At 38.1% G+C, this 1153433-nt stretch overlaps 3 protein-coding genes across 5 annotated transcripts; 1 reads left to right on the top strand and 2 right to left on the bottom strand.

The window, feature by feature from the left end:
* Nucleotides 1–284093: 284093 nt before the first annotated feature.
* Nucleotides 284094–285324, bottom strand: LOC149205779 (protein MKS1-like). Its single transcript, XM_089393557.1, has 2 exons — nt 284928–285324; nt 284094–284340 (listed from the first exon to the last, which is right to left on the bottom strand). The coding sequence occupies exons 1-2, from the start codon at nt 285184–285186 to the stop codon at nt 284318–284320; spliced, it is 282 nt and encodes a 93-aa protein (XP_089249683.1). The 5' UTR covers nt 285187–285324; the 3' UTR covers nt 284094–284317.
* An 820479-nt stretch (nt 285325–1105803) lies between these two features.
* Nucleotides 1105804–1123369, bottom strand: LOC149205778 (uncharacterized). Of its 3 annotated transcripts, none has more exons than XM_089393555.1 (3): nt 1123233–1123369; nt 1123021–1123109; nt 1105804–1106573 (listed from the first exon to the last, which is right to left on the bottom strand). In XM_089393555.1, exon 3 carries the CDS (start codon nt 1106415–1106417, stop codon nt 1105929–1105931), a length of 489 nt encoding a protein of 162 aa, XP_089249681.1. In that variant the 5' UTR covers nt 1106418–1106573; nt 1123021–1123109; nt 1123233–1123369; the 3' UTR covers nt 1105804–1105928. The 3 variants fall into 3 exon arrangements, 2 of the variants coding, with proteins under 2 accessions (XP_089249681.1, XP_089249682.1); XR_016251895.1 differs by lacking the exon at nt 1123233–1123369 and having other exon boundaries at nt 1106185–1106376; nt 1106446–1106573; nt 1123021–1123226; XM_089393556.1 differs by lacking the exons at nt 1123021–1123109; nt 1123233–1123369 and adding an exon at nt 1121789–1122076.
* An 11876-nt stretch (nt 1123370–1135245) lies between these two features.
* LOC149205777 (uncharacterized) lies at nt 1135246–1135743 on the top strand. Its single transcript, XM_089397505.1, has one exon. The coding sequence runs from the start codon at nt 1135246–1135248 to the stop codon at nt 1135741–1135743; it is 498 nt and encodes a 165-aa protein (XP_089253631.1).
* The last annotated feature ends 17690 nt before the right edge of the window (nt 1135744–1153433 follow it).

The following is a 1153433-nucleotide window of genomic DNA, read 5'->3' as shown; positions in this document are numbered from 1 at the left end:
AGCCAAAATTTTGTAAAATTGTTTGTTTGGAAATTAAGCCAAAGCTAACTATAGAAAAAAATAGGATAAGCTCGGCTAAAAGGAATATTGAGTGAAACAAGAAGAAAAAGTCAGTTTAACCTGCAGAGAATGGTTGTTGAGGTTAGATAACCTAGAGAACATGTCCAAAAGATTGAGATAAACAAGGAAAAGGAAAAAATAAGAAAGAAAGAAACAATCAAAGAAAATAAAGAGAATCCAAAAATATCAAGCCAAATTATTTATAAGCAGGCTTGATCAAGCAGAATGCGTAGAATTTTTTTTTTGAGACAGAGCTTCTGGTGCAACAAGGTGTTGGTATGGTGAAATTTTTTTCTAAAGTGGTGATTCAGATTTAGTTTTTCTTTTAAGTAGAAGACATTCATTGATCTTACTATGAAAATGGATAAAATATGGAATAGTGGGTGTTTAAACGAAGTTGTATCTTGCTGATTAGGGGTTGGTTCTCTATCGGGCCTCCAATTTTTCATAATTTTGTTGATGAACCCATCCATTTTTGCATCATTCCATTCACCCATTGTCATCATTTTTAACCATATATCTTCATAAACGCACCAAATTCTCGCATACATGTTTACATGGTTTATTATTATTATTTCCATTATTTTTAATGAATTAAGAAGAATTTTGCATGGTTTTACTAATGACATTTCAGCAAGTTCAAGTTTTTGTAGCTGAATAAATTTTCATAGCTATCTCCATGGTTGAGGTAGTAGCACCACTCTAGAAGGAAAATTAGCACTTGGATTAGGTTTCTAGAAGCTCCAATATGAATTTATGTTGGTCAAAGTCCACCTAGCTCACACTTGTGAACCTTTAGCAAGAAATCAAAGGAAATACGTAGTAGTTTTGACCAGTCAACTTCAAACGTGTTTTCTGAGAAACTGAAAATAGATTTAAAAAAATGCAAATATGGGTTTTATTTAGAATGAGCCCAATTAGGTTCTTACCTGTGATTTCCTCAAATGTTTTACTGTTTTGGATATTTTTCAGGTTCTTTGGAGACCTATTTTGCAGATTACATGGATAAATGGTTTTCCAGTTCATCATTCAATGCACAATCACCAAAAATATTGGAACGAAATTTTCTTTAGAAAATTCGTGGAAAGAATTTCATTCTTATCATATCTAGCTAGATCTTTGATCCAGGGATCCATCAAATAAGATTGGATTGTATTTTCAAAATTGATCTCATGACCAAAACTCAAGCAAGAAAATTAGGAGTTTGTTAGTTTCCTCAAAAATCTATAATTTGTAGTATCTTTGATGAGAGGAGAGATGAGATGTCAATGATGAATATTAACTTGTAATTTTTGTTGCTATTTGAATAAGAATAACTTTGATTTTTTTTAGTGAATGTAATCTCTGATATTGCGCAACTCTGAATGATATTGGTGATTTAAATCAAGTGATCTGAGTTCATAATTCCTCACACTCACCAGGGGGGCCCCCTGTGGAGTTGTGAGGTAGTATAGTTTTCATTTTAATTTCATTTTCTTCAAAATTTTCTTTGATTTCTTTTTCAATCTATTAAGATGTTTGAATTCTCTGCTTTCAATATACTTTTCTTCCTTGCTTTATGTCTGTTACAGGTTGAGTGCTCAATATAAACTTTAAAATCCAAAAATACTTTCCTTGAAGTGTTTTCTTTCATTTTAATTCTTTTTATTGTCATCATTTCGATAGATATAGTTGGTTTAAAATAATCTAATTTCCTTTTGAAGTTTCCAATTCATTTCAGTTATGCATAAATATTGAAAGCTAATCTCATAGCACATATAGTATAGTGTACTTTGCAAGCTCACGTACCCTAATTGACATATAAATGCAAGTAATTTAAGGTTCAATTAAATTACCCAACATTTTGGTGTCGTTGTCATGGAAGTATACATAGGTGTTCGATTTCAATTGAATCCCATTCTTAGTTGCATCCATTTATTTGCATTAGACTGATTTAATTTTAGTACATCCTAGAAGTGGATTCATTAAAAAAAAAAACTAAAGAGGAAAAAAGACTTCAATCACATACCACCCCCACTATATCACATGGTGCAGTAAGATCCACATCATGAATTCATATTTTTGCAGGTCGAAGAAGAGCTCAAAAAAAAAGAAGTTGAAAAAATGGATGGAGATGATGACAATGAGGAAGATCCTTTTGGATTTCCCATTCAAGAAACTAATTTCAATGTTCATATGAAGAACATCCCTCCATTTGTACTTCCTAATTTCAAAGGTATGAGATCAGAAGACCCAGAAACCTTTCTTTTCAAATTTGAAATACTTTGTAGATATTATGGCTACTCATTACACATTCAAAAATTGAATTTGTTTTCGGCAACATTGAAGGATAGAGATCTTAGATGGTTCATGAATTTAGGAAAAAATTCTATAAGGACATGGGATGATATGAAAAGAGTATTTTTGGAAAAATATAAAGATTATTTCATACACCATGACCTTAGAAATGAAGTCTTTAAGATGAGCCAAAAAGAGGATGAAAGCCTAGAAGATTTAGTGGAGATATTTACTTATAATGTCTAAAGATATAAATTGCATGATTTAGAATTAGACACATTAAAATTCTCCTACTAAACGCTATAAGGGATGAAAGGATTGATCTTCTTAACCTGGTGGGCAAAGAGATGTCTCTCAATTTCCATTTCAAGATATTTGTGAACTGTGGAAGAACATATCAAGAGGAAAAGCAAAGTATGGAAGATCCCCCCAGGATCCATTTATGGAAAGAGTAAGTAAGTCAACATCAGGATTGGTTAGTCAAACTGAGCTTAATAATTTGCAAGACATTGTTGGTAATTTAAATGAACAAATTGATATGCTAAGAATGCAAAACAAGAAAAAATATATTTTTGCTTCATTTATATTTTTCTCTAAATATAGAAAGAAACATGATTTTCATGAATTTCCACTTGATAACATTAAAATTTGTGAAATATGTGTAGGATCACATACTACTAAAGATTTCCCATCATTACCAGGGTTAAAGGAAATTTACCAAGGAGCAAATAAAACACTAGAACAATCCTATTATGTAGCTCCAAGAAGACCATGGCAGCCTCATCAACCCGGTATGATGCAAGATCTTAATTCACAATTTCAAGGTTATGCACAAAAATCTCAAAGTAATTGGAAAACACCCTTGCCTTGGAAGCCTTGGTCATCTCAATCCCAACCTCAAAACCAATCTTGGCAAAAAGGTTGGAAAAAATCCTTATAGAGGAAATCCATCACATCCTCAATCTTTTCCTCACTATCCTCAATACCAATATCAATGTTATCCATACCATTCACCTCCACCACAACATCGGTTTCACCCTCAATTGACCTCAATTCAACCTTTCCCATTACCAACCATACAAGAACCCCAAAGATCCATTCCTACTCAACTACCTGCACAACCATTTCAAATCCCCAATAATAAAACACCTCAATCCACTTACAAAGCTGAGGTATTGAAAAAATATTCTCTAGCTTCCATTGAAGAAAAAAAAACTAAAAGAAGAAGATTCAGATAAGGTTCAAGAATCTTGGATGGCCATTGAAGAAGATTAGTTGTTGGAACCTGAGATTGAAAAGTTTCATGCATGCCTATCACCAGATTCTATGAATGGGGATCACATATCTGAAGACTTGCATGGCATGATAGCAAGAAGCCAAGGAAGACAATATTACATTGAATCTTGGTTCAAGACAGTCATCGGATCCCAGTGCTCAATTATTCAATATTTTTTGATATCATCTCAATCAAGGCAGCTGGTCTCTCATATACTGGTACATATCAAAGCATATCTTTCAAACCTACATATGAGTTTATCTATCATCTTGTTACACACATGGTTCCATTGGAAGTATTCATATACTTGAATGAGATTTGTTTTCCAAGTAGAGTAGGACATATAAAAATAAAAAATAAAAATAAGTAAAGAGAAAAATAAGTCTTATTGTGAAAACCAGCTTGTTGGCACAGTTGGACATGAGCTTTGTTCGAAAACCAGGCAACTGGCGAGCAATGTTCACAATAGTTTCTACAATTTTATGATGGTTTCAATATTTTATTATGGTTCTTCAAATCACTTTGGGTTCTATGCTTGAGTTGGTTGATGTGGGATTCCTTAAGGCCCACCTTCCAAAAAATATTTTCCCATCGTGCTCAACACCTTATCTCGGATCAAGATCGGATATTATATAGAGTGCCTTGGAACTTGCATACATCAATGACAAACCTTCTTGTTGACAACAATGGGACTACTTCAATGACTCTCGATTGTCAGATCTTCCACGTGACTCGACTTCAACACATTAATTCGTCCCCATCAAGATGCACTTAGGTACCTTGACACTCATTTACATTATCGGTGAGTTGTATCGTATTGTTTAATGATTTTCATCATTGATCAGTAATCCAATTATTTCTTTCCATGCTCAAGTTCAGCACATTCATTCACATGGTAATAATTGTACCATGAATTTTTGTTTTGTTGAAGACTATATGGTTTTATGGAATCAACAACAACTTGCAGCAGTATATTTTATTAGTTTCTTGTAGCAGCATGTTCATATTTTTGACATTCAACAACAACATGATGCCACCACTACAACTCTTCTTCATTCATTTCCTTTTCAAGAAAATCAATAAAATTGGTTCTATTTTTAGTCAACATGCATCATGCTTCATGATTTCTACTTCAGCATGCAGCACACAATCCAAATCAGTGGTTCAAACTTGGAGAAAACAAATTTTAGAAGAAGAGTAGAAATAGCCATGAAAATTGCCATTTTCTGCCATAGCTATGGAAAGTTGCAGTTTCTAAAATTATTGTTGTAGTAGCCTATTTTTTGGTTGTAGCGGCTTATTCCAAGGCAGTTTTGGCACAAATATTGAAAATGATTGGAGCATAAATAAAAAATTCTGAGATGCTGAGTTTTCTCACAATATGATAAATTGAGTAAGACAGGCATAATTAAAAAAAAGAGAAATTTTGAAGGGCATTTCAAGTGGGTTTTTAAGACAGATTTTCAATTTTTACCATTGCGCACAAATTAGGAAATACTTTGGTATGTTTTCACATCAACTCCTATTTGTCATCAAAAGTGGATTTTGAAGAATGTGGCAGTAAAAAAAGGTAAAAATACACTATTTCCCTTTTGAAGCACCTAATTTGGCCTTAAAATGAGTTCGTGGCATATGTTTTTGTTGTAGCATTGGGCAACGTGAAGGGTGAAACAGGGCATAAATTAATTTGACCATCCTTGCAAACCGTGCATCCGTTGGTCCTGAAACTTTTAGGGTAAATGCATCATGGTAGGGTAAATAACTACAAAAAAAAATCAAGAAATTCTAGTGTGTATTTTCCAAGAAGTTGGTCGTCGTCATCTACACCCATTTCTCATTTTTCTTGAGATATGTGCACCCATTTGCAGATATCTTTTGTGGGAATATGCATAATATTAATGGTAACAATCTCAAAATTTTTTAGAAGAACTTGATTTACCATTTGAGAGAATTTGGAAAAACAAGTCTACTACATGAAAAACATACATTCTGTGGAGCAAGGTCAAAGTAATGGTCAATGCATCATGGAGCAGAGTGCCTGAGCCAAATCAACACCAAATCAGCCATTAGATTGTGTTCTCTTATTCAATTCCAACAAGCAAACTTGAGGTAAAACTAGCCTTAAACTTTTTAATTAGTTAAAATTTTTGGAAATTGTAATAAGAAAGCTATTGTAAAACATGTGATCTATATATTTCACCCTATCATGTCCACATTCTTCAAACCATTTTCTCAATCCTTAATTCCTATTCTACTTTTCATGCATAATCAATCCCACATACCTATTTCCAACCCACATACCTTATTGGATACTCTACAAACCTTGTTATGGTTGAACTCTGATGAGCCCCAGAAATGGGTAATTATATGGGCTCATTCTGCCTCTTATTTTGACTTTATCCACCATCCTCATTAGTTTAATGCATTATTTTGAATATATTTATGCTAATAGAGTGAATTGGGTTAGTCACTTTGCCATGTAGTCTAATGAGTGTTTTATGCATATTTTTTGGACAATTTTGGACAAAGACAAGGAATTTATGAGCAAATGGCAGCCAAACTCGAGGAAAACAGGGAAGAGGACTTGTAGGGGGGGTGTCTCCTTCATTAATGACCCCTTTCCTCGAATCCTCCATCAGCAACTCGGAGCACAAAGGCCCACATTGATGATTCCAAGGGGCAGCTGAGCAAGTCAAGTAGGACCACTATTTATCTTCAGTTCTAGGAAGCCGAGTTCCTTGATTTTAGGAGGATTGTTGGAAGTCCCCATTTGTATAAATAAGAAGGCTTTGAGCCTCAATAGGTTAGCCAGTTCTTAGTAGATTTTCGCACTTTTGTGCAACACATTGGTCAGCTTATTTTCGAGTTCTTTTTGAGAACAGTTTATGTGATGTAACTGCTATTTTTTGATAAATGAAGATGAAACAGTTTTTGAGCCAGCACTGATCTCTTTCAGAGGGCTGAAGCTCTTGGGTTAGGGCCCAACCCAAGTTTCCTAGCACCTCCTTTGTGTATTTATATGTTTTCTTGCTTCCATTCATGAGTTAATTTATGTTGCATAGATTCATTTTGCTTTGTTAGAATAGGTTGCTTTTGATGGTTAGCATAGTTGTTTTTGTTTTAGTTGCTCAAGTAGGTTGCTGCAATGACAAAATAAGATTCAAAAAGGCCGCAACTGACCCTGATATCCTTTCTCCCTTCTTGGGACTCTGATTTGAGGTCAAGGCACTACTATTGCCACCAAAAACACAGTTTTTTCTCTTCCATGCAATTGCTAGTGTGATAACTTGATTTGGAAAAGTTGATATTGGTTTAGATTCAATTGCTTAGATCATTTCCTATTCATATACCATAGTTCTCTCGCATTCTTTTCTATTCACAAGGTACTGTTTACCATTTTCTGTTTATAGATCAAAAATTAGGTCAAGATAGAAAAAGCTATGTTTTCATGGTATAGTAGTTCTTCCTTTGATTAGTTTTTGTGCAGATTTATTGCAGGACCTTCCAGTTCACCATCCATCCATGCAACAGCCAACACCAGCTCACTCCTCATAGATTTCCCAGCTTATTCGCAACATTTTGCCAATCTGCCCTAATTTCTGCGTTTTTCCATAAAGTTGTTTCCTTGCCATTTGAACAAATCCAACCATCACGTTCATCCCTGATCTTCTTTGACAAGTTCTAGACACTTAAACACTTTCATCCAACCTTCAGTTCCCCTTTCCCATCATTTTTCCACTTTCAAAACTCCAAAAACAGCTTTTGGCCTCCTCCTGTAGATCCCCTGCAGCCTCCTGTAGAATTTCCTGTGAGTGATTTTTCAAAGTCTGATCGCAATGGAAGTCTTTAGAAGGGTACTAGGGGCTTCTTAGGACCTCTCCACACCTTCCTCCACCTCTGCAACAACCAACTCCATCTTCCTTTGCCACCAAACCTCTGCACAGTCATAACCAGATAAATCACAAGCATAATAATTTCACATAAAAACACTCAAAAGTACAAAAAGATGATTTCTTCTCATTTCTTTTCAGAAGTAGCCTGAATAAATGCAATTTACCTTTTCCATAGTCAATGGCACTCATTTCATTAGTTTCCATCTCTTTTCTTGCAAAAGTAGGGTTAGTAGGTAAACTAGGGTTTGCTAGGGTTCGCTAGGGTTTGCATTCCATTTCAGTTTTCATTCTCTTTCTGCAAGTAGAATAGCCTTTGTAGAGTTAGCTTTCTTCCATCACAGTTAAAATCTTCTTCTGAGAACTCATAGAAGTTGGCTTAAGCTCCTAGCAAACTTGCGCTAGCTGATCAAGTGACAGCCTGCAGTAAGAGCTAGTACTTGTGCATACAGCACTGTCACTTCCAAGTTTGTTACGAACTACTGGGTTGATAAAAGTAAAGTCGGGAGCCCCAGGAGTTGTAACATTATTTCTGCAATACTGGAGCTCACCAAACTCCATACCATGATTGCAAAATATTTTCCTTCATAAGGTATTATGTTTTCCCTAGTAATAATGTTGTCCCCCACCATTCTCTTATTGAACTTTCTCTTCTTGTTGCAATACAAATTGATTCATACTTCCTTCATGAACAATTTGACCATTTTGGCCTTCATATGAGACTAATTTAAAATATGGAGATGTTTTTTCTTAATGAACCATCATAGTACATGTTTGTAGCACATGATCAAAAAGTACATGGAGCACTTAAATTATGTGTCATATTGTTCATCTTCATATTTTTAATGGAAGCCAAGAAATGATGAGTACAAAGCCACAAGAAGAAGAAGGTTGCAACAAGGGTTTGTTCACACACTCTTTAAATCACTTGGAAGTATACTTTAGGCTTTGATAAATTGTACAACCCTCACTTACAACTCTTATTTTGTGTTATGTGCAACACATCTTGTCAAAGATTCACAATGGGAATTCTTCTTCATTCATTAGTTGGTGAGTTCTTGAAGAAACTATTTGACAACACTGTTGAAGTAGTATTGTTTGCTATGAAAAACCTTTCTATGCATGGATGATAAGGAGACAATCATTATGGATTGTAATCTATGATAATTTGCAGCCATGCTAATGGGATAAACTTCACAAGGATGGAAAACAAATTCTATAGATGGAGTAAAATTCTTGATGTGTTCTTCACAACATGGTATTCTATCAAGGACTGAACAATTTGGGCACAATTAAGTAGTGACAATAACCCTTGTTAGTTGTTTCCAAGTAATTGAAAGAGTTATGTGCAAAGGCTTAAAAATAGTGACAATTACTTGGATATGCTACTATGCGGGCATTATATCCTTTCACACAAGTGGCATATAATAAATAATGAAGGGTTGTTTTTTATTAAGAAAATAACAAATCAGTAGGCATCACTTCCACCTCTATAGCATCCATGAGCAACCTCATATGTGAAGACTTAAAGTTGTTTGACTTTCAAGGGAGGATGGGTAACTCTTCTTTCTTACTCTAATGACACAAAAATAAAATGTGGAAACAAAGAGTTATGCTACCAGATCTATAATTTTGAAAATCAAAGAGAAAAAAAGTGCATCTTATTGAGATAGATGGCTAATATTGATCTCTTGGAGCTTTGGTCAAGGATTTAGTTGAGATGACAGAATAAAGGAACATGAGGAACCAGTTGGATTATGAAACTTTGCAATGCTTTGTTTGCATGAGGACATGCAAAATATCTAGTGTGGGGGAATGTTGCACCTCCAATTTGTCATAATTTGTTGATGAAACCATCCCTTTTTGCATCATTCCATTCACCCATTGTCATCATTTTTAACCATATTTCTTCATAAACACACCAAATTACCGCATACATGTTTACATGGTTTATTATTATTATTTCAATTATTTCTAACGAATTAAGAAGAAATTTTCATGGTTTTACTAATGATAGTTTAGGAAGTTCAAGTTTCTGCAGCTAAATCAATTTTCGTAGCTATCTCCATGGTTTACATAGTAGCACCACTCTAGAAGGAAAATTGACACTTGGACTTGGTTTCTAGAAGCTCCAATATGAATTTATGTTGGTCAAAATCCACCCATCTCACACGTGTGAACCTCCTGCAAGAAATCAAAGGAAATATGTAGCAGTTTTGACTAGTCAACTTCAAACGTGCTTTCTGAGAAAATGAAAACTAATTTAAAAAAAAAAACATGTGTTTTCTTCATAACGATCCCAATTAGATTCCTTACGAGTGATTTCCTCAAATTCCTTACCGTTTGGGAGATTTTACAGGTTCTTTGGAACCCTATTTTTCATATTACATCAATAAACAGTTTTCCAATTTGCCATTCAATGAATAGTCACCACAAAAATTGCGACGAAATGTTCTTTAGAAAATTCGTGGCAGGGAGATCATTCTTATCATATTTGGGCAAATCTTTGATCCAAGGATCCATCAAATAATATTGGATTTTATTTTGAAAATTGATCTCATGGCCAAAGCTCAAGCAAGAAAATTATGAGTTTGTTAATTGCCTCAAAACTCTATAAATTGCAGTCTCTTTGATGAGAGGAGAAATCAGATGTCAATTGTGAATATTAACTTGTAATTTTTGTGTCTATTTCAATAAGAAGAACTTTTTTTTTTAGTGAATGTAAGCTCTGATATGGCGCAAATCTAAATGAAATTGGTGATTCAAATCAAGTGATCTGAGTTCATAATTCCTCGCACTAACCAGGAGGGCCCCTATGGAGTTGTGAGGTAGTATAGTTTTCATTTTAATTTCATTTTTTTTCAGTATTTGCTTTGATTTCCTTTTAAATCTATTTATATGTTTGAATTCTTTGCTTTCAACATAGTTTGCTTTCTTTATGTTTGTTATAGGTTGAGTGCTGAATATAAACTTTAAAATCCAAAAACACTTTCGTTGAAGTATTTTCTTTCATTTTCATTCTTATTCTAGTCATCATTTTGATACATATGGTTGGTTTAAAAGAATCTAATTTCCTTTTGAAGTTTCCAAGTCATTTTAGTTATGCATAAATATTTAAAGTTAATCTCCTAGCACATAGAGTGTAGTGTACTTCGCAAGTTCACGTACCCAGATTGACATATAATTGCAAGTAATTTAAGAGTCAATTAAATTATATCGCAAGATCCTTGCAATGGTGCTAGAGAATAGTTGGGATTGTAGCTCCATTCAGTTGTAGCTGATAAATCAGGGAGTTGTAGCATCCTACTGGTTGTAGCCTAAGAAATTGTAACATCGAGTTGTTTCCTTTCTTATGAATGAATTGAATAGCAGTTCTAAAAGTTACTTGTTCTTGTGAGTTCCATTGTGATTGTTGACATTAATCTCTGCTATGGTTATTTAAGTTATTTTTAAAGTATTTAATGATGTACACAAAGTAAAATAAAGTTTTAATTTGGTAAGATTCCTACACTATTGATTCACTCGCCCTCTCAGTAGTATCTAGGTTTCAAACAATTGGTACCAAAGCCATGTTGCTTCATATCAATTTAACAGGTGGAAGAAAGATCAAGGACCATTGAAAACCAGGAAGGAGGTTTTACCAATAAGGCACCTATGTTCAATGGAACAAGCTATGTGTTTTGGAAAGTGAGGATGAAGACCTACATTCAATCACATGGAGTTGATGTATGGAATGCTATGGAAGAAGAATATCAAAGACCTCCAACAGTCATTTCTAATGATCAGAAGTTGGAATTCATATGCATTCTAAGGAAAAGCATTCCCTTCTTGCTGGCCTACCTAAATCAGACCTTGTCAAAGTAATGAATTTCAAATCTTCCAAAGAAATTTGGGACAAGATGAGAAGTTTCTATGAAGGATATAGTATGGTAAAGAGAGCTAAACCCTAAGGTTTTAGGATCTAATTTGAATCATTGAGCATGCATGATGATGAAGATATTGCAAAGTAGTTTTTAAGAGTTGATGAAGTTGTGAACACCATAAGAGGGCTTGATGAGAAGTTAGATGAAGATGTGGTAATTCAAAAAGTGTTTATATCTCTTTATGGGAGGTTTAATCCCAAGGTGCTAGCCATTGAAGAAATGGAAAATCTGAGCACTCTCACTCTAGATCAACTCCTGGGAATACTCACTGCCTATGAGATGAGGATTTCGAAAGGAAAGTATACAGCCAAAGAATCAACCTTCAAAGTAGAAAAGAAGTGCAAGGATGAGCATGATGACTCATGTTGTGAATCAGATAAAGAAGAAGCCAACTTTGTCAGGAATATCAAGCTAGGTTCATGCAATTATAAAGGTAAGTTATCATTAAAATGTTTTAAATGTGGGAAAGTTTCTCATTATGCTTTAAAGTGTCCTAAAAAGAAGAAAAAGGACTATGATCCTAAAGAAAAATTCAAGAAGGTTCAAAAGGACAAAAAGAAGGCTAAGAAGAAAGGTTTCTATGTTCAAGAAGAGAGATCCTCTAAAAGTGATCCCAACCAATCCTCATATGAGTACATAGATGATGATAGCTCTAAAGAATTCATGCTTATGGCCATAGACAACTTAGATGTTGAGGCTATTTATAATGATGATGAAGGAGAAGTTAATATTGAAGGAGAACTGGTAAGTGCACTTGAGGAGATAGAGAAGCTGAGAAAGAAAAATAAAACCCAAAAGGAATATTTGATAAAAGAAAAAGTTGAGGTTGTTGAACCATTTCTCTTTCAAATAGAAGAAGGTAAGAATATATAAGAAACCTTGAACCAACAGTTGAATGAAAAAGCTCAAAAATGTGAGAAGTTGGAAGGATAAATTATATTGCTAAAGAAGGAGTTGGAGAAGGCTAAAACACAACTTAGTTTCAACCAAAATTTTGGAAAAGGGACTGAAGATCTCAATGAGATATTGGAAACACAATGAGCCTCCTCAAATCGAATTGGTCTAGGCTATGAAGTTGAGTCTAGTGAAATAGCTAAATTAAAAGGTAAAAAGGTAATTACCTTTGTTATAAAAAAAGAAGGGACTGCAAATAAACAAGATACAATTTCTCGACAAAAGAAAAATCATCAACAACAAAAGAATAGCACTAGCCAAGTAAATCGAACTGCCAAAAAATCATCTCATATCAAAAGAAAACCTTCCAAGAACAACGATATCTTCCAAGGGTATTCTTTACATGCACCAACTATGGCCACAAAACAACAAATTGTAGAGTAAATCTATCATATAGGAAACTCATATCTAGCAAAAGAATTCAGCAGAGAGGAAGAAGTCCCAGTTATAATAATTCTTTTCCTCCCTTGAATTATTAAGTGCAATGTTTTAAATGCCAAAATTCTGGGCATATAACAGTTAATTGTAGGCTTAAAGAAAAGAAGACAAGACCAGTTATTGAGCAGACTAAGTTGAAGCCAAAAGTATGGAAAGAGAAAAAGAAATCAGAGCAATGTGGAATTTCTTTGTATGCTAACAATGGTGGGAGCCATTGGGATGTGGCTAGTGGTTGTTCCAAGCACATGACAGGAGATAGAAGTAAGTTTCTCACTTGGAAAGTTGTTAAAAAGGTAATGCGACTTTTGGAAAAAATGCTCCAGGAAAAATAATTGCAAAAGGAGTGGTCTGTCTATCAAATGGAAAATGTAAGGCCAAGAACATTTTGTACGTTGATGGGCTAAAACATAATCTTTTGATTGTGTCTCAAATGTGTGATCAAGGATATAATGTGGTTTTTAAAGCCAAAAATTGTTAAAATAAGTCCAATGGTACAAGAGAAATAGTTGTTGAAGCTACAAGAACAGATAAAAATGTCTATGTGCTAAATGAAAAGACATAAAAGTGTTGTTTGAAAAATATTGATGAGAGTTGACTATGGCACAAAAGGATTGGACATCTGAACTTCGACAAATATTCAAGATGAGCAAGAAAAATGTTGTTAAGAATTTTCCTAGGCTTTCAAAACCATTTAATATTATATGTAAATCCTGTTAATTGGGAAGGCAAGATCGAGTTACTTTAAAGGAAAAGGAAAACTCTTTAGCAAAACCATTGCAACTGGTACACATGAATTTGTGTGGACCTTCCAAAACGCATTCAACCACAGGTAAGCTATATTTTATGATAATAATTGATTATTTCAGTAGCATGATGTGGGTTTCCTTCCTCATAAAGGAATCTGAAGCTGTTGATAAATTCAAAGTGTTCAAATCAATGGTTGAGAATGAAATTGATCATAAAATAAAAAGAATAAGGTCATACAATGGAGGTGAGTTCACCTCAAAGGAATTTGAGGAATTCTGTAAAAATAATGGCATCAAGAGATAATTTACAATAGCAGAGACTCCCTAGCAAAATTTTCTAGCAGAAAGAGAAAATGCGTTAATGCAGTAGTTAGCCAGAGAAATGATGATAGGAAATAATTTTTTGCAGAGGTTTTTGGAAGAGGAAATTCATATAGTAGTAGTTATTCTCAATAAATATCGTCTTAGACCAAACAGTGAGAAAAATCCATATGATCTATGGTGTGGTACAACTGCTACTATTAAACACTTCAATTTTTTTGGCAGCAGATCCTACATCAAGAGAAATGGTGAAAAACTTGGCAAATTCGATGCCAGAGCATATGAAGGTATTTTTATGGGTTACTCACATAACAACAAAGGTTATAGATGCTACAATAAAGTCACAAAGAGGATCATTTACTGCATCAATGTAAATATGGATGAATATCCAGAAGTGGAACAGACCTTATATAGACCATCATTGGCAGCCTTTTATATATGACATATTCAAGAACAAACATCATGCAGGTTATTTCTATAGTTGGAAGATTTCAAGAAGCCCCCAAACAAAGCCATCTATTAGAAGCCAAGAGGATTCTTAGATATCTCAGAGCAACAATGGACTATGGTTTGTGGTACCCCAGAGGTAAATATTTTTCATTCACTATTTATACTAATGTTGATTGGGCAAGTGATGTGGATGATCGAAAAATAACAAGTGGTGGTGCTTTCTTTCTTGGAGACTGTCTAGTCTCATGGTTGAGCAAGAAGCAAGCTTCCATTTCCTTATCTACATTTGAAGTCGAATATATTGCAACAACTTCTTGTTGTACTCAATTATTGTGGATGAAGCAAACTTTGCAAGATGTACAAGTGTTTTATGATCAATTGATCCCCATTATTTGTGACAACACAAGTGCAATAAGTATGTCAAAGAATCCAGTTTTTCACTCCAAAACAAAGCATATCCCCATCAAGTATCATTTCTTGAGAGAGAAAGTTGCAGCTCAAATTGTGAAGTTGGAGTATGTACCTACCAAAGAGAAAGTTGTTGATATCTAATGAGCCCAAGAAATGGGTAACTATATGGGTTCATTCTGCCTCTTATTTCGATTTAATCCACCATTCTCAGTAGTTATGTGCATTTTTTTGAATATATTTATGTCAATAGAGTGAATTGGGTTAGTCACTTTGCCATGTATTCTAATAAATGTTTATTGTAGATTTTTTGGACAATTTTGGACAAGGACCAGGAATTTATGAGAAAAATGGCAGTGAAACTCGAGGAAACAGGGAAGAGGACATGTAGGAGGGGTGTCTCTTTCATTAATGACCCCTTTCCTCGAATGCTCCATCAGCAGCTCAGTGAATAAAGGCCCACATTGATGATTCCAAGGGGCAGTCGAGCAAGTCAAGTAGGATTGTTGTTATCTTTAGTTCTAGGAAGCCGAGTTCCTTAATTTTAGGAGGACTACTAGGAGTCCCCATTTTTATAAATAATAAGGCTTCAAGCCTCAATAGGTTAGCCAGTTCTTAGTATATTTTCGCACTTTTGTGCAGCCTTGTACTCAGCTCATTTTCGAGCTCTTTTTTAAGACAGTTTATGTGATGTAAATGTTATTTTTTGATAAATGAAGATGAAACCGTTTTTGAGCTAGCACTGATCTTTTCCAGAGGGCTAAAGCTCTTGGGTTAGGGCCCAACCCAAGCTGCCCAGCACCTCCTTTGTGTACTTATATGTTTTTGCTTCCATTCATGAGTTAATTTCTGTTGTATAGATTCATTTTACTTCATTAGATTAGGTTTCTTTTGATGGTTAGAATAGTTGTTTTTGTTTCAAGTTGTTTAAGTAAGTTGTTGTAGAGACAGAAAAAGATCCAAAAAGGCCAACATCAAGTCTTGATCTCCTTTCTCCCTTCTTGGGACCATGGTTTGAGGTCAAGGCACTACTGTTGCCACCAAAAACACAATTTTTTCTCTTCCATGCAACTGCTAGTGTGATCCTTTGATTTGGAAAAGTTAATATTGGTTCAAATTTAATTGCTTAGATCATTCCATGTCCTTTACCATAGTTCTCTCACATGCTTTTTTGTTCATAAGGTATTGTTCAGTATTTTCGGGTATTAGGTCAGAAATTAGGTTAAGATAGACAAAACTCTATTTTTTTAGTTCTTGCTTTGGTCAATTTCGAGAAGTAAATGTGCAGATCTCTTACAAGACATCCCAGTTCATCATTCCTCCATAAAACAGCCAGCACCAGCTCACTTCTCCCCAATTTCCCAACTCATTTGCAACATTTCGCCAATCTACCCTAATTTCTTCGTTTCTCCATAAAGTTGCTTTCTTGCCCCTTGAACAAATCTAACCATCTCCTTCGTCCTTGATCTTCCTTGACAAGTTATAGACCCCCCAACACCTTCATCTAGCCTTCATTTCCCCTCTCCCATCATTTTTCCACCTTCAAACCTCCAAAAACCACTTTCAGCCTCCTCCTGTAGATCCCCTGCAGCCTCCTATAGAATTTCCTGTGAGTGATTTTTCGAAGTATGATCGTAATGAAAGTCTTTAGAAGCATGCTAGGAGCTTCTTAGGACCCCTCCACACCTTCCTCACCTTCTGCAAAAGCCAACTCCATCTTCCTTTGCCACCAAATCTCTGCACAGCCACAACCAGTCAAAACACAAGCATAATAATTCCACATAAAAATGCTCAAAAGAACAAAAAGATGATTTCTTCTCATTTCTCTTCAGAAGTACCTTGAATAAATGAAATTTAACTTTTCAGTAGTCAATGGCACCCATTTCAGTAGTTTCCATCTATTTTCTTGCAAAATTATGGTTAGTGGGTAAACTAGGGTTTGCTACGGTTTGCGTTTCATTTCAGTTTTCCTTCTCTTTCTGCAAGTAGAATAGCCCCTATAGATTTAGCTTTCTTCCATCATCATAAAAGCTTCTTCTAAGAACTCATAGAAGTTGGCTTGATCTCCTAGCAAACTTGCGCCAACTGATCAAGTGACAGCCTGCAGTAAGAGCTAGTACTTGTGCATACAGCACCGTCGCTTCCAAGTTTGTTACGAACTACTGGGTTGATAAAAGTAAAGAAGGAAGCCCCAGGAGTTGCAACATTATTGCTGCAATACTGGAGCTCACCACTCTTTTTGGCGTCGTTGCCGGGGAAGCGTCAGAGTATTTTGTGATTACTACTTTTCTTCTATTTTCTACTGCAACATTCTGCTAAGTAGTTTATTTCAGCAAAAGTAGAGTAGTTGTTTTATTTCAATTCTGCAATTTCAATTCTGCAAAAGTAGATTAGGCATTTCCTGCTTTCATTTCCATTCTACAATTTCATTTCAACAAGCGTAGATTAGGCATTTCCTTCTTTCATTTCAATTCTGCAATTTCCATTCCAGCAAAGTATATTAGTCATTTCATGCTTTCATTTCCATTCTGCAATTTCATTTCAGCAAGCATAGATTAGGCATTTCCTGCTTTCATTTCAATTTTGCAATTTCCATTCCAGCAAAGTAGATTAGTCATTTCCTACTTTCATTTCAATTTTGCAATTTCATTTTAGCAAGATTCATTTCAGTTAGTTGCAATTTTTTGTTCAAGCCATTTCAGTTTTGCAGGAACAAGCAAAAAAAAAAAAAAATCACCCAAAAAGAGATTTCCTTTCATGCCTCGTAGGAATAGAGACAATTCAGGAAAATTCCTACCCAATACCCCCACCACATCACTAAGTCACCCTTATCTCTTCTTTGGTGGCAGTGATCTAGAAGAACCTATAGGTGAACCTCCAGAGATATATGAAGATCCTATAACAGAAGAAGAGCAAGAAACCATTCCTCCTGAAACCATGGCTGAAAACAAAAACGTTAGAGGAAATAGGGAAAGAATAGAAGGTGCGTTTCCTATCCAAGAGACCAATGGGGACACAAAAATGAAAAACATAAGTCCTTCAGCCCTACCTCACTTCCATGGATTGACTACCGAAGATCCTGATACCTTCTTGTTTGAATTTGTTATTCTCTGTTGAACCTATGACTATGGAGAAGACGAGCAGAAGTTGAAATTGTTTCCTTCTACCCTCAAGGATGCAACATTGCGGTGGTTCATGGGGTTACCTGGAAACAGTATCACAACTTGGGCTTAGATGCAATAAGCCTTTAACGACAAATACCGGGACTACTGTAGGTCAAAGTATACCAAGGATGAAATTTTCCGAATGACCATGGAAAGTGATGAATCTTTAGAAGACTATGAAGAGAGGTTTTAGCTCAATTATAAAAGGGCCAGGTGCACACTTGACCCCAAATCTCTGAAGTTGGTCTTGCTCATAGGAGTCCCTGAAGACCTTCTAGATACCCTCCATTTGCTGGCTGGGGGAGACATCTACCAACTACCTTATGATGACATAAAGACTGTGTTTAGAAACCATTCTAAGGTAGCCAGAAAAAGAGGTAGGGGAAGTCAACCTTTAGCCAGTACACCCTTATCTAGTTCATCCCTTAGAAGTGAACTTGAGAATTGGCTAGAAGATTTCAAGAGAGAGATGAGGTAGACTCTTTCCATGCAAATGGATACCTTGTATATCAAAAGGAAACAAGAGGAAGCCGAGAGGGATTTGGCCATCTTTTGTCCCAGGTGCACTAGAAAGCATCCTAGGAATGAATGTCCATTGCACTCTATAGAAGTGTGTTTAGTCTATGAAGAAGACCATCCTACGAATAAGTGCCCTTCCTTGCCCGGAATTAAAGCTGCAATATCAGGGGGCCGAAGGCACCACTGAACCACTCTACTTCATGAACCAAAGGAGGCCACATGGACCCAGACCTTACCAGCAGAGGATGCAAGGGACATCCCAGACCTATTAAAACCCCAATCAAGCCACTTCCATGCCTTCTTAGGGTCCCCCTGCTCATCCTTGCTGGTCCACACCCCCTCCTTGGTCATATCCATCTCAATACCATGCTCAACCAGTTGCTCCTCCGTTTTACACTTATGCTTAGCCACAGCCTCAGTGGAATGCACCTCATAAGGGGTTGAGGCCCCATTAAAACTCTCCTCCTGCTCTTTTCCTCCACCACCTGCTCAACCACAACCATTACCTCCTGCTCCGCCAAGACAACCCCAAATACCTACTCAACCGAACTGGAACCCCAATAACAAACAAGCCCAGCAGGTATATACTAGAGAAACATCATGCCCAACCTATGTTGTGGAGATTCAAGAATGTTACAGGGAAAAGTGTCTACACAGAACTTCTTATCCCACTAAGGTGTGGTAGCTACCTTAGAAACAAACAAAGTAAAGCTACTTTCGTATTTCCTTTATGAAATATAGATGAGAGAAGAACAAACGAGACCAACCTCTGTCTTGCGCTTATCTCCTAGTTCGATTCCTCTCTCTCCTGATAGTCTTTCGCTACTTGCTTCCTTGCACGCCCAGTTTCACAGAGTACCTGTAGGATCAAAGTAGCATAAAACTATACAAGAACATGGATCTATAATCATAAACAGTCTAGGATCAGATGTAAATTGACCATACAAATGCATAAAACATAAATGACACAAGAGTATGGAGGAAAACTTGAATATCTTTTATTGATAATCAAGAAAGAGCCAAGGGAGTTACAACCAGTTGTTCTGACCCAGCATCATCCTCTCAGCAAGTAAGCCCTTCTTCACCTCATACAAAGCTTAGATCACCCAACACTACGATGTTGTCTCAAGAAACCAACAGTAATTCCTTACAAGATGCAAAATTCCAGCCTCTAGATCTCTAGGATGAGGGATCCATATATAGATATCTGTAAGGGAGATGAGTCAGCTTGTGATTTGATTAGTGTCTTCCCTCTGATAGTTCTTGCTTCCACTTGGAGATTGATGATCTCTTACTCATCCTTGGTCGAATTCAGAGAGGCAAGTGTCACAGGAGAAGTTTCTGGAAGATTCCATGCCTCTCCACCTCGCGGAATGACACTGCCATTTGTCATTTCTCGCCCATCGCACCCCATAGAAGGGCTTTTTGAAATGCAATGCACCCACACAGTGTACTTAGGTGAGATGCAACTCACTTTGCCTATGGAGCAGCTGAAATGATCCTGTTTTGACCAGTTCTGAGCAGTTTTTCATGGAGAACTTCTGGGCGAAGCTGTAATCAGTTGACCTTGTTCCTTTAGGGGTTAGAACAACACTTTTAGGGACTTAGGAGCCCTTGGTTTATGGACATTTTATGCTTGGGGTTGCAGTGCCCAAAAATGTCTATAACAGTTGCCCCGTAAAGCATGAGGTCGTTAATCTTTTTTGATGTCGGGTGAAATGCTTTATCATGAGGATCCGAAGTTCTTTCAAGATGGGAGGAGACCTGTAATAAGATACAATACAATACACTATCTTCATAATATTTTCATGATCTAGCTGAGGCGGGCATTCCCATGCTCAGCTTTATAAATTCATTTTCATGTACATAGGACAGACAATCGTCTGAGTGTAGACTGATGATTCTGGTAGAGCCATCATCCCTTTGATTGGATGATTATCTGTGCAACAATGATGTACATTTGATGTCTTTATTTCCCTAAATATATATATATATATATATATATCGCAGCCCGGATGGATGAAACTCGATCCGGGGTCTTCAATCTCATTCAATATTCACTCGAATTACAAGTCTATCCATGTGAGAGATGTTCTAGAGTTGAACATGGAAAGACATCGCCTGATTACCAGCCAATGATGTAAGCTGTTAACAGGCACGAGAGGAATCACCAATAATGATAATGATCCTCAAGGTACTGCAGTACAATTCACGTGGTGTGAATAAAGGACTTGGCATCGAACACCACGCAAAATCTTTTGGTCGAAGGCCATGGATGTAAACCTGTCGCCGGAAGTGAGAAACTTGCCATTGAGGCATGCAAGCTTCAAAGTACTGAACGGGGTGTTCCTAGATCGACTTCTTGGATAATGAGCTAATGTCGACAATAAGCGATCCGTCATAGGAGGGCCTTGATGAATCCCACATCAATGACACAGAATAGAGTAAATGATTTTAATGGAGGTGAAAACGATCTGGTGATATAAGGTTCAGGGTGGTGGTCATGAAAGAATGGAGTGTAAATGTATTACAGCGGGTGAGACACAGGTGAATTCTCTGAATGACTTCTCTCGAACATATCGGCGACACTAACATGATGGATTGGTAGCATTAAGCCCAAATGTGGATGGTGTGATGGAACCATGGCGATGTGACCGGTGAATGAAACAACCCAACCCGACTTAGATGCGAAGTGAAAGTGTCATGTTCAAGAGCGACTTGCTACCAACAAAGTTTCTTCAAGTTTTCTTCCCAATTTTTCCCAGTCATTGCTGACCAGTACCTCTTTATTTTTGTCAAGCTTGAGGAGGATAACATATGCTTGTTCTATAATTTTCCCTTCGGGCAAACCCATCGCTATGTCTTAACGAGCCTAGCGATAGTGAAACTCATTCTTGTCTGCTATGGACAAGTTTGTCGCTATTAGGTTTTAACGAGTTTAACGACAAAGATAACTCGATCCTTTTCAATTTTAGAGAGTCTGAAAAGGGATGTAAAGGAAACTCCAAAATTCCTTTTTCGTCATCTAATCCCTTAAGTCCGAAAAAAGTATAAAACAATACAGAAGGGATAAATTTTCGATCCTTTTAATGACCCGAACAAAACAAGCGCTCGATCTTTTTGTGTAATAATCCCTCAGGTCCAAAAATATTAAAATCTAAAGGAGGGATAGCACTTCCGGCTTTAACGAGCTAGAGAGGCCAATGGCTCGGCAATCTTTTCATATTTTACGATTCAATTGAAAAGAGCTTAAAGAAGACTCGTTTTTTGAAGAACGAGTGATAAAATTGTGTAGTAGCTGATTCCAGGTAAGGTTTGGAATTTTCCAATCACGGCAGTGTTACAAGGATGGCTAGTGAGATCACTCTTCGCAGTTGTTCCTCAAAAGGGGTAAACAATCAAATGGAGGTGAATGATCGGCCAATACAGAGTGGAGGTGATGATGAGAACACGACCAAGGCTTTAAAGGCTGAAGTACTACATTCACGATGGTTATTTACCGGGAAATAGTTCATTTTTTAATGAGCTTAAACGCGGGGAGAAACATTTGCTCATGACTTATGTTTATTTTTTAACGAGCTTGAACTATGTGCTAAAATTGCTCGATAAATCCAGTCGTATAATAAGAATGTCTCATATATGAAAACGGCAATTTTTAGAGTTTTGCCCCACATCCTTTCTTTATGCAAGTTAGGAAACGACCAATCCAAAAAATAGATAAATGATCGCTCTTCGCTTGCACGCCAAAAGGTTTGCATGCCCCCAGGCATAAAATAGAGTTTCAAGGTCACCTTTCTTTCTACCGACAAACATTTGTTTTATCAGGAAAGGTATACCTCTTTCAGGTTACCAAAGATTGTTCTATTCACAGCGCAAACAAAACATTTCTTCGGCGATGTCTACCGAAATAGACAAATGCGAGTGGCGAAGACGACTCCACTCACATAACTTTGACGAGGGAATATTATTCCAGTCTAACCCCCTTTTCCAACTACGGACGGGAGTATAGACTAGTCATATATCTCTCGCGGAAACCTATCCTATACCCGAAGTTTTCCTGCCGAAGCAGACCAGGGTGCATGCCCCCTGGGTTTCAATCATGTCCCCCAAATCACTCGCGCTCATCAGGTGGACGGACTGGAGATTGATGAGACATTCCTTGTGTGAAAAGACCATTCAGGGATGGTATATGACTATTTTCTATGTGTGATCCGGGAAATGAAAGCTGGTCTACGAGCTTGACCACTCTTCCTTCGTGCGGAAAACACATTACTCTAAAGAGTGATGAGACAATGGCTCCCATGCAAGAAATATAGTCCCGTCCAAGGAGTAGATTATAATCCAGGGGTCCTTGAACTACCATTACGTTCATGTGAACGGTTTTCCCTCTCAATGTTATGGGCACATTGGGAAGGATCGCTAACGGTCAACTGGTTCCTTTGTCAAAGCCTGTTAGATTTCTCATCTCAGGCAAAAGTGATGGCGAACCAAGCGCTTTCCAAGCAGTCAAGGAGAGGATACTCACAGAAGCCCCTTCATCTATGATGGTACCGGCCATAAGCATTCTATATATTTGAGCAGTGATTCAGAATGGTACACTAGCCAGTTACGGGGTCTGCCTGGTTGATTCCAGTCAAAGGAGACAACTAGGTTGCCTGGAGGTGGGACCGAATAGACAGCCGGGTATGACTCTGACGAACTTCCTTCCTGCGGTAAAGGAATGGGTAAATTGCCCCCATGTTCATCGGAGTTTGTGCTTACGAAAAGAATTTGGACGGTGTCATCTTTGTTCTCTTCGGTGACTGTATCATCTGAAGATGGAACCTCTGAAGGCAAGACCGGGTCAACTACCACCTCGACCTTTTGACTTTCGTCTGGTATGGGTTCAGATGGTTCATCTTCAATGATAAACGCTTCGGCCGACCACCTGGGCGGGTCAGCTGGATTTTCAACTAGTGACGGACTCGGTAAGAGTTTTTTATATCCAGGAGGAAGTCGTAACGGTGAAACCAGACGATCGTCCAAAACTCTTTTAGCCTCATCTAAGAAGGGAAAACAGTGGACGGCATGATCGCCTTCGCACAGTTTACAAGGAAATCTATATTTTCCTTTTTGTCCTAGGGCTTCACTTTCACTAGTCAACGGTGTGCTTTCAACATGATCATCAAAGGTTGATGACATCGGGTTGTGCAAACGAGGAGACCAGTCCCTTAAGATCCAAGGGATACAGGGACAATCTCGATGATAGTGGTCTCCTTTGCAAATGACACATGGTGATTTAGGCCTGGTCCGTGCAGTGTGTGGATTTTCGCTAGACGACGCTTGGTTGCCCCCTTTCGCTTTTGGCTCCTTTTTCTTCTTCTCTTTCTTCTTCTTTTCCTTCTTCTTCTCGGGTACTTGATTTTTGGCTTTACCAGCCCCATCAAGCGAAGAGGAAGGGGGAGAGGAAGAATTGGAGGAAGTAGAGGGTTGAGGGGTAACTCTGGATTCGTCTAATTGCTGACTCGATTGTTCAGGAATTGCGGTGTTCTGAACGACAGAGGTTGAGAAGAGCCATACAGGCAAGCCGATTGTCAGTCCTGGAAGCGACAATGTGGCCATATGGGGTGCACCAACATCTCCCCAAGAGGAGAAGGGACTAGGATTTCCTCCAATGGGAATTCCTTGGTTGGTGGATTCCATTTTCTCAACCTAAGATCAACGTAGGAAAGGGTGATGATTATTCCGTTTAAAATAAATTTTAGACGCTTTGACACAACTTGTTTTTTCAATTTTAAACAGTCGAGAAAAAACAAAAGATGACTCTAGTCGCCTTCGATTTTTAATGAGCCTGAAGTGACAAGTGCTCAGATGGACCTTTTCCGTTAAGGAGTCTGAAAAGGAACGAAAGGGACTGCTCTGGAAATCTAGGTAGAGGGATTACCAAACCAATCGCAAAACTGCAGAATATTTTTTACGGTACGGCATTCAACCTTCCCGAATGTTTTGTTCAGTGCATTGCGATCGATAGGGTGGCAAACACGGCTTCCTATGGATAAATGATTAAGCCTATTGCGGTCTCCCAAAATATGCATGACGGTACGTGGGAGCACAAGTCCGTACTGGCACTTATCGTCTCAAAGTGGAGGAATCACCCAACCATCAGTGAGAACAATAGTTACCAGGCTTTACGACGCCAGAATACGTCTCTAGCCTAGACTTCTAGATGTTGTGCGTTAGGTTCCAAAGCGTTGTTAGATTCATTAAATTTATTTTATAGTTGATCTTGCTTAAGAAATTTGCGTTTCAGGTTCACCGCGAGATGTAAATGTACAATTCCTAAAATGCAATCTAAGATGATAAACAGTCTTTTATCTTCTTTGTCCAATGAAAATCCTAGATACTAAGGAAAGAGAGACAATATTCTTTCACAAAGAGCAAAGAGCACACACTAAATGCACTGTCCTAAATCAAACCAATCAAACGGTCTAAATGCAAATGCACATGCATGTATTTGTTTTCGGCTTTCTTAGTATGTGAATGATAAAAAGAAAGCTAATGTACAAATCTGAATTACTTTTCAAGCGACAATTACTAACAAGTTTCTTTTCAAAATCAAAGAACGAAGACAATCACAACACTTTATGATTCGGAAATGAATATTTGCTTTCGACACTAGAAAAACTACAAATTCAGACCAAATACAATAGTAACAGGGTAATCGACTGTCAAGGGTAATCAGACTCTCTTCTACGACTGAAAACGACACTTACGACACTTTCAATTCGAGAATCGACAGTACAACTACGTTACCTTTTTGCAAAGGAGAACTGAAAATGACTCAACAAATACACAAAAACATTTACAGTTCTTTGCACATTGGAGGCGGAATAACAGCAAGGAAAACGGGTTTCAAGCAGAGATATATTGATTACAGGCAGCAAAATTCATGAATAGAACTGAAAAGAATGAATCACAGAAACCAAAACTGAACAATGCCTAGTTTGATCAGCGCACCTGTAACACAGTGAAATTGAAATGCAGTGCACTTACTACACTCGGGAAGTGCGCTGAATTTCAGATTCACAGAACAGAACCTGCGCTGGGCCAGAGACAAGACTTTGCTTGGGTTCCGGGTCACAGTTTGCAGTTCATTCCATGGGTTTTGGCTGAGCAAATGGTAATCAATATATCAACAATCAGGGGTAGATCTAAGGAGGTTACTATAGCTACCACAAGGGGCAATCAGAGAGTTTGTAAATCAGTTATTTAATTTATAAAAAAACCCAGAGATTGACTGAAGTGGCATTTATCTACTTTGCATTTGCATAGAAAATGCAGTTCAAAAGCTACCTGGCTCGACTTCAGGCTCCGTCTGTAAGTTTATAAAATAAACAACAAGGAAGATAAACAAACAACCTAATTCTTCCCCAGTGGAGTCGCCATTTTGTTACAGGAAAAAGTGTCTACACAGAACTACTTATCCCACTAAGGTGTGGTAGCTACCTTAGAAACAAACAAAGTAAAGCTACTTTCGTTTTTCCTTTATGAAATATAAATGAGAGAAGAACAAAGGAGACCAACCTCTGTCTTGCGCTTATCTCCTAGTTCGATTCCTCTCTCTCCTGATAGTCTTTCGCTACTTGCTTCCTTGCACGCCCAGCTTCACAGAGTACCTATAGGATCAAAGCAGCATAAAACTATACAAGAACATGGATCTATAATCAGAAACGATCTAGGATCTGATGTAAATTGACCATACAAATGCATAAAACATAAATGACACAAGAGTATGGAGGAAAACTTGAATAGCTTTTATTGATAATCAAGAAAGAGCCAAGGGAGTTACAACCAGTTGTTCTAACCCAGCATCATCCTCTCAGCAAGTAAGCCCTTCTTCACCTCATACAAAGCTTAGATCACCCAACACTATGATGTTGTCTCAAGAAACCAACAGCAATTCCTTACAAGATGCAAAATTCCAGCCTCTGGATCTCTGGGATGAGGGATCCATATATAGATATCTATAAGGGAGATGAGTCAGCTTGTGATTTGATTAGTGTTTTCCCACTGATAGTTCTTGCTTCCACTTGGAGATTGATGATCTCTTACTCATCCTTGGTCGAATTCAGAGAGGCAAGTGTCACAGGAGAAGTTTCTGGAAGATTCCATGCCTCTCCACCTCGCGGAATGACACTGCCATTTGTCATTTCTCGCCCATCACACCCCATAGAAGGGCTTTTTGAAATGCAACGCACCCACACAGTGTACTTAGGTGATATGCAACGCACTTTGCCTATGGAGCAGCTAAAATGATCCTGTTTTGACCAATTCTGAGCAGTTTTTCATGGAGAACTTCTGGGAGAAGCTGTAATCAGTTGACCTTGTTCCTTTAGGGGTTAGAACAACACTTTTAGGGACTTAGGAGCCCTTGGTTTATGGAAATTTTATGCTTGGGGTTGCAGTGCCCAAAAATGTCTATAACAAAGAGATTAACCTACGATCTGGGAAGGTTATCCCAGATAGCCAACCTCCTCCTAAGGAGGATGAGGGAGAAAAACAGGAAAATGAATCAAAAGCCATTCCACCCTTTCCTGAGAGACTAGTTGGAACCACACAACCGACCCCAGAAGAAACTGAACTTCTAGGAGAACTAAAACAGTTATATGTAATGATACCACTTCTCCAAGCCATAAAATATGTACCTATCTACAACAAGTTGATCAAGGAGAAGTGCTTTAGGCACCCAGGCAGGCGCAAGAGAGATGCTCCAACTATCAATGTCATAGGACAATTGTCTGACCTGATGTTGGGGCAGGTAATCTGTTCGAACTATCTAGACCCTGGGAGTCCTGTAGTCGATGTCCACATTACTGGCATCATAATCCCCCATACCCTAATTGATCTAGGGGCTGCCATTAATGTGATGACCAGGGACACTATGCTCAAGATCAACCTTCAGGGTTCCATGAGAAAGACCACAACGGTACTGCAGCTAGCACACCACTCCACCGTGACCCCTGATGGGATTGTGGAAGATGTAATCGTCTATATTGATTTCTGGGAGTACCCTGCTAATTTCTTGGTTCTCCAACCAAAGGCCAAACTCACTGGGTATCCTCTCATCCTGGGAAGACCTTGGTTGGCTACTACAGATGCCTACATCAGTTGTCGAGCTGGGAACATGACAATCAAGAACGGGCATATGTCCAAACAGCTAGTCCTATATCCTCCTGCCCAACCTCTGTTATAACATGATCTACCTCTCTAGTTGGAGGAGGAAGATGAGGATGAAGTCTATTCCACACCATTGTGTACAATGGAAGCTACCATGGGGGGTCCACAAACCGAGGATGATCTTATTGAGAACTTGATTCAGAATCCACCCCCCAGTGTGTTGCCATTAGAAAAGCTGGTGGAAGAAACCCAAGCCAATTATTTAGTTGATCTCTGTGTGGTTGATCCGACCTCTCTCTGAGTTAAGAATGTGGAATTCGGCCCAGAAATAACCTTGAAGATCAACTCATCCCTATCCACCTCTCAGGAGAAAGAACTGTGTAACTTATTGAAAAATCACTAGGATGCTTTTGCTTGGAGCTATAAGGAGATGAAGGGAGTCCACCCTTCAGTCTATTCTCACCAAATTTACATTAAAGAAGATTGTAAGCCAGTTAGGAAGCCTCAAAGGAGGATGAATCCAACCCTTAAGGACATTTTCAAAAAAGAACTACAAAAGTTTCTGGATGCAGGATTCATCTACCCCATCTCTGACAGCAAATGGGTTTCTCCTTTGGTGCTAGTGCCAAAGAAAAATGGGAAGTGGAGAATCTGTGTCGATTAACGAGAACTAAACAAGGCCACCAAGAAGGACCATTTTCCTTTGCCTTTTATAGATCAAGTGTTAGATGATCTGGCAGGGAATACGTTCTTCTCCTTCGTAGATGGGTTTAGCGGGTACAACCAGATCCAAATCAGCCTGGAAAACCAAGATAAGACCACTTTCACTTGTCCTTGGGGTACTTTTGCATACCAGGTCCTTCCTTTTGGGTTGTGCAATGCTCTGACCACTTTCCAGAGAGCAGTGTTGAGCATATTTTCTTAACTGGTTCATGACTCAGTGGAAATCTATATGGATGACTTTACCCCTTATGGTTCTAACTTCCAGGGTGCTTTGACTAGCCTGGGGAAAGTTTTAGCCAAGTGTATTGAAATGAACCTGTCCCTCAATCCTGAAAAATGTGAATTCCTGATGACTAAAGGGACCGTGCTAGGTCATACAATTTCTCAGCAAGGATTACAGGTGGATCCTAATAAAATTACAATCGTCCAAAGGGTCCCACCTCCTCAAAAGGTAAGAGATGTTCATAGTTTCCTAGGCTTAGCAGGGTATTATAGAAGATTCATCAAGGATTTTAGTAAGCTAGCCTCTCCATTGTTTGGTCTTTTGGGAAAAGATGCTGAGTTCATATGGACTGACAACTGTCAAGAGGCTCTGGATGCCTTGAAAGGTAAACTGGTAACTGCCCCAATTTTGAGAGGTCCAAACTGGGCCCTACCTTTCCACATTCACACAGATGCCTCGAACAAAGCGATAGGAGCAGCCTTAGGGCAAGTTGATGAGAAGCTGCCTTATGCCATAAATTGTGTCAATAAAAACTTGTCCAAGGTAGAATTAAACTACACTGTAACCGAAAAGGAGCTCCTAGCTGTAGTCCATTCCCTAAATAAGTTCAGACACTACATCACCAGCTATCAAACATTCATGCACACTGATCATGCTGCAATTAGGTATTTGATGAATAAATTGGATGTAAGTGCTCATATTATTAGATGGTTACTTTTATTACAGCAATTTGAGTTGACCATTGTTGATAAACTGGGTAAGGAAAATGTTCTTGCTGATTTTCTGTCTAGACTAGATCTGCCTGTAGGTGAAGAAGGAATGGTGGATGATAAAATGCCATATGAACACCTATTTGCTATTTCAGTACTCTCTCCATGGTTTGCTGATATAGCAAATTACTTGGTTTCTGCACAATTTCTGCCACACCTGTCTTCAGAAGAGAAGAACAAGATCATGAGGAAAAGTGCCCCATTCACCTGGATTGGGGGCAATATTTTTAAACTTGGCCTAGATCATATTTTGAGGCGATGTGTCCGGGAGGAGGAATTTTTTGACATCCTCCTAACCTGTCATGATGGGCCCTGTGGGGGCCATTTTGTAGCAAAGAGGACTGCCTTCAAAATTCTGCAAGCAGGTTATTATTGGCCCACTCTTCATCAAGATGTTAGGAGATATATCAGCCAATGTGACCAATGTCAAAGGATTGGGAAGCCTACTCCAAAGGATGAGATGCCCCTGCAACCTCAAGTGACTTTCGAGCCATTTGAGAAGTGGGGCATGGACTTTGTGGGTCCTATCAACCCTCCTTCAAAACAGAAATCTTACATCATTGTGTGTACTGATTATCTGAAAAAATGGGCAGAAACAAAGGTGATCAAGGCAGCAACAAAAGAAAAAGTAGCTGAGCTTTTGAGGGAAAATATCTTCTACTAGTTTGGTTATCCAAGAGAATTAGTCACAGATCAAGGGAGTCAATTTACCTCCAATCTGATTGAAGACCTGTTCACACATCACAAGATTAAGCACAGAACTTCCACCCCTTATCATCTGCAAAAAAATGGACAGATGGAAGTCACTAACAGAGCTTTGGAAGGGATTTTGACTAAGGTAGTGAGCAGCAACAGAAAATATTGGGTAGATTGATTGGTTGAGGCCACCTGGGCCTATAACACCACATGGAAAACCACCACAAGGTTCACACCCTATGAGCTGGTCTATGGAAAGAAGGCTCTACTGTTAATAGAGTTCAAATATAACACATTAAGTATGGCATCTCAGTTGGACCTAGATCTTAGCCATGGACAAAAGGAAATATTACTTCAGCTAAATGGATTGGATGAACAGAATTGCAGGCCCTTCTCCACTCAGGGGTAGTCCAACTTCAAAGAAAAATATGGCATGACAGACACCTCAAAGAAAAACAATTCTAACAAGGAGATTGGGCGTTGCTGTATGATTCAAGATATAAAGATTTCAAGGGCAAACTAAGGACAAGATGGCTGGGACCATACACAGTAGAAAAATGCAATGACAGTGGTTTAGTACTGATCCGGACCATTGATGAAGAAGCCATCCCCATGCTCGTCAATGGGCATAGGTTGAAGATTTACAAGAAGCCCCTTTCCAAGCAAGAATTCGTTGAGAATCTGAGTAAAATAGTGTTGGTAGTGGAGCAGGTTTCTGCCTCCACTCCACCCACACCTTGAAAAAAAAAAAGGAGGAAAAAAGAAAAAAGTAAAGAGAATAAAATATCCCTGGGTGAAAACCTCTTGGAGGCACCTAGGGCAGGCAGTGAGGGTGAAAACCTCCTAGGGGCACCCCAGCTATCTCTTGAAAAAAAAAAAAATAGAAAAAACCTAACTTTTTTTGAATGCATTGAAGATTGCAGGAGGGTCACACAAGAGAAAAAGGACATGGCCAAGCTGCATACACCCTTGATATTTCATTCCTCCTTCACCCTTGTCTTTTCCCAGGACTTGGTTTCGCTCGTTCTGAAAATTTTGCATCCTACAGGAAACTTTGTGCATTCTACAGGAGGCTTTTGTAGAAACTACGAGAGCTCAAAATCGAGTTTAGAAAAGAATCCGAGGGCTATAAATTTGTCCAGTAGGCCTGTGGACCTCCCTACCACCATTCATACTCCTAATTCTCCATTCCATCCTTGCACACCCACATTTCCACTCGCTTTTTCTTCCCTGCACAGAAAACACAAAATTTTGTTTCTGTTGTCTTTTTTAAAAAAATGATGAATAAAACAACAGCAATCTTCACTTGTTTCTTACCTGATGCATTCTAGTTGTTATTCCTTCCATTCAGAACCTTCTTCAGCTGTCTCTTTAGTCCCTACTCAAGCATCAGCCTGAAATTTTAGAGGGAGAAGTAGCTACAGGAAATCCTGCAGGATTTCTATAACAGTTGATCCCTTAAAAAAAAGGCTCTAGAGGCAGGGTCAGAGCAGCCAAGATGTATGCATGTGCAAGGAGCAGTGCCTGATCAAAAATCACTAGCATAAGCCACCAGTTTAGAGGCTATGAACACCAGCAGTAGCAGCAATAAAAAAAAAATGAAGTGCCAAATTCCGAGCATGCAGAGCATGGCAACGACTAACAGGTAAGTGGCTAAACCCGTTCCTCTGTTGAATGAATATTATTTAGGAACTGCATGAACTATTGAGATGGTCATGATTAAACAGAATCGGTGGCCAGCTAACTGGCCACCCTTGTTCAGTTCAAACCACCCTTGTTGAGTTCAAACGAGCCTCGTCCAATTCAAACAGTAGTTCAGAAGATGCAGTCAGCACGTGTGGTCCATCAACTCGGGAAGAAAAAACTCAGAACCAGTAGTGGTGGCGGCGTATAATGGGAATGATGGAAGTGATGGCAGGCAAGCGACATGAAAAACCATTATGACATTAGAGTAGGACCAATAGTCCTGCCACCTGACCTCGTCACCGCAGATCACGCCATCGGCTTAAGTACAGTGCAGTCGAAGCCTCCACCACCTTTTGTTTTCATTTGCATCGACGAGTTCTCGACTGCAGCAACTCACCTACCACCTTCAGAACAATGAGCCAGTCATTCTCTGCCAGTTTTCAAAACCCTCCTGCTTATCGGGTTCTACAGGAGCGGAAAACACAGTCTACAGGAGCGGAAAACACCATCTACAGGAGCCTTTCTACAGGAAGGCCAAAGAGCAGCTCTGTAGAGGAAAAATTTATAATTTCTGCTAAATTCAAGCTTAAAAAGAAGTAGGATCAGAAACCCTCTCTGCATGTGATATATCTACACAAGGTGGTGGGAGTAGAAGTAAAGTATTGGGTTGAAAAAGGAAAGGAAAGTGAGCACAGAAGTATGCCTGTGTTTTTCTGAATTCCATACAGTCTCTCCATTTTCTTCTCTGCACTAAAAGTCTATCTTTTTCTTCCCTGTATTCTCCTGTAAAGAAGAGGTGCAATCATAAAAAATCAAGCCTGTGAAAAGCGTGAATTTTCATTTGGAAGCCCGTTTATTTTGTGAAAAAAAACACTGTTTTATATACTCACTGTTTTGCCAAAATATTGATTTCCTCAACAAAAGAAAAAACCCAAGAAGTACATTCAGGTTGAGAACAGGGTTTGAAGGGAGGAAAAATTGCAAATTGATGTTGTGAAAAAGAAGAACACGAAAAATTCCTGATTCCAGAAAGACAAACCTCAGCTATTCCTCTGTTTCTGGTTTTGAAATTTTGTTGCCTTCCTCCTCACCTGAACATTTCCAGTAGTCACTACACACCATGACAGGAGGTTTTATGAGAAAGGAGCCTTTGAACTCCAACAAATTGCATGAACACCCAGAAGTGGTAGCCCTCTTCACCAGGGCAAACTAGATGCCTTTCTTTGAGAGAATTCATGGATATGATGAGGAGGTGACAGAGGAATTTTTAATGTCTTTAAGACCCCATTCAAAAACACATGCTACAGTCAGTTTCAGGGGTTTGACCATAGAGCTTACACCAGAATTCATCAGCAGAGTCACAGATCTTCCACTTGGGCTCCCCTGGAGCAAAGAAGAAAAACCATTAGGACAGGTTGCTAAAAAGACATTTTTTCAGCCTGATGAACATCCTGTAGAGGATAAGAATGGGGTTAGAAGGACAAGTATACCTCATCCATGGGGTGAGGTCAGCTACCAGATCATGAAATATATCTCCTGTGAAGGGAGATACAGTATAATCTATGGTTATCACTTCAGATTATTGCATGAATTAAGATATGGAATGGACCTACCTGCATCTAGAAAACTCAGTCTCCCATATTTCCTCCTCCAATATTTGATAGAGTGTGGCACCAAGTTGAATGCAGGGGTTCCAAACCAACTAGCCCACCATGGGCTCATCAAATTGCTGGTAGAGGATGCCCTCCACACATACACCATCCCTATAGCCTGGGAAATTTTCAGGAACATGTCTAGAGAAGATGACATCAAAACTCTTACTGATGACCTTAGCCCATCTGGCAGTGAAGGGGAGGAGCAAAAAGAGGAACTTGAGAAGGAAATCCATGAGGAAGCACAAAATATTCAAGTAGAAGAGGGAAAAGAAGAAAAATAGAGAGAAGAAGAGAAACATGACAAAACCACAGTTGAACATAAGGCAGAACAGAAAAAAACATCAAAAGCGGAGAAGAAGAAGAGAACAAAAGTTGAGAAGAAGAAGCCCAAGAAAGCTCAGAAAAAGACTGCCACAGGGAAAATAGAAACTCAGGAATAAATGGAGAAAACACCACTAGAGACAGCAGAAACAAAAACAGAAACAACAGACATAGGAAAAACTCCAGATGATGAAGAAGAAAAACAGCAAGAAGAAGTGTCCCCTGAGACACGAGCAAGGGAAGCAGCAGTTGTTCTTGCAGACAATGAGGTAGCAGAGAAACAACAGCAAGAAGAAGAACCACAGATAGATAGTAATACACTGATGAAACAGCAGCAAGAAAGAGAATATCAGGCAGCAACTGAAGTGCTAATTTTGAAAAGACAGCTGCAGGAAAAGGAAGCCCAGTTAGCCTACATGGCCAGTTGGGCAATGGAGGCCTTATAGTGCAGACAGCCAGCTAGATCATATGCACTATATCTCAAAGATCAGTGGCTCCAATTCCAGATTAATACACTAGCCCAGAGGGGCACAATACCATTTCAAAATTATGGCCAATTTATGCATTTATGTGATCACAGCTCAGCTGAGGATAAAGCAAAGCTAGCAGAATTTTACCTACACAACATGGCACTTACTGACATGAATTTATGGGATCCAAATGCTGTATTGGGAGACTTGTAGCTAATGGCTATGGTTTCTTAGATGAGACATGAAAAAAAGAGAGCAGTGGAAATTCAGAAACTAATGGCAAAAGAGCTAAGTGAGCCCCTGATGATTAGAGAAGAACCAGTAGAACCCTTGGATCTCATCTATGCCCACCAACACCTTGCAGCCAATCCTCAAGTTGCCCCTGACTATGTTGACAGGCAAGCACAGGCTATTGCTCATTTCGAAGATATGGAGAGATTGTTTGGCGATGACTGCCTTCATGCCTGCATGAGAAGGTGGAATACATTATCACATAGCCTAAGGATTAGGGAGTATCACTCCCCAACTAGAATGAGGGAAGCCATGAGGAGAGTTCCCCTATATAAGCAATCAATGCAAAACTTGAAAGCCAACTAGATTGGTCTTAAATTCAGTCCTCCACTGCTGTTAGGACTGTTGGAAGGAGTTAAGGAGGAGGAAGAATAGAAAAAATGGGAGGAAGTGGATATGAAAGTAGGTTTACATGACAACGAGGAAGACATCACATCAGAGGTGTGGGATGTCATGGAATCTGTGAGAGCCATTAAAAATGAAGAGTTAGATTAGTTGCTCAGAGGATGAGCAACCCATTCAGCAGGGGGGTGATGATGAGCCCCAGAAATGGGTAACTATATGGGTTCATTCTGCCTCTTATTTCGATTTAGTCCACCATTATCAATAGTTATGTGCATGTTTTTGAATATATTTATGTCAATAGAGTGAATTGGGTTAGTCACTTTGCCATGTAGTCTAATAAGTGTTTATTGCAGATTTTTTGGACAATTTTGGACAAGGACCAGGAATTTATGAGCAAAATGGTAGCCAAACTCAAGGAAACAGGGAAGAGGACTTGTAGGAGGGGTGTCTCCTTCATTAATAACCCCTTTCCTTGAATCCTCCATTAGCAACTCGGAGTACAAAGGCCCATATTGATGATTCCAAGGGGCAGCCGAGCAAGTCAAGTAGGACTGTTGTTATCTTTAGTTCTAGGAAGCTGAGTTCCTTAATTTTAGGAGGACTGCTGGGAGTCTCCATTTGTATAAATAAGAAGGCTTCGATCCTATATAGGTTAGCCAGTTCCTAGTATATTTTCACACTTTTGTGCAGCCTTGTACTCAACTCATTTTCGAGCTCTTTTTTAAGACAGTTTATGTGATGTAACTGCTATTTTTTGATAAATGAAGATGAAACAGTTTTTGAGCCAGCACTGATCTTTTCCAGAGGGCTGAAGATCTTGGGTTAGGGCCCAACCCAAGCTTCCCAGCACCTCCTTTGTGTACTTATATGTTTTTTCTTCCATTCATGAGTTAATTTCTGTTGCATAGATTCATTTTACTTCATTAGATTAGGTTGCTTTTGATGGTTAGAATAGTTGTTTTTGTTTCAAGTTGTTTAAGTAAGTTGCTGCAGTGACAGAAAAAGATCCAAAAAGGCCAACAGCAGGCCTTGATCTCCTTTCTCCCTTCTTGGGACCATGGTTTGAGGTCAAGGCACTATTACTGCCACCAAAACACAGTTTTTGCTCTTCCATGCAACTGCTAGTGTGATCCGTTGATTTGGAAAAGTTGATATTGGCCCAGATTTAATTTCTTAGATCATTCCATGTCATTTTACCATAGTTATCTCACATGATTTTCTGTTCATAAGGTACTGTTCAGCATTTTCTGGTCTTAGGTTAGAAAGTAGGTTAAGATAGACAAAACTCTATTTTTTTAGTTCTTGCTTTGGTCAGTTTCGAGAAATAAATGTGCATATCTCTTGTAGGACATACTAGTTCATCATTCCTCCATAAAACAACCAGCACCAGCTCACTTCTCCCCGATTTCCCAACTCATTTGCAACATTTCACGAATCTACCCTAATTTCTGTGTTTCTCCATAAAGCTGCTTTCTTGCCCCTTGAACAAATCCAACCATCTCCTTCGTCCCTGATCTTCCTTGACAAGTTATAGACCCCCCAAAACCTTCATCCAGCCTTCATTTCCCCTCTCCCATCATTTTTCCACCTTCAAACCTCCAAAAACCACTTTCGGCCTCCTCCTGTAGATCCTCCTATAGAACCTCCTGTAGATCCCCTGCAGCCTCCTGTAGAATTTCCTGTGAGTGATTTTTCGAAGTCTGATCGCAATGGAAGTCTTCAGAAGGGTACTAGGGGCTTCTTAGGACCCCTCCACACCTTCCTCACCTTCTGCAAAAGCCAACTTCATCTTCCTTTGCCACCAAACCTCTACACAGCCACAACCAGTCAAAACACAAGCATAATAATTCCACATAAAAATGTTCAAAAGCACAAAAAGATGATTTCTTCTCATTTCTCTTCAGAAGTAGCTTGAATAAATGCAATTTACCTTTTTAGTAGTCAATGGCACCCATTTCGGTAGTTTCCATCTCTTTTCTTGCAAAAGTAGGGTTAATGGATAAACTAGGGTTTGCTAGGGTTTGCGTTTCATTTCAGTTTTCCTTCTCTTTATGCAAGTAGAATAGCCCCTATAGAGTTAGCTTTCTTCGATCACCATAAAAGCTTCTCCTGAGAACTCATAGAATTTGGCTTGAGCTCATAGCGAACTTGCACCAACTGATCAAGTGACAACCTACAATAAGAGCTAGTACTTGTGCATACAGCACTGTCGCTTCCAAGTTTGTTACGAACTACCGAGTTGATAAAAGTAAAGAAGGAAGCCTCAGGAGTTGCAGCATTATTGCTGCAATACTGGATCTCACCAATATCTTCACCAAGCCACTTCCTAGAGAACAATTTGAGTACTTGAGGAAAATATTGGGAGTTGTGCCTCTTGCCTCCCTCCACTAGCTCTTCCTTTAAGAGGAAGAAAGGCAGTTGTTGCATTATCAACATATCAAGGTGAAGCTACCTAGTCCATAGGATCAACATGACAGAGAAATAATGTTGAAAGATGGAGTATTTTGATAGGGGGAGCATGATGATCTCTTTTCCATTGATGTCAAAGGGGGAGAGATCCAAAGAAATGAAATCAAACAAAAAATAAAAAAATAGGGGGAGATATCTATGGGAGGATAAGTCCATAGCAGAAAAAATGGGAGAACTGTAGTGATAGAAAAACCAAAAGTAGTACTACAACAACACAAATCTTAGGGGGAGAATCATTCAAAAGAGATAATATATGTTGACATGGTTTTACAATAGAAAAATGTGTTTTGTTTGATTTTTGTGTTGGCATCAATTGTAAGGGGGGAGAATGTTGGAAATAAGTTTTCATTGATGTCAACAGGTGCCATCCAGAGGCACAGGTTTAGAAGAAATACCTCAGGGAGCAGGTTCCAACCACACAGGAAGGGAAAAGGATCAAAATCAATGGAGTGAATTTGGAGCCAATTCTAGAGTAGCAGGTCATCTAAAGAGTAGATGGAAACCACTCATATGGATAGAGCTCTGAAATAGCTTTCTAGCAGTATGAGAAATTTTGAAAATGACCTCTTGGATCATGAGATAGATCCAGTCAAAGTTCTATGGCTCCAAGGACTTCATACCAAAGTTAAAGGTGTTTGGATAAGTCTTTGGCGTGTAGCCAAAGTTGGCTTAAGGACCAAACCTGGTGGAAAATCTGACGGAGCCTTTACACGAAGCTTCAAGGAGATGTGGCAGACATGTTAGTAGTGGAAAACATGTTCAATGGCCAGAGGAGGCATAGTATGATGCCATCCCAACGGTGATACCTCGACAAGTGTACCCCCGAGGTTTCATATGTGGCACAAGAGAAAAGCATCAACATGCATTAAACATGTGGAGCCCACCCAGCAATGGTAGCCTGACAGGTTCACCCCGGCGCAACCCTTTTGGTGAAAAAAGGGAAGGTCCGAGAGATGGAAATCGGAACACAATAGCAATAATCCGACCAATGGGAGGCATGCAGAGGTCCCCACTCTAACAACTCAGTCTAATGAGGGAAATCCCGAAAAGGAATTCCCGAAGGTTTGTTTGGAGAGAACATGACTAAGTCCCATGAGGAAAATGTCGGGATATGTGCCAGATTCCCAATGGCACTAGAGACAACGCTTTAGAAGAGATTTGTGGTCATGAGAGCTGGTTTCCTTCACAGTTGATCGAGTAGATCAACGACGAAGATCAACCCTAGTGCACCCCTTCTGAAACCACAATTTGTTCAGTAGTGGTGTTTTTGAAAGGGCTTGAACACAATGGCTTTTGGAAAAACAAAATTATAAAGGAAAATGATCACAAAATAAGGCCTCAGTGGACCTTTCTCTCTACTCTCTAACAGAGGACAAGTGGCATCATACGATTGGCCCAGACAAGAGAGAATGGTGATGTCAGCAAAATCCAATGGGAGTATGACACGTGGTAGATATATTTGGCATTTTTGGGCACCCTAATGGCCCATCATTAGGTGACACATGTCACCAATCATGGGTCGAAATGTGTCAAAGGTGATGTCACTAGACATAGCCCAATAGGTTCACTAAGTTGCATAGAGAAAGTTTTTCAAGAAACAAACGTCGTGACACATTGGTGGCGACAATGCACAACAACAACCGATTAGAGAAGCGTTGAGCATTTTCCACGGACATGGCAACCTGGAGGTATGACATCGGTGAGTGAATTATGGTGCACACAAACAAAGTGTTAGGATAGTAGGTGCTATGGGCTAAGCGCCCTAATAGGAGCCTATGCCAGAGGAAAGAACCAGGGGTGTAGTATATAAAAAAGTTGTGAAGGCTCTTCGAGTTGCTAAGCACTAGGTCCAGGTTGCTTCGTGTAGAAGCGAGACCAACGATGCAAAGCCCTTAACAAAGGATTTGGCCTACATATCAATCAAAAGGGATTAGTATTCGTGGTAATGGAGACTAGTTCTATGGTGGAAAAACAAGTAAGCGTGTCGAGAAAAAGAAGCTAAAACCCAAAATTCAGCGGAACTATCTGTTTGGTAGTAAATTGGGAAATTAAGCTAAAAGTGAACTGCATACAGGAATAGGAGAAGCATAGCTAAAAGGAATATTGAATGAAACAAACAAAAAAACCCAATTTAACTTGAAAAGAATGATTTCTCAAGTCAGATAACTTGGAGAATATGTCTAGAATACGAAGATGAATAGGACAAAGGCAAAAATAAGGAAGCATGCAAAAATAAAAGAAAATAAAGAGAAGCCAAAAATATCAAGCCAAATTCTTTATAAGAAGGCTTGATCAAGTAGAATGTGTATAATTTTTTTTTGAAACAAAAATTATGGTGTAGTGAGGTGTTGGCATGTTGAAATTATTTTCTGAAGTGGTGACTGAGATTTAATTGTTTTTGAAAGCAGAAGATATTCATTGATCCTATTATGAAAATGGATGAAAGATAGAACAATGAGTGTCTAAAGCAAGTTGTAACTTACTGATTAGGGGTTGGTGCTCCTTCCAATGGGTGCTAGAGAATAGTTGGGGTTGTAGCTCCATTTAGGTGTAGCTGATAAATCAGGGAGTTGTAGATTCCTTCTGGCAATAACCAGAGAAATTGTAACAACAAGTTATAGCTTTCCCTATGAATAAATTGAAGAGAAGTTATGAAATTTACTCATTATTGTGTGTTCCATTGTGATTGTTGACATTAATATCTGTTATGGTTATTTAATTTACTCCTAAATTATTTAATTATGTACAAAAAGTAAAATAAAGTTTTAATTTGGTAAAATTCCTACACTACTAATTCACCTGCCGCCCCTCTCAGTAGTGTACTAGTTTCGAACTGAAGGTTGAACAAAGATAATGCCAAATATTTCAAATCACTAAATATGATATACTTCTTCCAAGACTACAACATAGAACTAGTACATTACATAGCGTATTATCCTCAAGGAATGGATTGGCGGAATCCAGAAATAAAAATATGATAAGATTCATCAAGAGCATGTTGGAGAAGACTACGAAGAGTTGGGATTCCAATATCAAGTATGCACTCTAAGTAAATAGAATCAATACCAAAAGAGCTATCAGCACCTCCCCTTATCAACTAGTGTATGGTACAAATGTCATATTTCCTATGAATCTCACTCTACTAGTGATGAAGCTACTACAGGAAGAGGAGCTAGATACCATCTTGATACAAAAAAGAATATATCATATGATATAATTCTAGGAAGAAAGATAATAATCTCCAAGTAAGACCAAATCATATCAACAAAAGATGAAATCTATTTTTTATAAGAGAGAAAAGGAGAAAGATCTTCCGGTTGGAGACTTAGTGCTTAAATGGGACTCAATTTGAGTTGATAAAGTGTAGCATGGGAAAATTGACAACCTATGGATTGGTCCATTCTGAGTACAAGAAGTCCTGGACAACAATACCTATTAGCTGGAAACTCTTGATGGAAATTTCCTTGGGAATATTATTAATGGAAGATTCCTAAAGAAATTATTCACATAAGAACTACTCAATTATGTTGTAAGAAAAATAGAATAAAAAGAAAAATATTTGTTTTCAAGAAGTTATTTTCCAAACGTTTCTTTTGAGTATTATAATTTTTCAGTTTTTCAATAAAATTACAAGGGAAAGAAGTGAGCTCAAAAAGGACTCCACAACCCAATGGAAGAAGGAACTGGAACTATGAGTTCTCAACAGACCGTAAGGGCCTATTGTCCCCCATAGAGCTGATGTTGGTACCAGATCATGTCACCTTAAAATTTTCTTGAGGGGCCTTTCAAAGGCTGTAGAATGCACTTTCATAGTTGAGCTAAAGAAATCAAGGTTTAAAGGGTTCAAAGGAAAAAGAAAAGGGTGTTGAAGGGAACAAGACCTTATCAGGTAGGCAAATGGCAGATGAGCACCGACACAATGCCCTAGTGGGCCAATGGTGGATGAATTCTAGAATGGTGTCCTGGTGGGCAGGCACACAATGCTAGATGCATCAGTGCCACACAAGTTTCACACTACTCGATCTAGCGACAAACACACCTGACCATCCAACGTCCCAGGGTGCTCTGCATCATGAAGTTTCACATCCATTAACTAGGTGGAGGGGTTCAAAGGGGAACACCTGGCATCCCTCTCGCACTTCACACCATTGATTTCTTTTCAACAGTGAATCACGAATGGGTGCAAAGGCCACCACGTGACCCTCTATATCGCCTTCTTTTTCCCACATCCTCCCATAAAACCACACCCATATGCAACGTATGTGCCCACACGTCAACCTTCCACATGCCATGGCCCATGTCCTACTGACATAACCACGACATCACCTAAATTTTGGCCCAATCCAATTCTGCCACGTGTCAAGAGAATTTTTTATAAAAGGGAAAGTAGGCCCGCTTCTTTTTCATTTTCTATAGATCACCCCACAAGTCAACTTGTGTGCACCCATGGAACTCATTTTCTTAATTCTATGTGTTCTAAGCCCAAATTCGTAAATTTTGACCACCATTTCACCCATTCTTGTGAATTCAACCTCTTGAAAACTATTCTCACTGAATTCACACCACTTTGAGCCAAATCCAAAACCTAGCTACACCCTCACAAAGAAAACACATGCTTCGTAAAATAAATTCCTCATCCTGGAAAAAAAAAAAAATCCCCTCAATTGGTCAAATTGGCCTTATTAGTGCATTCGTGAGCTGAATTCTCATTGAAATTTGCCAAATTCAAATTCTTTTGGCTTAAGAAACCCAAAAATTCGTCCTTCGCGTGCATGCTAGATAGTTTCATTATGCATAAATTTTAAAATTGAAAAGATTCTCCCTCCAACCTTTGTCTAATCTCCTTCTGCTACGTGGAACATCATCATGGCCTTCATAACCCTTAAGAATCTTCCCTTTTTTCCTATTATCCTACTTCACTCAGGTATATTTTCCCAATAAGTTTCCCTATTCCAATGGCCTTCTCATCTACTAAGAGTTATATTGATGTCTAGAATAAAGGGAAAACCAAAGAGCCAGATTTTTATAACAGAGATGCAGATGTTCAAGATCTAATGATAACAACCTATGACATGAAGACAACTATTCCAATTGTGCAGAATACCAGTGAAATAATAGGAGACCATAATAATATGCCTGCATCAAATTTGGTCTTTGTCATTCTCCTGCAAGTGTTCCACTTTCCGAAGATGGTGACCTAGTGTGAAAGGAAGTACCTTCCAGACAAGAGAGTTATTTTCTCATCCCAAGAAGGCAAGGAACTATTCCAAACAACACCAAATTCCGTTGCATACATGTTTCCATTTCCTAATAGGATATAATTTCAAAGGCTAAATAAAGTATAAATTTAAGAGAAATGGATCAGACTTGTACTAAAAGTCCAACAACAATTGGTTTCCAGTTTTGTCAAAGAGGGAGTGGTCCCTCCTTCTGGTCACCCTCCTTACGACATCACAACTTTTGATTCCATGTTAAATTTGTCTTTCACCATTGTTTCCCAATTTTTGGGTCTTGATATTGATGTCTATATAATCGAGACAATTTTAGGTCTCTTTGTATCCTTGTGTTATCTGACCACCAAGGCCTACACCAAATTTTATTTCCCACAATTCTTGTAAGATGAAATATGCTCCCAAATAATAGAGTTTGGAGAAGGAAAGTCCTTCCACTACCAAGCCTATCTATTCCACTTATTCATCGATAAAAAATGTTCTTACCTAGAGCACCTGAAACCGAGAATGGTAGATGAGCACAATGCCTTGTTACTATTTTATAAGTGGAAACCAATGGTCTGAAATATAGAAAACAACAAGGTTTTCTTTAATTATATTTCATCTTTCATGTCAATTGTGTATATCTTATGCACAATCATCCAATTCCTATATTCCCTCTGTTAATTAGGAAAAGCTACAATTTACCCCATATACTAGAGTCGATGATTAGTACCTTTTCAAGGACTACACATTCATGAGAATTTATGGGTATGAAGGTTAACTGTACCAACTGCCAACATTCTTGACCCCTGCATTTTTTGAATTGGAGTACATCATTCAAATATTTTCCAGTGACAATGTGCACTTTACTTCAAGGAAAGAAATAATCACTTTCCACATTCCTAACAAAGTGGGACTATTCTATGTTATTTCAAGGAATGCCTTGGAACTCATGGAAATAATATTAGAGGGACTCAATTTCCAACAAGATGGAGCATGTAACTACGATCCACACAATTAGTTTATGAATTGAGAAAAGATAAGGATCGGGAAAACCAAAAACACGATCTGAATCCCATATTAGAAGATTGTGCTAACAAATCTACTTGGGAAGATGTCAAGGCAATCTTGCATCATGCTGAGTTATATTTTTCTCACCTCTCTGGCAAGAAATGAGGCACTTCATAACCTATGGATATTGATGAAGGAGAGGATCCCAACTCCAATAAATTGAAGAAAGGTAAAGCAACAGGGGATGATGATGATTAAGATGATTATGAGACAGTGACAGGCTCTGATACTATACAATAGTCAGTTGGAAACTCTATCAAAACATACATTTACCATGGAGACCTTGCCCTCTTCCGTGACATGATCAGAGGAAATAGAGTTAGGAGAGGTCTCCAAACCTGGACACGTGTCAATAGTATAAACATTCCAAGCTATATCTAAGAAAGCCTCTAAGGAGAGGAAGAAATACATTATAATGGTGGAGAATCAGCCACTTCCTCCCATGCAACTTAAGAGTGCATTGGAATATGTAAAAGGAATTTTCAAGTTGGCAGTGCTACAATTAAGATGGAGACATTGAGGTCCATGTCACACAACCAAGTGAATCAATTGTCCTTGGATGCAAATAATATTTTGTATATTGATATTATGGATTTGAACTTGTAAGTGGCCCACATGCTTCATAGATAGATTCATCAAAAAAATGTTATGGCCAAAAACCTGCAAGATATCTATAATAAGGCCAACAATCAATTGAAATATCAGAATATGGTTTGCAAGGCTAGGAAGATAAATATTAAAACCCCAGAGGAAAAGATCACACATATGGCCACATTCACTAGGGATTTTAAGCAATATAAGGAAATATTGGATGAGAAAGACTGAGAAATAGCCTCAATGAAGAAAAACTCCAGATTCCAGATGCACATCCTGTGCAAACAGCTGAGTTGGAAACAATGGAAAAGGAGAGCGAATATCTAAAGGTTAAGATGCATGAGGCACTCCTATAGAAAAAAGAATACAAGCACTAAATAGTGCTACTAGAGGCACAGGTCCAAGGAATGAAAGAGAAGACAGATGGGACTCTACAGTCTCAACAAATCCTAAATGTGTTGATCGGGTAGGTATAATTTGTGAAAATGTGAAAATATGAAAATAAGATATAACCTTTGCTCTCAAGTTAAATGCAGGAACTGAAAGCAAAGGAAGAATAGATTGAGAGCACCAAGATAGAAATGTACCAAGCATAGGAAAATGGGGTGAAAGCTGATGTTTAATTAGAGGTCTTAAGGATAAAGTATTCTATGAAATCCGATTTCAAGATAACTCAAAGAGTTATCTAGGATATGATTGTGAAGGTACTAGAATAATATTGGGGCACCTAGAGTTGGTCCAAGAGAAGATAGAAGATATCATAATGGCTCACAAAGAAATGAACACAATCATGAAAATTACTAGAGACTGTAAGAACCCTCGGTTAAAATTTCATGTAATAAAGTTAATAAAGGAAAAATAAGACCAAGGTCATGGAACACATATTCCAAGCTGAATGTTGGGTAAAACATCCTAGTGGGTGTTAATTTGGTTTATTATGGCTAAGGAAATTGGCAAAGGATTTGGAAAGGAAAAGTGGTAATTATTGGCATTTATTTATGAAATGTCACAGGTGGCATGTGAGGAGGAAATTGAAGGAAAATATATGAAAAATGAAGAAATTAGAGGCATCAAGGGATTAGTTCACAAATTTTATCATTCTAGCTTTTGTTGGCTATCCTTTTTCAGTTTAGTTTTGTAATTAGTTTCAAAGAGGAGAAGAGCACCAAGAGGAGGAATCAAGCAAGCAAGCAAAGGAAAGCAGGGAAAAGAAAAGGAAGGACAAGAAAGAAAATGAAAGAAAGGATCAAGTAAGAAAGAGGTGGATCAAGTGAATACAACAAGATTCCTTGTAGATATCGAGTTGGATATATGATTTCCTTTGTAGTTTTTGCATGCATGTGTGTATTTGGTTCATTTGCTTTCCTTGGCATGGGTTTTTCCTATTTTAACAATGGCTTAAACCTTGCCTTGCCATTTCCGGGTAGTCATGGTGTGATGGGAGTCATTCTTGGTTGATATTTGGATTGTCAGAAAGTTTTGGATATGGGTGAGGTGGTCTCAAGAAAATCCCAATGGCTGGGGATGGATATGGTTTTCTTTGGGAATCCCTCAATAGGTGGGTGGAGATAGGAAAATTCCTCAAGAGATGGTGAAGGAATTCTAGGGCATCCAAGTTTATTTTGGTTTTGTGATCTCAGTACCAATTTAGTTGAGGAGGGTGGAGTTCTTTTAACCTCTAGATTCCCTTGATTTTTTATTTATTGACTTATCACATGAGATCCCACATTATTTCTTAGAATATGGCACAGGGATGATTGACTGAAAGAAATATTTGGTTCATCCCAATCTATGGTTGGTTGATATGTGGAAGTCCCTGACTTGGTTGGATTTTGCATATGTTAATAAGAGTTATTTTCCTCTTGTATTTAATGATCAAATATACTTTTTATGATGTGGATTTGATGGTTATTCCATCATTTTTATTAATCTGGTTATATATTGGTTATTATCATGGTTTTATGGAAGATTCTAGTTATGGATCTTATCATTTTTTATTGGTAAATGAATGTTTATTGAATGCATGACCTAATAGAAGTTATTGTAGCTATTGTGAGAGTGAATTAGAAATTCTTAGTGAATCTTAGATAAGTTTCATATCTCTATGTTCAGATATGCATTCGTGACCTGTAGATTTCATGTTCATTATGTGTTTGATGAAATGACTGTCATGGTTAGCCCTAGTTAGGTCAATTTCTTAACTATTTTTTTGCATTTAATGGCTTTGTCCTTGTTTCATTCATCATTCTAGAAAATTCTATCAAGTTCTAGGCAGAAGTATGGATACTAAACCTGAAAAGGTGGCTCATATTCCAGGTTCGGATGCTCAAAACTGGGAAATCTAGACTATAGTTGTTGGGAGGCATGGTTATCCATGCGACTGGAAGGTCACAGTCACTAGATTTCCTTGTTATGAAAGCTACTAGGAATCCATATCACTAAAGAGGAAATTTAACTCAAGGTTTGGGCACCTCGAGTGGTTTTTTATTTGTCGGTGGTCCTGTAGCTCTTGAGGAAGGTCAGTAATGTTTCATTTTGTCAATTCCACTTCCTTATATTCACTTAGGAGGTTGAGTCATTTCATAGTAGCTCTCAGCTCATATTTACCCCGGTAGGCTCATGAAAGTGGATAAATGTGGGAGGTGGCATTAAAAATTAGTATTAGAGCATGGTTCAAACACGTGGACCAGATAGGCTAGATTCTTGTTGTTATGCATTCATTATCATGGTTTTGCTTATCATGCATGAGATCTTTTTATATAGTTAGAGTTGTCATGCATGATGTCAATATATGATATTATTATGATTATACATGTATTTTTCTAATTTGGACTGATTTTGGAGATGTGATAATCCTCCTCTGAACGCCATTGAGGTATGATTTTGATTATAGTATCTATTTGGTTTATCTGACATGGCATGTTTGCAAGAAGTAGAGGATAAGGGATTAGATAAAAATGGTGGACTACAGTTTATGTGAATCTCCCTACATACCAGTTTAGAAACAAAGAGATGAGTATTCTTCTAATATAGAAGATACATTGAGGAGTTTAAAGGCAGAGATCAGAAATTGCAAGGAAGAAAATGATAGGTTGGTTGAGGCTCAAGAAAGACTTGCAAGGGCTCAAGAAAAGTAGGCATAGGTCAATGCAGTGATCCTTCAAAGTCTGTCAGACTTGCAGAGACAGGGACACATTACTGAGGATTAGTCAAGAACAAGAAGAGAAGACTAATGGGGCATATGATAACAGGTCTCATAAAGGATACATGTTGTATATAGGGGACATAGTCAGAGGTGGAAGATCATTGGATACACCAAACAGGCAGACTAGTATGTATGGGTTTCATTCTGGTTCCTCATCCAAGAGACATCATCACCACCATCACCGCCATCATCCTTATAGGAGGAATCAGTACTTGCTTGAGGAGTTCAAGAACGTTAAGGATCCTACATTTGATGGAGAGATGAAGAAGTCATAAGATACAGAGGCATGGTTTCTTGGGATGAAGAAATTCTTTAGATTGCATAACTATTCAGAGAACATGAAATCCAAAATAGCTACCTTCACTCTTAAAGGGAAAGTAGATATCTGGTGGGAAGATGTGAAGAATGTCAGAGGCATTCGAGAAGAAGAGTTGATTTGGGATGAGTTCGAGAGACTCTTCCAGAATAAGTAACTATTTGAGAGATATTGTGATGACAAAGCTAAGGATTTTTATGAGATACAGATGGGATCCATAACATATGATGAGTATACTAGAAATTTCTTGGAGTTGTTGAGTTATGTGCCTTACCTAAAGGATGAGAAAACAAATATTTAATGGTTCATTAGTCGGTTTGCAGTAGCATATAGATACTAGATTGAGTTTGATGAGCCTCATTAATTGGAGGAATCCATTGGGAAACTAAAGCATTGTTATGAGCAATAAAAGTGTAAAGCTCAGCCTAATCATGATTTGAAGGGGAATGAGAAATTTAAAGGGAAGTGGCCATCGAAGCAGGTAAAACCTTAGGATGTAGGTGAGAAAGAAAATGTTGCTCCTTATAAGAATCATAGTGCAACTAAGAAGGGACATGGATGTCAACATGGAGAGTAGCCTAATAGAGATGATGGTAGGGTACCATTGCAGTGTTGGATTTTTGGAAAATATCATCATAAGAAGGATTTCCCATTGTACCATGGTGGAATGCCTCAGTTATATAGTCCTTGGGAGGCCCAGATAGTTGGGGATAATGGCCATAGCATTCCTCGGATTTATGCAACTGTGGACAACAAGATGGCATATCACAATACATCTATTATTGAGATGGAAGGTAAGCTATGTGATTGAGTTGTTTCTATTTTGATTGAACCTGGATTCCATTATAATTATCTTAATCCTAACCTGGTGGATAAGTGTGGATTGAGAAAAGAAGTGCATGCAGGGTCTTCATTGGTGTAGTTGGATACATGTACTAAGAAGAGAGTTCATCATTTGGTAAGATCTTATGCATTTGAGTTGAATGGTATGCCTACATCAGCACATCTAAATGTGATTTATTTGGGATCATATAGTATGATTTTGGGTATGGATTGGTTGTACATCCATAGGACCAAAGTAGATTGTTATGAGAAGGCTATTGAGTTCCTAGATGATAATGGGAAAAAGTTAATCTTGTAGGGAAAGAAGAAGACTACATTGGTGAGGATGGTTACAACTATGTAGGCTAAGTGTAGTTGTAGGAAGGGGTTTGTACTATTTGTAGTTCATCTTTCCAATGACAAGGGTAAGGATGATGAGGATGCAAATTCCTCAAGAGGTAAATTATCTTGAAATAGTTTCAGGATGTATTTCGAGTAGATATTTCTGATTTTCCTCCCCACAAGGAAGTGGACTTTTCTATTGAGTTGGTAACAGGAGTAGCACCAGCATCAAAGGCACCTTACAGGATGAGCACTCCAGAGTTAGTGGAATTGAAGTTGCAGTTGAACGAAATTATTGACAAGGGATACATTAGACCAAGTGTATCACCATAAGGTGCACCTGTATTGTTTGTGAAGAAGAAGGATGGTACTCTCAGATTGTGAATTGATTACAAGTATTTGGACAAGGTGACAATCAAGAACAAGTATCCATTTCCAAGGATCGATGACTTCTTTTACCAATTGAAGGAAGAAGTAGTGTTCTCAAATATTCATTTGAGATCAGGTTATCATCGGGTACACATCAAAGAAGAGGAAATCTACAAGACTGGTTTCTAGACCATGTATGGGCATTATGAGTTTGTTGAGGTTCCTTTTGGTTTTACTAACACTCCATATACTTTCATGTGCTTAATGAACAGTTTTTTGTGTCCTTATCTAGACAACTTTGTGATATTATTCATGATGATATATTGATATATTCTAAAAATGAGGAAGAGCATGCAGAACACCTGGCAGCATTGTTAAAATTATTGAGAGAGTATCAATTGTATGTGAAGCTTAGTAAGTGCATCTCTTTTCAGACAAAGGTACATTACTTGGGACATGTTTCCAAGGAAGGAATATCAATGGACCCGGAAAAGATAAGAGTTATCATGGAATGGCAAGCTGCTAGAAATGTAGACCAGGTGAAATCATTCATGGGGTTAGTAGGTTACTATAGGTGTTTCATCAAGAAATTCTCACGAATTGCATATCCTATTACATCATTACAGAGGAAAGGAAATAAATTTGAATGGACAAAGGAATGTGCAACAATTTTTTAGTAGTTGAAGTAGTTTCTTACAAACGCTCTAGTTTTAAAGATTTCAGATTTAGAAAAAGATTTTGTGGTGTGTACAGATGCTTGCAAGAGAGTACTTGGTGGAGTCCCGATGTAGGAGGGACAGGTGGCGTGCTATGAGTCAAGGAAACTAAATGAGCACAAACATAACTATGTGATTCATGATCTTGGGTTGACAACTATTATTCATGCCATTACGATGTGGAATCATTATCTTCTTGGCAGGAGGTTTATTTTGATGAGTGACCATAGCAGAATGAGGTATCTATTTGACCAACCTAATCTTAATTCCAGGCAAGATAAATGGTTAGATACCCTTAGTGAGTTTGACTTTGAGATTAGATACATTAAAGGAAAGGAGAACAGGGTTTCAAATTCTTTCAGTAGGAGAGTGCAGGTAAACCATGGTGCAATTAAGAGCTCTTATGGGACCGATTTATAGGATCAGATCTTACAAGCAGGACAACAAGATGATAGGTAGAAGGAGCTAAGGCACATATTATAGCAGCAAGGTATAGGTGAACATGATGTGGATTATCATCTCACAACAAATGACTTGGTGAGATTTAGGGACATGATCTATGTGTCGGATGATAGTGAGATCAAGAATATTATCTTGAGGGAGTTTCATGTCAAACCATATTTAGGTCACCCAAGATATCAGAAGACATTGACAGTTGTGAAGAATTTCTACTATTGGTTGAATTTAAAGAAGGCATTTACGACCTTTGTTGCTAGATGTTTGGACTGTCAGCAAGTGAAAGCTGAGTGTAAGAACCCAACTTGTTTGTTATAGCCTATTCTGATTTCAAAGTGGAAATGGGAGGTCATTTCCATGGATTTTACTAAAATTTTTCTGAGGACATCGAAGGAGCATGATTCCATCATGCTTCTGGTTGATAAGTTGAGAAAGGTATCTCACATCATTCTAGTGAAGACTACTAATTCAACCAGTGAGGTAGCTCAGATATTCATCAGGGAGATAGTGATATTGCATGGTATTCCTATGAAGATGATATCAGATAGAGATGCCAAGTTCACTTCTAGGTTTTGGAAGGAGTTGTTTGCAGGTTTGGGTACAAAGTTGGCCTTTAGTATAGCTTAACATATGTAGAAAGATGAAAAACAAGAGAGGGTCGACAAGATACTGGAGGACATGTTGAGAATGTATATCAAGCATCAGCAGAGGAGGTGGGAGGAGTATCTTAAACTGGTGGAGTTTTCTTACAACAATGGTTATCATGAGTCACTAAGGATGAGTTCATTTGAGGCGCTCTATGTGTGGAGTTGTAATACTCCCATCAACTGGAGTGATCCATACTGATTGGACCAGACATGTTGGCAGAGATGGAATAGGAAATGCAGGCTATCAAGAAGAATCTAAAGGAAACACAAGATAGAAAAAAGAGTTACGTAAATCAACACAGGGCATTGAAGGAGTTTCAAGTTGGGTAGCATGTGTACTTACATATCAAGCCCAAGAAGATATTGATGAGGATTGGATCATTTTCCAAGTTGGCAACTCAGTATTACGGGCCTTTCGAGATACTTGAGAGGATTGGACCAGTGGCCTACAGACTTTCATTGCCTCCAACAATGAAAATACATGATGTTTTCCATGTTTCATTGCTTAAAAGATATGTAAAGGATGTCAAACATGTGCTTGATTGGTCTATATTGTAGGTGGATCCAAAAGGAGAATTCCAACCTGAACCTTAGTGCATATTGCACCACAAACAACTCATGCTATGGAATAGAGCAATCGAGCAAGTTAAAAGTCAGTGGAAGCACTTTGGGACCAATGAAGCTACATGGGAGATGGTTGATCAGATGTGGGATATGTATCCTTTATTATTTTCCAGTAGAGGCAAATGAGATTTTGGTATATGTACATTTATGTATGATTGTTATTGTAACTACCACAACGAGATGTGTTATATTGCTCTAATAAGTGGTATGGTTGTCATGTTGTTATGTTTTTCATGTTGGTTTTGTTTTTCAATAGGTTCATTGTAAACATTGCATCGAGCTAAGTTATAAAGCTCCATGGGAAGTATGTTTTGGTTTCAGAGGTTTTGCTGGTTATAGGTGTCATAGAACGTTGAGGACAATGTTCCCCTAAGGGGGAGGGGTCTATAACAACAAAGGGTTAAAAGTTCATGTAATAAAGTTAATAAAGGAAAAATAAGACCAAAGTCATGGGACACGTATTCCAAGATTAATGTTGGGAAAAACATCCTAGTGGGTGTTCCTTTTATTTATTATGGCTAAGGAAATTGAGAAAGGGACTCACAAAGGATTTGGAAAGGCAAAGTTGCAATTATTGGCATTTATTTATGAAAATAAAGGAAAATAGGAGAAAAGGGAGATGAAAGGTCATAGGTAGCATGTGAGGAGGAAATTGAAGGAAAATAGAGGAAAAATGAAGAAATTAGAGGCGTTAATAATAAAAAGGCATCAGAGGATCAATTCACAACTTTTATTAGCCTAACTTTTGTTGGTTAGCCTTTTTCAGTTTAGTTTTGGAATTGGTTTCAGAGAGGAGAAGAGCACCAAGAGGAGGAAGCAAGCAAACAAGAAATGGAAAGCAAGGAACAAGTAAGGGAGAGTTGGATCAAGTGGCTATAGTGGGATTACTTGTAGGTATCGAGTTTCATGTATGATTTCCTTGCTAGTTTTGGCATGCATGGTACATGCATGTGTGTACTTGGTTCATTTGTTGTCATTGGCATGGGTTTTCTTGGTTTGACAGTTGGTTTCAACGTTACCTTTCCATTTCTAGGTATCCATGGTGTGATGGGAGTCATTCATAGTTGAGCTTTGGATTTCCAGAAGGTTTTGGATCTAGATGACGTGGTCCCTATAAAATCCCAAGGGTTGGGGGTGGAGATGGTTTTCTCTAGAAAAAACCTCAACGAGTGGGTGGACATAGGAAAATTCCTCAAGGGATGGTGAAGGAATTCTGAGGCATCCAAGCTTGGTTTGGTTTTGTGAATTGGGGACTAGTTTAGGTGAGATCACAGTAGTGTGAGGGTGGAGGTGGTTTAACCTATGGATTCCATTGGTTGTTTATGTATTGGTTTATCCCATGAGATCCCACATGCATGCTTGTAATATGGCATGTGAGTGATTGGCTAAAAGAAAGATTTGGTTCAGCCCAATATATGATCGGGTGGTACGTTGAAGTCCCTGACCTGCTTGAATTTTTCATATGTTAATAAGAGATATTGTCATCTTGTATTTTATGAGAAAATTTATTTATTACGATGTGGCTTTGATGGTTTTTCTATGATTGTTATTAATATGGTTATATGTTGGTTATAATCATGGTTTTATGGTAGATTCTAGTTATGGCTCTTATCATGTTTTGATTGGTAAATGAATGGTTATTGAATGCATGACCTAATATATGTTATTGAAACTATTGTGAGAGGGCCGCTAGACCTTCTTGGTGAATCTTAGATAAGTTCTAGATCTCTATGTTTAGATATGCATTCATGACCTGTAGATTTCATGTTCACTATGTGGTTGACGAAATAATTGTCATGGTTAGGCGTAGTTAGGTCAATTTATTTACTAAGTTTTGCATTAATTGATTTTTCCTTGTGTCATTCATCATTCTGGAAAGTTATATCAAGTTCTCGGCAAAGATCTAGATACTTGCCCTAAAAATTGGCTCACATTACAGGGTCACATGCTAAAAACTAGGAAATATACGCTACATTCACTAGGAGGCATGGTTATCCATGTGAATGGAGGGTCATAACTGCTAGCTTACCTTGTTATGCAAGAAAATGGGAATCCAAATCACTAAATAGGAAAGTTAGCTTAGGGTTTGGGAACCTAGAGTTTTTGTTTAGATCTTGGGGGTCCTGTAGCTCCCGAGGAAGGTTAGTAAGGTTTTGATTTGTCAATTCCACTTCCTTAGCTGCATTTAAGTGGTTGAGTCATGTCATAGTATCCCTCAACTCATTTTTACCCCGGTAGGCCTGTGAAAGTGGGTGAATGTGGGAAGTGGCATTACAAAGACTTCCCCATCAAGGACAGATTGATCATAAATTTCCTTAAGCATATGCCTAAGGAAAAGGTGGTCGAGGAAAATATTGACAAATCAAAGTGGGTTATGAGTGTAGGTTTTAACCCCGTACAGAAATTACCTGCATACAAATTCTAACAACATAAAATAAACAATGCTAGAGCATAACACATAAAACACATATACACAGAGATTTTCCCCTGGATCCCAAAACTGGGAATACCATATTGATTTTTCATTATGTTCATTTAAATGTTATAATACATATCTATACATGTTGAAGCATCCAATATCATGGACCAAAAACCATCGCGTCCAAAACCATGTGCGAAAACCATGCACAAAACCATGGGTAGGTCCACCCAACCTAATATAGGGTCCAAAAAAAATTTCCCCAGGGCACTGTCCGGGACCCCATAGAGGGGGACTAACCACCCCCACTCAAACCCCCTATGACCCCCCTATTGTGCAGTCAGTGCAACAAAGGGGGAGCTCCACCCCCCCTCTAACCCCTCGGTTAACTAGGTGGGCTAGTCGTGGAAAGAATATAGCACAACCCAACATTCTCCCACTTGTTTTTTTCTTTCCACGAGGGGCCACATGAGAGATTAGTCATTTATCCAGCCCTGAAATGCCCATTGTTTCTCTACACCAAGAGAACTTCTCAGAGCTCACAAATTTTGTCAATGCATCTGCAATATTCTTCAAAGTGTCTACCTTTACCAGCAACACCTTTTTGTCTTCTATCATATCCTTCGCAAAATGATACTGAACATTAATGTACTTGGTCTTTGAATGGTAATCAAGGGTCTTTTCCAAGAAAATTGCACTTTGGCTATCACAGTCTATCCCTATAGCTCCGTGTACTAACCCCATACTTGAACACAATCTCTGCAACCAAACTTCTTCCTTGCTTGCATGAGTGGCTGCCATGTATTCTGCCTCTGTAGTTGATAGTACCACTACAAATTGTTTCTTAGTCATCCAACTGACTACACCTCCAAATAGGTTAAAAACATACCCACTTGTAGATCTTCTATGATCGAGATCTCCAACCTAGTCTGCATCAACAAAGCCATGAATATCCAACACTCTGTCCAATCCTGATCTTCCTTGGTAGCATAAACCATAATCACTAGTGCCATGCAAATACCTAAAAACTCGCTTCACTACTATCAAGTGCTCCTTCCTTGTTTTTGACATAAACCTGCTCAATACTCCCACTACATGTGCAATGTCTGGTCTTGTACAGACCATTTCATACATTAGGCTACCGACTGCACTTGCATATGGAACACGGGACATGTCCTCTTCCTCTTCTTGTGCCTTGGGACACTATTCGGCAGATAAATTTATACCTACATGAATAGGAACTTTCACTAGTTTACTATCCTGCATATTAAACCTCTGCAGTATTGTCTCAGGATACTTCCTCTGGTTTAACTAGAGCTTCCTCTTTGCCTAATATCTTTTAATTTCCATGCCCAAAATTTAGTTTGTAGCACCAAGATCTTTCATGTCGAATTTGGAGGACAATTCGATATTCAAATCCTGGATAATTTCTTTTTCATTTCCAACCAGCAACATATCATCCACGTACAAGACTAGATAAATAACATGATCACCAATTAATTTAAAATACACACAGTGATCTTCTTTGCTTCTAGTGAAGCCAAGTTCTCGTATAAATGTATCAAATTTATGATACTACATACTTGGTGACTATTTTGACCCATAAAGAGATTTATTTAACTCGCATACTAGTTATTTCTTACCCTTCACCACAAAACCTTCAGGTTGCTTCATGTATATCTCCTGTTCTAGATCTCCGTGAAGAAATGTTGTCTTCACATCCATCTGTTCTACCTCAAAATCAAAAGAAGCAGCAACAAATAAAAGTAATCTAATAGAATCTACCTTGGAAACAAGAGAAAAAATATCACCAAAATCAATTCCAGGTACCTGGGAATAGCCTTTTGCTACCAACCAAGCTTTGTATTTCTCCACCTTTCCTTCTGCATTTGTCTTCTTCTTGAACACCCATTTGCTATCAATGGGTTTCCTTCCAACCGGTAACTCCACCAGATCCCAAGCCTCATTTTTGTGCAAAGATGCCATTTCATCAACCATGGCCTCTTTCTAGAGTTTGTCATCCTATGAATCTATTTCTTCCTTCACAGTTCTGGGATCATCATCAGTAATAGATAAAGCAAAATTTGAACAGAAACAGGTCGAATATACCTTTATGGATGCCTTATTTCTCGAACTAATCTTCTCACACCCTGGCTTTATGGCTCTTCATCTTCTGATTCCTCCTCTGCTGTAGAGTCTGATTCTTCCTCCTTAAGCTCAAACTCTATCTTCTTAGGTTCCTTTGGTTGGAGTTCATGTTTAATAACATCTTTCACCTCTCTGAACACCACATCTCAGTTGTACACAACCTTCCTTGTTACTGGGTTCCAATGCTTATAACCCTTTAAAACATCCTTATACCCAATAAAGATGCACTTTTCAGATTTACTATCCAACTTGGTCCTTTTCTCCTTTGGAACATGTACATATGCATCACCTCCAAATACCCTCAGATGCGAAAGAGTGTGTTTCTTACTAGTTCATACCTCTTGTGGAGTCTTATCCTCCAACGCTGATCAAGGTGATCTGTTGACCAGGTAACATGTTGTATCCACTGCCTCTGCCCAAAATTCCTGTCCTAACCCAACACCATTGAGCATGCTTCTTGCCCTTTCCATCAACGTCTTTTTCATTCTTTCTGCAACTCCATTTTTCTCAGGTGTGTATGGAGTAGTCTTCTGTCGTGTTATACCAAACTTCTTACAAAATTCTTCAAATTCCTTGCTGCAAAACTCTCCACCATTATCTGACCTCAACACCTTTATCTTCTTCTCTGTTTGGTTTTCCACCAGAGCCTTAAATTCTTTAAACTTGTCAAAGACTTCAGATTTCTTCTTAAGGAAATATATCCATGTATTCCTTGAGAAATAATCTATAAATGATACATAGTACACAGACTCACCCAGTGATGGAACCTTCACAGGTCCAAACACATCATTGTGCACAAGCTCTAACATCTGTTTCTCCCTCTTACCACTAGAGGGGAAACTCACCCAATTCTTCTTCCCATATACACAATTTTCACAAAAATAAAAATCCAGATAACTATTACTCATACCTTATACCATACCTTTACCATGAAGTATTCGAAGGCCCTTCTCTCCAATATGTCCAAGCCTTTGATGCCACAACATGGTCTTCTCTCCAGATACCACTATATTTTCTGCTCCACTTTCAAGAACCACAAAAATGTTGCACCCATCAACAACAGTGCTACGTTGTAGCTTGTACAAAGTTCCAATCCGAACTCCCCGCATCAATACCAGTGCTCATCAAACCATCTTGCAGATATCCTTCTCGAACACTGTTTTTACACCTGCATCATCCAGCTTGCTTACAAAAATCATATTTCTGGCCAATGCAGGAATATGCAGAACACCCGAAAGTGTTCTAACCCTTCCACCTTGCAACTTTAACTTTACTTTTCCGCGACCAATGATTCTAGCCTTCCTATCATCCCCTGAGAAGACATCACCACCATCGTATTTATCATACTCGCAGAACCACTCTCTATAGGGAGTGAAGTGAAAGGATGAACCCAAGTCAATCAGCCATGCCTCATGATCTACATGAGACTATTTCATCAAACTGAAAGGCAGTTGCATTACTACCTATTGCAATAACCAAACTATCCCTCGAATCTGGTAGAGAACACAACAAACTGATGCACTTATCTTCATCTGAAATTTTAATATCAATAGATAATAACTAACTTACCATAGTATTAAATGCGTTCAGATGTTCTCTCACCGAGTCTCCATCTTTCATCCTCAGGTTATATAGCTTTTTCTGTAGGAACATTTTATTCACCAGAGACTTAGATTGGTACAAAGTCCCTAACTTGTCCCACAAAGCCTTCGTCGTAGCTTCCCCTAATACATTCAGCAATACTGAATCTAAGACACACAATCGTATTGTGCTCTTAGCCTTCCGATCCAACTTCTTCCATTCTTCATCGGACACTCCTGTTGGTTTAGTGCCCGGATCTACCGCAATCCACTGATCTTTATCCACCAAAAAATCCTCCATCTTGAGTTTCCACAACTCAAAACTATGACCATTAAATTTCTCGATCTCTATCTTTCCACTGCTCACCATCTTCTTTCACCATCAGAATCGATCCCGCAAATATCCCACTAAATAGGGTCTACCACAGGCCCGAGCGAAACCCCTCAGCAACAAAGGCATCCCCTTGAAGCCAAAACAACTCTGATACCAAATGAAGGTTTTAACCCCATACAGAAATTACCTACATACGAATTCTAACAACAGAAAATAAATAATGCGAGAGCATAACACATAAAACACATATACACAGAGATTTTCCCCTAAATCCCAAAATCAGGACTACTAGATTGATTTTTCATTATGTTCCTTTCAATGTTACATACATATTTATACATGCCAAAGCATCCAATACCATGGACTGAAAACCATCACATCCAAAACCATGTGAAAAAACCATGCACAAAACCATAGGTAGGTTTGCCCAACCTAATAGAGGGTCCAAAAAAAATTTCCTCGGGGCGTTGTCCTGGACCCCGTAGAGGGGGGCTAACCACCCCCCTCAAACCCCCCTATGACCCCCCCGTTGCATAGTCAGCACAACGAAGGGGGGGATCCCCCCCCCCCCCTCTAACCCCCTGGTTAACTAGGTGGGATAGTCGTGGAAAGAATATAACACAACCCAACAATGAGAGCCAACCAGATGAAGAGAAAGAATATATTGGTAACACTGGTAGAAAGAAAGCAGATGCATTATCAAATGGAGTGCAAGGTTTTAAGAAAAAAATGTGAAAATATATCCAAGAAACAATTCACACTATTCTTTGATGGGAATGCATATGTATACTCAAAAGAATTACTCATGAAGATCCTTAATGATATTAAGGATGATTAGAAGGGCTAAATTGAGGAGGATCACCTGCTACAGTGAAAGGACATTGTCAATCCATACAAATATTATTTTGATATCCTATTCAAGTTGAATAGCATCTTCAAAGAGCTCGCCAAAGTGGACTATGAGACAATCACGACATTAAAGGTACAATTTTGGATGTAAAATTTTGCTACATCCCTTTGGGTAAATAATGGAAAGGCATGATGGATTTGTATAAATTGGCCATCCAGAGGAGATATACACGAATGTCACAGGTGTCATTGGTAGAAGCAGGCTCGAGTTCCAAGCCTATATAGCTACACCGGACATAACCTCCACCATCGGCACAACCAAGGCTGACATCATCAACAGCCTAAACAAGCTAGCACCTAGTCTAGCCAACACCCAAGAAAGAGAGAAAGACAATCCACTATAGCCAAATCAAGGGCACCCACCCTACAAATCACAATCTTTTTATGGAAACTTCTAGATGAATTTTGTTACAAGATGAATCTCATTTTCGTAAAGATTCCTATTGGTTTCTAAATATTATTAGTGGTTTAGGGCTACGGTCATGAATCTTGAGTGCCTATATATAGGCCTCATTTTGATGTAAATAAAGGGAGTTTTTTTTTTGTTTAGGGGAAACTCTATCAATTATATATATATATATATATATATATATATATATATATATATATATATATATATATATATATATATATATATATATATATCTATATATATATATATATATATATATATTTTCAGAATTTGTTAGTACTTTTAAAGTTGTCTAAGGAAGAATTTTGAAGTGAGTTTTGGGCTGTCAGTTCTTATTTCTCATATAATTCTAAGAACCCATCTTTGTACTTTGATTTTTGCACCATACTAATAATATTTCAAGTATTTTTCATGGAAAATTATGTTGTAATCTTATTTTGTGATGAATCAATATGATTGTTTGCTCTAATTTCTACAAAATTTATCAAGATTGTTGAAGAGTATCTTGGCTATTTTGATGAGTTTTACAGGGTTTCAAATGAAATTTAAGAATTCAAAATATTATGTTTTCTTGTGGTTGAATTCTTAATTGCTTAGCTACCCATCTAATTTTAATAAGATCAAATTAATTCTTAATTGCTCTTTTTTTTTGTTAAGTTTTGTTCTTTGTTTTCCCCCTCTTCAAACCCATTTTATTTCTTTAAGTGAAACCCAAAGCTTATGAATTCTCAAACTAAAAGGAAGTGGTAATCCTCCATAGAAAAAATATTTTGAATGGCTAGCATTTTCCTTTACCTAGATTCTCAAAAGAAATTTGAACATTAAAACAAAAATTGAAATTTGTTTTGAATGGAATTTTCTCATTGTAATTTGTACTTTCTTGAATAGAATTCATGGTGAATGTTAGAATGTGTGAGAAGCTCAAATTTTAGAAATATGCGACAAATATCAGTTATATTATGAGTGATTTCCATTGCATTACTATGGAAATAGAGATATATTAGCAGTTATCAAGAATTTGAATTAAATGGTTGAAAATGGTTCTTCATGTTTCTTTATTTTCTTGTGACAAATTTATGGGGAAATTAGAGTGCATGAGACATACATCTGGAATAATTACACAAAATATCAGCAGAATTTAAGGAAAAATCACACAATTATTTAATAGAATGATATTCACATAAAGCAAGAATTATACTCAAATTTAATTTATTGTAATTTCTTCATCATTTTTATTTTTCTTATTGAAGATTGAAACCAATAATGAACACACGTGAATATTAAAACCTAAATAATGCAACAATATCCTCAACAAGAATTAATTAAACATGGATGATTACATACATAGTATTTCAACGTAAAATCAAAGTCGATAACAACAAATTAGATCAAACTTAGATCTTCCCAAGCTCTGGACTTTAGCACAACATAATGTGACATTGGGACACCAAAAAACATATTTTTATAATGTTTCAAACTAGATCCACCACCATCATCTATGGTTATATGTCAAAGAATCTACTCTCATATAAATTGTCACAACCTGCAATCACTATCATAATATGCAAACTATGTCACTACAATCATTGTTACAATATCCAAACATTGTCACTAAAATCACTTTTCCAACCTAAAATTAATCACTCTCACAAGCTATCATGTTGTTTTCAGACTGTTGTCCACACTCTACTCCACCCTACTCATTAATCTGGTCACATAAGGTCCTTCTAGGAACTTGTTCTTGCCACACAGCAAAACCATTTGTAATCTACTCATGAACTCCCAAAACATATAACAATGATTATGATCATCAAAAATATACCAAAGATGCTTTTCATGCCTTCAGAAATGTCCACCTCTAAACCTTTATCAATATTCTTCTTCTGAAATCCAATTTTGATATTAAAAAAAAATGAGCGTAGAAAGCCCCAAAAACCATGCAAAACCATATATTAAATTAAGGGTTCTACAAAATGCCATTTTTTAGGAACACTCTATAGAATGCCAAAATTCCAACAATGAATTTGACATAATGATCTTCTCTAGCTTGTTAACAATGCAACAAGATTAAAACTATATATAAAATATAAAATATAAATATGACTTAACAACTCAGAGGTCGAACCTATGTCCTAGGGTGTATAATACATAACTCCCACCAATCGTGCTACACAATGTGGCTTGTCACATTTTCCTCACAATTTGTTTTCTTATTCTTGGGACATCTTGAAAATGGAGCAAGGATTTGATGATATGGCTAATACACATCCAATTACCTTAATACAACTAGACTAATCATTGTTCATACTATAAATTGCAACTGGATTCTAGGACCTCACTGGCGAGCAATTAACAATCACTAGTTGTTTATTTTGTTTCCATGCATATTTTGATGTTGAAAATCCACTACCAATCAACAACCAATGCTTATATGTCAACGTGAACATTCAATGACCAATCAACAACCAACGCCTTTTTGTCAATGTGAACAATCAACAACCATTGCCTATCTATTAACATGGACAATAATGGTCCATGAACAACCAACACCTATCTGTCAACATGAACAATCAACAAATAATCATCGCATTGTTTTCAACAATGACCAGCCATGAGTTTGTAATCTGTCAACTCAAATCTAATGTGTTATAGTGACGAGTTTGTATCACTTGTCAATATGGTCTTTGAATACATAACTATGTAACAATAGTTCCACCAAATGTTCAACCAATTGAAGCATCTCAAGAAATGTATTAGCGCAACACAAGACCAACAATCCATTATGTACACTTTGTGTCATAAGGAACCAACCAACCTTTATTCATTGCACTAAACTATGAGCATGAAACCAACCAAACTGGACTTTCTCCTCATCACATGAACCAAAGCCAACTTAGTGTCCAATCAAGACTCAAGAGGAGTGTTCTTTGACTTCTTGTTTCAATATAATTTCGTTGATCCAATACTGAACTCAACCACAGTTAAACGAAATTGTATCGGTTTCAAGAAAAACTCCTCAATATATAATCATAACTCTACAACGAATTGGTTTCATAATCCTTTGATCTCCGAACAAAAAAATAACCAAATCATTGTGTTTAAACACATTTCACACACCCATTTGTAGTCCATGGTTGAGAATATATATAGATCGATAGATATGTTGAAACGCCTCAAAATCACTTTGTGGGACTTGAACCCAAGCTTGGGGTTTTGTACCCAAAGGTGTTGGGGCCAAAACCATGAGGATAATTTAACATGTGAGTGATGGAGATGATAGAGGACCCTAATAGGAACTAAAGCCATAAAAAATCATTGAAATCTAAGGTCTAGAAAGTGAGATATGAATTTTTAAAGTTATGGTGTGGGCATTGTGGCACAAATTTAAGGTCGGCCTAGCTATTAGGAGGGCTTATGATAGTTGTACAAGGCCACATGATTAGTTCATTGGGGCCACATGAGTTAGTATAAAAAGAGCTCATGTGTGGAGACATTTGATCACATCAAAGAGCATCGAATTCTCAAGTAATATTTTTTTTTTTGGCGATAGGAATGGAAGGATTCTAAGTGAAGGTGAGGAGGAGTAGGTGGCATTTTTTCTAGACTATCTTAGAGATCCAACTTGTACAGGCATGAGGCCGAAGTCTGGTAGGGAAAATTTGAGAAGAAATAAGGAAGTTTTTCACTATGGATAGGCCAAGTTTTTCTTGTGTCAAGTGCAGGAAGGAGAAAGAACTATTTTTGGAGCTGAGTTGCATTGTAGGATTTCCACAATAGGGTTGAGTGTCCTTGTGACATTTCCACAGGTAGGAAGGGAAATTGTGAATGCATTCATGTGTTTTTGTAGATGGAAGATATGCCCTAGACAAGGTTGAGAAAGTACAGATAGAGGTTGAAGCTATTGGGTGAAGCCTATACATTTTTTATGGTGTGTCAAGTGTGGAACATACCTCAAAAGGGAAGGTCACATTTCTGGTTTTCTTGAGTAGAAGGACCGTAGTCTTATAAAAAACTAGGTTAGGGAACTGAGAGACTTAATTGGGGTACGATTTAGCTCTAGAAGGCCTCCAACCTCCAATCCCCAAACCTGAGGGCTTGGAGTACCTCCCAAGCTATAAATCTCAATCTCTACAATAAGGTCCTAGGAGGTCCATAGGGTGTGTGCTTCTTTATTATGAACGTGCAAGAATAGGCATGAGCGAAGAATGTCTTATTCTTTCTACTTCAGAGCAAAGAAAATAATATCCTTGAACCATTACGTTTTCCTCCAACACCTACCTTACTTAACACTGGCTGAGAATGACTACTTCAAGACCAACATCCCTTTCCTACTCCCTGCAGGGAAGGAACAATGAAGGATTGAAGGAATGAAGGAAATTGAAAGGTAGGATGCAAGCAAGCACAAAAGGGATGAATGGAAATAAGGGAAGGAGGGAGAAAAAAGGAGGCAAGGAAGTGTTAGGTGCTATAGCTCTCTAATATATGGGAAATGTCGAACAATAGTACTTAACTCAATCTCTCAAGGCACCATAAGAGGAATGAGAATACATGGAACTTAATGTGTCACATCTCTATGATTAAATTTTCCATTGTAATGAGAAATCAATACTACATTGATGCATATTCAATGGCTTCTAGTGAGTAGGACCTTCCTAAATAGACAACCCATTGAATCCATATGATGTGTTGTTCGAGGGGGGAAGATTTAAAAACTTTTGTTCATTTGGCATTTCTCCTTTTTAACAACCTCATTTGGATGGGCTCGATGAACATACCCACACCTCATCGGGGATATAGAATGGAGATTCTTGTCAGGGAGAAGAACTATAGCTCTTCAGGTTCCCACATTCCTAGGATGAAGTGAGTTATGTGAGTCCAGTAAGGGTGGTCACTCCCTAGATCCCCAAATCCAGTCCTTTTTGTTCATGGTGGGACCCCATATCTCATAAAAACCTTCTCATTTCACTTATTTTCTCTCCCTTGTGGTTGAGAGGCCTTATGAAACCTTTGTCAACACATTTTTTTGAGGTGTTTGATGAGAACCACCAACTCATCTAGGCGCAAAAATCACTTTTTCATTATTGGAGCATGTCTTTTCATTAAGTTTATCTCTAGGATATGCTCTTGTTGCACCCTTTCCAACTTCCCCTACTTGTCATAGGTCTTTCTTGTTTCCATACCATACAGGTGATACTCACACATATTTTTAAACATGGACTCGCATCTATACATTTACCTTATCACCTTACTTAATAGGAGAGGTACTTACCACCCATATATTCTTGCAATTTTGTTATAGTCGACAACTAGCTCAACGAGCCTTCACAACAACACTACCCATGCATGGACCTTTCAAAGGAGGTGGTGGTTGTTACATATTTTCTTTCTCAGGATGTGTTACAAGTTGTTTGGTAACCCACTTTGTTTGTTTGTTTGTTTGTCTACTGTGCATGAACATATTTCACATTAAGAACTCCCCCTTGTATCTCAGTTTCTTGACTTCGCCCTTGGCCACTTTTGGTGAATGGATTTGTATCTCACCTTTGTACCTCAAGTGAAGGGTTCGTACCTCACACCCTCACCCCCTTTGATCCCTCTCATTTGATGTATCTTTCTCCTTCGTCACAACCTCATTTTGATATATGGGTTCGATGAAAAAAACTACTCATCAGAGCACATAAATATATTTTCTTATTGCTAAAATAGGCCATAGCGTGAAAAATAGTTAAAGCCTAAGAGAACTAGCCCGTAGTCCACTACAATGAGAGATTGGGTAAGTTATAAATGTAATTAATCCCCATATTTATATTTCCATAAATCAAATATAATAGATATTGCCTTTGAAATAGAATAGATGTTCCCTTAGTTGTTGTAGTGTAATAACCAATGATTTTAAAAATAATAGAAAACATTTTACTTCTCCACTTACTTGTAAGAATCTAAAAGCTTTAATAATAAATTTTATGATAACTGGGATTATCACATCTCTAAGTTTTTCTTAAGGAGGGTTTTAGATTAGGAGGGAGATGTTGCAATAGGGGGACCTATTCATAGGATAGAAGACTTAAAGACATGGAATACTTGGTTGGTTCTTCATAGCAAGAAAGAATAGAGTTGGATTCTTCTAGTTCAATACAAAGAACTGATTGAGGAGGGCCAACATTAACAATGATCAAGAAGAAGGGGAAGTAAGTCCCCTATTATTTATACCAGAAAGGAAATTTTAAAATTAAAGAGTATTAGAGTTCAATTATTGCACCTCGCTCGGGAGTAAGGGGCATTTGGTCCCATTTAGACCAGCTATATCCTTGATTCTGTCTTGATTTTCAGGCAACAACATGACCTCCTATCCTGAATGGAATTTATATGGCTATTCATAGCAAGAAAGATGTTGAGCTTTTGTATAGGCCTTAGATGTAATTATCTATAGTCTTGACCTCACCTCCAAGCATTAGTGCTAGAGATAATGACCCAATGGGGCCTGGGGAAATTGCCTCATAGAAGGAGACCTAGGGATTCATCCCTGCTTATGGCTTAGCTTAGACCTTTGATGCTACAGGGCTAACTAGAAAAACGTAATCCATTAGAACTAGTTGATATCTAATGGAAAACTCCTTACTACCTCATGGATCTTCCTCTTGGTTTAAGTATCTAACTGAACCAACCCTTCCTTGGGAGGTACTCAAAGCCCTAGGGTTCGGAGATCAGATTTTGAAGCACCACAAAAGCACTTTGTGGGATTTGAACCTATTATCACCTATTGCAAAATTGTTCAAATGGTGCCAAATAATGTCAAAAGAATGCAAAAGAGTAGAGAATATTGCAGTCATCTTCCAAGCCATAGAAGGACTCAAAGCCCACATCGAACCCTCTCCATTGGAAAGTTATTTGAACAAGATTTCCAATGATATGTGGAAGTCCAAAAATGGACTCCTAGATCAAAAGATATGGTCTTCTGAAGTTTCAAGAATTCAAGCCTTAGGAGAGAAGGAATATCAGAGGTTTGATATCGGAGATGGCATATCAGAGGTCCATCGACATTGCAAATCGATGATCGCACATCATGATAGTAGGATGGAATATCGGCGCATCACATATCAAGGGTACGATATATCAGAGGCCCAACAATATCAGAGATCGACGATCACCCACCATAGCACCCAACATATCGACGACCATGGGTCGGCGATCGCACATCGCATATCGGAGCTGGGAGGAGATCGACGCATTAAAATATCGTAACATCTGGAATCACAAATCGGGACTTTTCTTGGCGGAAACCTTTTAAACGTTGCGACAGGGGAAATGTGTCGATATTGTAAAATCGCTGGGAGACTAAAATATAATTTTACAAAGGGTTTCATCGCAAAACCAAGGGCGGATAGGCCCTTCTCTCTCTCCTTCAGGAGGACCCGTGGTGACGCAAGATTGGCTCTAATAATGATGCGTGGCAACACGAGATTGGATCCAATAATGATGTGTGGTAGCTGACATGAGCATGACATGGTGGTATGGCAAGACACGTGACAGGAATTTTTGGAATTTTGAGGGACCTAAGGGGGAAAATATGGATGACACGTGTCACCACTCAGGACGTGCAACTTGGAGTGATGATGTCATGGTAGAGATCGGCGAGGAGAATGAGAATGTCGCAAATCCCATTTTATTCCACCAACTGGAAACCTTCGATGAAGAGGGCTCCGATATTGGGCTAGCACACAGTCACTAAGAGAACTTAAAGGAAAGGGACGCAAAGCACTTTACAAAGGAAAAATGTTCCCCAGGAAAGAAAAACAAGCCCTAGCACGTTAAGGCTAACCACCAGGTCACAACCCTCGGTCCTATGATGAAGAAATGTAGAAAGGGGCTAAACAAAAGGGGCCAAAGGATATGAAGACTCACTATTTTGTAATGTTTTTAAGAGCAAAAGACTCGATGAGTAAAAAGCTCTAATATTATAAATACAAAGAGTTAAAATTAGGATGAGTAGGAAGCTATGATACAACGCACCATAGAGGCCATCAAAATTAATCACTCCCAGCTCCATAAAATGGCGAATTCAAGTTGTTAAGGCGGAAAGCGACAGGGGAACCGACCAAGTAACGAAAGAGGCACATTGTGGCAGAGACGTGGCTTGATCAAAGGCCATCATAGGAAGTGGTGTGGAGATATTTTTCTATAATCATCATTCAGTTTTTCCCATGTTTTTTTATTATTTTGTTTTTTATTTTGTTATTCTTGTATTTTAAAGAAAGGAATCATTATGTTGTAATGATTTGGGTGACAGAGCCTTCGCACGCTGAGACAGCTAGTCGATTAGACTGCTAGGGCTCAAGCTGAGATATTTTTGTAACTGTTTTCAAAATCTCCCTTGCCTTATAAGAAGAGGGAAGAAACACTTAAAGAATGTTCATAATTTTTGGAAATACTTCTCTTAAGGGACCTTTTCCTAGTTTCATGAAGACATGTATGAATCTTGGTGTACGCTCTTTTCTCAGAATATCAATACAAGATTTATGGTGATTCCAACTTATTGGATTGTAGTATGTTCATCTCCCTCTCTATTTTCATATATATTAAATATTCCTCTCAAATTTCATGTCACATAGTTGCTAGATATATTTCTCATTAGATGCAGATTCATGTAGATCAAGCTATTGATGGATAATGCTTGTATTAATGTGGAAATTCAGTCTTTAAAAAGAGCTCCATATATCTCAGCATTCCCTAAGCACCTCCTTACTTCCACTTCTCTCCAAATATAGATATAGAGAATTCTTAATGTTTAAGCTCTGCATGATAAATTTCTCCTTTATTTTCTTCTACCATTACATCTGTTCTAACAACTAATTTGCTACAAATTCTTAATCTGATTTGGCCACCATTAGTTGAGGATTATTTCCTGTGTATTCCTGCGTGTAAGATGCTTCATACATTGTATCTTTATGAATGGCTTTGAATCAATCCTATTTTTATTACTCGTGACAACCTATGGTGATGTAAGTCTTAAGATAAATTTGAATAGCATTAATTAAGATTTCCCAGGCACTGGTCTCCCATCAACCCAGAGGTTGTCTTTAGGAGTGACAACATATTTTTTCACCGTTGTCAGGGAATGGATTAGAGAATTTTCCCTTGGGTACAAAATTCATACACTCTTTGATAAGGGGAGCAATGATGTGTGGGTTGTAGATTTATCACCCTGGGGACTCCACTGTAAAATCATAAGTTCATCACCCTGGATTTTAAGAGGCCCCATACCCACTTAGATACCTCTCAGCAAAGAATGTTGCCTGTATCTGACCCAGAAATAGTAATATACAGAAGTATTTGGAGGGAGAACACCCCCAATATTGATGCTACTATCTCTTCGTTTCCTGAAGCATCCTCATCCAACTCACAGAATTCGATAATTCATTTCTCTGATTTTCCTCCTAGATTTCTGGTGTATCCTTTAGAAAGTGGTCAACGATTCAGTGCTGCCTCCCTAGAGGTCAAGGAAGAATAATTTTCAGTCAGTGCCCCTTCTCCCTCATTTCCTCCCCTCCCTGAAATTATGGGGGTAAAAGATATCCTCCAGAGCATCCCTACCCACAGTGTGAGTCAGTTGTCTCGCAATTGGTTATACCTCAGAGACCCCTAATAAATCAAGCACCACCAGCTCTACTCCAGATGGTTGTCCCAGGGTTGCTGTTAAATAATTATGCTCCCTTAGACTTGCCTCAACCTTTAAATGTTATGCCACAGGACTATCTCAAGCTCCTACCTAGGTTTAATGAAGAAGTTGACATATCAGCGCAGAGACACAGAAGTTTTTTGTGCCTTTGCAGAAAATTTGAATTTCGAGCACCAAGATGTAGTGTTGGGGCTCTTTGTCCAATCTTTTTATGGGGAAGCTAGGAAATGGTTCAAGTCCTTGCTGAATGCTTCCATTACCAGTTGGGAAGAAATGGAGAATTATTTTATGAAGAAATGGGGAGAGAAGAGAGATCATGGATACATTCTTACTCAGTTCAATGCTATGAAGAAGAAACCTGATGAGGATATCTCAGATTTTATAAAAAGGTTTAATAAATTGTACAATAGTCTACCTGCTGAGATTAAACCTCCATGGGCCATAGTCCAAGTAGTTTTTGTTGGGGCCTTTGAATCAAAGTTCAACTTCACACTCAGAGAGAGGAAGTCTCATACCTTGGACCAGATTCAAACTGATGCTCTCGAGGTAGAAGCAAATTTTACATCAACAGGGAAGTCAAGAAGAAGAACTGACCCTGGAGAGAAGAAAAAGGGGAAAGAGGAGGCAACCACATCAAGTCATGGAAAGAATCCCTAGAACATAAGATAGAGTAGATGGATAAGTTAATAAAGAACTTATCAAATAAACTGACAAAAATGGAGCTAGAAAATAAAATCCTTGAATGAAAGAACTTCCCAACTACTAATGGAGGTTTCAATCTCCAAAACAAAAGACCCCCCCTACAAATATTGCAAAGGGAGAGGAAAGAACAACAAAACCACATTCATCCTCCATTATATATAGAAGATGATCTGGAGGAGAAGATAAAATATTCCAACGAAGTTCAAAGGAACTTTTATTCCTCTTTCTCTGATGAAGAAAAAGAAGTCAGAATATATGAAGAAGAGGAGGATGATCTTGATGCAATACTGAACGATGGTGAGATTGATGATTACTACAAGAAGTTTGTTGATTTAATGTAGGCTCAGCTGCATAAGAAATATGATCTTCGGTCATCTAAAAATACATTGAGGGGATAAGACCAAAATGAAGGTACTTCCTCCCATGAGCCTCCAAATCTAGTTGACAAGTGGAAGGACCCCTTAGGTCCAATTACTCAAAAAACGAAGGAGACCTGAGATCCAAACTTCCATAAGCTCGAAGTCCTAAAAGAAGAGAAATCACTTCCCCCTTCTAGGCCCATCGTGAAAAAGAAAAAGAGCCAATAGAGGTTAGCACTGCAGAAAATGGCCCTGCTATCTTTAATCTTCAAAAATAGTTGGAGAAAGTCAAAATCCTGGTCCCGTTATCTGAGCTCTTGAAATAACCCACCTATAAGGCCCAAGTTTCCTAGTTGATGTTTCCATTTGCTTCAGTCCAACCACATGATATTTTAAACCTCCGAGAAGAAAGGCCAGTGGTCGCCTTTGGACCCCATGTTGAAGAACAAGATCCCTCTACAACCCATTTTTACATTACTCTAGTAGTACATGATCTCTTTCTCCATAACTACATGTTGGACATGAGTGCTTCTCATAATTTTATGCCACTATCAGTAATGGAGAAACTAGGTCTAGATATAACCAAATCATACAAATATCTCTACTCTTTTGATTATATGAGGGTAAAGTGCTTGGGTATGATAAAGGACTTGTTGGTGAATTTGGCCCAGATCCCAGTAAAAAGTGTAGTGATGGAAATTGTAGTAGCTGATATCCCTACAAGGCTCAATATTCTTTTGTCAAAAACTTTGGGATCAAAGGTTGGAGGTTCCCTCAAGCTGGAACTTACCTATGCTACCATCCCTATCTTTGGTGGAGAAGAAATCCGACCGTATAGGTTGATTGCCAAAATAATGCTCCTGTGTATGGGAAAGAAAGGGATCTCTCTTTCTTAATGTTAGAAGAAGATGATTTTATTTTAGAAGAAACATAGCTACAATTGACAATGAAATTAGATCAGCAGCCTAGAGATTGTAGCAAATTCTGGAAGTTTTATTTTGAGGGTGAAAATTCTAAGGAAGGAAATGGAGCAGGAGTGGTGTTGATATGTCCAGAGGGTAGCTTGATTCACCTCTCATTCAAATTGGAATTTGAGGCAACCAATAATGTGGTAGAGTATGAGGCATTACCTCTAGGCCTACAAACAACAAGGAATTTGAACATTGAATGCCTGATTGTGATTGGAGACTCACAACTGGTGGTAAAGAAAATCAAGAACCAATGTCAAACTAAGAACCCCAGGCTAAGGGCTTACAGAAATGAGGTTTTGGATTTAATTAACAACTTATTCCTAGCTTTTAATGTCCAATTCTTACACAGGGAAGGAAATCGAATGGTCAATTCCTTGGCTATAGCTGTCAGTAATTTTAAGCCACCACAAATTCCACTTCTCAGATATGAAGTTGAAGTTAGGTATAGACCATCATTTCCTGATAATCTGAAACAATGAAAGGTGTTTGAAGATGATGAAAAAATCAAGTGTTTTATGGAAGTCATTGAGGAATTCTCGAATTTTATGATCGACCAAGAAGAAGAAGAAGTAATAGAGGAATAACCAACTTCTTGGGAGGAAACTATTGTAGGGCATAGAGTTCTACAACTAAAGGGAAATGCCATTCCTCATGCCCTAGTTCCTTTGGAGAGATTATGCAAATCCAACAACGTGGCTTCAAAACTTGATGAATAGGGAGTTGATGAACATGTGGAGGATTGCAAAGTCGGCTCGAAGAACGAGCCCCGGATGATCAATTTATCAAAAGGGATCCCTCATCAATATAAACAAAGGTACTTAAATCTCTTTAAAACCTATAAAGATGTATTTTCTTGGTCATATGATGATTTAAAGACTTTTGATACAAATGTTATTCAACGTAAGATTCCCTTAAAGAATAGAATGAAGCCTTGTAAGTAGAAACTCAGACATATAAACACCCTTTTACTCCCATCCATTGAGAAGGAAGTAAGGAAGTTACTTTAGGCCAAGATTATTGTACCATTGAGGTTCTGAAACTGGGTGGAAAACCTGGTTCTTGTTAAGAAAAAGAATGGACATATAAGATTGTGTGTGGATTTCAGAAACCTCAATAGAGATTCATTAAAAGACAATCACCCATTGCCAAAAATGGATTATATATTACAGAGGGTAGTTGACTTAACTTGGATGGCGATGATGGATGACTTCTCAGGGTATAATCATTTAGCAGTGCATCCCAATGATCAGAAGAAAACCACATTCACTACATCCTGGGGGACCTTCATGTATGCATGAATGTAATTTAGCCTTATAAATGAAAAAGCAACCTTCCATAGGGAACTGGATATAGCATTTGAGGGAGAATAGGAGAAAGTTGTAGTGGTCTACCTGGATGATATCACATTTTTTTCTAAAAATTATGAGGAGCATATTGAACATTTGAAACTCAATTTTGAGAAATTGAGGAAGTATGGGTTGTCTCTAAATCTAAATAAATATCAATTCGCTTTGAGAAAAGGTAAGATGTTGGGGCATATATTAACATAGGAGGGGATGAAGATCGATCCCAAGCATGTGGAAGCCATCAACCACATTTCCCTACATAGAAATAAAAAGGAGGTCCAAGTGTTCTTCAGAAGGATTAACTTCTTGAGGAGATTTATACCCAATTATGCAGAGATAGTAAAAGGTATCACAAAGATGTTGAAGAAGGAGAACAAAGTAAAGTGGAGTCCAAATACCCAGGAATCCTTCTCTAGGATCAAGAAAGCTTTTGCAGAGGCTCCTATGTTAGTCCCCTCATACTATATTCGTTGTGTTATTGCAAAAGAATAATGAAGGTCACGAGCAGCCTATAGCCTTCTTCAGCCAGGTGCTACGGGAGGTTGAATTGAAATATAATATCTTGGAAAAATAGGCTTATGCCCTAGTCAAAGCTTTGAAGGCCTTCATAGTTTATGTTTTACACTCTAACATTGTAGCTTATGTTCCAACAGCGGTTGTTAAAGACATCTTGGTGCAAGGGGATAGTGATGGAAAAAGAGGTAAGTGGATTGCAAAAATCCAAGAGTATGACATGGATATCAAGCTCAATAAACTCATCTGAAGGATAATGATATGCCAAAATGGTATCAGAGTCTAATTTCCAGGCCTTGGGGATTAACTTATTAACAAAAGAATACAAAGAATGGGCACAACAATAGATGATCAAGACAACAATCCAAAAAAATCATATCAAATATGAAACATATACCTGGTATAAGGATGTCATCCACTATCTGATATTCTTGAGGTGCCCAGTGAAGATGGATAAATCCAAGTATAAGGCATTAAGATTACAAGCTCGGAATTTTATTATATCCAATAGGAAACTATACTCGAAATACTTGGTTGGAATTCTACTTCTGTGTTTGGTAGAAACATAAACTCAAAGGGTAATTGATGATTTCCATAGCGGTGTTCGTGGGGGACACTATAACTGGAATACCACTACGCATAATATATTGAATTTAGGATTCTATTGGCCTAAGATATTCGGAGAAGTTCACTCTTATGTCCAGGCCTACCAGCAGTGTCAAGTGTTCTTTGAGAATTAGAAATTAGCCCCACTCCCATTAATCCTCGTTTTTATAGAAGAGTCTTTTAGGCAATGGGGACTAGACTTTATCAAAGAGATACACCCCCCTTCCAGCGGCCAACACAAGTGGATACTCATAGCCATAGACTATTTCAAAAAATGGGTGGAAGCAATCCCAACCCGAAATGCAACTGATAGTGTGGTCATAATTTTTTTGGAGGAAAATATCGTGGCTAGGTTTGGGTGTCCTGTGAAAATTGTGACTGATAACGCTCAAGATTTTAAATCTGCAAAATTTATGAACTTTTGTCAGAAATTCAACATTACAGTTGGCCACTCTACTACCTACTATCCACAGCGAAACAGACTAGTTGAGTCTTCCAACAAAACGGTAGTGAGGATCCTGAAGAAAACAATTGTAGAAAGAGAGAGATATTGGGACTCCCAACTAAAATTTTCCCTATGGGCTTACAGGGTCACTCCTAAAAGATTTACAGGGAAATATCCTTTCGAATTGGTCTATGGTAAAGTAGCTATATTCCCTATACAACTTACTATGCCAATTTCCAAGATATTACAAGATGTGGAAGAATAACCAAACTCCCCAACTCGAAGGATAAATCAACTAGTGGAGCTCCAGGAGAAGAGAGAGAAGGTAAACCATAAGTTAATCAACTACCAGCAGAACATGAAATCTTTGTTTGATAAGAAGGCTAAAGACAAACCTCTCTATCTAGGAGATCTTGTTTTGAGGTGGGACGTGAGAAGAGGAGACAAAGGGAAACATGGAAAATTTGATCCCTTATGGTTTGGACCCATCAAGATTGTTGAGACAAAGGGAAACAATATTTTCTTGCTGGAAAACTTGGAGGGTGAAATTCTTGAGCTACCTGTAAATGGGAAATTCCTTAAGCTTTACTTCCAGGACTAAGAGGTCCATTTCTCACCCATTGTACATATTGGTGAGCCATTGTAAAATATCAGTAATACTTTCAGTTATTTATGTTTTTGTTTTTTTTTATATACTTGAATAAAATGACTCCATGCCCAATGGATAGAAGGCTACAAGTCTGCATGTTCTCAACACCTTGCTAGCAAGGCACTGTCCCCAATTGGAGCCAATGTTATCATCTACTACAAAATTGTTGAAATGGTGCCAAATGATGCCAACATAATTAAAAAGAGTAGATAAGCTTGCAGCCATCTTCCAATCCATAAAAGGACTCAAAGCCCACATTGGACCCTCTTGATTGGAAAATGCTGTGAACAAGCTTTTTAAAAATATGTGGAAGTCCAAAAATGGAATCCTGGATCAAAAGATATGGTCTTCTGAAGTTTCAAGAATTCAAGCCTTAGGAAAGAAGGAATATCGGACACCCGAGATTGGAGATCACATATCAGAGGTCTAGCGACATCGGAGATAGGAGATCGCACATCAGAGTAGCATGGCATATCGGCGGATCACATATCTAAGAGGTTTAATATATCATAGTTTCAACAATATCAGATATTGGTGATCGCCCACCATAACACCTACCATAACGGTGATAGGTAAGTGATCGCACATCACATATCGGGGCTAGGAGGAGATCAGTGCATTAAAATATCACAACATCGGCAAATGCAAATCAGGACTTTTGCAGGTGGCAACCTTTTAAACGTTGTGACAGGGGAAATGTGTTGATAGTGTAAAATCACTAAGGGACTCAAATATAAGTTTACAAAGGATTTCACCGTAAAACCAAGGGCGGACAGACCCTTTTATCTCTCCTCCAGGAGGATGCGTGGCGTCAAAGGATTGGATCCGATAATGGCACGTGGCGGCACAACATTGGCTTCAATAATGACGTGTGGCAACTAACATTAGCATGATGTGGCGGTATGGAAGGACATGTGGCAGGAATTTTTGGCATTTTGAGGGGCCTAAGGGGGCAAATCTGGGTGACACGTGTCACCACTCTAGAAGTCCCACATGGAGTGATGACTTCATAATCGAAGATCAAAAATCTGAGAATGAGAATGTCACAACTTCCATGTTATTCCCTCGACTCAAAACCTCTAATGAAGAGGGGCTCTAATATTAAGCTAGCACACGGTTGCTAGAAGAACTGAAAGGAATGGGGCGCAAAGCACTTTGCAAAGGAAAAATGGCCCCCGGGTAGGAACAAGAGGCCCTAGCACCTTAAGGCTAAGCACCAGGTCATGACCCTCAGTCCTATGATGAAGAAATGTAGAAAGGGGCTAAACAAAATGGTCCAAAGGATATCGGGACTCACTGTTTTGTAATGTCTTTAAGAGTAAAAGAATCGATGAGTAAAAAACTTTGATAGTGTAAATATAGAGAGTTAAAAGAAGGATGAGTTGGAAGCTATGTTACAATGCACCACATAGGCCATCACAATTGATTGCTCCCAGCTCCAGAAAATGGGGAATTCAAGTTTTTAAGGTGGAAAGCAACAGGGGAACCAACTCAGTAACGGAAGAGCCACATTGTGTAAAAGACATGGCTTGATCAGAGGCCATCACAGGAAGTGGTGTGGGGATATTTTTCTATAATCATCATTGAGTTTTTCCCATGTTTTTTTATTCTATTGTTTTCTCATTCTGTTGTTGTTGTAGTTTAAAGAAAGGAATCATTTTGTTGCAATGATTTGGGCGACAGAGCCTTTGCATGTTGAGACATCTAGTCGATGAGACAACTGGAGCTCTGGCTGAGATATTTTTGTAACTGTTTTCAAGCTCTCCCTCTCCTTATAAAAAGAGGGAAGAAACACTTAAAGAAGGTTCAGAATTTTTGGAAAGACTTCTCTTAAGAGACCTTTTCCTGGTTTCATAAAGGCATGTATGAATCTTAATGTACACTCTCTTCTTAGAAGATTAATACAAGATTTCTAGTGATTCTAGCTTATTTCATTGCAGTATGTTCATCTACCTCTGTATTTTCATATATGTTAAATATTCCTCTCAAATTTCATGTCACGTAGCTCCTACATATATTTCTCATTAGATGCAGATTCATTTAGATCAAGCTATTGATGGATAATGTATGTATTAATGTGGAAATTCAGTCTTTAAAAATAAATCCATGTATCTCAGCATTCCCTAAGCATTTCCTTACTTCTGCTTCTCTCCAAATCTAGATATACAAAATTCTTAATGATTAAGCTCTGTATGATAGATTTATCCTCTATTGTCTTCTACCATTACATATGTTTTAACAATTATTTTGCTACAAATTCTTAATCTGATTTGGCCACCGCTAGTTGAGGATTATTTCCTGTGTATTCATGCATGTAAGCTTCTTCATACATGGTATCTTTATGAATGGTTCTGAATCAATCCTATTTTCATTACTTGTGACATACTATGGTGTTGTAAGTCTTTAAGATAAATCTCAACAACATTAACTAAGATGTCCTAGGCATTGGTCTCCCATCAACCCAGATTCTGTCTCTAGGAGTGAAAACAGAACCCAAACTTTGGGTTTTTACCTAAAGGTGCTGGGAAAAAAACATGAGGGTAATTTAATATGTGAGTGATGGAGATGATAGAGGACCCTCAGAGGAACCAGAGGCATTGAAAATCATCGAAATTTGAGGTCTACAAAGCGAGATATGAATTTTGGAAGTTATGGTGTGGGGATTGTGGCACAAATTTAAGGTCGACTTGGTTGTTAGGAGGCCTTATGACAATTGTACAGGCCCACGTGGTTAGTTCGGAGCCACATGAGTTTGTATAAAAATAGCTCATGTGTGGAGACATTTGATCACATCAAAGAGCATCGAATTCTCAAGTAATATTTTTGTTTTGGTCGCGGGATGGCAAGAACTCCAAGTGAATGTGAGAAGCAACGGGTGACATCTCCTGTAGATTGTCTTGGACATATGACTTGCACAGGAAGGAGGCTGAAGTCTGGTTGGGTAAATCTGAGCAGATATAATGAAGGTTTTCACTATGGATAGGCCAAGATTTTGAGAGTCAATTTTAGTTATAGGCTTCCCACAATAGGGTTTAGTGTCCTTGTGACATTTTCACCCATGGAAAGGGAAATTGTGAAGGTATTAATGTGTTTTTGCAAATGGAAGATATGCCCTAGATAGGGTTGAGAGAGTGAAGATAGAGGTTGAAGTTCTTAGGTGAGGCCTAGGAAGTTTTTACAGTGTGTCAAGCTTGGAACAAACCTAAAAAAGGGAAGGTCACATTTCTAGTTTTATTGAGCAGAAGGACCGCAATCTTGTACCTCCCTAGGTTAGGGAGTCGAGAGGCCTAATTCTGGAGTAGTTTAGCTCTAGAAGGTAGCAATGGAAGGTGGGATTATGATTGAGGTTGACCGTAGCTAAGTAGAAGTGTTTGGGAGAAGAAGGATAGGGTTTTCATGAATTATTGGAAGCCCTAACGAGGAGAACAAAACCTACAACAGTACCACACCAGCCCTAGAGGTATGTTTTGAAGTTCGTTTTATAGGTGGATGTAGTCTAGGTTGGATAATAGATTGGTCATTTTGGTATATGCATTTGAGGTCTATTGAAGGGCAATGTGAAAGTACATAAGTTGGAGCCCTATGAGTAGCACGTTCATGGACAAAAGTAGATGCTACAATGACAGTCTTTTAGCATCTTAAGGTTGTTTAGGAGGCAAGCATGTAGGTTTTCACGTGAGCCCTAAGTATAGGAAAAAGAAGGACTTTTGGACTACTAGAAGAGGTAGAAGAAGATTTGATAGGTATGATAAGCTATGATTAGTTTGAGAAACCCTAGACTTGCCTTTTGGAGAAGGACATCTACAGCAAACGCTGGGCAGTCCTCCTAGCTTATGTTCATTGTTGGATAAGAACTTCTACCAATGATGACGTCCCTCAATAGCTTAGGAGTAGCAGTAGATAGTTGAGAGTTGTTCACAAATAGATTTGTGAACAACGCGATAGGGGTGTTGATGCATTGAAGGACTAATGGTCAACAAGAAAGAAGATTGAAGTTGATATTCAGTGGCCAGATGGACTTGGTGCATTGATAGAGGCAAATACTGAAGATTGGGAGCCGAAGAACCAGGTAGATATGTACAAGGTATGACCAAGGTAGTTGTGAGGAGCTCTACATCAGCTAGACAATATATGTACCTTGTATGGGCAGATTGGTGGTTATCACAACAAACACCAAGCCCTAGTTGTTGTTGTCTTGTATTATTGGATATCTGAGGGCCATTATCCCTAGTACGGGAGCCCTAGACTGTTGTATTATAAATTTGATTAATAAAACGAAGTTGGGTTATTGTACAAATTTTGTAAAACATTGTGTATATTTTGTGCACTAGTAGATTTATTTCAATTTATATGTCGTTGTACAAAGTAGTCTTGTTGTGATACATTGTTTGGTAGCGTCAGTGATTTAATATTCTATCTTAGAAACCAATATCATGAAAAAACAACTATATATATATATATGGTGCTTATAGGGCTCAATAGGGTCGACATTGGTCAAACCCTTAAACAATACAACGAAACATAGAACAAGAGAGTACGCTCACAAAATCTAGTGCTATGACCAAACAAGGCCCACAAAGTTAACCATAAATCCCACATGATTGTTTCGTATGACCGTTTTTACAAAAATCAAACTGACTTTTATGCCTACTCATCCATGCAATTGCACCATATGACCAAAGGGTGAGCCCTTTTGCTGTGCCCTCAATGACAATTAGCTGATACAACCATGTCCATGTGACCTAGTCTTTAGGGTCACTGGTCATTCACATGATGACATCAACATTATGTCATCATACCACATGGAATCGCGTGAGGGGTGCCATGTGTCACCTATATTTGATATTTTCACCAATAAAACATTGTCAAATGTACCAGCGACCTAGTGGTCCTTTGTGGCACCACATCACCTTGTTGATGTCATCTCTTGATGTGTCATGCCATGTTGTTTCCACATCATACGTCATGTCCTATAATTTTCTTCCACGTGTACAAGTTATTGTGTCATGGCTGAGTTGGCAGTAAGGCCACATGTCATCTATGTCACCGTATCTGTCAAATCAAACTGTGCCAAATGTCATGAAAATCCATCAAGATCTACCACTCTTGCACTCGATGAATTCTTTCCACATGTCAATATTTTATTAGATCAATGGGATAGGTTAAATTCCATGCACCTCTACTCTTCCTCCTTCGTCCATTCTTTTGATCACAATTGGATCTCATGAAAGTTTCACACAATGCACAAGTTTTTGTTATTGACACTTGCATTAGTGTTGGATCCACCTGAAAGACTTACACCATTTAAGAAATTTGGTGTATTGGGATTTTCTTATAATTTAGGTCCTTCGCTTAATGTTGATCTTCAAATGGTCATAGTTTCTCATTCAAGAGGATTTTTTCAAAGTGGGATATACCATTGGAAAATTCTCCACAAGGCTTACGCAACCATGCTTTTTATAGGATCATTAGATAATCATAACTTCTTAAAACCTCAATAAAATTTAAGCTTCCTTGGACTTCACCTGATGAGGATATACAAGATGTCTAACTATCATACTACTTCCTTTGACCCATGAATGATACTTTTGTTTTTTTGGAAATCCCTTTCGATATCAATGAAACTTGTTATCAATGAAAATAATATGTGCAAGAATTTCCCCCTTTGTTATTAATGGCAATGCCATCATGATAAAGTCTCCTCGTGAGACTATGTTATCATCAACTGTAAGTGCCTTCCTATGTTCTCTAATTATTGTAGATATGGTAGTCTCCCCCTAAGACCATGATTCCTTCATCAGTAAGTGTTGGTCATGTCTGGATTATCTTGTGGCCCTCATGTTTCCTTCATATATTTGTATTCTCTAGTTGTGCTTGAACTTTCCTACGGACTTGTGGATCTGCTAAAGTCTCCCCTTGACAAAGTGTTGAGAACTCCCCTATCTCACTCGAAATATGCTTCCTTCTTTTTTTCTCTCCTCGAATCTATCTTCAATACCTCGTATTCCTTCTCAAATTTTGTCAATGTCTATATCATAGCCCCCCATTAGCCATGAGAGAAATCTCCCATTAGCCATGAAAGCTCAAATCTGGTCATATACTATGTCTAATGATCAACAACCTTGTCTCTTCCATTAATAACTTCCCTCGAAATTATTATAATGCATGTTTTTCTTCTTCACACTTTCTTCCATTTACATCATCCATGCTTATTAGGGCTAATTTATAAGAGCATTCCACTTTGTTCTTGATACAGGTGCAACTTTTGAAATTCTCCACCAAAATATGAATGTCATAACAATCTTCAAACGTGGGACTTCTTTATTGGGTAGAACAAACAATGGATCTTCCTTCAAGCACCTAACATGATCAACAACTCATATCACGACCTTGGACACTCAAGGAAAGATCTCTCAAACTATTTTATTCTCCAAACCGTATTGTGACTTTCTCCTTGCTTGATAGAACCCTTTCCTTCCCTAGACCTCATATTGCATTAGCTTGCAATGTCACAAAGATTGTGAGATCTAAAGCTAACTTATGGAAAACTAATAACCATCTCCATCATATAAAAATTAAAAATTGAAAAATATAAATTTTTAAAATAAAATAATTTGATAAATTTATAAAAAAACAACATCATCCGTAATATACAGGTAAAATAATATCTAATGAAATACATCATTATTTGATATTTAAAATTTACCATAAATTTGACACTTTTGAAATCAGTACAATTCTATACTAATTATTTTTAAATAAATTAAAATAAAAAAATCAACAATAAATAAGTTTATTAGTAATAATGTTCATAATAATAGTGAAGAAAGAATTTGTCTTGTACTCAAGAAACCTTCTAAGGGCTACAACCAATAGAGGGCATATGCTGTGAACAGAAATTGGACTCCAGAGAGTCCAATATTGACAATCTATTTATCCCTTTAAAAAGAGTTGAGTCTGAGTATCTGAAAAAGTTGTGGAATCACTCCACTTCCTTTACACATGTCTTATTGTAAATGGGCGCCTTAAAAATTTTAAAACCCACTGCACTGCTGAGCTGCAGCCCATCATTATTAATCAATTGTTAAGGTGAAGACTTCGCAGAACACCACGCACTTTTCTGTTATAATATTTGCATTCATATTGCCATCAACTACCATATGAGACGTTGAATGGTTAAAGAGATCACAATCCGTGGGAAGAGAGAGGGCGACGAGGAAACTGTGTTGATGGCGTGAGGTGTAAAAATGGGTTCTGATTGCATTCGCATCACATTTCTGTAAGGCGAATAGCAATAGTCTGGCTGCGGTGTACACAGTGGAATCTCGTGAAATATATTTTGGAGATAACAGAAACGGAAATGGCAAGAAGAAGTTGGGCGATAAGGGAGACATTGAGCCATAATGAATAGTCGGAGGTAACAAGGAGTGCACAGTGGAATACTGAGATCGATTTTCCCCAGAAAGCTCAGCAGGATTTGAAAGTCCGGCAATAGAAATGAAGTCCTCCGCCTAGAGCACTAGGGGAAGCATCAACCTGGACGAAATTAGGGTTTCCCGGTACAGAGGTGTGAGAATAGGGAAATGCATGACAATTTTGAGATTGAAAGGAAGAAAAGGAGGAGGGCATATTGAAATCGCCGTGGGCGTTAACGCGACCGGTCAGGCGTTGTACGAGCGTCATGAACTCCTGGGCTTCATTGTATATGACCTCAGAGAGCGCGTGTATATAATCACCGGTGGCATGTATGCCATGGCCGGCACCGGTACCGTCGGCTTCTGGATCTTGTGAGAGTCCTTCAGATCTTCAGCGGCGCAGGACGTGGACCCTACAATTCCCGCTTCGATGCTTTTGCTTGTTGCTGCTGCTGCACCGAACTCATCCCGCCCTTATTTTCTGCTGATTCAATTCCACGCCGCCCAATTTGTGCGCCCCCCCTGACTCCTAAACTGTATGGTTGATGACGACCTTTGCAGACTGAAGAGCAAACGGCCCAAATATGCAACCAATGGCAGAAAGGAGGCGTGCCCCTTTCGGCAGACCGACGAGTCGTCGTCTTCTTTCCTCTTATACTAAATAAATTAAAGATTGCGACTCGGGGGTACAGCCGTGTAGTAAGACTCAGCGTGGAGTCTTTGTCATTGGCATTACAATATATCAATGGATCAACCAAAAAAGTAAAATGACAACTATACTATTATACATTCAATGATATACATCTATAGCAAGTTCGTAATAGCTTATTTAAATGTTTCCAGGGCCGTTCTTTAAATGTTTCCGTGGTCATTCATCAATTCAAGGACACTCAACCCTAATACTGTACAATGAGCCAAAACTTAGATTATTCCATGAATTTCATTTGTAGACATATTCCTTTAGTCTCTATGATGAGGATATCTGTAAAACTCTACTTTCATGGAAGAGAAGATGCAAGTTCATATTCTTACTCAAGAAATCTTACAAAGTAGCTCTACATATCAATAATAATAGTTTCTAATTTTCTCATAATCTTATCAGTTAGTTAAATATTGAGTAGACTATAAAATCATTAATAATTGATTTATTTTTTTCCACTAAGTTATATTATTTTTATCTAAAACAAACAAAATAATAGTGGATGTAAAGCCACTTTCATTTTTCAATGAAGTCTTATAATATCTATGATATTTTCTAACCAACCTAAACTTAAGAGTAATTTATATAAAAATGCTCTATCCATTGTCTCAAAGTACACCTTTAGTATATCCTATATTACTTAATATCTAATGCCCAATATCTATACTATTTTCAATCTATGAAGTAAACCTAACAATAGTTACCAATAAGGCATGAGAAGACACTAAACCATGTACATCATCCTTCTTAGAATTAATAAGGCTATTGGAGATATCATTGGATGCATGGTAATGAGCATCAGTAGAACCAATAAGGAAGGCAGTAGAAGACACTAAACCATCTACATCATCCTTCTTAGAATCAATAAGGCTATTAGAGATATCATTGGATGCATGGTCATGAGCATCACTAGAAGAATTAGCCTAAAAAAGGTTTTTAAATATATTATCAATCTCCTCAACATTAAACTTCTTCACAACATTTTGTGGCCATCTAGCTTAAGACCTTTTTTGTAATCCTACATTCCTAAAGAGTATCATATTTCTCATCCACATGCAATGGTACAATAATATAGTATTTCTTTAAATAATGCTATTCATTAAACAATTAGATATTATCTATATGGATGAAGCAACTTCCTCATGAGATTCATTTTAACAAATACTAGAATGAGGAAAAACTTATTCTCAAAATTTGGTATTGGTTTTATCCAATCTATTAATACTCTCTTTCAATCCTACATTTTCTATCCACCACTTACTTGTATGGGTGATTTGCAAGGAACCAATATATGTATAAAGATGATTAGGGCGTTCCTCTAATTTATTTAAAAACAAATGAAAGGAACCCATACTTAAAACTTGATGACTTAAAACTTTATGACTATTTACACAATTTCTAATTCATCACATGAATTTGTCAAAAATACACACTCTAATAAATGGTTAATAGACTCAGTAAAACATTAAAATAATAGAAAAATATTAAAATTCCCAAGGCCCCTAGCATTTAATTTAAATAACTACAAACCATGCAACAATAACAACATCCTCTCTTGAAAGCTCCTATAACTAAACAATTGCAGTATTTGTTTACAAACTAATAATGCAACTAAAATGTTATAGAATAGTTTTCTACAACAATGATATTGCCGATTAGTAGAGCAATAATTCACAACCATAATAAGCATTGTTTTCATTGCTTATAATACCCCAAAAAGATCCAATGTTATGTAAAACATCTAAATTTTCTATCAACAATGAGATGACCCTTGGGTTATTTACTATTACAATATACTTTAATAATCAACTAGACATAAATTTTGTATGGATCATATCACTATGCCTATAAAAAAAACTAATACTCAAATGCTTTGCCAATAATCTTTGTGAATAAATAATTCACTTAATTGCCATTCTAGCATAGACTAATCATGATTCTATGATCCAAATTATGTTGGATCACACAGTGTTAAAACACTTATAACTCCAGTGATTCCTCATGTAACCAACAAATATCTTATAGCAATTCATTCTCCTCTTTTCACATAAGATTTAGTCAACAATGATCTTAGAGCTAATCAATGTATATGAACTCAGTAATTTTAGAAATTTGTCGATTTTCTATAATTAATGTGATTAAAGAAAACATAAACTAGTTAACACAATCAAATAGAGAGAAGTTAACACTTAACCATATATACAATCCTTAGAATGAACATCTCCTTTAGAATAAATATTTAATAAAAAAAATTGATCTCCAAATCTCTTTAGAACTTGGGTACAAAAGGTAAAACATTATAAATAAGATCATTAAGGCTTCAACATTAAATTCATAATATACTTAGTTATTTAAGGGATTTTGAGAAGAGTTGGTCATGCACAACTTTTTCACTATGTTATATATGCTCTTTTATGCTTATTTTGAATATCTTTAATATTAATTTTCTTAATTTTAAAAGAAAAAATGTTGATTATTTGCAAGTAAAAATATTGAGTCTTGTTACCCTCAATCAATTTAGGGAGATTATTTTTTGTTCACTTAATACCAAATCACAATATTCAAGAAATAGAAATTAAAGATGTTACCCCCCTTCCTCTAACCCTACCCAAAGTGAACTATGTTATGTAGAAGGAGGAAAATTTTCCATGTCCCTTATGAGAATGGAATCTAGGTGGGAAGGATAGCACTCTATCCCACAACAATTAGTTCTAGATCCAATTGGAACTAAATTGTAAAAATAATAAGATCAAGATATTTCCATAAGTAATTTAAAAGAAATTTTATAGTCTTGAAAAATAAGAAAAAATTGGTTTGCTGAAAAGAAAAAATTTACTATAAATGGTAAGATAAAAATTGTGTCTATATTATTGATATCTTAAAACAAAAACAAGTATTTCAAAAATAAACCTATTTTTAATAAGGGTATGAAAAAATTGTAATATTTACACTTCTAGATGGTATAATTTTTTTGTTTTTATACATAATATACAACTCAATATATATTGCTTTGAAAATATTTTTAATCCACTAATATTTATAAACTATTTACAAATGAAACAAATATTTATAAACTATTTACAAATGAAACTAAGTGAGCTAGACAATCTTATTTACAAACTAACATCATCATTATATTAATATGAAATATCTTATATTTTTAAAAGGTTTAGAGAACTTCTCTAATTTGAGAACCATCATGATGCGGCTTGTTTAATACATGTGATATGTGTTATTATTGGAAATAACATCCCTATGGTTGGAAAATCATGACAAATGAGTTAATGGCCAAATTAATTTTAGAAATTATCTTTCCACCATAAATAATTTAATTACTTTCAAAGTTATTATAGAGGAGTGATGAAATAATAAAATCTACCTTTTTTGTGTTTTCATTGAATTTAAAACTAAATTTTCTATGGTTCTTGGAAGAGTTCTTTGAAGAGAAAATAATATATGAAAGTTCCTTTAGATTTGTGAACTACAATGATGAGGTAGCCCAAGAAAATTATTCCAAAGTTAGAGAGTAATCACAATTGGTTAGACTAAATTAATTATAATACTAGCATTAAACAAGTTTTTCACTTGCATATATCCTTTTTTTAAACAAAAATTAACATGTTAGAGATATGTTTGAAAGAAAATGGTTACAATGGCACCATTTTAATTAGGATAATTATCACTATTCTATATGTAAGCAATATCATTTTTTTTTGTCTAGAAGCCGTTATGATCTTGTAAAATAATTGACATCTCTCAAACATTTTTATTTTAGTGTTGGTATGTTAATAAATATTAATAAGAACCATGTTATGATTATCAAATGAAAAAATACTAATTACTTTAGTTTCATCAATGACGACAAAAATTTAGAGGAGGTTAAAACATATAAGCATAGTCGTGTTTTAGAGTTATGTGCATCCCAAATTCAACTAGGATTAATGGAGGGGACAAAGCCTATTTCAATATTGAAAATTAGAAATGATTTTTTTCATATGGAAGAAAAATCTTCAAAAACTATAATAAAATGGATTTCTATAAATGGAAGAAAAGGTAAGAATTTGACAGTCTTATTATCCCAATTATCCTTGATGACTAAAAATTTTGGTTAAGAACATTTTTAAAGAAACCTAGAGGAGGACGAAACATATCTAAAATTTTAACATCTTAAAATTAAGAAGAATATCACTTGTCCCATCTTCTTCTTAAAATTAGAATTTGTGCCCATTTAGAATAAAGATATGATTAAGTAACTAATGTACAAAAATAAGACAATTAGAATAAAGTATAATAGGCTTATTAACATTATTTTCAATTCAAACAAAGGGAAAACTAGTGGAGAATTCAAGAGGAAGTGAGTCTTCATAACATAGATAATGTCAAAAAAATATTATAACTAAATTTAAAAAGAATTTATACTACTATAAAGTAATAAAGAATAAAAGATTTAATTCAAGGTTAACAAAATGTCATTAAAATTATTTTTAGCGGTTCAAAACTATATTTCTTTCTCCTTTTAGGGATTCTTTAAGAATGAAAAGCAACATTGTAAAGGCATACTTAATACACTTTGAGAAAATATAATATTTTACTTTGTGATAATGTGAAATCAGACAAAAACATTCTCTTTACAATACTCTTCTTATGTGTAATTAAATCTAAATGCTTCAATATTAATGATAATCATCATAAAAATATAAACAAAATAGGAAAATTTTATGTAAAATTGATTATAAAAACATGATGTTAAATTAGTTAAAAAATAAATATATAATTTTTTTATCCCATAAAAAAGCTTGATAATATAATTTTTATCATAACAAAAAAAGTTAATAAAATATATAATTTAATATAAATAAAATATGAAATATTATCCTTAATTAAAAATAAAAATGTAAAAAAACAAATATATGTATGTGAGAATACATAACTACATGTAAAATATATATTTATAACATGAAATTGACTACAGTAATTTTGAGTAGATGAAATATATATATATATATATATATATATATATATATAAAAACCATTTTAATTATATTTTTCTAGGAAAATAAAAATTTAACCTTTCCTTTTAACAATGATCCGTAAAAATTTATACAAGTTATTTTTTTAAAATTAAAATACAAATAATACAACAACAAAAAAACATATTTACTTAAGATTATTAGTAATGATGCTCATAAATATGAATGAAAAAATGTACCAATAGCAAAGTTGAAGTATTGCGTTGTGGGGAGTACTGATAGAGGCCAAATGACTTGGGATAGAGGCCAAGTGACTTGGAATAGAACAAATACAGATTTTTGGCGATGCCAAGGGTATTATAGAATGTGTCAAGAGATACAATGATTTCAATCTACCTATCTTAATCAATTGGATGAAACACATTAAAACACCATAGAATGCGTCAAGAGATACAAAGATTTCAATCTATCTATCTTAATCTATAGGATGAAACACATTAAAAAGCTAGTAAAGACCTTTAACCAAGTAAATTTTGATCATATTTAGAAAGACCAAAACAAGACAGCTGATCTACTATATAAAAAAAAAGGTATAGCAAGGGCACATGTAAGTTTTATTTCTATGTCTTCTATATCTATGCCTTCGAACAAGGTCTAATGACCAACCATGGGAAGATAAATTATTCATAGAAACATACAACCCTCACAGCATAAATTATTCATAGAAATAAACAACCCTAGAAGTATAAATTATTCATAGAAACAGATATACAAAAGATGTAACTTTATTTGATCAGAAAAACTACTTTGTAGTAGATAATATTAATACAGTTAGGCCAACATAGGAACTATTGAGGAAATATTGTGTAGCACAGGAAAATATTTTCAAAGAGAAATGTTTTGAGGTAAGGAAAAATTAATAGATTGAAAAGATTTATGTAATTCAAAAAAGGGAGGATAGAAAAATGATCCAGGTTATATGTACTACCCTTTTATAACATTGCCTCGTTCTGAATAAATTTTCCAACACCGACAACAAATAGAAGACATATGCTGTGAACAGAAATTGGATTCCAAAGAGTCCAATATTTACCATCTATTTATCCCCTCGGTTGAGCCCGAGTATCTGAAAGCATTGTGGAATCCATTCCACATCCTTTACAGATGTATTATTGTAATCGGGCGCCTTCAGGTTTTAAAACCAACTGTACTGCTGAGCTGTAGCACATCATTATTAATCAATTATTAAGGTGAAGACTATTGCAGCTACACTTTTCACTTATAATAATTGCATCCATATTTCCATCAACTACCAAGAGTTTGAATGGTTAAAGAGGTCGCAATCAGTGGGAAGAGGAGACGACGAGGAAACTGGGTTGATGGCATTAGATGTAAAAATGGGTTCTGATTGCATTCGCATCATATTAATGTAAGGTGAATAGCAATAGTCTGGCTGCGGTGTACACAGTGGAAACTCGTGAAATATATTGGGAGATAACAGAGGCAGTGATGGCAAGAAGAAGTCGGGGGGTAAGGGAGACATTGAACCATACTGAATAGTCGGAGATACTGAGATACTGGAATACTGAGATCGATTGTTCCCTGAAAGTTCAGAAGGACTTGAAAGTGTGGCAATAGAATTATCTTCTTTAACGGGGAAATCAGGCCCCCCACGTGGCGGACTAGGAGAAGCATCAATCTCGACGAAATTAGGGTTTCCAGGTACAGAGGTGTGAGAATAGGGGAGTGCGTGTGAATTTTGAGATTGAAAGGAAGAAGAGGAGGAGGGGGGCATACTGGAATCACCGTGGGCATTAACGCGACCGGTCATGTAACGCCCTAGCGTTCCGGGCAGGAGTGCACCTTCACCCGACGGGCGACCCGGGTGGGCGACCCGTGGGCAACCTGTGCACGACGGACGGGCGACCCGGGTGGGCGACCCGTGCACGACGGGTGGGCACCCGGGCACCACGACCCGTGCACGGCGAGCTACAGCTGGTTGAGCAAGTATGCTATTCGGCGCACGAAAGGCGAACTGCAGTAAGTCTTGGGCGCGGAGGCAACTTCCAAACCGGCGGAACAAACATTCGGTCAAGGCTCGGGTGAGCGGAGGCACGAGTCGACCCAAAGGCGACCCGCGCCCAATGGGTGGGGCAACCCAAGGGTGACACACACACACGGCGGGCAAACCAGCGAACAGTAGTACAGTGGACAGCGGCGAGTTGGCGGCAGAGGCACGAGTTGGTGGACATGAACTCGGCACGAGCTGGTTCAACCGCACATATCAACAGTTGGGCGTGTGAACGTGAACGAAGGAAAGGGCGACCGGGCGGACGCCCCTCCATACGACGGCGGGCAGACACGACAGTGAGCAAGGAGCGGACACGAACAGCAACGCGGCGGGTGGACAGCAATGCGGTGGACTGAAACAGCAATGCGACGGTGGACAGCAATGCGGTGGACTGAAACAGCAATGCGACATGAGTCGGTTGTGACATTCTTGGAAGCTCTGCGAATTACAAAGAATGCGAAGGAAGTACCGAAAGTTTATAAGGGGCGAGGGCGGCCTTGCCTTTAGGCAAGGGCCGACCTGCCCATAATTAATCAAAGGGGCTTCAACGCATGAAATTAGGGGGTCGGCCTAAGAGCTGACACCCCTCCACGAATGAGTTGAATTGGCTATATATGGAGGACGCGATTAGCTCATTTGGACAACGAACGCACTTCGCTCTCCTCTAGGACTTCGATCTTGAGTTAAGAGGACAAGAGGTGCGCATCTCTCGTGCGTAGCAAGTAAATAAGTGCGCAGTTCAAACCGGGAGTTGTTTGGGGGTCGAACAGCTCGCAGTAAAGGCAGTTCGGTGCAGAAGTTAATTCGGTGGAGCTTTAAAGTAGCTCGGGTAGCTCGCTCTATCCGGAGGTAATTTGGTATCGGGTTGTAACAAGGCGTTCTTGCCTTCATTGTAATTCTTCTAAGTGTTGGCCGTGGGATTGCCCGGCACACTTAAACGATTGTAATATTGGAAAAGAGTTTCATAATATATTTGGGCAGACTTCAACCAGGAGTTGCCCCTCCCGTTCAAATTATTATTGTAATTGTGTCTTGGTTTAAATTGCATATGATAATGTTATGAATGGATATAATGTATTATGAGTATTAATGTTATGGTTGTAAGTGAAGGCTTGTTAAAATCGGTTTGAAGTTGATTATGTTGGTTAAGGCGTAGTCCATAAACGGGAACTTGTTAAAAAGTGAACGTTCAGTGGTGCCGCACCCCGCCGGGAACGGGGAAAATATTAACCGTAGACTTGGGGGCGTGACAGGTGGTATCAGAGCTCGGTCTAGAGCTGGTGAGCAGGGTTGCTCACACACTTGAAGTTGACAGTTGGCGCAGTTCTTACAGGTGACTTAGGGGAACCGATGAATGGTCGAAACTAGGTCGCAAAAGAAGATGGCTGCTAACTCTCAAGCCGGGTCTAGCCATACAATGAAGGATCCCGTGAAAGATCCTCATCTTGAGTTCATGGGAAGGGTGATTGAGAGGATGGAGTCTTTGGAGTCTACTTGGAATCAAGATGTGGACTCTCTCACTAAGGAACGAGAGGCCGTCTTGAAACTCAGAGAAGAATTGTTGGAACTCCGTACTCAACATGAGGAGCTCAAGACACAATTTGAGTATACAGATCTTCTGTGTACGCAATTGGAAGGAAGAGTCAAAGAGGTCGAAGAATCAAGAGATCAAGGCCTTGCAGAAATCACAAACTTGAAAGGGACTCTTGACAAGGTAAATAAGAGTCTTGACCAAGCCAACGACGAGATTGCGGTTTTGAAGAGGGCCGTGAGGTATAACTCAGGTGGAGGAGTACCTCATGTGAAGGTCAAGGAGCCGGAATCTTATGACGGTACAAGGAGTGCAAAAACTCTTGGTAACTTCTTGTGGGACATGGAGCAGTACTTGGAACGGTTAAGTCTACCCAATGGGGAGGCACAAGTTAAGGTAGCCGCTCAATTCCTGACAAATGATGCCAAGATGTGGTGGCGAAGGAAGGTAGATCAGATTGCCAATGGTAATGCTGATGACATCACTTCGTGGGACGATATGAAGAAAGCTTTGCAGACCCATTTCAGTCCTCAGGATGAAACATGGGAAGCAAGGACAAAGATCAAATTCATCAAACAAACCGGAAGCTTGCAAGCATATCAGCGAGAGTTTTCAAGTGCAGCCTTGGAACTTCCCGACATGGCGGAAAAAGACAAAGTGTTCAACTTTATTATTGGGTTGAAACCTTGGGCCCGCAACGAGGTGAAGAGACAAAAGATTAGAACACTTGAAGAAGCTTTTGCTGCGGTTGACAAGCTGGTGGACCACTACGATGAGGCTTCTAATGAAAGAAAGAAGCCCGACAAACCGAAGGAAAAGAAGAAGGAGGATACTCCGAAACCAGATGATGGTGCAAAAGTGAAGAAGCCTTTGAAGTGTTGGTTATGTGAGGGACCACACACGGTGAAAAATTGCCCATCTAAACCAAAATTGAATGCAGTTACACAACCTGTCGAGGAGGATGACAATGCTTCTGTAGGAATGATGCAGATACTTGGTGCAGCTGCTACCACGGAAGTACCTTCTAGGAGGGACCCAGAAAGGAATCGGTTAGAGTATGTTCACATGAAGATCAGTGGAGCTGATGTACTCACTATGGTTGATAGTGGGGCTTCACATAACTTCATGAGTGAAGATACCGCAAGGAGACTTGGGCTGAAATTTGTACCTGTGAAGGCACAAATGAAGACAGTGAATTCTCCTCCGATGGCAATCCTTGGTATGGCCGATAAGGTGGACACTACACTTGGTGAATGGACTGGAAAAGTGGATTTCACCATAGTGCGGATTGATGACTATGAGGCAGTATTGGGGATGGAGTTCATGAAACAATTTGAAGCTATGGTTGTGCCACATTTGAGGAAGCTCTTCATTTATGATGGAAGGGAAGATGTACCCATTGGTGTTCCAACCATTGGTGTTACAAAATCCGATCATAAGTTAGGAGGAATGCAGATGGAGGACAAGGTAAAGGTAGACAAGCGGTTGTCTACGATGGAGACAAAGATTGCAGAACAATCTATGATCATCCGTACACTTTCGGATAGCATCTCGGACTTATCGAGAAGACTAGAGTTGGTGGAAGACGATGATGATGATGATGAGCTATATGTGAGGCCGAACACCCAGAAGGAAGATCGGCAGGCATATCTACAAAGGATAGAGGTTGAGGATCCTGATAGATGGATCGAACTGATTAGTAAAGGAGAGCCTCCAAGCTCTCCCCACACATCTTCTTAGAAGGCAAAGAAGATGGGCTCATTGTTAAGCTGCTCATGGCAGTGAGCCCTCAATTTGGTTGAGCAGGTATGATGGACATAACATGCTGCAGAAAGATGGGGTTTCCATGGACCTGGGCATGGAATCGTGAAGTTAAGTGTTGGCACATGGCTAGGATGTGTAACACTTGTTATACATGGGCAGTTAGCACATGGAGTTGACTTGGTGGAGATGGGACCTTGTATATGTGGCAGAGGTGTTGCATTATGGAGGAAGTCTACATCTGGTCGGTATCAGTCTTGGTGGAGAAATCACTAAGATGGAATGTTGTCGGGACGACAACGTCTTCAGGTGGAGGAGAATGTAACGCCCTAGCGTTCCGGGCAGGAGTGCACCTTCACCCGACGGGCGACCCGGGTGGGCGACCCGTGGGCAACCCGTGCACGACGGGCGGGCGACTCGGGTGGGCGACCCGCGGGCGACCCGTGCACGACGGGCGGGCGCCCGGGCACCACGACCCATGCACGGCGAGCTACAGCTGGTTGAGCAAGTATGCTATTCGGCGCACGAAAGGCGAACTGCAGTAAGTCTTGGGCGCGGAGGCAACTTCCAAACCGGCGGAACAAACATTCGGTCAAGGCTCGGGTGAGCCGAGGCACGAGTCGACCCAAAGGCGACCCGCGCCCAACGGGCGGGGCAACCCAAGGGCGACACACACACACGGCGGGCAAACCAGCGAACAGGAGTACAGTGGACAGCGGCGAGTTGGCGGCAGAGGCACGAGCTGGTGGACACGAACTCGGCACGAGCTGGTTCAACCGCACATATCAACAGTTGGGCGTGTGAACGTGAACAAAGGAAAGGGCGACCGGGCGGATGCCCCTCCATACGACGGCGGGCAGACACGACAGCGAGCAAGGAGTGGACACGAACAGCAACGCGGCGGGTGGACAGCAATGCGGTGGACTGAAACAGCAATGCGACGGTGGACAACAATGCGGTGGACTGAAACAGCAATGCGACATGAGTCGGTTGTGACATTCTTGGAAGCTCTGCGAATTATAAAGAATGCGAAGGAAGTACCGAAAGTTATAAGGGGCGAGGGCGGCCTTGCCTTTAGGCAAGGGCCAACCTACCCATAATTAATCAAAGGGGCTTCAACGCATGAAATTAGGGGGTCGGCCTAAGAGCTGACACCCCTCCACGAATGAGTTGAATTGGCTATATATGGAGGATGCGATTAGCTCATTTGGACAACGAACGCACTTCGCTCTCCTCTAGGACTTCGATCTTGAGTTAAGAGGACAAGAGGTGCGCATCTCTCGTGCGCAGCAAGTAAATAAGTGCGCAGTTCAAACCGGGAGTTGTTTGGGGGTCGAACAGTTCGCGGTAAAGGCAGTTCAGTGCAGAAGTTAATTCGGTGGAGTTTTAAAGTAGCTCGGGCAGCTCGCTCTAACCGGAGGTAATTTGGTATCGGGTTGTAACAAGGCGTTCTTGCCTTCATTGTAATTCTTCTAAGTGTTGGCCGTGGGATTGCCCGGCACACTTGAACGATTGTAATATTGGAAAAGAGTTTCATAATATATTTGGGCAGACTTCAACCGGGAGTTGCCCCTCCCGTTCAGATTATTATTGCAATTGTGTCTTGGTTTAAATTGCATATGATAATGTTATGAATGGATATAATGTATTATGAGTATTAATGTTATGGTTGTAAGTGAAGACTTGTTAAAATCGGTTTGAAGTTGATTATGTTGGTTAAGGTGTAGTCCATAAACGGGAACTTGTTAAAAAGTGAACGTTCGATGGTGCCGCACCCCGCCGGGAACGGGAAAAAAATTAACCGTAGACTTGGGGGCGTGACAGGTCAGGCGTTGGACGAGCGTCATGAACTCCTGGGCTTCACTGTGTATAACCTCCGGAGAGCGCGTCTATATAATCACCGGTGGCCTGTATGCCATCGCGGGCACCGGCATCGTCGGCTTCCGGATCTTGTGAGAGTCCTTCCAGATCTTCAGCGGTGCAGGACGTGGACCCTGCAATTCCCGCTTCGATGCTTTTGCTTGTTGCTGCTGCTGCACCGAACTCATGCCTCCCTTATTTTCTGCTGATTCAATTCCCCGCCGCCCAATTTGTGCGCCTCCCTGACTCCTCAACTGTATTGTTCACGACGATCTTTGCACACTGGAGCGAACAGCCCAAATATGAAACAAAACCTAACTATCCAACCAATGGCAGAAACAAGGAAGCGTGCTCCCTCACATCTACATATACAGGGGTTTCGGCAGACCTACAAGTCGTCCTTTCTATCCTCACTTGGAATGGAAATAGTCAGACCTAATTAAAGAAAGTAAAGATGGCGAATCGGAGGCGACAGACGGGTTGTGAGACTCAGTGTGGGGTCTTGGCGTCCTGTAATTCTCGCGTCTATCATTGATGGACGTAGTAGAAGGGTGACGTAATCGATTTACTGTAAAATAATTGAAAATGGACGGAGAATCAAAGAAATTTGTTCGCGACCACTATATTAAAATATAATGGAGCCCCCTGCTTCCATGTTTATTACACTTCACCACGCCTATCGTTGGCACGGCGTTGATTCCGACGTCTGCGAGTATGAAGATTTCCCGTCAAAAGATTCTTCGATTTGTGTGTCGGATATTTTGTTTGGAATCGTTCCAGTCTGGTCGACGGTCGACTAAAGTAATCTCCTGGTGGGAGGACTTTTTCCTCGTCATAAATTAATCATGATAATCTTCTGGTGGGAGGACTTTTTCCGCGTCATAAATTAAAGGGGAAGTTGGAAAAGTTTCAATCATGATTACAGTGGTTTACGTAAAAGTAAGTTTGAGTTTAGAAAGGAGCTAGTTTGTATTTTGGATACTAGAATTATTTACCCATTGTGTGATGGATGATATCACAAGGGTGGTATGAAACTTCCGTTGAAGTTAAATCTAGTTTGGAAGTTTTGGGATAGTTTAAATAAAAATAGTCAATAGATGGTGAGATTATTTTAAGTTTAAGAAATCATTAAATATACATTATTTATATTAAAAAACTTATATCAATATAATTATAATTCGAGGAAATATATAAATAAATTAAAATTAATTTTCATTTTAATTTTTTTTTATAAAATTTCAACTTAAAATCCGGTAAAGAATAAACTCCATTCATAAATGAACTAATCTACATCTTAATATAACTTACAATTATGTTTTTATCTTAATTTTATTTGCATTAAAATAATGTTATTATAGATATTGTTAATTTTAAATTATTTGCATCTCATGAACTAATCTACATCTTAACGCAGCCTACAGTTATGTTTTTATTTTTATTTTATTTGCATTAAAATAATGTTATTATGGATATTGTTAATTTTAAATTATTTGCATCCTAGAAAGTAAAGGGAAGGCAAAGATAGATAAACTCTTAGCATGGAGTCAGTTGAAGGGAGTTAATGGAACTACAGTCAACTTAACTTTGAGCATCATCGTATTTAAAAAATGAATCTCTATTATGAATTTACTCGCAAAGATAATCTAGGAAAAAAGCACCGCAATGCTATGGTATTTCTGTAATATAAAGAAAGGACCATTATGGTCGAATTGGAGAGTTGCAGTGATTATGACCCCAATTCAAAACCAAGTAGGCATATTCCCCTTCAAAATTTAGTCCACCTAAAGTTTGTTCAAGGTGTAGTTCATGTTAATGTACCAATGTTGGTTTCATAATAATGGAGAGGTGTTAATTTTAACTTTTGCCACATAAAAAATGGGGATGGAGAGCTATGCGTATTATCGCTTCACGCGGCTAGGGTTTCTCTAGCCCTTGTAGGTTTGGAGCAAGATCATGTCCGTTTGGAAGGTTTAGGCGTGTGGATCGTTGTCTAGTAGTATTTGTTTTCATTGTCATTCGTGTTTGTTCTGTGTTTTGTTCACAATGACATGGATGAAGAGGTAACTTTCAGAGCCCTATTGCAGGTTCAAAAACTTAAGGCGACTTCTTCTCGCCCAAAAATTTGTGAAGGAATTAGATGAGATCCTTCTAGTGGGTCTCTCTCCTTCAAATATTCGTGCAAGAGAGCCTTAACTCTCTAAGAATCGGCAAGTTGATGGGCTTGTGGCTGAATCCAAAATTTGTTTAACCCTGAATCTTGGAACAATAGGCCCCCAAGCTTCAAGGACAAGTAACTTTCCTATAGTTGGAAGAGGTTTCTATGTCTTTTGTTTATCAATAAAATGGCAAGAGCTTTGATTTTCACATCAGGTCTATATTGCATGGGGTTTAGAGGCCTCTTTATTACTCCATGGACTCTTCGTTTCAATGCAAATTCTAAGATCATTACTATGCTCTTATGGGTTCGGTTGTCGTACCTCCCTCTTCATCTTTGGGGGACTAATGTACTCAAAGAAATTGGAAACAAGCTAGGCCACTATTTGGCTAAAGCAAAACCGAAAGGAGGTCGATTTTCTGATGCTTGCATCTATGTTAAGGTAAACCTCAATGAAGGTTTACTCGAGGCTCTAAAGATAAATCTTGGCAAATGGACCTACATACAAGAATTGGACTATGAGCAGATTCCTTTTAAATGCATGTTTGTCATTCTCATAGGTACTTTACCAAAAGCTACCCCCAACTAAAAAACTATGAGCAAAACCAAGCCCCTTTCTAAAGAGACAAGTTTCCAACCAGCACAAAAGCAAAGAAGAAATCAACAAAACAAGACTACAAATTCAAAGAAGTTTTTTGGAGGAGATCCAATCCCAAAACCTTCTTTTAGTAAAATGTATTTTCACATTGTTCAAGATCCTGAACAAGAAGAAGATACCCCTACGGAGGAATCCTCAAATGAAAAAGTTGGGGGAAAAGGAAGAGTAAGCCCCTTCACATGTCAATTCTCTTAGTCAAGATCCATCTTTTGAGAAAAGGACATTGGAGTTGATTCCCTCCGCTCTTGTGCAAACAAAGTAATCCATCCTAAAATTCTATAAGGAAATTATGACAATTTGAGCAACTCATGCAAAATCATGCATGGAAAACAAAAAAAATCTTCTCTAAGAATGAAGTGGAACTCCCTCTCACAAGAGGCGGGAAATCCAATAAAGAAAAGCTAGAAAGTGAAACATATTCTAATTTGGCGTCAAGTTCCCAATTCCATGTAGAATCTTTGCTCCAAAAGTCCCTCAAATAATTCAATGTGTTGTTTTTACATTTTCTTATGCTTGCAATACATAATAATCTACTCTTGTAAACATGTAGAAGGACTCTGTTGTAGTACCTGTGAAAAATGTTGGGATCTGTCTCCCATAAATTTAGTGATTATGTAATATTCCAAATAGAAATTTTACATAGATAATCAAAGACGTGCACAGAAATAGAAACACAATAAATTTTAGCAAACACCCATGAATAGAAAAATGCTCTAGAACACCCAAAATGGCCAATTTTATTATAAATGAACTACTGGAGTACAATAAAATTTGAAGAAGTGCAATTGGGCTTGCTCAAGGCAAGCTACAAGCCCCAGGTGATCAATCTCTCAATACCCAATTGCTGCAATAGTTTGTCCCTCTAAAAATATGAGCTGGCCTAGTTTTTCTACATTGCTGGCTCACTTCACACCTTGATTTGGCCCCTCAAAGCTGCCTAAAAAATTCTGTAAATTTGGGGATATCATCCTTGTCAAAAACTGAAGAAAACCCACAAAGGGATTTCTCTGGTTTAGACGCTCCAAATTTGACACCAAATAGCTTTTCCCTCCTCAAATATGAGAACGCTCCACTTGTAGGAGAAAATGATGAATTGCTGCTCTAAAATGCTAAAAATCATCCCACAATCTCCCTCCAAATGAAATCCTAGCATCTCAGCCCCTAAATCCTCCATCCAACACTCCACAAAACATTCACCCAAGACAACTGCACATGCCTGTTAGAGATGACGTAGTAGCAAGCTTCAACAATTCATAGAGTAGTTAGGGACTCCCTTTTGCCTCCCAAAATCTCCCTCCTTTGGCTGGAATCTAACCAAGAACACCCATGTAGTAATAAAGACCCCAACTTCCGACATCAATCCTCCCAATGACTGTGTGGCCTCTCCCTATGCGTCCGAGTTAAACTGGAACAACATGTATGTGTGTGATGCTCCTCTCCAATCCTCCATAGCAAGAGAAAATCCTTCCTAGGGTGGCACTCGAAGTCCCCCGAAGAAAGGTTGAGCTTCACTCCTTGGGAAGCTCTTGTGCTAAGCAGCACTTGTAACTCAGCTAAATAGCTAGAGTGAAAATTAATTATCAAAATGTCAAAAGGCTCCAAATGATGCTTCTCTTCTCCTATTTATGCTTGTTGGCCTTGAGTCTCATGTGGGTCCCATCTCCAATTTCGACCTCACTTAGGAAAATCAAATTGCTTAACATGGGGTGTGTACTATTTGTGGGTAAGGTTCCCCCACATAACACTAAGATGTTCATCGACCCACTTTTCCTAAGTTTTCTTCACCAAAAATTGCCTTAGACCAAAAATGAAAAAATTGACAAAATTGTTCCTCTCACCTTAGGAAAATAATTAGGAAGGGACATTACAGTCCTCCCCTCCTAGATGTTACTTGTCCCCAAGAAACTGCAAAGTCGAATGCTGCAAAATTTGTTCACTCTCCCACGTAGCATCCTCCTCCGACAAATCCTTCCATTTGACCAAATTCTCCTTGATCACCCTATTCCTCAACCTCCTCTCCTAGGCCTCCAATATGAACTCTGGTGTCAAAACCAAATGCCCCTCATCAGCTAAGGGAGGCAACTCGATCGCTGATGTAACATGTTGCCCCAACACCTTTTTCACGCATGAGACATGGAACACGTTTTGGATCTGTCTCTCTAAAGGTAGCTCCAACTCATAAACCACCTCTCCAACCCTCACAACCGCCTTGTACGACCCATAAAACCGGGGTCGAAGTTTTTATGCCCCCTTCTGCTTAAGTGAAGATTCTCTATATGGTTGCAAGCATAGGTAGACCATGTCCCCTACCTCAAACTGTCTCTCCACCCTATGCTTATTAGCATACATATTTTGCTAATTTTGAGCCACCTGAAAGTTGTTCTTGAGAGCTTGGAGAATCTTCTGGCTTTCTTGAACCCAATCCTTTTCCCCTAGGGCCCTGGTATCTCCAAAGACCATGTTAGAAAAAGAGAGTGCATCATATCCATAGAGTGCTCGGAAAGGAGACATACTGATCGACATGTGATAAGTGGTGGTGTAGCATAATTCTCCTAGATGAAGCCACTTAACCCATGATCTTTGTTGGCCCATCACATAGTTTCGTAGGTACCCTTCCAACCACTTGTTCACAATATCGGTCTGCCCATCTGTCTGTGGGTGATAGCTGGTGTTGGGTGTAAGATCTATCCCCACCAACTAGAACAACTCCTGCCAAAAATCCCCCATAAACCTATTGTCCCTGTCATTAACACTAGTCTTGGTAAGACCATGTAATCGAAATACCTCCCGAAAGAATAAATTGATCACCTGGGAGGCTGAAGATCTTGATGAGATGGTGAAGAAATGGGAAAACTTGGTGAATATGTCGACCACCACATAAATGCAATCTCGCCCCTGCATAGTTGGGAGCTCCGTGATAAAGTCCATGGACAGACTCTCCCACTTCCTCCCCAAAATGGGAAGCAGTTGTAATAAACTGACGGGATGTGACAGCTCCACCTTGTTCCTCTGAAAATCGATGCACTCCCGCACATGCCTCAACACGTCTCCCTTAAGCCCCCACCATGAGAATCTCTCTCTAATAGAATAATATGTCTTGAAGAAGCCTAGGTGTCCTGCGAAGGGAGAATCATGGGTTGCGTACATAATCCTCTCCTTAATATGAGATCATGGCACCAAATATATCCTGTCTTTGTAGTAGATCATTTCATCCATCACTTGGAATCTGTCATCCTTGTGTGTGTCATCCAAAATATCGCAAGTCTGCCTGTCTTTGGAGTACTCAACCAATAGTTGAGCCTTTTAGTCATGAGTAACATCCATCAAAGATAATCATTCGGGCCTCTGGGAAAGTGCATCTGCTACCACGTTGTGCTTCCCCTTGACATACTCAATCTGGAAGTCATAGGCCTGGATCTGCTAACCCATTTATGTTGCACTCCTCCAATGACTACTACTCCATGAAGAATCTAATACTGTTGTGGTTATTCTTCACTTTCAAACGGTTTCCCACGAGATACTACCTGGACTTGGGCAGTGCATGCATCATGCCCAACATCTCTTTGTCATATAATGAGTACAATAGCTTGTGTGGTTGCAACTTCCTGCTCTCAAATGCAATAAGGTGCCCCCCCTGCGTCAACATGGCCCCAAATCCCTCCCCGGAAGTGTCTCACTCCAGCACAAAAGGATGTGTGAAGTTTGGGAAATCCAATACGAGACAACTTCTCATCACCTTCTTGAGGCGCTCAAAGGCCTTTTGTGCCACCCGTGTCAACTCAAAAGCCCCCCTCTTTGTCAAATCATTGAGAGGTAATGCAAGATGTGAAAATCCCCTCACAAATATCCTATAGTATGTGACAATTCCTAGGAACCTTCTCAACTCTGTCACGTTCCTAGGTGTGGGCCAATCCAAAATGGCCCTGATCTTCTCCTAGTGTAACTTCACTCTATCCTCCCCAATCATATGCCCCAGGTAAAACATCTTGTTAGTCCAAATTCACACTTGGACATCTTTGCATATAAATCCTGCTCCTCAAGTATGCGTAGCACTACCTCCAAATGTTGAAGGTGCTCCTCCCAAGTCTGGCTATAAATGAGTATGTCATCAAAGAAAACAAGGGTGAATCGCCTAAATTGCCCACGAAACATGTGGTTCATACATGACTAAAAAGTAGTTGGAGCGTTGGTTAGCCCAAAAGGAATCACCAAGGACTCAAAATGTTCATAGTGGTAATGAAAGGCAGTCTTAGGAATGTCCTACTCCCTCACCCGGATCTGATGATATCCCAAGCACAAATCTATCTTAGAGAAGTATTTCGCCCCTCTAAGCTCATCCATCAACTCGTCAATGCGCGGGATGGGATATCAGTATTTTAGTGTCTTCTTATTGAGGGCCCTGTAGTCAATTCACATGCGCAATGTCCCATCCTTCTTCTTCACCAGCACCATGGAAAAAGCGAAGGGATACGAACTAGACTTGATGTGACCCAACCTCAACAGCTCCTAGATGGTCCTCTCTATCTCGTCCCAGTAGGCCTTTGAGTGCCTATAAGGGGTGATGATGACTGCGTTCACCCCATCCTCCAACTCAATAGTTTTATCAAACCCACGATCTGGTGTTTTTTCTGGTGGAATCTCCCCAAAAACCCCCTCATGCCTCTCCAAAAAGGCTAATATGTCTCAATGCACAAGCTATTTCAGAGCCCCTATCTCTGAGATCGTCAACTCAATTGCCCACTCTATGTCCCCATGTCGTAGATTTGCCTCCATCCGGTGAGATAAAATTTTTTGGGGTGGATAAGAGTGCATTCCCCTCAATAGTATTAGCCTCCCATCTGGCCCCATAAACTCCATCTCTATCTTCTCTCCGTCAGTGGTGACCCTCCCCAATGAATACAACCATTGGACACCCAACACCACGTTAGTGTCTGGGACATCAACTACAAAGAAGTGATCAATGAGCGAGTAGTTCTCCATCTTCACAGTCAACCAAGGAACATACTTTGTTTATTGCATGGTCCTGTCTCCTGGCACCAGTACATAGAACCCCTTGAATGTCTATGTCTGAATGCCCATATGCTCCACCATCTGTGCATCAATAAAGTTGTGGGTGGCCCCACTGTCCACTAGGATTGACAGCCGTTGCCTGTGTACAGTCCTATGGATTGTAAGTGTCAAATACTGTAGCACTCCCCGAAGTGAAGCAAGGAATCCCCCTGATGGGGAAAATGGTCCTCCTCTAGGTGGTGGTGGTGGTGGCCCTCTGTATGACTATCCTCCCTCATCTCCCTACTCGGCTCCCATCTCGGACTCCTCATTTGGATCATTGTCCGAATACACCTCAATGAAGTGGGCCTTTCCCTTGGTGCACTTGTGCCCAGGTACCTAAGGCTCCTGGCACGTAAAGCACAACCTCCTCCTCCTTAGGTATCTCTGGATCTCATCATCCATCTGGCCGCATCCTCCATCCCTCTTAGGTGGCCTAGTGTCTCGATTCCCCTGTGGGGTCACGGGTCTAGTGGGAGAGAAATCCCGGGTCTTGGGCACTCCATCAATCATATCGTGGGTCCTGGAAATAACATCTGGAAGTAATGTGGGTTTGTAATCCCTCACCCAACCACTCAAAGGATCATCAAGCCCCTCCACAAATAGCGTGAAAATTTAGGCCTCTGAGATGTCTTTCACCATCACTATCAGTCTCTCGAATTCCGTAATGTAAGCCTTTGCACTGTCAGTCTGTCTTAGATGGGCTAACTCCTTGAAATGCAACTCTGATTCTTTCCTCTCAAATCTTTCCAGCAGCCTCTGGGTGAACTCTGTATAAGTGGTGATATGGATGTGTCCTAAGGTGATTAGCCCATGATACCACCACTTGTAGGCATGCCCTTCCAAATGAAGAGTATAAAACCATATAACATCAGCTTCCCCCTTGGGGTTCAGGTGGAAATATGTGTCTAGATTTTGGATCCATGCCCTGACTGAAACCTTTGTCAACCCATCAAATTTTGGGAGTGTGACCTTCCTTGCTATCTTCTACACATCGTGATTGGATGTCCCCCCTTTTTATGGACCCTAGCCCCTATAGTACACATCTCCTTGAGGTGAATGTACTCCCCAAAAGACATCACCTGCTTAATTCATGCATCCAAATGCTCATACTCATAAATACCAAACACAACTGAGTGGATCAAATATGCAACTAGGTCTAGCTTTGTCTCCGACTCGGCCTCATCCACAAAATGAGGAAAAGTAGGATGACCAACCTGCCCACACTGGGGAGTATGTGGGGGCTGATAAATATGGTTTCCCCCTCCTACTCTAGAACCCCCGTCATCTTGAGTCTCTCCCTCTGGCCTTCCACCCATCTATAGCCCCATCACCTGTTTCATCATGTCCATCATGAGTTTCCCTTGCCTCAACATCTACTGATTAGTCCTCAGCAACTCCTCCAAAACTTGGTTCTAGCCCATTTTCCTGGGTTGCTCATTGTCCTCCTGATTATCCATCCCAACTCTAAGGTTCTCCACCTCGGTGTATAAAAACGGATCTGCACCTTCTTCTCTACCTCGACTTCTACATCTACCTCTACCAAGAACTCTCTAGACGACTACTCCTTGATATCTAGGTGGCATCACCTACTCCTGTTCCCCACATTGGCCAGGAACATGCTATGATACCATTGTAATATTCCAAATAGAAGTTTTATAGAGAATCAAATACATACATAGAAATAACAACACAATAAATTTTAGCAAACACCCATGAACATAAAAATGCTCCATAACACAAAAAATAACCAATTTTATTATAAATGAACCGTTGGAGTACAATAAAATTGGAAGGAGTGCACCTTGGATTTCTCCAAGGAAAGATACAAGCCCCAGGTGATCAATCTCTCAATGCCCAACTGCTGCAATAGTTTTTCCTTCCAGAAATCTACGCTGACCTAGTTTTCCTACACCGATGGCTGACTTGGCAACCTCAATTGGCCCCTCAAAAGTACACATAAAATTCTGTAAATTTGGGGATGTCATACTTATCAAAACCCCAAAAAACCCATAAATGGTTTTCTCTCGTTTCGACCCTCCAAATTTGACCTCAAATAGCCTGGCCCTCCTCAAATACAAGAACACTCCACTTGTAGCAGAAAATGATGAATTGTTGCTCCAAAATGCTAGCAATCACCCCACAATCTCCCTTCAAATGAAATCCTAGTAGTTTACCCCCTAAATCCTCCAACCAACACTCCACATAGAAATCACCAAAGAGAATTGCGCAAACCTGTGAGAGATGTGGCAGTAAACAAACTTAAACATTTCATACAACACTGAGGGACTCCCTTTTGCCTCCCAAAATCTCCCTCCTTTGGCTAGAATCTGACTGAGAACACCCCTGTAGCAATAGAGACCCCAACTTTCGACACCAATCCTCCCAATGACTGCGTGGCATCTCCCTCTACGTCTCAGTTAAATTGGAATAGCGTGTACGTGTGTGATGCTCCTCTCAAATCCTCCAAAACAAGAGAAAATCCTTCCTAGGGTGGCACTCAAAGTCCCCTGAAGAAAGGTTGAGTTTCACTCCTTGGGAAGCTCTTGTGATAAGCATCACTTGTAACTCAGCTAAACAACTAGAGTGACAATCAGTTATCAAAATGTCAAAAGACCCCAAATGATGCTTCTCTTCTCCTATTTATGCTTGCTAGCCTTGAGTCTCATGTGGGTCCCATCTCCAATTTCGACCTCACTTAGGAAAGTCGAATTACTTACCATAAGGTGTGTATTATTTATGGGTAAATAGCCCCCACATAACTCTAAGATGTTCAACAATCCACTTTCCTAAATTTTCTTCACCAAAAATTACCTTAGACCAACTTTGACAAAATTATTCCTTTCATCTTAGGAAAATTAATTAAGAAAGAACATCATTATCTTAATGAAAGATCTAATAGAAAAATGATAATGTATTAAATTCCCGACATATTTGCTAAGACAAAAATCACATTTAATAAAATCACAAAATCATTTGGGTTTTAAAAAAAACTATTTTATTTTTTATTTATGTCTTCAAATAAATTCTATTGCGAGGTAAGTCCACCGTTGAAGATAAGTACTTCTATTGCAAGGTAAGTCCACCGTTGAAGATAAGTACTATTATTCCATGTGGTGACCCACTAGACTCGCTCTATATAGCTATAGGTATAGCTTTGAAGACAACCTTCTTCTTTATGTATTTTTAATATATTTGTGTTCAATCCACCTTACACAAAAGTCGTATATTGAAAAGAATCGGTCGAGGATGATACAGCGTACGGCTATATTTTAATGGACTGAGCAAGAGTTCATAAATTCGTGTTTTTCCCACTAAGCCACGACATTCTAGAGGTTGAATTCATGATGATTCAGTTTAGGATTGTTTAAGTTTTCCTTGATACTCCATCTCAAAATAACCCTTAATAGTTCCCATGTGCATGAGTTAAATAACCCTTAATAGTTCCCATGTGCATGAGTTAAAGTTTAAATTTAATAGTATTTAATGTTTGACTTTTAGACATTTATGGAGGAATGAAATTTGTATTTATTTATTTAAATGACATAAACAAATTTGTTTGTAAATTTGTTTAATTTTTTTAGTTTAGTTGACCTGTAATCTATATAACCATTCTTTAAACTTATATTTAAATATTTATTTAAAAAAAATATTATTTCTTTAACTCGTATTAATAAAAAATATAAATCCATCACACAAAAAATAATTACTTCTAACAAGCTTACCACTATCACTATCTCATCTAACCAAGTAGATCTTATTTATTTATTATCTTTTAATAAGCTTATCTAGTTAAACCTAACTCGACATCAGTCCAAATGAATTTATGGATATTTAAATGATTGAGATAGAACATTTTTTGATTAATTTATGGGTTTCCGTTACCTACCATAGTATGCTTGTACTTTAAATTTGATTATAAAATTTAATCTTATAATATTAAACTTTTAATATAAATAATTTTGTTCGAAAAGTAAAAAATAAGAAGTATGGCAGGTTAGTGGTTGTTTAAGTTTAAATTATGCTTTTAGAAAAATAGAAAACTGATATACAAAGTGGAAAATTTAATTTTCTACTAAGGAGTATGGACTTGCAAAAATTTTGAAGGGTCTACATTTACATCTTTATTCTTATTTATAATGGTGCACAATAACTTATGTTTACTTAGGTTGTGTTCCTCTCTACCTTTTATGCAACTATTTGCTTAGATTATGGTGAATAGTGATTGATGGCAAATATTATCTACTCGAGTATGAACTATTTTCAAAAATTTTTAATTTTGGGTGGGATTTTTTTTAAGCTTAACAATGAGAAATCACTACACAAATATCTAAAAGTATAGCATAAATATTGCCACCGCATCCAAAAATTATGACAAAAATATATGAGACAGTTATGTACATAACATTATATTGTGCAAAGGCTACAATAACATTATATTATGCAAAGGCTACAATAAGACCTTAATGTTTTGCTCCAATAAAAAAAAAATCAATAATATAGAAAAATAAATATTTGTTTTTCAAAGTTAAACATTATAACTCTAAATCTTAAATAGATATTTTATTAGTTAAATAAACAAAGCTTTAATATATATTTCTTATATTAGATAAAAATTTCAACCAAATCTTAATTTTGAAATTAAAAATACACGTAAATCCACAAAAACAATACAGTGTGTACATTTTAACCAAATGATAATTGTTTTGAAATAAATCTCTACAACAACAAAATTGAAAATTCCATTGAATCCTAAAAAATATTGTAAAAAATGTATTTGACCAAATGCTTTTCAAGATTTTCCAAAGCAAAAATCCAATTCAATATTTAGTGAAAACCCCAAACAAAATTTAAAATTCCATTGAAACCTAAAACATATTATAAAAAATGTATTTGACCAAATGTTTCTCGTGATTTTTCAAAGTAAAAATCCAATGCTATGAAAACCCCAAGCAAAATCAAAATATAAAAAGAGAAATTATCGCAACAAAATAAAAGATAAAAAATTGATTCTAGCATAGCCCGTTCACAAACTTAAAATCCACCTAAAAAATGATTATTTTACTTACAAAAAACACTCGAATCCCACACCATCTTTGTTGAAATGATTCAATATAGTACATCAGTTCATTTTCTTGTCATATGAGCAAGAAAGTCACACCTAATCAGTTTTAGAATGACAGAAGAGTGATTTAAGACAGACATAATGCGAGAAATAATTCTAACCAGTCACACCTAAAAAAATCATTACAAAAGCCTACAACTTTTGAGAGAATTAGAACACCTTTCATAGTCCTTGTGTTTAAGTCATTGTCGAGGAATGAAAATTGAGTATTTTCCTTTAGATTTATTTTTTAGGTGAATAGGAATGAGTTACAAGCTATTTAATTTTTTACCTATTGACTCCACTAGATTTTAAGGTTTTTCTCGATAGTAAATTTTATAGATAGAATGTAGTACCCTTTTCTAAAACAATAGGACACGCAATGTCTATTTCTCAATAAATTTTGATTCTATTACTTGGTTCACTGGTGGTTCTTCATATGCAATTGATGAAGAATTTCTTCTATCTTGCACAAACAACCAATAACATATTGAGAAAGTTATTTCCTCTGTCAGAAAAGAGAAATTTATCTTCTAGTCAGATCCTTCAGTTATAAAAATCCTCTTCATATTCTAAAAATAATGATGATCTTTCTTTGAATCATCTTGAATAAAAGAATATTATTAATGCTCTAGTAGTTAATAAGATGCAAGTTTGCATCCATGGGTTTTAAAAAGATACGGGCCTTCAAAATTTTCATTAATTCTTCATGATTTTCCCCAAACCATTTCAAGTATCCTCCCAAGTCTAATGGAGGAGATAACATTTCAAAAGAGAAACACATGCAAGCCTTTGAAAAATTCAAAGATTCATTAGAGATTCAACATGAAGATGCCTCTGTGACATTGTTCACTTAGTCTCTGGATAGAGTGGTAAGGAGATGGTTTAGAAATTTAAAAACTAATTTAATAGGTTTTTGGATTGATTTTCATAATCATTTCTTGTAAAATTTGGGTGAAGCAAAGATATATGATCAATATCTTAATGAATTCTAGGCTATCAAAGGAAAAAATGATGAATCTATTATCATATGTAACAAGATATTTGAAAGGACCTATAATGATTTACCTATAGATATAAGACCATATGAAGTAAATACTAGGTTGTAATATCTCGCTTATCTTCAAAATGATATTACTTTGTATCTCAAAAAAGGAAGTCTTCCTCTTTGGAACAATTTTTTTCTCATGCTATAGAGGTAGGAAATAATTTAAAAGCTCGTGGAAAGTTAATTGATCATAAAAAAGAAGATTTAAAACATTAGCTAAAAGTGTTGTTGACAAACATATAAAGAGAAAACCTATTCTGTTTTCTTGAAGATAAAAATGCAACTTTTTAGAATAAAAATATTTGATACATGCAACATGAATAGAATACAATCCTCCCGTGTTTTAAAAGACCTATTGGTAGATTATATGAAAATGTTAAACAATGTAATTGGCAACATTTTTTGGGTATGTTTCTAGGTTTTAGTATGAATTTCTTTTATTTTTTCTTATTTTTATTTTCAAGGTTAAAAGGAAGGATGGTTTGAATTCCAACCAACAAAAGATGCCCTGGTACCATTGGAAATTTTGATTTCATTTGACAAGGATAAATTGAGTTGTTTAGCGTGTGTATCATTGTACATAAATAAGCTTATGGTTAGAGCATTTAGATTTAATGTGTATATACAATTCAATTTTTAATAAATAGAAATCTAGAAAAAAGGTTGCAAGAAAAAGTTTCTCTTATTTTTCAATCTTCTGATTTCACAAGTTATCAAGAATGGTTAAAAACAATCTACAAATTTAATTCCATAACTCAAAAGATAATACACCTTTTTATCTCATAGGGGAACAAAATTCCTAAATAGAATAAATGTTATATCCTAAAAATACTTAGTCAAAAACTTTAATTTTCTCACCCAACTTGTTTGAAACATATAAATTTCCCATTTTCCCAATTAATTTAATACTCATTCAAAGTTGGGTTAAAATTTCTTAGCCTATTATCTTTATAAATAAAAAGTGCCCTCTTTATAAATAAAAAGTACATTTTTATAAATAAAAAATGTATTTTATGTTTCATAAGCCCCACATTATATTTCATTATCTTTATAAATAAAAATTTTCCCATATATAAATAAGATGTGTTTTTTATATTTCATAAGGGCCACATTATATTCCATTTTCTTTTATATATCATAAGGGCCACATTATATCCCTTATATTCCATTTTATATAAGTGTCTTGAGTTAAAATTTCCTACCCTATTATTTTTATAAATAAAAAGTGTCTTCATTATTTCATAAAGGCCACATTATATTTTATTTTGCTCTATAAAAAAAAAATAACCTATTTATAAATAAAAAATATAATATCCCATTTTATTATTTCATGAGCGGCACATTATATCTCTTATATTTCATTTTATATAAGTGTTACCCTATTTATAAAAGAAAAGTGTTACCCCATTTATAAATAAAAAATAGATTATATCCCTTTTATATATGTCTTATATATTTTATAAGGGATATAATATATTTTATATGAATGAATTATAAATAAAAAATATAATATCTGATTTTATTATTTGAAAAGAGTCACATTATATTTTTTATATTTCATTTTATATTTATAAGCATGGCTTGCAACACGATGCCTTGATAAAGTCTACATAGAAGTTGTAGAAATGAATGTTGAAGACAACTTGGATGATGAAAACATCAATGAAATTTTTAGTTATTGAAGTCCTAAAGAAATATTTTTTTATTATAAACTTATGTCACAGCAAATTGATGATAAATATCATAGAACAAAAGATGACTTGTGGTAGCAGTCCACATACAAATTGATTTTTGAAGAAGTCCACAACATTCTTAGACAACCTATAACAATGGAAGACTTGTACCAACAAATGAAGAAACTAACACTAGTACAAAATGGCTAGTTAGTTACTAAAAAAATGACTAAAATTTGCATATAAACAACCAATTTTCAGTTGGTGACTAGTAGTAACTAATTTACAGTATCTTATAATGCGACCAACTTTTAGTCATTTTTGGCTTAGTCATTAATTGGTTGTCTCAATTTCATCGTCTAGTAGTATATTTAGTCATATATTTGGTCATTAATTTCTACAATTAATGACCAAATATAAAACAAAATATATTACTATATGGTCACCAAAAAAAACAATTAATGACCAAATAAATATGACCAAAATGTTGGTCGTGTTATAATATACTGTAAATTAGCTTCTAATAGTCATATATATGCAAAATTTAGTTGTCATTTGTAATCACAAATTTATCATTTGCCCTAGTCATTTATCTTCTTCTTCTTCTTGCTTTTTTTTTTCATATTCATTATATAAATTACTAATTTAGTAGTTCATATTCATTTCATATATTTTCATTATTAATTATTGTAAATGACTAATTTAGTTGTATATTCATTTTGTTTGTGTTCATAATTAATCAATATAAACTACTAATTTAGTAGTTTTCGATTGATTTTATGTGCTCATTATTAATCAACACAAATTACTTAGTATGATTTTGTGACTAAATTAAAAATATGTTATACAATGTGCATTGGTTCATCTAATATGAAAATGCAAAGTTACATATGTTAATTACAATACTAAACAATATCAAGTGCAACTATAAATAATTTCAACCGCATAAATTATATTATATGAAATGTCAAGTATTACAAAATGAGTTTACAATTTAATATTGGCTAGACTACAATTTACACATGAAATGTTGTTTCATTAATACAAAACATTTTCATTATGTTGCCAAAGAATTGCAAGTGAATTCACCAATTCTGAAGACTTTACCATCAATCTCTATGTGTGTGTCTTATGCAGGATATTGGCTTTAAGGGTATCACTAGACTGGTTCTCTTCTCTCTCTTTTTTCATTTTTCACCCGAGTGTTATTGTTTTCCTCTTTCTTCAAATCTTGCTGCTGACCATCAATACTGAGTTCCTTTTCTGAAAACAAAAGAAGATACAGTGCAGAGTGTAATACATGGAATACGATGAACATTGGAATATAAACTAAAGTAGATTATAAAGGATTTATATGACATATACCTCAGCATCAACCATGTTAAAGTCATTTTCCCCATAAAAGCAAGAAACTCAAACAAGATTTCTTTCATTGAGCGATAGTGGCCACTATGTGGTTAGATGACCTACATAAACAGAGAAAATAAAATGTCACCATAGAAAATAGCACCTTACTAACTTAGTGTTCAACTGTCAAGGAAATATTAGGCACAATCATGCTAACTAAGTTACATTCTAAAAATATCAAGCTATAAATAACTTTTGAAAATAAATAATCTGAGGTGTGATGTCTAATCCTTGTTGTTTTATTTGCAACAACATCTCATTCTCTAATGCATGAACTTGGTCAAGTATATAAACAACATGTGATCAAATAACAACATGAAAGTAAACTTTTCTAATAGTCATGAAAATATTTCAACACAAAACAATTAACAAAATTTCAATCAATATCGTGTAATACTAGTTTCATCTTCAAGCTTTGGTTGTTGTTTAAATGGACATGATACCAAGTATTTTCAATTTCATAGTTAATATACAAAGAAAAATCAAAAGTGATGCTTAAAATATAATCAAACAATAAAGAGAGGATATCATGGAATGGACATTGCAATTATAAAAAAATTGTTTACCTATCAATCGATGTATTGTCAGACATTCCTAAAACATTTGCTTGCCCAAAATAACCATGAGGTGAAAGAATCACGACATTAAAAACATCGATGGACAACCTATGCTCAAATCATTTTTAATTTTGTCACTTAAAAAATAAAAATAATTGAAACAAGATACAAAACCGATCTCAAACAACTTAAAAAAAAAAATCCTTAGTGCCACCAATTCTCCGAGTATTTGTATCATAGCTTAGAAGAATTTTGTATACTCCTTTTAGGACTATCTGCAATATGTCACTTGTCTTTAGTAAAGTTCAACAACATATTACACTCTTTCAATGGAAAATTAGATATAGTTTCAATAAACAGACTGAGAAATTAAGACTAAAATGTATATGGGCACTAATACCATTGAACAGACAATATGTTACTAATAAGAAGATTGTTTTTAAGAACTTAATGGAGGACCAAATAACAACCCAAGAATGATTTAAGAGCCTTTTGAATATTTCCATACTTCTTTCTCACGGACCCTTTCAGCATGCATTCAAAATATCGGGTAACAAAGTAACCTGTAGTTCCAACCATTGAATTAAAATAAGAAAATGTTATTTTCAACATCTTGCTCTTGGGAGTGTTTCTTTTACATTTCCCCTATTTCTGAGTGTTTTGTCCCATCATCCAAGCTACATAGGGAAAAAAAATATATTCAGTTGTTGAATATATTGGAAATCAAATGTAAAATTAACTCAACTTGATATTTACATGGCATAGGCATAATGAAATGGTACAATAGAAGCATGCTAACTCAGAAACAGGAGATGATAAAAAAGAATAATGGAGCATTGTTTCCTGCCATAGAATTTTCTCTCGCCACAACAACTGTCGAAAGTATGTCATATATCAACATATTCTCCTCATTCGTACATACATTTCCTTATTCCATGCAATCCTGTACATCTGCTACCCTCTTACTAGACACGAACCTCGATCCCAGAGCTTAAGAGAAGTGAGAATAAAGCTTCTGCAAGCATGCATGCAACTTGATATTCATGGTAAAACCAATGAATGTGGCAATGACATTGAGATTTCACATTCTTGGCTAATATTGTTCACCTAGAACAATGTTCTTGGTAACTGGAATTTCTCGTTCTCATTCTTGGTAAATGTTTCCTGCATTTTCTCGTTCTCATTCTTGGTACATATGTGGCAATGACATTGAGATTTCGCATTCTTGGCTAACATTGTTTACCTAGAACAATGTTCTTGGTAACTGGAATTTCTCATTCTCATTCTTGGTACATGTTTCCTGCATTTTCTCATTCTGATTCTTGGTACATGTTTCCTGCATTGATCATCATAGACAACTTGACGTCATAAAGTCAAATAGAGATCAAAATTTAACCATAACTCCTATATTCAAATAGTAAGGTCCATCTTGCATAATGAATTTTAAGGAATTTCTCATCATATCCCGGTAAATTCCTAATTTAAGATCATAATGTCATGGACTATAGTCAATATGATTAGCCTCACATCTTTCATCACAAAAATAATTCTCCTTATATAATGACCCAATTTTAAATTAAAATCATAACCTTCAAAGTTTTCATTACAATCATCCATCATTAGCCTCAAATGATGGCATGTATATTATGGCTTTAAATGACAACTATAATCTAATTTAAAGATACAATTTATGAAGCATGCATACATATTTGAAGATGTAATCAATGTGAAGTATGCAATTTATACAACATATTTAAAATTTTAAAAAAATAAAATAAATAAATATGTGATTTATACCACTTGTTTTAAAATTTAAAGATAGAAAATAAGTAAAAATAAATAGTAATAAGTAAACCAACATATATCCATCTTTACTCTCGATCTATCAAGCGTCGAGAGGGATCAAATAATTTTTCACTCTATACGTTTAGTAGATCCAGAGTAAAGATGGATCTATGCTAGTTTAATTCCCACTTTAAATATGCTAGATTCGCGAATACCTTGGGTCAATACCATGTGCCATCTTTATTTTTATTAATGTTAATATTAGGGTTAATAATGTTTTTCTGCATGGTATTAATAATAATTTGGCCCATGGTATTTGGCCCATAGGGTTCACCTAAATAAAATTTTTTTTTTTTGAGTGTTTTTAAATATAAAGTGAATTATGGAGTAAATATAAAAAAAAAATTATTTATTTACCATACCTTTAGTTTATTTATATTTTTATTAATTTACCATACCTCTTTTATAAATATGGTATTTGGTCCATGGTATTAAAATAGTATTTGGCCCATAGGCTTCACTTGAGTCTTTGTAATATAAAAAGGGTTATGGACTAAATATAAAAAGAGGTTTCATTTATTTACTGTACCTTCACTTTATTTATATTTTTATTTATTTACCATACCTATTTTATGAGTGTTCATAAACCTCTTTATATTTTAAATTTATATTGTGTTTATATATAATAATAATTAGATTGATTTCTAAATATGACCGACATTAGATTAAAACTACTAAATGTTTATATTTACATTTACATTTACATTTTTATGTGAAATCTACCACATACTGGGTTGTAGAGTGCCTCTCGAAACAATAAACAATAATACGTAAAAAATAAATAATAATAATAATAAGTAATAAATAGTAATAAATAAATAATAATAAGTGGATAAATAGTAACAAGTATAAATAATACATATTTAAATTTAAAAGGTTTACATAAATACATTATTTTTTTACCCAAAACTTTATACATTACCCATAAATGTTCTTAATCTTTATTGAAATCGAGGTGTTATGGGTGTTTGGGAGTCTAAGTGGAATTTTAGTAAAATATAAAAATAAAATTAAAAACAAAAAAACAAGTTTATTAAAATGCATAATCTACGATAAAAATAAAATGACCAATCTATGTAAGTTCAAATGTGTAGGAGTTCGGGATAAAAATAAAATGATCACTCAAAGAATACCCAAATGTCTGAGAGTTCGGGATAAAAATAAAATTACCAACCTACATAAATCCAAATGTCTAGGAGTTCAGGATAAAAATAAAATGACCACTCAAAGAATACCCAGATTCTCAATAAGAACTCATAATGCGGAAGGGTTTTAAAAATAATAAAAACTAGTTTCTTTGAAAAGCACGGTCTGGGGAGATTGGGAAGTTCTAGAGATTCTGAATAAGAACTGATAATGGGGAAGGCTGTTAAAAATAATAAAAACTAGTTTCTTTGAAAAGCACGATCTGGGGAGATTTAGAAGTTCCAGAGGCTAGGATGGGCTATGGAACATGTTTAATCTTATGGATATTTGGATATCTAGTTCTAGATGGCTAAAACATTGCAAAAGCACTATATAAAATATTTATCAAATGAGAAATAATATTCAGAAATAAATTATACCGAAGAAATTCTTTGATCCGTATATATCCGAGATCTAAGGTATAAACAAGCTTGTAATTTGTAAAAATGCCCGAACTTCAGATCATGTAAGGAGAAAATATGAAATTTATTAAAGAAATGCATATAAAGTGGATTAAAAGCATGTAAGGAGAAAAAACTAAATTTATTAAAGAAATGCATATAAAGTGGATTGAAACAGAATGGTGTTTTAGAAAAATGCATGGAATCTAGACTTATTCACAAAATATTAAACCCTGGCTTATGCTTTGCAGGTCCAAGCTAAACTAAAACTACAGTTTCTCCACCTTCCTCATTCTCCATATTAATGTTTAGCGTACACGTTATTGCCTAGGGATTGGATGTTTACACACAAAGAGAGGAACAAACCTCATCCTCGCTGAAACGGCCCGCCTGGTAGATGCGCTCAAATAGCTCCCCACCTATTGCGTATTCCATGAGTATATCTAGATGGGTGGGAGTCAGAAATACCTCCTTGAAGCGAACTATGTTGGGATGCCGCAGAGATCTGTGATTAATAATCTCCGGCCTCACATTTTCATCAATCTTCCTCCGCTGCTAGGCATCGTCTTTCCCCCACTAGGCACCAAGCCCCTCCCAATAATATCGGGCAGTAACTTCACCCAACCAATAGAAAAGAGGTGCTATGTTGGGAGGAGTGGGCACTGTTATGGTGACACAACTTAATGAAAATAACACAGGACAATGCAGAGCAGATCCACCAAAAATATAGCTTCAGCAAGGAGATCTATATCAATTCTACCATCCCAGAAATAGTTCCAAGTTGTAAAACAATTCAAATTAACACGTAAGAATCTACTATCTATAACCCCTAGGGTTTACCACCAAAGCACCCTAAACCCCAAATTTACCGCCTCTACATTTTAATCATTTTTTTCCTTCATGATCGATTAAATTCCAGTCCAGAAATAGTTCCAAGTTGTAAAACAATGCCAATTATCACATAAGAATCTACTATCTATAACCCCAGGGTTTACCACCAAAGCAACCTAAACCCCAAATTTACTGCCTCTACATTTTAATCATTTTTTTTCCTTCATGATCAATTAAATTCCAGTCCAGAAATACGTCCAAGTTGTAAAACAAAGCCAATTATCACATAAGAATCTACTATCTATAACCCCTAGGGTTTACCACCAAAGCACCCTAAACCCCAGATTTACTGCCTCTACATTTTAATCATTTTTTTCCCTTCGTAATGGATTAAATTCCAGTCCACACAGTTATAACATGGTGACAAAACCTTCTCACCAAGAACAAAAAATTCGATGAGAAAATAAGAGTAGAGGAAGAACTAAAAAATAAAGCAAGAAAATTGAATTGCTAAAAAGAAAAAACAAAGAGTGAAAAATACTTTGGAATCTCAACAATTTAGATTAGATCTGGGCAAACGTGAGAATATGGTTGGAAGAATTATGTAAATTAGAGATGCTTATTGATCTAACATGCATGTGTTGCAATAAAGTCAATCTGAAGCCTTTGTTTGTTTCATATGAGCCCGTGTTCATTGCTTTCCATAAGAGAAATGCCAATTTTTACACATAGCATCTAAATTGTTATAACAATTTAGTGAAATATTTATCTATACTCCTTTCACTTGGAAAAGTATTTTATTTGAGCCGATTTGGGAAAACGAGCCTAAATAGTTTATAATAGGCTAGTGGATTATAATAAATCATTTTCATAGAATTTCACACGCTTAATTTTATTTCCTTACATTTTTCACATAATATTTTATTTTACTGAGTTTCCTAAAATCAGATATTAAAATTGATTTTCAAATAAAAAAAATGGCTATATTTTTTAATATTAAAAGTTAGTGTTAATTTGCTCCATGGTGTGGATTAGTTAATGATGGAATGGGTTGTTAAGGCATTTTTTATAATGTTATTGGTTTAAATTTAGATTAGCTTATTTTACCATGTGTGAGGTAATGTGGGTATACTTGGAGGTGATTGTGATCAAATTGATTTTCAAGTAAAATAAAATGGCTATATTTTTTAATATTAAAAGTTAGTTTTAATTTGCTCCATGGTGTGGATTAGTTGATGATGGAATGGGTTGTTAATGCATTTTTTATAATGTTATTGGTTTAAACTGATATTAGCTTAGTGTACCACGTGTGAGGTCATGTGGGTATACTTGGAGGTGATTGTGTTAAAATTGATTTTCAAATAAAATAAAATGGCTATATTTTTTAATATTAAAAGTTAGTTTTAATTTGCTCCATGGTGTGGATTAGTTGATGATGGACTGGGTTGTTAAGGCATTTTTTATAATGTTATTGGTTTAAATTTAGATTATCTTAGTGTACCACGTGTGAGGTAATGTGGGTATACTTGGAGGTGATTGTGTTAAAATTAATTTTCAAATAAAATAAAATGGCTATATTTTTTAATATTAAAAGTTAGTTTTAATTTGCTCCATGGTATGGATTAGTTGATGATGGAATGGGCTGTTAAGGCATTTTTTATAATGTTATTGGTTTAAACTTAGATTAGCTTAGTGTACCACGTGTGAGGTAATGTGGGTATACTTGGAGGTGATTGTGGTAGTGGATAGAATCAATCACTGTAACGTAAGTAAAAGCTCGCTATAGTTGTCTATTTTTCCATATTCAAAAAATAACAATAATAATAATAATATTATTTTTAAAATTTTATTGAATTAATTATTTATCAAAATTAGATGTTATTAAAATCTCATGATTTTATTGGAGGTAGTTTAGGTGATGGAAATAAGGTAAACTAATTTTCTTGTAAGCATTTTCTAAATTGTGTCATCACTCAAACACTCTCATAGAAAAAAAATAAAATTCTTAACCCCACCTAGAATGCCTAAAAGACAACTCTCAAGCAAGCCACCCAATGTCACATTGGTGGATTTCTCTCACTCTTTAGACTACACTGACAGATATCCTTGTCTAAGGGGGGAATCCATAAAGATCGAGCTAAGCTAGGTCATTGAGTAATGAAGGAAAGTTCCTTAACAAAGACTAGTGATTTGACACTACTCACTCTCAAAGTAAAAGGTTAGGGATAAGTGTGCGAATAGTCAAACAAACCATGAATTATGAACAAATTTTGAATGATTTTAATTAGAAAACTATGCTTATTCATGCAACAAAATTATACTTGAAAAAAAAAAAAAAAAAAACTGCTCAATTAACCATATAACATGAGATGCTAGTGAAGCATATATACAATGGCACAATAAAAATAGAAAATGAATCATAAATTGTGTCTATACAAGTAAGGCATTAGATCATTCATTCATCATATTCATTAGCATTGGAGATTGAGAGTTTTTTATCATCATCAAGAGACCATTCCATAATTAAGAGATCATACACCAATAGTATTAACTATGTTTGAGATGTCAAAGAGTTATGTGTTTGCAATGATAAATAAAGGAAATATTCAAACTTTTCGTTGTTACTAAGGACAATGAAGACAACAAAGTTGAATGTGGACCACTTACACATTTGTAACATTCAAATGTCATCCATTTATCACCATTTATAGTTGGGTAGTTTGTAAATGTAGAATTGTAACCTAAATGATGTATTTGTAACATTCCAAAGTGTGTAATTACAACTAATGAACCATGAGCAATACCATTAGCGTGTGAACACATTAACCACTATGCATTTAGAACAAATTTCCATTAATACTAGAGATGAATGTAAGTATTAAAGTACCCCTAAACAATAAGAAATTCCATATCATGTCAACATCAAATATTTAAGAATTGCATGCTTTGTCTAAATTGTGTGTAGAGTGCACCAATAGTGGCACTATTGCGCTTTGATCACTATCTTGTTAATGTGTGTTAAGATGTGAAATTTCAAATTAGAAACTGATCATACATTTATAAAAAGGAAAGCACGTAAACGTCAAGATAATATTAAAAATAGTGAACTATTATCCTTATGAACCAAGTCATTTCATGTTCTCATGGATTGATTTGTGTAAGGGTGTGGTTAAAATGTCAAATGTGTTAAAAAAATGTAAGAAATAAATGTATCAAGAACAAAATTTGACCATGATGCAAATTTGTAAACCCTTTTCACAATTATTAAAGAGCTTAAATCTCAAGATGTTTCATGCATTCATGTACTTATGGGAAGCTTAAGAGTGTTTACTATGTCATATATATGTTACCTAGATATGTCAAATCCAACATGAAAAAGTATAAATATGATAATTTGTCCTTACAAGCGTTAATCATTTTTAGTTTATGCTAATCATTTTTAATTTTGTCACTTATTCTCTAGTCATATATTTTAGGCATAGACTAAATTAGTCATTTAAGTTAGTCACTTTTAGTTGAGTCACTTAATTCTAGTCATATATTTGATCCCTAGACTAAATTAGTCGTCTAAGTTAGTCACTTTTAGATCGATCACTCAAAATTGCTCAAATCTAGTAGTAATTCACTTGAAATAATTGTGGTGACTAACTTTTTTAGTCACGTAGTCACTAATCTCTCATTTTGTACTAGTGTAATGTTTGAAGGATACAACAACAAGAAAAATTTGAAACAGTTTAGAGGCTATAAGATCTTGAAGAAGAGAAGAATAAAAGTAAATCTAGTTTAAGCCAATTTTTTAAATTGTTAGCCTAGATGAGACATAGACAAACAAACATCATAATTGATTTTTTTTATGTGGTTGTAATTAAGGAGGAGTGTTGGAGAATCTAATTCCAACCACCTGCTAGTGTTATAGACATTTTTGGGCACTGTAACCCCAATCGTACATGTCCATAAACCAAGGGCTCCTAAGTCCCTAAAAGTGTTGCTTCACACCCTAAAGGAAAAAGGTCAGCTGATCACATCATCTCCCAGAAGTTCTCCATAGAAAACTGCTCAGAACTGGTCAAAACTGGACCATACACACTGCCTAGTGTAGAGGGTGCGATGCATCTCACCTGCTCAGTGTAAAGGGTGTGATGCATACTGGAAAGCCCTTCTTTAGGGTGCGATGGGTGAGAGTAGACAAATGGCAGAGACAATTTGCAAGGTGGATCATCATGGAATCTTCCAGAAACTTCTCCTGTGACACTTGCCTCTTTGAATTCACCCAGGGATGAGTAAGAGATCATCAATCTCCAAGTGGAATCAAGAACTATCTGAGAGAGGAAACTAATCAAAATCCCAAAAGTTGACTCACCTCCATGCAATCATCTATATATGGATCCCTCTTCCCAAAGATCCAGAGGCTGGAATTTTGTATCTTGTAAGGAAGTGCTGTTGGTTTCCTGGTGGAATATCATAGTGTTGGGTGGTCTAAGATTTTCGTGAGGTGAAGAAGGGCTTTCATGCTGGGAGGATGACGCTGGGTTAGAACAATGGGTTGTAATCCTCTCTTCTAATCTTTATATCAATAAAGCTATTCCAGTTTTCCTCCACATTCTTGTATGTCTAATAGTATATGCATTTGTGTGGTCAATATATATCTGGTCCTATATTGTTTATGATTGTAGATCTCTGCACTTTGAAGGTATTATGCTACTTTGACTTTACAAGTACTCTTTGAAGTGGAGTGGTCAAGGGAGAAGTGGAAAATGCCTGTCGGTGAGGAGAAGGGACAAGCGAAGAACCGAGTGAAAGATCGAGGTCGGTATTCTTTGATCCTCTCCTATCTACTTATCATAAAGGAAAACAAAAGTAACTTTAATCTATTTGTTTCTAAGATAGCTACTCGTCTTAGTGGGACTAGCAGCTCTGCATAGACACTAGATTTCCCGATAACAAAATGGTGACTCCACTGGGGAGCGAATAGCTTGTTTGCTTGTCTATACTTGTTTGCTTTATAAACTTACAGATGGAGCCTGAAGTTAAGCCATCTAGCCTTTGAACTGCATTTGCTATGCAAGTGCAAAGTAGATCAATGCTGCTTCAGTCTATCTTCGGGTTTTGTTTATAAACTGAACAATCGATTTGCAAACATCCTAATTTCCCTGGTGGTGGCTCTAGTAACCTCATTAGATCAACCCCTGTGATTTCTATTTACTGACTATCATTAGCTCGACCTAAATCCTTGAACTAAGCTGCAAACTGTGACCAAGAACCAAGTTGAAGTCTCGTCCCTGGACCATCGCACTTTCTCCTCTTGGGAACCTAGATGCATCACACCTCCCGTGTGTTGTAGGTGCGCTGCATCGCACTTTCCCTGTGTTGCAGGTGCGCTGATCAGATAAGACCTCTTCTGCTCTCAGATATTGGTTTCTTTGTTCACTCTCTTCAGCTTTATTCAGGAGTTTTACTGTCTGTGATCAGTATAACACCATGGAAACTTCCTTCCTTTGCATGATTCCACCTCCATAGTACAAAGAATTGTGAATGTTTTTATGTATTGTGCGCCATTTACAGTTCTCTTTTACAAAAAGTAACGTAATCAAACTGTCGTATTTTGATTTGGAAGTGTCGCAAGTGTCATTTTCAGTCAAAGAAAAGAATTATATTGTTCTTGATGGTCGATTATAAAGTTACTATTGTATTTGATTTGAATTAGTAGTTTTTCAAGTGTCGAAAGCAGTTTTCAATTCAAAGTCGCAAAGTGTCATCATTATCTTCCTTTTGTTTTTGAAGAGAAATTTGTTAGTACTGTCGCTTTGAAAAGATAATTCAGATTTGTACTTAGCATTCTTCTTGTCATTCACACATTAAGAAGGCTAAAAACAAATACATGCATGTGCATTTTCATTTAGACTGCTTGTTGGTTTGATTTAGGACAGTGCATCTAGTGTGTGCTCTCTGCTCTATGTTGAAAGAATATCATCTCTCTTTCCTTAGTAGCTAGGATTTTCATTGCAAAAAGAAGATTAAATGATTGTTTATCATCTTAGATTGCATTTTAGGAATTGTATATCTACATCACTCAGTGAACCTAAAAGGAAAATTTCTTAAGAAAGATCAACTGTAAAATAAATTCAATGAACATAAAAATGCTTTGGAACCTAATGCACACCATCTAGAAGTCTAGGCTAGAGACGTATTCCGGCGTTGTAAAGCCTGGTAACTATCGCTTTCATTGTTGGTTGGGTGATTCCTCCTCTTTGAGACAACAAGTGCCACCACAGACTTGTGCTCCCACGTATCGTTGAGTATATATTGGGAGACCATAATAGGCTATATCCTTTATCCATAGGAAGCCATGTCTACCGCCCTATCGATCACAATGCACTGAACACAGCATTCGGGAAGATTGACTGCCGTACCGTAAAAAGTATTCTGCAGTTTTGCGGTTGGTTTGGTAATCCCTCTGTCTAGATTTCCAAAGTAGTCTCTTTCGTTCCTTTTCAGACTCCTCAAAGGAAAAGGTCCATTTTAGCACTTGTCAATTCAGGTTCATTAAAAATCGAAGGCGACTAGAGTCATCTTTTGTTTTTTCTTAACTCTTAAAAATTGAAAAAACAAGTTGTGTCAAAGCATCTAAAATTCATTTAATTCGGAATCATTTTCCCCTTTATTTTGAGTTGATCGAGTAATCCGCAATCATGGAAGAAAGTTAATCAAAACCCCGTCGTTCGTGGAGGTTTACGAGTCAACCATCTTTGACTCCTGAAACGAAACTATTCTGGACAAAGCAAACTCATTTAACCGGCTCGAAGTCCCCTAGTTTGGTCGGAACACATACTCCAACATCCTCAGAGACTCTGGTTACTTCAAACATTTCTCATATCCCTGCCTCTACAGAAGAAATTCTGCAGCCAGAAAAGGACATTACAACGGATCCTAGTGTGACTGTGAACATTTCTATTCCTAAACTGGCTCCATCTACAGCTAATTCGGAAGGTATTGTTCCCCGAATATCTGTCGCTACAGAACCTATATCTTCTTCGGCACCGGAAATATTTTACGGACCTGACGGTCTGCCTCTTCCACTTGGATTGATTGCCATAGAAGAGATTGTGGAGGATCCTCCATCTAGTGCTCCATCGCAATTCGGAGCTGGGATCACCCTATATCCTTCTTCATCAGAAGTTAGTCTCCCATAATCGAAATTTCCTAAAGAATCGCAAAGGAATCTTTTGGATAGACTAAATATGTCTGAACAACCGTCGACATCTAGGACTATGTCATGTAACACAACAACAATAGAACTTCCTGCTGCTACTCCAACAATATTTGTTGGCGTACCATCTGTCCCAACTAGCTCTCAATCGCTAGATGGAGTCCATCCAGGGCATGTTTTGACAGTATGGTCTGTTCCCGTTTGTTCGTCCGGAATAGTATCTAGAATCTCTTATGTTGAGTCTCAGCAAATTGATCCTTCGCAGTGTCAATTTGGGCAATCCTGTCCCCAAAGGCAAATCATTCCTTTGAGCACTGGATTACCGCCGTATGGAGGGAAGTATACCCTTTCATTGTCTCCTTCGGGAGAACAACCATACGAGAGTTCACAACAAAATTCAGGTTATGCTGGAATTACATCTAGCGGTTGGGTGCCAATCCTGCCTCAACAACCAAGAGTTGTATACTCGATGCAACAAAGTTTACCTGTGTCAAATATCCCCACTACGCCGGCTATTGTGACGGTGTCACAAGTACAAGCGTTGCCTGTTGTATGCCAACCTCAGGTTTCTCAGGTCGTAATACAACAACCTCTTGTCCCTGCGACGCAACCGCAATCACCAACTAGTGGAATGACCCAGGTTCAAATAGGGACCATTACCCCTCATCTTGGTCAAACAGTCAGTACTGGACAATAGCTCATGGCTTCACAACCATGGCTAGTACAATACCAACAACCGCAATTCCAACAAGCTTACTGAGGATCTGAGCAACAAGTCTTTGCAAGTAATGGGCAGCCGTATATTCAAAACAGTCAACATCAATCATATCATAATGGTCATGCCCATCAACCTTACCAAAGTTACCAGCATCAAATGCATTATGCTGGTATTCAAATACCAACTACTCAGGCGATCCCATCCTATCATGGGTATGCTTCACCGAACCTAAATCAATAGTTGCCTTTCGTGGCGACTATAGAGTTACCGGATCTAAATCATCTAACGAACGATCCAATTGCTTATGCCCCCTGGTGGCCAGCGATTCCGCATAAAATTCCGTCAGATATTCCTAAATTTAATGGAAATCCGGGTGAAGACCCGTCAAATCATGTGATGACATTTCATCTGTGGTGTTCATCCAACACTTTCAATGATGATTCGATCAGGCTTCACCTTTTTCAGCGAACATTAACTGGTCCAACAGTAAAATGGTATATCGAATTGCCTAGAGCTTCGTTTGATAACTTCAGTACCCTAGCCACAACCTTTTTAACCCATTTTCAGTTACCTATAAGGAATGAAACAGGAACAGAGCTTCTTACCAATTTCAAACAAACAACGGCCACTCACATATCCGATCATATTCATGAGTGGCGACGTCGTCATAGAATGGTAAAAACATATGTTCCTGATCCGTTGTTAGCTGAATGGTTTATTAAGTCATTGTTACCTTTTATTACGGAAGATGTGGAAAAGGGAGGATTCGTCACTGAAGAGCAAGTTATTGCTTGTGCACAATATCTAGAATTGATCTATACTCAGTCTGGCAGGCTCTACGATAAAATCCCTGATGCTCCCAGACAGGAATTTTCTGTTCCTACTCCTCCTAAATCAAAAAAAGACTCTCATGCCGGCAATGGCATGATAGGTACGACTAGCACGAAAACCGTAAAGGTTACATCAAAGAAGGCCCGTACGGTTTCAAGTCAAAATGCAAATGAAGAACTTCTCACCTCAGAGGTGAATGCTGTGTCGACTTAACAAGGAAAAGAACCAAAGCAACCAGGAGGCAAGAAGAAAAATAAAGGGAAGAAGAAGAAACAAGAGGAGTTGTCTCCTGAAAAATCTTTTGCAAACCCTCTTGGAGATAGGAAACCAAGTCATCCATGCTTTATATGTGATGAGGATCATTGGACGAAAGATTGTCCATACAAAGCTGAGCTTAGAAAATTCTTAAAGAGTTCAAAACCTCGGCAGGATTGACTAATCCGTTTCCGAATCCAGGAACAAATATGGTTGCTAGCGACAATGCTTCCCCATCCCAAGTGCTAATTTTGTATGTTTCAAAGCAGCAAAATGATGCTTTGATATCGACAAGGAATAAAGATTACGGGAATCCACAGATGTTGAACAACAAGGATAATGATCAACCTAGTAGTTTGACAACAACTTCGACCGAAGTTGTGCCACCCATCACTCCTGAGCTAACGATAAAACCGACAAAGGGAGTAGTACAAAAATCGACATTTAATCCTCGTGCTAGAGCAGCACAGCATTATAATATAGTGGAGGATCTGGCCCAGTCGCCATTCGCTATGTCAACACTTGAGGTACTGCAAAATTGCCCCTCCCAAAAGCAGGCTTTATTATCAGCGATAGGTGGGATTGACCCAACGGATTCCAATCTTGTGTCCTTTAATCACAAAGGATATGACCCTTAGTTACTAGCTCAACTAGCTTTCCTTATTCAAGTGAAATCCCTCAACAAAACTATTCATCAGACAATTATTGATGAGGGGGCATCTACATGTATTATGTCGATGAGTTGCTGGAAAAATTTAGGATCTCCACCCTTGTCACGATCGTCGATGACATTAAAAGCATTTGATGGATGAACATACACCCCATACGGGATTTTAAGTAACTTACAAGTCGAACTGGGGGGAAAAAAAGTAGAAATTGATGTTGAAGTTATCGATGGAAACCTCGATTACAACATCCTACTAGGGAGGCCCTAGATATATGCCATGGCTTCCGTTGTGTCAACCTACTTCAGGAAGATTGCATTTCCCTTCTAAGGAGGAATTACAATCGTCGACCAACAAACATTTCTCCCCAACAGTTCACAAGTTACGGGAAGCATTCCAACGATCCATGGAAGCAATCATCCGCTTCAAAATATCGGAGTAGGCCTCCTAAAAGACCCTGCCTTAATGGGTACTTTTGCCCTACCGCCTCTAAGTAATCTGGCGGAAGTGGCCACGGTGGAAACCTGTAATATGATACCTTCTATATCTAAAAGATTCAGAAGATTCCTGAACATTTTGACAGCATTGATCATCGCCATTTTACAAATATTGTAGCAATCAATTTTCTTGGCCTGGGGGGCAAACCCAAATCAACGCTTATCGAGTGTTTGGATAGATAGGTCTAAGGAATATGGCACCTCTTTAGATCCTTGGTCGTATGTAGATTCTACAGACGAAGGAATCAATCCGTCAACGATGATAGGAGAGGCACCATGGGAAGATTACCACCAACATTCCCATCTTTCGGATTACCACGAAGATTATTCTAGCAACCTTAATCATCCTTTAGTTTTTTATTTTCTATCAAATACTGTAAATACGGTGGATTATGAGGATAGTTCTTTTACTATATCAACCTCAATAAAAAATGAAACAACTCCCTTTCCAAATCAAGTCTTTGATTATGATCTCGTAAAATCCAAGTCGAGTCTTTCAAAGATCTCGGAGGTAAACCTTCATTCCAACCACCGTGTTGAATGTAAACTTATCATGAGTATTGTTAACCACAGGGTTCAAGCTCGTTAAAAAATAAACCCGCCACGAGCAGTTTTATGCAAAGTTCAAGCTTGTTAAAAATTAAACTTGGCAATGAGAAAATGTTCCACCAGAGTTTAAGCTCATTAAAAAATGAACCAACCTCCGGTAAATAACCATTGTGAATGCATTAACATCAGCTTTTGAGCCTTGGTCATGTTCTTATCATCACCTCCACTCTGTTTTAGCTGATCATTCACCTCCATTTCATTGTTTACCCCTTTTTAGGAACAACTGCAACGATTGATCGTGTTAGCCATCCTTGTGACACTGCCATGATTGGAAAATTCCAAACATTACCTGGAATTAGCTGCTACCTGAAACTATCACTCGTTCCTCAAAAAACGAGTCTCCTTTAAGCTCTTTTCATTTGACTCGTAAAATATGAAAAGATTGTCGATCAGTTGGCCTCTCTAGCTCGTTAAATCTAACGGGAGTGCTATCCCTCCTCTAGATTTTAATCTTTTTGGACCTGAGGGATTATTACACAAAAATATTGAGCGCTTGTTTTGTTCGGCTCATTAAAATTATCAAAAATTCATCCCTTTCATATTATTTTATACTTTTTCAGACTTAAGGGATTATATGACTAAAAAGGATTATTGGAGTTTCCTTTACGTCACTTTTAGACTCTCTAAAATTGAAAAGGACCGAGTTATCTTTGTCGTTAAACTTGTTAAAACCAATAGCGAAAAACTTGTCCATATAGACAAGAATGAGTTTCATTGTCGCTAGGCTCATTAAAACATAGCGACGGGTTTGCACAAAGGGAAAATTATAGAACAAGCATGTGTTATCCTCCTCAAGCTTGATAAAAATAAAGAGGTACTGGTCAGCAATGACTGGGGAAAAATTCGGAAGAAAACTTGAAGAAACTTTATTGGTTGCAAAGTCGCTCTTGAATATGACACTTTCACTCCACATCCAAGGCGGGTTGGGTTATTCCGTTCACCGGTCATGTCACCATTCCTTCCTTCCCCCTACAACCCCCTTCCTTCATTGGCAGTGGGAAGGAAGCTGATCCTTCCTTCCCCCTACAACCTCCTTCCTTCATTGGCAGTGGGAAGGAAGCTGATTCTCCGAGCCACCTCAGCAACCCCTTCTTAATGGTGCTTCTATTAGGTATTGTATGTAGCATTTACCTATGAGTGTATAGTAATAAAGAGAATCAACTTGTACTAAGCATTAATTTACTGGTTGTAGTCAGGGGTGAGTGTCTAGTCATCAAGATCATATCCCTTGGATGCAGCATTTACCAATGTAGGTTAGGTAAGGGTGGCTTCCATCGCACCATCCACATTTGGGGTTAAAGCTACCGATCCATGTCAGTGTCGCCGGTATGTTCAAGAGAAGTCGCTCAGAGAATTCACCTGTGTCTCATCCACTGCAATACATTCACGCTCCATTCTTTCATGATCGCCACCCAGAACCCTGTATCATCAGATCGTTTTCACCTCCAAAATCATTTACTCTGTTCCATGTCGTAGATGTGGGATTCATTAAGGCCCTCCTATGACGGGTCACTTCTTGTCGACATAAGCTATTTATCCAATAAGTCTACTTAGGAACAACCCTTTTAGTACTTTGAAGCTTGCATGCCGCAATGGCAAGTTTCTCACTTCCGGCGACAGGTTTACATCAATGGCCTTCGATCGAAAGATTTTGCATGGTGTTCGACGCCAAGTCCCTTTTTCACACCATGCGAATTGTACTGTAGTACCTTGAGGGTCATAATCATTATTGGTGATTCCTCTCGTGCCTGTTAACAGCTTACATCATTGGCTGGTAATCAGGCGATGTCTTTCCATGTTCGACTCTAGAACATATTTCACATTGATCGACTTGTACTCCAAGTGAAGATTAGACGAGTTTGAAGACCCCGGATCTAGTTTAATCCATCCGAGCTGCAATATATTCAGGAAAATAAAGACATCAAATGTACATCATTGCTGCAAAGATGATCATCCAAATCAAAGGATGATGGCTCTATCAGAATCATCAGTCTGCCACACAGACGATTGTCTGTCTTATGTACATGAAAATGAATTTATAAAGCTGACCATGGGAATGCCCGCCTCAGCTAAATCATGAAAAATATTATGAAGACAATGTATTGTATTGTATCTTATTATAGGTCGCCTTCCAGCTCGAAAAAACTTCGGATCCTCATGATAAAGCATTTCACCCAACATCAAAAGATTAACGACCTAATGCTTTAGGGGGCAACTGTTATAGACATTTTTGGGCACTGCAACCCCAATCGTACATGTCCATAAACCTAGGGCTCCTAAGTCCCTAAAAGTGTTGCTTCACACCCTAAAGGAATAAGGTCAGCTGATTACATCATCTCCCAGAAGTTCTCCACAGAAAACTGCTCAGAACTGGTCAAAACTGGACCATACAGACTGCCCAATGCAAAGGGTATGATGCATCTCACCTAGTCAGTGTAAAGGGTGTGATGCATACTAGAAAGCCCTTCTGTAGGGTGCGATGGGCGAGAGTAGACAAATGGCAGAGATAGTTTGCAAGGTGGATCGTCATGGAATCTTCTAGAAACTTCTCCTGTGACACTTGCCTCTCTAGATTCGCCCAGGGATGAGTAAGATATCATCAATCTCCAAGTGGAATCAAGAACTCTCTGAGAGAGGACACTAATCAAAATCCCAAAAGCTGACTCACCCCCTGCAATCATCTATATATGGATCCCTCATCCCAGAGATCCAGAGGCTCGAATTTTGTATCTTGTAAGGAAGTGTTGTTGGTTTCCGAGTGGAATATCATAGTGTTGGGTGGTCTAAGCTTTTCATGAGGTGAAGAAGGGATTTCATGCTGGGAGGATGACGTTGGGTTAGAACAATGGGTTGTAATCCTCTCTTCTAATCTTTATATCAATAAAGTTATTCCAGTTTTCCTCCACATTCTTGTATGTTTGATAGTATATGCATTTGTGTGGTCAATACATATCTGGTCCTATATTGTTTATGATTGTAGATCTCTGCACTTTGAAGGTATTATGCTGCTTTGACTTTACAGGTACTCTTTGAAGCAGAGTGGTCAAGGGAGAAGCGGCAAAGACCTATCGGTGAGGAGAAGGGACAAGCGAAGAACCGAGCGAAATATCGAGGTTGGTATTATTTGATCCTCTCCTATATACTTCTCATAAAGGAAAACTAAAGTAACTTTAATCTGTTTGTTTCTAAGATAGCTACCCGTCTTAGTGGGACTAGCAGCTTTGCATAGACACTATATTTCCCGATAACAGCTAGGTGTTAAAACCATCCATCTAAGTTTCCTAGTTCAGTTTAGTTAGTCCATTTTAGTTCAGTCTCACTGCAGTCATTTATTATTGATGTCTCTAATGTAATATTATTTAACTGATTCATAATACTAAGAAGATAAATCTCTGCTCCACGTTTTGTTTTCATGCTTTTTCACTTCCCACTAATTCTCATTTCAAAACCACCAAGGTGGGGTATGCATTCCGGATGGTTTCAAAAAGTAAATTTGAAATTTATTTAATTTATAGGTTAGAGAAAATATATTGTATTATTATAAAGTTAATATAAAATAAAAATAAAAATGATATTTTATTATATAACATTAATATTGTTTAAAAATAGGTTAATAAATTTTTAACCTAAAACTTCCCCATTATCGAATACTAGAAGTTATGTTTCCAGCATAAATATAAGGAATGAAGGAGCAATTTGAATGTGGGTTTGGTAGTTCTTGGAGAGATAAATCTATAATATTGTATTGAATGTTCTCAGCTATTTTTCGAGAAATCAATACAAATTCCATTTCTCAAGTTTATCTGCAATCAATATTTTTCATATGTGTGCATGGTGAGTATCCATAACATGTTTTCTATGTTGTGTTATAGAATTTTTGAAATGAATTATTATGTTCAATAATGTGTACAAGCCCGCCCTTGAAACAAAACTTATTTTACTAAGATAATATTAAAATATTTGTATGAAATTTAGTTTTTTTCAAATGCAACTTTTGATTTTGTGGAATTAATATGGTATAATTTCAAATGTTGCAGAACACATAGTTAACTTTCATTTAAATATTGAATTATAAATGAAATTTCTTTTGGAGTTCTAGTCTCTTGAATTAGGTATTTATTGAGGGAATTTTCCTTATCTTTCTTTCTTTTATTACTCTTTAAAGTCATTTAAATTTGTAGCTTTTTGGAATTTGGCCTATTTGAATGAAATAAAGGAGTTTTTAGGGTTTTGAAGACTTATTGCAACTCCACTAATTTATTTAATACCTATTCATTTTTTAAAGTTAATACAAAATGTTTTGATGCCTAGGCAATGGTTCCTCTAGGGTTACAACACAAAACATTTGAACTTTCAAATTGTCACGAATAACTAAGTCTATCCTACACATCCTAGTATTGATTAACATTTCAAAAAAAAATATTAACTTGATTTTCAAATAGAGCATTGTATTCTTCCATATATTTTATGCATTTGTTCAAAGGAAAATCCTATCACTTTAGTATCCAAATTGAGACTAATCCATTTGTAAGTTACCAAGTTGTTTATGAAATCATGAAAATGTTGGAGTGCAATGTCATTGTTTTTGAGCTCCTCTTCACATTAACCCAAGCTTATTAGATGTCAATGACGTTGTCTACAGAGGCACAAATTCACTCGGAAAGTTATGTTTTTGCAGAAATCCAATGATTATTTTTTCAAAACATCTGATCATAGGAGTGTTTGAATATTTTTTTATGGTGTAAATGGACTTAGTTTGTCAACTTTTGGCAAAAAAATCATGCCATAATTTACACTATTTTCCAGGTGAATTTGTGGCCTCGTTAGACTACTATGATGTCGATTGTACATGAAAACTAGTTTGATGACTAAGATTAATAGCCATAACAAATCATGAGAAGGAAAACTCACTCTGATGAAATAATAGAGAAGAAATTTTAATAACTATTGATTATGGTTTGATAACTTATTCAGAAATTTAAAGATTGGAGTAGATCCACTAGCTAAATATTCTCAAGACAATATCTTGCTCGAGAAATTTCACTCAAAAGGGGACAAGAATAGGTGACAACAACATGTTAAAAAAAAAACTAAATTCTCGTAGTGATAACAATTAGGAAAAAAGTTCATCATAATATATATTAAAAGGAATTAAATTATGATAGAATTAAAATAGTTTCTTATTGGTGAATTAAATAAATATATACAAAGAAAACAAAGGAAAACTCACTCCAATGAAATAGTATAGAAGACATTTTTAGTAATTATCGATTATAGTTTGATAAATTATCGATTATAGTTTGATAAATTATCCAAAAATTTAGAGATTGGAGTAGATCCATATTCTTGAAAAATTGCACTCAAAAGGGGACAAGAATAGGTGACAAAAACATGTTTAAAGAAAACCTAAGTGCTCATAGTGATAAGAATTAGGAAAATAATTCATCATAATATATATTAAAAGGAGTTGAGTTATGATAGAATGAAAAGAATTTCTTATTGATGAAGTAAATAGAGATATGGGGCTATGAAACACCTAGTTATTTGTTGTAAGAATTGCTCAAACTTGTTCGTTATATACCTCTACCTTATGTCATTGAAGGTATCCTCTGCAATGTCTTCTTCTTTAGGACAAAGAAAGTGAAAGATGAATCTATTTCCAATGTTACGCTAGAAGAATGATGTAAGGACAATGAAATCGGGATTTCCAACTGAAATGATTACTTAAAAATTAGGGGATTTTAAACATCTGGACAAGAAATCAAACTACTAGCATATGGGTACTATCTCCCTTCCTCCACCATAGGAATCAATAAATACTCATATAAGGTGGTTTAGGTGACTAGGAATTGGATAAAAGATATAAAATTCCAAGCTAACCCCTCCCCAAAATGCTCAATTATGTGCAAACTGAAATATTTTAGTGCAAATTGAAGTTATACCATAGGAATACATATGTATGCTTTATGTTATAAAAAAGGGTGGGTATGTAAATTATTATTTTTTTCTTATTGAAGAGGTGTTTAGGGGGAAAGTGTATGTAAAAGGGTAGGGGGATGATATCACACCATCTCATGCATATTATAGTGAGTGTCATAATTTTTTTTATAAAAAATCCCCCCTAATTTCTGAGATTAGAAAGGTATCTAATGTCAAAATAAAGAATAAAAATCCACCAGAATACTTTCAAATGGCCTTGGGAAGAGATCACCAACAACAGTCCAAAAAAACACCTGCAGAAAGAAACCAAATCAAGGTAACTCATTTCCTAAGGTGGGCATACCCATGCTTAGATGTACAAAATAACTACCACTAAATCAAGTACATTTTTTATCCATTAAGCAAAGAGTGAAAAACATGGTCACAAATAAAATACATAGTGGATCCATGTCAAAAGGTCGTATCCATGGAAAATAAACAATGGATTTATGTATGATTATATATAAAGTAGGATTATATCTAAGGCAATGAAATGAACAAAGTGATCATCCTTAAGGTATCAAAATCATGTGAGCGGGAGTGGTATCATCCAACAACTTGGCAATAGCATGAAATATGTTATTGAAATGGAGAGCAACATAAACAAGGGGATGCTACTAGAAAAAATCGATAACATTGGTAGTGGAAAAAATTGTTTTCCTAAATTAACTCGAAGCATTCAAAACAAACGCTGAAGGTACAAATATAAACAATGGGAATGGATGATTTGAAGTCGAACATCAAAGAAATCATTTCATTATTGGTCATTGTTTTATACCATTAACAAATGCGAGACAACCCACCATTGATGATAATGGCGTTTAAGGTACCTATTAAATTCTAACTAGTGTGATTAAATGAGATGAAGCTGACAAATTGCATGATCTATCAATAAGGGTACATTGATATATTCTCACCATTAATAGCAAGGGGATCTACCATTAATGAATGCAAACCCCAAGGTACTAAATAAGGCTTTAAATTTTATTGACATAGAAAATGATTTGAGGTTGAGGGGAAACGATCTAATGCAAGGATGACATTGAGGCATATCCCATCAACCAACACAAGTGAAAATAGAAGTCCAATGATTTTGAATGACTCAACTGAATAATTGTATTGACCACCACTATGTACATATCTTGCATGCATCAGAAGTAATAGTTCACACAGGAGACCCTTTGAGTAATGACCAATAATGAAAGACACTAACAGAGGCAATAAATTCCACCAGTGATGAAAATGGACACCAACACACTGCAGACATTGAGTGTGTGAATAGATGTGTTGACATGAAAAATAAGGGAAACGACTCAATCAACAACGAATAATGAAATTTACTACTTATAAAATACCACCTATCAATGATAAAAATATGGATAGGGTACTTCTTTGACACTCATAACAATATGTCATAGTCATTGAGTGTAAAACCCTCAACAAGAAGTCAATGTACACCTTACATATTAGCATGTGTATGTGACAAAGATACTCATTAATACTAAAAGTGACTTGACAAAGGGAAGGTTAACATAATGAATCAAGAGACAAATTTAGAATGACTGACACAAAGTTAACTTCCATTAAACATAAGCATGACACAATGTTGACTTGGGAAACACATACTCATGAATGAGTAATGATATAGGCCTACAAGAAAAGAGTCATAAATAGACTCTCCATTTGATTGGAAGACTAACTAATAATAAGAGTAAAAAATCAAAAACTAAGGTCTGGCTTCTTAAGGTCATACTATAACATAACGTGATGAGAGAAATAGTCATAACTTGGTGCTTTGTTTAACGGTGACACAATCCATAACAATTTCCATTGTTAAATTTAAAACCCACTTCTTTGCAACCCCTCCTTATTATCACATTTGATTTTTTTGTATCTTCATATCATAAAAGCCTAAAAATTAATAAAATAATGATAATACAATGGAGGAAATGAGTGTTGTAAGAAAGAAAACTATTTCTAGTGCTTGGAACATACCTATGTTTAATTTAAAAGAGGCATACAAGATATGGATACTTGGGGAATGTATCCTATAGGGATAAAGGTGTTGAGTCACAAAATTAAAAGATTAAAGGTTTGAAAATAAAGATAATGTACAAGAAAATGGATATAAGAGAGCAAGTTCAAGTTGGTATTAGGCTCAAAAGTGAAAGTAGTTTAATGCAATATAATAATACAACTCAATTGTGGGAGCCTATCGAGAAATTGAAAAAAAAAATATTTAAGAGGAAGTAATGAAGCTTCACTAAAAATTAAAATGTGAAACTAAAGAGCACATCGGAGCCTATGGAATAATAGAAGCATGGTTTCCAAATGGAAACAATGTACTATCTAAAACACCTATGAAAGGGGCAGACTCTATAACACAAATTACACAACTTCTAAACAACAAGAGGGTTTCACGTCACAACTTGGTGTAGTAGATCCTAAAGCCAAAATGAAATAGGAAACTAATAATGCAAAATGCAAAGTAGTGAACCTAACCTATATTCTAGTTTCATGATTCAATACTTTTCAAAGTAGATTAACCTTTTAAATATAAAAGAATATGTCTTTGAAGTCCTATGGACATGATTGAAACATTAGGACAAAATTTAATAAATCCAATATATAAACCTATGATAAAAGCTTGTGTTATGGAATGCAAAAATTGGAAATAGTGAACCTTATATGTACATTATGGTATAAAGAATCTTGTAGCTTTGTCACCTATGCACTAATCAAGCTCATTACGAGGCTCATGCAAAGGATTTATTTGGTAACCAAATTCTAAAGCTTCTATGTTGGGAAGAGAATATGGTAGATGATACTTATATTTCCATGGTTTATTAATCATAATCATGGATTTAAGGAAAACCTCCTATGGAGGAAATTCAAAATCCAATAAATCATGAGAACTCAAAAGTGAATGACTCAAATGGGTGAATTGAAAGTGAACATATTCCATATAATGATATAGATTATTATTAAGGATGGTTGATTCTATCAAAAAAGGCTCATAATTACCAAAAATTGAGGACCTTCGAAAAACAAGATTGGACTCAAACATAAAATCACAGTCCCTTAAACTAACAGGGGGAAGTAAGGGCTACCATGATCCCATTGGAGAATTCATTCAAACAACAACTAGGAATAAGTCATGAAAAGGAAAAAATAAGTGCAAATGTCCATTCTTAGAAGAAAGCAAACTCCAAGGATATGATGCAACATAATTCACCTATGGTAGCCTGTAGCCCTTATTTGAGTACTAATAACATAGAAAGGGGGGAGACTAAGATAAAACTAAATTAGGATGGTTATTTTTAGACATAACATGATCATTATGAGGAAAATCACATCTCAAAATAGTGTATACACCCTAGGAGTCATAACATAGATATCATCATGCCCAAGGAGCATATTCAAGTCAAAAGGCTCACCATCCACCGCCACCATATTAACCAAGACAATATTCCCACCTAACATGATAAGTCACTGAGGAAGAATCCTGAAAGATCCATTAGGTTTTCTATCAAAATACAATAATTGAATAATTGTCATAATATTTGGGGAACTAACAGCTTTCTAAGTCGAGGAGCATAAAATACTTGTGGATGCACCTTCATCTATTGTACATTAGTAAAAAAAATTGCAATAAACTCCAACCTTTATTTGGAGAGGTGCAAAAGAAGGAACATGAAGCTTATCATGATTATTCAAATCAAAGGAAACACCCGTATGACTTGGATGGAGTGTTATGGAAGTGAGTGGAATGCCCCTTTGTCCATAAGAATATAATCTAGAAATGTAGAAGACATAGTTAGTAGACATTTCACCCCCTAAAAATGTGGGATTGACCTAAGATTCAGTTATCTCAACATCTCCTCCAACCAATAGTTGAGTATTTTGTTGACAAACCATTAGTGACTCAAGAGTAAAAATGCCTTCAGGTAGGGACTACAATTTTTGAACCACAAATTTCTTAGGGAATAGATAAATAAGGTGATATCCCTTATAAAATATACAAAGGAAATTAGGCATAAGTCTTTTCCATTTAGGTCTCTCAGTAGTATTATTAAGCCTAGCATGACTCATAGTGGTTGGATCATCACCTCTAGTATCTATTGTAGCATCCAAATTCTTTCCCCCCATCACAATTCACAATGGTTGGTTATGCACCTTCAACATAACTTACAATGGCTAGTGGTAAGTCTCCACCATGATTCACAATGGTTGGTGACTCATCTCCAACATGACTCATAATGATTGGTGACCTTATTGTAGTGTGATCAACATTGACCAGACTTGTGCCCCTAGCATGACATATAGTGCCTAGTTCTTACCTCCAACATCACTTTCATTGGTTCACAACACATCCCCAACATGACTTGCAATGGCTGGTAACACATTGCCAACATGAATTGTAGTGGTTGGTGACCTTTTGCTAGTATGACAAGTAGTGACTGTACTTTTGTCCCTAGCATGACTTGCAAAGGATGGTGACATGTATTTATTATGACTGAGAGTGGAAAAAGGACAACATCACACATGGAAATGGGTTTCTAATGGCTTCTAATGGCTAAGGGCATGTTTTTCAAGGGAACAAAATGATTATTGAGTGGAAATTTTCTCCTAGCATGATTTGTAGCAAGTGGTTGATTTTCTCTAGGTCCTTTATTCTTGTTCTTATCTTTCCTCTTTCTATTTCTTTCATACTTCTAGTTACTAATAGGTGTATTTTCACAATATGAGGTAGAAGGAGGATGCGTAGATTATGTCTTAAAATCAATCCTTGAAATAAGGTGTCTATCTGAGAACCTTCAAGAGCATTTTTAATATTCAAAGTTGACCACAACTAAATTGGTAGCCTAACATTCAGTCCAACAGTATTCAATGTGCCTATCAAGGGGAAACCAACATTTTCAATGAAAGGAATAGAACAAGGATCCCCTTTATAAGGGGTCCCTTGGTTAATATCCTCAAGAAATTTGGTCATTACTATATTATTCATAGGTTACTTCCTTGTAAGTTTATTCAATGTATCTTAGATCTCTTTAACTGATTCTCAAAGATGAGAGTCAATATGATCAAACCTTCACCCTTGAGAAGGTGGCTCCACACTCTAAAGAGGAAGACCTCTAATCTTTCTAAACCAATGGAGTAGTCGATTAAGAAATTTGAATCATATATTCAAAAGTGACAAGTTGAAGACAACCTAAGGTTGAGTAAATAAATAGAGCACACCACTGACCAAGTCCTAATGATAAACGATAATAAAACCACTCTCACATAGCCTAATATAGGGTGGTTAGGACTTGAAACTATAAAAATGATTATCTAAATGAAAACGAAACCATGGAAGAAATATTGGAATGATTATGGCCCAATACCTAACAATGAAGGTGTAAGAAGAAATTACACTAACACCCTAAACGCATCTTGTACTGGTGCAAGTACCCTCGTTTTGCAGGGAAACTGAAAGGAGAATTGTAATGGTGATGAATTTTTTTCCTTAGTTACTACAGGTATTCCAACCTATAATCATCGCGGAGTGAACTAGGATAGACAACTAAGGTGCCAACTCCCAATTAGAGACCAAGGGGGACAAATGTTGATTAAAACCATGCATGTGGGTAGGGTATATTAGCTTGAAAATTCATCAAGAAAATATCAAATAAGGCATACACCCAACATAAATTCCCATAGATAAAGTAGTTCATAAAAACTTAGATAATCTATAGACAGGGGATCTTCCTTCACTTAACCAAGAATGACATCATGCTTGAATCACATGCAAGAGGAGCTTCCTTGTGAACAATTATGAGATATTGGACTTCAACCACTATTCAATGAAACTATGATTCAGTTTGGTGCCCTGTGATATTTAACTCTTCACACTCAATCTAAGGCCTTGAAACTTGTAGAATTGTGTGTATTCCTAGACAAATAAAATGCCTAATAGATTATAGTTCTAAGTGCTAATTTTAAGGGATTATTATTTACTTGAGTTATGGTGATGCAACTTATGATGTTTTGAGACTCTAAATAGAGAAACTTATAAGAACAATAGAAAATGAAACTTCAAACTTATCATTCAATGAATTCAATTTTAGACAAGCATAAAACATGAATAATTCCTACTTGGATTGCAACAAAAGTAATAGAAACAAACATAATGTTGTTTTTTGCTATTTTTTTATTTAAAATGAGCATGAATTCAAACAATAAACCTAAGAAGAAAATTTTCGTTACGATTAGTTTATTTTTCAAGCATTAATTTACTAACAACATGAAAAGAAATGAATTATTGAAGCAAACATTTTTTTTGCCTTTTCATTTTTGCAAAAAATCAAGAAAGTAAAAATAAATGTAAAACCTAATGAAAAGTAAGAAAACATATTATTTAAGCTTATGTAGAGGTAAGAGATACAAGGAAAAACTATTTAAAGCTCATAAATAATACTATGAGACTCAATAAATGTAGGAAGAAAAAATGAAGAATGAAAGGTACATGATATTTTTCTAAATAATGTACCATTTAAAGGCCTAAACCCAGTTTGCACTTTTAAAAATACAATCGAAATAACTTTATTATAATTTTAGAGATCATTTAAAAAACCCACCACAAGACAAGACACTCAAGAAATTGCCACAAGACCTTTAAATATGAATTTCAAAGTCTAGAGACTAGAAATTTTAGACATATACATGATTGTTATTGATGTAAAATGCATATGTACATGTATATTTTCAAGAAAAATGTGTATATATCTAGGTTCCTTAAATACAAATATAGTAATAAAGATATTTATGCAAAAATTTAATAGATGAACTAAAATGTAGATGAAAATGTACTATAAATGAGTCTAAGTATTCAAAACTACAAACTAAAACATAAAGCAAAGAAAGCTAAAACTTGTTGTGAGAGACATACTTAAATAAATTTGTTCCTAGTGGAGTCACCAACTCTATATATGGAAATTAATTTTGATATCTAAGGTTAAAATACATAAGAGAGAAAGGGAAGAAAGACTCACTTCAATGAGAGAAGAGAAGAAATATTTAATAACCACTGAGTAGGGTTTGATAATTTAGCTAGAAGCCTAAATATTGGAGTAGATCCACTAGCCAAATATTCTTACTATAAGATGTTCTTAGACAACCTTCACTAAAAAAAGAGACATGAACATGAAACAAAAACTTATTTGAAGAAAATGTAAGTGCTCATAATGATATAAATCAAGAAAGCAATTCATCCTCATAATATAAATTAAAAATACATTGAATTTGGAAATAATGAAATGAGTTTCTTATTAATGAAGTAAAACACAATAAAACACAATAAAAGACTCTAAAACACTCAATTCCTTGTTGTAATAACTTCTCAAAACTATCTTCTAGATAACTCTACCATGGATCACTAAAGATCTCCTTCATGATAAATTCCTCTTTAGGAGAGGGAAATTGAAAGATGATTCTCTTTCAAACATTAGAGGAATGATGTAGAGATGAGGAAACATGGGTTTCAAACTAGAAGAATTACGTAAAAACTTAGGGGATTGTATACATGTAGACAAGAAAGAAACTGGACAAAATAAGGGTATTCTCCTCCCTTCTTCACCCTAGGATTCATTAAATACTCATCCAAGGTTGTGGGTAATCGATGATGATAGACTGCAAGAGGTAAAATCTTAGTAAAATGCATAAGCCTTATCCAAAAGTGTGCAATTATGCATACTTTGCTGGGGGGGTTGCAAATTGAAGCAATGCATATATTTCTTTAAGAAGAATAGTATTTATATATGTTTTTCTTGAGTAATAGTCATATATGTATGCTTTATGCTAGAATAAAGGATGCATATTTGAAAAAAAATAAATTGAAAAGTTCCATAGAGGGAGAGTGTCTACAAAATGGAAGGGGATGATATCATTAGGCGAAATCATGGATATTAGAGTGAGTGTGACAAAAAATTCTATAACATCAGTGGTGATAATACTAGAATAAGATTAGCTTTGAATTCATCTAGCTAACTACCCACCTTTCCTAATTTGGCTCATATTGTTACCATCCCGCACCCATATAACTCAACTAAGACTATGTTACCATATTGACCTGATTTAGTTATAGTCGAGATCAACTTAATAATTTTGATAAGGATGTTGTACTCAAATTGTTTTCTCTTTGCTAGTATTTCAAACAATATATTTCCATATTTACATTACCAAATTAAAAAATAATAAGGATGGTTTAATTAGAACAAACATATGATAACTGTACTCATATTGAAAGAAACATTTTATTGACTAATAGGAAAGGAAGATTTGATTATGTAGATTGTAAGAAAGCATGCATCTAACTTAATAGTGTTTGTTTAATAAAACAAATAATTTTGGATCTTAACTTCTAATAGTAACTAAAAACAATGATATACAAATTTATTTTGGATAAAGTGAAAATTAACATAGTTATTACACAATGCATTGGCTTTAATTATAATTTTCCTCCGTGTAATTAGCATATTTTGATGCAACATAATTGGTGTTCAATATATTTGCTTAGCATTGATATAGTCGTATTTGTCACCCTAAAGTCTACTTGATGGGCCTATTGATCTACTAGGGTAAGACATAGATTTTATGCCCTTATGAAGATGTCATTAAGTAGCTCATTAATCATTTTCCATTGAAAATAATTAGTGTACTTCTTTGCACCTTAGTAGCATGAAAGGACTTATTTATAAATACTATTAGGGAGAAGTAGCCCTACTAGGCTTCTTAATTTGATATTTTTCAAAGAGACTAGATTGAGATAATTGGATTATCTCATCTACTAGAATTTGATACTTGTGTTGGACTCTAAATTCAACATGACCTAGGGTCTCATCTTCTCGCATCCTCGCCAAGTCTATTTAAAAAAAAAAATTCATATGGGAGAAGAGAGAAAGAGAGTACACATATTACTACACACTACCAAAATCTCAAAGAGAAAGACCTTCTTGAGTTCAAACATGCATTTAGAGGTTTCATTGCTTGTGGATGTAGTCTGAGGAGGAGTGTGAAGCCAAGGAACTATGATGGATTGCATTATAATTCAAGGTATAATCCATTTGTAATATATCATTTATTAATATATATATTTGAATATTTCCCCTCCAATATATGTTGTTTTTCACATGTTATGTTTGGATTTGGATTTCCCTAAATAACTTAAGATATAATTGTAAAATCTATAATATCACTAATGTTCGAGAAGGCAGATTTTGGGTGTGTTATGTCTATTGTGTGAAGGATATACGTTTTGAGACTAGAATCAATACCTTGACAAGTTGGATTAGGGTCTTAAATAATCATACCAACCAAGATTACACATATCTTGCAAGATAAAAGGTATGCACTCATTCCTCCATCATGTCCTTCCTTGCATTTCAAGTAATTTGAGATATTAGATCTAGTAGAACATAATGGATGATCTATCCACTAATTCATCATTGATCAAGGGTATATTCATGGATGAAATCACTTTTCCATAGGAGGGACTTTCCTCACAACAAAAATGGTGACTCCGTTAGGGAAGGTTATTTGAATGGATTTTGTATTTATCTAAATTCACTAGTTTCTCTACTCTCTAAATCTAAATAATTCAATTTAAGTTAAATTAATTTCTTCATTGGTTTAATCTAATTTTCTAACTATGTATGAGTTATTAAATCCACTAGATCTTATACATGTAATTTACGTGTAAGAAAAAACCTAGACCAACCCTTCATCTCTTTGTATAGTTTAACACAAAGCAATGAATCACTCCCTATATTATTAGTAGGAGACGTCATTGCTTATTTCCAATGTACCAAGAGTGATAATTCCTATAGGTTCCATTTTAAGATTTTTTTTTTCTCTATGATTGGGTTTTTCATTGCTCTAGGGGTGGTTAGGGTCTTAAATCTCTATCTCTATAATCTCAAAAAGATCCTCCTTTTCAAGGAAAATTTTAAGAACCCCTTAAATTTATAAATATAATAAATGGGTGAATTTCCATGGTATATAGGAAAAATGGAAGGCGATTTTATCAATAATATAATATGTATATATAATTTTTTGGCGAATCTCTCACTAGGCATGGCGAATATTTTACTCAATTATAAAATCTTGTAAGATCTTGGCGAGTCTTTCACTAAATAATAAAACTTTGTAAAGTCCTAGTGAATCTTAGCGTAGGCTACATGCTGGTTTAATTCCCCCATTTAAATAGGCTACATTCCAAGTGAATACCATGGGTCAATACCATGTGCCATTTTGGTGAATACCATGGGTCAATACCATGTGCCATTTTTATTTTTATTAATTCTAATATTAGGGTTAATAATGGTATTTTGCATGGTATTAATAACAATCTAGTGCACGGTATTTGTCCCACAGTATTTTGGCCATAGGTTTCACCTAAATATAACCCATTTTTTGAGTGTTCGTAAATATAAGGTGACTTATGGAGTAAATATAAAAAAATATTTTATTTGTTTACCATACCTCTCGTTTATTTATATTTTTATTAATTTACCATACCTCTTTTACAAATATGGTATTTGGCCCATAGGATTCACTTAAATAAAACAACTTTCTTGAGCCTTCATAAATAGAACGAGGGTTATGGACTAAATATAAAAAGAGGTTTTATTTATTTACGATACGTATAGTTTATTTATATTTTTATTTATTTACCATACCTTTTGAGTAAGTATAAAAAGACGTTTTATTTATTTACCATACCTCCACTTTACTTATATTTTTATTTGTTTACACCCTTACATGTATAAAAGGTGACTTATGGAGTAAATATAAAAAATGTTTTATTTATTTACCATACCTCTCATTTATTTATATTTTTATTAATTTACCATACCTATTTTATAAATATGGTATTTGGCCCATAGGATTCACTTAAATAAAACCTATTCTTGAAAATGGGCGAATGGATTCACTTAAATAAAATCTATTCTTGAAAATGAGCGAATGGAAGGTTGTAAGTCCTAATTTCAAGGGCTAAATTTACCTTTTTTACCCTCTCAAAATAAGGTGGGCTATTTGAGGTGATTTGTAAAAATGTACTATGATACAAAATATTCGCCCACTAAAAATTTAAAACCTCTTAATTTCGCCAAAGGGTGAACATTCGCCCCTAAAATTATTCTTGCTCCTTTTCACATATATAATTAGATCTTTTGAGATAAAGAGCCTTTGATATTCCTCTAAGTCAATTTTGAATGTTTTTATTTGATTGAGCATGATTCCTAGAGAGTAATGATATAGTGTTGATGCCTCGAAAATCGTTGCATCAACATCAGGGGATAACCACCCGGTCCGGACCTTAATACAGCTCCTTTTCCGTTTGGGATGGTGGCTCCGACTGGATATAATGGGACCAGTTTCCTAGTAATGAATAAATAGGGATGGATGAGTGATTGGTTTTCTAATAAATGATAATGAATGGATGACTTAATCTAAAAGCGAACATACAAATGACTATTTTATCCCGGGAAGCTTCTATTCTTAAGTGCAACATTTGATGATCTCTGTTCATCAATAGGCATATAGATGACTCTATTCAATAAACATAGACGTTCATTCATATAATAATTGCTTTGTTCAAATAGTTGAACAAAGTAATTAATAAAACATTGTTACACTTATCTTTTTATATTACTGATACATGCATGATTAGAGGAAAAGCATGCTGTAAACATCCAATAGTGGAAAGTATAAAGAATGTTGTTAAAACACATGCATATATTCAATAATAGCAAGAGTGATCAATTAACAATTCACATAAAAAGAATGAACTCAGACATATATAGTAGTACCATATGAGCTGCAAATCATTCCCAAAATCAATTGCAATTTGAATTCCTTCTTCCGACTCAGAAATACTTTTAAATAAAGGCAGTAGTGCATATCCACATAAAAGCTTCGTTATCAAAATTGGAATAATTGGCCCTGTCTTTATAAAAAATATACCTGAAGTACAGTTGTGCAACTTCAGCTTTAAGACATATACAAAAACTTACGACCCTTTCCAATGCATTGAAAGGGTCTATAAATACTTAATTAAACTAACTACCTACAAAATTAAAATGCTACTAAATTGGTACAACTTGATCTTGAATATCTCCCCCATAGCAATCTGGCAGTCGGCAACATGATTCATCACTCTGGTTGTTTGCCTTTCGACTTGAGTTGGCATATCGCTAGCATCGGTTCCACTTCTTGAGGGTGGCTGAGACAAGAATTGAGTTGAGCAGCATAGGTGGCATCTTGTATATCGGGAATGATACACCCGATTGCATCTGTTAGGCACTTGAGGGTGGCTCTCTGGCTGTATGGTTTTACTAGGAACAACCAATAGGTGTCCCAAGTTAAACTGTTAATACCTGTGATCAATCTCCCATTCTTTTCCAGCTCTTGATAACATGATTGCTCCAATGTTTTAGCTGATAGTAATTTACCTGGTGTACACTGAGAGATCATATTAGATAAATAGAGAGTATCATTAATTAATTCAACCAAATTACTTGTGGTTAATTTGCATCTAGAAACTGCTCTCTCTGCCTTCATTAACTGGGACTGCCATTCCATAAATAAGATTTCTTTATGGGATTCTAGGATTTTAGGCAAATTTGCTTCCTGTCCCTCATTAGTGTCCTGCCAATCAAGAAAATTTGTCAAGGTTTCATCGGCCTGCTCAAAGTCTTGTCTAGCATCGACTGATTTATCGATTATTGATGTTGTTATGTCACACAGGGGTTCCACTTGAGCAATTTTCTGACATAATAATCTTATTTGTGTTACCAGTGCCTTATTAATCTGTAGTACTTCTGATCTGAACTTGGCAGGCTGTGGAAGATTCTTGAACTTCTCTATTTGACCTGATAATTGAGCAATTTGCTCATCTTTTGTCTTTATCATCTGTTCATTCATTGCTTTCAATTTTGCTAATGCCTCCGACAGTTCTTTTTTCTTTTGAATCGCACTCGAATGATCCTATGTTTCTCTTCATGCAACGTCTTGTTCAATTGATTATTTATCTGTTGCTGCGTGGACAATTGCTATTCTAATTGTTCTGATTTCCATTGTGCCTCCGATAGTTGTGCTTGTAATGAAGCGATTGCCTGGTCTCTTTCTTTCAACAAATTACTCACTTCCGATGCCTTGCCCATGGTGGCCACCGAATAGGCTCCAGCATATTGGGACAATTTTGTTAGGTCATTAGAAGGATCAAACTCCTCCTTCCAAACTACATTGGTTGTTACTGTTTGTTTAGGGAACAGGGAAGGTTGATTAATCCTTCTCCTTTTTCGCTGTCGCTTTACTACGGTCGTATGCTTTGGGCTGTAAAAGACATCCAATGGAGGTATATCCTCCACTTGCAAAATTATTTGATTCGAAGGATCTTTGGGAATTATTTCTACGTCCGTAGTAGGGGGTAGACCGCTGGTTCCTTCACTTGGAACATCTTTTGATGTTGTATCCTGTGTATCAGGCGCTTTGGATGTATCGGCTTCTCTTGAGCTTTCTAGATTCCTTATGATTAAATTGAATTGCTCCCATTCTTGGAGCAACCTTGGGTCAATATGGGTATCGACATTCACATCCTTGCTGCTCTGCTCCTACTACCTTCTCTGTTCCTCTTCACATAACCTCTCTTGTTCTTTCCTCTACGCTTCCTCTTGTTCTTTCCTCTGCGCTTTCTCCTATTCTTTCCTCTGGAGTTCCTCCTGCTCTTTTGTTCAGACTCCTCCAAAAATTTATTATGTAGTAGGAGGTTCGTTGGTAAGTCGTTGTTCAGGCTCGCTTGACTGTGTCATCGGGGCAGTGGCTAACAAATCTAGAGGCAGAGTTTGCAACCTCTGCTCTCTAAGTTTGTTAAATTCGACTAACCCATCGTCGTGATATCTACTTCTAGCTAGCGTTTGAACGTGAAATAATGACTTGGCCGAGGAGAATAGGTCATCAAACTCATCTTCTTTATGTTCAAATTTAGTGAGTTTTGCCTGTTCTAGTGCATTATAGACGACTTTGCTTGGATCAAATCGTCTGTTAGGAAGAGTGGTGAGATTCAGTGTATTTATCTTTTCTGCTTCTTTCTCTGCATGTTTGTAGTCATGCTGAGCATAAATTCCACACCTTAGAGGAAAAGGAGGCCAGACCTGCTTCTTTTTATCCTTAGAGTCTTTGTAACTCCTTTAGATGTAAGCTGATATGCTATTTCTCGAGCCAATAGTTTGTCGGGTATATACAAGGGGAGGACGTGAGGCCTGGCCTGACTGCCAAAAACTCTTACATATGTAAATTTTTCTTTTCCGAACCAGTTTCCTAAGGTTTTCAAGTCAATCTATGCTTGTGAGGAAATCCTAGGAGTAGGTTTGTCAAAAATTGCATAGTAAATGGGTAACATAAATCCATTGCAAACTTGATATAGGTCTTGTTTATAGTGGGCTTTCCACAGCTTCTGGTGATAGATATGAATGGGCATCAGGTCCTGTGGAGTCCATCTCCACCCCAGCACAGGAAATTCGGAGTTAAAACAGAGAGTATCTAAGATGTAGGCACTAAATTAAAATGGAGGAATGAACCTTTCAGTAACGCGGGATTTGTTTCTGAACTCAAGAATAGTTGTTGCTAACTTATCAGATAATATATTCCCCCAATCCATTATTTCGCTATTGCATGCCGCTTCCATTAAAGGTACCATTTCTATGGTGAAGTTTGAGGAATCATGCAACCCCCAAATCCTACACATGATTACTCTGCATAAAAATAAGGAGAACACAAGGAATCGACAGAGTACTTACCCGAGGACTCATGCTTGTGTTTTGTTGGGTTTTTTCTCCAATCCCGTATAGGTGCTGATTCAATTTCATTTTCATCTCTGAACTTCTCCAGAAACACTTTTTTATACTTCTTCTCTGGTGTGGGGAAATGGTACATTTGTCTCAAATCATCGGGTTGAAACGAGCTGAACACTCTCCCATCGATAGTGCAAAATGTTCTGTTTGTAATTGGGATTTCCTCAATTGCCCATCTTACCACATCTGTGTATGGAAGAATTTGCTCTTGAGCCGCTATTCGGTGTAGGTAAGAATCGGCCAAATCCTTTAGGGTTGCATCAGACTTCTGGGTCGGGTCTGCTGTAGCTTGTACTGATGTTTCCTGAGGCTCTTCAGCCTCAACCAGATTATAGATGCTCTGCCAAGTAGTTTTACCGAGACCAAGACATGTGGTGTTCGAGATTAATCCCTTTTTACTTGGTCCCGGATCGGCAGTGTGTTGTCTTGTTACTGCGGAAGCTGAAGCTGTTCCAGATTTCTTAGACTTCTTCCTCATTTGGCCAAAATTCGCTGCTTCGAAGGAGCTCTGCACAGGAGATAAAATGAACGTAATGCGGAGAATAAGTGGCACAAACCAAATATGAAATATTTATATCAATCAATGAATAATGGAAGACTAACATAAGGTGGTCGCGGATACAATCTCTGAAGAGATTTTGGCATCACTACTTCATTAATTGGCCGTTTAAACCTGTCAATCATTTAAATGCTCATCATATCATTTATTGGCCGAATAATTCATTTAAGCGTGGCTTTGATATTTTGGCGGTTGGGCATAAGTGAATCACTATCGGGAAGAGAAAGGCCTTTAATAATAATTAAACATAATATATCCCAGCCTTATCAATCCTTTTTGAAAGTTATGCCTAGCTTTATCACAATTGACGATTGGAGGAATGCTTAAGTTGTTATATTGGTGTCCTTTCGGAATCCCCGATTGCCGATAGCGATATCACCAATTCGCATCGAGAGTTTTTGAAATAGGGCTTTCAGATGCAAGCATGTTACATTCCCCGATCGCCGATAGCGATATCGCATCGGAGCAGAGAGAGGGGCCTTTTGTTATGACTGCTTACCTTCCCGATATCCGATAGTTATTCGCGCTTGTCGCATAGGGGAAAACCAATAGGCCTTTTGTTATGCATCCTTTGTTATTGTAATATGCGATCTTGCGATCACTTTATCGCAATAATAAAAAATTATTCATTTTTTATTATAAGACCGATTATATATTGTCTCAAAAAGTTTTATAATGTTTTATTTCTTTTCAGATCTTTTGAGGAATGATAAGTTGATACCAATTTAATCTAAAAAGGTACCCATTTCATATTATAGTTTTGAAAGTAAATTTTTTTGAAATGGGGGTATGTTGTACAGCACAACAATTGGCGATTCGCTGGAAGAAACAATTATCTCTGAGAAATATTGAAATACTTAGACTTTCTTTGTATAGAAATCTTATCAAAGAGGAAAATTCTAATATAGCTAGGTACACATACATTCTGAATATAATAAGAGCTATTTTTGCTAATTTCTTCTCTTGTTAAAATTAGATACATTCTAGGTTTTAAATTGGCCTCTATTGGTTGATAATGATAAAACAAAAACCTTTCCAACTTAGCATTTTTAATTGACTCCTTTGTCATAGGTAGAGCATCTGCTGCCAGCAAACGTTCATAGTTTCGATAGGGATACCTTTTAACCATTTGACTGTCCATTATCCCATCCGTTTCAGAGTATGATTAAAAGAATGAATTCAAAATATGCTTTCGTATTTTGTATTTTTCTTTTCCTTTTCTATTATTTTGTAAGATAAAAAGCCATTGTCCTCGTTTGGTGGCTAGCTGTTTGACAATGCCATTCACTGGTAGTAATCTAACCGAACAAGCTGGCTCGTGATGAGACCCCTTGTCTTATGATTATAAGCCATTACCCTGTTTTGGTATGCAGTGTTGGTAATGTCGGTTAAACTATTTGCCAATGATCATGGTAAGCAGGCTTGTAATAAGACCCCTTATCTTTTATATCAAATATTTTAGAATTACACTCTGAGTAATCATAAACTTGGATGAATGGGATGGACAATTTTCTCCTTAAGAGAGAATGGATGAAAGGGTAAGAGTTGAAGATGCTAATATTGAATTAGTTTCTGTTTTGATATTGATAACCTTTTTGTGGCCAATTTGAAAACCATAAAATGATTTACAATACTTCTAAATCTTGAGAAGATTTCACAAAAATGAAATGGGGTTTCCGAATGTGAATATACCTAATTTCCTAGAAATTGTCCCTTTTGTTTAAGGCTTCTATTTTAAAAGTAAATATCAAAACTATTTCTTTTGAGCAACTTTTCAATATAGAAAAGGCCAATGGAAGATACCTTACAACTTTATTTCCTAATGGTCCTACAAACTACAAATTCTACTGAACTTAAAAAGGGAGAAGGGGTTACCTCCTCAATTGAAGAATTTCTTTAAGATGAGGCCATTAACAGGAAGAGAATCTCTCTTACCTGATAAATCTTGTAATATGAATGTCGAATGGCCTATCTTCTCGCAGATCTAAAATGGTCCAAGCCACATTTTCTGGAACTTGGTGTGTTTTCCTTTATCCTCATGGGCTTTGTCTCATTTCAGAACTAGATCACCAACCTGCAACTGTTTTGAACTGGATGAAGTTGAATCAAAAGATGACTTGATAATTTGCTGATGTTTTGCATGAGTAATTTTGGCCTTTTCTCTTTCTTCTTCTAATTTTAATATTTGATCATGTCTAAGTTGAATAGAAGAAGAGGGGCTTTCTTCAATAAACTGAACTAGGGCTAGAGAAGGAAGCACGAGATTGGTTGGTAGCACAACTTCTTTCCCATATACCAGGTTGAATGGAGAAGTACCTATGGAAGCCTTCTGTGTTATTCTATCAGCCCATAGTGTGAATATTAAAGATTTGTGCCAGTTTTTATGATTCTGTTCAATAGTTCGCTTAATAATTTTAACTAGATTTTTATTGGTAGACTCTGCTAAACCATTACCCTGGGGATAGTAATTTGCAGAATATTTCAATTTAAACCCTCTTTTAATAGCGAACTCAAACATGGTATTTCCAAAGAAATAAGATGCATTATTGAAAACAAGAGCATTTGGGACACCAAACCTAGTAATGATGAATTGATCTATGAATTCCATAATTGCCTCAGAATTTGTTGTCTTTAAAGGAATCGCTTCAACCCACTTAGTAAAGTAATCCGTGGCAGTAAGGATATACTTATGCTGTTTGGATGAATGTGGAGTGATTTCTCCAATGATGTCCAATCCCCATTGCTCAAATGGTTGTTCAATGTTGATTGGTTGCAAAGAGAAAGCTGGCTTTCTTTGTCTTCCACTAGAAGTTTGACAACTTCGGCATTTCCTTACATATTCATGAGAATCTGTGAACAAGGTGGGCCAATAGTATCCAACATGAATGATTTTGTGTGCTGTTGTGTCAGCTCCAAAATGTCCTCCTGCTGGTCCATCATGTAGTTCCTGCAAAATCTTTTGTGCTTCAGGGTTTTCTAGGCATCTTAATAAAATCGAATCATAATTTTGCCTAAAAAGTACATCATCAATGATTGTGAAGTTTTTTGCTTTTAATCTAATGGCCCATTTTTTTTTATAAGACAGGTTAGGAGGTGCATATCCATTTTTCAAATAAAAGATCAATTCTGCATATTGCAATTCAGAATCAGTAATACTTATATGATTGATTTCTTCAATATGTTTTGTATCACCTGGTTCTTGAATATTGGATGCTCCTACTAATAACCTGCAAAAACCTTGGCCTCTAACAATCTTTGCTGGCTTGATTTCCAAGTCATATTCTTGAAGTGTTGTAACCCAGTTTGCCCTTTTTTCACCTAATTCCCTTTGGATTAGTAATTGCCTTACTGCAGGAAAAGGAACTATAACTTTTGTATGGGCTTTTAAAAGGAAGGGTCTGTAATGTTTGACAACTTTATACACAGCAAAGGCTTGTTTTTCAACTTCGGAATAATTTAGTTCATCACCCTGCAGATTTGAACTATAAAATGAAATTGGTGCTTCCAAGTTGTGATCATTAATCTGAGTGAGTACTGCTGCATAAGATGAATCAGACACGATAGTATACAATGTGAAATGATTAGAAAAATTAGGAGTGTTTAAAGCGGGGGCATTGATTATTGATTGTTTGATTGAATCAAATGCTTCCTTTTCTGCAGATCCCCATCTAAAAACTAAATTTTTCTTAATCATAGTTTGTAATGGTAAAATGACGTGGGAAAAATCGGGAACAAATCTCTTGACAAAATTAATTTGACCTAAAAATGACTGCATGGATTTTTTATTATGAGGAAAAGGAATTTCAGAGATTTCTTTAATCCTATCTGGATCAATATAAATACCATATTTGGAAATGATAAAGACCAAGAGCTTTCCTTGATTAAGAGCAAAGAAGGGTTTTTTGGGATTGAGTGAGATACCATACCTTCTACAGCGTTCAAAAATTTGATTTAAATCATGCATATGATTGGATCTCTTCTTGGAAAATACAATAATATCATCTAAATAGACAACTACTGTTTTGTTGATCAATCCTTTGAAAGCTATATCCATCGCTCTTTGGAACGCGGCTCCTGCATTAATAAGTCCAAAAGGCATTTTCTGATAAGCGTAATTTCCCCATTTCGTTCTGAAGGTATTTTTGAGTCTGTCATCAGGATGGACCAAAATTTGGTTATATCTTGAAAAACCATCTAAAAAGGACATTAACTCAGAACCTGCTACTGAGTGGAGTATCTGCTCCATAATAGGTAATGGGAAATTATCTTTTTGGCTTGCCTTATTCAGATTTCTGAAATCTATACAAATCCTGATGTTGCCATTTTTCTTCCTAATAGGCACTATATTGGAAACCCAGTTTGAGTGCCGAACAAGAAAAATAATCTTAGCTTTCAAGAGTTTATTGAGTTCTGATTTTATTTGACTCTCTAAGTTCGGATGTATTTTCCTCAAATTTTGTTGAACTGGTTTTTGTTCAGAAAGCATTCGAATGGTATGCTGGATGATTGATGCATCCTATGTTTTTAAATCATCATATTTTCAAGCGAAGACATGTTTATTTTTCCTTAATAATCTAATGAATGCTATCATTTCTTCCATAGAAAGTCCTAATCCCAAATTAATGTTTTGAGGGTTATGCTCAATACCAAGGTTTACCAATTCAAATCTTAAGGTGGAACTTTGGAGCTTTGCATTGGTCACCTGTTTAAACCTATCTTTAATATCGTAGAGATCCTCAAGTTTAACCATAGGTTTTGGTATGGAGTTTTCATCATGCTTTTCTTTCATCTGAAGCTCATGATCGCTTTCCTCAATGATCTGATCATCGTAGGACTTGTTGGAAGTCAAAAAATGTAAGATGTCTTCATCGTGATTGAACACTCACCAATTGGTGACATTGTCAAGAATCGATGGTCTAAAAAGTAACTCTACTGAAAATCTATCTGGGCTATAATCTTCGGAAGGTTGGAGTTTGGAAGCAACATTGGCTAGCAAGTCAGCTGCTGAATTCTGAGACCTAGGGATGGGAGAAATATTGAATGCTAAAAATTGAGAGGTGAGTTCTTGTACCAGCGACTGATAATGTTTGAGATGGCTAGAAAGACAATGAATTGTATTTCTCACATGTTTAATAAAATTTTTTGAATCACCAAACACTTTCAAATATTGAACCTTGAGGCCAATCGCTTTGTATAGTCCTTGAACTAAGGCTTCATACTCAACTATATTATTCGTGCATTCAAATTCCAACCTACAGGACAATATTGTTTTTTCTCCCTGGGGGCTAACCAAAATGCAACCTGCTCCTGAGCCTTCACTAGACTTATACCCATCAAAATATAGTGACAAAAATAAAGAATTTTCAACAATTTTATCTACAGTTTCGTTAGTATCATTAAAACATCTTGATCTATCTGTTTGTGAATAATTTTCGATCTGAGATGTAAAATTGTTTACTGAGAAAGGATATGGTTGGGCGGTGAAGTTGCCAAAGAATGATTCAGATGAATAATTCCCCAAGATATTGTTATTAAATGCTATTGGTTGATTCTCCTGTTCAATTTCTGTAACAGTATGGGTCATATGTTTCTCCTGATTGATTTTTATTTGATTTGGCTTTCCCTTGTAGGGTAGCCACATATGGGACCAATCGGTCGAAATATACCCATGGAGCTTCTTAGACCAATCCCTACTCAAGATTAAACCATAAAACTCAGGTATATCAGCGATTAAGATATCAATTCTTTGAACTACTCGTGGATCAGCCGATAACCTGATAGTTACAGAGTTAATTTCCCCTAAAACTTGGACTTTGGTTCTATCTAACTGCACAATGTGAATTGCGGACTTTTGGGGCTCAATATTCAATTTGGAACAAACTGAAGCTGGCATTATATTAGAGGATCCCCTTGAGTCAATCAAACAATTGTGTAAATTTCGATTATAAATCTCATAGGTTAAGAGGAAAGGAGGAGTATGGGAATTTGATATATCTCCAATCAGAATCGTATCAGTAGCTTCAACCCTACCAGAAGGTGGTTGACCTGAATCATTTGCAGCTTTAGCACTAGGAAGAGGCGAAGAAGGAACGACATTCAATTCCTTTAGAAGCAATTTCTGCTGATGTTTTAGTTTGCTAAGTTCAAACATGGTAATGTTTGCCTTAGTCTTCTTCATATCATCAACAATATTGTAATCCATTGAATCCGATACTACCAACATTTTAGATGTTGAAGGTATATTTGAGGATGAAGGTTGGTTTTGAGGTACTGTTGTAGCTGGCTTCTTTGTGGATACCTTTTCCTTTGTAGTAGTAGCACCTGCACTTCTTTTCTTTGAACTTGCCTGGATAGGTTCAGGGGCACCTTTACTCCTAGTAGTCACTGGAAAAGCTTCTTGTTCATTTTCTGTATCGGAGTTAGGTAATATGAAGTCCCACATTCCATGGCATTCAACAACTTCCTCTTCTTCATCAGTTGGTGAAATTGTTTTCTCTTCTTCTTCTTCTTCAGGATCTGAATCTGCATTGGATATAACATTTGGTGGTTTTGATTCGGTTCTTGAAATTTCTAAAGGGCCTTTTTTTGAGGTTTCTGCTACTTGCTTTTTGATTTCAACCATTTCATTTGAAAAATTCTTGAGGACCTTTTGTAGACCCTCCATATCATATGGATCTTTAGGGGTTTTCTTATTTGAATCATCTTTAAAAGAAAATTTTTTGGATTTTCTATCTTCAAGAGCAGCTTTCTTTTCTAGAGCATTAATACGTTTCTCCACAACAAGTGCTTCTTTCATGTTTTCAGCTAAAGTTGGTTTTCTGGCCCTGTCTACGAAGATAGCTATATTGGCAGGTAAGGCAGTTATATACCATTTGCTTCTGATTTTCTCGCTTGGTTTGGAGGCCGTTGGGATCTTATTCAAGAGTTTATTGAATCGCGAATTGAATTCTTTAATCGGTTCCCTATGCTCTATCGTAAGATTGGAGAGATCATTAATTAATGTGGCTAAAGATCTATCATCACCATACTTAGTAAGAAACTGTTCTTGGCAAATGTTCCAACTGGTAATGGATCCAGAGGGCAGGGAAAAATACCAAGATCCCGCTGATCCTTGCAAAGTATAAGGGAAAAGCCTAACGACAACATCTTCCTCTGTTACTCCTTTCAAATTAACTGATAACATGAAGTTATTAATATGTTCTTCAGCTTGTATTCCATCATCTGGGTTAAACTTGGGTAGCCATTTTTCAGGAGCATCAGGCAATGCATGTAATGGTGCAGGCATATTGACTGCACCAGGTCTATTCCATGGATTTGCCATTGAAACACCAGTAGTGGATGAGATTGCGAATGAAATTCCAGATGTTTGGGAAGGAATTGATATTGAGGATTGAGCCGGTTGGGATGTTGAGTTTCCTAATCCCTGATGAACAACAATATGTAATGAGGGAGTGGATGGTTGACTTCGCACTGGGGAAGATGAGATGGAAGATGTGGATGAAAATGCTTCACTGTCAGATCCTTTAGTGTTCATCTTTGTCCTTTTCCTTTTAGGTAAGGGCAACTCAGTAGGTTCGATACCGAGCTTTCCGCTCTGAAGTCTAGTGAGAGGATGAGGTAGATTGAATTGCGAAGTCTCACTGCTTTGAGATACCTCAGATTTCTGTGGTGATATCGAGAAGCCTTGAAGTTTATGGATGAGTAACTGAACTTTAGGGGACTTAGGACTTAATTGTTCTGGAGTATTGTGGGTTTGAGCAGTGGTAGTTGGTTCCTCTTCTTCTTGCTTGGATACTGGAGAACCAGCATGCAATTGGGAAGTACGAGGTGATGTGGAGGGAGATTTACTCTCAGAGTGGTCTGTAGATTTGGGTTTGCTCGCCATTCACAGTTCATGCCCTCCTTCTAGCGCCAAAAATGTTTATGCCTCGAATATCGTTGCATCAACATCGGGGGATAACCACCCGGTCCGGACCTTAATACAACTCCTTTTTCGTTTGGGATGGTGGCTCCGACTAGATATAATGGGACTAGTTTCCTGGTAATGAATAAATAGGGATGGATGAGTGATTGGCTTTCTAATAAGTGGTAATGAATGGATGACTTAATCTAAAAGCGAAAATACAAATGACTATTTTATCCCGGGAAGCTTCTATTCTTAAGAGCAACGTTTGATGATCTCTGTTCATCAATAGGCATATAGATGACTCTATTCAATAAACATAGACGTTCATTCATATAATAATTGCTTTGTTCAAATAGTTGAACAAAGTAATTAATAAAACATTGTTACACTTATCTTTTTATATTACTGATACATGTATGATTAGAGGAAAAGCATGCTGTAAACATCCAATAGTGGAAAGTATAAAGAATGCTGTTAAAACACATGCATATATTCAATAATAGCAAGAGTGATCAAATAACAATTCACATAAAAGGAATGAATTCAGACATAGATAGTAGTACCATTTGAGCTGCAAATCATTCCCAACATCAATCACAATTCGAATTCCTTCTTCCGACTTAGAAATACTTTTAAATAAAGGTAGTAGTGCACATCCACATAAAAGCTTCGTTATCAAAATTGGAATATTTGGCCGAGTCTTTATAAAAAATATACTTGAAGTACAGTAGTGCAACTTCAGGTTTAAGTCATATACAAAAACTTACGACCCTTTCCAATGCATTGAAAGGGTCTATAAATACTTAATTAAACTAACTAACTACAAAATTAAAATGCTACTAAATTGGTACAAATTGATCTTGAATATCTCCCCCATAGCAATCTGGCAGTCGGCAGCGTGATTCATCACTCTGGCTGTTTGCCTTTCGACCTGAGTTGACATATCGCTAGCATTGGTTCCACTTCTTGAGGACGGCTGAGACGAGAATTGGGTTGAGCAGCATAGGCGGCATCTTGTATATCGGGAATGATACACTCGATTGCATCTGTTAGGCACTTGAGGGCGGCACTCTAGCTGTATGGTTTTACTAGGAACAACCAATAGGTGTCCCAAGTTAAACTGTTAATACCTGTGATCAATCTCCCATTCTTTTCCAGCTCTTGATAACATGATTGCACCAATGTTTTAGCCGATAGTAATTTACCTGGTGTACACTGAGAGATCATATTAGATAAATAGAGAGTATCATTAATTAATTCAACCAAATTACTTGTGGTTAATTTGCATCTAGAAACTGCTCTCTCTGCCTTCATTAACTGGGACTACCATTCCATAAATAAGATTTCTTTATGGGATTCTAGGATTTTAGGTAAATTTGCTTCCTGTCCCTCATTAGTGTCCTGCCAATCAAGAAAATTTGTCAAGGTTTCATCGACCTGCTCTAAGTCTTGTCTAGCATTAACTGATTTATCGATTATTGATGTTGTTATGTCACACAGGGGTACCACTTGAGAAATTTTCTGACATAATAATCTTATTTGTGTTACCAGTGCCTTATTAATCTGTAGTGCTTATGCTCTGAACTCGGTAGGCTGTGGAAGATTCCTGAACTTCTCTATTTGACCTGATAATTGAGAAATTTTCTCATCTTTTGTCTTTACCATCTGTTCATTCATTGCTTTCAATTTTGCTAATGCCTCCGACAGTTCGTTTTGCTTTTGAATCGCACTCGTATCGATCCTCTGTTTGTCTTCATGTAACTGCTTGTTCAATTGATTATTTATCTGTTGCTGCGTGGACAATTGCTGTTCTAATTGTTCTGCTTTCTATTGTGCCTCCGATAGTTGTGCTTGTAATGAAGCGATTGCCTAGTCTTTTTCTTTCAAAAAATTATTCACTTCCGATGCCTTGTCCATGGTGGCTGCCGAATAGGCTCCAGCATATTGGGACAATTTTGTTAGGTCATTAGAAGGATCAAACTCCTCCTTCCAAACTACGTTGGCTGTTACTGTTTGTGTAGGGAACAGGGAAGGTTGATCAATCCTTCTCCTTTTCCGCTGTCGCTTTACTACGGCCCTGTGCTTTGGGCTATAAAAGAAATCCAATGGAGGTATATCCTCCACTTGCAAAATGATTTGATCTGAATGATCTTTGGGAATTATTTCTATGTCTATAGTAGGGGGTAGACCGCTAGTTCCTTCACTTGGAACCTCTTTTGATGTTGTATCCTGTGTATCAGCCACTTTGGATGTATCGGCTTCTCTTGAGCTTTCTAGATTGCTTATGATTGAATCGAATTGCTGCCATTCCTGGAGCAACCTTGGGTCAATCTAGGTATCGACATTCACACCCTTGCTGCTCTGCTCCTGCTGCCTTCTTTGTTCCTCTTCACATATTCTCTCTTGCTCTTTCCTCTGCGCTTCCTCCTATTCTTTCCTCTGCGCTTCCTCCTATTCTTTCCTCTGGAGTTCCTCCAGCTCTTTTGTTCGTACTTCTCCAAATTTTTTTGATGTAGCAGGAGGTTCGTTGGTAAGTCGCTGTTCAGGCTCACTTGACTGTGTCATCGGGGCAGTGGCTAACAAATCTAGAGGCAGAGTTTGCAACCTCTGCTCTCTAAGTTTGTTAAATTCGACTAACCCGTCGTCGTGATATCTCATTCTAGCTAGCGTTTGAACTTGAAATAATGACTCAGCCGAGGAGAATAGGTCATCAAACTCATCTTCTTTATGTTCAAATTTAGTGAGTTTTGCCTGTTCTAGTGCATTATAGACGACTTTGTTTGGATCAAATCGTCTGTTAGGAAGAGTGGCGAGATTCAGTGTATTTATCTTTTCTGCTTCTTTCTCTGCATGTTTGTAGTCATGCAGAGCGTAAATGCCACACCTTAGAGGAAAAGTTGGCCAGACCTGCTTCCTTTTATTCCTTAGAGTCTTTGTAACTCCTTCGGATGTAAGCTGATATGCTATTTCTCGAGCCAATAGTTTGTCGGGTATATACAAGGGGAGGACGTGAGGCCTGGCCTGACTGCCAAAAACTCTTACATATGTAAATTTTTCTTCTCCGAACCAGTTTCCTAAGGCTTTCAAGTCAATCTATGCTTGTGAGGAAATCTTAGGAGAAAGTTTGTCAAAAATTGCATAGTAAATGGGTAACATAAATCCATTGCAAACTTGATATAGGTGGTGTTTATAGTGGGCTTTCCACAACTTCTGGTGATAGATATGAATGGGCATCGGGTCCTGTGGAGTCTATCTCCACCCCAGCACAAGAAATTTGGAGTTAAAAAAGAGAGTATCTAAGATGTAGGCACTAAAGTAAAATGGAGGAATGAACCTTTCAGTAACACGGGATTTGTTTATGAACTCAAGAATAGTTGTTGCTAACTTATCAGATAATATATTCCCCCAATCCATTATTTTGCTATTGCATGCTACTTCCATTGAAGGTACCATTTCTATGGTGAAGTTTGAGGAATCATGCAACCCCCAAATCCTACACATCATTACTCCGGCATAACAATAAGGAGAACACAAGGAATCGACAGAGTACTTACCCGAGGACTCATGCTTGTGTTTCGCTGGGTTTTGTCTCCAATCTCGTATAGGTGCTGATTCAATTTCATTTTCATCTCTGAACTTCTCCAGAAATTCTTTGTTATACTTCTTCTCTGGTGTGGGCAAATGGTACATTTGTCTCAAATCATCGGGTTGAAACGAGATGAACACTCTCTCGTCGATAGTGCAAAATGTTCTGTTTGTAATTGGGATTTCCTCATTTGCCCATCTTACCACATCTGTGTATGGAAGAATTTTCTCTCGAGCCGCTATCTAGTGTAGGTAAGAATCGACCAAATCCTTTAGGGTTGCATCGGACTTCCGGGTCGGGTCTGCTATAGCTTGTACTGATGTTTCCTGAGGCTCTTCGGCCTCAACCAGATTATAGATGCTCTGCCAAGTAGTTTTACCGAGACCAAGACATGTGGTGTCCGAGATTAATCCCTTTTTACTTGGTCCCGGATCGGCAGTGTGTTGTCCTGTTACTGCGGAAGCTGAAGCTGTTCCAGATTTCTTAGACTTCTTCCCCATTTGGCCTAAATTCACTGCTTCGGAGGAGCTCTGCACAAGAGATAAAATGAACGTAATGTGGAGAATAGGTGGCGCAAACCAAATATGAAAGAGTTATATCAATCAATGAATAATGGAAGACTAACATAAGGTGGTCGCAGATACAATCTCTGAAGAGATTTTGGCATCACTGCTTCATTAATTGGTCGTTTAAACCTGTCAATCATTTAAATGCTCATCATATCGTTTATTGGCCGAATAATTCATTTAAGCGTGGCTTTGATGTTTTGGCAGTTGGGCGTAAGTGAATCACTATCGGGAAGAGAAAGGCCTTTAATAATAATTAAACATAATATATCCCAGCCTTATCAATCCTTTTTGAAAGTTGTGCCTAGCTTTATCGCAATCGGTGATCGGAGGAATGCTTAAGTTGTTATATTGGTGTCCTTTCGGAATCCCCGATCGCCGATAGCAATATCGCCAATTCGCATCGGGAGGTTTTAAAAGAGGGCTTTTAGATGCATGCATGTTACATTCCCTGATCGTCGATAGCGATATCGCATCGGAGCAAAGAGAGAGGCCTTTTGTTATGACTGCTTACCTTCCTGATATTCGATAGTTATTCATGCTTGTCGCATCAGGGAAAACCAATAGGCCTTTTGTTATGCATCCTTTGTTATTGCAATATGCGATCTTGCGATCGCTTTATCGAAATAATAAAGAATTATTCATTTTTTATTATAAGACCGATTATATATTGTCTCAAAAAGTTTTATATTGTTCTATTTCTTTTCGGACCTTTGGAGGAATGATAAGTTGATACCAATTTAATCTAAAAAGGGACCCATTTCATATTATAGTTTTGAAAGTAAAATTTTTTGAAATGGGGTTTTTTTGCACAGCACAACATATAGGTAGGGTCTTATGTATTCATTGCTACTTTTTTTTTATGTAAGTAATGATTTTTTTTGTTATTAGATTGGAATTAGAAGATCATAGCTAGATTTAAATTTTTCACCAATGATCACACTGAGAGGGTGGGCATGAATTAGTCTGAGAGAAATTTTACCATTTCACAACTTTTGTCAATGAATAATTATGTGCCAATGAATCATAACCATTTGTAGTATCTCAATAAATAAAACAATGGATCATGAAACTAGCATCACATCAATAAGACATCAAGAGGTTGTCACATCAACATGAGAAGACACAAAATTTTACATGGAAATCCATATGAGAGAAAAATAAAAATTCTTTTTATTCTTCTTCTTCAATACATTACATAGATTTACAAGCACTGACCTGTTGGGGGAACCCACCCCTAATATATGAAATATGCCACTTGTGGTAGGTTACAACATAATTAAGGCACCAACCTTGAAAATGTGCAAGTGAAAACTCATTGTAGGCTAGAAGTTAATTGAGGAACGAACATTGATGATGAGAAAGCTTTGACATGTTTTTGTCTTCAATCTGGTTGAGGTAGCAAAATCAATGATGAGAAACCTATGAATAACTCTATGCTCCAACCTGATTGAGGCCCCAACCTCGACGATGAGAAAGCTTCAACTTGCTCTAGGCTCAAACTTGATTGAGGCACCAACCTCGATGAGAAAGCTCTGAATTTCTCTAGGACACGACCTGATTGAGGCACCAACGTTGATGATGAGAAAGTTCTAACTTTCTCTAGGATCCAACCTAATTGACGTACCAACCTCAATGGATGGAACCCACCTCCTTCTTCAACCTCTTGTGGATCTTGTTGGTACCATATCATGACACCTTAAAATTTCCTCTAGGGGCCTTTCTGAGGCTGAAGAAGACACTTCAGAACTTGAGTTGTAGAAATCAAGTCTTAAAAGGTTCAAAGGAAAAATAAGAGGGTGCTAAATGGCACAAGACCCTGACAGGCTAGCCAAGGATGGATGAGCATTGGCACGACATCCTCGCGGGCTGGAACACAACACCGCATGTGCCAGAGGCACTAGTGCCTGAGGAGATGCACACCATCAGATATGAGGACAGACATGCATGACCATCAGACGGCTCGAGGTGCTTCATATTATTAATCTACACGTATTTTAACCATGTGGAGGGGTGCATAGGGGGACATGTGGCATCCCCTTGTGGCCTTCACACCATTCACCATTTCTCAATAGAAAGTTGTGGAGGGGAACGAAGGCTGCCACATGACCCTGCACGCCACCTTCCACTTGCCCTGTCCTCCCACACAATCGCTCCTTCCACTTGCCATGTCCTCCCACACAACCGCACCTTCCATGCATGCACCCATAGGTCAGCTTGCCACATAACATAACCCACATCCTATTGAAGTCATCAAGATGTTACCCAAACTTTCGCCCACTCCAATTTTGCCATGTGTAAAAGGAATTTTTTTATATAGAAGGGTAAATGGGCCCGTTTCTTTGTCATTTTCTATAGGTCGCCCTCCAGCTTACCTTATGCACATCCATGGACATAATTTAACTAATTTTATGTCTTATAAGACCAAACTAATGGATATTGATTTCCATTTCACACCTTCTCATGAATTCAAGCTATTGAAAATTGTTCTCACTATATTCACACCACTTGGAGACAAATCCAATTCTTATCCATGCCCTCACAGAGAAAACACATGCCTCTTAAAGAAATTTCCTCATCTTGGAAAATAAAGCCCCTCAATTGGTCAAATGAGCCTTACACGTGCATTCATGAGCTAAATTATCCCTAAAATTTTATAAATTCAAACTCTTTTGGGTTAAGAAACCCCAAATTCGACCTTCTCATGCTTGTAGGCTAGTTTCACTATGCATAAATTTTAAAATTAAAAATGTTCTCTCTCTAACCTTTGTCCAATCTCCTTCTTCCACATGGCACATCCTCATTGGCCTTCATAATCCTTGAGAATATTCCCTTTCTTCCTATTATCCTACTTCATGTAGCTATATTTTTCCAACAAGTTTCACTATTCCAATGGCTTCCTCATTTGTTAAGAGTTCCATGGATGTCTAGATGAAAGGGAAAACCAAATAGCCAAATTTTTATGATAAAGATGCAAATGTTCGAGATCTGATGATAACCACCTATGACATGAAGAGAGCTATTCAAATTGTGTAGAGTACCAGTGAAGTAACATGAGACCATAATAATATGCATGCATTAAGTTTAGTCTTCGTTGTTCTCCTGCAAGTGTTCCACTTTCTAGAGATGGTGACCTGGTGTCCAAGAAAGTATCTTCAAGAAGAAAGGGTTGTTGTCTCATCTGAGGAAGGTAGGAAAATAAACTAAACAACACTAGATGCCATTTTAGACATTTTATCATTTCCTGACATGATGTAATTTCAAATGCTAAATAAGGAAGAGTTTGAAGAGAAATGGCTTAGCCTTGCACTAGAGTCTAGCAACAAATGGTTGCCATTTTTTTCAAAGGAGTGGTCCCTCCTTCTTGTCACTCTCCTTACCACATCAAAGCTTTTTATTCCATGTCAAATTTGCCTTTATCCATTATTTCCCAAGTTCATGGTCTTGATATTGATGTATTTATAATTGAAACAATTCTAGGTCCCTTGGTATCCTTGTTTCATCCAGCGACCAAGGCCTATGCCAAATTTGATTTCCCCTAATTCCTGTTAAATGAAATCCACTCACAGATGATATAGTTTGAAGAAGGAAATTCCTTCCAGTACAGAGACAATCTAGTCCACTTATTCATCCATCAACAATACTCTCACCTGGAGCACCTAAAACCCATAATGGTAGATGAGCACAATGTCTTGTTACCTGTTTATGAGTGGTTACTAGTGGTCTGAAAGCGAGAAAATAGCTAGGGTTTCTTTGATTATATTTAATATTTCATGTTAATTAGGTATACTCTTTTGCACGGTTATCCAATGCCTAGAATCCATCCTTTCCTTAGGGAAAAGGTGCGATTTACCCAAGATACTAGAGTTGGTTATTAGTACCTTTTCAAGGATTACATAGCGATCAAATGTTATGGGTTTGAAGCTCAATTTTACTAGCTTCCAACATTATCAAGTCCTCACATTTTTTCAGTGGATTACATTATGAAAATATTTTCCAACGACAATGTTCGCTTTACTTCATGGAAAGTAGCAGTCACTTTCCAACTTCCTCACAAGGTGGGACCATTCATTTTTAATTGAAGGAATGCCTTCGAATTCATGAAAAAAATATTGGAAGGATTCTATTTCCCACAAGTTGGAGCTTGGAAGTACGAACCGCATAAAATTGTTTATGAATTGAGAAAATTATAGAAGCATCAAGAAAACTGCAAACATGATCAAAATCCCATAGTAGAAGATTGTGCTAACAAATCTACTTGGGAAGAAGTCAGGGCTATCATGCATCTAGCTAACTCATATCTTTCTCACCTCTTTGGAAATAAATGAGGAAATTTAGAACCTATGGAGGGGTATGAAGGAGAGGAGCCCAGATTTAAGAAATCCAAGATAGGTAAAGTAATAGGGGACGAATATGATGATGAGAAAGAGTCACACACTCTGATATTATATAATAGTTAGTTGGAAAATCTATCAAAATAGGGATTTACCATGGATACCTTGCTCTCTTTCATGTCAATATCAGTGGAAACAAAGTTAGGAGAGGTGTTCATGCATGGATATGTGTCAATAGTAGAACAATTCTAGGAGATAGCCAAGAAACATCTCAAGAGAGGAAGAGACATGCTAGAATAGCGGAGAATCAATAACTTCCTCCCATGCATCTCAAGAGTGCATTGGGTTATGATAAAGGAATTTTCAATATGGAAGTGTTGCAATCAAAAGTGGAGACAATGATTTTTGTGTAAAACTACCAAGTACATCAATTGCCTTTGCATGAAGATAATATAATGTGTAGTGATCTTATGGATTTGAACATGCAAGTGTGTTACACTAAAAAATGTCACCATGACTGTTTACAGTTAGTATGGCTCAATCAACAGTCATGCTACCCTCTTAGGCAAGTCTTATGCCTCTGCTATCCATCTCAAACTCAAAAAAAGGGAGAAAGTCTTGTAAAAAATGTGTTTATCTCTGGGGACGCAGGTTCTCTCAAGCCTTACCTGCGGGGACGCTTACAATGTTCACAAAGGCTGCGTCCTTGGACGCTCTGTATATTAAGGGACAGGTGCGTCCTTCTGTAAAAGGCAAAATGCGCAAGTTTCATCTTAAAAAAGTTACTTGTGGTTACTTCTAGAACTTTCTAGAGGTCGGTTTGATGAAATGGATGCGCCTCCAGTTGGTTCATGTATCCCTATTAAGGAGGAACTTATCCCATCAATAAGGGAGCTATCCCACCCAAAGAGGGGGATTATCCCATTGATGGTGGACCTGAATAACCTCTTTACAGCACTATAAATAAAGGCATTGAGCCAGAGGGAGGGGAGGTTGAAGCTATACATTTTCTTTGGGTAAATGCTGCAGGAATTAGGACTCCCATTTAGAACCTTGTGAGGAGAGATTGTCTTTGCTTGATTCTACTTGGAAGTGGGTGAGCTTTGTCAAAGTAGAGGAAAACCCTTGATGGACCCTGGGAGGAACTTGCACAACACCAAGGCCAGGTTGTAAGAGTTTCTTTGTTTCGTTATTAATACAAACTGGTTCATTTTTCTCAATAGCTTGTGTTAATGAGTTATTTCATGTGTTCCTTGGTCTGCATGTTGAATATATGTTTTATTATATGAGATGCAAGTGCTTGGTAATTGTTTGATTGTTTGTGGTTGCAGGAATTGATGTGAAGGAGGAGCTCATCCGGATCGGCAAGGACGGACTACAACAACAGCGTTTTGGAATAAGGTAAGCCTAAACACTTGTAGTTTTCATGTTTTAAAAGGTGTATTTAGAGAAAGATCGCTCCATTTTGTCTTGTTTGTCGCTAGAGAGTTTAGACTTCTAGGGAGGTCAGTTGTGTCTGCACAAACGACTCTTTCCGCCTGACAAAGTGACCCACATGATGCATAAACAGATGCACCGAACAAATTCTACAACCATAAAGCTACAGGATATATATATATATATATATATATATATATATATATATATATATATAAAGGCCAATAATCAATTGAAATATTATAATATGGTTTACACGACTGGGAAGATAAATATTAAAACCCTCAAGGACAAAGTCACACATCTAGCCACATTCCCTAGGGATTTTAAGCAATATAAGCATATATTGGAGGAGAAAGAATGTGAGATAGCCTCAGTGAAGAAAAAACTCAGTGTTCTAAATGCACATCCTATGTAAATAGTTGGGTTGGAAACAATGGAAAAGGAGAGCCAAGATATGAAGGTTAAGATACATGAGACACTCACAAAGAACAAAAAATACAAGGATTGAATTGTGCTACTAGAGGCACAGATCCAAGAAATGAATGAGAATATGTTAGTGTCGATATCTTCGTCCCTCCGTCAGAGATCAAATCCTCTTGTTGCATTGCATATTAGGTGTCCCGCTCAGTCAGCTACATTCCATTAGGTGCATGGATCATCTGATGGTAGTGGCTTCTCCTACAGTTTCCCTCATGTCATTTACCTACTGGCTCATGTTTATTCATCAAAAATTGTACAGAGTCACATTTTTTTGTCTTAAAGATTGCAGAAGTCTTTACTAGGGTTTCATTGTCATTTTGGTCTAGGGTTTTATTAGGGTTTCATCAAAAAGTGTTTCAAAGTGTCCAATAACAACCAACAGGCACATGAGGATGTTTTAGTCTCAATAAATTTTATAATCAAGTATTCAGAGCTGTGTCTTTCCTCAAAACTCTGTTTTGAGGAAAAACAGAGTATTTTTGCTTTTATTGTACAAATTTATGTAATTTTATCCCTTCATCCGTAAAGTTCTTCACCTGCAACCCTGGTCACTTTTCCTAGCCTCAGTAGCTCCAACCCCCTGCAAAACAAGTAAAATACAGGTCATTCAGTTCATCACAAGATCTAACAAAGTGAAAAAGTTCAAAACAAAGTTTAAAAAATAAAGTCAAATTCCAAACATTATGAAAGTGGGTTTTTGGAAATAAAAATTGAAGGCTCCATGAATATAAGTCATTGTTTTAATTTGAAAGCTCATTTGCACTCTTGGAAGCAAAGCAAAGCCGTGTCTAGTGTGAGCAGAGAAAGTGGGAGAAAATCGCCAAAAAATAGAGGCGCGACGCATTGGGTAACTGGCGTGGCGCACATAGCAGGCACGATGCGCTGGGTCGCGATCTCCAGTTCAGATTTACATGGGTGCGGCGCACATAACTGGCGTGGTGCATTGGGTTTGATGCATGGCGCATACAGCTAGCGAGCCTAAAATCTTCACCAACTCACTCCAAATCGCCCAAAACATGTGGATCATCATTTGTGCAAGTAGGTTGAGCCTCTATCACTGATTTTCATCCAATTTTGGTGGTTGTTTTATGGTGGTTGTCTTATGGTGGTTGGCTAAGAAAATCAAACCCTACCTCTCTCTCCAAAGAAAATAGTGCTAGGGTTTGTATCAATTATTTAGCTGCCAAGTCATTCCATCACCTTTCTACTCCCTCACCCCATTTTCCTTCACTTCCCTATTCCCTAAACTCTTATATCCCTAAAATTCACTAATCCCATATCCCCAATTCCCATTTCCCAAATCCCAAATACAAATTCCCAAACCCTAGTCCTATACCAAAAACTCCCAAAACATTCCCTAATTCCCTATCACTTAACTAAAACCTGTCACAACAGTCCCTAAATCCTTCATTGTTTCCTCCTCCTACAGTCCCTCATATCACCTTTTCCCTTGGTGGCAAAAGTAAAAAAACATCACAATCACTTACTTCTCATCAAGACAGTTCATCCACTAGCAGAAATGGCATCTGATCCCTCATACGATTATGAAGAAGAGACACACAGTGACTCACCTATAGAGGTACATGCACCCAAGAGGCCTCATAGAGGTGGAAAACATATTCGAGAAGAACCAATCACTCTTACTGAGTTACAGGCCTGCCCTCTTTCCATCACTTGTTTTCAGCACCAGTCCTGCTATGAATTTGTGTGAAGGTTGCTAGCATTCAGTTTCACCATGAGTTGGCCCGTTTTTTGTGTTGCATTTACATGATGGTCAAGCCACTCTAGCTGGTGTCACTTTCACATTAACACCAGACTCTATTTCACTAGCAATCGGTATTCCTAACATTGGAGAGAAATGGAACAAGAGAAAGCAAATTGACCGGCAGCATTATGAACCATACATCAGACCTGGCTATTTGAGATAACTCAGTAGAGTATTTCCTTTCCGATACCTCAAATATGCTTATGCTCCTTTGATGAAATTGATCATGAAGTATTTCAGCTGTGAGGGCCGGTTTTCACGTTTATATGCTTATCATATCAGGCTGCTGATGCATTTTATCGGGGTGAGGATGATGAACCTCCCCTACTTCATGTGCCGAAATATCGAGAAGATGACCACCCTAGTGCAGCACAAGACTCCTCAGCAGTAGTTCAACAGTATTTACCATTTTGCTCTCATTAAAATTGTGGTCATCCATAAGCTTGGCTTACAGGGCATTACTTGGGAGGATTTCATCTCTCGTGAGTTTTTCACAGCTCCTCAGGGACCTTCAAAGGCTTTGCATGAGACAGGTGGACCTTCTTATCAGCATGAGGGTCATGATACACAGACCGCTAGCATGCCGGTGTTTATCACCTATCAGAAGGGAACTAGATGGTTGTTTGCAACAGCTAAGTGAGTGTTATCTCCACCCGGGTGTTATAGAAATTTTTGGGCACTGCAACCCCAAGCATAAAATGTCCATAAACTAAGGGCTCCTAAGTCCCTAAAAGTGTTGTTCCAACCCCTAAAAGAACAAGGTCAACTGATTACAGCTTCTCCCAGAAGTTCTCCATGAAAAACTACTCAGAACTGGTCAAAACTAGATCATTTCACTTGCTCCATAGGCAAAGTGCGTTGCATCTCACCTAAATACACACAGTGGGTGCGTCGCATTTCAAAAATCCCTTCTATGGGGTGCGATGGGCGAGAAGAGACAAATGGCAGTGTCAATCCGCAAGGTGGAGAAGCATGGAATCTTCCAGAAACTTCTCTTGTGCCACTTGCCTCTCTAAATTCGACCAGGGATGAGTAAGAGATCATCAATCTCCAAGTGGAAGCAAGAACTATCAGAGGGAAGACACTAATCAAATCACAAGCTGACTCATCTCCCTTACAGACAACTATATATGGATCCCTCATCCCAGAGATCCAGAGGCTGGAATTTTGCATCTTGTAAGGAATTGCTGTTAGTTTCTTGAGGCAACATCATAGTGTTGGGTGATCTAAGCTTTTCATGAGGTGAAGAAGGGCTTACTTGTTGAGAGGATGATGCTGGGTCAGAACAACTGGTTGTAACTTTCTTGGCTCTTTCTTGATTATCAATAATTCTATTCAAGTTTTCCTCCATACTCTTGTGTAATTTATGTTTCATGCATTTGTATGGTCAATTTACATCTGATCCTAGATTGTTTATGATAATAGATCCATGTTCTTGTATAGTGTTATGATGCTTTGATTCTACAGGTACTCTGCGAAGCTGGGTATATGAGAAAGCAAGTAGCAAATGACTATCAGAAGATAGAGGAATCAAGCAAGGAACCAAGCGCAAGACAGAGGTTGGTCTCCTTTATTCTTCTCTCATCTATCTTTCATAAAGGAAAACGAAAGTAGTTTTACTTTGTTTGTTTCTAAGGTAGCTACCAACCTTAGTGGGATTAGCAGTTCTGCATAGACACTTTTCCCTGTAACAAAATGGCGACTCCGCTAGGGAGCGACTAGGTTGTTTGTTTATCTATATTTGTTTACTTTATAAACTTACAGACGGAGCCTGAAGTTAAGCCAGGTAGCCTTCGAACTGCATTTGATATGCAAATGCAAAGTAGATAAATGCTGCTTCAGTCAATCTCTGGGTTTTGTTTATGAATTAAACAATTGATTTAAAAACTCTCTAATTGCCCTCGTGGTGGCTCTAGTAACCTCTTTAGATCTACCCATGTGATTGATTTATTGATTACCACTTGCTCGGCCAAAATCCCTGAACTGAACTGCAAACTGTGACCCGGAACCCAATCAAAGTCTCATCCCTGGTCCAATGCACTGTTTCTTCTGTGAATCTCAAATTCAGCGCACTTGCCGAGTGTAGTAGGTGCTCTGCATTTCAAATTCATTGTGTTACAGGTGCGCTGATCAGACAATGTCTTGTTCCTAAATTTGGTTTCTGTGTTCACCCTTTTCAGATCTATTCAAAAGTTTTGCTGCCTATAGTCAGTATACCTCTGTTTGAAACCCCTTTCCTTGCTGTTATTCTACCTCTATTGTGAAAAGAACTGTAAATGTTTTTATGTATTTGTTGAGTCATTTTCAGTTCTCCTTTACAAAGAAGTAACGTAATTGTACTGTCGTTTCTTGATTTGAAAGTGTCGCAAGTGTCGTTTTTAGTCATAGAAAAGGACCTGATTGTTCTTGATAGTCGATTACCCTGTTACTATTGTATTTGATCTTTATTAGTATTTTTTCTAGTGTCGAAAGCAAGTTTTCATTTCCAAATCTCAAAGTGTTGTTATTGTCTTCATTTTGATTTTGAAAAAAGACTTGTTAGTAATTGTCGCTTTGAAAAATAATTCAGATTTGCGCATTAGCTTTCTTTTTATCATTCACATATTAAGAAGGCTGAAAACAAATACATGCATGTGCATTTGCATTTAGACTATTTGATTGGTTTGATTTAGGACGATGCATATAGTGTGTGCTCTTTTCTCTTTGTTGAAAGAATACTGTCTCTCTTTCCTTAGTAGCTAGGATTTTCATTACACAAAGAAGATAAAACGACTGTTTATTATCTTAGATTGCATTTTAGGAATTGTATATCTACATCACGCGGTGAACCTGAAAGGAAAATTTCTTAAGCAAGATCAACTATAAAATAAATTTAATGAATCTAACAATGCTTTGGAACCTAACGCACAACATCTAGAAGTCTAGGCTAGAGACGTATTCCGGCGTCGTAAAGCCTGGTAACTGTTGTTCTCACTGTGGGTTGGGTGATTCCTCCACTTTGATACGATAAGTGCCAATACAGAATTGTGCTCCCATGTACCGTCGAGTATATTTTTGGAGACCACAGTAGGCTTAATCCTTTATCCATAGGAAGCTGTGTCTGCCGCCCTATCGATCGCAATGCACTGAACACAACATTCGGGAAGATTGACTGTCGTACCGTAAAAAGTATTCTGCAGTTTTGCTATTGGTTTGGTAATCCCTCTGCCTAGATTTCCAGAGCAGTCCCTTTCGTTCCTTTTCAGACTCCTTAACGGAAAAGGTCCATCTGAGCACTTGTCACTTTAGGCTCATTAAAAATCGAAGGCGACTAGAGTCATCTTTTGGTTTTTCTCGACTCTTTAAAATTGAAAAAAAAAGTTGTGTCAAAGCGTATAAAATTTATTTTAAACGGAATAATCATCACCTTTCCTACGTTGGTCTTAGGTTGAGAAAATGGAGTCCACCAACCAAGGAGTTCCCCTTGGAGGAAATCCTAGTCCCTTCTCCTCTTGGGGAGATGTGGGTGCACCCTATATGGCCACATTGTCGCTTCCAGGATTGACAATCGGCTTGCTCGTATGGCTTTTCTCAACCTCCGTCGTTCAGAACATCGCAATTCCTGAACAATCGAGTCAACAACTAGACAATTCCAGAGTTACCCCCAAACCCTCTACTTCGTCCAATTCTTCCTCTCCTCCTTCCTCTTCGCTTGATGAGGCTAGTAAAGCCAAAAATCAAGTACCTGAGAAGAAGAAGGAGAAGAAGAAGAAAGAGAAGAAGAAGAAGGAGCCAAAGGCGAAAAGGGGCAACCAAGCGTCGTCTAGCGAAAATCCACACACTGCACTGACCAGGCCTAAATCGCCATGTGTCATTTGTAAAGGAGACCGCTATCATAGAGATTTTCCTTGCATCCGTCGGATCTTAAGGGACTGGTCTCCTCGTTTGCACAACCCGGTGTCGTCAACCTCTGATGATCATGTTGAAAACACACCGTTGACTAGTGAAAGTGAAGCCCCTAGACAAAAAGGAAAGTGAAAATTTCCTTGTAAACTGTGTGAAGGCAATCATGCCGTCCACCGTTGTCCCTTCTTAGACGAGGCTAAAAGAGTTTTGGACGATCGTCCGGTTTCACCATTACGACTTCCTCCTGGACATAAGAAACTCTTGCCGAGTCCATCACTAGCTGAAAATCTGGTTGACCCGCCCAGGTGGTTGCCGAAGTGTCTATCATTGAAGATAAACCATCTGAACCCATACCAGACAAAAGTCAAAAGGTCGAGGCGGCAGTTGAGCCGGTCTTACCTTCAGAGGTTCCATCTTCGGATGATACAGTCACTGAAGAGAACAAGGATGACACCGTCCAAATTATTTTAGTAAACACAGACTCTGATGAACATGGGGGCAATTTACCCATTTCTTTACCGCAGGAAGGAAGTTCGTCAGAGTCGTACCCGGCCATCTATTCGGTCCCACCTCCAAGCAACCTAGTTGTTTCCTTCGACTGGAATCAACTAGGCAGACCCCGTTTACCGGCTAGTGTACCATTCTGAATCATTGCTCAAGTATATAGAATGGTTATGGCCGGTACCATCATAGATGAAGGGGCTTCTGTGAGTATCCTTTCCTCGACTACTTGGAAAGCACTTGGTTTCCCATCGCTTTTGCCTGAGATGAGAAATCTAACAGGCTTTGACAAAGGAACCAGGCGACCGTTAGGGATCCTTCCCAATGTGCCCATAACATTGAGAGGGAAAATAGTTCAAATGAACGTAATGGTAGTCCAAGGACCCCTGGATTATAATCTACTCCTTGGATGAGACTATATTTATTGCATGGGAGCCATTGTCTCATCACTCTTTAGAGTAATGTTTTTTCCGCACGAAGGAAGAATGGTCAAGCTCGTAGACCAGCTTTCATTTCCCGGTTCACACATGGAAAATAGTCATATACCATCCTTGAATGGTCTTTTCACGCAAGGAATGTCTCATCAATCCCCAGTCCATCCACCTCATGAGCGCGAGTGATACAGAGGACATGACTGAAACCCAGGGGGCATGCACCCTGGTCTGCTTCGGCAAGAAAACTTCAGATATAGGATAGGTTTCTGTGAGAGATATATGACTAGTCTGACACTCCCGTCCGTGATTGGAAGAGGGAGTTAGACTGGAATAAGATTCCCTTGTCAAAGTTATGTGGGTGGAGGCGTCTGCACCACTCACCTTTGCCTATTTTGGTAGGCATCGCCGAAGAAGTGTTTTGTTTGCGGTGCTGATAAAACAATCTTTGGTAACCTGAAAGAGGTAAGCCTTTCCCGATAAAACAAATGTTTTGTGGGTAGATTGAGGGGTGACCTTGAAACTCTATTTTATATCTGGGGGCATGCAAGCCTTTTGGTGTGCAAGTGAAGAGCGACCATTTATTTTTTTAAATTTGTAGGTCCTCTAACCCTTTAAACTCGTAGGATTGGTCGTTTCCTAACTTGCATAAAGAAAGGATGTGGGACAAAACTTTGAAAAATTGCTATTTCTATATATGAGACATGTTTATTATGCGACTGGATTAATCGAGCAGTTTTAACGCGGACTTCATGCTCGTTAAAAAATAAACATAAGCAATGAGAAAATGTTTCCCCTAGTGTTTAAGCTCATTAAAAAATGAACCAATTTCCAGTAAATAACCATCGTGAATGTAGTACTTCAGCCTTTTCTCATCGTCACCTCCACTTTGTATTGGTAGATCATTCACCTTCATTTGATTGTTTACCCCTTTTGAGGAACAGCTACGAAGAGTGATCCTGTTAGCCATCCTTGTAACACTGCCGTGATTGGAAAATTCCAAACCTTACCTGGAATCAGCTGCTACCCAAATTTATCACTCGTTCCTCAAAGACGAGTCTCCTTTAATATCTTTTCAACTGACTCGTAAAATATGAAAAGATTGCCGAGCCATTGGCCTCTCCAGCTCGTTAAAGGGACCAGAAGTGCTATCCCTCCTTTAGATTTTAATCTTTTTGGACCTGAGGGATTATTACACAAAAATATCGAGCGCTTGTTTTGTTCGGCTTGTTAAAAGTATCTAAAATTCATCCCTTCTGTATTGTTTTATAGTTTTTTGGACTTAAGTGATTATATGACGAAAAAGGATTTTTGGAGTTTCCTTTACGTCCCTTTTCAGACTCTCTAAAATTGAAAAGGACCGAGTTATCTTTGTCGTTAAACTCATTAAAACCTAATAGCGACAAACTTGTCCATAGCAGACAAGAAAGAGTTTCATTATTTCTAGGCTCGTTAAAACATAGCGATGGGTTTGCCCAAAGGGAAAATTGTAGAACAAGCATATGTTATCCTCCTCAAGCTTGACAAAAATAAAGAGGTATTGGTCAGCAATGACTGGGGAAAAATTTGGAAGAAAACTTGAAAAAACTTTGTTGGTAGCAAGTCACTCTTGAACATGACACTTTCACTCCGCATCCAAGTCGGGTTGGGTTGTTTCATTCACCGGTCACATCACCATGGTCACATTACACCATCACATTTGGGGTTAATGCTACCAATCCATCATGTCAGTGTCACCGATATGTTCGAGAGAAGTCACTCAGAGAATTCACCTGTGTCTCACCCGCTGCAATACATTTACGCTCCATTCTTTCATGACCGCCACCCTGAACCTTATATCACCAGACCGTTTTCACCTCCATTAAAATCATTTGCTCTGTTCCATGTCATTGATGTGGGATTCATTAAGGCCCTCCTATGACGAATCGCTTCTTGTTGACATCAGCTCATTATCCAAGAAGTCGATCTAGGAACACCCATTTCAGTACTTTGAAGCTTGCATGCCTCAATGGCAAGTTTCTCACTTCCGGTGACAGGTTTACATCAATGGCCTTCGACCGAAAGATTTTGCGTGGTGCTTGACGCCAAGTCCCTTATTCACACCACGTGAATTGTACTGCAGTACCTTGAGGATCATTATAATTATCGATGATTCCTCTCGCGCCTGTTAACAGCTTACATCATTGGCTGGTAATCAGGCGATGTCTTTCCATGTTCGACTCCAGAACATCTCTCACATGGATTGACTTGTACTTTGAGTGAAGATCGAACGAGATTGAAGACCCCGGATCTAGTTTCATCCATCCGAGCTGTGATATATATTCAGGAAATAAAGACATCAAATGTACATCGTTGCTGCACAGATAATCATCCAATCTAAGGGATGATGGCTCTACCAGAATCATCAATCTACACTCAGACGATTGTCTGTCCTATGTACATGAAAATGAATTTATAAAGCTGAGCATGGGAATGCCCGCCTCAGCTAGATCATGAAAATATTATGAAGATAATGTATTGTATTGTATCTTATTACAGGTCTCCTTCCAGCTTGAAAGAACTTCGGATCCTCATGACCTCATGCTTTAGGGGGCAACTGTTATAGACATTTTTGGGCACTGCAAACCCAAGCATAAAATGTCCATAAACCAAGGGCTCCTAAGTCCCTAAAAGTGTTGTTCCAACCCCTAAAAGAACAAGGTCAACTAATTACAGCTTCTCCCAGAAGTTCTCCATGAAAAACTACTCAGAACTGGTCAAAACTGGATCATTTCACCTGCTCCATAGGCAAAGTGCATTGCATCTCACCTAAATACACATAGTGGGTGCATTGCATTTCAAAAAGCCCTTCTATGGGGTGCGATGGGTGAGAAGAGACAAATGGTAGTGTCAATCCGTGAGGTGGAGAAGCATGGAATCTTCCAGAAACTTCTCCTGTGACACTTGCCTCTCTGAATTCAACCAGGGATGAGTAAGAGATCATCAATATCCAAGTGGAAGCAAGAACTATCAGAGGGAAGACACTAATCAAATCACAAGCTGACTCATCTCCCTTACAGACATCTATATATGGATCCCTCATCCCAGAGATCCAGAGGTTGGAATTTTGAATCTTGTAAGGAATTGTTGTTAGTTTCTTGAGGCAACATCATAGTGTTGGGTGATCTAATTTTTTCATGAGGTGAAGAAGGGCTTACTTGCTGAGAGGATGATGCTGGTTCAGAACAACGGGTTGTAACTCTCTTGGCTCTTTCTTGATTATCAATAAAGCTATTCAATTTTTCCTGCATACTCTTGTGTAATTTATGTTTCATGCATTTGTATGGTCAATTTACATCTGATCCTAGATTGTTTATGATAATAGATCCATGTTCTTGTATAGTGTTATGCTGCTTTGATTCTACAGGTACTCTGTGAAGCTGGGTATACGAGAAAGCAAGTAGCAAAGGACTATCAGAAGAGAGAGGAATCGAGCGAGGAACCAAGCGCAAGACAGAGGTTGGTCTCCTTTATTCTTCTCTCATCTATCTTTCATAAAGGAAAACGAAAGTAGTTTTACTTTGTTTGTTTCTAAGGTAGCTACCAGCCTTAGTGGGATTAACAGTTCTACATAGACACTTTCCCCTGTAACACCGGGGTTGAAGGGGCCTTGTTTCCGTCATCAGCACAATAGGTTCAGACAAAGGCAAGAGGCCACTATAGGATGAAAGACCATCAGGTGAACATGAGACTGATTTCATTCTCATTGAGGGTGATGATACTGATATGGGCCCACAAAGCACAAACCTCAAAGAAGTCATTCAAGAGCAGCAGGCGGACATCAATGCCTTGTCCATCAACTTGGAAAGGGCCCAATGGACAATACAGTATTTGGAGAAAAGGAATAAGTAGCTTGAGGACTAGCAAGTGATTATGGAGTTGCAAAACATTCGGGAGAATCGCCAAGCTTCCCAAAGGAGGAGGGTGGAGTTCACTTCACTTGAGCAGGAGGTTAATGCCGATCGGGAGTCATGGCTTGAAAGAGCCAATATCCACTTGGAGAGGAAGTTAGAAAAGGCTATCAATGAGAAGAATATGCTGAGAAACATGTCATATCATTATTTGGCGAGGAACATGGTGTGCCAAGCTAGAATCAGGAGCTTAAAGGCAAAGTTGAAGAGAGCATCAAGGAGGCAAAAAGAGCATGAAGAACTTCAGATATTGGCTGAGGCTTCCTTGGCCCAACACAATGCTTGATCAAGAAGAATCAGCCCAAATTTCAAAAAAATTGGGTCATTTTTTGCATTTTTGAAATTTTTGGCACAAAAAACAGGATTTTCTGCCCTATGTGTCGTGCCACATGGTGCTCGCTTTTGCTAGGAGCCTCCAAATGAAAAAAAACTTGGCATTTTTGGATTTGGCATGGAAAAATGTGTTTTCCTACCAATGGCCAAGAAACTTGGATAGGTTTTGAGCCCTCAAAAAATGACCTCACTGCCCCTATTTTGACACACAGGAAGCAGTGTTGGGAGAACTGACTTTTGGAGGGGAAAATGGAGGCCAAATCGAAACATTCCACTTGAGTTGGAAATTTGACAGGTAGAACGTTCCAACAAGCCCACTTGGAACGAATTTGGACACCAGGAAGGCCTCCAAAGGTGGGTCCAAACAGGCGTTACGCATAGAGAATCAGGCGCGATGCATAGAGGAAATTTTGCCAGTTTGACCAGGAAAGCTCTGTTTTTCACCCAGCTTTTGCCAGTTTGACTTTTTCACATGCTTAATGTCAAATTTGTTATGTAATTTAATGTACATTTATGGATCATGATGTAAATATGTCAAATTTTCACTTATGGAGGTAGATTCATCAGTTTAAAGGTTGTTTGAAACTGAATGGATCAGTTCCCTTGTTTCTAGAGGCATGTTGTTCTGTTGCTTGATTTCTAGTTCTCAGTTTATAATTAGTTGAAGCAGCTCCGAAACATGTGAGCTTGAACCCTAGATGCTAGGATGAAATATGGTTGGTCTATATTATGTTGTTTTTCAGTCATTAGCATGGTTGGACTTTTGAGAAAGCCTTGAGCTTCATTGTACACTCATATCAACATTTTGGCTAAGGAATTGAGACCAAGATTTGCAGCATTATTTGGGATAGATGTGGCAATTTGTCTTGGTACAGTGCTTTCTTTTGTAATTGTGAATTTTCTTATGTGTTATGTATGCCATTCTCTATCTTGTTTCTTCTTAACTAAACAAACAAGAGTGTAAGTAGAATCCATTGAAATTGCAGTGCTCTACTTGAGGTTTGCTTTAGTTTCTTGATGTTTTCAGCTGTTTGGAGAGGATCCATGACTTTCCTTGCCCTCTTCAGCTCCTCACATGTCTAATCCTTCCATCTCATTCAAATTGAAGTGCCAAAAACAATTGCCTACCTTGCCCCATTGAGATCTCTGCAAGACTAAGCCTCAATCCCCGCACCCAAAATCTACCTTTCCATCTGAGCCAACAAAAACATCATTTTATTCAATCAAACTCTTTCACACATATACCTAGCCTAAGATCAGTATTTCTATCAGTCATCTCAAGCCCTCATCGATCATAATTTGCTGAGAATGACTCAGAGAGAACCCTCTCCCGACCTGGTAGGGCTAGCTACCAAGTTAAGCATGGTTTGATGTTGGCCCTGGATCCTACCTTCCTCAACCTGAGGTAAATCTAGGCTCTAACATAATACACTTGAGACTCTATAATATCAATAGACTTGAGATGTGCAGATTGGGCAGATAGAATCTCTAACATTGTGAGAAGATGCAAAGAATCTACATGCTCTACTCTCAAATAAAGAGCATGAACTGAAAGCGAAGGAAGAAGAACTTGAGAGCACCAAGATAGAAATGTACTAGAAAAGAAAATGGGGAGAAATTTGATGTTGAATTAGAGGTCTTGAGGAGAAAGCAAACAAGAAAAGTTTTCTTCAAGACTACTATAAGAGTTATTTGGGATAAGATTGTGAAAGCAATGGACAAAGATTGGGTCACCTGGAGGGGATCCCAAGAGAAGATAGAAGTTGTCAGAATGGACCGCAAGGAAATGAATCCAATCAAGAACATTATTGGAGACTTGCTTGTCAAGGTAGGAGTGATCATAAATTTACTTAACCATATTCCTAAGGAAGAGGTAGTCAAGGAAAATATTGACATATCAAAGTGGGTTTCAAGAGCCAACCATGCTGGTACTATGGACCAGTTGATTGTTTTGCATTGATGTCAACCTAATAGAATTAGTGTGTTGATTGGTTTGTGTTGATGTCAGCTTGGTAGCATGAGTTTATAGTAGCATGTGTTGAAGAGGTTTGTTTATGCATATGTTTGATTGGTATAGGTACTTGGCTTGGTGATTGGTTGCAGGTGCTAGTGAGATGGTACTTGGCTAGTGTATGGATGCTTTGAAGGTTTTGAAGCTTCTACAACTAGTTGACAGTGGTTGGAAGTTTTCAAGTCATGTTTGTTGGGATTCTTATGAAAAATGAGTGTGTGGATGGTTTTTGGCCAGAGTGACCAGTTTTAAGGCTTCTATGAAGGTTGTGTAGGTGTTGTAGAAGTTATGGAGTAGCTTGATAGATTAGGTGTTAGTGTAGTTGTTGGTTGGAATTCAAGTCAAAATAATTTGACTTGTTATGATGTTGGTGATGTGGCATTGGTTTTCTAAAGTGTTGCGAAGGCTACAGTGGCTTCTAGAGTTCCTACTGATGATTATCAAGTAGTGGAAGAAGGTTGGGCAAGTTATGAACAAAAGTAGTTTGAGCTTTTAGAATTACATGGATGTAGGCCTGTGCATGCGACTGGAGGCCCTTGGCTATGAGAAGAAAGGATTGTGCATGTGTCTAGGAGCCTTCCATCCGACATTTTATAGTTTTGTGCACGTGATCGAGCCTCTTCATGAATTTATCTCCAGATTCCTCGCACATCTTGAGTGAATTGAGTGTTTTCTAGTGAGACTTGTTTGAGACTTTTGTGAAAAAGGTCAAGGAGGGTTGGATAACTTCTAGAAGTTTATTAAAAAGAGGAATATATCTTGTAAAGTGAATTTAGTGGCTATACTAAGTCAAGGAGCAATGATTTTCATCACTTCCAACATATGAATGGAGCTCCATTATAGAATTGTAATTATTGATTTAACCACTATAGAAGTTTACAAATAGGAGGAGATCATGAGGATATTGTTTAGTTATTGAGAGTAGGTAAAGTGATGGTTGAGTGCATAAGGAAAGTATGTGTGAAAGAAGAGTATTGTGTGCAGGTTGTGCAGGGAAATTTTTATAAAATATACAACCAATTCACAATAAAAGTAGATGGCCGCAGAAGCATGATTCAACTAGGATTTTATGCAACAATGAGGAGATGGAGTAAGGAACGATAGTATATCATTTCTTGTATGATTTATCTCAGGATTTTCATCGAATTATCATTTGTGTATGCAACATATTTTATTGATGGGGTTGTGTAGTGATTGGGTGTGATTTACAAATTTTTATTAGTTCAAATGTTTTGTTGATTTTGAACTAACAATGAAAGCATTTGTTCTGTTTTTCTAGTGGAGCAGTCTAGATTGGCTCTTGTATGAAATATTCTGAAACGGTGGCCAAACAGAAGAGTGGAGTGGGGGCTTTGGAAAATCAGTATAGAGAACAAATTTCTTCATACTCCAATGGGTGGTGGGTGAGGCTCTTTGGTCATGGTGGCTTCTAGCGGATGGGCATTGCTAGAGTCATGAGATGATGATCAGAGTTCCTTATTGATACTAACCATTTGTACATTTTATGTATTGTTATTTCTTTATGAATAATAAAATTATTTGAGCAAAGTAGCAACAAGGGTGTTTTTTGACCCAGAGGGTGTTTTCCACCAAAAATATCTTGTGTCCTCTTGTGCATGTTTATTTGGTTGTTTCTATTTTTTTCATGTGATTTGTTATATGATATGATCTGCTGATGGGTTAGTGTATGTTTTTATTCAGTAATCGAAAAAATAAATTTAAAAGTTAACAAAATTTGTCACTACTAATTCACACCCCTTTCCCCTCTCAATAGTGAGAACATTTCCAACAAACCAGATGAAGAAAAAGTAAAAACTGGTAACACTGGTAGAAAATAAAGCAAAGGAATTATCAAATGTAGTGTAAGGTTTTAAGAAGAAATGTGAAAAGTTATTCAAGAAATAATTCCCATCATTATTTGATGTGAATGGAGATGTATACTCGAAATAATTACTCATGAAGAGACTCAATTATATTAAGGATGATCATAAGGGATTCGATGAAGAGGACTATCTGCTACAGGGAAAGAACATTGTGAATTTGTATGAAGATTATTTTGAGGTTGTGTTCATGTTTAAGAACATCTCCAAAGAGCTAGGCAAAGTTGACTATGAAACAATCTTGATGTTGGAAGGTACAATTTTGGATGCACATTCATGCCACATCCCTTGGGAAAAGAATGGAATGGCATGATGGATTTGTACAAATTGGCCATCCAGAGAGGATATACACTAGTTTCATAGATTTCATTGATAGAAGTGGGCTCGAATTCAAGGCCTATACAACTACAACAGGAACGACCTCCACCATAGACACGACCAAGGCTGACATTGTTAATAGCCCAAACAAGGCAGTTCTCAGTCCAACTAACACCTAGGAAAGAGAGAGAAATACAATCCACTACAACCAAGTCAAGGTGACCAACCCTACAGCTAGCAAATTATTCCTGGAAACTTCTAGAGGAAATTTGTTGCAAGATAGTTGTCATTTTTGTAAAAACTTTTAGTGGTTTATGAATATCACTAGTGGATCAGGGCTAGTGTATTGAGTCTTCAATGCCTATATAGGCCTCATTTTGATGTAATTAGAGGGCTAAATTTTTTGGTTTAGGGGAAACTTTGTCAATATTTTTTCAGAATTTGTTTGGATTTCTGATGTTGTCTAAGGAGAAATTTTGATGTGAGTTTTGGGTTTTCAGTTCTTCTTTATCATGTAATTCTAAGAACCCATATTCATACTTTGAGTTTTGCATCATACTAATATGAATTCAAGGATTTTTGATGGAAAATTATCTTGTAAGTTTTTTTTGAAGCTGAAATGGGGTTGTTAATTAAAGTAAATTATGAATCAACATGATTGTTTGCTTTAATTTCTCTAAACTTTATCAATATTGTTGAAGAGTATCTTGGCCTTGTGACGAAATTCTTAATTTCTTAGGTACCCATCTTATTTTAACAAGTTCAAATGAATTCTTAATTGTTCATTTGAGTCTCTTAATATTTGTTCTTCGTTTTCCCTCTTCTTCAATCCATTTTTATTTATTTGAGTCAAACCTAAAAATCACAAATGTTCTAACTTAAAAAAAGTGGAAGTTTCGCCCAAAAAAATATTTTTAATGGCTAACATTTTCCTTTACCTAGATTCTCAAAAGAAATTTAAGCATTAAAACAATAATTGAAATTTATTTTGAAGGGAATTTGCTCATTTTAATTTGTACTTTCTCGAGGAAATCTCATGGTAAATGATAGAATGTGTGACATGATCATATTTTATAAATTTTCAACAAATATTAGTTAGATTATGATAAATTTCCACTACATTACTATAGAAATAGAGATATATTAGCATAGATCAAGAATTTGAATTAAATAGATGAAAATGATTCTTCATGTTTCTTTATTTTCTTTTGAAAATGTTATGGATAAAGTAGAGTACACAAGACCTAAATATGGAATAACACACAAAATATAAAACAAATTAAGGTATAATTCAGACAACCATTTAATAGATTGACATTCACAGCAAAAATAGATAAATTAACATCTTATTTAATTTGTTGCAGTTTTTTCATTATTTTTATTTTTCTTGTTGAACATTGAAGCCAAGCATGAACACACGTGAATATTAAAACCTAAATAATGTAGTGATGTCCTTAGAAAGACTTAACTAAACATGGAAGATTTCATACACAAAATATCAATCGAAAATAAAAGTCGATAACAACAAATTAGATCGAACTTAGATGTTCCTAGGCTCTTCACTATAGCATGACATAGTGTGACTCTGGGGCCCCAACATCTTGTGGCACCATTGTCAGGGAACAATTTGAATTTATTCCTCGTGAAAAAATGACATTTTATCATATTTTTTGGTGGACAATATCTAAACTTAGTCAATGTTCATTCCATATGATGACTTCAATGTTCATAATTTTCATTTTTCATAAACCCATTATTGTCACCCACTCACCACCATACTACAATGACGGTAGTTTGAGAACTTAGTTAGCTCATTCTACATATTCATTATCATCTATTTTAAACATTTCAACACATAATCCATAACTTTCAAATTCACATTCTATATTACCTAAGGAGGCATACCTAGAGTAACTCGAATCAAAATATCATGCTTCCATTATTTAATCCTAAGTGTTTTTTCTATACTTGCAAACAATGAAACAAAGATTTGAAACTAGGATCTTATACTAGAAATATAATATCACAAAACATCATGTCTAGGTAGGGAAAACCTTGAAACCATCAAAATCATCCTAATTAACCATTGGCCTAGGTAACAACTAGGTATGCACCCTTGGTCCTAACTAGATTGTTACACGACATGCCCGATAATTATTTCTAACTATTACCCATATTTAATGGAAATAAGAGAGTTATTGTTGAAGAACATATCCGTGCCTTCCAAGAATTCACCGATAACTTTATGGTAGAAGATGAGAACGTTTTTATGAGGTTATTCGTACAAACCTTAGAAGGGCATGTATAAAAATGGTTTCTTACTCTTCCTGCTATCTCATTGCACTCATGGGATGATTTAGAGAGAACATTATGTACCCAGTGGGGTTAGAAGAATGAATTTAAATACTACATCACGAAGTGCTCTACATTTAACAAGAAACCTTCAAAGAATGTATAGGAATTCAAGAAATGATTTAACAAGCATTATAACAAAATACCAAACAGTATTAGACCCGTTTTTTTGTTGTTATGGTGACTTATGTTGATTCTTTCAAACTTGATATTTCTATCACGCTGAGAAAAAGGAGACCTAGAACGCTAGCATACATGCAATATGATGTGGTTGAGATAGAGGGAAATCTAGATTTTCCATGAAGATTACGAAGAACTGAGGCTGGAGACGAGAACTATGGTGTTGAGAAAGAAAAGGGGGGTAATAGAGAAAAAGGCAAGAAGAAAATAAAGGATGAATTTGATCGTCCTACTTACAAAAAATATCCATCTGAAGAAAAGATTGAGGAGACGAATAGGTTTATTAGGAATTTATCCTACAAGATTGTCAAGCTTGAGTCTAAGGGACCATGCAAGAACCAAATCCAGCCGCCCTGAAATCCTACTCTCATTTGTAGGCCATTCAACCCTTAACACATGAATAGAGAGAGAAGTCGTGAAGAGAAACCGATAACCTCCCATGAGAATGGATTTGAAACTTGAAATTGATGATTTCTCTAATGAATTCACCCAAGATGAGGAGATAAATTGGGTAGGAGATCAGAATCCTACATTCTATATCATAGAAATTGACTATGCATTAATTCTCTATAATAGAAAGAGGCTTATGATCCATATGAGGATTATGAAATCTCGCCTTCCTAATATTAAATAATCACTGACATGATATGAACAAAGCTTAGGAGAAGATATGACCTTCACCCCAAACTAGGAAAGCCACCTAGGGTAGGTTGTGAGGCTAAAACATATGCATCATTACTTGAGTCAAAACTAGTCCTTGATATGATTTAACCACCTCTAGAAAATTCAAGGAAAGCACAAGGGCATTCACATAGGAAGGGGAAGAATATTTAGGATCCAATTCCAAACTCTACTCAGGAAGTTAACAAACCACAAGACCCCACGCCCTCACAATCACTAATTCAACTAGTTAAGGAGGTAAAAAGAAGCATGCACCCACTTTTTAACCTCGAATAGGAATTGAGAAAGATAATGGTCCCAATACCATTATTAGTATTGGCTCAGAACCCAATGTATCAACCTCACTTTCGAAAGCTCTCAAGCCTCGTTGGAATATTTTCTCAGAATGACACTTTGAACATTAATGAAGATCACCCTAATGTAGAGTTTGTACCACATGTAGAAGAACAAGATGATGATAACCCTCCTTTCAACATTAATCTCAATGTTCATGCAAAGTTGCTTCACAACTACATGTTAGACTTAGGATCATCACATAATATCATGCCTAAGTTTGTTATGATTAAGCTAGGACTGGACATCACAAAGCACTATTATGACCTTTACTCATTCAAATCTAGAAAAGTATAATGTCTAGATCTCATTAAAGATGTAGTGGGCTCTTTCACCTAGATACATAGTAATATTCTTGTTATAGACATAGTGGTAGCAAAAATTCTAGCTACTTATCGTATGTTTCTTTCCAGGTCCTGGGCCGAAAAATTGGGAGGAACCATACAAATGGATTTATCATATGCAACCATACCTATCTTTGGGGGTCAAGATCAAATATTATATAGGGAGGCTAAACTCCTATACGTTGTAATTTATGCTAAGAAATCCAAAAACCTACCTGTGTACACCAAAGAAGAGTCTATGGGCTATTATATCTTGTCCATCAACCTTGAAGCCATTACGGAAGCCAATGTATGACCATATAAGATTGAGAAACCACGTGAGTTTCATTTAGGTTGGGAATTGTTCTTTGATAGAGCATGCTCCAAAGAAGGAACTGGGACAAAAGTGATTCTTGTACCTCCCACAGACCAAAGCATCTCCAAATCATTTAAACTAGAATTTGATGTTAATTTTTCTTAGGGCTATATTGTTCTTTACTTTGATAATTTCTATATTTAAATTCACCCCATGGCATCATATCATTATTCATATTTACATTATTATTCAACAACATATGCAACTATGTAGAAAGAACAATATCATCATCAATGTAGTGGAACATAATGGAACAATAGAAGAAAATCATTCACACATAGAGACACCATAATTGGTTGAAAACCATGGAAAAACCCACTATGGGGAAAACCGTTTCAAATTCTTCTTCTTATTTTCATTGAATGGTTAATCCAAGAGAGAGTACAATGATCCATATCTTCAATTATAAACCTATCCAGCAAAAATCAACTAAACAATATCCATGACATGAACCCAACCATCCCAACAATGAAAACCTTGATTCCAGAGCCTATAATCAATTGTCACTTTCTACAGTCAACTATTGAAATCTATGGTCAACTGGAAAAAAACTTTGGTCAAAGTAAAAACCAAACTTTAGCTTCTAGTCACATGGAGGAAGAGATATGCATGCGACTAAGACATTCCAGTTTCTACCTTGGGCTTGCAAGCCTACGAGTATAGTAAAAAAATTCCTTTGGAAATCCTGCGACTGTGACCCAAAACCCTAGAAACACGCGTGATCTTTAGACCCTGTAATCCCAGGCTTGTGCCAACGAATTTCCGTGAACTTGCCTCACACATGTGCAAGCCAAACCAAGGAAGAGAATAGAAAAATGTTTGATAATTGTCCAAATCAGGTTGATGTCACTTGTATTTATAACCTTCCAAGGGTGTCTAATTTTCTTTAGGGATGACCTGATCAAATGTGAACATGTGGGATTTAATTCAAAAGGTACACTTTCCCTTGTCCAAATTGAGTGCTTCAATAGTCAAAATTGGTCCTCTCAAAAAGAGGAGTTTAGTCCCATGGTTGGAATTTGCAACAGAGCTGAAAAATTAACACTCCCTCTCATCTAGGGAGAAATTCCAACTTCATCATATAATCATGTAAATATCATGTCATCAAATCATATCCAATCTCAAGTATATCATCATCAAATGTTGTCCCTACTCATATCTGCTCACCTCTTGCTTATTCCTGCTTTTCTCTTGATTGTCCCTACTCATATGTTGAACATTATTGAATATAAACGGAGAAGAATTTGACATCATAGGGGAGCTCATTCTACAACCCTCTATTCATCGTGGAGCCATTTCTACCACCTAGAATCACTACCAATAGGGATCCCAATGTTACCACTTGGGAAACATCAGCGGGGAAAAATTTCTATGACTCGTATCAACATCAAAGATCCTAGCTCAATCTGGAACAACATTAGGTAGAACATCTCAACCTGAAATCATTTCAAGGAGCTTAGCATCAACCGAGAACTGAATAGGGGAGCATATCTCAACCCAAAAATCACATCATGGAGCACATCTAAACCTGGAATCTCATGGGGGAGCTAAACATCTACAATGCCATATCGAGAAATAGGTGATATAGGTGAGAAAATCTCAACCCATCCTATTTCCACTAATCTTCCCAACAATTACCCTCAAGTGTCATGTGGTAGAACACCTACATCCTAATAATCTTGGGTTATACACCCCCAAGTACACTGAAGCAATATTCCCAACAAGACTAGCGTGTGGCTATGATGCCAACAAGGATATCCTCTGCATAGACCAAGATAAGGGAGCTAACATCTTTGACCTTATGGGTGAAGATACGGGAGCAACATCTACAACCCTATTGTCTAGAGATCCCTCAACCCAAAGATCCCTCCATCTCAATACCCCACCCTGGGAGCTCAGAACATCAATGCTTCAATCAAGTGTAAGTTTCCAAGTTAGGTTCAATAACAACTCTTCATAACTTCTTGAAATTCAATCGGAGTGTCCAAGGATTTACATTTCCATTTTCCATGAAATCTTTAGTAGCTTCACGATATAGTTTTTTATTTTAAAAACTTCATAACATAGTTCATCATGCCATGACTCTTCATTTTTAACTTTATAGTCCATCTCCCTCTTACTTTGATCATCATAGGCTCATTACCTGTCAATAATGGACCATTAGTATATAAAACTAAAATCAAAGTCATACCTTGGACAACTTTTGAGGTAGAGGTTTGGATGGGCACACCTTCTTGGCTTCACCAGATGACTGTCAATACAAACATACCAGGCTTGGGAAGCTTACTTCATAAAATTCTTTCTACAAACATAACACTTGACTAAACCAATATGCTCAACCTTACTCAAATCAATATTGTGCAATAAAATCAAATAAGTCAACTTATCAAGCTTTACATGCCAAATCAAAGTTAATATCAAAGTCTTAAAATATTCTTCCAGTATCATTGTGACAAACTCTTTGGATCAGGTTACGACAACCTTTTATTTACCAAGTACTATCTAATCAACCTTTATCAATCCATCATTATGATCATAGCATGAGTCATTTCTATCACTAAATAAGAATACATATGTGAGGGACAAGTCATATAAGTTTCATCCATTTATAATACCGAATCACAATTTTATATACTTCAACCAATGAGCCAAGTCCAATGAATCCAATACAAAATCATTATTAAATACCAATATTAGTATCTGGAAGTCATTATGCCCACATAGCACTGTCATCAAGGCAAACCATTAGTTATCAAATAAAAATCCCAATTTTTTATCACAGTAAGTTCAATTAGTACGTAACCTAAAGCATACTAAGTCAAAGTTCTGAAAAATCTCTATGAATTATCAAGCATCATGTCAAACTCCAAACACTGCTTCTCTTTATCAATCAACCAAATCTACTGAAACCCTTGCAACTATTATAAAATATTGTGATACACTAGCCTCAATGGTTAAACCATAATGACATATTGATATACATATTCTGGTTACTTGCAAACAATTTTAGTCAACATATTCACATTATAGTAGGTCAAACATTCAAACTTCCCTACTCATATAACTTTATTTTTTCTCCTCCATATCCGTAGGATTGACATACTCCCGGTGCATTCCTGATTTTATGTATACAACTTCAAATTTTGTGACCTGCAGGCATAACAACACCCATAGGATTTCTTGAGTGCGGATGTGAGGCTTATAGCCACAATGATAAGATTTCTTTCACACATTTGGGGTTTAAACTAAGGGAAATTCTCTCTTCTCAGACTAGAAATTGATGCAAACTATCAACATCATATTTTTAGTCAAAAATATTACTTCAATAATAAAGAATCTTTTATACATATAATTCAAATGATAATAAGTGTTGGGATACTATGGAGAGATTCTCCCTCTAAATGATTAGCCCCTTTAGCCATTATTATTCAAGTCATCAACCATTCTATAATACTTTCATGTATAAAAAACTATTAGATCAAAAATCTAGCTATATCAGGTTCTAAAACATATATCCATCATGTTCATAGCATGTCAGCATCAACTACATCATCATCACATCAAAATTTCATTGAGGGTTAGAGTCATATCATTAGGAAAAATGACAATTTTATTATCATACTTAAAAGATTATTATCACTTCATCACTTATTTATCATTAACCATAAATTCAGGGCATCCAATTTTACCACATGTCATAATTACCGAGCTAACCAAGGTCAATAACAAGATCCAAAATATCAATTGTATTGTTACACTTCTATAATCAAGGTTGTCATGTTTATCACAATCATTATCAATAGTATCAAGCTACCATATATAAGAATCAATGATCTAGCCTTCTATATGAAATACATCATGTCTATAATGAAAGATGAATGAAAAATATCAAGTATACTAATATATCAAAAATCAATGTAGCTTTTCCATTACTAGAATGTAAGATACTTGCCCAATACCAAGTGCACCATCTTATCATAAATAACATGAATCAAACTTACTTTCATATGCATGCATGAGCCGTTTGTGACGGTGTTATACTCATCATACCTTAGGACTTATCTTTCCATCCCATATTGTAGATGAAAAATAACATTGAAATAATATACCATCCATACGTTGTAGTATTCAAATACTTGTACTGCACCTTCTTATTTTACACAGGCAATTGTAGCACTTTGTCACCTTTTCATGAAGTGCCTCTTTACATTTTCCAATGCTAGTTCTTCTCTTCCTGCACTAGCCATGATCCTCAAGAAGGATCCACTTATCACAATGCATCAAGAGGTTAGAAGAATCCAAATGCTCAAATATACATGTAGGAAGTATAAGTAATAATCAGAATAACAATCAGATCTAAACAAAAGTAAAGACATAAAGGAGAACCATAAATCAAAAATTACATATCTTCAATGAGAGATGATCATCTCCCTCTTGAACCAGCCTTCAAGAGCCATGACTATCCATTGACCATACAAAATTGTTTCCTTCAATATATTTACCAACTTCATCAACAACCAAGTGTAATAGAGACTATCCCATCTAGGCCTTCAAAAAATCTGTCACAAGTGCTTGAACATCATTACATTCATCATGCTAGGGTCTCTAGATTTTATATCTGTAATATTTTCCATAAACCAAGGTTTCTTCCAAACCCTAACCTTATAATATCCATCAAATCCTAATAACCAAATTTCCTAGGGTTTCCTTCAAACCCTAGAATTCTTTTAGTTCTCCTCCATCTTCTCTTGCATCTATAAAGGGTGTCTTCATAGGGGTAATCTTCAATGAATTTTCCTCAGCCCAGCTCTGATACCATGTTAATTTTTCTTAGGTCTATATTGTTCTTTGATTTAATAATTGCATTTCATAATTTCAATATTTAGATTCACCCCATGGCATCATATCATTATTCATATTTGGGGCTTTAGCGCTGACTTGATCAAATCCACACATGTGGGATTTAATTCAAAAATGCACTTTCCCTTGTCCAAATTGAGTTCTTAAATAGTCGAAATTGGTCCTCTCAAAAGGAGGAGTCTAGTCCCATGGTTGGAATTTTTCACTGAGCTACCAAATTAGCACACCAATAATTTCACTGACTATGAGGAATTAATTTTATTGCTAGAAACAACTAGGAAAATTGTAGTGAAAAACATCATGGCCTTTGGTGACTCTGAACTAGTAGTGCTTCAAATAAAAAAAAATTACACCACCAAACACCCTCAGATGAGATTGTATCAGAACATAGTCAAGGATATTTTTTAAAATTATTTCGATGCTTTTAACATCATAGTTGTGCTCAAGGAATAAAATCAACATGAAAATGCATTGGTGATAACAACTAGTACATTCAAATACCCTCCTAAACTAAAATTGAAATACGAAGTAGAAATGAGATACATTCCTTCTGTTCTAGATGACATTTAGCATTGGCAGGTTTTCAAAGATAATCAACAACTAAGAAGATTTATGGAGTTGGTGGATGAATTCTCATCCACTAATATAGAATTTGAGGGTCAAGCTCCTAATATGGATCAAGAGGAGTTAGAATCACAGGAAGACGATCTCAACTTTTTGAACCAAATCGGGGGCCATGAAGTGATCCAAATAAAGAATAACTTCATGAAAAAATGATCAGTCTCATTGGAGAAGATATTTGACCATAATGATGTGCTGACTTGACTGATTTTCCAAATGTGGAGGAACACAATTTTGGCATAGATGAAAGCCCATAAAAGGTAAAAGTCGCTAAGTTTTTGCAACCCATTTGCAAAAAGAGGTATGTTGAATTGTTTAAGAAATTGAAAGATGTTTTTGCATGGAATTATGAAGGCTTGAAAACTTATGATACTTCCATTATCCAACATAGGATACCATTGAAAGAGAATTCTAAGCCTTTTCTGCAGAAAATTGAAAGTTTTAATCCTATTTTGTTTCCTACAATAGAAAAGGAAGTCAAGAAGTTGTTGAATAGGAAGATCATTGTTCCACTTAGATATTTTTAATGGGTGGAAAATCTTGCACCTGTCAAAAAGAGGAACAACAATATTAGACTATGCAAATTTCATAAATCTGAACAACTGCTCTCTAAAGGACAGTTATCCATTGCCCAAAATGGATTATTTGTTACAAAAGGTAATAGGAGAATAAAGAATATCAATGTTGGATAGTTTCTCAGGCTACACTCAAATATCCATTCATCTAGAAAACAAGGAGAAAACAACATTCATTGTACCATGGGGTGCATTCATATACAATAAAATGCCATTTGGATTGATGAATGCAGAAGCGACATTTCAGCATGCCATGGAAATAACTTTTGTGGTAGAAAGAGACAAGTTCATAGTCATGTATTTGGATGACATGACAATATTCTCCAAATGAAGAACACATAGAACATCTAAGGTATACATTTATGAAGTGTAGAATGTTTGGTATTTCGTTGAATCCCAAGAAATCATTATTTTCCTCGTAGGAGGGAAACTTGTTCGGAAATATAGTCTACAAGGAAGGTGTCAAAATTAACCCATAAAGAATGGAGTTTATTTCAAAGATTGTATTGCCTCAAAATAAGAAGTCTAGTCATTCTTGCGGAACATCGAATTTCTACATAGATTCATTACAAACTCTAAAAAGATCCTCAAGTACATTACTGGTATCCTTAGTTTTAAATATCATTTTTGGGATTCAAATGCGTTAAGTAAGTCATTCACGTATGACCATTTCCATGAGAGGTAGTCGTAAGTGACTAATTTCTCATGATTTGAATAGTTCACTTAGCACTCATTGCATCGGGTGATGCTCATAGGGGTGAAGAAATGGGATTGAAACTGGTGAAATAAATCACATAGCGTCAATCGTCACTTCTGGGGCGTACACCCCGTAACCAGGACTTCCCAAGAGGTCACCCATCCCAGATTGCCTCTAGCTCAAGCATGCTTAACTGTGGAGTTTTCCCCACAATCAAGCCCACTTAGCTTGCAACCCCATTTGCAAAACCTTAGCAAGTATTGTGCCTCATGAACCATTCAAATAGAGATCCCTTCACTCTTTTTTAATTTAAGTATAGGGGGTTTACGTAGTGCATTATATTAGATATCATTTTTGGGATTCAACTGCGTTAAGTAAGTCATTCACGTATGACCATTTCCATGAGAGGTAGTTGTAAGTGACTAATTTCTCATGATTTGAATAGCTCACTTAGCACTCATTGCATCAGGTGATGCTCACAGGGGTGAAGAAGTGGGATTGAAACTGGTGAAATAAATCACATAGCATAAATCATCACTTTTGGGGCTTACACCCAGTAACCAGGACTTCCTGGGAGGTCACCCATCCCAGATCACCTCTGGCTCAAGCGCGCTTAACTGTGGAGTTTTCCCCACAATCATGCCCACTTAGGTTGCTACCCCATTTTCAAAACCTTGGCAAGTATTGTGTCTCATCAACCATTCAAGTAGAGATCCCTTCACTCTTTTTGAATTTAAGTATAGGGGGTTTACGCAGTGCATTATATTAGATATCATTTTTGAGATTCAACTACATTAAGTAAGTCATTCACGTATGACCATTTCCATGAGAGGTAGTCGTAAGTGACTAATTTCTCATGATTTGAATAGTTCACTTAGCACTCATTGCATCAGGTGATGCTCACAGGGGTGAAGAAGTGGGATTGAAACTGGTGAAATAAATCACATAGTGTCAATCATCACTTCCAGGGCTTGCACCCGATAACTAGGACTTCCCGAGAGGTCACCCATCCTAGATCGCCTCTGGCTCAAGCGCACTTAACTATGGAGTTTTCCCCACAACCAAGCCCACTTAGCTTGTTACCCCATTTGCAAAACCTTAGCAAGTATTGTGCCTCATGAACCATTCAAGTAGAGATCCCTTCACTCTTTTTGAATTTAAGCATGGGGGTTTACACAGTGCATTATATTAGATATCATTTTTGGGATTCAACTGCGTTAAGTAAGTCATTCACGTATGACCATTTCCATGAGAGGTAGTCGTAAGTGACTAATTTCTCATGATTTGAATAGTTCACTTAGCACTCATTGCTCATGATTTGAATAGTTCACTTAGCACTCATTGCATTGGGTGATGCTCATAGGGGTGAAGAAATGGGATTGAGACTGGTGAAATAAATCACATAGTGTCAATCATCACTTCCAGGGCTTGCACCCGGTAACCAGGACTTCCTGGGAGGTCACCCATCCCAGATCGCCTCTAGCTCAAGTGCACTTAACTATGGAGTTTTCCTACAATCAAGCCCACTTAGCTTGCTACCCCATTTGCAAAACCTTAGCAAGTATTATGCCTCATGAACCATTCAAGTAGAGATCCCTTCACTCTTTTTGAATTTAAGTATGGGGGTTTACACAGTGCATTATATTAGATATCATTTTTGGGATTCAACTATGTTAAGTAAGTCATTCACATATGACCATTTCCATGAGAGTTATCCTTAGTGTTGACAGTGTTGGACCTTGCAACATGTCAGGGGATTTCCCTGGTAAGAAGTCCCAACTAGACCTCAGACCGTTTGGTGTAGGAGTCTCAGTAGTGAGTCGTACGGTATCACCTTGACCGCAGTTGCACGCAGAAGCAAGTAAGATGTCCTTGTTGGTAGCAAGGGTGTGACATGCGCAGCAAGCCAAGGAAGGTCCATGAATGGTTCTAACACAAAGAAAGTGAGGGCCCCTTCGAAACCTATGGAAGCACGCTGCTTGGAAGGGAACACACGAGCGAAGATGCATCACAAACTGGAAAGCAAGTAAGCTAGAAATCCAAAGTAATGTTTAAACCAATAGCACATTTCAATATGATTCATACATACTTATACAGAAAAGTCCAGACACTCATGCATCATCAAACATATACATATATCATTAGAGTAAACAAGTAAGTTGAAATACAATAACAACATATGCATGAAACATGCTAGCTCTGTTATATTAAGAAGTGAAAGTTCCAATCATATAGTACAACCATGACCAACCACTAGTCCTGGTAGCGAAACGTTACAGTCATTGCCGCCTGCTCCTCCAAAGAGATATATTGGCTTTGCACAGTGGAAAAGCCAAGGCTTGTTACAATACTCTCCAAGATTTCTCTAAGATACTCTTATTGGAAGCATGGCTGACCAAAAGCCTCTATAATGAGTTTTGAGGTACTATAAATAGAAAAGGGTGGGGTGACCCTTGACATTCCCCTTTGTGACTCTTCACCTACCCTGATGACTCTTCAACTACTCTATGACTGTTACATTCAACTATCGACACTTGGACTTCCACTTTACAAGATGTTACATACAATATGCACATGTACCCATGCGAGACAAAATAGGCTTGAGCAAGCCATGAAAGCTATCACTAACACTCAGACATTTGTGGTAAGACCAACTCTTCGACATCCTTGTGATGACTGACAGTGGTGAACTAATGCCAAGCTTGGTCGTCTGTGATGGTGTCTATGCGCTCAACGGTGACATCCTGCTGAAAGCGAACTCTTGCCTCCATTGCATCTAGGTACACTAATATGGCTCCTTTTTCCAACTCGTCTGATACCATGCACATCATCGTCTCGAGTGCAGATGGACCAGAGACATACTGATGTGTAGTGTCTGTGCTTATCTCCAAGTGTGTCCTAGTAACCATGTGCATCAACTTGTCGAACTACATGTTTCGTTGCAATCGGAATTGCTTCTTCTCTTCGCCTCGGTGAGTGTACCAAATGGGTGGGATCGCATGCATGTGCGTAATGACATCCATGCTCCTAAATACCCTTCCATGTGATCGAAAACACTGCTCATCGTGTCTGCTCTATGCCAGCTGTTGGATGGGTCCATAACCTATATGGGTGTAGTTTCATAAGTCTGTGCATGTTGCGCCTCCTGTTGTGCCTGTTCTCGTTGCACTCCTTTTGTTGTTTGCGAAGCTCCTGTTCTTCCTTGAGTTTTCACTACAACACCTGTAAATCCTTCTCTATTTCTCTTTTTTCCTTCACGCTGTCAACTCATAGCCTCAATCTCCAAATATGTTTTCATCACAAGTGGATTTGCTTGACCTTGCAACTTTGGTCTGCCTCTGCATTGTCAACAATCTCCCTCTTGCAATTGTTGCATGTAGGTGTGCTACTTTTTGCTGCTACTAATGGTGCTTCTCGCCATGACACCACTACCATTTCATCTTGATATCCTTTTCCATGAACAACTTGATTTCTTCATAGATAGGCAAGTTCATAGACACTTGATCGACTGCATCCCTAGTTGTGCTCTTAACGGTGTCTTCAACTCTCCTCTCCTGGAAACCCTTATACCTGTGCTGTTGGGAAGCAGACAAACACCTATGATACCTGGAGACATAGCAATAGTCATGACAAGCAATATATCAGTCGAAAACCAAAACAAACTAGATGATTGACATGCAACATACATGTGTGACCGTCTGTGAAGATTGCGCAATTTTCACCGGGAGGCTGGGAGACTGGCTGCCAAAACTATGTAAGGCACAGTTCGAGATGTCAGGAGGTTGACTGACTACTAGAACTATGTAAGGACTAAATTTGTGCAATGTGCAATTTCAATCAGTAGTGACATGCAAACCAGCAAACTGCATTACGAAGTTTCTGGGACCAGCAAGGCACTGGCTCCCAGAATTGTATAATACATGCCTAGTGGTCAGTGTTGGGATAGAATTGCACAATTTATAGAGGGAAGGAAGAGCCTTCACTTCTAGGAATGCGCAATTCTAGCTGGGAAAAGGCAAGGTCCGGGCTAAGGTAGCCCAAACCCGCCGACAGGCAACTGAAAACATGACAAGTTTGAATGCATGGTGATACTAATTGTAAGCAAGATTGAATGATCATGCATGCAAATAGTAAGTGCAGGATCCAGAAAACGGTAAAGCATGCATGTGTGTGAAGTGAGTCGCCGCAATGATGACCGTCGATGTAAAAATAGTGTCATGCATGCGACAGCAGTGAGATGCGAACAAAAACTGAAACGGTGCTTCTACAAGCTAACATATATCAAAATCGTAGCAAGCACTCACTCAAATCAAGCAGACAGTGCACACGCAAAGCGAAACACAAAAGGCGATAGAAACGCAGTGCAAGACGTGAAAAGCAGACTTACCCTGAAACAACTAAGTTGAAAGTGCCAAAGACTGTTGGATGCAATGTGGGATGTCAAGGCTACAAGATCGATGTGAGGAATGAGCTCTGTAGTGTCTAGTTAATAATTTTTTACAAGGTCGAGGTTATGATGCGCATTCCACAAATCTAGGAAAAAGAAACACTTGGCAAGAGGTTTCTAAAATAAGCGTTGCATGTAACCTCTAACTGCTAAGAATAGATCCCTAGATCTAGGGATGCCTTTTACATGCTACCTTTTTCTATTTCAGGAAGAGCAGCCCATCCACGCAAATTAGTTTTTCTTGGCCCTAGAGGGAATTGGTCAACCTAAAGGCACATGCAACAACTTGCTTGACTGAGAGAGGGATTTGCACAATTTCTCAGAGGAACTGGGCTAGTTGTCCCAGAGGGATTACTCAATTTCTAAGAGGATCAGGTGACTGCTGCGCATAATTGCGTAGTTTCTGGGCTGAGCTGCTGCGTTGGCCAGATTGTATAGTTTTTCTAAGGAAGCATGTCTGACTACTCTGCGTAATTTTGGAGCTCAGCAGTCTGCCCAACTGATTTTCGCAATTTCTATGCTAAGTTGCAGTGTTGGGCCAAATTGTGCAATTTTTCCAAGGAAGATTGTCTGACTTCATTGCACAATTTCTGAGCCCAGCAGGCTGCCCAACAGATTTGTGCAATTTCTGGAGGGAAGGCTAGTTCCCCTCCAAAATTGCACAATTTTCTGAGGGAGCTTCTTAGCCAACATCTGTTCAAAGTCCGGAAAGGTAGCTTGTGAGGGGGGGGGGATAAACTATCATGCACAGTCTAGCAAGCTGCTAAAAACCAATGAATCCTATGTACTTGATTGTGCAAGACATGCTGCTAGGATGATTGGTAGGGAGGCTCCAAAACGAAGTTAAGGAAAAATTTTGGAGGGTGCTTGTAGCCACTACAACACTTGGCGACACACTGGTAGAACTCCAGCTCTCTGGATGGACCTTGTTCGTGAAAATCAAGTCTAACACCTCCAGAAGTATTGTTCAGTTCTTTGTTTGTCTTGGTTTCCACACTTGCTTGATTGTAAGATGTAGCATCTACCAAGCTCTTGGTCGATCGACACACATTCCAAGCCAAGCCAACACAGTTGTTTCATTTGAGGATGAGGGGTATTTTGGTGCACAAGTCATAAGATTTTCAGAGTTTTAGTTTCATCTCCAGTGTCGCTCTGCTGCCAGCAGGCCTAGACAGTACCCCAGCGGAGTCACGCAGGAACACAAGTATCGTTCTACTTCCAGCGAGCCTGGTCAGTACCCTGAAATAGTTACTTGCATCACCTCTCTACGTAGGAAGCCTTTCTCTTCTTTTGCCTTATTCATTTTTCATTTTTTTCGAAATTTTTCATATTTTTATATTTTCATTTTTCATTTTCATAATTGTGCATAGCACTTATTCATTTCAGAGGCAGAAGAGGGATCCCGACTTATTAAGTTAAAAAGAGGTTGTTCTTTCAGAGAAGCAGTTTAAATATATACCTCTAACGTGCTTGTTAAGTTTTTCCCCCTCACCTTACTCTACTTAACTGAGATGACAAGGATTAACCCAAAAACAACCAACTAGAGTAGGTGACACTAATTAGCGCACAAGCGTTGTCTTTTCAACAAGGTTCACTTTGAACAGTATGTATTTTCCATTGGCGTATCATGGAATGAAGATAACAAGTTCTTCATACAGAGGCAGGATGACAGATAACCAAGTATTGATAACTGCACAAGCCCTCTTGTACTTTACCCAGCTTGTTTCAAGGGTCGCACTCGATTCCATGCGAAACTAGCCTATGAACATAAACAAGAAAACAAACAACAAAACAAAGCAAAAGAAGAAGTAAATGCATAAGCAAATCGATTAAGCAGACAAGAAAAAAACAAACAAACATGAAAACTAAGAAGAAAACATGCATGCAAGCAAACAAATCAAAAACAAAAACTACTCCTACTCCTAAGTTAACATTGCATGGGTCTGTTCACATGAAGTGATACTTCCAATGCAACTAATGGCGCATTGGTCGACCCATGTTGGTGAAGGCATGGTTCGCGAATAGTACAGTTGTGCAAACCAAGTGAGTCCAAGTGCATGACATGCAATTCATGGACTTACCATGGTGTTGTGTGGCACTACGTGTAGGTGTTAAGTGTATGCATTCTCTTGACTGTGACATGCAAGCAAATGTGAGAAAGGTAGACCACTTACATTGCACAAGTGTGCTTGTTGTGTAAGATTCCTCCAATGCAAGAGCGATGAGGTCATGTAGTTAGAGTGGAGGAAGTGGAATTTGGGTGTTTCGTTTATCTTCGATCCAAAGAAGAGAGTGATGAAGAGCCTTGCATGTTTCAACAATTTCCTGATCACAAATGAAACCAACCTTAGGACAACGAGGACCTAACATAAGCATCAGCTTGGGTTGAAGTGCCTCAACGATTTGCGGGGTTTTGACTTCGTCAACAAATAGATCATTGTAGACCAGTATATTAGATAGATTAACAATGATTGAATCAATATCATGATCAGATGAAGAAGTATAGAGATCATGACAACCAGGATCATAAAATTCAGGATGTTTGTCGGCATCCTCATTATTTGATGAATCATGCAGAGGGGTAGATGAGAAGCAAGGATGTTCACCCTCTGTGTTTTCAGAAATGACAAATGACAGATTGGACAGATTTTCAGAGGAAGATGTGTCCTCTCCGCAATGTAATGACAGACTGACATCCGACGTGTTCTGTGAGCGATCAAAAGTAGAAACATATAGAAATGAGTTTTTACAAGGAAAATCAGTAGTTGCAGAATCACAAGGGATGTCAGGATAGAGCGCGTGAGGTGCAGATGGAAGGGAGTCATCCTTCACTGCAGGTTCTTCTTTAGATTCCCACACACACTCATCATGAATGATGGCGCAGGTTGGCTGCACAAGACCAACTTCATCAACATCTTCATCCTCGTTCGCAACAAGTGTGGAGTCTATAATGGAAGAGTACAATTCATTACAATCCAGAGGATCAATAAAATGTGGGGATAGAGGTTGAGGGAATGAATCCACATGACAACCAACAGGCTTGCAAGCCAAATCTGCAGGGATATCAAGAGCAAGTGGGGTGGGAAGATGTGACAGTTGAACAAATGTGTGTGCATAATCTCCCACATCACTCTTTAGTGGTGGATCTATTTGATGAGGTGAAGGCACACACTCACTTGTGACAGCAACTGTGCCTACCTGTGATTGTGCAGCTACATCACTGAAGTGTGCTGAGTAGGGTTCGGATGATTTCAAGAATATCAGATTTTCAGATTTGTGAAGAAGATACTCAAATCTTCCATCAATAAACCCATTCAATTTCATCTTTCAGAAATCCATATGTAAGATTACAGAAGTGTGTGTGAAACTTTTCAATGGATTCATCAGGTGCTTTTTGTAATTCCACAATTTCGTTTTTGAGAGCTTTACATTTAAAGTGATTTAAAGAACGGTCTATCTCTATGAACAGATGAGAAAGAGATTGAATAGATCTTTTAGGTAGCCTGGCACACCAGTGCATTGGGTTCCCTTGAAGCATGTAGATGAACAACACGTCAGTCATGTATTCTTCAAAGATTCCATGTCTTTCACATGATCCTACAACGTCGACTGTGTGCCTGACCAAGGCTATGTAGCCTCCACTATCATATGTTTTATGTGACTAGTTATCCCAGAGCTTTTCCGAGATTTTGAAGTCGTTTCCATAATACATACACTCCGGAAGAGAAACTCTATATTTAGTCATGATAGATATGGTGTTATGAAACCAGCTCACAAAAAGATAGAAAAGATAGATCAATGCCTTAGAATTCAACCTCTTCGAGGGGGCAACCTCCTTTACATTACACAAATGAATGATTCTTTGATGATTCAACTGAAAAAACCCCCTTTCTATATATAGGAGTCTAAGGAGTCACAATATAACCCAGCCGACCTAACAATAATAATATAAAGGTACAAAGATAACAATAAATGGATTATATGGGGCATAGTAATAACAATATGGGGAAAATAGGGGCACAACAATATTAATAAGGGATATAACTACAATAGGAATGGGGTAATCACTAGTATTATAGGGACCTAACATGCCCCTCTCCTTCAAAAAATTGTTGTCCTCAACACTTGAGTAGTTCTTGATGCTTTTGTATAAAATTATCATCCTCCCATGTGGAATCTTCATCGGATAACTTCTTCCACTTAATGAGATGCTCCAAAATTGATCGATTTCGTAGCTGTCGAGTTCTTGTTTCTGTGACTGCTTCTGGTTCCAATATAATTTTTCCTTCCTCATCAAGTTTTGGAAATATTGTTTGAACTGGGAGCTTGTCGCCTATAACCTTCTTTAAACATGAAACATGGGAAACTGGGTGCACTCGAGAAGTTGCAGGAAGCTCCAATTTGTATGCCATAGTACCAATCTTTTGCAACACCTTGTATGAACCATAATACTTTGGTGATAATTTATTATCCTTCTTAGGTTGCTTGAGGGACATTTTTTTATATGGTTGTAGTCGTAGAAATACCCAATCACCTACATCAAAACTTATTTCTCTGCGATGTTGATCTACCTGTTGTTTCCTTCTATTATGTGCCAACACGAGGTTGTCCTTTAAGAGTTGGAGGACTTGTTGTTGATGCTCGATGTGATGTTCCACTGCTTGAACCTTAGAATTTTCTCTTAAATATTATGTGATGGATGGTGGTTGATATCCATAAAGTGCCATAAATGGGGTCATTTTTGTTGTTGTATGGAAGGAAGTGTTATAACACCATTCAACTAGAGGCAACCATTTGACCCATTGTGTTTGTTTATCAGATAAAAAGAAACGAATATATCCTTCCAAACATTTGTTTACTATCTCAGTTTGACCATCAGATTGAGGATGATAAGATGAGCTATGAGCTAACTGAGTACCGAGACAAGAAAATATTTCTGTCCAAAAATTTCCAGTGAAAATGGGATCTCTGTCACTTACAATAATCTTTGGGTTTCCATGTAGCTTTTGAATTGTTTCCATAAATGTTGTAGAAACTGTACTGGCTTTAAATGGATGTGATAATGCACAAAAGTGTGCATACTTGGTAAGTCTGTCAACTACCACCATGATGACACTCTTTCCCTCAGGCTTGGGTAAACTTGTGATAAAATCCATTGAAACCTCCTCCCAACGTTGGCTTGGAATGGATAAAGGTTGTAATAGACCCAGGGTCTTAATTGTTTCAACTTTATTTTGTTGGCAAACCAAACATTCTGCCACAAACTTTTGAATATCCAATTTAAGGCCATCCCAAAAAAATTCCTTCTTAACCCTGTGGTAAGTTTTTAAAAATCTTGAGTGCCCTCCTAAGGGAGAAGTGTGCAATTCCATAAGAATCTTTTGTTTGAGTTGGGAATTCTTACAGAGGTATAAGTGATCTTTGTACCATAACGAATCATTTTTCCAGCTAAATGTATCAGATGTACTGGAATATTCTTGTAACTTTTGAATAGGTGCCCACACTTCTTCATCATTCTTCCATTCCTCCCTTGCTTCGTTTATCCAATCTAGTTGGAGAATAGAAATGGCGCACAACAATGCTTCCACATCCTCATCCTTTCTTGAGAGTGCATCTACCACCACATTTTGCTTCCCTTTTATGTAGATGATTTCAAAGTCATAACCCAACATCTTTGTGACCCACTTTTGTTTCTCTTCAGAGGATAATCTTTGTTTCTAAAAGTATTTAAGGCTATCATTATCCATTTTTACCTTGAAGTGTCTTCCCATTAGGGAGGGTCACAATTTCTTAAGTGCATGTAGTATTGCCAACATTTCCTTCTCATAAATAGCTTTGTGTAAAAACTTTCCCTTGATTGGACGACTTTCAAAAGCAATGGGTATTTCATCTTGCATTAAAACAGCACCAATTCCATTTCCTGAAGCATCACATTCCACAATAAAGGTTTTTGTGAAGTTCGGTGTACGTAAGACTGGTGCTTGGCACATTGCCTCTTTAAGATGTTCAAAGGCCTTTGTTGCTTCTGGAGTCCATGAAAATGCATCTTTCTTCAATAATGTTCTTAGAGGTGCTGTTATTCTCCCATAATTCTTAACAAACTTGCGATAATACCCTGTCAACCCGAGAAATCCTCGCAGATGCTTTATGGATGTGGGGATTTTCCATTCCTTAATGGCTTTAATTTTGCTAGGGTCTACCTTAACTCCTTCATGAGATACAATATGACCTAGATATTCAACCTCTTGTACTCCAAAGAAACATTTGGATCTTTTTTCATATAATTGTTTCTCCTCCAATAGTTGTAGCACCCTATCAACATGTTTAACATGATCCTTCCAAGACTTGCTATAGATTAGTATATCATCAAAAAATACTAACACAAATTTTCTAAGGAAGGGTTTGTAAATGGAATTCATCTAACCTTGAAATGTAGAAGGTGCATTGGTAAGGCCAAAAGGCATGACTAAAAATTCATAATGACCCTCATGAGTTCTAAATGTTGTTTTCGGAATGTCTTCAGTCTTCATTTTGATTTGATGATATCCTGAACAAAGATCCAACTTGGTGAAGTAAATTGATTCATGCAATTCATCTAGTAATTCATTAATGACAGGAATGGGAAACTTATCTTTAATAGTGAGCTTTTTGAGCTCCCTATAATCCGGACACATGCACCATGATCCATCCTTCTTGTGCACCAATACTACTGGAGCAGAGAAAGAAGTTTGACTAGGTTGAATTATACCAAGCTCTAGCATTTCTGCAACCATACGTTCAATTTCACTCTTTTGGGCATAGGGATATTTGTACGGCCTGATGTTTGGAGGAACACTTCCTAGAATCAGATGAATAACATGATCATGATCACAAATAGGTGGGAGACCTTAGGGAGTCTCAAATACCTTGGGATGATTGTCCAAGACTTTTTGGAGATCTAGGGAAATAGATGATTTCGATGTGGAAACATCTAGCGAACATAATTGTGCAATTACACCTTTTTGTTCCTTTTTTAGAAGCTTTGTCATACCGTTAGAGCTAATTATCTTTCCTGGTTTCCCTACAATACCCCTTAATTCAACTTCCTTTCCTTCCGCAGAAAATTTCATGAAAAGTTCTTGAAAATTAAAAGCTATTGTACCCAAGGATTGTAGCCATTGGACTACTAGTACAACATCAACACCTCCCATTGGAATGGAAAGCATTGGGCTAGTCAATACATATTCTACCATGGATAGCTTGATATTATGGCACTTTCTAGAGCAATTTATTGTTCCTCCATTTGCAACCATCACTTGACACTCTGGTGTTGCATATAAAAAGCAATTCAATTCTTTTGCTACCTTACAATGAGTAAAATTGTGGGTACTTCCTGAATCAATCAACACTATTACCTTTTTCTTATTGATTTGTCCTTCTATCTTGATGGTTTGAGGAGTGGTAATTCCCTCCAATGCATTACAAGATATGGTCGGATTCATTTCTTCTTTATCTAGGCTTTGTTCGTGGAGTATATCCTCTTCTTTTGACCTTTCTTGCACCTTTTCTTCTTCCTCTTCACAATCTATGTAGAATAATTTCTTCTCAGCACACTTATGACCCTTAGTGTATTTGCTATCACAACTGTAACAAAGCCCTTTTTCTCTTTTTTCTTCCAATTTTTGTGGTGTCAACCTTATAGGTTGTGAAAGACTAGGAACACTTCCATCTTTATAGTTGTGAGTGGTCTGCTTCTTGGTTGCCATAATTTTGCTATCCATCTTTCTTGCTAACCTGAATGCCTTCTTTAATGAATCAGGTTCCCAAAGGCGACCATCATGTTGGATATTATCCTTTAAAGTCCCTATGAACACATCAATCCTATGCTCCTCTGGAATATTTTTTGCCCTTATGTTCAATTTTTGGAACTCTTCAATGTGCTCCATTATTGAACCCTTTTGTTTGAGACTTATCAATTAGCTAAAAAAAGTGTTGCCTTTTGTATCCTCATAATGTGCTGTCAATTCTTCCGTAAAAATTTCCCAAGTGATAATTTGTTTACGAGAGCAAAGCCATTGATACCATACAAACTGATTTGGTTCCAAGTATAAATTTGCAATACGTACCTTTTGTGTGTTTTGCACATTATTGAGATCAAAAAAAGCTCCATCTATAATATCCATGTTGTGGGATCCTTGCCATCAAACTTCCTCATATCGATTTTTCGAATATGGTGGGTCTTCGATCCAACATTAAAGTATATGAAATCATTATTAACATTTCTTTTGTTCACATCATGAGTTTCCTTTACTACCCTTTCACCGTTTGTAAGTATTTCTTGTAGAAAATTTGTCAAATATGTCTTCAAATCTGCCATGTCTGTCTTCAAATCTATCTTCCAATTTTCCATGTCTCTCTTCAAATCTGTCTTCAAATCTATCTTCAAATAGTCCATATTAGCTTCCACGCCCTTTATCTTAGATTCCATGCCATTTATCTTAGCTTCTGTTAGCTTTTGTGAGAGTGACATTTGTTGCACTTGGTCTTGTAATTTTGATATATCATGTAGCATTTCTTCCTCTTCTTCATGAGTCATGCTAGAGCTTTCATGTTGCTTACTAGGTGTTTGCATTTTCTTTCCTCGGGGCATCAATTACTGATAACAATGCTCTACTATGCCCTTTGAATTCCTTCAAAATATTTTTTCAAACCAAGCTTAAGAAAAAATTTAAAAAAATCTACACACCTTTTTTCACTATGTAGGAGCTCGATATTGCCTCTGATGTATCTCTGTAATTTCAGATCATCCAGTTTTGAAATTGCGATTTGTAGTAGTCCTCTGTGTCCTCTTTCCAATGCCACTAGTCTAATCCAAATTGGATTCTCCAAGGAAGAGTTATGCCAAATCTCCCACAGTGACCTAATTATAGACTAGTTCAGTAGAGCGAACTTGTACGACATGCCACGTGTTCCTGTTTCGACCTTTGGCTCTAAAAAATATATAAAAGAAACTACAGTCTATCCTCTTTTTGTACCTTCTTATGAAACTTCAATCCGATGCTCAGAGAGAAAGTTATGACGATTTTCCCCAGGTCACCTGTTTGGAATGTAATTCAGGAGTCTGTAAAACGACCAACTTCCTCAGATCATATCTCCACAAATATAGCTGGAAAAGCTCTGAAATTCGTACCCAGGGTTCAGTGCGATTTCTTCTCAAATGGGTTTTTTTTCGCTTCTGAAACATCACAAAAAAAAGTTATAGAGAAATTCCATGATGACCTATTTGGAGTAGTGAAACCCTAGAATCGAAAGCTTTGATACCAAATGTTATGAAACCAGCTCACAAAAATATAGAAAATATAGATCAACGCCTTAGAATTCAACCTCTTTGAGGGGGAAACCTCCTTTAAATTACACAAATGAATGATTATTTGATGATTCAAATGAAAAACCTCCTTTCTATATATAGGAGTCTAAGGAGTCACTATATAACCCAGCCAACCTAACAATAATAATATAAAGGTACAAAAATAACAATAAAGGGATTCTATGGGGCATAGCAATAACAATATGGGGACAATAGGGGCACAACAATATTAATAAGGGATATAACTACGATAGTAATGGGGTAATCACTAGTATTATAGGGACCTAACATATGGAGAGATACAAAATAGATTTTGAGAAATAATCTTGTCATCTAGCCCTCCTTCTAGCGACAAAATGTTGATGTTGCTGGAGGTGCCAACATGTCAGGGGATCTCCCCAGTATGAAGTCCCAACTAGACCTTAGACTGCTTGGTGTAGGAGTCGTAGTAGTGGGTTGTACGTTATCGACTTGACCACAGTTACATGCAGAGGAAAGTAAGATTTCCTTGTTGGTAGCAAAGGTGTGACATGCACAGAAAGCCAAGGGAGGTGCATGAGCGGTTCTAACACAAGGAAAGTGAGGTGAGTGCACCCCATGGAAACCTATGGAAGCATGCAGCCTGGAAGGGAACACACGAGCGAAGATGCATCACAAACATGGAAGAAAGTAAGCTAGCAATCCAAAGTAATGGTTAAACCAACAACACATTTCAGTACGATTCATACATACTTAGATAGAAAATTCCATACATGCATGTGTAAGAAAACAGATACATATATCATTAGAGTAAGAAAGTTAGCTGAAATACAATAACAACATATGCATGAAACGTGTTGGCTTTGTTATATTAAGAAGTGAAAATTCCAATCATACAGTGCAACCATGACCAACCATTAGTCTCGGTAATGGAACATTACAGTCACTGCTGCCTACTCCTCCAAAAAGATATAATAGCTCTACACAGTGGAGAAGCCAAGGCTCGTTACAATACTCCCTAATCTTAATCTAAGATACTCCTATCTGAATCTTGGCTGACCAAAAGCCTCTACAATGAGTTATGAGGTATTATAAATAGAAAAGGGTGGGGTGACCCTTGACATTCACCTTTGTGACTATTCACCTACCCTCATGACTCTTCAACTACTCTATGACTATTACATTCAACTAATGACACTTGGACTTCCACTTTACAAGATGTTACATACAATCTGCACATGTACCCATGTGAGACAAAATATGCTTGAGCAAGCCATGCAAGCTATCACTAACACTCAAACAGTTGTGGTAAGACCAACTCTTCAACATCCTTTTGATGACCGATAGTGGCGAGCTAATGCCAAGCTTGATCACCCATGATGGTGTTCGTGTGCTCAATGGTGACATCCTGCCAAAAGAAAACTCTTGCCTCCATTGAATACGGGTACACTGGTATGGATCCTTTGTCCAACTCGTCTGATACCATGCACATCATCGTCTTGAGTGCAGTTGGACCAAAAACATACTTATGCATATTGTCTGTGCTGATCTCCAAGCGTGTGTTGGTAACCATGCGCATCAATTTGTCGAAATACATGTTCAGCACCAGTCAGACTTTCTTCTTGTCTTCACCTTGGTGAGTGTGCCAAATGGGTGGGATCGCATGCATGCACGTAATGACATCCATGCTCCTAAATAACCTTTGATGCGATTGACAACACTTCTCACCCTGTCTGCTCCATGCCAGTTGCTGGATGGGTCCATAACCTGTATGGGCATAGTTTCATCAGTCTTTGCGTGTTGCTCCTTCTACTGTGCATGTTCCGCTCCACTCCTTATGTTGTCTGTGCAACTCTTGTTCTTCCTTGAGTTGCCACTTTATAACATGTAACTCCTTCTATGTTTCTCTCTCTGCCTTTGTACTATCACCTCATAGCCTTAAACTCCAAAGTTGCTTTCATGACAAGTGGATCTGCTTGAGCTTGCAACTTTGTTCTGCCTCTGCATTTTCAACAATCTCCCTCTTGCAATTGTCGCATGCAGGTGTGTTGTCTTCTGTTGTTGCTGATGGTGCTCCTCATCGTGATGCCACTACCATTTCATCTTGATATCCTTTTCCATGAATAACTTGATGTCTTCATAGATAGGCAAGTTCATAGACACTTGATTGAATGCATCCCCAGTTGTGCTCTGAACGGTGTCTTCAACTCTGCTCTCCTGGAAACCCTTATACCTGTACTCTTGGGAGGCAGATGAACACTTGTAATACCTCGAGATATAACAACATTCATGACAAGAAATTTGTCAGTCGAAAACCAAAATAAACTAGAGGACTAACATGCAACATACATGTGTGACTCTCTATGAAGATTGTGCAATTTTCACTAGGAGGCTGGCAGATTGAGTGCCAAAACTACACAAGGCACAATGCGAGCTATCAGGAGGCTAACTGACTGTTGGAATTGTAGAACGCACAGTCCATTATGGCCTGCTGAGGAGTGAAACTGTGTAATGCATAATTTCAGTCAACAGTAACATGAAAACCAGCAAACTACATTGCGCATTTTCTGGGGCTAGCAAGGCACTGCCTCCCAAAATTGTGCAATGCAAGCCTGCTCAGTGTTGGGCCAGACTTGCACAATTTCTGGAGGGAAGGCAAATCCTTCACTTCCAGAAATGCGCAATGCTTGCCAGGTAAGGCAAGGTTTAGGCTAAGGTAGCTAGACCCACCGACGGGCGACTCAAAACATGAGAAGACTGAATGCATGGTGATACTGAGTGTAAACAAGGGTGAATGATCATGCATGCAAACAATAATTTTAGGATTCATAAAATGGGAAAGAATGCATGTGTGTGAATTGAGTCACCGCAATGGCAACTGTCGATGCAAAAACATTGTCATGCATGCGACAATAGTGAGATGTGAATGAAAACTAAAACGATGCTTCTACAAGCTAGAATACATCGAAAAGACAACAAGAACTCACTGAAGAAGCATACAACACACACACAAAGTGAAACAAAAAAAGAGACAGAAACACAATGCAAGACATGAAAAGCATAATTACCCTGAAATAGCTATGCTGAAAGTGCAGAAGACCCCTGGATGCAATGTGAGATGTCAGAGCTACAAGGTCGATGTAAGGAATGAGCTCTGCAGCGTCTGGTTCATAAGTTTTGACAAGATCGAGGTTATGACGCACATGCCACAAGTATAGGAAAAAGTGACACTTGGCAAGAGGTTTCTAAAATCAGCTTTTCATGTAACCTCCAGCTACTAAGAATAGATCCCTAGATCTAGGGATGCCTTTTTCATGCTACCTTTTGCTATTTAGGGAAGAGCAACCCATGTATGAAAATCAGTTTTTCTTTGTCCTGGAGGGAACCAGTCAACCTCAAGACACATGTAGAAACCTGCTTGACTGAGAGAGGGATTTGCGCAATTTCTGAGAGGAACTGGGTTGGCTGTCCCAGAGGGATTGTGCATTTTCTGGGAGGAGCAGGTGATTGTTGCCCATAATTGTTCAATTTCTAGGTTGAGCTATAGTGCCAGCCATATTGCGCAGTTTTTCCAAGGAAGCCTGTCTGACTGCTCTGCGAAATTTTGGAGCTCAACAGTCTGCCCAACTAATTTTCATAATTTCTAGGCTGAGTTGCAATGTTGGGCCATATTGCACAATTTTACCAAGGAATATTGTCTGACTGCATTGAGCAATTTCTGATCCTAGCACGTTGCCAAGCATATTTGTACAATTTTTGGAGGGAAGGTTGGTTCCCCTCCAGAATTGCGCAATTTTCTGAGGGAGTTGCTAAACCAGTAGCTGGTCCAAGTTTGGAAAGGCAGCCTGTGAGGGGGGGGGGGGGACAAATTGTCATGCATAGGCTAGCAAGCTGCTAAAAACCAATGAAGCCTATGTACTTGATTGTGCAACACATGCTACTAGGATGGTTGGTAGGGAGGCTCCAAAACAAAGCTAAGGGAAACATTTGGAGGGTGGTTGTAGTTGCTACAACACTTAGGAAGAAAAATGAGGTGAGATACACACTTGAGGCTTGTCTATATTCTGAGCATATCAATAAATCTATTATGAAGGCCCAAGTCCTAGCGAGTCCAATATTTTTTAGGAGTTCCAATTTTTTTCTTTTGCGTATGAACATATGATTGTGGTAGTACTATTAAAATAGAATGAAGAAGGATATGAGCATCCCATATCATTTTTCAGACATGCATCAAGAGATACAAAACTAAAATATATTATTCTTTAAAAACATGTGTATGCTATGGTGAAATAAGTTAAGGCATTTCAGGAATATGTTTTTCATTCGAAGGAAATAGAATATGTTTTATCACTAGTAGTAAAGGAAAACCCACACAAATAAATAGTGATGGAAGAGGAGGAAAATGGATAGCCAATCTCTAGGAGTATAATATGGATATCAAACCCATGAACCTTGTGAAATTCTAAGGGTAGATAGGTTACTTAATGAGTCAAGTCATACTTCACTTGAGATGTGCAGTAATGAATATCTTCACAACATCTGTGGAGAGGAGAATTCATAAGAACCTCCTTCTTCAGATGAAGAGAATACACAAGAACTTATTCATCCTAAAATATAGAATCCACAAGAACCTCTCGTTATAGTAGGAAGGAATCCAGAAGAATCATTCCCACCAGATGGAAGGAATCCATAGGAACCCTTCCAGAAATCTTTTCGAAGTTTTCGAATTCAATTTGGTATCAGGAAATCATATTTTTCTTACAAAATCTACAATGTCCTCTTGAAGCACCTCAAGCCAAATTAAAATCTTTAAAGTTGAGAGAAATTAAGTATTGCATTATAGGCAGAGGTTTATATTGAAAAGATCCTTCTAGAATCATTCTAACTTGTGCCATTGAAGATAAAATGTCGGAGATCATTTCATAATTCCACCGTTGAGTATGTGGAGGAAATCAAGCATGGAAGGTCACGAGATACAAGATTTTGAGAGAAGGATATTATTTGCCCTCCCTTTTTGAGGACACAAATGTTGTTATTAGAGCTTGTGTGAAATGTTAGATGTTTGCGGAAAGAAAAAGATTATGTCTCTACAATTGAATCTTATCAAAGTTCAAGCTCCATTCCAACTATGGGGATTAGAATTAATTACATAAATATATCTGAATTCAAGTGATCAACGCAAATATATCATTACAGGAACTTACTATTTCACTAAGTCGGTGGAATCCATTGTGACTCGAAAGGATAACAGAAAGGTTATCATCACTTTCCTAGAAGACTACATTCCTTCTAGATTTGGATGTATGAGAAGGTGTTGGAAATAATTTGCCATTGATGTCAACAGGTGTCAGCTAGAGGTACATGTGTCAAATAAATAGCTCAGGGAGTAGGTTTCGAGCACACAAGAAGGGTAAAGGATCATAATTATTGTAGTGTATTTGGAGCAAATTTTCTAGTAGAATATCATCATAAGAGATGATGGAAACCACTGAGATGGATAAATATCTGAAAGAGTTTTCCCGTGGTATGTGGAAGTTTGAAAATGGCCTCCAGGATCATGAGATAGATCTAGTCAAAGTTCTATGAATCCAACACCTTCATAGTAGAGTTAGAGGTGGTTGGATGACTCTTTGGCATGTAGCCAATGTTGGCTTAGGGGCCAAACCCAATAGAAAATTTGGCTGAGCCTCTACCCAAAGATCTGAGTAGACGTGGCAGACATGTTAGTAGTGGAAAAGCATGTTCATTAGCTAGAGTAGGAGAGGGATGATGCCATACTAGTGGTGGTACCCTGATAGGTACACCCTGGAAGTTTCAAATGTGGTGCAAGAGAAATGTGTTGGGATGCATTGAGCAGGTGGAGCCCACCTGGTAGTGGCAACCCAGTGGGTTCACCTTGGTGCAACTATTTTTGGGCACAAAGGGAAGGTCTGGGAGATGGGTGTTGGGACATGGTATCAGTAAGTCAACCAATGGGAAGCATGTAGAGGTCCCCACTCTGACAACTCAACCCATTGAGTGTGAGCCTAGGAAGGATTTCCCAAAGGTTTTTTTGGAGAGCACATAGTTAAGAGCAGGGAGGAAAGCGCCAGGCTATGTGGCGACTTCTCGATAGCACTGGAGACATCCCTTTATATGTGATTTGTGGTCACAGGAGGTGGCATCTTGTAAATTTCATCACATAGATCAACCTCAGAGATCCACCCCGGGGACACCCCTTCTGAAACCATAGTCCCCTCAGGAGTGGTGTCATGGAAAGGGATTGAACCCAATGGCTTTTGGAAAGATAAAATTATAAAGGAGAATGGTCGTAAAATAAGGCCTCGAAGGACATTTCTCTCTCCTCTCTGACAGAGGATAGGCGACAGCATATGGTTGGGCCAAATAACATAGAATGGTGACGACAACAAAAGCTAATGGGAGTGTAACATGTGGCAAGTATATTTTGAGTTTTTGGGCAATGTAATGGCCCATCTCTAGTTGACACATGTCACAATCATAGGTCTACATGTGGCGTAAGTGATTTCATTGTGATGTAATTCCACTGTGCATAGTCCAGAAGGTTCAATATGTTGTACAAAGCAAGTTTTTTGGGTAGCAAATGCTGGGACACATCGACGATGAAAGTGCACGATAGATACCAATCAGAAAAGCATTGGGGGATCCCCACGGACTCAACAACCCGTAGGTATGATCCTAGCGAGTGAATTATGGTGCACAAAAATAAAGTGTGAGGATAGCAGGGGATATGGGCTAAGCACCCGCATAGGGGCATATGCCATAGGAAATAACTGGGGATGTGGTATATAAAAGAGTCGTGAAGTCTCTTGGAGCAGCTAAGTGCCAGATCCTAGTCGCTTCGTGTAGAAGCGAGACTAATAATGTGGAGACATTAACAAATTATTTGGCCCCGTTGCGGCTCAAAAGGGATTAGCACCCAGAGTATTAAGCCCTAGTCGCAGAGACTGACTTTATGGTGATAAAATAGGTAAGGGTGCATAGTGGAAGGTGCTAAAAGCCAAAATTCGATGAAACTATTTGTTTGGCAGTAAATTTTCCAGTTAAGCCAAAGCTAACTGCAGACAAAAATAGGAGAAGCTCAGCTAAAAGGCAGATTAACTGAAACAAGCAAGAAAACTTAGTTTAACTTACCGATAATGGATGTTGAGGTCAGATAACTTATAGAACATGTCCAGAAGATTAATATGAACAGGACAAAGGAAAAATAAGGAAGCATGCAACAATCAAAGAAAAGAAATATAAGCCAAAATAATCAAGCCATATTCTTTATAAGCATTCTTGATCAAGCAGAATGTGTATAATTTGTTTTTGAGACAAAGCTTCTAGTGTAGCAAGGTGTTGGTATGGTGAAATTGTTTTCTGAAGTGGTGACTAAGATTTAGTTGTTTTTTAAAGTAGAAGGCAGTCATTGATCCTACTATGAAAATGGATGAAATATGGAACAATGAGTGTTTAAAGCAAGTTGTAGCTTGATGATTAGGGGTTGGTGCTCCTTCTAGTGGGTGTTGGAGAATAGTTAGGGTTCTAGCTCCATTCAATTGTAGTAGATAAATCAATGAGTTGTAGCTTCCTGCTAGTTTTAACCAGAGAAATTGTAACATTAAGTTGTTTCTTTCCCTATGAATGAATTGAAGAGAAGTTATGAAAGTTACTTGTTCTTGTGTGTTCCATTGTGATTGTTGAAATTAATATTTTTTATGGTTATTTAAATTATTTCAGAAGTATTTAATGATGTGCACAAATTAAAAGAAAAATTTAATTTGGTAAAATTCCTACACTACTAATTCACCCCCCCGCCTCTCAGTAGTGTCCTGGTTTCCAACAATTGGTATTAGAGCCATGTTGCTTCATATCAATTTAACAGCTAGAAGAAAGATCAAGGACCATGGAAAACCAGGAAGGAGGTTTTACCAATAAGGCACCTATGTTTAATGGAACAAACGAGGTGTTTTGGAAAGTGACAATGAATACATAAATTAAATGACTTAGAGTTGATGTGTGGGATTTTGAGGAAGAATAATATCAAATACCTCCAATAGTGGTTACTAATGATTAGAAGTTGGAGTTCACATGCAATGATAAAGAAATTCATGCTTTTCTTGCTAGCCTACCTGAATCGGAGCTTGTCAAATTAATGGATTTCACACCTTTCAAAACAATCTAGGTCAAGATGAGAAGTTTCTATGAAGGAGACAACAAGGTAAAGAGAGCTAAACTCCAAGGCTTTAGGATCCAATTGGAATCTTTTAGCATGCATGATGATGAAGATATTTCAAAGTAGTTTTTAAGAGTTGATGAAGTTATGAACACCATAAGAAGGCTTAATGGGAAGCTAGATGAAGATGTGGTAGTTCAAAAGGTACTGAGATCTCTTCCTGAGAGGTTTAATCCCAAGGTGTCAGCCATTGAAGAAATGGAAAGTTTGAGCACTCTCACTGTAGATCAACTCCTGGGAATACTCAGTACCTATGATATGAGGATTTCGAAAGGCAAGTCTACAGGAAAAGAATCAATCTTCAAAGTAGAAAATAAGTACAAGGATGAGTGTGATGACTCATGTTGTGAATCAGATGAAAAATAAGCCAACTTTGTGAGGAAGCTCAAGAGAGGATCATGCAAGTATAAAGGTAAGTTACCATTTAAATTTTTTAACTATGGGAAATTTGGTCATTATGCATCAAAGTGTCCTAAGAATAAGAAAATGGAATATGATCCTAAAGAGAAATTCAAGAAGCTTCAAAAGGACAAAAATAAGGCTAAGAAGAAAGGTTTCTATGTTGAAGAAGAGAGCTCCTCTGAAAGTGAGCCCAACCAATCCTCAAATGAGAACATAGATGATGAAATATCTAAAGAATTCATGTTCATGGCCATAGACAACCTACAAGTCAAGGCTACTTCTGATGATGATGAAGGAGAAGTTGATATTGAAGGAGAACTGGTAAGTGCACTTGAGGAGATAGAGAGGTTGAGAAAGAAAAACAAAACCCAAAAGGAATCTTTGATAAAAGTAAAAGTTGATGTTGCTGAAACATTGCTTTTACAAATAGAAGAAGGTAAGAAGATATAAGAGTCCTTGAACTAGCAGTTGAATGAAAAGGCTCAAATATGTGAGAAGTTGGAAGGATACATTTTATTATTGAATAAGGAGTTGGAGAAGGATAAAATGCAACTCAATTTCAAAAAAAAAATTGGAAAAGGGACTAAATATCGCAATGAGATATTGAAACACAATGATTCTCCTGAAATCGAATTGGTCTAGGCTATGAAGTTGAGTCCAATGTCGCAGCCGAATTAACAGGTAAAAAGGTAATTTCCTTTGTTCCATCAAAATAAGGGACTGCAAAGCAACAAGAAACAATTTCTCAAAAAAATAAAAATCAGCTCCAGCAAAAGAATAATATTGCCAAAGTAAATCAAACTGCCAAAAAATCAGCTCAGCGCAGAAGGCAGCCTTCTAGGAACAATGATATCTTCTGAGGGTATGGTTTTACATGCACCAACTATGGCCACAAAGAAAAAAATTGGAGTAAATCTATCGTACAAGTAGCTCAGATATAGCAGAAGAATTCATCAGAGAAGAAGCATACCTAGGTATAATAATTCCTTTTCTCCCCTGAATTATCAAGTGTAGTGTTTTAAATGCCAAATTTTTGGGCATATAGCAGTTAATTTTAGGCTTATAGAAAGAAGACAAGACCAGTTATTAAAAAAACTAAGAAGAATCCAAAAGTGTGGAAAGAGAAAAAGAAATCAGAGCAATGTGACATTTCTTTGTATCCTCACAATGGTGAGAGCCATTGGTATGAGGATAGTGGCTATTCCAGGCACGTGATAGGAGATAGAAGCAAGTTTTTCACTTGGAAGCCTATTGACAAAACTAATGTGACTTTTGGCAATAATTCTCCAGGAAAAATAATTGAAAAAGGTGTGATTAGTCTATCAAATGGAAAAGGTAAGGCCAAGAACGTTTTGTATGTTGATGGGCTGAAACATAATCTGCTAAGTGTGTATCAGATGTGTGATCAAGGATATGATGTGGTTTTTAAAGCCAAAAATTGTTAAATCAAGTCCACAGGTACATGAGAAATATTTGTTGAAGTTGTAAGAATAGATAAAAATTTCTATGTGCTGAAAGAAAAGACAGAAAATTGTTGTTTGACAAATATTGATGAGAGTGGGCTATGGCACAAAATACTTAAACATCTGAACTTCAATCAGATAATCAAGCTGATCAAGAAAAATGTTGTTAAGGATTTTCCCAGGCTTTCAAATCCAAAGAATGTAAAATGTAAATCCTGCCAACTAGGAAAGAAAGCTTGAGTTCCTTTGAAGGCAAAGGAAAACTCTTTAGCAAATCTATTGCAACTGGTACACATGGATTTATGTGGACCTTCCATAATGTAGTCAACCATAGGTAAGCTATATTTTATGCTAATAATTGATGATTTCAGCAGGATGATGTGGGTTTCCTTCCTCATAGATAAATCTGAAGCTTTTGAGAAATTCAAAGAGTTCAAAGCAATGGTTGAGAATGAAACTGATAGTAAAATCAAAAGCATAAGGTTAGACAATGGAGGTGAGTTCACCGCAAAGGAATATGATGAATTCTATAAAAAGAATGGTGTTAAGAGACTATTTACAATAACAGAGTCTCCCTAGAAAAATGGTGTAGAAAAAATGGCAAACAGGTCCGTGCAGTAGTTACCTAGAGCGATGATGACAAAAAAGAATGCTCAACAGAGTTCTTAGGAAGAGGAAATTCATACAACATTAGTTATTCTCAATAAATCTCGTCTCGAGGTAAACTATGGCAAAACTCCCTATGAGATGGGGTGTCATAGACTTGCAACAATTAAACACCAAAAAAAATTGGCAGTAGATGCTACATCAAGAGAAATGATGAAAAAATTGGGAAATTCAATGGGAGAGCAGATGAAGGTATTTTTTTGGGTTACTCATATAACAAAAAAGTTTGTAGATGTTATAATAAAGTTGCCAAGAGGATAATTGACTGCATTGATGTGAAGATGGATGAATCTCTAGAAGTGGTCCTAACCTTATATAGATCCATCATTGGAAACCTTTTATATATAACAGCTTCATGACTAGACATCATGCATGTTATTGCCATAGTTGGAAGATTTCAAGTAGACCCCAGACAATGTCGTCTATTAGTATCCAAGAAGATTCTTAGATATCTTAGAGAAACAATTGACTATGGTTTGTGGTACCCCAGAGGTAAATATTTTTCATTCACTATCTATACTAACGTTGATTGGCCAGGTGATGTGGATGATCGAAAAAGAAGAAGTGGTGGTGCTTTCTTTCTTGGAGACTATCTATTACCATGGATGAGAAAAAATAAAGCTTCCATTTCCTTATCTATAGTTGAAGCTAAATACATTGTAACAACTTCATGTTGTACTTAATTATTGTGGATGAAGAAAACTTTACAAGATGTACAAGTGTTTTATCATCAACCATCCCCATTATTTCTGACAACACAAGTGCAATAAGTATGTCAAAGAATATAGTTTTTCACTCCAAAACAAGGAATATTTCCATCAAGTATCATTTCTTGACTCTAAGAGAAATTTGGAGCTCAGAAGCTGAACTATGTACCTACCAAAGAGAAAGTTGTTGATACTTTCACCAAGCCACTTCCTAGAGAACAATTTGAGTACTTGAGGCAAAGATTGGGAGTTATTCCTCTTACCTCCCTCCATTAGCTCTTCCGTTAGGAGGAAGAAAGGAAATTTTTTCAATATCAACATATCAAGGTGAAGCTACTAGGTCCATAGGATCAACGTGACATAGAAATAATGTTGAAATATGGAGTATGTTGATAGGGGGAGAATGATGGTTTCTTTGCCATTGATGTCAAAGGGGGAGAGATCCAAAGAAATGAAATCAAACAAAAATTTAAAAAATAGGGGGAGAGATCTATGGGAGGAGAAATACATAGGAGAAAAAAGGGGAGATCCATATTGAAAGAAAAAACTAACAGCAGTACTACAACAACATAAATCTAAGGGGGAGAAACACTCAAAGGAGTCAATATATGTTGATATGTTCTTACAAAAACAAAGAGTGTTCTATTTGATTTTGGTGTTGACGTCAATTCCAAACAGGGAGAATGTTGGAAATAAGTTTTCATTGATGTCAATAGGTGTCATCCAGAGGCACAGGTGTCAAGGAAATACCTCAGGGAGTAGGTTCTAGGCACACAAGAAGGGAAAAGGATCATAATCAATGTAGTGGCTTTAGAGCCAATTATATAGTATCAGATCATCTTAAGAGCAGATGGAAACCACTCAGATGGATATAACTTTGAAATAAATTTCTGGTGGTATGCATAAGTTGAAAAATCACCTCTTGGATCATGAGATAGATCCATTCAAAGTTCTATGACTCCAAGGTCTTCGTAGCAGAGTTAAAGGTGGTTGGATAAGTCTTTGGCATGTAGACAAAGTTGGATTAAGGGCTAAACCCAGTGGAAAATCTGATGGAGACTCTACTTGAAGCTCTGAGAAGATGTGGTAGAATTGTTAGCAATGGAATGCATGTTCATTGGCCAGAGTAGGAGAGGAATGATGCCATCCCCTTAGAAGTACCATGATGGGTGCACCCCAGAGGTTTTAGATGTGGCATAAGAGAAATGTGTTGGGATTCATTGAGCAGGTGGAGCCTACCCGAAAATGGTATCCCAATGGGTTCACCATGGCGCAACCCTTTTCGTTCAGAAAGGTAAGGTCGAGGAGACAAGCACCGAGAAATGGTAGCAATAAGCTGACCAATGGGAAGCATGCGAAGGTCCCCACTCCAACAACTTAGCCCACTGAGGGAAATCCTGAAAAGGATTTACCAGAGTTTTGTTTAGAGAGAAAATGGCTAAATTCCAAGAGGAACACATGGGGCTATGTGGAGGCTTCCTAGTGGCACAGGAGACAACCATTTAGATGGGCTTTGTGTTCATGGGAAGTGGTTTCCTGCACAGTTGATCACATATATCAACAAAAATATCCACCCCAGGGCACCCCTCCTGAAACCACAATCCACTAAGGAGCGATTTCATGGAAAGGGATTGAACTCGGTGGTTTTTGGAAAAATAAAATTATAAAGGAAAATTTTCACAAAAGAAGGCCTCGAGGGACCTTTCTCTCTCCTCTTTGATATATGACAAGTGGAAGAATATAATTGGCCCAGATAATAGATAATGGTGACATAAAAAAAAGCAAATGGGAGTGTAACACATGGCAAGTAGATTTGGTGTTTTTGGGCACCCCAATATCCCATCTTTGGGTGACATGTGTCACTAATCACAGGTTAACACGAGGCGTAGGTGACGCCATTATTACGTCATCCCATCTGATATAACCTAGAAGGTTAACTATGTTGCACAGAGCAAGTTTTTCAAGAAACAAACACTAGGACACATCGGTAATGATAGTGAACAGTAGAAACAAATTAGAGAAGCGTCGGGTGGATCCCACGGACACAGCAACCCAGATGTAACAAACCTAGTGAAAATTTCACATAATAAAATTTCATAAAGGCAAAATAAGAGCACAGTTAAGGGACACTTATTCCAAGCTGAATGTTGGGCAAATATATCTTAATGGATATCATTGGATGTGTATTTTGGCTAGGGAAATTGGCAATGGCTAAGGCATTAAAAGGCATTTTTCAAACATTTATTTATGAAAATAATGGAAATTAGGATAAAAAGGAAGTGAAAGGTCACAGGTTGCATGTGATGATGAAAATGAGGGAAAATAATGGAAAATGAAGAAAAATATAGGCTTCATTCATAAAAAGGCTTTTGAGGATCAATTGGTAACCTTTTGTCAAGTTAAAGTTTGGAGCTCTTCCACTATCATTTCTCTCTCTCTCACTCTCTTGGTAACTTAGAGTTTTCTTGTAGTACTCTAGTTTGGAGCAAAGGAAAATGGAAGGAAAGGAAAGGAAAGGAAAAGTAAGCAAGCAACAAGGAAAGAAAAGCAGGATCAAGCAGCTTCATCAGCAATACTTGCAAGTAAACTTTTGCATGTGTGATTTCCTAGCTAGTTTGGACATGCATGGCTTTGCATGTTGGTGTATGGTTCTCTTGATGTTGGTGGCATGGTCTTGCCGCGTTATGACAATGGTTTTTAGCCTAGCCTAGCCTTTTTTTTGGATGCCATGGCATGTTGGGATGTTTATTTCATTTTTGGAACTTTGGAATTGATGAATGGATATCAGAATCTGGGGCGAAGGTGGTCTAAAGGTTCATTCCCAAAGGTATATGAATCCCTTGACCCATTTTGGCAGGATACATGGTAAATCTTGAGGGAGAAGTCTCAGTTTAGGGCCTAGTGATCCGGTTTGGATTGCATAAAGCCTGAGAGACATGGAGATGGAAAATTCTTCAAGGATAGTGATGGATTCCGAATGGCATTCCAAGTTTTGTTTGTTTGTGATCGGAGCATCGGTTTTGGTGTGATCACGGATGGATGAGGGTGGAGGTGGTTTAACCTCTAGATTCCCTTGATTTTTCTTGGATTGGTTGTTCTATGAGATCCCACATTCATGTTTATAATATGGCACGGGGGTGGCTACCTAAACGACAGATTTGGTTCAGCCATGTCTATGGTCGGGGGGTACATGGAAGTCCCGAACCTAGTCAGATTTGCCTATGATTAATAAAATCCAAGTTCTCTTACTTTTGCATTTATTTATATGTGGATTTAACGGTTTTCATATCTCTAATATTTATATAGTTTTATGATGGTTATAAGCATGGTTGAAAGACTGGTTCATGTCATGGTTATTTCATATATTTACTTGTAACTATTGAATGGATGGATGCAAGACCTAATTGATGATGTAGTAGTTCAAGGGAGAAGGAGGTGATCCTTTTGGTTATGTTTCATAAGTTATTTCTGTCATTTATGCTTTATCTTGTATCCTAGACTTGTAGGTTGCATTCAAGCCAAGTGTTTGACAGAATGTTAGTCCCGGTTGGGGATACTTAGGGCTAGTCCTAGGGTGATTTTGATTGATCAACATGGTTATCATGTTTTTAATTATTTCTAAAAGTTACAACAATTTCTGGGTAGAGGCCGAGATTCTAGGCTAGAAAAGTGGCTCAAATCTTAGAGTCATTGGCACAGAACTGGCAATTCTGGACCACAGTCGCTGGCAAGCAGGCCTCTGAGAGAGACTTTACATTGTTGGTCACTCTCTTGCTCATAGCATGAGAGAGACTAATGCATATGAGCTACAAAATAGTAGTACGAACCAGGGATAGGCTGTCTGAGTGGCTAACTTGTCTCCTGAGGGGTCTGTTGATGATGTTGGATGACTGTATGTGATGTTTCGTTGATTCCACTTCCTTAAGGTGACATATGAGGCTGAATCTGATTGCAGTAGCATCTCTCCTCATGTTCACCCCAGTTGGCATGGTTACCTTGGGTAGACCTCAGAGGGGGTGTTACATATTGGTATCAAAGCATGGTTACACTCTCTTTGGGTCATATCTGGTGCTACAGATATGGGTGAATGTGTTGGTCATGTATGTATGTCAGTTGTGTGAGTGGCTCTTACACTGATGTTCCATGTGCTTATTGCACTTCATCTTATTGATCATGGTAGAAGTAAGGTTATCATGAGTAACTTGATGTCAATTTTATGGAATGCATCATCATGAGTATATAACTGGTTATACAATTATATGCAGCTTGATTACATTCTTGTATGTTGGGTTGCATTCTTTTTTATTTGATTACAGGCATCAGTCTTGTAGGTTGATTACAAGAACTTATTTCTTATGCTCGACTACATGTGGTTATGTGTTTGTGTAGTTGATTAGCCATTTCTTATGTAGGTGGATAGTTGCATGAGGTAATGTGTATACTCGAGTATTGGTTGTTGTCATGCATGAGGTGATAACATGCATTGTCAATATGGCCTTGCATTGATGAATGGACCCTAGTTAGTATGATGGTTATGCGTTGATGCACTTATTGATATATGTCTATATGTTATTATGGTTATGTTGTACATGAATCATGCTGATTTGATGATCTTACAGACAAGGTATCCTACCCGAGTATGCTAAGGTACGTTGATTTATGGTGATTTGGTTTAGTTGACATAGTATGCCTTGCAGGAAAGAGATTAGATGGCCATAAAGGTGGTAAACTACATATAATCTCCCTATGAATTAGATGGGCAGCGTGGTGTGGGACACTCTTTTGACTTAGGAGACACCTTGAGAAGCCTGAAGGAAGAATTAATGAGTTTCAAAGTAGACAATGATGAAATCATGTAGGCACAAGAGAAACAAGAAGAGGTGAGTCTGATATTACTTCAGAATTTGTCAGATTTGTAGTGACAGGGACCTCCTTGGAGCAGCCATGGACATGAGGATAGAAGTAACGGGGCACATGGTAGCGGGTCTCATAGTAGACACGTGTCAGATAGATTTGACACTATCAGAGATGGCAGGTTGTTGGACACTCTGGATAGGAGAGGTACTAGACACAGGTATTACTCTAGTTTTGGTTCTGATTCACATCATGATCATCATCATTATCATTCGTACAGGAGGAATGATAGGGGATATTTTCCGGATGATTTCAAGAAGGCAAAGTCACCTACCTTTGATGGAGAGATGAAGAAATCACAAGATGTAGAGGCTTGGTTGCATGGCATGCAGAAATTATTTAGATTGCATGGTTACTCATAAAACATGAAAGAAAGGATAGCCCTTTCTAGTCTCAAAGGTAAAGTAGATATTTGGTGGGAATGAGTGAAGAATGTCAAGGACATACATGAGGATGAGTTGACTTGGCATGCTTTTGAAAGGATCTTCAAGAAGAAGTACTTGTCTCAGAGGTATTATGATGACAAAGCTAAGGAGTTTTATGAGCTATGGATGGGTTCTATGATAGATGAGGAGTTTACTAGCAAATTTTTGGAGCTGTTGAGATATGTGCCTTACCTTAGAGAGGAGAAGGCCAAGTTTCAAAGGTCCATCAGCAGATTTCTAGTTGCATACAGAGACCAGATTGAGTTTGATGAGCCTAGATCATTGGAGGAGGCCATCTGAAAGTTGAAGCATTGTTATGAGCAATCAAAGCACAAAGTTGAGCCAAAGCATGACTTGAAAAGAAATGAGAAAGCTAAGGGAAAATGGCAACTAAATAGAGGAAGACCTCAAGATATAAGTGAGAAAGATAATGCAATTCATTACAATAAATTCAATACAAATTAGAAGGGACATGGAGAATATCAGGCTAGAGGTGGTGGTAGGGAACCATTGCAGTGTGGGATATGTGGTAAGTATTATCGTAAGAAGGATTATCTGTAGTATCAGAGTGGTGGTAGACCCCAGATCTACAGTTCTCAGGAGGCACATACAGTTGATGATGTTGGTCATAGCATTCCTCGGATTTATGCAGCTATGGACAACATGTAGGTGGATCATCAAGCATCGATCATTGAGATGGATGGTAAGCTTTGCGTCAAGTTGTTTCTATTTTTGTTGATCCTGGATCTTACCTATAGTTATATTAATCTTGACTTGGTGGATAAGTGTGTTTTGAGAAAATAAGTGCATCCAGAATCTTGTTTCAGACAGTTGGCTACTGGTACAAAGAAGTGAGTTCACCATTAGGTAAGAGCTTGTGCATTTAAGTTAAATGGTATTCCTAGAGTATCTCATTTGAACGTATTGACATTGGGATCGCATAGTATGATTTTTGGTATGGATTGGTTATACCTTCACATAACCAAGTAAATTTATTCGACAAGGCCATTGAGTGTGTGGATGATAGTGGGGAAAGAGTACCTTGTAGGGAAAGAAGAAGCCTACATCAGTAAGGATGGTTACCGCTATGCAAGCTAAGCCTAGTTGCAGAAAAGGTTGTGTGATGTTTGCAGTACAAAGTTCCAGTCACAAGGGTAAGGAGGTTGAGGATGTTGATGTGCTGAGAAGGTACCCAATATTGCAGCAATTTTAGGATGTATTTCCTCAGGAAATTTCAGATTTTCCACCTCATAGGGAGGTCGACTTTTCTATTGAGTTAATGCCAAGGGCCACTCCATCATTGAAAGCACCTTATAGGATGAGCACACTTGAGTTGGTAGAGTTGAATTTGCAACTAAAGCAAATGCTGGACAAAGGATACATCAAATTGAGTGTATCAGCTTGGGGCGCACCAGTGTTATTTGTAAATAAGAAAGATGGTACTCTTAGATTGTGCATTGATTATAGGTAGCTAAACAAAGTAACGATCAGGAACAAATACCCTTTTCCCAAGATTGATGATTTGTTTGGTCATTTAAAGGGAACAGTAGTGTTCTCTAATATTGACTGAGATCATTATACCATTGCGTATGCATCAAGGAAGAGGATACCTTCAAGATTGCATTCAGGACTAGGTATGGGCATTATGAGTTTGTTGTATTCAGTTTGACAAATACTCCAACTACATTCATGTGTTGATGAATAGCGTGTTGCATCCTTATTTGGACAATTTTGTTATTGTATTCATTGGTGACATACTAGTATATTCTAAGAATGAGGAGGAACATACTGAACATTTAGTAGTAATGTTGAGATTGCTAAGAGAGCATCAGTTGTATGCTAAACTTAGCAAGTGCAACTTCTTTCAGAATGAGGTAAATTACTTGGGACATGTTGTATCCAAGGAAGGCATAACAGTAGATCTGGAAAAGATAAGGGCCATCATGGAATGGGCACCTCCTAAGAATGTAGATGAGGTGAGATCATTTATGGGATTGGAAGGTTACTACAAGAGGTTCATCAATAACTTCTCATGCACTACATATCCTATCACATCATTGCAGTGGAAAGATAAGAAGTTTGAATGGACGGCGGAATGTGAATATATTTTGAGTAGCTTAATTAGTTGTTGACACATGCACCAGTGATAAAGATTGCAGATATGGACCAAGAATTTGTTATGTGTACAAATGCTTCCAAAAGGGGACTTGGTGGAGTTCTCATGCAAGAAGGACACATAATGTGTTATGGGTCATCGAAATTGAATGAGAATGAGTAGAACTATCTGACGCATGATCTTGAGCTAGAAGCGATTATACATGCATTGAAGATGTGGAGACACTATCTTCTGGGCAGGAGGTTCACATTGATGAGTGATCACAATGTCTTTAGGTATTTGCTTGACCAACCAAATTTACATGCCAGGAAAGCTAGATGGTTGGCCACCCTTAGTGAGTTTGACTTTGAGATCAGATACATCAAAGGGAAGGAGAACTGGGTTGCAGATGCTCTTAGCAGGAAGGTACAGGTAAATCATATAACAACTATAAGCTCTTATGAGATAGAGTTATAGGATAGGATTCGCAGGCAGGTCAGTGGGATGAAAAATACATGGAGGTCATGCACAGGTTATAATAGAGTATAGGTATAGGTGTAGGTACAAATACAGGTGATCAAGATGCAGACTATCATCTCATGGAAAATGGCTTCGTGAGGTTTCGAGATAGGATCTATGTGCCGAATTGCAATGAGCTCAAGAAGCTTATCTTGAGGGAGTTTCATGTGAAACCATATTGGGCTCATTTAGGATATCAGAAGAGATTGACGACGAAAAAGAAGTTCTATTATTGGCCGAATATGAAGAAAGAACTGCCTGTGTTTGTGGCTAGATGTTTAGGCTGTCAGCAAGTAAAGGTGGAATGCAAGCATCGATGTGGTCCACTACAGCCTATTGTGATTCCAGAATGGAAATGGGAGGTCATTTCCATGGCTTTCATCACAGGTCTTCTAAGGACAGTGAAGCAACATGATTCTATTATGGTTGTGGTCAACAGGTTGATCAAGGTAGCTCACTTCATTCTGTTAAAGACTACATATTCAGCTAGTGAGGTAGCACATGTGTTCATCAGATAAATAGTGAGGCTACATGGTGTTCCAAAGAAGATTGTGTTAGACAAGGATGCAAAGTTCACTTCCAAGTTTTTGAAGGAGCTATTTGTAGGATTAGGTACAGAGTTGGCATTCAACACAACTTATCATTCGCAAACAGATGGTTAGAAAGAGAGGATCAACAAGATTTTGGAATATATGTTGAGAATGTATGTGATGCACCAGTAGAGGAAATGGGGGGAGTATCTTCCATTGCTGGAGTTTTTGTACCAAAATAGTTATTAAGAGTCATCGAGGATGAGTCCTTTCAAGGCATTGTATGGGTGGATTTGTAATACTCCCATCAGCTGGAGTGATCCAGTGAACATGGTACTTATTAGACCAGACATGTTGATGGACATGGAATAGGAAATGCAGGTTATCAAGAAGAATCTACAGGAAGCACAGGATAGACATAAGAGTTAAACAGACCAACATAGGGTGTTCAAAGAGTTTCAGGTTGGGGAGCATGTGTATTTGCGCATCAAGCCTAGGAAACACTCTTTGAGGATTGGTTCATGTGCCAAGTTAGCACCATGGTATTGCGGGCCTTTTGAGATCCTTGAGAGGATTGGACTAGTGGCATATCGACTTGCATTGGCTCCAACAGTGAATGTCCATGATGTTTTCCATATTTCATTACTTAAGAAGTATATAAAGGATGTTGATCATGTTATTGATTGGTTTGTATTACAGGTGGAGCAAGAAGGAGAATTCCAACCAGAGCCCCAATGCATATTGTAGCAGAAACATCTCATGCTCAAGAACAGAGCCATAGAGAAATTTAAAGTACAATGGAAGCACTTTGGGCCCAAAGAAGCTACATGAGAGATGGTGCATCAGATGCGGGGCCCTATATCCTTCATTGTTTGCCAGTTGAAGCAAAGCAATTTTGGTTTGATGTGGTTTATGTTTGGTATATCTTTTGTTGATCTTTTGAAATTTGTATATGTATATGTATATAGATGTAAATACCACCATGAGATAAGTTATAAAGCTCAAATAAGCAGTATGGTTATTATCTTGTCATGTTTTCATGATGTTTTACTTTTGAGCAGGTTCTTCATTGTAAATACTACAACGAGCTAAGTTATAAAGCTCCATCACCAATATTTTTTATTTTTAGTGGTTTTGCCAAGGTCTTGGTGTGGTTTAACACCAAGGACAATGTTCTCCAAGGGGGAGGGTTCTGTAACAACCCTGACAAAAATTTCATGTAATAAAATTTAATAAAGGAAAAATAAGACCACGGTTAAGGGACACTTATTCTAAGCTAAATGTTGGGAAAATATATCCTAGTGGACATCAGTATATGCGTGTTTTGGCTAAGGAAATTGGCAATTGATAAGGCATTAAAAGGCATTTTGTCACATTTATTTATGAAAATAATGGAAATTAGGAGAAAAAGGAGGTGAAAGTTTATGAGTTGCATGTGAGGAGGAAAATAATGGAAAATGAAGAAAAATAGAGGCCTCATTCATAAAAAGGATTCTGAGGATCAGTTGGTAACCTTTTGTCAAGTTCAAGTTTGGAGCTCTCCCATTATTCTTTCTCTCTCTTCTCACTCTCTTAGTCACTTAGAGTTTTCTTGTATCACTCTAACTTGGAGCAAAGGAAAATGGAAGGCAAGGAAAGGAAAGGAACAAGGAAAGTAAAGCACGATCAAGCATCTTCAACAAGAATACTTGCAGGTAACCTTTTGCATGTGTGATTTCCTAGTTGGTTTGGACATGCATGGCATTTCATTTTGGTGTATGGTTCTCTTGCTATAGGTGGCATGGTCTTGCCAAGTTATGACAGTGGATTTCAACCTAGCCTAGCCTTTTTCTAGATGCCATGGTATGTTGGGATGTTCATTTTGGTTTTGGAACTTTGGAATTGCCAGATGGATTTTGGAATCTGGGGTAGAGGTGGTCTCAAGGTTCATTCCCAAAGGCATAGGAATCCCTTGACCGGTTTTGGCAGGATACGCAGTAAAGCCTAAGGGAACAATCTTGGTTTAGGTCCTAGTGATCCGGTTTGGATTGTGGTAAAGCCTAAGAGACAAGGAGACAGAAAATTACTCAAGAATAGTGATGGATTCCGGATGGCATTCCAAGTTCTATTCGGTTGTGATCAAAGCACTGATTTTGGTGTGATCATGGTTACATGAAGGTGGAGGTGGTTTAAACTCTAGATTCCCTTGATTATTCTTGAATTCTTTGTTCTATGAGATAGATCCCATGCTTGGAATATGGCATCGAGGTGAAAAGCTAAAAGAGAGATGTGGTTTAACCATGTCTATGGTCGGGTGGTACGCGGAAGTCCCGAACCTGGTCAGATTTGCCTATGATTAATAAAATCTAAGTTCTCTTACTTTTGCACTAATTTATGTGGATTTAATGTTTGTCATATTTCTGATATTTATATGGTTTTATGTTGGTTATAATCATGGTTGAGTGAATGGATCATGTCATGGTTATTTTATATATTTACTTGTAACTATTGAATGGATGGATGAAAGACCTAATTGATGATGTAGTAGTTCAAGGGAGAAGGAGGTGATCCTTCTAGTTATGTTTCATAAGTTGCTTAGATCATTTATGCTCTGTCTTGTATCTTAGACCTGTAGGTTGCATTGATGCCAAGTGTTTGACAGAATGTCAGTCCCAGTTGGGGATGCTCAGGCCTAGTCCTGAGGGTGATTTTGGTTGATCAGCATGGTTATCATGTTTTTAATTATTTTTTAAAGTTACAACAAGTTTTGGGCAGAGGTCGGGATTATGGTCTCGAAAAGTGGGTCAAATCCCAGGGTTGTTAGCACAAAACTAGAAATTCTAGACCATGGTTGCTGGCAGGCAGGCCTGTGAGAGAAAATTTAGGTTGTTGGTCACTCTCTTGCCCATAGCATAAGAGAAACTGAGGCCTAAGAGTTGCATAATAGTAGTGGGACCTAGGGACAAGACGTCTGAGTAGCTGACTTGTCTCCTGAGGGGTTTGTTGATGATGTTGGATGAGTGTATGTGATGTTCCATCGAGTCCACTTCCTTAAGGTGACATAGGAGGTTGAATTTGATTGTAGTAGCATCACGTTCACCCCAGTTCTCATGGTTACCTTGGGTAGACTTGGGAGGGGGTGTTACACAAGAGGTATGATCCCAACGAGTGAATTACGATGCACACAAAATAAGTGTTGGGATAGTAAGGGCTATGGGCTATGCACCCTCACAGGGGCCTATGCCATAGGCAAGAACTGGGGGTGTTGTATATAAAAGAGTCGTGAAGGCTCTTGGAGTGGCTAAGCGCCAGCTCCTAGTTTCTTGACGTAGAATCGAGACCAACGGTACATAGCCGTTAACAAAGGATTTGTCCTACATATGGCTCAAAAGGGCTTAGCACGAAAAGTATTAAGCTGTGGTCATGGAGACCAGTTATATGGTGGAAAAATAGGTAAGGGTGCTGACCAAAAGGTTCTAAAAGCCAAAATTCAGCGGAACTGTCTATTTTTTAGTAAATTTGGTAGTTAAGCCAAAGTTAACTGTAGACATAAATAGGAGAAGCTCAATTAAAATGCAGATTGAATTAAACATGAAAAAAAACTCGATATAACATGTAGAGAATGGTTGTTGAGGTCAGATATCTTGGAGAACATGACCAGAAGGCTGATATGAATAGGACAAAGGGAAAAATAAGGAAGCATGCAAAAATCAAAGAAAATAAAGAGAAGCCAAAAATATCAAGAAAAATTCCTTATAAGTGGGCTTGATAAAATAGAATGTGTACAATTTTTTTTGAGATAGAGTTGTTGGCACAGTGAGGTGTTGGTATGGTGAATTTTTTTTTCTAAAATGATGACTGAGATTTAATTTTTTTTGAAAGCAAAAGGAAGTCATTGATCCTAGTATGAAAATTGATGAAAGATAGAACAAAGAGTGTCTAAAGAAAGTTGTAGCTTGTTGATTAGGGGTTGGTTCTCCTTCTAGTGGGTGCTAGAGAATAGTTATTGTTGTAGCTCCCTTCAATTGCAGTTGATAAATCAAGGAGTTGTATCTTCCTGTTGGTTGTAGCTAGAGAAATTGTAACAACAAGTTGTAGCTTTCCCTATGAATGAATTGAAGAGTAGTTTTGAAAGTTACTTGTTCTTGTGTGTTCCATTTTGATTGTTGACATTAATATCTATTATGGTTATTTAAGTTATTATTGAAGTATTTAATGATGTACATAGAGTAAAATAAAGTTTTAATTTGGTAAAATTCTAACACTGCTGATTCACCCCACCCCGCTAGTTGTGTATTGGTTTCCAATATAAGGTTGATCATAGATAATTCTAAAGCTTTCAAATAGCCCAAGATGATATAGTTATACCATGAATACTACATAGAACTAGTACATTCCATAGCATATTATCCTCAAGGAATGGATTGGTGGAACCCTAATATAAAAATATGATAAGAATCATCAAGAGGATGTTGGAGAAGAATATCAAAAGTTGGGATTCCAAACTCAACTATGCACTCTAGGTGGATAAAATCAATATGAAAAGAGATATCATCACCTCCCCTTATCAACTAGTATATGGTAGAAATATCATATTTCCTATGAATCTCACTCTACTAGCGATGAAGTTGCTACAGGAAGAGGAGCTAGATACCATCATGATGCATAAGTTCTGACTAAACAAAAGCCTATCAATGGAAGATGAAATATATTTTTGATAAGAGAGAAAAGGAACAAGATATACAGGTTGGAGACTTAGTGCTTAAATGGGACTCAATTTGAGCTGATAAATCATAGCATTGGAAATTTGACAAGCTATGGATTGGTTCGTCCTGAGTATAAGAAGTCCTAGACAACAATACCTATTATCTAGACAATCTCAATGGAAATTTCCTAGGGAATATTGTTAATGGTAGGGTCCTGAATAAATTCTTCACATAAGCACTACTCAATTATGTTGTATATATATATATATATATATATATATATTGGTTTTCAAAAAGTTATTTTCCAAAAGTTTCTTTTGAGTATTATAACTTTTTAGTTTTCAATAAAATTACAAAGAAGGGAAAGAAACGAGCTCAAAGAAGACTCCACAACCCAATGGAAGAAGGCACTGGAAATACGAGTTCTTAACATACAGCAAGGGCCTATTGTTCCCCATGGAGCCAATGCTGGTACGAGATCATGTCACCTTAAAATTTTCTCCTCGGGCCCTTCAAAGGTTGAAGAATGAACTTTGATACTTGAGCTATAGAAATCAAGGCTTAATGGGTTCAAAGGCAAAAGAAAAAGCGCTAAAGTGAACAAGACCTTGTTAGGCAGGCTAATGGTGGATGAGCCCCGGCACGATGCCCTAGAAGGAAAATGTTGGATGAATGCTAGAACATCCTGGTGATTAGGATGAATGCTAGAACGACATCCTGGTGATTAGGCACAAAATATTAGAGGCAGCAGTGCCAGACGAGTTGCATGCTACCAGATCTAATGACAGAAAGACCTGACCATCCAATGACCTAGGCCTCTCTACATTGCAAAGTTGTGCATCCATTAACTAGGTGGAGGGGTTCAGAGGGGGACACATGGAATCCCCTCGTGCCCTTCACACCATTTATTTCTTTTCATTAGTGACTCACGAAGGGGTGCAAATGCCGCCACATGACCCTCTACGTTGCCTTCTGTTTGCCACATCCTCCAACAAAACCACACCCACCACACCCATATACCATGCATGTGCCCATGATCCGAATTGGATAATTAAACATTTCCATGATTGTTTCAAATTATGTTAGGCTTCAAAATCTTATGAATAACAGGCTTATCAGAAATGACCTCTAGACAATGGAAATTTGTGGCTAGCATGGAACAACGAGGACCCTCGGTCAAAGCGCGTTGACCATTAGCCCATGGAGACCATGCATGGATGCAAATTAGCAATCGGAAGCCCAAGTCCAGAAACATAGGTAGTTTCTGATATGCGATTAGTGGTCGCAAGACAAAACTCTCAGTGAAGGAAAGCCCCAAGCGCTCGGTCATGAGGAAAACAGGAAACCGTGCGGAAATCGTCAGAAGACGGGTCCCGCACCCAAAACTGGCAGGATATCGCATGCACTTCTAGCAGTAAGCGGGTTTGGCTGAGTTCAGCGTGATGCCACACACTGGGCGACGCTTGTCCAGTGGATGAGAGAGAAAACTGCTTACATCATGTGAGTAATAGTCGAGCAACTTACCCGCGCAATATAGATGAGGATCGTAGGATCTTGAGGCTCCAGATCAGAGGCGGAGAATTAACTCGATGGATGACCAGATTTAACAGGGAAATAGACTGAGGCACATAAAAATTTGAGGTCTGGCATGACCGATGAGCTGGCAAAAGAATCAGTTTCACGGGAAAATCCTAGAGTAATGGAAATAACAACCGTTTAAAGAAAACTGACACTCAGTTCATAAGACGATAAGTGGCGACCTCTCTGTGCAACGTTACACAATGATGATGACGCAGAGCAGGGGAATTCTAGCGGAACAAGGTAGGTGATCCAGAGAGCTGAGAAGAGGAAACTAATAGTCAGAGAGCAGATTGGCTTTAAGCCATGAACAGACAAAGAGCAGGGGGGACATAAGTAGAGAAAAAGAAGTGAATTGTAGAGAACAGGGAAGCCGAGCTGACCTACAGAGAAAAGGTAGCATCGAGCAGACAGAGACAGAGAGAGTATGAGAGTCTGTGAACTCTAGAGAAGGCTTGAGAGGTTCAAGCAACTCCTCTGTGTATACATGTCCGGTATTGAGTACCAAATTGGGCTCATACCATCAAGACTAGTTGAGGTCGAGATTCAGTAAGGGGAGTCTGTGTACTCTAGAGACTTGGGGGATCCAAGCACAATCCTACTAGTCATTCTCTATTAAGTGAGACTCAAATTGAGCTCCTTATTGTAAAATCTCTGCTTTAAGACACAATAGAAAAGGCCACCACTGAAGGCTAGACTAGGAGATGTAGCCCAAGAGGATTGGGTGAAATCCTTATTAAATTTGTTGTGTTTTTTTGTATTTGCTTACTGTATTTCTCTTACTGTTCCAAGTTCCTGTGTTTTTAACAATCTTATCAATTCGTTGCTTAAAATAACATAGACACACCCCAGCACATGAGTCTGTAATACCTTCATTAATTAACTGAGATCATTCACGAGTGATTTTTAGATCAAGTGGTATCAGAGCTCTAGGTTGTTTAAGGTTAGACAAGCTTGTGTTGGATTTTGTTGTTGAATTCTAACTAGATCAAAGCTGAAATTAAGAGAAGGATAGTTGGTTGAGACTAACCCGGAAATTGGAAGAGTCTATCCTCAGAAGAAAATGTCAGAGGAAAGTCCCTTGGGGCCAGACCCTCAATTCATAAATAGTTTCTTGGCCATGAGGTCCATGGTAGAGGAAATGTATAGGGACTTTAGGAAACATAAAGATGAGGAATCATCAGGCTCCAAGCAAGATAAAGGAGAAGAAGAGTCTCTCCTCCATGACCACTCAAAAGGCAAAGGGAAAGAAGAAAGCTTTCTCACACCTCCTAATAGCCCTGAACATAAAAAGAAGACATCTTTGATCAAATTAGATGTTAAATTTGATTTACCAATATATGATGGAGAGTTGAATGCAGAGAAGCTGGATAATTGTATCAGCCAAATTGATGTTTATTGCAGAGTGCAGAGTATCGACTCAGACAAGAATAAGATTCAGCTGGCCAGCCTACGCCTTGGAGGCACTGCCTTAGTATGGTGGGAAGGCAGGACACAAGCTGACATGAAGAAACATGGTAAGATTCTTTTTGTCTGGAGTGAGTTTGTTTCTGCAATAAAAAAGTAGTTCTATCCACTAGCTTACATGCAGCAAGCCATGATGAGTTGGCAAACTCTTCGCCAATTGAAAGGGCAAAGTGTACAGGGTTACACCCAAGAATTTAGGAAGAGAGCTTTGATTATAGGAATTTCATTAGACTCACCTGACAGTTTGTTGAAGTACATAGGTGGTCTACACAGCTACATGAGGCACACCATCCTCATGTCTGAAATGCATCTATTATATATGTCATTATGCATGAATGACTTGCGTTGCTCAATATTGCAAACCTCTGCCAAGGGAAAATGGCCCCACTAGTATAGATGAGGTATATGTTCAAGCTACGCATCTAGAAGCTAGAGGAAAGAATGAGAACCTAGAAGTTGGGGGATCATCCAAGCCCATTGCAAGCAAGAATAAGGAGAAAAGAAAACAGAAATGGAAAGAGAGGAAGGCCAACACTGCACAGAAAAGAAAGTCTTCATGCACTCACTGTAAGAAGGATGGGCATGATGATGAGCACTGTTAGATTCTACATCTGGAGCTGAGACCTAAGAGGTTCAAGGGAAAGAAGAAGACTGCTGCAGCTATTCAGAAAGATTTGGGGTCAGACTCAGGAGATGAAACAACCATTGCAGCCACAGGTATAAAAGGTAAAAATTTTGAAGCATCTACTAGTAATTCTGCACAATCTATTAATGATGAGGAAAATGAGAGAAATATACATGAGCTTTTCCATATTCGAGTTACTTCCAAGCATCAAAAGATTGATACTTTGTTTTATAGTGGCTCACATGTAAATTTAATTTCTGAAGCAATTGTAAATAATTTTGGATTACTGACTACTCCTCACAAGAAACCATACCCATTCAGTTGGTTAAGTGATAAAGCACAACTGCAAGTGACTAGACAATGTAAACTTAAGTTTTCTTTTGGATCAGCATTTGTAGATGAGGTTGAGTTGGATATAGTTCCTTTGGATATATGTGGAATTGTTTTAGGAAGTCCTTACTTGTATGATAGAAAAGCTATTTTCTATAGAGCTGAGAACAAGTATCTACTCGTTAAAGATGGAATCGAATACTTTGTAAAAGCTCATAAGCTCAAGAATAATTATAGTCTCATAAAATCAGAGTAGATGAAATGAATTGTAAATTCATGCAAACAATTTTTACTGATGGTTGTAAAGGAAAAGAAACCTGATAAAACCAATGTATTTGAGGGTTGTGATGCTAAACAACAAGCTGATTTAGAAAAAGTTGTTTTAGAATATGATATCTTGTTTCAAGAACCTAAAGGTCTGCCACCTAAAAAGGAAATAGTGCATGATATTAATTTGCAGCAAGATGCTCCATTGCCTAACATCAGAATGTACGGGTTGTTTGCTTTAGAGAATGCAAAAATCAAGAAGCAGGTGCAGGAGTTGCTCGAGAAGGGATTCATCATACCTAGCACATCACCATGTGGGTCTCCAATCATTTTGGTGAGAAAGAAAGATGGATTGTGGAGAATGTGCATTGATTACCAAGCACTGAATAAGATAACGATAAAAAATCGTTATCCCCTTCCTCACATAGATGACCTATTAGATCAATTGAAATAAGCTGCTTATTTTTCCAAGTTAGACTTGCATAGTGGATATCATCAAGTGAGAGTTGCAGAACAAGATGCATGGAAGACTGCTTTCAAAACAAAGAAGGGATTGCATGAGTGGCTGGTTATGCCTTTTGGCTTCACTAATACTCCTGCTACTTTCATGAGAATAATGAATGATGTACTCAGGCCTTTGCTTGATGATTTTGTTATTGTATATTTGGATGAAATTCTTATATTTAGCAAAAAATGGGAAGAACATTTAAAGCATGTTAAGCAAACACTAGATGTTTTGAAAAGAGAAAAACTTTATCTTAAACTCTTAAAATGTGAATTTGGAAAAACATCTTTGAATTATCTAGGTCATATAGTAGGGGGTGGTGAATTGAAGATAAATCCCTCTAAGGTGGCAATCATTGTAAACTGGCCTAAACCCAAATCTGCTACAGAAGTTAGAAGCTTCTTAGGAGCAACACAATATTGGAGAAAGTTCATTTCTAACTTTTCCTTAATTACAGCTCCCTTACATGCTTTAACAGGATTGAACAAGGTATTTTAGTGGGGAGGAAAACAACAGAAAGCCTTCGACACCTTGAAAGAAAATATTAGTACAGCACCAGTACTAGCACTGCCTGATCTTCAAAGACCATTTGAGATCCAAACAGATGCCAGTGACTATGCCATGGGAGCAGTGTTGATACAGCACGGTAAACCCATATGTTATCATTCTGAGACATTTAATTCTGCAGTAGTTAACTATCCAACATATGATAAAGAATTGTATGCATTAGTACAGAGTGTGAAAAAGTGGAAACATTACTTAATGGGCAAAGAGACAGTCATACATACTGATCATCAACCACTTCAATATCTACACTCCCAAACTAAGTTGCAACAATCAAGACACTATAGGTGGATGGGTTTTCTACAATAGTTTCATTTAGTCATCAGATATAAAAAGGGCATACACAATAAAGTTGCAGATATGTTGTCTAGACCTATTATAAATGCATCCACTATACTTAAGCATAATTCAGTATTGCATGAGAGCTACATTGAACAATATGCTCAAGATATAGATTTCAAAGATGTATATGCAACTTTAAGTCAAGGAAAACGAGTAGAAGAATTGGATTATCACATTAAGGACCAACTCTTGTATCATTGTGGGAAGCTATGCATTCTATAAAATGAAAGAGTAAAGATAATTTGGGAAGCACACACTTCTCTAATATCTGGTCACTTTGGTGTAAGTAAAATGGTTGCACAACTACAAATATTTTGTTATTGGCCAAAGATGAATGAGACAATTTCTAGATATGTAAGAGGGTGTACCATGTGTGCTAAAAGCAAGCCCAACAATAGAAAACTAGGCTTGTGCACTCCACTGCTAGTTCCTTCTCATCCTTTGGAAAGTGTTTCCATGGACTTTGTTGGAGGACTGCCTAAATCTAGGAAAGGTCATGACTATTTATATGTTGTTTTGGATAGGTTCAGCAAAATGTGTATTTTGATACCTTGTAATAAACAGATTACAGCTGAACAAACTGCAAAGTTGTTCTTTCAGCATGTATGGGTTCATTTTGGATTACCCACTTCCATTGTATCTGATCGAGACACCAGATTTGTTGGGAAGTTTTGGTCGAGTTTGTGGGAACTGATGGACACCAAACTGAAGAAAAGCACAACCTTTCATCCCCAGACAGATGGCCAGACAGAAGTAGTCAACAAGACAGTGATCCAGTTGCTCAGAGGCTATTGCAACAAGCATCCCAAACATTGGGATGAACATTTGTGTTATGTGCAGCATGCTTACAACTGAGCCAAACATTCTTCTACACAGAGATCTCCTTTTGAGACCTGTTTCAGCTTCACACCAAGGTTTCCCTTGGATTTTGTCTTTGGTAAAGACATAGCAATTGGTGGACACAGTGATGTGGACAAGGCAAACAAGTTCATTGAACAAATCCAAGAGATTCACCAAGCAGTATAGGAACAGCTGGAAAAGAGCCAAGCCAAATACAAGGCAAGGCATGACAAGCATCGGATGGAGCATAGTTTCCAAGTTGGTGATCAAGTCTGTCTGTATATCAGCAAAGACAAAATGCAAGGTGAAGGTAAAAAGCTAAATCCAATAAGGTATGGAAATTTCAAGATACTTGAGAAAATTGGTGAGAATGATTTTCACCTTGATTTACCAGCTTACATGCACATCTACTCAGTCGTTAATGCAGACAGCTTGAGACTATTTGAACCTTCGTTAATTGAAGATCCCAAAGAGCAGAGTCAATTGCCTTCTATTGATGATCTGTTACCTGAATATCTCAATGAATTTCAGGAAGACACAGTTCTGGATAGGAAGGTGAGGACGACGCATAGGGGAGATGTTGAGTACCTCAGGATTGGACTCAAGGGTTCAAATCCAAGCAGTGCAAAATGGATAGAGATTGGACAGTTGAGACAGCTATACCCTCACTTAGTCGATGCTTGAAAACCAACTTTTGGTGTTCCAAAAGCTTTTTCAGTGGGAAGTTCGTGATCTGAATTGGATCCTTAAACATTTCCATGACTGTTTCAAATTATGTCAGGCTTCAAAATCTTATGAATAACAGGCTTATCAAAAATGACCTCTAGATAATGGCAATTTGTGGCCATCACGAAACAACGAGGACCCTCGGTCAAATCGCACTGACCATTGGCCCATGGAGACCGCACATGGACGCAAATTGGCAATCAGAGACCCAGATCCAGAAACAGAGGCAGTTTCTGATACGTGATTAGCACTCGCAGGACAAAACTCTCAGTGAAGGAAAGCCCCAAGCGCTCTGTCACAAGGAAAACAAGAAACCATAAGAAAATCGTCAGAAGGTGGGTCTCGCGCCTAAAACTGGCAGGATATCATGTGCACTTCAAACGGTAAGCAGGTTTGGTCGAGTTCAGCCTGATGCCACACACCGGGTGATGCGTGTCTAGCGGATGAGAGAGAAAACTGCTTATATCGCATGAGTAATGGTCGAGCAACTTACCCGCGTGATATAGACAGGGACCATAGGATTTGGAGGCTCCAGATCAACGGTAGAGAATTAACCCGATGGATGACCGGATTCGATGGGGAAATAGACTGAGGAACATAAAAATTTGAGGTCCGGCATGACCGATGAGCTGACAGAAGAATCAGTTTCATGGGCAAGTCCTAGAGTAATGAAAATAATGACCGTTTAAAGAAAATTAACACTCAGTTCGTAAGGCGACAAGTGGCCACCTCTCTGTGCAGCATTACATAGCGATGATGATGCAGAGCAGGGGATTTATAGCAGACCGAGGTAGGCGATCCAAAGAGCCGAGAAAAGGAAATGAATAATCAAAGAGCAGATTGGCTTTAAGCCATGAACAGACAAAGAGTAGGGGGGACAGAAGTAGAGAAAAAGAAGTGAATTGCAGAGAACAGGGAAGGTGAGCTGACCTGCAGAGCAAAGGCAACATCAAGCAGACAGAGACAAAGAGAGTCCAAGAGTCTGTGAACTCCAGAGAAGGCTTGAGAGGTTCAAGAAACTCCACTGTGTATACCTGTCTGGTATTGAGTACCAAATTGGGCTCATACCATTGAGACCAGTTGAGGTCGAGATTCAGTAAGGGGAGTCTGTGTACTCTAGAGACTTGGGGGATCCAAGCACAATCCGACTGATCATTCTCTGTTAAGTGAGACTCAAATTGAGCTCCTTATTGTAAAATCTCTGCTTTAAGCCACAATAGAAAAGGGCACCACTGAAGGCTGGACTAGGAGACATAGCCCAAGAGGATTGGGTGAACTCATTAAATTTGTTGTGTTTTTTTTTGTATTTTCTTACTATGTTTCTCGTACTGTTCCAAGCGCCTGTGTATTTCACAATCTTATCGATCCGTTGCTTAAAATAACATAGGCACACCCCAACACATGATTCTATAATACCTTCATTAATTAACTGATATCATTCACGTGTGATTTTTAGATCAGCCCACGTGTCAACCTGCCACATGGCATGGTCCATGTCCTGTTGACGTCATCATGACATAACTAAATTTTTGCCCAATCCAATTCTGCCATGTAACAAGATAATTTTTTATAAAAGGGAAAACGGGCCTATTTGTTTTTCATTTTCTACTTGAGTCACCCCACAACTCAAGTCGCATGCACCCATGGAACTCATTTTATTAATTCTATGTGTTCTAAGCCCAAATTCATAAATTTTTACCACCATTTCACCCATACTCATGAATTCAACCTCTTGAAAACTATTCTCATTTAATTAACACCACTTTGAGCCAAATCCAAACCCTAGCCACACCCTCACAAAGAAAACACATTCTTCGTTAAAAAATTTCTTCATCCTGGAAAGCAAAGCCCCTCAATTTGTCAAATTAGCCTTATCAGTGTATTCATGACATGAATTTTCATTGAAATTTACTAAATTTGAACTCATTTGGCTTAAGAAACCCAACTTTCATCCTTCTCGTGCATGTTGGCTAGTTTGATTATGCATAAATTTTAAAATTCAAAAGATTCTCCCGCCAACCATTTTCCAGTCTCCTTATGCTATGTGGTACATCCTCATTTTCCTTCATAACCCTTAAGAATCTTCCCTTTTTTCCCATTATCCTTCTTCACTCAGGTAATTTTTCCCAACAAGTTTCCATATTCTAATGGCTTCCTCATCTACTAAGAGTTATAGTGATGTCCAAATGAAAGGGAAAACCAAAGAGCCATATTTTTATAATAGAGATGCAGATGTTTATGATCTGATGATAACCACCTATGACATGAAGACAACTATTCAATTTTTGTTGAGTACCAGTGAAATAATAAGAGATCATAATAATATGCATGCATCGAATTTGGTTTTCTTTTTTCTCCTGCGAGTGTTCCACTTTCTAAAGATGCTGACCTGGTGTGAAGGAAAGTACCTTCCAGACAAGAGATTTATTGTATCATCCCAAGAAGACAGGGAAATAATCCGAAGAAAACCAAATTCCATTGCAGACATGTTGTCATTTCCTAATACGACAAAATTGCAAAGGCTACATAAGGTAGCAATTGAAGAGAAATGGATCAGACTTGCGCCAAAGGTCCACCAACAATTGGTTTCCAATTTTCTCAAATAAGGAGTGGTCCCTCTTTCTAGTCACCCTCCTTACCACATCATAACTTTTGATTCCATGTTAAATTTTTCTTTCACCATGGTTTCCCAATTTCTGTCTTGATATTGATGTCTATATAGCTAAGACAGTTTTAGGTCTCATGGTATCCTTGTGTCATCCGACTACCAAGGCCTACACCAAATTTTATTTCCCACAATTCCTGTTAGATGAAATCCACTCCCAAATGATAGAGTTTAGAGAAGGAAATTCCTTCCACTACTAAGCCTATCTAGTCCACTTAATCATCCATCAATAATACTCTCACCTAGAGCACCTGAAACCTAGAATGTTAGATGAGCACAATGCCTTGTTACTAGTTTATGAGTGGATACCAATGGTCTAAAATATAGAAAACAACAAGTTTTTCTTTGATTATATTTCCACTTTCAATTCAATTTTGTATATCTTATGAACAATCATCCAATGCGTAGAGTCCCTCCTTTAATGATGTAAAAGCTACAGTTTACCCCAAATACTAGAGTCTATGATTAGTACATTTTCAAGGACTACACATTCATGAGAATCTATGGGTATGAAGTTCAATTGTACTAGTTTCCAAAATTCTTGACTCTTGTATTTTTTGCACTGGAGTACATCACACAAATATTTTTGAGTGACAATGTGCATTTTACTTCAAGGAAAGCAACAATCACTTTCCGCCTTCCTCACAAGCTGGGACTATTCTATTCTATTTCAATGAATGCCTTGGAACTTGTGGAAACAATACTGGAGGGCCTCGATTTCCAACAAGATGGAGCCTATAACTACGATCCGCAAAATATCATTTATGAATTGAGAAAAGATAAGGATAAAGAAAACCAAAAGCATGATCTAAATCCCATAGTAGAAGATTGTGCTAAAAAATATACTTGGGAAGAAGTCAGGGCCATCTTGCATCCAACTGTGTTATATTTTTCTCACCTCTCTGGCAATAAATGTGGGACTTCAGAACCTATGGAGGTTGATGAAGGAGAGGAGACCAATTCCAAAGAAGCATAGAAAGCTAAAGCAATAAGTGATGAAGATGATGATGAGATAGTCACATGCTTTGATATTATACAATAGTCAGGTGGAAACTCTATCAAAATAAAAATTTACCATGGAGACCTTTCCCTCTGCCATGCCAATATTAGAGGCAACAGAGTCAGGAGAGGTGTCCAAGCCTAGACATGTGTTAATAGTAGACAAAATCAAAGCTATAGACATGAAATCCTCTAAGGAGAGCAAGAAAGACATTATAATGGTGGAGAATCAACCACTTCCTCACATGCAACTTAAGAGTGCATTGGAATATGTAAAAGGAATTTTCAAGTTGGCAGTGCTACAATCTAAAGTGGAGACAATGAGGTCCATGTCGCACTACCAAGCGAATCAATTTTCCTTAGATGAAGACAATATTATGTATACTAATCTTATGGATTTGAACTTGTAATTGAACCACATGGTGCATAGACATATGCATTGGAAAAATTCTACGACCAAAAAGCTACAATATCTCTATACTAAGGCCAATAATCAATTGAAATATGAGAAGATGGTTTGTAGGACTAGGAAGATAAAAATTAAAACCCTAGAGGGAAAAATCACACATATGGCCACGTTCACAAGGGATTTTAAGCAATATAAGGACATACTGGATGAGAAATCCTGAGAGATAGCCCCAATGAAGAAAATCTCAAGATTCTAGATGCACATCCTGTGCAAACAGTTGAGTTGGAAACAATGGAAAAGGAGAGCCAAGATATAAAGATTAAGCTGCAAGAGATATTCCCAAAGAAAAAAAATACAAGGAATGAATAGTGCTACTTGAGGCACATGTCCAAGGAATCAAAGAGAAGACATATGGGACTCTACTAACTCAATAAACCCTGGATCTGTTGATTAGGTAGTTAGAATTTTTGATAGTGTTCAAATATAAAAATAAGCTAAAAGCTTTTCTCTTAAGTCGAGAGTGGGAACTGAAACTGAAGGAAGAAGAGATTGAGAAAACCAAGATATAAATGTACCAAGCATAGGAATATGGGGTGAAAGTTGATCATGAATTAGAGGTCTTGACGAGAAAGCATCCTAGAAAATCCATTTTCAAGGAAACGAAAAGAGTTATCTAGGATATGATTGTGAAGATAGTGGAAATCTAGTGGGGTCACCTGGAGTTGGTCCAAGAGAAGAGTGAAGCTATCATAATGGCTCAGAAGGAAATGAATGCAATCATGAACACTATTAGAGACTGTAACAACCTTGGCTTAAAGGTTCATGTAATAAAATTAATAAAGGAAAAATAAGAACAAGGCCATGGGACACATATTCCAAGCTGAATGTTGGGCAAAACATCCTAGTGGATGTTCATTTGGTTTATTATGGCTAGGGAAATTGGCAAAGGCATTTCCAAAGGCTTTTGAAAGGAAAAGTAGCAATTATTGGCATTTATTTACGAAAATAAAGGAAAATAGGAGAAAATGGAAATGAAATGTCATAGGTTGCATGTGAGGAGGAAATTGAAGGAAAATAGACAAAAAAAAAATGAAGAAATTAGAGGCATAAATAATAAGAATGCATTAGAGGATTAGCACACAACTTTTGTCATTATCGCTTTTGTTGATTATCCTTTTCTAAATTTAGTTTTGGAATTGGTTTCAAAGATGAGAAGAGAACCAAGAGGAGGAACCAAGCATGCAATCAAAGGAAAGAAAGGACAATCAAAGGAAAAAAAGAAAGAAAAAGAAAGCAAAAGGAAATCAAGGAACAAGTAAGGAAGAGTTGGATCAAGTGGCTACAATGAGATTACTTGCGAGTATTGAGTTGCATGTATGGTTTCCTTGATAGTTTTGGCATACATGGGTCATGCATGTGTTCATTTGGTTCATTTGTTGTCATTGGCATGGGTGTTTCATTGTTTGACAGTGGTTTCAACCTTGCCTTGCCATTTCCGAGTAGCCACAGTGTGATGGGAGTCATTCTTGGTTGAGCTTTGGATTTTCATAAGGTTTGATTTCGGGTGGGATGGTCTCAAGAAAATCCTAAGGGTTGGGGGTGAAGATGGTTTTCTCTGGGAAGCCCTCAATAGGTGGGTGGAGTCAAGAAGATTCATTAAGGGATGGTGAAGGAATTCTAAGGAATCCAAGCTTGGTTTGGTTTTGTGATCTCTGGACCGATTTAGGTGAGATAAAGGTAGTTTGAGGGTGGAGGTGGTTTAACCTCTCGATTCCCTTGGTTTTTTATGTATTGGTTTATCCAAAGAGATCCCACATTCTTGCTTAGAATATGGCGCGGGGATGATTGGCTGAAAGAAAGATTTGGTTTATCCCAATCTATGGTCGTGTTTTATGTGGAAGTCCCAAACTTGGTTGGATTTTCCATATGTTAATAAGAGTTATTGTCCTATTTTATTTTATGATAAAGTATACTTGTTGTGATGTGGCTTTGATGGTTATTATATCATTGTTATTAATCTGGTTATATTTTGGTTATAAGCATGGTTTTATGGTAGATTCCAGTTATGGCTCTTATGATGTTTTGATTGGTAAATGAATGTTAATGAATGGATGGCATAATAGATGTTATTAGAACTATTGTGAGAGGGCATTAGACCTTCTTGGTGAATCTTAGATAAGTTTCATATCTCTATGTTTAGATATGAGTTAATGACCTGTAGATTTCATGTTCACTATGTGTTTGACGAAATGACTGTCATGGTTAGGCTTGGTTAGGTCAAGTTATTGACTAAGTTTTGCATTAATGGCCTTTTCCTTGTGTCATTCATAATTCTGGAAATTTCTATCAAGTTTTTGGCATAGATATGGATACTAGCCCTGAAAACATCTCTCATATTTTAGTGTTGCATGCTTACAACTGGGAAATCTAGACTACAGACACTGAGAGGCAGGGTTATCCATGTGAATGGAGGGTCACATTCACAAGATTCCCTTGTCATGCAAGAGACTGGAAATCTAGGTCACTAAAGAGGCAAGTTAGCTTAAGGCTTGGGCACCTGTAGTGGTTGTTTAGCTCTTGGGGGTCCTATACCTCCCAAGGAAGGCCACTAAAGTTTTGGTTTGTCAACTCCACTTCCTTAACTACACATAGGAGCTTCAGTCATGTCATAGTAGCCCTCAACTCATGTTTACCTTGACAGACCTGTGAAAGTGGGTAAATTTTAGAGGTGGAATTACAAATTGGTATCAGAGCATGGTTCAAACACTTGGACCAAATGGGCTAGATGCATGTTGTTATGCATGCATTCTCATGGTTTTGGTTATCATGCATGAGGTAATTGTATGCAGCTATAATTTTCATGCATGATGTCGATATATTGACATGATTATGATTATACATGTATTGTGCTCATTTGGATTGATTTTACAGATGATATAAGCCTCCTCCGAACATCATTGAGGTATGATTTTGATTATGGTATCCATTTAGTTTATCTTACATGGCATGTTTGTAGGAAGTAGAATGTTAGAGATGGTGAGAAAAATGGTGGACTACAATTCACGTGACTCTCCCTATATATCGGTTTAGAAGCAAGGAGATAAGTATTCTCTTGATAGAGTCGATACATTGAGTAGTTTAAACGAAAATACCATAAGTTTCAAGGTAGACAATGACCAGTTGGTTGAGGCTCAGGAAATACATGCAAGGGCTCAAGAAAAGTAGCCAAAGGTCAATGCACCTTCAAATTCTGCTAGACTTGCATAGATAGGGACAATTGAGGATTAGTCAAGAACAAGAAGAGAAGACTAATGGGGCATACGGTAGCAAGTCTCAGTCAGGATATAGGTTAGATAGAGGGGACACAGTCAGAGGTCGAAGATCATTGGATCCACCTGATAGGAGGGCAAGTATGTATGGGTTTCAGTCTAGTTCCTCATCCAAGAGACATCATTGCCATCATCACCACCATCATACTTATAGGACAAATGAGTACTTTCCTGAGGAGTTCAAGAAATTCAAGCCTCCTACATTTGATGGAGAGATGAAGAAGTCAGAAGATGCAGAGGCATGGTTCCTTGGGCTGAATAAATTCTTCATATTTCATAATTATTTAGAGAATATGAAAGCCAAAATAGATACCTTTAGTGTTAAAGGGGAACTAGATATTTGGTGGGATTATGTGAATAATGTAAGAGGCATTTGATAAGAAGATTTAATTTGGGATGTGTTTGAGAGACTCTTCAAGAAGAAGTACCTATTTGAGAGATATTATGATGACAAAGCTAAGGAGCTTTATGAGCTATAGATGGGATCCATGAAATATGATGAGTATACTAGCAAGTCCCTGGAGCTGTTGAGGTATGTGCTTTACCTCAAGGACAAGAAATAAAAGATTCAAAGGTTCATTGGTGGGTTTCCCACAACATATAGAGACCAAATTGAGTTTGATGAGCCTTGGTTGCTAGAGGAATCCATCAGGAAACTAAAGCTTTTTTATGAGCAATAAAAGTGTAAAGTTAAGCCTAAGCATGATTTGAAGGGGAATGGGAAAGTTAAAGGGAAGTGGCCACTGAAGTGGGTAAGACCTTACGATGCAGGTGAGAAATAAAATGTTGTTCCTTAAAAGAAGCATAATGCAACTAAGAAGGGACATGAATTTCATCCTAGAGAGCAACATAATAGAGGTGAGGATAGGGTACCATTGCAGTGTTGGATTTGTGGCAAAGATCATCACAAGAAGAATTTCCCATTGTACCAGGGTGGAAGGCCTCATATCTAAAATGTTGAGGAGGTGCAGACAGTTGGGGATGTTTTCCATAACATTCCTTGGATTTATGCAGTTTTGGACAACAAGTAGGCAGATCACAAGGCATCTATTATTGAGATGGAAGGTAAGCTCTATGATCACGTTGTTTCTATTTTGATTGACCCTAGATCTAATTATAGTTATGTTAATCCTAACATGGTGGATAAGTGTGGATTGAGAAAAGAAGTACATGCAGAGTCTTGGTTGGTGTAGTTGGCTAAATGTACTAAGAAGAGAGTTCATCATTGGGTAAGAGATTTTTCATTTGAGTTGAATGGTATGCCTACATCAAAACATCTAAATCTGCTTCCTTTGGGATCATATGGTATGCTTTTGGGTATGGATTGGTTGTACCTTCACATGACCAAAGTAGATTGTTAAGAGAAGGCTATTGAGTTCCTGGATGATAATGGGAAAAAGAGAATATTGAAGGGAAAGAAGAAGCCTACATTGGTGAGGATGGTTACATATATGTAGGCTAAGTGCAATTGCAAGAATGGGTGTGTATTATTTTTAGTTCATATTTCTAGTGACAAGGGTAAGGATGATGAGGATGCAAAAGTTTTGTCTTGAAATAGTTTCATGATGTATTTCCAACAGAGATTTCAGAGTTTCCTACCCACTAGGAAGTGGACTTTCCTATTGAGTTGGTAATAGGAGTAGCACCAACATCAAAGAAACCTTACAGGATGAGCACCCTAGAGTTAGTTGAGTTGAAGTTGCAGTTGAAGGAAATGCTTGATAAGGGATACACTAGACCAAGTGTATTGCCATGGGGTGCAGCAGTATTGTTCGTGAAGAAGAAGGATGGTACTCTCATATTGTGCATTGATTACAAGCATTTGAACAAGGTGACAATCGAGAAAAGGTATCCATTGCCAAGGATTAATGACTTTTTTGACCAGTTGAAGGGATTAGCAGTGTTGTCAAAGATTGATTTGAGATCAGGTTATCATCAGGTACACATCAAAGAAGAGGACATCTACAAGATTGCTTTTCATACCAAGTATGGGAATTATGAGTTTGTTGATGTTCCTTTTGGTTTGAATAATGCTCCAACTATTTTCATGTGCTTAATGAATAGTGTGTTGCATCATTATCTAGACAAGTTTGTGATAGTATTCATTCATGATATATTGATATATTCTAAGAACTAGGAAGAGGATGCAGAACATGTGGAAATAGTGTTAAAATTGTTGAGAGACCATCAGTTGCATGCTAATATTAGTAAGTGCAGCTTCATGCAGAAATAGGTACATTACTTTTGACATGTTGTTTATAAAGAAGGCATAACAGTGGACCCAAAAAAGATAAGAGCTATCTTGGAATGGGCATCTCCTAGAAATGAGGATGGGTTCAGATCATTCATGGGGTTAGAAGGTTACTACAGGTGTTTCATCAAGAAATTCTCATAGATCTCATATCCTATTACATCATTGCAAAGGAAAGAAAATAAATTTGAATGAATAGATGAATTTACATAAAGTTTTTAGGAGTTGAAGCAATTGCTTACAAACTCTCTAGTTCTAAAGATTGAAGATCCAGAAAAAGAGTTTGTGGTATGTATAGATGCTTGCAAAAGAAGACTTGGTGGAGTCCTGATGCAGGAGGGACAGGTGGTGTGTTATGAGTCAAGGAAACTAAATGAGCACAAATAGAACTACGTGACTCATGATATTGAATTGGAAACTATTATTCATGCCATGAAGATGTGGAGGCATTAACTTATTGGTAGGAGGTTTATTTTGATGAGTGAACATATGGAATGAGGTATATATTTGACCAAACTAATCTGAATGACAAGTAAGCTAGATGGTTGGATACCCTCGGTGAGTTTGACTTTGATATCAGGTACATTAAAGGAAAGGAGAAAAGGGTTGTAGATGCTCTCAGTAGGAGAGTGCAGGTAAACCAGGTTGCAGTTGTGAGCTCTTATGGGACCAATTTATAAGATCAGATCCTACAAGTAGGATAAAAAGATGACACGTACAAGAATCTTAGGCACATGTTACAGCAGTAGGGTATAGGTGAACAGGTTGTGGATTATCATCTCACAACAAATGGCTTGGTTCAAGAATCTTATCTTGAGGGAGTTTCATGTCAAGCCATATTCAGCTCACCCACGATATCAAAAAATGTTGACAATTCTGAAGAAGTTATACTATTGGTTGAATTTAAAGAAGGAAGTGGCAGAGTTTGTTGCTAGACATCTAGACTACTAACAATTGAACGTTGAGTGTAAGAACCTAGTGGATTAGTTACAACCTATTATGTTTCCAGAGTGAAAATGGGAGGTCATTTCCATGGATTTCATTACAGGTTTTCTGAGGAAATTGAAACAGCATGATTCCATCATGGTTTTGGTCGATAGGTTGAGCAAGATAGCTCACTTAATTCTACTGAAAAATACTTATTCAGCTAGCGAGGTAGCTTAGATCTTCATCAGGGAGATATTGATATTGCATGGTATTCCTTAGAAGATCATATTAGATAGAGATGTTGAGTTCACTTCCAGGTTTTGGAAGGAGTTGTTTGTAGGTTTGGGTATAGAGTTGGCCTTTAGTACAACTTATCATCTGTAGACAGATGGACAAATAGAGAGGGCCAGCAAGATATTGGGGTACATGTTGAGAATGTATGTCATACATAAATAGAGAAGGTGGGAGGATTATCTTCCACTAGTGGAGTTTTATTACAATAATGGTTATCATCAGTCACTGAGGATGTGTCCGTTTGACGCACTCTGTGGGTGGAGTTGTAATACTCCCATCATTTGGAATGATCCATTGAATAGGGTACTGGTTAGACCAAACATGTTGGTAGATATGGAACATGAAATGCAGGTTATCAAGAAGAATCTAAAGGCAACACAAGATAGACAGAAGAGTTATGTAGATCAACAAAGGGAATTTAAGGAGCTTCATGTTGGGGAGCATGTGTACTTACACATCAAGCCCAAGAAGAGCTCCTTGAGGATTGGATCATGTGCCAAGCTGGTAGCTCGGTATTGCGGGCCTTTTGAGATCCTTGATTGGATTAGACTAGTGGCCTACAAACTTGCACTACCTACGATAGTGAAAGTACATGATATTTTTCATGTTTCATTGCTTAAAAGATATCTAAAGAATGTTGATCATGTGATTGATTGGTCTGTATTGAAGGAGGAGCCAGAAGGAGAATTCCTTCTGAAATCTCAGTGCATATTGCAGTGGAAATAACTCATGCTCTGGAACAAAGCGACTGAGCAATTTAAAGTGCATTGGAAGCACTTTGGGCCCGATGAAGCTACATGGGAGATGGCTTATCAAATGTCAGCTATGTATCCTTCATTATCTTCTAGTAGAGGCAAATCAATTTTTTGTATATGTACATATTTATGTATAGTTTTTATTGGAAATACCGTAATGAGATGTGTTATAATGCTTCAATAAGTGGTATGGTTGTCATGTTGTTATGTTTGTCACTTTTCTTTTGCTTTTCAACAGGTTCATTGTCAATATTCTAGCGAGCCAAGTTATAAATATCCATGGGAAATATGTTTTGGTTTCAGTGATCTTGCTGGTTGTAGGTGTCATAGAACACTGAAGACGGTGTTCCCCTAGGGGGGGGGTCTATAACAACCCTGGGTTAAAAGTTAATGTAATAAAGTTAATAAAGGAAAAATAAGACCAAGGTCATGGGACACTTATTACAATATTAATGTTGGGAAAAACATCCTAGTTGGTGTTCATTTGGTTTATTATGGCTAAGGAAATTGGAAAAGGCATTGGCAAAGGATTTGGAAAGGCAAAGTTGCAATTAGTGGCATTTATTTATGAAAATAAAATAAAATAGGAGAAAAGGGAGATGAAGGTCATAGGTTGCATGTGAGGAGGAAATTGAAGGAAAATAGTGGGAAAATTAATGTATTAGAGGCATCAATAATAAAAAGGCATTAGAGGATCAATTCACAACTTTTGTCGGTCTAGATTTCGCTGGTTATCCTTTTGTCAGTTTAGTTTTGGAATTCGTTTCAAAAAGGAGAAGAGAACCAAGAGGAGGAATCAAGCAAGCAAGGAAAGGAAAGTGAGGATAGGCAAAGGAAGGATAAGAAAGCAAAAGAAATAAAAGGAAAGCAAGGAGCAAGCAATGAAGAGTTGGATAAAGTGGCTATAGCAAGATTACTTGTAGGTATTGAGTTGCATGTATGATTTCCTTGCTAGTTTTGGCATGCATGGTACATGGATGTGTGTATTTGGTTCATCTATTGTCATAAGCATGGGTTTTCCCTAGTTTGATAGTCGTTTCAACCTTGCCTTGTCATTTCTGGGTAGTCATGGTGTGATGGGAGTCATTCTTATATGAGCTTTAAATTGCTGGAAGGTTTTGGATCCAGGTGAGGTGGTGTTGTAGCGACTACAACCACCCTCTAAAATTTTGCATTAGCATTGTTTTGGAGCCTCCCTACCAACCATCCTTAGCAGCATGTCTTGCACTGACAAGTACTTATACTTCAGTTGAGTTTCTCTGTCTCTTCAACTTGTGTCTGCTAGCTTGTTTTCCTTTCACCCGCAAGCTGACATCCCGGGACTTGGTGATTATCTAGTTGTTGTGCTCACTTTTAGAATTGTGTAGAACTGGACATGAACCAACCTTCCTCTCCAAAATTGTATAGACCATCATGGTAGTCTACTGCTCTCCAGAAATGCGCAGAGCAAGAAGGCAACCTTCCCTCTAAAAATTGCGTAGAGTAGCCCATCACTGGGATTCCTCTCAAAATTTGTGCAGATATGGCTGACATCCTGGCCTTCAGTCCAGAATTGCACAGAGCCTGAGGGGCAGCCAGAGCCACTCAGCCCAGAAACTGCGCAAAAGTCATCTAGAGGCTTGCAGTCCATCACATGTGCTCCCAAGATGACCAGTCCCCTCCAGGACTAAGAAATATTTCTTTGCATGCATTGGATTCCTTTTTCCTGAGAAAGCTAAAAGAAAAAAAGAAAAAATCATCCCTAGATTTTAGGGATCCATTTTTAACAGCTCGGGGTTACATGCAAAGTCATTTTAGAAACCTCTCGTAAATTGTCGCTTTTTCCTAGATTTGTGGCATGTGCATCATAATCCTCGATCTTATCAAACTTATTTATTCGACGCTTCAGAGCTCATTCTTCACTTCGATATTGAGGCTCTGGAATTCCCCATCACATCTAGGAGCATTAGGCACACACAACTCAACTTTTTCCGGGTAAGTTCACTTTTCATGTCTTTTGTTGCTTTTTGTATTTTTCTTTGTGTGAGTGTTGTTTGCTTGGTTTCATTTAATTCTTGTTTTCATTTTAATGCATGTTAGCTTGTAGAAGCATTGTTTCAAGTTTTCCATTGCATCTCACTGTTGTCGCATGCATGACACTATTTCTGCATTGACGGTCGTTGTTGTGGCGACTCGATTCACAAACTTACTTGTTTTCCCATTTACTAAATCTTGTAGTCATTTTTTGCATGCATGATCATTCACTCTTGTTTGCACTCAGTTTCGCACATGCATTGAGCCTTTTTATGTTTTCAGTCACCCGTCGACAGGTCTAGGCTGCCTTGGCACAGACCTTGCCTTACCTGGCTTGCACTATGCATTTCTGAGAGTGAAGGCTTTGTATTCCTTCCAGGAATTGCACAAATCTTACCTAACACTGACCTCTAGCATTGCTCTATGCAATTATGAGACGCAGTGCCCTGTTGGCCCATGGAATTGTGCATATACAGTTTGATCAAGTTACAGTCAAGCTGACTAAAACTGTTCATTACAAAATTTTAGTCCTCATTAGGCTAAGATGGACTGTTCTCTGTGCAGTTTCAGTAGTCAGTCAGCCCACTAACAATCCATACTGTGTTTTGTGCAGTTTTGGCAATCAGTCTCCCAGCCTCCTGGTGAAAATTGCGCAAACCTTCCGGTGAATCACCGAGGTGTGTTGCATGTCAATCCTCAAGTTGCTTTTGATTTTCAACTGACATATTGCTTGCCATGAGTGTTTCTCTATCTCTAGGTATCACAGGTGTTCATCTATCTCTCAGCAGTACAAGTATAATGGCTTCCAAGAATGAAGGATCAAAGGACACCATTGAGAGTGCAACTGGAGATGCAGTTGAACAAGTGTCTATGAGCTTGCCCATCTATGAAGACACTAAGTTGTTCATAGACAAGGATATCAAGATGAAATGATAGGAAATCAATGACATATTTTCAATCACATTTGAGGAGAATCTGGAGGATCGCAGAGTGTATGTCAACATACACAAGTTTGTCTTGTACCGGATTGCATCCAGGTATCCCGCATTCCCATGCACGGACATGATCCACTTGATTGTCTCGCATACTAATCTGGAGACAATGGTGTTGAGCAGTCTCAGTGGAACAAAACTTTCTACCTTTAGGGAAAAGTACTTTTAGGAGATACATCAATTGCCGTAGCAAGTGATCATGATGGATACACCCTTCACCAGACCCAGCAATAGTGCAAACTCAAGGGACATCTTGAAGAGCTAGGTGAAAGAGTCGTCCAAGTTCACGACAACACCCAACTAGGTTTACAAGGCAAGAATACTGTGGAAGGAATATTAGCTCTTGGTCATATTCACATGCCGCTTATACAGTCAGGAGAGTACATAAATATTCCCGCAGAGTTGGGTGATTGTGTTGGATCAGTTGGCGAATGAAGGAAGGCCTTTCAACTGGTCCTACATGCTAGCTCTTAGGTTGAAGGAACAAGTAATGGAAGCCTGACATCCACCCAAGGGTCAATAAGTAAAGCTATTCATGTCTACTTACATACTTGATGCAATTTGTGCCCATCAGCAGTTCCAAGACTTGAGTTGGGCATGGACACCTTCAGAAACCTATGTTCACACTTATTGAAGGTTTTCTCCAAATGAAAATTCCGTGGAGTTATTATACAACCATCAGACCACTTCATCAACCCAATATACAAAATGATATTTGATCATGATTCGCCTTACAGGTCACAAGAAGCAATGGAGGCATTGATTGACATAGAAGATTGATATGCCTCACCCCTTGGCACCTTCATCTGAATGTATAGTGTGGAGAAGGCTTCGCATGTTTTACCGAAGTTTGCCATGGATAAGATGGTCATGCAAGAGGTTGCATACCACATCTTGATAGGGTTGCCAGTGAGATTGCACAGGAAGAAGAAGGCACCTTGGCCACTCTTCCTTTGTGGATCTGGTTGTATGAGATCCAGAATCTCAAGCATGTTGAGGCCAAGACAGAGGAATTCAAGAGGTCCACCTTCGGCACCAAAAGTTTCAATCCATATTACCTGTATGTCGTAGTAAAGGAAAATTGTGGGAGAGTGTATCATCCTTGGATCCATGGGTTGCGTTGTTGGCCTGAGGAATACCCATGGAGATATTGCTACAAATTCTCCAAGCTCAATGAACCGGTCAGAATGGTTGTAGAATGGTTAGTAGTGCAGAAAGCAACAACATCTCATAGAGAAAGATCATTAGCAACAACAGAGGGTAGCAAACACGCACTTGACAAAGGCAAGAGGAAGGTTGTCGATAGCACAGAGGCAGAGAATAGTTTCAAGTTCAAAGCAAATCCACTTGTGTTAAGAGCATCTTTGGAGATTGAGGCAAAGAGACGATAACACCATAGGAGGATCGTGCAAAGGCAAAGAGAGAAGCAGAACCTGGAGGAAGCAGAAAAGGAGTTGTAGGAGTTGAAGCAACAACTCAGGGAAGAACAACAGCTATGCAAAAGAGAGAAGGAAGTGCAACAGGGATAGGAATAGCAGGAGGCACAACATGCACACATTGATGAAATTGTGCCCATACAACTTATTGATTCATCTGAACATCTAGCACATAGCAGACAGTATGAACAGTTGCAGGAGCAAAATTTTCTCAAGAGTTGAATAGATGCTAGAGAAGATGGACATGGATATGGTTTAGCCCGAGTTAGATCAGGACATTGACCTCATGCCTTAGAACCAAGAGGTCACTCCACCAGCTTCTCCAAATCCGGAAGCAGAGCAAGAACCAAGCAATCAAGGAGACACTGAAATCATTGAGGATAATTCGGAAGAAGATTTGCACAACATATCTTTTGAAGAATCACAACACAGAGTTGTGTACTCACGCAGAGTGCACACTTTGGATGTCCATGTATCTCCTGCGCAATTTGAAGAATGAGTGATCGTGTCCAATGTGCGCAGATATCGAGCTGCATTGGCCGATGCTACCAAAGCATATGTCCAAACAACCAACTCGAGTGTTAGATTCTTGATAGCTGAGAACGAGTGCATGGCTAAGGAGCTACAAGTGGCCAAGAAGGGAGAAGAGTAGGTTATAACATCCACTAGAGCAGAGTTGAGAAGAGCGATTCTAGATGAAGTATCATCTCTCGAAATAGTCATGTGGAATTTGTACTTCAGGTTCGTCACCGTGCATAAGTCAGTTGTCTATCCCAACAGTTGGCAACAACGTTGTTCTAGGAGAGAACGGATCTTGTTAGACTTAAACACTATTTTTGACCACATGCAGATATGGAAAATAAGGTACAAGGGGGCTTCATTGTACTTGCCAAATATGATGAAGCCAAAGGTTGTGGAGTTGAAGGCACAAATATGGAGTCAGATATGGAACTACAAGGAACTCCCGTAGCTCATCACCAATTTACAGGCTTCACATGCACGAGTGTTCAGGAGAATGGATGTCATTGTGTGCACACATGCGATCCAATCCACTGGCACACTCACCAAGGCGAAGTCAAAGAACCAAGTCCGACTTGAGCTGGACATGTACTTTGATCAGTTGATGCGCATAGCCACCAACGTAGACTTGCAAATGAGCACAGACACTATGCACCAGTATTTTATTGGTTCAGTTGCACTCAAGACCATGATGCACATGTTATATAAAGATTTGGATAGAGGTTCCAAATCAGTGTACTCGGATGCAACAAAGGCAAGAGTTCTCTTTCAGAAGGATGTCACCATAGAGCACACAGACACCATAGCAGACTACCAAGCTTGGCATTAGCTCGCCACCATTGATCATCGAGAGGATGTCAAAGAGTTAGTCTTCCCACAACTATTTGAGTCTTATTGACGTCTTACATGGCTTACTCAAGCCTATTTTGTCTCACATGGGTACATGTGTAGATTGTAACGTAAACATGTTTTAAAAGTGAAAGACCAAGTGTCAATAGTAGAATGTAACAGTGATGTGTATGTTGAAGAGTCATGAGGGTAGTTGAAGAGTCACAAAGGGGAATTTCAAGGGTCACCCCAACATTTCCTATTTATAGAGCCTCATAACTTATTGTAAGGGCCTTTGGGAGTCAAACTTCCTATAGGGACAACCTAGAGAAAGCTTGGAGTGTATTGTAACTTGGAGAAAGCTTGGAGTACATCTCTTTGGAGGAGCAGGCGATAATGACTGTAATGTTCCACTATCAGGGCTAGTGGTTTTCATGGTTGTATGTATGATTGGATCTTTCACTCTTTTACTATAATAGAGACAACACATTTCATGCATATATTGTTATTGTAGTTCGACTATCCTAGTTAATTTAATGATGTATGTAGTTGTAATTTACGCATGTATTTATGGACTATTGCGTATGCATTTGTATGAATCTTATCAAAGTGTGTTGTTAGTATAACCCATTACTTTTTATTGTCGGCTATACTACTTTCCATCTCGTGATGTCTTTTTTCCCGTGTGTTCCCTTTCAATCTACGTGCTATCACAGGTTTCTAAGGGCGCACTCACTCCCCCTTCCATGTGTTAGACCCTTTCATGCACCTTCCTTGACTTGTTGCAAGGTCACACCCTTGCTACCAACAAAGACATCTTACTTACCACTGCGTACAACCACAGTCAAGGAAATACCATACTAACCACTGTTGGGACTCCTACTCCAAATGGTTTGAGGTCTAGTTCGGACTTCTTACCAGGGATATCCCCTGACATGTTGGCAGGTCCAACATCATCAATAGGCAATCACAGAAAAATCCCAAGGGTTGGGGGTGGAGATGGTTTTATCCACTCAATAGGTGGGTGGAGACAGGGAAATTACTCTAGGGATGGTGAAGGAATTTTAAGGCATACAATCTTGGTTTGGTTTTCTGATATGAGGATGGTCTAGGTGAGATCATAGTAGTGTGAGGGTGGAGTTGGTTTAACCTTTTGATTCCCTTGGTTGTTTATGTATTGGTTTATCCCATGAGATCCTAATTTCATGCTCGGAATATGGCACGAGGGTGATTGGCTGAAAGAAATATTTGGTTCAACCCAATCTATGATCGAGTGGTACATGGAAGTCCCTAACTTGGTTGAATTTTGCATATGTTAATAAGAGATATTTTCCTCTTGTATTTTATGATAAAATGTATTTCATATGGTGTGGCTTTGATGGTTGTTCTGTGATTTTTATTAATCTAGTTATACGTTGGTTATAAGCATGGTTTTATGGAAGATTCCATTTATAGCTCTTATCATGTTTTGATTGGTAAACGAATGGTTATTGAATGCATGACCTAATAGATGTTATTGTAGCTATTCTGTGAGAGCACTAGACCTTCTTGGTGAATCTGAAATAAGTTTTAGATATCTATGTTTAGATATGCATTCATGACCTATATATTTCATGTTCTCTAGGTGTTTGGTGAAATAACTGTCATGGTTTGGCCTAGTTAGGTCAAGTTCTTAAGTAAGTTTTGCATTAATGGATTTTGTCTTTTGTGACTCATCATTCTGGAAAGTTATATCAAGTTCTGGGCAAAGGTATGGATACTTTCCTTGAAAAATTGGCTCAGATTCCAGGGTTGCATGCTTAGAATTGGGAAATATAGAATATAGTCGCTAGGATGGTCACAACTAATGGCCTTACCTGATAGGAAGGCAACTAGGAATCAAAATCACTAAAGAGGAAAGTCCGCTCAAATTTTGGGCACCTGGAGTGGTTATTTAGATCTTAGGGGTCCTGTAGCTCCTGAGTAAGGTTAGTAAAGTTTTTTTTTCGATTCCACTTCCTTAGTTGCACTTAGGAGGCTAATTCATGTCATAGTATCCCTTAGCACATGTTTAACTTGACATGCCAATGAAAGTGGGTGAATGTGGGATATGGCGGTACAGACACTTCCTCGTCAAGGCCAGAGTGATCATAAATGTCCTTAACCATATGCCTAAGGAAAAGGTGGTCAAGGAAAATATTGACAGATCAAAGTGGGTTATGAGAGCCAATTGGATGAAGAGAAAGAATAAATTGGTAACACTGGTAGAAAATAAAGTATAGGCATTATCAAATGGAGTGTAAGGTTTGAAGGACAAATGTGAACATCTATCCAAGAAACAATTCCCACTGTTCTTTGATAAGAATGGAGATGTATACTTGAAATAATTACTCATGAAGAGCCTTGATTATATTAAGGATGATAAAAAGGGATAAGTGAGGATGATTGCCCGCTACAGGAAAATGATAGTGTGAATCTATACAAGTATTATTTTGAGATCATGTTCATATTGAAGAACATTTTCAAAGAGATGGGAAAAGTGGGCTATCAATCAATCACAACATTAGAAGGTACAATTTTGGATGTACAGTTGTGCTACATCCCTTTGTGTAAAGAATGGAAAGGCGTGATGGATTTGTATAAATTGGCCATCTAGAGGGGATATACACCGATGTCACAGGTGTCATCGGCAGAAGTGGGCTCTAGTTCCAGGTCTATATAGCTATAGTAGGAACAACCTCCACCATCGGCACAACCAAGGCCAACATCATCGACAACCTAACCAAGGTAGCACCTAGTCCATCCAGCACCTAGGAAAGAGAGAGAAATGCAATCCACTATAGCCAAATCAAGCGGACCCACCCTACAACTCACAAATTTTTTCTAGAAACTTCTAGATGATTTTTTTACAAGACGACCGTCATTTTCGTAAAGATTCCTAGTGGTTTATGAATACTATTAGTGGTTTAGGGCTAGGGTATTGAATCTTGAGTGCCTATATATATGCCTCATTTTGATGTGATTAGAGGGAGAATTTTTGTGGTGTAGGGGAAACTCTATGAATTGTTTTTCATAATTTGTTACTACTTTTGAAGTTGTCTAAGGAAGAATTTTGAAGTGATTTTTGGGCTGTCAATTCTTCTTTCTCATGTAATTATAAGAACCCATATTTGTACTTTGATTTTTGCACCATACTAATACAATTTCAAGGATTTTCATGGAAAATTACGTTGTAATCCAATTTTGTTATGAATTAGTATGACTGTTTGCTCTAATTTTTACAAAATTTATCAAGATTGTTGAAGAGTATCCTGGCTATTTTGATGAGTTTTAGAGGGTTTCAAATGAAATTGAAGAATTAAAAATACTATATTATCTTGTGGTTGAATTCTTAATTGCTTAGCTACCCATCTAATTTTAACAAGTTTAAATGAATTCTTAATTGCTCATTTGAGTTTGTTAAGTTTTGATCTTCATTTTCCCCCTCTTCAAACCCCTTTTATTTATTTAAGTGAAACCAAAAGCTTATGAATGCTTAAACTAAAAACAAGTGGAAATCATCCCTAGAAAAATTATTTTGAATGGTTGACATTTTCCTTTACGTAGATTCTCAAAAGAAATTTAAACATTAAAACAGAAATAGAAATTTGTTTTGAATGGAATTTTCTCATTGTAATTTGTATTTTCTTGAAGAAAACTCATGGTGAATGTTAGAATGTTTGATAAGGTCAATTTTTAAAAATGTGCAACAAATATAAGTTATATTATGAGTTATTTCCACGACATCACCATAGAAATAGAGATATATTATCAGTTATCAAGAATTTTGAATTAAATGGTTGAAAGTGGTTCTTAATGTTTCTTTATTTTCTTGTGACAAATTTATGGAGAAAGCAGAGTGCACGAGACATAAATCTAGAATAAATACACAAAATATCAATATAATTTAAGGAAAAAATCACACAATTATTTAATAGAATGATATTCACAAAAAACAAGAATTAACATCATATTTAATTTGTTGTAATTTCTTCATCATTTTTATTTTTCTTGTTGAAGCTTAAAACAAAGAATGAACACACATGAATATTCAAACCTAAATAATGCAGCAATATCCTCAACAAGACATAAATAAACATGTATGATAAATTCATACTGTGTATTTCAACATAAAATCAAAGTCGATAACAACAAATTAGATCGAACTTAGATGTTCCTAGGCTCTACACTTCAGCACGACATAGTGTGACTTTGGGGCACCAACAAACCTAGTTTCATAATATTTCAAGCTAGATCCACCACCATCATCTATGGTTATATGTCAATTAATCTATTCTCATAAAAATTGTCACAACCTGCAATCACTTCCATTGCAATCACTATCATAATCTGCAAACTATGTCACTATAATCATTGTCACAATCTCAAACCACTGTCACTACAATCACTTTCGCAACCTAAAATTAATCACTCTCACAAGAATTCATGCTGTTGTCATATTCTTGTCCATACTCTACTCCACCATATTCATTAATTTGGTCACATAATATCCTTCTCGGAACTTGTTCTTGCCACATACCAAAACCGATTGTAATCTACTCATGAGCTCCCAAAACATATAACAATGATTTTGATAATCAAAAATATACCAAAGATTCTTTTCATGCCTTCAGAAATGTCCACCTCTGAACCTTGATCACCGTGTTTCTTTTGGAATCCAATTTTGCTAAAAAAATAAGTCTAAAAAACCCCAAAAACAATACAAAATCATATATTAAATTAAGGATTCTACAAAATTCCCTCTTTTAGGAACACTCTATAGAATGCTAAAATTCTAGCAAAGACTTTGAAGCAATGATCTTCTCTAGCTTGTTAATAGTGAAACAAAATGACAAATATATATATAAAATAAAATATAAATATGACCTAACAACTCAGAGGTCGAACCTGTGACTTAGGGTATATAATCAACTCCTAACAATTGTGTTACACAATGTAGCTTGTCACATTTTCCTAACGATTTGTTTTGGTATTCCTGAGCCATCTTTAAAAAGGAGTGATAACTTGATGATATGGCCAATATACATTCAATTACCTAAATCTGACTAGACTAATAATTGTTAACACTCTAAATTACAACTGGATTCTATGACCTTAGTGGTGAGTAATTAACAATCAGTGGTTTTTTATTGTGTTTCCATGCATCTTTTGATATTGACAATCCATTACCAATCAATAACGAATGCTTATCTATCGACGTGAACATTTAATGACCAATCAACAACCAACCTCTTTCTGTCAATGTGAACAATCAACAACCATCTCTTATCTATTGATGTGGAAAATAATCAACAACCCACACCTATCTATCGACATGAGAAATCAACAACCAATGATTTCATCGTGTGTCAACAATGACTAGCCATGAGTTTGTAATCTGTCGATTTAAATCTAATCTGTTATAGTGACTAGTTCGTATCACTTGTCAATATGGCATTTGTATACATAACTATGTAACGACAGTTCCACCAAATGTTCAACAAATTGAAGCATCTCAATAATTATATTAGTGCAACAGAAGACCAACCATCCATTATTCACACTTTTTGTTAGAAGGAACCAACCAAAATTTATTCATTGCACTGAACTGTGACCATGAAACCAACCAAATTGGACTTGCTCCTCGTCACATGAACCAAAACCAACTTAGGTTCCAATCAAGATTGAAGTAGAGTGTTCTTCAACATCTCGTTTCAATATAATTTTGTTGATCCAACATTGAACTCAACCACAATTAAACGAAATTGTATCAGCTTCTAGAAAACCTCCTCAATATATCATCATAACTCCACAATGACTTGGTTTCATAATCCATCGATCTACAAACAAAACAATAACCAAATCATTGTGTTTAAACACATTTTGCACACCCATTTGTAGAACATGGTTGAGAATATCTGTGTGTGTGTGTTTTGAGGTTTGTACTCCAAGCCCTACGGTTTGGGGATTGGAGGTTGGAGTGCCACAAAATCACTTTGTGGGCTTTGAACCCAAGCTTGGTTTTTTGTAACTAAAGGTGTTGGGGCGAAAACCATGAGGATAATTTAACATGTGAGTGATGGAGATGATATAGGACCCCGAGAGGAACCAAAGGCATTGAAAGTCATTGACATATAAGGTCTACAAAGTGAGATATGAATTTTTGAAGTTATGGTGTGGCCATTGTGGTAGAAATTTAAGGTCATCCTAGCTGTTAAGAGGGCTTATGAAATTTGTGCAAGCCCACATGGTTAGTTTTTTGGAGCCACATAAGTTAGTATAAAAAGAGCTCACGTGTGGAGACATTTGATCACATCAAAGAGCATCGAATTCTCAAGTAAGATTTCTATTTTGGATGGAGAAAGTGAAGGACTCCAAGCAAAGGTGAGAAGGAGCAGGTGGAATCTCTTATAGAATGTCATGGAGATCTAACTTGCACAAGAATGAGGCTTAAGTCTGGTAGGGAAAATATGAGTAGAAATAAGGAAGTTTTTCACTGGGATAGGGGAAGTTTTTCTTGTGTCAAATTCAGGAAGGAGCAAGAAATATTTTGGGAGCTAAGTTGCATTGTAGGCTTTCCACAATAGGGTCGAGTGTCCTTTTGACATTTGTGCAAGTAGGAAGGGAAATTGTGAAAGTATTCATGTGTTTTTGCAATCAGAAGATATGTCCTAGACAAGGCTGAGAAAATGAAAATAGAGGCTGAAGCTATTAGTTGAATCCCAGGTAGTTTTTATGGTGTGTCAAGTGTGGAACAAACCTAAAAATGGAAGGTCACATTTATGGTTTGCTCTAGGAGAAGGACCATAATCTTATACCTCCCTAGATCAGGGAGACGAGAGGTCTAATTGGGGTGTAGTTTAGCTCTAGAAGGCTTCTAACCTCTAATCCCCAAACCCTAGGGCTTAGAGTACCTCCCAAGCTACAAATCTCAATCTCTGCAATAATTTTATTAGGAGGTCCATAGGGTTTGTGCTTCTTTATTATGAAAGCGGAGGAACATGCATGAGCGAAGTAAATCTTATTCTTTCTACTTTAGAGTAGAGAAAAGAATAGCCCTGAACCATTATGTTTTCCTCCAACACCTACCTTGCTCAACACTCGCTTAGAATGACTACTTAGAGACCAACATTTGTTTCCTACACCCCATAGGGTAGGAACAATGAAGGATTGAAGGAACGAAGGAAACTAAAAGGCAAGATGCAAGCATAGAAGGGATGGATGGAAATAAGAGAAGGAGGGAAGACAGAAGGAGGGAAGGAAGTGTCAAGTGCTATATCTCTCTGATATATGGGCAAGGTCCAACAATAGTACTCAATCCATCTCTCAAGGAACCATGAGAGCAATGAGAATACATGGAACTTAACATGTCTCATCTCTACAATTAACTTTTCCATTATAATGAGAAATCAATACTACATTAATGCATATTCAATTATTTCTATTCAGTAGCACCTTCCTAAATAGACAACCCGTTGAATCCATATGATGTGTTGTTCGAGTAGGGCATATTTAAAAACTTTTGTTCATTTGGAATTTCTCCTTTTTGAAAACCTCATTTGGATGGGTTTAATGAACATAACCACACCCCATCGGGAATCTAAAATGGATATTCTTTTTAGGGAGAAGAAATATAGCTCTTCAAGTTCCCACATTCCCAGGATGAGGTGAGGTGAGGTGAGTCTAGTAAGGGTGGTCATTCCCTAGATTCCCAAGCCCGGTCTTGTTTGTTCATGGTGGGACGCCCAGATCTCATAAAAACCTTCTCTTTTGGCTTATTTCCTCAACCTTATGGTTGAGCGGCCTTACGACACCTTTCTCAACACTTATTTTTTAGGGGTCTTATGAACACCACCAACTCATATGAGCACATAAATTCATTTCTTCATTACTGGAGCATACCATTTCGATAAGTTTATCTCTGGGGTATGCTCTTGTTGCACCATTTCCAACTTCCCTTACTGGTCATTGGGTATTTTTTATTTCCATACCATACAACTGATACTCACACATATTGTTAAACTTGGACTTGCATCTCTACGTTTACCTTAGCACCTTACTTAATAGGATAGGTACTTGTCACCCATCCAATCCTGTAGTTTTGTTATAGTCGACAACTATCTCAACGAGCCTTCACAACAACACTACCCATGCATGAACCTTTCAAAGGAGGTGGTGGTTGGTACAACTTTTCTTTCTCAGGAGGCGTTACAAGTTGTTGTGGCAACCCACTTTGTTTGTTTGTCTATTATGCAAGACCATATTTCACATTAAAAATCACCCCTTGTATCTCAGTTTTGTGACTTTGCCCTCGACCACTTTTGGCGAATGGGTTCATATCTCACCTTAGTACCTTAGTTGAAGGGTTCGTGCCTCACCCCCTCACCCCCTCCAGTACTCCTAATTTGGTGTATTTTTCTCCTTTGTCACAACCTCATTTTGATATATGGGTTGGATGAAAACAACTACTCATTGGAGCACATAAATATATTTTCTTATTACTAAAATAAGCCATAGCGTGAAAAATAGTTAAAGCTTAAGATAACTAGCATGTTGTCCAATACAATGAGATATAGGGTAAGTTATAAATGTAATTTCTCCCCATATATATATATATATATATATATATATATATATATATTTCCACACATAAAATAGAATAGATATTTCCTTTGAAATAGAAAGGATGTTTCCTTAGAAAATAATAGAAAAATATTTACTTCTCCAATTACTTCTTGCAAGAATCTAAAAATTTTAATAATAAATTTTATAATAAACTTGATCATCACATCTCTAAGTTTTCCTTAAGGAGGGTTCCAGACCAGGAGTGAGAGGTTGCAACAGGGGGACCCATTCAAAGGATATGATGGCTGTGTTCGTGCACGACTAGTTACAGTATGAGAACATTATAGGAATTGTTCGACCTAATTTTTAAATTAGCCCAGGAAGAAGGTGATTATTCTAAGCATGTTACCATCCACCACCTTTAGAGAGACCTTACATTCCTCCAATTCATATACATTATTTCTCATCGGGGCAAGAAACTAGATTATCTCTTTAATAAACCATGCCCTTTTATGAAGTGTCCCTATGATTACTAGGTGTTTATTCACCCCATTTCAAAGCTTAAGAAAAGAATTTCTGAGAGCTAGTCAAGAGGTAGAAAATCCCACCCGAGGTTCCCAACAAATGGAGGCTTAGAGACATGGACTACTTGGTTGGTTCTTTGGAACATATAAGAATAGAGTTGGATTCTTCCCATTCAATAGAAAGAACTAAGTGAAGAGGGACAACATTAGCAATGACCAAGAAGAAGGGGAAGTAAGTCCCCTATTATTTAGACCAGAAAGGAAATTTGAAATTAAAGAGTAGTAGAGTTCAATTATTGCACCGCGACCGGGAGTAAGGGGAAATTGGTCCCATTTGGACTAGATATAGCCTTTATTCTGTCTTGATTATCTGGAAACCACATGACCTCCCATCTCAAATGGAAATTATAGGGCTATTCATAGCGAGAAAGATGTTGAGCTCTTGTATAGGCCTTATATGTAAGTATTTATTTGTTTGACCTCACCTCCAAGCAATAGTGCTAGAGATAATGACCCAGTGGGACGTCGAGAGATTGCCTGATAGAAGAATACCTAGGGATTCATCCTTGTTTATGGCTTAGCTTAGACCTTTGATGCTATAGCGATAAATCGAAAATGTAATCCATTGGAACTAACCTCTCTCTAATGGAAAACTACTTACTACCTAATGGATCTTCCTCTTGGTTCGATAGCTAACTGAGCCTACCATTCCTGTGGAGTTACTCCAAGCCATAGGGTTCGGGTATTAGAGGTTGGAGCGCCACAAAATCACTTTGTGGGCTTTGGACCCAAGCTTGGGGTTTTTCACCTGAAGGTGTTGGGGCTAAAACCATGACAATAATTTAACATGTGAGTGATTGATATGATAGAGGACCCCAAGAGGAACCAGAGGCATTAAAAAGTTGCCTAAATCTAAGGTCTAAAAAGAGAGATATGAATTTCTTAAGTTATGGTGTGGGCATTGTGGCATGAAGTTAAGGTCAAACTAGTTGTTAGGAGGCCTTATGACATTTGTACAATCCCAAATGGTTAGTTCGTTGGAGCCACATGAGTTAGTATAAAAATAGCTCATATGTGGAGACATTTGATCACATCAAAGAGCATCAAATTCTCAAGCAAGATTTTTTTTTGGACATGGGATGGGAAGGACTCCAAGAAAATGTGAGGAGGATCAGGTGGAATTTCTTCTAGACTGCCTTGGAGATCTGACTTGCACAAGAAGGAGGTTGAAGTCTCATAGGGAAAATATGAGGATAAATAAGGAAGGTTTTCACTATGGATAGGCCGAGTTTTTATTGTGTCAAGTGCAGGAAGGAGAATGGATTGTTTTGGGAGTTTATTTGCATTGTAGGCTTGCCACAACAGGATCGAGTCTCCTTGTGACATTTGTGTAGGTAGGAAGGGAAATTGTGAAGGTATTAATTTGTTTTTGCATATGGCAGATATGCCCTAAACATCGTTGAGCAAGCGGAAATAGAGGTAGAAGCTATTAGGTGAGGCCTGGGCAGTTTTTATGATGTTTCAACTGTGGAACATACCTCAAAAGGGAAGACTGTATTTCTAGTTTGCTTGAGCAGAAGAACCACAGTCTTTTACCTCCTAAGATTAGGGAGTTGAGAGGCCTAATTCAAGTGCGGTTTAGCTCTAGAAGGCAGAAGGGAGGGCGGGATTATGATTGAGGTTGACTGTAGTTGAGTAGAAGTGTTTGGAAGCAGAATTATAGGGATATCAAGAAATATTGAAAGTCCTAACCAGGATCAACAACCTACAACAATACCACACTAGCCCTAGAGGTATGTTTTGAAATTCATTTTATAGGTGGATGTAGTCCAGGTTAGATAATGGATTGGTTATTTTGGTATTGGGCATTTGAGGTCTATTAAAAGGCAGCATGAAAGTGCCCAAGTTGGAGCCCTATGAGTAGCACTTTAATTGACAAAAGTAGTTGCTAGAGTGGCAATTTTTGAGCATCCTAAGTTTGTTTGGGAGGGTAGTATGGTAGGTGTTCAAGTGAGCCCTAAGTACATGACAAAGAAGGACTTTTGGACTACTAGAAGCGGTGGAAGAAGAGTTCATAGGCCTGGTCAACCAGGATCAGTTTGAGAAACCCTAGACTTGCCTTGTGGAGAAGGAAATCTACAACAGAAATTAGGTAGTACTCCTAGCTCATGTTCATTGTTGGAGAAGGAATTCTAGCAGCAATAGGTGGCACACCTCCATACACTATGTTACACTTCATTGGAGCAACACAGGAAGATTGTAGTGGGATGGAGTTCCTCAATAGTTGAGTAACAGTAGGTAGTTGAGAGTTTTTAACAAATAGAGTTCTGAATAACTCAACAAGGGTCTTAATGTGTTGCTACATTGAATGACTAATGATCACCGAGAGAGCAGATTGAAGATGAGATTCAATGCCTAGGTGGACTTGGTGCATTGATAGAGGCACATAGTACATATCGGGAGCCAAAGGACCAGGCAGATGTGTACAAGGTATGACCAAGGCACCTATGAGGAGCTCTACCTCAGCTAGACAATCAGTGTACCTTGTATGCATAGATTGATGGTCATCATGACAAACATCAAGCCCTAGTTGTTGTTGTCTTTTATCAGTGGATGTTTGAGGGCCATTATCCCTCGTACATGAGCCCTAGACTATTGTATTATCACTTTGATTAATATAATGAAGTTGGGTTATTGTACAAATTTTGTAAAACATTATGTATATTTTGTGCACTAATAGGTTTATTTTAGTTTATATGTTGTTGTGCAAAGAAGTCTTGTTGTGATACTTGGTTTGGTAGCATCAGTGATTTAAGATTCTATCCTAGACACCAATATCATGGAAAAACAACTATATATATATATATATATATATATATAGAGAGAGAGAGAGAGAGAGAGATATATATATATATATATATATAGAGAGAGAGAGAGAGAGAGAGAGATGTATGTATGTATTTGGTGTGTATGTGGTTCAATAGGGCCAACAGTGATCACACCCTTAAACAATAAAACAAGAGAGTACACTCACAAAACCTAGTGTTATGACCAAACGAGGCCGATAATGTTAGCCATAAATCCCACATGATTCTTTCGTAGGACCATTTTTTACATAAATAAAACCGACGTTTATGCCTGCTCATCCATATGATCGCACCTTATGACCAAAGGGTGAGCCCTTTTGTTGTGCCCTCAACAAAAATTAGCTCATACAACCATGTCCATTGACCCTATCCTTAGGGTCATTGATCATCCACATAATGACATCCCAATTAGTCATCATACAACATGGAATCCCGTGAGGGGTTCCATATGTCACCTATATTTGATATTTTCACCAATCAAAAATTTCCAAATGTACCAACCACGTGGCAGAGTCCCTGGTGGCACCACATCACCCTGCTAGTGTCATCTCTTGACATATCATGCCATGTTGTTTCGACATCATACATCATCTCCTATAATATGCTTCCATGTGTCCAAATTGTTGTGTCATGCCTGAGTGGGCAGTAAGGCCACATGTTATCTATGTCAGCATATTCGTCTAATCAAATTGTGCCAATATCATGAAAATCCATTAAGATCTACCACTTGTGCACTCAGTGAATGCTTTCCACATGTCAATAGTTTATTGGATCAATGGGATAAGTTAAATACCATGCACCTCTACACTTCCTCCTTCACCCATTCTTTTGATCACAATTGGATCTGATGAAAGTTGCACACTAGTTATGTTAAGCAATGCACAATTTTGCATTATTGACACTTGTGTTAGTGTTGGATCCACCTCAAAGCCTTGCAATCTTTAAAAAATTTGGTGTAATGGGTTTTTCCTATAATTTAGGTCCCTCGCTTAATGTTGATCTTCAAATGGCCATAATTTCTCATTCGGGAGGATTTTTATGAAAGTGGGATATACCATTGGAAAAGTATCGATGAGGCCTATGCAACCATGCCTTTTATAGGATCATTAGATAATCATAACTTCTCAAAACCTCAATAAAATGTAAGCTTCCTTGGACTTCACCTCATGATGATATGAAAGATGTCTAACTATCATACTACTTCCTTTGACCCATGAATGATATTTCTATTATTTTGGAAATCCCCTTTGACATCAATGACACTTGTTGTTATCAATGAAAACACTATGTGCAACAATCTCCCCCTTTGTCATTAATGGTAATGCCCCGAGACCATGCTTCCTTCATCAGTAAGTGTTGGTCATGTGTGCATTATCCTGTGGACCTTATGTTTCCTTCATAGATTTTTATTCTCTAGTTGTGCTTGAACTTTCCTATGGACCTATGGATCTAATGAAGTATCTCCACAGAGTGTTGAGAACTCCCCTATCTCAATGCAAAGATGCTTCCTTCTTTTTTTCTCTCCTCAAATCTATCTTCGATATCTTCTGGTCCTTCTCAACGTCTATTAATGTCTACATCATAGCCTTCCATTAGCAGTAAGAGCATCTCCACCAAATTATGCATGTCATAACAATCTTCTAACATAGGACATCTTTATTGATTAGAACAAACACTAGATCTACCTTGAAGAACCTAACATGATCAACAACTCATATCAAGACCTTGGACACTCAAGGAAAGATCTCTCAGACTGTTTTATTCTCCAAACCTTATTGTGACTTTCTCCTTGCTTGGTAGAACCCTTTCCTTCCCTAGAAGTCATGTTGCATTCCCATGCAATGTGACAAAAATTGTGAGATCTAAAGCAACCTTATATAATAATTGAAAAAAAAGAGAAATTGACATATACTTTCTGTTATTTAATCCATATGAATCCAATAAACTGGCAAACTTATGGAAAGACTAATAACCATCTCCATTGTACAAAAATTAAAAATGTAAGAATATAATTTTTTAAATTAAATAAATTTGATAAATTTATAAAAAATCAATAACATCCCTAATATACCAACAAAATAATATCTAATGAAATAAATCATTATTTGATATTTAAAATTTGACATTTCCTTTTAACACGTCAGAATTTTGAGTACAAATGTATATTAATTATTTTTAAATAAATTAAACAAAAAAATCAACAATAAATACATTTATTGAAGATTATTAGCAATAATGTTCATAATAACAGTGAAGAAGTAATTTGTCTGGTACTCGAGAAATCTTCTAACGGCGACAACCGATGGAGGGCATGTGCCCTAAATAGAAATTGGACTCCAGATAGTCTAATATTAACAATCTATTTATCCCTTTAAAAAGAGTCGAGTCTGAGTATCTGAAAAAGTTATGGAATCCACTCCACTTCCTTTACACATGCCTTATTGTAATCGGGCTCCTTAAAAAATTTAAAACCCACTGCACTGCTGAGCTGCAGCACATCATTATAATCAATTATTAAGGCGCAGAACACCACGCACTTTTCTGTTATAATAATTGCATTCATATTGCCATCAACTACCATATGAGACGTTGAATGGTTAAAGAGATCACAATCCGTGGGAAGAGAGAGGACAACGAGGAAACTGTGTTTATGGCATGAGGTGTAAAAATGGCAGCGGCGTACACAGTGGAATCTCGTGAAATATTTAACAGAAGCGGAGATGGCAAGAAGAAGTTGGGCGATAAGGGACACATTGAGCCATAATGAATAGTCGGAGATAACAAGGAGTGCACAGTGCAGTACTGAGATCGATTGTCCCCAGAAAGTTCAGCAGGATTTGAAAGTCCGGCAATAGAAGTATTTCTTTAACGCGGAAATGAGGTCCCCCGCCTAGAGGACTAGGGGAAGCATCAACCTGGACGAAATTAGGGTTTCCAGGTACAGAGGTGTGAGAATAGGGAAGTGCATGACAATTTTGAGATTGAAAGGAAGAAGAGGAGGAGAGCATACCGGAATCGCCGTGGGCGTTAAGGCGACGGGTCAGGCGTTGTACGAGCGTCATGAACTCCTGGTCTTCAGTGTATATGACCTCAGGAGAGCGCGTGTATATAATCACCGGTGGCATGTAAGCCATGGCCGGCATCTTGTGAGAGTCCTTCCAGATCTTGAGCGGTGCAGGACGTGGACCCTACAATTCCGGCTTCGATGCTTTTGATTGTTGCTGTCCGCTGCACCGAACTCATCCCACCCTTATTTATGGAGTCTTCGCCGAGGAATTGCCCGGACTGGTCGGAATCTTGGTAATAAAATTTCAAAAAGTGGTCAGAATGTAAGAAAAATTTTCAAAAAATTTTGTAGAGGCAGTATTTGATTCTTGTTTTTGAATGGTGGAAATGGATTCAGTACCATCAAAAACATTTAGGACACCTAAAATTTTGAAGTTTAACAACTGTAATATGAATTTACAAAAATCTTTACCAGATTTTTTAAATATAACTGAAATTTCCATAACTTTCTAACCAACAACCTTTGCAGACTAAAAAATCCAAAGCCCAAATATGCAACAAAACCTAACTAACCAACCAATGGCAGAAAAGCAGGCGTGCTCCTTTCGGCAGACCAACGAGTCGTTGTCTTCTTTCCTCATATAAAATGGAAATGGTCAGACCTAACTAAAGAAATTAAAGATTGCGACTCGGGGCGGACAGACGTGTAGTGAGACTCAGCGTGGGGTCTTTGTCATTGGCATTACAATATATCAATGGATCAACCAAAAAAATAAAAGGACAACTATACTATTATACATTCAATGATATACATCTATTAACAAGTTCGTAATAGCCTATTGAAATGTTTCCATGACTGTTCTTTAAATGTTTCCATGACTATTCATCAATTCAAGGATACTCAACCCTAATAGTGTACAGTGAGCCAAAACTTAGATTATTTCATGAGTTTCATTTTTAGACATATTCCTTTAATTTCTATGATGAGGATATCTATAAAACTCTATTTTCATTGAAGACAAGATGTAAGTTAAAATTATTATTTAAGAAATGCTATACAGTAGCTTTATATATCAATAATTATAGTTTTTAATTTTCTTCTAACTTTATTAATTAAATATTTAATAGACTTTATAAAATTATTAATAATTGATTCATTTTTTTCCACTAAGTTATATTACTTTTATTTACAATAAACAAAATAATAGTGGATGTAAAGCCATTTTCATTTTTCAATGAAGTCTTATAATATCTAAAATCTCTAACCAACCTAAGCTCAAGAGTAATTTATATGCTCTATCCATTGTCCCAAAATACACCTTTAGTATATCCTATATTACTTAATATCTAATGCCCAATATTTAAATGATTTTTTCAATGTATGAAGTAAACCTAACAATAGTTACCAATAAGGCATGAGAAGATACTAAACAATCTATATCATCCTTCTTAGAATCAATAAGGTTATTAAGGATATCATTGGATGCATGGTCATGAGCATCAGTAGAAGAATTAGCCTAAAAAGGGTTTTTAAATACATTATTAATCTCCTCAACATTAAACTTATTAATAACATTTTGTGGCCAACTAGCTTAAGACCTTTTTTGTAATCCTACAATTCTTAAATAGTATCATATTTCTCATCCACCTGCAATGGTAAAATAATATAGTATTTCTTTAAATAATGTTATTCATTAAACAATTAGATATTGTCTATATGGATGAAGCAACTTCCTCATGAGGTTTATTTTAACAAATACTAGAATGAAGAAAACCTTACTCTCAAAATTTGTTATTGGTTAATACTCCCTTTCAATCCTAGATTTTTTATCCACCACTTACTTGTATGGGTGATTTGCAAGGAAACAATATATGTATAAAGATGATTAGGGTGTTCCTCTAATTTATTTAAAAACAAATGAAAGGAACCCATACTTAAAACTTTATGACTTAAAACTTTATGACTATTTACACAATTTGTAATTCATCACATGAATTTGTCAAAAATACACACTCTAATAAATGGTTAATAAACTCAGTAAAACATTAAAATAATAGCAAAATAATAAAATAGCTTAGGCCCCTAGTATTTAATTTAAATAACTACAAGCCATGCAACAATAACAACATGCTCTCTTAAACGCTCCTATAACTAAACAATTGCAATATTTGTTTACAAACTAATAATGCAACTAAAATGTCACATTAAAATAATAGAAAAATAACAAAATACAGTAGGCCCCTAGTATTTCATAAATAACTACAAGCCATGCAACAATAACAACATGCTCTCTTGAAAGCTCCTATAACTAAACAATTGTAATATTTGTTTACAAACTAATAATGCAACTAAAATGTCACAGAATAGTTTTCTACAACAATGGTATTGCCAATTAGTAGAGAAATAATTCACAACCATAATAAGCATTGTTTTCCTTGCTTATAATACCCAAAAACATCCAATGTTATCAATAATGCCATCAAACTATCCAATATTATGTAAAACATCTAAATTTTCTATCAACAATGAGATGACCCTTGGGTTATCTACTATTATAATATACTTTAATAATCAACAAGACATAACTTTTGTATAGATCATATTACTATGCCTATAAAAAAAAAACTAATACTCAATTGCTTTGCCAATAATCATTTTCAATAAAATTCACTTAATTGAATCTTTTTCAATAAATAATTCTCTTAATTGTCGTTCTAGTATAGACTAATCATGATTCTATAATCCAAATTATGTTGGATCATGCATTGTTAAGAGACTTATAACTCCAATTATTCCTCCTATAACCAACAAATATATTATAGCAATTCATTCTCCTCTTTTTCACATAAGATTTAGTCAACAATGACCTTAGAGCTAATCAATGTATATGAATTCTATAATTTTAGAAGTTTGTCTATTTTCTATAACTAATATGATTAAATAAAACATAAAATAGTTAACACAATCAAATAGAGAGCACTTAACACTTAACCATATATACAATCCTTAGAGTGAACATCTCCTTTAAAATAAATATTTAATAAAAAAAAGTGATCTCCAAATTTCTCTGGAACTTAGGTACAAAAGGTAAAACATTATTAATAAGATCATTAGGACTTCAAAATAACATTAAATTCATAATATACTTAGTTATTTAAGGGATTTTGGCCAGAGTTGTTCATGCACCACTTTTCCACTCTGTTATATATGAGATGTTATGCTTATTTTGAATATTTGATATCAATTTTCTTAATTTTAAAACAAAAAAAAAATGTTCATTATTTGCAAGTAAAAATATTGTGTGTGGTTACTCTTAGTCAATTTAGTGAAATTATTTTTTGTTCACATAATACCAAATTACAATTTTCAAGAATAGTTAAAAATTAAAGATGGTACCTCCCCCTTACTCTAACCATGTTATTCAAGGTAAATTAAGTTATGTAGAAGGTGGAAGTTTTTCCATGTCCCTTATGAGAATGGAATCTAGGTGGGAAGGATAACACTCTATCCCACAAGGTCTAGATCTAATTGGAAATAAATTGTTAAAATAATAAGATGAAGATATTTCCATAACTAATTTAAAAGAAATTTTATGGTCTTGAAAAATAAGAAAAAGTTGGTTTGCAGAAAAGAAATAATTAACTATAAATGGTAAGATAAAATTTGTGTCTATATTATTAATATCTTAAAACAAAAACAAATATTTGGAAAATAAGACCTACTTTTAATAAAGGTATGAAAAATTAGTAATATATACACTTCTAAGATTGTATAAGATGTTATATTTTTCTTAATATACATAATATACAACTAGATATATATTGTTTTGAAATTATTTGTAATCCACTAATATTTATAAACTATTTACAAATGAAACTAAGTGAGCTAGAAAATCTTATTTACAAAGTAATATCATCATTATATTAATACGAAATATCTTATATTTTTAAAAGGTTTAGAGAAATTCTCTAATTTGACAACCATCATGATCCGGCATGTTTAATACATGTGATATGTGTTATTATTAGAAACAACATCCTTATCGTTGGAAAATCATGACAAATGAGTTAAATGGTAAGTTAATTTTAGAAATTATCATTCTACCATCAATAATTTAATTACTTTCAAGGTTATTGTAGAGGAGTGGTGAGATATTAAAATATATTTTCTTGTTTTTTAATTGAATTTAAAAAACTAAATTTGCTATGGTTCTTGGAAGAGTTCTTCCAAGAGATAAGTTTTTTTAGATTTGTGAATTACAATGATGAGATAGTGCAAGAAAATTATTCCAAAGTTAGAGAGTAATTAAGATTGGTTAGAAGAAATTAATTATAGTACTAGCATTAAGCAAGATTTTCACTTGTCATATATCTTTTTTTAAACAAAAATTAACATGTTAGAAATATGTTTGAAAGAAAATGGTTACAATGGAACCATTTTAGTTAGGATAATTATCTCTATTCTATATGTAGGCAATATCATTTTTTTTGTCTAGAAGCCCTTATGATCTTGTAAAATAATTGACATCTCTCAAACCTTTTTATTTTAGTATTGGTATTTTAATAAATATTAATAAGAAGGATGTTATGATTATCAAATGCAAAAATACTAATTACTTTAGTTTCACCCATGATGACAACAATTTTGAGGTTAAAGCATATAAGCATACAAGTGTTTTAGAGTTATGTGCATCCCAAATTCAACTATATGGAGGATGTTAGGATATTCCGACACATAGGATATAGTTAAGTTCAACTTGGTCTAGCATAGAGTTAGGTTAGAGTTAGGTAAAGTGTGTTTCTTTACCGTTGTACATTTTGTAACTTACAATCCGACGGTCACGATATGTAGTGATCCGACGGTTCACTCTCACCTCGGTATTACCGACACTTGATCCGTGGCTTGACACCCGATTGGTCCATGAGTTCTATTTAAAGCGCATGGAGGGTCATTGTTCGGGTAATCCGTGCATGAGAGAAGCTTATGTAAATTTTCATTCTTTGATTAATAAATTGTCTGTACCCACGTTGGGACAGGCCGTGGACTGTTTCCCTCCTTGCACTCTGAGGGTTTTAACCACGTCAAAAATACTGGTGTATTGATTTGAGATCTGGTTGTGAGCGGTGTCCTTTTGGTATTCTTTCTGAAGAACTTACCCTGTAAATTCCTACATGGTATCAGAGCTATTTGAGGGCCGCGTCCGTTGGTGATCCAAATCTGAAGCCGGTAGAACTGCATGCGGCTGTCGTTTCCTAGATCTGTTGTTTCTGACTGCTTTCGGGCCGAGAGGACTGCTCTGTTGCGTTCGGAGCATCTGTTTCAGTGAGGAACCCCTTTCGTTTCACGCGAAAAGGTTTCCGGTAGCCCTAGCTGCGTCATTTTTCAGATCGGGAGGTATACAGTTTTTTTTTTTTGCAGTTTACTGTCATTTTCTCTCTGCTTATTTCGGTTTCGGTTTATTTAGCCTTTTTTTTCCCGGATCTATACCTTTCATTTCTGCGTATGCTCTTTGCCCTGCGACTCTGTGCGATCTGGGCAAATCAGAAACAGAAAGAAAGGATTTTTCTCATGCGTATGCTCTTTTCCCTGCACCTTAGTGTGATCTTGGAAAATCAGAAACATTGAGAAAAATATTTAGTTTTTCGGTTAAAAGCTAACTTTGAGATTTTTTTTTTTAAATTCTAGTTTTTTGGCTAAAGCTAACTTTGAGCCGTAAGGTTCGTTTTTCTTTGCATATTCGTGTTGGGTTTTGTGTTTTGTGTTTTGTAGGGGAAAAGAGCCTTCCCAAGGCAAGCACGCAAATCGAGGCCCCCCCCCCTCTCTCTCTCTCTCTCTCTCTCTCTCTCTCTCTCTCAAATATTTTGTATAGATCAATTGGTTCAAAGACTTTTTAAGAGAGTAGAGGTCTTGGGTTCAAGTCTCCATTTTGTGGGGGCGGATTTTTTCATTCCCGCACATTCGCGCACTTTGCCGGCAACGTCAACAATTTTTTTTCAAAAAGCCATATCTTCTTCATCCGGAAGCCTTTTTCAGAGCCGTTTTTTTTAAAACCGCCTATTTTTTCGAGATCTATCCATTGGACCACTTACTTTCAGCATCTTCAGCTTCAGGATTTTTTTTCAAAAAATGGAAAGTCCATGCCAAGTCATTCTTGACAGCACTAACTACTTCCAATGGGTAGCCTACATGGGAGATTTACTTAGAAGTAAAGGTCTCTTCAGAATAGCCACAGACCAAGAGAAGAAACCCAAAGATGAAGACAAGGCCGAAAAATGGGAAAATAGACAAGATCAAGCACGTGGTTTGATAGGAATGTCTGTTTCTCCTGATCTTAGATTCCACATTGCAGAAATTGAAACTCCTCATGAAGCATTAGAAAAACTTGCTAAAGTTTTTGGGATTAAAAATGAAATTAGAGCCCATCAACTTGAGAATGAGTTGCTTACTTTGGATCCTAATAATTTTTCTTGCATTGAAGATTTCTTGTCCAAATTCAAGACCCTTAGATATCTCTTGGAAGGTGTTAAAGTTAAGAAAGAAGATGGTAACCTTATTTATTCCATCCTTACTAAGTTGGGACCAGCCTACTCTGTATTTGTTTCCACTTTCCATTCTACAAGGGAAGCTTTCATTTGTCAAGGCAAAGACTACAAACCCCCTTCCTTTGACTCCTTTTGTGATTCCTTAATAAGAGAACAAGAAAAACTCTTACACCTTGGTCTTCTTAATCTTGGAAACTCTTCCTCGAAAGCGTTAGCCGCCCAGCAGCAACCAAATTCAAAGAATCCTAAGAAGTCTTATCCTCAAAGGAATGGTCCTAAACCAACTCAGTCTCAAGATGAAAGATCATTTCAGCAAAATGACAAGACCAATAAAAACAAATGGAAGAGGACTGACAGACATTGTAACTTTTGTAATCGAGATGGCCACTTAGAATCTAAATGCTTTAAGAAGATGGAAGCCTTGGAAGCCGCAATGAAGAAACATAACATCCATCTGGAGCCTACTTCAACTTCAACTTCCGGAACGGCACTTTCTGCATGTCATCGTCAATCATCTCAGTCTGGTTATGCATTAAATGTATCTTCTTCTTCTTCTCATTCTCATGAGTGGCTCATTGATTCTGGAGCCTCTTGTCACATGGCCAAAAACCAAGCCATGTTTTCTTCTTTAAATGATTGTAACACCAAAAATATATATGTTGGTGATGATAGATCTCTTAATGTTGTAGGGACTGGAACTGTTCATCTAGACAATGGTCAGTTCAATGATGTATTATGTGTTCCAAACTTATCCTGCAACCTTCTATCTGTCTATCAGATAACTCATTCAGGTGAAGGTAAAATTGTTGAATTTTCACCTCATGATGTTGTAATCAAGGATCTAAAAGATCCTAAACAGATTCTAGCTACTGGTCTTGCTGATGATTCCAAAAGGTTGTATAAGTTTCACAACTTTGGGTCATCCCATCTTCCCTCAGTCTTTGTTGCTCATAATGATGAAGTGAGCAAACTTTGGCATGAGCGGTTTGGTCACTTAAACTATCGCTCCCTTCAGCATCTATGTAAAGAAAATATGGTGACAGGTCTTCCTATGGTATCTTGCAAAGATGGTGTTTGTTCCGGATGTGTACTCGGAAAACATCATCGGGACAGTTTTGACAAACGTGCCTCTTGGCACGCCTCAGCCCCTTTACAGCTTGTGCACAGTGATTTATGTGGTCCTCTTCCTGTTGCTTCATTCTCTGGCTGCAAGTACTTCTTAACTTTCATTGATGATTTCTCTAGACGCACTTGGGTATACTTCTTAAAACTCAAGAGCGAAGTATTTAGCACTTTTTTGGCCTTCAAAGCATTTGTTGAAAAACAATCTGGACATCAAATTCTTAAGCTAAGAACTGATAATGGTGGAGAATATGTTAAAAACGCATTCATCAACTTTTGCACCGAAAATGGAATTCAAATGCAACATACTGTTCCATACACTCCACAACAAAATGGTGTAGCTGAAAGGAAAAATCGCACCTTAAAGGAAATGGCTAATTGTATGCTGCAATCTAAAGGACTCAGTCTTAGTTTTTGGGCCGAAGCAATTAATTGTGCAAATTATATAATCAATCGCACTCCTACTAAGGTTCTAGAGAATATCACTCCAGAAGAAGCTTGGAGTTCCATTAAACCAGATGTAAGTCACTTTCGTGTGTTTGGAAGTGAAGCATGGGCCCATATTCCAGATGAAAAGCATAAAGCTTTAGAACCTAAGAGTGAGAAATGTACTTTTGTTGGATATTCTGAAGATGTAAAAGGTTATAGACTTATTCCATTTAAGTCCAAAAATGTTATCATTAGAAGAGATGTAAAATTTGATGAAAATAAATCGGCCTGCGAGCTAGTCCGGCGGATGTGCCACCTCTTCCTATCTCTTCTATCTTTGAAAACATTTCTTCTTCTGATGATGAAAGCGAGGATGATAATCCTCCCCCACCTTCTCAGGATCCTCAACTTCCAAGATGGGTCCGTGCTACTCGGGATGCAGCAGGTGATCTTGCCGGTGATCCTACAGATCAGCGACGTACACGTTCTCAGTTTGAAAGAGCCTCTTCTTTACTGGCTCAAGCTCCAGTAAATCATGATCCTGACACTTTTGCAGAAGCTTCAGGCCATCCACATTGGGAAGCAGCTATGAATGAAGAATATCATTCATTGATGACAAATGATACATGGGATCTTGTTCCTCTACCAAAGGGACGCAAACTTGTTAGATGCAAATGGGTTTACAGAACCAAGTATGGACCAGATGGGAAAGTTGATAAACATAAGGCTCGTCTAGTTGCTAAGGGCTTTTCACAGGTTGAAGGCATTGACTACACTGAAACCTTCTCTCCAGTTGCCAAAATGAACTCTATCCGCCTTGTTCTTTCCCTTGCTGCCTCTTTAAAATGGGAAGTCCATCAAATGGATGTTAAATCTGCCTTCTTGCATGGGGACTTGCAGGAAGAAATCTATATGGAACAACCCATTGGCTTCATACAAACAGACTCCAGCCTCGTTTGTCGACTTAAGAAATCCCTTTATGGCCTCAAACAAGCTCCTCGGGCTTGGTATGCCAAAATGGATAGCTTTCTTTTAGAATCTGGCTTTTCTAGGTGTCATTCTGACAATACTGTCTACACCAAGAAAGTGGGCAACTCTCTTATCATCCTTGTTCTTTATGTTGATGATCTTATTCTTACTGGTAGTGATCCCAACCTTATAAACCATGTGAAGTCCAGCCTTAAAAAGAAATTTGAAATGACAGACTTAGGACACTTACACTATTTTCTCGGTCTTCAAGTCTTGCAATCCCAAGAAGGTATTTTCCTTTCCCAGTCCAAGTATGCTTGTGATATTCTTCGTCATTTTCACATGGAAGACTGTAAGCCAGCCCCTTCTCCCTTTCAGTCTGGAGTCAAACTTTCAGTCTCTTGTACTTCTCCTGAAGTTGATGCTACCTTATACCGTCAACTTGTCGGAAAACTCTTGTATTTAACCCATACTCGTCCTGATCTTTCCTTTGCTGTTGGCCTTGTTGCTCGTTTTATGCAAAACCCCCGTGAAAGTCATTGGAAAGCAGCTAAAAGAATACTTCGTTATGTTCGAGGTACAGTACAGTTTGGGATTCATTACAGTGCCAAAGCAGCTCCTCTGTTAGTTGGTTTCACTGATTCTGATTGGGCTGGTGACCTTGATGATCGGAAGTCTACTGCCGGTTATGTCTTCACTCTTGGTTCAGGACCTATTACATGGGCTTGTAAGAAACAGGCTGCCATTTCTCTTTCGTCAGCAGAAGCAGAGTATCGTGGTGCCGTGGAAGCTAGTAAGGAAGCCTTGTGGCTTCGTCAGATCCTATCCGAATTTGGCTTTGAGCAGCAACATCCAACCACACTTTGGTGTGATAATCAAAGTGCCATTCAGCTATGCAAAGATCCAGTCCAGCATCAGCGCAGCAAACACATTGAACTACACATGCACTTCATCAGAAAGCTCATTCATGACCATGTTCTTGAAGTACAATATTGTCCAACGGATGATCAGGTTGCAGACATCTTCACAAAGGCTCTCACAGAGGCGAAGTTCACTAAACTTCGATATATGCTTGGAGTTCAGGAAGTTGTCACTAAGGGGGGATAGGCTCTAGTGCCTCCTTCCTTCTCCTATTGTGTCATATTTGTAAATCCTTCAATCCTATCCCAAGTTGTTCTTAAGGGGGGATGTTAGGATATTCCGACACATAGGATATAGTTAAGTTCAACTTGGTCTAGCATAGAGTTAGGTTAGAGTTAGGTAAAGTGTGTTTCTTTACCGTTGTACATTTTGTAACTTACAATCCGACGGTCACGATATGTAGTGATCCGACGGTTCACTCTCACCTCGGTATTACCGACACTTGATCCGTGGCTTGACACCCGATTGGTCCATGAGTTCTATTTAAAGCGCATGGAGGGTCATTGTTCGGGTAATCCGTGCATGAGAGAAGCTTATGTAAATTTTCATTCTTTGATTAATAAATTGTCTGTACCCACGTTGGGACAGGCCGTGGACTGTTTCCCTCCTTGCACTCTGAGGGTTTTAACCACGTCAAAAATACTGGTGTATTGATTTGAGATCTGGTTGTGAGCGGTGTCCTTTTGGTATTCTTTCTGAGGAACTTACCCTGTAAATTCCTACAGAGGATCCAAAGCCTATTTTAATATTTGAAAAACTAGAAATGAATTTTTTCATAGGGAAGAAAAACATGAAAAAGGCTATAATGAAATGGATTTCTATATGTGGAAGAAAAGGTAAGAAAAAATTGATAGTACCATTATCCCAATTATCCTTTATGACTAAAAATTTTGGTTAAGAACATTTTTAAAAAAACCTAGAGGAGGACCAAACATATCTAAAATTTTAACATCTTAAAATTAAGAAGAATATCACTTGTCTCATCTTCTTCTTAGAACTAGAACTTGTGCCCATTTAGAATAAAGATATGATTAGAATAAAGATAGGCTTATTAACATTATCTTCAATTCAAACAAATGGAAAACTAGCCAAGAATTCAAGGGGAAGTGAGTCTTCATAACATGATAATGTCAAAAAAAAAATATTATAACTAAATTTAAAGAGAATTTATAGTACTATAAAGGTAATAAAGAATAAAAGATTCAGTTCACAATTAAAAAAAAGTCACTAAAAATATTTTTAGGAGTTCAAAACTATCTTTGCTTTAGGGATTGTTTAAGAATGAAAAACAATATTGTAAAGGAATACTTCATACACTTTGAGAAAATAGAATTTTTTACTATTATGATAATGTGAAACTAGATAAAAATCACTCTGCTTAAAATACTATTATTAGGTATAATTAAATCTAAATTCGTCAATATTAATGATAATCATCATAAAACTATAAACAAATTAGGAAAATTTTATGTACAATTGATTATAAAAACATGATGTTAAATTAGATAAAAAACATATATATAATTTTTTTATCCCATAAAAAAACTTGATAATATAATGTTTATCCTAACAAAAAAAGTTAATAAAACATATAATTTGATATAAATAAAATATGAAATATTGTCCTTAATTAAAAATAAAAATATAAAAACACAAATATATATATGTAAAGATACATAATTACATGTAAAAGATATATTTAGAACATGAAATTGACTACACTAATTTTGAATAGATGAAATTATATCACAGCTTATATATAATATAATTATTTTAAATACATTTTGTAGAAATCTCTATTAATTATTTTTACATAAATTAAATATAAATAATATAACAAAAATACATTTATTTAAGATTATTAGTAATGATGTTTATAAATATTAATGAAGAAAAGGTACCAGTAGAAAAGCTGAAGTATTGCATTGTGGGGGAGTAGCGATAGAGGCCAAATGAATGACTTGGGATAGAGGCCAAGTGACTTGCAATAGAACAAATACAATTTTTTTGGAGATGTCAAGGGCATTATAGAATGTGTCAAAGAATACAATGATTTCAGTTCATTTATCTTAATCAATTGGATAAAACACATTAAAACGCCTTCGAGCAAGTAAATTTTGATTATATTTAGGGCGACCAAAACAAGACAGCTGATCTACTATCAAAAATAAATATAGCAAGGGAGGCAGGTAAATTTTATTTCTGTGCCTTCGAACAGGTATTATGACCAACCCTTGCAGCATAAATTATTTATAGATATAGACATACAAGGGATGTAACTTTATTTCATCGTAATAACTATATATCATAAGGCGTTTTTGTAGTACATAATATTATTACAGTGAATAACTATATATCATAAGGCGTTTTTGTAGTAGATAACATTATTACAGTTGATAGGCAGCATATAGAACATAGGAAATATTGTGTAGCAAAGGAAAATATGTTCAAAGAGACATGTTTTGACGTAAAGAAAAATGAATAGATTGAAAAGAGAATTCAAAAATATATGTAATTCAAAAATGGGAACATAGAAAAATGATCCAGGTTATATGTACGAACTTTTTATAATATAAAGAAGTAGCTTGCCTGGTTCTGGATAAATCTTCCAACACCGACAACCAATGGAGGACATATGCTGTGAACAGAAATTGGATTCCAAAGAGTCCCATTTACAACCTATCTAACCCCTTAAAATGGGTTAAGCCCGAGTATCTGAAAGAGTTGTGGAATCCATTCCACATCCTTTACACATGTATTATTGTAATCGGGCGCCTTCGGGTTTTAAAACCAACTGCACTGCTGAGCTGCAGCGCATCATTATTAATCAATTATTAAGGTGAAACTATTGCAGCTACAGTTTTCACTTATAATAATTGCATTCATATTGCCATCAACTACCCAGAGTTTGAATAGTTAAAGAGGTCGCAATCTGTGGGAAGAGGAGAGGGCAACAAGGATACTGGGTTGATGGCATGAGGTGTAAAAATGGGTTCTGATTGCATTCGCATCAGATTTCTGTAAGGTGAATAGCAATAGTCTGGCTGCGGTGTACACAGTGGAAACTCGTGAAATATATTCGGAGATAACATAGGCGGTGATGGCAAGAAGAAGTTGGGGGATAAGGGAGACATCGAACCATACTGAATAGTCGGAGATAACAAGGATTGGACAGTTGAATACTGAGATCGATTGTTCCCTGAATGTTCAGAAGGATTCGAAAGTGTGGCAATAGTATTATCTTCTTTAACGGGGAAATCAGGTACCCCACTTGGAGGACTAGGAGAAGCATCAATCTGGACGAAATTAGGGTTTCCAGGTGCAGAGGTGTGAGAATATGGAAGTGCATGAGAATTTTGAGACTGAAAGGAAGAAGAGGAGGAGGAGGGCATACTGGAATCGCCGTGGGCGTTAACGCGACCGGTCAGGCGTTGGACGAGCGTCATGAACTCCTGCGCTTCAGTGTGTATGACCTCAGGAGAGCGCATGTATATAATCACCGGTGGCCTACTGTATGCCATGGCCGGCACCGGCACCGTCGGCTTCCGGATCTTGTGAGAGTCCTTCCAGATCTTCAGCGGTGCAGGACGTGGACCCTGCAATTCCCGCTTCGATGCTTTCGCCTGTTGCTGCTGCTGCTGCACCGAACTCATGACTCCCTTATTTTCTGCTGATTCAATTCCCCTCCGCCTAATCTGTGCGCCTACCTGACTCCTCAACTGTATTGCTCACGACGACCTTCGCAGACTGAAGAGCGAACAGCCCAAATATGCAACAAAACCTAACTATCCCACCAATGGCAGAAACAAGGAGGCATACTCCGTCACATCTACATATAAGGGGTTTTGGCAGACCTAAAAGTCGTCGTTTCTATCCTCACTTGAAATGGAAATAGTCAGACCTAATTAAAGAAAGTAAAGATGGCGAATCGGGGGCGACAGACGTGTTATAGACTCGGTGTGGGTCTTGGCGTCCTGTGAGTAATTTATATATCATTATTTTTTATCATTGATGGACGTAGTAGTGGGGCAATGTAATCGAGGCACCGTAAAATAATTGAACATGGACGGAGAGTCAAAGAAATTTGTTCGCGACCAATTAAAATATAATGGAGCCTTCTGAAGGCCCTGCTTCCATGCTTATCACTTCACTCTTCAGGACGCCCCGTCGTCGGCATGACGTGAATTCTGACGTCTGGGAGATTGAAGATTTCCCGCCGAAAGAATCCTTGATTTGTATGCCGGATATTATGTTTGAATCGTTCCATTCTGCTCGATGCTCGACTAAACTGATCATCTGGTGGGTGGACTTTTCTGCGTAATAAATTAAAGAGGAAGGTGGAAAAGTTTCAATCATGATTACAGTTGTTTATATATTTATATATGCATGTTGGTAACTAGATTGAGTTTAGGTTTGTTTTAACCTGTGTATTTATATATATATATATGTTTAGTAGGTTGAGTTTCGGTCTAGGTTAATTGGAAGTTGGCAAATTAATCACGATATAGTGGGATACATATTGCTTTGCTAAGGTTGAGTCTCAGTAGGGGTTAATTTTTTATTAATGGGAAGAATTATTTATTTATTAAATCTAGTTTGGAAGTTTTTTGAGATAGTTTAATTCATTAAAAAATAATTTTTGTCATAAAAATTGAATCTTAAAAATTAAACACCACTCAAATCAATTAAGCTATATTTTATGAGTATCATTACTCATTAAAGTGATGTTATTATTTTAAATTTGTTTACTTTAAAATGATGTTATTATAGATTTTGTTAATTTTATATTATAAAGTAGAGATAACAAAAGAATGATTCAAAATCTAGAAGTATTGCTATGAGCGAAAGTATATCGTCAACCTAATAATTTTAAGTAACATGTTTTTTCTTAAATAACAGCGATGAGTCAAAGTAAAACTACTACTAAATTATACTAAATTATAATAAATATTTCAAAGAAGTAGGAAAAAGAAAAAATAATAATAACAACTCTAACGTTGGAACAGAGTTAATAAGTGTACGAGCATCGCATTTAAAAATTGAGTTTCCATTAAGTGAATTTATTCGGGAAAAAGCCACCGCAATGCTACGTTATTTTTTATTTGTCTTCAAATAAAGTATATTGCAAGCTACACCCGCAGCGTTGAATACAGGTACTCTTATTCCATGTGGTAACCTACAAGACTCGCTCTATATAGCTATAGGTATAGCTTTGAAGACAAACTTATCTTTAAGTTTATTAAATAGATTTGTTGTTCAATCCACCTTACACAAAAGTCATATATTGAAAATTTCAGTTGAGGATGATACACCGTACGGCTGTAGTTTAATGGAGCGAGGCAGAGTTCATAAATTCATGTTTTTCGCACAAAGCGATGAAATTCTAGAGGTTGAATTCACTGTATTCAGTTTAGGATAGTTTAAGTGTTTCGTTGATAGCTCCTTCACAAAATAACCCTCTGAATACCCTCTCCATGTGCATTAGTTTAAATTTGATTTTATATTTTTTAATGTTTCACTTTTAAACTTTAGTGATGAATGAAATTTGTATATTTTTATTTTAAATGATATAAATAACTGATATTGAGAATTTTTGGATTCCAGGTTCTTTCTAGAATGCATAGAAGAATCCAGAAATTCTCAACATTAATATATTACTGCTTACTGTTTGTGGAAACATATATACTACAATAATATAAATAAATTTATAGATGAAATTTGTATATTTTTTAATTTAAATAATATAAATAAATAAATTTATTTAGTTTTTTATATATTATAAATTTTGAAAATTGTTTAATTGGTAATATTTTTTTATAACTAGTAAATTATTTTTTAAAATTATATTTATTTAAATATTTATTTTGTAAAAAATTAAATTTCAAAAATAATTACTTCTTTGACTCATAGTAATATTTATTAATGAAAGAATAGCATACAAATCTATGCAAAACAAATTCATTGTCTTCTAAGTCATCTAACCAAGTACAACTTATCTATTTGCCATCTTCTAATAAGCTTATCTGATTACACCTAAGTGGACATCCCATCCCATCTGAATGCATTTTATTGATATTTAAATGATTGAGATATGACAATTTTTTATTATTTTATGGGTTTTCAATATATATCATATACTTCAAATTTTTTATGGTATAAATTTAACCATGTAATATTAAATTTTTAATATAAATAATTTTTGTTTAATGAAAAGTAAAAATAAACGAGTGTAATATTAAATTTTTAATATAAATAATATTTGATTAATGAAAAATAAAAATAAGCAAGTACTATAGGGAAGGTGGTAGGAAAGTTGGTGGTTATTATTTAAGTTGTAATTATATTTAAATGAAAATTGCAAATTAATATATGAAGTGGAGAAATTAATTGCCTATTAAAAAATAAGGATATGCATATTTTGACAAGAGTAGTAACTAGCATTAAATTTACAAATTTACAATTTTACTCTACTTATTAAAATGTTAAAAAAACACATAAATAATAATACATACCATAACACACTTTAAATTTTATATTTTATGGTATAAAATTTAACCTTATAATATTAAATTATCAATATAAATAGATTAATTGAACCTTGTAATTTTAAATTAATATTTGACCTATGTATTAAATAAATAAATTTCCCTATTTTTTTATTTTATTTTTTCTTGACTTCTTGCATCTCTACTATTTATTGGTTTTATGTCTCAACTATCCATCTAATCTAGTGAACCACCCTAAGTGGTTGGAAACACAATGGATTTTATAATCTAAATGTGATTTTGTCTAAAAGTATTTCATATAAATCATGAATCACAAAAGCTTAGGTTTTGATATAAATAATATTGTTCAATGAAAAAAAAATAAAAAAACAAGTGTAGCAAGACAAGTTAGTGGGTGCCCGTTAAGGGGCATTTATGATTTTAGAAAAATTGCAAATTAATATTTGAAGTGGAAAAATTATTTGCCTATTAGGGGATAAGGGCTTGCAGAAGTTTTGGTGGATAGTAACTACCATTAAGTATGCACATTTACAAATTTACTACTATTTATTAAAATGTTGATAAACACATAAGTAATGGTGGACAATAGGTGTGGATAGGTATATTTATTTACATTGTGTTCCTATGCACTTTTTATGCAACTACTTGCTTGAACTATGGTGGAAAATGATTGAGCAAATGTTATTTACCTATGTATGCCCTATTTTCAAGAATTTTAATTTTGGGTGCTTTTTCTATGAAACATAACAATGAGAAATCATTGATTCATAATATAAATATTGCAACATCCAAAAATTATGTTAAAAAATATGAGGTAGTTATACACATAGCATTGTATTGCTGCAATAAGACCTTAATGTTATGGTCCAAACAAAAAAAATATTTTTTTCAATAATATTGCAAATTAAATATTTGTTTTTCAAAGTTAAACATTATAACTCATACTTTGGCAGGGACTACCAATAAATCTTAAATAGATATATTTTTTTTGTAAGCTTGGCACAACCTTTTTCATTCATTTTCATCAAAAAGAGCTTACATCCACATTCAAATGGTAAGGTGGCCTCCATTGGGAAACCAAGTCTCTTGGCCACCTTATCACATTATAATCCATCCAAAAACAAAATAGTTTGAGACTATCTAGCATAGCTATATATGCCTCATTATCATGCAAAGCCTTCCTCTGTATAGAGAAAAAATTAAAACATAAAATCAAAGCCTTCATCTATACTAAGACATAAAATCAAAGTCTCCAAAGCCTTCATATATACAGAGCAAACATTAAAAACCAAATTTTGCACAACATACTACTAGTCATCAGAAGAGTCCACTGGTGTTAGATCTTTCACACTCAAACCGGGTAATTTCGTTTGAGGAAGACAAGAAATATGATTTCTTATGTGGTTGAGGTGGGCATTCTGTTGTTGGATCTAGAATTGTATGAGCTGAAATTCCTTATGAATTTCCTAGAGTTTGGGATCAGTCTTAGATGGGCCAGCTGTAGGATTTGTCAAGGCTCTTTCCACTATATTATTCATCAACGAATAGAGATAGAAAATTTATTTGCACTGAGAGGATAGGCCTTTGGAATGCCCAAGATCCAACACCAAATCTCTCCATTCCTCCACATCCATGTCTTCACAAATTGTCGATTGATTTAATTATGCTTCCCATCGAGAGATGAGCTGGCGAATCTGAGGCTGAGTGCTAATTTGATATTCCTAAGTCGATTCTTGAATGAGACAAGAGGTAGAATTGCGGCCCTGAATCCAAGCTAGACGTGGCTGGGGTTGGTTGCCTCCCTGCCCCAGACCATCACATCGATTCCACCCTTTGCCTCCTCCTATCAAGGTGCCTCTGCTAGAGGAAGGGTGCACCACAATGTAGTCTTGACGACCATGAGAGTGATATGGTACCTTGAAAAGGAAAACCAAGACCACGAGCTCGAGGTGTTTGACTACCTTAAGGACCTACTGCATACACTGAGAATTGAAACTTGTAGGTATATCACAAGAGAATTCCATAAAATTGTGAGCACCAAACCAAAAAAACAAACTTTTTTCCCACGAATATGAGATGGGTATGTCGAGATAGGCCAAACACATTGACCACGGGCTCCCCGAGCCTTCGTGAGACAAAACAAAAAATCCATTGGGGAGTGTTCTCTTGTAGGAGACCCCTTCTCTTAAAGACCAATAGTTACAACATGAAAATAGGATACAAGACTAAATCATCCATATAGGGACTATGAAATGAATTCCAATGCTTAAGCCCCAAATACATGCCCATCTGAGAAAGTAAAATTCCATAACAAACAAAGGCAATTCTACCATATTGAGATAGCCCATAAAAGAAAACAACTTTTTCCTTCCAAATTTCACGGGATATTGCCTTTCTAACTAGAAACATAGTCTAAGAGTCTCTTCGCCGACGAATTATCACATAGAATTTAAGCGTAGGGGTAAGGAGATAAGAGAAACACACTGAGAGAATATACTTGTTTTCATCGTGCATGGGGAAGAAGATGAGACCGACTGCACCAAGATAGCAGGTCGCGCGAAGAAATTTCAAGAGCGCCCCAAATCTTTCCATCAAACCTGTAACCATTCCAATAATAATACCTCCCACTCTTTCTAAGCTTACGACATAAAACCCCAACAAAGAAATGTCGCGTCGTTCTCTCTGTTCACCATTAATATCTTGCATGTGCATTACCACCTTGCAAATGATGGTAAGTGTGTGAGGGACGAAACATGACCCCGATGTCCTTTCATCAAAACATTATCCAATTATTTATTGTCACACCGATCGGGGAAATTAGATATTTTCTTAGCTAAATAGATAAAGTTTAAATATATATTGCTTATATTAAATAAATATTTCAACCAAATCTTAACTTCGAAAAAAAATCCAAAAAACAACACTTAGCACATTTGAATCAAATGACATTTATTCTCAAATAAATCTCCACACAACAAAATTTTAAAATTCCATTGAAGTGTAAAAAATCTTATAAAGATTATGTTTGAAAAAATCTTTCCGAAGATTTTCCAAATTGAAAATCTAATCTAATATTTAGTGAAAACTCCAAGCACACTCAAAAATAAAAAGAGAGAACATTGCAACAAAATCGAAGATAAAAATTTAATTCTAACATATTCCTTTCACCAACTCCATAGTCCAACTAAAAAAATGGTTCATTTTTATTACAAAACACACTCCAATGCCACACCATCTTTGTTAAAAGAATTTAACATAGCACATCTTTATTGTCATATAAGCAAGAAAGTCACACCGAATGCATATTAGAATAATAGAAGAGTGATTTAAATCACACCCAATGCTAGGAATAATTCTAAGCAATCACACCTAATGAAATCATTCTAAAGGTCTTCAACTTTTGAGAGAATGGGAACACCTTTCATAGTCCTCGTCTTTAAGTCAATGTTGAGGAATGAAAGTTGAATATTTTCATCAGGTTGTTTAGAGAATTTTTAGATCTAATTTTTGAGGTGAACATGAATCAGTTACAAGTTGTTTAATTTTTCACCTAGTGAATCCAATGGATTTCAAGACTTTTCTTGACAATAAATTCTATGGACAAAATGGAGTCCTCTTTTCATAAACAATGGGTACAATCAAGTTCCATTTCTTAAGAATTTTTTATTCTATTACGTGGTCCACTTCCACTTCTTCCTATGTAATTGATGAGTTTTTTTTTTTTTTTTTTTTATCTTGTACATAAAGAAAATAATATATTGAGAATTTTTTTCCTCTACAAAAAAAGGATAAATTTTTCTTCTACTAGTATCCTTCAGTTATAAAAATCCTCTTCATATTTTGAAAATAATGATGATCTTTCATTGAATCATCTCAAACGAAAGACTATTATTAATGCTTGAGTAATTATCAACGTACAAGTTTCCATCCTTAGGTTTTAAAAAGATACGGGCCTTCAAAAAATTCATCAAGTCTTCATGATTTTCCCCCGAATTGTCTCAAGTATCTTCCCAAGTTTAATGGAGAAGATAATATTTGAGCAAAGCAACACATGCAAGCCTTTCAAAACTTCACAAATTCATTAGAGATTCAACATGAAGATGCCTTCATGAGATTGTTAACTCAATCTATAGATGGAGAGGTAAGGAAATGGTTTAGAGATTTAACATCTAATTTAATAAGTTTTTGGGCTTATTTTCATGATCATTTCTTGTAAAATTGGGGTGAAGCAAAGATATATTATCATATCTTACTAAATTCTAGCCTATTAAAAGAAAGAAGAATGAATCTATTATCATGTTTAACAGGATATTTGAAAGGACCTATAATGATTTACCTATAAAGATCATAACTTCTCAAGCAACTACTAGGTTGTATTATTTGGCTTCTCTTCAAAATGATTTTTTTCATAGAAAAAAGCTTCATAGATTATATTAAGTCAATATAAAAACCATGATAGGATACAAATACAAAAAAGAGCAGCTTGTGAAGCCATGAGTCAAAACCATCACTTGACGGAAACATGAAGAACAGATGTGCATAAAAGAACCTAGAACAGAAAACACATAGTTATATCAGAAAAGGACTGAGAGAAGAACAGGATGAACCATATACAAAACATCCAGAACCGGGCTCAGATTCAAAGCAATAAGGCACAAGAAAGCATATGCTGATAGAAGCTTGTTGAAACATATCCATCATATATACCGAGGACAAAAAACGCCAAAGCCATAAGACGGGCCCCAGCTATTTGGGCAGCTTCTTTGGGATTGAGTCAAAGATTGCAAAAATGTTATGCAGGATGGACTTATAGGGGATCTTTGAGTCTCTGAAAACCTTGTGATTTCTCCATTTCCATGCGCACCATAACATAATGATGATGAGAACATGCCTAGGCTCCCTTTGCCTGCTCCACCATTCGAAAGCTGCATGGATAGAAACAAAAACAACATGAGGAAAACCAAAAGAGATGGCCAGGTCATACCAGATTTGCTGAGAGGATTTGCATTGGAAGAACATGTGAAGATTAGACTCCTCATCTGCTTCACACATCGAACACCTGCTTGGGCCATGCCAGCTTCTTTTCCTCAAGTTGTCCCATGTCAGGTTCTTATTGTTAAACACTAACCATGAGAAAAGAATCATCTTAAGAGGGCAACCCGATTTCTAGAGGACCATTGGAAATTTTGAGCTTGTAGGCGAAACCTTAGAAGAAATAATATCAGAATAAATATCTTTTACTTGTGCTGTCATATGATCATTGGACAAGGACCATGCTAGGTGGTCATTTGGCCGTCCACGACGAATCCCGTTTGCCATTAGAGCATCTTTGACATTGTTCCAAGATGAACTCAATTCGACTGGCAAGCTGATATCAGAGGCATCCTTCCATAAAGGTGTATGGCCGCTCCAGTTAGAAATAAGCTTGTCCCATGTAAAATAACCAATTCTATGAAAGGAAAAAATGAGATTGTCTGGAATGAAATGCTTCCTCGACAGCATGCAATAGGATCCAAACCAATTATGATATTGTTTTCGGAAAAAATCCTCCACTTTAGATTCTTCAAGAAATATTTCTCGACCTTCCTAAGACTAAGCCATATGGCAGATCCTTGTTTAATTCCAATTGCTCCTGTTCTGAACCAATATTCGAGACTTTTTCCTTTCATATACTTTTGTTTTACTGTAACACTCCATGGCCCATCCCCAAAAATGCCTCTCCAGAGCGATTTACATAATAGGGCCTTCCCAAAAGCCCTCAGATCCATTAAACCCCATCCCCCGAGATGCTTAGGCAATGAAATAATGTCCATTTTGGAGAGATGGAATTTACTCTGTTCAGATTTTCCTCCCCAAATAAAATTTGCCGTGATCTTGGTCATCTTTTGAATAATGCATGCTGGAAGGACAAATAAATGGGCCCAAAAGACCGCCAACTATAATAAAATAGATTGAGAAAAGATGACTCTACCTGCCAAGGATAGACATCTATGCTCCCATGCCGATATCTTTTTATAGAATCTTTATATCAGCCATTGCGAGTCATTCCTTGTGTAAGCTTTAGCTTTAAGATGAAAACCTAAATATTTGAGGCCTTCCTTGATCTTGACTCAATCCCAAAAAGCTGAGAAATCCAATTCACCACTTCCATATTGGTATCATTGTGATAGAGTAAAGATTTTGCTTTGTTAATAAAAAGCCCTGAGGCTTTTTGGAATCTTTCGAGAATATCTTTTAAACATGTCTATGATATTCTGCATAACATTGCAAATAAGAGGATATCATCAACAAAGAGGTTATGCGAAATGAAGTTGTGCCTGCAAATCTTAATAGGTCTGCAATTATTTTCGGCTACCGCTTTATTGATGTGGATGCGTAGGGAGTTCATAGCCAGAATGAATAAAAGAGGCGAAAGGGGCATCCCTGACGCAAGCCTCTCTCTGCTTGAAAAAAATGAGAGGGAATACCATTGATAATAACCGGATAGTTAACATTCACTACACAAGCCATGATCCATCGGATGGAGTTGGATCGCAGACCAATCTTTGCCAAAAGACTTTCAATAAACCCCCAATCTAAGCAGTCGTATGCTTTTTGTAAGTCAATTTTCATGATGGCCGCTTCTGTATTATGATAAGACATAGAGAACAGGCACTCCTGAGTATTAGCCACAACATCCAGAATATTGTGGCCCTTCAGAAAAGCGTGTTGGTTCCTAGATAAAAAGGAGGCCAGTGTTCCTTTAATTCTTTCAGCAATAACCTTTGTGATGATTTTGAAAGAGATATTGCATAAGGATATCGGTCTAAAATCATGAAAAGATTCCGGCACCCCTTTTTTGGGATTAGGGCAATCAATGTGGAAGTAGTGATATGGTGTATGTTACCAGACATCCTAGACGCTTCCACCATCCTTAGAAGATCTTGTTTAATGAGGTCGAAAAAGTGGATGAAGAATTCAATTGTCCAGCCATCCGGGCCAGGGCTCTTATCTTTATTGAAGGAATTCATAATTCCGAGTAGCTCATCTTTTGTGATTGGCTGGAACAAGGCCTCATTATTCTCATCATCAAACTTCTGCGGAACCAAATCAATACCCCATAAAATGTCCCGAAAGGCGATATCATTCCTTCTGCTGTATTGTTTCTCGAAATGACTGGCAGCCTCGTGATGTCATCTTGAGATACAACGAAACCTCCATTTCCATCCCTTATCTTCCATATGGAGTTTATGTCACGTCTGGCATTAGCAAAGTTATGAAAAAACTTAGTGTTTTTGTCGCCTTCCTGGAGCCATAAAGCCCTGATTTTAAGCCTCCGAAAGGATTCCTCTTGCTTCAGCAATTTAAATTTTTTCCTTTCAAGCTCTCTTATGCTGCATTTCATGTTGAAAGAGCACGAGTTTGCATCTAATAATTTCAAAAGGCTATCCAATTCCTGTTGGACTGTCTGAAGTTCCTGCCTATCTTTCTCCCTTTTTTGAATTTGCCATTTCTTCACTAGCTTTCTCATTGCTGCCATCTTATCTCTGAATGTTAAAATTGGGGGGAGCTTAGCCTTTGTTGTTAGCTCTTTCCATGCATTGGAAATGTATTCATTAAATGCTGGGTCTTGTAAAAGAGTTCTGTTAAACTTGAAGGGATATCCCCTTTTGGAACCCTTTTCCGGACATGATAAGAGAATAGGTCTATGATCCGATACAAGTACATTCCCTACTGCTGAAAAAGGCATACCCATCTTATCTATAATGCTGATATGAACTAGGAACCGATCAATCCTTTTAGCAATATAGGCCTTATCAGTTTTGCCATTAACCCATGTCGGCTTCATTTCTGGAGGAACGATATCCACCAAATTTTTATTTAGTAGCTCAAGCTTTATGATATTAGCAAGCGGGTCCTTCTTCTTCCCGAATCCCCAACATTATTCTGAGTTCAATGTTACATTTAAATCGCCATTACCGCAAGCGTCCACCACGAGCGGGAGCGCGAGAGACCGCATTCGCATGAACATCAATCCATCAGCATGCAACAAAGATTTACTGTGTCTAAAGTAAATTGCAGAGGACAATGTTCCGGACTAAGGTGTGGGAAAGCAAGCGTGAACCTCCCCAATCCAGACGTAGGGAGGATGAAAGGCCAAAAGGGCAGAAGGCCCTCTTCAAAATGATATTAGTTTCTATCTCAGAAAAAATAAGCCTTCATCTTTGGAACAAATTTTTTCTCATGTTGTAGAGGTAGGAAATAATTTTAAGGTTTGTGAAAAGTTAATTAATCAAATAGAAAAAGATGATAAAACATTAGCAACAAAAAGTCTAAAATTGTTATTGACAACCATACAAAGAAAAAACTTCTTATGCTTTTTTTGAAAATAAAAATGCTATTTTTGAGAATAACAATATTTTAGATTAACAACATAAACATAATACAATCCTCTCTCATGTTTTAAAATACTCGAAGTGATAGATTATATAAAAATGTAAAACACTGCAACTTAAAGGATTTATTATGAATTTCTTCTATTAAAAGAAAAAAATTCAAGTTTCAAAGGAAGGATGGTTTGAATTCCAACCAGCAAAAGATGTCGTGGTACCATTGAAAATTTTGATTTCACTTGACAACAATAACTTGACTTGTTTAGAGTAGAGACCATTGTGCATAAAGAAGCTTATTGTCATAGCAATTAGATGTAAGTGTGTATATATAGTTAAAATTTGAAAAACTAGGAATCCAGAAAAATGGTTTCAGATAAAAGTTTCTTTATTTTTTAATCTTCAAATTTTAATGGTTTTAGATAATCTACAGATTTGATTTCATAACCCAACACAGAATGTACTATTCTTCTCTCGTAGGGAGACACTATCCCCAAATAGAACCAATCTTATGTCCCAAAAATTACATAGTCAAGAACTTTGATGCCCTTACCAAGCTTGTCGAAACCATAAGTTTTCAATTTTCCCAATGTAGTTAGAACTCATTTAATGTTTTCATTGGGTTAAAATTTCCTTTTCTCTATAAATAAGAAGAGTTTTTTTAGATTTCATACACCTACATTACTTTATACCACGACATGCTATACCCTTTACACATTTTATTTATCACTTTGAAGGGCTCCCGTTATATTTCATTTTACCAAAATACCATTTATATGCTTACGCCTCACACCTACAATGGAGCCCTTGTATCATATGCCAAGCGAACCTCAGCCATAGTCCAGGTACTTCGCGCAATTCTCGAAGTGTTGAAGACAATAACAGACATCAGCTTATATAAAGGAAATTGTTTAAGCGAATGTGGGATAACTCTCCACGATTTAAAAAGTATAAAACACAGGTTTCAACTGTAGAAACTTTAGATTTCGTGTTGTCGTTTGCAAAAGGAGGGATATCAGATTTGTAATGACTCTGATGAAACCCCCTCCGCTTCCATAGGATGAAAAAATGTGGGTTCCCAACTCTGATTACGCATATGGTATTGATTCAATGCATCGGTCACAAAGGGAGTACAGTAGAGAATTAGAGCTTAGGTTAAAGAGTTGATAAATTAGCTTAAAAAATAATGGAAATTTTGGCAAGATTATGGTAAAATATGGCAAAAAAAAAAAAAAAAAAAAAAATAGTTATAGTAGACAAACTTCAAGATTTTTGGTGTCCCATAGGTATTTGATGGTGTTGAATCTATTTCCACTATAAAAAAAAATGATTCAAACTCTCTAGTATTCTGATTTTGAAAAAAAAAAATTACCAGACAAGAAATTTATGGTTCAAGCGAATTTATAACATCAATAGACAACACTGAGAATTAGCCCATGGAAGAGCCCCCACATTACAAACTCACTCAGGAAATTGAGTATGTGTCCAGATTGAATGCGAAGAAGTGTTATTCAAATTTTTTCATAGTAAGAGGTTAAAAGAGATGATTGGAGGTGCAACACCATTTGAAATAAGAAGCTTGATCAAAAGGGTTTGGTAGCATTGGAAAGACTTCACATAAGACTCAAAGTGGATCTATACCAACACTATCTTCGATGGAAGTCGTTGGAGGTACCATGCCTCCTGCAGATTATTTTTTCAAGAAGAAAACATGTGATGATACCATTATATTAGGCAAACATTTCAGATATACAAAGGAGTATATGAGACTAAAGCATGATACAACCTGATTCCATAGGATCCTACACGAAAAAAAGGTGGTGCAAAATTGTCTATCAATGTATCAAATCGACTTCATGCACATATTAGTGGACCATAGATTGATGTATATCAAAATGGAAAAACACAGCATATGTGACCCCGAAATAAAAAACACATGGATTCTAAAAAATCAAAATAACTTCCAAAACCATAGAGAGGTGCAAAAGATGGAAATGAGAAGGCAAAATCCCAACAATGAAAAAAACACGAATAATGCCATCTTCAGCACCAATTGATATAGCTGGATCTAATATTTGTCATGACAGATAATTTTATGTGCCCTAGACTCATAGATAGACCCTGTTTGGACAGAGCATCAATTGCAGAGTTGAATTCCCTATGCACATGCATGAATGAGATCACATGAAAGAGCTCCTTGATCTGAAGAATCCTCTGCACCAATGGCTCATGTGCAGAGGGGCCAAAGATGAACCATTATTGACCCAATCAATAGAAACTTTTGAGTCTCCAAAAATGTTGATTCTATCTAATTTTAAGAGTTTGGCACAATAGAGTAAGTCCCATAAAGTAAGGAGAGACAAAATATATGAGATAAAATCAAGAGGTTCTCCATAGGCTCTCCACATGAGTCACTTGGAGAATGCCCAAGCATTCAACACCCTAGAAATCAGGAACAAATTCCTAATCTAAGGTTCGGTTGAATCGTCACTCCATTATTACATTTCATCATTAATCTCAACGCTCCCCCTTAATGGAGAAATGGATTCACACATATGCCTAACACTTCCCTAAACAATTCAAACTTGATTCTACCAAAAGGTTTGGTAAAAATATTAACAACATTGTCACAACTATTATAATACTCAATATGGATTTCTTTTGACTAAACTTTCTCCATGACAAAATGAAATTGTGTATCGATATGCTTTGCGTTCTTATGAAATACTAGATTATTTGTAAGTTTGATGGAGCTCTAGTTGTCGCATTTGTGTTGAAATATGGCAACAAGAATATTCCAATTTAATTTGTCCTTGAATTAAATTGTGAATTAAAATCGAATGTAGTCTTAACAACTACTTGGAAATAATTAATTAATTTATTTTAAATTAATTAGTTGGAGAAATTCAAGTTAGAAGTCTTTCTGAAGTCATGCAAGAGTTATCCCTTAAATTAAGGAGATAAGATTGAGTTATATTCGAGTTGTAATTAGTTAACGCAGTTTACTGAGTTAAGTCTAGTTAAATTAGTTCCAAACTGTTTGAGGAACTAATAGTGAGTTAACAGTCAGTTGATGCATTAATGCACTCAACTAGTGCTACTCCAGTTAACTGAAGATTCCCTCATCAGAAACTCATGCATGTCTATTATAAGAAAGAACCAGTTGAGATAAATGTTCAAGGATAGTGTACTATCAGTTGCATGTGTTTTCTCATGGAGAAAACGCATGCATCCATTCAAGGATTCATCCTTGAGGATTGTGTAGTTTTTGAAGGCTAATCATCCACAAGGAACAACGCAAGGAAATAGGAGCTTGGAGGGCATAGAGGAAGGCTAGAGAGAAGCCAAGATTGCCTGTGAGCATCTGTGAGGATTGTACTAAGAGCTAGCTAGCTGTGAGAGCTAAGGCTTTCTATAATTCCTATGTATTTCCTCCATGTATGATAATACAATAGTGTGGGGTTTTTAGCTGAGGCTTTCCCCAAAGTATTTTCATGTGTATTGTGCCATTGATTCTTCTTCTTCTGGTTATATTGTTCGGCTTGATCTTTAAGCTTCCGAAAATTGATAGTAGAAGTAGGTTATAGTATTCTACTTTGATTTATATTGCATTATCGGGTTAACCTATCATAGATTTTCTACATGGTATCGGAGCTGTGAACAGTATACTCAAAAGAGAATTCGAAGTTTAAAGTTCAGGGTTGAAGGTGCAAATCAAATTCATATCATACTTCAAGGTTGGCCAATGGCATTCTATGGCTTGAGACTCGAGTATGCCTTGGAAGGTAGCTCGAATTACATAGCATGGAAAGATAGAATGGAGGCTGTATTAGAAGACAATTGATCCGGATTTAAATATGAACGCAACAAATTACGGAGATAACCATAAACACAGAGATGCAGCGGAAATAATACTTCATTTCATTAATGTAAAATATTGAAATATGCTTACAAACATAATTGGAAATAAACCAACTATGGCGATGGTAGCTTACCTCTGAGAAGAGATGTGGCAGCTACATGCCTCTGAACTGGGTTACAATGAGGTTCGGAGGCATATTTATTGTTGAGAAACAATGGAAAACTCTAAACATCCAAAAACCTAACCCTAGAAGATGAAACACCAAACTGTGGGCCCCGTTTTGGTAAATTGGTACATCAACTTCCCCGAGTCGTAACTTTGGCATACGATCTCCATTTAGCGTGCACAATATCTCGTTAGAAAGATCTATATGAGAAATAAAACTTTGGGAAGAGCAACATCAGTCCATGGACCCATGTTGCTCACATTTTTCACAAAAAACATCATTTAGGGCATCAAAATGGTTCTAGAAGTTCACGACATGAAAAACTATTAAAAATAGTAAACTATGCTACAATCAAGGAAACTGAAAAGCTGAAAGAAGCAATGGTGGGGGTCCAAGTGGAATTGGCAGGTGGCCACCAATATCCACCTGGATCATTCCTCCCCCCTTAGGAAGCAATGGTCCCCATTGCGTTGAGTTCATCCATGAGATGAGGAAGTTTCTGTTGAACTTGGTCCCTGGTGAGCCACTTGCTCTAGTGAAGGAGTTGGCCTGCTTTGACAACTCGATGCAGTTGGATATTCTTCTAGCGAGTGTGCTTGATATGTGCGTCCATGATCCGATCAGTTGCAGCTTGTTCCATGCAATTTGGATTTAACTCTGTAGGTGTGAGCTGTTCTACAATGATGGATGTGTCTAGTAATGGTCGAAAGTATGGCCGAAGGCAGTCCACATTGAACACTGGGTGCAAGCCAAGCAATGGGGGAATGCTTAGCTCAAATGCATTGTCTCCCAGAGCCTTGGTAATGGTGTAAAGACCATATTGGAGTGGTCTGAGTTTCTGATAGGCTCCAATGAAGCGTTCCTTTTGCAAATGCAACTAGACTTTGTCGCCCACCTGAAACTTGTGTGGCACCCGAAGTTGATCATGTCGTTGCTTGTACTTGGCATTTGATTTCTCCAGAATGTCATGGATTTGCTGGCAAATATGTTGGATGTGCTCAATGAAGTATTTTTCCTTATCTGTTTTAGACTGGACATGAGCCGAGTCTGTGTGAGTAGCTGTAAAGGGCATGGCCACATAAATGGGACATAGTGGCTGGAATCCCAAGCCCACTCGAAAAGGGTTGTGGCCAGTCGGGCTATGGAGAGCTCGGTTGTAGCTGTGCTAAACATGGGGGAGGCTCTTATCCCATGTGCGTGGATGCTTTGAGTTGTACATGCGCAGAATGTGTACGATCATCCTGTTGACAGCCTTTTTCTGGCCATCAGTTTGAGGATGGAAGGTTCTGGACTTGGTGAGTTTGGTGTCCAGCATCAACTAGAGACTAGACCAAAATGTACTGAGGAACCTGCTGTCCCGATCTGAGATGATAGACTGTGGGATCCCAAAGTGTACCCACACACATTCAAAGAAGAGTTTAGCAGTGGCTTCTACTGTGATATTCTTCTTACAGTTTCCACAATGGCCATCTTCGAGAACCTATCAACGGCCACAAAAACACAGTTGTTTCCATGCTTAGTGGAAGGGAGGCCTGACATGTAATCCATGGAGGTGGATTCCCAAGGTCGACTAGGGGTAGGAAGTGGGGTATAGAGGCCTTGCTTCTTGATGGTCAGTTTGGCAATGGTGCAAGTAGTGCATGATCTGATGTACTTCCCGACATCTTGTCGAATATTTGGCCAATAGAAATACTTATGCAGTATTGCCACTGTTTTCCCGACCCCGAAACGCCCAGCAACTCGACTATAGTGCGCTTCCCAAATCATCTTGCACGCTCGCTTGAAGGAACACAAAGGTGACCCAGGTGGCATAGTAGGGCATCCTGGAGGTGAAAATCTGGAACATGCTGACCCTCCAGGAGTGTCTGGTATGTGTGGCCGAATTTTGGGTCGCTTTTGTAGAGAAGTGGCCAATCAGAAGTCTCGTGCCCACAAAGGTTGAGCATGGTGGTTAACGCCATGATCGGTGATCGACTGAGACAATCTGCAACATTATTGGTGCTAACCTTCTTATACTTCGTATTCAAATGGAACTATTGTAGGTATGTGGACCACTTCTGATGGAGATCATTCTGCAATTTCCCTTGGGTCTGTATGAACTGCAGGGGTTGGTGGTCTGTGTGGATGATCGTTTCCTTCCCCAAAATCTAATGCTTCCATTGTCTGCAGGCTTGCACAATGGAATACATCTCTTTGTCATAAGTGTGTCCGGAAGTGTCTCACTGTGATATGCCACTGGATGCCCGTGTTGAGTGAGGACTGCCCCAATAGCATAGTCAGAGGCATCTGTCTCGACCTCAAATGGTTGTTGCAAGTCTGGTGATGCGAGCACTGGTGCCGAGCAAAGGAAATATTTCAACTCTGTGAATGCCTTCTGTTGAGATTCAGACCAAAAGAATTTTTCTTTCGCTCCTCCATTGGTGACTTGACTCAAGGGCCAAGTGATATGAGAAAATCCCAACACAAACCTGTGGTAGTAGTTGGCAAGACCTAGAAAGTTGCGGAGCTCTGTCAGAGTGGTTGGAGATGGCCAATCCCGAATGACTTGGATCTTGGCTGGATCCACATGCACCCCCTGTTCATCAATAATGTATCCCAGATACTGAACCTGGGTCATGCCAAAAGTGCATTTCTCCAAATTGGCACATAACTTGTGTTGTCACATCGTTTGGAGAACCTGTTGGATGTGGTGGAGGTGCTCTTCCCAACTTTGGCTGAAGATCAGGATTTCATCCTAGTATACCACTACAAATGAGTTGGTGAATGGCCGCAAGATGTCATCCATTAGCCTCATGAAGGTGGCAAGAGAATTCGCCAATCCGAAAGGCATAACCAACCATTCGAAAAGGCCCTCCTTGGCTTTGAAGGCAGTCTTCCACACATTGGAGGGTTTGATTGGAACCTGGTGATATCTTGACTTCAAATCGACCTTGCTGAAATATGTTTCCCCCTTTAGTTGGTCCAGGAGGTCATCAATCCATGGGATCGGTTACCTATTACGGACAGTGATTTTCTTCAGCACCTGATATTCAACAGAGTCTCCAAGTCCCATCCTTCTTGTTGTGAAGGTAAATCCGCTCTGAATTGTTGTGGAGGTAAATCCCCTCTGCGGACAGAGGTGATCCCTTCTAGCCCAAATGGGGTCTAGCAACAATCAAACAACGCTAACACGCAGGTTCCTAATTGCAAATTAAAGACCGATGATGAAGGCCTACCTGGATTCCAACGCTAGTACTCGTAGAAGAGTCGTTGCTTCCGTTCCTTTGCTCCGGCCAGTCACAATCCCCACGATCCTCGTGAACGGACACATACACATGCAAAGAACGACACAAATACAAGTATAAAATCCAATAGATGCAACTATATATCAGTCAGAAAGGATATAACTCAATCATCATTACAAACACAATAAGAGTGGAACCATAATGATAGTCGTCTATTATTGATAAACAACAAAGAAGAATACAACCATAGTTCTGACGTCAAATTCTCCTTTGGCTGGGTGATCAGCAGCACATGCCTTGCAAAGCTTGTTGGAAATAGGGAACAAGCCTCTCTCTCCTTGGTTACTTGGATAAGAATCTCCTCACTTAAGATTTAGCCTCATGGGAATGAATAAGGCTCCTTGTAGCATGAACTTGGCAATTCTCAGACTTTGAGACTTAGAATTTAGAACTTGGAGACTCTATCACTTATCACTAGCTTGTCAAAGGCAAAAGGACAAGCTTTTATAGATGGAGGGGAAGGAGATAAGATCAACCACAACATCCATGGGATTAGCTTTATCACTAAGAAGCTTCCATGAGAGGTGGAGAACCACTTCCCTTCTATGGAGATTCGAGGCCAAACTGACCCAACTCAATATAGAATTAGTTCATGAGTGGGTTAGGAAGAACCTTCACACGTTGGTTTGTTAAAAACTTTACCCAACTGGGTTGGCGCGAGTGTGACTCTGAGACATAGCTCCAACTGGCACGCCCTCTTTGGAGGATTTCCCCTATTGGCGTGAGTGATACACATTGGACCCGCGCCAATGGAAAAAGGGCTATTTTTATGGGTATTTTGCAGAAGGTGTCTTCAGGGCATATGAAGTACATACTCAAGGGGATACAATGCAAGTGTTTTCAGGTTATGTCACTTCTCACAGGTCCCGGAATAAGTCCTCCAATGTGCGAGAGAAGGGGTAACAGGGACGATGACAAATTACTGTGTAACATGGCCCAAGACAACCCGCCAAAGCTGCAAGCAAAGAATAGTGCTGTGAAGCCGAAAAAGGACACGCGAAAGTGGTGTGAGTTCCATAAGAGCTCCACTCACAACACAAGTGAGTGTCAGGCAAGCAATCACTGGTGGCCGAGCTAAAGGTTTCAGAATCAGATGCATGTTCCGACTCTAAGTCATAACCTGACAAGGGGAATGACAAAGGGAAGCAGATTACTGATGCGGAGCCCAACGCCACTGTTGCCACCATGAAGATCCAAAAGGAGGAACCCGAAGATCCAGAGGAGGAGGAGCGTCTCTTCCACTCCCAAATTTGGGTAAAGGACTCCCCGCTACAATTCATTGTCGATAGTGGGAGCCAAAAGAACCTCATTTCGGTAGAGATCATGAACCGACTGGGCTTACCGAACACAGCACATCCAAAACCATACACCATCGGGTGGCTTCACCAAGGATGGGATCTTCGTGTGAGCCATCAGTGTCATCTTCCATACAACATCAAGCCCTTCACGAATGAGGTATTGTGTGACATTACTCCCCTTGAAGTTTGTGATGTATTATTAAGACAACCATACTTGTGGAAGCGACATGCTATGTATGAATGAAGACCTCGTGCTATTATTGTTACTTTGGGAAATAAGTTGTACAGGATACCGGAGGTAGCACCGCTTACCGCCATCTCTTTGGTTACTACAAAACAACGCAGTAAGCTCATTTCCAAAATCAAAAAATTTGTTTTCCTGTTGATACACCCTCAAGGAAAGAAGAAGACGGTGGCCATGACCTCCAGACAAGGCCCCTCCACATGACAATTATAGATGGACAAGGTCGTGGAGCAGTACAAGGACATCTTCACCTCCCCCATAGGGGTTCCTTTGCACTGTCAGGTCAAGCACTCCATTGACCTGACCCCAGGTGCGTCGCTACCCAATGGACCAATCTATAGGCATTCCGTTTTGGAGAACGATGAAATCAAGACGTAGATTCAGGAGCTACTGCAGAAAGGTCACATCCATCCGAGTTCATCGCCCTGTGGGAGCCCGATCGTGTTGGTCCATAAGAAGTGTTGTGAAGGTAAATCCCCTCTACGGACAGAGGCGATCCCTACTAGCCCAAATGGGGTCTAGTAACAATCAAACAACGCTATCACGCAGGTTCCTAATTGCAAATTAAAGACCGATGATGAGGAACTACCTGGATTCCAATGCTAATATTTGTAGAAGAGTCGTCGCTCCCATTCCTTTGCTCTGGCCAGTCACAATCCCCACGATCCTCGTGAACGGACATTTGCACATGCAAATAACGACACAAATACAAGTATAAAATCCAATAGATGCAACTATATATCAGTCAGAAAGGATATAACTCAATCATCATTACAAAGAGAATAAGAATGGAACCATAATGATAGTCGTCTATTATTGATAAACAACAAAGAAGAATACAACCATAGTTCTGACGTCAAATCCTCCTTTGGCTAGGTGATCAGCAGGACATGCCTTGCAAAGCTTGTTGGGAATGGGGAACAAGCCTCTCTCTCCTTGGTTACTTGGATAAGAATCTCCTCACTTAAGATTTAGCCTCATGGGAATGAATAAGGCTCCTTGTAGCATGAACTTGGCAATTCTCAGACTTTGAGACTTAGAATTTAGAACTTGGAGACTCTATCACTTATCACTAGCTTGTCAAAGGCAAAAGGACAAGCTTTTATAGATGGAGGGGAAGGAGATAAGATCAACCACAACATCCATGGGATTGGCTTTATCACTAAGAAGCTTCCATGAGAGGTGGAGAACCACTTCCCTTCTATGGAGATTCGAAGCCAAACTGACCCAACTCAATATAGATTCAGTTCATGAGTGGGTTAGGAAGAACCTTCGCATGTTGGTTTGTTAAAAACTTTACCCAACTGGGTTGGTGCGAGTGCGACTCTGAGACAGAGTGCCAACTGGCGCGCCCTCTTTGGAGGATTTCCCCTATTGGCGCGAGTGATACACATTGGACCCGCGCTAATGGAAAAAGGGCTATTTTTATGGGTATTTTGCATAAGGTGTCTTCAGGGCATATGAAGTACATACTCAAGGGGATACAATGCAAGTGTTTTCAGGTTATGTCACTTCTCACAGGTCCCGGAATAAGTCCTCCAATGTGCGAGAGAAGGGGTAACAGGGATGGTGACAAATTACTGTGTAACAGATGCCCCCTAAAGCATGAGGCCCGAGAGAGAGAGAGGGGTGAAATGCTTTACAAGAACATGGCCAACTGAAAACATTGCCGCCGGAGAACCTGCATGAAGAAGTACAACTGATATCTCAAGTACATGATATATGTGGTATGGGCGCAACCATCCATAGCCGAGTACATAAAAATCTGGATCCAAGGTATGGGCGCAGCCATCCAGTGAGGATCGATAAACAGACTCAGGCATGGTCACAACCATCCAGTGAATGAGTCATGTAATGATCATAATAATCCACAAAAATCGCAACCTAGATCCCAACGGACAAAATCCAGGGTCTTGCGCTCCATCTCGACCCGAACAAAGTACAAGTTCAAGCATGCGAATATGGGAGTAGAAGTCGAACATGCAAGAACATCGTCTGATTACCAGTTAATGATGAAAACTATTAACAAACACGAGAGGTACCGCCAATAATGACAATGGTCCTCAAGGTACTATAGGTACAATCTACGGCATGTGAATCAGTGAGACGACGTCGAACACCCATAGAATCATTCGATCGGAGGCCAATGATGAAAACCTCGCGTCGAACACGAAGAACCTGCCATTGAGGCATGCAGGCTCCAAGGCACCAGAAGGGAGTCTCTAGATCAACTTCCTGGATAATGAGCTGAAGTCAACAGGAAGTGACTTTGATCGAAGGTGGGCCATAATGTTTCCCACATCATTGACACGAGACAGAGAAGGATAAGATTTTTTGTGTGAGGTATCAAAGGGAGGTTGAGTATTCTGCAGAGGTCAACTTCTCTTGAACATATTGGTGGCACGACAGTGGACTTGGCGGTATTTGACATCAGATGATCAAGGGTCATGGTGACGAGGTAATGAGCAGATGGGAGGTCAAATAGGATAACCCAAACCCACGGAGGCAAGTGTAAAAACAAGATGAGATGTCCCCACCCAGACACGAATGCAGACAAGTGCCATGTTCAAGAGCGACATACTGCCGACACGACAATAATTGTGGTTCCATTTTTCCCCACCATTTCTGGCAAGTACCCTAGTTATTTTTTATCAACAAGCTTGACGGGGATAGCATATGCTTGTAAAGCGTCATTTCGACGGAATCCAATGCCATCAAGTTTTAATGAGCCTGACAAAGGAAAAGCTCGACGTCTTTTCCTATTTAGAGAGTCTGAAAAGACAACAGAAAAGGAAACTCCACGGGGGTCCTTTTTCGTGAAGTTGTGTCTCTCGAGCCCGAAAAAGTATAAAACAATGCTCGAAAGAACCGCCCGACCATTATGATCGAGGAGTACTTTTCATGACTAGTGACTTCGACTTGAAAAAGTGAAAAAGCGATCGAAATCACGTCGTTTCATAACCGTTAACGAGCTTGAAATGACAAGGGCCGACAAAATTTTCGTCTTTACATGGTCGGAGAAGAGTTTAAAGACGACCGCCTCTTATTTACGTTTAATGAGTCAAGAGGAAAAACTCGGCAAGCTTTTCGTCTTTAAACGGTCGGAAAAGAGCTGAAAGCAGACCTCCATTTTTATTCTCTTTAACGAGTCAAAAAGGGAAAATACTCGACAATCTTTTCATATTTTATGAGTCAGAAAAGAGCTTAAAGGTGACTCATCCTAGAGGAATGAGTGGTATAAAGGGTAGCAACTGGTTCCGACAATGGTGGAACTGCTCAAAACATGTAATGGTCAAGAGGCTGGCTAATAAAACCACTCATCGCTGCGATTCGTCAGGAAAGGTAAAACAACTAAGTGAAAGCATATGATCGGCCAAAGAGATGGTGGCGATGGAATGAAAACAACCAAGGCTCATCTAGCAGAATTTAGCGAATAGGCAGCAATCACAAGATGTGAATTAGGTATGGGTTCATTTTTACACAAGCTTGAACCATGGAGAACTCTTCTTGGATTTGGTTTCATGTTTACACAAGCTTGAAACGAAAAACTATGCTTGTTATGAGTTCACATGCCCCCAGCATAATGACGCAAAACGAGGTACATGCCCCCAAGCTTCATTACATTCAACAAAGTAGATGGAATGAAGGTTCACTTTCGAGATCTTGGAAAGACTCGACTGGTATTTTACGAGATCTTAATCAAAAGACTCGATTGGGAAAGGGAGTTGTTTCATTTTTTGATGAGGTTGACATAGGAAAAGAACTATCCTCATAACCCTTATTTCATTTTTTAACGATCTTGACACAAGATCAGGAACTATGCTCGACCAGACCCAGTTTCATTTTTTAAGGAGATTGACATAGGAAAGGAACTATGCTCCGACCAGACCAAACCTAGTTTCATTTTTTAAGGAGCTTGACATAGGAAAGTGAACTATGCTCCGAACGAACTTCATCATAATGAACAGGAATTCGTTGCTTCCAAGGGTGTCACTCCCGATGGAAGGACAACATCTTGGAAGTCAGGACCCAATGCCCCCAGGACAATACAGATGATGGCGGCATCACTGGATACAAGCACGAGATAAGTGGCCACGTAGTTGATCTGTGGTGGGGCAAATACAACTGGTGGATAAAAACCAGGAGGGGATGGCAACTGCGCAGGAGGCACCGGGTGACTAAAGAACGATAATTGATCTATAGTCACGATTCTTCCGTCATGTGGAAAACAAACCACACAAAAAAGTGAAGAGACAAGGGCCCCCATGGCATAAACATAGTCACGTCCAAGGAGAAGACTGAAATCTGGAGCACCTTGGGTAACCCGTACGTCTATATAGACGGTTTTTCCTCCCAAAGTAATAGGGAATTTCGGAAGGATCCCTAATGGTTGACAGGCTCCTCCGTCGAAGGCCAACAGATTCTGCATGACCGGCCCAAGCTGCGGGGAACCTAAAGCTTGCCAAGTAGTGGATGGCATAAGACTGACAGACGCACCTTCATCCAAAACAGTGCCAGGTATTGCCTTAGCACAGGCATGTACTGTAATCTGGAAAGGCACATTGGATGGAAGGCGGAAGGCGGTTAGGTAATTCCAATCGAAGGAAGCGACCAGACTACTTGGTGGGGGAATCGTATAATTGCCCCCATGCTCTAAAGGAACCGAAGGAGGACTTTCCGGAGTAGCTGGGATAGGAGAGTCATTTCTGGACTCAGGAGAATCTGAGGAGACAAGAAGAACATGGGCATGATTCTCCCAAAACAGAGTGATCGACGGGTGGTGAGCTCTGGTCGACACTCTTTTCGACCAATGGTTGGTCTGGAACAGACTTGGCACAGCCTGGTTCGGGAAGAGGAGCCTGGACAAGAGAAGAATCTAAGCCAATCTCTTTGTCAACAGGGAGAGGGACTGAAGAGAGCCTCTGATAACCAACAGGAAGTTGGGGTGAAGAAGCTGTAAGACTTTCCAAAACAGTGGAAGCTTTATCCATGAGCGGACAAAGGTGAAGGGGATGATTGCCTTCACATAGCCTACAGGGGAATCAAATCTTCCCTTTCTTCTTACCACTACTCGTTGATAGGGTGGCATCATCATGAGCTTCAGAGGACGATGAGGGACGATCCAAATCACGAGACCATACTTCTAAGATCCTGGGAATGCCAGGACAATCACGAAGAAGGTGGTCATCCTTGCACAACTTACAAGGAAACTTAACCTTCCGCGGGGGGCGGAAGGTGTTTTGGCCTGGGATGGATTTGGAGCAGTAGCTGCACTTTTAGCCTCTCGCTTATGAGACTTCTTCTTCTTCGTCTTCTTCTTCTTCTTCTTAGGCACCTAGTTACTTGAATCCAGACTTTCACCAGGCGAAGTAGAAGATGAGGACGTAGAAACAGGCGAAGAAGGGGAGAGGTCCACCTTGGAATCAACATGATGTTGTTCGGGTGGAGGAACTGATTGACCAGCAATTGAGACGGTAGGGACCAGAGAGGTTGAGAACAACCAAACAGGCAACCCAACAATTAACCCAGGAAGGGACAACGTTGCCATGTAAGGAGCACCAACATTTCCAAAAGGAGGGAAATGACCAGGATTCCCATCAGAGGGGATGCCTGGGTTGGTAAACTCCGGAAAAGTTGCCATCACAAACGAGAAAGAACCCTATTCAAACTAATGCAAACAAGATCTAATCGGGTAAATGTGAATCGTGGCCGAATAAATTTTAAGACGCAAGGACATAACTTGACCTTTTCATTTTTTAAGAGTCGAGAAAAGGACAAAAAGATGACTCTAGTCACCTTCGAATGTTTAGTGAGACTGAAGTGACAAGTGCTCAGATGAGCCTTTTCTTTTAGGGAGTCCGAAAAGGATCAAAAGTGACTACTCTGGAGAACTAGGCAAAGGGTTTACCAGACAATCCGTAAAACTGCATATACACCTTGGCAATCATATAAAAACCAAGGACTTTCCATACGACAGTCAATCTTCCCGAATGCTATGTTTGGTGTGTTACGGCTTGTAAGGCGGCAGACACGGCTTCCTATGGATAAAGGATGATAACCTAGTGGGGTCTCCCCATATACTCAACGGTATGTGGGAGCTCAAGTCCGTGCTAGACCACTATTGCGTCACGGAAGGAGGAATCACCCAACCTTAAGTGAAACAAAAGTGACTAGGTTTAACGACGCCAGAGCACGTCTCTAGCCTAGACCTATAAACAGTGAGCGTTATGTTCCAATGCGTTTTTAGGTTCATTCAGTTCATTTTAAGGTTGATCTTGTATTAGGTTTTGGTTTTCAGGCCTTACCGTATGAAATCTCTCAAAATTCCTAAATGCAAACTATATGCCAAAATATGTCATTTCATTCGATGAATGCTAGTTACGAGAGGGTTTGAGGGCTTTCACGCAAACGAAATGATCACAAAACAACAAAGAACTTCCCTAATGCAGCTAATGGAAACTAACAAACTTTTCTTTAAGATCACTAATCACTAATCAAAATGAAAAGTTCTAATTCTCATTAACTAATACAAGGCAAAAGAGATTTTTTCTTTTGTTGATGGCAAAGTGCATTAAACAAACTTTCAGAAATGATGACAAACAAATTCTATTCAATACAAGCACATTCAGTTCCCTAAATCACAAATCAAAACTCCAAAGAACCAGAAAGATCCCAAAGACACCAATGCGCCGTGTAATCTAGGCTCAAAGTGAGACGAAGCGAAATTCAAGCGAAGACAAAGCAAGTCACCCAAATAACACAAGAAAACGATTTACAACCACCAAACAAGTGCAAGGGAGTAATCAAAGAATCGACTGGACCACTAGAATATCAAAACACCCGAGGAAGGCTCGACACACAAAGCCACTAGATGCCTTAGGGCTAGAAATGTGAAATCGATGGAAAAAGGCAAACACCCAAAGGGTAATGATCAAAGCCAGTCAAATCACACTCCAACACACTCAAGTAGTCTAAAAAAGGTACCTAGAACAAAAACCAAGCTCAGAGGGCTCACAGCCAAGAAAACTTCAAAATTTCCCAGGGCTGGCGCGACTGTCAGGCCGAAAAAGGTGCCTTTCTGGTATTGGCGCGGGTTGTCAATGTGCAACATGCGCCAACTGGCGCGACTTTAACGCTATAAAACAGCGCCAACCGAGTTTTCTACGGAAAAATAAAAACAAACGAGCCAAAGCTAAGTCAACAGTACCCAGGTACACCAAGGGGCAAGAAGCAATACAGGAATTCAACCCAGAAAGATAAACAAGTAGGAGAACCCAAGAAACAACCAAGAAACAAGGCAAGTTCCAAGCCGTTCAGCTTGTAAACCAAACCGGAGATTGACTAAAGTGGCATTGATCTACTTCGCTAATGCAGAGCAATAGCGTTTCGAAGGCTATCTGGTTGTACTTCAGACTCCGTCCAAAGTTTACAAATCAAACAACAAGACAAAACAAACAAAAAGGAAAAAAACCAACTCCCCAGCGGAGTCGTCAAATTGTTGTGAAGGTAAATCCCCTCTACGGACAGAGGCGATCCCTACTAGCCCAAATGGGGTCTAGCAACAATCAAACAATGCTATCACGCAGGTTCCTAATTGCAAATTAAAGACCGATTATGAGGGCCTACCTGGATTCCAACGCTAATATTTGTAGAAGAGTCGTCGCTCCCGTTCCTTTGCTCCGGCTGGTCACAATCCCCACGATCCTCGTGAACGGACACCTACACATGCAAAGAATGACACAAATACAAGTATAAAATCCAATAGATGCAACTATATATCAGTCAGAAAGGATATAACTCAATCATCATTACAAAGACAATAAGAGTGGAACCATAATGATAGTCGTCTATTATTGATAAACAACAAAGAATAATACAACCATAGTTCTGACGTCAAATCCTCCTTTGGCTGGGTGATCAGCAGCACATGCCTTGCAAAGCTTGTTGGGAATGGGGAACAAGCCTCTCTCTCCTTGGTTACTTGGATAAGAATATCCTCACTTAATATTTAGCCTCATGGGAATGAATAAGGCTCCTTGTAGCATGAACTTGGCAATTCTCAGACTTTGAGACGTAGAATTTAGAACTTGGAGACTCTATCACTTATCACTAGCTTGTCAAAGGCAAAAGGACAAGCTTTTATAGATACAGGGGAAGGAGATAAGATCAACCACAACATCCATGGGATTGGCTTTATCACTAAGAAGCTTCCATGAGAGGTGGAGAACCACTTCCCTTCTATGGAGATTTGAAGCCAAACTAACCCAACTCAATATAGATTCAGTTCATGAGTGGGTTAGGAAGAACCTTCGCACGTTGGTTTGTTAAAAACTTTACCCAACTGGGTTGGTGTGAGTGCGACTCTGAGACAGAGCGCCAACTGGGGCGCCCTCTTTGGAGGATTTCCCCTATTGGCGCGAGTGATACATAGTGGACCCACGCCAATGGAAAAAGGGCTATTTTTATGGGTATTTTTCAGAAGGTGTCTTCAGGGCATATGAAGTACATACTCAAGGGGATACAATGCAAGTGTTTTCAAGTTATGTCACTTCTCACAGGTCCCGGAATAAGTCCTCCAATGTGCGAGAGAAGGGGTAACAGGGACGGTGATAAATTACTGTGTAACAGGCCACCCCGCCTTGGCTTTGTCCTTTGTTCTGTGGTTTGGGGCACCTTCCCCTTGCTTCAAATTTGCATATCCAAAGTCTCGCTTCTTCTATTTAAACTTTTGCTCAACCTTGACGGCATATCGGTATGTCGTGCCGAGCGAGGAGATGTTCAGGAATTCTATTTCCTCCTAGATGTACTTGTGTAGGTAGCCGCAATATTTGAGTACCAAATGCTGCTCCAAATCCTTGATACCAAACTTCGTGTGAAGCGTATGGAAAATATTGGTAAAATCCAACATGTCTTGCTCCCTTCCCTATCACAACGTGGTCCACTTTATGTATTGATCCTCATAGCTTCCGACAGGGTAGTACTGCTCCTTGATGGCATCCCGGAATGAATTCCAAGTGGGTGCGGCTAAAAATAGTGAGAAAGTACTTTCATCCTTCTGCTCGCAATAGGTTTCCCACTAGTCCTTGATGTGGGGGGGTGATTTTAGAAGAGCGAAAATAATCTTTTCCCGACTCCAAAAATCATGAACAGAAAAATAACCCTCTAGCAGATTTAACCATTTATCGACGACATTTGCATCTATCTGACCCTCGAATATGGGGATTTCAAAATTAACTTGTACCTTAAATGGTGTGGCGTTTCCAAAGTAGCTATTGGAAGCTGATGCGTCACCCCTGGGTAGCTGCTGAAGGATCTGGGCAAAGCTGTCCATCATCGAGTTCCTCTGTCACTCGAGGGATTCTTTGAGCAAGATTTTGATAGGATCTCCTGCCCCCTCGTCATTCTTTTCATCCACCATGGGAGGCCGTCAGGATTTGCGAGGCTGGTCTTGCAAAGGTTCGACCAATTCAAGCCTTAATTCCTTATATCCCGACCTCGTTGGGGACATGCAAAGAAAAACAAAGAAAAAGCAGACCGCTCTGATACCACTAATCTGGATTTAAACAGGAAGGCAACAAATTACAAAGATAACCATAAACACGGAGATGCAACAAAAATAATACTTCATTTCATTAGTGTAAAATACTGAAATATGCTTACAAACAGAATTGGAAATAAACCAATTAAGGCGATGGTAGCTTATCTCTGAGAAGAGATGTGGTGGCTACATGCCTCTGAACTATGTTACAATGAGGCTCGAAGACCTATTTATTGTTGAGAAATGATGGAAAACCCTAAACATCCAAAAACCTAACCCTAGAAGATGAAACACCAAACTGTGGGCCCCGTTTGGGTAAATTGGTACATCAACTTCTCGGGGTTGTAACTTTGGCATACGATCTCTGTTTGACGCGCACAAAATCTCGTTAGAAAGATCTATCTGAGAGCTACAACTTTGAGGAGAAAAACATCGGTCCATGGTCCCATGTTCCTCCCATTTTTCCCAAAAAACGTCGTTTAGGGCCTCAAAACGGCTTCGGAAGTTTAGGACCCGAAAAACTGCTAAAAATAGTAAATTGTGCTACAACTAAGGAAACTGAAAAGCTGAAAGAAACAATGGTGGGGGTCCAAGTGGACTTGGCAGGTGGCCACCAATATCCACTTGGATCATTCCTCCCCCTTAGGAAGCAATGGTCCCCATTGCGTTGAGTTCCTCCATGAGATGAGGAAGTTTCTGTTGAACTTGTTCCCTAGTGAGCCACTTTCCCTGGTGAAGGAGTTGGCTTGCTTGGACAACTTGATATAGTTGGATATTCTACTGGTGAGTGTGCTTGATTTGTGTGTCCATGAACTGATCAGTTGCAGCTTGTTCCATGCAATTTGGATTTAACCTTGTGGGTGTGAGCTGTTCTGCAATGTCGGATGTGTCTAGTAATGGTGGAAAGTATAGCCGAAGGTGGTCCACAATTAACACTCAGTGCAGGCCAAGGAATGGGGGAATCCTGAGCTCAAATTCATTGTCTCCCACAGCCTTGGTATTGGTGTAAGGACCATATCAGAGTGGTCTAAGTTTCCGATAAGCTCCGGTAAGGCGTTCCTTTTGCAAATGCAACTAGACTTTATCGCCCACCTGAAACTTGTGTGGCACCCAATGTTGATCATGTCACTGCTTGTACTTGGCATTTAATTTCTCCAGAATGTCATGGACCTACTGGCGAATATGTTGGATGTGCTTAATTAAGTTGTTTTCCTTATCTGTTTCGGACTGGACATGAGCCGAGTCTACGTGAGTAGCTGCAAAGGGCATGGCCACATCAATGGGACATAGTGGCTGGAATCCTAAGCCCACCTAAAAATTGTTGTGGCCAGTTGAGCTGTGGAGAGCCCGCTTGTAGCTGTTCTGAACATAGGGGAGGCTTTTTTCCCATGTGCGTGGATGCTTTGAGTTGTACATGCGCAGAATGTGTACGATCATCCTGTTGACAACCTCTGTCTGGCCATCAGTTTGAGGATGGAAGGCTATGGACTTGGTGAGTTTGGTGTCCATCATCGACTAGAGACTGGACCAAAATGTACTGAGGAACCTGTTGTCCCAATATAAGATGATAGACTATGGGATCCCAAAGTGTACCCACACTTGTTCAAAGAAGAGTTTACCAGTGGCTTCTACTGTGATATTCTTCTTGCAAGCCGCCATAATGGCCATCTTCGAGAACCTGTCAACAACCACAAAAAAATAGTGGTTTCCATGCTTAGTGGAAGGAAGGCTTGACATGTAATCCATGGAGATGGATTCCCAAGGTAGACTAGGGGTAGGCAGTGGGGTATATAGGCCTTGCTTCTTGATGGTCGGTTGGCAATGGCACAGGCAGTGCATGATCTGTTGTACTTCCCAACATCCTGTCGAAGATTCAGCTAATAGAAATACTTCTACAATACTGCCACAATTTTCTCGACCCCGAAATTCTTAGCAGCCCGACTGTAGTGTGCCTCCCAAATCATCTTGGCACGCTCGCTTGAAGGAACACAAAGGTGACCCAGATGGCATAACAGGGCATCCTGGAGGTGAAAATATGGAACATGCTGACCCTCCAAGAGTGTCTAGTATGTGTGGCTGAATTCTAGGTCGCTTTTGTAGAGAAGTGGCCAATCAAAAGTTTCGTGCCCACAAAAGTTGAGCACGGTGGTTAACACCATGATCAGTGGTCGACTGAGACAATCTGCAACATTATTGGTGCCACCCTTCTTATACTTGGTATTCAAATGGAACTATTGTAGGTATGTGGACCACTTCTGATGGAGATCATTCTGCAATTTCCCTTGGGTCTGTATGAACTGCAGGGGTTGGTGGTCTGTGTGGATGATCGTTTCCTTCCCCAAAATCTAATGCTTCCATTGTCGGGAGGCTTGCACAATGGAATACATCTCTTTGTCATAAGTGGGATACTTCCGGACTGTGTCTAAAAGTGTCTCATTGTGATATGCCATTGGATGCTCGTGTTGAGTGAGGACTACCCCAATAGCATAGTCAGAGGCATCTGTCTCGACCTCAAATGGTTGTTGCAAGTCTGGTACTGCGAGCACCGGTGCCAAGCAGAGGCGATCTTTCAGCTCTGTGAATGCCTTTTGTTGAGATTCAGACCAAAAGAATTTTGCTTTCACTCCTCCCTTGGTGACTTGACTCAAGGGCCAAGAGATATGAGAAAATCCCAACACGAACCTGCGGTAGAAGTTGGAAAGACCTAGAAAGCTGCGAAGCTCTGTCAGAGTGGTTGGAGATAGCTAATCCTGAATGACTTGGATCTTGGTTGGATCCACATGCACCCCCTGTTCATAAATAATGTATCCCAGATACTGAACCTGGGTCATGCCAAAAGTGCATTTCTCCAAATTGGCACATAACTTGTGTTGCCATAGTGTTTGGAGAACCTGTTGGATGTGGTGGAGGTGCTCTTCCCAACTCTGACTGAAGATCAGGATGTCATCCAAGTATACCACTACAAATGAGTTGTTGAATGGCCACAAGATGTCATCCATTAGCTTGATGAAGGTTGCAAGAGCATTCGTCAATCTGAAAGGCATAACCAAACATTTGAAAAGGCCCTTCTTGACTTTGAAGGCAATCTTCCACAAATCGAAAGGTTTGATTGGTACCTGGTGATATCGTGATTTCAAATCGATCTTCCTGGAATATTTTTCCCCCTTCAGTTGGTCCAGGAGGTCATCAATCTGTGGGATCAGGTACCTATTACGGACAATGATCTTGTTCAGCGCCCGATAGTCAATACATAGTCTCCAAGTCCCATCCTTCTTTTGGACCAACACAATCGGGCTCCCACAGGGCGATGAAATCAAACGGATGTGACCTTTCTGCAGCAGCTCGTGAATCTACCTCTTGATTTCATCGTTCTCCAGAGCAGAGCACTTTCAGATTGGTCCATTGGGTAGTGGCGCACCTGGGGTCATATCGATGGAGTGCTTGACCTGACAATGCAGAGGAACTCCTGCGGGGGAGGTGAAGATGTCCTCGTACTCCTCCATGACGTTGTCCATCTGTAGTTGTCGTGCGGAGGGGCCCTATCTGGAGGTCGTGGCCACTATCTTCTTCTTTCCTTGAGGGCGTATCATCAGGAAAACAAATTTCCCAGTTTTGGAAATGAGCTTACTGCATTGTTTTGCAGTAACCAAAGAGATGGCGGTAGGTGGTGCTACCTCCGGTATCCTTTACAACTTATTTCCCAAAGTAACAATAACAGCATGGGGCCTTGATTCATACATAGCATGCCACTTCCACAAGTATGGTTGTCCTAATAATGCATCACAAACTTCAAGGGGAGCAATGCCACACAATACCTCATCCGTGAAGGGCTTGATGTTGTATGGAAGGCGACACTACTGGCTCATGCGAAGATCCCGTCCTTGGTGAAGCCACCTGATGGTGTATAGGTGTGGATGTGTTGTAGTCGGTAAGCCCAATCGCTTCATGACTCCTGTCAAAATGAGGTTCTTTTGGCCTCTGCTATCGACAATGAACTGTAGCGGGGAGCCCTTTACCCACATCTGGGAGTGGAAGAGACACTCCTCCTCCTCTGGATCTTCCTATTCCTCCTTCTGGATCTTCGTGGTGGCAATAGTGGTGTTGGGATCTGCATCAATAATCTGCTTCCCTTTGTCATTCCCCTTGTCGAGTTCTGACTCAGAGTTGGAACATGCATCTGATTCTGAAACCTTTAGCTCGGCCACCAGTGACTACTTGGCCTGACACTCACTTGTGTTGTGAGTGGAGTTCTTATGGAACTCACACCACTTTCCCATGTCCCTTTTCGGCTTCGCGGTGTTGTTCTTTGCTTGCAGCTTTGGCGGGTTGTCTTGGACCGCCCCGCCTTGGCTTTGTCCTTTGTTCTGTGGTTTGGGGGAACCTTTCCCTTGATTTGGATTTGCAGATCCAAAGTCTCACTTCTTTTGTTTAAACTTTTGCTCGACCTTGATGACATATCGGTATGCCAAGCCGAGCGAGGAGATGTTCAAGAATTATATTTCTTCCTGGATGTACTTGTGCAGACAACCACGGTATTTGAGTACCAAATGTTGCTCCGAATCCTTGATACCCAACTTTGTGTGAAGTGTATGGAAAATATTGGTAATCTCCGGCACGTCTTGGTCCCTTCCCTACCGCAACTTGGTCCACTTTATGTATTGATCCTCATAGCTTCCAACAGGGTAGTACTACTCCTTGATGGTATCCCAGAATGAATTCCAAGTGGGTGTGGTTGAAAATAGTGAGCCTGTACTTTCATCCTTCTGCTCGCAGTAGGTTTCCCCACCAGTCCTTGACGTGGGGGGCTGCTTTGAGAAGAGCGAAAATAATCTTTTCCCGACTGGAAAAGTCATGAACAGAAAAATAACCCTCTAGCATATTTAACCATTTATCGATGACATGTGTGTCTATCTGACCCTCAAATATGGGGATTTCAAAATTAACTTGTACCTTAAATGGTGTAGCATTTCTAGAGTAGCTATTGGAATCCGATGTGTCGCCCCTAGGTAGCCATTGAAGGATCTGGGCAAAGTTATCCATCATCACATTCCTTTGTCGTTCGAGGGCTTCTTCGGGCAAGATTTTGATAGGATCTCCTACCCCCTCGTCTTTCTTTTCATCCGCCATGGGAGGCCGTCAAGATTTGCGAGGCTGGTCTTGCAAAGGTTTGACCAGTTCAAGCCCTAACTCCTTATATCCTGACCTCGTTGGGGACATGCAAAGAAAAACATAGAAATAGCAGATCGCTCTGATACCACTGATCCAGATTTAAACAGGAACGCAACAAATTATAGAGATAACCATAAACACAGAGATGCAGTGGAAATAATACTTCATTTCATTAATGTAAAATACTGAAATATGCTTACAAACAGAATTGGAAATGAACCAGTTAGGGCAATCGTATATTATCTCTGAGAAGAGATGTGGTGATTACATGCCTCTGAATTGTGTTGCAATCAGGCTCGAAGGCCTATTTATTGTTTAGAAACAATGGAAAACCCTAAACATCCAAATAACTAACCCTAGAAGATGAAACGCAAAACAATGGGCCCCGTTTGGGTAAATTGGTACATCAAATTACTGGGTCATAACTTTGGCATACGATCTCTGTTTGATGCGCACAATATCTCGTTAGAAAGATCTATCCCAGTACTACAACTTTGGGAAGATAAACATTGGTCAATGGACCCATGTTGCTCCCATTTTTCCCAAAAAACGTCATTTAGTGCGTCAAAACAGCTCCAGAAGTTCAGGACCAGAAAAACTACTAAAAGTAGTAAACTCTGCTACAATTAAGGAAACTGAGAAGCTGAAAGAAACAATGGTGGGGGTCCAAGTGGACTTGGTAGGTGGTCACCAATATTCACCTAGATCAACAATGACTTGAAGGAATTCACTGATCAAGAAATCCCAAACCGAGCTTCAACTAATGCACAAGAGTCGGCTGAGTGGAAGAAGTGTGTGGCAAAGACGAGACGGATCATCCTTGAGGGAGTTCAAGACCATATTTTCTCGAGTCTCCATGGGAAGGATACTCCATTTTCAATGTGGAAGACATTGAAGGACCTCTACCAGGACAGTAGCGACCAGAGGAAATTGGCACTCAAGGATAAGCTTCGAAGAATCAAGATGGAGAAGGGCGATACTATTTCCACATATCTGAACAAGCTCACCACCTATAGAGATCAGCTTGGCAGTGTGGGAATAACTACTGTCGATTATGACATGGTGAGCCTTGCTCTCCTTGGCCTTCCAAAGAGTTGGAATAGCTACCAGGACTCTGTGAATGGAAGGGAGAAACTGTTGGGTTGGGAACGACTGTGGTTGGATCTTATGCAGGAGGAGATCGAGCACAAGATGGTTCTTTATCCAAGAATGATGATGAAGAAAATCTGGCCTTAGAAAGTAAGGCAAGGAAAGGAAAAGGGAAGGCTTCCCATTTCAAATCGAATTCTTCTCATGGAGGGAATAAGGGTGACATGTCTAAAGTAAGATGCTTTAATTGTCACAAGATGGGACATTATGTGACTAATTACCCATTGAAGAAGTCCAAGAAGGGATCCTTGGAAGGATCGGAAGGTGAGGCATTAGCCTCTCAGTTCGAAATGGACTTTACCCTCATCGCATGCATGGTGTTATCGATGATGGGTTGTGTTTGGTATCTTGACAGTGGAGCCTCATTCCACATGACCGGTGATAAAAATTTATTCAGTGCCTTGGAGGAGAAAGACCTCAAGATGCGCATAGATATGGGTGACGATGGAAGGTATAGTGTTTTAGGAGTGGGCACAGTTTCTTTTCAGAGGGAGCATGGATCTCTTATCACCTTGACAGATGTGATGTATTTACCTAGACTGAAGAAGAAATTGGTATCACTCGCGATGTTGGAGGACAAAGGCTACGATGTTGTCTTCAGTAAAACAAAGGCATTCCTAAGACACATAGACACGGGTCAGACCAAGAGGATAGGGATTCGGGTGAAGAATCTCTATAAACTAGAGGTAGATGATTGTGCAGCATTGAGTACGAAAGTAGAATTGGTGCAAAGCCAAGACATTGGCAAGTTGTGACAAGGTGGTTGGGCCATTTGCATCATGGGGCTTTGAAGATAATGTAGTAGATATCTACAGGACTTCCCAAAGTTAAACTTGAGCAAGTTGGCACATGCAAAGGTTTGGAAAAGTACACCAAGTCTCCCTTTCATGATCGAGACAGCCGAGCAGAGGCTATCTTAGAGCGAGTTCATACTGATTTGTGTGGAACATTCTCGACGACATCCACAGAGAAGCAAATGTATTATGTGACTTTCATTGATGACTATTCTCGTAAATGCTAAATTTATATCATGCAGAAGAAGGACCAAACTTTCACAAAGTTTTGTGAGTTCAAAGCTTTGGTTGAGAAAGAGTCAGGGAAGAAGATCAAGGCCTTGAGAAGCGAAAATAGTGGAGAATATGTCTCTCAAGAGTTTAAGGAATTTTGTGTAGCGAAAGGAATTAAATGAGAGTTGATGGCACCTCATAACCCACAGCAGAATGGGGTGGCCAAGAGAAGAATAGAACTATTGTAGGGGCAGCATGGGCAATGCTGCATTACCAAGGCCTACCACTTCACTTGTGGGTTGAGGCATGCAACACACTGGTCTATTTGCAGAATAGAAGCCCACATCACATACTTGGGATGAAGACACGAGAGGAAGCTTTCTCCGATAAGAGACCAAATGTGGGTCACTTTAGGATCTTTGTCTTATCGGTATATTGCCATGTGATAAATGATGCATGGAAGAAGCTTGAGCCGACGGCAGAGTTGGGGATATTTGTGGGGTACACTGATACACCTCACAACTATCAGGTGTACTTGCCTACCAGTCGGAGGACAGTGGTTCACAGAGATCTCAAGTTTGATGAGCAGAAGGCCATGCGAGTTTCCCTTGAGAGGGAGCTCCAACTACAGGCTGTGGAGGAGGTGTTGGTTCCTAAGGACGAGGAGCCTTAGACTGATGCGGAGTAGCCGCATGCAGAGGTTCCAGGAGGGGAGACATCCACTCAAGCAGAGTCTTCCAGATATGGACAGAAGCGCACAAGAGAAGATGACAAATTGTTGGAGGATGCGAGAGAGAATGTGGGAGAACCATCTTCTCAGCACAGATAGAGGAGGTCACCTGAGAGGTACACTGGATACATGGCCCTTGCTGGGGAATGTGTTGAGACCGAGCCATCTTCCTTTGAGGAAGCAGTGCAGTAGCCAATTTGGGTTGATGCTATGGTGGAGAAGTATGACTCCATAGTTCGTAACAGTGTTTGGGATGTGGTTCCGAGATCGAATAACAAGTTAGTTGTGAGTTCCCGTTGGCTTTACAAGGTAAAGCAAGCTGCTAATGGTAGTGTGGAGAAGCATAAGGCAAGATTTATTTCCCGTGGCTTTTCATAGGTCAAGAGGATCATGTTGCTACAGTATATTTCTATAGAGGAGAAAGATGCTGACATTTTGACAAAGGCATTGTCAAAGTGTAAATTCAAGTTCCATAGAGACAGGATCGGGGTGGCAGATAATCCCTTTCTTGTTGAGAGGGAGTGTTGAAATATGGCAACAAGAATACTCCAGTTTAATTTGTCCTTGAATTAAATTGTGAATTAAAATCGAATTTAGTCTTAACAACTACTTCGAAATAATTAATTAATTAATTTTAAATTAATTAGTTGGAGAAATTCAAGTTAGAAGTCTTTCTAAAGTCATGCAAGAGTTATCCCTTAAATTAAGGAGATAAGATTGAGTTATATTTGAGTTGTAATTAGTTAACTCAGTTTACTGAATTAAGTCCAGTTAAATTAATTCCAAACTATTTGAGGAACTAATAGTGAGTTAACAGTTAGTTGATGCATTAATGCACTCAACTAGTTCTACTCCAGTTAACTGAAGATTCCCTCATCAGAAACTCATGCATGTCTATTCTGATAAAGACCGAGTTGAGATAAATGTTCAAGGAAAGTGTACTATCATTTGCATGTGTTTTCTAATTGAGAAAACTCATGCATGCAGTCAAGGATTCATCCTTGAGGATTGCACAGTTTTTGAAGGCTAATCATCCACAAGGAACAACACAAGGAAATAGGAGCTTGGAGGGCAGAGACGAAGGTTGGAGAGAAGCCAAGATTTCCTGTGAGCATCTATGAGGATTGTATTGAGAGCTGGCTAGCTATGAGAGCTAAGGCTTTGTATAATTCCTATGTATTTCCACCATGTATGATAATACAATAGTGTGGGGTTTTTAGCTGAGGCTTTCCCCAAAGTATTTTCATGTGTATTGTGCCATTGATTCTTCTTCTTCTGGTTATATTGTTAAGCTCGATATTTAATCTTCCACAAATTGATAGTAGAAGTAGGTTATAGTATCCTGCTTTGATTTATATTGCATTATCAGGTTAACCTATCGCAGATTTTCTACAATTTGATCACTGTTACAACCTTTTGTTCTTCTCCAACATCAAGGAGAAGTCTCCTCAACCAAACTGCTTCACATGTTTCTGCACACATAGCTTTAGATTCAGCTTTCGTAGACGACAAGGATATTGTGCTCTACTTTTTGTTGCTCCATGTAATGACCTCGGGTCCAATGATAAATGCATAGCCTGTTATGGATCGTCTGTCCTTTACATTTCCAGCCCAATCGGAGTCTGAAAAACCCGTCAATTTAACATCACATGAATCAGTATAAACAATAACAAAATATAAGGTTCCCTGGAGATCCCTTAAAACACCTTTTTCTGCAACCTAATGGTTCTCAAGGGGCTTTGACATAAATTGGCTCAATGCACTAACTGCATAAGCCAAATCTGGCCTAGTTGTAGTCAAGTAGATTAGACTCCCAACCAGTTTTCTATACAAAGTCGCATCTGCCTCCTTAGATCCATCATCATTCTGAAGTTTTATATTCTACTGTAAAGGTAGTGCTGCAGCTTTGCACTGATCCATTCTGAACTTTTCCAGTAAGCTCCTGACATACTTACTCTGTGACATAAAAGTTTGCCCAAAATCCCTCCAGACTTGCAGACCCAAACAGTAATGTATCTCTCCAAGGTCTTTCATCTCAAATACTTGTGACATCTTCTCCTTGATTTCTTTAATGAGATTATCGACATTCCCTGTAATGATTAGATCATATACATATAAAGAAATCAAAACAATGCTTCCCTCTTTATCAAGCATGGTATAAATATTAGGGTCATTTTTATTTCTTTTATCACCATGCTGTAGGAAAAATGAATAAATTTTGTCATACCATGAACTAGGTGTCTGTTTTATTCCATACAACGCTTTTTTCAACCTGCGGACTAAATGTTCTTTACCCTGTTTGACAAACCCCTCACATTGCACTAAGTAGACTTCTTATTTTAAGTCCCCATTTAGAAAAAGAAGATTTAACATCTAGCTGGTGAATCATCCAATGGTGTTTTGTAGCTAAAGCAATTATCATTCTAATTGTGTTTAGTTTAGCTACAGGGGAAAATGTTTCATCATAATCTATGCCTTCTTGCTGCGAATACCCCTTTGCAACTAACCTATTTTTATATTTATCTATGCTCACATCTGCTTTAAATTTAGGCTTATACAGCCATTTGCATCCTATGGGTTGTTTGTCTTCAGGTGGTTTAACTAAATCCCAAGTTTTGTTTTTGAGGATTGACTCATATTCCTCTTCCATAGCATCCTACCTGATCTCCTAAGTGGTGGGGTAGCTTCAAACCTTGTCTGATCATCCTTTTGCGGACTTGGCTTGACAACTACATCATCTTCTTCCCCTTCAGTTGTTGTTGTTGTTGCTCATTGTTGTCACCTGATTCATCACTTCCTTCTTCCACCAGCAAGGGCACATGCCATTCTTCAATAGCACTCTCATGGCTTCCATTATTAACTTGCTCATGAAACACTACATCTCTGCTTGCAAAAAATTTATGAGTAGAGGTATTAAACAGTTTGTAAGCCTTAAATTTTGTACAATACCCAACAAAAGTACATTTGATGGCCTTTGAATCCAGTTTCTTTCTATCTTCCTTTGGGACATGATTAAAGGCTTTAGAACCAAAAACCATCAAATGCTTGACTATAGGCTTATAGCCAAATAAAGATTCAAAAGAAGTTTTGAAATCTAAACTTCTTGTTGGACTCCTATTCTTTAGATATACTGTAGTATTAATTGCTTCAGCCCAAAATCCACTAGGAAGATTCTTACCTTTTAACATACTGCGAGCACACTCCACAAGGGTTCTGTTCTTCCTCTCTGCAACCTCGTTCTGTTGAGGAGTGTGGGGTATTATAAATTGTTGCTATATCCCATGATATTTGTAGTATTTGAGGACACAAGCTTTCTTGTACTCTCCCCCTTGATTTGAGCGGAGAATTCTGATGCATTTACCTATCTTATTTTCAACCATACTTCTAAAATCCTTGAAGTATTCAAAAGTGTGGCTCTTCTTCCAGAGGAAATACACCCAAGCAAATCTAGTACAGTCATCAATAAACAGTAAAAAGTAGTATGCACCACCTAATGACCTTGTTTGCATAGGCATAAATCTGTGTGTACCAGCTCGAGTATATATCTCCTCCTTCTATCAACTTTCACATGAAATTCATCTCTGTGCATCTTTCCAAGTGCACATGCATCACAATCAATATGGATAGGCTTTAAAACAGGAAGAGCTTCAACCACACCTCTTTTCTGTAATAGCAGTAGATCATTGAAGTTAATATGGACGAACCTTTGATGCCATAAGTCCACTGTAGTCATGGCAGATGATGTCAATGCCTGATGTCGTGTGCTTTTCACATTTATCTTGTACAATCCTCCCACATGAATACCTGATGCAATAAGCTTCATATGATCCAATATGTCTTTAATAACACAATATGATTTATAAAATTATACCTTGAGATTCTGATCAGTTATCGTAAAGACAAAGATCATATTCTTTTTTTATCCCAGGTACATACATTACATTATGAATAAGTGTAATATTTCCATCAGGCGAAATGACCAAAATATTACCATAACCTTTGATTTGGTACCCTCTATCATCGCCAAGATAGATGTTTGCTCCTCTGCTTGTCTCTTTGAAGTCTTCAAATCACTGTCTGTTCCCTGTAACGTGGGTGGATGCACCTGAGTCCACAAACCAAGTATCTACTTCATCATCCTTAGCCGAAAACGTAGAGTCAAATACGAATAGTTTGAGGTTCTGACTCTGTTCCTCATCAACAAAATGACCTGCATGTTGTTTATGTCTTTGTCGGCCTTCATCAGAATTTTTCTTTATGCAATATCTCGCTATATGGCCAGTTCTACCACAATAAAAACATTTGGTCGCAGAGTCATTTCTATTGAAATAAATACCTAGAGGTGGGGACATCTTTCTTTGTGGGGTTGCACTCCTCTTCTATGCTGCATTTGGCTTTCCTCTAAAGGGCTTCTTCTTCACCATTAAGGCCAGATCTAAACTCTAAGGTTTATGATTCAGCCACCTTTCCTCCTCTTGCATGAGGATCCCTGTCAATTCTTCAAACACGGGGGCTTTTTCTCTTGCATTGAAGCCAATGATGAACATTTGATACTCGGCAGTCATACCATCATGATAATTGTGACCAAATCTGTCTCTAACACAACTTCACTGATGTCACCTAGCTTTTTCTTGAGCTCCTTGATTCGTGAAATAAATGCTACAATTGTCTCATTCTCCTCCATCTTGATGGAGATAATCTTTCTCTTCAAGAAGAACAATCGATCGCTGTTCTTGACCTCATAGAGATCCTTGAGCGTCTTCCAGATTTCTGGTGCAAACTTGCAATCACGGATATGGGGAATAATGCAATCTCTGACCGACAATTTCAGAAGCATTCTCACCTTAGTCTCCCGCTTATCCCAATCTTGGATTGTTGTTGTTGTTCCTCCTACAAGCACGTTCGGCTTCGCCTCATCATTAGTCACAATTTCCCATGCATTGTGTCCCTCAAGCAGGGTCTGCAACTTAAATTTCCAATTAAAATAATTAGATCCATCTATCTTGTTATTCTAATTGAGGTATGCTTCTGCTAACTCATTATTCATCTTGAATTAAAAAAACTTCAACCCCAGCAACTTAAAAAAAACAACCCCAGATCTTAAAAAATACTGCAAATGCCAGATCCTTTCTTTCAATGAAAACTTCAATTAAAACTGAGCCCAGATCCTTTCTTTTTAAAAGATCACTCCAAATTCCTTCTTTAAAAAAATCGCCTCCTTTATCAAATAATGAGCCCCCTTTTTCTTAATTAAAGAATTAAATTAAAAAAACTTTTAATTTAAAAAATTCACGCCTATGCTTCAACTCCATCTGCTTGGTCCTCATTCACAACGTTAGTGTTCACCTCCAATTCTTCAGGTGCATGTGCTTCAGTGCCATCTGTTAGGTCCTCATTTATAGCATTAGTGTTCACCTCCAATACTCTAGGTGACTGCGCTTTAGGGGAAGACACAAAGCCTATTTTGCTACACAAATTGCTAAACCATGCAAGGATGGACAGAGGGAAGGCAAGGGAGCAGATGGCGAGAGGGAAGGCTCGAGAATCTTCATGGCACTCAGATTCTGACTCCAATTTCGACTGCTAATTCGTTGCAGATGCAATGGTCCACGACTTGGTCAACTAATGGTGGAAGAGATATGGCTCTGTGTTCAATGATCTGTTCATCTCTTCAGGCACAGAGAAGAGCTTCCCAGCTACCGAGGTGCATCCACAATCACAGGCAACACATCCACATCCACTCTGCGGCCTTCTCCATAGAGCACAAAAACCTCCTGAAACCTTAAATCGCAGAGGTTTCCTAAAACCTCCAAGCGAGCTCTGAACATATGGCTAAAACGCAGCCGCTTGCGATAGGTTGGATGGATTGAATGATGATACTAAAGGACAACTAACAGACATAAAAAGCAAGTAATTTGGCCAAGAAAGTTATGGTTCCTACCAACAAAAATAGCATCCCCTGATTGAACCTGGAGCACTACCCTATGTCCTCTTCACACATAATAGACTCAACGCCCTTTGACTTCATTAAAGCCACGCCGGTGAGAAAAATAAAAAACGCGTAAGGTAGGACTGGATCGGCACGACTATGGTGCTGGATCCCGCACTGATCGGTGCCCAATTGCACTTAAAAACACGCCTCCGAGATTTGCCTCCCAAGCACATAGATCTTCCCCCAGCCTTCACTATAACTCCTCTACTCATACTTACAGGCAATCCTCAGCCCTGTAGCTCTATGGAGAACCTCTTGATTTCATCTCATATTTTGTCTCTCCATGTTTTTAAATTGGTATCGAAGCTACTCATTCATGCTAGAGGTCTTGATTCATTGTTGTGTGTTCGATAATATATGAGCGTGAAGATTGATTGCTTGGAGGTGGAGTCGTGTTTGGTTCCAGAGCATCAACCTGTGACTGATCAATCTGGTTCATTGCTTGCCATGTAATAGAGTCGATCTGTAAGCTCTAGGACAAATTATGGATCTGTGAGCAACACCAGTGTTAAGTCAATAATCCAATGGAGAGAGGAGTTATATCGGTGTTAGTCGAGACTGTGGCATTTAATGTGTTTGTGTGATCTGTATTTATTAGGCGAAGTGTGGACCAGTGTTTCCACAATTTTAACGAAGTGTCGTTGAGCCACCTGTTAATGAAGGAGCAATGGTGTAGCAATTTCCTTGAAGCCAGATTTTGTGATCTCTTGGCCGACTCGTTTGCCTAGTCCTCTACTTAGTGCATGGCACATAGTGATCAGGCACAATATTGTGAGACCTAGAGGAGGCTCGTTCTTCCTTTTGGCTGTTTTTGTGTGTTGAAGCATCATGGTAGGCAGTCTCCAGGTGTGGCAGTGTTCGATTTGCTGGTGATTAAAGAGCTGGAGCTTCTAATAATTGCAGTTGTCATTCATCATGAAACCTAATTGTAGTTAGGGCTGAACTTGGTGCCCATCATGGACTGAGATGAGTTGAACAACTAGCGTTCTAATTTTGGAGCGGTTGGAAGCGTGGACTGTGTGAATTGTGGAGTGAAAACAACAATTTACTGCGTTGTTCGACCTGCTGTCATTGTGGAGGTACATGAGTCATTTGAAAAAGAAGTTTTTTCTGTATTTTTTTAATTACACTCCATTGTATCTCACCGACGCTTCTAATTATTTGTTCAGTGTTGAAGATATTAGAGCTATAGCCTATGACTGGTACATGTGAGAGAGGGTGTTCTACAGAGGCAGTCTTCAGGTGGTGTTCCACACTTGTGAGCTGCCCAGGTTCAATTCAATACATGTGAGAGAGGGTGTTCTACAGAGGCAGTCTTCAGGTGGTGTTCCACACTTGTGAGCTGCCCAGGTTCAATTCAATTAATTTGATACTTCTGTTTTTAACACCTTGGACTCATAGATAGACCCTCTTTGGATAGAGCATCAACTGCAGAGTTGAATTCCCTATGCACATGCATGAATGAGATCACATGAAAGAGCTCCTTGATCTGAAGAATCCTTTGCACCAATAGCTCATGTGGAGAGGGGCCAAAGATGAACCATTATTGACCCAATAAATAGAAAATTCTGAGTCTCCAAAAATGTTGATTTCATATAATTTTAAGAGTTTGGCACAATAGAGTAAGTCCCATAAAGTAAGGAGCTTAGCTCTGTTGTTAGACCATGTCTGCCTCTCTAACAGAAATGAAAAAAATGTTTCAAAGATATATAAATACAAGCATCGCAACCACATATGTTATTTTGAGCAGCACCATCGAAATATCCATTCGGGAAGGTATATGTAGAACTACTATCCATTAAGGTCCTTTGAGGCTAGTTAACAACACATTTCCAATACTCCATAAAGTAGGGATAGATGTATGAACCAAAGAGTTTTATGTTGTATCAATGATCATTGAAAATTGTTGTGTTCCTGCACTTCCAAATACCCTAGACCAAGAAAAAAGGAAGTTAACCTAATTCCAACCCAAGGTCCGCCCAATGTTTAAAGCAATCTTCAAGTGAATCAAACCTCTAGTGATAAAAAATATTGACTTCCTGTAAGACGTAGAGCCAAGTACCCATTGACAAAGGAAATTCCATAAATAGATGTAAAGTATTCTCAAAATCATTGAGACATAGGCAACATCTACGAGGTCCATGAAATCCTTTCTCTGTAAGGTTATTCTAGGTAGGGATTTTATTCCTGCATACCTACCATAAAAAAAAAAAAAAACCAATTTCATGGGAAAATGCCATTTCCATACTTTGTTGAACCAGTCATTTTCTAGTGATTCATCTATGGAGGATTAAATGTAAGAGTATATACCTTTGACTATCAAACTTCTTGTCTACCTTCCAGAAAATTTTGTCGATGTCCTGATTGAGAGAGGTACCCACCTTGGATAAATGTTGAATATAATTTTTTCAAGTAGTCACATAATCAGTTTAAAATCCCAAATCCACAACATTTTTCCAAACATGATATAACCTTAAAGGGTCATTTCCCTTCTTGGATTGGGTAATAAAGAAGATCCCTTTCACATGTAGTGCACTAATGATCTGAATAGGTAACCTGTCCATGCCTTCCATTCCATATAAAGGGTCAATCCCTATCAGAACACTAGACCGTGAGCCAATATGCCATCAAAAGTTGTTTATGGTCCATCTGTCGGTCTTCATAGAATTTCCATATGTATGATATAGTTTGAGCACAAGGGCAACCCATCCTTATCCATTCTTGTAAGCTAAATGATTCTTGAGATATTTATATTAGATGATCCCAGAACATAAACCATTACGCGTAATAACTCTCCAAAAATATTTAGATAGTAGGGCCCAACAAAATATTGATGTCTTTCTGGTTCCCCAGCCACCAAATTTTCTCTCTAGCAATCAAATCTATACTAGTGAGAAGAATATTTCGCCCTTATTTTGAACCAACCCAAATCAAATGGGAAATCAAAGAATCTATGCACTTAATTATTGTTTTTGGTAATTTATACAAGTGCATCCAATAAAGAAAAATGTTTTTTAAACCTGATTGGGTAAGAATCAACCTGCCTCCTAGGGATATCCATCTGTGCATCCACCTACACAATCTACATTTAAATTTATCAATGGGCCATTGCAAATCTACGAACAGATATTTATTGGGTTTCATCCTGAACCCCGGGTACTTAAAATCCAAATCTAATAGTTTCATTTTAACCCCTGAGCAACCAACAATATCCTCCATGAAAACTAAATCTTCTGAATTATATAACAATTGTCACTTTCTTGTGTTCATGATAAGCACATAGGCCTCACCGAAAGACACAATAATATGTTGAAAGTGTCCCCACATATCAATAGACACCTTCCAAAAACACAATATGTCATCCACAAACATTAGATGTGTAATAGAAACCCGCCTCATTATCTGAAGCCCGAAGAGGAAGCCACTATATTTGTCCATCTTCATCTTCCAGCTGAGGCCCTCGATGACCAGTAAGAAAAATAGTTGGGATAATGTGCAGCCGTGTCTAAGCCTTCTATTAGCACGGAAAAATTTAGATGGAGCACCATTAATAATAAATGGAAAAGTCACTAAATAGATGCACACCATTATGCAGTCCACCACTTACACATAAAGTCCAGTCTTATGTAATATCAGCCTCAAATACGTCCAATACAAATATTCATAAGCATTGTGAAGGTCAAGCTTCAAAATGATGGCTTCCTTATTATGACATTTGAAAGAATGTAGAGCTTTATGGGAAATCGCAACACCATCTTAGATCTACCTATGTGTTAAGAAACCAAATTGTTCCAGGGAGATATGTGTCGAGAGGCAATCCCTCATCGTGTTAGCAATAATATTAGAAATCATATTGTAAATAATGTTGCACAATGATATAGGCCTAAAATTGTTGAAATTCTATGGGTCAAAGGCTTTGGGGAATCAAATAAATGAATGTAACGTTAACAACACCATTCACTCTCTTTCTTGTTCTAGATTTCTCTATAAGTTGTAAAATATCTGGACCCATGATATCTCTAAAATGACTAAATATCTCAACGGTCCATCCATCCGAACCTAGGAATTTTTCCCTCAAGAATGTATTTAGTACCGTGAAGATTTCCTCCATGGAAACAGGTCGACCAGCCATCCGCATGTCATGTTCATAAAACATTTGGGATAGAAATTTAAGAAATTCAATTACATCTCAATGTCAACATCTTCTCTGGCTTTGTAAAACTATTCAAAATATTCCACCGCCATCCAATGTAACTCTGTTGTCTGAGATATTTTAACCCCCATCCCATCATCAAGTTTCCAAATGGTACTTTATGTTAAAATAACTAATTACTTTAACATGGAGAGTTATTTAAAATTAGAGAGTCAAGTTGAGTCAACTCGAGTTAAGTCATATTTTAGGTAAAGTTGAATTTAGTGTGTGGTTGCATGTCAAGTTATTTTAGGCGAGTTGCTAATTGGAAAAGGTTTAAATACCCCTCTGACCAGGTTTATTATAATCAATCAAGTTTGTGTGATCAATAGAAGAGTCACAACTCATGTTATTGTGTGTGAATTATTTGTGTTATTTTGTGCCTATCCTCCTCTGCCTTTCCAACAAATTGGTATCAGATCTGAGGAAGGATCACAAGATCTATGGTACCTATAGAGCCAGTGAGTAGAGGGCTAAGGGAAGAAAGCAATATTTTTTTTTTTTTTAAATTATGTTACAAAATTGTCACACTATTAAGGAGTGACAAGTGCATAGGTTGTGTGAAATTTGCACTTCGTTAGTAGAAAAGCCACACAAGTTTTTCCAAATGTCAATTCAGTCGTACTTTTAGGAAAATTGTGCAGTTCGATAGTATCAGGGGTGCACAAGCCTGTGAACTGTTAACAAGGGAAACCATATTTTTGGGAAAATTGCGCAGCTCAATAGTATCGGGGGTGCGCAAACCTATGAGCGAAGCCCGTATGAATTAATTAAAGCGTCTATGGTCAAAGTTTTAAAGATTTATTGGATCACGTGGGTTGTTATGACCTACATTAAAGTGTGATAAAATTTTCTTTATTAAAACTAATTTATAAATTTTGGAAAGGGATTCACATGGGTGTTTTATTTAAAATCTTAACAACCATTTTTTAAAAGGGATTATCTTTATATGAAAGAGTTTTTATATTAAAGTTTTTTCATATAATTTTTTTTGACTATGGTCGACTATGTTGGACCAATGTTTAACATGATTGACCATGATTGACTATGGTTGACAATGGTTGAGCATGGTTAATTTTCATATTGAGACAATCTTTGTAACAATCTAACATTGGACCATGGTTAACCATGATTATAAACCCAAGGGACTTATATTAAACCCTAGGATAAAATTTTATAAAACCTATGAATAATAATATACCCTAGGAGTATGAACCCTTAGATTAATAAACCCAAGGGATTGATATTATAAATCTAAGGGAACAATAAACCCAAGGGATTAATACTAAAATCCCAAGGGAATAATATTAAACCCAAGGGACTAGTATTATATACCTAAGGTATATAAACCTGAAGATAAATATTATTGAGACAATCCTTGAGACAAACCCAAAGATAATATTATTGAGACAAACCCTAAGACAATATTATTAACCATGGATAATTTTCATATTGAGACAATCCTTGTCACAATGCAACGTTGGACCATGACTGACCATGGTTTATCATGATTGAGTTTCATATCAAGAAAATCAATGTGACGTTAGACCATGGTTGACGATGGTTGACCATGATTAATTTTCACATTGAGACAATCTTTGTCACAATGCGGCATTGGACCATGGTTGACCAAGATTGATTTTATAAAGCGATAATTGATATTCCATGGGTATTCACTTTGGTTTAGATTAATTAGATTTATATATATATATATATATATATATATATATATATATATATATATATATATATATATATATATATATATATATATTCCTTTGGGTTTATTAATCCCTTAGGTTTATAATATTAATCCCTTGCGTTTAAAATATTGATCCCTTGAGTTTCTAATATAAATAACCCATTGGGTTTTCCATATTATTGATAATATCAACAATACTATCATATTATTAAAACCCCCTCGGTTAATCTTGTCCATCCACTCTAAAAAAATTAAAATCAGCAAGGCCACATCCAAAACTTGAAATAGGTGCATATCAGTGTAATAATTGTGTGAGATTATCTCAATATGAAAATCAACAATGGTAAGCCATGGTCCAATGTCACATTGTAACAAATATTGTCTCGACATGAAAAACAATCATGGTCAACTATGGTCAACCACGATCCAACTTTGCATTGTGACAGGGATTGTCACAATATAAAATAAACCATGGTCAACCATGTTTATTTTAGGGTTTATAATATTTAGGTTAGGGTTTATAAACCTTGGATTTATAATATTAATTGCTTGGGTTTAATATTATTCCCTTGGGTTTAAGATCCCTTGGGGTTTTGGTATGTATCACATGGGTTTATTATCCCCTTGGGTTTATAATCCCTTGGGGTTTTACTATTAATCCCTTGGGATTATTATTCCCTAGGGTTTCTAATATTAATCATAGTGTTTATATTTCTAGGGTTTAATATTAAGCTTAGGGTTTATAACATTAAAATTAAGGTTTAATATTGATCCCTTCAGTTTATAATACATTAGGTTTATAACAATAATCTCTTAGGTTTATTAATGTTAAGGTTTATATTCTTATAGTTTAATATTAATGCTAGGGTTCAATGTTATTATGTTGGGTTTATAATCCCTTAGGTTTTTAGTATTAATCCTTTGGGTTTATTAATCCCTTGGGTTTATAATATTAATCCCTTGGGTTTGTGACAAATATTTTCTTAATATGAAAATCAATCATGGTCAAGCATGGTCAAGCATGGACAATCATGGTCAATATTGGTCAAACATGGTTGACCATGATCATTTATTATCAACCACTGTCCAATGCCACATTGTGACAAAGATTGTCTCAATATTAAAATCAACCATGGTCAACCATGGTCCAACGTCTCATTGTGACAAAGATTTTCTTGATTTGAAAATCAATCATGGTCAATCATGGTCCAACGTCGCATTGTGACAAAGATTGTCTCAATATGAAAATCGAACATGGTAAACCATCGTCAATAATTATTAATTTAATATTAATAATTAACTATTATTAATATTAGTATTAATAATAAATTAATTAATATTAATAATTAATAATTAATAAATTATTAATAATTAATTAATTACTAATTACTAATTAATTATTAATTATTAATTATTACTTCTTAATTAATTATAAATTAATTATTGTTTAATTATTAATTGATTTGTAATTAATTCCCCGATTGGGGTGCGTATGGGACCCTCAGTGCAACCACTGCAATTAAATGACGGGCACCTTGAAGGACCAACCCACCACCCTCCACATGCATGGCATGGTTGGTAGGGTCACTTCGTGCAGGTGGGGCGGTAATATGAATGCGGGTGGCGATAGGGAAATCCATTCTCAGCATAAGTTTTCGGGTGATTACATGCAGTGGTTTTGAGGTGATACATTGAACCTAGCTCAAAGGAAGGTGGTGGATAGAGGTACTAGCTGTGGAGAAAAGTTGGCATTAGTGCACCCTCTTCCACCCCTAGCGATGGTTATTTGGTATGTGGTTCAATCCCTCCCCCTTTTCTCATTGAAGAGAGTCTTCTAGATATGCGATTTGGGTTGCCCTAGTCTGATGCCATGGGGATATGAGGGTTCGGGTCTTGCCTTGTTAGTGCATGCGTCGAGTCGGGGGTTACGTTATAGGAGTTGGACTGGGTACATCCCTATTTCAGTTTAGTTTGGCATCTGGTTGTCCCGACGGGGGATAATTGTAGCTCATTACCTTTTCTTTTCCTGTATGAATAGAGGTTGTTGGATTCAAGAAGTGGGTCAGTTGGGTCTAAAGGGGTGGGGTTTAGAAGGCCTATGGCTTGCCTTGGTAATGTACGAGTGGGATCATGAGTTTATATATGATAATTGGTCTAGACAGAAGCGTGGGTTAGGTATGCCTAGCCTCCTTGAGATAACTGAACCCATGGCTCTGCATATATGTGGGGTTGACTCAGGTGGGATTTGGGGAAGTTTAGCTAAGTCTTGGACCTATGGACGTCGGAATCCTGAGTGGAGTGGGGACGTGTGGGTGCAGGGTAATTAGGTGTGGGGGGACTATGCTGTGGCCGTGACTCCTTGGCAGTCTTGGGAGAGCAAGCCCTTGGGTCGCATCCATGCGAAATGGTCTGTGTTGCGTCAGGCCCTTAATTCTTAATATTGGTCATGGGGTAAGGGGTTGGAACCTTTGCTTGTTTCAGGTAATCTTGTTAAACTTTGTTATGAAGCACGAGAGTCTAGCACAAACCATGTTTTGGTTTTACGAGTGTTTGTTTGTCTCTAGACAAGTGAATAGGTAGGCAGCAGAATTTGTCATCTGAGCAGCTCAAGGCTTATACCACCCGCGAACACTCAACGTTACATCTCATCAAGTTGTGAGACGGTTACCATGGTCCAAGCGGCCACTCGAACTTGAAGCCCTGCCCCACGTGGCCGCGAGAGGAAAAATAAAGGAAGACAGGAAGAAGGTCGATCTAGTAACCTTGGGTGCAAACCAAGGGGCCAAAAACCGACCATTAGCATCATTAATGAAGTTGCGGAAGCTTACCATGAAGGCACAATATAGGAAATCCAACAATTGATAGAGGAATGGGAGGTGGATCTGAACCACCAGGCAGGATCAATGGACATTGATGCAGAGGATTGGCAGGGCTTGGTACCTGATCCAGGGCATATCTGCGGCAGAGTGACCCAGTTTAAACATACATTGTTCGTCTACTAGTTAATGAACGGGATTTTGGGCAAGGCCCTAGAACAAATAGCCCTGAACATGACCACCACATCGTAGGTTTTACCAAATTATAAGCAGGACTTACAGAAGCTCTAGTTCCCGATGCAGAAGCACGATGGCCGCCTCCAGCGCATTGAAAATCACTTGCCTTGCATATTGTCATCGATTGAACTCTCAAGGTTGAATGCAAAAGACTAGACACTAGTGGAATCTGCTTTAATTGAGGAAGTAGAGTAGTTAAAATGATGTCTTTTCGATAGTTTTTTTATGCGGATAGATTTTACTTTTCCATGTAATTACAGTTATGCCAATAGGCAAGTAGCTAGCAGGATAAACATAGACATATAGTCATATATTGCTTATTTAGAAAGACTCAAGACTTATCGTTTTTGGATGGCATACCATGCCCTTAGGTGGCCAAAAGACTTGGTTTCCCACAGGGAAAATTGAGGCCACCTAACTATCTTCAAAACTGGTTGTAACCTGTTGTTAAATCAATAGAAAAAAGTGGCACTACTAAGCCTAACAAAAAAAATTAATTTGTAATTAATTAATAATTAATAATTAATATAAATATAATGTAATTTAATATAAATGTAATAATTAATTAACAATAATTAATCTAAAGTAATAATAATATTCTTATTATAATAGTTTTTTTGTAATATTTTTTTATTTTTATTTTTATATAGTTATCAATATAAATATAAATATTTCATTAATATTAGATCTATACCATTAAGTTCTATTAACATTTTTTAACCACAATTACTAACGTGGTTGTGTTAATTTGTATGTTGTAGACTTTTCATTTATATAACATCTTTGTCTTTCTTTTCTTCTATTGCTTTGGTGGTTGTTTTCCTCTTGACAATATGATAAGCTTTCGTATCACCTAATGATGATTTTATTGTTGTGCTCATATTTTCCTTTTCAAATTTTAATGTCTCCTGAAAATTTTAAGCTAAAGTACTTTTACTGACTCTTTTTACAAAAATTGTTGTAGATGATGGTAGAGCTATAGTATATAATTCCATTATATAATTATTAGAAGGTTTTAAATCATCAGGAATCTTATTTAAGAGAGTAAAAAATCTTTGATATTTACTCTAGTATTAATCCTCGACAATTCTAAAACTAAAGTTGTTTGGGATTTATCTTCCTAAAATGTAGACATGAACAAAGGTTCAAAGGTGTATCAACATGTAATTTAATAAACGAGTAGAAAAATATACCAACTTGAGGTTTTATCTTCAAAAGTACAAGGAAAGAGTTTGTAGAGTCCCTCATTTTAGCCCCATTATTATTTTATTTTTTTGTAATTACAAAGTTTACCGATAACCTTTAAGTACGCATGTTTCATCTGTATAAAAAGGGTTCTTACTATGTCTTTGACCATTGGAATTTATATCCAATAGTGACCCATTTATGATTAATTCTAAATCATTTAGTCATAACATCATTTGTGTTGAGATTGCTAATTCATGTGAATTGTTGTTTTTGTAAGCCTTATCTCCTTATTATACCTGCAGCTTCGGTTTTTCATTGACTTGCTATTTGTTTTTAATATAATAGGTAGTAGTAGTTTCAATGATCCTACCCTTGTTAATGAAATATGGATAAAAGACAAAAATTTAATAAATTCACATTATTATTCCAGCAGTGTATTTTAATGTTAAACAAGGCTGCATAGGGAGGTTTTTCATTGACTTGCTATTAGTTTTTAATATAATAGGTAGTAGTAGTTTCAATGATCCTATGTTGCATAGCTGTCGTTCCTTGCCACTTAATTTAATTATTGAAATTTGAATTTCTACATTTAAACAAGGGCTAAAGAGTAGCTAGAGTACCTACTCTTGCTTAATTTAAATATATATATAGGTACTAATATATGTAATGTTATACTATTAACACTTATCATACAAGTCATGACTACAACACCGACACATATATACATATCTTTGTACTATACATGTAGCATTGTTGTATTATAAGTTTGTCAACATATTTTCATGTTAATAATGTGGTACTATGTTAAGGGGTGTCAGAAAATTAACTTGATGTTATACATAGCTATTGGTATGGATTTTATCTAGAGCCTTCCACTAATTTACATATCAACTAATAAGGACTCCATGGATACTTTAACTCACCTACTTGATCAACAGTTACACTGCAGGTTTCGATGAGATCCATTGTAATTGTCACATTTAGGGTTTATTCCCATATCTTTTAGGTTTTTACAATACATTAATGTGAATTTATTATATATCCATCCTTTGGTTTATGTGTGTATTTTCCATCCACGGAGGTCTTTCTGACCAAATTAATCAACAATGATAGAAAGTTTCTTGCAAATCAATGGTAAAACTCACTTTTAGGGTTTTTGTAGTGGGATAATGGGTATTATGCCTCCAGAATTTTCGATGGTTCATTTTTCATAATGTAGCTGTGTCAATTGAACTTTGCGACTCTGCAAATAGTTTGGCTTGTTGGAGTTTCCTTTATTGTTACCTCTTTTATTCGGTGAGTGCATGCATTGACTGTTAATAATTAGTTTTCTATGGCGTTTTTCATCTTCTTCTGTGAAAAGATGCACATTTTCACATAATTCTTCTCCCACATTATTTAAATTCTTTTTCTTTATATTATAGTATTGGAATTATCTTGTACTACTGTAAATATGACTGAAACATTTAATTTTACCCACTTAGTCTCTTTCCGATAAGTACTGTGTTAAGAATACATCTACAAATTCATTCACTGAACTCGAAAGGGTTGGTGTTATGATAAGAGCTACAAGTAAATGCCTGTCTTTTGATTTAATTTATTCTTTAAATCCAACTCTTCGCACTCACATCACCGTAGTCCTCAATAATGACTCATACCAAGGATATTCTTAGTATATTCTCTCCACATTTAATCACCCCTATTAATTTAAAAAAAAGGGTCAATGTGGGTATCCACTGCGGTGTCGAAATAGAAACGCCTTCGGCCAATGATAGAAATACTAATGTGAAATTGTATACCTTAGAATCTAAATAATTTTTGCCAAAAGTTATTAGTGAAAATGGAGTCATAATAGTGACAAGCAAGTGTGGCATACCATGTATTTTGAAGATATTGTCTAAGAAATTATGAGTCACAATCGAAGCTTTAAATAAGTGTTGTAGAGCACATAAATTAGCATATCTGGAAATTCTATCAACCATCACTATGATAATGGTTTTATCGCCAAATTTTGGTAAGAAAATAAGGAATTCCATAGATATGCTTGTTCATACATAGGATGAATATGAAGAGGTTGGTGTTTTAGAGTTTTCGTTGTTTATCCCTTAGTTCTTTGGCATAAATCACATTCATCAATAAAATTTCATATCCTTCTTCATTCCACGCCAAAAAAAGACCATTTAATACTTTCATATGTTTTATGAAACCCAAAATGACTTATTATGAGCAAGGAAAGGCATTTAGAATGTATGGTAGATTTGAAACTAAACAATGGAATCAAACATAAATTATCTTTCTACTAGAGCTCCTCATTTTTCCAATGGTAGTCCAAATAGGCTTGAATCTCATTTAAATTGGTGGATCAATCTCGAAATCATGGAATTTTGGAACCATTACTAGTGAAATATGTTCAACCAATCAACTATAATGAAGGAGAGTAGCACGAAAGTGATCATTGCATTTCTATGTAGTGGGAGAGATAGGTGGGAAGTAATAAGGTGGGTGGGTCCACAAAAAAATGGCTTATGAAAGAGGGTCACACACTACAACCATCACAACTCAAGGAATATATTGAGATATTTCCCAAACAACTGTCATTGGGTCCACTTTATACTCTCCTTATTTTCTTCTTATTTTTTCTTTATTCTTATGGAGTTATACCTTTAGCTAATAAATATTGTGTTGAAAAAATGTTACATTTCTAATAGTAATAAATGTGTAGGAATTTCATAGTTGGGATGCAACAAACAAAGTTTCCAATAATTGAAGCAACGCGGCTTAGGGCTTGAAGGGTCTTACAAGAAGGGTTTGATGTGTGATATAGTTGATCTCTAATATACCAATAGGTTCTAATAGTACTATTAGTTGTACTACCTAACTACCATGGTAGATGACAGTATCTTCCCAAGTGTTATTCTTGGTGCCACTGTGGCAATTAAGCAGTTGAGCAACTGATCTAGGGCTAGTCTTAGGATACCTATAGGACTTTTGATATACCAAAGGGTATATGGTAGTTAAATTATATGTATAGGTGTTGTCTAAAATTGGTAGTATTAGAATGGGTACTATGAGGGGTAACAGGGGTTTCCAACTAGATGAAACCATGTATATTTCCTACATGCATTATTCTCCTACCATAACTTGACCCTTTTAACAATAAATCACTATGGTTCTTTATAGACACTTGAATGTCTATTGCCTCATATATATATATATATATATATATATATATATATATATATATATATATATATATATATATATATATATATATAGATAGATATACACGCCTAAGGAAATGGCTCTAATACCACTAGTTATATAACAAATAGAAATACTCATAAAAGCAATGCAAATACCATTAAGATATTTCACATAAAGTAATGAGAATAGTGAGCACAATGTTAATGGATGACAAAGAATAATACCTTTATTATTAAGAGTGAAAAATTCACATGCCTCTTTGAGAGGGAATCCTCCAACATAGTAGAGTTCAATTACAACAATTCTCTACGAAATACTTTACAATTATTTTATCTCCTTATATACGAAGTTCTTGGTCACTAATAACATTCTAGAGAAGGAACTTTCTAGTAGGTGAAACCTTCTAATTAGTCATTTTACAATAGTTCTATTCACATTAATACAAACCCATTTATTAACGGTGGTATTATTTAGATAATAATATGATTCATCTACCTACATAGGGGTTAGGGAGGTTATGACCCTAATATATGTAAGGATCTACAAGAAAAATAATTCCCCCTCAATCATAATTTTAAAGTATTGTACTAGCTAGGAAATTAGAAGCGTTTCTATAATTTGGTATAATCTCCAAGTCCTGAATTTGAAACCCATTGTTTGATCTTAAATGAAGATTTTACTATAAAACCAACAAATCTAGATGTTGAAAACTCATAAAATCTAGAAAATCCCATCATGAAAACATGTGATCCAAAAAACTTGTAAATATTCAATAAGGTGAACTCCAATATTTGATGAGAGAAAATTTTAAGTGTTGAATCCATTACAAGTATACCAGATCCCTAAAAATGGTTGATAACTAAATAATATGCCATGTAAAAATGCAAATGAATCTAGTAGTCCTTTGTTATATCATAAGACTCTAAGTAAACAAAATTTCCATTAGACTACTCTAGCAAATGACACAAAATATTACCAATAAATGTCTAAACCTTGAATCGAATGTATAATATAATTGTAAGATATTTAGTCAAATTTAGTAAAGTAGGTTTCCTATTTGAAATGCTCAAATATTAAATTAATCACATTAAGAAAAACTCAAACAAAACAAGCACATGGCACAAAATATCACAAGTCACATAAACATAACAAAACACAATTCATTCTTGTTTTATTTCTATTTATTTTCTTCCATGGGAAATATCTTTATATTAGGGATATACATGTTCCAACCCTTGATTTCATTTATCTATCGCTATTACTTTTGATTGTGAAGTAGAATAGATGCATGTGGAAACAAAATTCCTACAAGGGGATTGTAACAAACTCTGAGGTAAATGTGCATTAAAAAAAAAAAAAAAAAAACATAATAGGAACAGAAATACAATAAACATATTAGCCATCAAAATCCATATATACATCAGTACATTTGCACATGAAAATCAAGGGAATGAATTTTTTTTCATTAATAAATGCAATGAACCAACCGGAGATGGGACTACCACATTCCACCCAACCATAGATTGGCTGAGCCAAGTCTCTCTTTAGCTAATCACCCCCATTCCATATTCCAAGCATGAATGCAGGATCTCATAAAACACATCAATCAAAACTCATCCAGGGCTTCCAGAGGCCACCCACCTCAACCCATAAAACAATGATTCCACCTCACGGTCAGACATCACCAAAAACCATCATCAGATTGGTCTCCATCCAAGCCTTCTAGGGCTTCCAGAGCGTTTGTCCAACCAAGGCTTCCAGAACTAGTAACTCAACCCACAGCTTATACAGGGCTTCCAGAGCGTTTGTCCAACCAAGGCTTCCAGGACTAGTAACTCAACCCACCAAGGGCTTCCAAAGCGTTTTTCCAACCAGGGCTTCCAGGACTAGTAACTCAACCCAAGCTGTTACAGGGCTTCCAGAGCGTTTGTTCAACTAGGGCTTCCAAGACTAGTAACTCAACCCAAGCTATGGAAACATGAGAACCAACCAAAATAAAGCAATGAAAGTAAACCCACAATCACCATGTTATCCAGGAAATGGCAAGGCTAGGCAATCCACTGTCAATCCCGACCATCCTCCATGCTAATGACAAATCATAAACAAGAAACCACATGCATGTGCCATGCATGCCAAAACTAGTGAAGAAATCATACATGCAACTCAGTACTTGGATGCCGATGCCTTATTATGCTTTCGTGCTCTTCCTTTGCCTTCTTGCTCTAAGAATCCAAGTATGCCACACCCTCCAAGAGTGCTCCAAGAAAACTCTAAGTATCCAATAGTATGAGAGAGAGAGAGAGAGAATAATGAGAGAGCTCCAAAACTAAATTGACCAAGTCTTGCCCATTGATCTTCAGAAGCCTTTTTATTAATGAGGCCTCTATTTTCTTCATTTTCCATTATTTTCCTTCAATTTCCTCCTCACATGCACCCTGTGACCTTTCACCTTCCTTTTCTCGTAATTTCCATTATTTTCATAAATAAATGTGTCAAAATACCTTTTTGCCTCTTTAATGCCTTAGCCAATTTCCTTAGCCATAAACAACCAAATGAACACCCCCTAGGATGTCTTTCCCACCATTCAACTTGGAATACAGGTCCCATCATCCGTGGTATTTATATATTTTTACATGGATTTTCACGAGGGTTGTTACAGAGCCCTCCCCCTTGGGGGAACACTGTCCTCGGTGTTCAATGACACCTATAACCAACAAGACTTCTAAAAGAAAAACATACTGCCCATGGAGCTTTATAACATATCACATTGCAGTATTTACAATGAAAGATCTGCTCAAAATCAAAACATCATGGAAACATGACAACATAACGCATAGTGAAAATTTATAAAACAACTCATTACGGTATTTACAATGATCATCCTTCTCAAGAAAACTCAGATGACATCATAACATCATGATAATATAACCACATGATAGCATAATAACACAACACCCCTACTGCATAGTGGAGCTTTATAACACAACTCGTTATGGTATTTACATTCATACACGAGTGTACACATAAAAACATCATCAAAATATATACCAAAACATATGCCAAATCATATACCAAACATATATCAAACATATACTAATATCATATAGCATGTATGAACCAACATAAAGGATATATCAACCATCATAAATCATATATCAATCACCATAAAGCATATACTAAACCAACATAAAGAAAATACTAAACCACCATAAGAAACCACCATATCAAGCTGCTAATTATTGTAGTTGATTTCAGCTACCCAACTGGGAATGTTCATGATTTCTGTACCACACACATAGCTTCCATCGGTTTTAAAATAAATTAAAATAAATTCACATCATACCTCATTGGTAGCTCATCAATAAGGTGCATTTGCAATCTTGTTCGCTTCGTGTCACAAGTCAAACTAGCATATTTGACCAAATAAACATGTATAAAATATCACATCAGGTTAGCTCAAATCATTAACCATCAAAATCATAAATGACATGTAACCATCATAAATAAAACCATAGATCACATGTAATCATCATGGACCAGAATCATAAATCACATGCATACTAAAACTGAAACACAATACTGATACTTATCCTTCATCGATCCTTACTTCTACCTTTGTTCTTTCTATACACACATTGGATTGGTTGCCACACCCGACAAACATCTAGTGCCTTCTCCTCAACCATGTGCACAGATGCATAGTGTGCATCACACACATACAACCATGCCTGACACACAACACCATGCACTACATGCACCTACACTTGACGTACAACTCATACACCTACAACCAGTGTACAACATAGTGCACCATCTATACGCGATGTGCAATACCACCCAATACATGTAACTACATAGAGCACAACACAATGAGTACACACACCACAATAACATGACTACATGATGCACATACATAATACTACATGCCCATAACACAACATCGATGACATGCACACAATACCACATGTACACCAGTACCATACATGCAACATGCACAAAATACCACTTGTACATTGCACCACCTGCACAATGTGTGCACAACATCACATGTACACGAAATGACCTGAAAATGTGTACACAACGCCACATGTCCTTCGCACCATCTATACAACGTGTACACAATACCACATGTACATAGTACCACATGCAGGACATGTACGCGACACCATATGTACACAGTGTCACATGCATTACATGTACACAACACCACCTGCACACAGCGCCACTTGTACAACATGTACACAACACTACACGTAAACAAAACCACTTGTACAGTCATGCACACAACACCATATGTACACAGCACCACATGTACAACATGCACACAACACCACATGCACATAACACTGCATATCTAACATGTACATAGCATCATCTGTACATAGCACCACATATCCAACACGTGCATAGCACCATATGCATACAACATCGTATATCCATCATGCACACATTTCAATATGTATAAAGCACTGTATATCCAGCATGTACATGGCACCATATATACCCAACACTGAATATGAAACATTCATACAACATTATCTATACTAACACCCTATACATAATATTGTATAAACATCATGTACACATACTACATATGCACAACACCGCATGCGCACAAAATCACAGATGAAACATGTACAACATATGCATAACAACAGTACCACACATCCCAACCACACTATCATTACCAATAAACCTTGCTTCCAGTGTCTTATCCATGCTTATCTTGACATGTTGTAGACCACACTGCTTTCATTTCATTGATGTATCCCATAACCTGTCCATAACATATACATGATATAATCACATAATATCAACTCATAACCACATGATACTAACCTCATATATTTTTCATGACTACTCTTCCAATTAATTCCTCGTAAGACCAACAACCTCTTCATGTCATTTTCCTACGTAAGCAATCATTCCTCCACAAGAATGATTCCTTATGACCTTGTCAAATAGTGACATAGATACATAGACCCAGATATACATATATATAAACATTAGCATAGCACAATCATCATCCTATCAGACAGTGATATACATACACACCTACATGTATAAACATCAACATAATCATGATCATAACATAATTACCAGATAACATAATGTATAGGTTAAAAGAAATTCCTTTATTCATGAAACACATGCGCAACACTGAGAACAATAGTTCCCAACATAGCCAAGGCATATGACGCCTCAAATCCATTTACTTTACCTTTTCTTGTTACCTTTCTCATGACTATACTGCCACTGTCCATTTACCACAATGGACCCAACCAGTCCAACTGACTGTCATAGTCTTACCTTCCGCTACGCTTACTCACGCGCCGAGCTTTATCTGAATCTTACATTACCTTTCGGGTACCTCACAGATCTCCCCAAGCTCCATAAAATTTTGTCCTTCCCAACCAATTCCCAAGACTCAAAACATAAAAGACAAGACAAGAAACAAATAAGAAGAAGACCATAAAACCAATAAAAACATAACTCTGCAAACAAAGTGGTATGGCCATACACCAGACATAAACAAAGCTGCAAATCAAGCTCAACAATTCATAAAAGACCAAAAGCACAAGACTAAGAACAAACACCATGACTCAATCCCCATGGTTCCTAGGGAAAGCTCAACCCAAACCTTCTTCAAGATTTCATGGCAACCTCTCTTGCCATGCAACTCCCTGCATCATGCTTTCATTAACACATAATTGTTAGTGCATAAATAAACATAACGATATACCAGTGACCCCATCTTGTTATGCCAAGGACATTGCTTGCAACTGAACACATCCACGCCACCTCTCAAGGGACTCCAATCCTTTAACAGATCCACCTGTAGCTAAATGCTAGCTAATATCCCTGTCAAGTGCATGTTCATGAATATAGCACATATCAACATAATATCTGACAAAATCAAGGTTAAGAAGAATTGTTGTGCGAAAAGCGCTCATTCGTTAGAAATTACGGTTTCTAAACATATCCAAGGGAATTATTTCCCAATTCCTTTCTTTTACCTTTTTACCTTGTTGGAATCGAGGCTTATTATATTTTGTCACACCACCCAACTATTATTTATATAGACATATCAACTATTACCTTGTCATGCTAATACTAAGCATGTTACCCTGCAACTACTCACACATGTCAACCACACATTCCAAATATCAAGGCAATCATATCTATTAATTTAAAATCAATTACCAAGACTAACAATCATGTCATAATCCATAGTCAACTCATAGTCAGTAGTCATAATACTACAACTATCACCTACTATATGCAAGTACATATCAACTGTCTCAACACATATATTTTAGTACAATCATCTTAAAACAAGATCATTTGAACATGTTATGCTCTTAACCTGCAAGACGATACCGGAATACAGAATATGCGAAGAAATATACCCAGAACATAGAATAGTGAGAAACAACAACAAGTATTTTATTATTCAGAAAGCAATGTTCACTTGCCTCTTCGAGGGGGCAACCTCCAATAGAGCAGAGCTCGATTACAAAATAAGACATGATGCTCCTCACAGGGAGTCTCTATTCTTTATATATGAGTCATACATGCAATACCATGGATCAATACCATGGTTCTTATTAATACCATCTATCTAATACCATGGAACATTTGCAACTAACTATGGTCCCGTCATTAATTGTGGGTTAACCACTTACAATTATTAATATGGGCTTTATTGACTCCTTACTTAACTATAACTACGACTCGATCCTACTACATGAATAAGGGGGTTAGGGTGGGACCCTAACATGCCCTCCCCCTTAAGAATAGCCTTGTCCTCAAGGCTGAAGCTGCAGAAACTGTTGAAGAATAGTGGCTGGTTCCCAGGTTGCATCTTCTGGAGAGGTGTCTTTCCACTTGACGAGGACTTCCCTGATCATGCGGCCATGCAGGTGCCGTTCTTGTGTGTCTAGGACCTGTTCAAGTTGGAGCCAAATTGACCCTTCTTCATCCAATTCAGGTAGAGTGGTTTGAATTCTGCAATTGTTCCCAATCACTTTCTTGAGGCATGATACATGGAAAACTGGATGGATTTTTGCAGTGGGTGGTGAAGCTAGCTTGTAGGCCACTTCTTCAATGCGCTGAAGTACTTGATATGGTTCGTAGAATTTTGGAGATAGTTTATGACAACCCTTGTCTTTGAGTGAAGTTTGCTTATATGGTTGCAACCTCAAAAATACCTGATCCCCTTCTTGAAATTGGCGCTCTGAGCGATGTTGATCTACCTATTGCTTCATGCGATTTTGAGCTTGATGAAGATTCTCTCTAAGATGGGCGAGCATGGTTGTGCGGTTTTGTAGGAGTTGATCCACTGCTTGTACCTTGGAGCACCCCTTGATATAAGAAGTAGGGGAAGGAGGGAGTTGACCATAAACTGCTTCATAGGGAGTCACTTTGGTGGTGGCATGATAGTTGGTGTTATACCACCATTCAGCTAGAGGCAACCACTGTACCCATAGATGTTGCTTTTCTGAAGTGAAACACCTAAGGTAGGTTTCCAGACATTTGTTGACGGCCTCAGTTTTACCATTCGTTTGTGGATGATAGGAAGTATTGAGTTTTAGTTGGGTGCCTTGTAGCCTGAAGAGTTCCTGCCAAAATTTACTGGTGAATATTGGGTCACGATCAGACACAATAGAAGTGGGCATGCCATGCAATTTGAAGATCTGATCCATGAAAGATTGATCAACAATAGTCGGTGTAAACGGGTGGGGTAGTGCACAGAAATGAGCATACTTAGAAAGTCGGTCCACAACCACCATGATGACTGACTTGTTTCCCGACTTTGGAAGACCTGTAATGAAATCCATAGAAACCTCCGTCCATATAGATGTCGGGATGGCAACGGTTGTAATGTGCCTGGTGCTTTGACCATCTCCCCTTTGTGGCGTTGACAGACATCACATTCCTCTACAAAAGTAAGGATGTCCTTTTTCATGCCTATCCAAAAAAATTATCTTCTAGTGCGAGCATATGTCTTCTGAAAGCCTGAATGTACTGCAATGGGGGATGAGTGCAATTCTGCCAAAATGCGGCTTTTGAGGGTGGATGTTGGTGATATTACGACTTTGTCCTTGTAGCGAAGAATCTCGTCCTGCCACGAGTAGCCCTTGGTGGAATTTGGATCCGCCTGCAATTGAGTAATGAGTTGGGAGAGCCCGGGATTTGAAAACCATTCCCTGCGAGCCTCTTCAATCCATTCTGGAATGGGAAGGGAAATTGCGAGCAGGGTACTTTCCTCCTCAAATTGGCGAGATAATGCATTTGCTACACTATTTTCGTGCCCTTTCTTGTAAATGATCTCATAATCATATCCCAGCATTTTAGAGAGCCATTTATTTTGTTGTGGGGAGGATAGGCGTTGCTCCAAAAAATATTTAATACTGTGATGGTCTATGCGGATTTGGAAACGTCGCCCCAGTAATTAAGGTCGCCAGGTATCTACTGCATGTAAGATGGCCATCATTTCCTTCTCATAGGTAGATTGTCCCAGATTCCTCCCACTTAGTTGTTGGCTTGTGAAGGCCAAGGGTCAACCTTCCTACATTAAGACCGCCCCAGTACTTGTACCCGAAGCATCACATTCAATGACAAAAGATTTGGTGAAATAAGGTAGTGTTAAGACTGGAGTGGAACACATGGCATTTTTGAGAGCTGTAAATGCTTGTTGTGCATCATCATTCCCGAAGAATGAAGTTTTCTTGAGGATTTGAGTGACTGTCTTCACAATGTGACCATAATTGCGGACAAATTTTCGATAATAGCCTGTGAGACCCAAAAATCCTCTCAGGCTCTTCAAGGTCTTAGGTTGAGGCCAATCCTGCATTGCCTGGATCTTTTTGGGGTCCACCTTGACACCTTCACGCCCCACAATGTGGCCCAAATAATCAACTTCTTCCATGCCAAAAGAAAATTTTGACATCTTAACAAATAATTTATGCTTCCGGAGCAGTTGCAAGAGCAAATCTACATGTTGAAGATGTGCGGCCCAAGTGCAACTATAGATGAGGATGTCATCGAAGAAGACAAGGACAAATTTCCTGAGATATGGTTTGAGAAGGTGGTTCATAAGGCTCTAAAAAGTATATGGGGCATTACAAAGACGAATGGCATGACCAAGCTCATAATGGCCTTCATGAGTTCTGAAAGAAGTCTTTGGAATGTCAACTTCCTTCATGCGAATTTGGTGGTAGCCTGAGTGAAGATCCAACTTAGTGAAGAATTGAGCCCCATTGAGTTCATCCAGCAAATCATCAACAACCGGGATGGGAAATTTATCTTTAACTGTCAACTTATTAAGGGCCCTGAAGTTTGGACACATCCACCATTCCCCATCTTTCTTGAGCACCATGACCATCGGTGATGAATAAGGACTAATGCTGGGACGAATGACACTTGCTTCCAAAAGTTCCTTGATTATTTTTTCTATTTCATTCTTTTGGGTGAACGGATATCTATATGGGCGCACATTTGGTGGTTGGGCCCCTGGAACCAAGGTGATGCTATGATCATGTTCCCCTTGCGAGGGTGGATGCTCATGAGGCTTGTCAAAGACTGGTAGATGGTTATTTAAAATCTTTTGCATCTCAGGATGAATCGGTAGAGAATTGGGTTCGACGGCCTGGATGGCATTAAATTGATCTATAACTCCATGATGGCCCTTTTTTAGCAATTTTTCCATCCTACGTGAGCTAATGATAGAGGGAGCTCCCGCCTGGAGTCCACGGAGGGTATGTGTGGAGTTGTTCTGCTTAAAGCTCATATATAACTCCTGAAAATCCATTGTGATTGGCCCAAGAGTGCGAAGCCATTCAGCACCGAGGATAATGTCACACCCTCCCATGTGTATGGAAAACATGTGGGTCTTCAACTGATAATCCCCCATTTGAAGTTTGACATTTTCACAGCGGCCTTCACATTTCATTGTTCCCCCATCCGCAATTTGGACTTGGAAGTTAGAAACTGCTCGTACAAAACAATGCACTACTTCCGTGACTTTTTGATGGATGAAATTATGTGTACTTCCACTATCAATCAAGACTACAACTAGGCGATGTTCAATAAAACCTTTGATTTTTAGAATTTGAGGTGAAGAAATCCCTGCCAAAGCATGCAGTGAAATAACTGGTTCGTCAGGGACATTGTCCTTCTAGTTGTCCTCTTCTACCTCCTCCAGTTCCTCAAGTGGTGAGGCTTCCTCCAATGAGCTATAATCAGTAGTATCAATTTGAAAAAATTTAGGCTCCTTGCATTTATGACCTGGGCAGTATTTTTCATCACAATAGTAACATAATCCCTGTTTTCTTCTTTCGGCCATTTCTGCAGGTGACACCTTTTGAACCTTAAGTGTTTGAGTCATGCTGTGAGCCTCTGGGGGGTGATACTTGGCGGTGAAATTTGAGCGAATGGACTGGACTGCTAATGCACATTCCACGTTACGAGATACCTTGCAAGCCTTCGACCATGTGGGAGGGTGGTGTAGTCGGACGTGGACTTGTATGGCCTCTTTAAGACCGTTGATAAAACATTCCATGTAGAACACATCTGAGAGATCCCTAATGCAGAAAGCTAAGGCTTCAAAGGCTGTAACATATTCATCCACTGTGCTAGTCTGTCAGAGCTTAGTGAGACGACCCAAAAAAGAAGATTCCTGGTCAAAGCGCTCTGTAAGAGCTTTTTTGAAGGTGGCCCAAGTCATAAAACTTCCATTGCAATGTTGATGCCATTCCCACCATTGCCATCTTTCATTGTCCAAGTACATGCTTCCCACCATAAGCTGAGTCTCATTATCTAAGATGTTATTCAGATTGAAATACTACTCCATTTGTGCTATCCATGCGGCCGGGTGAGAACCATCAAATTTATTCATATCCAGCTTGGGAGGTCGCGGATGGGAGTGTTGGTGGGTGCCCCAGAGGTGAAGAGAGCGGCTAGACTCACCCTCACTGTGTCCATTGCCAATATACGCCTCCTCGCGGGCTTCCTCCTTGCCCTTAGAGAGTGTATCAGTTAGTCTGTCAAGCTGAGCTTGGATGGCTTGCAAGGATTGTTCAAGTTTGTCGATCTTCTCATTAGCCATAGTTTGAGCTCTAGTTTCTACCATGCACTGATCCGTTGTACTTGAAATTTGGGACCGCCTGAAATTTTTTTCACTAATAATTGAATGGTACCACCTTGCTCAGCTCGTCGTCCTGATTCTTATGGGCTAGATCACCAATAAGCACCCCTGGGGTCTTAGACTTACTTTTTTTTTTTTCTTTTTTCTTAAAACTCCTAACAGAGTTTTACTCCTTACTTAGGAATACTGCAGTAGCTGAATCCCCAAAATGTCAATGCTTCCAAAAGTCCTACGAAAATAACGCCCCGGTATAGGAACCCCACACAACTACTTAGATCTAGTGGATCTGAGAGATCTGAATGGCTGATCAGATAGCTCTAAACGGCGACACTGATTGCTGCTGCGGATTTGATGGATCGGAAAGGCTGGTCTGCTAACTTTGAACTGCGGGACTGATGTCTGCTGCTGCTGCAACCCCACTTGCGAGATGATCTGACAGAGATTATGCGTGATCCCGAGATAGAAAAGGGAACTATGGTCTCGAGGAGTGTCAAGTGCTACAGATCGCAATATACATAAGGGTCTGACAATAGTACTCGGCCCAATGTTTCAGGGCTCTAACTAAGGAGGATCAACCGTACCCTTAGCCGTACAACCCGACTACCCTATCGTACGGGCGAGTAATCTCTTCGAGTGTTGTTCTCGGTGTACTGTAGCAGCAATACGACCGATGGTTTATCTATGGTGAGGTTTCAAAGGAGCTAGGGGGCTTCCGATATACCTAGAGGGTACTTGGAAGACAGTCCATGCACGGTTTTGTCTAATGCGCTACTACTCAAAGGGGTACCCACAGGGGTTACAAGGGTGTCCAATAAGCGTGACCACCTCTTGTATTTCCTGCGTGCATGCCTCCCCAAATCTGTAGGTTTATGTGCTCAACGACAGATCCCGTGGTTTAAAGATGTCGGAACACATCTCTAGCCAAAAAAAAAAAATTCTAAGAAATGGAGATCCCACTGGCCCTGGAAAGAGCTCTGATACCACTTGTTATGCTCTTAACCTGCAAGACAATACCGGAATACAGAATATGTGAAGAAATATACCCAGAACATAGAATAGTGAGAAACAACAGCAAGTATTTTATTATTCAGAAAGCAATGTTCACTTGCCTCTTCGAGGGGGCAACCTCCAATAGAGCAGAGCTCGATTACAAAATAAGACATGATGCTCCTCGCAGGGAGTCTCTATCCTTTATATATGACTCAGACATGCAATACCATGGATCAATACCATGGTTCTTATTAATACCATCTATCTAATACCATGGCCCATTTGCAACTAACTGTGGTCCCGTCATTAATTGCGGGTTAACCACTTACAATTATTAATATGGGCTTTATTGACTCCTTACTTAACTATAACTACGACTCGATCCTACTACATGAATAAGGGGGTTAGGGTGGGACCCTAACATAACACATACTCATATTATGCAATTCATCAAACATTCATACCATTTTAAATAAATCAACTAGATGACATAATCAACAGTCAAGCACCAAATATATGACATAAGCAATTGATACCTTAATGTATCTTAGGGGAGGTGATCTTGTCTGCACAATCAATCTAGTTAGCATGATATATCTTTACAACACATCAACTCAAGCACTCATAAGATCATGATATCCATAACAATATCTAACTAACATGTTCAAATCATAAACTCATACACATATGCATAGTAAACCTAGATTAGTATGACACCATCTCACAAATATGTCTATTCATACTTGAATATCGCAACCATAACCATCTGCATATGTCAAACTAGGTTAACACAATACATGTAACATCAAGATATTCAAGGCAATGAACATAACCATCACGCATATGACCAATCCAAATTATAACATCAATATCTCAATGAAATGACCCTAATCATCAAGTTAATAGCATATAACAACAATAATCTATATATCATACTCATCAAAAACATACAACATAATCATCTGGTTATCTAATATAAAACAACAATAGAAATACATACAACTACATGTTACTATCATTCTTGACTATCTGACACGGGCATATAACCACATTAATAATATAACATCTATCATGAATGTAACCATAACATAAAATACAAGTTCATAAACCTAATGCATATAAAATACTTAACATACATACCTGCATGTCGAACATACAATACCTATATGATGATCTGCTCTTACCCCAAAGTCCAATGTTGCAACCTCATTATAATGATCTGCATCTCCTGCTCTATCTCAACCAACACATTAGCATCATAACATCCAATAGCACCATGATGACCTAAATTGCATACAATGACTTCACAAGACATGTTTGACCTACTATACATGCATAATCATAACCAAGACCATAAATGCATAACAACTGCATATACACACATGAAAAATGAGTACCAAACCATATACACATCATTCCAGCTAGAGTCCATTCATCAATACATGACCACATCAACTACACAAACCATGACCTTATGCATGACAACAACCATTATTCCATTGTAAACATTTCCACATGCAACCAACAATATGCATAAGCAATGCCAAATCAACTACACCTACGCATAAATGCATGTAGTTGAACATAATCGATCAGTTCTTGTAATCAACCTACAAGACTGGTGCATGTATTCAATATATTCAAAAAATGTAACCTAACATACAAGGATGTAAGTAGGTATCATGAAATCAACATGTAAGCAACATATAATCCATACACAGTCAGTCAAATATTCCAAAAATCAATACATCGTGCCTATTAATTTGAAATCAATATTCACCAATACTAACAACCTATAATCATACCCCCCTTAATATCCATGGTCCACACTAAGGTAGAAGGAGGAAGCTACTATAATGGTCTGGTCTCCAATATCCAATTATGGAAATTGGATCTCCAAATCTCTATTATACTTGAAAAGAAATTGATTTTTATTTCTCATACATTTGTATGAGACTATGCCAAAAATATTGCACTTATTCCACTTGTAACATCATATCTAAGAACGTGCCACTTTTCCATTTCCTTACATGCAACTTTTAAAATTCCTTTCATGCAACCTTTCAAATTCCCTACATGCAACTCTTCAAATTATTTGCATGAAAATAGGCATAGACCAGCTACATCCATATTATCATACTACATTACTATCCCATCCAAGAAAAAATAACATTTTCTTCAAACAATTACCATACTTTTACATTTTCCACAGACAACTACTATACTATTACATTTGCATGTAAGCATTTATTCAAACGCTTTACATGCAAACTAATATAGAAAACTATTTGCATACAAGTAAGAATATATCAACTACAGAAATACTATTACACATCAATACTATCCCCAACCACAAACAACATACTCATTGGGGCATTTTATCAAACAGTTTGTATGCAATTAATCATTGAACCATTTAAGCATTTCATCAAACACTTTGCATCCAAACTAATATAGTGAATGATTCAATGCATATATCCTAAACCGTAATAGTACAAGTTATGGAAACTAAACCATATGATCAATGGAATTATTCCTGACTATGGTTCAAGTTTCAACTTCTGAGATTTCATAGATGAAAAGTTATAACAAAATACCAACACAATCCTATTTGGTGCACAATTCTAGGAGTATCGAGAAAGCTTGATTTACATTGGTCATATCTCCTAAAATATATCGAATAAATGTCTGAAATTTTTATCACAATATAAGTGGGATTTCCTCTCATTGTGTAAAAACATTCAGCTCCTGAGAGTGCCCAGAATAAAAGTTATAACAAAAATGTCAGCGTGACCTGTTTGAGACCTGATTTTAGGAGCATTCAGAAGGCTCGACTCCCTCTACTCATATCTCATAAAATATTGCAACCCAATATCTGAAATTTCTACCACATAATCATTGGTATTTTCCCTCAATGTGGACAATTTTTCAGCTTCTGAAAGCCTACAGAAGAAACGTTATTGCAGAAATTCCAATGTGACCTGTTTAAACGTGCATTCAGGAAGGTCATCTTCCTTAGATCATAATTCCTAAAGTATTGTGAAGCAATATCTGAAATTTTTACCACATTATTAGTGGGATTTACCTTTAGTATGGACAAATTTGTGACTTCTAATATTCCACAGAAGAAAAGTTATAATATATATGACATAAAGGTCTAAACATTAACCTTTGTTCTTCATTTTACCTATGATAGAGCCCATCCAGTCCAAGTGTTTGAACCATGCTCTGATACCACTCTTTAACAACCTCCAGGGTAAATGTGCATATAAAAAAAAAACATAATAGGAATAGAAATACAATAAACATATCAGCTATAAAAATCCATACATACATCAGTACATTTGCACATGAAAATCAAGGGAATGAGTTTTTTTCATTAATAAATGCAATGAACCAACCGTAGATGGGACTAACACATTCCACCTGACCATCTATTGGCTGAGCCAAGTCTCTCTTTAGCCAATCATCCCTGTTCCATATTCCAAGCATTAATTTGGGATCTCATAAAACGCATCAATCAAAACTCATCCAGGGCTTCCAGAGGCCACCCACCTCAACCCATCAAATAGTGATTCCACCTCACGGTCAGACATCACCAAGAAGCATCATCAGATTGGTCTCCATCCAAGCCTTCCAGGGCTTCCAAAGCATTTTTCCAACCAAGGCTTCTAGAAATAGTAACTCAACCCACAACTTATACAGGGCATCTAGAGCGTTTATCCAACCAAGGCTTCCAGGACTAGTAACTCAACCCACCAAGGGCTTCCAGAGCATTTGTCCAACCAGGGCTTCCAAGACTAGTAACTTAACCCAACCTGTTACAGGACTTCCAGAGTGTTTTTTCAACTAGGCTTCCAGGTCTAGTAACTCAACCCAAGCTATGGAAACATGAGAACCAACCCAAATAAAGCAATGAAAGCAAACCCACAATCACCATGGTTATCCAGGAAATGGAAAGGCTAGGCAATCCACTGTTAATCCCGGCCATCCTCCATGCTAATGACAGATCATAATCAAGAAACCACATGCATGTGCCATGCATGCCAAAACTAGTGAAGAAATCGTACATGCAACTCAGTACCTACAAGCAAATATGATGTAGTTGTTGATGTCGATGCCTTCTTATGCTTTCCTACTCTTCCTTTACCTTCTTGCTCCAAGAATCCAAGTATGCCACACCCTAAAAGAGTGCTCCAAGAAAAATCTAAGTATCCAAGAGTATGAGAGAGGGATAGATAATAATGAGAGAGCTCTAGAACCAAACTGATCAAGTCTTACCCATTGATCCTCAGAAGCCTTTTTCTTAATGAGGCCTCTATTTTCTTCATTTTCCATTATTTTCCTTCAATTTCCTCCTCACATTCAACCTGTGACCTTTCACCTTCCTTTTCTCCTAATATCCATTATTTTCATAAATAAATGTGCCAAAATACCTTTTTTCCTCTTTAATGCCTTAGTCATTGCCTTTGCCAATTTCCTTAGCCATAATCAACCAAATGAACACCCCCTAGGATATCTTTCCCACCATTCAGCTTGGAATATGTGTCCCATCATCTGTGGTATTTATATATTTTTACATGGATTTTCACTAGGTCCGTTACAGGGATTTAGAAGAAGAAATATACATGAAGTAGCCAGAAGGCATTTCAGTCAAAGGAAAGAAAGAGATGGTATGCAACTCCCTGGATGGGTTAAAGGAATCAACATGGATGTGGTATAAAAAAATTGATACTTTATATTGGGAATTGGCTTCATAAAGAGAAAAGTGAATCACTATGTGTATTTCAAATCAGTTGGTTGCTGCCAAATTTATTTTGTCTTATATGTGGATGATATGTTACTTATTAAAATTGACAAGGAAATCATCCAAGATGTGAAAAATCCATTGTGCTTTAAATTTGACATGAAGAATCTCGGTGTTTCAAATTTAATTTTGGGTGTGGAAATTAAAAGAGAGTGGGAAAAAAAATCTGGTTACATTAATGGAACTATGTCGAGACAAAATTACAAACGTTCAATACGTAGGAATGTAAATTAGTAAAGGTAGGTCCTTATTCTTGTAAATTTATCTATAAATCAGTCTCACAAGACATAGCAAGAGGAAGAGGACATGTTTCATGTCTATATATTAGTGTGGTTGATAATTTGATGTATGCAATGGTTTATACTTAGCTAGGAATTGCACATGTAGTGAGAGTTTTGTGAGAGTATATGTCAAAAATAGGGAAGAAACACTGGCAAACAATTAAGAGGGTTTTGGGGTACTTACATGGAACTTCTACTTATGGATTTTTCTACAAAGGAGGACTAAGATTGAAAAAATTATTAGACATTCATGGCTTTGTTAATGCAAACTAGGTTATAAATCTAAATCATAGAATATCTACAAGTGGGTATGTATTTAACCTATTTGGAGAAGCAATTAGTTGGATGAGCAAGAGACAAACTATAGTGGGACTCTCAATTACAAACTTTTAATACATGGTAGTCACTCATGCAAGAAAGCAGTATGGTTATACAGGTACATGAAGTTGTAAGGATAAATTGTGATCTAGTAAGACTCTAACCTTCCTACCTAGGATCTCAACTTATCATTCTAACAAAAATCACATAGATGTTTAGTATCACTTTATGAGAAACATGGTTGAAAACAATATGGTGTTGTTGGTGAAAGTGGACTCCTTGAAGAATGTTACAGACTCACTAACAAATTTTGTTAGCACTAATAATTTTTCTCAGTGCAGAGAAATAATGTCCATCTCTAGCATGGATTATTGATAAGAATTCGTGTGGCCTTTAATAATTATATACTTTGCATAACCAACCCCACACATATTATTTATGTTAGGCATAGAGAGGGGGTCATAAGGGGGGTGAACCCCCTATCTAAGGCGGTCATTAGGGGAGTGGATCCCCCTTTCTAGGGAGTGATAGTGCCCATGCAAGGCTGCAAATGGGGCATATCAAGTGAAAGCCCTTCATATTTTTTTATCATTAGGTCTTTTATCAAGCGGCTCTTCTCAAAATGTTTTTTTTTCCTTTGGTAGTTTCATGGCACATGGTTTTGTGGTTTATGGTAATGTAATTCCAGTTAAGGAACTACGGTTATATTCTAATTAAGGGTTAATGGTTTGGGGGTTTATATTGTATTGTAACATTTTAAATAGACAATAAGTTAAACATTATTTCTAGTGTTCCTAGTTTGGGTTTCCAGGGTTAAATACCTATGCTAAATATGTGGTTGTTCCATTGAATATTTTCAAATTTTATTAATTACTAGTTTATAGTAATTAGGTTCACAATCTCAAAATATTGCATGATGACTCTAGGTCACACTAGTGCCACTTCATAGCTAGCCATGAATATGCACAACCAATATGTAACCTAGTAATAAAATTTATGACATGGTCTCTGTGACATGCTAAGTCTACAAGCCTAATGTGGTTCATCATCCTCATCCATCTCTTCGTCAAGTTGAGATGGAGACACATCACTAACATATGAGCCAATGTTTGAAAAATAATAGGAAATAATAATTAACAAAAAAAAAATGTCTTATGATCAATCATATGTGCATTATATAATTCAAAAAAATGTGCAAATAAAATAATCAAAAGATAAAAATAATATTAACTCTCACATTTGGAGCGTTACCTATGATAAAAAGTGTATTTAAATAAACTCATCAATCCATCCTTGCCTAAGGAAAATGTGCAATATTTAGGATGTGATTACCCACATGTAATAGCCCTCGTGAAAATTCCAAGAAATAAAAGTTAATAAAGGAAAAAATAATAATCATTGTTGATGGGAAACTTATTCCAAGCTGAATGTTGGGCAAGACATCCTAGGGGGTGTTCATTTGGTTATTTATGGCTAAGGCTTTAGAAAGGCAAAATGGCATTTTTGGCACATTTATTTATGAAAATAATGGAAATTAGGAGAAAAGGGAGGTGAAAGGTCATAGGTCCCATGTGAGGAGGAAATTGAAGGAAAATAATGGAAAATGAAGAAAATAGAGGCCTCGTTCATAAAAAGGCTTATGAGGATCAATTGGTAACATTTTGTCAGATGAGTTTTGGAGCTCTCTCATTATTCTCTCTCTCTCTCTCTCTCTCTCTCTCACTCTTGGACACTTAGATTTTTCTTGGACCATTTTGGCATTGGAGCAAGAATGGCAAAGAAGGCAAGAGGAAGAAAAGATCAAGCAGGGAAAGGCAGGATCAAGCAGCTACAACAAGATTAATTACAGTTATCGATTTGCATGTATATTTTCCTTGCTAGATTTTGCATGCATGGTATTGCATGTGGTTCTTTTTTTGTTGTGGCATGGGTTTTTCTAGGTGTAATAGTATTTTCATCCTATCCTTGCCATTTGTAGATACCCATGGTGTGATGGGGTTCTTATGTTTTAGTTGAGCTGGATTTTCGGATGGATTCAAAGCTCAGTGGGGTGGATCTCTGAATGATAGAGTACATGGCCTAGTGGTCCCTGAATCAGACTATTGATCACAGTAAAGCCACTGGCCTAGTGACTCCTGAGTCAGACTGTGGGTTGCGTAAAGCTGGGATTATGTTTCCTCAATGGGCCTAGGAATCCTTTCCAGTGAAAGGCAAGATATAGGATAAATCCAAGAGGTAGTTTTATCTCCATTGGGCCTAGTAATCATGGGTTTGGGATATGCAATAAATCCCGAAGAATGGGTCTTGGTTTAGGGCCTAGTGATCTAGGTTTAGATTTTGGTAAAGCCTGAAATACTAGGAGACAGGAAAATTCCTCACGGTGTAGGTGGAGAAATCTGGTGGCATCCATGCCTGTTTGGCCTAGTGATCGGGTGGAGATCACAGTAAAGCATGTTATGGTGTGTTCATTGTGTCGGCCTAGTGATCACATATGGATTAGGGTAAAGACTGGTTTCTATTGATGAGGGTGAGGTGGTTTAGCATCAGTATGCCCTGATTGGTTCTTTTGGTTTAAGTCCCACACTCATGCTTGGAATATGGCACGGGGGTGAATCACTGGAGAGAGATTTGGCTCAACCATTCTATGGTCAAGTGGAACATGGAAGTCCCATCCTAGGTTTGGTTTTTGCATCATTAATGAAAGGTTATTTCTCATATTTATATGAGAATTTTGATGGATTATATGTGGTCTATATGGTTGTATTTCCATGAGTATCTTTATTGTTATTATGCTGGTTATATGTGTGTTTTATGACAACAAATATGTATGGCTTTCAGTGTGTTTTTGCTTGTAAATGAATGGATAATGTATCTATGTCCTAATAGATGATAATTAAACAAATGAGATGAGGGAAAAATGGTTCATAATGATTCTCAGATAAGCATGAGATCCCGACACTTAATTTTGTTGTTTACACATGTAGGTTACATGTTGATGACATGTTTAACAAAATGCCTGCCCTGGCTAGTAAGGGTATGATTAAGGTATTGTTTAGCTTATTACTTTTGCATCATTGTTTCCATGTTATTTGACTTATCTTAAGCTATCATTCCATTCTGGAAAGTGACCTGTGCCCTGGGCCTAAAAAAGTAGCTCAAATCTTGGGGTCATTGGCATAACACTAGAAAATTGGGTCTTTGGACGCTAGCAGGCAATCCTATGAGAGCGACTTTGGGTTTTTAGATGCTCTCCTGCATATAACATAAGAGAGACTTAGGATTAAGATTTACAGAACATCAGTGGGACCCAGGGGCACGATATCTGAGTGGCTGACATGTCTCTTGAGGGTTCTGTTGGTGATGTGGATAGGTTGGTTGATGTGTTTCATCGATTCCACTTCCTTAAGGTCACATAGGATGTTGAATCCAATAATAGTAGCCTCTCATCATATGTTTACCCGGTTGGCATGGTTACTTGGGTAGATGTGGGAGGAGGGTGTTACAGAGTGGTATCAAAGCATGGTTCACCCCTCGGACTAGATGGGCGGTGTGTGTTGGTCATGCATGCATGTCAGTTGCATGTGTGTCTCTTACACTTGCATTCCATGTGCTTGTTACATTTGCTTGATGATTGATTATGGTTGAAGTAAGGTTGTCATGGATAATTTGATGTTGAGTTTGTGGAATGCATCGTCATGAGTATATGACTGGTTACATATTGTTACATGTTGCTTACATGTTGATTTTATGTTGCCTACTTACATCCTTGTATGTTAGGTTACATTCTTGTAGGTTTGATTACATGTATCAGTCTTGTAGGTTGATTACAAGAATTGATCGCTTATGCTCGACTACATGTGTCTATGCATATGTGTAGTTGATTTGGAATTTCTTATGCATGTTGATGGTTTCATGTGGCAATGTGTAAAATGGAGTAATGGTTGTTGTCATGCATGAGGTCATAGCATGCATTGTTGATATGGCCTTGCATTGATGACTGGACCCTAGCTAGAATGATGTTTATGCATTGATGCACTTACTTGTTATATGTCTATATGTTGTTATGATTATGTTATACATGTATTACATTGATTTGATGATCTTGCATACGAAGTATCCTCGCCAAATTATACTAAGGTACATTGATTTATTGTGATTTGGTTTATTTGAGATATTATGCATTGCAGGAAAGAGACCAAATGGATATCAAGGTGGTAGACTACATAGAATCTCTCTATGAGTTAGATGGGCAGCATGGTGTGGGGCACTCTTCTAATTTGGAAGACACATTGAGAAGCTTGAAGGAAGAGATAAGGAGTTGTAAGGCAGATAATGAAACAAGTATAGGTTAATGCTATACTCCTTCAGAGTTTGTCAGACTTGTAATGACAAGGGCTGCTTCATATCAACCATGGACATGAGGATAAAACTAATGGGGCATATGGCTGGTCTCCTAGTAGACATAGGTCACATAGATCTAATACGGTGAGATATGGTAGGTTGTTGGACACTCCAGATAGGAGGGGTGATGAGCACAGGTACTATTCTAGTTTTAGTTCTGATAGACATCATAATTGTCATCGCTATCATCCTTATAGGAGGAATGATAGGGGATACTTTCCATATGAGTTTAAGAAAGCAAAACCACCTACTTTTGATGGATATGTGAAGAAGACAAAAGATGCAGAGGCTTGGATACTTGGGATGAACAAATTCTTTGAGTTGCATGAGTGCACAGATAACATGAAGGCCAAAGTAGCGATCTTTAGCTTGAAAGGTAAAGAAGACATTTTGTGGGAAGACATTAAGCGGGTCAGAGACATCAGGACAGATGATTTGAGTTGGTGGGAGTTCAAGAGGATTTTAAGGAAGAATTACTTGTTAGAGAGGTACTATGACAGTAAGGCCAAGGAATTCTATGAGCTAAATATGGGATCAATGACAGATGAAGTGTACACGACCAAATTTCTGGAGCTATTGAGGTATGTACCATACCTTACTGATGAGAAGGCTAAAATTCAACCATTTGTCAATGGTTTTCCATTAGGATTTAGAGATCGGATTGAGTATGATGAGCCTTGGTCACTTGAGGAAGTTATTGGGAAATTGAAGCATTTGTATGAACAATCAAAGCATAAAAATGAATCTCAGCAAGGATGGAAGGGAAAAGACAAAGGTAAAGGTAAAGGAAAAGGAAAAGGCCTCAGCCTGCAGATGAGAAAGCGAATGTGGCACCGCAAAATACATTTAATGCAGCTAGATAGGGACATGAGTCGCAACAACAAAATAGAGGTGTTGTTACTGGTTAGTTGGAGCGTTGGACATGTGGAAAGCAACACCTTAAGAGAGCTTGTCCACAGAACAAGGGTGGTAGGCCTTCGATATATAGTGCATAGGAGGCACAGACTGTTGGGGATGTTGGGAAGAGAATTCCCTATATCTATGCAACAGTGGACAATAGGAAAGCATAACACCAGACATTTATGATTGAAATGAATGGTGAGCTTTGTGATCAAGTTATTTCTATTTTGATTGACCCTGGATCTAATTATAGCTAAGTTAGACTTGGCTTGGTGGATAAGTGTAGTTTGAGTAAAGAGTTGCATACAAAGTCTTGGTTAGTGTAGTTGGATACAGGTACAAATAAGTGAGTTCATTATTGGGTAAAAGCATGTTCATTTGATTTAAATGGTATGCCTACTGTAACACATTTGAATGTATTATCGTTGGGATCATATAGTTTTTTGTTGGGCATGGATTGGTCGTATCTTCATAGAACCAAGATAGATTATTATGACAAATCCATTGAGTGTGTTGATGATAATGGAGAACCAAGAGTCTTGCACGGTAAGAAGAAAGCCACATCAGTTAGGATGGTGACAGCTATGCAAGGAAAGTGTAGTCGAAGGAAAGGGTGTATGTTATTTGCAGTGCACATTTAGAGTGATAAGGGCAAGGAGGTGGAGGACGTATATGTGTTGAGAAGGTACCTAGTTTTGCAGCAGTTTTAGGATGTATTTCCTGAGGACATTATAGAGTTGCCACCTCATAGGAGGGTAGAATTTTCTATTGAGTTAGTGCTAGGGGTAGCTCCAGCATCAAAACCACCTTACAGGATGAGCACACCTGAGTTGGTTGAGTTGAAGTTGCAGTTGACAGAAATGTTGGATAAGGGATACATTAGGCCAAGTGTATCACCATGGGGCACAACGGTCTTGTTTTTGAAGAAGAAAGATGGAACTCTCAGATTATGGATTGACTACAGGTAATTGAATAAAGTGACCATCAAGAATAGGTACCCTTTATCGAGGATTGATGACTTGTTAGATTAGCTAAAGGGAGAAGCAGTTTTCTCGAAGATCGACTTAAGATCTAGATGTTATCACTCCAAAATTTCTCTAGAGTTGTTATGAAATAAATGATAGAGGTAACCACAAACCTAATTTGGATATTAGGATCTAGCCTTACTAATGCTCAGAGAGGGCTCTCTCTTTATGTTTTAACTTTCTTTTAGTTATTTTATTTTAGGCTAGTTATGATTGTACTTGGGCTTTGATTTAGATTTGGTGGTGAGATCACCGACTTAGATGGATAGAGGGATGTCTTTTACCAATAGGCTATGGGGTCAAATGTCAAGCAAACAGGGTTGGATCAAGTTCTAAAAATAGTGTCTGCAGGGCAACGTAGCTGAGTAATTTCATATCTTAAGGCTGGATGGTGAAGTTGGTTTCAATCGGATCCAAGGAGCAATTAAGGGTTCCTTAGACCAGATTATGAAGGAAGTGAAAGAGGTCAACCGGGATGGGAGAGAAATTAAGGATTATCATATCCGGATATCAGAAGAAAAAATTAAAATGATTAACTATTCATGATAGAGTGTACTTAAACAAATTCTGAAATAAATTTCCAGTTAATTCATTCACTTTAGATAACATGTAAGTTTGTGAAATACATAAGAGAATAACAATTTGACAAAAGAAAATACTTCACTGTAATAGTTGAACACATGAATCCTGTACTGCAATCTCTTTCTTACTCAGTGTAGTTTGCTAACTTGAAAAATTGGTACAATAACCCTCAAGTTTCAGATCAATACAACTATAGAAATTTCTAGCAATCCACACCAAATACTTCGATTTATGAAGTATTTATACAAAAATAGTTTACAAAATATCCCAAACTATCTTGGGAATTAATCTATGAAAAAGAATTATCTTCATGCAAGAAGATAGAGACAGATGTTCAACTGCTATATGTTGTCTTTATGCTTTGCTATTTTGTTGTTTATTCTCTACCTTGTTGTTGGTCTTCACGCTGACTGTTCTTCTTACTTTTCCCTTCTCAACTGATACACTTTCACCTGATACTCTTTCATCTCACTGATCTGTCACTTTTCTTTCACTATGCTATTTTTACTTTTACTATGTATTTTTACAGTAGGTCATTTAACTTTTCCCATGTGTCTGCATCTGGTAATTGAATATTTACCATCCTCCTCTAAATTTCATCTGCTTCTGTCTACTTGGAAAAAGTGGGTATGTTCACAAAAAGGTGTTTTACCTCATGCTGGAGGTAAAATAGGTTCTCAAATGTTTGATATAGGACCTTTCCAGTAGGAATTCCATTCATAGAAGAATTATTTTCCTGATCCCTTGCCGCTTCTCTGATTCTCCTATTGTAGTCCTCTTGTGGCATTATTTTATCATTTATCACCAAGGGATTTGGCAAACCTTTCTGCCTCAAAACATAAAACTTTACCATGAACCTGTCTATATCCAGCTACATGGTTTGGCATGTTTCCTCAAGGTTCATCATTAAATTCCTCTCGGTGAGCACCTTTTTCACCTCTAGTATGGTTCCAGTCCTGTCAGGTATGTCCAGCTCCTGCAATTCATATTTGTTTTTAGATTAAGGAAATAAATTATTCTAGTGGCTTCTTCTGGCATGTCTCCTAGTTCAGCCTTAAATCTCTGAATTGCTTCTGTAGCCTCTTTGACTAAATCATTTTTTTCAAATATGACTTGAATGGATGGACAAATATCATTGGCGGAGTCAATGATATTGGCCCATAACTTTTCTTTAGCTCGGCCAAGTGGATCCTTTAATGTCAATTCCTTTTCCAAGCTCTTCATTCTTTCAGTCAACCTGGTTGACTTCTGAACTTCTTCCTTATGCATAATCTGGGTAAGCCTATTATCATTCTCTAGACTTGTTATCCTTTTTTTAAGCTTTTTTATCTCTGTGGTTTGAATGGACATGTACTCCATTGCTTTGACCAATTTGCTTGCCTCATCACTTGGTTGAGTTGCTGCTGTTGTCAAACCTATTGTTGATGTAGATGTTGTTGCAGTTGGAAGTGCTGTAGCCAGTGGAGCTGTAGGAGCCAATGAATATTCCAAGGTGGATGGTATTGCGGTAGTGACTATTGGAATGGCAGTGGTAGTGGCAATCTCAAGGTTGGCTTGCTTCAGCTGTATTAAGATATCCAACTCCTTCTCCATCTCTTTCAACTTATCATTCAATTGGAGAATGAGGTCCATCATCTCCTCTTGTTGGGTTTGGGTTTCAAGGACCTCCTTGGTCTTTGGATGTTTTGAATGAGGCCGCTTTAATTGTTTCTTCAAAGCAGCAATATCCTCATTCTTTTTCTTCATTAATTTCTTTGCAGTTTTAACATCATTGGGATTATACCCAAGCTCAATCACCAAGTCTTCCAATGACTTGATTTTGTTGTCCTTGGCCTGTGAGGAGGCCTTTTCCAGTTTGTACTGTGCAGTGATATTACCCAATGAACCTTGAATTTTCTACACATTCATAGCTTTGTTTATCATGGTGGAATAGATCATCTCACCTGCCTGTTTGTGAAACTCAATTTGGTCAATGGGGTGAACATCCCTGGCCAAAACTTCAAAGTCTTTTTTCTTATAGTTTGTTGATGATCTTGGCTGCTAGACTATAGGTTGCATGAATGTCATTTGCATCTTTCTAGTCTTAATGTCAAAGGATGAAATTAACCTATTTTGATTTGTAGGTGTTTTTTTGAAGTACTGGGCATAAGTCTCAGCCTTCAATGTCTCATTTATCAACTTAATTTCCTTGTACCTATCTTTAATATCTCTCTCTTTATCCACATGCTTGGTGGATGAAGAGACTTCAATGCTGAACTATTTCTCAATAAGTTGAGTGTTTGATGTAGAAGGCTGGTGTGTTTCTCCTGAAGCTGTTGGGCCTTTGATCCTTCCCACTATTGTATCAGTGTCAATGATTTCCATTGTTCCAATGGTGTCTTCTTGTTCAGTTATAGGATTAAGCTTGGGCCTCTTCTTGTATCTGATCTCAAATTGTTCATCTATGGTTTCCATGGCTGAACTAGAACCTTTCTCCCTGGTTCTCTTTTCATTTCTGTCTTCATTGGCTAGAGTCTGCAAAATAGGAGGAATATTCATTTGTTCTCGTAGGGCTGGAATCTACGGAAAGGAACTAGTATCAATCTTCTTTTCAACATCTATTAATGTATTCTCCACATCTACTACAACATTGTCCATATCTATCAAAGTGTTGTCCAACCATTTAGATTGGTTAGAAAATCTCTCAATCTCTAGCCAAGGATGATGTATGAAAGGACCCAATTTGACTTTGAGCCTTAGTTTATTTATGATTCCATGAGGGTCATATTGCCACATAAAACTATTCTTGAAATTAATCTGTTGTAGAATCTTATCGGCCTCTGGTCCAGCTTTGCTATTATTACAAATAAAGGTGCCCAATTGGTTTTTCATATTAAATTGAGTCTTCTTCTTGGCTGCCAGGAAATAAACTTCATTAGAGTTTATAACTTGCCTAAAGTACTCTAATGCAAATATCCTCATGGGGAGGTATTTGGGCAACTGGTAGGGAGCTGGTTGGCATCCATATATCATGATCTCTATTTGGTTCTGGTATAAATACCAGTTTCCCACTCTATTGTTCTTTGCCAATTGTAAAACCCTTTTAATTTCCTAAGTGATCCTGGGCTGATGGCTACTAGTTAGCATGTTTATAACATTATGCACAAATGAATCAATGAAGCATTTGTAAGTAAATACAGTGGAATACATTTGGATCAATGGTGTCCAATAGATGACTGATATTGGACTGCCTTTGGTGTCTAACTTCTGAATGTTGATTAGAAACTATTCTGATTGATAATATAAGTACATGTGAAACAAACTGAAGAGTACTTGAAAACTCTCTCATTTGGTAGTATGATGAATTGCTCATGCATTCTATTTTCTATGAACTGAGCATAGTTATACATTATAGCAGAAGGCTTGCCTAGGCCAAATATAGAAAGGAAAGCTAGGACAACCTCATCCACATGTTCATCTGTGGTGTACCCTAAAATGCAGGAGAGCATGGTGATGATTTGTCTGCCTCTCTCAGAAAAAATGGTGGTAGCATAAGGAGGACTATCAATAGGAGTATGAGACTCCTCTTTGATGAAAGTTTGAAAAATCTAGGCCATCTTAGGCAGGTCTAGCTTGGTATAGAGGTCAAGAAAACCTTCAATTGAAAGTGGGGTCTCATTTTGGCTTGGCTGGATTTGCAGCATTTGATTAATGGATTCTGCAGTAATGGTGAATAAAACTTGTTGGTCAGGGGTGACTATGGGTCTTTGACTAGGAATGTAGCGAGCTTGGCAGAAGTGGATGATTTCAGGGAATGGGTGTACCTGTGGGAAACAGTACTTGGGAAAATTTGACTCCCAAAGGTGAATGTCATAATTCTAGTTTAAAAACTTGTCTTTACTCCAGTAGTGGTGTTTCAGTAGGTAGGCAGGGGAAGCAGTATCTTTAATTTGAAAGTCTCTATCAGCTAATGCAAGGTGGTCAATATCCAGATGAGGGGCTTGTGAAGGTCTAACATCCAAAGAGGTTTGGGAAGCCATACTTCGGTTTACTGAATTGAATTATGCTTTCAGTGGTTTCAGGAGTGAGGTTTTAGAAGCTCTAGAACAGTGTGAGGGTAATACAGTTTGTAAAAAAGCGTTTGGGATGTACAATAGGTTTCTCTTCAATTCAGGGAGGTTTGTTAATTAATTTAATTAATTAACCATTCAATTATAACTATGTATTTTTCAAATTCAAGGGTTGTTCTGGTTTTTCCATGAATGCCTGGAAATTGGTGATTTGGTGTGCACACGGGGTTTTGTGGTAACTGCAGAAGGTACTGAGGCTTCAACTGTTAATTGGCTGCTTCAATTCGGTATCTACAACGTCTTCAGGTGGCAAAAGGTGGTCAAATTGGTTGCATAGAGGTTTAGGGTGTCACAATTGGCTAAGTAGCAGTTTGCAGTGAAAGACGAGCGAAAAGAGCAATTTGGGGCTTTTTCGGCCTTTTAACCGATAACGTTTACATTTTGGCATGGAATTTATTGAATGAATAGTGGGTAGTTTTTGGTTTAGGCGGGGAGGTGGTTTTGTGCAACATCACACCGCTTTTGGATGGCAGGCGGTATTTTTTGTGAGCACGAGTTATGACTGGTGCCACCATGTAGCAGAATAATGCCAGGCCAAAATCATGAATCTCGCATGCTCTCGAGCCGTTAACAATTGGACAATGAATCCGTGAGATATGGCTTACATCGTTAGATCTGGGGTGGGAGATCAGAGGGATATCGCGGAGTTGAGTTGTTCAGACAATGTCGGGAAAGTGGTTGTGGGGCCCTGTTTCAGGAATCAGTACCCTAGGGCTTTAGGTTAGAACCCCAACAGAGCAGAAGCAGACTACAACAAGAAACACTCATACAACTCAGGAAAAATTCTTATATAATCAAACTACGTAAGAGTGACCATACTCAGACTTCCTTCGTTCAAGTAGGTCTCGCAAGGTTCAGACCCTCTGTAACTCCCAATGTTCTTCAAACCTGAAAATCATTCAATTTGAACATACATAGCAATATAGAAGTAAAGCATATTCACGAAATTTGACTTTATATTATATAAACAAATGATTTATCATACATCAAAACAACATTCATATATGAATTACAACATAATTTGATGCATAAACAAAGTTAATTTCGGAAACAAGACAACATTTCTTTTATTGTAGTAAGCTATAATTAACATGGAGAGAATTCACCCGAGTCTTCTTCTTCTAAGCGGAACCGTCCTCCGAATTCATCCTATCCCAGCCTTCAACAATCTTCTTCCATAACCAACACCATGATATCTCAAGCAAGAGGGAGAATATCTATAATCAAGGAAACAATGGTTTCCTGAAGCTTGGGGAAGTGCATGAGGCATAGGGATTCATCAAACTCAGTCAGGGATAATCTCAGTATAATAACTCTATCTCTTCTCCTCCTTTAGGCCTTCCCATAAAAGTCTATTTATACTTCTCCCAATTAGTTTTTTAGTTGGGAAACAGTTGGACCATGGGCAATAGGAGGTAATCAACAGGTAAAACCCGTGAACTTCACCCATAATTAAGAAAATTCAATTTTTTAAGTGTTTCAACACATATACGCGGGTCGAGTGTCTTACTGACTCGCGTGTACATGCTTTTATCTCAGGGAAAAGTAGCGTACAAGGAATAAAACATTGTTTTTAATATATTTGGACCAAGTCTGGAAGGAGGGGTTGCCCTAGGCCATAAACCAAGCATCACAAATACCAAGGGTGGTAAATGGTGCTATAACAAATGCCCCCTAATATATGAGGTCAGAAGGGGTACATGATGGCCGAAATGTATTAAGTGTATGGAAAGAATCTTGTCAAGACTGAGAAGGACTTCACCAGAATTCAGCCTGCCAAGCCATCAAAAGAGATCAGAAAGAAACTGTTGTCTGAGGCGGGCATACCCATGCTCAAAAAAGTAAAGCATGTCCGCATATCAAGTACAAGTGGATCCAATATGTATACAAGTATAAAGAACTGAAAGTACATGATGGATCATCTGATCATGATCGAAAAAAGTACATGTCTGAATATCACATATAAGAAGACGATCAATGATGCTGAAGGATGAAGCTGGTCACTGATGTCAAAAACTGATCCCAATAGTACCAAATGAACATGATGGAATAAAATGATACTACATTGCAACTCGGATGCCAGCATATAAGATGTGGCTATGAAGAACTGCACCATATAAAGTGGATGGTGTCAACTAGCAGCAAAAGGAGCAATTGACAAGTAAACTAAGACATGCTGATGCAACTTGAGGTCTTCACCGACTGTCGCGGTACATTTCTACACAATGGGAATAAATGATCTGAGGTCGACCACGTGAGAAATCGTTTGGTTACTGGTCATTGATGTATACCGTTAACAAATGCGAGACTACTCACCGATAATGATAATGAGAGTCAAGGTACCCAGTACAATCTAACAAGTGCGAATAAATGAGCTGAAGTCGAACACCTGGAAGAATCTATCAATAAAGGGACAATTATGGTTTCCCACTATCGATAGCGAAGGAATCTGCCACTGATGATTGCAAACCCCAAGGTACTGCCAAATGGACTCTAGATCTTTGTCCCAGAGCAAATGAGCTATAGCCGATAGGAAAAGATCCACTAGAAGGAAGGCATTAAGGCATCCTTCATCAATCTAGCGCGAGTGTAACCCATAGGCCAATAATGTGGAAGGAATTGGACAAAAAAGATATAGTAACCCAACCGAAGCACATTTCCGGCGTACACAAGATGTAGCTAGCGCACGATAGAAACCCTCTGAACCAACCAATAATGAAAGCTGACGTAGAGGCGAGGAATCCGCCAATAGGTTCAAATGGAAACCAAGGCATATCCAAAATAAACAAGAATTTTGGATATGGGACTATCTTATGCTCATTCTTCTTCAAGAAGGTACCTGGGCTACGTCCCAAAGTATTAGTGTCCATCAACAGCCCTAGAGATCCATGGATGGGTAGATGGGTAGACTTGATGAAATGTCTTGGAGGCGGGGATGTGCCTAGAACGAATTTTGATGATGAGTTATTCACCTGGTGGGACCAATAGATTATCATAGTCGACGACTACCCGTATGTCGGTATGGATTTCCGAGGAGATCCAGACTTAATGTTACCACCAAATGCTGCATGGGGAGACATAGGTAACAATTTTTTAAGTTTTTGTGAATTTTTAAGATTTTTAAGTTTTTTAATATGAAATGAACTTAGAAATATTTACGTTGAGACAGAATACTGACAAAATTACCATGCTCCAGATTTGGTTCTAGTGAGACCAGATGTATTTCCGAGACATAGGCGTCACGGAAGAGGGGCCGAAGAGGCAACAACTGAGATAGAGAGAGTCCTATATGCAGTTTGGAGAAACTTGGTTAGACTAACTCATCAGGTACCTATGATATCCATAGAGGACTTACTTGAGGAGATCCAGCCCGCGTGGTAGGGGTACCACGGGACTAGGTCCGGATACTTCGGCGTGTAGCCAACACGGTGGTTAAATTTTTAGCTGCTCATCCTGAGCCGGGTTGATAGACAGACCTATGTATGATTGGACATGATTATGGGCATGAACCCAAATTTTGAGGGAATCTTGTCCCATTGTGTCTTCAACGCATAAGTCATGGTAGGACTAAAGAGGACACCCGAGCCTACTCAGTAAAGCAGCATGGGAAACCAATGTCAGCGAGGTTCTAACTAAGATTCCCATGTAAAGGATGGCTCTACCATAACATCATGATTTCAAAATCGGCGAGTGAAAATGGTTTGCTAACCAAGATACGATGGGGTCGACCCTATGACTAACGCATCGCTCAATGGAGGCTAGTATGCAAGATGCAGTGGAAAATGGTTTTCCCTAACCTAAATGCCAGTGAATGAACAATACCTACCATTATGGTTCAACGGTCATGGTACCAAAATAACATCTCGAAGAAGTCTCCAAAATATCCTGAAACAACAACCCACTCTCGACAATTCAAGCCCACAGGTCAAAAATTCCATGAGACAAAAATCAAATTTTGAAAAAATATTTTGCAATTTCAAAGTTATATAATGACTTTTGGATTCATAGTTTTCTCATTTCTGTTTGGAGCAAAGGGCTATGGAGCAAAACGGAGCAAGCTTTCCTCTGAAAAATTGGATCGTTCAAAGCACCCCAAAGTTATCAGGTAACCCTCAAATCATACTTGTAATGTTTTGTGATAGTTTTTAGAAGTTTTCTTAAAGTTCTAACTGTGGGAAATTATGCCCAAAAATCCAACTCTACATACATGTGGGTTGGATGTGATCAACCTGCATATACGACGGACCTATACGCGACTGTGTGTAAAGGGAACCCGCATGTGCGCAAGTTAAAGTTTAAACATAAAAACTAACGGTTGAAACTCAATTTTTTTGCAGGATCACCATCACATGGAGGGAAAGAGAGCATCTTGTCCGAATGTGTCTTCAACGCATAAGTCATGGCAAGGACTAAAGAGGACACCCGAGCCTACTTAGTATAGCAGCATGGGAAACCAATGTCAACGAGGTTTTAACTAAGATGTCCATGTAAAGGATGGCTCTACCATCACATCATGATTTCAAAATCAGCGAGTTAAATGGTTTGCTAACCAAGATACAATGGGGTCAACCCTATGCCTAATGTATTGCTGAATGGAGGCTAGTATGCAAGATGTAGAGGAAAATGGTTTTCCCTAACCTAAATGCTAGTGAATGAACGATACCTGCCATGATGGGTCAGCGATCATGGGACCGAAATAACATCTCGAAGAAGTCTCCAAAATATCCTGAAACAACAACCCACTCTCGACAATTCAAGCCCACAGGTCAAAAATTCCATGAGACAAAAATCAATTTTTGAGAAAATATTTTGCAATTTCAAAGTTATATAATGACTTTTGGACTCATAGTTTTTTCATTTCTTTTTGGAGCAAAGAGCTATGGAGAAAAATAGAGCAAGCTTTCCTCTGAAAAATTGGACCGTTCAAAGCACCCCAAAGTTATCAAGTAACCCTCAAATCATACTTGTAATGTTTTGTGATAGTTTTTAGAAGTTTTCTTAAAGTTCTGACCGTGGGAAATTATGCCCAAAAATCCAACTTTGCATACACGCGGGTTGGATGTGATCAACTCGCGTATACGACGACCCTACACGCGACTGTGTGTAAAGGGAACCCGCGTGTACAAAAGTTAAAGTTTAAACATAAAAACTAACGGTTGAAACTCAATTTTTTTGCAGGATGACCATCAAATGGAGGGAAAGAGAGCATCTTGTCCCAATGTGTCTTCAACGCATAAGTCATGGCCAGACTAAAGAGGACACCCGAGCCTACTTAGTATAGTAACATGGGAAGCCAATGTCAGCGAGGTTCTAACTAAGGTGCCCATGTAAAGCATGGCTCTACCATCGCATCATGATTTCAAAATCGGTGAGTGAAAATGGTTTGCTAACCAAGATATGATGTGGTTGACCCTATGGCTAATGTATTGCTGAATGGAGGCTAGTATGCAAGATGCAACGGAAAATGGTTTTCCCTAACCTAAATTCCAGTGAATGAATGATACCTGCCATGATGGGTTAGAGGTCATGGGACCGAAATAACATCTTGAAGAACTCTCCAAAATATCCCGAAACAAGAACCCACTCTCAACAAGTCAAGCCCACAGGTCAAAAATTCCATGAGACAAAAGTCAATTTTTGAAAAAGTATTTGCAATTTCAAAGTTATATAATGAATTTTGGACTCATAGTTTTTTCATTTCTGTTTGGAGCAAAGAGCTATGGAGCAAAACGGAGCAAGCTTTCCTCTGAAAAATTGGACCGTTCAAAGCACCCCAAAGTTATCAAGTAACCCTCAAATCATACTTGTAATGTTTTGTGATAGTTTTTAGAAGTTTTCTTAAAGTTCTGACTGTGGGAAATTATGCCCAAAAATCCAACTCTACATACACGTGGGTTTGATGTGATCAACCCGCGTATACGATGGCCCTACACGCGACTGTGTGTAAAGGGAACCCGCGTGTACGTGAGTTAAAGTTTAAACATAAAAACTAACGGTTGAAACTCAATTTTTTTGCAGGATGACCATCACATGGAGGGAAAGAGAGCATACCACAATTGATAATGGCGTAGTGAATGACCAAAATGTACTAGACGATATGAGAGACTGTAGCTTATTGAAATTCTTCAAAATTCCAAACATGAAATCCAACACATGCTTGCTCGAACTAATGATCCACCATTGGAGTGCAGAGAATTATGCCTTCATGATAGACCAAATGCCTCTATGGATTGAGGTCGAAGACATCTACTTTATTACAGGTCTCTCCCGAAGAGGTTGTGCATTCGACTAGCAGGATAAGAAGTAGTCTTTCAGTAGAAGACTATGTCCATATATATTGTCCTGGACATCCCGAGAAGATTGGAAGTCAATTTCCAATCAAATATGTGGAAATTCTATCCCTGAGGATTCTGCTATTTACCATTTCACCGGTAAATGGATCAGCTTCATTGCATTAGGCATCACGAGTGTCCATGAGCCTGGAAGTGGAATGTCTCACCACATTATTTGACTGGTGCGCACCTCTTCTGACTAACATGAAGAACCAATTGACCTCTATACAGAAGGGTCAGATGAAGAATTTTGGATATGGGACTATCTTATGCTCATTCTTCTTTGAGAAGGTACTTGGGCTACGTCTCAAAGTATCAGTGTCAATCAACAGCCCTAGAGATCCACGGATGGGTAGATGGGTAGACTTGATGAAACGTCTTGGAGGCGGGGACGTGCCTAGAACGACTTTTGATGACGAGTTTTTCACCTGGTGGGACCAACAGATTATCACAGTTGATGACTACCCATATGCCGGTATGGATTTCCGAGGAGATACAAACTTAGTGTTACCACCAGATGCTGCATGGGGAGACATAGGTAACAATTTTTTAAGTTTTTGTGAATTTTTTAGATTTTTTGAATTTTTTAATATGAAATGATCTTAGAAATATTTTTGATGAGACAGAATACTAACAAAATTACCATGTTCCAGATGTGGGTCCAGTGAAACCAGATTGATTTATGAGACACAGGCGTCACGGAAGAGGGGCCGAAGAGGCAACAACTGAGACAGAGAGAGTTCTATATGCAGTTCAGAAAAACTTGGTGAGACTAACTCACCAGGTACCTATGACAGCCATAGAGGACCTACTTGAGGAGATGCAGTGCCGTGTGGTAGGGGTACCACAGGACTGGGTCTGGATACTTTGGTGTGTAGCCTACACGGTGGTTAACTTTTTAGCTGCTCATCCTGAGCCGGGTTGATAGACAGACCTATGTATGACTAGACATGATTATGGGCATGAACCCAAATTTTGAGGGCATCTTGTCCCAATTTTGTATATTATTTTTTGAACACTTTATCTATATACAGGCGATTTTATGATATATATATATATATATATATATATATATATATATATATATATATATATATATATAGATATAGATATAGATATATATATATATATATATATATATATATATATATATATATATATATATATATAGATATATATTCAATTTTTTTGATGTTATTTAATTAGATGAATGATTAATGTGCTAATATAATGCTTCATTAGCAATAGAGTCTGCTAATGAATTCACAAATCGTGGAATGTGAACATATGTAATATAAATAAATGATCGTTGTAACATTCTCACTCTAAAAAATTGGCGATATAAATAAGGATCACGAACCCGATAAATGTTATTTAACTGCGACACCACCAGTTGTGAGTCTAGATAAACTACCAACGAATCAATCCCATAAGAAATTGCTTCGGATAGTAAATTAAGAATGACAGTATATTCGGCAATGTTATTCGAAGTAGGGCCTTCCCAAAATAAGGGGGTATCCAGTAAGCTTTGCCTTTGGTTGAAGAACCAAGAAGTCTGCAGGGTACTCCCAAGAGTCAACAGAGACCAAGACATCCTCTACAATCCCTTCGGGAGTCACGGTGGAGCGATCTGCTAGCTGCAGGACTGTCGAGGTCTTTCTTAAGGAACCCTGAAGGTTGAGTTTGAGCATGGTATCTCTGGTCATCACATTAATGGCAGCCCCTAGATCAATCAAAGTGTGGGGTATGATGGTGCCATTGATGTGGACATCAACTACAAGAATCCCAGGATCCAAATACTTTGGGCAGATTACTTGCCCCAACATAAGATCAGACAGTTGTCCTATGACGTTGATGGTTGAGGCATCTCTTTTTCGCCTGCCTGGGTGTCTGAAACACTTTTCCTTAACCAGTTTGTTGTATATCGGTACATCTTTGATGGCTTGGAGAAGTGATATTCTCACACACAACTGTTTGAATTCTCCCAAAAGCTCATCCTCCTCTGGGTTGGGTTGTGTGGTTGCTGTTAGTCTCTTAGGAAAGGGTGGAATGGCTTTTGGTTCACTTTCCTGTTTATCTTCCTCGTCCTCTGGGGGAGGAGGTTGGCGATCCGGAAGAGTCTTCCCAGATCGTAGGTTGATCTCCTGGATGTCCACAGCATAGGTAGGGCATGTTGTTTCCCTAGTATATACCTGTTAGGCCTGTCGGTTGTTGGGATTCGGGTTCGGTTGAGCAGGCATTTGGGGTTGTCTTGGAGGAGCAAGAGGTAATGGTTGTGGTTGAGCTGGTGGTGGAGGCAAAATGGCGGGAGGAGTATTGTACTGGGGCCTCCACCCCAGTTGAGGTGCATTCCACTGAGGCTGTGGCTGGGCATGTGAGTGAAACGAATGGGTAGTGGGTTGAGTATGGTACTGAGGTGGGTAAGACCATGGGGGAGGTACAGACCAGGAAGGATGAGTAGGGGGACCCCAGGAAGGCATAGGAGCAGATTGGTTGGGGCTATAATAAGCTTGGGATGTCCCTTGCATCCCCTGCTGGTAAGGTCTCAGTCCATGTGGCCTCCTTTGGTTGAGGAAATAGAGAGGTTCAGTGGGCACCTCCGTTCCTTGGTACATGGCTTTAAGCCCAGGTAAGGTTGGGCATTGGTTTGTGGGGTGGTCCTCCTCACAAACGAAACATACCTCTACCGAATGTAATGGGCACTCGTTCTTAGGGTGCTTCCTTGTACACCTAGGGCAGAAGATAGCCAAAGCCCTCTTAGCTTCCTCTTTCTTCTGCTGGATTCGGAATGTATCAAGTTGCATGGAAATGGTCTGTCTCACCTCACTCTTGAGGTCCTCTAACTGATCTGCAAACTCATGTTTGGAGAAAGGAATACTAGCTGAGAGGGGGTTTCCTCTACCTCTTTTCCGGGTTGCCCTAGAGTGGTTCCTAAACACAGTCTTAATATCCTCATAAGGTAGTTGGTAAATATCTCCTCCAGCTAGCATGTGAAGGGTATCTAGAAGGTCTTCAGGGACTCCTCGGAGCAGGACCAACTTGAGAGATTCAGGGTCAAGTGTGCACCTGGCCCGTTTATAGCTAAGTTGGAACCTTTCCTCGTAATCTTCTAAAGACTCATCATTCCCCATGGTCATCCGAAAGATTTCTCCCTTGGCTTCGTTGGACCTACAGTAGTCCCGGTATTTGGTATTGAAAGCTTGTTGCATCTGAGCCCAAGTGGTGATACTGTTCCCAGGTAAGCCCATGAACCAGCATAATGCTGCATCCTTAAGGGTAGAGGGGAAGAGTTTTAGTTTTTGCTCATCTTCGGTATAGTCATAGGTTCGACAAAGGACAACAAACTCAAACAGGAAGGTATCAGGGTCTTCAGTAGTCAGTCCATGGAAGTGAGGTAAAGCGGAGGGGCTTATGTTTTTCATTTTCATGTCTCCATTGGTCTCTCGGATGGGAAAGGCACCTTCTATTCTCTCATCTTCTCTTCTATTGTCAGCCATGGCTTCAGATGGAGTGTTCTCTAACTCTTCTTCTGTTATAGGATCTTCGTATATCTCAGGAGGCTCGCCTATAGGTTCTTCTGGATCACTGTCACCAAAGAAGAGAGAAGGGTGACTCAATGAAGTGGTGGGGGTGTTGGGTAAGAATTTGCCTGTTTTATCTCGATTTCTACGAGGTATGAAATGGAAAGACTTTTGATTGCTTTTGTTCTTTCTTCTGGTACCTACAAAACTAAAATAGATTGAACTGCAACTAACTATCTTGCTGAAATGGAAATGCGGAAGTGAAATGAAAGCATGAAAGAACTAATCTATTTTGCTCAAATGAAATTGCAGGAATGAAATGCTAGGCTACGCTTGCGGAATTGAAATGCTAATCTATGCTTGCAGAAATGAAATTGCAGAATTGAAATGCTAATCTATGAAAGCAGGAAATGTCTACGCTACTTTTTCGGAAAGGAAATTGCAGAATGGAAATGAAATAAACTACTTAGCAGAAGGCGAGAGTAGGAAAATAGAAGAAAAGCAACAATCACCAATACTCTGACGCTTCCCTGGCAACGGTGCCAAAAAAGATGGTGGGCTCCAGTATTGTAGCAATAATGCTACAACTCCTGGGACTCCCTTCTTTAGTTTTATCAACCCGGTAGTTCGTAACAAACTTGGAAGCGACGGTGCTGTATGCAAAAGTACTAGCTCTTGCCGCAGTTGTCACTTCGTCAGCTGGCACAAATCCGCTAAGGGCTTAAGCCCACTTCTATGAGCTCTTAGAATAATCTTTTTAACTGATGGATGAAAGCTAACTCAAAGGAAGCTAATCTACTTGCAGAAAGAAACTGAAAGCCAAAAAGAAACGCAAACCCTAGCAAACCCTAATTCTACCAACTAGTCCTACTGATGCAAAAGAGAAAATGCAAACTATTAGAAGAGATGCCATTACTTCTATGAAGGTAAAATACATGTGTCTACACTGCCTCTAGCTGAAGAAAACATATTTTTTTATTTTTGACTGGGTTATTAGAATTATCATGCATGTGCTTTTAACTGGCTTTTCACTGTGCAGGGGTGGATCAAGGAGGAGAAATGCTTGGAAAAGGTTGGGATGGTACAGAGAGGGCCTAAGGGGTCCCTAACACCCTTCCAGAGAGTTTCACGGAGTTTGGCTATCAAGAAACCTCATTCGTGAGCTTCTACAGGAAGTATGCAGGGGTTCTACAGGATGTTTCAGAATTTCTACAGGATGTTCAGAAATTTCTACAGGATGTCTTACAATTGGATTTTGGATGATGGGTGAGTGAAAGAGGATGCATGAATGGATAGGGAGGTAGGATAGGGGTCTGTAATGACTTAGTGACAGAGAGATGAAGTGATGAGAGGGTGTGGAAAGCTAGCTTGTCTTAAAGAGGGAAGAGGAAATGGAAGGCCAAGAAGGTAGGGTGGCGTGGGCAAAAGAGTAGTTGTGAGACAAGGGATCTAACTTGGAGATGAGCAGTTGGCCTGGACGAAGCTTAGATGGATGAGAGAGTGATGGAGATGCACCGCACAGTGTAAACTTAACCAAATCAACCACGTCCTGCACATAATCAAAATATTAACTAATCTATCCTAACTGTTAATGAAACCAATGAACAACAACGTTATTTCTAAAGAGAACCACGTACAGTACTGAAGCAAAGAAACATTCCAAGAGGTTTGAATGCATGAATAACTCCTACAAATGAAAACACTTCACCGAAGATTGCATGGGTAAGCAAACTAGTGTTTTTGTTGGGCAGCACTGTCTACAATTCCAGCCCCTAGGAAGAGGTGAAAATGAGAGTGCAGGCAACCCTTTTCTGGAGCTTTTATAACTTCTTATCTCATTACTCTATTCTAGACATCTGAAACAACTATATTCTTCAACAATGACCTACTTAACCACATAACGAAATCTAACTCAACAAACTGCGTTTCAAATGCATGCAAAGAAAATCATAATGCTGAAAGGAAAGATATCAATACAAAGAAGGAGGCCCTAGGCTCTCAGGTTGGGCCCAACCCCGAGAGCTATGGCTCCTCTAGAAACTCAGAGCTGAGATCAAATCTGACTGCTTCTCATTAAAAAATAATAATCATAAGTCAAGAGTTATGCCAATAATGGCTACAAAAGAACAAAACAGAGCTGGTAGCTCGTAGTGCAGAATGTGCAAAAGTTTTTCCCAAAGTCATTTTCGAAGGCTGAAGTCTTATCATTTATACATCACGAGACCCAAGCTGGCCTCCTAAATCTATGGGACTTGGCTGACCAAACTGGGAGTGAACAGCTGCTTCCACAAAATCTGTTTGGCTGCCTTCTAGATCCGGTTTTGGTGGCTTTTGGAGCTCGAAGTTGGGGGTGAAGATCCCGAGGAAGGCTATTTAATGCCGTGGACAACCCCCCTACGAATCCTCAACCCCAACTTGGCTGTCTCCTAGCCCTTGTCTTCTCGGTTTTGCTCCAACATGTGTCAAAAAATCCTGAAATGAGCACGTGTTAGCCACCTAGGAATAGTGACTACCCTTATTCGTACAAATGACATAAAAATACTAAAAAATGATGCATAAGTTATGAAAAATGAAGGATTGAGCAAGGGTAGTTAGGCCAAATGAGCCCAAAATGTTACCAAATTTGGGGCTCATCAATACTCCCCTCGACACCATCAACTGGCCAGGTGGACAATAAATCACCCAAGCCGTGGAAGCAAGATTCTGAGTGTGCCGACTAGCACCATTGGCAAATCCAAAATATATCGAATCATCCATTAACACCTACCAAAGCAGATAAAAAATTTCGATATCACAAAATGCCAGACAAATATGTACAAAGATAAAATATATACAAACAATCAATTGCTCGGCCGAAGCCTAAGTAAAATACTTCTTAAGGTAGAGCCCATTTCGGGGCTCCGCCAACTTGTTCCCTTCAAAATCAATTAATTCATAGGCCCATTTTCCTAAAAATCACTTGACTATAAAGGGACCATACCACATAGACTTGAATTTGCCTACCCCTAGGGCGTCTTTGTCTTGGTCATAGACTAAGACAAGGGCGCCTTCAGAAAAAAACCCGAGGATGGACAACTTTATCATACTGAGTTTTAACCCTCTTCTTATGGGCTTCATTTATTATGGCTACATCTCAACACTGCTCATCAAGATGTTCCAAATGAATGAGGTGTTCTTCGAGACTAGACGTCTCTAGAAGAAGTTCTACAACTAGCTTAAGGGACGGAATTTCACATTCGATAGGAAAAATAGATTCTAGCTCGTAAACTAATTGAAAAGGAGTAAAATTGGTGGCAGTCTTAACTGAGGTTTGATATGCCCACGGTGTTGGGTACAACATGATGTGCCAATTGGATCAATTTTTATAAATTGTCCTTTGCAGGATAATCTTAAGGGACTTATTCATGGCTTCGACTTGCCCATTGGCCTGAGGATAATATGGAGATGAATGCTCCTGCCTGAAGCCCAACTTGAGAGCCAATTCAGTCATCACTTGATTCTAGAAGTGACTGCCATGGTCAGTGACAATATCTCTTGGGATACTAAATCGTGAAATAACCTGGTTGAAGAGAAACAAGGTTGTTGTTTCACTATCATTTTTGTAAGTAGGCATGGCCTCATCTCACTTCATAAAGTAGTCCACAGCCACAATGATGTACTTATGATTTGCTGTCGAAGGCGGATTACAAGTAGTAAAAATAATGCCCCACTTCGTAAATGAACCAACAGTGATAACATGGAAAATTGGAGTTGGATGTGCGCACATTTTCCAGGTATAGATTTGACAAGGATGGAAATGTTTGACCGCTTCAATATAGTCTTTCAAAATTGAAGGCCAAAAGTAGCCTGGACTCAAAATATACTGGGCTGTTGCAAGCCCTGATAGATGACCACCACAAGCTCCACTATGGCAATCATTAAGTACAGACTCAACTTCTTCCAAAGTTAAGCAATGCCTAAGGATTGAGTCAACCCCTCTGCGATATAACGTATCACCAATGGTAACATAGTTTTTGGCAAGGTGACGTACTTTTGATGCTCATATTTGGAGAAAGCAGGTGGGAAATTCGAAGTCTAGAGATATATAATGATATATCTGTACTAGGGATCTTGGGAAGAAATGAGGAATAAATGTTCATTGGGAAAATTTTCCTCATAAACAATGGCTTCCTCACAAGGCAACTATGAAATTAATTCCACAAAAACTAATAACTTCTTAGATTTGGCTGATAAGAACTCGAGATTGAATTCTTGCAAAATAACAATCCATCGATTATACTTGCCCCCAATCACTCGCCTACTAAGGACAAACTGAAAAGGATTAATAGCTGCTAAGACGAATGTTTTGCGCAACAAAATGTAATGACGAAGCCGTTGGACAGCATGGGCAACTGCCAAGGCCAATTTCTCAATGGGAGAATAGTGTAGCTCAGGTCCTACTAAGCCTCGACTCAAGTAGTAGATTACATGCTCACTGAGAGCATCATCCTCCTGAACCAGAACCATACCAATGGTTGATTCTACCACAACGAGATACAAAAGGAAATCTCTGCCATAATTTGGTGGACTCAACAATGGAGCAGAGGTTAATTCCTTTTCAAAGCATTAAAAGATCGTTGTGTGAAGTCGTCCCATAAAAATGGAACTCCCTTCTTAAGCAAACGCATAAATCCTTTGGTAATCTCGGCGTAATTTGCTATAAATCTCCTCAAGAAATTTGCCTTTCCTTGGAGACTTTAAAGTTGACGAATGGAAGACGGGGGAGGCAACTGAATTATTTCCTCAACCTTGAAAGGATCAACACGAATCCCTTCAGTCGATATGATGAATCCTAACAACCGTCTAAATGTGACTGCAAAAACACACTTGTTTGGATTCAATCAGATTTTATAAAAATGACATCTCTCAAAAACTAACTGAAGGTGGCTGGGATGATCAATTCTCTTGTGAGAACGAGAAGCCAAGTCATCCAAGTATGCTTCGATAACATGTTTCATGTCGTGGAAAGCATAAGACATGGCCTGCTGAAAATTAGCTCCAAAATTTTTAAGTCCAAAAGGCATCTTTTTGTATGCAAACGTGCCCCAAGGACAATAAAGGATGTCTTGTGCTGATCCTCTGGATGGATAGTAATTTGGTTGTAACCAGAGAATCCATCCATGAATGAAAAAATTTCATTACCTGCACATTCATCAAAAATTTGATCAATAAAAGGTGTGGGGTAATTGTCTTTTGGAAAAGATTTATTGAAATCCACAAAGTCGATACATACTCAGATCGTTCCTTGCTTCTTATCTACTAGGATTGGATTGGAAACCCACTCAATTAGAGGAACGGGGTATATGAAACCTGCCTTAAGCAGCTTTTCAACTTTAGCTTTAATAGCTGTCACTTTCTGAGGATTGACCAGTCGAAGTTTCTGACGAATAGGTTTGGCGTTTTCGTACGTCTTGATCTCATGCTCGACTATAGATGGATCAATTCCAAGCATTTCCTCATAAGACCAAGCGAAGACATCTCGAAATTATTTAAAGAGGTTGGTGTAGATTTGAATTTCTTCAGGGGAGCAATCAAATTCGATGAAGACATTTCTATTACGTTAGGATTCCTAGAGATGTTTATAGGTACATTTCATGAGATAACCAACATGTTACCTTCGACAGAAAATTGTGCTGGAGCCAAAGGGTTTGAAACTGTACAAACATCACTAGTAAGCAAATTGGAGAACGTAGATTCAGCTTCATGCAATGGAGGAAGAAAATATGAATGATGATGTAAATATTCCCATGGTTGATCTACACCCATCATTGCCTCCAAAATTTCTTCTTCAGATGGTAACACTGTATCCAAGAAATCCAGAGCTGAAGTAGAATCGAGGGTCTAAGCCGGAGCCACATTGCCATCTAACTCATCTTGTGAAAAGGGAGTGGGATGGTTGTTTGTAGATTTAACAATAGATTGATAGCTAAGTTCTAATCCAGACATGGGAAATGCCATTCCACCAACCTGCCCTCCATCTAATGTGGTGGTAGATGAAGGTAAGGTCCAAGGGTTCAAAAAATAATGAGTTCGAAAGAACTCTTTCCGTGAAGGTCCCCTAGAGGATGAAATTGCATTAATTATAGTTGTAGGAGCAGGAAGGTCAAATATACCCATTAACGAAGAGTACATCCCAACTCCTAAATTCTCAATAGGTTGGTGGGGATTATCCACCAATGGAACGGTAAAATTCGAAGTTACGTGGGAGTCACCTGGAGAATAATCCAACTAATCAATTTTAACAATCCTCCCCTCATGAGGAAAACAAAGGATGCAGAATAAATATGAAACTATGGCATCCATCTTGTAAATCCAATTCCTGCCTAAGAGGAGGTTATAATCTAGGTTGGCATCGACAATTTCTACCTCAATATTTACGACCTTTCCCCCAACACATATAGGAAAGGCCCAGATAATCCCATGTGGCCTATGAGAATGTCCATATAATGTTGTCAAGAGAGTCGATGAAGGAACAACTGAAGGTGATCCAATGGCCTTCCAACATGACATAGACATTACGCATGTGGAAGCTCCCTCATCTATAACTGTCCAAAAAACATTGGTCTTTCGGTAAGTGGACTTTATCTAGAAAGCCATATGGTGAGGAAGTCTCTTTTTGACATTTAACATATCAGAAGTGAGCACTAATGAATTTTTTGGATCTACTGCACCGATTGCTGAAAGCAAAGCACCTCTCTGAGTAGGGCATGACTGGAGTACCTCCAATGTAGACATAGCACAAGGACTTTGAGCCAAATCTTCTACAATCGAGTAGTTCTGGGCTACCCTAGCATTAGGGTTAATAGTCAAGCACTTTGTGGAACCTTTCGGTATCCAAGGTATAGACTCAACAAAGGATCGCTCAATATGAAGTGGGTCTATGGCTTCGGGAATATTTTTAGCCTTATATGTTTCTGTATCACCATAATCTTGTGCCCTTGGGGAAAAGGGTTAGTCAGAACATCTTGGGAGCTAGAGGATCCTTGCTACACTAATCAGTGCTAAGAATCTTGTATCTTAAGGCAGAGGTGAGTCAAATAATCTCCATTTCATAACTTGTATGGAAACTCTACCTTTTTCTTGGACTATTTTCTTCCCTCACCGACACCATTTTTGGGTTTGTTTGCATTGCCTTTCCCTTCCTGGTTCTTCTTCTTACCTCGTCCCTTCCTCTTCCCATCGGATTATTGATTTCCTTTGGAGTTAGAGGCCTGGACAGTGTTTATAGAGATAGGTTGGGAAGACGTAGGTGTAGACGATGCTGCCTGGTTAGTGTTGGAAATAATACTGAGAGGGGGGGGGGTGAATCAGTATTAACAGATCAATAGAACTTTTCAAATTTCATGCTCAGAAACATATACGCTACTTCAGTTAAGTGAACTAGCGTGTACACGCTACTGTGTCTAAAGCAACTAGCGTATATCCAGAAATCTTATGATTCAGTTAGCTTATCTTCAGTAAATGCATCAGAACATTATTAACCACATTGACAGTAAACAGGTGCAGTATAACAGAACAGATCATCACATAAAAGCCACACACATGAACACCATGATATAAGGTGGAAACCCAATGTGGGTGAAAACCACCTGCTGCAAGTCGTCTCTTTCTTTCTTTAATAAGAAACTTCAGTTTACAATCTTTTGTACTGGTGCAGCCTTATACCAGTACGCAGGCTACAACCTGGAGAGGGCTACAACCCTCTCTCGTTTTCCAACTACTTTTGGAAAGGAGCTACAGCCCCCTCAGCTCTTGTACTAGCCGATCCATTTACTAGTACGTAGGTGCTGACCCTACAGAAGGCTACAACCCTCTTTCCTTCAGGGACCACGTTTCATCAATTTTCAGACTGGATCCATGAGTACAAAACAAACATTACTGCAATACAATCATCAACTTATACTTGCATCATAATTCATTAAACAACCCAATACTGAATCACTGAAACCCTGTCACCAAGAACACAGAACCCAAACCAGAGCCCAGAACTCTGCAACAACCACCAGAATCAACAGCAACCTGAAATATCAAATCTTATTATGCATACGCTACTTCACTGTACCAAAACCGCGTGTATATGTGCTTTGTCCAAAGGCAACCCGCATGCAGATCTAGAAATAATTACTTATACCTTCGCTGTTAGATCCAACCCTTGCCAAGCGTCCCGAACAAATAACCAGCAATACCAGATCTTCTCACTTCGTCAGACACACAATGCATACCCTCCTTTGCCTAATGATCTTCTCCTTATATAGCTTTAGGCACTTCACAATACCACGGACCAAAACCATAGTAACACAATACCATCAACTTCAAAACTAGGGATCGACATGCCCGTCAAGACACCATGGTCCAAAACCATAGGCACAACTTCCAAGGACTAACTGCCACAGACCAAAGGTACTTTTCACATGTACGCGCTTTTATTGAAGCCAACCTGCGTGTACACGCTGGTTTTCCTTAATGAACCTGCGTGTATCTCTTTCTTGTCCTGCTGTACTGAGATCTGTCCTCTGATCAAGTTGCCATCACTTGTACCTGTCTCTGAGTGAGTTGCCATCAAGGACAACACTTGTATCATAATGCCAACAATCTCCCCCTTTGGACTTGATGGCAACCACCACACCAAGTCACTCTCCCCCTTTGACATCAAGGGCAAAGGGCGGACCAAGATATTCTCTTCTTTGGTATACCTTCTGCTGTTCATACTCCCCCTGAGTACCTGCTGAAATCTCCAAATGTGCTCCCCCTTTGTGTATGCCAAAGTGTACCAATCTATCCATGCTCCTCCTGAGCGGATGCAGGTTCTAAGACCAGCAATAACTAACATTTATATGATCTGTACCATACGCATAAGCCTGCAATATCATTTCAACAAGATGTGTCATTTAATGCCAACAATGAATAATTTGAAGTATATGCTCCCCCTGAGCGTGAGCCAACCATGACTGAACCATTTCCTGGGTCTGTTCTGCTACCCTTTATGCTTCCCCTGAGCTTGAGACAACCATGACTGAACCATTTCCTGAGTCTGTTCTGCTGGCCTTTCTGCATATACGCGACTTTGCAGCCTGTAACTCGCGTATATACGCGACTTGTCTTCATTATATCAGCGTATGCAAGATGGAATACTGAAATTCATCACTTTCAGATCCCCTTGTGTCTGTTGTGTCAGCTGTTTGAATTATGCCACACCTTTCTGTCTCTGTCTTCTTTAATTCCTGGAACTGTGATGATGTATGGTCCTCTTGTTTTGAATTTTGAAATCTGCTCCTGCATTCCCTTGCTTTATGCCCATAGTTGTTGCATGTATAACATCTTACATATTTCATGTTCCTTCTATCGCAATCAATTGCTTTGTGTCCATATGCATTGCAGGCAAAGCAATATCCTCTGAAATACCTGGGATGTGATGATCTTTTGTAATGGTCTTGAACCATTCTACTTCTACATCTGGCTGCAACATGTCCAAGATTATGACATACATAACATTCAACATTATTCAGTGGAGGAAAAAATCGTCTATCACTTCCATAGTTAGGAGTAAAGGATCTTCCTTGAGGAATTTCTTTCCTTGGTTGTTCCTTGTTCAGCATTTCAGATTTCTCATTAGAATTCCTTGCCTCACCTTGTGCACTAGATTCACCTTCAACATATTCATGAAAACCAAGACCAGTTTTGATAGCAGGAGACCTTTGACTATTAAGAATATCATCCAAGACTTTAGTACTATCTTGAAATCGTAAAAGCTTATCCTTTTCTTCTATTTTACCTTTCAAGATATTTACCTCAACTTGATGTTGTTCTTCCTTTTTCAGATACTGATTCCTTAGGTCTTCTTCAGCTTTTCTTCCTTCTTCCACTTGTCGCTTTAGTTTGATCACTTCATGTTCTTGATCTTCAAGATCTTCTTTTAGAGAGAGAATCTTTGATTCAAGTCTCTGAATAGTTGTGCTCTGATCCTTTACTATATCCTATAATTGCTCCCTTACCCTGGTTTCTGTCTCCAATTGTTCTTTTAATTTGGCAACTTCTTCAGTTTCTGCATTCTTCTTTTCATGTGCCATGAGACTTTTAATATCTTCGCTATTATTGGATGAAGCATTCTTCTTTTCATGTGCCATGAGACTTCTAATATCTTAACTATCATTGAATGAACTTTTAATATGGGTATAATAGCTTCTACCATCTTCTTCATATATCTTTCCTTTGTTATGAGGGCATCTAGCAGCATAGTGACCAACTCTACCACATAGAAAACATTTGAAAGGTAGCTTACCTTTGAACCGTCCAGTTCCTCGTTCAAGATTCTTGACAAAATTTACCTCATCTTCTTCCTCTGACACTTCGAATGCGGCTTCTGGTGGTACCTCTTGTCGCATTTCAAAAGCAGTTAAGATCCCGTGAAGCTGTGACATGGTGATTTTCTGCACATTCTCCTTTTCTTCTATGGCAGATACTTTAGAATCAAATTTAGCAGACAGAGATCTCAAAACCTTTTCAACTAAGACAACTTCCTCAAATTCTTCACCCAGATCCCTCATACAATTCACAATCTCATCCATACGCAGGAAATAATTAGCTATGCTTTCATTACTATGCATCTTAAGAGTTTCATACCGGATTCTGAGAGTTTGAAGCTTTGCTCTTTTTACCTGATCATCTCCTTCGTAGCTTGTAATGATTTTGTCCCATATTTCCTTAGCTGATTTGAAATGCATGATCTTCATAAATTCTGATTGTGTCAAACTACTCAATAGGACAGTAACAGCTTTGGCATTGAGCTCATATTGCTTTTTCTCTGCTGGATCTGTAGGAGTTGCTGATGGGAATTTGTATCCTCCTTCTACGATTCCCCAAACTTCTGCTCCAAGTGATTGTAGATATGCAGTGGTTCTTATCTTCCAGTGAGTAAAATTGTTCCCGTCAAAGACTGGTGGCCTGATGTGTGCCTCTCTTTCTGGATTAGCCATTCTGATGGATCTTTTCCTTCAAGCGATCAAGCTTCCTCTGAAGGACCTGCTCTGATACCAATTGTTGGAAATAATACCGAGAGGGGGGGGGGGGTGAATCAGTATTAACAGATCAATAAAACTTTTCAAATTTCATGCTCAGAAACATATACGCTACTTCAGTTAAGTGAACTAGCGTGTACACGCTACTGTGTCTAAAACAACTAGCGTATATCCAGAAATCTTATGATTCAGTTAGCTTATCTTCAGTAAATGCATCAGAACATTATTAACCACATTGACAGTAAACAGGTGCAGTATAACAGAACAGATCATCACATAAAAGCCACACACATGAACACCATGATATAAGGTGGAAACCCAATGTGGGTGAAAACCACCTGCTGCAAGTCGTCTCTTTCTTTCTTTAATAAGAAACTTCAGTTTACAATCTTTTGTACTGGTGCAGCCTTATACCAGTACGCAGGCTACAACCTACAGAGGGCTACAACCCTCTCTCGTTTTCCAACTACTTTTGGAAAGGAGCTACAACCCCCTCAGCTCTTGTACTAGCCGATCCATTTACTAGTACGTAGGTGCTGACCCTGCAGAAGGCTACAACCCTCTTTCCTTCAGGGACCACGTTTCATCAATTTTCAGACTGGATCCATGAGTACAAAACAAACATTACTGCAATACAATCATCAACTTATACTTGCATCATAATTCATTAAACAACCCAATACTGAATCACTAAAACCCTGTCACCAAGAACACAGAACCCAAACCAGAGCCCAGAACTCTGCAACAACCACCAGAATCAACAGCAACCTGAAATATCAAATCTTATTATGCATACGCTACTTCACTGTACCAAAACCGCGTGTATACGTGCTTTGTCCAAAGGCAACCCGCGTGCAGATCTAGAAATAATTACTTATACCTTCGCTGTCAGATCCGACCCTTGCCAAGTGTCCCGAACAGATAACCAGCAATACCAGATCTTCTCACTTCGTCAGACACACAATACATACCCTCCTTTGTCTAATGATCTTCTCCTTATATATCTTTAGGCACTTCACAATACCACGGACCAAAACCATAGTAATACAATACCATCAACTTCAAAACTAGGGATCGACACGCCCGTCAAGACACCACGGTCCAAAACCATAGGCACAACTTCCAAGGACTAACCGCCACGGACCAAAGGTACTTTTCATATGTACGCGCTTTTACTGAAGCCAACCTGCGTGTACACGCTGGTTTTCCTTAATGAACCTGCGTGTATCTCTTTCTTGTCCTGCTGTACTGAGATCTGTCCTCTGATCAAGTTGCCATCACTTGTACCTGTCTCTGAGTGAGTTGCCATCAAGGACAACACTTGTATCATAATGCCAACAGTTAGAAGAAGCAGTTTGTAGAGACAACTGCTGCAATTGATTCAAAAGGTTCACCGTGTTAACATCAATCGATCTGACTTTACCATCAGCGTGGGGGCCTGGCTTTGGTTTGGCTAAATAAACATTAGATCTAGGAGCATCACGTAGAATTTTCTGAAGGGTCCCAGACTGAGAATATATCAGTTTGAATTGCTGGAATCGAAAAATAGCCTACTCTTCCAAATAAACACTGGAAAGAGACATGTCCTTTGAGATCTCAGGTTGTAATGATTTTAGAAACTATTCGAGAAGGAATTTTGGTTGGATTTCAGCTTTGATAAGCCTTTTTCTCCTTCTCCATTGCTGGATGTGATCTGAAATGTGAGTTGTGGTGTCTTGCTGAAAGTTAGCTAGAAGTTCAGTTCTGGCTTCATATCAGATAGGAAACTAAATATGGCTCAAAACGATATTAGCAAATAACAGAAAGAAGTATAGGTGCCCCTTGGTAACTCTATATACCATTGGACCACATTTTCGATAAGGTGCCCTAAAATAACCTCAACTTGATCGAATCATCTATGAGGGAGTTGGATGAGCACCATAAGTGAAATGTGGTCACATGGTCTCCTGGATCTTCACCGCTTTTCCCCTCGAATTTTGGAATATCTGGGGGAAGTTTAGTTGGGATCGGAGGCCAAGCTAGATTGTACTGAATTGGATCATTCATCAATTTGGTTAAGCTTGGCAAGTTAAGTGTGGCCAGAAAGGGAAGTCGTGGGGGACCTTGGGAATTCCTTCCAGAGCGGGCAAGGTTCCCAAAGGTCTAAAAAGAATGACCTGGATTTTGAAAAACACCAGGTTGCCCGAAGTAACTCGTAGAGCCCGCTGAACCAAAAGGTGGTCCTTGTGGTCTAGAAAAATTTGGAGTTTGACCAACTCCTATCGAAAATCCTTTGTAACCAGTGAAGTTAACCCCTAACAAAGTATTGAAAGGAACTGATAGCCCCTGATAAGGATTCCATGCGTTAGTAAAGGGTGGAAAATTCTGAAATGAATTAATTGAATAATACGATACATTCCCTTGTTGGCCAAAAAATTGATTCCCAGCTCCTATCCCACTAACTTCAGGGTTTGTCCAACTCTGGAAGGGGTTACTACCTTGACTTGTAAAAGGAAAATGCATTGACCCTACTTTTGGATTAGAATGTGGTATATGACCACTTCCAAATGGAAAACCCTGAAAATAAGTCGATCCACTCATCATGGATGTAGAGGTGGTCGATGGTATGTTCAAAGGAACTGAAGGAATCCCGTGAGATGGGATTCCATTAGGGAAAAAGCCAAAACTGTATGCACTAGCTTGAGAACTTCCACTCGTTGACAAAATGGAAGCAGACCCAAACATAGTCGTGCTGGGAGTAATAGAAGGGATGGAAGTGGTTCCTCCTCCTTGAACAAATATGGGAGTTTTCATGCTCGCAACACTTGTCATAGATGTCATTCTTCCAGTAGTGGTCATCGAAGGAATAGATGTATGTAAACCTAGACTCGAAGGCCTATGAGTCAGAGTGCTGACATACAATAGAACGTATGGATGGTCAGGAGGAAGAGGAGAATTTGGAGCCACAACCGACTCTGAAATCTCTTCAACCTCAATATTATCTTCCGACTGAAAGAGTACTCGAGAAAAAACTGGTGTGTTCCTCTCTAACTCTGTACTGATGCCAGGTCTATCTTGTGAACTAAAGCCCTCAAGCAGAGGATCAATCTCCGATGTGCCTACTGCCACTCGTTGAAAACCACTGGCAGAATCGCTCCTACGCCTTCTAGGAGAAGGCTCAGGAATCGTAGGTGATAGCCCACGAAGTCTCCTAGACCATCGAGATGGTCGGTCAGCCACATTGAATTATTTAAAAGATCTACTTAAAGACTTAAAAAATTATAGAGCTAGGCTGACTAGGAGCAAAGAACACTCACTAAAAAAATCCCTAAAGATGATTGGACTGGACACCAAAATACAAGAAAGTTAATAACAAGGGCCTTTCCAAAATAGACTGGGGTAATTACACCCCATGCTTACTAGGGAAGGTGTCAGAGGTAGTTACACTGACCTCCAGACAATAGCCTTTGTCGATGCAAGCCCCCAAGCTTCGCAAGGGTGCCCTCCAGAAGTACTGTTGAACGTGATACAATGTCAACCTCAAGTGTCATGGGATTCTCCTTCGCAACCACCTGTGTGGTCCCTAAGATAGGCAACTATGGTCACCAACTCGTATCAGAAGCCGAGCGGAACAATCATGAGGTAGGATTCGATAAGTAAGAGAGAGGGTATCTCTCATCCTTATCTTCACTAACCCTCATGCTTTACTACCAGTTATGGAGCTTTCCCGGTCTCCCTAACGCTATTGGATTTCACTCATTAATCAAACTTCTATGTTTTGTAATTTTAAGCGGCCTTAGAGAGTTAACTCTCCTCTCACATAATCCTCCTTTAGGCCTTCCCATAGAAGTCTATTTATACTTCTCCCAATTAGTTTTTTAGTTGGGAAACAATTGGGCCATGGGCAATACAGGGTAATCAAAAGGTAAAACCCGTGAACTCCACCCATAATTAAGGAAATTTATTTTTTTAAGTGTTTTAACACATATATGCGGGTTGGGTATTGACTGACCCGCGTGTACATGTTTTTATCTCAGGGAAAAGTAGCGTACAGGGAATAAAACATTGTTTTTAATATATTTGGACCAAGTATGGAAGGAGGGGTTACCCTAGGCCATAATCAAGCATCACAAATACCAAGGGTGGTAAATGGTGTTATAACAGGCCTGGGGTTTAATTACAAAGAATTGTAATTAATTAACCAATAATGTCGAGATTTTTCATATAATCAAATGGTTAATATAGGTGGGACCATGGGTTATATGGTAGGGTTTTCTTTAACTACACCAAGGTTTGGTGGGTTAAAAGGGGTGTCGGGAAATATTAACATGGGAGAATTATAAAGCGGGTTTTTTAGGAAAAAACTTATGATAAAGGGTTTTTGTGGCCTTTTTAAGGGGAAAATGGAAATTAATAAGGGGGGAAAGTGATATTTGTAATGGGGAATGAGTTTCACACTAGGGAAAGGGGTTTTTGGGAAGGGGGAATGATTTTTTAAGGGTAAAAGGTAGGGAAATGTGTGAAACCAAGGGGTAAAGGTCAAAATGAGGAGGTAGGGTATTTATAAGTAATGAAGGGATAATGGGGGAAATTAGCAAATAATTATGTGGGGGTGTAGTGAAATGAGGGGAAATTAGTAAAAAAGCTTGGTGAATATCCTTCCTTTCTCACAATTCCTCCTACACATGAACTATAGGATTAAGCATGATAAATGTGATTTTGACTTAGCAACTTTGTGCACTTTGCAAAACTTCTTCTACCTACACTTTATTTACCCTAACATTTTCTCTTCATTTATTGGGTTGATTTGAGCTTGCTAACCCTTTATTTCATTTTATTTTGATAAGAAAACTATCTAATTCTAACCTTATAACTTCCAATGGTTCAGATTAAACTGATGAGCTCATTCTTATTCTCTACCTAGCTATTGATCTGCCAAGGTTAAACAGTTTGGCTAGATTTTTATTCTCTATCTATCAACATGAAATTTAAAGCATGAATGAGTCAAGATTAAGCTATTTGACCATCATGGGTTGTGGCATTTTTGATAAGTTGCACAAAATATTATTTTGAATAGTGAAGTAAAAAGTAGTGGCATTTGAATTTGCACACTTTCATGATCTATTTTTATTTCTTTTTGGGGTTCATATTTTTTCACTTTTTTTCACTTTTTTCTTTGTTTTTGTCCTTTGATTATTCTTCTAGGACATACCCTCTTTACATTTTGTAGAAAGTAAAAGTATGTACAATATTACAAGACTAACCATTGCCAATTCAAATTTATGAATCCTATTATTATAGGACCCTAATAGTGGCTCCACATGGGGATGGCATTTCCTGGTGAAATGTCAATAACTTTAAGACCAATAGCCTTTGAAATTGTGAATTTGGTTTCCTTTTGACTGCTCCTTTGTGACCTATGTTATTCATACATATGATGGTACATATTTTAAAGCTCAGGGCCTTCTCTCCAGGCTTCAACTTTAAAATATTACCATCCAATCCAATCTAAACTTTGCAATGTTATATACAATGAGAAAAGTAAAATGAACTGTTGTTAATCTGTGGATAACTAATGCTTCATCATTCTACCATAGACAGGTCCTCCTAGTAGATCTGTTCCATCTAATTGTCTCAAGAAAAATGCATTGTTACCTCTGTAACCATAAAGGATGTAAGGGCCTTGCCATAGGAAATCAAATTTGCCATGTTTACCCTTCTAGAATCCCATTTGAGAACTTTATGACCTATGTAAAAATCATCAATTTTGGTCTTCTTGTCAAAAATATTTTTGATTTTATCCTTGATCACTTGTGATTTGACATAGACTTCTTCTCTGGTTTGTTGCAAGTGTATTGTCTGATTTATCCTCCTTTGGATATCATTTGATTCTAATTGCAACTCTTGAATCCTTTTCATCACTGGTACTCCAAAAGAGGATGGAAAAACAACATCCATTCCATATACTAGCTGGTAAGGAGATGTACCAATGGATTTTTGGTAGTTAGTTTGTTTACCCATAAGGCATTTACCAAGTTTTTATTCCATGTCTTCTTGTTGTCTTCTAACAGTTTTTTGATGATATTGACAAAGCTTTTGTTTGAGGATTCTTCAAGTCCATTACCTTGAGGGTAATAGGTAGTGGAATGGCCAAGGGTAATGTGATATCTGTTACAAAATTCTACCATTTTCTTGGATTTGAAAGCAGTTGTATTATCAGTAAAGAGCTTTTGTGGGCATCCAAATCTAGAAAGGATTTTGTTCTCAAGGAATGAAATGATGACAGAGTCTGTGGCTTGTCTAGAAGGGATGGCTTCTATCCATTTATTAAAGTAATCAGTGGCTATCAAAATCCATTTATGTTGAGCTAAGGAGGATGGGTGAATTTCCCCAATGAAGTCTAAACCCCATTGTTGAAAAGGTATTTCTGTGGAGATGGGTTTGAGAGGTAATGGTAAGAGTTTCTTTTTTCCCTCAAATATTTGGCACTTGTGACAAGAGGTCACATGTCTTTTGACATCTGCAAAAAGGGTGGGCCAGTAAAAACCTATCCTCAAAATCTTATCAGCAGTAGTTTTCCAGTATAGGTGTCCTCCACAATCTCCTGCATTAAATTCCACCATAACTTTGTCAGCTTCATCTTTTAATAAAAAATTTAATAGAATGCCACCATTATCTTTCCAAAATAAAGCATTATCTATGATACAATATTTCATTGATTTCATTTTCAAAAATCTAGCTTTAATTCTAGATCAACCAGGAGGATCTTGTAAGTTTAGTAAAACAAATATAATATCTACATACAAGGGTGAATCTATGAAAGCTTCACTAATCCATGGAGTCGTCATCTCTTCTTGATCATCTAGGGCACCAATAAAATTTATATCTAAGGTCTGACAGTTCAGTTCAGCCATGAGTTTAGCTAAACCTTGGCCTTTGATAAGTTTTGTAGGCTTTATTTCTATGTCATATTCCAAAATAGTGGCAATCCATTTTCCTCTCTTTCCTTTAGGCCCATCCTGTGTCAGAATGTCCTTTACTTTTGAATTTGGAACATAAGCAATGTTGTGTGAATACAAGATGTACACTATGAAATCTTTAATAGCTTTCACTAAAACAAGTGCTTATTTTTCCATTATGTTGTACTTTAGTGTAGAATCTCTCAAAGACTTGCTGAAAAATGCAATAGGTTGCTCATAACCTTGATCATTCTTTTGTAACAAGACTGCTGCAATAGTATGTTCTGAAGCAAAAGAAAAAATTATAAAATCTTTTTGGAAATGAGGACTTATGAGGACTGGTGTTTTAGTAAGGGCTTATTTAGTTCTCTAATTAATTTTGTTAAGTTTGAAATGAATCTCCTAAGAAAATTTACTTTGCCTGAAAATGACTGTAATTCTTTGATGTTTCTAGGATGAGTGATGTTTAGGATTGCCTCTATTCTAGCTGGATCTATTCTAATTCCATATTTTGATATTATGTGTCCCAATAGTTTACCTTCTTCTAGACCAAAGAGTGTCTTTTTGGGATTTAAGCAAATAACAAATTTTCTACATTTAATGAAAACTCTTCTTAGGTGATCTAGATGTTCATTATCTGATTTGGAAAACACTGTAATGTCATCTTGGTAAACTACTAGAAACTCATGGATTTCTTTTGCAAAAGCTATGTCCATAGCCCTTTGGAATGTTTCTCCTGCATTCATTAATCCAAAAGGAATTTTCAAGTACATGAAAGCACCCCAAGGAGTAGTAAATGAAGTCTTTGCTTGATCTTCTGGTTGAACTAAGATTTGGTTATATCCAGAGAATCCATCAAGAAATGAAATTATGGATGAGCCTACTACCCTCTGAAGAATGTGGTCCATTTTTGGAAGAGGATAGTTGTCTTTTAATGACACTTTGTTCAAGTTCCTGAAAACATGGAGTTTGATTTCTCTTGTTTTCTTCCTAGTAGTGACTAAATTATAGACCCAATCTGAATATCTAATTGGTGCTATGATTTGTGCATCATACATCCTTTTTACTTCATTTTCAATTAATGGCATAAGAACTAGATTAATTCTCCTAAGCTTCTCTTTAAAGGGTTTATGATCTTCTTTGATGGGTATCTTATGTTGAATTATGCTGGTATCATAAGGCTTAAGGTCTTCATAACTCCAAGCAAAGACATCTTGAAACTCTTTGAACAAATTTATGTATTTTAGCTTTTCATCTAAAGGTAATGCTTTGGATATTTTGATAAGCTTGGCTTTTTCTTTTGTTCCTATGTCACATTCCTGTATCTCTGCTCTTAGAGGTTCCATTTTTGGTTTCCTAGCTACATCATTTGAATCAAACAAATCTTCTAATGGGACTAATCCCTTGGGAAAAAAGTTATTTTTAAGGTTTAAAATTTCAAGATCATCATTCATTATTTCTTCTATTTCTACCTTTTCTAAGTTATCTATTTCTACTTTAGTGAAATTAGTGGGTTTACCTACATCTAAAGCATTTATATTTATCTCGCTTTCTATGCTGTTATATACTGTACAATCTGTATCTATATTACAGTTTTGAAACTCTCCTTCAGCATTCATGAAATCATAAATTTGAGAATCTTGTGAAAAAATCTGCCAATATTTCAAATTGTCAGGTATAACAGGCCTATGTCTCACTTCTACAGTGTACTTGTGGTTGGGCTAAAAATGAAATTTGCAGGTACTAGCAAAAGTGGCCAATCTGTGAGCTTGCATATTTTGTTTCCTAGGAATAGCGGAAAAATCAGTTTCAAGAAGGTCCTTAATAAAATCTAGGATAGTCTCTCTGTATTGGCTAAGTCTGGGATTATTCATAGAGTATTCTCCTTTGATTTGTTTTATAATTAATTCTAAGTCTCCCATGATAGAAACTCTCTTGGCTCCAAGTTTTCTAACCATTTGTAGTCCTAAGATTAAAGCTTCATATTCTGCCATGTTGTTTGTGCATTTAAATTTTAATCTAAATGCATGACCTTCAGAATGATTATTTCCATGTTGTGAATCCAAACTCCTGCACCTGCACATAATCTATTCATGGAGCCATCAAAATATAAATGCCATAGAGACTCATGAATTTTTTTTTCACTATCAAGTGCTTTGTATTTTTTTTCTACAGTTGTGATTTCATTTTTGTCATTGTCTGAATTATACAAGATGAATGAATCCATATCAGAATGCATGGAGTATATGGGGAAATTCTGTGGTTTTTTTGCACTACTCACCATGTATTTCATCAATGTTTCTCTGTAAATTTTTCTTTCCCAACCAAACATAGATATGGTAGCAGATGACATGTCCAATTGTAGAGATCCCTGTAATTTTTCTCCCCATGAGCGAGATAACAACATTCCATACTTGGGTGGGATATCAACAACTACTATGTCCATGACAATACTCTTTGCTAGGCACTGGACTAGAGTTACACACAATTCTCTTATCAGGCCAAGGCATTTGACTTGGCTAGAATGAAAGGAAAACAGATCATTATATGGTATGGTGATATCTAAGTTTAATCTCTCCATGACTACTTTAGGCATTAAGTTATGGGATGCCCCTGAGTCTAGCATAGCATTATGTAAGATTTTATCATGAACATTTAAGCTAATGTAGAATGGAGGAATACCCCCTCGCTGATGCGTGCCATTTACTTCTGGACCAAACAATAACTCAGGTTGATCATCATTAAGGTTTACAACATCTTCTCCTTCACCTATATTTAATCTTTCAGTGATTTGTGCTCTATATGATTCATTTTTCACTAGCTCAATCAAAGGAACTGATATTTTCAACTTCGCTATCTCAATCTTAATGTTAAATGGAATTTGATTTTTGCTTGATTGGATGAGATCTTCCTTAGCAAATGTGGTCTGTGTATTTTTATCTTCTTTTTTAGCATTTGGTAATTCAGTTTATGTCTCATCAGTTTTGTTTTGGATTCTCTTAATTGGAATAGTCTGAGTAACAGTTTCAGTTTGAGTTTCAGATGAAGTTATATCTACAATTTTTGGGCTGGAAGTCTCCTAAGTTCATCTAGGGGGAATTTGTAGAACTTTGGCCACATGAGCTTCTATTATCTTTTTAGTTTGGGTTTGGATTGATTTCTTAGTGGGAATTTCATTATTCTTTTTGCTTCTAAGGATATACTATTTGTGGACTTCATACATGCAGATCCATAGCCTTGTTTGAAGTCAAAGGACTCTCCAAATTCTAATTGTAATCGTTGTAGCATGTACAATTCTTGTTTTTCCTGAGTAAGAAAAATAGTATCTTTGTTTTTGACCCCTAATAGATTTATCTGAGTATCCTCCTCTTCTTCATGGTTTTGTGCACCCTTAGCATAGTTCTCCTGGAAATGAGGTCTAATCTGTTGATCAGGTATAGCATTTTTTCTAGTGTTAGGATTCTTCCTAAAGTTGGGGTTTCTTATTGGGGGTGTTTGTTGATTTTCCCATTGAGATTTTCTTTCCATGTTTTCTAATCTATCCATTATTCTTTCTACACTCAGCTAAACTATCTATTTTACCATCTGAAGTGGAAGTTTCCTCTTTAATGACAACTCTTTTCTCATTTCTCATCATAGTTTTCTTAGGTAATAAATTTGCTTCTACACTAACAACATTGCTTTGCATTTTCTCTAATGTTTCAGGGTTTCTTTCCCTCAACTGGTAAGACATGTCAGTGTCAAAACCATCAGGAAATTTGATTAATTCTAGATCTGGTGGAGGTTCAATATTAGCAGGGATTGCATTGTAGATACTATTGTACCTAGTACAACAGTCCTGAACAGACTCATTTGGAGCTCTTCTAATGTTGTCATATTCAGATAATATTTGCAAAGGGTTTTTCTTTATTTCCCATCTATCAATGAACAATCTATGAAAAGCAGCGAAATATGCAATATGATTAGCTGGTAAACCTTTGAACCATTTTTTAACATCCCCTGTCAATGTTTGGGAAAATAACCTCATTTGGACATTAGACTCATCAATCTCATGCAACTCAAAATAGTCAGTCATTTTTTTCACATGATGTTCAGAAGTATACTGACCAGTAGCATCAAACAAAAAGATTTTACTATGATAGTCTTGGGGCATGACATGTAGTTGGGCTGGTAAAACCAAAGGTGGATATCTGTATGCCATGGCTGAGATTTTGGTTTTACTGTGGGGAAAAGTAGTGGTGCTTGAAGAAGGACTTGAGATGGGTGTAGATGAACTAGATGAACTTGAGATGTTTGGTTGGGTAGGAAGTTGAGGCATCAATGTTTTAGGGGAATGAACTGTGGTGGATATTATAGGTGAGGTGGTAGCAAATGAAGATCTATTTACAGTTTTTGAATATTTTGTAGAAAGTTCAAAGGCAACAGCAGTGAGGGCAGCTAATTCAACTGATTGTTGAATATAAGCATCGTCTATATGGCTTATCAAGGTTGAGGTTAAATCTTCTAGTTTATCAAAAGAATTCAAAACAAGTTGATCTAAATCTGGATGTATATGCACCTTTTTTTACTTAATGAATTGAATAAAGTTAGGTTCTAATACAGTTTCATGAATTGAATTTTCTGATCTGGTTCTAAACAATGAAAGCTCAAATGACAGATCAAACTAAATATCCTCTAAACTTGATAATTCTTTGGGGAGTGAATTTAATTTAACTAACTGAATACTACTTCCTTGAGTTTCTACCTTTTTTGGTTTTCTTAAAATTCTGTCAGGGTGATCAACTATTGTAGCAGGTTTTGGATCTAGATTGGCCCTAGTATAGTGTGTTCTCCTGGAAGCCAGAATTTTAATTTTTTAATTGTTTTTATGAAAGCTTTTAGCAACTCGAAAATGAACTTAAGGGGAAAAAGATGAAATTTAAGATTTCCTTAAAGTTTTATTACACTAAGGATCGAGTCCCCAGTATGGTCACCAATATGTTATCACTCCAAAATTTCTCTAGAGTTCTTATGAAAGAAATGATAGAGGTAACCACAAACCTACTTTGGAGATTAGGATCTAGCCTTCCTAATGCTCAGAAAGGGCTCTCTCTTTATGTTTTAACTTTGTTTTAGTTATTTTATTTTAGGCTATTTATGATTATACTTGGGCTTTGATTTAGATTTGGTGGTGAGATCACTAACTTAGATGGATAGAGGGATGTCTTTTACCATTGGGCTATGGGGTCAAATGTCAAACAAACAAGGATGGATCAAGTTCTAAAAATAGTGTCTACAGGGCAAGGTAGCTGAGTAATTTCAGATCTTAAGGCTGGATGGTGAAGTTGGTTTCAATCGGATCCAAGGAGAAATTAAGGGTTCCTTATACCAGATTATAAAGGAAATGAAAGAGGTCAACCAGGATGGGAGAGAAATTAAGGATTCTTAGATTCAGATATCAGAAGAAAACATTAAAATGATTAATTGTTCCAAGGCAAAGTGTACTTAAACAAATTCTGAAATAAATTTCTAGTTAATTCATTCACTTTAGATAACATGTAAGTTTGTGAAATACATAAAAGAATAACAATTTGACAAAAGAAAATAATTCATTGTAATAGCTCAACACATGAATCCTATAATGCAATCTCTTTATTACTCAGTCCAGTCTGTTGACTTGAAAAATTGGTACAATAACCTTAAGGTTTTAGATCAATACAACTATAGAAATTTCTAGCAATCCACACCTAATACTTCGATTTATGAAGTATTTATACAAAAATAGTCTACAAAATATCCCAAATTGTCTTGGGAATTAATCTAGGAAAAAGAAATATCTTCATGCAAGAAGATAGAGACAGTTGTTCAACTGTTGTATGTTGTCCCTGTTTATTTTGTTGTGCTATATTTATGTTTTCATATTTTGCTATTTATTCTCTACCTTTTTGTTGGTCTTCACGATGACTATTATTTTTACTTTGCCTTTCTCAACTGATACACTTTCACCTGATACTCTTTCATCTGGCTGATCTATCACTTTTCTTTCACTGTGTTGTTTTTACTTTTACTGTGTATTTTTATAGTAGGTCATTTAAATTTTCCCATGTGTCTGCATCTGGTATTTGAATATTTACCATCCTCCTGTAAATTTAATCTGCTTCTGTGTACTTGGAAAAAGTGGGTTTGTTCACAAAAAGGTGTTTTACCTCATGCTAGAGGTAAAATAGGTTCTCAAATGTTTGATATAGAACCTTTCCAGTAGGCATTCCCTTCATAGAAGAATTATTTGCTTGATCCCTTACCACCTCTCTGATTCTCCTATTGTATTCCTCTTGTGGCATTAATTTAGCATTTCTCACCAAGGGATTTGGCAGACCTTTCTACCTCAAAACATCAAACTTTACCATGAACCTGTCTATAGCAAGTTGCCTGGTTTGGCATTTGTCCTCAAGGTTCATCATTAAATTCTTCTTGGTGAGCACCTTTTTCACCTCTAGTATGGTTCCAGTCCTGTTAGGTATGTCCAACTCCTACAATTCATATTTGTTTTTAAAGTTAAGGAAATGAATTATTCTAGTGACTTCTTCTGGCATGTCTCCCAGTCCAGCCTTAACTCTCTGAATTGCTTCTGTATCCTCTTTGACTAAATCATTTTGTTCAAATATGACTTGAATGGATGGCCAAATATCATTGGCAGAGTCAATGATATTGGCCCATAATTTTTCTTTAGCTTGGCCAAGTGGCTCCTTTAATATCAATTCCTTTTCCAAGCTCTTCATTCTTTCAGTAAACCTGGTGGACTTATGAACTTCTTCCTTGTGCATAATCTAGGTAAGCTTATTATCATTCTCTAGACTTGTTATCTTTTCTTTAAGCTTGTTTATATCTGTGATCTGAATGGAAATGTCCTCCATTGCTTTGACCAATTTTCTTGTCTCATCACTTTGCTGAGCTGCTGCTGTTGTCGAACTTGTTGCTAATGTAGATGTTGTTGCAGTTGGAAGTGTTGTAGCCAGTGGAGCTGTAGGAGCCAATGAAGTTGCCAAGTTGGATGGTACTGCTGTAGTGACTGTTGGAATGGCAGTGGCAATGGTAGTCTCAAGGTTGGCTTGTTTCAGTTGTATTAAGTTGTCTAGATCCTTCTCCATCTCTTTCAACTGATCATTCAATTGGAGAATGAGGTCCATCATCTCCTCTTGCTAGGTTTGGGTTTCAAGGACCTCCTTGGTCCATGGATGCCCTGAATGAGGTAGCTTTAATTTTTTCTTCAAAGCATCAATATCCTCATTCTTTTTCTTTATTTATTTCTCTGCAGTTTTAACATCATTGGGATTATACCCAAGCTCAATCACCAACTCTTCCAGTGACTTGATTCTGTTTTCCTTGGCATGTGAGGAGGCCTTTTCCAGTTTGTATTGTGTAGTTATATTATCCAATGAACCTTGAAGTTTGTGCACAGTCATAGCTTTGTTTGTCATGGTGGAATATATCATCTCACCTACCTATTTGTGAAAATCAATTTGGTCAATCGGGTGAACATCCCTGGCCAAAACTTCAAAGTCTGTTTTCTTATAGTCTGTTGATGATATTGGCTACTAGACTGTAGGTTGCATGGATTTCATTTGCATCTTTCCAGTCTTAATGTCAAAGGCTGAAATTAACCTATTTTGATTTGCAAGTGTTTGTTTGAAGTACTGGGCATAAATCTCAGCCTTCAATGTCTCATTTCTCAACTTAATTTCCTTGTACCTATCTTTAATATCTTTATCTTTATGCACAGGCATGGTGGATGAAGAGACTTCAATGTTGAGTTGTTTCTCAATAAGTTGAGTGTTTGATGTAGAATGTTGATGTATTTCTCCTAAAGCTGTTGGGACTTTTCTCCTTCCCACCATTGTATCAGTGTTAGTGATTTCCATTGTTCCAATGGTGTCTTCTTGTTCAGTTACAGGATTAAGCTTGGGCCTCTTCTTGTAACTGATCTCAAATTGTTCATATTTTGTTTCCATGGCTGAACAAGAACCTTATTCCCTAGTTCTCTTTGCATTTATATCTTTATTGGCTGGAGTCTGCAAAATAGGAGAAATATTCATTTTTTCTCCTAGGGTTGGAACCTGCAGAAAGGAACTAGTATCAATATGATTTTCAACATATATTAATGTATTCTCCACATATACTATAGTATTGTCCATATCTCTCAAAGTGTTTTCCATCCATTCAGACTGGTTGGCAAATCTCTCAATGTCTGGCCTGGGATGATGTATGAAAGGACCCAATTTGACTTTGAGCCTTAGTTTATTTATGACTCCATGAGGGTCATATTTCCACATAAAATTTTTCTTGAAATTCATTTGCTATAGAATCTTATTGGCCTCTAGTCTAGCTTCCCTATTATCACAAATAAAGGGGCCCAATTGGTTTTTCATTTTAAATTGAGTCTTCTTCTTGGCTACCAGGAAATTAACTTCATCAGAGTTTACAATCTGCCTAAAGTACTCTAATGCAAATATCCTCATGGGTAGGTATTTGGGAAACTTGTAGGGAGCTAGTTGGCATCCATATATCCTGATCTCTCTGTGGTTCTGGTATAAATACCAGTCTTCCACTCTACTGTTCTTTTCCAACTATAAAACCCTTTTAGTTTCCTGACTGATCCTGGGCTGATAGCTACTGGTTGGCATGTTTATAACAAGATGCACAAATGAATCAATGAATTCTTTGTAAGTAAATACAGTGGAATACATTTGGACTAATGGTGTCCAATAGATGACTGATCTTGGGCCACCTTTGGTATCTAACTTCTAAATGTTGATTGGAAACTTGTCTAACTGATAATATAAGTACATGTGAAACAAAACTGAAGAGAACTTGAAAACTCTCTCATTTGGTAGTCTGATGAATTGCTCATGCATTTTGTCTGCTATGAACTGAGCATAGTTATACATTATAGCAGGAGGCTTGCCTAGGCAAAAGATAGAAAGGAAAGCCAGGACAACCTCATCCACATGTTCATCTGTGGTGTACCCTAAAATGCAGGAGAGCATGGTGATGATTTGTCTGCCTCTCTCAGAAAAAATGGTGGCAGCATAAGGAGGACTATCAGTAGGAGTATGAGACTCCTCTATGATGAAAGTTTGAAAAATCTGGGCCATCTTGGGCAGGTCTAGCTTGGTATAGAGGTCAAGCAAGCCTTCAATTGAAAGTGGGGTCTCATTTTGGCTTGGCTGGATTTGCAGCATTTGATTAATGGATTATGCAGTAATGGTGAATAAAACTTGTTGGTCAGGAGTGATTATGGCTCTTTGCCTGGGAATGTAGCAAGCTTGGCAAAAGTGAATGATTTCAGGGAATGGGTGTACCTGTGGGAAACAGTACTTCGGAAAATTTGACTCCCAAAGGTGAATGTCATCATTCTGGTTTAAAAACTTGTCTTTACTCTAGCATTGGAGTTTCAGTAGGTAGGCAGGGGAAGCAATATCTTTAATTTGAAAGTCTCTATCGGCTAATGCAAGGTGGTCAATATCAAGGTGAGGGGTTTGCAAAGGTCTAACATCTAGAGAGGTTTGGGAAGCCATACTTGGGTCTACTGAATTGAATTATGCTTTCAGTGGTTTCAGGAGTGAGGTTTTAGAAGCTCTGGAACAGTGTGAGGGTAACTATAGTCTATAAAAAATGGTTTGGGATATACAATAGGTTTCTCTTCAATTCAGGGAGGTTTGTTAATTAATTTAATTAATTAACCATTCAATTATAACTATATGTTTTTCAAATTCAAGGGTCGTTCTGGTTTTCCAAGAATACCTGGAAATTGGCGATTTGGCGTGTAGATGGGGTTCTGTGGTAATGACAGAAGGTACTGAGGCTTCAACTGTCAATTGGCTACTTCAATTAGGTATCCATAGCATCTTCAGGCGGCAAAAGATGGTCAAATTGGTTGCATAGAGGTTCATGGTGTCACAATTGTCTAAGCATCAGTTTGCAGTGAAAAATGAGCAAAAAGAGAAATTTGGGGTTTTTTCGGCCTTTTAATTGATAACGGTTACCTTTTGGCGCAGAATTTATTGAATGAACAGTGGGTAGTTTTTGGTTTAGGTGGGGAGGTGGTTTTGTGCGACATCGCACCGCTTTTGGATGGCAGACAGTATTTTTCGCAAGCATGCGATAAAAGCTGGTGCCGCCACGTAGCAGAACAGTGCCCGAACAAAACCGTGAATCTTGCATGCTCTCGGGCCGTTAACAATTGGACAATGAATCCGTGCGATATGGTTGTGCACTGCTAGATTTGGAGGTGGGAGATCGGAGGGATATCACGCAGTTGAGTTGCACAGACGGAGTCAGGAAAGTGGTTCGTGGCGCTTGGGGTTTAATTACAAAGAATTTTAATTAATTAACCAATAATGTTAGGATTTTTAATATAATCAAATGGTTAATACAAGTGGGACCATGGGTTATATGGCGGGGTTTTCTTTAACTGCACCAAGGGTTGGTGGGTTAAAAAGGGTGTTGCGAAATATTAACATGGGGAAATTATAAAGCGGGTTTTTTAGGAAAAAACTTAGGATAAAGGGTTTTGTGGGTTTTTTAAGGGGAAAACGGAAATTAATAAGGGGGGAAAGTGATATTTGTAATGGGGAATAGGTTTCACACTAGGGGAAGGGGTTTTTGGGAAGCAGGAATGATTTTTGAAGGATAATAGCTAGGGAAATGTGTGAAGTGGTAAAGGTCAAAATGAGGGGGAAGGGTATTTATAAGTAATGAAGGGATAATGGGGGACATTAGAAAATAATTATGTGGGGGTGTAGTGAAATGAGGGGAAATTAGTAAACAAGCTTGGTGAATATCCTTCCTTTCTCACAATTCCTCCTGCACATGAAACATAGGATTAATCATGATAAATGTTCTTTTGACTTAGCAACTTTGTGCACTTTGAAAAACTTCTTCTACCTACCATTTATTTACCCTAACATTTTCTCTTCATTTATTGGGTGCATTTGAGCTTGCTGATCCTTTATTTCCTTTTCTTCTGATAAGCAAATTATCTAATTCTAACCTTATAACTTCCAATGGCTCAGATTAAACTGAAGTGCTCATTCTTATTCTCTACCTAACTACTGATCTGCCAAGGTTAAAGAGTTTGGCTAGATCTTTATTTTCTATCTATCAACATGAAATTTAAAGCATGAATGAGTCAACATTAAGCTATTTGACAATCATGGATTGTGGCATTTTTGACAAGATGCACACAATCTTATTTTGCATAGTGAAGTAAAAAGTAGTGGCATTTGAATTTGCACACTTTCATGATCTATTTTTATTTCTTTTTGGGGTTCATATTATTTCACTTTTTTTCACTTTTTCTTTCTTTTTTTCCTTTGATTATTCTTTTAGGACATACCCTCTTTACATTTTTTAATTTTTAATACGGAAAACATTTTGCAGAAAGCAAAAGTATGTACAATATTACAAGACTAACCATAGCCAATTCAAAATTATGAATCCTATTATTATAGGACCCTAACACTAGATACCACTAGGTATGCATCAAAGAGGAGGACATTTACAAGACAAATTTCCGGACTGCGTATGGGCATTATGAGTTTGTTGTAGTTCCAGTTGGCTTAACTAATGCTCCATCTACATTTATGTGCTTGATGAATAGTGTGTTGCATCCATATTTGGATAAGTTTTTTATTGTGTTCATTGATGATAAACTGGTATATTCTAAAAATGAGGAAGGTCATTTCGAGCATTTAGCAGCAGCGTTGAGGTTGTTGAGAGAGCATCAGTTGTATGCTAAGCTCACTAAATGTAGTTTTTTTTAGACCAAGGTACATTACTTGGGACATGTGGTATCCAAAGAGGGTATTGCAGTAGATTCAGAGAATATAAGAGTCGTCATGGAGTGGGTAGCTCCTAAGGGTGTGGATGAGGTGAGATCTTTCATGGATCTCGTAGGCTATTACCAGAGGTTCATCAGGAACATCCTGTAGATTCCTTATCCTATTACATCATTGTAGAGGAAATGTAAGAAGTTCGAATGGATATAGGAGTGTGAGTCTAGCTTTGAGCAGCTTAAGCAATTGTTGACACATGCACTAGTGCTACAGATTACATATCTGGAAAAATAGTTTCTAGTATGCAAAGATGATTGCAAGAGACGACTTGGTGGAATCCTTATGTAAGATGGATAGGTGGTATGATATGAGTCACAGAAACTAAACGAGCACGAGAAAAACTGCCAACACATGATCTTCAGTTAGAAGTGATCATACATGCGTTGAAGATGTGGAGACACTATCTTCTTAGCAAGAGGTTTTCACTTACGAGTGATAATATTGGGTTGAGATATTTGTTTGAAAAAACTGAATCTGAATGCCAGGTAGGCTAGATGGTTGACCGCAATTAGTGAGTTTGATTTCGAGATCAGGTACATCAAAGGTAAAGAGAACAAGGTGGAATATTCTCTTAGCAAGCGGGTACAGGTAAATCACTTGGCAGCTATGAGATCCTATGGGACAGATCTACAAGATAGGATCTTACAGGCAGGTCAGCAGGATGTCAAGTATATGGAGATTGTGCACAGGTTGCAGCAGGATACTAGTACAGTTACAAGTGGTAGTACAGGTACAGGTGTAGGTACAGATAGTGGTATAGGTACAAGTAGTAGTATAGGTACAGTCACAGGTACAGGTCCAGGTGAATAGGGCATGGATTATTGTCTTACAACGGATGGATTAGTCAGATTTAGAGATAAGATATATGTGTTGGATAGCAGTGAGCTCAAGAAGGTGATCTTGAGGGAGTTTCATGCGAAAACTTATTCAGGTCCTCCAGGTTATAATAAGACATTGACTGCAGTGAAGAGATATTATTATTGGCCCAATCTGAAGAAGGATGTAGCAGAGTTTGTGGCTAGGTGTTTTGATTGTTGACGACTGAAGGTAGAGTGTAAACATCCAGGTGGACTGCTACAGCCGATTGTGATTCTAGAGTGGAAATGGCAGGCCATTTCCGTGGAATTCATTACAGGGTTACCGAATACAGTGGGACAACATGATTCCATCATGGTTATTGTGGATAGGTTGATGAAGGTTGCACGCATCATTCCACTGAAGTCTACATTCTCAGCTAGCGATGTGGCACACGTATTCATCAGAGATGTGGTCAAATTGCATGGTGTCCCAAATAATATTGTGTTAGAGAAGGATGTGAAGTTCACTTCCAAGTTTTGGAATGAGTTATTTGCAAGTTTGGGCATAGGGTTGGCCTTTAGCACAACTTATCATCCACAGACAGATGGACAGACAAAAAGGGTCAATAGGATATTGGAGGACATGTTGAGGATGTATGTGATGCATCAGTAGTGGAAGTGAGAAGAGTATCTCCCCTTGGTAGAGTTCACATACAACAACAGTTATCAAGAGTCATTGAGGGTGAGTCCTTTTGAGGCATTGTATGGGCGAAGTTATAATACTCCCATTAGTTGGAGTGATCTATTAACAGGGTGTTGATTGGACCAGAGATGTTGGAAGACATGGAATAGGAAATGCAGGTTATAAATAAAAATCTAAATAAACCACACGATAGGAAGAAAAGTTATGCAGATTAGAAAGGGTTATTCAAAGAGTTCCAGGTTAGGGAATAAGTGTGCTTGTGTATCAAACCGAAGAAGAGATCCTTGTGGATTGGATCATGTGTAAAGCTAGCACCATGGTTTTGTGGACCCTTTAGTATCATTGAGAGGATTGGGTCAGTAGCCTATCGACTTGCACTACCTCCAAAAATGAAATTCCATGATGTTTTCCATGTATCCTTGCTTAAGAAGTATGTTAAAGATGTTGATCATGTGATTGGTTGGTATGTATTGCAGGTGGAACCAGATGGAGAATTCCAACAGAGCCTCGGTGTATATTGTAGAAAAAGGTGCTCATGCTTTGGAACCAAGAAATCAAGCAAGTTAAAGTGAATTGGAAGCACTTTAGGCCCAATGAAATTACATGGGAGATGGCGGATCAGATGTGGGCTATGTGTCCTTCCTTGTTTGTCAGTTGAGGCAAAGCAGTTTTGGTATGGTGTTTTGGGTATATTTCTTGGTATATGTTATGGTGATGTTTCTATATGTACATATGTATATGGATGTAAATACCACCATGAGCTAAGTTATAAAGCTCCAATAAGGAGTACGGGTTTCATGTTATTACTTTTTCATGTTGTTATGTTGTCATGATAGTTTGCTTTCAACAAGGTGATCATTGTAAATACTGTATCAAGTTATGTTATGAAGCTCCATGGGCAGTATATTTGCTTTCAGCAATTTTGCCTAGGTCTTGGCATGGTCTAACACTGAGGATGGTGTTCCCCAAGGGGGAGGGTTCTGTAGTAGCCCTAGTGAAATTCCATGTAATAAAAGTTAATAAAGGCAAAAATAATAACCACAGTTGATGGGACACTTATTCCAAGTTGAATGTTGGGTAAGACACCCTAGGGGGTGTTTGTTTGGTTGTTTATGGCTAAGGAAATTGGGAAAGGCAATGGATAAGGATTTGGAAAGGAAAAATGACGTTTTTCACACATTTGTTTATGAAAATAGTGGAAATTAGGAGAAAATGGAGGTGAAAGGTCACAGGTTTCATGTGAGGAGGAAATTGAAGAAAAATAATGGAAGCCTCGTTTATAAAAAGGCTTTTGAGGATCAATTGGTAACCTTTTGTTAGTTGAGTTTTAGAGCTCTCTCATTATTCTCTCTCTCTCTCTCTCTCTCTCTCTCTCTCTCTCTCTCTCTCTCTCTCTCTCTCTCTCTTTGACACTTAGAATTTTCAAGCATTTTGGCATTGGAGAAAGAAAGGCAAAGTAGGCAAGAGGAAGCAAATATCAAGCAGGGAAAGGTAAGATCAAGTAGCTACAACAGGATTCGTTGTAGGTATCGATTTGCATGTGTAATTTCCTTGCTAGATTTTACATGCACGGTATTTAATGTCATTCTTTTGTTGTTTTGGCACGGGTTTTTCTAGGTGTAACAGTGTTTTTAGCCTAGCCTTACCATTTCTGGTTAGCCATGGTGTGACGGGGTTCTCATGTTTTGGTTGAGCTGGATTTTCAGATGCATTCGAAGCTTAGTGGGGTGGATCTCTGAATTATAGAGCACATGGCTTAGTGGTCATTGAACCAGACTATGGATCAGAGTAAAGCCACTGGCCTAGCGACCTTTGAGCCAGACTATGGGTTGCGGTAAAGCCACAATTGTGTTGCCTCAATGGGCCTAGGAATACTTGTCGATGAATGGAAGGATACATGGTAAATCCAAGAGGTGGTTTTCTCTCTGTTAAGCCTAGTAATCCCAGGTTTGGGATATGCGATAAATCCTAGAGAGTGGGTCTTGGTTTAGGGCCTAGTGATCTGAGTTTGGATTGTCATAAAGCCTAAGAGACTAGGAGACAGGAAAATTCCTTAAAGTGTAGTGGAGAAATATAGTGGCATCCAAGCTTTTTTGGCCTAGTGATTGGGTGGAGATCACGGTAAACCCTATTATGAAGCATTCATTGTGTTGGCCTAGTGATCTGGGATGGATTACGGTAAATCCTAGATTCTATTGATGAGGGTGAGGTAGTTTAGCCTCAGTATGCCCTTGGTTGGTTCTTTTGGTTTGAGTCCCACATTCATGATTGGAATATGGCATGGGGGTGAGTGGTTGAAGAGAGATTTGCCTTAGCCAGTTATCAGGTGGAGATCATGGTAAATCCTATTATGATGCATTCATTGTGTTGGCCTAGTGATACAGGATGGATTACGATAAATCTTGGATTCTATTGATGAGGGTGAGGTTGTTTAGCCTTGGTATTCCCTGGTTGGTTCTTTTGGTTTGAGTCCCACATTCATGCTTGGAATATGGCATGGTGGTGAATGGCTGAAGAGAGATTTGGCTTAACCATTCTATGGTTGGGTGGAACATGGAAGTCCCATCCCGAATTTGGTTTTTGAATCATTAATGAAAGGTTATTTATCCTCGTATTTCTATGAGAATTTTAATGGATTATATCTAGTCTATATGGTTGTACTTCCATGAGTATTTTTGTGTTATTGTGCCGATTATATGTGTGGTTTATGACAACATCTATGTATGGCTCTTAGTGTATTTTTTCTTGTAAATGAATGGATATTGTATCTATGGCCTAATAGATGATAATGCAACACATGAGAGAACATTGGTTCATATCGATTCTCAGATAAGTGTGAGATCCCTACACTTAATTCTGTTGTTTACACCTGTAAGTTACATGTTGATGATATGTTTGGCGAAATGCTTGCCATGGTTAGTAGGGGTATGATTAAGGTCTTGTTTAACTTATTATTTTTGCATCATTTTTTCCCTATTCTTTGACTGATCTTAAGCTATCATTTCATTATGGGAAGTGACAGAGGCCCTGGGGCTGAAAAAGTGCCTCAAATCCCGGGGTCGCTGGCATAACACTGGCAAATTGGGTCTCTGGACGCTGGCATGCAGGCCTGTGAGAGAACTTTGGGTTTCTAGACACTCTCATGCCTGTACCATGAGAGAGATTGAGCCTTAAGATGTCCAGAACTTCAGTGGGACCCAGGGACAAGATGTCTGAGTGGCTGACATGTCTCTTGGGGGTTCTATTGCTGATGTGGATAGGTTGGTTGATGTGTTTCATTGATTCCACTTCCTTAAGGTTACATAGGAGGTCGAATCCAATCATATTAGCCTCTCGTCACATGTTTACCCTTTTGGCATGGTTACTTGGGTAGATGTGAGAGGAGGGTGTTACACCACACTACCTAAAAAGAGACAAAAACATATGCACCCACTAACCTACACAAGTACTTTTGTTTTCCTGTCTTGGACAACATATACCTAACATGCATATATGCACATTAGTCATTGTCCTAAGAGGATGACGGTAGAATATCATCTAAAATACTAAAAACTCTCAAAAAGATAAAGTGAAATAAAATTGAAGTAGATGGGAAGAGACATGTCCCCTGCAACACACTACAACGATGATTTAGAGAAAAAAAAAATTGTCATTGAAAATTTGAATACCATTGAATCAAATTAGGTTTGTTAAATAAACTATCTACATGAAGGAAACTGTTATGAAACCAGCTCACAAAAAGATAGAAAAGATAGATCAACACCTTAGAAATAAGCCTCTTCGAGGGGGCAACCTCCTTTACATTACACAAATGAACAATTCTTGGATGATACAAATGACAAGACCTCCTTTCTATATATAGGAGTCTAAGGGGTCATAATGTAATCGGAGCCGACATAACAATAATAATCTAAAGGCACACTAATAACAATAGTGGGCTTCTATGGGGCACAATAATAACAATATGGGGACTACATGGGCACAACGATATAATAAGGGGGTTGTACTAATAACAATACGTGGTTACACTAGTAGTATAGGGACCTAACATGCCCCTCTCCTTCAAAAAGTGTTGTCCTCAACGCTTGAGTAGTTTTTGATGCTTCTGTATAAAATTCTTGTCCTCCCATGTGGAATCTTCAGCGAGTAATTTCTTCCACTTTATGAGATACTCTTAAATTGATCGATTTCATAGCTATTGGGTTCTTGTTTCTGTGACTGCTCCAAGTTCCAATATGATTTTTCTTTCCTCATCAAGTTCTGGCAATATTGTTTGAACTGGGATCTTCTGCAACTTTTGAATGAGTGGCGACACTTCTTCATCCTTCTTCCATTCATCCCTTGCTTCGTTTATCAATCTGGTTGGATAATAGAAATAACACAAAATAATGCTTCCACATCCTCATCCCTTCTTGAGAGTGCATCTGCAACATCATTTGGCTTCCCATTTTGGTAGATGATTTCAAAACCATAACCCAACATATTTGTGACACATTTTTTCTTTTCTTCTATGGAATATCATTTACCCTTATATTCAATTTTTTGAAATCCTCAATGTGCTCTTCCATTGAACCCTTTTGTTTGATATTTATCAATTGGCTAAAGAAGGTGTTACTCTTTGTATCCTCATAATGTGTTATCATTTCTTTCGTGAAAATTGACCAAGTGACAAGTGCTCTACGAGAACACAACCCTTTATACCATAAAAATTGATCCGGTTCTAAATATGAAGATGCAATACATACATTTTGTAACAGTTGCACCTCATGTAGATCAAAATATTGCTCCATCCATAGTATCCAATTTATCAAATCCTTGCCATCAAACTTCCTCATATTGCCTTTTCTTGATTTTAGGAGCTCGATCTTGAAATGACAGTAACTCTGTAATTTCGGATCTCCAAGTTCTGAAATTTCATCTTGTGGTAGCCCTCTGAGTCCTCTTTCTAACCCCGAAAGTTTGATCAAGATTGGATTCTGTAAGGAAGCATTATGTCAAATCTCCCATGATGACCCGATTATAGACTGGTTCAGTAGATCGAACTTGTACGAAGTGCTTCGTGTCATTGTTTCAACCTTAGGACCTGAAACTGATACACAAAAAACTACAGCCCGTCCTCTTTCTGCAAACTCTTACGAAATTTCAATTGGATGCTCAGAGAGAAAGTTATGATGATTTTCCCTAGGTCACTTGTTTAGGATGTAATTCAGGAGCCTGCAGAAACCCTAAATGTCTCAGATTATATCTCTGACAATATAGCGAGACAAGATTTGAAATTTGGACCTGAGCTTCACCAAGATTTCGGTTCAAATGAGTTTTAATTTCAGAGTCTAAACCTTCGTAGAACAAATATTATAGCGAAACGTTCACGATGACCTGTTTGAGATGAAATTCTAGAGCTTGCAAAAACCCTAACTTCCTCAGATCATATCTCCGAACATATAGCGAGACAAGATCTCAAATTTAGACGCACGGTTCAAACCGATTTCTTCTCAAATGGGATTTTTTTTTTTAGCTTCTGAAACTTCGTAGCGAAAACATTATAGTGAAAATGCTACGATGACTTGTTTGGAGTAGCGAAACCCTAGAATCCATAGCTCTGATACCAAATATTATGAAACCAACTCACAAAAAGATAGAAAAGATATATCAACGCCTTAGAAATAAGCCTCTTTGATGGGGCAACCTCCTTTACATTACACAAATGAAGAATTCTTGGATGATACAAAAGACAAGACCTCCTTTCTATATATAGGAGTCTAAGGGGTCATAATATAATTAGAGCCAACATAATAATAATAATCTAAGGGCACACTAATAACAATAGTGGGCTTCTATGGGGCACAATAATAACAATATGGGGACTACATGGGCAGAAAAATATAATAAGGGGGTTGTACTAATAACAATAAGGGGTTACACTAGTAGTATAGGGACATAACAAAAACCAATTCATTACCCATCACTAATATGGTGTTAGTTCCATGACAAAAATGAATAAACACCTAACCTACTTTAATTTAGAATCATGTAATCTCAACTGACCCCTAATAACCTAAAAGTCTTTGGATCAATTATGTCCACAATAAAATATTTTTAGACATGTATGTATTAACTAACTCTCTCTTTGAACATTGAATGACAAACTAGGGAAAATTGAAAAATCATCTTCCCTTCTTAATATCCCAATGATGAAATAAATATCATCTTTAATGGGTTAGTACCATGTATTAAGACCAACCATAAAGACCTACTTTCCATGATTCCAACAGCATATCAACTACATTGATAGCTATGTCTTCCTCTGGAGGGAGTTATCATCCTAATAAAACTCGAGGAGCCCAACATCCATTGAGATGTGGTGAGTCTATCGAGTAATAAGACAAGGAATTAAGTCCATTTCCCTCTCCCAAGCCTATGATGTATGTGTGAAATTATATGGGTTGACTTGTTACTACTATGAGTATTAATGGTTTATATTTAAATTTCATTAAGCAAACAAATCTAAAAAATAAAAAAGTCTATAATAAATTACCATTAATAATATTTATTCAATACTTAACACAATTTTTTTTGTTGCATAAAACATGTATAAAATTAATTGGTGTTCCATAATTATATATTACACACAATTTAATTTAATTGTGCATTGATTAGATCGATGCACTTAGTTTATACCAACATGTTGGAAATGTCTGACTGAATATATCAAACGCACTTAATTTATACCAACATGTTGGAAATCGTACTCTTACAAATGTTTCACTTAATGATTAGACTCACAAGTGTGAAAATATTATTAGTTATCCATGCAAATACAATATTATTGCAAATGCACCATCTTCAATTTGCCACTATATTTTTAAGCACATCAACACATAATGTCGGAATATATTTAGTAAAACATTGAAGCAAGTCGGCATATATTTAGTAGAACATTGAAGCAAGTGAAAGCTTTATTGGAAAACATTTTATAGCTTTTAAATGCAATATTAATATAGGGAAGCACCATCACTCAATGCATCATATCCAAGCACCATCATTCAGTGTGGGTAACTATGGTCCACTTACCATGGAACACAGGTAACTATGGTGTACTCACCATGGCACACAACAAATGATACATGCATGCACTTACCATGGAACACAACAAATGATGCATGCATATATTCATTCACACACTTTTGTCGCATAATTTTGTCGCAAAATTTTAACTTTGTCCAATGTGCTCATAATGTAGGGAAGCATTCTTAAAAAGTGTATCTTATTTATTTATGCATTATTAATTGTTGTATGGATTTATGGTGCACCTGCATATAGATGTGCACATTGTCATCATTTAAGTAAGGAAAAAGTTTTTGTTTTTTTTTTTTTTTGGAAAATCCTCCACCAATTAATGTTTTTTTTTTTTAAATATAGAAAACATGTACATTAAATTATAATATTCTTATAATACCTTAATAATATGATCATAAAATTTCATGATGAAATGAATTTAATAATAAAATGAATAAAATTAAAATTTCATATTGGTGAGATCATACCAGCTAAAATATAATAAAGAAATCTCTAATATGAATAATTAAGATAACAATATCTATATAACAAAAAACCAGTAAAATTATGATTAAAAATTTTAGCTATAAAATATTCAAATAACAAGAGTTACCATAAAATGATGTACCACTTTTACATTTCATAATGAAAATATTTACTAGCATTAAGCTTTGAGGCATTCAACTTGAAAGTTTTACTGATGATAACATTTAAAAAAAACTATACAAACAAACTATTAGTATTAAAATTTGATGTGTTGTGAGCATTTTTTGCTATTAAGCTTTAAAATAACAGAAAATGAACCATAGATAAAGGACATGGTGTGTGAAAAAAAATACAAATATATTATATAAAAAATTAAGCAAATCAAACTAATCACCGAAAAAGAAAAAAAAAAAAATCTAAGCAAAGAGATTAAAAATATAACAAATGTTCATATTCTTTTTAAATGAGAAAATATTTCCAATACATTAAAATTACATTAAAAACATAAAAAAGTTTGGCGCAAATGAATTATTATATTAAAAAACAAATCCTAACTTTAAAATGAAAGATGCCACACGTAAAAATTAATGAGATTTTGTTATTATTATTAAATGAATTATAAATGTCAAAATAATAATATTTATAATTAAAATAAAATTTATTTGAATATAAATTATTATTAAAAAATAATAAAAAATAAATTATAATCTATTATATAATTATGAAAAATATATAAATATTTAAAATATTTATATATATTCTCATGGGACTTTGGATTGATGGTGAATAGGTGCACTGTTAAGACACTCCTTGTGATAGGTCACTAGTTCAAATCCCCAGTGATTGTTTACCTACCAAAAAAAAACCATATATATATATATATAATTTATAAAAATAATTTATATTTAAAATAGTTACCCCTAATTATACCTTTACATTCTACCAACCCTAAATGAATCATGGCCATGGCTCAATAATCATGATATTAAAATCCTCTGCACATAGAAATGTTTCCTAAATTTATTAATATAAACATAAACAAATCTTGAGAAGACCAACTCAACCATGAACCCTGCCTTGTAAATTGTTAATCGTTCCCTGAAAGTCTCCCAAAAATTAAAGGATGAATCATGAATCATGATCGTATTGTAGTCATGACTTGGTAATCATTTGTTTAAAATCTTCGGCACATAGAAATGTTGTCTAAATTTATTAATATAAATATAAACAAATCTCGAGAAGACCAACTCAACCATGAACCATGCTTTGTAAATTGTTAATCGTTATTTCAAAGTTTTGGAAAGTGAGTTTAAAACACTTCCCTTTTTCTCTCTAGGATCAGCGTGAAGGGTTTTACAAATTATAAAAAGCCTCAAAGGAGCTTCTATTATTGACACGGAGAAGGGTTTTGCAAATTATAAAAAGCCTCAAAGGAGCTTCTATTATTGATATTGATAGGTTTGACATGAAACAATTTAAGTCTTCCTTTTATTTTCTTTCATTTATAGAGCAAAAAGAATAAGACATTGTTAGTAGTATCATAAAATTAAACTTTCCATAGGATCCAATTATGTTATAAGCACGGGATTAGACCCTAGGGAAATGTATAATTTTTTAATCAAAAGATTACTTATTTTGATTCGTCGAAAAGTGACAACAATGTAAATAATATAAATAATCTAAATTTATTTTTTACCATTAAGTTAATTAAGTTAATTGTATAATGAGAAGAAATTATGTAACGAAGTAGTTTATATTAATTGGGATTGCCCGAGAGGCTTGTAGCTAAGGAGAATAATTTTTATTAATAAAATTTCTAATCTCTTTTCTCGTGGAGGTGGAGGTTTCCTTGACACGTTATCAAGGTTTTACCACGTAAAATATTTTGTGTTATATTGTGTGTTTGATTCAGTTTCCTAATTTCATTTCTTTCTTGATTGAATGATAAGGCTCTAAAAACAACAAGTGGTATGAGAGCCATCATGTGAGGACTATAAGGTGTAATGGAGAAGAAACATCATGTACAGAGCATGAAACCCATTCTAGTAGAAACTCTGTGAAAACCAACATTGAGAACAGAGAAAAAAAAGGAAGTCACAACAAAGGAAGTCCGATGAGTCAAGAGACAATCGCATAGGGAAAATGTATTGGTAGAAGTTGTTGATCAAAACAACCCTGACGTCATCGAGTCAATAGACAGAGTTGCAGAGGATTCGTTCTCGTTCACAGACCCGTTGGAGACGTATTGACTGCTACCAGTGGAGAGAACATTGAAGAGGAAGAGTATGACAACCTGTTGTTGTCATGAAGAGAGACCTTGTAAAAAGCTCGGACCTCGACCCGAAAGGGAATCCACGGATGGTCTTAACCATTGTCACTTGAGGGAACATTAAAGAGGAAGAGCATGACGCCTTGTCGTCGTCGTGAAGAGGAAGAGAGCCCTTGTAAAGAGCCTGGACCCCGACCTCGACAAAGAACGACTTTCTCACTTGATGGTTAAAGGAGTAGGAGGTGTCGTGGGTCATTTTTCTTTTAATAATTCAGGAGCCTATATGGAGGAGTTGTTAAGTAGAGAAACAAAAGTCCAGGAGCCACGAAATCAATTCAAAACGCCGGTCACCAGGTAACTTATTTTTCTAGCATAACTTTTGTTTTTGGGTGAAAATAAATTGTTCAGAGTTATTGATTGAAGTGAACTCTAGATTTTTTGAAATGGAGTAAGGTTTTAGGTTTCTTTAATTGAAGAAAAGAAAACATTTTTTTAAATTTTCTGGATAGAAACAGAATTGTGAAAATTCATGGAAGTTAAATGGAGTAGGGTTTGTTAAATAGAAAAACTAGAATAAGAAGGGAAAAAAAAGTTTTTAAGAAACCCTAGCTGAAATAAGGGAAACCAAGATTTTTTTTAGAAACCCTAGTTGAAGGAAGGAAACCCTACTAGGAGGATTTGTAGGAAGAAATGGAAAAAATGACGAATGCTAAATTTGAGGTGGAGAAGTTCACTGGCAAGAACAATTTCACATTATGGAAACTGAAAGTTAGGGATTTGTTGGTGCAACAAGGGTTGCACAAAGCTTTAGACAGGATTAAAAAGAAACTTGTTGGCATGATAGATTTGGATTTGGAGGATTTGGATGCCCGAGCTCTTGATGAAACAGATCATAGGGGGGCTGCATATTAAAATTTTAACACAAAGATAATTCTGAAATCCACACAATACATATGCACATAAAATCTCATCAATAATTAATTAATAAATAAAATATTTACAGGAGAACTATTGGCTTAGTCATTGGCCTTTCATTCCTCTCTCACTCCAACACTTACATGCCTCATAGGCTCACCTAGATTTATACAAGTGGATCTAAACCCAAAGTAGGTTCTAGATGCTAAACTAACTCCCACAATATCTCTCATGATCCATAAAATCTCTCACTTAATTCCTTATCTCTAGATAATATCCAACTAACCCAAATGTCTCTCAACTCTTCCAAAATACTCTCGAACCTTCTCCTATTTACAATAGTTCTCATTCTCTCCTAAAACCATAGGAAAATACAAGAAATAGATAAATCCTATCTTAGGAAATTAACTTCTTTAGAAAACATTCAACCCTAGGTTAGATGCACTTGCATCAGACTCCCCAAGTAAACTAAAATCATGGTCTCCTGACCATATGTCATTATAAGTTGATGAAAATTCATCCTAGATCCTAAACTTTCACTTGCAGTAAATCAGTTGTTGTGTCATGTTGTTGTTGTTTTATGGTTGTCTTCTAGGCTTCCAAAATTTATGTTGTAGTTCTCCTCGTACTTTGTTGATGTATTCTTGTGCAGTCAAATGTGTCATGTTGTTTTCCTTATGCTTCATCTCACAATATCTTGGTTTAAGTGTTTTTCCCATCAATTTCTTTAATCCTTCAATCTCATCATCCAATCTAGTTTACAGCCGAAATTTACTATTACGAGTTTGGAATATCAATTCATCATTAAATTACAAAATAAATTTTATCTTAGGTTCCACATTTTCACTACTTGAACATTTCTCCTCTTTATCTGCAACTTGATTAGATTCAGGTTCTGTTGGCTTATTCTCTAGAAATTGTCATATTTAAAAACATAAGGCTTTATAGCCTCAACAAATGATTTTGTCCTCAAAATTTATGTTGATATTCTAGACAGTTTGTGGCGCCATCTATGGGAATCGAACCTGCGTTCATATTAACAGACTTCATTTCAGTATAATCATCATCTTCACTAAGCATCGGTCCTTATTTGGGTTCACAAATGCACATTCATCTCGGCTATCTGGAGTGTTTCTGCTTCCCTTAACAAAACTTTCAACTTGTGCTTCTGTCTTCTTACAATCAACTGCTTGATTGACCATCTAGTTTTCCTCTTTATTATCCATCCATGTTTCTGATTTTGTAGTAGCTCCATTAATATTTCAAGTCGTGTCTTCAACTCAATGATCTCTTTCTCAAACTCTTCATCACTTACGCCAACTTTTATAGCATCGTTGTGATTATTCATAGTAATGTTCATCTCCTTTATCATGTTCACCATCACATACACCCTTAATTTAATTAAAGAGAGATTTCAACCGATATGCAAATTAAAATACCTTGAAAATTTGTTGATGGTATATATATATATATATAAAATTCATGATTTTTATCAACCATGTGCATATACCATTTCATACATTACCAACATTACAATTCGTGAATAAATAAAGCTATGCATTCTCAAACTCACACATGGTTTTATGAAACCATATATCACCCACTCAAAACCATGTTCAATAACTCACCATTTATTATTCAATATTTATTCTAACCATATTATTTTCTCATTCCTTAACCACTTATCATCTATCCTCATAAAAATCACCATCTTTTACAACATCAATTTACCTTTACCATTTACTTTCACCTTTACCTTTACTATTTACTTTCACCTTTAATACAACACCTTTACCTTTACTATTTACTTTCACCTTTAATACAACACCTTTAAATTTACTATTTACTTTCACATTTAATAGAACACCTTTACCTTTACTATTTACTCTCAGTACCATCAGGTTGTGCCTAGTAGATGAAGTTCTCTTCAACATTGTTGAAGAAACCTTGGTAGATGAAATTATCTTCAACATTGTTGAAGAAACCTCAACATCAAGTTTATGGGGAAACATGAAACATTGTATATGCCCAAATATTTAACCAACATAATTTATCTTTTAAATATTATAATCAATTTAGATTCATTTTAATGGTTGATTTACTAAGAGTTGAGAGGAATCAAAACTTTTCACACTTTAGAATAGGTTTGTACCTCAAGAGATTTGATCTCTTTGGGTGCTTGATAGATCCAAAGTTAAGATGAATATAGACAACACCAAGTCAAAATACATAACATGACAAGACAAAATATTACAATGAAACACCAAATTGGTGTATGAGTCCCCCTTGTTTGTGAGACAACCACCTTACCATGATTCAACTGCTAAAATTCTAAGAAGGCATACATACTGTACCTCCTTGGTTTTGAACCTGTGACCTCTAACAAGGAAACACATGCTCTTAACCATTAGGGTCACCCAACCTGTAACCAGCCTAGAACCATCTTAACTCTGGATCTACCAAGCATGGAGAGGTATCAAATCTCGAATCGAAAATTGCTTTTAAAGTGAAAAGAGATTTGATCCCTGGTGGTAGATACGAAGTTAAGATGAATGAGACTGATTATTAAAATATTTATGATTTACCATAGATATTAAATCTAACTATATAAACATTTACATAAACACTTATTTTATAGTTTTTATTGTGTTGGATGTACAATTGTAAAGTTACCTTTTTTTTCTAGTGAAAATAACTAATTACAATGTAAAATTATCCAAACACGTGCTTTGACTTATTTGTTTCATAATCTACGAAGATATATTTATAATAATAGTGAACATTGTTAAGTTTATTTTATTTTAATCTGTTTTCCAATTATATTCACAATTAATTTAAGGTCTGTGAAAAAATTACTAAGTCTCTTAGTTTCTCTTATGTAGAATAAAAAATATTCTTATTTCTTTTTATGTGAAATGAAAATAAAAAATAATTGATTCGGATTTAAACAGGAACACAACAAATTATAGAGATAACCATAAATACAAAGGTACAATAGAAATAATACTTCATTTCATTAATGTAAAATATTGAAATATGATTACAAACAGAAATGGAAATAAGCTAGCTCGGGCGATGGTAGCTTATCTCTAAGGAGAGATGTGGTGGCTACATGCCTCTGAACTATCTTACAATGAGGCTCGAAGGCCTATTTACTGTTGAGAAACAATGGAAAACCCTAAACATCCAAAACCCTAACCCTAGGAGATGAAGCGCCAAACTATGGGCCCCATTTTGGGTAAATTGCTACATCAACTTCCCGGGGTCGTAACTTTGGTATACGATCTTTGTTTGACGCGTACAATACCTCGTTAGAAATATCTATTTGAGGACTACAACTCTAGGAAGAGATTCATTGGTCCATGGGCCCATGTTGCTCCCAATTTTCCCAAAAAAAGTCGTTTAGGGCCTCAAAATGGCTCTAGAAGTTCACGACTCGAAAAACTGTCAAAAATAGTAAATTGTGCTACAAATAAAGAAATTGAAAAACTAAAAGAAAAAATGGTGGGGGTCCAAGTGGAACTGGCGGGTGGCCACCAATATACACCTAGATCATTCTTCCCCCCTTCGGAAGCAATGGTCCCCATTGCGTTGAGTTTCTCCATGAGATGAGGTAACTTATGTTGAACTTGATCCATGGTGAGCCACTTGCCCTGGTGAAGGAGTTGGCCTGCTTTGCAACTCGATATAGTTGGATCTTCTACTGGTGAGTGTGCTTGATCTACGTGTCCATGATCCGATCAGTTGTAGCTTGTTCCATGCAATATGGATTTAACTCTGTTGGTGTGAGCTGTTCTGCAATGTCAGATGTGTCTAGTAATGGTGGAAAGTATGGCTGAAGGTGGTCCACATTGAACAATGGGTGTAGGCTAAGGAATGGGGGAATGTTGAGCTCAAATACATTGTCTCCCATAGCCTTGGTAATGGTGTAAGGGCCATATCAGAGTGGTCTGAGTTTCCGATAGACTCCGGTAAGCCGTTCCTTTTACAAATGCAACCAGACTTTGTCGTCCACCTGAAACTTGTGTGGCACCCAATGTTGATCATGTCGCTGCTTGTACTTGGCATTTGATTTCTCTTGAATGTCATGGAACTACTGGCAAATATGTTGGATGTGCTCAATGAAGCTGGTTTCCTTATTTGTTTTGGACTGGACATGAGTTGAATCTGCTTGAGTAGCTGCAAATGGCATGGCCACATCAATGGGACATAGTGGCTGGAATCCCAAGCCCACCTGAAAAAGGTTGTGGCCATTTGAGCTGTGGAGAGCCTGGTTATAGCTGTGTTGAACATAGGGGAGGCTCTCATCCCATGTGCGTGGATGCTTTGAGTTGTACATGTGCATAATGTGTACAATCATCATGTTGACAACCTCTGTCTAGCCATTAGTTTGGGGATGGAAGGTTGTGGACTTAGTGAGTTTGGTGTCCATCATCGACCAGAGACTGGACCAAAATGTACTAAGGAACCTACTGTCCCGATCTGAGATGATAGACTATGGGATCCCAAAGTGTACCCACACTCATTCAAAGAAGATTTTAGCCGTGACTTTTGTTGTGATATTCTTGTTGTAGGCTACCATAATGGCCATCTTTGAGAACCTGTTGACGACCACAGAAACACAGTCATTTCCATTCTTAGTAGAAGGAAGGCCCGACATGTAATCCATGGAAATGGATTCCCAAGGTCAACTAGGGGTAGGCAACGAAGTGTAGAGACCTTGCTTCTTGATGGTCGGTTTGGAAATGGCACAGGTAGTGCAGGATCTGATGTACTTTCGGCCAATAGAAATACTTATGCATTACTGCCACTGTTTTCTCGACCCCGAAATGCCCAGCAGCACGACTATAGTGTGCTTCCCAAATCATCTTGGCATGCTCGCTTGAAGGAACACAAAGGTGTCCCAAGTGGCATAATAGGGCATCATGGAGGTGAAAATATGGAACATGCTGACCCTCCAAGAGTGTTTGGTATGTGTGGCCAAAGTTTGGATCGCTTTTGTAGAGAAGTGGCCAATCAGAATTCTTGTGCCCACAAGAATTGAGCACGGTGGTTAACGCCATGATCAGTGGTTGACTGAGGCAATATACAACATTATTAGTGATTCCCTTATTATACTTGATATTCAAACGGAACTGTTGTGGGTATGTGGACCACTTTTAATGGCGATCATTCTACAACTTCTCATGCATCTGTATGAACTACAAGGGTCGGTGGTCTGTCTGAATGACCATTTCCTTCCCCAAAATGTAATGATTCCATTGTCAGCAGGCCTACACAATGGAATACATCTCTTTGTCATAAGTGGGATACTTCAGGACTATGTCTGAAAGTGTCTCACTGTGATATGTCATTGGATGCCCGTGTTGAGTAAAGACTGCCCCAATAGCATAGTCAGAGGCATCTGTCTCGATCTCAAATGGTTGTTACAATTTTGATAATGTGAGCACTGGTGCCGAGCAGAGGCAATGTTTCAACTCTGTGAATGCCTTCTGTTGCGATTCAGACCAAAAGAATTTTGCTTTCACTCTTCCCTTGGTGACTTGACTCAAGGGCCAAGTGATCCTCCCGAGCCAACCCATTGATGGTATGTAAATCCTCTCTCCAAGAATTGTTCCTTGATGAGGAAGCGATCGGGCCTTCTGGAAAGACTATTCTCTCCACATCTTCTGTTCCTCCATGTTGGGACTAGATAGCAAAGGGGATGCCAATGTAACTGTGGGTTTCAAGGAGGTGTTCAAAGAAGGCTGATAGAGGATCGACTTGGGCAGGTGCCACCATGACTCTGAAAATCCCAAAGAGAAATTAAGGTCCCCACCCAGAATGATGTTATCTGGTTGTAGGATATTGGATGCCAGAAGATGCTCCCAGAAGTCCTCCCGATGGTGGCAGGTTCCATAGACATTTATCAGTCTAATATCAGTTCCGAGTTCAGTAGAGAAGTTCTCAACCCCTATAAATCCAATGCCACCCCAGGTGTTGATCAAATTTATCGAGCGTGGATTATATCCTAGGGCGATGCCACTAGAGCGGCCATTTACATCTATGGCTTGGAAGTGCCATCTAGGAAGCATGGATTCCAGGAGAGGGGATATGGCATCGGCAGCTCCCAGAGTTTCTTGTAAGAAGACTATATCGGTCGGTTCAATCTTGAGGAGCTTTCGTAGTGCTAGCTTTTTCTCAGGACTAGTAATCCCTCTATAGTTGAAAGAGAGAATCTTCATGGGGGAGACGGCTCCAGGGGCTTCTGTGCTCTAAGGACCCTGTCAAGAGTAAGTTGTCTCCCCATGTCAATCTCCATCCCTGCCTACTGTTTAGCTTTTGACAGGGAGGATGGTCTACCTTGAAGAAGCTTAAAAGGGGTGGGGGAAGGTACCAGACCAATTCTGATAGTATCAGGAGCCCTGAACCGAGAATGTGAGCGAAGGTGGTAACAATGGGGAATGGGATCAATTCCAGGATTTAATTCAGATGGCACCCGCTCTAGAAAATAAGGGCGGGTACATGATATTGTAGAAGGAGGGGGAATCAGGGGACATTCAAGGTGGTTGGAGTGGGATGACAAGGTAACAGGGTTTTGATGGGGTCCCTTAGATTTATCATTATAAGCTGAAGAAATTGTAAATGTTGCAGAGCAAGGTTTAGAATTAGACATACCTGAAGATAGTGTGGCTCCAGCGGCCGTCCTTGACCTGGTCAGTGGTGGTGAAGGAGGCCGGAGAGGTGTTTTCCTGTGCTTCTTCGATGTTGCCGAGGCCAGCCTAGATCTAGCTACTTCAGTGTCTATATGCTCTGCATCCTCCGAGTGATCCACCTGTGTCTGATTTTTCATTGAGGGAATTTTCTTCCCTTTGTTCCCAGTCTTCGATTTCCCTAGAAGAGGACAATATTTGTAGAGGTGGCTGACTCTGTGGCATCATCTGCATTGAAAGGGGACCCCCTCATAATCAAGGATCTAGGTTCGATTTTAGTTCCTCTAGCGCAGGGTGACTTTCTCCTGCAACCCTCTTCTTATGTCTAAATGTACCAGGATTCGTGCATAGGCCATAACCCCAGTGGAGAGGTATGATCTATCATAATCTAAGAAGGTGTCGAGGGTGTTTCCAATTCTCCTGAAGATGTCCTCGGTCCAGAATTGAAGCGGTAGACCGGGGAGGCGAACCCATAATGGCCCAGCCCCAAGCTATTCTCTGTCTGGGTCAAAAAGTGGACTCCACCTCCTTAGCATTACTGGGGCCTGCTCAATATGCCAAAAGGAGGACAATACCCAATTTGTATGTTCTGCTCACACAAATTCTAGAGAAAACTAACCACAGACAAAGGTTTGTATGAAAGGAAAATCAACGAGATGTTGGCCCCATATTTTCATGACCCATTGTTTTAGTCTTGCCGCAGAGTAGTTCCTTCCCCTAACTCTGCCCACCAGGACTGTCACAGCCATGTCCATGGTATCTTGCCACTGGAAGTCCTCTTCCCAGTCAATGATAACCTCTTGCGCCTTAGGTTTAATGCACCTTAGCCTCTTTCCAGGTCTCGGCTCTGCGGCCTCATCGCACCCTTGAGCTCCGTCAAAAGTAGGGTTAGCAGGATTAGGGTTAGGGTTTGGGGGAGTTAGGTCAGGGCTAGCAGGGAAAGCATCTGGGAGAGGGGGGACATTCGTGAAGCAGCCAAAAGGGGGAACATGAGCTGTGGTTGAAATGGTGGGAGTTAGAAGGGGCAGAGGCACACCATGGTGAGACTGTGAGGGGTAATGTGAGGTGACAAAAGGTTGGAGGGATGAGAGTATGGATGAACCAGCCGCTAGATCAGGGCCTGTGTTCTTGGCTACGAAATGAAGGGAGATCGTCATCAGAGGAGGAACGTCAAAGGGTGGTACATCATGCAGATTGATGAGCACACTGGATGGACCTGTGAGTGACGGGAGCGGAGCAATGGCTTTAGTTAATTCTCTGCTGAAAGGGAAGAAACCCCCAAAGCTTGTATGCCTGCTGAAAATGGATATACCCTCGAGGGGGTCCTCAGAATAGTCTATTAGTTCAGTCTACATTGCTTCTGTGGGGGTTACGCTAGCTGCCACCGTATTCCAGAGTAACTGTCACAGTCCCTCGAGGGGGTCCTCAGAATAGTCTATTAGTTCGGTCTCCATTGTTTCTCTGGGGGTTACGCTAGCTGCCACCGTATTCCTGAGTAACCATCATAGTAGGGGACCAACAACTGCGAACAACCGATAAATGGTAGGGTTTAGTCGCAGTCGCGCAGAGTAAGGTAGGCGTGCAATGAGTGGAAGGAGTGAAACAGGGTGGAGCCACATTCCTACTGGGAACGGATCTAGCCTAGCGCAGACATGGTAGTACCAGATGTACTACAGAGACCCTGCCTCGTGTCAGGATTAGGTCATGCCAGGGTTCCCATCCACGACTCCATTTGACTTGCCTTGTAGGTGTAATATTAACATCCTCCCATAATTAAAAAGTTGTATGAGAATAATTGAGATTTTCCTAATATCAATTAAAAATATTAAATACATATTTTAAAATTATCAACATATTATTATTTAAAAAACAAAGGATTTAGTTCTAAAAATTAAATTAACATCAACTTATAAAAAATAAATTAACCTCAACATGAAATGTAACTTGAATCTTACCTCACACGCCCAAAATAAAGGGGTTGAGCATATATTAGTTATGTGGTAGACTTTGGTTGAATTCTTTGTTAGTTATGATACCACTTATTATAGCTCTGATACCACTTGTTATAGCTCTGATACCATTTGTTATAGATCTAACCTGGAAATATATGATAATGGAAATAAACCTAGAAACAATAAGAGAGAAATAGATAGAAATGATTCTTTATTGATATCGAACCCTTAAGGTAGGGCAACACCATACATTCACTCCTTAAGGAAGGAGAACACTCCACAAGCCATATGCATGTTCATACAATAATTCTTCACTGTCTCTCCATGTGGAGTCTCTAGCCTCTATATAGGCCTCATACATACAATACCATGGATCATTACCATGGTTCCCTCATACCATCAAACTAACACCATGGGCCCATTACATTATTATTAACTACTTGTGGTCCCTTACATGATATGGTTTAATCACCTTATTTATTACTATGGCCCATCCCATTATTACATTATTACCTTGGGTACCTCCCTTGGTACCCCATATTATCCCCCCTAGGTATATAACATTCCACCCCCTAAGTATGTTTCGTCCCCGAAACATGGGAAGAACACAAATAATAAGATCTACTCAAAAGAGTAGTCCACTGGTACCATGCACGTGCATCTAGCCATCCAAGAGAAAGGTGAACCCTCGATCTCGCTGGTGCCTCGCTCGCTTGAGATGGAAGTTGACTGTGGTAGCTCTTCTGTGTGGATGTGTAGTAGGTGGATCTTCGCTCCTCTCTATCTGTCCTGCGGGGGTTGTTGTCCATGTGGCTAACTGGTTGCCATCTTGCTGGTTGTCTTGCCGGGTGATGTGGGTGATGATATGTTGAAGTTTGAATCCACGATGGATTTTTATTTAATTCACCCCTTACGGAAGCCTGACTGTTATCTGGTGCATGTTGTGGTGCCTGCTGTGGTGTCTTATCTTTCAATATTACTTCAACCAATGAGCCCTCCTTTGATGTATCAGCACCTATAGCCTTTTCTGCTTTAGCCTCTGTGTTTGTGTTTGATTGTCTATCATCACTGGCTCATCATCTAATATGTCAGACCCTGGAACATCTTCTGCTTCAGCCTCCTTGGACTCTACTTGTTTATTAATGGAAATATCCTGTAATGTAATTTTCTTCTTTTTATACCAGAGCTTCAGGAATTTCTTCTGTACATTAATATTGATAGTACCCACTGATTCCATCCAAGGGTCTCCCAAAACAACATCCATGTTATCCATATCTGAAGCATAAAAATCACCATGAAACACATACTTATCCATAGAAAGCTTCAAATCCTTATAACTTTGAACATCCTCATCATCAACCTGTGTATTTTCAATTTGTTTTGCTGGAACTTGCAATTTTTTTGCCAAGTTGACATTTATGAGATTTTTCTTGCAACTCGGATCTATAGACACAATGATTTTCTCCTTCTGAATGAATCCATGAACCTGCAATACAGAGATACCAACAAAAAATAACCCTTTTGGTTCCTTGGTTTCCTTCTTTCCTGTAAAAATAAAATCTTTGCTAGGCTATGTGTCTTTCTGTGTGAGCTTATCCACAAGATTAGATTTACGGTCAAAGCGCTCTATAAGAGCTTTTTTGAAGGCGTCCCAAGTCAAAAACCTTCCATTGGAACGTTGATGCTCTTGCCACCATTGTCGTCTTTCATTGTCCAAGTACATGCTTCCCACCATAAGCTGAGTCTCATTATCATAGACAGAAGCCAAATATTTCTCCATTTGTGCTAGCCATTTAGCTGGATCAGAGCCATCAAATTTATACAAGTCCCTCAAATTCTGATCTAGGCCCGCCATCACAAAAAATATTGGCGAAATTTTAAATGGTTACAATTCCGTCAATATTGCTCAGAATCCCTATTATAACCTATTTTTAGAAATGGAAAATTCATTCTGCATCTGCCCATGTGGTATAAATATTGATCCAGGCACTTAGAATTTCATATCTGTGCTGCAACTCTCCCGCCGTCACCAAAATTTCTGCAAAAAAAGAGCTGATTTTAAATCAGCTATATCTCCCTCATTCAGACTCCGATTCGATCGATTTTTTTTTTGAAATCAAGTATTTTTTCACATAGAATCTAGATCTACAATTAGATTTTGTAGATATTGCACCAGAAAGTCCATATATGTGCCACAAACTCGCTGCCTTGAAAAATTGTCTGCAACCCCACTGATTTTTAAATCAGCGATATCTCCTTCATCCGGACTCCAATTCAACCGATTTTGTTTTTGAAATCGGCTATTTTTTCATAAATAATCCAGATATGCAATTATATTTAGTAGATCTTGCACCAAAATGTACAGATTTGATCTACACTCTTGCCGCCCCCGAAATCCTGCAAAAAATAATAAAAAAAAAATCTCCACTTTTGCCCAAGAAAGTGCTCTGATACCAATTTTTATAGATCTAACCCGAAAGTACTATAGATCTGATATGAAAATATAAGACAATGCAAATAAGCCCAGAAATAATATGAAATGATTCCTTATTGATCAAACCCTTAAGGTAGGGCAACACCATATATTCACTCCTTAAGGAAGGAGAACACTCCACAAGCCATATGCCTATTCATACAATAATCCTTGACTATTTCTCTATGTGGAGTCTCTAGCCTCTATATAGGCCTCATACATACAATACCATGGATCATTACAATGGTTCCCTCATACCATCAAACTAATACCATGGGCCCATTACATTATTATTAACTACTTGTGGTCCCTTACATGATATGGGTTAACCACCTTATTTATTACTATGGCCCATCCCATTATTACATTATTACCTTGGGTACCTCCCTTGGTACCCCACATTATCCCCCCTAGGTATATAACACCCCTTTAGATTCAAATAAGGGTTAAGTCTTATGATTAATCAATTATTTTCTTCAAATCTCAAGTTGGAAATATGATTTTGGGACACTATTTATGTGTGTGAGACCAATCAGACTTATAAATCACAACAATCAAATTACAACCTTTATATAAATACATGGTTGAGTCATCAATTTTATCGATTGTGAGGATGCATAGCTACAAATTACCTTCCATGTGAATGATAGTGTGTAAAGTATTAGGGCGGTTTAGGTAAACTTGACTCGCAATAAGTTTTTTTAACTCTTTGGACACAAGATTTAAGTAAAAAATTTAACTCAAAGTGCACACAAGATTTATGTGGGAAAGCCCATTAGAGGAAAACCAAAGAGAAAGGAATTAGTATATTTTTATTACAACAACAATGAAAAGAATTATAGTTCACTTGTTTCCTATTTCTTTATCACCCACTACCTTTTTAGGTACACCCCCTTAAAAAAAAGATTTCACTACAATACCATGGGCCCAATACCATGAAACAATACCATGGGTTACGAATATTGTGGGTGAGGACAACTTCGACTTTGATTTGGTCTCACACCTAACACATTCTTGCTACAAAATCTCGTTTAAACTAAATTGACCAACCAAGCAGAAACATTAGGTTTTTATGATATAGAAAGGAAAAGAATGAAAATTCATTGGAATTTTATGCCTTTAAATAGGCTACATTAAATAAGAATACCATGAGAAAAACCATGAGTTCTCAAAACTCAAAATTTGGAAATCCCTAATGGTTTTTTTTTTTTTTTTGGTTTTTTCTTTTTATGTAATTTGACCAAGTCAAAATGTTTAACAAGACACAACATGACATTACATCATCTCTTTTCTTCCATACTGGGTTGGAGAGCACCTCTAGGCACATTAAATTAGTTAATTATATATTATTTATAATTAAAAATATTATAAAATATGTGTTATTTTTTGTTATGATAATGATAATGAAAATAATGATTAATATCTATTAACTCTAATATGGTTATCATATTTTAAAAGGGAAGAGATATTAGGAATTTTTTAATGCTTTATTTATGAAAAAAGTATATTAAGAGAAGTATTTCAAGATCACTACAGTTTACCTAAAACTATATAGTTTGATGTAATGTAAGATGTAAGATGTTTTTGCCTTTTTCCAATAATAGTTTATTGGTGTAATTTTTCCTAAATCTGGTGGGGATCTCTTGGATTGGTAAATTTGACCTCTTAAATCTACACATTTCAAGTGTCACTTGGATTTTTTAGGAGGCTAAATCCATTTACACATTAGAAAACCATTCAAATTCTAGGAAAAGGTAAAAACTTTTGATGGTTAGATTGTTTGAACTGAAAATGCCAAGAAGGTTGGTAGTGTGACAAACATGAGTATCAGATGGATGGTATAAGAAAAATGTTTTTCTATCTCTTGATAAAGGTGATAGACTCTTTCATCCTATACTATTTTATATTAAAAAAAAATTGATGTTTTTCATTTTAGGTACCAGAATAGACACTAGGTGACAAGGGGTAGATTCCAGTGGTCACCACTATATCTCTTTACCACCATACCTCTTTGGCCTACAAGAGTCCTCCTCTTTGTAGACTAGGTTACTTTGAGGGGATTTGAACCTTTAGATCTCTTAGTTTACGCAATACTTCATATTGAGATTTCCAGCAGTTACCACTATATCTCTTTACCACTATACCTCTTTGGCCTACAAGAGTCTTCCTCTTTGTAGACTAGGTTACTTTGAGGGGATTTGAACCTTAGATCTCTTATTTTACGCAATACTTCATATTGGGATTATCCCCAATTGGTCTTCCCTCGGGATGATTTTTTTAATAATTATTAAAATATAAATTAAATATGTCAAGGGTAGATGGAGCAGTTGAGGTGGGATGTTAACTCCCTCACTACCCAGGGTCATTGGGTCATTATATATATATATATATATATATATATATATAATATATAAATAAATAAAATATTATAAAAATACTATTATATATATATAAAAAAAATATATAAATATTTTAACAACTATAAATTATATAAATATGTGTTACCCGAGCTTAACCGGAAGAGTTGACTGTTAAGTCTACCAAAGCATACATACTTCACCCCTCTAGTTTTGAACATGTGACCTTTTAAGAAGAAACACATGTTTTTAATCATTGGGCCCACTCAATAAAAATATTTCAAAAAATATTTCAAAAAATATTTCAAAAAATATTTCAAAATTACTATAATTTTAAAATTAGAATAATAAATTAAAATTGAAATAATTTTAATAAATTAAAAAACTAATATTATAAGAAATGTTTTCAGCTTAAAATATAATTTATAAAAATTTATTCTTAGTATAAAAATATTACCCTTATTCACTTCTTCTTTGCTTTAATTATAATGAATATTTTTTTATCAACTTCTCACAACTTAATATATTTACATTCCCACTCGACTCACTAATAATTTAATAAAAATTTAAAATTATTTTAGAAATCCTATGTCCATTATTTTGTAATTAATATTTAATTCTGAATAAAATCATACAGACTTATGAGGCTGTGTTTCTATCGATTGTTTAAAAACATACCTTGTCATATCTATCCTGGATGCTTCATGCGTCGCTTCGATTTGTTAAGAAATACCGGCGTTTCTCTCGACAAAATATTTAAAAGCAACCTAAATTAGCTATCCCGAGAATGCCAGAATTCAGAATCAGTCAAAAAATATGGGATCAATGATAGATGAAGTGTACACTACCAAGTTTCTGGAGCTATTGAGGTATGTACTGTATCTTACTAACGAGAAGGCTAACTTTTAACCATTTTTCAGTGGTTTTCCATTAGCATTTAGAGATCGGATTGAGTATGATGAGCCTTGGTCACTTAAGGAAGTTATTGGGAAATTGAAGCAATTTTATGAACAATCAAAGCGTAAGAATGAATCTCAACAAGGATGGAAGGGAAAAGACAAAGGTAAAGGTAAATGGCAACCTAAGAGGCAAAGGCCTTAACATGCAGATGAGAAAGCGAATGTGGCACCACAAAATAAACTTAATGCAGCTAGACAAGGACATGAGTCGCAATGACAAAATAGAGGTGTTGTACTAGTCAGTTGGAGTGTTGGACATGTGGAAAGGAACACCTTAAGAGATATTGTCCATAGAATAAGGGTGGTAGGCCTTAGATATATAGTGCGCAGGAAGCACAAACTGTTGGGGATGTTGGGAAGAGAATTCCTTGTATCTATGCAACAGTGGACAACAGGAAAGCAGAACACCAGACATTTATCATTGGAATGGATGATAAGCTTTGTGATCAAGTTATTTCTATTTTGATTGACCCTAGATCTAATTACAGCTTTGTTAGTCCTGACTTGGTGGATAAGTGTGGTTTGAGTAAAGAGTTGCATGCAGAGTCTTGGTTAGTGCAGTTGGATACAGGTACAAATAAGTGAGTTCATTATTGGGTAAGAGCTTGTGCATTTGATTTAAATGGTATGCCTACTGCAACACATTTGAATGTATTACCGTTGGGATCATACAGTTTGTTGTTGGGCATGGATTGGTTGTATCTTCATAGAACCAAGATAGATTATTATGACAAATCCATTGAGTATGTTGATGACAATGGAGAACCAAGAGTCTTGTAGGGTAAGAAGAAAGCCACATCAGTTAGGATGGTGGCATCTATGCAAGGAAAGTGTAGCCGTAGGAAAGGGTGTATGTTATTTTCAATGCACATTTCTAGTGATAAGGGCGAGGAGGTTGAGGACGCAGATGTGTTGAGAAGGTATCCAGTTTTGCAGCAGTTTCAGGATGTATTTCCTGAGGACATTACAGAGTTGCCACCTCACAGGGAGGTAGAATTTTCTATTAAGTTAGTGCCAGGGGTAGCTCCAAGATCAAAACCACCTTATAGGATGAGCACACCTGAGTTGGTTGAGTTGAAGTTTCAGTTGAATGAAATGTTGGATAAGAGATACATTAGGCCAAGTGTATCACCTTGGGGCGCACCGGTCTTGTTTTTGAAGAAGAAAGATGGAACTCTTAGACTATGGATTGACTACAGGCAATTGAATAAAGTGACCATCAAGAATAGGTACCCTTTACCAAGGATTGATGACTTGTTAGATTAGCTGAAGGGAGAAGCAGTGTTCTCGAAGATCAACTTAAGATCCAGATGTTATCACTCCAAAATTTCTCTAGAGTTGTTATGAAAGAAATGATAGAAGTAACCACAAACCTACTTTGGAGATTAGCATCTAGCCTTCCTAATGCTCAGAGAGGGCTCTCTCTTTATGTTTTAGCTTTGTTTTAGTTATTTGATTTTAGGCTAGTTATGATTGTACTTGGTCTTTGATTTAGATTTGGTGGTGAAATCACTAAATTAGATGGATAGAGGGATGCCTTTTACCATTGGGCTATGGGGTCAAATGTCAAGCAAACATGGTTGGATCAAGTTCTAAAAATAGTGTCTGCAAGGCAAGGTAGCTGAGTAATTTCAGGTCTTAAGGCTGGATGGTGAAGTTGGTTTCAATCAGATCCAAGTAGAAATTAAGGGTTCCTTAGACCGATTATGAAGGAAATGAAAGAGGCCAACTAGGATGGGAGAGAAATTAAGGATTCTTAGTTCTGGATATCAGAAGAAAACATTAAAATGATTAACTGTCAAAGATAGAGTGTACTTAAACAAATTCTGAAATAAATTTCCAGTTAATTCATTCACTTTAGATAACATGTAAGTTTGTGAAATACAAAAGAGAATAAAAATTTGAAAAAGGAAAACACTTCACTATAATAGCTCAACACATGTATCCTGTAATGAAATCTCTTTCTTACTTAGTCCAGTCTGCTGACTTGAAAAATTGGTACAATAACCCTAAGTTTTCATATCAATACAACTATATAAATGTCTAGCAATCCACATCCAATACTTCAATTTATGAAGTATTTATACAAAAATAGTTTACAAAATATCACAAACTGTCTTGGGAATTAATCTAGGAAAAAGAAATATCTTCATGCAAGAAGATAGAGACAGATGTTCAACTGCTATATGTTGTCCTTGTTTATTTGGTTGTGTTGTCTTTATGCTTTTCTATTTTGTTGTTTATTCTCTACCTTGCTGTTGGTCTTCACACTGACTATTCTTTTTACTTTTCCTTTCCCAACTGATACACTTTCACCTGATACTCTTTCATTTGGCTGATCTGTCACTTTTCTTTCACTGTGTTGTTTTTACTTTTACTGTGTATTTTTACAGTAGGTCATTTAACTTTTCCCATGTTTCTGCGTTTGGTAATTGAATATTTACCATCCTCCTGTAAATTTCATCTGCTTCTATCTACTTGGAAAAAGTGGGTCTGTTCACAAAAAGGTGTTTTACCTCATGCTGGAGGTAAAATGGGTTCTCAAATGTTTGATATAGAACCTTTCCAGTAGGCATTACCTTCATAGAAGAATTATTTTCCTGATCCCTTACCACCTCTCTAATTCTCCTGTTGTAGTCCTCTTGTGGCATTAATTTATCATTTATCACCAAGGGGTTTGGCAGACCTTTCTGCTTCAAAACATCAAACTTTACCATGAACCTGTCTATAGCCAGCTGCATGGTTTGGCATTTTTCCTCAAGGTTCATCATTAAATTCCTCTTGGTGATCACCTTTTTCACCTCTAGTATGGTTCCAGTCCTGTTAGGTATGTCCAGCTCCTGCAATTCATATTTGTTTTTAGAGTTAAGGAAATGAATTATTCTAGTGGCTTCTTCTGGCATGTCTCCCAGTTCAGCCTTAACTCTCCGAATTGCTTCTGTATCCTCTTTGACTAAATCATTTTGTTCAAAGATGACTTGAATGGATGGACAAATATCATTGACATAGTCAATCATATTGGCCCATAACTATTCTTTAGCTTGGCCAAGGGGCTTATTTAATGTCAATTCATTTTCCAAGCTCTTCATTCTTTTAGTCAACCTGATTGACTTCTGAACTTCTTCCTTGTGCATAATCTGGCTAAGCTTATTATCATTCTCTAGACTTGTTATCTTTTCTCTAATATTTTTTATCTCTGTGGTCTAAATGGACATGTCCTCCATTTCTTTGACCAATTTGCTTGCCTCATCACTTGGTTGAGTTGCTATTGTTGTCGAACCTGTTATTGATGTAGATGATGTTATAGCTAGAAGTGTTGTAGCTAGTGGAGTTGTAGGAGCCAATGAAGATGCCAAGGTGGGTGGTACTGTGGTAGTGACTATTGGAATGGCAGTGGCAGTGGTAGTCTCATGGTTGGCTTGTTTCAGTTGTATTAAGTTTTCCAACTCCTTCTCTATCTCTTTCAACTGATCTTTCAATTGGAGAATGAGGTCCATCATCTCCTCTTGTTGGGTTTGGGTTTCAAGGACCTCCTTGGTTTGTGGATGCTCTGAATGAGGCAGTTTTAATTGTTTCTTCAAAGCAACAATATCCTCATTCTTTTTCTTTATACCCAAGCTCAATCACCAAGTCTTCTAGTGACTTGATTATGTTGTCCTTGGCCTGTGAGGAGGCCTTTTCCAGTTTGTATTGTGCAGTGATATTATCCAATGAACCTTGAATTTTGTGCACATTAATAGCTTTGTTTGCCATGGTGCAATAGATCGTCTCACTTACCTATTTGTGAAACTCAATTTGATCAATGGGGTGAACATCCCTGGCCAAAACTTCAAAGTTTTTTTTCTTATAGTCTGCTGATGATCTTGGCTACTGGACTATAGGTTTAATGACTGTCATTTTCATCTTTCCAGTCTTAATGTCAAAGGCTGACATTAACCTATTTTGATTTACAGGTGTTTGTTTGAAGTACTGGGCATAAGTCTCAGCCTTCAATGTCTCATTTCTCAACTTAATTTCCTTTCACCTATCTTTAATATATTTCTATTTATCCACAGGCCTGATGGATGAAGAGACCACAATGTTGAACTGTATCTCAATAAGTTGAGTGTTTGATGTAGAAGGCTAGTGTGTTTCTCCTGACGCTGCTGGGACTTTGCTCCTTCCCACCATTGTATCAGTGTCAGTGATTTCCACTATTCTAGTGGTGTCTTCTTGTTCAGTTACAGGATTAAGCTTGGGTCTCTTCCTTTATCCGATCTCAAATTGTTCATCTGTGGTTTCCATGGTTGAACTAGAACCTTGTTCCCTTCTCTTTGCATTTCTGTCTTCATTGGCTGGAGTCTACAAAATAGGAGGAATATTCATTTGTTCTCCTAGGGCTGGAACCTGCAAAAAGGAACTAGTATCAATCTACTTTTCAACATCTATTAATGTATTCTCCACATCTACTACAGTAATGTCCATATTTATCAATGTTTTTTCCAACCATTCAGACTGGTTGGCAAATCTCTCAATGTCTGGCCTGGAATGATGTATGAAAGGACCCTATTTGACTTTGAGCCTTAGTTTATTTATGACTCCATGAAGGTAATATTGCCACATAAAACTATTATTGAAATTAATCTGTTGTAGAATCTTATCGGCCTCTGGTCCAGCTTCCCTATTATTACAAATAAAGGGGCCCAATTGGTTTTTCATTTTAAATTGAGTCTTCTTCTTGGCTGCTAGGAAATTAACTTCATCAGAGTTTATAATCTGCCTAAAGTACTCTAATGCAAATATCCTCATTAGGAGGTATTTGGGCAACTTGTAGGGAGCTAGTTGGCATCCATATATCCTGATCTATGGTTGGTTCTAGTATAAATACCAGTCTCCCACTCTACTGTTCTTTTCCAACTGTAAAACCCTTTTAATTTCCTGACTGATCCTGGGATGATGGCTACTAGTTAGCATGTTTATAACAGGATGCACAAATGAATCAATGAAGTCTTTGTAAGTAAATACAATGGAATACATTTGGATAAATGGTGTCCAATAGATGACTAATCTTGGATTGCCTTTGGTGTCTAAATTGTGAATGTTGATTGGAAACTTATCTGACTAATAATATAAGTACATGTGAAACAAAACTGAAGAGTACTTGAAAACTCTCTCATTTGATAGTCTGATGAATTGCTCATGCATTCTATCTGCTATGAACTGAGCATAGTTATACATTATAGCAAAAGGCTTGCCTGGGAAAAATATAGAAAGGAAAGCCATGACAACCTCATCCACATATTCATATGTGGTGTACCCTAAAATGCAAGACAACATGGTGATGATTTTTTTGCCTCTCTCAGAAAAAATGGTGGCAGCATAAAGAGGACTATCAGTAGGAGTATGAGACTCCTCTATGATGAAAGTTTGAAAAGTGTAGGCCATCTTGGGTAGGTCTAGCTTGGTATAGAGGTCAAGCAAGCCTTCAATTGAAAGTGGGGTCTCATTTTGGCTTAGCTGGATTTGCAGCATTTGATTAATGGATTCTGCAGTAATGGTGAATAAAACTTGTTTGTCATGGGTGACTATGGCTCTTTAACTAGGAATGTAGCAAGCTTGGTAGAAGTGGATGATTTCAGGGAATGGGTGTGCTTGTGGGAAATAGTACTTGGGAAAACTTGACTCCCAAAGGTGAATTCCATCATTCTGGTTTAAAAACTTATCTTTACTCCAGCAGTGGAGTTTCAGTAGGTAGGCAGGGGAAGCAATATCTTTAATTTGAAAGTCTCTATCAGCTAATGCAAGGTGGTCAATATCCAAGTGAGGGGTTTGCAAAGGTCTTACATCCAAAGAGGTTTGGGAAGTGATACTTGTGTTTACTGAATTGAATTATGCTTTTAGTGGTCTAAGGAGTGAGGTTTTAGAAGCTCTGGAACAGTGTGAGGGTAATTACAGTCTGTAAAAAATGGTTTGGGATGTACAATAGGTTTCTCTTCAGTTCAGGGAGGTTTATTAATTAATTTAATTAATTAACCATTCTATTATAACTGTGTGTTTTTCAAATTCAAGGGTTGTTCTGGTTTTTCAAAGAATACCTGGAAATTGGCGATTTGGCATGTAGACGGGGTTCTGTGGTAACTGCAGAAGGTACTGAGGTTTCAACTGTCAATTTACTGCTTCAATTGGGTATCTGTAGTGTCTTAAAGAGGTAAAAGGTGGTGAAATTGGCCGCACAGAGGTTCAGGGTGTCACAATTGGCTAAGTAGCAGTTTGCAGTGAAAAATGAGCGAAAAGAGCAATTTGGAGCTTTTTTGGCCTTTTAACTTATAACGGTTACATTTTGGTGCAGAATTTATTGAATGAATAGTGGGTAGTTTTTGGTTTAGGCGAGGAGGTGGTTTTGTGCAACATCGCACTGCTTTGGGATGGCAGGCGGTATTTTTCGTGAGCACGCAATATAACCTGGTGCTGCCATGTAGCAAAACAATGCCCAACGAAAATCGCGAATCTCGCATGCTCTCAGGTCATTGACAATCGGACAACGAATCTGTGTGATATGGCTGTGCACCATTAGATCTGGGGGTGGGAGATTGGAGGGATATCGCGCAGTTGAGTTGCATGGACAGAGTTGGGAAAGTGGTTGGCAGGGCTCGGGGTTTAATTACAAAGAATTGTAATTAATTAACCAATAATGTCGGGATTTTTAATATAATCAAATGGTTAATATAGGTGGGACCTTGGGCTATATGGCGGGGTTTTCTTTAACTGCACCAAAGGTTGGTGGGTTAAAAAGGGTGTCGGGAAATATTAACATGGGGGAATTATAAAGCGGGTTTTTTAGGAAAAAACTTAGGATTAATGGTTTTTGTGGGTTTTTTAAGGGGAAAAAGGAAATTAGTAAGGGGGGAAAGTGATATTTGTAATGGGGAATGGGTTTCACAGTAGAGAAAGAAGTTTTTGGGAAGGGGGAATGATTTTTGAAGGATAATAGCTAGGAAAATGTGTGAAACCAAGGGGTAAAGGTCAAAATGAGGGGGAAGGGTATTTATAAGTAATGAAGGGATAATGGGGGAAATTAGCAAATAATTATGTGGGGGTGTAGTGAAATGAGGGGAAATTAGCAAACAAGCTTGGTGAATATCCTTCCTTTCTCACAATTCCTCCTGCACATGAAACATAGGATTAAGCACAATAAATGTGCTTTTCACTTAGCAACTTTGTGCACTTTGCAAAACTTCTTCTACCTACACTTTATTTACCCTAACATTTTCTCTTCATTTATTGGGTGCATTTGAGCTTGCTGACCCTTTATTTCCTTTTCTTTTGATAAAAAGACTATCTAATTCTAACTTCATAACTTCCAATGGCTTAGATTAAACTAATGAGCTCATTCTTATTCTCTACCTAACTACTGATTTGTCAAGGTTAGACAGTTTGGATAGATCTTTATTCTCTATCTATCAACATGAAATTTAAAGCATGAATGAGTCAAGATTAAGCTATTTGAACATCATGGATTGCGACATTTTTGACAATATGCACACAATCTTATTTTTCATAGTGAAGTAAAAAGTAGTGGCATTTAAATTTGCACACTTTCATGATCTATTTTTATTTCTTTTTGGGGTTCATATTTTTTCAATTTTTTTCATTTTTTTCTTTATTTTTGTCCTTTGATTATTCTTTTAGGACATTCTCTCTTTACATTTTTTAATTTTTAATATGGAAAACGTTTTGCAGAAAGCAAAAGTATGTACAATATTACAAGACTAACCATATCCAATTCAAAATTATGAATCCTATTATTATAGGACTTCAACAGTGGCTCCACATGGGGATGGAATTTCATGGTGAAATGTTAAGAACTTTAAGACCAGTAGCCTTTGAAATTGTGACTTTGGTTGCCTTGTGACTGCTCCTCTGTGATCTTCTTTATTCATACATATGATGGTATATCTTTTAAAGCTCAGGGCCTTCTCTGCATGCTTCAACTTTAAAATATTACCATCCAATCCAATCTAAACTCTGCAATGTTATATACAATGAGCAAAGTAAAATGAACTACTGTTAATCTATGGATAAGTAATGCTTCAACATTCTACCACTGATAGGTCCTCCTGGTAGATATGTTCCATCTAATTGTCTCAAGAAAAATGCATTGTTACCTCTGTAACCATAAATGATGTAAGGGCTTTGCCATAGGAAATCAAATTTGCCATGTTTACCCTTCTCTTCCCTTCTAGAATCCCATTTGAGAACTTTATCACCTATGTAAAAATCATTAGCTTTGGTCTTCTTGTCAATTTTTTTTTGATTTTATCCTGGATCACTTGTGATTTGACATAGACTTCTTCTCTAGTTTGTTGCAAGTGTATTGTCTGATTTATTCTCCTTTGGATATCATTTGGTTCTACTTGCAAATCTTGAATCATTTTCATCACTGGTACTCAAAAAGAGGATGGAAAATAAGCATCCATTCCATATACTAGCTGGTAAGGAGATGTACTAATGGATTTTTTGCTAGTTAGTCTGTCTGCCCATAAGGCATTTACCAAGTTTTTGTTCCATGTCTTTTTGTTGTGTTCTAGCAATTTTTTGATGATATTGACAAGGCTTTTGTTTTAGGATTCTTCTAGTCCATTACCTTGAGGGTAATAGGCAGTGGAATGGCCAAGGGTAATGTGATATCTATTACAAAAGTCTCCCATTTTCTTAGATTTGAAGGCAGCTGCATTATCAGTAATGAGATTTTGTGGGCATCCAAATCTAGAAATGATGTTTCTCTCAAGGAATGAAATTATGACAGAGTCTGTGGCTTGTCTAGAAGGGATGCCTTCTATCCATTTATTAAATTAATAAGTGGCTATCAAAATCCATTCATGGTGAGCTGAGGAGGATGGGTGAATTTCCCCAATGAAGTCTAAACCCCATTGTTCAAAAGGTATTTCTGTGGAGATGGGTTTGAGAGGTAATGGTAAGAGTTTCTTTTTGACCTCAAATATTTGGCACTTGTGACAGAAGGTCACATGTTTTTTGACATCTGCAAAAAGGGTGGGCCAGTAAAAACCTGCCCTCAAAATCTTATCAGCAATACTTTTCCAATATAGGTGTCCTCCACAATCTCCTGCATTAAATTCTTGCATAACTTTTCCAGCTTCATCTTTTAATAAACAATTTAATAGAATGCCACCATTATCTTTCCAAAATAAAGCATTATCTATGATACAATATTTCGTTGATTTCATTTTCAAAAATCTAGCTTTAGTTCTAGATCAACCAGGAGGATATTGTAAGTTTAGTAAAACAAATATAATATCTAAATACCAGGGTGAATCTAAGAAAACTTCACTGATTTGTGGAGTCGCCATCTCTTCCTGATCATCTAGGGCACCAATGAAATTTATATCTAAGGCCTGCCAATTCGATTCAGCCATGATTTTAGCTAAAACTTGGCCTTTGATAAGTTTCGTAGGCTTTATTTCTATGTCATGTTCCAAAATAGTGGCGATCCATTTGCCTCTCTTTCCTTCAGGCCCATCCTATGTCAAAATGTCCTTTACTACTGAATTTGGAACATAAGCAATGATGTGTGAATACAAGATGTACACTCTGAAATCTTTAATAGCTTTCACTAAAGCAAGTGCTTGTTTTTTCATTGTGTTGTACTTTAGTGTAGCATCTCTCAAATATTTTCTGAAAAATGCAATAGGTTGCTCATAACCTTGATCATTATTTTGCAACAAGACTGCTGGAATAGTATGTTCTAAAGCAAAAGAAAAAATTATAAAATATTTTTGGAAATCAGGACTTATGAGGATTGGTGTTTTAGTAAGGGATTCTTTTATTGCCTCAAAATATTGCTTAGCCTCTACTGTCCACTTAAGTGATGAATATTTCTTTAACATGTTATTTAGTTCTCTAATTAATTCTACTAAGTTTGAAATGAATCTCCTAAGAAAAATTATTTTGCCTAAAAATGACTGTAATTCTTTGATGTTTCTAGGATGAGTGATGTTGAGGATTGCCTCTATTCTAGCTGGATCTATTCTAATTCCATCTTTTGATATTATGTGTCCCAATAGTTTACCTTCTTCTAGACCAAAGAGTGTCTTTTTAGGATTTAAGGAAATACCAAATTTTCTATATTTAATGAAAACTCTTCTTAGGTGATCTAGATGTTCTTTATCTGATTTGGAAAACATTGTAATGTCATCTTGGTAAACTACTAGAAAATCATGGATTTCTTTTGCAAAAGCTATGTCCATATCTCTTTGGAATGTTGCTCCTGCATTCATTAATCCAAAAGGCATTTTCAAGTACATGAAAGAACCCCAAGGAGTAGTAAATGAAGTCTTTGCTTGACCTTCTGGTTGAACTAAGATTTGGTTATATCCAGAGAATCCATCAAGAAATGAAATTATGGATGATCCTACTACCCTCTGAAGAATGTGGTCCATTTTTGGGAGAGGATAGTTGTCTTTTAACGACACTTTGTTCAAGTTCCTGAAATCAACACGGAGTTTGATTTCTCGTCTTTTTTTCATAGTAGTGACTAAATTAGAGACCCAATCTGAATATCTAATTGGTGCTATGATTTGTACATCATACATCATTTTTACTTCTTTTTCAATTAATGGAATAAGAAATAGATTAATTCTCCTAAGCCTCTGTTTAAAGGGTTTATGATCTTCTTTGATGGATATCTTATGTTGAATTATGTTGGTATCATAAGACTTAAGGTCTTCATAACTCCAGGCAAAGACATCTTGAAACTCTTGGAACAGATTTATGTATTTCATCTTTTCATCTGAAGGTAATGATTTGGATATTTTGATAAGCTTGGGTTTTTATTTTGTTCCTATGTTACATTCCTATATGTCTTCTCTTAGAGGTTCCATTTTTGGTTTCCTAGCTACATAATTTGAATCATACAAATCTTCTAATGGGACTAATCCCTTGGGCAAAAAGTTATTTTTAAGGTTTAAAATCAGGATCATCATTCATTATTTCTTCTATTTCTACTTTTTCTAAGTTATCGATTTCTACTTTAGTGAAATTACTGGGTTTACCTACATCCAAAGAATTTATATCTATCTCACTTTCTATGTTGTTATCTACTGTACAATCTGTATCTATATTACAGTTTTGAAACTCTCCTTCAACATTCATGAAATCATAAATTTGATAATCTTGTGAAAAAATCTGCCAGTATTTCAAATTGTTAGGTATAACAGGCCTATGTCTCATTTTTGCAGTGTACTTGTGGTTCGGTTGAAAAGGCAATTTGCAGGTACTAGCAAAAGTGGCCAAACTGTGAGCTTTCATATTCAATTTCCTAGGAATAGCAGCAAAATCAGTTTCAAGAAGGTCCTTAATCAAATCTAGGATAGTCTCTCTGTATTAGCTAAGTCTGGGATTATTCACAGAGTGTTCTCCCTTGATTTGTTTTATAATCAATTCTGAGTCTCCCATGATAGAAACTCTCTTGGCTCCAAGTTTTCTAACCATTTATAGTCCTAAGATTATAGCTTCATATTCTACCATGTTGTTTGTGCATTTAAAGTTTAATCTAAATGCATGACCTTCAGAATGATTATTTTCCATGTTGTGAATCCAAAATCCTGTACCTGCTCCTAATCTATTCACAGAGCCATCAAAATCTAAATTCCATAGAGACTCATGAAAAATGTTTTCACTCTCAGGTGCTTTGTATTTTTCTTCTAAAACTGTGATTTCATTTTTGTCATTGTCTGAATTATACAAGATGAATGAATCCATATTAGAATGCATGGAGTATATGGGGAAATTCTGTCATTTTTCTGCACTACTCACCATGTATTTCATCAATGTTTCTCTGTAAAGTTTTCTTTGCTGACCAAACATAGATATGGTGGCATATGACATGTCCAATTGTAGAGATCCCTATAATATTGCTCCCCATGAGAGAGATAACAACATTCCATACTTGGGTGGGATATCAAAAACTACTATTTCCATGACAATACTCTTTGCTGGGCACTGGACTAGAGTCACACACAAATCTTTAATCAGGCCAAGCCATTTGACTTGGCTAGAATCAAAGGAAAACAGGTCATTATATGGTCTGGTGATATCTAAGTTTAGTCTCTCCATGATTGCTTTAGGCATTAAGTTATGGAATGCCCCTGAGTCTAGCATAACATTATGTAAGATTTTATCATGAACATTTAAGCTAATATAGAATGGAGGAATACCCCCTTGCTGATGTGTGCCATTTACGTCTGGACCAAACAATAACTCAGGTTGATCATCATTAAGGTTTACAGCCTCTTCTCCTTCACCTATATTTAATGTTTCAGTGATTTGTGCTCTATATGATTCATTTTTCACTAGCTCGATCAAAGGAACTGATATTTTCAACTTGGCTATCTTAGTCTTAATGTTAAATGGCATTTGAGTTTTGCTTAATTGGATGAGATCTTCCTTAGAAAATGTGGTCTGTGTATTTTTATCTTCTTTTTCAGCATTTGGTAATTCAGTTTGTGTCTCAGCAATTTTGTTTTGAATTCTCTTAATTGGAATAGTCTGAGTAACAGTTTCAGTTTGAGTTTCAGATGAAGTTATATCTACAATTTTTGGGTTGGAAGTATCCTAAGTTCCTCTAGGGAGAATTTGTAGAACTTTGGCCACAGGAGCTTCTATTATCTTTTTAGTTTGGGTTTGGATTGATTTCTTAGTGGGAATTTCATTATTCTTTTTGCTTCTAAGGCTATACTGTTTGTGGACTTCATATATAGCAGCTTCATAGCCCTGTTTGAAGTTAAAGGACTCTCCAGATTCTAATTGTAATTGTTGTAGCATGTACAATTCCTGTTCTTCCTGAGTAAGAAAAATAATATCTTTGTTTTTTACCCCTAATAGATTTATCTATGTATCCTCCTCTTCTTCATGGTTTTGTGCACCCTTAGCATAGTTCTCCTAGAAAGGAGGTCTAATCTGCTGATCTAGTATAGCATTTCTTCCAGTGTTAGGATTCTTCCTAAAGTTGGGGTTTCTTATTGGGGGTGTTTGTTGATTTTCCCATTGATATTTTCTTTCCATGTTTTCTAATCTATCCATTATTCTTTCTACGCTCTTAGCTAAACTATCTATTTTACCGTCTGAAGTGGAAGTTTCCTATTTAATGACAACTCTTTTCTCATTTCTCATCTTATTTTTCTTAGCTAATAAATTAGCTTCTACACTAACAACATTTCTTTGCATTTTCTCTAATGTTTAAGGGTTTGTTTCCCTCAACTGGTAAGCCATGTCAGTATCAAAACCATCAGGAAATTTGATTAATTCTAGATCTGGTGGAGGTTTAATATTAGCAGGGATTGCATTGTAGATACTATTGAACCTAGTACAATAGTCCTGAATAGACTCATTTGAAGCTCTTCTAATGTTGTCATATTCAGATAATATTTGCAGAGGTTATTTATTTATTTCCCATCTATCAATGAAAAATCTATGAAAAGTAGCTAAATCTGCAATATGATTAGTTGGTAAGCCTTTGAACCATTTTTAACATCCCCTATCAATGTTTGGGCAAATAGCCTCATTTGGACATCAGAATCATTAATCTCATGCAACTCAAAATAGTCAATCATTTTGTTCACATGCTGTTGGGAAGTATATTGACCAGTAGCATCAAATAAATTTTCTTTACTTTGATAGCCTTGGGGCATGGGATGTAGTTGGGCTGGTAAAAACAAAGGTGCATATCTGTCTGCCATGACTGAGATTTTGGTTTGACTGTGGGGAAAAGTAGTGGTGCTTGAAGAAGGACTTGAGATGGGTGTAGATGAACTAGATGAACTTGAGATGTTCGGTTGGGGAGGAAGCTGAGGTATTAATGTTTTAGGGGAATGAACTGTGGTGGATATTATAGGCAAGGTGGTAGCAAATGAAGCTCTATTTATAGTTTTTGAAGATTCTATAGAAAGTTCAAAGGCAGCAGCAATGAGGGCAGCTAATTCAACTGATTGTTGAAGATAGGCATCGTTTATATGGCTTATCAAGGTTGAGGTTAAAGCTTTTAGTTTATCAAAAGTATTCAAAACAAGTTGATCTAAATCTTGATGTATAGGCACCTTTTTTGACTCAATGAATTGAATAAAATTAGGGTCTAATATAGTTTCATGAATTGATTTTTCTAAATTGGTTCTAAACAATGAAAGCTCAAATGACATATCAAACTGAAATCCTCTATACTTGATAATTCCTTGGGGAGTGAATTTGATTTAACTAACTGACTACTACTTCCTTGAGTTTCTACCTTTTTTGGTTTTCTTAAAATTCTGTTAGGGTCATCAACTATTGTGGTAGTGTTTGGATCTGGATTGGCCCTAGTATAGTGTGTTCTCCTAGAAGCCAGAATTTTAATTTTTTAATTGTTTTTACTAAAGTTTTTAGCAACGCGAAAATGACCTTAAGGGGCAAAAGATGAAATTTAAGATTTCCTTAAAGTTTTATTATACTGAGGATCATGTCCTCAGTATGGTCGCCAATATGTTATCTCTCCAAAGATTCTCTAGAGTTGTTATGAAAGAAATGATAGAGGTAACCACATGCCTACTTTGGAGATTAGGATCTAGCCTTCCTAATGCTCAGAGAGGGCTCTCTCTTTATGTTTTAACTTTGCTTTAGTTATTTAATTTTAGGCTAGTTATGATTGTACTTGGGCTTTGATTTATATTTGGTTGTGAGATCACTGACTTAGATGGATAGAGGGATGTCTTTTACCATTGGGCTATGGGGTCAAATGTCAAGAAAACAGGGTTGGATCAAGTTCTAAAAATAGTGTCTACAGGGAAAGGTAGCTGAGTAATTTCAGATCTTAAGGCTAGATGGTGAAGTTGGTTTCAATCAGATCCAAGGAGAAATTAAGAGTTCCTTAGACCAGATTATGAAGGAAATGAAAGAAGTCAACCGGGATGGGAGAGCAATTAAGGATTCTTAGATCCTGATATCAAAAGAAAACATTAAAATGATTAACTGTTCAAGACAGAGTGTACTTAAACAAATTCTGAAATAAATTTCCAGTTAATTCATTCACTTTAGATAACATGTAAGTTTGTGAAATACATAAGAGAATAACAATTTGACAAAAGAAAATACTTCACTGTAATAGCTCAACACATGAATCCTGTAATGCAATCTCTTTATTACTAAGTCCAGTCTTTTAACATGAAAAATTGGTACAATAACCATCAAGTTTCAGATCAATATAACTATAGAAATGTCTAGCAATCCACACCCAATACTTCGAATTATGAAGTATTTATACAAAAATAGTTTACAAAATATCCCAAACTGTCTTGGGAATTAATCTAGGAAAAAGAAATATCTTCATGCAAGAAGATAGAGACAAATGTTCAACTGTTGTATGATGTCCCTGTTTATTTGGTTGTGCTATCTTTATGCTTTGATATTTTGTTGTTTATTCTCTGCCTTGCTGTTGGTCTTCACGCTGACTATTCTTTTTACTTTTCCTTTCTCAACTGATACACTTTCACCTGATACTCTTTCATCTGGTTGATCTGTCACTTTTCTTTCACTGTGTTGTTTTTACTTTTATTGTGTATTTTTATAGTAGGTCATTTAACTTTTACCATGTGTCTGCATCTAGTAATTGAATATTTACCATCCTCCTGTAAATTTCATCTGCTTTTGTGTACTTGGAAAAAGTGGGTATGTTCACAAAAAGGTGTTTTACCTCATGTTGGAGGTAAAATAGGTTCTCAAATGTCTGATATAGAACCTTTCCAGTAGGAATTTCCTTCATAGAAGAATTATTTTCCTGACCCCTTGCCACCTCTTTGATTCTCCTGTTGTAGTCCTCTTGTGGCATTAATTTATCATTTATCACCAAGGGATTTGGCATAACTTTCTACCTCAAAACATCAAGCTTTACCATGAACCTGTCTATAGCGAGCTGCATGGTTTGGTGTTTGTCCTCAAGGTTCATCATTAAATTCCTCTTGGTGAGCACCTTTTTCACCTTTAATATGGTTCCAGTCCTGTCAGGTATGTCCAGCTCCTGCAATTCGTATTTGTTTTTAGTGTTAAGGAAATGAATTATTCTAGTGGCTTCTTCTTGCATGTCTCCCAATTCAGCCTTAACTCTCTGAATTGCTTCTGTAGCCTCTTTGACTAAATCATTTTGTTCAAAGATGAATTGAATGGATGGCTAAATATCATTGACAGAGTCAATTATATTGGCCCATAAGTGTTCTTTAGCTTGGCCAAGTGGATCCTTTAATGTCAAATCCTTTTCCAGGCTCTTCATTCTTTCAGTCAACCTAGTTGACTTCTGAACTTCTTCCTTGTGCATAATCTGGGTAAGCTTATTATCATTCTCTAGACTTGTTATCTTTTCTTTAAGCTTGTTTATCTTTGTGGTCTGAATGGAAATGTCCTCCATTGCTTTCACCAATTTACTTGCCTCATCACTTAGCTGAGCTGCTGCTATTGTCGAACCTATTGCTGATGTAGATGTTGTTGCAGCTAGAAGTGTTGTAGCTAGTGGAGTTGTAGGAGCCAATAAAGCTACCAAGGTGGATGGTACTATTGTATTGATTGTTGGAATGGCAGTGGTAGTGGCAGTGGTAGTGTCAAGGCTGGCTTGTTTCAGTTGTATTAAGATGTCCAGCTCCTTCTCCATCTCTTTCAACTGATCATTCAATTGGAGAATGAGGTCCATTATCTCCTCTTGCTGGGTTTGGGTTTCAAGGACCTCCTTGGTCTGTGGATGCTCTGAATGAGGCAACTTTAATTGTTTCTTAAAAGAAAAAATATCCTCATTCTTTTTCTTTATTAATTCTCTACAATTTTAACATCATTGGTATTATACCCAAGCTCAATCACCAAGTCTTCCAGTGACTTGATTTTGTTGTCCTTGGCCTGTGAGGAGGTCGTTTCTAGTTTGTACTGTGTAGAGATATTATCTAATGAACCTTGAAGTTTGTGCACAGTCATAGCTTTGTTTGTCATGGTGGAATAGATCATCTCACCTCCTTGTTTGTGAAACTCAATTTGGTCAATGGGGTGAACATCCCTGAACAAAACATCAAAGTTTGTTTTCTTATAGTCTGTTGATGATCTTGGCTGCTAGACTGTATGTTGCATGAATGTCATTTGCATCTTTCCAGTCTTAATGCCAAAGGCTAACATTAACCTATTTTGATTTACAGGTGTTTGTTTGAAGTAATGGGCATAAGTCTCAACCTTCAATGTTTCATTTCTCAACTTAATTTCCTTGTACCTATCTTTAATATCTTTCTCTTTATCCATAGGCCTGGTGGAAGAAGAGACTTCAATGGTGAGTTGTTTCTCAATAAGTTGAGTGTTTGATGTAGAAGGCTAGTGTGTTTCTCCTGAAGTTGTTGGGCCTTTTCTCCTTCTCACCATTGTATCAATGTTAGTGATTTCCACTGTTTCAATGGTGTCTTCTTGTTCAGTTACAGGATTAATCTTGGGCCTCTTCCTATAACTGATCTCAAATTGTTCATCTGTGGTTTCCATGGCTGAACTAGAACCTTCTTCCCTAGTTCTCTTTGCATTTCTGTCTTCATTGGCTAGAGTCTGCAAAATAGGAGAAATATTTATTTGTTCTCCTAGGGCTGGAACCTGCAGAAAGGAACTAGTTTCAATCTGCTTTTCAACATCTATTAATGTATTCTCCACATCTACTAAAGTACTATCCATATCTATCAAAGTTCTTTTCCATCCATTCAGATTGGTTGGAAAATCTCTCAATGTCTAGCCTGGGATGATGTATGAAAGGACCCAATTTGACTTTGAGCCTTAGTTTATGTATGACTCCATGAGGGTCATATTTCCACATAAAACTATTCTTGAAATTCATCTGCTGTAGAATATTATCGGCCTCTAGTCCAAATACCCTATTATTATAGATAAAGGAACCCAATTGGTTTTTCATTTTAAATTGAGTCTTCTTCTTGGCTGCTAGGAAATTAACTTCATCAGAGTTTATAATCTACCTAAAGTACTCTAATGCAAATATCCTTATTAGGAGGTATTTGGGCAACTTTTAGGGAGCTAGTTGGCATCCATATATCCTGATCTATGGTTGGTTCTGGTATAAATACTAGTCTCCCACTATAATGTTCTTTTCCAATTGTAAAACCCTTTTAATTTCCTGACTGATCTTGGGATGATGGCTACTAGTTAGCATGTTTATAACAGGATGCACAAATGAATCAATGAAGTCTTTGTAAGTAAATATAGTGGAATACATTTGGATCAATGGTGTCCAATAGATGACTGATCTTGGACTGCCTTTGGTGTCTAACTTCTGAATGTTGATTGGAAACTTGTCTGACTGATAATATAAGTACATGTGAAACAAAACTGAAGAGTACTTGAAAAATCTCTCATTTGGTAGTCTGATGAATTGCTCATGCATTCTGTCTGCTATGAACTAAGCATAGTTATACATTATAGCAGGAAACTTGCTTGGGAAAAAGATAGAAATGAAAACCAGGACATCCTCATCCACATGTTCAGTTGTGGTGTACCCTAAAATGCAGGAGAGCATGGTGATGGTTTGTCTGCCTCTCTTAGAAAAAATGGTGGCAGCATAAGGAGGACTATCAATAGGAGTATGAGACTCCTCTATGATGAAATTTTGAAAAATCTGGGCCATCTTGGGCAGGTCTAGCTTGGTATAGAGGTCAAGCAAGCCTTCAATTGAAATTGGGGTCTGATTTTGGCTTGGTTGGATTTGCAGCATTTGATTAATGGAGTCTGCAGTAATGGTGAGTAAAACTTGCTGGTCAGGGGTGACTATGGCTCTTTGACTGGGAATGTATCAAGCTTGGCATAAGTGGATGATTTTATGGAATGGGTGTACTTGTGGGAAATAGTACTTAGGATAATTTGACTCCCAAAGGTGAATGCCATCATTCTGGTTTAAAAACTTGTCTTTACTCCAGCAGTGGAGTTTCAGTAGGTAGGCAGGGGAATTAGTATCTTTAATTTGAAAGTATCTATCAGCTAATGCAAGGTGGTCAATATCCAAGTGAGGGGTTTGCAAAGGTCTAACATCCAGAGAGGTTTGGGAAGCCATACTTGGGTTTACTAAATTGAATTATGCTTTTAGTGGTTTCAGGAGTGAGGTTTTAGAAGCTTTGGAATAGTGTGAGGGTAATTACAGTCTGTAAAAAGGGGTTTGGGATGTATAGTAGGTTTCTCTTCAATATAGGGAGGTTTGTTAATTAATTTAATTAATTAACCATCCAATTATAACTGTGCATTTTTCAAATTCAAGGGTCATTCTGGTTTTTCCAAGAATACCTAGAAATTGGTGATTTGGCATGCATACGGGGTTCTGTGGTAACTGCAAAAGGTACTAAGTCTTCAACTGTCAATTGGTTGCTTCAATTGGGTATCCGCAGCATCTTCAGGCAGCAAAAGGTGGTCAAATTGGTTGCATAGATGTTCAAGGTGTCACAATTAGCTAAGCAGTAGTTTGCATTGAAAAGAGCAATTTGGGGCTTTTTCTGCCTTTTAATCGATACAAATTGCATTTTGGAACGAAATTTATTGAATGAACAATGGGTAGTTTTTGGTTTAGGCAGGGAGGTGGTTTTGTGTGACATTGCACTGCTTTTGGATGGCAGGTGGTATCTTTTGCAAGCACACGATATAACCTGGTGCTGCCATGTAGCTGAATAGTGCCTAGCCAAAACCATGAATCTCGCATGCTCTCGTGATGTTAACAATCGGACAATGAATCTGTGTGATATGGCTATGCATCATTAGATCTGGGGGTGGGAGACTAGAGTGATATAACACAATTGAGTTGCATGGACAGAGTCAGAAAAGTGGTTGGCGGGGCCCGGGGTTTAATGACAAATAATTGTAATTAATTAACCAATAATGTCCGGATTTTTAATATAATGAAATGGTTAATACAGGTGGGACCATGGATTATATGGAGAGGTTTTCTTTAACTGCACCAAGGGTTGGTGGGTTAAAAAGGGTGTCGGGGAATATTAACATAGGGGAATTATAAAGCGGTGTTTTTAGGAAAAAACTTAGGATAAATGGTTTTTGTGGGTTTTTTAAGGGGAAAGGGGAAATTAATAAGGGAGGAAAGTGATATTTGTAATGGGGAATGGGTTTCACACTAGGGAAAGGGGTTTTTGGGAAGGGGGAATGATTTTTGAAGGGTAATAGCTAGGGAAATGTGTGAAACCAAGGGGTAAAGGTCAAAATGAGGGGGAAGGGTATTTATAAGTAATGAAGGGATAATGGGAGAAATTAGCAAATAATTATGTGGGGGTGTAGTGAAATGAGGGGAAATTAGTAAACAAGCTTGGTGAATATCCTTTCTTTCTCACAATTCCTCCTGCACATGAAACATAGGATTAAGCATGATAAATGTGCTTTTGACTTAGCAACTTTGTGCACTTTGCAAAACTTCTTCTACCTACCCTTTATTTACCCTAAAATTTTCTCTTCATTTATTGGGTGCATTTGAGCTTGCTGACCCTTTCTTTCCTTTTCTTTTGATAAGAAAACTATCTAATCCTAACCTTATAACTTCCAATGGCTTAGATTAAACTAATGAGCTCATTCTTATTCTCTACCTAACTACTGATCTGCCAAGGTTAAATAGTTTGGCTAGATCTTTATTCTCTATCTATCAACATGAAATTTAAAGCATGAATGAGTCAAGATTAAGCTATTTGACCATCATGGAGTGTGGCATTTTTGACAAGCTTCACACAATCTTATTTTTCATAGTGAAGTAAAAAGTAGTGGCATTTGAATTTTCACACTTTCATGATCTATTTTTATTTCTTTTTGGGGTTCATATTTTTTCACTTTTTTCACTTTTTTCTTTCTTTTTGTCCTTTGATTATTCTTTTAGGACATACCCTCTTCACATTTTTTAATTTTTAATATGGAAAACATTTTGCAGAAAGCAAAAGTATGTACAATACTACAAGACTAACCATATTCAATTCAAAATTATGAATCCTATTATTATAGGACCCTAACACCAAATGCCATCAAGTACACATCAAAGAGGAGGACATTTACAAGACAGATTTCCAGACCATGTATGGGCATTATGAGTTTGTTGTAGTTCTAGTTGGCTTAACTAATGCTCTAGATACATTTATGTGCTTGATGAATAGTGTTTTGTGTCCATATTTGGATAAGTTTTTTATTGTGTTCATTTATGATATACTGGTATCTTCTAAAAATGAGGAAGAGCATTTCGAGCATTTAGCAGTAGTGTTGAGGTTGTTGAGAGAGCATCAGTTGTATGCTAAGCTCAGTAAATGTAGTTTTTGTTTTCAGACTGAGGTACATCACTTGGGACTTGTGGTCTCCAAGGAGGGTATTGCAGTAGATCTAGAGAAAATAAGAGTCTTCATGGAGTGGGTAGCTCCTAAGAGTGTGGATGAGGTGAGATCTTTCATGGGTCTGGTAGGCTATTTTTGGAGGTTCATCAGAACAACCTGTAGATTGCTTATCCTATTACATCATTACAGAAGAAATGTAACAAGTTCAAATGGATAGAGGAGTGTGAGGCTAGCTTTGAGCAGCTTAAGCAATTGTTGACACATGCACTAGTGCTACAGATTACATATCCGGAAAAATAGTTTTTAGTATGCAAAGATGCTTGCAAGAGAGGACTTGGTGGAATCCTTATGTAAGATGGATAGGTGGTATGCTATGAGTCGCATAAACTAAGCGAGCATGAGCAGAACTACCCAACACATGTTCTTGAGTTGGCAATGATCATACATGCGTTGGAGATGTGGAGACATTATCTTCTTAGCAGGAGGTTTGTACTTACGAGTGATCATATTGGGTTGAGATATTTGTTTGACCAATCGAATTTGAACACTAGGCAAGCTAGATGGTTAACCACAATTAGTGAGTTTGATTTCGAGATTAGGTACATCAAAGGTAAAGAGAATAGGGTGGAATATTCTCTCAGCACGAGGGTACAGGTAAATCACTTGGCAGCTATGAGCTCCTATGGGACAGATCTACAGGATAGGATCTTACAGGCAGGTCAGCAGGATGTCAAGTATATGGAGATTTTGCACAGGTTACAGCAGGATACTAGTACAGTTACAAGTGGTAGTACAGGTACAGGTGTAGGTACAGACAATGGTATAGGTATAGGTGGTAGTACAGGTACAGGCATAGGTACAGGTGTAGGTGCATAGGGCATGGATTATTGAGTTACAACGGATGGATTGGTCAAATTTAGAGACAAGATATATGTGTTGGATAGCAGTGAGCTCAAGAAGGTGACCTTGAGGGAGTTTCATGTGAAAACTTATGCAGGTCCCCCAGGTTATAATAAGACATTGACTGCAGTGAAGAGATATTATTATTGTCCCAATCTGAAGAAGGATGTAGCAGAGTTTGTGGCTAGGTGCTTTTATTGTCGACGAGTGAAGGCAGAGTGCAAACATCCAGGTGGACTGCTACAGTCAATCATGGTTTTAGAGTGGAAATGGGAGGCCATTTCCATGGAATTCATTATAAGGTTACCGAAGATAGTGGGAAAACATGATTCCATCATGGTTGTTGTGGACATGTTGACGAAGGTTGCACACATCATCCCAATGAAGTCTACATTCTCAGCTAGATATGCGGCACAAGTATTCATCAGAGATGTGGTCAGATTGCATGGTGTCCCAAATAATATTGTGTCATAGAGGGATGTGAAGTTCATTTCCAAGTTTTGGAATGAGTTATTTGCAAGTTTGGGCACAGAGTTGGCATTCATCACAACTTATCATCCGCAAACAGATGGATAGACAAAAAGGGTCAATAGGATATTGGAGTACATGTCGAGGATGTATGTGATGGATCAGTAGTGGAAGTGAGAAGAGTATCTCCCCTTGGTAGAGTTCACATACAACAACAATTATCAGGAGTTATTTAGGGTGAGTCCTTTTGAGGCATTATATGGGCAGAGTTGTAATATTCCCATCTGTTGGAGTGATCTGTTAATAGGGTGTTGATTGGACTAGATATGTTGGCAGACATGGAACAGGAAATGCAGGTTTTAAATAAAAATCTAAATAAACCACAGGATAGGAAGAGAAGTTATGCAGATCAGAACGGGTTATTCAAGGAGTTCCATGTTGGGGAATAAGTGTGCTTGTGTATCAAACCAAAGAAGAGACCCTTGCAGATTGGATCATGTGTAAAGCTGGCACCACAATTTTGTGGACCCTTTAGTATCATTGAGAGGATTGGGTCAGTAGCTTATTGACTTGCACTACCTCCAAAAATGAAATTCCATGATGTTTTCCATGTATCCTTGCTTAAGAAGTATGTTAAGAATGTTGATCATGTGATTGGTTGGCATGTATTGCAGGTGGAACCAAATGGAGAATTCCAACGGAGCCTCAGTGTATATTGCAGAAAAAGGTGCTCATGCTTTGGAACTAAGAAATCAAGCAAGTTAAAGTGAATTGGAAGCACTTTGGGCCCGATGAAATTAGATTGGAGATGGCGGATCAGATGTGGGCTATGTATCCTTCCTTGTTTTTCATTTGAGCCAAAGCAATTTTGGTATGGTGTTCTAGGTATATTTCTTGGTATATGTTTTGGTGATGTTTCTATATGTACATATGTATATGGATGTAAATACTGCCATGAGCTAAGTTATAAAGCTCCAATAAGAAGTATGGGTGTCATGTTATTACTTTTTTATGTTGTTATGCTGTCATGATAGTTTTCTTTCAACAAGGTGATCATTGTAAATACTACATCAAATTATGTTATAAAGTTGCATGGATAGTATATTTGCTTTCAACGGTTTTACTGAGGTCTTGGTGTGGTCTAACACTGAGGATGGCGTTCCCCAAGGGGGAGGGTTCTGTAATAGCCCTGGTGAAATTCCATGTAATAAAAGTTAATAAAGGCAAAAATAATAACCACAGTTGATGGGACACTTATTCCAAGTTGAATGTTGGGTAAGACATCCTAGGGGATGCTCATTTGGTTGTTTATGGCTAAGGAAATTAGCAAAGGCAATGGATAAGGATTTGGAAAGGAAAAATGACATTTTTGGCACATTTGTTTATGAAAATAATGGAAATTAGGAGAAAAGGGAGGTGAAAGGTCATAGGTTTCATGTGAGGAGGAAATTGAAGAAAAATAATGGAAGCCTCATTCATGAAAAGGCTTTTGAGGATCAGTTGGTAACCTTTTGTTAGTTGATTTTTGGAGCTCTCTCATTATTCTCTCTCTCTCTCTCTCTCTCTCACTCTTCGACACTTAGAATTTTTGAGCATTTTGGCATTGGAGCAAGAAAGGCAAAGCAGGCAAGAGGAAGCAAATATCAAGCAGGGAAAGGCAAGATCAAGTAGCTACAACATGATTCATTGTAGGTATCAATTTGCATTTGTAATTTCCTTGCTAGATTTGGCATGCACGGTATTGAATGTCGTTCTTTTGTTGTTGTGGCATGGGTTTTTCTAGGTGTAACAATGTTTTTATCCTAGCCTTGCCATTTCCGGATAGCCATGGTGTGATGGGGTTCTCATGTCTTGGTTGAGCTGGATTTTCGGATGGATTCAAAGCTAAGTGGGGTGGATCTCTAAATGATAGAGCACATGGCCTAGTGGTCACTGAACTAGACTGTGGATCACGGTAAAGCCACTGGCCTAGTGACCCCTGGGCCAAACTGTGGGCTATGGTAAAGCCACAATTGTGTTGCCTTGGTGGGCCTAGGAATCCTTGCCGATGAGTGGAAGGATATATGGTAAATCCAAGAGGTGGTGTTCTCTCTATTGGACCTAGTAATCCTAGGTTTGGGATATGCGGTAAAGCCTAGAGAGTGGGTCTCGGTTTAGGGCCTAGTGATCCGAGTTTGGATTTCCGTAAAGCTTGAGAGACTAGGAGACAAGAAAATTCCTCACAGTGTAGTGGAGAAATATAGTGGCATCCAGGCTTGTTTGGCCTAGTGATCGAGTGGAGATCACGGTAAATCCTGTTATGATGCATTCATTGTCTTGGCCTAGTGATTCGGGATAGATTACGGTAAATCCTAGATTCTATTGATGAGGATGAGGTAGTTTAGCCTCAGTATGCCCTGGTTGGTTCTTTTGGTTTGAGTCCCACATTCATACTTGGAATATGGTATGGGGGTTAATGGATGAAGAGATATTTGGCTTAGCCAGTTATTGGGTGGAGATCATGATAAATCCTATTATGATGCATTCATTGTGTTGGCCTAGTGATACGGGATGGATTACAATAAATTTTGGATTCTATTGATGAGGGTGAGGTGGTTTAGCCCTGGTATGCCCTGGTTGGTTCTTTTGGTTTGATTCCCACATTCATGCTTGGAATATGGCATGGTGGTGAATGACTGAAGAGAGATTTGTCTTAGCCATTCTATGGTTGGGTGGAATGTGGAAGTCCCATCCCGGATTGGGTTTTTGCATCATTAATGAAAGGTTATTTATCCTCGTATTTCTATGAGCATTTGATGGATTATATCTGGTCTATATGGTTATACTTCCATGAGTATTTTTGTTGTTATTATGCTGGTTATATGTGTGGTTTATGACAACATCTATGTATGGCTCTCAACATGTTTTTTCGTGTAAATGAATGGATATTGTATCTATGGCATAATAGATGATAATGGAGCACATGAGGGAACATTGGTTCATAACGATTTTCAGATAAGTGTGAGATGCCTACACTTAATTCTATTGTTTACACCTGTAAGTTACATGTTGATGATATGTTTGACGAAATGCTTGGCATGGCCAGTAGGGGTCTGACTAAGGTCTTGTTTAACTTATTATTTTTGCATCATTTTTTCCCTATTCTTTGACTGATCTTAAGCTATCATTCCACTATGGGAAGTAACATAGGCCCTGCGATTGAAAAAGTGGCTCAAATCCTGGGGTCGCTAGCATAACACTTGCAAATTGGGTCTCTGGACGCTGGCAGGAAAGCCTATGAGAGTGACTTTGGGTTTCTGGATGCTCTCATGCCTGTAGCATGAGAGCGATTGAGCCTTAAGATGTCCAGAACATCATTGGGACCCAGGGACAAGATGTCTAAGTGGCTGACATGTCTCCTGGGGGTTCTATTGCTGATGTGGATAGGTTGGTTGATGTGTTTCATTGATTCCACTTCCCTGAGGTCACATAGGAGGTCGAAACCAATCATAGTATCCTCTCGTCGCATGTTTACTCGGTTGACATGGTTACTTGGGTAGATGTGGGAGGAGGGTGCTACACCACACTACCTAAAAAGAGACAAAATCATATGCACCCACTGACCTACATAAGTACTTTGGTTGGCCCATCTTGGACAACATCTACCCTAACATGCATATATGCACATTAGTCATTCTCCTAAGAGGATGACAATAGAATATCATCTAAAATACTAAAAACTCTCAAAAAGATAAAGTGAAATAAAATTGAAGTAGATGGGAAGAGACATGTCCCCTGCAACACACTACAACGATGATTTAGAGAAACAACAAAATTGTCATTGAAAACTTGAATACCATTGAATCAAATTAGGTTTGTTAAATAAATTATCTACATGAAGGAAACCAATTCATTACCCATCACTAATATGGTGTTAGTTCCATGACAAAAAGGAATAAGTACCTAACCTACTTTAATTTAGAATCATGTAATCTCAACTAACCCCTAATAACCTAAAAGTCATTGGATCAGTTATGCCCATAATAAAATATTTTTAGACATGTGTGTACTAACGAACTCTCTCTTTGAACATTGAATGACAAACTAGGGAAAATGGAAAAATCATCTTCCCTTCTTAATATCCCAATGATGAAATAAATATCATATTTAATGAGTTAGTACCATGTATTAAGACCAACAATAAAGACCTACTTTCCATGATTCCAACAACATATCAACTACATTGATAGCTATGTCTTCCTCTGGAGGGAGTTATCATCCTAATAAAACTCGAGGAGCCCAACATCCATTGAGATGTGGTGATTCTATGGAGTAATAAGACAAGGTATTAAGTCCATTTCCCTCTTCCAAGCCTATGATATATGTGTGAAATTATATGGGTTGACTTGTTACTAATATGAGTATTAATTGTTTATATTTAAATTTCATTAAGCAAACAAATCTAAAAAATAAAAAAATCTATAATAAATTACTATTAATAATATTTATTCAATACATAACACAATTTTTTTTTGTTGCATAAAACATGTATAAAATTAATTGGTGTTCCATAATTATATATTACACACACAATTTAATTGTGCATTGATTAGATCAATGCACTTAGTTTATACCAGCATGTTGGAAATATCTAACTAATTATATCAAAGGCACTTAATTTATACCAACATGTTGGAAATGGTGCTCTTACAAATGTTTCACATAATGATTAGACTCCCAAGTGTGAAAATATTATTAGTTATCCATGCAAATACAATATTATTGCAGCATGTTTAGTTAAATGCACCATCTTCAATTTGCCACTATATTTTTAAGCACATCAACACATAATGTCACATATATTTAGTAGAACATGGAAGCAAGTGAAAGATTTATTGGAAAACATTTTATAGCTTTTCAATGCAATATTAATATAGGGAAGCACCATCACTCAATGCATCATATCTAAGCACCATCATTTAGTGTGAGTAACTATGGTGCACTTACCATGGAACATGGGTAACTATGGTGTACTTACCATGGCACACAACAAATAATAATGCATTCACTTACCATGGAACACAACAAATGATGCATGCATATATTCATTCACACACCAAAAAGCCTGTAAAATTTTCTCGCAAAATCTTAACTTTGTCTAATGTGCTCATAATGTATGGAAGCATTCTTAAAAAGTGTATCTTATTCATTTATGCACTATTAATTGTTGTATGGATTTATGGTGCACCTACATATGTGCACATTGTCATCTTTTAAGTAAGGAAAAAGTAATTTTTTTGCAAAATCCTCCACCAATTAATGTTTTTTTTCAAAAATATAGAAAACATATACATTAAACCATAATAAGGCTCGCAAATATACACTTCATAATGAAAATATTTACCAGCATTAAGCTTTAAGGCATTCAACTTTGAAAGTTTTACTAATAATAACATTTAAAAAACTATACAAGCAAACTATTAGTATTAAAATTTGATGTGATGTGAGCATTTCTTGCTATTAAGCTTTAAAATAACAGAAAATGAACCATAGATAAAGGACATGGTGTGATGAACAAAAATGCAAATCAAACTAATCAATGAAATAAATAAATCTAAGCAAAGATATTAAAAATATAACAAATGTTCATATTTTTTTAAATGAGAAAATATTTCCAATACATTAAGATTATATTAAAAACATAAAAGGATTACATTAAAAACATAAAAAAAAATCTAGTAAAATGAATTATTATATTAAAAAAAAAAAAATTAACTTTAAAATAAAAGATGTCACGAGTAAAAATTGATGAGATTTTGTTATTATTATTCATGAAACATGAAAATATAAATTTAAAATAATAATATTTATAATTAAAATCGAGAAAAATTATTTGAATATAAAAAGGGTCAGCGTGAAGGGTTTTGCAAATTATAAAAAGCCTCAAAGGAGCTTCTATTATTGATATTGATAGGTCTGACATGAAACAATTTAAGTCTTCCTTTTATTTTCTTTCATTTATGGAGCAAAAGGAATAAGACATCGTTAGTGGTATCATAAAATTAAACTTTTACATAGGATCCAATTATGTTATAAGCACGGGATTAGACCCTAAGGAAATGTATAATTTTTTAATCAAAAGATTACTTATTTTGATTCGTCGAAAAGTGACAACAATGTAAATAATATAAATAATCTAAATTTATTTTTTACTATTAAGTTAATAATAATGAGAAGAAATTATGTAACGAAGTAGTTTATATTAATTGGGATTGCCCGAGAGGCTTGTAGCTAAGGAGAATCATTTTTATTAATAAAATTTCTAATCTCTTTTTTCGTGGAGGTGGAGGTTTCCTTGACACGCTATCAAGGTTTTACCACGTAAAATATTTTGTGTTACATTGTGTGTTTGATTCAGTTTCCTAATTTCATTTCTTTCTTGATTGAATGATAAGGCTCTAAAACCAACAAGTGGTATGAGAGCCATCATGTGAGGACTATGAGGTGTAATGGAGAAGAAACATCATGTAAAGAGCCTGGAACCCATTCTAGTAGAAACTTTGTGAAAACCAACATTGAGAACAAAGAAAAAAAGGAAGTCACAACAAAGGAAGTCCACTGAGTCAAGAGACAGTCGCATGGGAAAATGTATTGGTAGAAGTTGCTGATCAAAACAAGCCTGATGTCATCGAGTCAATAGACAGAGTCGCAGAGGATTCGTTCTCGTTCACAGACCCATTGGAGAAGTATTGACCACTACCGCTGGAGAGAACATTGAAGAGGAAGAGTATGTCAACTTGTTGTTGTCGTGAAGAGATACCTTGTAAAGAGCTTGAACCTTGACCCCAAAGGGAATCTCTGGATGGTCTTGACCATTGTCACTTGAGGGAACACTAAAGAGGAAGAGTGTGACACCTTGTCGTCGTCGTGAAGAGGAAGAGAGCCCTTGTAAAGAGACTGGACCCCGACCCCGACAAAGAACGACATTTTCACTTGTTGGTTAAAGGAGTAGGAGCTATCGTGGGTCGTTTTTTCTTTTAAGAATTTAGGAGCCTGTATGGAGGAGTTGTTAAGTAGAGAAACAGAGGTCCAGGAGCCAAGAAATCAATTCAAAACGCCAGTCACCAGGTAACTTATTTTTCTAGCATAATTTTTGTTTTTGGGTGAAAAAAAATTGTTCAGAGTTATTGATTGAAGTGAACTCTAGATTTTTTGAAATGGAGTAAGGTTTTAGGTTTCTTTAATTGAAGAAAAGAAAACATTTTTTTTAATTTTATGGATAGAAACAGAATTGTGAAAATTCATGGAAGTTAAATGGAGTAGGGTTTGTTAAATAGAAAAATTAGAATAATAAGGGAAAAAAAAGTTTTTAAGAAACCCTAGCTGAAATAAGGGAAACCAAGATTTTTTCTAGAAACCCTAGTTGAAGGAAGGAAACCCTACTAGGAGGATTTGTAGGAAGAAATGGAAAAAATGACGAATGCTAAATTTGAGGTGGAGAAGTTCACTGGCGAACAATTTCACATTATGGAAACTAAAAGTTAAGGATTTGTTAGTGCAACAAGGGTTGCACAAGGCTTTAGACGGGATTAAAAAGAAACTTGTTGGCATGATAGATTTGGATTTGGAGGACTTGGATGCCTGAGCTCTTGATGCAACAGATCATAAGGGGGCTACATATTAAAATTTTAACACAAAGATAATTCTGAAATCCACACAATACATATTCACATAAAATCTCGTCAATAATTAATTAATAAATAAAATATTTACAGGAGAACTATTGGCTTATTCATTGGCCTTTCATTCCTCTCTCACTCCAACACTTACATTCCTCATAGACTCACCTAGATTTATACAAGTGGATCTGAACCCAAAGTAGGTTCTAGATGCTAAACTAACTCCCACAATATCTCTCATGATCCATAAAATCTCTCACTTAATCCCTTATCTCTAGATAATATCCAACTAACCTAAATGTCTCTCAAATCTTCCAAAATACTCCTGAACTTTCTCCTATCTACAATAGTTCTCATTCTCTCCTAAAACCATATGAAAATACAAGAAATAATTAAATCCTATCTTAGGAAATTAACTTCTTTAGCAAACATTCAACCCTAGGTTAGATGCACTTGCATCAGACTCCCCAAGTAAAATAAAATCATGGTCTCCTCACCATATGTCTTTATAAGTTGATCAAAATTCCTCCTAGATCCTAAACTTTCCCTTGCAGTAAATCAGCTGTTGTGTCATGTTGTTGTTGTTTTAAGGTTGTCTTCTCTCGTCTTCTAGGCTTCCAAAATTTATGTTGTAGTTCTCCTCATACTTTGTTGATGTATTCTTGTGCAGTCAAATGTGTCATGTTGTTTTCCTTATGCTTCATCTCACAATATCTTGGTTTAAGTCTTTTCCCCATCAATTTCTTGAATCCTTCAATCTCATCATCCAATCTAGTTTACAGCGAAAATTTCCTATTACTAGTTTGGAATATCAATTCATCATTAAATTGCAAAATACATTTTATCTCAAGTTCCACATTTTCACTACTTGAACATTTCTCCTCTTTATCCGCAACTTGATTAGATTCAGGTTCCATTGGAATCTTCTCTAGAAATTGTCATATTTAAAAACATAAGGCTTTATAGCCTCAACAAATGATTTTGTCCTCAAAATTTATGTTGATATTCTAGACAGTTTGTGGCGCCATCTGTGGGAATCTAACCCACGTTCATATTAATAGACTTCATTTCAGTATCATCATCATCTTCACTAAGCATCGGTCTTTATTCTGGTTCACAAATGCATACATTCATCTCGGCTATCTAGAGTGTTTCTGCTTCCCTTAACAAAACTTTCAACTTGTGCTTCTATCTTCTTGCAATCAACTGCTTGATTGAACATCTAATTGTCCTCTTTATTATCCATCCATGTTTCTGATTTTGTAATAGCTCCATCAATACGTCAAGTCGTGTCTTCAACTCAACGATCTCTTTCTCAAACTCTTCATCACTTATGCCAACTTTTATGGCATCGTTGTGACTATTCATAGTAATGTTCATCTCCTTTATCATGTTCACCATCACATACACCCTTCATTTAATTAAAGAGAGATTTCAACCCATATGAAAATTAAAATACCTTGAAAATTTGTTGATGGTATATATATATATATATATATATATATATCTATTATTCATGATTTTTCTCAACCATGTGCATATACCATTTCATACATTACCAACATTACAATCCGTGAATAAATAAAGCTATGCATTCTCAAACTCACACATGGTTTTATGAAACCATATATCACGCACTCAAAACCATGTTCAATAACTCACCATTTATCATTCAATATTTATTATAACCATATTATTTTCTCATTCCTTAACCACTTATCATCTATCTTCATAAAAATCACCATGTTTTACAACATCAATTTATCTTTACCATTTACTTTCACCTTTACCTTTACTATTTACTTTCACCTTTAATACAACACCTTTAACTTGTAGGAATTTACAGGGTAAGTTCCTCAGATAGAACACCAAAGGACACCGCTCACAAGCATATCACAGATCAATACACCAGTATTTTGACGTGGTTAAAACCCTCAAAGAGGGAAACAGTCCACGGCCTGAGCCAACGCAGCCACTTCAGGCAATTTATTAATAAAAGAATGAAAATTTACATATGCTTCTCTCATAGACGGATTACCCTACAAATGACCCTCCATGCGCTTTAAATAGAAATCATGGACCAATCGGGTGTTAAGCCACGGATCAAGTGTCGTTAATACCGAGGAGAGAATGAACCGTCGAATCACAACATATTGTGACCGTCAGATTGTAAGTTACAAAATGTACATAGTAAAGAAACACACTTTACCTAACTCTATACTAGACCAAGTTGTACTTAACTATTTCCTATGTGTCGGAATATCCTAACATCCCCCCTTAAGAACAGCTTGGGATAGGATTGAAGGATTTACAAATATGACACAATAGGAGAAGGAAGAAGGCACTAGAACCTATCCCCCCTTAGTGACAACTTCCTGAACTCCAACCATAAATCGAAGTTTAGTGAACTTCGCCTCTGTGAGAGCCTTTGTAAAGATGTCTGCAACTTGATCATCTGTTGAACAATATTGCACTTCAAGAACATGGTCGCGAATGAGCTTTCTGATGAAGTGCATGTGCAGCTCAATGAGTTTGCTGCGCTGATGTTGGACTGGATCTTTGCATAGTTGAATGGCACTTTGATTATCACACCAAAGTGTAGTCGGATGCTGCTGCTGAAAGCCAAACTCTGACAGGATCTGACGAAGCCACAAGGCTTCCTTACTAGCTTCTATGGCACCACGATACTCTGCTTCTACTGAAGAAAGATAAATGGCACTTTGTTTCTTGCAAGCCCATGTAATAGGTCCTGAACCAAGAGTGAACACATAACCTGCAGTAGACTTCCGATCATCAGGGTCACCAGCCCAATCGGAATCAGTGAAACCAACCAATAGAGGAGATGCTTCGACACTGTAATGAATCCAAACTGAACTGTACCTCGAACATAACGAAGTATTCTTTTAGCTGCTTTCCAATGACTTTCATGTGGGTTTTGCATAAACCGAGCAACAAGGCCAACGACAAAGGAAAGGTCAGGACGAGTATGGGTTAGATACAAAAGTTTTCCTACAAGTTGACGGTATAAGGTAGCATCAACTTCAAGAGAAGTACAAGTGACTGAAAGTTTGACTCCAGACTGAAAGGGAGAAGGGGCTGGCTTACAGTCTTCCATGTGAAAATGGCGTAGAATATCACAGGCATACTTGGACTGAGAAAGGGAAATACCTTCCTTGGATTGCAAGACTTGAAGACCGAGAAAATAATGTAAGTGTCCTAAGTCTGTCATTTCAAACTTCCTTTTAAGGCTAGACTTCACATGGTTTATAAGGTTGGGATCACTACCAGTCAGGATAAGATCATCAACATAAAGAACAAGAATGATAAGAGACTTGCCCACTTTCTTGGTGTAGACAGTATTGTCAGAATGACACCTAGAGAAGCCAGATTCTAAAAGAAAGTTATCCATTTTGGCATACCAAGCTCGAGGAGCTTGCTTGAGACCATAAAGGGATTTCTTAAGCTGACATACAAGGCTGGAGTCTGTTTGTATAAAGCCAATAGGTTGTTCCATATAGATTTCTTCATGCAAGTCCCCATGCAAGAAGGCAGATTTAACATCCATCTGATGGAATTCCCATTTGAAAGAGGCAGCAAGGGAAAGAACAAGGCGGATAGAGTTCATTTTGGCAACAGGGGAGAAGGTTTCATTATAGTCAATGCCTTCAACTTGTGAAAAACCCTTAGCAACAAGACAAGCTTTATGTTTATCAACTTTCCCATCTGGTCCATACTTGGTTCTGTAAACCCATTTGCATCTAACAAGTTTTCGTCCCTTTGGTAGAGGAACAAGATCCCATGTATCATTTGCCAATAATGAATGATATTCTTCATTCATAGCTGCTTCCCAATATGGATGGCCTGAAGCTTCTGCAAAGGTGTCAGGATCATAATTCACTGAAGCTTGAGCCAGTAAAGAAGAGGCTCTCTCAAACTGAGAACGTGTACGTCGCTGATCTGTAGGATCACCGGCAAGATCACCCGCTGCATCCCGAGTAGCACGGACCCATTTTGGAAGCTGAAGAGCTGAAGGAGGATCTTGAGAATGTGGGGGAGGATTTTCATCCTCGCTTTCATCATCTGAAGAAGAAATATTTTCAAAAGTAGAAGAGATAGGGAGAGGTGGCACATCCGCCGAACTACGCTCGCAGGCCGATATATTTTCATCAAACTTTACATCTCTTCTAATGATAACATTTTTGGACTTAAGTGGAATAAGTCTATATCCTTTGACATCTTCAGAATATCCAACAAAAATACATTTTTCACTCTTTGGTTCTAAAGCTTTATGTTTCTCATCTGGAATATGGGCCCATGCTTCACTTCCAAAAACACGAAAGTGACTTACATCTGGTTTGTTTGAGCTCCATGATTCTTCTGGAGTGATATTCTTTAAAACCTTAGTAGGAGTGCAATTTATTATGTAATTTGCACAGTTAATTGCTCCTGCCCAATAATTAAGACTAAGTCCTTTAGATTGAAGCATACAATTAGCCATTTCCTTTAAGGTGTGATTCTTCCTTTCAGCTACACCATTTTGTTGTGGAGTATATGGAACAGTATGTTGCATTTGAATTCCATTCTCAGTGCAAAAGTTGATGAATGTGTTTTTAACATATTCTCTGCCATTATCAGATCTTAGCTTAAGAATTTGATGTTCAGATTGTTTTTCAACAAAGGCCTTAAAGGCCAAGAACATGTTAAATACTTCACTCTTGAGTTTTAAGAAGTATACCCAAGTGCGTCTGGAGAAATCATCAATGAAAGTTAAGAAATACTTGTAGCCAGAGAATGAAGCAACTGGAAGTGGACCACATAAATCACTATGCACGAGTTGTAAAGGGGCTGAGGCGTGCCAAGAGGCACGTTTTTCAAAACTGTCCCGATGATGTTTTCCGAGTACACATCCAGAAAAAACACCATCTCTGCAAGATACCATTGGAAGACCTATCACCATATTTTCTTTACATAGATTCTGAAGAGAGAGATAGTTTAAGTGACCAAATTGCTCATGCCAAAGTTTGCTCACTTCATCATTATGAGCAAAAAATACTGAGGGAAGATTTGATGACCCAAATTTGTGAAACTTATACAACCTTGTAGAATCATCAGCAATGCCAGTTGCTAAAATCAGTCTAGGATCTCTTAGGTCCTTAATTACAACATCGTGAGGTGAAAATTCAACGATTTTACCTTCACCTGAATGGGTTATCTGATATACAGATAGAAGGTTGCAGGATAAGGTTGGAACACATAATACATCATTAAACTAACCATTGTCTAGATGAACAGTTCCAGTCCCTACAACACTAAGAGATCTATCATCACCAACATATATATTTTTGGTGTTACAATCATTTAAAGAAGAAAACATGGCTTTGTTTTTGGCCATGTAATAATAAGTTCCAGAATCAATGAGCCACTCATGAGAATGAGAAAAAGAAGATACATTTAGTGCATAGCCAGACCGATATGCTTGACAACCACATGCAGAAAGTGCCATTCCTGAAGATGAAGTTGAAGTTGAAGATTGCTCCAAATGGATGTTATGCTTCTTCATTGCTGCTTCCAAGGCTTCCATCTTCTTAAAGCATTTGGATTCTAAGTGGCCATCTCGATTACAAAAGTTGCAATGTCTATCAGTCTTCTTCCCTTTGTTTTTATTTGTCTTATCATTTTGTTGAAATGATTTTTCATTTTGAGGCTGAAATTGCTTAGGACCCTTGTTTGGTTTAGGACCATTCTTTTTAGGATACAACTTCTTAGGATTCTTTGGATTTGGTTGCTGCTGGGCGGCTAACGCTTTCTTAGAAGAGTTTCCAAGATGAAGAAGACCAAGGTGTAAGAGTTTTTCTTGTTCTCTTATTAAAGAATCACAAAAGGAACCAAAGGAAGGGGACTTGTAGGTTTGTCCTTGAGAAATGAAGGCTTCTCTTGTAGAATGGAAGGTGGAAACAAACACAGAATAGGTTGGTCCCAACTTAGTAAGAATGGACTAGATAAGGCTACTATCTTCTTTCTTAACCTTAACACCTTCCAAGAGAAGTCTAAGGGTCTTGAACTTGGACAAAAAATCTTCTTTGCAAGAAAAATTATTGGGGTCCAATGTAAGCAATTCATTTTCAAGTTGATGGGCTTTAAGTTCATTTTTAATTCCAAAGACTTTAGTAATTTGTTGCAGTGCTTCATCAGGAGTATCAAGTTCTGCAATATGGAATCTAAGATCTGGAGAAATATACATCCCTATCAACCCACGTGCTTGGTCTTGCCTATTTTCCCATTTAGCTGCCTTATCTTCATCTTTCGGTTTGGTCTCTTGGCCTGTGGCTATTCTGTAAAGACCTTTACTTCTAAGTAAATCCACAATGTAGGACCACCATTGGAAGTAGTTAGTGCTATCAAGAATGACTTGGCATGGAATTTCCATTTTTAATAGAAACTGAAGCTGTAGATGCTGAAACTAAGTGTACCAATGGAAAGATCTCAAAAAATTAGGCCGTTTCAAAAAAAATGGTTGTGAAAACGGCTTCCGGATGAAGAAGTTATGGCCTTTTGAAAAAAAATTGATGAAGTCACCGACGAAGTGCGGGAATGTGCGGAAATGAAAAATCCGCCCCCACAAAATGGAGACTTGGACCCAAGACCTCTACTCTCATAAATTAGCTTTGCACCAAGTGAGCTATACAAAAAGTTTTAGAGAGAGAGAGAGGGGGGGAGGGGTTGATGCTTTGGGTTGCGTGCTTGCTTTGAGAAAGCTCTTTTTACCTACAAAACAAAAACACAAAACCCAACACGGACATACAAAAAAAAAAAACGAACCTTGCGGCTCGAAGTTAGCTTTAGCCAGAAACTAGATATTTTAAAAAAAAGTTAGCTTTAGCCGGAAACTAAATATTTTCCTCAATGTTTCTGATTTTCCGAGATCACACTAAGGCGCAGCGGAAAAGAGCATACGCATGAGAAAAATCCTTCCTTTCTGTTTCTGATTTGCCCAGATCAAACAGAGTCGCAGGGCAAAGAGAATACGCAGAAATGAAAGGTATAGATCCGGTAATAAAAAAGGCTAAATAAACCAAAACCGAAATAAACAGAGAGAAAATAATTGTAAACTGCAAATAAACACTGTATACCTCCAGATCTTAAAAATGACGCAGCTAGGGCTACCGGAAACCTTTTCGCGTGAAACGAAAGGGGTTCCTCACTGGAACAGATGCCCCCAACACAACAGAGCAGTCCTCTCGGCCCGAAAGTAGTCAGAAACAGTGGATCTAGGAAATGACAGTCAGATGTAGTTCTACCGGCTTCAGATTTGGATCACCAACGGACGCGGCCCTCAAATAGCTCTGATACCAAGTAGGAATTTACAGGATAAGTTCCTCAGACAGAACACTAAAGGACACCGCTCACAAACAGATCACAGATCAATACACCAGTATTTTGACGTGGTTAAAACCCTCAAAGAGGGAAACATTCCACGGCCTGAGCCAACGCGGCCACTTCAGATAATTTATTAATAAAAGAATGAAAATTTACATATGCTTCTCTCATAGACGGATTACCCTACAAATGACCCTCCATGCGCTTTAAATAGAAATCATGGACCAATCAGGTGTTAAGCCACGGATCAAGTGTCAGTAATACCGAGGAGAGAATGAACCGTCGGATCACTACATATCGTGACCGTCGGATTGTAAGTTACAAAATGTACCATGTAAAGAAACACACTTTACCTAACTCTATACCTAACTCTATACTAGACCAAGTTGTACTTAACTATTTCCTATGTGTTGGAATATCCTAACATAACTTTACTATTTACTTTCACATTTAATACAACACCTTTACCTTTACTATTTACTCTTAGTACCATCAGGTTGTGCCTGGTAGATGAAGTTCTCTTCAACATTGTTGAAGAAACCTTGGTAGATGAAATTATCTTCAACATTGTTGAAGAAACCTTAGCATCAAGTTTATGGGGAAAACATGAAACATTGTATATGCCCAAATCTTTAACCAACATAATTTATCTTTTAAATATTATAATCAATTTAGATTCATTCTAATGGTTTATTTACTAAGAGTTGAAAGGAATCAAACTTCTTTTCACTTTTCACTTTAGAATAGGTTTGTACCTCAAGAGATTTGATCTCTCTGGGTGCTTGATAGATCCAAAGTTAAGATGAATATAGAAAATTTTTCTTTTTTTTTAAATGTAATTTGACCAAGTCAAAATACATAACATGACAAGACAAAATATTACAATGAAACACCAAATTGGTGTATGAGTCCCCCTTGTTTGTGAGACAACCACCTTACCGTGATTCAACTGCTAAAATTCTAAGAAGGCATACATACTGTACCTCCTTAGTTTTGAACCTGTGACTTCTAACAAGGAAACACATGCTCTTAACCATTAGGGTCACCCAACCTGTAACCAACCTAGAACCATCTTAACTCTGGATCTACCAAGCATGGAGAGGTATCAATTCTCTTGAGCTGAAAATTGCTTTTAAAGTGAAAAGAGATTTGATCCCTGGTGGTAGATCTGAAGTTAAGATGAATGAGACTGATTATTAAAATATTTATGATTTACCATAGATATTAAATCTAACTATATAAACATTTACATAAACACTTATTTTATATTTCTTATTGTGTTGGATGTACAATTGTAAAGTTATCTTTTATTCTAGCCAAACTAACTAATTACAATGTAAAATTATCCAAACACGTGCTTTGACTTATTTGTTTCGTAATCTACAAAGATATATTTATAATAATAGTGAACATTGTTAAGTTTATTTTATTTTTAATTTGTTTTCCAATTATATTCACAATTAATTTAAGGTCTTTGAAAAACTTACTAAGTCTCTTAGTTTCTCTTATGTAGAATAAAAAATATTCTTATTTCTTTTTATGTGAAATGAAAATGAAAATTAATTGATCCGGATTTAAACAAGAACACAACAAATTATAGAGATAACCATAAATACAAAGTTACAATAGAAATAATGCCTCATTTCATTAATGTAAAATACTGAAATACGCTAACAAATAGAAATGGAAATAAACTAGCTCGGGCGATGGTAGCTTATCTCTAAGGAGAGATGTGGCGGCTACATGCCTCTAAACTGTCTTACAATGAGGCTCGAAGGCCTATTTGTTGTTGAGAAACAATGGAAAACCCTAAACATCCAAAACCCTAACCCTAAGAGATGAAGCGTCAAACTATGGGCCCCATTTTGGGTAAATTGGTACATCAACTTCCAAGCGTCGTAACTTTGTTATACGATCTCTATTTGACGCGCACAATACCTCGTTAGAAATATCTATTTGAGGACTACAACTCTAGGAAGAGGAACAAGGGTCGTTGCTCCCAATTTTCCCAAAAAACGTCGTTTAGGGCCTCAAAATGGCTCCAGAAGTTCAAGACCCGAAAAACTATAAAAAAATAGTAAATTGTGCTACAAATAAGGGAACTAAAAGAAACAATGGTGGGGGTCCGAGTGGAACTGGCGGGTAGCCACCAATATCCACCCGGATCATTCTTCTTGTTAGGGTCCCACCCTAACCCCCTTATTTATGTAGTGGGATTGAGTCATAGTAAAGAGTCAATAAAGCCCATATTAATAATTGTAAGTGGTTAACCCGTAATTAATGATGGGACCACAGTTAGTTGCAAATGGGCCATGGTATTAGATAGATGGTATTAATAAAACCCATGGTATTGATCCATGGTATTACATGTATGAGCCATATATAAAGGATAGAGACTCCCTGCGAGGAGCATCATGTCTTATTTTTTTATCAAGCTCTGCTCTATTGGAGGTTGCCCCCTCGAAGAGGCCAGTGAACATTGCTTTCTGAATAATAAAATATTTGTTGTTGTCTCTCACTATTCTATGTTCTGGGTATCTTTCTTCGCATATTCTGTATTTGGGTATCTTTTTGCAGGTTAAGAGCATAACAAGTGGTATCAGAACACTTTCCAGGGCCAATGGGATCTCCATTTCTTAGCAATTTTTTTTTTTGGCTAGAGACATGTTTCGGCGTCTTTAAACCACAGGATCTGTCGTTGAGTGCATAAACTTGCAGATTTGGGGAGGCATGCACGCAGGAAATACAAGAGGTGGTCACACTTGTTGGACTCCCTTGTAACCCCTGTGGGTACCCCTTCGAGTAGTAGCGCATTAGACAGAACCGCGTATGGACTGTCTTCCAAGTACCTTCTAGGTATATCGGAAGCCCCTTAGCTCCTCTGTAACCTCACCATAGATAAACCGTCGGCCATCTTGCTGCTACAGTACACCGAGAACAACACTCGAAGAGATTACTTGCCCGTACGATAGGGTAGTCGGGTTGTACGGCTAAGGGTACGGTTGATCCTCCTTAGTTAGAGCCTTGAAACATTGGGTCGAGTACTACTGTCAAACCCTTATGTATATTGCGATCTGTAGCACTTGACACTCCTCGAGACCATAGTTCCCTTTTCTATCTTGGGATCACTCATCATCTCTGCCATATCTGCTCGCGCAAAGGGGTGCACCAGCAGCAGACATCAGTCCCGCAGTTCCGACCAGCCATTTCGATCTATTAGATCCATCAGATTTGCAACAACAATCTGTTCCGCCGCTCAAGAGCTATCCGATCCACCATTCAAATCTCTCAGATCCACCGAATCTGAGTAGTTGTGTGGGGTTCCTATACCAGGGCATGATTTTCACACGACTTTTGGCAGCATTGACATTTTGAGGATTTGGTTACCATTCAATTCTTAGTGAAATTTTTTTTGGTCGGTCCCAAATTTCAAGAACATCAGGTCGGTGCATGGTAGAAACTAGAGCTCAAGCTATGGCCAATGAGAGGATGTACAAACTAGAACAAACCTTGCAATCCCTCCAACTTCAGCTTGACAGACTAACTAGCATAATCCCGAAGGACAAGGAGGAAGCCCACGAGGAGGCGTATATTGGCAATGGACACAGTGAGGGTGAGTCTAGCCACTCTCTTCACCTCTGAGGCCCCCACCAACAATCCCGTCCGCGACCTCCCAAGTTGGATATGCATAAATTTGATGGTTCTCACCCGGCAGCATGGATAGCACAAATGGAGTAGTATTTCAATCTGAATAACATCTTAGATAATGAGACTCAGCTTATGGTGGGGAGCATGTACTTGGACACTGAAAGGTGGCAATGGTGGGAATGGCATTAACGTTGCAATGGACCTTTTTTGACTTGGACCACCTTCAAAAAAGCTCTTACAGACTGCTTTGACCAGGAATATTCTTTTCTGGGTCGTCTTACTAAGCTCCGATAGACTAGCACAGTGGATGAATATGTTACAGCCTTTGAAGCCTTAACCTTTCGTACTAGGGGTCTCTCAGATGTGTTCTACACAGAATGTTTTATCAGTGGTCTTAAAGAAGCCATAAAAGCCCACGTCCACTGCACCACCCTCCCACATGGATGGAGGCTTGCAAGGTAGCTCGTAACGTGGAATATGCATTAGCAGCCCAGTACAGTTGCCCAAATTTCACAGCGAAGGGTCGCCCCCCACAGGCTCACAGCACGACTCAAACACTTAAGGTTCAAAAGGTGTCACCTGCAGAAATGGCTAAAAGAAGAAGCAAGGATTATGTTACTACTATGATGAAAAATACTCCCCAGGTCATAAATGCAAGGAGCCAAAATTTTTTCAAATTGATGCCACTGATTACAACTCATCGGAGGAAGATCCACCACTAGAGGAACATGAGGCGATAGAAGAGGACAACCAAAAAGACAATGTCCCTGACGAAACCGTTATTTCGTTGCATGCTTTGGCCGGGATTTCTTCACCTCAAACTCTCAAAATCAGAGGTTTTATTAAACATCGCCCAATAGTAGTCTTGATTGATAGTGGAAGTACACATAATTTCATCCATCAAAAAGTCGCGGAAGCAGTGCATTGTTTTGTATGAGCGGTTTCTAACTTCCAAGTCCAAATTGCGGATGGGGACACAATGAAATGTGAGGGCCGTTGTGAAAATGTCAAACTTCAAATGGGGGATTATCAGTTGAAGGCCCACATGTTTGACATACACATAAGAGGGTGTGACATTGTCCTCGGTGCTGAATGGCTTCGCACCCTTGGGCAAATCACAATGGATTTCTAGGAGTTATATATGAGTTTTAAGCATAACAACTCCACACATACCCTTCGTGGACTCCAGGCGGGAGCTCCCTCTATCATCAGCTCACATAGGATGGAAAAACTGCTAAAAAAGGGCCATCATGGAGTTATAGCTCAATTTAATGCCATCTAGGCAGTCGAAACCAAGTCTCTGCCGATTCATCTTGAGATGCAACAGATTTTAAATAACCATCTGCTGGTCTTTGACAAGCCTCATGAGCTTCCACCCTTGAGAGGGGAACATGATCATAGCATCACCTAGGTTCCAGGGGCCCAACCCCAAAATGTGTGCCCATACAGATATCCGTTCACCCAAAAGAATGAAATAGAAAAATAATCAAGGAACTTTTGGAAGCAAGTGTCATTCGTCCCAACATTAGTCCTTATTCATCACTGGTGGTCATGGTGCTCAAGAAATATGGGGAGTGGCGGATGTGTCCAGACTTCAGAGCCCTCAATAAGTTGAAAGTCAAAGATAAATTTCCCATCCCGGTGGTTGATGATTTGCTGGATGAACTCAATGGGGCTCAATTCTTCACTAAGCTGGATCTTCGCTCAGGCTACCACCAAATTCGCATGAAGGAAGTCGACATTCCAAAGACTACTTTCCGAACTCATGAAGGCCATTATGAGTTCCTAGTCATGCCATTCATTCTTTGTAATGCCCCATCTACCTTTTAGAGCCTTATGAACCACCTTCTCAAACCATATCTCAGGAAATTTGTCCTTGTCTTCTTCGATGACATCCTCATCTATAGTTGCGCTTGGGCCGCACATATTCAACATGTAGATCTACTCTTGCAACTGCTCTGCAAGCATAAATTATTTGTTAAGATGTCCAAGTGCTCGTTTGGCATGGAAGAAGTTGAGTATTTGGGCCACATTGTGGGGCGTGAACGTGTCAAGGTGGACCCCAAAAAGATCCAAGCAATGCAGGATTAACCTCAACCTAAGACCTTGAAGAGCCTGAGAGGATTTTTGGGTCTCACAGGCTATTATCGCAAATTTGTTCGCAATTATGGTCGCATAGCGAAGCCCCTCACTCAACTCTTGAAGAAAAATTCATTCTTCTGGAATGAGGATGCACAACAGGCATTTATAGCTCTCAAAAATGCCATGTGTTCCACTCCAGTCTTAGCACTCCCTGACTTCACCAAATCTTTTGTCATTGAATGTGATGCTTGGGGTATGGGTATTGGGGCGGTCTTAATGTAGGAAGGGTGACCTTTGGCCTTCATAAACCAACAACTAAGTGGGAAGAATCTGGGCCAATCTACCTATGAGAAGGAAATGATGGCCATTTTACATGCAGTAGAGACCCGACGACCTTACTTATTGGGGCGACGTTTCCAAATCCGCACAGACCATCACAGTCTTAAATATTTTTTGGAGCAACGCCTATCCTCCACACAAACAAATAAATGGCTCGCCAAAATGCTAGGATATGATTATGAGATCATTTACAAGAAAGGACAAGAAAATAGTGTAGCAGATGCATTATCTCGCCAATTTGAGGAGGGAAGTACCCTGTTAGAAATTTCCCTTCCCATTCCAGAATGGATTGAAGAGGCTTGCAGGGAATGGTTTTCACATCCCGGGCTCTCCCAACTCATTTGTCAATTGCAGGTGGATCCAAATTCCACCAAGGACTACTCGTGGCAGGATGAGATTCTTCGCTACAAGGACAGAATCGTAATATCACCAACATCCACCCTCAAAAGTCGCATTTTGGCAGAATTGCACTCATCCCCCATTACAGGACATTCAGGCTTTCAAAAGACGTATGCTCGCACCAGAAGATCATTTTTTTTGGACAGGCATGAAAAAGGACATCCTTACTTTTGTAGCAGAATGCAATGTCTGTTAACGCCACAAAGGGGAGACCGTCAAAGAACCAGGCACATTACAACCATTGCCTATCCCGACAGTAGTATGGACGAAGGTTTCTATGGATTTCATTACAGGTCTTCCAAAGTCAGGAAACAAGTCAGTCATCATGGTGGTTGTGGACAGACTTTCGAAGTATTCTCATTTTTGCGCCCTACCCCACCCGTTTACACCGACTTTGGTCGCTCAATCTTTCATGGATTAGATCTTCAAATTGAGTGGCATGCCCAGTTCTATTGTGTCCGATCACGACCCAATCTTCATCAGTAATTTTTAGCAGCAACTCTTCAGGCTACAAGGCACCCAACTAAAACTCAGTACTTCTTATCATCCACAAATAGATGGTCAAACTGAAGCCATCAACAAATGTTTGGAAACCTACCTTAGGTGTTTCACTTCAGAAAAGCAACATCTTTGGGTACAGTGGTTACCTCTGGCTGAATGGTGGTATAACACCAACTATCATGCCACCACCAAAATGACTCCCTATGAAGCAGTATATGGTCAACTCCCTCCTTATCCTACTTCTTATATCAATGGGTGCTCAAAGGTACAAGCAGTGGATCAACTCCTACAAAACCGCACAACCATGCTCGCCCATCTTAGAGAGAATCTTCATCAAGCTCAAAACCACATGAAGCAACAGGTAGACCAACATCGCTCAGAGCGCCAATTTCATGAAGGGGATCAGGTCTTTTTGAGGCTGCAACCATATAAGAAAACATCACTCAAAGACAAGGGCTTTCAGAAACTATCTCCAAAATTCTACGGACCATATCAAGTACTTCAGCGCATTGGAGAAGTAGCCTACAAGCTGGCTTTGCCACCTACTGCAGAAATCCATCCAATTTTCGATGTCTCATGCCTCAAGAAATTGATTTGGAACAATTGTAGAATTCAAACTAGTCTACCTAAATTGGACGAGGAAGGGTAAATCTGGCTCCAACCTAAACAGGTCCTAGACACACGAGAAAGGCACCTGCGTGACCGCATGATTAGGGAAGTTATCGTCAAGTGGAAAGACACGTCTCTGGAAGATGCAACTTGGGAACCAGCCACTATTCTTCAGCAGTTTCTGTAGCTTCAGCCTTGAGGACAAGGCTATTCTTAAGGGGGAGGGCATGTTAGGGTCCCACCCTAACCCCCTTATTTATGTAGTGGGATCGAGTCCTAGTAAAGAGTCAATAAAGCCGATATTAATAATTGTAAGTGGTTAACCCGCAATTAATGACGGGACCATAGTTAGATGCAAATGGGCCATGGTATTAATAAAACCCATGGTATTGATCCATGGTATTGCATGTATGAGTCATATATAAAGGATAGAGACTCCCTGCGAGGAGCATCATGTCTTATTTTTTTATCGAGCTCTGCTCTATTGGAGGTTTCCCCCTCGAAGAGGCCAGTGAACATTGCTTTCTGAATAATAAAATATTTGTTGTTGCCTCTCACTATTCTATGTTTTGGGTATCTTTCTTCGCATATTCTGTATTTGGGTATCTTTTTGTAGGTTAAGAGCATAACACTTCCCCCCTTAGGAAGCAATGGTCCCCATTGCGTTGAGTTTCTCCATGAGATGAGGAAACTTTTGTTGAACTTGGTCCATGGTGAGCCACTTGCCCTGGTGAAGGAGTTGGTCTGCTTTGACAACTCGATACAGTTGGATCTTTTGCTGGTGAGTGTGCTTGATCTACGTGTCCATGATCCGATTAGTTGCAGCTTGTTCCATGCAATATGGATTTAACTCTGTTGGTGTGAGCTGTTCTGCAATGTCAGATGTTTCTAGTAAAGGTGGAAAGTATGGCTGAAGGTGGTCCACATTGAACAATGGGTGCAGACTAAGGAATGGGGGAACACTGAGCTCAAATACATTATCTCCCATAGCCTTGTTAATGGTGTAAGGGCCATATCAGAGTGGTCTGAGTTTCCGATAGACTCCGGTAAGGCGTTCCTTTTACAAATGCAACCAGACTTTGTCATCCACCTAAAACTTGTGTGGCACCCGATGTTGATCATGTCGCTACTTGTACTTGGCATTTGATTTCTCCAGAATGTCATGGACCTGTTGGCAGATATGTTGGATGTGCTCAATGAATTTGGTTGCCTTATCTGTTTTGGATTGGACATGAGTTGAATCTGCTTGAGTAGCTACAAATGGCATGGCCACATCAATGGGACATAGTGGCTGGAATCCCAAGCCCACCTGAAAAAGGTTGTGGCCAGTTGCGCTGTGGAGAGCCCGGTTATAGTTGTGTTGAACATAGGGGAGGCTCTCATCCCATGTGCGTGGATGCTTTGAGTTGTACATGCGCAGAATTTGTACGATCATCATGTTGAAAACCTCTGTCTGGCCATCAGTTTAGGGATGGAAGGTTGTGGACTTAGTGAGTTTGGTGTCCAACATCGACTAGAGACTGGACCAAAATGTACTGAGGAACCTGTTGTCCCGATCTGACATGATAGACTGTGGGATCCCAAAGTGTACCCACACTCGTTCAAGGAAGAGTTTAGTAGTGACTTTTGTTGTGATATTCTTCTTGCAGGCCGCCATAATGGCCATCTTTGAAAACCTGTCGACGACCAAAAAAACACAGTCATTTCCATTCTTAGTAGAAGGAAGGCCCGACATGTAATCCATGGAGATGGACTCCCAAGGTCAACTAGGGGTAGGCAACGAAGTATATAGGCCTTTCTTCTTGATGGTTGGTTTGGAAATGGTGCAGGAGGTGCAGGATCTGATGTACTTTCTGACATCCTGTCGAATATTCGGCCAATAGAAATACTTCTGCAGTACTGCCACTGTTTTCTCGACCCCGAAATGCCCAACAGCCCGACTGTAGTGTGCTTCCCAAAACATCTTGGCACGCTCGCTTGAAGGAACACAAAGGTGACCCAGGTGGCATAACGGGGCATCCTTGTGGTGAAAATATGGAACATGCTGACCCTCCAAGAGTGTCTGGTATGTGTGGCCGAATTTTGGGTCGCTTTTGTAGAGAAGTTGCCAATTAGAAGTCTCGTGCCCACAAGAGTTGATCACGGTGGTTAACCCCATGATCCGTGGTTTATTGAGGCAATCTGCAACATTATTAGTGATGTCCTTCTTATACTTGATATTCAAATGGATCTATTGCAGGTATGTGGACCACTTTTGATAAAGATCATTCTGCAACTTCCCTTGCATCTGTATGAATTGTAGGGGTCGGTGGTCTGTGTGGATGACCATTTCCTTCCCCAAAATGTAATGATTCCATTGTCAGTAGGCCTCAACAATGGAATACATCTCTTTGTCATAAGTGGGATACTTCAGGACTGTGTCTCACTATGATATGCCACTAGATGCCCGTGTTGAGTAAAGACCACCACAATAGCATAGTCAGAGGCATCTATCTTGATCTCAAATGGTTGTTGCAAGTCTAGTAATGTGAGCACTGGTGCCAAGCAGAGGCAATGTTTCAACTCTGTGAATGCCTTATGTTGCAATTCAGACCAAAAGAATTTTTCTTTCACTCCTCCCTTGGTGACTTGACTCAAGGGCCAAGTGATATGATAAAATCCGAACACTAACCTGCGGTAGAAGTTGGCAAGACCTAGAAAGTTGTGAAGCTCTGTCAGAGTGGTTGGAGATGGCCAATCCTGAATGACTTGGATCTTGGTTGGATCCACATGCACCCCCTATTCATCAATAATGTATCCCAAATACTAAACTTGGGTCATGCCAAAAGTGCATTTCTCCAAATTGGCACATAACTTGTGTTGCCACAGTGTTTGGAGAACCTCTTAGATGTGGTGGAGTTGCTCTTCCCAATTCTGGCTAAAGATCAAGATGTCATCCAAGTATACCACTACAAATGAGTTGGCTAATGGCCACAAGATGTCATCATTAGCCTCATGAAGGTTGCAGGAGCATTTGTCAACCCGAAAGGCATAACCAACCATTCGAAAAGGCTCCCCCTTGGGTTTGAAGGTAGTCTTCCACACATTAGAGGTTTTGATTGGTACCTGGTGATATCTTAACTTCAAATCAATCTTTTTGAAATATTTTTCCCCCTTTAGTTGGTCTAGAAGGTCATCAATCCATGGGATCGGGTACCTATTCCGGATAGTGATCTTATTCAGCACCTGATAGTCAATACAAAGTCTCCAAGTCCCATACTTCTTCTGTACCAACACGATCGGGCTCCCACAGGGCGATGAACTTGGTCAGATGTGACCTTTCTGTAGCAGCTCCTGAATCTACCTCTTGATTTCATCGTTCTCCAGAATGGAGAGCCGGTAGATTGGTCCATTGGGCAGTGAAGCACCTGAGGTCAGATCGATGGAGTGCTTTACCTAACAGTGTAGAGGAATCCCTACGGGGGAGGTGAATATGTCCTTGTACTCCTCCACGACCTTGTCCATTTGTAGTTGTCGTGTGGAGGGGCCCTGTCTGGAGGTCTTGGCCACCATCTTCTTTTTTCCTTGAGGGCGTATCATCAAGAAAACAAATTTCCTGGTTTTGGAAATGAGCTTACTGCATTGTTTTGCAGTAACCAAAGAGATGGTAGTAGGCGCTGCTACCTCCGGTATCCTGTATAACTTATTTCCCAAAGTAATTATAACAACACAAGGCCTTGGCTCATATACAACATGCCACTTCCACAAGTATGGTTGGCCTAATAATACATCACAAACATCAAGGGAAGAAACATCACACAATACCTCATCCTTGAAGGGCTTGATGTTGTATGGAAGGTGACACTGCTGGCTCACGCGAAGATCTCGTCCTTGGTGAAGCCACCCAATGGTGTACGATTGTGTATGTGTTGCGGTCGGTAAGCCCAGCCGCTTCACAACCTCTTCCGAAATGAGGTTCTTTTGGCTCCTGTTGTTGACAATGAACTATAGCGGGGAGCCCTTTACCGACATCTAGGAGTGGAAGAGGCACTCCTCCTCCTCTAGATCTTTGGGTTCCTCCTTCTTGATCTTCATGGTGGCAACGGTGGCGTTGGGCTCTGCATCGATAATATGCTTCCATTTTTCATTCACCTTATCGTGTTCTGACTCAGAGTTTGAACATGCATCTGATTCCGAATACTTTAGCTCGGCCATCAGTGACTGCTTGGCTCGACACTCAGTTGTGTTGTGAGTGGAGCTCCTATGGAACTCACACCACTTTCTCGTGTCCGTCTTCAGCTTCGCGGTGTTTTTCTTTGCTTGCAGCTTTGGCGGGTTGTCCTAGGTCACCCTGCCTGGGCTTGGTCCTTCGTTCAGCAGTTTGGGGCCGCCTTTCCCTTGCTTCAGACTTGCAGATCCAAACTCTCGCTTCTTCTGTTTAAATTTCTACTCGATCGTGACAGTGTATCAGTACGTCGTGATGAGCGAGGAGATGTCCAGGAACTCCATCTCATACAGGATGTACTTGTGTGGGCAGTTGTGGTATTTGAGTACCAAATGCATCTCAGAATCCTTGATAGCCAACTTTGTGTGAAGAGTATGAAAGATATTGGTAAACTCCGGCACGTCTTGGTCCTTTCCCTGCCGCAGCATAGTCCACTTTATGTATTTGTCTGCATAGCTTTTGACAAGGTGGTACTGCTCCTTGATGGCATTCCGGAATGAATTCCAAGTGGGTGTAGCTGAAAAAGTGAGGTTGTACTTTCATCCTTCTGCTCACAATAGGTTTCCCACCAGTCCTTGACGTGGGGGGCAGCTTCGAGAAGAGTGAAATAATCTTTTCCCGACTCAAAAAATCATGAACAGAAAAATACCTTTCCAGTAGATTTAACCATTTATCTACAACGTTTGCATCTATATAACCCTCAAATATGCGAATTTCAAAGTTAACTTGTACCTTAAAGGGTGTGTCACTTCCAGAGTAGTTGCTGGAAGTAGATGTGTTGTCCCTGGGTATCCACTGAAGGATCTGGGCAAAGTTGTCCATCATCGCGTTCCTTTGTCATTCAAGGGCCTCTTCGTGAAAGATTTTGATAGGATCTCCTGCCCCCTCATCTTTCTTTTCACCCGCCATGGGAGGCCGTTGGGATTTGTGAGGATGGTCTTTTAAAGGTTCGACCAATTCAGGGCCTAACTCCTTATATCCCGACCTCGTTGGGAACATGCAAATAAAAATAGAGAAAGAACAGACCGCTCTGATACCACTAATGTTGGGTTGTGTTATATTCTTTCCATGTAGTTAATAGGGGGTTTGAAGGGCACCCGTAACCCCACTTTATGGGGTTCGGGGCAGCGCCCCGGAAAATTTTGGTTTTGGACCATATGTTAGGTTGGGCGGACCCACCTATGGTTTTGTGCATGATTTTCGCACATGTTTTTTGGACGCGATGGTTTTCGGTCCATGGTATTGGACGCGATGGTTTTCGGTCCATGGTATTGGATGCTTCGGCATGTATAAATATGTATTGTAACATTGAAAGGAACATAATGAAAAATCAAGCTGGTAGTCCCGGTTTTGGGATCCAGGGAAAAATCTCTATGCATATGTGTTTTATGGGTTATTCTCTCGCATTGTTTATTTTCTTTGTTTAAGAATTCGTATGCAGGTAATTTCTGTACAGGGTTAAAACCTACATTTGGTATCAGAGCTATTTTGGCTTCAAGGGGACGCCTTTGTTGCTGATGGGTTTCGCTCGGGCCTGTGGTAGACCCTGTTCAGTGGGAGATCTGCGAGATCGATTCTGGTGGTGAAAGAAGATGGCGAGCAGTGGAAAGATAGAGATTGAGAAGTTCAATGGTCAGAATTTTGAGTTGTGGAAACTCAAGATGGAGGATCTGTTGGTGGATAAAGATTAGTGGATCGCGGTAGATCATGGTACTAAACCATCGGGAGTGACCGATGAAGAATGGAAGAAGTTGGATCGGAAGGCAAAGAGCACAATACGATTGTGTGTCTCGGATTCAGTATTGCTGAATGTATCAGGGGAAGCTACGACAAAGGCTTTGTGGTTCAAGTTAGGGACTTTGTACCAATCTAAGTCTCTAGTGAATAAACTGTTCCTACAGAAAAAGCTGTATAACCTGAGGATGAAAGATGGAGACTCTGTGACAGAGCATCTGAATGCATTTAATACTGTGGTAAGTCAGTTATTATCTGTTGATATTAAAATTTCAGATGAAGATAAGTGCATCAGTCTGTTGTGTTCTCTACCAGATTCATGGGATAGTCTAGTTATTGCAATAGGTAGCAATGCAACTGCTTTGCAGTTTGATGAAATAGTCTCAACCTTGCTGACGGAGGAGATGAGACGGAAAAATATGGACAACTAGAATGGTGATGCCTTGTCTGTACGAGGACGGTCCCAGAATAGAAACAAAAATAAGTCATCGAGTGGGAGACCTATATCTAGAGGGAGATCTAAATCTCCAGGAAAACCTACAAAGGTGGTGTGCTGGAAATGCAGAAAGGAAGGGCACTTTAGAAGGGATTGTAAATCTAAAGCTCCTGATAAAGGAAAGGGATCTGATGATGCTCCTTCTGCAGAGGTGAAAACCACCTCAGATGAAGGTGGGGATGTGTACTTGGCTTCTTCAAGTACACATGTAGATCATGAGGCATGGTTGATTGACTCAGGTGCATCCTTTCACTTCACTCCCCATAGAGAGTGGTTCTGCAAGTATGAGAAATACGATGGTGGTGATGTCTTCTTAGGAGATGATAGGAAGGCTAGAATCATTGGTTGGGGAAAAGTAAAGTTGAAGTTGCAAGGTGGAAGGGTTAGAACACTTCCAGGTGTTCTACATATTCCTGCATTGGCCAGAAATCTGATTTCTGTAAGCAAGTTGGATGATGCAGGTGTAAAGACGGTGTTCGAGAAAGATACCTGCAAGATGGTTCGAGGAGCACTGATATTAATGCGGGGAGTTCGGATTGGAACTCTTTACAAGCTGCAAGGTAGCACTGTTGTTGATGGGTGCAATAGTTCTATGGTTCCTGAAAATGGAGTAGAGAATCTAGTGGTCTCTGGAGAGAAGACCATGTTGTGGCATCAAAGGCTTGGACATATTGGAGAGAAGGGCCTTCGAATACTTCATGGTAAAGGTATGGTAGAAGGTATGAATAATAGCTCTCTGGATTTTAATTTCTGTGAAAATTGTGTATATGGGAAGCAGAATCGGGTGAGTTTCCCCTCTGGTGGTAAGAGGACGAAACAGATATTAGAGCTTGTGCACAGTGATGTGTTTGGACCTGTGAAGGTTCCATCACTAGGTAAGTCTGTGTACTATGTATCATTCATAGATGACTTCTCAAGGAATACATGGATATATTTTCTTAAGAAGAAATCTGAAGTCTTTGACAGGTTTAAAGAATTTAAGGCTCTGGTGGAAAATCAGACAGAGAAGAAGATAAAGGTGCTGAGGACAGATAATGGTGGAGAATTTTGCAGCAAGGAATTTGAAGAATTTTGTAAGAAGTGTGGTATAGCATGGCAGAAGACTACTCCATATACACCTCAGCAAAATGGAGTCGCAGAAAGAATGAACAAGACGTTGATGGAAAGGGCAAGAAGCATGCTCAGTGGTGCCGGGTTAGGACAGGAATTCTGGGTAGAGGCGGTAGATACTGCATGTTACCTGATCATCAGATCACCTTCATCAGCGTTGGAGGATAAGACTCCACAAGAAGTATGGACTGGTAAGAAACCCTCTCTTTCACATCTAAGGGTATTTGGATGTGATGCATATGTACATGTTCCAAAGGAGAAACGAACCAAGTTGGATAGTAAATCTGAAAAGTGCATATTTATTGGGTATAAGGATGATTTAAAGGGTTATAAGCTTTGGAACCCAGTCACACGGAAGGTTGTGTACAGCCGAGCTGTGTTGTTTAGAGAGGTAAAATATGTTATTCAACATGAAGTCCAACCAAAGGAATCTGAGAAGATAGATTTTGAGCCAAAGGAGGAAGAATCAGACTCTGCAGTAGAGGAGGAATCAGAAGATGAAGAGCCACAAACTCCGGCTGTGAGAAGATCAGTTCGAGAAAGAAGGCAGCCAGAAAGGTATAGTCCATCTGCTTTCAGTTCAAATTTTGCTTTGTCTGTTACTGATAATGATCCCAGAACTGTAAAGGAAGCAGTGGATTTAGAGGATGGAAAACTCTGGAAAGAGGCCATGGTCGATGAAATGGCATCTTTGCACAAAAATGAGGCTTGGGATCTAGTGGAGTTGCCGGCTGGAAGGAAAGCCATTGGCAGCAAATGGGTTTTCAAGAAGAAGACAAATGCAGAAGGAAAGGTGGAGAAATACAAAGCTCGGTTGGTAGCAAAAGGTTATTCCCAGGTGCCAGGAATTGATTTTGGTGATATTTTTTCTCCTGTTGCCAAGGTAACTTCTATTAGATTACTTTTATATGTTGCTACTGCTTTTGATTTTGAGGTAGAACAGATGGATGTGAAAACAACATTTCTTCACGGGGATTTGGAAGAGGAAATCTACATGAAGCAACCTGAAGGCTTTGCGGTGAAGGGTAAGAAAGAACTGGTATGCAAGTTAAAGAAGTCTCTGTATGGGTTAAAACAGTCACCAAGGATGTGGTATCAGAAATTTGATACATTTATATGGGGACTTGGCTTCACCAGAAGCAAAGCATATCATTGTGTGTATTTTAAATTAATTGGTGATCGTATTATTTATCTGGTCTTGTATGTGGATGATATGTTGCTGGTTGGAAATGACAAAGAAATTATCGAGGATTTGAAGACCCAATTGTCCTCCAAATTCGACATGAAAGATCTTGGTGCTGCAAACTATATTTTGGGCATGGAAATTAAAAGAGATCGGTCAAAGAGGAAGCTCTGGTTAAACCAGAGGAAGTATGTCGAGACAATACTCCAGAGGTTTAATATGCAGGATAGTAAACCGGTGAAGGTTCCTATTCCTGTAGGTGTGAGGTTATCTGCTGAACAGTGTCCCAAGACACAAGAAGAGGAAGAGGACATGTCCTGTGTTCCATATGCAAGTGCAGTGGGTAGCCTAATGTATGCAATGGTCTGTACTAGACCAGACATTGCACATGCAGTGGGAGTATTGAGCAGGTTTATGTCAAAACCTGGGAAGGAGCACTGGACAACAGTGAAGCGGGTTTTCAGGTATTTGCGTGGCACTAGTGATTATGGTTTGTGCTACCAAGGAAGACCAGGATTGGACAGAGTGTTGGATATTCATGACTTTGTTGATGCAGACTGGGCTGGAGATCTGGATCAGAGAAGATCTACAAGTGGGTATGTGTTTAACCTATTTGGAGGTGCAGTCAGTTGGATGAGTAAGAAACAATCTGTAGTGGCACTATCAACTACAGAGGTAGAATACATGGAAGCCACTCATGCAAGCAAGGAAGTAGTTTGGTTGCAGAGATTGTGTTCAAGTATGGGGTTAGTACAGGGAGCTATAAGAATAGACTGTGACAGCCAAAGTGCAATTTTCTTGGCAAAGAACCCTGCTTATCATTCAAAGACAAAGCACATTGATGTTCAGAATCACTTTGTGAGGGATATGATAGAAGACAGAAAGGTGTTGCTGGTAAAGGTGGACACTTTGAAGAATACTGCAGATGCATTGACAAAATTTGTGAGCTCTGAGAAGTTCTCTTGGTGTAGAGAAGCAATGGGAATCTCAGGGCTGAAAAAATGACCAAGCTCTCCTGTGGCCCCCTGTGGAAAGAAAACAACAAGTGGGAGATTGTTGGGTTGTGTTATATTCTTTCCACGTAGTTAATAGGGGGTTTGAAGGGCACTCGTAACCCCACTTTATGGGTTCTGGGGCAGCGCCCCAAAAAATTTTGGTTTTGGACCATATGTTAGGTTGGGCGGACCCACCTATGGTTTTGTGCATGATTTTCGCACATGTTTTTTGGATGCGATGGTTTTCGGTCCATGGTATTGGACGCGATGGTTTTCGGTCCACAGTATTGGATGCTTTGGCATAAATATGTATTATAACATTGAAAGGAACATAATGAAAAATCAAGCTGGTAGTCCTGGTTTTGGGATCCAGGGAAAAATCTCTGTGCATATGTGTTTTATGGGTTATTCTCTCGCATTGTTTATTTTCTTTGTTTAAGAATTCGTATGCAGGTAATTTCTGTACAGGGTTAAAACCTACAACTAATCTGGATTTAAACAAGAATGCAACAAATTACAGAGATAACCATAAATACATAGGTACATTAGAAATAATACTTCATTTCATTAATGTAAAATACTGAAATACGCTTACAAACAGAAATGGAAATAAACTAGCTCGGGCGATGGGAGCTTATCTCTAAGGAGAGATGTGGCGACTACATGCCTATGAACTGTCTTACAATGAGGTCGAAGGCCTATTAATTGTTGAGAAACAAAGGAAATCCCTAAACATCCAAAACCCTAACCCTAGCAGATGAAGCGCCAAACTATGGGCCCCGTTTTGGGTAAATTGGTACATCAACTTCCTAGGGTTGTAACTTTGGCATACGATCTTTGTTTGACACGCACAATACCTTGTTAGAAAGATCTATCCAAGGAATATGACTTTGGGAAGAGCAACATCGGTCCATGGGTCTATGTTGCTCCCAATTTTCCCAAAAAATGTCATTTACGGCCTCAAAACGGCTCCGGAAATTCAGGGCCCGAAAAACTGCCAAAATAGTAAATTGTGCTACAAATAAGGAAATCGAAAAACTGAAAGAAATAATGGTGGGGGTCTAAGTGGAATTGGTGGGTGACCACCAATATCCACCTGGATCAATAATAATTCCACAAAATAGAACAAAATAAAATAATAAATAATAAATAAATAATATTAAAAATTAATTAAAAAGTTTTTTCCCCCTAGAAAAATCGTAATTTTCATTAATATTAAGGAAAATTACATGTTGTATATGTTGTGCGCATATGTAGTTTTAAAAGAGTGTAAGCCTGTCAAAGTATAGAAGCAGATATATATATGTTCTCCGCATAGGGAGGCTTTTCCTCAGATATGTAGTGTTTTGTTCTCAAAATTTAGATTACTCTACGCAGAGAGTAAATTTATGAAACATGTAGCTGTAGATATATAAGCAAAAAATAAAATAAAAATATTGCATATCATATGGTATCAGGCTCCTCATGAGCCTATGCAGCATGGTCCATATATGGGCAGTGATAATATTGGTAGTTCTCCCCATCTCTTTTTTCCTATATCATCCAGGTGTTGCGTGGCCGGATCGTTGCCTCTTTGGAAAGTTGGTTAGTGAGTGAGTTTCATTCCCTGTAGATATGATGACATGAAAAAATGTCAAAAGATGATATATATCTATGGACCTCATCCAAAATGTGTCGTAGAGTGTAAGCATGACATATTGATGTTTTGTTTATCCAGTTGCATACAGTTTTTGAGTCCCCAAACACTTGTAGATTCCTGCAGTTTTTTTCAATAGAAAAATGAATGAGATGTTTGGTTGTGATGAGTTCTGCATAGTTGTTCATGCCTCCTCCAAGTCCCATTTTTATGTGATAGTAATGGGAGTCAGTTAAGTAAAGTACAGCTCCCCTCCCACCCCCCCCCCCCACATCCTTCTTCTTGCGCTGATCCATCAAAATAAGCCCAAGGTTGGGAGTGATCTATGGTTTCTAGAATGATATGTCTCAGAGTGTGTTATCATCATCTTCAGGAATATTATTGTAATCAGATAGGATTCAGGTTGAGATGGAGGGCTAGTGAGGGGCGGTATCCAGAAAGATGAGGCGGTTTCGGGCAATCCAAATTTCCCAACTAATGAGAAGGGGGAGGTTCCTTGCTTTCGGCAGGGATGCTGTTGTCCACCAATTGGCCCAAACCTCCCTGATAGCTTGACCTCTCCATGAGTTAGGTGTAGGGTTATGTGAGAGAGTAGTATTCCAGAGGTCAATAGTGATGGGGCAGGTAAGAAATAGGTGGTCCACTATTTCTGAACTGTCTTTACATAAGCAGCACCAGAAGGGCCCATGTTGTCCTCTCTTGATCAGGTTGTCTCCTGTCAGGATTTTGTTTTTCAAAATTTACCACATGAGCAGTCTTGTTCTAAGGGGGGCTTTGAGGTTTCACATACCTTTCCACAATATATCAATATGTTGTGGTCTATGTCTATTAGCAAGGTGAAGATATCCCTCTTTGGGAGAGTACCGGCCATTTTTAGCAATTGCCCATATAATCTCATCCTTCCCTTCCAAGATTCGGATATTAGATTCAGTTAGAGCCATTGTGTAAGTTGTCCAATGGTGGTGCCATTGATGAGGTATGTGTGGGTTGTGGGTAGATTTCCAAGCTTGATGTAGGAAGTTAGATCTCTCCAAGTTGGCAATGTGGCTGATGTGGGTGATGCCAGACTCTTTGAGGTGTTGTATTAGTCCTTCTAGTAATAAATGTGCATTCTCACATCCAATACAAGGGTCAAGGCCAATGCGAATAGATGTCCCATTAGGAATTCTCCAGGTAAGCCCATCACGGATCAATGACAATGATTTCAATACCACTTTCCAAATATTCGAGATCCCAGTTTTGTTCCAGCTTGTCTGTCTCAGCCAATCCATTGGCCTTAATGGATCTAAGTATTTAGAGGAGGCTACTTTGGTCCAGAGACTGCTAGAAGAGATGAATTGCCATCCTAGTTTGGTCACGAGTGCTGAGGAGAAATCTTCCAATTTTTTAATGCCCCAACCTCCCCATTTCTTTGGTATGGACAACAAATACCATTTTCCCATGCAAAAATCCTCCCTATTTGTTTGCCTTTCCATAGGAATCTACAAAAAATATTTTGTAATCTTGTAAGGATGCCTCTTGGTATCCAAGCTAGTGACGTCCAGTACACTGGGGTGGCCTCAAGAACGACTTTGATAAGCACTAGTCTTCCGGCTCTGGAGAGATACTTGTGATGCCATAGATTAAGTCTCCTTTCTAGTTTTTAGATCAACCATGTCCAGTCATCTATTTTGTAGCCGAGTGGCTTCAGCCTGTACCCCAGGTACCGGAGGCCTTCTTCCAACTGTAACAGGGCGAAAGGAAACCTTTGCAGTGCAAACTGAATCTCACGAGGGGAGCTGTCAGATACGGTGAGAGTGGATTTTTAGTTATTAATAGCCATGCCATTTTTAGTTTGGGTTGATAGAGTGTTGTATAGTAGTCATATCTCATATTCCCCCATTGAGGAAGATCAACACATCATCCACAAAGAGAAGGTGTGTTATTGTGCATCTTTCTGTGATCCTAATTCTCATAAGCCTGCCTCTGAGATGCATATCCTTAATAAGTTTGTTGAGCCCTTCCATAACCAGTAGAAAGAGTAGGGTTGATAAGGGACATCCTTGCCTCAGTCCTCTTTCAGAGTGAAAGAAAGGAGAAGCATCTCCATTTATCAGGACACTAAAGGATATATTTGTGATGCAGCACATTATCCATTTTATGACTCCCACAGGAAATCCTAAATGTGTTAGGAGAATTCTAATATATAACCAACTTACCCAATCAAATGCCTTAGATAGATCAGCTTTGAGGATCATACCTTTGATCTTCTTTGTCTATATTGAGTGCAGTACTTCTTGGGCCGTTCCTATAGCTTCATGTATCTGTCAATCTTGCAGGAAGGAAAATTGTTCTGAGGAGATGTGGGTGGAGAGAATGGGACAGAGGCGATTTGCAATGATTTTGGAGATGATTTTGTATATGCAGTTGCACAGGAATATGGGCCAAAAATCATTGAAGGTTAATGGGTTGTATGATTTGGGGATGAGGGCTATGAATGTGGAATTGGTGGCCCCATGCATTCGCCTAGATATCATGCATTCCTTGATGACCTTGAGTAAATCTTCTCCTAGGATATAAAAATAAGCCAAATAAAACTCCACTGACCAGCCATCTTGACTGGGGCTCTTGTCCCTCTTAAACCATTTCAGGGTAGCCTCTAGTTCCCCAAGAGTGACTTCTCTATTCAGATCCATAGCATTCTCCTGATCGACGAACCAAGGAAAAAGTTGTGCTACTCTTATGACCTCTGCTAGGGTGGCATTGGGAGGAGCCTGATAGACTTGTTTGAAATGTGAGGTGGCGAATGTGCCCAAATGAGGGAAGGTATCCACCTCAATACCCTTCTCATTTGTCAATTTCCAGATGGTGTTAATTGCCTTTCTTCCATTTGCAAATTTATGGAAGAATTTTGAGTTATCATCTCCCTCCTTCAGCCATATTGCTCTGCTTCTCAATCTCCATGTTTCCTCCCTTTCTTTAAGGATGTTCCCCCTCTTGGTTATTAAGGCGGTGAGCTTATCCCTATGATCATTTGTTGTGAAAAGTCCCCCGCATTCATCCTCCATATTAGTAATTTCTGATTCAATGTCTCTTAGATTTTGTTCTTCTTGTACCCTCTTGTTATGAGCCCAAATATTTGATAGCTTCTTCAGTTCTTTTAGGTTGTCGATGAAGCCATCAGTGATGTTCCTTCCGTCTACAGGTGGGTGGGCCTTCCAAAAGTCTGTGACTAGGCAGATATAGGTAATATCCTTCAACCAGGTGGAGTTGAATTTGAAGGGGGCTCGTGGTTTGCTTATATCTCCTTGAATATCAAGGTATATTGAAAAATGGTCCAATAATCCTCCCGAGCCAACCCATTGGCGGTATGTAAATCCTCTCTCCAAGAATCATTCCTTGATGAGGAAGCAATCGAGCCTTTTGGCAAGACTATTCTCCCCACATCTTCTGTTCCTCCAAGTTGGGACTAGATTAGCAGAGGGGATGTCAATGTAACTGTGGGTTTCCAGGAGGTGTTCAAAGAAGGCTGATAGAGGATCAACTTGGGCATGGTGCCCCCATGACTCTGAAAATCCCAAAGAGAAATTAAGGTCCCCACCCAGAATGATGTTATTTGGTTGTAGGATATTGGATGCCAGAAGACGCTCCCAGAAGTCCTCTCGATGGTGGCAGGGTCCATAGACATTTATCAGTCTAATATCAGTTTCGAGTTCAATAGAGAAGGTGTCAACCCCTATAAATCCAATGCCACCCCAGGTGTTGATCAACTTTATCGAGCATGGATTATATCCTAGGGCGATGCCACCAGAGCAGCCATTTACATATATGGCTTGGAAGTGCCATCTGGGAAGCATGGATTCCAGGAGAGGGCATATTGCATTGGCAACTCCCAGAGTTTCTTGTAAGAAGACTATATTGGCCGGTTCAGTCTTGAGGAGCTTTCGCAATGCTAGTTTTTTCTCGGGACTAGAAATCCCTCTGCAGTTGAAAGACAGAACCTTCATGGGGGAGATGGCTCCAGGGGCTTTTGTGCTCTAACGACCCTGTCAAGAGTAACTTGTCTCCCCATGGCAATCTTCATCCTTGCCTTCGGTTTAGCTTTTGAGAGGGAGGATGGTCTACCTTGAGGGAGCTTCGAAGGGGTGGGGGAAGGTACCCGACCAATTCCGATAGTATCAGGAGCCCGGGACCGAGAATGTGAGCGAAGGTGGTAACTATTATCACTCAGATTTTCCCAGAAGTTGTAAGAAGGGGAAAGGGGTCCGAGGTAACCACAAACCAATCTTTTAGATACAGAATCTAGCCAATATGTATCCAGAGAGGACTCTCTCTTTAAGGTTTAGCTTTGTTTTGGAAAGGTTTTAGGCTAGTTATGAAGTTTAGGAGTTTTGTTTGAATTTGGGTGGTGAGATTCAATAGCAGAAGGGTAGGATTGAGTACTTTAGGCCATTGGGCTAATGGAGTCAAAGAAGATGGCTTAACTGGATTCATTTTCCTAACAAAGGATGGTTTAACAGGGAACAAATAAAGATTTAGAATAAATGGAATGGGTTAAAAATGGTTGAAGGGCAGTTAAGAATCCTTCAGCCTATTTAAAGAGGGAACGCCAATGATTATTAATAAAGAGTAGTTAAGAATTCTTTACTAAATAATCAAAATTAACAAACTAGAAAACAGGAGCAATTAAGATTTCACTCTTTATTCTAATTCAGAAGAAAACATAGAGAATAATAACGATTGAAAACAAAGTGCAATTAAGCATATTCCGAATTAATCCTTTTCGTTTATCATTTAGATATGAAACATAGATGATATAATAAACAAGGAAAACTTTAAAACACAAGGTATAGAGAACTTATTGATCCGGTGTTTGATTCAAGAAATCTATGGAAAGTCCTTTGCTTCAATTCTTCATCCAGCAAGCCATACAAAACTTGGTCCAATCAGCACTTTATTCCAAAGTAATCAATATTATAGCAATGTCTAAGAATCCACCCAAAATACTTCAAATGGAGAAGTATTTATACTAATTCTAAACTGAAATATCTTGAAAAATTATCAAGATTAGTTTCACAAATGTCTCCAATTGTTTACATTAATATAACTTAAATAAAGGACATTCAAAACTAATGAATCTATTTGGCACTACTTTTTTGGATTTATGGTGACAAAGAATAGAAAGTCGAATTTGGTAGCAACTCTTAGGCATCCCAGTCACTAACTGCATCCTTTCTTTGTGCATTATGCCCTAGAAATTCTGCAAACTTAGGGTCCAATGATACACTTGTATATCTAAATCCATAATAGATATGTAAAAAGTGAAATATTTTTTGGTAGATAGGAATGTTTTTGAGATAAACCTCTCTCAGTTTCCTAGAATTCATCTCCAGCTGTTCACAATATTCTTTGCAAAAATATGTCAAAACTAGGACTTTGCACAAACTGAAAAATAGGTTGTGAAGACCTGCATTTATATCCCTCTTGTTAATACCTGTGTAAAAAGTGAGATAGCTTTTTGTAGATTGGCCTGTTAGAAACAAAAAACTCCTCCCATTTCTCAAAATACTTCTTGGATTGGCCACAATAGTTTCTGCAGAACTATGACTTAAATAGGAAATTTCTGAAGATCGTACCATTTTTGCTCTAATTTTATCTTTTAACCTTAAACTTCTTTTGACTGTTTTTCACTTTTACTTTGGATAAAATTCATTGTATCTGGTGAAAGTGTTTTCATCTTTGTTTAACCCTTAATGTCTTCATGCTTAATTTTACCTTTTACTGTTTACTTTTTACTTTTACCGCTCTGTTTTTTCATCTGTCTTCAATTTGACATGAACTTGTATACTCTATTTTGTAACTGTCTTCCCTATTGTTTATCTTCATGATAGCTGATTTACTTTGTCTTGGTCTTCAATATGATAGTCTTTAATCTTGATACACTTTGACTATTTTTTACTGTGTCCTTTTACCTTCACTGTATATTTTAGGTTTTTACTGTCTGTTTCAACAGTAAATCATTTAATTTCTTGTTTCCTTTGCTTGCCTTTTAACTGTATGTTTTATTTTCCATCTCTCTTTGAATAGATTTGATAACAATCTTGGAGTAAATAGGTCTTATGACTAGTATTAAGACTATTTATCCAACAATGTGGTCTTCTGATCACCTGCAAAACAAAACAAATTGTTAAGAAAGCATTGGTTTGTACGGGAGGTCGAAAAAGGTTTCATTTGAGCTTGAGAGGTTTATGGAGTGAGTCCAAAATGACTTTCGGGAAGTAAACCATGCTCGAATCGGTTAACAGAGGCTTTAGGTGGCGTAGCTATGTTACATAGGGTTTTACTGCACAATCAGGTGAAAAAGAGCAAAACTGGGGTTTTCGTGTTTAAATGGATAAATGGTTGATATTGGCGGGTGAATGAAAATTGGCGGCAACTAAATGACGAGACGTTTTTTCGTTTAGTGGAGGCAGTAAGCGGTTTCTATTGCACTGCTTATGGGGAAAGGCGGTATTTAGCGTTGGGCTAGTGATTCCATAGAGCGTTCGATGCATGGCGGAGGCACTGTGCAAAAACCGCTTTGTGATCGCGCGCTAACGCGTGGTCACAAAGGGTCGCGCGAAATGCATAATAGCCATTAGATCTCGGGGACCTGATCGGACGACTATTGGAGCTCTGAAGTGATGGGGAGATAATGGAGGCGAGCCCGATACATTTAAGGGTTAATTAATTATATCAGGGTTGATGGGATTGGATGGGGAGGCTGTTAATTAACCGTGAGGGTTAATTAATCCCTTATTAATGTGGCAGGGGATTTAAGGGCTGTTAATTAGTTACTAATTAACTAATTAATCCCAGTTAATGATGTATTATTATAAAGGGAATGAGTGACTTTATGAAAGGGCGAATATTGATGAAGGGGATTTAAGTGCTTTAGGTATTTCAAATTACTGGGCCGAGGGTCCAGTCCCTCCAAAAGTCAAAGAAATGCTCTGAGCCCCCCTAACTTGTTTAGGTACTTTTAGCACTTAGGGGAAATTAGTGAATTTTTTGGGAAAAATGGAGTAAGGAAGTTAACTAGTTTGACTTTGTCTCCTTGATGTGTTGTCTCCAATGTGATTTTTGCTTTGTCCAAGTGATGAAAGCAAAAGATTTAGGCATTAAACTTGACCATTCATCACACATTTGTTCTGCAACCAATCATCTACTTACCCTTCCTACTTTACCCTAGTATTTTCACTTCTGTATTAGGGTGCACTTAGACTGGCAAACCCTTATCACACTTTCTTTTCTTTTACATGTAGATATCTATCTAAGTCTAGCCTTATTACATCCAAGGGATCAGATTAAACTATTGAGCTCCTTTTATTCACTCTACCTATCTACTTATCTGCCAAGATTAAACAGTTTGGTCAGACTTTATTCTCTACTTCTAAAACATAAAAGTCAAATATGAACTAGCCAAACTTAAGATGTTTGACTGTTCATCAATTGTGGCATAAATTACAAGCTACACACAATTGCTTATTGCATAAGAGTAAAAAGTAGTGGCATTTAGACTTGCACACTTTCCTTGGTCTTTCTTTTGGTGGGGTTCCTTTTATTTCATTTTTTGACCATTTTTTATTTTTATTTTCTTTTCCCTTTGATTTTTCTTTTAGGGTATACCATCTTTACATTTTTAAATTTTTTGATTTTTTGAAAATATGGAAAACCTTTGCAACAAGGAAAGGTATGAACATATTACATAGCTTAAGCTCATCAAGTCAATCATGAAATATGACACCTATTGGTATAGGAGCATAACACTGGCTCCACTTGGGGATGGCTTTTCCTGGTGGAAAGTCAAGAACAGCAGGTCAGATGGCCTCCGAATGATTTTGACTGAACTATGGAATCTTCTTCTTCTTGTTTCTTTATTCTATGTATGACAGTGACACTTCTGAAGCTTAGGGCCTTCTCTTCGGGCTTCAACTCTAACAAGTTACTATCCAATCAACACCAAACCTTTATTCTTCCTACTTGAATCCCACTTTAGCACCTTGTAACTTAGGTAGGAATCTCCAGTCTTGGTCTTTTTATCAAAAATCTTTTTAACCTTTTCCTGCACAACTTGAGATCTGACCTGAAACTAAAAGGTTCTACAACCTTCAAACCAAATTAGTAACTCATCAAGATCTTAGGGCCTTTTGATTGGATTCAAATCTTTAAGGATTTATTTCATAATCTACTAAAAACTGAATTAAATCAAAATGAAATCCTACTTACTTACTCTAATCAGCTTTTTGACTGTTGGTTAGGTAAAATGAAACAACCAATGCAACCACTCAAGCATCATATACATTGGTGACCTTTGTTGCTTGTGCTTGTTGGTGTTTAAAATTGAGATCTTGTAATCAAATATAGCTTTGTTAACCTTTGAGAAGATAAGGAAATTCCTGATCTCCTTTGTTGAATCTAGAAACTATACAAAAGGATCTTGTAACATATATACACTATTCTTGAACTGATTCAAACAACTTTACATCTGTTGTGTATGGCCTACATGCCATGAAACTGAAATAATACCTTCATCTTTATCACCCTGCATGTTTTCAACTGATCTTTGTGATGATATTTCTACTGATTGTAGTGTCTGTATGGTGAAACTATTATCATCTTGATTTTGACTCTCATAGTTTATTAATGGAGAAAAATTCTGATTGCATTCATCATCCAACCTATCAGCTATTGGATCATAAAGAACTTGGAAGGATTGCTGCAACTTATTACATATAGGTTCAAATGGAACTTCATAGATTTCTACAAGCTGCTCCTCCTTTTCTTTAAAAATTTTATACCACATTTCCTTTAAAAATTGAAATGATTCAAAACAAAGAGGTAGGGAATCATCTTGGATCATTTGATCATATGTTCCAGCTTCCAAGTCTTCTTCTGCAACCTGACATTCAATGGCATTTTGGGGCTGCAAATCTAGATATGAGAAGTCTTGAACAAAGATTTTATTGCCCTCTAGATAGTTAATATCAAGACTTGTTGACATTTGATTTCTAATTGCATGATAGTTATCTCTGATAAAATGAAACGAAGCAAAACAAAATGGTAAAGTTCCTTCACTGATTTCAAAATTTTCTGCACTTTCCTCCTCATTCTCATAGCTGAAATGAACAAGCTGATCACTATTTTCAAGCTGCTGAACCTGAACTTCCTTATTCCTCAAATTAGCTTCTGATTCCTCTGTAAGGTTAGTTTGGATTTGAAGAACATAATTATCATCATACTGATCATATTTGGGAAAATCATCAAAAGAAGTAATGTTATCAAACATACACATTAGATCAGCAGATTGCCTCTCCACATATGCTCTATGAATCTATCTTCTGATCTATGGTAGTTGGAATTAACAGGGATTTGTTCATGGATGTCAACATCTTCTTTTTGTGAAACAAATGTGTCATGGTGATTTTGAACAAAAAATTCAACTTTCCTGGTGATCTTCTGCATCATTTCCTCTATTTTCTTTATCAAAATGTTGAGTTTTTCCTCCTTTTCTGCTTTCAATTTTTCTCTTCTAATTTGCAGATTAACTTCTACATCTATTGCCATGTTCTGCATCTGTTCCATTGTTGAGGGGTTTCTTTCTCTTAGATGAAATTATAACTCTGAATCAAATTCTCTTGGGTAATGCAAAAGAGCTGAACCAGAGGGAGGTCTAATATTTAATGGTATTGAATAATAGATTTGATTAAATTTGTTTGAAAATTGTTGTATTGTTTCATCTAGATGTCTTTTTAACTGATTATATTCTTCTATGATCACAAGAAGATTGACTTTAATTATCCATCTATCAAGGAAGAGTTTGAGAAACTTCTAGAGATTTGAGATGCTTGCCTCAGGCAGGGTTTTGAACCAACTCTTGACTTTGTCTTGCAAAGAAAGAGCAAAAAGCCTAATACTGACATCCTCTTCATCTACTTCAAATAAGTTAAGATAATCTTCAAAAGCTTGAATATGTTTTTGGCAGTGATACCATTCTCTCCATCAAACCTAGGGAGATACTTGGGATAATCATTAGAGAAAGCATGGAGTGTAGGAGGCAAAATGAGTGGTTTATATCTATCAGGAACTTTATGAGGTACTAGAATATGTACAGGGATTGTATGATTAGTCTTAATTTTTTGATTCTCCTTAATTGGAAAATGATCTCCATAAGAATTAGAAGACTACTATTCAAATGTGTAAGGAGACTTTATATCTACATTTTTCAAAGGAAAATAATAAAGATTTAATCTAAAATCATCTCTAAAATACAATATACATTGAAAATTTTTATCAATGAGAAAGAACATAATGTCTTGGATAACAATCCAAGTTTAAAGCCTGAACTTTTCATATTGTTCTTTCAGGTTCATTCCTCCAATGGAGTCTTAGTAGTGAAATTGATTTTGGAGTTGCCAGGTGGATGATTTTAACCTTTGTGTGTTTGATCCCTGTCCACCATCATAGATGAGATCTAAATCTATAAAACAATTCTGAAGAAAAAGTTAGTTCTCGAGGAAACCAAATTTTGAGTATTTTAAGATTATTTTGCTTTTTTATGAATTTTCAAAACAAATTCTATGATTTCTTTAAGAGGCTTTAAATATGAGATTTAAACTTTCTTAAAGACTTATTTGACAAAAGGAATTGATCAAGTATTTGAAGCCAGATGTTCAATCCATAAACCAGACCAGAGATAGACTGAAGCAGCATTCATTTACTTATGCAATTGCAAAGCAAGAGTAGTTCAAAGGCTACCTAGCTAACTTTAGGCTCTGTCTGTAGCTAATAAAGTAAACAATAGTAACAAACAAATTATTCAGATTCCCCAGCGAAGTCGCCACTATGTTATCACTCAGATTTTCCCAGAAGTTGTAAGAAGGGGAAAGGGGTTCGAGGTAACCACAAACCAATCTTTTAGATACAAAATCTAGCCAATCTGTATCCAGAGAGGGCTCTCTCTTGAAGGTTTAGCTTTGTTTTGGAAAGGTTTTAGGCTAGTTGTGAAGTTTAGGAGTTTTGTTTGAATTTGGGTGGTGAGATTAAATAGCTGAAGGGTAGGACTGAGTACTTTAGGCCATTGGGATAATGGATTCAAAGAAGATGGCTTAACTGGATTCAGTTTCTTAACAAAGGATGGTTTCACAGGGCAAGATGGTCAAACAGGGAACAAATAAAGATTTAGAATAAATGGAATGGGTTCAAAATGGTTGAAGGGCAGTTAAGAATCCTTCAGCCTATTTAAAGAGGGAACGTGAATGATTACTAATAAAGAGCAGTTAAGAATTATTTACTAAATAATCAAAATGAACAAAATAGAAAACAGGAGCAATTAAGATTTCACTGTTTATTCTAATTCAAAAGAAAACATAGAGAATAATAACGATTGAAAACAGAGTGCAATTAAGCATATTCCGAATTAATATTTTTCGTTTATCATTCAGATATGAAACATAGATGATATAAGAAACAAGGAAAACTTTAAAACACAAGGTATAGAGAACTTATTGATCCGGTGTTTGATTTAAGAAATCTGTGGAAAATCCTTTGCTTCAATTCTTCATCCACCAAGCCAAACAAAACTTGGTCCAATCAGCACTTTATTCCAAAGTAATCAATATTACAGCAATGTCTAAGAATCCACCCAAAATACTTCAAATGGAGAAGTATTTATACTAATTCTAAACTGAAATATCTTGAAAAAGTATCAAGATTAGTTTCACAAATGTCTCCAACTGTTTACATTAATAGAACTTAAATAAAGGACATTCAAAACTAATGAATCTATTTGGCACTACTTTTTTGGATTTATGGTGACAAAGAATAGAAATTCGAATTTGGTAGCAACTCTTAGCTGATGATGAGGCATCCTGGTCACTAATCGCATCCTTTCTTTGTGCATTCTGCCCCAGAAATTCTGCAAACTTAGGGTCCAATGATACACTTGTATATCTCAATCCGTAATATATATGTAAAAAGTGAAAGAGTTTTTTGTAGATAGGAATTCTTTTGAGATAAACATCTCTCAGTTTCCCAGAATTCGTCTCTAGCTGTTCACAATATTCTCTGCAAACATATGTCAAAAACAAGACTTTGCACAAACTGAACAATAGGCTGTGAAGACATGCACTTATCTCCCTCTTGGTAATACCTGTCTAAAAAGTGAGATAGGTTTTTGTAGATTGGCCTGTTAGGAACAAAAAATGCCTCTTGTTTCTCGAAATACTTCTTGGGTTGGCCACAATAGTTTCTTTAAAACTATGACTTAAACAGGAAATTTCTGAAGATCGTACCATTTTTTCTCTAATTTCATCTTTTAACTTTAAACTTCTTTTGACTATTTTTCACTTTTACTTTGGATAAACTTCATTGTAGCTGGTGAAAGTGTTTTCATATTTGTTTAACCCTTACTGTCTTCATGCTTACTTTTACATTTTACTGTTTACTTTTTACTTTTACCGCTCTGTTTTTTCATCTGTCTTCACTTTGACATGAATTTGCATACTCTGTTTTGTACCTGTCTTCCCTGCTGTTTATCTTCATGATAGCTGATTTACTTTGTCTTGGTCTTCAATATGATACTCTTTAATCCTGATACACTTTGACTGTTTTTTACTGTGTCCTTTTACCTTCACTGTATATTTTAGGTTTTTACTATCTCTTTCAACAATAAATCATTTAATTTCCTGTTTCCTTTGCTTGTCTTTTAACTGTATGTTTTATTTTCCATCTCTCTTTGAATAGATTTGATAACAATCTTGGAGTAAACAGGTCTTATGACTAGTATTAAGACTGTTTATCCAAGGATGTGGTCTTCTGATCACCTGTAAAACAAAACAAATTGTTAAGAAAGCATTGGTTTGTAGGGGAGGTCGAAAAAGGTTTCATTTGAGCTTGAGAGGTCTATGGAGTGAGTCCAAAATGATTTTCGGGAAGTAAACCATGCTTGAATCGGTTAACAGAGGCTTCATGTGGCGTAGCTAGGTTACATAGGATTTTACTGCACAATCAGGTGAAAACGAGCAAAACTAGGGTTTTCGTGTTTAAACTGGTAAATGGTTGATATTGGGGGTTGAATGACAATTGGCGGCAACTAAATGACGAGACATTTTGTCGTTTAGTGGAGGCGGTAAGTGGTTTCTATCGCACCGCTTATGGGGAAAGGTTGTATTTAGCGTTGGGCTAGCGATTCCATATAGCGTTCGACGCGTGGCGGAGGCACTGTGCAAAAACTGCTTTGTGATCGCGTGCTAATGCGCGGTCACAAAGGGTCATGCAAAATGCATAATAGCCATTAGATCTCAGGGACCTGATCGGACGACTATCGTGGCTCTGAAGTGATGGGGATATAATGGAGGCAAGCCCGATACATTTAAGGGTCAATTAATTATATCAGGGTTGACGGGATTGGACGGGGAGGCTGTTAATTAACCGTGAGGGTTAATTAATCCCTTATTAATGCGGGGGGGGGGGATTTAAGGGTTGTTAATTAGTTACTGATTAACTAATTAATCCCAGTTAATGATGTATTATTATAAAGGGAATGAGTGACTTTATGAAAGGGCGAATATTGATGAAGGGGATTTAAGTGCTTTAGGTATTTCAAATTATTGGGTCGAGGGTCCGGTCCCTCCAAAAGTCATAGAAATGCTCTGAGCCCCCCTAACTTGTTTAGGTACTTTTAGCACTTAGGGGAAATTAGTGAACTTTTTGGGGAAAATGGAGTAAGGAAGTTAATTAGTTTGACTTTGTCTCCTTGATGTGTTGTCTCCAATGTGAGTTTTGCTTTGTCCAAGTGATGAAGGCAAAAGATTTAAGCATTAAACTTAACCATTCATCACACATTTGTTCTGCAACCAATCATCTACTTACCCTTCCTACTTTACCCTAGCATTTTCACTTCTTTATTAGGGTGCACTTAGACTGGAAAACCCTTATCACACTTTCTTTTCTTTTACATGTAGATATCTATCTAAGTCTAGCCTTATTACATCCAAGGGCTCAGATTAAACTATTGAGCTCCTTTTATTCGCTCTACCTATCTACTTATTTGCCAAGATTAAACAGTTTGGTCAGATTTTATTCTCTACTTCTAAAACATAAAATTCAAATATGAACTAGCCAAGCTTAAGCTGTTTGAATGTTCATCAATTGTGGCATAAATTACAAGCTGCAAACAATTGCTTATTGCATAAGAGTAAAAAGTAGTGGCATTTAGACTTGCACACTTTCCTTGGTCTTTCTTTTGGTGGGGTTCCTTTTCTTTCATTTTTTGACCATCTTTTTTTTTTTTTTTTCCCTTTGATTTTTCTTTTAAGGTATACCCTCTTTATATTTTTTAAATTTTTTGATTTTTTGAAAATATGGAAAACCTTTGCAACAAGGAAAGGTATGAACATATTACATAGCTTAAGCTCATCAAGTCAATCGTGAAATATGACACCTATTGGTATAGGAGCATAACAATAACAATGGGGAATGGGATCAATTCTAGGATTCAATTCAGATGGCACCCGCTCTGGAAAAGAAGGGCAGGTACATGATATTGTAGAAGGATGGGGAATCAGGGGACATTCAAGGTGGTTGGTGTGGGATGACAAGGTAACAGGGTTCTGATGGGGTCCCTTAGATTTATCATTATAAGCCCAAGAAATCGTAAATGTTGCAGAGCAAGGTGTAGAATTAGACATACCTGAAGATAGTGCGGCTCCAGCGGCCTTCCTTGACCTGTTTAGTGATGGTGAAGGAGGCCGCATAGGTGTTTTCCCGCACTTCTTCGGTGTTGCCGAGGTTGGCTTGGATCCAGCTGCTTCAATGTATGTATGCTCTGCATTCTCCGAATGATCCACCTGTGACCGATTTTTCATTGAGGGAATTGTCTTCCCTCTGTTCCCAGTCTTCGATTTCCCTAGAAGAGGGAAATCTTTGTAGAGGTGGTCGACTCTGTGGCATCATCTGCATCGAAAAGGGACCCCCTCATAATCAAGGATCTGGGTTCGATTGTAGTTCCTCCAGCGCAGGGTGACTTGCTCCTACAACCCTCCTCTTATGTCTAAATGTACCAGGATCCGTGCATAAACCATAACCCCAGTGGAAAGGTATGATATATCATAATCTAAGAAGGTGCTGAGGGTGTTTCCAATTCTCCTGAAGATGTCCTCAATCCTGAATTGAAGCGACAGACCGGGGAGGTGAACCCATAATGGACTAGCCCCAAGTTGTTCTCTGTCTGGGTCAAAAAGTGAACTCCACCTCCTTAGAATTACTCGGGCCTACTCAATGTTATAGCTCCAAATCTCACTCTTATGGTTTGTGATGCTGCACTCATGGCCTAGGGCAACCCCTCCTTCCAGACCTGGTCCAAAAATTTAAAAAACAGTGTTTTATTCCCTATACGCGACATTGCCCTGAGTTAAACGCGTGTACACGCGGGTCTGTGTATACCCAACCCGCGTGTATGTATTAAAACACTTAAAAAAATATATAATTCCTTATTTTCGGGCGGAGATCGCAGGTTTTACCTGCTAGATCACCTGTTAGTGCCTGTGGCCCAATTGTTCCCAACCAACTCCTAACTAAAAAACTACTTTGGAGATGGTATAAAAAGACATCAAAGGGAAGGCCTGAGGGAGAAAAGGAGAGAAAGATTATTATGCTGAGATTTTCCCCATAGACCAGGTCTGAAGTCCTTGGTGCTTTCTGCACTTCCCCCATTTTGCATAGGAAACCCTTGTTTCCATGTGTATTGGTGATCATTCATCCTTGATATCATCATTGAGTAAGACTTGGAAGGAGCTCTTGTTGGAGGCTTGAGGCTGGAACGAATCCGGGAGGAAGCTTTGCTTGGAGCCTGCTGAAGGTGTTCAGGTGACATCTTTCCGTTATATGTACTTTATTTGCCTTCATATATAAAGAAACACATCTTTGTTCCCGAAACAATCTTTCTTTATGCTTATGAGATTCTTGTTTTGAATTCTTATGCAAGTGGTTACTTAAAGATTTTCATAACTAACTTTATAGCATAAGGATGGTTTATACATAAGTATTTGTACATGTACTGTTGTGTTCTTTGATTTGTTTGTCTTGCGGGTCAAAGGAAGAAGAAGGGAACTCCAAGAAGGGTTTGGACCCTAAAGGCCTTCTCGAACGTAGGACCTTAGGTACGTACCCTTAACATTAGAATTTGCTTAAAAGTAAAGATAATGGCTGTGTGTGTGTTTCTTTGAATAAGCAATTTTCAGTCTGGTAGAGTCTTAGTCAAACCAAAAAGTGTGGTTCATCATTATTAACTATCTAATTATTCAATCAAAATTTATTTAGTAATAATATAATTAGAATCAACAAATCAACTTTTTTTTGTGATCCATTAAAAATAAACCCCTCCAATCAAATCATGGACTAATTCTCATGGTTTCCAACAAGTGTGGTTCATCATTATTAATTATATAGATATTCAATCAAAATTTATTTAGTAATAATATAATTAGAATCAAAAATCAACTTTTTTTTGTGATCCATTAAAACTAAACCCCTCAAATCAAATCATGGACCAATTCTCATGGTTTTAATACTATCCAATTATTTTCTTTTATGTACTCAGGTTTCTGTGATTCATAATAAATTAAGAAAAGTCTTTTGATAAGAAAAAATTCTGACCAGTGCTTTTGGAACCAACAAATATGATTCATCATTATTAATTATGAAATTATTCAATCAAAAACTTTTGTGATCCATTAAAACTAGGCGAACGCTATTTCCAACCCTATAGCGATATAAATGCCCTCTCACATGCGAGGGAAATAGTGCTCGCCCTCTCTCTCCACACTCCATTCATTCGTTCACGTGCTGTCACTCAGAGGGCGAGCGCTATTTCCCTCGCATGTCAGAGGGCATTTATATTGCTATAGGTTGGAAATAGCATTCGCCTTAAAACTAAACTCCTCTAATCAAATCATGCACCAATTCTCATGGTTTTAAAGTGAAAAAGCACATGGTAATAACCATTTATGGTAAAAATAATGTTTTTGAAAAAAACTAAACAAATTTTAAGGATTCAGTTAGTCAATAATGTTATTTTTTTCCAAAAAATTTAAAACAAAATATTTGGTGATCGAATATTAATGGTACCGTATTGAAACTGCCATACTGAACGTCGAATCGAATCGAATAGTCAAATCTCCGTATTCTTGTTAACTATGGATAAGACAGGTCTTGACCTCCCGCGCATCACCTCTCACCGAAGTCACCCCAAATCCCCAAGTCTGACCATATCCAGTTGGAGTAGTCTACCCAGGCGGAGGAATGGCCCGGTTTCCATCGCCACCTGAAAAACCTCTGGCTCTGGCCACTGGCCATTCCTCTGCCCTCCGCCACCCTCCGCGAGCTCTGCCCAGCCCCGCCACCTTTTGCATTAATGTCCATGACTGACAGATATCTGACAGACATTCTGATTTCCATCGCGTCTTGTAGCCAGGGAATTAATTCACCATGGAATTTGAATTCCGAAATAACCCATGGGCTGCTCCCCCACTAATTCGACCCTGCAGCTCACCAGGTTTCCAGAACATTTTGGAAAACTTCCACGCTTGCCGCTCACCAGATGAAGGCACAAAGTTCACTCCCGGGCAAAGTTCCCTCTTTGGAATAAACCAAGCAGGAAACAGTATGTGAATATCTTCCACATGATGGCTTATTACCATCACATTCTGAAAAGAAACAAACTGTACTCTAATGGTTTGATTCGAAAGTTATTACAGAACTTCATTGAATCCCAACAAATTGTCTTTTTCAATGGCCTTTGCATCAGGAGAACTATTGTTTTTGTGAGAATTCACTAAACGTTATCAACCCTTTCAGCTTATTCTGATTCTTTTTCCTTTGCAGTGGCTGTCCAAATTTATGGCCGATGGAATAAAGTAATGAATCCAACTCGTCCTATACAGTTTTAGTTCTCATTAGAAAAACAAAGTTACTTTACCCCTCATGAAAATTTTCGATGGATTACAGTAATGAATGCAACTCATCCTATCAATTCTCTCCATAACACTCTAATTAATACATTAACAGTTTCAGAAGGTATTATCCCTGATGTAAAAGGTTGGATTATGTTATTTTCGAGTAGATGAAACCATGAGAATATTTGTTGCCTTGAAGCATTGTTTTGGAATTTTAACAACTCACTCCTAATTGCAGTTGGAGAAAGGGGCTTCATCAGGAACTAATTCAACCATGACTGATCAATATCTTGAGATACCACCTCCACGTCCAAAGCGAAAGCCAGGACATCCTTACCCCAAAAAGTTGGGAAGGAGAGATGCGTTGAATTTGCCAAAGGGGTTCAGGCTCTCATGAATGCCTGCAGAGTGAAAAACGTCCGTGTTAATGGTGACCATTCAATGCTTTATTTTATTCATTTAATGGAAAACGCTGCTGGCTAAAGCAGATTTGAAAGGTTATTCCCATTTTCTTCACCTTGTCCTGGAACAGAATCACGGTGGGGTGATTTATTAGCCTGTCACTGCTGCCATTCACATTCCGCCCTTTTAACAGGTGTCGGAAGAACAGACCAATAGCAATTGGTCTTCTTGAACCGAGGGTTGCATCCCTGATTCTGAGAAACAGAGTTGGGGGATGTCAAGTTCCCTATGGCCATAACCCATCCGGGTAAAGTGCATTTTCTCTGAGTGTACAGAACTGCAAAAATCTGAGGTGAACAACAGTAATTGAAACATTGTATTCCTTGGATAGAAGGTTTGTAAGTTTATCTAAAGGACTTTTTTGCTTAGATTACATCAATTTGTTTTAGTAGGGTTTCATTGGAGTATGGCCACTTTGTTTAAGATAGTACAAGTATCTAGATCATAGAATTGAAGTTGTTTTAATGACCATGGATAATTTTTAGTTCAGTTTGTTAGACAGTTTTTGCCCCATAAACCTGTTCACTAGCAATAAGGGCATTCCTATGGACACTACTGAAGTACACTTCAACTCTTTCTAGAACTCAAATGATGCTGCATCACTGCGTCCTTTTTTCAAAGCAGGGTTTATTGAAGTATAGTCACCTTATTTAAGTGAGTGAAAGTATCTAGATCATAGAATTCAAGTAGGTAGGTAGATAATCCGAACGTTTTTGGGCCAGAGAATCACTCGTTGTGTATGATATTAGGGATTCCTTCTCTGATTTTCCTTGTATATAGTCTTAGCAATTTAATAAGAGCTCTTGTCAGATTCTATTTGGGGCCAATACATTACCAAATAGCACATGTAAAAGCCTCACAATTTCATATAAATTTACCCTGCAATTTGTAACAAGAACATGACTTCCTGAACCTTGCAAGGGAAGTAGGTAAGAGATCTCATCTTCTAATGTAACAGAACATGATAATTGATGATTGTACAGGTTACATAGTGTTGAATTGTAAGTAGTACATGTGACAGTGACAACACAAAGTACCATATTCAATTATTTCCTAAAAGAAAATTGCTTTAACTTCATATACGAAGATCCTCGTGTTTTTCATAAAAATTTGTCACCACCATAGATCTGTTCGAGCCTTATATCTATTAAGTACCTGTGAATTAGAATTCATAGTGTCATGAAATCCCCCATTTGTAAAATATAATTAAAAATACATTTCTACGGTCTACCTACAGAATTTATGCACTCATCTCAACTCACTCTCACATGAAATCCCCCATCTGTAAAATCTAAATAAAAATACATTTGCAAAGTTTGTACATTGGACTCTTCCAACAAGTTGTTTCCATTATCTCATACAATGGAGAGCTTAATTTCCATTCAACTGGTTGCATTTGCTTATATTCTTGCCACCATTTTTTGAAACTGCTTCCTTCTCAGAAAACATTTGAAGAAATGGTGCACTCATTAATCATCTTTGTCACACATTTTTCAAAGTTTTACAGGCTTTCTTTCTTGGTGTAGGCCTTGTTTGATATCTTTCAAAGCCTCTTATCCAGACATAGACTGCTCTCTTGAAAAATTTGTATCCAGTAGAGTAGTGGACTGATTGTAGAGATTAGCAATGTCAATACTAGCAGGGGAAACACCCAAAAGTCCAAACATTTTATCCCACACTCAGAGAGCAACGGTCCAGTCGTTTGCTCACCTACAAACTTTTGCTGGTTTATAATCATATCTGTAATATGAAAACTTAGTACTGGTATCTCGATTGTCCTCTCCACCAATTCTATGAATCTGATTAGTATCGTTTTTGGGAACGTTTGCAGTTGTTGCACAGAACAAAACACTTCGTGCTTCTGTTAAATGGAAAACAAACCCATGATATCACAAATTCTCAGGCTGGTGAAACATGGGAATGATTAGACTATATATATGGGAAGAAGAATTACCTTTCAGAATATATTTCCCCTAATGTGCCCCTTGGAAGAAACTAGTTGTAATATATATTTCTGGAATCTGAACCCTAAAGCCGTGGATGGAAATCGGAATGTAAAGGTAAGAGGAGGATTTTTAGGAGCTCGCCATTAGAGCTCTTCGAATTTCTGACTCGGAGCATCTAGACGAAGAAAAGAAGCATCTAGTTTCAACTTTTAAGAGTATAGGCTACAAAGAGCAGGAAATTAAAAAGGCCATAGAGAGAGCTGAAAGAAAGTTGTTATCTCAGGAGCCTAAGGCTCAAGACCAACCTCAAGACGGTAGAGTTTTTCTTCCCTATATCCATGGAGTTACAGACAAAATCGCTAAAATCTTAAGAAAGAAAAACATTATCACACATTTCTCAGCACCTGGTACTATCAGGCAAGGTTTGAAGTCTGTAAAAGATGATATTGACAATCATCAGCTTAAAGGAGTCTATAAAATAGATTGTTCTTGTGGAAAAAGCTACATTGGTGAAACAGGTCGCTCCCTCCAGACAAGACTCAAGGAACATGGCGCTGATATTAGGAACGGAAGATCTCGCACTTCAGCCTTGGCAAAGCACTCCTCGAAGACTAAGCACCATATCTGTCTGGAAGGCGCATCAATTATCGCAAGGGGAGAGCAGCACCAGAGACGAAAGATAAGAGAAGCACTTGAAATTATCAAGCATCCTCATAATCTGAATAGAGACAATGGTATGGAGATCAGCGGGAGCTGGCTTCCCTTGATCAGGAAAATAAAAATCGCAAACACATCCCCAGGTAAAGCCCTCAACAGGTAAGTTTTCCCTCTCCCTCTCCTTTCTTCTGTTTTAGTCTGTCCTTCTATTAATATCTAAGTAGATTAACTTCCATTAAATACTTTTATTATATTAATTTCTATAGAACCTTTAAGTAATATATTAATTATTATATTAATTAATTATAAATATTAGTTATTTATAATGGTTAATATGATTTAGTTAATATATTAAATAAAATTATATAGGAATTAATATATTTCCCTAGTTCTTATATAAAAATCAAAAATTAATATTTTAGCCTAATTTTGTTTTAGATGTAACCTTAATAGTTAGCGTTATATTGATTGAATATATTAATTTCTATATATCTATTTATTAATATATTAATTATTATATTAATCAATTATAATCATTCATTATTTATAATGGTTAATATAAGTGAGTTTAATATATTATTTTAATTTATATAGAAACGAATATATTTTAGTTTAATAAGCTAATCTGAGTTTTTAGTTCTATCCCTAGTTTAATCTTAGGTTTGTACTATATATTAACTCCTCCAAAAATCTTAATAAATAATAATAAAATAATAATAATAAGTAATTTATTAAAGCAAAACAATATTAATTTATAAAAATTAATTAATATTAGAGCCGACAGTGTGTTGTTCTCAAAAATTTAATTCTCATCACTATTTATTCCTTCTGAGTTGCTCTTCTTTTATCATCATTCTCATATCCTGATGATGGATCCCATTTGGGATTCGAAACGTTGGTATAAAAATGTTCAAACTGTGGATTCTTCGATCACTGATTCAAAAGAATACTAGCCTTACAAGCCTAGCACTTGAACACGTCAACACTTGAAAACACATATACAGAGAGATTTTCCCCTAAATCCCAAAACCGGGACTATCGACTTGATTTTTCATTATGTTCCTTTCAATGTTACAATACATATTTATACATGCCGAAGCATCCAATACCATGGACCGAAAACCATCGCGTCCAAAACCATGTGTGAAAATCATGCACAAAACCATAGGTAGGTCTGCCCAACCTCACATAGGGTCCAAAAACAAAATTTTCTGGGGCGTTGCCCTGGACCCCATAGACTGGGGTTACTTGCACCCCTTAAATCCCCTGTCACTCCCCCTGCTACGCAATCGATGCAACGAAGGGGGGGCTTTGCCCCCTTTCTAACCCCCGGTTAACCACATGGGCTAGTCGTGGAAAGAATATAACACAACCCGACAATCTCCCACTTGTTTTTCTTTCCGCAGGGGGCCACAAGAGAGCATGGTCATTTATCCAGCCCTGCAATGCCTATTGTTTCTCTACACTAAGAGAACTTCTCAAAGCTCACAGATTTTGTCAATGCATCTGCAGTATTCTTCAAAGTGTCCACCTTTACAAGGAACACCTTTTTGTCTTCTATCATATCCCTCACAAAATCATACTGAACATCAATGTGCTTTGTCTTTAAATGATATGTAGGGTTCTTTGCTAAGAAAATTGCACTTTTGCTATCACAGTCTATCCTTATAGCTCCTTGTACTAACCACATACTTGAACACAATCTTTGCAACCAAACTAATTCATTGCTTGCATGAGTGGCTGCCACATATTCTACCTCTGTAGTTGATAGTGCCACTACAAATTATTTCTTACTCATCCAACTGATTGCACCTCCAAATAGGTTAAGCACATAACCACTTGTAGATCTTCTATGATCTAGATCTCCAGCCCATTCTGCATTAGCAAAGCCACGAATATCCAACACTCTATCCAGTCCTGGTCTTCCTTGGTAGCACAAACCATAATCACTAGTGCCCCACAAATACCTGAAAACCCGCTTCACTATTGTCCAATACTCCTTCCCTGGTTTTGACATAAACCTGCTCAATACTCCCACTGCATGTGCAATGTCTAGTCTAGTACAGACCATCGCATAGATCAGGCTATCGACTGCACTTGCATATGGAAGACGGGACATGTCCTCTTCCTCTTCTTATGTCTTGGGACACTGTTCAGCTGATAACTTTACACCTACAAGAATAGGAACCTTCACCGGTTTACTATCCTGCATATTAAACCTTTGCAATATTGTCTCGACATACTTCGTCTGGCTTAACCATAGCTTCCTCTTTGTTCGATCTCTTTTAATTTCCATGCCCAAAATATACTAGTTTGTAGCACCAAGATCTTTCATGTTGAATTTGGAGGACAAATGGGTCTTCAAATCCTGGATAATTTCTTTGTCATTTCCAACTAGCAACATATCATCCACATACAAACCAGATAAATAACACGAACACCAATTAATTTAAAATACACACAGTGATCTGCTTTGCTTCTGGTGAAGCCAAGTCCCCATATAAATGTATCAAATTTCTGATACCACATCCTTTGGTGACTGTTTTAACCCATATAGAGACTTCTTTAACTTGTGTACCAGTTCTTTCTTACCCTTCACTGAAAAAGCCTTCAGGTTGCTTCATGTAGATCTCCTCTTCCAAATCCCCATGAAGAAATGTTGTCTTCACATCCATCTGTTCTACCTCAAAATCAAAAGCAGTAGCAATATATAAAAGTAATCTAATAGAAGCTACCTTGGCAATAGGAGAAAAAATATCACCAAAATCAAATCCTCGCACCTGGGAATAACCTTTTGCTACCAACCGAGGTTTGTATTTCTCCACCTTTCCTTCTGCATTTGTCTTCTTTTTGAACACCCATTTGCTACCAATGGGTTTCCTTCCAGCCATCAACTCCACCAGATCCCAAGCCTCATTTTTGTGCAAAGATTCCATTTCATCAACCATGGCCTCTTTCACGAGTTTGCCATCCTCTGAATCTACTGCTTGCTTCACAGTTCTAAGATCATCATCAATAACCGATAAATCAAAATTTGAATAGAAAGCAGATGGACTATACCTTTTTGGTTGCCTTCTTTCTCGAACTGATCTTCTCACACCCAGAGTTTGTGGCTCTTCATCTTCTAATTCCTCCTCTGCTGTAGAGTCTAATTCTTCCTCCTTAAGCTAAAACTCTATCTTCTCAGGTTTCTTTGGTTGGAATTCATGTTTAATAACATCTTTTACCTCTCTAAACACCACATCTCGGCTGTACGCAACCTCACTTGTTACTAGATTCCAAAGCTTATAACCCTTTAAACCATCCTTATACCCAATAAAGATGCACTTTTTAGATTTACTATCCAACTTAGTTTGTTTCTCCTTTGGAACATGTACATATGCATCACATCCAAATATCCTCATATGTGAAAGAGAGGGTTTCTTACCAGTCCATACATCTTTTGGAGTCTTATCCTCCAACGCTAATGAAGGTGATCTATTGACCAGATAACATGTTGTCTTCACCGCCTCTGCCCAAAATTCCAATCCTAACCTGGCACCACTGAGCATGCTTCTTGCCCTTTCCATCAACGTCTTGTGTATTCTTTCTGCAACTCCATTTTGTTGAGTTGTATATGGAGTAGTCTTTTGCTGTGCTATACCACACTTCTTACAGAATTCTTCAAATTCCTTACTACAAAACTCTCCACCATTATCTGTCCTTGGCACCTTTATCTTCTTCTTTGTCTAGTTTTCCACCAGAGCCTTAAATTCTTTAAACTTGTTAAAGACTTCAGATTTGTTCTTAAGCAAATATATCCATGTATTCCTTGAGAATTCATCTATAAATGATACATAGTACATAGAATTACCTAGTGATGGAACCTTCATAGGTCCAAACACATCACTATGCACAAGCTCTAATATATGTTTCGCCCTCTTACCACCAGAGGCGAAACACACCCGATTCTTCTTCCCATATACATAATTTTCACAGAAACCAAAATCTAGAGAGCTATTACTCATACCTTATACCATACCTTTATCATGAATTATTCGAAGGTCGTTCTCTCCCATATGTCCAAGCCTTTGATGCCACATCATGGTCTTCTCTCCAGAGACCTCTAGATTTTCTGCTCAACTTTCAGGAACAGCGGAATTGTTGCACCCATCAACAACAGTGCTACCTTGTAGCTTTTACAGAGTTCCAATTCAAACTCCCCACATCAATACCAGTGCCCCCTGAACCATCTTGCAGGTATCCTTCTTGAACACTGTTTTTACACCTCCATCATCTAGCTTGCTTACAGAAATCAGATTTCTGGCTAATGCCGGAATATGCAGAACATCGGGGAGTGTTCTAACCCTTCCACCTTACAACTTCAACTTTACTTTTTCACGACCAACGATTCTAGCCTTCTTGTCATCCCCCAAGAATACATCACCACCATCATATTTTTCATACTCACAGAACCAATCTCTATGGGGAGTGAAGTGAAAGGATGCACCTGAGTTAATCAACCATGCCTCATGATATACATGTGTACTTGAAGAAGCCAAGTACACATCCCCACCTTCATCTGAGGTGGTTTTCGCCTCTATAGAAGGAGCATCATCAGATCCCTTTCCTTTATCAAGAGCTTTAGATTTACATTCCCTTTTGTAGTGCCCTTCCTTTCCACATTTCTAGCACACCACCTTTATAGGTTTTCCTAGAGATTTAGATCTTCCTCTAGATTTAGATCTCCCACTTGATGACTTATTTTTTTTTCTATTCCGGGAGTGTCCTCGTACAGACAAGGCATCACCATTCCGGCTCTCCATATTTTTTCATCTCATCTCCTCCGTCAGCAGCGATTAGACTATTTCATCAAACTACAAGGCAGTTGTATTGCTACCTATTGCAATAACCAAACTATCCCATGAAACTGGTAGAGAACACAACAAATTGATGCACTTATCTTCATCTGAAATTTTAATATCAATAGATAATAACTGACTTACCATAGTATTAAATGCGTTCAGATGCTCTGTCACCGAGTCTCCATCTTTCATCCTTAGGTTATACAACTTTTTTTGCAGGAACAATTTATTCACCATAGAATTAGATTGGTACAAAGTCCCTAACTTGTCCCACAAAGCCTTCGTTGTAGCTTCCCCTGATACATTCAGCAATACTGAATTTGAGACACACAATCGTATTGTGCTGTTTGCCTTTTGATCTAACTTCTTCCATTATTCATCGGACACTCCCGTTGGTTTAGTTCCCTGATCTACCATGATCCATTGATCTTTATCCACCAACAGATCCTCCATCTTCAGTTTCCACAACTCAAAAATCTAACTATTAAATTTCTCGATCTCTATCTTTCCACTGCTCGCTATCTTCTTTCACCACCAGAATCAATCTCGCAGATCTCCCACTGAACAGGGTCTACCACAGGCCCGAGTGAAACCCATCAGCAACAAAGGTGTCCCCTTAAAGCCAAAACAACTATGATACCAAATGTAGGTTTTAATCCTGTATAGAAATTACCTGCATACGAATTCTAAAACACAAAAAATAAACAATGCGAGAGCATAACACATAAAACAAATATACACAGAGATTTTCCCCTGGATCACAAAATCGGGACTACCATCTTAATTTTTCATTATGTTCCTTTCAATGTTACATTACATATTTATACATGCCAAAGCATCCAATACCATGGGCTGAAAACCATCACATCCAAAACCATGGATCGAAAACCATCGTGTCCAAAACCATGTGTGAAAATCATGCACAAAACCATAGGTAGGTTTGCCCAACCTAACATAGGGTCCAAAAAGGAAATTTTCCGGGGTGCTACCCCGGACCCCATAGAGTGGGATTACCTGCACCCATCAAACCCCCTGTGACTCCCCCTGCTACGCAATCGACACAACGAAGGGGTCCTCTGCCCCCCTTCTAACCCCCCGGTTAACTACGTGGGCTAGTCTTGGAAAGAATATAACACAACCCAAGAAAGACTCCACAAGAGGTATGGACTGGTAAGAAACCCTCTCTTTCACATTTGAGGGTATTTGGATGTGATGCATATGTACATGTTCCAAAGGAGAAAAGAACCAAGTTGGATAGTAGATCTGAAAAGTGCATCTTTATTGGGTATAAGGATGGTTTAAAGGGTTATAAGCTTTGGAGCCCAGTAACAAGGAAGGTTATGTACAACCGAGATGTGGTGTTCAGAGAGGTGAAAGATGTTATTAAACATGAATTCCAACCAAAGGAACCTGAGAAGATAGATTTTAAGCTTAAGGAGGAAGAATCGGACTCTATAGCAGAGGAGGAATCAAAAGACAAAGAGCCACAAACTCCGGGTGTGAGAAGATCAGTTCGAGAAAGAAGGAAGCCAGAAAGGTATAGTCCATCTACTTTTTGTTCAAATTTTTCTTTATCTTTTACTGATGATGATCCAAGAAATATGAAGGAAGTAGTAGATTCAGAGGATGGAAAACTCTGGAAAGAGGCCATGGTTGATGAAATGGAATCTTTTCACAAAAATGAGGCTTGGTATCTGCTGGAGTTTCCAGCTAGAAGGAAACCCATTGGTAGCAAATGGGTGTTCAAGAAGAAGGCAAATGCATAAGGAAAGGTGGAGAAATACAAAGCTCAGTTGGTAGAAAAAGGTTATTCCTAGGTGCTAGGAATTGATTTTGGTGATATTTTTTCTCCTGTTGCCAAGGTGGTTTCTATTAGATTACTTTTATTTGTTGTTGTTGCTTTTGATTTTGAGGTAGAACAGATGGATGTGAAGAAAAAATTTCTTCATGGGGATCTAGAAGAGGAGATCTACATGAAGAAACCTGAAGGTTTTGCAGTGAAGGGAAAGAAAGAAATGGTATGCAAGTTAAAGAATTTTTTCTATGGGTTAAAACAGTCACTAAGGATGTGGTATCAGAAATTTGATCCATTTATACGGGGACTTGGCTTCACCAGAAGCAAAGCAGATCACTGCGTGTATTTTAAATTAATTTGTGACCGTGTTATTTATCTGGTCTTGTTTGTGGATGATATGTTGCTGGTTGGAAATGACAAAGAAATTATCCAGGATTTGAAGACCCAATTGTCCTCCAAATTTGGCATGAAAGATCTTGGTGCTGCAAACTATATTTTGGGCATGGAAATTAAAAGAGACCAGGAAAAGAGAAGCTCTGGTTAAACTAGAGGAAGTATGTCGAGACAATACTGCAGAGCTTTAATATGTAAGATAGTAAACCTGTGAAGGTTCCTATTCCTATAGGTGTGAGGTTATCTACTGAACAGTGTCCCAAGACACAAGAAGAGGAAAAGGACATGTCCCATGATGCAAGTTCAGTTGGTAGCCTAATCTATGAAATGGTCTGTACTAGACCAGACATTGCACATGCAGTGGGAGTATTGAGTAGGCTTATGTCAAAACCAACGAAGGAGCACTGGACAACAGTGAAGCGGGTTTTCAGGTATTTGTGTGCCATTAGTGATTATGGTTTGTGCTACCAAGGAAGACCAGTATTGGATAGAGTGTTGGATAATCGTGGCTTTGTTGATGCTGACTGGGCTACAGATCTGGATTAGAGAAGATCTACAAGTGGGTATGTGTTTAACCTATTTGGAGGTGTAGTTAGTTATATGAGTAAGCAACAATCTGTAGTGGCACTATCAACTACAAAGGCAGAATACATGGTAGCCACTCATGCAAGCAAGGAAGCAGTTTGGTTGTAGAGATTGTGTTCAAGTATGGGGTTAGTACAAGGAGCTATAAGGATAGACTGTGATAGCCAAATTGAAATTTTCTTGGAAAAGAACCCTGCATATCATTCAAAGACAAAGCACATTGATGTTAAGTATCACTTTGTGAGGGATATGATAGAAGACAAAAGGTGTTGCTATTAAAGGTGGACACTTCAAAGAATACTACAGATGCATTGACAAACTCTGTGAGCTCTAAGAAGTTCTCTTGGTGTAGAGAAACAATGGGCATTGCAGGGTTGGATAAATGACTAAGCTCTCTTGTGGCCCCCTGTGGAAAGAAAACAACAAGTGGGAGAATGTTGGGTTGTGTTATATTCTTTCCATGACTAGGCCACGTAGTTAACCGAGGGGTTAGAGGGGTGGCAGAGCCCCCCCTTCATTGCGCCGATTACGTAGTAGGGGGATCACAAGGGGTTTGAGGGGTGTAGGTAACCCTCCTCTATGGGGTCCGGGATAGCACCCTAGAAAAGTTTGGTTTTTAGACCCTATATTGTGTTAGATAAACTTGACTCGGGATAGAGTCAAAGTTGACCAAATAAAAATTGATGGTTTTGGGGCACATGGTATTATATGTAATGGAGCTTATAAAAGGCTGGAAGGAATTCATTGTAATGTAGGCCTGGAGGTGAGCGGTGAAGGCTCACTTGGTTGGATTGGCCAAGGTTTTGGCCACTGCCAATGAGAAATCATTAGGTTGGGTTTTTCCCCAGATTTGGGGTTTTCCCGGATAAACATGTGTGTTTATGTGATTATGGTTGCTGCTGGTTAATTTTATATTTATTCCTTTCGGTAATTATTTATGTTATGCAGTCAATTTCTTAACAATTGGTATCAGAGCCAAAATTTGTGTATTGGCTTCAGAAAAATGCTTTTGTTTCCAAGGGTTATTTGGCCTGGTGGACATAGAAAGGATTGATGCATAGTTTGTTCGCAGATCTAATCTAAGTGCAGCAAGAACAAGGTTCTAGAAATGATCAAATGGGCCACTATGCCAACGTTGGAGAATGAACGAGCGAGCCAGAGTGAACCTATGCATTATGGCAGCGCTGCTCAAAGTAAATATGCGCTCTTAAAGGGCCTATGTTGGGCTTTTCATTCAAATGCCTAATAAATCTTTTTATGTAGTCATATCCATTTTACTATATGACACTTCCATTGTAAGGATTGATAATTGGATCGAAGAGGAGAAGTACTTATCGTGGGTCAATAGGGCTTCGACGGAGTTGCGTCGATGTGATCCTCCACTTATCGCAGATCTATGGAAGAGATAGTCTAGAACTTTCTATGGAGGGAGAGGAAGTTCTAGCACTGGAAAATGGAGTCGAAATATGATCACACTGCCATAGTGATCCTCAAGGGAAATTTTCTGCTACAGAACTAGCTAGTGTCAAAGGTTGCATAGATGGATCGAGAGTTATGTCAACAAATTTGATCGAGTGACAACAAAGTTGAATGAAAGAAGTCATCAGATATATTGAGTGTAATGGCTTAGTAAAAAGAGCAGTGACAACGAGTCATGACCGAGGATAAGAGAAATTTCATGATGGTGGAGAGTGACATAGCGAGGATATCTAGGGTTCAACATTGCATCATCGATTCTCGTTGTGAAGGAGCTAGATCTGGTAAGATCCGATGTGGATCTCAAGATATACTGCTAGGAGAGAGTTTGGCATGAGGCGTTGATGCAACTAAGTAGAGGCAGATCAGGTTCTTTTGGACGCCCTTGTTGAGAGAAATGCTCTAAAGCTTCCTGTCCAGATCAATCTGTAGCAAGGTCTTGAATGCCTTGCAACACGTCACATTGGATATGATCGGCTAGTGGTAGAAGCTGTACACATTTTAAGTGATGACAATGGCATCTTAGATAACTGTGGTTGGGTCGAGCGACCTCGAATTTTCCTGGAGGAATTTGGGAAGCGGTGGCAAAGCACCTAGATTTTCCGAGTCCCTGCGGGGTTCGATGGGTTCAAGATATAGAGGGAGGATCATACCTTATTGTTTTTCGGTGAAGGCAGCGATGATAGGAGAATCGCGCCCGGGTCATTGCTCATGTTGGGACACAAGGAGAAAGAGATCATGAATGCGTTTGAGGATGCTGGGATTCGACCTTCTGATACCGAGGTGAAGCAAGATGCCGAGGAAGTTTGACAAAGACAGACAATTTACCACAGACAAGATGGGCAAACATCTTTCTAACCTGGGGTTGAATCCTTCGGCAGCAATAGAGAGAGCTTGAGTAGATCTGTGTCTTGACGAGGTCGTAAGCGAGAAAGGTCAAGTGGCATGGAAGAGAATGCTGATGCTATGGATATAGATCAACCAAACAAGAAGCATCGCATGTTATCACGCTCCAGATCCAGATCAAGGCCTCCTGGTGAAGTCACCCCAGGCGAGGGTTTCAAGGACTCATCTCAGAAATTAAAGGCAGTTAAACTTGGCAAGAAGGCAGCAAAGAAACGAAACAAGGATGCCCGCAATTGAGAGAGGATGGGTCAGAATAGCAGCAACAATAAACAAAAAAAAAAAAATTAATGAAGTCAAAATTATTGCATGTAAATGGGCATACTACTGTAAGACCTGGTAAGGCATGTGTACCCCTTGGTAATCACTAGTAAAGTCTGGGTTAGACCCAAGTGATAGGGGGGATGTCGGGTTAACAATACCCCGGGTAGAAACTCTAAGGGGGGTAAGGGCTAGAGTGAGTGGGATTGTCTCACTTAGCAGGTTTGGCTGGATTTAGTCAAGGAACCCCAAGTCAAGTTTAAGGGGGGAATTGTTAGATAAACTTGACTCGGGATAGAGTCAAAGTTGACCAGATAAAAATTGATGGTTTTGGGGCACATGGTATTATGCACCCATAGTATTCTGCCCATGGTATTATATGTAATGGAGCTTATAAAAGGCTGGAAGGACTTCAATGTAATGTAGGCCTGAAGGTGAGAGGTGAAGGCTCACTTGGACGGATTGGCCAAGGTTTTGGCCAATGCTAATGAGAAATCATTAGGTTGGGTTTTTCCCCAGATTTGGGGTTTTCCCTGATAAGCATGTGTGTTTATGTGATTATGGTTGCTGCTGGTTAATTTTATATTTATTCCTTTCAGTAATTATTTATGTTATGCAGTCAATTTCTTAACATATTGGGTTTGGCGGACCTACCTATGGTTTTGTGCATGATTTTCGCACATGTTTTTTGGACGCGATGGTTTTCGGTCCATGGTATTAGATGCTTCGGCATGTATAAATATGTATTGTACATTGTGTTAACACCCAGGTTGTTCCCTTTGACTCCCAAGGGAATACGGCCGGGGTAACCACTAACCAATCTTTGGATTACAACTTCTAGCCTAACTGTAATCAGAGAGGGCTCTCTCTTTATGGTTTGTCTCTGTTTTGAGAAGAATTTTAGGCTAGCTATGAAGCTCAAGGTTTGTTTTGGACTTGGTTGGGTGATGGTTTCAATCAAGATATATATGTGTTCACTAATATGTTCTAGGCCATTGGGCATGGAGTCAGTGGTCCTTTGGTAGTTTGGTGTGTTGTGTTAATACAGTAGTGATGCTGCAGAGCTGGATAAGTGTCTGAGAAGCAATGCTTTGAAATTGTGATTAAGTGTGATGTGTCCAGTTCATGAAAGGCAGTTAAGAATCTTCCAATAAACTGATATGCAAAAGAAGTGAGAGTGTTATTTAGAAGCAGTGAAGAATTTCTAGACAACATTCACATTATAGAATTAATGAAAAACATGAGCATTTAAGAATTCATGTCCATAGTTAATTCTGAAGAAAAACATTTACAGCAATAAAGATTGAGCACAAGGTGTAACCAGACAATTCCTGCACTATTCTTTTTCTTTACTGCTAGTCAGTGAAACATGAGTATGATTTAATAAACATAAGAAAACAAAACAGAGATTAAGGAAAACTTATTATTTAATCAGACAGCACAAGAATTCCGCAACAGCACTCAAGTCATCAGCAAGACATCAAAGTTCCAAGAAATCACTGAGATGGTCCAGCCCTTTGTATTAGACAATCTGAAAGTGTACAATAGATTTGCCTCAGAGTGAAAATCACCAACCCCTTATGCGTTGCTAAGGGGGGTATATATACAAAATTTACATAAGAAAAATATCACAGAAATGAGTTAATGGCTCATTTATGTTACACCAACTCCTGGAGCATTGTAGCTGAGAAAGTTAATGCTGAAATAACTCTTCAGTGCTTTAGCTATCAAAAATAGTCAGAAACTGTTGACTTGGTGGTTGTTGGAGTCGGTTGAGGGTACGCTGTCCAAAATATGCGTATTTTCTTATCCTTTAGGCTAGCTGTCGTTGTCCATGTGCTGAGTCACCTTTCAGTTACCTTTAATGCTGACTTTATTCTGCTGTTTGTCTTTTAGTGACTTGGAGCTTGCAGTGACCGAGCAACTGAGGCTATCGTGGCAAAATTTGAAGCATTGCCTGCCACCAATCCTCCTTAGGCATTTGATGTCTTCGAATCTTTATCAAAGTTTCATCGGCCTCTGTATATCTGTAAAAGTTACGAGGAGTTTCAAATAGGTGATTTACCTCATTTTCAATAAAGAACAGGCCTTCAAGTTTATCGTATAAGCTCTGTCCTGTGGGAGGCCCTGTTTGCTCAGATGTACTGCCAGATGCAGTGATCTGATTCTCAATATAAGTTGCCATTCTGTTGCTAAATTGATCTCGGGAGATCAGTCTTCCTGCACCGCTTAGGAGGCTGGGCAGGCCCTTTACTTGCAGCACTGCCATCTTGACTTTATACTCCTCCACATCAGCTTGTATCTCGTAGCACTTCCTCTCCACAGTTTGTACATAATTTATGAGAGTTAGCACCTTTTTGGCTGTGAGGACAGCCTCTGTTCTGTTGACAATGCCGATGGCTGCCAGTTCCTCCTTTTCTTGCCTATTCAGAAAATCTATCATTCTGTTTGCCTGTTCAGGTTTGTCTCCTAGTAATGCTTTGGCCTTCTGGATTTCTGTTTGTGCCTGGCCCATTAAATCCATCTGCTCATGTATAGTTTTGATTGACCTCCATTGTTGAGTGATGGATTGGCCAATTTTGGCCCATAGAATTCTTTTTATATCAGCCATGGCACTTTCCAGATTTAGCTCTTTTTCTAAGGCCTTTATCTTGTCTTTTAGGGCCTTTATTTCTCTGCCTTGTTCTGCCACAGTCATTTTTGATTTATCATACTTGGCATCCAGTTCTGCCAATTTTTCCTTGGCCTTTTTTATCTCATTTGCCTGGAGCTCCATTTCTTTGATGGCCTTAGTCAATTCTTCTACACTTGTGCTGGAATCTGGAGCTGTTTTTGTTGTTGTTGCTTCTGTTGTAGGGGCCACTGCTGACTCTGTAGTTGTTGCTGTTGTTGAAGTAGTTGGAGGAGCTTGGGATGTAGATTCTCCCTGTTTATCTTGTAATGCTCCCTCAAGCTCTTTCTCCAAATCGAGGACCTTTTGGTTTAGCTGCATTATGAGGTCCAGTTGCTCATCAGCCTGCTTTTCCTTTTGTAGCTCTGCTGTTTGAGGGTGCTCTGTGGGCTGCAGCTTTAACCTCTTCTTTAATGCATTCAGGTCATCCTCTTTTTTCTTCATAAGGGCCCTTACACCCTTTGGATCCTTAGGATCATGTCCTAGGTCGATAATGATGTCCTCAAGTGATTTTATTCTGTTATCTTTGGCTAGGGAGGACATTCTCTCAAAATCCAACTGAGTGTTGGTATTCTTTAGTGACTCTTTTAGTTCATGGGCCATGGTTGCCCTGTCCACCAAGGTTGCATAAACCATCTCTCCAGTCTGTTTGTGGAGTTCAATTTGGTCCATGGGATGGATGTCTTTGGCTAGGACCTCCACCCTTGTCTTTACATAATCTGCCCCTGATTTTGGATTGGGCACTGTAGGTTTGAAATGGCTGAGGATCATTTTCTCCTCTTGAATGTCATATACAGACATTAGCCTTTCCTTCTGGGCTGGTGTAGCATTTAAAAATTGTTTGTAGACTTCCACCCTCAGCAAGTCATTCTGTGCCTTAATTTGCTTGAAAGAAGCCTTAGTGCTTTTGGGCTTCTTGCTCTGCTGAGAGGAGGAGGACACTTCCAAACCAAGTTGTAATCCTTGCTCCTGCTGAAAGGAGCTTGTCCCTGTATGCTGGCTGCCCTCCCTGTCTTTCCTTGAACTGTCAAGGATTTCTTCAGTGATGTCTTCTACCTCTGGGGAGTCAGCCCTTTGCCTTTTGGCCTGGGGTTGTTGGGAGGATCCACTAGCAGGAGTGGACTCTTCTCTGTCTCTTTTTATACCCCTCTCCTCCTGTGCTGGGGTCTGCATAATTGGAGCTGTTTGTGGCTCAGTTTGTGGAGGGGGAGTCTGCTCTTGTGGCTGCTCTTGTTGCTGCCCTGGTTGCTGCTCACTTGAAGGGGCAGGCTTTTCTTTCACGGTTTCTTCTTCAGCACCCATTATTCCTTTCCCTTTGTCTGTTCCTGGTGCTGCTGTAGACGGTGCCTGGGTGACTGGTGCAGTTCTTGAGGCCGAGGTCCCTTCTCCTGCTGAGTGCGGTCGTTTGAAGGGTACCTGCTGCACAGAATCTAGGTCAAGAGTCTTTTCCAGTTCTCTGACATTCTTTAACATTGTCTCTTCTTCAGTTAATTTTTCAACTAAAGTATCCTGCTGCCATTCTTGCTGGTTGGCATATTTTTCAATGTGTGGATATTTTCAATGCTTATAACCTAGTAGCCTGTACTTGACTCTTCTAGCAGTAATGAAGCCTTCAGGGTCATAAGGGACCCACCGGAAACTATGTGATAGTTTGTATTTGTTTCTGAGGATTAGGTCAGCATCTTCCCATCCTTCTTTTTTATTCATTATGAAGGGGCCCACCTGGTGCTTGAACTTGAGATGGGCTTTCTTTTTGGAGCTGTGAAAGTGAGTGAGGTCTGATTGAATTAACTGCCTATAATACTCCAAGGCAAATATCCTCATAGGCACATATTTTGGGAGCCTGTATGGACAGAGCTCACAGCCATAGACTCTGATGACTGTATGCTCCTCATATATGTACCAATCACCTATTTTGTAATTCTTAGAGAGCTGCAGGACTTTCTGAATTTCAGTTGATATTCTGGGAGGAGGGGACCTCATCAATAAACAAGAGACAGGGTATACAAATTGGTCAATAAACTCACAATAGGAATAGGGTGAATTTTGGACTTGGTGATAGACAGATGTCCAGAAGATAACAGATCTTCTTTCCCCTTTATAATCCAGCTTTTTGATGTAGCATGGAAAAACCTCAGACTGATAGTACATAAAAAGGTGGTAGATATAGGATGAGTACTTGAAGACACCCTGTCTGTCTACTTTGCACAGCTGATCATGAATCTTGTTAGCTATGAACTTGGCAAAGTTATATTTGCGGGCAGGGGGTTGGCCTGGGCTGTAAGCAGCTAGCAATACCAGCATTGTTTCATCCACATGCTCACTGGTTCTATATCCCAACACATAAGCAATCATGTCTAGCAACATTCTGCCTACCTCAGTAAAATAGACATCCAAGTAGGGAGGTGGCCCTGCAGGCTGACATTCAGGTTCCATAAATGTCCTGGTGACCTTCTGAATATCTTCACTGGTCATCTTGGCACCAGTGTCCAGCAGATAATTCATGGAAAATGGGAACAACAGCTCAGTTTGATCAAAGTGGAGCATCTTATTGATAGTTTCAGGATTGATGTGAAAGAGGATGCTCCAAGATGGAGACTTAATGGCTCTTTGCTGCACATCATAGTTTTCAGCACAGAGGCGAATGATCTCAGGAAAGACATTGACAGAGGGGAGACAGTAGTATGGCAGATTTGACTCCCATATCCCATATGTATCATGACCATTCAGGTAGTCATCTCTTAATTGCCTGAAGGCCTGCAAGAAGTCCCTGTTACCCACAAAGTCTTCAATGAGGTAGTCCCTGTCAGCAAGAGGCAAGGACTCCAGGTCTTTGTTTGGTGCATTTAAAGGAGAAACACTGAGGGCTAATGGTGCAAGAGCAGCCATTGTGTAATCAGATTTTGGACAAGGTGAGTGCAATGGTTTGCAAGGTTCTTCAGAGCTTGAGTGACAGGCTCACTCTAGAAAATGTTTGAATGTTCTTCACAGTGGAGAAAGCAGGCTTGGCAGACTTGTCTCTGCTGTTTTTTAGTAAATTCACAGGGATTGTGAATTGATGGGGATGATTGCAGAGGGTGAGATGGATTCAATTTGGTGATATGTAGCCTTGGGCCTCCACCAGGCAAAAGGGAACAATGCCAGGCAAGTTCGAGGCCGAAATTGTAACCTTCAACTGTGAATTATCGTTTTAGTACAAAATTCTCAGGGCAAAGGTTAATGCAGGTGGATTTAATGGCAAATTCAGTGACAGACAGTGTGGAATTTAGGATTTGAATGATTCTTATGGGAGAATTCACATAGAAATGGCATGCATAGGGGCGAAACAGGGAACTTTCGGTGAAATACCTGGAAAACAAGCACGGAACGCCTTCGGGCCGAATAGGGGGAGCTCACTACAGCTAAATTTCCAAGTTATAGCTGCCGCAACTTCGAATTTGATGGCTGGAGGCAATTTCGCGGCAAGCAGGTCGACAATGGCTGCGTCGTTTTCGCGTGAAAATGACCCAAAACGGCTAGTTCGGGCGTTTATAATGGCAAATTTAGACAAAAAGGGTCATTGGCGCTTTTTCCGCCAATGACGTCAGCATGACGTCATGGCGGGCCCGGTACGGAAGGTGACGTGGACGCTGAGCTGGAGGCCAGCGTGGCTGGACACGGTGGCGGGCGGACACTGTGGCAGGCGGATGCTATGGCAGGGCCACGTGGAGGGCCACGGGGCGCGGGGGCGGACGGAGTGACACGACGTTATAGTGACGTGGGCGCTGACGTGCGGGAGGGGTGGTATGGGGGAGGCGGTAAGTGGTCTCCCTGCACCGCTTTTGGTGACAGGCGGTATCGGGGAGGGGGGCTCCGAACAACCCCAGCGCCTGGCACGCGTCCCGGGTACGGCGCCCAATACCGCCCTTCCCCGGATGTTAAAGGGAGGCAGGATGGGGAGCGAGATTGACCGCCCACCGTTGGATCGGGGGCGGCAGAGATCGGACGGCTGGCGGGTACTGCCGTCGGTCGCGCAGCTCTGGGTTGGGTCCCGCCCGGCCATTAAAATATTCAATTTAATAATTATGCGCGGGACCATAGGTTTAAGGGTTTTTTATGGTTTTTTCGGGTTTTTCTGTAGGAAAAAGGGTTTGTAGTGGGTTTGAGCAGAGGTAAAGGGGTTTTTTTGGGGAATTTTTGAACAGAGGGGAGGTGAGGGCTTAGGATGAGGTTATTACTCTAACCAGAGGTTAGAGCAATCCCATGACAGGGTTGACCATAGTCCCTGGTGGACTATTGTCTCCCTTAACAAACTTATTTAGCTATAGTGCTAAAAAGGGAGGATATTTATACATTGCTTGGGATTTAGACACCATGGTGTTATAATAGTAGGGGGAAGGGAAACATAAGGGATTTAGATAATAAGAAGTTAGGGGTTAATATGAGTGAGAAAAGTGAATGAGGAGTGATATTACTAAGTTTATATGAAAACAACTTAGATTAGGGAGTAGATCAAAATGAAAAGAATTTTAGACAAGAAATGTGGCTTTTAAAGGAATAAGAACCAACATAAAACCTTGAATTCTTTCATGAACACAACTGATAAAGGGATGTTAGTAATGAAGGTGAAAAGGGGGGAAAAGGAAGTTAGTCATGCTCCTTTGCTTTGCTGCAACATGATGGAGACTAGGACCTTCTCTATTCACTGATATTCCTTTGTAGTAGGTTACCAAACATCCAATTGCAAGGAATGACATTTCTGCGACCCCAACTGCCTACCCATCTATTTGTCTAGCATTTTTTGTTTCTTCATGAAGGGTGCACTTAGACTTGCAGACCCTTATGTGCCTTTTCTTTTTGTTTTGGCTTTTTCTTTTGATTTTCTATCTAGAACTACCCTTATTGCTTCCAAGGTCCCAGATTAAGCAGTTGGGAACCTTTCTTCTCTACCTAAGCTACTAGTCTGCCAAGATTAAACAGTTTGGACAGACCTCTTTCTCTATTCTACAACAGAAAATTAAAACATGGCATGATCCAGATTAGGCTGTTGAACCATCCATCAAAATTGAGTCAACATCAAGCTATGTACACATGTTTTCTCCTAGAAATATGGGATCTTTGCATCACCAAAGCAGAGCATATTTGGACCTTTCTTTGCCAATCATGAAATATGAAACCTATTGGTATAGGTAGCTAACAGTGGCTCCACATGGGGATGGTTTTTCTATTTGAAAGACCAAGAACAGCAGGTCAGAATGCCTTGGCCCTTGAGATCTTTTACCAAACTTGGAATATTCCTCTTTGAAATGCCAAAATTATGCTCTTCCCATCTTGGAAATCCCTGAACTTGATTTCCTTTTGCTGATAACTTTATAAAACTTGAGAAACTGCATTTTTACATGTTTAACAGAAAGTAATATATACACCTGGCTATGTACAAGGGAAACTCAGGTTACACTTATGGATAGTAGTCAAAATAGTGCTTCAGCATCCTGCCATTCACAGGACCTTCATCCAGATCAGCTTCATCAAGACTTTTAAGGAAGTAAGTATTGTTTCCTTGTACTGCTTGAACAGCAAATGGTCCTCTCCAAAGGGAATCAAATTTTCCATGTTTTCCCTTATCTTCTCTTCTTGAATCCCACTTGAGGACTTTGTCTCCAACATTAAAATCTTCTGCCTTAGTTCTTCTGTCAAAGGCCTTTTTTAGCTTTTCTTGTAGGATTTGAACTCTGTTGTATACTTGTTCTCTAGTTTGCTGCAAGCATATTATCTAATTGATCCTTCTTTGCATGTCATTGGGCTCAGCTTGACTTTCTTGAAGTAATTTCATAAGAGGGACCCCTAGTGATGAAGGAAATTTGGCTTCCAATCCATAAACTAACTCATATGGGCTGATCCCAATTGATCTCTTGGTTGTTAGTCTATCTGCCCACAAGGCATTTACAAGCTTCTTATGCCAATTCTTCTTATTTTCTTCCAACACCTTCTTTATGATGTTTACAAGGCTTTTATTTGATGATTCAGCAAGGCCATTTCCTTGGGGATAGTATGCAGTAGAGTGGCCCAAGGTAATGTGAAATTTGTGGCAGAAATTCACCATCTTCTTAGATCTGAAAGCAGCAGCATTGTCTGTTATTATCTTATCAGGACAACCAAATCTAGAGAGAATATTGGTCTCAAGGAACTGAATGATAGTGGAATCATTTGCTTGTCTGCATGGAACAACTTCAATCCACTTAGTAAAGTAGTCTGTAGCTGTTAGAATCCATCTATGTTGGCCCGAAGATGAGGGATGAATTTCCCCAATGAAATCCAAGCCCCATTGTTGAAAAGGTCTCTCTGTTGCAATAGGCCTCAAAGGAAGTGGTAGTAACTTTCTCTTTCCCTCAAACACTTGGCATTTATGACATGAAGTGGTAAATTTTTTGACATCAGCAAAAATAGTGGGCCAATAGTAACCAGCCCTCAGCATTTTATCCACAGTGGATTTCCAATACAAGTGTCCACCACAATCACCTGCATGAAATTCTTTCATGATACTGTTAGTCTCATTCTCAATCAAGCAGTTCAACAATATACCCTCATGGTTTTTCCAAAGCAAATTGCCATCCATAACACAAAATCTTGAAGCTTTCATTTTTAAGAACCTGCATTTAGTTCTGGACAATCCTGGGGGAGCACACAGGTTTTGTAATATATAACAGATATCAGAATACCAAGGGGATTGTTCAAAGGCTACATTGATCTTTGGAGTCGCCAGCTCCGATTCATTGTCCAGCTAGTTTATGTCTAAGGCTTGGAAGTTTGCTTCGGTCATTAATTTGGCCAAACCTTGCCCTTTTATTAGTTTTGTTGGTTTTATCTCAATATCAAATTCCAAGATGTTGGCAATCCATTTCCCTCTTCTGCCCTCTAAGTTTTCTTGAGTGAGTATGTCTTTCACAATGGGACTTGGCACATAAGCTATGACATGGGAATAAAGGATGTAAATCCTGAAGTCTTTAATAGCCTTGACTAGAGCATATGCTTGCTTCTCCATGATCTGATATTTCAGAGGTGCATCTCTAAGAGCTCTACTAAAGAAAGCAATGGGTTTCTCATTTCCTTGGTCATCTTTCTGTAATAAAACAGCAGCAATAGTATGCTGGGAGGCAAAAGAGAAAATGATAAATTCTCTGTCAAATTGAGGATTTGTTAAGACTGGGGTTTGGGTAAGGGCCAATTTTATACCTTCAAAGGCTTGATTTGCTTCAACTGTCCATTTCACTTTTGAATCCTTCTTTAGCATGTTATTTAGTAATCTGATCAATTCTGCTAAGTTTGGGATAAACCTTCTTAAGAAGTTGATCTTACCCAAGAAGGCTTGCAATTCTTTGATGTTTCTTGGGTGGGGCATTTGTAAGATAGCTTGTATCCTGTCTGGGTCAATTCTAATGCCATCCTTTGAAATGATATGACCTAACAGCTTACCTTCTTCCAAACCAAATACAGACTTCTTGGGATTCAAGGAAATTCCATATTTCATACATGTTAAGAAAATCTGCCTTAAGTGCTTCAAGTGTTCTTGGTCAGATTTTGAGAAAGGTGTAAGGTCGTCCAGATAAATGACAAGAAAGTCATGAATCTCTTTGGAAAAAGCAATATCCATTGCTCTTTGAAATGTTGCCCCTGCATTCTTCAATCCAAAAGGCATTTTTACATATTTGAAAGTTCCCCATGGGGTTGTGAATGCAGTTTTGTCTTGATCATTAGGGTGTACTAGGATCTGATTAAAGCCTGAGAATCCATCAAGTAATGAAATCCTTGAGGCCCCTACCACTCTTTGGAGAATGTGATCCATCTTAGGTAAGGGATAGTTGTCTTTGAGGGACACTTGGTTTAGATTTCTAAGATCAACACAAAGTCTTATTTCACCAGTTTTCTTTCTTGTGGGCACCAAATTTGAAATCCAATCAGAAAACCTGATTGGTGCTATGATACCAGCTTTAAACATTTTTTGTACCTCTTTCTCAATTGCAGGGAGAAGCATAGGGTTTATTCTTCTCAATTTTTGCTTAAATGGCTTTTGATCTGGCTTGAGAGGGATTGTGTGTTGGATAACAGAGGTGTCATAGGATTTTAAATCCTCATAACTCCATGCAAAGACATCTTGGAACTCTTTGAAAAGGTCAATGTATTTGGGCTTCTGATCAGGGGGTAGGGAAGCAGACAATTTTATTATCTTGGGCTTTTCAATGGTCCCAATGTTGCATTCTTCAATGGCAGAGTTAAGGGGCTGCATTTTTGGTTTTCTAGGGACATCATTTGAATCAAAAATATCCTCTAGTGGAGTTAGGCCTATTGGGAGAAAATTGTCTTTCAATTGTATCACTTCAGCCTCAGCATCAGCCATTTCTTCACAACTGATTCGTTGAATTTCTTGTATATTGATGTTGTTGAAAATTGTTGGATGTAGGATTTTGTGAACTATCTTAGGTGATATTGGCTTGTTATTCTGTTCATTCTGTATTTGTGATTGACTTGCTCTTTCAAGTATTTGTGATTGACTTGCTCTCTCAGTGTCAATATTTAGTCCTGCAAATTCCTGTTGTAAGGTCAAGAAATTGTTTATTTGTTTATCATCTTCGAATACTTTCCAGTCCTTGACATTGTTGGGGACAGAAGGTCTGTGTTTTACCTCAGCTGTAAAGCAATGGTGGGGCTCAAAAGGTAGCTTGCAGGTACTTGCAAATGTGGCCAAACTATGAGCATGAAGATTGTGGGTCCTAAAGATTTTGGTGATTTGAAATTCAGTGAAGGAGTTTAGTAGTTCTGCAGCAGCAGATCTATAAGATCTCAGTATTTTGTCATTGGTGACAAAATTACCCTTTACTTGTTGGATAACTAGGTCTGAGTCCACCATGATTGAAACTTTCATGGCTTGTAAGGATTTTACTAGCTTGAGGCCTAGTAAGAGAGCTTCATATTCCACCATATTGTTGGTGCATCTGAAGTTTAACCTATAGGCTCGGCCTTCTGCATGACTGTTTTGTTTATTATGTATCCAAACTCCAGCTCCTGCCCCTAATTTGTTTACTGACCCATCAAATTCAAGGAACCATAGGACTTGTTGTTCTAGGGGAGACTTAATAACTCCTCTGTGATCTGGGATTGTGAGTTGAAGTTCTGGTTTTTCATTTAGTTTGTCTTTTAGGACAGTCTCATCACTTGATTGGATCAGCTTTATTTCTAGAGCAGCAGCTTGTTCATTAATGTCCTGATCTTGCTTAAGTGTCTTGGTTTCTTCATCATTTGTAAGACCTGAATTATCATTGAAGAGGATATATGAATCTATATCAGAATGGACGGCATATATGGGAAAGTTTTGAGGTTTTTCTTCACTGCTGACCATGTATTTCATAAGTGACTCTCTATATAACCTCTTGGGTTGACCAAAGACTGAGATGGTTGCATATGACATGTCTAGTTGTAGGGAACCTTGGAGTTTAGCCCCCCATGACCTTGATAACAACATCCCATATTTGGGTGGGATATCAGCAACTACAACATCCATCAGGATTGTCTTATTGGGATATTGGACGAGTGAGACACAGAGGTCTTTTATGAGACCTAAACACTTAACTTGGCTGGAGTCAAATGAGAATAGGTCCTTATATGGTCTTGTAATATCTAGATTCAATCTTTCCATGACTGATTTAGGCATCAAGTTGTGAGAGGCACCTAAGTCAAACATTGCATTGTGTAGTATCTTGTCATGAATATGCAGGCTGACATAGAACGGTAAGATACCTGTAACAGCTGTCTTTCCATCAACCTCTGGACCAAAAAGAAGTTCAGGTGTGTCATCCAACACATTAACATTATCTTTATGACGAGTAAGTTGAAGGGACTTCTTGATATGTTGTCTATAAATGTCATGCTTGGCTAGTTCTGAAAGAGGAATAGCTACTTTCAATTTGCCAATTTCAGCTTCTAAGTCAAAGGGTCTTTCAGATGGTATCTTGGTGTTGTGGGTGACAACCTTTTCCTTGTTCACTAAGTCTTCTTCTTGATTCTTTTCTTGATCTTGAGGCTTGTCCTTCTTACTCATCTCTTGGGGAGTGTTACTTGGATTGTGTTGGAAGGGTGTTGTATTTACTGGTTGCTATTTTGAGGGGGATGTTTCAGTTATTTCCTCAACTGTTACCTCATCTGCAACTGGACCAGTTTTATCACTTGGTTCTGTGACAGTGGCTTCTTTAGGCTGCTGGCTATTCTTTGTTTTTTCAGGCTGTGTTACATTTATAGTTCTGCTTCTCAGCTTATATTGTTTATGAACTTCATAAACAGCTGTGTCATAGCCTTGTTTGAAGTCAAATGACTCACCTGACCTGGTTTGGAATTGCTGAATGTCATCATCTCTATGATCCTCTTGAGTCAAGAAAACTTGCTGCTCATCATTCAGGCCCATCAGGTTAATGTGGGTGTCATCTGTTTGCTCATTCGAAGTGGATGCCTCAGTATAGTTTTCCTGGAAAGGAGGCCTTATGTCTGGATCAGAACCGGTTTTGCCAGTGTTTGGGTTTTGATTTCTCCTAAAATTTGGATTCCTGATAGGGTTATTTTGTGGTGCTTCCCATGATGACTTTCTTTCAACTGATTCTACTCTATCACCCAATCTCTTCATACCAGTGAGTATTGCATCCAGTTTTTGATCAAAGGCTGAGGGTTCTTCTTTAAAGGTGGTTCTCTTTTCCAATCTTGCCCTGTTTCTTTTGGCAATCAGGTTAGCCTCTACTGTGACAGCAACCTTTTGGGCATCTTCAAGGGTTTCAGGAGCTCTTTCCTTCAACTGATATGCCATATCAGGGTCAAAACCATCCGGAAATTTGTACAAGGCTAAATCGGGAGGAGGTCTTAAATTCTGTGGTATTGCGTTATATACATTGTTGAATCTTGCACAATACTCCAAAACGGTCTCTTGAGGACCTCGTTTGATTGTATCATATTCACCAAGTATGTGCAGGGGATCTTTCTTTTTCTCCCATCTATTAGTAAAGGCTTGATAAAGCTCATCAGGGGTTGTAATGGTATTTGCTGCCAGTGATCTAAACCAAGTTCTTACATCCCCTGTGAGGCTCTGAACAAAGATTCTCATTCTCACACTGTCATCATCTATTTCATAGTTCTCAAAGTGGTCTTGCATCCTTCTGGCATGCTGAATTGCTGTGAAAGGGCCAGTGGAGTCAAAATATGAGATCTTGGATTGGTAGTCCTGGGGTAGAGCTGGAGCATTAGCAGGCAACTGCAGGGGTGCATATCTATTAGCCATATTTGCAGGATTTATAGGATTAACAGGGATAACTGGGATAGCATGAACAACTGGTACAACAGGGGGATTGGGAACGGTAGAAACTAGAGTATTGGTCAAGGGAATATGTGCAGTGGATGGAGGTGTGAAAGAAGGGCTTTGAGATGTGGATGGTGAACTGGGGGAATCAAGGGTAGACCGAAATAGAACCTTGATTGGAGTTGGAACAGGGTTTGGATGAGCTGTCTCAGGACTTGAATCAGCAAGAGTTTCCTGTCCCTGCTGCTTCCTAATGATCTTAGGGATTGTATTAGGATTTTCAAAAACAGTTGGTGGGTTGGGGTCAGGATTTGACCTTGTATATCGCGGATTCTTCTTGGGAGCCAGCTTCTGAATTTGTTTTTGAGTATGTTTTTTGGAATATTTTTATATCTGCAAGGACTAGGAAAGATTTTGGAATAGCTGTATATATCTCAAAGCTAACATGAAGATTGACTGAAGCAGCATTTATCTAAACCTGTTAATGTAAAACAGAAACATTCTGAAGGCTTCTTGGCTAGTATTCAGGCTTCATCTACAGCTTTAGGAGATATACAGTAATTAGAAAAACCTAAGGAAGTCCCCAGTGGAGTCGCCAATTATGTTAACACCCAGGTTGTTCCCTTTGACTCCCAAGGGAATACGGCTGGGGTAACCACTAACCAATCTTTGGATTACAGCTTCTAGCCTAACTGTAATCAGAGAGGGCTCTCTCTTTATGGTTTGTCTCTGTTTTGAGAAGAATTTTAGGCTAGCTATGAAGCTCAAGGTTTGTTTTGGACTTGGTTGGGTGATGGTTTCAATCAAGATATATATGTGTTCACTAATATGTTCTAGGCCATTGGGCATGGAGTCAGTGGTCCTTTGGTAGTTTGGTGTGCTGTGTTAATACAGTAGTGATGCTGCAGAGATGGATAAGTGTCTGAGAAGCAATGCTTTGAAATTGTGATTAAGTGTGATGTGTCCAGTTCATGAAAGGCAGTTAAGAATCTTCCAATAAACTGATATGCAAAAGAAGTGAGAGTGTTATTTAGAAGCAGTGAAGAATTTCTAGACAACATTCACATTATAGAATTAATGAAAAACATGAGCATTTAAGAATTCATGTCCATAGTTAATTCTGAAGAAAAACATTTACAACAATAAAGATTGAGCACAAGGTGTAACCAGACAATTCCTGCACTATTCTTTTTCTTTACTGCTAGTCAGTGAAACATGAGTATGATTTAATAAACATAAGAAAACAAAACAGAGATTAAGGAAAACTTATTATTTCATCAGACAGCACAAGAATTCTACAACAGCACTCAAGTCATCAGCAAGACATCAAAGTTCCAGGAAATCACTGAGCTGGTCCAGCCCTTTGTATTAGACAATCTGAAAGTGTACAATAGATTTGCCTCAGAGTGAAAATCACCAACCCCTTATGCGTTGCTAAGGGGGGTATATATACAAAATTTACATAAGAAAAATATCACAGAAATGAGTTAATGGCTCATTTATGTTATGCCAACTCCTGGAGCATTGTAGCTGAGAAAGTTAATGCTGAAATAACTCTTTAGTGCTTTAGCTGTCAAAAATAGTCAGAAACTGTTGACTTGGTGGCTGTTGGAGTCGGTTGAGGGTACGTTGTCCAAAATATGCGTATTTTCTTATCCTTTAGGCTAGCTGTCGTTGTCCATGTGCTGAGTCACCTTTCATTTGCCTTTAATGCTGACTTTATTCTGCTGTTTGTCTTTTAGTGACTTGGAGCTGGCAGTGACCGAGCAACTGAGGCTACCGTGGCAAAATTTGAAGCATTGCCTGCCACCAATCCTCCTTAGGCATTTGATGTCTTCGAATCTTTATCAAAGTTTCATCGGCCTCTATATATCTGTAAAAGTTAGGAGGAGTTTCAAATAGGTGATTTACCTCATTTTCAATAAAGAACAGGCCTTCAAGTTTATCGTATAAGCTCTGTCCTGTGGGAGGCCCTGTTTGCTCAGATGTACTGCCAGATGCAGTGATCTGATTCTCAATATAAGTTGCCATTCTATTGGTAAATTGATCTCGGGAGATCAGTCTTCCTGCACCGCTTAGGAGGCTGGGCAGGCCCTTTGCTTGCAGCACTACCATCTTGACTTTATACTCCTCCACATCAGCTTGTATCTCGTAGCACTTCCTCTCCACAGTTTGTACATAATTTCTGAGAGTTAGCACCTTTTTGGCTGTGAGGACAACCTCTGTTCTGTTGACAATGCCGATGGCTGCCAGTTCCTCCTTTTCTTGCCTGTTCAGAAAATCTATCATTCTGTTTGCCTGTTCAGGTTTGTCTCCTAGTAATGCTTTGGCCTTCTGGATTTCTGTCTGTGCCTGGCCCATTAAATCCATCTGCTCATGTATAGTTTTGATTGACCTCCATTGTTGAGTGATGGATTGGCCAATTTTGGCCCATAGAATTCTTTTTATATCAGCCATGGCACTTTCCAGATTTAGCTCTTTTTCTAAGGCCTTTATCTTGTCTTTTAGGGCCTTTATTTCTCTGCCTTGTTCTGCCACAGTCATTTTTGATTTATCATACTTGGCATCCAGTTCTGCCAATTTTTCCTTGGCCTTTTTTATCTCATTTTCCTGGAGCTCCATTTCTTTGATGGCCTTATTCAATTCTTCTACACTTGTGCTGGAATCTGGAGCTGTTGTTGTTGATGCTGCTTCTGTTGTAGGGGCCACTGTTGCCTCTGTAGTTGTTGCTGTTGTTGAAGTAGTTAGAGGAGCTTGGGATGTAGATTCTCCCTGTTTATCTTGTAATGCTCCCTCAAGCTCTTTCTCCAAATCGAGGACCTTTTGGTTTAGCTGCATTATGAGGTCCAGTTGCCCATCAACCTGCTTTTCCTTTTGTAGCTCTGTTGTTTGAGGGTGCTCTGTGGGCTGCAGCTTTAACCTCTTCTTTAATGCATTCAGGTCATCCTCCTTTTTCTTCATAAGGGCCCTTACACCCTTTGGATCCTTAGGATCATGTCCTAGGTCGATAATGATGTCCTCAAGTGATTTTATTCTGTTATCTTTGGCTAGGGAGGACATTCTCTCAAAATCCAACTGAGTGTTGGTATTCTTTAGTGACTCTTTTAGTTCATGGGCCATGGTTGCCCTGTCCACCAAGGTTGCATAAACCATCTCTCCAGTCTGTTTGTGGAGTTCAATTTGGTCCATGGGATGGATGTCTTTGGCTAGGACCTCCACCCTTGTCTTTACATAATCTGCCCCTGATTTTGGATTGGGCACTGTAGGTTTGAAATGGCTGAGGATCATTTTCTCCTCTTGAATGTCATATACATACATTAGCCTTTCCTTCTGGGCCGGTGTAGCATTTAAAAATTGTTTGTAGACTTCCACCCTCAGCAAGTCATTCTGTGCCTTAATTTGCTTGAAAGAAGCCTTAGTGCTTTTGGGCTTCTTGCTCTGCTGAGAGGAGGAGGACACTTTCAAACCAAGTTGTAATCCTTGCTCCTGCTGAAAGGAGCTTGTCCCTGTATGCTGGCTGCCCTCCCTGTCTTTCCTTGAATTGTCAAGGATTTCTTCAGTGATGTCTTCTACCTCTGGGGAGTCAGCCCTTTGCCTTTTGGCCTGGGGTTGTTGGGAGGATCCACTAGCAGGAGTGGACTCTTCTCTGTCTCTTTTTATACCCCTCTCCTCCTGTGCTGGGGTCTGCATAATTGGAGCTGTTTGTGGCTCAGTTTGTGGAGGGGGAGTCTGCTCTTGTGGCTGCTCTTGTTGCTGTCCTGGTTGCTGCTCACTTGAAGGGACAGGCTTTTCTTTCACGGTTTCTTCTTCAGTACCCATTATTCCTTTCCCTTTGTCTGTTCCTGGTGCTGCTGTAGATGGTACCTGGGTGACTGGTGCAGTTCTTGAGGCCGAGGTCCCTTCTCCTGCTGAGTGCGGTCGTTTGAAGGGTACCTGCTGCACAAAATCTAGGTCAAGAGTCTTTTCCAGTTCTCTGACATTCTTTAACATTGTCTCTTCTTCAGTTAATTTTTCAACTAAAGTGTCCTGCTGCCATTCTTGCTGGTTGGCATATTTTTCAATGTGTGGATATTTGCAATGCTTATAACCTAGGAGCCTGTACTTGACTCTTCTAGCAGTAATGAAGCCTTCAGGGTCATAAGGGACCCACCGGAAACTATGTGATAGTTTGTATTTGTTTCTGAGGATTAGTTCAGCATCTTCCCATCCTTCTTTTTTATTCATTATGAAGGGGCCCACCTGGTGCTTGAACTTGAGATGGGCTTTCTTTTTGGAGCTGTGAAAGTGAGTGAGGTCTGATTGAATTAACTGCCTATAATACTCCAAGGAAAATATCCTCATATGCACATATTTTGGGAGCCTGTATGGACAGAGCTCACAGCCATAGACTCTGATGACTGTATGCTCCTCATATAGGTACCAATCACCTATTTTGTAATTCTTAGAGAGCTGCAGGACTTTCTGAATTTCAGTTGATATTCTGGGAGGAGGGGACCTCATCAATAAACAAGAGACAGGGTATACAAATTGGTCAATAAACTCACAATAGGAATAGGGTGAATTTTGGACTTGGTGATAGACAGATGTCCAGAAGATAACAGATCTTCTTTCCCCTTTATAATCCAGCTTTTTGATGTAGCATGGAAAAACCTCAGACTGATAGTACATAAAAAGGTGGTAGATATAGGATGAGTACTTGAAGACACCTTGTCTGTCTACTTTGCACAGATGATCATGAATCTTGTTAGCTATGAACTTGGCAAAGTTATATTTGCGGGCAGGGGGTTGGCCTGGGCTGTAAGCAGCTAGCAATACCAGCATTGTTTCATCCACATGCTCACTGGTTCTGTATCCAAACACATAAGCAATCATGTCTAGCAACATTCTGCCTACCTCAGTAAAATAGACATCCAAGTAGGGAGGTGGCCCTGCAGGCTGACATTCAGGTTTCATAAATGTCCTGGTGACCTTCTGAATATCCTCACTGGTCATCTTGGCACCAGTGTCCAGCAGATAATTCATGGAAAATGGGAACAGCAGCTCAGTTTGATCAAAGTGGAGCATCTTATTGATAGTTTCAGGATTGATGTGAAAGAGGATGCTCCCAGATGGAGACTTAATGGCTCTTTGCTGCACATCATAGTTTTCAGCACGATGGCGAATGATCTCAGGAAAGACATTGACCGAGGGGAGACAGTAGTATGGCAGATTTGACTCCCATATCCCATATGTATCATGACCATTCAGGTAGTCATCTCTTAATTGCCTGAAGGCCTGCAAGAAGTCCTTGTTACCCACAAAGTTTTCAATGAGGTAGTCCCTGTCAGCAAGAGGCAAGGACTCCAGGTCTTTGTTTGGTGCATTTAAAGGAGCAACACTGAGGGCTGATGGTGCAGGAGCAGCCATTCTGTAATCAGATTTTGGACAAGGTGAGTGCAATGGTTTGCAAGGTTCTTCAGAGCTTGAGCGACAGGCTCACTGTAGACAATGTTTGAATGTTCTTCATAGTGGAGAAAGCAGGCTTGGCAGACTTGTCTCTGTTGTTTTTTAGTAAATTCACAGGGATTGTGAATTGATGTGGATGATTGCAGAGGGTGAGCTGGATTCAATTTGGTGATATGCAGCCTTGGGCCTCCACCAGGCAAAAGGGAACAATGCTAGGCAAGTTCGAGGCCGAAATTGTAACCTTCAACTATGAATTATCGTTTTAGTACAGAATTCTCGGGGCAAAGGTTAATGCAGGTGGATTTAATGGCAAATTCAGTGACAGACAGTGTGGAATTTAGGATTTGAATGATTCTTATGGGAGAATTCACATAGAAATGGCATGCATAGGGGCGAAACAGGGAACTTTCAGTGAAATACCTTGAAAACAAGCATGGAACGCCTTCGGGCCGAATAGGGGGAGCTCACTGCAGCTGAATTTCCAAGTTATAGCGGCCGCAACTTCGAATTTGATGGCTGGAGGCAATTTCGCGGCAAGCAGGTCGACAATGGCTGCGTCGTTTTCGCGTGAAAATGACCCAAAACGGCTAGTTCGGGCGTTTATAACGGCAAATTTAGACAAAAAGGGTCATTGGCGCTTTTTCCGCCAATGACGTCATCGTGACGTCATGGCGGGCCCGGTACGGAAGGTGACGTGGACGTTGAGCTGGAGGCCAGCGTGGCTGGACACGGTGGCGAGCAGACACTGTGGCAGGCGGATGCTGTGGCAGGGCCACGGGGCGCGGGGGCGGACGGAGTGATGCGACGTTATAGTGACGTGGGCGCTGACGTGCGGGAGGGGTGGTATGGGGGAGGCGGTAAGTGGTCTCCCCGCACCGCTTTTGGTGACAGGCGGTATCGGGGAGGGGGGCTCCGAACAACCCCAGCGCCTGCCACGCGTCCCGGGTACGGCGCCCAATACCGCCCTTCCCCGGACGTTAAAGGGAGGCAGGTCGGGGAGCGAGATTGACCGCCCACCGTTGGATCGGGGGCGGCAGAGATCGGACGGCTGGCGGGTACTGCCGTCGGTCGCGTAACTCTGGGTTGGGTCCCGCCCGGCCATTAAAATATTCAATTTAATAATTATGCGCGGGACCATAGTTTTAAGGGTTTTTTATGTTTTTTTTTTTCGGGTTTTTCTGTAGGAAAAAGTGTTTGTAGTGGGTTTGAGCAGAGGTAAAGGGGTTTTTTTGGGGAATTTTTGAACAGAGGAGAGGTGAGGGCTTAGGGGAAGGTTATTACTCTAACAAGAGGTTAGAGCAATCCCATGACAGGGTTGACCATAGTCCCTGGTGGACTATTGTCTCCCTTAACAAACTTATTTAGCTATAGTGCTAAAAAGGGAGGATATTTATACATTGCTTGTGATTTAGACACCATGGTGTTATAATAGTAGGGGGAAGGGAAACATAGGGGATTTAGATAAAAGAAGTTAGGGGTTAATATGAGTGAGAAAAGTGAATGAGGAGTGATATTACTAAGTTTATATGAAAACAACTTAGATTAGGGAGTAGATCAAAATGAAAAGAATTTTAGACAAGAAATGTGGCTTTTAAAGGAATAAGAACCAACATAAAACCTTGAATTCTTTCATGAACACAACTGATAAAGGGATGTTAGTAATGAAGGTGGAAAGGGGGGAAAAGGAAGTTAGTCATGCTCCTTTGCTTTGCTGCAACATGATGGAGACTAGGACCTTCTCTATTCACTGATATTCCTTTGTAGTAGGTTACCAAACATCCAATTGCAAGGAATGACATTTCTGCGACCCCAACTACCTACCCATCTATTTGTCTAGCATTTTTTGTTTCTTCATGAAGGGTGCACTTAGACTTGCAGACCCTTATGTGCCTTTTCTTTTCTTTTGGCTTTTTCTTTTGATTTTCTATCTAGAACTACCCTTATTACTTCCAAGGTCCCAGATTAAGCAGTTGGGAACCTTTCTTCTCTACCTAAGCTACTAGTCTGCCAAGATTAAACAGTTTGGACAGACCTCTTTCTCTATTCTACAACAGAAAATTAAAACATGGCATGATCCAGATTAGGCTGTTGAACCATCCATCAAAATTGAGTCAACATCAAGCTATGTACACATGTTTTCTCCTGGAAATATGGGATCTTTGCATCACCAAAGTAGAGCATATTTGGACCTTTCTTTGCCAATCATGAAATATGAAACCTATTGGTATAGGTAGCTAACACATTGAAAGGAACATAATGAAAAATCAGGCTGGTAGTCCTAGTTTTGGGATCCAGGGGAAAATCTCTGTGTATATGTGTTTTATGTGCTATGCTCTCACATTGTTTATTTTTTTTTTTTAGAATTTGTATGCAAGTAATTTCTGTACAGGGTTAAAACGACTGTTAGCATTTTGATAACTCAATGATCAAAATATTTACCAATAAACATAGTAGGTGGTAGCAGATTGAGGATACACCAATCAACCCTTATATCTTCTCTGTCTTTTGTTCTAATTCTCAGTTCCTTGGCTGCGACTTGAACCTCTCTAACCATGGCAATGATCTTTTCCTCTTCTTTTTTATTCCTTTTCTTAATCTGCTTCAATTTCACTTTGCAACCCATGAGTGTTGTCTTTCTTATGTCTTATGTCTACTTTCCTTATTGCATGAGGCTTCCTTACATATCACCCTCGAAAAAAAAATATGATTTTCAATATGTAGCCCCATAAGGCACAAATTTACACACAAAACACTGTCATGCTTGACAAAACAAAGAAAAATTCAATCCAGTGGACCTGTTCAAGACCCTAAACTTCTCATGCAAATAAAACCATTTTCATACCATGCACTTTTGTTTTTTGGATATAGATAGTTTGGATTCTCTATAGTATCACATGAATCTTGTCGACGTTTGAAATCCCAAAGGGGATCCATCATGAGGACAATGAATGAAAGTGGATGAAAGAAGAGCCAAAGGGAGGATGAATAAATAATACAAGGACAAAATTAAATTCCCAAAAAAAAGAGGGTCAACTAAAATCCTATTATAATTTATTTATTAGCTTTTAAGGATTTTAGTCGGCCCTCTATTCACTGTCCTGACGATGGATCCTCTTTGGGATTTGAAACATCGACAATATTCATGTAATACTGTGGATAATTCGAACTACCTTTATCCAAAATAAGACCAAAAAAGTTTAAAATATAACTTTTTTTTTTTAATAAAGAAAATTGATCTTCAAACATTTAACCAAGATCTTATTTATAATATTCAACCATAAAGTGAGCCTTAAAAAAAAAAATCTATTTTCAATTCTCCTTCATAAAAAAAACATAAGCTCATAAAAAAAAAATTTATATCATGATATTTTCCACTTTAAACCACCTTAGCAAAATAAATTATCAGGAACCTGTATCTTTGACTCTACCTTTTGAAAAAAAATAACCACTTTTGAAATAAATCTATAAAAAACAATATGTGTTCTTTCAAAATATTCTTACTTGATCGCATGCCTTTAATACCTTTTAAACTTGCAAACAATGAATAACACTCCTTTGAAAGAAAATCATTTCTTAATTTTTTCTTCAAAATATTTTAAACTTACCCTCAGTCTTCATTTTTTATCATATGTGTAATTTGACATTGTGAACTTGTGCCAATTGATTTTTCATGGACATGCCAATGGAATTCGAGCTCCCAATCAACTTGTGGCATTTAGGGTTGTGACCCTCTCTTTGAGATCGACAACTACGACTCTTCAAATTGATTTGTAGATCACCACTTTAGTGGTGGCTCATGACGTTGGATTCTTATCAATATTACGAGCAACTCTGCTGGCTTGTGCTCAAGTACATACACATTGGTGGTTTCAGAAATGCTTACATAGAAACAAATCTTAATTTTTCAGACCCATTGCAGTTGGAAACCTTTAGAGACTTTAGCTTGTCCTCAACTCTAATACCAATTTGTTGGAAAGAGACAAGAGGAAAGGCACAAAATTTATGCACAAACAATAACATGAGTTGTGGCTCTTCTATTGATCACACAAACTTGATTTTCCTTGACTTGATTACAATGAACCCAACATGAGGTATTTATGTTTTTCAGCTAACGACTCACTCAAAATAACTTCAACATGAAAACACCCTATATTTGACTTTTCCCAAAATAAAACTGAACTTGAACTCACTCACACTTGACTTAGTTAACTCACTCTAAATATGGACTGCACTTAACTCAACTTATCTCTTCATGTATCACTCCACTTGGATCTTTCTAGATCTTCCTGTGAGAGTAATTACTATTTCCAACAACCAAGGAGTAATTTTATTATATCCTTGGTATATTCGACATATGAGGTGAGTCACTTGAATATACTCTTAGTGTTATAGTGGCAGTTGGAAAGTTTGATATAACTCCAATTGATTCACCTTGGCTTGGTTAAAAAAAGGGGACAATTTTGGTGCCAGTATTGTAAGTGAATCAGCTGAAAGTAAGGAAGAGATGAACTCTCCACAGGAATCGAAAGCACCAAAGAGGGAACTGTGAGGTCCACACTCTACACTACTGAAGATCTAGACGGACTCTTACAAGATCCAGAAGTCATCGTTGCAGATGCTCGCCATAGGATACAAGCCATCGGTGATTATATGTGCACACTCTCTTGAGATCATACACACTGAAGCCTAGGAGTTCATGACTCTCGTCCAATGCCTCATTGGTCACGTTAACACCCATGGCGATTCTACTTTTCCCTCCTCTATTGTCACTGGTTCAAATCCTGCCAAGATTTCTGAGAATGTTCAATCTAAGCATCCCACTATGAAATCCTTGTTATCTCGATCTACTCAGTCTAGTTTGATGTATCCTTTCTCACCCAACCTTTTTTTTCACCTCTGCGTTGTTGAAAAATGTAACTAGTGTCGATCTTCATAATTGTACTTGAGTTAATATGTAATATATATGTCAAAAGAAATTTTTTATTATTATTAAATTTACTTATTAAAGCATGGATTTCCTACTTAGTTCAATGGTCATAGGTCAAGCCTCCGTTGCAGGCTTCTAGGATTTTTCTGTTAAGTCAAAGTAAAAGTTTGATGTAAGAAACCCTTGTTGGGAACATGATAGAAAAAAAATTGAGTGTCAAATTAATGTCCTACCTCTCCTCCATCAAGTTAGCCTTGGTCTCCTTGGAAGTTGGCTCATCAAATTATTCATATCAGATCATTATAGTCGGAAACAACTATAAATACCCATGTGAACACGATTGCAGAGGTTTGAAAATCACAGAGGTTTGGATATATTGTAGGAATTTCAGATATATTACAAAAGGTTTAGATATATTATAGAGATAGCAAAGGAAGGATGATTTAGATATTATATAGGATCAAAGTATTTATTATAGGGTTGAAGCACTGAGATATTGTAGGATGATTGCAGGAACAAGACACTAAGTTAATACAGGGTGACTACAGGGCCGAGACACTAAGCTATTATAGGACCAAAGCATAACAAATTGCAGGAAAAAAGCATAGCATGAATATAGGACCGAAGTCTATCAGAATACATGAATAAAAGTTTGGTATGATCACAAGATTGAATTGAGGTGTTATAGTATTGAAGGGCCAAAGTGTTATAGGACTGAGGTATCACATCTTTGTAGAAAAGAAAATATTGAATACAGATCTCAGAACTAAAGCATGATATGTCACTTAGTAACAAGTTTGACTTGATGGATGGAAGGAGCCTTTGGTCTAGGTAATAAGGGTCTTGGTCATCTCAACTTATTTTGAATATACTGAAGGAAGAGTTCTTCACTGGGTTTTCCCCTACTTAGGGGTTTTTCCTTGGTTGTGTGCCTACATATTGCATCCTCTTTGTAGAAATTCCTACTGTAGATCAACAAATTATGCAATATACTAAAGAAAAATACAAGATCTACTTCTACAACAAACTTTTTGGAAGCTTAATCGAATATGAGCAAGATCAATGAGCACACATATAACTAAAAATGAGAAATCAATCACACATAACACAGAAGAAATAACCCACGGAAAGCCTCAGCCTAAAACCCAAATCTCTGTAATATCATAGAAGTGGAAATATGTTCAAGTTACAACCAAACAATATTGCTCATAGATAGTCAAAGGCTCTCACAACCTTCTTCTCTACCCTCCAAGCCTCCTATTTCCTTGCGTAGTTTTTCGTGGGGTCCAGTGCTTCCACTTGTGTGAATTCCCACCTCATACTACTCACTTGGCTTAGAAATAACTGCACAAACCTGAAGGAGATGATTCCTTCTGCATGGATGAGTTTCATATATAGGAAAAATCCTCCAACTAATAGTACACTGTTCTTTCCTTAGATCTCAACCGGGTCTCTAACTGAAATGACATGCATGAGTTATTTATGAGAGAATATTTAGTTATCTAAAGTACAACAGTTACATTCATGCATGCATTAACTAACTGAACTCACAATTAATTCCACAAACTGTTGGAACTAATCTAACTGGACTTAACTCAGTTAACTGAGCTAACTAAGTACAACTCAAATTACAACTCATCCTTATCTCTTTAACTCATGGATAAATTCCTCCATTAATGGAGAGACTGTTGCATGTCTTCACATAGACTTCATGTTTGATTTTCTACAACTAATTAACTCAAGATGAATTAATTAATTATTTTACAAACAACTACTAAGATCAAATTCGAATTTTTACTTCTCTATTTTAGTTCAGGGACTAACTAAAATAGGAATCCATCCCAAAATGATATTTATAGAAATGTTATTTTTAGCACTTCCATTTTTCATTCCTTGTTGCTATGTCCAACACTGGTACCCAAACTCCTATTTATAGCAGTGCTATTTTTAACACTTCTATTTTTAGCATTTATTGTTGCTATTTTCAACACTCCCTCTCAACAAGAAATGCATTCAACTCGAACTCGATTCGAAACCTTTGGAATGATCTACATGCAACACTTCTCTCAAGTGTTATTGCTCCAGCAACTCTAGAAACAAAAGATCTCCCAACTAACCTCTCTGTTGGGCTAGAAACATCCTCTAATGTTGAATCTCCCTCTACCGCTGACAAGTGCTCCCTCTCTGACCTCTGAGCTACTGCAACACTCCATGCATTTTGCACTGTTGCACACCTCTCTATGCCATCCTGTACTGGTACAACACTCCTGTGCCTCTTGCATCGTTGCAGCCTTCTAGGTTTGCACTGTCTTGGGATTATTGCACTATAGCTCTCTCTGTCGCTCCATCTGCATCTGCCTCTACCCGCTTAGCCAGTCCTGCTACTCCTCGTCGGGGCTCCTGTAGCAAGGTCTAATCAAAGAGGTTGGGTACCTCAATGATCCTGCCCCTATTCCAACCTTCTTGGGACTGTCACTGCACATCACCCCACCTCTAACCTGGAGGTATGGATACATGTGATCCCTCTGCCCACCTAGCTTGAAATTCCCCCCTACTAGAGGTCTCTACATGAGTATATGTCTCTACTCGATCTCCTCTTGGCTTCTCTAGTTGTGGCTGCTCCATAACCTCCTGAAGTTGCTTCACCAATCGTGGCTCCTGCACAATCATCTCAGACTTCTTATGGTGCTGCATGTTGAGAGGTAATGTACTCTCCCTCTCAACCACCAAGTCTCCATCAGTTGCCTTGCTTCTCAAGGATTTGCATGCATCTTGAACCTCAAGAGCATATAGGTTCTTGACTCGTGAACCGATCTGCCTCACCTGTCTCGTGGTGATGTGTCGAAGGAAAACCTTTCCCTTACTGAAGACTACATCATAGCCTTTTTCTTCCAGCATTGCGATTGACACCGAATTTCTCTTCAGCCCTGGTATATACTTGACATTGGTCAAGGTAATGCAAGCTCCATGCTCCCTCTAAAAAACAACCATACCTACACCTGAGACAATATACTTTTCATCATTACCCATAGTTATGAGTATCTGTAGATATTTCTCCTTTAAGGTACTGAACAAACTCTTGTCGTTGGTCATGTGGAAAGAAGCTCCACTGCCAAGAAACCAGCCACATCCCACCATGGATGACACCATGCATGCGAAGAGGGTGAAATCCAACTCGAACTGTGATGCCAATGCCTCACCTTCAGATCCTTCCTTGGATCCCATATTGGATTTCTTCAGTGGATAATTTGTAGCAAAATGGTCCACCTCATGACAACGAAAGCATCACACTTTCAATTTTTCAAACTTCTTCCCACCATTGGAAGAAATTGATTTGGAATGAGAATCCTTCTCCTTCTCTTTCTTCGCCTTACTTGCTAAGGCACAATTTTTTTCATCCTCCTTGGATGAAGAACCATTTCTGTTGCTTCTTCTTATTTCCTCCTGCATCAGATCTGACCAAAGTTGTTCCCAATTTGGAAATTTTTCTCTTCCATTAACCGAGTCTTGGTAGCTATGCCAGTTCTTATGAAGATCAAGGAGTGCAAGACTCACCATGTCATCATCAGCAGTCATGATCCCTACATTTCCAAGCTCATCCCTACAGGTGGTGAACTTGTTCAGATATGTAGAGATCGTGTCACCATTTTCACACTTGATTTTCCAAAGCTTTTCTTTTAGCGCTAGCTTCCTCTGATCACTACTATTTTGATATAGATCTTTCAATATTTTCCACATCAAAAACGATGTCTCCTTCCCATGGAGACTCGAGACTATGTGGTCTCGAACTGCCTCCAGAAGGATTCTCCTTGCTCTAGCCACACATTTCTTCCATTCCGCCAATTAAGTAGCATTAGTCGGCTTGGGGAATTCTTAATCAATGAAGTACTTTAGACCGTTATCCTCTAATAATTCTTCCATGCGATCCTTCCAGGCTATATAATTCGAGCTGCCATCAAGGGCATACTCAAGTCTTAAACTGTTGAACGCCATTGGTGAAATTGAGATGTGATAAGAACTTGATTTCTATATTCAGGAACCTCAAACTTTGAACTTATCCCTTCTTGTATACTGTTCTTCGCTTTGATCACCTTTGCTCCGATACCATGTAGAAATTCCCACTGTAGATCAACAGATTATAGCAAAATACAAGACCTACTTCTACAACAAAATGTGAGGAAGCTTAATTGAATATGAGCAAGATCAATGAGAACACATATAACTGAAAATGAGAAATCAATCACACATAACATAGAAGAAATAACCCGGGGAAAGCCTCAGCCTAAAACCCCAATCTCTGTATTATCATCCAAGTGGAAATATGTTCAAGTTACAAAAAGAATTAGCTCACAAGCTATCCTACTCTCTCTGCAATCAAACAATACTGCTCATAGATAGTCAAAGGCTCTCACAACCTTCTCCTCTACCCTCCAAGCCTCCTATTTCTTTGCACAATTTTTCCTAGGGTCCAGTGCTTCCACTTGTGTGAATTCCCACCTCATACTACTCACTTGGCTCAGAAATAACTGTACAAACCTGAAGGAGATGATTCCTTTTGCATGGATGAGTTTCCTATATAGGAAAAATCCTCCAACTGATAGTACACTGTCCCTTCCTTTGATCTCAACTGGGTCTCTGACTGAACTGACATGCAAGAGTTATTTATGAGAGAATATTCAGTTATTTGAAGTGCAACAGTTACATGCATGCATGCATTAACTAACTAAACTCACAATTAATTCCAAAAACTATTGGAACTAATCTAACTAGACTTAACTCAGTTAACTGAGCTAACTAATTACAACACAAATTACAACTCACCCTTATCTCTTTAACTCATGGATAAATTCCTCAATCAATGGAGAAACAGTTGCATGTCTTCACATAGACTTCATGTTTGATTTTCTACAACTAATTAACTCAAGATGAATTAATTAATTATTTTACAAATAGCTACTAAGATCAAATTCGAATTTTTACTTCTCTATTTTAGTTCAGGGACTAACTAAAATAGGAATCCATCTCGAAATGCTATTTTTAGCACTTCCATTTTTCGTTCCTTGTTGCTATGTCCAACGCTGGTACCCAAACTGTTATTTATAGTAGTGCTATTTTTAGCATTTCTTGTTTCTATTTTCAACACTCTTTTGTTTATTGATTGGAATTATTCTTGATGATAAGAACAAGAAAAGAAGAGCTAATAATTAAATATCATAATATAATGTCATAATAAAAGAAATCAATTAAAGTAAAACCCTAAGTTGTTGCCTAATGGATTTCTCAACATGGAATCAAAGCTAAGGAAAGAAGTAAGATGACGGCTTGAGGATCACAAGTATGCAAAGGAAAAAGGAATTATTTGTACTAGTTCTAAAATTCAAACTATTTAAAAGAAATGTCCATTATGGGAAACTCTGTAAGTCAAAATAATTGTAGTTGCAAACCTAGGTATTAAAGATGAAAACATCTTTGTGGAAAAACTGATTGTATAGATCACAAGATCCTTCAAGGAAAAATTTCTTGCAAGGCAAAGGGGTTTTCTGTACTTAAAAACTAAAGTCTTGAAATCACGTATGAAATAAAAATGTTCTAGAAAATTTGTATGATCCAAAGTTTGTTGTTTTGTACAAACTTAAGGTGACCAAATTTCTGTCATGAAATATCTTCTATGTACCATATAATTAGCAATGAAAGGGACCAAGAATAAAGTATTTAAAGGATGTATAAATCTACAGTCACCTTAGTAATGGAAGGAATTGAGATTCTTGTGAAATAGAACAAAACTTGGGCACAAACCAAAACCTTCTCGTAACAAAAAAAATGGTGTGGCCTTATAGGATCCAAGAAAAGGAGTCTATTTGAGAACCTACATGAAGCTAAGAAAGGAAATTGGAACTATCAATGAATAAAAATTTTGATACTTAGTCTATCATTGAAAAGAATCATTACTTAGTCTATCATTGAAAAGAATCATTCTCGACATCTCTGTCCCAAGGAAGGAAGTCATTCTCTACAATGAAGTACTTGTTTGTCTTACACTAACCCATGGAAGTATATTTGAGAATCTCATTAAAATAAAGTAAGTATTGTTTGTTATGTTTCTTTATGCTTAATTCATCTAACACTATGTCTACAATTTTCCAGAAAGAATCAAACTTTCAAGCGTAGAAGGTTGGGTATGTAATATTAAATACATATAGAAAAATCATTTGTTAAAAGGTCTAGCTTGAAATGTTTGATTTTAGGATTGGCTAGTATTTATTGTAATGCTTATTGTTAATATTTAGGGATTATTAACCCTAGATAGCACATATGAAAAGGCCTCACATAATCTACATGTTCCCTCTATGAAACCCTAACTCCCGATGTCTAAGATTTGCAGGTATATGAAAATCCTTTGCAAGATAAAAATTAAATGATTTAGAACTAGTTAGGGTTTTTAATAAAAATTCTTAGGAATCCATTATCATCTCGCTCTTGTACTTGTATATTTTGGTTGTTCTTGTCAATAAATCTTGCAGGTATATATTGAAGGAAGCAAAGATAAGGTAGACATGTTGATCTTAGGAATAACAACTTTGATCCTTGGACACAAGTTAAATCATATGGAAACAAACCATAAAGAGGCTAAGAGGGAGTCCTTCAATAAGGAAACCCTACAAGGTTTGTAAAAGGAACAACTCAAGGTATGTTTAAAGATCACATATTCTTACGATTATTTTGGAATCTAATATATATTACTAACTCTTTCATGTTTAGGATTTTGAATCGTAAATATTCTTGTTAGCGTGATTAATCATTACATTGAATCTACCCTCATTATATTATCATTCTTGTGGAACCCTAAAAAGGTTCATTGTAAAACCTTAACCTAAGGGTATGCCAATATTTATGAAACCCCAGTCTACATAGGGTTCTTGATGAAATCTAGAAATCCTATTCTTTTGATGTTTAGGGTGTTGGTATTGTTATGATGGAATCCTAGTCCTTTAGGGTTTTCTATTAATATATAAATTATGTATTTAAACCCTATTTTCTTAGATTTTGGTGAATTAGGGTTTGTGAGAAAAACCTTTATAGTAAGACCCTAGGAATAAAACCCTAGGTGTATATTCGTCCGATCGAACCCTAGTATGAATGAAATTGTTGTATATCTAACTTTGATGTATTGATGTTTGTGTCCTCGATTTACTTAGTATGTATGAATATTGATATGAAATGCTAGTGCATGAAATATATATATATATATATATATATATATATATATATATATATATATATATATATATATATATATATATATATATATATATATATATATATATATATATATATATATATATATATATATATATAGATATATTATTGATACTCCTATTTTCTTAGATTTTGGTGAATTAGGGTTTGTGAGAAAAACCTTGATGTTTGTGTCCTCGGTTTACTTAGTATGTATGAATATTGATATGAAATGCTAGTGCATGATATATATATATATATATATATATATATATATATATATATATATATATATATATATATATTATTGATACTCATGTTTTAGTTTGTGAATTCTAGGGTTTGCAACAAACCCTAGTAGAAGTTTCACATGTAAAAGGATATTGTTGAAACCTAAGATGTATACTAGATTTATATTTGATTAAATTGTTGATATCTAAAGCTTTGTGTCTCGAAGATGGAGTCTAGGATTTATAACAAAATCCTAACCAGAAGTTGAAGTCTAGTATGTCTCTTACTGATTATGAACCTAACTAGGTTTTGGTGCTTGACGTCTAAAGTCTAAATGCTTCCATTATAGTAACATGATTTTGATAGAGTTAACTTCATGCTTTTGTATATTTGTATTTGGTTGCACTTGCTATTAAAGAGTTGTAGGCACATAATATTCAAGATGTAAAATTTTTCGTATAAGCATGATGAAGGAAGCTATATATCAAGATGACCTTCATGCTATAAGAAGGAATGAAGCCATGAAAGGTTCTTTGATGTTATAGAACAAGGAATTGGTTAATATCCCTAAGTTAAGAGGGAGCCTGGTTAGAAGAAAAGTTGCAAAAGACTTGAGAATATCTGAGGATGTATTTGGTGTTGCTGAAGAAATGAAAGAAGAAGAAACCTTCCGACAAATTGTATATGGATAACTTGATGATGATATAAGAAACATATGAATGAATGGGGACCCTGAAGGTTTGTGTTTACTTGTATATTTGAAAGTTTATTATTGATTGGGGTTGTGTTTGTATAGGTAAATCTCTCCATAAAGAGGTTGCACACTCTAGAAGCATGCTGGTACAAATGGATATATATTTTGATAGGGAGAGTTGAATCATCTAATGGTGGATGCTTGGGAGGACATCTGGTTAGCCTATTTTTTGATGTCTAGATCTCGAAGAGGGAGGGCGACATTGGTCATAGAGCTTTGACCTTGGATATACACCTAGATCCCTGGGTTGATGGTTAGCAAGTAAGCATGATGGTACCTAGAGTGGCTGAAAGCTTGAGTCCATCTTAGTCCCACCCGGATAGATTACCCTAGTAAGGTATCTAGTGTGCAGCTCTAAGTGTGCTAGAGAATACCTTCCTAGTTAACAGGGAGCATTGAAAAATGTAACTAGTGTCAGTCTTCATAATTGTACTTGTGTCAAGATATAATATATTTGTCAAAATAAATTTTTTATTATCATTAAATTGACTTATTAAAGCATGAATTTCATGCTTGTGTCAATGGTCATAGGTGAAGACTCCATTGTAGCCTTATAGGATTTTTCTGTTTAGTCAAAGTCAAAGATTGATGTAAGAAACCCTTCTTGGAAACATGATAGAAAAATATTTGAGTGTCAAATTAAAGTTCTACCTCTCCTCCATCAAGTTTGCCTTGGTCTCCTTGGAAGTTGGCCTCAAAATTAATTCTTTGCAAGTTGACTCATCAAATTATTCATGTTTGTTCAGTTATAGTCAGAAACAATTATAAATACCCATGTGAATTCGATTATAGAGATTCAAAAACTGCAGAGGTTCGGATATATTGCAGGAAGTTCGGATATATTGCAGAAGGTTCAGATATATTGTAGAGATAGTGAAGGAAGCATGATTCAGATCTTCTACAAGGTCAAAGTATTGATTCCAGGGTTAATACAAGGTGACTACAGGGTCGAGTCACTAAGCTATTATAGGATAACAAATTGCAGGAACAAAGTATAGAATGAATATAGGACCGAAGTTTGTCGGACTACATGATTAAAAGCTTGGTATGGTCACATGAATGAATTGAGGTATCACAACATTGAAGGACCAAATTAGTGTTAAACAAAATGTTGAATACAGATCTCATAACTAAAGCATGATATATCATTTAGGAACAAGGTTGACTTGATGGATGGAAGGAGATTTTGGTCAAGATAATAAGGGTCTTGGTCATCTCAACTTATTTTAAATCTACTAACAGAAAAGGAATTGAATCTACATCATGTGTCCAATTGAATCTACATCATGTGTCCTCTTTTATTTATTGATTAGTATTATTCTGGATAATAAGAACGAGAAAAAAAACTAATAATTAAATATCATAAAATAAGGTCATAATAAGAGAAATCAAGTAAAACCCTAAGTTGGTGACTAATGGATTTCAAACGCTGGTCTGTTATCTCCAAGTATATTCCACCAGTTTCCTGTGAGTTCAACCCAGCCAGACTATTTACACTCTTGCCTTAGAACCCCAATCAAAACATATGTTGTGCCTGCAATCAGAACCCTATTTCACGTTATCTCCAAATATATTTCACCAGTTTCCTGTGAGTTCAACCCAGCCAGACTATTTATACTCGCCTTAGAACCCCAATCAGACCATATGTTATGCCTGCAATCAGAATCCTATTTCACCTCTCCTGGTAGAGAAACCATGAACGCGTTACAATCTCTTTAATCATCACTGAAACTATTGATTCAATCTCTAGCACTGTGTGGCGCACTCTAACCCAATATTTAGGTCGTCGAATTTGAGAACAAGAACGGCTGATATATAAGCTGTTGCATTTGAATTGATAGCCTGTATACCGTCGTAGCATTGAGGGCTGGTTAGCTGGATAAACACTGCCGAGTTTTAATAACTCCAAGCACGATGAAATATGTGGACTCGATGTAATTAAGTTGTGGTATTAATTTTTTAAGAGTTTCTTTTTATAGTGTAAATTACTGTGATATTAATTAAGTTGCAAATATTTTAAGTGCGAGTTTTGGGGTTGTGGATGCATGCTTGTTTGTTAATACCAAGAATATTTGTGTGTTAGTATTGAATTTAATTTGATTTTATATTTTGAAATATTTTAAAAATTTTGTGAGGGATTTATGTTTTGTTTTTTGAAAATAAAAAATAAAATATTAATTATTTATAAAAAATAATATTAATTTTATTTTAATATATAAAATGTAAGTTTGGAAAACTAATAATTAGTATAATTATATAAATAAATTAAATGATTGGTAAAGGTGGATAATTCAAAATAAATATCAAAACATTTATAAATTAATAATAATTATTATTATTATTAATAAAAATTATATATATATATATATATATATATATATATATAATTTTTAAACGTGGAGGTTTTTTGTTACAATATTATCACTCAATATCATGGTTGATACCATATGCTCAAAAATCTATAACTCATTTTATAAGACATTTGTTCATATGACCATTTTTTTTAATAACTAATTTAATTAAAAAAACAAAAAAAGGCATAACTAGTTCTGAAATAAGTATGAGTCTTTGATATGTGTATACTATTAAAAATATTTTATAATATTTGTTGGAAGTTAAGTCCCTACCATCAACCTAACAATTATTGATAATTAAAATAAAATGTTGAAAGCCCTATTCCAAAATAGGCATGACTATTTAGCATAACTATGTTATATGCTAACTCACAAATAAACTATGAAGGTTGGCAACAACTTGAAAAATCTACAACTTTATTCCATTAGCTTAGGTCACATTTTCAAATGAAGGAATAACTCCAAAGGTATATGATCTTGTATTTCATGTTACTTTTTTAGGAATTAATCACTGAATACCTTTTGTAATTAAGATAGATTTATTGTAATTTTTCTTTATTTAAATTGTATTTTTGAATAATTTATTAATTTTAATATTTTATGTTAAAAAATAAATGAGTTACACATTTCGTTTTATTAAAAATAACTAAATTATTTTACCTTTAATTACTTTACGAAAGTAAACCTCAACACACATATATTCAAATTTTTTATTTAAGTGAAATGGAAATTTTTTAACATTTTAATCACTTTATCTCTTATAAATTATATAAAGTTATATTATTTAATATAAATATCGAAATATTTTATTTATAATTCCAAAAATAAAAGTAAAAATTTTTTATAACATCTTTTTTATAAATAAATTCAATAAACGAATTTATCATATTTAACTAACATATATTGTGGAAAATTAACTTATGCATCTACCGTAAGATGGTGGGCTAATAACACGAGACTCATCGAACTTCATCTAAAAAGTAATGCAAGCTATTTTATTTTAATTAAAACATTCAAAAAATCTATAATTGATTCTAAAATCAATATGAATTTTTGATGTTCTCATACTACTCTGAATATTTCCTCAATATTTTTTATACTTTGAATATTTCCTAAATATTTTTTATAGTTTAAATTTCAATCGTCTACCTACTTTTTCACATAAATAAATTATAATTTTCACATAAATAAATTAAAATCTAATTAACTTAAGTTAAAATGAAAAAAAATCTAATAAAGTAAAATCTAATTAACTTAACTTACATTTCCAAATGGAAAAAAAATCTAATTAACTTAAGTTACATTTCCAAATGGAAAAAAATCTCCCCGTGTATTTCATGTTTCTTTCATGGCAATTAATCATTGAATATCTATTTATCAGTTAAAAAGAAAGTATTGATTAAATTAAAAATTTAATTTTGATTAATAAATATTTTTAAATTTTATGAATAATTTATATATTTATTTTATAAAAAATATAACTGTAAAACAAATAAATCAAAAATAAAAATTTAGAAAGTAGTAAAGTCTATATGAATGTAGCCTTTGTAAATTATGAACCAAATTATAAAATAATAAATGTTATAAAATCATATAAATATAAAAAATAATTTTACAAATGTAAATCTAAGATAATAGTATGATTATAGGTTAAAAAGCAAATGGTTGAAATCAAATAAGATGATTAATTGGTTATAATAAAGATAGAGGTAAAAATTATTTAGCAATGTGAATTTTAAATTTGAAAGAGTGTTAAGATTATCTAGATTCAAGTCTGACATTTAAATGGTGATTCATGAACATGTAATTCAAGGCTTCATCTATCTTTTTCCTTTTAGTGTAGATGTTTTTCTATTTAGATAGCTAAGTCCATCCTGAGTAGGAGACAATTGATTATGATGTTGTCAACTTATCTCCACTATTTATTGCATTCACAATAAGCTTGGAGTTAAGCTACTAATAAACATTAGTTGGTTTACACTTCACGAAGTCTTTATGATAGTTCCACTTTATTCACCACAATGTTAGACTACACACTCTTAATTTCAAGAAAAATTCATTCGTGACCAATTCCTATACCCACTTGATTATGGGCTTATTTGCCTTAGAAATTTGATTTTTTTTCCTTCACAGTAAACCATGGCTTTTAGCTATGCATGTAACCATTATAAAGATCCCAATATTTGAATATGTACTTCTTGAACAATTGTTTTACTAAGTGTCATTCCCTAAGTTGTCTCATATCTCTCACATAGGGACCAAACGATGAGGCATAGTCTACAAGATGCACTTAAGCTACTCTCGGCCTTCGAGCCGATTCTTAAGCCAAAGAGGGGGTACCCTCAAATATTTCCTAAGGCAACAGTCCCTCTCCATCACCCAAGGACACCCCCTATTTAAAAGATGAAGCTAAAAATTGATTTATAATAGAGAAAAATGGTTCATGGAGTCAATGTTTACTATTTATTTTCAACAAGAGTAAAATGTTGAATTTTAAAATGGAGGAGATTCAAAAGGGCCCTAACCAACAAGGAGCAGTTTAACAAAATTCAGTCATAGGAGATTATTTTAAGCCATAATCACCATAATATTGTTAGGCTAGGAAAATCTCTTAGAAAGGATAGATATGGAAAGAGGAGGAGGTGGAACTACTTTCTTAACACATATTCTTCAAACCAAAAAATAATGGGAAAGATGAGGATACATTCATTAATTTATTCAACATTATACAAGACAACAAATGAAGAGGATAAAACCATCATTTGGGGAAAAGGCTTACTAATATTTAGTTCAAAAATCATCTTTGGGGCCACCACTCCCTCTTAGTCCTTCAACATTACATGATGCATATTGAACATTTTGTATGTCAAATTTTCATTTATAGGCTTGGTAAAAAGTAGACCTAAAAACATAAAAGGCAAGGACACATACAATAAATAAAATTACATAACTAAAAATTAGGAGGCAAAAGTTATGGTGCAAGGTGGAACCTTTAGGAGGCAAGTCATGTTCCTATACATAAGACTATGTGAAGTGCTTTATGTGTCTTCCATTGAAAAGAAAATCAAACCACTTCCCCTCAAACTTACTTAAACAAAAATAGTTGGGAATTTGGGAATTATTCTATGTCATATACGCCCAACTATAAGCTATCAAAATTCTTATGTTTGCTAGGGCCCTCATTTATTTTATCTCATAGTATAACCATATATCCTTTCCCAAAAGTCTTGGGCCTAGTAGATGGTTTGAGCTCCTAATGTTTGTGGTATGTCAAACTCCCCTAGGATATTCCACCTTTGCAAAAAAATTGGGATCCTCTTGAATAAGGTTGGTTGCAAAGGGCTTGATTTTATGTTCTACAATGTGGGCTATATACAAGCATGACCAATTGATCCAAAATGAATTGAAGGTATTACTGAACAAATTTCAAGTTATTTTATGTATTCTTATGCAACAGGTCGACATTGTGAGAAAACATAAACTTGATAAAAATTTGCAGCAAAAGAAAAGAATGGAGATTGAAAATAGAAGCAAGAAAAAAAAGACAATTTGATAATGGAGTTCACCCCTCCTGGGTTATGTCTTTGGGTCCACTTCCAATGTGACTGCTTTATTAAGATGCTCAAGTTCTCAATTACATCTATTTACAAGCTCTAACTCGTCAAAATAATGCTTCTAATGCATTCAGAAGGACAAAAAACCCATGTTTAGGCTCTTGAAACGCTAAAACATGCCTCCACATGGCCTCAAAAACCCAAAAATACTCTATGTCTGCAATACAAAAGGGCTTGGTCTTGAAAAAAAATTAGCAAAGTCCACACAGGTGGGCTAGTCTAGTACGTTGGTTATAAAGTTGGAGTTTGAGTGTTCAATCCACATTAGGTGTTTTTTTTTAGTGATATGATTGCGGTTGAATTATTTCGATATATGGTAATTTGAATATATATTATGGTGGTGTGGTCAATGGACCCGCCATCATTTTGGCACACGATGTATATTATAACCCACCACTATTTTCACTCCGCTGTGTTGTTTTGATGCCACCACTAACCTTGGTTCATGTATAGCTATGGGGATATGGCATAGCCTCCACATATGGCAGTCTACCATCATATCCCTTCCCCCAAACTCATCACCAATAATATTCAAATAGAATAACTCCTCTATACATAACAAGTGACACCAATGGCCTAGTGGTAGAACATGGAATTTGTGACCGATAGATCTGGAATTCGACCCCCGTAGAGTGAAATTCAATAAATTTTGGTTCAATCCATTGGGCCACGTGGCCTTTTTAGATTGGGCCATGTGTTGCCCTCTAATTAGGTTGCATGGTACCAATCCATTGGTCCACATTCCACCAACCTATAATGCCATTTGTTGAGCTCTGGAAGCACCATGTGTCAACTAGAGCCGTGAGCGTGGAACCCTAATTTGACCGTTGACCTTGATTATTGACTTTGACCATTGACTTGTGACTTTTTTCCATGTTTGGACCTGAACTTTGACTGGCTGTAGCTTTGTCATAATATGTCATTTTTCACCCATTCAAGTTGTGTTAGAATCGAAGCGAAGAGCACTACACATTGAGCATGTTTTCAACTACATCTCATAAATTTTAGTTTTGAGCATTTTTTAGAACTTTGAGCATCTTTTGGATCCTCCAGATCACTCCTACCCACTAGAAGCTTTTGGACCACCTAAATTCTGGTACTACTCATAAAATAAGTGAGGGTAAAGCTCCCTCACCTTCCCAATCTTGATCCATCGTGCTTTGCTTGGTTTGGTACCTTTGAGCCCCACACGAAGATACGCCACATCACCCCTATGTGAAGTCCTTGTCTTTGTGTCAATAATTGTGTCTTCCTACATCTCATACATGTATTCAAGAGGAAAGTACTCTATAGAAGGTACTTGTACAATTTCATCTTGATCAACGATCATAGGAGGCTCATACAATCTCAAGTTTTCAACATTCACAACAAAATAGATTTGCATATAAGGAGGAAAATCTAATCAAAAGTTATTATTACCAATATTTTCTAAGATTTTGAATGGACCATATCAAATAGATTTGATCTTTTTACCTTCTCCTTGCAACCTTTATTTCTTGATGTATAACCAAACTTGGTCTCCCACCTAAAAATTGTGATCAACATGATGCTTTTCATGCCTAGATTTGTATTTTTCTTGGCTCTTTTCCAACTGTTCTTGCATTGTTTGATGTACCAACTAGATCTGTTCAATGAAATTCTTGACCTTCTCCACATCACTATGTCCATACACTGCAATAGCTTTCCCAAAGAAGAAATCTAAAGGAGATTTTGGTAAGTAACCATAATATGCTTCGAATGGAGATGTCTAAGTTGATGAATGCTTGGCACAATTGTAAGAATGTTGAATTTAATGTAAGTGCTCATCCAAAATCTTAGGATGTTTGCTACAGTATCCTCAGAGTAAACATACCATTGTCCTGTTCACCACCTTTATCTGGTTGTCTTTTTTTGGATGAAATGTTGTGCTCTTCTTCCACTTGGTGTCCATCAGTTCCCATAATCTTAACCAAAATTTCCCAAGAAATCAAGAATCTCGATCAGATACAATAGATGTGGGTAACCCAAAGTGAACCCATACATTTTGAAAAGAAAAATTGTGTTGTTTGTTCAACTGTGACCTGCTTTTTACAAGGAATTAAGATACACATCTTACTGAACCTATCCACTACAACATACAAATAATCATGACCTTTCCTAGACATAGGTAATCCCCCCACAAAATCCATGGACACACTTTCCCAAGGACGTGAAGGAATAGGAAGTGGAGTATACAAACCCAATTTCTTGTTACTTGGCTTACTAGTAGCACACATAGAACACCCCTTTACATATCTTGATACAGTTTCATTCATACGAGGCCAATAACAATACCTCTGCAATTGAGCAATTGTTTTGCCTACACCAAAATGACCAACAATAAGAGATGTATGTGCTTCCCTTATAAGATTAACTCTTTCACTTTGTGGAATGCATAACTTGCCAAGATGATATAATAGTTTGTCATGAACATGATAATCCAGTTCTTCAATTTGATTTCCTTTACTCAAAGTTGCATATAGATCTTTAAAATCTTCATCTTGAGCATATTGTTCAATGTAGCTTTCATGTGTGATTGAATTATGCTTAATAATTGTAGAAGCATTGATTATAGGTCTTGATAACATATCTGCAACTTTGTTATATATGCCTTTCTTATATCTGATGACCAAGTGAAATTGTTGTAAAAATCCCATCCATCTGAAGTGCCTTGATTGTTGTAGCTTAGTTTGTGATTGAAGATATTGTAATGGTTGATGATCTGTATGTATGATTGTTTCTTTACCCATTAAATAGTGCTTCCATTTTTTCACACTTTGTACTAGAGCATACAATTCCTTATCATATGTTGGATAGTTAATTATTGCAGTTGTAAAAGTCTCAAAGTGAAAGCATATAGGCTTACCGTGTTGCATCAATATTTCTCCCATGGCATAATCACTTGCATCTGTTTGGATTTTGAATGGTTGCTTGAGATCTAGAAGTGTTAGAACTGGTGTTGTATTGATCTTCTCTTTCAATGTATCGAAGGATTTATGTTGTTTGCCTCCCCAGTGAAAAACTTGTTTCACACTTGTCAAAGCATGTAGTGGTGTTACAATAGATGAGAAGCCTACAATGAACTTCCTCCAGTATTGGGATGCTCCCAGGAAGCTTTTGACTTTAGTTACATTTTTGGGCTTAGGCCAATTTACAATAACCTCAACTTTAGAGGGATCAATTTTCAATTCACCACCCCCTAAAATATGACTTGAGTATACCAAAGATGTATTTCCAAATTCTATTGGGTGTGGAGCCTGATTATCTTCTATATTCAAAGGTATCGCCACATAGGACCCCAGTTCGAAATGGGGGCGGCAACGCCGCCCGTAAAATATTCGCTGCAGGGGGGGTCCAGGGGGGGGGAGCCCCCCCCTGGCGGGGGGTTTCGGGGGCAGCGCCCCCGAAGCTAAAAACAACTGTACAATTGCCTTGTAAAAGTATAGTAATTTCTAGTCAATCTGGGCCATTCATTAGGCGGATGATCTGACGGTAGAACTTATGTTTAGTTTAGGGTTTTTTGCCCTAGAAGGAAACCCCTCTCTTTGTATGAGGGTATTGTATTTGAGGCTATGAGATAGATGTGTATTCTGTGAGTGAGAAATAGAGAGGTGAGACTATGAGAGAAAACAGAGGATATTACAGTGGATTTGCTGTAGGTTGTGTCTCTTCATTTTGCTAGATAATAGAAAGGAAGGACTGGCTGTTCGGGGTGGACGTAGCCCAAACTGGGTGAACCACGTATATCTGTGTCTCTCTTGTTTTGTGCGTTTTCTGTGTTTATATTTCTGCAATATTTTATGTGTTCCATTACTCCGTAATATATAATTTTCTAACAACTGGTATCAGAGCCGAAGGTCTATTTGGCTGATAAACTCATAGGAAAGAAGGGTTCCTGGTTCGAGTGGGAGCAATTGCGGAAGATGGTAAGTTTAGGGTCGAGAAATTTAACGGCCAAAACTTCTCGCTGTGGAACATGCAGATGGAAGATTATCTGTATCAGAAAGATCTATACCTACCATTGGGCGGAAAAACAAAGATGCCAACGGGTATGAAAGACGAAGAATGGAACCTTCTCGATAGAAAGGCACTCGGAACAATACGGTTGTGCCTTGCTGCGTCAGTCGCCTTCAACATTTCGAAGGAAACCACGACAGAGGGTTTGATGCAGACGTTGTCGAAACTTTATGAAAAACCCTTGGCCTCAAACAAGGTATTTCTTATGAAACGGTTATTTAATATGAAAATGTCGGAAGGTGGAACTGTTGCAAACCAGTTAAATGATTTTAATACAGTTACAAGTCAGTTAAGTTCTGTAGGGGTAAACTTTGATGATGAAGTTAGAGCTCTGTTATTCTTGTGCTCATTACCAGAAAGTTGGAATGGTTTGGTAATGGCCATTAGTAACTCCGTTTCTGGATCTAGTACTTTAAAGTTTGATGATGTTGTCGGTGCTATCCTTAGCGAGGAAATGCGACGGAAAAGCTCCGGTGAGACATCGGGAAATGCTTTGAGTGCAGAGTCTAGAGGAAGAAAAATGGAAAGAGGAAATAGCTCAGGATATCGCAGTAAATCAAGGAAAGGCAGATCCAAGTCCAGATTGGGGATAGTGTGCTGGAAATGTGGAAAGAAAGGACACCTAAAGAAAGACTGTAGATCTCGGAAGGGAAAAGAAGGAGATGCACAGCAAGAAAACAATCATGAAGCAAATGTGATAGGTGAGGTGTTACAAGATGCTTTGATTCTTTCTTTCGAAAATATTACTAATTCCTGGGTGGTAGATTCAGGGGCTTCATTCCATGCCACACCTGATAAGAAATACTTTCATGACTATGTTCAAGGAGATTTTGGACAAGTTCGTCTGGGTGATGATAAACCCTGTAAAATCGTTGGAATGGGTAAGGTTCTTGTAAAACAGCAGAATGGAAACCAATGGCTATTAAAGGAGGTAAGGCATGTTCCATATCTAAAGAAAAATCTGATTTCAACAGGGCAGTTAGGTGGTGAAGGTTGTGTGACAACTTTCACAGATAAAGCTTGGAAGGTCACTAAAGGAGCCCTGGTAATAGCAAAAGGTGAAAAGGTTGGTACATTGTATTTATGCAATGGTATTTCTAACTCTGTTAATGCTTTAACTTCCAGAGGAGCAGATGCAGCATTATGGCATCATAGGCTCAGACACATGAGTGAAAAGGGGATGAAGATTCTTCACTCAAGGAATTTGTTGCCGGGTTTGAAGAATGTTGATTTGGACTTCTGTGAGAACTGCATTTATGGAAAACAAAAGAGAGTCAGATTTCTCAGAGTTGGGAAAGAAAAGAAGAACGAAAAATTAGAGCTTGTGCATATAGACGTATGGGGACCTGCTCAGGTATCATCTCTCGGTGGCTCTCGTTATTATGTTACTTTTATTGATGATGCAACTAGAAAAACTTGGATTTATTGTATTAAGAATAAATCTGATGTATTTGATACTTTCAATAAATGGAAATCTTTGGTTGAGATTGAATTGAAGTGTCTTAGATCATACAATGGAGGTGAATATTGCAGCAAAGAGTATGATAGGTACTGTTCAGAGCATGGAATTCGCAGAGAGAAGATAGCTCCAAGAACACCACAAGAAAATGGTGTGTCAGAAAGGATGAACAGAACAATCATGGAGCGTGCAAGGTGCATGAGATTGCATGCAGGATTGCCTTTACAGTTTTGGGCAGATGCTGTAGATACTGTTGTTTATCTAATAAACAGAGGGCCTTCAAGTTCCTTGGATGGTGGTGTTCCAGAGGAAGCATGGACAGGTAAAAAGGTAAACTACTCTATTTTAAAGCCTTTTGGTTGTGAGGCCTTTGTTCATATTAATAAAGAAAATAGAACAAAGCTTGAGGCAAAGTCAAAGAAATGTACCTTTATTGGATATGGTGTTAATGATTTTGGTTATCGCTTATATGATTATGAAAATCACAAAATCATTAGGAGCAGAGATGTAATATTCAATGAAAAGGTCTTGTATAAGAATCAGTTGCAGGAAAAGAAACAGGAAAAGGAAAACAAGGAATACGCAGTTCTTGATGAAATCACTGAAAAAGTAAAGGTGCCTAAAAATAATAATAATCAACAACCACAACAACAGAAACCACCACAACAGCAACAGGCACCCCAAACACCTAAAAGTGGTGTTAGAAGATCTACCAAGATAGGTAGACCCCCTAAACGATACTCTCCTTCATTATATTATTTATTGTTGACTGATTCCGGTGAACCGAATGTTATGAAGAAGCAATGCAGGTTGAAAGCAGGAAGAAGTGGGAGGTAGCCATGGAAGAAGAGATGGACTCCTTAATGCATAACCAGACTTGGGATTTAGTCAGGTTGCCTGTAGGAAAAACTACATTGAAGAATAAATGGGTTTACAGGCTGAAGGAAGAAGATGGAGGAAAACAGAGGTATAAAGCTAGACTTGTGGTGAAGGGGTTTGCACAGAAGAAAGGTATTGATTTTGATGAAATATTTTCTCTTGTTGTTAAAATGACTTCAATTAGAACTATTTTAAGTCTTGTAGCAACTGAAGATTTGCATCTTGAGCAGTTAGATGTAAAGACAACCTTTCTCCATGGGGATTTGGAGGAAGAGATATATATGCAGTAGCCACAAGGATATGAGGTGAAAGGGAAGGAGAAACTAGTGTGCAGGTTGAAGAAGAGCTTGTATGGCTTAAAACAGGCTCCAAGGCAGTGGTATCTAAAATTTGACAAGTTTATGTCTGAACAAGGTTATACTAGATGTCACTCTGATCATTGTGTTTATTTGAAAAAGAAAAATGATGGCAGCTATATTATATTGTTACTGTCTGTAGATGACATGCTTGTTGCAGGATCTAACATGCAAGAAATAAATGTGCTCAAAAGAAAATTGGCAAATTCATTTGCAATGAAGGATTTGGGAGCTGCGAAACAAATCCTTGGTATGATAATAACTAGAGACAGGAAAAATCGTAAATTAACATTGTCTCAGAATGAGTACATACAAAAGGTGTTGAAAAGATTTAACATGCACAATGCAAAACCAGTTAGTACACCTTTTGCTAGCCATTTCAAACTTAACAAGGAAATGTGCCCAAAGACCCAAGAAGACATGGATTATATGTCTAAAGTTCCATATGCATCAGCAGTTGGAAGCTTAATGTATGCAATGGTCTGCACAAGGCCTGATATTGCACATGCAGTGGGAGTTGTAAGCAGGTACATGAACAATCCAGGAAAGGAACATTGGATGGCAGTGAAATGGATTCTCAGATATTTGAAAGGTACCACAAATCAAGCATTATGCTTTGGTGGTTCAAACATCTCCCTACAAGGATATGTTGATGCAGATATGGCAGGTGACAGAGATAACAGGAGGAGCACTACAGGATATGTATTTACTGTTGGAGGAACAACTGTCAGTTGGGTTTCAAAAATCCAAAGTGTTGTTGCACTTTCAACAACAGAAGCAGATTATGTTGCTGCTACAGAGGCTAGTAAAGAAATGATTTGGCTACAAAGGTTTATGGGTGAATTGGGTAAGGAGCATGATATGGGCACGTTATACAGTGATAGCCAGAGTGCCATTCATCTTGCAAAGAACTCAACATTTCATTCCAGGACTAAACACATACAACTCAAGTACCATTTCATACGATCAGTGTTGGAAGATGGAGAGTTGAAGCTGGAAAAGATACACACTAGCCAGAATCCTGCAGATATGCTAACAAAAGTTGTAACCAGGGAGAAACTGAGAATATGCTCAGTTTCAGTTGGTCTTCAAGGATGACGGTGAAGATGAGAAACAACCAGGTCCAAAGAGGAGTCATTGTCCAGCAAATGGAGCAGCGGTGGAGTTGCTACAATCAGTCTCCAAGTGGGAGATTGTTGGGTGTGGAGCCTGATTATCTTCTATATTCAAAGGTATCGTCACATAGGACCCCAGTTCGAAATGGGGGCGGCAACACCGCCCGTAAAATATTCGCTGCAACGCCCCCGGAGCTAAAAACAGCTGTAAAATTTCCTTGTAAAAGTATAGTAATTTCTAGTCAATCTGGGCCGTTCATTAGGCGGATGATCTGACGGTAGAGCTTATGTTTAGTTTAGGGTTTTTTGCCCTAGAAGGCAACCCCTCTCTTTGTATGAGGGTATTGTATTTGAGGCTGTGAGATAGATGTGTATTCTGTGAGTGAGAAATAGAGAGGTGAGGCTGTGAGATAGATGTGTATTCTGTGAGTGAGAAATAGAGAGGTGAGACTGTGAGAGAAAACAGAGGATATTACAGCGGATTTGCTGAAAGTTGTGTCTCTTCATTTTGCTGGGTAATAGAAAGGAAGGACTGGTTGTTCGGGGTGGACATAGCCCAAACTGGGTGAACCACGTATATCTGTGTCTCTCTTGTTTTGTGCGTTTTCTATGTTTATATTTCTGCAATATTTTATGTGTTCCATTGCTCCGTAATATATAATTTTCTAACAAATTCCCATTTGGACATCTTTAAATACAACTTTTCCCTTTCTAAGACATCCAAAACCTATTTTACATGCTTTACTTGTTCTTCATGAATATTACTGAAGATCAAAATATCATCTAAGTAGACTATGACAAAATTATCAAGGAATGGTTGCAATACATCATTCATCACCCTCATAAATGTTGCAGGTGCATTACAAAGCCCAAAAGGCATTACTAACTATTCAAACAATCCATGTTTTGTCTTAAAAGAAGTTTTCCAAATATCACTTTCAACAATTCTAATTTGATGATAATCACTTCTTAAATCTAACTTTGTGAAATAAACAACATGCTTCAATTGATCTAGAAAATCATCAATGCGAGGAAGAGGATAATGATTATTTACCATGATTTTATTTAAATCTCAGAAATAAATGCACATCCACCATGTGTCATCCTTATTTGGCACCAAAACAATAGGAGACCTACAAGGAGATGTACTTGGTCTTATGACCCCTTTGTCAAGAAACTCTTGCACCTTCTTATTAATCTCCATGTTTTCCAAACTGACATTTTGCACATGCCAATATTAGGAAGTGGAGCATCATGTTGCAATTGAATCTCATGTTGAACTCCTCTTTTTGGACGGATTCCTTCGGGTTCTTAAAACATCTTTCCATAAGTATCAACAACTTCACTCAATTTGTACTTAATTTTAGGATCACATCCTGAGAAGGCTTCAGATTTATCAACATCCTTAGCTTTTACAATCAACAATACATAATTCTTGCTAGCATTAACAAGTCTTTTCATTTGTCCTGCACTAACAAGAGATAAATTTGTCTTCTTATGATGTGCTCTTACAATGTATTCAATCCCTCCTTTGAAGAGATGATATTTGTTCTCTTCACGATAGAATATGGCTTTTCGATCATACAGATAGGGACTTCCCAAGACAATCCCAACATCAAGTGCAACCTCATCTACAAAATTAACAGTGATGCAAAATTTAAGTTTACATTGTCTTGTTACTTGTAGTTTGGCATCATCACATACCCAACCCAAAGGGTAAGGTTTAACATGAGGTGTTGTTTCTAAGTTAAGTTTCTTAACAATTGCTTCAGAAATAAGATTGACTTGAGAACCACTATAAAAAAGAGTATCAACCTTATTATGCTTTATGACCACTCTAATATGAAAAATTTCATTCCTTTTCTTATCATTTGGAGATTCAGAGGAATCATTAGAGTAACTAGTATTTTCATTAAAAGTTATACCTTTCATTCACATGGTTGTGATCTTTGTTTTGTCACTTGAATTGGATCCCAAATCCTATTGAGTTGTAGAAATAGTATTTTGTTTCCCCTTGTTTTCAAACTTCTTTGGTCTCAATTCTGGATGCAACTTCCAATAATGGTCTTCATCATGACCATCCTTCTTGCAATGTTTGCAAGTGAGTTTCATTTCCTCTTTCTTAACAGTGGTTGTCTTCTTCCCCTTTCCTTTTCCTTTCCCCTTTGACTTATCAGCAAATGGCTTGGATGGTTTCTTTGAAGTATCTTCTCACACATTCTTTCCTTGACTTTCAATATGCGTAGCTTGAACACACACTTCATCTAACTTGGTTGGGTTAAGCATAAGAATAGTGTGTCTAATATAGCTATGTAAACCACCAATATACTTCATAAGTGTCTCTTTTGTATCTAAAGGAATACTCAAAATTAAAGCTTGTTTATGAAATTCTTGAGTATAACTTTGTACATTTTGACCCTTAGCTTGCCTAAGATTTTTCCATATCATCATTGCTTATTGTTTATATGCCAATGGATAAAATTGTTTTCTCAAAGTAGTTACAAAATCATTCAAAGAAGAAATAATCTTACCACTTTTCTTGAGATCTTCTTGCATTTTTGCTTCCCACCATATGAGAGTTGTTCCTCCCAACCTAAGAGAAGCAAGTTGGATTTTTGTGACATCATCATCAATGTTTTGGATCCTGCAATATACTTCAATTTTCCTCACCCAATTATCCAACTTTTCAGCATTCAATTCTCCATCATATATTGGCAATTCAAACTTTACATCAAGCTTAATTAAGGGGGATTTAGCATGTCCTTTTTGTGAAGAAGTTGGAGATGAAGGAGAAGATGGTGAAGAAGGAGGTGAAGGAGGTGGAGGAGGAGGAGGCCTACCACCATCACCACCATTACCATTACTATTAACGTTACCATCTGGTGGCTTATGAGAACCATTACCTTCCTCTTTTGGTTGATGAGAACTTTCAGCTTGCAATCACATTTTCCTCTCATCATACAATACTTTTACCATGTTAGCCATATCAAGAAAAGTATTTCTGAATTCTCTCTCTATTGGAGAAAGACCATCATCTTCTTCACCTGACATGGTTTGAGAAGAATGGGAAGGTGGTATTCTTGAGCCAATTTCAGGATTGAATTCTTCAAGTGATCCTTCTCCTTTCTTGAGCTTGGATCTTGTGAGCATATGAAAACTTGCAATCCTTGTCAAACCTTCACACAACCAAGAGCTCTGATACCAAATTTGATCCAAAAATGAAATGAAGGTATTACTGAACGAATTGAAAGTTAGTTTATGTATTCTTATGCAACAGATCAAAATTGTGAAAACACATAAACTTGATAAAAAATTGCAACAAAAGAAAAGAATGGAGACTAAAAATAGAAACAAGAAAAATAAGAAAAGTTTATAATGGAGTTCACCCCTCCTAGGCTATGTCTTCGGGTCTGCTTCTAGTGCAACCTCTTTATCAAGATTCTCAAATGCTCAATTACAATTGTTTACAAGCTCCAACTCATCAAAATAATACTTCTAATGCATTCAGAAGGTCCAAAAAGCCCTGTTTAGGCTCCTGAAATGTTGAAAAAGGCCTCCATATGGCCTCAAAAAGCCAAAAATACTCTTTGTCTATAATACAAAAGGACTTGGTCGTGAAAATTATTCAACAAAACCCACATAGGTGGGCTGGTTGAGTATGTTGGTTATAAAGGGGGAGGTTAGTTGTTTGATCCACAATAGGCACATTTTGTTGAGTGATATGAGGGTGGTTGAATTATTTCAATATATGGTAATCCAAATATATATTATGGTGTCATGGTCCACAAACCCACCACCATTTTGGCACACGATATATATTATAACCCACCACTATTTTGACTCCACTGTGCTGTGTTGATGCCACTGCTAACCTTGGTTCGTGGATAACTATGGGGATATGGCACAGACGCTAGATATGGTGGGCTCCCACCATATCCCTTCCCCCAAACATGTCACCAATAATCTTCAAATAGATGATCTCCACTATACATAACATGTGACACCAATGGCCTAGCGGTAGAACACGGTATTTGTGGCTGATGGGTTTGAGGTTCGACTCCCGCTGATTGCAATTTAATAAATTTTGGTTTAATCCACAGGGCCACGTGGCCTATTTGGATTGGGCCATGTGTCGACCTCTGATTGGGCCACGTGGTACCAATCCATTGGCCCACATTACACCAACCTATAATGTCATTTGTCGAGCTTTGGAAGTGCCACATGTCAACTGGAACAGTGAGCTTGGAACCCTAATTTGATTGTTGACCTTGAGCTTTAATCATTGACTTCTGATCTTTTGTCCTGTTTGGACCTGAACTTTGATTGACAGACCTAGTGAAAATTCCATGTAAAAATATATATAAGGCCATGGTGATGGGACATGTATTCCAAGATGAATTGTGGGAAAAACATCGTAGTGGGGTGTCACTTCGGTTTATTATGGCAAAGGAAATTGGCAAAGTTAAAGGCATTAAAGAGGCAAAAAGGAATTAATGGAATTTTATTTATGAAAATAATGGAAATTAGGTGAAAATGGAGTTGAAAGGTCACTGGTTACATTTTAGGAGGAAATTGAAGGAAAATAATGGAAATTGAAGAAAATAGAGGCCTCATTATTAAAAAGGCTTATGAGGATCAGTGTGTAGGCTTGGAGAGTGTAAGCTTGGTCAGTTCAGTTTTGGAGCTCTCTCTCTCATATTCCTGGGCACATAGAGTTTTATTGGAGCACTCTTGGAGAGTGTGGCATGCTTGGAGTTTTGGAACAAGAAGGCAAAGGAATAGCAGGGAAGCACAAGAGGACATCGGGATCAGTAGCTACAGTGGGTCTTGCTTGCAGGTATCGAGTTGCATGTATGTTTTCGTCATAATTTTTGGCTTGCATGGCATAAGCATGTCGATTTTTGGTCATGATCTATCATTGGAATGGAGGATTGCCTAGATTGACAATGGATTTTCCTAGCCTTTCCATTTCCTGGATAGCCATGGTGTTGTGGGATCATTTATTTTTTTCTAGTTGGTTCTCATGTTTCCTTTAGCTTGGGTTGAGTTATTAGTTCCTGAAGCCTTGGTTGGAAAAATGCTCTGGAAGCCCTGTAACAGCTTGGGTTAAGTTACTAGTCCTGAAATCCTTGGTTGGAAAAATTCTTTGGAAGCCCTTGGTGGGTTGAGTTACTAGTATTGGAAGCCTTGGTTGGACAAACGCTCTAGAAGCCTGGCAGCATTTGTGGGTTGAGTTACTATTCCTGGAAGCCTTGGTTGGAACAAACAGTCTGGAAGCTCTGGAAGGCTTGGATAGAGACCAATCTGATGATGGTTTTTCGATGTCCGAATATGAGGTGGAAAGTGTTTGATGGGTTGAGGTGGATGGCCTCTAGAAGCCCTAGATGGTTTTGGATTGATGTGTTCTATGAGATCCCACATTCATGCTTGGAATATGGCATGGGGGTGAATGGCTAAAAACATATTTGGATCAGCCATTTTATGGTCGGGTGGAACATTGAAGTCCCATCCCGAGTTTGGATTTTGTATCATCAATATGAGGTTATTTCTCCTTGTATTTATATGAGTATTATACTAGATTATATGTGGTTTATATGGTTGTGATTTCATTGGTATTTCTGATTCTATTATGTTGGTTATTTATGTGTTTTTTGATAGTAGTTATGTATGGCTCTCATCATGTTTTTATTTGTAAATTAATGGACAATGTATCTATGACCTAATGGATGAAATGGTGGTTGATGTGTTGAGGCATCAATGTTACTTAGCAATTCTCAGCTAAGTATGAGACCCCTATGCTCAGATATTCTATTTACACTTGTAGATTGCATATTCGTGATATGTTTGACGAAATGTTTGTCATGGCTAGTAGGGGTCCAGTTAAGGTCTTGTTCAAGTAATTGCTTTTATATTGTCATTTCCTTGTTATTTTATTGTTCTGATAAATGATTTAATTCTGAGCAGTGACTTGGGCTTTGGGCTTGAAAAATGGCTCAAATCCCAGGGACGTTGGAACAACACTGGCTTGTAGGCCTATGAGAGCATCCATACGTCCCTGAATGCTTGCATGTCCATATCATGAGAGCATCCAGAGGTAAATTGGTTCAAAATGTCAATGGGACTTAGGGGATAGTTGGCAGAAAGGTTGGATTGGTTCTTGAGGATCCTAATGCTAATGTTGAATATTTGTATGGTGTGTTTCCATCGATTTCACTTCCTTAATGTGACTTAGGAGATCAATTCATAACATAGTGGCCTCTCGTCACATGTTTACCCCGACTAACCAATTGCTTGGGAAGATGTGGGAGGAGGGTGTTACAAAGTGGTATTAGAGCATGGTTCACCCCTCGGACTGGATAGGAGGTGTGTTGGTCATGCATTCATGTTGGTTGCATATGTGTTCCTTATTCTTGTAGTCCATGTGCTTGTTGCACTTGCTTGTTGTTGATCATGGTTGTAATGATGTCGCCACGTGAAGGTTGATGGTGTTCTTTTGGGATGTGTCGTCATGAATGTATGGTTGTATATTCATTTTTATGCATGTCAACATCTATATGCATGCGTTGTCATGGTTATGTTTATGCATGTATGGTAGGTTAGACATGCATTGTGAGGTCATTGTATGCAATTAAGTCATCATGATGATATTAGTATGTTATGATGCTAGTGTGTTGGTTGAGATAGAGCAGGAGATGAAGATCATTAAAGTGAAGTTGTAGCATTTGACCTCAAGGTGATAGCACGTTTCCATCCAGGTTTGTATGTTGGGCATGCATGTATGTAGGTTAAGGATTTTTATATGCATTATGGTTATGTGTATGCCTTTCATTCTATTGAGGTTATGGTTACATACATGATAAATACTAGTTGAATAGTGTAGCCATATGCACATGTATCAGATAGTCATGAATGATAGTAACCTATGGTTGTATGCATTTTTATTATTGTTTTATGTTAACTTGTAGTTAGCTCAATGATTAGGTTATATGTTGTTAATGAGCATGATATATAACTTGTTGTTGTTATATGGTAGTAACTTGATGATTAGGTTTATTACATTAAGATCTTGATGTTATATGTATCATGCTAAATTGAATTGGCCTATGCAGATGGTTAGGGTTATGACATTTAGGTATGAGTCGACTTATTTGTGACATTGTGTTGTGATAATCGAGACTGACTGTGCAAATGTGATTAATATGTAGGAATGATAATTGTTTATGATCTTATAATGTGGACATGTTTTCTAGTGACTATTATGGATATCATAACCTTATTTTTGGTTGAGTTGATATGTTGTGAAGTTATATCATGCTAATCTGGATTGATTGTATAGACAAGATAGCCTCCCCTGAGATACATTAAGGTATGAACTTGCTTATGTTGTCTGCTTTGTGCTTGACTATTTGATTATGCCATCTATTTGGTGTTTGAGTGTTTGGTGTCTATTATGTCATCTAGTTGGTTTATTAAACATGGTATGTTTGCAAGTTGGTTGGATGTTTGATGAATTGCATAATATGAGTATGTGTTCCAATGATCATGTTTTAAGATGATTGTACTAACACATATGTGTTGAGACAGTTGATATGTACTTGAGTGTAGTAGGTGATAGTTCTAACATTATGTTTAATGACTATGAGTTGACTATGGATTATGAAATGATTGTTAGTCTTGGTAAAGGTTGATTTCAAATTCATAGATATGATTATATTGATATTTGGAACATGTGGTTAACATGTTTAAATAGTTCAAGAAACATGCTTGGTATTAGCATTACAAGGTAATAGTTGATGTTTTTATATAACTAACAATTGAGTGATGTGACAGTGCATAGTAACACTCAATTGCAGCAAGGAAAAGGTAAAATAAAGGAATTGGGCAAGAATTATTTTGGCTATGTTTGGAAAGCCTAATTCCAAACGAGTGAGTGCTTTGCATACAAGAAGTCTTCTTAACCTTAATATTGTCTCACATTATGTGGATGTGTTAGATTCGTGAACATGTACTTGATAGGTTGATCCGAGTTGACTCAACTCCCAGATTTAACCAAGATATTTTTCTTTCGTGATGTGATTATAATTGCCTTTAAAATAGAATAAAGGAAAAGATATGCATGTTGTAAATAAGAAGGAACATGACAATCATCAACAACATAAAACTCAAGACGTTGACAACGGAGTTCGTCCAGGAGGGACTGCGTCTCTGGGCCTGGTGTCAAGATGGTGTAGGCCGCTGCATTAAGTGCTGTCAATAGTGATGATCTACACAGGTGGTGACGTCGCTATCATACAAGGAAAATGCCCTCATGTAGGAGTGGCTCCACAGATGTTCCACTATATGAACTCTCATTAAAAAAGGACTCCTATCAGTATGACATAAACTCATGCATGATGATAATGAGCACCCCGCCAACATGGAATCAAAGGGATCTCAATGCAAACATACATGGTGACACATGAGTATCCCGTCAACATGACGAGAAAGGGATCTTAAACAAAACATGATGAATCATGACAACAAGTACATCCCACAGATGATTCTGCGTCACATCAAGCAGGAATCATGAAACAAGTAAGAAAACAAGATCCGACATCAAACAATAAACATGGATCTATGTAGCACAATGCATCTCATAGAAAAAAGAAGTACATGAACACACTGCATATACCTCACATCCTGGGCCATCTGAAGAAAAGGACGCCAAACTACTAAAGCTAGTCGTACCATCAATCACACGGCATCAAATCTCATGGAAATGACTGCTAGCACATTGAATGTTGACACCTGCACTCCACTTTGAAAGTGGCCAAAAATGAAATGATCAAATGGAAAATCTGAATGCACCATTAGATTTGTGGCGTTGAATAGGGTAAAATCGACTGTCAAATTTCTGAGTTTTGAGAAAGTGGAAATCTGGGGCTACATGAATCTTTTAGATTCCCCCTAGATTCCTCAAAGATTCCTCCTCCAGGTCATCTGAAGATATGCTTCTCAGATCAAACTTTTGACTGTACCATCAGGTTCGTGTCGCTGAGAGGTGTAGGATCGACATAAAGTTTGTCCAATTTGGACACTAGAAAAAGTTTGCCCTCCTGAGAATTTGCCTCAATCATGGTTCCACCTGCTCTTTTCCTAGGTTCATGGTTCCACCTGCAAAATTAATAAAAATTTATATATCTCAGAAAATGTGCCATCCTCCTAGAACTGCGTCTACTCACAGTTCCATCATTGGTCTGCTTCTGTTCATCTTTGTTCCGTCCTTCCCTGTGCAAATGAAAAACGAAGGTTTATATAAATAAACCTGGGTGGAGCTTACAACATGAAGTCGTTGGCATGCTGGTCAGGCGGGTATATTAGGCATGCAGAGGTTGGGGGATCATATCCCGACCCCTCCAAACTTATATGCATTGCACGTTCTGTATTTTTAACAACAGTTATATATTGGAATGACGTTACAATGGGCGCGAAACCATATTATATTTATGGCACGTTTTGTATTAATGTGATGTGTGGTTGGCGTATTAATGTGGGTTGGTTGGGCGACCCATGGAGTGGGCTGGCCACGTGGCCGGGCGGGTGCGATTCTCAGCAGCCCAAAACAATACGTTATGTTTTGGTATAAAGAGGTGGGGACGTGGGCTGGGTCCACCGGAGGTGGCCCGCCCACCCCAAATATATGTTGTCATAACGTATATGGTGGGAGGTTGGAGGGTCGGTGGGGGTCATGGCCCGTCGACCCAAATTTAAGTAAGAATTTGTTTTGGGTCCCACGGGGGTGGCAGGGGTCATGGCCCGCCACCCAAATTAATATTTTTTTTTACTTTTTTTATTATATAACATAATTGGGCATTTTTTAAAATTCAGAAAATTGATGGAAGGAGTCAATTTAAGTAGGCCACAAATTCACCTAGAATCTAGCCCAGGTTGGTCGGAATCTGATGGCTAGATTTTGTCCAAATTGTTGCATCCTTAAGCCTCCCTAGTCACCCAAGACAACCCTAAACTTTGACTACTCCTAACTTTCCCATACGGACTCAGTTTGACGAACCATTCACACCACCGCAATCACGGCGACGAGATATTCAACATGAACCTAGTTCGAGCACAATCCAAACACTTTGATTTTTGACCCTTTTTGAGTCCTTTGGAATTTCTACGTGTGTCTGGAGCCACCCAGATCATAGGTGTATTAGCTAGTCTCTAGCTATAGGTGGATTCACTAAGGGAATTGGAGTCTCTTGAGAGATGGCGTGGATGTGTTCAGTTGCAAGCAACGTGCTTGGCACAACAAGGTGAGGTCACTAGTGTATTGTTATGTTTATTTATGTACTGACAGTTATGTGTTGATGGCAGTATGCTATAGGGATTGTATGAAAAATAGGTTGCCATGAAATCTAGAAAAATGCTCAGGTTGAGCTTTCCATTAGAAGCATTGGCAACCATGGGGATTGAGTCATGGCATCTATTGTCAGTCTTGTGCTTGTTTGCGGTTTTGCTTGGGTATTGTGTATGGCCATATTGATTTTTTTGTGGTTTCGTATCATTATTGGTTTTCTCTTGCTTGTTTCTTGGTATTTCATTTTATGTGTTGAGTCTTGGGAAATGGTTGGGAAAGAGGAAAGTTAATGGAGCTTAGGGAGAGTTGAATGAAACCTAGCAGGTAATGTAAAACCTAGATGAAGCTCGGTGCATGCATAAAGGAAGTTGAAGGAAAGAGTATGACATTCAGTTGGACTGGTTGGGTCCATTGGTGTAAATGGATGATGGAAATTGTTGTTATCGATGTTTCACATGTGTTGCACACATAAAGGGAGTTCTCTTAACTTTAACCTTATGTTATCTAGTAATTATGTTGTGATCATGATGATGTTGATGTTTATATATGTATACATGTATGTATGTATGTAAGTCATGTCCGATAGGGACATCATGGATCATGATTATTTTATGCTAATGTTTATTTATATGTATCTATGTCATTGTTTGACAAGGTTGTCAGGGATCATTCTTTTGGAGGAATGATTGCTTATGCATGTGAATAACATGACAAGGTTCTTAGTATTACCAGAATCAAATGGAAGAGAAGTCATGACAAATATATGAGGTTAGTATCATGTGGATATGAATTGATATTTTATTCTTGTATTATGCCTATGTTTGTGTTATGAAAAGTAATGTTGAAAGGTACATCAGTGAAACGAAAGCAGTGTGGTCTGCGACATGCTAGGATAAGCATGGATGGTAGAGAGACACTGGAAGCAAGGTTTCTTGGTACAGACAGTGTGGTTTTTGGATGTGTGGTACTATTGTTGTGCATGTGTTGTACATGTTGCATATGTGATGTTGTGCGCGTGTGGTGTTGTGTATATATAGTTTGTGTACAACTTGTTTATGCAATGATTATGTACACGGTGGTATAAATAGTGTTGTGTGAATATTGCATATGCAGTGCTAGTTATAGATGGTGCTATGTACATGTTGGATGTGCAGTGTTGTGTACATATGGTATTGTGCACATGATCAATATGTGGTGTTGTGTGCATATGGTGTTGTGCACATGTTGGATATGCAGTGTTGTGTACATAGGGTGTTATGTACACGTTTTATATGTAGTGCTATGTACATATGGTGTTGTGTGCATGTTGTACATATGGTGCTATGTACATATGGTGTTGTGTGCATGATTGTACAAGTGGTCTTGTGTGCATGTGGTGCTACGTGCATGTTGTACAAGCGGCGTTGTGTGCAGGTGGTTTTGTGTACATGTCATGCATATGGTTTTGTGTACATGTGGTGTTGTGTACATGTCGTGCATGTGGAGTTGTGTACGTATGGCGTTGTGTACACATTGTACAAGTGGTACGATGTAAATGCAGCATTGTGTACACATTGTACAGGTGGTACGATGTACATGCGGTGTCGTGTACACATTATGCAAGTGGTGTCGTGTACTTGTGATGTTGTGCACACATTGTGCATATGGTGCTTTGTACAGGTAGTACTGTGTAGGTGTTGTACATATGGTACTAGTGTACATGTGGTATTGTGTGAATGTCGTACATGCTGTGTTACAGGCATGCAATACTATGTATGTGCATTGTGTAGTCATGGTATCGTGACATGTTTATTCATTATGTTGTACTTTGTGTACATATATGTACTATGTTGTACATCGGGTGTAGGTGTATGTATTATGTGGTGGTGTACACCAGGTGTAAGCACATGTATGTGTTGTGTGTACACTGAGTGTAGGAGTATGAGTTGTATGTTAGGTGTAGGTGCATATATTGCATGGTGTTTTATGTCGTGCATGGTTGTATGTGCAGGATGTACACTATGTGTTTTTCGACATGGTTGAGGAGAAGGCATTGGTTGTTTGTCTGGTGTGGCAACTGATCCAGAGTGCGTACGAAATAAGGACAAAGGTAGAAGCTAAGGATCGACTAAAGGATAAGTATTAGTATTTTATTTCAGTTTAATTATGCATGTTATTTATGATTCTGGTCTATAATGATTACATGTGATATATGATTCTGGTTTATGATGGTTACATGTGAGTTATGATTGTGATCTATGATGGTTTTGTTTCGCGCTAACTTGATGTGATATGTTTATACCTGATGATTTGGTAAAATATGTTAGTTTGACTTGTTGTGACAGGAAGTAAACAATATTGCAAGTGTACCTTATTGATGAGCCACCAGTGTTGTCTGATTTGAATTTATTTCAAATTATTTTAAATCTAATGGAAGTTAGGTGCTTGGTACATGAAGCACGGAAATGCTCATTTGGATGATTGAAACTGACTACAAGCATTAGCAGCATTGGTGAAAAGAATTGAAATAGACAATAGTATGTTGGTAAAGTATTCAGGACCAGGGCCGTTGTGGGACACTGGTACCCAATAGTGTACATTGATTTCCATGAGCATGCTATGACTGGTATGATGGTTTTGAGGTAGGTATATGCCTTGGTTTTTGTATCTTCCGATTCGAGGAAGCCTTTCCAAGGGATGGACTACCCAGGATGGGGGTGCCAGTGGAACTTGGAAGATGTGTGACTATTGGGCCTCCAAAATGTCATCCTCTTTCACCCTCATTTCTATCATTTTACCATATTCTGTAGCTCTTTACCATATTCTATAGCTCCATAACCCTACATTAATACCATTTGCATGATCATATTGATTTATTAACATTATTTTCCAAGTCATTTATTTGAAGTATTTTAAGAGAATTTATGATTAAATATTAGTAAATTAGCATGTTTTCATATATATCTAAAAGTGGGATGAGTTTTATGATGTTGTAGGCCTATTTGAAGATTCTGGAAGAGTCTTATTTGGCCACTCAACCACAAATTAGAATTTCAGCTTCAACTCATGAAGATTTGTGGAATATTTGTAGAAGATTTGGATCATTGATTAAGCACATTCAAAGGAGAATAATCATGGATGTTTTGATATGTGTCTCCTAAAGATGTGTGAGAGGATTTGTATCTCATATTTTTAGGTAATTGGTTGTAACCACAAGAGATAATTTTGGATCTACGTTTATTGATTAGTTGTCTTAAGTTTTTGTATAAATAGGAGTGCATCCTTAATTCAAAGGTGGTCCATCCAAGATATGAGATATTATAGAATAGACAATAATGAAGAAGAAATTATTAATGTAATTTGCAAAGTGAGGATAGAGAGGAAGAGAGTTTAATTATTGTAATATCTTTTGGAACTTTCTCCAACTTCATTTTATGGAATACATTTTGCTGCTTTGATGTCCAAGCTTTGATAATCATTCGGTGTGCTTGTTGAGGAGTGGAAGGCCCCCATCAACCGCAGTGTGTGCTCCTCTTTCCTTTGTTGTAAATATTTATGTTATTTCATTTATGAAAGTTTAGTTTAGTTTCTTTTATGTTATTTTGATTATATTTTTTATGTTTATTTCATTCATGTTGTTTTTTAAAGATTGATTTAATTTCATTATGTTTGGATTAGATTGGCACACTAGTAATCTCACATTAGTAATTTCATAGACTACTACATTAAATTACTTTTTCATTTCATAGATTAGATTATAATTGTTGGTTTTCATAAAGCTAGTCTTTGAGAGAGAAAGTGATTGAGAGAGAACATTCTTATGTGCACTTGCTTTTCATTTTCTTTCATTATTGTCTTTGTAATTAGTTTCAAGTTTCTTTCATTAGATTAATATATTCTGAGAAATAATCACCTAGTACATATAGTACACGTACACCTCATTATTTCACAAACCCCGGGTTGACAATTTAATGATAGATATTTAACTCACAATTAAATCTCCCAACATTTTAGCATCGTTATCGGGGAGGTATACATAGGTGGTTATTTTGAAAGTTTAGACAAACTCATGATATTTGCATTCATTTTTAGATGCACGGTTAAAATCATATTAAAATCATAAAGGATGTATGCATTTCAATTCTTTTTGGATAATGTAAGAGTCTCAATACTAATCCATTTGTGAAGCAAGAGCTCCAGACTAGCGAAGGAACTAAAATGATGCTCAAACATTTGTTGGGAAGAAAAATATATGCCCCTATAAGAGTCTTCTCAAGTCGTTGTCCTAGTTCAAGAATAGCCACCAAGGATAGAGTTGCATACCAAAAAGTAGTAAAAGAACAAGAGACCCAATGGGCTACAATTGATGAGAAGCAGCCATTTGAGCCTAAACTTGAAGAATTTTTAGCATGTTTGTCTCCAGATCCTTGGTACCCTTTAGAGAATGAAGAGAAGCTTCCAAAATAAATGTAAGGCATGATAAATAATGAAGAGAACCTGGAAATAAAGGACTACATTGAAGATTGGTTCCAAGCAGTTACTAGGCCACAACATTCCTTCATTCTTCAACAAATCTTGTCACCAAAAGTACAACTGGTCTCTCATATCCTAGAGGGCATAGAAATATATTTTTGAGAATTGGATATGAGCACACTAGAGATCTTGATTCGTAGATGGTTATATTGGAAATATGCCTATACTTGGAGAAAAGTTTTCAACTTTTTTAGGTAGAGTAGGGTAGAATAAAGGAATAAAACCATGATTTTGTTTTTGTTTTGTGATTTCATTGTGGTGTAGTAAGAGCCACTTCATTTGTTAACCATTGGCAGGAAGCTTTATGAGGAAAATGGATATTCATGAAAGAAGAAGAGCTAAAAATTTGAGGTATGATATTTTTCCTATGCTTTCTAAGTTTCAGATTTTAAAATGCAAAAAAAATTATTAAATTCCAAAACATGCTCTCTTCTTGCGCCTTGTTGTGACTTGGAAGATCAGAAACTAGGAATCGAATAAATGGATATGAAAAGCTCTCAAGAATGGTTTAAGCTATTGATGATGTCAAAAATATCTAAATTAATTTTCATCTTCAATATTCAGTTTGATTTGTCTCCATTTTCTAACAAAAATTTCATTCAATTTTATTTGTATCACTTAAATAAAAATCTGTAGTTTTGTTAAAAAGATAAAAGTAAAATAGAATAAAAAATAAAACAAAAGCAAAATACAAAATGCATAAATTAAAATAAATATATCTCACAAACTAGGAACTAGGTTCTTGTCATTTTTTTATAGAAAGTGCATAATATTCTAATGAACAATCCCTATAAATTTCAGCCTAATTCGTTTCACGGTTTTCTAGAAAATGAGTATCATCACCTTCAAAAATTTCACTTATATCTTGAGACTCGTGCATGGGATTGGTCTGATGTTTGTTGTACATAAACATTATGACCATAGGAACCTTCATACTAAATTTCAGCTCAATCTGATGCGTAGTTTGTGAGAAAACCGTTTCTAAAGTTTGAAAAAAACTTGTCGAAACACATCATCACCTATATCCATTTTGATTATATCTCAAGATATATCCATTGGATGGTGTTTATTTTTGGTATTGTTAAAGAGAAGAATAGTAGGAACCTGTCTACAAAATTTTAGAAAAATCCAACTAATAGTTTGTGAGAAACGAACCCATGAAGTTTACTATAAAACGTTTGTAGCAGCCTCCAACAAAAACAATAATAAAAATATTTCAAATGGTATTTATATCACAATAATGAGTTGTGGAACAATGTTTAGGATCCAATTGTTTTCCAAAGGTTTCGGGTTCAAAGCCCGTCCACTCCACTCTTTGAGCCACCTTTTACTCACATAATCTACTAAAATATACTTTAAAAAGAAATATTTCCACTTTATTTCACAATAAACTTGGGTGGTTTAATGGTAAGGCTTTTGATTTGTTTCGATGAGGTCTCATATTCAAATATTTCCCCCATATATTTCAGAATTTAACCATATTTTGGTCAAATTCAGGTTGCCCAATGGTAGCGTATGATTTGCCCAGAAAATACCCAATCACTATCCATTCAACCTGCCACGTCATCGTTGATAGACATGTCACCATTCACTGTCATGTCATCATTCATGTCAGCATATGAATAGTGCACGTGGAATCTATTTATACTTCCACATGGAATTTTCAGACGCTACCACATGGTACCCTCTAGTGCTGTCATGTGGCACCCCTCACTACATTTTTGCCAAAACTTCAAACAACCATAACTTTCTCATACGATCTTTGTTTCTGACGATTGAAGCGTCGTTGGAAAGGTCTTGCCGAGATCTACACCATAGAATAATTTTCATCTGTATTTGAGACAATAAAAAATAGTCATTTTTTTTTGTAGCAAATGGACCTCGAAACTTCCTCAAAATAGAAATAAATTATCGGATCATGTTTTTCATGCATTTACTCTAATCTACTTTTTTTTAAAGCACTCAAAACAGACATTTGGAAAGCAAGATAATCTAAAATGCACCATTTTTGACAGGTAAAAATGCATTTTGTTTTTCCTTGAATCTATTTCATTAAGCACTATTTGTGAATTTTTGCAGATCTTACATTTTATTGCAAATTAGTGCTAAGTTTTTTTCAAGATCGAGGATGATAACAAGACTACTTTATGCATGGGTGGTTTTCAAAGACCACATTTTTCAAAGAAAAGCATGTTCCAAAAGAAACATTGAAGGCGATAACTTGATCACATCCACCATGTCAATTGCAGCTAAAGAAACCTTTCAAAATGCCAATAATGTCATTATGAACTTATTCATTTTCCTCTTTTGAAGCTTACATTCCATCCATGAATTTCAATCTCCCTACTCCTAAATTTCAAAACTTATTTTCCCTTTACAATCTTCATACTTTCCTGCCACATTTCCACTCACCCTTAACCCAAATTTAAAGTCATAAAGATCCCTTACAATACTGAGTCACTCCATTTTCCTCTTCCTTGTTGTCAAACATTTCTTCATAATGAAAATCTTTCATCTATGGCCCTTCAAAATATTATTTTATACTTGTGTTGGACAATGGAGGATTCATTAAGGCCTCCCTTCTAACATGTCTTGACCCATCGACTCTGACACATCATCTAAGATCAAGACTATAGATTTTTATAGTACCTCGAGGCTTGCATGCATTAATGGCAAGTTATCTCACCAATAAACATTAAGAATACATCAATGTCCTCTGTTTGTTGGATCTTCTAGGTGACTTGACTATGACACATCTATCCATACCTAGTAAGATGTACTTAGGCATCTTGACTATCATTGACATCAACCATGAGTAGTCTCGTGTTGGTTAATGGCATTCATTAATTGTCAGTAATCCAAAAATTTATTTCTATGCTCGACATCGACACATCTATTCATATAGATCATAGTTATGCCACTTAGTGGGAATGAATGAATACTATATGATTTCAGCAGCTTGCAGCAATGTTCTAATAAATCATGACTCAACTCCAGAGTTCAGTAGCAATAGCATTGTCCTAGCAATAAAGATTCCAATTTCAGATCAGATTCATCCTCTATTCATATAACCAATAGAAAGAATAAGCAAATCATATTTTTTTTCACTTCACATTCCATGATCCAACATCAACAACCGCACTCTTTCATATGAATATCTTGTCCACTTTTCAAGTAGGTGAAAGTATGTTGTTTTATAATCTTTAATCACGTAATTCCATAAATGTTGAAATTGTGATTTTGGAAAATCCATCACCACATTTATATTCCCTTTCTCATTTTCCAAAAACTGAAAATATCCTTAGTTGGGGGGAGGGGAAATATCCATTACTTTTTTTTCCATATTACATACTCATACATTGTTGACCAACATATCTTTCCCAACCAACTATTATTGCATTTTGATTCCAAAATTTTATATGTTTTGCAATGATCAATTGATAAGCACATTAACGGTTGGAAACCACTACGGGGCTTTAAAAAAGAATTCTCAATGTGTTCAAGTATTTTGATGCAACAAAAATAAGAAAAATATTGTTACACAAGAACTCATAAATTTTTGGTTGTCACACAAGAACCAACCATAAAAAATATGTTGTAATCAAATGTATTTCAAAGTACACTTTGCAAAGAGAATAAATTTATCAAATGATTTGATTATACAAAGTTAAAAGAGAAGCAATACAAATCCAAAGTTCATAAAATTTCAAGAAGATCAAGTTATGATTAAAGGAATCAATGCAAAGTTGCATGAGGACATGCAACATCTTCAGTTGGGGGGGAATGTTGGACCTCCAAAATGTCATCCTCTTTCACCCTCATTTATATCATTTTACCATATTCCGTAGCTCTTTACCATATTCTGCAGCTCCATAACCCTACATTAATAGCATATGCATGATCATATGGTTTTATCATTATTATTTTCCAAGTCATTTATTTTAAGTATTTTAAGGGAATTTATGATAAAATATTAGGAAATTAGCATGTTTTCATATATATCTAAAAGTGGGATGAGTTTTATGTTGTTGTAGGCCTATTTGAAGACTCTAGAGGAGTCTTATTTGGCCACTCAACCACAAATTCGAATTTCGATTTCAGCTCATAAAGAGTTGTGGAATATCTGTAGAAGATTTAGATCATTGACTAAGCACATTCAAAGGAGAAGAATCATGGATGTTTTGATATGTGTCTCCTAAAAATGTGAGAGAGGATTTGTATCTCATATTTTTAGGTAATTGGTTGTAACCACAAGAGATAATTGTGGATCTAGGAGAGATTTGCGGATCTACATTTATTGATTATTTATCTTAGGTTTTTGTATAAATAGGAGTGTTTCCTTCATTCAAAGGTGTTCCATCCAAGATATGAGATATTATAGAATAGAGAATAATGGAGAATAAATGATTAATGTAATTTGTAAAGTGAGGATAGAGAGGAATAGAGTTTAATTATTGTAATATCTTTTGGAACTTTTTCCAACTTCATTTTATGGAATACATGTTTCTTCTTTGATCTCCAAGTTTTGATAATCATTCGGTGTGCTTGCTGAGCAGTGGAGGGCCCTCATCAACCGTAGCTTGTGCACCTCTTTCTTTTATTGTAAATATTTATGTTATTTCATTTATGCAAGTTTAGTTTACTTTCTTTTATGTGATTTTTATTATATGTTTTTATGTTTATTTCATTAATGTTGTTTTGTTAAGATTGATTTAATTTCATTATGTTTGGATTGGATTGGCACACTAGTAATATGATATTAGTAATCTCATAGGCTACTAGATTAAATTACTTTTTCATTTCATAGCTTAGATTAGAATTGTTGGTTTTCGTAGAGCTAGTCTTTGAGAGAGAAAGTGTTTGAGAAAGAACATGCTTGAGAGAGAATGTGTGCACTTTCTTTTCATTTAATTTCATTATTTTCTTTGTAATTAGTTTCAAGTTTCTTGCATTAGATTAATCTATTATTGGAAATAATCACCTAGTACATATAGTACATGTATACCTCATTAGTTCATGAACCCCGGTTGACAATTTAATGATAGAGATTTAACTCACAATTAAATATCCCAACAGTGACTGCACGAAAGGGGGTGACCGGATTGCCCGAGGGACAGTGTAGAAGAGAAGGGAAGGTCAGGGATATATTTTTTTTGGTCACTAACATTTCCATATGGAATCGAATTCACATTGGGAATGTGCCCTAGAACAATGAGCCGATAACTGTTCACTGAGAGGGCAAGTGGCACAGGCTTATAACGATGGAAATTGCATGTAGATTTGACTTTGTAATGGATTATGTATTTCTTGGGAAGGAGGTTAATCCTGGTATTACTTTGAGGGTGGAGGTGTGAGCCTATGGATTCCCTTGTTGCTGATGCAGGCATTGTATCCTTTTATTTGTTGGTCGAGCAAATGTATATATGTGTATATTATTTTAAATATTGTATCAAGCTGGTTTATAAAGCTCCATAGGCAGTATGGTTATTTGATGGTTGAAGTAAAGGTGTATAAGTATATGTGGATTGTAAATATCATAATGCGTTGTGTTATAAAGCTCCCGTAAATAGTATGTCAGTCATGTTTTCAGTAGATAGTCATTGTAAATACTGCAACGAGTTGTGTTATAGAGCTCCATGGACAATATGTTTTGTTTTCAGCAGTCTTGTTGGTTATAGGTGTCTTTGAACTCCAAGGACGGTGTTCCCCCAAGGGGGAGGGTTCTGTAGTAGGCCTGGTAAAAATTCCATGTAAAAATATATATATAAGGCCACAATGATGGGACACGTATTCCAAGTTGAATGGTGGGAAAAATATCCTAGTGGGGAGTCACTTCAGTTTATTATGGCAAAGGAAATTGGTAAAGGGAAAGGGAAAGGCAAAGAAATTAAAGAGACAAAAAGGCATTATTAGCATTTTATTTATGAAAATAATGGAAATTAGGAGAAATGTGAGGTGAAAGGTCACGAGTTGCCTGTGAGGAGGAAATTGAAGGAAAATAATGGAAATTGAAGAAAATAGAGGCCTCATTAATAAAAAGCATGTTAAACACATACATGGTAAAAACAAAAGATGAATGATAATCATGAGTGTGTATCTATTATTGACAAGAATATACATTTATAGTACATTCATATGACCTTTCGTTTTGTATTCCAAGGTCTCTTGGACTTCCTTACACTATTCAGCTTCCACACCAACCCTTAGAGGATTAGGTGTCCAACATCCCCCCCCTTAATCTGAAGGGTTATGTATGAGTCCAAGAAGAGAGTTGTAATACAAAATGTGCAAAAATGCATGGTAGCACTAGGCTAAATGTGCTCTCTGAAATGTTGGTATAAGGGAGGTGTTTTAAGGATGACCACCAACACTGGAATGCTTAGTGCAGTTCCCAGAACTCTTTCAAGTTTGGCATGAAGCTCAAGTCTTCTGCTAGAGGAAGTGCTCATGATGTTTTGAAGAGGAAAACCTTCAACCAATAAAGGGAGGTCTCACTCCACATAAAAGGGAGAACCTCAACCTGAAAAGCAAGGTCTCAACCTGTGATGGCTTAAGGATGACCAACAACTTTGGAATGCTTAATGCAATTCCTGGAACTCTTCCAAAACTGGCAAGAAGCTGAAGTCTTCTACTAGAGGAAGTGTCCTCAATTCTTTGATGAGGTATCACTGATTGAAGGCATGCTCAGGGGCATCTTTGTCTCTGCCTACAACTCTGAATCTGGTATGGTAGGTTGTGGCTCGGGCTTGCTTGATGTGTCTTTGAAGCTTGTAGATGACCATCACTTTCCCCCTGTCAGATAAAAGGTGAGATGATGGAGAAAACTCAACTGCAAGATTGTTCAATACTCTAGAACAAGTTCAAACATATGGCTGAAATATCTTCTTGGTTGTTGATTCCCATTGCTAAGAAGCGATCCATCCAAGATGAATCTTTTTTCTTGCAGGAGGTTTGTTTCTGAAGCATTTGTTTGAAGAATGACTAGTTTTATGACAGTGCTTACATGGATGAATATCAAAACAGTGATCTTTCATATGGCCAACTTGGTCACAGTGTTGGCATTTAACAACTTGTTGTGGCTGATGTGGAAGAGGAGCAGAATCTGGAACAACTGAAGGTGGATTGTCATGAAGGAATCCATCACTCTGAAACTGCATGGGCTTTGAGTAATCTGGAATATGAAAGGAAACATACTTGTCATATCCAATACCTGTTCTATGCATGTTTTGGAAAAGCTCTTCCCAAAGTCTGATGATGGGCTTGGGGAGTGCAAACCGAACTTCTGCATCTGCATGTACAACTGTTGCTTCATTGGGTACTAAATTTGAATGAACTTCAACAATATTGACTTGTTGTTGATGGGTGGTTATCTCAATGTTCTAAACAAAAACAGGTTCAGAATGATGTCTATTTTGATGTAGCTCTTCTTGCTGGAATTGAGATTCGAGCTGCAAAAAATCAATTTTCTCATGTGCATTTTGGAGACAAATTTTAATATCAGAAAGTGTATCAAACCTAATTTTTAGCATTCCATCAATAGTAGAATGTGTTAGGATATTTAACAACTCTAATGTATCATCAATTCTAGCCATTGTCTCAGTAAAGAAATGAAGGCTTAACAATCCTAGTCGAGACTGTAGCAAGGTTAGACAAACTGCAGTGGGGCGCTTCTCAGGTACAAAGTCTAAGACTAGAATGAGAAAATCAGCAAAATCATTTGCATCTTGTTTAGGAAAATTATATTTTTCTTCAAGCACTTTGTTCAATGGCCAAAACCATAGCCGCCGAATATGTCTTAGATCACTATGCCTATTGAAAATGTCACAAGAATACCGTCCACCTGTTCAGGGAGTGCATGCCATAGCCTTTATGGTGGAGTTGTAAAATGGATGATGGGAAAGGAAACCGATGGAAGTGACAACATTGTTTTTTAGCTTGCAACTAAGAAACATTGGGAGGATCTTGTCATTTTGATTGTTGTGGTAAGCTCAAGTGAGAAGGAAACAAGCAGCACAACTGGCATGAGTCAAAGTGTTGAAACTAGTGAGCTTCTTCGCCACAGATCACAAGAAGTGGTTCCAAAGTGAATTTTGCAAATGGAAGAAGCAATTGCAAATCATGCTTTTGGATCCTTTGCGAAGATTACTTGTGCAGATAGTAACTAATTCCATGCAGTTTTCCTTGACACATCTCCTCCAATTTTCTAATAGGAAAGTTGCAAGCCAATTCCAACAGCGGGGACACTCACTGTTCCATGGTCGTGGAGACGCCAGCTGCATCCTCTATGAGTTAAACTACCAACATCACAAGATCATCTCCCTAGCTGTTATTTGAGTGCAATCATGTCTAAATTCTCACAAGCAAGGAGAACTACAGAGAATGGGCATGAAAAAGGGTGTAAAGGCATATAATTTATCAACGGAAGTTCAACACTTCATTCCAAGAATTAATCAAAGCATGGAGACCTTTTATATTAACCCACAAACATGGACTTCAACACATAGTGAATCACATACTATGAATCGAACATGCATACTATGAATTGAATCACACCTTTCTACTCCTTGTCATTCATTCCATTTTGTTCCAGAATGTACCAATGCCTCAAACCAATGCCATTCTGTTGATACATGGAATCATATTTTTTTTAACCTCTGATACTATTGCAATTCTCGTGGAATGGATTCTTGCAAGGCTGATTCTTCATCCCAACATACAGGCCAAGATTCATGAGGAGATGGAATCTGTGGTTGGAAACTCTCGGCAATTAACAAAGTCTGACATTCCCAAGCTCCACTATCTGGCAAACAAGGGAATTGATCAACAACCCGTGGATACAAGTTTTGATGCCCGACATAGAGTTATTGAGCGCTGCAGAACACTAGAGGGAGTGAAGCAATTCATTCTTGAAAAGGGATGTGAGGGCACTCTTCAACTACGCTTTATCCTCGACACTATCTAGTCTTCTTTGCCAAAGTCGTACACTGTTATTCAGGAGCTCTGCTTTGGAATTTTACATGAGATGGACATGTGTCCAGACTGTCAGGATGGCTCCAAATCCAACATCTGTATGGGTTTATCAGACCTTGGATTTAAGGTTTGAATGCCGATTTCTTCAAAACTAAAGGATGTTGTCTTTATAACACATAATCTTTTTTTTTATTCTTAAAATGCTTGGTCTTCTTGCATGCCGACTCCTATTTGTTATAGTTTTCTCTAAGAGCGGAGAAGATATGCATCTGAAATTCCCTTTTGCTGACTCTTTATTTCAACCTCAAATATTGACAGAGTGTGGCTTCTTCACGACCTACGAGGCTCTCAATCTCAATATATGAATGAAGCTTTAATATATATATGAATGACGCTTCACTTCTTTGCTGGAGATAACCTACTTTTGGGGGACAACACTCCATCGACATTCTAAATGTATCATATCTTCCTCAACTCTCTATGAATGCAGTTGAGCCTTTCTTCATGCATTTTTTATTCTACAAAAGAGATTTAGGTGAAGAGAACACGAGCAATAGTAAAAGGAAATACAATTGTCGACCGTAGATGTCGGGTTATGCAAACCTGTCTAGTTTGCAGAAGTCATACCAACATTATTGAAGACAGGAGCATTGGTCTATAGAGAAGCGCATTTCATGCCAAGCAGTATATATTTTGTAGGGAGGAAAATCATACCAGGCCTTATTTGAGTGCAGATCTACCATAATGAGCGTTGAGCATTCAGAGAATCAATAGAGGCATTTTTATCAAGCCAACACACAAATGGTCAAATAGATCACTCTTCAAGGAAGAATCTAAAAGAGAAACGATTGTTGATAACAATTCTGAATAGCAGAGAGGGATGGTATCAATTCTGATGAGTAGAGGGAAAAAGTGATACACAAAGAAATGACACAAAACTAGTGGCTCAAATTGAAGCAGGGCAGGAGTATGCCCACTCTGATACCATGTTAAACACATACATGGCAGAAACAGAAGATGAATGATAAGCATGAGTGTGTATATATTATTGACAAGAATATACATTTATAGTACATTCATGTGACCTTTGGTTTCGTATTCCATGATCTCTTGGACTTCCTTACACTATTCATTTTCCACACCAACCCTTAGAGGATTAGGTGTCCAACAAAGCCTTTTGAGGATCAGTGTGTAAGCTTGGATAGTGTAAGCTTGGTCAGTTCAATTTTGGATTTCTCTCTCTCTATTCTCTCTCTCTCATATTCTTGGACACACAAATTTTTCTTGGAGCACTCTTGGAGAGTGTGGCATGCTTGGAGTTTTGGATTAAGAAGGAAAAGGAAGAGTAGGAAAGCACAAGAGGACATCGAGATCAGCAGTTATAGCAAGTTTTTCTTGCAGGTATCGAGTTACATTTATGTTTCCCTCACTAGTTTTGGCATGCATAACATATGCATGTGGATATTTGGTCATGATCTCTCACTCGCATGGAGGATTTCCTAGATTGATAATGGATTTTCCTAGCCTTTCCATTTCCTGGATAGCCATGGTGTTTTGGGTTCATTTCTTGTTTTTTGGTTGGTTCTCATGTTTCCTTTAGCTTGGGTTGAGTTATTAGTTCCTAAAGCCTTGGTTGGAAAAATGCTCTAGAAGCCCTATAACATCTTGGGTTGAGTTACTAGTCCTAGAAGCCTTGGTTGGAAAAAATCTTTGGAAGCCCTTGGTGGGTTGAGTTACTAGTCGTGGAAGCCTTGGTTGGAAAAATGCTCTAGAATCCCGGCAACAACTATGGGTTGAGTTACTAGTCCTGGAAGCCTTGGTTGGAACAAACACTCTGGAAGGCTTGGAAGGCTTGAATACAGACCAATTTGATGATGGTTTTGTGATGTCCTAACATGAGGTGGAATGAGTGTTTGATGGGTTAAGGTGGATGGCGTCTAAAATCCCTGGATGGTTTTGGATTGATGTGTTCTATGAGATCCCACATTCATGCTTGGAATATGGCATGAGGATGAATGGCTGAAGAGATATTTGGCTTAGCCATTCTATGGTCAAGTGGCACGTGGAAGTCCCATGCTAGGTTTGGATTTTTCATCATCAATATGAGGTTATTTTCTACTTGTATTTCTATGAGTATTATATTTTATTATATATGGTTTATATGGTTGTGGTTTCATTGGCATTTCTACTGCTATTATGTTGTTATATATGTGTTTTATGGCAATATCTATGTGTGGCTCTCATCATGTTTTTATTTATAAATGAATGGACAATGTATCTATGACCTAATGGATGAAATGGCGGTTGATGTGTTGAGGCATCAATGTTACTTAGCGATTCTCAGCTAAGTATGAGACCCCTATGCTCAGATATGTTATTTACACTTGTAGATTACATATTGATGATATGTTTGATGAAATGTCTATCATGGCTAGTAGGGGTCCATTGAAGGTCTTGTTCAGGTAGTTGCATTTATACCATCATTGCCTTGTTATTTTATTGTTCTAAAGACATGATTCAATTCTGGGCAGTGACTTGGGCTCTGGGCCTAAAAAAGTCGCTCAAATCCTGAGGACGTTGGCACAACACAAACAAAAGAAGTCCCTGGACATTTGCTTGCAGGCCTATGAGAGCATCCAGAGGTCCCTAGATGTTGGCATGCCCATAGCATGAGAGTGTCGAGAGGTCAAGTGGTTCAAAATGTTAGTGTGACTCAGGGGCTAGTTGGCAGAAAGGTTGGATTGGTTCATGAGGATCATAATGCTGATGTTGAATGTTTGTATGGTGTGTTTTCATTGATTCAACTTCCTTAACATTACTTAGGAGGTCAAATCATATCATAGTGGCCTCTCGTCGCATGTTTACCCTGCCTGGTCGGTTGCTTGGGTAGATGTGGGAGGAGGTTGTTACAATGTAACTTTGTCATACAATGTCCTCTTTCACCTGTTCAAGTTGCATTGGAATCAGAGTGGTGAGCACTACACATTGAGTTGGGTTTCAACTACATCTGAGAACTTTGAATTTTGAGCATTTTCTAGAACTTTGAGAATCTTTTCGATCCTCCAGGTAACTACCCTTGATTTAATTTGGTGATGTAATTAGACATATATCTCAACAACTTGGTTACCTTATGACTAGACAAGGTTTCCTAAATGCTCCAAAAAACATCAATCTCTTTACGTTTCCTTTTGTCTTAGAAGGCATTTCTTTCAAGTGGGGCATACTTGGTCTTGAGTTGTATCCCTAAGTCTTTCATGCTACCTTCCAAATATTTAGTACCATGTTGTAGCAGCTACAACCACCCTCCAAAATTTTTCCTTAGCCTGTTTTGGAGCCTCCCTACCAACCTTACACAACACTTTTTCTTGCTTCGTTAAGTACTCAAGCTTCAGTGTTTACCTTGCACAAAGGCAGCCTGTCGATCATATTCGATCCATTCCCCTCACAGGATGCTTACTTGGACTTGGTCTAGCTACAGGTTGAGCAACTTCCTCTTGAAAATTGTGCATTCTTGGAGGGAAACTAGCCTTCCTTCCAGGAATTGCGCAATGCCCTCTGACAGCCCGCTGGGCTCTAGGATTCCGCAATCCTGCCAGCCAACCCTCACAACAGGATTTGCACAATTTTTCCCAGTAGCAAGCTATTCAGCCCAATATTTGCACAAATATGGGTAGCAGTTAGCTACTCTGCCTAGAAATTGCACAATCCCCTTGGGTAGTTATCCTAGCTCCAAGCCAGGAATGCGCATTTTTCCCGAACAGTTGAGCACTCACATGCATGAACAGTTTGGTTGACCAGTTCCATCCAAGACTGAGGAAACCTGAATTGCATACATGCATGAATTGATCTTCCTGGAATAGCAAGAGACAACATGCAAAAGGCATACCATGATTTAGGGAGCTATTTTTAGCAACCGGGGGTTACATGCAAAGTTGTTTTAGAAGTTTCCCCCCAAGTGTCGTTTTTCATAAATTTGTGGCATGCTCGTCATGAGACCAAAATTATCTATTCGACACATCAAAGCTCATTCATTCACATTGATATTGGAGCTCTGACATCCCACAACACATCCAGGACTCTTCGAGACACCCGGCTCAGCTATTCACAGGTAAGTGGCCTCAACTTGTCTTTTTCAACATTTCTATCACTTTTTGTGTAGTCGCTTTTGTGAGTGGTGTTTTCTTGATTTATTTGAACGCCTGCTATTGTTTACATATATTCTAGCTTGTCTGAGCTCTATTTCAATTTTCATTGCAATCTTCCTACTATCTCATGCATGAAACTGTTTTGCACAGACGTTCACCCAACCGGCGAATGACCTCACCCACATGCATGTTGATATCTTTGTTGAGTCTTCCATTCATGTTTTGCATGAACTGTTTATCACTTATGCTATCACTTAGTGTCACCATGCATTTCATCAACTTACTTGCTTTCAGTTACCCATCAGCGAGTCGGGCCAACCTTGGCTTGACCTCTGCCTTCACCGAGGCTGCATTGCACAATCTGGGAGGGTAGGCTCACCTTCCTCTCCATATTTGCACATTATGGCCCATCACTGGCCTCCTGGACTATTTTACAGATTCCTGGAGGACAGTGGCTACTTGGCCTAGGAAATTGCGCAAATCTTTCCCTGGGCCAGCAGTCCTTCCTGGCTGGGATTGTGCATTGCGCAATCCTAGCAACCAACTGCCCAAATAGATTGTGCATTTTGCAGATCCAGCAGCCAGTCCAGCCTCCTAGATAGTCTGTACTACCTTTTCCACAATTCTGGTAGCGAGTCACTCAACCTTCGAGTGAAATTTGTGTAATCTTTCTCATAAGTTTCCCAGGTATGTGTTGTGTCCTTCCCCAAATTTCCTTTGTTTTCACTGACACATTTCATGCCATGCATGTTTCTTGTTTCCAAATATTTCAGGTGTTCATCTGTCTCAATGGCTTCTAAGAGAACAAGATCTCAGGACACTGATGGTAAAGGCAGTTGGAGCAGCAGCTGAGCAGGTGTCCTCTGGTTTACCGATCTATTAAGATATGGAGTTGTATCTAGACAAGGACATCAAACTGAAGTGGCAAGGGGTGAATGAAACATTCACATGTACTTTTGGGGAAGACCTTGAAGACCGTCAGGTGTAATTGAACATTCATAAGCCTGACTTGTACCAGATTGCATGCAAATACCCCATGTTCCCATGCATGGACATGATTCACTGGATTGTCTCTCACATTGACCTCGAGACAATGACCTTGAGTAGTGTCAGTGGGACGAAGCTTGCAACCTTCTGGGCATGAGATTATGATGAGATGTATCAGATGACTGAGCCCATGACTGTCATGACTCCTTCGTTCAGCTTGCCCAACAATAGAGGCCACTCCAGAGACATGTTGAAAATGGCAACAAGAAATGCTAAAAATAGAAATGTTATAAATAGCATCACAGGTACCAGTGTGTGATATAGCAACAAGGAATGATAAAATAGAAGTGCTAAAAATAAAAATGCTATAAATATCATTTCATGATAGATTCAAATTTTAGTTAGTCCCTAAATTAAAATTGAGAATTAAAATTCGAATTTGATCTTAGCATCTCTTTGTAAAATAATTAATTAATTCATCTTGAGTTAATTAGTTGTAGGAAATCAAACATGAAGTCTATGTGAAGACATGTAACAATTTCTCCATTGATTAAGGAAGTTATCCCTTAATTAAGGAGATTAGGATGAGTTGTACTTTGAGTTGTAATTAGTTAGCTCAGTTAACTGAGTTAAGTCCAGTTAGATTAGTTCCAACAATTTGTGGAACTGATTGTGAGTTCAGTTAGTTAATGCATACATGCATGTAACTGTTGCACTTTAGATAACTGAATATTCTCTCATAAATAACTCATGCATGTCAGTTCAGTCAAAGACCCAGTTGAGATCAGAGGAAGGGACAGTGTACTATCAGTTGGAGGACTTTTCCTAATCAGGAAACTCATCCATGTAGAAGGAATTATCTCCTTCAGGATTGCGCAATTACTTCTGAGTTTGGTGAGTTGTTTGAGAGGTGAATTCACACAGGTGGCAGCATTGGACCCTAGGAGAAACTACGAAAGGAAATAGGAGGCTTGGAGGGCAGAGGAGAAGGTTTGTGAGAAGCCTTTGACTATCTATGAGCAGCACAGGGATTGTACTAAGAGTTGGATAGCTTGTGAGCTAAAGCTTTGTGTAATCTGGACATATTTCCACTTGTCTGATAATACAGAGATCAGGGTTTTTAGCTGAGGCTTTCCCTAGAGTATTCTTATGTGTTTCATGTGATTTCTTTTTCATTCTCTGCTATATGTGTTCTATTTGATCTTGCTCAAAATCGATTAAGCTTCCGCAAGTTTGTTGTAGAAGTAGATCTAGGATTTTTCTTTAGTATATTGCATTATCTGGTGATCTACAGTGGGAATTTCTACATGGTATCGGAGCCAAGTTTTCAAAGCAAAGAACAATATACAAAGAAGGGAGAAGTTTCAAGTTTCAAGTTCCTGATTATAGAAATCGAATTCTTATCACATCTCAAATTTCCCCATTGGCATTCAACGGTTTAAGACTTGAGTATGCCCTTGATGGCAGCTTGAATTATATATCCGGGAAGGATTGCATGGAAGCAATATTAGAGGACAACGTTTTGAAAAACTTCATTGATCAAGAAGTCCATAAGCCAGCAACAGCTAATGCTACAGAATTGGCGGAATGGAAGAAATGTGTGGCTAGAGCGAGGAGTCCTGGAGGGAGTTCGAGACCACATTGTCTCGAGTCTCCATGGGAAGGAGACATCGTTTTCAATGTGGAAAACATTGAAGGATCTATATCAAAACAACATCGACCAGAGGAAGCTAGTGCTGAAAGACAAGCTTTAGAAAATCAAGTGTGAAAAGGGCGACACGATCTCTACATATCTGAACAAGCTCACCACCTGCAGGGATGAGCTTGGAAGTGTAGGGATCATGACATCCGATGATGACATGGTGAGTCTTGCTCTCCTTGGTCTTCCTAATAGCTGGCATAGCTACCAAGACTCGGTAAATGGAAGAGAGAAACTGCCAGATTGGGAACGACTTTGGTTGGATCTGATGCAGGAGGAGGTAAGGAGAAGCACCATAGATGGTTCTTCATCCAAGGAGGATAAAGAAAATTTTGCCTTAGTGAGTAAGGCTAAGAAAGGGAAGGAGAAGGATTCTCATCCCAAATCAAGTTCTTCCTATGGTGGGAAGAAGTTTGACAAATCGAAAGTGTGATGCTTTCATTGTCATGAAGTGGGCCATTTTGCTACAAATTGTCCACTAAAGAAATCCAAGAAGGGATCCAAGGAAGGATGAGAAGGTGAGGCACTAGCCTCATAGTTCGAGTTGTATTTCACCCTCATCGCATGCATGGTTTCATCCATGGTGGGATGTTGTTGGACTCTTGATAGTGGAGATTCATTCCACATGACCAACAATAAGAGTTTTTTCAGTACCTTGGAGGAGAAAGATCTCCAAATACTCATAGAGATGGGTAATGATGAAAAGTATAGTGTCTCAGGAGTAGGCACAGTTGTTTTTCAGAGGGAGCATGGAGCTCGTATTACCTTGACAGATGTGAAGTATGTGCCAGGACTAAGGAAAAACTTGGTATTGATAGAAATGCTGGAAGACAAAGGCTATGATGTAGTCTTCAGTAAGGGAAAGGTTTTCCTTAGACATGTCACCACGATACAAGTGAAGCAGATCAGTTCATGAGTCAAGAACCTGTATGCTCTTGAGGTTCAAGATGCATGCAAAGCCTTGAGGAGCAAGGTAACTATTGGAGACTTGGGGGTTGAGAGGGAGAGTACATTACCTCTCAACATGCAATGCCAGAAGAAGTCTCAGACAATTGTGAAGGAGCCACAATTGGTGAAGTAGCTTTAGGAGGTTGTGGAGCAGCCACAACTGGAGAAGATGAGAGGAGATCGATTGGAGGCATCCACTCATGCAGAGACCTCTAGTAGGGGGGAATTTTGAGCCAAGTGGGCAGAGGGATCACATGCATCCATAGATCTAGGTCAGAGGTGGGGTGATGTGGAGTGACAGTCCCAAGAAAGCTGGAATAGGGTAGGATCATTGAGGTACCCAACCTCTTTGATTAGGCCTTGCTACGGGAGCCTTGATGAGGAGTAGCAGGAATGGCTGAGTGGGTAGAGATGGATGCAGATGGAGTGACAGAGTAAGCTTCAACATGAAAGGATGTTTCTAGTCCAATGGGGAGGTTAGTTGGGAGGTCAGTTACTTACTTCTCAGTAACTAAGTTGCAGTGGAGCATCGGGCAGCACGATGCAAAATGATGAGAGGAGGTTCAGTGTGGATGCATGCTAGGAGATAGGACCAGTAGCAGCAAGGATGCAGCAGCAGGAATCAATGTGATTGATGCACTCAGAGATCAAAGTGACAGAGCACTTAAATACTAAAGAGCACAGAGGTGCAAAGTTTTCAGTCGACAGAGGCAATAGCAGTCAGAGACTTTGATGATAGAGGCATCATTCTGATTCAGGTTGTATATTTTTTTGTTTCTAGAGTTGCTGGAGAAATAACACTAGGAAGAAGTGTTACATGCAGAACATTCCAAAGGTTCAGGATTGGGTTCGAGTTGAATGTCTTTCTTGTTGAGAGGGAGTGTTGAGAATGGCAACAAGAAATGATATAAATAGCATCTCGGGTACCAATGTTGGATATAGCAACAACGAATGATAAAATAGAAGTGCTAAAAATAACATTGCTATAAATAGAATTCCAGAATAGATTCCAATTTTAGTTAGTCCCTAAACTAAAATTGAGAATTAAAATTCGAATTTGATCTTAACAGTTGTTTGTAAAATAATTAATTAATTCATCTTGAGCTAATTAGTTGTAGGAAATCAACATGAAGTATATGTGAAGACATGCAACAATTTCTCCATTGATTGAGGAAGTTATCCCTTAATTAAGGAGATCAGGATGAGTTGTGCTTTGAGTTGTAATTAGTTAGCTCAGTTAACTGAGTTAAGTCCAGTTATATTAGTTCCAACAGTTTGTGGAACTGATTGTGAGTTCAGTCAGTTAATGCATGCATGCATGTAACTACTGCACTTCAGATAACTGAATATTCTCTCATAAATAGCTCATGCATGTCAGTTTAGTCAGAGACCCAGTTGAGATGAGAGGAAGGGACAGTGTACTATCAGTTGGAGGATTTTTCCTATATAGGAAACTCATCCATGTAGAAGGAATTATCTCCTTCAGGATTGCGAAGTTACTTCTGAGTTTGGTGAGTTGTGTGAGAGGTGAATTCACATAGGTGGCAGCATTGGACCCCAGGAGAAACTACGCAAGGAAATAGGAGGCTTGGAGGGCAGAGGAGAAGGTTTGTGAGAAGCCTTTGACTGTCTATGAGCAACAGAGGGATTGTATCGGTCCGGACCTTGGTTGGCAGCTCCTTATCTGTTTGGTATAGCAGATCCGACTGGGGATAATGGGACCAGTTTCCCAATCTATGGGTGTGTGTATGTAGAATTGGATGTTGCTGATCTAACAGTTCCTATCTAAGCTATTCTAATTCAAACTTTAATCTAATTCTATGCTATTGTAATCTAATAAACAGCACATCTAAATCTATGCTAACCCGGGATGTAATTCTTCTATTATGCGATCTAAAGAGATTTCAAATAATGATTGGTAATAAATATCATTCAGCGATTATAAGAAAGGAAATCAATTAAGATGAACCACTTCGCATAAAAAGTTAGGCGAAATAGTTGTGAATAGCATATCGCATAGTGAGCTATTCATACATCAAACATAAATAAATAGCTACCACCGTACAAAAGTGCCAAATGATAACTCAAGCATTCATGCAATGACATATAAACAACTAAAAATTGTATATCACTTTAACACATAAGCAGAAATGGTCAAGAGATAAAAGTACCATTTATGACTAGTCCTACTCATAAGCTTCAAGCAACAATAATTTATCTCTCCTTACTCTAACATCTACTAAGAGTACAAAAGTGCAACATCAGTAGCAGATATCAAATGCAAACATCAACAAATCTTGATCCATTCATTCACCAAAACCTCCTCTGAGGGTGAAAAAGTGCATGTTCTGAGGACACGTTTTTGATAAATTTCTGGACCCCCTCTCTAAATGCATGAGAAGGGTTTAAATACTACTTTCTAAATCTAATAATAGTTTATTTACAAAAATTTAGGATGTGGTTTTAAAATGACCGCCCTTTTTCTAAGCAAAATTTAAAGTGAAAATTAAATTCAGAACTAAACTACTTTTGTATCTGGTCTTTAAAACTGCATGTATTCAACATTGGTTTAAGGAGAGTTGGCTGGCTAACTTCTGCTTTGAGATGGGCTGAGAAAACGGAATTGATGAGAGCTGGTACCACCTTTTCGGCCGCATTTATGATACACTTCACAGTCATCCACTGATTATGTGGCTTTACCAAGTATGTCCAGTAACATTCCCAATTTAACCTGTTTAGTGCTTGGATTGCTTTTCCCTTTTCTTGCGCTCTCTGCTTCCATTCCGCCTCTAGTTGTAGTTTTTTTGGTAAATATCCCGGGATGGTTTCTGCGATCAAATTTGATTTATGCAAATTCTCATTTACACAATCAATAAGAATGCTTGCTGTCGTGGCTGTTGTTTCTGCCGCTTGTTCTGCCTCCCTGATTTGATCGTCCCACTTGTTAAAGAGCAGCTCTTTATGATTCTCATTTATCCTGGGTGTGCCTACTCTTTTTCCCTCATCTTCATCCTGCCAATCCAAGTACTCAGTCACCCGTTTGTCAATCAGATCATAGTCACTTCGTAAGTCGACCACTTGATTAGTGATCTTATCACTCATTTCGCAATAATAATTCCACTGTAATATCTTTTGGCCCAACACTTCTTGCTTCTGCAGTAGTTGTTCATTCAAGGAAATAGATTCTGAAATAAACTCCGTAAGCTTAGGGTCGTCTCTGTGCATCTCTTGTAAATCCTGTAACTATTTTCCCTTCTCGTCCAAACTTATCTGATAACTTATCTGCATTTGGTGGAAGTCTTCCTGCAACTTTTCAAGCTGTTTGTGTGCCTCATTATTAGTGTTGGCTTGTTGCAATTGTAGTTGCAGTACCTGTATTTTATCTTCTCGCTCTTTCAACATTTTTTGTACTTCTGATGCTTTGTCAGTAGTCGCAGAGGCATACGCTCCTGCGATCTGAGATAGTTTCGTGAGATTTTCAGTTGGATTACTGGTGGGATCTTTCCACAAGACGTCTAATTGCTCTGTATCTTGAGAGAGAGTACTTTCTAATTTCCTTTTCTTTCTCTGTCTTCTTACCACTGCTTTATGTTGGGGACTATAAAATATGTCCAGAGGGGGAATTTCTTCTATATTAAGTATAAGCTCAAAAGATGGAGCAATAGGAATATGCTCTGTTTCTGAGACATTCCTGACTAAGGTTGTGACTACTTCTTGTGCTACCTATGTATTGCTCACAGGTGTTTTTGGGGCTTGTCCTTCAAGATTGATCAGTTCATTGAAGGTTTCCCATTCCTTATCTAATTCTGTCGTGACGGGTGGTGCTTCAATGACGAGAGGGGGAGGATCTCTTTGCGGGGAGGTAATAACCTGCTATTGTGGAAGTTCCATTGACTGAGCGGTATCCTTAGCTGACTCTTCACTCCTATCTTTGTTGTTTCCAGATATTTTAGAATGTTCAGGCATTTCTTGTACAAACCTAGATTTAGATCCGTTAGTGCTTAAACTCCCACTGAGACTAACGCTTGGAGTTGGTTCTCTTGCAGACAGTCGTAGCTTTTCTAGAGGAATACTGGCTAGTGCTCTTTCTCTGTATACCATGAACTTTTGAAAGTCTTTTGGAGACAATTGCAATTGGGCTTCACGCAAAATCTCTTGAAGTGAGCTTTTATGTTGGAATATATCATCAAATAAATCCTTTTTTCCAAAGAACACTTTTATCTTGACTGTAGTTGTGAAATTCTGGGCAACCTCATTCGGGTCAAATGGTCTTCCTGGGAATTTAAATAGTTGTAAACACGTCATATTTTGTACTTTAGTGAACGCGTGACCTACATCAAACAGCGAAAAGGCCCCACAAGCCACAGGAAACTATGGCCATATAGCCTTCTTTTTATCCTTTAAGTCTTTAGTTAGGCCGCCTTCTAAACAGGTTTGATATGCAATTTCTCGAGCTAGAAGTTTATCAGGGATATACAAGGGTAGAACATGAGGGGGTGCAGTACTTCCAAATACTCTAACATAAGTGAACAATTCTTCTCCGAACCATCTTGCGATGGGGAGGATATCTATCTATGCTTCAGGTGTGCACCTCGGGGGTTCTTTACCATACAACATTCTATACAAGGGCAGCATAAGTCCGTGACAAATCTGGTAGAAATAGGGAGTGAAATGAGAGTCCCACAATATCTTATGATAGACATGGATGGGCAAGGGGTCTTGAGTTGTCCACTTCCAACCCATAACAGGGAACTTAGAAACATAACATATTGAATCCATAACATATGCGGCTAGGTAAAAAGGAGGATAAATCCTTTGAGATGTAGATCTTTTGGATCGGTAACTGACAATAGCCATGATTAGGTTATCGGATAAAATCTTGGTCCAATCTACAATAGTGGAATTTGTGGCAGCATCTAGTAATGGTAACCATTCGGATGAAAATTTGTTGATATCTGGCATTCCAAATAATCTACAGAGCATGGCAGCAGCAAAGCAATATGGGGAGGTAAGGGAACCAGTACTGTACATACCGTGTTTATCCTTCTTGAGCGGTTCATCTTTCCTGGACCAGTTTTTGGTGGTTTCTGACAGGTCCGGGTTCTCCTTCACGAATTTTACTATGAATTGTGTGTTATAAGTTGCCTGTGGTTCAGGCAGATGATACATAAGCTTTAAGTCTTGCACAGTGAATGACCCGATGAGCCCTTGACCATGAACCTTGAACTGTCTATTTTTCATTTCTGCGCTATCAAGTATCCACTTGACCATGTCTGTGTATGGGAGAATTTTGGGCCTTGCTGCTATCCGATGTAGGAATGAGCATGCTAGCTCTTCTAGGGATGCTTCAGAAGAACTCTGTGAGCCCGCGACAGCAGTAACTTTCATTACTCTGGGATTCTCTTCTTTGAGCAGTCTGTACATGCCTTCCCACATAGCTATTCCTGCGTCTCTGTTACAAGCTGTGTCTGCATATAAAGGTTCCATTTCCTTCTCTTTGGAGCTCGGGGCTTTGTTTTTCTTCCCCATTTCAGCCTATGTATTGCTTTGTATCATCCTTCGTTCTCCGTTCCTGCAATTCACAAGTGAAATGGAAATGAATGACCCGGATGGGTGATGGGAGAGTTTTAAATGCCTCAAATATACCAAATACACCACCTTACGTGAAGTGATTCTTTGAAAAGCACACGTCCATATTTTATTAATAACTGGAAACTAACCCCTGTATTAGCATTTAAAGTGCATAATCATGTGTCAGCTTATGGCAAGTAGATTTTCTTGAATATTGTGCCCGAAAGATCTGCGATGGAGCGATTTTGCGATTTGCTTCGCAACATCGCAGATCGCAACATCGTAGATCGCAATATCATGATATCGCAATATCGCAGATCGCAGAAGTTTATATATGACAAATTTCGTTAACCTGTTTCCTGCGATATGCGATCTTGCGATTGGCGTCATTGAAAATCGGTAAATTTTGAAGTTTTTCTTATAAGTTTTACTTATTGCGATGCAATAGTTGTTTAATACCACAACCTCGCACATGCCAGATTGTACTTGAATGGTGGCGTTCTATTACCATTTTACGATGCGTTTTTAAAGATTTCTTCCTTATCATAAACTTAGGTTTTAAGTATTCGAAGGAGTTTCCTAGGCTTACGATGGTAATTTTATTTTGCGGAAAAAGAAATTTAAGCCCTACTCTCGCTTTTCCTAAATTTTAACTAAGGGTCCCCACACATTTAGTATTTTGGATAACACTTAAATGAGAGGGGGGGGGGGGGTTGTTGCTGGTCACAACAAATCCAAACATATTTCCACTTGTATGATAATACAGAGATCTGGGTTTTAGCTGAGGCTTTCCCCAGAGTATTCTTCTATGTTTCATGTGATTGCTTTCTCATTCTATGTTATATGTGTTCTATTTGATCTTGTTCAAAATTGATTAAGCTTCTGCAAGTTTTTTGTAGAAGTAAATATGGTATTTTTCTTTAGTATATTGCATTATCACGTTATCTACACTGGAAAATTCTACAAGACATTCTGAAGGATTGGGTAAAGGAGCGAGTTCGTTTCAGGATGACCCCAATCAAATCTATAATACGAAGATATTTTGGAAGGCATACTGATACTTGGTCATATTCACATGTCAGCTGAGTGGCTAAGCGAGCACCGAGACCTTCCCTCAGAGTTAGGTGGTCACCTTGGACCAACTGGCTAGAGAAGGAAGACCATGCAACTGGTCTAGGATACTGGCTCATCAGCTGAAGGAGTAAGTCATGAAGGCTTGACAGTCACCCGAAGGCATGCATGAAGAGATTTACATGTCCACCTACATTCTAGATGTATTCTATGCCCGACATGGGTTCCCGGGCTTAGAGTGGGCATGGTCATCGACGGAGACTATTGTGAGCACCTATTTCAAGTTATTGTCTGAGTGCAACTTCAGATGAGTGATCATACGGCTGTCTGACCATCTTATCACCCCAGTGTATAGGTTGATATTTGAATAGGATCTACCTTGCATGTCAGAAGAAGCGATGAAGGCATTGTTAGTCATTGCAGATTAGTATGCCTCACCGGCCGGCACGTTCATCCGAGTGTTCAGTACGAAGAAGCCTCCACATGTTCTGCCAAAGTTTTCTTTGGACGTGCTTATCATGCAGGACGTAGCGGATCATATCTCAGCAAGATTGATAGCTAGGCTGTAGTGGAAGAAGAAGGCACCTTGGCCCACTCTTCTATTGTGGATTCGGTTAGATGAGATACAGAGCATCATGCAAGAGGATGTCGAAGCTAAACATATGAAGAAGTACCCATTCGACTTCTGAATCTTCAACCCATATGACCCACATTGCATTGTGAATGATCACTGCATGAGAGTTTAGTTCAATTGGATCCATGGGGAATTTCATTTGGCTGAAGAGGACTCATGGAGATACTATTACAATACCTCCATACCTAATGAATAGGTCGAATTCGTCGTAGAGTGGTTAGCAAAGCAGCATGAAGCAGCACCAGGGAAAGCACTAGTAGTAGCAGCAGCAACAGAGGTAGCAGAGCCAAGCATACCTATGTGCGACAAAGGGAAGAGAAAGATGGTCGACTGCATGGAGGAGGAGCAAAGCTACAAGTTTCGAGGAGATCCACTTGTAGAACAAGTAGTTATGGCTATTCAATAGAATAGGAAGCAACGCGATAAGCGAATCGCACGAAGGAAGAGAGATAAGAAGAGAATGGAAGAAGTAGAGAAGGAGTTGCATGAGCTGAGGGAGGAATTCCAGAAAGAACAAGAGATGTGCTTACAAGAGAAGGAAGCGTAGCAACAGAAAATTCAGTAGGGGGTGCATCACGTGCAGATAGATGAAGCAGCTCCCATACAAGTAGTTGATTCTTTTTAACAGCTGGTATCAGGCGAACAGGGTGAACCCTCGCAGGGTAAAGACTTTACTCATGAGATAGAACATGCTCTTGAACAGTTTGATGTAGACATGGAGCAGCAGGAGTTGGAATAGGACACTAACCTCATGCCTCACCAAAGAGAGGATGACTCACTTGCATTAATGCATCCATACAATGAGACAGTCTCAAATGACCAAGGATGTACTAAGATCCTTAGTGGTCAACTGGAAGCAGAGATGCACAACATCTCATTTGACAGAATCTCATCACAGAAATGTGCAGTCTCAGAGAGTATTGACTTCAGAGGACTAAACATCCTCTGTGAAATTTGAAGAGAAAGTGATCATGACTGATGTGTACAAGCATCTAGCTGCATTGGTCGATGCAACTAGAGTGTATGTCAAAGCCACCAGCTCAAGTGTTGATTTTCTCATAGATGAGAATGAGCAAATGGCGAAGGAACTACAGGTGGCCAAGCAGGGAGGATACTTGCTGACAATGTCCGCCTAAGATGAACTGAAGAAGGCAATACTAGATCAAGTATTGTCCTTGGAAACAGTTATGTGAACATTGTACTCCAAGTTTGGTACTGTGCATCAAGCAGTCATTCATCTCCACAGATGGTAGCAACGATGTGCAAGAAGAGTACGCATCTTGAAGAACATACATACTTTTGTTGATAACATGTGAGCATGGATGATGAAGTACAAGGGAGCCCCGCTTCACTTACTAAAGATGATGAAGGCCAATGCGGTCGAGCTATAAGCACGTATCCAGAGTCAGATTTGGAACTATGAAGACCTACCACAACTCATCACTAGAATATAGGCTTCCCGTGCATGAGTATTCAAAAGCATGGAGGTTATAGTGCACACTCATGTGATCCCATCACTTAGGACCCTCACCCAGGCGATGACCAAGAAGCAGGTCCAACAGGAACTTGACTTGTACTTCGATGAGTTGATTCACACTGCAACCAACCCAAACTTGCCTATTAGTGCAGACATCATGCGCAAGTACATTGCTGGTTCGGCCACACTAAAGACAATGATGTGCATGCTCACAGACGAGTTGGACAGAGGAGCCCGAGTAGTGTACCCAGATGCTATGGAGGCAAGGTTCAGGTTTCAGATGGATGTCATAGTAGAACACACGGACACTCTCAAGGACTACCAATCTTGGCATCAATATGTCACTGTTGATCAGCATGAGGATGTCGAGTAGTTGGACTTCTATTGTTGTCTAAGTTCGAATGATGTCTAGTTTGGCTTGTCCAAGCCATTGTTCACATGGGTACATGTGCATTGTAAAGTTGAGTGATGTCAAGTGTCAAGAGTGGATGTAACAGTCACAGAGTAGGTGAAGAGTCATGAGGGTAGTTGAATGGTCACAAAGGGGAATGTCAAGGGTCGCCCCACCCTTTGCTATAAATAGTCCCTCATAACTCATTATATAGGATTTTGGTTAGCCAAGCTTCTTCTAAGACTATTTTAAAGAAGGCTTGGACAATATTGTAATGTGCCTTGTCTTCTCCAATGCATCCAGTTAACGCATCTCTTTGGAGGAGCAGGTGGATGTGGTTATAACATTCCACTATTGGGGCTAGCAGGTTTACATGGATGTATTGTATGATTGTGACTTACACTTCTTTATATAATAAGAGCCAACACATTTTCATGCATATGTTGTTATCGTAGTTGGATTGCTCCAGTTGCTTTAATGATGTGTGTTGTTTAACTTACGTACTTGTGTATGAACTGATTCACATGCAATTATATGAATCTTGTTGTTAATGTGTTACATATGTTGTTAATGTTGTCACTGCCCATGTCGACTGCTTTGCCGAACATCAAACAAACCTTTCACTTGAACCTTGCTATAACAACCATCACACTCATCTCGGACTGATCTGTGAGTGTTGTATGTGTTATCTTACCTTGTATGATGTGACTTCCACATCCGAGTGGATTGCTCTGCTGGAAGTTGTGCATGTCCTTTGTGTTGTGTGTTCCTAGCCGAGTTGGGACTGATCCCTTTCAAACTAGAACTCACCTTCACCTCCTTCCCCTTTCAAAGTGTTGGAACCTTTCATACACCTTCCTTGACTCACTTCATTAGTCACACCCTTGTTGTTGACAGAGTTATTCTACTTGCCTCTGTGCGACATCGCGGTCAAGGAATTACCTTATGACCCACTACTCGGACTCCTACACCAAATGGTCTGAGGTCTAATTGGGAATTCTTACCCGGGAGATCCCCTTGACATGTTAGTGGGTCCAGCACCGTCAACATTTTTGGCACTAGAAAGAGGGGCTGATGACAAGCAGAGTCCTCTCATCCAGTTTTGAACCTTTGCATGTCTTTCATGGAGTCTTGTATTCTTCTTTCCCCGAGGTGCTTTTAGAATCATGAAGCTGTCTCCATCTCGGGGAATCCTTTTGATCTCTTGTCCACTCACATGTATGATGGTGAAGGTGAAGTGGCCTGGCTTGAGCGCTTACATAACTTTCTTTCCATGATTCATGGGGAAGATGAGTTTACTGACAAACAGGCCGGTTTACTGCTTGCATTCACACTTCGCAAATCCCCGTTTCGTTGGGTGCTCAACCTACTGGCTCACACCATGCACTCATTTGAGCACTTCTGTGATCTTATTGAAGACATGTTCTATCATTTTGATTCAGAACATCTTGACTAGAAACTGTTATAGCAACGGAGGGCTCCGCATGAATCCGTTATTGATATTTAGTAGCGCTTCTGCGACTTACAGTTTCAAGCTCTGAGGAGCTAGATGAAGTTCGCTTATCTCTAGGATCGGTTCGAGTACTCTCTTAAGAAATCTGCCCGTCCCAAGGGAAAGCTTGATTTCAAGCCTCACTCAACCTTCTTCGTTGATGGAACTGCGCAATCTCATGTGGGAACAGACATTGTCTCAATGAATTGTTCGCCTCCCTCTCATTCAATAGTTCCACCATCACCCAGTGATGCTGAGGATCATGTTTGCACACCTGTTCATCCTTCACACTCTCCCAACATCACTCCACTCCATTTTCACGCAGATTTGGTTGTGAGTCCTTTGATTTCCCATGTGCATTCTTTTCTTTGACCTCCATCTTCACACTCAGGTGTTCCTCTGGATGATTTTGTCTTGTGTTCATCCATTCTGGACTCTTCACTTGTTGTGAACGAGGAACAACCCACTGACGGAGTTGGTGTTGCACAACCAACATGCGCTGTCATTCATGAAGAGTATGAGTGGGAGCTTGAACATCAACACTCGGTGAAGGATGACTCCCTTCCATTCGAGCCCCCTCCATTCTTTCCTAGCCTCTTTGGTGAACCTGCCATCCATGATTTTGCATGTGTGTCTTCATCCACGGATGCACCCATTGTTGATCACTCGTAAGACGCACTGGATGTTAGTCTATCATTCAACAATGGAGAGGATAAGTTATTCATTGAAGATCCACTTGATCCTTCATCTATCTTTTCTAAAAACATAGAGGATGATTTCATTCACTTTTCATCTACCCCTCTATTTGATTCATCTGATCATGAGGATGCCGAAGAATTCATTGATTTTTCTGATCATGGTGGTCATGATCCATTTGCTTCCAATTTTGATCACGATCACGAATTTATCACAGTTTATCTTTTGAAGTCACTGGTGTATGATGATCTACTTGATGATGAAGTTGAGACACCCAAGAGTGTTGAGGCACTTCAGCCCAAGTTGATGGTTATGTCAGGCCCTCACTCGCTTGAGGTTAGTCTAAGTTCCAATCATGAAATCGTTCAATCACTCAAGGCTACTCATCACTCATTTGTATGCATTGAAGATCCATATCACACATAGATCACACTTCCTCCACTCGAACTGCACAATCCCATCACTCATGATTTGGAGGAGTCTTACATTGCAAGCACTCATTCGCAATGCAAGTTATCTTTGTTTCTTTCGTTTGCTTACATGTCATAGTCAAGAGTGTGCATATGCTTCAAAGTTGCATGTAGTGTCACACATCACCATGAGAAGTCCACGGACTATACGTCATGCACTTGCACTCACCTATGTCAAGTGGGCACTTTGAAACATGAAGTGTGGTTGTCTTCATTGTTATATCTTTCTTTCTTGCTGGTTCGCACCACTGGGTTGCTTGCGGACCAAGCCTTCACCAACATGAGTCTAACAATGCGCTAGTGGCTACATTGGAAGTATCACTTCATGTGATCAAACCCATGCACCGTTAGTATAGGAGTAGGAGTGGTGTTTTCTTTCAGTTTTTTGCTAGCATGCTTGTTTACTTATATGATTTGTTTGTGTGTTTGTTTGCTTGCTTTTTTACTTACCTTATTTTCTTTCACTTTAGCTCTTTCTTTTGCTTTACTTTGATGTTTGTTAGTTTGTTTATTTCACTTGTAGGTTAGCCTTGCATGAAACTATGTATGACTCTTGAAGTGAGCTGGGTAAAGTACAAGAGGAGTTGTACAACTATCACTACTAGGTTATCTGTCATCTTTCCTCTGTATGATGAGCTTGCTACTCTTAGTCCATGATACGTTGAAGGAAAATATGTACTCTTTGAAGTGAATCTTGGTGTAAACACAACTCTTGCACGCTAACTAGTGTCACCTTTTTTAGTCGATTGTTTTTGGGTTAACCCTTGTCAGCTCAGTGAAGTACAGTAAGGTGAAGGGGAAAACCTTAACAGGAATGTTAGAGATATAATAAACTACTTCTCTACTGGAACAACCTCCTCTACTCTCAATAAGTCAGGATCCCTCTTCCGCCTCTGAAATGAATAAGTGTTATGCAAACTGAAAATGAAAAATGAAAAGTCAAAAAATTCAAAATGAAAAATAAATAAGGCAAAAGAAGAGAAAGGCTTCCTACACAGGGAGGTGATGCAAGTAACTCTGCCAAGGTACTGACCAGGCTCACTGGCAGCGAAGCCATGCTTGTGTTCCTATGTGACTCCACCGGGGTATTGTCCAGGCCTTATGGCAGTGGAGCAACACCAGAGATGAAACTAAGACTCTAACGATTATACTGCTTGTGCACCTATATACCCCTCAACCCTAATTGAAACAACTGTGTTGCCTTGGCTTGGAATGTGTGTCAATTGACCAAGGGCTTGGAAGATGCTACATCTTACAATCAAGTTAGTGTGAAATGAAGATGAGCTAAGAAATGAATAATACATTCGTAGGTGTTAGACTTGGTTTTCATGAACAAGGTCTATGCAGAGAGAAGTCGTTCTACCAGTGTGTCGCCAAGTGTTGTAGTGGCTACAACTACCCTCCAAAATTTTCCCTTAGACTATTTTGGAGCCTCACTACCAACCTTACACATCACTTTGTCTTGCTTTGTCAAGTACTCAAGCTTTAGTGTTTTCCTCGCAGAAAGGCATCCTGTCGATCACAGTCGATCCATTCCCCTCACAGGCTGATTAACCAGAGTTGTTCTAGTTGCAAGTTGAGTAGCTTCCCCTTGAAAATTACGCATTCCTAGAGGGCAAATAGCCTTCCCTCTAGGAATTGCACAATCCCCTTTGACAGCCTGCTGGGCTCTAGGATTTCGCAATCCTGCTAGCCAACCCTCCCAGCAGGATTTGAGCAATGTTTCCCAGCAACAGGCAGTTCAAACCAGGATTTGTGAAAATCTAGGCAGCAGTCAGCTGCTATGCCCAGAAATTGTGCAATCCCCTTGGGTAGTCAGCCCATCTCCAAGTCAGGAATGCACATTTTTCTTGAGCAGTTGAGCACTCGCATGCATGAACAGTCTAGTTGACTAGTTCCACCTGGGACCGAGGAAACTTGACTTGCATGCATGCGTGACATGATGAATAGAAAGAGACAACATAGAAAAGGAATACCATGATTTAGGGAGTTATTTTTAGCAGATGGGGGTTACATGCAAATTTGTTTTATAAGTTTCCCCCCAAGTGTCACCTTTTCCTAGATTTGTGGCATGCGCATCATGAGACCAAACTTATTTATTCGATGCATCAGACCTCATTCATTCACATTGATCTTAGAGCATTAACATCCCACATCACATCTAGGACTCTTCGACACATCCGGCTCAGCTATTCATGGGTAAGTGGCCTCAACTTGTCTTTTTCAACATTTCTATTGCTTTTTGTGTATTCGCTTGTGTGAGTGTTGCTTTCTTGATTTATTTAAACTCCTATTGTCATTTACATATACTCTAGCTTGTCCTAGCTCTGTTTCAATTTTTGTTGCTAGCTCACTATTGTTGCATGCATGAAAATGTTTTGCCCAGACGTTCACCCAATCGGCGAACGACCTCACCGACATGCATGTTGATCTATTTGTTGAGTCTTCCATTCATGTTTTTCATGCATTTTTTATCACTTCTACTATCACTTAGTGTTTCCGTGCATTTCATTGACTTACTTGCTTTTAGTTGCCCATCGGCGAGTCGGGCCAACCTTGGCCCAACCTCTACCTTCACTGAGGTTGCATTGCGCAATCTAGGGAAGGAAGGCTCACCTTCCTCTCCAGATTTGTGAATTCTGGCCTAGCACTAGCCTCTTGGACTATTTTTCGCATTCCTAGAGGACAGTGGCTACTTGGCGTAGGAATTGCGCAAGTCTGTCCCTGGGCTAACAGTCCTTCCTGGATGGGATTGCACATTGCGCAATCCTAGCAACCAATTGCCCAACTAGATTGTGCATTTCATAGATCTAGCATCCATTCCTGCCTCCCAAACAGCCTATACTTCCTTTTGTGTAGCTCTGGTAGCCAGTCACTTAGCCTCCATGTGAAATTTGTGCAATCTTGCTCATCAGTTTCCAAGGTATGTGTTGTTTCCTTCTCCGAATTTGCTTTGTTTTCACTGACATATTTCTTGCCATGCATGCTGCCTGTTTCTAGATCTTTCAGGTGTTCATCTGTCTCAATGGCTTCTAAGAGAACAAGATCTCAGGACACTGATGGTATGGCAGCTGGAGTAGCAGCTGAGCAGGTGTCCTCTGGTTTGTTGATCTATGAAGATATGAAGTTGTATCTAGAGAAGGACATCAAATTGAAGTGGAAAGAGGTGAATGAAACATTCGTAGGTACTTTTGGGGAACCTTGAAGACCGTCAAGTGTATGTGAACATTCATAAGTTTGGCTTGTACTGGATTGCATGCAGATACCCCGCATTCCCATGCGCGGACACGATTCACTTGATCATCTCTCACACTGACCCTGAGACTATGACCTTGAGCAGTGTAAGTGGGACAAAGCTTGCAACCTTCTGGGCACAAGATTATGATGAGATGTATCAGATGACCAAACCCATGACTATCATGACTCCCCCGTTCAACTTTCCGAACAGTAGAGGCCACTACAGAGACATTTTGAAGGATTGGGTAAAGGCGCCAGCTCGTTTTAGGATGACACAAAATCAAATCTATAAGACGAAGATATTGAGGAAGGCATACCAATACTTGGTTATATTCACATGTCGACTGAGTGGCCAAGGGAGCACTGAGACCTTCCCTCAAATTTGGGTGGTCGCGTTGGACCAACTGGCTAGAGAAGGAATACCATGCAAATGGTCTGACATACTGGCTCATCAGCTGAAGAAGCAAGTTATGAAGGCTCGACAGTCACCCGAAGGCATGCATGTAGAGAATTACATGTCCGCCTACATTCTAGATGCAGTTTGTGCCCGACATGAGTTCTCAGGCTTAGAGTGGGCATGGTCACTGGTAGAGACTATTGTGAGAACGTATTTTAAGTTATTGTCCGAGTGCAGCTTCAGAGGAGTGATCATATGGTTGTCTGACCATATTGTCACCCCATTGCACAGGTTTATATTCGAACATGAACCACCCCGCATGTCAAAAGAAGCAATGAAGGCATTATTAGGCATTGCAGATTGGTATGCCTCACTAGCCGGCACATTCATCCGAGTGTTCAGTGCGGAGAAGCCTCTGCATGTTCTGCCAAAGTTTGCTTTGGATGTGTTTATCATGCAGGAATTAGCGTATCATATCTTAGTAGGATTGATAGCTAGGCTGCAGCGGAAGAAGAAGCCACCTTGGCCCACTCTTCTATTGTGGATTGGGTTATATGAGATCCGTAGCATCAAGCAAGTGGATGTTGAATCTGAACAAATGAAGAAGTACTCGTTTGACCTCCAAAGCTTCAACTCGTGTGACCCACATTGCATTGTGAAAGATCACTGCATGAGAGTTCGATTCAATTGGATCCATGGGGAATTTCATTGGGCGGAAGAGGACTCATGGAGATATTGTTATAATTCCTCCAAACCTAATGAATAGGTCGACTTCATCGTAGAGTGGTTAGCAAAGTAGCATGAAGCAGCACCATGGAGAGCACTAGCAGTAGCAGCAACAACAGAGGCAGCAGAGCCAAGCATACCTATGCACGACAAAGGGAAGAGAAAGATGGTCGACTGCATGGAGGAGGAGAAAAGATGAAAGCTTTGAGCAGATCCACTTGTAGAACAAGTAGCTATGGCTATTCAATAGAAGAGGTAGCAGTGCAACAAGTGAATCACATGAAGGCAGAGAAATAAGAAGAGAATGGGAGAAGCAGAGGAGTTGCATGAGCTGAGGGAGCAACTCCAGAAAGAACAAGAGCTGCGCCAACAAGAGAAGGAAGCGCAACAACAACAGATTCAGAAGGGGGCACATCACGTGTAGACAGACGAAGCAATGCCTGTACAAGTAGTTGATTCTTCTAAATAGATGGCATCAGGCAAACAGGGTGAACCCTTGCAGGGGCAAGAATTTTCTCATGAGATAGAACAGGCTCTTGAACAGTTGGATGTAGACATGGAGTAGCAGGAGTTGGAACAAGACACTGACCTCATGCCTCACCAAAGAGAGGTCGACTCACCTAATTCAATGCATCTAGATGATGAGAAGGTATCAAATGACCAAGGAGGTACTAAGATCCTTAGTGGTCAACCGAAAGCAGAGATGCACAACATCTCCTTTGATGAATCTCATCACAGAATTGTGCAGTCTCAGAGAGTACCGACTCCGGAGTACCAAACATCCCTAGTGTAATTTGAAGAGAAAGTGATCATGACTAATGTGCACAAGCATCCAACTGCATTGGCCGATGCAACTAGAGTGTATGTCGAAGCCACTAGCTCCAGTGTTCATTTTCTCATAGCTGAGAATGAGTGAATGGTGAAGGAACTACAGGTGGCCAAGCAGGGAGGAGACTTGGTGACAATGTCCGCCTAAGCTGAACTGAAGAAGGAAATACTAGATAAAGTATTGTCCTTAGACACAGTTATACAAACATTTTACTTCAAGTTTGGTACCGTGCATCACGCAGTCGTTCATCTCCATGGATGGCAGCAGCGATGTGCAAGAAGAGTACACATCTTGAAGAACATACATACTTTTGTTGATAACATGCGAGCATGGACGATGAAGTACATGGGAGCCCCGCTTCACTTACCAAAGATGATGAAGGCCAATGCAGTCGAGCTGCAAGCACGCATCCAGAGTCAGATTCAGAACTATGAAGACCTACCGCAACTCATCACTAGCATACGAGCTTCCCATGCACGAGTATTCAAAAGCATGGAGGTTATAGTGCACACTCATTTGATCCCATCACTTGGGACCCTCACACAGGCGAAGACCAAGAAGCAAGTCCAACAAGAGCTTGACTCATACTTTGACGAGTTCATGCGCACCGCCACCATCCCAAAATTTCCTATCAATGCAGACATCATGCGCAAGTACGTTGCTGGTCCAGCCACACTAAAGACAATGATGCACATGCTCACAGATGAGTTGGACAGAGGAGCCCGAGTAGTGTACCCAAATGCTATGGAGGCAAGGTTCAGGTTTCAGACAGATGTGACAACAAAACACATGGACACTCTTAAGGACTACCAATCTTGGCATCAATATGTCACTGTTGATCAGCATGAGGATGTCGAGCAGTTGGAATTCTATGGTTGTCTAAGTTCGAATGATGTCTAGTTTGGCTTGTCCAAGCCATTGTTCACATGGGTACATGTGCATTGTAATCTTGAGTCATGTCAAGTGTAAGTCAAGTGTCAAGAGTGGATGTAAGAGTCATAGAGTAGGTGAAGAGCCATGAGGGTAGTTTAATGGTCACAAAAGGGATTGTCAAGGGTCACCCCACCCTTTGCTATAAATAGTCCCTCATAACTCATTGTATAGGCTTTTGGTCCGCCAAGCTTCTACTGAGATGATTTTGAAGAAGGCTTGGATAGTATTATAATGTGCCTTGGCTTCTCCACTGCAAAGAGCTAGTACATCTCTTTGGAGGAGCAGGCAGATGTGGCTGTAACAAATTCCACTTTTGGGGCTAGCAAGTTTACATGGATGTATTGTATGATTGTGACTTACACTTCTTTATATAATAAGATCCATCACATTTTCATGCATATGTTGTTATTGTAGCTAGATTTCTCCAGCGTCTTTAATGATATGTGTTATTTAACTTACGTACTTGTGTATGAACTGATTCACATGCAATTATATGAATCTTGTTGTTAATGTGTTACATATGTTGTTAATGTTGTCACTGTCCGTGTTGACTGCTCTGCCAAACATCAGACAAAACTTTCACTTGAACCTTTCTATAACAATCGTCACACTCATCTTAAATTGATCCATGAGTGTTGTACGTGTTATCTTACCTTGTATGATGTGACTACCGCATTCAAGTGGACTGCTCCACCGGAAGCTATGCATGTCCTTTGTGTTGTGTGTTCCTAGCCGAATTGGGACTGATCCTTTTCAACCTAGAACTCACCTTCACCTCCTTCCCCTTTTGAAGTGTTGGAACCTCTCATACACCTTCCTTAACTCATTGCATCAATCACACCCTTGCCGCAAACAAAGTTATTCTACTTGCCTCTGTGCGACAACGCGGTCAAGGCATTACCTTATGACCCGCTGCTGGGACTCCTACACCAAACGGTCTAAGGTCTAACTGGGAATTCTTACCAGGGAGATCCCCTTGACATGTTGGTGGGTCCAACACTGTTAACACACCACTAAATATTTTATCCAACTCCATTGATTTTTTTTTCTCTCAAATGCAAACAAAATTTACTTTGAAACTAATACCATATATCACCATTAATATATATTTGAATGATTTTAACTATTTTAGGAATTTTATGATACAACTTGTAGAATCTACCAATGAACTTAGGAACCATTGTTACTCCTAAATGTGTTGAACTTCATGAGATAATACCTATAATCCTTTTCAAACTCGCATTTCTCTAGGAATTTATCATGGAATTAGGGAACAATGTCTTAGAGAATGATTTGGCAAGTTCCCATAACACTTATTAGCTTCTCCTTCTAAAAAGTGGGCATGTGTGCTAGAGAAAACATTATCATAATCTAGATAAAAGTTGTTTGTGCAATCTTGGAAAACATATAGGTGGTCTTCAATGATATGTCATTTTCTCCATTGAATCATGGTAAAAGCTTGAGGTATCCATTTGTTAGATCCCCAAGGCAATCTGAAGTAGGTAACAACAATGGTTTAAACCTACTTGCTAGCTAGAGATAAAGTTATCTATGAATAGTAATGGATATTCCATCAAAAATTTCATCCCAACAAGACTTAGAATATTAGGAGATATTTTATTATGCAATTTATTACTTTATATCTCAAATTTAATATTACTATTGTGGCACTCAATCTAGAGTGCTACATTTGTTAATTTGAGTGCTACAATAGTAATATTAAATTTGAGAAATAAAGTAATAAACTGAGAAATTAACATTTCTCAATTTCGAAATTCAAATACAAAGAAATTAGCACTCACTATGGAGTTTCCATGGACAATATGGCCTAAATGAATAATTCATAAATATTCTACCTTGTTTGTTACGCTTCGATGTCCCACTCATAGAATACTTTCTCAACAATGAGGCAATGATAACAATAGAAAAATAATGGAGCCCATTCCTTTCATAGTAGCCTGGTATTTAGCATGTCTTGATAACCATCTAATTCTAGGGTTAATGTTTTTGAATGCCTCAACCCTCAATTAGTGTCAAGGTTTTGGACACTTTAAAATATTCTTAAAAATACACACATGATTAACTTCACATGTGTGGAAATGAGGCATAACATGGAATTCACACAATAACAAGGTGCATAATAGGGAAGGTCAACTCACAATAGGTATAACTTCTACATATAAACCTAATTATAGTAATTTTAGGGCCATGGAAATATTTTAGTGTGTAAAAAAAATAATGGATTGCTAGCTAATACTACAAAAAATTAACCCCAAAAAGTGACTTTTGATGCCTCAATCTAGATCTAAAAGTTTCTAGACATTGAATCACTAAATTGGGACCTACCCCTAAAATGGGCCCTACAACCAATTATTCCACCTACAAATTACCAAGAGAGATGAAAAATTATATAATGATCTATTCTATATCATAAAGAGGGATCTAACCAACCATATAATTTTTTGGGCTTGGATATGAGAATGAAAGGGAGTCCAAGCTGACCATGATGATTGTGAGGGTTTAAATACTAGGAGGAAATGGATAGTCTAAAGCTATAGGGATGATGCAAGGTCAACCAATGATCATATAGGACTTGGATTATTCTTCTTCCTAGGTGGCCATTTATGAGAGAGAATTTTGTACATTGTTTCCTAAATTAGTCAAAAAAGGAGTGTCCCCTTAATACATATGTATGAGGGGGTGTGTAGAGACAAGCCATAAGCTTAGAGATATATGTCTTAGATATCTCTAAGTTATGGGAATCTAGCATAAGAATGTTGATACACCTTGATATGGAAGTGGATAATGGAATTGCATAGCCTAGTTTCTTACTTATAAATGGGAATAAAGGCATTTGTCTTAACCACCATATATGCTCTAAATATGATACTAGAGTGACCATATGTCCTTTTGTTGGAATTATGGCTAATATGTTGTCCTTAATGGCAACCTGCTTAATGAAATATGTACTTGATGTCAACATTGTGATAATATGACGATTGTGGAACTAATGCAGATTGGTACAGGAGCTACAAAGGATATGGACAAATAAATAACATTTCAGTTACGTATGGATGATAAAAGTGAAGTTTGAGAAAATATACGCAGTTCTTGTGATAAAAAGTCATGTACATAATCTGAATCATGGAAATATGGATACCAAGGGCCACTACCATGGCATTTTCCCATAGTATTTGGGGTGGCAACATTTATTTTATCCCGTCAACGAATACTAACGACATCACCAATGGATTTACCTAAGGTATTGGCTAAGGATAAAACTATATAAGGATATGGATATCAAGGTGTTATGTGTGCATGTAATGGGTTATTCATGTGATTTGATCTTGAACAAGTGTGCACTAGGGAGCGAGGAGATGGATCAGATCTGATAGATCTGAAAGTGTAGTAAAGACTAATGAATACACTTGCTTTATTTGTTTATGCTTGTAGCTAACAATGATAGATTTGTGGTTACAATGATTTTGTGATATGAATGTGCGACAGTTAAGTTTGTGGAATGAGAACTGTGTTTGCACTGAAAGGTTTCAAATTTGTACACAAGTTTGTTTCTGGATAGTCACGTATATATGTAGATTTGTCTTTGTTTAGTCGCATATATATTTTGAGATATGTTTTCAGTATGTTGAAACTTATATGTGGGTGTTTCATATGATAAGTGTGTGTATACACAGGTATGCTTAATAAAAAGCGTGTATATATTCTGAGCTAGATCTGGTCAGGGTTGCAGTGCTTCTTGATGATGACAGTTGATGAGTTTTGTTATATTTGTTGTTGTTTGGCAAAGATGTCTTGATCTAGATGGTTTATATATGTTATGGATTGGTTTTGCATTAATTTGATTTGGTTGCAATAATTGGTTGAGATTTAGGTCAGTGATTGGTTTTCTTCATTATCCAGTGGGATGATGTTACAGTGATTCAGTTGGTTCAATGATTATATTTAGTTTGGTTTTCACTTATTGTTGATGTCAGTCTAGTGTGAAAATATGATGAAAGGTGACCTACAGGTTTTGATGTTTGTTTGAGTCAGGTGGATCTCACCTGAAATATTATGAAACATGGTCTACAAATGGTGTTGAGGGTTAGAGCCTTTAGTAAGGGAGTCAAAGATTCCTTCCAGTAGTAGCTGGTAAATTTTTGTTGGGGGTAGGTGCTTCCTTCTGGTAGGGGTCGGTAAATGAGATCAAGGGGTCGTAGCTCCCTTCCAGTGGGTGCTAGAGAATAAGTGGAGGTTTTATCCTCCTGTGGGTGGGTGCATGTGTTCTAGTAAGAGATTGTGCCAATACATGATGTAATGAAGTTTTTCTTCATACTAAAAGAAGAAGACAGAGACGACGGCGTCGGTGGTTTTCTCCCACATTGGGTTTCCACATAAAATCCTAGTGTTCTATGTGTGTTTCTTATGTGTTGTGATTTATTTTTTCCTTACTACATACTGGATGGTTAATGAATTAGTATTGCAATGGTTAATTTAACTCGTTGATGAAATATATGGCAAATTAAGTAAACTGGATATACATTGTTTGCATTCACTAAAGTCGCGTACATATGTTGGTTGCATGAAGAACATTAGTGTACATAATTATGAATATGAAATTAAAAGTTTAAAGTGAATTAAAAATATTGATTCACCCCCCCCCACCCAATATTTTTCCTAACAATTGGTTTTAAAGCAGGTCACTCAGCAAAATCTTAGCTGCTTGAGAGTGGATCAAGGATAATGGGAAAGAATCAAAAGAAGAGTCCATCTCAAAGGAAGAAGTCAATTCAGGAAAAGTGTGGCAATGAAAATGAGATATCAGATGCAATAACAGTCATAGATGTCAACAAATATTCAGATTCAGGAGCAACCCACTTTCTGTTGATCAAGAATGAAGAATATTGTGACAAAGAATTATCAAGTATTGGTTTTTGTTCTAATTATGGTCCATTTCCCTATCTATTTAATAATGATGATAGTGAATATGACAGTGAATCAACTGAAATTGCTCTCATGGGTAGAAGTGAAAGGGATAATCTACATGAAATCCATGAAGGAAAAACAATGGAATATTTCTCATGAGGAAAACTAATAGGTAACCTTATTTCTAAAGGAACTAACGATGTGTCAAAAGATGAGTATGATAATAAAACAACCTTTTTTATGTCAGATGGAGTTACTTATTCAGAATAAGACAGGTTAGAAAAAATTATTAATTTTAGAATAAATTTTGTTTTTTCTTTGAAAAGGATTAACAATCTTAAGAATAAGTTATAGGCATATGAGAACAAGGATCATGATAAATCAATAAATACTACAGTAGAATCTAAACAATATTATGAAGGAATTGAAGTAGAAATCGTGTCTCTAAGATTAGAGCTTGAAAATTCAAACAAACGTAATGTAGAACTACTCTAAGTATTTGAAGAACAAGAGAATGGGATTATCAAATTAAGCGAGAAATTGGAGATTTAGGTAAGCATTCTAAAAGGTAAATTAGAAGAAAAGGATAAACACCTGAGATTGCAAGATAGTACTAATATTTTGGATAACATTCTTGGTATTCAAAGGTCCCCCTCCATTAAACCTGGTCTTGGTTTTCATGAAACTACAAAAGGGGAATCTAACTCACAAGCTTGTGCAAGAAATTACGAGATTAACAAGGAAAACTTTGAAGGACCTGGTAAAGAATTAATAATTCAACCAAATCAGCAACCAAGGAAAGAAAATTTTCAAAGAAAATAATTTGCTCCTAGCTATAGAAGTATCAATAAATTCTCTCATCTAGACAATGTTGTTGAATGTTTTATATGTAATAACTACGGACACTTTGTAGCCAATTGCAGAAGCAAATTGTTACTATCTAAAGAAATGTCCACTTCATAAGAATATCATCAACTCCCAAGTATTCAATTTTCTTTCAGGGTTATTGTTTTACATACAAAATATTTGGTCACAAAGCTATTGATTGCAATAAGATAAATGTGAAGAAGAAATATTATGGTGTTCCCTTTGCTGGTCATGTAAGATGTTATACTTGTAACAAGGTTGGGCATGTAGAAAAAGAATGCAGAAACAAGTCAATCGATTCACACATACAACAAGTTGATTTCCTTCAAGTCAAGAAACCAAACAAGAATATTTTTACCAAAATATATGTCAAAGATGGATACACTAACACTTCTCATATTAAGCAAAAGGAAGAAGAACAAGTTAAGTGTGGCCTTTCTCTGTGCTAATTTGAATATGAAGATGAATGGTACATAGATAGTATATGCTCTCATCACATGTCTGGAGATAATAACAAGTTTGAGTCTCTTAAGAAAAATGGTAAATTTATTCTTGGAAATAGTGCTCCATAAAAAGTTCTAGGAAAAGGTAAATTCGAACTTGATAAGCATACAAAAGAACACGATGCATTATTAGTTCAAGGGATAAAGTAGAATATTCTAAGTTGTTGTGGTCACCAACAACCCCCCTCTTTGTTTGATATTAGCAATAACATCAAGCAAAGGGGGACCCTTAACAAAAAATCCCAAAAATATTTTTATCAAAATTTTTGTATTTAACTCCCTAAAAGCTATATCGCATCGCAAAGAGAGAGTGAAGCGTCTCCCTATGCGCATAAATAAGCTGCAAAGAAGCGATGCGAAATTCATCGCATCGCATATTTTGAAAGCGCCCTTAAAAGAAAACAAAAAGGAATCGCCGATGGCCGATATGCGACGTCGCATATCGCAACGTCGCATAAGCAGCGCACAGTGATCAAATGAAAAATGCGATATTGTGATCTGCGATCTGCGATATTACGACCTGTGATTTTGCGATATGCGATCTGCGATGAATGAGACTATTAATTTCTGTGATGCGAATCGCAGAAACCACTCATCGCAAAGTTTCTTCGGCATGATCTGTAAACCCAAAATTGAGCGCGCACCTTAAGGGAAATTAATGATTGCACGCCTGAGTATCCAAGGATGATCGTGTTGCGTTTTTTGAAGAGTCAAGTCATTATGAGTGTCATGATTATGCATTCATTAGAACTTAAAGCTTTCATGTCAATCTTTTCGTCATTTCTCTTTTCCTTTGCGTAAACTACAAGGCAACAACTAATATAAATCTATATGCAGGAAACATCTAAGGAAAAGGGGAAAGTGCCAATACTAGAAGAACAGAGAGGAGATGCCTTCGCAGATGGATGTCGCATGCAGCAGGGCCGCGGATTCCAGAGTATCATTCAACAGACACTGATGAAAATAGACTATCCAAGACTCAGAGTCAAAGGCGCACAAAAGCAGCACGTTTGCAAAAGATACTGAAGCTCAGACTGGGTAAAGCAAAAAGAAAAACGCTAAAGAGGGAAGACGCTCCAGAAAATCCTGGAACAAAGAATGGAAGATTGTTCAGACAAAGAAATCCCTAACTCATTGAGTCATTCACACGGTCAGAAACTGAAATAGCAACAACACAATCAGTTTGAAAGAAATCTGGGTTATACTAAGTATACACATAACAAATACACCCAGCCAGAGGAAGATTTTCAAAAATATCTTCTAGTTTGTCAGAAAGAGGTGCCAGCTTTTGTTATTTCTACTTTTATCGCTCGAGCAAAAGAAAAAGACAACCAGCCGACTCTTTCCAGGAGAACCTTGCATTACAGCACTAAGGAGCAGATACAGAAATGGTTAGAAATTAGATTCAATTTTTAGAAATAAAATTGTTTTAGTAAAAGGGCGGTCATTTGAAGCCGTTTCCTAAATTTTGTGTAATTAAGATTAGTTAGTTAGTAGTATTTAACCCTTCTCATGGCATTTGGAGAAGGGTCCGGAAATTTGTCAAAAAACTTGTCCTCAGAACATGCACTTTTGCACCCTCGGAGGGGGTTTTTGATGAATGGATGGATCGAGATTTATTTATGTTTGCATTTTAATGTTTGCTACTGATGTTGCACTTCTGTACTCTTAGTAGATGTTAGAAGTAAGTAGAGATAAATCGTTATTGCTTGAAGTTTGTGAGTGAAATTAGTCATAAATGGTACTTTTATCTCTTGATTAATTTCTGCTCATATTCTTAGAGTGATATACAGCTGAGTTGTTTATATGTTAATGTATGAATATGTGGGTTACCATTTGGCACTTTTGTACGGTGGAGTCATTTGTTTGTGCTTGACATATGAATAAACTGTTATGCAATATGTTGTTCACAACTGTTTTGCCTAACTTCTTATGCAGAATGGTTTATCTTAATTGATTTATATTCTTATGATAGCTGAATGATCTTTATTACCAGTTATTGTATGAAATCTTTTTAGATCGCATAATGAAAGAATTCTACCCCAGGTTAGTATAGATTAGATGTGTTGTTTTTGTTAGATTACAGTAGTATAGAGTCAGTTTAGAGTTTAGAATTAAATTAGCTTAAAAATTACCTCTAAATTAGAATCGTCAAAATCTACACACACACACACACATCCTTTAGATTGAGAAGCTGGTCCCATTATCCCCAGTCAGACCCGCTACACCAAACAGGCAAGGAGCCGCCAACCAGGTTCCGGACCGGGTGGGTATCCCCCTTGTTGTTGACCCGATTTCGGGGCCCTCAACATATTTGGTGCTATAAGGAGGGCACGAACTATGAATGGCAACTAAGTCAAAATATAAATGTCATTCTGAGAGTAAATCACCCTCATCAACTCCCCTGACTTCTCCAGTACGGTTAAACCCAGAGTTAGAAGTCACTCGAGTATCCACCGCTGCTACCTACCCTAATATATCAGACCAACTTATCATTGAACCCCCAGAAATTCAAACTTTGATTCGTAAACTCCAGGGATTCTCTATTTTTTCTTGGAAGTCTGATAAATCTCACAGCAGCGTGACTTCGCAGTACAATCCTGCTCATCCCCTCACCAGATTGAAGAGTGAGAAATTTGGTATTCAACCAAGTCAACTCCCTCTCCCTACTAGGAAAAGAGCAAGGAAAACACCACCAGAGTCTGACCGTGAGACTCTTTCATCTACTTCGTCCATTTCAACACCCTCACCACGAAGTCAACCACCCACATCCTCATCCCAAATCACTCATCCATCTTCCACAACACTTCCTCTTCAATCATCAAAGATCATAATACCTTCATCTTCTCAGCATCAGGGACCGTCTTCTGCACTCTCATTAACTAGCGGCTCAACGATGGCCCAGTCTCCATGGAACAATCCTGGGGCAGTTTTAATGCCTCCACCCCTGAGCCCAATACCGGCCCATCCTGAGAAGTGGCTACCTAAGTTCAATCCAGAAACAGCATGCTATCTGAAGAGCATATCAATAATTTCATGCTTTCTGTTAATCTCAACGGAGTTACCAACGAGGATGCTGTCGTCCGGCTTTTTCCTTATACAATGCAAGGAACAGTCGGGTCATGGTACTTTTCGTTACCTTCCGGGTCCATCACAAGTTGGGACACTTTTCAAAGTCAATTCCTCACCAAGTTTGGCGATGACAGATCAACAGCGACATTGATCAAAGACCTATCTAATCTTAAAGCTGAGGCTAGAGAACCCATTAAAGATTTCAATTTACGGTTCAATAAGATCCACAACAAAATTCCCGCTGCTTCTCAACCCAGCGAGGAAGTAAGATGTGAATGGTACATCACGGCCTTACCATCAAACTTGGCTATCTTCGTAGATAGGGCAAATAAGACGACCTTAGTTGAAAACTTAACTGAGGCGTTAGCAGTAGAAAAACGCGTAGTTGCCCTAGAAAAGAGATCTGCAATAGAAGAACGCAAATCTAAGAAAATCTCTTTCAAAGAAGACACCAAGAAGAAGAAAACGAAAGATCCTTTCGATATGGATGTATTACAAAAGGTGTTAAAGGCCATGTCCAATGAGATGATTGACATAAGAAAACAAGTAGCAGAAACTTCTTCAAAAAAGCCCTACAGATCTTTTAAAAGAAATCCTCCCATGGAGGTGAAACCACCCAATGCTGTCTCAAACGTCGAGTCTGAAGAAGAAGAAGAAGAAGAGAATACCACTGAAGGGCAGACCGATGATGAAGAAGTTGTGGAACTACAAGGAATGTGGGATTTCATCCTCCCACAAGAAGAGGATCAAGAAGCATTTCCGGTTAGCACACGAAGCAAAAATCAACTTGATCCTCCCCAAACTACCCCTAAACATAAGGGCGCAAGCCCTGCAACAAAAGATAAGGTCGCATCAAAGAAAACAACTGCTAGAGCGACCCAATTTAGCCCAGTCCAATCAGATCAAGCACCTCCACCAAGAACACTGATAGTGTCGGATGAAATGGAGTATAACATTATCGATGACATGAAAAAGACTAGGGCTAATATTACTCTTTACGAATTGAGCAAATTGAAACATCAACAGAAAATAATGATGAAACAATTACATGCCGTGCCTACTACATCTTTACCTACAGCTGTAGCTTCCCACAACATGGGAAGACCTCCAACCAACATGATCAATAAGATTTATCCGAATGACATTGCCTTGATTGGAGGAAGGTCAAGATCCCATACTCCTCCTTTTCTTCTCACTTATGAAATTTTCAATAAAAACGTGCACAATTGCTTGGTTGATTCTGGTGCTTCAACGAATATTCTACCCAGATCAATATGTGCTAAATTGAATGTTCAACCACAAAAATCCGTAGTGCGCATAGTTCAACTTGATCGATCTCAAGTCGAAGTGATTGGTGAACTTAATTAGGTGACCATAAGATTGTCGTCTAACCCGAAAGTATGCCAGGTTATCGACATTCTAGTAGCTGATATCCCTGAATTTTATGGTTTAATTCTTAGCAGGGATTGGTCCGAAAAACTCCACGGATATTTCTCAACCGACTGGTCGCACATGTGGTTACCCTACAACGGTAAACCGAATCAAATAAAGGTTGAACGAGAGTTGCACCAAAAGTACATAGTGACAGAATTGGAAGGAGAGAACGAAGCAATAACATACAACAGCAGTATCATAGGCAATTACTCGGTAGATTCTTTCCTCGGAAATTTCAATGCTCACACCTCACCTTACTTAGAAAATTCAGTTTTGTCCCAAGTGGAAAATTTTTCCCAAACTGATGATTCAAAGTGTTTTAATTTTTTAGATAACTCTGTAAATACGTCTTTATTTTGGAAATTATATTTTGATGGCTCTAAATCTAACGAGGGAGCAGGAGCAGGATGCGTTCTGATTAGCCCAGACGGAAACAAGATCATGCTTACATGCAGACTTGAGTTCGATTGCACAAACAATACAACGGAGTACGAAGCCTTGGTGCAAGGCCTATACAAAGCAATCGGGTTGAATGTTAAGTATCTTCAAGTCTTTGGAGATTCTGAAATTGTCGTCAAGCAGGTATGTAACACCATACATTTCCTGTCAAGTCATTTAAAGCACTATCAATCTTTAGTTCAAGATCTGACTTCACATTTCATAGCATTCAATATTTCGTCAATCCCAAGACTCCAAAATGTGAGCGCAGACCTGTTAGCTAACGTAGCCTCTAGACTTATTCCCTCCGAAGATTTCAGTCCAGATAGGTTTTCAATAGAATTAATCTTTAGACCATCCATCCCTGACAACATCACCAACTGGAGAGTATTCAACGATGATCCAGACATTGTAAATTTCCTCACTTCTGAAGGCTCCTACTCAAATCAAATAATTGACGAAGACCATCATGATCACCAAATTCAACAAAATAGCACTGATAATGCTATACCTAAATCGGTGGTTAAGTTAGAAGATTTATATGATTTGAAAAGTCGGTTTAAAAGGTTTGCCAATTCTAAACTCTACAGTTCAACTCTAAACTATGAATTAGTGAACCTAGGAACTGATCAGAAGCCGCAAAACGTTAATCTAGGCCACGGCCTAGCCCCTAAAGAAAAATCAGCATATATCCATCCGTCTTCTGAGACAATACAAAAACGTTTTTGCATGGAATTACGATGAGCTGAAAACATACAACACTTCTATCATTCAACACACTATCCCTATGATTGACAATGAAAAACCTGTCCAGCAGAAGCTCAGAAAAATCCACCCCAACTTAGAAAATCAGATAAAGACTGAGCTAAATAAATTGTTGAGAGCCAGAATAATTTTCCCCGTCAGACACTCCAAATGGGTATCCAATATGGTGCCCGTTAGAAAGAAAAACGGAGATATCAGGATCTGTATTGATTTCCGGAATCTCAACAAAGCCTATCAGAAAGATAATTTTCCCCTCCCACCTATGGAGCAAATATTACAGGCAGTAGCGGGCTCAGAATTAATGTCTTTCCTGGATGGATTTTCAGGATACAATCAAGTGCTGGTACATCCCGATGATCAGTTGAAAACCACATTCCGAACCAAATGGGGCACATACGCATATCGGAAGATGCCATTTGGTCTGATCAATGTCGGCGCTACCTTTCAGAGAGCCATGGACATCACGTTTAAAGGTTTAGTCAATAAATCGGTAGTGATTTACCTGGATGATATAACAGTGTACTCCAAGAAGCGAAGCGACCATCTCAAATATTTGAAACAAATCTTTCAAAGATGCTTAAGGTATGGGATTTCACTTAACCCAAAGAAATCTTTTTTCGCATTAAGTGAAGGGAAATTTCTTGGATTCATAGTGTCAAAATCTGGTATTCACATTGAACATGACAGAATCAAAGAAATTTCTGAAATATCCATGCCCATAACAAAAAGGCCATGCAATCTTTCCTTGGACAAATCAATTTTGTAAAAAGGTTTGTCCCGGATTTTTCACGTATTATTTCTCCTTTACAAAATATGATAAAAAAGAATTCAAATTTTAAATGGGGTCAAGATGAGCACGAAGCATTCAACTTGATCAAACAAGCTATCATCAACGCTCCATCTTTAGCTACCCCAAATTTTTCAGAATCTTTTATCTTATACACTTTTGCCTCAAAGAAATCTTATGCCGCGATTTTAACTCAAACAAATCAAGAGAAGGTGGAAGCTCCAATCGCATTCTTTAGCTCGAACTTACAAGGTGCTGAGCTCAATTATTCAGACGTGGAGAAACAAGCATATGCTGTTTTCAAAGCGATCAAATATTTCAGACCTTTCTTACTTAAGGCTCATACCAAAGTCGTAGTACCGTTTCCAGTGGTAAGAAACCTGTTAGTATAGAAGGATGTGGGCGAAAAGAGAGCAAATTGGATTACCGCTTTACAAGAATACGATCTTGAGATCAAGCCAGCAAACATTGTAAGAGGTCAAGGCTTCTGCAAAATGTTAGCTGGAGCATCGCAAATTCCTGAGAACTCATCTGAATAGGTACATACATATGAGGTAAGCCTAAACGACGCAGAATCATTATATGCGGACACCATTTATTATCTTAAGAACGGGTATGCTCCATCACATCTGGATCACACCAAGAAAAGAGCTCTGAGATTGAAAGCTAAACAATACCAGCTCATAAATGATGTTCTGTTTAAAAGGAATTACGATTCTGTACTTCTTAGGTGTCTTGAGAAAACTGAAGCCGAAAAGGTTTTGCAGGAACTCCACGATGGACCAGCAGGTGGACACTATGCTGGAGAAGCTACTACGCATAAGATATTACGTGCAGGATATTATTGGCCCACACTGTTCAAAGACTCATACAATTACGTAAGGAAATGCCAAATCTGCCAGACTGCTGCAGGGAAACAAAGGAAATCGTCCATGCCACTACAGCCGGTTAACATCGAGCAACCATTCAGCCAATGGGGCTTGGACATAATAGGTGAGATCATTCCTCACTCTTCTAAGCAGCATAGGTATATCCGATTTTGCGATATGTGATCTGCGATGAATGAGACTATTAATTGCGGTGATGCGAATCGCAGAAACCACTCATCGCAAAGTTTCTTCGGCATGATCTGTAAACCCAAAATTGAGCGCGGACCTTAAGGGAAATTAATGATTGCACGCCTGAGTATCTAAGGATGATCGTGTTGCGTTTTTCAAAGAGTCAAGTCATTATGAGTGTCTTGATTATGCATTCATTAGAACTGAAAGCTTTCATGTCAATCTTTTCTTCATTTCTCTTTTCCTTTGCGTAAACTGCAAGGCAGCAACTAATATAAATCTATATGCAGGAAACATTTAAGGAAAAGGGGAAAGCGCCAATACTAGAAGAACAGAGAGGAGATGCCTTCGCAGATGGATGCCGCATGCAGCAGGGCCACGGATTCTAGAGTATCACTCAACAGACACTGATGAAAATAGACTATCGAAGACTTAGAGTCAAAGGCGCACAAAAGCAGCATGTTTGCAAAAGATCCTGAAGCTCAGACTGGGTAAAGCAAAAAGAAAAACACTAAAGAGGGAAGACGCTCCAGAAAAGCTTGGAACAAAGAATGGAAGATTGTTCAGGCAACGAAATCCCTAACTCATTGAGTCATTCACACAGCCGGAAACTGAAATAGCAACAGCACAATCAGTTTGAAAGAAAACTGAGTTATACTAAGTATACACATAGCAAATACACCCAGCCAGAGGAAGATTTTCAAAAATATCTTCTAGTTTGTCAGAAAGAGGTGCGAGATTTTGCTATTTCTACTTTTATCGCTCGAGCAAAAGAAAAAGACAACCAGCCGACTCTTTCCAGGCGAACCTTGCATTACAGCACTAAGGAGCAGATACAGAAACGGTTAGAAATTAGATTCAATTTTTAGAAATAAATTTGTTTTAGTAAAAGGGCGGTCATTTGAAGCCGTTTCCTAAATTTGTGTAATTAAGATTATAGTTAGTAGTATTTAACCCTTCTCATGGCATTTGGAGAAGGGTCCAGAAATTTGTCAAAAAACTTGTCCTCAGAACATGCACTTTTGCACCCTCGGAGGGGGTTTTTGATGAATGGATGGATCGAGATTTATTTATGTTTGAATTTTAATGTCTGCTACTGATGTTGCACTTCTGTACTCTTAGTAGATGTTAGAAGTAAGTAGAGATAAATCGTTATTGCTTGAAGTTTGTGAGTGAAATCAGTCATAAATGGTACTTTTATCTCTTGATTAATTTCTGCTCATATTCTTAGAGTGATATACAACTGAGTTGTTTATATGTTAATGTATGAATATGTGGGTTTACCATTTGGCACTTTTGTATGGTGGAGTCATTTGTTTGTGCTTGACATATGAATAAACTGTTATGCGATATGTTGTTCACAACTGTTTTGCCTAACTTCTTATGCAGAATGGTTTATCTTAATTGATTTATATTCTTATGATAGTTGAATGATCTTTATTACTAGTTATTGTATGAAATCTTTTTAGATCGCATAATGAAAGAATTCTACCCCGGGTTAGTATAGATTAGATGTGTTGTTTTTGTTAGATTACAGTAGTATAGAGTCAGTTTAGAGTTTAGAATTAAATTAGCTTAAAAATTACCTCTAAATTAGCATCGTCAAAATCTACACACACACACACATCCTTTAGATTGGGAAGCTAGTCCCATTATCCCCAGTCGGACCCGCTACACCAAACGGGCAAGGAGCCGCCAACCAGGTTCCGGACCGGGTGGGTATCCCCCTTGTTGTTGACCCGATTTCGAGGCCCTCAACATAAGTGTAGGTCAAATAGTTGATAAAGGACATATAATTTTTTTTACATCTACTAAATGAAAATTTATAGAAGAAGACACTAGAAAGGTTATGGCAAGAGGATTCAGAAATGCAAACAAATTATATGTGCTAGTAAAGAAGAATTCGGGAAGAGATAAGAGGTATAGTTCCTCTCCTTCGTATTCAGAGTGAAAGAAGATGTTCCCCACTGCAGTATATTTTTCTTAAGGCATTTTTCTAACAGATATTCTAGAATTAAATGAGAAGTATATAACCTCATAAGGAACATCAAGTCCACAGGATCAGTGGTCTATGATCTCAGGGGGAGCTATGAATATGAATCTTGATGATGATTCCATATGTTGTGTTGATATTCTTTTGGTAATATGTATATTACTAACATTGCATTGATGAAGTGAATAGGAACAAACATGTCATGTTCAGGGGGAGTTGTGGCTATAAAATCAATAGTTTATTTTTCTATATGCTGATATTATGAAAGCCAGACGCATGTATATGCAGATTTTGATCTAGACAGTCATGTATTTTTTTTAGTAATGAAAAATAAGTGGCACAGATTCAGGGGGATATTCTCATATGATTCCATCAGTTATTGTTGGCCTTCTAGTTCTGATGTTTATTTGTTGTAGACTGTCAAGGATTCCCATATGTTACTTAGAAATGATGTTGATTCATGATAAGGTTATATCTTGCTTCTAAGGAAATGTTTCTTTGGTGCATTTTCTAAGTTGATGAGATGGATATGATCAAATTTGATGATGAATAATTGGCATAGGTTCAGGGGGGCATCGTCTATGCTTCTAATAGTTCATTGTTGCCATTATGGTTCCTTAAGAACTTATTGTTGCATGATGATGTTTATAATGAGTACATATCATTGTTGATGTATGGTTGTTACTGTAGTTACTACTGAAGATACATATGTTGTTGTCATTATGTTATGGGTGATCAATGATGCATGGGTTTTATGTGGTGAATGTATGGATGATGCCTATATGTTTCTTGAGTTTCATTTTAGTGAAGTTGACGATGGTGTCTTATTCTCACTATTATCTTGATAAGGAAGATATGTATGCGATGATCACCGAAGATGTTGGCTGATGATGTTTTCAGTTAGTTCTCTTCTACTTAATGACGTGTGATGTTGAAGTTGCTTGGTGATGGTCGGAAGCACTGCACATTTGGTCACATGTTGATGGTATTGGAAAAATTAATGCTACATTGTCTTTATATCTTACATGTTGAGGAGAATCATATTGTTGTCTATGTTTCTTCTATCAGATGTTTATGTTGCAGATTCATATATGGTGCATGGTGGTTGCTGACGACAATGATGGTCTTTCTACCTCATTGTTGAGGTCCCTATTTTTTGTTATAAGAGTCATATATGTCTCTTGATGTAAAGTTCATTGAAATACCTATGTTATAATCATTGTAAAATTCAGTCATATATGGGCTATTGGGATCAAGTCATGCTATGTATGTAACCTCATTACTTTCGGCATTGATGTAAAGTTGTGTCCAATATGTAAACCAAATTTCTTAGGTGATTGATGTAATCATGGGAGCATAGAATCATTGATGATAGGAAAGGTAATATGTGTTTGAGTCATGTAGCCTTGTTCTTTTACTGTATATCTTTCGAAGGTTCAACATATGCTCCGAGGAAGAATGGTCAGTATGAAGATATCATATTTCTTATCAATGGATCAAACTTATAGAATTGACGTCTATAAGGGAAGTACTTCATTCATCTTGGTTAAGCCCTTTGCCCTTGATGTCAAAGGGGGAGAGCATACTTGGTGTTTGGAAAGAATACTTGATGATTATAAGTGTGTTTGTAGGTGTTTATAGGTGGTGTCCAAACACCAAAGTGGTTGCCATCAAGTCCAAGGGGGGAGATTATTGGCATTATGGCTAATATGTTGTCATTCATGGAAACATGCTTGATGAAAGATATACTTTATTTCAACATTGTGTTAATATGATGATTGTGGAACTAATGCAGATTGGTATAGATGCTACAAAGGATATGGACAAAGAAATGATAGTTCAGTTACAGATGGATGATAAAAGTGAAGTTTGAGGAAATATATGTGGTTCCTGTGAAGAAGTGTCACATAGATACGTAGGTCCCGTGAGAAAAAATTGTGTACATAATACACACCACAGAAATCTGGATACAAGGGGTCATTACCATGATATTTTCCCATAGTAATTGGGGTGGAAATGTTTATTTGATCCCATCAATGAATACTAACAACATTACCACGGGATTTACCTAAGGTATTGGCTAAGGATGAAAGTATATAAGGAGATGGAGATCAAGGTGCTATGTGTGTGAGTAATAATTTATTCATATGTGATTTGATCTGGAATAGGTGTGCACCAGGAAGCGAGGAGATGGCTCAGATCTGATATATTTGAAAGTGTATTAAATACTAATGAATACACTTTCTTGATCTGTTTATCCGTATAGATAAAAATGATAGATTTTTTATTACAATGATGTTGTGATATGAATGTGTGATAGTTAAGTTTGTGGACTGAGAATTGTGTTTGCACTGAAAGGTTTCATATCTGTACGCAATTTTGTTTATGGATAGTCATGTACATACACTGATCTATCTATGTTTAGTCATGTATATATTCTGATATATGTTTTCAGTATGTTGAAACTTGTACACATGTGTTTCACATTGTAAGTGTGTGTATATGTAGGTATGCTTAATAACAGTCATGTATATATTCTGAGTTAGATATGGTCAGGGTTTGCAGTGCTGCTTAATGATGACAGTTGATGATTTTTGTTATATATACTATTGTCTGTCAATGATGTCTTGATATTGATGGTTTATATCTATTATGGATTTTTTGTGCATTGATTTGATCTGGTTGCAATAGTTGGTTGGGATTCAGTTCATTGATTAGTTTTCTTCAGTATTCAGTGGGATGATGTTACAATGATTCAGTTGGTTTAGTGATTATATTCAATTTGGTTTGGACTTATTGTTGATGTGGGTCTAGTGTGAAAATATGATTGAAGGTGGCCTACGAGTTTTGATGTTTGTTTGAGTAAAGTGGATTCAGTATGAAATATTATTAAATCTGGTCCACGAATGATGCTGAGGGTTGGAGTCTTCACTAAGGGAGTGATAGATTCCTTCCAGTAGTAACTGATAATTTTTTTCATGGAGTAGGTACTCCCTTCCGGTAGGAACTAGTAAACGAGATCAGGGGGTTGTAGCTCCCTTCCACTGGGTATTGGAGAATGAGTGGAGGTTGTAGCCTCCTACAGGTGGGTTCCTGCATGTTGGTAAGAGTATGCACCAATACAAGATGTAATGAATTTTTTCTTCATAATAAAATAAGAAGACAAAGATGATAACAGTGGTAGTTTTCTCCCACATTGGATTTCCACCTAAAATCTTGGTGTTCTATGTGTGTTTCTTATGTTTTGTGATTTATTCGTTCTTTATTGCATAATGGATGGTTAATGAATTAAGAATACAATGGTTAATTTAATTCACTGGTGAAAGATATGGAAAATTAAGTAAACTAGATATACGTTGTTTGCATTCATTGAATTCACAAACATATGTTGGTTGCATGAAGAACATTAGCATACATAATTCTAAATATCAAATTGAAAGTTTAAAGTAAATTAGTAAGAAATGCATTTCCTTTTTTGATAGGAGGTAATTGATCCAATAAACAAACCCATTCAAGGATACTACGCATAGATACCATCCAACAATTTTTTTTCTCTTCGGCTAGAGAACAAAAATTATGTTGTGTATTATGATGCCTTCCTAGTAATAACACTAGTCAATTCTTATTCTCTAAATTGTTCACTATATCTGATAGAAGGTGAAAATGCCCAGGAGTACTTTGTAAGGTGAACCTTCTAGCGCCACTATAGCCCTTCAAGCTATTTATTTGGATGAAGGTGAGGTACCCTTAGATATTTCCTAAGGAAAGAGCCCTTGTCAATCACCCATGGATAACATGTTTAATAGATGAAGCTCATAATACGTTCAGAAAAAAGAAAAAAATGTTGTATGGAGTCAATCTTTACTATTGATTTTGAACATAAATAGGATATTGAATTTAAAAAGGAGGAAATTCAAAAGGGGGATAACCAACATCATGGTACAAAGGAGTAAACCTTCCTAAGAACTTATTGACACATGGGTCACAATAAAATTTTCATTGATTGAACCATACGAATGATATTCTAAACTATGGGCACCATAATCTAGTTAGGTTGAGAAAATAACTTAGCAAAGACAATTATTGGCAGAAGAGGAGGAAAACGTAGTATCCTAGCACATATTGATTAGATATAAAGCAAATGAGAAAGATGAGCATAGATCCATTTTCTTATTCAATGTTATATGAGAAAGGAAATGAAGAGTAAAAAATCAACATAAATTTATTGAATTTATTATTGACCATGGAAAAAACCTTGATTTTGATTTAATAATAAATCCTATAGTTCATTTAACAAACATTAATTCTAGTGTTGGGGATTGCATAATTCTTAGATATAAAATAGCCATTCTATTAGTATAAATAATCACCAAAGGTTAGGATTATGAGATCACTATCCTAGGCATTTGTTTTCCCTATATACAGCTTGCTACTCAGAAAATGATTACAACAGGAAGGACAATGAAGGAGATGAAAAGTGCAAGGAGGAGAAAGTCATTTGTTTTTGCAAAATTGTAATGTTCCAAGCATATCTTCAATTTATGATTACCTCTGCCTTCACTTGTCACTCTTTAACTATTGGAAAAATTAAATCTCAAATGAACAACCTTCATTGTAAAAAGGAATATTCTCTTACCTATACATTGTCAAGGAAAAGAAATTCTTACTATTAATCTTGGAAAGCATATTCATGGCCATCATTCTCTCTTAATCCACTACAAGAAAAAATGACATTTGTGAGGGTCGAAAAATGTCACCATAAGCTCATTGGTGATGGTCAAAAGAGCCACTGTCACCAAAAACTGAACGTCACCAAAGGTGGCGCCACAAAAAGTATAGGTGCTGTGGTGACATTCAAGGTCTGTCACCAATAATGATTTATAATGACAGATAGTGACTGTCACCATTTCATATGAGAAATAGTGATGGACCTTAACCTCCATCACCAAAAAACTGAATGTCACCAAAGGTGGTGTCACCAAAAGTATAGGTGTTGTGGTGACATTCAAGGCCTGTCACGAATAATAATTATAGTGATGGATAGTGACCATCACCATTTCATATGAACAATGATTTATTGTGATGGGCCTTTCATGGTCGTCATTGTTGATGCATTTATATGGTGACATTCGTTGACCATCATCATTTCTTATTTTGGTGATGGCTGAAAAATGTCACCACAAGATCATTAGTGACAGTCAAAAGGGCTTCTATCACCAAAAAATGAATGTCACCAAAGGTCGCATCGCCAAAAGTATAGGTGTTGTGGTGACATTCAAGGTTTGTCACGAATAATAATTATAATGACAGATAGTGACCATCACCATTTCATATGAACAGAAGAAATTTATGGTGATGGACCTTCCATGGTTGTCATTATTGATGCATATATATGGTGGCATTCGTTGACCATCACCATTTCATATTTTGGTGAGGGTCGAAAAATGTCACCATAAGCTCACTAGTGATGGCCAAAAGAGCCTTCGTCACCAAAAATTGATCATTGTCATTCCATATGAATATCAGAGAATGATGAAATCAAACCACCAACCTCGTAGTTGTAAAGAAGGTGCTCTTCGATTGAGCTTGCACCCCTTAAAGAATTAAACTTTAAAAAGATAAACATTGAAACTTTATAAGTTTTAAATTCTACAACTTTCAATAAATTATAAAACTTTGTAAGGTCTTGGCAAATATTTTACTAAACAATCAAAATAGCATTGAAGCTACAAGTCCTTGCCTAATGGTTATGGAAGTTATGAAAAGTGGGTAGAGGGAAAAATAGTTATGTATAAGATACTCAACATGTTCAGTTGAATACTCAAAAGTGAAACTTTGAAGGCATTTATAGCTTATATTTCTCACCTTGTGAATCATGTAAATTTGTTGTCACAACATAAAACTTTTCCTCTAAAGTACTAATTTGCATGCCAAAAAGTAAAAAAAAAAGTGAGTATATATTATGAAATTATGAATAATGAGCTACATGCTTGAATCCTACTAGCTATGGGGTCTAGAAAACTAATTGGGAGTGCTTCTTGTTATTAATTAATTCAATATGTCAAAATACAACAATCAATAACAATGATCCTAAAATGTAACCAATAAACAGATGTTAAAATTGTAAGCACAAAGTTTGGCTAATATCTGTTACACCAACAAAATATCCAAGGGGCATTCAAACACTTCCAAATCCACACCAAGAACGAGTATCCAAAGATGAAATTGCATGGATACAAGCACTCTCTACCTCTCAATGATAACTATGTCCTCTCACAAGTACTTCAACTAGCAAAGGGGTGTGAAGACAAGAACCTCAAAGCAAAAAGAACTACACAATACAAAAATACACTTCATCCCCCCTCTACCTTTATAGAATAAATCTAGGGGAATAACAAAAAGATCCATAGAGAATAGGATTAGAGTGGGAAAAATAAAGATGATAAGCAAAAAAATAACTAGCAATGAAATCTACTAATTTGAACATGTGTCCACATGTACTCAAAGATTAGAGGAAACAAAAGAACCCAGCATGATTGATTATGCACTTGATAAAATGGAATTTACTTCTTTACTAAAAAGAAAGAAGATCCAAACCTCTTTTCTATTGTCCTTTCGAATAAATCCCCTATGTATGGCATTGGGGGTTTGTGCTACACTCTATGCTTACTCCAACATTAAAATAAGAGTTCCCCAATTTGTTTCTAAATACGTCTCATGTATTTGAGTTTAGGCCAATCCTAGTCAAATATTGTCAAGTTTGGCTAAAATGCAATGAGCTTAGTTATGTTTTCCTAAGCTAGTCAACAGGCTTGACCCAAGATTTTATAAAGGAAGTTTGATAGAGATGACTGCTCTAACATATTTTGACATATTTTCCCTTTTTGTATGTCTCGAAGAGAGAGTCTGAACTAGCCTCCTCTTACGACACTGTGGATAGATAAGTGACAAATCAAAACCAATGGTATCCACTAAGAGATTCCAAGTGAAGGGAATTTATTCTGCCAAAAGATGCTTAGAACTTGCATCTCGCTTCAACTATTATTTTTTGTGTTGTTTCATCCATAAGCATCAAATGCAATTTTTTTATCAAAGAGGCTTGAACACTAATATGGGCAATTCCAACACCTCACTTTTACTAACTAGGAAAGCCACTATTTCAGAATTTATTTTAATTATGGAGTTTCATGCCAATTTTCTATTGGGGAATCCAAATCAATCTTATTCATTAGACTTCACCCAATGTTTCTTGGGTCCATGTCTTGTGACATTGCTCTTCATATTGATATAAAATTTTGAAAACTCATGTCCATGTCTTGTGACTGTGCTCTCCATAGGGATATAAATTTTGAAAAATCATCTCTTTGAACCAAAAACATGCACCATAATATAAATAGGCAACTCATGTCTTCTAATTCAGAGGTTACCCTAATTGCATATCCCTATCCACATTTTGGCCTATATATGAAGTTGCACATGTTAACTAGGATTGGTCGTAGACTTTACAACACTTGAGCAGTCTTTTAAAGGGTAGTCCTAATTTGAATTCATGGGGAAGTTATTTTAGTTCACTCAACACTAAAAGATAATGTTTATGGTATGTAAATCAAGAAATGCTAAAGCAATTTTTAAAATTTGGCATATGTTCAAGAAAGTAGTAACTTTTGTAAATACTAAATACTAAATATCAAGTACTGCATTCTATCAAGTTTCAAGTTTGTTGGACCAAGCAATGTAAATTACAAGAATTGCACTCAAGCAGTGTAATTTAGCATAAGAGTGATGAGATAGGTACCATGGAAAATTTGGGGGTTGCTTCACAAATTCAAATGGCTATGTTCAAGACCATATAAATTAATCGAAAATAATGCTCTTCTCTGTCATGCATGTTAATACAAATTTATTTTACTTCCCTTAATAGAAAAACCAACATCTCTGGAGGTGAAACCTCGCTTTGTTAAAATTATAACCTTACACATTGCTCCTTCTCTTTCTTTCCAAAGTTCATTTTCTACATGGTTGGCTTATTTCCCGTGTGAAATTTCAAAACTAGTCCAAAAAAAACTCCAAGAGGGTATCGGCCAAGTTTTGTTGATACAACTTCAATATGCCCACTTATAAGATCCCTAATTTTAGCTACATCATTCTATGCAAAGAAAACTTGGCCACCTATAATGACTTGTTTGGTGGTCCAAAGGGCACAAAGTGCTACTTCTTCCATAGACCTCTGGTCTTGGGCCATTACCATGTTTTCTTACATATGAGGAATATGAGCTCTTAATCACTCAAGAGTAGTTTAAGGTAAAATATTATGTAGGAATTTTTTTTGAAAATATTAATTATTAATTAGAATAATATAATTTTCAATTTGGTTTATAGGTTTAGTTAAAGTGGAATACTGTTATCTAGTAATATTAAATTTTGTGATAATTTTAATATAATTGGTAAGAGAATGCAATATCATATTATCAAAAATTATGTTGTTTGATCACACTTTGAATGAACCAATCAGATGAAAACCTCACAATTAGCATAAAGTGAGTAAGAAAACCTATCCATATAGGTCACAGTATAAATAGTAGGAGCTTAGAGTATGTGTTTGTGCTTTCAAGTGTCAACCCAAACATCCTATCAAATGCTAAAATATAAGTATTAATATTTTCAAAAAGTTCATACTAACATAAAATTTAATGAAAAATTTAACATATCTAAGGTTAAATTGGGAAGATAATACAAATCACTTCAAAAATTGGTTACAATAGAATGTTTAGAATGTAAAAACATATGGTTACATTAATAGAAAATAAAAAGAGTAGAACTCTCACCAATATCTTTAGCATCAACACATTTAGTGCTTTCAATAATTGGCTACCATCATCCACTAATGGACCCCTTTAATCCAGGATTCATAGAAGAAGCTCATGATAAGATTATGCAAAGTGTATATCTTCACCCCGTGGGAAACTTTATTTATTTGGAATGTCTGCAAATTTCAATTAGGGCATTGAACAATGGAGAAAATAGCCAACCCAACCAACAAAAGAAACAAAACAAATTTCTATCAGAAAGAATCTAATGGAAAAACAATTTACCTGCATTAGTGTGTTTAGGACATATTTACATGACCTTGAAGATGAACTGAATAGGACCAAGTTGAACGTTTTTGCTACCTAAATATATAGTACAATCATGAATCAATTATTACTTGCCTACGATATGTCAGAATGTTTATTTTGATGTGACCAACAACAACCAGAAATTTTGAGCAGTGAAAATACTTAATCTACCAGAAAATTTTATAAATCCACAAACCTTTGTTTTCAAGAATGACACAAGATGGTCTGCATCATTTACAATATTATCCATGGTTGTGCTTTCATTATCATTATTAGCTTGACTCAGCTCATAACAAACATGCTTAATGCCTTCAATAGCCTACGTGATGATAGAAACACCAAACTAAGAGAAATGTCTTAAGCAGAAAGCCCATGTCCTTTCCATCATAAGGTCCATAAAAATGTGAAACATGGAGAGATGGTTTATATTTAATGGAACAAGAATACAACATTATATGAATAGAATTAGTCATTAGATGAAGGCCCCATAAAGAAAGGTTGTTGTGTCTAAGCTTTAGTATATATGCTCTATGAGTGAGGAAACAATATTGGGATATCATGCAATTTCACAAACAACCTTATCTGGTGATCCATAGTCAATAACATCAATTGCTTCACTCCAATTGGATGGACCAACAGCTAGCACTAGAGCCACTAACATGTTGATTTGCAAAAGCCTCAAAATGTCCATAGCTGATGTGAATTTTGTAAAGAATATCAAAGGATAAGGAATGACATTTGCTTAACTGTTTAATTGAGAGAAAAGACAAGAAACTGATAAAAATATGCAACTATAATTTATGAAATTCAGAAGAGAGACATTATTTTCAAGATACAAGTTCTAGAAATTCCAATGTTGTGAAACAACACAATATTTAACTAAAGAAGAAAAACAAAGATCCTGTTCTAAATTTCAATCACATTTCTTTCAAATTCATTAGAATATATACATTTGAAATCATTAACGTTGGAAAATTGGAGAATAGGTAGCCCTCACAATAATATCACTACTTTGTTCAGCAGTTTCCAACCTATAAATTACAATACATTTTTAGTAAAATATTATTTAAATCTCTAGATCAAAATGTTTATTACCATGTCAAAACCAAAAATGCAATTACCTCTTATGAATTCATTCATCCATATTTAAACAGGAACACAAAAAATTACAGATATAACCATAAATACATAGATGCAGCAGAAATAACACTTTATTTAATTAATATCAAATATTGAATTATGCTTACAAACAGAATGGAAATAAGACTAGCTCAGGAGATGGTAGCTTATCTCTGAGAAGAGATGTGGTGGCTACATGCCTCTAAACTGTGTTACAATGAGGCTCAAGGGCCTTTCTATTATTGAAAAATAAGAGAAAATCCTAAACAATGAAAACCCTAACCCGAGGAGATGTAACATCAATAGTTTATGGGCCCCTTTGGGGTTAGTTGGGTAGCCAACTTCCCGTTGTCGTAACTTGGTCATATTATTCTTGTTTTATGCGTATGATACCTCGTTGGAAAGATCTCTCCGAGGACTACAGCTATTGATGTGAGTACCTTCGAAATTTCTGAAGCAATTTTTCCAAAAAAACATCGTTTAGGGCCTTAGAACGGCTCCGGATGTTCAAGACCCGAAAAACTGCCAAAAATAGTAAATTGTGCTACAATTAAGGAAACAGATGAAACTAACTGGGGGGGTCTAGGTGGAATAGGCGGGTGGCCAAAAATATCCACCTGGATCATTTCTCCCCCCTTAGGAAGCAATGGTCCCCATTACGTGTAGAGCCTCCATGAGGTGAGGAAATTTTTGTTGAACTTGGTCTGTGGCGAACCACTTGCCCTGGTGAGGGAGTTGACCTACTTTGACAACTGGATATAGTTGTATCCTCTATTGCCGAGTGTCCTTGATCTATGTATCCATGATTTGATCAATTATGGCTTATTCCATGCAGTCTGGGTTGAGCTTTGTTGGTGTGAGTTATTCTGCAATGTCATATGTATCTAACAATGGTGGAAATTATGGTTGAAGGCGATATACATTGAACGCTAGGTGCAGACCAAGGAATGGTGGGATGCTAAACTCAAAGAAATTGTCACCGACGGCCTTGGTGATGGTGTATGGCCCATAACGGAGCAGGTGAAGCTTGCGGTGGGGTCCAACAAGGTTCTCCTTCTGCAAATGTAGCCAAACTTTTTTATCCACCTGAAATTTGCATGGCACCCGATGTTTATCATGTCGATGCTTGTACTTGGAATTTTCCATAATGGAGTGGCAATATATCGACCCGTTGGGTAGAGGTGCTTCAGGAGTCAGAACGAACAAATACTTGACCTAGTGGTGCAACAGTACTCCTGTGGGTGATGAGAAGATGTCCTTATATCCTTTCATGACCATATCCACTCACTTCTGTTGTATGGGGGAACCCTTCCCAAGGGTCATGGATGTGGCTACGACCTTCCCCTTACTTTGAGAGAGAACCAAAAAGAAAATAAATTTCTTAGTCTAGGAGATGATATGATGTATTTCTTAGCAAAGATCAAAGAGGTGGCGGTAGGTGGGGCTACCTTCGGTATCCTATATAACATATTACCCAAAGAAATAATCATAGAGTGAGGTCTAGACTCATATAAAACATGTCACTTCCACAAGTATGGTTGTCCTAATAATACATCATAAACATCGAGAGGAGCAACATCACACAATACCTCATCTGTGAAGGGCTTGATGCCATAGGGAAGGCGGCACTATTGGATGACTCGGAGATCTCATCCTTGGTGAAGCCACCCGATGTTGTACGACTGCGAGTGTGGTATGGTCAGTAGGCCCATCCGCTTCATGACCTCTGCTAAAATGAAGTTCTTTTGGCTGCCACTATCGACAATGAATTGCAATGGCAAAGCCTTCACCCACATTTGTGAGTGGAAAAGACGCTCCCCCTCCTTTGGATCTTCGAGCCCATTCTTCTAGATCTTAGTAGTGGCAACAATGGTGTTGGGCTCCACATTAGTAATATGCATCCCTTTGTCATTCCTCTTGTTGGTTTCTAACTCAGGGTTGGATCATGCATCTGATTCTGAAGCCTTCAACTTGGCCACCAACACTTGCTTGGCCTGACACTCACTTGTGTTGTGAGTGGGGCTCTTATGGAACTCACACAACTTTCTTGTGTCCTTCTTTGACTTCGTGGTGGTGTTATTTCCTTGTGGCTTCGAGGGGTTGTCTTAGGTCAACCCGCCTTGGCTTTTTTCTTTTTTCTTCGAATTCACAAATCCATAGTCTCACTTCTTTTGTTTAAAATTCTGCTCGATCTTAACAGCATGTCGGTGCGTTATGCCAAGCGAGGAATTGTCTAGGAACTCCATCTCGTCCTAGATGTACCTATGTAGGCAGTCGTGGTATTTGGGTACCAAATCCTGCTTAGAATCCTTAATACCCAACTTTTTGCGAAGGGTATGAAAAATATTAGTAAACGTTGGCATGTCTTGGTCCCTTCCTTGGCGCAGCATGGTCCACTTTATGTATTTATCCTCATAGTTGCTGACAGGGTAGTACTTCTCCTTGATGGCATCTCAAAATGAATTCCAATTGGGTGTAGCTGAAAATAGTGAGGTCATACTTTCATCCTTCTTCTCGCAGTAGGTTTCCCACCAGTCCATGACGTGGGGGGCATCTCTAAGAAGTGCAAAAGTGATATTTTCTCAGTTAGAAAAATCATGAACAGAAAAATATCCTTCTAGCTGATTTAACTATTTATCTACGGCATTTGCATCTATCTGACACTCAAATATGGGAATGTCAAAGCTAACTTGTACCTTAAAGGGTGTGGCGCTTCCCGAGTAGCTACTGGAAGTAGATGCGGTGCCCCTAGGTAGTTGTTGAAGGATCTGGGAAAAGTTTTCCATCATCGTGTTCCTTTATTTTTCGAGGGCTTCTTTGAGTAAGATTTTGATAGGATCTCCTTCCCCCTTGTCTTTGTTTTCATCTACCATGGGAGGCCGTTGGGATTTCTGAGGCTGGTCTTGCGAAGATTTGACCAGTTCAAGCCCTAATTCCTTATATCTTGACGTCACTAGGGACATGCAAAGAAAAATAGAGAAAGAGAATACCGCTCTGATACCATTGATCTGGATTTAAATAGGAATGCAACAAATTACAGATATAACCATAATACATAGATGCAACATAAATGACACTTTATTTCATTAATATCAAATACTAAAGTATGCTTACAAAGAAAATGGAAATAAAACTAGCTCAAGTGATGGTAGCTTATCTCTGAGAAGAGATGTGGTGGATACATGCCTCTAAATTGTGTTACAATGATGCTCAAGGGCCTTTTTATTATTGAACAATAAGAGAAAACCCTAAACAATCAAAAGCCTAACCTGAGGAGATGTAACACCAAGAGTTTATTGGACCCATTGGGGTTAGTTGGGTAACCAACTTCCCGGGGTTGTAATTTGGTCATATTATCTTCGTTTGACATGTATGATACCTTGTTCCAAAGAAATATCTAAGGAATACAGTTATTGACGCGATTTTTGTTGCAACTGCCAAACAAATTTTGCCCCAAAAATCGTTTAGTGCCTCAAAACATCTCTGGAAGTTCAGGACCCAAAAAACTGCCAAAAATAGCAAATTGTGCTAAAATTAAGGAAACATATGAAGCTAACTAGGGGGTTTAGGTGGAATAAGTGGGTGGCCACCAATATCCACCTGAATCATTCATTGTCAAGCTGGAAACAGGTTGATAAATCTTTACATTATATACCCCTATTTTTGCTTAGTTCCATTGTAACACCCTCCTCCCACATCCATCCAAGTAACTATACCAACCGGGGTAAACATGAGACAAGAGGCTACTATGATCGGATTTGACCTCCTATGTGAGCTTAAGCAAGTGGAATCAATGGAACATCACACACAGTCATCCAACATCATCAACAAAACCCACAAGAGACAAGTCAGCCACTCAGACAGTCTGTCCCTTTGTCCCACTGTTGTTCTAGACCTCTAAGGCCATAGTCACTTTCATAGGCCTACATTCCTATGAATGTGGACCAAACTTGCCAGTTTTGTGCCAACGAAACCAAGATTTAAGCCACTTTTTCAGGCACAGAACCCAGGCCACTGCCCAGAATGGAATGATAGCTTGAAATCATGAAAGGTATAGGGAAACAATGAAATAAAAGAAATAAAATCAACAATACCTTAACCAAACCCCTACTATCCATGACAGGAATTTTGTCAAACATATCATTGACATGTAACCTACAGGTGTAAACAACAGAATTAAGTGTATGGATCTCATACTTATTTGAGAATTGCTATAAACCACTGTTCACTCATGCCATTTGTTGCATATTCATCTATTACGTAATAGACACATTATCCATTCATATACAAGTAAAAACATGTTGAGATCCATACATAGTTTTTGTCATAAAATGTGCATATAAATAGCATAATAGGAACATAAATACAATAAACATGTCAGCCATAAAAATCCATATATACACCAGTAAATTTACACATGAAAATCAATGGAATGAATTTTTCATTAATTAATGCAATGAACCAACTGGAGATGGGGCTGCCACGTTCCACCCGACCATAGATTGGTTGATCCAAGTCTCTCTTCATCCAATCACCCCCGTGCCATATTCCAAGCATGATTTGGGACTCATAGAATACATCAAAAACACCAATAAACATGGATGCCACAAGATTTCTCTGCCTACACCATGAGGAATTTGAGTGCCTCCTAGTCTCTCAGGCTTTATTGTGCATCCACGGTCTGATCCAGGGATAACTAGGCCCTACACCAAGACATACTCTCTAGGATTTACCGTGCATTCCATCCCGAAATCACTAGGCCCAACGAATAGAAAATCCACATCTTGTCTTTACCGTCTATCCTGCCATTCACCGGCAAGGATTCCTAGGCCCACCGAGGCACACAATCTGGCTTTACCTCAATCCACAGTCCAGTTCAATGGTTACTAGGCCAGTGGCTTCATGCATACTCAGTCTAGTTCAGGGACCACTACACCATGTGTTTGTCAATTCGGAGATCCACCCCACTCAGCTTCGAATCCAATCCGACTATCCCACATAGACCGAATGAGAGAACCCATATCATCAAAGCTATAAGGAAATGGCAAGGCTAGGCTGAAAATATTGTCACACCTAGAAAAACCCATGCCATGGTAGAAAAGAAACACATGAAATCCCATGCATGCCAAATATGGTAAGGAAAATACACATGCAATTCGATACATGCAATGAAGCATGTTGTAGCTGCATGATCCTGCCTTTGCCTGCTTGATCTTTGATTCATCTTTCCTTCTTTGCCTTTCTTTCTCCAATGCCAAAGTGCTCCAAGAAAACTCTAAGTGTCCAAGAGTATGAGAGAGAGAGAATAATTAGAGTGCTCCTACACTGAACTAACACAAGGTTACCAATTGATCCTCATCAATCTTTTTATGAATGAGGCCTCTATTTTCTTCATTTTCCATTATTTTCCTTCATTTTCCTCCTCACATGCAACGTGTGAACTTTCACCTCCTTTTTCTCCTAATTTCTATTTTTTTCATAAATAATTGTGCCAAAAATACCATTTTTCCTTTCTAAAGCCTTAGCCATTATCTTTTCCAATTTCCTTATCCATAAAAAACCAAATGAACACACCCTAGGATGTCTTGCCCAACATTCATCTTGGAATAAGTGTCCCATTCATCCGTGGTTATTGTTTTTTTAACTTTTATTACATGGAATTTTCATGAAGGCTATTATAGAACCCTCCCCTTGGGGGACACCATTCCCAGTGTTCAATCACTCATATACCTCAGCAACCTACTGAAAGAAGACATACTGCTTATGGAACTTTATAACATAGCTTGATGCAGTGTTTACAATGAAGGACCTTCTCAAGAGAAGAACATCATGAAAACCTGACAACATACCACATAGTGGAGCTTTATATCACAGCTCATTATGGTATTTACAATGATCATCCTGCTGAGTGCCAATCCACATGACATCATAACATCATGATAACATAACCATAATGACATGATAGTGGAGCTTCATAACACAACTCATTACGATATTCACATCCATACACATGGGTACATATAGAAACATCACCATAAATATAGATATCAAAACATATATCAAATCATATACCAAAACATATATCAAACATATACTAGTCATCATATATAAGCATATATCAAAACATCATATAGCATATATCAAACCATCATAAAGCATATACCAAACCACCATAAGCATATACCAAACCACCATAAGAAAGTACCAAACCACCATAAGCAAATACCAAACCACCATAAGAAAATACTAAACCACCACGTCAAGTTGATTTTCCTCAACTAGCAAACAAGGAAGGATACATGGCCTGCATCTGATCCGCCATCTCCCATGTAGCTTCATCAGGCCCAAATTGTTTCCATTACACTTTAGCTTGCTTGATTTCTTGGTTCCAGAGCATGAGCACCATTTTCTACAATATACACTGAGGCTTCAACTAGAATTCTCCATTTGGTTCCACCTACAATATAGACCATTCAATTACATTATCAACATCCTTAACATACTTCTTAAGCAAAGATAAATGGAAAACATCATGGACTTTCACTGTCAGAGGTAGTGCAAGTCAATAGGCTACTGGCCCAATCCTCTTAATGATACTAAAGGGTCCACAAAACCATGGTGCCATCTTGGCACATGATCCAATCTGCAAGGAGCTATTCTTTGGTTTGATGTGCAAGTACACATGTTCCCCAACCTGGAACTCCTTGAAGAACTTGTTCCTATCTGCATAACTCTTTTTCCTATCTTGTGTTGCCTTTAAATTCTTCTTGATCATCTGCATCTCCTATTCCATGTCTCCCAACATATCTAGTCCAATCAATACTCTGCTATCTGGGTCACTCTAACTAATGGGAGTGTTACAGCTCTGCCCATACAATGCCTCAAAAGGACTCATCCTCAATGACTTCTGATAACCATTGTTGTATGCGAACTCTACCAAAGGGAGATACTCTTCCCATTTTTGTTGTTGATGCATAACATTCATCCTCAACATGCCCTCCAATATCCCGTTGATCCTCTCTGTTTGTCCATCTAGTTGTGGATGATAAGTTGTACTGAAGGCCAAATTTGTGCCCAAACTTGCAAATAACTCCTTCCAAAACATGGATGTGAACTTCGCATCCATGTCTGACATAATCTTCTTTGGAACACCATGTATTCTAACCACATCTCTGATGAACACCTATTCCACGTCACTAGATGAGAACATAGACTTCACCGGAATGAAGTGTGCAACCTTTGTTAATTTGTCCACAAATACCATGATGGAATCATGTTGCTTCACTGTCTTTGGAAATCCTGTGATGAAGTCCATGGAAATGACCTCCCATTTCCATCCTGGAATCGCAATCAATTGTAGCAGTCCACCTGGATGTTTACACTCTACTTTCACTCACTGAAAATCAAAGGATTTAGCCACGAAATCTGCTACATCCCTCTTCAAACTGGGCCAATAGTGATCTCTTCACTACTGTCAGCGTCTTCTGATAACCTAGTTACATAGGAGGTTGTTCAAAATAAGGGGGTCATCTAGAAAATAGACTATTGGTTAATTTATAACCAATCATATGTGTTCAAGCAGATTCTATACGTGGCTTACTTTATCTTGAGGATCCTATTCTTTTTCTCTAAACACGTTGGTCCCACATTGACTTTCCCTTTTTAAACAGGTGCTTCACTCTATGCCATTGATCTCCTCTCTCCAGATCTAATGGTCATCACTCACCCCGATCACTAACTAGCCCGTTCTTTTTTTACCGTCGATCTATTCATCTGATCCAATGATTGTCACGTGATTTCTCGTGGATTTAAGCATGGTCTTTATTACTCGGAGGCACGCGAAAAAGCGGTTTTTCTCTCTCCTCTGGTTGCGATGTGTTTAGCACTTAGGCTAATCGTGTGGACTCGAAATATTACCACTTGCCACTTGAAAGGCATGTGATATACTGCTTCCTGCTCTTCCAATACAACCCATGTGCACTAAATCAAACTTTAATCAAGCGCTTAATAAATGTTTTAGCGCTTAATTTCGAGATTACCCATTAATACTAAATGATTGTGATTAATGATAAACACACAAACGCTGAGATTTACAATTAAAGCGTGAAAACATAGGAAATACCCGGTTAAGTTTCAGAATGCAGATACAGATGTAAACAAGATTCTGCACCAGAATTAACACACAGTTGCACACTGAATCAATTTATTCAATATAATATGAGTTACAGAGTCTTGGCCCTCTCAGCTCAATTACAACAATTTATTTTACCTCTATCTCAATCTCAGAACCCTATCTATCACTCAGACTCTCTCTTCTCACTCAATTCTCAATCATCCCAGCCAATCTCCCTCTCCATTACATTTTCTTCTCTTTTATGAGTCAAATCCTATTCTAACTGTACTAACAACTCGATCGCTATTTTAATCAATCTAACAATCAAATCTCTATTCTTAAGCTCTGTTACAAACTTATGCTAACAACTTATCCCTTAGTCTAAAATAATACAATTTTCTAATTATTACAATAATGAAGTAAAGATCATTTTCGAGAGATCCAAACTTCTCTACCAAAACCAACTTTTGACCACTTAGGTCAATGAAATTTAACTCATTTAGCTAGAACATGTCAATAAGCAATCACATTGATGGCTAAGACTAGATGCTCCTGCATCAAACTCTCAGGGAAGGAAAGAATCATTCCTCAGACTTTCATGGCTTACTCCACACTTCTGCAACTCTACTATTGTCAACCAACTAGCATCCTCCACTGACTATCCTTTCCATTTGACTAGATATTGAAAATAAACCCGTCCTCTAGTTCTTTTGGATACTCTTTTCTCCAAAACAGCTTCCACCTCCTTCTTAACTATCTTTGGCATTTGTTCTTCCCAGTTCAATATTTGAACTTCATCTTTTGTAGTTTCCTTCTATAGCTCTATCTTTGTCTCTTTGTATGGATATAAATCTGCAACATTGAAGATAGGTGATATTCCAATTCCCTTTGGCAATTCAATTTCATAAGCATTAGTTGAAAACTTTCTTACAATTCTACATGGTCCTATCTTTTTCATTTTTAGTTTATTGTAAATCTTAGCAAGAAATATTTCTTTTCTCAAATACACAATCACTAAATCTCCCACTTGGAATTATTTCTCTCTTCTTTTCATATCTACTCTCTGTTTGTATTTGCCACTGCTTTCCTACAATCTGCCTTTGACATCTTCTTGTAGTCTCTACATCTGCTCTGCAAACTCTTCAGCTTTTGCACTTCTTGTCTCCTACTTACTCAAATTTCTAAGCTCATACACACCTCTTGGATTCATCCCAAAAATAATTTGAAATGGACTCATTCGAGTACTTCCGTTTAGTTTCATTATAATAAAACTCAACCTGAGCTAGTGCTAAATCCCACTGCTTAGGATTTTGATACACTAAACTTCTCAATATGTTCCCCAAGCTTTTGTTTACCACTTCGGTCTATCCATCTATTTGAGGATGGTATGCTGAACTGAAACTGAGGTTGGCACCTAGTTTCTTCAAAAGAGTTCTCTAGAAATGCCCTACAAACTTTGTATCTCTATCAGACACAATACTTACAGGCAATCCATGTAATCTTACAATTTCTGAAAAAAAATAGATTAGCAATATGTGTTGCATCACTAGTCTTCTTACATGCAATGAAATGTGCCATCTTGGAAAATCTATCTACCACAACATAAATGGAATCATTTCCCCTTTGAGTTTTAGGTAACCCCAAAACAAAATCCATGCTAACTGCATCCCATGGTCGATCTGGTATTGGCAATGGCTGGTACAATCCTGTATTCTAGCTTCTCCCTTTAGCATGTTGACATATCCTGCACTTCTCAACAAATCTCTTAACATCAGTCTGCATCTTTGGCCAATAGTAAAAAGCATTTACCTGAGAAAAGGTTTTGTCTTGTCCAAAGTGACCAGATAATCCTCCATTGTGTTTCTCCTTTATTATGTTTTCCCTCATAGAACATTTGGGAATGCACAACTTGTTGCCTTTAAACAATAAACCTCCTTGGATAAGATAATCTAACCACTGACTTCTGTTATGAACTATTGGATTTTGTATTGCTATATAAATATCTTTGAAATCTGCATCATCTTTATACATTTCAACCATTTCTTCAAATCCTACAACACCAACTTTTAATTCGTGCACAATGAAATTTACCGTGCTTAAAGCATCAACAACTTTGTTTAGCTTACCACTTATGTGTTTTATCACAAAAGTAAAGCTCTGCAAAAACTCTACCCACTTGGCATGTTTCTGGTTCAGTTTTGGTTGGTTGTTTATGAACTGTAATGCATGATAGTCATAGTACAATATAAACTCCTTTAGTAGCAAATAATGTCTCCTTTTTTTTAAGGCTTGTACAATAGCATAAAATTATTTATCATAAGAAGAATACTTCTTCTTAGCTTCATTTAATTTCTCACTAAAGTATACTATTGGTCTCTGTTCTTGACTCAAAACTGCTCCAATTGCAACTCCACTAGCATTTGTTTCAACTTGAAATACTTTTTCAAAATCAGGTAAAGATAAAACTGGTTTCTCTGTGATTTTCCTCTTTAGCAACTTAAAATTCCTGTCTTTTTCTTCTGTCCACTTGAATTGCTGATTAGTCTCCTTGATGGTTTCAAGAATTGGTGCACAAATCTGACTAAAACTTCTGATAAATTTCCTATAAAAACTTGCAAGACCATGAAAACTTCTTACCTAAAATATATTCCTTGGAATATGCCAGTTCCAAATTGCTTGGACTTTCTCTGGATCCATTTTCAACCCTTCTTTAGAAACTACAAATGCCAAGTAGATTAATTCTTATTTCATGAAACTACATTTCTTCAGATTTATCAATAGTTTCTCTTTCTGCGGAGTTCTTAAAACCAATTTAAGATGCTCTAGATGTTCTTCTTTACTTATACTAAAAACTAGAATATCATCAAGATAAACAATAACAATCTTGTCTGCATATTCCTTCAAGACTTCATTCATCAATCTCATGAATGTGCTAGGTGCATTAGTGAGTCCAAAAGGCATCACTAACCACTCATACAACCCACTGTTTGTTTTAAATGCAATATTCCATTCATATCCTTCTCTAATTCTTATTTGATGATATCCACTCTTCAGATCTATTTTAGTAAAATACTTTGACCCACTCAAACAATCCATCAAATCATCCATGCATGGTAAAGGAAACCTATACCTTATAGTGATCTTGTTTATGGCTCTGGAATCTGTACACATATGCCATTCACCTCCTTTCTTTGGACTGAGTACTATTGGTACAACACATGGACTAAGACTCTCTCTGATTAATCCCTTATCCATCAATTCTTGCACTTGTTTTCCAACTTCTGCATTCCCTTGAGGAGTTAATCTGTATGCTACTTTGTTTGGCAAACTTGCTCTTGGTATTAGATCAATATGATGACTAATACTCCTGATTGGTGGAAATGCATTTGGCAACTCATCCACAATAATATCATCAAAATCATTCAACAGAGTTTTGATTTCTTCAGGTAATCATCTAAGTTTGTAGAAGTCAAAATTACCTTAGGTATCCCTAGGACAGAAAAATGCATTTCTTCACCTTTTCCAACCTCTTGCAACAACTCCTTTCCACTCATCAACATAACACTATTTCTAGGTGCTCCTTTGTTAGCTTCATCCTTCAATGGCAACAGTGTATGTTTATTTCCATCCTTCTCCAGAGTATAAGTATTTTTCCTCCCATCATAAATAGCTTTCCGATCAAACTACCAAGGTCTTCCCAGCAATACATGGCATACATCCATTGGCATTACATACCACAATATTACATCTTTATAAGTACCATTCTGTATCTCTACCTTGCATTGTTCTGTTACAATAATCTGATGTCCTTTCTGCAACCATGACACTTTGTAAGGAGTAGGGTGTACTGTCTTCACTAATCCTAGCTTGTCCACCATCTCTATAGAAACAAGGTTATCAGTGCTTCCACTGTCAATTATCACTTTACAACATTTACCTTTGGATTTGCATGTAGTTTTGAATAACCTCTTCCTCTGAGCCAGTTCTCCAATCTCTTTTTCTACCTTAAGAAATACCCTTTTCAACATCAGGGATTCTCCTACTTCAAGGGATTCTTCCTTTTCTGTAATTTGAGGTGTTTCTTCCCTTGCCTCAACCACATTCACATTCCTTTTACTTTTTGTTCTATTATGAGGACAATCCCATGATCCATGTCCCCATTCTCCACATGTGTAACATTGAATATCTCTTCCTCGGCCTCTTCCTCTGGGTGCAAATCTTCCTCTATTAAAATCTCCCCTCTATGGTGGTCTACAACTTCAACTTCCTTCTCCACTCTGATGTTGCTGAAACCTTGGTCTAGTAGTTCCTCTACCTCTTACTGAACTTTTCCCTCTATTCCTCTGATTTTGTTTCCTCAACATCTTCTCTTCTGCCTTCAAACCTGCTTGATAGGCATCTTCAATGGTATTCAGACTCAGCAAGTTGATCTCATCCTATATGTCATATCTTAATCCATTGATATATCTGGCTACCTTCTCCATGTCATCCTCTACATGTCCTGCTCTAATACTCAATCTATAAAACTCTTCTGTATATTCTTTAACAGACATTCCTTTTTGCCTTAAATTCTGTAACTATTTGAAAAGATTTAACTGATAATCTTTTGGCATAAATTTAGCTTTCATTTTACTCACCATTTTTTCCCATTGCTTGATCTTGGACTTTCCTTTTCTTGTTCTGGATGTTTGTAGTTCATCCCACCAAATAGCTGCATGACCCTTCAATCTGGTAACTGCAAATTTCACCTTCTTTTTGTCATCAACCTCCTCATAGTCAAAATATTTGTCCAGTGAATTGATCCAATCCATCAGCTCTTCTGCATTGAGACTCCCTTCATACACAGGAATTTCCACCTTTGGTTTTCCACCTACTTTAGCCAACATCTTGATAACTTTGGTAGTTTCATTTTCCTCCTCTTCTTCTTCCTCAGAAGATTCTTCTGCAGCACTGGCAACTCCTTCATCAGGTGTTCTCCTCTGAGCAGTCTCCATTGTTTCCATCCTTGTACGCAGACTTTGGATCTCTTCTAGCAGAACTGCATTTGCTTTAGGTCTTCCTCGACCTATGCCAGCTCCCCTCCTCGGTGGCATGTTTACTGCAATCAAACTCAATCTTTGTGCTCTGATACCAAAATGACACAGGAGGTTGATCAAAATAAGGTGGTCGTATAGAAAATAGACTATTGGTTAATTTATAACCAATCAAATGTGTTTAAGCAGATCCTATACCTGGCTTACTTTATCCTAAGGGTCCCGTTTTTTTTCTCTAGACACATCGGCCCCATGTTGACTTTACCTTTTTAAATAGGTGCTTCACTCTATGCCGTTGATCTCCTCTATCCCGATCTAATGGTCATCACTCACCCTGATCACTAACTAGCCTTTTCTATTTCTATCATCGATCTTTCTGTCCGATCCAACGATCGTCTCATGATTTCGCATGGATTTAAGCACGGTCTTTATTACTTCAGAGGCACGCGAAAAGAGGTTTTTCTCTCTCCTCTGGTTGAATAAATGTTTTAGAACTTAATTCCAAGATTACCCATTAACACTAAATGAATGTGATTAATGATAAACACATAAACGCTGAGATTTACAATTAAAGTGTGAAAACATAGGAAATACTTGGTTAAGTTTCAAAACGAAGATACACAGATGTAAACGCGATTATACACCAGAATTAACACACAGTTGCACACTAAATCAATTTATTCAATATAATAGAAGTTATAGAGTCTTGGCCCTCTCGGCTCAATTACAACAATTTATTTAACCTCTGTCTCAATCTCAAAACCCTATCTATCACTCAAACTCTCACTTCTCACTCAATTCTCAATCATCCCAGCCAATCTCCCTCTCCATTACATTTTCTTCTCTTTTATGAGTCAAATCCTATTCTAATTGTACTAACAAATCGATCGCTATTTTAATCAATCTAACAATCAGAAATCTATTCTTAAGCTCTGTTACACACCTATGCTAACAACTTATCCCTTAGTCTAAAACAATACAGTTTTCTAATTATTACAATAAAGTAAAGATCATTTTTGAGAGATCCAACCTTCTCTACCAAAACTGATTTTCGACCACTCAGGTCAACGAAATTTAACTCATTTAGCCACAACATGTGAACAAACAATCACATTGTTGGCTAAGTCTAGATGCTTCTGCATCACTTGGGTGATCAGAATATGGTTTCGCATGAAATTCCCTCAAGATCACCTTCTTGAGCTCATTGTTGTCTGGTACATATATCCTATCTCAAAACTTGACCAATACATATGTTATGTTGAGCCTTGAAAATGCCATTCATTTCCATTACACTTTCACTATTATGTCCATTATATCACCTCCATTTCACTACTATGTCACCACATTCATCCCACTTTCATTATCATTGGGCCACCTTTATGTTTTTCCAATCTTTATTATTTCTAAGCCTTTTAAGTGAAATTGTGGTTAAACATTAGAAAATAATGTGCATATGCTTATACCTAACAAATGGGTTGAGATTGTTGACATGTGTCGGTTGAAAGGAGACTTCTAGAAGACTCTTATGTGGCACTTTAAGGCCAAATTCGAATTTGAGTGGAAAGAATCATGGGATCATGAGGATATGTGTCACATCTCCTAATTGTATTGTAACTCTAAGAAGACATGTGCCTTATCAGTTCCTATTTTGATTAGGACTCTAGAGGTAGAGGGAGAGATTCATGGACTATCATTAATGAGATGGCTCTCATCTTTTTGTATAAATAGGAGATCTCTCTCCTTCATTTGTTAGTCTTTAGTCCCTAGTTCTTAAGTTTGTAGTTCTTCCTTGATGGCTTTTGAAAGCTTTGGAGAACTTTGTTGTACTTTGTACTTTTGAAGAATTTGAATAAAGTTTTGATGTTCTCAACATGGAAGGAGATGTGAAGTAGATGTCATGGAGCACATTAGAATGTAAGGTAGAGTAGATTTCATTCTGTAAATAATGTAAGGTAGAGTAGATTTCATTTTGTAAATAATGTAAGGTAGAGTAGATTTCATTTTGTAAATATTGCTTTCAAGTTTGATAGATTAGATTTTTCATTCATGCAATTTTAATTCATGCAAGTGTGTTCAATTTTGCTTTGATTTCATTATGTTATTTTATTGCTTTCAAGTTTGATAGATTAGATTTTTCATTCATGCAATTTTAATTCATGCAAGTGTGTTCAACCGGTTGATTGTATATTAGTGATGTACATAGCCTTTTAATGACTAATGACATGATAGAATCATCTTGTCCTTCTGCTGAAGCAGCAAGGATACTGGGTCTCATAGTCACTAGCTCATTGTTTGGTTGTTGCATTCTATTTTGATTGTATATTAGTGATGCACCTAGCCTTTTAATGACTAATGACATGATAGAATCATCTTGTCCTTCTGCTGAAGCAGCAAGGATACTGGGTCTCATAGTCACTAGCTCATTGTTTGGTTATTGCATTTTATTTTGATTGAACTAGCTGTATATTTACACTTTTGTTTAAATACTAATTCCATCAATAACATGTTTTAAGTTCTTTTGAAGTGCTAAGTTTTGGAAGTTACCATTAGGGACATAGGCCTTGTCTTGAAATATTTATCCATACTTGTCCTTTAAAAGTATTCTTAAGACCTTAGAATAGGATTTCCATTTGCATTAAACACTTTAGAAAACCAACAAGAACAAAACCCCAAAAAAACAACATAAACTATAAAACAACGAAGTAAGAGAAAGGTTAACTAAGCACATATGGTGCACCACACTTCATCAGTTTACGATACCCGGATTGATAATTTATGTAGAGCAATTTAAGACATTAAATTGACTAGACATTTTGGCGCCGTTGCCGGGAAGTGTAATTAGGAGACCTTATTTCTTACATCTGAAAAAAAAAATTAACAATTCTTGAGTATGCTCTCCTCCTGCACTTTGTGTGATCTGGAGGATCAGAAAAATGATTGTTATGTAAAAAAAAAAAAAAAGTTAATAATTCTTGAGTATGCTCTCCTCTTGCACTTTGTGTGATCTGGAGGATCAGAAAAAGAATTATTATGTAAAAAAAGAAAAAAAAAAGGAGACAAAATAAACTTCAACATTTCAATTGATTCAATAAAAAAAAAATGATGAAAAAATGAAACTCAACTGCTTTGATAGGTTCAAATTGTCCAAAATTGTCTGGTTATGCTTTGTAGTGGTCTTCAAAACACTGTATCCTGTTTTAATAAGGTTTTGCAACTTAGCTACGGAAACTGCCCTGATTCCGCAGCTAGCTGAGAATTCCGCAGTTGTTTCATGGTTTAGCAGGTTACAAGCATTCAATGAAAAAACCGACCACATGGGCATCTTCAGAATTGTCCTGACATGGATCCTATCCTAGTCACCCAGCTCAGATCGATGAAAAACCAGCCTAAGACCTCAATCAAAGTCCTATTTTTAACATGTTTTTCTTAAAGTATTTGCTACCTGAAATTGAAAATCATGAATCCTTTTTATAAAATTTTACAATTTCATAGAAAAAAAGAAAAGAAAAACAATCTATGGTTATCCTCAATCCTAGCTTTCACTGTGGCCTCAGTATGCATCCATGTTCAAATTTTGGCCTTAAAATGAACCTGCAAAAACCAAATAAATCAAAACTCTATTGTGTTAAAATAAAAACTCTGCATTTTTGGAATCTGGTTGGAATTTTGCTGATCTGGTTTTCAAAGAAAAGGTATGAAGGATTAGTTGGATATCTTGTAGAAAAGGCATTGACAACACATTGTGTTGAAATATCTATAGAACTACCGATTCATTTGCATTAATATCAAGGTATCCAAATTCCTCCCTATCTTGCAATCTGAGAAATGGAGTGATCTATCAATTGGCAAGTCCGAGAGAACCAAATATTTTTTGTTCTTAATTTATGTTCTCGGGACTTTGATCTTCACAAAAGGATAAAGAAACTTTTTGTTTTCTTCAATCCAATACCACTCTACAGTCATTTTATGAATTTGCACCCCGCAACCTTTTATTTTAAAATTCTTCTAGAGTTTACGATTGCTAGTTGAGGATCTATTTATACAAGTCTCTGTTTTGTAAACACATTTTCATTGTATGCTCTGTATTATTTTTGCAACCACTGGTTTTTTTTCCGCAATCTTCTTCCATCTTCCGCTCATACAACCGTTCCGCCTCTGTGAAACCATCGCTTACATTCCATCAAATACCTGATCATAACAAATGAAACAATGCTAATGTATTTGAAAATTTCTATACGGATTCATTTATTAATCAAACAAGAAAAACGAATGCAGCAATAAAAACATCAACTCAGAAAAAAATACAGAACAGAAAAAAAAAACATCAAACTTTGAGAGCTCGATTTGCCCAAACGAAGGCGAATTTCAAGAAAATAAAACATGGGTTTTTTTGCCAGGTGGGTCAGTTAGATAACCCAGAAACCGTTTGAATCAATTTGGGGCGGTCTGGGAGAAATCTTCGGTTCTTTGGAGCCTCTTTTTTGCCGCCGCGTGAAGAAAAACGGAATTTGAGTTAATTAACTGATAGTTTGAATGTGTGATTCAATTCCGCGTGCCTGAGGAAGAGAAATCCGCTCAGGTCCTATCTCCTTGGCGGCTAGATCATCCACCGTGTCACTGAATATGAGGAAAAAAATATTTTTATTAAATGCACAGAGAACAATTCAAACACGGCACGCTGTAGTTGAAATACGACTCTTTGTCATTAAAAAACCGTTTGTTGATTTTGTCACCCGTCTAAGCACTTGCTCTGCCACCTCTCGATTAATAACAGTTCTAAATTAAACAAAACAGTGGTTAACAACAATCCAATTGAACACGGCTCTCCATCACGTGAACCAGTCCAAACTGATCTGGCAATTTCTATCTAACTTCACTACTCCACTCTGTTCCTGCCACTTGTTCTCTGTTTCTCCATTTACCATCACTGTATTTTTCTCCATAAAACCATGTCAATTCCCCACTAACACATTATGAATCTTCTTCATCCATCATTCACGCAGATGAATTGTTAGAACAAGAAGGAAAGAATGGGTATGTTATTGAGGGCAGAACCGGAAGGGCTTAAGTCTATGAAAGGGCCAAATAGTTATGATCATGGTTATAGGCTTTTTATCAAACTATATGTCCATTAATAAGATTGTTTTGCTCCATTCACAGAGTTCCTACATGCAGACAATGAAAAAAAAAATCAAAATTGATGATCGACTGTTTTAGCTTAACTTTCCACAGCTGGCTCAACTTTCTGCAGTGAGCTCAACTTTCCGCAGCTGGCTCAACTTTCCACAGTTGGCTTAACTTTCCGCAGCTATTTTGTTAAACTCTAGGTTGCAGGTGTCATCAAGCAAAACAAGTCACATGGGTAGCTGGGGGAATGTTGGTACATGGATGGTGTCCTATTCATTCGATCAAATTTGATGAAAAAGACCTCGGTCAAAAGGAAGTCAAATTGTGTGTTATCACTAAGTTGCCACACTGAGTCGCCATACTGAGTCGCTACATGTCAAAAAAAATAATAATTTTGAATCAATGAAATGAATAAGTTATTTGCTCACTTTTCTGAAGGTATTGATTAATTTTGGATTGATGATGAAAGATGAATGGCTAACTTTGTATCCAAGATTGTAGCTACAGAACCGTGCACATTCCGCAGCTAAAGTCCAATTCCGCAGCCAGAAAAACCTCATTGTTCAAATCAGCCTACCTTTCTCATACAAAATCAGATTTTGATAATTTAACTATCATTGGAAAGATCTCAACAAGATCTATACAATGAGAAATCTATCATTAGAGTTTGAAATGGCAAATAATGAAATAAATTGCTGGAAAGAAGCAACATTCAACTTGGGCACCAATTTCAAAGCAAGTATAAATTCTTTTGATTTTTCCTTTGAGAACTTGTTTCATTAATACAAATTCTTAGTTTTGTGTGTAAATATCATAACTAGAGAGATTGATCACCTCTCTCCTTTGATAATCTTACATTCCATTGCAGAAGAAATATTAGTTTTTTTGCAGGTTTTAGGAGGAAGGACAAATGACTACAAGAGAATGGTGTCTCTCTAAGAGACCAATTTGTTTCATAAGAGGATGGTCGGCAACAAAGAGGAAATATGTTGATGCAAAATCAGATCCAAACACTTGAAAAACTTTCAGATACTATTGTCTCCATCACATCCATCCATCACATCCATACTTCATAATAAACCATTCACCTCATTCCACTCCATACTTTCCACTTACATTCACATACACTTTCCATATCTTTTTGTTCATTCATAACCCACAAATAAAAGCAAGAGGCTCATTCATATGCTTATTGCCCATTGTCATTTCTACTCTCCATTGCCATCTTCCATTTTCATCTTCCATTTCTTGTCATTTTCATTCCGCAAATAAGCCCTGCTTCAATGCAAATTATTGAGTCCATAGTCCTTTGAGTCTAAGTTCTTTGTAAAAACACCTTGAGGCTTGCATGCCTTAATGGCAAGTTCTCATGCTGATAAACAATGGGAATACATTAATGTCCCTTGTTCGTTAGATCTTCTAGGTGACTCGACATCAGCAAATTCATTCGTACCTAGCAAGATGTGTTTGGGCATCTTGACTCTCATTGTCATCAATGGTGAGAGTTCTCGTGTTGACTAGTGGCATCCATTAATGGCCACTAAGCCAACAATTTCCTACTATGTTCGACATCAGAACATCTTTTCACATAGTAGGAATTGTGCCAATGAGTTTTGAAGACATGAAGACTATTATTTTCAGCATTTTGGAGCAGATTCAGCAAGTTTTAGTAGAAGTAATAAAAAGTCATCTTATCTCTCTATCCATGACTCCTCTTGTTCAGCCACTTGAAGAAGAATATGATCAGAATTTTCAGCCACCACACATACAACTCATCCATTCCAAAGGGTAAGTGAAGGTACGTCATTTTCTAACTTTTGACCATAGAATTTCATAAAAAGCTAGAATGGTAATTGTTGGAAAAACATTTCTCTTCCTCATTTCATAAAATTGCCAATATCATCAGTTGGGGGGGGAATACATTCATATTCATATCTTGCCATGTCCATATCATATTCAAGAGCTTACATACTTCCAACATATATTAATTATTACATTGCTATTATGAGCATACAATGGCTTTTCAAAAAGTGCTTAAAAGATAAATTGGATACAAACAAACTCATGGTTGTCACACAAGAACCAACCATCATGCAATCCAATAAAGATATACTTTGCAACAATAATCAAAATATCATTATGCAAAGTTCAAAGATCAAAATAGAAGGCAACAAAAAAAAAAATGGTTGTAGCACAAGAACCAACCATGTTGCAATTCAAGTACAACACTTTGCAGAAATATGAAGTTATCAAATGATATCATGCAAAGTTAAGCCAAAGCTCAAGGATCAAAAGAGTTAATGTAATATATATTGCATGAGGACATGCAATAGCTTCAGTTGGGGGTATGTTGAGCCTTGAAAATGTCATTCATTTCCATTACACTTTCACTATTATGTCCATTATATCACCTCCATTTCACTACTATGTCACCACATTCATCCCACTTTCATTATCATTGGGCCACCTTTATGTTTTTCCAATCTTTATTATTTCTAAGCCTTTTAAGTGAATTTGTGGTTAAACATTAGAAAATAATGTGCATATGCTTATACCTAACAAATGGGTTGAGATTGTTGACATGTGTAGGTTGAAAGGAGACTTCTAGAAGACTATTATGTGGCACTCTAAGGCCAAATTCGAATTTGAGTGGAAAGAATCATGGGATCATGAGGATATGTGTCACATCTCCTAATTGTATTGTAACTCTAAGAAGACATGTGTCTTATCAGTTCCTATTTTGATTAGGACTCTAGAGGTAGAGGGAGAGATTCATGGACTATCATTAATGAGATGGCTCTCATCTTTTTGTATAAATAGGAGATCTCTCTCCTTCATTTGTTAGTATTTAGTCCCTAGTTCTTAAGTTTGTAGTTCTTCCTTGATGGCTTTTGAAAGATTTGGAGAACTTTGTTGTACTTTGTACTTTTGAAGAATTTGAATAAAGCTTTGATGTTCTCAACATGGAAGGAGATGTGAAGTAGATGTCATGGAGCACATTAGAATGTAAGGTAGAGTAGATTTCATTTTGTAAATAATGTAAGGTAGAGTAGATTTCATTTTGTAAATAATGTAAGGTAGAGTAGATTTCATTTTGTAAATATTGCTTTCAAGTTTGATAGATTAGATTTTTCATTCATGCAATTTTAATTCATGCAAGTGTGTTCAATTTTTCTTTGATTTCATTATGTTATTTGATTGCTTTCAAGTTTGATAGATTTCATTCATGCAATTTTAATTCGTGCAAGTGTGTTCAAACGGTTGATTGTAGATTAGTGATGCACATAGCCTTTTAATGACTAATGACATGATAGAATCATCTTGTCCTTCTGTTGAAGCAGCAAGGATACTGGGTCTCATAGTCACTAGCTCATTGTTTGGTTGTTGCATTCTATTTTGATTGTATATTAGTGATGCACATAGCCTTTTAATGACTAATGACATGATAGAATCATCTTGTCCTTCTGCTGAAGCAGCAAGGATACTGGGTCTCATAGTCACTAGCTCATTGTTTGGTTATTGCATTTTATTTTGATTGAACTAGCTGTATATTTACACTTTTGTTTAAATACTAATTCCATCAATAACATGTTTTAAGTTCTTTTGAAGTGCTAAGTTTTGGAAGTTACCATTAGGGACATAGGCCTTGTCTTGAAATCTTTATCCATACTTGTCCTTTAAAAGTATTCTTAAGACCTTAGAATAGGATTTCCATTTGCATTAAACACTTTAGAAAACCAACAAGAACAAAACCCCAAAAAAAACAACATAAACTATAAAACAACGAAGTAAGAGAAAGGTTAACTAAGCACATATGGTGCACCACACTTCATCAATTTACGATACCCGGATTGATAATTTATGTAGAGCAATTTAAGACATTAAATTGACTAAACATGTTGTAAGACAATAGTCCATGCTCTCTTCGCCTACACCTATACCTGTACCTATACAACTACATGTACATGTACCTTCACATGTACATGTACTTGTACCATGACCTATATTTGTACCTATGCTAGCACCCTGTTGCAACATGTGCACAATCTCCATATACCTGACATGTTGTTGTCCTACCTATAAGATCCTATCATGTAATTTTGTCCCATAGGAACTCATAGTTGCTATATGATTTACTTGTATCCGCATGCTAAGAGAATTTTCCACCCTATTCTCTTTACCTTTGATGTACCTGACCTCAGAAGCAAACTTGTTGATCATGGCCAACCATCTAGCCTGCCTGGCATTCAAATTCAGTCGGTCAAACAAATATCTCAACCCAATGTGATCACCCATAATCACAAACCGCCTGCCAAGAAGATAGTGCCTCCACCTCTTCAGTGCATCTATACTCATTGCTAACTCAAGATCATGTGTCAGGTAGTTCTTCTCGTGTTCGTTTAGTTTACGGAACTCATAACATACCACATGTCCATCCTGCATAAGGACTCCACCAAGCCCTCTCTTGTAAGCATCTGTGTATACCACAAACTCTTTGTCCAGATCTGCAATCTGTAGTACTGGTGCATGCGTAAAAAACTACTTAAGTTTCTCAAAGATAAATTCACACTCCTTTGTCCATTCGAACTTCTTACCTTTCTTTTGCAATGATGTAATGGGATAAGCAATCTGTGAGAAGTTCCTAATGAACCTCCTATAATATCTTGCCAAACCCATGAAAGATCTCACCTCGTCCACACTCTTAGGAGCTACCCACTCCATTATGGCCCTTATATTCTCTGGATCTACTACAATGTCTTTATGGAGACAACATGTCCCAAGTAGTGCACCTCAGTTTGAAAGAAACTACACTTTCTGGGCTTAGCATACAATTGATGCTCCCTCAACAACCTCAACACTATTGCTAAATGCTCAAACCTCAACACTATTGCTAAATGCTCAACATTTTCCTCCTCATTTTCAGAATATACTAGTATGTCATTAGTGAACACAATAAAAAACTTATCCAAATATGGACGCAACACACTATCCATCAAACACATGAACATAGCTGGAGAATTCATTAAGCCAAATGGAACAACAACAAACTCATAATGTCCATACCTAGTCCTAAACATAGTCTTGTATATATCCTCCACTTTGTTGTGTACCTGATTGTATCTGGATCTCAATTCAATCTTAGAGAACATTGTTGCTCCCTTTAGCTGATCGAACAAGTCATTAATACTTGGCAAAGGGTATCTATTCTTAATAGTCACTTTGTTCAACTATCTGTAATCAATGCATAATCTGAGAGTACCATCTTCCTTCCTCACAAACAAGACCGGTGCACCCCAAGGTGATACACTTGGTTTAATGTATCCCTTGTCCAACATTTCCTTCAATTGCAACTTTAACTCAACCAACTTAGGTGTGCTCATCCTATAAAGTGCTTTCGATGTTGGAGCTGACCCTGGCACTAACTCAATAGAAACGTCTACTTCCCTATGAGGTGGAAACTATGTAATGTCCTTAGGAAATACATCTTTGAACTACTGCAAAACAGGGTACCTACTCAACACATCTACATCCTCAACCTCCTTACCCTTATCACTATAAATGTGTACTATAAATAACATGCACCCTTTCTTGTGGCTACACTTTGCTTGCATAGTTGTCGCCATCCTAGTTGATGTGTCTTTCTTCTAACCTTGCAAGACTCTTGGTTCTCCATTGTCATCAACACACTCAATAGTTTTGTCATAGTAGTCAACCTTGGTTCTATGTAGATACAACCAATCCATTCCCAACAACATATTGTATGATCCCAATGGTAACACATTCAAATGTTCTGCTGTAGGCATACCATTTAAATAAAATGCGCAAGCTCTTACCCAATAATGAACTTTCTTCTTTCTACCTGTAACCAACTGCACTAACCAAGACTCTGCATGTACTTCCTTATTCAAACCACACTTATACACCAAGTCAGGACTAACATAGCAATAATTAGATCCAGTATCAATCAAAATAGAAATAATTTAATCACAAATCGTATCGTCCATATCAATGATAGATGCCTAGTGTTCTTCTTTCTCACTTCCCACTGTTGCATAGATATGTGGAATACTCTGACCAACCTCCCCAATAATCTACACCTCTTGGGTACTGTATATCTTAGGCCTTCCACCCTCATACTGTGGAAATCTCTCCTAAGGTGTTCCTCACCACATCTCCAACACGCCAACCAACTAGTTCCCTCACCTCTATTCTACTGTTGCTACTGTTGTGACCCATGTCGTTGTCTAGCCGCATTAAATCTCTTTTGTGGAGCCACATTTTCTTTTCCATCTTCATGTTGAGGCCTTGTCCTCTTAGGTTTCCATTTACCTTTACCTTTTTCTTTTCCCTTACATCCATGTTGAGATTCATTCTTACACTTTGATTGCTCATAAAAATGCTTGAATATCCTAATAACTTCCTCAAGTGAGCAAGGCTCATCATACTCAATCCGATCTATAAATACTAATGGTAAACCACTGACAAATCTTTGAACTTTAGCCCTCTCATCAGTAAGAGATGGTACATACCTTAATAACTCTAGAAACTTGGTCATGTACTCTTCATCTGTCATTGATCCCATATTTAACTCATAGAATTCTTTAGACTTATTGTCATAGTACCTTTCTGAAAAGCCTTTTAAATTCCCTCCAACTCAAGTCATCTGTCCTGATGTCTCTAACCCACCTAACATCTTCCCACCAGATGTTTGCTTTACCTTTCAAGTTGAAGATTTCTATTCTAGTCTTCATGTTATTTCTGTACTCATGCAGCTCAAATAATTTGTTAATCCCAAGTGTTACTGGAATAAGTACCCTAGGGATTTGGGTTGGAACCCCAATAGAGCAAGAGAAAACTGTAGTAAGAAACACTCATACAACTCAGGCAACATGCTTATATAAAAAAACTATGTGATAGTGACCATAGTAGGGTTCAGACCCTCTGCAACTCCTAATGATCTTCGAAGCTGCAAATCAACCAATCCGAACATACATAGCAGCATATAGATAAATCATTCTAATGAAATCAACTTTATATCATATAAGCAAGATGATTAGTTATACATCAAAATGACATTAATACATGAATTACAATAGTATCTGATGCATAAAAAAATTTAATATCAAGAACAAGAAAGTGTTTCTTTTTATTGTAGAAAGCTATAACCAACACAGAGAAAATTCACCTGAGTCTTCTTCCTTCGGCTCCAAGCGGAACCATCCTCCAGATCCGTCCTGTCCCAGTCTTCAACAGCCTCCTTCCATAACCAATACCATGATATCTCAAGCAAGTGGGAGAATATCAACACTCAAGGAAGCAAGGGTTTCCTAAACTTGGGGAAGTGCTTGAAGAACAGGGATACTTCATACTCAGTCAGGGGATAATCTCAGTATAGTAATTCTATCTCTTCTCCTCCTTAAGGCCTTCCCATAGAAGTCTATTTATACTTCTCCCATTTAGTTTTTTAGTTGGGAAACAGTTGGGCCATGGGCAGTAGGAGGTAATCAATAGGTAAAACCCATGAACTCCGCCCATAGTTAAGGAAATTTAATTTTTTTAAGTCTTTTAACAGATATACGCGAGTTGGGTATGGACTAACCCATGTGTACATGCTTTTATCACAGGGAAAAGTAGCATACAGGGAGTAAAACATTGTTTTTAAAATATTTGGACCAGGTCTAGAAGGAGGGGTTGCCTTAGGCTATAAACCAAGCATCACAAATACCAAGGGTGATATTTGGAGCTGTAACAGATGCCCCATAATATATGAGGTCAAAAGGGGTACATGATGGCTGAAATGTATTAAGTATATGGAAAGGAAACCTGTTGAAACTGAGAAGGACTTCACCATATTTCAACCTTCCAAGCCATCAAAAAGAGATTAGAAAGAAACAGTTGTCTGAGGCGAGCATACCCATTCTCAGAGAAAGTAAAGCATGTCTGCATATCAAGTACAAGTGGATCCACTATTTATACAATTATAAAGGACTGAAAGTACATAATGGATCATCTGATCGTGATTGAATAGGTACATGTCTGAATATCACATATAAGAAGATGATCAATGAAGCTAAAAAACAAAGCTGATCACTGATTTCAAAAACTGATCCCAATAGTACCAAATGAACATGATGGAATAAGATGATACTACATCGCAACTCAGATGCTAGCATATAAGATTTCATTGTGAAGGACTGCAACATATAATGTGGATGGCGTCGACTAGCAGTAACAGGAGCAACTGACAAGTGAACCAAAAAATGCCGATGCAACCCGAGGTCTTCACTAACCACCGTGGTACATTTCTACACAATGGGACTAAATGATCTAAAGTCGACCATGTGAGAAATTGTTTGATTACCAGTCATTGATGTATACCATTAAAAAATGCGAGACTACTCACCGATAATGATAATGAGATTCAAGGTACCCAGTACAATCTAACAAGTGCGAATGAATGAGCTGAAGTAGAACACCTAGAAGAATCTATCAATCAGGGGACAATGATGGTTTCCCACTGTCGATAGCGAAGGAATCTGCCACTGATGACTGCAAACCCCAAGGTACTGCCAAATGGACTCTAGATCTTTGTCCCAGAGCAATGAGTTGTAATCAATAGGAAAATATCTGTTAGAAGGAAGGCATTAAGACATCCTTCATCAATCTAGTGTGAGTGTAACCCATAGGCCAGTAATGTGGAAGGAATCGGACAAAAAAGATGTAGTAACCTGATCGAAGCATGTTTTCGGCATACAAAAGATGTAGCTAGCGCACGATAGAAACCCTCCAAACCAACCAATAATGAAAGCTAACACAAAGGCGAGGAATCCACCAATAGGGTCAAATGGAAACCAAGGCACTGCACAAATCCCAATGTGTGATAATGAAAGTTGATGTCAAACACAAGGGAAACCACTCATTCAAAGACCCATGATACTGATCGATGCTGAGTGCAAGGTGACCTATCAATAATGAAAATAGGGTCAGGGTGTGGCTCTAGGCTTGCCCTCAGATAAATATGTCGTTGTCGATAAGGACAAGGCCCGCCAGCAAGAAGTCAATGGATACCTTCTCAAACCAGCATGACCAAAGGACTAATATAATTGATGTGATGACGAACATGACACTGACAACCAGGGATGGCCGACCAAAAAGTAGGTCAAGAGACACTGTAGAGAGGTCGACTCAAGCTTACTTCCCTTGAACAGAAGCATGACTCAATGATAATTATGTATAAGTTCGTCATGTAGGAGGCATGAGCGAACTCTCCATATGATTGGAAGAGATAACCAATCGGAGGAGAACTGACTCAATAACAAGGTAAAGGTTTACCTAAGTCAAACTAAATCCCGCCCAAAAATGGAGGAGAGACTTTCTTTTGAGTGCTTTATTCAAGGGCGACACGACTAACTCTAGCTGCCAACAATATATGGAAATGTTGTCCCATTCCTGCTCTTTTTGGAATATATAATTTTTTTGTCTTTTTCTTTAAGCTAGAAAAAGAATAAAAGAATGCTATAATACAGTGGAAAGAACGAGTGTCAAAGAAATAGATGATCTAGTTCTTGGGATGGGAACAATCCTATGCTCAATGTAGGGAGGAAAAACTAGTCAAGGACACTCAAAGGGATGTTCCTTCCACGGGTCAAAGGGTGTGTCAAGTTGCAGAAGCTAAGTGATTGCATGGTTGATATTGTAGAAGATGTAGTCAAATAAGTGGATTAAACACGAGTCCAAGTGAAGCCGACTCAAGGCCAAAGGTGAAAATAGTCAAAATGCAATGCAACAATACAACTCAACACAAAGGAGCCTCTAGGGTATAAGGCCAGAAATAAGTGTAGAAGCAAAGAGAATGTGTCTTCAACACAGAAGTCATGGTGGGACTAAAGAGGACTCCTGATCCTACTCAGTAAAACAGCATGGGCAGCCAATGTCAGTGAGGTTCTAACTATGATGCCGATGTAAAGGATGGCTCTACCATCGCATCATGATTTAAAAATCAGTGAGTGAACATGGTTTTCTAAGCAAGACATGATGGGGTCGACCCTATGGCTAATGTATCACTGAACGGAGGCTAGTATGCAAGATGCAATGGAAAAAATGGTTTCCCTAACCTATATGCCAGTAAGTGAATGATACTTGCCATGACAGGTCAGCGGTCATGGGACCGAAATAGGATCTCGAAGAAAAGTACAAAATATCCTGAAACAATAATACGTTATTGACAATCCAAGCCCACAAGTCAAAAAATTCATGAGACAAAAAATCAAGATTTAAGAAAATTTTTGAAATTTCAAAGCTATATATTGACTTTTAGACTCACAAATTTTTCATTTGCATTTGAAAAAAAAAGTTGTGGATCAAAAAGGAGCAAACTTGCCTCTGAAGAATTCAACTGTTCAAATCGCGCCAAAGTTACCAGGTAACCCTCAAACCATACTTGCAATGTTTTGTGATGCTTTTTATAAGTTTTAATTAAGATTTGACCATGGGAATTCTTGTCAAAAAATCCCACTCTGCGTACACATGGGTTGGCTGTGACCAACCCGCATATACAATGGCCCTACATGCAACTGTGAGTAAAGGGAACCCGCATGTACGCGAGTTGAAATTCAAACTCAAATTCTAATGGTTGAAACTCATTTGGATGATCATCACATGAGAGAGAGAGAGAGAGAGAGAGAGCATACCACAATTGACAATCAGGTAATGAATGACCAAACTGCACTAGATGCATTGAGAGGGTGCGGTTTGTTGAAGTTCTCCAAAATGTCGAATATGAAAGTGAACACACACCTGCTCGAGTTATTAATCCACTACTGGAGTGTGGAGGATGATGCCTTCATGATAGATTAGATGCCTCTCAGGATTGAGGTGGAAGACATCTACTTTATCACAGGTCTCTCTCGAAGAGGGGAGGTTGTGCATTTAACCGGTAGGACACGGAGTAGTCTTTCAATAGAAGACTATGTACACATATACTGTCCTAGGCATCCGTAAAAGATTGGAAGTCAGATTCCAATAAAACACATGAATAGTTTATCTCTCAGGATTCTGCTATTTACCATTGCCAAGGTAAACGGATCAGCTTCACTACATTAGGCTTCACAGGTGTCCATGATCGTGGTAGTGGAATGCCTAACCACTGTGTTCAATTGGTTCACACCTCTTCTAACCAACATGAAGAGCCAGCTGACCTCCATTCAGAAAGGTCAGACTAAAAACTTTGGATATGGGACCATTTTATGCTCCTTCTTCTTCGAGAAGGTACCTAGGCTACATACCAAGATATCTATCTCTATTAGTAGCCTGCAAGATCCATAGATGGGTAGGTGGGCTGACTTGATGAAATGCCTTGGAGGCGGGGATGTGCTAAGGACGACTTTCGATGATGAGCTTTTCACCTGGTGGGACCAACAAATCATCGCAATCGATGACTACCCTTATGCTGGTATGGATTTCTGAGGAGATCCAGACTTGGTGTTGCCACCAAATGCAGCATGGGGAGACATAGGTAACAATTTTTTAAGTTTTAATCAATTTTTAAGATTTTTTTGTTTTTTAAATATGAAAATGAACTTAGAAATATTTTTTATGGGACAAAATACTGACAAAATGATCATATTCCAGATGTGGGTCCAATGAGACCAAATAGATTCCTGCGGCACAGGCGTCGTGGAAGAGGTGCCGAAGAGGCAGCTACTGAGACAGAGAGGGTCTTATATGCAGTCCAAAGAAACTTGGTGAGATTGACTCACCAGGTACCAATGGTAGCCATAGAGGACCTACCTGAGGAGATGCAGCACCACGTGGTAGGAGTACCACAGGACTAGGTCCACATACTTTGCCGTGTGGCCAATGTAGTAGTTACCTTGTTAGCCGCTCATCCTGAGTCGGGTCAATAGATAGATTAGACATGACTATGGGCATTTAGTCCTGATTTTGTATATTATTTTTTTAACACTTTATGTATACACGGGTAGTTTTATGATATATATATATATATATATATATATATATATATATATATATATATATATATATATATATATATATATATATATATATATATACAGTTCCAATTTTTTGATGTTTTCTTTTAATTTGATGAATGATTGATATGCCAATCTAATGCTTGATTAGCAATAGAATTTGCTAATGAATTTTTAGATCGTGGAAGGTGCATATAAGTAATATAAACAAATTATCGTTGCAACACCCTCACTCTAAAAAATTGGCGATATAAATAAGGATCCTGAACTCGATAAATGTTATTTAATTGTGACACTACCAGCTGTGAGTCAAGATACGCTACCAACGAATCAATTCCATAAGAAATAGCTTCGGATAGTAAATTAATAATGGTAGTATATTTGGAAATGTTATTTGAATTAGGAATAATACATACTCCCCTTGACACCATCAACTGACCAGATGGATAATAAATCACCAAAGATGTGGAAGCGAGATTCCTAGTGTGCCGACTAGCACCATCGTTGAATCCGAAATAGACCAAGTCATCCATCAACACTTGCTAAAGCAAATAAAAAAAGTGTCGATATCACAAAAATGCCCGACAAAATATGTACAAAATATACAAAGAAGCCATTGCTCGGTCGTAACCTAACAAAAATACTTCTTGAGGTAGAGCCCATTTTAGGGCTCCGCCAACTTGTTCCCTTCAAAATCGACTAATTCATAAGCCCCTTTTCCTAAAACTCGTTTTACTATAAAGGGACCATACCACATAGACTTGAATTTGCCTACCCCCAAGGCGTCTTTATCTTAGTCATAGACCAAGAAAAGGTTGCCTTTAGAAAAGACTCAAGGACGAACGACTTTATCATACTGAGTTTTAACCCTTTTCTTATGGGTCTCGTTTATTATGGCGGCATATCGGCACTGTTCATCGAGATGTTCCAAATGAACGAGATGCTCTTCGAGACTAGAGGTCTTTGGAAGAATCTCAACAACTAACTTAAGGGACGAAATTTTGTATTCAATAGGAAAAATAGATTCCAACCCGTAAACTAACTAAAAGGGTGTAAAACTAGTGGCAGTCTTTACCGAGGTTCGGTATGCCCAGAAAGCCGGGTACAACATGATGTGCCAATTGAGCAATTTTTATCAATTTTCCTTTGCAGGATCGTCTTGAGGGACTTATTCATAGCTTCAACTTTCCCATTGGCCTGAGGATAATATGGAGATGAATGCTCTTGCCGAAAGCCCAACTTAAGAGCCAATTCGGTCATTAGTTGGTTCTGGAAATGACTGCCATGGTCAGTGACAATCTCTCTCAGGATACCAAAACATGAAATAATCTAATTGAAGAGAAACAATGCTACTGTTTCACTATCATTTTTATAAGTAAGCATGGCCTCAGCCCACTTCGTAAAGTAGTCTACGGCCACTATAATATACTTATGATTCGCCGTTGAAGGTGGATTAGAAGTGGTAAAGTCAATGCCCCAATTTGTAAAAGGACCGACAGTGACAACAGGGAAAAGAGGAGCTGAATGCAGGCACATCTTCCGAGTATAGACTTGACAAGGGTGGAAACATTTGACCGCTTCAATACAATATTTAAAAATTGAAGGCCAAAATTAGCCGGCACACAAGATTTTTTGGGCTGTTGCAAGCCATGATAGATGACCACCACAAGCTCCACTATGGAAATCATTGAGTACAGACTCTGCTTCCTCCAGAGTTAAACAACGCCTAAGGATTGAATCAACCCTTCGGTGATATAATGTGTCACCAATGATAACATAGTTCTTAGCAAGGTGATGTAATTTTCGACGTTCATCCTTGGAGGAAGCAGGCGGGAACTTCAAAGTCTGGAGATATATGATGATATCTCCATACCAGGGATCTTGTGAAGAGAAGGGGAATAAATGTTCATCTGGGAAACTTTCCTCATAAACAATGTCTTCTTCACAAGGTAGCTCGGAAATCAATTCCGCAAAAACCAATGACTTCTTAGACTTGGCTGACAAGAACTCGAGATTGAATTCTTGTAAAAAACAATCCATCGATTGTTTTTCCCCCAATCACTCGCCTACTAAGGATAAATTGAAAAGGATTGACAGCCACAAAGACGAACGTTTTGCATAGCAGAATATAATGAGGAAGCCGTTGGACAGCATGGACAACTACCAAGGCCAATTTCTCAACAGGAGAATAGCGTAGTTCAAGACCTACCAAGCCTCGACTCAAGTAGTAAATCACATGCTCTATGAGAGCATCATCCTCCTAAACCAGAACCATACCTATGGTTGATTCTGCCGCTGCAAGATACAAAAGGAAATCTCTGCCATAATCCGGTGGACTCAACAATGGGGCAGAGATTAATGCCTGCTTCAAGGCATCAAAATATCATTGCACAAAGTTGTCCCATAAAAATGGAACTCCTTTCTTCAGCAAATTCATAAATCCTTTAGTTATCTCAACGTAGTTTGCTATAAACCGTCTCAAGAAATTTGCCTTTCCTTGGAGACTTTGAAGTTGTCAGATGGAAGACAAGGGAGGAAACTGAATTATTTCCTCAACCTTGAAGGGATCAACTCAAATCCCTTCAGTTGATATGATGAATCCTAACAACCGACCAGATGTGACCATGAAAATGCACTTATTCAGATTCAACCGCATTTTGTAAAATCGACATCTCTTAAAAACTAACCGAAGGTGGCTGGGATGATCGATTCTCTTTAGAGAAAGAGCAGCTAAATCATCCAAGTATGCTTCAATGACATGCTTGATTTCATGGAAAGCATAAGACATGGCCCTCTGAAATGTAGCGCCAACATTTTTAAGACCAAAAGGCATCTTTTTGTATGCAAAGGTACCCAAGGGAAAAATAAAAGTTGTCTTATGTTGGTCCTCTGGATGGATAGATATTTGACTATAACCAGAGAATCCATCCATGAATCAGAAAATTTGATTACCTGCACATTCATCAACTATCTGATCAATAAACGGTGTGGGATAATTGTCTTTCAAACAAGCCTTTTTCAAATCCCTAAAGTCGATGCAGACTCGGATTGTTCCTTATTTTTTGTCTACTGGGACTGGATTAGAAACCCACTCCGTTAGAGGAACGAGGTATATGAAACCCACCTTTAGCAGCTTTTCTACTTTAGTTTTAATAGCTGCTGCTTTCCTAGGATTGATCGGCTAAAGCTTCTGACAAATCGGCTTTGCGTTCTCATACGTCTTGATCTCATGCCGGACTATAGATGGATCAATACCAGGCATTTCCTCATAAGACCAAGCAAACACATCTCTAAACTCTTTAAAGAGGTCGGTGTAAATTTGAATCTCTTTAGGAGAACAATCGAATCTGATGAAGACATTTTTTATAACATTAGGATTCCTAGAGATGTTTGTAGGTACAGTTTTTGAGATAATCGACATATTACCTTCGGCAAATAAATGTGTTGGAGCCAAAGGGTTTGACACTGTACAAACATCACTAGTAAGCATATTGGAGAACCTATATTCGACTTCCTGCAATGGTGGAAGAAAATATGATCGATGATGTAAATCTTCCCAAGGTCGATCTATACCCGTCATCGCTTCTAAAATTTCTTCGTCAGATGGTAAAACTGTATCTAAGAAATCCAGAGCAGAAGTAGAGTCAAGGGTCTAAGCTGGAGCCACATCACCATCTAACTCCTCTTCTAAAAAAGGAGTGGGATGGTTGTCTACAGAGTTAACGATAGATTGATAACTAAGCTCTACTACATACATGGGGAATGCCATTCCACCAACCTGGCCTCCATCTAATGTGGTCATAGATGAAGGTAAGGTCCAAGGGTCTGAAAAATAATGAGTTCGAAAGAACTCTTTCTGTGAAGACCCCTTGGAGGATGAAATTGCATTGATTCTAGTTGTATGAGGGGGAAGATCAAATATACCCATCAAGGAAGAGTACATCCCAACTTCTAAATTCTCTATAGGTTGACGAGGATTATCCACCAGTGGAACGGTAGAATTTGAAGTTGCACGAGAATCACCCGGAGAATAATCTAATTGATCAATTTTAGCAATTCTCCCCTCGTGAGGAAAACAAAGGATGCAAAACAGAGATGAAACTATGGCATCCATCTCATAAATCCAATTTCTTCCCAAGAGGAGGTTGTAATCCAAGTTGGCATCAATGATTTCTACCTCAGTATTAATGACCTTTCCTCCAACACGTATAGGAAAAGCCGAGATAATTCCATGTGGCCTATGAGAATGACCATCAAATGTTGTTAAAAGAGTTGGTGAAGGAATAGATGAGGGTGATCCAATGGCCTTCCAACATGACATAGACATTACGCATGTGGAAGCTCCCTCATCTATAACTGTCCGAAAAATATTGGTTTTCCGGTAAGTAGACTTTATCTAGAAAGCCATATGGTGAGGAAGTCTCTTTTTGACATTGAGCATATCAAAAGTGAGCACTAAAGAATTTTTTGGATCTACTACCCCAATTGCCGAAAGCAAAGCACTTCTTTGAGCAGGAAACAACTGGAGTACCTCCAATGCAGACATAACACATGGACTTTGAACCAGATCTTCTACAATCGAGTACTTCTGGGCTGCCATAGCATTAGGGTTAATTGTTGAGCGCTTAGTGAAACCTTTCAGTATCCGAGGTATAGACTCAATAGAGGGTCGCTTAATATGAAGTGGGTTTGAGGTTTCGGGAATATATTTTGCCTTAGATGTTTTCATTTCACCGTAATCACGTGCGCGTGTGGTAACGTCAACATGAGAGTTCATCATATACACATTTGAAGAATTTCCCCTTCCTGGTTGCCCCCTCCAAAGGTACCAGCATTCGATTTCGCGCTAGAAAGTAATTGTTGCCCTTGGGGAAAAGGGTTAGTCAGGACAGCTTGGGAGCTAGAGGACCCTTGCTACACTAACAAGCACTGATCATCCTGAATCTTGGGGTAGAGGTGAGTCAAATGATCTCCATTGCATAATTTGCATGGAAATTTGACTTTCTTCTTAGACTCTTTTCTACCCTCACTAGTACCATTGTCGGGCTTGTTCGCATTACCCTTCCATTCCTGATTCTTATTCTTACCTCGTCCCTTCTTCTTCCCATTGGGTTGCTGATTTCCTTTGGGGATAGAAGCCTAGATGACGTCAATGGAGGTAGGTTGGGAGGGCAAAGGTGTAGACGGTGCTGCCTAATTAGAAGAAGCAGTTTGTAGAGACAATTGTTGCAATTGGTTAAAAAGGTTCATCGTATTTGCGTCAATTGATCCAACTATACCATCGGCGTGAGGGTCAGGCTTCGATTTGGCTAAATCAAACTTAGATCTAGGAGTGTCAGGATGGATTTTCTAAAGAGTCCCAGACTGAGAATATATCAATTCTAATTGCTAGGCTCGAAAAATAGCTTGCTCTTCCGAATAAACACCAGAAAGAGAAACATCCAAGCCTCTGCATCTTTCAACTTCTTCACATCTCCATCAAAAGTAGGTGGTTTTTATTTCTTGAATTCATCCAGTAAGTATCCCATATCATTCCTCCTATAAGGATGATAACGATGATGATTGTGATGTCTATCAGAACCAGAACTAGAATAATACACGTACTCATCACCCCTCCTTTCCGGATTGTCCAACAACATGCCATCTCTCACTATGTCAGCTCTATCCAACCTATGTCTACTAGGAGATCTACTGCCATATGCTCAATTAGTCCCATCCTCATGTTCATCATTGACTTGAAGCAGCCCTTGTCACTACAATTCTGAAAAACTCTGAAGAAGTATAAGATTCACCTCTGCCTACTTCTCTTGTGCATGTATGATCCAAACATTATCTACCTTACAACTCCTTATCTCTTCCTTCAAGCTTCTCAATGCATCGGCCAAATCAAAAGTATGCTCCACACCACGTTGCTCATCTGATGCGTAGGGAGATTCTACGTAATCTACCACCTTGCTAATCATCTGAGCTTTCTCTTCCTGCAATGCATAATATGTTAGATAAACCAAATCACAATAAATCGATGTGCCCCATTATAGCTCAGGGAGGATACCTTATCTGCACGATCACCAAATCAATGTGATGCATGTATAACATAGACATAATAGCATATAGACATTCACAAGTAATTGTAACAACACATAATCATCACTCTAACTAGGATCCAGTCATCAATGCAAGCCCATATCAACAATGAATGCTATGGCCTCATGCATGACAACAACCATTACTCCATTATACACATTGCTACATGTAACCAACAATATGCATAAGCAATGCCTAGCCAACCACAAATATGCATAAACGCATTAGTCAAACATAATCAATCAGTTCTTGCAATCAACCTACAAGACTCATACATGTAATCAAAATATTCAAAATGTAACCTAACATACAAGGATGTAAGTAGGTGACATAAAATCAACATGTAAGCGACAAATAACCATATACAGTTAGTCACATACTCATATCAAGTACTCTTCATGAAATCAACATCAAATTATTCATGATAACCATATTACCACCCTAATCCAACATCAAGAAAATGCAACAAGTATATAAGTGTAAGAGACACACATGCAACTCACATGCATGCATGAACAACACCTTCAATCCATCCAGTCCAAGAGTTGAACCATGCTCTGATACCACTCTGTAACACCCTCCTCCCACATCCATCCAAGTGACTATGCCAACCAGGGTAAACATGAGATGAGAGGCTACTATGATTAGATCCAACCTCCTATGTGACCTTAAGGAAGTGGAATCGATGGAACATCACACATAGTCATCCAACATCATCAACAGAACCCATAGCAGACAAGTCAATCACTCAGACACCCTGTCCCTGGGTCCCACTATTGCTCTGAACCTCTGAGGCCATATTCGCTCTCATGCCATGGGCAAGGGAGCGATGAGAGACCTAAAGTCGCTCTCATAGGCTTGCATGCCAATGAATGTGGACCAAACTTTCCAATTCTGTGCCAGCGACCCCAGGATTTAAGCCACTTTTTTAGGCCCAGAGCCCAAGCCACTTCCCATAATGGAATGATAGCTTGAAATCAAGAAAGGTACAGGGAAAAAATCAAGCAAAAGAAATAAACTCAACAAGACCTTAACCAGACCCCTACTAGCCATTACAGGCATTTCATAAAACATATCATCGACATGTAACCTACAAGTGTAAAGAACAGAATTAAGTGTAGGATCTCATACTTATATGAGAATTGTTATAAACCATTGTTCCCTCATGTCATTTGTTGCATATTCATCTATTAAGTCATAGACACATTATCCATTCATATACAAGTAAAAACATGTTGAGAGCCATACATAGTTTTTGTAATAAAATGTGCATATAACTAGCATAATAGGAACATAAATACAATAAACACATCAGCCATCAAAATCCATATATACACCAGTAAATTTACACATGAAAATCAATGGAATGAATTTCTCATTAATAAATGAAATGAACCAACCGAAGATGGGACTACCACGTTTCACCTTATCATAGATTGGCTGAGCCAAGTCTCTCTTCATCTAATCACCCCCGCGCCATATTCCAATCATGAATGTGGGACTCATAGCACACATTAAAAACACCAATCAACATGGATGCCACAGGATTTATCCACCTACATCATGAGTAATTTGAGTTCCTCCTAGTCTCTTAGACTTTACAGTGCGTCCGCAGTTCAGTCCAGTGATCACTAGGCCCTACACCAAGACATACTCTCCAATATTTACTATGCATTCCATCTCGGAATCACTAGGCCCAACAGAGAGAAAATCCACCTTTTGGCTTTATCGTATATCTTGCCATTCATTGGCAAGGATTCATAGGCCCACCAAGGCACACAATCTGGCTTTACCACAACCCACGGTTTGGTTAAGGGGTTACTAGGCCAGTGGTTTTGTGCATCGTCAGTCTGGTTTAGGGACCACTACACCATGTGTTTGTCAATTTAGAGATCCACCCCACTCAGCTTCAAATCCAATCTGGCCATCCCACATAAAATGAATGAGAGAACATGTATCATCAAAGCTATCAGAAAATGGCAAGTCTAGGATGAAAATACTATCACACCTGGAAAAACCCATGCCATTGTAGAAAAGAAATAGATGCAATCCCATGCATGCCAAATCTAGCAATGAAAATACACATGCATGTTGATACCTGCAATGAAACCTGTTGTAGTTGCTTGATCCTGCCTTTCTCTGCTTGATCTTTAATTCCTCTTGCCTTCTTTTCCTTTATTTCTCCAATGCCAAAGTTCTCCAAGAAAACTCTAAGCGTCCAAGAGTATGAGAGAGAGATAATAATGAGAGTGCTCCAACACTGAACTGATAAAAGGTTACCAATTGATCCTCAAAAGCATTTTTAATGAATGAGGCCTCTATTTTCTTCATTTTCCATTATTTTCCTTCATTTTCCTCCTCACATGCAACTTGTGACCTTTCACCTCCTTTTTCTCTTAATTTCCATTATTTTCATAAATAATTGTGCTGAAAGTTCCATTTTTCCTTTCCAAAGCCTTAGCGATTGCCTTTGCCAATTTCCTCAGCCATAAACAACCAAATGAACACACCCTAGGATGTCTTTCCCAACATTCAACTTGGAATAAGTGTCCCATTCATCCATGGTTATTTTTTTTAACTTTTATTACATGGAATTTTCACCAGGGCTGTTACATCCACTCCATAATCCATGTAGCATAATAAGATAGTTTTTAATCACTACAAATTTGGAATACTTGTAGTCATTTCTATCTGAAGTCAGGAATAATGTGCTAAAGTATTTTTATAGATGTTGTTAAAATATTTCATACTTGGCTCCTTTCTCTTCACAAATGGAATACATTCAATAAAGTTGCATGTGATTCTCAAGAGATTGCATTTCAAGGTAAAGGAGAAAAAACCAACGATCAAAAGGAAAGTGCAACAATTGATTGATGAATTTGAAGATGTTTTGATACCCACCTCATGGACTGTCACCAAGATGGGACATGAGCACATCATTGAGCTAGAACCAGAGTCCAATTTGGTCATTGTTCCTCCATGTATGTATTCAAAGCTATTTAAGGACAAGATAGAAAGAATAGTGCCATAATTATTGGATATCGGTCATCTGGGGCCTAGTAAAAGTCCCTTTGTGTCTCCATTAGTGTTAATAGGTAGGATGGACCCTTCCATATATACATTGACTACATGTAATTAAACAATAGGACTATTAAAATAGATTCCCTATGAATTACTATGTAGAATTACATGGGGCAGATATTGATTTGAGATCTGGATATCACCAGAAAAGGGTAAGGGAATATGACCAATTCAAGACAACCATTAGAACTCATCATGTACACTATGAGTTTTGGGTGATGTGTTTTGGGCTATTCAAGACACCAACCACATTCCAATGTTACAATGAATTGAATCATCAAGCCATACTTGTGGATATTTAGTTTTGTCTTCTTTGATGATATTCTCATTTTAGACAAGAATATGGAGGAGCATTTTCATCATTTGTAATTATTTTAGAACTCCTATGACTTGACTCTCTATCTGTAAAATAATTGAAGTATGAGGTTGCAAAGAGATATATATAACCCAGCAAAGATTCCAACCATTATTGATTGGCCCACTCCAAAGAATGTGTTGCATACTTATGTAATTGGGAGACATCATATGTAGGGGCAGAGTTAGTTCTGACCCAAGTATGCTTCAGTCCATTATTGATTGGCCTACTCTAAATAATGTGACATAGTTGAGAGAGCTTAATGGGCTATGAAATTTTTACATATATGTTACCGGGAAAAGTGTCTATTTAGAACTACTCTATCCCACTAAGGTGTGATAGCTGCCTTAGAAACAAACAGAGAAAAACTACTTTTGTATTTCCTTTATGAACTATAGACAGAGAGGAATAGGAAGAACTAACCTGTGTCTTGCGCTAATCCTTTGATTCAATCCCTCTCTTCTTTGACAGCGTCCAGCTACCTGCTCCCTTACTTTCCCAGCTTCACCAAGTACCTGTAAGATCACAAAAGAAGAAAACTATACAAAGACATGGATCTATATTCATAAACAACTTAGGATAAGATTTAAGTTAACCATACAAATGTAACAAGCATCAATGATACAAAAGCATGGAGGAAAAACTCAAATAGTTTTTATTGATATAACAAGAAGATCCAGGAGGAGTTACAACCAATGGTTCCTGACCCAGCATCAACCTCCTAGCAAAGAAGCCCCTCTTCACCTCCAACAAAGCATAAATCACCCAATACTTTGATCTTTGTCTCAAAACCAACAACAATTCCTTACAATGTGCAAAATTCCAGCCTCTGGATCTCTGGGATGAGGGATCCATATATAGATGTATGCAAGGAGGATGAGTCAGCTTGTGATTTGATTAGTGTCTTCTCTCTGTCAGTTCTTGCTTCCACTTGGAGACTGAAGGCCTCTTACTCATCCTTGGTCGAATTCAGTGAGGCAAGTGTCATAGGAGAAGATTCTGGAAGCTTCCATTGTCTTTCCACCTCGCGGAATGGCACTGCCATTTGTCATTTCTCGCCCAACGCACCCTCATAGTGCATTTAGGTGCGTTGCAACGCACCCAGCTAGTGTGTTTAGGTGCTATGCAACGCAGCTAGCCAGTGGAGCAGCTGAAATGATCCTGTTTTGACTTATTCTGAGCAGTTTCTGGTGGAGAACTTCTGGGAGAAGCTGTAATTTGTTGACCTTGTTCCTTTAGGGGTTGGAACAACACTTTTAGGGACTTAGGAGCCCTTGGTTTATGGACATTTCATGCTTAGAGATGTAAGGCACAAAAATGTCTATAACAGTTGCCCCCTAAAGTATGAGGTCGTTAATCGGGTGAATGCTTTATTATGAGGATCCGAAGTTCTTTCAATGCTGGGAGGAGACCTGTAATAAGATACAATATAATACATTATCTTCATACTGTTTTTCATGATCTAGCTGAGGCGGGAATTCCCATGCTCAGCTTTATAAATTCATTTTCATGTACATAGGACAGACAATCGTCTGATTGTAGACTGATGATTCTGATAGAGCCATCATCCTTTTGGTAGGATGATTATCTGTGATGCAATGATGTACATTTTAATGTCTTTATTTCCCTGAATATATATCGCAGCCCGGATGGATGAAACTAGATACGGGGTCTTCAATCTCGTCCGATCTTCACTCGAAGTACAAGTCGATCCATGTGAAAATGTTCTGGAGTCAAACATGGAAAGACATCGCTTGATTACCAGTCAATGATGTAAACTGTTAAGAAGCGCGAGAGGAATCACCGATAATGATAATGACCCTCAAGGTACTACAGTACAATTCACGTGGTATGAATAAAGGACTTGGTGTCGAACACCACGCAAAATCTTTTGGTCTAAGGTCATTGATGTAAACCTGTCGCCGGAAGTGAGAAACTTGCCATTGAGGCATGCAAGCTTCAAAGTACTGAATGGGGTGTTCCTAGACCAACTTCTTGGATAATGAGCTGATGTCGACAAGAAGTGATCCGTCAAAGGAGGGCCTTAATGAATCCCACATCAATGACACGGAACGGAGCAAATGATTTTGATGGAGGTGAAAACGATCTGATGATATACGGTTCAGGGTGGCGGTCATGAAAGAATGGAGTATAATGTATGGTAGTGGGTGGGACATAGGTGGCCTTTCTGGATGACTTCTCTTGAACATGTCGGCAACACTGATGTGATGGATTGGTAGCATTTACCCCAAATGTGGATGGTATGGTGTGACCATGGCGATGTGACCGGTGAATGAAACAACCCAACCCGACTCGGACACGGAGTGGAAGTGTCATGTTCAAGAGCGACTTGCTACCAATAAAGATTCTTTGAGTTTTCTTCCCAATTTTTCCCCAGTCATTGCTGACCAATACCTCTTTATTTTTTTCAAGCTTGAGGAGGATAACATATGCTTGTTCTATAATTTTCCCTTCGGGCAAACCCATCGCTATGTTTTAACGAGCCTAGTGATAGTGAAACTCGTTCTCGTCTAAAGACAAGTTTGTCGCTATTAATCTTTTTAACGAGTTTAACGACAAAGATAACTCGGTCCTTTTCATTTTTAGAGAGTCTGAAAAGGTACGTAAAGGTAACTCCAAAATTCCTTTTTCGTCATCTAATCCCTAAAGTCCGAAAAAGTATAAAACAATACAGAAGGGATGAATTTTCGATAGTTTTAACGAGCTGAACAAATCAAGCGCTCGATATTTTTGTGCAATAATCCCTCAGGTCCAAAAAGATTAAAATCTAGAGGAGGGATAGCACTTCCTATCCCTTTAACGAGCTAGAAGGCCAAGGACTCGGCAATCTTTTCATATTTTACAAGTCAGTTGAAAAGAGCTTAAAGAAGACTTGTCTTTTGAGGAACGAGTGATAAGACGGGTAGCAGCTGATTCCAAGTAAGGTTTGGAATTTTCCAATCACGGCAGTTTCACAAGGATGGCTAGTGAAATCACTCTTCGCAGCTGTTCCTCAAAATGGGTAAACAATCAAATGGAGGTGAATGATCGGCCAATGAAAAAGTGGAGGTGACGGTGGAAACACGACCAAGGCTTTAATGGCTAAAGTGCTACATTCACGGTGGTTATTTACCGGGGAATAGTTCATTTTTTAACGAGCTTAAACGCGGGTGGAAACATTTGCTCGGTGCGGGTTTATTTTTTAACGAGCTTGAACCTTGCGGTAACACTGCTCGATGCGGATTTATTTTTTAACGAGCTTGAACCCTGTAGTAACACTGCTCATGGCGGGTTTATTTTTTAACGAGCTTGAACCCTACAGTAACACTGCTCGTGGTGAGTTTGCATGCCCCCAGCATAATAACGCAAATCGAGGTGCATGCCCCCCAAGCTTCATTGGATTCAACTCGGTGGTTGGAATGAAGGTTTACCTTTGAGATTTGGAAAGGGGATTTGTTTCATTTTTTAATGAGGTTGACACAGTAAAAGAACCATCCTCAAGACTCCTTGTTTCATTTTTTAATGAGGTCGACACGAGATAAGAACCATCCTCGAAATCCAAATCCATTAGATATAGAAGATTTCATATTCCACTGTGGCCACTTCCGCCAGATTACTCAGAGGCGGTAGGGAAAAAGTACCCATTAAGGCAGGGTCTTTTAGGAGACCTACTCCGATATTTTGTAGCGAATGATTGCTTCCATGGATCATTGGAATGCTTTCCGTAACTTGTGAACTGTTGGGGAGAAATGTTTGTTGGTCGATGATTGTAATTCCTCCTTGGAAGGGAAATGCAATCTTCCTGAAGTAGGTCGACACAACTGCGGCCATGGCATATATCCAGGGTCTTCCCAATAGGATGTTGTAATCGAGGTTTCCGTCGATTACTTCAACATCAATTTCTACTGTTTTACCCCCCAGTTCAACCTGCAAGTTACTTAAAATCCCGTATGGAGTGTATGATCGTCCATCAAATGCTTTTAACATTGTTGACGATCGCGACAAGGGTGGTGACCCTAAATTTTTCCAGCAACTCATCGACATAATACATGTGGATGTCCCCTCATCAATAATTGTTCAATGAACAGTTTTGTTGAGGGCTTTCACTTGAATAAGGAAAGCTAGTTGAGCTGGTAACTGAGGGTCATATCCTTTATGATCAAAGGCCACAAGATTGGAATCCATTGGGTCAATCCCACCTATTGCTGATAATAAAGCTTGCTCTTGGGAGAGGCAATTTTGCGGTACCTCAAGTGTTGACATAGCGGACGGCGATTGGGCTAGGTCCTCTATTATATTATAATTCTGTGCTATTTTTGCACGAGGATTAAATGTCAATTTGTGTACTACTCCCTTTGGCGACTTTATCATTTGTTCAGGAATGATGGGTGGCACTACTTTGGTCAAAGTTGTTGTCGAACTACTAGGTTGTTCATTAGCCTTGTTATTTGACAGCTGTGGATTCCAATAATCTTTATTCCTTGTCAAAGCATCATTTTGCTGCTTTGAGATAGACAACATAAGCACTTGGGATTGGGAAGCATTTTGATTAGCAACCAGTTTGGTTCCTAGGTTTGGAAACGGATCAGTGAATACTGCTAAGGTTTTTGAACTCTTAAAGAGTTTCTTAACTTCAGCTATATGTGGACAATCTCTCGTCCAATGATCCTCATCGCATATATGACACCCCGCAGGGGGTTTCCTTTGCCCAGAAGGGTTTGTAGAAGGTTTTCCAGGAGATGACTCATCCTGCTTCTTTCTTCTCCCTTTCTTTTTCTTCTTGCCCTCTAGTTGTTTCAGTTTTTTGCCTTTGTCAGTCGACACGGCATTTACTTCCGAGGCAAGAAGTTCCTCATTTGCATTTTGACTAGAAATCTTATGGGCCTTTTTAGATGTAGCCTTTGTCGATTTCGTGTCTGTTGCGCCAATCACGCCATCGCCAGCATGAGAGTCATTGTTTGATTTAGGAGGAGGAGGAACTGAGAATTCCGGTCTAGGGGCGTCAGGTATTTTATCATAGAGCGTGCCAGACTGAGTGTAAATCAAGTCCAAATATTGCGCACAAGTGATAACTTTCTCTTCTGTGACGACTCCCCCTTTTGCCACATCTTCCGTGATGGAAGGCAGTAATGACTTAATAAACCATTCAGCTAATAGCTGATCAGGAACATACGTTTTCACCATTCTACGACAACGTCGCCATTCATGTATATGATCAGATATGTGAGTGGGCGTCGTTTGTTTGAAGTTGGTAAGAAGTTCGGTTCCCGTTTCGTACCTTATCGGTAACTAAAAATGGGTTAAAAAGGTTGTGGCTAGGGTACTGAAGTTGTCGAATGAAGCTCTAGGCAATTCGATATACCATTTTGCTGCTGGACCAGTTAACGTCCTCTGAAAAAGGCGAAGCCTAATCGAATCATAGTTTAGGGTGTTTGATGAACACCACAGATGAAATTTCATCACATGATTCGACGGGTCTTCACCCGGATTTCCATTAAATTTAGGAATATCTGATGGAAGTTTATGTGGAATCGCTGGCCCCAAGGGGCATAAGCAATTGGATCATTCGTCAGCCGGTTTAGATCTGGTAATTCTAGAGTTGCTACAAAGGGCAACTGTTGATTCAGGTTAGGTGAAGCATACCCAGGATAAGATGGAATCGCCTGAGCAGTGGGTCTTTGCATACCAGCATAATGTATTTGATGCTGGCAACTTTGACAAGGTTGATGGGCATAACCGTTATAATATGGTTGTTGATAACCGCTTTGGAAATGCGTTTGCCCATTACTTACAAAGAATTGTTGCTCAGGTCCTTGATATGATCGCTGGAATGGCGGTTGTTGAGATTGAACCAGCCCTGGTTGTTGGACCATTTTCTGTTGTCCAATATTGGATGATTGACCAAGATGAGGAGTCATAGTACTTGTTTGAGCCTGAGTCGCTCCAGATAAGGAGGCACTAACCTGAGGTTGTGATTGAGTCGTTGAGACAAGTGGCTGTTGTATTGCAACCTCAGAAACTTGGGGTTGACATACAACAGGTAGCGCTTGTACTTGCGATGCAGTCACGATAGCAGGTATAGTGGGAATATTCGACACAGGGTGGACTGGTTGCATTGAATATACAACCCTTGGTTGCTGAGGCAGTATTGGTACCCAATTGCTGGATGTAATTCCAGTTTGACCTGAACTTTGTTGCAAACTCCCATATGGTTGTTCTCCGGGGGGGAACAATGAAAAGGCATATTGTCCTCCATATGGTGTCAATCCAGTACTTAAAGGGTAGATTGGCCTTTGAAGACACATTGGATCAACTTGTTGAGTTTCAACATAAGAAATACCAGATGATAATCCGGATGACGAAATAGGAACAAACCATGTCGTCGAAACAGTCCCTGATTGGACTTCGGTTTGTTGTTGATAACTTGTCGGGACAGATGGTATACCGGTGAACATTGTTGGAGTAGCAGCAGGAGGTTCTGTTGCTGCTGGGTCGAATGACACAATCCTAGATGTCAACGGTTGTTCAGACATATCTAGTCTATCCAAAATATTTCCTAGCGATTCTACAAGAACTTGCGATGAAGGGAGACTAACTTCGAAGATCAATGAGGGAAAGGTGACGATTATTCCGTTTAAAATAAATTTTAGATGCTTAAGGAGTCTGAAAAGGAATGAAAGGGACTGCTCTGGAGATCTAGGTAGAGGGAGTACCAAACCAATCGCAAAACTGCAGAATACTTTTTACGGTACGGCAGTCAATCTTCCTGAATGCTGTGTTCAGTGCATTACGATCGATAGGGTGGCAGACACGGCTTCCTATGGATAAATGATTTAAGCCTATAGGGGTCTCCCAAAATATACTCGACGGTACGTGGGAGCACAAGTCCGTACTAGCACTTATCATCTCAAAGTGGAGGAATCACCCAACCATCAGTGAGGACAACAGTTACCAGGCTTTACGACGCCGGAATACGTCTCTAGCCTAGACCTCTAAATGTTGTGCGTTAAGTTCCAAAGTGTTGTTAGATTCATTGAATTTATTTTAAGTTGATCATTATTATGAAGTTTGCCTTTTGGGTTCACCACGAGATGTAGATGTAATTCCTAAAATGCAATCTAAAGATGATAAACAAACTTTTATCTCTTTTCTGCAATGAAAATCCTAGCTACTAGGGGAAAAGAAAGACACAATCTTTTCACAAAGAGCAAAGAGCACACTGTAAATGCACTTTCCTAAATCAAACCAAACAGACTGTCAATATGCAAATCCACATGCATGTATTTGTTTTCGACTTTCTTAGTATTGATGCTAAAAAGAAAGTTGATGTACAAATCTGAATTTGCTTTCAAGCAACAAACACAAACAAGCTTCTTTTCGAAATCAAAAGATAGAGACGATTACGACACTTTACGATTTTGAAATAAATACTCGTTTTTGACACTAGAAAGACACAAATTCGGACCAAAGGCAATAGTAAAAGTATAATCGACTATCAACAGTAATCAAACTTTCTCCTATGATCGAAATCGACACTTGCGACAGATCTAAATCAAAGGACGACAATACGACTATTCTACTTTTGCAATGGAAAACTGTAAACGACTCAAAAAACACACAAAAACATCTACAGTTCTTTTGTACAAAGGAGGCAGAATAACTGTAAGGAAAAGGGGTTTTAGACAGACATATACTGATCACAGGCTGCAAAAATCAGAGACAAAACTGGAAAGAATGAAGCACAAGAACCTCAGCTGCACAGGGCTAGTCTGATCAGCGCACCTGTAACACAGAGAAACTGGATTGCAACGCAGGTTGCCCTTTCGGGAAGTGCGCTGAAATGCAGGATCTCTTAACAGTACCTGCGCTGGGCCAGAAACGAGAATCTGTCCGGGTTATGGGTCACGGTTTACAGTTTAGTATTTGGTTTTTGGCCGAGTAAAAGCAATCAGTAATGCACAATCAAGGGTAGATCTAAGGAGGGTCTAAGGCTATCACAAGGGCAATCAGATCATTTGTGAATCAGTTGTTCAAATCATAAATAGATCTAGTGAATGGATTGAAGCAGCAGATGTCTACTTTGCATTCGTTATGGCAAATGCAGTTCGAATGCTACTTATAAGTTTATGAAACAAACAACAAAGAATGATACACAAACAAACTAATTAGACAATCTCCCCAGCGGAGTCGCCATTTTGTTACCGGGAAAAGTGTCTATTTAGAACTGCTCTATCCCACTAAGGTGTGACAGCTGCCTTAGAAACAAACAGAGAAAAACTACTTTTGTATTTCCTTTATGAACTATAGACCGAGAGGAATAGGAAGAACTAACCTGTGTCTTGCGCTAATCCTTTGATCCAATCCCTCTCTTCTTTGACAGCTTCCAGCTACCTGCTCCCTTACTTGCCCAGCTTCACCAAGTACCTGTAAGATCACATAAGAAGAAAACTATACAAATACATGGATCTATATTCATAAACAACTTAGGATCAGATTTAAGTTAACCATACAAATGTAACAAGCATCAGTGATACAAAAGCATGGAGGAAAAACTCAAATAGTTTTTATTGATATAACAAGAAGATCCAGGAGGAGTTACAACCGATGGTTCCTGACCCAGCATCAACCTCCCAGCAAAGAAGCCCCTCTTCACCTCCAACAAAGCATAAATCACCCAATACTCTGATCTTTGTCTAAACCAACAACAATTCCTTACAATGTGCAAAATTCCAGCCTTTGGATCTCTGGGATGGGGGATCCATATATAGATGTATGCAAGGAGGATGAGTCAGCTTGTGATTTGATTAGTGTCTTCTCTCTGTCAGTTCTTGCTTCCACTTGGAGACTGAAGGCCTCTTACTCATCCTTGGTCGGATTCAGTGAGGCAAGTGTCATAGGAGAAGATTCTGGAAGCTTCCATTGTCTTTCCACCTCGCGGAATGACACTGCCATTTGTCATTTATCGCCCAACGCACCCTCATAGTGCATTTAGGTGCATTGCAACGCACCCAGCTAGTGTGTTTAGGTGCTATGCAACACAGATAGCCAGTGGAGCAGCTGAAATGATCCTGTTTTGACTTATTCTGAGTAGTTTCTGGTGGAGAACTTCTGGGAGAAGCTGTAATTTGTTGACCTTGTTCCTTTAGGGGTTGGAACAACACTTTTAGGGACTTAGGAGCCCTTGGTTTATGGAAATTTCATGCTTAGAGATGTAAGGCACAAAAATGTCTATAACAATATAATTTATTAGGGATTTGGATGCCTTATGGCACTCCTAACTGATCCCACAAAGAAGGACCAGTTCAAATGGAGAGAGGCAACAAACTCTTCCTTTCAACATACAAAGGGGGTAATGACTTTCAAAGTTGTACTAGCACTCCTAGATATCTCACAACCCTTTATAGTTGAATGTGATGCTTCCAGCATTAGCATAGAGGTTATCCTCATGGAAAATTAATGGACAATTGCCTTTCAGTGGAAAATTGTATAATAAGTAGAAGTTCTTTTAAATCTATGATAAAGAAATTTTGTTTCTTATTAATGTTCTAGAAAAGTTGAAACAATATTTGTTGTGAAGCATTTCATTACTTAAACAAAGAACCATTGTTTGAAGTATTTCTTATCAAAAAATGACTTGACTGAGTAACAAGCCAAATGGGCAAGCTAATTACAAGGTTTTGACTTTGAAAATCATTACAAGAAGAGGTAAACAATGTGCCTGCAAACTCCTTATCCCACCTACCATAACTAAAGCAATATCTATTGTAGAACCGTGGTGGAAAGAAAACATATTGGCTGAATATGCCAAAGATGAGAGGGTCGTTTCCTTGCTACATGCTCTCGTAAGTACACAAAAAGAGAACATGAATACATTCTCCAGTGATATGATTTTTTATAAGAATTTCCTTTATCTTGTGTCCAATTCTAGAGTTTTTGGAGAGTGTCTTGATAGAGTGCCATTCCTCACATGTTGTTAGTCATGGTAACTTTTTTAAGACCTATTACGGTATAAAGAGTATATTCTTTTAGAAGGGGCTTAAAGGGTATATGAAAAATTTCGTAGCTTCATATGAAACATCTCAAAGGGATAATCCATTATTATGAACTTCATTACTGGGTCACTCCAGGTGGGAGGAAAAAAAACTATTTTTTGGTAATTGATCAATTGGTTAAGTGTGACCAGTTTTTTCAATGAATATTTTTAGAAACGCCTCAAAGGTTGTTGAATTTTTAATGCAACATATCTTTAGGCTGAATTAGCTTCCAAAGAATATTGTTTGTGATCATGACTTCAAATTCATAAGCAACTTTTGGAGGTGTTGTATAAACTTATTGGTATCAACTTGAAGCTAAATACCAGTGATCATCCTTAAAGGGATGAACAAACAGATATTGTGAACAAGTTACTAGAGGGGTATTGGAGAAACTATGTTGTACAAAACCAAGCTTCCTGACCAAAATGGTTGCACTTGGCAGAGAATTGGTATAATACAATATACCATACAACCATATGAATGTCACAATTTAAGGCCCTCTATAATTATGCCATTCTTTTGTTGATTTATTTAACTACTCAAGACACATAAGTGCCAATTGTTAGATATTTCTTAAAGAATAAAATCCATCAAATATTGAAGCAGTTAAAGTAGAACATCAAAGTGGCCCAAGATGGGATGAAGTCCCACTAAAACCAATAGCATAGTCAACAAGAATTTAAGTGTATATTGTGTCTTCTTGGGACTAACAATGTTATAAGAAGATATATTTCAAAGGTAAAGGAGTGGAGAAACAAGGGCATGCATACTATGGGCCTTATAAGGTTCTAGCCAGTATTTGATAGGTGACATGTATTGTTGAACTACCAATAGGATCAAGAGTGCATACCACATTTCATGTCTCATGCATACCGAAAAAAGCTAAGATGTTGAGGACTAATGTCTTGTTAGAATACCTCATTTAGAAGAAGGATTTTCCATTTGAAGAAGATATGAAGGCCTTAAAATATTGCAACAACCAGCACCAAAGTTGTTTGGTGCATAGAAATTCAAGGAAGGTGGAATTTTATGATGTCTAAAGATAACCCATTAGGTATTGCTATTTTGTATGAGCCATTAGAAATTTTCTAGTCATGTATAATTTTTTATTAGTTAACAACCTTCATTTTAAGATAAAGTTAATGTTACTTAGTTGTACTTTTCTGTTAATTAATGGAGTTTAATGTAAACGGTATTTTTCCCACATGCAAAAGACAAAATGTAAAGTGTGATCATTATCTTTGAAAAGACTCTTAGGCGATAAAGTAGATATATTTTGGAGAATGTGCCATTCCAGGCTATCTATAAGATACTATCATTGGCGATGTGTAGTGCCCATGCTTCCCTTGGATTAGGGCTTGAGGTGGCAGCCATGCTTGTCAGGGAAGTTTTAGTATTTGTGTTGTAGATTTCGAATATTTAGGTTTTGTTAGTAGTGCCGGAATTTTTACACCATTATTTCTATGGAATCTATTATCAAATGTTCTACTGAACATTCTTGGAATTACAGATAAAATAATGGAGCATACTGTTGTTAGTGATAAATTAACTAATTTGACTGTGATTTCTCTTGTTGTTTAATATTGTTAGTTCCCTATTAATTTCATATTTATTAAAAGTTTCTAAGTTCTAGATTCAGCTATGACTTTCTCATGATAAGATAGGACATTGAAAGAAAATAATAACAATTCCTGGAATATAGTAATGTTAAGTGCAAATTTTTATACATGAACAAGTGAAAGCATGCTTTATGAGATACTCTTTAGGAGTTGCTTCTACACGCCCACATTGTATCCACATTGGATATATTTTTTAGTCCCATTGACCTACTTTTGTGGTCATTTGTTGGCCATTAATATAATTATCTTAACTTGTCTTCTATGGGAGACTCTGAGCTTGTTTTGAGTGGCCTATTTCCTTTTGAATATAATGTATACATAAATAATTATGGAAGTACCTATATTAATAGGCATCACTGTAAAGGGTAAATATCACAGGAACCTTCTCATTACCACATCAAAATCTAGTTTGCAAACTGCTATAGGATTCACAAGTATGTATGGCCTAATTTCTAGTTTTTATGGATTGTGTAAGATATTGATAAGGAGTAAAAGCATTCCATAGATATGAAAATTATGTTGTAATTAGACATTTGAGATGTGATAGAAGAGTGTCAAGTCAAATTCAACAATAATAATCCATCCACTTGTTCACATTAGATTTCAAGAAAAAATGATTGGACCACATTAGCTAAGTACTATTCCTATAGCTTCTAGCTAGTATTTAGATGGAAGTCATGGGATAGCACAACTCATTACATATTCACAATCTCATGGAACAACCAAAAGTTCACTTTAATAAATAGAGTTTAGGCAATAAAAGGGAAAAATGTTACATGATTTGCAAAATGGAAAAGTAAGAGCTTATGATTACATCAAATAGAGAACCAAATTGTTGACAAAGCATTTTATACTATCACAAAAAAGACATACTAAGTGTCACTGGTCAATATCATCAAGCTAGGAATCATCATGGATTTGTGATTCTAGCTTCATTTTTTTTTAGACCGAGGTAGCCCCAAGCTTAAACAGGACCCTTTTCTACTTGTAGATTAACCTTTAATTGAATTTATTTTGGAGAAAGAAATCTTGAAGTTAGGTCCCTTTGGATCCACATCCCCATCCTTTAAATTCCCTTATCGATATTCTTCTTCTATTTGGGAGATAAATACCTCTCATTCCAATAAGGTGATTGAACCACATTAAAAGTGATATTGGATGCAAACCTACATCTGGCCTATCCACTTTGTCGCTCCCTCCTATTGACACAAAGCTTGGACTCAGGATTGACTTGGAAAATCCAAGGAGCAAGAGTGTGACTTAGACTTGGGAATAACTCATGAAAGATTCAACTTAAAACTCAACAAATGAAAAAATACTCACAATATACTCAAATTTATAAAATGTAAAACAATTCATTCCATGATAAATCCACTTCATAAACATCAAAATAAACAATAATGTAAATAATTAGTATTAATAGACAAATGTGGAATTTTATATTTACTTTAAGGTTTAGATACATTATCGTAGAAAGTTCCAAAATTTATATGTAGATTCCAAACACCATGGATTGTGAACTATGGTATGAATTAAGAAAGAAATGTAAACCAATTGTCCAACATATTAGCCTTTCAGATCTTAATCAGATTCTTGAAAGTGCTATCAATATTGATGTAAAAAGAGATTATATTATTATACAATTGTAACTCTGATGAAAAGCCTCCGCCACATGAAATCATATTTTTAGAGGACATTAATGACTTTTTATACTTGGTCCTTATCTCTAGGTTGGGTATCATATCAAACTTGAAAAGTAGTTTAAGACTCGCCTAGTACTTGCAAGTCTGGTAAAATTGATCAAGTATCAGAAAACAATGAAGACAACTTCCTCCAACCATCTGACATTTTTTTCTTTTTCTTGTCTCCCTATATAATCATTTGCTTTATGATGTTTGATGAAGAGTTTAATCAAGCTCCAACTCTTCTTTTACTCATTTCCCTGCCCATGCATAATTTATGTTGGTTCTTTATAATTGGCATTCATATTTTGCCTTTTTGGTTCTTTGACAACACTCAATCCATGTATCGTGTTGCAAAAGATAAACATGGAGCCCTGATAAAACTTTCCACACAGACCAACCTATGCCCTCGAAACCTTCCTCCTTGCAAGTTCTACAACTTTGTGACATACCTCCAAAGAGTTTAGTTCTCTCTTGTTGTGTTTTACAAAGGTCTTGAAGTCTCCTCCATGGAGCCGTTCAAGCAAGCATATGTCATTATCCTTATGAAGAAGGAAAATTTCAAGAACGAAAAATCCTAATGGTCAAAATTCATGAAACCCTCTAAAATATTAGAAAACAGCTCCTAATATGTATTCATCTCACCTTGCTTCTCAAAATAGTCTCCCAAAGCATGAAAACATGAAGTCTATTAACAAAATGCACAAGGTTGCTGTAAGATATCAATGAAGAAAAATGGAGGGTTTGTGGTGTATTTACAATGTATAAGCCCTATCTTTTCTGGAAGACGTTTGGAATCGATTTTAGGATTTGGGAGTTTCTCTTCATCCTTTTTTCCTCTTTAAAATTTATAATAATGGTTGATCATGGGATCCATCATTAATGAAAAAAATAATTTTGATTTTGGCAGAAAATGCTTGCCAAAATCATGAAATGGCCAAAAAAATATTTCTGAGGCATTTCTAGCCCGTATTCCAGACTTTCCTCTCCCAGAAAAATTTCCCAATAGTTTTTCTTGTACATATACTGGACTATTAAAATCAACTTATATATTTAAATTATCTTTATTGGATGCCTTAAGATAGGATCTTTGTTTAAAATATCAGTGTTTTTTTTAATGGTTGGCTTCTATTTCAATTTCTTTGTGTGTTTCCTTAATGATAAGCTTCCCATCTGCCTTGCTTCACTTACCAAGTTGCATATGCGATAGGAATAATATTTTATGCCACTTGTTTTAAATCCAACTACTAATAAAATGGATAATTATAACACTAATGAAGGACAAAATATAGGTTTTAACCCCGTATAAAAATTACCTACATACGAATTCTAAAAACAGAGAATAAACAATGGTGAGAGAATAAAACATAAAGCAGATATACACAGAGCTTTTCCCCTGGATCCCAAAATCAAGACTACCAGATTGATTTTTCATTATATTGCTTTCAATGTTACAAAACATATATATACATGTCAAAGCATCCGTAAAACCCCAATCCATTAACCCTGGATTAGAACAGAATCGTATTTCCCTTAACCGAATCTACAAAATATCATGGGCAGAAAACCATCATGCCCAAAACCATGTGAAATAACCACACACAAAAGCATAGGTAGGTACACCCACCTAATATACAGTCCAAAAACAAATTACTTGGGGCACTACCCTAGACCCCGTAGAGGGGGGCTACTGCTGCCCTCAAACACCACTGTGACCTCCCTGTTGTGCCTAACACAACAAAGGGGGAACTACTTGGCCCCCCCCCCCTTTAACCCACTGACTTCACTACCGAGGTTAGTCATGGAAGGAATATAACACACACCCAACATAGAACATGTTAACTCAAAGACACCATTACCCAAAAAAGAGATAACACAGACAAAAGAAAGAAGAGTCAGGTGTACCAAAAGAGTCTCTACTGAAGAAGGGGTAGAAGAATAATGTAACTCAAGTTTGACTCAATCCAAGGAGGATCCACATGAAGAACAGATCCCCACAAATTTGAGTGGAGGTGGGGTATCTCCTCCATCTTCTTCAAGCACTTCTCGAGAGAGTCCAGATTCCAAAATGAAATCCAATAGTAAGGAAATTACTTATTGATTTCAATCTGTTGAAGGAGAGGCCTATTTTATGCCTACAAAAACAAAAACCTCCACTATCTTCATACAGTTGATATCTTGTTGTTCAATTGCTATCAAAGATCACAATTTTTTTATGGTTTCTCACTCCAAGTCACAGGTTTCTTGTGATGAATATCAATCACAATCAGGTGTAGTTTTGTTTAGGCCATCTAGTGTCAAGGGGGTTACAGTTGGAAATGAGATAGAATGTATGCTTGATGATCCACACTTTGAACAAGTTGTACTCAAAGATAAAGAGAATTTTAGTGGTAGCATTGTTGAGACTAAAAATGAAAAAGAAGTTGAAGGAGGAGAACCCACTCTAAAGCAATGTGCTTCCTATGGCATAGAAGAAAAATCCAAGTCAGATTTCTGTGAGAGATCAAATAAAGAGGAAAGTAGTGGAATTCAAGCCAAATGCATCCCCACAAAGATCAAGCCTTTAAAGAAGCAGCTACCCAAGAATAATGCCAAGAAACGTCCATCCAAAGGGTTAAAAGAGACAAGCACACTCAGATGGTTATACAATGCATTTCTACTAGCACATAACATTAGATCATGGCATCAGTGCTAGTAAAGGCTCAAACACACTTGTTGAAAGAGGATCTTAAAGATCAAACTCATTTAGAGAAGAGCCAAATATCATCAAGGGAGATGAAAGGTAGCCTTAATAGACACTGCGGTAGTTGAATCATAAGTAACTTGCAAGAATGTGGAGGAGTGAACCCAGCTAAAAACTGATCTAAGGCAACATTTGCAGGAATACAGGACTTTTGAGATCACAACCAAAACATAGCAAAGGCCCAAGTATTCTAGATAGCCCATGCTATAAGTTCAAATTTCTAAACTTGATGCAGAATATCTTTATTAGGGTAATGTTAATGCCAAAAACTAACTCAATCCACTTCCTTAGAGTGACTTACAACTGAAATATTCGTACTAAGAGAAAGGAGGAGCACTATAGAGAAAAACAGTCTCCAAGTCTAGAGGAAAATATTGTGTGTGCATAGAATGATTCAATAAAGTTTCAACTAACAAAATAGAATAATCACTAGCAACAGGAGGGCTCTGAGATGCAGGATGTGTCGCATGAGGAGGAAATCCTATCTGACTTCCAAGAGACAATTTTCTTTATTCTCATCCACATTTTGGCACGAAAAACAAAGGAAGAGAAAGGTACTCAGTTGAACATGAAAAAACAATGTGAACCTTGGGTAAAATGAAAGAGGAGAAGAAGAGAGCACATGATTACATGCTCTTCTCACAGTTTCAGTATTTTCCCAGAACAGTATGTTAGTAAGGCCATTTACTAGCCACAAGTCTGATATGGGACAGAATCTTTGATGAAATTGAGGATACACACAAGTAGAAGAAGGTAATTAGTATGCCCATGAACCTTTATGACACATAAATCTACTTGGAGTAAACATCTAAGAGTTGGCATTCAACTTGGCAACATATCAATAAGCTCAAGCATAGAACTATAAAGGTCAGAAGGTTCATCGGATTAGAGTCCTTGCATCTAACTATGCAATATTATGACTTATGTACAAGACCATTTTACTAGGATAGCATGAAACTATACCACCAAGCTGAGTGGGTAATTTTAAGATATAAATGCACTCCCTGACTTAAATCATCCAATAAGATGAGTGTCATACAAGATGACAATATTTTTCTAAGAGCTCATAATCGAGATACATCCTTTTTCTCTTTTTCATCAGGAATGGCTGGCCTTTGTTGTGATTTTTTCATTAGGAATGGATGGCCTTCATTGTAATTTAAACAAGGCCATGTTGGACACAATACAATATGATTTCTATTATTTGACAACTGAAGGATTCTCTTCTAGAAGGCTATCTAAATCTCTCAATCAAGGCCTTAGTAAACTCATTACCAAGAATGTAGCTAGGGGATCCATTGGAGGTTGGAGGTTCATTACTTTCCTCGGTGTCTCATACAAGATCATGGCTAAAGAAATGGCTCTGCAACTACACTCAATTGCATGGAAGGTATTACAACAAGAGCAGATAGGTTTTGTACAGGGTCCAATTATTCTAGACATGTAATCTAGACTTGAGAGACTTTGGAATGGGCTTAAGACAGTGGCTGGCAGCCTCATTTTCTACATATTAGAGCTTCATCACAAAGATGTTGGCTTTTCTTGGCCTTTGGACCACGACATGTTTCCATGGTGAACACACTACTCTCTAATGCATCATCATTTCTCCTTGTTAATAACTCATTATCCCCTCAAATTTTGTTGAATCAATCTATTTGTCAAGAGTTCCCCTTTTCCCCATATTTGTATGTTTGGAAATGGATGTCCTAAATCACCTATTTGAAGTTTCTAGCATTCAGGGGCATGTCAAGGACATCGTACATCTTGATGAGTCAGACATGGTCAACAATCATTTTGCTAATCGATCCTTTATTTCTATGAGTGTTAAGCAGATTTTGGTTGATGGTGCTCATACATGTTTGTACATATTTTGCTCTATGTTAGATGTTGTGATTAGTGACCATGACAGAAATTTTTGGTTGTTAGAGTTAGAATCGCAACTCACCAAATTCCCATAGCTCGAACTATGTTCGACCCAGGGTAATTGCGAGGTATCTAGGCATTGCATTTGAACTGGGGCTTTCACTAATGGCTATCTAGGATTGGTGTACCAAGACTTCAACAATTTGAGAGTAAGAATTTATTTTGGCATCACAAGAACCTCACATTAGATGGGAAGTTGGCAAAGTGTTGGACAGATCGTCTATGCCTCGCACATTTATTATGTATCTTGTTGGTTGCCTAGTAAGACACAATTTTAGAATCTAGAATAGATCATGCAATCATACCTATGGTCAAAGTATGGTGGGAAGAACAATATTCCACCAGGATGGGGGGGCTCATCCCTCGCCCGACATGTTGAAAATAAAATTGTGACATCAAGTCTATTTTGCAAGGATGTGGGGTGGAGCTTTGGTCAGTCCTTGCAGTAGTATCAACCATAAAGGCTTTAACCTTTGTTACTTTAGTAGAAGCTATTAGCTCCAACTCTCAATGAAAGATTAGGTATCACTTGTTCTAGAAGAGAGGTGAGCACACAAATTACATAGTTTCTAATATGTTTGGAAGGATAATCAAGACCAATATTTAGTTCTCCTTTAATGCAGGGCTACTAGTGTGCTGCCTTGTTTGGCAATTTTAGCTATCTGGTCCACTCTTCCTTCATTGGTATTTGGCAATGATTGAGAGTCTCTGCTCTATTTTCCCTTGGAAGATTAAGTGTAAGTTTTTTTTTTATTAAGAATTTTGTAATTGTCTATTTTATATTCCATGTGGTGTGATGAGGTACATCACTAGTTGTTAACTGAGGGTGCATTATTAATAAGAGATGCCCAATATTTATATTCGGTAACCTATACAAGCTTTATTTCTACATTTCTAATCTTACAGAAGAGGATACTGATATAAGCTCCATTGTATATAAAGTTCCACCTTTTGATTTGTTGTTTGTAAATAATTTTCTATAAATATAAGACATATTTTGACAATAACAACAAAAAAATAATGGGTGACCTACACTAAACGTTATTTCTTTTCTTGCATTCTCCAACTATGTTGGAGAAAAAAATGAATGACATTCACTAGAAAAATATGCATGCCATCAGGATTAGAGAATGGCCAATGCAAATGAAGTCAGTGCCATGGAGCACATGATTCTATATTGGGATAATAAGGCATATGTATATGGTAAGTTAAAAGGAGTACCATGTCTTCTTAGATTGCATAAATTCTAATCTAGTTAATATTAGCTTGAAAAACGTGTTCCATGGGGCTATGATAAGAAACTACCAACCAACACGAAAAATATTAATGGGATTTCATCTTTCAAGGGATTTTCTAGAAGTTGGTCCATTCAATCATGATAGCTAAATGGATTATCTAGTAGTAAATACATAACATGGTGCATATAAAAATGTATGATGACTAGAAAGAATCACTACTCCTACCTCCTATAGGGGGTTCAATAGGGTGGCCAGTGTGGGTTGGAGAAGGCTAGCTAATAGCCTAGCCAACATAGTTCTTTCCTAAGCCAACACAATTCTTTCTGGAGGCACTAGAATAGACAACTTGGGGTGGTCTAGTTGATTCTCCTTCACTTAATCAAGGGTGTGGGAAACATCCTAACCAATCTTGATACATTACCATCACGCAGGGGTGAAGCTCTACTCAACCAAGGAAGCATGGACCTTCCTTCTAAACAATGCAACCAGAGCTTCAGGATATGATACTAAAGGAGGCAACTACCTAACTCTATTTAGCCAACTAAACTATCTTGGATGGATGCTCGGACCAAAGGAAAGAAATAATATGAAAGGCTTGGAAAACTAGATTGATGTTCGAGGGATGCTCACTCAGACCATGGCCAAAGGTTGTAAATGGATGGCACCCCCAATTATCTTTCTTTTCTGCTTTTTCCATTGGCCAAGAAAAGTAGTTCATTCCTCTACTCAGTCCATTAAGTTTGTTGGCCAAACATTCATTCCTTCACATATCATCCACCTTCTCTTGGTCGTTGACAATAACCAGATGGTCCAACTGGGTATTATAGTTGTTGAATTCTCGGTAGCTCCAAATAAGAAAGAAAGAACCTGTGGATGTGAGGGAGCATCCCTTGGATGGATTTATTAGTCGAGCAAGATTCTTTCCCATATAATAGGATGCTTGATGTTGAGTGTAGGGATCTGATCTATATACTAGGAATGTACCAATGTCCAGATTACAAGATTTGGACTCTCTCAACTCCATCTTACATAATAGCTTACTTGCTAAACAGTACCATCTCAGTACCAAAAAAATTTGTACTAACTGACTAGCTACCTCGGTATTGATACCGTATGCTCATATATAATTGCAACAAATAATTGTACCATTCTCGCTACCAACTTGGAACCGATAAAGCACGTAAAAGTTGGGTTTTATCTAATAGAAGTACTATGAAAGGCATAGGTCAAGGGGGTATCTTGAGATTATTGGATAGTTTTATAAATCCAACCAAACGCGCAGTCATATTTCCATTGAATACACATGAAGAGTGTTGGCATTGCTGTTATGTCATTTGCCTAAATATTCAGTATCCATTGTAACAATTACATGTAACCTAATTAAACTAAGGGCACATAATAAGGATTTCCCTAATACATGGATCATATAATAATACCCATCAATATAACTAGAATAAGGTATTATTAATGATCATGATTTTTGATCTATGTAATACAAGTCAATATGTTTGAGTATAGTTACCATTAGTATTCATAGCAGTTTAAATCTAGTTTGATTATGGTTATGACTATGTTGAGTCTACTATACCAATGGAAACAAGAGTAAGCTAAGCCAGTTACTTATATTATGTGAATAGTGTAAGCAATGGAGTTATAATTGGCATCATTTATACAACAGATCTCATTTATACAATAGGTCTCCATAGGATTTCTACCAGATCTCTTGTTCTTCCTTCTATGGAGGTAATCTCTTGGCTCATAGGCCAGGTGTAATTGTCCAATATATGGATCCTAAACGAACACCAGAGCCTAGTTGGAGGCTACCATACCTTCAACATATTGTCAAGAAAGTTCCTCCCAGAGCCTAAAGTATGTCTATCTGAGGAGTGGGTGAAAAGGGCTATGGATGAGGTACCTCCTAGCATGCTACTAAAAAATGGTGGTTTTATGCAAAAATCTTTAAGACCAGGAAATCAAAGGTGTATCCAACCACTAGATTGAAGCATCATTTTAGAATTTCCATGTTGTTGTTGGCTAGACTATATGGAGAAAATGATGGCACCATGTTTCATGAATCATGGTTGTCGATGGTGAACGAAAATTTTACTCATGGGTCAACATTCAACTGGAGTGCAATCATGTCCTCTTCATTATATAAATCTATCAGGGAAGTGAAGAGTGCCAAGCCTACTAGTTTATTTATGTCAAGCTATCTAAGATACCTATTGGACTCCATCTGTTTAGAAAATTAATTTCCAGAACTAGGATGGAAATGGTCCAAGTCTTTTCCTCCAATATGTTTAATGCAAGCTCTTATGGTATTACAACAATAAATCAGAGCTGACAAGAAAATGAAACCATTTTATTGCTCCATTGTACTCTTTGTTATTTGAGAAAGAGTGTACATACCTCTCGGAACAATCACACATAGTCATAGTAGGCACTGGAGAATAGTATTTGCATGAACAAGGAGTCTACATCAGATTTTATGGTGCTTCGAGAGCTCCTCATCTGCTACACTTATATTCTCCAAACAGAGTAGTTCTATTGGAAATATTATATCAGACATTTTATCATCAAGTGACAAGTACTCTTAATAGGGAAAAGAGGTCAATATGGCCTAAGTTTCCTATCAGGATCAGATACTATGGAGTTGATAGCACCAGCCAAGCCATGAAAGAGGCCAATGAAATTGAATCATATCATTTTGGAGAGATAAGATTCAAGAGACATGATCCTTAAGTTGTGGTTCTTAGTCATAATTTTGTTGTCAACCAGATGTGGTCTTATACTCATGAGAGGGATACTGATGAGGAAATATTCAAGAGACTTATTTATCCATCTGAGGTTAAAGAAAATCTAAGTCAAGGACCTCGAAATAAGGCTAAACAGACCCATGCTTCACCTATTTTCAACCTCCAGGAAGAAGATGAAAATTACCAAAGGGCAGTAGAACAGGTGAAGGATATGAAGGAAGCATGGGAGAAAGAAGAAGATTGACTCAATAGTGAGATTAAATAAGAGAAAGCAGCAAAGGAGGCATAAGAACAGAGAAGGAAAGTATAACAAGATGACCTGGTGAAACAATTGGCTTTGGAAACTAAACAAAGAATCAAGCAGCAGGAAAAACAAAGGAAAAGAGATGAAGAGCTTCAGAGGAAAAGAGATGAGGAACTCCAAAAGGAGAAGGAATAAGCTATGTGGAAAGAGAAAAGGATTGAACACCTTGACATTCCATCATCTCTGAAGATACCCCCCACTCCTCAATCTCCAGTGGAACCATGTCAGATTGAAGAAATGGAGAAGGCGAAATTTTCAATTTTCCCCATGATCATGGTTGATCCGGTAGTGGTATTGAAAACAATCAATTATGAATACAAGAAGAACAAGGTCAACAGGAGAGTTTCCAAAAAGGATAAGGTTTGGAGAGAGATTTTCACTGAGGAGGTTCTCATTCATGATACAATAGTTGATCTAGAGATGACTGCAGCTGCCAGTATTTCGATGGCCCAAGAAACAAGTGATCATATTTCCAGCTAAAGAGAAAGGTATATGATGCTCAGTTGGAACTCAGTGTTTCTAAGCAAAGAATTACAGAGCTAGAATTACAGAAGCAAGGTGAACTGCACTTGATTAAAGAGTTCAAAGGGAAATCACTTGAGATCCAAGAGGAACTGAGTATGGTTTAGAAATAATTATACAAGAGCATTCAGGGCATCAAATGTAAAACTCCTAAGTTTGATGATTATATAACGAGTATGGGGCATGTCAAGGAATAATTGGAGAATATTCCAAATATGCTAGATGACATCATTCAATGGAAAATAAAGTATCCTGAAAGGAGGTAGATATTCCTCAGCTCAGTGACTTGGAGAAAATAATTTGTTTTTTTCGAAGCTTGGAAATGTCTGGACAGGGCTAGAACCTTAGAGGAAAAGGCTTAGGAAGCTTTCAAAATTTGCTTCAAGTTTGAAGGAGATGTTGATGCAGTCTTAAATAACTTCAAGTTATCGATGTTACAGTTAACCTTTGGTCATGTACCTATGGTGCATTGCATAGAATAAAAGGAGATATTGATAGACAGTTGCAAACAGGAGATCTAGGCATTAAAAGTCATCACCAAGGACAACACAATTTATATGAAGATTTGCAGAATACAATGTTTATGCAAATTAAAGGGTAGATGTGAGTGTGTTTCTAACAAGGTTGCGTTGGTATGAGATTATGGAAGTAAGAGACATACAAGTATTAGGTATGTAAGAAGAATGTTGAGTAGTTAATCTAGGACCTGGGTCAATATAACATTTTTTTTCCCTTTAATCTCATAGTTTTATAAATATTTTGGCCAGATGAGAAGTTTCTATTTGACTCAAAGCCTAAAAGATATTAAATTTTTGGCACTATGTTCCAAATGGTTTAAAATTCATAAGGTCACAACTCCACTAACATTTACAAGAAACCTCATAACATAAATAAGCAAAGAGGGACATAAACAAAGAAAACCATCATATACATACTTAAATGTCTCGTCCCAGCTTCTAGTTGTATGCAAGTTCATTTCTAGAATCTATGAAATTTCCTTAATAGGTGCATCATGCATGGCCACGGTTATTGGTTGAACCCCAGTCAACAATGGCCACATTTTATCTTTTTTATCATAGCCAACAAAGAAAAAGTAGTGCCATCATCCTTCCATGTTGAGCAGAGAACCTGCATACGAATAATTACATAATATAAAAACTTAGAAGCACACTCTAAAACTTCATTAATGGTTCTTGCCATAAGTAAGATACAACCATGGTTCTCGCAAGCATATTACAACTTCTGGATAAACTTCACAAGAAAAAATAACAGTTACTAGAATTCCAACAACAATCTGAAGCACGACATTGCTTCTTTTGGCATGCTAGCCCTAGCCCCTGTTTGAAGGACCTTCAAGCATCTAACCTAGTAACCTACATTCCAAAATATAACAGAAGATAAAAACAAAACACCAGTCCTAAATTATTACAATAATATCATTATCCCCAAAATCTCATATGAACAAATCCACATTTCAGTAAACGGAGACAATTGAGAACAAACATGATTATCCCAGGATGTGGCCACCAAATAGTTAGCTTTTGGACTGAAAGAGAGGCTTCAGATACTATCATTTGGGGGCTACACAATCTGCAAAACAAAAAAACTACAATGATAATTGCTAAATATTTGTTAGGATTGTGAGGACTTGTAGCAGTATCGATGGTGCTGAAAGTAGTAGTCATTGAAGAGACTCTCTTTTAATTAACCTCTTGAATATTAGGAAGCATAGCAGAATGCTCTATTCGCACTTATGGCGACCTGGAATCCCTCAATTCTACCATGGAAACTATCACTGCACAAAATTTGTCAAAGATTTGTCTTAGCAAAGAGGTTTAATGGCCAAAATTATTGAACCCTCAAATCTCCAGGAACCATAGGCTACATTGTTTTACTGTACAAGTCTCCCTGGGCTCGTGCCATGGATTTCCCTCCAATTGATAATCCACCAAATTTTAAATTCTTAACATACCCACCATAGTTCAAATTTTTAACATACATCCTTCTTGCCTCTCGATTATTTGACATATGTTTTTCCACATTAACAAAAATAAATAAAAATGGTAAACAATACTTGTAAATTTTTTTGCTTAAAATAAGTATATATTAAAAAAATGTTGAACATTACTCTAGATTTTTAAATAATGTTTTTTTTTCATTGGAAAATAGTGATTGAGGTTAATATAGGTTAAGGAGAGCTAATATATGTAATATAGTAGTAATAATCTATTTTTAAGTTCATGGCTAAGAGAGACAATAATAATTTATTGTTTGTAGGACAATAGACTTTCAAATTGGTGTATGAGATCTCAGTGTTTTTAGGGACCTTATTGTTTGTAGGACAATGGACTTTCAAATTGGTGTATGAGATCTCATTGCTTTTAGGATAAGGGACCTGTGTCTGCATAGTGATTTGATTGCTAAAGTTTACAAAGGTGTACATACTCTACCCCCCTTTAGATTTGAACATATGACCTCTTATGAGGAAGCACATGTTCTTAACCATTATAAAGATATAAAAAAGTTGGCAATTTGCTCCAATATTCAAATATTATGACCCATGACCATCCAAAGGTAGAAGATTCTACTAAAAAACAAAAATCATAGATAGACCTAAGGTTTAAAGGGGATTTTATTATGCAAAAACATAAATGGAAACATAGAAAAGATATTGCAAAGAGTACAGTGATACAACAAAATACAAATTTTATTAATGAATGAAATAGAAAAAAAAACTATAAATTGCAAAGTGATACAAACTAATTGGAATGGTGGTAGCTTATATATGAAGAGAGATGTGTCAACTACTCTTAATCACAAGAAAACATTACAAGAGGCCAAAACTACCTTTGAACATAAAGTATGATGCCCTAAGATGCAAAAACCCTAACCCTAGGAAATGATGTGCCAAAAAGAATGTGCGCCCCAAAGAGGCTAATTGATATATCAACTTCCCAAGGCTACAAATTTTGCATGCAAACTCCATTTAGGAAATTTATTGGACCATTACAATCCATACTATGTGCCTTTAGCTTGTCACAAATGACAAAAATGGAAGGGAAATGCCCAGAAAGGCAGTGAAATTTTGAGACCTAAAACACTATACTAGAACTACCAAGATGTGGAATAATGTTGAATCAATGGAACAATTGGGTGGTCACTAGTATTCTCTTGAATCAATTGTCCCCCCTTAGGAATAAGTGGTCCATTTTGTGTCAAGTTCCTCCATCAAGTGGGTAAACTTTTGTTGAATATGACTCCTAGTGAGACACATGCGCCAAAGTAGGAACATGAGTGCCTATAAGAGGTGGAAAATATGGTTGAAGTAGCTCCAAATTAAATATAAGGTTCACTCCAAAGAAAATAGAATATTATATTTAGAAGCATCTTCACCCACAACCTTTGTGTTGGTGTAAGGCCTATATTAGAATGGAGAGTCGGGGGGGTACTTCCAATGGGATCTTAAGAGGTGTTCTTTATAAAAATGCATCCATACCTTCTCTTCCACCCTAAACTTATGTGGCACTATAATTTAGGTGGATATTGGTGGCCACCCACCTCTTCCACTAACTCAATGGTTCTTTATCTTCTTAGCAATTTTTCTATGGTTTTTTGGGTCTCAAACTTCTAGGGTCATTTTTAGGCCCTAAATGATGTTTTTTGGCTATATATGAGTCCAAAGTTTTTCATGGAATTCCCTAGGCCCAAACAAAAGTTGTAATTCTCATAAAGTTCTTTCAAATGGACTATTATGTGCCCCAAACAGAGATTGTATGCAAAAGTTGCATCGTTGGGAAGTTGAATCTAGGGTTATAGTTTTAGACCTTTTGGGTTCTTTCTTTATATTAATAGGCCATTATTTTGGCCACTTGTAATAGATTTGACAATGATATTGTTCATCTATAGGTCTTTGTGGACCCAACACTAGTAATTAATTGGATGAATGAATAGGTTCAGATTCAAAATACTTCCTTATCTCCCTTAGTTTCTTAGCTAAAAGAGCTCGATAAGAAATATAGATGATCATAATCTCTCACGTGTTCAGAGAACTTAATAGGACAACAGATACTCTCTCAAATGAAGGACTTTAGTTGCAGGAAAACTAAGTTCTAGAGAAGGAATACCCTGGTTGTCATTTAGTGACCTCAAGGCAATTGGTCTAAAGTCCTTTCTAATTGTTATATTCTTGTTGAATTTATAAGTAATATGTCACTTTTATGGACCTTTTAATCTATCACGGTAGAGTTGTTGTTATTAGACTAGTTAGAGTGTTAGGGCGGCATGCCAAGGAATGTTAGAGTGTCAGGGCGGCATGCCAAGATGTGTCAGGTGCCAGTGTGTGTCAATGTGTGCCAGGGAGTGTTAGGGAGTGCCATGGAAACACAAGGGGAACTAGTTCAAAATGCATTGAAATGAACGAATAATAGTGCGTGATAGGGAGTGCCAGGGAGTTTCATGTGTGCTAAGGAGGGAGTGACATCGTTATATGTTAGGCAGTGCCAAGGCATGCTAAAGTGCCACGGCATGTTAGGAAGTGGGAGTGTGTGTGAGGGAGTGCCAAAGAATGCCAAGGAATGCAAGGAGTCCTGACACGTGCCACATAGTGCCAAGGCATTGTTATACATGCTAGGTGTTATGGAATTTCAAGATGTAAACTATGTTGATTAGTTTATTTATGGTCATGGTTTAATGCGAGCCTTGACTTGGTAACTTGTTAAGTGGGATAAGTTGAAATTGGACATGAGTAGCCTAAGAAGAGTTATATTTAGTTCTTAGGTGAACAAGACACAACTTGGTTGTAGTAGTTGTAACTTGGTCAAGTTGTTGTAGTCAAGGTAAGACTTGGTTGGTTTCCCAAGTCCCAAAAAAGTACTAGTAGTTGTGAGGGCATGATAGCTAAGGAATGCCAAGGAATGAAAAGGCATGATAACACATGTCGAACAATGTAAATGCATGTTGAGGAGTGTTAGGGAGTTCCAAAACATCACAAGGGATAACTAGGTCAAAATTCATGGAAATGAACAAATAAGAGTGTGTTCCAAGGAGTGTCAACGAATTCCAGATGTCTTAGGGATAAAGTGTGTTAGGAGAAGGTCAGAATAGGACTTGTAGGAGGCAATTTTATGGTTACAATAAGGGGTTGGACAAAGAAGTTTTAGAAAAAGGGAGACTTTGGGTTGTGTTGACACGACGAGTTTTCGCTATGCCAACAATGGGAACTAACCCAATAGCAGACCCCGATTAGATATGCTTTCGTTTGGAGTGGCTAGTTCCAACGAGTTTTAAAGGATCCCATAAATTGTTACAAGTCTTGAAATATTGCTCCCCGGAGGAAGACTTCAATTAAATCAACAAAAGAAATAGCTAACCTATATGTATTAAGTCCTATCTATACTAATTCTACCTACTTATACTAATCTTAACTATTCTAATCTATCCTGCAAGAGCATAAGAAAAGAGATTAAACATCTTATATAGATTCCAAGTCCAAATGAATCAATTACTGAGTTCACAGATGAACAAGGTTGTATTAAAGCTTAATTACAATCTAATTATTCATACAAGAATGCACATTCCTATTCCTACAAATAAACTTGCAACTGATGTTTTATATAGTTTCGAATCAGGGACCGCTCATGAGTTAACCATGATAAAGAATTACATTCAAATAACCAAGACTAGTCATAAGTTGTATCGTTATCAATCCGAACAAAACAAAACACATTTATATTTATGCCAGCAACAACACCCTGATTCTAAACACGTGAAAGAAGAGGAAAATAAATCTAAAAAAGGATCCTTCTTGACCCAAACAATCTTCTTTATTAGCACAATAAATCAAAAGTTGTTTTGCCCAAAAAAAAGTCCTCTACCCATCTCCAGAGGTAATACTTATGCAGAAAAGACTGACCCTCTATCTCCCCCCGCTGACTTTCCACCTTCCTGCTCTTTTCCATATACACATTAAAATATACGGAGTGTAGAATCGATCGGTGAAACAGATGACACGTAGAGGGCATATCTTTTGAGTGCTTCATTTCCTAGGGAAATGAATAGATGTTTATTAAAAGAGAATGACTGCATGTCATCTCTTCGCACCTATATTGAGCAGACATTATTCCCTATTATTTCCTGAAGGAAACTGAAGGCACTGCGCTCATCATCCCACATCTGGCATGATTGAAGGTGTGTTTGGAGGTAATAATATCTTGATGGATCAACGTTTTCATGAGTGCTTCCTCTTGACATAGAGCGTGCCTCCATTATGCACTATGGAGGTCTATATCCCTTTCTTGCAGAATATGTCTTTGCAATATCGACATCGATGGTGCAGAGGTCTCGTCTTGATATAAATCGCATTTATCCATTACTGGGTCCACTCGAACTCGCCTTTCTTCTCTTGGTCCTCGCCTATAGAAATAGTTCATATTAGCTATGATTATGACAAATATGAAAAACATGCCCACAAACAAACCTTGCATTCAGTCATAGTTTCTATTTAATCTCGAAACGCAAAGCAACTATAATTATTAAACCACTGAACCTGTTGTAACATGTATTCTCGTTGCCCATAATATTCATTTTTATTCAAGAATCGCTTGACAATGCTTCAAAAGCGGACCATTCACTCTATCAAATTTTCTTTTAAAAACCCGGACCACAACACTTTATCGGAACACATGGGAATACATGGGAAAACCCGCAACTGAACCATAAGGCCGGACTTCAAATACTATACACCCAGATCTATAATTATCGTCGGGTCCACTCATTGCCCCTTCGCATATCACATGTCGCTTCACTTTATCCGACTGCCAATTGTGATTTGCAATTTGTCGGACCCGAGAATATATAAGTTGCGTTTAATAGTCCCGGCAAGTCCGCCATATCACATCGCGCCTTATGTATAAGCCTTGGGCTCCACCGATTGCGATTTGCGATAGGCTAGACCCGAAAAATATATGTGTTGCGGTTAATAATTCTAGCGGTCACGCCATATCACATCAGGCTTTATGTACAAACACTAAACTCTGACGATTGCAATTTGCGATTGGAGAAGCAGACCCAAAAAATATATGTGTTATGTTTAATAATCTTGGCGGGTCCAGTGTATCATGGTGCGCCTTAGGTATTAGTGTTGAAAGTGCCAATTACAATATCCGATGCGATCGGAGACTTGATAGCATCGCAGTAACTCATGGGAGATAGACCTTAGCCCTTTACTAATGCGAAAAGCAATATGCGATGGAGGAGTGGTCAAGCAATGAAGGCATGCATCAAGAGATGTGTAAAGACTGAGGAAGCATGAAAAGGGTAAGTTATGCATATTTGTATAGTATTTCTATTATCAAAGCATTGATATAGAAAGAAGGATGCGATAGAATTTTTTGAGGTTTGAGTCCATATACACCCATAGTAAAGAGTGGGGGTTGGTTATATGTGTGGGAATAGAGCACCATGAAGGTTTACGAGGATTAAAAAAGTCCCGATGAAGGATATGAATGAAGCGCTAGATTCGGTTATAAATGAATCATGCCGCATAGATTTATTCAGGGGGGTCTTAACCATTAAGAATTGAAGATTTGACTCGGTAGAGAGTTAAAATCCCTGGGATAAAAACAGATCATTTGGAGAAATGAAAGATCGAACTTCTAGGGGACCCATTCAAATTTTCTACCAGAGAAAGTTTTAATAGGGTGGTGGTTGTGGCCACAACAAATGGCGAACCGCTCACCAAACCAGTTATCTCTGTTTCCAAATAAACTTTGGATCAGTAGAACATCAGGGTGTTAAGATAAACTTGAAATGCAAACTGTATAGATGGATAGGCATGGGTTCCACTTCAGCATTAATAGCTTTAGGCAGGATAAAGACAAATAGCTTCTACTTACTGATAGGGTTTTGACAGCCATTCTCCAATGGTCATATTATGGGATTTATTGACCTTCCTTTACCTGTTTTCTACTTTCAAAATCCTTTCGGGGCCATCACCAGTCTGTCAATACCTATTTAGGTTTGTACCTCAACTCTTTATCGCTCATCAAACTTGATGTAGATATGTTTATATGCACTTTATGTAAGAATTTTAGTGCCATACTTTAGTATGATTGAATGGGGCGCAATCATGGATCATGCCATATTTTTAAACTTCTTAAGAAAGGTTGGGTTTACTGTGTCAACCATACTCTAATTCTAGCAACAGTCCCTACTCCAACTGGCTTCCCAAACAACCTGTCTTTCCAGATTGGCACAAGAACTCAACATTTTATTTTCTTTTACATAAGTCCTTCTAGTTTCAGGCACAAGGAATAGAGCACAATTAAATTTGCCACAAGATATACAACAGCGAGCTTAGCCCATGAGAGGAGGTTTACTTGTAGATGACAGATATTGTAAATTTTAGTGTGGTGGACAGAACCAATGGAGAATGACTGCAAACCTCATAGAAAATTATAGGCTAGGTCTAGATGGGATTTTAAAATGCAGAATTCCGCCATGTCAATCCAGCTATGGTTACACATTTTTCGTTTTATAAATATGCCCCTACATGCTCCGGGTATCCAGGTTATCAACAGATCCTATCTAGTTCCCAACAGATTCCAATGAGTGGATTTGATTTGAATTTCACCACTGATTTTCCAGTTCTCATGGGCTCATTGAAAGTTTGCTTGATTTGAAAGGTAACGATGAATTTAGGATTGGAAAACTCATCAACAGGTTACTGAGGGAGGCAAAAAGCTGAAGGTGGGGAATGAGGGAAATCTAAAGAGAGTTATAAAGGTGAAAATGAGACTGAAGGATTGAAATCAATTGGCTGAAAAGGACCAAAATTCAAAACAGACGAAAAAACAAGAACGGACAGGACGAAAATATAACTTAAGCTAATAGCAAAAATAAAATGAATCCTAACCTACTCAAGAGGTAACCACCATGTGGTGGCTACTAGAAGTATCTATTAAGATGTTGGCCATTAACAGGGAGTTTTTTAGTTTCTCCCTGTAAAGTTCTCAATCTGTAAGTTCCCTGAGCAATTTTTTCCTCAACATGGAACGGGCCCAGCCATAAGTGTTGGAATTTTGTGTGCTTACATTTTGGCTCACTCAACTTGTCCCATTTCAAGACTAGCTCTCCTACTTGGTAATCTTTATCTCCTACTAGATGGAAATCAAACCATCTCTTCACAATCATTTGGTGATTTCTAAATTTATTTCTAGCTTTATCTCTCAATTCCTCCAACCTCACCAGTTGGTTGATCCTTTTTTGAAGTAAGGCTCAAGGGGTCCCTCTTGAAGCTTGGGAGAGCTGTAAAGAGGGAAGGGTAATGTTAGGAGGCAAGATGTCTTCCTATCCATAGATGAGGAAGTATGGGGAGTTTCCTAATGCTACTTTTGGGGTGACCCTATCAGCCCAAAGGGCGTTTGTTAGAGCATTGTGCAAATTCCTCTGGTTGTCGATGACAGATTTACAGATTATGCAGATGAGGCTTTTATTTGAGGACTCTACAACTCCATTTCCCTGGGGTTAATAGTTTGATGCGTACCTTATGCGAATTGATTTATTGATAGCAAACGCAGTCAATTTCAGTGATGAAAAGTAAGAAGCATTATCAAATATGAGAGCATCAGGGATGCCAAACCTGTTGATAATAAATTTCTCAATAAAAGATATTACATCGCCTTCATTAACCTTCTGAAGTTGGATGGCTTCGGTCCATCTGGTGAAGTAGTCGGTTGCCGTGAGTATATACTTATGTTGCTGTGAAGAGTTTTGAGTGATCTCACCTATGAAATCTAGGCCCCATTGCTGGAATGGGTGGTAAATCATAACAAGCCTGAGGGGAACGGCTGGCTTTATTTCTCGTCGTGCGGCAGTTTGACATACCTTGCATTTTCGAGTGTAAGCATGCACGTCTCAGAACACTGTGGGCCAATAATATCCAGATCTTAATATTTTGTGAGCGGTGGTCTCTCCTCCATAGTGACCACCTGCTAGGTCGTCATGCATTTCTTTCAAGACGTGATCGGCATCATCCTTTTCCAAACAACTCAGCCAAACTCCATCATAATTTTTTCTGTATAATGTGTCATTGGCTAAGTGATATTGATTACATTTCAATCTGAGCTCTCTCCTTCGTGATGCATCCATGTGCTTAGGACATGATCCCCGTGTTAAATAAAATCGTATGTCGTAACACCACGACTCAGGGTCCAAAGGGACTTCCGATGTTTCGCGCTCACACATCAGCATCTAATTAATCCATAGGGGCTCCTCCCTGAATTCTACTTGTGCATTCTGTATGCTATGCACTTCTGACTCTTCGGACGCCCCTTCTTTATTCGCCAAGGCTTCTACCGTGAGCCCACACAATCCCTGCCCTTGAACTATCTTCGCCAACTTAATCTCGAGGTCGTATTCTTGAAGGGCGGTTATCCAATTCCCTCTTCGTTCACCCATTTCTTTATGCACGAAGAGGGCTCTTACAGCAGGGTGGGGAACGATTACTTTAGTCCTGGCCTTTAATAAATAAGGGTGGAAATGTTTTACGGCTTTAAAAACTGCAAAAACTTGTTTCTCCACGTCTGGGTAGTTCAGTTCTGCTCCCTGAAGATTAGAGCTCATATAAGAAATAGGGACTTCATTGCCATCATCATTTTTTTGGGTGAGGATTGCGGCATATGAAACATCAGAAGCGAAAGTGTACAAGAATAATTCCTTGTCAAAATTGGGGCTGACCAACGCAGGAGCTTATGTGATGGCCTCTTTAATTTACTAAAGCGATTTCTTAGCTTCATTGCTCCACCTATACACGATGTCTTTCTTCATCATTAGCTGCATGGGACGCACTATTTCTGTGAAACTTGAAATGAATTTCCTAACGAAATTAATTTTCTTGAAGAAAGATTACATTGCCCTTTTATTTGCAGGGGGTTTTATTCTCATGATGGTCTTTATTCTTTCAAGAACAATAACAATCCCTTCTTTAGATAGGATATGACCTAGTAATTTCCCTTCTATAACTGCGAAGACGCTCTTCTTGGGATTCAACAATATTCCGTATCTTCAGCATCTTTCAAAAATCTGTTTCAGGTGATAAATATGATCCCTTTTGTGATACGAATACACAATAACGGCATCCATGTACACTACTACTGATCTTTTAATCAATTCTCGAAAAGCTATATCCATTGCTCTCTGAAATGTGGTGCCCGCATTAATAAGCCCAAACAGAATTTTACGGTATGCGTAAGTGAACAATTTAGTGTTGAAGGTTGTCTTAAGCTGATCTCCATTCGATACCAACACTTGATTATATCCCGAAAAACCATCCAATAGGGACAACATTTCAGACCCAGAAACGCACTGAAGAACGTGTTCCACAGAAGGGACAGGATAGTTATCTTTCTATGAGGCTTTGTTCAGGTTTCTAAAATCGATACATGACCTGATGTCTCCATTTTTCTTTCTTACTGGCATGAGATTGGCTACCCAGCAGGTGTGCCTGACATGAAAAATGATTTTGGCGTCTAGCATTTTGTTTAGTTCTTTCTTCACCAACGGTTCCAGGCTTGGATGCATCTTGCGAAGCTTTTGTTGGTATGTCCTAACATCCTTCTCCAATGGAATCACATGTTGCATAATGTTAGTATCAAAGGTTTTTAAGTCACCATATGTCCATGCAAATATGTCCTTGTACTCTTTAAACAGGTTAACAAATGCAGACTTTTCTCGTGGAGAGCATCCTAACCCCAAATTAACAATTTTTGGATCTTCTTTAGTTCCAAGGTTAACTGATTCATACTTCATGGATGAGCTATGCGTTTTGCAGTTAGTCGGCTTCTTAAATTTATCATTCATATCATACAAGTGCTCCATCTTGACAACTGACTTGGGAATTATATTGAGCTGCTCCTTTTCCTCATCTTCACTCCCATTCATAAGCTTGTCATGCTCTTTTTCGTCAATGACTGCATTTTTGAATGTTTTTTCGCCATGCAGGAACTCAAGGATTTTCTCATCACCTTCGAACACTTGCCAATTTGAGATGTTATTAGGCACAGATGGTCTGAAAATCAATTCAACGTAGCATTTACTCTTGTTTAGTCTAAGATCAGGCAAACGTTTCGCAGCCATACCAGCCATCAAATCGGCATCTTGGTTTTTCCCTCGAGGAATGTATGTGATATTAAAAGAATCAAAATTGTCAATTAAGCTCCATACCTCATGTTGGTATCTTACTAGGTGTGGCGAATTGGTGTATCCTTTTCCTTACCTGCTCCACAATTATCTGTGAGTCACCAAAAACTTTAAGATTTTTTACCTTCATATCAATGGCTTTTTTCAGGCCCTACAGCAAACCTTCGTATTCTTCCATGTTGTTGGTGCACGCGAACTCCAACCGGCTGGCCATCAGATGTTGGTTCCCTTGTGGGTCAATGAGAATGCTCCTAGAACCTACACCTTCAAGGCAGTTAGAGCCATCAAAGTAGAGTGTCCAGAAAATAGAATATAATGTTACATTAAATGAACTTCTTCCTATGAGCTTGGTTCTATCATCTACTATATTACAGGGTGGCTCATCAGTTGGACTATGGGGGAGAGCTTCCAACTGTGTGTTTGTCATAGTTTCTTCAAATGTCTCTCCATGGAATTCTCTAAAACAGGTTTCGATGGCATAAACATCGAAACTATAATTCCCAAGGATAGAGTTGGTAAACATTACAGGTTCATTAGGGTCATTTAGTTCCATCACCGCATACTTCATGTATCTTTCTCGATCAACTCTCAGCATATCACCTCTTCCATTCTAAGGCAGTAGGAGACAAGACCAATCAGTTGAGAAATATCCATTCAGTTTTGCTGACCAGTCCCTACTAAGCAGCATTCCATAAGCCTCGGGTATGTCGACTACCACTATGTCAATGACTTATGTGTACTGTGGTTTGGTAGCCATCCGAATCAACACATCTTTCAATTCCCCAATTACATTCACATTCGTTTTGTCTAGTTGCATAATTCGAGTTCCAGTTTTCTCGGGCATTGCATGAAGTCTTTTGGCAACAACGTGAGGCATAACAGTGGACGAGGCACCGAAATCTACCAGGAAATTGTATATGTTCATGTTGAAGATTTCAAATGTGATAAGGAAAGGTGGATTCATGGATTTTGATTTCCTTCCTATCATGGCTACACTGACATCTTGAGGGGTTCGCTTCATTTTTTACAGAGTGGCTTCCATGGTTGATGGTGTTTGGACTATACTGGGGGTACTAACAGGTCTGGATGTAGACTTCTTGGTTTGGCTACTCGGATTGGTATGAGATTTGCAATTCCGTTCATTCATAGCTTTCAAAAGCAGGTCTCTTTGCTGCATTAATTTTGACAAATCGAAGCATGTGATATTAGCTCGAGATTTCTTAAGATCATCCACAATGTTGTAATCAATGTTATAAATAGGGTAGGGTAGAGTAAACATACCTATTTTTCCACTCTTAGGTGGGAATTTACCATTTTGAGTCACCTTCACTGCATTTGGAGATGTATTATCTTTCTGTGGACAGTTCACAACTGGAGTACTCCTGGAATCACCACTAGGTCTACCCTTCTCAACAGGAACTTTGGGAGAAGATGCCTTCAAAGGGTGAACATCTTTCTTTACCTAGTCTATAGGCTTTATCATGCCCACAAGTGACCCTTTACTTCATGTGTGAATTTCATTAGTGTGGATTTCTGTCGTACTATCTCCTTTGTCATCATCGTTCTCATTTGTATAGAAATCCCACAGTACATTGATTTGAGATTCCTCGTCCAAGGGCTCTTCTACTTGGTATTCTTCCTCATTTTCTTGTTCTGGCTCCAACTCTACTATAGGTTCTTCTTTGGTAAGGAGTGATCTGATAAGAGCCAGCTCTTCCATATTTAAATTCCCTTTGTTGGGTAGAGTAGGCAGTGCAAGTTGGCCATGACGACCTTCTATATTCTTACTGTTATCACCCCAAGAAACTCTCCTAGGTTGTATATCAGAGATGCTCAAGAACATTACAAACTCAACAAAAATGTTGGAAAATGGTGGATGAATGGAAGAAATGATGCATATTCAAGCCAGATAACCACTCCTACTATGCTTAACCCCAGACATGGGAGAACACCCCCAGACTACAAGGCTTTAGACCACCAATTACTCACAATTTGAGGATTAAGTGAACATGGAGAATACTGATCACACCAGCAGATGAACAGGACCCTGTGATGGCCAGCTACAACCAGTAAAGAGGTCTGCAAATCTATTTCCTAATGCACAGACAGGATGACAGATCTCTGGCATTAAAACAACAAAAACCTACATACACATTCAAGGAAACTTACTAGATTTTAACACAGAGATGGGATGACAACCCCTATACTGCTAAACATCAAGAGCACATGAAAAATTCATAACAAGCATAGCCTGGAACAAAGAAGAAGTGGAAAGTGAGCAATTAATAGCAAAAGAAGCTTGCATTAGCTGAAAATGAAGACCAGAAGCTGTAGGTATCACAGTGGTTACAGTCTCTAGAAGCTGAACTTTACATCAAAATAACATTCATCAACCCTGCTTACATCTTGTTTTTGGGTATATATGGAATTTGATTACAAAATATCTGCTGTCCTATGTAAGGGGGGGTCATCATGGACCACCAACCACTTTAACTGTTTGATATGGGTCTCTGATACAATCTGACTGTTTAAATGAACAAAATGACCCTTTCTGATACTCTGTTGTACTTCATGAACCGGTGGAGTGCTAGATTGAAGGAATTCCATAACTGATGAAGGTGTTTAACTGCTTGAGGTTGTACTTTCCTTCCTTGGCCGTGTTGTAAGTTGAATGCGGTTGTTGCAGGTTTAATGCGCAGAGTGCTAGATCATGGCCTCCTTCCTCCTTCGGGTTCACAGGACAGGCAAAAAACATGAAAACCGCATGGAAAATGGATGAGGGCATGGGAGTGAATGCTAGCCATTGGATGAAATGGATGGACGGCTGAAATCGCATGGCGGGAGCTGATGGGAAGAAACAGAGGCGCAATTGGTTATAAACCATCGGATCAGACAGATTGGACGGTGGAGATCAGATTACGTGGGCGATCGGAAGGTATATGCGTAGGGAGATTGTAGGCCATTGGATCTCGGCAGATGAATGATGGGGAATGGTTCACGGACAATATCTAGAAAGAACAACAGCGGACAAATGAGAGCCATCAGATCAGGGAGTAGTGGATCCAATGGTCATCGCATGAAAAAGGTGTGCAGGCGTTAACGGGCGGGGAACAGTACAATGGGTGGTAAGCGGTTTCCCCGCACCACTCACGGGAAAGGGTGGTAAACGTAACGTGGGGGCGCAATCCCATACATCGCATGACAAGTGATGGGCGCGAAACCATTCTCCCTGTAGGTTATCGCGTGCACGATTTGTGGGATGAGGATCAGCGAATGCCATCAAATCATATGGCAGGCACGATCGGACGACGAGGGGGTCTAACATAATTTTTATTGGTTGATGTGACAGGTGAGGGCCTCAGTGGTAGCGCTTTTTTGCATGTGTGTGGTTATATGACCGCGGTCACATAGGTTTAACCTAGCGCCCGGAACCCAAGGGGAAAAGGGGTTAATATGGGATTTATGAAGGATTATAGAGGAAATAGAAATAATGGGGTTAAGGGAGAATAAGGAGCATGAAGGGGAAGGAGGAAATGGAGGTAGCGGGAGTTATAAGGGTATAAAGCAAATAAAGGGGGAAAGGATAAAATGAACTGCTATGAGCTCCCTCCTTGTAAAGACACACGACCACGGTAGTCATTTGCTCCTCCAAAACACACAAGTGCATAACAGAGCTAACACTAGCTCCTTCTGGGGATGAGATCCTCCCTGTGAGGTCTCAAGAACCTGCAGATCAATGCCTTCTCAATGAAAGCAAATTGGCCAAAATTCTTATTGTTCCATTGGGCATGGAGTCTACTTTACCTACACAAAACTGATAAAAACAAATTATTTACAATCTTTAAGGCCAAAGACCTTAAACAACATAATTCTTCAGAAAACGCCCATTAACTGGGCCATCAAAAACTACTTCTTCTCCCATGCTTTTTAGTATGAAGGTGTTGTTCCCTTGAATCTGTGAAATAATAAAAGGGCCTGTCCAGAAAGCATCAAACTTCCCATGATTGCCCTTCTTTTCTTTTAATGCATCCCACTTCAAAACCAAGTCACTTACTTAAAATTTATTTGTTTTTGCCTTCTTGTCAAAAGCATCCTTGATTTTTTTCTGATGTGCTGCAACCTTTTCAACCAACTATTATCTAATCTGATGCACCTCTGCTAAATCATTGATCCTCTTTGCCATTTCTTCTTCCTCATTCTGCTCTTCTTGAAGGAATTTTGCCACAAGGAGCGTTAGCTAAATTGGGAATAAAGCTTCAATACCATATACCAACCTGAAAGGAGAATTGCCTATGGATTTTTTAATAGTCACTCTATCAACCCATAGTGCATACTTGAGCTTTGAATCCCAATTCCTTTTATTGTCCTCTAACAGCTTCTTAATTATCCTTATCAGGCTTTTATTAGAGGATTTTGCTAGACCATTACCTTGAGGATAGTATGAGGTGGAATGAACCAGTTTAATACCCATTGAATCACACATATCCACCAATTCTTTTGCCCTGAAGGCTGCTGCATTATCTATGATTAATTTATGTGGACAACCAAATTTACTGAAGATATTCTCTGTCAAAAACTTCATGACCATTTTATGATCAGCCTTCCTAGTAGGGACTACTTCAATCCACTTAGTAAAATAATCAGTGGCTACTAATATCCATATGTGCTGGCCACTAGAATGTGGATTGATTTCTCCAATGAAATCCAAGCTCCACTGCTGAAAAGGTCCTTTTTCAAGTATTGGTTTTAATGGCAGGGACTTCAACTTCTGTTTTCCTTCAAATCTTTGGCACCTGTCACAAGATTTAACAAAAGAAAATACATTAAAAAATAAAGTGGGCCAATAGTACCCAGCTTTGAGAGTTTTGTGGGCTGTAGTTTTCCAATAATGGTGCCCTCCACACATGCTAGAATGAAACTGCTACATGACTTCTATTGACTGTTCTTTGTCCAAACACCTCAAAAGCATTCCAGAAGGATCCTTCCAATAAAGCAGATTTTCATAGATACAATATTTAGCTGCCCTAAGCTTTATAGTTCTGGCTTGACCTTGAGTAAATCTTGAGGGGATTTCTAGCTTCAACAAAAAATTAATTATTGCAGAATACCAATCACATGAAGCTAGATTCTCGGCCACTGACTGCGCTTTCTCTGGTTCAGTTGTTTCCCTTTCTTTTGTTTGACCATTTTCTGCGATTGTGCACAGGGAATCAATATCCAATGATCTGCAATTTTCTTCAGCTAACAACCTGGCAAGACCCTGACCTCTGACAAGTTTGGTGGGCTTTAATTTTATATTAAATTCTATCATCTTTGCAATCCATTTTGCCCTTCCTCCATCACCATCAGGTTGTGTTAAGACATCTTTTATTGCAGCAGAGGGTACATATGCAATTATCTTTGAATGCAAGATATAAACTTTGAAATCTTTCAAGGATTTGATAAGGTCATATGCATTTTTTTCAATAATATCATACCTCAGTTCAGCATCCCTCAAGTTCTTGCTGAAAAATGCTATTGGATGTTCTGAACCTTCTTCATCTACCTGCAATAAAACTGTTGCAATGGTGTCTTCAGAGGAAAATGAAAATATATGAAACTCCTTGCTATAATCTGGACTTATTAAAGTGGGAGCCTCCATAATAGCTTTTTTAATAGACTCAAATGATTTTCTTGCTATATCAATCCATTTGATTTCTGCCCCTTTCTTCAACATGGAGGTAATGTGCTTCACATATTCAGAAAAATTTGGGATAAACCTCCTTACAAAGTTAATCTTGCCCAAAAAGGACTGAATATCCTTTTTTGATCTTGGGACAGACAAGGTCTGTATTTCTTTTACTCTTTCTAGATCAATTTGAACACCTGAAACAGAGACAACATGTCCTAATAGCTTTTCTTCATCTAAAGCAAATTGTTACTTTTTAGGATTGACTAAAATTCCAAACCTTCTGCACTTCAAGAACACCCTTTTCAAATGTTGCAAATGGTCTTGATGGCTGCTGGAATAAATTGTTATGTCATCAAGGTAGATAAGGACAAATTTATCCTTCTCTCCCACAAATTCTATATCCATAGCTCTCTAAAAGGCGGCTCCAGCATTCATCAACCCAAAAGGCATCTTGGCATACATAAAAGTGCCCCAAGGAGTGGTAAATGCAGTCTTCTCTTGATCATCTAGATGCACAGCAATCTGATTAAAACCTGAAAATCCATCTAGGAAAGACATTACTTTGGCTCCTGAGACTTTTTGCAGCAAATGCTCCATCTTTGGTAGAGGATAGTTGTCTTTCTTATAGCATTTGTTTAAGTTTCTGAAATCAACACACGGTCTGATTTCTCCACTTTTCTTCCTCACTACTACTAGGTTGGCTACCCATTTTGAATATCTAAGAGGAACTATAATCTTGGCAGCCAGCAATTTTTTAATTTCTTTTTCAATTAGAGGAATAAGCATAGGATTTATTGGTCTCGGCTTCTATTTGAAAGGAATGGTGTCTTTCTCGAGAGGAATTTTATGCTGAATTATCTTCTTATCATACGTTTTCAGGTCACTATACTCCCAGGAAAACACATCAGCAAATTGTTGCATTAATTTGCAGTATTTAGCACTTTGATCAGCAAACAGATGAGTGGACAGATTTATGTATCTAGGCTGACCTATACTTCCTATATCATGTTTACAGACTGCAGATTGATCTTCTTTTTGGGTAGCTTTGTAAGGCACATCGTTTTGGTCAAACAGTCTTTCAAGAGGAATTAGACCCTTTGGAATATGATTACTAGGAGGCTGGACAATGCTATTTTTGCCAATTTTATTTCTAATCTGGGATTGGGGGTTTTCTAACAAGGCTTGATTCTCTTGGTCAATTTTCATTTTGGAAAACTCATCAATGACTTGCAGAAACCTATTTATCTCATTATCATCATCAAAAACTTTCCAATGCTGGACATTGTCAGGCAAGGATGGTCTATATTTCATTTGGACTTCATACACCAATCTGGGAGGCATTGGAGGGATAAATAGACTAGCAGAAATAGCAAGGGAATCAGCAAGCTAATTTTTGGCTCTAGGGATATATGAAATATAGAAATTTTTAAAGGAATCTCTAATTATCCATACCTCATCTCTGTATGCTTTCAGCCTTGGGTGCTTTGCTTGAAATGTTTTATTTACTTGCTGAATAATCAGATCAGCATCTCCAAACACCTTTATGCTCTTGATTCCTTTGTCTTTTGTTGCATTAAGGCCCAATTTCATAGCTTCATATTCTGTTATATTGTTTGTGACTTGAAAAGCCAACTTAAAAGATAGATGTGTGCTCTTCTGTTGTGGAGATATCAGCACCACCCCTACTCCTGCAGTCTCCCTGGAACATGCTCCATCAAAGAACATCTCCCAAACTTGACTTCCTTGCTCTTCTTCGGCCTGAACTATTGGTTTCCTGAGCTACATTGCGGCCTTTTGATATTCTTCTATTTGGAGAATACATGCTCCAAAATCAGTGTCCACTGCATATATGGGATGATTAGTAGGATTCTTCTCATCACTAATGATATATGCCAACTATGCTTCTCTGTACAATCTGCTGCTTTCTCCTCCAAAAACTGGGACGGTGGCATAAGATAGATCATTCTGTAATGTCCCACCTAGTCTCTTAATCCATCATCTGGATAGCAGCATGCTAAACTTGGGAGGGACATATGCTACCACAATATCCATCATCATACTCTTCATGAGCAACTGAGTTAAGGTAATGGCCAGTTCTTTGATTAATCCTAGGCATTTCACTTTCCTTGAATCAAAAGAGAACAAATCATGATATGGTCTGGTGATGTCAAGGCCTAACTCTTCCATGACAGCTTTAGGCATTAAATTGTGGCTAGCCCCTGTGTCTAGCAAGCAATTGTGGAGGATTTTGTCATGAATGGTCAAGGAGACATAAAAAGATGGAGAATTATTACTAGCAAGTTCAATCATAGGGCTAAGCACAATGGCAGGCTTGTCATCTTGTAAATTGACAAAGTCAGTGGAGGTCTGTGTAATTTCCAGCTCAAGGGCTTCAAGGATAGGTTTTCTAAACACTTCACTCTTTACCAACTCTACCAGAGGCATAGATATTGTTAATTTCTGGACTTCTTACTCAAAGCTGAAAGAAGAAGATAACTTATAGGAACCTTTAACCTCTTGAATTGAAGCTTTGAGGATGACTGGATCAGCTGCTGGTCTCCTCTGTTTGATGTTTTCTGGCTCTGTTTGGACAACAGCTCTTTGGGCAGGATTCTCCTTGAAATTTTTTGCACTTGACCTCAGGTTATATCTTCGTTGCTCCTCAATTTTAGGACAACTTCTCTATCCCATTCTTGACTGTCTTGTTCCTACAACAATGATTCTTCATAAGTAGCCAAGGTCAGAAATGCAGCGCTGCCTTTATCTTCCATGCAGTGAATTTCATCCTCATCTTCAAATTATTCCTCCTCCATGACTACATTTTGGAAAGGAGCTTTAACTTTCTATTCTTCATTTGGTTCTTTACCCCTATGAATTATTTGTAACAAATCATTTGCTCTTCTGAATGGATTTGGATTTCTTGGAGCAAATTTGTTCTACTACCTTGTCTTTCCTGAATTCTGCTCAACCTTTAGCTTAGAAATTTCAGTAGCCAATGACTCTATCATCATAGTCATTTTGTCCAATTTAGGCTCTGAAGATAATGCAGAGGATGTGGAAGCTTGACCTCTCTACCTCCTTCTGTCAGCTTGACTTCTGAGCTTTTCTACAGCCATAATATTAGATTCAACCTCTGGTGCTGCATCTTGCATATCAGCTAGAGTGGCAAATCTCCTTTCTCTCAATAACAGGCAGAAATCAGAGTCAAAAGCATTGGCATAAGTGAGTCTGGCAGAGGTGGGGGAAGGCTTTACCTCAACTGGTATCTTACTATACATAGGATTGAATCTTTTATTAAAATCAAGCAATGATTCCCCATTTTCCTTCTTAAGATTACCAAACTCAATATGGTAATTGTTATAGACATTTTTGTGCCTCGCAGCATGGAGCATGAAATGTCGATAATTATAGGGATCCAAAGTCCCTAAACATGTTGTTCTTACCCCTAGAGGAACAAGGTCAGCAAACCACAGCACTTCCTATCAGTTCTCCACCTGAAAACACTCAAAAACAGGCTATTTTTGGATCATGTCAGCTGCTCCACTGAGCATCTGCGCTGAATGTCAACTGCTCCTCCTTGTACCTGCGCTGAAAGTCAAAACTAATGAAGGCTACCTGCGCTGGGCGAGATTGGCCAAGTGGCACAGTCATTCTGCAAGGTGTCAACTGCCCAGGAAGCTTCCAAACTGACACTTGGTTCAAGGGATTCGCCCTATGATGAGTAAGAGGTACTTGATCTCCATGTGGAAGCAAGGATCTCCAAGTGGACTCAAGAACTGAAGTTTAACTGAAGAGGGAGAGGACACAAGGCAGCTTTAGGTCAGTCTCAAGCTGACTCATCCTTTCTCCAAATCTCCTATATATAGAGCTCTTCTATGAGGTCTAGGGAGGCTGGAATTTTGTGCAAAGCAAGGAAGTGCTGTTGGTTTACAATTAGAGCTATTGGGTGATTGCTTTTATAGAGGGGAAGAGGAGATTTCTTGCTGCTGGGGAGGTGCTGCTGGATTGGAGCCATTTATGGTTGTAACCTTCTCAGAACCTTTTTCTTCTATCAATAAAGCTTTGATGTTCTCCTATATACTTGTATTGCAATGATGTATTGTTTTTATCTGTATATTTGATTCATCCTAATCCATGCATCAGTTATGAGTACATGTTTCTTGTAGTTTCCCTCTCTTGTTTTTTGCAGGATCTTTGTGTAGCTGGGCCGGCAAAGGGAGCAAGGAGCTGGGAACAAGAGGCAAAGATAGAAGACAGGATCGACAAAAGCGAAAGACATTGGTTGGTCAATCTTTTCTTCCTTCTCTGTACTTTCATAAAGGAAAAATATCAAAGCTTTACTTTCAGTTGTTGCTAAGGAACTATCACCCTTAGAGTAGGGATAGGGTCATTCCGAGTCGGATACTTTTCCCCACAACAAACTGGCGACTCCACTGGGGATCGTATCCGTTTGATTGTATTTGTAGTATCTTTGCTATTCATTTCCTGAAGAAAAGAGTACCAAATCGAAAAGCTTTTGACTATATCAAAAGCGAAGTAGAGGGGCTGCTACTCTTGCTCATTTTCTGAGCAGATTCATGATTTGAAGAGCTGATCTACAAAAGACTCTTGTGCTCTTTGTGATAGCTTTTCATCCTCTTGATCATCCCTTAGCTTGTACTTGACCTATAGCTTTTTATTTCAGCAAAAACAGTGAATTTTTGAGCTTTTTATGACCCGGAAATCCTTGTAAACGCAACTCTCGTGTCTCAGTGCAGGCTGTCCAAAGGCAGTCTGCATTTCAGCGCAGGTACTCCCTTCGGGAACTGCGCTGAAAGTCAGTTTGACAAACCAGAGCCTGCGCTGGACCAGTTAGCCAGTGTCTTGCTGAGGTTTCCTACTGAGTCTTGGCCCTGTTTTCACTGTTATTTTGCTGCTGATTGCTTGTCATTTGTACTTGCTGTAAACCAACTTTCCTTGACATTATTCCGCCTCAGTTGTGTGATGAAACTGTGATTGTTCTTTCAGTATTTCTTGTTTCAGTTACAGTTTCCCATTGTGAAAAGCAAACCAGTATAGCTGTGGCCTCTTAGGTCCTGAACTGCAAAAGTGTCTTTGTGATCTTAAGAGCTAGTTTTGTTACTGTTCATGGCTGTTTGAGTTTGTTTGTTTTTCATTTTGTGGTTTGAATCTATACATTTCCAGTGTCTAAACAAGTCGATCTTAAGGTGTCTTTTGATTTTGGACAAGCTTGTTTACTTTCGCTTGAAATTAGATTCAAAGTTATACGACAGTTTCCTTTTGTCTTACATCAACATTAAGGGAAAAGAAAAGAAATACATGCATCTTGCATTTGCATTTTTTGATAAGTTTGCGTGATTGACCTAGGAGAAAGTGCATTAGTTTGTGCTTTGTGCTCTGTGTGGAAAGATTATGTTTTTCTCTCCCCTCAGTAGTTAGGATTTTCAAAGCTAAAAAGATTGTAAAGCTTGCTTATCATTTTAGCTGCATTTAGGAATTTGTACCAATACATCTCGTGGTGATCCTGAAAGATAAACTGCTAAACAAGATCAACTTAAAATATATTGAATGAATCTAAAAACGCTTTGTAACATAACGCTCACAATAGAGGTCTAGGTAGAGACGTGTTCCGGCGTCGTTAAACGTAGTGACTGTCGATCTCTACGAAGGTGGGTGATTCCTCCTGAGGGACGATAGCACTAATACGGACTTGTGCTCCCGCGTACCGTCGCGTATATTGGGAGACCCCTATAGGCATTTATCCTTTATCCTTAGGAAGCCGTGTCGGCCGCCCTACTGATCGCGATGCAGTGAACACAGCATTCACGAAGATCGACCACCCGTACCGTAAAACGTATTCTGTGGTTTCGCGAAAGGTTTGGCACACCCTCTGCCTAGATCTCCAGAGCAGTTTCTTTTGGCCTTTTTCAAACTCTATAACTGAAAAAGTCCAACCGAGCATTTGTCACTTCGGGCTCGTTAATACATCGAAGGCGACTAGAGTCATCTTTAGCTTTTTCTCGACTCTTAAAACATGAAAAAGCAAAGTTGTGTCTAAAAGCGTCTAATAAAATTCATTCAATACGGAAACATAATTCCCCTTTTGGTATTTTAGTTGATCAAGTAATCCGCAACCGTGGAGGAAAGTCAATTAAAACTCCATCATTCGAGGAGACTCGCGAGTCAACCGTCTTTGTCTCCAGAACCGAGAGTAGTACGGACGAAGCAGACTCGCTTGACCGGGTCAAAATCTCCCATTAAAGTTAGAACAACAGTTCCGACAACATCTGAGATTCTGGTCGCTCCTAATATTTCTGGAATCCCTGCCTCTATTGAAGAAGTTCAACAGCAACAGAAGGACAGTTGTACTGATCCTAGTCTGAGGACAAGTACTTGCATAACTGAACCAGTTCCATCTGAAACCGGTCCACAGAGTCTTGTTGCTCAAACAACTGTCGCTGTCGAAGCAACCCCTTCTTCGGCACCAGAAATCTTTTACGGACCTGACGGTCTTCCTCTTCCTCCTGGTCTGATTGCAATAGAGGAAATCGTAGAGGACCAGCAAGCAAATACTCCAACTCATTTTGGAGTAGGCGCCACTCTTTTTCCTTCTGCATCAGAAGTTTGTCCATCGCCACTGGAAGTTCCTGTAGAATCGTTAGGCAGTTTATTGGATAGACTTAAAATGTCTGAGCAACCGTCGACATCTAGGACTGTACCAAATGACACAGCGACAGCAGAACCTCCTGCTGTCACTCCAACGATGTTTGCCGGCATACCAGCTGTCCCGACTAGCTCTCATCAGCTAGAAGGAGTCCACCCAGGGACTATTACGACAACTTGGTCTGTTCCAGTTTGTTCTTCCGGTATAATACCCGGTAATTCTTATGTTGAAACTAGACAAATTGATCCCTTTGGAAATCAGTTTGGGCCATCCAGTCCTCAAAGGCAATCTATACCCTTGAGTTCCGGATTGTTACCATATGGGGGGCAATATGCCCTTTCACTTCCCCTTCCGGGGGGATACCCATACGGCAGTTTTCAACAACATTCAGGTTTGACTGAAGTAACGACGAGTAGTTGGGTACCTATGTTACCCCAACAACCAAGAGTTGTATATTCCATGCAACAGTGTGTACCTATGTCTAGTATCCCGACGACGCCAGCAATTGTAACCGTGTCGCAAGTTCAATCGATGCCTGTTGTATGTCAACCCCAAGTTGGAATGCAACAGCCCATTGAACCTGCAACACAACCACAATCGCCAACTGCCGGGACGACACAGACACAAACGGGAACCATAACCCCGCATCTTGGTCCGTCGGTTAGTATCGCACAGCAAAACATGGCTTCGCAACCATGGATGGTGCAATACCAACAACCTCAGTTTCAACAGGTGTACCAGGGATCTGAACAACAGATCTTTGCGAATAGTGGGCAACCCTATATTCAGAACGGGTTAAATCAACCACTTTACAGTGGCCAAGCCCACCAGCCATATCAGTCATATCAACATCAGTTGCATTATGCTGGTATGCAAAGGCCTACTGCTCAGGCGATTCCATCGTATCCTGGGTACGCCTCACCAAACCTGAATCAGCAGTTGCCATTCGTGGCAACTCTAGAATTACCAGATTTACATCGATTGACGAACGATCCAATCGCCTATGCCCATTGGTGGCCAGCGATTCCTCACAAACTTCCTTCGGACATTCCTAAATTCAATGGAAATCCTGGCGAAGACCCGTCGAATCATGTGATGACATTCCATCTGTGGTGTTCGTCGAATACCTTGAATGATGATTCGATAAGGCTTCGCCTTTTCCAGAGGACATTGACTGGTCCGGCGGCTAAATGGTATATTGAATTACCTAGAGCCTCTTTCGACAATTTTAGTTCCCTAGCCACAACTTTCTTAACACACTTTCAGTTACCTATAAGGTACGAAACTGGAACAGAGATCTTGACCAATTTCAAGCAGACAACGGCCACACATATATCAGATCATATACATGAGTGGCGTCGTCGTCGCAGAATGGTAAAGACCTATGTTCCAGATCAGCTATTAGCTGAGTGGTTTATAAAGTCGCTTCTTCCTGCTATAACAGAAGATGTGGCCAAGGGAGGCGTCATAACAGAGGAGCAGGTTATTGCTCGTGCTCAATATTTGGACTTAGTATATACTCAGTCGGGCACACTCTATGATAAGATACCTGACGCCCCTAGACCGGAATTTTCAATCCCTCCTCCTCCCGGATCGAATAGTGACTCTCATGCCGGTGATGGCGTGATTGGAACTGCAAACGCTAAGTCGACAAGGGATTCCAATAAGAAAGCCCGTAAGACTTCGAATCAAAAAGCAAATCAAGAGATTCTTGCTTCGGAGGTAAATGCTGTATCTACGGATAAAGGCAAAAACTCCAATCAACCAGGAAGCAAGAAGAAACAAAACAAAGGGAAGAAGAAGAAACAGGGTGAGTCATCCCCTCAAAAAACTCCTTCAAACCCTCCTGGGCAAGGGAAACAAATTTATCCATGTCAGATATGCGATGAAAAGGATCATTCGACAAAGAACTGTCCGTTCAAAGCTGAGTTAAAGAGGTTCTTTAAAAGTTCCCAAACTTCAGCTGTGTTGACTGATCCATTTCCCACCCCAGGTCAAAATATGGTTGATAGTGGAAATGCTTCCCCGTCACAAGTGCTTATGTTGTCGGTTTCTAAGCAAAATGATGCTTTGATCTCGACCAGGAATAAAGATTATGGGAATCCGCCGGTGTCGAACGACAAAGGGAAAGATCAACCCAGTAGTTCGACAACAACTTCGGCAGAAGCTGTACCCCCCCTCACACATGAATTAACAATAAAGCCACCTAAGGGAGTAGTACACAAGTCGACATTTAATCCTCGCGCCAGAGCGGCGCAGCATTATAACATAGTGGAAGATTTGGCCCAATCGCCATCTGCTATGTCGACTCTTGAGGTACTGCAAAATTGTCCATCCCAAAGGCAGGCATTGTTATCAGCAATTGGTGGAGTGGATCCTAAAGATTCCAATCTTGTATCCTTTAATCACAGAGGATATGATCCTCAGTTACCAGCGCAACTAGCTTTCCTTATTCAAGTGAAAGCACTCAACAAAACTGTTCATAGAACGATTATTGATGAGGGAGCATCGACATGTATCATGTCGATGAGTTGCTGGAAAACTCTTGGATCTCCAACCTTGTCGCAATCTTCGACGACATTGAAAGCATTTGACGGTAGGACGTACACTCCGTACGGTATCCTAAATAACTTTAAAGTTGAACTAGGAGGAAAAACAGTGGAAATCGATGTTGAAGTCATTGATGGCAATCTTGACTATAACATCCTACTGGGAAGACCATGGATATATGCCATGGCAGCTGTAGTGTCGACATATTTTAGGAAGATCGCATTCCCGTTTGAAGGAGGGATTACGATCGTCGATCAACAGAATTTCCTCCCTAATGGTTCACAAGTTACTGGAAGCATTCCCATGATCCATGGGAGCGACCATTCAGTGCAAGATATCGGAGTAGGCTTGCTAAAAGATCCCACAATGATGGGAACTTTCGCGTTGCCACCTCCTTTCCATGTAAGGGATATCCCGTTTGTAGCAACATGCAACATGGTATCTTCTTCGAAGGTCGCAGGAGACAAAGTCGTCATGGATTATCAAGTGGTTTTGCCACCTAGCCCTATAGAAATATTATAGCAATCAATGTTTCAGGCATGGGAGGCGAGCCCAAATCAACGCTCGTCAAGCGTTTGGGTAGATAGGTCTGGAGAATATGGTACCCCATTAGATCCATGGTCAAAAGTTCATGGGACTGACGAAGGAATCTTACAATCAATGATGATTGAGGGGGCACCATGGAATGATCACCACCATCGTTCCCTTCTTCCAGAGTGTGAAGAAGAAACTCAACACGACCTATATCACCCTTCAGTGTTTGAATTCCTAACAAATACTGTAAATACGGTGGATTCAGAGCGAAACCTATCCAATATTGAAGAGACCGTAGCCATAAACATCTCGACAAAACCTGATGTTGTAGAGAATATTCATATCGGCAAAAGTTGTTCCCCTTCAGAACTGGAAATATATGGTGCTCTCTTTCGCGAATTTAGAGATGTCTTTGCATGGTCATATGATGAAATGCCAGGCATTGACTCGAGCATAGTTGAACATGAGATTAAAATGTATCCTGATGTCAAACCAGTAAGACAACGGCTTCGGCAGGTGCACCCCAAGAAAGCCGCTGCCATTAAGGCAGAAGTTGAAAAACTTCTCCATGCTGGATTCATCTACCCGGTTCCTCTAACCGATTGGGTATCGAATATTGTCCCTGTTATGAAAAAACAAGGGACGATAAGAGTGTGCGTCGACTATAGGGATGTAAACCAAGCTTGTCCAAAGGACAACTACCCTACACCCTTCATCGACCAGATAATTGATGAATGCGCCGGATGTGAAATCTTTTCCTTTATGGATGGATTTTCCGGGTATAATCAAATAAATATCCGCCCACAGGACCAGTCTAAGACTGCATTTATCTGTCCGTGGGGCACATTCGCTTATCGAAAATTACCCTTTGGTTTAAAGAACGCAGGGGCGACGTTTCAGAGGGCAATGAATTATGCCTTCCATGACATCAAGAACATCGTTCAACCTTACCTCGACGATCTTCCGGCTCATTCGCGGAAGCGGACTGATCATCCGCGACATTTGAGAGCAATATTTCTACGTTGCCGACACTACAAGATAAGACTCAACCCGCACAAGTGTGTGTTTTGCGTCGGTTCTGGTCGTTTACTTGGCTTTGTAGTCTCTAAGGATGGGATTCGTCTCGACCCCTGTAAGGTTCAGGCAATCATTAATTTTCCTCCACCTTCAAATTTGCTTCAGATTCAGAAACTCCAAGGGAAAGCAAACTTTCTGAGGAGGTTCATTCCAAATTACGCAGAAATTGCCAAAGGTTATACTCGTCTTTTGAAAAAGGATGTGCCTTTTGTCTGGGACCAGGTTGCGCAAGCTTCCTTTGACGCTCTGAAAGATTCTCTAGTAAGAGCGTCATTAATGTACGCCCCGGACTATCAAAGAGATTTTAACCTGTATCTAGCTGCAGCCGATATGACCATTGCGATGGTCTTAGTGCAAGAAGTTGATGGAATTGAACATCCTATTTATTATTTAAGTAAAAACTTAAATGACACAGAAAATAAATATTCCTATGTTGAAAAACTAGCGCTTGCTGCTGTTCAAGCGATTCAAAGGTTTCGACATTATGTCCTCTTTAGGAAAACTACCTTTCTGTCAGATTGCAACCCCATGACGTATATACTGTCGCGACAGTTGCTTGGGGGCAAATATTCAAAATGGATAGCGATCCTTCAAGAGTTTGATCTGGATTTTGTAAAATCCAAATCGAAGAAAGCTCTAGTTTTCGCGGAATTACTGTGCGATCTCCCATCATCGTCCAACGATGAAACATCAGAAGAGTCAATCGTGGACGAAAATTTGTTTCTGATATCGGTAAGCGATGAGTGGTATGGAGACATCATTGTTTATCTCCAAACCCAAAAATTTAGGCCTAATACCTCACACTCTGAACAGAAGCGTATACGATACCAATCTAAAGACTACATGATCGTCGGTGATACACTTTACCGTCGTGGTGTCGATACAGTTCTGAGGAGGTGCCTTACCCATGAGGAGGCCGAGAAAGCCCTGAATGATTGTCATTCAGGCGCGTGCGGGGGGCATCAATCTGGATATGCAACAGCACAAAGAATCTTACGAGCAGGATATTTCTGGCCAACTATGTTTAAAGATTGCATAATAGCTGTCAGAAGTTGCCATGCGTGTCAGATCTTTGATAGCAAAACCAGAAGACCGCCCGCACCTTTGCAACCTATAGTTGCTGTTGGGCCGTTCGCCAAGTGGGGCATCGATTTCATGCAATGTAACCCCACCTCGACCGGGGGGCATGGGTATATTATAGTCGCTGTTGACTATTTTACCAAATGGGCCGAGGCGATGCCTACATTGGATAACACTGGTGAAACAGCTGCCCTTTTCTTTTTTAATCATGTAGTCGCCAGGTTCGGCGTTCCACAGGCTATAGTGACAGATCATGGATCGCATTTTCGCAATCACATGATGGTTGAATTAGCTGCCAAACTAGGGCTATCTCACGATAGCTCTACCCCATATTATCCACAAGCCAACGGACAAGTTGAGGCAATCAACAAGGTCCTGAAGCGTATGTTGCAAAGGATGATCGGGGTTCACAAAAGAAGATGGCACCTACTCCTGTACTCAGCATTGTGGGCTTACCGAACCTCGGTAAAGAACGCCACTGGGTTCACACCATTCCAATTGGTGTATGGCCTGGAGGCAGTCTTACCGATCCAGTGCGAAATTTCGTCTCTTAAACTCGCAATTGACCTCCTCCCCGGAACCTCAGAAGAAGAGGCTCGTTTCTTGGAATTGATCCAGTTGGATGAAAACCGTCGTGACGCCGCTTTGGCGAACGAAGCCCATAAGAAACGAGTCAAGGCACAGTTCGACAAGAATGTCAAACCTCGTATCTTCTCTGAGGGTGACTTGGTTTTGCTTTACGACCAAGAATCCGACAAATTAGGAGCAGGAAAATTTAAGTCCTTATGGATGGGTCCCTATATTGTTAAAAGGGTGTTAGCAAAAGGAGCCTACGAGTTAATGGATTATGACGGGATACCACTGGCGCAACCCCGCAACGGGTTGTACCTCAAGCGTTACTATGCCTGAATAGTAACCTGAGTGCTTTTGTTGTATTTTGTTTTCGCTAAAGTGTTTGTTTCGGTTTAGTAATCCACCCTTCTCGTTTGTTGCAGATGTCGAATTTTTCTGAGACATATGTAGGATATGCTGACGGAGCGAGTCGTAGTACGCGGAATTTGTCCTCCGCAGCCTGGGCCATTTTTGATCCAAGCGGCGAGTTAGTAAGTTTCAGAGGTGTGTGTATTGGGCAGTCAACGAACAACATCGCTGAGTATAGCGCGTTGATTGAACTCCTCTCTGATACCATCGCTCATGGTATACGCCGACTAATTGTTAGGCTAGACTCACAGCTTGTGATACTACAACTCACTGGTATATATTCAGTCCGCAATCCAGCTATTTATCGAATGTTTCTAAGGGTCAAGATTTTGGAAAGAGAGTTTGATTCAATTCAATACCAACATATTTCCAGAAACTTGAACACATTAACAGATTCATTAGCAAACTATGTATTAGATAGACATTTACGACATATATAAAAAGAGATGTATCGGTGCTATGCAAGTGGATCACAAATAAACCAGAATAAACCCCGAAAATCAAAATATATAAAGTTGTTTATAGTTTGTACATGATGTGCTGTAATCAAAACAAAATTGGTCGTATGACCTAGAACTCAAAAAGATGCTAGGGGGCACCCTAGCCTAGTGGTGCTCATGATAGTACGTCACGGTCTGTGCAATCATGCGCAAAAGACGAGTCCACCGTCTAGGCACGCCAATAGTGTGCCGCTGCAACTGTAAAGGTAACTCGTCAATCTGTACATCCGGAAGACCACGAGTAAGGCTCTCAACCTGCTCCTGCACAGCTGTAAGTGTCTCAGTATCACCAAGGTCGCGAATAACAACTCTCCTAGCAGGCTCTGCTGCTGGGGCAGCAGCCGGCGATCGTGGACAGGCTGCTGGACGAACAGGACCAACATCTGCATACACCCAAGAGTTTGATTAGTTTTGCACAGTAACATCATGAGTAAAAACAATAAACAGTGATATGGTCAGAGATTTTACCAATAGCGCCCCATTGCTCGCCATCCGGTAGCACCAAGTCCGGATCACCTCGGTAGTCCATACCCACATATGGATACTCAGAAAACACCATCTCCTGACGCTCGAACCACCTAAAGAAGGCCTCAGTAAAAGTAATCTGAGGTTGACCAGCATGTCGGGACATGTGGTCAACCCACCTCTGCATGCGTGGCTCGGTCGGAGAAGGCAAGTCAAGTATGATGTACTGAGGCTGCATCAATGGGATTTTCTCCAAGGCAAAGGCAGTCAGAATAGAACCAAATCCAAAGTTCTTCAGCCTCCCGTCCTTTACCTTGGTCAATTGACTTTTCATCTGAACAAGTACTGCATCACACCAGTTAAACACTTTCGGTTGGAGACACTCCAAGGCGTGCTGCATATAAGATCTGTTGGCAACATGTAAAGCTGCGCTACCGGCCATCCTACCAATGGTAAACAGAATGGACCTAAGAGACCTGTCAGTGATGTCACGGATATTGATCTTGCCGTCTTTGCTCGGCTGTGAACCTTCCCGGCAATACTGACGGATATAGTCTCTGGTGGAATTAGTCCCTCGAGCCGTACCTGACAAAGAAAGGGGGGCACCCCGCCTTGACAACCCAGTCAAGAAGTACATGTCCTCTATGGTCAAGGGGATGGTTTTCCCCCTAATCTGGAATACTTGGTTAACAGGATCCCAAGCATCAAGCATATACTGCAGTAAAGAAATCTGTGCTCTCATGCTAGAGATACGGAAGAACTTCAGTAGGCCACAGTTCCGAAGCGCGTTCACCGTGACCGGGTCATGGAGTGCAACCATGTCCTCTACTTCATGTTCTCGTTCTCGCCATGTAAGGGACATTTTGTTCAAAGTTCCCTGCAAGCAAACAAGAGAAGGAGTAAATTCCTAATTTTGATGAAAATGGCGAAAAATCATCAAAAATCACATGCAGGATCAGTTTTTCTAGGCCCAGCGCAGGCAGAGAGTCTCTCCCTTGCGCTGAGGCGCAGTCTGCCTTAAGACAACCTGGTATGCAGCGCAAGTTTCGAAAGGAGAACCTGCGCTGATGCCAGGGCGCCTTGATGAAACCCCTGAGGCTCAGAAACCCTGAAAAATGTGCATGAAACTGAAAAAGGAAACCATGAAAGTGAAGGGCTAAGGTTTAGCTCCTACCTGGTCCAAACGGCGCCGAAAATCGTCCACAGAATCTCCCGGAATCAGCTGGTGAAAATCAAGGAAGAAGAGGCACCTCCAGAGCTCCAACAAGCAAAATGCAAATGAAATGGTAAATGAGAGGTAAAAACACCTTTTTATGACTTTTTACACAGTTTAAAGTTAAATATTAGGGTTATAATCTCATTTTCATGCAAATATTGTCCATTTCTAACAAAGTTTGTTGCAGCAATTGAAGGTGAAGTACTACATTGGAAAAGAGAAAAGCTAGTAAAAGTAAAAAATCAAATTTGACCATGAATCGAGCAGTTTTACCGCGGAATTTATGCTCGTTAAAAAATAGAAAAGCGTGAGCAAAAGTTTCCACCAGAGTTCAAGCTCATTAAAAAATGAACCTATCCCGGTAAATAACCATTGCGATCGTAAATTTATCAGCCTTAAAAGCCTTGGTCGTGTTTTCATCCATCACCTCCACCGTCATTTGGCCGGTCGTTCACCCCCATATGATTGTTTACCCATTTTGAGGAACAGCTACGAAGAGTGATTTCACCTAGCCATCCTTGTGACACTACCGTGATTGGAAAATTCCAACTTGTACCTGGAATCAGTTGCTATCCCTGTTTATCACTCGTTCCTCAAAAGACGAGTCATCTTTGAGCTCTTTTCTGACTCGTAAAATATGAAAAGTTTGCCGAGTTCTGGCCTTCCAGCTCGTTAAAGGGACCGGAAGAGCTATCCCTCTTTTAGACTTTAATCTTTTTGGACCTGAGGGATTATTACACAAAAAGATCGAGCGCTTGTCTTGTTCAGCTCGTTAAAAGTACCGAACACCCATCCCTTCTGTATTGTTTTATACTTTTTCGGACTTAAGGGATTAGATGACGAAAAAGGAATTATGGAGTTAACTTTCTGTACCTTTTCAGACTCTCTAAAAATGAAAAGGACCGAGTTTTCCTTGTCGTTAGACTCGTTAAAATGATTAAATAGCGACAAACTTGTCTTTAGACGAGAACGAGTTTCCCTATCGCTAAGCTCGTTAAATCATAGCGATGGGCTTGCCCGAAGGGCAGGTTATAGAACAAGCATATGTTATCCTCCTCAAGCTTGACAAAAATAAAGAGGTACTGGTCAGAAATGACTGGGGAAAAATTGGGAGAACATCGAAGCTTAATGGTAGCAAGTCGCTCTTGAACATGACACTTTTCTTCCGTACCACATCGGGTTGGGTTGTTTCATTCACCGGTCTCATCACCATGGTCTTCGCCAAACCATCCACATTTTGGGGTAATGCTACCGATCCATCGCATCAGTGTCGTTATATGTTCAAGAGAAGTCATTCTGAAAGTGTCAACCGTGTCCCATCCACTGCCATACATTATCCTTCATCCATTCATGATCGCCACCCTGAATCATATATCACAGTTTGTTTTCACCTCCACTAAAATCATTAGCTCCGTTCCGTGTCATTGATGTGGGATTCATTAAGGCCCTCCTTTGACGGATCGCTTCTTGTCGACTTCAGCTCATTATCCAAGAAGTTGATCTAGGAACAACCCCATCAGTGCTTTGAAGCTTGCATGCCTCAATGGCAAGTTTCTCACTTCCGGCGACAGGTATACATCAATGACCTTCGACCAGAAGATTTTGCATGGCGTTCGACGCCAAGTCCTTTATTCACGCCACGTGAATTGTACTGCAGTACCTTGAGGGTCATTATCATTATCGGTGATTCCTCTCGCGCTTGTTAACGGTTTTCATCATTGACCGGTAATCAAGCGATGTCTTTCCATGTTCGACTTCAGCGAAATTCTCACATGGATCGACTTGTACTTAGAGTGAAGATCGAACGAGTTTGAAGACCCCGGATCTAGTTTCATCCATCCGGGCTGCGATACATATTCAGGAAATATAAAAGCATTTGTCATGTACATCATTGCAGCAGATGATCATCCTACTCAAAGGATGATAATTGCAGCAGAGAATTATCAGTCTACCATCAGACGATCGTCTGTTCTATGTACCAAAATGTATTTATAAAGCTGAGCATGGGAATGCCCGCCTCAGCTAGATCATGAAAACAGAATGAAAAATAATGTATTGTATTGTATTGTATTACAGGGCACCTCTCAGCACTTGAATGAACTTCGGACCCTCTGGATAAAGCATTTCACCCGATAAACGGCCTCATACTTTAGGGGGCAACTGTTATAGACATTTTTGTGCCTCGCAGCATGGAGCATGAAATGTCGATAATTATAGGGATCCAAAGTCCCTAAACATGTTGTTCTTACCCCTAGAGGAACAAGGTCAGCAAACCACAACACTTCCTATCAGTTCTCCACCTGAAAACACTCAAAAACAGGCTATTTTTGGATCATGTCAGCTGCTCCACTGAGCATCTGCGCTGAATGTCAACTGCTCCTCCTTGTACCTGCGTTGAAAGTCAAAACTAATGAAGGCTACCTGCGCTGGGCGAGATTGGCCAAGTGGCACAGTCATTCTGCAAGGTGTCAACTGCCCAGGAAGCTTCCAAACTGACACTTGGTTCAAGGGATTCGCCCTATGATGAGTAAGAGGTACTTGATCTCCATGTGGAAGCAAGGATCTCCAAGTGGACTCAAGAACTGAAGTTTAACTGAAGAGGGAGAGGACACAAGGCAGCTTTAGGTCAGTCTCAAGCTGACTCATCCTTTCTCCAAATCTCCTATATATAGAGCTCTTCTATGAGGTCTAGGGAGGCTGGAATTTTGTGCAAAGCAAGGAAGTGCTGTTGGTTTACAATTAGAGCTATTGGGTGATTGCTTTTATAGAGGGGAAGAGGAGATTTCTTGCTGCTGGGGAGGTGCTGCTGGATTGGAGCCATTTATGGTTGTAACCTTCTCAGAACCTTTTTCTTCTATCAATAAAGCTTTGATGTTCTCCTATATACTTGTATTGCAATGATGTATTGTTTTTATCTGTATATTTGATTCATCCTAATCCATGCATCAGTTATGAGTACATGTTTCTTGTAGTTTCCCTCTCTTGTTTTTTGCAGGATCTTTGTGTAGTTGGGCCGACAAAGGGAGCAAGGAGCTGGGAACAAGAGGCAAAGATAGAAGACAGGATCGACAAAAGCGAAAGACATCGGTTGGTCAATCTTTTCTTCCTTCTCTGTACTTTCATAAAGGAAAAATATCAAAGCTTTACTTTCAGTTGTTGCTAAGGAACTATCACCCTTAGAGTAGGGATAGGGTCATTCCGAGTCGGATACTTTTCCCCACAACAGTAATACAACAAGTCCTTTTTATCTCCCCAGTGCTTCAAAAATGCATCATCTAATGCTTCAATATCTATTATATATCTCTGGAGTAATTCTCTGAACCACTTCCTGGCCTCTCCATCAAGGTTCTGTACAAAAACTCTCATCCACACATCATTTTCACTTATATCTAAATTATCAGCATAACTGTAAAAAGCTTCTAGGTGTTCTTCTGTTGTCACTCCCTCTGTACCAGTGAAATTAGGCATATATTTCTGATATTCTCCCACAGGCATAGGGTTCAAAGGGACATGCAAGACCAAAGGTCCATATCTGGCAGCAACAATTCTTTCTATCTTCGTGGGTGCTTGCTGGCCTGCCATGACTGGGGTATGTGGAAGAACACTGGAAAATTGAGCAGTATGAAACAATGTGATGGATGGTAGAGACAAAGGGATGTTATGGACTGTATGGGAAACTTTCTTTGAACTAAGATTCAAAGGGGAACTAATTGAACAAGGGGCTATATTAATCTCTGAAGGAATTTCCTTATTAACAGTGTTGGGCTCTAACTCTTCAAACTGTATATCTTCAGCAATAATTTTATCTTTCAAAGATGCATGAGATTTCTTAGGCTTACCTAATCCTGATGCCCCTTTCTGAGATGCTTTCTTCAATTTTATAGTCCTATCAGGGTCAGGCACTAATTCAGCTGGTGATTTCTAAGGATTTCTTCAAATATGTCTCACAAACTGAGCCAGAACTTCAATGTGGAGTCGCCAAAGGTTTGTCTTCCTCCAATGGAGTCGCCAGATAGATTATTACAACCAGAAATGTGCCCAGACCTTGTCTATCATCAAAATCTAGAACAGTGTTGTTCTCCCACGGAAGCTGAGCTTCAATCTCCTCTCCTCGACAACGGCGCCAATTAATGTTAACACCCCAAGAAACTCTCCTAGGTTGTATATCAGAGATGCTTGTGAACATTACAAACTCAACAAAAATGTTGGAAAATGGTGGATGAATAGAAGAAATGATGCATATTCAAGCCAGATAACCACTCCTACTATGCTTAAGCCTAGACATGGGTGAACACCCCCAGACTACAAGGCTTTAGACCACCAATTACTCACAGTTTGAGGATTAAGTGAACATGGAGAATATTGATCACACCAGCAGATGCACAGGACCTTGTGATGGCCAGCTGCAACCAGTAAAGAGGTCTGCAAATCTATTTCCTAATGCACAGACAGGATGCCAGCTCTCTGGCATTAAAACAACAGAAACCTGCATACCCATTCAATGAAACTTATTAGATTCTAACACAAAGGTGGGATGAAAACCCCTCTAATGCTAAACATCAAGAGCACATGAAAATTCATAACAGGCACAGCCTGGAACAAAGAAGAAGTGGAAAGTGAGCAATTAACAACAAAAGAAGCTTGCATTAGCTAAAAATGAAGACCAGAAGCTGCAGGTATCAAAGTAGTTACAGTCTCCAGAAGTTGAACTTTACACCAAAATAACATTCATCAACCCTGCTTACATCTTGTTTCTGGGTATATATGGATTTTGATTACAAAATATCTGCTATCCTATGCATGGAGGGGTCATAATGGACCACCAACCACATTAACTATTTGATATGGGTCTCTGATACAATTTGACTGTTTAAATGAACAAAGTGACCCTTTCTGGTACTCTGTTGTACTTCATGAATCGGTGGAGTGCTAGATTGAAGGAATTCCATAACTGCTGAAGGAGTTTAACTGCTCGAGGCTATACTTTCCTTCCTTGGCTATGCTACTGGTTGAATGTGGTTGTTGCGGGTTTAATGCGCAGAGTGCTGGATCATGGCCTCCTTCCTCCTTCGGGTGCACAGGACAGGCCAAAAACACGAAAACCGCATGGAAAATGGACGAGGGCCTGGGAGTGAATGCTAGCCATTGGATGAAATGGATGGACGGCTGAAATCTCATGGTGGGAGGCGATGGGAAGAAATGGAGGTGCAACTGGTTATAAGCCATTGGATCAGACAGATTGGACGGTGGAGATCGGATTACGTGGGCGATCGGAAGGTATATGCATGGGGAGATTGTAGGTCGTTGGATCTTGGTAGATGAATGGCGGGGAATGGTTCACGGACGATATTGGGAAAGAACGGTAGTGGACAAATGAGAGTCGTCAGATCAGGGAGCAACGGATCCAACGGTCATCGCATGAAAAAGGTGTGTGGGCGTTAACGGGCGGGGAATAGTACAATGGGTGATAAGTGGTTTCCTCGCACCGCTCACGGGAAAAGGTGGTAAACTTACAGTGGGGTCACGATCCCATACTTCTCACGACACATGGCTTATGTGATGGGCACGAAACCATTCTCCCTGTGGGTTATCGCATGTGCAGCTTACAGGATGAGGATCAGTGAATGCCATCGAATCATATGGCAGGCACGATCGGACAGAGGGGGGGTCTAACATAATGTTTATTGGTTGATGTGACAGGTGAGGGCCTCGGCGGTAGCACTTTTTTGCATGCGCGCAGTTATATGACCGTGGTCACATAGGTTTAACCTAGTGCCCAGGACCCAAGGGAAAAAGGGTTAATACAGGATTTATGAAGGATTATAGAGGAAATAGAAATAACGGGGTTAAGGGAGGACAAGAAGCATGAAGGGGAAGGAGGAAATGGAGGTAGCAGGAGTTATAAGGGTATAAGGCAAATAAAGGGGGGAAGGATAAAATGAACTACTGTGAGCTCCATCCTTTTAAAGACACATGGCCACAGTAGTCATTTGGTCCTCCAAAACACACAAGTGCATAGCAGAGCTAACATTACGATAGAAAGGTTTGAAGGATTTTTCGTTGTTATGATCTCCTCCATTCCCATTTGTACTCTCTCCATAATTCCTTTTCATATCGATGACTGTGTTTGTCAATTTCTTAATGATCCGATGCAAACCTTCCACATCTGTGGTATCCTTTTCTTTGATCTCAGCCACTTTGTTATCACTCCCATTATTCTTCTTGGATGATTGAGAGGCTTTCTTTTCTATAGTTGTATGATGACACGCTGTGAGACTGATCATTTCATTCTCAACTTTTACTGCTTCATCGATAGCACCTTGTAAGGTTTGTGCATTACTCCTCTTGACCCACATCACAGTAGGGACAGGGAGAGCAATGATGTAGAATTCCATGAGCACCTCATCAATAGGTCTAGTGTTAGCCGGGATTCTGTTGAGCAAAGTGTTGAACCAGATCTTAAAATCCTTGACCTTCTTTTCGGTTTCCATTTTCAAATGGGATAGTTCTCAAACTAAGGCCGTAGGTGTTTTTTCATCGCCAAACTTGTCTAAAAAGGCCTGTTGAAAGGCACCCCATGAGGTGATAGATCCAATTCTCAAGCTAAAGTACCATGTGGAGGCCACACCAATTAGAGTAAAAGGGAATAAGCGACATACTACATCTTCATCGACTACCCCCAACATGTGCACGGCTAGGAAGAAAGAGTGAATATGGTTATCAATAGTGTCTCCCCGCTCAGGGTCGAATTTAGGCAATACTCTTTCTGCATTCTTGGGTAAGGCATGATGTTGCCCAGGTACCGCTATGGAATCGTGAGCAAGCCAGGGAGGGAGTGCTCCCGGAGGAGGTGGTAAAGGCGGGTTCCCACTTGGAGGGGGAATGTTAGCCATATTATGGATAGGGAGGTTCTGGTTGAAGGTTTCTTCGAGGAATTCTTTGTTAGGATTTTCCAAATCAAGCCAGGTATTACCTTTAGAGGGGGAATCCTCAGGAATTTCTTCCCAAGGAGTGTCGATACTTTGCAAGGACTCTAGCACAATATCTTAAAGAGAACGGGTTACAGATGTCTCTTCGCCTATGGTAAAGATCCTTGGCCTTCTTTCAGTTGTCAGAGTTAAAGAGTGAAAGATGGGGAGCTAAGAGAGGGAAGTAGCATAAGCCCAAGTAAGTACTCTGACTGGTTGTTCCTGAGTGACAGGATACTCCCACAGTCTCTCTTCTTTGGGTGACCCAAACAAGAGACTTAGAGGGATCTCTGCTTCTTCGAAATGAGGCTCTTCCAAATGTGCGGAAGGATCTTTTTGACCTTTATGATCCATAGATTAATATTCTTGAATCCATGCGTGACATTTATAGATGAAATCCTGAAAAGCTATGGACGGTGGTTCACGCCCTCCTTATAGCACCACTTTGTTGATGTGGTGAGTTTTCGCTATGCCAACAAGGGGAAGTAGCCCGATCGCAGGCCCCAATTAGATCTGATTTCATTTGGAGTGGCTAGTTCCAACGGGTTTTAAAGGATCCCATAAACTGTTATAGTTCTTGAAAAATTTCTCCCCGGAGGAAGACTTCAGTTAAATCAAAAAAAGAAACAGCCAAACTATATGTATTAAGTCCTATCTATACTAATTCTACCTACTTATACTAATCTTAACTATTCTAATATATCCTACAGGAGCATAACAAAAGAGATTAAACATCATATATAGATTCCAAGTCCAAATGAATCAATTACTGAGTTCACAGATGAACAAGGTTGTATTAAATCTTAATTGCAATCTAATTATTCATACAAGAATGCACATTCCTGTTCCTACAAATAAACTTGCAACTAATGTTTAATATAGTTTCGAATTAGGGACCGCTCATGAGTTAACCATGATAAAGAATTACATTCAAATAATGAAGACTAGTCATAAGTTGTATCGTTTTCAATCTGCACAAAAAAAAACACATTTATATTTATTCCAGCAACAACACCTTGATTCTAAACATGTGAAATAAGAGGAAAATAAATCTGAAAAAGGCTCCTTCTTGACCCAAATATTCTTCTTTATTAGCATAATAAATCAAAAACTGTTATGCCCAAGAAAAAGTCCTCTACCCATCTCCGGAGGTAATACTTATGCAAAAAAGAGTGACCCTTCGTCTCCCCCCACCCCCCGTCCCCCCCCCCGACTTTCCACCTTCCTGCTATTTTCCATATACACATTAAAATATAGAGACGTAGAATCGATCGATGAAACGGCTGACACGTAGAGGGCATATCTACTGGAGCACTTCATTTCCTAGGGAAATGAATAGATGTTGATTAAAAGAGAATGACTGTGTGTCATCTCTTCGCACCTATATTGATCGGACGTTATTCCCTATTATTTCCTGAAGGAAACTGAAGACACTGCACTCATCATCCCACATCTGGCATGATTGAAGGTGTGTTTGGAGGTAATAACATCTTGATGGATCAGCACTGTCATGAGTGCTTCCTCTTGACATAGAGCATGCCTCCATTATGCACTATGGCGGTTTGTATCCCTTTCTTGTAGAGTATGTCTTTGCAATATTGACATCGGTGGTGCATAGGTGTCATCTTGATATAAATCACATTTATCCGTTACCGGGTCCACTCAAACTTGCCTTTCTTCTCTTGGTCCTCGCCTGTAGAAATAGTTCATATTAGCTATGATTATGAGAAATACGACAAACACGCCCACAAACAAACCTTGCATTCAGTCACAGTTTCTATTTAATCTCGCAACACAGAGAAACTATAATTATTAAACCACTGAACCTATTGTAACATGTATTCTTGTTGCCCATAATATTCATTTTTATTCAAGAATCACTTGACAATGCTTCAAAAGCAGACCATTCACTCTATCAGATTTTCTTTTAAAAACCCAAACCACAACACTTTATCATAACACATGGGAATACACGGGAAAACCCGCAGCCGAACCATAAGGCCAGACTTCAAATACTATACACCTGGATCTATAATTATCGTCAGGCCTGCTCATCGCCCCTTCGCATATCTCATGTCGCTTCACTTTCTCCGACTGCCGATTGCGATTTGCGATTTGCTGGACCCGAAAATATATAAGTTGCATTTAATAGTCTTGATGGGTCTACCATATTGCATCGCGCCTTATGTATAAGCCTTAGGCTCCCCCAATTGTGATTTGCAATAAGCCGGACCCAAAAAATATATGCACTGCGGTTAATAATTCCGGCGGGTCCACCATATTGCATCGTGCTTTATGTATAAACACTGAACTCTGTCGATTGCGATTTGCGATTGGAGAAGCGGACTCGAAAAATATATTTGTTATGTTTAATAATCGAGGTGGGTTCGGTGTATCACAGTGTGCCTTAGGTATCAATGTTCAAAGTGCTGATTGCGATATCTTATGCAATAGGAGACTTGATAGCATCGCAATAACTCATGGGAGATAAACCTTAGCCCTTTACCAATGTCAAAAGTTATATGTGATGGAGGAGTGGTCAAGTGATTGTGATAATCGATGAAGGCATACATCGAGAAATGTGTAAAGACTGAGGAAGCATGAAAAGTGTAAGTTATGCATATTTGTATAGTATTTCTATTATCAAAGCATTGATATAGAAATAAGGACGCGATAGAAGGTTTTGAGGGTTGTGTCAATGTATGGCAGGTAATATTATGGAGTGTCAAGTAAACACAAGGGAGTGCTAGTTTCAAATGCATAGAAATGAATGAATAAGAGTGTGTGACAAGGAGTGTTAGTGAGTTCTAGGTGTGCTAAGGAGGGAGTGACAAGGTATGCTAGGTAGTGCTGAGGAATGTTGGAGCGCTAGGGAGACATGCCAAAATGTGTCAGGTGCTAAGGTGTGGCAATGAATGCCAAGAAGTGTTAGGGAGTGCCACGAAAATACAAGGGAGAACTAGTTCAAAATGCATGGAAATGAATGGATAAGAGTGTGTGATAGGTAGTGTCATTGAGTTCCAAGTGTGCTGAGGAGGGAGTGACAAGGTTATATGCTAGGCAGTGCCAAGGCTTGTGAGAGTTTCAGGGAATGTCAAGGAGTGCTAGGGTGTGCTAGGGAGTTCCATAGTGTGCCAAGGAATGAAGGTGATGTTAACACACTCCACGTGCCAAGGGATTGTTAGACGCACTAGGTGTTATGGCATGTCAAGATGTAAATTATGTTTCTTAGTTGTTTTATGGCCATGATTGGACGTGAGCCCTTACTTGGTAACTTGCTAAGTGGGATGAGTTGAGATTGGACATGAGTAGCCTAAGATGATTTATAGGTAGTTATTAGGTTAACAAGGCATAGTCTAGTTGTAGTATCTGTTGTTATCACTCTAAAATTTCCTTAGGATTGTCATGTTTTGTTTAAAGAAATAATAGAGGCAACCACAAACCTACTTTTGAGATCAGGATCTAGCCTTCCTAATGCTCAGAGAGGGCTCTCTCTTAATGATTTAACTTTGTTGGATTAATTGATTTTAGGCTAGTTATTTAATCTTGGTTGGTTTTTTATTTGATTTGGTGGTGGAATCACTGATTTAGCTGGATAGATAAGTGTCTTTTTAACATTGGTCCATGGAGTCCAAATGTCAAGAAAACAGGACTGAATCAAGTTCTAAAGATAGTGTTCACACGGCAAGGTCGCTGAGGCAATTCAGACCTTTTTGGCTGGATGGTGAAGTGGTTTTTCAATCGAGGTCAAGGAGAAATTAAGGATTCCTCAAAACAGATAATAAGGGAAATGAAGGAAGTCAATCGAAACTAGGGAGCAATGAAGAATTCCCTACTTTGGATATCAGAAGAAAACATCAAAATGAATAACTGTTTAAGACAGACTGTACTTAAAAAAAATCTGAAGTAACATTCCAGTTATTTCATTCAAATTGGAAAACATGTATGTATGTGAAATAATTAAGAAAATAACAATTTAACAAATCAAAGATACTTCACTAAAGTGGCCCAACACATGAATCCTGTAATGCAATGCCTTTATTACTCAGTCCAATCTGCTAACTTGAAAATGTTACAATAAACCCTTAGGTTTTAGATCAATGTAACTATAGAAATGTTCAGTAATCCACCCTCCATACTTCGAATTATGAAGTATTTATACAAAAAATTATTACAAAATATCCTAAACTGTGTTAGGAGTTTTTCAAGGAAAAAGAAATATCTTAATGCAAGAAGATAGAGACAGATATGTACCTGATGCAAGTTGTCCCTCTTTATTGTTTGTTGTTGGCTTTTCATTGATATTATGCTACTTTTTCTCTTTGGTTGTTGCTCTACATTGGCTGTCTCTTACATTGCCTTTCACTGATACTCTTTCATCTTTAAACTCTATTAGTGCTATGTTTCTATTTTCACTATGATTGCTATTTTACCTGTTTTTCTTTTAATCTTCATAGTAAATCATTCGACTTTTCCCAAGAATTTGCATCTGGTGATTTAATATTTAACATTCTCATATAGACTTCATCAATTTCTGTGTATTAGAGGTTGAAGGCTAATGAGTTTCCTCTGAAACTGTTGGAGCTGTACTCTCTCTAACCACTGTGTCAGTATCAATGATTTCAATTATCTCAACTGTCTCTTCTTGCTCATTTATAGGATTTAGCTTGGGCTTCTTCTTGTACATAATTTCAAATCTATCATGTGTTGTATCTATGCTTGAGAAAGAACCTTCTTCCTTGGTCCTTTTTGCATTTTGTCCTGTAGGTGTTGTCTTAATGGGGCCTGACCTAGGTTCAGAAATGTTTAGCCAAACAAATCCCGACACTATCGGACCTTTCGGCAATAGTCCACGGAGCGCAGACCAAAGTCTCACCCGAGGTAGTATGGGAGGGTGCTGGAACCAGGTTTCCGCACCCTAGGGATGTCTTGATGTGGTTTGGGTTTGTGCGGAGTGATTCTATGTGTTGTGTTGCTTCCGCACAACTGTCTTCCTCGGAGCAACTACCTTAGTCAAGCGCAAATGCGATTTACCCTTTTTTTTGCTTAGTATTATTATAGATCTTTGGTTACTTATGAAAGTATAGTTCCTTCAGTTATTATTTAACATTAACAAACATGCGCGTAATTGTAAATCAGGAACAGATGCATAAACCAGAATCTAGAACGAATACATGATATTTCAAAATCAACTTATCTATATTAATTCCTTTATCTAGTTAAAATCCACCTCCTACCCTGCGCACACAGCTGCAGGGGTTCGCGCACACAACTGCGGACTCTACCAGGCCTCCGCGCACACAGCTGCGAAGCCTCTATCTCCTATTACAACCCAAACCTAGGACTTCTAGACTCAGAGCAACTGCCACTGTCCACAACCCATGCACTATAGATCTATTTCAAAACTCCCCAAAAACTGTCTTCTACACTTAGAATCTTGCTTTATTTATACACTCTCATGGTTCGCGGACCATGGGCAAGCCGACTCACTTTCTATTATTTTACCTTATTTTTGGGCAGACTACCCTTTAACTTGACTCATTACAACTCACACTCTGCGCACTTCGCGAAGCCTTTACAATACCCATATCCCAAAATTATGGGCTTTAAACCAAAAACCCGTTACGCGGGGGGACCCGCTGCCTAACAAGCCCCCAACGCAAACATCGTGACTCGTCCCGAGTCACCTGGTTGGTGTAGTAATCTTTGTGCAAAGTTCATCTAGCAATCTCTGTGCTTCACTAATGTCCGCAGCACATTCCTCCACTGTGTGCTGTATCAAATGCGTGCTACGTTCTGATGCATCATTGTTAGCAGTGTCTGCTTGCCTTTTCGCATATGTGTTCTGCATCTGGGTTAGCTTTCTCTCTCTTGTGGTAATGACCGTGAATGCTTCCTCGAGCCAAGGCTCGTGCGTGCTTTAAGCCCTGCTTCTTTCTGTCGCACAGCGTCCACTCGTTCTTTCAGATCCCGGGCCTCCCTTATCTTGGCCAAGTGCTAGGAGAGGGTGACCACCGGCACGGTTCCCCGATCATCATCATAGGCCCGCTACAATTCTCGCGCCTCCGTTTCTAGATGCCATAGTGTTGAGTCTTCCTGGAGTGAAGTGAGCGTTAAGAGGGACTGGTCCAACAAGCCAGTGCAGTCTTGTATAGCATGCTCTATCTCTTTCAACCCTGATTGAATGGCTTGGTGGCACTGCTCTCTGACTTCCGGGTTTATAGAGGACCGCGCCTGCAATCACAGCTCTACTATCTGCAAGTTCAGTTCCAACTGCACCTTCGCAGCGTCCTCGTGGGTTCTACAAACTCTAGCTGCTAGTTGGCGAATCTTTTCTACTGTGTTGAGATCTGCTGGTACGACTAACTTCACAATACTACTACAAGCTTCCTCCACTACCTATTCTACTCACTGTTTTTGGGCAACCATGTTGTTGCACTACAAGCTTAGCTGTTCTAGTTTTTCATTTTGTGCACTCAAGATTTGGAGAGCGCGGCCCTCCCGGGAATGAATCTCAACAATTACCCCTTCCTGCAGCTGGTGGAGGGTTTCGCTAGGAGCTCGTAATTCATGTCTTAAAGGTCCGCCACCTGCTCCTTTCCATATTAAATTAGCCTTCTTGTCATGAACAGTGTCATCAACCGTCATCCGTGAGACTCTGCATGTGGCAGCGCATCCCCTTAAGTATGACTACGAACCTTGTGCCAGACGCGCTCTACGCGGACCCCCTTTCCATGCATATTTCTTGCAGCCTTGTTTATAGTCCCTTGCCTTCTTTCAACTGCCTAGGGTGCTGAGACTGTGCCTTCTACAGATAGTCAGATGGTCGCACCCTTGGTGCAAGGCTTCGCTTTTCCTGCTAGCCTGGGATACTGGCACCTTCCACATGCCTTTGCGTCATGTCCCCCTTTGGCTGGTACCTTCCCTTTGTTAGTAAGGTGCAGTTGCAGCCATAATAGCAGGGTCGCAATTTCTTCGAACGTCGTAGTAGTGCTGGCTGGACTTGGTCCCTTCATATGCATTTTTTGCAGCCCGCTTGTGCGAATTCGTTTTCTAGTTTGCAAATTTCTTCATCCAATGTCATACTTCTCTTCCTCAGCCGTGCCCATCCATCATCAAGTTCCCGAAGTTTCATGCTTCCGCGTCGAAGGTTTTCTTGTAGCTGTTGAATTCTTTTAACCAAGTCCCCGCGTCTTGTTCCTACTATGGGAGCCGTAGTCCAAGGATGCTTTTCTGACTTCCTGATTTCTACTCGTCTTGTCATCGTTAAAAACATTGATGCGCTCCTATGTGTGATTATGGTCCTATCAGCCCATCGAACCACTATGGTGTGCAGGTCCCCACCTGATCGTTCCACCTGGTAAACTCTCTTCACGATCCCCCATGGCCTTGCAAATGCACGTCGCTCGATTCGTTGCCGCGTAGGGTCCTACTTTTTGACTTTTAGTCTGGGTTGTACCTGCCCAGCATGCGACTATACCCATCGACACAGGTGGGGATGCAAACTACTTTTCCCTAGTCGCCTGACCCCCATTCGACACTGGGAATTTAGAAACTGCAAGTGCATCCTTCTTCCATGTTACTCCAGCTCCCAATATTCTGCTAGTGCTTCTACCACCCTTGTGCATGCGCCACACACAATGCCCAATCCATCATGTCGCACTACTGCTGTTTTGGTCCTGACCTTCCAATCTCGTTTAAGAGTTCATCCCCTCCTTTGTCCCCATCATATGTTGGTAATTCCCTGGCTTCGGTCATCACATACTGTATTGATCTAATCATCCTATTGCAATTTAGTGTTGATACCTCATGCAGTCGGTTCTGCCAATGTTCTATTTCTTCATCAGAATCCGAAGTACAGGAGTTGTTGCGCTCCCATGATATTCTCCCATCTTTAGTCGGGTTTACCTGATCCTGATCTTACCCTGTCATCTGGTAAATGCAGTCCAGCTCATCTTCATGCACAGGTTCAATGTAGCGCACTCCTTTAGTTGGATCCTACGGAACAACGGCGTGTAGAGACTTTTTCTCAAAAATCATTTTTTCGCTTCTTCAGGTTGATGACTCCATTCATATCCATGGCCCAATCTATCCCTAATAATGCGGGGTAAGGGTTACTGTCATCCACAATCTCTATTACCTTGAAGTCTGTCTACGTGCTCACGCTATCAATATCCATAGTTACCCCTTGCAGTCTTCCCACGAGCACGATCTTTTGCTGATTTTCCATCCGTAATTGAATAGGAGACCACTGTAACACAGGGCGACCCATACGCTCCCAAGTCTGTTTTGGTAACACGTTCACATCTGAACCTAGGTCGAGGACTACCTGATCCATCTCATATTCACCAATTTGCGCTGTCAACGGAATTTCCCTCCCAGTACCCAAAGTATGCTTCCCCATCTTTCGAACTATGTGTGGTTCCCCTGATCCTGCGCACCTAGTGATCAACTCTTAGAGTCCTTTAACTACCTTATTATCTCGTAGCAACTTAATGCATGTCTCTAAAAAGGTAGTAAGCATACACAGATCCATTCCCGGTTATGGTTGATCCTTACTACCTGAAGTAGAGACCTCTATGAAGCTCTTCATAGCTTCCATAACCATTTCCTTTGCACATTCCGAGTCAAGTTTAGATTCCTTCGTAGGGGCCTTGCGGACCCATGTATCGTCCTCGAGTTGCTTTTCCTTATCTTCCCCTATAGTCGCGCCACTTCTAAGCACCATGTTCACAGTGGGGTCTCCTTGGCGTGGTTCCGACCTCATCATTTGGATATTTTGAGTTGGAGCAAGCTGTAGTACCCCTTTCTCGTGCATTTGTGCGATCAACGTTGGACAATCTACCACTTCATGATCAAACTGATAGCAATACAAGCAACATATTCTAGTAGAATTCGTACAATCGCACGCATAGTGCCCAAGTCCTCCATAGTTGTAGCAGACTAACTGTCCACGCCCTCGTCCTGGGCCCATCTCTCCTCGCCCTCGACCTCGTCCTTGAAATCCCCCCTGCGTGATTGTTGTAGCTGGATCGAGGCCTCGCATTTCCATTTGCATTCAATAAGTTAGGGTCCTATCCATCATTAATTCATAGCTCTGGCATGTCCACTCGTCATGACCTACTGATCTACAAAAATTACAGTACAGTTGTTGTGGAGTCTGGGTGTACTTCTGCAACAGGTGACAATTGTCTGTTGCGTGCTTTCTGCCCACCTGAAAAATCGCGCACCAAAGAGCAGCGGACGCACTCGGTCTTGCTTGTGCCTCTGGTCTCAACGGCATCGGTCCCCCTCCTGCCAAATAGTTTGCGAATACAGGATAGTGGTCTTTATCGTGAACCTGGCCTTTGCATTTTATACACCACACTTCTTCGTGCGCCTCTGGCTGGGACGCCCTATCCTGCTTCAAACTCTGCATCTCTAAGCATAGGTTTTGTAGTTGTGCATGGATTTGCTGGACTCCCAACCCTGGATCTTGTATCGGTGTTTCATGCAACCTCATCACCATTTCCAATGCCTCTACCTGGGTTGAGAGCTTTTGTTGTGACAGTGTTGTCCTCGGGTGTGGTGTCAAAGATGCCACAAACCATGCGCAGTGTTGTGCATCCATTAGTGTCATGTTAGCCTCGCGGATCGTACTTTTCATCCTTTGATCTAGATCCCAGGGGGTTTCACCTGGAAGCATCGCGATCTCCTTGAATCTTATAATCGACTGCATCTCCGATTTCGGTCGACTAAACTCTCTGTTCAATGCACTCTAAATTTCTGCTATTCCGGCATTCGAGTGATCATTTGAGTGCTTGATATACCAAGTCAGCACGTGCTCCTACAGTGCACTTACCAATGTGGCCTTCTTAATGTTATCATCTGTAACCCCGTGCGCTTCCCACACTGCTCTTACTACGAACCAAAACTGATCGGGATCTTCGTTTCCTACTCCTCTGAATACAGGCAACTTGATCGCGCTCACCATGCTAAACTGTTGGTTTGGTGGAGGCGGAGTGGGCGAAGTTGGAGGTGAAGAAGGTGATGGGAGTGGTGGCGTTAGTGGAGATGATGATTGTGGAATGCGCTACCCGATCAAACTAACCACACTCCTCGAAGAAACCCAACCGCGCTCTTCCCCACTTGCTCGCAGTGGTGAAATTAAAGGACTGTTTCCTAACCCTTCTATCCCTTTGAAGATCCTTCTGCTTCACGTCGTTCCGCTCATTAATGTATGCGCATCACCCATTTTTCACATAACAACATCTTAATACAGTTATTCAAATACTTGATGTACTTACCTTGTGGTCCTTTGAGAAAGTGTCTTTCGACTTCGCTGTAGTTGACGGTTGTGTCTATCATAAATTCAGTGATAAACCCTCCTATTATCTGATCCAGCAAATGATCTACGGCCTACACGATCTTGTCTTCAGATGCCTCTAGCCTGTGCACTAACTCCACAGTCCAAACTATTGGCTGATCAAGCTTGCACCTTCCCTAGCTGTATGCTAGCCTCGTGATCCAAGCATGTAATTCTGAAGAGAATGTCATGAAGAAGACCTCGTGGATTTCTGTATATATGAAATGATCCAACCACATTTTCTGAGATATCTGTGGAGTTTTGTTTTCATGTATCACGAACTTGTGCAATTTCTGATCCAACCAATCTTCAAGTTCTTTCTTCGTAGGGTTCGAGCGTCCCGACATCAGACATCCCTTAGGCAGATCCCGGTCCCGGCAATGGAACCATTTGTTGGCTTAATGGGGCCTGACCTAGGTTTAGAAATGTTTAGCCAAAAAAATCCTGACACTACTTGCCCTTTTGGCAATAGTCTGGGGAGCACGGACCGAAGTCTCACCCGAGGTAGTATGGGACGATGCTGGAACCAGGTTTCCGCACCCTAGGGATGTCTTGATGTGGTCTAGGTTTGCGCGAAGCAATTCTATTTGTTGTGTTGCTTCCATGCAACTATCTTCCTCGGAGCAACTACCTTAGTCAAGCGCGAATGTGATTTACCGTTTTCTGTGCTTAGTATTATTATAGATCTTTTGTTACTTACAAAAGTACAGTTCCTTCAGTTATTATTTAACATTAATAGATATGTGCGTAATCGTAAATCAGGAATAGATGCATAAACCAGAATCTACAACAGATACATGATATTTCAAAATCAATTTATCTTTATTAATGCCTTTATCCGGTTACAATCCACTTCCTGCCCTGTGCACACAGCTGCAGGGGTCCGTGCACACAGCTGCGGAGCCTCTATCTCCTATTACAACCCAAACCTAGGACTTCCAGACTTAGAGCAATTTTCGTTGTCCACAACCCATGCACTATAGATCTATTTCAAAACTCCCCAATAATTGTCTTCTACAACTAGAGTCTTGCCTTATTTATACACTCTCATGGTCCGCGTACCATGGGCAAGCCGACTCACTTTCTATTATTTTACCTTATTTTTGGGCAAACTACCCTTTAACTTGACTCATTACAACTCATGCTCCGCACACTTCGTGGAGCCTTTACAATACCCATATCCCCAAAATTGTGGGCTTTAAACCAAAAACCCGTTATGCAGGGGACCCGCTGCCCAACAGCAGAGCTGGAGTATGTAGAATGGAACTAGTATACATTTGTTTCTCCATATCTATCAAGGTATTTTCCAACCACTCTGACTGGTTGGTATATTTTTCAATTTCTGGCCTAGACTCATGCATAAAAGGGCTCAATTTAAACTTGAGTCTTAGTTTGTTTATGACTCCTAAAGGATCATACTGCCATTTGAAGCTATTGGTGAACTTCATTTCCTGTAAACATTTTTCTGCTTCTTCTCCAGCTTCCCTATTATTGCAGATAAAAGGACCAAGCTGGTTTTTTATTTTGAACTGTGTTTTGTTCCTGGCTGATAGAAAATTCACATCATCTGAATTTATAATTTGCCTGATATACTCTAATGCAAATATTCTCATGGGGAGATATTTGGCCAGCTTATAGGGAGTGAGCTAGCACCCATACACCCTAATTTCAGTGTGGTCCTAGTCTAAATACCAGTCTGCTATTCTACTGTTTTTAGACAACTGTAAAACTCTCTTTATCTCATCACTGATCCTGGGTTGATTTCTACTGCTTAGCATATTAACAACTAGGTTGACAAAGGAATAAATGAACTCCGTGTAGCTAAAAACCATGGAATATTTTTGGATTAAGGGTGTCCAAAAGATAACAGATCTATGTTGGCCCTTAGTGTATAGCTTTTGAATGTTGACTGGAAATATATCTGAATGGAAATCTAGGAACATATGGAACAATATTGAAGAGTATTTGAATACTCTTTCATTTGGCAATCTGATCAATTGATCATGGATTTTGTTTGCTAAGAACTAGGAAAAATCGAAAACTATAGTTGGAGGCTTTCCTGGGCAAAAAATAGAGAGGAAAGAAAGTGTAGGCTCATCTACATGCTCATCAGTGGTATATCATAGAATACAATAGAGCATGGTTACAATTTGTCTGGCCCTCTCAGAGAAAATGGTGGGAGAGTATGGAGGACTATCTGTAGGAATATGAGCCTCTTCTAGGATGAAAGTTTGAAAAATGTGAGATCTCTTGGGCAGGTCTAGCTTTAAGTACAGTTCAAGTAGGTTTTCAATATAAAATGGAGTTTCATTTGGCTTCGGCTGGATCTGCAACATTTCATTTATTGACTCTATAGTGATTGTGAATAAAATCTGCTAGTTAGGAGAGACTATGGCTCTTTGATTGGGGATATAGCAGAGTTAGCATAGGTGGATGATTTCAGGGAATTGGTATACCTGTGGGAATAGGTAAATTATATTCCCATAGATGAATGTCATCATTCTGGTTGAGGAATTTTTCTTTACTCCAGCATTCGAGTTTCAATAGATGGCTTGGGGAAACTGTGTCTTTGATCTGGAAATCTCTGTCAGCCAATGGGAGGTGGTCAATATCCAAGTGAGGGGTTTGCAGGGGTTTTTCATTCAAAATGCTTTCAGAAGCCATAGTTTTTTTATTTTATTGAATTAATATTTATCTGGATTAAGGAGTAATTTTAGGACCTCTAGAATAGTGCGAAAGGTGAATATAGTCTGCAAAAAAGGGGTTTTTTGGATGCACTATGGTTTTCTCTAGTTTGGCAAGGCTTTTATTTAGTTGAATTGATTAACCTTTTAAAAATATTGTGCAGAGATTTAAGTACAGGGCCTTTCTGGTACTTTCAAGAATACCTGGAAAACGAAGATTTGGTGTGCAGTCAAGGTTTTGTGGGAGCATCAGAGGTTTTCTGAGGCTTCAATTGTCTTTGTGCTGCTTCAAATTGAATTCTGCAGCATCTTCTGGTCGTAAATGGGGTTAACACAGTTGAGCATAGTTTCTGGGGTTTAGAATTGGTCAACATAGGTTCTTGGCAAAGGAATAACGGTGAAAATGGTAAAAAGGGCAGATTTTTTGTTTTTAACCAACAATGGTTAATTTTGGGCGTGGAGTTAATGTTTTAACAATAGGCAGTTTCCTTTTACGTGGAGAGGCGGTATTATGGCTTATCACACTGCTTTTGAGTGTAGGGTGGTATTTTTTCAAATGATGTGATACAATGTGGGGTTGCCACGTAGAAAAAAGGCGACCAGGCAAAACCGAGAATCTCGTGTGCTTTTGGGATGCTAGAGATCAGATTTGGGAGTGCGTGATATGGGATGTGGACCGTCGGATCTGGAGGTGGGTGATCAGAGGGTTATCACGTGGTGGAGTTTTGAATAGATGATTCGAGGATTGATTGGCAGGGCTCGGGGATAAGTGGTATGGTGGGTTAAATATATACAAAGGTTTTGTGAGGGTCGGGGAGTTATAAAGTGGGGGGCTTGAAATATATAAAGCGGGACTATAGGTTAGAATAATATAAGGGTTGAGTTAAAAGGGTATCGGGGAGGGTTTTTCAATGGGGCTTGATACATTTAACTTTTTAAACTTAGGATAAGGAGGTTTTAGTGGGTTTACAAGGGAAAATGAGATGAAATAAGGGGAAAATGATTTTTAAAGGGAAATGTCTAGTAAAATGAGTGAAAGAAAGGGAAAAAGGGTTAAAATTAAGGGGAGGGGATATTTTTACAAGGGGAAAAGAAGAGGGAAGGGTCGTTTGGAACCAAGAAGGGGAAAACATTAGGGAATGAAAAGTAATGAAGGGGTAATGAAGGGAAATTAATCATTTATACATGTAAGGGGTTTAGTGAAATGAGAGGAAATTAGTGAATGAGCTTTAGTATTCAAGCCTAAAATTATATATAACTTTAAGGGTAAATACCCAAAGTAATATACAACTTTTGTGAATGTCCTCTTTCTTTGATAATTCCTCCTACACATGAAACATAGGATTAAGCATGATGAAGGTGCATTTGAGCTAGCAACATTATGCATATCAAAACCTCTTCTACCTACCCTTTATTTACCCTAACATTTTCTCTTCATTCATTGGGTGCATTTGGGCTTGCTGACCCTTTATTTCTTTTTCTTTGGTAAGCAAACTATCTAATTCTAGTCTTATAACTTCCAATGGCTCATATTAAACTGATGAGCTCATTATTATTTTCTACCTATCTATTGATCTGCCAAGATTAAACAGTTTGGCTAGATATTTATTCTCTATCTACCAACTTGAAATTTAAATCATGAATGAATCAAGATTAAACTATTTGACCATCATGGATTGTGGCATTTTTGACAAGCTGCACACAATCTTATTTTGCTAGAAAAGTCAAAAGTAGTGGCATTTGAATTTGCATCACTTTTAGAATCTATTTTTTATCTCTTTTTGGTGGTGTTCATATTTTATTTTCTTTTTTGATCCTTTTCTTTTAGTCCTTTGATTTTTCTTTTAGGACTTAGCCTCTTTACATTTTTTATTTTTGATATGGGAAAACATTTTTCAGAAAGCAAAAGTATGTGCAATATTACAATACTTAATCATAGTCAATTCAAAATTATGAATCCTATTATTGTAGGACCCTAACAGTGGCTCCACATGGGGATGGCATTTCCCAGTGAAATGCTAAGAACTTTAAGATCAATAGCCTTTGATACTTTGACTGTGCTTGCCTTGTAACTGCTTCTTTGTGATCTGCTTTATGCATACATGTGATGGTGCACCTTTCAAATATTAGGGCCTTATCTTCGGGCTTCAACCTCAAATGATAATCATCCAATCCAATCTAAACTTTTCAATGCTATGTATAATGAGCAAAGTAAACAACTGAACTAGTATTAATCTGGGGATAAGTAATGCTTCAGCATTTGACCATTGATTGGTCCACCAGGTAGATCTGTTCCATCTAAGTGCTTCAAGAAAAATGCATTGTTACCTCTATAACCATAAGTGATATAAGGGCCCTACCATAGGAAATCAAATTTACCATGTTTACCCTTTTATTCTCTTCTGGAATCCTATTTGAGTACTTTGTCACCTATGTAAAAATCATCAGCTTTTCTTTTCTTGTCAAAAATATTTTTGATTTTATCTTGGATCACTTGGGATTTGACATAGAATTCTTCCCTAGTTTGTTGCAAATGTATTGTCTGATTTATCCTTCTTTGGATAGCATTGGATTCTACCTGCAGTTCCTGGATCATCTTCATCGCTGGTACTCCTAAAGAGCATGGAAAAACAACATCCATTCCATATACTAGTTGATAAGGAGATGTACCAATGGACTTTTTTGTAGTTAGTATGTCTGCCCATAAGGCATTAACCATACTTTTGTTCTAGGTCTTCTTATTGTCTTCTAACAGCTTATTTATGATATTAACAAGGCTTTTGTTTGAGGATTCCACAAGTCCATTACCTTGAGGGTAACAGGTTGTGGCATGGCCAAGGATAATGTGGTATCGGTTAGAAAGTCTACCATTTTCTTGGATTTGAAGGTAGCTGCATTATCAGTAATGAGCTTTTGTGGGCATCCAAATCTTGAAAGGATATTGTTTTCAAGGAATGAGATGATGATAGAATCAGTGGCTTGTCTAGAAGGGATGGCTTCTATCCATTTAGTAAAGTAATCAGTGGCTGTCAAAATCCATTTATGTTGGGCTGAGGAGGATGGGTGAATTTCACCAATGAAGTCTAGACCCCATTGTTGAAATGGAATTTCTATGGAGATGGGTTTGAGGGGTAATGGTAAGATTTTTTTCTTCCCTTCAAAGGTTTGGCACTTGTGATAGGAGGTCACATATTTCCTAACATCTGCAAAAAGGGTGGGCCAGCAAAAACCTGCCCTTAAAATCTTATCAGGAGTTGTTTTCCATTATAGTTGTCCTCCACAATATTCTGCATGAAATTCTTGCATGACTTTGTCAGCTTCATATCTTAATAAATAATTTTAAAAAATGCCACCATTATCTTTCCAAAATAAAGCATTGTCTATGATACAATATTTCATTGATTTCATTTTCAAGAATCTACCTTCAGTTCTAGATAAACCGGAGGGAGCTTGTAAATTTAGTAAAAAAAAATATGATATCTATATACCAAGGTGAATCTAAAAAAGCTTCACTGATCTGTGGATTCACCATCTCTTCATGATCATCTAGAGCACCAATGAAATTTATATCTAAGGCCTAACAATTTGATTCAGCCATGAGTTTAGCTAAACCTTGGCATTTGATTATTTTTTTGGGCTTTATTTCAATATCATATTCCAAAATAGTGGCAATCCATTTGCCTCTCTTTCCTTCAGGCCCATTCTATGTTAGGATGTCCTTTACTACTGAATTTGGAACATATGCAATAATGTGTGAGTATAAAATGTACACTCTAAAATCCTTTATGGCTTTTACAAAAGAAAGAGCTTGTTTTTCCATTATATTATACTTTAGTGTAGCATATCTCAAAGATTTGCTGAAAAATGCAATAGGCTGCTCATAACCTTCATCATTCCTTTGCAACAAGACTGCTGCAATAGTGTGTTCTGAAGCAAAAGAAAAATTTATAAAATCTTTTTTGAAATCAGGACTTATGAGGACAAGTGTTTTAGTAAGGGCTTCTTTGATTGCCTCAAAAGACTTCTTAGCCTCTACTGTCCACTTAAGTGTTGAGTCTTTCTTTAACATGTTATTCAATTCTCTGATCAGTTCTGCTAAGTTAGAAATGAATCTTCTAAGAAAAATTATTTTACCTCAGAATGATTGCAATTCTTTAATGTTCCTAGGGTGACTGATATTTAGGATTTCCTCTATTCTAGCTGGATCAATTCTAATGCCCTCTTTTGAAATTATGTGTCCTAAGAGTTTACCTTCTTCTAATCCAAAGAGTGTCTTTTTGGGATTTAAGGATATGCCAAATTTTCTGCATTTTATGAATACTCTTCTTAGGTGATCTAGATGTTCATTATCTGATTTGGAAAATATTTTGATATCATCTTGGTAAACAACTAAAAATTCATGGATTTGCTTTGCAAAAGCTATGTCCATTGCTCTTTGGAATGTTGCTCCAGTATTCATCAATCCAAAAGGCATTTTCAAATACATGAAAGTACCCCAAATGTAGTCTTGGCTTGATCCTCTAGTTGAACTAATATTTGGTTGTATCCAGAGAATCCATCAAGTAATGAAATTCTGGATGACCCTACTACCCTCTAGAGAATGTGGTCCATTTTAGGGAGGGGATAATTATCCTTCAGTGATACTTTGTTCAAGTTTCTGAAATCAACGCACAGTCTGATTTCTCATGTTTTCTTTCTAGTGGTGACTAAATTAGAGACCCAATCTAAATATCTAATTGGTGTTATGATTTGTGCTTCATACATCCTTTTTACTTCCTTTTCTATCAATGGCATAAGAACTGGATTAATCCTCCTAATATTTTGTTTAAAGGGTTTATGATCTTCTTTGATGGGTATTTTATGTTGAATAATGTTGGTGTCGTAAGACTTGAGGTCTTCATAACTCCAGGCAAGGGCATCTTGAAATTATTTAAACAGACTTATGTATTTTAGCTTTTCATCTGGAGGTAATGCTTTGGATAATTTAATAAGCTTAGGTTTTTCTTCTGTTCCTAGGTTTCATTCTTCTATGTCTGATCTTAAAGGCTCCATTTTTGGTTTTCTAGCTACATCATTTGAATCAAACAAATCTTCTAATGGGACTAATCCCTTAGGTAAAAAGTTATTTTCAAGGTTTAAAATCTCATAATCATCATTAACTAATTCTTCTATTTCTACTTTTCCCAAGTTATCTACTTCTACTTCAGTGAATTTAGTGGGTTTATTTACATCTACAGCATTTATATCTATCTCGCTATCTATGATGTCTTCTACTGTACAATCAGTATCTATGTTACAGTTTTGGAATTCTCCTTCAGCATTCATAAAATCATAGATTTAAGAATCTTGTGAAAAAATCTGTCAATATTTCAGATTATTATGTATAATAGGCGTGTGTCTTACCTCTACAGTGTATTGGTGATTGGGTTGAAAAGGTAATCTGCAAGTTTCATAGAAAGTAGCCAAACTGTGAGCTTGCATGTTCTGCTTCCTAGGAATAACGGCAAAATCAATTTCAAGAAGTTCTTTAATCAGATCTAGAATAGTTTCTATGTATTGGCTAAGTCTAGGATTATTCACAAAATACTCTCCTTTACTTTGTTTTATGATTAATTCCGAGTCTCCCATGATAGACACTCTCTTGGCTCCAAGTTTTCTTACAATTTTCAATCCTAAGATTAAAGCTTCATACTCTTCCATGTTTGTGCATTTAAAGATTAATCTAAAGGCATGACCTTCAGAATGATTATTTTCCATGTTATGAATCTAAACTCCTGCACCTGCTCCTAATCTGTTCATTGAACCATCAAAGTCTAAGTGCCACCTAGATTCATGAAATATATTATCACTGCCAGGTTCTTTATGTCCTTGTTTTACAACTGTGTTATTGTCTTTTTTAGTGTCTGAATTACATAAAATGAAAGAATCCATATCAGAATGTATAGAATAAATAGGATAGTTCTATGGTTTATTTGTACTATTGACCATGTATTTCATTAAAGTTTCTCTATAAAGCTTTTTGGGCTAACAAAATACTGAAATTGTGGCATAACACATGTCTAACTGTAGAGATCCCTGCAATTTTTCTCCCCATGAGAGAGATAATAGCATTCCATACTTTGGAGGGATATCAGAAACTACAATATCCATGACAATACTCTTACCTGGGTATTGAACTAGAGTGACACACAAGTCTTTTATTAGGCCCAGGCATTTAACTTTACTAGAATCAAAAGAGAAAAGATCTTTGTATGGTCTAGTTATATCTAAATCCAATGTCTCCATGATTGCTTTAGGCATTAAATTGTGAGATTATCCTAAATCTAACATAGGATTGTGTAAGATTTGATCATGAATAGTCAAGCTAATGTAGAATGGAGGAACACCACTATGTTCATGTTTTCCATTTACCTTGGGACCAAATATTAATTCTAGTTGGTCATCATTTAGATTAACAGAGTCTTCTCCTTCATCTATATTCAGTGTTTCAGTGATTTGGGCTTTGTAGGAATCATTTTTTATCAATCATGTTAAAGGAACTGATATTTTCAAATTGGAAATTTCAGTTTGGATATTAAATGGAGTCTATGTTTTGCCTAACTGAATAACTTCCTCCTTGGAAATTGGAGTTTGTGTATTCTTTTCTTTCTTATCTTCAGTTGGTAATTCAGTTTCTGTTTGGGTGTATACTGTTTTACTATTTTCAATTTTTTTATTTGGAATAGTTTGGGAAGCAGTTGAAATCTTAATAACATTTGAAGCTTGAGTATCAGTTGATTTTTGGACATCTTTTGAAGTTTTAACAGCAGTTGATTTTTGAATATCAGCTGAAGTTTTGACAGCAGTATTTGTAATGTCTACAATTTTTGGACTGGCTGCAATCTTTGGAGTGAAAGTTTTTTGGGTTTCTCTAGAGAGAATTTGCAGCACTTTGGTTGCAGGAGCTCCCACTATTTTCTTGGTCTGAGTTTGGACAGTTTTATTAGTAGGGGCTTCTGTTTTTTTCTTACTCCTAAGGTTATATTGCTTATGAACTTCATTAATGGAAAATTCATAACCTTGTTTATAATCAAAGGACTCTCTAGATTGTAACTGTAATTGTTGTAACATGCACAATTCTTGTTCTTATTGGGTAAGAAAAATAGTACTACCATAATTTATTCCCATTAGGTTAATCTGAGTGTATTCATCTTCTTCATTTTGGTGAGAACTTTCAGCATAGTTTTCTTGGAAAGGTGGTCTAATCTGTTGATCAGGTGGCCCTTCTCTATGCTTACCAGTATTGGGATTTTTCCTAAAGTTTGGATTTCTTATTTGAGGACCTTGTTGTTGATTATCCCATTGTGGTTTTATTTCCATAATTTCTAATCTATCCACTAACTTTTCTAAACTTTTAGCCAAAGTATCTATCTTGACATCTGAAGTGGATGGTTCTTCCTTAATGGTAACTCTCCTCTCATTCCTCATCCTAGCTCTTTTAGCCAATGGAGCTTGAAGTGCTAGAAAATGAACTTGGAGTATTTGGATATGGAAATAAAACTCTGGGCTGAAGAGGAAGCTTGGGGATGAATGATTCTGTGGAATGAAGTGTAGTGGAAATAATAGATGAGGTGGTACTAAATAGAGATGAATTTAAAGACTCTGAAGGAATGGTAGAAGGCTTAGGAGTAGTAGCAATTAGGGAAGCTAATTCAACTGACTGTTGAAAATAGCCTTCATCTATGTGTCTTATCAAATTTGAGGTTAAAGCATCAAGTTTGTCAAAAGTGTCTAGAACATGTTGATCTAAATCAGGATATATATTATTCTTCTTTGATTCAATAAATTGAATAAATGTAGGGTCTATTACGATATCATGGACTGAAGTTTCAAATTTGGTATGAAACAATGAATGCTCAAATGATAAATCAAATTGAAGATCCTCTGAGTTTGATAACTCTTTAGGAAGTGAATTTGCGTTGGTTAGCGGACTAATGCTTTCTTGACTTTCTACTTTATTGTTTTCTCTCAATATTTTGCTTGGATTATCAAAAATTATAGCAGGGTTTGGATCTGGATGTGCCTCGTATAGTATGTTCTTTTGGAAGCCAGAATTTTAATTTTTTTAACATTTATTGAAACCTTTGACAACCCTAAAATGGCCTTAAGGTAAAAAGATGAGATTTAGGATTTCCATTAAGGTTTATTAAACTAAGGACTCATTTCCCCAATATGGTTGCCACTATGTTATCATTCTAAAATTTCCTTAGGGTTGTCATGTTGTGTTTAAAGAAATAATAGAGGTAACCACAAACCTACTTTTGAGATCAAGATCTAGCCTTCCTAATGCTCAGAGAGGGATCTCTGTTAATGATTTAACTTTGTTGGATTAATTGATTTTAGGCTAGTTATTTAAGCTTGGTTGGTTATTGATTTGATTTGGTGGTGGAATCACTGATTTAGATGGATAGATAAGTGTCTTTTTACCATTGGTCCATGGAGTCAAAATGTCAAGAAAACAGGACTGAATCAAGTTCTAAAGATAGTGTTCATAGGGCAAGGTAGCTGAGTAAATTCAGATCTTTTAGGCTAGATGGTGAAGTAGTTTTTCAATCAGGGTCAAGGAGCAATTAAGGATTCCTCAAACCGGATAATGAGGGAAATGAAAGAGGTCAATCGAAACTAGGGAGCAATGAAGAATTCCCTACTCTGGATATCAGAAGAAAACATCAAAATGAATAATTGTTCAAGACAGAGTGTACTTAAACAAATTCTGAAGTAACATTCCAGTTATTTCATTCAAATTGGAAAACATATATGTATGTTAAATACTTAAGAAAATAACAATTTAACAAATGAAAGATACTTCACTAAAGTGGCCCAACACATGAATCCTGTAATGCAATGCCTTTATTACTCAGTCCAGTCTGCTGACTTGAAAATGTTACAATAAACCCTTAGGTTTTAGATCAATGTAACTATAGAAATGTTTAGTAATCCACCATCTATACTTCAAATTATGAAGTATTTATACAAAAAATTATTACAAAATATCCTAAATTGTTTTAGGAGTTTTTCAAGGAAAAATAAATATCTTCATGCAAGAAGATAGAGACAGATATGTAACTGATGCAAGCTGTCCCTCTTTTATTGTTTGTTGTTGGCTTTTCGTTGATATTATGCTGCTTTTTCTCTTTGGCTGTTGGCACTTCGTTGATATTATGATGCTTTTTCTCTTTGGTTGTTGCTCTACGCTAGTTGTCTCTTACACTGCCTTTCACTGATACTCTTTCATCTTTAAACTCTATTAGTGCTCTGTTTCTATTTTGACCATGATTTCTCTTTTACCTGTTTTGCTTTTAATCTTCATAGTAAATCATTCAACTTTTCCCAAGATTGTGCATCAGGTAATTTAATATTTACCATTCTTCTATAGACTTCATCCATTTCTGTGTATTAGAGGTTGAAGGTTGATGAGTTTCCTCTGAAACTACTGGAATTGTACTCTCTCTAACCACTGTGTTAGTATTAATCATTTCAACTGTGTCAATTGTCTCTTCTTGCTCATTTATGAGATTTAGCTTTGGCTTCTTCCTAGACATGATTTCAAATCTTTCATGTGTTGTATCTATTCTTGAGCAAGAACCTTCTTCCCTAGTCTTTTTTGCATTTTGTCCTACAGGGCTGGAGTATGCAGAATGGAACTAGTATCCATTTGTTTCTCCATATCTATCAAGGTATTTTCCAACCACTCTGACTTGTTGGCATATTTTTCAATTTCTAGCCTGGACTCATGCATAAAAGGGCTCAATTTAAACTTGAGTCTTAGTTTGTTTATGACTCCTAAAGGTTCATACTGCCATTTGAAGCTATTGGTGAACTTCATTTCCTGTAAACATTTTTCTGCTTCTTCTCCAGATTCCCTATTATTGTAGATAAAAGGACCAAGCAAGTTTTTTATTTTGAACTGTGTTTTCTTCCTAGCTGATAGAAAATTCACATCATATGAATTTATAATCTGCCTGATATACTCTAATGCAAATATTCTCATGGGGAGATATTTGGGCAGCTTATAGGGAGTGAGCTGGAATCCATACACCCTAATTTCAGTGTGGTCCTAGTATAAATACTAGTCTCCTATTCTACTATTTTTAGACAACTGTAAAACTCTCTTTATATCATCACTGATCCTGGGTTGATTGCTACTACTTAGCATATTAACAACTAGGTGAACAAAGGAATCAATGAACTCCTTGTAGCTAAAAACAATAGAATATTTATGGATTAAGGGTGTCCAAAAGATAATATATCTAGGATAGCCCTTAGTGTCCAGCTCTTGAATGTTGACTGGAAATCTATCTGATTGGAAATATAGGAACACACGGAACAATACTGAAGAGTATTTGAATACTCTTTCATTTGGAAATCTGATCAATTGATCATGGATTCTATCTGCTAAGAACTCGGCAAAATTGAAAATTGTAGGTGGAGCCTTGCCTAAGCAAATATAGAGAGGAAAGAAAGTATAGGCTCATCTACATGCTCATCAGTGGTATATCATAGAATACAATAAAGCATGGTTACAATTTGTCTAGCCCTCTCAGAGAAAATGGTGGCAGAGTATGGAGGACTGTCTGTAGGAATATGAGCCTATTTTAGGATGAAAGTCTAAAAAATGTGAGATCTCTTGGGCAGGTCCAACTTTAAGTACAGTTCAAGTAGGTTTTCAATAGAAAATGGGGTTTCATTTGGCTTTGGCTTGATCTATGACATTTCATTTATTGAATCTATAGTGATTGTGAATAAAATCTGTTGGTTAGGAGAGACTATGGCTCTTTGACTAGGAATATAGCAGAGTTGGCATAGGTGGATGATTTCAAGGAACTGGTATACCTGTGGTAACAAGTATTTAGGTAAATTAGATTCCCATAGATGAATATCATCATTTTGGTTGAGGAATTTGTCTTTACTCCAACAGTGGAGTTTCAATAGATGGCTTGGGGAAACTGTGTCTTTGAACTGGAAATATTTGTCAGCCAATGGAGGTGGTCAATATCCAGGTGAGGGGTTTGTAGGGGTTTTTCATTCAAAATGCTTTGGGAAGCCATAGTTTTGTTTATTTTATTGAATTAATCTTTATCTGGCTTAAGGAGTAAGTTTAGGACCTCTCGAACAATGCGAAAGGTGAATATAGTCTACAGAAAAGGGGTTTTTTCAATGCACAGTGGTTTTCTCTAGTTTGGCAAGGCTTTTAATTAGTTCAATTGATTAACCTTTTAAAAATATTGTGTAGAGCTTTAAGTACAGGGCCTTTTTGTTACTTTCAGGAATACCTGGAAAACAAAGATTTGGTGTGCAATCAGGGTTCTGTGGGAGCAGTGGAGGCTTTCTGAGGCTTCAATTGTCTTTGTGCTGCTTCAAATTAAAGTTTGCAGCATCTTCTAGTCGTCAATGGAGTTAACGTAGTTGAGTAGAGTTTCTGGGGTTTAGAATTGGTCGGCAAAGGTTCTTGGCAACAGAATAACAGTGAAAAGGGTAAAAAGGGTGGCTTTTTGTTTTTTAACCAACAGTGGTTAATTTTGGGTGCGAAGTTAATGTTTGAACAGTAGGAGGTTTCCTTTTATGCAAGGAGGTGTTATTATGGCTTATTGCACCACTTTTTAGTGTAGGGTGGTATTTTTTCAAAGGACGTGATACAACATGGGGCTGTCACTTAGCAAAAAGTCAATCGGGAAAAACTGCGAATCTCGCATGCTTTTGGGATGCTAAAGATCAAATTTGGGAGCGCGTGATATGGGATGTGGACCGTCGGATCTGGAGGTGGGTGATCAGAGGGTTATCGCATGGCAGAGTTATGAGGGATGAGTCGAGGATTGATTGGAAGGGCCCAGGGATAAGTGGTGCAGCAGGTTAAATATATACAAAGGTTTTGTGAGGGTCGGGGAGTTATAAAGTGGAGGGCTTGAAATATATAAAGTGAGACTATAGGTTAGAATAATATAAGGCTTGAGTTAAAAGGGTATCAGGGAGGGTTTTTCAATGGGGCCCGATACATTTAACTTTTAAAACTTAGGATAAGGGGGTTTTAGTGGGTTTACAAGGCAAAATGAGATGAAATAAGGGGAAAATGATTTTTAAATGGAAATGTATGGGGAAAGGAGTGAAATAAAAGGAAAAAGAGTTAAAATGAAGGGGAAGGGATATTTTTACAAAGGGAAAAGAAGAGGGAAGGGTCCTTTTGAACCAAGAAGGGGAAAAACATTAGGGAATGAAAAGTAATGAAGGGGTAATGAAGGGAAATTAATAATTTATACATGTAAGGGGTTTAGTGAAATGAGAGGAAATTAGTAAATGAGCTTTAGTATTCAGGCCTAAAATTACATAGAACTTTTAGGTTAAATACCCAAAATATACAACTTTTGTGAATGTCCTCTTTCTTTGATAATTCCTCCTGCACATGAAACATAGGATTAAGCATGATGAATGTGCATTTGAGCTAGCAACCTTATGCATTCCAAAACCTTTTCTACCTACCCATTATTTACCCTAACATTTTCTCTTCGTTCATTGGGTGCATTTGGGGTTGTTAACCCTTTATTTCTTTTTCTTTGATAAGCAAACTATCTAATTCTAGTCTTATAACTTCCAATGGCTCAGATTAAACGGATGAGCCCATTATTATTCTATACCTAACTACTGATCTGCCAAGATTAAACAGTTTGGCCATATCTTTATTCTCTATCTACCAACTTGAAATTTAAAGCATGAATGAATCAAGGTTAAACTATTTGACCATCATGGATTATGGAATTTTTGACAAACTGCACACAATCTTATTTTGAAAAGGAATGTAAAAAGTAGTGGCATTTGAATTTGAATCACTTTCAGAATCTATTTTTTATCTCTTTTTGGTGGGGTTCATATTTTATTTTCTTTTTTGATCCTTTTCTTTTAGTTCTTTGATTTTTCTTTTAGGACTCACCCTCTTTACATTTTTTATTTTTAATATGGAAAAACATTTTGCAGAAAGCAAAAGTATATACAATATTACAAGACTTAATCATAGTCAATTCAAAATTATGAATCCTATTATTATAGCACCCTAACAATTGTAACTTAGTGAAGTTGTTGTAGTTGAGGCAGGACTTGGTTGGGTTCCCAAGTCTCAAAAAAAGTAAGAGTAGTTGTTAGGACATGATAGCTAAGGAGTGCCAAGTCATGCCAAGGAACGAAAAGGCATACTAACACATGTTGGACATTGTCAAAGCATGCTGAGGAGTGTTAGGGAGTGCCAAGGGAACACAATGGAAGAACTAGGTCAAAATTCTTGGAAATAAATGAATAAGAGTGTGTGCCAGGGAGTGTTAGTGAATTCTAGGTGTCCCAAGGATGAAGTTTTTTAGGAGAATTTTAGAATAGTACCTGCAGGAGGAAATCCTATGGTTGTGATAAGGCGTGGAAAAAGAAGTTTCAGAGAAAGGGATACTTTGGGTTGGGACCAACAATTTTTTTTCAATGACTTGGTTGGGTTCCCAAGTTGCAAAAAAGGTAAGCTATCTATGAGGTCATGACACCTAGGAAGTGCCAAGGTGTTCCAAGAACTTTCAGGAAGTACTAACACATTCTAAATAGTTCCAAGGCATGTTAGGCACACTACGACATGCTAAGTGCAAAGGCATGTCAAGATGTACCAGGTGTCGGGGTGTGGCGCCAACGCATTCTAGGGCATGATAGGGCTAAGTTCCAGGGAAACACAAGGGATCACTAGTTTCAAATGCATGGAAATGAATGAATACGAGTGTGATGGGAAGTATCAGTGAGTTCTAGGTGTGCTAGGTGTCAGGGAGTGCCAAAGCATGTCAAAGGGATGTTAAAACGTGCCAAGGGATCATTAGATGTGCCACCTGTTATTGTTCATTTTTGTAGCATCATATGTGTTATAGCCATGAAATTTTATGGAGAGGCTAGAATACATGTATTCTCAAAAACCCAAAAATCATTTCTCGAAATTCCACCTAGAGATTACTTAATTAAAATAATTAACTTTTTTTTAATGGTTCCTAAGTCTAAACTTAGGAAATCTGGTTAATTAAAGGATATTAATTAAGTCGTGGTGAGAATATTCTAGAAGAAGACATGGATCGATTTCTAGTTAATCTTAACCGTCGATTATGTTTTAATCGTGGTCGTTGAATCCTCAATGAGAGATTATGACAAGAAATTTGATGGGGGATTGGGTTGGAGAACGCACTTGAGGAGACATCAAGAATTCAATATTGTTTGGAAATCGGACTCTAGAGTAGCACTTGTCTGTTTCCGGAGGTGATTTAGTAGTTTTGAAGCATTGAGAGAGGGACAGGGATAGTAAGGCTAGGAGGAAGTTTTTCTGGTTTGATGAGTGCATAGCAAAGAGATAGCGTACTCCATAGAGAGGTTGACATAGTGTAGAGAGGCAACAGAGCTTGAGAGGGAGATCCGTATTTGCTGAAGAGAAGTCGAGTTTCAGAGGTAGAAGCCGGAGTTGGAGATCAAAGAGCTAGAATAACGAGTTTCCAAAGTAATAGCTCATCAACAGAGTGAGAGAGATGCTAGTCCGAGTAGGCTAATGTAGATTTGTGTAGACTAACATAAAGGCAATGCAGAGGCAGCAAGGGGCATCTCATCTTTAGCTAAGGTCAGTTTCGGATCACTGATGAAAGTGAGATTTTTCTCACTAGATGTTTGTCAGTTATTTTCTCTGTATGGAAAGCTAGATTTGATCTTACATAGATTTGTACTCAGTTTTACTACTGCATAATAATAAAACCCTCAGTTGTTGCACCAATTTTCCCAAGTTGTCTTTTTCCAAGGACATTGGTCCAAAAATAACGGTGCATTATTGTGTGTGTGCATTTATTCTTACAATTTTTTACTTCTTCCACAATATTTTAATTATGAAGGCTGCAGTGTATATGTTTCGATATTTATCATAGGAAACTGCAAATAATTTATTTGATTAATTTAACAAATAGAAGAAACAATATCAGTTGCTACAGTAGGATTCGAGATCACCGAATTTTCACATGGTATGTGTTGTAGCAGCTACAACCACCCTCCAAAATTTTGGGTCACATGATCGATTGTTCCTTGGTCACTTGTTGGTAAGATGATGATCTCAAGCTCCCCTCCTTGATCTTAAGATTCGTTCACATTCTCATCTCATGCAGTATGTGTCATCTTTGGGCATAGGGATTATTGTTTGTCATGCAAGGGGGATGTTGTTCTACTATAAGGGGAATCTTTATGGGTATGGTTTTTCTCAGCACAAAGACATGTTTTACACTCACTTCATGCACTCTTGCCATGAAGATTGTTGCATTAAGAAAAGTATGTTTTATACATTCTGGATGGTCTATGTTGTATCATTAAGTGTTCGTGTGTGATCATAGTCAAGTCCTATCATTGTTTACACTAGTTTCACTAATCTCACAATTAGTCAGTTTCACGAGCAACCTAGCCTCATCCATCTTTTCAAAACTGCACACTTTTCTTCTACAACCCTCAAGATTTTCCCTTGCATGTTGGAACTGTGCAATGCACAGAGACCCCAACCTCCCTTGGCATCCAAAAATGTGCATCGGTTTCCTCCACTATCCTTCCCAATCGGAACCCACTGTCTTAAAAAACTACGCAGTGTTGTCCCGAAGCTGCCCAACCAACATTTCTCTCCAAAAATACATAGAGCAGTCAAGCAACCAGCACTGCTCTCCAAAAATGCACAGAGTAGTCATGCAGCCAACACTACTCTCGAGAAATGTGCAGAGCAGTCAGGAGACGAACACTACTCTCTAGAAATGCACAAAGCAGTCAGGAAACCATCACTTCTCTTCATAAATGCGTAGATTGGTTTGGCTACCCTGCATTAAGAAACTATGCAAAGGTGTCCTCCCAGGACTTCATTTTGTAGTAGTGTCCTGTCATTAGAAAATGCGCAGTATTGTCCCTCAACTGCTTAGGTTGCACTGCACTCAAAAACTGCGCAGAGGTGTCCTCCCAAAACCCATTCCATAGTAGTGTCTTGCATCTCAAAACTAAATAATTTTGTCCTAGTTTCCCAACCTGCCTTGCACTCAGAAATTATGCACAACAGGTAGCCAGCATGGCTCTGGAAAACTGCACAGAGCAGGCCAGTAGCCTTGCTCCCAAAAATTGTGCAAAGCAGACAGCCCAGCCTTGCTCTAAAAAACTACGCAGATCATCTTGGCCATAGTCACTGTCCATTGAAACTATGTAGATCTATCTCTCAGTGACCACAAGGAAATATGACATGTCAGATGACTCTCAAGGAGTTAAGGATAAAACCAAGGAACCGAGTTGAAACAAGAGATCAGGACCTCATGCAAACTCCGTCAGATGCATATCACCTCAAGGGTAAGTATGGTAATTAAAGAATATCTTTTGAAGTGCATCTCTTTGCATAGCTTGAAATACTGCTTGTCATTATCATATCATGCTATCTTCAATAACATGCATGTTTGTAAGCACAAAGTCATTTCATGTGTTTCTTCTATGTGTCTTACTTCCTCTTCTCTTGTTTGACCAACTGTCATCTTTGGCGTGTTGATTGATATGTCATGCTTGTGAGTTTGTTCTGACAATTTTGAAGGTTTGTCTTTGTTCTGACAATTTTGAAGGTTTGTCTTTGTGTGCACTGATCTCCAACAATACGCAGAACTTGTCTAGCCTGACTGCCTTGCACTGCCTGCAAAAACTACATAGACTTGTCAGATAGGCCTATACTGCATGTCACTGCACTATCCCGGGAAATTGCGCAAATCTAATGGGTAGGCTTCCCTACTAGCCTTCTCAGCAATCATCCCAGAAATTACGTAAAGTTGTCCGTCACTAGCCCTTCTGCCCCACTCTACAATTAGCCTAGAAATTGCACAGATCTGACAAACAGGCCTCCCTGTTAGCCTACTCTACTCTCACTCAGAAAATTCTGCAAATCTGTCTATCACCGACCCTTCTTTCCCACTCTATAATAAGCCCAAAAATTGTGTAGTTATGTCTGGGCCCAGACTTTCTCCCAAAATTGTGCAATGTTGATCAGCAAGTCCTGCAACCTGATCCTATCCTCCTCTGGAAAACTATGCAGATTTTCCTGCCAGTGCATCCTATTTCTCGTACTATCTTCTCCAGAGAATCTGCAGAGATCCCAACTAGATGACCTGCATAGTGCTCCCGTTGAAAATTGCGCAGCTTGGTCGAGTAGTTCCCCAACACCCTGCCTGGCCTTCCTTCCAGAAACTGCTCAATTTTTCCTCCCAACTGGGTTTTTCCCCGCAGCTTCCACGGTTGTCCCAGATTGGGCAAATCTGCCTCCCAGTGACATTTGTGCATTTTTTCTCGGGAGTGCTCTAGAGCCTCGCATCTCGGCCTAAGTTGTGCTTTGCATTGTTTCAGTGCCTTGTCCCTCTCCCAGTCACCTACACTGAAACAGAAAACAATGCATCATGTTAGACTGGGAGATTTTTGGATTTGATCTCATATCGTCACGAGTGATTGCAGGAACAGGTACATCGATGAAACATGGCGCGACAATGAATGGGGTGGAGAAGGAGTGCATGCTAGAAGACTTGCTTGTAGTTGAAAAAACACATGAAGCACATTGAGCAGCGAGCGAAAGGAACATATACACATGCACCATCAAACAAAGACCAAGACCATCAAAGACCCCATGCACTTTTCCATGTGGAGGTGAATACATGTTTCTCCGAGAGCATACCATCACTCAATAGCATAGAATCTCGACACGAACACCACATTCAGCCTGTACATGTCAGCAGTGCCATGTCAAGCTCTCTCATGTGTTGTCTTGACCACATCACTAGTATGGGCCATACTTGTTGTAATCAATGTAATATAAAGTGGAAGTCCAAGAGACCCACATATGAAGTTCAAGAGTCATGTAAAGTCGAAAATTCATAGGAAGTCAAACAGTCATGAGGGAATTCGAAGAGTCACAAGGTTCAGGTATCCCCCCTTGGCTATATATACCCCCTCATTGTATGATCAAAGGACTTTTCACCTTGGCTCCTCCCACATAGACTTGAGTGTCTGTAGTCTATTCTTTAAGAAGCAAGGAGTGGTTCCAATGTCCCTGTTAGCACTCAGAATGAACCTTAAGGTTGAGAAAAGGAAATTCTGAGGTAACCACAGACCAAGCTTCGATCTGGCATCTAGCCCTGCCAGACTAGAGAGGGCTCTCTCTTTGCCAACACAACGTGGCTGCAATAAATGAAATCTTAGGCTAGCTATGGAGTATGGGAATTTGTTTGAAAATTTTTGGGTCGAAACAACAAGAGAAAGGACAATTGGGCTATGGAGTTGATGCCAATTTCTGCCAGCAAACTTGGGGAAAAGTAAGTGCCATGTTCAGCCAGATAAAGATTGTGAATGTGAGAAGAATAGGGGAGAAAGCCCGCTACCCTGTAGGCATCAAACAAGGGATGGATCTACAACAGCAACTTTAGATGAAAGAGAATCACGAGGTTTCTCAACAGAGCATCTAGCAAAGGATGAATTCTGCAAAGACAACCATTACATCTAACAGCAAAATCATCATGAAAGGAGCATCATAGGGGATGAATTCCTAACACATCTCTTAGATAATGTTGTAACAAGGCAGAAAAAACAAAATATGTAAGTGAGTTACATGAAAAACATACTGAACATTAACACCGTGATGGATCTCAAGTCCAAAGGGCAGAAAACTGCTTTATTAAAATGATATTCAAGAAAAAATCACACAATGCCAAGCAACATCTCTGCTTCCAAAATCGAACCTCTACACTATGAAATTCATAAAATATATACATTTTCTCATCCATGTACTAAGGGAATTGAGCTCAACCATTTTCTTCACAATAGAATCAGTTACATTAAACTTGGACCAAATTTTTGAAAATAGGTGTTGAAGATGAACTCGTATCTCCTAAACCATAGAACTTGTTACAAAAATGAAAGATGTTTTGTGTAAATAAGGTCATTTTGGAGAAAAACCTCTCTCAAATTTTGGAATTCCGTTTCCAGTTTCTCATAATCTGTGCCACAAAATCATCTCTAAAACATAAAATCATTAAAAATTTAAATCTGTGAAAATGAGCTGTAAAGATCTAGTCAAATATCCAAATTCATGATACTTGTTAATAAACTGAAAGAGGTTTTCGTTACATGGCTCGTGGTTAACAAAAACCTCCTTGGTTTTTTCAAAATTACTTTCCATCTGTTTTAAACTGGCACCACACTAAAATGACTAAAACAGTAAAATAAATAAAAAATTTGCTTTGTTTTAATGTAGGCTCCAAATATCACTGTATATCTCCCACATAGTAGCACCTGTTCATAAACTGTAGGAGGTTTTTGTTATTTGGTATATGATAGATAATAACCTCTTTCACTTTTGAAAAATTCTTTACCATTATTTCAGAAACTGATCTTGTAGTAAACTTTTCGTTGTGTGCAGCAACTGACCTCAAAACATGCATAACCAAGAATCCCTCATTCATTTCAATCATATCTTCTGATCCAAAAACCAGTTATGGGAGTGTGATATGCCATTGGAAATATTTTTCTGAGATTCTTATGATGGAAATACTTAGGATATGATTTGCACTGAAGGTCATGTGCAAAACATCTATGAAAACCATACATAGTAAGAGCCCATTTTGATCCCTGGTGACAGGCTGTGAAGACTAACACTAACATTGGCTCCAAGATGGTAGCTCCTTGAAGGTGCCAAGAACCATAGATATTTGGGAGATTAGACCAGTCCCTTATCCATTGGGCAATATGGAGTCAATACCTTGGCAACAAAAACATCAAGACTCAAGACTCAAGACTCATAACTGAAATGAAACTAACGCAACACTAAAACACAACTGACAAACTGGAAAATATGCTCAACACTAAAACACAACTGACCTACTCTAGATGTTCCATTCATCACCTAATCAAGTGAAATGAAACAACCAATGCAACCAAGTAAGCATTTTGGCTGTTGTTTGCATTCTCCACAAGTGCTTGCTTATGAACAACAAGAGAGAACTACTGAAAGACAACTCCCATGAAAACTTGTAAACAGATCCATTGAATGATATGGATTCTCTAGATGAATCCAAAAATACTACATAAGGATCTTGAAATTCATGTGCACCAGGACTTAGCTCATCCAATAGATTACTTTTCTTCTCCTCGTACCATGAATGCAATTGTGACGAGACTCCTACTGATAATGACAAAGAAACCGGCTACCAAATCAAGTTTGTATCAGTACACATTTCAAGCTCATAGGTAGCTAATGGAGAAGGAATCTGACTGTAGACATCATCCAACACATCAGCTATTGGATCGTGAGAAACTTGAAAAGACTGTTGCAACCCATTTTCTATTAGTTCCGATGAGATTACATGATTCCCTACAGGTTGCTCATTTGAATATATACTATGCGAATGACCCTTCAAAAACTGAAATGATTCAAAACAAAATTGTACGGAATCATCTGGCATCATTTGATCATATGGTCCAGCTTCCAAGTCTTCATTTGTAACTTGACAATCAATGGCATTCGGAAGCTGCAACTCTGGATATGAAAAGTCTTGAACAAGGATTTCATTGCCCTCAAGATGGTCCAGATCAAAACTTATCGACGATTGACTTCTAATTGCATGAAAGTTGTCTCTAATGAACTAAAATGAAGCAAAACAAAAAGGCAAATATCCTTCACTTACTTCAAAATTTGCTGCACTTTCCTCCTCACTTTCATAACTGATATGTAACGGTTGATCACTGTATTCAAGTTGCTGAAAGTGAACTTCATCCTTCCACAAACTAGCTGTTGATTTGTCTGCAAGACTAGCTTTTGTTTGGAGAACATAATCATCATCATACTGATCAAACTGAGGCAAATCATCAGTATAAAAGACATTATCAAGCATACATTTCATATCAACAAATCTTTCTTCTCCAAGATGATCTATAAAACAATCATTATATGATCTATGACAACTGGGATAGGAAAGAAAATGTTTTGGATCGGCCACTTATTCTTCTTCAATCAGCGAGCCATGGTCTTGAACATCATACTCATTCCTTGTAGTGATCTTTTGCATCATCTCTTCCACTGAACTTACCAAAATGTCGAGCTTTACCTCTAAAGATGTCGATTCCTCTGGGTATATTTTCTTCATCTCTTCTTCCTTCAATTTTGCCCTTCTGATCAGCAGATTAGCCTCTACATCTACTGCACTATTCTGCATCTCTTCAAGTGTTGCAAGATTCATTTCCCTCAGCTGAAATTCCATTTCCAGCTCAAAGGCTTCTAGGTAGTGCAAGAGAGCGAATCCAGGAGGAGGTCTTATATTAGCAGGCATCGAAAAATAGACTTGGTTAATTCTGGCATAAAACTATTGTACTGTCTCCCCTGGTAGTCTTTTCAACTGGTTATACTCTTCTATAATCAAGAAAGGGTTCTGTCTGACCACCCACCTGTCAAGGAAAACTTTGACGAACTGCTGGAAATCTGAGATGCTCGCATCAGGCAGGGTTTTGAACCAACTCTTAACTTTGCCTTGCAAAGAAAGAGCAAAAAACCTAATACTGACATCTTCTTCATCAACTTCAAAAAGGTCGAGAAAAGACTCAAAATTCAATACATGTCTCTCAGCAATAATGTCGTTACAGTCATCATCAAATCTTGGTAGATATAGGTCATGATCTTTAGGGAAAGCATGGGATATAGGAGGTAAAATCAGAAGCTTTTATCGATCTGGAATTTTACAAGGTGTAGGAGTATATACAGAAGGTATAGAATCAATCTTGGTCTCTTGAGGCTCATCAGTTTGAAGACGGTCATCACAAGATTCAGAAAAAGGGTCTTGATCAAGCTCAAAGGCATGCAATTCTTTGGTATTCACAATCTTCAAAGGGAAGGAATCAAATGCAGGCCGAGGATCTTTTCTCAAATACAATATACTTTGCAAAGCCTTCTTGACATTCTCAAGAAAAGAGAAGAAATAATTTATAACAAAGAACAAAATGTCTTGAATGAAATTTCAACTTGAATACCTGATGTTTCCATATTGTCCTTTCATGTTTCCGCTGGTCAGGTTCATCCTCCAATGGAATCCTTAGATCTGATCTCGAAACTGATTTGGAGTCGTCAGGTGAATGATTTCAGCCTTTCTTGTGTCTGATCATTGTCCACCATCAACAATTAGATCTGTAATTGATTACATTTTGCTGAGGAACACAACACTACGTTTCCCTAGTATGGTCGCCAACTCTGCCACTTTTTTGCCACATAGGAAGTAGTCTTGGGAGATTCCATTTTTGGAGGGACAAATGAACTCCAAATCCAAAAATTCAAGTTGTTCCATAAATTAGACTCATAAAAATTTCCAACAAGCTATCCTGCACCTGATTTGGACTTCAGGAAGCCTTCCAAAACTGGCCTGGAAAAAGTGCTACGCATAGGATCAGTGGCGTTGCACATAGGAGAAAAAATTGCTAGTTTTGCCTATTTGTTCAGAATTTCGCCCAGTATGCTGTCAGTTTGACTTTTTCTTATCTCTTGGTCAATTAATGATGTAATTTGATGTGACTTGATGTACCATGATTTAAATATGATGAAAAATGACTTAAGGAGGTAGATACATCAGTTAGAATTGGTTGGAGGATGAATGAATCAGTTTCCATAATTTTAGAGGCAAGCTGTTCCACTGCCTATTTTTCAATTCCTAGTTTAGATCTTGTTGAAACAGCTCCTTGACTCATGGATTTGACCCTTGATGGCTAGCATAGGTGGTTTAATGCCTATATATTTTACTTTCTTAGTCATTTGTCAAGGTTGGACTCTTGTGGATGCATTGAGCTACTTTGTAAATCACTTCTGCAGTTTGGCAAGGAAATGAACCAGGGTTTGTAGCATTTTGTAGTATTCTTGTGGTAATGTGAATTAGCATTGTCTTCTTCTTTGTTATTTAGTTTATCTTATGTGTATATGTGCCATCATCTATCTTTTTCTACATAACTAAATGAATCAAGATTAAAGGGTGGAATCCATTGGTGTTTCAGTGCTCTGCCTTGGGGTTTATTTAGTTTTAAATGTTTTCTACTGTTTGAAGAGGACTCATGAAACTTGCATGCCCTCTCCAACTCCTCACTAGTCTTTAGACTCACCATCACATTCATTTCAAAGTGCTAAAACACTTGCCTACCTCGCCCCACAGAAAACCTCTGCAAATCTGAGTTGATTTCCCGAACCCAAAGCTGCCTTCCTCATCTGATCCAGCAAACAACCATTAAAATCAATCAAAATCCTCTGAGCATATGCCTAGCCTAAAATTAGTATTCATATCAGTCATTTCAAGCATTACTTGCCATATTTTCTTTGAGATTGAAAAAGAGAGAGCCCTCTCCCGACCTGGTAGGGCTAGATACCAAGTTAAGAGTGGTTTGATGTTACCCTAGACCTGCCTTTCTTCAGCCTGAGGTAGATTTAGGCACTAACAGTCCCACTACTGGGGCTAGTGATGTATGGTGTACAAATGTGTCTTGGAACTTTTACTTAATTCAAAAGCATGTCTCATGCCAGCACGTTTTCACGCATGTTTTGTATCCGTTTGTAAGACTATTCTTTAAACTTTTGTAATGCATGTTTGCTTAACCTATACTAATATAGTTGAACTACTTCGGTTATTTTAGTACTTACATTGTTGAAGATGTGTTGTACTGTTTATCATTGTTTTCCCATCCATGTGGACTACTCCATTGGACATTAGACAAACCATCCTTGTGTTTTCTTGGTTTTAATGAATGTCACCCTCATTTGGACTATTCCGATGGTGTACGTGTTTCCCCTTGAACTTTGGTTTTAACGACTGCTGCATCTGCTAGATGCTAGACATACCCTTGTTGTTTTCGTGTGTGTTTCTTCCTGGGTTGGGACTACTCCCTCTCATCAAGAGGCTCACCTCACTCTCCCATTTTACAATAAGAGAAACTAGATGTGAGTTACATTACGCACTCACCAAGAAGACATACCTTGTTGTTTGAAGATACTAATGTAACACTTTCATGTGCTGATAGCTAGAGCCAAGGCAGATCTCTAAGATAATGGAAACTGGGCCATTGTATCAGATGGGACTCCTACACCAAACAGTGTGAGGTCTAGTTGGGACTTCAAACTGGGGAGATCCCCTTTGTTGGTGGGTCCAGCACCATCAACAAAATGGCACTAGAAGGAGGGCCAAATGACAAGTTGAGCCTGTTGCATCTGGTTTGAATCTCTTATCTAAAATGGATCATACACCAATCGTGCTCCCACGGTGTTTCTCCAATTTTTCCCTTGATCAAATTTCACTCCCTGATGAGCTTCTCATTCACTTGTTTGTGTTAAAGTTTGATTGTGAGGACAAAACGTCCATATCCAAACACATTTCTGATTTTCTTCAATTTTTCCAACCTTGTGAAATCGATAATGAAGAGTCTTCTTGTGTGCTTTTCTTCCTCACCCTTGAAGGTCATGCTAATCGGTGGTGTCATACCTTGCCACCTACTTTCGTCCATTCCCTTCTCCCTTTCCTCAAGGAGCTCCATCAAGCCTTTGGTAAGTATAACTACCAAGATTTTTTTGGAAGAATCAACCTATTAAGAATGGAGCTTAATGAATCAGTTGAGAAATTTTCTGATTGATTTCTTCACCTTTGCTATGAAATTCTAGAAGAAGATTTGAACTGAGATTTATTGAAGCAAGAATTAGAGCACTTGGTTCATGTCTCTTCATACGGTGAACCTGAACCTCCTGATTTTTCTACTTCCCCAACTCTTGTGGATCATGAGGCACCTCAAGTTGTAGAGAAGGAGTCCAACACCCCATTTGTTCCTTGTCCTACTCCTTTTCCGGTCCCGATGTGGGTTCCCCCTTGCGATGATTGCAAAGCTGAGGAATCTGTGTGGTATGTCACCAGCCCATCTTCTCATCTGTCTCCCACTCCCATGAAGTTATAGATTGGCTCAGAGAGCCTATAGCCAAGACTCACTCCCCCATTCTGCAAGAGGACATCACCATTCACAACTCAAGTCTTGAAGTTGATCTACCTCTCTGCCATCGTCCATCATTCACAAGCCATGACTCCTTATACCATGACTCGCTTGATCAATTTATTTCACCACCCAGTTGAGCGCATTCTCTCGATTCTCAAGCTGTTGGCTCAAATTTCGATCAAGTGCAAGGCAGTCACATTACACTGGTAGAGGAGCAAAAAGGTGAGGACACTATCAATTCCCCCTTTCTTATTCAAAATTGTCTGCATCAAAACAATGGGCTTCCATTCTCTAACATTATCAATTTACTAATCTCAGTGAAACATCTTGTATAAATAATTATTTCGATGAACCACCAGCCTTGGGGATTCATCACTCCCATGCTTCCATATGTTGTGACGAACGCCCAAGCACATCATGTGATCTTTCGTTTTATCACAAATACTCTAACTCAGATCTAGAATTTCCTCCGTCAAAGAAGATGTTCATATTGAAACTTCCTCTTCACCTCACTCGCCTGTGTGTCCTACCATTCACAATGCACCCACATGCATCGGAGATACTCCATGTTCTCTTACTTCTTCATCTGATGAGTTATCTCCTAAATTGACACAAGTGAGGTTGTTCATGATGAAGTTGAAAATATTTTAATCACAGGGCATACTTCCCATTCCATGTCATTTCTTCTCTTGCATGAAGACAACCCTTCAAGTCATCTTGTTGAAGCTGAAAAATCTAGTGCAAGATGTGACAGAGATGGTTTCCATCCTCAAAGAAATTTTGAAATTAGCAAAAACAACCATATTCAAGCCATGCATGATCTGGTTCAAACTTCAAAATATGATTCTGCAATTCTGGAAAGTTTTGGGACGTGTCAGGGAGTCAAGGCACTTCAACATCCATTGATGGTTATGTCAAGACCTCGCGACTCTGGTAAGCCTCCATAACCCAATCAGATATGGTTTCTCACACACAATTTGTCTATCTGCATGATTGCACTCAATGTGAATTCACGTGTAAAAAATGTTTGGTATTCCATATGTGATCTCTCAAATTTTCAAGATTTCACTTATGGTTGAATTCACAAATATGTCACAATGCATATGTCTTCATGCACATCTCTTGCATAAAACTCAGGATGGGAATGTCCGTCCCTCATGAAATCATGGAATTATGAAGTTGATCATCTCAAATATTGTCTTTTCCCGTGATCATACTTATCAGATTTTCCATCTCATGATCAGCTTCTCAGTCTCCTTGTGAACCTTGTACTTCAAATATGCTCACTCATCACACCAACAATCCCCCTGTGTGATGATGAACACACAAGCTATCATGTGGATCAAGTTCCTTTCATTTCACCACACCCCAAATGGTTTCACACATTCCAAATGTTGGCATCCCTTTTACATTCCTGTGATGACCATGATTCCTGCACAATTTTTCACCAGTTGCAGTGAGGTGGTCCGTCATGTCTAGCTCATGGAAAACTTGGTTCCATTGATTAGAGCGTTCACAAGATTGTTCAAATGAATTCTTCTTTGTTCATTTCGAACTCGAAATCTGATATTTTAACAAAATCATCTGATCATTTCCCCATCTTGGGTGACTGTCATGCAGCTTATCATTTTCCCAACAGTACATTCACTAACAATTACTTCGTGCTCTCTGATCTTCACTATTTAGCATCTTTTTACTCAAATTTCTCTCAAGCGGATGAGGCACTTTAGCCTGCATTGACGGTTATGGAAGATCCTCACTGTCTTGGCATCATTGATGAGAATGATCAGATTTATTTTTGTGTACAAGATTCCCATCGTGATCTCGTATCTCCAATAAGAAATCCATCTTTTCACAGGTCACAAGACCTTCCAAACAACCATTATTAATTTCACGATCTAATCGCTTAATGGCTAGAACAATCTTACTTGGCGAGCCATGTTGTAGGCAACAAGCTTCAATCCTTCCTCTCACTCGCTAAGAATCTCGTTGTAGATGAACACACACTCGCAAGAGGCTTTTGATGTTTTTTGAATAATAGCATTCATCAAAAATGTAAACATGTGTATCAGATGGTCATGACACATTTTTCTTCCCACAGGAAAGACCTTCCTTTCTGTGTACAAGATTTTCAAGCTTTTGTATTTTCTGTTGCACACTATTTGTTATTCGTTTTAATCACCTGTATCTTTGTGGTTGCATGTCGGGAACGACTACGGTGCCTTCACTGGAAATTTCATGTCAAGTAATCCGACTATTTAGCGTAAGACTAGGAGTAGTGTTTACTTCCTTTCTTTGCTTTTCTTTCTGGTTTGCATATTTTTTTTCTTGTTTACTTGGAGTGTTTTCTCACTTACTTGGTTTCGTTTGCTTGCTCACTTGATTTGCTTACTTATTTTTCTTTCACTTTACTTCTGCTCTTTGATTTCTTGTTTTCTTTGCCCTTTTGTACCCATAGGTTAGCCTTTCACGAAACCGTGTTTGGCTCTCGAGACAAGCCGGGAAAATATAAGAGGACTTGTACAACTATCAACATTTGGTTATCTTTTCTCCTCTATCCTTATGAAGATCTTGTTGTCTTCTTCAATGATACCCTGATGGAAAATATTTTTTGTTTAGAGTGAGTTTTGATGAAAATACAACATTTTCACTTTAACTAGTACTACCTACTCTAATTAGTTATTTTGGGTTAACCCTTGTCATCTCAGTCCAAGTAGAGTAAGGTGAGGGGGAAAACCCTAACAAGTGTGTTAGAGGTATATATAAATACTTCTATTAAGGGACAACCTCTTATGCTCTCAATAAGTTGGGATCCCTCTTCCGCCTCTGAAATAAGTAAGTTCCTATGCATAGTTCTTTTAAAAATAAAATAAAAATGTGAAAATGAAAAAAATAAACAAGGCGAAAAAAAGAGAAAGGCTTCCTATGTAGAGAGGTGATGCAAGTAACTCCACCACGGTACTGACTAGGCTCGCTGGCAGCGGAGCGATGCTTGCGTTCCTACGTGACTTCATCATGGTATTGTCCCATCCTACTACCAACGGAGCAACACCAGAGATAAAACTAAGACTCTGACATTTATATTACTTGAGCATCTACATACCCCTCATCCCAATTGAAACAACTTAGTTGACATGGCTTGGAATGTGTGCTGACTGATCAAGAGAATAGTAGGGACTATATCTTTCACCCAAGTGATTTCTTCAACCATGACGATTAAAGAATCGAACAATACTTCCGGAAGGGTTAGACTCGCTTTTCACAAAACAAGGTCCATATAGAGAGCTAGAGTTCTACCAGTGTCACCAATGTTGTAGCGGTTACAACCACCCTCCAAAATTTTGGCTCGCATGCAAATTTTGGAGCCTACCTTGGTCCTGTGATCAATCATTCCTTGGTCACATTTTGGTAAGATGATGATCTCAAGCTCCCCTCCTTGATCTTAAGATTTCTTCACATTCTCATCTCATGCATTGTGTGTCATCTCTGGGCATAGGGATTATTTTTTGTCATGCAAGGGGGATGTTGTTCTGTTGTAAGGGAAATCTTTGTGTGTATGGTTGTTCTCATCACAGAGACATGTTTTACACTCACTTCACGCACCCTTTCCACGAAGATTGTTGCATCAAGCAAAGTATGTTTTATACATTCTGGATGGTCTATGTTGTATCACTAAGTGTTCATGTGTGATCATAGTCAAGTCTTATCATTGTTTACACCAGTTTCACTGATATCACTCTTAGTCAATTTCGCAAGCAACCTAGCCTCATCTAGTTTTTCGGAACTGCACACTTTTCTTCTGCAACCCTCAAGATTTTCCCTTGCCTGTTGGAACTGCACAATGCAAAGAGACCCTAGCCTCCCTTGTCATCCAAAAATATGCAGTGGCTTCCTCTAGTGTCCTTCCCAGCCGGAACCCACTATCTTCATAAACTGCGTAGTGTTGTCCGTCAACTGCCCAACTAGCACTGTTCTCCAGAAATGTGCAAAGAAGTCAGGCGGCCATCACTGCTCTCCAAAAAAGCACATAGAAGTCAGGCATCCAACACTGTTCTCTAGAAATGCACAGATCATTCATGCAGCCAACACTTCTCTCCAGAAATGTGCAAAGCAGTCTAGCTACCCTGCATTCAGAAAATACACATAGGTTTCCTCCCAAGACCCCATCTCGTAGCAGTGTTTTGTCATCATAAAATGCACAGTATTTTCATTCAACTTCTCATGCTTCACTGCACTCAGACTGTACAGAGGTGTCCTCCCAAGACCCATCTCACAATAGCTTCTTTCATATCAAAACTGCGCAGTGTTGTCCTACCTGTTCAACCTGCCTTGCACTCAAAAATTGCACAGAGTAGTCAGCCAACCTTGCTCTGGAAAATTGTGCAGAGTAGGCCAGTAGCCTTGCTCCCAGAAATTGCACAGAGCATGTAGCCCAACCTTGCTTTGGAAAACTGAACAGATCACCCTGATAGCAGTCACTGTCCATTGAAACTACATAGATCTATATTTCAGTGACCACAAGGAAAGATGACATGTCAGATGACTTTCAAGGAGTTGAGGAGAAAACCAAGGAACCGAGTTATGATAAGAGATCGAGACCTCATGCAAACTTTGTCGAATGCATATCACCTCAAGGGTAAGTATGGTAAGTAAAGAATATATTTTGAAGTACATCACTTAGTGTAGCTTGAAGGACTGCTTGTCATTTTCATATCATTCTATCTTCAATAATATGCATATTTGCAAGCACAAAGTCATTTCATGTGTTTCCTCTATGTGTCTTTCTTGTCATTGTCTCTAGGTGGGGTGATTTCATTTTGTAGCTCCAGGGACCTACAGGATAGGTAGGATTCTTTAGGAGATCCACGTCATGAATCAATATCTTGCTATGGGAGCCCATAGTATGCAGTAGTAGTATGGATCAGTGGAAATTATTGCAATCAGGTGCTAGAGTGACAGATGCAGTAGCCAGTAGCAGGCCAAATATTGGGCAATGCAGAGTAGATTAAATTTGGCAATAGTGAAGATGGCATAGAGTAGAGTCAGCAGCAATGCAGAGGCTTCAGTGACAGTGTAAATTCTAGCAATAGTCAGGATTGAGGTGACGTATGCATAGTACTAACCATAGTTACTTCAGTATTTGGGATGCTTTTCCATTGCAGTTGTTGCAGCAGAAACAGATGGAGATGGAGTTACAGTGTAGATGCAGCGTTGCTAGAAGTTTAGCAGGGCTAGCAGTACCACGGATGCAGAGTTTATCATATTTGTGCAGTAGTTGGTGGGCAGCAGCAGCCAGACATCAGCAACATAACAGGAGATGGTGCAAAGACAGGGTGTTGCTTTAGTGGGTTGCAACACTAGAACGCATTCCTCTCTAAGAGGGAGTGTTGATTTCTATAGCATCGAATGTGTTCTAGCCACAAATTTGTGAAGAGACTAGAATACATGTATTCTCCAAAACCTAAAAATAGTTTCTAGAAATTCCATTTAGAGACAACTTAATTAAAATAATTAACTTTTTTTTAATGGTTCGTAAGTCTAAACTTAGGAAATCTGGTTAATTAAAGGGTATTAATTAACTCATGGTGAGAATCTTCTAGAATAAGACATGGATCAATTCCTAGTTAATCTTAGCCATCGATTATGTTTTAATCTTGGTCATTGAAGCCTCAACGAGAGATTATAGGAAGAAATTAGATGGGGGTTGGAGAACACACTTGAGGAGACACCAGGAATTCGATATTTTTGGGAAATCAAACTCCAGAGTAGCAGTAGTGTGTTGCCAAAGTTAATTCAGTAGTTTCGAAGCAATGAGATGGGGGAAGGGATAGTAAAGCCAGATGGAATTATTTCCAGTCTGGTGAGTGTATAGTAGAGAGACAACGTACTCCATAGAGATATTGACGCAATGTAGAGAGGCAGTATAGAGATTTAGAGCAAGATCTGTATTTACTGAGGAGAATTCAAGTTTCAAAGGAAAGAGCCAGAGTGGGAGCCCAGAGATCCAGAAGAATGAGTTTCCAGAGAAGCATCTGATTAGAAAAGTGAAAGAGACAATGGTCCCATCATGTTGATGCAGATCTATGTAGGCTGACGCAGAAGCAATGCAGAGGTAGCGAGGGGCAGCTCATCGTGAGCTAAGGTCAGTGTCGGATCACCAGTGGAAGTGAGATTTTTCTCACTAGACGTTTGTCAGTTATTTTCTCTATATGGAAAGCTAGATTTGAACTTCCATAGATTTTTACTCAGATTTACTACTGCATAATAATAAAACCCTCAGTTGTTGCACCAGCTTTCCCAAGTTTGGTTTTTCCAGGGACATTGGTCCAAAAATAACGGTGTATTATTGTGTGTATGCATCTATTCTTCCAGTGTTTTTATTTCTTCCACAGTATTATATTTGTGAAGGATGCAGTGTATATGTTTCGATATTTTTTATAGGAAACTGAAAATAATTTTTTTGATTAATTTAACAAATAGAAGAAACATTATCAGTTGCTACAATAGGATTCAGGATCACTAAATTTTCATAGTTATGGCATGTCAAGATGTAAAATATTTTTCTTAGTTGTTTTACAACCACAGTTGTATGTGAGCCTTGTCTTTGTAACTTGTTAAGTTGTATGATTTGAGATTCGTCATGAGTATCCTAAGATGAGTTATAGGAATTTCCTAGGTGAGAAAGGAATAGTCTAGTTGTCGTAATTGTAACTTGGTCAAGTTGTTGTAGTCGAGGTAGGTTTTGGTTGGGTTCCCAAGTTTCAAAAAAAGTAAGGGTAGTTGTGAGGGCATGATAGTTAAGGAGTGATAGGGAATGCCAAGGAATCAAAATGTGTGCTAACAAATTCCAAAAAGTGTCAATGCATGTCGAGGAGTGTTGGGGAGTTTCAGGGCATCATAAGGGAGAAACAGGTCAAAAATCATGGAAATGAACGAATAAGAGTGTGTACTAGAGAGTTTCATTGAATTCTAGGTGTCCCAAGGATGAAGTGTGTTAGGATAATTTTAGAATAGGACTTGAAGGGGAAAGCCTATGATTGTGATAAGGGGTTGGACAAAGCAGCTTCAAACAAAGGGAGACTTTGGGCTAGGCATAACTCTATTTTTTCAATGACTTGGTTGGGTTTCCAAATCACAAAAAAAGTAAGTCTATCTATAAGGGCATGAAAACTAGGGAGTGTCAAGGTGTGTCAAGGAATGCCAAGAAATGCTAATGTGTGCTAGATAGTTCCAAGGCATGTTAGGTGCAAAGACATTCCAATTGCTAAGGCATGCCAAGATGTATCTGGTGCTAGGTTGTGGTGCCAACACATGCTAGGGAGTGTTAGGGAGTGCCAGGGAAACACAAGGGATAACTAGCTTCTATTGCATGGAAATGAATGAATAAGAGTGTGTGATAGGGAGTGTTAGCGAGTTCCAATGTGCTAAGGAGGGAGTGAAAAAGTATGTTAGGCAATGACAAGCCATGCTAGAGTGCTAGGGAAGCATGCCAAGATGTACCAAGTGCCAAGGTGTGCCAATGTGTGTTAAGGATTGTTAGTGAGTGCTAGGGAAACTCGAGGGAGCACTAGGTCAAAATGCATGGAAATGAATGAATAAGAGTGTGTGACAGGGAGTGTCAGTGAGTTCCAGGTGCACTAAGGAGGGAGTGACATGGTATGCTAGGCAGTGCTAAGGCATGTTGGAGTGTCATGGTAGCACTCCACCAAGATGTGTTAGGTTCCAAGGTGTGCTAGCACATGCTAGGAAGTGTTAGGGAGTGCCAGGGAAACACAACGGAGAACTAGGTCAAATTAATGCGTGGAAATGAATGCATAAGAGTTTGTAACAGAAAGTGTCAGTGAGTTTCAGGTGTGCTAAGGAGGGAGTGACAACGTATGCTAGGCATTGTTAAGGCATCATAGTAGCCATGGAAACATGCCAAGATGTGTTAGGTGTCAAGGTGTGCCAATGCATTCCAGGGAATGTTTGGGAGTGCCGGGAAAAAGATATGGAGCACTAGTCTCAAATGCATGGAAATGAATGAATAAGAGTGTGTGAAAATGAGTGTTAGTGAGTTATAGGTGTGCTAAGGAGGGAGTGACAAGGTATTCTAGGTAGTGCCAAGGAATGTTAGAGTGTCAGGGAGGCATGCCAAGATGTGCCAAGTGTAAAGGTGTGTCAATGTGTGCCAGGGAGTGTGAGGGAGTGCAACGGAAACACAAGGGAGAACTAGTTAAAAATGCATGGAAATGAATGAATAAGAGTGTGTGATAGGGAGTGCCAGTGAGTTTCAAGTGTGTTAAGGAGGGATTGACAAGGTTATATGCTAGGAAGTGCCAAGGTATGCTATAGTGCCAGGACATGTTAGGGAGTGTAGTGTGTGTTAGGGAGTGCCAAAGCATGCCAAGGAATGCAAGGATGCTAACACGTGCCACATAGTGCCAAGGAATTCTAAGACGTGTCAAGTGATATGGCATGTCAAGATGTAAATTGTGTTGCTACTGGCACAGTTGGATGTGAGCCTTGTCTTGGTAACTTGTTAAGTGGGATGAGTTGAGATTGGATATGAGTAGCCTAAGATGAGTTATAGGTAGTTCTTAGGTGAACAAGGCGTATGTTTAATTTCCATGACACATGAGAATCGAGGTTTGGTCTTAGAATGTTTGATGCAGACACACTCACATTCCAAAACACATATACTTTAATGCACAAAAAAATCTTCACACATCAAAGAATCAATTAGTGCACATGATAATTTTTAACCTTTCCAAACCCTTCATCATTATATTAAAAACTATAATACAGCAGGCTAGATCTCCCATACCAGGGATCGTGGCCCTTTACAATCACACTTATACAAGGAATACAACTAGGGCTTGGTGTTAGTCCTTTGACAACCATTCTATCCTAAATAAGACAACACTTGACCTACTTGTTGATGGTGACCACACATAACCCTTTCAGTCCATGTGTCTTGAACACATCTGATAGGTCCTCTTGCCTCCCATACTGCAACTCCTCAATTTGTCTCTATCAATAAGCTAAACTCCTTTAGGTTATTGAAATTGGCTCAACAAACTCTACCCTATAGTTTCCTCCTTTTTCCTTCAAGTTCTGAAACACTTAGGGTCTTCGATCAGCTATTCACAACTCTATTTTTGAACAACTCTTTGGTCTACCCACTTTTTCCATACTACGACTCCAATATGACAAGTCTATGGATATGGAGGTTTCCCTTCTTCTCACTGAATCAATCCTCTGTAACACAGTGAACTAGGGATAGTTGGTTGGCCCACTTGACTACTACTTTAGTCCTTCAAATTTTGCACATCCTTAGGCCCTATACACATTCCCTTCTACCAGTCTTGTTGTCCTTCACAAGTACAAGACTTAGGGCTCTTCTTTGACAGTCACCTACCAACCATCCAACTGTACTTGGAATGTCATCAATCTTCCCAAACACAGTCAATTATTTTACTGATATAGGGCCCACAATATTTCCCTCATCTAGGGCTCTTCAAATCTACCACCTAACAATGATTTGAGTCCTCTCAAAATCACTAGTCTTGTGTAACAATTTATTTGTTGTTCAATCTATGAATAGATCTGAACTGCTCCTCTTATCGTCCTTCTAACAATATGTAGATGACTGAACTAGGGTCGCAAATCAGCCACTAATAGTCCATTGACTAAATGTTTATAGGATAATTCATATCTATGTCTGAAACTCTATGGACAGTCCACTAAAATCATCTCCTCTTCATGTCAATCCATTCTTGATATGGCACATTTCTTTTACTTAATCTTCTACTTAGGTTCCACCCTCCTTTGGATCTAATATATCCACACATACTTCTACAAACCATCTTCCATATCTGTGGCATATATTGCATAGATAAACCTCACTCTAAGGGTAACAACCCCTCTTCTTCTCTGCAAATTTTTCTTAGTCTTAAGGGCATGCCTTATGGACTAAACATGATAGGAAACCGTCCTAACTAGGGAATTATACTTTTGTTCTAATTCCTTTATAACAAACCATATCCACCCGTATAAAAAACAACAACTCTTACCTCCATAAGGGACTCGACCTACCTCATATGGATCCATAGATTCTGGGAATTTTTTTGACTAAATCTTGACATGAACTTCAGATCTCTACAATCCTCAAACTAGGGTTACCTCAATAAATATTACGCCTACGTCTACTTATGTTTTGGCCCTAAATTCCAGTGCAAGTCCTCCTCCATTTGTTTTGTTCTTTATCATAGACATTTTGGCCTACTAACCACCACAAGACAAGCTGGTCTTAATCCTCCCTGCTATTTTAGAATTTGATGTGACCTTCACAGAGAGACACCACTGAAATCACAAGCCTAGATTCTCATGAGCAACCTTTCTTAAGCTTAATCTACCAGAAGAGAGCCAACAATATCCCATCCTACTTCCTAGCTCGAACCCATTAAGGTATACAACATTCTTGTGAACCCTCACATGATGATCTCTCTCTTGGTGGATGATCATGGTCTCCCTTTATCAACCCTTACTTGGCCCTCTAACTTGACCTACTTTAGGACTACATCTCTCCTAGTCTCCTTGATCAAATGAGCTCCTTCTCACTTGATGTTCTTGCCTTAATACTAAGGAATCCTTAAATAGTTTTTCCTAGCCCTCTTATGAACCCTCTAGAACTTACAAGTTTTATCCACTTAGACCTTAGGAAATATTAATTTTCCTTTTTTATTTTATTTTAGATTTTAAACCCCATCTTGGGTACAAAACCCCTTCACTTGGGTTCTTTTCCCACAAATGCTTTTGTGACCAGACTCACACAAACCCATCTCACTAAGCTTGTGGAGTATCTCCCAAGATACATAATTCAACAACATAGTCTAGTTGTAGTAAATGTAACTTGGTCAAGCTCTTGTAGTCAAGTGAGGACATGGTTGGGTTCCCAAGTTGTAAATTAAGTAAGGGTATTTGTGAGGGTATGAAAGCTAGGGAGGGTCAGGGCATGCCAAGGAATTAAAATGCATGCTAACACATGTCAGATAATTTCAATGCATGTTGAGGAGTGTTATGGAGTTTCGGGGCATCACGAGGGAGAACTAGGTCAAAATGCATGGAAAGAAATGAATAAGAGTGTGCGCTAGGGAGTGTCAACAAATTCAAGTGTGGAAAAGACAAAGTGTGTTAGTAGAAGTTCATAATAGGATTTACAGGAGGAAAGCCTATGGTTGTGATAAGGGGCTCGACACAGCTGTTTTAGACAAAGGGAGACTTTGTGCTAGGAACAACATTGTTTTTCCTTTAACTATTATTTTTATATGAGATGTGGCACACTTTGGCCGCATGCTCATGTTTTAAACTATTCTAGATAATTGCATATTGTAAATTGTTGTGTATAAGTTTTGGGGCACTCAGCTTGTGTCGACTTATATCTTATGTGTCTTGTGCATATTGTGGTTCTTGCAAACTCTCAGTTAATGCTCTATTGTTTATATGAACTAAGCATACATGTGAAATATTGTTTGTGTAACCTATGTTGCTTAGTTGTTTTATGGTCATGGTTAGATGTGATCCTTGTCTTGGTAACTAGTTAAGGGGGGCAAGTTGAGCTTAGACATGAGTGGCCTAAGATGAGTTATAGGTAGTTCTTAGGTGAACAAGGTGCAGCCTACTTGTAGTAGGTGCAATTGGTCAAGTTGTTGCGGTTGAAGCACGAAAATGTCACATGAAATACAGTAGCCAAGGACTTGACTGGGTTCCCAAAATGTGAAAAAATGTAACACTGGATGTGAGGGCTTGAGTACCAAGGTGTGCTAAGTAATGCTAACATGTTCCAGTTAGTGCGAAGGCATGTCAAACATGCTAATATTTTCTAAGTGCTAAGGCATTCAAAGATGTGCAAGGGTGTGATAATGCGTGTCAGGGACTGTTAAGGTGACAAAAGGGAGAAACAAGTTAAACTACAAATAAATGAACACATAAGAGGGTTAATAAGTCATGAATTTACATTTTCCAAGAGGTGCATGCTAGGCACACCAACACTAGGGGCCAATAGGTGTCAAGTGCCAAGTTTTAGTGCATTCTAGGTGCCAAATATTCCTCTATGTCTTCTCATCTACTTTCTAATAATTGATCTCAAATAAATTTAATATTAAACCATACCAAATCATACCAAGGCATCTCAATGCATTCAATACATGCTAATACTTTCCAAGTGCCAATATGTGTCGGGAAGTGTTATGCATGTTATGAAGTGGCAAGGCATGTCGAAGAGTGCTAAGGTGTGCTATAGAGTGCTAATGCATGTTGAGGAGTGTTAGGTAGTACTAGGACAACACAAGGGAGCACTAGGTCAAAATTCATGGAAGTGAATGAATTTGAGGGTGTGCCAGGGAATGTCAATGAGTGCTAGATTTCATGCCAAGGAGGGAATGACAAGGTATGCTAAGCACTGGTAAGGCATGCTAGGGAATATCAGGGCATGTCAAGAAGTGCCAAAGTGTTCTAGGGAGTTTGAGGTTTTTCTAATATGTGCCAAGGTATAGAAAGACATGCCAGGTGCTAAGGCATGCTAGGATGTGTAGGGAACTTGGGTATGTCAATATGCGTCAAGGAGTGTCAAGGAAACAAAAGGAAGAACCAAGTTAAAATGAAATGAAATGAAAACATAGGAGGGTTAATAAATTGAGACTTTATATTTTTCAAAAGGGGCATGCTCGGCACAATAATAGTAGGTTCCAATACATGCCAAGTGCCAATGTGTGCCAAGTGCTAATGTATGCCAATGCATGCCAAGGTGTTCTAGGGAATGTTAGGGACTACAGAGCATGCTGACACATGCCAGGAGAGTGTTATGTTGTGCTAGGGCATGCCAACATGTGATTGGGTGTCCTAGTCATGGGAAGATGTTCTAGGTACAAATATGTTCCAAGACTTGCAAGGTGCCAAGAAATGTTTGTGTGTTCCAAAGCATTTTAAGGTGTTCCAAGATTGTTGAGGAGTGTTAGGTCTCTCCCATTAATAGAATTAATAGAGCTTGATTATGTATTAAATAATATATTTCCTACACACACTAGTGTAACTTTATCTAAAGGGAATTTTCTAGAAAATAAACTTAATAGAGATGAATCATGTGTTGACTCATAGGAAAACTCTATTCTCATTACTTGAGGGAAATGATGCACACTGATTACTTCTTAATAGATTAACTGACACTAACCACTATGGAATTGGACACATAATGTAAATACTCCACAATAATGGTCTTAAATCGTTATCTTTTGACAAAAAATATAGTAACAGGCACATAGCATCATCAAAAACTCATTGGAATGATCAATGATGACAAATAGTTTTTGACCGTCACCAAAAGTAACCAAAAATAGCATTAGTGAGGGTCAATAAAAGATCGTCACTAGAAGTTTCACCAAAGGAATAATTAGTGATGGGTCTTTAACAACCCTCACCAAAATTGTCATTGAAAATGGCTTTGGTGACAAACCTTAAAGGACCATCACTATATACACTTACAAGAACATTTTTTGAACGAGTGTCACCATATGTGACATTGGTGATGGACCTTAGAGGTCCATCATAGACATGACCCTCACCAATGACATTTTTTGTTGTAGTGATCCTTTAATATTTTGGGGTACAAACCAATTTTTTTCTTAAATCATACTCAGGGACCATCACTATCTCTTAATCTCATGAAATTAGTGCATGAGTGAGAGTTACATGTCGCAAAAAATTACACTACCCTTATGGAGATTCCTTAGTAGGTGTCTTCTCCTCATGGTGACATCCATTTATTTTTCTTATATATTTTTATTTTTCTTTTAATATATAATTATTTTCAACACATTATAGCTTCAATAATATGGGGCCACTTGAGGAATCATGGGATAAACTTTAAAATTGAGCCAAGGTCATAATTTGAATAGTGAACATGGGGGGATGATTAAGGAATTAGGCTCAATATTGAAATTAAACGAGGAGATTTGAACTTGTTATGAAGGTTCACTTGAGGAATCAATCCAAAATTTGAAATCAAGTTGATGTGATGGTTCAAATAGTTAGCATAGGGGATAATTAAATAATTAGGCCCAATTATGAAATTTTCCAAGGCATCCACCTAAGTAGTGAGAAGGGGGCACAATTAAGGAATATTAAGGAATCAAGTCCAATCATGAAAATAACCAATGAGTCCACTTAAATGGTGTGAAGATAATTTGATTGAATAATCAAGTCTAATCATGAATTATCCAGGACATCCACTTGAATGATAAAAGGGGGAATGATTAAGGAATTGAGCTCAATCGTGAAATCAAACCAAGCAAACAACTCAAAATGATGGACGGTCCAATTTCAAGAATTAGATGAAAGCTAAATTTTAGAAAGGGAGAAAAATTCAAGGTTTTAGATATTCATGAAGGGTTCCAATGGCTAAAAATCTAAGGAAAAAATGACTAAGTGTGAAAACTATGAAAGCAAGGCTTCATTTCAAGTTTAATTGGTCAAGTTTGTACTTTGGGTTCATCAAAGTAATAACAATCTTAACAAGGTGATATTACCATATTCTTCCAAAAATTTTCTTTTATACTACTCCAAAGGTGACCACCATATCCAATGATCTAATTAAATGAAAGACTTATACAACGTAAAAGGAACATTCCAAAATTTTCTATTGGCCCTAACCAAAGTAAAAATAAAGTAACCTGTGTGGCTCCTAGAGTATCTAAAGGAACTAAAAAGTTATTAAGAATTGATAGGATGGATTTTGTATGAGCATTTTCTAATTTTCATAAACTTCCATGACCCTGATAATCTATTTCATGAACAAGGTACGGGCTTAAATAATTGAACTAAGCATCCCAAAACAACCCCATTACTTTAGACAACAACAAAGCTCCCAATTGATGGAAACCCTTTTACAACTACAAGCCATGGTAAAAAATGTCGCAAATGATCTCCTATAGATGACAATAGGACACATTAGATCAAATCCAATAAGATATGTAATACACATTAGTAGAAGCCCAATAGAATTTGGAATATAATTACTTAGGATGGAACTCTAAAATCCACTTACCCATTTTCTTATCTATTTTCTATAACACAACCTCACAACTGGATTTCAACAAAGCTTGAAGAGTAAAGGCTCTTCATATAAAATTAAGCACTTTCCTATAATAAATCCAAGTCCACCCTTAAGCATTTTTACCTAGAACCAAAAGCCTCATTAAAAGTACATATCTACAATCCATAGTGTTTCCATGGACTCTTTGTCCTCCAAGGTAGTACAAAAAGAGTCATCAAGGATTAAATTCCCATTAACCATATGACTAGCATTAATAACAAGAGATAAATAACATTAATTAACATTGAGAATATAGTGGTGGAGAAGGTACTCAAGGACCTCTACATCCATCACATAGATGTTTAAGCCCAAAGTGTAGCCAAATTAACTAATTGACCTAAAGAAATCAACTTCCTCAAATTTAGTTTTACTAGGAGAAAGATAAGGTATCAATTGATAAAGTTTACATTGCTAGGACAAAAAACTAATGAAGGCTTATATACTACAACTTGGGAAAAAGGAAAGACCACTCCATGCAATCAAAAACCTTATTAGATATAAGTTTAATGAAAATGTCTTCAAACCTTGGGAAATTGTCCCATTCCATACCCTCCAAAATTGCCACCATATTTTCAAGGATAATTTAACCTAATAACTAAAGGTAAAATATAGTAAAATTGTAAGTCTAATGTGCTTGGACTTACCTTAGTTTAAAGTTTCATATTCAATCCCATTTAATATTCCCAACTATGAGTTTGATTTATCTACACTTTCTCCATAGTAATGAATCTTTATGCATGATTAATGCACATAACCATCATCCCCAATGGGTGATGCTTAATGAGGACCTTGAGGTGGTGGCATGCTAGATAACCCTTTCCTTAGGCAATAACTTTCCCTAGCATGCCATCCATCCTAGTGAACTAATACACTCTACCTCATTCAACGCTCATTCAACCTCGCATGGATATGTTATTTGATCTGGCACACATTTTGGTGAATATGGAATTTATGAGAATACTTTTAACCAAATGCATTTTATTTTATTTTAAATTGATTGTGTTTCTTTCAAAAACAGTTTACATCACTCATGATAAAAATATATTACCGTCACTCTGCCACATGGGAAACTAGATTTATTGGCCATTATTGTGAAAATGCAAAAAGTTTTCAAAGAGCAAGGGACTACACATATCAAAATATACCATAAAACCAAAAGGAAATTTTTATGAAAAATCTAGAACATGAAAGCCAAACCAAGTGTTTGATGATGTACAAGGAACCAGATCCTTTGCACTTGAATCAGGAGGCACTGAGGGTTTAAAATCACATTGGATGTGACTTTTGATGTGAGCTAAACAAGATTCCATTTTGTCAAGTCTAGAATGTTGTTTGTTTTGATTATGTTGAATATCATTCAAGAAAAAATGATGTCATTCATGCCATCGTGCTTCTCCTTTAAAATTCTTCCTAGCATAGTCTTTAGCTGCTAGTGAAGAGTTATAGAATGCATGTATTGGTTATTTCTTCCCCTAGCATGACTAGGATAAGGAAGCCAACAAGACACCTCCTCTAATAACTCTGAATCTGAAAATACATGACGGTCTTGAGAAACTTGATTCTCAATTCATTGAATATCCTCTTGAGTACTTGGACGGCTCACCGAGTATAAAGTACTCATCACCTCCAGGGCCTACAATTGGACATGTGGCCAACTTTTCTAGCCATAGCCACCGGCCTCGTGATCACCATGCACCCACTCATGTGCGTGAGGACCATAGTATGCACCAAACCAATAGAGAGCTAGCTGGAATAAGAAGCCAATAGACTCCAAGAACTTGAAATAGAGTGTGACCCCTCAAAATGGAACATCAAAATAAGAAATTTGGGAGAGACTACTTCCCTGGAAAATACCACGGACTAAAAACCAACTTAGCAGCTCAAAATACCACACAAACTCAAGGGTTCACAATAGTGTGAATTGTTGAACAAAGCAAACTCATCTAACAAATCAACAGGAAGGAACAACCAATGGCCAATTTGAGGAGCTAAAATTCCTCAATTATAGACCAATTTTGTAGGAAACAACTTCCTCCCCCCCCCCCCCCCCCACTCAAAATCAAAGGAACATTAGCAGGCTCTTTTAGAGACCTTTCACTAAAACCCATAGCACACGAGGGACAAAATATATATATATATATATATATATATATATATATATATATATATATATATATATATATATATATATATATATATATATATATATATATATATATATATATATATATATATATATATATATATATATATATATATATATAAACAAATAATTAATTAAAATAAAATAAAATAAAAAATAATTTTATTTATTATTTTATTTATTTATTTTAATTAATTATTTGTTTACTTATATATCTATATATAATTGATGGAAAAGGTATAGAAGGCCCAGACAGAGATGTTATCAGTTTAAAACCCTTAGGAAGAGCCAAGGTTGAGGCAACCAGAGACCCGAAGACCAAATTTTTACCTACATCCATCCAGCCATAAAACCATTAGCATTTCCATCTTCTATCTTGTTGTCTCCTCCATCCTCCTCCTTAATTACACCTCCCACAATCTCCTAGAGAACCAAGGAGCTAATACAGTGAGTCACATTCTTAGCATAACCATTGACATGCCAATTAGATAAAAAAACTCACACTTTTCATTCTGAATCATGGACTTGTCATAAAATTAGTGCAGAACTTCTATCCACCAAAAGGGGGGAGGAAAATCCCACCTGTGTCAGGGACAAAACATTCTCAGGGTGTAAAGACCCACCACTCTACATTGAAATAAAACAAGAGTAAATTGGAATGCTAATAGCCATAGAAAACTATATGGCCTTCACATGCTTCGTGCATGGGGAGGGGGGGAAGGCCACACCACCCCCCTCTTTATTATCTAGATAGTCAGTGGGGTGGTGACCACCATCCTCCCCCACCCCCCTCCGTAGGGATCCCATTTGAAAAATGTTTGGACACCCCCATCGAGGATTAACCAAGTGCATTTTATGTGGGGGAGGTCCCAAACATTTTAGAAATGGATTATTAGAAAAAAAAAAAAAATATCTATTTGTATTAAATAATTATCACATGCCTAATTATGCATATAGGCATGTTTAATAGGATTTCCAGAATTTTAATCTAATTATCAATAATTATTAAGTTCATAGTAGGTGCTACATGACATTTTGTCACATCACCCCAAAAGGCCTAAATATCAAATCAATCAACATCCATAAACACTTTGTCATAATTCCTTTGCAAAGCTCTAAGCATCATTTCTCCAAAAAGTTTTTCTGGGTCTATCTGCTAAAAAACCATATTTTTAGGCCCAGCTCACATGTGTTCTTATCCACCAACGTTGGGTGTAAGTTGCATACCTGAGCACTAGCGCTAACCAGCGCAGATTGCTCCATTTTGTACGTGTGTTGATTCTAGAAATTCAGGAAAAATAAAAAAAAATTGAATCTTCTCCTTCTAGAATCTTCTATAGTGGTTTCAACTATTTACCACAGATAGAGATCCTGAATTCCTATTTGATCCTACTCTAGTGATCTTATCTCTTATCCCTTGAGCTTATCCTCCCTCATAAGTGGATCTCAAACCTAGATTGGTAAATCCTAAACTATCATGCTTACCCTATAACTACCTCCCATGGAGTCTGGGTTGGCTTTTGGAAATTACTAGGTTGGATTTTAGAGATTCCTAGTGCCCTTATGTTGTTGCTTTGAGATTAAGGAATCATCATCCATTTACATTAGGGTTGAGTGTGAATATTTTCTTTGTGATAAGGAAGGACAAGTAATTTGGGGAGATATCTACAAAGTCAACTTCTATATATGGTTGTAACTCTCTCCTTTATTTATTAATACAAAAAGCACCATGTTTTCCTATACTTGTGTTATACTTATGCTCTTGTATTTTAATGCCATGTTGACTCATTGGATAGAGATATTTCATTATGTGATGTGGATATTGTAGTTTCTTTGCTTATTTTATTCATTGTTGCAGGTTCCATTTATAGCACGTGGAGATAGGATTGGATCTTACAAACAAATAAGAGAGAAGGACTTGCTACAAATTCTAAGTAGGTCCCTTTTCCATATTCCAATCTCTCTAAGGAAAACATTGATTATTTTTGTCCTTTGTTGTTCTAGATCATACCACTAGATCTAGGGAATTCATTTTTGTCCACAGAAGTGAAATCCCATATAACAAATTTGTTCTATAATTGAGTCAATATGTTGGGGGTATGCAAACTTATTTCAAGCATAGTTTTTCTCTGTTTCAATCTTGTGTAAAAATGAAACCAATTTCAAGCATAGTTTCATATGTTTCGAGCTTACACAAAAATGAAACCATTCTCATCTTATCCCTCATGATTTCCACTTTTTATCGGCCTATTTCTCCCATATGTACCTTCAATTTCTCATTCCATCTTCACCATCTACTTAGACGGTCATACACTTTCACTTGGTTTTTTTCCCTTGCCTGAGGAACCGCTACGACGAGTGGTCTGATTAGCCAGTCTCTTGACCTCTACATGTTTTGAGCAGTTCCATCATGACCGAAACCAGTTTCTACCCTTTAAACCAAGAGGAGTCCTCTTTGAGCTCTTTTCAAAATCTCAAAACATGAAAATATTTCTGAACACTTGTCTTTTCAAACTCGTTAAAGTAAATGAAAAGACATCTACCCAGTATAAGTTTAACCCTTTTCCGAACTGGTATAGACTATTTACGAAAAAGGAATACTTTATTCGCACATGACTAAAAGGTTATCTTGAGTATCATTTTCTACCTTTAGTCTCAAGAGACAAAATTACAAAAAGGAACTTTTGGAGTTTTCTTTTTCACCTCTTTTTCAAACTCTCTACACATGAAAAAGAAGTCGAGTTGTATCTTCGTTGGGCTCATAAAAAAATAAAATGGCATTGGACTCGTTGAACATGACGAGACCGAACCACTCCTTGTCAGGGTTCATTAAAAATACTTAGAAGGATTCATCTAAAGGGTGAAATTATAGATCTAGCATATGTTATCCTCCTCAAGCTTGTCAAAAATAAAGAGACACCAACCACAAATGGTTAGGGAAATTTGGAAAAGGAGACACTTAATGTATTAATGGTAGTGAGTCGCTCTTGAACATGGCACTCTTTCACTTCATCTCCATGACTGTTGGGTTGGGAACTCTGCTTGCCTATTTGGTTCATCACACCATATTAAAAGCCTCTGTAATGGGTTTTGAGTCAATGTTACGAACTCCGTAAAGTGTCGCTGATATGTTCAAGAGAAGTCCTTTAGATGATATCTTCTATAATACTCTTAAGCCTTCATTTATGTATGCTTTTCCTGAACCAGCGCTTCGTCAACATCATTCTGTGTCAAATATTGATAATCGTTTTGTATCGTTGATGGGGGATACATCAAGGCCTTCTTATGATGGATTGCTTCCTGTCGGCATCAGCTCATTATCCAGGAAGTTGACTAAGAAACTCCCTTTGGTACCTTGTGTTAGCGCTTGAAATTTTACCTCAGGCTGAGAAAGGCAAACCTCAAGGCAACATCAAACCATCTAGCCTCGTAGCTAGCCCTACGGGGCAGGAGAAGGCTCTCTCCGGTCAATCTCGGCAGATCTTCAATGGGATGAGATGACCAACAAGGTAACACTAATATTAGTCTAGTAAACTGATTAAAAAGGTTGATTTGGGGTTTTTTGGGTTTTTGGTGGCAAATTGAGGAGAGGGCAATTTTGGGTGCGGGGATTGGACACAGTTTCTGCAGGGGGTTCCTTGGGGCGAGGTAGGAGACAACGTTGATGCCTTTGACTGAGGTGGATGGTCAGGAATGAAAGATGAAGAGCTAAAGAGAGCAAACAGTAACTTTGAATTCTCTTTAGACAGAAGAAAACATTGAAATTAAACAAACTTAAAAGCAGAGCATGGCAGGCATGAATTCTTACTTTAACACTTCATTTGTTTAATGTGCAGAAATAAAAGAAAGGAAATGAATCACATAACAAGCTTACAAGTACATTGAGAAACACACCATCAATACATGAGTCCACAAGAATCCCAAAGAGGACTACAAAACCCTGGTCTTCCTTAGCCAAAAATTGCAGAGATACAGTGAAATAATACAATGATAGCTTCTCCCTCAAGAGTCCAACCTTCCAACCCCTGAAAATGACTAAGAAAATACATAATATAGGCAAGCTAACACCTTTCCTTGCCTCTAGGGGTCGAGCTCATCCTTCTAGGAGTTGTTTCAACCAATTCTAAACTGAGCACTAAAATCTAGGCAGTCAAAACAACTTGCCTCTATAAACTAGGAAACCAATTCATTCATTTAATTTTTTACCCTTTTCATAAATGAATCTTCTAGAAGAGTTACAAAAGGGTAAAAGTGTCTAAAAGGTGTCACAATTACATCAAAGAGAATCACATTTCATCCCAAAAAGTCAAACTGAGTCAAATCTGCGTTTTCTGGGCTGTACAGTGCATTTCTGGACAAATCTGCCTGACGGGTCGCGCCCCCCTGCCTGACGGGTCGCGCCCCTTTGGAGCTCTATTTGGGGTACTTTCAGGTGGCCAAATTGAGCAAAAGTGGGCTTGTTGGAAAGGTCTGTGAGTCTACTTTCCAACCCAACTGGAATTTTTGAATTTGGAGTTCATTTGCCCTGTCAAAAACCACTCAAAATAACCACTGAAACCAAAGCTTATGATAATGAACCAAGCAACATTTATCTTTTCTAATGCTTGCAGAAGAATGCCAAAGGGATCTTGGTAATCCTGAAGCACTACCTTGTTTGGAGATCCAGCTGTAAAAATATAAGTACTTGCTTCATTCTGATTTGAAAGAACAGTGGGTTGCTGATTGATAGGAAGGCACAGAGAGGTATAAGCTTCTGCCATATGAGTGTTGGCTGTAAATTCCTTGACCGTGAGAAATTTTGACATATTGTCTCTCTCAAGCTTATATTCCTCAATTTCATGGTCTAGGTCATTCTTAAACAGAAAACAATCCTCAAGATCATCAAACATGACAACCTCATCATCTTCATGAAAGAAAATATTATCTGTTTTCTGATCTATAAAACTAATTACAAAACTGTCATCATTTTCAAAAGAGGAAGAAGTTTCACCAACACTTTCGTGGCCATGTGCACACTGCCGATTTGCTTTAACTCGGGTTGTAGCATGACCTTTCAAGAGTTGATCTATCTCATCTTCAGACAAAGGAGATAAGACTTTCTGTTTCCCTTTGCTCAAACAAGTCTTGTCTTCTTGAAATAACATCTCAAAACATGAAAAATCTGAATGACAGTCCTGATCTTCTGAAACTTGGAAACATTGCTGATCATCTTCATATGACATGGCAATCAAACTATCCAAATTATGATTGAAAGAAGAGTTCTCACTTACTTGAACAAAGATCTCATCTTGATGTTCACGAGCTGGCTGAATTACCTCCTCATGAAGATCTAGTTCCGGTGAGGTGGGAGCACTTAGATTTGTAACTTCATTTTCTTCATGCCAGCTAATCTCAACAGTCGAGTTCTTCTTTATAGGATTCAACACAAGGTATTCTTGGTCACCATGATCTAAATTTTGATCTGAAATAGCTGAGTTGACTGCATTACATTCTAAAATTGAATCTTGGCTACCCTGCACGCTGTCTTCTTCTGTGGGCATATCTGAAACAAGCTCTTCTCTTTCATCAATTACAGCCATATGGCCATCTTCAACCTGCTGATCTTGACAAGTATCCTCTAAGATTTCTATGTGCTGCTGAAACGGCTTTTCATACAGGGCTTCCATGATCTCTTCATCCATGAAATTATCATCTTCATAAAACTTCTCAAGGCTTTCAATAAAACTATAGGCATGCTTGCAACAGTCTTGAACTAAATTCAATGATGGATAAGAGTCCTTATATCTTTCAATGAACATAGCATGAAAATCCTTTAAACAGTAAATACAAGCAGGTGGCAAACTTTCATACCATGATTGGGCTTTACCTTCCAGAGTGGCCAAGAATATCTTCATCAAGCAATCTTCAGGAAAATCCACCTTCAACTTGTGAATATGCATATGAAATCTAACTAGATGTAAAGCAGCATCCTTCTTACCATCATCATTAAATATAGGCAGATTCCTTGACCAATCTACCTTTGGAATTTTATTTGGAAAACCAGGGATGTGATCTCGGCTCAAGGGAGCATATCTTCTTGCGATCCGATCCATCTTGAAAATCTCAAAGCTACTGATCTCTCTGCAATGAAGTCACCATGAAGCATTGATCTCTGGATTTTTCAGTGAAGGAGTCGCTAGTGAATGATTTCAGCCTTTCAAGTGTCTGATCGTTGTCCACTATCAACAATCATATCTGAACTTGATACATGTACTGGGGTTAAATGCAAATGAAGTGCTGTATTCACAAGCTCACGGAGATTGACTGAAGCAGCGTTTATCTACTAACGCTGATGTAAAACAAGAGCGTTTTCGAAGGCTACCTGGCGTGACTTCAGGCTCCGTCTAAGACTTATGAAATAACACGTCAATGAGAAAAGGATTAGTTGTTCTCCCCAGTATGGTCGCCAGTATGTTAGCGCTTGAAATTTCACCTCAGGCTGAGAAAGGCAACATCAAACCATCTAGCCTCGTAGCTAGCCCTACGGGGCAGGAGAAGGCTCTCTCAGGTCAATCTCGGCAGATCTTCAATGGGATGAGATGACCAACAAGGTAACACTGATATTAGTCTAGTAAACTGATTAAAAAGGTTGATTTGGGGTTTTTTGGGTTTTTGGTGGCAAATTGAGGAGAGGGCAATTTTGGGTGCGGGGATTGGACACAGTTTCTGTAGGGGGTTCCTTGGGGCGAGGTAGGAGACAGCGTTGATGCCTTTGACTGAGGTGGATGGTCAGGAATGAAAGATGAAGAGCTAAAGAGAGAAAACAGTAACTTTGAATTCTCTTTAGACAGAAGAAAACATTGAAATTAAACAAACTTAAAAGCAGAGCATGGCAGGCATGAATTCTTACTTTAACACTTCATTTGTTTAATGTGCAGAAATAAAAGAAAGGAAATGAATCACATAACAAGCTTACAAGTACATTTAGAAACACACCATCAACACATGAGTCCACAAGAATCCCAAAGAGGATTGCAAAACCCTGGTCTTCCTTAGCCAAAAATTGCAGAGATACAGTGAAATAATACAATGATAGCTTCTCCCTCAAGAGTCCAACCTTCCAACCCCTGAAAATGACTAAGAAAATACATAATATAGGCAAGCTAACACCTTTCCTTGCCTCTAGGGGTCGATCTCATCCTTCTAGGAGCTGTTTCAACCAATTCTAAACTGAGCACTAAAATCTAGGCAGTCAAAACAACTTGCCTCTATAAACTAGGAAACCAATTCATTCATTTAATTTTTTACCCTTTTCATAAATGAATCTTCTAGAAGAGTTAAAAAAGGGTAAAAGTGTCTAAAAGGTGTCACAATTACATCAAAGAGAATCACATTTCATCCCAAAAAGTCAAACTGAGTCAAATCTGCGTTTTCTGGGCTGTACAGTGCATTTCTGGACAAATCTGCCTGACGGGTCGCGCCCCCCTGCCTAACGGGTCGCGCCCCTTTGGAGCTCTGTTTGGGGTACTTGCAGGTCGCCAAACTGAGCAAACGTGGGCTTGTTGGAAAGGTCTATGAGTCTACTTTCCAACCCAACTGGAAGTTTTGAATTTGGAGTTTCTTTGCCCTGTCAAAAACCAATTCTCCCAAGACAGCTTTCTGCAGTTCAAAAAAGTGGCAGAAAGTCAAATTTTGCATGTATTTTGACCTTCTGGAGGCCCAAAACTCCATAAAAAATCAAGTCCATCCATGGGCATATGTAAATTTGCATGAAAAATTAGGAAATGTTGAGTTTTGGTCAAAAGGAGTTGCCTTGATGAAGGGTCGCGCGGGGGGTGAGACCCGTTAAAGAGCCAAAACCTGTAAATTACCAAAAAATGCCAAAATTACCCAAAATTCTCAAAAAATTTGGGATTTGAGCTGTGGCTAGGCTATTGAATGCCATGATCTTTGAGTGAAGCCTCAGCCAAGATACGGAGGGGATTTGGCCTCTTTCTCCGTTTTAGAGCCTCGGTCAACCGCCTTTGAAACATCTTCATTTTGGCCTTGCACACATGCATTCTTGCCCAGTAATGGTTTTTCATGTTCCTTAGCAATATCTTCTCTTGGTTGGCCTTAGCCAACAGCCTCTCCAAGTGTGCGTTCTCCTGGATGAGCATAGACTCTCGGTCAGCAGGCAATGGGTCACCGGGTCTTCTACGGTTCAAGGTTCGGTCACTACAAATCCTCCATAGCTCATCAAGTGCTTTCTCCTCCTCCAACTGTTTGTTGTGCTGCTCCAGGTAGGTGATGGTCCATTGGGCACCCTCAAATCTCCTCTGCAAAGCATCATTTTCAGCTCTGAGATGCTGAATGATCTCGTTTACCTCTCGGCTAGGAGAACTGGCCTCAAGATCAACAAACTCAATATCTGGAACTCCTGATGGCCCCTCATCAATCTTGGGCTGCTTGCCCCTCTGTGCTGCCTGTGCTGCTGAAGAGAGCGAGGCCCCTTCCACCTGATGTGGAGATAACACTCGCTGAGCTGATGATGAAGGCGAGACCCCTTCCACCTGCTGTGAAGATAGTACTCGCCTAGCTGCTGCAAATAAGGCCCTCGGGCCTTTCTGATAGGTAACCAGAGGTGAGGAGCTGACATGTCTAGTGACAGGGATGTGATGCCGGTGTGATGGTCCTCTCTCCTCGTGAACAACCTCAGGATGTGGCTATGATGGCGCTGTGAAAAACTCACGAGAGATGAACTCCTCCCATGAGATGCCCTGCTGAGTCAACTGATGCAATACTACTAGCTGAATCAAACCATAATGGTGAAGGCTCCTGTACTGCTGTGCCGGGGTCTTCCTCTGCAACATGGGCACCATCCTCTGAATAATCTGAAAGAAGAAAACCGGGATGTTCATCATCCTCACTCGGGTGAAGTGCATCAAAAGGCGAATGTGATATGAGTACACCTGTGAAAATCTGCCCTCACAGGTAAAATAGTGCATAATAAGCCTCATGATGGGAGCATACTCGCTCCGGAGAAACCTGAATGGAAAAACACTCGCCAAATGTCTCATGAATGGTGGCCGGACATAAGGCTCAAAGTGAACAGTATCTAGCATCTTGCGCTTATTCCACACCTCACCAACATTAGGTATCCCTGTAGCATGTGAGATCACCTCAGGTGTTAATGTAAAGTTCACCCCTGCAAGATTGACATGTCCATCATGGAGGTGTAAAACAAAAAGGCGGGCCAACTCTCTGTGGTGCTGAATCCGAGAAATCCTCTCACAGAACTCATAACAAGACATGTACTGAAAACAAGTGACTGCCATAGGACAGGCCTGTAACTCTGCTAAAGAAGTGGGCTCCTCTCGCTTATGATGTCCACCCTTACCACCCTTACGAGGCCTCCTCTGTACCTCAACCTCTGCAGATGATGAATGGTCATCACTTTGCTCGTAAGTTTCGGTTTCTGACATAGTTTAGGAGCAAAGTGGACAAACTGTACTGCTGTCTCTGCCTGTAAAAGTGTTAAATTCTATGTTGTTTCAAGGGGAAAAAGACATGAGGGAAATGTTAGGGGAGGGACCTTTTTACAAGGAATTGGGAATATATAAATATAACAGGGAATTTTTAAGGAAAATGTTGCAAACCATTATGCATATAGGAGTACATATTTAAAATCAGGGATATTGGGAAATCATTTGCAAAAATCACTGCATATGGGAAAAACATGTATGAAAGTGAACATATGGGGATATGAAAACATGCAGCATTAATAGGGGAAGATAGGGAAACATATGCACAAAACTGCTGACATATTCACCAACATTTTCTATTGTTTACACATGCATATGGTAGAGGGAGATTAGGGTTTTGAATGCTTTGGGAGAGGGGTAGGGTTTACACTTTTAGTTATTAGGGAGAAGGGAGGGTTTGCATTTGATTTATAAAATAGCATGGGAGAAAAATAGGCATACATACAAGTGTGAGTGGAAAGGGGAAGGAGGGAAACAATTACAAAGGGAAAACACCTTGAAACAACACAAACCCTAGAACATTTTACCCATTAACATTGCAGTCATATGAAGAGGTTTCACTTGCACAATTTCGATCATTAAAACATGTTTCATGATATCCACCAATCATAACCAGCAACCATTTCAAGTTTAGAACACCTACCTCAAACGAATTTATGGCTTGGAGAGCGTTTGAGCAAGTTTAAAATCGATTTGCAGGGAGACAGCTCGACGGGTCGCGCACCACGCCCAACGGGTCGCACACCTCTGACGGGTCGCGCCCGTTGTATTTTTACACTGTGGAAGACCCTCTGACGGGTCGCGCGCACCTGACGGGTCGCGCACCTGGCCTGACGAGTCGCGCACCAGTCCAATGCCCGAACTCGCTCTGTATTCGCTCCTTTCTCTCAATCACTCTCTCAAACCTCTCTTGCAAGCGTCTAGGATGCACAATGAGAGTGATAGGAGGGAATTTGGGGTTTTTATAAGTTTCATTTGAAAAAATTTCATTCACAAACCCACTTTCTAATGTTTTCTCTTTGACACTTTATAAAACTGACTTTTTGGTTTCTTTTATCCTGAATTTGACTCATTGAGTGCTTTGACTTGATTCTTTTTGCAAGTAGATCATCTGAGGGATCTTGGCAAGGGGACCAGGGTTGCATTTTGTTCGCTGAAGACTTTTGAAATTTCATCACTTATTTACAAAAACTTGGAAAATGACCTTGGCTTTAAAAACAGAGTTTTTAAATCCAAGGTGAAGATTAGCTGTACCAGATAAGAAATCTTGAAGAAACACTTTTACAATCATCCCTCTGGCTTGCTGAATACTCATTGACTTTTCAGACACATGACCCTGTAAACATATTTGACCAAAACCCTAGACCTAGGAATTTGACCTCAAGACAAGACAAGACAAGCTTGAAAGTGACTAAGGACTTAAATGACCTGATCCAGCAATGCCAAGAGGGGGACAAAGACACCAGCTCCTCCATCAGGGTTATGGCATGCCTAATGGGATGCAAAAATTGACACTGATGAGACACCTACTTATGCAAATGCAAAGAGTTTTGATTGTTGATGGAGGGCTTAAGACCGACTCTAACACCTTGGAGCTTGCATACATCAATGGAAAGTTCCTCGTTTTTGGTGACAGGTATTCATCATTAACCTTCAACCAGAAGATTATTTGTGGTGTTTGACTTCAACTCATCTATTCACACCACATAGATTGTGTTATGGTACCTTGAGAGCCATCAAGATCATCGGTGGTTTCTCTCCCATTTGTTCATGTCTTACATCATTGGGTGGTAATCATATGGTGTCTACCATGTTCTACTTCAGCTCATCTATTCACATGGATAACTCATAATCAAGCGATTGAGTGAATGAGATAGAAGGCCCTGAATCTAGTTCCATCCATCCGAGCTGTGATTCCAGGATTCATACAAGATGACAAAGTATGATGGCTATGATCATCCACACAATAATTTAATCATGGGTCCACACTATGGCATCAATGGACGAGACTTATTGAGTATTGTACATGTAATATTAACTTATATGTCGAGTATGGGTATGCCTCCCTCAAAAATGATATCATAATGATAATATATATTGTAACAGATGATAATCTCGACCTATTTGTTCTTGATCTAGACTTGTCACAAAGTAAAACACTTCAGTCCTCAACCAGTGCTTTTGAATTTGTACTTTAGGGGGCAATCTGTTACAGGTCATTTTTTCATATTAGCCCAAAAGGCCTAAAAATCATATCAATCAACATCAATGAACACTTTGTCATAATCCCTTTGCAAAGCCCTAAACATCATTTCTGCAAAAAGTCTGAGTTTTTGGGTATATCTGCTAAAAAACCATATTTTTAGGCCCAATGCACCTTGTGTTCTTGTCAACCTGTGTTGGGTGCAAGTTGCATACCTAAGCACCAATGTTGACCAATGTAAGTTGCTCCATTCTGTAGGTGCATTGATTCTATAAATTCAGGAAAAATAAAAAATTATTTTCAAATCTTCTCCTACCATAAGCTTCTAAGGTAGTTTTAACTATTTACCACGGATAGAGATCTCGAAATCTTATCTGATCCTACTCTAGTGGTCTTATTTCTTATTCCTTGAGCTTATACATTACATGGCTAGTAAGGACTAAGTGATTGATGTCAATTGACATTTACTAGCCATTTAATGTATATCATTGTGCTAGTTAAACCTTTCTACACTTTTACAGTGGATTAATTTAAACGTATAATGAAATAAGTAATTTAATGTTTATTATGGATTGATTTCAATTGACATTTACTAGCCATTTAATTTATATGATTATGCCAGTTAAACCTTTCTACACTTTTACAGTGGATTAATTTAAACTTCCCTACGTCTAACATATAGATGTTAAATATACATACTACAAAATAATTTGTTGTTATCATATAGTAGAATTATTTGTATTCTTGCATTTATTTTCTTTTTAAACTCATGCTGTATTTTTAGAAAAGTTTTTAATGATTACATATGACTAGCTCAATTATGTAAATTAAATGATTGTTCATGTTGATAGGCATCAATCTATAATAAGCATCAAAACACTTATTCATTATATATTTTACATTGTTAAAGTTAAAATAGATAATAAAAATTAACTGAATTACAAATTTATTATTATTATTATTATTATTATTATTATTATTATAAAAATAAATATATAAGTTAAACATATATACATTTAAAAAATATGGAACAAGACTCTTGACCATGGGGATTTATCTCCATTTTACCATGGAGATTTCAATGTGTAAATAGGCTTTGTTACAATATCATGGCTTATCAATGAAACATGTTCAAAACAACATAACTCATTTCATATGAAACTTGTTCATTCCATATATTTTTAATTAATCAATTTAATTAAAGGACAAAAAGAGCATAACTACGTTGGAGATAAATCTCATCATTTGATTTGTGTATACTACTATGAATATTTTGGAATATTCCATGGAGGTTAAATTCTCACCATCCACCTAATAATTATTGATAATTAAATTAAATTTCTAGAAAGTTTATTTCAAAATAGACATGTATGCATAATAAGTAGATGGTAAAGTTTAAAAGTAGAGATTAGATGTTTAAAATTCAAAAAAAAGGTTATTTGTTATCAGAAATGTAATAAAATTCATATATTCTTTAAAAAAAAATTAGATAAAGCTTTAATAGAAACTATCACTCTTAAGGAATTCTTATCATCTTCTTTATCCATTATACATAGTGTTGTTTCCTCCTCCTATATTTCATGAAGCCATTAGTATCATTTTCCAAATCTACATTTTATGGATTTTCTATACTTTGTTTATCTTCATCATCCAGTTGGTAAGTCACATAATTGTCATCCTTTGGTTTTGGTTTATGAGAATTTTTTCATTTAAGATAAGTGTATACTTTGGCTTTTGGTTTATGGAAATGTTTTCATTTATAATAAGTGTATAGTTAACAACATATATCTTGCAAATATCCTACTTATTAACAAATCTAATACCAAAATTTGGTATTTTCATAATATCATTCATGCAATCATCTAAAACCTTTTGTTTGAAGTACTTAAGCTTAAGTTCCCCATGTTTAGTTTTTGTCATTAAGCCTATTCATTAAAATTCTATTCAAATACTTTGAATTCAACCCTAAAATTTCTCTCACAACACCTATTTTGGAAATTTCCTTATAAATTTGAACCCTGATACTCTCATTTGACATCTTAGTATTGTTTCTTGAAGATGGGTGGAGTATCCACTTGAAATGAAAAAACATTTCTCACTTTGGTACACATTACGTATCCAGGAATATCACTACCATCACTTAAGCTTCTCGAATAATCCTTTACTAAGGTCTATCTCCACACAAATATTCACATATGTAAAAATACCAAAATTTAGTTTTATCAATATATATTTTTTAATGTTGGCCCAAATAATTCCCTATGTTTTCAAAAACTAATAACTCCCAAAAATGGATTTGCATATTAGGGAGACGTATCCACGTGGGAATTTTAGATATAAATACAATGGATGGATTAAATTTGAGGAACCTAGAGACCGTAACTAAAGAACTTATCTTCGCAATAACTAGGAACCTTCCTTTAAAAAAAATTGGAACTCAATAACTAGGAACCCTTCTTCGGCCATGAAGCTAACTCCTCACTCCCACTCGAATAATTTCCTTTGATCTTCACTATCTTACCAACAAGATCCAAGTCCTTGTCACCTTCCTGCTTGTTGACCTTAGCCTTTCACTGCTCCCTCATCTCCTCCTAGATGTAGTTATCCATATTGATCTAGATTTAAACAGGAACATGAAAAATTATAGAGATAACCATAAACACAAAGATGCAGCGGAAATAATACTTCATTTCATTAATGTAAAATACTAAGATATTCTTACAAATAGAAAATGGAAATAAACAGCTATGGCGATGGTAGCTTATCTCTTAGAAGATATGTGGTGGCTACATGCCTCTGAACTCTGTTACAATGAGGCTCGAAGGCCTATTTATTGTTGAGAAACAATGGAAAACCCTAAACATCCAAAAACCTAACCCTAGAAGATGAAACGCCAAACTGTGGGCCCCGTTTGGCTAAATTGGTACATCAACTTCTCGGGGTCATAACTTTGGCATACGATCTCCCTTTTACACGTACGATATCTCGTTAGAAATATCTATCCTAGAACTACAACTTTGGGAAGAGAAACATCGGTCCATGGTCGCATGTTGCTCTTAGTTCTCCCAAAAAACGTCCTTTAGGGCCTCAAAATGGCTCCGGAAGTTCAGGACCCGAAAAACTGTTAAAAATAGTAAGTTGTGCTACAATTAAGGAAACTGAAAAGCAGAAAGAAACAATGGTGGGTGGCCACCAATATCCACTTGGATCATTCCCCCCCCCCAGGAAGCAATGGTCCCCATTGCGTTGAGTTCCTCCATGAGATGAGGAAACTTCTGCTGAACTTAGTCCCTGGTGAGCCACTTGCCCTGGTGAAGGAGTTGGCCTGCTTTAATAACTCGATACAGTTAAATATTCTGCTAGCAAGTGTGCTTGATCTGTGTGTCCATGATCCGATCAGTTGCAGCTTGTTCCATGCAATCTGGATTTAACTCTGTGGGTGTGAGTTGTTCTGCAATGTCGGATGTGTCTAATAATGGTGGAAAGTATGGCGGAAGGCGGTCCACATTGAACACTGGGTGCAGGCCAAGGAATGGGGGAATGCTCAGCTCAAATGCATTGTCTCCCATAGCCTTGGTAATGGTGTAAGGACCATATCAGAGTGGTCTTAGTTTCCGATAGGCTCCGGTAAGGCGTTCCTTTTGCGAATGTAACCAGACTTTGTCACCCACCTAAAACATGTGTGGCACCCGATGTTGAGCATGTCACTGCTTGTACTTGGCATTTGATTTCTCCAGAATTTCATGGACCTGCTGGCGAATATGTTGGATGTGCTCAATGAAGTTGTTTTCCTTATCTGTTTCAGACTAGACATGAGCCAAATCTGCGTGAGTAGCTGCAAATGGCATGGCCACATCAATGGGACATAGTGGCTGGAATCCCAAGCCCACCTGAAAAGGGTTGTGGCCAGTCGAGCTGTGAAGAGCCCAGTTGTAGCTGTGCTGAACATAGGGGAGGCTCTCATCCCATGTGCGTGGATGCTTTGAGTTGTACATGCGCAGAATGTGTACAATCATCCTGTTGACAACCTCTGTCTGGCCATCAGTTTGAGGATGGAAGGTTGTGGACTTAGTGAGTTTGGTGTCCAGTATCAGCCAGAGACTGGACCAAAATGTACTAAGGAATCTATTGTCCCGATCTGAGATGATAGACTATGGGATCCCAAAGTGTACCCACACTCGTTCAAAGAAGAGTTTAGCAGTGGCTTCTGTTGTGATATTCTTCTTGCAGGCCGCCATAATGGCCATCTTTGAGAAACTGTCGAAGACCACAAAAACACAGTCGTTTCCATGCTTAGTGGAAGGAAGGCCTGACATGTAATCCATGGAGATGGATTCCCAAGGTCGATTAGGAGTAGGTAGCGGGGTATAGAGGCCTTGCTTCTTGACGGTCAATTTGGCAATGGCATAAGCAGTGCATGATCTGATGTACTTCCTGACATCCTGTCGAAGATTTGGCCAACATAAATACTTCTGCAGTACTGCCACTGTTTTCTCGACCCTGAAATGCCCTACAGCCCAACTGTAGTGTGCTTCCCAAATCATCTTGCCACGCTTGCTTGAAGGAACACAAAGGTGACCCAGGTGGCATAACAGGGCATCCTGGAGGTGAAAATCTGGAACATGCCGACCCTCCAAGAGTGTCTAGTATGTGTGACCGAATTCTGGGTCACTTTTGTAGAGAAGTGGCCAATCAGAAGTCTCATGCCCACAAAAGTTGAGCACGGTGTTTAATGCCTTGATCGGTGGTCAACTGAGGCAATCTACAACATTATTGGTGCTGCCCTTCTTATACTTGATATTCAAATGGAACTGTTGCAGGTATTTGGACCACTTCTGATGGCGATCATTCTGCAATTTCCCTTGGTCTGTATAAACTGGAGGGGTCGATGGTCTGTGTGGATGACCATTTCCTTCCCCAAAATGTAATGTTTCCATTGTCAGCAGGCCTGCACAATGTAATACATCTCTTTGTCATAAGTGGGATACTTCTAGACTGTGTTTGAAAGTGTCTCACTATGATATGCCACTGGATGCCCATGTTGAGTAAGGACTGCCCCAATAGCATAGTCAGAGGCATCTGTCTCGACCTCAAATAGTTGTTGCCAGTCTAGCAATGCAAGCACTAGTGTCGAGTAGAGGCGATCTTTCAACTCTGTGAATGCCTTCTATTGAGATTCAGACCAAAATAATTTTTCTTTCACTCCTCCCTTGGTGACTTGACTCAAGGGCCAAGTGATATGAGAAAATCCCAACACGAACCTGCAGTAGAAGTTGGAAAGACCTAGAAATCTGCGGAGCTCTGTTAGAGTGGTTGGAGAGGGCCAATCCCGAATGACTTGGATCTTGGCTGGATCCACATGCACCCCCTGTTCATCAATAATGTATCCCAGATACTGAACCTGGGTCATGCCAAAAGTGCATTTCTCCAAATTGGCACATAACTTGTGTTGTCGTAGTGTTTGGAGAACCTGTCATATGTGGTGGAGGTGCTCTTCCCAACTCTGGTTGAAGATCAGGATGCCATCCAAGTATACCACTACAAATGAGTTGGTGAATTGCTGCAAGATGTCATCCATTAGCCTCATGAAGGTTGCAGGAGCATTCGTCAATCCGAAAGGCATAACCAACCATTTGAAAAGGTCCTCCTTGGCTTTGAAGCTAGTCTTCCACACATCATAGGGTTCGATTGGTACCTGGTGATATCCTGACTTCAAATAGATCTTGCTAAAATATATTTCCCCCTTCAGTTGGTCCAGGAGGTCATCAATTTGTGGGATCGGGTACCTATTATAGACAATGATCTTGTTCAGCACCCAATAGTCAATACAGAGTTTCCAAGTCCCATCCTTCTTCTGTACCAACACGATCGAGCTCCCAGAGGGCGATGAACTCGGACGAATGTTCCCTTTCTGCAGCAGCTCCTGAATCTGCCTCTTGATTTCATCATTCTCCAGAACAGAGCGGCGATAGATTGGTCCATTGTGCAGCAGCACACCTGGGGTTAGATCGATGGAGTGCTTGATCTAACAGTGCAGAGGAACCCCTACGAGGGAGGTGAAGATGTCCTCGTACTCCTCCATGACCTTGTCCATCTGTAGTTGTCGTGTAGAGGGGCCCTGTCTCGAGGTCATGGCCATTGTCTTCTTCTTTCCTTGAGGGCATATCATCAGGAAAACAAATTTCCCAATTTTGGAAATGAGCTTACTGCATTGTTTTGCAGTAACCAAAGAGATGGCAGTAGGCGGTGCTACCTCCGGTATCCTGTACAACTTATTTACTAAAGTAATAATAACAGCATGGGGCCTTGATTCATACACAGCATGTCGCTTCCACAAGTATGGTTATCCTAATAATACATCACAAACTTCAAGGGAAGCAATGTCACACAATACCTCATCCGTGAAGGGCTTGATTTTGTATGGAAGGTGACATTGCTGGCTCACGCGAAGATCCCGTCCTTGGTGAAGCCACCTGATGGTGTATGGTTGTGGATGTGCTATGGTCGATAAGCCCAGCCACTTCACGACCTCTGCCGAAATGAGGTTCTTTTGGTTCCCGTTATCGACAATGAACTGTAGCGGGGATCCCTTTACCCACATCTGGGAGTGGAAGAGACACTCCTCCTCCTCTGGATCATCGAGTTCCTCCTTCTGGATCTTCGTGGTGGCAATGGTGGTGTTGGGCTCCGCATCGATAATCTGCTTCCCTTTGTCATTCCCCTTGTTAGGTTCTGACTCAAAGTCAGAAATGCATTTGATTCTGAAACCTTTAGCTCAGCCACCAGTGACTGATTGGCCCAACACTCACTTGTGTTGTGAGTGGAGCTCTTATGGAACTCACACCATTTTCCCATGTCCTTTTTCAAATTCGCAGCATTGTTCTTTGCTTGCATCTTTGGCGAGTTGTCTTGGGTCACCCCGCCTTGGCTTTGTCCTTTGTTCTTCAGTTTGGGGGCACCTTTCCCTTGCTTTAGATTCACAGATCCAAAGTCTCGCTTCTTCTATTTAAAATTTTGCTCGACCTTGACGACATATTGGTATGTTGTGCTGAGCGAGGAGATGTTCAGGAATTCTATTTCTTCCTGGATTTACTTTTGCAGGCAGACACGGTATTTGAGTATCAAATGCTGCTCTGAATCCTTGATACCCAACTTTGTGAGAAGGGTATGGAAAATATTGGTAAACTCTGGCACATCTTGGTCCCTTCCCTGCCGCAGTGTGGTCCACTTTATGTATTGATCGTCATAGCTTCCAACAAGGTAGTACTTCTCCCTGATGGCATCCCGGAATGAATTCCAGGTGGGTGCGGCTGAAAATAGTGAGCCGGTACTTTCATCCTTCTGCTCACAGTAGGTTTCCCACCAGTCCTTGACGTGGGGGGTTGCTTTGAGAAGAGCAAAAATAATCTTTTCCCGACTATAAAAATCATGAACATAAAAATAACCCTCTAGCATATTTAACCATTTATTGACAGCATCTGCGTCTATCTGACCCTCGAATATGGGGATTTCAAAATTAACTTGTACCTTAAATAGTCTGACGTTTCCAGAGTAGCTGTTGGAAGCCAATGCGTCGCCCCTGGGTAGCCACTAAAGGATCTGGGAAAATTTGTCCATCATCGTGTTCCTTTTTCGCTCGAGGGCTTCTTCAAGAAATATTTTGATAGGATCTCCTGCGCCCTCATCTTCCTTTTCATATGCCATGGAGGCCGTCAAGATTTGTGAGGCTGGTCTTGCAAAGGTTCAACTAGTTCAAGCCCTAACTCCTTATATCCCGACCTCGTTGGGGACATGCAAAGAAAAACAGAGAAAAAGTAGACCACTCTGATACCACTGATCCGGATTTAAATAGGAACACAACAAATTACAAAGATAACCATAAACACAAGATGCAGTGGAAATAATACTTCATTTCATTAATGTAAAATACTAAGATATTCTTACAAACAGAAAATGGAAATAAATAGCTAGGGCGATGGTTGCTTATCTCTGAGAAGATATGTGGCAGCTACATGCCTCTAAACTCTGTTACAATGAGGCTCAAAGGCCTATTTAATGTTGAGAAACAATGGAAAACCCTAAACATCCAAAAACCTAACCCTAGAATATGAAAAGCCAAACTGTGGGCCCCGTTTGGGTAAATTGGTACATCAATTTCCCGAGGTCGTAACTTTGGCATACTTTGACGCGTAAAATATCTTGTTAGAAATATCCATCCAAGAACTACAACTTTGGGAAGAGCAACATCAATACATGGACCCATGTTGCTCCTAGTTTTCCCAAAAAAAAGTCGTGTAGGACCTCAAAATGGCTCCGGAAGTTTAGGACCCAAAAAACTGCTAAAAATAGTAAACTGTGCTACAATTAAGGAAACTGAAAAGCTGAAAGAAGCAATGGTGGGGGTCCAAGTGGACTTGGTGGGTGGCCACCAATATCCACCTGGATCACATATCATATAAAATGTGGGCTAGTTCTCCTTATCAAATATTCCTTTCGCAAATTGATCCCATGTCTTTGGGAAGTCATTTAGCATCATGTTCCCTAACTCTATATCATCCACTTTTCCCCCACTACTGCAATATGATCATAAATCTAAATTATCTTCATAAGTTAACTCATCACAGAGTCAAATATAGTCATCTATATAGACCACAACTTGTCCCTCAACACCATTTCATGTTAATAATCTTGCTCTAGTATAGACCCACCAAAGCATGAACATCTATTTAGTTGACCTTTTATCATATAAGTGAGGGATCAAATGATCCTTCACTATATCCAAGAGTGCCTTTTGTGCCTGTAACTCCTTCTTTGTTAAAGCGGCCTTCTCGTCGACGTTTGTTGGCTTTGGGATCACCTTCTCAACAATCTCCCAAAAATCATTTTCCTTGAGACTCAAGGTAACCTTAGCCTTCCAAAGCAAGAAATTTTAGGCTCCATCACTCCTATCTTCAAATCCAAGACCCACTAAAGTCATTTTCACTAGATCTGGGCAAAGATTGATCTGGTCAAAGATAGGTGATGAATCCCGTCAAGCACACTTAACTAAAGAAAATATTCATGATCCTTTAAGCACTAGTGACTCTTGTATGGATTGTACAATTTGGATGTTCTCTATCAATGTCACCCCATGACACACTCTACGTGTCTACCTCCTCTACTATAGTTGTGGCAATCCATCCCGACCTACTTTTTGATTCCCTACTTTCGGTGGCTTTGGACATTATTGGCGACTCTAGCCTCCCTACAACATTGTCCCCGTAGTCCACCAGTTGCTTGACCTATTTCCTACACTCACAGTTCTTCTTCCTTGCCATTGTGTCCCTATCCATAGCTCAACCCATCAACGACTGGTTGTTGAAACCCTGTGTGCAACCCAAACTAATGTGTTGGAAACTAATAAAACTAGTTGTAGTCTAACAATTATGCTTTTTTGCCCTGAAAGCTATGGAAACTCCCACCATATTTTGAAAAAAACCGACAGGGATTTTTGTGAATCCAAGTAAAAATTGTCGAACTTTATAATTTTAGGTGCCCTGGAGGTTTTTGATGGTGTTGAATCCATTTCCACCATCAAAAACATGATTCAAACACTACTTCTATAAAAAAAATTGAAATTTTTTTACCTGGATCCCAGCCACTTTTGGTCGTCCGAGCAATTCCTCCACCTCTGTAGACGACTCCATACAACTATAGATCTACGGCCTTCTGCACAGACCCCCATAATTGTCAACTTATTTTCTAGTCCTATCCTATATGATACTTCACGCAACCACCCATAGCCTTCTCCTCTAGTGACACTCGCAAATTTGTATGGCTTGATATGTTGATGGTTATTGGCAGTCCCATGCTCTACCACAATCATGTGGCTTGTTGGCCCTCGAAGCCACCTCTACCACGTTTGTCTACTAGCTCACACATTTCCTTATTTTTCATATTTTGGCCCCATGGCCCATGCTACTGAGATTCATTTTCATCCTACTTATTGCAACTTGCAACCTCCAACCAACTGCTGACTATTCCCTTCCTGTCAGCGTGTTGGGACTTGTTCCCTGTTGTATTTCTACTTACGTGACTTGCTTCTCTGGTGTGGGCCTCGAATTCTAGGTTTCATAGACACTATGTTTGTGAGCCAACACAACCTGTTCTTTTTTTTCTGTAAATTTACTCATCCCAGATTTGACCCCGAAAAAATTTCTTCAGTTCACCATACAATGTACAACCTGATTTCTCATCCTTGTGTGGTATATAAATTTTTCTTTGCTGCCACATATCGCTATGGCCAAACTTGGCCTTTCCAACATTTTTACAAACTTGGGATGCTATGTGATTCGTATATTTTTTCTAAGAGTTTATATCACCATGTTAATTTCATAATCCAACAACCTATTTTTTTCCCAATCAAATCAGCGTTTTATTAATAATAATTTGAACCTACTTTTGATCTCATCTTGAGATAATGTCTCGCTAAGGAAAATACATACAAAAAATATGCATCCAATCTTATTGATCAACCCCTAGCCTTGGCTAATATGGATCTCCTTGTTGCACCCTTGAAACTTCTTGAAACCCAACGCACTCGAGTGTAAGTCCTTCTCCACTCAATCACCGATATCTCCTCATTCTTGCGCTGGCGGTGTGGTGTGTCTTAGTCCTCTCCTTAGCCTTTCTTTTATAACTTTTCATTGAGCTAAATTCCTAATCCTAATCATCAAAGTGATGGATGGAAAATACTAGAACTTGCCTCACTTGAGATGATAATTGAGACCAGCCTAGATCCATCTTAACCCTGGATGAATTAAGCGCTGAGAGGAATCAAATATCTCGAGATGTAAACCTCTTTTTTTAGTGCAAAACTTGAGGGAAGGTTTCCACCTCAAGATATTTGATCCCTCTCGAAGCTTGATAGATCCAGGGTTAAGATGGATCTAGGCTAGTTTCAGTCATGTGCGATCATACAAAATTTGTTGAACATTTAATTATTTTGATCATTTTAAATACTAAATATGTCTAGGATTAATTTGGTCAATTTAATTTTAAATTTTCTTCGTTACATCAGTATTTTTAGATGGGAGAGACTATTAGTAACTTGAATGATGAAAAATGATGAAATAAAAATTTTGAGTACAAAGTGACAATGTAACAATGTTGAATGATAGAAAATGTGAATAATAATAATATATTCAATTACAAACAATATTCATTGTGATCAATATGAAACTATTTTCTTCTACTGTTCTTATTGTCACACCTATTAGTTTTGCCATTTTCTCATATCGATCATATGAAAAGGGTAGTTGAAATCATAGACCATTCAAATATTTAACTCGAGCTACTGTAGTAAACATCATACCTTGTCTCTGTTGCTCTCCAATATTAATAGTAGTTTTCTCCAAAGTCAATCATTGTGACTTATGGAGTGTTAAACCCCAAACAATTTTCAATGGTAGATATTTCCTATTACCACATTTGAATGAAAAGTGATTAACAGTGTTGAATGATGGAAAATGGGAATAATAAGAATGTAGCCAATTACAAATAATTGACAGTTTCAGGAAGCAAATATTTCAGGTAATTGAACATTTTATTTAGGATGAAAATTCAAGTATTGTATATATAGTTGAATTACTGTAACATGGAATTCAATTCACATCATGAATAATTTTTATGTGCTTACACTGAGAGAGAGTGTGTATGTTTTGGGGGTTAGAAGAAGAGACAAGGCGATATCGAGATATAGATGGAGGGGGAAGAGAGGGAAGAAGAGAGAGGCAAAGACAGGGAGAGGAAGAGAGAGAGAGAGAGAGAGAGAGAGAGAGAGTTTATATATATATATATATATATATATATATATATAGAGAGAGAGAGAGAGAGAGAGAGAGAGAGAGGGAAAGAGAGAGAGGGAGGGGAAAAGCGAGGGAGAGAGAGAGAGATAGATATGGAGAGAGAGTGTGTATGTTTGGGAGGTGAGATAAAGAGATAAAGAAGGAGAGACAATGGGAGATAGAGATATAGATGGAGGGGGCAAAGATGTGCTTACACTAAAATCAATGCATAATAATAATCTAATTACTTTGAAATTATTGTGCATCATATATGTAATTGCATCAAATCAGAAATCAGAATCTACATTGAAATCAATGCATCTAGTGCAAGCAATCAAATAGGACTAGAAATCAACATCTACGCTGAAATAAATGCCTCTAGTGTAAGCAATCAAATAGGATTAGAAATAAATATCTACATGGAAATCAATGCATCTAATGCAATCAATCAAATAGGATTAGAAATCAATATCTACATTGAAACCAATGTATTCAGTGCAAGCAATCAAATAGGAATAGAAATCAGCATCTACACTGAAATCAATTCATTTAGTGTAAGGTATTAAATAGGATTAGAAATTGAAATCTACACTGAAATCAATACATCTAGTGTAAGGTGTTAAACAAGATTAGAAATTGAATCTACACTAAAATCAATGCATCTAGTGAAAACGATCAAAAGGATTAGAAACCAATATCTACACTGAAACCAAGGCATCTAGTGCAAGCAATCAAATAGGAGTAGAAATTAACATATACACTGAAATCAATGGATCTAGTGTAAGGTATTAAATAGGATTATAAATTGACATCTACACTGAAGTAAATGCATCTAGTGCAAGCGGTCAATTAGTATTAGAAATCAACAACTACACTAAAATCAATACATCTATTTTAGTGAAAAACCAAAATATTCATGAATTTCTAGATCTAACTTCTATGTTTATATTTTTCTATGTGTGTCTCTTTATTCTTCCCTCTCTCTCCACCTTCCATCTGTGTCTATCTCCCTCCCTCTCTCCTTGTCTCTCTCTCTCTCTCTCCGCCTCTCCATCCCTTTCTCTATCTTTCTCTATCTTTCTCTATCTTTCTCTTCTTCCCTCTCTCCCCTGTCATCTAGATCTATACCTCCCTCTATTTCTCCTTATTTGTATCTCTATCTTAGCCCCCTAAAAACATTTCTCTCTCTCTCTCTCTCTCTCTCTCTCTCTCTCTCTCTTCCACTTCTCTCTCCATATATATCTCTCTTCCTCCGCCCTCTCTTTTCCTTTCTCTTCTTCCCTCTCTCCCCCCTCCATCTATATCTCTATCTCCCCTTGCCTCTCCTTCTCACCCCCAAAACATACACAATCTCACTCCATATCTACCTATCTCACTCTCCCTCCCTCTTCCTCTCCCTCTTCCTCTCCTGCTCTCTCTTCCCCTTCTCTCTCTCTCTATATTCCCCTTGTATCCTTCTCTCTCTCTTTCCTTCTCTGTCCCTCTCTTCCCTCTTTCTCTCCTCTCACCCTCACCATCTTTCCATCTCTCCCTCTCCCCCTCCACATTTCTCTATGTATTTCTTCCCCTTCCAACTCCATCTCTCTCTCCCCTTCTCTCTCTCCTCTCTCTCAAGTCCTCTCTCTCCCTTTCTCTCTCGCATCCCTTTGTCTCTCCCCCCATCATACTCTCCCTCTCTCTCCACCCTCCAACTTTATCATTGTCCCCCTCCCTCTCTCCTTCTCGCTCTCCCCCTCTCTCCCCCCTCCATATCTATGTCTCCCTATCTCTCTCTTCCCCTTCTTTCCCTATCTCTACCCTCTCCTTTTCTATCTCTTCCCTCATATCCTCTCTCCCTCATTCCATATTCATCTCTCCCTTGTCACTCCCTCTTTCTCTCCACCTCTATCTCTCAATGTCTTTGTTCTTCCCTCCCTCTCTTTCCCCCTCCAAATCCATCTCTCTCTCCCTCCCTCTCTCCTCCTCTCTCCCCCCTCCTCTCTCTCTTCCTTCCTCTCTCTCTTTGTCTCTCCCACCTCTATGTCTCTCTCCCCCACTCTATTCCCCCTCCATCTCACTCTCTCTCTTAAATATGATCCCATAGTATTGTATTTAAGAAAGTATCTAAAAATAATAATAAAAATTGGTTGTAGAATATTAAACTTATATGTTGGATCAATCATGTCAAAGAAAATGCAATAATAAAAAACATAAAAGAATATTGAGATCAGTGAAAGGCGATGTGGATCACCTCTAGCAGAAGGGAGTTTACAAAATCAAATGCTCATGTGGTAAATGTTACATTGGGGAAACTGGTAGAGCCTTCAAAACCAGACTCAAAGAGCACATTGCTGACATCAGGAATGGAAGAATTAAATCCTCAACTCTTGCAGAACATTCAAATAATACTAGTCATCATATATGCCTTGAGGACATGGAATTAATCTCCAAAGAGAACCATTACTATAAGAGGAAGATGTGTGAAGCTCTGGAGATCATAAAGCATCCCAACAATCTCAATAGAGACAGTGGGATTGAAGTTAGCAAAATCTGGATACCTCTCCTTACAAAAAAATACAACCCTTAAAATCTATCCTCCTTCCCCCTAAGCCCTCTCACTCCTCCATTAATTATTAACGATAGTGATCTAGGAATGGCAATTAAAATAAACTATCTAACTATATATGTTTATTTTAATCAAATAAGAAAATTAATTAATTAATTAATTTTATAACATATCATAAAACATATTAATATATTTAATTGTAATTAAATTATTAATTTATTAAAATTTATTTTAATATATTAATATTTTTAAAAATCATCAACATTTTATTAATATATTAAATTAGAATAAATATATTAATAATATACATACAAATATATTTATACATGTTAAAAATTGTAATAATAAAATAAAAATTCATAAAAGTTTCCATGTCGTCGGTCATTTATTTATGTCCTTTGCAATCCCTCTATTTATATCACTCCTCATTTGTTTTTCTCAACCATTGTCCTGATGATGGGTCTTGTTGTAGGCTTGAAATGTCCACATTCAAATATGTTTACTGTGGAGTAATTTCAGGAAACTCATTCACAGAATCCACCCTCATAAATCTACAAATCATGCACTGTATTTCCTCTATCATTATTAGTCACTTTGCTTTCTCTCTTCTTAGATCTATTGAAGAAAATGTAACTAGGTTCGATCTTCATAAATGTACTTTTGATATTTGTATTTATTCAAGAAAATAAATATTATTTTTATAATATGTGTCAATGAGTTTCTTGCTCATTGAAATAGTTCTAGCACAAGTTAAAGTGTTATAGGTGATTCAAATAGTCAAAATAAAATATTGAAGACCTTAAGGGCATGTTATACTATGTATAAAATAGTATAAAGGTCAAAGGAATACCTCCAAGACAAGTACAAGTCCTCTACATGCAACAAAATCCTCCTCAAGAAGCAAAAAAAAGAAAATAATGAAGAAATAGTCAAGTCGGCCTAAAGGAGGGGCAGGCCTCTATATATAGAGATTGTCCAATCCCTCAAAAGATAATGCAATTCTCTCTTAAATAAGTGAAGTGAAGGGACTAGAAGAAGGTGGAAAAGAGTGAAGGAAAAGGGTCTCCAAGTGCAGTGATGAAGAAGGGTACATAATCAAGTTTAATGGGATCGTTTCTAGGGCACCTGCAGTCACACATGTGAGGAAAGGGAAGGCTTCTTGCATTCATAACAGCAATATTATATCACCACCACCTCTCACATTGTTTGGTCTAGAAATATAGGCCTAAAGGGCATCCCACTCAAGTGAAGGAACAAGAAATAAAAGCGAAGGTAATAGGGTTGTTCTAAAGCCTATTATAGTCACACATGTGAGAAAAAGGAGGTTGTCTCTGCTGTCATAATAGCCCTCCCATGGCAGTCATAACAATTTCGTTGGTTGGTGAAGAGAAGGAAGGGATAATCATAAGGGAAGGGTCTCATCAAAATTATGTCTTCTAGAGCAAGTATAACAAGGCTTAACAAACAGTTGAAAGAAGAACGAAGTGCTAGAAGAAGGAAGATGAAGTGTCGGGGAACGAAATGCTGGAAGAAGGAAGTGTCGGGAAACAAAGTGCAGAAAGGAGGAAGGACTTGACTTGTGCTTAGAGGATATTCTTGTCAAGGGTCTAGGGTTTTCCATTTGTCAATAAGAAGCTTCAATAAGATAAACTTACTAAAGGGTTTTCCTCTGAAGAGAAGTGAGGTTTTGGCCCTGGTAGAGAGCCAACATCTTGTGTTCTTGTTCTTATGTTTTTGGTAGCAGTTTGATGAAGTACACACACATGCATTAATAAGAAGAAGAAGAAGAATATTAAGCTAACAACAAAAAGTAAAAAGACTCCACAAATTTTTATAAAGTCAAGAAGAATTACAATACACCTAATTTCCCTAAATTCCTCAACATGGTATCAGAGGTAAGGTGACACATCAAGGAAAGGGCAACTCAAGAACACTAATCAAGGAAAGACATCTACAAGGTTGAAGCATCAAGCCAAATATACTCAAGGAAAATAAGTCCTATCACCTATCATTCATCAAGGAAGACTACATAGCAAGAAGAAGAGCCTTACATAAAGGCACCTACAAAGAAGAGCAAATTGAAGCAGAAGCTACATCAAGCGACAAGTCATCAAACAAATTTCTTCATCAAGCAAGTCCACTTGGAGAAGGCAACTTGAAGAACATCAAGATCCTAGGAAGGAAAACCATCAAGTCTTCAAGGAGAAAGAAAATCCACTACATCTCAAAATCTATCAAGTAAGTACATGTCCCCTTCTGAATATACATCAATGTCTTTTTGCAAGGAAAGTAATAAATTGGTAGGTATCGGTAACTTTCTTGCATGGAAGAAGAGGACTGATTTACTTCTCAAGGAGAATGAACTTCTAGAACATGTCAAAGGGAATATCAATATCCCTACTAAGGAACAAAATCAAGCCTTAGCTAAGTACAATAAGGATGATACAAGAGCTCAAATGATTCTAATAGAATCAATCAAAGACTCTCTCATTCTTTATGTCTGAAAATTTGAAACATCAAAAGAAATTTATGATAAGCTAGTAGACTTATTCTCAGTATCCACAGCCAGAGAAGTAATATCTCTAAGGAATTAATTATACAAGATGAAGATATCAAAGGAAGGAATATCCCCCTACTTCCTGAAGATATTTGAGATGAGAGAACAACTTCAAGAGATTAGGGAAGTCATGTCTGACAAAGAAATGAAAACTATAGTACTCAATGCTCTACCTAAGGATTGGGGAAACTTCACATCTATCATATATGCCAAGAAGGAAGCAACCACACTCAGTGTAATGTGGTCTCTATGCAAGACAGAGGAAACCAAACTTAAGACAATGGAAGATGTGGGATCAAAGGAGTAAGCATTTGCTACCATGGCCAAGAGAAAGGGTAAATTTGGTAAATTTGGTCCACAAAGAACAAACAACAAATACATGTCCAAAATCCAATTCTATGGATGTCAAGAATATGGACACTACAAAAGGAATTGTCCTAAGCTTAAGAAGGACAACAACAACAAAATAAAGAGGGAAGAAGTTCACGTGACTCAAGAGGTGAGAGAATAAGAAAAGAAGCAAAAGAAGGAAGATCCTCCAGATCTCTACTATGACTAAGTCAAACTCTCTACTTCAAGTCTTCTTTCAAGGTTTTGAGTAGGATAGGAGCATGTAGGAATAAAATAAAATTGCATGGCTAGAAACATCTTCTAGAATCTAGAAGCATGAAGTACATATAGTTCTAGATACTCATGAAGAAATAGCATTCATAATGAGAACAAAAATCGTGGTTAGAAATATCTTCTAGAATATAGGAGCATGATAGGTATAGCTCAAGGTATTCATGTAGAAAGAGCATAACTAGAATAGGACCTCATCCACTATGAAAGAAAATTGATCATGAATAAGAATCTTAGAAGAACTTGTCATCAAAAAGAAAGAAACATTTGCAAGGTAAGGGTCTTCAAGATCCTATGATGGAATCTTCAAAAGAATATTCATGAATAAGAACCAGATGTCTCATTGGGAATCCCATTCATGGGATTCAAGAAAAGGATGATATATAGGCAACCTAAAATGAATCTAATATGATCAAAGGAGAATCAAGATGAGGTATGTATGCATCAAAGTTAATTTATGTTATCATTTGTATATTATTGAGTCATGGGAATAGTTCTATAAAATGATCAAGTATGAAAGAATTTCTTTCACCAAGGACATGCTCAAAGGCATGTACTACAATGCAATGAAGGTCAACAAAATAACATGCTCACATAAGGAGTATAATATTGTTGACTAAGAAGCAATAAGAAATATTGATTAGTCCAGGAAGCAATCAATGAAGAAATGTTCTCACAAGAAGCATACAATGGTTGACCCATCCATCTAAGAAGAAGCAAATGAAGAAATAGATCAAGCATGTGAAGAACACCATGATCACCGAGAATCACTATCTGACAAGATACTTTGAAGATATCTCCCGAAAGAAGGCAGGAAAACTCTGAAAAAGGAAGGAAAGACCCTTGACACCTATGAAGGCCTTGGAGATATAAAAGATGCAGATAATTGATTCTACTCTATGAAGATGTCGTGATGAAGAAGCCATCCAGCAAAAGAAAAATGAATGTTGAAGCAATATTAGGATGAAGTCATGATGGGCTACTAGGTCGAAGAGTGTAAACAAGAAATTACAATGAAGCATCCATGAGAAGAGTATTCTGAAGAATGGACAAATGAAAAAGGAGTACTAGATGACAAGAAAACCTAATGTACGGTAAAACATATACTTTTCATGAAGGAAGCAATGACATCACAAACCAAGAAGGAAAGTGATCGATGGATGGTGCCCTACCTATAAGAAGTTCAAACAAATACTTCATGACATCAAAGAAAGGAAGGAGATCAAGTAGCTGAAGGACCCATGCATGGAAACTTTTAGGGGCTAATATTCATAGGTGGGCTAATTTTCCATGATTTTTCCAAAAATACGATTTGCCAATATCTATTTTTTCTAAAAATGATTTGCCCAAATTTTACAATACAAAATTATTTTACGTTAAAAAGTAACCAACATTATATAGAGAATATATATATATACAATCATAATAAATTTGAATAATTTTACAAATATATTGATAAACAGTTTATAGTTTTCATATTAGGGACTAGTGAGATTCGCCAATGTTTTTAAACTTCAAGATAATTTTCAATCCTTAAAATTTTCACTGGACCCATGAAGAAGAAGTTGTTAATGAATGAAAGAGTCCCTAGTTAAGAGGGATCTCTGACAAGTCCCTGATAAAGAGGGAGTTTTGGATCACCCCTGATTATAAAGGAGTGACAATTGTGTTTTTCCATGTCATGGGTCATGCACTAGAATAGGACTAATAGCCGTAAGTTTGGATGAAGGTCATGAATGAAAGTGTAGACACAAGATAGACACAACATTCTTGTCTTCACTTGTGAAGAAATAATGGGAGGATTAGGTAATCATCTGGCAGTTGATACTCTTTGAGGATGTGTAGGGAATCCAAGACAAGAGTAGGCAAGAGGACTGATATTCTTTGAGGTTTGGGAACCAAAGATAAGAATAGTCCTAGAAGGTCATACTCAGAGAACCTTGGGTGGGTATGTACCTTGAGAGACACTGATGAAGGTTTTTATAAATCACTGGTCTCACCAGCATTGTAGCTCATGATCTCATGAAGAGATGGAGTTGTTAGTCAAGGCCTTGCACTATGAAAAAGCTAATTGATATTATTCTATAATATATGGATTGCAAATCTGGTTTCTCTTATGTGAATTCTTCAAGAGTGATAATATCCAAACACCTTGTAATGTTGTATGAATACCTCCCTAGTTAAGGGGGAGTGTTGAATAAAATGTAACTAGGTTCATTCTTCATAAATGTACTTTTGATATTTGTATTTATTCAATAAAAGAAATATTATTTTTATAATATATGTCAATGAGTTTCTTGCTCATTGAAATAGGTCTATCACAAGTTAAAGTGTTATAGGTGAGTCAAATAGTCAAAAGAAAATATTGAAGACATTAATGACATGTTACACTATGTATAAAATAGTATAAAGGTCAAAGTAATACCTCCAAGACAAGTACAAGTCCTCTCCATGCAGCAATGTCCTCCTCAAGAAGAAAAACAAAGAAAATGACGAAGAAATAGTCGAGTCGGCCTAAGGACAGCTAGTCGGCTTCAAGTCGACCTAAAGGAGGGGCAAACTTCTATAAATAGAGGTTGTCCACTCCCTCAAAAGATAATTGAATCCTCTCTGAAATCAGCAAAGTGAAGGGACTAGAAGAAGGTGGAAAAGAGCGAAGGAAAAGGGTCTCCAAGTGCAGCGAGGAAGGAGGGTACATAACCAAGTTTAAGAGGACCGTTTCTAGGGAAGTTGCAGTCACATGTGCGAGGAAAGGGAAGGTTTTCTGCGGTCATAATAGTAGTATTATATCAACACCACCTCTCACATTGTTTGGTCTATAAATATAGGCCTAAAGGGCATCCCACTCAAGAGAAATACCAAGAAAGAAAAGAGAAGGTAATAGGTTTGTTCTAAATCCTATTACAGTCACACGTGCGAGAAGAAGTAGGTTGTATCTGCTGTCAAAACATCCCTCCCATGACATTCATAACAAGTTTGTTGGTTGGTGAAGAGAAGGAATGGATCATCATAAGTGAAGGGTATCATCAAAGGTATGTCTTCTAGAGCAAGTATAACAAGACCTATCAAATAGTTGAAAGAAGAACAAAGTGTCAGAAGAAGGAAGGAAAAGTGTCAAGGAACGAAGTGTCGAAAGAAGGAAGTGCCAGGAAACAAAGTGTGGAAAGGAGGAAGGGCTTGACTTGTGCTTGGAGGATATTCTTGTCAAGGGTCTAGGGTTTGGCATTGATCAATAAGAATCTTCAATAAGAGAAACTTACTAAAGGGGTTTCCTCTCAAGAGAAGAGAGGTTTTGGCCCTAGCAGAGAGCCAACATCTTGTGTTCTTGTTCTTATGTTTTTGGTAGAAGTTTGATGAAGTACACACACATGCATTAATAAGAAGAAGATTAAGCTAGCAAGAAAAAGTAAAAATACTTGACAAATTGTTATAAGTCAAGAAGAATCGTAATACACCTCATTGCCCTAGATTCTTCAACAAGCCTTGGTTAAGATGCATCTATCCTCATTCTTTATAATATTATTTATATTATATAAATTTCACATATGTATATATAAATGTATTCTCACTTTTAATTTATTAAAACCTCAATTTAATCTCTATGGGAATATATTTTAACCTCGATTTAATCTCTATGGGAATATATTTTTAGTATTTGTGAGGATGGATGTCTTAGATATACCTCAAAATTAATTATAACCTTTGTAAAATCAAACTTTTGTGATTCATAGTGATTGAAAACATCTTTTTGAATAATCACATAATAATTATTTGGTGTCAACGTTTCCGAATTATAACGTTTTTTCTTTTGGATTTAATTAAAAAATGTTATAAAATTAGATTAAAATAAATTATTTGTAAAAAATTTGATTTTGAAAAAGTTATGGTTTTTGAGCATGTGGTATTGATAAACCATGGCATTCGCCCATGGTTTTGTAATAGAATAATTAAAAGCCTAGATCCATAACATAATAATCAAAATCTTAGATGACCCATGGTATTAATAAACCATGGCATTAGCCCATGGTATTATGATTGTCTTCCTTCCTCCCTCTCTCCCTCCCTCTCTCTATCTTTCTCTTCTGGTTATCGTATTATAAAAAAGCCTATTTATAAGTTAATAATATCCATGGTAAATATTTGTGATTAAAAATCTTGTTATTTGGTAATCTTATTCAAAGCATTGTATTCAATAGGAATTCACCAAATTTCATCCTCTTTTGGCACTATGATGATAAGTGACCCACAAGGTGAGGTACTTGGCCAAATTACTCCATGTTCGAATAGTTTTTGAAACTATTTATTCACATTGTGTACTTCCAATATGGATTTTCTATATAGTCCTATTGTTGGAAATGGAGAGTCAAACAATAGTTGTATCTTATGTTCCACATCAATTTTAGGTTGTAACCCTTTAGTCTCTTGGAACACTTCTTTATGTGCTTGTAAAATATCCTCTAACTAGTGTTTCTACTCTTTAGTACATCTATCTTTAACTTAATATATCCGTCTCATTGATTTTGTCTTCATAAGATAAATACAAACTTCCTACTTGACCTAATTAGTGTCTTAGCTTCCTTCACACTTACTAGAGAGTTCTTGGATCTACCTTCATAAGTATTATTGATGGCCATCACATCCATGATAAATAAATATTGGTCTACTCTCCCCATGAAGATTTCATGATTAATGTACATGTAGGGCCTTCCAAACACTACAACATAAACATCAAGTGGTACTATATCTACTCCCACTTCATCAATGTAGTTTGCAATTTGTAGGAACCCTCCTAAGTACTCAATTTTTTTAATTTTTTTTTTTATATTTTTCATACTAACGGTGCCATACATATAAGGAATTTTATCAAAAAAATAAATTATGTATCCAACGGTCACAGAGTTATACAAATAATAAATAGTAGTAGATGTTATCTTTAAATTAATTCGTCTATTGAATGATGACAACCAACATAAAGAATTATACACATACAAGTAAATCAAGGCACATATACCATCAATAAATTATTTTGTAACTATGAAACATTCCCTCAAACCTCTACAATCAAGTTACTATCTCTTATAACCAATAATAATACATATAGAAAACAATTTAAAATACCATTGATATCGTGCACCAAGGGAATTGAAATTGAAACTCGTATTCGTTGCTTCCTCGCACTCTTGATGTAGTCCTCATGCATGTGTGGATTTCTTATGTCCCAATCGAATGTCATGGACTCACCAGTTGACCTCACATTCTTTCCTGGGTACTCTCATTCCCCACGAACCCCCTAGTTCTAATGGGGCTATACAGAATACAAAAACTCTAGCAAGTGGAGGAGAGCACCCAAGATCAATAGTTTCTCACTCATAAAGCCTCAACTTCCACAAACTCACCACAAATATCTAAGTACACAATGTAATTAGGACAACCATCCAACAATAGAGTAAAGAGAGAGTGTCATTTTCTCATAACTTACTCCTTTTATTGAAGGTTTTAATAATGACACTGGTCTCATCCTCTCACCAAAGCTCTCCTAAAATTATTTTCTTAATTTATTTCTAAAAGGTTATTTTCCCTCACCCACACATGTTTCCCTATTTCTTCTCATAGTTATCCCTTGATCCCAATTTATACTCCTATTTTTTGTTCATTAACTTAAGTTAACATGTATGTCTCAGAATTTATGCCCCAACTACTCCCTAATTTTTCTCATGTTAAAATCGTAGTTGGATATTTTTGTGTTATGCTCTTTCCACATGGAGGTTCTCTCATGAAATTCATTCTCTCAATTTTTAAATTTTTATTCTTTAATTTCAAGCACAAACCATTTTTCTTAATGAGAGAAAATTTTCATTGGATTAATGTTTCTATTTTAACTCTATGAAATCTTTTCCCTTTGTTATTAGAACAATTTAGATACTTAGGAGTTAATTATATGCATTATATATTTATGTTTTCCCAATAATGAGGATGGTAGGGCTACTTATTTGGTTCAAATTTTATAATTATACATATTCTCCCTTTCCCCAAATTTTACTTTTGATTTAATTTTCCCAAAGTCTTCTTACTTACATTATGTGTATTAGTGCTTATTAGTGCATGACCATGAACCATCATTTACCTTCCATATTTTTCCTAATGACAAGGGTTTCAAGCTTTCCATGCCCTAACACGAACTTCTTTTTGAAGTTTCAAGGGTGCCATGCTACTTTCCCTTCAGAAATCTCTGACTAAGAGGGGAAACTGGGAATGATGATGGAGACCATTGTCATCTCCTGTGTTGTTGTCTATGTTGAGACTAATGGTGTTGGATACCAAGGAATTTGTATTAATGCATTCCCCCCACTAATTCCTCGTGAGTGACAGAATTTGGGGTCCACCCTGATGGCATTGTGAGCTTCAAGACAAAGACATCCCAATATCTTCCAGCCCAAGTCACAACGAGAGTGCTAGCAGGTGGACTAAAGGACACTATCCCACCCGTCCCACAAAGTTCCATTTGTCATGTATAGCCCCATCAACCATATGTGAGTCGTTCAACCAAGAAACTAACATGTGCCTACAGTCACTATCATGACATTAGTAACCATATCAGAATATTAGTTAAAACTTAAATTCTAGTATTAATAGTATGCAATCAATCAAACCAGATGCCTTTGATTCATCATATGCATGTGCATTTAGGTTCCCTCCTACTACATTCAAATAACCATTAGTAACATCGATTCATAAGGTTAGTTCTTAGTATAAATGCACATGTTAGAAGGTCATTATAGCATAATCATCAATGTAATCACTAACTAAAATCAAGGATATAGTCCTCAAAATATATAAATGCGGAAACATATAATGAAATCATCATCATGAGTACACATAATCATCAAATAGGTCCATCTAGTCATCATCACAACTAAAAATAATATTAATTTGGTACATGACAATTATCATCGCATCCACTAATAATAATAGTAAAATAATTGGATCCTAAACCTGAAGTCCTCAAAGAATAATGTAAATGTCATAAGGCTATATCAAGGTTAAGATAATATCAAAGTCAATCAACCAGAGTGGGGAACTACACAATTATAGAATATATGATATTTTCATTCCTTAGTGACCTTTAATTCTACATCCTTATTTAGCCATATAAATCGGTATTATTAAGGATTTTCATGAACTTACAATATAAGCTTACTTACAAAATCCTCTACTATGAGGTTGGATTTGAAATTGGAATCATATTAAACATCCACCTTTGTCGAGAAGACATGGATCTTGATATGAAAGTATTTATTCATCTCCTTATCTCCCTTCTTAGATTCACTTCCTTCTAAATTGTGGTGTAGGTAATCAATTCATCTACATCAGTGCTACCCTATATAAGGATTCCCAATGGTTAGCATGTTCTTCTTCTTTTCCTCCTTGTGGTTCTTTAAATTCATATTTGGAGGTATCTTCCAACACGATATTTAGTATGACCATAAATATTACAATGGTTTCTATTGTTGCTTGGATCCTTACACTGACATGTAGTGGTTATTGCCTTCTTATCTTTTTCTCCTTAGAAGTTCCTCGGTGGTCTATCTACTTTGAACCATTTGGTTTACCTTTCTTCTTTTCCATCTCTAGATACGCTTTGACATAGGCCTCATTATTGGTCCTATGTTTAAAGAGGATCACTTTCCACATTAAATGATTGTGAAGACCATCTAGATACTTGAGGAGTATGTTTGGGTTCATAGAAGATATTCCCAATATAATGGCTTATTTTCTACACTTGGTGTTGTAGTCTTGTGCACTTTGTTCTTGCTTCTATTAGAATTCATTCCAACGAATCCACTGGTCCTATTCACACTCAATAGGGTAAAACAAGGACTTAAGGAGGGATTTAAACACCTCGTACTTAGTCACTATCGGATCACCTTCTGACCTACATGTCTCTATGTGGCTTTCTCACCAAGTTGAGCATGGCCCTCCAACATTAATGGGTTAAAATATATATTTTTCTTATCGATTAGGAGGATCTTCACATTGACAAATTCAACTCAACTCTAATTATTTCCAAGCTTTTCCACACAACAAAGATCTCACATAGATCTTTATAATACAATATAAATGGGGTCAGGCGAACTTAATATGAGAAATATATGATTTGTTGAAGTTTTGGGGAAAATGGTGAAAGGATAAAATGAAATGATCAATACTTATTTCAAGATTAGGTGCCATGTGTTATTGTATTTGTCATTTTTATTTGTAATAGGAAACTAATACAAATGTGAGAACTATGTAGCATGGGAGTAAAATCTATGTAGCATTGTAGTTTCCTAGTCTCAAGGGGGAGATAAGAATCTCATGGAGAGTTGAGATTTACGTGGACATTGTTGAGACATTTCCTCAAACTAATCCCTTAAACATTGTCCAAAGCCTAAATTGTGGGATCTTGAGATCTATTCTCTCCTTGATGTGATGTGGTATTTCTCAAATCAATAATTATTTCATCCATTTTTGGAGAGAAAATAAGTGGCTTGGACCCATTATCCCTTTGTAAAGGAGAGGAATAAAGGTGTAGGATTTCTTGTGGAATTCATTTTCCTTTTGAAAAGGAGAGAAAACAAGTTGTGGACTTGCTTGTGGATTTAGTTTCCCTTCGTAAATGAAAGAAAGAAGGTGGTAGTCTTGCTCTTGAATTCAATTTCCCTTTGAAAATGAGAGAAATCAAGTTGTATTCTTGCTTTTAGATTCATTATCCCTTTATAAATAAGAGAAAGATAGTTGTAGGCTTGATTTTGAATCATTGTCCTTTTTTGTAAAAAGGAAAAGCCTTTTTTGAAGGAGAATCAATAAAGTTGGTTGTTGAATTGGGGCAAACCCAGAGATGTAGCCCATGAGGGTGAACTTCATTATCAATTAGTTGAACGTTATCTCTATTTTCAGTACCTACTTATGGTCCTTGAATTTTTATTTTATTTCATTAAGCCAATTTTTAATGTCATTTGCAAGACATTGAGAAGTTGTTTTAAATGAATCTGAATTAGAGGTTTTAAAAGGAAGTTGTAAACATTAATTTAGAATCATTTATCTAATGTTATAAATTAAAAAATATACTTCTCATTGTTGTAACCATTGATTCAACTTAAAAATATCAGTCTCACCTTGATGTTTGGTATCCACTTTGAAAAAACTTAAGAGGTGATTTTGGAAATTGATCTCTATTTCTCTAGCTCTTTTTAGTTCTTATTTGTCTATAAATTTCTTATTAGATCCATCATCGTAGTTAGAGATAAAAATTCCCCATTTAAAATTTCTCTCTAGATTTTCCATGAGGATTGCCATGATATAGAAGATATTCAAGAATTGTGCTTCTAGACTTGAAAATATCTTCTCTAAGACATCCCTTGGATTGTTACTATATTGATCTGTCATGGCTCGGGTTTAATATTTCTTTCGTTAAGTTAATTTATGCATCTTTCAATTTCCCACAAAATTCCTATATGAATTTTCATAATACTAATGTCATCTACAAAACTTTTACTGATATTCCACTATAATAATTCTTCACAAGAAATCTTACAAGTTTATGAAAAATATTGTTATTACACAATGATAACCTATTATTATATCTTAATATTACAGTGGTAGCATTCAAATTGTTGAAATAAACTCAAAATGCAATAAAATAAGCTACAAAAAAAATAACACACAATGAAGACAAGACCTACTTAGGAAACCCAATATGAGAACCCAACCAGAACATGAGGATTATGTCTTTCTCTTTTCTTCTCCTCTATGATTATAAATACAAAGAAAAATGAACTCATTATAGAGTTTCCATATACATTATGACATATATCATTGTTACATGGTCTTTTATTTTCTCTTCTCTACTCATAATATCCCACTTCTAATTTTCTTGCACATCTATGGAATAATAAATCAAGGAAACATGAATGAAACACCTTCTATTTCTAGAGGCTTGGTATTTAACATGACATACTAGTCCTCTAGTGTTAGAAATTTGGTTTTGCATGGATCTATCGTTGACTAATGTTAGGGTTTTGGACTTTAAAGAATCTTCTTAGAATTCTATATGTGACTAGCTCAACATGTATGGTTATTGAGAGCTAATATGACATACATTTGGTACTACAATGGTCAAAAACATAAGTCAAGTTCTACAAGGAATAACTTCCTCATACAGACTTTGGTTGAGGTGATATTTATGTTTTTTCAAAACTCTATAAATGTAGAACAATTTCAAAAAATATACGGTCTATGCCTATATAATTTCAACCCCAAAACATCAATTAAGCTTCCTAGATGAACTTAAAAAAAATTCAAGACCCAAAATCACCAAAATAGGACCTACCCATAAAATGTGCCATACATCTCAATAGCTTGAATTTTCCACTCAAAACCTACCAAGTTATATGACAATTTATAAAGTCATCCATTTGGCGTAAGCATAGCACTTAGGCTACAAAAAAATTCCACCGTTCCTATTTTATTTAATCCACGGTGGTTGTTTCACTAACTTGGACAAGTGGTTCAATTCACCCTACAAAATCACCCCATCTATTTTGTCTTTTTGTAGTACCTGTGCATTCATACATGTGTTAGGTTGAGATCCTTTTGAATGGAATATTTTAAAATTTTGAGTTGCAATCCTTACAACAAATATTTACACCTTAAATTTAAGTTTCCAATTATATTCCAACATAAAGATAAAGTGGATATTTTTTCAAACTTCCAATGAACTTTTGATCTAATGGTAAAGTGAAGAATTTACCAAGTACAAGTCTCAAGTTTCATCCTCACTCACGATATCATTGTAGCAATGTCCATTCCATGGATTTTGGATCTAGTGATTGGAATGTAGCAATTCAATCATTTCTGATTTGTTTGTGTGTGTGTGTGTTTAACTTGTATATTAATTATTTTTATAATTAGTACTAATAATAAACTATCCCTCGGGGGAATTCAATTGGTCATGGTCATGAAAATGAAGTGTTATGTGCGAGGAGGTTTGAGATTCAAATCCCCCTTATTCACTTGTGACTATGAAAGGGGCATGTGTAGGTACCTAGAGGTTATAGTGGTAGCAGTTGGAATCAACCTTGTGTCCCTTGAGTAAAGGACCAACCCAGTTGTTGATTCCTCTATAAATAAGAATAATAGTAATAATTTAAAATAAAGTTATAATTTAATTAATTTTGTGATTTTTTTTTAATTTTAATAACTTGAGATGTATTATGAAGTAATCTTTTTAATACTTATTATGGTTTGTGCCTATCCCCATTTACTAACCATTTAATTTATATGAAATGTTAATTATTATTGTAAACACAAAAAATTGCATCAAATTTCTTCTTTTGATACACTTATCAACTTTAACTTGTCATCTTTTATTTGTTTAGGTGAGGGAAAGCTATAAAGAAGTTAAATGGTTAATTGACACCTATTTTTTTGAAAGGCCTCCTCATATGATCAATCATATACCACACTTCCAAATTCCCAATAAAAAATTGGTTCACTACGTATTTATCTAAACATATTTTTGTTCATGTGAAAAATATTAACCATTATTGAAATTGTGCATTCCATTACCTTTTCCATTGTAATTATTAGTCACTTCCTCACCAGGGACTATAGCGCTTTCCTCGTAGTCAAAGTCCTTGACTCTCGATTAGTTTGTCAAAAACATTTTCCATTTTCATGTGCATCACCAATTTTTTTTCAATTTCCTTTTTATTTTTATTTTTTCTTAAATTATTGAAATAATTTTATAATTTTTGAAAAATGCATTTCTCATTTTCTAATTGGCATAGATAAATTTGATGGGACATACTAGCCCTATTGGAGTGCCTTTTTATTTTCCTATTTGTCAGTGTCTAAGAAATCATTTTAGAATGAAAAAAATGCTAATTTTGTAAGTGGTCATTTCATCAATGATTTCTCTGACACAGACACTCACTATGGTGTGCCTAATACTACTATTGCTCTACCCATTTATGTCAAAATGGATGTGGTGCTAGGTCCCTTACGTAAGAGAGGGGGTGGGGCAGGGGGGTTGCTAAACAAATAAGCAAAGGAAGCTTTCAGTGTACGGAGTGTGGAAGTGCAAGCAATGGTAAAATTTGGTGGCAAAGCCTAAGTCAATATTATTTCAAATAGATTCCTCTGAACATCGTTTTAGGCATTCTATGTTTTTCTCTATTGGTATTTTCTACGAACGTGGGTTCTTCATTCAACTCCAAGACAAATTCAAGCTAATATTGAAAGTGTTGGAAGAAGCAGTGAGAGGTGGCAGGGTTGGAGAGTCTCATTCCAGCCAACCAAAAAATCAACATCGTCTAAGCAGAACAAATGGCTCATCATGCCATGGGTAGCTGGTTTTTTGATTTGATTTTGCAAGGACCTTGCAATCAAATGGGAACATCTTGGAAATAGTTTTAACTAAAAAGATGTGGAAGCACTCTATATCTAGCAATAACAATGTAATAGAAAAAGAAACACCAGAGCTTGTTGTCATTGATGGGATTATTAATGGGTCATCAAATATGACAAATTCAGTATCAAATGAACATGATGAACTCAAAACTTGTGATCATGGATTACCTAAAAACATAGACATTGATCAGTCGGATAACTCAACAGTTGAAAACTTTGGAAAAAAAATATGTAAGGAAATTGTAGAATGTAATGTTGGTTCCAATGACACAGTTTTAGGTGTATTTTATGGCATTCTATAGTAGGAGGTGACAACACTGAGAAAATAATTCCATGACAAGGATTTAATTTTTAAAGACAAAGAGGATGTCATCAAGGTACACCTTCATTCATTCATTTTCAATAAGAACGATATCAAGCCTAGGAGTAGCCTTGGAGTATTCGAATTAGCTACTGTGCAATCAACTTTCACATGGTTGATATCATCATAGCATAAGTTTTCCCTGTGATTTCTTAATTATCATTAGTCAAATCCTCCATATATTACTAGCCTGAATCCTAACTTATATTTTATCTAACCCTAAAATTTAAACATAATTAAAATTAAACAAAGTCTTTCAGTAGAAATCACATGAGAGAATTTTTTGGCCGACACATTTCGAACCAACAAGTGTGGTTCATCATCAGGACCAGATGAAGAAGCAGACCATGACACAGGCTTAAATAGAGAGCAATGTAGAGACATAAATTCAAATAACGGCTATATTTGAACAATTTTGTTTAAATTATAATATTAATTTATTAATATATTAAAAACAAATATTATTAACGGCTAGTTTTTGAAAAATAATATTTAAATTAATTTATTAAAACCAAATATTACTAGTTCTTGAAAAAAAAAATATTTAAATAATGATATTAGTTTATTAATTTATTAAAATATTAATATGTAACGGCTATATTAAACAGCTGGTTTTTGAAAAAATATTTAAATAATGATATTATTTCATTAATTTATTAAAAATATTAATAGGTAACGGCTATATTAAACAGCTAGTTTTTGAAAAATAATATTTAAATAATGATATTACTTTATTAATTTATTAATTTATTAAAATATTAATATGTAATGGCTATATTAAACAGCTAGTTTTTGAAAAATAATATTTAAATTAATTTATTAAAACCAGATATTATTAGTTTTTGAAAAATAATATTTAAACTGTGATATTAGTTTATTAATTTATTAAAAAAATATTAATAAGTAACTGCTATATTAAACAACTAGTTTTTAAAATAAATAAATAAATAATCAAAGTCAAACTTTAAAGGAGGGGAGTCAAAAATTATAAAAACGAGTAAAGGCCCTAATCGAGATGAGATTATTTGATAAATAAAATAACTAATGGAAATAAAATAAAATAAGTTAAAAATAATTAATGGAAAAACAAATAAAATAAAACAAAAATATACACAAGTCAACATAAATATGTAAATAAATAAATAAATAAATAAATAAAAATAGAAACAATATATAGATCCAAAGAAAAATAATCAATAAATAAAATGGGGTCAACAATAAAATATGGGGCTCAGGCCCATTAAACAAATACCAAAAATACTAAAAGGAGGTAAGAACGAATAGGGTGATAAAATACATAAAAACACGAAGGATCAAGAAAATAAACTCTAATGAAGAATAAATCAACAACAAATACTATAAAAAGGATGCCAATACCTATATAGATTTAAAGAAAAAAAAAAAGCTAGCCATTTAATGTAGCTGTTACATATTAATATTTTAATAAATTAATAAACTAATATCATTATTCAAATATCATTTTTTTCAAGAACTAATAATATTTGGTTTTAATACACCGTGGGTGCTTACCTACCAAAAAAAAAATGGTTTTAATAAATTAATTTAAATATTATTGAAAAACTAGTTGTTTAATATAGCCGTTACTTAATAATATTTGTTTTTAATATATAAATTAATATTATAATTTAAACAAAATTGTTCAAATATAGTCGTTACTTGAATTTATGTCTCTACATTTCTCTCTATTTAAGCCTTTGCCATGGTTTGCTTCTTCATCTAGTCCTGATGATGAACCACACTTGTTGGTTCGAAACATGTTAGCCAAAAAATTATCTCATGTGATTTCTACTGAAAGACTTTGTTTAATTCTTTATGGATCACAGAAGCTTGAATACATAATTAAAATGTCAAATTAAACAAAAATATGATAATATATATATATATATATATATATATATATATATATATATATATATATATATATTATTAAATGAATTATATTTTTAAAAAATTATATATTTATATTTGTATTCACATTATAAATTCCTTGGAGTACAAAGGAAGCTTTCACTGTGCTTCCTCTGCACCTCTGCACAATGAGATATGAATCAATTATATTTGGAAATAACTCCATTACTTAACCTATTGCACATGGTCATGGTCATAAGGTTCCACGGAAACTATTGAAAGCACATATTATTTCGAACTCTGGTATGACATAATGATGCTTCTCAAAAATGATAGTTCAGGCTCTGATTCCATCGCCAAGATCCATCGCATCACCTTCACCTACACCGCCAATGGAAATATCTCATCTTTTCATCGAAATGTAGCGGGTGTCGTTGGGATGAGCTCTTCCACAATAACACTGCTAGCTCAGCCATTCATTGTACTGCGTTTTAGATGCAAGTTTTCCATGTGTCTTCGAAGTGGCTAGGAAGCAGGTGTTCTCCTACTATTTAATTATAATATTTCTTCCATTTTAAATAATATCAAAATAATTGTATATGATAATCAACAATGACATGAACCATTTTCTAATACTAAAAATTTTATAAATCATTTTCAATGAAACACGGAGAATAATAAAACCAATGACATTAAAAAAAAACCATAAACAAACATATCACTTCAATGCATGCTCGAACCAAGAATTTAAGATTTCATTGTTCAGACTATTGAAAATAGCAACAAGAAATGTTAAAAATAATATCTAGAAAGTCCAATTTAATTTGTCCTTGAATTAAATTGTGAATTAGAATTGTAATTTTATTCTCGTAGCAACTTGTAATAGTTAATTAAGTTAAATTGACTTAATTGAATTAGGAAATTCGAGTTGGAAATCTATCTAGAGTCATGTAGAGTGATCCCTAAATTTTAGGGGCCCAGGTTGAGTTCTTTGAAGTTGTAATTAGATAACTCAATCTAACTGAGTTATAGTCAGTTAAACTAGTTCTCACTGTTGGAGGAGCTAGTAGAGGTCTAGTAGTGGAGTAGTGCACCATTGCATCACCAGTACCATGCTAGTTAACTGAAGATTCACTCATAAATAACTCTTTCATGTCAGTTCATAGGAAGACCCAGTTGATATTAGAGTGCAGGGATAGTGTACTATCAGTTGTATAATTTTCCGAGTTGTACGGATGGTGCATGCAATCAGTTGAGGGCCTATGGATGGATTGCGCAGCTATAGAGAGTGGATTTCCCAATTAAATACGGGCTAATTATCTCAATAATTTCGCAAGGAAGTAGGGGCTTGGCAGGCAGCAGAATTGGCTAAGTGTTGGCTTGAGCTGGTCTGTGAAGCAGAGAGTTAGATTGTACTAGTGTGGGAATTTTTCAGGGCGAACAAACATTGTATTTTCTTCTCAGATGTTCTAGTTAATGCAATATATATAGTCGAGGATTTTAGCAGTTTCTTTCCCCGGAGAAATATTATGTTATGTGTGATTGATATTCTTCATTTTCTGCTTATTGTTTTCATCAATCATTTGTGGTTTCCGCTTAGAAAAGTATAGTAGATTATTGTCTTGTGTTTTAGCAAATCACATAAGTTGTTGAATCTACAGTGAAAATATACATGGTATCAGAGCTTAAGATAGAATAGAAGAGGAAATTTCGAGTTTGTTGTGTAGGTGAAAATCAAACTTTGGTCCATAATTCAGAGTCAGAAATATGGCTTTCTACGGTTTGATACTTGTGTATGCCTTGGAAGGAAGCTCGAATCACATATCCTGGAAGGACAGGATGGAGGCAGTGTTGGAAGATAATGGCCTCAAGGAATTCATATATCATGACATTCCTAAGCCTCCAACATCATATGCAAAAGATCTAGCTGAATGGAGAAAGTGTGTGGTAAAGGCGAGGTGGATTATCCTTGAGGGAATTCGAGACCACATTGTCTTGAGTCTCCACGGAAAGGAAACTCCATACTTAGTGTGGAAGGAATTGATGGACCTGTTTCATAATAGCAGTGACCATAGGAAGTTGGCGCTGAAGGACAAAGTCAAAAAGATCAAGATGGAGAAGGGTGACTCAATTCCGAATTACTTTACCAAGTTCACTCGTTGTCATGATGAGCTTGGAAGTGTCAAGATTACTATTGTCGAGGACGATATGGTGATCCTAGCTCTTCTAGGACTTACCAAGAGTTGACACAGTTATCAAGACTCTATCAATGGGAGGGAGAAGCTACCAGATTGGGAATAGTTGTGGTCAGATTTCGTACAGGAAGAGTTTCGATGGAACACCAAAGATGGGACCTCTTCCAAAGAAGTGGAAGAGGACTGTTCATTAGTCACCAAAGGAAAGAAAGCCAAGGAAATAATTCCTAAGGCAAGGTGGGTGGTAAGAAGATGGACTTGTCAAAATTCAAGTGTTTTCACTGTCACGAGCACGGGCACTATGCCACGAATTTCCCATAGAAGAAAGCAAGCAAGAAGGAGCTAGTATTAGCGGCAGTAGGTAAAGATCTAGCTTCACAATTCGAACTTGATTTCACTCTCATTGCATGCATGGTTAGCATTGTAATGGGAAGCGTGTGGTATCTTGATAGCGGTACCTCATTCCATATAACAGTGAATAGAAATCTCTTCAGTGACGGGAGTTATAGCTCTACCAGGATCGGTACAGTTACCTTTCAAAGGGATTTTGGCTCCCTTCTCAGAATCACAGATGTGATGTATGTTCCAGGACTAAAGAAGAATCTTGTTTCCATCATCGTATTGGAAGACTGTGGCTATAATGTGATTTTTAGTAAGGGAAAGGTTTTCCTTAGACACATTTCCATGGGACAGATGAAACAGATTGATGTGCGAGTCAAGAACCTGTATACACTTGAGATATAAGATTCATGCAAAGCCTTGAGGAGAAAGGAAAAGGCTAGAGACTTGGTGGTTGAGATGGAGCATGAATTACCTCTCAACATACAACCTCCGAAGTAGCCTCAGCAAGTTGTGGAGCAGCCATAATTGGAGAAGCGGAGAGAAGACTAAGTGGAGACATCCACTCAAGCAGAAACATTTAGTAGGGGGAAATATATATGAATTTTCAAAATTTATATTCTGTAGAAATTAATGCCAAATTTGATTATTAGAAAATTTCATGTCTAATTTTTGTGGGATTCATGGGCAACAAAATGGAAAATTAGTTAGGAAACTTTCATTATGTAGAGTGGGGAGGTCCATATGAAGCTTTCATTATGAGTACCTCTGCACTCCACACAATGAACTTCTTATGCACTCTAAAGACTTCGCACCTCCACACTCTGCACGATGAACTTCCTCCACACTCTAAAGACTCGGCACCTCCATAGCAGCTCATTCCAACATTTTAAATATTATTTGAATGGAAATGCGGAAGTTAATTTTTACATAATCCTAACATTTTTATTTTTATAATAATGAGGCATGGACTAATAAAACCTCAGTCTTTTATAATTTTACTTGTGAATTTTAATGTGATTTTTATCATAAACAAAGAGCTAGGAAGACTACCTGGAATTATAAGGTTAAGAAAAGTTAGGAGGTACTGTGGGTTGTGGCATATTTTATGACCAACACTTTAGTTGTATAATATTAAACATTTTGGAAGTGACATAGGGTTGCAAGAGTTGTTGGGCTATACTAGGTCAAATTGCAACCAGAAACCAAGTATAATCAATTTGTTTAATATTTGTTGTCATTCAATATTGAGAATTATATTTTTATCTAGCATATATGAGCCTTTTTTAAATGGTTCCATTCACTTATTTAAATATCCCTCGCTCATTGCGACATCAAGGGAATCATTCCCGATTGGTTATCGACAACACCAGGGAATATTTAATGTGATTTATGTCGTAAACACAGAGCTAGGAAGACTACCTTGAATTATGAGGTCAAGAAAAGTTAGGAGGCCCCTCGGGTTGTGGCATCCTTTATCATCAATACCTCAGTTGTATAATAACCAACACTTTGAAAGTGACATGGGGTTGTAGGAGTTGTTGGGTTATATTAGGTCAACTTGCAACCAGAAACCAAGAATAACCAATTATTTTAATATTTGTTGTCATTCAATATTGAGAACTATATTTTTTTCAGCATACACGAGTCTATTGACAATGGATCCATTCATTAGTTGAAATATCCTTCGCTCATTGCAACATCGAGGGAATCATTCTTGATTGGTTATCGATAGCGCTAGGAAATGTTTCTCTGCTTGACTTGTCTAGTAATAGATTCACATGCATCATACCGCCATGGTTGGGCACCATGATGAACTCATATCCGTTCAACTTCCAGCATTTGAAAAAGGAAAAACTCGTAATAGTGCATGTGGTTGGGTTTAATGTTATAATCAGTGTTGATTACACTTAGATGCTCAAACCAATTAAATGTTAAAATAATACAATGGGCATTCCAATTAACTCACATATATATTTTGTTTTTTTTTTTTTACATTGCTTGTTCCAATACAATACAACTACAGGGATTGTATATAAAAGCATGATAGTCTTCCAGATACTCACAAGCTTCTTCACTCTTATCTAGATGGGTAATAATTCTAATGGTCGTACATGATTAGTACTAAATATGTATCTCTTCCACAATAGATATATTAGTAACCAGTATATAGGCCTCTCGTTGTATATAATTATAGTGGGCCTGTTCATGAGCAAGAAGAGTGTTGACAACTGTATCTAGTGTCAGTCTTCATAATTGTATTTGAATCATGATGTGATGTATTTTTCAAAATAAATAAAAATAAATTTTATTATAAATGAAATTGACTTATTAAAGCATGTGTTTCATGCTTGGTTCAATGTTTAATAGGTCAAAGCCTCCATTGCAAGCTTTTATGCTTTGAGTCAAGAATCCTTGTCCTTTTCATAATGTAAGAGACCCTTCTTGGGCTTATCGAGTCATGAAAGAAATTTATTGTATTGTAAATTAGGTCATTTAGGAATCCTCCACCAAGTTGGCCTCAAAGAAGTCAATTTGACCTCATCAAGGGAATTCAACCTCATGAAAGTTGTATAAATAAAGGTATCTCAATTAATTTTTAGACTCACTCACTCAAGTTCTATCTTCATAGAGAAAGAGGATGAAAAGTAGAGTGAAGTGCAGGAGTAGAATACCTAATCAAAAAAAGAAGAAAATCAAAGTTTTCTAGGCATCTCTCTCACACGTGTGAATATGCTAGAGTTTATGGACTAAAGTTGGCGGCCAAAATTTATAAATTAGTTGTAGTACCAAAATTTTGAAGCTGCAGGAGGGTCGAAGTTGCATACTAGAAGTTGTGTCGAAATTTTGAAGCAGTAGGATCAAAAATTCTATCTTTGTTGTAGTAATGAAGCAGTAATGATGTAGTATTAATGCAATGTTGTTGCATTTGATCTTTGAAGTTTGGAAGGACATTTTGAGGTTTGTCTTAGTGGAGGAGGAAGTTCATTTTGTCTAAGGTCTTGGTATATCTCAATTTGATTTCTTCTAGTGGAAGGGTTTACCTGGGTTTTCCCCTATATAGGGGTTTTAGCCCTAGTTGACTGCCTACATCTAGTGTCATTGATATTCATGTTATTTGATTTTTTCTTGATGAAAATAAGATAAAAGAAGAACATAAAGAAGATAATAAGAATACAATAATAACACAATTAATTATCAACATATGGAAATGCTTTTGCCTTTCTGATTTTCTAACATGGTATAAGAGATAAGGTGAAGAAGGAAGAAAAAGGTAGCTTGAAGATCTACTGAAAAGGGTCAAAGGAAAGGATCATATAAGAGGAATGTCTACTATCTATACCATGAAAATAATACATGACAATTAAGTCTGAAAACAATCTAGAAGGGGCTTCCAACTACACCACATGGAAAAAGAGGATAGATATTATCCTCACTAAGCATAAAGTTTTGGATCTAGTTCAAGGAAAAGTCAAGAAACCTACTAATGATGCAACAAAGAAAAAGTTCTAAGAAACCCAAATCTTGGTCATGAATTTTATAGTATATGGGGTAAAGGATAATCTAATCCCATACATATCCAACATAGACTCTGCTCAATAACTGTATGAAGCTCTCTCCAAGTTAATCACCATCAAGAACATTGGCCAAATAGCTAGCCTCAAGAATGAACTAAGGACAATAAAAATGACAAAAGTGATATTGTTTCATCATATTTTGTAAGGATATCTAGAATAAGAGATGAACTCCAAGCTATAGATGAAATTGTACCAGAAAAGGAACTCGTGATTACTACTCTACTAAGTCTAACAAAATATTGGAGTGCTTTTGCATCAGGAATTAGTAGTTGGAAAGACACACCTACTTTTGAATAAATGTGGAATGCATGCAGCCAAGAAGAAGCCTGCACTTTAGTAGTAAATAACAAGAAGTAGGAGGAAGAAGACAACATTTTAGATGCCTACACTTCTCATCAAAAAAATAAAGGTGTATTCAAGAAGTTTAAATGACCTAGGAAGAAAGTTGACCTATCCAAGATTGAATGCTACAATTGTCATAAGATGGGTCATTACAAAATTCATTGTCCTAAAGATCCAAGGAATAAGAGAGAAAGAGAACATGAAAATGTTGTTGTTGAAGCTCCATAAAAGAAGAACAAGACAAAAGAATCCAAACTCAAAGACTTATTTTCTAAAGACTCTTATGGATACTATCTCTTACATATCCTACTTTAAGTTTTGCAATGTTTTCTTTTATGTTTTGATTGTCATAGTTCATAGATTCAATATACTTTGTTAGAAATTCTTGAAGTTGTTTTGATAAGTTATATGTATCCATCAAAAATATTGGATTAAGAGGGATCCTTCACCACTCCACAAAAAATATAAGTATATTGTTCTCTATTTCATCTTTCATGTCTAGTTTCCTCGTCACGTCGAGATTTGTTTGTATTATATACTCATAACCTTTTTCTTTATATTTTACTTGGTAGGAAAGCTTGCAAAATACACAAACGTTGTGGAGGAGACTTCAAAGGAAAGACTTGAATCATGAAAGAAGTTTTTTTGCAAAGGAAGCCCTTCAATAATTTATGTCCTACAAACTTTTATTAAAAAACAACTCAAGGTATGGCATAGACTACAAGATTTTTGCAAGGCTTTTTTTTCATACAAAAGATATGATCATTCTTCTTTTCAAATTTTGCTTTATATTACTAACATCATTATGTCTAGGATTTTGAAACATAAACATTCTTGTTAGGGTGATTAATCATTAGATTGAATCTTGTTAATTTTCAGATTGTTCTATGTTGTATCAATTACTTTAGCCCATTTCCAAACTTCAATTAGAAATATTTCCAATTACAACTAGTCTTTCCATTCATGAATAGTAATTGAATATAGAAAAATGTATGTAATGAAAAATAAGACAATCAACACATCAACAAGAGACACTAGATTTGGTCAAAGCCTAGGGAAAAACCCAATAAGGGGGGAAACCTTTTGAAATTCTTCTTTTATTAGATTGTCATAAAATTTTCAATAGAGAGTACAATGAGCCCAAAACAATATGATCATAAATACAACCCAACAAATTCAGAAACCAATTTAAAGTGGTAGAATATATTAGAGACAACTTGGTTCGGACTTCAAACAACTTCAAAAACATCGGATGATGGTCAACTGCAGTCAAGCCCCTATCCACTCCCTTCAAGTTAGTGTGTGAGTGTCTATAGCTTCCTAAACGTTGTCTTGCCCATAGGATGCATGTGTCTAGGGATGAAATTTCCCAATTTGTGCCAGCGTCTGGAGCAGAAACCCTAATTATGTGTGAGCTTTGGATATGAGACTTCAGACCTCCGTATGACATTTTCCTTTGCCAATGTGTTGAACCAAATCAGATAGAAGGGAATAAGATGCTTGATGTTGTGATGTCCAAATGAGCTTCTAGGTCACTTGTGTTTATAGGCTTCTAGGGGTGTCCAACAATGTCCATTTGATGTTGATGCCAGCCTATCAAAGTGTGCATGAGGGTGAAGCCGACCTGATCCAATATCCATGACTGGATGCACAAAATCAAAAACTAACTTCTTCTTATTTGAATGAGGTGATATTTAGGTCGATTTTGGTCCTCTCAGAAAGAGTAACTCAATCACATCATCATATCCATCAAATGAGTAGTCCAAAGTGAAATTTGATTGTAGTTTCATGTTTTTAACACTCACTCTCAACTAGGGAGAGTTCCACCTATAAAACTTGTCCATCAATCAATGTGTCATCCTATCATCATGTGTACAAATATGCTCAACTCTATCTGCTAAAAAATTCTTGAATATAAAGAAGAAGAATCATGTGGTGCAAAAGCTACCACCCCATGTCCATGGGGCTACAACCCGGAATATCTATCAGTAGGCTACTACCCGGAATATCTGCCAGTGGGCTACTACCTAGAAATATTTCCCATCGGGCTACCACCCAGAATTATGTTACCAGGCTACTACCCAAAAATCTCTATCATCGGGATACTACCTGGAAATATCATGGGGGACCCACAACTAAACCCATATAGAGAAATAAGTGATGTAGGGAAGCTACTACTCAACCCATCCTATTGCCCACTGATCTTCCCAACAATGACCCTTAAGAGTCATGTGGTAGAACACCTGCATCATAATCCTATATCAAGTGAGATACTTGACTTACCAAACGTAAGGATCTCATGCCCCCAAACCTCCTCAAGCATTGGCTAAACAGGGAGGAATAATCCCAACAAGCCCATCTTGTGGGTATGATGTCAATTGGGGTATACTCTACAAAGACCAAGATAGAGTGAGCTACTACTCCAACCATATGGGTAACATATGGGGGTGATACCCTATTGTCCAGAGTTCCCTCAACCCAAGGAGCCCTCTATCTCAATTCCTCACCCCCAAGCCTCAAGCCCCCAAGCCTCCTCAAGCGTTGGCTAGATGAGGAGGGATAATCCCAAAAATCCCATCCTGTGGGTATGATGTTAACTGCGGTATACTATACAAGGACCAGGATAAGGTGAGCTACTACTCCAACCCTATAGGTAACAGATAGGGGTGATACCCTATTTTCCAGAGTTTCCTCAACCCCAGGAGCCCTCTATCTCAATTCCTCACCCTCGGAACTCAAACATGGGGGAAGAGCATAACTCAGTGTCCTCGATCAGTGGTTCCCCTTATCAGGAAGGGTCACATTCATCAGTCCAATTTACTCTCTTAAGACCAAGAAATTCCCTTTCAGCAAAGCCTTGGTGAGAATATCTACAATCTTCTCATCTGTCGATATGTGGTGGAGACGAATGGCTCCTCTATATACCATATCACGAATGAAGTGGTATCGGATCTCTATGTGCTTAGACTTGTCATGGAACATAGGATTCTCTTCCATACGGATCCCACTCTTGTTGTCACAATATATCACTGTAGTGTGTAGGACCTGCTCAAATAGATCTCCAAAGATCTTCCTCAACCAAACTACTTTGCAACTTGCCATGCTAGCGGAAATATACTCTACCTCAGTGGTACCCAATGTTGCAGACTTTTGTTTCTTGCTCATTCAAGATATCATGGCAGATCCAAGACTAAAACAACATCCTGATGTACTCTTTATGTCGATAACATTTCCCGCCTAGTCAGCATCGGTGTATCCATGAAGTCGAACATCTCCAGCAGAGTATCTTAGACCAAGATATCATCCCCTATAAATATCTCAAAATGTGTTTGGCATCAATCCAATGTGCATGGAGAGGCTCAGTCGTGAATTGACTCAATGTGTTTACTACATAGCATATGTACGGATGGGTGTTCACAATGAACATCAGAGCCCCAATCAATTGTCTATACTCATATGGATAAAACAAATTGGGTCTTACAGCTTCTCCACATAACTTCTTGAAGTCCATTTCCATCGGTGTGGTAGGGAATTGCATTCTATCATTCCAAATATTTCCAACATCTTCAAAATATATTTTCCGTGTCAAAAAAAAATCTCATCGAGCCTTTGCCACACCTCAAGGCCTAGAAAATAGTGCATGAGTCCAAGGTCCTTCATCTCCAATTCAGAGGATAGCTCCCTCTTACAGTCAATCATCAGAGACTCACTACATGTCAGGAATACTTCATCAACATATAAAACCAAAATCAGTGGCATACCTTTGACTACCTTGAAGTAGAGGTTAGGATCTGAATTGCTTCTTGTGAATCCCAGCTTCACCAAATAACTTTCTATGCGAGCGTATTATGCTCTTGGGACTTGCTTCAATCTATACAATGCCTTATTTAATATAAAAATGTGTGTCTTTTGATCTTCTACTTCAAATCCCTGTGGTTGCTCAATGTATACTTCTTCTTGTAGAATTCCATGGAGGAATGTGGTCTTTACATCCATCTGATGAAGGGTACATCCTTGACTTGCAACAAGGGAAACTATTGAACGAATGGTTGTATATCAAGCCACAGGTGCAAATATATCATCATAATATTCTCCCTCTTTTTGGGATAATCCTCAAGCCATGAACCTCACCTTGTATTTTTCAATGCTTCCATCAATTCCATGCTTGATCTTGAATATCCACTTCGTAGTTACCATGGATTTATCCTTTGGTCTTAGCTCAACATCACATACATCATTCTTCATAATAGATTTGTATTCCTTAACCATAGCATCTTTCCAAAAATTTTCTTTTACGACTTCTTCGAATGTGGAAGGGTCGGCTTGAATCATAGTGCTCATGGCTACAACATAGCCCTGGTATCTGCACGGCTTCTTCCTTTCTCTAAATGATCTTCAAACGAGCACATGACTATCAACATTCTGAAGAGTGTCATGGAGCCAAAGTGGTATCTTCCTAGTAGCATGATTACTAGGAGGAGAATCTAAGGGGTCCATGGGCTCCATGGGATCATCAACAATATCAGTCTCAGATTTAGGCATGGATGGGCCATCCAAGATATCCATATCACAACTATTCGCAAGAGGAGGATGTGGAGGAAGGTCTCTAGATTGTCCAAGAGTGGCATCTTCATCGAATGTAACATCCCTGCTAATTTCAACATTCCTTTGACCAGGAATATATATTATAAATGCTTTAGAATTTTCACAATACCCAACAAATGTACCTTTTTCTTCTTGTAGCTTCTAATTTGTTCCTTTTGTCCTTTTGCACATGGAAATATACGGGACATCCAAATATGCAAAGATGACTAATGTTAGGCTTCATACCTATAAATAGTTCTTCGGGAGTTTTTTTTTCCAAAGCTTGATGAGGCACCCTGTTTTGAACATATACGATAGCATGTGAAGCTTTGGCCCAAAGAAATTTAGGCAAATCTTGATCATGGAGCATCACTTGAGTGGCTTCTACTATAGACCTGTTCTTCCTTTCAGCTAGATGATTTTGTTCGGGATTATATGGCACAATTGTTTCCTTCTTGATACCTTCCTTTTTGTAAAAGTCAATGAATTCATTTGACATGTATTCTCCACCATTATCGGACCTGGATATTTTGATCTTCTTCCTTGTTTGATTTTCATCCAATTCTTTAAACTCCTTAAATGTTTCAAAAGATTTATCCTTATGCTTCAAAAAGTATATCCATGTCTTCCTTGAAAAGTCATCAATGAATGTGATGTAGTAGAGATATCCACTAATGGAGTGCACGGGCATCGATCCACATATGTCAAAATGAATGAGATGGAGGATGTCAATGGTCTTGTTTTCACTAGAGGGGACTGTTCCCCTTGTCATTTTTCCACTAGCACTTCCCATACATACTCTATCATGCTGATCTTGAACCTTTGAAATCCCTGAGACCAAGCTCTCCAATTTCGGAAGAGCATCATAATGAAGATGAGCCAACCTTCGGTGTCATAATTCGCTTAGATGATTTGTTTTAGGAACCAATGCTAATACTGGTCTTCCAATGACCTTGTAGATTCCTTCATATCTTGTTCCCAAAGTGAATGCATCTTTCATAAGTGATCTAATAGGCGAAGTATTAACTTTTCTTGTGATGAAGGCAACCCTCATCCCTTTTTATTCCAATGTTGGGTCCCTATAATACTAGTGTATTCCCCCATTATTATTGTTATTGTAGCCCTTATTGTTATTTTTTTCCCATATCATTATTATTGTGCCCCATAGAATCCCATTATTGTTATTGTTGTGCCCTTACACTATTATTGTTATGTCGACTCTGATTATATTGTGACCCCTTAGACTCCTATATATAGAAAGGAAGTTTTGTCATTTGAATCATAAAATATTTGTTCATTTATGTAATGTAAAGGAGGTTTCCCCCTCAAAGAGGTTAATTTTTAATTCGTTGATCTATCTCTTCTTCTATTTTGTGAACTGGTTGCATAACATTTAGTATCAGAGCTTTGGATTTTAGGGTTTTGCTACTTCAAACAGGTCCGCATGGAATTTCCTCTATAAATTTTCTTTCTAAGAAGCTTCAGAAGATGAAACAAAAACTCATTTGAGAAAAAAGCTTGATGAACATCATGTCCGAATTTCAGATCTTGTATCACTATGTTTTCGAAGATATGATCCAAGCAAGTTAGGGGTTTTTCAGGCTCTCGAATTCCATCTCAAATAGCTGACCTTGGGAAAATCGTCATAACTTTCTCTCTAAGCATCAGATTAGAATTTTGTAAAAATTGACAGAAAGAGGACAGACTGTATTTTGTTGGGTATCGTTTTTAGGTCCGAAGGTAGAAACAGTCACACGTGGAACTTCGTACAAGTTTGCTCTACTGAACCAATATATAATCAGGTCATTATGGGATATTGGGTATATCTCTTCCTTGCAGAATCCAATATCGATCAGACTTGTGGGGTTGGAAAGAGGACTCAGAGGGCTACCACATGAAGAAATTTCAAACCTTTGAGATCCGAAATTACAGAGGTACAATATATTCAATATCGAGCTCCTACAAGGAGAAAAAAAAAGGTGTGTATTTTCTTTAAATTTGCATAAGTTTTGTTTGAAAAAAATAATTTGAAGTGATTCAAAGGGCATAGTGAAGCATAATAATAATTAATTGATGCCCTGAAGAAATAAAATGGAAACACCTAGTAAGAAACCTGAAATTTCTACTATGACACATGAAGAAGAAGAAGAAATGCAAAATGATATATCAAAATTACGAGACCAAGTGCAACAATTTTCGCTCTCGCAAAGAGTAACCAAAAATGAAATGGAAGCTAAGATGGACGCTTTAAATAATAGCTTGAAATCATACATGGAAGGATTGAAGAATGGCATGAAATCTAATATGGATGACATGAAAGATAATATGGAATATTTTAAGAATGGTTTAAAAGCAGACATGGAAGGTTTCAAGGAAGGTTTGACAAGGTTACTACAGGAAAGGCTTCCTAATGGCGAAAAGGTATCAGATGAAATTTATGATGAGAAAAAAATAAATTTTAATCATGATTTCATAGACTCTAACATTGGATCTAAGACCTACCATGTTCCAAAGATCGATATGAGGAAGTTTGATGGCAATGATCCTGTAACATGGATACTACAGATGGAGCAATATTTTGATCTCCATAATGTGCAAAACACACAAAAGGTATGCATTGCAACTTTATATTTGGAAACCAATAAGTTTTTATGGTATCGATGGCTTTGCTCTCATAAAAAATTGTCACTTGGCCAATTTTTACAGAGGAAATGATAGCACATTATGAGGATACAAATAGAAACACCTTCTTTAGTCAATTGATAAATCTCAAACAAAAGGGTTCAATGGTGGAGCACACTGAGGAATTCCAAAAATTGAATATAAGGGTAAATTATATTCCATAGGAGCATAGGATTAATGTGTTCATAGGGACTTTAAAGGATAACATCCAACATGAGGTTTGCCTTTGGGAACCTGATTCATTGGAAAAGGCATTCAGGTTGGCAAGAAAAATTGAAAGCAAAATTATGGCAACTAGGAATCCTACCACTCAAAACTATAAATATGGAAGTGTTGTTGCCCCTAGCCTTCCACAACCGATGAGGTTGACGCCAAAACAATTGGAATAAAAAAGAGAAAAAGGGCTTTGTTATAGTTGTGATAGAAAATACAAGGCCATAAGTGTGCTGAGAAGAAATTATTTTATATAGATTGTGAAGAGGATGAAGAAAAGGAACAAGAAACATCAAAAGAAGAGGATATACACCAAGAACCAACCCTAGAGAAAGAATAAATGAATCTGACCATATATTGTAATGCATTGGCAGGAATTACCACTCCTCAAACTCTCAAGATAGAAGGACATATCAAGAAGAAAAAGGCAATAGTGTTGATTGATTCGGGTAGTACCCATAATTTTATTCGTTGTATGATAGCCAAGGAATTGAATTTCTTCCTATATCCAGCACCAGAGTGTCAAGTGATGGTTGCTAGAGGAACCATAAATTACTCTGGAAAGTGATATAATATCAAGTTATCCATGGGAGAATATGTATTAAATAGTCCAATGCTTTCCATTTCAATGGGTGGTGTTGATGTTGTACTAGGAGTCCAATTACTACAATCTTTGGGTACAATAGATTTTAATTTTCAAGAACTTTTCTTGAAATTTTTTTGGGAAGGAAATGATCCGAATTGGATCCTTGAAAATTATCATAGATTCTATGAATGTTCCAAATTATGTCAAACTTCAAAATTTTGTAAAAAATTAGCTATCAAGAAGGACCTCTGGACAGTGGCAGTTGCAACCAGCATGGAACAACGAGGACCCTTGGTCAAAGCACGTTGACCGTTGGCCCATGGAGACCGCGTAAAGGCGCAAACTAGCAAATAGGGAGTCCAGATCAGAAAATAGAGGTCGTTTCTGATGCGCGATTGCAGGATAAAAACCTCAGAGAAGGAAAAGCCCCAGCACCCGGTCATGTGAAAAATAGGTAAAACCGTGGGAAAAATGCTAAAACCGACAGGTGGGTCCCGCACTCCAAAACCGGCGAAATATCAGAGGCATTTCGAGTGGTACGCGGGTTTGTCAGAGGACAGAGTGATGCCATACATTGAATGATGCGTGTCTGGCAGATGAGAGAGAAAACCGCTCTCATTGCGGGCTAACAGTCGAGCAAGTCAACCACGCAATAAAAGCGATGACCGTAGGATCTGGAGGCCCCAGATCAAACGATGGAGATTGCACCTGATGGGAGACCGGATTTGGCGGAAGAATAGGCTAAGGCATATGAAATTTGGGGTCTGACATGACTGCTGAGCTGGTGGATGAATCATTTTCCAGAGTAACTGAAATAATGGCCATTCGAGGAAGAGCTAGTGCTCAGTTCGTAAGGAGACAAGTGGCCACCTCCTGTGGAACGTTACACAGTGGCGATGACATAGAAGCAGGGAATTCCAAGCAGACAGAGGCAAACGATCCGAAGAGCCGGAAGAGGAAGCAAATAGTTAAGGGATGGATTGGCTTTAAGCCATGAACAGACAGAGAATAGAGCAGAGACAGTGAGATAAAAGAGCAAGAAGTAGAGAACAGAAGTCGAACTAACCTGCAGAGCTAAGGCAGCATCGAGTAGACAGAACTGAGAAGGCTTGAGAGGTTCAAGCAATCCCTGTGAGGATATCGATTGGGAACTGAGTACTAAATTGGACTCATCCCATTTAAACCAACTGAGGTCAAGACTTGGTAAGGGGGAGTCTGTGTACTCTAGTGGCTTGGGGAATCCAAGTACCACCCTAATAAGCATCATTTTCTACAGGAGACTCAAATTAAGCTCCTCATTGTAAAAACTCTGCTTAAGACACAATAAAAAAAGGCCAGCACTAAAAGATGGACTAGGAGATGTAGCCCAGGAGGATTGGGTGAACTCCTTATTAAATTTTTTTGTTTTGCATTTTCTTGTTGTGTTTCTCTTACTATTTTCCAATGCCTGTGTATTTCGCAATCTTATTGATCCGTTGCTTAAAATAACATAGGCACAACAGCACATGAGTCTGTAATACCTACATTAATTAACTGAGATCATACATAAGCGATTTTCAGATCAAGTGGTATCAGAGCTATAGATTGTTACGGTTAGACAAGCTTGTGCTGGATTTAGTTGTTGAATGCTAACTAGATCAAAGCTCAAATTAGGAGAAGGAGAGTTGGTCGAAACTAATCCTGAGATTAGAAGAGTCTATCCTCAGAAGACAATGTCAGAGGAAGGTTCTATGGGGCCAGACCCTCAATTTATAGATAGTTTCCTAGCCATAAGGTCCATGGTAGAGGAAATGTAGAAGGATTTTAGAAAACATAAAGATGAAGACTCATCAAGCTCTAAACAAGATAAAGGAGAAGAAGAGTCTCTCCTCCATGACCACTCAAAAGGAAAGGGGAAAGAAGAAAGCTTTCTCACACCTCCTAATAGCCCTGAACATAAAAATAAGACCTCTTTGATTAAAATAGATGTTAAATTTGATTTACCAATATATGATGGAGAGTTGAATGCAGAAAAGTTGGACAATTGGATTAGACAAATTGATGTTTGTTGCAGAGTGCAGAGTATCGATTCAGATAAGAGCAAGATTCAGCTGGCCAGCCTACGCCTTGGAGGTACTGCCTTGGTTTGGTGGGAAGGTAGGACCCAAGCTGACATGAAGAGACATGGTAAGACTCTTTCTATCTAGAGTGAATTTGTTTCTACAATCAAAAAGCAGTGCTATCCACTGGCCTACATGCAGCAAGCCATGATGAGCTGGCAAACTCTTCGACAGTTGAAAGGGCAAAGTGTACAAGGTTACACCCAAGAATTTAGGAAGAGAGCATTGACTCTAAGAATCTTGTTAGACTCACCTAAGACTCTTTTGAAGTACATCGGCGGACTACACAGCTACATGAGGCACACTATCCTCATGTTTAATCCCACTAGTATAGATGAGGTATCTATTCAAGCTATGCATCTAGAATCTAGAGGAAAGAATGGAAACCCGGAAGTTGGGGGATCATCCCAACCCACCACAAGGAAGAATAAGGAGAAAAGAAAACAGAAATGGAAAGCAAGGAAGGTAAATACTACACAGAAAAGCAAGTCTTCATGCACTCACTGTAAGAAGGATGGGCATAATGATGAGCACTGTTGGATTCTGCATCCGGAGCTGAGACCTAAGAAGTTCGAGGGCAAGAAGAAGAAGACTGTTGTAGCTATTTAGAAAGATTTGGGGTCGGACTCAGGAGATGAAACAACCATTGCAGCCACGGGTATAAAAGGTAAGAATTTTGAAGCATCTACTAGTAATTCTGCATAATCTACTATTGATGAAGAAAATGAGAGAAAAAGACATGAGATTTTCCATATTCGAGTTATTTCCAAACATCAAAAGATTGATACTTTGTTTGATAGTGGCTCACAAGTAAATTTAATTTCTAAAGCAATTGTAAAGAAGTTGGGATTACTGACCACACCTCACAAGAAACCATACCCATTAGGATGGTTAAGTGATAAAGCACAACTACAAGTGACTAGACAATGCAAACTCAAGTTTTTTTTTTGGGTCATCATTTGTAGATGAGGTTGAGTTAGAAATAATTCGTTTGGATATATGTGGAATTGTTTTAGGAAGTCCTTACTTGTATGACAGAAAAGCTATTTTCTATAGAGCTGAGAACAAGTATCTACTTGTTAAAGATGGAATCGAATACTTTCTAAGAGCTCATAAGCTCAAGAATAATTGCACTCTCATAAACTCAGGGCATATGAAACAAATGATAAATTCATGCAAGAAATTTTTGTTGATGGTTTTAAAGGAAAAGAAACCTGATAAAACCAATGTATTTGAGGGTTGTGATGCTAAACAGCAAGCTGATTTATAAAAAGTTGTTTCAGAGTATGATATCTTGTTTCAAGAACCTAAAGGTCTGCCACCCAAAAAGGAAATAGTGCATGAAATTCATTTGCAGCAAGATGCTCCATTGCCTAACATTGGAATTTACAGGTTGTCCGCTTTAGAGAATGCAAAAATTAAGAAGCAGGTGCAGGAGTTTCTCGAGAAGGGGTTCATCAGACCTAGCACATCACCATGTGGATTTCCAATCGTTTTGGTGAGAAAGAAAGATGGCTCGTGGAGAATGTGCATTGATTACCGAGCATTGAATAAGATAACAATCAAAAATCGTTATCCCCTTCCTCGCATAGATGATCTATTAGATCAATTGAAAGACGTTGTTTATTTTTCCAAGTTAGACTTGCATAGTGGATATCATCAGGTCAGAGTTGTAGAGCAAGATGCATGGAAGACTGCTTTCAAAACAAAGCAAGGATTGTATGAGTGGCTAGTTATGCCTTTTGGCTTAACTAATGTTGTTGCTACTTTCAAGAGAATAATGAATGATGTACTCAGACCTTTTCTTGATGATTTTGTTATTGTATATTTGGATGACATTCTGATATTTAGCAAAGCATGGGAAGAACATTTAAAGCATGTTAAGCAGACACTAGATGTTTTGAAAAGAGAAAAACTTTATGTTAAACTCTCAAAATGTGGATTTGGCAAAACATCTTTGAATTATTTGGGACATATAGTAGGGGGTGGTGAATTGAAGATAGATCCCTCTAAGGTGGAAGTCATTGTAAATTGGCCTAAACCCAAATCTGCTATAGAAGTTAGGAGCTTCTTAAGAGCAGTGAAATATTGGAGAAAGTTCATTTCTAACTTTTCCTTAATTGCAGCTCCCTTACATGCTTTAACAGGATTGAACAAGGTGTTTCAGTGGGGAGGCAAACAGTAGAAAGCCTTCGACACCTTGAAAGAAAATATTAGTATAGCACCAGTACTAGCACAACCAGATCTTCAAAGACCCTTTGAGATCCAAATAGATGCCAGTGACTATGCCATGGGAGCAGTGTCGATACAGTACGGTAAACCCATATGTTATCATTTTGAGACATTTAATTCTGTAGTAATTAACTATCCTACATAGGATAAAGAATTGTATGCATTAGTATAGAGTGTGAAAAAGTGGAAACATTACTTAATGAGCAAAGAGACAGTAATACATACTGATCATCAACCACTTCAATATCTACACTCCCAAACTAAGTTGCAGAAATTAAGACACTATAGATGGATGGGTTTTCTACAACAGTTTCATTTAGTCATCAGATATAAAAAGGGCATACATAATAAAGCTGCAGATATGTTATCTAGACCCATTATAAATGCATCTACTATACTTAAGCATAATTTTGTGTTACATGAGAACTACATTGAACAATATGCTCAATATATAGATTTTAAAGATGTATATGCAACTTTAAGTCAAGGCAAACAAGTAGAAGAATTGGATTATCATATTAAGGACCGACTCCTATATCATTGTGGGAGGCTATGCATTCCAAAAATTGAAAGAGTAAAGATAATTTGAGAAGCATACACTTCTCTAACATCAGGACATGTTGGGGTAAGTAAAATAGTTGCACAGCTGCAAATGTTTTGTTATTGGCCAAAAATGAACGAGACAGTTTCGAGATATGTAAGAGGGTGTACTATGTGTGTAAAAAGCAAGCCCAGCTATAGAAAACTAGGCTTGTACACTCCATTACCAGTTCCTTCTCATCCTTCGGAAAGTGTTTCCATGGACTTTGTTGGAGGACTGCCCAAATCTAGGAAAGGTCATAATTATCTGTATGTTGTTGTGGATAGGTTCAGCAAAATGTGTATTTTGATACCTTGTAATAAACAGATTACAGCTGAATAAACTGCAAAACTGTTCTTTCAACATGTATGGGTTCATTTTGGATTACCCACTTCCATTATATCTTATCGAGACACCCGATTTGTGGGAAAGTTTTGGTCAAGTTTGTGGGAACTGATGGACACCAAACTGAAGAAAAGCACGGCTTTCCATCCACAAACCGATGTCCAGACAGAAGTAGTCAACTGGACAGTGATCCAATTGCTCAGAGGATATTGCAGCAAACATCCTAAGCTTTGGGATGAACATTTGTGTTATGTGCAGCATGCTCACAACCGAGCCAAACATTCTTCTACACAAAGATCTCCTTTTGAGACCTGTTTTGGTTTTACACCCAGGTCACCCTTGGATTTTGTCTTTGGTAAGGACACAACAGTTGAGGGACACAGTGATGTGGATAGGGCAACTAGGTTCATTGAACAAATCCAAGAGATCCACCAGGCAGTACAGGAACAGTTGGAAAAGAGCCAGGCCAAATACAAGGCAAGGCATGACAAGCATCAGATGGAGAATAGTTTCCAAGTTGGTGATCAAGTCTAGCTATATATCAGCAAGGATAGGATGCAAGGTGAAGGTAAAAAGCTAAAGCCTATCAGGTATGGACCTTTCAAGATACTTGAGAAAATTGGTGAGAATGCTTTTCGCCTTGATCTACCAGCTTACATGCACATCTACTCAGTCGTAAATGCAAATAGCTTGAGATTGTTCGAACCTTCACTAATTGAGGATCCCGAAGAGCAGAGTCAATTTCCTTCTATTGATGACCTGCTACCTGAATATCTTAATGAATTGTAGGAAGACACATTTCTGGATAGGAAGGTGAGAACGACGCGCAAGGGAGATGTTGAGTACCTTAGAATTGGGCTCAGGGTTTTAAAGCCAAGCAGTGCAAAATGGATAGAGATTGGACAAGTGAGACAACTGTACCCTCACTTAGTCGATGCTTGAAACCAACTTTTGGTGGCCCAAAAGCTTTTTCAGTGGGAAGGTTGTGATCCGAATTGGATCCTTGAAAATTATTAGAGTTACTATGACTGTCTCAAATTATGTCAAACTTCAAAATTCTGTAAACAATGAGCTATCAGGAAGGACCTCTGGATAGTGGCAGTTGTAGCCAACACGAAACAACGACGACCCTCGGTCAAAGCGCACTGAACGTTGGCCCATGGAGACCGCGCAGAGGTGCAAACTAGCAAATAGGGAGTCCATATCAGAAAACAGAGGCCATTTCTGATGCGCGATTCGTGCTTTCGCAGGATAAAATCCTTAGAGAAGGAAAAGCCCTGGCACTCGGCCATGTGAAAAATAGGTAAAACCATGGGAAAAGCGCTAAAACCGACAGGCGGGTCCCCGCTCCAAAACCGGCGGAATATCGAAGGCATTTCGGGCGATAAGCGAGTTTGTCAAAGGACCGAACGATGCCATACATTGAATGATGTGTGTCTGGCAAATGAGAGAGAAAACCACTCTCATCACAGGCTAATGGTCGAGTAAGTCAACCGCGCGATAAAATCGATGACTGTAGGATCCGGAGGTGCTAGATCAAACAATGGATATTGCACCCGATGGGAGACTGGATTTGGCGGAAGAATAGGCTGAGGCATATGAAATTTGGGGTCCGACATGATCGATAAGCTAGCGGATGAATCATTTCACAGAGTAACCGAAATAACGGTCGTTCGAGGAAGAGCTGGCACTCAGTTCGTAAGGAGACAAGTGGCCACCTCCTGTGAAACATTACACATTGGCGATGACATAGAAGCGGGGAATTCCAAGCAGACAGAGGCAAACAATCGAAGAGCTAGAAGAGGAAGTGAATAGTCAAGGAATGGATTGGCTTTAAGCCATGAACAGATAGAGAACAGAGCAGAGACAGTGAGATAGAAGAGCAAGAAGTAGAGAACAGAAGTCAAGCTGACCTGCAGAGCTACGGCAACATCGAGCAGACATAACCGAGAAGGCTTGAGAGGTTCAAGCGATCCTTGTGAGGATATCAGTTGGGAACTGAGTACCAAATTAGACTCATCCCATTTAGACTAGTTGAGGTCGAGACTTGGTAAGGGGGAGTCTGTGTACTCTAGTGGCTTGGGGAATCCAAGTACCACCCTATTAAGCATCATATGCTATAGGAGACTCAAATTGAGCTCCTCATTGTAAAAACTCTACTTAAGACACAATAAAAAAAGTCCAGCACTAAAATCTGGACCAGGAGACGTAGCCCAAGATGATTGGGTGAACTCCTTATTAAATTGTTGTGTTTTGCATTTGCTTGTTGTGTTTCTCTTACTGTTGTCCAATGCCTGTGTATTTCGCAATCTTATCGATCTTTTGCTTAAAATAACATAGGCACACCAGCACATGAGTCTGTAATACCTACATTAATTAACTAAGATCATACATAAGTGATTTTTAGATCAGGAAAGGAAGTTGAATTAAGGGGTATCGTAGGTAAACTGGGAAAGCTAATCATCTCTAACGGCATGACAAAGGTTCTAAAGAAAGAACAACGGGGCATAATTACATAATTATGTTGACTAGAGGTTCCCACATCGAAATCATCTATGTCTCCAAATCTCCAAAAAGTCTTGGATAATCATTCCAATGTATTTGAGACTCCAAAAGGCCTCCCACCTATTTTTGATCATGACCCTGTTATTCATTTGATTCCAGTAAGTGTTGCAGAAATGTTAGAAGCTGGTATAATTCAAACTAGTCAAACCTATTTCTCTGCTCCAGTAGTATTGGTGCACAAGAAGGATGGATCATGGCACATGTGTCCAGATTATACAGATCTCAACAAGCTTACTATTAAAGATAAATTTCCTATTCCATTCATTAATGAATTATTAGATGAATTACATGGATCAATTTACTTCACCAAGTTGGATATTTGTTCAGGATATCATCAAATCAGAATGAAGACTGAAGACATTCCAAAAACAGTATTTAGAACTCATGAGGGTCATTATGAATTCTTGGTCATTCCTTTTGGCCTTACCAATGCACCTTCTATATTTCAAGGTTTGATGAATTCCATTTTCAAACCCTTCCTTAGAAAATTTGTGTTAGTATTTTATGATGATATACTAATCTACAGCAAATCTTGGAAGGATCGTGTTCAACATGTTGACAGGGTGCTCAAACTATTGGAGGAGAAACAATTATATGTAAAAACCTTCAAATGTTTCTTTAGAGTACAAGAGGTGGAATATCTGGGTCATATTATATCTCATGAAGGTGTTAAGGTAGACCCTAGAAAAATTAAAGCCATTAAGGAATGGAAAATTCCCACATCCATAAAGCATCTACATTTCTTGGGTTGACGGGGTATTATCGCAAGTTTGTTAAGAATTGTGGGATAATAGAAGCACCTCTAACAACATTACTGAAGAAAGATGCATTTTCTTGGACTCCATAAGAAACAATGGCCTTTTAACATCATAAAGAGGCAATGTTCCAAGCATTGGTATTAGCTATGCCAGACTTCACAAAACCTTTATTGTGGAATGTGATGCCTCACGAAATGGAATTGGTGTTGTTTTATTGCAAGAAGGAAGACCCGTTGCTTTTGAAAGTATTCCAATCAAAGGAAAGTATTTACACAAAGCTATTCATGAGAAGGAAATGTGGCAATACAACTTGCACTTAAGAAATGCCGACCTTACCTAATGGGAAGACACTTCAAGGTAAAAACAGATCATGATAGTCTTAAATACTTTTTAGAGAAAATATTATCTTCATAAGAGAAATAAAAATGGGTCACAAAGATATTGGGTTATGACTTTGAAATCATCTACAAAAAAGGGAAGCACAATGTTGTTGCAGATGCACTCTCAAGAAAGGTTGAGGATGTGGAAGCATTGCTTTGTGCCATTTCTATTATCCAACTAGATTAGATAAATGAAGCAATGGATGAATGGAAGAATGACGAAGAAGTGTGGGCACTCATTCAAAAGTTGCAGCAAGATCCAAATACATCCGACACGTTTAGCAAGAAAAATGATTTGTTATGGTACAAAGATCGCTTATACCTCTATAATAATTCCCAACTCAAACAAAATATTCTTCTGGAATTGCACACCTCTCCGTTAGGAGGGCACTCAGGATTTTTAAAAACTTACCACAAGGTTAAGAAGGAATTTTTTTGGGATGGCCTTAAATTTGATATTCAAAATTTTGTGCCGGAATGTTTGGTTTTCCAACAAATTAACTTTGAAACAATTAAGGACCCATGTCTGTTACAACATTTATCCATTCCAAGTCAATGTTTGGAGGAGGTTTCAATGGATTTGATCACAGGTCCACCCAAGTGTGAAGGAAAGAGTGTCATCATGGTGTTAGTTCACAAACTTACCAAGTATGCACACTTTTTTGCATTATCTCATCCATTTAAAGCTAGTACAGTTGCTATTGCATTTATAGAAACAATACAAAAGCTACATGGAAACCCAAAGGTTATTGTAAGCGAAAGAGATCCCATTTTCACTGAAAATTTTTGGATGGAATTATTTTCTTGCCTGGGTACTCAATTAGCTCATAGCTCATCTTATCATCCTCAATATGATGGGAAAACTTAGATAGTGAAAAAATGTTTGGAAGGATATCTCCATTGCTTTGTAATTAATAAACAGGCACAATGGGTCAAGTGGTTGGCTCTGGCTAAATGGTGGTATAAAAATTCCTTCCATACTACAGCAAAATTGACCCCATTTATGACACTTTATCGATATCATCCACCTTCCATCACATCATCTTTAAGAGAAAATTCTAAGGATCAAGCAGTGGAATATCACATCAAGCATCAACAACAAGTTCTTCAACTCTTAAATGATAACCTCACTTTGGCACACAATAGAATGAAACAACAAGCAGATCAACATCGCAGCAAAATAAGTTTTGGTGTATGTGACTGGTATTTCTATGACTACAACCATACAAACAAATGCCCCGCAAGAAAGCTAAGAAGGATACTAAATTATCACCAAAGTATTATGGTATGTACAAGGTGTTGCCAAACATTGGTACTATGCCATACAAATTGAAGCTTCCTGCATCTTCCCGAGTGCACCTAGTTTTCCATGTTTCATGCTTAAATAAGGTTATAGGTGACAAGCTCAAAGTTCAAACAATATTGCCAGACCTTGACGAGGAAGGAAAAAACATATTGGAACCTGAAGCAGTCACATAAACAAGAATTCGACAGCTATGAAACCAATCAATTTCTGAGTATCTCATCAAGTGGAAGAACTTACCCATTGAAGATTCCACATGGGAGGATGAGAATTTTATACAAAAGCATCTAGAACTACTCAATCATTGAGGACAACACTTTTTTGAAGGAGAGGGGCATGTTAGGTCCCTATAATACGAGTGTATTCCCCCATTATTATTGTCATTGTAGCCCTTATTGTTATTGTTGTGCCCATGTTGTCCCCATATTGTTATTATTATGCCCCATAGAAGCCCATTACTTTTATTGTTGTGCCCTTACATTGTTATTGTTGTGCCCTTACATTATTATTGTTATGTCGACTCTGATTATATTGTGACCCCTTAGACTCTTATATATTGAAAGGAGGTTTTTTCATTTGAATCATAAAATAATTATTCATTTATGTAATGTAAAGAAGGTTGCCCCCCCACCCGAAGAGACTAATTTTGAAGTTGTTGATCTATCTCTTCTTCTATTTTGTGAATTGGTTGCATAACATCCAAAGTGTAGATTGATACCAAATTCTTCTTTAAGCCAAGCACATACATTACATCATGTAGTACAATACATTCCCTAGAATTCAAATGAAATTTGACGGATCCAAAACCTTTAACGGGATGAATGGAGTTGTATCCAAGAATGATTTTCAAATTTGACTCCCTCTCTACCAAGTTAGAGATAAATTCTTTGTAACCAAAGAAGTGATGAGTGGCCCCACTATCAACCAACCAATAATCCCACAAATCTGGAGAATATGATCTAGTAAGAGCGTAAATAAGAATCTATTAAGATTGATTTGCAACATTACTTCCATACCTGGAGAATTTTGACTTCTTTTGTGGATGACGATCTTCTTTATGGTCACTTGGAGAATCTCTTCTTCGTGTATCATTTCTCCCGTGGCAATCATTCCTTCGGTCATCTCTCCTTCTTTTATCATTGAACCTGTTGTTGTTGCTTCTAGTATTATAACGTGGTCCATTGTTCTTCTCGACACAATATCGAGCATAGTGTCATGTATTATGAAAATTGTAGCATTCATTGTTCACATATTCCTTTCTTCCACCAGAACTTCGAGGAGGAGGCTTTCTTGAATTTGATGGACCTCATTTCCCTTTCTTCCTCCTCTTGTCATGAAGAGAGGTATGCAGCGGGTTTGCCTTCTTCGTGATTTTGAATCCTTCCTCTTCCTATAATCCTTGACTCTTCTTGAGTGATATTTCCAACAATTTCATCAAATGAAGGTAGGAAATTTGTGTTGCTTATAGTAGTAATGAATGTTTCCCTAATAGAGGGAAGACCTCTTAGAGTCACGACCACCAGTTCCCTGTTTGGCGCAGCTTCTCCAACTCTTAGCAATTGATCTCTAACATGAGAGATCCTAATTATGTAGGATTGTATGGACTCTCCTTTATTCATATTGGTTTCTTTCTATTGATCTTTCAAGGTGAGGATTTCATTCAAATTGTTGATCTCAAACATGTCGGCTACCTTATCATACATGTATTTAGACCTACTCAAGTTTCCAACATATGCAAGTAGATTATCTTGTAAATCATCAGCTATAATTTGTCTTTATTTCAACTCGCCTTTCTTATGCTTGTTCTTGGTAGCAATAGATGCATTCTCCAAAGGCTCAGGGACTTTTCCTTGAAGCTAGTCCAAAACATCATTTTTATCAGCTAGATTTCCAACCTAACTTTCCATGTAGAAAAATTAGATGAGTCACCCTGCTTCTCATCACTCTTGAAGAAGTCATATTGACTTTGACAGGATCGGTTCTTTCAACTTTCCAAATATGAGTGCTTATGGCTTGTCTCCTTTTGGGCTTGTCCTCCACCTTACCTAGGATACCATGTTAATTTTTAGATTATTCTATGGTGTATCAATTAATTTAGCCCAATTCCAAACTTCATATAGCAATATTTCCAATTACAAATAGTATTTATATTCATCAACAGTAATTGAAGATATAACAATGTATGCAATGATAAAGAGGACAATCAACACATCAACAAGAGACACTAGATTTGGTCAAAGACCATGGAGAAACCCCACAAGGGGGGAAACCCTTTGAAATTCTTCTTTTATTAGATTGTCATAAAATGTTCAGCAGAGAGTACAATGAGACCAATAAAATATGATCAGAATTACAACCCAATAAATTCATAAACCAATTTACAGTGGTAGAATATATCATAGATAACTTGATTCAGACTTCAGACAGCTTCAAAAAACTTTGGATGATGGTCAATTGTAGTCAAACCCCTGGACGCTACCTTCAAGTTAGCATGTGAGTGTTTTAGACGTTGTCTTTCCCATTGTATGCATTTTTCCAAGGATGAAATTTCCCATTTCTGTGCCAGCATCCCGAGAAGAAACCCTAATTCTATGTGAGATTTGGATCTAAGACTTCGAACCTCCGTATGACGTTTTCGTTTGCCAATGTGTTCAACCAAATCAGATAGAGGAGAAGAAGATGCTTGATGTTGTGATTTCAAAATGAGCTTCTAGGTCACTTGTATTTATAGGCTTTTAGGGGTGTCCAACAATGTCCATTTGATGTTGAGGCCAACCTATCCAAGTGTGCATGGGGGTGAAGCCAACCTGATCCAATATCCATGAATGGATGCACGAAATCAAAAACCAACTTCTACTTATCCGAACAAGATGATCTTTAGGTTGATTTTGGTCCTCTAAAAAAGATGAACTCAATGCCATCATCATATCCATCAAATGAGTAGTCCTAAGTGGAATTTGACCGCAGTTTCATATTTTTAACAAATCTACCAACATTATGTTATCAATTGATAAATCTTATGAAACCCTAACCTTTAGGGTTCATTATAAAACCCTATCCTCTTGATGCTAAGGATATGTCAATATTTATTATGAAACCCTAGTCTTATTAGAGTTTGTTGGAAAATTCTATAACATATGATGAAACCTTATTCTTTTAAATTTTAGGGTTTTGATAATATTATGGTAAAAGCCCTAATCCTTCATGGTTTTCTATTAACGCCTAAATGAAACCTTAGATCTTTAGGGTTTGGTGAATTAGGGTTTATGAACAAAAACCTTGAAATAACTAAAGTAAGATCCTATGAATGAAACCCTAGGTATATATTCATCTATTTGATCAAATCCCTAGCCTAAATTGTTCGATGTATATATCTTAGGTTTACCTAATAGATATTGTTGTGAAATGTTAGTGAATGATTATGAAATCCTCGATATGCATATTCAAGTATGTTAACTTAATTGTTGATACTCGTGTTTTAATTTGTGAAATATAGGGTTCACAAAACCTTAGTATAGATTGATATTCTAGGACATGATGATATTTTTTTAAATTATTGATATGATTTAGCTTTGATGATAAAAATCCAGGGTTTGCAACAAACCCTAATAGATTCTAACATGTAATTCTAAAATCATATTGTTGAAACCTTAGATATGATTGGATTTTATTTTATTGAATCTAAGGCTTTGTGTCTCAAAGATGGATTCTAGGGTTTATGAAAAAATCCTCAAAAGAAGTTGAAGTCTAGTATGAAACTTTTGTTGATTATGAACCTATCTAGGATTAGGTATTTGATGTCTAAAGTTTGAATGCTTTGAAGCTTCCATTGTAATGATATGATTTTGATATAATTAACTTCATGCTTCTATATATATTTGTATTTTGTTGTACTTGTTATTAAATTTTTGCAGGTACATGATCTTCAAGATGTTGAAGATGTTCATGATAATAATGATAAGCATGATGAGGGAAGCAATAAGAATGATGATGATCAAGATGACCTTGATGCCATAAGAAAGAACGAATCCTTGAAAGGTAGAAGTTTCTCCGATGTTATAAAAGAAGGAAGTTGTTGGTCTCCCTAAGTTGAGAGGGAGCTTGGATAGAAGAAAAGTTATATCTCCCCAATTAAGAGGGAGTGCATATTGTGATAGTCATAATGAATACCTTGAATAAAGAATGAAACTACAGATGGATGTTAATGAAAAGGACTTGAGAAATATTAAGGCTGTCATTAGAGAATTTTTGAGGTCTCAAATGGGCCTCCTAAGGAATATTATAAAATAATAGTAGAAATAATAAAATAAGATTAGATTACAACATCAAATTTTAGAGGGAGAAAAAAAAAACTATTTTTTCAACTCGCATTTTCAACTTACCTCCCTATGGTTTTACTCAAATTTTGAGTGGGAGCACTCATTAGATGTGGAATTTAATTCCTCATCCAAGGAGTACCCATGTTGCATACTTTTTTTGTTTCTACTACATGAAAAATGAGAAATACATGAAAAAGTGTGATTGTAATCACATTTTTGGTGTATTTCTTATTTTTCATGTAGAAGGGTCCATCAAAAGTATGCAACATGGGTACTCCTTGGATTAGGAATTAAATTCCACATCCAATGAGTGCTCCATCTTGAAATTTGAGTAAAACAGTAGGGAGATAAGTTGAAAAAAGTAGTTTTTATTTATTTTATTTTTGTAATCTTTTTAATTTTTTAATCCAAAAATGGTAAATCATCCCCCATGGTTGAAATCATCATCTTGAATCTTGTTGGTTCCTATAAAGTTGATTTTGGTTGTACATTTTAGTTTTGAGGCCCATTTTAGACCTCGAAATTTCTCTAATGATTTGGTGCCACTAAAGGAGAAAGCTTCTGACAAGTTGAATATGGATAACTTGATGATGATATAAGTAGCATCAAGATGATTGATGACCCCAAAGGTTTGTGTTTAATTTTATACATACTTGAAATTTTATTACTAATTGGGGTTGTGATTGTGCAAGATCTCTCCATTGAAAGATTGAATATTTGAAGCATGCTTGGTATGATGGATATATATTTCATTGATTAGGAGAGATGAAGCATATTAGGGTAATGAGATGCTTGGGAGCACATATCGTCAGCCTATGCATTGATGTCTAGATCCTGAAGTAGGGAGAGTGGCATTGGTCATGGATCCCTAACCTTGGATACGCACCCAGATCCCCGGGTTGGTGTTAGATCATAAAAGCCTAATGGTACCTAGAGTGGCTAAAGCTTGAGTACATCTTAGTCCCACCCAATTAGAGTACCCTCATTAGGTATCTAATCTATAACATTGCATGTTCTATGACTCTTCATATAGTATGTCACTTTGAGATCTTCCATGTACCTATGTATATATGATAATTATGAATACCTCCCTAGTTAAGAGGGAGTGTTCAAAAATGTAACTAGTGTTGATCTTCATAATTGTATTTGAGTCATGATATAATGTATTTGTCAAAATAAAGAAAATTAAATTTTATTATAAATGAAATTGACTTATTAAAGCATGGGTTCCATGCTTGGGTCAATGTTTAATAGTTCGATGCCTCCATTGCAAGATTCTAGGGTTTGAGTCAAGCGTCATTTTCCTTGTCATAATGTAATAGACCCTTCTTGGGATTCTCGAGTCAAGAAAGAAAATTATTTTATTGTAAATTAGTTCATTTAGGCCTCCTCCACCAATTCAACCTCAAAAAAGTCAAGTCGGCCTCATAAAGGGAATTTGACCTCATGAAAGCAGTATAAATAAAGGTAGCTTGATTCATGTGGAGACTCACTCACTAGAGTTCTATCTTCATAGAGAAACAGGACAAGAAGGAGAGTGAAGTACAAGAGTAGAATAACTAATAAAAGAAAGAAGAAAATCAAAGTTTTCTGGGCATCTCTCTCACACATGTGAATTCTTCTACGGTTTACGATTAAATCTAGGGGATAAAATTTCTGAATTAGTTGCAGGACCAAAATTATGATGATGTAGGAGGATCAAAGTTGTATACTAGAAGCCGGGCCAAAATTTTGAAATAGTAGGATCAAAAATTATATCTTTAATGCAGCATTGATGCAGTAATGATGTAGTATTGATGCAATGCGTTGCAGTTGATCTTTGAAGTTTTGAAGAACAATTTGATGGTTGTCTTGATGGAGGAGGAACATCATTTGATCTAAGGTCTTGGTCTATCTCAATTTGATTTTTTCCAGTGGAAGAGTTTGACTGGGTTTTCCCCTATAGAGGGGTTTTATCCCTTGTTTAGTGCCTACATCTGGTGTCGTTGATATTCATGTTTTGATTTGATGATTTCTTGATGAAAAGAAAATAAAAGAAGAACATAAAGAATATAATAAGAATACAATAATAACACAATTAATTATCAACATAAGGAAATCTTTTTTCCTTTCTGATTTTCTAACACAAACGAGGGTGAGGCCCATTAGTGTCAAAATAATCAATATTGAACCAAACATTGCTGGGAAGAAATGTTATGAAGTAAAACATATATGAAGCAAGGGCAAGGAGGCAATCATTATGTCTACAGAGGACTTTAGTCCACTCGAGTCTCCATTCATTAGCCCCAATGTGCTTGAGGTAGAAATAGCAGATGCTTCTCTTCATGTATGGCCCTTCAACTTCATTGGACATATCCCAAAGGCCTTGTACTAATATGAGTCCCACCTTGTTTCTAGTGCCCTGATATAGCATTGAACATAGGCTTGGGATCGTTGTGCAAAGTGTGGAGGTGGCTTTCATTGTGTAGAGTGCAAAGATGGATTCACACTCTGCACAATGAAATACACCTATGCACATCAAGGATCGTTGTGTGAAGTGCAGAGGTGGCTTTCATTGTGTGGAGTGCAAAGGTGGCTTCACAATCCTCACAATGAAATCAACATGCTTTTTTATTACACAAGAATTTAGCTAAATCTGTCTTCTACTTATAAAAGTATAAATTTCACATGAGAGTGAGTCAATCAATAGTTAATAAGGAATGGTGATCTATATGATAATTAATTACCACAATGATTCGATAGGTATTTGTCACAATGGAAGGTGGAACAATGCCAAAGACGTACCAAGAATGGTGAACAGGTGCCCAAATAAGAATTTAGTCGAATGAAGCTGGAACCATGCCTTAAGTATGTTGGGACTGCAATAGTGGAAGAGAGGGTAGTTTTATACCCAAGCCAAATGGAACAAGGCTTCAGGATTCAAAGTGATCAAGAATTAGTGAACCATAGAGCATCAAATTTCAATGTTTCATCCTTGGCCAATAACACTTCATCAAATTCGAAGGATGAATTTTCGGGGTGGCCTTATCCAATAACATGAATGTTCCCCATATAAAGTGCCCATCGGTCTCGTGAGGTGTCAATAATCCTTGGAGTCGTAAGCAACTCCTCTTCCATTTGGTATGGTGGCCCCGACTGGGGATAATGGGACCAATTTCCCAGCAAGAATTTATATGATGATGATGTTGGTTTGATATAAGGTATAATAGGAATGACTTTAACTAAAAATGATCTAATTTAGACAACAAGCACATGAAGCTATCTATTCTAACATTTATCTTAATATATACCTGGAAATAACTTAAATCATGCGATCTCCAAAGATATCTTAGAGAAACAAGTAATAAATATCATTCAATTGCTATAAGAGATGAAATTATTAATGATAATTATTTTGGCTAAATAGTTAGGAAAAATAATTGTGAAAACTATATCACATATATCAATTGCTCATATACTCAATAAGAAATCACAACTAAAACATTTTACAAAAGTGCAATAATGTCAAACTGTAGCTCAGATTTCATACATAACACAATATAAGAAAGATTACTGCTAATTCATAAACAAAACTCAACCATAAAGATAAAAGTACAAAATATGAGAGGCTCTACTCATGAAGTCAGCAATATTGATCTTCTTATTTTCAACTAAATATACTCTAAGAGTACAAAAGTGAAAATTCAGTAGAGTATGCTTCAATATCTAAGAAAATGAAGATCTTGTTCCAATTATCTTATCAAGAAAATCACAAAATTATAGAAATTCAAGCCTTTGCAAGGTGTTTTTGATAAAATTTTGGACCTCTCTCTAAATGCATGAGAGAGATTTAAATAATACAAATTATGTATCAAAAATAGATTATTACATAAAAAGTTGAGGAGGTTTCAAACAACCTTCCCCTGAATAAGTAAGATAAAAACTAAAATAGAAATAAAAATGATGACAAGATTCTTCAAATTGAATGGTCCTAGTGAGCCATTCGGTCCTTGAGTTTGTAGATATCTATTATTGGCTTCATCTGGGGTGGCTGGCCAATTCTAGATCTTAATTGTCCCATAAATACAGCATCAGAGAGTGGTGGCACCATCTTTTGAGTATAATTCGTTAGACATCACAAAGTCATCCATTGACTGTGTGGTTTCGCCGGAAACTGCCAGTAGGTTTCCCAGTCAATCTTAGGCAGTTGTTTGATTGCCTTAACTTGTGTTTCGGCGGTCTCTTTCCACTGTTTCTCTAACTGTTTGATGTCTGGGAGAACTTTCAGCCTGCATTCTTTAATGAGATTGGCATTATGAAGGTTTTCAGTTACAACCTCAATTATATTGTTTGTTGTACTAGCTTCTCTTGTTGTTTCATTTTCTACTTGCTTCAACTGTATGTCTCAATCCATGAATAAAATATCCTTGTGGGACTCCTCGATCTTTGGAAAATCGGATTTTCTACCTTCTTCAAATTCCTGCCAAGAAATAAATTCTGAAATTCTCTTATTGACCTCTTCATATTCTAATCTCTAATCAACCACTTGATTGGTTAATGTATCACTTGTTTCACAATATGGATTGATCAATGAGATTTTTTGGTAGAATATTTCCTGTTGTTGTGACAACAGAGATTTTAGTTCAAGTGCCTCTTTAATGAATTCCTATGTTTGAGGGTTGTCTTTGAATTTATCCATTATATCCTGCATTTGTTGAATCTGTGAATTCTTCTCTGTGATGTCTGTTTTATGTTGTAATCTCATTTGTTCAAATTCTTTCTGAAGTTGTACCATTTGCATCTATGCTTGCATGTTGGTGCTTTGTCTCTCTTGTTCAAGTTGTTGTTCTAACAGCTGAACTCTTTCTTCTTTTTCATTAAGAAAAGACGAACTTCTGTTGCCTTATCAATTGTTGTTGTTGCATAGGCACCTATAAATTGTGATATCTTTGTAAGATTTTCTAATGGATCGATGGGGGTGTCTCTCCATACTACCTCCATTGATTCACTTCCAAGAGTTGTTGTTGGTGGTACATCCAATTTCATTTTCTTCCTTTGCCTCTTTACTAAAACCTTATGTGTTGGGTTGTAGAATATGTCCAGTGGGGGTATTTCTTCAATCTTTAAAACAATTTCTGAATTTGGGTGTGTCGAGATGACTTCAATATCTTGAGTAGTTATAACTCCTTGTATTTTTGTTTCTGGATTTATAACCTGCTGAGTGTGTTCTGGAGTCTGAAAACCAGAAGTTCCTTCAAGACTTGTCTCTGTCTACTGCACTTGGATATTTTTATTAAATTTCTCCCATTCTAGACCTAGATCAATGACTTTGATCTTTTCTATTTGAGTTTGTGTGGAGACAGCGTCCATGTGTTCCTCAGCTGAGTCCCTTTTGGTCGTTTCTTCATCATTTTCCTTTGTATCCTTCTCAAGATCTTTCTCAGGGATTTCTTCCTTATTCTGAGATTGGTGTTAAAAGTCTTCTAACCTTTGAGATTTTTCATTAGAATCATGCTCAGAACATTACTCCAGGCCTATGCTTGGAGTGGGTTCTCTTATTTCTTCAATCTGCAATAGGTCCAAAGGGACCTTTGTCAGTATTTTATTCATGTATATGTGGAAGTGGTTGAGATTCGTTGGGCTTAGTTTTATTGATGCTAAATGTAAGACCTGTGAAAATGTCTCAACTGCCTCAAAGAGATCATCAAAATCATCATCCTCATGAATAAATTGTCTGATTTTGACCATAGCAGTGAAGTTTCGGGCAACCTTGTTAGGATCATACTGCCTGCCTAGAATAGTATCCAGATTCGGGGATGTGATGTTATGTATCTCTTTTACCACGTGCCAAAAATCATGTGACACAAAATCACCATATTGCACTGGGAAGGTCAGCCAGATTGATTTCTTTTGTTCTTTAAGGGTTTTGGTAATACCATCCCCCACTGTTTGATAGGCAATCTCTCTTGCCAATAATTTATCAGGAACATAAAATGGAAGAACATGCGGAGATGTAATACTCAAAACAACTCTTATATAAGTAAATAATTCCCCGCCAAACCATATTTCCACTGGCAAGATGTTCGTTTTAGCTTCTTCTAATAGCCTGGGGGCTTTCTTGTCAAAAATGGTTTGGTAAATTGGAAACATAATGCCAAGACAGATTTTATAAAAGTGTGATCTAAACTATGATTCACACAAAATCTTATGATAAATATGGATAGGAGTAGGGTCCTGCAGAGTTCATTTCCAGCCCATATTTGGAAAATATGAACAAAAACTTATAGCATCCATAGCATATGCACTCATGTAAAAAGGAGGGATAACCCGAGAGGACATAATTCTATTGTGTTTGTACTCTTTAATGGACATAGCCAAATTGTCTGACAAAATATTGCTCCAATTCATAATTGTAGCATTAACAATCGCATCAATCAATGGAATCCATTCAATAGAAAACTTGGTAGTGTGAGCCTTTGCAAATAACCTACACAACATTGTGGTTGCAAAATTATGTGGTGCTAATAGAGGTGCAATTGGGTACATATTAGTTTTCTCCCGCCTGAACTTGTTGGAGCCAAACCTCCAATTCTGCATGACATCCATTGGGTCTTCATTTTCTTTCACAAAATGATCAATAAAGGCTTTATCATAGAGCTTATGTGGTTCTGGTAGATGGTACATTCGAAGTAAATTGTCTAATTTAAACGGCCCCATGACATCATGCCTGTAATTCCTGAATGTTCTATCTGAAATATCCACATTGTTAATGATCCATTTTACCATATCAGTGTATGGCAAGAAGCCATTTTGTGTAGGAAAGAACATGTTGCTTCAAAATAAGAAGCCTCGGATGAGTCCTCGGCATCTATTGTTGCTTTAGTTTCCAGGACCTTTGGGTTTTCTGCCTCTAGTAAATTATACATTGCCTCCCATGATGTAGTCTCACCATCCTTATTACATGTAGTATCAGAGAAGAGTGGAAGCATGTATGAATCCTCAGACGCAGTAGCCTCTGCAGTCTTCTTTCCTTTCTTAACCATTTTTTCGAGCATTGTCTTCTTCATAATTTTCTTGAAAGTTGGGCAATGGAGAAAACAGATAAAAAGCATAGTGGTAATGAAAGCAGAAACACAATAACACAGTAAATTGTGAAAGAACGTAAGGATGAAGGTTTTATTTCAAATACAAGTACAAAGATATAAATCTTCTTGAGCAGTTAAAAGAGTAAATGCAATTAAACTTCATTAATTACTCATTAAGGCCTACGTGTGCTTTCCTTTATGACTCATCAAAACATCGCATCGCAAGTTTCTAAATGATATTTCAAATTGGTGTATGTTATGTGTGATGCCGATCATGTGATTGCAATGAATCGTAATATCACAATATCGCAAATCGTAATATCGGTGATCGTGGATAGACCAATTTAAAGTTGCTTTGGTATTTTGCGATTTGCGATGAGCAACATACCTTTTAGTTTTTCGAGTGCACTTCCTTTATGCGGAGGATTATTCCATTAAAATAGATATTCATGATATGTTGTACTTGATTGAAGTTTATAATAGTTTTATTATTTCGTCGAGTCCAGACCACATTGTGATTCACAGTTTCTTGTGGTTTTCATGTTTGTGCCCTTGTAAAATCCGTGATGTGATTGCGATAAATATTTTATTTTATAAGGAATATCTTAAGTCTTAAGTTTTATAGAAAAGTTCAATGTTGCCTTCGGTATTTTAGGGGGGGCTTTTATTGCGTTTCGCAGACCAGACTCACGACTTAACCTTTGTTACTTTCGATTTGCGATAAAACGAGAATGCCTAGTCATTAAGTGACTTGGCTTAATATCTTAAGTTTGTCTAAGGTTTTATTTGGAATAGCTTCAAAAGGCAAGATTTTTATTTGCTAAGTTTTCTTGAAAATTTTTAAAGGGTCCCCATTTATTAATACAATACTAACTATTTGTATAATAAATGGGGGGGTTGTTGAACAGTACAACAATTGGCGAATTCACTGGAAGAACCAGTTATCTCTGATAATTTTGAAATTTATAAAACTTTCAAAATAAATATAGTTCAGGAAATAAGAATTATATGAAATTTAAGATAAGTAATATTTCTCTGAATAAAAAAACAAACTCACCTAATTACAATTCATTTGATATCCTCTTAAAAATGAAAATTCCTTTGTCTATATCAGTCTTTACTTAGTTTAAAGATAAAGTAGGGGGATTTTGTAGATCAGCTTTTAGATGTACTCATTTGTCATAGGTAGAGCCTCTGCTGCCAGCAGGCGTCCATAGCCTCGACAGGGTTACCTTTTAACCAACAATGATTCAGTGTCCCATCCAGATAAGAGTGCAGTTTTTAGAGATAAATTCAAAATCATATACTTATTCTCCTTTTTTCTTTTTTAAACAATTTAATTTTTTGCAAAAAAAAAAAAATTATTACTTAAAATTCATTCTATTGGTTTGGTGGCCAAATAGTGACAATGCCATTCATCGGTTTTAATTCAACAGAACAAGCTGGCTCATGATGAGACCCCTTGTCTTTTGAATAAAACAATCTCAAGACATTACCCTGTTTTGGTATGCAGTATTGTTAATGTCAGTCTATTATTTTCCTATGAACATGGTAAGCAGGCTCTTGATGAGACCTCTTATCTTTTAAGTTTCAATATATTTTAGAATTACACTCTAAAAAGAGAAAAGTTTACTGGATGGGGAGAATCATTGGCTCCTTAAGAGTTCTGTATGACAACTATAGAGTTGAAGATGCTTATCTGCAAAGAGTCTTTACTTTGTTAAAGATACTTTTCTTGACTGATAGTAGAACAAAAAAAATTTATAAAGTTGGAGGTTTCTCAAAGAATAAATAATTTTGGTGGAAACAAAAAAAATCAGAGAGATAGAACCTAGTTAATTTTCAAATGTTATAATTATTTCCTTAACAATCTCTACTTATAAAAGAAAAAAATAAAAATATTCCAAGAGATTTTATTGTAAGGCCAAAAGTAAGTACTATTTAACTTGTATTTTCCTAGGAAAAGTAAAGGCGATAATGTATAGGTAATAGAAGAGGTTGTCTCCTATGAAAAATATTTTTCCAAAATCTACCCATTCACAGGCAAAGAATCTCTCATGCCTAATAAATATTGCAATAGAAACATTGATGGGCCGATTTGTTATGTAATCTGAAATGGTCCAAGCCACATTCTTTGGAATTTGGTATGCTTACCTTTTTCCTCGTGTGCTTTATCCCACTTCAATACAAGGTCTCTAAGTTGAAATGATCTTGTGCTTACAGAATTTGCATCAAAGGAAGATTTAACTAACTGTTGATGATGGGCATGTATGATTTTTCCTTTCTCTCTTTCTTTTTCGAGTTTGAGGATTTGTGATTTCCTTAATTGCAAAGAAGAATAAGGAGCTTCTTCAATAAATTGAACTAGGGCTAAAGAGGGAATATCTATATTTGTAGGAAGAACGGCTTCTTTCCCATAGACCAGATTAAATGGAGAAGTGCCTATTAAGGTCTTCGGTGTTATCTGATCTGCCCATAAAGAAAATGTTAAGGATTTATGTTAGTTTCTTTGGCTCTAATCAATAGTTTGTCTAATGATCCTAATGAGATTTTTATTGGTTAATTCTGCTAAACCATTTCCTTGAGGATAATAGTTAGAAGAATACTTAAGTTTGAAACCTCTTTTGAAAGCGAATTCTCTCATAGTGTTGCCTGTGAAGTAAGATGCATTGTCAAAACATTAGGGCAATCGGTAAGCCAAATCTGGTAATGATAAATTGATCAATAAATTCGATATTGTTCTCAGAATTGGTTACCTTTAGTGTAATTTATTCCACCGATTTAGTAAAGTAATCAGTTTTTGTAAGGATGTATCTATGTTGCTTTGAAGAGTGAGGAACGATCTCACATATTATATTCAGTCCCCATTGCTCAAATGGTTTTTCAATGTTGATTGGCTGTAATGGAAATGCAGGTTTCCTTTGTCTTCTAGTAGCAGTTTGACAGGTTTTGCACTTCCTTACGTATTCATGTGCATATTTGAACAAGGTTGGCCAATAATAGCCAACATGCAGGATTTTATGTGTTGTTGTGTCTCCTCCAAAATGTCCACCAGCTAGTCCATCATGGAGTTCCTGCAAAACCTTTTCTGCCTCAGATTTTTCAAGGCACCTTAGCAAAACAGAGTCATATTTTTTTCTAAATAAAACATCATTGATGATTTCGTATTTCTTTGCTTTCAATCCCAAAGCCGTTTTTCTTTTGTAACTAAGCTACATAGGGTCATATCCATTTTTTAAATAAAATATGAGATCAGCATACTGAAATTTAGTATCATTGAGGCTTACCTCTAATATTTGTATATCATCACCTGAATCTTCTTTTGTTGGTAAGTTGGATGCTCTAGCTAACATTCTGTAAAAACCTTGACCCTTAACAATTTTAGCTGGTCTAATATCGACATCGTATTCTTGTAGTGAAGTTACCCAATTGGCCCTTTTTTCTCCTACTTCCCTTTGCACCAGTAATTGCCTTACTGCTGAGAATGGAACTATGATTTTGGTCTGATTTTTAAGGAGAAATGGTCTAAAATGCTTTATTTACTTAAAAAAAACAAAGGCATGTTTTTCTACAGCGGAGTAATTTAATTTGACACGTTGTAGATTTGAACTAAAAAACGAGATTGGTGCTTCAATCTGTTGATCATTGAGTTGTGTCAAAATAGCAGCATATGATGTTTCTGACACAAATGTGTATAAAATAAAATGATTGGAAAAATTGGGAGTTGTCAGGGAGGGAGCGTTGATAATAGCTTGTTTGATTAGATCAAATGCTTCTCTTTCATTGTGACCCCACTTGAAACCTAAATTTTTCTTAATCATAGACTGTAAAGGTAAAACTATTTGTGAAAATTCAGGGACAGATCTTTTTACAAAACTTATTTGAACAAATAAAGACTACATTTATTTCTTATTATGAGGTAAGAGGATTTTCTCAATTTCCTTACTCCTTTCTGGATCGATATAAATACCCTTTTTTGATACGAAAAATCCTAAAAGCTTACCTTCGCTTAAGGCAAAATAAGACTTATTTGGATTGAGCAAGATCCCATATTTTTTACATCGTTCAAAGATCTACTTGAAGTCATTTAAATCACTGCTTCTCTTCCTATAATAGACAGTGATATCATCCAGGTAAATAACAATTGATTTGTTAATGAGTCCTTTAAAGGCTATATCCATAGCTCTTTGAAATGTGGCACATGCATTAATCAAACCAAAAGGCATTTTTTGATAAGCATATGTTCCCCATTTAGTTATGAACGTGGTTTTCAATCTATCATCTGGATGGACCAAGATTTGGTTATATCCTAAAAATCCATCAAGAAATGACATGAGCTCAGAACCGGCTACTAACTGCAATACTTGTTCCATGGTTGGCAGTGGAAATTTGTATTTCTGACATGCTACATTTAAATTTCTAAAATCTATACATATATGAATGTCACCATTATTTTTTCTAACAGACACTAAATTGGACACCCATTTCGAATGCCTAACAGGAAATATGATTCTGGCCTTAAGGTGTTTATTCGGCTCCGATTTGATTTCACTTTCGAGGTTCAGGTGAATTTTCATTAGTTTCTGCTGCACTGGTTTATCATTAGAGATCATAGGAATGGTGTGTTGTATGGCAGAGCTATCATAAGTTTTGATATCAGAATAATCCCATGCAAATATACCTTTATATTTCTTTAACAATTGAATGAATGATGATCTTTCATCATAGGATAGACCGAGACCTAGATTAATGTTTTGAGGCTTGTCATCAGTTCCAAGGTTCACTAATTCAAATATACAGGTTGAGATTTGAATTTTTGCATTAGTTACCTTCTTAAATATGTCTTTGAGATCATAAATATCTTCTAATTTGACTACAGATTTGGGTATTGGATTTTCATTAGCTTTCTGCTTTAACTAAAGGTCGTGCTCAGTTTCATATATGATTTGGTCATTGTATGAACCCTCTGATGCTAGAAAATTTACAATATCATAATCATCATTGAGGACTCGATAATTAGTGACATTTTCAGGAGTGGATGGTCTAAAAAGTAATTCAATGGAAAATCTATCAAGACTATAATCCTCATATGGTATGAGTTTTGATGCAACATTAGCTAACAGATCGGCACTGGCATTTTGCATTCTTGGTACAGGAGAAATATTAAATGCCAAAAAATGTGATGTAAGATCCTGGACTAATGATTGATAATTCTTAAGATGTCCAGAAAGGCAGTGGATAGTATTTCTTACATGTTTAATGACAATTTCTGAGTCTCCAAAAGCCTATAGATATTTGATGTCGATGCCAATTTCTTTGTATAACCCTTGAACTAATGCCTCGTATTCTATGGTATTATTTGTACATTCGAATTCTAATCTACAAGATAACATGGTTTTTTCTCCTTCTGAGTTGATTAAGATGCATCCATCTCCTGCACCATCGTTAGATTTGGAACCATCAAAGTATAAAGTCCAAAATAAAGTGTTAACTACGGGTTTATTTACAAAAATTTTACATTTGGAAGCATCTTGTCTGCGAGAAATTTTCAACCTATGAGATGACAGCATTATCCGAAAAGGGAGACTCATGTGCTTTAAATTTCCCTAAAAATGACTCAGCCGAATAATTCCCAATAATGTTATTATTGAATGCTACCAGCTCATTATCACCTTCAAAATCAGTCACTATATGTTTTAGGTGTTTCTCTCAATCAACTCGAATTTGATTTGGCTTTCCATTGTAGGGAAGCCACATGTAAGACCAGTCTGTAGAAAAATATCCATGGAGTTTCTTGGACAAATCTCTACTTAGAATTAGACCGTAGAATTTAGGAATATCGGTGACCAATATATTAATTATTTGACATAATTTGGGATTTGAGGAAATTCAAATGCTAATGGAATTTATTTCTCCTAAGACCTCTACCTTGGTTCTATCAAGTTGTACTATGTGAACAACAAACTTTTGAAGAGTGACGTTTAACTTAGCACAGATTGTTGTCAGCATTATATTAGAAGAGGATCCTGAGTTAATCAAACAATTGTGAAGGTTCTTATTGAAAATTTCATAGATTAAGAGGAAAGGAGGTGTGTGCGAGAGAAATTTGTCACCAATTAGGATATCATCTGTAGGGTTGACTTTGTTTGAAGAAGTGGGGGGTTTACCCATGCCTTTAGCAGCTAGAGATACAACAGAAGTAGGTAGGGGCGAAGTAGGAACTACATTTAGTTCTCTAATTAGTTTTTTTGTTGTTGCTTCAGTTAAGTTCATGTAGCGAAATATTGGCCATAGTTTTCTTCATATCTTCCACAATATTTTACTCCATGGTATTAGTAACTACCAGGGTCTTTGATGTAGATGGAAGATTTGATGAATATGGATTTGGATGTGAAGCCTTAGGGGAATATATTTTGCTAATTTCTTTTTCCTTAGTAGCAGGAGTTGGATTTTTATGCTTTTGATTTGACTGAGTTGTATCAGTAGGCCCTTTACTTCTGGTGCTAACGAGCAAAGCTTCTTGTTCTTCTTCATTTGGAAGGATAAAGTCCCATGTCCCATTTAGTTCAACTACTTCTTCTTCTTCATTTTCTTCATCGGTCATTATGTTTTCTTCCTCCTCTTCTTCTAAGTTAGACTCAGCATTAGATATGGTATTTGGTGGTTGAGAACTAGAAGACTGATTCCTCCTAAAAGATCTGAAAGGTTTTTTTGCAGAAGAGGATTCAGCAACTTGTTTCTTCATTTCAACCATTTCTTTATACATGGTTTTTAGTACTTTCTGAAGGCCTTCAATATCAAAAGGATCTTTTGGGGCTTTCTTTTTAGATTCATCTTTGAAAGAAACTTTCTTATATTTTCTGTATTCCTGAGAGGTATTCTTTTCAAGAGAAATTATGTGTTTCTCTACAGACAAGGATTCCTTCATGTTCTCGACTAATGTGGTAATTCACTCTATCTACAAAAATGGCTATATTGGAAGGAAGAGAAGATATGAACCACTCAATTTGAACACCAACACCAGGTGCTGACATAGTTGAAATTATATTGAGTAGTTTGTTGAATCTGGAGTTGAAATATTTGACCTTTTCTTCTGTCTTAGCCTTTAGATTAGACAATTCATTGATGAGCGATGCAATGGTTCTATGATCTCCAAACTTAGCTAGGAATTGTTCTTCGAACATATCCCAGCTAGTTATGGAGCAAGGGGGCAACAAAAAGTACTAGCATCCTGCTGATCCTATAAGAGTATATGGAAATAATCTGACTACGTAGTCTTCTTCATCGACTCCATTTAAATTGATGGCTAGCATATAGTTATGGAGATGTTTCTCTACTGGTAGTTGATCATCAGGATTAAACTTAGGGAACCATATTTTAGGATGATTAGGAAAATGGTGAAGAGGAGCTCCCATTTCTACAGCATCAGGATTATTCCATGGACGTACTCGTGGTTTTTTTCCTGTCATTGAATTTTGAGTGGATGAGATGATAGAAGGGGTTTGAGTGGACGAGGTTATGAGTGGAGTTTTAGTTGAAGAAGAGGGAGATTGGGTGCTTGGATTGGAAGAACTAGCACCAGTAGTTGGAATGGAAGTTGTTGGAATGAGGGGAGGGAATGAAGGGGTTTGAGGTGGAGAATTTGATAAAACCTTGCTAGTGGATGTCTACAATTCAGATTTCTTGGTTTTATTTCAGAAAGAAGAAATGGGAAATTCAAAAGGAGGAATTCCAGTCTTCCCACTTTGAGAATGAGTCAAGATTCATCTTGGTTGTAAAAAAGAGGTAATGATTCCTTCATATGACTGAGAACTTGTAGGCTTTTCAGCTGAAATAGAGATTTACTCTAACTTGTCTATCATAGTCTGAACTTCTGGGGATTCAGGGTTGTAGTCTGAAGAAGTATTCTTTGAGATTCACTAGGATATTTAGGAGAGGTTTGTTCAACATATGATCTTGGGATTGTAGTTCTGGATTGGGATCTAGAAGTTGGAGGAGATCTAGAGGGAGAGTGACTCTTAGGATGGGTTTTTTATTTATGATCAGTCCTCTTTGCCATTCGTAGTCATGGCCCTCCTTCTAGCGCCAAAATGTTGAAGCCACGAAATTTCATTGCAACAACATGGGGGATATCCACTCGGTCCGGACCTTGGAAGTAGCTCCTTTTGCGTTTGGTATGGTGGCTCCGACTAGGGATAATGGGACCAATTTCCCAGCAAGAATTGATATGATGATGATGTTGGTTTGATATAAGGTATAATAGGAAATGACTTTAACTAAAAATGATCTAATTTAGACAATAAACACATGAAGCTATCTATTCTAACATTTATCTTAATATATACCTGGAAATAACTTAAATCATGCGATCTCCAAAGATATCTTAGAGAAACAAGTAATAAAGATCATTCAATTGCTATAAGAGATGAAATCATTAATGATAATTATTTTGGCTAAATAGTTAGGCAAAATAATTGTGAAAACTATATCGCATATATCAATTGCTCATATACTCAATAAGAAATCACAACTAAAACATTTTACAAAAGTGCAATAATGTCAAATTGTAGCTCAGATTTCATACATAATACAATATAAGAAATATTACTGCTAATTCATAAACAAAACTCAACCATAAAGATAAAAGTACCAGATATGAGAGGTTCTACTCATGAAGTCAGCAATATTGATCTTCTTATTTTCAACAAAATATACTCTAAGAGTAAAAAAGTGCAAATTCAGTAGAGTACGCTTCAATCTCTAAGAAAATCAAGATCTTGTTGCAATTATCTTATCAAGACAGCCACAAAAGTAAAAATATGCAAGCCTTTGCAAAGTGTTTTTGATAAAATCTTGGACCTCTCTTTAAATGCATGAGAGAGATTTAAATAATACAAATTATGTATCAAAAATAGATTATTACATAAAAAGTTAAGGAGGTTTCAAACAACCTTCCTCAGAATAAGTAAAATAAAAACTAAAATAAAAATAAAAATGATGACAAGCTCTTTCAAATTGAATGGTCCTTGAGTTCGCAGATATCTATCATTGGCTTCACCTGGGGTGGCTGGCCAATTCTAGATCTTAATTTTCCCGTAAATACAACATCAGAGAGTGGTGGCACCATCTTTTGAGTAGAATTTTTTAGACAACACAAATCCATCCATTGACTGTGTGGTTTCACCATAAATTGCCAGTAGGTTTCCCAGTCAAGCTTAGACAGTTGTTTGATTGACTAAACTTGTGTTTCAGCGGTCTCTTTCCACTGTTTCTCTAACTGTTTGATGTCTGGGAGAACTTCTGGCCTGCATTCTTTAATGATATTGGAACTATGAAGGTTTCTAGTTACAGCCTCAGGTATATTGTTTGTTGTACTAGTTTCTCTTGTTGCTTCCCTTTCTGCTTGCTTCAACTGTATGTCTCAATCTGTGAATAAAATATCCTTGTTGAACTCCTCGATATTTGGCAGATCAACTTTTCTACCTTCTTCAGATTCCTGCCAAGAAATAAATTTTGAAATTCTCTTATTGATCTCTTCATATTCTAATCTCTGATCAACCATTTGATTGGTTAATGTATCACTTGTTTCACAATATGGATTGATTAATGAGATTTTTTGGCAGAATACTTCCTCTTCTTGTGACAACAAAGAGTTTAGTTCAAGTTCCTCTTTAATGAATTCCTCTGAGGGTTGTCTTTGAATTTATCCATTATAGCCTACATTTGTTGAATCTGTGAATTCTTCTCTGCGATGTCTATTTGATGTTGTAATCTCATTTGTCCAAATTCTTTCTGAAGTTGTACCATTTGCATCTCTACTTGCCTTTTGGTGCTTTGTCTCTCTTGTTCAAGTTGTTTTTCTAACAGTTGAACTCTTTCTTCTTTTTCTTTAAGAAAAAGCCAAACTTTTTTTGCCTTATCAATTGTTGCAGTTGCATAAGCGCATGCAATTTGTGATAGCCTTGTAAGATTTTATGATGGATCGATGGGGGTGTCTCTCCATACTACCTCCATTAATTCATTTCCAAGAGTTGTTGCTGCTGGTACATCCAATTTCATTTCCTTCCTTTGCCTCTTTACTACAGCCTTATGTGTTTGGCTATAGAATATGTCAAGTGGGGTATTTCCTCAATCTTTAAAACAATTTCTGAAGTTGAGTGTGCTGGGATGACTTCAATAACTTGAGTAGTTATAACTCCTTGTACTGTTGTTTCTGTATTTATAACTTGTTGAGTGTGTTGTGGGTCTGAAATCCATAAGTTCCTTCAAGACTTGTCTCTGTCTGCTTCACTTGGATCTTTTTATTAAATTTCTCCCGTTCTAGATCTAGATCAATGACTTTGATCTTTTCTATTTGAACCTGTGTGGAGTCAGTTTCCATGTGTTCCTCAGTCGAGGCCCTTTTGGTCGTTTCTTCGGCATTTTCCTCTGTATCCTTCTCAAGATATTTCTCATGGCTTTCTTCCTTATTCTGAGATTGGTGTTCAAAGTCTTCTGAACCTTGAACTAACTTCTCTTGTGATTCTTCATTAGAATTATGCTCGAAACTTTGCTTCAGGCTTACTCTTGGAGTGGGTTCTCTTATTTCTTTAATCTACAATAGGTCCAAATGAACCTTTGTTAGTCTTTTATTCATGTATATGTGGAAGCGGTTTAGGTCCATTAGGCTTAGTTTTATTGATGCTAAATGTAACACCTATGAAAATGTCTCAACTACCTCAAACAGATCATCAAACTCATCATCTTCATGAATAAATTGTCTAATTTTCACCATAGTATTGAAGTTTCGAGTGACCCTGTTAGGGTCATACTGTATGCCTAGCACAGTAGCCAAATTCAGGGATGTGATTTTTGTATCTCTTTTACCGCGTGCCCAAAATCATGTAACATGAAAGCACCACATTGCACCGGGAAGGTCGGCCAGATGTATTTCTTCTATTCTTTGAGGGTTTTGGTAATACCATCCCCCACTGTTTGATAGGCAATATCTCTTACCAATAATTTATCAGGAACATAAAATGGAAGAACATGTAGAGCTATAATACTCCAAAAAACTCTGATATAAGTAAATAATTCCTCGCCAAACCATCTTGCCACCGGCAAGATGTCTGTTTTAGCTTCTTTTGATAGCATGGGGGCTTTCTTGTCAAAAATGGTTTGGTAAATTGGCAACATAACGCCATGACAGATTTTATAAAAGTGGGATCTAAACTATGATTCCCACAAAATATTATGATAAATATGGATAGGAGTAGGGGCCTGCAGAGTCCATTTCCAGCCAATATTTGGAAAATGTGAACAAATTCATATAGCATCCATAACATATGCACTCATGTAAAAAGGAGAGATAACCCAAGAGGAGATAATTCTATTGTGTCTGTACTCTCTAATGGACATAGCCAAATTGTTTGACAAAATATTGCTCCAGCTCATAATTGTAGCATTAACAACCACATCAATCAATGGAACCCATTCAATAGAAAACTTGGTAGTGTCAGCCTTCCAAATAGCCTACACAACATTGCGGCTGCAAAATTATGTGGGGCTGACAGAGGTGCAATTGGATACATACTAGTTTTCTCGCTCCTGAAGTTGTTGGAGCCAGAACTCTAATTCTGCATGACGTCCATTGGGTTTTCATTTTCTTTCACAAAATTCTCAATAAAGGCTTTATCATAGAGCTTATGTGGTTCTGGCAGATGGTACATTCGATGTAATTTGTCTGGTTTAAATGAACCCATGACTTCATGCCTTAAATTCCTGAATGTTCTATCAAAAATATCCACATTGTCAATGATCCATTTTACCATATCAGTGTATGGCAAGATTTTAGGCCTTGCATCTATTTTGTGTAGCAAAGAACACACTGCTTCAAAATAAGAAGCCTCGGATGAGTCCTCGGCATTTGTTGTTGCTTTAGTTTCCAAGACCTTTGGGTTTTATTCCTCCAATAAATTATACATTGCCTCCCATGATGTAGTCTCGCGATCCTTATTGCATGTAGTATCAGAGAAGAATGGAACCATCTCTGAATCCTCAAATGCAGTAGCCTCTGCAGTATTCCTTCCTTTCTTAACCATTTTTCTGAGCAATGTCTTCTTCGGAATTTTCCTGAAATTTGGGCAATGGAGAAAATAGGATAAAAAGCAGAGCGGTAATGAAATTAGAAACACAATAACATAGTAAATTGTGAAAGAACGTAAGGATGAAGCTTTTATTTCAAATACAGGTAAAAATATATAAATCTTCTCGAGCCGTTAAAAGAGTAAATGAAATTAAACTTCATTAATTACTCATTAAGGCCTACATGTGATTTCCTTTATGACTCGCACCACAAGTTTCTAAATGATATTTGAAATTGGTGTATGTTATGTGCGATGTCGATCATGCGATTGGGATGAATCATAATATCGCAATATTGCAAATCGCAATATCACAATATCGCAAATCGCAATATCACAAATCACAATATCGGTGATCATGGATAAACCAATTTAAAGTTGCTTTGGTATTTTGCGATGAGCGGCATACCTTTTACTTTTTCAAGCGTGTTTCCTTTATGTGGAGGATTATTCCATTAAAATAAATATTCACGATATGTTGTACCTGATTGAAGTTTATAACAGTTTTATTATTCTGTCGGGTCTGGACCAGATCGTGATTCGTAGTTTCTTATGGTTTGCATGTTTGCACCCTTGTAAAAGTTGTGATGTGATTGCAATAAATACTTTATATTATAAGGAATATCTTAAGCCTTAATTTTTATAGAAAAGTCCAATGCTGCCTTCGGTCTTTTAAGGGGGGATTTTATCGCGTTTCGCAGACTAGACTCATGACTTAATCTTTGTTACTTTTGATCATGTGATTTGTGATAAAGCAAGAATGCCTAGTCATAAAGTGACTTGGCTTAATATCTTAATTTTGTCTAAGGTTTTATTTGGAATTTAGATTTCTATTTATAGATCTTAAAAGGTCTTACTTGTCTACTTATACTAACACTATTTAAAGGAAATTAAAAGTCCTTGTCCATTGCATGTATGAAGCATGAGGCATGGTGGGAGAATCTCACCTTGGCTTTTAAATTCCTAACTTGCCACCAAGTTTCATAGGTAGCATAACCTTAAGTGTAGGAAGCATGACCAAGGGATAGAGTGAGGGGGTGTGTGCGTTCCCTTTGCATCCATTAAAACATACTCACCTTTATTCAAATTCACCCATTTGTTTGTCATCTTGTCTACCTCTGAGTTGAGATCTCATAGATACTAGAAGTAAGGAGATCTTCGCTCAACCTTCTTGTGTCCTAAGTGACCCCATCCCAACCTTTGGAGGTTCTTGCTCCTCATCTTCTGTCACTAGAATGGGCTCATGCAACTTCCTAGATACAAATTCCTCCTCAAACTTTACATCCTTGCTTACTATAGGGCTCCAACTTGGTCCTTTTCTATATAGGTAGATAAAATTAGACAACCAAATATACGAAAATAACTCTCCTCTTTCTTTGCACTAGTGAAATGCCTCCATTGATGTTGTGTACTCCAAGATCTTGTGCAAACAACTATTTAGGATGTAGATTATTGTGTTGCATGCCTATACCCAAAGAAGCATGTGCAAGTCCTAGTCATGGATCATGGCCCTAATAGTCTCTATGATGGATCAATTCTTTCACTCTACAACCCCCTTTTTTTGTGGGTTGTGCATAATTATAAACTCCCCCTTGATTCTTGTATGCTTTCAGAAATCCTTGAAATCACTAGAGGTATACTCACCCCTATTAATATCTAATATAAAAATCCTTAATCTTATTTCCTGTCTAGTTCTCAGCATGAGATTTGAAATCTTAAAACCTACTAAAAACCTCATAATTCATCTCCAATAAATAAATCCATGTTTTGCAAGAGAAATCATCACACTAGAGAAATTTTGAGGCCAAAAATGGGCCTCAAAACAAAAATGTACAACAAAAATCAACTTCATAAGAATCAATAGGATTCAATATGATGATGTCAACCATGGGCATGGGGGGTGATTCACCATTTTTGGAGTAAAAAGATAAAAATAAATAAAAATAAAAATAATAATAAAATAATAAAACTATTTTTTCAACTCGTATTTTCAACTTATATCCCTACCATTTTATTCAAATATTGAGTGAGATAACTTTTTGGATGTAGAAATATTTTTTGCATCCGAGTACCCATGTTGCATACTTTCGATGGACCCTACTACACAAAAAATGTGAAATACATAAAAAAAAGTTATTGCAATCATGTTTTTTCATGTATTTCACATGTTTTGTGTAGTAGGGTCAATCGAAAGTATGCAACATGGGTACTCCTTAGATGAAAAAATAAATTTTGCATCCAACGAGTGTTCCCACCCTAAATTTGAGTAAAACCATAGGAAGATAAGTTGAAAATATGAGTTGAAAAAGTAGTTTTTTCTTTTTTCCCTCCAAAACTCGATGAGGTAATATAATATTATTTTATTATTTCCACTATTATTTTATAATATTCCCTAGGAGGCCCATTTTAGACCTCAAAATTTCTCTAATGATAAAGGAAACATGGTACATACCTCCCAAAATTGATGCTACTAACATTGTTCCACATATTTACAAATGAATTAAGTCTGGAATCTCCTTAGACCTATTCTCACTACTTGAAAATGTATCCTTGGCATGCTTTCCAATCATTTACCCTCTACATACTCCCTTGATATGTTAATGAAAAAGGTATTGCAGACTATGTGTGAATTCGCTTATGTTACTTAGTGCAATGGATCGAAAAGATTGTGAATAACATAAACACATAAACAATTTGAAAACACGTTCAAACACATCAACACAGCCAAATTTAATAAAGGAGTTCACGAGACTTTCTGGCTACGTCTCCTAGTCCTTTTGCTTCAAGTTTCAACCTCTTTATTTTGTCTTCAAAATGTTATTACAGTTATGAGCTTGAAAATAGACTCTCAAATAAGAAAATGGACATCACCACTACGTTTAGCTCGAAATTTCGAGTCAAACAAGTATAAACTCGACCATATTTGGCCACTGTGACCTATAGACCCCTTGGAATGGTCCAAAACCACTTCTATCCCTGCAAAATCACCCTCTGTTTGGAAAAAACCACCTCGGCCTGCATAAAACCACCTCAGACTACGCTCTGGTGGTAGGGTGGGTTCGGCACTTGCAATGGTTTATTAAAAAATTGGTGGTTTGGTTAACCAAGTCCCACCCTTCGACATGTTGGTTAGAGGAGTTATGCAAAGTCGTTTGTATATAAAGTTTTGGAAGTTCAAGGGTTTGAAACCCCTGCCGACCATTCCATCGTTATACATTGGATATGCGATATGATTTGTGTTAACTCTGTTGTTTCGTTGGTTATTTTTCAGTGATATGGTATTGATATACCATATGTGGTTGCAATCTACGGTGAATGTGGGATAATGCGATAACATAAAATCAAAGGACCAGCGGTCATGGGGTTGACCCCAACTGTCCGGCCTTTTTCCGGTGGAGATCCCGACACAACATAAAAGCAAGTTCACAATATCCATTACCAAGTCAGATGGTATCCCAACAAGGAAAATTTTAAGGATGGAAAATTTTCTTGAAGTTTAAAAACATTGGCGAATCTCACTAATCCCTAATATGCAAACTATAAAATGTGTATTGATATATTTGTAAATTTATTCAAATTTGTAGTGATCTATATATAGTCTCTATATAATGTTGGCGATTTTTAAGGAAAAATAATTTTATATTCTAAAATTTGGGCGAATCGTCTTTTATAAAATTGGAAATTGGCGAATCTTTTTTGTGAAAAAATCATGGAATATTAGCCCACTGGGCGAACATTAGCCCCTAAAATTTTCCATGTATCCCAACCAGTGAGCTAATTCCAGTGAAGTCATTGCCACTCCAGGAGGTCAGGGGTTCGATCCTCCCTGACCCCAAAACTTCAGGATTTCATGCCAACATTGGGCGAATCCAGGCTACCACGTGTCAACATTGGATTGGCCCATGTCAACCAATCACAAATTGCCACATCTCCTTCTCTGCTTACATCATCCAGGACCTGTGGCTCATTCCTAGGTTGACACGTGTCCTGCTGACATACGCATTGACCATTGATCATTGACCATTGACCGTTGACCTGGTTGACCTTTGACTTTTGACTTTTGACTTTTTTGCCCTATTTTTCCACAAACTTTGACTGGCTCTAACTTCTCCATACAAACTCGAATTTACGCGTCGTCCACACCTTTGGAATCCTATCGACGAGCACTTTGACTTGATCCCACTTTCATCTACATTTGAAGACTTTGATCTAGAGGAAAAACTAAATCCATTTTGGATCACGCCTCCCCACTGGAAGCGTTTGGTCCACCAAAAGTTGGTTTTAGTTGTCGAGTAAGTGAGGATAAAGTTCCCTCACTTTTCCAATCTCTATCCATCGTGCTTTACTTATATTTGTACCTTTGAGTCCAACTCGAAGATACTCAACATTTCCCCGTCGCGAAGTCCTTATCCTCCTGTCAAGAACTGTGTCCTCCTGTATCTCATTGAGATACTCGGGCAAAAGATCTTAAATGGAAGGTATTTGACCTTGCTCTTCGGGATCTTCAATCAATGCAGGCTCATACAATCGCAAGTTTTCAACATTTATGACAAAATATATTTGCATGTAAGCTGGTAGATCTAGGCAGAAAGCATTTTCACCAATTTTTTCAAGTATTTTGAAAGGACCATATCTAATTGGTTTCAACTTTTTACCTTCCCCTTGCAGTCTTTCTTTGCTGATGTACAACCAAACTTGATCACCAAATTGAAAACTATGCTCAACTCGATGCTTGTCATGTCGTGCCTTATACTTCGCTTGGCTTCTTTCCAGCTGTTCCTATACTGCTTGGTGAATTTCCTGGATTTTTTCAATGAACTTGGTGGCTTTATCCACATCACTGTATCCATCAATTACTATGTCTTTACCAAAGACAAAATCCAAGGGATACTTTGGTATAAAACCAAAACAAGTCTCAAAAGGAGATCTCTAAGTAGAAGAATGTTTTTCATGGTCGTAAGCATGCTGCACATAACACAAATGCTCATCCCAAAGTTTGGGATGCTTGCTACAATATCCTCGAAGCAATTGTATCACCGTCTTGTTGACCACTTCTGTCTGACCATCTGTTTGCGGATGAAATGTTGTGCTCTTCTTTAACTTTGTGTCCATTAACTCCCATAGACTTGACCAAAATTTCCAGACAAATCAAGAATCTCGATTGGATACAATAGAAGTGGGTAACCCAAAATGAACCCATACATTTTGAAAGAAAAAATTTGCATTTTGTTCAGTTGTGCCCTGTTTATTACATGGTGTCAAAATACACATCTTACTGAACATATCCACAACTACATACAAATAATCATGACTCTTTCTAGACTTTGGCAATCCCCCAACAAAATCCATGGAAACACTTTCCCAAGGACAAGAAGGAATTGGAAGTGGATTATACAAGCCTAATTGTCTATTACTTGGCTTGCTTGTGGCACACATAGTACATCCTTTAATATATCTATAAATTGTCTCATTCATTCATGGCCAATAGCAGAATCTTTGTAATTGTGCAACTGTTTTACTTACACCAAAATGACCTGATATGAGAGAAGTATGTGCTTCTCAAATTATATTAATTCTTTCAGTTTGTAGAATGCATAACTTTCCCAAATGATATAAGAATTTGTCCTTTATGTAATAATCCAATTCTTCTACCTGCTTTCCATGACTTAGAGTTGCATATACATCCTTAAAATCTGTGTCTTGAGCATATTGTTCGATATAGCTTTCATGAATTACTGAATTATGCTTAATTATTGTGGATGCATTTATAATTGGTCTTGATAACATGTCTGAAACCTTATTATGTATGCCCTTCTTATATCTGATAACAAGATGAAATTGTTGCAGAAAACCCATCCACCTGTAATGTCATGATTTTTGCAATTTAGTTTGTGAGTGTAAGTATTGTAGTGGTTGATGATTTGTATGTATGATTGTTTCTTTACCCATTATGTAATGTTTCCACTTTTTAACACTCTGAACTAATGCATACAATTCTTTATCATATGTAGGATAGTTAACTACTGTTGATGTGAATGTCTCAAAATGAAAGCTTATAGGCTTTCTATGATGTATCAACACTGCCCCCATGGCATATTCACTTGCATCTGTCTTGATCTCAAATGGATGCTAAAGATCTAGCAGTGCTAGTACTAGCGTTGTATTGATCCTTTCTTTCAATGTGTCAAAGGCTTTCTGTTGTCTTCCTCCCCACTGAAACACCTGTTTCACACTTGTCAAAGCATGTAAAGGAGTTGCAATCAAAGAAAAGTTAGCAATAAATTTTCCCCAATATTGCGCTTCCCATAAGAAACTTATAACTTCTGTAGCAATATTGGGCTTAGGCCAATTTACAATGACTTCAACCTTAGAGGGATCTATCTTCAATTCACCACCCCCTACAATATAACCCAAATAATTCAAAGATATTCTACAAAATTCACATTTTGACAGTTTTACATAGAGATTTTCTCTTTTCAAAACATCTAAAATCTACTTTACATGCTTTACATGTTAATCCCATGTTCTACTGAAAACAAAAATATCATCTAAATAGACTATTACAAAATCATCAATGAATGGCATAAATACATCATTCATGACTTGCATGAATATATCTGGAGCATTAGTTAAGCCAAAACGCATAACCATCCATTCATAGAGTCCTTGCTTCATTTTGAAAGCAGTCTTCCATACATCATGTTCTACAACTCTGATCTAATGGTAGCCTCTTCGCAAGTCCAATTTCGAGAAGTAAACTGCATCTTTTAAGTGATCTAACAAATCATCAATACGAGGAAGAGGATAACGATTCTTTATTGTGATTTTATTTAATGCTCTAAAATCAATTTGCATTCTCCATGAACCGTCTTTCTTTCACACTAACACAATAGGTGATCCACACGGTGATGTGCTTGGTCAAATAAACCCTTGATCAAGAAACTCATATACCTACTTCTTTATCTATGCATTCTCTAGAGTTGATAACATGTACATTCCAATGTTAGGTAGTGGAGCATCTTGCTGCAAATAAATCTCATGTTCTATCTCTCACTTGGGTGGAAGTCCTTTAGGCTCTTGAAACAGAATATCATAATCGGAAACAAATTTAACTAGATCTTCTTTCTGTTTAGGATTACAGCCTTGGAATGCATCGTATTTATCAATATCCTTTGCTTTTACAATCATAAGTAAAAATTGTTTACTTGAATTTACAATTCTTTTCATCTGTCCTGAATTTATGAGAGAGAAATTATCTTTGAGTTTATGATCCCTTACAATATATTCAGTTCCATCCTTAGTGAGTTGATACTTATTTTCAGTTCGATAGAAGATAGCATTTCTATCGTACAAGTATGGACTTCCTAATACAATTCCACATATGTCCAATGGGACTATGTCTAACTCAACCTCGTCTACAAACTTTGACCCAATAGAAAAATGAAGTTTACATTGTTTCGTAACTTGTATCTTAGTTTTATCACACACCCAACCTAATGGATATGGCTTTTTATGAGGTTTTGTTTTTAGACCCAACTTCTTTACAATTTCTTCATAAATCAAATTAACTTGTGACCCACTATCAAATAAAGTATCAATTTTAGTATGCTTGGAAATGACTCTAATGTGAAATAGCTCATTTATTTTCCTCTCATCATTATCATTATTAACAGAATGCGAAGAAGTACTTGTAGATGCTTTAGAATCTTTACCTTTTATATATGTAGCTGTAATCGTTGTCTCGTCACCTAAATCTAATCCCAAGTCCTTTTGAATAGCAGCAACATTCTTTCGCTCTTTAATCCCAAACTTCTTAGGCTTCAATTATGGATGCAATGACTAGCAGTGTGCCTCATTGTGTCCTTCCTTCTTATAATGAATGCATGAATATTTATCCTTCTGCAAATTGTTTGTTTTCATCTCCTTCCATTTAAGTTTCTTCTTGCCTTTATTCTTGATTTCAATAGGTTTGGATGATTTCCCAACATCTTGGGTTACATTTTTGCCTCTAGCTTCTAGATGAGTTACTTGAACCGATACATCATCTAAGCTAGTTGGATTAAACATAAGTATGGTATGCCTCAAATAACTATGAAGACCACCTATGTATTTCAACAATGTTTCTAGTGAGTCCAATGATATGCCTAATGTTAAAGCTCTCTTACGGAATTCCCGAGTATAACTTTGAACACTTTGACCTTTTAATTGACGTAGTGTTTCCAACTCATCATTTCTTGTTGCATATAAGCCAAAGGATAAAATTTCTTTTTAATAGCAGAAACAAATTCATTCCAAGTTGAAATGATTTTACCATGCTTTTGGAGATTTTCTTGTGTCTTACCTTCCCACCATACGGGTGTGGTTCCTCCATGTCGAAGGCTAGCAAGCTGGATCTTCTTCCTTTCTGAAACAACTTTCTGCACCCTACAATATACTTCAATCTGTCTTATCCAATTATCAAGCTTTTCGGCGTTAAGTTCTCCATCATAAATTGGCAAATCAAATTTTACATCTAATTTGATCAAAGATGATTTCTTCTTTTTCTTCTTAGAAGCACTAGATTTATGAGAAGAAGAGGATGATGATGACGATGATGGTGATGATGGAGGAGAGGGTGGAGGAAGCATTCCTTCCTTTCCCTTATCTTCTCGATCTTTAGGTGATGAAGTGCCTTCATCTTTGTTCTTCTTAAACTCGCGATACATATCTTCCACCATTGCACGTATCGTCATGAAACTATCCAAGAATTGAGATTCTGACCCAAGTGGGGTTTCATCTGCCATCCTTCTTTGTGAAAATACCCTTCCAATCTCTGGATTCGCCTCAAAAAGTTCACCTTCACCTCATCCGAGCCTCAACCTAGTAAGCATTCAAATCTTCACACAAACTTGTCAAACCTTAAAAACCTTGTTGCTCTAATACCACTTGATCCGTTAATGAAAAAGGTATTATAAACTATGTGTGAATTCGCTTATGTTACTTAGTGCAACGGATCAAAAAGATTGTGAATAACATAAACACATAAACAATTTGAAAACATGTTCAAACACATCAACACAGCCAAATTTAATAAAGGAGTTCACCAGAATTTCTGCCTATGTCTACTAGTCCTTTCGCTTCCAGTGCTAAGCTCTTTATTTTGTCTTCAAAATGTTGTTACATGTATGAGCTCGAAAACAGAGTCTCAAATAAGAAAATGGATATCACCACTACGTTCAGCTCGAAATTTCAAGTCAAATGAGTATAAACTCGATCATATTTTGCCACTATGACCTCTATGCCCCCTAGAATGGTCCAAAACCACCTCTGTCCCTGCAAAACCACCCTCTATTTGGCAAAAACTACCTCGGACTACATAAAACCACCTCGGACTGTGCGCTACTAATAGGGAAAGTTCGGCACCTGCAATGGTTTATTAAAAAATTGGTGGCTTGGTTAACCAAGTCCCACCCTTCGGCATGTTGGTTAGCGGAGTTATGCGAAGTTGTTTGTATATAAGGTTTTGGAAGGTCGAGGGTTCGAAACCCCCGCCGACCATTCCACCATTATACATTGGATATGCAATATGATTTGTGTTAACTCCATTGTTTCATTGGTTATGTTTCGATGATATGGTATTGATATACCATATGTGGTTGCAATTTGCGGTGAATGTGGGATAATGCGATAACAAAAAATCAAAGGATCGACGGTTGTGGGGTTGACCCTGACCATTCGGCCTATTTCCAGCAAAGATCCCGACACAAAATAAAAGCAAGTTCATCATATCCGTTACGAAGTCCGATAGTAGCCCAACCGGTGAGCTAATTCTGGTGAAGTCATTGCCACTCCAGGAGGTCAGGGGTTCGATCCTCCCTGACTCCAAAATTTTGGGATTTCATGCCAACATTGGGCAAATTTGGGCTGCCACGTGTCAGCACCGGATTCGCCCGTGTGAACCAATCACAAATTTCCACATCACCTTCTCGGCTGACATCATCCACGACCTGTGGCTCATTCTCGAGTTGAAACGTGTCCTGCTAACGTAGGCATTGACCGTTGACCTGGTTGACCTTTGACTTTTGACTTTTGACTATTTTTCCCTTGTTTTCCACAAACTTTGAATTGCTCTAACTTCTCCATCCGGACTCGGATTTACATGTCGTTAGCACCGTTGGAATCGTATTGACAAGCACTTCAACTTGATCCCACTTTCATCTGCATTTGAAGACTTTGATCTGGAGGCAAAAATGAATCCATTTTGGATCTTCCCTACTTCTCAATGATGAAATCTAGAAGTCTTGTGAGTATCTCCCTCAAAATAGGAAATGTTATATAATGCAAGTGCCCTGGGATCCTCTTGTGCCATAACTTGCACTAGCTATTACTATGAACCATGGACCGAATAGGTTAACCCTGTAACTTGTACAAATTTCCTTCTCTAAACCCAATCATTTATGTTACGTCTATGGTAGATCCTTGTGGCCTGATAAAGACTTTTATTTTATTGAAATCTACTATAATCCCTTATAAACTGAAACCAAATTTTTCTTTAGCCTTAGAAAAAATAACACATATTATTTTTTAAAGAGTTACCTAACTCAAGATGGAAGGAAATAGTACCAACTCCTACTACTAAATACTTGGCATCATAACTAATATCAACATATAGTCCTAGGTATTTCTCTGTAATCATCAGGATAATTCCATATGATGAGATTCCCCACTATCATACCATACATTCCTTGAAACTATTAGAAAAGATATCATTCAGTGACAAATATTTCTCAAACTCGGTAGCAAACTCATTCATCAGAGTTTTTCTCAATGCTACTACCTACTTCTACTACTGAATCCCTTTTACATTCTTTTTGGACACTTTGATGCCTAATGTCCAATCGTATGACAAATAAAGCACTTGACTTCACACAAGTCCTTCTTTCCTAGTTATGAGGCTAACTCCTCACTTTTTCCCTTACCTTCACTAAAACCTTTTATTTTGTGATTATTTTTCTAACTGAAATGGGTAAGGTTCTCATCACCACTCTTCTTGTTGGCCTTAACTCCATCTCAGTCTCATCATGGATATATTCATCCCATAGTCTTTAAAAATTGGGAGGTTTCTCATGAACACAAAAATTTTGGACAAATGATTCCCATGAAACTAGGAATCCATTTAGTGTCATGTTCACCAATTCAACATATTGCACCTTCTCCCCAAATTTTGCAAGTTTATCATGAATCTATATGATCTTCATCAAGCAACCAGTAATGGTATCAAATCTGGTCATCTATATGGATCTGAGTTTGTTCTGTAATATCATCTTCATGTTAACATTCTCACTCTAGTAGAGTCTAACCAGTGCATTGAACATCTCCTTAAAAATGTTTTCTCGAATATGTGCGGGTTCAAGTGATATTTAATGGAATTCATGATCATATACTTAGATTTTACCTCCTCCTTGTTGTGGGATACCAATTGTTTTGGATCCGTCTGTGATGTCAAGGTTGCATCTTTCATGCCCATAAATCATTCTTTTCCAACAATATAGTAACTCTGATATTCCAAGATAGAAAATTAGAGTCACCATCCAATCTATCCTCGGATCAAAGGCTAGGTGATGCCATCTCTAATATGCACACAAACTACTACTCTTTGATATTTTAATCAGAGTAGCTCGAGTACCATGTAAATTTTCCAAATCCTAGGTGATTATTTCCATATGCTTCTTTATTAAATAAATCAAATCTTGAATTTATTCAATAAAATAAATAAAAAATATGAGCATGTATCAAGCACACAAATGGTTGGAAAATACAATGGAAGCATAAAACGTGAAACATGAAATGTGTGCTTCAAATAATCTTATAATTTATGAGTTAAAACTTATAAGCACACCTCAAAAGTAAATTTTTCTTCCTGCTCAATTAGAAAACTACAAAAAAGGTCTAAGAAACCTGTGGTGTGACTTTAAATGTATGATTTTATGAATTTTTATGGTATTTTTGTACAATTCTATAGAACTCATTGCGTGAATAAGTCTTGGTTGGTGAAGAGAAGTAAGGGATCATCAAAAGGGAAGGGTATCATCAAAGGTATGTCTTCTAGAGCAAGTATAACAAGACTTATCAAACAGTTGAAAGAATAACGAAGTGCTAGAAGAAGGAAGATGAAGTGTCGGGGAACAAAGTGCTGGAAGAAGGAAGTGTCGGGAAACAAAGTGAAAAAAGGAGGAAGGACTTGACTTGTGCTTGGAAGATATTCTTGTCAAGCGTCTAGGGTTTTGCATTGATCAATAAGAAGCTTCAATAAGAGAAACTTAGTAAATGGTTCTCTCAAGAGAAGAGAGGTTTTGGCCTTGGTAGAGAGCCAACATCTTGTGTTCTTGTTCTTATGTTTTTGGTAGCAGTTTGATGAAGTACACACACATGCATTAATAAGAAGAAGAAGAATAATATTAAGCTAACAAGAAAAAGTAAAAAGACCACAAATTTTTATCAAGTCAAGAAGAATCACAATACACCTCATTTCCTTAGATTCTTCAACATGGTATGAGAGGTAAGGTGACACCTCAAGGAAACGGAAACTCAAGAACACTCATCAAGGAAATACATCTACAAGGTTGAAGCATCAAGCCAAATATACTCAAGGAAAATAAATCCTATCACCTATCATTCATCAAGGAAGACTACATAGCAAGAAGAAGAGCCTTACATAAAGGCACCTACAAAGAAGAGCAGATCAAAGAAAAAGCTAGATCAAGCGACAAGTCATCAATCAAACCTCTTCATCAAGCAAGCCCACTTGGAGAAGGCAACTTGAAGAACATCAAGATCCTAGGAAGGAAAACCATTGAGTCTTCAAGGAGAAATAAAATCCACTACATCTCAAAATCTATCAAGTAAGTACATGTCCCCTTCTGAATATACATCAATGTCTTTTTGTAAGGAAAGCAATAAATTGGTAGGTACCAATAATTTTCTTGCATGGAAGAAGAGGATTGATTTACTTCTGATTTACTTCTCAAGGACAATTAACTTCTAGAACATGTCAATGGTAATATCGCTATCCCTACTAAGGAACAAACTCAAGCCTTAGCTAAGTACAATAAGGATGAGACAAGAGCTCAAAAGATTCTAATAGAATCAATCAAAGACTCTCTCATTCCTTATGTCTCAAAATTTGAAACATCAAAAGAAATTTATGATAAGCTAGTAGAGCTATTCTTGGTATCCACAACCAGAGAAGTAATATCTCTAAGGAATGAATTGTACAAGATGAAGATATCAAAGGAAGGAATAGCTCCCTACTTCATGAAGATCTTTGAGATGAGAGATCAACTTCAAGAGATTGGGGAAGTCATGTTTGACAGAGAAATGACAACTGTGGTACTCAATTCTCTACGTAAGGATTGGGGCAACTTCACATCTAGAATATATGCCAAGAAGGAAGCAACCACACTCAATGAAATGTGGTCTCTATGCAAGACAGAGGAAACCAGACTTAAGACAAAGGAAGATGTGGGATCAAAGGAGCAAGAATTTTCTACCATGGCCAAGAGAAAGGGTAAATTTGGTAAATTTGGTCCACAAAGAACAAACAACAAATACATGTCCAAAATCAAATTCTATGGATGTCAAGAACATGGACACTACAAAAGGAATTGTCCTAAGCTTAATAAGGATAACAACAACAAAAGAAAGAGGGAAGAAGCTCACATGACTCAAGAGGTGAGAGAAAAAGAAAAGAAGCAAAAGAAGGAAGATCCTCCAGATCTCTACTATGATTAAGTCAAACTCTTTACTTCAAGTCTTCTTTCAAGGTTTTGAGTAGGATAGGAGCATGTAGGAATAAAATAAAATTGCATGGCTAGAAACATCTTCTAGAATCTAGAAGCATGAAGTACGTATAGTTCTATATACTCATGAGGAAGTAGCATTCATAATGAGAACAAAAACCATGGTTAGAAATATCTTCTAGAATATAGGAGCATGATAGGTATAGCTCAAGGTATTCATGTAGAAGGAGAATACCTAGAATAGGACCTCATTCACTATGAAATAAAATTGATCATGAATAAGAATATTAGAAGAACCCATCATCAAAAGGAAAGAAAAATTTGCAAGGTAAGGGTCTTCAAGATCCTATGATGGAATCTTCAAAAGAAGATTCGTGAATAAGAAGCAGATGTTGCATTGGAAATCCCATTCATGGGATTCAACAAAAGGATGATATGTAGGCAAGCTAAAATGAAGTTAATATGATCAAAGGAGAATAAAGATGAGGTATGTATGCATCAAAGTTTATCCATGTTATCATTTGTATATTATTGAGTCATGGGAATAGTTCTATAACATGATCAAGTATGAAAGAATTTCTTTCACCAAGGACATGCTTGAAGGCATGTACTACAATGCAATTAAGGTCAACAAAAGAACATGCTCACATAAGGAGTATAAGATTTTTGACTAAGAAGCAATAAGAAATGTTGACTAGTACAGGAAGCAAGCAATGAAGAAATGCTCTCATAAGAAGAATGCAATGGTTGACCCATGTATCTAAGAAGAAGAAAATGAAGAAATAAATCAAGCATGTGAAGAACACCGTGATCACCGAGAATCACTATTTGACAAGATACTTTGAAGATATCTCCTGAAAGAAGGCAGGAAAACTCTGAAAAAGGAAGGAAGGACCCTTGACACCTATGAAGGCCTTGGAGATATAAAAGATGCAGATAATTGATTCTACTCTACAAAGATGTTGTGATGAAGAATCCATCCAGCAAAAGAAAAAGGAATTTTGAAGCAATATTAGGATGAAGTCATGATGGGCTACTAGGTCAAAGCATGTAAACAAGAAATTACAACGAAGCATCCATGAGAAGAGTATTTTGAAGCATGGACAGATGAAAAGGAGTAACCAGATGATAAGGAAACCTAATGTACGGTAAGAAATATACTTTCCATGAAGGAAGCAATGACATCACAAACCAGGAAGGAAAGTGATCGATGGATGGTGCCCTACCTATAAGAAGTTCGAACAAATACTCCATGACATCAAAGAAAGGAAGGAGATCAAGCAGCTAAAGGACCCATGCATGGAAAATTTTAGGGGCTAATATTCGTAGGTGGGCTAATTTTCCATGATTTTTCCAAAAATACGATTCGCCAATATCTATTTTTTCTAAAAATGATTCGCTCAAATTTTACAATACAAAATTATTTTACGTTAAAAAATCACCAACATTATATAGAGAATATATATATATAATCATTATAAATTTGAATAATTTTACAAATATATCGATAAATAGTTTATAGTTTGCATATTAGGGACTAGTAAGATTTGCCAATGTTTTTAAACTTCAAGATAATTTTCAATCTTTTAAAGTTTCATTGGACCCATGAAGAAGAAGTTGTTGATGAATGAAAGAGTCCCTAGTTAAGAGGGATCTCTGACAAGTCCCTGATCAAGAGGGAGTTTTGGATCACCCCTGATTACAAAGGAGTGACAATTGTGTTTTTCCATGTCATGGGTCATGCACTAGAACAGGACTAACAGTTGTTATTCTAGATGAAGGTCGTGAATGAAAATGTAGACACAATATAGACACAACATTCTTGTCTTCACTTGGGAAGAAATAATGGGAGGCTTAGGTAATCATCTGGCATTTGATACTCTTTGAGGATGTGTAGGTCATCCAAGACAAGAGTAGGCAAGAGGACCGATATTCTTTGAGAGTTGGGAACCAAAGATAAGAATAGTCCTAGAAGGTCATACTCAGAGAACACCCAGGTGGGTATGTACCTTGAGAGATAATGATGAAGGTTTTGTAAATCATTGGTGCCGCCAGCATTTTAGCTCATGATCTCATGAAGAGATGGATTTTTTAGTCAAGGACTTGCACTATGACAATGTTGATTGATATGATGCTATAAAATGGATTGCAAATTCATTTTCTCTTATGTGAATTCTTCAAGAGTGATAATATCCAAACACCTTGTAATGATGTATGAATACCTCCCTAGTTAAGAGGGAGTGTTGAAGAAAATGTAACTAGGTTCAGTCTTCATAAATGTACTTTTGATATTTGTATTTATTCAATAAAAGAAAGACTATTTTTATAAGATATGTCAATGAGTTTCTTGCTCATTGAAATAGGTCTAGCACAAGTTAAAGTGCTATAGGTGAGTCAAATAGTCAAAATAAAATATTGAAGACCTTAATGGCATTTACACTATGTATAAAATAGTATAAAGGTCAAAGGAATACCCCCAAGACAAGTACAAGTCCTCTCCATGCAGCAACGTCCTCCTCAAGAAGCAAAACAAAGAAAATAACGAAGAAATAGTCAAGTCAACCTAAAGGAGGGGTAGACCTCTATAAATAGAGGTTTCCCACTCCCTCAAAAGATAACGCAATCCTCTCTGAAACCAGCGAAGTGTAGGGATTAGAAGAAGGTGGAAAAGAGCGAAGGAAAAGAGTCTCCAAGTGCAACAAGGAAGAAGGATACATAACCAAGTTTAAGGGGATCGTTTCTAGGGAAGTTGCAGCCACATGTGTGAGGAAATGGAAGGTTTTATGTGGTCATAATAGTAGTATTATATCAGCACCACCTCTCACATTATTTGGTCTAGAAATATATGCCTAAAGGGCATCCCACTCAAGAGAAAGACCAAGAAAGAAAAGTGAAGGTAATAGGTTTATTCTAAAGCCTATTAAAATCACACGTATGAGAAGAAGTAGGTTGTATCTGTTGTCAAAACAGCCCTCCCATGATAGTCATAATAAGTTTGTTGATTGGTGAAGAGAAGGAAGGGATCATCATAAGGGAAGGGTCTCATCAAAGATATATCTTCTAGAGCAAGTATAACAAGACTTATCAAGTAGTTGAAAGAAGAATGAAGTGCCAGAAGAAGGAAGACAAAGTGTCAGGGAACGAAGTGTCGGAAGAAGGAAGTGCCAAGAAACAAAGTGTGGAAAGGAGGAAGGACTTGACTTGTGTTTGGAGGATATTCTTGTCAAGGGTCTAGGGTTTGGCATTGGTCAATAAGAATCTTCAATAAGATAAAATTACTAAAGGGGTTTCCTCTCAAGAGAAGAGAGGTTTTTGCCCTGCCAGAGAGCCAACATCTTGTGTTCTTGTTCTTATGTTTCTGGTAGTTGTTGGGGACTAAATCCCCCCAAGGCATGTTTTGGAGCTCAAAGCGCAACTTTTGACTGAATCTTGTTGTAAAGCTCCGCGAATTGCGGGCGTGGGGCACGAAAGTATGATAGAGTCACAGGGTTTTCCACCCTAGTTTTGTAATGTAATGTCGGCTGGATAGACCTACCCATGGTCCGTGGACCATGGGATTGTATAAATAGAGCGAGGCTCTAGAGATAGATAATAGCGGAGAGGAACAAGTCTAATTGACTGAGTCATAAGTTGAAGTGTGTCTTTGGGTCGTAGAGTGGGAGGAGGCTCTGCAGCTAAGTGCGCAGAGGCCTAGTAGTCCACAGCTAAGTGCGTGGACCCTGCAGCTGAGTGCGCAGGGCGAGTCGAGTCTGTAACCAAGGAAGGAATTAATAAAGAGAAGTTTTATCATAATTATATGTATCTGTTCTTGGGTTAATGCATGTTTGATATAGTTTGAAAATATATTGTTTATTTACTGCGCGCACTTGTATGAATGGTTTATGTTGTTAAGTATAACTTAAAGCATGCAAGTAGGCTAAGATAATCAACTAACATTGGAATACTAGTAAGGTCTTGGGTAATAACGCAAAGCGTAATGTTCAGCCCCCGGGTAGGGCTGCGCAAAAACAGTATATCAGGCTACGAGGTGCGGGAAAGTGCGCGAAGCAACCTGCACGTAGGGTCACACTGTGAACCAATTGGACTCATCAGACATCTCTAGGGTGTGGAAACCTAGTTCTAGCACCCTCCCATACTACTTTGGGTGAGACCTTAGTCCGTGCTCCACGGACTGTTGCCGAAAGGGCCAGTAGTACCGGGATTTGTTTGGCTAACTTAACTCTAAACCTAGGTCAGGCCCCAATAAGTCAACAAATGGTTCCATTGTCAGGACCTGGATCTGCATATAGATGTCTGATGTCATATCACTGGAAAATGACAAAGAAAGGAATTGAAGAGTGGTTGGACAGAAAGATTCACTAGTTCACGGCACAGGAAAACAGGAATCCGTGAGTATCAAAGGAAGAGTGGTTAGATTGCTACTTATATACAGAAATCTGCGAAATTTTCTTTGCATCCTTCCCCTCTGAGTTGTACGAGTGGATCACGAAGCTAGGAGACAGTCAAGGAAGGTGTAGGCTTGACAAACCTATTGTGTGGACTCCAGAGTTGGTGCGCAGACTAGAGGCATCGGAAGATAAGATCACTCATGTTGTGGATCACTGTCTTGATCGAATTATAGGAGGATTTATCAACGAGTTTGTGGTAGATACTTCAGTCAGCTATAGCGAGGCGAGGCAGAAAAATTCTTCCTCAAAGGACTGTGAGGTAAGTACGAATCTTTGGACACTTGGATTAAAATGCTACTGTGTGAAAAGCGGGTTATGCTAATAAATTGATGTTTGGGGCTACGCAAAGTGGGAGGATCTACATAAATTAAGGTAGCGCAGAACTAGAAACTAGCCCCTTGATTTCACGTCTGTGAGAAAGCGAGGAAGAGCTCGCGAAGCTTTCACTAAGAAGTGTGATCAATTTGATAAAGCAGTGAATTCCGCGCATACCACCCCCACCTACACCACCACTAGTTTCACCATCTTCACCCCCATATTCGCCCACACCACCTCCGCCACCACCATAGTTCAATATGGCAAGCGCGATAAAGTTTCTGGTGTTCAAAGGAGTAGGGAATGAAGACCCAGACCAGTTTTGGTTCGTGGTAACGGCTGTATGGGAAGCGCAGGGAGTCACAGATGAAAATATAAAGAAAGCAATGCTCGTCAGTACTTTGCAGGATCGTGCACTGACTTGGTACATTAAGCATTCCAATGACAATACGAACGCAAAAATCACAGATATCCAAGCTATGCTAAACAAGGAATTTAGCAAGTCAAAATCAAAGACACAGTCGATCATTGGATTTAAGGAAATCGTGATGCTTCCAAGCAAGACTCACTGGGAGCTGGATCAGAGACTGAAGTGTACAATTTGTGAAGCCAATAGGACCTTGACAAATGGGCAACACCGCACATGGTTTGTAGCATCGCTAACACCACATATAAGGAACACATTGTCATAGAAGAAACTAACCACTCAGGCCAAGTCCTTGGATATCGCAATGAGGTTACATGAAACCCTGATACAAGATCCTAACCTGGGAGTTCAAAAAATCCACGCGCAGTTGAAAAATTTGTGCCTTGAGATGTAGAGTTTGAAACAAGACAGGACGACTCACCCAAAAGTGCGCGAGGAGGTATGGTGCGTAAAGTGCAAAGGCCAGGGACATGACAAGGACCATTGTCCAGTCTTCATGAACTACCTGGCGGGAGGAGGACCAATGCCATTGAGACCAGAGGCACAAGCAGGACCGAGTGCAGTGCCTGCATTATGGTGCATGATTTGTCAGATAGGAGGGAAGCATGCTACAGATAACTGCCATATATTACAGAAGTATACGCAGAATTCTTAGCAGTTGTTCTATAATTTCTACAGGTCAATAGGCCACGATGAGCGTACCTCTAGAAGTTATGAACTGATGATGGATCGGACTCCTATCTACCAAGTTCATACCAAAACATGGGGCCTTGATCAAAATGCAGGGATGGTGCCCACTAGATTTCAGGGGTGCGGACGAGGTCGAGGTGGAATGGGAACAGGAAGAGGTCGCAGACAACTAATATGCTACAATTGCGGAGGACCGGAGCATTATGCCCATGATTGTACAAATCCGACAAGACCATCATGCTTATATTGTACACAGTTTGATCATGAGACAAAGTATTGTCCCACACTGATAGCAAGGTTGTGTGATAAAGGAGCACTCCAACCTCCCCTGACTCAAAACCTGCAAATGATGAGGTCTAAGCTGCGCGAGGAAGACCCGAATGTAAATATCGTGCTTCAAAGCAGTATTATGACTGGGGATGATAAGGGCAAGCAACCCAAAGAAAGTACCTGGGTTCGCAAGGCTCTGATGAAGGAACCTTAATTTGATCTAGAGCACGCTAAAGAGACATTCATGCAAGCTAAGAGGAGCTTCGCAGATGCCTTTACTTCAAGAAGTAAAGGAAAATTGGAACCGGAAATGGACCCATCAATGCTCACTACATTTTTGGAGACATGCATGAAGCTGCTATGTGACAGAAAAGTTGTGAAGGGACTGCAAGAACTCATCACAAGATGTGCTAGAACCACGTCAGGAGAACCAGGCATAGTCCGGAAGCTCAGGAAGCACAAAATGCAAACAAGGAGAGAGATGAGATTGACTGCATAGATCGGGGAATATGAAATGGATCAAGTGATTTTGGACCTAGGATTGGACACGAACATCCTGCCAAAGCAGATATGGGAGCGCATGGGTAGGCTTGCGCTGCAATGGTCTCCTATTCAAATATGAATGGTGAACCAACAAAAGATCCTACCTATGGGAAGATTGCGGGGAATAACGGTAGATATCGAGGGTGCGAGTACGCTTGCAGATTTCGAAGTGATAGAGATTGTTGATGACAGTAATCCCTATCCCGCGCTACTTGGAATAGATTGGGCCACTGACTTGAATGGAGTGATAAATCTAAAGAAGCGCAAGATGATTTTCGAGAAAAACTCATTACGCGTAGTGGTACCTTTAGACCATGTGGAAGGATCATGCTACACAGAGCCAGTGCGCGACTACGATAGAGACAATGATCTAGATTGTATCTACAAGATAACCGTGAGGGAGCAAGACCAGGTGAATCTAATAGTTGATGGTAGACTCTCATGGGAGCTCGAAAGCTCCTGCACCTCAGATTCGGACGAGGAAATAGAACGATGGCAGAACCGGTTACACAAGGTAACCACACCCTACTGTAACATAATGATGAGGTCACTGTGCTGCGTAGCAACGGAAACAAGAGACCTGCCTACGTATGATGGGTTAAGTGAGGTAGAGGAGTTCCTGAGTAAATTTGAAAAAGAAGTGTCGGAACAATAGCAGTTTGATGCTCTGAAATGGGTACTGCGTGCTACGCCCTCAAGGTGGTGGGGTATGCACCAGCAGAATTTTGAGGAGTGGCGTGAATGCAGAAGGATGATGCACCTATGATTTGGGAGGCCTCAGATGTGGATAAAATCCAAGTATATAGGACAAAATGACCCGCGCACCCACCTTTCCAGATGGGTACAGGCATATGGTGCACAACCTTCACGAAGGCACATTGTTCGCACGATAAGAAACACGATCGGCAAGCAAGAGCGAGCAAGACAATGGCGCGAACAACTCCTCCGTTTGGGACTAGGAGGTACGATAAGACCAAGGACGTAGAAGGTTATCCACATGGAAGCCTTTGATAAAGTGTGCGAATTACTGAACAAGATCCACAATGCGGAACATACTAACTGGGACCTACGCGTACCAGTGGTTCTATAAGCGTATAGGACTATGTGAAAGAACCTGACGACCAAGGCTGGAATATGAGACGAACATTGTAAGCCCTCTAGTACTTGAAAATTGTAATCCAGCACTGGTAGGGATGATGGTTCACAGAACCTTGGAAGCCGAAATCCAACAGGGAAGCCTTAGACTTCAAGAACTTGAAGAAGAAAGGGTACAGTTAAGAAAGAAAAGCGCATTGGTGGACGCAGAAGTAAAGAAGCTGGAGGATGAGATAAAGGAATATTTTCTCACCAAAAAACTGGGATGGTAAGGCAAGGTGCATACAATCACGCTAACAAGTTTGAGAACTATCATCATGAATTGATTAGTCTGATGCCTTGGCTTGGACCACATATTGCTAAGCATAGTAACCAGGGTAGCGTGTTGCAAATAGTGAAGAGCGTGATGCCGACCATAACAATAAAAGGTGTGGATTCTCTAGGAACCATGACGGAGGACAGGATGGAACTCTACACAAGTGGTGCGGCCACCTGACTAGCCGAAGGAAGTACAATCTTAGCGCTCCAAGTAGTTGAAAGGAAGCGTGTGACTATAAACTACTATGCCCAGAAGCTACGTGAGGTTGGAGCTGCACGCAAAAACAAAAAGTCACAAGGTCCGCGACCACGCACGGGGGGTTGCACTGCCACGCGGGTTGGTCAGAAGGTGACTGTTGAAGTCACTGTTCAAGATGGGTTGCATGACTTGAGGCCAAATGAAGCGGGTGACAGGCATTTAAGACACGATTTATGGGAAAAATCTAGGAAAATCTGCCGTCAAGGGAGCAAAAATGAACTGGATTTGGGGGGAATGGTCGAATTCAAATTCAAAAAGTGCTATAAAATATAAAGTGCTACCTAGCAAACAACACTTGTCATTTGTGAATTGAGCGATTGAGCAGAGCCCTGAGTGTTGTGAGTCGAGCATTGATTGATCCCCTGAGTTCGCGAGTGCCAGATTTTTAGATGAGTACGATGGAAACTACTTAGGATGTTATGGACATAACAGAAATGACCACCGAGGAGGCCACGCAGGCCCTAACTATGGGGGATGTTCCAGAAGGTGTTGGGATTGTGGCAAAAATCCCAAAATCTTCGCGCACACCAAGACCCAAGAAGGACAAACAAGTAATGGCTCCCATATGCATGTCCCCATGGAACCAGTTGCGCATCAAACTCTCGATGGAGGAGAAGGGGAAGTCGTCACTATAGAAACAGATAAATAAGAAGAAGATCTCCAGGATCTTACCATCGTAGAAGAAGAAGATGAAGGCATGGAGGAGGATACTCAACCTACGCACCCTGCGACAAAACTACCTGCCTATGTCCCCCCATGAAAAGGAAAGGCCAAAGTGCCCAAGGACCTGGACGAGACCAAGAGCTCGCTCCAGACCCCCTCCTCCCAGATGGCATTATATTTGAAGGCACGAACCTGGGCCGCATGCCGAGCATGAAATTTGAATATTGGGACCTCGCTGACCACGAGAAGTTTCCTCACCTTGAGACCAAAAACCTCATGAAGCAGAACACCGCGAGGGAGGTGAAAACATTAGAGCCGAAAGTGGTTGTGCGGAGTGGAAAAGGCCAGGTTGCTGAACCTACTATGGGTGTCGCATTTTCACCGCACCCCAATAACCATTTTCGTCGTCAGGCAGTTGCTCTGCCTGGTGGATGATGGGTGTTTATGACTGGAGGAGCCCATCCCCATCACGGCAGACTTGATCCATCGCATCTCCTGGCTTCCATACAAAGGAGAGGACCCCGTGACCATATCAGAAGGGAAGGGCAGTGATTTTGCCATCGCGGAGGCCATGAAGAAGAAGTACAAGCTGGAAAAGAAGAATAGGGACTACGCCATCTCCAGCATTAAGGACAAAGCAGTACACGTGGCAACCCAAATCCTCACAGGAAAATTTATGCGCAAGTGTCGCACAGACGAGGTACCTGCACCGGTGTTCGCACTGGCAGAGCAGTGCACGGAGGGGGTCCAGTTATCTGGTCTGAATTCCTCGGCACAGAATTTTTACAGAATTGCCGCAAAGCCTAGGAACAAGGAAAGACGTTCCACTATGCATGGTTGTTGTTGTCCATAGTTCTCGTAGCTATGGAATTGTCGGAGGATAGTCAATTCCCCATAATTGACAGAGATTTACCAGAGGCCGCGAAGTACGCTTAGCTCTGGGCCATGAAGGATGCTAAAAGGATATGCGATAGCAAGATCTTCTAGGTTCTCATGGAGATGAGCATCTGAATGTGGATCAACCGTAAGCCGCGGTTGTCACCCACGATTTACAACAGTCTACAGAGTTTTGCAGAATTTAAGGCAGACATGCATAACATATATATCAGGGTGCACAAGGACCCGACTAAATAGTGGACAAAGCTACCCTTTGTAGCCACCAACGACGCCATTTTCAATGTCCTGGAAACATGTCCACCGGAATGGCGCGCCCCATACATTGCAGAAATCGAGAAGTGGGCAGCACAAAAGAAGAAAGGCAATGCCAAGTTGCACATCGCACAATTGGCCGAAAAACAAAGGAAGGAAATAGCAGTAGCAGAAGTGCGAGCAGCGCGGGACGCGGCACAGAAAGTAGTTGAGCCAGAAAAGGCCACAGCAGCAACACAGGCAGCAGCCGCGAAGGCGAGCAAGAGCCAAACAACGCCTTCACAGGGGCAGGAAGCAGAGGAAGCAGAAACAGAAGAAGGAGGCATGGACCCACGAAACGCATCCACACAGCTAAAGCGCCAACACCCAGCAGCGCAGTCAGGGTCGCGGAAGAAGGTCAAGGCCTCGAAATTGTCCATTGACATGATCACCCTAACTGAGGGTGATCTGCATGACATCAATGAGACAGTGCGCGATGTCACCAATGAGGCTCTCCAATATTTCATGCAGGAGAACCAGATTATGTTGGGGGCCCTCAGAGCATAATTGCAGGAATTACAGCCGCACCCCCCTCAGGTTGGTACCCTTTCGACCAACCTCACAGTCGGATCCATGGAAGCAGAGCAGATGTTGTGCATGCAGATGATGAACACAATATTGCTGCTGGAATGGGCACTAGTGACATCAAATGAGGCTGACAGGCCTTCGGTTAGCATGCTGAAAGGTCTCGTTGTTAATCTAGCTGCCCTTCCGCGTGAGACATTATATGTGTTGCAGGATGGGATAACTGCAAAGCTGTGAGCTAGGGAGAACCACGTGCTCCAAGTCCTTAGTGAGCAGAAGATAAATATGGAACAACTAAGCTTTCAACGCGGCGAATTGGTGTCGCAAAATCAACAGCTAGTGCAGATGATAGATGACGCTTGCCGAAGCATCCTGGAGTTGGCCATCCCAGGAGATATACTAGTAGAGGCGCGGATCCATAGGTTAGTAGCAGGGTTCCATGAGGCCAAGGAGGAAATGATAAAGGTTCAGCTGGAGCTAAACCTTCAAATCGTCAAACTGCGGTTAAAGGCACAGCCATCCACTCCCCTGGAAATTAGAGAACAGCATGCTAGCGTTATCACAGCAAGATTGGAAGAAGTCAGAGGTGCAGTGTGAGACTGCACCAGCATGTTGGAAGAATCACTTGAGGTACTCACAACTCTGTAGGAGGACCCCAACATCCAGCACTTAGAGACAGAGGCGCGAGAACTCCAACAGTAGTATGACAATGTCCGAGGAACTGTGCAGATAGTGGTCCTCACCAGAGGCTTGTGCGGATGCTGCAGGCCAAAGCACTGAAGGAGCAAGTGGACACGGCACGACATAAGGAAGTAATCCTAAAAGTGTGCATCCATCCTTGGATCGACGAGGCCTTCACCATCACGGGAGACATCGAAGGTAAGCTCTCACACATACAGGGGATGCACACATTGATGCAGAGAAGCACTCCTGACATAGAGCTCTTGGAACAGCATATGCAGTAGATCTAGCAAGCAGTAGCTCAGTGCACTACTGACCTCTGCACAATTCGAGAACAGTTGGAGGGACTCCATGCAAAGATCACCACGCCGACAAAGTGACTTGAGGGCGAGTCACGATGTTTGTGTTGGGGGCCTGTTGGGCATGGAATCCCCCAAAGGCATGTTTTGGGGCTCAAAGCCCAAGTTTTGACCAAATCTTGTTGTAAAGCTCCGTGAATTGCAGGCGCAGGGCGCGAAAGTATGATAGAGTCACATGGTTGTTCGCCCTATTTTTGTAATGTGATGTCGGCTGGATAGACCTACCCATGGTCCGCAGACCATGGGATTGTATAAGTAGAGCGAGGCTCTAGAGATAGATAATAGCAGAGAGGAACAAATCTAAATGACTGAGTCGTAAGTTGAAGTGTGTCTTTGGGTCATAGAGTAGGACAAGGCTCTGCAGCTAAGTGTGCAAATGCCTAGTAGTATGTAGCTGAGTGTGAGGACCCCTGCAGCTGAGTGCGCAGGGTGAGTCGAGTCTGTAACCGAGGAAGGAATTAATAAAGAGAAGTTTTATCATAATTCTATGTATATGTTCTTGGGTTAATGCATGTTTGATATAGTTTGAAAATATACTGTTTATTTACTGCATGCACTTATATGAATGGTTTATGTTGTTAAGTATAACTTAAAGCATGCAAGTAGGCTATGATAATCAACTAACATTGGAATACCAGTAAAGTCTTGGGTAATAACGTAGAGTGTGGCATTCAGACCCTAGGTAGGGCTATGCGAAAACAGTATATCAGGCTGCGAGGTGCGGGGAAGTGCGCGAAGCAACCTACGCGCAGGGTCACACCGCAGACTAGTTGAACTCATCAGACATCTCCAGGGTGCGAAAACCTGGTTCTGGCACCCTTCCATACTACTTCGGGTGAGACCTCAGTCCGCGCTCCAGGGACTATTGCCGAAAGGGCCAGTATTCGGAGATTTGTTTGGTTAACTTAACTCTGAACCTGGGTCAGGCCCCAATAAGCCAACAGTAGTAGTTTGATGAAGTACACACACATGAATTAATAAGCAGAAGAAGAAGAAGAAGATTAAGCTAACAAGAAAAAGTAAAAATACTTGACAAATTGTTATAAGTCAAGAAAAATCACAATACACCTCATTGCCCTAGATTCTTCAACAAGATCCTTGGTTAAGATGCATCTATCCTCATTCTTTATAATATTATTTATATTATATAAATTTCACATATGTATATATAAAAGTATTCTCACTTTTAATTTATTGAAACCTAGATTTAGTCTCTAGAGTTTCTTGTATCCAGGAGGAAGTCGTAGCGGTGAAGCAGGACGGCTATCCAAAACTCTTTTAGCTTTGTCTAGGAAGGGACGACGGTGGACGACGTGATCGCCTTCACACAGTTTACAAGGAAATTTACATTTCTTTTTCTATCCAAATGCTTCGCTTTCACTAGTTAATGGTATGCTTTCAACATGGTCTTCAGAGGTTGATGACACCGGATTGCGCAAACGAGGAGACCAGTCCCTTAAGATCCGAGGGATACATGGACAATTTCAATTATAGTGGTCTCCTTTGCAAATGACACATGGAGATTTAGGCTTGGACGGTGCAATGTGTGCATTTGCCCGGTTACCCCTTTTCGCCTTTGGCTCCTTCTTCTTCTTCTCTTTCTTTTCCTTCCCTTTCTTCTCCTTCTTAGTTACTTGATTTTTGGCTTTACCAGCTTCATCAAGCGAAGAGGAAGGAGGAGAGGGAGAATCAGATGAAGTAGAAGGTTGGGGCATAACTTTAGTATCATCTAGTTGCTAACTCGATTGTTCAAGAATCACGGTGTTCTGAATGACGGAGGTCAAGAAGAGCCATATTGGTAAGCCAATCGTCAATCCTGGAAGTGACAATGTGGCCATATGAGGTGCACCAACATCTCCCCAAGAGGAGAAAGGACTAGGATTTCCTCCAAGGGGAAATCCTTGGTTGGTGGACTCCATTTTTCTCAACCTAAGACCAATGCAGGAATGGTTATATTATTCCGATTAAAATAAATTTTAGACGCTTTGACACAACTTGTTTTTTCAATTTTTAAGAGTCGAGAAAAAATAAAAGATGACTCTAGTCGCCTTCTATTTTTAATGAGCCTAAAGTGACAAGTGCTCAGATGGACCTTTTCCTTTAAGGAGTCTGAAAAGGAATGAAACAGACTACTCTGGAAATCTAGATAGAGGGACTACCAAACCAATCGCAAAACTACATAATACTTTTTACGGTACGGCAGTCAATCTTCCTGAATGTTATTTTCAGTGCATTGCGATCGATAGGGCGACATACACGGCTTCCTATGGATAAAGGATATAGCCTATTGTGGTCTCCCAATATATACTTGATGATACATGGGAGCACAAGTCCGTACTGGCACTTGTCGTCTCAAAGAGGATGAATCACCCAACCAACAATGAAAGCGATAGTTACCAGGCTTTACGACGCCGGAATACGTCTCTAGCCTAGACTTCTAGATGTTGTGTGTTAGGTTCCAAAGCATTTTTATGTTCATTGAATTTATTTTACAATTGATCTTTCTTAAGAAATTTTCCTTTCAGGTTCACCGCGTGATGTAGATATACAATTCCTAAAATTCAATCTAAGATTATAAACAATCGTTTAATCTTATTTTTTCAATGAAAATCCTAGCTACTAAAGAAAGAGAGATGATATTCTTTCACATAGAGCAGAGAGCACACACTAGATGCACTTTCCTAAATCAAACCAACAAGCAGTCTAAATGCAAATGCACATGCATGTATTTTTTTTCAGCTTTTTGAATGTGTGAATGACAAGAAGAATGCTAAGTATAAATCTAAATTATCTTTTCAAAGCGACAGTACTAACAAATTTCTCTTCAAAAATGAAAGGAAGATAATGACGACACTTTGCTATTTTGAATTGAAAATTTCTTTCGACACATGAAAAACTACTAATTCAAATCAAATACAAGAGTAACTGTATAATCAACCATCAAGAACAATAGAATTCTTTTCTTTGACTGAAAACGACACTTGCGACACTTCCAAATCAAAATACGACAGTTTGATTATGTTACTTTTTGTAAAAGAGAACTGTAAATGGCACACAATACATAAAAACATTCACAATTCTTTGTACTATGGAGGCGGAATCATGCAAAGGAAGGGAGTTTCCACAGTGGTATACTGATCACAGACAGCAAAACTCCTTAATAAAGCTCAAGAGAGTGAACACAAAACCAGAATCTGAGAGTAGAAGAGGTCTTATCTAATCAGCACACCTGCAACATAAGGAAAGTGTGATGCAGCGCACCTACTGCACACGAGAGGTGCGATGCATCCAGATTCCCAAAAGGAGAAAGTGCGATGATCCAGGGACGAGACTTCAACTTGGTTCTTGGTCACAGTTTGCAGCTTAGTTCAGGGATTTAGACCGAGCTAATGATAGTCAGTAAATAGAAATCACAGGGGCTGATCTAATGAGGTTACTAGAGCCACCACTAGGGCAATTAGGATGTTTGCAAATTGATTGTTCAGTTTATAAACAAAACCCGGAGATAGACTGAAGCAGCATTGAACTACTTTGTACTTGCATAGCAAATGCAGTTCGAAGGCTAGCTGGCTTAACTTCAAGCTCCATCTGTAAGTTTATAAAGCAAACAAATATAGACAAGAAAACAAGCTATTCGCTCCCCAGTGGAGTCGCGATTTTGTTATCGGGAAATCTAGTGTCTATGCAGAGCTACTAGTCTCACTAAGACGGGTGGCTATCTTAGAAACAAACAGATTAAATTTACTTTCATTTTCCTTTATGAGAAGTATATAGGAGAGGATCAAAGAATACCAACCTCGATCTTTCACTCGGTTCTCCACTTGTCCCTCTCCTCACTGACAGGTCTTTGCCGCTTCCCCCTTAACCACTCTGCTTCAAAGAGTACCTGTAAAGTCAAAGCAGCATAATACCTTCAAAGTGAAGAGATCTACAATCATAAACAATATAGGACCAAATATATATTGACCACATAAATGCATATACTATCAGACATACAAGAATGTGGAGGAAAACTTGAATAGCTTTATTGATATAAAGATTAGAAGAGAGGATTACAACCCATTGATCTGACCCAGCGTCATCCTCCTAGCACGAAATTCCTTCTTCACCTCATGAAAAGCTTATATCACCCAACACTATGATATTCCACCAAGAAACCAACAGCACTTCCTTACAAGATACAAAATTCCAGCCTCTGGATCTCTGGGATGAGGGATCCATATATAGATGATTGCAGGGGGGTGAGTCAGCTTCTGGGATTTTGATTAGTGTCCTCTCTCTGATAGTTCTTGATTCCACTTGGAGATTGATGATCTCTTACTCATCCCTAGGCGAATTCAGAGAGGCAAGTGTCACAGGAGAAGTTTCTGGAAGATTCCATGATGATCCACCTTGCAAACTATCTCTTCCATTTGTCTACTCTCGCCCATCGCACCCTACAGAAGGGCTTTCTAGTATGCATCGCACCCTTTACACTGAGCAAGTGAGATGCATCGCACCCTCTGCACTGGGCAGTCTGTATGGTCCAGCTTTGACCAGTTCTGAGCAGTTTTTTGTGGAGAACTTTTGGAAGATGATGTAATCAGCTGACCTTGTTCCTTTAGGGTGTGAAGCAACACTTTTAGGGACTTAGGAGCCCTTGGTATATGGACATGTATGATTGGGGTTGCAGTGCCCAAAAATGTCTATAACACATCGTTTCACCAAAGCTCTCCTAAAATTATTTTCTTAATTTATTTTTAAAAGGTTATTTTCCCTCACTAACACATGTTTCCCTATTTCTTATCCTAGTTATCCCTTGATCCCAATTTATACTCCCTATTTTCTTTTCATTAACTTAAGTTAACATGTATGTCTCAGAATTTATCCCCAACTACTCCCTAATTTTTCTCATGTTAAAATATTAGTTGGAGATTTTTTTGTTAATGGAGGTTCTCTCATGAAATTCAATCTCTCAATTTTTAAATTTTTATTCTTTAATTTCAAGCACAAACCATTTTTATTAATGAGAATAAATTGTCATTGGATTAATGTTTCTATTTTAACTCTATGACATCTTTTCCCTCTGTTATTAAAATAGTTTAGATACTTAGGAGTTACTTATATACATTATATATTTATGTTTTCCCAATAATGAGGATGGTAGGGTTACTTATTTGGTTCAACTTTTATAATTATACATATTCTCCCTTTCCCAAAAATTTACTTTTGATTTAATTTTCCTAAAGTCTTCTTACTTACATTATGTGTATTAGTGATTATTAGTGCATGGCCATGAACCATCATTTACCTTCCATATTTTTCCTAATGACAAGGGTTTCAAGCTTTCCATGCCCTACCAATAACTTCTTTTTGAAATTTCAAGGGTGCCATGCTACTTTCCCTTCAAAAATCTCTGACTAAGAGGGGAAACTGGGAATGATGATGGAGACCATTGTCATCTCCTATGTTGTTGTCTATGGTGAGACTAATGGTGTTGGAGATCAAGGAATATTTCTTAATGCATGCCGCCCATTAAATCCTCATGAGTGACTGAATTTGGGGTCCACCTTCATGGCATTGTGAGCTTCAAGACAAACACATCCCAATATCTTCCAACCTAAGTCACAATGAGAGTGCTAGCAGGTGGACTAAAGGATACTATCCCACCCATCCCACAAAGTTCCATTTTTCCTGTATAGCCCCATCAACCATATGTGAGTCGTTCAACCAAGAAACTAACACATGCCTACAGACACTATCATGAAATTAGTAACCATATTAGAATATTAGCTAAAACTTAAATTCTAGTATTAATAGTATGCAATCAATCAAACCAAATGCCTTTGATTCATCATATGCATGTGCATTCAAGTTCCCTCCTACTACACTCAAATAACCATTAGTAACATCGGTTCATAAGGTTAGTTCTTAGTATAAATGCACATGTTAGAAGGTCATTATAGCATAATCATCAACATAATCACTAACTAAAATCAAGAATATAGTCCTCAAAATATATAAATGTGGAAACATATAATGAAATCATCATCATGAGTACACATAATCATCAAATAGGTCCATCCAGTCATCATCACAACTAAAATAATATTAATTTGGTACATGACAATTATCATCACATCCACTAATAATAATAGTAAAATAATTGGATCCTAAACCTGAGGTCCTCAAAGAATAATGTATATGTCATAAGGCTATATCAAGGTTAAGATAATATCAAAGTCAATCAACCAGAGTGGGGAACTACACAATTATAGAATATATGATATTTTCATTCCTTAGTGACCTTTAATTCTACATCCTTATTTAGCCATCTCAATGGGTATTATGAAGGATTTTCATGAACTTATAATATAAGCTTACTTACAAAATTCTCTACTATGAGGTTGGATTTGAAATTGGAATCATATTAAGCATCCACCTTTGTCAAGAAGATGTGGATCTTGATATGAAATGGTTTATTCATCTTCTTATCTCCCTTCTTAGATTCACTTCCTTCTAAATTATGGTGTAGGTAATCATTTCATCCACATCTGTGCTACCCTCTATAAGGATTCCCAATGGTTAGCATGTTCTTCTTCTTGTCCTCCTTGTGGTTCTTTAAATTCATATTTGGAGGTAGCTTCAAACATGATATTTAGAATGACCATAAATATTACAATGGTTTCTATTGTTGCTTGGATCCTTGCACTGATATCTAGTGGTTATTTCCTTCATATCTTTTCCTCCTTAGAAGTTCCTTGGTGATCTACCTACTTTGAACCATTTGGTTGACCTTTCTTCTTTTCCATCTCAAGATATTCTTTGACATATGCTTCATTATTGGTCCTATGTTTAAAGAGCATCACTTTCCACATTAAATGATTGTGAATACCACCTAGATACCTTAGAAGTATGTTTGGGTTCATAGAAGATATTCCCAATATAATGGCTTATTTTATATACTTAGTGTTGTAGTTTTGTGCACTTTGTTCTTACTTCTATTAGAATCCATTCCAACGAATCCACTGGTCCTATTCACACTCAATAGGGTAGAACAAGTACTTAAGGAGGGATTTAAACACCTTGTACTTAGTCACTATGGGATCACCTTCCAACCCACATGTCTCTATGTGGCTCTCTCACCAAGTTGAGCATGGCCCTCCAAAATTAATGGGTTAAAGTGATATATTTTTCTCTTATCGATTAGGAGGATCTTCACATTGCCAAATGCAACTCAACTCTAATTGTTTCCGAGATTTCCCACACAACAAAGATCTCACATATAGCTTTCTAATACGATTTAAAGGGGGTCAGGAGGACTTAATATGAGAAATATATGGTTTGTTGAAGTTTTGGGGAAAATGATGAAAGGATAAAATGAAATTATCAATACTTATTTCAAGATTAGGTGCTATGTGTTATTGTATTTTCCATTTTTATTTGTAATAGGAAACTAATACAAATGTGAGAACTATGTAGCATGGGAGTAAAATCTATGTAGCATTGCAGTTTCCTAGTCTCAAGGGGGAGATAAGAATCTCATGGAGAGTTGATATATTTATGTAAATTTGATATATTCATGGAGAGTTGAGATTTACGTGGACATTGTTGAGAGATTTCCTCAAACTAATCCCTTAAACATTGTCCAAAGCCTAAATTGTGGGATCTTGAGATCTATTCTCTCCTTGATGTGATGCAGTATTTATCAAATCAATAATTATTTAATCCATTTTTGGAGAGAAAATAAGTGTCTTGGACCCATTAGCCCTTCGTAAAGGAGAGGAATAAAGGTGTAGGATTTCTTGTGGAATTCATTTTCCTTTTGAAAAGGAGAGAAAACAAGTTGTGGGCTTGCTTGTGGATTTAGTTTCCCTTCATAAAGGAAAGAAAGTAGGTGGTAGGCTTGCTCTTGAATTCAATTTCCCTTTGAAAACGAGAGAAATCAAGTTGTAGTCTTGCTTGTAGATTCATTATCCCCTTATAAATAAGAGAAAGATAGTTGTAGGCTTGCTTTTGAATCATCGTCCTTTTTTGTAAAAAGGAAAAGCCTTCTTTTGAAGGAGAATCAATAAATTTGGTTGTTGAATTGGGGCAAACCCAGAGATGTAGCCCACGAGGGTGAACTTCATTATCAATTAATTGAGTATTATCTCTATTTTTAGTACCTATTTATGGTCCTTGAATTTTTATTTTATTTCATTAAGCCAATTTTTAATGTCATTTGCAAGACATTGAGAAGTTGTTTAAATGAATTTGAATTAGAGGTTTTAAAAGGAAATCGTAAACATTGATTTAGAATCATTTATCTAATGTTGTAAATGAAAAAATATACTTCTCATTGTTGTAACCTTTGATTCAACTTAAAAATATCAGTCACACCTTGATGTTTGATATCCACTTTGAACAAACTTAAGAGGTGATTTTGGAAATTGATCTCTCTTTCTCTAGCTCTTTTTTTAGTTTTTCTTTGTCTCTAAATTTCTTATTAGATCCATCATCCTAGTTAGAGCTACAATTCCCCATTTAAACTTTCTCTTTAGACTTTCCATTAGGATTTCCATGATACAAAAGATATTAAAGAATTGTGCTTCTAGACTTGAAAATATCTTCTCTAAGACATCCCTTAGATTGTTACTATATTGATCTGTCATGGCTAGGGTTTAAGATTTCTTTCGTTAAGTTAATTTATGGATCTTTCAACTTCCCACAAAATTCCTATATGAAATTGTCCTAATACTAATGTCATCTACAAAACTTTTACTGATATTCCACTATACTAGTTCTTCACAATAAATCTTACAAGTTTATGAAAAATATTGGTATTACATAATGATTACCTATTATTATATCTTAATATTACAGTTGTAGCACTCAAATTGTTGAAATAAACTCAAAATGCAATAAAATAAGCTACAAAACAAATAACACACAATTCACACAATGAAGACAAGATATACCTAGGAAACCCAATATGAGAACCCAACCAGAACATGAGGATTATGTCTTTCTCTTTTCTTCTCCTCTATGAATTATAAATACAAAGAAAAATGAACTCATTATAGAGTTTCCATATACATTATGACATATATCACTATTACATGGTCTTTTATTTTCTCTTCTCTACTCATAATATCACACTCCTAATTTGCTTGCACATCTATGGAATAATAAATCAAGACAACTTGAATGAAACACCTTTTATTTCTAGAGTCCTGATATTTAACATGACATACTAGTCCTCTAATGTTAGAACTTTGGTTTTGCATGGATCTATTGTTGATTAATGTTAGGGTTTTGGACTTTATAGAATCTTCTTAGAATTCTACATGTGACTAGCTCCACGTGTATGGTTAATGAGAGCTCATATGACATACATTTGGTACCACAATGGTCAAAAACATAAGTCAAGTTCTGCGAGGAATAACTTCCTCATACAGACTTTGATTGTGGTGATATTTATGTTTTTGTCAAAACTCTAGAAATGTAGAACAATTTCAAAAAAGTTGTGGTCTATGCCTATAGAATTTCAACCCCAAAACATCCATTAAGTTCCCTAGATGAACTTCAAAAAATTTCAAGACCCAAAATCACCAAAATAGGACCTACCCATAAAATGGGCCCTACATGTCAATGGCTTGAATTTTCCACTGAAAACCTACCAAATTATATGAAAATTTATATAGTCATCCATTTGGCATAAGCATATCACTTAGGCTACAAAAAAATTCTACAGTTTCTATTTTATTTAATCCACAGTGGTTGTTTCACTAGCTTGGACAAGTGGTCCAATTCACCCTACAAAATCCCCCATCTATATTGTCTTTTTGTAGTACCTTTTCATTCATACATGTGTTAGGTTGAGATCCTTTTGAATGGAATATTTTAAAATTTTGAGTTGCAATCCTTACAACAAATATTTACACCTTAAATTTAAGTTTCCAATTATATTCCAACATAAAGATAAAGTGGATATTTTGTCAAACTTCCAATGAACTTTTGATCTAATGTTAAAGTGAATAATTCACCAAATACAAGTCTCAAGTTTCATCCTCACTCATGACATCATTGTAGCAATGTCCATTCCATGGATTTTGGATCTAGTGATTGGAATGTAGCAATTCAATCATTTCTGAAATGAAGTGTCGATTAGTTGGAGAAAGTAGAAGTAAATACATACCCTTTAAATATATACTACAATTTTTACTAATTCATAAAAACCTATTTATATTATTATTGTATAAAATTAAAGTACAAAATTATTATATTTGTAAATCCATTCTTATATCTTTAGATGAAAGAATTTGCAAATAAACATTACAAATAGTTATTCATTGTAAAACCATAGAACTCAATGTGGTTTTATAACTCAAATCATTTGTCCCAAAATAGAATTACAATCAACATTTGTCATGTCCCTTGCGGGAGTTGAACCTAGGTGGGGAGGATTCCATTCCTTCCCCCAAACCACTCAAGATAACCTCAATTGACTACTTCTATATATATATATATATATATATATATATATATATATATATATATATATATATATATATATATATATATATATATAGAGAGAGAGAGAGAGAGAGATGTATATTTGTGTGTGTGTGTTTAACTTGTATATTAATTATTTTTATAATTAGTACTAATAATAATCTACCCCCAGGGGGAATTCAATTGGTCATGGCCCTGAAAATGAAGTGCTATGTGCAAGGAGGTTTGAGATTCAAATCCCCTTGATTCGCTTGTGACTGTGAAAGGGGCATGTGTAGGCACCTAGAGGTTATAGTGGTAGCAGTTGGAATCAACCCTGTGTCTCTTGAGTACGGGACCAACCCAGTTGTTGATTCCTCTATGAACAAGAATAATAGTAATAATGTAAAATAATGTTATAATTTAATTAATTTTGTGATTTTTTTCTTAATTTTAATAGTTTGAGATGTATTATGAAGTAATTTTTTTAATACTTATTATGCTTTGTGCCTATCCCCATTTACTAACCATTTAATCTATATGAATATGTTAATTATTATTGTAAACACAAAAAATTGCATCAAATTTCTTCTTTTGATACACTTATCAACTTGAACTTGTCACCTTTTATTTGTTTAGGTGAGGGAAAACTATAAAGAAGTTAAATGGTTAATCGACACCTATTTTTTTGAAACGCCTCCTCATATGATCAATCATATACCACACTTCCAAATTCCCAATAAACAATTGGTTCACTAAGTATTTATCTAAACATATTTTTGTTCATGTGAAAAATATTAACCATTCCTTGAAATTGTGCATTCCATTACCTTTTCCATTGTAGTTATTAGTCACTTCCTCACCAGGGACTACAGTTCTTTCCTCATAGTCAAAGTCCTTGACTCTCAATTAGTTTGTCAAGTTTTTTTTCCATTTTCACGTGCATCGCCAATTTTTTGAGATTTCCTTTTTATTTTTTATTTTTCTTAAATTATTGAAATAATTATATAATTTTTGAAAATTGTATTTCTCATTTTCTAATTGGCATAGATAAATTTGATGGGACATAATAGCCCTATTAGAGTGCCTTTTTATTTTCCTATTTGTCATTGTCTAAGAAATCATTTTAAAATGAAAAAAATGCTAATTTTGTAAGTGGTCATTTCGTCAATGAGTTCTCCGACACAGACACTCACTATGGTGTGCCTAATACTACTATTTCTTTGCCCAATGATGCAAAATGGATGTCGTGCTAGGTCCCTTACGTAAGAGAGGGAGTGGGGCAAGGGGGGTTGTTGAACAAATAAGCAAATGAAGCTTTCAGTGTGTGGAGTGTGGAAGTGCAAGCGATGGTAAAATTTGGTGGCAATGCCTAAGTCAATATTATTTCAAATAGATTCCTCTGCACATCGTTTTAGGCGTTCTATGTTTTCCTCTATTGGGATGTTCTATGAACATGGCTTCTTCGTTCAACTCCAAGAAAAATTCAGGCTAACATTGAAAGTGTTGGAAGAAGCAGTGAGAGGTGGTGGGGTTGGAAAGTCTCATTCTGGCCAACCAAAATATCAACATCGTCTAAGAAGAGCAAATGGCTCATCATGCCATAGGTAGTTGGTTTGTTGAGTTGATTTTGCAAGGACTTTGCAATCAAATGGAAACATATTGGAAATATATTTAACTAAAAAGATGTGGAAGCACTCTATATCTAGAAATAACAATGTAACAGAAAAAGAAACACCAAAGCTCATTGTCATTGATGAGATTATTAATGGGTCATCAAATATGACAAATTCAGTATCAAATGAACATGATGAACTCAAAACTTTTGATCATTGATTACCTAAAAACACAAACATTGATCTGTTGGATAACTCAACAGTTGAAAACTCTGGAAAAAAATATGTAAGGAAATCGTAGAATGTAATGTTGGTTCCGATGACATAGTTTCAGGTGTATTTTATAACATTCTTTAGTAGGAGGTGACAACACTGAGAAAATAATTCCATGACAAGGATTTAATTTTTAAAGACAAAGAGGATGTCATCAAGGTACACCTTCATTCATTTATTTTCAAAAAGAATGATATCATAGCCTAGGAGTAGCCTTGGAGTATTCAAATCAGTTACTGTGCAGTCAACTTTCACATGATTGATATCGTCATAACATAAGTTTTCCCTATGATTTCTTGATTATTATTAATCAAATCCTCCATATATTACTAGCCTGAATCCTAACTTATATTGTATCTAACCCTAAAATTTAAACGTAATTAAAATGTCAAATTAAACAAAAATATGATAGAAAAAAAATATTATTAAATGAATTATATTTTTTAAAAAATATATATTTATATTTGTATTCACATTATAAATTCCTTAGTACCGAGGAAGCTTTCATTGTGCTTTCTCTACACCTCCACACAATGAAATATGAATCAATTATATTTGGAAGTGACTCCATTACTTAACCTATTGCACATGGTCATGGTCATAAGGTTCCACGGAAACTATTTAAGACATATTATTTCGAACTCTAGTAGGACATAATGACACTTCTCAGAATTGATAGTTCAAACTCTAATTCCATCGCCAGGATCCATCGCATCACCTTCACCTACACTGCCAATGGAAATATCTCCTCTTTTCCTCGAAATGTAGCGGGCTTCATTGGGATGAGCTCTTCCACACTAACACTGCTAGCTCAGCCATTCGTTGTACAACATTTTAGACACAAGTTTTCCATGTGTCTTCCAAGTGGCTAGGAAGCAAGAGCCCTCTTACTATTTAATTATAATATTGCTTCCATTTTAAATAATATTAAAATAATTGTATATGATAATCAACAACGACGTGAATCATTTTCTAATACTAAAAATTTTATAAATCATTTTCAACGAAACTCTGAGAATAATAAAACCCATGACATTCAAAAAAAAAAACTCATAAACAAATATATCACTTCAATGCATGCTCGAACCAAGAATTTAAGATTTCATTGTTTGGACTATTGAAAATAGCAACAAGAAATGTTAAAAATAATATTTACAAATTCCAATTTAATTTGTCCTTGAATTAAATTGTGAATAAAAATTGTAATTTTATTCTCATAGCAACTTGTAATAGTTAATTAAGTTAAATTCACTTAATTGAATTAGGAAATTCGAGTTGGAAGTCTATCTAGAGTCATGTAGAGTGATCCCTAAATTTTAGGGGCCCAGGTTGAGTTCTTTGGAGTTGTAATTAGATAACTCAGTCTAACTGAGTTATAATCAGTTAAACTAGTTCTAACTGTTGGAGGAGCTAGTATAGGTCTAGTTGATCCAGGTGGATATTGGTGGCCACCCGCTAATTCCACTTGGATCCCCTCTAGTGCTTCTTGCAGTTTTTTTCAGTTTCCTTAATTATAGAACAGTTTACTATTTTTAGCAGTTTTTCGGGTCCTAAACTTCCGGAGCCGTTTTGAGGCCCTAAAAGACGTTTTTTGGGAAATCTACCGCCAACGATTTTTCTGTCTAAAATTTATCTGTTCCGTCGTATTCCTCGGAGAGATCTTTCCAACGGGCTATCATGCACGTCAAACGGAGATAGTACGACCAATTCGCGACCCTGGGAAGTTGATGTACCAACTTACCCAAAAACGGGGCCCACAATTTGGCGTTTCATCTTCTAGGGTTAGGTTTTGGAATGTGAAGGGTTTTCCATTGTTTCTCAACAATAAATAGGCCTTCGAGCCTCATTGTAAGACAGTTCAAAGGCATGTAGCCACCACATCTCTTCTTAGAGATAAGCTACCATCGCCCTAGCTGGTTTGTTTCCAGTTCTGTTTGTAAGCATATTTTAGTATTTTACAGTAATGAGTTGAGGTATTATTTCCGCTGCATATCTGTCTTTATGGTTATCTCTATATTTTATTGCGTTCCTGTTTAAATCCGGATCAGTGGTATCAGAGCGGTCTGCTTTTCTTCTCTGTTTTTCTTTGCATTTCCCCAACGAGGTCGGGATATAAGGAGTTAGGGCTTGAACTGGTCGAACCTTTGCAAGACCAGCCTCGCAAATCCCGACGGCCTCCCATGGCGGATGAAAAGAAAGACGTGGGGGTAGGAGATCCTATCAAAATCTTACTCGAAGAAGCCCTCGAGCGACAAAGGAATGCGATGATGGACAACTTTGCCCAAATCCTTCAGCGGCTACCCAGGGGTGATGCATCGGCTTCCAACAGCAACTCTGGAAATGCCGCACCATTTAAGGTACAAGTTAATTTTGAAATCCCCATATTCGAGGGTCAGATAGATGCAGATGCTGTCGATAAATGGTTAAATGTGCTAGAGGGTTATTTTTCTGTTCATGATTTTTCCAGTCGGGAAAAGATTATTTTCGCTCTTCTCAAAGCAGCCCCCCACGTCAAGGATTGGTGGGAAACCTATTGCGAGCATAAGGATGAAAGTACAGGCTCACTATTTTCAGTCGCACTGACTTAGGATTCATTCTGAGATGCCATCAAGGAGCAGTACTACCCTATCGGAAGCTATGAGGATCAATACATAAAGTGGACCACGCTACGGCAGGGAAGGGACCAAGACGTACCAGAGTTTACCAATATTTTCCATACCCTTCGCACAAAGTTGGGTATCAAGGATACAGAGCAGCATTTGGTACTAAAATACTGTGGCTGCCTGCACAAGTACATCCAAGAAGAAATAGAATTCCTGAACATCTCCTCACTCGGCACGGCATACCGATATGCCGTCAAGGTCGAGCAAAAGTTTAAACAGAAGAAGCGAGACTTTGGGTCTGCGAATCCGAAACAAGGGAAAGGTGCCCCCAAACCACAGAACAAAGGACAAAGCCAAGGTGGGGCGGCCTAAGACAACCCGCCAAAGCTGCAAGCAAAGAACAGCGTCGCGAAGCTGAAAAAGGACACCGGAAAGTGGTGTGAGTTCCATAAGAGCTCAACTCACAACACAAGTGAGTGTCGGGCCAAGCAGTCACTGGTGGCCGAGCTAAAGGTTTTAGAATCAGATGCATGTTCTGACTCTGAGTCAAAACCCGATAAGGGGAATGACAAAGGGAAGCAGATTATCGATGCGGAGCCCAACGCCACTGTTGCCACCACGAAGATCCAGAAGGAGGAACCTGAAGATCCAGAGGAGGAGGAGCGTCTCTTCCACTCCTAGATGTGGGTAAAGGGCTCCCCGCTACAGTTCATTGTCGACAACGGGAGCCAAAAGAACCTCATTTGGTAGAGGTCATGAAACGGCTAGGCTTACCGACCATAGCACATCCACAACCATACACCATTGGGTGGCTGCACCAAGGACGGGATCTTCGCGTCAGCCAACAGTGTCGCCTTCCATACAACATCAAGCCCTTCACGGATGAGGTATTGTGTGACATTTCTCCCCTTGAAGTTTGTGATGTGTTATTAGGACAACCATACTTGTGGAAGCGACATGCTGTGTATGAGTCAAGGCCCCATGCTGTTATTGTTACTTTGGGAAATAAGTTGTACAGGATACCAGAGGTAGCACCGCCTACCGCCATCTCTTTGGTTACTGCAAAACAATGCAGTAAGCTCATTTCCAAAACCGGGAAGTTTGTTTTCCTGATGATACGCCCTCAAGAAAAGAAGAAGACGGTGGCCACGACCTCCAGACAGGGCCCCTCCGCACGACAACTACAGATGGACAAGGTCATGGAGGAGTATGAGGACATCTTCACCTCCCCTGCAGGGGTTCCTCTGCACTGTCAGGTCAAGCACTCCATTGATCTAACCCCAGGTTCGCCGTTGCCTAATGGACCAATCTATCGGCGCTCTGTTCTGGAGAACGATGAAATCAAGAGGCAGATTCGGGAGCTGCTGCAAAAAGGTCACATCCGTCCGAGTTCATCACCCTGTGGGAGCCCGATCGTGCTGGTACAAAAGAAGGATGGGACTTGGAGACTCTGTATTGACTATCGGGTGCTGAACAAGATCACTGTCTGAAATAGGTACCCAATCCCACGGATTGATGACCTCCTGGACCAAGTAAAGGGGGAAAAATATTTCAACAAGATCGATTTGAAGTCAGGATATCACTAGGTACCAATCGAACCCTCCGATGTGTGGAAGACTGCCTTCAAAGCCAAGGAGGGCCTTTTCGAATGGTTGGTTATGCCTTTCGGATTAACGAATGCTCCTGCAACCTTCATGAGGCTAATGGACGACATCTTGCGGCCATTCAACAACTCATTTATAGTGGTATACTTGGATGACATCTTGATCTTTAGCAAGACTTGGGAAGAGCACCTCCACCACATCTGACAGGTTCTCCAAACACTGCGACAACACAAGTTATGTGCAAATTTGGAGAAATGCACTTTTGGCATGACCCAGATTCAATATCTGGGATACATTATTGATGAACGGGGGGTGCATGTGGATCCAGCCAAGATCCAAGTCATTCGTGATTGGCCATCTCCAACCACTCTGACAGAGTTTCGTAGCTTTCTAGGCCTTGCCAACTTCTAGCGCAGGTTCATGTTGGGATTTTCTCATATCACTTGGCCCTTGAGTCAGGTCACCAAGGGAGGAGCGAAAGCAAAAAAAAATTGGTCTGAATCTCAACAGAAGGCATTCACAGAGTTGAAAGATTGACTCTGCACAGCACCAATTCTTGCATTACCAGACTTGCAACAACCATTTGAGGTCGAGACAGATGCCTCTGATTATGCTATTGGGGCAGTCCTTACTCAACACGGGCATCCAGTGGCATATCATAGTGAGACACTTTCAGACACAGTCCGAAAGTATCCCACTTATGACAAAGAGATGTATTCCATTGTGCAGGCCTGCCGACAATGGAAGCATTACATTTTGGGGAAGGAAACAGTCATCCACATAGACCACCGACCCCTACAGTTCATACAAACCCAAGGGAAATTGCAGAATGATCGCCATCAGAAGTGGTCCACATACCTGCAACAGTTCCATTTGAATATCAAGTATAAGAAGGGCAGCACCAATAATGTTGCAGATTGCCTCAGTCGACCACCGATCATGGCGTTAACCACCGTGCTCAACTCTTGTGGGCACGAGACTTCTGATTGGCCACTGCTCTACAAAAGCGACCCGGAATTCGGCCACACATACCAGACACTCTTGGAGGGTCAGCATGTTCCAGATTTTCACCTCTAGGATGACCTGTTATGCCACCTGGGTCACCTTTGTGTTCCTTCAAGCAAGAGTGCCAAGATGATCTGGGAAGCACACTACAGTCGGGCCATAGGGCATTTTGGGGTCGAAAAAACGGTGGCAGTACTGCAGAAATATTTCTATTGGCTGAATCTTCGACAGGATGTCGGGAAGTACATCAGATCATGCACTGCTTGCGTCATTGCCAAACCGACCATCAAGAAGCAAGGCCTCTATAGCCCGCTACCTACCCCTAGTCGACCTTGGGAATCCATATCCATGGATTACATGTCAGGCCTCCCTTCCACTGGGCATGGAAATGACTGTGTTTTTGTGGTCGTCGACAGGTTCTCGAAGATGGCCATTATGGCAGCCTGCAAGAAGAATATCACAGCAGAAGCCACTACTAAACTCTTCTTTGAATGAGTATGGGTACACTTTGGGATCCCACAGTCTATCATTTCAGATCAGGACAGCAGGTTCCTCAGTACATTTTGGTCTAGCCTCTGGTCGATGCTGGACACCAAACTCACTAAGTCCACAGCCTTCCATCCTCAAACTGATGGCCAGACTGAGGTCGTCAACAAGGATGATCATGCACATTCTGCGCATGTACAACTCAAAGCATCCACGCACATGGGATGAGAGCCTCCCCTATGTTCAACACAGCTACAACCGGGCTCTCCACAGCTCGACTGGCCACAGCCCTTTTCAAGTGGGATTGGGATTCCAGCCACTATGTCCCATCGATGTGGCCATGCCATTTGTAGCTACTCATGCAGATTCTGCTCATGTCCAGTCCGAAACAGATAAGGCAAATAGCTTCATTGAGCACATCCAACATATTTGCCAGCAGGTCCATGACATTCTGGAGAAATCAAATGCCAAGTACAAGCAACGACATGATCAACATCGGGTGCGACACAAGTTTCAAGTGGGTGACAAAGTCTGGTTGCATTTGCAAAAGGAATGCCTTACCGAAGCCTATCAGAAACTCAGACCACTCTGATATGTCCCTTACACCATTACCAAGGCTGTGGGAGACAATGCATTTGAGCTCAGCATTCCCCCATTCCTTGGCCTACACCCGGTGTTCAATGTCAATCGCCTTCGGCCATACTTTCCACCATTACTAGACACGTCCGACATTGTAGAAAGCCTCACACCCACAGAGTTAAATCCAGCTTGCATGGAACAAGCTGCAACTGATTGGATCATGGACACACAGATCAAGCACACTTGCCAGCAGAATATCCAACTGTATCGAGTTGTCAAAGCAGGACAACTCCTTCACCAGGGCAAGTGGCTCACCAGGGACCAAGTGCAGTAGAAGTTCCCTCATCTCATTGAGGAACTCAACGCAATGTGGACCATTTCTTCCTAAGGGGGGAGGAATGATCCAGGTGGATATTGGTGGCCACCCGCTAATTCCACTTGGATCCCATCTAATGATTCTTACGGTTTTTTTCAAGTTCCTTAATTATAGCACAGTTTACTATTTTTAGCAGTTTTTCGGGTCCTAAACTTCCGGAGCCGTTTTGAGGCCCTAAACGACGTTTTTTGGGAAATCTACCGCCAAGAGATTTTTCTGTCTAAAAATCGTCTTTTCTGTCGTAGTCCTCGGAGAGATCTTTCCAACGGGCTATCATGCACGTCAAACGGAGATAGTACGACCAATTCGCGACCCTGGGAAGTTGATGTACCAACTTACCCAAAAACGGGGCCCACAATTTGGCGTTTCATCTTCTAGGGTTAGGTTTTGGAATGTGAAGGGTTTTCCATTGTTTCTCAACAATAAATAGGCCTTCGATCCTCATTGTAAGACAGTTCAGAGGCATGTAGCCACCACATCTCTTCTCAGAGATGAGCTACCATCGCCCTAGCTGGTTTGTTTCCAGTTCTGTTTGTAAGCATATTTCAGTATTTTACAGTAATGAGTTGAGGTATTATTTCCGTTGCATATCTGTCTTTATGGTTATCTCTGTATTTTATTGCGTTCCTGTTTAAATCCGGATCACTAGTAGTGGAGTAGTGCACCACTGCATCACCAGTACTACACCAGTTAACTAAAGATTCACTCATAAATAACTCATGCATGTTAGTTCATAGGAAGACCCAGTTGAGATTAGAGTGCAGGGACAGTGTATTATTAGTTGTATAATTTTCCGAGTTGTATAGATGGTGCATGCAATTAGTTGAGGTCCTATGGATGGATTGCGCAGTTATGTAGAGTGGATTTCCCAATTAATTACAGGCTAATTATCTCAATAATTTTGCAAGGAAGTAGGGCCTTGGAAGGCACCAGAATTGGCTAAGTGTTGGCTTGAGCTGGTCTGTGAAGAAGAGAGTTAGATTGTACTAGTGTGGGAATTTTTCAAGGCAAACAAGCATTGTATTTTATTCTCAGATGTTCTAGTTAATGCAATATATATAGTCAAGGTTTTTAGCAGTTTCTTTCCCCAGAGAAATATTATGTTATGTTTGATTGATATTCTTCATTTTCTGCTTCTTGTTTTCATTGATCATTTGTGGTTTCCGCTTAGAAGAGTAGAGTAGATTCTTGTCTTGTGTTTTAGAAAATCACATAAGTTGTTGAATCTACAGTAAAAATATACATGGTATCGAGGCTTAAGGCAATATAGAAAAGGAAATTTCGAGTTTGTTGTGTAGGTGAAAATCGAACTTGCAGTCCATACTTCAAAGTTGGCAATATGGCTTTCTACGGTTTGATACTTGAGTATGCCTTGGGAGGAAGCTCGAATGACATATCCTGGAAGGACAGGATGGAGGCAGTGTTGGAAGATAATGGCCTCAAGGAATTCATATATCATGACATTCCTAAGCCTCCAGCATCAGATGCTAAAGATTTGGCTGAATGGAGAAAGTGTGTGGCAAAGGCGAGGTGGATTATCCTTGAGGGAGTTTTAGATCACATTGTCTTAAGTCTCCACGGCAAGGAAACCCCATACTCAATGTGGAAGAAATTGATGGAACTGTTTCATAATAGCAGTGACCATAACAAGTTGGCGTTGAAGGACAAACTCAAAAAGATCAAGATGGAGAAGGGAGACTCAATTCTGAATTACTTTACCAAGTTCACTCATTGTCGTGATGAGCTTGGAATTGTCAGGATTACTATTGTCGAGAACGATATGGTGAGCCTAGCTCTTCTATGACTTACCAAGAGTTGGCATAGTTATCAAGACTCTGTCAATGGGAGGGATAAGCTACCAAATTGGGAACAGTTTTCGTTGGATTTCGTACAGGAAGAGTTTCGACGGAACACCAAAGATGGGACCTCTTCCAAAAAAGTGGAAGAGGACTTTGCATTAGTCACCAAAGGAAAGAAAGCCAAGGGAAATAATTCCTAAGGAAAGGTAGGTGGTAAGAAAATGGACTTGTCGAAAGTCAAGTGTTTTCACTGTCATGAGCACGGGCTCTATGCCATGAATTTCCCATAGAAGAAACCAAGCAAGAAGGAGCCAGTAGTAGTGGCAGTAGGTAAAGATCTAACTTTACAATTCAAACCTAATTTCACTCTCATTGCATGAATGGATATCATTATAATGAGAAGCATGTGGTATCTTGACAGCGGTACCTCGTTCCATATAACGGGGAATAGAGATCTCTTCAGTGACGAGAGCTATAGCTCTACCAGGATTGGTACCATTACCTTTCAGAGGGATTTTGGCTCCCCTTTCAGAATCATAGATGTGATGTATGTTCCAGGACTAAAGAATAATCTTGTTTCTACCACAGTATTGGAAGACTGTGGCTATGATGTGCTTTTTAGTAAGGGAAAGGTTTTCCTTAGACACATTTCGATGGGACAGATAAAACAGATTGGTGTGTGAGTCAAGAACCTATATACACTTGAGATATAAGATTCATGCAAAGCCTTGAGGAGAAAGGAAAGTCTAGAGACTTAGTGGTTGAGAGGGAGCATGAATTACCTCTCAACATGCAATCTCTGAAGTAGCCTCAGAAGTAGCCTTAGCAAGTTGTGGAGCAGCCATAATTGGAGAAGAGGAGAGGAGACTAAGTGGAGACATCCACTCAAGTAGAAACATTTAGTAGGGGGAAATATAGAACTAATTTTCAAAATTTATAGTCTATAGAAATTAATGCCAAATTTGATTATTAGAAAATATCAAGTCTAATGTTTGTGGGATTCATGGGAAACAAAATGGAAAATTAGTTAGGAAACTTTCATTATGCAGAGTGCGAAGGTGCATATGAAGCTTTCATTATGCATACCTCTGCACTCCACACAATGAACTTCTTCTGCACTCTAAAGACTCCGCACCTCCACACTCTGCATAATGAACTTCCTTCGCACTCTGAAGACTCGACACCTCAACACCAGCTCATTCAAACATTTTAAATTTTATTTGAATGGTAATTCAGAAGTTAATTTTTACATAATCCTAAAAAAAATTATTTTTATAATAATGAGGCATGGACTAAGAAAACCTCAGTATTTTATAATTTTACTTGTGAATTTTAATGTGATTTTTGTCGTAAACAAAGAGCTAGGAAGACCACCTTGAATTACAATGTCAAGAAAAGTTAGGAGGTCATGTGGGTTGTGGCATATTTTATGACCAACAATTTAGTTGTATATTATTAAACATTTTGGAAGTGACATGGGGTTGCAGGAGTTGTTGGGCTTTACTAGGTCAAATTACAACCAGAAACCAAGTATAATCAATTTGTTTAATATTTGTTGTCATTCAATATTGAGAATTATATTTTTCTTCAGCATACATGAGTCTTTTTTAAATGGATCCATTCATTTGTTTAAATATCCCTCGCTCATTGCGACATCAAGGGAAACATTCCCGATTGGTTATCGACAATGCCAGGGAATATTTAATGTGATTTTAGTCATAAACACAGAGCTAGGAAGACTGCCTTGAATTATAAGGTCAAGAAAATTTAGGAGGCCCCTTGGGTTGTGGCATCCTTTATGATCAATACCTCGGTTGTATAATAACCAACACTTTGGTAGTGACATGGGGTTGCAGGAGTTGTTGGGTTATATTAGGTCAACTTGCAACCAGAAACCAAGTATAACCAATCAGTTTAATATTTGTTGGCATTCAATATTGAGAACTATATTTGTTTTCAACATACACGAGTCTATTGACAATGGATCCATTCATTAGTTGAAATATCCCTCGCTCATTGCGACATCGAGGGAATCATTCTTGATTGGTTATCGATAGTGCTAGGAAATATTTCTCTGCTTGACATGTTGAGTAATAGATTCACATGCATCATACCACCATGGTTGGGCACCATGATGAATTTATATCCATTCAACTTCCAGCATTTGAAAAATGAAAAAACTCATAATAGTGCATGTGGTTGGGTTTAATGTTATAATCAGTGTTGATTACACTTAGATGCTCAAACCAATTAAATGTTAAAATAATACAATGAGCATTACAATTAACTCACATATATATATATTTTTATTTTTTTTACATTGCTTGTTCCAATACAATACAACTACAGGGATTGTATATAAAAGAATGATAGTCTTCCACATACTCACAAGCTTCTTCACTCTTATCTAGATGGGTAATTTTAATTATAATGGTTGTACATGATTAGTACTAAATATGCATCTCTTCCAAAATAGATATATTAGTAACCAATATATACGCCACTCGTTGTATAAAATTATAGTGGGCTTGTTCATGAGCAAGAAGATTGTTGACAAATGTAACTAGTGTCAGTCTTCATAATTGTATTTGAGTCATGATGTGATGTATTTGTCAAAATAAAGAAAAACAAATTTTATTATAAACGAAATTGACTTATTAAAGCATGTGTTTCATGCTTGGGTCAATGTTTAATAGGTCAAAGCCTCCATTTTAGGCTTCTAGGTTTGAGTCAAGAATCCTTGTCCTTGTCATAATTTAATAGACCCTTCGTGGGCTTCTCAAGTCAAGAAAGAAATTTATTTTATTGTAAATTAGGTCATTTAGGCCTCCTCCACCAAGTCGGCCTCAAAGAAGTCAATTCAACCTCATCAAGGGAATTCAACCTCATGAAATCTGTATAAATAAAGGTAGCTCAATTCATTTGGAGACTTACTCACTCAATTTCTATCTTCATAGAGAAAGAGGATGAAAAGGAGAGTGAAGTGCAGGAGTAGAAGACTTAATCAAAGAAAGAAGAAAATCAAAGTTTTGTAGGCATCTCTCTCACACATGTGAAGTATGCTAGGGTTTATGGACTAAATTTGGGGGCCAAAATTTCTAAATTAGTTGTAGTACCAAAATTTTGAAGCTGCAGGAGGGTCGAAGTTGCACTGAAATTTTGAAGCAGTAGGATCAAAAACTTTATCTTTGTTGTAGTAATGAAGTAGTAATGATGTAGTATTAATGCAATGTTGTTGCATTTGATCTTTGAAGTTTGGAAGGACATTCTGAGGTTTGTCTTGGTGGAGGAGGAAGTTCATTTTGTCTAAGGTCTTGGTATATCTCAATTTTATTTCTTCTAGTAGAAGAGTTTGACTAGGTTTTCCCTTATATAGGGATTTTAGCCCTAGTTGACTACCTACATCTGGTGTCATTGATCTTCATGTTATTTGATTATTTCTTGATGAAAAGAAGATAAAAGAAGAACATAAAGAAGATAATGAGAATACAATAATAACACAATTAATTATCAACATAAGGAAATGTTTCTGCCTTTCTGATTTTCTAACACGGTATAAGAGATCAGGTGAAGAAGGAAGAAAAAGGTAGCTTGAAGATATACTAAAAAGGGTCAAAGGAAAGGATCATATAAGAGGAATTTCTACTATCTATACCATGAAAATAATGCATGACAATGAAGTCCGAAATAATCTATAAGGAGCTTCCAACTATAGTGTATGGAAAAAGAGGATAGATATTATCCTCTCTAAGCATAAAGTTTTGGATCTAGTTCAAGGAAAAGTCAAGAAGCCTACTAATGATGAAACAAAGGAAAAGTTATAAGAAACCCAAATCTTGGCCATGAATTTTATAGTATATGGAGTAAAGGATAATCTAGTCCCATACACATCCAACATAGACTCTGCTCAATAAATGTATGAAACTCTCTCCAAGTTAATCACCATCAAGAACATTGGCCAAATAGCTAGCCTCAAGAATGAACCAAGGACAATAAAAATGACAAAAGTGATACTGTGTCATCATATTTTGTAAGGATATCTAGAAGAAGAGAAGAACTCCAAGATATAGATAAAATCGTACCAGAAAAGGAACTCGTGATTACTACTCTACTAAGTCTACCAAAATATTGGAGTGCTTTTGCATTAGGATTTAGTAGTTGGAAAAACACACCTACTTTTGAACAAATGTGGAATGCATGCAATCAAGAAGAAGCCTGCACTTTAGTAGTAAATAACAATAAGTAGGATGAATAAGACAACATTTCAAATGCCTACACTTCTCATCACAAAAATAAAGGTGTATTCAAGAATTTTAAATGACCTAGGAAGAAAGTTGACCTATCCAAGATTTAATGCTAAAATTGTCATAAGATGGGTCATTACAAAACTCATTGTCCTAAATATCACAGGAATAAGAGAGAAAGAGAACATGAAAATGTTGTTGATGAATCTCCATAAAAGAAGAACAAGACAGAAGAATCCAAACTCAAAGACTTATTTTCTAAAGACTCTTATGGATACTATCTCTAACATATCCTATTGTAAGTTTTGCAATGTTTTCTTTTATGTTTTGATTGGCATAGTTCATAGACTCAATATATTTTGTTAGAAATTATTGAATTTGTTTTGATAAGTTGTATGTATTCCTCAAAAAGATTGGATTAAGAGGGATCCTTCACCACTCCACAAAAAATATAAGTATATTGTTCTCTATTTCATCTTTCATTTCTAGTTTCCTCGTCACGTCGAGATTTGTTTGTATTATATACTCATAACCTTTTTCTTTATATTTTACTGGGTAGGAAAGCTTGCAAAATACACAAACGTTGTGGAGGAGACTTCAAAGGAAAGACTTGAATAATGAAAGAAGTTTTGTTGCAAAGGAAGCCCTTCAATAATTGATGTCCTACAAGCTTTGTTAAAAAACAACTCAAGGTATGTCATAGACTACAAGATTTTTTGCAAGGCTTTTTTTCATACAAAAGATATGATCATTCTTCTTTTCAAATTTTGCTTTATATTATTGACGTCGTTATGTATAGGATTTTGAAACATAAACATTCTTGTTAGGGTGATTAATCATTAGATTGAATCTTGTTAATTTTCATATTGTTCTATGTTGTATCAATTACTTTAGCCCATTTCCAAACTTCAATTAGAAATATTTCCACTTACAACTAGTATTTCCATTCATGAACGGTAATTGAAGATAGAACAATGTATGCAATGAAAAAGAAGACAATTAACACATCAACAAGAGACACTAGATTTGGTCAAAGCCCAGGGAAAAACCCAATAAGGGGGAAAACCTTTTGAAATTATTCTTTTATTAGAGTACAATGAGCCCAATACAATATGATCATCAATACAACCCAACAACTTCATAAATGAGTTTAAAGTGGCATAATATATTAGACACAACTTGGTTCAAACTTCAAACATCTTCAAAAAATCGGATGATGGTCAACTGTAGTCAAACCCCTATACGCCCCCTTCAAGTTAGCGTGTGAGCGTCTATAGCTTCCTAGACGTTGTCTTGCCCATAGGATGTGTGCGTCTAGGGATGAAACTTCCTAGTTTGTGCTAGCGTCTAGAGCAGAAACCCTAATTATGTGCGAGCTTTGGATATGATACTTCGGACCTTTGTACGACGTTTTCCTTTGCCAATGTGTTTAACCAAATCAGATAGAAGGGAATAAGATTCTTGATGTTGTGATGTCCAAATGAGCTTCTAGGTCACTTTTATTTATAGGCTTCTAGGGGCGTCCAATAATGTCCATTTGATTTTGAGGCCGACCTATCCAAATGTGCATGAGGGTGAAGCCAACCTGATCCAATATCCATGAGTGGATGCACAAAATCAAAAAATAACTTCTTCTTATCTGAACGAGGTGATATTTAGGTCGATTTCGGTCCTCTCAGAAAGAGTAACTCAATCCCATCATCATATCCATCAAATGAGTAGTCCAATGTGAAATTTGACTGGAGTTGCATGTTTTTAACATTCCCTCTCAACTAGGGAGAGTTCCACCTATAAAACTTGTTCATCGATCAGTGTGTCATCCTGTCATCATGTGTACAAATATGCTCAACTCTATCTACTAAAAAAATCTTGAATATAAATAATAAGAATCATGTGGTGCAAAAGCTACCACCCTTTGCCCATTGGGCTACAACATGAATATCTATCAGCATGCTACTACCCGGAATATCTGTCAGTGGCCTACTACCTGGAAATATCTGTCATCGGGATACTACCAGATTATGTCACCAGGCTACTACATGAAAATCTCTATCATCAGGCTACTACCCGGAAATATCATGGGGGACCTACAACTAAACCCATATCGAGCAATAAATGATGTAGGGAAGCTACTACTCAACCCATCCTATTGCCCACCGATCTTCCCAACAATGACCCTTAAGAGTCATGTGGTAGAACACCTGCATCATAATCCTATCTTGGGTGAGATACCTGACTTACCAAAGGTAAGGATCTCATGCCCCCAAGCCTCCTCACGCATTGGCTAGACAGGGAGGGATAATCCCAACAAGCCCATCTTGTGGGTATGATGTCAATTGGGGTATACTCTACAAAGACCAAGATAGGGTGAGATACTATTCCAACATTATCGGTAACAGATAGGGGTGATACCCTATTGTCCAGAATTCCCTCAACCTGAGGAGCCCTCTATCTCAATTCCTCACCCCCAAGCCTCCTCACGCGTTGGCTAGATGGGGAGGGATAATCCAAAAATCCCATCTTGTGGGTATGATGTCAACTGGGGTATACTCTATAAAGACCAAGATAAGGTGAGCTACTACTCCAAACCTATAGGTAACAGATAGGGGTGATACCCTATTGTCCAGAGTTCCCTCAACCCCAGGAGCCCTCTATCTCAATTCCTCGCCCTCCGAACTCAAAAATGGGGGAAGAGTATAACTCAGTGTCCTCGATCAGTGGTGCCCATTATCAGGAGGGGTCACATCCATCAGTTCAAGTTGCTCTCTTAAGACCAAGAAATTCCCTTTTAGCAAAGCCTTGGTGAGAATATCTACAATCTTCTCATCTGTCAATATGTGATGGAGTTGAATGGCTCCTCTCTATACCATATCAAGAATGAAGTGGTATCAGATCTCTATGTGCTTAGACTTGTGATGGAACACAGGATTCTCTTCCATATGGATCCCACTCTTGTTGTCACAATATATCATTGTAGTGTCTAGGACCTACTCAAATAGATCCCCAAAGATCTTCCTCAACCAAATTGCTTTGCAACTTTCCATGCTAGCAGTAATATACTCTGCCTCAGTGGTACTCAATGTTGTGGACTTATGTTTCCTTCTCATTCAAGATATCATGGTAGATCCAAGACTAAAACAACATCCTAACATACTCTTTATGTCGATAATATTTCCCACCCAGTCAGCATCAGTGTATCCATGAATTTGAACATCTCCAGCAGAGTATCTTAGACCAAGTGTAATCTTCCCCTGCAAATATCTCAAAATGTGTTTGGCAGCGATCTAATGTGCATGGAGAGGTTTAGTCGCGAATTGACTCAATGTGTTTACTACATAGCATATGTCCAGATGGGCATTCACAACGAACATCAGAGCCCCAATCAACTATCTATACTCGTATGGATTCACCAAATTGGGTCTTGCATCTTCTCCACATAACTTCTCGAATTTCATTTTCATCTGTGTGGGTAGGGAATTGCATTCTATCATTCCAAATCTTTCCAACATCTTCACAACATATTTTCCTTGTGAAAAAAAAATCTCACCAGGCCTTTGCCACACCTCAAGGCCTAGAAAATAGTGCATGAGTCCAAGGTCCTTCATATCTAATTCAGAGGATAGATCCCTCTTACACTCAATCATTAGAGACTCGCTACCTGTCAGGAATAGATAGTCAACATATAAAACCAAAATCAGTTTCATACCTTTGACTACCTTGAAGTAGAGTTTAGGATCTGCATTGCTTCTTGTGAATCCCAGCTTCACCAAATAACTTTCTATGTGAGCATACTATTCTCTTGGGGCTTGCTTAAATCCATACAATGCTTTCTTTAATATAAAAATGTGGGTCTTTCGATCTTCTACTTCAAATCCTTGTGGTTGCTCAACATATACTTCTTCTTGTAGAATGCCATGGAGGAATGTGGTCTTTATGTCCATCTGATGAAGGGTACATCCTTGACTTGTAGCAAGGGAAATTATTGAACGAATGGTTGTATATCAAGCCACAGGTGCAAATATATCATCATAATCTTCTACCTCTTTTTGGGATAATCCTCAAGCCATGAACCTCACCTTGTATTTTTCAATGCTTCCATCAATTCCATGCTTGATCTTGAATATCCACTTTGAAGTTACCATGGATTTATCTGTTGGTCTCAGCTCAACATCACATACATCATTCTTCATAATAGATTTGTATTCCTTAACCATATCATATTTCCAAACTTGTTCTTTTACGGCTTCTTCGAATGTGGAAGGTTCGACTTGAATCATAGTGCTCATGGCTACAACATATCCCTAGTATCTGCATGGATTCTTCCTTTATCTAAATGATCTTCAAACGGCACATGACTATCAGCATCATGAAGAGTGTCACGGAACCAAAGTGGTCTCTTCCTAGTAGGATGATTACTAGGAGGACAACCTAAGGTGTCCATGGGCTCCATGGGATCATCAGAAATATCAGTCTTAGATTTAGGCATGGATGGGCCATCCAAGATATCCATCTCACCACTCGTCTCAGGAGGAGGAGGTGGAGGAAAGTCTCTAGCTTTTCCAAGAGCGGCATCTTCATCGAATGTAACATCCCTGCTAATTTCAACCTTCCTTTGACCAGGAATATATATTCTAAATGCTTTAGAATTTTCATAATACCCAACAAATGTACCTTTTCCTTCTTGTAGCTTCCAATTTATTCCTTTCGTCCTTCTGCACATGGAAATATACAGGACATCCAAATATGCAGAGATGACTAATGTCAGGATTCATAACTATAAATAGTTCTTCGGGATTTTTTTTCCAAAGCATGATGAGGCACCCTGTTTTGAACATATATGATAGCATGTGAAGCTTCGGCCCAAAGAAATTTAGGCAAATTTTGATCATGGAGCATCACTCGAGTGGCTTCTACTATAGACCTGTTCTTCCTTTCAGATAGACCATTTTTCTTAGGATTATATGGCACAATTGTTTCCTTCTTGATACCTTCCTTTTTGTAAAAGTCAATGAATTCATTTGACATGTATTCTCCACCATTATCGGACCTGAATATTTTGATCTTCTTCCCTGTTTGATTTTCAACCAATTCTTTGAACTCCTTAAATGTTTCAAAAGATTCATCCTTATGCTTCAAAAAGTATATCCATGTCTTCCTTGAAAAGTCATCAATGAATGTGATGTAGTAGAGATATCCACTAATAGAGTGCATGAGCATCGGTCCACATATGTCGGAATGAATGAGATGGAGGATGTCAGTGGTCTTGTTTTCACTAGAGGGGAATGGTCCCCTTGTCATTTTTCCACTAGCACATCCCAAACATACTCCGTCATGTTGATCTTGAACCTTTGGAATCCCTGAGACCAAGTTCTCCAATTTCGAAAGAGCATCATAATGAAGATGAGCCAACCTTCGGTGTCATAATTCGCTTAGATGATTTGTATTATTAACCAATGCTAATAGTGGCCTTCTAGTGACCTTGTAGATTCCTTAATATCTTATTCCCAAAGTGAATGCATCTTTCATAAGTGATCCAACAGGCCAAGTAAGAAATTTTCCCGTGATGAAGGCAACCCTCATCCCTTTGTCTACCAATGTTAGGTCCCTATAATACTAGTGTATTCCCCCATTATTATTGTTATTGTAGCCCTTATTGTTATTTTTGTCCCCATATCATTATTATTGTGCCCCATAGAATCCCATTATTGCTATTGTTGTGCCCTTACATTATTATTGTTATGTCGGCTCTGATTATATTGTGACCCCTTAGAATCCTATATATAGAAAGGTGGTTTTGTCATTTGAATCATAAAATAGTTGTTCATTTATGTAATATAAAGGAGGTTTCCCCCTTGAAGAGGTTAATTTTTAATTCGTCGATCTATCTCTTATTCTATTTTGCGAACTGGTTGCATAACATTTAGTATCAGAGCTTTGGATTTTAGGGTTTTGCTGCTTCAAACATGTCCTTGTGGAATTTTCGCTATAACTTTTTTTATAAGAAGCTTCAGAAGCTGAAACAAAAGCCCATTTGAGACGAAAGCTTGATGAATGTTGTGTCTGAATTTCATATCTTGTATCACTATGTTTTCAAAGATATGATCCAACCAAGTTAGGTTTTTTGCAGGCTCTTGAATTCCATCTCAAATAGGTGACCTTGGGAAAATAATCATAACTTTCTCTCTAAGCATCGGATTAGAATTTTGTAAAAGTTGAAAGAAATAGGACGGACTATAGTTTGTTGGGTATCATTTTTAGGTCTGAAGGTCGAAACAATTACACATGGAACTTCGTACAAGTTCGCTCTACTGAACCAATATATAATCAGGTCATTGTGGGATATTGGGTATATCTCTTCCTTGGAAAATCCAATATCGATTAGACTTGCAGGGTTGGAAAGAGGACTCATAGGGCTACCACAAGAATAAATTTCAAACCTTTGAGATCCGAAATTACAGAGGTACAATATATTCAATATCGAGCTCCTAAAAGGAGAAAAAAATGGTGTGTATTTTTTTTAAATTTGCATAAGTTTTATTTGAAAAAAAGAATTTGAAGTGATTCAAACGTCATAGTGAAGCATAATAATAATTAATTTATGCCCTAAAGAAATAAAATGGAAACACCTAGTAAGCAACCTGAAATTTCTACTATGATGCATGAAGAAGAAGAAGAAATGCAACATGATATATCAAAATTACGAGACTAAGTGCAACAATTTTCGCTCTCACAAAGAGTAACCAAAAATGAAATGGAAGCTAAGATGGATGGTTTGAATAATAGCTTGAAATCATACATGGAAGGATTGAATAATGGCATGAAATCTAATATGGATGACATGAAAGATAATATGGAAGATTTTAAGAATGGTTTAAAAGTAGACATGGAAGGTTTCAAGGAAGGTATAACAAGGTTACTACAAGAAATTCTTCTTAATGGCGAAAAGGTATTAGATGAAACTCATGATGAGCACAAAATAAATGCTAATCATGATTTGATAGACTCTAACATTGGATCTAAGACCCACCATGTTCCAACGATCAATATGAGGAAGTTTGATGGCAATGATCCCATAACATGGATACTACAGATGGAGCAATATTTCGATCTCCATAATGTGCAAAACACAAAAAAGGCACGCATTGCAAATTTATATTTAGAACCCAATCAGTTTGTATGGTATCGATGGATTTTCTCTCGTAAAAAAAAATTCACTTGGAGAATTTTTATAGAGGAAATGATAGCACATTATGAGGATACAAATAGAAACACCTTCTTTATTCAGTTGATAAATCTCAAACAAAAGGGTTCAATGGTGGAGCACATTGAGGACTTCCAAAAATTGAATACAAGGGTAAATGATATTCCATAGGAGCATAGGATTGATGTGTTCATAGGGACTTTAAAGGATAACATACAACATGAGATTCGCCTTTGGGAACCTGATTCATTGGAAAAGGAATTCAAGTTGGCAAGAAAAATTGAAAGCAAAATTATGGAAACAAAGAAGCCTACCACTCAAAACTATAAATATGGAAGTGTTGTTGCCCCTAGCCTTCCACAACCTATGAGGTTGACACCAAAACAATTGGAAGAAAAAAGAGCAAAATGGCTTTGTTATAGTTGTGATAGAAAATACACTAAAGGCCATAAGTGTGCTGAGAAGAAATTATTTTATATAGATTGTGAATAGGATGAAGAAAAGGAACAAGAAATGTCAAAAGAAGAGGATATACACCAGGAACCAACCCTAGAGAAAGAATAAATGAATCTAACCATATATTGTAATGCATTGGTAGGAATTACCACTCCTCAAACTCTCAACATAGAAGGACATATCAAGAAGAAAAAGGTAATAGTGTTGATTGATTAGGGTAGTACCCATAATTTTATTCGTTGTATCATAGCCAAGGAATTGAATTTCTTCCTATATCCAGCACCAGAGTTTCAAGTGATGGTCGCAAATGGAGGAACCATAAATTTCTCTGGAAAATGCCATAATATCAAGTTATCCATGGAAGAATATATATTGAATAGTCCAGTGCATTCCATTCCAATGGGTGGTGCTAATGTTGTACTAGGAGTCAAATGACTACCATCTTTGGGTACAATAGATTTTAATTTTCAAGAAATTTTCTTGAAATTTTTTTGGGAAGGAAAGGAAGTTGAATTAAGGGGTATCGCAGGTAAACTGGGAAATATAATCATCTCTAAAAACATGACAAAGCTTCTAAAGAAAGAACAACGGGGCATAATTGCACAATTATGTTGACTAGAGGTTCCCACATCAAAATCATCTATTTCTCCATATCTCCAAAAAGTCTTGGATAATCATTCCAAGGTATTTGAGACTCCAAAAGGCCTCCCACCTATTCATGATCATGACCATGTTATTCATTTGATTCCAGGAAGTGCTGCAAAAATGTTAGAGGCTGGTATAATTCAACCTAGTCAAACCTATTTCTCTGCTCCAGTAGTATTGGTGCACAAGAAGGATGGAGCATGGCACATGTGTCCATATTATACGGAGCTCAAAAATCTCACTATTAAAGATAAATTTCCCATTCCATTCATTAATTAATTATTGGATGAATTACATGGATCAATTTACTTCACCAAGTTGGATCTTCATTCAGGATATCATCAAATCGGAATGAAGACTGAAGACATTCCAAAACGAGTATTTAGAACTCATGAGGGTCATTATGATTTCTTGGTCATTCCTTTTGGCCTTACCAATGCACCTTCTATATTTCAAGGTTTGATGAATTCCATTTTCAAACCCTTCCTTAGAAAATTTGTGTTAGTATTTTTTGATGATATACTAATCTACATCAAGTCTTGGAAGGATCATGTTCAACATGTTGACAGGGTGCTCAAACTATTGGAGGAGAAACAATTATATGAAAAAACCTCCAAATGTTTCTTTGGAGTATAGGAGGTGGAATATCTGGGTCATACTGTATCTCATGAAGGTGTTAAGGTAGACCCTAGGAAAATTAAAGCCATTAAGGAGTGGAAAATTCCCACATCCATAAAGCATATGCATTTCTTGGGTTGACAGGGTATTATCACAAGTTTGTTAAGAATTATGGGAGAATAGAAGCACCTCTAACAACATTATTGAAGAAAGATGCATTTTCTTGGACTCCATAAGAAATGATGGCCTTTGAACATCTTAAAGAGGAAATGTGCCAAGCACCGGTATTAGCTACGCCAGACTTCACAAAAACCTTTATTGTGGAATGTGATGCCTCAGGAAATGGAATTGGTGTTGTTTTAATGCAAGAAGTAAGACGTGTTTCTTTTGAAAGTCATCCAATCAAAGGAAAGTATTTACACAAAGCTATTTATGAGAAGGAAATGTGGCAATACAACTTGCACTTAAGAAATGGCGACCTTACCTAATGGAAAGACACTTCAAGGTAAAAATAGATCATGATAGTCTTAAATACTTTTTAGAACAAATATTATCTTCAGAAGAGCAACAAAAATGGGTCACAAAGATATTATGTTATGACCTTGAAATCATCTACAAAAAAGGGAAGCATAATGTTGTTGCATATGCACTCTCAAGAAAGGTTGAGGATGTGGAAGCATTGCTTTGTGCCATTTCTATTATCCAACCAGATTGGATAAACGAAGAAAGGGATGAATAGAAGAATGACGAAGAAGTGTGGGCAATCATTCAAAAGTTATAGCAAGATCCCAGTACATTTGACACATTTAGCTGGAAAAATGATTTGTTATGGTACAAAGATCGCTTATACCTCTATAAGAATTCCCAACTCAAACAAAAGACTCTTTTGGAATTTCATACCTCTCCATTAGGAGGGCAATCGAGGTTTTTAAAAACTTACCACAAGGTTAAGAAGGAATTTTTTTGGGATGGCCTTAAATATGATATTCAAAAGTTTCTAGCGGAATGTTTGGTTTGCCAACAAAATAAAATTGAAACAATTAAGACCCCATGTCTGTTACAATAGTTATCCATTCCAAGTCAATGTTGGGAGGAGGTTTCAATGGGTTTTATCATAGGTCCACCCAAGTCTGAAGGAAAGACTGTCATAATGGTGTTATTTCACAAACTTACCAAGTATGCACACTTTTGTGCATTATCTCATCCATTTAAAGCTAGTACAGTTGCTACTGCATTTATGGAAACAATACAAAAGCTACATGGAAACCCAAAGGTTATTGTAAGTGATAGAGATCCCATTTTCACTAAAAAAATTTGGATGGAATTATTTTCTTGTCTGGGTAGTCAGTTAGCTCATAGCTCATCTTATCATCCTCAATCTTATGGGAAAACTGAGATGGTGAAAAAGTGTTTGGAAGGATATCTCCATCGCTTTGTAATTGATAAACAGACACAACGATTCAATTGGTTACCTCTGGTTGAATGGTGGTATAAAACTTCCTTCCATACTGCAGCAAAAATGACCCCATTTACGGCACTTTATGGATATCATCCACTGTCCATCACATCATCTTTAAGAAAAAATTCTAAGGAACAAGCAGTGGAATATCACATCAAGCATCAACAACAAGTTCTTCGACTCTTAAAGGATAACCTCACTTTGGCACATAATAGAATGAAACAACAGGCGGATCAACATCGCAGCAAAATAAGTTTTGATGTAGGTGACTGATATTTCTACGACTACAACCATACAAAAAAATGTCCCTCAAGCAAGCTAAGAAGGATACTAGATTATCACCAAAGTATTATGGTATGTAAAAGGTGTTGCAAAACATTGGTACTATGGCATACAAATTGAAGCTTCCTGCATCTTCCCGAGTGCACCTAGTTTTCCATGTTTCGTGCTTAAAGAAGGTTATAGATGACAAGATCCCAGTTCAAACAATATTGTCAGACCTTGAGGAGGAAGGAAAAACCATATTGGAACCTGAAGTAGTCACAGAAACAAGAACTCGAGAGCTACGAAATCGATCAATTTTAGAGTATCTCATCAAGTGGAAGAACTTACCTGTTGAAGATTCCACATGGGAGGATGAGAATTTTATACAGAAGCATCCAAAACTACTCAAGCATTGAGGACAACACTTTTAAGAAGAGGGGCATGTTAGGTCCCTATAATACTAGTGTATTCCCCCATTATTATTGTCATTGTAGCCCTTATTGTTATTGTTGTGCCCATGTTGTCCCCATATTGTTATTATTGTGCCCCATAGAAGCCCATTATTTTTATTTTTGTGCCCTTACATTGTTATTTTTGTGCCCTTACATTATTATTGTTATGTTGGCTCTGATTATATTGTGACCCCTTAGACTCTTATATATTGAAAGGAGGTTTTTTCATTTGAATCATAAAAGAATTATTCATTTATGTAATGTAAAGGAGGTTGCCCCCCCCGGAAGAGACTAATTTTGAAGTTGTTGATCTATCTCTTATTCTATTTTATGAGCTGGTTGCATAACATCCAAAGTGGAGATTGATACCATATTCTTCTTCAACCTAGGCACATAGATTACATCATGTAGTACAATAGATTCCCCAAAATTAAAATGAAATTTAACTGATCCAAAACCTTTAACGAGATGAATGGAGTTGTCTCCAAGAATGAATTTCAAATTTGACTCCCTCTCTACCAAGTTAGAGAGAACTTCTTTGTAACCAAAGAAGTGATGAGTGGCCCCACTATCAACCAACCAACTATCCCACAAATCTGGAGAATATGAACTAGTAAGAGCGTAAATAAGAATCTATTCATATTGATTTGCAACATTACTTCCATACCTGGAGAATTTTGAATTCTTTTGTGGATGATGATCTTCTTCATGGTCACTTGGAGCATCTCTTCTTCTTCTATCATTTATCCCATGGCAATCATTCCTTCGGTCATCTCTCCTTCTTTTATCATTGAACCTATTGTTGTTGCTTCTAGTATTATAACGTGGTCCATTGTTATTCTTGATGCAATATCGAGCATAGTGCCATTTCTTATAACAATTGTAGCATTCAATGTTCACATATTCCTTTCTTCCACCAGAACTTCGAGGAGGAGGCTTTCTTGAATTTGATGGACCACTTTCCCTTTCTTCCTCCACTTGTTATGAAGAGAGGTATGTAGCAGGTTCTCCTTCTTTGTGCTTTTGAATCCTTCCTCTTCCTATAATCCTTGACTCTTCTTGAGTGAGCTTTCCAAAAATTTCATCAAATGAAGGGAGGATATTTGTGTTTCTTATAGTAGTGATGAATGTTTCCCTAATAAAGGGAAGACCTCTTAGAGTCACGACCACCAGTTCCCTGTCTGGCACAGCTTCTCCAAATCCTAGCAATTGATCTCTAACACGAGAGATCCTAATTATGTAGGATTGTATGGACTCTCCTTTATTCATATTGTTGTCTTTGTGTTGATCCTTCAAGGTGAAGATTTCATTCAAATTTCTGATCTCAAACATGTCGGCTACCTTATCATACATGTATTTAGACCTACTCAAGTTTCCAACATATGCAAGCAGATTATCTTGTAAACCATCAGCTATAATTTGTCTTTATTTCAACTCACCTTTCTTGTGTTTTTTCTTTGTAGCATCAGATGCATTCTCTAAAGGCTCAGGTACCTTTCCTTGAAGCTAGTCCAGAACATCATTTTTATCAGCTAGATTTCCAACCTAACCTTCCATGCAACAAAATTAGATGAATCACCTTACTTCTCATCACTCTTGAAGAAGTCATATTGACTTTGACAAGATCTATACTTTCAACTTTCCAAATATGAGTGCTTATGGTTTGTCTCCTTTTGGGCTTATCCTTCACCTTACCTAGGATACCATGTTAATTTTCAGATTATTCTATGGTGTATCAATCACTTTAGCCCAATTCCAAACTTCAAATAGCAATATTTCCAATTACAATTAGTATTTCCATTCATCAACAATAATTGAAGATATAAAAATGTATCAAATGATGAAGAAGACAATCAACACATTAACAAGAGACACTAGATTTGGTCAAAGACCATGGAAAAACCCCACAAGGGGGAAAACCCTTTGAAATTCTTCTTTTATTAGATTGTCATAAAATGTTCAGTAGAGAGTATAATGAGCCCAATAAAATATGATCAGAAATACAACCCAATAACTTCATAAACCAATTTATAGTGGTAGAATATATCATGGATAATTTTATTCAGACTTCAAACAGCGTTAGAAAACTTTGGATGATGGTCAATTGTAGTCAAACCCCTGGACGCTCCCTTCAAGTTAGCATGTGAGCATTTACATCTTCCTAAAAGTTGTCTTTCCCATAGTATACATGTGTCCAGGGACAAAATTTCCCAGTTCTATGCCAGCATCTGGAGAAGAAACACTAATTCTATGTGAGATTTGGATCTAAGACTTCGAACCTCCGTATAACCTTTTCATTCGCCAATGTGTTGAACCAAATCAGATAGAAGAGAAGAAGATGCTTGATGTTGTGATTTCCAAATGAGCTTCTAGGTCACTTGTATTTATAGGCTTCTAAGGCTGTCCAACAATGTCCATTTGATGTTGAGGTGGACTTGTCCAAGTGTGCACGAGGGTGAAGCCAACCTAATCCAATATCCATGAGTGGGTGCACAAAATCAAAAACCAAATTCTGCTTATCCGAACGAGATGATATTTAGATTAATTTTGGTCCTCTAAAAAAGATGAACTCAATTCCATCATCATATCCATAAAATGAGTAGTCCCAAGTGAAATTTGACCGCAGTTTCATATTTTTAACAAATTTACCAACATCATGTTATCAATTGATAAATCTTATGAAACCCCAACCTTTATGGTTCACTGTAAAACCCTAGCCTCTTGATGCTAAGGATATGTCAATATTTATTATGAAACCCTAATCTTATTAGGGTTTGTCGGAAAATTCTATAACATATGATGAAATCCTATTCTTTTAAATTTTAGGGTTTTGATAATATTATGGTAAAAGCCCTAATCCTTCATGGTTTTCTATTAACATCTACATGAAACCCTAGATCTCTAGGGTTTCGTGAATTAGGGTTTATGAAAAAAAACCTTGAAATAACTAAATTAAGATCCTATGAATGAAACCCTAGGTATATATTCATATATTTGATTGAATCCCTACCCTGAATTGTTTGATGTATATATCTTAGGTTTACTTAATAGATATTGTTGTGAAATGTTAGTGCATGATTATGAAATCCTTGATATTAATATGCGAGTATGCTAACTTAATTGTTGATACTCCAGTTTTAATTTGTGAAATATAGGGTTTGTAACAAAACCTTAGTAGAGATTGATATTCTAGGACATGATGATATTCTTTTAAATTATTGAGATATGATTTAGCTTTGATGATAAAAATCTAGGGTTTGCAACAAACCCTAATAGAGTTGGACATGTAATTCTAAAATCATATTTTTGAAACCTTAGATATGATCATATTTTATTTTATTGAATCTAAGGCTTTGCATCTCGAAGATGGAGTCTAGGGTTTATGACAAAACCCTCGAAAGAAGTTGAAGTCTAGTATGAAACTTTTGTTGATTATGAACTTATCTAGGATTAGGTATTTGATGTCTAAAGTTTGAATGTTTTAATGCTTCCTTTGTAATGATATGATTTTGATATAATTAACTTCATGCTTCTATATATATTTGTATTTGGTTGTACTTGTTTTTAAATTTTTGCAAGTACATGATCTTCAAGATGTTCATGATAATAATGATAAGCATGATGAGGGAAGCAATAAGAATGATGATGACGAATAGGACCTTGATTCCATAAGAAAGAATGAATCCTTGAAAGGCAAAAGTTTCTCCATTGTTATAAAAGAAGGAATTTGTTGATCTCCCTAAGTTGAGAGGGAGCTTGGATAGAAGAAAAGGTATATCTCCCCAATTGAGAGGGAGTGCATATTGTGATAGTCATAATGAATACCTTGAATAAAGAATGAAACTATAGATGGATGTTCGTGAAAAGGAATTGAGAAGTATTAAGGCTGTCATTAGAGAATTTTTGAGGTATAAAATGGGCCTCCTAAGGAATATTATAAAATAATAGTAGAAATAATAAAATAAGATTAGCTTACAACATCAAATTTTAGAGGGGAAAAAAAAAGAAAACTACTTTTTCAACTCGCATTTTCAACTTATCTTCCTACAGTTCTACTCAAATTTTGAGTGGGAGCAATCATTAGATGTGGAATTTAATTCCTCATCCAAGGAGTACCCATGTTGCATACTTTCAATGGGCCCTGCTACACGAAAAATGAGAAATACATGAAAAAGTGTGATTGTAATCACATTTTTCATGTATTTCTCATTTTTCATGTAGAAGGGTCCGTCAAAAGTATGCAACATGGGTACTCCTTGGATTAGGAATTAAATTCGACATCCAATGGGTGCTCCTGCTTGAAATTTGAGTAAAACAGTAAGGAGATAAGTTGAAAATAAGAGTTGAAAAAGTAGTTTTTTATTTATTTTATTTTTTTAATCTTTTTACTTTTTTAATCCAATAATGTTTAATCATCCCCCATGGTTGAAATCATCATCTTGAATCTTATTGGTTCCTATAACGTTTATTTTGGTTGTACATTTTTGTTTTGAGGCCCATTTTAGACCTCAAAATTTCTCTAATGATTTGGTGCTACTAAAGGAGAAAGCTTCCAGCAAGTTGAATATGGATAACTTGATGACGATATAAGTAGCATCAGGATGATTGATGACCTCAAGGGTTTGTGTTTAATTTTATATATACTTGAAATTTTATTACTAATTGGGGTTGTGATTGTGCAAGATCTTTCCATTGAAAGATTGAATATTTGAAGCATGCTTGGAATGATGGATATATATTTCTCTGATTAGGAGAGATGAAGCATATTATGGCAATAAGATGCTTGGAAGCACATATTGTCAGCCTATGCATTGATGTCTAGATCACGAAGTAGGGAGAGTGGCATTGGTCATGGATCTCTAACCTTGGATATGTACCCAGATCCCTAGGTTGGTGTTAGAGCCTAAAAGCCTGATGGTACCTACAGTGGCTAAAGCTTGAGTACATCTTAGTCCCACCCAATTAGAGTACCCTAGTTAGGTATCTAATCTATAGCACTGCATGTGCTATGACTCTTTTGTTAAATTGGCAACTAGGGCCAAAATCCATGTGGGTCATCTTATTTATGGTAGCTAATTTTTTTTTATTGGATCCTTTTCATCGAGAGGTGTAGGATTGATCTAAAGATCATCCGATTCTGATAAGTATTTATGAAGTTATGAATTTATTAATGTTATAAAACAAATTTTCAAGTTGGCCAGCAACTTGAGTAGGCTCAGTAGCCCAATAGACATGTCCATTCATCATCTATGTTTTAGTATAAATATAAGAGGACTTGAAGTCATTTTGGACATCCTCTTCAAGTGATCTCCTCCTCTCCACATCTTTGGGTTTTTGGTGAAGGAGAGTCACTGAGAATATACGCTGGCCTATGATGCCCTAGTTCTAAATCACAGCTATGGAGCAGCCCTAGAAACTGTCATACAATCAAGGAGAAAGATCTCATTACAGTCATGTCCAAGAAGAAACCTGCACTGGTATGGTAGAACAAGACACAGAATCCTAGCCGCATTAAAATGTAGTCAATGGAGACTTGTTAATGCAGTCAATGGAAACATGTTCACACAGTACAAGAAGATAAGAACTCTGCATTCTTTCTCTCTGAAATTTCAGGTTTAGTAGCCGCAGTCAAAGCATAAGGTATGAAGCGAACTAAACTCAGGTATTTGCATTGAGTCTACAGTCAAAGCGTAAGGTATGATCAGGGTGAACTAAACTTGGGTATCCGCATTGAGTAGCCGCAATCAAAGCGTAACTCGGGTATCCGCATCGAGTAGCCACAGTCAAAGCGTAACTCATTGATGAAGCAGCAAGGTTCTAGGAAATGTGTTGAGGACGTAGACTAAATACATATCTCGGCATACCGGAATTTGATGATGCAGTGATCTCACTCGTATACATCCTAGATGATTGTGTATCTAATGCAGCCTCGGCATATTATAAACAATGATCAGGATTGCAAGAAGTAACAAGGGTTACATCTCGGATTTGTATCTGGATCTGTCCTGACATATCACAATGACCCTTAACTCGCACGAAGGAGCAGATCCATAATCTAGGGCTTGACTACACCTCGATTGGGTATTAGGTGCAGTCACAATCAAGACCTCGAATAACTAGAGCATATAGACACAACAGTGACATGAGGTTCAGATAATCTCGGCATTCCAGCATTGGGCTAATTTCGCATGAATAAGAGCAGTCTTGACATCATACTCCTGTAGCTACAAAACTTAATATGGAGATGGAATAGTAAGATAGTCATGCCTTAAAGATGACCTCAGTATTACAGAGAAGGATATTCGGACCTATTAAGATATGGTCCTAATCTCATGTTAGATAATCTCAGTATAATGAGAAGATGTAGCATAATGAGTTGCATGATGAGAAGAGCAAATGAGAGCAGCTAAGTCTGGTGTCACACAGTTATGTGCAGTGAATGGATGAAAGGTAGCACTATGATAGGTGAAGGAGTCACCTTAGAGAATCAGTTGAAGCAATATCTCTGCAACTGATCTCATGCGATATAAAAAGTCAAAATATTGACGTATATTGTATATGTACTATCTCTCTCTTTCTCTATTGAACTATGAAGAACATAAAAGAAGAATTGATCAAGGGTTTCCCCACATTGTGGGGTTTGTCCATGGCTAGCGCCACATCGTGTGTCCTCTTGTCTTGGCTTGTCTTCTGTGATTTATATTTATGTTATATCTGCAGTTTACTTTAATGCTTATGTGATTGCTAACTGTGAAAATTTAAACAAATTTCTCTAGCATAGAACATACCTAAAATTAACATCTTCATATAGTATATCACTTTGAGATCTTCCATGTACCTCTGTATATATGTAATTATGAATACCTCCCTAGTTAGGAGGAAGTGTTGAAAAATGTAACTAGTGTTGATCTTCATAATTGTATTTGAATCATGATATAATGTATTTGTCAAAAGAAAGAAAAATAAATTTTAATATAAATGAAATTGACTTATTTAAGCATGGGTTCCATGCTTGGGTCAATGTTTAATAGTTCAATGCCTCCATTGCAAAGATTTTAGGGTTTGAGTCAAGAGTCATTTTCCTTGTCATAATGTAATAGACCCTTCTTGGGATTCTCGAGTCAAAAAAGAAAATTATTTTATTGTAAATTAGTTCATTTAGGCCTCCTCCACCAAGTCAACCTCAGAGAAGTCAAGTCAGCCTCATAAAGGGAATTTGACCTCATGAAAGCAGTATAAACAAAGGTAGCTTGATTCATTTGGAGACTCAATCACTGAAGTTCTATCTTCATAGAGAAAGAGGATAAAAAGGAGAGTGAAGTACAAGAGTAGAATAGCTAATCAAAGAAAGAAGATAATCAAAGTTTTCTAGGCATCTCTCTCACACGTGTGAAGTCTGTTAGGGTTTATGGATTGGAGCTGGGGGCTAAAATTTCTGAATTAGTTGCAGGACCAAAATTATTATGATGTAGGAGGGTCAAAGTTGTAGACTAGAAGCTGGGCCAAAATTTTGAAATAGTAGGATCAAAAATTATATCTTTAATGTAGCATTGATGCAATATTGATGCAGTAATGATGCAGTATTGATGCAATGCGTTGCAGTTGATCTTTGAAGTTTGGAAGAACAATTTTAGGGTTTCCTTGGTGGAGGAGGAACATCATTTGATCTAAGGTCTTGGTCTATCTCAATTTTATTTTTTCTAGTGGAAGAGTTTGACTGGGTTTTCCCCTATAGATGGGTTTTAGCCCCTGCAAAGTGCCTACATCTGGTGTTGTTGATCTTCATGTTTTGATGTGATGATTTCTTGATGAAAAGAAAATAAAATAAGAACATAAAGAAGATAATAAGAATACAATAATAACACAAGTAATTATCAACGTAAGGAAATATTTTTTCCTTTCTGATTTTCTAACGCAAACGAGGGTGAGGCCCATTAGTGTCACAATAATCAATATTGAACCAAACATTGTTGGGAAGAAATGTTCTGAAGTAAAAAATATATGAAGCAATGGAAAGGTGGAAATCTTTGTGTCTGGAGAGGACTTTAGTCCACTCAAGTCTCCATTCATTAGCCCCAATGTGCTTGAGGTAGAAATAGTAGATGCCTCTCTACATGCATGGCCCTTCAACTTCATTGGGCATATCCCAAAGGCCTTGTAATAAATATGAGTCCCACCTTGTTTCTGGTGCCCTTATATAGGATTGAACACAGGCTCGAGATCATTGTGCAGAGTGTGGAGGTGGCTTTCATTTGTAGAGTGCAAAGGTAGCTTCACACCCTACACAATGAAAGACACCTATGCACATCGAGGATCATTATACGAAGTGCAGAGGTGGATTTCATTGTGCGGAGTGAAAAGGTGGCTTCACATTCCTCATAATGATATCAACATGATTTTTTATTACACAAGCATTTAGCTAAATCTATCTGCTACTTATAAAAGTATAACTTTCACATGAGAGTGAGTCAATCAATAGTTAATAAGGAACGATGATCTATATGATAATTAATGACCACAATGATTCAAGAGGTATTTGTCACAATGGAAAGTGGAACGGTGCTAAAGGCATACCAAGAATGGTGAACAGGTGCCCAAACGACCAAGAGAGAATTTAGTCTAAGGAAGCAGGAACCATGCCTTAAGTATGTTGGGACTAAAATAGTGGAAGAGAGGGTAGATTTATACCCAAGCCAGATGGAACAAGGCTTCGGGATTCAAAGTGATCGAGAGTCAATGAACCATAGATCATCAAATTTCAATGTTTAATCCTTGGCCAATAACACTTCATCAAATTTGAAGGATGAATTTTCAGGGTGGCCTTATCCAATAACATGAATGCTCCCCATATAAAGTGCCCATCGGTCTTGTGAGGAGTCAATAGTCCTTGGAGTCTATTGGCACCCGATGAAATTGTGACCATTAACTTATCGAACAACCACAATTGTTGATTTGAGGGGATACCACACTAAAAAATAAAGTGTTGTCACACCTGAGAAGTAGGGAAGACCAGCTCCTAGGGGAAACGAGTGAGACTATAGATTGAAGGAAGTTCGGGGCTTGAGAGGGACCAGGTCCAAGATAAATTGCATGAGGAATGGAGACAAGAGATCATGGAAACGATCTAGCCACTTTAGTTGTAGGCCATAGGTTTAGGAATCCAAACGTTTTGTTTTCATTGTTTTGGAGTTTTGAATAAGGAGGGTTGAGGACACAAGGCTGGGGATAAGCCATCAAGTGGTAATTAATGTGACCCATATAATAGAAAATACAACACATATACTATAATTTGGAATCAACAGTGAATTAAATCAATATGAACTACAATCGAGAAGCATAAAGATTGTGAAGATAGCCTTTAAATTAAATTACCAGACCCAATATCTCCTTTCACTAAATACTCTCTCTAACAATCCATGTTGACAACCCTTTCCCCTACAAGAAGAGCATCAACCTTTATAGTCTCATTCCCAAATATCCCATTGATCATGTCTACTCAATATTAAATGGGAATGATGAGTTTCCATAGTCTTTCGAACAACCTTCTTATTAAATATCAAAATTGCATTAAAAGGTCATTCGTATCAATTAAGGGCTTAAAAAAATTTAAAAATTGTTTCTCATCATTTAGATTATTGTGTTTGAATTTCTGCCATTTCAACTATTGCAATGTATTTCCTCTTATAAACCAAAAGACCTCTGGCCAAAGATATCAATAAACTATTCATTGATTATATTTGTCTCTTCTAAACGCTTAAATCATAATATAAGTAGTCAAATCAATTAACGAGCATGATTGCTAATATATTTGGTCAGGTGGTCTACAGATTGTTTCTACATGGTTGGTGAAATCAACTTTGGAAATGACTACAACATGGTACAGTTACCACCAAAACGAAAATTATGGATCCCACCATCACTAATAGTGTATAGCACCTTGCCTATCTCTTTCCATTTCAAAGGAAAATGTCCACAAATGTGGATGTTGATTGAGCACGATGATTAATAAATATAGACATCTTTCACATCCTGTATTGAAATGTTATGTGCTAACTCATCGAAGCAGAGGAGTGTGGAATAAGTTCATTGTGTCGAGTGCATAGGAAGCTTTCATTGTGTGAACCTCCGCACCTTCATACTCTACACAATGAAAGAGTGTAGCAGTGCAAGAGTGTGGAGAAAGGGTGTGTGGGAAGTGTGGGAGAAAGGGTGTACAAGGAGTGCGGGAGAAAAGGTGTGTGAAGAAAGGGACCAAGGTGTGAAGGAGAGTGCAGGTGAAAGTGTGTACAGGCTCCGCAGCTAATATTTGTCCTATCAAATTGCATAAATGGGAGTTTTTTCACATACAAAAAGATATTTTCATAAACCTTCACCCTCTGCACAATGAAGTATTCCTTCGCACTTCAAAGTGAAATTGATATATTAATTTTGTGGGACTTAAATTTTTGGGTATGCACTTGCTTTATATATAATATTTTTTAGTGTTTTCCTTGCCTCCATTTAATCAAGTTTCTTAATATGAATTATAGATAAGACGTGGCTAATTTCTCTATATCTTTAGTTATTCGAAGCAATTGTTATAATAGTTGTAAATTTTGTAGATCTCGGGCTTTCGCTTTCATTGTGTGAAGTGCAGAGGTGCGACTTACGAAAACAACTGCGGATATGGATTATTCTCAAATAATGAAAAAATGCAGACCCCACACAAAAAGGCAAGGACTATGTTTCTATGTAGCTATCAGCCTTGTTTCCATTTCCAAGGTATCAATGGATCAATTCATTTCTTTGGGGCCTGTTGAAGCCCCGGAATTCCGTTGTAACAACATGGGGAGTAACCACCCGATCTGTACCTTGGAAGATGCTCCTTTTCCGTTTTGTATGGTGGCTCCGACTAGGGATAATGGTGCCAGTTTCCCAGCAAGAATTGATATGATGATGATGTTGGTTTGATATAAGGTATAATGGGAAATGAATTTAACTAAAAATGATCTAATTTAAACAAAAAACACATGCAGCTATCTATTCTAACATTTGTCTTAATATATACCCAGGAATAACTTAAATCATGTGATCTCCAAAGATATCTTAGAGAAACAAGTAATAAAGATCATTCAATTGCTATAAGAGGTGAAATCATTAATGATAATTATTTTGGCTAAATAGTTAGGCAAAATAATTGTGAAAACTATATCGCATATATCAATTGCTCATATACTCAATAAGGAATCACAGCTTAAACATTTTACAAAGGTGCAATAATGTCAAATTGTAGCTCAGATTTCATACATAACACAATATAAGAAATATTACTGCTAATTCATAAACAAAACTCAACCATAAATATAGCAGTACCAGATATGAGAGGTTCTACTCATGAAGTCAGCAATATTGATCTACTTATTTTCAACTAAATATACTCTAAGAGTACAAAAGTGCAAATTTAGTAGAGTATGCTTCAATCTCTAAGAAAATGAAGATCTTATTCCAATTATCTTATCAAGACAATCACAAAATTACAGAAATGCAAGCCTTTGCAAAGTGTTTTTGATAAAATTCTGGACCTCTCTCTAAATGCATGAGAGAGATTTAAATAATACAAATTATGTATCAAAAATAGATTATTACATAAAAAGATGAGGAGGATTCAAACAACCTTTCTCGAAATAAGTAAGATAAAAACTAAAATAAAAATAAAAATGATGACAAGCTTCTTCAAATTGAATGGTTGTAGTCAGCCATTCGGTCCTTGAGTTCGCATATATCTATCATTGGCTTCACCTGGAGTGGCTGGCCAATTCTAGATCCTAATTGTCCCATAAATACAGCATCAGAGAGTGGTGGCACCATCTTTAGAGCAGAATTCATTAGACATCGCGGAGTCATCCATTGACTATGTGGTTTCACCGAAAACTTTCCCAAACAAGCTTAGACAGTTGTTTGATTGCCTTCACTTGTGTTTCGACGGTCTCTTTCCATTGTTTCTCTAACTGTTTGATGTTTGGGAGAAATTTCACCCTGCATTCTTTAATGAGATTGGCATTATGAAGGTTTTCAGCCACAGCCTCAATTATATTGTTTGTTGTACTAGCTGCTCTTGTTGTTTCCATTTCTTCTTACTTCAACTATATGTCTCAATCTGTGAATAAAATGTCCTGTGGGACTCCTCGATCTTTGGAATATCGGATTTTTTGCCTTCTTCAGATTCCTGCCAAGAAATAAATTCTGAAATTATCTTATTGATCTCTTCATATTCTAATCTTTGATCAACCACTTGATTGGTTAATGTATCACTTGTTTCACAATATGGATTGATCAATAAGATTTTTTGGGAGAATATTTCCTATTGCTGTGACAACAGAGAGTTTAGTTCAAGTTCATCTTTAATGAATTCCTCTGTTTGAGGGTTGTCTTTGAATTTATCCATTATAGCCTGCATTTGCTAAATCTGTGAATTCTTCTATGCGATGTTTGTTTGATGTTGTAATCTCATTTGTTCAAATTCTTTCTGAAGTTGTACCATTTGCATCTATTCTTGCATGTTTGTGTTTTGTCTCTCTTGTTTAAGTTGTTGTTCTAACAGCTAAACTCTTTCTTCTTTTTCTTTAAGCAAAATATGAACTTTTGTTGCCTTATCAATTACTGTTGTTGAATAGGCACCTGCAACTTGTGATATCTTTGTAATATTTTCTTATGGATCGATGGGGGTGTCTCTCCATACTACCTCCATTGATTCACTTCCAAGATTTGTTGTTGGTGGTACATCCAATTTCATTTTCTTCCTTTTCCTCTTTACTACAGCCTTATGTGTTGGGATGTAGAATATGTCCTGTAGGGGTATTTCCTCAATCTTTAAAACAATTTTCTGAAGCTGGGTGTGTCGGGATGGCTTCAATATCTTGAGTAGTTATAACTCCTTGTATTGTTGTTTCTGGATTTATAACCTACTGAGTTTGTTGTGGAGTCTGAAATCCAGAAGTTCCTTCCAGACTTGTCTCTGTCTACTACACTTGGATCGTTTTATTAAATTTCTCCCATTCTAGATCAAGATCAATGAATTTTATCTTTTCTATTTGAATTTGTGTGGAATCAGTCTCCATGTATTCCTCAGCCGAGGCCCTTTTGGTCGTTTCTTCATCATTTTCCTATGTATCCTTCTCAAGATCTTTCTTGGGGCTTTCTTCCTTATTCTGAGATTGGTGTTCAATGTCTTCTGAACCTTGAACTACCTTCTCTTGAGATTCTTCATCAGAATTATGCTCAGAACATTGCTCCAGGCTTACGCTGGGAGTGGGTTGTCTTATTTCTTCAATCTGCAATAGGTCCAAAGGGACCTTTGTCAGTATTTTATTCTTGTATATGTGGAAGCGGTTCAGGTTTGTTGGGCTTATTTTTAATGATGCTAAATGTAAGACCTGTGAAAATGTCTCAACTGCCTCAAAGAGATCATAAAACTCATCATCCTCATGAATAAATTGCCTGATTTTGACCATAGTAGTGAAGTTTGGGGCAACCTTGTTAGGATCATATTGTCTGCCTAGAATAGTAGCTAGATTCAGGGATGTGATGTTATGTATCTCTTTTACCGCGTGCCCAAAATCATGTAACACAAAAGCACCACATTGCATCGGGAAGGTCGACCAGATGGATTTCTTTTGTTCTTTGAGGGTTTTGGTAATATCATCCCCCACTGTTTGATAGGCAATCTCTCTTGCCAATAATTTATCAGGAACATAAAATGGAAGAACATGTGGAGATGTAATACTCCAAAAAACTCTGATATAAGTAAATAATTCCTTGCCAAACCATATTTCCACCGGAAAGATGTCCATTTTAGCTTCTTCTGATAGCTTGGGGGCTTTCTTGTCAAAATGGTTTGGTAAATTGGCAACATAACACCAAGACATATTTTATAAAAGTGGGAGCTAAACTGTGATTCCCACAAAATCTTATGATAAATATGGATAGGAGTAGGGTCCTGTAGAGTCCATTTGTAGCCCATATTTGGAAAATGTGAACAAAAAAATATAGCATCCATAGCATATGCACTCATGTAAAAAGGAGGGATAACCCGAGAGTAGATAATTCTATTGTGTATGTACTCTCTAATGGACATAGCCAAAATTTCTGACAAAATATTGCTCTAGTTCATGATTGTAGCATTAACAATCACATAAATCAATGGAACCCATTCAGTAGAAAACTTGGCAGTGTAAGCCTTTCCAAATAGCCTACACAACATTGCAGCTGCAAAATTATGCGGCGCTAACAGAGGTGCAATTGGGTACATCCCAGTTTTCTCCCACATGAACTTGTTGGAGCCAGACCTCCAATTCTGCATGACATCATTGGGTCTTCATTTTCTTTCACAAAAATGATCAATAAAGGCTTTATCATAGAGCTTCTGTGGTTCTGGCAGATGGTACATTCGGCGTAAATTGTCTGGTTTAAATGACCCCATGACTTCATGCCTGGAATTCCTGAATGTTCTATTTGAAATATCCACATTGTCAATGATCCATTTTACCATATCAGTGTATGGCAAGATTTTAGGCCTTGCAACTATTTTGTGTAGGAAATAACATGCTGCTTCAAAATAATAAGCCTCGGATGAGTCATTGGCATCTGTTGTTGCTTTAGTTTCCAGGACCTTTGGGTTTTCTTCCTCTAGTAAATTATACATTGCCTCCCATGATGTAGTCCCGCCATCCTTATTGCATGTAGTATCAGAGAAGAGTGGAAGCATGTCTGAATCCTCAGACGCAGTAGCCTTTGCAGTCTTCTTTCCTTTCTTAACCATTTTTTCGGGCGTTGTCTTCTTCGGAATTTTCTTGAAATTTGGGCAATGGAGAAAACAAATAAAAAGCAGAGCGGTAATGAAAACAGAAACACAATAACACAGTAAATTGTGAAAGAACGTAATGATGAAGCTTTTATTTCAAATACGAGTAAAAAGATATAAATCTTCTCGAGTCGTTAAAAGAGTAAATGCAATTAAACTTCATTAATTACTCATTAAATCCTGTGTGTGCTTTCCTTTATGACTCATCAAAACATCGCATCGCAAGTTTCTAAATGATATTTAAAATTGGTGTATGTTATGTGTGATGTTGATCATGTGATTGCAATGAATTGTAATATCGCAATATCACAATATCATAAATCGCAATATCGGTGATCATGGATAGACCAATTTAAAGTTGCTTTGGTATTTTTCGATTTGTGATGAGTGACATACCTTTTACTTTTTCGAGCGTGTTTCCTTTAGGTGGAGGATTATTCCATTAAAATAGATATTCACGATATGTTGTACCCGATTGAAGTTTATAACGGTTTTATTATTTCGTCAGGTCCAGACCACATCACGATTTGCAATTTCTTATGGTTTGCATGTTTGCACCCTTGTAAAAGCCGCGATGCAATTGCGATAAATACTTTATTTTATAGGGAATATCTTAAGCCTTAAGTTTTATAGAAAATTTCAATGTTTCCTTTGGTCTTTTAAGGGGGCTTTTATCGCGTTTCGCAGACCAGACTCACGACTTAACCTTTGTTACTTTTGATTACACGATTTGCGATAAAGCGAGAATACCTAGTCATAAGTGACTTGGCTTAATATCTTGAGTTTGTCTAAGGTTTTATTTGGAATGGTTTCAAAAGGCAAGTTTTTTATTTGCTATGTTTTTTTGAAAATTTTTAAAGGGTCCCCATTTATTAATACAATACTAACTATTTGTATAATAAATGGGGGGGTTGTTGAATAGTACAACAATTGATGATTCACTGGAAGAACCAGTTATCTCTGATAATTTTGAAATTTCTAAAACTTTCAAAATAAAGATAGTTCAAGAAATAAGAATAATATGAAATTTAAGATAAGTAACATTTCTCTAAATAAAAAAACAAACTCGCCTAATTACAATTCGTTTGATATCCTCTTAAAATTCAAAATTCCTTTGTCTATATCAGTCTTTACTTAGTTTAAATATAAAGTAGGTGGATTTTGCAGATTAGCTTTTAGATGTACTCATTTGTCATAGGTAAAGCCTCTGCTGCCAGTAGGCGTCCATAGCCTCGACTGATCTGAATGGAAAATGGAATCAACCCATGGTATTCATCCACCCATGGAATTTACCCATGGTATTGCAAGTGGCATCCACCCATGGTATTGTAAGTCACATCCACCCATGGTATTCATTCACCCATGGTATTTTCCCATGGTATTGTGACATCCACCCATGGTATTCATTCACCCATGGAATTGACCTGTGGTATTGTGACATCCGCCCATGGTATTCATTCACCCATGGAATTGACCCGTGGTATTGTGAAATCCAACCATGGTATTCATTCACCCATGGAATTGACCCATGGTATTGTAACTGAAAAATACTATAAGTAACAAATCGCATTTTGTAAAAGGAAAGTTTGTCCACCATAATGTAGATTTTACAGTCAAGGATAATTTTAGGGGCGAATGTTTAAATTTTTAGTGGGCGAATATTTTGTATCATAGTACATTTTTACAAATCACCTCAAATAGCCCACCTTATTTTAAGGGAGAGGGTAAAAAAGGTAAATTTAGCCCTTGAAATTAGGACTTACAACCTTCCATTCGCCCATTTTCAAGAATAGGTTTTATTTAAGTGAATCCTATGGGCCAAATACCATATTTATAAAAGAGGTATGGTAAATTAATAAAAATATAAATAAATGAGAGGTATGGTAAATAAATAAAACATTTTTTATATTTACTCCATAAGTCACCTTATATACATGTAAGGGTGTAAACAAATAAAAATATAAGTAAAGTGGAGGTATGGTAAATAAATAAAACGTCTTTTTATACTTACTCAAAAGGTATGGTAAATAAATAAAAATATAAATAAACTAGACGTATCGTAAATAAATAAAACATCTTTTTATATTTAGTCCATAACCCTCGTTCTATTTATGAAGGCTCAAGAAAGAGGTTTTATTTAAGTGAATCCTATGGGCCAAATACCATATTTGTAAAAGAGATATGGTAAATTAATAAAAATATAAATAAACGAGAGGTATGGTAAACAAATAAAACATTTTTTTATATTTACTCCATAAGTCACCTTATATTTACGAACACTCAAAAAATGGGTTATATTTAGGTGAAACCTATGGCCAAAATACTATGGGACAAATATCATGGACTAGATTGTTATTAATACCATGCAAAAAACCATTATTAACCCTAATATTAGAATTAATAAAAATAAAAATGGCACATGGTATTGACCCATGGTATTCACCCAAATGGCACATGGTATTGACCCATGGTATTCACCTGGAATGTAGCCTATTTAAATGGGGGAATTAAACCAGCATGTAGCCTATACTAAGATTCACTAGGACTTTACAAAGTTTTATTCACTCGCCAAGATCTTACAAGATTCTATAATTGAGTAAAATATTCGCCATGCCTGGTGAGAGATTCGCCAAAAAATTATATATACATATTATATTATTGATAAAATCGCCTTCCATTTTTCCTATATACCATGGAGATTCGCCCATTTATTATATTTATAAATTTAGGGGGGGTTCTTAAAATTTTCCCTGTTTACAGTTATTCTCCATTTTAAGAAAAAATTTCTTTGTGGTTTTGTTTATTTGACATTCTCCTCTTTTTCTTCTAACATTTTAATTTTTTAGATCTTAGGGGCCTCTCCCCCAAAATCCATTTCAATCTTTTAGATCTCGGGGGCCTCCCCCTAAGATCTGGATCAATGGTATCAGAGCAAGTTATGATTCCATGGGAATGAGGGTTTAATGCATATTTCATTTTCAAATTTTGCAGCAATATTCAATAAACTTCAGGCATGTGCTATGTCCTCCACAGAGCATTTTCTTGGGCCAAGTAGGAAGAATTTTTCTTTTTTTTGCAAGAATGTTTTTGGGCGGCGATTTTGCAGATCAGATATGAAATTAGTGCAAAGTTTACAAAAAAAAAATAACATATATGGATTCCTTACGAAAAAATACCCAAATTCAAAAAAAACGTCGGCCGAATCGGATTCCGGATGAGGGAGATATCGCTGATTTAAAATCAGTGATGTCGCAGAAATGTTTCTGACAGCAATTCCTAGATGGTGGCTCTCATATCTTTGTTTTTCAATTTTGGTGAAGAATTTCAAAAAAGAGATTGTAGATCTGAGCTCCTCTCGAAAAATCATTCAATTAAAAAAAAAAAAAAAAAAAAAAAGGTCGAAATGGAGTTCTGATGTGGGAGATATTGTTGATTTAAAATCAACTGTTTTTTTAGAACTTTCGTGATGTGGAAAATATTGCAGCACAAATATGAGATTCTAGAGTGTCCAGATAAGGATTTTCAACACATGGGAAGATGCAAAATGGTCCTCTGCTTCCAAAACAGGTTATAATAAATATTCTAAGTTATATTGACCGAGTTATGTCCATTTTAATTCTGGAGCAAAATTCGGAGCAGGTTCCCATTGGAGACGTGCCTTCCCACCCCACTTTAGTAGGCACCTGCTTCACATTCATCAGTTTCAGCATAGTAGCATTCAGCTTGGGTTATTTGGAGACGTTCCCTCCCACCCCAGGCTATGTAGGCACTTGCTACTTCATCAACAACCAACATCACGTTATGGGTCAACCGCACAAAATCCTTATCATTGAAGTCCATTTGCTAGGCCACACACTGTTAGTATCACAGTTGGTCACAAGCATTATAGGGTATCTCTATCCTCGGATCTAAGTTTGTCATGGTTATGGATCATCCACAAACCCACACTTCATCGAAGTCCATTTGCTAGGCCGCACATTGTCAGTATCACAGTTGGTCACAAGCATTATAGGGTATCTCTATCCTCGGATCTTTGTTCATCATGGTTATGGGTCATCCAAAAACCCACACTTCATTGAAGTCCATTTTCTAGGCCGCACACTATCAGTATCACAGTTGGTCACAAGCATTACAAGGTATCTCTATCCTCAGATCTGCGTTCATCATGGTTATGGGTTAACCACATAAAACCCTTCTCTTCAGTGGGTCTTCATATTCAACAAAGGCTTCGTAGGAGGGAACTTCACGCATCAACCCATGGTATTCATCCACCCATGTTATTCATCCACCCATGGAATTTACCCAAGGTATTGTAAGTGGCATCCACCCATGGTATTGTAAGTGACATCCACCCATGGTATTCATTCACCCATGGTATTTTCCCATGGTATTGTGACATCCACCCATGGTATTCATTCACCCATGGAAGTGACTCGTGGTATTGTGATAACCACCCATGGTATTCATTCACCCAAGGAATTGACCCGTGGTATGGTAACTAAAAAAATACTATAAGTAACAAGTCTCATTTTGTAAAAGGATAGTTTGTCCACCACAATGTAGTTTTTACAGTTATTCTCCATTTTAATAAAAAGTTTCTTTGTGGTTTTGTTTATTGGGCATTCTCCTCTTTTTCTTCTAGCAATTTCAATTTTTCAGATCTTGGGGGCCTCCCCCCAAGATCTGGATCATCAATGGGGTTACCTTTTCCCCAGCAATGATTCAGTGTCTCATCCAGATATGAGTGCAGTTTTTAGAGATAAATTCAAAATCATATACTTATTCTCCTTTTCTCTTTTTTAAACAGTGTAAGTTTTTTGCAAAATTTTTCTTTTTATTACTTAAAAGTCATTCTATTGGTTTGGTGGCCAAATAGTGGCAACGCCATTCACCAGTTGTCATTCAAAATAACAAGCTAGCTCATGATGAGAGCCCTTATCTTTTGAATAAAACAATCTCAAGCCATTACCCTATTTTGGTATACAGTGTTGGTAATTTCAGTCTATTATTTTCCTATGAACATGGTAAGCAGGGTCTTGATGAGACCTCTTATCTTTTAAGTTTCAGTATATTTTAAAATTACACTCTAAAAAGAGAAAAATTTACTGGATGGGGAGGATCGTTGGCTCCTTAAGGGTTCTGGATGACAATTATAGAGTTGAAGATGCTTATCTGCAAAGAGTCTTTACTTTGTTAAAGATACTTTTCTTTACTGATAGTAGAACAAAAGTTTTTTATAAAGTTGGAGGTTTCTCAAAGAATAAATAATTTTGGTGGAAACAAAAAAATTCAGAGAGATAGAACCTAGTTAATTTTTAGATGTTATAATTATTTCCTTAACAATATCCACTTATAAAAGTGAAAAATAAAAATATTTGAAGAGATTTTATTGTAAGGCCAAAAGTAAGTACTATTTAACTTTTATTTTCCTAGGAAAAGTAAGGCGCTAATGTATAGGTAATAGAAGAGGTTGTCTCCTATGAAAAATATTTTTTCAAAGTCTACCCATTCGCAGGTAGAGAATCTATCTTACCTGATAAATATTGCAATAGAAACGTTGTTGGGATGATTTGTTATGTAATCTGAAATGGTCCAAGCCACATTCTTTGGAATTTGGTATGCTTACCATTTTCCTTGTGTGCTTTATCCCACTTCAATACAAAGTCTCCAAGTTGAAATGATTTTTTTCTTACAGAATTTGCATCAAAGGAAGATTTAACTAACTATTGATGATGGGCATGTATGATTTTGGCTTTCTCTCTTTCTTCTTCGAGTTTCAGGATTTGTGATTGCCTTAATTGCAAAGAAGAAGAAGGAGTTTCTTCAATAAATTGAACTAGGGCTAAAGAGGGAATAGTTATATTTGTAGGAAGAACAGCTTCTTTCCCATAGACCAAATTAAATTGAGAAGTGCCTATTGAGGCCTTCTGTGTTATACGATCTTCCCATAAAGAAAATGTTAAGGATTTATGTCAGTTTCTTTGACTCTAATCAATAGTTCGTTTAATGATCATAATGAGATTTTTATTGGTTGATTCATCTAAACCATTTCTTTGAGCATAATAGTTAGCAAAATACTTAATTTTGAAACCTCTTTTGAGAGTGAATTCTGTCATAGTGTTGCCTATGAAGTAAGATGCATTGTCAAACATCAGGGCAGTCGGTAAGCCAAATTTGGTAATGATAAATTGATCAATAAATTTGATATTGTTCATAGAATTAGTTACCTTTAGTGGAATTTCTTCCACCCATTTAGTAAAGTAATGAGTTGTTGTAACGAAGTATCTATGTTGCATTGAAGAGTGAGGAACGATCTCACCTGCTATATCCAGTCCCCATTGCTCAAATGGTTGTTCAATGTTGACTAGTTGTAATGGAAATGCAGGTTTCGTTCGTCTTCCAGCAGAAGTTTGACAGGTTTTTCACTTCCTTACGTATTCGTGTGCATCTTTGAACAAGTTTGGCTAGTAATAGCCAACATACAGTATTTTATGTGTTGTTGTGTCTCCTCCAAAATGTCCACCAACAAGTCCATCATGGAGTTCCTACAAAACCTTTTCTGCCTCAGATTTTTCAAGGCACCTTAGCAAAACAGAGTCATAATTTTTTCTAAATCAAACATCTTTGACGATTTCGTATTGCTTTGCTTTCAATCTCAAAGCCCTTTTTCTTTTGTAACTAAGCTGCATAGGGGCATATCCATTTTTAAAATAAAAGATGAGATCAGCATATTGAGATTCAATATCATTAAGGCTTACCTCTGATATTTGTATATCATCACCTGAATCTTCTTCATTTGGTAAGTTGGATGCTCCAGATAACATTCTACAAAAACCTTGACCCTTAACAATTTTAGCTTGTCAAATCTCGACATCGTATTCTTGCAGTGCAGTTACCTAATTCGCCCTTTTTTCTCCTACTTCCCTTTGCACCAGTAATTGCCTTACTGTTGAGAATGGAACTATGATTTTGGTTTGAGTTTTAAGGATAAATGATCTGAAATGCTTTATTGACTTAAAAACAGTAAAGGCATGTTTTTCTATAGCGGAGTAATTTAATTCGGCACCTTGAAGATTTGAACTAAAAAACAAGATTGGTGCTTCAATCTGTTGATCATTGAGTTGTGTCAAAATGGCAGCATATGATGTTTCTGATGCAAATGTGTATAAAATAAAATGATTGGAAATATTGGGAGTTGTCAAGGAGGGAGCGTTGATAATAGGTTGTTTGATTAGATCAAATGCTTCTCTTTCATTGTGACCCCACTTGAAAACTGAAATTTTCTTAATCATAAACTGTAAAGGTAAAACTATTTGTGAAAAGTCAGGGAGAAATGTTTTTACAAAATTTATTTGACCAAAGAAAGACTACATTTATTTCTTATTATGAGGAAGGGGATTTTCTCAATTTCCTTAATATTTTCTAGATCGATATAAATATCCTTTTTTGATACGACAAATCCTAAAAGATTACCTTCGCTTAAGGCAAAATAAGACTTCTTTGGATTGAGTGAGATCACATATTTTTTACATCATTCAAAGATCTGCTTAAATTCATTTAAATGGTTGCTTCTCTTCCTAGAATAGACAGTGATATCATCCAGGTAAATAACAATTGATTTATTAACAAGTCATTTAAAGGCTATATCCATAGCTCTTTGAAATGTGGCACTTGCATTAATCAAACCAAAAGAATTTTTTGATAAGAATATGTTCCCCATTTAGTTCTAAATGTGGTTTTCAATATATCATCTGGATGGACCAGGATTTGGTTATATCTCAAAAATCCATCAAGAAATGACATGAGCTCAGAACCGGCTACTGATTGCAGCACTTATTCCATGGTTGGCAGTGGAAAGTTGTCTTTCTGACATGCTTTATTTAAATTTCTAAAATCTATACATATATGAATGTCACCATTATTTTTTCTAACAGGCACTAAATTGGACACCCATTTCGAATGCCTAACAGGAAATATGATTCTGGCCCTAAGGTGTTTATTCAGCTCCAATTTTATTTGACTTTTGAGGTTCCGATGAATTTTCCTTAGTTTCTACCACACTGGTTTATCATTAGAGATCATAGGAATGGTCTGTTGTATGACAGAGGTATCATAAGTTTTGAGATCAGAATAATCCCAGGCAAAGATACCTTTGTATTTCTTTAACAATCGAATGAATGATGATCTTTCACCATAGGATAGACCGAGACCTAGATTAATGCTTTGAGGCTTGTCATCAGTTCCAAGGTTCACTAATTCAAATATTAGGGTTGAGCTTTGGATTTTTACATTAGTTACCTTCTTAAATCTATCTTTGAGATCATAAAGATCTTCTAATTTGACTACAGATTTGGGTATTGGATTTTCATCAGCGTTCTTCTTTAACTGAAGGTTGTGCTCATTTTCATCTATGATTTGGTCATCGTATGAACCCTCTGATGTTAGAAAATTTGCAATATCATAATCATCATTGAAGACTCATCAATTGGTGACATGTTTAGGAATGGATGGTCTAAAAAGTAATTCAATGGAAAATCTATCAGGACTATAATCCTCAGATGTTATGAGTTTTGATGCAACATTAGCTAACAGATCGGCACTCGAACTTTGCATTCTTGGTAAAGGAGAAATATTAAATGCCAAAAACTGTGATGTAAGATCATGGAATAATGATTTATAATGCTTAATATGTCCAGAAAGTTAATGGATAGTATTTCTTACATGTTTAATGACAATTTCTGAGTCTCCAAAAACCTGCAAATATTTGATGTCGACGCCACTTGCTTTGTATAATCCTTGAACTAATGCCTCGTACTCTGCGGTATTATTTGTACATTTGAATTCTAATATGCAAGCTAACATGGTTTTTTCTCCTTCTGGGTTGATTAAGATGCAACCAGCTCTTGCACCATTGTTAGATTTGGAACCATCAAAGTATAAAGTCCAAAATAAAGTGTTAACTACGGGTTTATTTACAAAATTTTTACATTTGGAAGCATCTGTCTGCGAGAAATTTTTAACCTATGAGATGACAACATTATCCGAAAAGGGAGACTCATGTGCTTTAAATTTCCCTAAAAATGACTCAGCCAAATAATTCCCAATAATGTTATTATTGAATGCTACCAGCTCATTATCACCTTCAAAATCAGTCACTATATGTTTCAGGTGTTTCTCTCGATCAACTAGAATTTGATTTGGCTTTCCATTGTAGGGAAGCCACATGTGAGACCAGTCTATAGCAAAATATCCATGGAGTTTCTCAGACCAATCTCTACTTAGAATTAGACCGTAGAATTCAGGAATATCAGCGACCAATATATCAATTATTTGACATACTTTGGGATTGAGGAAAGTCAAATGCTAACGGAATTTTTTTCTCCTAAGACCTCTACCTTAGTTCTATCAAGTTGTACTATGTGAATAGCAGACTTTTGAGGAGTGACATTTAACTTAGCACAAATTGTTGTCGGCATTATATTAGAAGAGGCTCTTGAGTCAATCAAACAATTGTGAAGGTTCTTATTGAAAATTTCATAGGTTAAGAGGAAAGGAGGCGTGTGTGAGAGAGATCTGTCACCGATTAGGATAACATATGTAGGGTCGAATTTGTTTGAAGAAGTGGGGGTTTTACCCATGCCTTTAGCAGCTTGAGATACAACAGAAGCAGGTATGGGCGAAGTAGGAACTACATTCAGTTCTCTACTTAGTATTTTATGTTGTTGCTTCAGTTTGTTAAGTTCATGTAGCGAAATATTGGCCCTATGTTTCTTCATATTTTCCACAATGTTATACTTCATGGTATCAGTAACTACCAGGGTCTTTGATGTAGATGGAAGATTTGATGAAGATGGATTTGGATGTGAAGCCTTAGGGGAAGATATTTTGTTGATTTATTTTTCCTTAGCAGCAGGAGTTGGATTTTTCTACTTTCGATTTGACTGAGTCATATCAGCAGGCCCTTTACTTCTGGTGCTAACGGGAAAAGCTTCTTGTTCTTATTTATTTGGAAGGATAAATTCCCACATCCCATTTAGTTTGACTACTTCTTCTTCTTCAATTTCTTCATCGGTCATTGTCTTTTCTTCTTCCTCTTCTTCTAAGTCAGACTCAGCGTTAGATATGATATTTGGTGGTTGAGAACTAGAAGATTGGTTCCTCCTAAAAGATCTGAAAGGATATTTGGTAGAAGAGGGTTCAGTAACTTGTTTCTTCATTTCAACCATTTCTTTAGACATGGTTTTCGGTGCTTTCTGAAGACCTTCGAGATCAAAAGGATCTTTTGGGGCTTTCTTTTTAGAGTCATCTTTGAAAGAAACTTTCTTATATTTTTTGTCTTCCGGAGAGGTCTTCTTTTCAAGAGAAATTATGTGTTTCTCTACAGATAGGGCTTCCTTCATGTTCTTGGCTAATGTGGACAAATTCCCTCTATCTACAAAAATGGCTATATTGGAAGGAAGAGAAGATGTGTACCACTCATTTTGAACATCAACACTAGGTGCTGACGTAGTTGAAATTATATTGAGTAGTTTGTTGAATCTGGAGTTGAAATCTTTGACCTTTTCTTCACTCTTAGCCTTTAGATTATACAATTCATTGATGAGTGATGCAATGGTTCTATCATCTCCAAACTTAGCTAGGAATTGTTCTTCGAACATATCCCCACTAGTTATGGAGCGAGGGGGCAACAAAAAGTACTAGGATCCTGTTGATCCTGTAAGAGTATATGAAAATAATCTGACTACACAGCCTTCTTCATCAACTCCATTTAAATTGATGGCTAGCATATAGTTATGGAGATGTTCCTCTACTAGTAGTTGATCATCAGGATTAAATTTAGGCAACCATCTTTCAGGATTCTTAGGAAGAGGGTGAAGAGGAGTTCCCATTGCTACAGCAACGGGATTATTCCATGGACATACTCACGCTTGTTGTCCTATCATTGGATTTTGAGTGGATGAGATGATAGAAGAGGTTTGAGTGGATGAGGTTATGAGAGGAGTTTGAGTTGAAGAGGAGGGATATTGGGTGCTTGGATTGGAAGAACTAGCACCAGTAGTTGGAATGGAAATTGTTGGAATGAGTGGAGGGTGTGAAGGGGTTAGAGGTGGAGAATTGGATAAAACCTCGCTAGTGGATGTCTGCAATTCAGATTTCTTGGTTTTCTTTCAGAAAGAAGAAATGGGAAATTCAAATGGAGGAATTCCAGTCTTCTCACTTTGAAAATGAGTCAAGATTTGTCTTGGTTGCAAAAAAGAGGTAATACTTCCTTTAGATGACTGAGAACTTGTAGGATTTTAAGCTGAAATAGAGATTTGCTCTAACTTCTCTATCAAAGTCTGAACTTCTGGGGATTCAAGGTTGTAGTCTAAAGAAGGTATTCTCTGAGATTCAATAGGAGATTTAGGAGAGGTTTTTTCAACTTCTGATCTTAGGATTGTAGTTCTATATGGGGATCTAGAAGCTGGAGGATATCTAGAGGGAGAGTGACTCTTAGGATGGGTTTTTTTATTTACGATCAATCCTCTTTTCCATTCGCAATCATGGCACTCCTTCTAGTGCCAAAATGTTGAAGCCACGAAATCCCATTGCAATAACATGGGGGATAACCACCCGGTCCGGACCTTGGAAGCAGCTCCTTTTCCGTTTGGTATGGTGGCTCCAACTGGGGATAATGGGACCAGTTTCCCAGCAAGAATTGATATGATGATGATGTTGGTTTCATATAAGGTATGATTGGAAATTACTTTAACTAAAAATGATCTAATTTAAACAACAAACACATGCAGCTATCTATTCTACCATTTATCTTAATATATACCTGGGAATAACTTAAATCAAGCGATCTCCAAAGATATCTTAGAGAAACAGGTAATAAAGATCATTCAATTACTATAAGAGATGAAATCATTAATGATAACTATTTTGGCTAAATAGTTAGGCAAAATAATTGTGAAAATTATATCGCATATATCAATTTCTCATATACCCAATAAGGAATCACAGCTAAAACATTTTACATAAGTGCAATAATGTCAAACTGTAGCTCAGATTTCATACATAACACAATATAAGTGTTGGGTTTTGTTATATTCTTTCCACGACTAGCCCACGTACTTAACCAGGGGTTTAGAGGGGGAGCAGAGCCCCCCCTTCGTTGTGTCAATTGCGTAGCGGGGGGGGGAGGGGATCACAGGGGGTTTGAGGGGTGCAGGTAACTCCCCTCTGTGGGTTCCGAGGCAGCGCCCCAAAGAATTTTGTTTTTTGGACCCTATATTAGGTTGGGCAGACATACCTATGGTTTTTTGCATGATTTTCGCACATGGTTTTGGACGCGATGGTTTTCGGTCCATGGTATTGGATGCTTCAGCATGTATAAATATGTATTGTAACATTGAAAGGAACATAATAAAAATTCAAGCTAGTAGTCCCGGTTTTGGGATCCAGGGGAAAATCTCTGTGTATATGTGTTTTATGTGTTATGCTCTCACATTGTTTATTTTCTGTGTTTTAGAATTCGTATGCAGGTAAATTCTGTACAGGGTTAAAACCTACATTTGGTATCAGAGCTATTTTGGCTTCAAGGGTACGCCTTTGTTGCTGAGGGGTTTCGCTCAGGCCTGTGGTAGACCCTGTTCAGTGGGAGATCCGCGAGATCGATTCTGGTGGTGAAAGAAGATGGCGAGCAGTGGAAAGATAGAGATTGCGAAATTTAATGGTCAAAGTTTTGAGTTGTGGAAACTCAAGATGGAGGATCCGTTGGTGGATAAAGATTAGTGGATCGTGGTAGATCTGGGTACTAAACCAACGGGAGTGTCCGATGAAGAATGGAAGAAGTTGGATCGGAAGGCAAAGAGCACAATAGGATTGTGTGTCTCAGATTTAGTATTGTTGAATGTATCAGGGGAAGCTATAGCGAAGGCTTTGTGGGACAATTTAGGGACTTTGTACCAATCTAAGTCTCTGGTGAATAAACTGTTCCTGTGGAAAAAGTTGTATAACTTGAGGATGAAAGATGGAGACTCGGTGACAGAGCATCTAAACGCATTTAATATTGTGGTAAGTCCATTATTATCTGTTGATATTAAAATTTCAAATGAAGATAAGTGCATCAGTTTGTTGTGTTCTCTACCAGATTCGTAGGATAGTCTGGTTATTGCAATAGGTAGCAATACAACTGCCTTGCAGTTTGATGAAATAGTCTCATCCTTGTTGACGGGGGAGATGAGACAAAAAAATATGGAGAGCCAGAATGGTGATGCCTTGTCTATATGAGGACGGTCCTAGAATAGAAACAAAAATAAGTCAACGAGTGGGAGATCTAAATCTAGAGGGAGATCTAAATCTCCAAGAAAACCTATAAAGGTGGTGTGCTGGAAATGAGGAAAGGAATGGAACTACAAAAGGGACTGTAAATCTAAAGCTCCTGATAAAGGAAAGGGATCTAATGATGCTCCTTCTGCACAGGCGAAAACCACCTCAGATGAAGGTGGGGATGTGTACTTGGCTTCTTCAAGTACACATGTAGATCATGAGGCATGGTTGATTGACCCAGGTGCATACTTTCACTTCGCTCCCCATAGAGAGTGGTTCTGCGAGTATGAGAAATACAATGGTGATGATGTCTTCTTAGGGGATGATAGGAAGGCTAGAATCGTTGGTCGCGGAAAAGTAAAGTTGAGGTTGCAAGGTGGAAGGGTTATAACACTTCCGAGTGTTCTGCATATTCCTGCATTGGCCAGAAATATGATTTCTGTAAGCAAGTTGGATGATGCAGGTGTAAAAGCAATGTTCGAGAACAATACCTACAAGATGGTTCGGGGAGCACTGGTATTAATGTGGGGAGTTCAGATTGGAACTTTGTACAAGCTGCAAGGTAGCATTATTATTGATGGGTGCAACAACTCTATGGTTCCTGAAAGTGGAACAGAAAATCTAGTGGTCTCTGGAGAGAAGACCATGTTGTGGCATCAAAGGCATGGACATATTGGAGAGAAGGGCCTTCGAATACTTCATGGTAAAGGTATGGTAGAAGGTATGAGTAATAGCTCTCTGGATTTTGATTTATGTGAAAATTGTGTATATGGAAAGCAGAATCGGGTGAGTTTCCCCTCTGGTGGTAAGAGAGCGAAATAAATATTAGAACTTGTGCACAGTGATGTGTTTGGACCTATGAAGGTTCCATCACTGGTTAAGTCTGTGTAATATGTATCATTTATAGATGACTTCTCAAGGAATACATGGATATATTTCCTTAAGAAGAAATCTGAAGTCTTTGACAGGTTTAAAGAATTTAAGGCTCTAGTGGAAAACTAGACAGAGAAGAAGATAAAGGTGTTAAGGACCGATAAAGGTGGAGAGTTTTGTAGTAAGGAATTTGAAGAATTCTGTAAGAAGTGTGGTATAGCACGACAGAAGACTACTCCATACACACCTGAGCAAAATTGAGCTACAGAAAGAATGAACAAGACGTTTATGGAAAGGGAAAGAAACATGCTCAGTGGTGTCGGGTGACAGGAATTCTAGGCAGAGGCGGTGGAGACAGCATGTTACCTGGTCAACCGATCACCTTCATCAGCGTTGGAGGATAAGACTCCACAAGAGGTATGGACTAGTAAGAAACCCTCTCTTTCACATCTAAGGGTATTTGGATGTGATGCATATGTACATGTTCCAAAGGAGAAACGAACCAAGTTGGATAGTAAATCTAAAAAGTGCATCTTTATTGGGTAGAAGGATGGTTTAAAGGGTTATAAGCTTTGGAACCCAGTAACAAGGAAGGTTGTGTATAGTTGAAATGTGGTGTTCAGAGAGGTAAAAGATGTTATTAAACATGAAGTCCAACCAAAGGAACCTGAGAAGATAGAGTTTGAGCTTAAGGAGGAAGAATCAGACTCTACAATAGAGGAGGAATCAGAAGATGAAGAGCCACAAACTCCGAGCGTGAGAATATCTGTTCAAGAAAGAAGGAAGCCAGAAAGGTATAGTCCATCTGCTTTTTTTCAAATTTTGCTTTATCTATTACTAACGATGATCCCAGAACTGTGAAGGAAGCAGTAGATTCAGAGGATGGAAAAATGTGGAAAGAGGCCATGGTTGATGAAATGGCATATTTTCAAAAAAATGAGGGTTGGGATCTGGTGGAGTTGTCAGCTAGAAGGAAACCCATTGGCAGAAAATGGGTGTTCAAGAAGAAGACAAATGCAGAAGGAAAAGTGGAGAAATACAAAGCTCGGTTGGTAGCAAAAGGTTATTCCCAAGTGCAGGGAATTGATTTTGGTGATATTTTTTCACCTATTGCCAAGGTAACTTCTATTAGATTACTTTTATCTGTTGTTTCTGCTTTTGATTTTGAGGTAGAACAGATGGATGTGAAGACAACATTTCTTCATGGGGATCTGGAAGAGGAAATCTACATGAAGCAACCTGAAGGCTTTGCAGTGAAGGGTAAGAAAGAACTGGTATGCAAGTTAAAGAAGTCTTTGTATGGGTTAAAACAATCACCAAGGATGTGGTATCAGAAATTTGATACATTATATGGGGACTTGGCTTCACCAAAAGAAAATCAGATCACTGTGTGTATTTTAAATTAATTGGTGACCGTGTTATTTATCTGGTCTTGTATGTGGATGATATGTTTCTGGTTGGAAGGGACAAAGAAATTATCGAGGATTTAAAGACCCAATTGTCCTCCAAATTCAACATGAAAGATCTTGGTGTTGCAAACTATATTTTGGGCATGGGAATTAAAAGAGATCGGGCAAAGAGGAAGCTTTGGTTAAACCAAAGGAAGTATGTCGAGACAATACTGCAAAGGTTTAATATGTAGAATAGTAAACCAGTGAAGGTTCCTATTCCTGTATGTGTGAAGTTATCTGTTGAACAGTGTCCCAAGACACAAGAAGAGGAAGAGGACATGTCCCATGTTCCATATGCAATTGCAGTCAGTAGCCTGATGTATGCAATGGTTTGTACTAGACCAGACATTGCACATGCAGTGGGAGTCAATGAGTTGGTTTATGTCAAAACCAGGGAAGGAGCACTGGACAGCAGTGAAGCAAGTTTTTAGGTATTTACATGGCACTATTGATTATGGTTTGTGCTACCAAGGAATACCAGGATTGGACAGAGTGTTGGATATTCATGGCTTTGTTGATGCAGACTGGGATGGAGATCTGGATCAGAGAAGATCTACAAGTGGGTATGTGTTTAACCTATTTGGAGGTGAAGTCAATTGGATGAGTAAGAAACAATCTGTAGTGGCACTATCAACTACAGAGGCAGAATACATGGCAGCCACTAATGCAAGCAAGGAAGCAGTTTGGTTGTAGAGATTGTGTTCAAGTATGGGGTTAGTACAGGGAGTTATAAGGATAGACTGTGACAAACAAAGTGCAATTTTCTTGGCAAAGAACCCTGCATATCATTCAAATACAAAGCACATTGACGTTCAGCATCACTTTGTGAGGGATATGATAGAAGACAAAAAGGTGTTGCTGGTAAAGGTGGAAACTTTGAAGAATACTGTAGATGCATTGACAAAATCTGTGAGCTCTAAGAAGTTCTCTTGGTGTAGAGAAACAATGGGCATTGCAGGGCTAGATAAATGACTAAGCTCTCTTGTGGCCCCCTCTGGAAATAAAACAACAAGTGGGAGAATTTTGGGTTGTGTTATATTTTTTCCATGACTAGCCCACATAGTTAACTGGGGGGTTAGAGAGGGGGCGAAGCCCCCCCTTCATTGCACTTATTGTGTAGCAGGGGGTCATAGGGTGTTTGAGGGGTGCAGGTAACCACCCTCTATGGGGTCTGGGGCAGCGCCCCAGAAAATTTTATTTTTTGAACCCTATATTAGGTTGGGCGGACCTACCTATGGTTTTGTGCATGATTTCGCACATGGTTTTGGACGTGATGGTTTTCGGTCCATGGTATTGGATGCTTCGGCATGTATAAATATGTATTGTAAAATTGAAAGGAACATAATGAAAAATCAATTTGGTAGTCCCAGCTTTGGGAACCAGGGGAAAATCTCTATGTATATGTGCTTTATGTGTTATGCTCTCGCATTGTTTATTTTCTGTGTTTTAGAATTCGTATGCAGGTAATTTCTGTACAGGGTTAAAACCCACAATAAGAAAGATTACTGCTAATTCATAAACAAAACTAAACCATAAAGATAAAAGTACCAGATATGAGAGGTTCTACTCATGAAGTTAGCAATATTGACCTTCTTCTTTTCAACTAAATATACTCTAAGAGTACAAAAGTGCAAATTCAGTAGAGTACGCTTCAATCTCTAAGAAAATCAAGATCTTGTTCCAATTATCTTATCAAGACAGTCACAAAAGTACAAATTTGCAAGCCTTTGCAAAGTGTTTTTGATAAAATTTTGGACCTCTCTCTAAATGCATGAGAGAGATTTAAATAATACAAATTATGTATCAAAAATAGATTATTACATAAAAAGCTGAGGAGGTTTCAAACAACCTTCCTCAGAATAACTAAAATAAAAATAAAAATGATGACAAGCTTCTTCAAATTGAATGGTCCTAGTTAGCCATTCGCTCCTTGAGTTCGCGGATATCTATCATTGGCTTCACCTGGGGTGGCTGGCCGATTCTAGATCTTAATTGTCCCGTAAATACAGCATCAGAGAGTGGTGGCACCATCTTTTGAGTAGAATTTGTTAGACAACACAAATTCATCCATTAAAATTGTGGTTTCACCATAAACTGCTTGTAGGTTTCCTAGTCAAGCTTAGGCAGTTGTTTGATTGCCTTAACTTGTGTTTTGGCGGTCTCTTTCCACTATTTCTCTAACTGTTTGATGTCTGGGAGAACTTCTGGCCTGCATTCTTTAATGAGATTAGCACTATGACGGATTTCAGTTACAGCCTCAATTATATTGTTTGTTGTACTAGATGCTCTTGTTGCTTCCATTTTTTCTTGCTTCAACTGTATGTCCCAATCTGTGAATAAAATATCCTTGTGAGACTCCTCGATCTTTGGCAGATTGACTTTTCTACCTTCTTCAGATTCCTGCCAAGAAATAAATTCTGAAATTATCTTATTGATCTCTTCATATTCTAATCTCTGATCAACCACTTGATTGGTTAATGTATCACTTGTTTCACAATATGGATTGATTAATGAGATTTTTTGGCAGAATACTTCCTCTTGTTGTGACAACAGAGAGTTTAGTTCAAGTGCCTCTTTAATGAATTCCTCTGTTTGAGGGATGTCTTTGAATTTATCCATTATAGCCTTCATTTCCTAAATCTATGAATTCTTCTCTGCGATGTTTGTTTGATGTTGTAATCTCATTTGTTCAAATTCTTTCTAAAGTTGTACCATTTGTATCTCTACTTGCTTGTTGGTGCTTTGTCTCTCTTTTTCAAGTTTTTTTCAAACAGTTGAACTCTTTCTTACTTTTCTTTAAGCAAAAGCTAAACTTCTACTACCTTATCAATTGTTGCAGTTGCATAGGCGCCTACAAATTGTGATATCTTTGTAAGATTTTCTGATGGATTGATGGGGGTGTCTCTCCATACTACCTCCATTGATTCATTTCCAAGAGTTGTTGTTGCTGGTACATCCAATTTCATTTTCTTCCTTTGCCTCTTTACTACAACCTTATGTGTTGGGTTGTAGAATATGCCAACTGGGGGTATTTCCTCAATCTTTAAAACAATTTCTGAAGTTGGGTGTGCCGGGATGACTTCAATATCTTGAGTAGTTATAACTCCTTGTATTTTTGTTTCTAGATTTATAACCTGTTGAGTGTGTTGTGGAGTCTGAAATCTAGAAGTTCCTTCAAGACCTGTCTCTTTCTACTACACTTAGAGCTTTTTATTAAATTTCTCCCATTCTAGATCTAGATCAATGACTTTGATCTTTTCTGTTTGAACCTGTGTGGAGTCAGTTTCCATGTGTTCCTCAGTTGAGGCCCTTTTGGTCGTTTCTTCAGTATTTTCCTATGTATCCTTCTCAGAATCTTTCTCTGGGCTTTCTTCCTTATTTTGAGATTGGTGTTCAAAGTCTTCTAAACCTTGAACTGACTTCTCTTGAGATTCTTCATCAGCATTATGCTCAGAACTTTGCTCTGGGCTTACACTAGAAGTGGGTTCTCTTATTTCTTCAATCTGCAATAGGTCCAAATGAACCTTTGTCAGTATTTTATTCCTGTATATGTGGAAGCGGTTGAGGTACATTGGGCTTAGTTTTATTGATGCTAACTGTAACACCTGTGAAAATGTCTCAGCTGCCTCAAAGAGATCATCAAACTCATCGTCTTCATGAATAAACTGTCTGATGTTGAACATAGTATTGAAGTTTCGGGCGACCTTGTTAGGGTCATATTGTATGCTTGGCACAGTAGCCAGATTTAGGGATGTGATGTTCTGTATCTCTTTTTCCGCGTGCCCAAAATCATGTAACGTGAAAGCACCACATTGCACCAGGAAGGTCGGCAAGATGGATTTCTTTTGTTCTTTGAGGGTTTTGGTAATACCATCCCCCACTGTTTGATAGGCAATCTCTCTTGCCAATAATTTATCAGGAACATAAAATGGAAGAACATGCAGAGCTATAATACTCCCAAAAACTCTGATATAAGTAAATAATTCCTCTCCAAACCATCTTGCCACCAGCAATATGTCCGTTTTAGCTTCTTCTGATAGCCTGGGGGCTTTCTTGTCAAAAATGGTTTGGTAAATTGGAAACATAACGCCATGACAGATTTTATAAAAGTGGGAGTTAAACTGTGATTCCCACAAAATATTATGATAAATATGGATAGGAGTAGGTTCCTGTAGAGTCCATTTCTAGCCCATATTTGGAAAATGTGAACAAAAACTTATAGCATCCATAACATTTGCACTCACGTAAAAAGGAGGGATAACCCGAGAGGAGATAATTCTATTGTGTATGTCTCTCTAATGGACATAGCCAAATTGTCTGACAAAAATATTGCTCCAGTTCATAATTGTAGCATTAACAACCGCATCAATCAATGGAACCAATTCAATAGAAAACTTGGTAGTGTCAGCCTTTCCAAATATCCTACACAACATTGCGGCTGTAAAATTATGTGGGGCTGACAGAGGTGCAATTGGGTACATACCAGTTTTCTCCTGCCTGGAATTGTTAGAGCCAGACCTATAATTCTGCATGACGTCCATTGGGTCTTCATTTTCTTTTGCAAAATTCTTAATAAAGGCTTTATCATAGAGCTTATGTGGTTCTGGCAGATGGTACATTTGATGTAAATTGTCTTGTCTAAATGACCTCATGACTTCATGCCAGGAATTCCTGAATTTTCTATCAGAAATATCCACATTGTCAAAGATCCATTTTACCATATCAGTGTATGGAAATATTTTAGGCCTTGCATCTATTCTGTGTAGGAAAGAACATGTTGCTTCAAAATAATAAGCCTCGAATGAGTCCTTGGCATTTGTTGTTGCTTTAGTTTCCAGGACCTTTGGGTTTTCTTCCTCTAGTAAATTATACATTGCCTCCCATGATGTAGTCTCGCCATCCTTATTGCATGTAGTATCAGAGAAGAGTGGAAGCATGTATGAATCCTCAAACACAATAGCCTCTATAGTCTTATTTCTTTTCTTAACCATTTTTGAGCGATGTCTTCTTTGGAATTTTTTTAAAATTTGGGCAATGGAGAAAACAGGATAAAAAGCAGAGCGGTAATGAAATCAGAAACATAATAACACAGTAAATTGTGAAAGAACGTAAGGGTGAAGCTTTTATTTCAAATACAGGTAAAAAGATATAAATCTGCTCGAGCCGTTAAAAGAGTAAATTCAATTAAACTTCATTAATTACTCATTAAGGCCTACGAGTGATTTCCTTTATGACTCATCAAAACATCGCATCGCAAGTTTCTAAATGATATTTCAAATTGGTGTATGTTATGTGCGATTTTGATCATGCGATTGGGATGAATCTTAATATCGTAATATCGCAATATCACAAATCACAATATCGCAATATCGCAATATCGCAATATTGGTGATCGTGGATAGACCAATTTAAAGTTGCTTTGGTATATTGCGACGAGCGGCATACCTTTTACTTTTTCGAGCATGTTTCCTTTATGCGATTATTCCATTAAAATAGATATTCACGATATGTTGTACCCGATTCAAGTTTATAACAATTTTATTATTCCGTCGGGTCCAGACCACATCGTGATTCGAAGTTTCTTATGGTTTGCACGTTTGCACCCTTGTAAAAGTCACGATGTGATTGTGATAAATACTTTATTTTATAAGGAATATCTTAAGCCTTAAGTTTTATAAAAAAATTCAAAGCTACCTCCGGTCTTTTAAGGGGGGGCTTTCATCATGTTTCACAGACTAGACTCATGACTTAACCTTTGTTACTTTTGATCACGAGATTTGCGATAAAGCGAGAATGCCTAGTCATAAAGTGACTCGGCTTAATATCTTAAGTTTGTCTAAGGTTTTATTTGGAATGGTTTCAAAAGGCAATTTTTTATTTGCTAAGTTCTTTTGAAAATTTTTAAAGGGTCCCCATTTATTAATACAATACTAACTATTTATATAATAAATGGGGGGGTTGTTTAACAGTACAGCAGGGCCCTATAGTTCCTAATTACTTTTTAATAAATGACAAGCCAAATGTCCTCAAAGAAAGTTTTCCAAGGTAATATTGGAACATAAATTAAGATAATATGATTTCTTCTTATTGGAAAATCAAGTGATGTAAAACAATGCCTATATATCTTCTTTTGTAATATTTCTCACTACATTTGTGTTTGTAGGTTGTTTTTCTCTACATTGAGTGGTTTCAAGAGTTTTGAACATCCTTTAGATAGTTGGTGTTAATGCCTCATGTTAACATTGAGAGAAAATACGTGATTTTAGCTTTAAAGTAGATGTGTATGCCATGGCACAAGGTAGCATGTTCAAAGTACTATATTTGAGGCTAATTGGGCCAATTAATTTTGACATGACCAATTTAGAGTTAGGTATAAAAAATTATTTTCTTATTTGTATTTAATGGATTAAACGTTATAAGGTAATAAATTATAATGAGAATTAATAATGCTAAAAAAAAGGAATTGAGATTTCTATTTATAGATCTTAAAAGGTCTTACTTGTCTACTTATACTAACACTATTTAAAGGAAATTAAAAGTCCTTGTCCATTGCATGTATGAAGCATGAGGCATGGTGAGAGAATCTCACCTTGGATTTTAAATTCCTAACTTGCCACCAAGTTTCATAGGTAGCATAACCTTAAGTGTAGGAAGCATGACCAAGGGATAGAGTGAGGGGGTGTGTGTGTTCCCTTCGTATCAATTAAAACATACTCACCTTTATTCAAATTCACCCCTTTGTTTGTCATCTTGTCTACCTCTGAGTTGAGCTCTCATAGATACTAGAAGTAAGGAGACCTTGACTCAACCTTATTGTGTCCTGAGTGACCCCATCCCAGCCTTTGGAGGTTCTTGCTCCTCATCTTCTGTCACTAGAATGGGCTCATGCAACTTCCTAGACACAAATTCCCCCTCAAACTTTACATCCTTGCTTACTATTTTTTTTCTATTCTAGAATAGATCTTGTAGGCCTTTGAAGTATCATTATAACCCACAAATAAACACTTCCTACTAGAGAGCTCCAACTTGGTCCTTTTTTGTATAGGTACATAAAATTAGACAACCAAAGATACAAAAATGACTCCCCTCTTTCTTGCACTAGTGAAATGCCTCCATTGATGTTGTTTACTCCAAGATCTTGTGCAAACAACTATTTAGGATGTAGATTATTGTGTTGCATGCCTATACCCAAAGAAGAATGTGCAAGTCCTAGTCATGGATCAGTCTCTATGATGGATCAATTCTTTCACTCTACAACCCCATTTTGTTGTGAGTTGTGCAAAATTATAAACTCCCCCTTGATTCTTGTATGCTTTCAGAAATCCTTGAAATCACTAGAGGTATACTCACCCCTATTATTATCTAATATAAAAATCCTTAATCTTATTTCCTGTCTAGTTCTCAACATGAGATTTGAAATCTTGAAACCTACTAAATACCTCATAATTCATCTCCAAGAAATAAATCCATGTTTTGCAAGAGAAATCAGCACATTAGAGAAATTTTGAGGCCAAAAATGGGCCTCAAAACAAAAATGTACAACAAAAATCAACTTCGTAAGAATCAATAGGATTCAATATGATGATGTCAACCATGGGCATGGGGGGTGATTCACCATTTTTGGAGTAAAAAGATAAAAATATAAAAAATAATAATAATAATAATAAAATAATAAAACTACTTTTTCAACTCGTATTTTCAACTTATCTCCCTACCATTTTAATCAAATCTTGAGTGAGCGCACTTGTTGGATGTAAAAAAAAAAATGCATCTGAGTACCCATGTTGCTTACTTTCTATGGACCCTACTACACAAAAAATTTGAAATACATAAAAAAAAAAAAAAAAAAAAAAAAAAAAAAAGAGTTATTGCAATCATGTTTTTTCATGTATTACACGTGTTGTGTAGTAGGGGCCATCGAAAGTATGCACCATGGGTACTCCTTGGATGAAAAAATAAATTTTGCATCCAATGAGTGTTTCCACCCTAAATTTGAGTAAAATCATAGGAAGATAAGTTGAAAATATGAGTTGAAAAAGTAGTTTTTTTTCTTTTTCCCTCCAAAACTTGATGAGGTAATATAATCTTATTTTATTATTTCCACTATTATTTTATAATATTCCTTAGGAGGCCCATTTTAGACCTCAAAATTTCTCTAATGATAAAGGAAACATGGTACATACCTTCCAAAATTGATGCTACTAACATCGTTCCACAAATTTCCAAAGGAAATAATTCTGGAATCTCCTTAGACATGTGCTCACTACTTGAAAATGTAGCCTTGGCATGCTTTCCAATCATGTACCCTCTACATACTCCCTACTTATCAATGATGAAATCTAGAAGTCTTTTGAGTATCTCCCACAGAATAGGAAATGTTATATAATGAAAGTGCCCTGGGATCCTCTTGCACCATAAGTTGCACTAGCTATTACTGCTATGAACCATGGATTGAATAGGTTAACCCGGTAACTTGTACAAATTTCCTTCTCTAAACCCAATCATTTATGCTAAGTCTACGCTAGATGCTTGTGGCCTAATAAAGACGTCTTTTCTTGAAATCTACTACAATCCCTTATGTTATAGGGAAAAGTGTCTATATAGAACTGCTCTATCCCACTAAGGTGTGACAGCTACCTTAGAAACAAACAGAGAAAAGCTACTTTCGTTTTTCCTTTATGAATTATAGATAGAGAGGAATAGAAAGACCAACCTCAGTCTTGCGCTAATCTCTCGATTTGATTCCTCTCTTCTTTGATAGTCTTCAGCTACCTGCTCCTTGCACGCCCAGCTTCACAAAGTACCTGTAAGGTCACAGAAGCATAGCACTATACAAAGACATGGATCTATAATCATAAAAAATCTAGGATCAGATGTAAATTGACCATACAAATGTAGCAAGCATCAATGACACAAAAGCATGGAGGAAAACTTGAATAGCTTTTATTGATAAACAAGAAAAGAGCCAAGAGGAGTTACAACCAGTTGTTTTGACCCAGCATCAACCTCCCAGCAAAGAAGCCCCTCTTCACCTCAAACAAAGCTTAGATCACCCAACAATCTGGTGTTTGTCTCAAGAAACCAATATCAATTCCTTACAATATGCAAAATTCTAGCCTCTGGATCTCTGGGATGAGGGATCCATATATAGATATCTGTAAGGGGGATGAGTCAGCTTGTGATTTGATTAGTGCCCTCCCTCTGATAGTTCTTGCTTCCACTTGGAGATTGATGGTCTCTTACTCATCCTTGGTCGAATTCAGTGAGGCAAGTGTCACAGGAGAAGATTCTGCAAGCTTCCATTGCCTCTCCACCTCGCGGAATGACACTGCCATTTGTCATTTCTCGCCCATCGCACCCCACAGAAGGGATTTTTGAAATGCAACGCACCCCCACAGTGTATTTAGGTGAGATTCAACACACTTAGCTAGTGGAGCAGCTGAAATGATCCTGTTTTGACCAATTCTGAGTAGTTTTTCATGGAGAACTTCTGGGAGAAGCTGTAATCTGTTGACCTTGTTCCTTTAGGGGTTAGAACAACACTTTTAGGGACTTAGGAGTCCTTGATTTATGGACATTTCATGCTTGGGGTTGCAGGGCCCAAAAATGTCTATAACAGTTGCCCCCTAAAGCATGAGGTCGTTAATCTTTTGATGTCGGGTGAAATGCTTTATTATGAGGATCTGAAGTTCTTTCAATGCTGGGAGGAGACCTGTAATAAGATACAATACAATACATTATCTTCATAATATTTTCATGATCTAGCTGAGGCGGGCATTCCCATGCTCAGCTTTATAAATTCATTTTCATGTACATAGGACAGACAATCGTCTGAGTGTAGACTAATGATTCTGATAGAGCCATCATCCTTTTGATTGGATGATTATCTGTGCAGCAATGATGTACATTTGATGTCTTTATTTCCCTGAATATATATCGCAGCCCGAATGGATGAAACTAGATCCGGGGTCTTCAATCTCGTTCGATCTTCACTCGAGGTACAAGTCGATCCATGTGAGAAATGTTCTGAAGTCGAACATGGAAAGACATCGCTTGATTACCAGCCAATGATGTAAACTGTTAACAAGCGCGAGAGGAATCACCGATAATGATAATGACCCTCAAGGTACTACAGTACAATTCACGTGGTGTGAATAAAGGACTTGGCATCGAACACCACGTAAAATCTTTCGGTTGAAGGCCATTGATACAAACCTGTCACCGAAAGTGAGAATCTTGCCATTGAGGCATGCAAGCTTCAAAGTACTGAATGGGGTGTTCCTAGATCAACTTCTTGGATAATGAGCCGATGTCGACAAGAAGTGATCTGTCATAGGAGGGCCTTGATGAATCCCACATCAATGACACGGAACGGAGCAAATAATTTTAATGGAGGTGAAAACGATCTGGTGATATAAGGTTCAGGGTGGCGGTCATGAAAGAATGTAGTATAAATGTATGGTAGTGGGTGAGACACAGGTGAACTCTCTGAATGACTTCTCTTGAACATATCGGTGACACTGATGTGATGGATTGGTAGCATTGACCCCAAATGTGGATGGTATGATGGGACCATGGTGATGTGACCGGTGAATGAAACAACCCAACCCGACTCGGACACAGAGTGGAAGTGTCATGTTCAAGAGCGACTTGCTACCAACAAAGTTTCTTCAAGTTTTCTTCCCAATTTTCCCCAATCATTGCTGACCAGTACCTCTTTATTTTTGTCAAGCTTGAGGAGGATAACATATTCTTGTTCTATAATTTGCCCTTCGGGAAAACCCATCGCTATGTTTTAACGAGCCTAGCGATAGTGAAACTCGTTCTCGTCTATAGACAAGTTTGTCGCTATTAATCTTTTTAACGAGTTTAACGACAAAGATAACTCGGTCCTTTTCAATTTTAGAGAGTCTAAAAAGGAATGTAAAGGTAACTCCAAAATTCCTTTTTCGTCATCTAATCCCTTAAGTCCGAAGAAGTATAAAACAATACAGAAGGGATGAATTTTCGATACTTTTAACGAGCCGAACAAAACAAGCGCTCGATCTTTTTGTGTAATAATCCCTCTGGTCCAAAAAGATTAAAATCTAGAGGAGGGATAGCACTTCCTGTCCCTTTAACTAGTTGGAGAGGCCAATGGTTGGGTAATCTTTTCATATTTTACGAGTCAATTGAAAAGAGCTTAAAGGAGACTCGTCTTTTGAGGAACGAGTGATAAAATGGGTAGCAGCTAATTCCAGGTAAGGTTTGGAATTTTCCAATCACGACAGTGTCATAAGGATGGCTAGTGAGATCACTCTTCGCAGCTGTTCCTCAAAATGGGTAAACAATCAAATGGAGGTGAATGATCGGCCAATGCAAAAGTGGAGGTGACGGTGCAAACACGACCAAGGCTTTAATGGCTGAAGTACTACATTCACGATGGTTATTTACCCGGGAATAGTTCATTTTTTAACGAGCTTAAACGCAGGAGGAAACATTTTCTCATGGCTTATGTTTATTTTTTAACGAGCTTGAACTATGTGCTAAAACAGCTCGATTAATCCAGTCGTGTGATAAGAATGTCTCATATAAAATTGCAATTTTTAGAGTTTTGCCCCACATCCTTTCTTTATGCAAGTTAGGAAACGACCAATCCAAAAAACAGATAAATGATCGCTCTTTGCTTGCACTCTAAAAGGTTTGCATGCCCCCAGGTATAAAACAGAGTTTCAAGGTCACCTTTTCTTCGAGCTGACAAAACATTTGTTTTATCAGGAAAGGTATACCTCTTTCAGGTTACCCAAAGATTGTTTTATTCACAGCGCGAACAAAACACTTCTTCGGCGATGTTTACCGAGATAAACAAAGGTGAGCGGCGATGCCCGCCAACTCACATAACTTTGACAAGAGGATCTTATTCCAGTCCAACTCCCTCTTCCAATCACAGATGGGAGTACGGAGGTCATATTCTCTCACGGAAACCTACCCTATACCCGAAGTTTTCCTGCCGAAGCAGACCAGGGTGCATGCCCCCTAGGTTTCAGTCATGTCCCCCCGAATCACTCGCGCTCATTGGGTGGACGGACTAGGGATTGAGACATTTCTTGCGTGAAAAGACCATTCAGGGATGGTATATGACTATTTTCTATGCGTGATCCGGGAAATGAAAGCTGGTCTACAAGCTTGACCACTCTTCCTTCGTGCAGAAAACACATTACTCTAAAGAGTGAGGAGACAATTGCTCCCATGCAATAAATATAGTCTCGTCCAAGGAGTATATTGTAATCCAGGGGTCCTTGGACTACCATTACATTCATGTGAACGGTTTTCCCTCTCAATGTTATGGGCACATCGGGAAGGATCCCTAACGGTCGACTGGTTCCTTTATCAAAACCTGTTAGATTTCTCATCTCAGGCAAAAGCGATGGCGAACCAAGCACTTTCCAAGCAGTTGAGGAAAGGATACTCACAGAAGCCCCCTCATCTATGATGGTACCAGCCATAACCATTCTATATATTTGAACAATGATTCAGAATGGTACACTAGCTGGTAAATGGGGTCTGCATAGTTGATTCCAATCGAAGGAGACAACTAGGTTGCTTGGAGGTGGGACCGAATAGACGGCTGGGTATGACTCTGACGAACTTCCTTCCTGCGGTAAAGGAATGGGTAAATTTCCCCCATGTTCGTTGGAGTCTGTGATTATGAAAAGAATTTGGACAGTGTCATCCTTGTTCTCTTCAGTGACTGTATCATTTGAAGATGGAACCTCTGAAGGCAAGACCAGGTCAACTGCCACCTCGACCTTTTGACTTTCGTCTGTTATGGGTTCAGATGGTTCATCTTCAATGATAGATGCTTCAGCCGACCACCTGAGCGGGCCAGCCGGATTTTCAACTGGTGACGGACTCGGTAAGAGTTTTTTATATCCAGGAGGAAGTCGTAACAGTGAAACCGGACGATCATCCAAAACTATTTTAGCTTCGTCTAAGAAGGGACAACGGTGGACGGTATGATCGCCTTCGCACAGTTTACAAGGAAATCTATATTTTCCTTTTTGTCCTGGGCTTCACTTTCACTAGTTGACGGTGTGTTTTCAACATGATCATCAAAGGTTGACGACACCGGGTTGTGAAAACGAGGAGACCAGTCCCTTAAGATCCGAGGGATGCAAGGACAATCTCTGTGATAGTGGTCTCCTTTGCAAATGACACATGGCTATTTAGGCCTGGTCGGTACAGTGTGTGGATTTTCGCTACACGACACTCGTTTGCCCCCATTCGCTTTTGGCTCCTTCTTCTTCTTCTCTTTCTTCTTCTTTTCCTTCTTCTCCTTAGGTACTTGACTTTTGGCTTTACCAGCCCCATCAAGCAAAGAGGAAGGAGGAGAGGAAGAATTAGAGGAAGTAGAAGGTTGGTGGGTAACTCTGGACTCGTCTAGTTATTGATTCGATTGTTCAGGAATTGTGGTGTTCTGAACGACAGAGGTTGAGAAGAGCCAAATAGGCTAGCCGATTGTCAGTCTTGGAAGCGACAATGTGGCCATCTGGGGCACACCAACATCTCCCCATGTGGATAAGGGACTAGGATTTCCTCCAAGGGGAATTCCTTGGTTGGTGGATTCCATTTTCTCAACCCAAGATCAATGTAGGAAAGGGGTAATGAGTTTTTCGTTTAAAATAAATTTTAGACGCTTTGACACAAGTTGTTTTTTCAGTTTTTAAGAGTCGAGAAAAAACAAAAGATGATTGTAGTCGCCTTCGATTTTTAATGAGCCTGAAGTGACAAGTGCTCAGATGGACCTTTTCCGTTAAGGAGTCCGAAAAGGAACGAAAGGGACTGCTCTGGAAATCTAGGTAGAGGGATTACCAAACCAATCGCAAAACTGCAGAATACTTTTTATGGTACAACAGTCAATCTTCCCGAATGTTGTGTTCAGTGCATTGCGATCGATAGGGCGGCAGACACGGCTTCCTATGGATAAAGGATTAAGCCTATTGGGGTCTCCCAAAATATACTCGACGGTACGTGGGAGCACAAGTCCGTACTGGCACTTATCGTCCCAAAGTGGAGGAATCACCCAACCATCAGTGAGAACAACAGTTACCAGGCTTTACGACACTGGAATACGTCTCTAGCCTAGACTTATAAATGTTGTGCGTTAAGTTCCAAAGCGTTGTTAGATTCATTGAATTTATTTTAAGTTGATCTTGTTTATGAAGTTTGCCTTTCAGGTTCACCACGAGATGTATATGTAATTCCTAAAATGCAATCTAAGATGATAAACAAACTTCTTATCTTCTTTGTGCAATGAAAATCCTAGCTACTAAGGAAAAGAAAGACAGAATCTTTTCACAAAGAGCAAAGAGCACACTCTAAATGCACTTTCCTAAATCAAGCCAATCAGACTGTCTATATGCAAATGCACATGCATGTATTTTTTTTCGACTTTCTTAGTATATGAATTCTAAAAAGAAATTTTATGCGCAAATCTGAATTTCTTTTCAAGCGACAAATATCAACAAGTTTATTTTCGAAATCAAAAAATGGAGACGATCACAACACTTTACGATTTTGAACTGAATACTTATTCTCGACACTAGAAAATTACAAATTCAGACCAAAAGCAATAGTAACAGGATAATCGACCATCAACAGCAATCAAACTCTTTCCTACGATTGAAATCGACACTTGCGACAGTTTCAAATCAAAGGACGACAGTACGATTATGATACTTTTGCAAAGGAGAACTGTAAATGACTCAACAAACACACAAAAACATCTACAGTTCTTTTGTACAAAGGAGGCGGAATAACAGCAAGGAAAAGGGGTTTCAAATAGACATATACTGATCACAGGCAGCAAAATTCAGGACTAGAACTGGAAAGAATGAATCACAGAACCCAAAACTGCACAGAGCTAGTCTGATCAGCGCACCTGTAACACAGAAAATTTGAAATGCAGCGCAACTTGTCCACTCGGGAAGTGCACTGAAATTCAGATTCTCTGAACCGTACCTGCGTTGGGCCATAAACGAGACTCTGTTCGGGTTCCGGGTCACAATTTGCAGTTCAGTTCTTGGGTTTTGGCCGAGCAAAAAGAAATCAGTAATGCAACAATCAGGGGTAGATCTAAGGAGGATCTAAGAGTTATCACAAGGGCAATCAGATAGTTTGTGAATCAGTTGTTTAAATCATAAACAGATCCAGTAGATGGATTGAAGTAGCAGTTATCTACTTTGCATTTGTTATGGCAAATGCAGTTCGAATGCTACCTGTAAGTTTATGAAATAGACAACAAAGAATGATAAACAAACAAACTAATTATCTCCCCAGTGGAGTCGCCATTTTGTTACAGGGAAAAGTGTCTATATAGAACTGCTCTATCCCACTAAGGTGTGACAGCTACCTTAGAAACAAACAGAGAAAAGCTACTTTCGTTTTTCCTTTATGAATTATAGATAGAGAGGAACAGAAAGACCAACCTCAGTCTTGCGCTAATCTCCCGATTTGATTCCTCTCTTCTTTGATAGTCTTCAGCTACCTGCTCCCTTGCACGCCCAGCTTCACAAAGTACCTGTAAGATCACATAAGCATAGCACTATACAAAGACATGGATCTATAATCATAAACAATCTAGGATCAGATGTAAATTGACCATACAAATGTAGCAAGCATCAATGACACAAAAGCATGGAGGAAAACTTAAATAGCTTTTATTGATAAGCAAGAAAAGAGCCAAGAGGAGTTACAACCAGTTGTTCTGACCCAGCATCAACCTCCCAGCAAAGAAGCCCCTCTTCACCTCAAACAAAGCTTAGATCACCCAACAATCTGATGTTTGTCTCAAGAAACCAACAGCAATTCCTTACAATATGCAAAATTCCAGCCTCTGGATCTCTGGGATGAGGGATCCATATATAGATATCTATAAGGGGGATGAGTCAGCTTGTGATTTGATTAGTGCCCTCCCTCTGATAGTTCTTGCTTCCACTTGGAGATTGATGGTCTCTTACTCATCCTTGGTCGAATTCAGTGAGGCAAGTGTCACAGGAGAAGATTCTGCAAGCTTCCATTGCCTCTCCACCTCGCGGAATGACACTGCCATTTGTCATTTCTCTCCCATCGCACCCCACAGAAGAGATTTTTGAAATGCAACGCACCCCCACAGTGTATTTAGGTGAGATGCAACGCACTTAGCCAGTGGAGTAGCTGAAATGATCCTGTTTTGACCAATTCTGAGCAGTTTTTCATGGAGAACTTCTGGGAGAAGCTGTAATCTCTTGACCTTGTTCCTTTCGGGGTTAGAACAACACTTTTAGGGACTTAGGAGTCCTTGATTTATGGACATTTCATGCTTGGGGTTGCAGGGCCCAAAAATGTCTATAACACCTTATCTTCCATAATTGAAACTAAAACCAAATTTTTCTTTAGCCTTAGAACAAATAACACATATTAAATTTTAAAGAGTTACCTAACTCAAGATGGAAGGAAATAGTACCAACTCCTACTACTAAATACTTGGCATCATAACCAATATCAACATATAGTCCTAAGTATTTCTCTGTAATTGTCAGGATAATGCCATATGATGAGATTCCCCACTATCATACCATGCATTCCTTGAAACCATTACAAAGGAAAGATATCATTGAGTGACAAATATTTCTCAAACTCGATAGCAAACTCATTCATCAGATTTTTTCTCACAGCTACTACCTACTTCTACTATTGAATCCCTTTTTCCTTCTTTTTGGACACTTTGATGCCTAATGTCCAATCGTATGACAAATAAAGCACTTGACTTTACACAAGTCCTTCTTTCCAAGTTATGAGGCTAACTCCTCACTCTTTCCCTTACCCTCACTGGAACCTTTTATTTTGTGCTTATTTTTCTAAGTGAATTGGGGAAGGTTCTCATCACCACTCTTCTTGTTGGCCTTAACTCCATCTAAGTCTCATCATGGATAAATTCACCCCAGGGTCTTTAAAAATTGGGAAGTTTCTCACCAACACAAAAATTTTGGACAAATGATTCCCATGAAACTAGGAATCCATTTAGTGTCATTTTCACCAATTCAACATCTTGCACCTTCTTCCAAAATTTTGCAAGTTTAACATGAATCTATATGATCTTCATCAAGTAACTAGTAATGGTATCAAATCTGGTCATCTATATGGATCTGAGTTTGTTCTGGAATATCATCTTCATGTTAACATTCTCACTCTAGTAGAGTCTAACCAGTGCATCGAACGTCTCCTTAGCAATATTCTTCTCGAATATGTGTGGGTTCAAGTGATATTTAATGGAATTCATGATCATCTACTTAGATTTTACCTCCTCCTTGTTGTGGGATACCAATTGTTTTGGATCTGTCTGAGATGTCAAGGTTGCATCTTTCATGCCCATAAATCATTCTTTTCCAACAATATAGTAACTCTAACATTCCAAGATAGAAAATTAGAGTCACCATCCAATATATCCTCGGATCAAAGGCTAGGTGATGCCATCTATAATATGCACACAAACTACTACTCTTTGATATTTTAATCAGAGTAGCTCGAGTACCATGTAAAGTTTCCAAACCCTAGGTGATTATTTCCATATGCTTCTATATTAAATAAATCAAATCTTGAATTTATTCAATAAAATAAATAAAAAAAATATGAGCATGTATCAATCATACAAATGGTTGGAAAATACAATGGAAGCATAAAACGTGAAACATGAAATGTGTGCTTCAAATAATCTTATCATTTATGAGTTAAAACTTATAAGGACACCTCAAAAGTAATTTTTTCTTCCTACTAAATTAGAAAACTACAAAATATGTCTAAGAAACCTATGGTGTGACTTTAAATGTATGATTGTATGGATATGTATGGTATTTTTTACAATTGTATGGAACTCATTGCATGAATAGATCTACAACTTGCAATCATTATTGGTTTGCTCTTCTTACTATTACACTATTTTCTCCTTTCATGGGTCTCTTTCTTCACCTTCAAACAAAATTGCCTTCATGAATAATCAATATGTATTTTCCCTCTCATTGGGGGAATTTTGAGGTCTAAAATGGGCCTCCTAAGTAAATTACAAAATAATAGTGGAAATAATAAAATAATATTAGATTACATCATCAAATTTTAGATGGAAAAAAAAAAAAAAAAAAAAAAAAACTATATTTTCAACTTATCTCCCTATGGGTTTACTCAAATTTCGAGCAGAAACACTCATTGGATACATAATTTGATTCCTAATCCAAAGAGTACCCATGTTGCATAATTTTGATGGACCCTTCTACACGAAAAATGAGCAATCACATTTTTCATGTATTTCTCATTTTTCGTGTAGTAGGGTCCATCAAAAGTATGCAACATGGGTACTCATTGGATGAGGAATTAAATTTTGCATCCAATGAGTACTCTTGCTCAAAATTTGAGTAAAACCATAGGGGGATAAATTGAAAATACGATTTGAAAAAAGTAGTTTTATTATTTTATTATTTTTTAATATTTTTACTTTTTTACTCCAAAAATGGTGAATCATCCCCCATGGTTGACATCATCATCTTGAATCCTATTGGTTCTTTAAGTTTATTTTGGTTGTACATTTTTCTTAGGAGGCCCATTTTAGACCTCAAAATTCCCCTAATGACCATTCCCTTCATAGTTTTAGTCGAGAATCTATTTTTAAGATTACTCAATTGCTAAAAATAATACTTCCACATTTTTACTAAAGTGAATTACACAATAGAATTACTTTTCCACAATTAGAATTACTTTTTGAAAATAAATTTTTTCAAAAATATCTCAAACTACTGCTCACATGTTCACACTAAACATGTACAAATGTTTTTATCCAATCTCTAATTCTAAACGACCACTCCCCAACCGTCCCTCCTTCCCCTAAACAACAGAACCCCATTATTGAACCATTAGTGAGGAGGAAATATCTAGTGGATCCTCTTGCATGGAACTTTGTCTCCCAACAATGGATTTAACTTTTATCCCATCTAGCATGGAAATTGGTAAATATGCATGGTTTAAATACCAATAAAGAAAAAAGAATTTGCATTCCTCCATTTATTAGGTTTGTACAATAATTCAACGAGATATTAAGGAGTGGTTTCTTGAAATTTTGTTCCTCAACCCCCTTAGTTCCCCTCTTAAACCTTAATATCCCCACCATAAATTATAGCTATAATTCATTGTAAGGACATAATAGCAACATGGTTGTTGTTATTGTTGTCTAAGTGGAGAAATGCAAGTTCTATGGTATGGACTCCACCAATGTGAAAGGGAAATTAAGGAAGTTAAGGAAAGGGCCAATAACTCAACACTAGAGTGGAATAAGTTGAAGAAGTGGAAGACAATCAAAGAAAGGCAAATCCTACCTAACAAGTAGACAAGGGACAAGCATGCTTTGGAGATAGGTAAGAACCTCTTTGTTATCCAACACTGACAAAGAGGAGTCTAAAGCGACCATGATCATTCTACAAGGTAAGAAACTAAAATAATTGATCACTCTTGACAATCTCTTTGACCTCATAACACACATTTCAACCAACCTTAATCTCCTCCCATGCTTGAATATGGTGACTTGTATGCCTTAACTAAACCTACCCTCTCTAAAGACTCAATTGGCTATGGGAAAAATTAGCAACCTCGGTACCTAGGTGGACCTACTATGGACCTACATTAGCTAGAGGATACCTTATTGTTAACCCTAGAAACAACACAATTTTTTGATTCCTCTATGTATGGATGTTGAACGGGAATAATTGTAGCATTTTTTGTTGATGTACTTGAATTGTGATTTTAGAAAAACCAAAAACTAAAAACTAAAATGTTCAAAGAGTGAAATTAGAAATAGAAATGAATAATAGGAAACACTCCTTGATTATTGCTAAAGTTTATTGTCAAAACCTTCTTTGAATGATTTAAATTCCCTTATTATAGAAGGTTGTGATTTTTATTTCCCATGCCATCCCAATTTAGCTTTTATTATCATATGGCAAAAATAGAAATTTAAAGGGTTTTGGGGATTTATTAACTTTGATTCTTCTTTTGTACAGTCATGATCCAAATATTGTGAATATCAACTAATTCTTAAGTTGATCTAGAAATTTATGTATTCAATTGAAACATGATATTTTATGTATTCAATTGAACTTATAAATTCATATAATGATTAAATCATCAAAGCATTAATTAGTACTTGAACACAATAAAACAATGCACTTAAATCATTAATAAAATGTTGTGTAATGACATAAGTGCACTAATGTGCTAATGTAGATTTCACACAATTGTTTAAAATATATATAATATTGGTGCTCTTGTATAGGCTCTACCTTGGTGCTTTGAAATATCTATAGTACCAATGCTTTAAACTATGTATTGCTTTTCCATTCTACCATAAGTTCTAAATTGATGCTCTAACATGCCTGAAGAGAACTACTACTTCAATATATTAGAGACACAATGGAACTTTATCAAGACTAGAAAGCACCATTCCTTTCACAAATGGTGAACACATCGATGCTTTGAAATATATATAGTACCAATGCTTTAAACTATGTATTGCTTTGCCATTCTACCATAGGTTCTAAATTGATGCTCTAACATGCCTGAAGAGAACTACTACTTCAATATCTTAGAGACACAATGGAACTTTATCAAGACTAGAGAGCACCATTCCTTTCACAAATGGTGAACACATCGGTGCTACAATGTGGAATACACATTGGAAATTTGAAACACATGAGACAACAGTTATTTGTAAACATGTGGCCAATGCATCCTTTATGAAAATGTAAAAGTGCTTTGTGTAAATATTAAATCACAAGTGTTGTGTGTCTCAATCACATTATCAATGCTTCACACATACCAATAAGCATTGTCACTTTAAAACAAGTTATTGTGACACCCACAACAATTGATGGTATGTGTATTTACACTCCATATGGGTTGTAGTGGATGGTATTTTCATATCAACAACACACCAATGTGTGATATGTACATAGGCACATCCATTTCCAAAAAAAAACACAAAATCTTTCTACATAGACTAAAAACTTATATCAAATATTTCTAAAAACCTCCTCCTAATCCTACGCAAAGTAAAGGTCTAGAAAAAAATAAATAAATAAATAAAATTAAAAATTATATATATATATATATATATATATATATATATATATATATATATATATATATATATATATATATATTACATTTTTATTTTGACCCATACATTAAAAATTAAAAATTAAATCTTCACAAAAGACAACATAACTCTAATGAGACCAAGTTGTTTATATTTATATTTATATTTTGACCCAATATTAAAAAATAAAAATAAAAATCTTCACAAAAGACATAACTCTAGTGAGACCAAAGATTTGAACAAAGGTTTTCTAAGTTTTGACCTTATAAATAAACAAAAAAAACCTTCACAAAAAGACATGGTTGGAGAGGGGCCAAAGTTTACAACAATATGCATAATAATGCAAACCTAACAATTGGTTGAAGGCATTAAGTTCAGTACAATTTAGCCAACTATTAACGGAGAATCGGATGGAAACTGGCTATTAATGATATGGAATGATTATTTTAGTTGCCTTAAGTTAATGCATAGCTAAGTTGGTACATATATTCTCTTCATATCTAATGAGTGAACAAAATTACTAATTTCACCAGGAATTTTCAGTTCTTCATAGTTCCACATTTATAACCCTTGTGGTGGGAAACCTTCATGAGATCTATTGAATTTTCAATCAATTATAAATTGCATATACAAATGAAAGCATGTGAATTTCCAAAGCTTATAGGGAAACAAGTGTGAAGTTCAGAAACTTTCAGTCCCTCAGTTTTCTAAAATTGCCAAGTTTCTTCAAGACCAAACCATTCTATATGAATTCATCATCTAGTTTCACAATCATTTCAAAATAAATATATACTCCTTTACATTTTTTAGATGCGCTTGAGAAATTTTGCATCGTGATAACCTTGCCTCTATCAGTAATAGCAACAATATGGAAACCATCTTGTATAGCAGTCATTTTATTCAAGCACTCAAGTAGAAATATTGAAGACAAAATACATCAACTTTGTTGGTATATAACAACCACTCAAACAATCATCAAGATGAAGAAGATAAACTCAACTTCACATTATTGATGTTTTTGTAAAGACAAAATCAAAATCCTCCATTGATAATTATTAGTAATATTAAATTTTTTAAATAAAAGGATAGAAAAGGAAAACTAAAGGAAAATGTCATTTTTTACTTATTTTTTAACTTTTACCATTAATTGTTTTAGGATGTTTGAGAGTAGCTTCAACTTCATCCAAGTTTATATGGAGTAAGGAAAATTTCATATCTCGTTCAATGTTTAATAGACTTAATTGTTTTCTGGATTTCAAGATTCACACAATTACAACATTTACACTGGAGTCTATAATGTATAAAGTTATGGAATTGTTGTTTAAACAAGAGCATCAAGCCCTATTTGTACTTGAATGTTGGTGAGGTTGATGGTTGAACTCCTTTGTCATGATTTTAGCAAAAAAATACCATTTCGCTCAAGCTAAAATCTCTAAGTAGGCATGTTAAGTGTTTTCCACAAATTTTAAGGCTTGGATTAGGAAATTTCATCAAAGTTGAATAGTATTGACTAATGTCCCAAAAGGATTGAGGTAAAGGCAAAGGCTAGATGAGGACACAAGTTGGTACTAATGATGAGGATCCCAATATAAGCAATGGTTTTGATGATTCTTAGGTATTTTTTATAGTGTGATGTTCTTTGGACTCTAAAGAACATTTAGAGCCTTGTTATCTATTTATTGCATTTTAGATATGTACCACAATTTATTTTCAATCTCATTTTTCTATATTCACACTTGGTACTTAAATGTTATATACATGAGAAAGATTTACATATTTGGTGCCTAATGGTTTTAATTTACATTGATGTGTGTCGGATCGCATTATTTATGCAATTTTTTAATAAATTAGTTGACCAATCAAGTTTGATTCCATATTAGTCAAACCCCAACCGGTTATAATTTTAATAATATTGATACATGTAATAATGAATGTTATTGGTGCAATGTTATGTATATTTCAGTGAATGTTTAAAAGTTCGGTAAATTATGTTTTTGTATTTATATATTTTGATTTATATTTCTTTCATATTTTAGACGAGGTCCCTAATGATATTTCCTAGAATTTGAATTCCTTTCACACATCCCTCAATGTGTTTCCCTACTCCACATTCCCATGTTTGTTTCATTTAATTATGAAAGGAGCTATTGCTCTGCGATCTCATACCCAATTGAGATCACTAGACTGCAAAAGCAAAGACGAATAGAGATATAATAGTGTCCCAACCCAAATGATAAAACATGCGTCAGGAAGTCAGTTCTATATACTACAAGGAAATATGTATGCACCAGGCCTCCTCGCAGGTTGGGGAAGGATTTTGGGTTTGATGCAGATTCTCGTGCTCCACTCGAGTGATCTACCTTGTCCACACCTAATATCGATCCCTACACACAACCACAAAAAATGGAAACAACAAGTGACCTTCCTTGAAATATTGTTAGAGCAAAATATCATAGAAACAACTATAAAGCATGTTGAATACAAATAAATACGGGGAAGAAACATATGTTTTTATTAATCATATAAGTTAAAATACATCAATATACCTTCAAAAAATAAGATCTTCTCCTCCAGCTTGTAGTATGGTCTCCTCTCCCAATACAGCAGAGATCTCACGATATAGTTTGGATACTTCCTCCCTTCCCCCTTTCCTCTTGGTGAGATTATATAGGCTAATTCTATCCTTTGGGAGAATGTATCTAGACACCTAGGGGATTGAGAAGTTAGGAAACTTCTACAATAATGGACCCCTAGCCAACTCATACACAAGTGGGTCAAGTTGATCTCCTTGGGAAAGATAAACTCTAGAAACCTTTTTCACAATTATGATATTATTCTAAATTATCTCAATTATGAAATAATTATTATCTCACAATTATAAAATTTTGGAAAATTAATTATGAGAAATAACTCAATCATGTAATTCCACCCTTTTATCATCGGATAAATCTCACACAAATAAAATAAAAGGTGAAAATGGATGCATTTTAGCCAAACAAATGAGCTAAATTGACATTCGGTTTCTCTCACTATGATGGAGTTGCAAATAGGTTTATAACAGATGCCCCCTAATGCATGAGGTCAGAAGAGAAACTGATCTCCGAAATGAATTACAATAATACTCAAAGCTCAAAATGGGAGAAAGGAGCCAAGAACACAAAGCTTGATCAGAGGAACTCAAGTGTTGAAGTCTCAATTATACTGATAATATCCCTGAGGCGGGCATACCCATTTTCAGCCATAAGAAGATATTGAACATGGTCACCATAAAATACACTACGGATCCATGACATTAAATGCTAGAACATGGACATGAAGACATACATAGTGGATCCATGTGACTCAATAGATAGAGCATAGCCACTAAAAAATACAATCATGGATCTATGTCACATTATACATCAGTAGGACTACAGATACATGATAGACAGAGAAGTGTCTCAAGATAGTCCTCAAAGTACATGAATGATAAATAAATCTAATGCAACCTGGGAAGGATGCCATATAAGAGTGAAATGTCCCTAACCCGGGGTCTTTGACATAACCCCGATGGCACGAATCTACATCATGAGAATAAGTGAGTTGATGTCGAGCATGGTAGAAATCGCCTGATTACTAGCCAATGAGGTAAACCAGTAGCAGATGTGATGGAATCCATCAATGAGAAAAATGGGCCCCAAGGTACCTAGTATAGTCCACCAAGTGTGAGTAAATTAGCTCATGTCAAACACCAGTGAACTCGACGAATCAGGAGCCAGTGATGTAAACCCATTGTCAATCGTGAGGAAGATTGCCACTGAGGTCTGCAAGCTCCAAGGTACAACTAGCTCCTATATCAAACTCCTGGATAATGAGATGAAATCAACAAGAGAAGATCCATCAAAGGAGGGCCCTAATGTATCCCCCATCAATCGACACAGAACAGATTGGGATGATGTGATGTATGGATGAAGTCATGAAGTGATTAAGTACAACTAATATAAGGATTGTCGACACAAAAATCTCAACAGGCTACTGTAGATGGTCGAGACAGGTTGAGGCTTCCCTTGAACACATAATGGCACGACACAAAAGTGACTTCACAACATCACTAATGAGCACCATTTGATATCATGCAACGACGCAAGAGCCTAAAAGGCATGCTCCATATGACTGGAAGAGTAACCAGTCGAAGGAGTAGACAAACTCATATGTATGGTACGGCTCCTAGGCAAGCTAAAACCCAACTATGAGATAATGAAACAGAAAGTTTTCATGTTCGACGGTGACACAAAGGAAGTTTCCATTTGATAACTAATGGAAATAAATTTTCCCTCCCTTCTCTCTTTATAAGTTTCTTTTTCGTAAATTTGTCCCCCAAGCCCGAAAAATAGATAAAAGTATATAAGGGGGAGCCTCCTAGCCATAGTAGACTAGGGTATTCCTTTTTCGTAACTAGTCTATCCCAGTCTGAAAAAGGGTTGAACTTATACTGGGTAGACAACCCTTCAATTAATTTAATGAGCATGAAGGAGACAAGTTCACTCGGAAATATTTTATAAATTAAGGAGTCAGAAAAGAGCTTAAAGGAAACTCCTCTTGGAGCAATGAGTGGTATAAAGGATAGTTATTGGTTCCAGTAATGATGGAACTACTCATGAAATAAATAGGATAAGAGGTTGGCTAATAGGTCCACTCATCGTAGTGGTTCCTCCAAGAAAGGATAAAACACCAAGTGAAATCGAATGGTAAGCCAAGCAGATTATGATGATGAAATGAGGAAACCAAGGCTCATCGTGCAAAGTAGGCTGATAAAGAGTGTAAATCACAAGGGATAAAAGCGGCGGAATCCTCCTGGGGTATAGCTAGAAAAGAGACGAAGAAGAGGACATGAGGCTCAAATTCTAAGTCATGGCGGGTCAGAAGGAAGGATTCTAAAAAGGCAAATAAAATCAACTACATGGACACCAAGATGGCAAAGAGGTGCTAACTAGGTATCCATGAGTAGGTAAGCTCTAGTGCCAAGCGACGACATGCATAATGGAAAGTGGCTAAAGTCGCAACTTGACGAGGTCGGACCTAAGGAAAAAATATGGCACTGGCAGTCAATAATGCATTGGTGATAGTGATAGATGACCTACCCCTATATGCCAAGTTCAAGAGAAATGCACCTAAGGTCCAATGGATGTCGCAATAGAAACACCACCCTATCCTGTAAAAACCATCCAGAAAGACTAGACCCATGGTTAAATCACATAATGAAAGAAATAAACATGGATGAGGTAAAAACAGGACCATGTATTTTTGGTTTTTTGAATTTTATAATTTTTTGGATTTTTGGTAAAAATAAGGCATGAAAAACACTCACATCACACACCAAACCAAAAAGGGTAAAAACATCACACTCCTATGTACAATTTGTACAAGCACAACACAATCTAGTAGGTCACGCTAATGTGTTCCCACAGTCGGGCATAGGCCAAAGGTTTCTATACACGAACACATGGATGGTAAGGGGACCATATGGCTCACTAATGTGGGGCCATGCCAAAGGAAATCAAACTGCTCAATGTTGAAAGGTTGACCATGCCAGAGATATTGTGACATATTCATGCTCCCAAAATTAATATAAGGACATAAGGAAGGATCAAGACATAAAGTGGGTACAAGGCGCTCGTCAATAGGTGGAGAGGAGATGGACAATTCATTAGCAAGTTTGGTAGTGAATCCCAAGGCTTGACTCAGTCCATGGGTGTCACTTCCAAGGAGGGTTGGGAAGATGCCCCCTTGGTCAATTCAATATTTACATTACCAAGATCTACTTGTTCCATGTCGAGGATACTAGATGCTAGAAGAGGGATAATCTCCCTACGATTATCAATTAATAGATCCATGACCTCCAAGTTGACTAGCTGAGGCAGTTTTTCATCAAGGGAGTCTTGTGGAATAGGTGGAGGGGCGGCTTATGTGGGAAAAAGAACCAATTCATATTCCATATTGGGATATATTTTCTGACCAGCGTCAGGTAGTACTAACAAGACTTCCGGAGAGGTAATCTCTTCCACAACAGGTGTCGAAGGGTGCTCACTAGCTTGATCAAATTCCATAATAACAGGCAAAACCACCCAAGGATTAGGAGGTCTATGGGGTGCACAGGTGTCGAAAGAGATCATATGCATAGGAGTTTTGGAAGATGTAGAAGGAGTGTTAGGCGGAAGGAGTCGAGGAAAAACTCCCGTAAGAGCTAAACTTTTATAGAGTCCTACTCCAACACTATGAAGTTACTAACCAAGGCGATCTCCCATGAGTGGTACTGAATTTCTCGTAGTGGTAATTTGGGTCAATGGCACGCAATAGTCAAGTTGGTCGATAATGACAATATTTCATTCATGAGGAAAGCAAAGTACACAAAATACGGATAAGACAACTGCGGTCCTAGCATAAAACCAATTACGACCAAGGAGCAGGTTGTAATCCAATGTGGCATCGACAACTTCAACATCGACATATACATTTTTCCCCCTAAATCAATAGAAAACTTGGAGAGAACCCCCTCAGGTACAAAGTTGTGTCTGTCAAAATCTTGAAGAGTGGTGTTGGACGTGGAGAGCATCAGAGAGCCAAGAGCCTTCCAGCACGATGCTAACATGATACACATGGAAGAGCCATCATCAACCAAAGTGCGATGAATATTCTTGTGGAAAACATGCACGATGATTTGAAAATAAATCTGATGGGAAAGGAGAGGAGAAACCTTGTCAGCGTTAAATGTGATAAGACTTGAGCCAGACAGATCGACTCCACCAATCACATAAAACAAGACCTTGCACTTCTGAGGACAGCTTTGCAAAACCTCCAAGGTAGACATGGCACAAGCAATCTAGGCAAGATCTTCAACAATATTGTAATGCTAAGTAGCTCGAGCAGAATGATTGTGTGTTGTCTTACAAAGAACACCCTTGGGTGGGTGATATACAGGTTCCATAGGCTTATCCAAAGTGAGAGGTCTAGTGGAAGCAGGTGGAGTTGATGAGTCCTTAGAATAAATCGACTCAGGAACATCATAGGATTTGACTCGCGTAATCACATCCACATCTTCCTTGCAGATAAAGATGAATTAAATAGGGGTGGGATGAGAAAATGACCTCTCGTTTCCCCCTTGCGGAGGTGGAGGAGGTTGAGCAACCATCTATTGTTGAGGTTGTGCAAGGAATGGATGAGTCAAAACAACAGGTTGTTAAGTAGATGGTGATGAAAGGATCCTATGGACTTCATCTATCTGAGGGCACTCATGAGTGAGGTGGTTGCCTTGACAAATTTTACAAGGGAATTTAATTTTATGACGACGTTCACTGGTGCCCCCTCCTTGATTCTGAGGGTTGTTTTGGGGTTCTTGAGTAGTTTGGTTCCTTTTTTTATTCTTCTTATTATTCTTACCACCATATTGTTGGTTGCTCTTCAGTTGAGTGGACTTCACCGTTAAAACATCGATGGACTGCTCAGAAAAGGGTGCTTTAGCAGAGCCAGACGCACTTGTTGGGGCTTGAGATGTAACGATCAAGTGCCCGAGTTTAGCAGCAAGTTGGCTCACAAAATCAGAAACAAACCCAATCACACCATCGGCATGTGGGCCAGGAACAAGTTTAGGAGGGTCAATAGAAGTCCCAATGGCATTAGTCAACACTTTCTATAGCGTAGCCGACTGTGAATAGATAAGGTACAATTGTTAGGGACCTAAAATGGCTTTCTCCTTGGTAACATCTCAAAACATAGACACATCCTTGGAAACTTGAGGTTGGAGAGAGCGAATGAACCATTTACGTAATATTTCATCTGGTAACTTAACTCTCACTAACCTCTTGTGACGAAGCCACTCATAAATGTGATCAGAAATGAACGTGGCATCATCTTTTTTAAAGTTTGACAAGAGATCAGAGTTGATATCATACCGAGTAGGCAACTAGAAGTGTGTCAAGAAGGTTTTAGCTAAGGAGGCAAAGTCACTATAGGATGCATTATCTAACTCGATATACCACTTTGAAGCATCCTTGGTTAACGTACGTTGGAACAAGCAAAGTTTAATATAATCATCCACCAAAGAATTAGAGGAACAAAATAAGTCATATGTGGTAATGTGGGTGGATGGATTCTCCCCAGGATTCCCTTCAAACTTGAGAATATTGGATGGCAATTTAGCAGGCATGGGTGGCCACCAAGGATCATGATGGATGGAGTCATTAGTTAACTTTGATAAATCCAGTAAATCAAGAGAAGATAAGAACAGATTGTGGAGTTGGCTAAATGGATCATAGGAAGGAGAATCCCCTGACCAATCTTGTGGTCCCCCCATGTAGGGATTGTGATGCATGTTGTGTTTTTTAAGGCATGGGCTCGCCCCGGCATATGACTGTTGCAAGCTAGAGTGAGTGGTGTAAGGATTCTGCCCCCCAAGGTACGTTTCCCCAGAGAGAAAAGGACCCCCAACAGCATGATTTCTCACAGGGTTGTAACCAAGAGGATAAGATGGACCATTCTGAGTGGTTGGACCGACATAAGGAGAATAACCTATATGAGTGACAGTACAGCAACAGGGTTGCCTCCAAGTAAACTAGCCCCTCTAGGAAAGGTATTGGTAGGTGGTTCCCCTCCAAACAACGAACTATACCAGGATAGAGACATGCTAGAAGCAACATTTCCCCCAGGCTAACTAGGAACAATTGATGATCCCCTACACATATTTTTGGAATTAACCACTCCTAACTATGGAAAAGGAATCGTTGGTTGAGAAAATTTAGGTGAAAAGACTCCTGATCCTACCAGCTGATGAGCCCCAAAAATGTACAATTATTTGGGCTCATTCAACCTCCTAATTTGGCTTAGTCCACCATTCTCATTTGTTTATTGCATGTTTTTGATTATTTTTATGTTAATAGAGTGAATTTGGTTAGTCATTATGCCAACAAGTCTAATGGGTGCTTTGTGTAGCCTTTTTGGTCAACTTGGAGACAAAATTGAAGGTCTTAATGAGCACTTGGCAGCCAAATTCGTGGGAGAACAAGCTAGAGGATTTGTAGGAAGGTGTCCCCCTCATTTATGGGCCCTTACCTCGAATTCTCCACCATCAGCTCGGAGTTCAAGGGCCACCGAATCAATCAGCTCAAGGGCAGCCAAGCAAGTCAAGTTGGACTGCTGTTAACTACAAGTCTTGGGCAGCCAAGTCCCTAAATTTTAGGAGGACTGTTGGGTCCTCAAATTGTATAAATAAGAGGGCTCAAGACCTCATTTCAGTTAGTCATTTTTGGGATTAGCTAGTTAGTCAATTTGGTTAGCCAATTAGTCTTTTTGTAAGCCAGTTTTGGCATGATGTTAGACTCATGATTATTCAATAAAGGCAGGCAGCTTTGGATTCAATTCAGAGTTTTTAAGGGAGCTATAGCTCTCAGGTTAGGGCCCAACCTGAGAGCAATAGACCTCCCCTTCCTTGTATTGTTACTTGTGTCCTTTCAGCACTTTATTTCCTTGTTTTGGTATGCATTTAGAATTTACAGTCTGCTGATTTGATTTCTTTTATGTGATTGAGTTAGTTTACAGTTCAAGTGTTTTTAGTTGTTTAGATTAGAGTAGGAGGTTTGTAATTCATTAGAGTCAAAAAAGGGTTGATAGTGCACTCGTTGCCATCTCTGTTTAGAGATTGGGGTGCAGTCTGTACCAACCACCAAAAAAAAACGCAGTCTTATGCTTTCATGCAAGCTGCCACATGGTTATTTTAATTATAGATCCATGCATGCACTCTTTCTCCACTTTAGTTCTCTGTTCCTGAGCCATCACAAGCCTCATTTCCATCCTACCTATTCACCCATACACTTCCTCCACTCCTCCATCACCCAAAACTCCAACCACAGACCTTCCTGTAGAAATCCCGAGACTTCCTGTAGGATCCCCTGCAGACATCCTATAGAAGCCTGCAAACTCGGTTGCTGAGCATCTGAACGTTGTAGACTTCTGTGGGAAGATGTTAGAGGTCCCCTGGAACCTCTCCTAGCCTCCCTGACCTTTCCCAAGCTTTCTTCCCTTCACACTACCCCTGCACAGTCAAACCCTAATAAGAAACAAAATCATAATCACTCCATCCACTTAAGCAAAAATACAAAAACAATGTCCTTTTTCATAGAAGTAGTTTTAGTTCATGCATTTCACATCATTAGAGGTAATGGCATCCTTTTTAGATATTTACACTTTCACTATTGCATCGTAGAGGTCAAACTAGTCAAATTAGGGTTTACTAGGGTTTCCATGCTTTGGTTGGCTTTCAGTTCACTTTTGCAAAGTAGATCAATTTCCCTCGAGGTAGCCTTCGTCCATCATTTAGAAAGCTTCTTCTGAAGAGCATATAGAAGTTGGCTTGAGCCCTAGCGGACTTGTGCCAGCTGACCAAGTGACAGCTGCGACAAGAGCTAGTACTTGTGCATACAGCACCATCGCTTCCAAGTTTGTACGAACTACCGGGTTGATAAAATTATAGATAGGGAGCCCCAGGAGTTGTAGCATTATTGCTACAATACTGGAGCCCACCATCTTTTTGGTGCCATTGCTGGGGAAGCGTTAGAGTATTGGTGATTGTCGCTTTTCTTCTATTTTCCACTACAATCTTCTGCTAAGTAGTTTATTTCATTTCCATTATGCAATTCCGTTTATGCAAAAATAGATTAGCATTTCCTGCTTTCATAGATTAGCATTTCCTGCTTTCATAGATTAGCATTTCCCGCTTTCATAGATTAGCCTTTCAATTCCGCAATTTCATTTCTGCAAGCGTAGATTAGCATTTCAATTCTGCAAGCGTAGCCTAGCATTTCATTCCTGCAATTTCATTTGAGCAAAATAGATTAGTCCTTTCCTGCTTTCATTTCAATTCCGCATTTTCGTTTTAGCAAGATAGTTAGTTGCAGTTCAATCTATTTCATTCTTGCAGGTAGAAGTAGAAAAAAACAAAAATCAACCAAAAAGATTTCATTTCATGCTTTGTAGGAGTAGAGATAAGTTAGAGAAATGATTGCACAACACCCCCACTGCTTCACACAGCCAACGTTCTTCTTCGATGGCTGTGATGAAAGAACCCCTGGGTGGACATCAAGGCATATTTAAAGAACCTCTAGGGGCGAAGAAGAAGAAAACATTCCTCTGGAGCAAATGGCTACAAGCAGATATGTTGGGAGCAGCACCTTGTCCAAAGATGAATTTGCAAATCAGATCGAAGATTTCAAGAGTGATATGAGGTAGTTTCTTGCCATGCAACTGGATACCTTGCGGATCCAAAAGAAGCAAGAAGAAGCCAAGAGGGCTTTGGCCATTTTTTGTCCTAGGTGCACTAGAAAGCATCCTAGGAACGAATGTCCATTGCACTCTCTAGAAGTGTGTTCCATCTGTGAAGAATACCATCCTACAGATCAGTGCCCTTCCTTGCCCAGAATCAAAGCTGCATACTAGAGAGCCAAAGGAGCCACTGAATCACTCTGTTATATGAACCAAAGGAGGCCACATGGACCTAGATCTTACCAGCAGGAACTGCAAGGGACATCCGAGACCTATTATGACCCCTACCAAGCCACTTTCATGCCTTCTTGGGGTCCCCCTGCTCATCCTTCCTGGTTCATACCTCCTCCTTGTTCCTTCCCAGATCCATATTATGCCCAACCAGTTGCTCATTCATTTCACTCTTATGCTCAGCCACAGCCTCAGTGGAATGCACCTTATCAGGAGTGGAGGCCCCAGTCCAACTCTCATCCCGCTCATTTTCCTCTACCACCTGCTCATCCACAACCATCGCCTCCTCCTCCACCAAGGCAACCCCAAATTCCTACCCAACCACAATGCCATCCATCTCCATCTCAATTTCACACCTCCACTCAACTACCCGTACCACCATTTCCAAAACCATACCATGGAGCAGCTCAAGTCCCTTACAATGCTGAGGCACAACATGTCCAAACAACTCCTCTTGAGCTCCAAGATGTTCACCATAGCTCAGGAAGAACCTTGCAAAAAAGAGATTATCTTGAAAGCATTGAAGGACCACATCAGGAAAAACAAGATTCAAAAGAGGAGACCAAAGAACCATGGGCTGCACTTGATGAAGAGAATAGATCAGAATCAGAGATCGAGAGAGTTCCCTCATGGTTATCATCAAATCCTCCATGTACTCAAGAGAAAGATCAGCAAAAAGAGGAAGATGAGAAAGTCATGTTAGAAGGTGACATGAAGAATGATCGAGATCAGAAAAAGGACCAAGGATATCAAAGCTATATTGAGACATGGTTCCAGACAGTCACTAAGTTGCAGCAATACTCTCCTCCTCAGCTATGTTTTGTACTTTCAAAGTCAGATCATTTTGTCTTTGAAAGTTGGATAGTTGTCAAAGCATGCATTCCGAGCCTTCACATCATCTTGTCTCTAATCTCGATGTGCACATGGCTCCATTGGAAGTATTCCTATACTTGAAAATGATTTTGTTTTTCAAGTAGGGTAGGGTAGAAAAAAGAAAAAAAAGAAAAAAATGAAAAAAGAAAAAAAGGAAAATAGAAATCTAAGGTGAAAACCTCCTCGGAGGCGCCTTAGATTGGCTCATTGATTGAAAACCTCCATGAGGCGGTCAAAGGGTTGGAAAAAAAAAGAGAAAAGAGAATAAGATCTCTGGGTGAAAACCTCCCTTGGAGGCGCCCAGGGCAGGAAATTAGGGTGAAAACCTCCATGAGGCACCCTAGTTGTTTTTCAAAAAAAAGAAAAAGAAAAATAAAGCTAATCTCCATTGAATAATTTCATGATGCAGCAATGACATTGCAGGTTGCAAGAAGGACGTTTCATGACAGGAGGAGCACTCAAATCAAGGTCAAAGGAATTTTTTGTGCCTTCTACAGGAAGCTCTATATTTCTACAGAAAACATCCTGTAGAACCTTTGGACGAGCCAAATCCAATTTCAAAAGTGAATCTAATGGTGGGAATCTGTTGATTAGGCCTACAAGCACTTGTGTGTCCATCCCTTGCCTTCATCCATCATTTTTTCACCTCCTTGTGCTTCTCATTGTGCTTCTACAGGAACTTCCTGTAGAAATTGTGGGGAACTAGGCATGCATTTCAAAAAGTGGTTTGGCGAACATGGTAGCTTCCTCAAGGGTTCAGAAGTCCTCATGCAGTCTTCCAACTCCTCCTCCATCATCTCTATACCTGCATCACAACCAAAATTCATTTTGTCATCCCATGCAACCAAAATGCAAAGTGCCTTGAAGCAAAAACACATAGAGCAGAATTTGTTTTTGCCATAACTTGAAAACCATACATCCATTTGACAAACCGTTTTATGGGGAGTTGTACAAGGTTGATGACAACATGCCTGAGCAGTTTCATGCAATTCCAGAGGACGGTTTCCAAGAAATCAGCCTCCATCACCATCAGCCATTTTTGCATTTTCTCCATATCCGTGCATCTGTTTTAAAACCTGTTTCATGGGGAGGTGCACATGGGTGATAGTAACCTACCCAAGTAGTTTCAGCCGATTCTGATGCATGGTTTCCGAGAAATCGAGCTCTGAAATCTTCAGCCATTTTCCATTTTTATCGAAATCCGTGCATCCATTGATCACGATTTTGCTATGGGAGATGCATAATGATGGTAGGAACATGCTCACCAAGTTTCAGATCAATCCGATCTACCGTTTGGGAGAAATGGCAAAAAGAAGTTCTGGTTTTGTGACCATGCAGCAGCAGCAGCTTGAACGGGCAGAGTTGAACGTGGAAACGATTGCATGCAGCTCAGATCTGGCCAGAGGACACCTGCACAAGGAAAAGCAATCAAAAATCATTAGCCAAGCCTCATGCAATCAAAGGATCCAAGCATGCAGCAGCAGAATCAGAGCATGCAGCAGCAAGGAGCTTCACAAGCAACCGTTTGGCTTCAGGTACGTGACAAAACCTATTCCTCTATTGCATGAATCTAATTCAAGAACTGCATGAACGAATGGAGTGATGGAATTAAGCCACGAATTTAGGAAGGTTCACTTGATGTCCAGTTCTCTAGCAAGTCACGCAGCATGCATGGGTCAGCCATGCACGTGAAAGTCAAAAAACGGACAGTATGGGCAGTCTAACTCCAGTGCAACTGAATCGATGAGATTTCAAGCAGAGAACAAATAGTGACCACTGCAGTTCATGATTGCAAAACAGTCGCATAAGCCAGCACACGTATGTGCCACCTCACTCCAAAAATCACGCAGACATCACTGAGCGCTCGGCTTAAATTCAAAGACTGTTAGTCAACTTGCACTTGCATCATGTTCACTCAAAGAATACATCCTCTGCTTCCACAATCGGCTTAATCTATCGTCCTCCGCTGAGTTCCTACTTGTTTTCGAATTTCTCTAGTGCATCGGGCTCACCCAAAGGCAGAATCACGTTCTATAGGAAACGGGTGAAGTCTTCTACAGGAAATACAGCATAGCCTTCCGGAGCAGTCTGACAGAGATGGAGGGTACACGACAAGGTGGGATGAATGAAAATCCAAGAGACAATGATGCTGGACACAACACAACTGTTATTGCATCTTTTCAAGAAAAACATGTTGATTCTGGACAGTCAAAACAGCCTATTTCAATTCCAATATTGGGAGAAATAAATGAAGATCATGCAGGGAGATGTGTAACAGAGGCTACTCAGCAGGATGTTTTGCAAGGACCATCAACATCCTCATTGGATGAGAATGGCAATGAAGACACAGGAAAATATGCTGCTGGGAAGGATGTCGTGATAGCTAACTTGCAAGGGTGTCCAGGACCATTGGTGGATGAACGTATTGAGATTATGTCATGTGGTGAACTGAACTGTTGGACAAAAATGAAGAGTTTTGGCCAAAGATATCAGTCCTTCTAACAGTGAGGAAGAAGAGCAGAAAGGGGGAGAAGATGAAGGCTGCCACAGCCCAGCTGAAAAGAAAATCACCCACAGCCAAGCAGGACACAGTGAAGCTTGAAGAAAGGTAGGCTCAAAAATACCATTTCCATGCATGAGATTTTAAAGGGTGGTGAACTAGCTTGGTTGAAGTGGGGACAATTAAAACCAGTCTGCCTGTGGGTCAAGAATGGTGGTTTGCTTGTGGGATACATGGAATTTCTTTCAAATAGCGCTGCATCACATTCTCTTCCAAGGTTCCTGTTAACAAATGCTCCACATGATAATGATAAACCACTGTAACGCTCACCTGTGCACATATAAACTACTTTTTTCTTTTTGTGGCTGTTATATGGTTAGTGTGAAAAGTAGCTCTAAATCTATCACTGAAGCAATTACAAGCTCGGCATACCTGAAACGCAGTATCCCGGATGGACAAAGAAGACTGTGTATATAGTGCAGAAATAACAAGGGTTACATCTCGGCTCTATATTCAGATCTGTCTAGACAGATCAAGATCTCAATGAAGCAGTGATGAATGATGATGAAAAATGTGACACTGTCACACGGGTATTCTCACCATGCCTAGCAGCACAGTTCAAGAAGAAGGCACCCTCAGCCACGCAAACCAAAACAGTTGTCACAGGACCTTCTACAGGAAGTCTGGAAACGGAGCAGCAAAGGGAGAAATCGCCTGAGATTTTGGCCAGGGAGGCGGTAGCAGTGCTAGATGCCCTAAGCACATCTCCAAGGCAAAAAGGGAAGAAAAAAAAAGGGAGCCTTCCATGTACTTTAAGGCAAGAAGGAGCATGTGGATAAAAGCTGGCAGACCCTAGCCACAGTCAAAGGAGCCAATTACAATTGAGGACACCACAGCTAAACAAAAGGAAGAGTCTCCTTCAAAGGGGTCCATCATCTATGAATGAGGAAGCTAAAAACCTTCACCTAGAGAGAAGCAAATCAAGGTGATGGACTCAAAGACTGCTTCTACAGGAAGACAGAGAACAGTTAGCAGACTGTTTCTACAGGAAGACAGAGGATTGTTTCTACAGGAAGACAGAGGACTGTTTCTACAGGAAGCCAGCGAACTGTTTCTACAGGAAGTTTGAAAATAGGGAAGCCAAAGGAGGAATCGGCCGAGATGTTAGCCAAAGAAGCCACCAGGGCCATCAAAGACGAGGAGAGAGATTGGTTGCTCAGAGGATGAGCAACACTTTCAGTAGGCGGGTGATGATGAGCCCCAAAAATGTACAATTATTTGGGCTCATTCAACCTCCTAATTTGGCTTAGTCCACCATTCTCATTTGTTTATTGCATGCTTTTTATTATTTTTATGTTAATAGAGTGAATTTGGTTAGTCATTATGCCAACAAGACTAATGGGTGCTTTGTGTAGCCTTTTTGGTCAACTTGGAGACAAAATTGAAGGTCTTAATGAGCACTTGGCAGCCAAATTCGTGGGAGAACAAGCTAGAGGATTTGTAGGAAGGTGTCCCCCTCATTTATGGGCCCTTACCTCGAATTCTCCACCATCAGCTCGGAGTTCAAGGGCCACCGAATCAATCAGCTCAAGGGCAGCCAAGCAAGTCAAGTTGGACTGCTGTTAACTACAAGTCTTGGGCAGCCAAGTCCCTAAATTTTAGGAGGACTATTGGGTCCTCAAATTGTATAAATAAGAGGGCTCAAGACCTCATTTTAGTTAGTCATTTTTGGGATTAGCTAGTTAGTCAATTTGGTTAGCCAATTAGTCTTTTTGTAAGCCAGTTTTGGCATGATGTTAGACTCATGATTATTCAATAAAGGCAGGCAACTTTGGATTCAATTCGGAGTTTTTAAGGGAGCTATAGCTCTCAGGTTAGGGTCCAACCTGAGAGCAATAGACCTCCCCTTCCTTGTATTGTTACTTGTGTCCTTTCAGCACTTTATTTCCTTGTTTTGGTATGCATTTAGAATTTACAGTCTGCTGATTTGATTTCTTTTATGTGATTGAGTTAGTTTACAGTTCAAGTGTTTTTAGTTGTTTAGATTAGAGTAGGAGGTTTGTAATTCATTAGAGTCAAAAAAGGGTTGATAGTGCACTCGCTGCCATCTCTGTTTAGAGATTGGGGTGCAGTCTGTACCAACCACCAAAAAAAACGCAGTCTTATGCTTTCATGCAAGCTGCCACATGGTTATTTTAATTATAGATCCATGCATGCACTCTTTCTCCACTTTAGTTCTCTGTTCCTGAGCCATCACAAGCCTCATTTCCATCCTACCTATTCACCCATACACTTCCTCCACTCCTCCATCACCCAAAACTCCAACCACAGACCTTCCTGTAGAAATCCCGAGACTTCCTGTAGGATCCCCTGCAGACATCCTGTAGAAGCCTGCAAACTCGGTTGCTGAGCATCTGAACGTTGTAGACTTCTATGGGAAGATGTTAGAGGTCCCCTGGAACCTCTCCTAGCCTCCCTGACCTTTCCCAAGCTTTCTTCCCTTCACACTACCCCTGCACAGTCAAACCCTAATAAGAAACAAAATCATAATCACTCCATCCACTTAAGCAAAAATACAAAAACAATATCCTTTTTCATAGAAGTAGTTTGAGTTCATGCATTTCACATCATTAGAGGTAATGGCATCCTTTTTAGACATTTACACTTTCACTATTGCATCATAGAGGTCAAACTAGTCAAATTAGGGTTTACTAGGGTTTCCATGCTTTGGTTGGCTTTCAGTTCACTTTTGTAAAGTAGATCAATTTCCCTCGAGGTAGCCTTCTTCCATCATTTAGAAAGCTTCTTCTGAAGAGCATATAGAAGTTGGCTTGAGCCCTAGCGGACTTGTGCCAGCTGACCAAGTGACAGCTGCGACAAGAGCTAGTACTTGTGCATACAGCACCGTCGCTTCCAAGTTTGTACGAACTACCGGGTTGATAAAATTAGAGATAGGGAGCCCCAGGAGTTGTAGCATTATTGCTACAATACTAGAGCCCACCACCAGCTGACTAGGATGACGCACCATGGTCAGTATAGAAGATGGTGTGGGCATGGAAACATTCGAGAAATTTGCAGGATCTATAAATGAGTCTTATGGAATGCAGCAATAAGAAGTGATAGGTGTAGACAGAAGAGTAGCTATGGCCACACTAACAAGCGACAATGATGACATGGCAGTTTTCATTGTCGATGAAGAAGGTAATGAGGTCTCAAACTCTGCCATAGGATGGACAACTGAAAAAGGCATGAAAGTATAGGCAAGGGTAGAACCGTCAGGGTTCAGTCACAAAAACACAAGTCCTAATGGATCAGTTAAGGGTGGATTGGTAGGAGCAGCAGAATCATCTGCCAAAGTTTCAATAGAGATCAGATCACTATCAGAAGGACCAGGTATAGACTCCAAGAATATGTGTTGGTCTAATTATTGTGCACCGATAGGCACTCTCCGTGTAGGAGTGATAAGTCCACCTCATTCAAGAGGCAAACCAAGAAGATAACGTGATTAATGGCGGCCAAATTCAACCAGGGTGATAAATTATAGATTAATACAATTATGTTATTGCAAACACCCTAAGGCCAAAACTAATGAATCGAACCAAATAGCACACACTAGAAACATACTAAAAGATAGCACACACAGACCAAAATACAAAGAAGTTGGCAGTGGAACAATTATTCTAACAACCTGCTTCCCAACCCTTTTAGTTGCAAACTCGGTACAAGTTCCCTCACTAGATGTGGAACACCCCCCGAGAGGACTGAGAGAGTATGACTAATATATGTCCTAGGTACAGATAAGATGACCTCGACCCTACACCTATGTATGAGCCCTAAGAGATAGGCCACTATGGTTACCACCGACAATAACACGACCTAGGGGGACATTCGCCGAACAAATCCACATGCAAGGGCAGGACACATAACTCCAAAAAGGAGCTAAGACCGAAAACCCCTTGAGAGTTTCCTCCTAAGTGGTCCCCAAGTGCTACAGAAAACGCTAATAACATCATTTGTATATGTGCAAATTCTAGTATATCGCGCCACCGAAAATTAAGTGAAATGGATCATGTCATCTCACCTAGCCCAAGTGTGACCTCGTGCTTGACCCTTTTGTGAGGAGGATTTCCCAGACCGCACTACTGCAAATGGATTTAACTCCCTACTGTAAGTTTTTATGTTTTTTTTGTATTCTTGAAGCAGTTAACTCACACTCCTATCTCCAAGACCCTAGACCAAGCTATTGTTGGTGTGTTACTAGTAAAAATAAAAGATGTGTCTAGTTGATTTTAATTATCTTGTTGATTTTAAGTGGTTGTTATTTACACAGTTGGGTTGCGGCGTGAAACTGAAATGGTGTGAATGACTCTTTGTTAGTAACTCTTATGTAGCTATATGCAAAATCTCATTTCAGTTCGATGAATTCTAACTACAGGAGGTTAATATTTTTTCCACACAACACACCAATGCCTATTAATGCACCTCCCACTAAATTCTAATATGCAAATCATCCCATTTTATTTATTTTATTTTTTTGAAGATTGATGACCCAAAAACAAACCAAAAAGGAAAACCAAAGTAACTGAGAAGAGACTAAAGAACAATTCCAAAGCAAGAACACAAAGCACTACAAAAGCATTAAAGCTAGGAAAACAAAGCCAAACAAACAAACACACTCAAAGTGATCAAACCGAAAGCCAAAAGTGGAAGAAGGAAGGCAATGTCAACAAGCTAGGGTTGTAGCACAATGGCTCAACTAAGGTCAATGTTCTACAAAGGTCAAAACCAGACCCTAGAGGCAGGAAGGCCTAAACAAGATCAAACGAGAGTGATATAAAGTAATAAAAAACACACTCAAATGAACTTTTCTAGATGACAGTTGCACAACCAATCACAACACCATCAATTGTGACAAAAACAAGTAAGAGAAGAAAGAGACCACTTAGAAACAAGTGACAAAATCCAAACAAGGGAAAATTTTAAATAAAAATCAGATCTTAGTTGTTACTTGATCAACTAAACAAATCTGAAAACTTGGATCCAAAGATGAGGACAATAGACCTAACCAAAGCACATCAAACCTCCAAGGAAAACCTTAGAGTAGCACCAAAGGAAGGATCTAAAAAAAACACAAGAGTATGCTCAAATCTCATATGTTTCATAGTTAAAAGAAACAATAAGAAACAAATCCAACAAATAGTAGCAAACTCTGAAGAAAAACACCTGAAAATCAAGTAAATAAGCTAAAAGAAAACCCGAAAATTGGGAAAAACAGATAAAAAAATAGGCTGATTTTTCAATTAGCCATATCTTCCTCGTACGAACTTCGTTTCAGGTTTTTTTTCTTTTTGAAGTAAAATTTAAGGAGGATTATAGATCTGTAATTTGTTTTACTCAGTTATGTACATAAATTAATAGAAATGAATAGAAAAAACAGTTGTGCACGAGGGCAAAATAAAAACAAACTGGTCGAACTTTAATTGGCCATAACTCTCTCATACGGAGTCCGTTTTCAATGATTTTTTTGGGTATAAATTTGAGAGGAATCCAGATCTATGGTTATTTTTATCAAATTATGTACAAAAAATAGAAGAAATTGAAAAAAAAAAATATGTGGCCTGTAGTTCTCTCATTAAAAAAAAACAAAAGACAAAACAAAACTTCAGATCTAAGATCCGCTCATATCTAAAGCAAGTAAAACCAATGGAGATAAAAAATAATCCAAAAATCCACAGAGAAATCAATGGGAGACCAAAAAATAACCAGATCCAAAGCAAAATAGAAGATATATAAATACAAAGAGGGCAAAATAAAAATGCTCTCATTGAAAGCACCAATTTTGTTGCGTTTAATTATGCAAGGAGTTATTGCTCTGTTATCTCATGCCCGATTGAGATCACTAGACCGCAAAAGGAAAGACCAATAGAGATATAATAGTGTCCCAACCCAAATGATCAAACATGCATTAGGAAGTCAATTATATATACTACAAGGAAATATGTGTGCACCTGGCCTCCTCACAGGTTGGGGAAGGATTTTAGGTTTGATGCAGATTCTCGCACTCCACTCGAGCGATCTACCTCGTCCACACCTAATCTCAATCCCTACACATAACCACAAATAAATGGAAACAACTAGTGACCTTCCTCATAAAATCATTAGATCAAAATATCATAGAAATAACTATAAAGCATGTTGAATACAAATAGATACAAGGAAGGAACATATGTTTCTATTAATCATATAAGTGAAAGTACATCAATATACCTTCAACAAATAAGATCCTCTCCTCCATCTTGTAGTATGGTCTCCTTTCCCAATACAGCAGAGCTCTCGTGATATAGGTTGGATACTTCTTCCCTTCCCCATTTCCTCTTGGTGAGATTAGATAGGTTAATTCTATTCCTTTGGGAGAATGTATCTAGACACCTAGGGGATTGAGAAGTTAGGAAACTTATACAATAATGAAACCCTATTCAACTCATACACAAGTGGGTCAAGTTGATCTCCTTGGGAAAGATAAACTCTAGAAACCTTTTTCACAATTATGAGCTTTTTCTCAATTATCTCAAATATGAAATAATTATTATCTCATAATTATAATATTTTGGCAAATTAATTATGAGAAATAAATCAATCATGTAACTCTACCCTTTTATCATGGGATAAATCTCACATAAATAAAAGAAAAGGTGAAAAGGGATGCATTTTAGCCAAGCAACTGAGGTAAGTTGACATTGGGCTTGTCTCAGTATAATGGAGTGGAAAATAGGGTTATAACAATGTCCAATAAAATTAGTGAAATATTGCTACTCATATTTGTTAAAATATGACAACAAATTGATTAAAAGAAAACGTAAAAACCAAAATTTACTAAGATAATATTTGGTGGTTAGATTAACAAGAAACTGATAGCTTTTGTAACAATTCCTAATTCATTTACAATGAAGCCCAAGAGTTAAGCCTAATTGTAAATCCCTCTTGATTAATAAAATACTTTAACTTGCCTAGTAGAGATTTCCCTAATAAAGTATCAAGGTTCTACCAAGTAAAATTTGGTATGTTTTATGCGATTATTTCTTTGTTGTAAATGATTATACAGACTCTAAAAACAAAAAAGTTATGTTATAGCACCGAGTTCACATTGGGGATGAGCTTTAGCTGAGTCTGTTCAATCAATAATCTTTTGATTAAGGAGCCACAACCATTGTGAGTCCATTCGAGTCTACCCATCATAGTCATAGCTTTTTCCACCACCAAGAGTATTATTGAACCCTAGCTATTATAGCCACCATGAGTTCGGTTGAGTACACGCATCCACGGGAAGATGGCTTTGTAGAGGCCAAGCCAATCCATAGCTTAAAAAAAAGGGATTCCTCATGTGCAAAGAGTGGAGTCGAGAACAGGAATGGAAACATAGGTTGATCCATTAGATATTTGGAGAAGAAGGATACCACTAAGAGCTAAGCCACAAGAAAGTCAATTGAAGAATGACTAAAGAGTCGCAAAGTCCATCCATCAAAACCCTAGTCGCCACGAGAGTAGAAAATTCAGTCATTGAGGTGAAGGTAAGCGCTGGCTTGTGGAGCAATTTTTTATGTGAAGATAATATTTTTTAATTTATGTGGAAGTTCATTATTTAAAAAAATAATTGGAGACATCTAAATTTCCAAAGAAACCAAGTTTAAAATAGAGTTTTGAGAAACGGATTTTATAAAATAAGGTTTGTAAAATGGCATTTGAATTGACACTTATAAAAAGAAAAAAAAATGATTTTGAGGAAAATTATGTGTGTATAGAATAATGGTAAATATGACAAAAAAAATTGAGGTTGAAAGATTTAATGGAAAATTTATTTTTGAATTATGTTAACTTAAAATGCAATATTTGTTAGTACAATGGTTGCATAATGCACTTGACAACAGGGGAAAAAGAACTGCAAGTATGATCGATGAAGAGTGGAAACACCCAAATGCCAAAGCCCTCATCACAATTTAGTCATGTCTCACAAATGATGTTCTATTTAACATTAGCAGTGAAGTAACAATAGTCAACTTACGCAACAAGATGGAAATCCTTTATATGATGAAGTCCTTGATGAATTGAATCTACTTGAGGAGAAAACAATATAGTCTAAAAATGAAGGTATGAAAATTGTTGATCATTTGAATGTGTTTAATACTCTTAGTCATTTAATACAGTCGTTACTTATTAATGTTTGTTTTTAATAAATTAATTAATTAATATCACAATTTAAATATTATTTTTCAAAAACTAACTGTTTAATATAGTCGTTACTTAATAATATTTGTTTTTAATATATTAGTAAATTAATATCATAATTTAAATATTATTGTTCAAATATAGTCATTACTTGAAATTATGGTCTTTACATTTCTCTCTATTTAAGTCGTTGCCATGGTCTACCCCTTCATCTGGTCCTGATGATGAACCACACTTGTTGATTTGAAATGTGTCGGCCAAAAATTTATCTTATGTGATTTCTATCGAAAGACTTTTGTTAGTATGTATCATGTTAAAATCGATGATGAACATAACACAATTACATTATTGTGTTCATTTCTTCAATCGTGGGATCATTTTGTAACCTCCATTAGCTTTAGTACAAGTGAGAATATTGAATTTGATTCTATTGTTGGAGGGTTGTTGTCTCGAGAAGTGAAGAGAAAATCAAGTATTGAAACCTACACACTAAAAGCAATGGTGGCTAGATGTCAGCCCAAAGTAGGAAAAAGTTGAGAGGTACACCTAGATCAAAGTAAAGAGTAAAGAAGAGAAAACTAAGATGTTTATACTATAACATGACAGGGCTGATTGTATTTTGGAAGGGCTCTGATGGGGATCGCGCGCCGCGTCCGCGAAGGTCAAGGCTAGCCTAGCCGCAGGAACCGCATGATCATAGGCTGCCTCACCTGATCGGCCAGCACAGAAGCAGTCTACGGCAATAGGGTTTGTTCAGGCTCCCGGAGACGGTTATCGGCGGTTTGACCGAGATGGAAGACATCGGGTTCACGGACCTCGTGGACTACTCCGAGGATCCATTAGAAGGGCATAAAATATTCAGAAACCCTAATGAAGAGTCCCCGGGTTTCGATACAACAGCTGTTGAAGGGGAAACCACACAGGACATCATTCCTGAGGTCTCCCTGCCGGATCCACTTCCCTCAGCGTATGGTCTGGATGCTCCGCCTCTCTCGCCTGGAACTGTTGCCCTCTACTTTCCTCGCTTTCACCAGACTCCTTGGCACTCGACCCGCTACCATCGCCGCGATTCGATCCATCACTAGCACAAGCAGAGACTCGGGGGACCGCAGAAAAACCCCAACAAGAAGCAGGGATTCGGCCTTCTGGTAGCTTCAGCACTCCGGCACTCAATGTACAGCCTCCAAAACCCTCCCCCCCGGTTAGGGTTTCAAATCCCCTCATAGATCACCCGAAGGCACCTCGCACGAAGAAGCGGAAGACGAAGTGCATCAGAGCGACGGCAAAAGATATCACAGTTGCCTTCGGAGACCCCACCGATTTCGAGGATACTATGGCACTGGCTCGAACGGTCCTGGTTGGACATGTGCGGGGGCGTACCTTTTCGGCGGAAAGATTGACGCTATGGGTTAAAGAAATTTGGGGTGCTCTTCTCACAGAATTGCCAGAGGTTCAAGAGCTTCTGAGGGGATGGTTCTCTCTCCATTTTGCGAACGAGGCATGCACGGACACAATACTTGCTCAGTATTGGCACATTGAAATGGCACCTGTGCTATTGAAATGATGGAGCCCCCTATTCGATCCTGAGCGCGAACAGATTGGAGCAGGCCCACTGTGGGTGCGACTGCCAGGGCTTCCATTACAATATTGGACGGAGGAAGCTTTTATCAGAATTGGGAACGCACTGGGCACATACTTGGACCACGATCGATCGTATAAGGATACAAAGAAAAGAACACTAGCAAGAATTCTGGTGCACCTGGATACTCGGGAGGGCTTGGAAGAAAATATCACTCTAAAATGGGGAAAATTTAGCAGACTACAGATCCTGGACTATGAAGGTGTACCTTTCCGCTGCAACCGTTGCCACCAAGTGGGTCATCTATTCAAGGATTGCCCATTGAACAAAAGTCAGGAAGGATCTCCAATCATCTCGCCCGCGGCATCCAGAGGAGTCTCCCCGACCATTCCCCGTCCTCCACAAAGCAGCGCGGTACCTCAAGGTGCTCCTGAGAAAGCAAATGTGCTCAAGACAGCCCCGCCCTCGCCCCCACTGACTAGGGCTCGGGCAGCAGCAGAGGCAGCACCAGCTCCAGGTACATCACTTATTCCTCCCTCTTACTCTCTAGATCTCTCATCTGTATATGTGAATACAATTGCATGCACCATGGCACAGTGCACTATCCCTCCGCCCCCTCTGATTCCATCCACTGCTCCGCCCTCATTGCCCCCCACATCTTCACCCTCCTCGACTTCATCCTCTAGATCGACTCCATCCCATTCATACTCCCTGCGCCCTAGATCCTCACAATTGGAGGTCTCTGAAACTCAATTCGGGTTGGGCTTGGTCCCTCTCGGCCCTGGTTTCCTATCTACCCGGGGTCGCAAATCAAATCTCAACAAAGCCATCAGGCATGCTGGCGCGGAAGTGGCTGCTGGGCGCCAAGCCACCATCGATGGGGTCCTTAGAGCATCAAAACCCCCTAAGAATGGCCCCCCATGAAGTGCCTCTCATTTAATTGCAGGGGCCTGGCTAGTACCCCTAAAAAACTAGCCCTAAAACGACTTTTTGAGGTCGAATCTCCTTATATCATCCTCCTTCAAGAAACCCTCGGCCCTGCAGAGTCCATTACTCACGCCCTCTCCTCCCTAACGGCAAGATGGAATTTCCTTGCAACTGATGCATCTGGCAGATCGGGAGGGCTGGCGATAGGGTATAACCCCAAATCAATCAGATTGGACTCCTCTTGGGGAGGCCATGGTTTTATGGGCGCAGATATATTCTCTATAGACCTCGGTCTCACCCTCCGCATCGTCAATATATATGGACCCTGCCATCTGCGGGAAAATTTCTGGAGACATCTACTCGGCTGCAACCTATTGACACTTGACCGTATCATTCTGGGTGGAGACATGAATTTTTCTCTGGGGTTCAGGGAGTCATGGGGTTCAATGGCCCAAGTAGATCCTATCACAAACTTCATTAGGAGCTTATTGGAGCAGCATGATTTCATCGGCATCCCTATGAAGAAGCCCCTCCCCACTTGGAGAAATAGAAGGGTAGGGACCGCTGCTCTGGCCCGTAGACTGGATCGCTTCCTGCTGAAAGGCCCTCTGATTCAACAGCTTCACTTCTATAAACAGTGGGTGGGTAATGGGGGTATATCCGACCACTCCCCTATTATATTGGAAATCCTGGGCACTCATCAGAAGCCAAAAGCTCCATTCAAGTTTAATCATACGTGGCTTCAGGACCAGAGCTTCACAAAATTGGTCACGGACTACTGGAGAACACATCCCATTGACAGAGAACCATCGATGGCTAGGGGTTTCGTTAAAAACCTAACGGAACTTAAACACATTGTGATCAACTGGGCCAAAGATAAGAAGATCAGGGAGGATGTGCAGCTCACGACAGTGGAAGAAGAACTACAAGCTCTTCTGGATGAGCGAAATCTGGGATTCATAGCGCAAGAAGATAAGGCTCGTCTGGTGGAATTGGAAAACCAGAAGAATAACATACTTAAGAGTAGGGAGGAGTCTCTCAGACTGCGCAGTAGGGCTACATGGCTTAAAGCCGGAGATGAAAATACAAGATTTTTCCACAATTACGCCAAGGGAAGGAAAGTGACGAACACCATTTGGAACCTCCCCCTACCTGAAGGTGGACTGGCGGATTCCTTTAACAAACTTTCTCAACTCGGGATTGCACACTTCAGGGGATTATACAAGAGCCCTGTAGGCACAAATCTGGCCGAAATCATCAATGTGGCTTCTCACTTCCCCAGATTTGTAGAGGAAGAGGATTCTGATGGTCTAACAGCACCCGTCACTATGGAAGAACTGGAAAGTACACTCAAATGGTTTCAGAAGGAGAAAAGCCCTGGGCCGGATGGCTGGACAATAGAGTTCTACATCGCCTTTTTTGAACTCTTGGGAGGAGATATCCTTAAGGTGGTTGAGGAGAGCAGAACTTCGGGCAGTCTTTATAATGCTATCAACTCTACTTTCATCGCCCTCATTCCCAAAACTGACTCCCCTGCCTCCTTTGATGATTTCCGACCCATATCCCTGTGTAATGTGCTCTATAAGATTATCTCGAAGATCATTGCCAATAGGATCAAGCCTATCCTATCTAGACACATCGCCCCCCAACAATTTGCCTTCCTGGAAGATAGACAGATCCATGAAGCTATTGGCTCCGCCCAAGAAGCGATTCATTCCATTTGGACCAAACACCTTAAGTGTATCCTTCTGAAGATAGACCTCTCCAAGGCATTTGACCGAGTCAGTTGGCTCTTCATCAAAATGATTCTTATCCATATCGGTTTCCCCCTCGCCCTCATCAATTGGATCATGGCCTGCATCACATCTCCCACCTTCAGTATCTTGATCAATGAATCTGCCTCACACTTCTTCCACTCCGAAAGAGGGCTGCGACAGGGCTTTCCTCTTTCACCTCTCCTATTCCTATTGGTCATGGAAGCTCTAAGCCGGCTTATCATCTCAGCTAAAAGGGATGGGTCTATCAGAGGCCTCAAAATCACTGATGAATGCTACCTCTCTCACCTATTGTTTGTAGATGATGTCCTAATCTTATTGGATGGCAGCATACAGGACACATCTACCTTCATCCGCATTCTAGGTCTCTTCTCACACGCAACAGGTTTGGAAGTAAATCGGTTGAAATCCACTATCACTCTGGTTGGTACTTCAGCAAATGAAACCCATATGGCAAGGCAGGCATTTCCATACACTCCACAGCCATTGGACAGGGGGCTAAAATATCTTGGATATTGGTTAAAGCCGACATGCCAAAAGATCGCAGACTGGGTTTGGCTCATAGCAAAAGTGGAAAAAAGACTATCATGCTGGAGCCATAGATATCTATCCAGGGCTGGGAGATTAACCCTGATCAAATCAGTACTTGAAGCAACGCCGGTATTTTGGATGGCACTGGCTTGGATCCCTCGGAACATCCTGGCAAAACTACAACAATTATGCAATCGATACTTATGGGCAGGCAACCAGGACAAGCGTATCTTTGCCTGGATAGGCTGGAATAAGATAGCTTTACCAAAGAAATGGGGAGGCTGGGGGTTAAAGGAGCTCCCTATATTTGCCAAAGCCCTGGCAGGGAAAATGGGTTGGGCTCTTTTGACGTCCCAAAGCTTATGGACTAGACTTACCTACCACAAATATATTTGGCCTCACAGCATCATCGATTGGGCTAGACTCCCAGTATGGAACAAAACAGGCATATCATCTATCTGGAAGGCCCTCTTACACTCTCTGCCATTAATCAGAGACAACTTAGTATGGCGTATCAGAGATGGGAATAGGGCAAGGATTGGGCTCGATCCTTGGGCAGGCAGTGGTGGGAGGCATATACTTCCCCGAGAGCTGGTGGAATACCTCTCAGCACAAGAAATCAAAGTAATCTCACAGATCGCGGATCGTGAACAATCTGATATATTCCACCAGGCATGGAAATCCGCGCACCAGCTAAACCTCCCCAGAAGATGGCACCCAGCTTGGAGAGCATACAGAGAGGCTCTGCATGAATCTCACATTCGAATTACAGAGGGGCAGGACGAACTCATTTGGAACTTGGCCGAATGCGGTCTATACACCCCCAAGGTAGGCTACCTTCAGCTAATCTCTCACAAGAAGCCCGAAACCACTGCTAGCTGGTGGCAGAATATCTGGAAATTAGCCGCATCACCTCGATCAAAGCTCTTCACCTGGTGCATCCTGCGAGATAAAATTCCCACCGGAGAAAAACTCATGAAAAGGGCACAGTATGGTCCTACCTGGTGCGTTCTTTGCAGAGAAGCCTCAGAGTCAACAGAACACATTTTCCTGAGATGTCGGGCGACTCTGAACCTTTGGAAAAACCTCAAGACCTTCACGCATTACTCGGGTGAATGGAATGGAACAGACCTCTTAAACGCATGGACTGAATGGGATAAGAGAAACAAGGGTTCAAAAAATATCAATCTTCCCATCATCGTTAACTGGTCTATATGGAAATCCAGAAATCGGTTAATATTTGAAGAAAAGCCGATACACTGGCCTTTGATGGAGGCTGGTATCATCACCGCCCTGAGTGAGCTACCAGACCCGCCCCCTCCAAAATCTCGACATCCCACCCCTCCTCCTCTCATCGATCAAAGCATCCCTTGGGCCTATTTCGACGGAGCTGCAAACTTGCAGAGCTGTGGGGGCGGCATCATTATCCATTTATCCGAGCATCACCTTTACAAAATCAAGGCAGGACTGGGAGCCGGAACCAACAACTTCGCAGAACTCATCACACTGCGTCATTTACTCCATTTTGCACTGAGACACCACTGCACTAATATCAACATATTCGGGGATTCTCAGATCATCATTAATTGGATCAATGGCACATCCACATGTCACATACACACACTCAGCATTATATTGAATGAAGTTCTCGAACTCAAAGCAGCATTTAACAATATCACTGTTTCACACATCTACAGGGAACATAACAAAGGCGCTGATAAATTATCCAAGGAGGCAGCGATGATGGACAAAGGCATGTGGGAGATCTCCGAGATCAAAGACCAAGAGGAGCAAAAGTTTTACCATCGTCCTTACATAGACCCGGAATATCCAACCACGGGTCACCAAACAGCTTAAAGGGATCGTGCATGTACATGACAGCAGTATATATACTGCCATTTTTGTTAATTTTGTGTTTATTTCCAGCTAGATAGATGTCGAAAAGGCACATTGTAAATAGCAACATATTGAATACCCTGCGAGGTAAATACATACAGCAATCCAAAACTGATAAATTTTGGAAAAGAACAGATACAACAGATTGACTATGGCATATGCTTCATGCATCTACATATGTAAATTTTCATATTAATGAAATTTACGGATTTTTCCAGTGGAAAAAAAACATGACAGGGCATCTCAAGAAGGATTGTTGGAAGAGCCAAGAATCCAATGAAGACTACAAAAAGGATGAAAATCTAGTTGAATCTAGATTAGGTATGATTTATGAATTTTTAACCATTAGTAATGTTTCTCAAGAAGATTGGTTATTAGATTCTAGTGCTTCGCATCATATGTATCCACGCAGAAATTGGTTTTCTTCATATGAAGTTGTTAATGTTGGAATTGTTCTTATCGGAAATAACATTTCTCGTAAGTATATTGGGGTTGTCAGTGCCAAAATTAAAATTTTTGATGATATTATAAAAACACTAACATATATTAGGCATGTTCCTGAACTAAAAAAAAAAAAAAATGGGAGCTATGGATTTTGGAGATCATAAGTGTATAGGTCAGCACTAAAAGTGTCCAAGGGTGATTTAGTGGTTATGGAAGCTACTAAGATAGGAAACCTTTACAAGCTAGATGGAAGCACTCAGGTCAATGCAGCACCAGTGGTATTTGAGGAGGTGATTGAATCCACTCATTTATGGCATCATCAATTGGGTTATATGAGCGATAAAGGATTACAAATATTGATAAATCACAAATTACTTCCAGATTTAAAATCTCCAAACTTGAATTTCTACAAACATTGTATATTTAAAAATTAGTGGAGACAGGTTTAAAGAAGGAAGTCATGTTAGTAAAGGATTTCTTGATTATATCCATTCTGATGTTTTGGTTCCATCCCCTATAGTTTCTTTTGGAGGACCATCATATTTTGTAACATTTATAGATGGTTTGTCTAGAAAAGTGTCAGTTTATGTTTTGAAAAGAAAAGTTGATGTGTTTGATACATGTAAACAATTCAAAGTTATGGTAAATAAGAAAATTGGAAAAATAGTCAAATATTTAAGAATGGATACCGAAGATGAGTTCACTTCTTTAAAATTTGAAAAATATTGCAAAAAAACTGGGATAGTAAGATATAAAACCACTATATACTCCCCACCAAAATGGAATAGTAGAACACATGAACAAGACTATTCTAGAAAGAGCAAAAACAGTGCTCAACAATGTTAATTTGCAACAAGAGTTGTGGGGGGAAGAAATCACTACTACATATTATCTTGTAAATAAATATCCATTGGTTGCAATAAATTGTAAAATCCCTAAATAGGTTTCGGCAGGTCATCCCTACAATTATTCAAATTTTAAAAAAATGGTTATGAAGCTTGCACACTTACTCCTAAGAATCAACATTAAAAGTTAGACCCTAAATTGAGAAAATATTTATTTGTTGGTTATGATGATGTAGGTAAGGGATATAGAATGTGAGATCCTACTACCCACAAAATCATCATTAGCAAAGATGTGATATTTGATGAATCTTCTTTAATTAAATCAAATAATGAAAAAGCTTATTTGAAACAGGAATAGTTAACATTAGACCAACGAATTTAGATCATGGAGACTCAACCATCTACATACATTAGGAGGCAAGAAGAAGCTTTTTATGATAAATAAGTTGTACATGTTAAAGATATTCAAGAAAATGTGGAAATTCCACAACCAACACATAGAAGATCTAAGCGGGAGATAAATCCTCCTACAAGGCATACCGGTTTTAATTCATATGTTGCTTTGGTTACTAAAGAAGGGGAATATTCTTGTTATCATAAATCAATGGATGATATCAATAATGCGAAATGGAAGGTGACAATGAAAGAAGAAAACGAATGCCTTGGATAAAAACGAAATGTGAAACATAGTATAACTTCATATAGATAAAACGGTTGTTGGGTGTAAATGGTTCTAGAAATTGAAGAAAATAAATTGATGGTAATGTTGAAAGGTATAAAGCTAGGTTGGTCGCAAAATATTACTCTCAAATGGGAGTATAAATTTCCATGAATTTTTTTTGTTAGTTATTAAAATTGTATCTATTCATATTGTGTTAGCATTAGTCCCTTTGCTTGATCTGGAGTTACGAGTAATTAGATGTTAAAACAACATTCCTACATAAATATTTGGACAAGAAAATATACATGGAACAGCCATAAGGTTTTGTGCAATATCACAAAAGAAGATTAGTTTTAAAGCTCAAGAAATTATTGTATGGCCTAAAGTAGTCACCTAAGAAATGGTATAAAAAGTTTGATTCCTTCATGATGAGCCAAAATTATACAAGAAGTGAGTATAACCATTGTGTGTACTTCAAAATTTTGGATGTTATATTCATTATCTTGGTGTTATATGTTAACAATATGTTTGTTGAAAGAAAAATCATGGACGAGATCAATAGGTTGAAGGCTCAAATGGCTGAGACCTTTGATGTGAAGGATCTAGGAGTAGCAAAACAAATCCTACGCATTGAAATACATAGAGACAAAAAACATGGTAAGCTCGAGTTTTCACAACAAAAGTATGTTGAGAAAATAATTGTAAAATTTGGAATGAATAATGTGAAACCTGTAAATATCCCTTTTTCTTCATATTTTAAGCCTTATTTAGGTTTATGTAATTGTAGTAAGGAAGAAAATGGTTATATGTCATGTCTACCATATGTTAACGCAGTAGGAAGTCTGATGTACGCGATGGAATGTTCCAAATCAAATATTTCACATGTAGAGGGTGTTTTTAGTAGGTACATGGTAAATCCAAGAAAATAACATTGGAATGCAGTGAAATGGGTGCTTTGCTATTTGAGAAACACAAGTGATTATTGCATCACATTTAACAATAGAAGTGATTTTGTATGTGGTTATGTTAATTTATATTTTGTTGGTGATTTAGACAAGAGGAGGTCTACTTTAGGATTTCTTTACTCTTCCAGGAGGATCCATTAGTTGGATGTCAAAGCTTCAAGAAACAATTTCTTTATCCACTACAAAGGCATAATATATTGCTCTTGCATGCTTGCAAAGAGGAAATTTATTTGAAGGGTCTTCTAGGTGAGCTTGGAAGATTGTAAAATAGTATATATGTATTTGTGATGGTCAAAGTGCTATTCATTTGGCTACAAATCCATTTTATCATAGCAAGACTAGTCATATTGAAATTAATTACCATTGTAAGATAAGTTATTAATGGAGGTGGGGTAGATCTTAAAAAGGTCTACACTCCAAAAAATTGTGCAAGCATGTTTACAAAAGTAGTGTTACTAGAGAAGTTGAGGTGGTGTTTGGCTTCTCTTGTATTACAGAAAAGGTGATGAAGAGGCTAAGGAAATATATTAGGGAAAATTGTTGTCAAGGTAGAGACTGTTAAAATATGATAACAAATGAATTAAAAACCAACATTTATTAAGGTAAATATTTGGTGGTTAGGTTAACGGTAAACCAATAATAGTTTTTATAATGGAACCTACTTCATTTATACTAAAGCCTAAGAGTTGATGTAAAATCCCCAATTTTTACCCCTTCTTTTGTAACATCAAATGCAACTACACCTCCAGCATGGGGCAACTATAGCTAGTTGAACCTTCATTTTCATAGTTGTTAATTATTAATTTAATTTAATTAATATCGTTGGAGGAAGGGACAACCTATGGATTGAAGTCTAAGGGACATTTCTTGTTTTGTTTGCATAACCTGAAAATCCATCCCCAGCTAAATTAAATGTTGGAACCACTCGCAACTGAGAAAAACTATTTTGCCTGACGGGTTTTAATGTGATGTGATAGTGACGCAGGGGTATACCTGCAACACCCACAGTATGCATTTAAAATGCATATATCTATTTTCCCTAGGAATTTCAACTCCCTGCCGAGTCAAATATTCATTACTTAAGGATTAAGGCCCTTATGTAAAATCCCATGCGGAATGAGTTATAGCTAACCACAGTCTACCCTTAATTCATCTTTTACATCGGGACTTCTTCACCCTCATAAATCTTCCTTAAACTTTAAATAATCCTTATGCCCGCACATATATAACCAACCCCACTCTATAACTATGGTTCGTCACAGACTTACCCATAAACCTTCTATCGATGCTTTATTTCTATTATAACCTTGTATAATAGAAATACTCCACTAATCATACGTAAACCATACCTTTCCTGTGTTTCTTCGGCCTTTGCACATTTCTCGAGGCTAACCTTTATCGCTATCGTGAGTTTCAAAAGGACTCTTCAACATATGCATTCAGAACTTCCGATATGCGACATGCAATTGCATTTTCCATCGTTGATTTCATCCACCAGATCAACAGCTGTCACAATCTCGCATCGTACCAACTTGTGACTACGTCGCCAGTCACATGCGATATGCGATAACATAGTCGGACTTCAAGTGGAATAAAACTGCACCTGTAACCTTCTTGGGTCTGCTCTCCACGAGTCTTATCGCTCAATATCCACCGTTGATCAGCTTCACGATCCAACTGTCGACACTCCATCACAACATCACAAATCTCGGCTCATCACAATATTGCAAATCTGGGTTTATCGCAGACCCAAACTCTTTTACCAAAAGCGATTTGCGATTACACCTCTGCCGTCGATCTGGTTCTTTATCTGACGGTCTGCGGGTCTTCAATTATCACATGGGTTATCAAGCTTTCAACCACCGTAGTTGATTATGACGTAACCACCTGGATTTACGATCGACGGGTAATAACAATTACGGGCCTTCAACCACGATTAAGGCACCCGTACACTCTCTACCCCCGATGCAGTTACTAATCACCGTCGATCTAATGGTTCAGATCGATTCCCGCCTTTCACCTTCTGCAAGTACTTAGATTGAATCTTTGTCATTCATTTCTTGGTTATATTCTGTGCGACTTAATCCTGGTCATTTATCACGAACAAATCTCGTCCATTGATCATATGGATACAATGACTCTTGTGCGACGATACTTCAATTCTTCGCTCTTCTCTTCACTTGGATTATATGCCATTCCTTCAATGTTTTATGTGGTTTCAAGTTTCTTCAAGGTTCTTTTCCTTCCGTTGTTCTGATGCGCAACTCCCTCCTGAGCTTAATTCCGCATGATTCTTAAATCATTATCACTCCAGAACATTTCTTTGATCCTTCAAATGGATTCATGAGGTCCATTATGATCTTCTGCATCATTCTTCTTCTTTGTGTTTTGTCGAACTCTGCTGCACACAAATACTATGCAGAACCTCTAAATCACACACAATCTATCCTTCAATACTCAAACCACACATAAACTCAGAATTGAGTTGTTTGTATTAATAAATAGGTGTTTACATAGTTTCTTCTCCCAGACCTGATTTCCAATATTAGTGGCCTCTGTTTCACAATCTTCCCGTAGGCTTACAATTCAAACCTCTAACTACTAACTTGACTTGCCTAACTAGCTAACCAAACCCTAACTATGCCTTTTAGGCTTACATTTATACAAAATGGATTCTACAACCAATTCCTGGTTTAGATCCATAATCTTCTCAACAAAACCCTAAAATCTCTTCCTTATCTCTAAGGATCCTTTATAATCCATAAAATCATGAACTAACTCCTAATCTGAGTTTTACAATTAATTCTCAAATTCCTCAATCTCTCAACTATCCTAAATATCTCATATTCTCCTACATTCAAGAATATTTACAAATATGTCTCACAATATTCAATTAAATCCTATTCTCATTAAAATCATTCAAAAGCCTAAATAATTACATTAATTCACACTTAGGAAACCAACTTCCTTGGAAACACAAGGCCCCCTATGTCTACTAAAATACAATGATTTTCCTTGGGCAGAATGCTCCTGCATCAGACTCCCAAAGTAGAAAATATTCATGATCTCCTGATCATGTGCTTCTGATCTGTGTCCTCCTGGATCCCATACTTTGTTCTGTAGTATGTCCTTGGTTGTTGCTGTTGTTTGTTGTTGTTCTCCAGGTTTCCACACTTTATGTTGCATTACCCCACTAGCTATGCTCTCACGGTCTGCTGCTATCTTTTTCTTGTTGTTGCCTTGATTTCTTTATGTTGTCTTCTTCCTTTGAGACTCTTTCCTCATCAAATCTATCATCAGTTCAATTTCTATGTCCAACTCACTTCTTTGCTGGACTCTTTGTTAAAATTGGCAACTAGGGCCAAACTCCATGTGGGTCATCTTATTAATGGAAGCTAATATTTTTATTGGATCCCTCTCATCGAGAGGTGTGGGATTGATCTAAAGATCATCCTATTCCGATAAGTATTCATGGAGATATGAATTTATTTGTGTTATGCGACAATTCGTCAAGGTCAGCCAGCGACCAAATAAACCCCACTTGTGCTCAACGTTTTAGTATAAATAGAGGTGGCCTTCAAGTTATTTTCGACACACTTGGGATCTCTTCCTCTCTACTTGTCTTTGGGTTTTAGTAGGAGGGGAGATCCTAATGGATAACGCTGCCCTAATCCAGAGGGCAGATGTCGGAACTACCGAGAACTGTCAGAACTGTCAGGAAAAACCGAAACTGTCAAAACTGTCTGGAATAGCTGGAACTACCAGGAACTATCGGAACTGTCGAAACTGCCAGGAACTGTTAGAACTACCAGGAATAGCCGAAATCGTCGAAACTGCCGGAACTGCCGGGAAAAGCTAGAACTGCTGGGAATAGCCAGAATTGCCAGAACTGTCGAAATTGCTGGAACTGTCGGGAATAGTCTGAATGGATGGAATTGCCGAAACTGTCAGGAGCTGCCGAAACTACCAGAATAGCCGGAACTGCCGGAACTGCCAGGAATAGTCAGAATTTCTGAAACTGTCGGAACTGCCGAGAATAGCCAGAACTACCGGAACTGTCGAGAATAGCCGGAACTGCCAAGAACTATCGGAACTGGCGGAACTATTGGAACTGCCAGGAATAGCCGGAATTGCCGGAACTGCCTGAAATAGCTAAAATTGCCAAAACTGTCGGAACAGCCAGAGCATCTGTCTCCGAAGGAGAGCAGCATGCAAGGGACAAATAACTAACATTTGGATAGTTGTATGGTGCTTAGCAGCAAATACACCAAGCATGCAATGTTACAGCGAGCATGCAAGGGATAGCTAGCATGCAACAGCAAGCATGGAAAGGACAACAAGCAAGCAAGATGCAGCCAGCACATAGTTCAGTATGGAAACATGGTGCAGCAATGGCACATATGCAGTACAGTGATGGGTACAGTCATTATTAATGAAGCATGATGAGATGCGGCATAGTGATGATGGGTGCAGCATGTTGAGGTGCAGCATGATGATGAAATGCAGCACAAAAATAGGTGAAGGATTCACCTTGGAGAATCAGTTGAAGCGGCATGTCTTTAATTGATCTCATGTATCATCTTCTTAGAGATGATCTATGCTCTTATCTAGATAATTCAAAGTGTTGACTTCTATTGTAAATGTACTATCTCTCTCTCTCTGCTGAACTATTAAATAACATATAAGAAGAATTGATCAAGGATTTCCCCACATTGGGGTTTGTCCCTGGCTAGCGCCACATCTTGTGTCCTCTTGTCTTGGCTTGTCTTCTGCAATTTATGTTTATGCTCTATCTGCAGTTTACTTTAATGTTGATGTGATTGCTAATCTGGAAAAGATATTGAGCTAACTGTGAAAATTGAAATAAATTGCTCTAAGCATAGAACATACCTAAAATTAACATGGTATCGGAGCTGATGTGAAGACAATGCCCAAGCAAGAGTGAAATATCGATCACTGAAGACAGTAAGGAAAGGACAAAAGGATCAGTGGATTCCTCATCCCTCTTCAAATTCACCAAGGGTGAAGTCAAAGCAAAGAATATTATCAAAATGGTGCAGCAAAAGTTTTTGATGGCCTACCTAAAGATCACTTCAATGGGAAGTCCATATCTAAGGGTGGAAGGAAAGGCAGATGCCCTGGTTGTAATAAGTTCGGCCATTATGCGAAGGAGTTTCTGAATGGCAGAGACACATCTCTTACTGAAGATACCAATCATTCCAGGGACATCTTCAATGATCAAAGGAATGACAGGTAATGCAGGTCATCAAGGAAATGGCCAACTCTTCAAAGAAAGCAAGGAACCCCAGCTATGAAGAATCAAATGTTGTTTTTTATAAGATAAAGAAGCGTTATCTTGTATTGGCCCTCTCCTTCAGATTCTTTGGGAATCTGGCTTATTGATTATAGTGCTTCAAGGTACTTCATCAGATAGAAGGGTGCACTCTCTAATTTGGTAGAGATGGAAACAATCGTGGGATTATACTTGGAGCCGATGCCACCTATCCTGGAAAGGGTGTAGGGAATGTTACCCCTCAATTGAATGAGGGTAACTTGATTCATTTACAGAATCTCTTTTATGTACCTGATCTCAAGAAGAACCTGGTGTCCATTTTAGCAATGGAAGTCAAAGGTTACGAGGTGGCACTCATCAATGGAAAGGTACGTGTTTGAAAATAGAATTTTCAAATATGTTTTTGAGTTTAGGGTTGTATCAAGTTCCAGGAAGTCCGCTAGGGACCATGTCTATTGACACATAGCACCAGAGGTTTGTGAGTCAGATGGTGACAGGGATACCTGCATTCAAAAAGAGCATGAAAGTACATGTCTGAGATGTACCGAAGGAAAATCTTACAAGGGGACCATTCCCCTCATGTAGCAGGTCCACAGGTTTGGAACAACCGAGGGGTTTGAAATTGATGATCAGGAATCTCATGTATGTAGGTGGAATAAAGCCCTCTATGACTTGAAGCAAAACTCCCCGGGTGTAGTATGAGAGGATTGATAGCTATCAGATGAAGCTGAGATTCACTAAGAGTGAAGCTGATCCAAACCATTGTTTCAAGGTTGTGGATGATAGACCTCTCATACCAGCACCTTATGAGGACGACCTATTTCTGACAGGTGCAGACCCTCTCATTTGCAGAAGTAAGAGGGAGTTGGATTCCAGATGTGGAATGCCAAATTGCAAGCCTATGACTACCTAGAGGATCTTAACTTTCAGAAGTTATATGGTAGTGATGTCGGACGAGATTTGGGAAATGCCTCTAAGTTTCATAAACTCATTCGCGTTGATGTTCTTGGTGAACTTCCGTCTGGACATATGTTTTGCAGTTAGCATGGTGAGCTCATACTTGGTTGAGCCTCACTAGATTGGTGCCAAGAATCTTCTGAGATATCTTCAGGGCACAATCTCTCATGGATTGAGATACACTGCTATAAATATGAAACTGCATGATTATTCGAATGCTGACTGGGCAGGCAGTGTGGAGGATCGCTAGAGCACTTCCCAGTGCTGGTTCTCTTTGGATTATGATTCGATATCGTGGATGAGCAGGAAGCAGAAATCGGTTGCTATAAGCACCGCTGAGACCGAATACATAGCTACAAGTATGATCTCATGTGAAGTTGCATGGTTGCAGAAGCTCTTAAGTGAGATGTTTGTACACATCATGAATACCACTGTGATTCTCTATGACAACCAGAGTGGGGATTCGATTATTGAGGAATCCTATATTCGATGATTGCTCCAGCAGATAGACATCAGATACTGCCTTATATGGGATATGGTAAGTCGATGAGCGAGGAGGCTCCATAGCATTGAGACTGATGTATAGGTCGCAAACATTTTTTCAAAGCCCCGGGGAAAGGTCAAATCTATGACTTTCCCGAATGACTTGGAGTCGTTGAGAGAAATTCTTATAAGGGTCTTGCATGTTGCATGCATTGAGCTCTGGGAGCTCTGGGGGGATTGGGGTACTTACTGGAGCAACATACGACCACAGGGCGACTCACCCTCCCCTGGTGATGCGCTATGTACAAGATGACAAGTTCAACCTTCCCCTGTGATACCCCATGGCAACTGTGGAACAGGATGATTAGTTATCGTGTGGGCCGGGATGATTAGTTATACCGTGGAAACTGTGGAATAGGATTATTAGTTCTCCTATGGGCCGGGATGATTAGTTCTCCCATGGCAACTGTGGAACAGGATGATTAGTTCTCTTGTGGGCCGGGATGATTAGTTCTCCCGTGGCAACTGTGGAACAGGATGATTAATTCTCCTATGGGCCAGGATGATTAGTTCTCCCGTGGTGACTGTGGGGCAGGATGATTTGTTCTCCTGTGGACAGGATGATTAGTTCTGTTTTCGAGGCATCCTACCCATGCAGTCTGGGACTCATGGGAAGTACCTCTCATCTGATCAATGAGAAGGGAAATGAGGTTAGGGACCATAGTAGTACTATCGATGGACGCATGGATGTATCTACCATACTCCCTATGCTAGGATGACCTCCATTGATCTGGTATCAATGAAACTGATCTGGGATCAGTATGAGTGGTTTGAGACACTCTCTTGTGATACTGATCTTGGATCAATAAAACTGACTTCGTGCCAGTAAGAGTGATGTGACACACTCTCTTCAAATGAAACTGACTTCAGGTCAGTAGAGAATGGTATGAGACATTCTCGATCAATTCTTCTTCTTCATGGTTCAGCAGAACAAAGAAGAACAGAGTAGAGCTAAGCAAAGCTCAGTAGAGCAGAGCAGTGCAGGGCACTGATGGCAGAGATAGTACAGTCAGACATATGGATCAGCAAATGGAGTTCTCCCTAGTTGAGAGGGGGTGTTAAAATTGGAAACTAGGGCCAAACTCCATGTGGGTCATCTTATTAATGGAAGCTGATACTTTTCTTGGATCCCTCTCATCGAGAGGTGTAGGATTGATCTAAAGATCATCCGATTCCTATAAGTAGTCATGTAGATATGAATTTATTTGTGCTATGGGACAATTCATCAAGGTCGGCCAGCAACCAAATAAACCCCACTTGTGCTCAACGTTTTAGTATAATAGAGGTGGCCTTCAAGTCATTTTCAACACACTTGGGATCTCTTCCTCTCTACTTGTCTTTGGGTTTTAGTAGGAGGGGAGATCCTAAGGGATAACGCTGGCCTAATCCAAATGGCAGAAGTCGGAAATGGCGAGAACTGCCAAAACTGCCGGGAAAAGCTGGAACTGCCAGGAATAGCCGGAACTGCCAGGAATTGTTGGAACTGCTAGAACTTTCGGGAATTGTCGGAACAGGTGGAACTGCTGGGAATAGCCGAAATTGCCAGAACTGTTGGAACTGCCGGGAACTGCTGGAACTGACAGGAATAGCCGAAATTGTTGAAACTGCCGGAACTGTCAGGAATAGCCGGAATTGCCAGAACTACCAAGAATACTCATAATGGCTGGAACTGTCAGGAACTGCCTAGAACTGCCAGAATAGTCGAAACTGTCAGGAACTGCCTAGAAATGTCGGAATAGCCGAAACTGTCGGAACTGCCGGGAACTACCAGAACTGTCGAGAATAGCCAGAATTGTCGGAACTGTCGAAACTGTCGAGAATAGTCGGAAATGTCGGAACTACTGGGAACAGCCGGAACTGCAAGAAAAGCTGACACAGAGGGAAGAAACAGGAACTGTCGGGAACTACCGAAACTACCGGGAAAATCCAAAACTGCTGGAACTACTGGAACTACCAAGAATAGCTGGAATTGCCAGAACTACCGGGAATAGCCGAAATTGCCGAAACTACCAGAACAGCCAGAGCATCTATCTCCGAAGGAGAGCAGCATGCAAGGGACAACTAACTAACATTGGGACAGTTGTATGGTACTTAGCAGCAAATACACCAAGCATGCACTGTTACAGCTAGCATGCAACAGCAAGATGCAGCCAGCACATAGGTGAGTATGGCAACATGGTGCAGCAATGGCACATAATGAAGTATAGTGATGGGTACAGTCATAATTAATGAAGCATGATGAGATGTGGCATAGTGATGATGGGTGCAGCATGGTGCAGCATGATGATGAAAAGCAGCACAACAATAGGTGAAGGAGTCACCTTGGAGAATCAGTTGAAGGAGCATGTCTTCAACGGATCTCATGTATCATCTTCTTAGAGATGATTTATGCTCTTATCTAGATAAGTCAAAGAGTTGACTTCTGTTGTAAACGTACTATCTCTCTCTCTCTGTCGAACTATTGAAGAACATATAAGAAGAATTGATCAAGGGTTTCCCCACATTGGGGTTTTTCCCTGGCTAGTGCCACATCTTGTGTCCACTTGTCTTGGCTTGTCTTCTGCGATTTCTGTTTATGTTCTATCTGCAGTTTACTTTAATGCTGGTGTGATTGCTAATCTAGAAAATATATTGAGCTAACTGTGAAAATTGAAATAAATTGCTCTAAGCATAGAACATACCTAAAATTAACACTCTTTCCTCTTCCTCTTTTGCATATCCTTTGCAATCTTCATCAAGTTCTTTCTTACCTACTAGTGCTTTCAGCCATTTCTCCAGTAGCTCCAATTTTGTCTCGCATTCACTGATACTTTGATGAGAGTTTAGTCCTTCTTCTTTATCGACTGCCTCAACAGCTTCTCTGGTTATCTCCATTGGGCCTATCATCATGATGAAATGATGATACTTTACTATGTTTTCAGCTAACATAGTCTCTTCTTTAAATTTGCCTTTAATCTTCTGTTGGTTACCTTCACTTTGTAGTTGTTGGTTCCTTACTGCCACCCTTACATCCTTACCCTCTTGTTGCTTCTAAACTTCCATTTCATTTCCAAATAACTTTTGTTCAATTTCTTCGATCACAGCATCACACTCATTCATTCTATTCACTGTTCCTGCAAACAAGCTACTGGTTTGTAAATTAAAACACTCTTCTGTCTCTATGTCTTTTAAAGACCCTTATTGTTAAGTACTGTTGTAACCACCTCTTTTCTATTTCCATTTCCTCCTAGCAACTTCTCCAGCAATTCAATTTCCTCCTTACATTTAGCAAGTGTCTTATCATAATTCTCTTCATTTCCAGCTTTATCCTTTATATGGTCACTATTACCCAACGATTCAATCGGACTACCTTCCTTAGACAATTTTGTCTCATTCATCTCCCCAGAAATAATTTCATGTTCAACACTTATAATCCCTGTATTCACACAACAATTGTCAGTTTGAAAAATGTACGGCTCAACAACCTCAACTAATGTTTTACATATCAGCTTTTCAGACTGATCTTCGTCTCCTTCTTCCACAAGGAATTGTCCTTGTTTTATAACAGTTCCAAATATTAATTCATTAATAATTTCTTTCTGCTGCAACAATTCAATATTTTCCTCATTCAAGAGGCATTCTTCATCATACTCTACTCCAAAGTACTTATCCTCTGAACGGTACTCTTCATCCTCTGTCAGTACATCAATATGCTGATCGAAGTTCTCCTTTGAACTCTAGTAATTTTTATCAAGTTTTATGACAGCTTCATAAGGCTGCCAATCCTATGCAAAACCTGTACTAACAAAACAATCATTATAATTAAAAATATAAGACTTCAGTGTCTCTTCTTCCTTTGGCAACACTTCAGTATGCTGCTCTGAACTATCCCAATAACTCACTGATCTCCATTTTTCATCTTCACCCAGAATTTCATCATGTTCTAGTTTACATATGGAAACTTCCATTTTTTACTCTACTTCTCTGAGTTTTCCCATCGGCCACTTTACTTGCCTCCGTTGTAGCCTTCTCTGTAGTGTATGCCACCTTACTGGCTTCTTCTTTAATACCGAACCTAATCTCTGGTTTTCCTCAATTATCATCATTAATGCATCGAGTTGTTCTTTCATCTCTGCATTTCCTTGTCAAATTCCTCTTGACTCGTTCTCTTGCCATTTGCCTTGGCATCCTCCTTCTTCACTTTTCTTCTACTGTGGTCATCCTCAGAACCTCTGTTATGACTATCAGTAGTCATTTTTTCCTCCATCTCTATGAGTTCCTCACTCATTCACTATGAGCTGCATTAAAGCCTCTACAACAGCAAGTCCTCTCTGCTGCCACTTACCTCCCCAAGCTTTCCTCTATGCTTGGTCTTTTTGGCAAGCCCTTGGTTCTCTATCTTTGGAACCTCTTTTGAGCACTTCTCTCTGCTCCTTTTAGGCTTCAACTCATCTACATTTTCTAAGAACACAATTATCCTCTCGTATTTCAATCACAATGAAATACTTGGTTCTGACCACTTCTTCTTTCACTTAGAAAGTCTTATCAGCTTCCTTCATTACTTAGCAATTCTACCCACATCCTTTGTGGAATTTCCCTTATGATCTTCTTGTGAGTTGCAACAATACCTCTGCAGTAACAAGTCTCCTTCTTGCTACATATGCCTCACTAAGCTTCTCTCCTTTGAGCTCAGTCTTTTAGCATCTCTCTGGTTCTTTCCTCTGGAACCAATTGAGCACTCCTTGCTATAGGTTGCTGCAATCTTCTCACCTTCCTTTGTTGTCACCTGTGTATCAATGTTATTCAAAAGCTTTCTGCTACCAAATTCCTATGGCCACCTTAAAATGCTTCTGCTCAGCTTCCTTCTGAGAACACTCTTATCCTCTCTATCCAACCTTCAGTTGGATTCTTCGGGTTCACGTCCACTATCCATTCACTTTGTTCTTTAAAACACATACAGCTTTCCTTGTCTATCTACTTCTATCAATCTTTACTCTATCTTAAACCTGCAAAACTCAAACCAGAGTTAAATAAAACAATACTTGCATGGTTTCACAAGCAGTCTCCATCCATTCTTTACATTTGAGTGAACCTCCACTTTCCTTAAGAAAACAATCATCATTGTGCTTTCCTTATGCTTCTGCAATCTCCTCTTAAGAATATCACTTACTCTCATCTTATGTAATGTCTTCTACTTATCATATTCAAATAACCTAATCTCCTCTTTCTTTTGCAATCACACTTGTATTCTACACAATTCTGCTTTAATTAAAAGAGCTTTAACTAGCTCTGATACCAAATGATGCAGGGGTATACCTGCAACACCCACTGTATGCATTTAAAATGCATATATCTATTTGCCCTAGGAATTTCAACTCCCTACCGAGTCAAATCTTCATTACTTAAGGATTAAGGCCCTTATGTAAAATCCCATGTGGAATGATTTATAGCTAACCACAGTCTACCCTTAATTCATCTTTTACATCGGGACTTATTCACCCTCATAAACCTTCCTTAAACTTTAATTAATCCTTATGCCCGCACATATATAACCAAACCCACTCTATAACTATGGTTCTTCATGAACTTACCCATAAACCTTCTATCAGCGCTTTATTTCTATTATAACCTTAGATAATAGAAATACTCCACGAATCATACGTAAACCATACCTTTCCCGCGTTTCTTCAGCGTTTGCACATTTCTCGAGGCTTACCTTTATCGCTATTGCAGGTTTCAAAAGGACTTTTCAACATATGCATTTGGAACTTCCAATCTGCGACATGCGATTGCGTTTTCCACCATTGATTTCGTCCACCAGATCAATGATTGTCGTAATCTCGCATTGTACCAACTTGTGACTTCATCACCACTCGCATGCGATATGCGATAACACAGCCGGACTTCAAATGGAATAAAACCACACTTGTAACCTTCTTAGGTCCACTCTCCACCAATCTTATCGCTCAATCTCCACCGTTGATCAGCTTCACAATCCAACGGTCGACGCTCCATCACAACAACGCAAATCTTGGCTCATCGCAATATTGCAAATTTGGGTTTATTGCAGACCCAAACTCTTTTACCGAATGCGATTTTCGATTACACCTCCGCCGTCGATCTGGTTCTTGATCCGACAGTCTTCGGGTCTTCAATTAGCACGTGGGTTATCAAGCTTTCAACCCCCGTAGTTGATTATGACGTAACCACTTGGATTTACGATCGACGATTAATAACAATTATGTGCCTTTAACCACGATTAAGGCACCAGTACACTCTCTACCCCCGCTGTGATTACTAATCACCGTCGATCTACCAGATCTGTTGATCTGACGGTCCAGATTGATTTCCGCCTTTCACCTTATGCAAGTACTTAGATTGAATCTCCGCCATTCATTTATTGGTTATATTCTGTGCGACTTAATCCTGGTCGTTTACCACGAACAAATCTTGTCCGTTGATCATATGGATCCAACGACTCCTGTGCGACGATACTTCACTTTTTCGCTCTTGTCTTCACTTGGATTTTATGCCATTCCTTCAGTGTTTTCTGTGGTTTCGAGTTTCTTCAAGGTTCTTGTCCTTCCATTGTTTTGTTGTGCAACTCCCTCCTGAGCTTAATTCCACATGATTCTTAAATCATTATCACTCCAGAACATTTCTTTGATCCTTCGAATGGATTCAAGCAGTCCATTATGATCTTCCGTATCATTCTTCTTCTCTATGTTTTGTCGAACTCTTCCTGCACACAAATACTATGCATAACCTCTAAATCACACACAATCTATCCTTCAATACTCAAACCACACATAAACTCAGAATTGAGTTGTTTGTATTAATAAACAAGTGTTTACACAGTTTCTTCTCTCAGGCCTGATTTCCAATATCAGTGGCCTATGTTTCACAATCTGCCCGTAGGCTTACAATTCAAACCTCTAACTACTAACTTGACTTGCCTAACTAGCTAACCAACCCCTGACTACGCCTTTTAGGCTTACATTTATACAAAAGGGATTCTACAACCAGTTCTAATTTTAGATCCATAATCTTCTCAACAAAACCCTAAAATCTCTTCCTTATCTCTAAGGATCCTCTCTAATCCATAAAATCATGAGCTAACTCCTAATCTGGGTTTTACAATTAATTCTCAAATTCCTCAATCTCTCAACTATCCTAAATCTCTCATATTCTCCTACATTCAAGAATATTTAAAAATATGTCTCACAATATTCAATTAAGTCCTATTCTCATTAAAATCATTCAAAAGCCTAAATAATTACATTAATTCACACTTAGGAAACCAAATTCCTTGGAAACACAAGACCCCCTATGTCTACTAAAATACAATGATTTTCCTTGGGCTGAATGCTCCTACATCAAATTGGAGCCAAACTGGAGTTTGCATATTTGTAGAAAGTTCAATTATGAAGAGCATAGATTGGAATGGGTAGTTCCCATTCTCATCCTTTCCTCTCGCAAATTAAATAGGAGACCCAAAAGGAAAATGAACCAAAGATCCAAGGTGATGCTCTCTCTACTGTGCAAAGGGAAGCAAGATCAATTCTACATATAGGCACAGTAGAAATAAATTCGGGGTTAGGTTCGCTTGTTAGAAGAGAACGTAGTTGCTCAGTAGTTCATTATTTAAATCTTCCAATGGAATTGGATTCTTTCTCCCATTTTGAATTATAAGGCTCTCTGACCTTGATCCATTACCTTATGTCTTTGTGTGTTAACTACCTGGCTATGACTGAGGCCATTGAAATCCTTGTGTGATCTTGTGTTGCTAGCGTGTAGTTCTATAATTGGATTAAACAATTGGGTGCTTGAATTTAGGATGATGAAATACTTAGTGGTTGTTAAGTCCTTTCTAACTAGCTAATGAACCAACCTTCATAGTAGAATCAATCCCTAGGTTAAACCAATGGGTTCTTGTAGTTAGGTTGATGACTTTGGAACTTAATGCTTGCTAACTAGATGACGAACCACCTTCATAGTAGAATCAATCCCTGGGTTAAACCATTGGGTGCTTGCAGTTAGGTTGTTGAACCACTTAGTGCTTGCTAGTTGGCTAACAAACCACCTTCATAGTAGAATCAATCCCTAGGTTAAACCATTGCGTGCTTGCAGTTAGGATGATGAACCAATTAGTGCTTGCTAATTTATTGCTAATTGGATGATGAACCACCTTCATAATGGAATTCAATCCTCAAAAGTTGAACAGAATAGTCCCCTTTGTAATTTGGGTGAATCCCCTATGTTTGAAATCCAGAGAGTAAGTGGGTCACTAGGGTTCTTACTGCTAAAGAGTACTTGATAAATGACCTAGACAATGGACTCTATCTCATGAGTTCATGATCAAACCATTGGTGTGAATTTTTCCTTGTGCAAGCATCCCCTCAAACTCTAGATCTAGCTCAGGGGTGGTCAACTACAAGAAATATTGCACTATAGTTGTCCTATGGTTGCTTGGAGAGTGGAAGTCCCTCCTTCAGTTTCCAACCATATTAAGACACTTAGATAAGTATAATGATTTATGCATATGTGAAATATAAATGATAATTATGAATGTTATGTTAACGATTGATATATATAGATATGTATGATTCATGAATGAATGCCTAAATCATTATATGATTATGGTTGGAAGTTTCTTATTGTTTATTTGATTATATGAAATGTTTTTTATTTTCAAATTATGTTGTCAAACTATGAAATTTCAAAATATTTTATATGTTGAGAATTACATGAATGTCTTATTTAAATTGTTCATTACCTAATTTAGGATTGACATAATAATTATGTGATTTAAGTACACCTATATAAGTTGTGATTGAGATCTATAGATAGTTGTAACGTCCCAAGACTTCATTGATTTAACATGGTATAGTACCTCTGACAGTCTCTATTTAGTTCTATCATTTAACTTCGGGAAATATTGGTTTCTAGGCAGATCGTAGTCTTCAGAAACTCTAGTAAGTTTCCCGGAATGTTCACCTTCCTTCAAGTTTTTAGTAGGAATAATTTGGATCTCATCGAGGACCAGATTGCCTTCTCAAACGGATCCTGGTCAAATACCTTTCTCTTAGCATGGAACGCATCTGGTGATTCGATCATCCAAGTGGTTAAGCACTTAGTTCCTTACAAAAATGTTATATTTAATCTAGACCAGATTACATCCTACATCTAGACATTTAGATGGTCAAGACCATGTTTATTTGCAAGTGGTCTAGATTTTTTTGAATCAGTTATAACATGAAATCCTTGCAAGAAAAACACAAAGTGGACCTGGTGAGGGCCCACACACCAATATGACGTGGCAGTGTTGTTGAATTTCCAAGACACTTAAGAATCATGTTTGGGTCTTACAGTCTCTGACACAAACACACTCAAATGCCACAATAATACTACTCTGCACAGTGGAAAACAATAGCAATGAATTAACTCTTACACAAGACATAATTTTTCATCCCAACTTTGTTATATTAACAATATTTAATACACAGTGTAGGGCTCTTGTACCAGGGATAATGGCCCCTGATATAAGACAACTAGGGCTTGGAATCAACAACAACTATGATAACCAGTCAGCCATGAACAAAATATGGTTGGCCTACTTGATGTAGTGCACTCCTCAACTCATTTCATTCCACGTACCCTAAACACATTTGCAGGTTCTTTTGCTTCTCAATCTATAGCTTAACAATCTACCTCTATCATTCAACATTGATTGTTTAGGTCACTAAACATTGGCTCAATCAACTAAGACTTATAATTTTCCCCTTTTTCCTTCAAGGTCTGTGACACATAGGGTCTTCCAAAATATTCCCACTTATGTCACATTGTTACTCTAAGATGACAAATATAGGGCAATGGAGGCCACCCACTTTCCACTGAATATGTCATCTACAAACTAGTGAACTATGGTTGAACAATAATCCCTCTTAACTGACCTTTTCTCCTTCAAAGTTCAACTCCTTATGCTCCAATAACTCTGCATCTCCTATCAGCATTGTAGTCCTTCACAAGGATTGAACTTAGGGAACAATAGGCACCTTATAACATCCCTCCAACAGTGCTTAAGATGCCAAACAAATATGTGCCAAACCTGGACCCATCGCCATGCAAAATCCATCAACATAGGACATACATACCTCTAAAATATACCTTCTTTCTGCTCTCTAAAATACCTCATCTTGTGTACCAATCTCTATGAATATTGACCTTGTTTAGGGCTGCTTATAGTAGTTGCTACAGCCTTCCTACTTAGCCTCCAATCCACCTTCAAAATTTTGTTTTTCTCCCTACTAACCACCCCTACTCGTGCGCTACCTTATGAGATTACTTGGCCCCTTTTCGATCTCTCCTTTAGGTATTTTAGCCCTCCCAAAACAGAGCTATAGGAGCTCGGCCTCATTCCCAAACAGCACAAAATATTGTGACTTGTTCTTGAGAGAATTGGCACCCAAAACCATGCACAGATCTTCCCTCAACATTTGCTTGTGGTTTCCCTAAACTCGGCCTACTTCAAGTGCAGAAAGATCCCAAAATAACTCATCCTCCTTCATTTGAAAAGACTCCTTTAGTGGTTTCCAAAGCTTCATATCAGATGTCTCTCCTCTATGATGAATTTTCACTTGTGATGGATGTCAAATGATTTCTCCTTCTCATTTATTTATATGTTCCTTTAGGCTCAACGACCAGCCCTTATGAGGCACCTCTTCAAGCCTAGCCAACTAGTCTTCTTTTTCATTTAGCCCATTCACATACAAATAAAATTATTTCTCTCATTTGACAAAGTCTCCCTTGGTTTCCTTAGTAGCACCTTGCTCCATTAAGGGTCCCACACATTCTTCAAGGGTCCAATCAACAAAATAGCTCTTGGTTCGACACCCACAACTTGGGTACTTAGCCAACAAAGAGCTTTTGTGGTGAAAACTCACACAATTCAGTACCCAAGGCTATGGAGTACCTCCCAAGCTACAAAAATCAGCAAGTGTCATCTGGATGCCACATGGAAAAGGTGGGGTGAGGCAAAACCTTACCATCACCCATCGCTCGCTATCATATTATATATGCATTGCGCCATGGCACAGGTGGTGGTGGAAGTCAATGAGAAATTATCCATCTGTCAGGTTTGTTCACTGACAGGACTACCCGCCACCTATCAACATTTTCGGAGTGATATGTCTCGCAAGCAGGCGGTGGTAGTTGTCAACGAGAAAATTTCCCGTCTATCAAGGTCATAAATTGATTCGACCACCTACCACTCATCGAATTAACCTCTCTAAACCCTCATTAACAAGAGCCCTTCTTCAAGCAGCATGATCGTAGCATGACCAGCTCAATGGCCCTCATTCACTTCAGACCCCCCTGGTCCATGTGATGTGAGTTGGGCAGGGGGGCGCTCCGATGTGGGGATTCCCACTGAGGGTCCCACATAAAACGGGTACCGCCTCATGGAAGCGCAATCATAGTAAAGGCTCGATCAATGACCCACGTCCACCTCGAGATCCTCGTTAACGAGAGGATTCAAAAACAGGAAACCACTTGTGTTAAACCCAATCCAGTTTTTGGAAACCCAAAATCAGATATAACATAGATTCATGGCATAAAACGAAGGGTCATGGCCCAGTGGGATCCACGTGCCAGTATTAGCATGCAAGCACAACTAGGACTTGCTAGTGGACACGTGAACTCCGTAGAAGGACCCAAGTGATGTGGATTACCTATGATGACATTGTGGAGCCACCTGGGATACACCTAGATGACATGTAGGATTCCCTTATTGGTGTGGCATTATCTAATTGGTTAAACTTCAAACAAACATAACTTTCAATTCTGGAGTTGGATTGAGATGAAATTTATATCGTCAAAAATCTCTCAGCGAGATGGACATGATGGTGTCATCATAAATTAATTCTACGAACTTTGAAAAATAAGGATTTTTGTAACCTCATCTTCATAACAGAATTTGGAGGTCGAGTTAAGTCATAAGTAACACCTCCCATAGCCAAGACAGAACAAGGGGACAAGAGGGAGTGTTATAGAGTGGTATTAGATCCTAGGTTCAACACTTAGACTGGATGAGCCTTGAAAGATGAAATTTGGAGCTTTGATACATAGTGGTATTAGAGAAAAGGTTTAAACATTGGACCTAGAAGGAAAAAGGAACACCACGAATACAAACAATCAGACTAAATGGGCCTTAAAAGAGAAAGTTAGAAGCTTTATTACAAATTGGTATCAGAGCTTTGGTTCAACACTAGACCCAAAAAGGCTCATGGATAGAATTTAATATAACGTTTTAGTTATTGCATATGTTGACTTTACTTATATTTACAACTGATTTGGTTGCTAACCTTGCTAAAATACTTACATATATTTTACTCTATGTGACTAACATGAATTTTGACTTAGTCAAAAAACCTCAAATCAAAAAGTTTAGTACTAACAGGCCAAGGAAATAAGTTACTATATCCATGTCAGAATTAACTAATAGGTATGTTTGTGTGTGTGTAATAACACATAAGAAAACATAAGTTCCATTCAGAAAGAAAAGAATGAGCAACATAATGGACTATGTCACAGATACATCCCAACATAATCAAGAAGAAGAATCAACTGGAAAGAGGTTAGAGGATAATTCCTTAATTGTATGGACACTCTTAGGAGCTTGAAGACTAAATTTAGAAGTTGTAAAGAAAAAAATTAAAATATTTTCATATCACAAGAGAAACAAGAAGAGGTGAATGCAATAATTTTGCAAATTTTATCAGATTTGCAAAGGAAAAAACAACATAAGTTTGGTGTAAGCTATCTAGGAAAACACAATCCAAGCAAAGTCCATCAGAAGTACTGAACACATATTGGAGATTGACAAGGAAAAAGGAAGTAAGTCAAGGAAAATACATAGAGATACAAGTGAAGGAACAGTGACGAAGAAGGCCCCACTCAACACTCCAGAAAGCAAGTCTATTGGCCATGACCAAATGTCTAGCGTTGCAACTAAAAAACACCATCAGCAAAGGAGAAGTGAGAGGTGTGTCATGCCAGAGGAATTCAAGAAGGAAAACCCCCCCACCTTTGACAAACAAAACAAAACAAAACAAAACAAAATCCTAGCTGTTGGGAATGAAGGAATACTTTAGAGTACATGACTACTCTGAAACATGAAAGCTAGAATAGCCATGTTTAGCTTGAAGGGAAAATTTGATATTTGGTGGGAGGATTTAAGAAATGTCAACGTCATTAAAGAGGAGTTGTCATGGAAAATGTTTGAGGAATATTTTCATGAGAAGAATTTTTCTAAGGGATACCATGACAACAAAGTTAAATAGTTCCATGAGCATAAGTTAGGGAAACTTATTGTATATGAATACACCAATAGATTTTTAGAACCATTTTGGTATGTGTCATACATCAAGGATGAGAAGATGAAGATTCAAAATTACCTCAGTGGATTGGAGCCAACTTACCGAGATAGGATTGAGTTTGATGAGCCAAAAACATTAGAAGACACCATCCAGAAAACTAAGTACTATATGATCAGTCTAAGCATAAGGTTGAATTCTAGGCAGCTTGGAAGAAGAAGTATAGGATCATATTTAAAGTAAAATGATAAAAACCTTATGTGCATAGGAAAATGGGGGAAAATAGTAAGTTCAACACCCCTACCAAAGGGGAATTTCAATAAACTTTCCCTGTTGGCCATAGAGATCAACCCACTAAACCAGTGAGAGAAGAGGTTGAGGAGCTCAAGAGAGGACCATTCTAGTGTTGTTCATGTGTAGGAACCACCTACAATGGGATTGTCCCCACAAGCAACAGAAGAACGATAAAAGGTTGTACAACATGCAAGAGGCAATGACGGTGAATGATGTGGCTCATAATATGCCTCGAATTTATGCAACGTTGGATAACCGGCAAGCAGATCAACAAGCTTCATTTATTGAAATGGAAGGTATAGCCATTAACCAATTGGTTTCAATTTTAATTGATCTAGGCTCTAACCTCGGTTATATTAGCCAAAAAATTATAGAACATTGTTCCTTGCAAAAGAAAGCACACGCTAAATCGTGGATGGTTCAACGAGCAATGGGAGCCAACAAGAGAGTGACAAAGCTAGTAGAATCATGCCACTTAGAACTAGACAACATTCTCACAATAGCAAACCTCAACATACTTCTGTTGGGTTCATATGACATTCTAATTTGGCGTAAATTGGATGTAAGCACACAAAACCAAAGTGGACTGCTATAATAAATCACTAGAGTGCCTTAGTGATGAAGGTGAAAGGAAAGATACTGCAGGGGAAGAGAAAGCCCATTTCAATCAAGAATATTTAAGCATTGCAAGTGAAGAAATGCATCCAAAAGGGGTGTACCCTATTTATGATTCAAATAACCAGTGTGATAGAAGGAAACAAACCCATACTTGAGGATTTCCATATCTTAAAACAATGTATTGATGTATTTCCAAAAGAAATATCAGGCTTACCACCCAAGAGAGACATCAATTTCTCCATTGAATTGATTCTCGGTTCAATACCAATTTCTAAGGCTTCGTATCGCATGAGCACACCAAAGTGAGTAGAATTAAATTTGTAGCTGAAATAGATTTTGGAAAAAGGGTATATCAAACCTAATGTGTCACCTTTGGGAGCCCCAATGATATTTGTAAAGAAGAAGTATGGTACACTACAATTGGGCATTGATTATTGGCAGTTGAACAAAGCTATGGTGAAGAAAAAATGCCCACTGCCAAGAATTGATGATTCATTTGACCAATTGAGAGAAGCCATAGTATTTTCTAAAATGGATTTAAGATCTAGCTGCCACCAAGCCAGAATTGAGGACAAGGATATTCATAAGACTGCATTCAGGATGAGATACGAGCATTATGATTCCATGGTGGTGCCATTTGGACTTACAAATGCTCCAACCGCATTTATTTGATTGATGAATAATGTCCTCAGTCAGTAGCTAGACAAATTTTTGCTAGTGTTTGTAGATGATATCCTGATTTGCTCAAAAACTAAAGAAGAACATGAGGAGCACTTGAAGGAAGTACTACAGTTTCTAAGGGAACTGAAATTGAATGCTAAAGTCAATAAATGTGAATTCTTTGAGTCACATGTTCAATATTTGGGGCACGTAATCTCAAAGGAAGGTATTGTTATGGATCCCGAAAAGGTTAATGCCATAATGGAGTGGCCCACAACCCGCAATGTCACTGAAGTTAATTCTTCATGGGATTAGTCAGATAACACTGATGATTCATCTGATATTTCTCAAAGATTGGAAATCCAATCACAACCTTGCAGAGAAAAGGGATCAAATTCCAATGGACATCAGAGTGCACAACTAGCTTTGAAAAACTCAAGCATTTCTCATGCATGCAGCTATCCTAATAATAGTTGATCTAGAAAAGGATTTCTTGGTTTGTACAAGTGCATGTAAGGAAGTACTAGGTGGACTTCTAATTCAAGAATGGAATGTGATTTGTTATGAATCAAGAAAATTGAATGAACATGAGAAGAACTATGTCACGCATGATTTGGAACTCGCAATCATTGTGCATGCACTAAAGATGTGGAGCCACTACTTGCTTGGAAGAAAATTTGAGTTGATGTCAGATCATGGAGGGTTGAGATACTTATTTGACGAACCCAAGTTAAATGTGATGTAAGCCAGATGGTTGGCTTTGATCAGGGAATTTCACTTTCAGATAAAGCACATTAAAGGCAAGGAGAAAAAAGTAGCAGATGCACTTATCATAAGTCTACAAGTAGCCCACTTGGCAGCAATGACCACTTGTGATTTTAAAACCAAAGAAAGGATTAAAGAATCATAAAAACACGATGAAGATTTTTAGCATATAAAGGAATTCTTATAATGAGAGATGAAGGGAACACTCAACAAAGTATACGAGATAATCGAGGACGATAGGTTATTGTTTAATGATAGATGGTATGTACCTTGTATGGGCAACTTGAAGAAGCTCATAATGGATGACTTCCATAAAACAACTTACACTAGTCATCTTGGTTATCAAAAAATGATAACAGTTATGAAGAAGATGCATTATTGGCTAAGTATGAAAAAGTAATTCATTGAATACATTGTCAGATGTTTGGAACGTCAACAAGTTAAAGTGGAATGCAAACACCCAGCGGGATTGTTGTAACCAATTCCAATCCCTAAGTGGAAGTGGGAAGTCACTTCCATGGACTTCGTCACGGGATTGCTAAAAACATCCAAGTATCATGATGCCATTATGGTAGTAGTGGATAAATTGAGCTAGGAAATTCACTTCATACATGTAAAGTCCAACCATAGGGCCATTGACATAGCTCAAATTTTCATGAAGGATATATTCATATTGCATGGTATACCAAAGAATATCATCTCAAATCAAGATGCTAAGTTCACATCAAATTTTCGGAAAGCATTGTTTGTTGGTTTTAGGAATCAACTAGCATTTATCACAATTTATCATCCTCGGACTAATGGACAAATTGAAAGGGTGAACATAATTTTAGAGGATATGTTGAGAATCTATATTATGCATCAACCAAGGAGGTGGGAAGAGTCCATTCCATTAGTTGAATTTGCATACAATAAAAGTTATTAAGATTCATTAAAAATTATCCCTTTCGAGGTTTTGTATGGAAGAAAGTGCAACTCTCCCATTAGTTAGAATAGCCCTGTAAACAAAGTGGTTCTTGGACCTACATGTTGAAGAAAATGGAGCAGGAAGTAATTGGTATCGGGCAAAAATTAAAATCATTCAAGGACAGACATAAGAGCTATGCATACCTACAAAGAATGTCATAGAGAATTCCAAGTGGGAGATCATGTATACCTCTGCATTAGACCATGGAAGAGAGCACTGAAAGTGGGATCTTATGCTAAGTTAGCACCCAAATTTTGTGGACCATTTCAAATTTTGGAAAGAGTGGGAGCAATGGCTTGTAAACTAACCTTACCACCCATTGTAAAAGTGTACGATGTATTTCACATATCCTTGCTTAAAAAGTATGTACATGACACGAATCATGTGATTTATTAGTTTGTGATATAGGTGGAATCGGAGGGAGAATTCCAACCAAAACAACTAAGCATCTTGGACCAGAGACAGACTATGCTCCAGAATCGTGTAATAGAGCATATCATGGTGCACTGGAAGCATTTTGGACCAGATGAAGCAACCTTGAACATGAAAATCAAATGAGGGTACTATACCCTTTTTTGTTTCGTATGTAAATGGATGTAAATAATTGTAACTATAAAGCTCAGTTTTTGTTGTTGTTCTTTGTTTATAGAACACTAAGGATGATTTTCCTTTAAGGGGGTGGGGTTTGTAAAATCCCCTATTATGACCCCTACTTCTGCAACATCAAATGTAAATACAACTCTAGCATAGGGGAACTATAAACAACATAAACTTTGAAACATGAATTGATACGATTACCCATTTTTTTGAGGTAGCAAAAAAATCATTCGATTTTGAAAAGTGTTGATTCATAATACATTTTTTTTCATTTGGAACATATTTTAGACACTTTAAATTTTCTTATGAACATTTTTTTTTAAATGTTAATGATTTTCATGTTAATTTTGAAAAGTGTTGATGAGGCATCAACCCCTTAAATTTTCTTATGAACATTTTTTTTTAAATGTTAATGATTTTCATGTTGATTTTGAAAAGTGTTGATGAGGCATCAACCCCTTTTTTAGAGCGCTTATTTTTTACACTTTAAATTTTCTAATGTATTAGGTGTGAATTTTTTTTTTAATTTTGGTAATTTTCATCTGGATTTTGAAAAGCATCAACATTGTTTTTTAAGGCATATTTTTGACACTTTAAAATCAGTTATCAAATTGACAAATAATGAGATCGGTTTGAAACAAAACAAAAAACAAAAAAATACACAAGTTTAAAAAATAATAACAAGTAAATAAAAAGATATATTAAAACGTTAAAAAGAAAACCAAGACTTTAAAAAAAAAAAAACAAAAAACAAAAATTAAAATATTGAGAAATAAAAACTAAAACAAACAAAAAATAAATAAAAACTAATAACAAAGAAAAATATATATTAAAATATAATCAAATTAAAAACATGGCAAAAAATATATAAAAACTGATTTTAAAAAAACACATAAAATTGTAAAAAGAAAACAAAATTAACTTAAAAAAATTTAAAATTATATAAAAAACAAACAAATCAAAAAGAAAATTAAAAAATACAAGAAATTATTTCTAAAATAAACAAAAAGAAGTAACAAAAAAAATGATACTAGATAAAAAAATAAAAAATAAATAAAAAATAAAATAAAAACATTAAAAAAAAAAATATTGAAACCTATTTAAAATATATATATAATTAAAAAAAAATCATAAATAATTTACAAAGCATAACCCTTGAAAAAAAAAAAGGATTAAACAAATGCCTCGCTAAGGCCCCACCACCCTCACAGCCCAAAGGGGCCCAGGGGGTGGAGGCCCGATTCCGATAATCGGGCCTCCACCCCCAGGGGCCTGTTGGGTTGTGGAGGTGGGGTCATGGCAAAAAAAAAACAAATAAAATTGTAAAAAGAAAACAAAATTAACTTTAAAAATATATATATATATATATATATATATATATATATATATATATATATATATATATATATATATAAAACGAACAAATCAAAAAGAAAATTAAAAATTACAAGAAATTATTTCGAAGATAAACAAAAAAAAATGCTACTAGATAAACAAATAAATAAATAAACGAAATAAAAAATCATTAAAAAAAAAAAAAAACATTAAAAAAATAAATATTGAAACCTATTTAAAATATATATAATTTAAAAAAAAAAACCATAAATAATTTATAAAGCATAACCCTTAAAAAATAATAATAATAATAATTAAACAAATGCCTCGCTAAGGCCCCACTCTCGCGGCCCAAAGGGGCCCCAGGGGGTGGAGGCCCAATTCCGATAATCGGACCTCCACCCCCTAGGGCTGTTGAGTTGTGGAGGTGGGGTCATGGCAGACCATTTTTTTAATTTTTTTTTATTCAAATATTTTTAATTAATTTTTTTGTAACATTTTCAATAGTTATTTTTTAATGTTTTTTTTTTTAATGATTTTTTTTTAAGTTTTTATGATTTTTATTTCTTTTAATGATGCTTTATTTCTTTTTCTTTTTCAATTATCTTGTATCATTTTTTTTTATTTTTTTTAAGTTTATTTTAGTAATAATTTCTTGTATTTTTTAATTTAATTTTTTTTATTTGTTTGGTTTTTTTATATAATTTTTTTTTTAAATGTCATTTTACAGTTAAATTTGTTTTTTTTTTTTTACATTTTTATGTTTGGTTTTTTTTGTTTTTGTCATTTTATATATATATATATATATATATATATATATATATATAGTCATGTTTTTAATTTGATTATATTTTTTTTTTTTTAACTCAAACGGTTATATTTTTATTGATTTGGAAATTCTTGGGTCTGGTCCCAGCTACAATTCCATTACATACTTCACTCTATTGCTAATTAAATCAGCTTGCTTTTCAGGGCATATGAATATTGCTTTCGTTATTTACAATAAGGAGTCCTTTCGCCATAGAGCTGCCTTTGTTTGCCAGCTGATCTGCTTCCCCATTAGATTTTCTGAGTATATGGTAAAACTTGCATGTATTGAAATCTAGCATGACTCTCTGCAACCTGTCCTGGATTTTGTTTAAGCTGGCATTTCTAAAAGGGTTTGCCATCTTCATGCTTTTTATTATTAGTTCTGAATCTCCAAACACTTGGATATCTTTAGCTCCTTTATCTCTTGCTATAATGCATGCTTTCAGGAGCCCGAGGATCTCTGCTTGGTTGTTAGATTTCTGTCCGAGTCCCCAGCTAAAATAGTCTTTTGATGTCCCATCTGTGTAGTATATGACTCCCCCTGCTCCTGCACTTCCAGGATTACCTTTAGATGCTCCGTCAAAGAAAATAGTGATTAGATTTTGAGTCCGCCACCATTGTTGAAATTTGTCATCCTCTTCTCTTATGCGCCATTCCTGATTTGTCTTTTTTGGATAAGAGAGCTGCTTGTGGGGATGAGGCTCTAGCATACCAAGCCATTGTTTTTCTTCAGGCATTAAGAGAAAGTCTTCTTTGAAATACTGTTGCTGAGCTGCTTCCAGTAGAAAGGATTTGGCTTTTGCTGCTACTTTCAATGGAGTATGGCTTATTTCTTTAAAAATCTGATGGTTTCGGGCTAACCAAAGCTGCCAACATACAAACTTTGGGATAGCTATCCATATTTTTTTCCAGAACGATTTGGAGGGGATGCTCTGAGGGTAGATTCTGTTCCAGTTGGCATATAAATCTGCTACATTGATTTGAGGAGGAATAGTGATCTGAAAATTTTGTAATATATAGCTCCATACCTGTTTTGCAAAGTTACATTCCAGGAAAAGATGCTGTGCTGTTTCTAAATTGCTGTTGCAAAGTGCACATCTGTGAGGTCCTGCTATATTTCTTTTAGCCAAGTTGTCACCTGTTAATAGTTTGTTATGAGCTAGGGTCCAAAAAAAGAAATTTACCTTCGGAAGCGCTAAGGGATCCCATACATTCTTCCAAAAAGCCAAGTTTTCTCTGTTGTTATTTGAGGCCTGTAGAGCTCTATATCCTGCTGTTGTAGTGTAAATTCCGGTCTGTCCCCACCCCCATTTGTCTCTCATGGCTCTGTTAATGGGTGCTGCTTCCTCCAGCCTATCTTCAAGCAAGGTTTGTTGATGAGTTAACCTCTCTGGGACTCCATGAAAGTCCCAGCCAACCCAGTCCCCTCGTTGATCCCACTTTGACAATTCAAAAACAGTATTGACTCCTGCCTGCTTCAGCCAGTTCCTTAGGTTGCCTATATCCTCGTTGTCCCTCAAGGGTTCTTTCCCCATGATTCTGTCATTCCATAAATGGGTGTGCTTGCCATTGCCCGGGATCTTGTAGAGATGTTTGATGAAAAACTTACTGCTCTTACAACAAAGTTTCCATACCTGCGTACTATTGGCTATATTAGCGTTCTGTAGATTGCTGAGATTTTTGTTAGGGCTGTATTTAGTCCTCAGAATTTCACTGACCGGGTGTGTGGGTTCATGTAGCAGTTTCCATAGGATCTTTCCACCCAAAGCTAAGTTTATGAGGGCTGGATCTCTGATCTGCAACCCTCCATCTGCCTGTGTTTTTTTTACCACATCCCATTTCACCAAATGAATTTTCTTTTCATTTCCCTTTCCTCCCTGCCACAGAAAATCTCTGAGTAGTTTGGAAATTTGTTCTGTAACGTTTCTTGGAGCAAATAGGAATGCTGCCTGGTATATTGGTAGTGCTGAAAGTACTGCTTTAATTAAAATTACCTTTCCTCCCTTCGTCAGCCAGTGACCTCCCCACACTGCGATTTTGGCTTTTATTTTCGAAATTAAATCGCTCCACAACGATCTTTTGTTTGTTCCTGATGAAATGGGGAGGCCTAAATACCTGAAGCTATCCCAATTTACCTGTCCTTTAAATCCTAAAATCGTGGTAATGTCTGTTAGTTCCCTCTGCTCTATATTCCAGCTATAAACCTCTGTTTTATTTTCGTTTATTAGCGCCCCAGAGACTCTGCAGTATTTTTTAAGAGTGGCGTTTATGGATCTGGCAATTCTTGTAGTGGCTCCTGCTAATAGAATTGTGTCATCAGCAAATAGCGCGTGATTGTGTCCTTCTGCTCCGTGGAATGCCTTAAGGCCCGGAATGCTGCCGCTTGTTTTTTCTTCTGCTAATTTTCGGCTTAACGACTCTGCCATGAGGATATACAGTGACGGGGATAGGGGGCATCCCTGTCGGATGCCCCTCTGCGCTTGAATGAAGTTCGTTGGACGCCCGTTGACTAGCGGTGCGATCCACGGCTTTTCTATGCATGCCTTGATCAGATTTATGAAGTGCTGGGAGAAGCCAAATGCCGTCAGAACTTTGCATAAGAAGGTTCGATCCACTCTGTCGAATGCGGAGGCCATGTCTAACTTGACTAGCATGCCCTTTTCCTTGCGCTGTTTGCTGGAGTGAACAATCTCTTGAACCTGTATTACATTATCCGTAATGTTTCTGCCTTCCACAAATCCGCCTTGAGAAGGTGAGATTAGTTTATTTAGCAGTGGCTTGATCCTGTTAGCGATCAGCTTTGCCAAGATTTTATATGATGCGTTACACAACGAGATCGGGCGGAACCTGGCAAATGTCTCCGGATTTGTCTCTTTGGGGATTAGTGCGAGGTATGTAGAATTTGTTCCTCCGCCTACCTTAGCCTTTTCCATAAATCTGCTAATCATTTTGAATAGATCCAGTTTAATGATTTGCCAGCACGCCTTATAGAAATGGATTGAAAATCCATCGGGCCCTGGTGCCTTGTCTGCCTCCATGGCCCAGACAACTTTAGTGATTTCTTCCTCCGTGGCTGGCCTACACAGTTCTGCGTTTTCTTCAAAGCTAATCTGATTTGGAATATTGGTCATAAAGTCCACGATTTCTACATCATTACTGTGGTTTTCTTTCCTGTATAGGTTCCTGAAATAGTTCTCTGCAGCTGCCTTGATCTGGTGATAGCTATTGCATACCCTGCCCTCTGGAGTTTTAATCTCTGCTATATGATTCTTGATCACTCTCGCTCTATATTGTCGGTGAAAGTATGAAGTGTTTCTGTCCCCGGCCTTCAACCACAAGCTCCTGGATTTTAAGCGCCAGTGTTCCTCTTCCTTTCTGAAGGTATGATGCGCAGAACATTGGGCTTTTGTCTCTTTTTCCAATAGATCTGCTGTTATATCAATATTTTCCATCTCTGTTTGCAGGTTTTGGAGTGCCTGAACTGACTCCTTTCTTTGCTCGGTAGGGGTATGAATTGGCTTTTTTATCCAGTTCTTCAGCGCTAATTTGGTGGCCTTTAACTTCTGCTCCCAGACGTAGCTTGGAGATCCCGATACTGGTTTACCCCAGGCTGCCTTTACAGTCTCTTCGAAGCCTTCCTTCTCAATCCATAAGGGGCTGAATCTGAAAGGAATGGGTCCTAAGTCTTTTTCATCTTCTAGAAGGAGTTGAATGGGTTTGTGATCCGAGGTTAACTTGGCTAAAATTTTTGTAGTTATAATTTTTTTCTTCATCATTATGGATCCTTGGACCATGAATCTGTCTAGCCGCGCTGATATGTGATCAGATCCCAGTCTATTGTTGGACCAGGTGAAAATACCTCTGATGGGGTTAAAGTCCAGGAGGTCCCAGCGCTGGAAGAGTTCCTCCACTTGATCGAGCATGGGATCTCTGTTATTTGCCCCTCCTCTTTTTTCTTTAGCTTTCATAATAATGTTAAGATCCCCTGCTATGATAATATTGCTAGGGGAAGTCTGATCTAGATAGGCTGATAGAGAGCTCCAGCATTCTCTCTTTTCCTGATAAGTGACAGGGACATAAAGATTAAAGAGATTGATATTTAACTTACTTGCTTTGTGCATTAATTCAGTTTGTATCCAATGCTGCGTTTCCTTGTGATTATCCAGCTGGAAAAGGTCGTCATTCCAGAGTGTTGCCAGTCCTCCTGATGTGCCCCTTGAGCTGACCGCTTTGCCTGCTTTTTTATTCCACTTAGAGCTACTAATCTCTAGAAGTGCTTGCCCTTCTATTTTAGTCTCTTGGAGCAAGAGTATGTCTGAGGGTTCTGCTTTCATAAGATCCTTGACTGCCTCTATTTTGGAGGGGTTCCCCAGACCTCTGCAATTCCAAGAGACGATATTCATTATTTACTTGATGGGGGTCCTCCCTTGGAGGCCTTTGGTCTGGTGTTCCTCCCAATAGTCATTTCGATGGTGGCTTGACTTCCTTGCGTTTTGAGTCTCTCTGCCTCCTCCTCCCTTTTTTCTTTGCGGGATTTCCTTCCTGCTTTTTTCGATTGGCGCTCGTAAACTTCGTCCTCTGAGGAGCTAGAACTTTCAATTGGTTTTTTCTTTTTTATTATTTCTGCATATGTAGGGTTCAATGGGCTGCCCATATTGATCTCCCTCTGTATTACTTCTTCTACCTCCTTGTTAGGAATAGATGTGTCCTCTTGTTCTTCATTCTCTTGACTTAGGATGGTTTGATTGGCCTGATCCTTTTCTGCATCTTTAGGGTTTACTTTTGTTTCTTGATTGGCTTTACTGGAGCTGGGGACTTCTTCCGTTGGGCCTTTACCGTTTCCTTTTTTTTTGGAGGGTGCATTCTTCTGAACAAGGGTCCATTGTTCCCCGTTCTGTTTTTCTGCTTGCTCCTCTGCTCTCTTCTTGCAGTTCTTTGCAAAGTGGCCATGGCTGTGACAATGTCTGCATTTAAAGGGCAACTGTTCGTAATCCAGTTCCTGAACGTACGACCACCCAGCTACTGTAAGCTTGATAGCCTCCGGTAACCCTTCCTCTAAGTCCACTTCTACGCAGATCCGTGCACACGAGTATTGGTCTTTCCTCGCTGCCTGATCTATATATTTTCCCAGGGCGTTGCCTATGATTTGAAAAGATTTTTGATTCCAGCAATGCAATGGCAAATGGGGCAATCTGACCCAGACCGGAACTGCTGAAGGGATGTCCTGAGTGGGGTCAAAATCTGGTGCCCATTTATTCAAATATAGACCCTGAGGCCCCATAAAATACGGTCCATTCCTAAATATCAATCCTTTGTCATCAGGGTTTTCAAAGACAAACACGAAGAAACCCTTACCTACGAAATAGCTCTTAACTCCTTCTTTGATGAGGGGCTTCCAGTTCCTTTGTGTCCAGTCCTCTACCGATTTAGGAGATGGCCAGAGGCCTGTGAACTGGCCTATTAGGCCTCTTTCCGTGAGATTCATTGCGGCTTTGCAAGTTTCTTGTTCAGGTAGAGCCACTGAAGGGATCGAATCCAGTTTTTTCACGAATTTCTTCTGCATTCCTGAGGGCGGCCGCTTTGATCCAGCTGCAATCATTGAACGAAAGGCCAGCACCTCCGGCGGTTCTCGGGGCGGATCCGGATCCCCGCTGCCCTCCATTGGAACGGCAGGGGAACGCTAAGGGCGGGAGCGCGAGGGTTTGGGCAGGCTGGAGCCGCAGGCTGTTGCAGGCTGGAGCAGCAGGCGCGCGCTGCCAAAAAATGGGTCTCCAGTTATTTAAGTTGATTATATTTTAATATATGCTTTTCTTTGTTATTATTTTTTTATTTGTTTTAGTTTTTAGTTTTCTCAATATTTTAATTTTTTTTAAGTGGTGTTTTTTTTAATGTTTTAATATATATTTTTATTTACTTGTTATTATTCTTTAAACTTCTTGTGTTTTTTTTTCAATGTTTTAATTTTTATTTTTATTGTTGTATTTTTCATTTTTATTTATTTATTATTTTGTTTAATTTATTTTTTCCTGCAGGGTCCGTGTTGATCCTCGACTAGCAACCTGATCTCATTATGTGTCAATTTGATAGTTGAATTTAAATTTTTCATTATAATGTATCGTGCTTGGCTGTACAATGTGTCAATTTAATGGTTGGTCTTTAAGCTTTCATTAGAATGGGTCAGTTCACCTAAATTGTTTGTCAATTTGATGGTTTATTTTAAAATTATTGTTGCAATGTGTCAAATTGTCTTAGGGTAAGATTTTGAAGTTGTTATACTTTTAGCATTTGAAAAAAATAATTACTCTCTGTATAATGACACTTTCATTTAGGTATTCATTAAAAAAAATAGTCATAGAAAATTTTCATAATGCCATGGTTAAAATATGTTGAAAACTTAAGATTTTTTGTAGTCATGATCTTTGGTTTTAATTCCATGGTTGAAAAATTGCAAAAATTTAAGGGTTTTCTTAGTCATGACATTTTACCCTTAACCTCATTGCGAAAAAATGTTGAAAATGTACCTCGAAAAAAAATATAATAATAAATAAATAAAATAAAACAAAAAATAAAAAATAAAAATTGGTTTTTATTGGTTTTTACTACCATGTTTAAAAAATGTTGAAAAAAATTATTCCAGCATCAACATTTTTCATTTTCGGACTGTTTTTCATGCTTTTTTGGGGGTTTTTGGCTAGAGTTCTCTTTTTGAGTTTACGGTTTTCGATTCAAAGTTTACGTTGTTTATAGTTAGTTGAACCTTTGTTTTGGAAATTGTTAATTATTAATCAAATTTAATTAATGTCGCTAGAGGAAAGGACAACCTATGGATCAGATTCTTAGGGACATTGCTTGTTTTATTTGCATAACCTAAAAGTCTATCCCCAACCGAATTAAATGTTGGAACCACTCGCAACTCAAAAAATTCATTTCACTAAACAGGTTTTAATGTCATGCGATTGGGGTCAAACTAGAATTGGAAGATTTGTTGATAGTTCAATTATGAAGAACAAAGATTGGAGTGGGTGGTTCCCATTCTCATCCTTCCCTCTCACAAATTGAAGAGACAACCTAGAAGGTGAAGGCACCAAAGATCCATGGTAGTCCTCCCTCGACTATGAGAAGGGACGCAGGAGAAATTCTACATATATGCACAGTAGAAATGAATTTAGAGTTTGGTTTGCTTGTTGGACGAAAAGACAGTTGCTCAGCAGTTCACTGTTTAAAACATCCAGTGGAACTAGATTCTTTCTCCCCCTCTGAATTCTAAGGCTCCGTGACCTTGAGCCAATACCTTGTGTCTTTGGGTATTAACTACCTGGTTGTATTTGAGGCCACTAAAATCCTTGTGTGAGCTTGTATTTTTGGTGTGCATTTTTGTGATTGGATTAAACCATTGGGTACTTGCAGTTAGGCCCATGAACCACTTAGTTCTTGCTAAGTGCTTGCTAATCGGCTAACAAGCCACCTTCATGGTAGAATCAATCCCCGGGATAAACCATTGGGTGCTTGCAGTTAGGTTGATGAACCACTTAGTGCTTGCTAACTTGCTGACGAACCACCTTCATAGTAGAATCAACCCCGGGTTAAACCACTCAGTGCTTGCAATTAGGTTGATGGACTAGTTAGTGCTTGCTAATTGGTTGATATATCAACGCACCTTAATAGTATAATCAACCCCTAGGTTAAACCACTGGGTGCTTGCAATTCGGTTGATGAACCACTTAGTGCGTGTTAAGTGCTTGCTAACTGGTTGATGAGTCACCTTCATAGTAGAAAAAATCATTGGGTTAAACCTTTGGGTTCTTGCAATTAGGCTAACAAACCACTTAATGCTTGTTAATTGGCTAATGAACCACCTTCATAGTGGAATTCAATCTTTGAAAATTGAACAACACACTCCCCTCTATAATTTGGGTAAAGCCCCTGTGTTTGAAATCCAGAGAGTAAGCGGGTCACTGGGGTGCTTATTGCTAGAGAGTAGTTGATGAACCGCCTAGATAGTGGACTTCATCTCTTGAGTGCATGACTAATTTACCATTGGTGTGAATTTTCCCTTGTGCAAGCATCCCCTCGGACTTTGAATCCAACTCGAGGGTGGTCAGCTGTAAGAGAGATTGCAATGTAGCTAGCCTGTAAAGTTTTGTAGATGTTCTATGCTAAGAGCAATTTCACTTTTCTCACAGCAATCATACAAGTAGATAAGCAAAATGCAGATAGAACATATAAGCAGATCTTACAGAAGACAAATCAGAAACAAGAAAAATGTATGTGTTTGTTTCAGCAGTCAACAGGATGCTTCAACCAGCAAAGTCTCCTTTGGTCAGCCAACCCAGCATGTGTCACAACAACCCTCCAACCAGTAGATGAGTCAACCCAAGTCAGTTCTACAAAAGTCAACGTTGTCCTGAAAAGTCAACGCAGGGGCAGCAAGCTAAAAGTCAACGCAGCAGCAAAACGGTCAACCCTTTGACCTCGATTTTTGTGCCAGGTAGTATGGCCTTCAAAAATCGAACCTCCCACAAGTTTTCAGCTTGTTTGGACCAAGCGTTGACCAAAGTCAACGCTGGTCAAACTTCTGCGAAACCCTAGCAGCAGAAAAATCCTCTTCGTCCTTCCCACGTGTGGCTGAAATTCGTCCTCCAGGTAGCTCGTACTTTTTAGGATGAGAGAGGAAGATGTGAGTTGTTTTTTGTGATCAAATTCTCTCCAACTTTTCCTGTATATATATATCCATCAATGAGGGTGTGTGACACATATGTTGGGCATGTGAGCCTACATTACAAAACTGGCTGACCTTTGCACATATAATTTATTAAGAATAATAAATTCAAAATATAAGTTCTGCTCATCGGATTAAGACTATTTTTATATGGATTTTACACCTCTCAGAAAGAGGAATCCAACAAAAATATTAGCCTCTTAATCTGAGCATCAGAACATGGAGTTTGGACCTAGTTGTCCAAATTTAACACTCCCTCTCAACTAGGGAGAACTCCATCTATTAGTGCAATTAACATCGTGAGTCATCCCGCCGAAACTTGCTTTGCTGGCTTCTTTATTTCAGAACAGAAGTGGGTCAGTCACAAAGACATCATTCCCCAACTGACATAATCAGTCCAGAGGTCCCAGACCTCACAAATCTTGATCCCAGATCAAGTGGTTGGACCATGCCATCCTAGATAGAGAGTACGGCAATCTCTGATGCGTCCATTAGTCTTTGCTAATAGTCTCTAGCTTTTCCACACCTCATTGGCCAAATGAGAGGTACTTCCCATGAGCCCTGAACTCAATGGGTAGGATGCATATGGGGCACAGATTAAATGAGTGGCGAACCAGCTCAATAATCACAAGGGTGGGGCAGAAGCATTATGAGTGCTTATAGCTCCGAGAAGCTATCCCCAAAGCCCCCCAGAGCTCCCAGAGCTCATTATCCAACAGGACCCACATCATAGGGTCTTTCCACGACACCAAGACTCTCACGGAAGGTTAGGAACTTGACCTTCCCCAGGGGCTTAGTGAGAATATCCGCGACCTGCTCATCAGTTCCTATATGATCGAGCCTTACGGCACCTCGCTGTACCATATCCCGGATAAAGTGGTACCTGATATCAATATGCTTGGATCGGTCGTGGAACACAGGATTCTCAGTCATATGAATCCCACTCTGATTATCACAGAGTATTACAGTGGTATCTAGCACATGTTGGAACAACTCACTAAAGAGCTTCCTCAACCAAATTGCTTCACAACAGGCCATACTAGCAGCAATGTATTCGGCCTCCGCGGTGCTCAAAGCCACCGACTTCTGCTTCTTGCTCATCCATGAGATCGACGCAGAACCAAGATTGAAACAGCATCCAGATGTGCTCTTACGATCCACCACACTGCCAGCCCAATCGGCATCAGTATATCCCCGGAGTATCACACTCCCGGCAGTGTATCTCAGCCCATGGTTTATCGTGCCCCGAAGATATCTCAAAAGATTCTTGGCACCAACCCAGTGAAAATGATGAGGCTCAACCATCTGTTGACTCAAAGTATTCACTGCAAAACATATGTCCGGACGGGTGTTCACTAAGAACATCAAAGCTCCTATGAGTTGACGATACTCAGTAGGATTGGCCAAGATAGGCCCTGCAGCGCTGCCACTCAACTTCTTAAAGTTGAGTTCCATTGGTGTCGACGCGGACTTACAGTCCACCATCCCAAATCTTTCCAGAAGCTTCACAATATACTTTCCTTGAGAAAGGAAAATCTCTCCAGGTCTCTGCCAGACCTCCAGGCCTAGGAAATAGTGCATCAGTCCTAGGTCTTTCATCTCGAACTCAGCAGCAAGCTCCCTCTTACATTGATGAATGAGAGGGTCATCACCTGTCAGGAAGAGGTCGTCCACATACAGCACTAGAATGAGAGGCTTTCCTTCCTCAACCTTAAAGTAAAGGTTTGGATCAGCATTGCTTCGAGTGAAGCCCAGCTTCATCAACTATCCATCCTCTCATACCAAGCTCTGGGTGCTTGCTTTAACCCATAGAGGGCTTTCTTCAACCTGCAGACATAAGTGTCTCGATTTTGAACTGCAAATCCCAGAGGTTGTTCTACATACACCTCTTCCTTTATTGCACCATGCAGAAAAGCAGTCTTGACATCCATCTGATGAAGACTCCATCCTTGCGTAGCAGCAAGGGCTATGATGGATCGGATGGTGGTATATCGAGCCACAGGTGCAAATATATCGTCATAGTCAATTCCTTCCTTTTGAGAGAAGCCACGGGCAACAAATCTTGCCTTAAACTTTTCAGCACTCCCATCAGATCCATGTTTAATCTTGTAGAGCCATTTAGCGGTGACAACAGATTTGTCCTTTGGTCTCGGGACCACATCCCAGACATCATTCTTCATAATAGCCTCATATTCTTCATGCATAGCATCCTTCCAGACTTGATGCTTGATGGCTTCTTCAAAAGATCCAGGTTCAGATTGTATAATAGTACTCATGGCAGCTAGATACCCTTGGTATCTACACGGCTTCTTGCTTTCTCGGAATGTTCCCCTTGGGGCAGCATGACCCTCAGCATCTTCGAGGGTGTCCCTGAACCATGATGGCCTCTTTCCTAGAGAAGGGGAAGGATCAATAGGGTCCGTTGGCTCTTCAACATCAGGCATAGTCTCATCCTGGGGTTCTTCCAGATTTCCAGGTCTTTCTTCATGGTTTTCTTCAGATCTAGGAAGATCTACTACTTTCTTCAGGGAAGCATCTTCGTCAAAAGTGACATCATGGCTTATCTCTACTTCCCTTTGACCAGGTACATAGACTCTATATGCCTTAGAAGTCTCACTGTAGCCCACAAACATTCCTTTCTTCCCAGTAGAGTCCAGCTTACTTCTCTTTTCTTTCGGCACATGAAAATAGACAGGACATCCAAAAATTCTAAAATGTGAGACATCGGGTTTCTTACCAGAGAAAACCTCTTCGGGAGTTTTGGAGTCCAAAGCGGAATGAGGGCATCGGTTTTGAATGTACACAGCAGTATTTGCAGCTTCTCCCCACAGAAACTTTGGAAGACCCTGGTCACATAGCATGGCACGGGCAGCTTCCACAATAGTCCTATTCTTGCGTTCAGCAACACCATTCTGCTCAGGAGTATATGCAGTGGTAGTCTCCCTCTTAATGCCAGCTTCTCTGCAAAAGTCTTTGAACTCATTTGACTCATATTCAGTGCCATTGTCAGTCCTCAAAATCTTGATCTTCTTTCCGGTCATATTTTCCACCAAGGCTTTGAAGGTACGGAACCACATGAAAGCCTCATCCTTCTTCTTCAAGAAGTATATCCAGGTTTTGCGAGAGAAGTCATCAGTAAATGTCATATAGTAAGAACATCCCCCCAGGGATGTTACAGGCAACATACCGGAAAGATCAGAATGGACCAGTTGCAATATCTCAGATGTCTTTGTGACACTTGAGGGGAAAGGTCCCCTTGTATGTTTTCCTTCAGCACAGTCCTTACATACACCTTTATGATTATTTCCAAAATCAGGCATCCCTGTCACCACCTTCCTTGCTTCGGGAAGAGCCTTGTAATGAAGGTGTCCAAATCTTCGGTGCCATAGTTCGGTTTGACGGATAGTATCACAAGTCATAGCTCCCAACGGACTCCCTCCAACCTAGTAGAGTGTACCAACTCTAAAACCAATTGAGATAGCTTCCTTGAAGCTCTTCTTCCACATGAGTACCTTTCCATCAGAGAAAGTTACATTGAATCCTTTGTCTTCCATGGCAGATACAGACACAAGGTTCTTCTTCAATTTGGGTACATAGAGTACATCTTGTAGATGGAGGACTTGTCCTTGAGACAAGTGGAGGGTCACAGTCCCGGTCCCTTTCACAGGATAAGTGGCATTATCCCCAAGGGTAATTTCTAGATTAGTATCCCTTTCAACCATGTCAGAAAGTGCTTCCTTGAATCCGGTGATGTGTCTTGAGGCACCACTATCGATTAGCCAGACATCCATAGTGTCGGGCGGAGATGCAGCTGAGAGAGCAGATATTAGAATATACTCATTTCTTTTATTAACAACATTAGACTCCTCATACCTGGTATTTCTGGTCCTTTTAGAAGGTGGATGGTTTCCTTCAAAGTGAGCCTTCCTCTTTCCTTTGGATTTGTCATTTCTTTGATTCCCATTCCTTCGGTTGTTGTTGTTGTCGTCACTATCGGGAGAATTCTTCTGGAAGGGGCATTCTCTAGCATAGTGTCCAGTCCTATGGCAGGTGAAACATTTACCCTTCTTCTTTTGAGTCTTAGTCCTTCCTTTGTCCTTGGAACCACCAGAGTTCTTCTTTCGGGAATGAGCAACATAGGCAGCATTTCTTTCATTATCAAATTCCTTCATCCTTGTTTCTTCTTGCATACATCTAGACAGAAGCTCATCAAAGTTAGGGATGGTATTATTGTTGAGAATGGTAGTTGTGAATACTTGCCATTCATATGGAAGTCCTCCAAGTGCGGTGAGAACCATCTCACGATCAGCTATTGTCTCCCCAATAGCTAGCAGATTGTTCCTGGTTTCGGTCAACTTCATAAAGAAAGTTTGAATAGACTCATCTCGGCCCTTCTTCATATTCTTCAACTTGTTCTTGAGGAATAGCACTTGGTTCACATTGTTTACTCGGAACATAAGTATCAGTTTGTCATACATCTCCTTGGATGTGCCTAGTTCAGATATGTAGGCAACCAGACTCTTATTTATGGATTCCCTGATCAGCAGTTTTGCTCTGATTTCTCCCTTCTTATACTTGTGTTTAACAGCAGCAGAGGCATTTGATGGAGGTTCTTGAATCTTCCCTGTCACATGATCTAGGAGATCATGATCTTCTAATTTGAGATCTAATAACATCTTCCAGGCATGGAAGTCATCACTTCCAGTCAGCTTGTCATTCTCCCTGAATTCAAGCTTAGAGGAATCCATTTCCTTCGATGATGATTGCTATAGATAGAGTTTGTCTTCACCTCAGCTCTGATACCATGTAAAGTTTTGTAGATGTTCTATGCTAAGAGCAATTTCACTTTTCTCACAGCAATCATACAAGTAGATAAGCAAAATGCAGATAGAACATATAAGCAGATCTTACAGAAGACAAATCAGAAACAAGAAAAATGTATGTGTTTGTTTCGGCGGTCAACAGGATGCTTCAACCAGCAAAGTCTCCTTTGGTCAGCCAACCCAGCATGTGTCACAACAACCCTCCAACCAGTAGATGAGTCAACCCAAGTCAGTTCTACAAAAGTCAATGTTGTCCTGAAAAGTCAACGCAGGGGCAGCAAGCTAAAAGTCAACGCAGCAGCAAAACGGTCAACCCTTTGACCTCGATTTTTGTGCCAGGTAGTATGGCCTTCAAAAATCGAACCTCCCACAAGTTTTCAGCTTGTTTGGACCAAGCGTTGACCAAAGTCAACGCTGGTCAAACTTCTGCGAAACCCTAGCAGCAGAAACCCTAGCAGCAGAAAAATCCTCTTCGTCCTTCCCACGTGTGGCTGAAATTCGTCCTCCAGGTAGCTCGTACTTTTTAGGATGAGAGAGGAAGATGTGAGTTGTTTTTTGTGATCAAATTCTCTCCAACTTTTCCTGTATATATATATCCATCAATGAGGGTGTGTGACACATATGTTGGGCATGTGAGCCTACATTACAAAACTCGCTGACCTTTGCACATATAATTTATTAAGAATAATAAATTCAAAATATAAGTTCTGCTCATCGGATTAAGACTATTTTTATATGGATTTTACACCTCTCAGAAAGAGGAATCCAACAAAAATATTAGCCTCTTAATCTGAGCATCAGAACATGGAGTTTGGACCTAGTTGTCCAAATTTAACAATCTTTGAAAATTGAACAACACACTCCCCTCTATAATTTGGGTAAAGCCCCTGTGTTTGAAATCCAGAGAGTAAGCGGGTCACTGGGGTGCTTATTGCTAGAGAGTAGTTGATGAACCGCCTAGATAGTGGACTTCATCTCTTGAGTGCATGACTAATTTACCATTGGTGTGAATTTTCCCTTGTGCAAGCATCCCCTCGGACTTTGAATCCAACTCGAGGGTGGTCAGTTGTAAGAGAGATTGCAATGTAGCTAGCCTCTAGTTAGTGCTTGCTAATTGGTTGATATATCAACGCACCTTAATAGTATAATCAACCCCTAGGTTAAACCATTGGGTGCTTGCAATTCGGTTGATGAACCACTTAGTGCGTGTTAAGTGCTTGCTAACTGGTTGATGAGTCACCTTCATAGTAGAAAAAATCATTGGGTTAAACCTTTGGGTTCTTGCAATTAGGCTAACAAACCACTTAATGCTTGTTAATTGGCTAATGAACCACCTTCATAGTGGAATTCAATCTTTGAAAATTGAACAACACACTCCCCTCTATAATTTGGGTAAAGCCCCTGTGTTTGAAATCCAGAGAGTAAGCGGGTCACTGGGGTGCTTATTGCTAGAGAGTAGTTGATGAACCGCCTAGATAGTGGACTTCATCTCTTGAGTGCATGACTAATTTACCATTGGTGTGAATTTTCCCTTGTGCAAGCATCCCCTCGGACTTTGAATCCAACTCGAGGGTGGTCAGTTGTAAGAGAGATTGCAATGTAGCTAGCCTCTAGTTGGATGGAAAGTGGAAGTCCCTCCTCTAATTTCCAACCATCCTAAGACACTCAGATAAGTATAATGATTTATGCATATGTGAATTATGAATGATGATTATCTATGTTATGTTAATGGTTGATATATATATATATATATATATATATATGAATGCATGCTTGAATCATTGTATGATCATGGTTGATAATTGCTTGTTAGATATTTGATTATATGAAATTTTTTGGTTGTCAAATTATGTTCTCAAAATCTGCAAGTGCAAGTTAATATTTTATATGTTGAGTATTACATGAATGTCTAATTTAAACCATTGATTACCTAATTCAAAATTGATATAATAATTCTGTGAATTAAGTATAGTTATATAAGCTATGACTATAATCTATAGTTAGTTGTAACATCATGAGACTTCATTGATTTAACAGGGTATAATACCTCTAAAAGCCTTTGTTTAGGCCTAGCGTTTAACTTTAGATGCCTGGTCTTCAGAAAATCCAGTAACTTTCCTGAAATGTTCACCGTCCTTCAAGGTTTTAGAAAGAAAAATATGGATCTCACCCAGGATTGAATTTCCTTCTCAAATGGTCTTCGTATCCTTTCCGAATACTTTTTTCTTAGCGCGAAAAGCATTTGGTGATTCAGTCATCCAGGAATTCGAGCCTTTAGTCCCTTGCAAAAAGGTCGTATTTAATCTAGACCATATTACGTCCTATATCTGAACATTTGGATGGACAAGACCATGTTTACATCACGAAGTGGACGTATTGAGGGGCCATGCACTAATATGGTGTGGCAGTGCACTACTATGGTGTGGCAGTGTCACGTGGATGCCACATGGCAAAGATGGTGAGGTGGAACCTTACCACCACCCACAGCTCGATGCCATAATACATATGCATTACACCTTAGCATGGGCAACGTTTGTGGGGGCGATGGCGGTAGTTGACGAGAAAAAATATTTTTCAAGTTCGTTTAGTGATAGGACCATCGAGTGTCCGTGGGCACTATCAAAGTGATGTGTCTCACAAGCCAGCGGTGGCAACAGAGCGTGGAAATAATCGACAGAAATTTCTTGTTTGTAAGGGTCGTCAATTGATGAGACCGCCCACTGCTAATCAAATCGATCTCTCTAGACCTTCGTTAATGAGAGGCCTTCTTCAGATGGCATGATCAGAGCATGGCTATGTCAATGGCCCTCATTCACTTCAGAGCCCCTCGGTTCATTGTGAATTAACGTGGGGTCCAATGTGGGGATTATCGTTGAGGCTCCCATGTAAAAAGGGCGCCAACTCATGGCGCGATCATAGCAAGGGCATGATCAACAATCACCCTAAGGTCCCCATGGTCCACTGTGAGTTAATGTGGGGGGTTCCGAAAATGAGAAACCACCCGTGTTAAACCCACTCTGATTTTCGTGAACCTGAAATCAGATATAACATGAAGTCATGGAATAACACGAAGGGTCATGGCCCATTGGGATCCAAGCGCCATGGGGACTTGGTATTCGACACGTGAAAGCCATGTAAGGGCCCATGTGATGTGGATTACCTACGATGACATGGAAGAGCCATGTGGGCCACTGTACATGGACAACATGCGGAGTCCTTTATTGGTGTGGCATTATCTAATTGGTTAAATTTCAAACATACATAAATTTCAATTCCGGAGTCAAATTGAGATGAAAATTATATCGTCAAAAAGCTCTCGATGATCGATGGTGGTATTATAAATTAATTCCACAAACTTTGATGTCAAGCCAGATTTGTAACTTTGAATCAAATTGTGTTTTTGCATTAAGAGAAAATATGAATATATACAAGGAGAGGGAAACTATTGGGTTTCATCTTCCAATGTCTCTTCATCTTCCTGCTTCCTTTATTTTGCTATTTACAATATTTACATAGGTTTTCCTAATCCCAAAGATTAGGTGTCAACATTCTCCCCCTTAATCTGAAAGGATGTTGGTGAGTCCAAGCATCATTCTGAATCTTCCAAAATTTTCCCTTCCAAGCGCTTTGGTGAAGATGTCTTCGTAGGTGGATTGTCTTGGCCTCAACATGATGTCGAATCAAATGGTATTTTGTATTGATGTGCTTCTGTCAATAATGGAACTTTGCTTTCTTGGCCAACTTTATTGCAATAGTGTTGTCAATCAAGAGAGGAGTTGAATGCACTTGTTTATCCTGCAAATCTTTCAGAATTTTCCTGAACCACACAATTTCCTTTGTTGCTTCATTTGTTGCCACATATTTTGTCTCAGTTATGGAATCTGCGGGAACTGATTGTTTGTGTGACCTCCAGAAGACGGCTCCTGATCCAAGACTCATAACATAACCTCGAGTAGATACTCCAGTGTATTTATCTTCATTGAAATCTGAATCAATAGTATCCAAACAAGTTGAATTCACCCACTTGTGTATGCTTGAGTCCAAAGTCTTGAGTTTTCTTCAAGTACGTTAGAACTCTTTCTACAGCAGATCAATTACCCTCACAAGGCTTTTTCATAAACCTGGAGAGGATTCCAATAGCAAATGGAATTTTTAGTCGGGTAGTAGTCAGGTAGTTGAGACTTCTTATGAGTTGTCTATACTTTGTTGCATCCTCAAATTCTTTTCCTTCAGTGGATGTGAGCTTTAAGTTTTGTTCCATTGGAGTAGTCAAAGGATTTCACTTAGCCATGCCAAACATATTCAACAGATCTCCAATGTACTTGTTATGAGAGAGAAATATAAACTTCGGATGTTAGATTACTTCAATACGAAGATAGTAGTTGTTGGAGAGGTAAATCCCCTCTACGGATAGAGGCGATCCCTACTAGCCCAGCAAGGGTCTAGCAACAATCACACAATGCTGCCACGCATGTTCCTAATTACAATTAAACAAGAGGTAAAGAGCACCTACTTGGATTCCAGCGTTGTCGTTTGACGAAGAGATGCTGCCTTCGCTCCTTCGCTTTGGCTGGTCACAATCCTCCGCGATCCCCGCGAATAGACACCTGCACACACGAAGAGGAAACAAACGCAAGCGTGAAATCTAATAAAAGCAACCATACATCAGTCAGAAAAGATGTAATTCACATTTAACCATTGCATGTACAAATGAGAATGGAACAATAATAGCAGTCATCTATTATTAATCAAGACAGAGAAGAGTACAACCAAATGTTCTGACGTCGGTATCCTTCTGAGGAGGGGTCAGTGAGCAAGCGTCTCAAGCATTCACCTTTGGAAATGATTCTCCCAAGACAAGAAACTCTCTCTCACACAAGCAACACAAAAGAACCTTCCCTAAGCTACCAATCACTTCCACACCTAGCACACCAAATACCTATAGTAGCAGCAATCTGAGCACTATAAGCTCTATACAATCCCAGCTATTCCAAAACTAGCTGCTCATGGTAATGGTGGAAGTTTATATAGGAGAAGGAGCCTCCTAAAAAGGTGGGAGGATGAGCTTATCCTTGAGGAAAGTGGTTGCAAAGAGTCGAACAGACATGCCATAGAAGGGAGTCGATACTCACAAAGCCAACAACCAAACCTGGAGTGATCTGGAAGGCTGGCTGTTGGAACAAATTCGCCCAAACAGGATCAGCGCGGATTATAAGGCGACTGACGCGCTGACGTCGCGCCTCAATAACTGGGAAAGTCACGTCAGCGCGACTCAATACAAAGGAGAGATGCGCTGGCTCATAAAATGCGACCAGCGCGGAAAAGTGATGTTCTTCCGCGCTGGCAGCGCACTGAATACACTAAGAGCCGCCGGTCAGCGCGGATATTTTAGAAACAGACGCGCTGATGAGGAAAACTTTGGAAAAGTGGGTTTTGGGCCAGTTCAGAAGGCATGGACTTGATTATTGTGAATTCTTGACACAGTAGGGTGACTGACAGGGAGACAGTGACAAATTACTGTGTAACAGATGCCCCCTAAAGCATGAAGACCGAGAGAGTGGGAGGGGTGAAATGCTTTACAGCGCTTTGCCGAACTGGAACACCACCAGGAAGGACCGAATATCTCTGATAATCAAGTACATGCAGTCTAGGTATGGGCGCAGCCATCCGAAAGACATGCGAAAAGGTCTGTGGAATGGACGCAGCCACCCAGCTAAAGAGACCAGAATAATGATAAGGTATGGTCGCAGCCATCCATGAAGACTCAGGTATGGGCACAGCCATCCATCAATGAGTCATGTAATGATCATCCACAAAATCGCAACCTGGACCATAACAGACAGAGATCCAGGGTCTTGCGCTCCGTCCCGACCCGAACAAAGTACAAGTCCAAGCATGTGAATACACGAGTTGAAGTCGAACATGCATGAACATCGTCTGATTACCAGCCAATGATGAGAACTGTTAACAGACGCGAGAGGTACCACCAATAATGACAATGGTCCTCAAGGTACTATAGGTACAATCCGCGGCGTGTGAATCAATGAGCTGGTGTCGAACACCCGCAGAATCATTCGATCGGAGGCCAATGATGAAAACCTCGCGTCGAACACGAAGAACCTGCCATTGAGGCATGCAGGCTCTAAGGCACCTGAAGGGAGTCTCTAAGTCACCGTCCTGGATAATGAGCTGAAGTCGACAGGAGGTAACCTTGATCGAAGGTGGGCCATAATGTTTCCCACATCATCGACACGAGACAAAGGAAGATTAGTGTGATGAATCAGAAGTATGTGAGGCGTCAAGGGTAGGTTGTAACTCTGCAGAGGTCAACTTCTCTTGAACACATCGGCGGCACGATAGCGGGCTTGGCAGTATTTGACATCAAATGAGCAGGGGTCATGGTGACAAGGCAATGAGCAGATGAGAGGTCAAATAGGATAACCCAAACCCACGGAGGCTAGTGAAAAACAAGATGAGATGGTCCCACCCAGACACGAAGCAGAGGAGTGCCATGTTCAAGAGCGACATACTGCCGACGCAACTATGATTACAGTTCCATTTTCCCCAGCGGAGTCGCCAAATTGTTGGAGAGGTAAATCCCCTCTACGGATAGAGGCGATCCCTACTAGCCCAGCAAGGGTCTAGCAACAATCACACAATGCTGCCACGCATGTTCCTAATTACAATTAAACAAGAGGTAAAGAGCACCTACTTGGATTCCAGCGTTGTCGTTTGACGAAGAGATGCTGCCTTCGCTCCTTCGCTTTGGCTGGTCACAATCCTCCGCGATCCCCGCGAATAGACACCTGCACACACGAAGAGGAAACAAACGCAAGCGTGAAATCTAATAAAAGCAACCATACATCAGTCAGAAAAGATGTAATTCACATTTAACCATTGCATGTACAAATGAGAATGGAACAATAATAGCAGTCATCTATTATTAATCAAGACAGAGAAGAGTACAACCAAATGTTCTGACGTCGGTATCCTTCTGAGGAGGGGCCAGTCAGCAAGCGTCTCAAGCATTCACCTTTGGAAATTATTCTCCCAAGACAAGAAACTCTCTCTCACACAAGCAACACAAAAGAACCTTCCCTAATCTACCAATCACTTCCACACCTAGCACACCAAATACCTATAGTAGCAGCAATCTGAGCACTATAAGCTCTATACAATCCCAGCTATTCCAAAACTAGCTGCTCATGGTAATGGTGGAAGTTTATATAGGAGAAGGAGCCTCCTTCTTATAGGGACCAAAGAGGTTGAAAACAACCACACAGGCAACCCGACAGTTAACCCTGGTAGGGACAACGTCGCCATATACGGAGCACCAACATTCCCAAGAGGAGGGAATTGTCCTGAGTTCCCATCAGAGGGGGAACCTGGGTTAGTGAATCCTGGAAAAGTTGCCATAGCAAACGAAAACGAAACCTACTCAAGCTAACGCACACAAGATCTAACCAGGTGATGTTATCGTGGACGAATAAACTTTTAAGACACAAGAACCAAACTTGACCTTTTCATGTTTCAAGAGTCGAGAAAAGGATGAAAAGATGACTCCAGTCTCCTTCAAATGTTTAATGAGCACGAAGTGACAAGACGCTCATAGGCACCTTTTCATTTAGGGAGTCCGAAAAGGATCAAAAGTGACTGCTCTGGAGACTCTAGGTATAGGGTTTACCAAGCGATCCGTAAAACGGCTTATACACCTTAGCAATCGTATGAGAGCCAAGGACTTTCCGTACTGCAGTCAATCTTCCCGAATGCTGTGTTCGGTGCGTTACGGTTCACAAGGCGGCAGACTCGGCTTCCTATGGATAAAGGATAAAAGCCTAGTGGGGTCTCCCTATATACGCGACGGTACGTGGGAGCGCAGTCCGTGTTAGACCACTATCGAGTCACAGGAGGAGGAATCACCCAACCGTAATGTGAAACAATAGTGACTATGTTTAAAGACGCCGGAACACGTCTCTAACCTAGACCTCTAGATATTTGCGTTTAGTTCCAATGCATTTTTAGGTTAATTCAGTTCATTTTATGGTTGATCTTGAAATTAAGTTTCGATTTCAGGCCCTATCGTATGTTCTCTCACAATTACCTAGATGCAAACTACATGCCAAAGAATTTCATTTTGTTCGATGAATTCTAGCTATGAGAGGGCAAAGAATTTTGACCAAACAAAACAAACACAAGCAAACAAGCAACTTAATGCAACTAAAGCGAGGAAATGAAACTTTTTCTTTTGAAGATGCAAATCAATGAAATGTTCTTTTCCTTTTCAATTTTTTAAAGCAAAGCTACTAGTTTGATTTCTTTTCAGTGACACAAAGCATCTAAATGAATTTGGAGGAACCGGAACACCAAGCAAACTACTTAATGAAAGCACACAAAGTTCCCAAAGCACTCAACAAAAGTTTCCAAATCAAAGGAAAGCAAAGTTCTGCACGAGCTATGTGATCTAAGCTCGGCTAGACAAGCAAGGATTGCAAGCAAGGAGGAAGCGAAAAACCACTTGAAAACACAAACCAAAACACTCCAACAATCACTGAACAAGTGCATAAACAAATCTGAAATTGGCTGGTCAAACAAGCAAACAGGATTCCTACGGTAGGCTTGACACACACACGGCCTCTAGATGTCCTAGGGCTAGAGTGCGAAATCAATGGAGAAAAGGGAACACCCGAAGGATGAGAGTCATAACCAGTCAATTAGAGACTCAACACAATCCAACAGTTGTAAGAGTAATAATGGAAACACGAACCAAGCAGCAAAAGCAAAAGGGAAGGTATTTTCAAACTTAAGAACTGAGCAAAACGAAACCCTATGGAACCAAGCTCCGTAATCAAGCAGTTCAGAGTTCAGACAGTGAAAAAGCAAGTCATCAAACAAGTGGAGAGAAGAAGGGAAAGTCACAGCAAGAGGTTCAGGAGGCCAATTTGGTCAAAAATGAATTTTACAGGATCAGCGCGGGTAGCCTTCAGCAACTCGGCGCTGACAGGAGGAGGCTTGTAGCAACTTTGTGACGTCAGCGCGGAAGGACAGGGATAAAGCGCGCTGTCTCAGAAAAGCGAGGTCAGCGTGGAAAGAAAACACATAGACGCGATGACACGAAACACAAAGAAGTGGCGGCGCGATGTCAGCGCGGAAGGACACGAATAAAGCGCGCTGTCTCTGAAAACGAGGTCAGCGCGACTGTTAGACGTACAGCCGCGATGGAAAGAATACCAAAGGAACAGGGTCGCGATGTCAGCGCGACTGTTTTGAATTAAAACGCGCTGAGGGCAAAAAACAAGCGAGGCCAAAACAAAAACTTCCCAAACCAAAGACAAGAGTCTTTTAACAATTAAAATACTTCCCAGAAGTACCCAGAAAGTTCATAAGCAAAGAGACAATCCCAAAAACTCGAAAAGGGATCAATCAAAGTCAAACACAAAAGTGGACTCATGAGACAAAAAGGCTGTCCCCAGCGGAGTCGCCAAATTGTTGGAGAGGTAAATCCCCTCTACGGATAGAGGCGATCCCTACTAGCCCAGCAAGGGTCTAGCAACAATCACACAATGTTGCCACGCATGTTCCTAATTACAATTAAACAAGAGGTAAAGAGCACCTACTTGGATTCCAGCGTTGTCGTTTGACGAAGAGATGCTGCCTTCGCTCCTTCGCTTTGGCTGGTCACAATCCTCCGCGATCCCCGCGAATAGACACCTGCACACACGAAGAGGAAACAAACGCAAGCGTGAAATCTAATAAAAGCAACCATACATCAGTCAGAAAAGATGTAATTCACATTTAACCATTGCATGTACAAATGAGAATGGAACAATAATAGCAGTCATCTATTATTAATCAAGACAGAGAAGAGTACAACCAAATGTTCTGACGTCGGTATCCTTCTCAGGAGGGGCCAGTCAGCAAGCGTCTCAAGCATTCACCTTTGGAAATGATTCTCCCAAGACAAGAAACTCTCTCTCACACAAGCAACACAAAAGAACCTTCCCTAAGCTACCAATCACTTCCACACCTAGCACACCAAATACCTATAGTAGCAGCAATCTGAGCACTATAAGCTCTATACAATCCAAGCTATTCCAAAACTAGCTGCTCATGGTAATGGTGGAAGTTTATATAGGAGAAGGAGCCTCCTAAAAAGGTGGGAGGATGAGCTTATCCTTGAGGGAAGTGGTTGCAAAGAGTCGAACAGACATGCCATAGAAGGGAGTCGATACTCACAAAGCCAACAACCAAACCTGGAGTGATCTGGAAGGCTGGCTGTTGGAACAAATTCGCCCAAACAGGATCAGCGCGGATTATAAGGCGACTGACGCGCTGACGTCGCGCCTCAATAACTGGGAAAGTCACGTCAGCGCGACTCAATACAAAGTAGATATGCGCTGGCTCATAAAATGCGACCAGCGCGGAAAGTGATGTTCTTCCGCGCTGGCAGCGCACTGAATACACTAAGAGCCACCGGTCAGCGCGGATATTTTAGAAACAGACGCGCTGATGAGGAAAACTTTGGAAAAGTGGGTTTTGGGCCAGTTCAGAAGGCATGGACTTGATTATTGTGAATTCTTGACACAGTAGGGTGACTGACAGGGAGACAGTGACAAATTACTGTGTAACAGTAGTGAACATAGCCCAAATTTGTCATTTCAAACCCTTTCATTAATTCTTTTTTTGTGGATGCAATGTAGTTCTCATTGTTCCCTGTCATCAAAAGATTATCTACATACACCACAAGAGACACCATTGTTTTGCCAACTTTTTTGACAAACGAAGTTGCATCATCAAGATCATAATGTTTGAACGTTTGAGTTTCAGAAGATGCTTAGTCAACTTCTCATACCAGGCTCGTGGTGCTTTCTTGAGGCCATATAAGGATTTTACAAGCTTGCATACTTTATGTTCCTAACCCTTCACAACAAATCCTTCTAGTTGGGTCAAAAAAACACTATTTCAAATCTCCATTCAAGAAAGCAGTTTTTACATCCATTTGATGGACTTTCCAACCATTATGAGTTGCCAAGGAAAAGAGTGTCTAGATGTTAACCCATTTTGTTGTGGGGGAAAAAGTCTCCTCATAATCGACCCCTTCCTTTTGTACAAAACCTTTTTCCATAAGCCTAACTTTGTGTTTTTCAAGTGAGCCATGTTTTTTACACTTGTTCTTGAAGAACCACTTGCAGCGAATTGGTTTGGGTCCCAATGGAGGGTCAACCAGCTTCCAAGTGCAATTCTTTATCAAAGCATCATATTCTTTCTACATCGCTTCTTTCCATTCATCATGAGAAGAAGCTTCTTTGAAGGAAGTTGGTTTGAAATCTGTAGACAAATTTAGTTCAAAATAATAAGAAATATCTATATCAAAAGGGGAATTAGGTTCGTCTACATCACCTCCATTATGTCTGATTGAGCTTCTTGTCCCTGTCTTTCCAACCTCATCAGGACAAACACTTTGAAGTGTCTTTGTCAACCATTTTGGAGGACCTTTCTGAGATGGCCCAGGTTACTCAGTTGATTGAGATGAGGCTGAATCAAGATTTAGCCTCCCAATTTTGTCAATCACATCACTCAAAGTGTCATCTTGATAAGTGGTTGGAACTTCACGCAGGGGAGAGTGCTTCAGAAGAAGATTCCACAGATTGATCCAGTATAAAGATCCCCCCTTCAAGTTGTGGAATCTCATTATCAAACTCTTGAAAAGACTTTGCATGTATGAATCTATCCAAGCGATCAAGATGTCACTCAAAAACATTGTCAATCTTGGAAGATTCAAGAAAGATCACATCTATAGATATTATAAACATCTTATTAACTTCATTATAGAGACGGTATGATTTGAAGGTATTTGAGTACCCCAAGAAGATACATTTGCAACTCCTTGCACCGAGTTTGTTTCTTTGTTCTTTAGGTATCAAGGTATAACAAGTGGAACCAAAAACCCTGAGATGCATCATCGAAGGAATTTGGCCATACCACATTTCATAGGGAGTCTTGTTTTTGATAGCATGAAATGGACACCTATTCTTTATATACACAGCACATAGAACTGCATCAGCCTAAAACACCAGTGTAACATTCTTGGAAAACATCATTGAACGTACCATATTTAAGATTGTCTTGTTCATTCTTTTAGCTACACCATTTCCATTATCAATACGAATAGAGTCAATATGAGATTGTGCATAATTTTCAATACATGTGTGAAAGTTCTTGAATATTTCAAAAGCTTCAAATTTTTTCTTCAATAAATAAACCCAACACATTCTGGTGTAATCATCAATAAATTTCATCATATATTTATTATCATTTGTAGAAGGAACGGGCATTGGTCCACATAAATCAAAATGAACAAGTTCACGCTTTCTATGTGCTCTAGAATGAAAAGCATGAAAAGACTGTTTGTTGTACTTTCCTAAGATACAAGCGTCACATTGCTTAAGTTTCCTAGGAATAGTTGGCAAACCAATAACACCATTTTTCTTGAACAAACAAAGGTTGTCATAGTTCAAGTGCCCAAATCTAGCATGCCATAAAAGACTTTATGGAAGTGTACCTTCGTTATAGTGAGAATTGTATGGAAAGTTGTGTGCACGAACAAAGGTTCCTTGCAACATTAGAAGACTTTCTTCTTCTATCCCAGTCATGACAAGTGAGTGATCTGATGTTTTTTTTACCTCAACCTTGCCATCAAATATGTGAATGGAGTGTCCTTGCCAGCAGAAGTGGAGCAAAGACAACAAGTTTCTTCTCAACTTTAGGAGGTATAGAACATCATGTAGAAGAAAGTCTGGAAGACCAGGCAGCGTGAGCCTGATGGTGCCAAGCCCTGATGGTTTGAGTTTTGACTTTTCTACAAAGTAGACTGCTCCCTCAACATTGTCAGTGAATTCTTCAAAGAAATATCTTCTGAAAGTCATGTAGCAAGTTGCTCCTGAATCAAGCAACCAGACATCTTTCCATGAAGCATGTGAATCATTGAATAAGTTTTCAGTTACTCCAATGTTGCAATGTGCCACAACATAATGAGCGGACTTGGGTGCTTTTCCTTTCCCTTTGCCAGGCGTTTTACCGTTTTCTTCATTTCTTTCTGCTCGATTTTGTCCCAAGGGATCTCACATGTGGAAGCATCATGTCCATCTCTATTGCATCGTATGTAATGAAGATCAGACCTTTCTCCTTGGAAATGTCTGCCCCCTGTCTCTAAAATTATTTTCCTCTTCCTCTTCAGCCACCTCTTCCTCTACAAGAATCTTGTGCATGATTCTTCTATTTCTGTGTAAGGCACACAGCTTCTTCAGAAGACTGAGAAGTTGTCTTCTTCCCAAAATCCTTCTCTCTTTCAGCAAGCTTCTTCTCAAGGGAGTCAAGGGAAATCTCCTTAAGGTTTCCACATGATTGCAATGGCTCAAGATAATGTGAATAAGTGGGATATAGTGCCTTGACATAGGTAGTGAGAAGAACATCTATTTCAAGACCAGTGGTTTTTATGTCATGCATAATGGATCTTATTTCTAATGCTAAGGCAAGAGGGTCATCATTTTTCAACTCAAGATTGAACTTAATCATCAATTGAACAACTTCAAGCTCAGAGTGTAAGTCATATAATTCCTTCAATTTCTTTAAAGTTTCAAAGCATTTGAAAATGGTGAAATCATGTCGATTCACATCTTCATTTACTGATGCTGCAATCAAGGCATAGGCCTTGCTTTTCTTTGTTTTCTCAAATGACAAACTCCTTCTTTGAAGTTGGATTTTCCAGTGCATTGTCTCCTTCTCCTTCAAAAAACCCTTTCCACAACTCATTGAAAATCAAGGTGTGCTTTATCTTCCAAGACCACTCATGATAGTTCTATTTTCATAAGAGAACTACTCCCACAATGGAGATTAAAGAATGCATTTTTATTTATTTTTTAATGAAAACTGAACTCAATCTCTCTCAAACTATAATTCGGCCACTCATAAAAAAATTACACATCATACAAAATAATCGTATCATAAGCATCACACCAACATGACCAGCGTTCATATCATAAGCATCCCACCATACAAACATTTAATATGTAACACACTAACATAATACCAACGTATGTACCAATTCGCACATCACCATATCGCTCACCATACTAATAAATGAATGTCATTCAACCAACATATAATATGCACAGTACATCTAGCGCATCCAGCGCATTCAACCAACATGCAATATGAACATACCAATCAACATGACAGTTGCACCACTTTCTTCGTTCTCTGCCAAAATTTTCATGCCCAAGAATTAAAATTCTCTGTTGCACTTCTGCGTATGGATGAAAATTTAAAGGGCAAAAAGGTCCAAGTCAAACTCAGTCATCAAACTCCTTCGTGCATGCAAAGGTAATGGGAAAGAAATCCACTAGATCCTTCCTTTGAGCCACAGTGCTTGACCACATACACACCAACATAATGGTATCAGACCCAACCCCATTTTTGGTTTCCCTCTACTCTTGTAAAATAAGGATTTTTGTAACCTCATCTTCATCACAGACTTTGGAGGTCGAATTAAATCATAAGTAACACTTCCCACAACCAAGACAAAACAAGGGAGTAATAGGGAGCATTATAGTTGAGGAGGTGTAACCCTAATTGTAAATTCCTCTTTATTAATAAAATACCTTACCTTGCCTCGTGAAGGTTTCCCTGATAAACTATCAGGATTTTACCACGTAAAATTTTGTGTTTTTATCATTATTTCTCTTTGTTGTAAATGATTATACAAAGTATGAAAACCAACCAGTGATATCAAAGTACTGAATTTGCATTAGGGGCAAGTTCTAACAGAGTCTATTTGAATACTTGTTAGAATAAAAAATAATATGAGAGAAATAATGATAACAAGCACATTTATAGCAAAAACACACATAAACCATGCACACCATGATTTACCCTGAAAAATGTGAACCATGGAAAAACCAACCTAATAATAGATCTATTACTATCCTTGACCTAAACGCACCCAACACCCTGACCTCAACCCAGGAGATTTCTGCGCAACCCTAGCACATTACAATGGAGAATTGATGCAAAGCATCAAGCCTAGGCAACCCATTTTTTATTAGGCCCAAGGGGATCATGAAATTTCCAAAGGGGAAGAAGTTCCTCGAATGTAATTTGTGTTAAACATTTAGAATAGGAAATTTCAAGTGTCTAAACCCTAAAAGAATTTGGGTTGTTAGGTGGGCTGGTGTTTTGGCCAAGTGGACCTTTGTAAAAGTCACAAGTGTTAAGCTAAGGTGTTAGATAGTATTAGGAGAAGGGATAGATGTACAAAAGAATCTTCATTATGTTAGAAAATATCATGTCCAGGAGTTAGATATATTTCTATGTATAGTAAGTCAAAATAGGAGCCTCTACGGAATTAGAGAAAAACGCAACTCGAGAGCAGAGCTCAGAGAGAGGTAGGCTAAGAAAGGGGCATGAGAGTCAGTAGCCAATCAATCGTGTAAATCCTCTATAAATACATCTTTATGAATCATAATAGAATCTGATTTATTTTTTTTGGTTATTTCCTGTGTTTAATTCCTCTGTTTGAACATGTGTTGATGCCATGTTTGAAGGAGCGAGTGTCTTTGTGTTAGTCAAACTAGCATTGCATGTAACCCTTCAGTGTTGAGTTGTTCATCCCTAGTGGGAGGTCGAGAACCAAACCCTCTAACAATGTTACAGACCTGAGATTCGAAAGCAGGAGGTATGTTGAACTGGAACCAAGGACTAACCCAAGATCGATGCCCCGCAAGTGGAGTTTGTACTAGAGTAACAAACTATTAAGGGTGGTCAAACCAAAGGGACCAGAGTAGGAGTTTTGTGAAGTGTTGCCCCATTTATGTAGTTAAGTTATGCATAGACTAGTCATGTCGAGCAAAATTGCACGGAGAACGTAAGACGGTTGAGGTCTCGGCAATAAGGAAATCCATGTCAAGTTACAATGATATTGTCGTCAGTCCAATGTTCATTCCACAGTGCAAGACTCCAAAAGAGGGATTCAGTGCAATGTTCATTCCACAGTGTAAGATTCCAAAAGAGGAAGGAGTCGCGAGTGTGGACCCCGCCCCTTGTTGGTTGACATCACGAGGGCACATACCCCCACCCCACCCCGCAAGTCGTTGATCTCCTTCCCCAAACCACTGTTGACACGCCCCTATACCTACGGTAGGCTTTCAACCGCTTATAGCAAGGTGCGGCACCACCGAACACTTTCTTTTCACCAATACTTATGTTCGTGGACTACGCCTAATTCACTTTCTCCTACTTAGTTTGTGTTTCGCAACCAAGTATTATTATGTTTAACCTTTATACCAATGAACACCCATACTCATTCATTATCAATAGCAATTATAAACGAAGAAGACAATTGCACAATATAAAGGGAGGGGCAACTCCCTGCAATATGAGTCTGCCCAAATCAATATATTATATAATCTTCACTTTTACAATGTACAAGCTAAATCTTCGGAAACCCCAAATTTACACTTAGTCAATTTTCACAACTTCGGCAAACTTGGTTGCCCAGCTCGTCGGCACCTCCGCACGGTCGCCGCACGACTAACCAAACCTTCGTTCACCCCGTCGCACTGTCGTGTCGTTTGCCCAACTTGGGCGCGCCTCCAAGTCGCCACACACGGGCGCCTCCAACCGAGACACACCTTCGTTCACAACCCAACACTTCAACAAATCTTCGTGCACACTTGCACGATGGGCGGGCGCTCACCCGAGCCACCAAGACACCCTCGCCAAGTCTAGGCACAACCAACACCTCCGCACGATCACCCCGGGCACGTCTTGCCCAACGCGTTCACCTCTCACCAAGAGCGTTTCCACCAAGTGCGATCCAAGGAGAGCGCATGAGTTATGCGCCTAAACCTCTCCTCAAATCTGCGCACAAGTACCTCTTCTCCAAGAGCGAAGTGCGTATGATGATGAGCGAGTTCGTTGATGATTTTGAACGCTCCAACGTTCCAACATATATACACTTCTTCGCATGTGGGTGGGCTGCCCAGCCGACCGCCCACACACCCCATACTCGCATCCATTCGGGCGCTCTACAAGTCGGCCTCACCCTTCCATCGTAGGTCGGCCAACCCTCATCGCAATGCGCTCCAACATGGGTATAAACTCCAACGCTCCCTTCTCATGTGTACGCACATCTCCAAGGAACGTCGCATATCATCGCAACCGCAGCTCGCATAACCGGTCGTCGCACCGTCGTGCATGACCGCCTGTCGCACCTCCAACACGCGCCCGTGTGCGTGCCCGGTCGCCCGGCGCCCAACCGCGTCGCACATCTCCGAAGGCCTTACAACTGTGGTCCGATATTCGTTGCAAAACTCTGAGTTGGAACCACGAGTGTAGCGTCGGCACCCCTTCCCCCCCCGCTAATGTCACTGAGGGAGGCCCCCTGCTATTCAATGTTGTCGTTGATTTCAACTGAGTGATCATGGTTGTTAATTAGGGACCCCACACATGTGAGTGAGATATAGTTGCACCCAAAGGAGGAATGGGTCAGCTCTCGTGGGAGACAAAGCGAGACCATGAGCTAACAGAGTTCGAGGGTTGAAGTATAGTCGTGAGTGTCAAGAGGGCTGAGAACAATCTAGCAACGGATTGTGGAACCCTAGAATGGTTGCATCAAGAATCCCCAAGCCCCTTAAAGGCTTTTACATGTAATCAATACCATAGGCCACTAATACAAGGTGCTTCCTCTTGATTAATAAAATACCTTATCATGCCCTGTGAAGGTTTCGATGATAAATTGTCAGGGTTTTGCCACATAAGATTTTGTGTGTTGTCTGTCATTATTTATTTGCTATAAATTATCATACAAACTTTGAAAACCAATCAATCTTCTCACAAAAATCTTATGATGCCAACCAAAATAATGCTCATAAAAGCATTTTACATTATAACCAAAGGGAGTAGAATATTTTGGTCAAATAATTAAAATAAAAGACAAACATATGAAGTAGAATGGAAGAGAAACTCTTGATGAACACTCTATCTAATATATAATACATGCCTAGGAAAAGAAAAATGTGGTAAGAATATCCTTTCCATGGGAACAACCAAAGAATTGAAGCATGATAATCCAATGTACAAATCCAAATTTGTGGCTTGATATTAAGAGGTATAAATGTTGTCAGCGTGTGACTGGCCTCTTGTAAGCGCAAATGCCCCTAATTCTCTACAAAATGTAAATCAAATGCACAAGTTCAAATTACTAGCAGCATTTTCAAGCCCTATTAAGCAAAATCTCAATGTATTACGTATTTGTTATATATATATATATATATATATCATAATCAAACTCATAATTTGTTCATGGTTAACTTAGAATTAGATTGACTTGGACCAATCTGATTTCAATGACTCGTTTTACTAAAAATTACATGACATATTTAAATTTTAATTAAAAAATATATTTTAAAAATTTCAAATCATAATTTCAAAAAATTATTGGGACTTTAAAAGAAAGCATTATCTGATAAATGAGTAACGACAAGCAATATTTCACCATTGCTTATATTGGGATCCTTATTAGTGGTATCACCCTTCTCTTATCTAGTCTTTGCCTCTACCGATCCTCTAGGAACATTATTCTACACCATCAAAATTTGATGAAACTACATAATTTAGGCCTCATAATAACATTGGAGAAAGCATGACATTCCTAATCGATGATTTTGGTTTGGGTGAAAGGTACACTTTGCTAGGCCATGACAGAGGAGTTTTTGAATCAATACCACCAATATCAAGTTACATAAAAAGCTTGGTGCTTTTGATTAAATTTCAAATCTATATTGTCATACATGATAGAATCCAATGAAATATTGCAATCCTACCAATTCTAAAATCTCACACTGTTAAAGTCTGCATAATTTTCACTAGGACATAAAATCATATTTTATTTATATGAAGTTCAATGAGGTTGGAAACACTCTTAGACACCCTGAAACAATTAATGATAATATTAAAAGTGTAATTAAAAGGATAAAAAGGAAAGATAAAGGAAATGTCAACAAAGGAAAAGGATAAAGGAAAGATAAAGGAAATGTAAACAAAGGAAAAGGATAAAAAAGAGAGATAATGAAAATGTCTACTTTTACTTCAATGCTTGAATATTACCATGAATTGCTAATGTTTTTTGGTCAAACCCTCTTAAACAAAATTGAATTTTCATGTTGATGGGTCCAGTACCTACTCTGCTAAGTTGATACAGACTTGGGCAAGTAGAGTTGATTCAGTATTGAACCGACTAAGTCATGCTTTAAAGAAAAATGAATTTTCATGTTGATGGATCCATAGTCATCAAAACCGGACAGGTCATTGAACCAGTAGACTCCCCTGACAGGGAACCGGTCAGCACCGTACAGAAACCGGTAAAAAAAATGAATCAAAAAACCGATCAACCAAAAACACATAAATATTCAAATTTTAAAGAAAAACATATATATTCATGTGCATCCATATGAATCCAAACCATTTATACACAAATAAGCAAAAGTTCTCGTGTATATAACATATTAGGGTGCATATAACCAAAATAGCATTGAGTGCAAGTCATCTCTAAACTGCAAATACATCAGCAAACAAGCTCCACATGGTCTCTAGCATCCAAAAAAATTATACTACAACAAATAGCTACATAACATCAAAATCATTGATTATATTGGGATCTTTGTCATCAATATTGCCCTCTAAGATAGAAAAATCATAACATATCAAGTCAAGATTTTGTTCGAATGATGGGTATTTTTTTAGTAGGCTCATGATAGAGGAGTTCAACAACTAATGTCACTAACATCAAGGTACATAGAGGGCTTGGCGCTCTTGATTAAATACTAGTTCCATACACTCGTACATGATAAAAGCCAATGTAGTGTTGCAATCCCCCAATCTTGAAATCCTGGAAACTATTAAGTCTATCGAATTTTGAGTGAGATCTAAAATTCTACATTCTTCATATGAAATCCAATGAAGTCAAAACCACTCTCAAACATTAAAAGAAAGAAAGCAAAACAAGCCCCTTATTGCGTTCTACGTGGCTTTACCATACTGAACCGGACAAAAACAGTTCAAGTCACCCATTCGAACCGGTTTTTTTTTGCCTCAAAATGGTCAGACCGATCTGAACTGGTCGGTCCAGTTCGGTCCTTATAACACTGGATAGATCCAGTAACTATTCTGCTAAGTTGACACAGAATCGGGCAACTGATTCGGTATTGAACCGACTAAGTCATGCTTTAAGTCAATCGGTTCGGCACCAAACTGGCCATCCAAACTGAGTAATAAGCCGACTCAATACAGTGACTGGACAACTTGGTTACCAAGTCCGAATAGACTCGGACAAATTTTCAAAACACACAGATATATATACATAATCCTAAATGTAGCGAGTGAGACAACCAATAGAAGGCATAGTTTTTGTTGAATTTCATATCATGGCATTCCTCAGTGTTCTTCTCAAGTTACTGTCTCATTTTAAAAAGAGATCCTTCCAAAAACATGAGAATGATTTGACGTTGACTCTCAAGAGTCAAAACAGATGAGAACCACAAAGAGTAGTAAGAAAGAAAGGTCAAATTAGATGTGTTAAATGAGAAAAAGCCATAACAGTTCTGTGCAAACTTGATATAAAGTTATTAACATCAACCTCGTTCTAAACTTCTATGACACTAAGACAATTCCGCAATGCTCTTTATAGGCATGGCGATAAAGTCTAGTTCTGTCCACTATTTACTGTCCATGCAGGTATAGAAAGCTACCGCAGATGTCGGAGATAAAGTCAGACATTGCGAAGACATTTAAAGAGCAAGCAGCAATCCAAGGAGCTAGCTGTCCTTACTGAACATGAGATCAATAACTGCTCTCTAAGAATTTTGAACTATTACTATAGAAAAAGGATATTGTAAGTCCTGTAGTTACTGATTCTTGACACAACAAAACACATTTTAAATGCATCTTTCGATTAGGTTGACCATAAACAATAGCAAGAAACCCTATAAAAATCTCTGAATAAAACACCTAACGTCTTTGCAAGAGGAATCATAAAAAATGCTCTAAGACAGTAAAGATGATGATCGCAGGATGTTAACAAAAAATGTTAAAGAAGGCACGATCCCGGGATAGTAGCTGCAATACCGAACATAAATATGCTATTCAGTGAAAAAATTTAATTGATCCCACAAGCATTATTGCAAAAAGAAAAACTCGTTCAATTACATATTCCCCGTCATCTCTGGAAGCAGCCATGAATCTGTTCATGAAATTTCAATACAACTGCCAGAAAACACTGTTAGCTGGACAAATCATGCTTTATAGTATGTAGGTTGTCAAAATTGGTGTCACAACACTTACACCTTGTTAATTCTAATATTAGTTTATTATTTGATCATTTGGAGCAAAAAAAATAATTTCTCTTTCTTTCTTGGCAACATCTTTACAATAAAATAACAGTATGTCAGCGACATTTCTTTTAAGATTTAAGTTTAAGATATTCAATTCCAACTTCCAAGTTCCAAGTATTCCTTTTCAGATACACAACTATGATATCTCTCATACCCAGCCAATATTGAGCAGCATAAATATTTCACCAGAACTGCATTGCAAGATAACTTATCCTATTTAAATCTACGATTCTTTGAGAGACAGATTTACATCCTTTTGTACCAACGGAATTGACAACGCATGTTCTCATAGAGATCATAAACTCTCACATTACGTACACAGATATGTCAGTGTACTGTGTCCATGATGTAAATGGTTGGCTGAATAGAAAGCTCAAATAAAAAACTCGATATAACAACCTGCAAAAGCAAGCGTCTTATCCCCATCGAGACTCGTAATAAATGTAAGAGTGGGTTAAGCAGTTATTTAGTCAGTAGGGTTCAGTTTTAGTGGTTGAGAGAAAAGTTGTTATCCTCCCTTCTGGGTTCAAAATTCAAATCCCCCTTTAACATATTTGCTCTTTGTGAACAGAGTTTTGATTGGGGTTTGGGGCTGGCAAAGTACCAGCAATCTCATTCTTGCCTACGGGCTGAAGGGTGAGACAAACAGATACATATATTTTAAAAAAATAGGAGATAAATATAGGGGATAAGCATTCCTTCTACAGTAATTGGAACAACCAATCTCTCAAAAATATTATAGTTGTTTCCAAAACAAGGCAGAATATTACTTGTAAACAACGGAGACGATTTGAACTTCATAGAGTACAATATCCTTATTCTATATAAAATGAACTTAACAGAATATTGTGAACAGGTCTGTCATAAAACAATTGACCAAACATTGATTGTCATAATATATTGCGTCTAGGATAGTACAGGAACAAACATAATTATGTCCCAAAATAGGCCTGGCATATCTGACTTTTGCTAGACAATCTAAATTCGTAGAATAAGATGTCCAAAAATGATTTGCTTAGAGAACTTAATCTGCTTTTATGAAGAGAATAAAGATTTACTGCAACCAAACACTGTAAATTATTGAACATAAACAAAAAACAGTATGTACTTCATCCATTTGCATAAATTAGAAAATACATTCAAAAGAGAGCATCACACAAATCAGCATTGATCCTTTTTTTCAATGTACCTCCAATTCCATGATATCAGTATAAAGAATCAACAATGACCAAAAGGTCAACAGAACTGCTTGCAATCCTGAGGAACCAAGAATATAACCTGGTATTTCTGCATTGTGTCATCCAGATGCCTATGCTTGCCAGAACTTCAAAAGCATGGTAAAAATATCTGAAAGGAAAACTTGTATTTGAAAAAAGGAGCTCTGAGAATCAAGCTTGAATGTAATTAAGATTAAATAACAAGATTGTTAGCCAGTAAAACCATATACAAAAGGCAATTCCTACCAGTCTGCATAGCAGAACTCTGAAACCTATTAGAAAGTAGGTTTACGTGGCTTGAGTTGAGCAAAGCCGTCTCAGCTCAAATAAATGCTCATCATTAGAAACATTAAGTGACAGGCGTAGGTTTGTCAACAAGGCTTCTTGGTCCCAACTTAAGGGCCCAGAAGCATGCAAATCTCTTAATACAGAAAAATAAGTATACAACTCTTTTTCATGTACTTCTGTTGGTGCCTCTTCCTCTGAAGAAAAACCATCATAACTCCCATTTCCACACTCATGGGAAGACCGAGCATCATCAACATGGTGGCTACTCACAGTTTGGCGAGGGCTTATTCGATCCACAGACATGCCAATTGCTGAATAGTTTCTACTATTGGCAATAGAGCAGTGCCTACTATCAGATTCAGTACTTTCCCTGGACTTCATATCAAGTTCTCGTGCATGTGTTTTTGCTCTCTCCATCGCTTGCTCTACTTCACATGGTATTTCAGACCTGTATTTGAATGCAGGATGAAATGGACATTCCATACCCATCTATTTATACAAAAGGGTCAGTTTCTACCTTTTAAGCACTTGAAGTCCTGATTCAGCGAGGTAATTTCCACATTAGTCACAAATAATTACTCGAGCTTCTGTATCACCAGGAACAATTTTACTAGAAATTTGCAGCTGCACTCCACACCACAACCCCTGGTTGCAAGAAGAAAAACATGATGTCAGTTTAAATGATCCTACTTGACTTCAGCTTAAATGTATTCCCAATTGAGTTCTACTCGACTGCATGAAAATGTTAGATACCTTAGACAATCAATGTAAAATATTCAGTAAAGAGCCAACTGCAAAATGTTTATTTATCGAATAACAAAAAGTGTTAAAATCATAAACAAATTAGGACTCTCAAAGAAAAGGAGCATCACAGGAAATAAAATTTTTGAAGGAATGGCAGATAATGATGTAAGACTTCAGGCATACATCTTGAAATACCATGATGTGTAATTTAGTTTCCAGAAAATCATAAGGTCGTATCTTTGCACTTGGAAAGGCACAAGAGGGAGGAGACATTTTTCGAAGTTAACCTATAGAAACTTGTGAGACGTGAATTGAAAAAGAAACTGGACGCCGAAATTCTAATGTAATACAACAATACAAGAGGTACCAAAAAATTATGCTAAGAGGATCAACAAATAAGGGTTCAAAATCGTAGTGGCGCAGTTGAAGCTAGCAGGTTTAATAGGAAAAACATTACTTTCGTGACATAAAAAAATTAAGGACTAACAAAAAGCATTCGAACTATCTAAATCCTGACACTCTCATAGTTTTCTGCCCACATAACAGTCAGTCATACAACTTTGGCCTAAACAGTTAACCAACAGCGCTGAAAATTGACTTACTCGATTTTTCCTTTTGATAAATTTTATAATATTGCAAACTAATGGATTACAACCTCAATAAATAGACACAAATCTGGCCTATTACGCTACTTCCCATAAATCTAAGACCAATAAATTACAAAATAAAAATATAAAGATGTGTTTGTATCACACTAACTGAATACATGCCCATCCAATTGTTCTTCAGACAATATACAGATTACTGGACACAAACGTGAAGTGATCTAATATGGTAGATAATAATTTCTTCCAGGCCATCTGCAAAATATCGACCAGTATTAGTAGCTTGCCATAATGACCTTTGTCCCTTTTTGGACTTTAGCCCTTGCTAAGTTACTTTGGTTTCTGGCCTATTATAATGTGTTCTGTACCCATTCCTGAATCATCGCTTATTTAATAGTCCTCTATGTTTCCCTGATTATTATTCTACTTTTCTTAAAGGTTAGTTTGCTGAACGTGAGATTCTCTTTGATTCAGTAACGTCCTATTTTTATTTTCAAAACTATAATTTGTTTAAACTTTAATTATTAAACTACCAAACCTGTTGGCATGTTTCTCTTATTACAGAGAATCCAGGGTTTAGGAAAATGTTATTCCTCATTACTCGCAAATTTACGGTTCTGCATGATGGAATTTATAAACAGGTACCCTTTTTCAGTGTTGCCTGTGGCTATTATTCGAGAATCTTACTGAAAAAATTAATTAGGATACAAGATTATTATGCGTGTATTTATCATGCTAAATCTTACGGTTCTGCATGATGGCATTTATCAACAGGGACTTTTTCCGAGCTGGTTGTGGCTATTATCCAAAAATCTTACTAAAAACATTAAATTAGGATACAATGTGAATATGTCTGTATGTTTATCCATACCCTTACCGTTATATGATATGTCCTTGAAACTGCTTAAAAGTTCTGTAAAGGCCTGTGTGAATGAACAAAAACAGTCCAGGTTATCAGAGTCTCCCACTAGGTACTTCAATCTAGGTTACCAGAAACCAAAAATGGGAAATGGAACATGAAATGGGGCAAAAAATGAGAAACAGACCTAGTGGGTTTCAGGGGAGAAAGAAACATGAACCCATTCCCCCTCCCAGCATATATTATGCATATGATATCAATTAGCCATGTAACAATGTACTGCCAATGTGGAAATGGGAAAGGGGACAGGAATGACAACAAAACAAGAAACGAGTTTCCTGATCAGGTTTCAGTTATCATAGCATCTATCCAACTTCCCGATGCTAAATATGTTTATTCCATCAGAAAAAGATTTGCTGGTAATAGCCAATAAAGCAAGGCTTTTGTAAAGGAAACATATTGGGCATTACCATTTGTTACACTAAAAAATGTCACCTTGACTACTTATAGTTAGTATGGCTCAAATCAACAGTCATGCTACCCTCTTAGGCAAGTCTCATGCCTCTGTTATCCATCTCAAACTCAAAGAAGAGAGAAAGTCTTGTAAAAACTATGTTTATCTCTGGGGTCGCAGGTTCTCTCTAGCCTTACCTGCGGGGACGCTGACCATGTTCACAAAATCTGCGTCCATGGACGCTCTGTATGTTAAGGGACAGGTGCGTCCCTCTGTAAAAGGCAAAATGCGCGAGTTTTATCTTGAAAAAGTTACTTGTGGTTACTTCTAGAACATTCTAGAGGTCGGTTTGATGAAATGGATGCGCCTCCAGTTGGTTCATGTATCTCTATTAAGGGGGAACTTATCCCATCAATAAGGGAGCTATCCCACCCAAAGAGGGGGATGATCCCATTGATAGTGGACCTGAATAACCTCTTTACAGCACTATAAATAAAGGCATTGAGCCAGAAGGAGAGGAGGTTGGAGCTATACATTTTCTTTGGGTAAATGCTGCAGGATTTAGGTCTTCCATTAGAGCCTTTGTGAGGAGAGATTGTCTTCACTTGATTCTACTTGGGAGAGGGTGAGCTTTGTCAAAGTAGAGGAAAACCCTTGATGGACCCTGGGAGGAATTTGCACAACACCAAGGCCAGGTTGTAAGAGTTTCTTTGTTTCGTTATTAATACAAACTGGTTTATTTTTCTCAATAGCTTGTGTTAATGAGTTATTTCATGTGTTCCTTGGTCTGCATGTTGAATATATGTTTTATTATATGAAATGCAAGTGCTTGGTAATTGTTTGATTGTTTGTGGTTGCAGGAATTGACTTGAAGGAGGAGCTCATCCGGATCGTCAAGAACGGACTTCAACAACAGCGTTTTGGAATAAGGTAAGCCTAAACACTTGTAGTTTTCATGTTGTAAAAGGTGTATTTAGAGAAAGATCACTCCATTTTGTCTTGTTTGTCATTAGAATGTCTTAGACTTCTAGGAAGGTCAGTCGTGTCCGCACCCTTGACAGATTCCGTGTGACAAATTGGCGACTCCGCTGGGGATAGTTTCCATTAATGAGAAGAGTTTTTTCCTTTGTGTGAACTTTGCTCTGAGAAAATTGGTTTATTTTTCTGGTTTTTGGCTCTGTGTTTCTGTTTCTGGGTGGGTTAGCTTAGGATTAGTTTTATTTTGGTTTTTCTTGAGTTTTTCAGAAGGACGCACCCTCTGAGTACTGCACAGTGCGTCCCTGGACGCACTTTCACAGCGTGCACAGTGCGGGCCCGCGCCTGTGATAACGGGTTGCCTGCGTCTTCCTGTAAAATTTAGGAAAATTCCATTTTTTGCATTTTTTGCTCTTAGATTTTGTTTTTTCTTAGTTTTTACTGCCCAGATCCACTGGTTACCTGCCATAAATCTTCACCTAGGCTTGTTTCCTTGGCATTCCTGCTTTAGCTTTCATCAATTGGGTGTTTTGAGTCTCTTTTTTGAGGAATTCTTGATTTGATTTCCTTTGGTCATTACTTGGAGGTTTGTCTCAGTCCTTTCACAATTTTGCATCTTTTTGCTTGTGTTTTTGCAAAAAAATTTCCCCCTCATTCGCCGGGGGGGGCTAAATTGTGTATGAGTGTTAATCGCCTTTGAGTGTTTTTATTTTATGATCTTTGGAACTCTCACCCAATTTTCTCGACTTGCACTTGATTGGTTCTTAGATTACATTAGAATCATCTTGTGTTTGAGAATTCTCTTGCATAGATCACATTTGCATAATTAGAGTTCTCAGTTTCAGAATATGAATGAAAAATGTGCATAGATTACATTTGCATACTTTTCATGTGAATTGTGCATAGATTACAATTGCATAGTTTACATTCTGAAAAATCAATCGTAGATTTAGATCAGCTTTCTTTGATTTGAATTTACACAAAAATAAAAATAAAAATTGGTTTGGAATTGATTTGCATTAGTTTTTCTTGATGAAATTAGTGCATTAGAGAATTTGTTATATTTTCTCTTAGTGATCAATTTTTTGCATTGTTGGAAGTGAATGGAAACTCTCTCCTTACTTTAGTTAGGATTCATCGAATTGAAAAGATTACATTATCATATTCGATTGCATTCAGTTGAGTCGGGTCATAACACCATTGGTTTCATCTCCATTTTTCCATTTGAGTAATAACAGCCTTAATAACACAGCGCTTAATTAAAATTCATCTAGTAATTTTTACATTTCTAGGGCTCTGAAGCACCAACATAGCTTAGGCTAGTGTCTTGGAGTAGGTGAGTACTTAACTCTCCAAGACTACAAAACCAAACAGATAGTTTATCTTGTGTAGAATAAATCCAATTGTTTCAATTACACTCTGGGAAAGCTCCTCTTAAAGGAGAAGCACGAGCTCGTGTCCGAACCAGTGAAGGGATCATTCCCCCCTCGTTGGGAACGACGCCAGACAGTACGTATTACAAACGGTAAACCTCGGATTAACCATTGTCGAGGAGCCAGGGGTCACTTATCGGTAAACCTTGGATTGTTGTCAAGGAGCCGGTAAGGGGATTGAGCTTGCTACTCTGCCCTTGCGTGCTGTCGGAGTTTAGACTGTTCCCCCAGGTGTATTTGTTACTGTTGGTGACCTTAGTGACCATAATCTTTAGGGTTTTACCGAGGTGACGGTGGAGGGAAGGTCCCACTGTACCTGGAGCAGACGTCGGTTATACTCACTTGGATTTTCCGGGGGGTTCACTTCACTTCGAGACGGTTAAAGTGGAGGAACTTGTGCCGGTCTATTCATTAAGCAGGTTGCCGGGGTAACTGTTCCACCCACCACTTCTGTACTGAATTCGGCGATGTTGGGCTTCATCACCAACTAGTGTTTTCGGTCCGGAAGGCTACTGTTTGTGTATGGTTTGACTCCTAGATTTGATAGTGCGTGTTAATTTGTTTGTTTTTACTTTTAGAGACCATAGGTGTGAATTGTGAATTTTAGTTGTTAAGTGTGAATTGTGAATTGTTAATTTTAGTTTTAAATTGTTAATAAAATTCACTGAAGTTGAATATAATGGCAAATGTTCCGGAATTTATCAACCTAGGAACCCCTCCTAATGAGAATCCTAGTACTTTTCCTTACTTTGGAAATGTTGGTCCTCCTTATATGGCTACTTTGTCATTACCTGGATTTACAATAGGTTTACCGATATGGTTATTTTCAACTTCGTTGGCCCAAAATACTCCAATTGTTCCATCTCAACCGGATGCTTCACCTCAACAGAGTTCACCATCTCAACATCACCAACCTTCTGTTGACCCTTTACCTTCTTCGCCTAATTTTTCTTCCTCCATTTCTTCCTCTTCGCCTGGTAAAAGCCTTGATGCTAGTAACCAGGAGGCTAAGAAGAAGAAGAAAGGGAAGAAGAAGAAGAAGAAGAAGAAGCAAGATAAGAAAGAAGTCAACCAACCAACCATGGCTGTAAGTGTTAGTTGTGTTGAGGAAAATTCCGACATGCACCGTAAACCCAAATACCCTTGCAGGCTTTGTAAGGGTGACCACTTCCTTGTCAATTGTCCTGGAATTCCAAAGGTCTTGGAAGTATGGTCAGAAAAATCTCATCAACTTTCCGTTGATCCATCAACCAGTGATAGTCAGGTTCCTGGGAAAAAGGGTAAAGTTAGGTTTCCTTGTAAGTTATGCAAAGGGAGTCATCAAACTCACATTTGCCCTCACATGGATGAAGCCTCAACATTGTTGGAAAAACTTACTGTTCTACAGCAAGAATTTCCAAGTGGTTACCGTAAACTTTCTCCCAACCTGCCGTCAACTGACGGAGTGATTGATCTAAATTCAAGTACAGTCGATCACACTCTCCCATTGGAGAGTGAAACACATGTCACTCAGGTTGATGATCCATTAGTTGATCAAGTGGTCGATTCAATTTCACATTCGGTCGATCACACTCTCCTTTTCGAGAGTAAATTTCATACCGCTGATGTTCTTCTTGTTACATCGGATTCTTCTATGCCGGGGGGCATTTCACCTGTTTCTACAGAACCCCCTCCAAGTACTGAGGTCTTTTCCTTTGATTGGAATAGACTGACAGAACCTCGTCTTCCTTCCTCCATCCCTTTCCAAATCATTGTCAAGGCTGGTGGTAGGGACATACATCGTACTCAGGTAGATGAAGGTGCTTCTGTTAGTATTTTATCCTCAAATGTTTGGAAAGCTTTGGGTTCCCCTCAGCTTGCGCCTATTACGCAGAATCTGAAAGCTTTTAACAGAACCATTAGTGAACCTTTAGGGATCCTTCCTAAGTTTTCTATTACCTTGGAAGGTAAAACTGTCTGTATTGATCTTATGGTAGTTCGAGGTCCCTTGGATTTCAATTTACTCCTTGGGCGAGACTATGTTTATGCAATGAAAGCTGTCGTATCGACACTCTTTCGCGTGATGTCTTTCCCTCACAATGGCAGTATTGTGACTGTAGACCAGCTTTCGTTCCCTAGTCTTGTTTCAACTACCAGTAATATGACAGCCCTAAATGTTCCTGAGTCTAAAGTGGTATCTACCCTGCCACGGGTTAATTATGTGGCAACCGGTCCCATGATTTCAGTTACCGATGTAAGTGAGCCTCTCACTGTTTGCTCATCTTCCTTTGATTTAGCTCCGGTAATTGACATGGAAAACTCTATGGGATTACTTGAACACGATGTTCTTATCCCTTTTGAGTCCCTTGACATGTGTTCCTTCCCAAGAAGTATTCTTCCTTCAGATGAAGACCTCTTGGAAGCCATGATCAAGGTGTGTCCATTGACATGTCTTTCCTCCAGTTGGAAGCCATGATCAATGTTACGAGGATAGTTTTTTCTTGTATCAACCTCGTTAAAAAATGAAACAGGCTGTCATGAGGACAGTTCTTTTACTGAGTCAACCTCATTAAAAAATGAATCAGCTAGTTTTTAGGTCATATAGATAGTTAGAAAGTAGGATTGTGAGGAAAGTTCCTTTTACTGTGTCAACCTCGTTAAAAAATGAATCAGTGTACGAGGATAGTTTTTTCCTGTATCAACCTCGTAAAAAAATGAAATAGGCTAGCATGAGGACAGTTCTTTTACTGAGTCAACCTCATTAAAAAATGAATCAGCTAGATTTTAGGATATGTAGGTAGATTGTAGAAAGTAGGGTTTGAGGATAGTTCCTGTTATTGAGTCAACCTCGTTAAAAAATGAATCAGGTATGAGGATAGTTCTTTTCTTGTGTCAACCTCCTTAAAAATGAAACAACTCCCTTTTCAAGTTAAATATTGAAAGTAAACCTTCATTTCATCCAGCCGGTTGAATGCAATGAAGCCTGGGGGGCATGTACCTCGCTTTGCATCATTATCCTAGGGGCATGCGAGCTTTTTGAGCATAGTTCCTTGTCTTGTGTCAAGCTCGTTAAAAAATGAAACAAGGGTAGGTTAAGTAGGTAGATTGTAGAGCGTAGTCATGAGCATAGTTCCTTGTCTTGTGTCAAGCTCATTAAAAAATGAATCAAGGATTTTAGAGCATAGTTCCTTGTCTTGTGTCAAGCTCGTTAAAAAATGAATCAAGGTTTTTAGAGTAGAGTTTTTGTTAGGTAGATTATAGAAAGTAGTTATGAGCATAGTTCCTTGTCTTGTGTCAAGCTCACTAAAAAATGAAACAACTCCCATAAGTCTTTCCAAGATTTCGAAAGTAAAGCTTCATTCCATCCACCTCATTGAATGCAATGAAGCTTGGGGGGCATGTACCTTGATTTTCATCATTATGTTGGGGGCATGTGAACTTATAACAAGCATAGTTTTTCGTTTCAAGCTTGCGTAAACATGAAACCGAATCCGAGCATAGTTCTTTTCCTGTGTCAAGCTCGTTAAAAAATGAAACAAATCCTCCTCTAATTGAGTCGAGAGTTTGACTAGACCTCATAGATGTTAGGTTGTACGTTTAGGTTAGTTTTTGCATAATTTTCTTACAGTTTTAGGTCGAGTCTTTCAAATGATCTCGTAACTCAACCTTCATTTCATCCAAATGAAGCTGGGGGGCATGCACTCTAGCAGTTACGCTTAGGGGGCATCAAGCACAGTTTTATTTCTGTTTCAAGCTTGTGTAAAAATGAAACTACTTTGAAGCATAGTTTTTCTCTGTTTCAAGCTTTTGTAAAAATGAAACCTATCTCGAGTCAATTTTAGTTATTTTCAAGACTCGTTAAACTCATGAAAATACCGAGATTATTTTGCTATCTTTCATTCTCGTAAAACAAATGAAAATGCCGAGTTCTTTCCGTCTTTTCCTGCTCGTAAATTAAATTGAAATTCGGCCACATGAGTACATTTTTATCCCTTTTTCGAACTCGTTAAAACTTACGAAAAAGTGAAAACCATGAGTACATTTTTATCCCTTTTTTCGAACTCGTTAAAATTTACGAAAAAGTGAAACCTTGGAGTTCTCTTTTAAGCCCTTTTCAGACTCCTAAAATATGAAAAGATTGCCGAGCGTTTCTTTTACACTCGTTAAAACGGAATTAAAAGACGGTCCCCTTATGGCTCTTTTCTGACCGTAAAATCAGGAAAAGATTGCCGGGTTTTTGTCGTTTCAAACTCGATACGGAAATAAAACGACGTGTCCTTGATCGCTTTTTACTTTTCAGGTCAACGACACTATTATGAAAGTACTCCTTGGTCGCAAGATCAAGCGGTTCCCCCAGGTATTATTTTATACTTTTTCGGGCTTGAGGGACACAAATATACGAAAAAGTTCAACGTGGAGTCTTCTTTAGTTTTTTCAGACTCTCTAAAATTGAAAAACGCCGAGTTTCTCCTATACTGGGCTCGTTAAAACTTTTACAGTAGAGGACCTGTTCAATTACAAACAGGAACGAACCACTCCTTCCTAGGGTTCGAATTTAAACTAGGTTGGACTCGTCCGAAGGATGAGCTTATAATCAAGCATATGTTATCCTCCTCAAGCTTGTTAAAAATAAAGAGGTACTTGCCAGAAATGGTGGGGGAAAAGAGAGAAGAATGAACCTGTTTGTCACCTTTTGTCTCAGAAGAAACTTTATTACCACTCTTGAACACGACACTTTTCATTCACCTGGGTTGGGAAATCTTTTACCTCACAGTTGACCAAATCACTTTGAAAGTCTTTAACCGGGTTTCGGGGATTAACTTTGAGTTATTCGTCACCAAGCCATCTGTTGTGTCGTTATGTGTTCAAGAGGTCTGCAAGCAAAACTTTCATCTGCAAAATACTTGTCATCCATTTGACCATCCCTGAGTCAGTCCTTACAGCAACATTTCTTCAACTTGAACAATGATTTCGTGTTGCGGGCTTGCCTGCAACGGGTCGCTTTCTATCGACATCGACACATTATCTAGAAAGATGACTTAGGAATCGACAGTACCTTGAAGTCTGCATGCATCAATGGCAGGTTTCTCGCCTTTGACGTCAGTTTACATCATTGACTTTCGATCAAAGGATTCCGTGAAGTGTTCGACATCAAAACATCTATTCACATTTCACGGGTTGTGCTTGGTACTTTGAGAACCATTGACATTACTGGTGGTCTCTCTCACGCTTGTTAACAGTTTACATCATTGACTGGTAATCAAGTGGTTTCTATCATGTTCAACATCGAATCATTTAATCACATGGCTAGAATCGTACCAATTCGGGAAGTAGAAGTGAAGACCCTGGATCTAGTTTCTACCATCCAGGCTGCGAGGAGTTTTGTATTCATTATCTATGTAGACTAATCATAAACAGATGGCTGCGTCCATACTGTGTCTACAAAAGTCTATTAAAATGATGTACTGCAAGATCATTCCTGTATCAGAATAGTTAGTCCATTAGTTAAAGTTTTGAATCTGAGTATGGGAATGCCTACCTCAGTGATGATATAATCTTATCCATGTATTTTGTGTTGAAAATTGCAGGTTCCAACCAGGCCATCCACAAGACAATCCTTGAAATGATAAAGCGCTTCACCCTTCCTAGAATTACAAAACCCTATTCTATTCCAGGCTTCGCACTTTAGGGGGCAATCTGTTACACTAAAAAATGTCACCTTGACTACTTATAGTTAGTATGGCTCAAATCAACAGTCATGCTACCCTCTTAGGCAAGTCTCATGCCTCTGTTATCCATCTCAAACTCAAAGAAGAGAGAAAGTCTTGTAAAAACTATGTTTATCTCTGGGGTCGCAGGTTCTCTCTAGCCTTACCTGCGGGGACGCTGACCATGTTCACAAAATCTGCGTCCATGGACGCTCTGTATGTTAAGGGACAGGTGCGTCCCTCTGTAAAAGGCAAAATGCGCGAGTTTTATCTTGAAAAAGTTACTTGTGGTTACTTCTAGAACATTCTAGAGGTCGGTTTGATGAAATGGATGCGCCTCCAGTTGGTTCATGTATCTCTATTAAGGGGGAACTTATCCCATCAATAAGGGAGCTATCCCACCCAAAGAGGGGGATGATCCCATTGATAGTGGACCTGAATAACCTCTTTACAGCACTATAAATAAAGGCATTGAGCCAGAAGGAGAGGAGGTTGGAGCTATACATTTTCTTTGGGTAAATGCTGCAGGATTTAGGTCTTCCATTAGAGCCTTTGTGAGGAGAGATTGTCTTCACTTGATTCTACTTGGGAGAGGGTGAGCTTTGTCAAAGTAGAGGAAAACCCTTGATGGACCCTGGGAGGAATTTGCACAACACCAAGGCCAGGTTGTAAGAGTTTCTTTGTTTCGTTATTAATACAAACTGGTTTATTTTTCTCAATAGCTTGTGTTAATGAGTTATTTCATGTGTTCCTTGGTCTGCATGTTGAATATATGTTTTATTATATGAAATGCAAGTGCTTGGTAATTGTTTGATTGTTTGTGGTTGCAGGAATTGACTTGAAGGAGGAGCTCATCCGGATCGTCAAGAACGGACTTCAACAACAGCGTTTTGGAATAAGGTAAGCCTAAACACTTGTAGTTTTCATGTTGTAAAAGGTGTATTTAGAGAAAGATCACTCCATTTTGTCTTGTTTGTCATTAGAATGTCTTAGACTTCTAGGAAGGTCAGTCGTGTCCGCACCCTTGACAGATTCCGTGTGACACCATTATAGAAACTTATGCCTTTGGAGCTTCAAGGGTTCAAGCCATCTTGAACTAGATGTGAGATCTCTTCAACAAAGTTGGGGATCACAGGTTTGACTTTCTTGATTCCCTCAGGCTTAAGTTTCGTAATCAAAACCAACAATTTACCCCATTTATGGACCATGGAAAAGTTCTGGAAGAGCTTTTTACAAAGGGTTTTCCTTGGAAAACCAAAAACAAAAAACTTGTGGAAGAAAAGGAAAAATTTATCAAAAAACAAAACAGCTAAGAAGTAGATAATAATATTATGCAACAAAGTAATAACCACAGCCTTGAATAACCAAGCTACCTATATAGTATTTGCAGACAGCCAAAAAAATGGATATTGCCATTAATAATTATACAAATAAACTCAGATGATCTAAGAGGCAAAATGGCAATGTTCCACCAAATTTCCTAGATGGGGTGTGTGGGAACGAGCAAACGCACATGGGGGACATGTGGGAGCCAACTCCAAATTTGAAGGAAATTCATGGGGTACAAGGGGACAGCAGGGGTCGTTGTCTCTAAAATTATGGAAAAAAATAATAACACATTAAAATCCCAACAATAACAATTCATTTCATGCACATTCATTATCTTACAATGTAAATATTAAATATTAAATAGTAAATATTAAATAGTAAATAGTAAACGGTAAAATAGATAATTACATAATACAAAATCCAATAGTTTGGTGATCTTGACTAATGCTAATCCCATACCCTCATACATGATAGAATCAGTAGAAATGCTACAATCCCACCTAACCTGAAAAATGCTAAGTCTGTTGAATTCTAAATGAGATATGAAACTCTGTTTTCCCATATGAGGTGCAATGAGGTTGGTACCACTCTCAAATATCATGAACCAATTAATGGTGAAAGGATAGAAAAGGTAAGATAAAAGGAGAATTTAAGATGTTAACATTTTCATTAATTACCAAGGTCACAAAATCCTCAAAGCTCAATTCCCTATCTTTGTTTTGTCCTAAATGATTGTTAACAAAAACTGGGGCATCGGCACCTAAACACCCCCTTTTCAAGTGGGATACCTAGATGCTCCCTTGGGAAACACATTCCTGCACTAGAGACACCTTTTCCCATGTGTTTCCCTGTCTTTATCAAAAAACGGATATGGGAAAATGTTTCCCAAGGTACCCCTCGCCCCTAGAGCATGGGGCATGTCCCCATGGATCACTGAAAACAGGTCAATTGACTATCCCAAAAACATGAGGGGAGATTGAATTTGTAAAATGGAAAATTGAACGTGTAACATTCCATACAGGAGAAGTTGAAGAGAAGGAACACACAAATAATTTGCACCTCTTAGTGTTGAATACAAAGTTTGTCCATATATATTTGTCTTCGCTGTATTAATGAATTCATTCCTTTACTAGAAGCCATGCACTGGCTTCTGTCGATAAAAAACATTTGTGTTCTCGAATCTCTTCAACAGCAATTTAAAAATGCCATTGTAAATGTATACTTTCAAGGAAGGTAGTTTCTATATGTATATCATCTATATCAACAGTTACATTTGTTATCTTTCATTTAGATACAAGGGGAAACAAATGTTTTGCGTGAACTTTTTAGAATAACCACTAGGTTCAGCTGTCTAAAGGACTACAAGGTCATTGAATAATAGCAGTCACATTCCTGAGATGAAATCTAACTGAACATAGAAAATAACTCCAATGATGGAAAAAATGGATTTGAAATATCATTTTGTAGACTGTATGAGTGATTGCTTAGTACATGTCGATGGAGCGAAATCATCAATCTCAATTTGGTCTTTGAACTCACAAGGAAATAGAGAGGCTGTTGCTCAACTGAATAGCTACCCGTCATTGTTAAGCTGTGAGGCTAATTGTCAGAGGCATAGCTCAGGGAGTTTTTGTAGTGGCCTTTTAATAAAAATAAGAATCATTTTAAATCCATTGTTGAGTCCACGTGCTCTAAAGGATAATCATGACTATCAAATTTGCTGCTTTGGAAGCTTTGAATTCAATCTGGGAGTGGAACTGAAACAAATGCATTCACACTATTGATAGTTATCGGCAATCCATGTCTGAAGAAAACTGACTGATCTTGAGATAGGAAGGTCGTTGTATGAGCCACTCCCTGAACTATCAAGGACATTATCGCTATTTTTACCCAAGTTGATACGCAATCTTTGAAGAAAATTACAAAAGTATGAAGACTAAAAGGTCCAAAACAATAAACTGAACTAGTTGCCAAACACCTCTCTACAGAAGAAGTGTTCACCAATTGAAACACTCATGTTGCTGAATGTTGTAGCTATGGGGTAGCACTTGCCTGCATGTTTCACCACTCTTTGACAAGCATTGTTCCACTGTCGCTTATATTGGGATTCTCATTATCAGTATCATTCTGCATTCTTTGCCTCTTGTCTAACCTTTGCCTTTACCTCGATCCTCTAGGGACATCAATCGACACCGCCTAATTTTGATGAAACTTCCTAATCTAAGACTTAAAATATGGTAGAAAAAGTTTAACATGTCTGATCAATGATATTTGTTTGAGTGAAGGATACATATGTGCTAAGGCCATGGCAAAAGATCTCAACAAGAAACACCACCAACATTAGGGTACATATAGGTATTGGTGCTCTTAATTAGATGCCAATCACATACCCTCATATGTGATAGAATCCATTGGAAATGTCACAGTCCCATCAATCCTGAAATCTTAAAAACCGTTAAGTAAGTTGAATTTTGAATGGGATATGAAATTCTACTTTCTCCATATAGAGTCCGATGAAGTTGGAAACATTCTCAAACATCCTTAAACAATTAGTAGTAATGTTAAAAAGTTAAATAAAAGTCAGACAAAATTGACATTTCCTTTTTATCAGTTGACATTTCCTTTGTCTTTCCCTTTTATCCGTTTATTTAAATTTCATTTTTATCCAGTTATAATTTTTGCTTTAAAAACTTAACATTACCATTAACGAGCATCCAAAAAACACCTAGAAAACTCTCAAAGAATGCACAAAAAAAAATACCCAGGGAACACCTGGGGAGTGTGATCCCTAGCTTCGAGAGTATCTAGGGAATGCCACACTCCCATAAGGGAAAAGAGCATCTCAAATTCGTTCGAAGCACACTCCCTGAGCGCACCCACTCAAAGCATGATTCCTAGCCTAAAGCCGGGGGACACTTAAGTAATACCAGTCAGTAGACATTATTACCTACATTCTCCAACACTTCAAAAGGAACATACTAAACCACCTTGATCTCCTTATCAAACCCATGTAGCCTTTCTTTGTTTAGATGCAACCAAACCAAGACATTAAACCATTTAAAATACAAGGTAACAACACTTCAAAAGGAACATACTACATCGCCCTGATCTCCTTATCAAACCCATGTAGCCTTTCTTTGTTTAGATGCAATCAAACCAAGACATTAAACCATTTAAAATACAAGGTAACATAAAAGTCTAATAAAAAAATAAAGAAAATAGCACGATGACAAAAAGGACATCTAGTACCCAGACAGACAGACAAACGAATCCACTCTGACCAAGATCATTATACTGAATCCTTATAAAAAGACCACCTTGTGCTACAGCACAGGATGACTTCCAAATCTGTATGGAATTCCAAACTCGTGCTGCAACAAAGGACTAATAAGATAGTTGGCCAATGCAACACAAACAGTGCTAAATCGAGTTTATTAGGATAATAGGATGAGCTGGTAGCCCTTTCCTTGATCTCTGCCATACTAATAAACAATTATCACTAACTATATTCTGATACATATCCCCAAGCTTCATTACTTTAACTAGCTCGTAGAATGTTGTCAATTGTTGCAAACCGGATGGCTAATTTTCAACTTCCAGGGAAAATCTTCAGTCTGGAGGTAACCACCATACAAAAGCAAAATTACCACTCTGTATTTTAGATGTAATAGAAAATTCTGGGATCAAACGATATGAGTTTCAAAAAATTGAAGTCCACTAAATTAGTTCTCTCCACAGGTATAGAATGTAGGTTAAACGGTACTCAATACGCACCCTTTTCCGGCATTTTTTTACGGCTAAAATCCAGCGGTTGATCCGCGTTCCCCGTAAAATTACAGTTTTTTTACTTTTCCAGAATCCAAACTGCCATGGTGTTTTTGGGCCTCTCCAAAACCCTCTGTAACCTTGCAAAGTTGCATTTCCAGTTGGGTCCATCAGCTTGCGCCGGATTTTCTTGTTGGACTCCGAAAAGGTTGGCCGGAGGAAATGCAGTTTGAGCAAAGTTCATCTGATACTACGACCCCAGTACCAGTTGGATAGCGTATAAAAGTGGCCGGAAAAGTGCTTTTTGAGTACCCTTTACTTTATGGCTCCCCTGAGCCCATCGGCTGGTATCCAGCTAAATCTAGGACTCATACGGCATGCAACTTAATCGTTAATTATCGATTCGAACTGTAAAAGCCAGAATTTTGAAAAAATCTCTTAAAGAACAGGTAATTTCATTCTAATTTAGTTACTAGATTGATTATAATTATTATTTATCGATATAGATTGATTTATTATTGTTATTTAATTATTATTTATCTGATTTTTTATTGTTATTTTAAAGAATGATGTTATTTGAAATAAGCAGTCCCTTATTTGATAAAGCAAATTCCACTTCTTTCATATTTGATAGATTTTTCAAAATTTGGATGGTGAACCTGTTTACCTATAATAAAGAAAAAAAGGAAATTTTTAACCAACTTAAAAACAATTTTAAATTTTCATAAAACAACATATTTTAAGAAAAAAAACTCATATCCAATCCAATTTAAAAAATATAAAATTAAATGAAAAATAAAGCTGAACATAAATTCAAAAGATCTACCTTCTAACCTTGCAATTATTTAATTTTCTTAAAATAAAAATAGATAAATAAACAAAATAAAAAACACTCCTGAAAACATAAACTCAAAAAGGTTTTCCCTCCAAGATACAGGAAAACAATATTCTAATTATTAATAATAACAGTAGTGACAAAAGAGACTGTTTCACCTTAGCTTTTGGAAAAATCAAAGCTATTTAACAGAAATTAATAAGGAAAATTTTGCAAAAAGACAATAGGCTCTTATAAGAAAACAATTTGGGCATAAAAGAGTCTTTAAAATCCAACACGCTTTTGTTCTACATGAAGATCTGAAGCATTAGAACAGAAAAAAAAGCCTGAGAAACCCCAGAAATCGAATATGAAGAGGATTTGTTCAGAGAAATTTTGAAATATAAGGCTTTCAGAGTTAATGTACCTGGTAGGTCAAAACCCATTTGCAGAACCGCCCTAAACTCTGAGACACGGCAACGTAATTTGGCCTCTGAAAAAGGGTTGAAGATATTCCTGACAACAGCCGGGAAAACCAGAAAGAAACAATAGTTGACAGATTAGCTTAGTGCTTACACCAACGGAAACTGTCTGCGATTATGAATTAAATTAAAAATAATGAGGACGGCCGAATCATACCGTGTTATATTATTGGAAGTGCTAGTCCGTCTGGAGTTATCTTTCCGTCAGGTGGTTTGTTTCTTTGATGTTAAAAAAAAATATATTATATTTGAGTTTCTCGATGCTAAGATGGATCGACGAAAGTGATTAGCGATTTGAGTTTACCCAGTTTGAGTGGGTATGTGGGTCTAATGTTTAAATCTATATCTACTCAAATTGGGTAAATTAGTATGTGTTTATTTGGTTCAAAATGAGAGGGGTAGAGTAGGGTAGAGTATGTTTTTATAAACTTAGCAGTGAAATCAAATGGTCGTGCCGATGTGGGCTCTTTGTTCCACAAACAAGGGGTGTGGAACAAGGGGTCTCATACACTAATTTGGTGCCTTTCTTGGGGTGACCTTAAAAATGGATAATAATTTTATAACATTTTTCAATATAAAGTAAATTTATTATAATTTAATTATTGAGTGATAATGAAGATAGTTATGTCAATTCAAAAATGTGGGTTTATTCATTATTGTTATTTCAAAAATAATGTTAGTTAAAATTATTTGTTTTTGGTTTTGAGGGGAAGGTGAATTTTTAGCGGATTAGAAGTAATTAAGGGGAAGGTGAATTTTTTTATAAATATAGTTAAAATTATTTTTATTGAGATTATATGTTTTTTTATTGTATTGAAAAAAATTTATAACTTTGAGAGAGATGTGTAATTTCTTACATGTTTTACATGGAATTGACACATAACATATAAAAAAATATTAATAACAAAAATATTTCAATGTTTATTATAAAACAAATATTTTGATATCCACCTATCTATATATATATAGCTTGAGTGGGCCTAATGGTTAAGAGCATGTGTTTCCTCCTAAGAGCCATATGCCTTCGTAGACTTTTAGCAGTCAAATTGTGGTGGGTCCCTTGTCCCACAAACAAGGGAGTCTCATACACCAATTTGGTGTCTCCCTTAGTTGTGACCTTGAATATTTCAATGTTTATTATAAAAAAAAATATTTTGATATCCACCTATACATATATAGCTTGAGTGGGCCTAATGGTTAAGAGCATGTGTTTCCTCCTAAGAGGTCACAAGGTCAAAACTAGAGGGGGTAGAGTAGGGGTAGAGTATGTATGCCTTTGTGGTGGGTCCCTCACAAACAAGGAGGTCTCATACTCCAATTTGGTGTGACCTTAAAATTAGATGATAATAATAATAATAATATAACTTATTAGGTTATAGTTGACTCCAATGAGATCAATGTTTTTAAATTAAAAGTAAAAAAATTACTTATATAATTTATAGGTGGTTCTAATGAGATAGTGTTTTTTTGCATAGAAAAATATTTTTACAACTTTGTATGAGGAAGTTGTGTAATTCCTTACATATTCAATATTCAATATAGAAATAACAACAAACATTTAAAAAATTATTAATAATAAAAATATTTCAATATAAATCATAAATAAAATATTTCAACATTCATTTTAAATAAAAATCAGCCTAGATCCATCTTAACCTCGGACCTATCAAGCGCTGAGAGGGATCCAATCTCTTGAGGTGCAAACCTCTTTTTTGAGTCCAAAACTTAAGGAAAGGTTTACACTTCGAGACATTTGATCCCTCTTGGTGCTTGATTGATCTAAGGTTAAGATGGATCTACGTAGGTTATATAGTACTATATAATATCTATATGTGTATCGATGTGTCTCTTTCTTGTTCGCTCTCTCTATCTCGCCCCCAAACATGCACACACACTCTCCATATCTATCTCTCTCTCTCCCACTCACTCTTCCCCTTCTACCTCTCTCTTTCTTCCCCTTCTCTCTCCCTCTCTCTTCCCCTTCTCTCTTTGTTCCCTCCCACTCTCTCTCCATCGCTCCCTTGTGACTCCCTCTCTCTCTCCACCTTTCTCCCTCTATGTCTTCCTTCCCTCTCTCTCCCCCTCCAACTCCTTCTCTCACTTGAGTCCCCTCTCTCCATTTCTCTCTCAGCTCCCTCTCTCTCTCTCTCTCTCTCTTCCCTCCAACTCTATCACTATTTCTCTTTCTCTTCCCTTCTCTCTCTCCCCTCCATCTTTGTGTCTCCCTCTATCTCACTTCCCCTTCTCTCCTTATCTCTCTCTTCCCTCCTCTCTCTCTCTCTTTCTCGCTATTCCCTCCAACTTTGTCACTATATCCCTCTCTCTCTCCCCTGTCTCTCCCCTTCACTTTGCTTGGTGTCATCTCTTGGATCCTTAGTTAAGATGGATCTATGTGGTTCTTACTAATACTATTTATATGATATAAATTTCACATCTTTAAATATAAAAGTATTCTCATTTTTAATTTTATTAAAATCTTAATTTAATTTCTATGGGAATATTTTTAGTGACCTTGCAGATAGAGAGTTTAGATATATCTCAAAAGTAATTATAACATTTTTCCTTTTAGCTTCAATTAAAAAAATGTTATAAAATTAAATTAAAATAAATTATTTTTTTTGTGAAATAAGTTATGGTTTTTGGGCATGTGCTATTGATAAGCCATGGTTTTAGCCTATGCTATTGGCCCATGGTATTGTAACAAAGCCTATTTACAAGTTAATAATATCATGTTAAAGTGGGGGTGAATATTCATTGTTAAGAATCTTGTCATATTGTTAAAAAATATTTTGATTGTGAAATAAGTTATGATTTTTTGGCATGTGGTATGGATAAGTCATGGTATTGACCCATGGTATTGTAGCTTATTTACAAGTTAATAATATCCGTTGTAAAGTGGGGGTGAATATCCATGGTTAAGAATATTTCATATTGTTTTAAAATATTTTGATTGTGAAATAAGTTATGTTTTTTTTGGTATGTGGTATTGATAAGCCATGGTATTGAAACAAAGCCTAATTTTTACAAGTTAATGATATCCACGTTAAAGTAGGGGTGAATATCCATAGTTAAGAATATCGTGATATTATTATAAAATATGTTGGTTGTGAAATAAGTTATAGTTTTTGGGCATGCAGTATTGATAAGCCGCCCATGGTATTGTAACAAAGCCTATTCACAAGTTAATAGCAAAATAAAATATATAACAAATTGGTTTTTATTGTTTTTATTATTGTAACTTTGTGTTATTAATTAAGCCAACATCTAAATGTTTGAACTCATCCTGATATCACTTCTATTTTTTTGCTATTTTTTAATTAAGCTGACATTACTTACATTGCACCTACACATCTACTCTATACTGGGTTGTAGAGCACCTCTCGGCCCAACTAGCTAAGATCCATCTTAACCCTAGATTTATCAAGCGTGGAGAGGGATCCAATCTCTTGAGGTGCAAACCTCTTTTTTGAGTGCAAAACTTGAGAAAAGGTTTATCAAGCGTCGAGAGGGATCCAATCTCTTGAGATGCAAACCGCTTTTTTTGAGTGCAAAACTTGAGGAAAGGTTTACACTTCGAGACATTTGATCCCTCTCGTCTCTTGATTGATCCAAGGTTAAAATGGATCTACGTTCGTTATATAATATTATATAATATCTATATTTGTATCTATGTGTCTCTTTCTTATTCGTTCTCTCTATCTTGCCCCCAAACCTGCACACTCTCTCTCCATATCTATCTCTCTTTCTCCCACTCTCTCTTCCCCTTCTACCTCTCTCTATCTTCCCCTTCTCTCTCCCTCTGTCTTCCCGTTCCCTCCTTCTCTCTATGTTCCCTCCCACTCTCCTCTCTCCCACTCTCTCAATCGCTCCCTTGTGACTCCCTCTCTTCCTCTCTCTCTCCACCTTTCTCCCGCTATGTCTTTCTTCTTCCTTCCTTCACTCTCCCCCTCCAACTCCATCTCTCTCTCCTCTCACTTAGTCCCCTCTCTCCATTTCTCTCCCATCTCCCTCTATCTCTCCCCCCTTCTCTCTCTCTCTCTCTCTCTCTCTCTCTCTCTCTCTCGCTATCTCTCTTTCTCTTCCCTTCTCTCTCTCCCCTCCATCTTTGTGTCCCTCTCTATCTCACTTCCCCTTCTCTCCTTATCTCTCTCTTCCCTCCTCTCTCTTTCTCTAGCTTTGTCACTATATCCCCCTCTCTCCACCCTCTCTCTCCCCTTCACTTTGCTTGTTTCCATCCCTTGGATCCTTAGTTAAGATGGATCTATGTTAGTTCTTACTAATACTATTTATATGATATAAATTTCACATCTTTAAATATAAAAGTATTCTCATTTTTATTTTTATTAAAACCTTAATTTAATTTCTATGGGAATATTTTTAGTAGTCGTGCGGACATATAGTTTAGATATATCTCATAATTAATTATAACATTTTTCCTTTTAGCTTCAATTAAAAAAAAATATATAAAATAAAATTAAAATAAAAATTTTTATTATGAAATAAGTTACGGTTTTTTGGCATGTGCTATTTATAAGCCATGATATTGGCTTATGTTACTGACGCATGCTATTGTAACAAAACCTATTCACAAGTTAATAATATCATGGTAAAGTGGGGGTGAATATTCATTGTTAAGAATCTTGTCATATTGTTAAAAGATATTTTGATTGTGAAATAAGTTATGAATTTTTGGCATGTGGTATTGATAAGCCATGGTATTGTAGAAAAGTCTATTTACAAGTTAATAATATTCATTGTAAAGTGGGGTGAATTAATATTTCATATTGTTTTAAAATATTTTGATTGTGAAATACGTTATCTTTTTTTAGGAAGCAACAAGTATCAATACATGCAAATGTACCCATGAACATACAAACTGTCGGAGGTGATGGAGCCCCAATCACGTGCACTGACGGATTTCGGTTAGGGTTTAGGCTTTGTTTCACTCTCACTGCAGCTACAACTATCTTCGCCCTGCCCAATCTGCGTGGCGATCTCACCATGACGGTCTGTCGCATATTCCATCGACATTGTGGTCAACGCACCCTATAGTCTGTTCCTACCATTCCATTTTTGGCTGCAACATTTGTCAGCGATGGAGGAAGATGTTGTTGACTACTTGGAGGAGCCTTTCCCCTATGAGCCCATTTGGACATACCCTAGCTCTCTATCAAATGTGTTGTTTTTTGGGTCCCCAGGTCATCCTCATTTGTGGTGGTTAGGACCGCCACCTGTCCGCTCGAACCCCGGTACCTCTGTGCCTAGCCTGTAGTTTTCATCTCTCTCAATTTCATCGTCAGGTCTCAATAGTCCTTCCTTCTCTCCGACCTCCTTACAATTTCTTGCCTCCTGCATTCCTCCATCTCCATCTTTCGACCATCCGCTCCCTGACCCACCCCTCTTTCCGTCCAATTTCGCCCATCCCTCGTCTATGGGTATCGACTCTAGGGTTAATCCCCATTCACACATCCCAGCTTCATCATCGTTTCTGACCTCTATTGTTGAACCTGGGCAACCATCCATTTCATCTGGTTGTTTCGATGTCTTGACCATAAACCCTAGGTCACAGGAGGCTCCCTCAGATACCCTGGACCCCGTATGGGATCATCCGACGACCCCTCGTTCGGGCAAAGCTAGAAGATCTAAGTGCATCAAATCCTCACACAGGGACCTATTCCTCTGTTTAGGAGAAGGAGTACAAATGGGTGATGTAGTGGACATGACGAACAAGGTTCTGGTGGGAAGATTCAAAGGAAGGTCTTACTCGGTTGCTCGGCTCCGTCTTTGGGTCACTAAGATTTGGGGGAACATCCTCAGTGAACTCTCGTCTGCTACCACTCTAGCTCGTAGCTGGTTCACTTTATGTTTTCAAAGGGAGGATTATACATCATGGGTCCTCTCACGGTACTGGCACATAGAATTGGCACTCGTGTTGCTTAAGAGATGGAGTCCTCTTTTTTATACCGTGCGGGAGCAATTGGGTGCTGGGATGCTTTGGTTCCGCCTCCCAGGACTTCCCCTGCATTTCTAGTCTGAGGAAATTTTTACTCGCATTGGGAATGTATTGGGTACATTCCTTGATTATGATAAATCTTTCATTACCTCAGGAAACAAATCGTTGGTGCACATTCTTGTGTACCTGGACACCAGAGAAGGACTAGAGGAGTAGATCACTCTTCAGTGGAAAAAATTCACCCGCATCCAAATTCTAGATTATGAAGGGGTGTCATTCAGATGTACGAAGTGTCACAAGGTCGACCATATCTACAAGGAATTCCCATTGGTTACTGCTGCCTCCTCTCCCATCAAAGACACAGATGGCGTCAGCCCTGCAGCACAAGAACCCGCAGATAAGCACCCTTCTCAGTCCTCTCATCTGAAGCCACCGGATCACAGTTCTACACAGATGACTTCATAGGTGACCCCCCAGCCTCCTTTACCTCCCATGACGAGATCTCGGGCAACTGATGTGGCTGCCCTTTCTGCAGGTATTTCTTCATCTCTTTGTTCTGCATCTTCTTTATCGTTATCTACTTTTGCACCTCAATTGCATGTTTCATTTTCATGCATATCCACCACTCCTCTTACTTTCCCTCTAAACCCCCCTCCCCCATCCTTTACTACCACCTTGCCATTTATACATGGGTTGACCACTTCACCTCCCTCTCCTGTTGCATCAATCTCCTCCTATTACTCTCACCCCTACAATCTTTGCTTTTGGGGGAAACACCCCTCTAAGCCTTCTGGTATTGGCCTAATCTCCCCCCCAAGATCTCCAAGCCTCCAAGGGGTCAGCATTCTTTCATTTCTAAAGCCATTATCCAAGCAGGGTTGGATGTGGCTCACGGTAAGCAAACTACACTTGATAGGGTTCTTAGAGCATCAGACACCCTCCCCTGACCTCATACATGAAGTGGATCTCTTTCAACTGTAGAGGGTTGGCTAGCCCTGCCAAAAAACTAGCCCTCAGAAGACTTATGGATTCTGAGCAGATTGATATTATCTATCTACAAGAAACCCTTGGGTTGTCTGAGCAGGTCATCTCTGTGATGAACTCCCTGAAGTTGGGATGGACCTTCCACGCTCTGGATGTTAGTGGACGATCTGGGGGAATCACACTTGGCATTAACCCCCACACGATTAAGCTTCTTTCATCCTTGGGGGGGGGGGGCTGGTTTTATTGGTATGGATATATACTCCTCGGAGTTGGGCCTGGAATTCAGAATTATCAATGTTTATGCTCCCTATCATAACAGGGAAGAATTTTGGAATCACTTACTCAACCTATCTCTCACAAACTCCAACAATCTTATTCTGGGAGGGGATCTCAATTTCTCAATTGGACATGCGGAATATTGGGGACATAATGCCCAGTTGGACCCCCTCTCAGACACTATGGAGCATCTTCTGGAGCAGCACCGTCTAGTAGATATCCCTATGAATAAGCTGCAGCCGACTTGGCATAACAGAAGAACTAGAGAGGCATCACTAGCTAAAAGACTGGATCACTTCTTAATCAAGGAGAATTTGGTAAGGGCCTTGACAAATTTCCGATAGTGGGTGGGATCTGGAGGCATTTCTGACCACTCCCCTATTTTTTTGGAGCTGTCGGGACCCTTTCAGAAACCAAGAGCTCCCTTTAAATTCAACTCCATCTGGTTGATGGACCCTGATTACATCAAATTGGTAAATGAATATTGGTGGGCTCACCCTCCTGCACAGGGGAGGTCTATATCAGAAGGTTTTTGTCACAATCTGAATGACCTAAAGACATTATCTATACAATGGGCTAAACATAAAGAGATCAGGACGAGCAGACTCTAAGGCTTATCGAAGACAAGCTGGCAGATCTGATGGATGAGAATGGGAGGGGGTTCTCCTCCACAGAAGCTAAAAACACCCTCATAGAATTAGAGGTACAACGATCCAAAATTCTTAAAGAACGAGAGGAGACTTGACGCCTTATAAGTAGGGCTATTTGGTTACAAATAGGGGATGACAAAACCAAATTCTTCAACAATTTTGCGAATGGGAGACGAGCAATTAATACTATCTAGCATATGCCTAATGAGAATGGCCAACCTACTCACACTTTTCACCAACTGGCTCATCTTGGTACTAACCACTTCCAACAACTTTTCAAGGATCCTCTCGAGGCCACTCTTGCTGAAATCGTTAGAGTTGCTAGACTATTTTCTCGATTTGTTGATCAGGATGTGTAATTTGGCCTTGTTAAGCCTGTTACAATGGGGGAACTCGAAAGCACCCTCAAATGGTTTAGAAAGGATAAAATCCCTGGCTCGGATGGATGGTCTGTTGAGTTCTATTTGGATTTCTTCGAGACCATTGGTCAGGACCTACTTAAGGTTGTGGAGGAATGCAGATCATCTGGTCGAATGATTGAGGCCTTCATTTCCACCTTCATTTCCCTCATCCCCAAAGTAGACTCCCCACTTTCTTTCAATGATTTTAGGCCTATGTCCCTTTGCAATTGCCTCTACAAGATAATTGCTAAGATCATCGCTAATCAACTAAAGCCCATCCTATCTTCCCAAATCTCATTTGAACAATTTGACTTTCTGCACAATAGACAAATTCATGAGGCCATTGGCACCGCACTAGAGGTCCTCCACTCCATCAAGATAAGGCATTTAAAAGGATCTATCCTCAAGATCAACCTCTCTAAGGCTTTTGATCGTGTCAGTTGGTTATACTTAAGAATGCTTCTAACACATGTGGGCTTCCCCCTTCCTTTCATTCATTGGATCATGTGTTGTATCACTTATGTTTCCTTCAACGTTCTCATAAATGGCTCGGCCTCCAATTTCTTCCATGCAGAGCGAGGACTCAGACAGGGATGTCCCCTTTCTCCACTCCTCTTCCTCCTTGTAATGGAAGGTTTGAGCAGATTAATACTGTAGGAAAGAAGAGAAGGGTGACTTCAGGGTATCAAGATTACAGACCAATGTATCATCTCCCACCTACTTTTTGTTGATGATGTCCTCATCTTCCTCAGTGGGGGTATTCGGGACTTCTCTATTTTCTCTGCTATCATGCAGTTTTTTTGCCTTGCAACCGGAATGGAATCAAACCAACTGAAATCCACCATCTCCTTCTCAGAATGCTCCCCTTAGGAAATCTGGACCGCTCTTCAGAAGTTCCCTTTTCAGAGACTTTATTTGGAAGATGGACTCAAATATCTTGGTTTCCACATCAAGCCACACAGTTACAAGATTGCGGATTGGATTTGGCTTGTGGCCAAGGTGGAAAAAAGACTACATAACTGGAATCATAGGTTCTTATCCAGAGCAGTCGTTTAGTCCTTATCAAATCGGTCCTAGAGGCGACCCTCGTATACTGGATGTCCTTTGCTTTGATTCCCAAAGGAATCCTATCTTGGATACAAAAATTCTGTTGTAGATTCTTGTGGAATGGTGTCAAGGAGGGGAGGCCTTTTGCTTGGGTGGGTTGGACTCACATCGTCCTTCCAAAGAAATGGGGTGGCTGGGGATTGAAGGACCTATCCTCCTTTGCACATGCTCTTGCTACCAAAATGGGTTGGCATGTTCTCATGACACACAGCCTTTGGACGGATGTGGTCCATCTCAAATACATATGGCCTCTTCATATTATGGATTGGATTCGAATCTCGTCCTGGCACAGAGCTGGTATTTCGATGATTTGGAGGGTTGTTCTCTGCACCCTTCCCACTATTAGAGATGGCCTTTTATGGCATATTAAATCTGGCATATCAGTGCACATCGGCATGGACCCTTGGACAAGATGCGACAACATGTACAAGCTACCCCCTGATCTTATTAATTTCCTAAACGATTGAGATGTCAACTCGATTGCCCATATTGTCGATTCGAAGAATTCCACCATATTTGCACAAGCTTGGAAATCAACTAATCTTTTGGGAATCCCTGTCCAATGGAAATAGGATTGGGTGGGTTATATCTCCGCTTTGACTGAATCGCATGTTCGTATCTCAGAGGACGAAGCTGAACTCATTTGGGCACCTGCAGCACACGGAAATTATTCCCCAAAAGAAGGCCATCCTATTATTTATGCTACACACAAGCTAGCTTAGTTGACCGGGTGGCGGTGCACCCTTTGGAAGCTCAAAGCCCCCCCAAAGGTTGTTTATGTGGAATGTTCTAATGAACAAAACTCCTACTGGGGAAAATCTGAAGAAAAGGTCTTTTTATGGTCCCTCCTGGTGCGTCCTCTGTCATCAAGCCAAAGAATCAAATGAACACCTCTTTCTTATCTGCCCTGCTGCTGTCAATTTATGGGAACAAGTTCTCTCCTCACTAGCTATTACTCAGAGATGGCATGGAGATAACATTTTGGATGCTTGGAATCATTGGTGGATTGAGTCCTCGAACCAGAAAGCACGCAACCTCCCCCTTCTTATCTGTTGGTCACTCTAGTTGAATAGGAATGGAATCATCTTTAGAGATAAAGCTACCCGATGGCCTCTTTCAATTGCCCAGATTATAAACTCATTCCACGGAATCCCCAATGAGGAACACACTCCTATCCATGTTGTTACCCCTGAATATATAGACTGAGATCACCCCTGGGCATACTTTGATGGATCTGCATAAGGTCAAGGATGTGTTGGGGGGGTGTTTTATTGCATCTATCTGACAATCATATTTTATGTATCCAGATGGGCATGGGGGCTAGTACAAACAACTATGTTGAACTCATCACTCTTAGACATTTGCTTCATTTTGCTTTAGATCATGATTGCAAACACCTATAGATTTTCGAGGACTCCAAAATCATTATAAACTGGTTCAATAACACAAATACATGTCATGTGCACTCACTCAGGAACATATTGGATGAAGCCATACTTTTAAAATCACAATTTGATTATATTTCTTGTCATCATATTTACAAGGAACGTAATCAGATTGCTGACCAGTTATCCAAGGAGGCCGCGGTCCAGCCTAGGGGTCTATGGCTAATACAGGAACAACGGGAGGATGATCACTACCAGTATTACCATCGACCATACATAGATCAGATATTTCAAGGGGCTGATAGGCCCTAATGCAGTCTTTTTTTGTTGATATTATCAGACTCTTATATTATGATTTCTGATCAGCTTACCCTCTTGGGCAATTTTGTATAGACTTTGAAGGCTTTGGCCTCTCTACATATGCCTGGTTGACATCTACAACATGTAATTTTCTCAAATTAATAGAAAATTATGATTTTTCCTTGGGAAAAAAAAAGTTATATATTTTTGGTATGTGGTATTGATAAGCCATGGTCTTGGCCCATGGTATTGAAACAAAGCCTAGTTTTTACAAGTTAACGATATCCACGGTAAAGTGGGGGTGAATATCCATGGTTAAGAATCTTGTGATATTATTATAAAATATGTTGGTTGTGAAATAAGTTATGGTATTTGGGCATGCAGTATTGATAATCCATGGTATTGGCCCATGGTATTGTAACAAAGCCTATTCACAAGTTAATAACTTCACAAGTTAATAACAAAATAACACATATAACAAATTGTTTTTTTATTGTTTTTATTATTGTAACTTTTTATTATTAAATAAGCCAACATTTAAACGTCGCATATCAATTTTATTTTATTTTTCTATTTTTTAATTTAGCCGACATTTAAAATTGTATATACTTACATTACACCTACACATATACTCTATATTGGGTCGAGAGTGCCTCTCACGCAATAAATTTATATAAATTATAAATATTTCAATATTCATTTTAAATAATAAAAAAATTTATATATATATTATATAAAAAAATATTTATTTAGTTGATATAATCTCTTTACATCTCATTTAGATAAACAAAATAATGTGTTATCGTATGAGAGAAATGTGCAATTCCTTTCATATTGGCACATGACATATATAATAGCCTTTTCAATAATATATATCTTAATTTGATATATATAGTTTCAAAAGAAATTAAAACCTTAAAAAAAGGTCTTCCATCTTTGATTTCTCTTAACATATGATAAATAAAAAATTAAGGTAAATTTACATTGAAACTAATAGCATTTAACTTTAACTTTATATAAACTAGCTAGTAAACTGAATCTTGCTGAGATTTGTTTGCGGTCAACTGTTTTCAGCTTCCAGGGAAGTTATTATGAGTAGACATCTGGAGCGGCAATGGGATCACCTCTCTCACCAATTGTGGCTAACTTATACATGGAGTACTTTGAGAAGAAAGCTCTTGAATCATATCCTTTGAAGCCAGCTTGGTGGAAGAGATTCGTTGATGATACCAACGTTAAATGGTCTCATGGTAGGGCAGAACTTGATAAGTTTTTTAGACACCTTAATTCTATCTGTCCTGAAATAAAATTTACTATGGAGCTTGAGGAGAACAAGAGCATTCCATTTTTAGATGTCCTTATTATCAGAAAGGAGGATGGTTCTTTAGGTCATAAAGTATTCAAGAAGACAACTCACATAGAGAGATACCTTCACACTGAATCTTATCATCATCCTTCTCAAAAGATTGGTGTTCTTAACACTCTTGCTATTAGAGCCCTTAGAATATCTGACTTTGAGCATCTTGACGAAGAGAAGAAGCATTTAACTTCGATATTTAAAAGTATAGGTTATAAGGAGAAGGAAATTAAAAAAGCTATAAAAATAACTTAAAGGAGGGCTTTATCCTAAGAACCTCAAGCTAAAACTCATTCTCAATGTGGTAGAGTGTTCCTACCATACATTTAGTGGGTAACAAATAAGATTGCTAAGATCTTGGGGAAGAAAGACATATTCACGCAATTCACAACACCTAGAACAATTAAACAAGGTATGAGGTTTGTCAAGGATAATATTGATCAACATCAACTCAAGGGAGTGTATAAAATTGATTGTTCTTATGGCAAGAGTTACATTGGAGAAACAAGATGCTCACTACAAAGAAGACTGATAGAAAACATAGTCGTTATTAAGAATGGAAGATCATGCACTTCGGCCCTTACAGAACACTCCTCAAAAACTAAGCACCATGTTTGTTTGGACAATGCCTCAATTAGAGGAGAGCAGTATCAAAGGACGAAAATTAGGGAGGCTCTTGAGATTATAAAGCATCCACATAATCTCAACAGGGACAATGAGATTGAGATCAGTGAAAGTTGGCTTCCTTTGATCAGACAGATTAGGACTTCCAGGTCTTCTGAGGTATAACATCTCACATATTGTTTTCTTTTCCTATCTTATTTGTTAGAACAAAATAATATAGATTAACCATCAAATCTTTTTATTATAAATAAATTAAATAATTATTATTAAATATTATTATAAATAAAGTAATTATTTATAATAATTATTAATCAATTAATTATTTGTTTATAATAATAATTTAAATTATTATAAATAAATCATTATTATTATGAGTTATTATTTATAAATATAAAAATAATAATAATAACTATTATTATTAACTATTAATTGAGGTTCAGATTTTATGAAGTACAATGTTAGTGAACTTTTTAGTCCATTCTAAAAATTTTCATATAATTGTTTACTCATCTTCCACTATAGCTCTTCTATCATTCGTTCAAAAGTCGTGATGATGGATCCCCTTTGGGATTCAAAACGTCGACAAAGTATGATTATTATTGTGGATACTCTGAAATTTAACTCAACTAATTAAATTATAACTTTATTTTAAATTATTGTTATTATTAAAAAGAAATAATAATAATAATATTTAAGTTAAAAATATATACGTTTAAGAAAACATGGAACAAGATTCTTAACCATGAAGATTTACCCCCACTTTACCATAGAGATTCTTAATTTGTAACTAGTCTTCGGTGCAATATCATGGCTTATTAATACTACATACTAAAAAAAAAATCATAACTCACTTAGTATGATATTTTTTCATACGATATTTTTTAATTAATCAATTTCATTAAAAAGACAAGAGCATTCTAATCCTTAGCAAACTTGTTCATATGATATTTTATTAATTAATCAATTTAATTAAAAAACAAGAAGAACATTCTAATCCTTAGCAAACCTTAGTTACCCTTGCTAAGTAAGTTGGAGATGGACGGAGCTCTGAAGTCCTCTACGACGGCTAGGGTTTTTCCTTAGGTGGTCGATTCATGCTTAGATCGCATGGATCTCTTTACAAATCTATGTTGCATCCTGAATAATAGTGAACCTTAGTGATCCTGCGAAGAAGACAATATCTTTTGCAGGAATGGTTGTTGGTCCAACAAGCTCATCTTCAGTTTTGTATAGTGTCATGCTAAAATTTGGATTTGTTCTTCTAGTAATTCAAGAAGCTCCTTCCTTAAATGTTCCTTTGGAGGAGGAAGCCTTTAGCTATGAAAAGTTTTTTTGGATCAAGGTTTGGTCTACATGTTTAATGGGTTTTGGTCGTGGTTGGCTGATCTTCACAAATAGACCTTTGAGTCGTGGAAGCCTCTCTTGACAAATGATCTAAACATTTATCCTATGGCACAGGGTTTTTTTATTGTTGTTTTTAACAATATTGAGGATAGAAGGTTATTTGTGAATCTGGACCATGGTTCTGGGGTAGTATTGGTCTCTTCATACAACCTTGGTCTCCCACATTTGATCTGGTTACGACATCAATCTCCACACTTCTGGTTTGGGTGAGGCTTTTGAACCTTCCCCTACATCTTTGGAATCTCCTAATGTTATCCTCTATTAGGAATGCATTAGGAAAGTTTTATGGTCTCTGCCCATAGACAAAATATTTTTAAGACTACTTATACTCAAATATGTGTGGAGATGGATTTCAATAAGGCTTTTCCCACCTCGATTAATCTAACAACTCCAAACTATGTATGGGTTCAAAAGATTGATTATGAAAATGTTTCATTTTGATGTAAAGTGTGTTATGAAACAGGGCATGTATTAAAAACTTGTCCCAAGCATTTGCAAAACAACAAAGTCCAGAAAAATAACCAGAGGCCCAAATGGTGGGAAGGAGCTCAAAGCAAGCATTAAATGATATATAAAGAAGAAAAGTCTCAGGATAAGAAAGCAGTAGAAGATAAATAGGAAGAAGATATTATCAAAGAAAATGCATCAAAGGTAGCAAAAATCAGTCCAGAAAAAATGCATGTTAGTGACAACCCTCCGGATTCAGTGACAATGGAGACACAACAAACCCTCATGAAAGATGCCCCCCCCGAATCCACAAGGAATAAATCTAGAAAAGCAACTTCTTGGGCAGATCAGGTAGATGAGGAAGATCCTAAAAATAGCAACACTCACTCACCGAAGGGTGACCCGTCGTGAAGAAGGGAAAAAATATTCCGCCAAGGAAAACAAGAAGCCAATGAAAATCAAACTAAAAAGTAGTGAAAATGGAATGCAAATGTATTTGGATATTGAGAGTTTTTTGGAAAATCTTTAGTTGGAAAGGGACTGAAGTTTTGTACCACGGGGTACTCACTTGAGGGTTTGAATTGAACCTCCACGCCCAATCTCAAACCTGCAAGGAAGATGAACAATTTTTAATATGTAAAAGTTTTGGCCTTGTAACCATATTAATTTTTAATACAAATCTTTACCCTAACTACTTTGGAGATAAATCTTTATTGTATACTATTATGAATATTCTAGAATATTTTGTGCAAGTTAAATCCCCACCATCCACCTAACAATTATCGATAATTAAATTAAAATTATAAAATCTCCATTTCAAAATAAACACACTTATCCACATAAAAAGCAAACATTACTTTTAATTATTTAACCTTTTAATCTCTAATTTATATAAAAAATCATTTAAAAAAAAAAAAACAAAACCTCCATTCCAAAATAAACATCTGCATTTAAAAAACAACCATTCCAAAATAAACATCTGCATTTAAAAAACAAATATTACTTTTAATTATTTGACCTTTTAATCTCTCATTTATATAAAAAATAATAATAATAAAAACAAACCTCTACGATATACCACCCAAATTCTTTGACTTAATAGATAAAATGGCGAAATATAACCATATCTGTTTGACTCTAACTTAATAGATAAAATGGCGAAATATAACCATATCTGTTTGACTCTAGGTCCTTACCAAATTATATACTTCCGTGATCCTCTACTAGGTATGCATGGGCATCTACCATGGCATATTCTTTCATTAGTGAGCTTTAGATTGACGTAAGCTTTGCATGGGCATGTACCATAGTATATTCTTTCATTCATTAAGTGAGCTTTAAATTTACGTAAGCTTTGTGTTGTTTCATTAATATTTCTCCTTGATAATCATATATACTCCCATTCATGAAGTATCAACTTTCGAATATTAGAGACTTATATTGTGTCATTATTATTTTTTAATAATAATTTCATTTCTATATTTTAATTTTTTATTTTGAGTATGAGTGTTATCAAGATTTTATTGTTTTAAGTCATAAAATGTATATTGTATACAATTTCAGTGGACTTAATATACAATTCGAGTGGGCTTAATTAAGAACATGTGTTTCCTTCTAAGAGGTCACAAGTTCAAAACCAGAGGGGGGGTAGAGTATGTAAGTCTTTGTAGACTTAGAAGTCAAATTGCTACACAGAGGTGGGTCCCTTGTCCCACAAACAAGGGAGTCTCATACACCAATTTGGTCTTTGGCTTGGTTGTGACCTTAAAATTGGATAATAATACTAATAAGTATTTTTTTTTTTTGTGAAATAAAATATTTTGACATAAAATAATTTGTAAAATAAATAAGATTAATGTTTAAAAGGATTAAATTAATGGTGAAAAGTGAGGAGATTTTCATCATTGAGTAAGGTTCAATTCCCACGAGGTCTTAATCATAAAGCCATGGGACGCTTTTAGGTAGTAGTCAAACATGTGGTTACACCTAGAGAAATTATATTAAAAATGGTCTTATGACACATGCACACATAAGTGAATCAAATCCCACCCCGATGTCCTTCTTTATTTAGAAAGGGGTGGTATAAGCGAGAGGGGTTATCCTTTGTCCTAAAAGAAAAATAGAATAGTCTTATGCATGGGGAACATGATCAATCTCAAACAATAAAGTGAAAGTATATGCATTACTTCAAGGATTAATGTTGGCAAAAGAATGTCATATTTCCCCTCTGATTGTTGTTGGAGATTCTAAACTTCTTATCCATCATAAAGTAGTAGATTCCCTTCCACATGAAAGTAGGTTGAAAAGTATAATGAAAAGGATCAAAACTATATTCCCCTTTTCCTCTCTCCATTAAAGTATATCATGTGCTCAAGACAAACAACCAAGAAGTAAATGCAATGACAAAGAAGGGGTAAATTTGAATATGGGTGAATTAAGGGTCAATGGGCAAGTCTCATGGTGTCCTCTCCCTTGAAATTGTCTTCATGAAATTAAAAAATCAAAGGCCCCTTCACCATAAGGACCATTTGTCTAACTAAAGAATAAGCAGCATGGCACTTAGTCAAATGAAGCTTCATGCAATGGTACTCCAAGACCTTTCAAATAATCATTCTAAAACAAGCTTAGTATAAGTAGGGAGAGAGGTAGTTAGTAGGAAATCATGGAAGTGAGTGTGAATATAGAAAAGCAATTATGTCATATTGATTTCTCCTTTGGGACGACTCCATCATATGAGGCTGGTTGATCTAAAAGCATGGTGAGGGGCATTAACTCAAAAACCGCTCCCCTTATCACTATACCCATCAAAAAGTTTCACATGGGATATGCCATGTAATGATGCACAACTAAGTAGCATGTGGATCTCACAACCTTTGTTTTGGAAGGGAAGGGAAATGGAAGTGAGTTTGGGGACCTGGTTGGTTGTTCTTCTAGAGGGACAAAGGATGCAACAACATGTTAAACAGGGGAATGCAAACTCACATAGACCACCTTCGGCGGCCTAAAGCACATATTTCCATATTAATTTTGGAGGTTTGAAAAGCTCAATAATGGTATGTGCAAGCAATATCTGCTTTTATTCATGATATTTGGATGATCACAAATGAATTTGGGTTTATATATACTCTTCTTTGTTGATGCCAAGCACTCAGGAAACTTTCAAAAAGAGAAAGGGATATGGGAAGGGGGGTGAAGGGAATTTTATGTTAAGCAGAGAATTCCTTATAAGCTTCGAAGCACTACAATCTATTAGATGCTCGGTATACTTTGAATTCAGTGCAATTAATGGTGGTGTTTTGTCTCGTGTCACTTTTATTATAAATTTCAACTTGGTTTATATCTCTGGTTGTATGAGGGATGATGAAGACTTTATTATTCGATATGATAGGTCAAGTGATATACCTAGTTTTATAATACCGTTGGGTTGGATGCTAATTCACCTTTATGAAGGTGTGGGGAAAATTGGAGATGGTGCTATTTATTTAGGCAATGACAATATAGTCAATAAGATTGGGGACATGTATTGCATGATACCCTGTGTCATCAATTATCAAGATTGTGTCCTTCGAATTGTAGTGAGGGGGTTGTTGGGAATAAGTGGCAAAACCATACATGTCAGTTAGAGGAATTTGGTGGGGGAGCAAGGTCCATGTTGCTGTAAGCCTTTGCTTATGAAGCAGAATAGTACTTTGGTACCCGAATATGACACTTTTCATGTGCAATTGAAATCAATGCAGGAAGAAATTCTAGCTCTTCGGCTGAATAAAGTTGCTCTCTAATATTACTTCTTCCATGGAAATCCTACTAGAACATCGTAATATGATAAAGAAGTCAAAGGATGAAATCTCTGCCTTGCGTTAGAAAATGGAAGAACTTCAACTCTCTCTAGGACAACAATGTTCAAAACCTTCCTTAGCAAGTATCTCTACAACCTCTCCTCGACTTGATATCTCAAATTTAATTGAACTAGCTATGAATAAAGAAATGAGATCTACTCAGGATGGGTTTACTTTTCCTCATGATGCATAAGTAGCATGGAAGTTAAAGTCTGTAGGATTTTGGGTGTTTTTTGGTAGGTTTTCACCACCCATTTTTCTAGTTTTGAGGTAGTTTCAAGCTAGCATTTCAAAGTTATATCCTAGTTTCAAGATCTTTTATATATGAATCAGCTAGCAAGCAACCTTTATAATATGATGTCATGTAATTGTTGTGCTTGATACACGGTTTTTAATTTAATATAAATTCTTGTTTTGGTTATAAAAAAATTAATAATATCAATCAATTATGGATCATTTAGTTAATCTTAGGATTATCATAAAAGAATATCAAAATAATAAAATCTATTTATGTATTGTTTCATTAATTTTAATAAATCATTTGGCATAATGCTTAGAAATAATCTTTGGAATAGATTAAAAGAGTTAAAGATTCTTTTCGAGTTAGTGCTCCTATGATAATGTGATAATGTTGTATGAGCAAGTAAGTGTTGAGTTTAGGAAATAATGAAATTAATTGTAATATCATGGTTAAACAATGTTGACCACCATCCCATGCTCTTTTTAGCATTTACATTGGCAATGCACGTTTAGAAAAAAGTAAGTTGCATTGACACTACTTTAGCAAGAATAGTCACCTTCCTTCTTTACACTAAATATGTTGTTCCTATGGGGAGGTATCTCTTTAACCTTTACAATAAACTAAGAATTCTCAAGGTTTTTTTGTTTTAGCACAATTATGTTGGTAAACATGGATAAGACAAAGATCATGATAATTAATTCTAGAAAGGTCACTTGCACTAATTTTGTGCATGACAATAAGGAAGTTAATTCATACAAATATCTTAAAGATGATCTTCATTGTAGGTTTCATAATAACTTGTAAACACACCACTTACCTTAGTGGAATGTCCACTTACTATCCAATTCTTTTGTACTATTAGCAAAATGGGATAATTTTTTTTGTCTCATATGTCTGTTTTTCCTTATCAATTCTCCTTTCAAGGGTCTGGATTATTTAATTAAATTTAGCACTCTTCTTCTACACAAGAGTATTATAACTCGAATATCTATATATATATGTATGTATGTATGTATGTATACGCCATCACTACCCATTATTGTCGGATATGATAACAATACGTTGGCATAATGTATGCCAATTGCCCATACATGATGGGACCCATGCCATAGATCTGATGATCCAAAATACTCATGCCCTAGATTCACAAATTGCAACGCGTCAAAATGCCCAGATGTTAACAAGGGTAGGGGTGGCGCAAAGCAATTTATAGAAACCCCCCAATCACTTTTCCAAACCATTAATGGGGGTGTATATATATCCATACACGACGGGCCCCATGCCATAGATCCAATGGTCCACAATACTCATGCGCCAAATTCATAAATTGCAATGGGTCAAAATGCCCAGATGTTAACAAGGGTAGGTGTGGCATAAAATGATTTATCGAAACCCCCCAATAACTTTTCTGAACCGTTGTAGGGGGGTGTCACAAGGAAATATCCAATTTCCAAAGCCACTTATGGGTTTTTTGACATGTTCATAACGACAAGTTGGGGCCCACACCATACATATATCCCTGGCACCTATAATATTTTACCACGTCGCATCATACCCATGTCACCATCCCCTACACGTTACTGGGTCCTTCATGTTATCTCGGTCCTTGTCATCCCAACACTCCCTTCACATGATCTTCCTTTGAACTTCTAGGAATGAGACTTTTGGGACACATTATCCTGGTCCTTGTTATCCCAACGATTCTCCTCAACTCCTCCCCTTAAATATCTAAGAAGAAACCTTAGGGACACGTCATCCTGGTCCTTGCCACCCCACGCTCTTTTCGACTTACTTCTTTTTCAACTGTCAAGGCATTATTACTGTGTTTACATGTATGGTGGGACCACTTGACCCCTTTTTCCATTAGTCCTCAACCCTACCTTAAGCGCCACCACATCCCACTTCTTGTGACCCCGCTTCCCTTCTCGTGTGCTCTTGTAATTTTTCTGAGGTTAATTCGTGAGGCTGATTTGTCAGGTAGGTCCACCCCTTAGCCAATAGCAGGACTGTTGGGCTCACATGTCTGCCATCACGACTCGGCTTATATCATACCACTCATTCCTTGTATGCCTTGCTTTATTCTTTCTGGGAAGAACTTTTGGGCTTGCGTTTATAGGTGGGCCACTCCGCCAAGCAGTTCTCACTTGTGGTTATCCCACATATTTCCTCCTACCATGAATTTCATGCTGATTCATCCCGACCTTCCTCTCCCGAATTTTCCTCCGACACTTCTTATTTAAACTCTAGGAATACTCTTACAGGTTGACTTGTCTCATAGCCCACCTTGCACCTATGCAATTACAACCGAGATCACATGGATGCCACCATATCCCACCCCCACGTCATCCCTCTCCTCTAAAGTAAGCTCCCACTTGAAGTTACAGGAATATAGCCTTCGAGATGAGTTGTTGTATGGGTTCCATTCTGGCTAATGATAACGCTCTTCACCTCTAGGTTATAAGCCTAGCTAATCAGATTCTTAGTCAGTCAGACCATTCCATGGCGTTACTAATTAAAAGTTTATAGATGTGGACTTTAGGCCACATCACCCCTCCTTTCACCTAATTAATATAGGGCGTAATCTAGGAAACCAATCCGTGGCTTCCACAACAAGGTTTTTCATCATACCATTGGATAAGGTTTATTCAATTAAAGCTATAAGTATGAGTCCCAACCTAACTTTGCCGCAACATTGCTTACCACAAAATTTCGCCATGGCCCGATTAGGAAGGTCATGCCAAATCATGAGCAATACACTTGATCCTGAACTCGGTGGTTTTCACAAGGTTTTGCTCCCTTTCTGCACACAATTCCATTTAGGAGCTCCTTCGACTATGGATTGGATGCAATGGTTCCACAAACATTAGGATATGCGCCGACTTTTAGTTATGGGCCTTAAGGTTTACTAAAGAACCCATTGGTTCTATCCCTCCTGAGCTTACAATGGAGTTAATCTCCCCAATTCCATAGGCTTCACAATATGTTGAGAAGGCAAAAAGGAGATCAACGCTCCTCAAAGAAACAAGGAATTCCTTTTTTAGGTCTGAATACATGCGTGAGCCTTATGGACCAATGCATACTTGATAAGTTCCTAGCCTTCAAGTGTTCCCCATTTAAGGACAGGGAATTCCAAGCATGAATGCGCATGTGGCCTTTTAGCTGGCCCCTACTAATAATTGGATGACTCTCGAAGGGCCTCCAACTCTCCTATCACATGCCAAGGTGCTCCCTACGATTTATAGCAACCCTGCAAGTAACACTGCAGATCTATTTACGGGTTTCAAGGGAATTTGGTTCTTAGCAATGAAATGCAACTCATTCCTCCCAGATGAGATACTGTCACCTCGAATCATCATAGTTACTATCAGTCATTTAGGCCATAATTAGCCACATCCTCTTAATATTGAGATGCTACTTAGGATATGACTCCAAGTCTAGAAAGGTTTGAAAACTATGCAATTAGAGCTTAAATGCATTTACGAAATATAAAAGGATATAAGATCAAGTAAATCCCTCTTATGAGGTCGTTCCCTACCCAAGAGGTCAGATAGATCCTTTGAACCAAATCCTGGTTAGAGTGAATATATAGTCTTTATACCAGGGCACATATCACAGTAGGCTAGATAAGCCGCCATGTAAAATCGCCAATTATTAAAGTTAAGAGAGAGGATATCCTCAACATTAGCACAATGCAACATAAACAGTACAAGGGTTTGTGTCTAGCACCTTCATTCTTTTACACACAGACCCTGTCAACACAAATTGTGTTTAATGTAGTTTCATGTTGTAATAAAATCAATCCTTATATTTACCATTAACGTGTTTTATTCCACGGTTATTTTCCACCCACTCTAAAGTATTAAACTTTGCATGATGTGTTATTCATTGATATCATAATAACACACATTTATATTTATATTGGAAACACATTCGTGTATCTTGCTTAGTGTTGGGCACGGGATCCCCCAAGGGAAGTTGGGGCCAAAAGCCCAGATTTTGGCTAAAAAGTGTAAATCCGATGTAAAGACTCTGCATTTTGTGGGCACGGAGCGTGAAGTTGTAAATGAGTCATAGGGTTGTCCACCCTCAATTTTGTAATGTAATGTCGGCTTTAGAGATCTACCCATGGTCCGCGGACCATGGGATTGTATAAATAGAGCGAGGCTCTAAGTTGTAAATCAGTCAATAGAAGAGTTAGAATGATGATGGAATAGAAGGATAGTGGAAGATCTAAGTGTAGAGTCGAGTCTTTGGGTCGTAGAGTAGGAGAAGGCTCTGCAGCTGAGTGCGCCTAGTAGTCCGCAGTTGAGTGCGCAGGGTAGGTTGAGTTTGTAACCTTTGAAGCATTAATAAAGAGAAGTTTTATACCATTCCTGTGTATTCATTTACTGTGTTCTGCATTGAATGTATTGGGTATAAACTGCATTTCTGTTGTTTATATGATGCGCAAGCATATATGATTGTGTTGATTAAGTAAATGTGAGATAAAGTATCCGTTTACGCGAAGTTAACTAACATCTGTAAGAAGATAAGGAAGATACGCAGTGTAATTTGGGGAAATAACACAGATCCCTGCCATAGCAGTGCGAAAGCCCCTCAACTCCTGGTTAAGGTTGTGCGCAAGTGATTATAACAGATTGCGAAGGTCTCACAGGTCAAAACAGTGTGCGAAGTAACCTATGCGAAGGTAGGCACAACTGGACTAAATCGACCCCTCAGACATCTCCAAGGTGCAGAAACTTGGTTCCATCATCCCCCCATACTGCTTCAGGTGAGACTTCAGCCCGCGCACTGCGGACTGATGCCGAAAGGGCCAGTAGTGTAGGGATTTGTTTGGCTAATTAACTCCGAACCTGGGTCAGGCCCCATCAAGCCAACAAATGGTTCCGTTGCTGGGACTGGAATCTACATAGAGATGTCCAATATTGTATCATTGGAATCCAACTAAGAAGGAAATTGAAGGTTGGTTGGACAGGAGGATTCACAAGTTCGCGATGCAGGAGAACAGGAATCTGCGACTGACAAAAGAAGAGTGGTTAGACTGCTACCTGTACACAGAAATCCATGAGATATTTTTCACATCTTTCCCTACTGAGCTATACGAGTGGATCACGAAGCTAGTAGATAGCCAAGGAAGGTGGAAGCTCGACGGTCCTATTGTGTGGACCCCAGAGTTGGTGCGTAGATTGGAAGCATCGGAGGATCAGATCGCGCGCGTTGTTGATCACTGGCTTGATCGGATTATAGGAGGATTCATTACTGAGTATGCGGTAGATAATTTAGTCAGCTATAGTGAGGCAGAGCAGCGCTTTCTCAGGGGACCACGAGGTAAGTACGTAAAGTACCTGAATACTTGGATTAAAATGTTATTGAGTGAAAAGAGGGTTATGTGATTACCTTGATGTTTGGGGCTATGCGAAGTGGAAAAACTTACAAGAACGAAGGAAATAAGGGACCAGAAACTAGCCCCTTGATTTCACCTCCACGAGGGGATGAGGAACAACTCACGAAGGTCTCGCCACGAAATGCGATCCCCTTGATAAGGCAAAGAACTCCATGAATACCACCCCCACCCACACCACCACTAGCTTCACCGCCATCACCTCCATCTTCACCCATACCACCTCCGCCACCATCGTGAGTCAATATGGAAAGCACGATAAAGTTGCCTCTGTTCAAGGGATTGGGAAATGAGGATCCATACCAATTTTGGTTCGTGGTAAGAGCCATATGGGAAGCGCAGGGAGTTACAGATGACAATATAAAGAAAGTGACACTGGTTAGCGCCCTGTAGGACTGCACGCTGACTTGGTATATTAATCACTCCATTGATAATTGTTGTAGGGAAAAGTATCCGATTCGGATGACCCTATCCCACTCTAAGGGTGATAGTACCTCAGCAACAACTGTAAAGAAAACTACTTAAGGTTTACTTCTTTATGAAAGCAAGAGAGAATGAAGAAACGCACTAACCGTTGTCTTGCGCTTAATGTCGAATCCAAACTCTTCTCTTTGCTTGCTTGCTCCCAGCTCCTTGCTCTTTTGCTGGCCCAGCTACAATGAGATCCTGCAAAATAACAAAGAAGGAAACTACAAGAAGCATGCAATCATAACTGATTCAAGGATTAGCATAAATCAAATATACAATTATCACAATACATCATTGAAACAAGTGCATATAGAAGAACCTCAATCGCTTTTATTAATGGAAGAAGTAAAGTTCTGAGAGTGTTACAACCATTGAAGGCCCCAATCCAGCAACACCTCCCAGCAGAAAGAATTTCTCCTCTTCACCTCCTTCAAGCAATCACCCCATAGCTCTATAGTGAAACCAACAGCATATCATTACTTTGCACAAAATTCCAGCCTCCTGAGCTCATAGGAGAGAGCTCAATATATAGATGAATTGAGAAAGGATGAGTCAGCTTGCAACTGATGTGTAGCTGCCTTGTGTCCTCTCTCTCTTCAGTTGATCTTCAGTTCTTGAGTCCACTTGGAGAACCTTGCTTCCACTTGGAGAAACAGAGCCTCTGACTCATCACAAGGCGAAATCCCTGATCCAAGTGTCATTTTTGGAAGATTCCAGAGCAATGACTCAGTGTGCCACTTGTCCCATCTCGCTCAGCGCAGGTGGCCTTTGTTCCACTTGCTTTGCAACGCAGGTACACCATGGAGGAGTTGAGTTTCAGCGCAGAAGCCTAGTGGAGCACCTGCTTTGATTTCAGGATTGCTTGTTTTTGAGTGTTTTCAGGTGGAGAACTGATCTGAGAGCTGTTGGTTTGCTGACCTTGTTCCTCTAGGGGTAGGAACATCATGTTTAGGGACTTTGGATCCCTTGGATTATTGACAATTCATGCCTGATGCTGCAAGGCACAAAATTGTCTATAACAGATGCCCCCTAAAGTATGAGGTCGTTTATCGGGTGAAATGCTTTATTAGGAGGATCCGAAGTTCATTCAATCTGCTGAGAAGTGTCCTGTAATAAGATACAATACAATACATTATTTTTCATACTTTTTCATGATCTAGCTGAGGCGGGCATTCCCATGCTCAGCTTTATAAATTCATTTTGGTACATAGAACAGACGATCGTCTGATGGTAGACTGATAATTCTCTGCTGAAATTATCATCCTTTGAGAAGGATGATCATCTGCTGCAATGATGTACACATCAAATGTTTTTATATCCTGAATATATATCGCAGCCCGGATGGATGAAACTAGATCCGGGGTCTTCAATCTCTTCCGATCTTCACTCGATGTACAAGTCGATCCATGTGAGAATTTCTTGAAGTCGAACATGGAAAGACATCGCTTGATTACCGGTCAATGATGTAAACCATTAACAAGCGCGAGAGGAATCACCGATAAGGATGATGACCCTCAAGGTACGGCAGTACAATTCACATGGTGGGAATAAAGGACTTGGCGTCGACCACCATGCAAAATCTTCTGGTCGAAGGTCATTGATGTATACCTGTCGCCGGAAGTGAGAAACTTGCCATTGAGGTATGCAAGCTTCAAAGTACTGAAGGGGTTGTTCCTAGATCAACTCCTTGGATAATGAGCTGATGTCGACAAGGAGCGATCCGTCAAAGGAGGGCCTTAATGAATCCCACATCAGTGACACGGAACGGAGCTAGTGATTGTGATGAGGTGAAAACAAACTGTGATGTATGATTCAGGGTGGCGGTCATGAAATGGATGAAGGACAATGTACGGCAGTGGATGGGACACGGTTGACTCTTTGCAGAACAACATCTCTTGAACATATAACGACACTGATGTGATGGATTGGTAGCATTACCCCAAATGTGGATGGTGTGGCGAGGACCATGGTGATGAGACCGGTGAATGAAACAACCCAACCCGATGTGATACGGAGGACAAAGTGTCATGTTCAAGAGCGACTTGCTACCATTAAAGCTGTGGGGTTCTCCCAATTTTTTCCCCAGTCATTGCTGACCAGTACCTCTTTATTTTTATCAAGCTTGAGGAGGATAACATATGCTTGTTCTATAACCTGCCCTTCGGGCAAGCCCATCGCTATGTTTTAACGAGCCTAGCGATAGGGAAACTCGTTCTCGTCTAAAGACAAGTTTGTCGCTATTTAATGAATTTAACGAGTCTAACGACAAGGATAACTCGGTCCTTTTCATTTTTAGAGAGTCTGAAAAGGTACATAAAGTCAACTCCTGAATTCCTTTTTCGTCATCTAATCCCTTAAGTCCGAAAAAGTATAAAACAATACAGAAGCGATGAATTTTCGATTGCTTTAACGAGCCGAACAAAACAAGCGCTCGATCTTTTTGTGCAATAATCCCTCAGGTCCAAAAAGATTAAAATCTAGAGGAGGGATAGCTTTCCGGTCGCTTTAACGAGCTGGAAGGCCAAAACTCGGCAAACTTTTCATATTTTACGAGTCAGTGAAAAGAGCTCAAAGAAGACTCGTCTTTTGAGGAACGAGTGATGAACAGGGCAGCAGCAGATTCCAGGTACAGGTTGGAATATTCCAATCACGGCAGTGTCACAAGGATGGCTTAGTGAAATCACTCTTCACAGCTGTTCCTCAAAATGGGTAAATAAACATATGGAGATGAACGATTGGCCAAACGAACGGATGGAGGTGATGGCATATAAACACGACCAAGGGCTTTAATATGGCTGTCAAAGGTTACATTTACCAAGGTTATTTACCGGTTCATTTTTTTCTGGGTGAGCTTGAACTCTAGGGGAAGATTGCTCACAACTTATGTTTATTTTTTAACGAGCATGAACTATGTGCTAAAACTGCTCGGATCTTGCGTTTATTTTTTAACGAGCATGAACTGTGTGCTAAAACTGCTCGAATATACCAGTCATAATACAAGAAACGCCTCAGGTGAGATAGCTATTTTTTAAGGAGCTTTATCTCACGAAGCTATGCTCCTATTTGGCAAGTTTTGACTTTTGCCCCACATCCTTTCTTTATGCAAGCTGGAAACGGCTAATCCTACGAGTTTAACGGGTTAGACCTACAGGTTTAAAGGGAGGACCTAAAAATTTAAAAAATAAATAGTCGTCCCGTGCTTGCATTCCAAAAGGTTTGCATGCCCCCAGGTATAAAGTATAATTTCGAGGCGCTGCCTCTTTCTTATTATCCGAAAAATGGTTTTATTTGCTGCCGCAAACTGAACTCTTTTTTCGGCGATGTCTATCATTAGGTTGCTAAGGATGGTGACTACTTGTTGCAGCAATTTCATCTCTTTCTTTGGAGGCTGCCCCTACTTATCCTTCAAAACATATGTTTTAATGGGTGAGGCTTGCCTTCAAAGATGGTGGCTACTTGCTGCCACAAATGGATCTCCTTCCTCAGGAGAGCCTACTTACCTAGACAAGGGGAGCGAGAAGCTGATTATCTCACTCACATAACTTTGACAAAAAAATCTTATTCTAGAACAACCCTCTCTTCCTTCCTTCGGACGGGGTACGGACTAGTCATATTCTTCTGCGGAAATCAACTTTATACCCAAGGTTTCCTCTGCCCAAGGCAGGCCAGGGTGCATGCCCCCTGGGTCCCAGTTACATCTTTCCGAATCACTCGCATTCATCGGGAAGTAGAACCGGGGGTGGAGGCATTCCTTGAGTGAATAAACCGTTAAGGGATGGTATTTGACTATTTGCGATGCGTGATCCTGGAAATGAAAGTTGGTCTACGAGCTTGACCATTCTTCCTTCGTGCGGAAAACACATGACTCTAAAGAGTGAGGACACTATCGCCTCCATGCAATATATATAGTCTCGTCCAAGGAGTAAGTTATAAACCAAGGGTCCCTGGACGACCATGATGTTCATATGAACTGTCTTCCCCTTCAATGTAACGGGAACATTGGGGAGAATCCCTAACGGGCGACTGGTTCCTTTATCAAAACCCGATAGATTTCTCATCTCAGGTAAAAGCGCCGGGGAACCCAGTGCTTTCCAAGCAATAGAGGAAAGGATACTCACAGAAGCCCCTTCATCAATGATAGTTCCAGCCATCACCATTCTGTAGATTTGGACGATGATTCTGAATGGGATACTGGCTGGTAACCGGGGTCTGCCTAGTTGATTCCAATCAAAGGACACAACCAGGTTGCTTGGTGGTGGGACCGAATACACGGCCGGATACGACCCTGACGATGTTCCTTCCTGTGATAAAGGAATGGGCGCATTGCCCTGATGCTCATCAGAGTCTGTGTTGATGAAAAGAATCTGGATGGTGTCATCCTTATTCTCTTCAGTGAGGGTGTCATTCGAAGATGAATCTTCAACGACGGTGTCATTTGAGGATGAAACCTCTGAAGGAAGAACCGGGTCAACTGCCGTTTCGACCTTTAGACTTTCGTCTGGTCTGGATTCAGTAGGTTCATTCTCAATGACGGACACTTCAGCTGACCACTTGAGCGGGTCAGCTAGATTTTCAACTATCGAGGGATTAGGCACGAGTTTTTGGTATCCAGGAGGAAGTCGTAACGGTGATACCGGACGATCTTCCAAAACTCTCTTCGCCTCATCTAAGAATGGACATCGGTGGATGGCGTGATCGCCTTCACACAACATACAGGGTGATCTTGGTCTCCCTTTTCGTCCTTCACTCTCGCTAGTTGATGGACTGCAATCAACATGACTACCAGAGGTTGATGCTACCGGATTGTGCAACCTGGGGGACCAGTCCCTTAGTATCCGGGGAATACAAGGACAATCACGATGGAAGTGGGTCCCTTTGCAAATGACACATGGCGATTTAGGCCCGGTCAGTGCAGTGTGTGGATTTTTGTCAGATGTCTTTTGCTTGCCCCCAGTCGCCTTCGCCATAGGCCCCTTCTGCTTCTTTTCTCTCTTCTTCTTTTCCTTCGTTTCCATGGGAGGCTGACTTCTGCCGGCTCTACCCTGCGAAGATGAAGGATCAGAGGAAGAATTGTAAGAGGTGGAAGGCTGGTGGGTAGCTCGAGACTGGTCTGACTGTTGATTCGACTGCTCAGGATTAGTGGCGATTTGAACTACATTAGTTGAAAAGAGCCATACAGGTAGGCCAATTGTCAATCCTGGAAGTGACAATGTGGCCATATGAGGCGCACCAACATCTCCCCAAGAGGAGAAGGGATTGGGACTTCCACCAAGGTGACTTCCTTGGTTGGTGGGCTCCATACTTTTCAACTGAAAGATCAACGTGGGAATAACAGGTGATTATGTTCCGATTAAAATAAATTTTATTAACGACGCTTTAGACACAACTTTGCTTTTTCATGTTTTAAGAGTCGAGAAAAAGCTAAAGATGACTCTAGTCTCCTTCGATGTATTAACGAGCCCGAAGTGACAAATGCTCGGATGGACTTTTTCAGTTATAGAGTTTGAAAAAGGCCAAAAGAAAC

Source organism: Pinus tabuliformis, chromosome 1_2 (genome assembly GCF_031772625.1).
Source record: "Pinus tabuliformis cultivar Carrire ecotype Pingquan chromosome 1_2, CPIR1, whole genome shotgun sequence".
In the NCBI taxonomy this organism is placed as follows: domain Eukaryota; kingdom Viridiplantae; phylum Streptophyta; class Pinopsida; order Pinales; family Pinaceae; genus Pinus; species Pinus tabuliformis.
The sequence above is the reverse complement of the archived record's forward strand: the minus strand, read 5'-3'. Positions and strand labels throughout refer to the sequence as shown.

Excerpts from the sequence above, each read along its gene's own strand:
- LOC149205778 (XM_089393555.1), bottom strand. The coding sequence starts at position 1,106,417 with ATGGGTATGGAATGTCCATTTCATCCTGCATTCAAATACAGGTCTGAA.
- LOC149205779 (XM_089393557.1), bottom strand. The coding sequence starts at position 285,186 with ATGAGTTCGGTGCAGCAGCAGCAGCAACAGGCGAAAGCATCGAAGCGG. Across the intron at positions 284,341-284,927 it reads TAACGCCCACGGCGATTCCA|CTCAGCAGTGCAGTTGGTTT; the intron begins GTATGCCCTCCT and ends GATGCGCTGCAG.
- LOC149205777 (XM_089397505.1), top strand. The coding sequence starts at position 1,135,246 with ATGGGATCACCTCTCTCACCAATTGTGGCTAACTTATACATGGAGTAC.